This window comes from Ilyonectria robusta (assembly GCF_021365365.1).
Source record: "Ilyonectria robusta strain PMI_751 chromosome Unknown BGZ61scaffold_4, whole genome shotgun sequence".
NCBI classification, from domain to species: Eukaryota; Fungi; Ascomycota; class Sordariomycetes; order Hypocreales; family Nectriaceae; genus Ilyonectria; species Ilyonectria robusta.
Genome location: NW_025764438.1, coordinates 267,653 through 1,210,777, shown reverse-complemented (window position 1 = coordinate 1,210,777; position 943,125 = coordinate 267,653). Strand labels below are relative to the sequence as shown.

The following is a 943,125-nucleotide window of genomic DNA, read 5'->3' as shown; positions in this document are numbered from 1 at the left end:
GCATGCTTTCCCTGGGTTTCCTGATCCGAATCAATTTGATTGTCCCGACGCATTGTGTCGCCATCTTCAGTGTCGAATATTTTGGTCAATCGGGTCAATCGGGCTGCCCGGACCAAACTCGGACAACACCAAGGGAAGTTGGAGTGCGATGCACAGTGCCTCCAATCATTTTGTTCGCTGTCGCGGCCGCGGGCGTGTGGTGCGTCGATTCTTCGGTACGATGCCTAACCAGGACGGTTTCTGAAGGCCTTTCGTCTATTCCTGTCCGTAGTCTTGACACCCAGAGTCAGCACAAGGTTCGACGAGCAAAGGACTGAGCGATTTCGCGAAACACTAGGAGAGGAACAAACCTTAGTTATCCCGACGCATTGGAGGCTAACTTGTTGCAGACCACCACGATACTGCCGTCGAAAGGGAGAAACTGGACCAACCAAGTGGTGATCCATCTCCATCTCAGATCAGCTTCCCATGGAGAAGGCGATGAATGGGTTTTGTACAAGCTTCATGCCTAAGCGAAACATCATCGTTCCCCTGCTTCGCTTCGCGTCGGGCAAGCAAGTTTGTCGGGCAAGTAGTCTCGGGCAAGCTCCGTGGGTGATGCGCATGAATCAGCGCCTATCGCGGGACGACGCCTCCGTGAAAAATGGGCCTCATCTTAACCCCACGGCCTGGGCTCGACGGATGGGAGGGATAGAATCCTGTATCCCTTGCGTGTCAATATTCGATCAGGACGATGCAACGAGATGTCTTTTCGAGAGGCGCGTTGGCGACCGCTGAATCGAGCTTGTGATGGCAGTCGTGAAGATTTGGGAAGGCCGCTGACCACTGTCCTCAGATTGGGCGGTTGGTTTCCTGACCATGGAACCGGGATGTTTGCCGGCAGTCCAGCCTAACTACTGCAGCAGAGCAGTGTGCCACAAGGACCAAGGGCCTCCTTTACTTCTCCCTCCTATTTCCGAAGTACTCTCTAGGGAGGCGTCACGCTTTGCTACCTTTGTAGAGATCGCATCTCTAATTACTTGGGCATAACGACTTACCACAGCAGCTCCAAGCGAGATGGCAAATAACGGCTGGTGAACCTGGAGCCGTGTGGTCTGCTTCGCGTTGCGAGATTAATTGGATGAAGCACCAGGCGTTGGTCTCAGTACCCTCTTCAGCGCTTATTCTCACCAGCCACCTGTTCTGAGCAGTCTGCCTTCTCAGCATCAAGCAGCCACGTTCTCTCCCAATCATGGGGGTGGAATGGCCTTGCCGTCCTGCCAATTTCTGCCCTTTTCTTTACCATGTCACGATGACCATCTACGGACGGCAGGCAAGATCAAATACATTATTTGCAGAGCATATTGCCATTTATGTTATCGAGCGACGCGTTTCTCCTCCCGTGCTGGTTCTTGGTACTGGTGAACTGCGATTCGGCTCATCGCGTCACCCCTTACTCTGGCTGGCAGCCAGCCTAACGTGAAGGCGGCCGGCGTCCCCTTTTCATCACCTAAGCCCTCTCCCTTTGCGGAACGTGCCGTGGTAATATTTACTTCTTCGGTCTCGCCCACGGTCGTGTCTGAGAATGATGGCCGGCCTGACCAGCACAACCAGCACACCACTGTGCTTTGCACTGCCTCACAACCCCCTTCAACCTCCCATCCAGCTCACATCGTGTCCACCCTCACGACCTTATCGCTGACCCTGTGAGGGCATCTTCGGCGGTCATAAAGGGCGGTGAAAGAAGAGAATTCTGTTGGTTCCGACGTTGAAGCACTCAGCCCCTCTGTGCCTCAGGGCTCGTTCTGAATGGTCTGCCTTCTTTCATATTCCTCAGCCGGTGACGCCGAACACGAATCCTCACAGGGCCTCGTTGCCCGACAACACCCTCATGACGCTCTACGGCCAATGATGGGCACATAAAAATATGCAGAGCCAAGATATTCATTTCACACGGCCGATGTTTCGATTAAGTACCCCTAGGTCACGATCGTCCCCTCGCGGACCGTCCCGCGAGAATTGGCCCGCCCGTGACCGGTGGAGAAGCCCGCTAGGTCATCTGAGGTGGGCGAATGCACATCATTCGTCCCGCATCTTGAAGCGTCATGCAGCACATCTCCCATTCCGGCCATGACAGCCTCCTCGGCCCGGCCGGTCAACGGCGAGAGCCTCATCCTGGAGGCGGTCAAGGAGGCAGTTGGGCATCAAGTGGAGGCTGATGCTGTAGATGCAGCAGATTGTCTTTGGGGGCTGAAGCAGAGACCAGGGCTTGAAAGTCGATCGGGGGCGGCGCGGTTGTCGACTTGTGGTGATGTATGTTGGTTGGTGTAGATCTTGGTCGAGCCGCGCGGGTGTGCATGGACGCGGATACTGAGATGCAAGAGGCCGCAGTTGTTTCTAGGGAGTATTACTGACGCAATAATGTGAAAGGGGTGCTGTCATGGTATAACAAGTTCTTACTGCGTACGTAGTAAGGGGATAAGTATGCTTGTCAGCCACTCTGGGGAGGAGGCGGCCACACCATTAGTCTCCCGCTCCGCAGCATAATTACAATGCAAGTAACCTGTCACAATGGTACCACAAACTGAGTTAAAGCTAACGCGAGCAATAAATTTCTATATGACGGAATGAACTATCCCTCCATAAAGATCACTCGACCTTCAGTCAAATACTGGGAGAATGGGGTGTTTTGCGATGCATCATTGAAACGCGCCCCGGCCCACGTATGCACCACCCTCCTTACTTACAAAATCCTAGCTCTGACATACCATGACTTCCTATAAGCAAGGATACGTTCACCAATCTCGATGACCAAATTTCCACAGCGGCAATTAATTATCCCTCGATCCCATTCCGATGCTCGTACAAATATCCCCACAGAGTTTAAGCCTACTTGACTACATCCTTTACCAACAAACGTGATTCATGCTTTTTTGGCATGTTCGATATCAAAAACGGATTCCTTCTCTTTCTGAATGACAGCTTGAAGTAGTCGGTCCTGCACAGAAGATGTATCGTAGATGAATGCGTCGAGCATAGAGAACGTCTTTGGCTTTCTAGCGAAACACATATTAGCTAGAGCAAAATGGGTAAGACAGATATGGACGCACTTTGAGGCTTTCGTGGTTCCCTCGTGAGGAGGTGTGGATGCGGGTTTCTCGAACTCCATCGCCGTCTGAGAACAGGCTCAGCTCGGATATTTGGGAGTAAAGAATTGGTTTCAGGTATAATAAAGGCTCAGGTAAGAGACAAGACAAGGGTCTGAGAACTTTGGGCGAGACTGGAGATGTGAAAGTGGTATCTGGGCCTGGAATGAGAAGCGACTGGTGTCGTGAATGATCAATTCCAACAGGTTGTCGGACACGAATAACTTCTCCTCTATATACATGCGCATTTTAGGGATGATTTCGGGTCTTGAACTCATCTATGGCTTAAATCTAAGAGAATCCTGCTATCTTGAAGGTTAAGCATTAAAATACCCAAGTCTAGCAAGTAGTCAATGTCGAGTTGCTTAAGAGCACCAAGTGCTCAAACAACTTTGGATGAACCAATGAGAAGTCCGGAATTCAGCATCCCAGTAGTGGAGGGGTTGATTGCTGGCGCCGCGGTTGCCTGACAGTGAGGCTGACTGAGACTTGCTGGTATGGACCAATAAGGGACGGCAAGCTCTCAGCGCTTAAATATTGCAAACAACCAAACCCTCTCTTTTGCTCATCCCCATGAGAAAATGGTAGTGTTTTGCTATCGGCTCCTTTCTTAATTTCGGTCGATCTTCGAATTGAGGCTGCCGGATGCACAGACAGCGAGAATGACCAATACCTGCTTAAGAGGCACATTGAGCCACGATGGATCCAATATCACCGTCATACCTCCCAACCCCAGCATCAACACGTACCGTATCTCAAACGTCGTCCGCGTCCGCGTCCGCGTCTTGGTTCGCTCGCCGATCTGTATGGTCAGACTCTACTGTCAGGAAGCTCGTTAGACTCTATGTCTATTCAACGTTACCTCTACGTGAGATCCTCAAAGAATTAGGTGACGGCCATGGGTAAGACTCCCTTCCTATTTACCGTAACACTAGCCACTTATACTTGGTATACAGAAGATCGTCGGCACTGAAGAGGCTTGCCTTAATGCTTGGCCCCGGGGTCCTATGGTTGCGTCCGGAGATAGAATCGGATATGAATAACCGGATAGCGAGCCTCAGAGCCAGAACTGAGTACGGTGGAAAGTTGAAACTTCGCAGCAATATCAGAGCGTCATCTGAGCTCGATATGGAATCTGCTGAAGCTGATGCCAGTTGCTTAATTTTTCAGCCAAAGATGGAAGCCACGAAATCCACGAACACATCCCACGAGAGTGATCAGAGCCCAGGCTCGAATTCCTTTGACCAGTCGCCATTTCGGGATCTTATCGGACCTCACGACCAACCCAACAAAGAAAGCATCAGAATGATCATGGATGATGACTTGATTAAATTCTGGGGCTGCATCTCAACAACCGACAACTTTGCTCCAGTTGTTCCTGAAGGCGAGAGATGGCGAGCAATACCGGAAAATGGCATCATCTTACCTTCAGACTTTCTGCACGTTGACCGTCACCGCTCCAATCCAGATATTTGCCTCGAAGGAACACAGACTCATCACCTCAGACATTGCTTCTGTGCTGTTTCAAAAGGAGGCCATCATGGTTATTGGGCCCTCCCTGACGGAATTCCACCTCAGGCACAGCAATTGCTGCAAGAGGATGCGGACTTTTCCAGAGAGGACAAGCAATATGATGCCTTCGGAAACACAATCCTGCATTTCGTGGCAGCTCGGGCACAACCTGTGGTTTTGTTTAGTGCATTGGCAGTTTTCGGAGCGGTGACAGACCTGAACACCGGAGGCCAGACGTTCATGCACTGTCTAGGGCCACAGTGGTTCAATTTGGGCAGTTTGGAACCACTAAGACTTCTCCTCAAGTATCTAAAGTCCATTGACTTTGACTTGGATGGCCGGGACATATACGGCCAGTCTATTTCCCACATTCTTGCTCGTCGCACCCCCGATCCAGCTGCTATGAAGGATACCATGGCATGTTATTACCCTAAAGGATATTTCCCCGAACGGGATGCATTTGGATACCTACCATCAATGGCGCTCGAACCAGCACTGCGGCTACGTGGACAAAGTGCCTGGGGTCAGGAGAATGACCGGGCCAGCTCTCTACAATCTGGCCCAAACGATTCATTAATTCCAATAGGTATGTTCGCTATTCATGTGTAATATAAACGCTTACCAATGGGCTTAGACATGGAATGTGACAGAAATGTCTCCAACAGCTTGAATCAACCTACCGATTACTTATTTATAGATCACGGGCAGCTTTTGGCAATCATCAGAGAAGCCTATGCCGACCCCAAAATTGAAGACTCCAACGGAGGAAATGCGCTCCACTGTCTCGCTGCGGTGGCGCTTTCCACGGGGAGTGTGGAAGCGACTCGTGAAGATCCGAAGCACACCAAAAGCATCCCCGGTCGAAACCGACAAACAAACGCGGATCCAAAGCGGGAATCCCAGTTGCGCCTTGAAATATTAGAGGGGCTTCTCCTCGCAGGAGTTGATGTCAATGCATACAATGCTTCGGGGAATAATGTTTTGATGGAATTCGTTATCCACCTCCCAGATTGCAATGCGTATAAAACAATCCCCGATATCTTGGAGAAACTAATAGATCATGGTGCAAGCGTCAACGCTCGAAATAGACAGGGCGATACAGCCTTGCACCTCGCAGTGCGCCACGGTCACAAGGTGGCTATGAGGACACTCGTACAACGTGGTGCAGCGGTTCATGCTAGGAACCGTAACGGTCAGAGTCCATTGCAACTCCTAGCAGAGTTGATAAGTACAGCCAGCGATGACATACGGGCATACTCAAACCTTGAGGCATGCTATGCGTGGCTATCGCGTGACACGGTTGGAGCTGTGCTTGAGCCATCGTTCACGGATCAGTGGAGCACACCGGAAATGTTGATCAAGGACAGGGCACTGCCGGTGAACACACCGGAATGTAAAGCCTTGATAGAATCTGAACTATTCAGACTTGGGTTCTGTGAAGAGCCAAACGGGGTCCGAATCAAACGCGAGCAGATGGACACTTCAGAGTGGTCACAGTGCACAGACAACGACAAGAGAGGGTAAGATATTCCTTTCGACATTGCTCGGCCTTCTTTACATGTGATTATGCTGAATATATCTTTGCAGGACTCCAAGCGACGTTTCCACGTGGAGTGCGATAAAAAACCCACTGAAACCGGAGCCAAGCGAAAGTGTAGCATCAACCAGCACACGTTTTCGAGATCGGCACACATTGGTGGACGATATGTGCGATAGCATTCTTTCAAATGCCTTCTCAGTCACAATCGAAGAGATCTCCAACCCAGCCGATGTATGGCAGAGCGTCCAGACCTGCTTAAGCGAGATATCAGCCATCGTGGGTCTCGATTATGAGATGACCCAATTGCGAGACAACCAGAAGAGTCCCGTTTCACTTTCGGGCGATTCGCTGTCTTCTGATAATTCCGGGAACAAATCGACCGAGACAACTACGAGCAAGCCTTCTTCGAAATCCTTAGGGAAAAGAAAGGCTCGGGACTCTGGCGATGGCGACGACGGTTCAGAGGAGCGAAATTCTGATGGGAGAAATAACCCCGACTCGAATCCATCACCTCCGGAACGGAAGAAATTAAAGGAATGTGTGCGCTTCAGTTGTCCATATAGGAAGCGCAATCCACTAAGGTTCCATGTTCGCGATTATCTCAACTGTGCCACACAGTCATTTTCATCGATGACACTCTTGAAGTAAGTAATGTGGCCCCCCACTGGACTTTTATTGTGAGGGATGCTGACAATTAAGGCGTCACGTTACGACGTTTCACAAACGAAAAACTCTGCCAACCTATACTTGTACCAGGTGCCAGATGACATTCACCACGGAGCAAGCTCGTGATGGCCACTTACGCGTTCCTCTGGATCAAATTTGCGCAATCCAAGACAAATTAGAGGGATTCGGTTCTCAAGAAGACCCCGAAAACGGCATTACTCCTGACATTGACGATATTCTAAGGGACAGGCGGGGACGTGTTCAAGTTTTGAACTGGAGCGTGCTTTGGCGCACTCTCTTTCCTGGTGACGATACTGTCCCACCAGCAGGTTTGTAGTCCTATACGACTGGCTCTAACGTGGTCACTGACAGCGGATCTAGAATATGAACCTGTGATTGATATGTATGAAGTAGAGCATGTTTTCAACCAGAACGCGGATAAGGGCAGTGTATTTGTTGCGAAGCAAATGAAGACAATCCAGTGGCACACCGAGCCAGCGACGAACGAGAGCCCAGCCAGCAAGATTTGGGACGTTTTTCAGTCTCTCATTCAGCTCAATTTTCAAGACTCCAAGGACAAAGTATTCGGCTCATACACCACGGTAGCACGTCGAAAACCGCGGAAAAAGCCAGGGCAATGCGATGCAATACCCACGCCATCGACCAGCATAGGCTCGACGCCGAGACCACTCCTACCAACTCCTCGGGCAAACACTCAAGGAGGGTCGTCATTTTACGGAGCCAGTCTGAACGCCCAACACGTCGATCATGTTAGTGGCAATGGTCCCTCTTTTTTGATGGACGAAGCCGGCTTGGATCAAGATGCCTCGACCCAAGAAACGGTAGTTCACATGGCCGAGCAGGGTCAGAGTGCATGGCCCTTGAGTGAGGAGGCTATTGAGAGTGACCAGGGAGTTGCTGCATTGTGGCACTCTCAAATAACTCAGGATGGTGCAAGCGACTGTGGACTGGCGGAGGCATTGGGAACTGACTGGTGTTTTACATGTCAATGTTCCACTCCATGCTGTTGTAAAGGAGATCCGATGTTTTCGTAGGTCATCTACGAATGGCTCTTCTGAGCCAGTATTTAATGACTGGAGGCTTCTTGACCACTCATTGCTCTCATCTTTTGTGTTATTTCTGTCCATGACTTGTCAAAATATTATAGTGGCGGCGCTGGGGAATTTTTATTGTTTTCAAGGAGGGCGTTTGGGGAGGATTCCTTGGACACGCTGGAACAGGGTTACAGCGGAATTGGAGGAAGCCCAAGAGTGGTGAGTCGCTAAGGCACTCGTTGGCAGGGAAGCCATGGTATTATCATGGCTAAATTCTGCTGTGATCCAGACCAATAGACTAGAGGAACTCTTAAGTGGCTTGATGGGCTGGAAAGTCGATGTTGAGCAAGTGAAGTGACTTGCGACTCGAAGTGCGGTGGGGCGTATCAGGCCATTATTTGAAACAAGGTGGGGAAGGTATATTGACATGATTCTTGGGTTTGAGGCATGGCGCCAAAACCCGATTGCGAGTGTTGGTTGTTTTTTATATGTCTAGAATGAAGCGTGTATGAGTGAATTCCTGTAATAAGCCATACTTTTAATGTATAGAATGCATTAAAAACATGCCCAAGCTCACCGACAAAGTCGAGGAATGTGGCGCGTATGAGTGGTGACGTGCTCCAGGAAAATGTCTGCCTGGGATATGTGGTGATATTTCTTGGACCCCGCTTTCGGCCTTTTTCACCCCTCTAAGCTCTAACCTCTACCTTACTGTTCTACTGCGCACCACAGCGACCACACTTGGGATCACCATAGACGCGCAGGCCGATTACCGTCTCTTCAAGTTGCCTTCACTCTAGTGTTTATCATCTTTCCATCATGGTTGGTACCTCCTCTTAGCCAGTCAGAAGCGCCGCAACTGATGTTATTTCCTCCGTAGGCCGGGGCTCTTTCCTCCCAGCAGATCGCGGACTTCAAGGAGGCGTTTGCTGTTTTTGTAAGTTGTAATGTTCTATCCCCTCCCGCCTGTTACTGATAAATTCCCAAAGGACAAGGATGGTGATGGTAAGTCGTCATCATGCTGGGACGTCCTCAGGACCGTCCCTCGACACCGAATGAGCTCAGCTAGATGACGCGCTCTAGGTCAAATCACTACGAAGGAGATAGGTGAGGTTATGAAGAGCTTGGGCCTGGAGCCTTCCGAGTCCGAACTCCAAGACATTCTCAACGAGGTGGATGTTGATAGCAGCGGTTCTATTGACTTTGACGGTTGGTCTCATTACTCCACACACAACCAACAGTGGCTGACACCCCGGTACAGAATTCTTGGTCCTGATGGCACGCAAGGCCGATGCCTCCGACCCAGAGCAAGATCTGCGTGAAGCCTTCAAGGTATGACATGGCCTCTTTGATGCCTTATCGTACGCTAACATAGTCAAGGTTTTCGACCGCGACAACACTGGCACTATCTCCCGCGATGAGCTTCGCGATGTCATGAGATCAATCGGCGAGGATTTCACCGAGGCTGAGATCGACGACATGATGCAGTTGGCCGACAAGGACGGCAACAACACCATTGATTGTGAGTTTTTCCCCGACCTGACCATCTTGCATAATCCTCTGACTTTGGCTATAGATCAAGAGTTTGTTGAGATCATGGGCATGGGGCCAAAGTGATGGATGCGTGCTACTTGTTAGCTAGAGGCGATCCACTCTGCATTCAGGTTATCGTTGGAGTACTTGATATTCGAACCACACTTGAATCTTCGCTCAACCCGACCCAAATTTTTGTTCGCTTAGATGCGAGTCTGGGCCAATTGCTTCAGATTTAATGGCAGTCCTTGCGAAGGCTGTCGGTGAATGATAACGTCGCGATACATAGCCATCCAAGTGTGCAGCATGGATGCTGGCCAGAGCCGATGGGAGAGTAATCTCTAGCGCTAGGCTCCTTACACACACGATGTCCATTCAGCAGGAAACGGAGGAAAAAACGCAGACATCTGATTTTTTAGAATCCCATGGGGCATACGATAACGGAGGAAAAGTTCAGACATTTAAATCAGATTTGCCCAAGCCCTGACCGCAACTTGACGATTGCACTTGAGGGTTGCTGTTTCAGATTGGAAACTTGGACAGCGCTTGAAGATGGCGGGGAATATATCCATCCCATCACTAATCGCTCACCAGCCCGATTACTCCGTCCTAGTCTACAAAGTACATCTCCTCCCAGCCAGTCCATCCGCTTAGCATCTCGCACTCGGTTGAATTACCCCACTTCAAGGCCGCTGTGGAGACGGTCGGGATTGTGGTCAGCCCGGGCCGTCGGCACCAATGGGAATGTGCTTATTAAAGCGGAATGATGCTTGACGTATTCATAGGGCTGAAAGGAGCGTGTGCTTTCGCGGCCAGAGGGGGATTCTTATATAAGAAGAGGGCCGGGGCGTCTTTACGAGGTGGCGTGTTCGGTTCAGCTTGGTGGTACTTCCTTTCTTACCATTGTCAATTGGCATCGTTCGTAGCACACCACTGCAACACATCAGGACATCTCGAGGACGGTGATACAAACGCAGCGACGGTGTCATCTCATTTCCTACCAATCCCGTTGGCCAGAAGCACCAAATACTATTCTCAAACGACTCTGAATCATGTCGCGTTTCTTCCCTCACACGCCCTACGCTGAGGACCAACCCCTCTCGCGCACCATTCTCACCACCCATGTCGTCGCCCGCACCATCACGGCGAGCGCCCTCATCTCTGCAGGCATCACCACCACGCGCCAGCTGGTCCCAGCCTTCCGCCCCAAAGCCACTGATCTCTCCTTGGCCCCACGCCTGCTCCGCTCGGCCTCGACCGGCACGCTCGTCGCCGTGGGCCTGGGAGCGGCGATGACGGCGGGCCGCATGCAGGGCCGCGAGGAGATTGAGTGGCAGGATCGCAGCTGGCGGCTGCTGGAGAACAAGGGGCAGGTTGAGACGGATGACTGGAGCGTTGCTGGCATGGCGGCTGGAGCGGCGGTGGGAGCGGCGGCGGGAGGGTTGGGATGGAGAGGAGCTGTCGGCGGCATGGGACTTGGAAGCGTAGGAGGGATGCTGGGATATCTTGGGTGGAGATATGGTGTCAATGGGGGAGAGTTTCCCGAGGTGAAGCTATAACGGTGATTGACTTGACTACGGGAGCACTAAGATGAGGAGGACAACCACCATCTGGAGTGCAAGAGAGACGACACGTAGAGACACCAGACTGCAGGCACAACGGACGGCGTTCAAGGACCTGAAGGCCTCTATTCCAACAGGCCGTGTATATTATACCCAACTTAGCTCAAACAACGCAACCACGGTTACATCACTACAGCTTGGCCAGCACTCCCTTGGCCTCCTGCTCCTTGACCACGTCTTCAACCTTCTGGAATTGGTAGAAGAAATCCAGGCTCTGCGGGTTCAACAGCGTTCCGCTGGGCTTGATGGTCTGTCCGGAAATGATGTGCTTGACGGGCAACTCGACCTTTTTGCCATTGACCGTGGTCTGTCATCGTCGTCAGTGGTTTTGCTCTTTGATGTGAAGCAATACGAAAGCAGATGAGAGAACAAGCGGAAAGGGAGGGTAGTTGGATATGAAAGGGAAAAACTCACGGGAATATCAGGCACCTCGAAGATGTACTGCGGCACATGCCTCTTCGTCAGGTCAGTCGCAATCCTCTCCCTGATCCGCTGCTCCAGCCCCTTCTCCCTCAACCGAGATCCCTCTCGCATCAACAAGAACAGCACCACGCGTTCATCCGCATCCGAAGGCCTGCGCTGCCCAACACACAGGCTCTCGACCACCTCGCCCGCAAACCACCGCTCCAGCACCGCGTAGATATCCGCGCTGCCGAACCGGACGCCGCTCGGGTTCAGCACGCCGTCGGACCGCCCGAGGATGTAGACATGCCGCGTCGTCGGGTGGATCGCCGCAAAGTCGCCCTGCGCCCAGACGTTGGGGAAGCGCGCGAAGTAGGCCGCGCGGTACTTGGCTCCCGGCGCCGGGGAGGTGTCGTTCCAGAGGAACAGCGGCACGTTTGGGAATGCGGATGTGGCTACGAGGTCGCCGGCCGTGCCGTCTGGAACAGGCGAGATGGCCGTATCGCTGCTGTCTTCGCCTGATGATGAGGCTGGGTAGATGGCGATGCGAGTCCCGAGGCTGCCGCCTTGACATCCGCCGGCGTAGATGGGTGTGAGAGGGTTTTCGATGGCGAAGCAGCCGGCCTAGATGAAAAAACAGTAAGTAATCCGTCCATCTTGGCAGACATAAACACCAAGGCATAGACTCACGATATCAGTCCCTCCCGAAAAGTTCGCTAACCGCACGCTGGACGGGAACGCTCCGTCGTAGAACCAATGGAACACTTGTTCCTTCAGCACCATCCCGGTGCTCCCTACAAACCGCAGGCTTCGTAGATCGGCCACCTTCTGCGGCACAATGTTGTGCTTCATCAGTTCGCCAAGCCACCGCGGACTCACGCCCAGTCCCGTGGCCTTTTGCTCGTCCGCGATGCGCAGCAGCACGGTGCGGTCCGGCACAAAGGGCGATCCGTCGTACACAATGGTGCGTCCGCCAAAGACCAGCCGCCCAACGCTCGATAGATACATAATCCACCCGGTTGTGGTGTACTGCAGGCCGACGTCTTCGTGGCCAATGTCTCGGTGCAGGACGGCCTCCTTGTGCATGGAGACGAGGAGGGGGCCGACGCTGTGGACGATGGCCTTGGGTGTTCCCGTGGTGCCTGAAGAATAGTAGACGATCATCGGGTCTTGGAAGTCGACTCTCACGATGGGCGGCGGCGACGGAGGCGACGCGGAGAGGAACAACTCGAATCTCTCCGTGTTTGCGATGTTGGAGGTGTCGTATGGCGCGTCGAAGCGCTGAACGACAACGATGCCCTCAAACCCATCGCACTGCTTCATGCCCTCGGCCACACCGGCAATCTTGGTCCTCAAGTCGATCATCTTGCCGTTGTACAAGGCTCCATCATCAAAAAAGACAAACTGCCACCTCGTCAGCGTGCTCCTCATCCAAGTTTGCGAACAACACCACAAAACAAGATCACCACATACCTTGGGATTGATCTGCACCGTCCGCTGCAACAGGCCTCCAACTCCCATATCAGTCGAGCTGCTACTGAATATCCCTCCCAACCACACCGTAGCCAGGAACACAACCAGCGTCTCAGTTGCATGGGCGCCAACCATGACGACGCGATCCCCCTTGCCAACGCCTCTCGCGGCCAACGCACCCGCCAACCGGGCCGCTCGCTGGCGAAGCTCTCCCCACGTCACATGGCTGACTTCTGTATTGCCCTCACGCACTTCAGTCACAGCCACGGCGTCGTCTTCTTTGTGCAGCGTACACCGCTCCCCCGGGGCGCTTGTTCCGGCGGGAGGCCGTGTCCAGAGCAGGTTCTCGGCCCAGTTGAGGCGGACGCCGGCGAACCAACGGGGCAGCTGGGAGACGGGTATGGACTCGTCGACGACTTCTGTATAGGATCCTTCGTGAATATAGTTCTGGGTTTCCCAAAGCTGGCCCCAGAAGTCGCTGCGTCTTTCGCAGGACCACTCATACAAGTCAGAGAAGGTCTGCTATTGCGTCAGCCATTGTGCAATTGGATCCATACAAACTCCAAACCTGGAGCGGATCTACAACGGCAACATACCTTGAGATTCAGCCCATGTCTCTGATTTGCTTGTTGCATAAACGCCCACATTGCAGTGCTCTGGGGATCCGGGTGCTCCCAGACCTTTCGTGGCGTCTGTTCCAAGTCCATGACGATGGGTATTGGGGCAAAATAGGAGAGATAGAGCTGTTATTCACAACACGTCCAAGCAGACAACTAGAAACTGGGCGATCAGAACTAACTCAGACTCAGCCAAGAAACAAAAACCCAATGAGGAGAATTATAAACAATGTCTGAGTTGGCGACGTCACCTCCGAGGTAACTCAGTCTCGGAACTCGTGGCCAACAGTGCGGGGTTCAATCCATCCGAGACATGGCGTTTCTGGTGTGACGCTTAATTCCCCAATCCCACCCACCGCTGATCGGCGCGAACTCGCAGCCAAAGTTGTCATTGTGTGTAGCCGCCTGTGTAGCCGCCTGTGTAGCCGAGCCGAGGCACGCGGCACAATGTCTATCGTCGAGCGGGGTCCTGGAATTGAACAGCAATTCGTATCTATCATCACAATATCCAACAGCCAACACGAACACTTCATAAAAAAGAAACATCTTGGAGCCTTTGGTATTAATTACAGTGCAATAATAAATGCTGCATCGTCCAGTCAACCAATCCCAGCTGGTCCTCTCGCATGCAAACTGTTGTCATCCTTCCCGCCACGTATCCGCCATATCATACATCTGCCTTGATACCATAACGCCTTGCTCAAAGTCCAATAACTACCGCCTCACAAATCTCTCCTAGCCTCTCTCCGCCACACATCATATTCCTTGCCTACACCCTGGCCTCCCTCGTCTTACAGGTAAGGCATCCACAAGGCGTCACACTGCGCCAGGTTCATTGGGTTCACCGCCTTAGCAATCGAGTCGATGACAGTCTGGTTCGCTGGTAGGTTTCCAACGGGGCTGTGGGCCAGGCTAATTGCCCGCTTGACAATTGAGTCGCTGTTGACTTGAACAGACTCCCGGAGCTGGCTCTCCGACATTCCAACACGGTGGCTGCTGGTGAACCAGAAGATCATCTCATCACGCACAAACAGTGTCAGGGCGTGCTCTAGCTCGTGCTCTGGCTCCGTCAAGCATCGTGCAATTGCCATCAAGGAGCACGCAAAGATACCTTCCGTTGCCAGTGGTCCCATGAGCGTCTGCAAGTTGGGCGTCAAACGGAACGGCACCGGCTCTGGGTTGTGGAAGAAGGGCTTCGATGCGCTCATATACGACATCAACTCCGATCCCCAGATATTACCCGACCCACGAGCAATGTTGATCTTCTGCGGGTAGCGGTTGTGCATGTAAAGAATATACGTCATGAATGTCAACGCTGACAGCTGGTATGAGAACTGGCGTCGGAAGAGCCAGAACTCTGAGAACTGTGGGAACACCTTCTGGAAGTACTCCAAAGCCAGTGTCGAGGGAACCCATTTCTCTTGGATCGCGTTGAAGACCTCCAACCGGGCTGTGGCAGTCTGCTCAGGCTTGTTCTGCATCATGTTAGTCGCTGTTGGCACGGGAATCAGGGCGAGGTAACTTACCGAGCTCTTGCTCTCGAGCGCACCGCGCAGCTTCTCCATTGTGAACAGGACTGGGTCGTCCTTTGACATGCCCATGCGTCGGCAGTGATCTTCATATACGCCCTGCAAGGTAATGTAGGAAGTGTCCTCTTGCACAATTCTTATGTGTGGCGCCAAGGGGACCATCAACGGCAGCGTAAACTGGAGGTCACGGCGTCGGCTCTCCTTCTTGCGGCCGAGCGTCTGGTTGAGCTGTCGGAAAAGCTGCAGAATGCGCTCTTCTCGTCGACAGTGTCGAGCTGCCGGGTGTTGGACCGCCCAAGAGTGAACGCTTCCGTCGTGGCCACGCATTTTGAGTCTGCGGTAAGAGGCACTGATGGATCGGATGAGATCGACATTAGGCAGGAAGCGCTCAATTCGGATGAAGTCCTGGTTCTTATCCTTGTGTTGCAGGTACTGGCCGGGGATCTCAACCTCGTCAAACTTCTGGTACCGGAACTCGCTCAGGTGGGGAGAGAAATTCTCGAGGGAAGTGCGAGTAACACGTCGATCCAACTTCTCCTCAAACTTGTTCCGCCAGCGTCGCAACTTGTGAATATACTCGTACATGGTTGGCTTAACGTCGACAAAGTCGGCCTCGAAAGACTTCTTAATGTGATTCGGAAGTATCGTCTCAGCGAACCGGGTAATATTAGTTTCGGTAGCAGCCGGCAGCTTCACGTTCTTCGCAAATGAGGCAGGCGTGCGGCTGACGTATGCAAGCGCATCGTTCAAGAGAGCAACGATGAGTCGGTAAGCATCTTCATCAGGAGGACACTTAAAATGCTTCTGGATTTGATCAACCATAGTCTCCATCGATAGAGCCAGGAGAGGGAACGCCGTCTTGAGCACCGACATGATCTCTTCAGTAAGCTCCCACGGGGGCTTCTTCTGAGGCTGCTGTGGCTTTGTCGGGTCCTGGCCATTAGCCACGGCTGTTGCAGCGGCGCCGTCGTTGCCTTCGGTCTTGATTTGGGCACTCTCTGCGTTGGCAGTGCCTGGTCGAGACTCGGGCTTGGGAGCCTCCTGCTTGGTCAAAGAAGGAGAAGCGCTCGGCTTTCCACTGGATGTAGTCGACTGCGCACGTTGTCGCGCCCTCTCCTTGGCCTCTTGGTTCTTCTTGATGACGAGCATATCCTCACGGTTGGTGCGGAGCTGGAAGTACAGGGCCTGGGGATACGACTTTGCAATCTTCAAGAGGATCTGGTACACCCGAGGAGCTTCCTTGTGGCCGAGGCCAGTAAGAAGCTGAGGAATGAATGTGATCCAGTACCACACTGGCGTCTCACCCTTGAAATCATCGAAGCCCGCTGCGATGCTGCCCTTAGCATCATCCAAGCTCAAGAGCCAGAGGATTCGGGCCAAGAGCTTGCGGGTCTTGGCATTCTTGTAACTTCCCGCGGCTTGGAGGTACGACGTCAGTGCCTGTCTCGCTGCATTCAGGTCGGTGGGTTCATCCTTGAACTTGCGGTCATTGAAGTAACCCCACTCGGCCCATGCCTTGGCTGCGCCGATATCGAAGAACAAGGCAGTGCCGTAAGCCGAGTCGGCTTCGTCCTTTTGCTTGAGCTTCTCAAGGAACATTCCCTTCAGCGTGTAGAATTCGGCCTTCTGCTGTGGGCTGAAGTAGTTGAGGTTGGTATTGTTGATAACATCCAAACCACTAGTGAGTTCCTCGGGGTTCTCGTAGTGGCACTTGGCTTGCTCGCGTAGCTTCAAGAAGGCCTCCTGGATCTCAATGTTGGGCAGAGTGTAGATTCGGCTCAGTTGGCTGATACAGACCTCTGGTAGGCTGTGCTTGCGGGCCACGTGAGCAAATCGGTTGATGATCCAAGCTGTCTCATGGTATCCACGGTAGGCAAAGGAAGAAGCCCCACCAGCAGCTTGCTGGCCTTGCTGAGGAAGCAACTGCAGGTAGGTCTGGTTGATCAGACTGAAGATGTGTTGTCTCCAGGTGACCAAATCCTGCCAAGCCGTAATGTCATCCCAAACATTGGGCAATCGGTCACGCCAGGCACCCAAGAGAAGCTTCAGCTCACCAGACTTGACATCCAAGTTGGACTGATTGGTGTTGGCGAGACTCTGGCAAATCACACTGGCGTCATGCAACTCTACCAACTGCTGGAAGTTCTGCAGCAACGGGATATGGGCATTGGTCAATCGTGTTGGAAGCTGATGCCATTTCCTGATTGACAACTGAATAGCCTCATCACACACACGGGCAAACTCGGTTCCAGCCTCTTGTTGATTGTGGAACTTGAGCAGAGACATGAAAGCCTGGAAGAAAGCGCGTCGAGGGGTTGGGGCATCCATCACACCCTTGATGATGTTGTCGAGAGCCTCGCGATGCTGTTCCTCTTGCCACATGTCCGTGTTCCTCCAAGCGCACTCCAGGAGCAGATCCTGGAAGTTTTCATGCTTGGCAAAGTCTTGGAGAATCTCCCATTGCTGGAGCTTCTGCGCGCATAGCACCCAGTGGTCCTCCCATAGCATGTATTCAGCTTGCGAAAATGGAATGACGCCGGTCCTAGCCTTGATCTGCGCATTTTCGTACAGCTTCTGGGCCTTATCCCACATGCCGTTTTGCTCGTAAGAGAGAGCAGCGTTGGTTTCCACGAATTGACAACGACGTCGCCAGGTACCGTAGAACAAGTCATCCTCTGAGAGCGATGCGTACAACTCCACGAGGGCGTCGAGGTTGCTCTCACGCACTGTCGCCGATTCGGCCTCAGGCCTAATGGCAGCGTTCTCAAGCTGAACCAATGCAGTGTACCAAGCATCGTAGGTCTTAGCCTCAAACTTGAGAACGTGCGGGGGCAGCTTGCACTCTGGCCAGGTCCTCGCAGCGCCCTCAATAAGGGACTGGACGACGTTGGGGCGCTTATCGATCTGGCGACTGTGGTAGTCCTTAGTAAGGAGTGCAACCATTCCACGTTCCAAATCAATTCGATCATCCCGAGCTGTAGCAGACCAATAAATTGGGAAGAGAGTCACCCAAAGCTGATGGGCCAGTTGAGAGTCGATGTGCTGAAGCTGCATCAAAGGGTCGATGATGTCCCGAACCTTGACATCGCCAACTTCCGTCATGAATCGTCGATGGGTTGCCATCAAGGCCTCATACTTGTCGTCGGTCATGATAGACGGTTCCCTGGCCTCTTTTTCTTTCGTGAAAACGGTTAACAATCGAGAGAGTGGCATCGTCTTGAAGTCGTCCTGATGAAGTTGGATGGTAGCATTGGTCTCCACTGCGCCGAGCAACAGTTGGGAGGCTTGCGCAAGCCAGTACGAGTCGGCCAGAGTATCCCAGTTCTGTGAAGTCAGGATGTAGGAGAGGCGAGCACTGGCAGACTTGGACAAACTCTTGTCGAAAATGGCCATGAAGCGGTTGCGCATGTCGACGTCAGCCGCCCGAGTTCCGATAAGGAACGCATGTTCCATGCGAACTGTTAGCTCCGTGCGAGTAATCTTGGGATCCTCGTAGATTCGGATGACCAGGTCGAGGAACTTGGAGAGCATGGTAGAATCCTGGCGGTGCTCAAATGACAGCATCTTATGGAGAACTGCGGTCTTCTCCTTGAGAGTAGGCCAAGTTCCTTCAGAACGGAACACCCAACCTTCAACCATGCTGAGGATTTCTTCGCACAGTTCTATGTGCATAGATTTCTCCACCAAGGTTGCGAGGACACTGAGGAAAGGCCGTCTGTTGTCGCCTAGGACTTCCATCCTCAATGCCACAACCTGAATTTCCTTGATCATGAGTTTGGTCTGGATGTCCAAGTCGTAGGCTGACATTTCTCCTGTCGGGGTGGCAGGGTCCTGCGTTCGCGGGTTCATGCCTGCAGCCTGGTTTGCAACAGCATTGTAGTGCTGTACATGCTCTCGCGCGTGCTTGCTCTGAAGAGCTTTCATGAGCGACAGAATGTGCTGGTCAATGACAGTCGGCTTGCGGTTCCCAAGGGACCAAAGCATGTTGACACCTGATACGTAATTATTCCCATTCATGGCCTCCGTGGCAAGCTGTGAGAGATAGGCAACGATCTCCGAGGTTTGCGCCTCAGCTTCACCTTCAGCATCGCCGTCTTCCATGGGAGTGTCATCTGGTACGGAGTCGAGGACGCGCTTGATGATAGATCGAAGATCACGATTTTCGTCGTACTTCTTATCAGAAAGGTGTAGACAATCCTGAATCTCAGGATTCTCCGACTTGAGGCACTTTTCAAGCACCTTCTGGATTGCGGGCATATTCTTCTGGATCCAGTCGTCCGACTTGGAGTTCAAAATAATTCGCACAACTTGAAGAGTGTTGATGATGTTGGTGAGGAACTTTTCGTCGTACTTCTCCTTGTCGGTAGGGTCAGCATTGAGAATGTTCTGCGTTTTCTCGCTGGCCAAAATGACATCGGTCACGTTGGGGAACAGGTCCAGGTCCAGGTCACCCCAGTACTGAGGCTGGACCAGGTTGTGAAGAAGTGCCATGGCCTTCTTGCAAAGCTCCGTCACAACAGGGGGGGGAGAAGGGATAGGTGAAATCGCCTGGTCTCGGGGTTTGGCGGAGGGCAGGACATATCGTTCGTTGAGTTGTGCGATAAACTCTATGAGGTACTTGATCATCTTCTGCCGGAAGCCAGGAGGAATCTGGTACTCGGCTCGTTCCATCTGTCTCGGCACAGGGGGAGACGAGGTTGGGATGTCGCTCTCAAGCTTTCTCTTCTTCGTGTTGGGAGATTCAGAGAGCGACCGAGACTTGACGTGAGGCGACTTTCGCCCTTCGACCCGCCATTCTTCCCACGTCCAAATAAGCCACATCATGTTAAGAGCGAGCCTCTTACTCTCGTGGGAAGCATTTTGGGGAGCGGCGACCTTTCGCAAGGAGCTAATGATCAACATGATGTACTTGTCTCGAGCTTCGAAGAACAGTTCAGGATGCTTAACGAGAAAGTGGAAAATGCTAGTCATCTGCTGAACATTCTGTCCTTCGTCGGCAAGAATGCGGCGAGGAGCCACGGCCCAAGGGGCATTGCGTTCATTCGGGCCAGTTCCACACCTCTTGGGCAGGACCGGCGCAATCAACTCCAGAGCTTGGGTCACCAAAGCACGACCCTCGTTTTGGTTCGCCTTGAGAAGTGACAGATAGACCTGTGTGACAATCTTAGAGGGTGTTTCATAGTGAGCGATGAAGTAGCCAATGACGACGTAGGCAGCATGCTTGTTGATGACATCATCCAGCCGAATGAAAGTCCAGCCGAATTTGATGATGTCCTTTCGTGCCTCTTGGAGAGTGGTATGGTAGTACTTCACAAGCATTGCAGAAAGTTGCAACACCTCGAACCGAGTGTGATCAATGCCAGGTTGGCTCTGGTCATCCATCGTCATCTCAGGGTGAACCTTCCAGATCTTACTGCTCACAGCGTCAATGACGGCGCGATCCATGAGCCTGGGAGTCTTGTTCTGGTCCGAGTTGTTCCAGTTGCGCATGACATCCATAGCGACAATGGGGTTGACAATGTAGTGCAACAAGAAGTGCTTTGTCTTGTTCGATACGACTTTGCCGGCATACGCGTCCAAACATCGCAGGAGAGTGACCTTCCAGAAATCCACAGCATCGCTGCAGATAATCTTATTATAAATGTATGAGAGCAGAACGTGGCTCATTCGAAGATCCTCGGCAGTGACCATCTCGATCAAGCTAAAGAGAGCGTCAAGGTCTTTAGGGGACCTCTCGAGGGACTTGACGAGGACAGCCATCACCTGTTCAGCACCCTGGTACGCAGGCAGTCGAAGATAGCCTGGCAGGGTATGCTGTCGGAGAGAGTTCTCGAGGATCTTGCCAATGTTCTTGAGCCAAGCAATGCTCTCCTTCTTGTCCATCCAGCTATCAGAAAACTGGGTGAGGGAGTCAAGAATATGGATCGTGTTGATGATAACAACAAACTTGGCCTCATTATTCTGAGCCATGACTTCATTGCATCGGTTGATCAGGCCCTCCACATTCTCGACAGCAACATCTCGCAGAGGACTACTGTCCGGGTGGCAGAGAACCTGGGCCAAGAATCGACCGTACTTGAGGTCCTCAACCTTCCCGAGTAGATGTGCCCAAATCTCCTTGGGATATCGGTTGAGGTACCTATATATCGGGAGGCGGAATGGACTCAGCTGAGTTCTGCGAAGCTTGTCTTCCAGGCCAAGGAAGCAATCGATGAGACGCTCCTTGAATGCTTCAGCTGGGGCAGGTAGCAAGTGGAAGATGTTCAGGATTGCGGTGATGACTCTCATCTGGGGCTGTTGGTCGAAGAAGGTGAAGGAAATTTGCTCCATGGTGGTTGGGTCCACAATGGAGTCAATCTGGTCAAGCAGGCGAGCACCAATCTCGACTTTAAAGTAGCTCGTAAGTAGCTTCAACAATCTCGAGAGATTATCGAGTCCGGCTGTGCTGAGACGTTTCGGGTCTGAGAGGCTCTGAAGCACAGGGCGAAGACCTCCTTGGAGCAGATCCTTGGGCAGTCGCCTATCCACTGCCAAGACTGACTTCAATGCATCGTTTGCTGCTGTGATGGTGGGTTTGGACTCGGTGTACAAGCACTTGAAGAAGACCGACAGAATCTTGCCCTTTGTCGGAGTGTTGGCGAATTCCTCGAAAGTCATCGCGGTGCTGAGTAGTCCAATGCATGACACGCGGAGGTTGACAATGTGCTCATGGGTGCGGAATTCAGCAGGCTTGTTGGCAAGCGATTCGTCACTGGCATCAGCCAAGGCCAAAGACTCCATCAACAACCGGTTCAAATTCTCATCAAAAGTAACCCAATCACTCTTGATGCTCATGTGGTACGACATGGCGTTGATGTATCCGATCTGAATTGCAAATGGCAGAGCACGCAGGGGCTTGGCGAAGATGGGCTGCAGGAACCGATCCTTGTAGGGGTCGATGAGCTCCCAGACCTCACAACCAGCGGCCTTGGCGATGAGTTCCAAAGATCGTTTGGCAGTCTCGCGGACGTGCTTGTTCATGTGGGACAGCTCGTTGTTGAATTGCATGCAGATCTGGGCGAGGCGAGGCTGCTTTACCTGAGGCTGGCCTTGTTGTTGCTGGATCGGCAGTGCGTCTTCCTTCTTGATGTTCTTTGTGATGCGTTTGAGCAGAACCTCAAGACTGGTCTGAGCTAGACACCTTGTTTTCTCTGGGAGGTCTTGGGGCATGTCCTTGATGACGTACATGAGCGCCCGGATGAACTCGGTTTGCTTGGATGCTACCCAGGCATCGCCCAGATCGAGCTCCGTAAGCAAGAAGTTTATGCCCAAGCTTCCGCCCGTCTTGGTGAACCATTCTTCTTCATAACAGGTATGACAGAATGTGCTGCTGAGATGGCCAAAGAATGGAAGTCGCCCGACACCGGTCTCTGAGCCCAAGATGGTGGCGATGCAGGTGTGCATTTCCCGAATAGCGCCTTGGGCTGACTCGCGCACATCCGGGTGATCCGATGAGAGACACTCGACAATAGCATCTGAAAGATTCCGAGTGTCGATATGCAAGGGGCCTTCACCAGCCAAGGGATCGAATGGGCTGAAAGTCCTCTTCAGGTCAACCAAAGCACGGCCGACTTCAATGATTGCAAAGTGTTTGCAAATGTTGTGGAGAAATGTGTTCGCTTCCTCTTTGAACTCGGGTATCGACTCGGCAAACATGATGGCCTTCAGTAATCGTTTCACATTCAGATCCTCTCCGTCCTTCTTCGGAATTGACCGCTCTCGATCAGAAACCTCGAAACTGGCGAGGTTAATATCAAGCTTGCGAGCCAGGAAATCTTGAGCTTGCAGGCGCAGGAGTTTGGGGAAATCTTCAGGCAGCTGATCGAATCCGATTCGCAGCTTCAATTGCGACTTGATCAAGTGAAGGGCCTGCTTCTTGTAATGCCCATCGTACTGCCGGTTCTGGTTATTCTTCCCGGACTTTGGAACCTCCATCAACTTCTGGATGGCGGAATCGATACCCATCTCGGCAGGGAATGCTCGGTCTTTCTTTGAACCGATCAGTCTCAGGTCGAAGCTTGAAGGGTCGTCCGCGTATTCCTTGTAGCCGAGTGGCAGAGCACCAGTCATGAATTTGCGGTTCCTGCCGCCAAGCTTGCCAAGGATTCTCATTGTTGTGTGAGCATGGAAATGGCTATAGGGATGTGGCTTCAGATGGTCAAACAGGGCTGTCATCAGTTCGTCGATCACGGGCGCCATGATAGGGTCGAGGTAGTCGGCCGTGAGGTTATCAACACAGAGCTCAAGCGTTCGCAATCCCTGTCCAACGAGATCCGTGCCGGCCCGCAGGGCGACGACTAATGGACGCATCAAGAAGCTCAGGTGCGGCAAGAGATGACTTAGACGAGCCGGAACTGTGAGGCAGAGCTCTACATACAGGTCACGCTCTGCGGGCTTTCGCGCCGCCATGAGGAGGTTGTTCAGAACATCCAAGAGCATCTCGAGAAGGGGGAGAATCTGCTTGTACAACTGTTCGAACTTACCACCGCCGATGCTGCGGAACAGTGAGCGCAGCAGGAGGAAGTAGTTCATAGGCTCCTCAGCCTTTGTTGACAGCTCGATGGATTGTGTGACAATGCTGACAACATGTGGCAACAAGACCTGCTCGTTCTGACCAGCAAACAACGTGACCGCCATAAATGCCAACTTGAAGAGTCTCAGCAGGATCGAGGACTTGTGTACATCCGCCGAGCCCACTTGGTCTATCCGCTCCATGAGGAATTGGAGCAGCATCCCGCAAAAGCTAGGCGAAGTTGCCTCGCTCGCAAGGAAAAACTGGGGGATGTGCAACAATGCAGTATGCTCAAAGATCATTTCGTAAAGTCGGGGGATCTCCTGCTGGAAAACCTCATGGAAAGTGGCTGGGTCGATGGCATGAAAGACGGTCGCAAAGCTCTCGAGTAGGTCCTTTTCTTCTTTGCTGCTCGAGACCATGTAGAAGTTCGCCATGTACTCCACTGGTGACATGTACTGTGACTCTGCAGCGGGCTTCTCAATCTCGTAATATCTGAAGACGTAGGCTCCCTCTCGGAACAGCTTAACGATGACCTTGGCCTCCTCGGCAGTGAACCCGTAAGATACCTCCTGCCAGTGCGTAGGGGCATTCTGAAGGTCAACCGTGGTGCCAACATTACACGTCCTCAGCTGATAGAAGGTGTTCTTGAGACCCGTCATCAGGTTTCGGAAGAGAAATTTGTTGTCGACCACTGGGTCTGCGCCCCTGTCGCGGGGATTTGTGGTTTTGATCGGAACAGCAGTAAAAATGTCGGTCTCGTCCCAGTCAGGTGGGTAATCCTTGTCCGCAAGGTATGTTTCGGTAGTCCCGGCTGCAAGTTGCTCGTGGAAGAGCTTCGAGAGCTTCACGGCGTTGGGGTAATTTCGGTTCATGGAAGCGAACTTGTCGGCGATCGCGTTTAGAATCATGAGTAGGTAGTATCGTGCATCGGCCTTGTTAGGCAATTTGGCAATACACTCAGCCATGTTCAGGAGGAGCTTGGCGCTCATGGTCTGGAAGCTCGTCCCGGGGAAGCTGTCTTGCAGGTTCCGAGTGTAGACCTCGACGGTCTTACGGATTTGCTCAGGCTTCAAAGATTCGCGGACATGATGGATAAGATCAGCGAGCATACTGTAAGCCAGCGGTCGCATAGTCTCGTGGACAGTCAGCCCATCACCAGTGAGTGTTCGCTCATCCAACAATTCGTCAATCTTGGGAATGAAGATCTTTCGGAAGTTGTAGTTGATGATGTGCCGAATTGCGACAATCAGCTCTTTCCTGGTACCGGACTTCTCCCTAGGACAGTCCTTTAGGAGCCTGAGGACGATGTCTGGCAATCGTGGCAAGAAGTCGTTGAGCTGCGATGCGTATTGTCGGAGAAGATAGGCCAGGAAACTCATCGTTTTAACTTGCGCCGTAATGAAGTCGCCGAACGCCGCCCGGTTCTTGATCGCGGGGCTCACCCCAGTGTGAATGGTCCCTCTCGCAGCAGCATCGGCGTGCGCTTGTTGTTGCGCCGCTGCTTGCAGGCACAAGACATTCTGGATGAGTGGAACAAATTTCCGTACATTTTGCTGCACCGTATTTCGGTAGATCTGGAAAATCGAGACGACAATGATCGGGCATTCGGAGAGAACCTTGAAAGATTGCATGCCCTTCAAGAGCGGTCGGTTTTGTTGCTGGGGGTCAGCACCAAGCTCCGTCACTGAAGCCACCGGTGATCCTGGTCTAGGGGACTGGAAATTCGTTTGTGAGCTGCCTGGTGTTGAAGGTCCCCCAGACTGAGAAGGGGCAGTCAAGGATGCATTGTCGAGTTGCTCCCTGACCACCTTTTCCATCTGCTCGAAAAGCTCCTGGATGAGGGACAGGAACAGTTGGACCTTGCCCTGGAGCACCTTGTGCTGGTGGCGCATGATATCTGATGTAATTTTGACACATAGCGTCGCATTCTCCTCGTTATCGGTACGAACAAGTTGCATTAAGAGGTCGACAATCTCTTCGGCGTACTGCTCAAACGGTTCGGGGGACGCAGGCGCGGTAGGTAATCGGTGGAGAACTTCGAGGATGCAGTTGCGGAGTCTCTGTAAACCAGTCAATAGCAACTCATGTGTATCGTTTAATCCGACTGACCTGCTCCGGTGAGTTGCTTTGAAAAGTACATGGTCCTCTGAGAATGGTTATGAAGATTGGCATTAATCGCTTGAGGAATGGAGGGTAAATAGGGCCACTAGTGTAGTGATCCAAGCTGTCACGCAATGTCGTTGCGGCTTCCAACTTGAGCCGGACATCTGGATAATACAGAGTAAGCGAAACACCACGGTGGAGATATTGCGACACAAGACATGGTGGGGTGTGCGAACGACTGGGTGTCCGTACCTATTTCGGGTGTGCTGAGTCGCTTTACGACATCGTCAATAGTGGTTCCCGACATGGCTGCATTATTGGCGTCCACACGACGCGACGCTCCCTTCCATCCGCGGGAGGGTCGACGTGGTGGTGACCCCTAACGTTCGGGGGGAATAGCTTCAGAGCTAGTGCTTCGCGAAGCTGTCGCGAAAGCCTGCGCTGCTTCGGAAACGGGGGAATCGATGGGGATAGTTCGGCCGACGATGACTGGAGTGGTTTTCGGTTCGGATATGTCGATGGCGAAAGTTGGGTTCGGGGGGTGAAGTGAATGCAGGTGTGGCCTTGGTATTTCAAGGGCTTCGGCGCGGCGGATTTCCAGGTAGACGTGAAGGTCGCCTCGCGTTGAAAATTAGAGAACATCGAATCTGGGGACCGCAGCCGCCAATTCCACTTGCGCTAGGCGACGTAAGAATATTGTTCCGACACTAGCCCCTGCAGGCTGGCTGCCTGAGTGGGGCTCTATGCGTGCGAGTTGCCTAGGAGCTTCCACTCACGAGTTCATATCTTATCTTATCTTATCGTGGACCAATTGCGCTTCAGGAGACAAAGGCATCTATCAGTGCCGCGAATCACTGAAAGATGCCGCGAATCACTGAAAGAAGGCGTCTGCGAGACCTATAAGTTCGCCTCCAACTCGCTGTGTATCAGGAGATATTTCTGCCTTGAAAACTTCTGCCTGTTGTTTACACTCACGTGGCCATCAAGAAACGGACGTACTACGTAGTACAGGACGTTGAAGTGCCCCACCAAACACCACGGGTGGAGACGAATCCCGCTCATCCCCCTCACGGATAGCTTCCCAATCATAGGTAAGCAGTTAAACAACCCTGATTGCCTAAGCTACCCTGAATGCCTAAACTGCCCTGATTGCCTAAACTACCTTGATTTCCCGAACTGCCCTGATTGCACAGCCTTTGATTCCTATTTCTACACAGTTTTCTCATTAAGACGGACTCTTCTTCTACATCATCACCTACCACGAACTTCAGGTCTGATTCCAGAGCAATAAGGCTCAGCTTCAAGCGTTTACCTTACCGGTTCGAACCACTACACCAGATCCGAGAACAAGATGAGTGGAGAGTTTACCGCCTTCTTTTATGGTATGTCCCAGTCTCGCTCACTGTATCGCTTTGTGGATTTTTGTACTAACTCATCTCACAGGAACACTAGTAAGACTCATATCCCCATGTTATGTGACACCGCAGTACTAACTGACAGCAGATGGCCCCCGAGGTCTTCTTCAGTGTCTGCTACGGAGACAAGAACCCTCCTCAAGCCATCAAAGACATGCACACCTTTACGCCAGCCATATTGGATGGATACTGTCGCCATCGCGTCCAGTACGCCGACTATCCTGGCATCATCGCCGAGGAGGGGCACACAGTTTTGGGCATCTACGCCACGGGGCTGACTGACGCCAACATCGAGAAGCTCGACTACTTTGAGGGTTCAGACTATAACAGAGAGAATGTCAAGGTCAAGCTTGTGAAAAAGGATGGCGACACTACCAGTGGTGATGAGCACAAAGAGACGTCGGTATACGTCTTCAACCAGCCCGATTGTCTGGAGAAGAAGGAATGGGACTATGCCGAGTTCCGCGCCGAGAAGATGGCCTACTGGACTCGGGGTGAGTGGAAATCGGATCAAGGTCAGGACTCTTACTCTGCCCCCGCCAGTTAAAGCACGTTCACTGATACTTTTGACCCAGACCCCGAGGATAAGGCCATCGTTGACAATTCCGTTTGACCAACTCTCCAAGCGCCGGCTCCGGATGAGTCAGTTGCCGATATGACCGCATGAAAGAAAGCCGTCTTGGGTTGGCAGTGAGGGGTGTTTAAATGTCAACGACGCCAATAGAGCGGATAAAAGGCAAAAGTTTCAAGTGCCAGCTGCCACGCAGAGTAGATAGATATGAAAGACTTTTTTATGTCACCGCAAGCCCCAACAGTTTCCAATCGTGCGCGTGCCAACCATCTGTCAAAGAATGGCCCAGCCATCAGTCAAAGAACGGTACCCCTCCAAACCAAGCGACCGGTAGCAAGTTATCCACAAGCAGGTGAAAAGTATAGAATACTCTAGAAAGACGTCGTGGTGGTTGGTTTTTAGTTCGCCACGCATATTGTTGTCACTGGGACATGACTAGTGTGTCGGGTCGCAAACCTGAAGAGCTAGCCCACTTCCTTTGAGCAGCAGAATCAGGTCGTCGCCATCGCTAATGTTACGATTGTCAGCAATTCGCTTTGAATGCTGCGACCGTAGAAACGTCGCGGCGAATCCTGCAGGAAGATGAAAGCAACATTGAGTGTCTAATTATAATTCGTTACAGAAAAGAGCTCTGGCCTTGGCCTCAGGATTACCGTCGATCTCAAACAACGAAAGCACAGAGCGCATGTTTAATCTATCTGTAATGGGGCTGAGAACCACTGTCAAGACCGTACGTAAGGTGGCCAAAAAGAGTCGAGGAAAATTCTCTGGGGTACGTCGCAAGCGGGGACGATGTTTCATGGTGGCAGTCGACTCGTACTTGTTATAGCCGCCCTTGTCAATGGTATGTTTGATCTAAGGTGGGAAACAGAGAGTCAGAGGCCAAGAAAGTCGGGCAGATCTTCGCAGCTCCACCAAGAATACTACAGAAGGCTGGTCGGTGCTCGCCCTCTCCACCCAAGGCTTCATGCAGCATCGCTGGGAGTACGTGGACAGAGCGTTTTTCTTTCCTTTCGTGCCTCACCAGCGAAAGTATCCTGGTTCATGCTCTTGGGTTGCCACATCGGCCCGTCATCTGGTCTCCTGGCCCCGGCGGGGATGAACGACAGGTCCGACGAGTCGTCCCATCACGCCACAGCGTGGTGTCTATATCCCTCCAGCACCGATCTAGCGGCGGCCGCCGGAAGGAAGTGATGAAAGTCTTGCGATGCCTGTCAGCAGCTGAAGGTGAGAGTCGGGACCGACGTAGGCGACTATTCTCACGCGACTATTGGAGCTATCCGTAAAAGGAATTCCCTTCGAATTGGGATCACACTTGGTATGGAGTAGAATCCAGCTGGGCCAGACCTAGGCTGATATTACCTTCTACAGAAGTCCTAGAGAGCAGAAACGGCCAAACAAAAACCAGCTTCGGGGAATATCAGCATTTCGGTGTCACACAGGGCGCAAACAGGGGTGATTCTCAAAGGTCAATTGGATGGCCTGGCGGTTGCACCAAAGATCGCGGTAGCAGTAGACGCTAACGGCCCAGCGGCGCCGGAGTGGCTGCCTGGGAAGCTCCCTAAACTGGCGAGCTGGGGGCCGCTACAGGCGCTGCGCACTTGCAACTGGCGGTCAATTGCGCACCTGCCACCCGCCACGTCAGGAGAAAAGAGTCAGCGGGAGTCAGTCGGTTGCCTCTCCGGGCGGCTACGCACGGAACCCAAACCAAACAAACTCCACCATCACGATCTCTTGTCATCACAACGCCAACCATTGCAAGCCGCGATGCAGCCGTGATACAGCCGGCGCGACAAACGCGTTAACGAGTCGTGGTCGTGGCCATCGCCGTAGATGTCACTGCACCCGCCCAGGAAACAACGGATGGCTGTTTCCGGCAGGTGACAGCCCAAAAGACAACGGACGTCTATGAAACTGGCCCGGTTTCACCACAAACACGAGTCGCTATACTTGTCGTCATCTGGATCGCAGGCTGTCAGCTTCTCCTCCCGACGCAGTCAGCCTCGGCAAGGCGCCAAAAGCCCTTGAGCACCCAAAATAGGGAGTTGCCCAGACCCGTGGTCCAGTGTCATTGTGCCAGGCCTCCAAGGAAGCCATGTCCAGATGTAGGCTCAGAGCGACGTCTCCGAGATCTACTAAGCATATCCCCGCCAATACGACTGGTCTCCAGCGAGCATTGACTGTGGCTGGCATTGTTCGGATCTGAGCCACAGTCCATCGCGAACGGCGACAGGACCAATGCGAAAAAAAACTGCACGCATTCGTACATACGTCCGGCTACGGCACGAATATTGACTCAGCCTACACGCGGCACGCACGCCATGTTTTCCCCCGGGTCAAGAACTTTCCTTCTTTGGACCCCAGTGTCGTCTCACAGTCGACAATGTCTGAGGCTTGGCAGCATCTCGACGAACGACTGGTGGGCGGCAGTTTTGACTATTCCAGATCCAGTGGATCGGCTGCCCCGACCCGTCCCAGCCAGCCAGCCAGCCCCTGAACCCCTGTCCCGTGGCTTATTACCCCTGATTCCCTGAATGGATTCCCTGAATGGCATCGGACTCCACTGTCATGGGGCTGTATGCCGGCGATGGCGATGGCGAGCGGATACGGCAAGGCCAAAGGCATAGCAAAGGATTTGCATCAGCTTTGACTCAAACGTGGATCCAAGAGCAAACATGCAATCCCAGCCCGTCAGTCTCCTCTGCAATGTTCTGTTCTGACAAAGGCAAGTACTCGGTAGGATGAGACGGCAACTGAACTGGAACCCAATGCTGGGGCCTGCCGCGAAGCCGTCCGTCAACCCTAGCACGGTAGCGCACGAGAAGCCTGGACGAGCCACTGGCCGCATGAAGGCCCATGAAGGTCCGTCATGTTGTCTCCATTTACTCCGTATGGCGGACTCCGATTCCGAGTAATCGGTTCGGCCGGGTCTGATTGGCGGCCAGTGGCGGCCGCCATCCTGGCCACAGATGTCAACGCACACCAAGAACCAACCACGCCACATGGATCTCATGCCCTACTCTGTGCATTGTGCCGACCTCCGTTCTTTGTACACCGCGCTCAGGTCTTCGCCACGATTGGCGGCCTACGCTAAGCTGACGGCCTTGCAAGCAAGCGAATAAAAATGGGTGTTACACTAGAGCTCACGGAGGCCAATCCAGCACGACAGGGACCTGGCAGATCTGCATGAGCCCGTCATGCCCCATCCCCCCATTGCGCTGGTAGGGTAATTAGGCCACGCCTCCCTCTCCCGCAGGTCCTGTTCGGCAGTATCCTTCCTGGACCCTGCAAACGCCTCCGCAGTCCGCATTAGCCAGGGGTCTGAACGCCGTCTGAGCTCTGGCCGTCCTGGACCAAGCCCGCTCACACTACTACTGGTGACCAAATCGCCTTGAAACAATGCAGCCAGCCTATCACCTGCCGTTTGCTGCACATCGTCCTTGACCCGCATACCCCTGGGCCTTCCGCGCTGCTTCGAAACGTCTTTGTCAAAGGGCGATGCCCGTACCTGACTGGCCAGGTATTCAGAACTTGTCTCTCCCTTGTCCTGAAGGGGCTATAGCTCACCCCCAGTGACAATCGATGCACTCACTTCCAGGGATAGCGCTTGTTCCTGCAGCTCGTGTCGGACTCCCCTTTCTCTTTGACCCTAGTCAGTCTCTCCTGTGGGCATCCGATGTCCAGTCCTTGGGATGGATTCCAGTCCATATAAGACGTCCCCATCACCACCCTCAATCGTCTTTTTTGTTCTTCAGGCCTTCAAGTCCACAGTCCATCCTTTCAGTGAGATAGTCTTCACGACCTTCCATTCCTTCTTCTTCTCTTTTTCAAAGGCTAGTCCTTTCTTCTTTTCACTTTCAGAACTCACTTCACAGTATTGCCTGGCGCATTATCTATCTACCATCTTTTGTGATACCACCACGTCGACTTCTACTCGACATCTGTCTTGACGACAATCTCACTGCAATTACCACATCTATCGTCTGGAACGTTTAGATTTCACCATCCTTCAACATGTTCTCCAAGACGTTCCTTCTTGCTGGCCTGGCCTCCGTTGCCAGTGCCCACATGATGATCAGCAACCCCGTCCCCTATGGCAAGTCCAACCTGAACAACTCGCCCCTCGATGCCAGCGGTTCCGACTTCCCCTGCAAGCAACGAGATGGCGTCTATGACGCTCAGGGAGCCAGCAATGTCTACGCTCAGGGAAGCACCCAAAAGCTCTCCTTCGTTGGTACTGCCGTCCACGGTGGTGGATCTTGCCAAATTTCAGTTACCACAGACCTTGCACCCGACGCGAACTCCGTCTGGAAGGTCATCAAGTCCATCGAGGGCGGCTGCCCTGCTCAGGGCGAAGCAGGAAACATTGGAGACGACGCCAACGCCGTGGACCCTTACACTTATGACTTCACCGTCCCGAAGGAGCTCGTTTCTGGCAACTACACCCTCGCTTGGACTTGGTTCAACAAGGTCGGCAACCGCGAAATGTACATGAACTGCGCTCCTCTCACCGTCACTGGCTCAGGTGGCTCCGCCGACCACCTTAGCTCTCTCCCCGATATGTTCACTGCCAACATCGGCAACGGCTGCGGCACTGTGTCCGATACCGATGTCGAGTTCCCCAACGCTGGAAGTGAAGTAGAGAAACTCAATGGCTCTACTGATGCTTTCGCTGCTCCCACCGGTACTGGATGCGCAGCTGGCAGTGGCGGCGGTAGCTCTGCCACCGCTACCAACGCTCCGGCTGCCACCACCACTGCTGCTACTCCTGCCACCACCGCCGCTCCCGCCAATGGCGGTGGCAGCGGCAGCTCTGCGACCGCCCCTGGAGGCGTCTTCATCACCGTCTCTGATGCCCCAGCCGCTACCGTCTCTGAGGCCCCAGCTGCTACCACCGTTGCTCCGGTTGCTACGACTGCTGTTGCTACCGAGGCTCCTGTGGCCACTTCCACCCCCGTCTCCGGTGGTGGTTCCGGTGATGGCTCCAGCTCTGGTGAGACCTTCACCGCTGGTACTGCCTGCACTACCGAGGGCGAGTGGAACTGCATTGGCGGCACTTCATTCCAGCGCTGTGCCAGTGGTGCTTGGACTGCGGCCCAGGCTCTTTCCGACGGCGTGAGCTGCACTCCTGGTCAGTCCGCTGACATTGCGCTGTCTGCCAAGAGAGGCATTTCGCAGATGCGCCGCTCTCTCCGCATTCGTGGATAAATTTCATTCTAGACAAAAAATCTTTCTGGGTTGGGGAGGGATCTAGGGTACGGGAAATGGGGCGTAGGATTGGGCTTGGACACTGTCAAACGACATCTTCTCAGATTTATATTTACTTTCTTTCAGATCCGAGCTCGATTCATTTTCGAGACTCGCTGTACTTTTACACATTTCAATAAACATTCGCTACCAGCTTAACCACTGCTCGCCCCTTGGCTTTGTTTAAAGTATCTCGCTGTTATTAAAATTCTTTCTGGCTGGGTATCATAACCATTACCTATTCATCTATTTTACAATTCCTGCACTCATATCCACGGCCCGCTTCTAACTGGCTCATGCGTAGGAGGGGAAAAGCGAGTACGCATCCGACTGAAAAAGCCATTCCCGCTCCTTAGGGATGCTGGATCTACGCGGACAACATAAGGATCCATCTCAACACCAATGTGCACATCCCCATCGACACCGATATATCTTCCGAAACTAAATGTCCGACTTTCCTTGTCCTTCTCCTGTTCCAGGGTAGGACTTGCGAGTCGGCTCGGGGCAATGTACGCCAGGATCGAACCGAGCGTGGTCGGCATGCGCGGTAAGACGAATGCAACGGCGCGGATATAGAAAATCGTTGCCACGACCGTGTTCATGCCAAGAATAACGATGGTGATGATGAATGAGATGTCTTCCATGAATATTCTGGTCTCGCTGGTGCTTCGAGTGGTTGTGATGGACCGGCCCATGTTCGTGTGGTCGAGGAAGTGCTCATTCAAGCTCAGAAAGATGGGGAAAAGCCGACGGTACATGTCTTCCACTACCGGCCTGAGCTCTTCGGGATCAGGTGTGGACAATGTTGGATCCAAAGCGTCCCGTGAGCCTGTCGAGAGGAATATAAAATAGTTCATCCAGTCGCGTGACACCGTGTCATTGTGCCAATCGGGTGCGTATAAGTCCCATTGATGATTGTAGTTCTCAATCATGACGTCCGTGTGGTCTTTTGACTCGGCATAACCCAAGGTCGTCTCCAGATCGCTTGTCTTCTGATACGAAAGAACATGCCCGGAAGAGTCAATCGTGAGGTTAAACATGGCCGTCTCAAAGATCGGCTCGCATAGAACAAAGCTGGCTTCCATCGGCTCGTCGTCGTCGGTCAGATTGGCAGAACGAGCCCACCCCATGGTCAGGGGCACGTCGCAAATTTCAGGAATGGTCGAGCCGCTCGCAGTGAAGACGCACTCGATTCCTGCTGGGCCTTCCTGGCCATCCGGCTGGAAAGAGTCTCGCATTCTCCCAGCGGCTCTTTCAATGAGATTTGGGCAAGTACCGTCCCGCCATGTGTAATCCAGGTCAGCTGACACCTCGAAAGCAGATACCGCGGTGCAATTTCCATTGAGTCCGAATCCCCGGCTCGTCACATTGTATGTATCTCCCACTGCAGTCTTGTCAGAGTCAGGTAGGTCATACCGCTGGAAGAAGTAGTCCTTGGATACCCATGGAGGCAAGGCCGTTCCAGATACCATGTTGGCCATGGCGACGTAAAAGTGGTTTTGGTACTTGAGCGCGTCGTTGTTGTTGTCGAAGAGGTAATCCTCAAAACTGTAGATTGTATCGTTGTCAAACCGGGGCGCGAAAGCTGGTTGTATAACCTCTTGGTACGTTGCCGTTGTAGGTGCTTCGTTGAACAAGGAACCAAGGCCAACGGCAAGCACGTTGGCGAGGAGAGCCATTAGGCATACCAGGGCGAGAATGAAATGGCGGGACTTGATGGCCCTCCACATGACGAGCTGGGGCGGGACAGAAGTATACGTGGCGTCCATCGAGACGGATGATCGTGCGCTCCCTTCCCAGAGATCCTTGAACGGCTGCAGCACGCAGAGCATCCTGTTCAAGAGGACCCATAGGGGTTCGATCAAGGTGGCGAATATCGTTGGAACGTAGTTTGTCAGGAGTTGCAAAACCTCAAAGTTTTCAGATGGACGTTGGAGCCCTAGATTGATTAGCCGTTATACCGTTCAACAATTGCAAAGCTGCTTACCACCTAGCTTCTTTTCCTGCAGTTTCAGGTAGGAGAGGCCAGCGATTCCTGCGACAAGAACGATAATAAAGAGAGACCCGGTCCATCTCCTCAGAATCCACGGCTTCACGGGTGTGTAGTAGCCCTTTTGGGGCTTCAGGTTCTCCCCAATCGATTTCGGCACGTCTGACTGGATCTTATTAATAGTGACATTGGTACGCTTCGAGGAGCGATCATAAAACAGCTGGAATTCGTCCTTTCGGAACTGTTCCACGGTGTATTTCTCATTGGTGTTGTCCATCGATCGGAATGAATGAAGGAGCTCGGGGCTGTGTCGAAAGAGGTCGAGATATCTCCCCAAAGTGGAGGGATTCTTCGGCAAATTGCTCAGTGCGGTACGACTAAACCACAGTACAAGAGCAGTGAAAACCGCGACGACGCCCAGTAGGCATTCAACAGTCGTTGCGAAAACCCTACTAACCACCACGCCGTAGAGGAAAAAGTCGACCGACGCCGTGCGGTTGGTCATTGTTGTGCTGTTGGTGAGCAAGTCGTCAATGGCAACAGAAAACAGGTGTTGGTGAGCATCATGGTAAATGCTCGCAAGTTTTTCTGGGGAAGAATAGTCGACGAGAGGCGCACTCTGCCCTGCCAAAGCAAAGCCGACCATGTTGGAGATGGGACGAGAGAGAGTGGCATTTTCGAGAAGCGGGAGTTGCTCGGTGACACTGTTGAAGGGATAATCCCTCGTGATGTCGCTTTCAGACATTCCATTCGCAAGAAGATATTCGAACGCGGTGGAGTTGAATTCCTCCTCGGTCAAAAGTTCCCGCGGGGATAAAGCCTGAATGGAATCATCTATGGGCCTGAGATCTCCTGATTCCAGTGTCACAAGCACCTGCTGTTTGTAATACTTGGGTTGGCAGAAGATGGCCGTGATGTTGAAGTCTGGATTTCCTGAGTCTAAGCGAGGGCCATCGATTTCAGCAGCCCAAATGGCCAGGAATTGGTGGGTTGAATTGGCCGTCTTGGGACAACTGGGACTCTCCAGAGCAAACTGCGAGTAGTCACTGGGTGCATATCCGACGTAAATCATTGAATAATTTCCGTACGTGGTAAACTCAACCGACGCATTGCATCCTTGACCGTTGAAGAAGTCGTAGGATATTGTTCCCTTGGGAAAGCTTACCTCATGTTCAGCTGGCCAGCAACTCAGCTCGGTTGTGAACTTGGTCGTTGCAGCCGTCCAGTTTGACGCGACCGAAACAGGCGCTAGATCATCCTGCAAGTAGAACGGAAGCAAAGCATACTGGGATGTCGCGAACTGGGGATACGGCTGGCCAAGCCATTCGATGGCGTAGGCCGTGGTGAGGAAATGGGGGGTGATGAGAGCAACTTGCTCACGCAACGGACGTAATTGCGATCGTAAGCTTATTGTGGCCCGCTCGGTCTGGGCAACAATACTCGTGCCCATTAGAGCACTCTGTAAGGGAGTGAGTAGCCAGAAAACAATGACCATGGAAGTCCCTGCAAAGAAGACAAGCCAGTGCCTGGATTATCGTCAGCCCATGGCGGTCTAACTCAAGACGGGTTCATTCTTACTTCCTCCGCGCAGATTTGAAAGGGACCGAAGCAACAAAGTCGTACTGGTAGTCCAAAAAGATCGAATCCTCGCCCGTGGCGCCCTTGGGCTTGGACAGCTCAAACCACGGCTGCATGCGCTTCGCGTCCAGGTCGATCCAGCTCCAGATTATGCTGTATAGAACAGCGATGGTGGTGGGGCCATAGAGATAACTAAGATTGATGGATTTCGGTATTTGGTCGAGGGACGGGGACAAGGCGAGTCCGCCCCGTGCTGCGCTTCGCTGGGCGAGAGTCTCGATGGCGCCGGCGAGGAGGATGGTGATGAAGATGACGAAGGAGAGGATTGGAGTTGACAGGGAGATGGGTTTCCAGCCAGGGATCGGTTTCTCTTGGGGGGGCTCACTTTTGATAGTCTGGAGTGACTTGTATTTGTCGTTGGTCATCCTTCTGTTGGTCATCTTTCTGTTGGTCTCTCTGTTGTTGGTCTCTCTGTTGTTGGTCTCTCTGGTGGTCTCTCTAGTACCGGGCTCAACAGCGGCATACTCGAACGCAGCATTCGAAGCTACCCGCTCCGCCACCATATCCCAGGCGGAAACCATCTTTGAGACGAGAGCGTAAACGAGTGAAAGAAATGACAACACAGAGCGAGAGCACAGGCAAGAAAGAGAAGAGCGACCAGCTACCCAATAATCAAAAATCCAAGACAGAAGAAAAGGTCATGACGGACGGAATCTCAGCCGGGGGCGGAGTCTCTAAAGACTCTGCTGCACCGCGGAGACAGCGCACTCCAAGTGCCGAGGCCGTGATCCTCCATCGTGAGAACCAACAACCACACACGAGCAGCGCAAACAGCCGGTGCGGCAAAATGGCAGCGCAGCTGTTAAGGCAGGTTCAACATGCAGGTTGGGCAAACAATCCTCATTGCGAAACACCAAGCGGACAGGCTATGCTGGGGGAATCGCGCGGTTAAGCGCCGCCGACTCGGATCCGACCAATTCGAAGCTTGCGCGGGGAGCTTAGCCTCGAGGCTGAATGCGACTGAATGCTACCCAGACAATCCTACAGCGCTGCGCTCCAGACATGCCCTGGTCCTGGTAAGGTAGCCCCTTGTCGATCCTCTGGAGGCGGCCCGAGCAGCGCCCTGTGACTGTGGCGTGCGCCCATGGACCGGACCACTGCAGTGAGCTGCACCATAATCACCTTAAATCAGCCTCTTGACCCCAGAGTTTTTTTCTCAATTGCGCCAGGCCGGCCGTTTGTCGCGACCGTTTCCAGCAAAAGCCAATATGCAGCCAGCGGTTGCAAGTGTCCAGTAGCCGCCGGCGCCAGCCCAAATGCCGGATCTGCGGGCGGCGGTCCACTGGCCGTGGCTGATTGGCATGCAGGGGCATCTATTTTCGACGGCCAACCGCCCACCCCAAAGACAAGCGTGGCGCTGCTCGACAGGGTTGGTTCGCGCTTTGTCTGCGAGTCGGCAGGGGGGCTCTGTGATGCAGCTGAAGCTTAAAGGGAAGAAGTGAGACGAGATGCGTGCAAGGAGGTGCGTGTTAGATAGATGAGAGGACTGGTTTGAGAAGCTGAGTCATCGACTAGTCCAGTGGGTTGACCTCAAGTGCCTCGGGTCGTACCGTTGCCGAGATTGGTTGGTGGTTTGGCATTCGAGATGGGTGATACTAAATTGCGTCTGGCATACTCTGGAGCAATCATACCGCTTCAGTTTCAAAAGTAATTGGGCCATAACCAGAGATTATGCTTAACATGGGCCTTTGCTAGATCGTCTGTCAGTGGTAACATAGTAGATACTCTTCCTCAAATCTACCAATCTAACCCCGTTAACATACCCTACACACACATCTACTACAAAGTCGTTGCGTGTAGTCAAACGCGAACCAATATACCTACTACGTTGTTGGAACATAACCGCCATCCATCTGCCAGAATACACATCCTATTCACTTCCTCCACCATCAACCAACACCATCACCAATCAGCACACCTCTAGCTCATTGTTACACGAGGATCCTACACTGCCATGCGGAACATGCACATCCCCTCATGTGCGGCTGCACGCCACTTTTGCACTTTACTTCCCAACGTCACACTTAACCAAACCCACAACACTCATCACTTGAAACTCCTCTTTTTGACCGCAGAACAATACCAGAGACTTGGATTTAAACCGTGATTCTTAATCGTACAATAATTAACATTGTCCCATCTATATAGGCCAAGGGACAACATTCCCTTGCCCCCCCGCGGCTTTGAAATCCATTCCTCTTCTCCTCCACCTCCTGCTCTGCCCTCTGATTGCCGTCTTTCCCTACCCGAGATCGGAGGAGTAATAAAGAAAAAAAAAGGACCAGGATATAGGTAGAAAGCTGTATGTTATTTCCACTCCTCCGTATAATACCTTCTCTGCCGCGCCACCATTCGGGCAGCGACAAAAGAATCCGGCCCTCGGAAATAAAATAGAATAATGGATTCGTTGCGTGTTCGACACGACGCCCCCAACGCCGAAATGTTTTTTACCAATGTAAAGTGTAAAGAGTTGCCTCTTTGCGGAGCTTTGCAGAAAATTAAGAGTCTCATGCCATCGTTGTCTGTGTGCCAGTGCCAGTGCAGGCTCTTCGTTCTTCCAAACACTTGTTGTCCCTCATGGATGCTCAGATCTCAATCGTCTTCATCGACTCGTCCGCAACCGCAGGCTGTTTCCCGTTCGTCTTGGGCGCCTCATTTTCCTTATCCTTGAGGAGGTCCGATTCTACACGGGGTAGGTTGCCGGCTTTGGAGCTACTGCCCTCGTTGCTTTGCCGGGGAGTCTCGACTTCGACGAGCTTCTCTGGCTCAATGATACCACTCGCAATCTCCGGAATGGCCGATTCCTCCGTCACTCTACTCAAGGGGGTGGCGGCTTTTCCGTATCCAGGTCGCATAGGACTCGTCAGCGGAGACGAGCCACTGAGGCGTTGCAACGATCGTCCGCGGGCATCGGGGCCTTCGACAGGGCTGGCGTAGGGCGACGAGGAGCGGGATCCGATGGGAGAGTTGGACTTGCCCCGAGGGGCCATGGATTTCCGGTTGTTGGCCCGTCGTCCGTACTTCTGGTCCATTCTCCATCGCAGAATGCTGAAATAGGAGGGCTCAACTCGCGTCTCCTTAAACTCTCGCAGCTTGAGCTCGTTGGTTTCCTCGTCCACATACCATTTGCCGCTGTTGAGGTCGTCGGCAACAACAGACAGCAAGGCCGCCCAGGAACGAGCCACCACGTACTTGGTATCGTAATCACGGCCGAACAAGATGATCTGTCCCCACTGGCCACCAGGACCAGGAGCCAGATCAACAGCCAGGTTGTTGCCACCCCAGTCTCGAACCAAGGGGATCCAACCTGCGTGCGCGTAGGCCTTCTGGACGCTGTTGGCAGGCACGCAGTCCTGGCGGGAAATGAGATCCTGGCGCCAGACGCCGGAGTTGTTGTTGCCGGGGCCGCCTTGCCTGGATGAAGACGCCTCGTTGCTGCCGCCAAAGGCCTTGGAGGGTGTGGAAGGCTTCGCGACCGAAGTCTCCAGCAGGTACTGATGGTTGACCTTTCTCCAGTTCTCCCACTCTTGCACAATCTCCTCGCAGTCTAGCAACATGGAGCCAAAGATGATTCCGGTGGGCATTCCTCCTCGCTCCTGGCCATCGTGAGCCATCAACGAGTCTCGCACGTCCTGGGGAAGTGAGCAGTCGAGCTGGTGCTCGAGCTCATTCAAGTCGTTATTTGTGGCGCCTTCACAAAGCTGATCGAACAATTCGGGGTAGTTTTCGTCGGCCCAGGCATCTATCCGCCTCCAGGTGTGAGCGACTGGGGGAGCAGGGGGGAGACCGTCCTGGAAGCTCTGCATGGGGACATCGCCGGGGCTCTGGACCTCGAAGCCATCGCCTTGGCTGGCGTTGCGTGCGGCAATGCCTCTCAGGCCGGGAGAGTAGGGGGCGTTCGCGGGGCTGGTGGGCGTGAAGGGACCGGTGCTGGTATTGGTATTGAGAGAGATGCCGTTGGCGGGGGATGCGCGGCCAGACTCGTCGGAATAGGGGGAAGTGACGTCGTGTCGCGAGTCGGAGGCGGTGGCGACGCCAGTGAGGATGTCGCTACGGCCATTTTGCAGGGGGACGTGGCGGCCAGAGCGATAGGGGGAGTCGAAGGAAGAATCTGGAGGATGGACGGATTGATTAGTGGACGAGTCGCGTGGAAAACAAACATCACCGAGTAATGGGGGCGCATACGTCTGTCATTACTGGTCATGGCATGCCAGATTGAGCGGAACGTGGAACCGAAGCTGAGCGAAGATGGTTAGCGACCGTTGGCGGACGAGGCGGTATTGGGACCAAGAGAATCCAGGCAGGGGCGGATAGACGGATAGGGACGGGAGGGCAAACTCACCCTTCCATGATGGCAGCAACAGGGCCTCCAGGCCAGAAGAGCTCGTGGAAAGAAGGTGATGCGAGCCCGTTGTTGGTTGTGTTACTGGGCGGACGGGGAAGCGTTGCTGGTAGAGGAAAGGGGAAAAAAAGTCGCGGTCGCGGTCGCGGTAGCGGAAGCGGTTCGTTGCCGTGGATGAAATGGCGGGAGAAGGAGGATCAAAGTTGAGAGACCAGAGCCAATGCCAGCGCCAGTACTGGAGCTTAAGCCTATGCGTGCAGTGTCTGAAAGGTATCCACCACGTCAGGGTCCCCCCCAAAAATCCAGGGGAATGGAGCTCTGAACGAGCGAGCGACGAGGGATGAGGTGGCTTCTGCCGCTCGGACGCGTGGGGTCGGGGAGTCGGGAGTCGGGGGGTTTTGTTCGGGATCGGGAGGGTTTTGGCGGTGACTGTTGTTGTTGTTGTTGTTGTTGTAGAGAAGGAGGAAAAAAGGAGGGAAGAGAAGTGGAAGAGAAAGAGAGAGAGAGTGTGTGTGTGTCTGTGTTGTGTGTGTGAGAGAGTGAAGAAAGAGAGTGGACGCGGCTAAAGCCAAGATTGGATCGACGTGCGCAGGAGGGAAGGATTGATGAGAGAGCGGATGGGATGTAGGTATGAATCAAGGCCAACAAGGAGGAGACCCAAGGAGAGAGGACCAAGGAGAAGACCAAGGACACAGACCAACCAACAAGGACGCACACCAACAAGGACAAGAGTGTTAACCCCCTGGTCAATCAATCAGCCCTGGTGTGGGTGGCTCCCGGGTCGGGTACATATGTTGGGTGGGTGGCTCTGTTTGATTGTCTCGTCGTCCACTGCCACGGGTTCTTGTCTGTGGAATTTTTCAGTGGAGGCCCTTGGGTGGTACGTACTAAATTAGGTAGGCTAGCAAGCTAGGCTCGCTGGAGTGCGCGCAACCCCCCTAGAGAAAAGGTAAAGATAGAGGGCTTTCCCCTTGGGATTTTTACTGCAGCGGATGGAAAGGACGGACAAAGCACAGCAAGAGGAGACACCCGGAGCAGCTACAGCCTAAAAATAAATGAAGGAAAATACGCAAAGAGGTGGAGCTCAAGACTGTCAAGCGCCGTCGGATGGAGTCGAGAGAGAGGGGCGGAAATACCGTAGAAAGGGGATAGGGGAACGGAACCACTGCCAGTCCGACGAGAAAGAGGTCAACGGACGACGACCCTGGTCCTCAGCGATGCAACCGTCTGTGCCTATTCTTTAATGACCTGTGTTTGGGCAGTCACTGGCAACCGACGTTGACGAGAGACAAGAGAAGGAGACCGAGATTCAGGGCTGATAAGCGAGAGATGAATGACGGCTACAGTTACATGGATGGGCCAGTACATAGCACACAGTACATAGTAACATGCGTACATCCGAATCAGAAGCCACAACGCATGGCCTTGTTAATTCAAGGACGACCCTCCTCAGCGATCAACGCGTTTGAGCCCTGGATTAAGGTGCCCACTGGAGACCGGTCCGGTAATTACTAGCTCGCTCCCCCACCCCTTGGGGGCTGCCAGTGTGCCACCACGACGTCCCGCAAGATGAATCTCAGTTTCTGGAGGAAATATCACAGGGCAACATCGCGGCCTCCTCCGCTCCACTCCGTTGAATTTTTAGCGGCTGCTTTTCGAGACGGCCGGCGCGGGCTTGCATTGGGGCGCGCAGACGACGCCAGAGACGCAGAACAACGGACGCGCACGGGGGGTTCGGCTGGGAAGGGGGGCGACGGCGCACAATGGGCCATGCAAGGTACCGAGTCGCTAGGCCGAGTCTGAAGCATGAGGCGATATGCCCTGTTTTTAGTGCGCGCGAGGGTACGGATGCTGCGCGGTACTTCTTACATTGGGTGCCTGTGATTCCCCATGGACGGAACCATGATCCATCCATCTCCATCCGTCCATCATGCCCACTAATACACCAGCGCCCAACTGACCACTAACAGAGAGTCGACCAAGCCTCAGGGGCTCCATCCAATCCGCGGGCCACCAGATCCACGGCCCATTTGCCCATGTGGCCTACGTACCGGACCTACGTATGTCGGGTCGGTCTGCAGTGGACCGTTGCCACTGGACATTTGTGCGTTGGAAGCGAAAGCCGTCGCCGCAGCAGCAGCACCTAGTGAAGCTGGCGGCGGCATGGCCGGTCCAATGCAGCTGAATATTGCATTGCAGCGGCTCGTCTGCAGCTGTGCAGGGAACCACCAGCATTTTAAGCTCCCCTCCGCAGGCCATATTCGCGAGATGATGCTTGTTTCGAGTCACTGAGCCGCTCAGCTGCCAAGGCGATAGAGTCCCCTTCCAGGCTTCCAGATCTCCAGAGGGCTGACTGACCACCTCCCTCTTCCCCCAGCAGTGGAGTCCAAACCCACGGCATCCTCGGATTCCTGGGGATTATTTCCATCCCCTCTCTCTCCGGCTCTGTGATTTCTCGTCTCCACCCCTATTTCTGTCTCTCTTCCATGGAAGCCGCTCTCCGGAATGGATCCCAGCCCCAGCCGAGCGCAGCCCAGGCCTCGTACATTAAAATAGAGGGAACTCGTACGTATTCGTACGCAAGCAGAAGCCAAAAATAAATCCAAAAAAGGAAGCAAAAGTCTCAGCGCCCTGATTCACATTTGCCTGCCTGCCCGGTCAACGAGATGTCTTAGCTACGGGGCTTTGCCTGAGATGTCTGAGGGAGCTGATCTGGCTAGGCCGGATCCTCGGTTCAAGCTTGAGCAAGGCATGATCAGACTAGCCGTGACAAGACGCCCAATCAATCGGCGTTGATCTTTCTCATCGACATCACCATTTCCCATTAACATCTCCCATCACCATCTCACCTCGTCATGTCTCGTACGGAGGTCCAATCCCTGTTCCCAGTCCTCAAGTCCAGCCCGTCTCCCCGGTCCTCATCCCCCTTGCCCATTCTCGAACACTGCACGGATATTCTCATGCTATGCCGTGTCCATCTCCGCGCTGGAGTATTCGTACGTTGTGTCCAGCTGGGACAGCCCGGCCATCGCCACCAGCCCCGGCTGCCTCCCTGAGAACCACACGCATCGCAGCGTCCAATATCAAACTTCCGTAGCACATGGCCATCTTGAATGCGGGGAAGCGAGCGTGCGTTGGACTGGTATCCCCTAGCATGTTTGCGGATTGGAGCAGTGCAAGCGCCGGCTCACGTCAGCTGTTTAAACGTCGAAGAGGCGTCTAGAGAGGAGGGGAGCGTTTGCCCCTTTGGTTGCACCCGAGAACCTCTCAGCGTGCGTTGCGTGCATGTGGTGGGATGCCTTGTTTCCATTCTGCGTTACACAGACGGTGTTGATGGGTGTCAACATCGCGTGGCTCGCCGCCTCACTGCATCCGTTGACGTAGCAGCCGCCCGTTGTGATTGCCAGCGCACCACTCACCTTCTTCCTACTTACTCACTGGTTGCCGTGCCATACCCGTACTCGTCGTTCAAGTGAAGCGTCGTTGCTCGTTAAATCCTGCCGCCGGTCTGAGTCTGCTATGTAAGCGGCGCTCGGGAGGAAAATGATGTGCAGGAGGTCCGCAGCTAGCATCTCACATCTCGCATTCAACGTTGCGTTGCATTTGCGCCGAGTTGCTCGGCTACTATATCACATCCGGTTTCCGCATCATCATCTCATCATGCTAGTTCCTCACGTCCCGAAAGCCACCCAACTCTATCCCGATGGTAACCCAGCTGATCCCTCCAGCTGATCCCTCCTCGTACTACGTTTGCCACATGTGCTCGCTCAGCCCCAGCAGCTTATCCGCCATCTGCCGCTTCGCAGCAGACGCAATTCCGCGCTCCGGGTGAGCCAACTGCTCGCTGTAGCATAGCTCTACTAGCGCCTTCAATTCATCGTATGAAAAGTGCTCTGCGTCTTGGCAGCTGTTCCCTCGTTGGAGCTCCTTGTCCTCCCGAGCCTTGTCCACGATTGCGTCCGCCCCTTGCTCGTATAGCGAGAAGTAGTTGGCCGCCCGTGCAAGGTCTACGCCCTCTTCCACATTCTTGAGGTTCTGCTGCAGCACCAGGATGTTGAGCTGCATCCGTCCGCAACCCTTGCTGTTCATCGGCGACGCCATGTTGGCGTTGCTCACCAGGTAGCAGTTGATTAGCAAGCCCAATCCAGTTCGGATAAAGGAAATCTCCTTGTCCCGAAGGAACCGCACAATCGTCTCGTCGAAGTTGACAAGCTCCGAGTTGAGATTCAGAATCTGCGGATCTGGCTCATTCACCTCCTGGTCGAGCAGGTAAGGTGCCACACTCGGCGACAGTGCGATCCGGAGGGAATGCACAATACGGCAGCGGATTTCCATGTGCAGTGTTAGGAGAGCCGTGCCAGCCAGCTCTTCAAACGACGACACGATGCTGTCAAATGCTCTGTTTCTGGTTAGCGGTGTTTGTGAACCTCGAATCAATACAAACTTACTGGACAGTATCCTGAGTCAGCGGCAACTGCACAGGCCCCTGCTCGCTTGTATTCTTGTTTGGGTCGTTCATCAGGGTCCATCGGCGGCTCGAGTGACGTGAGAGGTTCTGCCGTGCCGTATCTGTCTCGTGCATGGTGATGTATCTCAGACCAGAAATCTTGACGGCAAGCCATTTCATACTGGTGTACAAGAGACACAGGGACGAGATTGAATCTCGGTCTTGGATGATGTCTTTGGCTTCCAACGGCGCGTCGTTGGTTTGTTCGATCAGCTGGTGGACTTCCTTCTCCGCTAGCTCCCAGTCCATCTCATCCGCCGTCCACAGCCTCTTCATTGTCTCTTGGATATCCCCCACATCCAACGAGAGGCGAGCCGACGCCCTTAGGTTAGCGTTGGTTGGGTCGACAGCCTGTTCCTGAGCCTGAATCACCAGTGACTTGTACCAGCTGAAACAACGATCATAGTATCGCATCATCTGAGTCACCATCAACGAGCTTAGGGCCTGGTCGGGCGGGATCGTTCCTAGCATGCGACAGAATGAGGTAACCACCTCGAAGAAGGCAGTTGTTCCTCGGAACACAGGCCGGCGCGCAACTTGGCTCCAGGCAGGGTCTTGCGCGAAGGCATCCGCCTCCCCGAAGACGGTATCGCTGAGTTTTGCCAAGGTCTCGTCCAGCTGAGGCTGAAACACGTTGACCAAGAAGTTATCCAGGAACGTGGTTAGCGTACTGGCCGCGAGATCTGACCCGGGTGGCACAATACCCTTGAGTCTCTGCAGAAACACGAGCGTTGGAGGCAGCAGGAGGCTCATATTGAAGACACTGGGCTCTACCAGAGACTTGTACGAACCGACCGTCTGTTGATTGCTCCCGAATCCGGACTCACCACCTCTTCTGTTTCCGCTATCAGCAGCCGGTCGGTTCTTCTTGTCGGCTTTTCGGCCACCTAGACCGGGAACAGCCGCTTGGATGATGTTCTCCAGGGCATCAAACTCCGTCGCCATATCAACGGACTTGGCATCAGCCTCGGAGAACTTGAACAGGTGCTCTCGCATAGCATCCTTCTTGCCACCGAGTGTATTGCCTGGTTGGGGAGAATCAAATTGATAAACATCTGCCTCGGTCGTGACATAATTGTGCAGGAGAGTCCTGATCTCGTTTTGGTAGAGATTCCACAGCTCCTTGAAGCTGCCAAGGAGAGCACTGTTGTTACCAGCGCCTTCGCGACGGATGAGGATCTTGATGGATTCGTGAAAGATGCGATGTCCTTCAGCAATTGCCTCAAATTTGCCGTAGAGCGTCCAAAGTAGATCGAAGATGACATCAGCACGCATCTGGGTCTCGCGGGTTCCGTAAACGTGGAGACCTTCGCCCTTGGCTGATCCTCCACGTAGGGAGCTTGGGTGGCGTTGGTCTACTTCGTTAATCGTCTCATTGACGATTCCGAAGAGCTCAACTGGTAATCGCTGCTTAAGAGTCTCAACGGCATTTTGCAGCCGTCCAAGTTTGTTCAAAGACTCAACGAGCAACGTAGTGTAATAGAATGTGTCTGCCTCGGGATTCTTCATTGGATCCTCGCTCACTGCCTTTTCGATATCGACAGAGTCAAGAATCGTATGGAATGGAGCAATGGCACTTGTGTCACTGTAGCTCTCATTGAGGGCACCCTGGGCCTTGGCTAGACTCTGCCATCTCTCCTGGCAATATGGTGACTTGAGATAGAGGTGCTCGTGTAGCTCCTCGACCAGAATATCCATTAGGGCAGTCTCCTGGTTGGCAAGATAGCTTCTCAGGTCAGCCAGTGCACCAATGTCGTCCAACTCGGGCTTCCTGAGCTTCCGGAGTGCATTCTGCAGCACCTCGACGGCTGTCAAGAACCGTTTCTCGGATATCCGGGCCTCGAGCTGATCAGGCACTGCACGCAGCTCGTCCAGCTCATTGAGAACCAGAAGCAGATCGTCAAACTCTTGTGACGACTTGGAGAGCTTCTTAAGCTCCAAATCAGTCGAGCAGAGACTCGTCTTGGAGTTGGCCAGGGACTCCTTGAGGGCGCGGACCCGTTTCTGCGAGGCCTGGATGCTGCCCTGGATCTTGTGGAAAGTACCGATGGAACTATTGAAGCCTTGGTGATGTTCGTGGACGATGCCCTTGAGAGACTCCTGCAGGTATGAATGGCTCTTCTGGAATTTACGATACTCGTGGGCGCGGCCGACGGAGCTGGAGTCGAGAAGCTGCAGCGAAAGCTGGACGGGGACGCAGTCGTCCTGGCACATGGAGGGCCATTCCGCCTTGATGTGCTCTAGGACCTGGCTAATCTGTCTCTCGGCGTTTGTCTCTTGCACGCGCGATCGAGAGGGCATGTTGCGGATGGCAGGGGGCGGCTGCTGCTGCCGCGGGGGCTGCAGCGAGGGCGGCGCGCCATATCGGTCGCTGGGTTGGCTATCTTGGAAGTTCTTGTAGTCGTCGCCCGGGCGGCCAAAGTTGCCGTAGCCGTTGCCCTCGCGGTACGATTGACCGTAGCGGCCTGCCATGGCAGAGTTGGAGTCGGGGCTAGAGAGGGATGCGTTGGGCGTGGTCACGAGAGACGGGGATCGGGGGGCATCGTCGCCGCAGCGAGCGCGGGAGTCGGTCTGTGGTTCGCCGCAGGAATGAAGAGTGTCGTATGCGTGTGCAGGTCGTCGGGAATTCGTTGCTGTACGTATGAGTGGGTTACTGGGTTCGAGGTTGAGAGATGTTGGAGCTGGGATGGAACATTAGTCGTTAGAGGTGTGGCGGCGTGGGATACGTGCCTCAATGACCTGGAGCTTCGAGGTTGCGCTAGCACAGACCACGCTCAGCCTCCCCCAGACCAACAGCCACATTCCTCCTAGCCTCCGGATATGGACACCGAGATGAAGATAGAAGAGCGGTATATATATCATGCATGCTTTTTGTATATCGGCATGCTTTTGTGTAATTACAATTTCGCCAGCCTGCAGAGCCCAGTCACCCTTCAGCCCATCTATTAAATACTTGACCAAATGAACGATAATTGCTTCCTTGGAGGATTAACCTACCCAGTCATCATCATATCCCTTCCCTATTGCTACTAGACTACTAATGCCCCATTCATATTACAGCACTCTTATGATATAAGCACCATCCCGATAACCTACTGCCTTAATGTGGGCTTTCAACCCTGGACGATTTCTTTGGAGTCTCTGGGAGGGCGACGTTGTGACCCTCGCCGGCAACAGCCTTCTTGGCTGACGGCTTCACCGGATCTTGGGAATGTGTCTCAGCCGTCGTTTCGTCCGCCGACTCAGCTATCGTTCCAAACGTTCCCTGCACTGTTGATCCAGATAGATCCGCTGGAAGAGGGGCTGGTGGCGTCAGCGTCGGGCGTTCGGGCTGAGCAACGGCCTGCTGCTGAGGAACAGTGCCAGGCTGACTTGAGGCTTGCATGCTCTTGTCCGTAGCTAGAATGGCCTTGGCGAGATCCCTCACGCCGTCTATAATGACATCAGGTCGATCCCACGCAAGGAAACCGGGCTTCCCTGCCACTCGATTCGAGTGAATCACCTGGAACTCCGTCCTTGCCCAGCTAGGACAGGCGTATGCGTTCTTCGCAGGGAGAGGCAATGTCTTTGACTGGTCGGGTTGCTCCTCGTTACCCAGGAACACAGTGATGGCAGCCTTGGGCTTGGTAGTTGGCTTGTTGGATTCCACCGGCTCAGCCTGAGCTGCACAATGCGCCCAGAACCGCAGTGCCGCTTCGGGCCCGGGCAACCATACTAGTTGTGTCAACGTGATGATGTCGTCCGGTTTCAACTCCCTCCTGGGGCCGAGAGTCCGCAAAGTCTTCAAGACGCAGAGAAGAAGTCCCGTTGGAGAGTCACACAGGGCATAAGACGGCGTGTTCGGTTCCCAACCCCCTGAGCTGAGTTGCCCAAGCGGCGAATCCTTCTTAGCCTTGGACTGCGACTTGTCGACTTTTGTGGATGCGGAGAAGTCTTCTTTGGAGTATCCCAGAATAGGCGAGCTGAAGAGGCGCGCAAGTTTCCATTTCGACCATTCGGCTGCTGACTCCTGAATCTTCGGGGGGCTCAAGGGTGGAGAGATGAGATGGACAGCCCGACACGACTCCAGATAGTGCTGCGAGAGATGCTTGACAAGTCTCCAATCAATCTTGGCAGGCGACATGGACGCAGGTCCTGCGTTGGAGACGATGTAGCGCGGATAGCCGAGCCTCTTCATCAGTGCATCCAACATGTTTGCCGTCGTGGAAATCGGCGGTGCGCTGTTGGGCAAGGGGTCACTGAAGCCCAAGCCCGGCAGCGCGGGAATCACCAAGTGGAAGGGCTGTTGGGTCCCGGCATCTTCGGGGGCGGTGAGGGGTGAAATGAACTGGATTAAGGATAGGTTGGTCAAAGGGAATGGGGGAATAAGAAGTAGCGGAACTGCATTCGCGTGACGCGATCGAGCATGGATGAAGTGAACCCTCACGGGTGTTACTGGCGGAGGCGTCTGGAAGCTTGTGCGGTACTGGGGCACGGTAGAATTGAGCTCTTCCTCGTGATTCGGCCACGAGTAATGCTCCTGCCTGTCTCTCGGTCAGTTTCATGAATATTAATCGTTATTCTCAAGAAAGATGATCCAACTCACCAGAAGTCGATCAGCGATTCCACCTGGGGCTTCGGTTCCCACCAGTCCTTGGAGCGGGGCTCATGGGGAAGCCGGGTGAGCTCCAGCTTCTGTCGTGTAATGTCGAGATACTTGTTGGACACCTATTCCCACAATGTCAGCCACAAACGCGCCGGCGCAGCGGGGAGAAGGTTCTCAGGACGAGGTGAGGCTAACATGTATACGGTATGGGAGGATCTCGCTGCCAGAGCTCCCCGCGGGCGGGCTCAGCAGAGGATCGTCGCCGGCCATGTCTTACACGGCTCAGCGCAGCTCAGCTCCACACTTGACACGGCTGTGAGGTCGGGCGCAGATCAGGACAACAAAAGACCGTCCCAACGCGGCAGTAGGCGAGCAGCTCATGAATGAAAGGTCGAAGGAACAGCCCAGCTCGGTAATCGGCGAAACGAGAACCCTTCCACACACGACGGCCCCAGGGCGGCAGGGCCTGATAACTGACAGACCCGGCGCATATTAAAGCGACATTGGGCGTGGCTGCGTTGGCAGGATGACAGGATGGCGCTGTGGCTTGATGGCTTTCGCGCGCTGCAACGTCCTCGAAATGGCCCGACGCCATCCACGATTGGCCTGGCGCTTGGACATTAGTGGCGGTGCGTGCGAGAGCTTTCGAGCTTGCTTCCCGGGGTGCGGAAATGATGTGGTCTAGGATCTTAGCATCCTAGCATCTGCAAGCCCCGAAGCGCAGCGGGGCCAGTCGTGGGTGCTGCGCCGTCGCCTTGCCAGCTGTGTTTGCCAGGTTTCCTGCACAAAAATCAAGGAAGCACCAAGGAATCGGCAGTTACGGGCGACGGCACCGCCAGGGATCCCGGTGTTGTTATTGTTGTTGGTGGCTGCATGCTGTGGCTACTGCACGTACTGCCTAATACTACGTAGCATGTCCGACGCTGGCTGCCGAATGACTCGTGGGCCCTTGCAAGGAGATGGGCAGATAGACATGTGAAACGTCAGGTAATTGGCATAATCCATGACAAAGCGCCGGATAAATCTGAGAGCATTGCTGTCGGGGAGCTGTAACGCATGATTCAAAGCTTTAGCCTTGATGAAGCACATTTGTGCCATGCTACTTGGCTAACTACGTTGCCTACCTTACCTAACTACCAACATCTCCAAAATTGCCCACACTTCGACTCTGGATCCCCAAACGCCGTACAATCCTCAAAATCCCAAACACCTCAATGCTTCTGTATACGTTTGCGTCACTATCCGTCACCGCTTTCCCCCTTCGCCGCCTCTCTGCTAGTGATGCTGTTGCGGAGGCGGACTCCCTGCCGCGGGCGCGCCCCGAAGGTTCATCTGCCCTATCCGTGACACGAGGTTGCTCCCCATGGCGTCGACAGCTCCCCGAGGTGAGGTCAGGGTCGGACCCTCAGGTGCTGTTTCCTGGACCCGGAAGAGCTTGATCGCGGTGCCATTCCAAATTCCCATGGGCCCTCTGGCAACTTGCATCTCGCTTGTAAACACGATGCCCCAGAGTAGTGATTCATACCACCCCAGGGCCAATTGAGACCATTCAAATGAATGAACCCGGGGAGGGGAGGCCTCGATGCCGACAAGTTCAGTCCCCGAAAGCCGCCGTAGTGTTTCCGGGGTAGGTGTATCGTGTGTCAGATCCTGGCGCGGGAGTAAAGCAGAGACCTGCTGAATAACGGCCAAGATGGTATGGAGGGGAAGTTCCGGCAGCCAACTATCAATCCAATGAGCTGTTGGCTCAAACCCGCCACTGTGTGATGGTCCTGAAATCGAGTGTGCAGCGAGGCTGGTGGTGCTGTTTTGCCGCGAGAAGGTTGGGACCCCCGCTGGCATTTTGCCCCGAGCCTTCTCTGACATGCCTCGTAGTTGAGTTGGCACCGCATCCTCGACATTTGCCGTCGAGGATGCCTGTGATTGATTCTCGCTTGAAGTTGATCGCGCGGGAGTTGGTTGATGATCATCATCACTATCGTCATCGTCATCGTCGTCTCCAATGGCGAATGCACCGTCCTCTGGAACTTCTTCCAGCGCTGAAGGTCGGGCTTGAGTGACTGCGGGACTCCTCATACTGTCGACTGAGCTTCGAACAGATCCGGAATCAAATGGGTCGATTTGGCCACCAGAATCCTTTCTCCTTCTGTTTCTTCTCTCCACCTCCTCCTGACCACTCTCCAGCGTGAAGGACCGAAGAGCCTCGATGCGCTTCTTGTTCTTCAAAATTATGAATATTAATTCGGGATTCTTGGCGTATTTATTTTCGATGATAGAATTTATCGATTCTAGAAGGGAGTGGAGGAGGTTATGGTTCGAATCGTTGGCCAGCAAAAATGACGGCGCCGACATGGATGAGAACAGCTGCAAAAGCTTTGAGCTGCTGGTGCTGCTGAGGCCCTCAAGGTATGGGGCAATATTATTGATCACCGCCAGGAGAGCTGGGTATATCGCCGTCAACTTGCCCTGGCTCGTGGTAATCAAGGTATAAATCGAATGAATCAAGAAATCTGCGTAGGTGCCCCTGAAACCCGGGACCCGTATTGAGGCGGGCAGGCTGTCTTGACCTTCAAAATATTTGTTCAGGTTGATTCCGAAGTTGATTTCCACGCTGAGAGTCTGCAACAAGAATGCGCACATGCGCACTACTCCTTGCTTCGCCGTGTCATTCTTGTACTCCAAAGCGTAAAATAGAGTCAGGATGACAAAGTCGTGTGCTCTTTCAGTGTCAATGATGAAAGATCGGAATCTCTTGTTACACTGGGTTATCTCCCAGAATAACATGAGTATCTCTGGCGCAAAGTTGCCAGATGATTGAGCTCCTGGGAGATAGGAAGACTTCTCCTGGAGTGGCTGGTTGAGAACCCGCGTCATTCCGTCCACAATGAATTGAAAGTCCTGTGGTCGGTGAAGCCGCCCGAGGAAGTGTCGGTAGAAGTTCTTTGGTGATGGGTTGGACGGACTTTCAGGAATGGGATATAGGAGCAGAACCAACAGGAACTGCAGAGAATACGTCACTAGCATCTCTTTCCCATCCTTGAACACTAGAGTATTGTAAGGCACGCGCCAACTGGCAGGGTTGTACTTCAGGGTCTAGAGGGGTTTTATGTTAGTCATACTTCATATGCTAGAAGCATTGGCCGACGTACCGTATTGAGCAACGAGCACAGAACCGAAAGCACCACCTGCTTCTCAGCGCATGAACAGAGATGGGTCAAGGCTCGCACCCCCCTCTGCGGAAGAACTCCTGCGGTCATATACATGCTCTGGCCTGTGAGGGTCAAGAGTAGGCGCAAAATCTCCGATCGGTTGCTCTCATACTCCTTGGTGGTGGCAACAGCCGTGTTGCATCCCACACCACTCTGCCATATTGCGTAGCTGACCTTCGACTTTCCGCTTGGCTGCCGGGGCAGAGTAAACTCAGAGAAAAACAACAAGTCGACCAATGTATCGATCAACTCCTCCGCCAACGGCTTCACATCCTCGAATTCCGTACCCTCGGTCTTGGCCTCTTCGACTTGAGCTTCGTCGAACAGAACTTCGTTGGCAATGGCGGCATGGCGAGTGCGCTTTCTCCTCTGGCCCCAGAAAAACTTCTCCTCCCAAGAAGCCAAAGAATCCTTTTCGTAGAGGTAGGGTAGGATTCGGTTGAGGACTCTGATGCAGTTCAACGCTTCCCGTTCAGAGGCAAGTTCCGGATCGGGAAACGACGGATGATGACGTAGTCTGAATAGGCAGGATGTGATGGCAAGAATGAGGGTCTCGAGGTTTTCGAGGGCGCGATCTCGGGTTCGTCGGATATCCGCGGGTGTGAATAGACTGAAGACGTCCTCAGAGGACTCGGGGAGTTCCCAGAACTACTCGGTGTTAGCAAGCCATGGATCACCTTGGTGGGGAGCACAGGGGCCGAACGGAAGTCCAGTAGGCATCATCGGGTGGAATGTGGCGCTCCTCCGACAGTCGGAAGATGCCTTGTTTGAAAACGAGCTTGGAATCGCTCGCGCCCATGTCTGCTGTGAGAGGCTCTGCCCCTGGTGAGACTGCGCTTTGGTCAGTGTCGTGGTGTCGCGACGAGGATGAGGTAGAGGGCTATAGCCAGGACGGCATGCGTACGTAGGTAGGTACTGATACGGAGGACGTGGGAGCTGACCCTTGTTGGCCAACCACGTGCGATAGATTGTGGCTGGCAGCCGGAGTATTGCCGGGTGCTTGCCTTATCGATTGTTATCGATACGGACTCTGGAGATCTTCTGTCTAATTTTCTTATCGACCCGCTTCCTCAAGTGCATCATAGCTTGTCTTTGTTCAACACCGAACCAAGCTCGAATACGACGTGCTTCAATGCTTCGTCTCAGGCGTGGCGCTGGCCAATCGGCCAGATATGTGCAGCTATTTCGCCCTTCCCTGCGCTCTTTCGAGCTCCGTGCAGCACGATGCCGGACTTTTGCGACTGACAACAAGCCTGAGGAGCCTGAAGCTTCGAAAGCTCCCTCTGCCGAAATCGACGAGCGCTTGAAGGATCTCCCCTCCGCGATTAAAGAAGCAGAAGAACTTATTGAAACATTAAAGAAAAAGATGTTTCAGCGAGAACAAGAACAGGAACGAGACTCGAGCGCTGAATCAACCATTGATTTGGAAGCAGGCTCACAATCATTTCGGGAAGAGCATCTTGAGTGGGCCACAAACTCGAATCCTGCCTTGGAGGGATCGGACAACTTTGATGAGGCATTGGATGTTGTGCGAAAGGTTTATGGTGTGAAGGAGGTGGATGAATCGTCTCCAAACAAGGAAATGAAGAAGAAGAAAAAGAACAATCGTTCAACCGAGGACACAGGTACAACAGTGGAGCTTGGAGGTCTAGGACAAACCACGGGTATGTGGACTTCGCTCCGAGAAAAACTTCAACAAGAGGCTGCCATATCCAAGAAAGATCCTTTTCATTCTCCACCGCATATCAGTGGCGTGGCGGACCCCGCCGTCTCCCAGAAGCCCAAGCGAAAGGCTAGGAAGAACCCCGATTGGGAGTTGACAACTATAAAGCCACGCAAACTAACCCTTACACCCGTCGAGGATGATCAACCCCCAGAGGTCCCGAGGCTTTCCCACGACCTAGATCGGGTTCTCTTCAACCCTGGAGTCTATGATCTTCAAGATCCCCGATCGCGGGTGTTCAACTTCGATCCTCACCTCGCCTCGATCATGCCAGTCAAGGAATTCGACTTTAACGCCCTCAAAGAATACGTCACATCTTCTAAGGACATGAAGCTTATAAACCTTTGCGCAAAACATGGCAAAAAGTACTGTGGCTCTACGTCGAGCATGACGGCTATATTGTCCCACTTCCACTTTCTCCTCTCGGCCTGGAGAAAGCCAAATTTCAGCACACTCTCTCGCTCCTTCAAGGTTGAGTTTGAATCATTCACCAAAATCACACGAGCACCCGCTGCTGCATTCGCGAACTTCAAGGATGGAGTGTACGCAATTGACGCAGACAAAAAGTTTGATACTGCGAATATCCTCAGCATGCTCGGAAAATCGATGGAGAAGCTTCTCACTTTGCCAAAGGAAGAATTTGAAAAGTACAGTCGGGCTCGTTCACACCAATTGTCGGAAGAGGAAAAGAATGCTGAAGAAGGATTCCACTACACAACCATGGGCGATTTTCTGATGCGCTCTCAGCTTGACGCGCACGACCCTAGACTGCCCGGCACTGGAATGTTTGATCTCAAGACTAGAGCAGTGGTGTCGATTCGTATGGACGTGGGCGACTATGAGAAAGGAGTGGGGTATGAGATTCAAAACCGGACTGGTCAATGGCTGTCGTACGAGCGAGAGTACTACGATATGATCAGATCTGCATTCCTCAAATACTCGCTACAAGTACGAATGGGGCGAATGGATGGCATCTTCGTTGCCTTTCACAACACGCAGCGGATCTTCGGGTTTCAGTACATCAGTCTTGCAGAGATGGATTATGCCCTTCATGGGACCAGGGACTTACATGTCGGAGATCATGAGTTCAAGGCCAGTCTAACTCTCTTGAACGATCTCTTAAACAGGGCATCAAAACGGTTCCCAGGAAGGTCACTGCGATTGCACGTAGAGACTCGGGAAACAAATCCTCCCCTGACCTACTTTTTTGCCGAGCCAGTCGACGATAAGATGATCTCGCGTATTCAGAAGCAGGGTCAGAAATCTGTGGGCAAGTTTCAAACCGAGATCCTAGGGCTTGCGCGCAAAGAATACGAGGAGCAGTCTGCTCAACTGGATGGAGAAGTCGACGAAATCGACGAGGACCTACCGGATCAGGTTACACAGGGAGACGGTTCTCGGGACCAAAACACGTGGGACGAATTGATGTCAAAGGTTGACGAGACTGTGGAAAACGATGCACTGGGTTTACAAACTGTGAGGGACGCCATTCATGAAGCTCTTGAGCAGAGTGGTCTCCTCCGCGGGAAGTCGGATGCCCAAAAGGAGTCCTACCTGGAAGCTCTGGTTGAGGCTTTGACTGGTGAGCTCTCGGAGGGCAAGGACACGACCGAAGCATCAACAGAGGAGCAACAATCACACAGCGACGAACAGGGGCGAGATGTGCTTAATGTTGACGGAGGGCTTGATGAAGGGTTGAGCTCGTCTCCTGGGGAGATGTTGTATGATGGAGACGTAACACACCAAACCGATGAAGCAACATCAATCCCCACAGACACTCCGGATAATTTTACCTATGCCGCTGAGTCAAACGAGGCGACAGCTGGAACCACTGCCAATGAGGTGGAAGAGATTGGTGCACGCGCAGCTGATCTGGTTGAAGAGGATATGACCTCCTCGGACAACGATATGGTTTCAGATTCATCGTTGAAAGATCTCATCATGAAAGTGGCACAAGGCATCAACCACAAATCGTCCAACATGCGAACCTTTGAGCAAGTGTTGTCTGAGCTGGCGGTGGAATCGAGTCAATCAGATGCGGACGGTAGTGAAAGCGAGACCATTCCTGACTCGGGCAAAACGAACTCCGAGGACGGTACTCGGCCAACCCAGCAGGCCAACCCAGAGATCGATTCAGACATGATCGAGCCTGATATTGACACCAAAGCCCGTGAATTGTTGGGCATGTACGTCACGGTCCGAAACAGAGTCCAAGGCGAATTCGTGGATCGCGTCTGCGATGAGCCGTGGATGAAGTATACGCGAGACTGGAGCATTCAGTACGCCATCACCGAGCTACCGGACGAGAGAGCCAAGAGAATATATGGACAGGTCAGAAAGCGTCGGTCTGACATCTTCAAGCACGACCCTGAGGTCAGATCTAAGCAGTGGTATAACATGTGGGGTGGTGGTTTAGAACGAAAGGTGGAGCTGAGCAAGAGCTACAGGGAACTGGTCAACCAGTCTGAAGCAGGCAACCCCGTAAAAGTTGCGTGGGATAGACGGCCACTTCCCGCTGACGTGAAGCCCTAGCCTGAGCGAAATAGCAATATGGCGCAAGGCGATTGGCTGGGAGACGAACTGGGATACATGAGGTGGGAAGAAACGTTCAATGATGAGACATGTAGTATATTTTGTAAGAAGGCGGTGTCTGACGTAGCCTGTAAGGGGCGTCACCGTGTATAAGTAACATCTCAGCATAATGAGCATTTAGGATAGGGCAAAAATGGTGTTGGGTAACGTGTATATTATTATAGAAAACCAGGTTGGGGACGTCACTCGAGTTGTCAGCGGAATGGTAAAATCTCACATCTCAAACTTATTCTGTATTCAATGACAAAACCTTTGGTTGGGATCAGCTGTCTCGTGCTACCTCGGATGGGTAGCGGTTGTTCGGCAGCCATGTGAAGACTGCAGGAACTATTGCGAGTGAGGGGAAAAGGCGATGTTAAGGCCGACATCCCGGTCAGGTTGCATTGTCTGCTCGGTGTCCCAAGACAGTCACCGACTGGAACCTGGTAGTGTAGTTTTCGAGAGACTTGCGAAAGTTGTGCTCGCATAACGCGAGTCTTTGGCTTGTGTTGGTATCTGTAATATCCATGCAAGACCAATCAAATGACGACAACCGCCAACAACTTGCCATGCCACCTACCATCACATGAGCCCGTGAGGTCACAGTCTCCCGCGATTGGACCATGGGATCGTCCGCTACGAGCCGTGATATATCGCCGAACGGCTATTTCTACCCGATGCCAATCCCCTCAAAGGCGAACTTCCTAATGCAACTACAGCTCCGGGGTGCATGGGCCACATGCCTGCTCCCATTGGATGCCGCCTGAATGCATCTCGAGTGCCGATCCGAGGGATCATCTTAGCAGGCCGGTCAGCCGGCCGCCAGAGCCAGAGGAACACAGGCGCCAGAGCCCGTGAGATGGAGCTGTCACGGGTTTATTAAGTGAGACGGAGCGGGATCGAGAACGGATCTGGCTGCCAAGACGTCGCAAGCCATCGTTTCAAGCACGCGGGCCGCTCATTCACGCTGGTTTTAAGTACCAAACATATCTTTACGGCGTTCTAAAAAAGACGGCGATCACGTATCCGGTTTTGAGATGTTATTTTTTACGCTGCTTGTTGCCTTTATCGGCCTTTTGCAGAGCGTTGTCGGCTCTGAAGGTCCTGGAGTAGCCGCGCGAGATCTCGCCCACATTGAGCGAGCCATCGAATCTAGGAGCTGGGTGGAAGATATCTGGAAGGATTTCGAGGATAGTGCGTCGTGTGCGGGTTGTCAGGTTAGTATTTCTGCTTCGATAGTGATTGAATGGGGACTGACAAGACGTAGACGCTCTTGGTCGCGCTTAAAGGCCTTGCGCTCTTAGGCGACCAGGCTTTAATTGACGTTCTTCAGGAGATTTGCAAGCTGTCTGGAGTGAGTTAATCCAGGCGCCGTTCTCGTGAATAACGCTAAAACAATATAGGCCGAAGACGACGACGTCTGTGATGGAGCTATCCAGCTTGAGGGGCCCATCATTGCCAAGGCAATTAGAGGCATGACCATCGGGTCCAGGACTTCCAAAGAGTTCTGCATTACCTTTCTCGGGATTTGCGAATATCCGGATGTGAGGCAATGGTCTGTCCCCTTCCCATCCACGAAGCCCACCACTGGTCGTCCTGCACCCAGCGGCCGGGATCCGATCAAGGTGGTTCACTACTCCGATATCCACATTGATCCCCTCTATGTTGAGGGATCGAATGCCAAGTGTACCAAGCCCATCTGCTGCAGGTATGTATGGAAATAGTATTGACAAGGACATACAATAACTCTGTACTTAGGCCGTACACCGCAGCAGATAAGCCTGGTAACACCAGCTCGCCTGCTGGACCCAACGGAGACCACAACTGCGATGTTCCTATCAGCCTCGAGGAGAGCATGTATGCTGCAATCAACGATATCGTCCCAGATGTGGCATTCACAATCTTCACGGGAGATATTGTTGATCATGCAGTCTGGAACACAAGCCAGCCCTATAACATGGAACAGAGTGCGTGGGCATCACCTGATTGAGTCGATGTGATGCTGACATTTTCCAGTAACCCACGCCTACCAAATGATGAGCCAGAAGCTCAGCATTGTATACGGAACCGCTGGTAATCACGAAGCCAATCCCGCCAACGCCTTCCAGCCCAATTCGGTTGGCAATGTAAGCCAGTGGATCTACGACCTGTTGTCGGGACTCTGGTCCGGCTGGATCGATGTCGAAGCCGTCGCCGACACAGAGAAGCTGGGCGCCTACTCAACCCGGTACCCGGACGGCAACCTGCGCGTCATCTCTCTCAACACCAACATGAACTATCGCGGAAACTACTGGCTGTACCAGAAGACCATGATCCAGGACCCCAGTGACCAAATCACCTGGCTCGTGAAGGAGCTTGATGCCGCGGAGAAGGCGGGGGAGCGTGTGTATCTTGTGGGCCACATGCCTCTCGGAGACCAGAATTGCTTCCACGACCAGTCAAACTATCTCGACCAAGTCGTTTCCCGGTACTCGGCGACCATTGTAGCCATGTTCTTCGGACACACGCACAAAGACCACTTCCAAATCAGCTACGCCGACTATTCGGACCAAAAGTTCTCCAACGCTCTCGTCACCTCTTACATCGGCCCCTCTCTGACTCCCACCTCGGGCATGCCATCGTTCCGAGTCTACGATGTCGACCCCGTCACTTTCGGCATCCTCGACTCAACAACATACATTGCCGACATGACCAGTCCAGCCTTCCAGACCACCGGCCCCGTGTGGACAAAGTACTACTCCGCCAAAGAGGCTTACGGCTCACTTCTCACCCCGCCAGTTACCGACTCGGGCGCCGAGCTCACCGCCGCCTTCTGGCACAACGTCACTGCCCTCCTTGACTCCGACGATACCGCATTTGAGGCGTACCTCGCACGCAAGAGCCGCGGCTGGAGCCCCGAGACTTGCACTGGGTCGTGCAAAACCGAGGAGATTTGCGCGCTGAGGGCCGCGCGCAGCGAGGACAACTGCTACGAACCGGTCCTGGGCGTCAACTTCAACAAGCGGAGCGAGAACCGCGTCGAAGAGCGAGACGAGTGTGGGATTTCGGTGGCAAGGGCGACATTTGCGGCCTTGGGAGTGAAGAAGGAGATGCTGGATGTGCTGCAGAGGAGGCTTATTGAAGAGGAGCGGAAAGTCCGGTTGTGAGTGCCGAGACTTAGAGAGTTTTAACGCAAGTGATAATGAATCTAGATTAGGGGCTAGTTGGTTTGAAGGTGAATATGATAAAACACTACACGACTTGTTCTAGATGATTGGATAGCCTGGTTCAATTTCTGAGTATGGGGACACGTCGGGCTTGTTTCTGGGTTGGGCTTTTCGTAACCGCCCATTGTAGCGAGTGATTACCATTGGAACTAAATGAAATCCTCTTCATTCGTAATACAGAGACTTAAAGAGCGTTGCCATAGTCCTCCCCTCTAGACATTAAATTTCGCTCCCCTGTCCAGGAGCATCTGTACAATACCCTGATGACCTACTTTTGAAGCGGCTTGGGAATATTACCCCCTTTGGCGTGATATTTGCTCCCACATCCAAGAGTATCTGTACAATTACTCGATGGTCTTGTAAGGATGCAACTCGCAGAGCAGTGCCATATCGTCCCCCTTTGGTATTGACATTTGCCCCCCTATCCAAGAGCATCTGTACAATATCTTGATGGCGTTCGGTCAAAGCGGCTTGGAGAGCGTTGCCAAATACCCCACCCTGGGCGTCAATATCTGCTCCCCTATCCAATAGTATCTGCACAATCTCTCGATGGCCTTGGCGTGATGCAGCTTCGAGAGCGTTGCCATATGGTACACCCTGGGCGTTAATATCTGCTCCCCTATCCAATAGCAGCTGCACAATCTCTTGATGGCCTCGGGATGATGCAGCGTAGAGAGCGTTGCCATATGGTACACCCCGGGCGTTAATATCTGCTCCCCTATCCAATAGCAGCTGCACAATCTCGTGATGGCCTTGGATTGATGCAGCTTGAAGAGCGTTATGAAAGAATCCACCCTGGGCGTTGATATCTGCTCCTCTATCTAATAGCAGCTGCACAATCTCTTGATGGCCTTGGTATAACGCAGCGAGGAGAGCGCTGCCAAAGAATCCACCCTGGGCGTTGATATCTGCTCCCCTATCTACGAGTATCTGTACAATCTCTCGATGGCCTTCGAAGGATGCAGCTTGCAGAGCGTTTTGATATCTCCCCCCTCGAGCACTAACATTTGTCTTTGATGACACCAACGCCTCTGCAGTTGCTTTGAGACCTTTCAAGCAAACAAAGTAGAGTGGAAGTGCATCTGTCTCCGGTGGGGGAAAAATCTCTGGGTTGTCAGGTTGAAATAGCCGAGTCCACGCCCTGTAAGTTTTTTCAGTCTTCAGAAAACGAAGAATCTGTTTTCGGGCTCGCTCCGAGCTCTCAGCTAGCCGAGCATGATCCATCCATATTTTGGCTGAATATCGTGCTAGTGGGAATCGCGCCTCATGTATTCGGGATTCTGCCACACAACTGAGATAAGCCAGACACGTTTCCGTGATATCGATTGCAGCATCCATGTAGTTAAGGCCTTCAACATCGAAACATAGAAGGTATTCCTTGACTGAGAAATGAGCCAGTTGTAGTTCTTCATTTACCCACCAATCTCGGGAAGCTCTCACAAGCGTGGCTAAACTTGGGCAGAATCTTGTTATGTCGGACGGGCAAGGCAGCCGATCCCTTTCGTCGAAAGATCCACCATTGTCAAGGCGGACAGCAATCACGTCCACAGCCTCTTCAATAGTCAAAGGTCGCTCGGTATGCACAAGAAATTGTAGTAGACGAGTTGCCTTGTGCTTGCGTTCTGGGGGAATACTCGCAAGAATGCGGGCGTACGTCTCATTTAGGGTTCTTGGAAGTGATTCGAGAGCCTTTTCGATTGCCTCCCGATCGAGACACGTCTCGAGGCTATCTAGCTGGCATGCAACCCACCTGAACCTGCATATACATGTCAATATACAAAAAGTTACCCGCAATAACTTCCATTGAGTAGGCAAACTTACATGCCATCGGCCTTAGATCCAATGTCGTCCTGAATCTGTTTCAATACAGACGGCGATGACGCCCATTTCTTGAACTCCGGGCTCTGCTCAAGTCTAGCTTCAATGTAGGCGCGTATATCTCTGTTTACCGACTCCGCATCCATGGAGATGCAATGGTCTTCTCCAAATGAACCGCGGAAGAAACGCTGGAACTCTTCTTCTGGTCGTCCAGTAGCAACGACTTGAACATGAACAAAACTAGGATCGGAGAAAAAGCTCTTCATCCACGTGAGCAGCTCGCCCCTCACAGAGCACTCATCTAGAGCATCAAGGACGATAAAAATCTTCCCAGAAGCTTGCATCATGGCTGCCAGCGATGTAGCCAGAGTTTTAGGTGCTGGTTGTTTCTGACCATCCTCGTGAGCTGTGAATAAACTATCCATTTCCTTCTTGGACTCGATCCGCTGGGTGTATAGCTGAAAGGCGAGTGAGCGGAGCATGTCGGCTAGAGTTTGCTTCTTCGTATCGCTGAAGTCAAAAAAGAAGCTGAGGGTGGTGTGATCGTTCATCTTCGTTAAGTCATCAAGAACAGTCGTGCTGATAATAGTCTTGCCACTCCCGGGCATCCCGTGGAGCCAGACATGCTGTAGTGATCCAGACTTCCACTCCTTGAACGCAGGGGTATTCAACAGCCATGTACCGGTTTCGTGATGTCGAATTTCCCGGGCGTAGTTGGCATTGGTTGATGTGTCTGGAGGCGAGAGCCATTGTTTGATCCGGGTGAGGTGGCTATCAGAGCGTATTTCCTCAATGTTGGTGCTCGTTTCAACTGCTGTCGATTGGATATGGCTCAAAGTGTCCTGCACTGACATAGTTAGAGACAGTACTGTTAAGGCATATCAAGGAAGTACCAACTAGATTCCAAGGCTTCCACTATTCGCCTCTCTGCCTCAACTTTGTTGGGCGGTATACGGTAAAGCAGATCTTTGGCAAACGCAGCAGCCGCCATCGCTGCATATCCTTGCCACTCCTTATTTTTATGCGAGTCGGAATAATCGCATATACCCCGAATGATTAGGCAAGGAAAGTGGTTCATTAGTCCGGCCGCCTCCATTTCGAAACACAGGACATTATGTTCCGCCGCAATCCTATCGCGAAGGATGGCGTCTTTCATTAGCTGGTTCGATGAGGCGATGATGCCGTAGTGGATAGCTGGGTTATCGTCGTCCTCGGTCCGCTTAGATCGTGATATCGAGCCAAATGGGTTGTTCCTGCTACAGCTCGTACAGGCTGTTTCTGTGTCCAAAGGATGAATAACATCGTTGCAGAATAACATATCGCTGCTTGAATCCGGGCGCCTGTACTTCTTTCGTATGCGGGGGGTCTTGTCTAGGACAGTATTTATAGCATCCTCGATCCCATGGCCTCTGCGCTCGTATTGGCTTTTAAGTCCACTCAATGCTGTTCGTAGCACCGTTGGAGATTGGTTCAAGAAGCCTGTTGTCTGAAAAGCCTGACTTTGTATTGTCTTGCCAAAGTCATATTGCACAACACTACTCTTGCCGTCGCGCGTAGCGTTCACAACAATATCACCTAAGCGAATATCATGTGTTTGGCTTGGGACGCCGCCGCCAATACCGACCATTAAGCCGATCCTCACATTGGGGAAGGTATGAAGCATATCTCTCGCAACGCATGCAGCTGAGGATGTGCCATACTCTCCGTCTGGCAAGACGGCGATGACGACGTTGTGTTTTCCAATTCTGCCTAATGTATAATCGTTGTTATCATGAGGGGAGACATAATCAGGACCGTCGTGTTCATCATCGAGGAAGGCTTCTGCAGCGACACGTTCGGTGCTGATGGCGCAAATCCAGCCGACGGTGTAGTCTGCGGGGTTCGACATGGCGAGAGTGCTGATAGAAAAGGTATATATCGGTTGGATCAAGAGCCTCTACAGAAAGGCCAGGAGGGAAACAGGTTATCAGAGCCGGAGTGTAAGATTTTGGGCGCAGCTGTTTGTTGTTGTCAGGAAGACAATCACGATTGAGGTGTCAGGCTTTATGACCAGGTTGGGCGGTTCTAGCCGCCAGCCTCGTGCGGCTGAGCCAACGACTTCGGGCATCAATACGCAACTGGGGCCTGTCACCCCATGCAGTTCACTGTGATTTGAAACACGTCCCACATCGTCAAGAGCAGAGTCGTTGTTCCCTTTTCTCTTGGTTACTAGGTAGTCACAGTGGCGTATCTATGCCCTACTAGTGCATTTAGACGTTTCGTAAGTATTGCAACAACTCTAGCCTACTCATATGCTTTTAAATGTGTTGCACTAGTGTCAGGCAGCTAAATGAAACTGAGGGTCATACTCGTTCCTTTGATTGGGGGAGACCTGGCGACGTTCTCACGACGTTCTCGCACCAACCCCGCCGAAGTTGCTATCAGCGCAAATCAAACATACGTTAAGTATCTAGACAAGGTCAATAAATACACGCAATAAGTGTCCAAGTGGAATAACTTATTAACGGGGCGTGGCGACTAATCGAGTAACTTGGGCCGAGGCGCTTATGTGTGCTGACGACAGCTTTGGTGTGTGCGAATACCAACATTCCAACAAATGATATGCAGCTGCTCTACAAGCTTCAAGCGTCATCATCGCTAGGATAAGATTCACCAGTTAAATCCCAAATCGGAGACGTAATCTCACCAGGATCGGCATCCTACTCCGAGTTGTTGCCCGTTTTGTTCAGCCCTAAGCCAAAGTCAGCATATCGCACACGACTAGTGCTAACGCACCAAGTCAGCATCATGTAGGGTTGCTGCCTCAGACGCATTCAATCAGTGCCTCGCAATGCTTGAACGAAGGATGGAGTGACTTATAAGCAGGGCTGTACCCAGTCCTGGGGGGGATTTAGACTTGCAACGCTGACTGTGTGCCTCTTGTTGTGCTACACTATTCACGATGGCGACCACTGGAGACGAGCAGCTCGGGCCTGAAGTTTGTGTAATCGGAACCGGCGTCATCGGCCTCGTTACGATCAAGAACCTTCTCGAGCAAGGGCTTCATGTCACAGCATTCGAAAGACATGAGCACATTGGGGGAACCTGGTACGTCTCGGAAGACGGAAAACAAACTACGGCACTGGAGCAGACAAAGTTCAACACGTCCAAGCAATCGGTCTGAACCCTGTAAATAACTTGGGGGGTGCACAACTGACGGTGATTATCCAAAGGCTTCCTACACGGACTTCCCATTCCCAGACGGTAAGAGAGACGAACAGAGTCTCATCTTCAGGGCTCGAACTCACATTTTGCTTCTTAGAACTCCCAATACATCCTCAGGCAAGGGACATCCAGACATACCTCGAGTCGTATGCCAAGCACTTCAACTTGCTGCCGCATATCGAGTTCTCTACGACAGTAGATCGGATCGAACGCGACGAGGCAGGGAAAAAATGGCTCGTGTACACAAAAGACACCAACACAGGTTCGCATGCGTGTCGAAGCTTTGACCGCGTTGCCCTTGCAACGGGTATACTCAACACGAAGCATCTTCCCAAAGTTAGAGGGATCGAGACGTTTGCAGGAGATGCCGTCCATTCCCGAGAGTTCAAGGACCCGTCCAAGTACACCGGCAAGAACGTGCTTGTTGTCGGTATCGGCGCAACGGGAGCGGACTCGACGTCCTTTTTGGTCAGAGCGAAAGCTGCCAAGGTGTATCTCAGCCATCGATCGCAATTCTTTCTTGTGAGTTGAACTCTTTAGACTTGGTGGACAGCCATGGACGCAAAATGCTAACTGGAATTAGCTGCCTCGCATGGTTAAAGGCAAGGCCTTTGACCACTCTATGACCCGCCGGGTTGGCACGATAGTGAGAGCTCTGTTTAGCTATTTTCCCATTGGAGCTAGTACGTTGATGACCAAGGCTCTCGTCGCCATGCGATCAAAAGCGTATCCCTTCTTGAACGAACATCCATCCCTCAGTGCCCCTCGACAGACAGATGGGATTCTGCACCGCATACCCTTCTTCTCGGATGACTTGGCGAATAATCTGCGAGATGGCAACATTGAGACAGTCGTGGGCATTGAGGAGATTACGGGGCCTAAGTCGGTGGCCCTAACAGACGGTCGAGTGCTGGAGGATATCGACGCCATCATCTTCTGCTCCGGATACTTTTATGACTTTTCTGTAATTCGGGGAACTGGAGATCCTACGGACCCGACTATTGCTCCGGATCATCACAAAGAGATTCAGGCGACTCGGTTTTACGACCCGCAGGACAGGTTTCCCCGACTATATCAGGGATTCCTCTCGGAGCAGTATCCCGAGTCTTTGGCGTTCATGGGACACATGCTCATCAATAAGCCGCCAATTCCGCTTTACGACGTCATCTCGATGGCGCTGGCGAGCGTGTGGAGTGGTACATACCCCATCGCGTCAGTCGAGGAACGACGCAAGGACATTGACATTCAATACCACTTCCTCGTACAGGCGCTGAACCGGGGGCCAATGCATCACCTCGGCCTCCGAGTCATCTCAACAAAGACGTATGACTGGCTGAACAAGGCCGCGGGAACGGGGGTGACAGAACGGTTGGGCTGTTGGAGCTGGGAGGCGTGCAAGCTGTGGTGGAGCGACCGCAAGTTCTACAACCTTTTGATGGATGGGCCTGACGTGCCGGCAGTGTACCGGCTGTTTGACATGGGGCGGGGGAGGAAGCCTTGGCCGGGGGCGCGAGAGAGGATTGAGTACGTCAATGCCGAGGTGAAGGCATTGGGAGAGGCTTGGGAGCGGGAGAACAAGGACAAGAAGAAGGCAGATTGATAGGAAGGGTCAGTTCTGGGAGGAAATCTCGTGAGTCGGGTGAAGGTCTGCATTTCGAATCTATTTTTAGTACATGAAGCTGAAATGATATCATCGCATTGCCTTGATATGTCGAGATCAGAGGTCTGCTGACTGGTGACGGCGAGGAGATGATGGATTGAATGGAAGCCTAGCGGAACGGAGCTGCGTTCCCATGTGGTTGGAAGAGGACGGTTTGCCAAGTGTGGAGGACTGGAAGTGATGCCTCAAAGTGCAGAGGCTAGGCATCAACAACAGATTACCTGAGGCATCTCTGGATGCGTTCAGTGGGAGGCAGCCCGGCGACACAATCCGTCAGCGATCTCGACCTGTAAACCCAGGCCGTTTCAGTGCCAGACACCAGTAGAAAGCAGAGGCTCCCGTCCGATATCAGTGCTCCAACGAGCTATAGTCAATGCTCAGACCCTGCAACAGCTTAGATTCGCATCTCTTCTTCCTTGTCTATTTGCCCATTACGTCGTCATAACTACACCTTTACAACCACTTGCCGATTTCTATTCCACCACTACAACCCCCGCCAAATAGGCGGTCCCAGTGCATGCTCGGCATCCGTCCCACCCTCAAGGCGCGGCCGTCGCTACTGGATCTGATTCGCGCCAGGAACGACGACGCCGCCGACGACAGCGACAGCGACAGCGATAACGACGACCGCGGGCGCGTCCCGCAGCGAGACAGCAGCAGTAGCATCGGCACGAGCCCTGCGAACAGCCGCCCAGGTTCCAGAGGCAGCAACTCCAGAGGCAGCAACTCCAGAGACAGCTCCAGAGACAGCTCCAGAGGCAGCTCCAGCGGGCCACCCCCTGCACCGCCCACTGACATTGCTGCGGCGACCACTGAAACGACATCATCGCCGGCCCCACCCTCGCCTCCGCCAAGCGGTACACGGCTGAACCGCCTGTGGGCCGCTGCAACGCGAGGTACCTCGACTGCCTCCACTGACGCTGGTGCTACTGCAGCTCTCGCTCTCGTCGACGTAGCTCGCCAACTGCCTCTGCCAAACTCTCCACCACCATCACCACCACCGCCTCCCTCATTCGCATCCTCCTCCGCCTCACCCTCACCCTCGACTCCATCGCCCATCCGGCCCCCGTTGCCGCCCTCCCAGAGCTTCTCTCCTCGCCCCAATCTCGAGCTCGACGCCGCGCCCGTCCTTCCGCCCAAGATGGCTCCTGTACGACGTCCTCCCCTCCGGCGCCCTTGCTGCTCCCCTGATGCTCACTGGCCGTCCGTCACGACACGCCCGAGCTGCCCCGCTGGATCCCAGAGCTGACCTGCATCTCCTCTAGAAAGCGAAAGCTGCCGGCACCGCCGATGACGACTCTACTCATTATGGTGAGTCAATTCCTCCCAGCTGTCCTTGCGCTTCATTTGCTGGGTAATGTCGTAATGGGTGCTAACATGCAGCTCTCCGCTAGGCAAAATCTACTCCGTCTCTGGGTCAGTTACCTCGACACGCCCATCCTAGCTCCTCCATGCTGTCCTCGCGATCCTCTCGAGATGCATCGCAGCCATTATCTGTCGCCTAAATGTAGCTTCACGCTAACCCTCTCCCAGCCCCGTCGTCGTGGCCGAGGACATGACGGGTGTTGCCATGTACGAGCTGGTCAGTCGCCCTAGAACTCATTCCCGTCCTCCCCCAGCTAACGAGCCTCCTCTAGGTCAAAGTAGGACACGACAACCTCGTCGGTGAGGTCATTCGAATCAGTGCCGACCAAGCTACCATTCAGGTCTACGAGGAAACCGGTGCGACAATCACGTTCGACCTCGATAAGCAATGCTAACCACCCTCTAGCCGGTGTCAAGGTCGGAGACCCCGTTGGTCGAACTGGCAAGCCTTTGTCCGTCGAGCTCGGTCCCGGTCTGCTCAACGGTATCTACGATGGTATCCAACGTCCCCTCGCAGACATTGCCAAGATGGCCAAGTCCATTTACATCCCCCGCGGTGTCGCCGTCCCCGCACTCGACCGCAACAAGAAGTGGGAGTTCACCCCGACCAAGAAGGTCGGCGACCACATCTCCGGTGGTGATGTCTGGGGTACCGTCTTCGAGAACTCTTTCCTGGCTGTCCACAAGATTCTGTTGCCTCCTCGCGCCCGGGGTGTCATCACCAAGATCGCCTCCAAGGGCGAGTTCACCGTCACCGAGAAGCTCCTCGAGGTCGAGTTCGATGGCAAGAAGACCGAGTTCCCCATGATGCAGACCTGGCCCGTCCGAGTGCCCCGTCCCTCCAACGAGAAGCTCACCGCCGATCAACCCTTCATCGTCGGCCAGCGAGTGCTCGACGCCCTCTTCCCCAGTGTCCAGGGTGGTACCGTTGCTATCCCTGGTGCCTTTGGTTGCGGAAAGACTGTCATTAGTCAGTCCGTCTCCAAGTTCTCCAACAGCGACGTCATCGTCTACGTCGGATGTGGTGAGCGAGGAAACGAGATGGCTGAAGTCTTGAAGGATTTCCCCGAGCTTACCATCGACGTCGACGGCCGAGAGGAGCCAATTATGAAGCGAACCACCCTCATCGCCAACACCTCCAACATGCCCGTCGCCGCCCGAGAAGCCTCCATCTACACCGGAATCACTGTCGCCGAGTACTTCCGTGATCAAGGTCTTGACGTCGCCATGATGGCTGACTCCTCGTCTCGATGGGCTGAGGCTCTTCGTGAGATTTCCGGTCGTCTGGGAGAGATGCCTGCTGATCAGGGTTTCCCCGCCTACTTGGGTGCCAAGCTCGCCTCCTTCTACGAGCGAGCCGGTAAGGTCCAGACCCTTGGCTCACCTGAGCGTGAGGGCAGTGTCAGCATTGTCGGCGCTGTCAGCCCCCCAGGTGGTGATTTCTCCGATCCCGTCACCATGTCCACCCTCAGTATCGTGCAGGTCTTCTGGGGTCTCGACAAGAAGCTCGCTCAGCGAAAGCATTTCCCGTCCATCAACACCGTCGTATCGTACAGCAAGTACACTGTGATCCTCGACAAGTACTACGAGAAGAACTACCCCGATTTCCCCCGACTCCGAGACCGCATTCGACAGCTCCTGTCCGACTCAGACGAGCTCGACCAAGTCGTGCAGCTAGTCGGAAAGAGCGCTCTGTCCGACCCCGACAAGATCACCCTGGACATTGCTACTCTCATCAAGGAGGATTTCCTGCAGCAGAACGGTTACTCCGACTACGATCAGTTCTGTCCCATCTGGAAGACGGAGTGGATGATGAAGCTCATGGTTGGCTTCCATGACGAGGCACAGAAGGTCATTGCCCAGGGCCAGAGCTGGGCCAAGGTCCGAGAGGCCACCTCCGAGCTCCAGGCACAGCTGCGACAATTGAAGTTTGAGGTTCCCACCGATGGCGAGGACGTCATTTGCAAGAAGGTTTGTGTTGCACTCCAGAGCCAACGTTTCCGTTGCTAACATATTTCTCTCTAGTACGAGGGCATTCACCAGAAGATGACGGACAAGTTTGCGGCCGTCATGGACGAGTAAGAGACGGCTCTACGGTGATGTCGTGAGACGTTGCATTGCTGGCAGTTGTTGTCCAATAGATGGGTTTTTGCTGGGGAACGGTCTGAGGAAGGCCGGTATTCAATGCTGTTAGCTCTGCCGCGTAGTATCGTGTATTCGATCCAGTATCGATTTGTGTTTGAAGTTTTGCAATGGAAATATTCACGGATTCCATGCATGTTCTCAATGCAACTCACGAAGTGACGACACCAGGTCAGCACGTGTATTTGTGACATCTGCATTTAGGTTCTTTCCAAAGAAATGACGAAATAAACGGGCGTATAAGTCTAAATCTCTAGCTATGCTGGTTGTGGTGATTGTGGATTTATTTCGGTCTCTCAAAGCCATAAACGACAGAAACTCGTGCTGCGCTAACAAAAGATAAGAAAGATAACTCCTCGTCCGCTCTTCGAATGAAGATACTAGGCGAATCCTTCGAAGTTTCTGACCACCCTAAAAGCCCCATTTCCTTCGTCTGAACTTACCGAAACTCGTTATTGGTAATCCCTCTCCCGGAGTCATCCGGTTGTGGGTCGGGGCCTCTCGGCGTTTGAAGGTGGGGCTCGGCATGCCATTATTCTCGCTGCGACATGACAACTTCTGATGCCATCATATCGGATAAACTGTCTCACTCAGAAGAGAAATCGCAATCCCTCGGGCTCTCCAAACACTTGAGAAGACTCAACAGTCTCTTATATACATGTCTCCTTCATCTCAAAGCAACCCCTAACTCTCTTACTTCGTCCTCCCCTCACTACCCCGCCACCATGTCCGACGAGCTCCGCGACGAGGTGGAAGCCATCAACTCCATCTACGGCGACGGCAGCCTCGTGCCGGCCGACGACGACACCTCGGCGTCGGTCTACATCCTCAAGCTCCCCGGCGACGCCTCCTCCCTGCGCCTCAGCTTCGCCGGAGACTACCCCGCCAGCCCGCCCTCCGTGCTGGCGACGCACCACAGCTCCGGCGGCAAGAGGGGCGCCGGCGCGCGCGACCTGGCACTGTTCCGCGAGGCCCTCGGCGAGGTCTTTGAGCCCGGTGTTGTTTGTCTGTTTGACGCCGTCGAGGAGTTTTCCCGGCGGTGCGAGGAAGACGCCCCGGAGCCGTTTGACACGGAGGACGCCGGCGCCGAGCCGGATCCCGTACCGACACCGGCAGCAGAACTCGACGCATTCCCACCTCCGGCCTGGACGGCCTCGGAAGTCGTCATAGACAGCAAATCCACCTTCATCGCACACGTCGCACGCGTAACGTCGACCGAACAAGCGCGTCACCACGTGCAATCCCTCCTCGCGTCGGACCGGCGCTTCCGCTCGGCGACGCACAACATGACGGCGTGGCGCATCCGGGGCCCGGGCAACGCGAGCTTCCAGGACTGCGACGACGACGGCGAGGCGGCGGCCGGCGGCAGGCTGCTGCACCTCATGCAGCTCATGGACGTGTGGGACGCCATGGTCGTCGTGTCGCGGTGGTACGGCGGCGTGAAGCTCGGGCCTAGGCGGTTCGCAGTCATCAACGCCGCCGCGAGGGATGGGTTTGTCCGGGCGGGGTTGGTCGAGGAGAAAGACAAGGAGAAGAAGAAGGGCAAGTGAGGAGAAGGGAACTAATGCATATCCCTATGCTCGTGGGATGTTGGGAAGGTGAACATCTCAAAGAGTACAAGCCAGGAATTGCCATGTTGGAATCGCACCAGCGCCGAGTTTGCTATATAAAGATGGTATCTCGCTATGGAACTCAGCAGCAGCCTCCGACCAACGCCAGCCGAACAAACAAAATACCGCCCACCGCCGAGGTTTTCAAACTGCCCGAGAATCCTATTTGGCCAGACTGACAACATCAAAACGTCGTCGTGATGACACCGGCCCTAGATTCTCGCCAGCCAACATTCCCGGCCCGCCTGGATTTTACAAAAGATCACAACGCATCCCACCCAATTTTTTGTTCGCAACGAAAGACCAAAACTCCATAATTATGCATCCTTGCTGAGCAGTGGCTTCAGGATCCCCAGTGCGCGAACAGACTGCTCCTCGGAGAGGATGACGGCACCGGCGCGGGCTGTGGAGAGGTACGACAACTCAAAGCTCGCGGCCATCTGCATGTCCTGGACAAGACGGCCCGCCACACCACAGACAATACCCGTGGACTCAAACGGCAGGTTATCGAGGTCTAGGAAGATGGGGATGAGGCAGCCCTCGGTGTCGCCAACCAGGGAGTCGCCAAAGACGTCCAATAGGGTCTTGTCGAGGAGCAGTGACGGTGGGTCGTCCTGGGCAAGGGTGATGGAAATGAAACGCGGCTGAGAGACGAGAGCGGAGATGATGCACGTGTAGAGCTTGGTGTCGACGTTGTCAGCCCAGCTCGGACGACGGCCGTTGTGGGTGGCCTGTCGGCTCATTGCGGGGCGGTGGTTAAACTGGGAGAGCTGCGACATCTCACGACCAGAGCAGTGGACCAGCTCCAGGCCCTCCTCGATGTACGGGGCCACGTCCCGCTTCTTGAGCAGGCTGAAGGTTCGGGTCTGTAGCTCGGCGACGTTGGATGGAGGAGGCGTGTTGGGAGGGGAGGTGCTGCTCCCTCTGCTGGGTCCCCGCTTGTGGCCATAGGCGCTAGGGTTGACAAAGCTGTTGTCGGACAGCTCGAAGCCCTTGGCCAGCAGCGACTGGGTGACGTTTGTGCGCTCCTTGGTCGGGACGAGGATGAAGTCGGAGTAGTAGGTGGTGATGAAGAAGAGCGGGATGCCAGCCAGGGCCAGTGGTGACGTTAACTCCATAACACGGCCGGCGGCATCGAGTCCGGCGCTGATTACCGAGAGGATCATGTATGAGTCTTTGGAGATGGAGACGGTCTTGGCAGCCTCGCGAGACAGCGTTTGCAGGACGGGCTCAAACACATTCTTGGCCCAGGAGGAGTGGCAGACAAGCGAGCACTCTATAGGAGTGACGCTAATGTTGAGGAAGCCATGCTGTCCGTCGGAAGTGAGTCCTTGAAGCTCAAACTCGGGCGAGTCGCGGGGGCCGGAGACGCTTTGGGACTGGGGGAGGAGGACTCGGAGGATTGGTTGGAGGAGGGTCGAATAGAGGTTGAGAGGGATGTGGATCAGCGTATAGGTGCCATCCTAAAGAGAGCAAACGTTAGGCTTGGGAGGATGACATGGCGCAAGTTGATTGACTCGATTTGAAGGATCATGATGCAGTGCGGGTAGAGGCATGCCCGCTCTCGAGTCATGACAGCAAGCCGATGACGGCCGAGAGCGGGATTCATTAGGCCGCGGCGCAGTAGCACAGACAGACACGAGCTTGCAGAAAACACCGACTTACAAGAAAGGAAATTTGGGCGTTCATGATGAGCCTCGGGGGCAATAGTAGGCCAAAGGTTAGGGACGTGGCTGCTGAGAGGGCGCGGCCGCGGTTATATAGGCTGGCGAACTGGTTGGGTGGGTATGGTTCGGGGCGCAAGAAGGCGACTGATGATGACTCGGGGCGATAAATCAAGCAGAGGGGGGCTGATCTGCTTTGGGTCGCTGGCTGTCAGCCAGCCTCGATCTGTCGCGCAGAAAGTTCAGCTAGGGTTAGACAGCCCGAGAAGACGACAAAACTCTGATTTTGTCGACGGGTTGGTTGTGTGGGAGGGAAGAGAAGGAGAAGGAGAAGCAGGAGGGGCAATGATGGGCAGTGATGGGCAGATGAATGAGAGCAGACGACGATGTATTAGAGCGCGAGGGCGGGCTGGCTCGCTGGCTTGCTGGCGCCGCGTTGTACGATAAGGGCAACCCTCGTTATTAACTAGACTCTTTAAGCAACTGGCACACGATGGACTCCGCAGCAGCGGGAAGCGGACGCACCCACAGCAGCAAGCCCACCCCAGAGGCCAGAGGGAAGCATCGTCACAGACCCAGTGCGACTAGCTCTGAGGAACAACCAACTACGTAGGGTAACTAGTCGGTCGAGCCAGGGCCATGACGGCGGCAGCGAGCAGCGGATGCAGGCTCTTGCAGCAGCCATGGGCATATGGGCAGCATGCATGCGTGGGCTGCGGGGCACAGTCGAGGGCACTAATAAGACGACCGAATTGCTCAGATTCAGTTGGCATCAGCGGCTCCCAAAGGCCACAACGCACCCCTGTCGGCAGGTCGGGGGCCTGCACCGTGCAGCCAGACGTACATCCAGACGGCATGCCGCAATGTGCTGTCGGAGCATGGGATGCCATCGGATGCCATGGCACGTCGCCACGGGATGGATGGGCTGCCATGGGGCAAGGTGGAGGGCGTGGCAGATCCCACCCACCACGAAATACTGCGCGTTGGGTCTGTCCTTGTTGCCTGCGCGCCGGGAATGAGGACAGCTGGACGATGCAGGTGGCTGCCGTCGTGACGATGCACGAGGTTGACGGCACAGACACGGCTGGAGCTGAGAGAGCCCGTCTTGGACCTGTCTTGGGCTTGTCCCGGGCTGGCTGTGGATTCGGCCCCTCACTCCTCCGAGTCCTCTGTGCATAGCAGCTATTCCAGAGAGAGATCGAATGTCTTACCTCGGATGTTGCTTCCATCTGCTCCACGTCTTGCTGCTAGCCCCGTGGCCGACTCCATCACTCCAAGGCGGCGCCGCCAAGCCCAGGAACACCCCTCTCAGGCGTTCCTATTCCCCGTCCGGGGAGAGCTGCAGCTGCGCGACAACACGCACAGCGCGGCTTCTACCAAAGATCGACCCGGTGGTGGTGGTGGTAGTGTGTAGTGGGTGGTTGATCCATCCGCTCAGTGGCGGACGGTCGTGGTGGGGCGTCGCGATAGGGACAGGTCAAGTTTCGACCGGATCCGTCCCTTTGTCCAGACACTCGGGAGACACTAACACGACAGGATTGGGACTGCGGACGCCGTGTAGTGCTACGCAGCAAGCGGCCGGCGTGGGGGGTTCGAAATGGCCTGGGCCCAAGGCGATGTATGAGAGACGATTGGCGCCATCCTTGTCCCCGGAGCGGTTCCGATGGTCGAGTGAGTCCCGCCCGGGCTACGAGATGTATGTATTGTACTGGGAGCCTGCGAGGTGGTGCTGCGGGTGGTGATGGCGACAATAAAAGAGGAGGGATGATCCATGGGAAAGAGCACGCCAAAGCAAGTCAAGTTTGCATGTTGCATAGCCTAAGGTACCTAGGTAAATATTGCATGTTCCTTGTTACGTACCTCTTTTCTTCTGTCAAGTGGCAACCCCTCTTCTCTGACACCAACCGGCTTCGACCACTGACCAGGCACCAACTGTTTGGCAACGCCTCCCGTTAACACGCAATTACGAACCGTCGTGGTCATCAATTCCATCAGCTTTCAGACTCGTCACTTTTACAATCCGCAAGTGGCTGCAACATTCAAGACAACGCAAAGGGTAGCAGTCATCGCTCCTTCATCGTCCCCCCTGTCATGCTTCTGCCCTGCATGGTTGGCTCACGTCTAGGTCGACTCCTTGACCGTGGGGTTCTTGTCACGGCCACAGTCACGATCACGGTCACGGCGTCGGCCTGCGTCCATCGTGTCCAAGACTGGCTCGGTCAATCCTGACACCACCACCTCAGCGTCTCCCTCACCTCCGCGTCCACACCTCCCACGCTTCCCACGCCGCCAACCTCCCATTGGCATCGCCCTCCCGCGATTCCCACGCCGTCAACCCCCCTCGCTGATGTCAGCTATTGCCTCTTCAGGCCAGGCGCACCTCACTGTCACCTCCAAAACGCCATAGAACACAGCATATTGCAACCCGTGACCCTTCACACACCCCTCGCATCTATTGCATCGTCCGTCAAGCCACCTGGGGATCATTGAACCCGTGCCTCCTCAAAACAGCTTACACGCTGTCGCATCGCGTCTGTCTCGGGCCAGTCGACCTGCCGCCCCTCCCGAAAGCGACCAGTTCCCCGACGAGAAGGGCGCCAGGGCACTGGAGATATCCGAGGATTTTTCTACTTCTGGAAGCGACCCCACGACATCTACCGTTGCAACGGGCGCAACACACAATGGCCTCGTCCACCCCAGCAGCCCAGCTCTTCCGGCTGCTCTGGCGCCTTCTCCCTTGTCCCCTAAACTTGTCAGATGGCTTGCCAATGGCACCACTTCCTTGCGATTTTCCTATGTAACCATCTACGAAGAGCCTTTAGCATTGCATTGCCTTGCATCCGGCTGCAACTCGTCACCATTTATTCCGCCCGGTGACGTATCACCACTACCGCCCCCAATTCCTATCCCCTGACTTACCCCCAGGCACCTCTCCTCTCTCGGTGAGTTAGTGAGGGGTCGTAGCGTCCTCGACGGCCCGATGGCGAACGCGGACCGTTGAGCACGGCTCCAAAAACTCTGCAAATCGCCTCCATCTCCATTTCTTTGGTCGGTTATCTCACCAACCATCATGGAACATTCCCCCTGCGGCAAGTATCGGCGGAGTCGACTTGCAAGCAACTTAATACCTATCTACACAGAGTGGCTCCCCGTCCCGCTACATGTGGGACGGAAGCTAGTCGTGATGGGGCAGCAACTGATAAAGACTTGCCAAGCTTACATGTCCTCATGGCGTAATTCCACCGGCAACGAGCGACAATAATTGGAAACCAAGGTTCTACGCATCCAATTCCCGTGTCTTCAAAAGGGCTTGGGGGTTCTAAACTTTACTAGCCTCTGTCCAGGGACCGGCAATCGTCCATCCCTTACATTGTCCATCACCCCACGACTGACCTACCAAACGGAGCGAAGAACGGGGAGTTCATGCATGACATCGTTGTCCGCGGCCCAAATACCGCTGTGGCTTGCCCAATAGCCGCCGCAGCCGACCACTCTGGTACGCCGCCCACATCCACCCGTCCGATGCCAAGTCGAATAGGGCTTGTTTCATACGGCGTCTGGGTCGGTCTCTGCAGCATGGCTGGGACCGTGGCGTTGCAAGAACAGCACACTTTGCATACTATCCCGAGCCGTGTCGAGCAAGTTTATCCCCGATAAGGTCCCGGTAGTATTGGATTCAGCCATCGCCGAGGTCTATTTCTTGATACCCACGACAACAAGGTTTCGGGGACTCTGCGCATAGTCAAACACCGTCTCGACCCACGCGTGACGGACGGTGTCGTCGTGTTCCCGGAGAAACGTCCATCGGTCTGCGACAATCAGTGATTCAACCGCCATAGCGCTAAACGCCATCAGACTCCAGATGGCGCACAATTCCTTCTTCCTTGGCAGATACATGGTCTCATACCGCTCAATCTCCTCGTCAGTTATGCCCGCCATCTTCTCCCGCATCACCTCCGCGTACTGCTTGTAATCAGTGTTGCATATGAGCTTCTGCACTGCTCCATGCACGTAGGCTTTTAGAGACCCGTAGCAACTCTTGCGCAGCGACCCGATGATGACTGGATTAGTGCTGATGTCAAATGGGCTTTCACTATCCGTGGCCGCATCACCTTCCGTTTCGGCATAGTGCCGGACCTTCGTCACAACCCCCCGGTCGAGGAAAATCTTCTGAAGGACCGCACGGAAGAAGTGTCTGGAGAAGAACCCATCGCTTTCCTTCTCGGACCAGTTCTGCGGCGCCTGGCATGCCATCATGCGCGCAGTGATGTTGAGACGGACGCCTTCCCCTCGGTATGTCGAAAACCGCTGGCTCATCGGGAAGCCCTGCGGATCGTGCTTTTCAGACTCTCGCATAAGACGCCCATTGACGGCTTCGAGAGTCGGGCGCAAGTATGCGTACTTGTAAGTCGGGGGGCCAAGCTTCTCGGTCAGTAGGTTATAGCAGCATCCCACAATGGCGACAGCTCGGATATTGGGGTTGAGTATCATCGACCGGATTCCAAAGTGTGAGAGGTTTCCGCAAGAGTGGATTGAGACGGCCATCAGGCTGAGGTCCTTCTTCTCTCCCTCGGATGCATCCGCGTTCTCAATCTGCGCAATCACATCGGCTAGGTCACCACTGTCCAGCCTCCCTGAGATGTATTGCACGAATCCCTTTCCTTGCTCTGCCGTGTATTCTGCCTCAAGTTCTTTCACTGGTCTGAAGTCGAAGGCATCATCACCAGCCACCTCCTGAATGGCCTTGGCCAAGGCATCCGGGTCACCAAGTCCCTCTGCGCGACGGGTCTTTTTGATCTTGTTCCATAGCTTCTTGTTCCTCATGACTTTGGGTTTGACGGCCAGTCCAGACGAAATGTCAAGGCCCCTTGCTGCAGTGACATTGATCTCTCGCCCCTCAACCGCCACGACGTGCCGATTGTAAGGCTCGCTGGCGAGCGCTCGGCCAAGGTAGTTCTGGCCGCTTCCAAAATCAACAAAGTGGGAGATGGCATCACCCGACTGCTCTGTGATATCTCCGGAGAGCCGGTCAATGTAGTCTGCGAAATTGGTGACTTCGTGGATCTTCTTTTGGTTCATGCCCACAGCCACAGAGCGTGGAAGAACTGGGAGTTTCTGCTGCCGGGGGGTGAACGACCGTCCCAGTGAGAGGTTTCGAATCGTTCGGATATATTCAATAAAACTCTCCGGTGGCCTCTGGTCGCCCTCAAGAGATAGATTGTCCAGATCGTCCCTCATAAGTAGGTCCAGTAGCCGCATAATGTCGCATGACAGAATAAAAGGCTGCCACTCCTTGGGCAGAGCGTAGTGGAACAGCCCGGGCTCAATGGTGAAGAAATCGAGGATGTGGACGCCGCCGCAGAGAATCTGGAACGTATCTGAGGTCCACACAAACTCGAGAAGTTTGTCGATGTACTCCTCGGGGGAGGCATAGTTGCCGTTGTACGGCAGCGGCTTGTCTGGTATCATTCTGAAACTTCTTGGCTTTGGGTGCTACCCTAGAGGGTGGTTGATATGTTTTGCCGGAGAGTGAATTACTAGAAGGACGCACAGGACGTGAGTACAAGCCTGAAAATCTAACTGCGAGGCCTGGGTGAAGTCCGTACCTTTAAGTAGAAGACTTCTCAGTTGGTGAGCAGGGTTTGTTCAACCCAAAACAGAAAAAAGCCCAGTCCTCGCTTGAGTTGAAATGGGCGATGATGCTGCGACAGCGCAAGTATCGACCCTTGCAGATCGCTCCGAAGGCCTAAAAGGTGCGAAAGAGGCCAGCCAGGTGTATCTGACAAGGCGAGTGACTTTGTCTCTTCCAGGCACAAATCCAAAAACCCCGATTTAGTGGGCGGGTGGATTTTGCAGGTGAGCTCGGTGTGAGGGCCTCGGTGGCGAGACCCGCTGCCTAGATGCACCGTTGCGGATTGCCCCATTTCCTCCGCAAATTCGAGAGTGGTGTAGGGTAAGTCGACAGGGATCTGGCTGGTCTGTCTGTGCAACGTCATCCCTCTAACCTCGAAAGTCGCAACCTACGGCCGACGCACTTGGCTTCAACAACCCACCTGTCCTTCCGTCCCCCGAGCCCACCACGCACATCCCGGCGAGGCTGATGCGCCTTCACGCATCTTTACCCACTGGATGATGTCCTCCTCACACGACCAGGACCCGTTCATGCAGGTCCAACAGTACGTTTGACCTCCGGCCGCTTATCTCGTCTCCGACTCCCGGGCGCCTTCAATCCATTCATTCATCACCGTCCCGCAATCCACTGACCACCGTCTGATAGAGATGTCCTCACCCAGATGGCCTCGACGCGGCCGCTCTTCGCCTCCTACTTGCGCATCCGCTCCCTCACCACCGCCGCATCCTCTCCCGAGCTCGCCTCTGCCCGCTCCGACCTCGAGTCCGCCCTCTCCTCTCTCGCCGATGACCTCGCCGACCTCGTCGCCTCCGTGCAGGCCGTCGAGTCAAACCCGGCCCAGTTCGGCCTCTCCGCGCACGAGGTGACCCGCCGCAAGCGCCTGGTGCAGGAGGTCGGCGGCGAGGTCGACGACATGCGCGAGGAGCTCGACAAGAAGGTCTCGGCCGGCGCAAGCGACCTGCCGGACCCGAACGCCTTCGCAATCGACGGCGACGACAACTACGCCGAGTTCGAGCAGCAGCAGCAGGTCGAGATCATGCGCGAGCAGGACACGCACCTCGACGGCGTGTTCCAGACCGTTGGCAACCTGCGCCGCCAGGCCGACGACATGGGCCGTGAGCTGGAGGAGCAGCGCGAGATGCTCGAGGTCGTGGATAACGTAGCCGACCGCGTTGGCGGCCGGCTACAGACGGGCGTGCAGAAGCTGCAGCAAGTGGTGCGGCAGAACGAGGATCGCTGGAGCAGCTGTTGCATCGCAGTCCTCATCTTTGTCCTCATTTTATTGCTGGTGCTGCTGTTGATTCTGTGAATGAGGTAAAACGGAGATGCTGCGCATGCTTGCAAATGATCTGATTGAAACGCGGTAGTTCTGGGATATTGTTTTCGGAGTTTGGTAGGGGATATATGTTCGCGCTACTGTCGACCCGGAGTAGGTCTTCTACATTTGTATAACTAAAGGATAGATAGAGCAGCAGACGCAGCCGTTGTTGCTTCAACGGCGTCATATAATCCAACAAGTCCTTCAAACACCTGCTATGCAGCTAAGCCTTCTGATGGCAATAATGGGCCGTCTTTATGAGAGAATGGCCCTTCCTTGAACGCCCCGTACAAATCCTAACATGTTGATAATATTTCCTTGTGTTTGCCACCTCTTTGATTGAACAAAAGGAAACCCCCATCCTCTACCCTCAAACCAAGACCAACCCGACCTCGGTCTTGAGGATGTCGGCCAGGGCGCGCAGGGATCCGGCTGCATTGGCTGTCTCGGGTGCCTTCTTTGGGAACTCGATCAAGGCCAAACGCAGGGCAGCGAATGCCGCGTTGCCGTAGAAGCTGAGAAAACGCTGTTCATGACCTTCTATCATGGCGCGCAAAACGACGTATTGTGTGTTTGACGTCTCGTTGGCGGGGGAGTTGACAATGCCGGCGAGGGCCTTCCAATAGTTTACCGGCGGGTAGGGGTTGGTCTTCGTTGTCTTGCTAAAGTCTCTGAGGGAGAGAGATGCGAACCCGGCGCCGAGACCCGTCATTCGGTCGTTGTGATTCTGTTCGGTGATCCATGAGGTACCGTCCTTCTTCCAGCCCAAGGCGATGCGCCCTCGCTCCGTCTTATCGTTGCCGCGATGTCCAAAGAGAACCGGGCATGCTATGCGGTACTTGGCCATCAGGATGTCGATCAAGGACTGCCCTCTCCACTGGAAGTCTTTTTGCGAGAAAATCTGAGCCGTAAAGACTCCAACAGGGTCGGCAGCTTTGGTGTTCGCGCCGGCTTCATTAATGAACTGGTTTATAATGCCCTTGGCGCAGATGTTCATCAAGTAAATGAATAGTGAAGGCATAGTCGCGTCGTTGTTTATGGCACCTTCGACTGGATGTCTCTTGTCTACCACGAAGAGGCTAACATCAATGAGAGGACTCGGTATCTTGCCATCTAAGGACGCTCTCAAAGCAGCAGTGATTTTGGCGACCTGGTTGATGTTAGAGCGTTGCGGGGGAGTCGAAACGTGGGTGACTTACAGGTACGGCGTTGGCTCCTCTTCCACTGGTGAGTTGGCCAATGGATACACGAATCTCTCTTCGGAATGTGCCCATTTTCCCCTTGAGCGGCGAGCCAGCGACCTTAGATTGGGACTGCAGCTCCTTCCGCAGCTTCTTTAGTTCCTGGTGAATCTGGCTGTACTGATCTACAGTAGGTGATCGCGCCGGCTGAGCTGTTGGTGCAGCGACCGGGGCCGCAGGAGCAGCCGTGGGCTGTGGTGCGGCGAGACCATTCGTCTTCTGAAAAGGATTGGTCGGTGGCGGTTTATTTGGGAGACTCGATGGAGGGGCAGCAAGCACTTTCTTCACCTCTGAAGGAGGCGTTGTTGATGCTGGTGGCTTCGATTCCTTTGTCGGAGTGGTGCCATTTGTCTTTGCTGGAGCCACGCTCTTCACAGGGGGAGGCGGCGTAGGTGACCTTGGTGGTTCTGGTGGTGGCCTAGGGATTGTTTTCGCCCGCAGCTCCCGGAGCCGCTGTTCCTCTGCAACAATGAGAGCCTCTGTCTTTAACCTCTCCTCCTCCCTTCGTTCTTCGTCGACGATTCGCTGATGCTCAATCTGCAGCTCATGGAGCTCATAGACCCGGATGGCGGCTTTGCGCACCCTGTCATGCTCAAGCTGTGCAGCGGCCAAGGCATCTCGGTGGCTGACCTCATTGTTCCGGTCGTCGAGCAGGAATCTTGAGGCAACTTTTCGGTCTGGGCTCGAGAGTAATTGGCTCCGCCTCGCGGGTGAGGAGCGTGACATGTTCAGAGGTAGGGACAGGTGCTTCGGATCGCTATCGGCTGTGCATTTGTGGTCGTGACGCGATGGGGAGTCGGGATATCGCAGGGCTCGATGAGGGAGACTGGCGTAGGGATTAAAGAGGCACAGTCGGGTGGGTATTTCCTGACGAGCGGCCAAGTCGGGGAGGTCAAACGGCCCTCTCCTGGCGTTGTAGGAGCTTTGTTTGGCTTCTTTGCCTACGATAGTGTAGACCTTTGATTTAGACTGGAGGTTGAATCACTGCATAGGCAGGTACGTACCAATGCACAACCTGCGCCAAGGACTCGGCCCGCTAAAATAAAGTCCCGACGCCGACAGCAGATTGAGGCGCGTGGGTTCAGCCACACATTGGATACTTGATCTGTGGCTGAGTTATCTCCGCCTAGGTCAGAACCACCTGGGCTAGAACGACCTGGGTCGGAATACGGATGACGAAGATCTGAGACATGTTTAAAGGGCTCGGGCACCAAGCTGAGACGGTGCGCCCGCGGTGCCGAGGGATGAATAATAAGATTGATGGATCTGGAAACGACCTGACAACAAGCTGAATCACGGAGACATCTCGAACAGGGTGAGCTGGGATCTGGAACATGGTAACGCAGCTAACTGGTTCTGGAACACGGGCTCTTCGGCCGACTGAGAAGAGGCGAAACAAGACAGGGGGTCTTGTCTGAAGGGTTACATCGGATGGTGTCTTTGTGGAGGCACGAGGGCTCAAATATTGGGCCTGGTGGTGGCCATTGGACCAGGCCTATGAGGATGAGTTACGGATGCGGTGACTGGACGAACACGGTGAAGGTGAAAGTGTGAGTGTGAAAGGCGACCTGGAGGCGCCTCGGAGCAATTGGATGTCACCCCAGGCCGAGCCCAGGTCCCTCCGTGTACTGTCTCTGGGCTCTACGCAGGGAGAGAGGAAAGCATCGACTCCACCACCCAGGGAGAGCTTGGCAAATTTGAGTGACGGGGAGCCGTGGAGCACCTGACCTCGGCGTAGGGGACCCGGATTTGTACATAGTACGCAGGTGGAGGCTCAGGCGCAAGGTAGGCTTCGCCTCCCAGTTGGTTTCTAAAGAGAAACGATTGCCTGGGGAGACGGACGGGGGTTTGGCTGGACGGGGGGCACAGACATGGGAGTGGCTATGGCTACCTAACTGTTGTCGACTAGCCTTTGGCGAGCTGTTGTTGGTGGTTCTGGTTCATGGTGATGGCGATGGTCGTTGAAGAGTGGAGCCTTGACAAGACAAAAACAGTCAAGACGCACACCGTAGCCGGCTGATGGCCTAGAGCCGTGGATGCTATGAGGCCACGGAGCGTAATTACTGCGAATAAGTGATGCATAAACAACAGCAGAGCTCCAGCATCCCGTATTCGCACTCATCTCGCCTGGCTGTTTTTCTTGCCCCTCGATGACGTTGTGAGCAAGAGAGTCTCGACTCCCTTGCCCACCAACCCACCTGGCTCTCCGGCTGTGCTCCAGTCAAAGGTGCAGCAGTCGAGGGTAATCCTTGGAGTCTTACCCCTGACACCAGCGGAGGACAGGTCAGGCAATCAATCACGCAGCTCATTCATCACAGGGGGGAGGTCTGGCCTCTCGAAGGGGGAAGCTCTTCCACAACCTAGTCATCTGTACTACAGTAATACTGCACAGCTAGTCATGGCATTGCAGCAATATGTCGCCGGCGACGATCTGCGCAGCCACGGCAGCGCCGCCCAAGACAAAGCCCCGGTGAGAAGCAAGGCGCATGCGCATGCGCTGCAGTTTACCACGCAGGACTCCGTACGCAGTAGCGGTCTCGCCGGTGGCCGCATGGCTCCAGCTGCTCGATTGCCATCCACGATGGGGGAAGGGAACGAGCGGCGGCCCGCTTGCTAGGCCTATGTAGCTCAGGGATCCCTGGTGGAGTTCTCCCGTGCGACACCAGCTTGTCCGGGCCAGTCGTAGCGGCCAGGACCCATGGATGGATTGGAGCCTCTGCGACAAGCTTGCGGGCGGGCACGTTGCGTTGGGCTGGCGAGTTGATGGCGGCAACACAACCTGGAATCAAACACGCTTCTGGACGTCAGCCAGCAACTGCGCCTGTCGAAGCCATCCGCTGCCGATGACGCCCTTCAACGCCACCCACCGCAAGACATCCATCCCCTAAACCTTGGATCTTACAGGTAGAATGTTAGGGTATCTTACCCCTCCCCCCCCACGAGACGGGACCAATGTTTCGCCGGGCGGCCCGTCGTCCGCGCGCGTGGGTGATGGGTGTAGGTGTGTGTGTGTGCGCGCATGTGCGTGGGTGCGAGGATGTATCTCACTCTCTGTGCGAGTATGTGTCCGTGTGCGCATGTAGGCGTTTGTCGACGAGTACGAAGTTGGTTGCGCGTGTGTGTGGATGGCAATAGAGGAGGTGGTAAGACAATGGGTGCAAAGGAAGACACCTTGAAGCGGCCCAAACCCGCGTCAGTGCTGGAGTCCCTGGGGGCCCTGGGGGACAAGAGCCCACTAATAGCTGCTAGTTTGTAGGGGACTAGCAGTAGGCACCTAGCAGCCGAACCCCATCTTTTGGCCGCGTTTAGCCCCCGGCCCAGTACCACAGGCCACCTATCCCAGGTACTGTACCTCCACTGCCTTGGCCGCTCCCTCTCTGGTGAGTCTCTGCCTTTCGCACTAGGCTAAGCCCGCCTGGGCCAGTAGCTCTCCCAGAGCAACCGCCACCTAGCCCGTGGTTCCAGCGGTGATCCACTGGACCCAGTGCTGGGCCGGAGAGGTAAGGTAGGGGAGGTAGGCAGGTAGGGAGTAGGTCGCTCGGGTTCCTCCCACGTAAACCTCCACCTCCACCTCTCCATCCATATCCATCCATTCCCTCCCACTCCCACTCCCACTCCCGCTTCCCATCTCTCCCATCACAATCCCTCCTCTCGCGCAATCTCTCCTCCCCTCTCTTCCCGCCAGGAGCTGGACTTCCATCCATCCCGGCCTTCTCTTCTCGTCGTCACACCATCCTCTTCATCGCCGCCTTTCCTTCCACACTCCTTGGCTCTGCTCAAGCTCGCACACCCTCCTTTTGGGCAAACTCTGTCCCGCCTTGCCATCGCCATCCGTCATCGCCATCGCCATCGCCTTCGCCATCGCCAAACATCAGCACTCGTCGTCTGAATAACAGGTCCCGCCGAAACCCGCCGCCATCTCGGCCGCTACGTCGCTTCCCGAATCAGATTACCCCAATCTGCCAGCTCGACTCGATCCCCTCCCGACTTCGACCTCGACGTGCTAAAAGTATCTACTTCTAACTGCCCATCATGGAGCAGCAAGCACAGCAACCCCCGCAGCAACAGCCGCAACAGCAGCAAGCGCCCCAGCAGCCTCAGGTTGGCGGCGTCCCTGGTCCTGCTGGGCGCAGGCTGCACATCGCCCATCGTCGTAGCCCTTCTGAGTTGACGCCTCTGATGAGCATGTTTGCCAACCCAGGAAGTGAGTCTACTCCCTCCAACTTAGTCCACCTTTCCCTCCCGCTGCGTCATGGCGTCATATGCAGCCTCACTTCCCGCCCCCAAGTCGATGCATCACTTATCCATCATCAACTCGGCCCCGTTATCTCACCGTCTCCCCAACCCACTCACATCGATTCATTTACAATTGGGATGCATGCTAACTTTATTTCTCTACAGTGGAGCAGCTTGCCATCCAGCAGCAGATTGAACTGCTGCAGCAGCAGCAACAGCAGATCCAGGCTACGCAACAGCAATATGTCAACATGGGAATGGTGCCCCCGGGCCAGCCTATGGTTCCCGGTGGCGGCTTCAATCCTTTGCAGCCCATGCCCAACATGACACAAAACGCCTTCCAATTCCCAAACCAAATGCCACAACAAAACATGGCTCCTCCGACCCAGCCACTGTCACATCGCCGTAATCAGTCGGCACTTCCCAACATGGGTATGGGACCTCCCCCAGCTCCCTCGGCCGGTGCCTCCGGATCTACCTTCGGCAACTTCGAAGCTCCCGCTGGCCATGGCCGCGAGAATGCAGGTGGCCGAGGTGGCCGTGGTGGTGGCGGCGCCGGTGGTGGTCACCAGAGACGTCACTCTTTGGCTCTGGCCGACGCCAAGAAGGCTGCCGAAATCGCCCAGCAGAAGCGAACCACCAGTGGTTTCTCCTTCCCTGCATCCCCCGCCGAAAAGCCCGACGAGCAGAACAAGGGAGCTGCTCAGACCACCCTCGATGTTCCTGTCGCCCAAGGCTCGAACCGTGGTGGACGTGGTGGCCACGGCCGCAGTCAGAGCATGGCCGTCAATGGCCGTGGCGCTGGCCGTGGTGGCGCTGCGAACCTCACCGTCGATAACGAGTTCCAGCGCCGCGGAAGCCATAACCGAACCGGCTCCCGTAACTTTGAGGGCAACTGGCGTAACCAGAGCCAGAGCCAGGAACAACAGCCTGGCAATGCCGGCCAGAACCAGGCCGGCTTCCAGCCGGGCCACCGTCCTCGGGGCTCTATGAACCAATCGGTCTCCAACGTCGGTGCTTTCCAGTACAACCCCAACCAACCCCAGGTCATGCAGTTGCCCAACCAGATGATGATGCCCCAGATGTACGGGCAGCAGCTGAACCCCATGCAGCTTGGCCAGCTCCAGGCCCTGCAGGCCGCTCAGATGAACGGCCAGCAGTTCATTGGTCTTCAAGGCGCTCAGCACGGCGGCCAGCTTGGCGGCCAACAGCAGCAACAACGAAAGACCCTATTCACTCCCTACCTCCCCCAGGCCACCCTTCCTGCGCTCCTTGCAGATGGCCAACTCGTTTCTGGCATTCTCCGTGTCAACAAGAAGAACCGCAGTGACGCCTATGTTACCACTCAGGACGGCCTCCTTGATGCCGACATCTTCATTTGCGGTAGCAAGGACCGCAATCGCGCTCTTGAAGGAGATCTTGTTGCCATTGAGCTTCTCGATGTCGATGAGGTCTGGTCCCAGAAGCGTGAGAAGGAAGAGAAGAAGAAGCGCAAGGATATCACTGACACCCGGTCTGGATCTACCAACCAGGGCAACCAGAACTCGGGTAACAACGACTCCAACCCTCCTGAGGGTGGTATCCGCCGACGTGGCAGTCTCCGACAGCGTCCTACCCAGAAGAAGAACGATGATGTTGAGGTTGAGGGCCAGAGCCTCCTTCTTGTTGAGGAGGAGGAAATCAACGATGAGGCGAAGCCGTTGTATGCTGGCCACGTCGTTGCTGTCGTTGAGCGTGTTGCTGGCCAGATGTTCTCCGGAACTCTTGGCCTTCTCCGACCTAGCAGTCAGGCTACCAAGGAGAAGCAGGAAGCGGAGAGGGCTGCTCGAGACGGCGGTAACTCCCGTCATAACGAACCCCGGCACCAGGAGAAGCCCAAGATTGTTTGGTTCAAGCCTACTGATAAGCGGGTACCCCTCATTGCCATTCCCACCGAGCAGGCTCCTCGCGACTTCGTCGAGAAGCACCAAGATTATGCGGATCGAATCTTCGTGGCTTGCATAAAGCGCTGGCCCATCACTTCGCTCCATCCTTTCGGAACCCTTGTCGAGCAGTTGGGTCGCATGGGCGACCTGAAGGTGGAGACGGATGCTCTTCTCCGAGACAACAACTTTTCCTCTGATGAATTCTCCGAGGCTGTCCTGCGCAGCGTTGGTCTCCAGGATTGGTCGCTCGAGAAGGAGGACGAGGCCGCCCTCGCCGCCCGCCGAGACTTCCGCGAGGAGAAGACCTTCACTTTTGATTTCAACGGTGGTGCCGAGCTCGGCAGCGCTGTGCACGTCAAGTCTCGTCCTGATGGCAAGATTGACATTGGCATTCACGTTCCCGACATCGCCCATTTCGTTAAGCCCAACTCACTGGTTGACCGTGAGGCCAAGAAGCGTGGTACCTCTGTCCAACTGAGCAACCGCTTCTGCGCTCTGCTCCCCCCGAAGCTGGCCGGCGAGGTTTGCTCCCTGAGCCCAGACCAGGAGCGTCTGACCGTCAGTGTGGTCTTCAGCGTGAACCCTCACAATGGAACCGTTGCCGAGGGTGACTCTTGGATCGGCAGGAGTATTGTTAAGAGTGCCGGCAAGGTTTCGCTCCAGGACATTGACGATGCTCTGACCGACGCTTCCAGCTACACGAACTCCACTGTTCCTGTCAACACCGTCCAGATCCTTAATGCCGTTGCCCAGAAGTTCCGTGAGGCTCGCCTCAACGCGGCTGGCGAGCCCATCGCCCCTCTCCGACTTCTCCAGCAGTTGGATGACGAGAACAACCCTGTCCAGGAGAACCTGTTTGACTCTACCCAAGCTCTTGAGCTTGTTGAAGAGCTCATGCACAAGACCAACGCATTTGTGGCTCAGCGCCTTGCCGAAGGACTTCCTGAAAAGGCTATCCTTCGTCGCCAGGCCGCTCCTAACCCTCGCCGGCTACAGACCTTTGTTGAGCGCATGACTGCGCTCGGCTACGACATTGACTCCTCTGGCAGCGGAGCTCTTCAGACCAGCCTCTTCCAGGTCGACGACTCTGACTTGCGCAAGGGTATGGAGACCTTGCTTGTCAAGTCGATGCAGCGCGCCAAGTACTTCATCGCTGGCAAGAGTGGCAAGCACCTTTGGTCTCACTATGCTCTGAACCTACCCCTGTACACTCATTTCACGAGCCCAACCCGCCGCTATGCCGACATTGTCGCTCATCGCCAGCTCGAGGCCGTCCTCTCCGAGGGCAAGATCGAATTTACTGAGGATATTGACAACCTGGTCAAGACTGTCGAGTCTTGCAACACCAAGAAGGACTCTGCTCAGAACGCACAGGATCAGAGCATCCACATTGAGGCCTGCCGCACAATGGACAAGAAGCGCCAGGAGGCTAACGGTGACCTCATTGCCGAGGGCATTGTCGTTTGCGTGTACGAGTCTGCCTTTGATATCCTCATCCCTGAGTGGGGTTTCGAGAAGCGAGTTCACTGTGATCAGCTGCCCTTGAAGAAGGCCGAGTTCCGCAAGGAGAAGCGAGTGCTCGAGCTCTACTGGGAGAAGGGTGTCCCTAGTTCCGCGTACGTGCCCGAGGATGAGCGGCCCAAGGCTGCTGCGTCGATGCGGGCTTCAAATGCTGCGGCTGCTCAGCGAAAGGCTGAGGAGGCGGAGCGTGTCCGAAAGGAGCAGGAGGAGGCTGCTCGCAAGCAGACGGAAACCGGTACCATGTCGACGGATGATGTCGACGCTCTGTTCGATGATGACGATGACAACAACTCAGATGTCACCGAGGCCATGGCTGGAGCTTCCCTCGCAGAGCGCCCTACCCAGAGCGTGCCCGGATCCCCCGCTCGATCTACGTCAAACGCTGGAGGCCTTCACCGCACTCGATCCGACTCGAAGGTGCCGGTCGCCGAGGCCGTGGAGACTCGTCTGACCAACAAGGAGAAGTACTTGAAGCTTTTCTCTCTTCGTGAGGAGGGTGGCGAGTACATTCAGGACGTGACGGAGATGACGAGGATCCCTGTGATCCTGAAGACTGACCTCAGCAAGAGCCCACCGTAAGTGCTTCTTAATATTGCTACATTGATGGAACATTTTGTGCTAACTAGACCCCTTAGATGCCTGACGATTCGGTCGCTGAACCCATATGCACTGTAATTGGAGAAAAGATGGAGATTTGGCCAAGTGAGGAGGTGAAAATGTTTACTGAAGGTGGGTTGGTTCATTCGTGAATCTGCTCAGCCTACGGATTACAGGTATATCATTTTGTGGAGGCAGTTATACTTAAGCGGGCGATGAAGTAAGGTGTGATGGGAGATAGTGGAGGTAATATCGAGATACGCTCGAAGTAGTAAAAATGAATCCCCCTTCACTATATTCGTACACAAAACGTGATTGTCTTGTCCTCACGACGGTATCGTTAATGGTTGCTTCCTGGGCTTCAAACACCAGTGAATTTGACCATCGTCAGCCGCCTAGCTACTTGGCACGAGCTTTTTGATGTACCATGTAAAGTTGAGACAATGGCGTGCGGACTGGGACTAAACTGGTGATTGTTCTAAGCAACCACTCCCGTATTTCTAAGAGTTGGAGTTAGCATGGCGGAACATGGGACGAAGATGAAACAGCAGAGTCTATGTCGCTCGCGCCTTCGAGTTTCAGCTACGAGGACACTTCTACGGGGGTCCTCAACGGTAGACACATGAGTTAAATGAGCTTCTACGGGCGCGTATTCGGTGAAACACTAGTCTTGTAAGCCGGAGAGGAATGTAGTTGTTCTCAGTGTGTTAATCTCGGCATGTTAATAATATTCGCGATCCGGAAGGCAGAATTCCACAAGTGGTAGGGAGTACTGAGTCTTGAGAAATAGAGTTAAGCTCAGATAAGCGGGGCCGGGGTCTCATCTTCGGAGACCGGAAGCCGACATCAAGACCGCTTCACGTGGTGCATCGCGACTGGATAAGGTACCCAATCTGGACGGGACGGATACGGTTATTAGCTGGTGGCCGAGATTCTATCCCACATGAGATGGTTGGAATTCTGCGGGTGGAGGGTCGCTAAAACACCAGGTTTCGGTATCCGTGATCGGGCCTCGTCTCCTTAGTCTCAGGAGGGAAACGGCCATGTCACCGGAACGGTTACCTTGCGCGCGGGTGGTGGGCTCCCTCCGATGTTACTCCAAGACCGACCGGCCCGTAGATGTGACGAAAGCAAAGAATTGTGCGAAAAACCCCCCCATCCGGCTCTGGATTTCCCCCCATATCCCTCGGTAGGAAGCGAGACGCCTAGCCCCTCCGAACGAAATCTGACGCCGGGGCTCTGGCGCTCGCGTATCAGGAGCGTTTCGTGCGCGGCGGACAAGCGACGGGCCGGACATGGGGCCAAGCGGCTCCCGGCCTCGAGGACCCCTGCTACTGCACCAAGACGCTGCTGCTCCGCGTATAATCGTCCTCATATGGGGGCGTTGGGGGAGCTTCGTTCGTCCCGTGTGTGGGTGTCGAGCTCGTCGGCACCGTTTCATGCCGGCGCCAGTGTCGCGGGCGTTGGGTCGTGGCGCTCGCTCCTGGGGGCCTCGAGCAATTACTCCGTCCAAGTTAAGCTTGGCCAGCGGTCAATTAGAGGCCTTCGCTAGAGTTATGGTTGTGCAGTCGATCGCCAAGAGTCGCCCAGGGCCATTTTGCCCAGGGCCTTTTTTTTGCCCAGGGCCCTTTTCGTCTAGTCTCCTAGTCTCATCGAGTCTCTCTAGTCCCGTCGACGCGCCCCGGATCCATCTTGGCGCCGAAGGCTCGAGGTCCAAGGTTGCATTGCGAGCCCCGACGACGGATCTTCGGTGAGCCGTCGGCACAGTTACATGCCTCTGGGGCGATCCAATCCCCCGTCTTGGAGCTGGAACTGCTGGCCGCGGCTCTGATACATGATATCATAAGAAGGGGCCCGTTTCCCTCTGCTGTTTCCCCCCATCCTCTTCATCCCACGGTCATTTACCCATTTCCACCAGAGTCGATCTCTCCCAACAGAAGCGCTGGCCTGCTTTCGAGATTTGACATCTTCGTGTTCCGTTCTCTATCCGTCGAGTCTCTCTTTCCTGCTACGCATACTCCGTAATCCTTCCTGATACCCGCACCCCTCTTCCATCGCTGGCTGGCCCTACGCATTCTTTTCGCTGCAAATAAGATACCCAAGCTTCACATTTACCACCTCAACACCTCTCAACACTTCTTCTCAAAGCTACTATTAAGAAACAAAACAACAACAACAAACATGCCTTCTCTTCGACACATCATGGTCGCCGCCCTCGCCGGCGCTGCTTCCGCCATGCCCGCGGGTGGACGGCTCAGCGAGCGACAACTCCGGTACCATTCTCTCGCCAAGCGCCAGAACGATGCCGCTGCAGGCGCGGGTCTCAACGACTTTGACATTCTTCAATTGTTAGTCCACCCCCATTAACCTTCTCTTCAACAGCTGACTAACACAACACTTCCACCGACAGCGCCCTGACTCTTGAGAACCTCGAAGAAACCTTTTACAGAACTGGTTTCGCCAAGTTTCCCGACTCTGACTTCGCCGCCCTTGGCCTCGACGAGTCGACTATCGCGGACCTCAAGAACATCGGCGCCACCGAGGCCCAGCACGTCGGACTCCTGCAGTCGGCCCTCGCCCAGGGCGGCATCCAGCCCGTCCAGGCATGCGAGTATGACTTCAAGTTCACCGACGCCGCCGGCATGGTTGCCACGGCCGCCGTGCTCGAGAACGTTGGTGTTTCGGCCTATCTCGGAGCCGCGCCGCTCCTGTCGGACAAGGGCATCCTGAGCACCGCCGGCGCAATCCTCACTGTTGAGTCGAGGCACCAGACGGCCATTCGCGTCTTTTCCCAGCAGATCGCTGTGCCGCAGGCGCTCGATACTCCTCTGGGCCCGCGTGCCGTCTTCTCCCTCGCGGCCCCCTTCATCGTCTCGTGTCCCGATGGCTCCAACCTCAACATCGCCGCATTCCCCCCTCTCGCCATGGCCGAGGGAGCTCCTGCGGCCGCCGCCATCGGAGCATCCATCAAGCTCGCCTCCACGGCCGCCACGGGTGCGACAAACTGCGCCTTTACCTCTGGAGGCTCGCTCCCCGGTGGCACTAAGTTCTCTGCCTTCACCGAAGCGGACGGCTGTGAGATTCCCCAGAACATCGCGGGCGTGACATATGTTACCCTTACAAGCGACGCTCCTATAGATGGAGTCCTGACTGATGCGATCACCGTGGCTGGGCCCATGGTTCTAACTATTTCGTAACGGAGTGGTCGGGGTCCCATTTGAGATGGGATGGAAAATGATGAATAGAGCAAATCCTAATTAGCCCTTTTTATCACCATATCCTTCTCATTTGACTTACATTCTCAGACAGAAGGACAACTTGGATTGACCAAGTTCAAGCTCGTCATACCTAATGCCGTCTGTTTTTTCTTTGTTGCATTAAGAGCTAAGTCCTGCCCGCAGGCAAAAAACTGTTCACTTCTACGAATTTCTTTCCCCGGACAATTGCATGCGCAACGTCCAAGCATTAGCTAGCTAGAGGGGCTATGATACCATATATCTAATTTAAAGAGTATTGTTATTCACACGCATGAGAACCACTGCTTGTCATCCGGCTCGTTTGTTTCCTGTGTAAAAATAATCATCGCCTTGTATGATCCATTTCCTCTGCTGCGGACATGGTTCACTCCAGTGCACATGGGTTGAATATGTGCACACGTGGCATCACTAGTTGAGCTTAGGCACCCGCGGTGTTTTAGCGAGAGAGGTATAAAAATACGTGCCAGTCCTAGTGCTTAGATGGTATGTCCAAGGTTTATTGCAGTCTGAGAGCATCGAGTAATTAGAAAGAATCCACCGTGGAAAACTGTTGTGGCGTGCGTACTGTCATGGCTAAAATGAAGCGAGTAGAGAATGATACGATTAAGATTGTGTATATTTTATCCCTGTGGCATGTACATACTTGGTTCAATCTCTGGACCGATAGGTTGAGAATTGGAAAGACCGTTGAACTTGACAAGGAGATTGCTAAAAGATCCGAACATGCAGGCAGTACGGGCGACGATCAAATTCGCCATTGTAATGGGGAGGCTTGACATGGATCAAAAGCCCCGGGCACAATGACGATTCAGGCCAAACCCTGTTCTTGAAGATGGCTTCGTAGTGTAGATTCTCTTCTCCGCCAGACTGCGTGGGTGCTGGGTAGCCATCTCCCTCTGCCTCCAAAGGGCTGTTAACATTTTAACAAGCTACTTAGCCTCGGAGTATCATCGTATGATGCCTTTTCGGAAGGTAAAATTTTATTGTCCTGTTGCTTGCGCTCTCGCCAAGCGCGTTGTTGATTTGATCCTTTGGTTTCTAGGCTTGGACGAACTGACGTAATGCAAAACCAGCCAGTAATAACGAAGCTGTACCCTAGCTACATAAGCACAAGAAAACGTATCCACGCTGGTAAGCTATCACTTAAACCTTCAGCTTCCAGTTTTATCCTACTGCAGCAAAATCGGGAGATTTTAGGAGTACATCCCGACTAACCCAATTTCCCGAATCTCATGGTGACACTTACTGCCGGCCCTGGGTGATATCAGATGACCAGTATCTCCACAGTTCACGACCCCTTCTCATCTTCATAGCGACAATCTCCCCAATCTGCCTCCCTCGCATGGTCTTCACTGCCTCCCTGTCTCATCCGAGCGCTCTTCCTAAAGCCATATACAGCTCTAAATGAAAACACCTCTGCGAAGCAAGCAGGGCTGCTGGACTTGCCGTCTGCGAAAGAAGAAATGCGACGAGAGACAACCGGTCTGCGCGGTGTGTGAGTCTCTGTTGATTACGTGCTATGGCTATGGCCCAAAACCGGAGTGGATGGATGATGGGGAGGAAGAAAAGGCCATGATCAGCAGCATAAAACATATAGTCAAGCACACTTCGCGACGCAGAGGGCGGCGAGACACTCCGCAAACACAGATTCAGCGGGTCGACAACGATCAAAGCGTCCAGAACCTCGCACCCACGCCGGTTTCTAAGGTGCAGGGGGCTTCTTCACCAAACCTCAAGTCGAGTGTTGATTCCCAAGCTGCCGCTCGAGACGAGCATTCTCAAATGCGGTCAATTGGGAGCTCCATTGTACGGTGAGCAGAGCCACAATGGAATATCTAAATACTAACCTCCGTACAGAACTCCATCCCCGAGTCGTCGGCGATCCCAGCTAGTGAAGCAGTACTTCTGATGCATTTCTTGGATAACGTCTTCCCTTTGCAGTTCCCAATGTACCAATCAGGAATCGCTGAAGGCGGGCGAGGCTGCTTTCTTTCTCTCATACTTCGCAAGAAACCTCTACTCCATGCGGTTCTATGTCTCAGTGTTTATCATAGGGAGACAGTGTTAGCAGCATCATCTGCTCCGCACGGCGAAGTTAACTGGGACAGGCTTGAGGAGCACCACGCGATCTGCTTAGCAGAGCTGCAAAAGGCCATTGGAAATATGGACCGATCGGTGAGCGAAAGTTGCACAAAGGATGGTCTAGGTATCGCAGCTTCAATGATGCAGCTCATTTTTTTCGAGGTAAGCACCCAATAGTAGGTGTTGCGCATGCATGAGCTAAGCCGTTGCAGCTTTTCGTAGGCAAGACCAATATGTGGCAGATGCATCTTCGTGCGGCTACAGATCTTCTAGACGAAGGATATAGCGGGCAATCGGCTCTGCTCATCAAGTTTTTAACAGCACCAGAAGCAAACGGAACCTCGGATGCAGAGCCACTGGAATATGATCCCCCAAGTCCCGAGCAGGAAGTGATGATGAAACTCTTTGTTGGGGTGGTAATTTGGCTCGACATCATCGCCAGCGTCACGACAGGGACCACACCTCGTCTGCTCTCTTTGCACCGTTTCGTTCTGTCTCCTGGCTCTCAAATCCAATTGGAAAATATCATGGGCTGCCAAAACTGGCCGATGCTTCAAATCGCTCGCATTGCCGCACTGCACGAATATAAATATCAGGCGCTTCGGGACGGCTGCTTTGAAACGGCCAAATTCGAGTCAACGGCGGACGACATCAAGAAGATTCTTCGACGAGGACTGTCCGAGGGATTCTTGAGATACCTAACCGTCTCGGATTCCGATCCCGACCCGGTACACAGTGCAGACATACCTCTACCACTCCTGATCACCCATCTGTTTGCACTAACAGCATGCATATACTTACATGTGGTTGTTTCCGGATTCCAAATTGATGGGGAGGATTTGAAGTCGACACTTGCTGAAGCCATGATGGTTATTCGTGAAAAGATCCCCCAGAACATGTGGCACGTCATCGTATGGCCGTTATATGTCACGGGGACCGTCGCAAGCGAAGAGGAAAAGGAGCTCTTTAGAAGCATTTTCCGCTCTCCTCCGCTGCTAAATCCATCGCTGGAGCATCGACGAAGGATCTTGCCTCTCTTGGAAGAGACGTGGTGTATGAGAGAAACGACTGCTAGGTGGTGGGATTGGGAAAGCAGCGTCCGGCCGTTGAACAACAGCCTTCTGCTTCTATGAGTAGGACCAATTCTGTTGTCGCAATATTTGAGTTTTCTTTTAGCCTTCCTCAATATTATTACATAGATTAAATTCATATAGTAGCTGCCCACAATAGGGACACACATACCTAGTACTGGAAGATATAGTAGCCATCCTGTAATTAATTGGGTGTTATCATGAGTTAGCTAATGATAGCGGATTCGAGGCAGTTTGTGTTTTTCAGTTTTGCTAAGCCTAGTGATAAAAAGTGATGAAAGTTTCGGTCACGCGGTGACAGGAATCGACGATAAAGAAGGTAATATTAACATCCCACGGATGGGACAAGACTCTAGAAATAATTCAACACTAATCTAATCCTGAAAGGCCTTTATGAACATCAGATAAGATGTAGAGTCGGCTATCCGCAGTACCTGAAAGCAAAACTAGACGATAGCCAAAGCTAATTCGAGACAATTACAGCTCTGTTGTCATACTCTGAGCCCAAAGTACCATCAGCAGCATCGATCATCCAGTTGGCACAGCTCTCCCGTGTAATCGTATACCCTGCCCCAGGCTTATTGCTCCCGAAGACTTTGACCTGCTTCCGCCCACTCGAGGAAAGGCCGACAGCTCGAACCAAGGTCCAGATGATCCCCTTCCCGGCAATGCTTGCAATTTCGCCATCGAGGCAGTTGTGATCGGTGTAGGTGGTACCGAGATTGGTTTTCGAAATCATGACTCGTAGAAACCACGGCGCAACCTCCCAGCTATCGCCAACGCCAATGGCACTCATGACGACGAGGCGCGTGTTTGTAATTGGTGCAGTCTTGTGGATCGAATTCGCCACATTTGCGACAGCATCCGTGATGAACCGCGGCGGGACCACCAACTTTGCCCAAGGCATATCGGAGGTTCGACTGGCGTTTAGGAAGACTGCTACGCCATCGATCGGAGGCGCAGCAGAGATGGCACGATCGACATCCTCGGGATTGGAGACTGATCCGGTGACGATGTTGAGGCCTTTCTGTGGCTGTAGAGAGGACGACTTTCGAACGATTGCGGTGACGGTATGGCCTGTTGGGAATGTGGTGTTAGAAAGCGCTGGATTGGGGCATCATTTGAGCTGATGGAATGAACTTATAACACACCCTTCTCGAGAGCATACTGGATGCCATACTGGCCCGTACGTCCGTTGCCGCCCAAGACGAGCAGATGAACCATCTTTGCGTTAAGAAAAAAAGAGGTGGAATGTCGAGAATCTTTGACGAGAATGTAGAATATCTACATCGACTGTCTTACTCTCCCCTTCATATGTAGCAAGAGGCGGATGATGCTGTGTAATCATCCCGGCTTTGTAAGTGGGAGCGCATCTGCTCGGGAGGATTCTACCAATGAGATGGGTTACCGCAGTCGGTTGGAGGGTCTCCACTAATTATCAATACCATCTATCCGCCAATGGGGTCACGAAGCGCAGTCACTGACCAATCATATTCCGAACCGCAGATCCTCTTAGAGATAGGTGGGTGAAGCTATCGCAGCCTCCGTACTACCAAGGGGCTCCTTTGTTAAGCAATAAAGCTATTATTCTCAGATTAAGACGAAATTATGGGCAGGTTTATCTCTAGCTTAGTAAAGCAATTCCCGTCCCACAGAAGCTCTTCCTGGGTCTGAGCGGAATACTGTCGCAGAAAGAGTGCATTTTTTGAGGCTAACCCACCATTGAGTTAGTCGAAGCTGGGCAGACATCAGGCTGGCGATCTGCCTACTCTGTCTTCCACACAAGCCAATCTACCAGATGCCTTGGGCGACTTGGCCTTTCAACTCCATCAGAGGCATGGGACCGGATTTTCCTATTGAAGCTGATCTGGCAGCTCAAAGCTTAATTGGGAGACTGGGTCATAAACCACCACGACATCGTCATCCTGACTCCATCTAAACCTGGCACTCACAAATTACCGCTCAATGAGGTTCGAGCAGAGATTCATAATGCACTCAAGCTTGTCCTCGTCACTTTTGTTGGCTTCCTCCAAGTACCTACTCGCAGGCCCAAACCTGTCCCAGACTGGTATAAACTGCCCGCTCCCCACCTTGCCTATCCTGCTGAAAGCCTTCTTGAGCACATCGTGTTCCGCAATCCTGTCCACGTCGCCTTTCTTGACAAGCTCAGGCCCAGCCACGTAGTCTTTCCCCTGCTGCGTCCTGGCCATGACGGTGGCTAGCGCACTAGCCTTGAAACAATACGTTATCATGGCGGCTAGGCCCGCTGCCAGAGCAGTGGCGATGCTGGAGCCTGTCGATTCTTTGGTCGAAGAGGTCTTGTCGGCAAGGTAAAGAGGCAGGCTTCTTCCGCCGGAGGTATTGACATTGACGCCTGGGAAGATGAAGTCGTTGTTCTTTCCAGCATGGCCATAGGCGGTGCCGTCGTCGTGGGCGGCGCCGATGACGAAGAATTGGTCACGGTTGAAGGCTGAGGGATAGTGATTGGGATCGCTGATTTGATCCGACGACGAGCAAAACATGAGAACTTTCCGTTCGCATGCCCTCTTCAGAACCGAATCAAGCAGCTTCTTCTCTTCACTTCCCTCTGCAGGAACTGGTATCGTCCACGACATGGATATTATAGTTGCGTTCTTTTCCAAAGCTGCCTCGATAGCCTGTGGTACCGTTAGTCAGTGGGTGATGGTAGAGTAGAAGAGTGAAACTCACCAAGGCTGCCGAGGCCGCATCGATGGTCGAGTGCCCTCTGTCCGGACTGCTATGCGTCTTGAGACGGATCGAGTAAATACTCGCCATAGGACACACCTTGCAAATCATCCTCGCCATTTCAGTGCCGTGGCCCCTGCCTGAGATATAGTACTGTCCCACACCTCTATCCTGATAGTCGAACGTCACGCCCTCAATGACACGGCCTGAAAAGGCCGGGTCACAACTGTCAACACCGTCATCGATTAGTGCAACAACAACGGGTTTCTGCAGATTCTGAAGATCACTCCTGGTCTGACTGTCAATGCTCAGCAGCTGGCCGCCGTCAGCTTGATCCTGGCCGAGCTTGCTGCTCGATGCGTCGGTTGTCTTCCTCCAAAGCTCATTCATGTGTTCTGCAAACTTTTCCATGCAATTGAGCCACTCGTGCTCAGTCATTGGATTGAAGCGCCCAGCTGCCTTGGGTAAACCGGCAGCCGACACCAGAACTTCAGCTCCCTTCTTGCCCTGTCGTTGCCGAACTTCAATCGAGCGTTCTGGAAGCGGCGTGGAGCTTCTTGTCGAGCTTCGGTGCTCCGACGATGTATTCAAAGCTCCTGATTCCGCTGAAGCTATAACGCCAACCGTCATGTTCGCCCTCCGGTTTTCATTGGCATTGCGGTTTAGGCGAGCTCGAAATTCTTCAAGGTTCGTCGCCACCCAATTACTAGTGTCGAACAACTAAGTGAAATTTTTTCAGTATTGTTTCAAAGGGCATGGTTTAGCAGCGCCATGAAGCGAGGATACTCACGTCGGACTGAGGCGGGATGTTCAGGTTGATGGCTTCGAGATTCTCCAGCTGAGGTAAACCCTCAGACTCACTCCACGCCCTCAGCACGGCATTGTTGCCACTCCATTTCAGCGTCACCTCTCGTAGCTGGTTCTTCGACCCAACCGAGTTGCCCTTCGCATCACTCTCATAAAAACTTGGATGGTCGGCCTTTTTGCCGAGTTGGCAAATAACTTGAGGATCTAGGTCCGTCTTCTGCCAGTCAAGATGCTCCACCACGATCTTCTCCAGCGACAACGTGATTGACTCGTCACTGTGCGGAATCTTGTCACTGTCTTCCACTTCGACTTTGAGAATGCGCCGGACGCCCTTGGCGTACAGCCAGTTGAAGAAGAACTCCATGTCCTGGCGGCCTGGAGCACGAGGTTTCGGGGCTCTCCTCCCCTTCTGGATGACGGTCACGTTGGGGAACCTTACATACATGAGCACCTCATCGAACCGGATGCCGTGGTCTCCATCCTTTCCGAAGGTCCCGTTAAAAGCGGTGTCTTGGATCTCGGATGGAAGTCCCCGGTAGTCGAAAAAGATCTGAATATCTGGGCACCACGGTCAAATTGAGATCTGAAGCATGAAACGTGATTGGTCTTACCTTGCTGAAAGTTCTTTCCTTGTAGAAACGAATTAGCCATCTTGACACTCCTAGTCCTCATGTAGTGCAGCTTCAGCATGTTGAGAATCTTGGCCGAGTTCCTTGCCAAGTCACTAGAATCCGGTCCCTTCGTCGTAGATCTCTTGGACGACACCTTCTTGTCCCTCTTTTTCCTTTCGTCGTCAGTGGGAATGTCGAACCTCTGCGTCGCGACTCTCTTCAGAGGCGTGTTTGGCGCATGGTCAGATTGGCTCCTGGGGACGGCCAATATCGGACCATCGGGGCTGGCTTTCGGATCCTTGAGCTGTTTCGTACGCTCTTTCGGGTCCTTTGGATTCCTTTTGTCTTCCTTGGCTTTGCGTTCTTGGGCTTCTCTTTCCTGTTCCTTCAATTCTTGTCGCCGCCTTTCATTCTCGTCCAGATTCTGGAGCTCTTGCTTGGCCCCTTCACGATCCCGCTCCGGTTTCTTGCCCCGGCGGTCACGCTCCTCGACGGTTCGGCTCTTTGGTCCCTTGTCAAGACCTCCTTTGCGCGCATCCTTCTCTCTACTGGGGATTGCAAGGTTTGATGCCTTGCTGTCCCCTCGCTCTTGACCTGTATCGCGCGCCTTTGCCTCCTCCCGTTCCTCTCTTGCAAGTTTCTCCACCTTGTCCTGATAGACCTTGGCTGTTCTTTCGTGCTCGCCATAGACAGAGTACTCGACGTGGTCTTCCCTTCTCTTGTACTTGTAATCCAGAAACGTCTCGAGGGGTTTGGGCGTTCCAGATGTCTTGTGCCGCATGACAGCATCCCAGTCCTTCTCAAGGAGTAGTCTGACGACGCCCACTCGCTTGTCGCTGCACTGGTCATATTCCACCGCGCAATGAAAGGGTGTCCTTCCGGAACCATCCCTGAGCTCCAGAGCTTTGTCACTGGCATGACTGATCAGCTTTTGGAGGACTTGGTCTTTCATGCCCTTCTCAAAGGCCAGCGCCAAGCAGGTTTTGGCCGACCTGTCCTCGCCGCATGGCATCTCCACGGCGTCTGAGATGGCCTGCGGATCGCTGCAGTTACTCAACATGTAGTCAACTAGCTTCCACGCAGGTGCTTTGAGCAGCTGAATTGCGCGGTAGAGTGGGTTCTGCCCGTCATCATTCTTGGTTCGTAGTAAGTACGGGTAATCTTCCATCAGTCTCTTGACGAGCGGCTTGACATCTGAAGCTCTGATCTCCTTGGCGTACACCAATTGGGCAATTCTGTGCAGAAAGGTCCCGTCTCGACTGGCCTCTTGGGTCAAAACCTGTTTATGGTCGTGGAAGAATCTGTCAATATCCTCTTCAGTGGCCTCTCCGTTGAAGGTCTTTTTCATCTGTTCCGTGGCCAACCTGGTTCTTTTCGTGATGTCGTCTTCCACTTCCTCTTCCTCGTCCGATTCCTCGGATTCTCGCCCCGACTCTCTGTCCTCTGCGTCCGACATGATTGTAATGTTTGGGAGTAAGATGTGGAAAAGACTTTGACGATGAATGCAAAATGGAGCTCGGGGATTGAATTGGGCTTCGAGGGTGTTGGAGTGTCGAGCCTGGCTACCGTCGACTTAGTGGCGGAGATTGCACCATCTTTCGAGGCTCGGACCGGTCACGCGAAGTTGTGACAGGGTTCAAGAGTAATGTCTCAAGCTGTTCATCATCCCATTGTGAATATGTCCGGCCCCCAAACTTGGAAGTACCTCAATGTCGACGCTCGAATTGGGGCGCAGCCGCTCAACCCTCCATTTGATTGGCGTGGACACTCCAAAATGCATGCACACGCATACAGCTGAAATTATCATATGTCTCCGTTGCCTTTTACTGGAACTCTCAGTTGCTGATTGGTGGCCTTATCCCGGGTATGTGCGAAAGGGTGCATTACCCAGAGACAGGATGATGTCTCCCATGACCACCAGTAAGCAGAATCCATGCATGCTCGGGATTGCGATTACGCAGGGCTGTTTTCTCTTCTCGCTCAAGCAACACTGTAGGCATGTCCATCGAAGAGGCTCTTTAAAAAGAGTACTTCGGCCTCCATCTGACGGCATCCCCCGCTGCAACCGCCAACTCACCACCTGATCTAACTGCGAGCACCAAATATACCCGAAGTTCTCATCAGTCGCCATGGCTGCCAGTGAAAACCAAGATCCAAACCTCGAAGGGCTTGAACAGGAACAAGATGTGGAGGTATTTGACGTCGGCATGTTCGAAGGTGGAAGTAAAGGAAGCGGCTTCCACACCAAGAACAACCCAAAGGATCCGTACCAGCGTTCGGAAGTCATCCAACGGACTGGTCACGGCGTGGATATCAGATGCACTCTGATAGATGCGGTTCATGGCTCCATGTCCGCGGACAGCGATTTCTGGGCGACGTTGTTGGTCTTACAGTTCCGCTTTGATCCTCAGAAGAGGGCACGTCGTGTCTCTGAAGCAACAATTGAGCTCCGTTTCGATGTTTCCGACACGAACAACGAGCTCCCCGAGGTTGAAGCAGTATCTTTCGACGGCAACTACAGCTTCCTACCTAGCAAACAATCCGAGACCATCGTCACTGGCGCCGACGGAGGCATTGGAGCCAGCTACGGAGCAGAGCTCAACGCTTCGCTGAAATGGGAGAAGACGGTAGCTCGCGAAACGGCAGACGCAACCACCGTCAGCGGAGGGAAGCTCGTTCTCGACAACATGCCCCCCAACCGGGTGGCCAAGTGGACTCTTCTGGAGAACAAAACGCTCAAGACAGGAGTCCCGGCATCCATACAGGTAGCCGTTAGGATCAAGCGGAGGGACGAGGCAGTCTTCACTTGCATTCCAAAGCTGCAGTGCAAGGCAGACAAGTGGACCTCTGTACAGTCTTTCTTTGGAAGGGTGCCCGAAGATGACCCTGTGCTGCTCAAGCCGGACATGAAGGCGACCAACAAGCTCAAAGTGTACGACACGGAGGAGCTGGGTAGCATCGACTTGCAGAAGCTGAGCGACGTTACCTTCACAACCATGATCCTGGATGCTCAGAAGTAACGCGTGGGGGCCAAAAGTGGTCAGCAAACAGGGAATCAGTTTCAGGCCCGCTTTCTGACAGAGTGATATGCATCCGTAGGGCTCAGATGCCTGTATTATTCGCTCAAATGCAGCTGTGATGTGCGCTGTTGTCTCGCAGCTGTGATATGCGCTGTTGTCTCGCAGCTGTGATATGCGCTGTTGTCTCGCAGCTGTGATACGCGTCCTGTCTTGCAGCCGTGAGGGGTAGACGCCTTGAATGCATACAGGGATTCAGCCAGCCTGATGCTCATCCTTTTGTACCTTCTAGGGTCCTCGAAGTACCTTCAAGTAATCGAACATCTGTGTGCGTGAGGCCATGGCCCACAACCTCCAGAAGCATGTCGCCAGGATTTCTTCTCCCCAGCCTTCAACCTCCAAGTTTGTCCACCCGCTGCGTCGACGAGCTCCCGATGCACCTTTTCTGTCAGTAATCGTTCACAATAATTAAGAAGCCAGTTCTGGTTTGAGAAAACATGCTGGATGCCGAGAACACCCCGCCGGCCTCTCCAGTCCATTCGGAAGCCGATGACGAGGACTCGAGTGAGACAGAGTCAGAGCGCAATGACAGGGACCAAGAGTCTGTTGCCGACGATGCAGAGGATGACAAGAAGTCTATCCTTACTACCTCAACAGAATTATCAGAAGAGCCGGCTTTAGACCTCCTCGGGATCTCACGTCCTGCGACACCGGATGTTGATACCGAAGCGACCCCTCCTCCTTTGGGCTTGAATAGACCATGGGGGTGGTCATATTACGACGACTACGAGTGAGTGCGGCGTCGATGATACCTCATGACCTCCGACTGATCATTAACTCAGTGTGATTGCTGTCCACGGCCTCCGCGATGATCACAGCACTGCGTGGAAATCCAAAAGTGGGAAGCCGTGGCTTCGGGATCGGCTATTTGAGAAGCTCTCGATTCGGCAACTGGACTACTCGTACGCCACTGATGAGTCGGCTAGGATTTTCCAGAGAAATGGAATCAAGGCCGAGGCTCAAAACTTGCTGCGGTTGTACAGCGAGGAGAGACGCAGGCTTGAAGATGCGAGTGTTCCGACCGCCCTGTGCTGAGTGAGCCAGCGCTAATACAACTCGCAGACCGAAGTTGATCGACCGATAATCTGGGTCTGTCACGACATTGGAGGCACGATAGTCAAACAGGTTCGTTGTCCGTTGCTATTCACGAAAATGAGCTAACTCTAGATCAGGTCCTCATTGAAGCTGCCCAAGCTACTCTTGCCGAGGGCTATGAAGATGCTGAAACATGGGAGTTCATGAAGGAGGCTCACAGGAGAATCTCGACGTTTTCTACTGCAATTGTACTACAGCCACTTGTTGATGAAATTCTCTGCTTGCCGCTAATTGCACCATTACAGATATTCTTGGGCTGTCCTCACAGAGCCGAGTCCATCGAAGTTCTTGAAGACGAGCTGTACAACTTGATGAGCTTACCAGGCCCCGACGTCAAGAAGGGTATCATGAGAAAGATCAAAGACATGGCTTATCAAGTAAACGATGTCAACATTCGAGCTCTGGACGGCAACCTGTTCTCACGTTTGGTCAACATCAACACCTTTTACCTCCCAGACTTGCCAAAAGAAGCAGAGACCAAGCAGGAATCTTCCGTGCAAGAAGAGGAACATCAGAATGCTACAATCCAACAAGACACCTCTCAATCTGTACCGCATTCCTCGACCCCTTTGATCGAGTTTCCCACCCCGCCAGCATCACCGTTCAGTCAATACACGTTAACCACCGGTCACTGGATGGAAATCGACAGCCGATGCTCGCAGTGTGACATAGACCATGCTAATCTTGTCCGAGGTGACGAGGGTGTTGAAGAGTACAAGAGCTGGGTGACCAAGCTCGACATCCGTTTCGACGGTTCCTATTATCGTATGTCATATCGCATCTGGTTACCCTTGTTTGCTCATCAATCACTTGACTAACAACTCTAAGCGTTGAAAATTTTCTCTGATTTTATCAACCGCCAGGTCGCCCTGCTGTCCTTGGCCCCAACCATCAGATACCCAAGAGTGTACGTGTATCCGGCCGGGATCCTCTCCAAATCGGGTACACCTCCCTTCCTTGATTGGATTCTCAAGTACCAAAATGATCTCAGGGATTTTAACAACGGCTTGGGCCCACGAGTGCTGTACATTCATGGGGTTGCAGATCCAGCCCGAACAGCCATGCTTTCCCAGTACTGGCACCTCTTCAACGCAGAGCTGCTTAGCTGGATACAGGAAACTTACGGGGGAAACACTTTCTCCTTCGAGTTCAGCAAATTCGACAGTAGACGAAATACCATCCGGTCCATGCTGGTAACCTATCTTAACGAGATGGCATGGCTCAGTTGGTCTATGCCTGGCTGTGCCGACGGGGTTCGCTGGTTGTTTGAGAACCTCGAGTATTTCGGCTCCTGGTCGCTTCCTGATCTCTTCAAGATTTTCAAAGAAGTGAGACGAAATTTGGCCAGGTTCGAAATGAGAATTTACCTGGCCTGCTTCGACAGTTGCGTTGAAGAGGAGCGAACGTGGTTTCTCAAGGCCGTGCTGGACCAGCACAGCCATAGCGACATGAACGATCAGCTCATCATCACCGCAAGCAATCCCGACAGCCTCCTGAATGATTCGGTTCCGGAATCGCGACTCGTACATCTGACAGATTGCCCAGCGGAACTGAATGGGTTCGCAATCGATGAAAAGGGCATCCATGGCAGTGGGCTTGCAGTGGCCCTGGAAGATGTGCTTCGTCAACGCCCAGTTCTGAACAGTCTCAAGCAAACTCTGGAAGCCTTGATGGAAGAATGCAAGCATACACCCCATCTTGGCTACAGGATCCTCGACTGGCTTAGCCGTTTCGGGCGAGGAACTCCAACTGCAAGCATATCAGCAACAATCGAGAAGTTGCGTCCGGTCACACCAGAGAGTGTCATTAGTGTTGTGATTGGCAGTCTGCCTTTAGAGAAGCGGAAATGGGCAGTCCTAGTTCACCGATGGGTGAGATACGCTATGGAGCCATTGACGATTGAGGTTCTCGGCCATGCCCTCGCAGCATCGACATCTTCAGGCGACGAGTTGTTGCTGGACATCGACTGCGAGCAACTCTCCGACAACCTGCAGAAGGAATTCTCAGGCATCATCGTGATCGATGGCCGAGACATCAAGTTTGTCCATGAGTCGTTCCACGATGCGCCAATTGCTGGGGTGGAGGAATGCAAGGACGAACAACCCTCATTTGTCCATGGCGCGATTGCCGAGACTTGCCTGAAGTACCTGATGCACGGCCAAGTTCAGACACAATATCGAAAACTCGCAGTCGACAATTATGGCGGTGATCATCTCAAACGCCCACTCTTTCTTCCCCGAGAAAACCTGCTCGAGTACGCTGTCCAATACTGGCCTGAACATTACCGCCTTGCCGGTTCTCATCGCCCTCTCGCACTCGCCTTGGAGTTCTTCAGAGAAACCGAAGCGAGGAACAAGTGGGCTGAGGGGTATTACCTGCTGTCAAACCCTTTCACACGCATCCAGCGGAGTTACTTCTCTCCATTGCCTTTGATGGCTGCCCTGGGCTTGGACGATCTCATTGCTGACCAAACCAAACATGAAGAAAGCTCGAAGTGGTTTCATCAAGACAGTTGGCTAGCCATCACTGAAGCGGCGCGACATGGTCACAAAAGTATACTCTGTATGCTGTTGGACCGCGCGCAGGCGGACGAGTCTGGTCTACAGGACGCACTCTTCTGGGCAGCCTCCTCTGGCAATGAAGAGGTATTATCTCTTCTTGTCAACAAAGTCGCCTCAAAAGACAGCTTCAGTCGGCCCGCTTCTCTTCTGTCTCGCGCGGCATTCGCCGGCAGTGACCTGGTGATCTCCGCTCTCGCTAAAACAGGGTTGAACCTGGATCAACAAAACGACGACATCAAGCAATCGGCTATTGAGACAGCCATCGTCTGGGGCCACTCATCAGTGGTGAAGCTTCTCTTGGAGTCTGGAGCTGGTCTCAGCTCACGAGACGCTGACGGCAGGACCCGTTTGCTGTTGGCAGTCCGCATGTGCCAGCCAGAGATTGTACAACTTCTTCTTGACAATGGTGCTAGTTTGGATGAGAAAGATAAAGATGGAATGTCAGTTGTGAATGCTGCTATTGCAGCGGGGGACCCCGGAACGCTGAAGGTACTTATCGCGGCTGGAGCAGACTTTAAATCTGGAGACTTCGGTTTCGATATCAACAGTCTCTGTCCCATCGTTCACGCGGCGGACCATGGCAGGCCAGGCTGTCTACAGATCCTGATAGAAAGCGGAGCAGATCCGCTTACAGAAGCAGAAGGAGGAAGCATTTTGTATCTCGTCTGTCAATTCGGGAATCAGCTAGCTAATTGCCGACTTCTCCTGGAGAAGGGAGCAAACCCGAACCAGACCTATCCGGACAAGGAGATGATGCTCACTCGGGTTCTGAGAAGAAACAGCAAGGAGCTCATCGAGTTGTTCCTCGACAACGGAGCGAACCCGGACTCTTTTGACCCTTGGGAGGAGGCAGAAGCCAAGACCCCGTTGACATTTGCGTCTTATAACTGTTCTTACGAGGTGATGAAGACTCTTCTTGACAAGGGGGCGTCACCAAACTATGGCCCGGACGGAGCTGAGTCCGCGCTCCTTGCCGCCGCTTGGCGAGGAGACGATATCAAGAAAGCAGAATTGCTTCTCGAACGAGGAGCAGACCTCGACTGGAAACGGTCCGATGGCTGGACACCTCTCCAGACTGCCTACGACTCGCCAAAGTTCGTGACCCTCTTTTTGAAACACGGTGCAGACGTCGAAAGACAGACTGAAGACGGAACGGTGTTGATGATGGCGGCAAGATGGAATTTCGTCGAGACGTTGAAGACCCTCGTCGCGCATCAGAATCCACGGCCAGACCTTGACACCAGGTACACCTATGAAGACAATGAGTTTCGCGACTACACCGCACTTACGTTTGCCGTCAGCAACGGAGCCTACGGGTGTGCCAACTTTTTGCTCGAGGCTGGTGCCAAACTGGTCGATCAGTTGAATGATGCTGCGTTCATCCTACAACAAGACGTCGAAAAGGAGCAGATTGACGAGATGGTCAAGTTCATGAAGGCTTGCCTCGAACGTGGAGTCAAGCCTGATCAGGTGGACAAGGATGGAAATATACCGCTCCATGGCATCAGATCATCTACGCCAGTGTCGGTTATTCAACTTCTAATCGACGCCGGCGCTCCAGTCGATACACCCAACACAGCCGGGTGGACGCCACTAGCCATGGCTGTAGAACACGGCAATACCGACGCCGTGAAACTACTGCTATCCAAATATGCTCGGCCAACGGTCTGCAGCCCGAGTTTTGGCAGTCTCCTGTTTCTTGCCTGCAAGGAAGATCCCGCAGCTGCGACGAAAGTCATCGATCTTCTGAAGCTTCTCCTCGAGGCCAAAGTTGATCCCAACGCCCCTGGACCTGAACCTTCTAAGCCACCCTTGCTATACACTGTGATACGCAAAACTTGGGATTCAAGGGTTCGACACAAACTGGTGAGATATCTCGTTGACGCTGGCGCGCATATCAATGCGCCAGCCGGGGTTCAACTACATCCCATCATTGCCGCCGTTGAGAAATCCGATCTTCGACTGGTGCAGTATTTGATCCGCCTTGGTGCCAACGTCAACGCTGCCGACAGTCAAGGCCGCCGTGCTATTCACTACGCCATTTCCACGAACACCGCGACCCTGAAGAGATATCGCATTTTCCGTAAGGCTGGCGCAGACTTACAATCACCAGACAACTACGGGCGGACTCCGTTCCATCTTGCATGTGGCTTTGGATATACTTTCGAGGTCGAGTGGCTTTTCAGAAAGGTCCCGGGCCTCGACGTCGACGAGAGAGATGTAGATGGATGGACACCGCTCATGTGGGCGTGCAAGCTTGACCGTAGCAACGGCCCCATGGTGGAAGAGCTGAGGGACCGCGGAGCCAGCTTTTGGTCTAGGAGCAAGGACGGTGAATGGTCTGCTCTAAAACTTGCCTGCTTTAGCGATATGGGCATGGAAACTCGCGAGCGTCTGGATCCACGCGAAAGCGAGAGGGAGCGTGTCGGGCCCGACGGAGTCCAGGAAACGTGGGATCCTCTTTTCCACACTGCTGAACCTGGAAGAACCCATGTTGACGTTACCTGTGATGGATGCTTTCTGGTTAGTCACCACCTTTCCTGCCTCTCAATCTGTGAGTATGATCGCTAACGACTGTTTTGGGTATAGAGAATCATCGGGCCTCGGTACAAATGTACCGCATGCGAGGTATCAAATGATTTGTGCTTCAAGTGCTTCCCACATCGCGCAACGATGCACGATTCGAGCCACGAGTTTGAGGAATATGTCGAGACATATAACGAGGGCGGCTCGCAGGGTGAACCGTCTGTGGTGGATGATGGGAGAGCCAGTGTCTCGAGTGGCAGCCGTAGGGCTAAGGATGACGATTCTCGAGAAAGTGAAGAAAGTGACTCGGAGAGCGACGATGAGTCTTCGCATATTGCAGATTAGGGGGGTGTCGAAAGCTACCGGTATATGACAGAGAGGCATAGGACGATATTTAAGTCTCACTGGATGCAGAGCAGACAGTTCAGGGGGCGGATTAACTCTTGGTGTTGAAATCATTTCAGTCATGTCGGTTCCATCATGTGTTGAAGCCATGTATTCTGATGGACATTTGAGCCTTTAGTACCTGTATGTACACCATGTCCCAGGCATCCACGCAACTCTTGGCCTGAGGCTTAGACGTAAATAATTTATGTTGTCGCGTATCACTGCACTTGATTGGCTTCGTCATCCTTCTCTTCAAACAACACTCCCTCGCTAGCGCTTTTGATCATCAACTCGTCCAACCAGCAAGGGAACAACCAATAATGTTGGGTAGGGGATCGTCTTCTCATAGCTCACCTTCTCAAGGCTCACCGGCCGGTTGCGAATACCGGTTGATGTTGTTCCGAATGCCCCAGTCCGCGAATCCAACGACGTTAAAGGCCGCCCAGATGAACGGGTGCTGAAATTCGGTGAGAATGTCGGCGCCATCAAAGCCCAACTCTTCGATCGATTCGGTGACGGCCTCCCTCCCTCCCTTGACGAATCCGTTCGGATTGAGCCCTTTCCTCTCCATAATGTCCCACTCGGCCGCCATAGACCGCAAGAATTCAACGGCCCTGGGAAGATCCAACGACAACACCGTCTCGTTCGCCTCGTGCCACGCGTCGCGGAACAAGAAAATCTCGTCACTCTGCCGCACCATCCGGATGTAGAAGAGGAACATCTGGATCAGCGTCGACACCTCTTTGACCTTCCACAGCGCGCCGACGTACGCCTTGGTGCCCGTGGCCAAGACGGCGTGGCTGAAGCCCACCACGTCGCCGCTCGAATGCGCCATGCCGGCGCCGCTGAAGCACGCGCTGAACACCACCGCGCTGACCTTGGCGCGCACGTTGGCCAGGTCCAGGATGCGGAAGGGCTGCTGCAGCGCGATCCACGAGTGCCCGGGCCGCTCGTAGTTGACCTTGCCGTGCGTCGAGATGTGCAGGATGGAAGATGTCTGTAGGAGCTCCCGGAATCGATCCCGCGTCACCGTCGTGGCGTCGAAGATGCTCGCGCGGCACACGAGAGAGGCGTGTAGTGCTTCGATTGCGCCCATGGGGAGCGCCGCGAGGCCGCCATCCAGTTCCTCGCGGAGGCTTCCTGGACGGGCGATCGCAGAGGCGGCGAATTCGCCATCTAGAGTTGCGGTGCTGCGGGCGTGATGATATAGAGACAGGCTGGGAACTTGGCAGACCTTTTTCCACGGGAAGAGGTAGCGGCCGTCGAGCATCAGTGTGTTCAGCGGGAAGCGGGCCATATCGCCCGAGGGAACAAAGAAGATGACCTCCTTTTGAAGCACGAAGCGCGCGAGGGGCTGGATGAATATCGACGAGAGGTAGGCGCTGAGGAAGTTGAGGACATTGATGTCGGCTCCGCATTGATACTGGTTCATCAGCCCGAGGTAGGTGGAAACGGCTTTTCGAATTTGAAATGGCCTCACGCTTGGGTTCCAAGAGCGGTGGAGAATGCCGGTGTTGTCAATGGCAAAGAGGGCCAGGCCGTCCTGTGATATCGCCGTGTATATCACCAGAGTGTCATCGGGAATAGAGGCGCAAAGTGTTGGAAACTTGTACCAAAGGGACGCGTCTGCTCGCTGACTCGGCAGGACACCGATATTTTCGATCAAGAATCTCTCCATCTCCACTGCTTCCTGATCGAGCTGCAGAAACTCTGCTTCCTCGTCTTGCGTTCGCATGGCGCCCCGGCTTTGAAGCTCTGTCCACAGGGCCATTCTCCGGTTCAGCTCAAGCCACTTGCTCAGGTTGGATCCCGGCGGGTCGTTCTTCCAGAGCGCAAGCAAGGCCATGGTGTTTCTGGCCTTGCCCAGCTCTAGCCACTCTATGGCCGTCTCGTCTGCGCTCTCGGGGGGGATATTCGCACTCGAAGTCGCACTTAAAAGACTCAGGTCCTGGTCAGTCGTGCTTGTCGGCTCGGGCAGGCTAAACCGCTGAGTTCGAACATATACGCAAAGCCGAGCAATACACGAATATATCCTTGCACGGTCCGAGAATGTCATCTGGAAGCGCTTCTGCTCGAGATCCATATCGTCCATGCGCTTGACTGTGGCGAAATACCAGCTTTGGAAATATAATCTGAGAGCGTCGTAGTATCGACCTTTGTGCTCTGCGACTAAGCCAGCCCATAATCGACGCTGCCAGGGCAATGAGATCGTCGGGCAATACACCGATGTTGCATAGCCAGCAAGTTTCGATGTTAGCATTTCCATGAGCTGATCAGCCTGATCCCATCGTTTCAGGAAGATACAGGTCCCCATTGCGCGCTCCACGAGGAATATCTCTGTTACGGAGTTCACGGCTTCCATCTCTTCCTTGGACGCTCCATTCAACTGGCTGAAAGTCTCTCTTTCGTGAAAGGCCGACAGTTGCCGGTGCTCCAATCTACCAAACTTCTCCCCAAACTGTTGCATCGATATCGAATCCTCAGAAATGTCTGCCATGAACTTGGAGCATGCTTCAAGCACATCGAACGATGACCGTCGTGTATATGATTCAACCATGTTTTGCGCAACTTCATCAAAGGACGAGTGATTACCATCCTCCATTAGATGCGAGCACCGTGCCCGTTCAGCGTAGATCTCGACAAGGTCTTTCGTATCTAGATCAATTGTTGTAAAGAGGTCCTCTGGAATGTCGTCCAGCTTCTCCAAAAGAGTCTTGACCGAGTTTGCAACCTCTTTCGTAAAGAGGCCCATCGTAGTATAGGTTGAGAGGACCCGGCGTACTAGCCTGTGAACGAGATACCAACGGAGGTTCTTACAGCAACGGCAAACACCTACATCGTCGGCATTGACGCGCTGGGTTGCCCTTAGCCTTCCCAAGATATTGTCTAGACTTTCTTGCATCGTCGCTATCGACGCCTTTGCCACTTGACTGAAACCAAAAGCCAGGGAGAATTCCGTGAGAGAATCGAGGCTCTGAAGCCAGGTAAAGTTGAGCGTGGGAGCTCGAATGCAGAGAAGTCGAGCGATTTCATAGCAATGCATTCCCAAGCTGGAGCCACAGAAGTATCGGTAGTAGTCTCCGAGCCGTTGGGCAAAGGTAGCTAAATACCACTGGAGCATCGTTGCATCGTTGTCCTCTGCCGAAGCTCCCGTCTCTCGAGCTTGCTCAGCAGACTCCGTTGATAGCTGCTCTAAAATAAGGAGGTGAACCTGGACCAACTTTTCGTGTATGATATCAGCATTTGAGGAGAAAAGCTGTGCTGCCTCTCGGAGTAGCTCTGTGATGTGCCGCTCCAAATCGTTTGTATATCTCTTGTTCGCCCACATGACTCCCGAGTTGGACCGAACGATCATCAGTAGGCACGCTCGACGGAGCTTGATCGCACCGAGACCTCGAGAGTGGCCGGCTCGCTGATAGATGGACTCTGCGCGACTGTAGGCTTTCCAGGCTTCCTTGATCTGATCTAAACTGGCAATTTCTGGAAATCCAGAACCAGTGAGCGTAGGGTGCTGCGGAATGTCGGGCAACTGTTCCTCGAGATCACTTTCAACTACACCACCGTCGTCTGGTAGGCAGGGAGAACCAGCAGTGAGCAGTGGTTCAAGATACAGTGCCTCTGCGGTCCGTACAGTGACTTCGTCCAGCCTGTCTCCGATCTGCATATTCAAAAACAATGGGGAGGTATGTTGCCCGGAGACCAAACTGTCGCCTATCGCCATCACACATTGTGCGACTCCTAGGTCATCGTGCCGTGCTTCGCAAGTTTCCCGCAATCCTCGCAGCCGACGGGCAAATGCACCCTTGTCCAGAGACGGTAGGGCCTTGTTTGCCTCCAGCATAAACCTCTGTAGGAAAGTCTCCGTTGCTGTGAGCTGCAAATCCAGCGCTCTACCTCGCAAGCTTAGAAAGCTGAGTTGCTCACCCTCCAATATAATTTTGGCGTCGTTTAATTCCCCCAAGGCTTCGCATACCTCATTACCACCTCCCGTTGTGGTCTGGTACTCATGTGCTCGGAACGCCAGATGTGAAACTCCGAATACGTACGCAAACAAGTCCCTTTCAAACAAGTCGACAGGTGAAGCGTGCTGTTGAAGATCCCTTGAAGCGATGATGGCGTTTTTCACGTCGCTGGCGGGGTACGGCTTAGGATTCCAGATATCATTGACGGGGAACTCCATCAAATGCACCGGCCATCCGATAGCGGGAGAGCGGGCCATGGCGATGTTCAGAATCTGGTAACTCGACTTCCTAAAGCGCCATCGTGGAGATGTTTCCGGAACCTCGCCGATCTTGTCGAGCCACGCCTGCGCGGTTTTGTGATTTCCTTGCATCACGAACTGGACGGCTTGTAACAAGAAAGATGCATTCTTCTCGTCATCTGACTGATGGTCGATCGCGGAGATCAACTGGTCTATTCGTTGCTGTGTCTCGACGAAATTTCCACGGAGGTCATCGTGGAAGATGGAGCCTCCGAAGAAATCGCACACCGTCGTATAGTCCATGATGGTTTATGAGTTATCCTTTGCTAGAATGGCCTCGACTCTTCCATGTTCAATGCAATCGCGAAAATATTCCCGATTTCTGTGCAGTAGAAGGTGAATGCTCGCTCAGAGCTGAAATGCAGCCACCGCTTGGCAGTCCGCCAACTGGGAGATTGTTCCGTATGACCATGGGCTGGTAGAGTCGCCAAGCGAGTTATCTGAGGCTGTCTGTCTTGTATCTAGTGAAGCGCCACGTTCAAGTACACTACTAAATGTCACAACACAGTTTTGAGTTATCTCTCCACACCATCTCCACAAAGGTTTTCCCAATCACGGCAACGGGAGAGCGACATGTAGCCACGAGGCTTGAGGGGTATCCCACACAGCCAATGGCTAAGTGACGAGGACGATGGATGGTTGTGGCTTGGTCGCGCTCAGCTGTCCGCGCTGAGACGGAGAGACTCGAATCATCTCGTGATGGAGAAGCTGACAGAGTTCGGGCCTGCCATGGTACAGAGCTTTAAGGGCGTCGTGGCTGGCAATTAACCGGGTTGTTCCCCCATTTGAATATCCCCTCAGTCTCCTTCACTCGACCATACGTCATCTTGTACTCACCACGCATAATGAGGTTCTAAAAAGTACCATCGACCGGGCCCAGCCGTTACGGCCCACAGTCGGAGCTGAGTGCCTACACGAGCGGGGGATTTGGGTGCACCGAGTATTTCCAACTGCCTGGTCACGACACAGAGGATACGATTTCCTCACTTTACAACAACTATCACTACAACAGCAGCTCGAACACGCTGGTGACAGGATGGAAGAAAGCACCTACTTCTGTTACGCGGAAGGCGTCCACGCCGACTGGCTGCGGCTCGGAAGTCTGGCGTTCGACTATGCAAATCCACGCACAAGAACGCCTTACATTCACAAGCCCAGCAAGAGCCTGCTCGACGACCCTCCACAGGCAGCGGAAGATCAAAGACCGACTTGTTACATGGCATTCGAGCGCGGCAAAAGTAACAGCTTTGGCGCCGGTCTAAAGGGCTTGCTGGAATTCGACCACGACCGTGCCGGGAGTAGTTACTCTTTGGTGGTGGGAAAAAATGGCAGCAAGATCGAACTGAACAGGTGGGTGATTCCCAAATTTCACTCCCCGGCGGAACAGACTGACTGAGCTCTCAGCCCTGAAAATTACTTTTCGAAAGTCATCTTGGAAGATCAAAACGCGAAGCTATGGCTTCGATCTCGCTTGTCAGTGTTCAGTAGGTGGGACGCTCTCAAGAAACGGATGAGCTTTCGCCCCGAGATCTGGATGGTCACTGGAATTTTTGTCATCAAGGATGCATTCTACTACACGACTAAGTCGAAAGAAGTCTCAACTACAGCTAAGTCGGAAATACCAATCCCTGAGCCGACCGGCATAGCAGAGCTCCTGGATCTCAAAGTGGGCTTACATGCTCAGTTGAGCTCCACCACGATGGTGACTGCCGGCGGACAGATTCTGGGAGAGAGGGTCTGGGCAGCACAGTGGCAGCGGGTGGGCACCAAGATCATCAAAGACGAAGACTGGGAGACAATAGCGCCCAACAAGCTGCGGCTTCTGCCGCTCCGTACTCAAGCTGTAAAGGGCGGCCCGGAGGTGGCAGAGTTGAGTTTGGGACAGGAGCAGAGTTTGATGGGCAGTGATGGGAACGAGACGTTGGCTGAAGAAGCTGACGCCTGGCAGGAATTTGAGAAGGATGCGCAGAACATCGAGAAGAAGCTAGAGTCGATTGACTAGTGGGTAGTTATGATGTTATGATGCAAGAAATACATGCGATATGACGACAAATAGACCGGGTTTCTCATATCAAGATGCAGCCACAATAACTAGAGCGTGCCTATTTCAGCTCTCGAGAAGCGGGGTCCCAGCCGCAGTAGCCTCGATGGTTTTCGATTTACCTGAGTGATATTGTCTCGATGCTCGGCCTCGGTCTTGACGTTCTGCAATACGTGCATCAAGTTAATCGTCCGTGATTCCGGAGTGCTGAAGAGTCAATATGGCTTCGGATGCAAGCAGCCCCGCCGCCGCCAATGAACCACCAGAATCCCCAGACCCGTTACGCAAACTGACTGAGTTGCTGGGTAAGAATTCCCCATCATTGCAAGCCTGGAGCCCAAACTCACTTTGTAGTTTGTGCTGATAAAGTACCGCAGTAATGGACGCTGTCGGGCTCCAAAGTTTTGACAACAACGACCTTGGGCAGGCCGAGATAGTACAGCGCGGAGTACTCGAAGAAACCAAGGAGTTCTTCGACCATGATCATCCACTCGCCACCGAAATCATGCACAATTTATCAATTACACTGTTCGATCTGAAGCAATACGTGGAAGCAATAGAACTTCAACGTGAGGTTCTCAAACGACAAGAGACGATTCTGGGGCCCTACCACCCGGGCACGTTACTGGCTAAGGACTCTCTATCTGTCACCTTGGGCGCGGTGGATGAGTTGGACGAATGTTTCAGTCTTGTGGACGATATATGCAGGGTAAAGCAGGATTATTCTGCACTAGACAAAATCCTCCAGCACCTCGCATCTTCATCGTGGTACGCGCCGCATAATACAGACGCGACTCTGAAACTACAGCGGGCCCTATTCACTGTGCGCCAGAGAATTCTGGGCATAGGACATCCTCAGACACTCCAGGCGATGGGAACATTAATCTTGACGCTGGCACATCGTGGAGACCTGAAAGAGGCCATCAGTCAACAGCGGAAAATGCTCAATTCACAACAGGCCGCTGATGCACCAGATGCATTTGATGAGCTAGCTCCAGCCGAGGTGCTCGCGTTTCTACTCCGGTTAGATGGCCGGCTCGCGGATGTGCTGTCATTGCGACGGAAACTGGCGGAAGAGTGCAAAGACAGGAACGGCTCTGAGCACATAGCAACACTTATCGCGTTGAGTAAGGTGGGAGACGCCTTGCGGGAGTGCGGCCTTTTAGACGACGCCATGTCGACATACAACACAGTCTGGGAGACGAGCAACCGGTGCAATGGCGAGCAAGATCCCGAAACTATTAACGCCATCGAGAAACTCGCCCTCACGCTGCACTATCAGCGGAAACCAGACGAAGCAATCTCTCACCAGCAAAAAGTCGTTGCGCTGCGGTGTGAGAGCGTGTGGTTGAACAATCATCGGACCGTAACGTCGGGCGAAACATTGGCCTTCTGGCAGTTCGAACGGGGCCAGTTCGACGATGCCGTCTCGAGTTTCCACGCTTCTGCAAGGACGATATCTCACGGAACTGACGAGCAGAGCACGAACACAGAAACCCAAGATACCCTCTCGTAGGCGGTGACGTCCAGAACTGCTGTGAGTTCACGAAGCAACCCGTCCCCGCACTGGCAAGGTTGAAACAACTTTTTTTACGTAAAATAATATTATTAGCAGGGAGGATGAATAGATATATAAGTGGTTACGGGTATTATTCATGGAGAATGCCTACATATGTTCACCGGGGTTTGAGCTGTTGATGGGTAAACTGTTTCGGGGGGGATGCCTGCCCTTGAACAGGAAACAAGAGCTTGACGGGATCCCATATTTCCAAAGAGTATGGTCGTATGTGCTAGACTGAGACGTTGAGTCGACTTCTATTCGCGATGAGGAAGCATGAAGTCCGGTCTTGAATGTTACCACAATCACTATTTCCTTCGTCGTGAGTATAAATGGCATTCCCAGCGCCGGTGTAGCTGTCATGGTCTTGAGATTGCGCCTTTCGACATGCATCTCCCAGCCTACGTATGAATGCATACAAAACGTAGACGTCAGTTCTCCACAAGCTCCTCGCCGAGGACCAGACTACACGCCAGTAAGCATGGCTCCCGCACATCCGACTTCCATCGCCCAGATACTCCGTAACTGTGAAGTGGAATCCGGTCGTGTCTATTTCTTCAACTCTACGCAAGAGAACTAGCAATCACACATCGGCCACTTAACGCTTCTTAACAATCCTAGTCGAGGGTAACATGTCTAATACAAATTGAAAACTTCCGCCTCCTCCAACTTCGTGGCCTGATCTCTCAAGAACGAGCTCGCCATGCGCTCGTGCACATAGCACTCCCCGACAAACCGGTACAGCTGATCTTTCAACATTTCACTGCCTTCAAAGGTCCAATCATCTCCCTCAAACTATGTTTCCTTTCTCACAGGGCGAACCACAAAGGGTACACGGGATCCGAATAGTGCAACAATAATGTCACCGGGTCGTGTGTCAGGCGGACACATTCCCATTCGCTCATCTTCAGTGATGAAGAAGCATTTGCCCACGCCACCACAGAGGAATGGGAACAACTTGGTCTGAGAGATGCCCCTCGCAAACATTTCCACCTTCAAAAGCTCGCCGATCCTTGGCGGAGGGTACATAAAACGGGGGTCATTCTCTGCCCAAAACAATGCAAAGCTCGTCGCTACGGTCTCGTCGTTCCAGGGTCCGTCTGGAATGCCTTCGTCGTCGTGGTCTAAACAGTTTTCGCCGCGGTAGACTGGGCTCAAGAGCAGAGTCTCGAGAAAGTCTCGGAACATGAGTTCCTCTTTGCCTTGGTATCTGCCGCCTTCCCTGCCTAACCATTCTTGGGCTTCGACTGCCTCGACTACCTCGTCGTGGAAGAAGATAGCCGGCGACCTAGCTTCTTTAATCATAAGGAGTGTGTAGAAGAAAATATATGCCGATTTCTATATTAATCTATCTCAGAGTATCTATCAAGAGGTTAGGGTGCCCTAGTACACACATACCCAGAGGGGGGACTAGAAGCTCAACAATATAAAAAAAACACCAATAGTATCAACAATAGAGTATCTATATATCGCTGCGTTGCCTGGATTGACAGCTTCCGTGGTCACTCCTCTGGAGTAGGTGATACACCAAGAGTCATACCTCCATCTACGGAGATAACTTGGCCAGTTATCCACTGAGACTCGGGCAGGCAGAGAAATACAACCACTCCCGCAACATCCTCAGCAACACCAAGCCTCGTCCATGGGGTTGCTCTCCTCAACACGTCGTGGATCTTACTATCCTCAAAATTCTGTCTAGCCATACCCGTCGCAACCACGCCGGGAGCAACGCAATTAAAGTTGATATAGTCTTTTACATAATCCAGGGCTCCTACTTTCGTCATATGGTTAATAGACGCCTTCGTCGCAGAGTATGCAACCTAGCCTGGGAACCCAAATACGCCGGCGCAGGATGAGATGTTAATAATTCGCCCGCGACTTCCCCAGTTGGTATTGTAATCCTGCTCGATGAATTGACGAACGGCCTTACGACTCATCCTAGCAGTTCCGAGGGTATTTACAGCAACCATCTTTGACCACAAGTCCTCCGACTCATCGGCAAAGAGGGTGAATGATGCCCCATAACCGGCGCAATTGATAAGGATATCCAGCCGGTAAAATGTCTAGACTTATTATTAGAAATATGTAGCCTGTAACCGCGCTATCTTTACCTCGATGACCAAGCGGAAGGCTTCTTCAACCTGCTGCGTGTTTGAAATGTCGGCTTGAACGAATATGGCCTCTCCTCCACTAGCCGCAATTGCTTCAGCTGTGGTCTTTTCCAGGTCGCGCTCGTAGCCTTCTTGGTTGGCTTGGCCTTGCAAATCGCAACATACAATTTTGGCACCGTGTGTCGCCAAACCCAAGGCAATCGCGCGACCGACTGAATTGTGCATTCTAGGTCAGCACAGCAATGCGCGGGAGCTCAATTGATGAGGATGAACTTATTCCCCGACGAAGCCCCCGTGATTAATGCCACTTTTCCAGCCAGTTTATTTGACATTTTGTTTGTTTGGGTGGATACTAGACGAAAGTTAATAGACTCTGGATCTAGCGGTTGCTGATGGATCCGTTCCGGTCAAATTGATTAATGTAAATCGTGTTCAAGTTGATAATAATGATCTTGATATATATATATATCTATATATGCTTGTTCCTTCTGGTCATCCGGACCAGCCGGAAGAGGGGTTATCAGACCCCTCTTCTGACTAAGTGTCACGGCCCAGGTTGAGACCAGGCGGTGACTAGAGGCGCATTTGCGAGGGGCCCCGCCTTTTCCTCAGAGGGTGTTCAGAGTCGAGAACACCCGGAAAAGCAGCAACAATCCTGATGCAGGAAGTTGGTCCCGTATTCGCGCCAGGCATTACACCCTGCTGAAATACATCCTTACTCAGCGGTAGTTTAAGCGGATATGAGGCTGTGGTCACCCATCCTTAACCTCGTCCTACTTCCTACCTGCTCACTTAACTATACCTAATTCCTACTCCTACCCTCAGCGACTGTGGCGACCTGATCGCGTGGCTTGGTAGCGTCGTTCAGGGTGCTTTGCATCGACACCCGGTCGGAACAGTAACAGCCGTACCTGGTGAGGGAGGGAGATGCCTCGCTAGTGAAATGCGCACACGAGCACGTGCGGCTCTTCCGCGACCCTCCTTGAGATGATGTCAAGGCCATGAACGGAGCGGCAGAGAAGGCTGGCTGACGTGACGGCCTGTGGAGGATGGCCTGTGCTTTGATCGAGGGGGCTCGCTGTCGCCGACATGTCTAGAGCTCAAGGCGTCTACCTGCAGAAAGCGCAAATTAGTCCTCGGCAGTCAGCGAGTTGAGCATTGCCCAATTCTCAGTTTAAGCGACGAAGATCACCACTTGTGAGGCATGTTGCAGCGGGACACGAAGCGGACAAGGCTGATTCACCTTTAATGAGATAATCTAGAGTAAAGTACTTGTGGAGCAGGATTCTCTAGTATCGAATTAGTATCAATATTGATAATGTTCTACGAAGACATTTCCGCTTAGGACATCGCAGCGCTTGGAATATCGCAGCGCTTGGGAAAATCCGCAGCACTGTCGGACGGCTATGTCCAAGTCGCTGCTATTAGCTATGCAAGTAGGTCTTCGAGTTGCTTGTTGGGGCCGACTTACTGCCAACAAGGAGATATACCATCGGGCGGTTATTTTGAGGCCATGATCACTCTGGACAATACCTCGTGCAAAGGAATTACCCGTTACCTAAGATATCACCATTACCATGCCGGCTGCCGAGTGCCAGAATAACCGAACCCCTGACTTCGGCGCTTATTCCTGAATTATTGGAAACTGTCCGACCTCGCCAAGTGTTGCCCACCCACGGAGGCACATTGTAGTGTCAGCATACCTAAAAGGCATTGTGCACGGTCTTGCGGCTGTGCCTGACAATGTGCCTTTCTGGGGTCAGGTCAGTCGAACATGCCATGGGTGGTACGATATGAGCATTGACCCTAGATTCCCACGGCGAGAGCAACCCACACGCGCAACAAATTAGGAACTACGCATAACAAGAACCGTATATATTCTCGATTGATTCCGATACCACTATCATGCTCGGCGGTTTCTGTTCCGAGAAAATCGTCCCAGGCTGAGTCAATGGCTAAAACGAGAGTGAGGCGCGTGTTCAGCGTCAAGGCAGCTGCTGTGCTGTCGGGCATGACGCTTTGACGCTACGTGGGCACGACACCAGATTCGATCATATCTTATCTTTGCTTCTTGAAGCCTCGAGGTGATTTATGCTCAAGATTTTACCCTTCAAGTGGTCGACCGATGTTATGTGAAGAAGCTCACCATGCTAAGAAGTAGTAGGGGTCCTCACGTGCAAGCTCACGTGCAAGGTGACTGACACCGCCGGTGTCGGCCCCACAAAGTTTTCGTCACGTCCTCAACAAAGCTTTCGAACTTGATCAACCCCGCCCTCTTTCTCGACCTTTTCAATCAAGCAACATCATCCGAATTGACTCGCGTCCCTCAATTTGAACGTCAATTGCTATAACCATGCGCTCTACCCTCAATTGGCTCCATCAATTCCATCGAGCTTGAAATCGCAACGAACTAACAAACGCAACGATCGCAACGAGCGCCGAGAACAAATACTCCAACATGGCTGAAAAGAAGACGGACGCCCCGGCAACCAATATGCTCTGGGGTGGCAGGTTTACAGGTTCGATTGTCCCCGGACACAAGCTTCAGATCTAGTATACTGACCTTGCGATGCCTAGGTGGGATTGATCCGCTTATGCACAAGTACAATGCCTCTATCGGATACGATAAGGCTCTCTACAGAGAGGATATTCTTGGATCGATCGCTTTCGCTAGGGCTAACTCGAAGGTTGGTATTATTACTGAAGACGAATTTAAGACGATCGAGTGTGGTCTGCTTAAAGTGATGGAAGAATGGAAGCAGGGAACCTTCGCTATTATGCCAAATGACGAAGATGTAAGACACTAGCCCACGCCACTTAACCTCCCAAGGCTAATATAATAAATCAGATTCATACTGCAAACGAGCGTCGATTAGGAGAGGTTATCGGAAAGGATACCGCTGGCAAGCTGCATACAGGTCGCAGCCGCAACGAGCAGGTCGTCTGTGATATGCGCATGTGGCTACGTGACCGCATCCGTGAAATCGACAGCCAACTCGTTGCTTTCCTTCAAGTCCTCACCAAACGTGCCGAGGCTGAAATGTAAGCTTAGCACTACATCCGGACAAAGCCCCTTACTGAGTAACATCCCTAGCGACTACCTCATGCCCGGCTACACCCACTTACAACGCGCGCAGCCAGTTCGCTGGGGTCAGTGGATAATGTCACATGCTGCTTCGTTCAAGCAGGATCTCGAGCGATTGCGCCAGGTCTTCGAAAGGGTCAACCTTAGCCCACTTGGTTGTGGCGCATTAGCTGGCAATGTGTTTGGCATCGATCGAGACGCAATAGCTGCGGAGCTTGGTTTTAGCGGAATCACTCTGAACTCTATGAACACTTCAGGCGACCGTGACTTTATTATCGAGTTCCTGACCTGGAACTCGATGTTCACCAGCCATATCAGCAGGTGGGCTGAAGATCTCATCTTATACTCCACTTCCGAGTTTGGGTTTTGTCGTTTGGCAGATCTTTATAGTACCGGCAGCAGGTTCGTTGTATCTATCGCGACTCCCAGACAATCCCACAAGACTCTAATCCACGTCCAGTTTAATGCCGAATAAGAAGAACGCCGACAGTTTGGAACTCTTGCGCGGCAAGTCAGGCCGTGCTTTCGGTCAAATGGCTGGGCTGATGATGGTGAGTTCGAATACAGACATATCAGCTCATGAGTGATCAGGAGCGGATCAAGAGCAGCCACTAACAGATACCTGACAGAGCGTGAAAGGCTTGCCAACTTGCTACAACAAGGACCTTCAGGAGGGATGGGAACCCATGCTGGATTCGGTTCAAACTATTTCGGACAGTCTGGGCATCGCCAACGGGGTCATCGCTACCATGACCGTGCGGCCTGAGCGGATGTTAGCTGCCCTAGATAAGACGATGCTTGCTACTGATGTCGCGGAGTGGCTGGTGCGAAACGGATGTCCTTTTAGGGAAGCTCATCATATTTCTGGACGCATTGTTGCATTATCGGAAAATACGGAAACCCCGATGGATAAGCTAACCCTGGAGCAACTGCAAGCTATTGATTCTCGATTTACAGCGGATATTGTAAAGGCCTTCGAATATGAGTCGAGTGTTGAGGCGAAATCGGCCAGGGGCGGTACTAGTCGATTAGCTGTGCTGCAGCAGATTCAAGAACTCCGTGCTATCTTGGATTAGAGGTCTGATGGCCTGGTGCAGGATAAGGGTGGAAGAAGGGAATTTGGGACGGACATTACGAATTGCGCTTCATTCTGTGGAAAGAGATATGTTTTGAGAGGCTAGACAGATCAAAGACAAGAACACGACAAGATACCTGCTTCAAGAAACTCGAACAAAACATCTGCAGACGAACTGGACATAAGGGGAGATGTTCGAGGTGAAGATGCCTTCGTCTATAGCTGAAAGGCATCTTTAATTCGAATCATGCACGGAATCATCCAATGTATGCTTCTCCTCAAATCTCATTAAGAGATCCCCCGCAGATTTATCGTCTAGGATGTCCTCCAGAGGTTAATCGTCTGAGAAATCCTCCAAAATCTCCTCGTCGTCGTCCAAGGGCTCATTGATGCCACTTTGGCTGATCTCGTTATCGTCGGCTTTGCTTAGGGCAATAGCAGGGGTTGCCTTTTCGAGAAGGCTAAGCAACTTCCCAACGTCCAATTCCCATCCCTTCGCGCCACGATCAGCTGAGGAGAAGTGGAAATTAATTTTCCCAGAAAGAGGCATGCTGAAGGCCCTCAGCAGGTATGCCTTGACTAATCGAATAGTCATTATCACATCAACCCCGGCGTCGTGGGCATTCAAGGTCAGCCTCCAATCCTCAGGGAATAAGGTCCCGTAGAGCTTCGAGAGTTGCAAGGACAGCACTCTTGCGTCAAGTTTCATTTGACGCCGGATAGTATGATACCATCCCAGTGGCTGATCGCTAAATTTCCATTCAGGAACCAGCAGATCTTCGGCGCCCGCAGTCATGAGAATGTAACTCAAGCATCGAATATCGATTTGAGTCCTTGCCCAAGTAATGCAGACTTCCACGGGCCCATGTTCCTAGGGAGGAGAAGGCAAGTTAGATGAGTAAAAAGCAAATAAAAGAAGGCGATAGAGAAGGCGAATGTTGCACTTACATTGATATGCTTCCGCATAAGGTCTGCAATCGCATGACACGTCAGACCTATCATTCTGTCTTCCTCACGGCTAGGCTGAAACCTTTGAATCACCCCAACAGAGGCGAACGGGCCGCGAGCTTGGTGGAATTTCGAAAGGCTGATCTTTTGCCGGAGTTCCCCAACTGTTATCTTATGATCTATGACCGTGGGGGGGACAACCTGTCGCTCAAAAGCATCGAATATAGCTACCTGAAGGGGTAGTGGCCCATCGTCTGAGTTGATATACTTGAAATTAATAATGAATGTGTTGTGAGGGTGCTTGAGAAATGTTGTGAGGGTTTTAGCGCAACCTTCGAGGAGAGGAAATCGAAAATTCTGCGATAAAATTGACCTGGTAGTACGATCCGACTCTTTCTTTGAATGAAGAGAGTCAACCTTCTTATATCCTTCACACTCTCTTAGATGTTTATCCTCATATCCCCGAGAGAAACGACGGAGACAGATTGGATAAAGCTGCTTTGGACAGTTATGAGGCCTGTTGCGCTCAACTATACAGGAGCAGCTAGAACAAACCATCTTTGTGCATTTTGCCCAATGTGCCGCAATTGTGTCAACTTTGAGGACGTGTCTGCAGCCTGGACAGATCCGAGTATCGCATTCAGCTTCATGCTGAGAAATCTCCTTACGTTGTCCAGTCTTGCGGCAGTAGTTGCAACGCGCTGGGTGTGCTTCAAGGCATGCAACCTTATGCTCATCCCTCATCGACGTTAGATAGTGCTTACTACATCGGGAGCATGTCCAGTACTCGCAGTTCTGCAGATGCTGATCTCTCTCAGACTTCAACATACTCATGTAGCAGCGTCCACAGCACCACCGATCGCATTTCTGCAAGTGAGCGTCTCTCTCTGTCTTAAAGACAACCAGAAGACACGCTCTGCAGGACCAGAACTCGCAAGACTGGATATGTTCATCCTGAGCTGACCGCGGAAACTTTTTGATGCAGTGCGTGCATCTCCACACTGGACAATTCGGCAGGTGCTCGTACCTCTCTGAGGCTTTCATTCTTGCAAGCAAATACCGCAGAGCCATTCCTGGCAGATCTTTGAAGGCTCGTCTCTTTCTGCAGCCAACATTACTATTGAGAAGTGCCTGCAGAGCCAATACTCGCAAGCCTCAACATGTTCTTCAATCTTATTCTTGTCGAAGTATTGCCTGCATTTCGTGCACTGTTTCCTCAGTTTCTCGCGTGGACCGCGACAATCCTTGCGATGCTGCTCCATGTCTTTGACTTTGTTGCCGCAAGTACTGCAGCGAAGCACTGGGCATAGAAGCCGATGTGCCGCCAGCTCGCCTTCTGGAAAGCGGACACAGCACTTATAGCATGTGCTAAAAGGCCCTGGGCAGGTGTGTGAATCCTTCTCATTCTAGTTGAAGTCTTGCTCGCACATATCGCATCTCCAATTGGGCCGAGGTGTAGTATAGTCCATGGCATCGTGACTGTGTATACCGTCTGGTCGTTGAACCACCCAGGAGCCGTCAATGAAATCGACCTGAATAGTCCAAAATCAGGGATCATCAATTTTAGCGCCACCTGAAGTGAGGTCGTCGCGTCGAAAACAACAAAACCTATAGAACATAGGTTTCGCTGGTCGTAGGTTGCTTGAAATTCGGACGATTTGATATCCATTGTGTTGTTGAGCTTGTTTGATAGCATCCTTGGCTGCGAGGTGCGTAGGAAACTCCTTCCCCTCAAGATGCTGCAGTTCAGGATTTATATCAGTATCTGCTGTGACCTTAGGTAACAACTCTCTGAATGAGCAGTACTCTCCCGCAGTGCTGTATAGGCAGTTGGCACATGCGCCCTTCGCAATGTCGATGGAAGAATGGTCGTGGCTGATAACACACGTCGTCCAGCGTCCCTTGCCCCTCTCGCACGATCTGCAGGGTCTAGGAGCAGGGACTCCAACCACCTGGAGTAGGCCACCCAAAAGGTGACGTGAGTAGACCCATTTGAAAGGAGCTGCGTTATGTTTTTCTTCGAGAGGATTGTTGTTTCGGGGCGATCTCTTCAAAGCTTCCAATTTCGCCTTCGTTATACCAGTTGTGAATGGATGATCCTCCTTAGCCAGCCATGTACTCGTCTTGGAGAGTGTTGAGGCAATAGGGAATTTGTTCTCCATAGCTGGATATGTCGTATGGAGAAGGTGCCAGGCTGGGGTTTGGTGTCCTAAAGTGGTGATTAGTACAACAACAGGAAGGGTAAATATAAACGAAGCTTACGTTGGACTGTGGTGGCTAGGAGGCTGTATTGTTCATCAGGATTAGAAACTGGGCTTGGTCTTGCAGATTCGTCTGCTTCCTCTTCGTCGCCTTCTTCTTCTTTCTCCGCCGTAGAGCCATTGGGTTTTTTGACGTTCTGTAATCTGGCCGCTTGCTTTCGAAGACGTCGCTGTGTTTGGTTCAGCCTCTCAGCCTTTGTATTGTTTCGAATTGCCTTGGATCGTGTTCCTATCTTCCACCGACTTTTGCGTGATGCCTTAACTTCGTGTGAAGCATATGGAGAGCCTGCCAACGTGGCTAAACCATGAATATTTCCAGAGACAACATCATGATCAACTCCGGAGATAGATTCAGGGGCGGGTTCAGGGACAGGATCAGAAGGCTGAGGTCCTTCTTCTTTGGTGGCTTTTCGATCCGATCCGTGCCAGCAACTGTGTATAGGGGCCTGAAACAGGGCTGTGCGCTCAGCTCAGGTATTGATCACCCACCTGATCACCTCTGCTCAGGCTAAAGCAGCGACAACTCAGGCTTGGCTCTAAAAATGGATTGGGAAGCCGAGATCTGTCGGGGTTGACTATAGAGGTAGTAAGCAAGGCGCTTCGGCACTGAACAATTAGAGCGTGTAGGTTATCGTAAAGGGCTGTGGGACGCGGCCTCGTTAGGGAGACACGAGGTTTCCAAGATTCTGTCTTTTATATGAAAACACAATATGGATAAATATCTGGCTATTAGAAACTTCAGCCTTCATCTGGGCATCTAGACAATGAATACTAATCCATAACCATGTAACGCAGAGTGCACGCAGCTGAGGTATAGGGTAACAACCAGCGATAAGGTTATCAGCTCCTGGCTCCACCCAATTTTCAAGTCGATGCAGCTTCAAACGTCACCAACCACCATCTTTCCCTTTCCCTTTCTTCATTCCTCCTCATCACATCACAATGCCGCCAAAGCGCATGACCGCGAACCCCGTCAAGCCGGCGCGCTACCGTGCTGGCAAGGCCACCGCCGCCGAATCAGACTCCGACTCCGACGCCAGCGACGCCGAAGCGCCCGCCGCGCCTACCATCGCTCCCCCACCGAAAGCCGCCAGCGCGGGAAAGATTTCGAGCAATCTAGGAAAAGTCGACCTGAATGCCCGGAGAAAAGAGGCGGCGGCCGCTGAGGAGCGTCGGATCGCGCAGGAGAAGGCAGAGCGGCTGGCCGCCGAGGAGGGATTCGTGACGGAAGAGGAGGAGGAAGAGGAGAGCGCCGAAGAAGACGAGGACGACTCAGAAGAGAGCGACTCGGAAGAGGAGAGCAGCGAAGAAGAAGCCCCGCGGAGGTTAATGATCCGGCCCAAGTTTGTGCCAAAGAGCCAAAGAGGGAATGCAAAGGACCCTGCGCAAGAGGAGGAGGAAGCTCGACAAGCCGAAGAAGAAGCTCGCAAGAAAGCTGCCGACGAGCTCGTCGAGGAGCAGATCAAGAAGGATCTCGCCGCGCGCGCAGTTGGAAAGAAGCACTGGGACGACGAGGAGAATGAGGAGTCGGACGTGGACACAACAGATGGGATCGACCCAGAGGCCGAGGAGGCAGCCTGGCGCGTCCGCGAGCTCAAGCGTCTGAAGAGAGCTCGCACTGCCATTGAGGAAGCCGAGGCCGAGCTCGCCGAGGTTGAGCGCCGGCGCAACCTGACTGAGGAGGAGCGACAGGCCGAGGACGAAGAATTCCTCGCCAAGCAGCAGGACGAGAAGGACGCCAAGGGCAAGATGGGTTTCATGCAGCGCTACTTCCACAAGGGTGCCTTCTACCAGGAAGAGTCTAAGGCCGCAGGTCTCGACAAGCGTGACATCATGGGCACCCGCATCGCCGACGACGTGCGGAACCGCGAGGCTCTGCCCGAGTACCTGCAGCGCCGCGACATGGCCAAGCTCGGTCGCAAGGGCGGCACCAAGTACAGAGACATGCGCAGCGAAGACACGGGACGATGGGGCGACAACAATGATCGGCCGAGAAAGGGCGGGCGCTTCGACGGCGACGAGAGATTTCAACCCGACGACGACCGCTTTAAGCCCGACGAACGGGGAGCCAAGGGCGCGAATGCGATTCCATTGGGCGATCGGCACGACGACCGCAGGAGGGACGACCGACGAGATAGAGATAGGGGGGATCGACGCGACAGCTACCGCAGAGATGACGATGATGGCAACCGCCGGCGGAAATCACACTCACGATCGCGCTCACCACGGCGTGATAGCGATAGGGACGACAACCGAAGTCGTCGCAAGCGCAGCACGTCACGCGGAGGCGACCGCTACGACGGCGACAAGAGACGCAAAGTAGACGCCTGATCGGCCGGGCCCCACGGCCCCAATGTATAACCATTAATGAAATACCCAACGCACACCCTGCCGTGCCATGAAGACTCCCTATTTTCCGTTCATCGTTAAATTACATACAAAACAGAACATGCTAGTCTTGTCATTCTCCGTTCCTGGCTACTCGCCTATGCTCTATATCCTTACGATCTCGACGCGCGCTCGATCGAAGACCCGGTGGCTGACCATTTCAGCACCGCTGTCGACGGGGGGTGGGTACAGTGTCATGCGTGCGTATGTGCCTGCGCCGCGCCGTTTTGAGAGGTAGCCTGGGTTGATGAGGAGGACACTCTCGATGACCTGGTGGATATGTTAGAATTGGAACATGTCATGGAGAAGTGAGGAGGTTTACCTTTGCAAACGGAGGTAGTAGACTGGGCACCATCATGACATCTGGTCGCACATTGACCATCTCACCAAGCTTTAGATAGCTCAGATCCAACGCCGCACCTGTAGCAACACCATCCTCTGTGCCCGTCTTGGCAAGTCTTGTGCGGTCGGTAGGCGGGAAAAGTGGGAAGTAGTGGCGCTGTTCAACGAGGTAGCGGCACAAACGGCCCATGAGGTCGGTGCCGGGGCTTCCCATGGCAACTTCCTCGCTGCGGAGTTGAGAGAGAATGTCCTGGGAGGACACGCCGAGCATGAGCTCGTTGATGGAGAGGGACATGGGGTTGGTGAGGATGCGGACCGACTTGGGCAGGCCGAGCTCCTTGCGGGGGATGGTGTCCTGGGGCCACGAGACGTGCTTGGCTAGAACATCACGCACTGAGGGGATGAGGATGATGGTGAGGTGCGGGCTGGCAGAGGCGAGGCGGTTGAAGGCGGGGGAAACGAGGTATCGGAAGACAGTAGTCATAGTAGCAGTGTCCGGGTCGAAGTTGGCCTCCTCAGGGAGGTCGAAGTTGCCCGTCGCAATGAGAGGGTGGTCAATATCGAGAAAGGGACCCGTTAATACGAGGCTGTCGGCGTAGGTGTCAGCTGCCTGGCTGCATAGAGCGTGAAGTGGCTCAAAGTCGAGGTTGTCATCAGCCGTGTAAGGGCCCGCTGCGAAGATGACATTCAGGGGTGCTGGGTCGGAGTCGTCGTCCATAGCGTCCGGTCCTCCTCGGAGCCTCTCACGGTGAGTTTCAAGGGCCGATGGGGCCGAGGCGGCGCTGGGGAGAAGAGGGATCTCGAGGATCTCATTGACGACAAACTCGTTTCCGGACGCGTTGCTCCCCCGAAAGGCGACAATCTGGCCGGGAAAGAAGCTCCAACTTTTGATGTTGTCCATCTTGAGCGGCACTCGAAGACCCATGCCAGTGCGCCGTGATGTCTCCAACACGAGCGAGGCGGCATTCAGTTTTCCCTCTGCCGAGTCTGACGCAATCCGCCCAACAGCTACAATCTCGGTAGTGCTCTGGCTGGCGGCGCTGCAGAAGGCTGTCTCATCGAGCTTGTGATGCTCCTGAACAATCGTCATGAAGTCGTCGATTCGGTCATCGAGAATCTCGCTCGCTTCTGACAGCTTCATGGATAGCGGCTTGTAGTTCATCTTCTTCTGGTCGGAGGCAGCAGTGAGCTTCACGCGAGGTTCGGCAAAGGGTGCCATGGGAGGTTCGGCAGCAGTGAGGCGGTCGTTGAGGATCTCGACGACTTCTCCGGCATTTCCTCGATCGTTGAAAGACGTGGCCCTGATTGGCGTTAGTAATAGACAAGTATTGGGAGCAAGAATGGGCTGCATACTGAGACTGAGATCCATTTACGGCGCTCTTTGCTGTCACCGGGGAGCTTGTCAACCCCTTGGGCGTGTTCAACTTTCTCTTCAGCGCACTCCCAGTGCCTGGCGCGCGGCCCAGCTTTCCACCTGCTGCGGGCGTGCTGGGCATCATCCCATCCAGCATGCCAAGCATACCGCTGCCCTTCGCGCCAGCCCGCGGCGTGGCAACGACTTTTCGCTCGGACTTGACCTGGACCTGTTGGTGGCTCTTCTCGAGCGCGTCCTGGATGCTCTGCTTGAGGTTGCGCACGGCATCGAGCGAAATGTCCTGGGCGTCGAGGTCGAGTTTTATGCAGTACGACTCCCACTTGAAGTAGAGGTCTTCGGCGGACAGGTTGTGGAGGCGCAGAATGGACTCGAGCTCGCTGAGAACATCGGGCTCAAGCGGCTTGTTGGGGGCGGAGAAGCGGGATTGAAGCTCGGCGTCGGCCATGATGGGCGACGGGGAGATGCGACGGGCACCTGTATAATTGAATTGCAAATTGTTTGTGGTTTGGCCTGGGAATATCGTTGCGTGTTCCTTGTGTCTGATGGTGATGGTGATGGTGGTTGGACGGATGGTGGGGTCTGCAAGACGCGATCCGTAGACGCGTCGCATTTTCTCCCCGCGTTAAGTGCAGTGTGAACATACAGTGCATTGGTATATGGATACTGTACAACCGTCCTTGTAAGTCGACACCAGTGGGTGATTAGACATCACAGAGGGGACATTAAGCAACTGGTTGAAGAAAATTAAAATCGATTATCCTTTCATCAAAAGCTACCATGATCATCTCATCATGTTCCTTGCTCGACATCTGCGCCTGTTTCCGCAGTTCCTTAAAACACCGTCTATGTAAATATAGCAATGTGCCATAATACTGTAGCACCAACCCAGAAAACGCTGTATCGCTAATGTCGTTGTCCATAAAAACACTCATTTACTCCTCCATCTCGTGTACTCGAACCCTTTGCTCAATGCTCCATTGTGCCCAGACCTCTGCAGAGCCACTGTAGTCGAAGCCCAGCGAGCCATCCTTAGGGGGCGAGCTCGGCATCACGGCATCAGTGCTTAGAAGGTTGCCAAAGTCGATGAGGTTGCCATGGCTGGTGTCTAGAGCTGGTAGGCTGCTGAGATCTAGGTCGCCGTTGCCCAAATCAAAAGCAGGATCTGAGAGCATCTGGCTGATGGTGCGACTCAAGGGAGTATCAAAAACGCTGTCAAAGTTGACTTGGTGGTTTCGAGGGCTTCGTCGCCGGCTAGCACTGCCCTGAACGTTAAGAGAACCTCGTGGAGTCCTGGTTGGCGTTCGTTGGAGCAGGGCCTGCCCACTGGGAGACATTAGGACATCCCTCACGGAGCGTAGCGATCGAGAAACGCTGCGTGTAACAGGTCGGTGGCTTGGGGTTGGACGCGTAGGCGTCTTGAAAGGAGTTGAACTGGTCGTAGCCTTGGCCGTTGGGGGAGGGGTCGATGGGCGAGCATGTGCTGGGCTTCGGAACAGAGACTCCAAGATATCGTGCTCTTGTGACACCTCCTCATGTCCATTGACGGCCATATTCTCCTTCTCATCAGCCACCTCCTTGTTTTGTCTGCACTCGGTAGTTTGAACAATATTCACGTTCAACTCTCCGAGAACCCGAGGCGAATTGTCTTTGCGAGGAGAGGGAAAAAGGAGTCGCCTGGTGCTTCCAAGTTGCCCATCTAAGTCAATGTCGATAGGGCTAAGAGCGGTCCCACTGCCCCTCGAGTGTGTTGACCCTGGGTTTGAACGACTCATGTCATTGTTGGGTAGATCATTCCCGAGCATCGAAGGGGCCTCGCTGTCTCGGGTTTGCTCGAGGCCAGGACCCGTGTATCCTTGGGAGGGTGCACCCTCAGTGTGTTTCGGAGAGGATGGCTCAATAGGACCAAGAGGGTCAGTCGCAAAGTATGGCTCAGATGCCAAGTTGGGCTGCGAGTCACTCTTAGTGCGGGCCTTTTTAGATCTCGAGTTATTTTGACCAGGGCCTCGTTTGCGTCGTGCCTCTCCAAGTCGTCCGAAGCTGTTGTCCCATTTATCCTGGGGACGATGGGTTCGGTACTTGGTGACCCAGATGCCGCAGGGATTACAAAGGAGTTGCTCCAGCCAGGCACTCCTGTCATCATCGCCGCCGAGAGACTTCTTGATAAGTCGGTAAGAAAGAGGCTTGTTCTCGTCGTCACGCTTCAGAACATCAATAGCGGTGATCCGGCCCGGCTTCTCAGAGTACTCGACGTATTCCGGTACGCCATCATGGTCCTGGACCCAGATCTTGCGCCAAGTTGGAGTCTCGATAGCACCGCAGTTGGTGCAAAAGGGAGGCATTTCGCCGTTTGCGATGGCCTTCTCTAATCGCTGCTTTATGGACTGCTTCTTGACTTGGTTCTTGTTGGATTTTGTAGGAGGAGATGAAGGAGCGGGGAGGGCATCGCTGGGAGGGCAAGGTGCCTCGGAGAAGGCAACACTTGCCAAGTTGAGGACTGGCTCTGGTGGTCCTACTGAGTCGCTCGCAGGGACGGGCAGGCTCAGGGGGCCGGTGGAGTTTGATCGACGGAGGACAGCGGGAATCTCGGTTGTGGCGCGCGGGGGGTCTGGAAGTATAGACTGTGAGAGGGTGGATGGACCGGCAGGCTCGCTGGCAGGCACTGTGGGAAAGGCCAAAGGGCCTGCCGATTGAGATCGACTTAAGTGTCGTGGTGGGTTCGTGTTGGAGTTAAGGGGGTTAGGGAGAGGCGCTTGGAGTGGGAGGATGTCCGGAGTAAAAGCTGCTTCAAGAGCCAGTACTGACTCAGTGGATGTTGACGTCTCTGTCGTCACATCGTCAATCTCCATAGGCTCGACGGCTGCCGCTGCAGGGGCCTCAGAAACAGGGACTGGGCTCGCATTCTTTTCGATAGCGTCCGTTGTGGGTGGTGGAGTGGGTGCGAGGGCGGGTGGTGAAGGTCGTGAACGCTTGGCGGTAGGATTTACCGGCCGAGGTCGGATGGGGTTCTTCTTTAGTGGAGGTAGTGAGGGAGCCTCGATGGATGGTGGTCCTGCTGGGGTGGAGGTGGGATGGGGAGTGTTGTAGTTTTGAATGTGGACGAGACCGTGGCCGTCAGGTCCGGCCTTCATCTGAAAAACCCGGGTAGGTATTCCGGTCGAGTCGGTCACCTCGATGACTTTCTGTACGGGTGCATGTGTCGCGAGCTGGCTCTCCCTGAGCGGTTGAAGAATTGCTTCGTCAAAGAGATCATCGAGTTCGCCATTCATGAAGCTAGCGTCGGCAGCTTGGGGCATGGGCGGGAGAATCGGGCTGGAAGGAGGAGGGCTCGATCGTAGGAAGGGGGCTGTTCGAGCGACTGGGGGTGAGGAGCCAATATCTTGAGGGCTATCCTCTGAGTAGTTGGGAGTCGGAGCGAGGGATTCAGGAGACCGACCGTCCTCCTGGCTTGGTGATGGAGCCCGTTTCGGCTGTTGGGGGTACTGGTTGGCCAGGTTTGAGGTAAACTCCTGGCGCATTGATGACTCCCGCCGGGGCTTGCCGTTTGGGCCACCTCGCGGAGGAATGTTCATCGGACCACCTTCAGGAACAGGCGTAGGGGCACGCGGAACCTCTTGCAGATGGTTGCCTGCGGCATTGTCGTTGTTAGCCGCAATGGGGCGGAAGTTTCGTATGGAGCCAGAGGTGCTGGCAGCAACTCGGAGGGATTCTGGGCCAGCACCGAACGGGTTTGGGGTGGCCTTATCGACCTTGGTCGTCTTGGCTCTTTTCTTAGCAGGACCTTCCTCTCCCTCAGTTCCGTCTTCGTATCCCGATGTGTTGCCTTCGACTGGCTTCTTTCGTGGTCTTCCTCGGGGGCGTCCTGTCGGCTGCTTCCTCCTCGAGCTCCTACTAGAGGGTCGTGATGATGGTTGAGCTGGCATGGTTGCTGGGTCGACGGGCACGGGTGCCACTCGCTGGATCTCCTGCATTGGCATGCTCTGGACGGGTGGGCCGAAAGAATCTCGTCGGATCATACCTGCAGGAGGGCCCTGGGACAAGGCTGGAGAGGCCACCCGCGAGACGTGAGCAGAGTGACCGAGTTGAGGATTTGACTGGATGAAGGAGTTCCATTCTGCGGTGCCGGTTGGGGTCATGACTGTGTCCATGGGCCTCATCGGCTGCATCTCCATGCTGGGTTGGCACTCGGGACGCTGGACCTTGGCAGCGGCGGTGAGCTTAAGCTTGACCTCAAGGGTCTCACGGTTACCGCCACCAAAGACGGCGAGTAGGTTCTTGGTAACGCGGCCGGTGACCATCTTGAGCTGATGCATGTTCCAGTCACCTCGCATCGACTCCAATGCCCACGACAACATGCCCTGCCCCACCAATGGTGTGTCCGGTTCCGAGTAGTCGAGGGCGTAGACGGTGTAGTCGCCATCTTGAGCGGCGAGTTCGGGGCTGCATTCGGTGACTGCCTGCAGACACACGCGCAAGTCGATAACGCCGATTGAGTTCTTGTCGTCGAGGGGAATCGTTTGGACCTGGAGAGTGTGGGGGTATCTTGCTAGGCAGTTGATTTTGCTGTCCTTGTCAAAGGTGTAGTGTACCTTGACTGTAAGATGTGTTAGCCAGGCGGACACGGGGCAGAGAACGAGGTGACATACGGCCCATAGGTCTCAGTTGGACACCTGAATCTTCAAACTCGTTGTTATTCGGAGGCATGGCTTGGCCGTTGTGATTCCAGCCGCCGACGGGGGCGATGGGCACAGGCGACGCCATGGCGGTAGGTCCCTCCGGGCAGATGCCAGAGTCACGTAGACACGGAAGGGAACACTCAGGCAGTCGGCTATTTTCCCAGGCAGGATAGAATAGTTGCAGATGGAGGAATGGTCGAGAAGAAAAGTGGATGTGGGAAGTGGGTTTGAAAATGGTGTAGAAGGGATCGCTCGAGGGTGTTGTATGTATCAAAATGGGGAGGCGGGCGTCATGTTCGTGACGCGCCAGGAATCGCGTCAGGCAAGTGGATACCACTTAAAGATGGAAGGACCCTTGGGAAACGCGCGGAGAGACAAGGTGCAGGGATGAATAAAGGAGAAGCGATACCAGTGATAGCAAAGCAAAAAAAGAGAGGGACCGCAAATAAAGACAACAATGTCAATAGCAGAAGATGCAGCGACTGTCAGTGTGGTGTAAAATACACAAAGAAGTCGACGATGACGCGCTGGAGGTGTTGGACCCTAGTGCACCTCAGCGTAGTGGTGGCCGACCTGGTGAAAGATGGGTGTGGCAGGTATTGTTTCAGTGGTTGCAGCGGGTACTCCAGTGGGTGGTGGGTGGGTGGGGCGCGGGAGGTTGAGAATAGAAGCGCACAGCGCAGCGGGCGTCGCGCCGAGCGAAAACACGTGCAGCGTGCAAGCGTGCAGCGCACGGGGCTCCTCCCAAAGCGGAGCGGGAGGCCCTGGGACCCTGGGGCTTGGAGCGTTCGGAGGTCGCCCCACCGGGATTTTCGGGGCAGATGCGGCCCCGCCTGTGGCTCTTGGCGCCGGCGTTGCCTCTGGATGTACCACCGCAAGGTATCTTTTCGTTGGTCGCACCGCGCTGGAGTTGCTGCTGACAATCGGGGTCCGATCCGAGCACCTCTTCGACTGCGTGTTAATAAGCGGCCGCCTGCCTGGTTTTGCACCTGCTTGAGCGATTGCTCTCACGTGCTGCTCCCCTTGCCGGTCGGTCTGCTCCGGCGCTGTGCCTCAGGCCTGGCTGCCTCGCTGAGACTGCTGAGATTGCTGAGACCGGGGTCGCACGGGATAGTGGTTCGGTTGGCCACCCAACAAGCCGCTTCCCCCCGCTGTGAGCGAAGGCTTTGGATCTTTTCGAGAGCCTGTGCTTCGGCACCCAGCAACGAGTCCGGTCGAGAGTCGGGAGAGATGGTGGAAGAGGGAAGAGCAAGAGCGAGGTTGCTGGCTGGTTTTTATCCAGCTGTCGTCCTTCTCGTTGCCATGGGGCGGACCCGTCCCTTTTATATCCCCGGCCTTTGCCTGAGGCCATTCCATCGCTCGCCCCCATACATCGGACCGTAGCTATCTCTTGGATGAGTGAGTCGAGATGGGATATGACGCTGTATCACCCACGCCGCCTTTTGACCCTCATTTCATCACTGCCTGGTCTCATCTCGTGATTCCATCTCCGTCTCTGTGCCCCGACTTCTCCCACTATCGGCGCCAACCCACCCCTCCATCACACACGTAGTGCGTCTTATCCCTCCCTCCATCTTCAGCCTTTCTGCCCCGACACCCAATAAAATGAGGGTTTTCCACTGCCCGCTCTTCGCCTCATCTGGTCGATTTTTGGTGGTTTTCCCTCCACCCCACACGCGCCCCTCCATTCGCCACGATTAGGCTGGGGATTGTTTTAGTCGCCGCAACCATGATGCAATCTCCATTTTGCATCGTCGCTCACTAACATCCATCATCTTCATCCAACACAACACAAAGGCATCATCACCATCGTGCGTAGAACTTGATATCATTTCCATCTATCAACATATAGCATACACTACACGACTCCATCGAGTAGTGTCTTCTATTTTTACAATTATCAGACGTCATCAAACGCACCCTTTCCTGGGCCGGTCTGCGCTCTACAGTCGGCTCGTCGGGACAGACTCGTCATCCACCCATTGGACAAAGCCCTTGGAGTCCACTTCCGTCTTGCGGCTGAGAATCTCCTTGACCACATCTGAGATGCCCTGGCGACCGTTTCGCGACTTGATAACAGCGTAGGAGAGCTCCTCTGGGGTGTAGTTGTTGTCCTTCAGCAGCTTCTGAATCTCACCCTCCGTGGGCACACCTAGGCTCGCGAAAGGGTACTGCTTGTACGTTCGGTCGGTGAAGAGCTCCAGGTTATTCTCCTTATCAAACTCGAAGAAGGGCTTGGCCACGTTTTGGCTGCCGACAGCGGCAAGCGACTCGGGCTGCCACACGGGCTTCTCCTTGCGCACCAGCAGCGCCGTGACGCCCTCGGTGAAGTCAGGGTGCTGCATGAACTTGCTCGCGATCTGGTGCTCCTTCTGGAAAGTCTCTGCAATGTCCCACTTGCCGGCCACACGCATCTGCCTCAGCGCCACGTGCACAGCCGTGGGTGACCTCTTCTGTAACGTAGCCAGCTGCTTCTGCGCCCACTCCTCAGTCGGACCCCGCTCCGCCTCCAAGGCAGCAATAATGTCGTTGATGTTGTTCTTGTTGAAGCATCGGTCAATCGCCTTGCGCACCTCCCCGCCCAGTTGGATGGGCTGATCATACGGGAGACCAGTGCAGAACTCCTCGAGGGTCTCGTTGACCAGGGCAAGTCGTGCGGCGAGGTTGTCGCTGTCGAGGAACCGCAGCTCAGCCAGGCGGGCCTCCAGGTCGGGCAGGCTGGTCGAGTGCAGGTAGTGGGTGGCGAGACCAGAGTAAAAGACGTTCGCGCCAGACACTCGTTCGCTGGTCAGGGCAAGGTAGGTGCCGACGGATCCGTTCATCCGTGGCAGGAAGAAGGAGGCTCCGACGTCGGGGAAGAAACCAATTGTCGTCTCAGGCATGGCAAAGACGGTCTTCTCGGTCGCAATTCGGAATGGCGCATGGGCACTGAGACCAACACCGCCGCCCATAGTGATGCCGTCCATGAATGCAATATAGGGCTTCTGGTAAGTCGAAATGTAGTGGTCGAGCTTGTATTCGAGGGCAAAGTAGTCGGCCGACTTCTTCCATCCGTTCTCGCCTTCCTGGTTGTATTGGGCCAGGGCCGCGACGTCGCCGCCGGCACACAGTGACTTCTCACCAGCACCCTTCATGACGATGACGTTGGCCATATCCGACTTCTCCCACTCAATCAACCGGGGCACAATTTTGCGAATCATCGATCCGTTCAGGGAGTTGAGTTTCTTGGGTCGGTTGAGCATCACAGTCCGCAGACCATACTTGCTCTCGAAAACGACATCGTTGGTTTCGTCGCCCGGCAGTTCCTTAATCGTCGTCGCTTCGGTGGACAGCTACGCCATGCAGGTTAGGAATTGAGGCTATTCCGGGTGGTTTGCAGTGTTATCTCACCTGTCGAGCGCCCAGCGAAGAGCCTACGACCTTGACTTGTTGAACCATGCCGAAGCTGCTTCTGAAGCTCTGTTTGCTTGCAGTATTCGCCGCAACGCCGGCTCGGGCTGCCAAAATTCTGAAGGACATTACAGTTTAATTATCGATGCGCTCATGAGATTGACATGTGCATCGAGAGAGGAGGGGTTTCGAGGGTCTTGGTGGTTTACGGGCCGCGGCAATGCTTTTCCATCCTCCACTTCAAACCAAAATTCATCCGAGGGTAGCAGCAGCTTTCCGTGCCAAGACCTGGACCTTGGCTGTCGGCTCTTGTCACCTGACCCAGGTCCAAGTCGGGCCGGGAAGCCCCACGATGAGCTTTAGCCAATCAGGCCCATCCTCACACACTGGTGAATTTTTTGGGCTTCACGCTTCAGCCTTGCGAGCCGCAATCTCATCCAGCCTTGCCATCCGCAACCTCACCCCAACAACCAGAAAATCCACCCAAGATGGCCGACCCCAAGATGCAGTACGACATGCCCCCTCCCATGGACTTCCGCATTGGTACTAACGAGATCCTAGGGAGCTTCTCACGAAGACGCGCTCAGAGCTGACGTACGCGCCTCCCCCTCCAATTCTCCGATCCTTTCCCCCCAGTTCTCTCCCAATCCTCCCGCCCCGCAGCGACACCGCTTGCTGACCGTGATCCTCTGCAAACAGTGAGTACGAGCTGGCGCAGCTTGAAGAGTACGAGTTCGCTTCCGGCCCCCTGAGCATCCTCCAGACCGCCGTGCGTTCCCACGTGCAGGTCCTCATCTCCATCCGCAACAACAGGAAGCTCCTCGCACGTGTCAAGGCCTTTGACCGACATTGCAACATGGTCCTCGAGAACGTCAAGGAAATGTGGACTGAGACCCCGCGTTTGGCGGACGGGAAGAAGGGCCGACCGGTGAACAAGGATCGGTTCATTAGCAAGATGTACGTATTGGCCGATGCTTCTTTGAGGGCCTTTGCCTACATATTTGCGGATGCTAACCCGAAACTAGGTTCTTGAGAGGAGATAGTGTCATCTTGGTGCTTCTGAGCTAAATCATCCCGCCATGATATGAGGGCCGAGATTTACTTGAGGATGAATGGGATGCTGTATGTACGGCGTTATGGACGAGACTCATTAGGGTTACATAGGCGTTGAAAACAGTCTGATTTTGCGCACATGGTCCATATTCGCATCTGCTCCTAACAATACAGGCTCTCTCATCCCAGATTTCACTCGCTATAAGTCACCATACTGTTCAAGTTGCCACTGCTACAATGGGGGTAATCCAGGCTCATCAGATTCAATCGCTCAACCCAAGGAAGAAACACGCAAGACCCCAAGCACCAGGGTCAGGAACCTCCTGATATCCACTGCCTCCAACATAAACCGAACGGCCGAGACTGGCCTGCATGCCCTTGGTCTCGTCTGCGGCCTTTCTTGCTGCCTCGGCTGCCTTCTTGACGTCACCCGTCTCGCCGAGGACCTCGACGAAGGGGTACAGTGCGTCGACCAAGGTGCGGTCACCTGGGCGTGCGGGCGTGTACTTGGATAGGGCCTCGTTGCTCTGCTTCAGTGCCTTTGCCCATACCTCGGGAGACGCGGTGCCGGCGACGCCGCTGAGTGCGTGGACGAGGGCGTTTAGGAAGATGGCGAACAGGGCACCAGACGTGCCGTCCATGTTGTTCTCTACGATGGACACAATGGCTCCGAGATCCCGTATGACATCGCCGGTGAGAGGATGTTCACCTAGGTGCTTGAGGATTGCTGTAGGCCGTATCAGTTACTGTGTTCCCAGACGTGAATTTCCCGCTTACCTTCGGCTCCCCTCTTCAGGCCGATACCGCAATCTCCGTCTCCGACCACTGTATCGTATCTGGTGATATCAGGTTCAGCGGCAATGACTCGATCCAGGGCGTTCTTCAAAGCGGATTGAGCCACCGCGGCGTCCATCTTAAGGTCGCTGCTCTTGGTCTCGTGACTGGCGCCAGTGCTGTCGGTCATCGTGGCTGTGTTCTTGGCATCCCAGGTGCTCGTCTGAATTGGCGCGGACCACCCGACGACTTCTGCGGAAGCGTCGAGCAACTCTATCACGCCTGGGGCGTCGGGTTTTTGAGGCGGCACTTGGAGCAGGCTGATGCTGAAGCCCAACCCGTTCAGGCTGGTCATGTAAGTGCCGCAGAGTATGCGGACGGGTCGGATGCCGTGCTTGGCCTCCAGCTGGGTCACGACTTCGGTGGTGATGCCGCCCATTTCGAGGACGCTGACGCCGCCGAGGTTGTTTATCATAAGAACTGTCTCGTTGGAGCTGAAGTTGACAAACGCGCGATCCTTGTCACTGGGATCCAGGAGCTGGGTAAGCATCTTGCTGACCAGCTCAGGTAGCTCCAGCTTCGATCTCTCGGATCCTGGTTCGTTGTGAATACCCATTCCGACCTCAACTTCTCCAACTTCCAAGCCTTCTTCCGTATTGAGCTTGCGGCCTGGGACGTGGACATGCTCCAAGCTGGCTCCCACGCTCACCAAGTTAGCTGCCATCGCGCGGGCGAGCGTAGCCACTTCATCCAGGGGCCGTCCTAATGCTGCCAGGGCACCGGCGATCTTAAGGACGAGAACTGTCCCTGCAATTCCACGGCGCCCGACCTTGCCGGCCTTTGCGCGGCCGACGCCTACATCGTCGCCTACCACGACCATCTCGCAAGCGAGCCCAGCGGCCTTGGCCTTTTCCACAGCCATACCAAAGTTGAGCACATCTCCAGTGTAGTTCATGACAATGACAAGTACGCCCTTGGAGGTATCGACGCGGGAGGTTATGGCCGCGCGGATCTGCTCTGCTGAGGGACTCGCGAAGATGGTGCCAGCTACGGCGGCGGAGAGCATGCCCTGGCCGACCATGCCGGCGAAGGAGGGCTCATGGCCAGAGCCTCCACCGGAGATGATGGATACCTGTTGAGTAGCATTGGGAGAAGGGCGACGGTAGACGATTTTATTGTCCACATCCAGGGCGATGGATGGGTTTGTAATAGTGAGGCTGCGGAGAGCAGACGTGACGAGGTGGGTAGGATCGTTGATGAAGTGTTTGGCGGACATGATGCCGATTTATTTGAGCTTGCTTAAGCAACTGCAAACTATAGTACTTGACTCTCTGAGAGTTTCGAGGATGACATGAGGAGTTTATGAAGAGTTTATGAATCAGGTGAGCTTTCACCTCGGCGCCTTCTGGCACACCGTTGCCAAGTGACGTTCCATCCAGTGAGAGGGAGCTGCAGTCAAGCGGGGGTTTGTCTTGAATCGCGGGGTTGGTTGCGGTTTGCGGTCGCACGGAAACCGAACCGCGGGGAAACATGCCACGCTAGGCAGTCTCTCATGATGACGGCAAATGGATGAAGGAGCGAATGCGCTGGAAAGGGAGAATACCCGACGGCTATATTCTGGGATCGGATAACGGGGTGCTTCGTGATAATCGGCCCCTCTGGGCGTGGACGACCGCCCCGTTTAGCGTCTTAAGGACCGCGAGGGAAATACGTTGAGAATGCCTCTATTCTGGACCAAGTGGATGAGGTAATTGTAATTCGAACGAGTTGCCTGGGATCGGAATAACCAACGCTAGTACTTGGGGATTGGTTTCCGCGTACCTGGGTCGGAAACCTATATCCTTTTCCGAGCTTTTCCGCCCCGAACTGCTGCCTGTGACGGACTTGATAACATCTCAATTCACCTTCCGTGCTGAAATAACAACGCGCGAAAGACGTCGGAGCGAATTGCAAGTACTGTAACCTTGGCTTCAAGATGGTCGGTGGGAGATTGTCTGTCGAGTGACCTCTGTTAGTGGGATCTGTGGGTTGGACCCGACTTTAACCGGCTTCTGGGTCTGTACCTGCGACAAGGGAGATCGACACTTACCTAGCCTTGGATCAGTCTTTTCCCTTCATCGTTTATGGTGGCTAACTAAATATAATCATCAGAAAAACTTACGCTCTCGAATAGCAGTATGTTGCTGGTTATTTGACATTCAGGCGTTGTCTGCACCATCGAGATACCCGGTAACACGAGGATACATGATCTGGAGCATACGCAAGTCGATTAGACTTTGCGAAGCTACTAAAAAGAAGATCTCCAGAGTTGTGTGGTAGAATGGTTGTGAACTAAAGTTAGAATTCAGGTAACGGAATGATTCGCCGATAACATGCGTTCGTATCAGGTCGTAGGTGGTATGGGGTGAGCAATATTGATTCCTCGACCTATTGGTGTCGATAGCTTCTTGACAGACTCGTGTTGGATTGCACAATTGATGCTCCTATTTCCAAGAACTAATAAGTTAGAAGTTCATGTCTCTCTCATTAACGCCGTTGGATGTCGATCACCCCGGAGCTGGCTATGCTTCCTCCCTGCGACGACCGAAATACGGCCGCCAAGTGACCAGTGCGGGGATCGAAGCGGGAGGAGCCTTCCCCGTGCTCGTTCATTTGGAGGATCAGCAATGTCGGTTTGGCCTGGCAAGGCCCATAATACTCATAAACGAAAACACACGAGATGCTCTCCTCCAGAAGCGTTGAATGAGGTATGGTACTAACGGAACTCCGGCACCTGTATGATGTCGCGGGCCACACCTCGCCGGACAAGACGGATCTCTAGAGACCCCCCACCATTCACTGAATGGTGTATACATCAGGCGGATGCAGCCACTATGACATAACTGGGCTGTGCAAAACTCTGGTACATCGTATAGAGTGAGAAATTCTACGGCATAGGGCTGGTCCGCGGTTATGACGGCTCAAGGCCGGATTTAGCACGACAGAAGGCGTTTGAACTGATGGGTACTCCGTAACCTCATACTAGATGCATGCACGTGCACAAGGGGTTGCGAATAGCTTCTTAGCTGGCTGAACGTCACAGCACGATATGTGGGTTTCAGCTGTCTAAATCAGGAAATCGAGGTCAATACGACGCCGTAACGACCGAGAAATGTTCAGCCGCAGACGTTAATTCAACGAGCACAGCCACCGAAATTAATCGGTACCAGTAATATACCGGTGATAGGGAACCAACAAGGCCAATCTGGACCTCAATCTGTGCAGATACAACTAAATTTACTCTTTCAGGGCCGTATTCCATTCCATTGCTGGTGGGGATGAAACTAGAGACAGGGCGACGTGGGTGCATACGTACGCTCGGTTACGTATTGGCGGCAGGGGCTTGTGGCGTGAGACCCGCTGGCGACCAGTTGGGGCCATTTCCACGCGGCGCATCTGGACTCTTGGAGTTTTACACGTCCGAGCATTGAATGTCCGAGCATTGAAGCACTACATACGTGGTAGCAAAGGGAAAGATTCTCCCCGCTGCCGACTTTCTAGCGCGGAGGATTCGCCTAGACCCCCCCTGGACCATATCATTTACAGAGGACGAGGGCCCTGGGAGTTTGAAGCTTGGTACGAAAAGAAAGAAAATGGTCTGGCCCTCCGAAACCGCGCTTCCCGGCTTGGCTCCCGGGGTGTGTTGTCGTCATGGTGCCGGCGAGCCGGTGACGACGATGCCCAGAGATGAAGTTGGGGCAATTTCTCTTGGACTGCGGTACAGGTCGTATGCCAAGTCAGCCAAGTCCTCCAAGTCATCCTTGCTACGATCGAAAGGCGTTGCCAAGATGCTCACTCGGCCGAGCAGCGATGAGCGAGTCTTGGCCGCCTGTGGAAGCCTTTTGAGGCTGTCATGACGAGTATTGGCGATGATATAGTCCCGTCGGCGCCACATAACTCAATCTGGACATGACGAGCCAGCTGCTTCTCCCCGGCTTCTATGCACACGGGGAAATTGTTTCATGGCTCTAATTTGCAAGCCCCAGGTCTATTCTACGTAGTAGCGCATTGCAGTCCCCGGCAGAAGGATGAATTGGGAGACGCGCCCCTGGCCTGTCAGTGGACCGAGCCAACGTCGGCGTCCGCAGTTCGCGGTTGCGCCCCTTGACTCGACCGCCGGGCCCTACTCGACGGGTCCAACTTCCGTACGCTGGTTGCTCGACTCCATCGTCCTCTTTATCGGCATACGGTGGGGGCTCGCTGCTGCCGGACGCGTGGCCGGCGTCCATTCGCAGCACTGGCGACGCAGCACCGTAAGGAGCCTTGCCTCTTCAGTCGCCATGCTGCTGTCTCGAGGGAGGCCGCTTACAGTTCCCAAGCTCATTCTTTTATTGGAACTTGCCTCAGTTTCTTCCGCGTATGCTCCGCCTTTCCCTCCTTCGTATCCGTTCTTTTCTTTCTTTGGGTTGCATCCGGTGACCACTATCCCGTGCCGATACCCCTTGGTCGAACTGTAAGAGCTGTCAATCGGAACACGGCATCGATCTGGGCCTCAAACTTAGATCTGTTATTGATATCAATCTTGGATCTTTCACTCTTTACAACATAAACGCCATTTTTCCACACGGTGCTGGAGCCTCAGCGACTTACACGCCAACATGAGGTCACTACTTCAAACAACATCACTGGCCTTGGGCCTATGGGGGACTTCAGTCGGAGCCATCGATGTGACATGGACCGATGAGTGTAAGTTCTACTTCCAGGAATCGACGCAAGCTGGTGCTAAGAAAAAAACAAAAGCATCTGTGAAGGAGGCTGCGAGTACAATCGCCTACGGCCTGGTCAAATATTACACTGGTAACAACACTGGCGATACGCCGGGTAACCTGCCAGACCCTTACTACTGTATGAATCCCCGACAAAGAAGCTCGATAGTTGTCGCTAACTGATCTCAGGGTGGGAGGCCGGTGCCATGTTTGGTGCTCTCATCGACTACTGGTGGCTGACCGGGGACTCTTCCTACAACAACATCACCAAGCAGGCAATGGTACACCAAGCCGGAGACGACGAAGACTTCATGCCGACGAATCAAACGCGAACTGAAGGAAACGATGACCAGGGCTTCTGGGCCATGGCCGCCATGGCCGCCGCTGAGCGCAATTTCCCCAACCCATCAGATGACGAGCCCCAGTGGCTCGCCCTGGCCCAGGCCGTCTTCAACGAGTATACCAGCCGATGGGACACAGCGCATTGCGATGGTGGAATGCGCTGGCAGATTTTTACCTTCAATAGCGGTTACAGCTACAAGAACACCATCTCGAACGGTTGCTTCTTCAACGTTGCCGCACGCCTTGCTCGCTACACCGGCAACGACACATATTCGGACTGGGCCTCCAAGATTTGGAAGTGGCAGACGGAAATCGGACTGATTACGGACGCATTCAAGGTCTACGACGGCGTGACCATCGGCGACACCAACTGCAGTTCGACCGACACTGCGCAGTGGAGCTACAACGCCGGCATCTTCCTCCACGGCGCCTCTGTCATGTACAACATCACCGAGAGCAGCACGTGGAAGGCGCGGATGGACGGCATGCTGAGCGACATCACGAGCCTGTTTGTCAAGAGCGACGTCATCTTCGAGCACTTCTGCGAGCAGACCGACCAGTGCAACCAGGATCAGCAGAGCTTCAAGGGATACCTGGGCCGCTGGATGGCTGCAACGACGCAAATGGCCCCCTACACGTACGACACCATCTACCCGCTGCTGCTATCGACGGCCAAGGCGGCCGTGGCGGTATGCACGGGAACCGACTCCGGATTCAAGGGCCACGCGGGCACGGCGTGCGGATTCACCTGGCTGGAAACCACGTACGACGGCCTGGTGGGCGTGGGCTCGCAGATGAACGCCATGAATATGGTCATGTACACACTCGTCGAGAAAGGGAGCGCGCCAGTGACGTCCTCGACGGGTGGAACTTCCAAGGGAGACAGCAATGCGGGAAACAAGAACTCGGACGACGTGAACAAGAATCAGAGAAAGATCACGACCGCAGATAGAGCGGGAGCTGCCATCATAACGATTCTGATGTGCAGCGGAGTCTTGGCCGGAACGGCATTTGTGTTTGTATAAGGAAAGGGAGAGTCGGTATTGCATACAAGCTTGGCGTTGCGAGGCGTTTGGGGTTGACGATTCTACCTAGGTTTTGGGTTGTAAGTCTTATCATTTGGGAAGGATAGCGTGGGAAATTTATAGATATACTGTACAAGATACAACAAAAGAATGCCATTTTTAGTTTTAAAAGTTGAACAGTCTGCTCAGTGATTGATGAAGAACAACCGCTTATTTGGATTACTCACACGGAGGAAGACACACGGTGTTAAGACTCCGAGCTGTAAAGATCTTAATGAGGACTATATTGGCCATACTTACAAGGCCGAGCACCTAAAGGTGACTACTGAAGAGGCTGGCATCTCCGAGGTTCAGACATTCAATATTATCTTAATCCCGCCTTGTCGGCGGATTTAGTCCGCTCATCTGGACAAAACAGCCCCCTTGAGCTATCGCCATACCCCCTGTGACCACAAGGTGCGAGTGGCTGCCCGTGTTCTGGATTGGAAAGATACCTTCGTAAAAAGCGCCGCTCTGCGGCCCATATCATCTCATTTAATTGATCGACACGCAATGTAGTAAACCTGGGACATTTTGGAGATACGGAACTGATAGCTGGTTAACATCTAGGTCTAGGCTATCTACCTCAAGTCTGCCAGAGGAAATTCGTCCGGCTACTCGGCAACACGGGTGTGAGGGCACCTTCTCAGGGATATTCCAACGTAGTCAACGCGCGCGATATCACTCGATGAGAAGGAAAGTCATTTGCAGGCCTTGAAATGACAATGGAGGGTTTCGAAATAACTCCGAGTTAGAGCAATGATAGTGTGATTCTACTCCATACCGTTGGGTGGGTCGCAGCAAGAGTTATACGATTCTCTTGTAACCTAAGAAGCTATACACGATTCTACTCGTCCTCTTTGCCATCCGCCGCCTCCTGTACCCTGAGCCTGTTTTTCGACTCATCACGCTGCCGCCAACCATCAATTAGTCGTTGTTTCGTCTCCTCGGTTAGCCCACGTATCCCACTAAAGTCGTAACGGTCACGAGGCCAGTAACCCTTGCCGCTAGCGAAATAAATAGCCGCCCTCTCATCCAGAGATCTATTTATCTCCTCTTTCGTCCATACTTCTAGATGCTCTGGGAAGTATGGCGACTGCCTTGCGACATTGCCCTTTGACGAGATCTCGGTTCTATTCGTGTCGTTATAGTCCCACAGGACATATCCGAATTCCCATAGATTTTTGTCTATTCCTCGATTATACACAGAGCTGAATAGTGTGTTCTCCAAGTGCATGTTAAACCATATGCTGCAGGGGCCGGAGTCGATAGAATCCTGCTCTCCATCCAACGGCCTCGCTAATTCAGCTAGCTTGTAATCCGCGAGAAGAGGTGCGTTGTCTTCTTCGAATTCGTGGTTTTCCATCTCACTAAGAAGAGCTGCGTTGAACAGCACATTAGTAGGATGTTTATCCCAGTTCATGGCACGGAATCTCTCCAATGTAATGAGACTGGCCCTGACGTCGTAATTCTTTGTACTACAGATTGTGCTAAGATAGGGAAGACCTTGGCAAAGCTGGTGGGAAGGATCAGATTTGGCTCCTACCGGTTCTTGATTTACCAACGTATACTCACAAACTCTTGAATATGTGGACTGTCCTCTGGGTCTTCTTGCCAGTATACAGGTATCTCTCCAAAGTCCACGTCGTGTCCAGCGACGTCGTCAAAGGCTACAAGGTGTTAGAGGAAAGAGCAGTCAGGATGAAAGCAACAGAGAAATAATGTGCACTCACCATCGCAGACTTTTCGCTCGAGGTAGGCGTAAACGCATATCAATTGCTCATTGACCCAGGGTGAGAAGCCGTGGAAAAAAAGGTCTATTTGATGTGGGGTTGGGTGAATTGGCCTTTTCCCGCGACTGAACAAGCTACACATAAGCTGATAGCGAAAGAAGGCTCGATCAAGACGGAATCTCTCATGCTGCGATATTTGGCGGGAGTGGCTCAAACCCAGTTTCTTGTTGAGCACCGGTATGAGTTCCTCGACCAGGCCATGACGAAGAGATTCAACAGCCTCGTAACTCTTGCTCATGAGAAAAATCTGAGACACAGAAGCACGGAGTAGGTAGGGAACTGCGTTTGACGGATTGATTATGGCTGTGTTTAAATTCATCAAGAGGGTTTCAGCCGCATCGTAGTTCCCTGGATCAATGTAGGTCGATTCCAGAAGCGCAATCGCGAAAGGAAGTATCTCGGGTGGGATCTGAGCTGTGATGATGCCGCCAGTGATAGAGCGGACATTGTCCTGGAACGCGAGAAGAAAGACACGATGACTCAGGATAGCGCATCCAAGGTGCTGGAAAGATCCCAGATGAACAAGAATCCCTGCAACAACATGCAAGGGAAGTTGCTGAAGAGTTCTCGATCCTGTGGTCGCCATTCTCCGAGGATGTTGTACTTATTGAGTGACACAAGGAGCTTGCGAGATGGTGTACAATCTCAAGTAGGAGTCACAAGAAAGCCAGTCAGCCACGTGCCGCTGACCACGTGACCCGACGCTGGTTGTCAATTGTCTTATTGAATTGCACACCTACCCTATATTTTCTACAGGATTCCATAAATCGACCTTATTGACTTGAGAGTATCCTTCTCCTGTGTTTTAAACTGGCATGTTTAAACACGTATCCATTTCACATGGATTTTGACTAGTTTAGTCCCGGACTGTCACATGTTTTGCACTCTGTCTAACTAACACGGCCGGGTCGTGGCTCGACAGGCACCCGTATAATCGCATGAGCCTTACCACAATCAACCGACCAGACCCATTTGCCAATTTCCCAACCAGGATGAATTCGCCAGGCAGCCGAGATTCTCGTAGTTGAGGCTTAATAGGTAGTAGTTTCCTATGGCCTCAATACGCGAGGTGGCTTGCAGGGGCCTGTTCCCCCGCCGACGGGCTGAACTTGGTAAACCGTCTCGGGCGTGAATTAGGCACCACGATAGTAATGGCACCAGCAACTGAAACAGCAGGACCTACAAGTCTTGCCAAGAGCGGTCGTCTCCTGGTTGCTTTGCTTGGCAACTTGATCGTTTCCCTCCGGTATAAAGAGGGATATCGCATTCCCTTTCAACGTCGGACTGGACGTTAAGGCAGACCAACAAAATCTACTACTCCAAGTCGCTCTAAAAACCTTCAGAATCACCCCTCCACAACCCATCCAAAATGGAAAAATTTATTGCCGAGCATGCCGACCGATATCAGTCGCTGGTGAAGGCTTTCAAGCCTCCCAAGTCCCGCCGGCCGGCTTCCGAGGCGGCCCCGGCTCCGGGCATGGTTGTCACAACCCGGCTCCGGCCCCTGCTCGATGACGAGTCCTCCGCGAAGCTACCTCCGGCTTTATTCCCCCGCGCCGAACAGCCCGGCGTCTTGGATGTCCATGAACTCCGGCAATCGGCCCTCGGGCCGCCCCTACTGAAGGTGGGAGAAACTGAAACCGGAAGTTGATGCAGCGACTAACATGGAAACTTCAGTCGGCCAACTTTCAAGTAGACCACATCTACGACGCCGACAGCAAAACAGAGCGCATCTACCAGGATGTTGTCAAACCTTTGGTGCCCTGGGCATGGAACGGTGGCATCGGCACACTGTTTGCCTACGGCCAGACAGGCTCTGGGAAGACGTACACTATCAGTCACCTCGAGCGCCTAGTGGCTGGGGAGATGCTGAGCGGCGGTCTTGAAGGCCAACGCAACGTCTATGTCACCATTATCGAACTGGCAGGGAATGCAGCGCACGGTTAGTCCCGAATGTATCCAAACCTCGTTGACGGAGTTACTGATCTAGTGTTAGATCTTCTCAACACCCGTCGCCCTGTGTCTATTCTCGAAGACTCCTTCGGCATCACGCAGCTTACAGGCGCACTGGAGCACCAAGTCACCACCACTGCCGAGATGCTCACTCTCATCGACACTGCCACTGCCTTCCGTCGTACTGAATCCACCGTCAAGAACGACGCCTCCTCGCGCTCCCACGCCATCTGCCGAATTCGCATACAAAACCTGGCCGTGCCCGAGGCCGAGGATGGCGTGCTATACCTCATTGATCTTGCCGGCTCTGAAGCAGCGCGTGATTCCGCTGCTCACGGCGCCCAGCGCATGAAAGAGACGCGCGAGATCAACACCAGTCTATCCGTACTTAAAGACTGTATCCGTGGAAAAGCTGAGGCCGATGCCCTCGCCGGCTCCAACTCTAAACGCAAGCCTCATGTGCCTTTCCGCCAGAGCGCCCTGACCAAGGTGCTCAAGCATGTCTTCGATCCCGCGGCCTTGCGTCCATGCAAGACGGTTGTCGTTGCTTGTGTAAACCCCTGTCTTGCGGACGTCGGCCCCAGTAAGAACACTCTACGGTACGCAGAGACGTTGCGCGTTCTGGTGCCCAAGGCGAAGCCCTTGCGCTATGATCCCAAGTCACCTATGACGTGGTCAAACGAGCGATTGAGGGAATGGGTGAAAGAAAATGTGAGAAAGAACCTCAATTTCCCCTTACATACCGTGTAAGTGAAGACTAACCTCCGACTCTCCAGTCTGGGATACCTCCCATCGATGCTGCTATCCTCGCCCCAACCGAGTCCGGCACTCAGCTTCTCCGCCTCCCAGCTCCAGAGTTTGAGAGCCGATGCCTGAAGACTCCCGGCGCAACCCCCGAACAAACTAAGGCCTTCTGGTCCAAGTTCTGGCAAATGCACATCGACTCACAGCACGCTCCTGCCAAGGCCGTGAGTGCGCCTGAATCAGACACCATGGACCTGCTGTCGCGATCATCGAGTCAAGACCCCGACCCCAAAACGCTTTCGGTGCCTTTCAAAGAGCGCATCCGCCCCGGTATGGCCGTCAGCTGGACACCGCCGCCTAAGTTCCCCATGGCTCTGCCCGGAATGAACATGGTTGTCATTCTCTGTCCGGTCCCGGCAGTTGGCGATGGAGTCAGAGACGTCCTCGGAAACCAGGTCAACCCAGGGCGAAGCGACAAGGGAGAAGAAGCAGGGCCCAAGGGGGCTAGCTACCTCTGCGCCATAGTGACTCCAGCTGTCATGGCCGAGGCGTATGACGTGCATCTGTGGCGCCAGATTGTCGTGGAGGAGCAGTGGATGAATACCGAGGTGTTATTGGAGTACGACATCGCGACGAGGTATTACTACATAGCCATATAAGGTGTGAAAGCGATGCATACCGTCATGGAGGATCATCGTTATATTTATAATTTGCATGCGTTTTGGTGACGCCTTGTCCTTAGCTGCGGCGAGATTAGTGTCAAATCAGATTGACGTCGCTGCTATAGAAAGACATGCGCCTCATCTATGGGCGAATAAAGTATACACGCAGGTGATGGTGGCAACTTTCGAGTCATTTAATTTCCCCATCAAAGTTCCAGAAGCTCCTGGGTATTGCTTTCGGTTTTTCTTCTTCTTTAGTTTACCAAGAGGCTAGGGTGCCCTAGAACACACATACCTACCCAGAGGGGGGATAGAAGCTCAACAGTAAAAAAGAATCACCAACGATAGTATCAACAATACAGACCATATACCCAGTCCATTCAAAGGTCAGCAGTATTCTTCAGTTTACAATCGGAAATTGTATGGGCGAACCCGCCAACATTAGCCGTAAGGCCGTGACCTACCCACCTAACCACGATACTTGCAGATCTCAATTGCTTCCCTTGTCAAGATGCTACTTTCAAGGTTGTCGACACCACTGCCCATTCCAACGGGCCACAAAGTGCATGCACAGAACGCCAACAATAACCATTTTCATGGCGCGTTTGGTTCAGTTGAAAATGATGAGTGTGGGTCACGCATTGCTCTTTGTCGCAAACGTGATTTCAACCACAAAAGTACAGATACGCAATCTCGGTCGTGGGACCACGCTACAAAAAAGTCCCGGTACTTTGAAGCGCACTGGTGTGCACCACAAGCAGGCTGCGACCAACACGTGGAACCACCTCCAACCATGCCACTGGCAAAGCCCTCTCGTCCTTCAACCTGCCTATGCTTCGTGCAAAATCAAATCTTTCAATGTCTCCGTTATATATAAAGAGGATGATGCTAATGTCCAGCACATATTTTAGGGGCTTAGGGCCTTTGTTACAGGTACATTGAGAGCTTTACAACCAGTGGCCGATTGCCGTTCATCTACATTGAGGTGAGAGTTCTAGAAGGACATGTTTGGCAAATTTCACTCACCGTTGACTTAGAGAAATGAAACTCCTTCATTTACCGACAAATAAGGTGGGGGGGACCTCAGATTCAGAAGCCCCTCCATCTACTTCGAATACACTTCTCCGACAACACCACGGCATCTACAACTGCGTGGATGCAACCCCAGTTCCTGGAATTAACAGAACTGATCAGTCTCGGAGACCCGATGTTGATCGGAATAAAGATCCTCAAACCTCGACCGATATCAGAACTTGCTCGGATACCACATATTGGAATGTCGGGGCCGCGACGCCGAGCGGGATTTGTGAGAGTGATTCGACTGGCAAGGCAAGGCACTCGCCCCAGTTTACATGCCGCAACACGGCGAGTACAGTATCTCATCTTCCATTGAGACCGGCGTCTGGATGCGTATCCTCTGCGTCCAATCCTTCAGAAAGTCACCGGAACAATGAGTCGCGCATCACTCCACTCTTCGGAACCAAAAGGGACAGGTCTGGGCGGGCCGTGTCACAAGTTAGGAACCATGGTCACCGCGATCACTCCTCATTCCTCAATCCATCCAATTCTATAAACAAGGGCAGGTTGTTTACCTCTGACAGTGAACTGGAGAGTCATTCCTCGAGCTGCGGCTGTGACACCGATGAAGACCTCGACAGCGAGGACGAAGCCGTCGTTTGTGAATACAGCGTCATTGAAGAGTACAATTTACCTGAGAATCATCCGTTCCAAAACCTGCGATCTTCAATGTTGGAGTTTTTCTCTGAGAAGATTCAGGCCTGGAGGACCACGGCACGATACGTCATGCCACCGAATGATGGGAACCAGCTTCGCAAACGCGCCAGAGTGACATACTGGCAGGGTCAATCAGCCCGCTTCAGAGAGAAAGAAGATGGGTCCGACCCCGAACTCGTTGTTATTTCCCGCGTCGACGGCTACTGTCGTCTGGCCTGTCCTTTCTACGTCTCCAATCCGACAAGGTACCAGCAATGTCTGTTTCATGACGATCTCCACTCTATCGAGGAAGTGATTCGCCACCTCCAAAGGTATCACAAACAGCCGCCGTACTGCCCGATATGTCGACAAACATTCGATGACGGTGTGGAATGTGAAACACATATCCAGGCGAGGACATGTGAGCTACGCAGCCCCGACAAGGTGGACGGTCTCACTGAGTATGCAATATTCAACTTGATGAGGAAGGACAGGATGTACCTGAGCGAGCCCAAGCGGTGGCAGCGCATCTGGGCTGCTGTCTCTCCCAGCGCCAGCTCTCATCAATCAGCGTACCTGGGAGATGGTGTAGGCCTGGTGGTGACCATGGTGAGAGATTACTGGGCCCGGTACGGCAGGGAACGCATTGCGGAGTACCTGGCGAGTTGTGGCCTGCTTGTTCGACAACATGAGGACGAGGAGATGGCGTTGGAGGCTCTGCATAGGCAGACTTTGGATGATCTATTGAGGAAGGTGCTGGGAAATGACGGCGGAGTCTGAATTTGTGTAATATTGGAGAAATGTGAGGGCTTGGAAGCAGTATGGATCGGTGATTTTGGGACAGAGGGCGAGCATGCTTAAGTTGTAAATGCATTGAGAATTAAGGGCCGAGGCTCGAGGGTCATAAATGAGCATACCGATCAACCAAACAGTGATTCTATTCTAAGTGGCCAAAATACGCTGATTCAAAATGTGCCAATAGGATACCAAAGTGATTTTGAGTAAAACAAGATAGAAACATATATGGCCCGGTGTACGGAGGGGCCCTTTCAAAAGTCTTATCCAGAAGAAAAATAACGCCAATAAGTCAACTAATTATTAGAGTAGATACCTAAGTATACTAAGTACACTCAGTACTTCCTAATTTCTATTAGCCCTTAAGCATAGCAGGTTACCTTAACGAGACTGTAACAGCTTTATATATATCGACAGGTATAAATAGATGTGGTTTACAAGCGCCTGGATAAGACTTTTGAAAGAGCCCCCCGTATCAAAAAACGAAATAAAATTCTGGCCAAGCGGAAGCGATGCAACATGGACATGTAGAAGTGCACGATCGTCGACCCGAAGAGTCTGTTGTGCAATCCCGGGTATCATTTGATCATGTCTGGGGACCAGCGTCGTTTTGCGCACCGAAGAGGGAGGGATCAAGTGTGCCTATGATCATGTCTCCGTTCCCCATTGTAGGCAACATCGGGAACTGTTGCTGCAGCAGTTGGCGTTCCCGCTGGAGACAATTCAACTGTTGCTGCAGCAATTGGCGTTCCCGCATGAAATATTCCCACTGTTGCTGCTGGGCTTCTTGCAGTTGTTGCAGTTGCTGCTGTTGGTGCGGCCGATATTCACTCTCACTAGCTTGGAACCCCTGGGGACCACCACTGCCAAAAGATTGATCACCAGTTTGGTTCTGGTATCCCTCGAAGCCCCAAGAGGAGTTTCGGGGCTGGTATCCAAGGAAGGGGGGAGTCCCAGCGATACCGGGAGTCATGCCTGGGAAATGGGACTGAGAATTGTCGTATTGGGCATAGCCAGCCTCAAGTGGCGCTGTCGCCGGCCGATGGTTCGTCAGGTCTCCGAACGCCGAGACGTCGTCATTGTTGAAGTCAGGGATTTGGTCTTGCTCCGGGACGAGGGATCCATTGACAGTGGAGGGCTCGCCGGCATCGTAGACGGCCGGCTCCGTCCCAAGTGGGGCCATCACCGGTAGTTGCGGGGCCGGGGGGAACATCGGACGGTCGGCTATAGCCAAGGACGAGGTGTCGGAGGTGTCGGAGCCGTCAGAGCTCTCGGAGCTCTCGGAGCTCTCGGAGCTCTCGGAAGGTTCACCCCCTTCATCTCCGTCACGCTTCACCTCGGTATAAAAAGCATCCATAGCAACCTTCGACATGGTCCCGGAATCCTTTCCCGCGCACTGGCACTCCACAGCCTTAAACCGTTCTTGCAGCGCTCGCTCGAGCCGCGGGCTGACCGTTTCCAAGACGCCAACCGCCCCGTGCCTAACATACGGCGATTGGGGCATCTTGCTCCAAGGGAAGAGCTTCTTGTACATCCAGTTCCATTTCTGCCATTCGTCCCCCTTTGGCCCCCACCCTTTGATGACCCCCAACTCTGCCTCGAGAAGAAATCCATCAACCCAGGGGCTCAAGGGAGGAGTGCGAGGCTGGCAGTCTCCGGCTCGGATGTGGTCGTCCCATTGTTTCTTGTCTTTCCATCGAGTCCCGCACTTTTTACAATCGTCCCCAGCGAGGTGTTTGCGTTTGATGTGTTGCTTGACGCATCTGAGATCCCTCAGCTTGCACGTGCCGCACTCAGAGAATTTTCTATGGTTGAGCTTGTAGAAGGGGCAAGCAAAGAAGGACTCTGGAGGCCTCTTGTGGTTGTCATTGTCGCCAGACTGGCCTTTGGGGTTGTTTTCCCTGCCGCCGGAGCTTTCATCGGCGTCATCTTTGTTGAACTGCGACGGCTCCCACTTTCTCTTGCCTAGCAGGGCTACCACCTTGGCATACATTGACTCAAGCTTCTTGAAATGGAAGTCGGGGGAGTTCCAATCCGTACTTTGGCTTTCGCTCTCGGCAGGAGAGTAGGCAGACGCTCGTGGCTGTGGTGATTTGAAGAACTTCTTCAGATCCCGGGTGATGCGGCGCCTAATGGTGCGTTTGTACTTGACGACCTGCTGGTCAGGCTCCGCCGTCGAAGACAAGTTCTCGATGGGCTGAGACATGGTGATGGTGGCTTGAACGCTCACTACCCAACAAGGGGGAAAATATGCACTCCGGAGGGAACCTAAGCAGTCTATGTCTCTGCAAACTATCCAGTAGGGTTTCGGCATCCTTTTAACTTGGAATCGGCTACGACCTTTGGGAGGCCGTGATGGCTTTTCAGAACTAACACCGCTGAGAAAATACACAAGAATACACACCCCACACACACCCATACCCCGTCCGATGCCGAGTGGCAAACCACGGGGGGCTGACAGCTGGGCACACTCCGTTGCAACAGGTCAGTGACGAGCGCACATTCAGTCCTGTCCAATAAACCCGGAGCCAAGGCCGGCTACCTCTGGCCGACCAGCACAGGCGCGTACTCGACTGAGCCTTGAGAACAAATGCCTCGATCCAGCCCTAGCAAGACAAGGGGCTGGGGCCGCCCGGCCAGGCTGTGGCAGATTTGAGGTGTGAGCAATGATGAGAACTCGGCTGCGCTTTACAAGTGTGCGCGGCGGCGGGTTGATAATGACCCTTGATACAGCCCAAAATAGCTACCGGACTATGATGTTGACACCTCTGTGACGAAGAAGATACACAGCTGAGAACGTACGGATATATCTAGATATTTCAACTGTGATCGCTTTCGTTATTCTTTCTCCTAATCCGTCCTCTGTTCCGCCGCCCCCACATCCACCCAGCCTGATACGCTCCGAGATGCAACACACTTCGCCCGAGAGGACACACGCCGGCGGCTGAGACATCACATGCGGCTTTACACCCAGGAGTGCCTCGTGGGCACAATTGTTATACATCCCTCGACTCCACCGAGTCGTACCGCCCCAACTCGGGATTCGGGGCTCCTGATTGCACAATAACGTCGGTGGATACCAGGCGCCACAAGCCAGCAAAACAAGGCTGCAAAGGCGCAAGTTGGACTAGAGATAATGATATCTTCTCTCAATAGGGATGACTAAGGCTAAGACTCATGGGTAGTTGGCTCGGTGGCTCGGCGCCCCCATCATAGTTGCACTTCTTCCAATCGGATCGTCAAAACTACGCGCTCATGTTGTCACCAACGTGAAAGAAGCAATTCCGCCAGGCTTGGGGGTCAGGCCTATTGGCAAGCCACCATGCAACGCTACTCTCAAAAATCACAATGAGTCGGGCACTCTTCTCTCAAAAATCACAGTGAGTCGGACACCCCTTGTCCAAGAAATCACCAGTGAGTCGGGCATTCCTGCTCCCAAAAATCACAACTGAGTCGGACACCCAACGTTCTACGTCATGCCCTATTTCGAAGGGCTGGAGCTGTGGGGACTGCATTAGAGTATTATCCGTCCTTTGCTTTTTATCACGCGTTTGCTGATACGGGGGTTATTAGCCAAAATAGCCCCAGTGCGAACTCGGAGCGCTTCTTGTGGCAACATCACTTGGTTACGAAGACTTCTACCTGAAGACTTCAATTCCCGTCGCCCCATTGCTGAACATGGAACATTACGGAGTCACACTGATTTGCCGATTCAACAACGAGGCTCACTCGTCGATGGACAGGTCAGATTCCTCTGGAATATTGGGGACAGCATTTCGAGCGTTTCGGAGCCTGTATGGTGGCAACAGCTCCAGCTCCAGCAAGGAGGGCAACTTGAGTATGTACACACCAGTCAAATGTGGCGATCCAACTAACAAGGACATACAGAATTATGCTCGGCCGGCCCAAATATCGGAACATCGTTGAAAGCGCCCAGTGTCGGCTGGTTTCCACTCGTCTTCCGTGGTCTCGTCGACTCCAGAGTTACCCTCCCTTCGTCCACTACCGACAATGCCCAACAAATCGATCCGTCAACAGAGAGCCTGGCAGGAACTTCGGTTTCGGTGTGCAATGTACATGGCTCATTGCACACTCTACAACGAGGCGCTCCGCCATCGAGAAAGAAGGAATCATCTTGCCGCTCTAAAGGCGTAGCCAAGAAGACATCTGGCACAACGTCACGAGCGGGGCACCAGTCAACTCGTAGGCTGGATCATCTGAACAAAGAAAGAGACTTCGACTCAGACGACGGCGACGACGACGACGACGAAGACGAATGCCCTGGAAACCCACCCGGAGAAAAGTCAGCAGGCGACTCACGGGCTTGGGCCTGTCCTTTTTACAAGTTATCTCCATCCTCTTACACGAACTGTATGCATCTCAAGTTGATGCGGATCCGAGACGTTCGGCAACATATCCAACGACGACACTTGCAGGGCTTGCCCTGTCCCGTCTGTTACGAGGTCTTCTCCTCCTGTCTGGCGCGCGACGAACACATCCGGTCCAGGTCCTGCGAGCTCTCACCTCATGCCAAGACCAGCAACCCCGAAGGTGTCTCGCCAGAGAGGCTGGAGCTCTTGAAAATCCGTCACGACCGCACTCTGTCCCCATTCGGACAATGGTACAAGATCTGGAACATCCTCTTTGAGAACAAGCCAAAACCAGAGAGTCCTTATATCAGACCTGTGGTCGAAGAGACCGTGGGGATGATACAAGACTTTTGGAAAAAGGAGGCGCATAGAATCGTTCCGGCTGTCCTCGATGGCCAACCATTGCACGTTAGAGATGACTGCAATTTTTTACCGATTCTCACGGATATGCTGAACGAGGTCCAGAGCCGGTTTGATCAGAGGGTCCAGGAGACTCCGTCTGCCGGGACAGAGAACGATGCCGGGACGGAGAACGATACTGGCAATTGCCAAGACGTCGTCCCGGCCCAATACTCAATGATGTCTCCTTGGATGCAAGGCCCCGCTTCGGTTTCACAATCAAGCCATAGTAGTGGTGTGCTTAGTATCCCTCAGACCTCACCAACAACGCCGACTCGAGAGGATTACCAACCCTATCTTCTTTCCTCGGCACCCAATCTCGACGATCCTCTGGTAGGGCAGCAGCTCATGCCCTTCAATCAAGACGAACTGCTTGGAATGCCCCTGTATCAAGAGAACGATTTCCCCTCAGAATTCATCGAATTTGACTGGATTGGTGAACCGTTGCCTTGGGGTCCGTCCTCGGCAAGTTTACACGAAACTCATACAAACACACTTCAATAACACACTCAACTACAGCTGTCGCGCGCCCGGGCAGTTGTACTTATCTTTCAGAATTCACACTCTTTCACTATGACGAATTTCGGACCGGTCTACTCGCACGAATATGGAACCGAGTTTTGGCTGTGCTGGTACTATTCTTTGTTTGAGCTGTACTAAGTTGTCAAGATATCTGCCTGAGGATTGGAGGGATCTTCTTTCATCAGCAGCAGAGAGTTGGTAGTATTGTTCTTGTTGTCTTCCCTTTACTCTCTTTAGCAAGTCCCTAGTCAATCACTATCATTAAACGATTCATGTGACTAGGAATGGGATTTTCGGTTGATGAGATACAAATATTAAGCTCCAATTACCTTCTCGCATGCTATGTAGGTATGGTGGCGCTGGCACCAATTACAACCACCAAAACCGATGCTCCTAACACACGCCACATTCGCCTAGATTTTATACAAACGTCATTACAACATCCACCCTTGTTGGGCTTTTGCCTTGGCTATAAAATGACAACCCTATGCGCCAGCAAAAAAAAGAGAAAAGCACCGCAATCCAACATCCAAGCCGTATCTACTCACTCATTCTCCTTGGGTTTTCCAGTCTCATAGCGTGACAGTCTCGAATACTGTGTCTTCAACAGTGGTGTGTCCGCACTGACTAGGCAATTTGCCCACTCTGGCTCCGCCTTCTGGCTTGACATCTGGACTGCTGCTCGGCCCAGCAAGACTGGACGACAGTTGAGGTACACCGTCTCGTAATTTTTAGCCGGTACACAGAAGGTTTCGTGGAAGACGCCAATGTGTGGGTATTTCTTCTGGTCAAACCAGCCCACGACCTCTCGATGCATCGGCTCGTGCGCAAAGCGATGCAAACTCTCGACGTCGCGAAAGAAGCAGGTGAGCATACTGGTGTTGTTGCTCGCTTGCTCGTTGCCGATGAACGACGATACACCTAGGAGACCGAATTCCTCGCGGCGATTTAATAGATCCCGCTTCAAGGCTAAGAAGCGTTCACCGAGGTCCTTGACTCCCGGGGCGAGAATGCCGAGCGGGTGGTTGAATTGGGAGCCGATGTTGAAGACGACGATGGGGGCTTCAGCTGGCTGTGAGCTGAAACGGCCGAGGGATGCCGTGGAAGTGGAGGGAACCTGCGCACTAGAGCGACCAGTGACAATGTGGTTCATGAAATTATTAGATTCCGGCTTCCGAGCCTGAGAAATAGTCGTGATGATCGAGCTCAGCAGGAGAGCCAGAGCAGGGATGATGGCATAGCGAATGGGCAAGATGGCGCAGAGAGGAATCTGGATGATGGCTCCGATGAGGATGATGGTGCGGAGTTTAAAGGCATCCTTAAACATGGCCTAATCATGACAGTCAGCAAAACAGGGCTCTTTGGGGTTTGCGAGACTTGGACTTACAGAGGTCTTGGCCTTGGGTAGGAAGTTTAGTGGCTTGTTGGTGAAGGCCAACTTGGGACGGAATTGGGGATGGTTCATCTTGGCTGTTGCAAGTCCGCAATGGCGAGATTCTGGCTATTGTGTAAATGGTGATAGGTACCAGGTGCTAGAGGCGATGGTATTGGTGATGGTCAAGAGAGCTGGGTTGGAGGTGGTGGCATCTTGGCAGCTTTTATTTAGACAAAATCATTTCACTTAAACCAATAGCTGCCTACACATTTGCACTTTGTCACGTATTTCTGAACATTCTTCGAACAGTCCTCTCTGGTTTGCTCATTGTGCGAAAGAGAGTGCGAGGGGCGTGTCAGCTTCGGTCTTGTGAGGGCGCATTCGCACGTGTGTGGCTTCGCACTCGCACCCGCCTATAAAGCCACCATCAGCACCAGCGACTCTGCAAACTCAAGTTACAAAGCACCCTTCTTTGTTGGTCCGACGCCGACGTCTACGCTGGGCCTGCTTCACATGCGTAGGATTCAGGGCAAGTAATTCATCCTCATTCCGACTTTGTCGCAGATCCGTCGACGCAACGGGATGTGTGCTTCGGCGCATGTTATGGAACAGCGGCAAAGTCCGTAAACCTCCGGGCCGGCCCCTCGGCTGATCCGGTGACGTCGGGGGTCACACCACTCGTGGTCGTGAACAGCCCAGGATATTTCTTTTTCTTTGTCGATTTGAGCTGACCACTTGTTGTGGGAATCGGCTCAAATCGGTGGGTGGCTTATGCAGAAAAAAAGAAAAAGCAGCGCGACATCCAGACCAGGCCGGTTCCGTTTTGGTGGGACCGCCACCTGAATCAAGCAGACACGGAAAAACCAGCTCTTGAGTTGGTAGGTTGGTGATGGAGATGTCGCCCTTGACGACGGCACATTTTGCTACTACTTTCCAGACTCGCAGTCGGTCCATCGGGGCCGGCGCAATTATGAACAATGGTCAATTTCCCTCGCCCTCTCTCAACCGCCTGTTCCTCCGCCATCTCCATCCGCCCGCATCGTCGACGCGCAGGTGCATGCAGTAGCCTCTAGGGTCCATTTTGCCCTTCGGTCTCCCAGTGCGACCACACCGCCTACCGTGCTTCCAGCGAGTTCCCTGCTCCCCGCTAGTTAACTTAATGGAAGAAGCTGGGCGTCGCACTCGCATCCACTCTCCACTCTCCACTCTCCCGCATCCCCCCTCAGCCATCGGCCATCGATCCCAACGGAACGGCATCTCCACGGCCCCGAGCCACCCACAGCCACACTTCAGAAACCCCGGCTGCCCTGGTAACGCCCGGTTTTATGTAGAGTGGAGGCGCCGTTCCGTCTTTTCTGGCTTCATCTAGTTTGGATCTAGAAGTGAGATGTGTCCCAGACCAGATCATCATTTCCCTTTGTCCTGTGTTGCTGAGCTGTTTTGAAATGACGCAGTGGGATGCGGGGGAGGAATAGCTGTCCACTGTTCCCCGTCCCATCCCCGAGTTCTGTCCGCCCGCTGCCCTAATTCTTGAGACAGCAGTGGATTGAAGGGCCGGACACATCGTGGCAACACGACACACGGCCCGCCGTGGGGACAGGATTCATCATCATGCCCATCATCATGATCCATCTCACCCATATGCAAGTAATCTAAGCACACAGCCCGCAAAGTGTGCGGCAATCACATTTCCAGAAACATCACATCCCAAGTCCACCCCAAACTCGTAATTTTACTTTGGCATGTTTTCTTGATATTTCGAATTCAGACTCAGAATACAAAGATTCCTCAGTCATCACTCATGATGGTCATTCATTATCATTATCCCAACAAGATAACAATCGCACGCACGCACGCACGCACAGACTTGCAGCCTTCTTCCAACTCGCCCAACCAAACAATTCGCAAGCAAACCAAAAGAAATATCGCCCCATGTACGGTCCAAGATCCAGTGTAACCTGCGAGAATACAAACTCCTCCAGAGAGACCTTGAGTCTTTGTCTTCGTGAAAATGTTGGTCTGTATCGCCGTAACTTTTTGAGTTTTCTTCTTCTCCCTTCCCTGTATTCAGATTGCTCTGTGTATGTTCAATATGACCGGTTGCGCCGTAGTAGGAAACCAAGATGATGATCTGTCGCTTGTTATACACTGTTCTCCTTGTTCTGAGCCTTGCCCCGGGCCTGGCTCGGGACCCGTCGCTGTTGAACTTGGGGTTCCGTTAGTGACTTCTCCCACTCATCCATGAGGTTGGTCGCGGTTCGCTTGAGACTGGTCGGCGTGAGTCGGTTGACCATATTCGAGATTTCCTCTAGCTTGGGGGAAAGGAGAGGGGAATCAAAGCCAAGCGACTTTCTCTTTCTAGATGGGAAATTAGAATGTGACCAGGTCGAAGAATAATATGGTGAGTTGGCTTACGAGGGCGTGGAGGTCGGCTCGTCCTCATCGGGCGTGTCGTCGAGGCTGCTGCCCATGGTCGAGCCGCTCCAGCGCGAGGTCTTGGTGGATGCCGGCGATTCCCAGTTGGACCAATCATTGTCGTCGAGTGAGTCAACCCCAAGAGGGGTCCACGAAAAGTGTTTGCCCTTAGTCTTTGCCTTGTCCTGGGTCTCCTTCGTCGCCGTTGCGGATTTGGCACCTCGAACTGGGCTCGACTCGGCCGAGTGAGGAGGCTCAAACACGGTGCTTACTTTCGGTCGGAGGGCGTGGCTCGGCCTAACAGTGTCTTGATTCTCTAGTGAGTTACGGGATTCAATTGCCCTGGATCGAAGTTGCTGACCATTAATCGGCTCGTCTCCGACTGTGATTTGACGAATGTCGTCGACAAAAGCCTTGAAGCCTAGTTTAAAGTCCTCTGCCATTTGGGCAACGCCTGGGACGTTTTGCTGGGAACGCGGCGCCCAGGAGGCCCTCTTGGCCAGATTAGGGTTGGTTAATTGAGCAGCCCTGCGCTCAATCGTGGGAAGTTTGACGGATTCCTGATCTGGGCGGTCCTCGTAGAGGGAGAAGGCTCCGTCCTTTCCTGGAGAAAGGAGAGACAGGGTTCTGGTGTGGCCGCCGCGCATGACCTTTCGTCGACCTTGAGGTGTTTGGGGAGTTGAAGGCTGGCTCTGCTGCAATAGCTTTCTGCGGTCCTGGTCGACGCTGCGTCTTGCCGATGTCGGCTCATCGTCAGAGGTTTGGGTCGTGGGCCGGACAGCCTCTCGAGGGTACTGTTCAGCCCTCTTGCGGGATGCATCCTGTGAGGACCATTTCTTCTTCAGGATAATTAGATCTGTCTCTGCACGAGTCAACTCCTCACGAAGTTCCAGCACCCGTCTCTCCTGAGCGGCAATGGCAATGATGAACTCATTGGCGTCGGAGGGTGAAGTGGCAGCCGAGTCGATAGGCGTGGGGGGCACGGAAACAGAGGTGGGAGTCGGTCTGGACGGATCGCTGGTTGGGGGAGCAATTGGAAGGGTTAGCGAGAGTCGATTGACCTGTCGACACATGCTGGACTTTGAGCGTGAGTGGCCACGTTTAAAGGGGGGAGCATCCTCTCGGGAGACTGGCGGTGGAGGCATCGATGCTGTTGAGGCGGCGCTGTCCTGACGGCTGTGTGTTGTTGAGGCAGGTTGCTTCTGCTGGCGAGTCCGTGAGAGGTCACGGGCGGGTACGCTCGCAGCGACGGGGGCATCTGTTGTCTTTGGGTTGTTGTTGATGTTGTCCGGGCTGGGAGCGGCGGTTGTAGCAGGCATGATTGAATCCGCAGGCACTCGGTCAGCAACGGAGTAGCGGCGGCGGACCGCTTGCTGGGAAGCCATGTCGAGGCGGCGCCCCAGGAGCTTAAAAGAACAAAAGTCACCGGTCTTTCGGCGTTTCTGCAAGTGAGTGACGGGAGCACGATAGACTCTGCGACGCCGTCCAACGGCGGCGACGACGGGCCGGGCAGCGAGCGCTCTGTGGTGGGCTTGGGTCAGATGGCGATAATCATCAAACAAAAGGGACGAACAACGATGGGCGGCGCAAAGTTGAAGGAGGAAACCGGGCATCAGGGAGCGATGGCGGGTTAGGAGAAAGAGAGGTGTGGAGGACTGTAGGCGTAGGCGAGTTTCGGCGGGTGGTGTTGCGCATTGGGGGTTGGCGCCGCCGTTGTGGTGGAGGCTCAGGGGGTTGAGGGCGTATCGGGGGCTCTTCAGTGGCTCTCAGCGGCCCTCAGTGGCGGTAACAGAAGCGCCGACGACGCCTAGAGCGCTGAACCAAACCCAGCTGGGGAGTGCGAGAAGGGCCAGAGTGGACTCTGCAGTGCAAGACTCGCGCCTAGGGCACAACCATTGGGGGTGAGTTGAGTGAGTTGCGTGGGCGTTTTGCGGTCTGGGAACTCAGAACCGGGGGGTCGGCCAGGGGGAAGTCGTCCGGGGCAGGGTGACGTTATTCTAGGGGATGAAGGGGCGGCGGGGGTCTGGATGGCGGGCTGCGCGTGCTGATAAGGAACGGTAGTATCGAGACTGGCGACGTAAATGAGCGTGGGCGGGGGAGATGAGGTGTCTGTCAAGAACCAAGCGAGTGGCGATCAATCATGCTTGGAACTGGACGACGGCGGTGAGGAACCTATTGAAAAACAGTGTGTGTGTGGGTGGGACGCGGTGGTGATGATAATGGATAAATGAATGAATGACGACGGTTGGATGGGTCGGATGCGAAATGGGAGAGCCGGAACAGAGGAATCCCAACGGGAAGTCGTCCAAGATCACGAGGTGCGGTTTGTTTATATTCACCTCGGCAGCGCCCGACGCCGCCCGTACCCGTATTGCGGCGACTATTATGATTATCATCGGGATGCATCCATCAACGGAGCTGTGAGACGCAGCCCAAATGGCACCATTAACCCGGACAACCAGCTGTCGGCAGTGGATCGGACCCCGGTCCCCGTTAGTTTGCTGCGTTTCTCGATGCTCATCGCGTTAGCTGCTCAGCTGGGCTCTCCCAACTCGTCTGCCACAGTGTGTGGTGGTGAGTCGATGTGTCTTCCGGAGGGACGGGCTTGACCCTCTCATGACCATCGGCCCCTCAATTCTCAATCCTCAGCCTCAGGGGGGTCCGCGCCCGTCCGTGTTGGGGATTTCATCGGAGCGATGGGATGGCCCATGGCCCAAAAGGATCGCTCGAGGCACCGTTGGCCAGCCAGAACGGGCCCCATACGGCCGGCGCCATTGGCTGCTTGTGGTTCCTGTTGCTCGCGGCGTGCTGCAGATGCACGACCTGCAGCATGCTGGTGCAGGAAGTAGGGGGTTCCTTGAGAGAGACATTCGCTCACCATTTTCGAAGGGATCCAGTCAGAGCCACGCAACTTGGGCCGCAGCTCGATGCCAGATTCCCAGTGGCCGCTGGCGCAAGTGTGTCCACAGGCGTTCCCACAGGGGCCTAGCACTCCCGCCCTACTCCGTAGTGCACTGTGGGCTCGTGGTAGTGCCCTCTCTTCACTGGCTCTCATCACTGCCAGCATGACAAGCAATCCCCCCGCCAATCCCAGCAACGGCGTAGCGGCGACGCAAGGGCCGCATCAGCAATTGAGCTGCAACCGTGCAACATGGCCGCTTGGCCCCAATTTCCGCCGAAATTAGCAGCAGCCAATGGACCCTGTGGTGGTGTTTCATCTGCCCTGTCACCGGGTCTGCACGTGCAGGTCATGCCTCAACCGGTTGCAGTGCCGCATTCCATTGCTTGTCCGCCCCGCTGATGTCAGCGAGAGACCGAGGACTCAGGGTATGGGGATAGCATGGGGATGGCATGGGGGACAAAGATGGGATGAGGGAGTGTTTTAATGGACATCATGTGACTTCCCGTTATTGTCGCGTACCGTGTTCACTTTAGCTTGATGGAGACGTGCGGGCCATCCTGCACGCGTGACACCTCATCAGGCACTTTAGCCAGGCACTGTCGCCAGGCTTCTCGGACCCAGCTGCGTAAATCCTCCCCCGAGAATGGAGTCATTCTGCTCAACTGCCCTTGCTGCCTACAGCTGCGACTGCGCTTGCCTGTGAATAGACCCAGCTTCATTCCACACCGACCTCCAGAGCGGATCCTTTATATCAGCAGTCTCCTCTCCCGCTCCTGGACCCGTCCTCCCAACATCGCTGATATGATTTTGACATTGTTCCACAATGCCGCTCCCCTTTGCCCTGGTTTGCGACCTGCTTGAACCATCCTACAAGCTTTCGGTATCCCGTAAGAGCAACGCACATGTCGTGGCCGGTTGGTTTACGCGTCATCGAGATCGCGTCAATGCACACGATGCCAATCTAGGTGCCCTCTTGTCCACATTGCTGCCAGAAAAGAGAACAGATCGGGTCTACTGCATCCAGGTGCCTACTCTTGAAAAAATTATTGGTCGGGCGTTCTTTCTTGGGGCTTCTCGTATTGCGGAATTGTCACAGTATCGACAACCTGGCTCGGGGGTTGATCTGGCTGATTGTGTTACCCGACTCCTCACCGTGACTGTGAGTGTCAGGTCCAGATATCAAAAATAACTCTAGTTAATCACTCGTCAGCCAAATCCTTCATTCGACAAACAGCATCAGGTTACGGTCGAGGAAATTGACGAGATCCTGCAATCTCTGGCTTCCAGGGTGAAATGGAGTTCCCCTGCCATCCGAAGCTCCCAGGCTACCCTTACCCAGGGCAACCGGGGCGATCTCGAAAAAGTTTACAGGCGTTTGAATGCAAACGAGGCCAAATGGTTCACCAGGCTCATCCTCAAAGATTACCAGCCTCTGTTGCTCGATCCTCATCTTATCTACCGTCTTTGCGATCCAATCCTCCCTTCAGTGCTTAAAGTCCAGGACGACTTTTCTACTGCCATTAATACTGTTCAGGCCATTCGGAGTAGGCTCTTGCCTACTGGGGCGCGCAAAACATCTCGAGAGCGGATACTCAGCTTCGTTAAGCCTCAGCTGGGAGTCAAGGTGGGGCGGCAACCCTGGATGAAGGGACGAAGCATCAAGCATTCTCTTGACATGGGTCATGGGCGAATGAGCGTTGAAGAGAAAATGGATGGGGAGTATTGCCAAATTCATATCGACCTCAGTAAAGGCGACCAATGCGTCCAAATTTTCTCGAAGAGCGGCAAGGATAGCACTGAGGATAGACAGGCGCTTCATGGGTACGTGTCACAGCTCAATTTCATGCAACGAAACTAATTTCCATAGGATCATTCTAGAATCATTAAAAATTGGACAGGGTGACGCAAGGGTCACAAAGGGTTGCATTTTGGAAGGCGAATTGCTTGTATACGATGATTCCGTGCGTCCAGATGAGCCTGATCGATGCCAACATATTCTAACACTTCACAGGAACAAAGAATTCTCCCTTTTCATAAAGTAAGAAAGCATGTATCTCGACGAGGCCGTTTTTTGAATACGGAGCAGGACTCCTTGTATAGTAAGCCCTCCCTTGTTCATTGTTCAACTACTAAGCGAAGCAGGCCTGGGCCTCATGAACATTTAATGATAGTGTATTACGATCTCTTACTCCTAGACGACCAGTCCCTTATCAATGTTCGCCATTCCGAGAGGTTCAAACTCCTCTCCAGCCTAATTTATTTTAAAAGAGGATGGGCAGAGCTGGTCCAGCGCGAGGTCATTGATTTCGATCATAACTTGGGCGCATCAAACTTGCGGAAAGTATTTGCGAGGACAATTCTAGGCAAAAAGGAAGGTCTTGTTCTAAAACCGGACGATCCATATTTCGACTTTTCAGATCTCCGACGACCATTCTCAAGTTGTTGCATTAAGCTCAAAAAAGAATATATTGGTAATTTCGGGGATGTCGGGGACTTTGCCGTGGTTGGAGCTCGATACGACCCAGTCAAGGCAAGAGGGTATCGAATTGCCGACTTGAAATGGACTCACTTCTATTTGGGATGTCTTGACAACAGAGAGCAAGTCAAGAGATGGAACGCCAAGCCTGAATTCACTGTGGTCAACGTTGTGGAGCTCAACGAGACGATGCTTAGAGATGTCGTCACCTACGCCAACCCCATGCCTGTTCCCTCCAACGAGAACACTCACCTCGAACTCAAGCTTACCCCGGGTGTTGAACAGGGCATGCCGTTGGCGGTTGTCTTTACCAATCCCTTAGTCTTTGACTTGAAGTGCTTCAGCTTTGACAAGGTGGGAAACACTGGATTTTGGAGTTTGCGGTTTCCATCAGTGACCAAGGTCCACTGCGATCGTGACTATACGGACACTGTCTCCTTTGAGCAGCTCCAGGAGATGGCGAAGGATGCCACTACGGCAAAGGTGTTGGAGGATAGTCAGGAGAACCTGCAGTGGATTGCGAAGCTCGAAGGAGCGGATCCTCGAGGAGTCGCAGTGGATGCCATCAGCCAGCTCACCATGACAACGATGCCTACACCATCGCCTCGAAGATCTTCCCAGGCCTCGACCGTGGCTTGGACTCCGACCTCGCCTGTCGCTGCCAGGTTACTTCCCATTGGACTAGAAAGCCCTTGTCACGATCGATTCGCGGGAACGCGCCCTTTGCCAGCCGTCACAAACGTCACAAATGCGACTATGTCTGCGCCCACTATTCAAACTAATTCGCCAACCGACAGACATGTCAGCCACAAGCGCATTTCCCCTCCAGCAAAGCCATCATCACCACACAAACGACAGAAATTAAAGCAAACATTGACCCAAACTACTGCACAGCCTACGCAGAAGCAAACATCCTCGCAAACACGCAAACCTCTGACAGACATCAATGGCAACTCGCAGTCAGATCCTTCGTCTTTCTCTTCCATTCCACTTTGCAACCTACAACTCCTGCCTGAAGTAATTGACCTCACTTCGTCACCCGAGGCATCATTCACAACTGCCACCACTTCAAAGTTCCGCTCCTCACAAATTCCCCGCCCAACTTCTCCAATGGAGGACACAACGGATATTATAATCTTAGACATCGAAATCCCCGACAGCGGGATCCCCGACAGCGAGGATCAACGAGTAGCTGACAAAGAGCTATCGTTTCTGAGAGCAGAGGAATATGCCGCGCATTCTCAAACTCCTGAACAGGCAGAGTCGCAATCAGTGGCTCCCCTGCGAACCAGCTGTCGCTATTCCGGAAGCGCATGCCGGTTTGTAAAGACCGTCATCTTGATAGCCGCGGACATTCTAGATACCTCTGCCGAAGCAAAGTCTTTACTCCATGGTCATGGCATATTAGACCCCATCGAGGATCTTGACGGTTGGTTAGAACGAGAAAAGGCGAGGACTGTGGATGACCAGCACTGGGAACCTCGCCCAAACACACTCCTGTTGGTCGACAGCGTGGGGCAGCAAGCAGAAACAAAGGCTCTCCTTGCATCTGTTGAAGAGAGGAGGGCATCGCTCCCAGAGGATAGACGCGATTGGGTGACAATTTACGACTGGCGGGTGTTGAAGTACGTCACGATCATGGAAGATGAGAATGTCACGCGAAAGTATTATGATGGGTGGCATGATCCGTGGAGACGGTGGTATTGCGGCATTGTGTAGTAGGGATCCAACGACAATGACTTACGAAACATGAGTTAGTTTACGAATTGCACCCGTTTTAAAAGCTTAGGGCATTGTACCTATCATTTCTTATCATACAAGTCTCCGTAACTTTCCTTGAGTCTCATGAAAAGGTGCTCATCGGCGGTCATGACCTTCCTCTCGGCATATGGGTTCGCATTCGGAGTCCCCTCAGACGGCAAGAAATTCTTTACCCGCTCGCTGGGGACGGGCTCGAGTGGTGCTGACCCCACGGGGTGACAGAAGTATGCCATGGAGTACCTCGGTCCATTGCTTGTCTCGCCCTTTACACCCACACTCCCGTCCGTTGGGAAGACAACTCGGTGAACCGTGCTCCGAAACAGGCCGTTGGTCCAGTACGAGAGCAGGTCGCCGATGTTGATGAGAATCGGCGGGCTAGGGTCATCCTCGGTGCCGGGCGGGCAAACAGGGACAGGAGCCCAGACATTCTCCTTGGTAAGCACCTCAAGGCCTGCTTGGCCCTTTAGGCGGAAGAGTAGAGTAACGGAACCGTAGTCTGAGTGAGCTCCAGCACGAATGTCGTCTTCGGAATGCGCCGTAGAATCAGCTGGTGGGTAGCGGAGGAAGCGGAGTATAGAGCCAGATGCGCCCTTGTCCCTTTTATGGGCGGAAGAGAAGAAGTCATCAACCTGGATGTATCAGGATCAACCTAGTCTCATTGAGCTTCAGAGGGTGTGAGATTTAGCTTACACCGAGGCCAATACCCAGAAGGTAGAGGAGTTTTTGACAGAGGGCATGGCAAGAATCCGAAAAGGCGCTGATTTGGGGTTCATCTGTAAGGATTGGGGTGGGAAGAGGTTGCTGGGCTTTGCCATTGGTGAATTCGCCAAAGTTGAAGGCTCTAGATTGTTTGTATGAGTTCTTGTCTCGCATCAAATCTAGTGGGGTGTACGGGTGTCTTACTCTTTGAAGTCTCCGACCTAGATAGGGATCCATCAGCATCAGAACAAGTGGATGGGAGAAGAATCAAAAGACATTGAGTCATGGCTTACCTTCTGGTTCTTTGGATCCAGGGTCTCGGAGTGCATTCCCGACCATCCTCGGTTGTTGGTCTGGATAGTGCATTTCTGCTTCTCCTCTACCGGGCATTCAAATGTCTTTTTCGACTACAGGGCCACTCAGTTAGCATTGAGTTATTTGTTCCAACCATTTCAGGTGACTCACGAGGGCAAATGCGCCATCAACGTCCCCGGCCGAGATGTCGCGGCCCAGATTTCGAATATAGATGAAGCCGTGTTCCTCAGCAGCGTCCACAAGCTGACGCGCAATCTCCTTCTGGTCCACGCCCGAGGCGGAAACGTCAATAATTGGGATCTTTGCGGTGGCGGCCATTGTTTCTGTACTGCAGAGGTGGAGCGTGATGGAGCAGTTGGAGGAGCGGTTGCCCTTATATAGTGAGATAAGAGTGTTATCAGCGGCCGGGTTCGGCCGAGAATGGTGTTGTCTCTCCTCAGTAGTCATATAGCTCTTGATTGATTGGTGGGTGGGTCACCTCCGCATGTCTAAGCCGAGGGCATGCAGGGCCGCATCTGTATCACTCGGATGTAACCACAGGAGGCAAAAGGGTTGACGCAGATTCAGCCTTAGGCATAAAACGTGGGATTGGCATTAGGCCTGGTCGCGTTTGTCAAAGGCAGCTTGATCTGTTTGGGCAAGACCCTGAAAGTGGGAGAGGGGAGAGAGGGGCTCGTCATCACCCCGCCAGGCCAAGAGAGCTATTCCAGCACGGTGAGCGTCGGTGAGCCGAATTAGGTTTGCTCTGGTGCGCACCGCCACAGCACACAAGACGCATGCACCAGCCACAGGTAGTGCCAACTGCCAGGGCTTGCTTGTTTGTTGGGCGCAGGCAAGTCCCCTGTGGACTTGTAAACATGTGGGTTTTGAAGGGTACCTCGCAGCAGGTACGTCTGGCCGTAGTGCGCCAGGTACATTACACCAACTGGCACCGGCGACGCACCGCACCGCAACGCACCGTACCGTACCGCACCGCCCCTGCCTTTACGGTTGCTCCCTGCCATGCTGTAACTCGCCAAACTTTCCTGTTGCCAGGTCCAAAGTCTCCAACGCGCACTATCCTACCTACCTTAGCCTCACCCGAAACCTTTGGCAAAAAGCGATCCATCCGTTTGTCACTGCCTCCCCTGCTCTGCCTCTCTTTCTCTCTCTCCCTCCGACACGCCGCCTTCCATCCGGAACTTCCTCCCTCGTGCCTTCCCTCCCCCAAAAGGCCCTCCTCTCCTCCCCCGCCTCCGCCTCCTTCCTCCCTAGAGCTGCGCCGCTTGTTTCCCTCCAGCTCCCTCCGTGCTGTGCTCAACCCCGCCATCCCCATCCCCATCCTTTGTTCTTTGGTTTGGTTTGCCCGCCAACAGCCAGCTTCCGCTCGCCTCTGCCCCCCCCCGTCGAACGACCGACCGAACCTTGTCCGCGGATCGCCCTCTCCTGAAAATTCCCTGGCCACCGGTTTTCGACGCCGGTAACTCGAGATCCACGGGCGCTTGACTGAGTCGCAGTGAGCTGTTCGAGATGCCGTGTGAGTCTGAGTCCAAGCCTCTCCTGTGTTTTGCCTCCTGCTTGCCTGCTGCGTGTCTGGCGTGGTGAGACCACTGAGCTGGGTTGGCCGTTGGCCCCGAGCCTGTAGCCAGAGTGCCAGCATTGTGGTCGTGTGAGCTTCGTCTCGGCGCAGCTAGCTTCAACGTAGCCTGTTGGCTTCCTAGGGGAAGCCGTCACGGCGAATCTAAGCTCAATTGCAGCTCTAGCTGCTCTTGACGAGCTTCGTCCACCTCTCCTTAATCAACCTACGCCCCAAGCGCCATGCCGAGTCGTCGACTCCAACATCCTGGCCTCCACGCAACACGTAGACGATGGCCTCCCCGTGTAGCATGTGCTGACCGCTCCTCTAGTCCTTGTTGAGGATTCCTGGATCAACGACCAGGCGTCGTACGTATTGCCGTCGCTCTTGACTCCCACTTGAGCTTTTGCGCTGACTCTACGTCACAGCACCCACGACATTTCCGAGCTCGAACAATGCGCCCTTGCCGTCGATGCGACCTACTACCTCAACCAGCTCCTCGATAATGCTCCCTCCCACGAACCTCTCCTGTCTGCGCTCGGCGGCCTGACTGGCATCGAAGCACACATCAATGACAACCTAGATCTCTGGGCGAAGCACAACATCACCCCCTTCTTCATTTTCGACGGCCAGTCCGTATCCGGACAGGATGACATCTCTCTCGACCGCGGCCTCAAGGCCAACAAGAAGACGGACGAGGCCTGGGACTTGTACTCTAAGACGGCAGCCGAGGAGGCCGTGACGACATTTGGCGCCAACCCAGGTGCGTCGACTATTGTGGTTGTCATGCGCACTGTACTGACTGAACAATACAATAGGGGCTTTTCGCATGCAAAACCTCTACCCCATGCTCCAGAGAATCATCAAGGGCCGGGGACTCCATTTCTTGGTAGCTCCGTACACCGCTTGCGCCCAGGTTCGTGCCGACATATGTTCTTGCGATCTGCAATTCTAACCAGGTGCAGCTCGCCTACTTTGAAATGATCGACTCCGACCAGTGCTCGGGCGTCATGGGCTCGCAGGAGCTTCTGTTGTATCCCGTCAAGGACTCGGTCATCCGCAGCTTTGATTGGGATGCTAAGACTGTCACTGCCATCTCCAAGAAGAAGGTCATGCGCAGCCTCACGCCCACCGCCAGCGAGCAGAGATTCATCGACTCATACCTCATGTCGGGCACCTCTTTCCTCCCCCCTTTCCCCGCGCTCTTGGAGAACTCCATGTACTCCGACTACAACATCTCGACTGCCGCCAATCTCATGAGGACTTCGGAAAATAGCGTCGCTACTGCCTGCGCTAGCTTCAACGACATCCTCCAAAACAAGGACCCCAACTGGCTCGACAAGTACCACAGGGCGAGAATGGCCGTGAACCACTTCGTTTACATTGCAGAGAGTGGCGAGATTCGTGTCAACGACTCCGAGCGCCTAACCAAGGACAACCATGAATACCTCGGACTCCAGCTGCCTGCCGAGCTCTTCCACTATGTCAACACCGGCCTAATTGGGCCTCGCCTGCTGAGCGCTATCACTCATGGCCAGATCATTATCCAGCCAACCCTCGACGGCGTCGCCTCGGACCAGTACAAGAACCTAGTCACGAAGCAGGTGGTTCCCATCAAGGAACAAGCTCTGGCCCTCCTCATTCCCAGACTCCACCGCGGTATTCAGCACAAGACCATCAAGATGCGGGTCTGGTACGACCCGAAGTTCTCTCACACCATCAACCACCGATCTCTTCAGCCTCCTCCTTCACAACAAGCAGCCAGCTGGAACGTCAAGCTTAATGATGTCACCACCTTCCTGCCTGCCAACTTTGCCGGTCCTGTTGCACTCGAGGTCTTGGCGCTCGCCAACTTTGACTTCGTCAAGAATACTTTCCCCAAGGAAAAGCCTATCAAGGGCATCGATAGCACCGAGATGGTAACTTCGATCGCCATTTGGCGATTTCTCCACCTCCGAGGCTACGTCAACGATGAGCACAAGCTCACCGATTGGGGCAATGCGCTAGCTACGACGATCCTCGCCATCAAGGATTCCAATGAAGACCAGCCGGACGTGCCCGGCGTTGATGAGGCCGCCCTTCTCGCATTTGAGCTTATTCGATTTGGCCTGTTGAACGGAACCTATGTCCAGGACCAGCCAGGCCTGCCCAGGAAGGGCACAGACGAGGAGAAGTCAAGCTTGGTTCTCATCAGCCAGTGCGCATCCCTATTGAAGCTGCGACACCAGGTTTACGGATACACTGGTCCTCTTAACAAGAGTCTTTTGGTGTTCCGGTCTCTGTCATCAACCGTACGAGAATCCAACCGCGACCTGGTCGAGGCCATTGTCGCATCAATGTTCCTGTACGCTCAATCCAAGCGCGAAAGGAATGATCAGTTGGAAATCAGCCAGAGGTAAGTTCAATTTGATGTCTACAAAACACAACGACTAACGCTATCCAAGACTCCCTTTCCTGACCGAGCCCGACATTGGACTTGGCATCGCCGTCCGAACATTTTTCGACGAAGACGAGGCCAGTGACGATAAGCAGGCACGGGCAAAGCGGCTGCAAGAATTCCCCGAGACCTTTGTGCCATTTGCCGAGGCTCTGACTGAGGACTTCCGAACTGCTTGTGCCTTTGTTGATGCGCTCAACAAGGGCGTCCAGACTCTGAGAGACCAAGAACTTTCAAAAGCGGACAAGGCAGCCTGGGCCAAGGCACAAGAGTACCTCGACGCCCGACCATTTTAACTGGACAGCACAATACGATGATGAACATGAAGTTAAATAAAGAAGGAAAGACAACAAGTGAGGATACAATGTTTGCGCACGGCTCCTTCGGATACCCCTCACCTATGAGGCTTCTCGGCGTTAGAGAGGGCGGCATAAAATCAGGGACTCAAAAGTTATTGAGCTGAGGGAGGTCGGAGAGTTGTCACCGATTAGTTGACCAAATGGGGTGTGGGGATGATGTTGAGGGCAGCGACGAGAAAGGACGCAAGTCTTTGTGCGCACGCGCCGGAAGGACGGCTACAGGTTTGGATGGAGATGAGGTTGACCAAATTGTAGCCAAGCTCGCAGTTAGGCATACAACTGTGTTGTTTGCACATAGTAGTTGCACGCTAAGGTATGCCTCAACTGAGATGGATCTCTCCTCTTGAAGTGAAATGATCAAACGGAGATATCTACCAAATTCCACAGTATATCTACTCTAAACCGATCAGCATCTGGGTTGAACATGTCTGAAGGTACGAGAGCTTGGTCGCCAAAATCTAGCCAGCTCCCACTCTCCCGCATCCGTCACATCAACTGCAAGCCTTCAACTCCAACCATTCCACTTACAATTATTATGCACATATATGAGTATTTTATTTGTTTTTTTGTTTTGTTTTTAGCTCTACTTGATATCATCATCAGATGGATCAAAGCCATGCGGTACTTGCAAATAATAGAGATATACATTTAGTACTACATCCAGCGCCAGAAGAGACAGTAGCTTAGCAATAAAGTTGTTGGATAATGACCTTTGCCTAAATCTTCACTTCAACCCTCTGTCTTCAACCTTGATAACTGTAGACAATTGCCTTGCTGTGTGTAGTCAACGGCCCTGCCAACTGTAGATAATAAGCTTGCTACATGGAGACAATAGCCTTATCCTGGGTGATATAATACAAGAGGGGCTGACATCTCTCGTCGTCCTAGCCCATTGCAATGAAGCCTACTACTTCAGCTCACGAAGTTGCCCTAGGCCAGCTTTCAAAGGTCCTACTTCTCAAAGCTGATCGGATTGATTACCAGAAGCCTCACAAGGATCCAACTTGTCTCTTTCTTCGGCGCCATCTCATAATTAGAACCCCATCCTCACGAGATCCTCCCGGTGTATTGACGAAAAAAAGCTGCAATGGCTCCAAAATTACCTGAGGATGGCGCTGGAGAGCCAAATGGCAGGCGGTGTGTTTTTTAAAAACGAAGGAAGAGAGCAAAGGCTAGGAAGAAGAAAGACAGTGCTGTTCGGAGAGTCGCTTTTGTGTCTATCTCTGGCCTCAGTGCTCACATCGGCGGACAGGCAGCCAGTTGATGGAAAAGCCATCATTTGGGTCATCTAACGCCACGCTCAATGAGCATCTACAATAGCCCTATAATCTAGGGATAGCTTCGTGGAATTTTAAGAGGCATATCTTAGTAGTATGTAATGTTTATTAGTGACCACTGGATCCCGTACGGTTATGTCTTGGTTCCTAGTTGCAGCGTAGTATTAGATAGTTAGGGACTGCTGCTCATGAATTGACATGGGAGACTGCATGGGATATTCGGAGGTTGATACAGGGGCAAGTGATATTAAAGGTATAATTGATAATTGTCTAATAATTTATGTACAGGAGGAAATTTAAGTTGTCCCATATACCGGTTATATACATGATTGTCTTTATACACTCCCCCAGCGTCATATTCGCCGAGGCATATGAACTGGAGATTCCATAGTTACACCAGCGCGTCACCCCAATCACAGTACATTATTTACGCACGGCAGAGCTTGCTGTTCTGGTTGGGGAGGTTGCCCCAGATCTTGTCCTGAAGCTCCCACTTCTCCGAGCCAACGGCATTGGTGGCGTAGAAGACTTCACGGGGATCCCACTTCTCCTTCATCGAAAGAGCCATCTCATAGTTGGAACCCCAGAAAGACTGGGTGAAGTCGGGCTCTCTGTAATCCGACTCACTCATGTATGCACCCGCGCCTGGGGTGATGGCACGCCACTTGGCGACGTAGTTGTCTGTGAGCTTGTCGGAGGCGGCCTTCTTGGTAGCCTCATCAGCATCATCGGCCCAGAAGGTAGCACCGATACCGTGGAGCAATGCAGTGCGCCAGGCAGGGTTAGCGGCATTGTTGGGGTATCCCTTGACACCAGTGAAAGTGTTGAAGCCGATGAAGTAGCAGCCGTCCTCAATAGTACCCTTGACAACCTCAAGGGTGTCCTCGATGATGGTGTCGTTCGCCCAGTTGTTAGAGGGGAAGAGACGGCTACCCTGGCGGATAGTGGAGGAACCCCAAGGTTCAAGAGGGAAAGAGTTCTTCCAAGCAGGGTAGAAGTCGGTGTACTCCTTGTACACGGGTTCAATCTCAATGCCAATCTCGGCCCACTCGGCGAACATGGGAGCGACAAGTGCCTTGAGCTGAGCCACAGTCATGCCGGGAGCAAACCAGGGAGACATGGCAAAGTTGAAACCAGTTCCAATGTTAGAAATGATGAAGTACTCGTAGTTGGCGTTGTCGCGGGCCCACTCAGGGAAGCGCTTCCAGTAGCTGTGGACGGCCTTCCAGAACATGGCATCGGTGACATTGCCAGTACCAGAGGTGAGAGTGAAGGTCATGGTCGAAACAGCTTTGATCTTGGGGTAGGCCTTAACAATAGCGGATGTCACGACACCGTAAGTGCCGCCACCACCGCCGCGGAGAGCCCAGAAGAGATCGGGGTTGCTCTGCTCGCTGGCAGTGACGAAGCGGCCATCGGCAGTGACAACTTCAAAGGCCAGGACTTGATCGCAAGCAAGACCGTAGATTCCAGAGAGAGGAGAGTGGCCACCGCCGAGGATATACCCACCCATGACACCGACGGTCTGGCCCTCTCCACCAACAATGGTGACGCCGTTGTCGTAGGCAGCCTTGTAAGCCTCGTAGGCCTGGACACCAGCACCCATCTTGAAGGCGGGGCCCTTGTAGCTGCCTTGCTTGTAAGACTTGTAGAACTGGACCGACTTGAGGTTGTGAGTCCAGATGGACAGAGCACCGTATCCGGTAGACTTGGCACCGAAGTCGTGGCCGGTGTTCTTGACGACAAGACGGAGGTTCAAGCTGCGGGCCAGGTTGATGGCAAGTTGGATGTGAGAGACGCAAGTGGCATCAATGCTGTACAGGGGGTGACCGCCAATCTCACAGCTAGTGCCAGCAGTGAAGAGGCTGGGGGGCACGCAGGTGAGGTCCTCGAAGAGAATTGCATTGATGGCAGTGCGGTCCTCGGTCTGGATGTAAGAGCCGTTGTACCAGTTGTTGGAGATATACTCGCACTCGGCGGCATCATAGTTGCCAAAGTTGTGGTAGCAGACCGAGGCGAAGGGGACCGTCTTCTGGACAGCACCGCCGGTCAGAAGGCTAAAGACCTTCCAGACGGATGGGCTGGGGAAGAGAGCATCGCCGGGGGCAGTCTTGCAGCTGCCAAAGGCGCTCCGCCTCTTCACGGTCGCCTCGCTGTCATCGTCGAACTGGAACAGATCGATGTGAGACAGTTCGAGGTCTGTGAGGTTGGCCAGGACAGCGTCAGTGAGCTGGATGGTCTCGTCATTGAAGAGAGCTGCCGTGGCGTTGCTGGAGGAGCTCATCATCTCCTCAGCAGCGGGAGCGATGACGGCGTCATCAGCATCTAGTGTCAAATGTTAGCGAGGGTGATGCTGCAAAGCCACGTTGGACAGGCAGGATCCATTAGGAAGACGCACCGATTTCCTCGCCATCGACAACAATTGTCTGGGCAAAGGCCGCGCCAGCAAGTGCGGCGTATGTGAGGAACCGGGTGACGGACATGGTGGCCACGCGAGGATGCAAGGTGGGTAGTATCCAACAGTCACTCGGTCTAGTCGATGAGGGTGAGCTAGAGAGGAAGGTTCAACACCGAAGGAGGGATACATGCGTATCTATACGAAGACCAAGCGGGCGGCATGCAGCGTACAAGACCGGACGACGACGGGGGTGGATCGCCCGGAGATGTCAATCATGGGCTATCTATGCCTACTGCGAACCCTGGAGCCAATGCTTCTCGGAGCAACGACGAGAAGGGCAGGACTCATTTACCAGTGTAGTGGTACATGTTGGTCTGCTACGGGGCATTCAACTGGAACATGGGAGCATGGCATGGCATGGCATGAGGGCAAAGGTTCCATGGGCCAGGTTGTTTCCCGAGGCGAACGGAGGCCGGCAAGTCGGCAGGATTCTCTGCCGACTACAAGGTGAAGAGCCAACGCAAGCACAACAAATTGCATAGTACGCAGGGCCTGCAAGCCGTGTGCGAGACTAGTTGGTTGGTCGAGTGTCTTGGCCTGGCCGAGTAGATGGGGCATCCGGCCGACTCGTCGCTCAGGTAGCATTGCTCCCTCAATGTTCCTGCATGATGATTCCAGAATCAACCAGGTCAGGCATGATAACCTTCGATAGTTCGTAGAAGGCAGACAGACTTCTGTCACTATCCGCTAGCTTGGGACTCAGGGGAACAGACTTTCTCTCAAAAGCTTCAATTGGCCTCGTTGGAGATGCTTCATGGGCACCCGCGTGGCAAGTCGACCGGGCTTCTGCCATGTGCTGCGCCCACAGGAGCCCGTGACGTTTCATCGGTGCCGGGGACAAATGCCTTGGTCTAGGTTATATCCCTGGAGATATCCCTGGAGATATCCCTGGAGATATCCCGGCCAAGTGCCGTTGGCAGAGCTGAACAGGGAGTCTTCCAGAAGCCCCGGTCGTACACGAAGACGTGCTTCCAGATCGAGCTCGACCTGCTTAAGTTACTTACAAGGTGGGCTATGGTGGCCGAGAGGGGGGTCTCGGGCTTCGCGGGGGTGGCTCTCACGGCTCGCCCTGGTCCCCGGCGGGGGATTGCCAGGGGAATGTGTTAAGCGAGGCCCATGATGGACTCCTCATCAGGCGAGGCATAGAGATGGAGTAGAGTTTTGGCCGCTGAACAGACGGATAGACAAAAGGTTGTGGAAACTAAGCCACGATCCGGGGTTTTAGGGTTTGTTAGCCATGTTCTCTTGGACTTAACCATGAGTCCTCTCCAGGACTACTCCGTATCCGGCACCATGTTCCATTGACGTTTGGCTGCTTGTTAACCCGGTTTTGGTCAAGTTGCCAGCCACAACGACTAGGGAAGCGGCCGTTTTCAAATTTCCCATCTTCAACACACCCTGGACCCCAATGCCGGACGTCTCGGACGATGAGGCCCTCGTACAAGTCGGCTTCGGGTTCGTCGCGTTCGATCCCGGCGCATACTTAAAGCGCGTATGATATATCGCTCATCCGGGCTGGGGTGGATGGATGGATGGATGGATCTCTGTGATCTCCCGGCTGCGTTCAGCTTGCAGGGGTCATGGAAATATCTACTACGCTCCGTACATAGTAGTCCACGCGCAGCGGGCTTCCTTGTTTTGCTGACGACAAGCTTGGATCTCTCGCCGGTCCACCCGGGCCTATAGCGGACTGTAACCTTCAGCTCCTCGCTCCGTCAGTACAGCGCACACGAACCCCGACGATGGCTGTCTGAAGTTGGTGGGGGAGGCAGAAACATCCCCCGCTTGAGTGTGCTAAGTAAAGTACTACGTAGTAGTGCGGCCGTTTCTCTGGGGTTGAGGCGTTGGCTATGCCGGTTTCGTGAATGCCGTTGTGGTGGATGAGATGCCATGGTGTGCCGTATAAAGTGCTGCATAAAGTCCCGCTGCTCGAACTGGCTGTAAATAGTCAATCGATCTCGCCATGGCAGTTCAGTTGTGCCGCCGCTCTGCATGTCTGCATCTCATCGCGTTATCTCGATTGTCGTTTCGCTGCGATGCCAACCACTTTTTTTGCTTCGCTCCGTCGGGAGCGTGCTTGACGTACCCAGAACGTCCATGGTCCGTCCTGGCCAAGGCCCAACGATCAGCAAGGATCCCCCGGCCGTGGCAGATCATCCAGAATAGCCGCCTTCCAGGGCTCGCGAGTGAGATGAGATGGAGCAGCTTCCAGGCTAGAGGCTAGGGCTGAGAGGAACCAAGTGGGCGCCCGCGACCCCTGGACAATCCTAAACCACGGCATTGGAGGAGGAATTGCGGTTTGAGTCTTGGCACTATTTGAACTCTGTTGTCATCGTACCCTGGCCGAGGCGGTAGAGCCATCCATCGGGTGATTTGGGTGTAGTACTACCTGGTAGAGTATCATCGCGTTGCGCCCAACCTGTCAGAACACCAACCAACAAGCCACCAACAGTCTCCGAACAGCCCGGGCCAACAGCCTGTAATTAATCTCCTAGCCAATTGCACCCTGCGAGAGACGTCCAGCGATGCCTCTTTGAGAAGAAACATGCGCGTCACCTCGTGGCTATGCTTCCGGTACTGGCCAATGCGCCTGTATCTTGTCCGAATTGTCCACATTTGATGGCGCGAGCCTAGAAAGGATGAGGGCTGATATGATGCTTGGCTGGCTAGCAATGTCGGGCTATTATGGTGGCGAGACATGTGCCAGGAGCCATCCTTCGCTCGTCTCGTCGACGGATACTGGATGTTTCTCAGGTCGAGTCCGTTGTAACATGTAATTACACCCGAGACATACGGAGTACGGACTCTGCAGTATGCCCTCCTTCGCCTCAAGAGCCCTGCCGCGAGAGCGTATCCGCTAAAGAACTCTCCTCTCCTCGCCAGGTGCCGACCGACTGAATCCCAGACGTTCGTTCAAAGGGCTGCCTACCAACATGATGCAGGGGACAACCCACCATGTCTTGTCGACCGGCCAAGCTCACCGGCCAAGCCCTTCTGGCTCTGACGTGGGCGTGGGATTCAGGGCGAGCTGCAGGCGGATGATAGTGTGTGCTGGGTACTGCAGCCATGCAGCATGTAATAGTACACACACACACACACTCACTCACACTCACACAATATGCAGACTTCGACAGGGACCGGAACTCGGTCGTCATCGCCACCCAAGTTCCCCTGATGGCTGATGCTGATGCCGATGCCCTGGGAGACTCCCCTACAACCAACAACCCCTGGGATCATGAACCTAGAACCACATCCCTGGACCATGCCCGAGATGATTCCCTGGATAGGCCTTGTCCGATGCGAGTCCTCCGTTCCTGTGCTGCTCCCCGCCCGTCGTTCCACTTCGATATGTTGTCCCTCCTCGATCTGGCAGCATGCGTCCATGCCTAGAACGGGCAATGCAACTGGGGCCGCATCCGCGCTCCCCCTTCTCACCGCGAACTCTGTTTGGTCTCTACTCCTCCTCGGCTGGATCTGTATGGATCAAATCCAGCCGCCTCGGTTCCGCATCTCCACGCCGCGGTTGGGGCGTGCTGCTACCTCGCCGACGCCTTCTGCGTCTCCAAAACCCGCCTGGTCTCGACTGGTGCGGTCTGGGCTGCTTCCGGTCTGTCCTGCGAGAATCGTGTTTGAAGCGTCGTCCCAGCATGTCACACACTAGCCCGGGTGGAGGGTGCTGGCCTGCTCTTGTTCGTCTCCTGTGCCCTGGCGCCCCCCGAGAAGCTGGGTCACGCTGCGGCGTCTTATAGATCTGACCAGCCTGATCCCGCTCCCACTCCCTCGGTGATGGACTTCTGTTCTGTTTCGCTCTTTTCCCCCGCCAGTGGTTTGGTAAATGTGTGACGGTGATATCGCTTTCGTCGCTATACTACCTTGGCGAGCAGGCTCTCTGAAAGGAACATCGGTGTTGGTGGCTCATTCAACATCACCCACGACGACACCATGAGGCACGAGGCACTCGTGTTCTGGGCGCAGACGGTGTACTCTAGGGCAACTGAAGATGACGCTGGTTCTGGCCATTACAAGTACCCATACTCGCGTCTACAACATATCGGCTTCTTCATCCTATTCTTCTTCCCGGCACTGGCTCTGGTTGTCTTTGCGCTTCGAATCTACGGACGATTCTCAACTAAGCAATATGGATACGGTACGTTTTCCCCACGACAGCAACGTTTTGCGACGAAGTGTGTGCTAACCAAAGCGTGGTGGTTTAGACGATTTACTCATCACTATAGCAATGGTGCGCCTCCTATTATCTGAAGACTCGAGAAACAAGAAACTCACCACCCCCTTTAGGCTCTATCCATCACGGAAACTGGTTGTTCGTGGAAGTCTATGCGCACAGCCTTTCTTGGCGTCCATCTTCGCGATATTCCTCCTCAAGCCGACGTAGTCCTCGGACAGCAGTGGAACTTTATCATCCAGATACTCTACAACCCCATCTTGGCCATCGTCAAGACATCGGTGCTCCTGTTCCTCCTGCGGCTCGGCGGGCAGAAAAAAGAGGTCCGATACGCCATCTACAGCCTGCTCGCCTTCAACCTGGCCCTCATGGTCGCCATCTTCATCTGCGCCATCTTCCAGTGCTCTCCCGTCTCGTATTTCTGGATGCGGGCGTCGCCCAACCCTCCCGATGGGACCTGTTTCGATACCAGCGCCTTTTATATTGCCACGGGAGCCCTGACAATCTTGACCGACATACTGGCGCTTATTTTGCCGTTCTGGATCTTCCTAGGTCTCAAGTTGCCCCTTAAGGTCCGAGCTGCCATCATTGGCGTGTTTGCTCTCGGTGCTGTGTAAGTGTTTGGTTGTCGCTTCACTCCTTGATACCTTGTACTAACGCCAATACGCAGTGTCACCGTTATGAGTATTCTTCGTCTTGCATGGATTATCGAGACATCGTATTTCATGGATCCAACTTCCCCTGACTTTGACCCGACCTACGATATCCGCTTCACCTACTCGGCCGTCGAGACCAATCTAGCCATCATCACGGCCTCAGCTCCCGCGTTGCGACCTCTGTTCCTCAAGTGGTTCCCCAGATTCTTCTCGGCACTCAAGTCGTCCGGCCAAAAGTACTCGAATGATCAATACGGTCGATCGTCGGGTACGAAACGCTCGCGCAACGGAACTGCAGTTCGAAGCAACCACCGAAACGGGCCGTTCCCGCTCAAGGACATCAAGGGCCGCTCCGAGATTCGAAGCCACTCGCCAACCAATTCCGAGGAGGAGATCATGACGTACAACGGCATCCTCAAGACGTCCGAGGTTGCGGTGCACTACGGCAACAGGTCTGGCAAAGAGGGAGACAACATGCGAGGCGCGAACGACAATTTCGGCTCCGGGTCTGCGGTTTCCGAGTCAAGTAGCAGTGAGATTATGGGACCTGAAAGAGGCCGCTTTTAGGATTTGGATACGCTGTCTCGGGATAGGAGAAGCCGGGGTACAAATTTACGGAGTTTCTTTTTTATTGTATTCTTGAACGTAAAGGCGTCACTTTGAACTTTATGGCCATTACGTTGTATACTATAATTCGTCCAGAAATTTTACAATAATAGCAGCCGTCACTATTGACCAGATACGCGATCTCAACAGCCCTCAGGGGGTGTCCGATAGACCCCGAGAATCGACACTGATCGGATGGTCCTCGCAGATCCCATGTTGCCCCTGACCCATAAATGTAGCATGCAAATTTGGAGGCTTGAGCTTTGAAAGACCATGCAAGACATCTTCAGGGTCGCTTTGATAGTTGGCATGTAGCGTGATTCCTAGTGCACGCGCAGTTTACGCGTGGGCAGATTGTGGGATCTGGCAAACATCTCAAGTCAATCAAGTGAGCAAATTACTTGAGTTAGCGGATCCCGTACAACATCGCCCGTTTTGCTGCCGGGAATCTGATCCTGAATCATCTAGGATCATCTTGGACGTGGCGTGATGAGACGATCCCAGGATGGAAAGGCCCTCCCCCCGGCTTGGCCGGCAATCTCGCAGAATGGGACGCGTATCCAGATGCATCGAGACAGAAGCAATTACATGCTTAAAAAGTAAACATCGGGGAAGTTCCACAGATGTGGCGTGATTTTGTCAAAATTCCTAGGCAGTTGATTGTTAGGTGTAGGGTAGATTGAAGAGATTAGAGAAGTTTCTATTGATGCTGCCAAAATCTCGCCTCATATTGGATATTACTGAATTATAACATCATAACATCCCATATCAGGAATAACATAATAACTTAAGTTTTGGGGCGAAATATGCTATCGCGAGGCTTTGATAATGGGCCAGTGGAACGATCTCAGTATGTTCGATAAACTCTCCGATACCGCCGCGAGAAATGCGGGATGAGAACATCTCCACTCTAACACCAAACGCCTGAGAATACAGCTCTACCCTTGGCTTGAAATTTTATTACACAGTTATTCTTTCTATCTACCAGAACATAGTTGTTGATATTTATCATAGTAATAGAGACACAGCACCTTGCTGACTGCTAAACAGCGACGACTCTGATATGCATGTGCCCCTCTTTCTGTTGACAACCCCCACTTCTCACTTGGTGCAGTTGGACAAATGACGTCTCGTATCGTCACACTCAACGACCTCCAGTAACAGCTCGCACCTTGAAACCTCTCACGCACTCCGTCACCACCAGCTAAGACAGTAGACGCCTTTGCATCATGACCGGCCGTACTGTTCTCGTCACTGGGGCCACTGGCCTCCTCGGCCGCGAGGTCGCCAAGGAGTTCCGCCTCAAAAGCTGGACCGTCAAGGGAACTGGCTACTCGCGCGCCGACGGAGTCGACATCCTCAAAGTCGATCTCGGCGACGACGCCCAAGTGGCCAAGGTCCTCAATGATACCAAGTGAGTTCACTCCCAGTTCAACCTCAGACTGATGTCAGTGTGCTGATCGCTCCGACGCAGACCCCAGGTAATTGTCCACTGTAAGTCACGGAACCAGCATCGCCGCGGCGTGGAGCTACTGACCGGGCCGTCTGTATAAGGCGCCGCCCAGCGCTTTCCAGACAAGGTCGACAAGGACCCAGAGGGTGCCAGGGCGCTCAACGTGGCTGCCAGCAGCTCCCTTGCGTCCCTGGCCGCCGCCCGGGACATCTTGGTCATCTACATCTCGACCGACTACGTCTTCCCTGGCGTGCCTGGCGACGCCCCCTACCAGGCCGACGCCGAGCCTCAACCGCCTAACCTGTACGGCCAGACCAAGCGGGACGGCGAGATCGCCGTGTTAGACTCGTACGCCAAGGCTGGGAAGGACGGCCTCGGTGTCGTGCTCCGAGTGCCTGTGCTGTACGGACACGCAGAGACGCCGGCGGAGAGCGCGGTCAATGTCCTGATGGACGCGGTCTGGAAGGCGCAGACCCAAGGAGCCACGGTCAACATGGACCACTGGGCTATTCGATATCCCACCAACACCGAAGACATTGGACGGGTCTGCCGCGGTATGTCTCAGTTCTCTTATAGCCGTTATGTCTCAACCCGGACCATTTGCCCTGATAACCGGCGGAAACCGCGCCCTTTTCTGTTTTTGCTGACTGACAATGTTGCCCAAACATGACAGAAATCTCCGAGAAATATCTCAGCGCTGGCAGTGAAGTCAAATCACTACCTCGCATCCTGCAGTTCTCGAGCGAGGACAAGATGACCAAATACGAGATCTGCCAGGTATTTGGAGAGATCATGGGCCTTTCGACGAGTGGGATCGAGGCCAACACCGTAGGGAATGACCCAAATGCCAGTGTGCAGCGACCCTACGACTGCCACCTGAGTACCCAGGCACTCAAGGACCTGGGCATCGACGTCTCGACGAACGACTTCCGTGCTTGGTGGCGCCGGGAGGTTCACGCGTTTCGCAAATAAGGGTTATCCCTCCGTACCCCATGAATGCACCAGCGATCGCGGAGAGGCGAGGCAAGAATTTGGCTATGGGCTCAGCTTGTCTTGTCGAGTGGAGCATGCCTGAGTCGTGCTGGGGCGGAGATGCAGGAACAGGGACGCCTCTGTCTCGCGCGTGCGGGCAGACGTCACCATGCAGTGGAATCCATGATGGGGCTGGCTTCACCAAAGCCACGGTGGTGGATGGAGACTGAAGTATGATGGCTTGCGACGGCTTCCCTTGAGGCCCAGCTCCCAATAGTTCGGGGTATTTGAAAGAGATTGAAAAACAAACAAAATCGTGGATTTGGGGGCGATGGACTCAAAACAAATAACCAACTGCCGCGCTCTCGGTATCCTGTGCATTGATTGAACTGACGCTTGGTTTCTTGGCCCGTCCAACGTTTACTTTGTTCCCCACGGCTTAAGTGAGGTCCGTAGTAAATAAGATAGAGAATGAGCTGAATGAGTTGGAGGAGAGTGTCTCCGCCTCGGCCGATGGATGGACTACGAAACCACATCTGCCAATGCATACATGATATAGTCATGCCACCGAGCCGTATGCGCGCCCATCCGTGACACACGTTCCGTCCCTTACTCGGGTAGAAAACGAGGTTCGAACCGTCAATTGGGAAGTCCCAGCCATGACATCTAGGGAGCGTTCGGTCCATTCGTCTGTTGGGATATCATCCTATACGCCTGTTGGGCAGTGGAATGGATCACCGTCATATGGCAGGGCGGCGCCTGAGACATCGAGACGCGGCTGCGAGTTTTATCCCATGCCAGCGCCGCCCGCCGTGTCGCGATACATGCCAGCCGATGGGGACACCTCCTTTGGATGCTTTGCCCTTGGCCCGTCGATAGTCGGCGGAAAAGCTTCGCGTGACAGAGCTAGCAGTGGCATGTCCTTGTTCTCGCGCCTCCGTCTTTCCTGCAACCTCTTTCCTCTCGCTCTCTTCCTTCTCTCAACTCTCGATCAATTTCTTCCGTCGACCATCATTCATTTTTCCCACCGTCTGTCCATCGGCTCCTGCGACAACGGCTTGCTGGGAAGAAAAGCAATGGTTCATCCTGACTGAGGGGGAACAAGGTCGACCGTCGTCCCTCATCGAACACGCGCGCAAAGAGAGAGAGAGGAGAGAAAAAGGCGACTTCATTTTTTGGAGTTGGCCTGTCCTGGTCGGATCTTATCCAGCCACCTTATCTACCTGCGAGATTCGATCGAAAACGCCCTCGATCGCCACTCGCGCAAACCCAAGATACGACCCCCCGGCCTGTCATCGACGGTTCCGTTCCGTCGTTCTGTGGAGAAAGATAAGTTAGGCGCTCGAACCCTGTCGAAGATTAGCTGGGTCGACGACCGACTTTGGCTTCGCGCGCTCCCCCGGATTTTAGAGGCTGTTTTGGGAGTCCGATAGGGCAGTTCCGGGCGGTTTAGCTAGTGACAGCGCCCGCCGACTTGCTCGTATCTGCAAGGAACCAGGGACCGAATCGCCGGGAAATATCCCCAGACTGCTAGACTCCCAGATCGCCATGGCGTCGATGATGGCGGCAGGGCCCGAGGTGGCCCCTCTGTCGCTACCGCAGAAGCGCAACCGCGTGCAGCCGGTACAGCCTCTGCAGCTGCAGACGCCGAAGCAGAAGCAGAAGCAGAAGCAGAAGCTGAAGCAGATTCAGACTCAGATTCAGGGTCAGAACCAGAGCCATCTCCAGACGACGCTGCAGCCGCCGCCCGTGCCCGTGTCGCGGTACCGCACGCTGCGCGGCAAAAGCGTGTCGTCCATCACGCGGCGCCGGGCCTTTGACGTGTACAACGATGGCTTCGGCCCCATCAACAGCAACCTGACGACGGGCGACTGCTATCCGCAGCTCGACTCGCCGACGCTGTCGTCGCCCCGCGTCACTCGCCGGCGCTCCAAGAGCGTGGCCTCGTTGCCCACGCAGCGGCCCAAGTCGCCGAAAGCGTCCAAGGCGCCCAAGTCTCCCAAGGTGCCCAAGTCTCCCAAGTTATCCAAGTCGCCCATGTTGCCCAAGTCGTCGTCGTCGTGGCCCGCCTTGCCTGTGTTGCCTGCGTTGCCCTCGTCACCTGCTCCCAGCTGGACGCCGCCGCCGCCGCCGTCCAGGGGCCCGTCGCCCAATCCCAGCAGCATGCTCAGCAGTCCCGTGCTTCCCTACGACGATCCAGGGGTTACAGTGGCTGCCGGGGGGCTCGCGGACAGCGTCTCAGGGTCCCTTAGCAGTCGTCTAGGCGGGTTAGTGCCGCGCGCTGCAGTGGGTGCAGTGGGCCACGGACCCCTGCCGCACCGCCCTGCGTCGCCATCGCCCGCTAGCATGGACCGACTCCAGGCGCCATCGCCCGTTCCGCCCCTCCCAAGACCGCTTGCCCTGACTCCCAAACCCACCGCTGCTCCAGCTTCAGCCGCTCCAGCTCCAGCCGCTCCATCTTCAGCCGCTTCTTCTGTCCTCGCTCCCAGCCGCAGCCGCGAAGGGCTCTTCAACCTCAGGCCCAAGTCGAAATCCAAGTCCAAGTCCAGACCCAAGTCCAAGTCCAAGTCCTCCGCGCCGCCGATCCCTTCCTCGCCGATCCCCGTTCCGTCGTCGCCTGTGCCCTCGCCCGTCGACGAAGTTGCTCGTCGCAAGGCCTTCAACCTCCGCTCCTTTCGCCTCAACGCAGACACCACCGGCCGTGCCGCCCAGCTCGAGCGCGACAACGCCGAGCGCCGCAGAGACGAGGAGCAGGAAGCCGAACGCTGGGCCGCCGAAGTCGCCCGCCTCGAGGCCGAGACCGACCGCATCATCGCCGAGCAGAAGAAACGAGACGCTGCTCGCGTGCGCGCCAAGGTCAATACCCCCCCTCCCAAGCTCTCCAAGTACCTCATCTTCGACAAGCTCCCTTTCCTGTCTCGCGGCCGGCGATCGAATGCAACCAACAGTCAAAACGGAACGCCGAGCCCCAAGGCGCCTACCGTTTTCTCTCTTGAATACAACCGTGCCAGTCGTGCCAGCAGCCTCGAGGACTCTCTCACGTCGGACGAGATGAGTTTTATAGAGCAGGGCGGCAGGGGCATTGTACCCAACCACGATGCTCCCACCTCGGCCAGCAACGGAGGTGAACGAGTAAGCCCTGGAAACGTCATGCCATCATCACCAGGTACTAACGACCGCCAGCGCGTGACAGTGCGTTGCCTATCCTCCACCATCAACCTCCCTGTCACCCCAGATACCTCACCCGTCGATGTGCTGTACTCAACGGCGAACCTCACCGCCCATGACATCGATCCTAAAACGAGCGTCATTGTTGAGTGCTATGTCGACCTGGGCCTCGAGCGACGCCTTCGTCGCTACGAGCGCATCCGCGATGTCATGAACTCGTGGGATCGCGACCAGCAAAACTCCCTACTCGTACTTACCTACGACATCTCCGAGAATGACGCAGATGCAGACCTCGAACTCAACTCGGTCCCCCGCACGCCTAATCCTCCAACTGGATTTACCCTCCAGCTCTACCACTCTTCCCGCCCCGGCAAGTGGAACAAGCGCTGGATTACTCTGCTGGAGAGTGGTCAGATGTTCTCGTCCAAGAAGCCCGAGGCTAAGGCTTCAGACAAGGACAGCACCGTCTTGTGCCACCTGTCTGACTTTGACATCTACACGCCTCGCGAGAGCGAGGTCAAGCGCCACCTCAAGGCCCCCCGCCGATTCTGCTACGCCGTCAAGAGCCAGCAGAAGACAGTCGTCTTCCCCAACGGCGAAAACTTTGTGCACTTCTTCTGCGCCGAGGATGCCCAGCTCGCCCAGCGGTTCCACGAGCTCGTGCAACGCTGGCGCAGTTGGTACCTGGTCACCAAGCAGGTTGACTTTGAGAAGAAGCCAAAGCCTTATGAGAGGGTTGTGCCCGACAAGCCGCCGCGCATTTCGCAAAGCTCGTTCCCAACGCAAAAGGGCAACATCACCAAGTCCATCAGTACCGTTACCAACGGTTCCCACCGTCTCAAGGTGTCGGTCGACGAGTCCCCATACACAATCGGTGCTTTTCAGCCCTTGATGGACCTGAACCGCTTCGACAAGCCCATCGAGGACTTCGGCAAGGACTTTGAGGTTGTCCCCCCGCCCAAGCCCAAACCCGTTGTTCAAAAGCCCAAGGTCCAGAAGCCCAAGATCCTGACCAAGCAGGGATCCCGCGCCTCTCACACGCCGCAGACGCCACAGACCGGCAGCGAGTTCTCCCCAGGTGGTCTGCTGGGCAACGGCTATGAGCAGAAGCGAATGCAGGCTGAGCAGGCTGAGCGATCTGAGCGGGCTTCTAACGGGTCTCAGATACAGACCTCTGGGCCCTTCACCGATGCTCCCTCCCTGATCAATAGCATCGTCACCTCACCTGTCTCTCCTCCCCGGGAGAAGAAACCTGAGCCCAGACCCTGGCTGCCCTCGGCCTCGGAGCATTCTGCTCGCTCGCGCAGCAAGTCTGTCCACTCCACACAACGAGTACCCATGGCAGACAACAACGTCGGCGCTCCCAACCCCGGCCTCGCCGCCATCCCTTCCAGCCTAAAGCAGAAGCCCCAGCCTCTCGTCAACCTCACCAACAGCTTCCCCGAGCCTCCTCGTTGGCGTGAGAGCCAGGGCGGCGCCCACAGGGCCCCTACTTCTGGCGGCCCGCTCATCAACTTCGCCACCGGCGGACCGGCGGCCACCATGAGCCCCATCGGCCCCGGCCTCATCCGCAGCAGCACTCGTGGCGGCACCCTCCACAACACCAGCAAGGCTCCCCTGACCGGCTCCGTCACCCTCAACTCCATCAGCACGCCCCCGATCTCCAGCGCCAACATCCTGCCCCGCAGCCGCTCCAGCGCCGGCATGCCGCCACCGTCGTTCCGGGCTCCCCCACCGTCGTTCCGGGCTCCCCCACCTCCGGTCCCGCCGCTGCCCAACCGCTCTGTCCGCCGCGAGAAGACGCAGCCGATCGAGCCCCCTCGCGGCCGCGACCCCCGTCCCCGGGAGCCGCTCATCAACCGCGCCGGCTCCAGCGGCCTGTCTAGCATGTCACGATATTAAAGCAGGGAGAGGCTCACCCCCTCTTGCACGAAACGAGACCAAGAGGCCGTTCCGTAACGAGGCCATGCAGTTCATGCCCAGAATTCTTGGATATTTCAAAAACTTTCACTTCTCCCTTTTTATTACTACCACTATTATTCTTTTGTTGACGGACGAGGAATCCAGGGGCTTGCGGACAAATAAAAACAGGTGTTTTGGTGTGTGTTGGCGGTAATAGCGCACCGCTGGGGCGAAGGGCGACATCAGGGGGCCGGCAGTGTTGGAGTATAGAACTACTCGAGTCGATGCCTTTGGGCCATTATTATTATTCTTTCCCCTATTTTCTTTTTAGATTATTTTCCTTCCTCTCTTTTGTCCATCAATTCCTTTACTTTTGGGTCGGAAGAAACGCACACAAGGGATCTATCGTGTGGGAACACTTAGCGATTTGAGCAGGCTCTAGTTGTCAATGTATGCAACACGGAAGAAGGAACGAATGTCTTTTCCTTGACCGCCGTATTAATTAGGTTCAAATGGAGTTTGGCTCAATCATGTGTCTCAATTCATCTCGAGGTATCGCTTGTGTGGTCTACTTATCGTAATATTCATGTCGGCTGAGCTATGCCGTATATGACTACGCCATGTCTCCTTCGATTTATCCATCGAGGTTTGGGGTTTGACATTTTTGTGAAGTTATTTTGGATTCCCTCGTGATTTACTTGGTTCGCTTGTAGATCTTGGCCAGGAAGGCCTCAAAGATAGACTTCTTGAGACCTTCGCTCTCGTCGATGTTGGCGATGCGAGCGCGGATGTCAGTGACAAACTTCTCCTCGTAGTCGAGGTAGCGCTGCTCGAGGTTGAGCTCGTTGAAGAGCTGCTTGATGACCTTCTCTTTGGCGTCATCCTTGCGGCCGTAGTTCTCCTCGAGAACCTTACGCTGCTCAGGAGTGACAATGGCGAGGGCCTGGTTGACGAGCCAGGAGCACTTGTTGTCCTTGATATCAGTGCCGATCTTGCCAATGAACTCGGGGTCGCCAAAGTTGTCAAGGTAGTCGTCCTGGATCTGGAAGTACTCGCCAAGGGGAATGAGGATATCCTCAGCCTGCTTGAGGTTCTTAGGGGTGGCGAGGTTCAGCTGGAGGAGGGCGAGGGCGACGGGGAGATAGAAGGAGTAGTAGGCAGTCTTGTAGACAACAATGAAGCTGTACTTCTCGAGGGAGAAGTTATCGAGGTTGACGCGATCCTCGGGGGCGGTAATGAGATCGCACAGCTGGCCCATCTCAGTCTGGAAGGTGGTCTCGTGGAAGAGCTCAATGAGGTCGACGTAGGCGGGGTGGGTCTTGAAGTACTTCTTGAGCAGGGTGTAGATGGCGGCCTCGAGCATGAATGCGTCGTTGATGGCAATCATGCCGACACCGTCCTGACGGTACCAGCAGGGCTGGCCACGGCGGGTGATGCTGCTGTCCATGATGTCGTCAGAGACGAGGAAGAAGGCCTGAAGCAGCTCGGTCATCCAGCCAAGGGTGGCAGCGTGAAAGTACTCGTCTTCGGAGAGAGCCTTGCCGAGGAGGAGGGAGACGGAGTCGGGGACGGACATGCCGCGGTTGCATTTGCCGCCCAGGGGGTTGATCTCGAGGTTCTACCATGACGCAAAGGGAGTTAGCTGAGCAATGGCAAAGGGGGAGAGCCAACGGCTGAGTTGTAGAAGCCCACCTTCTTGTACCAGTCGAGCTGCTCCTGGGGGAGCTTGTAGGAGCGGGCATGGTCGAGAAGGGCCTCCTCAAGCTTGGGGTAGACCGACTCGAACTCCTTGAGGGTAGTCTTTTGCGCCATGGTTGCGGGTTGCGGGTGGATTGAAGACGGGAGGAGGCAGATGGAGAGATTGGAGTGTTTTGGGGAGGAAGAAAATCAAGGGGAGAGAAAAGAAAGGAGTCGAGATGCGAAAGGTCGGGATTTAATTAGCAATGGTCGGGAAGGAGCTTGCTGCACGATAATTGCCTGGGTTACTTGGCGCGCAAGCCGTTGTCCGCCGTCGGGTTGCTAGCGACTGCCCCTCTTTCCCCTTTGGGGCTTTGTGGCGGGGTCGTCCACTTTGCAGCTCGGTGAGGTCGAAAACTGAAGGAGCGGCGGCCCGGGAAAGGCTCGGGAGAATTGCCGTTGGTTGGAGCGCTGGCGGTCTGGGTGGCAGTTGGCAGGTGCGACAGGCACAGCACGGCAATTGGCCATCCCAATGACTCGCTAAGCCTGTTCGGGGGGGTCACCGATGCCCTCAGTTCAGTGCAATGTGCATGCCGTAGATAATGTACAACCAAATCAGCCGGGCCGCACCGGGTACCGCTGTTATCCGTTGCATGGCTTGCTTTTTGTCGTTTCAGGTGATTTATTTGGCATTTTTTTAAAACTCTATTGCGCCTACTTTCCAATCTGAAGTATTTCTTATCTCGACCCCTCCAAACACTAGTCAGTCATCCCCACCACCCGATGGACGATGCTCTACAATCTGAACGTCTTGCTTAAACCGAAAAATTGTCAGTTGTATTTTGAACCAAAGGCATCAGACGTTTCCAGCAGCTGCCACCGAGTTATTTGTCTGTCCCCCTATTCCATTTGCTCATCGCCTCCCTTACTATCGAATAGATTTGGTCATGCCAGACCTCTTCATTCTCCTTGATCACATCAAGCGCCTCTAGCAAATGTTGCTCCGCTGCTCCATCCCTCAACATATCTACGACACACCCGGTGTTGATATTCGCGTTGCAGAGACCCCGGACAAGGAGTTCTACGTCATCAACTCGGGAAAGTCGCTCATGTGTCGGCACCGAGTCTTCGCCCGTCTTATTCTAGGTAGTTAGGTACAACCTTAGCTTCCTTCACCTAATAAACCTCCCAACTCTTGTCTGCAGTTGAGTCAAGGAGTTTCCTCTGACTGCGTACCTTGCAATCTTCGCATGCGGCCCCGATGCTGTTGACCCATTTGCCGCAGGCCCACGAACCCCAACGATGGTTGCACGGCCAACGCATGGTATATTACTTGGTTAATTCCTTTTGTACTTTCAAAGAGGTGCTGTTGCTGGAGCATAGATTCGAGTATACTACTTGGGTGGGTAGGGTATGCGTGAGTTAACTCCTACTCCATACTCCACTGACTTCTTATACAAATCGCCCATGCCGATTTGCCTCCAACATGTGAAGTGATTCGGGCTGCACGGGCCAAATCGACAGCGAAACTTTGACTGACGTGCTTTTTGTGAGACGTGAATATCCTTCACAGCGTGACATACCGTGATACAGACAGATCTGTTTTGCAGCCAACCAAAAACAGCGCGGTTTTATTGTTGAGCAACTCCAAAACTCGACCCCGTGCTAGAAAACGTCCTCTCACCGATACTCTGACGCAAAAAATTGCAGAGTGATCTTCTGTAGAAGCACGATACCAACTAAGAGGTCAGGAAACCGGTGCTTGTGACATCATCCCGAGTCTTGGCCAGTCCTCGAGGAACCGACATGGATGAAACTTAATTGGGAGACGCGGAGAACAAGAAAGTGTGCAACAAGCACAGAAGATTAATTTCTGCGAACCTAGCGACATGACCTGTCAGATATGATGGAGGCAATGTCGTCATGTAAGTGTTCCAACCAAGCTCGAAGGCGGGAACTGATCAGGCAATGTGATCATTGGACTGTCCTCTAGAAACCCTGAAAGAAATCCTCCAAGCCCCAGTAAGCTATGGGCCCTAGACGTCCTATATCAATATCGATTACTCTCATTGAACTCCTCATCCATCCTCTACCTGTCTTGGTCCTCCTTCTGCCACCGCTCGAGTCGTTCCGACAAATTCACCGGTGTCCATTGCTGCGGCCCCCTGTCACGGGCCTTTTCCAACTCGTCGCAGACCTTGTCATAAATCCCTAAAAAATTGCGCCAGATGTAATCGAGCGCCGTGTTGAGCAAGTTGTCCACGTGGACCGCCCTCGCCTTCGCGATGTGTCCGTTGACACGCTCGTATGTGATGCCATCGTTTTCCGTGTACATCTCCAACAGGTATCGTACAAAATTCTCGTGTACCTCGGCCGCTGCCATTTCGTCACCGCGGACTTCTCTTCGGGCGCTCTAGACAGATGGGGTTGTCAGGACGGGGATGCCGAGCGCGGTTGTGGCTCGGGGGGACCGAAGATCTCACCTGACAGTCGACACAGGAACTTCGGTTAAGGAACACGTAGTTGGGGCACTTGACTGCTGGTGTCCAGCAGTGAATGCATGGAAAGAGCCTCACCGGGCTGCTAGAGCTCATGATGCTAGCCCAGGAGACCTCGGATGTGCAACAGGAGCGCGCGGGAGACTGCCTGTGTCAGGAGCTTGAAGCTATTGGCGTGGCGCTTTTGCAATGCGAGGGTATGAGGGGGCGTGCATCTGCTAAACAGTTGGAATTTTCTTGGTAGATAAATTATGCCATCTGCAAACCGGGTTTTGATCCAGGCATCAAATAGAGTCATCGCCAGAGCTTGGATTGAGGCAGGAGCTTGAGTGTGAATATACGAGTGCCTTCGGTGGCCCATACAAAACACCATGATCATGGGATTAGAACGGGGATCTCTTCTCGCCCAAGGGAAGATACATTGGAACATCGGGGATATGCGAGGCATCGTAAAGGATTGGTAATCCTCGCTCTCTCAACGCCATCGTCGCACGGCATTTGGGGTGCACAATAGGCAGAGGGAAAGCGGATGGAACTCTAACAATGCCAAACTATGAGATAAATCACTGGTAAATAGGTGTAAGAGTGCATATAAAGAAAAGGCCTAGATTTCCCATGTTGGACTTTTTATAATTTTAGTCAATGAATAAAGGCCCAACAAAATTAATACCAGCCGAGTGGAAACGCAGCGCTGCCAATCTCAAAGCCCTGTTACGATAAACCCGATCCCACTTATCGTCTACAAGTACCACAAGGGCCTACGCAGGGCGCTCAATTTATTAGAAGAGTAATCTAAACCACACCGACATTCACTGCCTGGTGTCCTCTACGTAAATCGCTCAGGTCGCCTCTACCCAAGTCGCTGAAGGATATTGCTCTCTGCAGCAAACACGTAGTGTCCATCCGTGCCATCGATATTTCACGGCAACTAAAATGGATATAGCCTTTCCGTCTATCAATACGAGTCACGATATATGAATAGAGATATCAACTGCATATCTAAAGTAATATTAAAAGAGAGACATTGTAGGGGGTAGATATCAGGTGGGGAATTGAGGGGAGGTGGAGCGGATGAGAGATGGCGGGGAGATGGGGACAACAGTGTGAAACTGAGTCAAACGGAGTGCCATCGGGAGGTGATAGAAATTAAATATTCATGGAAGATAATGGGGTGGAATAAAGGAACGAAAGGTTCAGCAGTCTTTACTTTCGTGCTCGCAGTGCATTCCAGTTTGTAGATATCATTCATTATAGGTCAAAAATACCAGGGGATGTGCTAGTGAGCTGGTCTGAGATATGTTTCCATTGTCAGAATTGTAGTCGGGACCTATAAAGGCGATTGGATTATGTATTGAGTAAAGTTTTATACTTTTTCTCATTTTACTCCTCCTTTGTTACCTAGCCATGTTTACGTCTGAGGAAGAGGATGTGATGCAGGTTGCACAGTGCGCAACATACAGTATGCCCCGCGTCCAGCACGGACCGCGCCGAGGATTGTTGATGCCATCACCAGCAACAGCGATGACAGTGACGCAGCTCGACACTAACGTCATACCGATTCTCCAACACTCCACGGCACACAGCCTCTCGACATCCCATCTTGCACAATTGGGGTGCCCACAGCTCGCATGCGACAGGCCATCCAAGAGGTTGCTTCTTCACGTCCACGCGCGACCGCTCGCGTCTAGAAATCAACAGCCACCATGGCGCTGAGCTCCCACGAGATCTCGCAGCTGCGGGCTGCGCTCCAGGATGCAGTGATCAAGTGCTCCGAGAGGTGCCTGTACCAATCATCAAAATGGTAAACCACCTTTCGGCTACAGAACCCCGGGTTTGTGCTAATGTCACCAAAGGGCCGCCGAACTGCTTAACGCCCTCCCCGAAACCGACGATGACGATGAACAACCCGAGCCTGCCGATGGCAAATACACATCACCCATATACACGCCCAACACAGACCCTGATGAGGCAGCGCTTGAGGCTAAGGAGTTGAGCAAATACCTCCTTGCCAAGTCCTTCTTCGACTGCAGAGAATACGACCGATGCGCCGCCGTCTTCCTCCCCGACTCCCTCCTCTCCAGCATTCTTACATCGCGAGGCGAGAACCCGGCCGCCTCGACAACGAAGAGTAAGGGCAAGTCCAAGGCATCTGAATCATCCCGGTCCACGACCGTGGTACCTCTGCCCAAGATCAGCCAGAAGAGCCTGTTCCTCGCACTATACGCCAAATTCATGTCGGGCGAGAAGCGGAAGAACGAGGATTCGGAGATGGTCATGGGCCCCCAAGACCTGGGAACGGTCACGAACAAACAACTTCTCGTGGTCGGGCGATTCCTAGCCACCTGGTTCGAAGAGAGAGCCACAGAGGACGAGGAGGTTCAAAGCAGCCAGGGATGGCTCGAGTACTTGTGAGAAGACATGCAGGCGTGTTCCTTGGAAGACCCGAACTAAAGTTGACCTAGGTACGGGATGGTTCTTTCCAAAGAGAAGAATGACGAGAGAGCCCTGTCATTCTTTATTCGCAGCGTGCACAAATACACCATGAACTGGGGATGCTGGTTGGAAATGACGTCGCTAATCTCCCGAGTTGAGGACGTAAGTTCGATATGCTATCTACGGGTGGTTAATACTAACATGATGCAGCTTAACAACATCTCAAGGCATTGCCCTCAAAACATTGTATCCTACATGTTCCACCTCCATACGTCGCTGGAGCTGTATCAACAAGGTCCCGGACTAGCCAGCTCCCTCGAGCAGCTTCTGTCCATTTTCCCGACCTCATCCTTCCTTCTCACTTGCAATGCCTTATTGGCATATCACGCGAAAGACTTGATGGCTGCCGAACAGCACTTTAGTCGATTATTGTCACTCCATCCCCATCGACTCGATTCGCTAGACCACTACTCCAACATTCTTTACGTTTTAAACCTACGACCAAAACTCGCATTCCTAGCACATCTCTGTTCAAGTGTCGACAAGTTCCGTCCAGAATCGTGTGTGGTCATTGGAAACTACTATTCTCTCCTCTCTATGCATGAGAAGGCTGTCCAATACTTCAGACGCGCCTTGACATTGGACAGAACATGTCTCTCAGCATGGACGCTGATGGGCCACGAATACGTTGAACTCAAGAACACACATGCCGCCATTGAATCATATCGAAGAGCAGTCGATGTCAACCGTCGCGACTACAGAGCATGGTACGGCCTTGGCCAAACATACGAGATGCTTGAGATGCACACTTACTCGCTGTGGTACTACAAGAAGGCTGCCGGCCTGCGACCCTGGGACGGCAAGATGTGGATGGCAGTCGGCTCATGCCTACAGAAGATGGGCAGAGAACGCGACGGCATAAAGGCTCTGAAGCGAGCGCTCTTGGCCGATGCATACTACGACGTGGGAAGCAGCTTCGGAAGTGGCGGGGACCTTCTTGGTGGACGAAACGTGACAGGACACATGGACCCGGAAATTCTCTTGCAGATTGCCGCTATGTACGACCAGCTGGGTGAGGAGGAGGAGGCCAAGTCATATATGGAACTCTGTGTGGCCCAGGAGGACGGCGGTGCAGCTGCTGAGGTTGACTTGGCCGAGTCCATAGCTATCCACAACGACTCCCCTCCTGGATCAGACAACGGCGCCGATGGCGAAGAGAAAACAGGCAACGAAGGCACGGGTGTCACAGCAGCCACTAGCAAGGCCCGGATGTGGCTCGCCAAGTTTGCCATGCGCACCTCGGACTACTCCACAGCCAATCGTCTTGCCGCAGAGCTCTGTCAGGACGGGGTCGAAGTGGAGGAGGCGAAGGCGCTTGTACGAGAGGTGAGGTCACGGATGGAGGCTTCTGGGATGCTTGACCCGCAGAGCTAGCGGACGCGGGCGAGACGCATATGAAGGCCAGGGATGTACGAAGTGACTGGCCTGTTGAATGAATATTACGAAGTTTATGAACTTTGGGGCTTGGTGGCAGGCATGGTGGCCCACGCCGAGGAACTAGCGTGGATGAAGAGACGGAGGAGCTCATGGACTGATTGGGAACGGATCGCAGGGCTGGTATGAGGCTGGAGGGCAGTCTTTATTCCTTCACTGGAGCTCTCCAAACAAACCTTGCCGATCCGGAATCAACATGTCGATAGCGACCAACTTTCGTGGCCAGCCTCCGAGACCCTTCATTGTGAGGCCTTTAAAGTCTGCCAAATGCCGCAATCAAGGGTACAACCCGACGGGAGCAAGGAAGCCTTGAACCGGGCGGTGCCGGGCTGATATTAAGTTTATACCTCGCACAAGGGGAGCGCAATATAGATGCCAGGCGTGGGTGCTGGGGAATCCAAGGAGAGGCGCAAGGGCAAAAAAGAGGAGCTTCTAGACCAATGTTGAAGATCGACGTCGGACGCCCATGCGCATGCGGTAGATTATAACGAATATTATGTATTATCTGGGCGGTTATTATTAATGCACTGTTTTCTATACAGTTCCCAGCGAATGGGGCAAATCCGCAAAGCCCCGTGTTAAAGGGTGGTACAGCTCGCCGTTTTGTGGTGAGCTTTTCTTCCACCTAGTCTTCCCCTAACTCCGTACACTCTCGAAACTCTCCAAAAAAAAAAGGGGGACTGGTTAAGCCACAAGGACGGCAGTGAGAGTATTCCTATAAGAACCCTCTGCTGCTCCATTTTTGGAAGTGCGTGAGGTACCCAAGTCCGAGGTGCGACCACTACATGATCAGAACAGCAACTCCAGCGATGGCCAGAGCGACAAAGCCAGCGCCGACCTTGTTTGCAGCACCCACAGTGGGAACGGCAGAGGGCTGAGTAGCGGCTGACGCGACAGGCTTGGTAATAGTCGGCCGGATAGGGACGGTGTGGCCGATGGTGGTAGTCGGGGGGATAGGAGCGTTGGTAGGAGGGTTAGTCAAGGTGATGACCGTTCCCCCGGTGGTGATAGTCACATAATCGGGAGAGTATGTCGAGGCGGTGTAGGCAGGTTCGGTGTAAGTGACAGTGCAAGGGCAGTCTTAGAACGAGTCAGTGGTGCATCATCAAGTTTAGTTCATGGCCCTTGACTCACTGGTGATGGTCACCCACATGGACCCGGTAGCAGTGTAAGTGGCATTCCTGTGAATAAAGGCAGTGGGCTCCTACAGAGACAGTTCAGTTAGCAGGTATCCAAGAGCACCGAGCTTCAAGTCGACTTACCGGACACCAGTAGACATAGTCGTCGGTGACGGTCTTGGTCAGTGTGGCGACCCCTGTGACAACCTCGGTGTGTATGCTGCCGGCAGGGGTGGGGTAGTAGCCCTGAACGGGGGCAGTCAAGAAGACGGCGGCGGAAGCCAAAACCTGAATTAATCTCATTTTGTCTGAGGAAGGGTGGGGGATGTGGTGTTTACGGCGACGGTTGGTAGGCAAAAAAATGGTAGTGTTGAAGCTGAATGGAAGCGATGGAAGATGGATAAGAAGGCTGATGAGAACTACTCGAGAGCAAGGTATTCACAGATTTTGTAGTCGAGCTGCTGGTGTACATGAACGCACCGGATTTCCATCTAAGAATACCCTTTGCCATGACGAAATCGCGCAATGCAGTGTTTTGCTCCCGGATGCAGCAAAAAGCTGGACTCTGACATGCCCCCATTCCCAACGCTCGCCTTGCGAGGCAGCATAGCTCCACCAAAACGGCCGAAATCAGCGAGGACCAGAGTCTGCACGCAGCTAGGCCCGGGAGCTTTTCGGTGTTTGGCCGGTAGCGGAAGAAAAGAGCAAAGGCCGCAGTGCAAGCAAGAGACGTGTCTCAGAAGGCCGGACCTGGTAAGGACGCTTTTGGTATCAGACGGGTTGATGTCATTTGACCGGTACTGCAGCCAATCGGCGTCTTGCATCCCACGCACGAGGGCAATACGTAGGATTAGTATCCCGGGGTTGATTGTCAGGGTCTAACACATGGGTGTGGCACGTCAAAATGCAGCGCACGTCCAAGTGTAAGAGGATCCCTACCTTAATTGTCAGGATCTACTTACAGGGGATCTTCACTTGTCAAAAAGCGTAAGTAACTTGACCATGTTAATTAAGTTCGTATAAGGCTATCGGTTTAGCGCCATGGGAAGTGTCTCAACCCTGGTTCCATGCCATGCAATCAGGAGATTCACCAACCCGATGTGGAAATTCGCCAGACCAGATACCAGAGAAAGGTGTTAATCGACAGACCCGACGACCCGTTGGAATGTAGCTTCGCGCACTCGGTAGCCAACCGAGGGTCTGAGGTCGCCAGAGACATCTCGCTTAGGCATGATGAACATATCTATCAACAGATCTCGGCAATGGCTTCCCGGAATCGAGGGCTTGGCAATTGCGCCGGTTTTGCGACATGTCTGCTCACACTCCTTCCATGACGGATGATAGTTAGCCCATACAGCCATTATCAACCAGATCGCCCAACGGATGTTCCCTAATCTACCGCATGCAGTAACATTGTTTATATTCGATGGCCATTTTCACTCCCCGCTAGATCGCAATCTCTTTTACTATTTGCAGTTTCATAGCTAATAAGGAACCCCTTGCCTATATCAAACCGAGTCAACTCACGCGCCTCCGTACTGTCTCCACATTCCACCGTCAACCGTAAAACGGTCACAAGCAATTGACTTTATTGGTCGCTTTTTGTATGCATAGGGCCCACTACTTGCGTGACTTGGCTCGAGTAGTTACCATGGTCGAAAGGTACAATAGGCAAAATCACGTAGCTACCGCGAAAAAAAGAAACTATAAAATAACAAAATTGGGCGTCATGAAGTATATCTCCGGCATGATATGGTCGAAGTCTGACATATGACGGTTATGCAAGCGTAATTTATGATTCTACACGTCCCGATTGTTGCAAACAGAATATGATTTCACAAGAATGAATAGCTTCGTATATAATTGGCTCTTACGATGCCGAGGCTCTCAAATCAGACTATATACAGGAATTTGAGGATAGAAATTTAACAACGCACACGACAAACAATGCACCCTAGCAAAAAAAGCCCCTCAGAGAACTCTCCCATCTAGATCTAGCTGGATCCTCTAACCTCCCATCAGTTAGCCTCGGCGCCCTGGGCACCACACTTCTTCTCGCAGTAGTAGGTCATCTAAACCGGATCGGTCAGTAATCAACTCCACACTCGGTAACATGTAAAGGCATCTTACCTCGTCACCGCCAATGTGCCAGCCTTTGCTGTTGCAGATCGTTCCGTCCTGTAATAGTAATTAGTCCAGAGTTTCATGGACGAGAATAATCATGGGCACATACAAAGGTGCAATCAGGGCACTTGTCCCACTGCTTGTTGCCAGTGTTGCGCTGTCGGTACAGGTTGCAGGCACACTTGGTGGCGTCGGGCAAGATCTCGTAGCTCTTCGCCCAGGTGTAGCTGACGGACCAACCCGTACCGCCGACAGGAGAGCTCTTCCTGTTGGTAACGCAGGCAGCAGCATTATGCAGGTCGGCGAGGGCACTTGCAAGCGATGAATGTTAGCTGACTGCTTTCACCACATATCCTCGAAGCTATGTGTGAAGTACATACCCCTCGGCGGCGAACAGGAGAGCAAAAGCTGCGATGGTGAACTGCATGTTGACTTGTTGCAAAGTTGGAAGAATTGGTATTGTAAGAGATATTTTGAGGAAGATGAATGTGTCTGGTTTAATCAAAACTGTTGAGATACAACATGATATATAACAACTTGGGAATCAATAGGCACTAGTCCCTCGCCTTCGCCGGATTACTTTCATGGACCGTATCTTCGTATCCTTGTTCCACACCAGCCCCTCGATCAGCTTGATTCATGATCATTTCATGAAAAACGATGCTCTCGAGATAGCACGGGTGCTCGGCAGGCAACTAACTCACCACCATCACCATCTCACCTGCTTGAATAGGCCAAGTCATTCCACTGCAATGTGATTTGTTCGTGTTCTTTTGCATGCTGGTCTGACATAACTTCCCCATTCCACTGGCCATGAAACCTAACTACACTGAAGTCGGGCACGGCTGTGATCATGCGGTCAGTTGGAACTGTTCTGGAAGGGCCTAGGATGTGACCTTACGGAAGCTTATTCGAAATCGACAGACGAATGGTTCGTGAAACATTGTGATGGCTGTGGGAGGCCCGCGTCCCATCTCAATCGAGTCAAGTCAATGGATTGTTTAACTTTAAGGCTAACATGGATACCCGGCAGGGGAGGATTATTGAGAGCGGGATGTTGGATCCTGTCTCGTATGTCTCGTATCGGGAAACGAAGTTGGAGCGGGCGAATCAGAAGCGTCGGCTTTGGCCATGCTCAAAAATACACCTGCTTTCTACGTGATAGGCATCGCGTAACGAACAATTACCCAAAATGGAAAGTGAGCAACTACACGCTGCGTGATACTGGATCGTGAGTCCATGACTTCGTGATTTCAACATGTTTGTACATTATGTATAAAGCCTTCGAGTTTCCTCTGTGTAATTATTGCCTGCCTCTCATCAGCTCAATCAGACAACTCATTCAATATACTACATTCCCTCTACTCTTCACTCAATCAATATGTTCTTTTCCGCCGCCCTCGTTGGCCTGGTTCTCGCCAGCGCCGCCAGCGCAGCTCCTACCGCTATCGAGCTCAACACTCCCGAGTTGAACAGCACCAAGTGGACTCCTGATCATGTCCTCAAGCATGATGAGGTTATCCTCTACGGCGAGGATGGTCGCAGTAAGCACTCTTCCCATTTTGACCTCCACATTTGCTCCCTCTCTCTTTGAATTACATGGAGCCCAGATATCTTGGAAGCACATTCACTGACATTCAGGAAATCACAGTGGAGATTGTCCATGAGTCCGTTTATGAGCAGTTGATCGGCCAGCACGGATTCGACCTCGAGGCCCCTGAGATCGATGAGGCCTTCTTGAACAGCACTGATGACAAGGTGTTGGACGCCCGTGCTGACTGCTCCTATACCACTGCCCTTATCACCGACAAAACCGAAAACTTTGTGGATTGGGACGTACAGGTAAGTGCCCCTGGCTTTTTACCTCTCCCTGGATGGCACACAATTTTTAACGTCTGCTTGCTTGGAAGATGAGCCCCGTCGTCATTGCTAGTGTCGGCGCCATGGACGTCTATGTCAGCTCTGGATACTCCGTTTCCAACAGTGTCACCGTGAGCGGTGAAGGCGAGCTCAAGTTCATCAAGGACAGACTCGGTGCCTCGTTTGGTGTTAGCTACACCCGCACCTGGACCACGCAGACCGTCATCAACATCAAGGGAACTGTCCCCAAGGGCTGGTCCGGTGTCATGATCACCCGGCCCTTCAAGACCCGCCGCTACGGCCGCAACATGCGAGGTTGCATCGGTAGCCAGAAGCAGATTGGCACATGGATGGCTGATTCCTACCAGGAGGGCTCGTACGCCGGTGTCAAGTGGGTTTCTGGAGCTATCTGTAAGTTTCACGGCCTCGGTTTAATCAATGTGGATTGCTAATGAAATCATAGCCATGTGCGCCAAGAAGCAGTTCCCCCTGACTCGCTGCAACGGAAGCGGCAAGTTTATTTAAGCCATGGAATGATTGATGATCTCCTGTTTTCATAGCTGCTTGCCTCTTTTTGGAAACCTGCAGTCTCTGATTTACGGTGGGGTTTTAACAAGTCACACGAGTTATAGGATGTCACAGGATACCAGATCAACCTTCCCTATTCGCTTCTCTCCAGGATTGTTGCAATGGCGGCGGACCTATTGGGATTTTAGACTCAAGTCCGCGTCAGGCATTATTCATAGTACATATTTCTCAGCACTCTTGTTATGTTTTGGGTTTAAATTTCTAGTCAAGATACTTTATTGCGCAGATTTCTGATAGCACATTCTCTCCCGGTGATTCTGCCCAGTTCGTGATTCCATAACAGTACTGTAAATTAAATTTACCCTTCCGCAGCTGCTATTTTCACATTCCGTTTTTTGAGTTCTTTATTTTAGCTTTTGCTTTACTCGATATCATGAGATATATCCAAACCATACAGTGGCTGCGCACAGCATGGGTACACACTTGGTACCACCGCACCACACCCAGTACTGGGGGATACAGTACCTCGGAAAATAGGGCTGTCGCGAATTATATTGGGGGCTTTTTCATCTTTGGGGATTTAGGGGACGTGGGAGTCTTTACCTTTGCCAAAAGGAGTCCACAGCGGACCGCCCTCAACATGAAGTTCCGCCTGCCTTTGAGGCTATTGGCTCAACCGAGTTAGTAAATCTCAGAGTCCCACAGGGGAGCATTTCAAATATGGATATAGACCGTCCACTATCACTAGCGGACACATTCGTCAGCATATTCAATTCAGAGTGTCATTCGTCTATCGGTGTGGGATCACTTTGGAAACTATTTGATCAGGCGATGCCGGTGATGGTATCCATGACGTCTTGACTATTCATTCGTTTCTATTGCCTCCAGTCTCTGCCTTCTCTGCCATTGCAGACACATCGCCACACCAGTCTCTATCAATTTGACTTTAGGTGGTTTGTTGGGTTTTCAATCTCTCGACTCCATACAACTCACACAGGATTTATCTTTGCACCGAGCCCTCAAACCTCCGTCTCTATAGTTTCCACAGATACAATAAAAACACAGAAAATGCAAACATTGTATTTCCTCATTACGGTGTCACATTCAGAACGGAAGGCATATTACTAGTTGCGCTGGTTGAAATGTGCACTCTCATTTTGCTAGTAAGTTTGGCAATGCGAAGGTTATTATCTCGGAGCTTCCCAAGACTATTATTACAATTGGCTGATTTACCGTTGTTCAGGGGTGTATTGAAGCTTTAGTAAACACGGTTAAGATGTTTTATGCCAAGTAGAATGAGCACTACTTCCCATACGGTGCACATTCAGGAAAGCTCAAGCTTGAGGGTACATGTTCGACACAACACATGCTTGTAACTACATAGTCCCTCTTCCCCCCCAAAAGATTCATTGTTCTATTAATTACGTAACTTTTTAAGCTCTTTGTTGGCCGGTGACAAAGGCGAAAAAGGGACATTCGTGGTGAGGGCAGAGCTGGCTACCCTGGAGCTATATAGAAGATGAGAAGCTGAGAAATTTGTCGTGGAGCAAGATGAAGGGATAGGAACCCAGGGATTTAACGTTATAAATATAACGAAGACGGGCCAAATTAACTAAGGTAAATAAGGGCTCTTTTTCAACAAAGACCAGCGCTTGATGATGGGCGAGTTTAAAGCGATGTTATGCATCACGTGACACCCATCTGCTCACGATCCTTGAGGTACCTAGGTAGGTACCTTGACAAGATGGACCCGATCACCCCAGGAACACCCGCATGTGAGGTATAAGAAGAAAATAATGAACCTCTCGTACCCTTGGGTAATTGCTTGTTTAATCGGTTCTCGCTCAAAACTCACGTTTCCTGAAGATCAGAAGAACAGATGTGGGGATTGGAGTGCGGTCACGTCACATGACTATGGTCATGAGGAGTCGTTGATCGGGCTGATCCCCCAAACGCATCCTTCCTCCTCTCTACTCTCATGTTGACTTCAGATACAACACAAGACGATCCATTGCTCTATCTCATCACGGTCTGTGGCAGGCATTATAAACCACTCGTTCGACTAGTTTAATGCGCGGTGAACTGTGAACGATTCCGCATGAGACGAAGGCCATCCAGAGGAGCCATCAGGTTTCGCAAAACCAGTCATTTCAGCCGGCATGCGAGAAGCGCGCTTACCACGCAGAAGCAGGTGCTTTGAACATTCGAGTCCGCTGTCAAGTGACGGTGATGACAGGTAGAGAGAAACGGCTTCTTCTTCCCTTCACCGGAGATGCCGAGGAGATGCACGAGGAGATAGGACGTGACTCGCCAACGCACTGAGTAACGAGGACTCGAATGATAACTCGTCCTATGAGGGCTTGCTTATTGGCGCTTCTTCCTGGACGGTTCAAACACATGTCCGGTCCCGGCCCAACCTCAACAAGGGACAAGAAGTGGACTACGTTGGCAGTTCCTGACGAGAGCCCCCATCGTCCCGCCACGCGACATTCGCCGAGGCCTGATTGTCGTCTTGGGGGCAGTCCCGATACCCTATCGTTCCCGCCCCGGATCAACATGTTCAAACGTGTGAATTGAGATGCCGTGGCAATCTGAATCGGACCGCTCCCAAATGGACAACCCGGGTTACACTTCCGAAGGCCGGCTGTCGATTCAAACATACTCCTTGTGGTTAGCAAATGACAAACCCAACCAGTCCTCTCTAGTTGAGGGACTTTTCCACACATAGTCTGGGTGTGAACTTTGTCTACCTGGTAAGGCTATGTGACTTGGCACCCTACGAGGCCTGACACATGGGTTCAGCAGCCGGGGGCATGTAGGCAACCTTGGGTCGACTTGGGGTGGAGCCCACGGCCTCGGTGACGGGACTGGAGAAGTATCTTCAGTCACATGTATCACCGAGAGAGGCACTTACCGGGCTGCTGGAGGGTGGCATTGCTGAATTTTCACCCTGCGACATGTCAGTGGGCCTAAAAGACCAAGAGACGAACTACTGGAGATGGTCACAAGAGAAAGGACTGAAGCGACTAGAACAAGTGCCTCAATTGTGGGACTTGCTCGTTGTCTCTTGCCAGTTGCCACACAATTCTGGTCCATCTCGATCGGAGTCCATGCCATCATCGGTTGGTACAAGTAATGTAAATTTTCATCACTATGACAGGGTTACAGCAGATGACTGGGCAGATCTGCAATAATTGAGAAAGTGAGAGGAAATTCAAGGCTCGGTGGCGTGTCATAGCTCCGACAAGCTGAGGGCGCCAGAGGAGGGGAAAAAGAAATGGTAAGAGGGCACGGGCGAGCATGCGTTGGGGGTGGGAGCACTGCTGGATGGTTCATCGGAGGTGGGATGGATTTCGCAATCACTTGATGACTCGCAACGAGACCTTTCCCTCGGCCCAGGAGTCGGTTCAATGCCGAAGGATTCGGTTGAGTTGTGGGAGGGCTCTGAGAGGGCTCCAAGAGGGCTCGGTACGTGGGAGACTGCAGGCGAGAGCTTGTTGGGGGACATCTCCAAGACCTAGCGGAGCGTTCCTGGAGCGTTCCTGAGGTGCGGCTCGACGTGTCGGACGCAAGGTACCATCCGTAGTGCGGTTGCGTGCACCACCAAGTTTATCCCCCTGTTGTCTGCCGCCTGGACCGGAATGGGAACGGAGAACGTCAGAGCGCAGCGTGCACAAACTCACAGCGGACCAATCGGGGGAAGCTGCACATGACTGCACAAGTCTGCATCGGTTGCACAATGAGTCGAGCGGACGGAGAACTTTCCTGGAAAGGCTGGGCTGGTTGCTAATGCCACGCAGCCGCCGACAGTTCTGAACTGTACTAGAAGGGCTAGAGTGGCTAGAATGGCTGGAAAAAGACGCCGTTTCTCAGGTAAGTGAGGAGCGAGCTGAGAGCGTTCCACTCCGTTATGGAGGAAGCGGGCTAGAAGCTGACCAACCGACTTTACCGAATCAACCGGAGCGGGTCCGCAGGGCTCAAGCGCGGTTCCGGCCTCAGGCAACTAGGGCCGGCATCTATTTTGTGCCTGGCGAGCATTGCGCCTCCCGTCATTAGACTCGTCTTGGATAATGCAAGATTCCGTCACATTCGACGCCATCAAAGTTTTCAGCAGCGGCTCCACCCCTTTTCCGTCTTCTGGTTGTGTCGCCTCTGGCATGCTCAGCGCTATGGTCCAGGTCCATAATAGCCCTTCGGTATGCAAGGAGAGCTTTCACAAACATTCGTATTTGGCCGCTGATTGGCGATGCGGTTGCGCTCCCGTAGCACCCGCCGACTCGCCGAGATCCATTTGCATGGGACCCCTACACGAGAAGACATGGCGTTCGGCGGGGGGATGATCATCCAGGAACAAGGAACGAGGTAATGCAACCGGAACGCTTGGACGGCTGACTTGGAAACCAGCCATCTCGCCATCTCGCCATCATCTCGTTGCTTATTCTCGCACAATCTTGCCCAGCATCGGCCGCGGGGAGGCGGGTGTGGTGCGGTGGCTTCCGACTCGCAACTGCTGGCCCGACATCGCAGAATGAATCACGGACTGGCAATGGCCCCAACGAAACCGTTGTTGCCCCTCTAGACATGCCGGATCTAGTCCACGTCTGACCGACTCACCGCGAAGAAAATGGCTTGCCAGACAAGGCCTTTGTTCAAACAGCGGCGCCATGACATGCCCAATCTGTCTAGTGCCCGTCGGGCCACCATGAGGCGTTCTGTGCCAGACGAAACCAGATGCCAGGCCAGCACAGAATGATTCAGGTGCTCACTGGGAATTCACTGGGAATTCGCGGCTCCACGTGTTGAGGCCTCAGCGACCCGGCGCCAGGTTCCGACCCTCGTCAGTGGCCACACTCGTCTCTGAGCCGGCCCTGGTGGTAAGCGGTGTGTACTAGTACGTGCGTTGTGAAGTGCTTGCAGGCGACCTTGCTGTAAGTGTACAAAGGTCTTATTCAATCGGCCTTGTGCGAGTGCTGACGGACATTTTCCCCTTGGCTTGGCCTCCATGTGCGCATCCACACACACCCCGGAGGCTTTCGAAACAAGCCTGTGAGAGCCGTCCACCTGGCTTCGCGCAGGTACCAGGCACTGGTCGCAATCGCTGGACCAATGATGGGCCGCAGCCAACCTCGCGCCTGATGAGGGATGCAGCTAGAAGAAAAAAAGAGCGGTTTTTGGCTCAACCCCTCGCGGCATTGCTCCACTTCGCAAGCTCTGCCATGCCCTTGCCCTTGCCCCTTGCCTTAGTCCCGGGCTGACAGCGGTTGTTGTCCGGCATGTGCCTGGCTGCTTGGCCAGGGACTGTTGTTGTCTCCTCTCTCGTGGAATTCATACGGTACGCGCTCATGTACCCAAGGCGCCGGATCGATGCCCCCACTCCCCGAATCCCACGGCTCCTTGCCGCATCCTCTTCGATCTGGTAGATGGGCCAGGTGGGAAACAATCCTGCCGCATGGTTCACTCCTCGTGGAGGGCCAACGGTGGAGGAAGTGTTTCTGAAAACAAAGGTCGTATTCCAGGCGGCAAATAATAGGGGGAAACGCTTTCATCAGCAGCGGGCTATTGTGAGACCCAAAAAAAGACACTCCCTGAAACAAAGGGCTTCAGGTTCCTGGCGGGTGGGTGGTCATGTCAGGGCGGCGCGTGGCAGTTGGACGGGAGCGCACCACACCACGTACCACGCACCACCACGACACCACCAGGGCGCTAGACGACGGGACAACTCCCCACGCAGATGAGAGGAGTCTCGGGCGTAAGTGACTTCTGCCAACCCTGTGCCGCAACTCGCAACTCACTGTGTTGGTGGCCCACCGGAGGCGCCGGGGCGTCCAATGGTGGCGCCGGCAACTCGGGTGTCCTCCAGCTCGGGCACCGACCCCGTCTCGCCAGCATCGCCTCGCTGGACCTTGTCCTGTTGCTCCACTGAGGCGCTAACGTTTGCTTGACAAAATCTGATCTGGCGAGAGACTGGCCCTGAGCGAGATGGGACGCGTTCCCAGATGTCCGGGCTCAGATGTGCTTATAAAACGGGCCTCCCTACCCGTACCTCCTTCTGGTGTTCGTTCTCGTTACCCACAACTGTCATTTGTTTCACACTTCTGTCTTCGGACTATCATTCATTCTATACTCCACGCTTCTCATTCCTTTGGAAGCCGAGTCTCATCACTTTCCCTGCAAACATCTCCCCTGAAGCAGCGAGCTAGTCCTCGATCTCACCGGAGCATCTTGATCTAAACGTCTTGGTTCAGTCCTTTATCAACCGTTGAAATCATCTACTTGTCTTGACGACAAACCAACCAAACAAACAACCAACCTCACAAAACCAACCAACTTCAAAATGCAGTTCGCTACCGCTCTCCTGGCCATGGCTGCCGCCGCCACCACTGTTGCCGCCAACACTGTCACTTTCTGGACCCTTGACGATGTCACTCGCACCATCGTCTTCACCCCTAGCGCTGGCCACGCTGAGATCGACTCCGTCACTGTCGACAGCACGAAGAACACCACTGTCACCTTCCCCGATGGCTACATTGGCAACTACTACGCCATTCAGGAGGGTGCCGAGAGCGTCCCTGGCATGCTCGGCGAGGTCACCTTCGGTGGCTGGGGCGGCCTGACCTACTTCGATGTCTCCGCCATTGTCAACCCTGCCGACCACGACAACGTCAAGCAGATGTGGCCCGTCAAGACCCGTGAGCCCATGTCTGGCTGCGACGTCTTCCCCTGCAACAACGCCTACTACCTCCCTGACGACGTCCAGACCAAGGTTACTGAGGAGGTCGACCTCATCAGCACTCTGGGTGCCGGCTCCGTCTACTAAGCGTCTTCGTCGCTTTGCCTGGACGCCTTATGTCCACCTTGCCTCCTCTTTTGACGCAGAGCGTCGCTTCACGATGACACGAGCACATTCACATTACCCTTGACACTTGACATACCCTTCACATACCCATTACAAGATACCCGGGTTATAGACTTTGGGCGGCTGGCGGCGCTTATGGATGGAACAAAACAAAAAACTCCAACACAGAACCCTTTGGGGATTGATGCGAGCTGCACTCGCTGTCTCGCCTTCTTCACCAACCCAACTTGTCGCAGGCTTGATGCCTCTTTGATCACAGATCAGCAAGGGGGGTTGGGTCTGGCACTCCTTACTTTTTGGAAAATTCTCACTTTCATTGAAACACCATTTGAACTTTGATAGATTCTTTGTATATACTTTGGGGTCTGTGAACCCCTTGAAAAGATACTTTTTGGGATGAATGAACATAGACTTGGATCTACACTTTGAACTCTCTTTGACATGCTTTTCATGTGACTGCACAATGTCGATCTTCCTAGAGTTCGAGATCATGACGATCTGTTGGCCGGAGCGACGCTTTGTTCTGTTGGTTTCCCCGCCCGCTTGCCTCACCATTATTCGCGTCGTGCGACCTGCCCTGTCCCTGGAAGGTTTGCTCAGCACGTCGGGCACGTCAGACATGCAGCTGCACCATACTGACCGAGTGACGACAGAGGGTTGCACATCTCATCCCCCCCTCGCATAAAATGTAAGTTATCCTATTGAGAACTCGTCGCACAAAGTTCAGGTTCCCCTCATTGTTGCTATTCCTGGCTTGTTTGTTGTCGCCGATCGCGGATCGTCCATCTCCACCACCCCTTGCGGTGTCACCAGCGCCGAGTCGTAAAATGCATGATCCCCGGGACGGTGTAACCAACAAAGGCCCCATTGCCATTGTTCCCACTGTCACTCGCACGCGATCCTTATTTCGACATCGTGCCGATCGTTGTGCCTGGGGTGCAATCTCTTGGCGCAAATTGTGCAGGCCATCGTGGCTCGTCTCATCGCCAAGCAACGCTGCTCATTTCCCCCGCGGCCGCCTATCGCCCTGAAGAGTCTAGATCCATGGTCGGGCAGTCTGCAACAGTCGGGGACGAAATCTCGCTGTGCCGCAGAGTCCTTGGCGTCGCTCAGCCGCTGGGACGGCGGCGGTGAGACGTCTCACAGCGCGTGACATGTCCTGAGACTCGGCGGCAGTAATTATTCTGGCTGGCGTGGCGTGGCACCAACGGGACGCCCCTGTCGGAGTATTCAGGACCCAGCGCTGTGGTTCTCGCCAAGGCGAAATATGATCCCGTAGCCGTACGACTCTAGAAGGTGTCAAGTGACAAGGTAAGTTGGCCACCAAGGATTGCTGCTGGTGGGCTTGTCGCGATCGGCACATGGCCTCAGTGCGGGATGCGGTGTAGCGTAGCTAACCAATGGGATGTGAATAGCATTCTACGTACAAGAATATGGTGTTTTCACATAACTATCGTAACACGGCCTTGTGGCCCGGGCCATACCACCACCTCGACTGCCACGTTGATCTCTGGAACTGGGTTGCTGCTGAAGACTACTTCTTTTCGTCATCCTTGGCGGGTTCCTCTGACTTCTTTTCTGCCTCCTCTTCCGGCTTATCTTCTTGGGGCTCAGGAGCGCTTGAGTTTGCAGGAGGTGCTTCCACCTCGACCTTCTTAGCCTTGATTATCCTTTCTAGGAACTCTCCAGTGTCACCGAACCCGTCGAGCTTCCCAAGCTTAGCTGCGAAGAAGTCGATGTCGTTGAGCATGCTAGTAAGATGTTAGCAACGGGTTTGACCGCCTGTCAATGACTGGGTAGTCTTGCCTTTGTCTACCCGCCTCTGTCTTGAGTTCGGCGTCTTCCAGGGTTGAACCAAGCTGCTCTTTGTAGCTGGAGAAGACAGGAAGCATGATCATTTGGATAGAAGTCTCCGGCAAGTGTTTCGTGAGAACCCTGTGTAGTGTGCTTGTCTCCTTCGCCAGAGTCTCCATGTACGGGTGAGTACTGATTGCACCGTCCGCGTCCCAGTCGATGGCTTTCATATTCCTGCAGTGAATGGTGGCTCGGCCGCTCATAATATCGACAAGCTTCTGGTAGATGCTGTCTTGATGCTCCTGGAGGAGTCGCCTGATCTTGTCAAACTCACCCATGAGGTTGGAAACATTTGCTCCGGAGCCAGCATGACGTCGCACAAACTCGCGAATGTGAGGAATGAGAGTCGCGATGAACGAGAGTGCCTGGGACGCCAGGGCCAAGTGTTTTGTCGTGATGTTCTTCAAGCCAGCCGAGCGAGTTGCGCCCGCGCCCAGAATGAGCTGTGTGCACCTAGAATTGAAGAGCTGCAGATATGCTATTAAGGAAGTCGCGATGTCAAGCGTCATCGACGGAATCCCGGTAATGAGATGTGAGAATTTAGCAATTCCCTCGAGGCAAAGAATTGCTGATTTGGGGAGCATGAACGTCTCCGAGTCAATAGTTGCGGTTCGCGTCTTTTCCTTACTAGTTCCATTGCTTTCGATGGCAGCTGTCTCTCCCTCTGTCTTCTCTGTGTCGGAATAAGGCATGTATATCTTGTTGCTTTCTGTCCACTTGGCGGCATCCCGCGTGCTGCTGGCTAGTAGAATGTCAAGGATCTCTGCGTTGTCGTCACTGAAATCTTTGGCATTCCACTGGTCAGATTCCATGCCTTGTGCAAGCTTCTGCATCTCAACATCGCGATTTCTCTGCACAAAATCCTTGATGTGGCCATTAACCACGGTCTTCAAGGGCGTGCCACTCCTGCCAGATATCGACTCGCACTCATTGGTAAAGTATAAGTTGAGTGTGAAATATCGCAGGAAAAGATCCAGAGGAAGATGGGCTGTTTGCTCTGCTCGGACCTTCAACACTTTGACAATCTTCTCAATTGCGACATCAACGGCCTGGCCGAGGAGGTTGGCAACGTCAAGATTCTTGTGAAGTTCCTCCTGGGCTTCGAATGTTGAATTCATGGGATTGCCTGGGTACCGATCAGGCCTCGGGCTTGATATGGGTGATCGCACTGGGGGGGACCTGAGCCCATCCCCTTGTGGCGAATCCGTCAGGGAACACGTAACTTCTAGAAGCACCTTGACTTGGGTTGTCAACCGCCTCAGGGTCTCTGTGACTCCGACATATATTTTGATGAGTAACTCCTCGCCATCCTCGGGATCCAGGGCTCGCAAGTTTCGCGCGAGAATAGACGACTTTTCTTGGTTTGATAGACCCCGGCCCCCGCTCGCCGTTGAGACTGACATCATTGATTCATTGTCGTCGTCAGTGGAGCTCGGGAGCGGTCGTCGGATCAGATTCCGAATCTCTCGGAGAACAGATTCCCTGTATGCAATGGTCGCTGCCGCAATGTGCTTGGCGCGGTGCAATCCAACCATACAAGGGAAAAGCTGTGCTTTAAGCTCATCGGTACCCGCTAAGTAAGCTGGGAAGACTGATGGTGACCTGGCATGACCACCCTTTGCCCTGGTTGCAGCGTTGGTCCAGCGGAGTAGAATCTCTGGTGTGGACGCCGAATCAGAGTGGTTTCGAAGATCGCGCATCAGAATATTTTGGAAATTAGATTCGTATGCCTTTCCAACGCGGGATCTCAGCGTGGCGAGGTCGGCATTGACGCCCTGCAAGGCGGAGGCTGACCTGAGATCTCGCAACTGCATCTCAGACTCATAGTCAGCGGCTGGATCCCGTTCGCCAGCAATTAGTTTCTCCAATGAGTCAATGCTCGAGAGAGCCTTGTCCACCTCGCCTTGGTCAACAAGTGCCTCGCATCCCATGACACCGTCAGCAATTTGCCTTAGTTGCAGGACAGCATCGTTGAGCTGCTTGAGGTTCTCTAGTCGTCGTCTCTTATGGACGATTTCAAGACCCTTCGTCGCAATCTCCTCATCAAGAGCTTCGAGCTCTTTCCTCAAGCCTTTGATCCTCTGGACAGATTCGGCGGCTTCCGAGTGTAGCTCCTTGAGAGACCCAAGGGCCGTAAAGAAGGTGGTAGATGCAGTTGAGATTGAATTGATAAGATGGACCTCAATTGTGTCCATGTACCAAGACAACTTCTCCTGCAAAATTGCGTTCGTGGCGAGAGCTTTCCTGGGCGCAGCTGCGCTCCCATTGGTTGCACCCTTCTCTCCGCTCCCCGAACTGGCCGGGCGGATGACTTCCGATCGCTCGCTGACAACATCGAAAGTCCTTGGGTTCTCAAGATGGAATTCATCGTCGAAATAAACAGTTGGAATCGTCGACAGTGGGGGTGGACCTTGCATAGACCTCCGAGCAAAGCTGGCGCTGGGTCTCCGGACGGGACTCGAGCCTTCATTCGAGTTTAACGATGAGAGGGACGCAGTTGAGCTCCTGCGCGTAGGGCGTCCGGGTCTTAGAAACGCATCGCCACTCGTGTCCACCTGCTCCTCTTGCCTCGCTAACCGCTGGGTGCTGTTGGCGTCGTCGTCATTCTCCTTTATTCTTCGAAGCTGTTCGTACAAGGTGCCAACCTGCGACAGGTACGGCTTAAATTCTTCGACATCGACATGGGGAATATTCGTCAGAGCAACCGGGGGAATGTCTTTTGCTGTCGGGGGTTTGTGCGCGCTCGATGTTGGCGCTGAGGTGTGAGGTTGAAGGCCAGTTCGGACGATAGGAGGTTGGAGGAGGGTCGAGATGGCTGCTTGGTGGTTAATATTGGGCGCATATTTGCAAATCCGGAATTGGAAGACGCACCATTATGGTTCGACTCGTAAACAGAAGCAGCCCAACTGCTGGGAGCGCTATCCAATACGCCCCCTACCGAATGGATCGAGCTCGCTGTCGATCCGCGTCGGGAGGTCGGTCGATGATGGACGGAGCCATGTCTACCGCCGCTACGTTCGGTATTGTCAGCGGTAAGTCCTATGCGCACTCTTCCACCACTGACCTATGGAAGGGAAGCTCCCCGCGGCCTATGGGGGACAGAGCTGATAGATTGTCGACGGATTTTGCGGCGTTGTGAGTGAACATGGTTGATGCTGGCCTGGCGAAGGCAGGACAAGACGCCGACAACTGTGTTGACGGCCGGGTTCGCGAATTACAAGGGTATCATCGCTGGGAAGACAAGAACTGGCACAGGCGACCGACACGTGAAATCTAGGAGATGTTAAATAGAAATCAAGACAAGAGCGCATAGATCGTCATCATTAGGCAGCTCAATTATGGCATTGTACCTAGCCCGGATGCGTTGGAGCCACGACAGCTCAGCTTACCCCTGGAAACACGTGAAGATAAGATACGAGAGCTGATGCGCCTTGGAGTGGGGTTAGCTGACTAACCGGATCAATTTACGCGTTGACGCGGTCGCGTCCTTGTTCGCGACAAGACCTAACTAAATTACTCGGTCAACTGGTCAACTGCGAGCCCCTCCAACATCTCCACAGTATCTGCATCACCACCCCCGTCAGTTCCAGCCTTGGGCACGCAGACGACAAAAGAGCAAGTTCAGATACATCACGCCTACGTCGCAATGGATCGCCAATCTGTCTACTCTGCCCAAGTCTTTGACCCGAGTTTCAGCGAAAATGGCGACACCCGCCTGCAGCTGCAGACCCAGCTCGAGACCTTCATTCTCGACTTCCGACTCGACAACAACTTCGTCTACAGGTTTGCGCATTCGACCCTAGGCCTCTAGCTCTGCCGTGCTAACCCCCTACACAGAGATCAGCTGCGAGAAAATGCGCTGCTGAAGAAGTATTACTGCGATGTCAACATCAACGATTTGATCAACTTCAACGAGGAGCTGGCGCACAAGTTGGCGTCCGAGCCCGCAGAGATCATCCCGCTGGTGAGCAGAGCATGCATATCCCGATCCTTTGGCGCACGTACTAACACCCCGGAATAGTTTGAGGGCGCTTTGAAGAAGTGCACACACAGAATCGTCTTCCCCCACGACCCAAAGGCCCAAATCCCCGAGCACCAACTCCTTCTTCACTCGGACGCCGACGACGTATCTATCCGAAACCTTGACTCGATGACTATCGCCCGACTGGTTCGGGTACCAGGCATCGTGATTGGCGCCTCGGTCATGTCATCAAAGGCGACAGAGCTTCACCTCCAATGTCGGAATTGCCAACACACACAGACCATCCCGATCTTGGGTGGCTTTACAGGTGTTACTTTGCCTCGAATATGCGGCCGCACCCGAGTCCCGAGCGACCCAACACCGAAGTGTCCTCTGGACCCATACTTTGTAATGCATGAGAAGTCACTGTTCGTCGACCAGCAAATCATCAAGCTTCAGGAAGCCCCTGACCAGGTTCCCGTGGGAGAGTTGCCTAGACATGTCCTCATCTCCGCCGACAGGCATCTAACCAACCGAGTCGTCCCTGGGTCGAGATGTACTGTTATGGGCATCTTCTCGATTTACCAGAACAAGGCCTCAAAGAACTCGTCGAATGGTGGAGCCGTAGCCATTCGCACGCCTTACCTCCGAGCGGTTGGCATCCAAACCGACCTTGACCAGTCCGCCAAGGGCGCTGCCACCTTTTCCGAAGAGGAAGAGCAGGAATTTCTGGAATTGAGCAGACGACCAGACCTTTACAACATCATGGCAGATTGCATTGCACCGTCCATTTATGGAAACCGTGACATCAAAAAGGCCATCCTCTGTCTCCTATTAGGAGGTTCCAAAAAGATTTTGCCGGATGGAATGAGGCTAAGAGGTGACATCAACGTTCTGCTACTTGGTGACCCCGGTACCGCCAAGTCTCAGTTGTTGAAGTTTGTGGAGAAAGCAGCCCCCATCTCCATCTACACTTCCGGAAAGGGTTCATCTGCTGCTGGTTTGACGGCTTCAGTCCAACGAGACCACTCGACCCGCGAGTTTTACCTCGAAGGCGGCGCCATGGTCCTGGCTGATGGAGGTGTGGTTTGTATCGACGAGTTCGATAAGATGCGAGATGAAGACAGAGTGGCTATCCACGAAGCCATGGAGCAGCAGACTATCTCCATTGCCAAGGCGGGTATCACCACCATCCTCAACGCCAGAACATCTGTTTTGGCGGCCGCCAACCCCATCTTTGGTCGATATGATGACATGAAAACCCCTGGAGAGAACATTGACTTCCAGACTACCATTCTGTCTCGTTTCGACATGATCTTTATCGTCAAGGATGACCACAGCCGCGAGAAGGATGAGAAAATGGCGAAGCACGTTCTCAGCATCCAGATGGACGGCCGAGGTGCCGAAGAGGTCACCGAGTCCGAAATCCCTATCGATCGGATGCGCAAGTACTTGACCTACTGCAGAACGTATGTCCCCAATTCGTCCTTTTCCCCTTACATATTCAACCACTAACACGTTGTAGTCGATGCGCTCCCCGTCTTAGTCCTGAGGCTGCCGAGAAACTTTCATCTCACTTCGTTTCCATCCGACGGCAGGTCCATGCCGCCGAGATTGAAGCTAACGCTCGCTCCTCCATCCCCATCACGGTCCGTCAGCTCGAAGCCATCGTCCGTATCACTGAGTCCCTCGCCAAACTCACCCTCTCTACTATCGCAACCGAGGTGCACGTAGACGAAGCCATCCGTCTGTTCCTGTGCTCCACCATGGATGCAGTCAACCAGGGTAGCAACCAGGGCAGCCGTGAGCTCAACGAAGAAGTCAACCGCATTGAGGCAGAGCTGAAGCGGCGACTCCCCATCGGCTGGAGCACCAGTCTGGCGACGCTGCGCAAGGAGATGGTCGATGGTAAGGGATACAGTGAGCAGGCGTTGAATCGGGCCTTGATGATCTTGCAACGAAGGGATACCATTGGTTTCAGGAATCAGGGTGCACAGGTGTATCGAAACGGAGCGTAACGTGGGCTTTTCGGAGTAATGATATAAACGGACTTGTTGGTGATTGTAGGCAGTCTGGCTACATAGATGGTGGAATGAATCATGAGTTGAGAGCACATATTTCCAAGTTTCCACTGGCCAAGAACATTGGTATCAAAGAGCCCTGAATTCCGTACATGGTCAAATAAAGACTCCGACAAAGACTCATCTGGCGTGATCAAGTGCTTCCATCTTCTATTAGTATCGTCTTGAGTATTTGTAACCTGAATGCGTCCCTGAGGTGGCCATGCTGAGAACATAAGGTTGTCCAATAGCCCAGAACCAACGAGGCTGAACATGCAACTGATACAAAAACGGCCAGGCTGGCTCCAGCACTCTTACGCCGAGTTCGCCAAAGTATTATATCGAGTCCTTTGGATCTTCTACCAGTGATGTCCACTGGAAACAAGACTCACTCTGATTGATCCTCTTACCCGCGCAGCCAACATCCACAAGCGCGCATCTCCGCCAAGATTCTCCTCGACCAACAGCCACATCACCACGTCGACGTAATCTCCGATCCCGTCTCTTAATCCACGATGCTAAACCCGGCCCCCCGCAGCAGCCCACTCCATCAGCCTCCACTTTGTGCCTAATCCTCCCGTTGACCGCCCCGAGGTTGAGGCTCAGCGCGCTCTCGATCCGGGCTAAGAGGGTCATGACACGCATGCGCTCTGCAGGAAGCGCGAATGGCATGCATTCATCGCTCTCATATGACCCCCCTTCCAGGCGGAGCAAGTGAGACTCGCAGACTGAACTGCTGCGAGAAATGGGCGACACGAGAGTACTTCTTCGATACTTCTCAGTGTGCAGTGGGTGTCTGAAAGGCGCATATCTCGGCATGTTGTTTATTGGCTGCGAAGAATCATGAGGGTGTTGGTTAGGCAACGGGCTGTGCAACAACTTGATCGTCGGCTTCACCGGTTGAAAGTTGGCAAGGAGAAGGACCACTCAGGAATGACGACGCTGAGAAGGATGGGAGGGGCTGAATATCGTAGGCTCCGAGCCAACACCATCAGCTTTCACCGCCCTTTGAAGTGTTGACGAGAGCCTCACTTTCGGAAAGTGGGTGTAGAGTAAGCTCCTGAGATAGAGAGAGAGGCTCCGAGAGGGCCGTGATGGAGGCTGAGATTGTGTGTAACCATGGGATGGATGGGTATGTTGGGTTGCGCTGCCATCGTCAGACTGGGCTCGGCGCATCCGGGAGCTCACGATCGTCATGGCGAGGGCGAGGCGATGTCCGATCCGAGGAGAAACGCCCGCAGAATTTGGGCTCGATGTGTTTCACAGCTTCTCGCCGGTTGATAAGGCGGCCAACGTCGTGAGCTGATGACGTGGAAATTCATCGCCCTCAAGTGGCTCAGGGGTTCATTCTCCAGAAACCAACGGCCAAAGCGCTGCTGCTGCTGCTGCTGCTGCTGCTTCGGACAACGAAACTCAAATATGGCTGCTGGGACCCATCGCTCAGTGGCAATCGAGACGCCAAGATTCCCATCTTCAATCGGGACGCTGTCAAAACCAGGCTCATTGACCCAACAACTCCATCAAACACGGGCTCCAAGGATCTGCAGTGCTAGATTTTCGCATCTTCGGTTGGTTTGTGGAGCCAACCCAAGATGGCGGCGCATTCAATCGGACTTTCCTGTCTCCAAAGGAGAGAAACCCCCTTCCTTACGCGTGATGAATATCTCTCAGGGGTTCAGCCTCAGATTTTGCAGTTCCACAACCTCTGAAGACAAAGGGTGGCGATCGTGAGGTTGCGAGCGGCAAACTTGATGTGTGAAGCGCTGGGGCTACAAAGAACGAAGCCTGGCTAATGTGCTAAGAGGGCCCTTTGATCTGGAACCCCCATGGAAATTCTCGTGCCGTAAACACTCATTCCTCCAGCAAACGCCTGAGATCTCTGCGCAGACAAAAAAAACCGCACCTGGGTCATTGCATCCGGGGAAATAAAGCGTCCAGGACTGTAATGCCAAAGCCTCCGGGCTCGACCCTAAGGTGGTCGTGGACGCCCGTGTCCACCGCCCAGGAGTGGCAATGGCATCACTGGTGGGCGTGTTGTGAGGAAGCCCTGAGCGTAGCGAAGCCTGGAGGGAATATGAGTGCGTGAGGTCCAGTGTACTGTAGCCCCACGGGGGTCACTGCGTCATTCTGCTAAAGACCATCGTGATTCATCAAATCAAATGAACGGGACTCGCTAAGGGCTCTCCACTGAGAACCCATGCCTCATTGTCGAGCCGCTGCCACTAGATCTAGCGGAGATTGATGATGGCGAGATGTCGACTCGTTTCGGTACCGGCGTCCGTATATAGCTGGTCCCCCGCTCTTGATGACAGAGAAGAAGAAGGCGAGTCGCTGCCGAGGCATTTGCGGCGATGACTTTGCCCCCAATCATTGAGCCCTCCAACCTGGCACACCTAAGGCGAAGCCAGAACGCTCGACATGACGGAAAGGATGACGGCACAGCGCCAACACTTGGGTTGACAGAACCGATTCGCAAGACCCCAGCAGTCGCTTCACAAGCCAGGGAGCACGTTGCCCCTCCCTAGTCGTCGTGATTCCTAGCAGATCTCTCGATCTCACATCGGCCATCGACAAGCCGTTACCCCACAGACTCTAACTCCTGCGGGTATGGACCATGGCTAAGGCGCCCTGTGTTCTAGTTGGCTGGAGAGAAGTTGGCGAAGGGCCGGCCCGACCCGGTGATTGCAGCCAGGCAGGGATCCTGCCGACGACCACGATGGTGAAAGCCCCTGACTCCCTGAGTCTCACTCGCATCGGCTCAAGCCACCGACTCGGAATAGAAACAGCTAGAGGATGTCGCTTGGATTGTGTGCTTTTTCTGGAGGATGTGACCTCTTTGGAACTGCTGTCAATTAGCCACACATTGCTTTTCGCCCAGCAAGGCTGTCACGCTTCTGTCACGCTTACCTGGGTTTGTATCGGCTCCCATTTCTGCTCCATTTCTGCTCCATTTCTGCTCCAGATGTGTGCTCCTTTTTTGGTTGCGGCACCCGGGAAAATTCGCTAAAATACACGAATTGTGCTAACTTTGTCCATTCTCAGAATTCCCGTTGAACAATGAGGATCTTCAGTGTCACTGGGCAAAAGAACTCAGTGACGTTAATGTGGATAGCAACAGCCTGTGGGGCGATGCATCTTTCAGCGACAGGCAAGACTGATAGATGGGGGTATATGAAGCGACATTGTCTGCGACGGCAGGGTGAAAGACAGCGAGTGCGATAAGCATATTAGGTCGACACCAAGCAACATAAACTGCGGACCTGATCAAAGAATGGTCGTTTCTCTTCCGGGTAACGAGACGGCTATTTTTGACAGAACGTACTCGCAACGGACCGGGGGGGCACCATTTAAAGATGTCAGACGCCTTCAAACCGGCCTAACTTGCATCCCTTCGGCACCGAAAGCGGTGTGAGGAGCCTCACCAGTCATGACCCGGCGAGCTGGGATTAAAGCTTATTCATCCTACAGCGGCGAACGACAACCACTACCAGCCAATAAGGGACGGCCAGGTCTCTGTTTGTTGTTGACCGTGGCAGAAGAAGACCCGGAAGATCAGGGACCCAGCCGATTCCCGGCGTTGCAGGTTACACATCATGCGATTGCGGTCACGTTCGGACGAGTTCGAGCTGTCAGTATCTCCGGTGGCGTTCGCCGCGTCGTCTCAAGACAGGCACTTCGCATCCAATGGTTACATCACTTGTTCTCAGTGCTGACGGCTTGAGTTTGGAAATGAAGCTGCATGGGTTGCTGGTTTCATTCCAACCCTGTGAGAGGGTTACCGAGATGAAGCATGACGCTAGGGAGGGATGGGGGCCTATTCTTTGATTGCTCGGCTGCCTTGGGGAGTTAATCAGGGCTAGGCCGCGTCCCACATGAGGCTCTGCGCGAACCTGGGGGGGCACGCGCTTCCTCCACTCCCTCTCGGAGAGTGTCGGCAATCTCTCCGCCTCTGACGAGGGTCAACCCAACTTACACCGAGGTGGGCCAGGACGACGAGTATCGACGGAACTCTGAGAAATGGAGCAAATAGTGGAGCAAAAGCGCAAGGGCAACATAGCCGGTCTGATATAGGATGGCTGTGGAGATTAGATCAGGGAGGAGGAGGGGAGAGATGGTGATGGTTACCAAACTCCCCGCACCGGTGTGCTCAGTGACGCGCTGGCCCCCGTCATCGCAAGTCTGGCGTGGCAGGCATCAGCCAGAGGGGTAAATGTATTGGAAGTGACATGAGGGCGCACCATGGTTGCACTAGTAAACGAGACGAAAATCTCTTCCAACTGAGGCCAAATGCGCCAGGGTCATGGCCTTGGTACTTCGGACGGTGGGACGCCGGTGGTTCTGAACAAGCTCGAATACTCCAGAGAGAGGAACCTCTCTTGAAAGGAATATTTGCAAATACTACATAGTTTTTTATTTTAATTTTCTTCTCCATGATATTCTACTCGTTGTCTCATACTTTAGTGTGGCTGGTCATGTTATTGTCCCTTTTGGCATTGGTGACTGGCGAAAATTGGTGGGCTACGCTGAACGAGGCTCCCCCCCTTGACCTGAGGCACACTCCAGCCTGTTCTGGTTTGCATCCACCCCTCCCGAGTTCCTTCCTTGGCCCTCCTCAGTTCCTTCCTTACCTACCAATCCTCTCTACCTACCTATTTCCGCTTTTCTGCCCTCCTCTCCCTCTGTCTATCTTCATCGCACGAGCTCCACCTTCGACCTTTACCCATCTTCTCAGCTGCTTTAGATGATGGGCCTTCGGTTTGCTCAAAGACCATTTCTTCCCGGTCCTCACCATGTACGTCTACGGCATCTCCGACCCTCTCGACCCAACTGACATCACAAGCTGCGCCGCGTATCCAACCGAACACGAGAACCACGAATCTGTCGTCACGGCTCTTGGCCTCCGTCACAACTCCACGTTCAAACCCGCCTTGCTCACTGGACAACAATCTCGACATGCATTAGCTACACTAAGTCAGATACATTGAAAGACATCGCACGAAAGCCAAGCTGCTTCATACATCCACCTCACACATCCGAAGTCATCCGAATCGCCGCTATTTAGCTACACCATGACACGATTGCGTGTGTCCCTCTCGCCCCTGGATATGACCGGAAGGTTCACATGCTACTGAGAGACGTGACAACGTTGCTCATTCAGCACCCGCGGCCAAGATTAGTGGCAGCAACGGCTGCATAGGCGAGGCTCAGCAAAAATTGAGCCCCCTCACCACGAACAAACGCCTGGGTAAAGACGATAAAGAAGATCAAGCACACCATGTACATCACCACGTTGCCCACCATCGGCAGGATGTCAAGCGCTTGAACCACGACGGGACCGCCCACGAGCACCACGATGACGATGTGGGAAAGAGTGATGAACACCGCACCGAAAAACTCGTCCGGGTACTCATGGGTATCATAGTGCTCATGGGTTGTCGTCCTGTTCCGAAACTTGTCCTATCGAATTTAGCAAACCTGCGCCGGTGGGGATATTGTTTGACTCACGCAAATAGATCTGAAAGTGCCATGTTCAGGCATAAGCTTCAACCACCGATTCAGGGTTTCGATAGGATACGCCTCTAGCCAATCGTCACGTGTGGCTTCAAGAAAGCTGGCCTGGCCTTCCTTAAGGTACGATTTGACCGTGGTAATGAAGTGCTTGAGCAGTAGGCGGTCTGGTTTGTTAAGTCCCTCAATCTGATGTGTGAGAATTACAAGTTCGTCTAGGCACGGATCAGCTTCGACTAGAGCGACAAACAAGACAGATCACTGAGCGCGTACAATACTCCTTGATATGCCCAAAGAAATCCTTCTGGAGCTTGTCTGTACCACTTTCATCCCGCTCTAGAGCACGGACAATTTCTCTCCAGTGTTGTTCGACGACATTGGCTTTTGTGTCAAGGCAAAATGCTGCCTGTTGGCGAAAGCGCCTTGCAAGTAGGTACATGACATCGTCCTGTCGGTGACTGGATGCGCGAATCAACCCCGGCAGCGGGGCTTCTACATCAATCAGCACTTCTGAAATTGATGCGATGGCGAGGAAATCTCAACCTTCTTGACCGAGGTGAGCCTCAAGATCAGCGCCGGGAGGATCCGATTCATGATTGTGCCGCAGAGGTATGTCTTGTTCCATTCGCTGGTCGCTCAAGTCGGCGCTTCCAGATTCGGTACCACGACACAATGGCACTGTACGGAGGATGTTGAGCTGCATGTTGATGAATTGGTGGGGCCTGATATTGCTAATTGTGTTCGAAGTAGGAGTCGCCTATGATCAGTTGATTTAAGACGAGCAGACACGCAGCCTTTTATCTTATAATCTCGATCTACCGCTCCTCCGGCCTCGTCCTTCAACCTGTATTGACCTCCCACACCATCCTTGCGTCGATCGTGGGGCCTAACCAACAAGGCCCACCCACCGCAGCCGGAGCCTACTTGATCGCGCCTAAGAGAGACTTGAATGCTGCCGAGCAGCCTCACGACTGCAATGCCCGCATGCCCGAGTTGTCTATCTACAACTCTTGGCACATATGTATGCATTCGGCCAGCACCGCCTGAGGCTCTGGCAGTTGCCTTCCGACGCAGTGTGGCACACCTCTGCTCCTTCGGGCCGTGAAGAACGCGGTGGTTGTACAAGAAAGTATCCCCCAAGTTACTTGTCATTATTCGCTTATTACAGACGCCAAGCGCGCCAGCCTGGTCTAGCGACGGCGCTTGTCTCGTATGGTCTTGGACGACCTCACATCACGAGCAAAGAGACAATGATCTTTGATGGATATGGAATTGATTAGCGAAACCCACCAATTCCGGCATTCGTACCGATGTGAGTGTTTGTATTTAAGTAAGCTTCTTGCCTATTTTCAACATCGTCCAACGCAAAATTTCAAGTAGACTTTCCCGACTTCTCAGCGCATCAATCATCCCAGAGAGAACATCAATCCAGCCTTCTCTTTAAATTCTTGTCATCATCCGACATCTAGATATTGCTTTCTTGGGCCTTCGTAGATACAGTATCCGGTAGAAGGCACACACACTCAGAGAAGGTTCCTTGCCTAGACTCTGTCAAGTCTGGCGTCAGCTACAATGAGCTTGCTGAGGGCGGCAAAGGGATCGATTATGAAACGGCCATGACTTACTGTACTGAGCTGCTGTTTTTTCCACGAGTTTCCGATCCAGCTTGCAGGGGTTGGGCTCCTTCGTCCCTAATCCAAGCCTTTTTTAGACGCCCTGTTGGGTCTTTGAGGGTTGAGGTGTGGGTTTTGGGGTTGGGGGATGGGGAGCGAGGACTTTGCGCTGCATTTTCTTCGGTTCTTTGTCAGAAATCTTTCCTCGATTCTTGTCCATCACTTCGATGGGCAAACTTACGATACGGATGGAGGACATTGTGATTTGAGGGACACTGAGTAAAGAGACTCGAGGTTGGTGCAGAAAAAGGAGAAGTCTTGCTAGTGTAGTGAAATCAGGAAAGTGATGAGAGAACGAATAGCAGAATCCTGCTGCCATGGCCTCCATTTATAGTTGCTCAATGGGTGGACTGAAAGACTCTGTGGCCCAGCTGGAGACCAATAAGCTCCGCATTCTGATCGCTTCGTGCTTTCCGCGGCTTCATTGTCAGTCGCCTCGTTTTCTCTCGCTAACGAGTCTCCGCAGGGCGCGTCGATAGACTCGTCATAAATAAAACAAAAATGATATCTGAGATTCTTGCAGCGGAGTGGGGAGAGAAGGCGCCCTAGTGGTTTTGACTGTGGGCACTTATGACCCATGGTACTCCGGTCGTGAACACAGACTCGAACCCGTTAGTGTGAAATACCTCGATGGTGTCACGAACCGGTCACAGCACAGCAAACTCCTTGTACCAAGACATTCAGTACGACCTTTGCCAGCGTCTGCGAGGACAGGGGAGGACGGACTTAGAGCGCCACAGTCTCCGTATTCATCAAACTCCGGGGTCATCGGAGTCGGGCCTCAAAACTGAAGCAAGGGCCCTAGGCAGTCGGACTAGGGGGTCTTGGCTAAAGCGATGCCTTTCCCAGCTCCTACTACGTGCGCAATGGACTCGGGCAGAGAGTCTACAGCACCAAAACCGCACACGAGATGGTAGGCAACGTAGTCCAAAGGCTGGTCTGTGGCACGCCCCCCTGAAACCAGGAACCCGTTCAATGTGTCTGTTCATGAATACGCCATTGGCGAATGACGGAGAGGAGAAGACTCTGCCAGGAGGTGTCCTGGGCTGCCATTTTCTCCAGTCTCACCACGTCAGTAGCGTACCCCATATACGTGTTTGTCACAACTGTGCCTCTGCACTAAACAGTCGGGGGCTACCGTAGCCGGCTGACACCGACCCATCTGCGGCTTGCTCAGGGACGTTGTACAGAGGCCGTGCGCAGGTAGCATCGCGAGGAGGATTTGACGACCCGACAAGGGTAAGAGCCGTGGAGTGGCCCTGGTCACAAATCAACATCCACCGACGGCACAGGGATCCGGATACCAACCCCGGAAAGCAGCCTCAGACTGCGACCTGGCTAAGAGACGCAGAGACGGGAGATGTGGAGAGAGAACACATTCGTGGATATTGCGTGTGGGGACAGAAACATGCTGCAGTGTCGTCGGTGCGGGAGTTCATAATTTGCGGAGGAGGCCCCTCTCGGCAGCCTAGACCACAACTCACGATGAGAGGCTAGATGGTACCTTTTGCTTTGCACAACGAGAGCCGTGAGGCGAAAGCAATGCGGCCGAGCCGCGTAGTGAAGTGGTGTGTGGTCTGGAGGGACTAGGATTGGTCGGCCGGGACGGGTTCAAGGCCGGTAGTCTCCATCCGATGAATATCTGACGGTGGCAGGGCGGACGCGTAGCGACGGCCAGCCTCCTAATACGTGATGGTTCTCAAGGCAGCGCCCGCTAAAGGTTTGGCAAGGCGAAATGGCCTGTCCTGTCACTCCGGCGCCGGTCCGCAACTCTAGATCAACCCCTGTGTGACACCCCCGTTAGCTGGGGACCTGTCACTTCACACCAGGATTAGCATTGCTTACTTGCGTTGGTCTCGTCTCTTGCCATCCGCTGCGTTGTTGTTACCCCTCCCGCCTTCGATACGGCTCCTGGTCTCCGGGATCTGGAACCCAATCAAATGAAAGGCAATCACAACAGACGCAATGGATATGCGTTGTGCCATGTCGTCGTCCCTCTCCGGTGTAGCGTCGTTACCGCTGGGAGCTCCGTCGGGCGCCCTGACGATGTGGATGGAGGAATGGCAAGCAGGGTTGAGGCCAAGGCGAGGCGTTTATCTGGCGGTGTTGGAAGGTGAGAGAAGGAGGTACATAGCTCCGGCAATACCCCCTGCCCAAGCATGCGTCCTGTGTAGGGCAGGCGCCGTGGCCCAGGTCCCGTCCAAACGCAGTCTCCCCTATTCCTCTAGCCTCATTCAGTGTTCCATCGTTCAGCCACCGGTGAGCACTCACCTCCCTGGGCCATTCATTCACCGAATCAGAAAGCGCCATGTAGAGAAAAGGCAAGAAAAGAAAACGCCAATTCTTATGCGATATGCTGTATCCTTACCCATACTCAGACTCGTACATGACCAACTGCTACCTCAAGCACCTCTCAATCATCCGACCAGCCCAGCGCCTTGTCAGCCTCTGCTTGCTTCCACTCCTCTTCCGTTTTGTGGAACCACTGCGAGAGTCCCGTGAACGCCCCCCAGACCTCCCCTGAAATAGTGAGGTGGAGGACCTCTATACCTAAGAAGTTGATGAGGGTGGTAAGGTTGAGCCCGCTCAAGAGATTGACGTTGCAAATGTCGTCACACAGAAGACCCCGTCTCAAGCAAAACGTCCGAGCTATCAGGCGGAGGGCAGTAGCCTCGTAGGGCGACATTAAAATCCTGGTGACTGCATCTGTAAAGATATGGGATGCCATCAGCGGTGAAAGTCGAGTGAGCATTGTGTCCAGATAAAGCGGCTGGGAGTTCGCAACAGTGTTGGCGTCGGAGGCCACACTTGGACGAAGCTCTGCGCTCCAGAGTCCTGCCGGAGCCTCAGTCGATTCGCTCGCCTCAACATCGAACGAGATGAGAGTTGCACTAACCCCCTCCATTTCTTCTTCGTCGCTAGCGTAGTCGTCGCCTCTGGCCGAGAAGGTACTTTGGCGTCGAACAGCTTCTACGGGGGTGTCGGGCAGTTGTCCATCAACTGCTCTCAGAGGGGAAACGTCATCCCCCGCCTCCCGAATTTGGTGCGGCTCAGACCTTCTCCTCCGAGACGAATCGTTGGTTGGCCGCCATGATGAGGGCGGTGGGGGAGGAGGGACTCGTCGACCGGAGAAACCAGTGTTGGGCAAACGCGAGAGGATCTCATTCCAGATCTTAGGCTTCCAATCACGCACCATCCTCTGCGTCATTACCCAGACGAGGAAAGGAGTGGCAGAAATGGCAAGTCCTCCCACCCATTGTAGCAGAGATTGGGGTGTGAAGCCTTGCAACGGAGGTGGGGCAGGGATTGGCGACGCCTCAGTGAAGGGGACAAAGTATGATGGCCCAGGAAACCATTGACTGCTCGAAATGAGGCCCAGCCTCTGGAGAGCAATATACAGTTCTAGGTGAACTCGGAGATATGACCAAATCTCATGAACGCTGGTTGTGTTAGCCGTAGACCTTGGGCATGACTTGAGCACCCATGCTCACCATCTGCGTGCCATTATCCGATCTGTACGATTGTTCCAGAGGGTAATGACATAACGCTCAGCGTACTTGGAGAGTAGGCTTGCCGGCGCGCCGGGTAGGATATCCCGGAAGAAGGAAAAATCTTTCCTCGTTGCCTGGTAAAGGTCCCAAAAGGGGATTTGCGAATACCGCTTGTAAATCTTGCTCAGTCAGACGGAGGTACGCAACGCGTTTCCTAGAGCGAGTTGGGTCTTACCAAGATCCTCTGGCGGGCTCCATGAAGGCCGAAAATACCGACAGCTTCAATGCATCGATGGGCAGAGGAAGCGATCTTGATTCCGATAGCATCTTCGTAGGCTTCATGTCGTCGTTGCGACTCGGCCTCTGGGCCGACGTTGGGATTCTCCTGCTCTGCGACGCCGATCACAAGCATCACCTCGTTATGAGACCGGACGATATCTCGATTAATCCTCTTTGTCTCGGGATTCACCGGACGCCCTCGGTGATCGAATTGCTGTGTTGACTCCCCAGCTCCCTCATTCTCTCGGTCCCATTCCACATCATCATACGGGGAGCGACCCTAGCACAGTGGTTAATCAGGCGGCCGATCATCACGTTTCCAAAGAGCGACAGGCCACTCACAAGCGCTTGGGCCGTCAGGGGGCCTTGCATGCCCATGATGACAGATCTATGCGGCGCATCGACCGCAGGTCTTCGACGGAAACAAAATAGAGGTTTGGAGATGATGTTTCGATGGAGAACAGATGAGGACGTGCACTGTGCTCGAGATGTCATGATTGGGTTCTGACGCGGTAGGCTTAATGAGGAGTGGCTTGAATTGTGGCTGTGCCACGCCAGCCACACAAGCGCATCCAACCAGAAAAAAAAATTCGGGACTAGCCATGATGCTGCATCTGAAGTTTTTAACATCCAAGGCAGGAACACAATGGCGAATAAACAGCCACTGAAAACGACGTTTGACGTCGGCCATGTTATTCGGCCTGTATTCACAGGAGGCTCTGTCGCTCTCGACAATGGCGCCCGCATCCTCGCCACTGTCCTTGGAGAGGACGCCGTCCTCACCGATCCGTCAAATGGCAAGCACCTTGCCCAGATCGAGGGTGTAAGACTTCATGCGTCAGCAGTGAAAGCGCAATATGGCTAATACTCGATAGGATGGAGAGCTCATTTCCACATTGACTTGTGAGTTGGTCTTGCAAATTATTTCAACGGAATTGAACTGACCGCCCTCAGTGACGCCCTCTGGTTCACATCTCATCATCTGCAGCCGGAGCTTGTCAATGAGAATTTTTGCGCTGAAGCGTTCAGAGGAGGACAGCTCTATTGAAGCCTCTCTTATCAGAACACTAAAGCCTCACGGGACACCTGTCGTCGTCCTCGCTGTTGATCGCACCAGCACCTTGCTCGCTACCGGAGGAACAGACGGTGCTATCAAAGTCTGGGATATCGCAGGAGGATATGTCACACACACTTTCCGCGGGCCCTCGGTGCTCGTTTCAGCCCTCCACTTCTTCGAGGTCGCCGCTCGTTCCAAGGACGCCGTTCAATCGCGCAAGGGAAAGAAGGGCTCGAAGCGTCAGGACGATTCGGATGAGGAGGATGAGAGTATGAGCGCGACGAACTTCAGACTAGCCTCCGGCAGCCAGGACGGTAAGGTGAGGATTTGGGACCTCCACAAGCGCAGCTGCATCGCCAACCTCGACTCCCACGTCTCTGACGTCCAAGGACTGGATTACTCGCCGGAGCAGCACGCCCTTGTTACTGCCGGCCGGGACAAGACACTGATCTGGTGGGATACCAAGTCTTGGAAAATTCGAAAGATTGTCCCTTGCCTGGAACTCGTGGAAGCCGCTGGATTTGTCGAAGATGGACAGCTCACCTACTCGGCTGGTGCAAACGGATCCCTCCGTTTCTGGAACACCGACACCGGATCGCAGGTCTCTCCAGCCGTGGCAGCTAAGAGCGAGGAGGAGGGTATTGCTTCCGCTATTTACCGCCCTGGCCTTCCCTTCATTATGTGCGTCCAAGTCGACCACACCTTGGCTCTATATCGGGTACCAAGGAACGACGAATCAGCCCTGACGGTGCCAGAGCCATTCCGAAGAATCTCTGGAACTCACGATGAAATTATCGACTTGGGCTACCTGCTGCCTGATCATTCGCTCCTTGCCCTGGCCACAAACTCGGAGGACATCAGGCTGGTATCCGTTGCCGAGACCAAGAAGGACGACGCGGAAGCTGTTTGGGAATCGGGAGCTACGCCTTACTTTGGCCAGGATGTCGCACTTCTCAAGGGTCACGACGATATTGTTATTTCTCTAGACATCGACTGGTCCGGTCACTGGATCGCAACCGGTGCCAAGGACAACACTGCCAAACTATGGCGTGTTGACCCGGAGAATGATTCCTATACTTGCTGGGCTACCTTCTCAGGTCATGCTGAATCCCTAGGAGCTGTCGCCCTTCCCAAGTCTATTCCCCCTGAGTCCTCAGCTGCGCGATCAAAGCCCCTTGAGCACCCCCCAGCCTTCATCTTGACCGGTTCACAAGATCAGACCGTCAAGAAGTGGGAAATACCCCGAACCGCCCAGCAAAAGGGCGGCAAGACCGGCTCCCGAGCCGTCTTCACTCGCAAGGCCCACGACAAGGACATCAATGCGCTCAATGTCCACCACTCCAGCCAGCTATTCGCATCCGCATCCCAGGATAAGACGGTCAAGATCTGGTCTGTTGAGGAGGGCGAGGTCCAGGGCATTCTGCGTGGCCACAAGCGAGGAGTCTGGTCGGTCCAGTTCTCACCCGCTCAGCTACCCGCTGTTCAGGGCGAGGACGGCCCTGTTACCGGCAAGGGCGTGGCGCTCACAGGCAGTGGTGACAAGACAATCAAGCTGTGGAGTCTTTCTGACTACACTTGTGTCAGGACTTTTGAAGGCCACTCAAATAGTGTTTTGAAGCTGGCCTGGCTCAAGTCCCCTTCAGGCCAAGAGCAATCGAAGAAGCGTGTTCAATTCACCAGCGCTGGCGGAGACGGCCTCGTCAAGGTCTGGGATGCAAACTCAGGAGAAACTGAGTGCACCCTTGATAACCACGAGGACCGAGTGTGGGCAGTTGCTGTGCACCCAGAGACCAACACCATTGTCTCTGGCAGCGGCGACTCGACCGTCAGCTTCTGGAAGGACACCACCTCTGAGACTCAAGCTGCAGCATCACGAGCGGCGCTTGAGATAATTGAGCAGGAACAGGAGCTGCAAAATCACATCCATGCTGGATCATATCGCGAGGCCATCACGCTTGCTCTTCAGCTCAACCACCCCGGGCGTCTCCTGAGTTTGTTCACCACTGTCATCACCTCAAGCAACCCCGATGCTGGGAGTCTCTCAGGCCTCAAGGCCGTTGACGAGGTCCTGGGCAATCTCTCCGATGAGCAAATATTCCTCCTCCTCCTGAGGCTGCGAGACTGGAACACAAATGCCCGCACGGCGCCAGTGGCACAGAGGATCCTGTGGACCATTATCCGAAGCTACCCCGCGTCCAAGTTGTCGAACCTGTCTGTTAAGGGAGCCAAGGGGCAGAAGAGTCTCAAGGATGTCTTGCACGCCATCCGGGTCTATACTGAGAGACACTACAAGCGGACGGAGGACTTGGTTGATGAGAGCTATTTGGTGGAATATACCCTGCAGGAGATGGATAGCATTGCTCCGGCGCTGGAGGAGGCCAGCGAGGAGGTTGATGTTGTCATGGCTGGATAGGCGGTTCTAAGGGCAGATACTATCCCGCATTGAATTATGGCATTGTTCCTGAGTTATTAGCATAATCCGAGTGTATGTGGTTATCTGGATATAGGATATAGATAAAAGACATTTTTTATTACGGATTTCAAATCTGACTGCTTGTATGCAGCTTTTTAAGTCAGTTCAGTTACTTGGCAGTGCAAATGTGGATGGGCTTGGTGGTGTTAGCAGGGGCCCCAGGCTGCAGCCACTAGCTTTGGAGCTCCACTGTCGCATGCTTCCGCAGCCTGACATCGCCAACATCAAAATTTAAGACAAGCTTCACACACGAAATACACCACCACCACCCAGCAACATCCCAAAGCCGGTCCAATCGTCGTCTCGCCGCCCGCGATCCAGATACTGCGCTACCATGGCCAAGCGCCAGGCCTCCGAGGCCCTCGACGAGCTCCTCGACATCGCCTCGCCCGCGTCCAAGAGGTCTCGATTCGGCGACTTCGACTCGCCGCTGGGGAGCGGCCTTCCAGATACGCCCGCCGAGGACGCAGAGGCGCACGCCAACGGCGATGTGAATGGTGATGGACGCAATGAGGACGACGACGACTTTGACGACGAGATCGCCCCTGCGGCGCCCCTGCGGCAATCGGCGCCCACAGACGGATACGACGACCTCTACCTCGACACCATCGACCGCAACGTGCTGGACTTTGACTTTGAAAAGCTCTGCTCCGTCTCCCTCTCCAACATCAACGTCTACGCCTGTCTCGTCTGCGGCAAGTACTTCCAGGGCCGCGGCACCAAGTCGCACGCCTACTTCCACTCGCTCGACGAGGACCACCACGTCTTCATCAACCTCGAGTCCCAGCGCGTCTACGTCCTGCCCGAGGGCTACGAGGTCAAGAGCCGGGCCCTCGACGACATCAAGTATGTCTCGGACCCGCGCTACACGAAGAAGGAGGTCATCGACATGGACCGCGTCAAGCGCACTAGCTGGACCCTCGACAACAAGGAGTACACCCCGGGCTTCGTCGGCATGAACAACATCAAGGACAACGACTACCTCAACGTCGTGGTGCAGGCCCTCGCACACGTCGCCCCGCTGCGCAACTACTTCCTCCTGGAGGAATTCTCGACCAAGGCCGAGCTCGTCAAGCGCTGCAGCATCCTGGTCCGCAAGATCTGGAACCCGCGGGCGTTCAAGGCGCACGTGTCGCCGCACGAGCTGCTACAGGAGATCTCGCTGCGGTCCAACAAGCGCTTCACGCTGCTGGCGCAATCCGACCCCGTCGAGTTCCTCTCGTGGTTCCTCAACAACCTCCACCTCGGCCTCGGTGGTTCCAAGACCAAGCCCGGCAGCTCCATGGTCCAGCGTACGTTCCAGGGCAAGCTCAAGGTCGAGTCGCAGGCCATCACGGCACGCGCTGACGCCCGCGACCGCCTGCGCTTCGAGGACTCGGCCGAGGTCAAGACGGACATTGTGCGCTTCCTCCTCCTCACGCTCGATCTACCGTCGGCGCCGCTCTTCCAGGACGAGCTGGAGAAGAACATCATCCCCCAGGTGCCCCTTACCACCATCCTCACAAAGTACGACGGCCAGCGCGCGCAGGAGCACCACGCCCAGCGCAAGCGCTACCGCCTGTTGCACCCGCTGCCGCCCTACCTCGTCTTCCACGTCAAGCGCTTCTCGCAGAACAAGTTCGTCTCGGAGCGCAACCCCACCATCGTCACCTTCGACGCCCGCAACCTCGACATGTCCCCCTATGTCGAGCCCAACCCCAAGGAGTGGCCCCCTGGCGAGCCCATCTGGTACGACCTCGTCGCCAACGTCGTCCACGAGGCCGTCCGCGTCCGCGAGGACGTCGTAGACAGCGGCGAGGAGCGGAAGACGTGGAAGGTCCAGCTCAAGGACAAGGCCACGGGCGAGTGGGTTGTCGCCCAAGATCTGTTCGTAGACAAGGTGCAGAGCGAGTTGCTGTACCTGGGCGAGGCGTATCTGCAGGTATGGGAGCGGAGGAGAGAGCCCAAGGGCAAGGGCAGGGCGGGAGCTTCATGACGGAATTTAATAGACAAAAGAAGGACACCAATATGTAACATCACTTTTTCATGATCAACGCGTTGCTTTGCTTTGTAGGCGGAAAACCAGCCCGCAAAAAAAGATTGCCTTGGTTTGTGATTCTTAACCTCACAATTCAAAAGCGCTGCCTCGCCAGCCGTGCTGTGCCCGCAGGCAGCTATAGTACATAACCCATTTCGACAAAATCGCTAGCCCTCATAACCAACCCATGCCATCCCATCCATCCGTCCCGTTGCCCGTCCCATCCTTCAATGAACAACATATGAGGAACCCTATCCAAGAACAGTCGTCGTCACCGTGTCAAGCAGAGGGCGAACGCAAAAAGAGAAGATGCAGAATAAAGGAGGTCGGCGATTGCAAATCACAATCGGGGTGGCCCTGTATACCTATTATACAGTACATAAATGTTGGGGGGGGGGGGCCGCGAAAATATTTACGACTGGGACTGCTCAGGGGGTTGCTTTGACGAGCCGCCTGTGTGGCGCTTGTCGTGGTGGTGGTGCTGGCCCTGCTTTTCGCGGCGCTGCTCCTCGATTGCTGTCCGTTGTTGGATGCTCGAGTCGTGGCTCTTGAACTCAACCCGCGTGTTGGGTGGGAAGTTGAGGACATGCTTCATGGTCTCACTAGGGGATATGTCAGTACTAGGTCTATTACCTCAAGTAGGGGGGAGCGAGGGGGGAGCCTACCGGATCTTGATGACACGGCCACCGTCCGTTCGAGTCCAGATGCTTAAAATGTCCTCTCCGTTCCGCATGCTCAACACGGCACCGCACACATCCTCACCCGCGTCGCCGAACTGGTCGCCGATGAGGGAGAGTAGCAGGTCCTCCCAGTATCGGTCGGCCACGCCTTTCTTCATGCGAACCACCCACTTACCACCCTTCTTGTTCACGTCGTCTTCCCATATTGGGCGGATGTCCTTCTTGAACAGGTGGTAGTCGGACACTACCGGAAGGGCCGAGGGGCGCTTCAGGTGCGAATATATCTCCCAAAACTCCTCCGCCGTCTGCACACTGGCGATGCCGTGCAGTGTCTGCTCGTATTCGATGAAGCCGTGGGCCTTGGAAATCGGTGGTCGGTACCAGAAGGACCAGGCTTCCTTCAGTGGGTGTGATTGGGGAATGGCCGACAACGCCGACGTCTTATTCTCGGAGATGGAGGCCATGCCAGGAGGTTTCCCCACGGCCTTTGCAGAGTCCTTAGTCGGCCCAGGCCTGGCGACGGCCGTCCCCATTGCGGAGTCGAATGGATTGGCCGACGTCTTAGGCGTCTTAGCAGAGCCAAAGGACGCAAAGGCTCCAGAGCCTAGGCCGAAGGCGCTGGATGCGCCGCTGGTAGGGGATACCAGGGCGCTACCCGGGGCAGAGGCGTTGAATGGGTTGGATTTGCCTTGGGACGGGTCGCCGCCTTGGCGCTTAGAGAAGGAGGCATTGCGACCGAAGGAATCACCGTTGGAGGCTTGACCGGGCGTCGAGAGGGAGAGCTTGCCGGAGCTAAGGAAGGAGGCGTGTTGGTTGAGCTGTGCCTTGCTATTTGGGGGCCGGGGAGGAAGAGACTTACTTTGTGCGGCGGGTCCATAGGTTATCCATCAAGACGGATCGCAACGGGAGTGCCTGGGAAGGGAATCGAGGGCGGGGAGTCGTCACCAGAGGACGTCTGGGAGACGAGTCGCGGGAGAGGAGGAGGAGGAGGACGTGAGCGTGCGGGAGGAGCGAGGAGGGAGGAGCGAGGTGGCGGGTGAGAGAAGCGCTGGAGTTTGAGGGAGGCTCAGGAAGCGTGACGATGGGGCACTTTTGGGTGTGGTGGGAATCGACGGAGGGATGAGGGGGAGGCGGCGGGCAGCGGGAGGGCGGATGGCGAGTGGCAGAGACGTGTGAAGTCGGTCGTGATCGAAGTTCGGTGGAGGATGTTCGGGTATCGGGGTGTGAATGAGGCGGGTTGGAGTCGTGATCGGTAGGGATGCGGCGGTGGTGGGCGGAGCAGTAGTGAGGCGAGAATGGTGTTTTGACTGTGAAGGAGGTTCGAAGAGACAAAAGAATTCTGCCCACGTACCTGGGAAAAAAAGAGTCGTTGAGGTCCCGGTGGTGGAGTTCAGCGAAAGGTATCATGGGGGTACTCCTTCTGCATCTGGATGGGCAAAGATACATGTGGGGGACTTGTCTCTGGGCGATCAAGCCCTGGAGGTGTCCCGGCGACATATGTACAACCCACCCCCAGCATCAGTCACGCCGGCGAAGCCAGGCCAGGGCAGCCCTGCCACCCGCTGTAACGGGCTGTATTTCGACGGCAACCTGTCCCCTCCTCGCCCCGGGAGCCTTCTGTCGTCAGCGGTCACAGGCCACCGTTGGCCATTAGCGCCTCTCGCTTAGGTACCTGAGGCGCTGTGCCGGCTTCTGGAAGACAGTCCCACTGTGTCACGAGAGCTGAAGACAGACTGATGACCCGTTGAAGAAAGACGAAGTATCTGCAGCAATTCTACTCTGCAAGGACATCAGGAACTTGTATGCTACATGATATTGCCCTCTTCTGGCCCGCCTCTCGGAATCCATCCTCGGGACCACGCTGCCGGGACCAACCAGGGCCGGCTATGCTTCGCTGTCAACACAAATACGGCCGTGTGACGTCTTGCGCTCGTGGTTTCGGGTGTTCCTGACAGGCCCAAAGCAGAAGGTGTTCGTTCAATCACCGTTACCTTCGGGAGCCCGCAAAACTCAAAGCGCCGCGTCGCACATCTGCTTCAATGTTTTTACCAGTCAACCTCTCTGTGTTGCGTTAAATCGCGAGTCATTGGATTCTCGTCGAATCGCGTAGGCGTTGGTCTAGAGGTCAGTCCTTGGTGGAGCGCGACAGGCCATCCCATCCTAGAGATAGCTCCGGCTCCGAGTCAGTGAGACCAAGAAGAAGCAAGCCCAGCCAAAAATTAAGACGCCCCACTAGGTCTGCTGGCTTTATCCCCTGGCCATGGAGCCGGGAGCCATTTGCAATCCCTTACAAACAGCTAACTGTTACATGCCATTCAATGGCAGGAGATGCGGAGAACTTGGTCAACTACCAATGCTAGGGAGAGCCAGAACTGTCTGTTATGAACGACTCTTGACAAATGTATCATGCCCCGTAGATCATCTCCCAATTCCTACAATGAGACATCGAATCTATATGTCTCAGTGAGCCGTGTCATGGCACCATGCAGGGTCTAAAACACAACCTCATGGGTACCTACTCTTACCACAAACAGCTACAGTGGAGTGGGAAGCATAAAGTCCTGATCAAAATTTATGCACTGCATTACTCACTCACTTGGTATAGCTAGTGCACTCTACCGCTTTGCTCTGTTACTAAGTCTGTAATATACTCTATGATCTGGTTGCTGGGTAGCTTAAAAATCTTCATACTCACCCTAACCCTAACCCTTAAGATGGTATATATATTATATATAATACCCTAACACAGATTAGCCTCTTCCAGGTGGGATGAATCGCAACTATTTTCCTCGATCCTTTTCCACACTTCACATTTAGGAACTATCATGAGAGGTCACGCTCTAGTCTTCCCCATGAGCCAGTGGTGGTGTGGTGGGAGTATGTATTGCAAGTACACTGCACCAAATATGCCGTGCATCCCAGACATAAAGTGACATTTCGGTACTTGTGATGACTGCCCACTCCGCAGTGCAGCCCACGTCGGCCCCGCTTCCACCTCCCGACCACCCTCTTATCGGGTTATCGCTCCCCAGCGCAGAAAAAAAATTATTGGATCCCCGACACAGCTCTTCAACACCAACCTTCGACCTCAGCCTCGAACCGTTCCTCTCCCACCAGGTCGCGAAATCCCGCCCATTCTTTCGCAATGGCGCCCTCTCGAACGAGCACCGTCAAGAACAAGCATGCCGCCGCCAAGTCGGGCATCGCCAACAGCAAGGCCTCCAAGCGCGGAGCGACTGACGGCATCGTCAAGTCGTCCAAGAAGTCGTCCGGCAACAAGGGCGCCCTGCCGAATAAGCAGATCAAGGACAAGGGCCGCGACGCTCTCATCAAGAAGCTCCGGAACCCCAAGAAGCGCTCCTACACTGAGGAGGAACTCGGCATCCCCAAGCTCAACACAATCACCCCCGTCGGCGTCATCAAGCCCAAGGGCAAGAAGAAGGGCAAGGTCTTTGTCGATGACAGGGTATGCGCAACTTTCCTTTCCCTTCCTCGAGGCTACTGCCACCCCGTATGGTTAAAACAGATTGCTAACGTAACCTCCAATTACAGGAAAGCATGAACACGATTCTGTCACTGGTCCAGGCCGAGAAGAATGGCCAAATCGAGTCCAAGATGATCAAGGCGCGCCAGATGGAGGAGATCCGTGAGGCCCGCAAGGTCGAGGCCGAGAAGAAGGAGCAGGAGAGGGATTCCAAGATGGAGACCGCCAAGGATGCCTTGAGGAAGAAGCGCAAGCGCAAGAGCGCTGGTGATGCCGAGGACAACGTCAGGAGCGTGACATCCACTGGCACCAAGGCCGGCAAGGCCAAGGGAAGGAAGCGCGTATCGTTTGCGTGAGGGATGACGGGGAAATGAAAAGAAAAAAGGGTCCTGGCGCGGATGGGGTGTGGCATTGCATTGTTTGGCGCTCGGAGTTGGCCCTGGGGGGTTTGGACGAAATCCTTTTTATTGCTTTGGCTCGGTATAGGATTCGAGATGATGAAAGCTGAATGCGATGGCTCCCAAAGGAGAGGGCGTGCGACATATTGATCAAAAAGATTAAGCGCGAGGCTACGGTCTACATCCTGTGCCATATTCAGTCTATCTATTTGTATGTATGTACATAAGTCTATGTCTATGCTACAGGTGTCTGTCGGACATTCCAAATATTCTGAGAAGCCATTGCGCCCAGCCGATATTAGGCACAGCACATCCCACGTCATTACTTACTCCTGCATAATCATCATCTTCCGCCGCATCGGCACATACCCGTGCCCTTCGGATGCCGCGCTGCTGTCAGCCGCTCCCGGCTTCGGCGCCAGACTGTCGAGATCCGTTTTAAAGGCCAGATGGTTCAAAAAGTTGGCCACCGGGCGGGCAAACCACCGACCACCGCCAATCTCAAACCAACAGAGGTGACCGCCCAGCGAAGTGGTCAGGAGGACGGTGTTGGGGTTCAGCTCGAACTCTTCAAAGGGGATGGCCTCCTTGATGGCAATCTACCATTGAGGTCAGCAAGGAAGGTCTAGGAGCAGCCACGAAGGAGCACTTACAGGATCGTCGGTGGAGTTGATGGCAAGGAAGGGAATTTGGATGGAGAGAACGGCGTCAGTGGACGACGCATCACGGTAGTAGGCGTACTCGGTTGGATACCCCCAAGTTGGGCACCTGGATACAAGTCAGTCTCAATGCCGGTGACCGCGAATCTGCGCAACGCACTGGATGAGCCGGTCAAACTCGTTCAGATAGGTGATTTCTAGGACGGACTCGACATCGACCTTGCTGTACTTCTCCAGCTCCTCTCTGTGTCTGCGCGCCAAGTCCTTCAGAGAGCCTACTCCTCCGTCAGTAAAGAATAGAAAACGAGACAATTACAGGGTGTTCTCACTGCCCATGATGCGTAGGTAAACTTCTTTACCAACATAGCTGTTCTGAAGAATTTTGCTAGAGACCTCGAGGTTGAAGGGGTTTGAACAGGCGACGGCACCTTTCAGCACGCAGTTGGCGCCCTCCTCGCCACAGTACTGCGAAACAGTTATTCTTCCATGTCCGTCCAATTGGGGCGGGCCAAGGTAGATGCTTACGTTGGTGAGCATGTTAGCTCCCAGGGAGAATCCTATTCCAAAGAGTGGGCGGTTGGGGTATTTCTCCGTCAACCACTTCACAGTCTACAAAGCAAATCGGTCAGAAATGATATGGTAATATTCCCGAGAGCGTCCTTACCTGCCGAACATCCCACGTCGCGCGTGCGTTGTAGAGCACACCGCTGGTGATCTTGCTCCGCGCGCATCCTCGAAAGTTAACCACACAGGCCTCCCAACCGCCCTCGCCAATCAATGGCGCAACGGCATGTCGTAGGTAGACCTCGTGCGAACCGCCCGAGAGTCCATGCAGCACGACCAACATGGGTTTGGTGTCGTCAGATCCCATGTTCTGCAGCTCTTCGTCGGTGTAGTAGGCGGTGCGGCGGCACAAGGTGGGGTCCTCGCCTTCAAAAGGGTCGACGACAAAGTCGACGGCAAAGGTGCCGTGATACATCTCGTGGTCGGCCTCGAAGATTTTGCGCTTGTAGTAGACCTTGGGGCCCGGCGGGCGCGTGGCCGTCCACATGGTCTGCAGGTGGCCATTGAACAGCAGCGGGTTGAGGCGGCAGGGCGGCGTGGCCTGCTCGCAGATCTTGAGCAGGTCGGTCTCGACGCCGTCCTTGTCGCGGACTGTCCGGGGGGACGGCGCATGGGTGAAGTTGATCTCAGCTTGGCCGAACCACTCCATGGCGGCGACGATGACGGTTGAGCTGTCCGGATAGTTGACTGAGATGGCACTTGGATACGACACGGCAAGGACCCGGATGCGCGGCGAGGTTACAGGGTTACACAGAGGCGGATGGCGAGGGATCGTGAAGGAGATTTGATAAAAGTCGCCCGGGACAGACAGACAGATTCGTATTAATAGCAGACCCAACAACGGACTCGCAGCAAGGACGGTTGCACAGTGGATCCTCGTTCCCCGAAACCCGGCCGCAACAGCGCCGGGATCAGGTCACCCTGCATGGCAAAGAATGCAGATCAATGGCTATGTTTTCTGCACTTCGATAGTTCTCGCCACTGTCCGATCCGTCAAGCCAGGCTTCCCAATGCGAACATAGATCCGAGTCGAGTGTTGTTAGTAGACCGCCCGGAGCCAATCGAGTCAGCACTTACTCTCACTTGCACCAGCGCCCTTGCAGAACAAGCCCGAGCGAGACCTTAACTGCACTGAAGACACTAAAGCGGTAGGGGATGGACGTGTGCTGGTGTGGGTCACCAAACCGACGTGCCGAGGCATCGAGTTTACGACCTGCCGATAACACCACAACAAAATGAGATGGTGACGACGAAACTGCGGTTGACTGAAGTCTTCGAGGCTTCCACCATCTACAGGGCTTGATTAATACCTACCCAACGTGCCTTTGTGCAAGGTGGTATTCAATCCTACAGTGCAATCCAAAGCACTGGCCCAACATTTTGTACTACATCTGGTCGCTTGCTCAACACAAGCCCATGTTTTTCGCCTTGCTTCATATTCTATTCAAATATATAATAAGTTGTTGTTCTTCATTTTAGGGTACAGGCCGAGAATATTTATCCTAACCCGAACCCTAACCCTTAAGATGGCAATCCAGTAAATTATATAGATTAGCAGTGCACAACACAGTACATCGCTTTGGATCAAAACTTTAGGTACCTATACGCTCCACTGGAGCACACCCAAGAAAATGATCCCGGTGCAGAGCAAGGCGGTCAGGCCCCACTTTGACCATCCGATTTTGTCACGTGACTGAGACTCTTTCAGGCTCTTCTCCAGGTTCCCACAACCATGATCATCCAGCCTTCCTGCACCTAATCCGTCATCACCGATGGCCAACCGCCCACCTCGCCGTCCGTAATACGGCATCATGGTCAAGCCAAAGGGCTATTTGAACATGCACGGAAGGGTCTGCGACTCTTGTCGCCTCGACCGCCACCCGCGCGAAATAGGGTGATCCGACCAAGTCGAACAGGTCATCCGAGACCCTCGCCTCCTCCGGCCAGCCGAGTTTGTTCTTCACACCGAACGATTCCACTCCTCCGTTCTTCGGTCCACGACTGCCTATGATGGCGCATGTTACCCTCTGAAATATAGTAGGGTCAGTCATCACCTGCCAGCAGCACACAAATGCAGTAGCGGTGATAGAGGGACATAAGCACACCAACCTGCCGGCAGCGACAGGAATACCAAAATGGAGACTACCGTCCTCAGTCACTGCGACGCCTCCAACCTAACTTGACATACTGGAACAGACTGGATGGCGGTGACGGACCGTTTCCAGCTGGGAATGTGTAGTTGATTCACGATCCATTCGACATATGATACGCAGCACTTCGGGATGCTGCTTGTTATGCCCGCTTCCTTGGAGGTGGCAGGGTATGAGTCTCATCAGGCCCTTGCTAGCCAAAGGCGTGTGGCCCGCTTTCTACGGAAGTTTGGATTCGCCAGGAAGGCAAATCTTGCCCGGCCTATGCGGCTTTACGTCCAGATGGAACCTTGATGGCCGACTTCATCGGGCAGACCCTGTTACCTGCATGCTTCATCTCTGGCGCCCAAAGGGTCAACCCCAGATGTTTGTTATACGCCATGTTTCGGAGCGTGGTGCGTTTGAGAGCACTGTGCAGGACGAGAAAGCGTCAGGATCGGCTTAGTCTGGTGGTGTGAAAAGGCCTCACTACAGCATTGATATGCACACGCTATCTGTCGTGCGGGATCCCTTGGTCACTCGTGGATGGAGGAGGTTGGGGGCATGTCGTAAATCATCCGCATGGATTCGTATGTAGTACCTTCTCGCGGTCTTGAGCCCGCGGTCTTGAGCCAACGACCGCGGTTCTCTGATGGTGGGACCATTGGGAATAGTCCAACCGATTCCCAGCGCAACCCTGTCTTGGTAGAGGCACCTGACATTTGCACAACTCGGCTGAGGAAGAGCGGGACGAGAAACGCGGGCGCGCAAGAGCAAAAAAAAGAGGAGAGGAAGCGCCTGGCGGAGAAACAAGTCTGCAAGTGCACGCAAGGTTCTCGTTACATCAGTCGGCTCAAGCTCGAGACACGGGACTCGAGATTCAAAACTCGAGGTTCAAGGCTCAATCAAGGCTCGAGGCTCGAGGCTTGAGGCTCAAGGCGCACAGTTGCCAGAACTCGAGCACAGCGGTTTTCAGCCGCCACTCACCCGCTGACGCGCACTCAGCTAACTCAGCTCGCTCTGATCGGCAGAGCGCACTACAACACCCCAACAGCGAAGTTCACGGGCAGACCTTTCCGAGCCCGGACCACATTAACCGCGCAATTCCTCTTCCTGCGGACTCATTCTCTCATCCATTTCGCGAATGAGGATTTCAGCGTTCCCTGACGACCTGACGACCTGATAGCGACGAGATAGCACTTGTCCCCCGCAATAGCTGCACGGTTGTTGCTGGTAGCGGGTCGCGAGCGATCCTTGTCGCCCGGCTAAGGTACGGCGATTTAGCTGTGCGAGGACTAAAAACTCAACCCGGCTGCCCACCATGAAGCAGCAGCCTCAGCCCAAGCCCAAGCCTCCACGTCGCCTTCGACATGCTGCCATGAGAGACGACCAAAGACCTAATGACCAAGGAGAACGGGCTCGAACCGAGCGAGAGGTGAAGCCCTCGCCTCGACCAGGATCGCCCCGCGAGCCCCGCCACGGTTCCGACGCCAGAGCCCGTCATCGCCCTTTGGCTAAACCTGAGCCTTCATCCAACCGTCGCCACCATTCCCGCGATCGCAGCCGTGGCCGTGACCGTGACCGTGACCGTGACCGTGATAGAGACCGACACCCCTCGTCTGAACCTACGCGCCGAGCTGTCGACACGGACGACCTGATCCCTCGCTACCGAGCTGGGAGGGACCGACATCGCGACTCCTCCGACAAGCCACGCCGCCGAAGTCGATCCCGGTCTCGAAGTCGGGACCGCGGCGGCCGAGACTCCTCATCCCCGAACAAGCGGCACCGGAGTCGAAGCCCTTCCTTGACCACAGCCCATCGCAAGAGGTCCCGACGAGATCGAAGCCCACGGGCCAGGACACGGGACTACAGCCCCGAGTCCACTTCGAGGAAGCACGGCCGGCACTCGTCTCGTGATCGACGGAAGTCATCACCACGTCGCCACGCCCGCTCCCCTAAATCGCCATCACGAGTAGACGAGACGCAATCCCGTTTAACACGTCGCTCTCGCTCCCGTTCGCTGGCGAGAGGAGACACGGGGTCACGCCGTTCCGATCGTGAATCTCGGTCAGACAAACCACGCCACCGATCACGAAGTCGCTCGGTGACACCCGAGGGACGGAACTCGTCATCCCGTCGACCTGGCCCTTCGGCTCGTGGAGATTACCCTGAAGTCCCGTCCAATTCAGCGCGTGATCGGGCCTTGGACCCTGAACGTCGGTCCTCTCAGCGGCCTGCGCCGCCGCGGTCTCCCAAGGCCGGCCGAGACCGAAGGCATCGAGACGAATCCCTGGACCGCCGCCATTCCTCGAGGTCCGACATCGACGAAGATATGACGTCCCGGGGTGGCCATCGAGGAGGCTACAATCCCCTGTACTCTCATAAGTCGCATCACGGGGGTGATCCTCGGGGATACTCTCAATCCCCCCAACCCGGAGGCTCTTATCAAACCTCGCCGTCACAGTCGCCTTACGGAGCCAACCGCAACGGATGGAGTAACCAGCAATACTCACCACAACAGTAAGAATATCCTCGACATCCTCTGACGTCAATGCTAATAAAACATGTAGACAATACCCACCCCAACATTCCCATGGTGGAAACTACGGTCCCCCAAATGGACCGTCAGGACCTTACTATTCCAACCCACCCCATTCTCCTCCGCACTCAGCCCCCAGCGGACCCATGCAGCAATACCCTCAGGGCAATTACCGTGGAGGATATCGCGGTGGCGGTTTCCGAGGCGGTTTCCCCAACCGGGGCGGCCATCGAGCTGGCTTCAAGAATGCACACTGGAGTTCTGGGAACCAAGGACCCCCCCGAGGGCATCACGAGGATTCTAACAATGGGCGGTTTAACAATTCAAGTGCACAGGGTGACAACGGCGATGGCAACCCGGATGCCATGGACATTGAAGGCACTCCCTTCCGGCCGTCTCAGAATTCACAGGTAGAGGACGCGGACAAAGAGAGAGAAGACGAGGATAATGCGATGTCGCCTCCAAACCGACAACCTCCTTCGGGGCCAGGTTCTCAGTCTCAGGCAGGCTCCTCTGGCAAATTCAGCTTCGCCTTTAAGCCCTCCAAGCCGACCCCAGCGGCCCCGAAACCCGAGATATCACAAAAGTTCAACGCAGCACCGCCACGCAGAGAACCTCCCAAGGAGAACCGAGACCGAGATCGCGAACCACCCCGTAGCGCGCCGACTGAACCTGCCTCGGCGCGTTCACGTCATGACTTCCGCAATCCCCCAGATGGGCCCAGGGCCACAACAGTGAGGATGCGAAAGGTCAAGAAGTTGATGAGGCGACCGAAGCCCCGGCCAACCCTCCCGGCCGATCTCGTGGACTCAGAATCAGTATTTTTCCGAAAGCCTGGAAACGAATCCGTCGTCGGCTCAGGAACCTATGGCAAGGTTTTCAAGGGTCTCAATGTCTACACCAAAGGCCTTGTGGCACTAAAGCGAATTCGCATGGAGGGAGAACGAGATGGGTTCCCAGTCACTGCCGTGCGAGAGATTAAGCTGTTGCAGTCCCTCAGACATATCAACATCGTCAACCTGCAGGAGGTTATGGTTGAAAAGAACGACTGCTTCATGGTCTTTGAGTACATGTCTCATGATCTCACTGGTCTCTTAAACCATCCCTCCTTCAAGCTAGACCCCGCCCAGAAGAAGCATCTCGCCAAGCAACTGTTTGAAGGGTTGGACTACCTCCACATCAGAGGAGTCCTCCATCGAGACATCAAGGCTGCCAACATCCTCGTTAGCAATGAGGGCATCCTCAAGCTTGCTGATTTTGGTCTTGCACGCTTCTATGCCAAGCGTCATCAGCTGGATTATACGAACCGAGTCATCACCATCTGGTATCGGTCACCGGAATTGTTGCTTGGAGAAACCAAATACACTGCTGCGGTTGATGTGTGGAGTGCCGCGTGTGTAATGGTTGAGATATTCACACGGAATGCCATCTTCACCGGTGATGGAACCGAGCTGAGCCAACTCGAGAAGATTTACAACATCCTGGGGACACCGAATCGTCAGGAGTGGCCTGGCCTTGTTGATATGGCTTGGTTCGAGCTGCTTCGCCCAACTGCCAAACGGAAGAACATCTTCGCAGAGAAGTACCGGGACAGAATGACCGAGGCTGGCTTTGATCTTTTGACCGCCATGTTCCGCTACGACCCTGCCAAACGTCCCAACGCTGCCGAGGTGCTCCAACATGCCTACTTCACTACAGAGGAACCGTCTCCACGCCAGGCAATAGAGTAAGTCGACCGTTCCTCGCCCATGGGCCCATTTGCAGCAGACATACTAACAGCATCGTTTCTAGACTCGCAAAAATTGACGGAGACTGGCACGAGTTTGAGTCCAAGGCACTCCGCAAGGAGAACGAGCGCCGAGACCGAGAGGCCCGGAAAGCTGCCAAGGACGGCCCATCCCGGGACAAGGAAAAGGAGAAGAAGCGTGCCAACGAAGGAAGTGACCAACAACGAGAGGCGAAGCGTGTCCAGGTCGACAAGAATCAGAAGGCGAACCCAGGCAAGCCCCCCGCCAAATCATAAGCCTTGCCACGCAACAACTCCATACACGTATTCCGACGTTCTGTTTCTCATTCGGGGGTCACGTCTTTTCGTTATTGCACAACCACGTCAGCTTCTCTCACGGGAAGTAATTCGTGCTCTGTCTGATTTTGCCCGGGACTATGCCCGGTTGTGTCCTTTATTCACAAACCAACAGCGATTTTTTTGGTTTCTTCATTTTTCTTTTACCTGGGAACTGGCGTTTGCCTTCGCAACTACGCATCAGCCTTTGATAGCGAAACGGTGGTTCTGGTATTTTATTTGGTTTGGCTTTGACTTGGGCCTTGGGCATGAGACGTCAATGACATGGCACGGCATGGCGAGCTGGGATGGTCTCGGATTGGAATGGGACCAGGATGGGATTGAGGTAGGGTGGATGAGTTGATTTACATTGTGCTGTGTACTATACCTATATCTGGCTGGACACAATAGATAAGGAAGAGAGAAGGCCATTCCGTCATAAGAGGGGGAGACAATAATACGAATGATGCTACAAGGGACTTCAATCATGAGCCAGAGGTGAGCCAATGGGGCTGGACAGTTGTCCTATTTCAGGATAAGCAAACTCCCTGTATTTGATATCCTGAAGATCCTCATCTCAGAAGATCTTCATCTCACGATGCCATTATAATACAGCCATTTGGCTCCCCAATCTCCTGCACATATAAGCCCCACCTCTCCAGAGATCCGTTCTGTATACGATCTGATATCCGATCTTTTCCTCTCCGCACCCATCTCGAGTACCCACCCATTTGTTGTACGTCGTAACTTCGTAAAATTTCGTCAATGTCGTAACCGGTCATTCATACTATTCCAAATGAAATAGAAGACAACGGCAGAATAAAAACCAGGGTGTTGAAGTTCCCTCATGCCAGTCGTTGGCCTACCAATGCCTGCCACAGCGCTGTGGTATGGGGGGTTCGCGTCCGCGTTCGCAGGACGTCCTCCCGACCAGCTGCTCCAGGCCAAGGAAGGTTGCGAGCAATAATTCATACTTGATGCAACTTTTACTTTTGGAGAGTTCTGTTTTCCTCTCGTGTGATTGTTGTATAGTTTAGGGGTAGGCAACAGCCTCAATTCCTTTTCCTTTGACATCAGTCGATTTGAGGAGCTCTCGTAAGCTTCCCTCTGCACGACCCTTGGGGGTTGGTGATGATTCCGAGGGGCGCCAAGTCATCCAGCCACTCAGTGTTGAGATGATGCTGTTCCTCGGGTTTGGAGGGTCCACGGGGGACATCGATCCATGGACAATAGGTTGAGCAGGCCCCTGGGGCGAGACCAGTTTTCTCTTCTTAGGCGTGCTGCGGTGCTCCTTCTGCGGTGGTTCAGGCGCAGTGCGGATCTCGAGTTGACTGCTAGAGGTCCGAGGATGAGCTGGTTCGCTTACTAGACCAATAGCCGAATTTCTAGGAGAAGTCGTATCACTGAGGACCAGGCTTTGCCGGGAACCATCGATGAGAGCCAGAGACCCGGACCTCCTTGCACGTGGAATCCTAGGGGGCGAATCGTCCACTTGAGATGGGTTGGCTTCGGAGCCGCTTTGAGAGGACTTGGATGATCCATTCCTTGATCCCTTTTTCGTGGCCCTGCCACGGACATCCTCAGCAATCTCAGCCGCGGACTTTTTCTTGGACTTGTCCTCATCAGAAGACCGACTGGATGACATGATTGTTTCCAGAGTTCCCATAGCCCGACTATTCCTCCTCACTCCCATTGGCCTCCTTCTCTGGCGCCTCATATTCCTCTCGTCATCAGAAGAGACAACCTGGAGCGTGGGTCCCTGGGAATCCTGGGTCTGAACGCTTTCTGCCAAGAACGAAGAGCCCGAGCCGTGAGGGGCATAATGGACTTCGTACTGGTTGCTGAGTGAATACCGGGACTTGGCACATATCTCAGCGATCCGGTCAAGATCGGCATTGATGTCGGTGCCTGGATTCTCGTCTTCTAGGTGAGCCATGAAACTCTTGAAGCGAAATGCATCAATGGGTGGGAGTTTGGCCTCCTCGGGTCCATCAAGACGTTTCTTGGCGCGAGTCCGAGCCATGGTTCCCAGCATTCCATTCCTGGCGGGTGTAAGGCTGGCAGTGAATGGAAGCACACGCCTCACAATGGCAGCTGGTCCGCCACTGTCTGATACGGCCGTGCGAGCGCCTCCACCGTTGACAATGATAACACCGCGGTCAGTGCTTATAGGACGACTCGGTAGCGGCGAATAGTAGCTACGAACTATGACAGGCTGGGAGTAGGTGCTGTTCTGGGCACCGGTGGATTTTGCGTATCTGTGGCGGCTGGGGAAGTTGTGGTTGAACTCGCGGAGGGCCGAGGTACGGTGCTGAGCTGTTGAATCATCCACGGGGATAGGCTTGCCTTCTGCTGTAGAGGGGACGAGACTGGTCGACGAGGTATTGGACTGGAAGAGCGGCGGGAATGAGAAGGGGAGGGAGTGTCGACGAGACTTGGCAGGGCCAAGGGCGGACGAGGTAGAGGCGGCGTTAGAGGCGGAGTTGGAGGCGGCAGTGGAGGCAGGTGGGTGAGGGCGGTGGTATGGAGGAGGAGGGTATTGCGGAGGTCGAGCCGGAGGCTGAACGGTAGAGGGCGTCATGGCGGAAGTGTCAACGGCCGGCGTGGTGGAGCAGGTATATATAGATATATACAACTGGCGTCGCGGCAGCAGCTCAGTGGAGCATGGAGGTCAAGACGCGGTACAGGTTACACGTCAAGATGTCGTATGGGGGAAAGGGTGTGCGTAGGCGGCGATGATCTGGCAGTAGTGGCAGTTCGTAGTTGTGGTTGACCGACGGGACTTGCTGTCGGCCATGCAGCAGGATAGCAGATGTCGTCAACTGAGTGGCGGCGGGCGGCAAGGGGGAGCAGAAGCGGAAGGCGAAGGAAGGGGGAGTGGAGAGGGAGAGCGCTGGGGAGAGCGGCCAGAACCAGTTAGGACATGCTGGCCAGCAGCTGGACGAGGAAGCGAGGAAGCGAGGAAGTGTTTCTTGGTCGCCGCCGTAGTCTTGTTCGTGGTGTCGTCCAGGCGTCCGGTCTGCGATGCGATGCGCTGCCACGACGTGGTGGTGGAGACGCTGGGATGCAGGATGCAAAAAAACGGTGGGCGGAGGAGAGATAGGTACCTAGGTAGGTACCAAGTACGGAGTACCTACTCTGGCTGCAGCGTGTCCTGGCAGGTCCGCGGTGCAGGCAGGGACGACTCGGATGTACGAAGTACACTTGCTCTCTGGCGAGCAGGAGAAACGACAAGGGAAGGAAGGGCAAGCAGCAAGCACGGCCGCGGTCGACGTCGACGCCGAGGAAGGAGACGGGGGTGGGTCGTTTTCCGGGGGTTGTTGGCGGCGGCAGGTGAGACACGACGACGGACGGAACTTAGCTTTTAGAGAGAGGGAGATGGGAGGGAAAGGCCAGAAAGGGGGGGACCCAAGACACGGCGAAACGTGGGGGGGTTGGATTTGATTCCGCTTCTTCGCTTTGCTTTGCTGTCGTCTGCGGTGCTCAGTTTTTCCTGCTGCTGCTGAAAAAAAAAATATGCTGGACGGTGAATGGGGAATAATTAGCAAATGCAAAGCGACAAGAGACGCCAGATGCACGAGTGTCGTGGCTGTCGTCCAGAGGGTGATGCCCCGTCTGTGCCGGCCCCGCGCTCGTCGTGATTGGCTCCACGCTTGAATGGTCCCTCCCAGAAGATGCACCACGCACCACCACTACCACCCCCGGCCGCTCACAGCTTTTACTCCAACCAAATACTTTACCCTACAGACCAGACGTGCCATTGGCGAAGAGACGAGGCAAAAGGTACTTTGTACGACCGGCTCGGTGTGATGTGGCTCAAATCACTGCTCCCCGTTTTGTTTTGGCCCGGTTGCTTTTTGCTTCGACTGCTGAGAGCGAGCGACTCGCGTGACAGGATGAGATAATTCTCGTCGACAATCCCCGCACCGGAGACGATCAACAAACGAACAATATCCCCGGCAGCCCAGTAGTCCGTAAATGAGAACTGACTGACCCTCTGTTCTCTCCAATTGCCGCTCTGGCTAGTGATTCGGGCGAGAACCTTCACCGGCCATGATCCCCATTCGCCCACAACATGCCGCCTGGGTCCTCTCCAATTGGCCTAAACTCTCCCCAGTGACAACACATCGTCCGGTACCTTTTCCTGCTTAAATGGGCGCATGCCTTATACAGTACCGTACATGATGAGCCATCCTGCAATCTGCCTGGTCTGTCGCCTCGACCAAACAACGCGGGGGTTCAATGTTCATCGCCCGCCTCTTCCATCGCCCTCTACGGATGATGATTGGTATCTCTGCCCTGCTATCCTATCTCCCCGCCACACACGGCAGACGACATCCCGCGAGGTAAACACCTCCGCACAACCGCACAACCGCACAACCGCACGTATCCGCGCATATCCAGTGACCAACAAGCTACGCTGGATTGATTCCCGTCAATGCGCTGTACGTCCAGCTTGCCCTGCATATTAATCCCCCTCCCCGGCGACCCCGTAACGCCGCATCCAGCCGACCACCGTCGTCATGTTGATAGCATGTCTGATGGTATTCCATCCCGGGCTACAGGTGGTCGAATTTACAGGCATATTCCTGACTCCTCGCCGCTCGGATATGTCTTATATTTTCTTCTTTTTTGTGCCAGTGGCGCTGCTGCATGCAGCGAGGCGTGGTGGTGGCGTCGGTCGTGTCATTGCCAACGCAGTCTACAGGGTCACACCCGGATTGACTAGCTGGCGGTTCACTCAACGCTTGGAATTCCGCCCTTCTTCACACTGGGCCGTATTTGGCAATTCCTATGACACGAATGCACCTCGGTTCGAAATCACTCTTCGGCGAATTTCCATGATCCATGATATTAACCTTGCCTCCTAACTAGAATGTGACGAGACCGCCTCCGTACGCCTGCGTGTGCCAAACATACATGACTTCAGCCACACGTGATGGTATCCGCTATTGCCCCTCTAACTGTCTCGGTCTTCCATTCGTTTGTCGATGCCTGCATAATGTAACTGTGACCCTCGACTCCTTCACCTTGTTCCTTCGGTGTAACCGTCTCGTCATCCGTATGCGCATATCTATTAAACCGTTGTCTGGACAATTGTACCGTAGCTCTGTCCACCCGTCTGCACGTGGTCCGAATAAACGCCGGGCGCCGGTCCGGTAGCAAAGCGGCCCTCGCGAGCCTGCTCTCGTCGGTCATAGTACACATACTCGAGGTAAAAGGCGTGAATGTGGCCCGGCAGATAGCCCAGGAGCGTCAGGCAAATGTTGATGAAGAGATCTGCCCACACGTGTCAGCCAGTTGCCCCTTCTGGCCGCAGCCACTCAGGAAGAATTCCCCTCAATGGGGGAAAGAGGTCAAACTCACCCATGCCACATCCGGCGACGGCATAGACTCCGATGGGAGGGCCTGGAGAAGATCAGTTAGCCATGTGTACCCCGTACCCCGCGCCAGGTCCTTCGCTGCGACTCCAGGTTTGGGAGGGGTGACGTACACAGGATGGTGATGACGACGAGAAGGACAGCTGAGACGACACCCATTTTGACGGCTGCTGCGTGGCTGCGTTGCGATTGAGCGATGGTATGCGTGCGCGTGCTTGTGCGCGTGTGTTGATCGATCAGATCAGACGTAAGTGAGCTGTTGTGTGCTGTAGTGTGCTGTAAGCGGGGTTGTGTGAAGTGAGAAACTTGTAAACGTGCACCGTCTCGATCGAACAAATGATTAGAGTCTTGCAGGAGGAAAAGTGTTAAAAAAGTAACCACGGAGAGAGGACTTCCTTCTTAATCACAAACGTATAAGCCCCTCCGCCGCGTAACGTAACGTGATGGCGTTCCAAAGTGAGACCTTGGCTGCTGCCTCAGACCGTGACGTGGTGGTCGTCGGTCTATGACGTAGACCATTGACGAGCCGGCAAGCACGTGAGCAGAGCCATGCCCACATTTTCTCATGCTTCAGTCTTCGTTTCTCAAGGCCTCTTAGCTGGCTGGGGACTCATACGCCAAAGTCAATTGATATTGTAGTCCGAAGTTTAAGTTGTCGCGAACAAATTAGACGGAAATGAAAACAAACCGCGTCCAACCCCAGCATTCCAGTAATAATAATTCAAGTCCCTCGACACGGGTTTGTGTGTTCAAATCGGAGGTTTCTCCCACCCGCACTCGCACACACAGTGCCCAGACTGGAGGGATGCAACCGTCGCCTGCATCATCTCCCTGTGTGATGTGAAAATAATTCGCCGTTGGGAACGTTATCGTGGTAGCACTTGATAAAACCCGATGCATTCCACCCCGATCTCGCTCTGCTAACCTTGCCGGTCCTATTTTGTGCTGCCCTAGAATATCGAGGACAAGAACGTACAATGTTTGTTGACTGTCTCGTGCGGGATTGGAGATGCAGGTGGCCTCCCGAGACAGCATACGCGCAGGCGAATCGACTTGCTCTTGGGAATTGGGGCCTAAAAATAGCCACGGGAGGCGTTGAATGCGCGTTGTGCTAGCCGTCCCGAGACATAATATAAAACCCTGTAGGCCGAGCAATATTCAGAAAGTCCTCGGTATATCAGCCTACTTCACGAGGCACTTGCCCTGCAGGCCAACATACCGACACTCTCGTGCTTACCTAGGTAGGTATGCATTGATACGGACAATTGAATCCAATTCAGTTGGTTGCGAACAAGGGAAGCCTTGTGGCGTTACATAAGGTTCCCGGCTCTCAACAAGCTACTTTGGTTTCCCGTAGCAATTTACAGGTAAAATTCGGGAACCAGTGGCCGCTAATGGTGGGAGAGTCCGCCTAAGCCGAAAGTACAGGGCACTCCATAACTACGATTATTCTCGGCCACAGCATCCGAAGGAGTGCAGCTTTTGGCACCAGGTAACGTTATGGATGGTTGGTTCGTTCCAACCTGTCGGATGAGATCCATGTGTATCTTTGCCTTCCCGCTTCCGCGCCGGCAACGGGAGGGGCCCCGGAAAACTTTCCAGCCGGCGCGGCTTCAGGGGCCGAGGGCACTGAATCAGCAAGCCTTAGCCCCTTGTGTTACGATATGGACAGCGGCGGCCCGCTGATGGTTCAACCGGTTGAGGTAAGTAGGCGGTTGGAACGGTGGCCGCGTTCCCGAGTTCCCGATATCGCTTGCATTCGCTGTTGAGAGTTCAGGCTGCCTGCGTCCTACATCGCGCAGCGAGATTGTATCGTCGACTGTTTGCATTGTCACAACTATGGGGAGCTCAGAAAGAGTTCAAAAAGGTAAAAGAAGATGAGGGCGGTTACCTGCAGGCGAGTTCTGGAAGCTTGGCTACGGCCGTTACGGCCTTGGTGAGTATCATCACGACTCCGGACCGGAACCCCTGAGCATGTAAGACCATCAACGGTCGAATCGGGGTTTCATGATTGCCGTCCGTCCGAAGAAATGCGAGGTTCAAGGTAAGCGAGAAGGAGATGAATGACTCGATGTGTTGACAGGAGGGGCCATGTATTCAGGTGTAGGTTGAGCGATGATGAAAGGGTACACCGCCCCGACCCTATTTCTTGATGCATATCATATATGAGATAGGTCAGAATGTCTTGCCTGCTGTTTGGAGACGGTTGTGATGGAGTACTGGGAAGGAGGGGGCAGCGACATCATTGTGGACTGATGTTGTGGGAGCGAGATGACACCTCGCCCAGGCCGGCATGTCGGGTCTCCGCAAAGGTGGGACTCGTCTGCAAGGCCAACCTTTGACATTTTTGCCCCATTTTGGTGTCCTAGCACAGTATTTGCGTACAAATGCGTGACTGGGGAGATGCAACAGAGAGTGTGGTTTGTTGCCTTGGGTAGGGCGGCTCAAGACTTGAGCCCTGCACGTGGAGAACAAGGGAATAGCTTCTTTTCCGGGGGGCCGACCCGACAAGCGGGAGAGGAAGCGCCAATAGTTTGGCACAAGCCTTGGAACTCCGGTGTTAATAAAGAGTTCAGGCAAGGCTGTTGTCATTTTTGTCTTTTGCCTCATCTTTTGGTATGCCGTTATTTAAGCAGCGTAGGCTCGTACAGTACATCAAATCCATACTGGTTACTGTACAGAGTACGGATACGGCCTGGGTGATTCGGATCCCAACCTGACATACCTTGTTGCCCTCGGGGCGGGTGTGACACAGGGACATAGGGGCAAGCCGTTCCCTCGTTCCCTCGTTCCTTATTCACACGGCATGACACTGTACAGACACGGTAGAGAGAGGGGTTTGGCTTGATATGTGTGTGTGTGTGTGTGTGTGTGAGTGTGAGCTGTCTTGTTGTCGATGTGGTGTGCATGTGTGGGTGGTCCCCGTTTGGAGCTGCGCGGGTACGGCGCAAACATACGCGCCTCACTGATTGGTAATCTAGCCGTCGAGAACATGAATGGATGGGTAAAATAGGTACGTCGGTTGGTAAACTGGCCCGGACTTTCGTTTGCTGCTCCATATCGATATCCTGCGGAAGCTGTGGAAAGAGGCCGCCGCGAGTTGATGGCCGTGGGCGCGTAGTCGTTGAGACTGTACTGTGATCGGAGGGTGATGTGAAAGTGTGTCCATGTGCATATGCAGGCGTTTGCGTGTGCTGTGTGGCGCGGCGAGGTATCTCGGTCTCTTTGATGCTCAACAACGTGCGAGAGTTAAAGCGGGTGACTCCGGCGTCGCCTGAAGCTGTTGCGCTTTCGGTGGTGAATTGTGACGAACACGATTCGACTTTCCCTCCATTGTCACCCTCCACCTGAACCAGTCGCCCGTGCACATTTCCAGGCCTGGAGCGGGAGCGGGAGCAGGGAGCAGTTCCAAACGGGACAATATCACCTTACCTCACCTCGTGGTGTTTGTAGTTTGTGATTGAGGTAGATATTGTCATGGGCCACGTATTCGTCCTTTGCTCGGTGTCTTTGACGACGACGATTACTTGATCGAGTCAGTGAGTACGGTGCCGAGATGCGAGATGCGAGATGCGAGATGATGTGTGGTGTCACTGTTGACATGTTGGGAGGCAGTACCTGGGAATTAGGTCTTTCACTGGCACGATCCTGGTTCTAAGCCCCAGCCGCCTAGGGGATGGAGGGAAGGATCGCGCGGTGGCCCCGGAAGGAAGCAGTTGAACTCAGGGGTGGTACTTGTGGATACACCAATTTCGCCTCGTGGCTGTAAGTACCGGTGCCAAGGTCGTCCGCCCCATCCCCATCCAAGCGGTCCGCAAAGCGCTGGAAGGGCCACTGCGCGCCCGTCTAAAAACGACTGAGCCCTTCTGGTGCTCCACTGGTAGCCCAGGGGCCGGCCAGCGTGGGTGACCTGGGCGTCGGGTCACAGGGGTCCTGGGCGGTTTGGACATATTCCCCGCTCCCCGAAAAGGACGGACGACGGACACCGCTCCAGCGGGCTCGGCACGCCTCTGCACGCTCTGCACGCTCTGCACGCTCTGCACACCCGCTGCAAAGGTCCTGTAACCGCTGTACGAAGCGCCGCCAGCCGTCAGAGCCAGCACGAGGTGAGAGGAAATAGCTCCCCCACAATCCCCGGAATGTGACCGCGGCATCTCGTCTCTCGCACTCGTCTTCTCCTCTTTTTGCCTTTCTCTCTGCTTCTCCTGCCAGCCTGGAGGATCGATTATTGGAGGGTAATTCCTGGTAATGGACATGACCGCTCTAACTATATTTTTTCCCTGTCGTTGTTCACCCATCCATTGCCTTTGTTCCCCTATCCCACTTTTCCCCACCAACATTAGTGGTGCTGGTCTCCAGCTAACTAGCAAGTACGTGGCCAGGTTTAGGACAGCGGCACTGTACAGTACAGTACAGTATAGTACCTACCAACCTGGGTAGCGCTGTAGTCAAGCCGGCGACGCAACCTACCGAACACAGCACAGCACTACACAAGCCCAGACTTACTGTGAACGCCCGCGGCCCTTTTTTTCCGTTGCTGTTTCGGCACGGTGCAACTGGAGACCTGGATCTGTCTGCCTTTGCCTCTCCTGAAGCTTTCCACTGGCCACTTCCGACTCCCGCCCAACTTTAACCACGCCCTCACCTCCCTCACCTCACCTCACCCAGCGCATCGCGACTTGGCCGGGCCACGGGCTAGTTGCAGACCTCTTACTTCTTTTCCCACTCTCGCACTTCGCCGAGCATTTCGTCTCGACGACCACCACGCGATCCCTTCGTCGTCGTCCCATCGTCGCCGTCGTCGCTGTCCAGCCGCGCCCTCCCCTCTGCGTCCTTCGCCCTCGGTCTCGTCCGACCGAACCCTCCGCAGCCATGTCTTCGCAACCGCTGCCTCAGCTAAACATCGATCGCTACGTCGTCATCCACGTTGCGACCACCTGCGACGAGCACGGCGTCTATGTGACCAAGGACTCGGCCGAGGTGATTGAGCTTGGATGGATCTTGCTTGATGCCAACTCTCTCGAGGAGGTGAGTCGCCAACAACCACCCCAAAACCCATAACCGGGCCAGCACGTTCCATCTCCGTCGAGCCAAATGGCTAACAAACGTCTTCCTCTGCTGCTAGATTACCCACGAGAGCGTTCTCGTCAAACCTGTCAACACTCCCATCACTCCCCTGTGCAGTAAGTTTTCCACGCTACCATCCCACAATTCTCTCCGCCTTCTCTTTTGCTCCTCGTGGGCCTGGCCCGCCACGCGCCCAGCTGCCAAATCCACTCGCGTTGACGCACCCTTTGGCCAAAAAATGTTCTAACACGCCGACTCTTCTAGCGAGCCTAACCACTTTGACTTGGGAACATGTCCGAAACGCTGGTACCTTTAGAGATGCTATCACCCGATTCGACACCTTCGCTACCGAGTACTTGACCTCCAAGAACCTCGATTTCGTCTTCGTTACCCTCGATGCCTGGGACCTCCGTGTCCAGCTTCCTCGTGAGGCCCGCGACAAGGCCGTCGTGCTGCCTCCTTACCTACAGCACTCTCGCACCTTCGACCTCCGCACAGAGTACCAGCGCTGGCAGCAGCATCACCCGGAGTCGCTGCCCTTCGGTCCTTCGATGCTCTCCAACATCTGTGCCGCCCTCGAGGTCGAGCCCGTTCAGTCGAGTGCTCCCATCAAGCACAACCTCCCCTTCCATCTGCAGGCCCTGGCCCCCGCCTCGCCTCGCCGCGCCATGGAGGAGGCCATTACTCTTGCCCGTGTTCTTCGTGGCCTGATTCGCAAGTCGCAGCCTCCCCAGGAGCACCCCGACGTCCTGACCCGGCCCATGGATGCCCGAGCTGATGTTCGAGCCTTCCTTTCCGAGAGAAGCAAGGTCCTTCACATGTCTGGCCTGCCCCACGACACCACCCAGTCGGAGCTTGAGAGTTGGTTTACTCAGTTTGGTGGTCGTCCCATTGCTTTCTGGACTCTGCGCACTCCTGAGCAGCACAAGCCTACCGGCACTGGATTTGCCGTCTTCTCTTCCCACGAGGAGGTGAGTTCCTATATCTCCTGTTTGATTCTGCACAACGCTATTTGCTTTTCGACACGAGTAGCACTGTATCGAGCATCATACCATACCCAAGAACTTTCCAAACCTGACAGATGCTAACCCGAGACAGGCCGCCGAGAGTCTCTGCATGAACGGCCGTGCTCTGAATGAGAAGGCCATCGAGGTCTCGCCTTCGTCGAGCCGTGTTCTTGACCGCGCCCAGGACATCCTCACTCCCTTCCCTCCCAGCAAGAACCGACCCAGACCCGGTGACTGGACCTGCCCCTCTTGCGGCTTCTCCAACTTCCAGCGCCGAACCGCCTGTTTCCGATGCTCTTTCCCTGCTGTTGGCGCCGGTCCTTCGAACGATGTTGGTAGTGGTGGCGGCGGCGGTGGCGGCAACTATGGAGGGTACAGTGGCTACGGGCCCCCTGCTATGATGCCGCCACCTCCTCATGGTGGCCACCACGGTCCCATGGGCCACGGTGGCGGACGCATGGGTGGCAGCGGTGTCGTCCCCTTCCGTGCCGGTGATTGGAAGTGTGGCAACGAGGTGTGTGGTTACCACAACTTCGCCAAGAATGTCTGCTGCCTGCGTTGCGGTGCCAGCCGCGCCGGTGCTGCGGTAGTTGCCGACTCTGGATATCCTTCGCCCATGGACAACTCCTCTCAGTATAGCATGAGCCAGGGTTCCATGGCTGGAACTCCCGGCCCCGGCCCCTTTTCCTCCGCGAGCTCCTTTGGATCCGGCGGTGGCTACAACCAGCATTTTGGTGGCCCCCCTAGCCACTACCTCCCCTCGGGTCTGGGCGGAGGCGCAGCAGCTTACCCCAGCTCCCTAAACACCCATGGCGGCGGTTTCGGATCGGCCCCTGGCTCTCACTCTGCGGGTCCCTTCGACAGCAGAGCTGCCGAGGCTGCCTTCCAGTCGGCGAGCAACGGCCCGGCTTCTGCTGGCCCCTCGAACAACTTTTACAATAGCTCGAACAATGCTGGCAATGAGAACGATCCCTTTGCCTTCCTTTCTAGCGGAATCGGTGGGCTCTCGGTTAGCGGCGGTGATGCTCGCCAGAACGGCGGCTCTGCTCCTCCCAGCAAGTCGCCCGCCTAAGCATCGACACAAATTTGCCACGGCCAGGCCGGTGTGTACATGCTTTCTTTTGATCACCATCATCAGCCCTTGGGCGGGGGACGATTCCGTGTCACTTTTTTGTTGCGCAAAACGACTTTGGGATGATGAATATAGAGCATTTGACCTTGGCAAATACCTTCTGGACTTGGTTGTTCTCTTTGAGGAAAGGCAGGCGGTGTGTATTGGTTTTGGAAGACCAGGAACGGAGTGTCGGACACTATTTCAGGCGGGACTTGTTAAAAAATTTCGAAGGCTGGAAGACAAAAGTGACTACCTTGCCCAATGCCAGGGCTGCTCTTGGGGGGGTTGACGAGTCTATCAGTTCGGTACGGGGAGCTTTGCTAGGCCGCTGGCTCGTTGGCGGGCCGGGCTTCATGATCTTTTTGTTTCTTTTCGGTCGAGATCATGACGCCTCGGCTGCGCTCAATGGGACGGAGGCTGTTTTGCTGGAAAACTGGTTTCGGGGGTCGGGGTGCATAGCGAAGGGGAGTGTAAGGGTATATCTTGGCCTTTGTGTGCGACTCAAATATCCAGTTTGGCCGGTGTCAGCTTGCTACTGCTACCCGACAAACTGCTTTTCTGTCTCTCATCTTCCCTCTTCACATCATCTCACACCTTCTTTCTATCTCTCATGTCTTTCTTGTTCTTCTTTTCCTAGTCATCTCCCCTTATCACTCATCACTCATCAATCATCGCACATTACACATATTTTAACCCTGTTTTTCTTTTTCTTTGCTACATGCTTGCGTCTTTTCTCCTTTTCATTTTGGGACGCACAGGAGCTGGGGAGCCGGAGGAAGGAAACCACACGGGGAAATCGGGGCTGGCGGACGGAGGAGTCGGGGAGTGCAAAGGGAAATCTCTCTCATTCAAAGGCTGGCTTATATATATTGTTTGCTCTGCTTTCCCGTGGGGGTGCTGGTTGTTTGCGCTCTCTTCTTCCCTCCCCTCTGTGTCTCGCCTTCAATGAGGGCCAACCTTGCAGGATGAAAAAAGGGGGCGTTCCCGGTTATACTACCCATTCATCCAGCTGTCTCTACTGCGTCATTGGACGAACATTGCGGGAAGTCATTGGATCTTGGTCTTGAGGGGCTCTGGAGGCGGAGGAAGAAGGGCGGAAACTGGACTGGTTGTACCGCCTAGGCTGGCTGGACGGGATGGATAGGGTTGGATGCAATGGGTTGGACGGGCGGTTCGGGTTGGAGGTTGTGATGCTTTTCCTGTTGCTTTTGATGCTTTTCTTTCTCCCTCTCTCCGTTTCTGTTGATAGGTAATCTCTTCTGGGGCATGTCTCTCTCGTGTCGCAGATGTTGCATATGCTAGGATGCAAAAAGAATGTCCTTTTCGTTGTACCTGGTTTGTTCTTCACCATATTGTTTGTTGTTTTGTCTTTTCCGCAAACATGGAGGGCTATGCATGGATATCGGTCGTTGGGGAGCAGGGGTTGCAGGTATGGGGTTGATCAAAAAGGTGAATTATGGATGCAAGGTTTAGGGAAAAAGTGTGTAGATGTTTGTTTTGAATTGACGTCTTTTGCAAGAAGCGACATACATTTCGTTTGTATTTGTCGAGTTTGGTGCACATGCGTCTGGATCGTCACGCAGGAACCACTGGGACGTTAATGGGTTGACAGCCGTGTAACCAGGGGCCACTATGAACCACCTAAAGTTCTGATCTCAAAGAGAACATTTCCTGATCCCCTTTGTTCTGGCGTGATATACATTACATTTCTCATACATGGTGTTGATGACTCTCCTCAACGAGGTTTGCCGATGGCAACATTCAACTTCATCCCATCATCCCCCAATTCTGAGCCGCTCCCTGACATTGAGCCTGATGCTACACTCATGGGGGCGGTGCACCCTGGTTTTGGGCCTGCCCTTGATTCTGTGCCACTTGATGAATCTGTGCTCCTTGAACGAATCCTCCCTGCTGCTGGGCAAGCCCCTGGTGATGCGGCGCCTGATGCTGCGCTCCTTGAACGAATCCTCCCAGCTGCTGGAAAAACCCCTGATTCTGGGCTGGCACTTGATTCTGTGCCACTTGATGAATCTGTGCTCCTTGAATGAATCCTCCCTGCTGCTGGACAAACCCCTGATTCTGGGCTGGCACTTGATTCTGTGCCGCTTGAGGAATCTGTGCTCCTTGAAGGAATCCTCCCTGTTGCTGGACAAACCCCTGATGGTGCTGTGCCTGATGCTGCACTCCTTGAATGAATCCTCCCTGCTGTTGGGCAAAACCTTGATGGTGCTGCGCCTGATGCTGCGCTGGCACTTGATTCTGTGCCACTTGATGAATCGGCACTCCTTGAACGAATCCTCCCTGCTGCTGGGCAAGCCCCTGATGATGCTGCGCCTGATGCTGCACTCCTTGGGGGTGAACGCCCTGATATGGGACCTGGCCTTGAAATTGCGCCGGCATTTGGAGCTGTACCGGTTGCTGAATCTGTGCTCCTTGAACTGATTCCCCCTGGCTCTGGGAAAATCCCTGATGTTGCGCTACTCCTGGGACGTTTGCCCCCTGATCTAGTCCCATTTGCTGCTGCTGTAGCAGCCACGGTTCTATCTGCCGCTCCGACTCGGCTTTCAAATATGCCTCGAATTGGCTGAAGGCTGCGTCCTCATCATAAGTCAGACCTTGTGGTTGTGCTGGCATCTGCTGCTGTGCTGGTGCCTGATGTTGTGCTCCTTGAATGTTACCTCCCTGGTGTTGAGGCACTCCTTGATGTTGCCCTAGCCCCTGATTCTGCGCAGCCTGATGTTGTGGCACTAGTTGCTGCGGTGCTGGCCCCTGATGTATCACTCCTTGCAGGTTTGCCCCCTGTTGTGATGAATCTCCCAGGCTCAACATTCCCGGAGGAGGAGGTTGCGCCATCGAATACTGCAGCACTGGTTGTTGTACAAGCGGATGCTGGGTGGCTGTAATATATGGTTGTGGTACGAGCCACCCCTGGTCCGCATGGTTTGCCTCCGGTTGCTGTGCGTACCCGGGAAGTTGATTCCCGTGAGGGATCGGAAAGCCAAAGTGCTGATACCCAAACTGCATCTGGTGGTTGTTTGGTGGGTACAGAATAGGGAGATGAGTCTGTTCCTGGAGATGTAGGACATCAACATCATCAATGTCGATGTCTCCCCCCCCCTCACCCTCCGTTTCCGCATCATCAGTCTCATCTTCCTCGGCCTCTTCCTCGGTCTCATCTTCATCTTCCTGGATCCCTTCTTCGCCATCCTCATCCTCGTCATTCACACCACCATCGCCTGCCCAAGCCAAGGGCTGGTCTCGATTCACTGTCCACTTTGTCCAGTTGAATACACCAAACAACTCTTCTTCCCTGTGAGTCTCGCGTGCCATTGAACTCAATGTCTGATCTCCGTCAATGCCCAGATCCGCTCCCATTCCTAGTAGCGAGCTGTTGACAAACTCGATCCAAGCTTGGTTATCGTCTAGAGCTGGGACGCCTGATGGATTGCCCCTGACGTAAGGTCTGAGCCGCACTCCACGTCTGATCTCGTCGTCAAGAGAGTAGCCTGCCGTGGAGCACTCGTCTTCTGACTCTTCCTCTTCTCCGTCTCCGTCCTCGGAGTCGGAGTCACCACACCAGGCCATGGAGCGCAGCCGCTCATCCTCATCGTCGTCGATAATTTCCTGCTGTTGCTGTGGCGTGAGTTTGTTCCAACGCTTCTTGAGGGTGTGCTTGCGTTTCCAGTGGTGCCGAGTGTCCACGTGCTTCAGGACATTTTCATCGTCTGAAATGTACATCTCCTCTTCGGTCGGCACAAGATTCTCTCCAGTGCTGAAGTCAATATAACCCCAGACGACCATGTCCATCAAGTGTTTGTCAAGCTCTAGGCCACGGGTCACAGCCTCCATGGGTATGAGCTCATCTGGGCGTGCGAGATGCCGTATGCCTTCACCCCACCCCTCACAGTGAACGATGCCGACTTCATGGCAAGGAACGCCGAAAATTTCCGTATTTGCAAGGTCCTGGGTCCAGTGGGTGGGCGAGATTTGGTAGTCATACCGCACCTTGAGCTCCAGGAAATCGGAAAGCTCGGTGTATTTGTTGCACATGAGCAGCTGCCACAATGGATACAAGCCCTTCTGGCCCATCATGAGGTTGACCAGTTCGGTAGAGGCAGGACCGAAGACAGGATCGATAAAGTGCATGCCAAGCTTGACGAGGAAGAATTGGACATTGAAGAGGTCTCTTTCAGTCCATATTTCTTGGGAATGCAACAAAGCCTGTCGCTGGGCGGTCGTGGAAACTTCCATCAGGAGCCAAAGACGGACGAGTGTAGGAAGCATACCATTTGGCAAGCGGTGTCCATTGCGGGCTAGGATGGCGATGATCTCTCTGCAGCACCGAACACGTCCCAAGACCAGCTGTAGATACTTGATGCCGGGGATCAGTCGAGCATCATTCCGTTGGTGTGATGGAATTCGAGACTGGGCGCTTGGATCTTGGCCGACCCATGTCCGGCCAGCAGGATCGGGGATCAAATGACGGCGGTAGAGCTTAAAGTTGAATGTGCGGCCAGCGTCTGGGGCGTTTAATGATACCCACGCCTTAATGCTGGAGAACATGTGGCTGCTGATGGCTTCATTGAATGATCGGCTGACTGAATAGAGGTTCAAAACATCTCGTGGCCGTAGGTGCTTGCCAATCTCAACAGCGATTTCGACGTGTTGGCAGAGTGCAGTGATGATGTCGTGGCTTGTGTGCTTGAGACTGAGCTTGTTCATGTCGTTTTCGGGGCTATATGGAGTGGTTCCGCCAAAGAACTTGTCCAGCCCATCCGGCATAAACTTGAACTTCTTGTTGGATACTCCATTGAGGTGGTCTTTCTGAACGGAAAACTTTTCTTCCAAGACCTGGCCGTATCCCTCCTCCATGGTGTAGTCGGTGATATCTTGAGCATCTTCCATGACTTGATTCCCAAGGACCGCCGCATCCGAGACGACGATGCCGAGAGCTTGCAGGTCTGCCTCCTCTCGAGAGGCTCGTTCGGCTTCTTTAGAAGCCCGCAACTTCAAAGCCTCAGCGACATCAGCTGCTGTGACGTGCTGGCCGGTCGGTGCGATGTGCTGGAGGTGCTGCAGTTGATGGAAGGCGACGGTAGCGAGTCTAATGGCATCGATACGACCAAAGCCGCGAAGCTCAGCGTTGGCGACAACATCCTCGAGCTTGAAAGGAACCGACATTCCGGAGAGCTATTGGTTGATGCAGCTCTGAGGAGCGAGTCTGGTCGAGAGAGATGTGGCTAAGGAAAGAGTGTACGAGTGTGAGGGTTTCAAAAGAAAAGTGATGCTTTGTGAGGTGAAATCAAGCCCACCGAGCGGCCGCGAGCATTGTTCGCAACTGGCTGTATTGTTCTGTTGAGGGGAGATGGGAGACAACAAACGCTGGTTGCAAAAGAAGGATGCCGATTCATCTGCAAACGAGAATGAACCGCGTGTTTTGACAACCAGCGAGCAAGACGGAACAAGAATCACAATGAAAGTCGATGGAGATCAACAGACAGCGAGTTGGCGAAGGTGAGAAAGGGATTATGTTTTGGGGCACAGCCGAAATCGGAGAATTTGTCCGTGAATCACACATCGCTCGCCAGCTGTCAAACGAAACTTGACAGTTGGCGCACGTGAGCATCACATTGTTCACAGGGAAAACGCCAGTATCCTAGGCACCGGCCTCGGGCTGTTTGCAAGTGAAGGGGTAAGTGAAAGGGACGTTTGCCGTCTTTTGTTGTTCTTCATCTCGTCGCCCTGGGTTACTTCACATCTGTCTTCAGCTACCTTAGGTGACTTGCTTCTCGTCGTCAATGGCAACTCACTATTTTGTTGCCAGAGCTGCCAGAGCTGCTGCGTCTCCTCATCCTATGAAGACCGACTCTTCTCTACGAACTTCCACCTCATCTATCGGTCGAGCTCATCGACAGGCAGGTCGCCGTCGTCCTTGCCCACAATGGACTCTCCAACCTTCCAGATTTGCAGCAAGTTGTCCTCAGCTGCACTTGCAACGAGCCAGGGCTCACTGGGGTTCCAGCTAAAGTCTGCGAGGTGGTTTGTGTGACCACCGTGCATGAACAGGCTGGGGTTGTGTTAGCGGTTTGGTTTCAGCGGTGGTCAGGGGTACAACGTACAGTTCAGGGACTCCATCGTCTTGGTCGTCAGGCAGCTGCTCTTCGCCCACACGGGAGAGATCCCAGAAAATGATTCTCCTGTCGTAGCTGGCGCTACCCAGAATGCCAGCCTCAGTGGGGTGCCACGCCAGGGATGTCACAGCATCCATGTGTCCCTCCAGAGTGTGAACCTTCTCCTTAACATTGCGCAGATCCCAAATACCAATCGTCTTGTCGGCCGAAGCGGTGGCGACGAGCACCTCCGAGTTGGGGTTGAAGGCGAGAGCATTGATAGCATCCAGGTGACCACGTCTAGCGACCACAGCGGCCTTGCCAGTTTCGCTGTGGCGCACATCGACAATCTGTAGAGTCTGATCATCTGACACGGAACCGATAAAGTTCTTGGATATGGGGTGGTATTGAACGTCGTTGACGATCTGGGTATGGTGGGTGTATCTGCGGGCAGGCTTGAGAATTCTCGACTCCGCCTCGAGTGTTTTCAGGTCCCTATGCTGGCCTTAGCTAGCTCTTTCTAAATTCGAGCGTCTTCAGTTGGGACCGCTTACCAGAGGCACATAGTTTTATCCTCACTACCCGAAGCAAGGCATCCAGCCTCATGAGGGTTCCAGTTGAGACCGAAGCCCTCTGCCTTGTGGCCAACGAGCTCAATCTGAGCGTTGACTTTGCCAAGGGAGGTGGGCTGAAGGGGGTGCTTTGTTCGGTCAAAGATGAGGATCTTGCCGTCGACACAGAGTGTGGCAATGATGTCGGGGTTCTGGGGCTGGTACCGGGCCTTGTTGACCTCGCCAGGGTGCTCGATCTTCTGGACAATGTCGCACTTGATGGCGGCCACGTCTCCAGATTTTCCGTATCCGCCAATCTCGCCGCGCTCCTCATCGTAGTGGTCGGGATTCGGCGCCACAGCCTTAGGGATCTGAACGTCGGCAATCTGGACAAAGTTGGGGCTCTCATCGGACGTGTGGGTGCCGAGGAGTAGTCGGTGAACTTGGTAATTCTTGCCCTCAGGCTCCTTGACATCGGGGAACCACTGGACAGTGAGGGTAGGCCAGGTCAGAGCCGTTCTATAATGGTGAGTCCAGGGGTTCTGGGGTGCCAACATGGAGATTTGTCCTTACCCTAAGATCATGTCGTACAAGAAGGGACTGTTCTTCTTCCACGTCTTGTATTCTGAGATGAGTGTCAGCAAGTGAGCAAGGTAAAGGGTCAGCTTGCATAGGGCTCGTACCTTCATTGATGAGGCGTTCGCCTTGGTCATCTTCTTCTTCGTGGGCCATTTCGACTGTAGAATGCGTGAGTAAAGCGCACTTGCTGAATGTTTGCGCGTGGGTGGCGGCGGAATTCCGTTGGCGAACTCACCGTCAAGGTCGCGCTCTGCAGCCTGTGTCGGCGCCATCGTGGTAATGTGTGCGTGCCCGGGGTTCTTACGACTTTAAAATGTGATATCGAGACGGGAAGTTGACGTTCGGCGAAGTGGATGAGCGCTGATGAGCTGCGTGCAGACGGAGGAGAGCTTGCAAGATGCGCGGCTGAGGTAGTGGAGCTGTCGCATTGAGAAGGCTGAAAAGTGAGGAGGGTTCACGCGTCGCGCGTTAAGAGGTACTTCCTTAGTTAGAGGGAGGGAGAGGTGTGGCTGAGTATGCCAGGCGCTTGTGGCCCTGAAAGCTAGGTGCCAAGGGGCCATGAAAACCACCTTGGAACAGCGCAGTCCCCTGCAACCACTGCCCTGGACTAGGCGGCGGGCATCCCACGATACCGTGCTCAGCCTCACCAGATCAGCGGGGTGGATGTGGCTGGTGGGCCTTTCGGCATTGACTCACATTGGACAACCCAGCAGCCCCTCCACAAGCTCCCCAATTCAGGCAGAGCCCCATCGCTCGACGTTGCAGACTGGACTCTCATTCTAGCTCCCACATCGTCACGACAACCCGCACCGTCGCAACCATCACCTCTCCCCAAACCACTCTTCTAAACCGCCCTCCCCCATCTCCTTGGATTCACGACTCTGTTCTTCACTCCTTGGACATTCGGCAGGACCTGCTCCTTGATCTCTTCTGCCTCTCTCCCCCCATCTGTATTTTCACGTCTTGTGCGGGAACCTTGATTGGCTCACCTCTGCGTTGTTCCATCATCACTCTTGCGACAGGATTTTCCACGTTCGGCGCCCTTTTATTCAGGCGCTTATTTTACCCCATCGCTTCGCGGTCTGCCTTGACTTGTTCCGTGGGCTGAGAATCGCCCACCACCCGTCACCATGGGGTACGATAGCTCCCCGCTGGCCCTCTCTCCCGCCGCCTAATCTCTATCGGCTGTCGCTAACACCTCTTGCTCGTCGCAGTGTCCCCAAGTTCTTCAGATGGCTCTCCGAGCGCTATCCCGCTATCTCCCAACTCATCGCAGAGAACCGAATACCCGAGTTCGACTGCCTCTACGTTCGAGGTCCCGAACATCCTCGACCAATTCCCTGCTAACAACCGTCTAGTTGGATATGAATGGTATTATCCATAACTGCACCCATAAAGATGCTGGCGAGGACGTTTCCTTTCGTTTAAGCGAGGAGGAAATGTTCATCCGCATATTCAACTACATCGAACATCTGTTTGGTAAAATCAAACCCAAACAGCTCTTCTTCATGGCCATCGATGGCGTTGCACCCCGCGCCAAGATGAACCAGCAGCGCGCGCGACGTTTCCGCACGGCGCTGGACGTCGAAAAGGCCCGCGACAAGGCCATCAGTGAAGGCGTCGAGATGCCCAAAGAGGAGCCTTTCGACAGTAACTGCATTACTCCTGGTATGCCCGCTCTCAGTACTCCACGAAGCGCAAGTCTAACAGTTCCTAGGAACCGAGTTCATGGCAAAGCTGTCTCAACAACTGAGGTACTTTGTGAACAAGAAGGTGTCGGAAGACACTGACTGGCAGGGGTGCGAGATTGTGCTATCCGGCCACGAAGTTCCTGGTGAGGGAGAACACAAAATCATGGAGTACATCCGAAACGCCAAGGCGCAACCTGGATATAACTCCAACATCCGACACTGTCTCTATGGCCTTGACGCCGACTTGATCATGCTGGGTCTCCTCAGCCACGATCCTCATTTCTGCCTCCTCCGAGAAGAAGTGACGTTCGGGCGGGCATCCAAGACCAAGTCGAAGGAACTGGAGCATCAGAATTTCTATCTGCTCCATCTGTGCATCGTCAGAGAGTATCTTGAGATGGAGTTCCAGGAGCTCAAACAGGACGGGGTCTTAAGTTTCCCATTCGATCTTGAAAGGGTTATTGATGACTTTATTCTAATGGCCTTCTTTGTTGGAAACGATTTCTTGCCCAATCTACACGGATTACATATCAACGAGGGTGCTTTGGCGAACATGTTTAGGATATACAAGACCATCATTCCAAAGGGTGATGGGTATATCAACGAAAACGGAGTCATCAACATGGATCGCCTACAAGCCCTGCTCGGCGAGATCTCAAACCTCGAAGTCCAACAATTCGAAGACGACGTCTCGGATGAAAAGTGGTTCGTATCGAAACAAATGGAGAAGAAGTTGGAAAACGCCAGCCGCAAGACGCCAAAAGGCGCTCAGCTTGTCATCACTTCAGCACAACGAGATCTCTGGAAGCAGAAGATCCGCCCATACGTCTCAAAACGCTCTGATCAGCCCTTGGATCTTGGAGCGGACCTCATAGCTGCCGATCGCAAGTTTGTGCAGGATCTTGCGGAATCCATGCATCTGCAATGGTCCACCAAAGAAGATGATGAGGGCCACCGCCACCTCCTCGTGGAATTCCCCCCTAAGATTGGTGACGACGATGATGAGGAAGAGGAGGAAGGTAACCTTGCCGCTTACCGGGTGACGAAGACGTACGACAAGGCCATGGTCATCGATCTGACCGCCGAGGACGCTCAGAAAAACTACCAGAAGTTGTATCAGGACAAGTACCAGGGCTGGAAGACGAAATACTATCTCCAGAAGTTTGAGGAATGGGCCCCGGAGAAATATGACAAGGAGCTTTTGGACCTCTGCGAGAACTACGTGCAAGGTCTGCAATGGGTCTTGTATTACTACTACCGTGGAATCGCATCCTGGCCGTGGTTCTACAAATACCACTACGCGCCTCTCATCTCAGGTAAGCTTCAGGACAGTCGGTACAAGGGCGAGAAGCATGGTGCTAACAAGACGCAGATGTTGTCAAGGGTGTCGGAGCGGACCTGAACTTCCAGAAGGGCCAGCCCTTTAAACCTTATGAACAGCTCATGGGTGTCTTGCCGGATCGAAGCAAAAAGATTGTCCCCAAGGTCTATCACGATCTCATGACCAACCCCGAGTCCCCAATTATCGACTTCTATCCCCGAGACTTTGAATTGGACATGAACGGCAAGAAGATGGACTGGGAAGCTGTTGTCAAGATTCCCTTCATTGATGAGAAGCGGTTGTTGTCCGCCATGGCGACAAAGAATGACCTGTTGGAAGATGACGAGAAGGCTCGCAACGGATTTGGTGTCCCAATCAAGTTCACCTACAACCCGGAGGTAAACTTCACTTACCCGTCACCCCTCCCTGGTATTTTCCCGGAGGTCCAGTTCTGCCACTGCATCGAAAACATCTTTGACCTCCCTGATATGGAGGGTCTTCAATACCTCTCAGGTCTGACGAACGGCGCGTTGCTAAACGTGTCGGCTTTGGCTGGCTTCCCCACATTGCACACCCTCCCATACACCGCACAGCTTGTGGAGGGTTATGGTGTCAATGTTTTCCAGTCGGATAGCCGCAACCCCAGCGTTGTTGTCACTCTGACTGGGACCGAGAGCCGTACCAAGACTGAAACTTGGAAGGCGAAGCTGGGCCAACGCTGCTTCGTTGGATACCCCTTCCTTCAAGAGGCCAAGGTGATGAGGGTGCAGGATGAGCTCTTTAGCTACGAGTTAGCAGAGAATGGCAAGGACATCGTGACTAAGGACCACAACAACAGGGAGGCTGCCGACTTCGCCAAGGAATCCGACTTCCTCGAGAATTGGCATAGCAAGCGACTTGCTATTACCATCGGACAAGTTGAGTGTCTCGTCGTTGTCCATATGCTCAAGGGTCTGCTCCGGACGGAGGAGGGTGCGCTTATCAAGGAATATGCGGAAAACCCCAGTGTTCGAAGCACATATGCTGCTCAAACCATTGTTGATGATGTCGTCAACGAGGACGAGCGGTTCATTGAAAAGGTAGCTCTTCCCATCGAGGAGGAGTTCCCTCAGGGCACACGCGCCTTTTTCCTCGGCGAGTATGCCTTTGGCCGTCCTCTCGAAATCACTGGCCACATCAACAACAAGGCCGAGATTGTTGTGTCAATGCTCAAGACTAAGGAACTAGACTTTGCAAAGCAAATCATTTACCAGGCGGAACGCAATAACCCATACACGCCTTCATTTGCCGTTGCCAAGCAGCTAGGAGTGCATCCTCTCGTGTTGAGCAAGATTACCTCATCCTACCAGATAATTAACTCTGCCGGACTGAGACTGAACTTGGGTCTGAACCTCAAGTTTGAAGGACGGAAGCTCAAGGTTTTGGGTTACTCCAGAAAGTCCCAGACTGGATGGGAGTTCAGCGGTATGGCGATCAAGCTGATTGCGGATTACATGGTTGCATTCCCCGACTTCTTTGCTGGCATCCAGAGGGAGCCACAGAAGAGTGACGTGTCGGAGACCGATCTGTGGAATGACCCTAGTGTGGCTGGCCAGAGAGTTAAGGAAATTGTGGCCTGGCTGAAGAAGCAGGAGACCGGCAAGTTCGAGCGAGTGCCGCTTGAAGCTGAGCAGCTTGATTCCGAGGTTGTTATGGCTCTGGCCAGCGTTGGAGAACAAATTCATCTGGCCTCCTCCGACATTGACATCCGAAAGCTGCGTTCGGTCCCCCGTTCGGCTCTCCTGAAGCCCTCTGATGCCGAGATGGTTCTTGGAAACCAAAACTTCGCTCTGGGGGACAGGGTCACATATGTCACGGCTTCTGGAAAGGTTCCTATTGCAACTCGTGGAACGGTCGTCGGCATCAGCCGCACCGCCACTGCTCTCCTGTTGGATGTGGTCTGGGACACTTCATTCATGAGCGGAACGACACTGGGCGAGAGAGCCCCAATGTTCCGCGGCCAGACTGTTGCATCATCGTCGGTTCTGAACACCTCCGTCAAGCAGGTCATCTCTACGACTAGCAAGTCTCAGCAGCGTCGAAACGTCCCTGCCGCCTCCGGGGCTTACGGGTCTGTCGGTGTTACGCAATACAAGGATGCGCCAGCTCCCGCACCGCTACGCGGCGGCTGGCGTGGTGCCCTCAACGGTACTCATTCACCCCGTGGACGCGGCAACGGAAATGGAGGCCGAGGCGGTGCTCCCAACCTTATGCACAGCACATTGGTCTACCGCAACGGTCCTGAGGGCCAGGGTGGTAACGGCAATGGTCGAGGAGGCTATGGAGGACGCGGACATGGCCGAGGCAACATGCACGGTTCCCCGGGTCCAGACGCCGGAGACCAACCCCAGGAACAGAGATACGGCAACGTGCCTCCTCCTGCCAGCCTGGATCAGCCACGCGGTAGAGGCCGTGGCCGTGGCGGACGAGGACGAGGACGCGGCGGACCCAATCGTGGACGAGGAGGTAACGCGGGCGGTAACGCGGCTGGGGGCAACGCAACTCAGGACTAGGTGTCCTCAGGGTTTTGTCATATCGATACTTATGACTCTTACTATGGCTTATGATTCTTACTATGCATGAAACGCATGTCAATGATTGTATGAACAAGGATGCATGGCCTGGATAGGACGGTGAGAGTGGCCACATGTAGTATAGACTAGACGCCTGTATCACGAAGTCACGAACACGACACTAATTGCCTAACAATCGTTCGCAATCGGAAGAGTTTCAAGTGTCCGTAACCAGTCCATTAAACGCCTTTACATGCTATATATAGTTTTACATCCCCAGCTGTGACATGAACCTACTCTGCTGGCTGAACTCAAGTATTCTTCTTCTTCTTCTCGTCCTTCTTCTTGAGGGCGGGAAGATTGAAGGTTTTACTCATGCCGCCAGCCAACTTCTTCCAAGGGCCAATATCCTGATCCTGGTTCCAAGTCAGGAGGCCAACCCAGGGCTGGACGTTGTAGTGCAGCTTGAGGGTAACATCTTCCTTCTCAGCGATCCTGCCGCTTGGGTGGGTGATCTGGTACTTGGGCTTCTGGTTTCGGAGCTTGAGCAGGCCGCTATGATCATGAAGGGTCAGTCTCGCAATTCCCAGAGAAATCAAAAGGCGGAGTTGCCAATAGAGGGCGAAACTAACCGGCTAGGATCAATCGTCTTGCCCTCAGCGCTGCGCTTAAGCTTCTTCATGGCGACGGGGCCAATGTTCTGTAGGTGGTCGGCGCTGGGATTGGTGATGATTGAATCCCAGATGACAGCCTCATTGGTGGCGTTTTCGGGGCCAGGCCACTCGGCGGTAACGTAGACGAAGAGCTGCTTGGTGTTCCATGTGAACAAAGACGAGAGGTCGGCGTCGAGGGAGAACTTGATGATGGCGTACTCCTCCTTCTTGGAGCTGTAGTAGTGCGGGCGGCCCTTGACACTGCGAACGGGAAGAGAAGAGAAATCACAGTTAGCCATGCACACTTGGAACAGCAGAGTTTCGGATCGGGCCGATCAGGCGGTGGTTCAGTACACTTGGACGTTCGTGGGCGCGAGGAGGCCAGAGGCAGGCGTGCGCGGGGTGAGGAAGTCGGAGGCGGCGATGAGGGCGGCGACGACGAAGGCGACGGTGGTGAAGAACCCGAAGGTGTTTTGGATGCGGGTGAGGGAGTTGTACATGGCGGGTGACTATTGCATGGGGGCCTCCAGCTATCGTGGCATTGGGCGGGTTGCGTCGTTGGAGGGAGGATGGAGGGAGCAGAGGTGGTGAAGTGCCGTTGAGCTGGTGATAATTAATCTGGACACGTCCGTCGTTTGCGCGCGCGTGCCAGGTGAGGACAGAAGCTCCAGGCTCTCAGTGCGCCAGCTCCAGTGGGTGCTCAGCCTTGTGATTGGGTCAATGTGGGGATCGCAGGCACCTACAGCGCTATTGCAGCGGCCTGAGGTAAAACGGCACGCTAAATTACCATCATGACATGTCCAGGCGCAATCTCAACATGATTTAGTCCAACTCACGATGGGACGAATATTGCCCGATGACCATCATTCATCTAAACATTTGTTTGGCTTGTACCTCCAATGCCTACGCCGTTGCACAAGAAGTTTGACACTCAACCTGCACCTCTCCCCCGGTGCCGGCGCAGCTGGCAGCGCTCTCCACTAAATTTTAGAGGCCGACCCCACTAGGCCCGGCGTTGCGATTCTTCGGAGCCTCAGTCTCAAAAGCAACTTCTACGGGCCCTGCGTTACCCCGGCCTTCTCGCCAACCACAAACCCTCCAGGCTTCGGTCTGGCATGCGCCCGACGACTCTCGTATCTCCCTGCTGCGGCATCTCGTCTCGCCTCGTCCCATTCCATCCATCTTCCGCGCCTCTGCGCTACCTTGACGAAACCTCGAGCCGCACACACCGATTCCTGGGCGCCGGGCAGCCTCCACAGACGACAAATCCAACAACCCGATCGAAACGGCCTCGCAGCAGCCACCCGCCCTCTCGATACCCAAAACCCCGCGATCCCTAGGCAGAAAGCTGGAGCGTCACGCTCACCCCCCGGCTTCGAAGGACGAGAGGAGGACCAAGGCTCCATGGGAGTGCGTGTGAACCCTCCCCGAACATCCACAGCTGCGATTCCGTTCTCGTTCTGACTCTGCAACGCCGCAGTCCACTCGCACGATACCACTCCGACGCCCACTCTTTTCCAGATTATGGGTAGGCTTGGCGAACGCACCCCAGCCTCGACTCTTCCACTAACACTCGTTGGAGCGCTCCGGGGGACATCATGTATAATCATAACTTACTAGTTGGTGTCCCATCTTCGCTGCGAACGGCTCACACGCTGACTTTTAGAGTAGAAGTCAATCAATGCCACCAGCGTTGGGCCTCGCAACTCAATGACCCGTCCACCGGGGGGCGGTCAAGCACGAGAAAATGGAGAGCATCGTTTCCGCCAGGCCCTTGAACCTACTGCTAAACGCCAAAAGCGTAGTCCGTCCGGCAGTGCTATACTATCAAAATTCTTTGTTAGTAAAAAGTCAAGCACGGAACCGCCCCACGATGTTATCGAAGACGATTCTGAAGGCGGATTCAACTCCGCGTCTAGACTCGAACATGGAGAAAGTTCAAGACGCGAGATTCATGATCTAACTCAGGATGGCTCCCAAGCCGACACCATCGACTTTGCAAGTACTACTAGTGCCGGGAAGCAATCTGCGTCGGCAGGTGTTGTGGAGTACAGATTGGCCAACCCAAGAAGTAAAACCAACCGTCGTGCACTGCGCAAGTCCCGAGCAGGAAAGACTGGTGTTAGTTCACGGGATAGCGATGACGCCCGTTCCTCTCGCGATCACCTCTCGCCCAGTGCTCACCAGGCTTCAAACCACATGTCTCATGAACCAGGTCAAGATACGCCGCTTTCCCATGTGACTTCTGATATCCTGGCACATTGCGACCAAGCCAACAGAGGCCAACCTGCCACGAAGCGCAAGCGTGTTCCGACGGTAAATATTGGCGGTTCCGAAGATGAGCTCGCTCAATCTGAGACACACATGTACGAACCGCGGACCAAAAAAAAGACAACCAACTTTACCGACGTGAACCGGAGATTCAAGAGCCGAGCGGATATACTACCAACCGCCTTTGTGTCTACGAAGTCGACTACTGAAGGACACAAATCACAGTCTAGCCCGCCCAGTCTACCAGACATTCTCGTTGCCAACGCTGCCTCTGGCAAGTTTGCATATTCTTCGGCATCTCAACCCGACCATAAAATCATGCTTCATTTGGAAGATTCGGTTGCTACGGTAATAAACGCGGCTGAGGGGCTAACTCGACGTCTACCATGGCTTGAGATTCAAAGGTCGAAGGTCAACAGAGTGTTTCATGCGGCAACACATAGTCCGTTTGTCGTCATCAAACGCTCTGCTGTGGACACTTTATCCCCAAATCTAGCATTGGAGTTCGGTGACAAAGACGGTGTAGTCTCTTTATTGGCGTGGCTCTCGCAACAACCCACCGAGACTATTGAAGAAAGGCCGGTGTAAGTTGAACTCCACCTTACTCTCATCCTAATCACATGCTACAAATACTAATGAATTTCAGTGAGGAACTCAAAAGGATGTTCAACAAGCACTTCGAAGAGTCTAGCGACTATGAAAAGCGCGCCCCGTCATTTACGGAGGCGAGACTCCAGCTCAGCAGTCCGGTTGAGCGAACCCAGCTCAAATTCCGGATCCCAGAAAACCTCAGAGATCCTTTTAACCCTCAATCAAAACGACCAGTTAAGAAACTCAAAGACAATATGCGGGAGTCTATCGCAGATGTGTCAGAAATCCCAGGACGGGAGAATGACGTCGTCTCCGTCGTGACTCGCAGTCAAGGGCCCGGAACCCGACGGACGAGGAGATCACCCCCTTTGCCTTTGTTGGAGATCGCCCCAAATCGCTGGACTGATAAAAACCCAGACTGGGACAAGAATTGGCACAGGTCCCTGGTATTTCCTGCAACTGGAAAGGATCGAGCGACGGTTGACAGAGATGACATCTCTCGTCTTGATGAGGGAGAATTTCTCAACGACAATCTTATCAGCTTCTACTTTCGATACCTGCAGACCAGACTTCAGGCAGAACGACCGGATGTACTTCAGAAAGTCCATTTCTTCAACACATTTTTCTTTGCGAAACTCAAACCGAGCCGAGGCAAAATCAACTATGAAGGTGTCAAGTCGTGGACTGCCAAGGTCGATTTGTTGTCGTACGACTACATTGTGGTCCCAGTCAATGAGAACATGCACTGGTATCTAGCAATCATCTACAATGCGCCCCGAATGCTCGCACATAGCCAGGGAAAAGAAGTCTCAGCTGACCCCGAAACGATCAATGTGGATCGGGTTGTCACAGGGGCCTCGCTGAGGACGTCACCCTTGGAGCAGGACTTGGACATTGCCGTGCTGGATAGCGAAGGGGCAAAAGAAGCGGCTAGAAGCCAGTCATCAATTGGAACCATCGACATCCTCCCTCAAAGCTCTGCAACCAAGTCACCCAACACAAGCGCAGTCAAGAATGGCAAGCGAAAGTCGGCGGGCGGCCTCCAGAAGTTCAGTTCGGAAGAACCCAAAATCATCACCCTTGACTCACTGGGGTCCTCACACTCGGTGACTTGCAAACACCTGAGAGACTACCTCGTTGAAGAGGCTAGACACAAAAAGAATGTCGAGCTCGCCAAGATTCCGGGTGGGATGACTGCGAAGAAGATCCCCGAGCAGGACAATCACTGCGACTGCGGTGTGTTCGTCCTTGGCTACATGGAGGAGTTCCTAAAAGATCCGGACGGCGCTGTCCGCAAACTTCTCCAGAAAGAGGATATGGGGTGGGATATCAACCCGTCTGAAATTCGTGCCAAGGTACGACGCCTTCTCTTTTCACTACAGCATGAGCAGGAGGACCGACTAGGAGCGGAGAAAGCGAGAAAGAGACAACGAAAGTTGGCGAAGGAGCCTAGTTCTTCAGGGCCATCGGCGTCACAATCCGGTCAGTCCTCGCCAAAAGAACCGCCGGAGAGCTCAAAGACACCGCAATCGAAGCGAGAAATCACGAGTCCGTTGGCGACCGGCATCAAGAGTCCAGCTGTCGCGGCTCTTCAACGGGTTATGAGCGCGACAACGTCGCCCAATATGAGCACGTCTCCCGACAGATTTCCCCAGCCTCGTAGTCTGATCATCGGCGAGGATCCCAAGTTCGTCGTGCCTCTGGACGATGACTCGAGTCTAGGTGCTAAGACCTCTGGCTCTGGCGAGGTTCTGCACTCGGCCCGCGAGTCACCGCAAGCAGCGTCACAAGTCCCAGTTGACTTGACAACTGCGGAGCCGGACGATGACACCAAGGCCACACCTATCAAGCGATCGATACCCAAATTTATTGCGAGGCTGTCGAGCTCGCCGTCCAACCGTCCCTCTACCTCCGAGCCTCGAGCGGTGAAACGAGATAGGTCGGAGTCTCCAGAGATCATACACGTCGAAAAGCGCCGTTCCCAAAAGTCCCCCTCCGCTCAACCGCGGGCCTTGACTCTGTCTCCAAAAGTTCTTCCATCCATCGAAAGCGACAAGCCAGCCGCCCATGGACCGCAATACGACGGAATCGACCGGTCATTCGACATTGCGTCCCGATGACGACTCTAAACTCGACTACCTTACGTCGAGGCATACGTCCATGATGTTTCTTCTCCAAAATACTGCGTGAATAAAGACGGCGCTTACTGTAAGCGATGTTTGACAACGAAATGACGGCGCGATGAGTTTCAGGCGTTAGGAGGATCTTGCATTGTTGCATCAGTGGATAACTAGAGAGGCTTGACGTGAGATGACATAGCTGTCTGGCCTTCCGGCGACTCTTGCCGAGAGAGCCGGCGCATTGTACGGCAATAAAACAACAAGAAATGAAATACCCATACCACATTCGTCTACTCTATTTTGACTCCGACTCTATAACTCATCCACGTAAGTAGAGCATGCGACCATCACGGAAGGAGTGGGGATGTAATGTTGGTGTGATGGTAGCATCAAGTGTGGTTCCCAGTTTTGGTCAAGTCTATTGGCTCCTTGTAATGATTATACGCTCATTCTTCATCCTCATTTTCCGAGCTCTCTTGCGCGCCATTCGCCGTCGGCTGCGATATCCTCGGAATCTCAAACACCAAACCGCCATTTCGTCCGCCCTTCACTCGCGGCTGCCACCTACCCAGCCGGTGCTGTAGTCCCACGGCTGCGACAACACACAGCCCGTCCTTGCCACGGTCGCCTCGCTCAAACACTGAGATGTCGTTGATGATGCCCTTAATGGGGCCCCGCGAGCCGTCGTCCGTGGACTGCTGCGGTGCCTCGCCTGGGGTGGCGAGGACGCCGACTGGTTCGATTTTTCTCCTATCCTCACTGAGCCGCCATACGCGGATGTGGCCATCCCAGCTACCGCTGAGGATAACGTCGGAGTAAGGGATGGTCTTGAGGGCGGTGATCCAGCGAGGGGTCGGGGGTGGGACGACCTTGGAGTCTGGGTTTTGCTCAGCAGAGGCCTCGTGGGGGTCGAGGGCTGGGTCGAGTCCGTGGGCGGCAGATTCAATATAGACGGGTTTCTTCTTCTGGACGCTCCAGAGGGCGATGGCGCCGTTGTCGCTGCCAGTGACGAAGAGGTCGTCGTCGATCATGGCGACACGGTCCATGCTTCCCTCGTGCAAGAGAGATCGCGGCTTAATGCCTGGCCGAGCCTTCTTGTCCACAGCACCACCACGAAACACGAGCTGCGTCTCCTCCGCAACCTTCCAAAGACGGGCGGTACGATCGCGAGCGCCGACACTGATGCAGCGCTCCTGCGCCAGGGCGTCGACGGCAACTACCTCATCCTGGTGACCGAAGAGGGTCTCAACGTATGCCATCTCATCCAGACTCCACACCTTGACCGTTCGGTCTTTAGAGCATGAGTACAGCTGGTTAGTTCCTCTCCGAAACACCAGGCCTGTGACGGCGTCTCTGTGGTGGGTGAAGATTTTGATAGGCTTAAGGGTTTCGGCGTCGTAGATGATGAGCTTGCGGTCTGCGCCGCCAGTGGCAACATACTTGCCGTCCGGTGAGGCGGCCACAGCCAAGATGTGATCGGTGTGTCTCTGGTAGTCCTTGTCTTGGGACTTGCTGGTGTTTCCTTTCAGCCACGTCTCCAATTCAGGCTGTTTTCTCGGGGGGGCCGGGGGCTTCTTGGGTTTTCGCTTCGTGGTCTGGGGGTATTGGTGTTGAGGCAGTTCTTGTGTCCTCCACTTTTGTACAATGAGATCTTTGGTTGTGGTGTAGATGAAGGGCGCGCAGGTGGCGATGGAGGTGACGGCGTTGGTGTTGCTTCGGAAAAAGGTGCGAGAGGCTTTGTCAAAGGCCAATTCGGAGGCCAATTGGCGATATACTCGTCCCTTGGTCTCGGCAACGTCTTCAATTAGTCGCTCGGCGATCAAATCTCGGTCAACGTCGGCCGCATCGAATCCAGCTTCGTCCACGTGCTCCTTGATGTTTTCGAGATAGCGCTCGGCGAGGCGCAATCTTCGCTCCGCGGCAGTCTCTTCCTCCTCTTCAGACTCATCCTCGTTCACCACCTCCTCCGCGATCGAGGCGTCATCGTGGCTCCCGTCATCCTCTGAGTCGCTGCCGGAGATGGACTCGTCTCGCTCGACTCGCTTCTTAGTGGGGCCGGCCGCCTTCGAAGAGCCTTTGGCGGCGGATTTTGAGGCAGCAAGTCTTTTCTTTGGAGGTTCTGGGGCCGCAGGTCGCTTGCGCTTCTTCTGGGCGCCGGGGACGGTGAAAAAGGACGACATGGTGGCAATGCCGCGAAGTTGGCTGCCTACTCCGACTTGATCGTCCCGCCGCTGGAGATAAATTTCTGGGCAGTCTGAAAAAAAAGTTCAGTACAGTGGGCCACGGAAAATCCAACTGGGTGCTTGGGCGTCGGCTCAGCGAATCAGAGTGCGGCGCCTGGGGGGAGGTTTTTCCGGCCTAGGCGGTAACACGCGGCACAACCCAGCAGCGGCTGCAGAGCTCCCGGAGTCCGTTGACGCGCATCGCTACAGCCTAACTGGAGCTTGCTTGGTTGCTGGACCTTCAAGCAGGCTCACCACAGACCACGACGACCATCAAGCCGACACAAACAACAACAACTCCTCCTCCACAACACCAAACGTCACCACAACCTGCACAATCGCCAAGATGTGAGCTTCTCCCGAGCTGCAGCTCTGGCTGCAACTACGACATCCGCTAACATTCCATGCACAGGGAGGTATTGCTGGGAATCACCGGCAAGGATTTCACCATCATTGCAGCTTCCAAGGCTGCGATGCGAGGCGCCACGGTCCTCAAAACGTCCGATGACAAGACGAGAGCACTCAACAAACACACGTTGATGGCGTTCTCCGGAGAGGCGGGCGACACAGGTACTTGACGCCCCAACGACGCCAGCGCCCCCTCCAGACTTATGACTTACTTGCCCGCAGTGCAATTCGCCGAGTACATCCAACGAAATGCCCAACTCTATTCGATGCGCAACGAGTCTGACCTGTCGCCCTCTGCCTTGGCCAACTTCGTCCGCGGAGAGCTTGCCACGAGCTTGCGATCCCGCAAGCCCTACAATGTCAACCTCCTGATGGGCGGTGTTGACCCCATCACTGGCAAGCCTTCGCTGTACTGGTTGGACTACCTAGCGTCGCTCGCCGATGTTCCCTATGCTGCGCATGGATACGCACAGTAAGTTGTCCCTTGCCTGGAGATGTTTGAGAGTGGGGAGCTGGCGAGGGGTACCGTTTTGGTAGAACCAGGATGAGGACTAACATGGCATGACAGATACTACTGCCTGTCGATTCTGGACAAGCACCATCACCCCGATATCACGCTCGGACAGGGTATCAAGCTCCTGACGATGTGCACGGATGAGCTGAAGAGACGGTTACCGATTGACTTCAAGGGCATGGTGGTCAAGGCGGTCAAGGCCGACGGCATCGTCGACATAGAATTCGATGATGACAAGGTGGTGAAGAGTGCTTAAAGCATGAACAACAGATAGAGGCGACATGACTTTGTACTACTAGATGAGCTGGGGGCTAATGTTCGCAATAAAGTCGATATCCTCCAGGGCGGTCAAATAAGCACTCACGTGATCAGCTGAACTGTCCTTTGCCTATCAGAAAGGATGTTGAGACTTAGAAGGGACTTTAACCACTCGGGTTTCGTTTCCGTGCTTTTGTTCCTGCAGGGCGGCTGCCCCGGGCATGCTGTCTGAGACCTCGCAGGCCATCGTGGCCCGAGGAGTCGGGTTGAACTAGAGATGAACTGCATCCGACACAAAAGACATGCGGCGCCTAGAAGGTGGGTATCGTCCTCGGAGACGATGGGTACGGGCAAACCCGAGAAATGCTTAACTTATGGAGTGTGGCGACCCACTACCTATTGTCCTCTTGGTGTCTGGTGCACCTTCTACAGGTTGTTACATGGTAGTTTTGTCCCAACCCAGTGTCATATCACTTCAAAGCCAGCAAGACAGCAACGGGTTAGTTCAAGTATCTGAGGCGCAGGCCAGACTCGTTGGGTCCGAGAACGGTGGTCAGACGGCGTGCACAGGGCTGATGCAGGCCCTGGGCTGAGGCGTTGCGTCAGAGGAGATGCAATGCATGGCTGACTTAGGGAGGCCTGGGCAATCTCGATGTTATGTGCTGCAACCCAGCGCGGCTCGATATGTACACTGTGCCTGGTGTCAAAGCCATGCGCCTGGTTCCTTTTTTTGCCGGAGAAAGATGGGTTGTTGGATATTTTTGCCGTCGTCCGGGCAAGTATGTTGGCTTTCCAAACGGCCATGGTATCTTTCGGTGCGCCCGAGGCCAAGATGTTCTAGGTTTGAGAGTAGTTATCTTGAGCATGTGTGAAAACATGTGTGGGTGGTCTCATGTCGGAATCAACACAAAACGGTACTCGGGTCATGGGTTCGACGACGAGCGCCTGACACATGTTGGGTGACAGAGAGTTAACATCGAAAGTTATCCAGGCAGACGGGCATGCGGCATGGCAAGGCGTTTTGCCTCGGCGTCATCGGCTGACGGAAATGTGGAGGAAGCATCCATGTCGGAAGTCGTGGATGTCCGTTCGCTGCTGGCGCCTTCTAGACCGCGGCGGAAGAAGATTTTATGTCGTGGTGGCACTGTATCACAGAAGTACAAGGGCGCGTTGGTCGGTATTCCGTATCTCGATACGTGTGCAAGTTCTCCCGCTTATCGGAGATTTCGTCATCTATCGATTGGGATGCCGTGTTGAACCTGGTCTTTGATCCCTGTAGTTCTAGGTCGAGGTCGGCGCCTCATGGCTGCCCGGCCATTGTTTTCGTGACAGGTTAAGAGACCTCGGCCTCGTACTTGGACTCCCTTTACAGAGACTTTGTCGGCCAGAGGCGACTGAGTCAGTTGTTGGTTATCTTCCAGCGCAATTGCTACCTGTGTCAGTGGGTTGGTACCTGCTTGCTGAGAGTTGTACACCGCAGCCGCACCCCTCCCTGCGTCTGCCTCGTGTAAAACAACTCGCCTCCCCTATAAGATCCTCTCTAAATCGCCCGCTTAGGCAGTAGGTCAGTACCTAATAAAGGGGTCTAGGCTGCGCTGCCTACCAAACCCCGGCATCCACTTGCAACTGTTTTCTCCCGTCTTTGCCAACGTGTTTTCTATCCATTGCCCTCTTTCAAACTGTTTAACTCCCGTTTGCCTTGGGACAACATCTCAATTAACCCTTGTATAAACTAGCCTCGACATAGACTGCGGCCAGTGCAGATCTACTGATTACCCAGCACCGGCCCCAGGGAGGCCCCTTCATCCCAGCAAACTCAGAGGTACCCTTCAAGTATCTCTGCCCGAGTCCACTTCTTCTGTGCTCCACCATCATCTTTCGTTCTCCCACTAACTATCCCGGGCCCGCACCCACTATTGTCGTCATACCAGAATCCCCTACAACCAACTGCCTGGCAAAGCAGTGGATGCCCAAGCCTTCACCTCCGCTTCAATCCCAAAATTCCCATCTGCCCCTTGGGTCTTCGTACGCGTAGTGACTCTCTCTGCTCTAAAAAGCCTGCGCCTCCCCTCCCCAGCCATGCCAGGGCACTGTGTGACAGCAAAAGCAGCTTGAACCTATTCGCTGGCCCCTCCGCCACAAAGTCCACTGGAGCCTGTTGTAAGCCCGCTGGGTTGTCCACAAACGTCACTGGCCCCAGGCGGTGGCCAAAAGATACTTGGCGGATACCTCACCGCCGCTCCACCCACTCACGGGCTTGCCTCCCCCTCCATTCCCTCGCACTCGCCTTCACCGCAGCAGGCGCGCCCCCCAAAAATTCTGACCCGGCTACAGAACGCGCTAGCCTCTTCTGACACAGATCAAACCAATTTTTTCCCACTCTTCTTTGGCCTCTTCTGTCCCTTTTCTTCCTCCCACAACAACCCTCACCCTCTCACCCTCACCTCACAAACTCCCATCCCCCCTCATCCTCGTCTTATCCCCAAGACATTTCGTCTTTCCTTGGTCTTTCTTTGAAGATTCTGCGTGTTCTTCGAAGGGAGCTGCAAGCACCGACTTTGTTTGTGCCTGAAAAGTTTTTGGAAGCGTCGGTCTTCCACTTCTTTCTCTTTCTACATTTCCTGTCTCTCTCGTCGGACGGGAATTCATTCTTGTCACTCTCGTTCATTCTCGAGCGTGATTCCTCATCGATCGACTTGTGTCGTCCTCGTGTCTTGAAGACCTGGTTCTCCCTTTGACCATCGACTCGAATCCGAATCCTCGACCCCGTGCAATCATGGCCGACCAACTCAACATGGGTGCCCTCAACCTTGGGCCCGAAGGCGCCCCAGGTGCTTCTGCCCCTGGTGGACGATCCTACATCCCGCCTCACATGCGATCCCGCCCCGGTGGTCCTCCTGTCAACGGTACTGGACCTGCTCCCGGTCCTACTCCCGCTGATGCTGCTGCGGCTGGTGCCGGTCCTCTTCCTGGTGCTCCTGGTCCTGGACCCCAGGGACCTAACGGCCTTGGAAACAGTGCCTGGGCTAAGTGAGTGATGCCTCTCCCCCTACGGTCTTATCAGCAGGTAGCTAACCTCTCCCAACAGCCAGAACTACGGTGCTCGCCAGTCCAACTGGAGCAACGACGTCCCTACCTACAATAACAACGCTCCCAGCGCCGGCGGTCGTGGTGGCAGTTGGGGCGGCCGAGGTGGTGGTTACTCCCGCGGCGGTGGTAACTTCGAGGGCGGCGGTGGTCACGCTGGCGGTGGCGGTGGCGGCAACTACACTGCCCGTGGCTCCGGTGACGGACAGTGGCGCGATGGAAAGCACGTTCCCGGCCCTGCTAACCCCCGTGTCGAGCGCGAGCTCTTCGGTACCCCCGACGATCCTTCCAAGCAACACACCGGTATCAACTTCGAGAAGTACGACGACATCCCTGTCGAGGCTTCTGGCACAGATGTCCCCGAGGCCGTCACCCAGTTCTCCACACCTCCCCTGGATGAGCACCTTTGCCGCAACATCGAGCTGGCTCACTACAAGGTCCCCACCCCTGTCCAGAAGTACTCTATCCCCATTGTCATGGGCGGTCGTGATCTCATGGCTTGTGCCCAGACTGGTTCTGGAAAGACTGGTGGTTTTCTCTTCCCCATCCTCTCGCAGGCATTCATCAACGGCCCTTCTGCCGTCCCCGCCGGCGCCGCCGGTCAGTTTGGCCGTCAGCGCAAGGCTTATCCCACTTCCCTGATTCTCGCTCCCACCCGAGAACTTGTCTCCCAAATCTACGAGGAGTCCCGAAAGTTTGCCTACCGATCTTGGGTCCGACCTTGCGTCGTCTACGGTGGTGCCGATATTGGTTCTCAGCTCCGACAGATTGAGCGTGGCTGCGATCTTCTCGTTGCTACCCCCGGTCGATTGGTCGATCTCATAGAGCGAGGTCGCATCTCCCTCTGCAACATCAAGTACCTTGTCCTTGACGAGGCCGATCGCATGCTTGACATGGGTTTCGAGCCCCAAATTCGCCGCATTGTTGAGGGCGAGGATATGCCCGGTGTTCAGGACCGCCAGACTCTGATGTTCTCGGCCACCTTCCCCCGCGACATCCAGATGCTTGCCCGCGATTTCCTCAAGGATTACGTCTTCCTTTCCGTTGGTCGTGTCGGTTCCACTTCTGAGAACATTACTCAGAAGGTTGAGTACGTCGAGGACGTCGACAAGCGCTCCGTGCTGCTTGATATCCTCCACACCCACGCTGGTGGCTTGACCCTCATTTTCGTCGAGACCAAGCGCATGGCCGACTCTCTCTCCGATTTCCTCATCAACCAGAGTTTCCCTGCCACTTCTATTCACGGAGACCGAACTCAGCGCGAGCGTGAGCGTGCCCTGGAGTTCTTCCGCAACGGTCGTTGCCCCATCCTGGTCGCTACTGCGGTCGCTGCTCGTGGTCTCGATATTCCCAACGTCACCCACGTTGTCAACTACGATCTTCCCACCGACATTGACGATTACGTCCACCGAATTGGTCGTACTGGTCGTGCTGGCAACACTGGTATTGCCACTGCCTTCTTCAACCGTGGCAACCGTGGCGTCGTCCGCGAGCTCCTCGAGCTTCTCAAGGAGGCCAACCAGGAGGTTCCCGCTTTCCTCGAGACTATTGCCCGTGAGTCGTCCTTCGGCGGCGGTGGCCGTGGTGGCGGCCGCTCTCGTGGTGGAGGTGGCCGAGGTGGTAGTGCCAACCGTGATTTCCGCAAGTTCGGCGGTGGTGGTGGTGGCGGCTTCGGCGGCGGTGGTGGTGGCTTCAACGGTCCTTCTGGCGGATCTGGTGGCTACGGCGGCTCCGGCGGTGGCTACGGCGGTGCTCCTCAGGGCGGCTCCGGCGGCTACAGCTCCGGCGGCGGTGGCGGCTATGGTGGTGGTGGTGGTGGCTACGGCGGCGGCGGTGGTGGTAGCTACGGCAACCCCGGCGGCCCCGGTGGCCAGTCCTCTTGGTGGTAAACAACACATCCACCGAAGAAATGACATACCCGTGAGGTGTGTTATCGATGCTGTCGGGCGGACGCCGAGCAACAGCATCACCCGTTTTTTTTTCCTTTTTCGACACTTTGTTTGCTTTGATTTCAACGTTACTCTGGACGCACGAATCTGAATTTGGACGACACGGCGGCATCATGACCTGCGAAGAAGTACGGATTGCCTCTTCTATGACTGGCACGAAGCAGTATTCGGTCCCAGGGCATTCACGAAGCATGTGATAGATTGCGTTTCTTTTGATTTCGGCACACTCCTCGCTTGATACCCTTAGACCGAGATTTGGGGAACTGGAAGACGTTGGCAGAACGTGGTGTTTAATGGATCTAGATTCACTGGATCTGGACACGGCATCACGAGTATCATGTTTCTGCGGTCTACCTGGGGTTCCCCCAACCCCGAGGGCATTTTTCTCGCTTTCACGATAGAGGGTCATGCCATCGCCGTGCAACATAGACAAAAGTGGATTTCTCGGTTCTCTGGTCAGCAATCGCCCGGCGGTCCCCCGAGGGAATGGGGACCGGTGGGAGGGCGATGAACAAGGCTAGGAACATTGATGATGGTCAACAGAACGGTTTTCTCTGTTTTTACACAATGCGGAGAGCACGAGCGCGGCCGCGCGACGCCACAGGTTATGGATTTTTGGTTTGGGCGGCACGGCATGAAACAAAAGGCTCTTGCTCTTGGCAGGACATTGGGACATGGACATTGACGAAGGCTTGGACTTGGCCAAAAAGGGCGCCGAGTCCCGAGGCTTCTGAAGACGGGGACCATGACTCTAAAAAAAGGAGAGGTCATGGACTCAGTTCCCGTGGTAGGACAGATAACCAGACTGGACTGAGGAGTCCAAGAAAAAAAACGCATTTGCACTCTAATATTTGGTTCATGATTGTGATGAGTGTGGTGTGATGTGAATTGGCGTGATTGCCGACTGAAAGGGTTTGACACGGCAGTGAAGTTTGTATGCATGGTTTATTGCGTGGCAAGGTTCCGTTCCGTTGGACGGGAGCGGCTGAGGCGGGGGACGGACCGTACCAGCAACTTGTTGGCGCTGACTTGGCAGCAGCAACAAACACCCCACCAGAGCTGACGACATTGCAGGGAGGAGGAGCATGGGCATGGAGAACGGGTATGAAGTACGGTGGCTAAGTAGACTAATAAACTAACCAGTGTAGAATGGGAAGTGCAGTACGTGACGAACAAATGGAAACAGGACTGGTGGCTCTCGGGTATCGAGAGAATTCCATGGGATTCGTGTCGTCGGAGAAATGTGGATGGGAATGGAAATGGAAAGATGGGAAATATTCCGAGAAGGGCTTTCCCGGCGCTGATGCCGAGGGTGGATGCCGGTATGTAACTACCTACTGGAGGTAACTGCGCTGTCACTGCCACCACTATCGGTAGTTGATGGAACTTCAGTTGAGGTAGCCCGCAGGCGCCGGTTTTCTTGTACTCTTGTACTCTGTGTATTCTGTGCACCTAGGTATTCTGCATTCTCTGCGTGGCAACTTTCCGCTCCAGCTCAGCCCCCCCCCCATATCGCACCCGTGGGCTACCCCACCAGCCGCATGCCGTGGCCTCTTGGCCCTCTTTTGGTGGTGCTGCATCCCGGGTCGGTGTTTCCCCCGCCCGAAACTCACCCACGTCGCCAACTTTCCACGCGTCGGTCGACTCCTGCAGCTCTCTCAGCTTCTTCAGCTTTCTCGGCCTTCTTTTCTTCCTCGCACACGTGCATCGTGCGAGCGAGAGACGCCCACACTTCTCTTCGTCTGCTTCCTCAGCGTCCTCTAAATAAAGCCTACCCACATCGAAGCCGACCCTCCGACCTCCGACCTCTCCGACCCCCCCCAACCCCGACCGATCCTGAAAGTCAGCCGCGGGCACTAACCCAACCATGGGTCTCATCGAAACCATCGACGAGAGCCTCTCCAGCTTGGCTGGCCAGTGGAATCCCTACTCGACCGGCCTCCTGACTCTGCTCTTCGCTCTCGTTTCCTACCGCGTGCTCACCACCCGCGAGCCCGATGTCCACCCCATGCTGCTGGCCCGGCAGGCCGTTCCGTCTCCCGTCCGGAACGAGGGCGAAAGCCCCGTCTACAGGTCTCAGGCCGCCCCTCACGGCATGCCCCTCAACCCCGGTCTGAACGTCAAGGATGCCGGCGCCTCCAAGTGGTCGCGCGGCCGCGATGGCGACTTGAGAGATGTCTGGCGCAGGGTCGTCCAAGGTGGCGACGACGGCGTCACGGGAAAGATCCAGACCGTCCTGGGAAAACAAGTCGTTGTCGACCACAAGCTACGTACGATACAGCCGCGGCTCCAATGGCCTCTATCGCTCTGCTCTTTGGTGAAGCTAACATGACACAGAGGACATTACCCGCCAGATCAACCTCATCGGACAGCACATTGCCGACCAGGGTGGTATCCGGGTCGCCATCTATCTGCCCAACTCCGTCGAACTCCTTGCAACGCTCTTCGCCTGCAGCTTCTACTCGAACCTAACCACCGTCCTGGTCCCCTTCAACGTCACTGATGACGAGCTTGTTTCCATGCTCCGCCGCTCCGCCGTCGACACTTTGATTACCGCCCCCGGCGCATTCCCCTTCGATGCCGTCATCAAGGCATACCCATCTCTGCGCCAGCTCATCTGGGTTACGGATGAAGGCAGTAGCCACATGGATTGGAATGAGGTCCCCGAGGGCACCGGCAGCAGCATCAACGTTGCCACCTGGCAGGATATCCTGAGAGATGCCCCCGTCGAGGCTGGACTCGAGCTTCCCAACCTTGATCCCGAGCACGCTCCCATGGACATTGTGACCTTTTGGCAGACCAAGCCCGGCCAGATGGAGGAGATGGTGCGCTTCAACCAGGCAAACATGGTGTCCGCCATTGCCGCACAGCTTGCTGCCATCCCCGTCAAGGAGCGCATCAATCCATCCGACCTGTTCCTCCCCGCCGACTCGCTTGCCAATGTCCACACTCTGGTCCTCACTCTGGCCGCAATGTACTCGAATGCATCAATCGCCCTGAACTCTGTTGCTGGACAGTCACCAGATATCGTCGTCGCAACTCAGGGTGTTGCACCGACCATCATCGTCGCCAGCCCCCAGACGCTCCTTGTCTCACACGCCGAATCGATGAGGAGGCTAAGCTCTCCTCTGGCCAAGGCCTCGCACGCCCTCTCGACGCGTTCTCTGACCCAGGAAGGCATCATGTCCGGCTCGAACCCTCTGTCTGCCTTCGCTTCTGGCGCATCCCCAACCATCGGCACAACCCCAGGAAAGCTCCGCCTCGTCTACACGGCCGAGCGAGCGGGTGCCGATACGCCTCATCTCTCAGCCAGTGTCCTCTCCGATCTTCGTATTTTCACGGGTGCGAGACTCGTTTACGCGCTGACGGCGGCCAAGGTTGCTGGAGCGATCACCCAGACTGCATTTTATGACTACCGACTTTGCGACGATGGCAATGGTCATTTCGGCTCACCCTTGACGAGCGTCGAGGTGTTCTTGAAGGACGAAGGGCCGCACCAGACTACAGATGAGAAGATCGAAGGAAAGGTAAGTTTCCTGATGTGAATGGGTCTCTGGTGTACAAGACGGGATGCTAACCTGTGGCATAGATTGTGGTGAAGGGCCCCTGTGTTGCTGGGGGAGTGGCCAACATTGGTGTTGCTGGAAGGATTCGCAACGACAACACGCTGGCTTATGCTTGAAGACATACAATCAATACCCCTGAGGACCGTTCACATGATGATAGATATGCGCGGATAGGAGAATTGCTGATGACCTTTTATTGGTGAATAATGAATGGGATATTTCATTTACCCTGTGTGGTTGATGTTTTCTTGCCGTCGCTGTGCAATGTAAAGTGTTGAGCAGGGTTGTCAATGAAGGGACACGAATAAGGCCCGGGTCGCATAGGGCTGTGGCTGTTCTCGGTAGCTGAAACAAGGTGTAGCGAGCGCGTGGTTGACAGCTGCATGTGAGCGATGGTGTAAACTCTGATGTGGGAGATGACATGTTCGAAAGTTCCATGGGTGAAAGAATCAGTTAGTGCTTTCGCCCCCACAGAGACGATAAATTTGGTCTAGACCAGACGGCACTTCATAATCAGCTCCTCATTACCCGCTGGCTAGGTATTCTAAAGCGAGCTATAGCCCTTCAATCCCAATGAATATGTCGAGGGTCACGCGACCAGTGGATAAAGGTTTGCGGCTGTGACCCACGTCGGTCATGTACCTACCCTAGAGTTCAGCCCAGGAAAATAGGGGAGCACTCGACCCCTGAATCGACGGAGCCAGCCACTTCCGGGGTACAGTATATGGCGCGCTGGGTACCTCTCCTGTGCCAATGGAAGGGAACTTTGGTGGAAGGGGGGACCATGCCTAGACACTGATGACGGGCACGGGAGGCTCGGATGGAGATTTTACCAAAGTGTAATAGATATCCCAGACTGCTACAGTGGTACTAACGACGTAACTTAGGTGCGGCTCAGCTGGATTCCGCCACTGGGCTGAAGGCTGGTGGACTAATTGTTCCATCATGGTGGTGAATCATGACTCGTAGATTCTGCTACGGCGGCTAGAGTCAAGTCAATGGATTCTGTCTCGGCTGGACGAGAACTGGGATGTATAGTACAAGACCACGTGGATACGGCTGGGATGGTTTGCAAATCCGGCTGCGCTAGGGCCTGGGAGTTTGTCTGCAGCGAGCGTCGAGAAGACAGCGTTGCAGAGAGAGAGAGAGAGAGGCGTGGAGAGAGGCGTGGAGAGAGGCGTGGAGAGAGGCGTGGAGAGAGGCGTGGAGAGAGGCGTGGAGAGAGGCGTGGAGAGAGGCGTGGAGAGAGAAAGAGAGGATGCGAGAGGGTGTCGTACAGGGCGTACCGTAGCAACACACGCTACTCGCACAGTCGCATCGCGGTGGGCTTCAGGCCTCAACCCCCCTGCGAGCGGCGCTGATCCCTGGCTGTCGTCTGCTCCGGCCGCAGCACCGTGCACCGTGCACCGAGCCAGCGGGAGCGCGTGGCAGCTCCCGGGGCATGATTCCCCTCCCCCTGGCTGGTGTCACCAGGATCGAGGGGTAATTTTCCAGGGGACCTGACATTTGCGCCGCCATTGTCAGGGAAGCATAGAACGTACTACGACGTAGTACTGGCACCCCCGAAAAGAGCGCCCTGCAGCAACAGCAGGTTCACCCGCGTGACGTGATGGGCACGCCAGATACTGACGACAAAGGGACGTCCGTGGCACCGAGGGGCCGGATGCCCGCTATTCCATGTTCGCCCCGGCGGATGAATGCAGACTAGGCGGGAGTCGAGACTGTGATTAATTTCACGTCTAGCGTAGTGAGCGGGCTCAATTAATTGCCTTGGCCAGCACCGAACCGGTACAAGCAGAAAGGGGACACGGCCGAAGTCAGAGCGCCGAGACTTGGGGTAGCAACGCACCTCGAGTAGGTAGGTACCTACTTCATACCTCCAGGCGTCCCACGGGTGGCATCTGATCCGCCATATTTCCAACAATAGGGGACTCTTCTGCCCAGTCAGTGCCACCAGCCCACTAGCCCACCCCCCAAAGCGGACCCCGGTACGACTACAACACACCACCGCCTCCCGCCTCGCACTCTTTTTCGGGTCCATACCAACCGACGACTCCAACCCAGACAAGCCCAGACAAGCCCAGACAAACAAAACCACACAAACCACAGCCGCAACGAAACACATAATCCTCCCCGATCGCCATGAACTTGCCCTAGGAGAGAGAGAGAGAGAACGCCCGCCTTCTCCGCAACCAGTCCTGGACGGACGAATCCCCTCGCGCCTCCCCGTGCCGCCGTCTGCATTGCGCCTACAACGATCTGACGACCGTCCTCCATCACCAGTCCTCAGTCCTGCAGTCCCTCGGCGAAGAGGCGAGGAGATGAGCCTGAATGACCGCCCCGCGGCCACCGCGACCGCCAAGCCAGCCGGCCGCGTCCCCGGCATGAAGAAGTTCTCGCGACTCTTCGCCTTCACGCGCCTGAGCCGCGGCCGCCCCGACACCGTCCCCGAATGGGACCTCGCTGCCGAGTCGACTCGAGAGGCCTCGCCCGACCTGCACCAGCTCTCCTCGCGCCGCCGCCGGGGCGAGGGTCAGCCAAAGCGACCGGCTCGCAATGGCCTCAGCCGCCTCGTCGTCGACACCGAACACCCGCCGTGCGCCGTCTGCGACACCATCGACTTCCCCCGTTTGCTCAAGTGGCGCCCCGGCGAGCCGCGTCCTTGGATCCCTCTCGCTCACACCCTCGCCGGGGACTCGGCCTGCCCCTACTGCATCTTCTTCCAGGCCTTGGTCGGCGCCGAGCCCGACCTGACGCGCAAGTTCACGCCGTACCTGCGCATTCGCCAGGCCTTTGAGCGCCTCGGGGTGGGGGAGAAGCATGAGCTGGGCGGGGCCGTGCTGTTCGAGGTCACCACAAAAAGCAAGGTGCTACCATGGGGTTACATTGTACCTGTCATCGAAAACACCGACGACTTGGCAGGGTATCGCGAGGCGACGCCGGCAATTCGGGGGAGGGTCATCACACCAAAGCTCGATCCCGCCCTGCCAAGGACCTGGATCGACTTCTGCATGGCCAATCACTCCAAGACAACATGTGCGTCTCCGGGACGGCCAATCCGCGGCCTGAAGCTCCTCGACTGTCGCGACATGGAAATCCTCTTCGTCGATGACCTCATGGCCGAGGCCGTCGAGTACGTCACTCTCAGCTACGTCCGGGGCGGTTCTGAGGAGCTGCCAGCGCCTAATGGAGTCCTTCCTGGGGTTCTGCCGACAGAGTTGCCTCCGCTGATCGCCGACGCTATGGCTGTAACTCAATCTCTGGGCTTTCGATATCTCTGGGTGGATCAGTATTGCTTCCCACAGTACAACGGGAGCGAGCGCCGGCGCCAATTGGATCGGATGGGGGACATTTACGCGCGCTCTGCGCTGACCCTCATCGTCGCCGCTGGAGAGAGCGTCTCGGACGGTATCCCCGGTGTTAGCGTCCCCCGCGAGGAGCAGCTGTCCCTCCAGACCGAAGCCGGCCACTTCACCACCTCACTCACTCGCCCCGACGTCGAAGTAGCCAGCTCGCGATGGGCGTCCCGCGGCTGGACCTACCAGGAGGGCCTCCTCTCACGCCGCCGCCTCGTCTTCACCCCCTCCCAGACTTACTTCCAGTGCCAGCACCTCCACTGCCACGAAACCATTTCATATCCTCTCCAAACGCAGCCCACCCTCAACCTCGGCCGCGTCTTCCCATCCGCCGGCGCCGGCACCCAGGCAAAGGACTTCAAGGCCCAGGTGAATGGCTACATGAGCCGCGAAGTCACATATCCCGAGGACCGACTAGACGCCTTCAGGGGTGTGCTGGACCGCTACGCCCACATGGATCCTGCCGTGGACAATCTCCTCGGCCTGCCTCTATATCATCCCCAAGACTTTAAGAACGTGCCCTCCGTCACCAGGACAGACCGCCTGGCGATGGGCCTCGGATGGAAGCACGAGCACGTTGGCGAGGCGGACGTCTTGGCTCACTCCATGTTCCTCCATGGGCCGTTCCCCTCATGGACGTGGCTTGCTTGGAAGCAACGCCCCGACTTCCCCGGCTACGGCCCCTCCTTTAACCTGTACGAAGTCTGCGACGATGGCGCTCTCATCGACAACGTCACCGCCTCGCCTAACCTCGAAATATCCATCGGCTTCAAGGACCTCTCGGTCCTCTCCTGGGAGGAAGAGGGCGACGCCATTGCCGCCAAGACCAGCTCCATCAGCTTCCTCCGCCTCAAGTCGCACTGCTTTGATATCCACCTCAACAAAGACACCGACGGCACCATCAAGGTCTCGGAAGACCTTGATCTCCGCGACCCCTACCCCTCTGCCATCGCCGCCTTCCTTCTCCGGGCTGCCTACAACATGCCCGACAACGAGCCACCCGCTGGTGACCACGAGCTTGTGGGCATCATCCTTGCCGGTCGGGACTGGAAGAATGACGAGTCGTTTGAGTCGGCCAGCGTGCTCATCTGCGGCCGACGCAACTGGGTCCCCGATGGCGAGCTTGTGCGCCTGGGTACATTGGAGCTGGGAGCTGGTGGCCTGCTAGGCATAGATGACGAGACCGCCGTGATCAAGGGCGCGATGAATGACGATCGGAGGCTGGATGTGCAGTTGCGGGAGCTTGACATTTACTAAAACATCTCACGGCCATACACAAAACACACATACGCACGAAAGGACGCACATATATCTTCATGTCCATGTACATCTTATATACCTTTATAATTATACTTGGATAGACCGGGGATGGATAAGGGGACGGACGACGGACTGATGAATTAACCGGACGAACGGCTGGGGTGGGTGTTTTTCTGTTTTTGGGCCTGGCTTTCTCTAGATACCATGTACCATAGCATATGTGGATAGCATTTCTACGGCATTAGAATTTAAAATTTTGGGGGGTATCGTTCATGTCTGTCTGTTGATTATCCTGTGTGTCTTGTGTGCTGTGTCGAAGTCATCGTGGGAAAGGGGGGCCTGCCCCTGATATTTCATGCTGAAAGGTATGAAACCGCCTTGAAGGACTTCTCAAACAGCCTCCGATCCAAAATATTGCTCCCCTCCGCTGTAACCCTCGTGATCTTGTATGTTCATAGCTCGCTACCTAACTCGGTCATTCACTCCCCCATCTCCAAGATGGCCCGTCTTGTCAGGTCCTCCTGCACCCACCCAACGATTCGACTTCCAACGTCGCCCACCAACCGCTCGTAATGCGGCCCGGCCATGAACAACCCGCAGTGGGCGCCGACCTCGTCGACGTCGGCCATGAAGATGTCGACCCACGTGCGGTCGCGCGCGGTGCCGCCGGCCGCAGTGGGGACCGGGTCGGGCAGGTTGCAGAACTTCCGGAGTTTGCGGGGCTTGGCCTCCGGGACGGGAGCGCTTGGCGGGGTGACGGAGGAGGAGGAGGAGGCAATGCTACGGAGCGTCATCTCTGGGAGGGCTACGGTTGGCGGTGTTGGAGAGGATGTAGACGACGTTATGTCGCGCTTAATGGGAGGAGGAGGTTCGCTGGCGGGTTGCTGCTGGCGAATCTGTTCGTATTGCAGACGAAGAGCTTCTTGTTCCATTCGGAGGGCTTCTTGTTGGAGGCGGTGCTTTTCTTTGACTTCGTGTGATTCCTGGCGCTCCGCTTCCTTGCGAGCCGCCTTCTCCTCTCGCTCCGCCTTCTCCTCTCGCTCCGCCTCCTTTAAAGCGTCCTTTTCCAGCTTCTCGGCCTCCTTAAGCGCCTCCTTAGCCAGCTTCTCAGCGGCCTTGAGAGCCTTCTTGCGCCTCTTGTCGATGATCTTCTCACGCTCACGGACTGCCTTTGTGCGGTCCTTGACGGCCTGGTCGTATGCGCGCTGGAGACGCTTGGCCTCGCGCTCGGCTTGCTTCCGAGCGTCCTTGTCGGTGTAGAGGCTCAGGTCCGGGAGGTCTGGTTGGGTGGGCTCGTTGGGGACGGGGGCCAGGTCGAGCTCAAAGTCTTGATCTATGGAGGGCCGGGTATGCGTGGTGATGGAGTCTCGGGGTTCCGAGTGGGTGGAATCATCGATGGGAGCGGGCTGGTCTTTGAAGGTGTACTCGTTCATGTGGCTAGGCTCCTCTATAGGGCTAGGCTCTTCCATGGGAGTTGGGTCGAGAAATTGCATAGAGAGGCCGTCCATGTCCGAGCACAGGGGGGAGACGCCGTCCTCGTTTGTAGCATTCTCAAAGCCTCGCGATTCTGGAGCTTTATAGTCAGAGCTCTGACCGGGGGGCGGGTAAATGGCTAATGATTTGCCCTTTTGGTCGTGGTCCTCGATAGTGATGCTAGGCCTGGGGCTGTGAAAGTTGGGTTTGAGATGTGCTTCCTCATCTGTCTCCAACAGGGGAGGCGACTTTGGTCCTAGGGAATTATTTTCGTCCGTTGGCGTCTCGTTATGGAATCCGTCTATCTGGGAAGAAACTCCTGTCTCTACTTCCTCATCGGAAGAGTCTGTCTCGGGCGTTCCAGGCTTGGGCGTTTTCGGTCGGCCGGTACATAACGTGTAGTAATTCACAAATCGTACCCTTGTCGTCGGGCCACGAGGGTCCTTGCCTGGACCAAACGGTTGCAGCTCGTCGACGTCCTCCAGCGCACGGAGGCGACAGTATCTCGCCTCTAGCCCCGTCAGATCCGCAAGGCAGCTTCCAAACTCAAGGTAGGAGCCCATGTGCTTGACGGCCGCCTGGATGAGACCCTCGGAGCGGTACTTGGAGGCGAAGTGCAGCATGCGGCGGACGAAGGGCTGCTCGCGGAAGGCGGCGTCGTTGAAGAATGGCTGGTTGAAGAAGGGGTCGGCTGGCGCAAATGCAGAAGGGGCCGAGGATGAGGTTGAAGAGATACTTGGTGCGTATCCCGCCAGAGAGGACTGAGAAGGTGTGAGATTCACGGACGAGGTTCCCGGACTTGCGACTGAGGTTCTGGAGCTGTTGAGTGCCTCCAGATGGTATGTGCTGGTGTTATCTGGGGCTGGTGGTTCCTGGGGCTGAGGAGCCGGCTTGAAGAGACTCTGGATGCCAGAGACAATAATACCTGGGTGGAGACCGAGGAAAGGACAGTCGAGGGAGACATGGCCGAGGATGCGGTGCTTGAATTGTTGTTGACCATATGGGTTATAATCCGGCTGCCGGTGAATTAGTTGTGTTTGTGCCTGAGAGAATAAGAATAACACGCTCAACTCACCATGAGGATGACATCCGCAGCCAGGATGCCACCCATAGAATGACCAACAAGGATGACGTCGGTATTTGGGGATTCGTGAGGCGCTATCCAGGTACTGAAGTTGTCCCGGGCGACGTCGACAGAACGATACGTCTTGTAGCGCGGGTAGATCTTGGAGTGGATAACATGGGAGTCAACTAGCATGTTCGTCAAGAGGGCGTGGACATGGGCAGGAAACGAGCGGAATGATTGGTCATTGCCGAGGAAGCCATGGAGATAGATGACGAGGAGGGTGCGACGGCCACGAGGATCGGCCACGGAGGAAGCCGACAGCGACGGAGACGGGGAGTAGGAGTCGCCGGGGAGGAGAGACTGAGTGGAGGATGAGCGGGGATCGGAGCCGAGCCATACTCCGGAGGTGAGAGAGGAGGAGCCCGGAGCGGGAGACGGAGGCGGAAGCGGAACTTTCCCGTCTAGGAGAGAGGAGGTTATCGGAGGTTGCGACGGGGCCGAGGCCGGGGCCGGGGTCGGGGATGACGACGGGGACGCGAAGGATGCCCGTGGATGTGGCTCTACCTCATATGGGGGCGGTGGCGTCGGCGGGAATCCCATGATGAAATGAATATGAGATATCTGGTTCAGGTGAGGGGGTGGTGAACACGGAGAAAGCTCTCCGGTGGCCGTGGAGGAGAAGTCTTTCCCTTGCGCGCCCAGTCGCCAACACTCACTACTTGCAGATACAGCGAGAAACGACGGTGAGTGAATGCGTATGCGAGTGAGTGAGTGAGCTGGGTGAGTCGTCGCACGTGGGGTAGCGAGCGGTAGGACGATTTCGCCAAGGATGTCACTCAATCATTCATCATCCACTTCAGTCGACTGACAAAGCAGACCTGGATTCGCCCTTGGACATCCGGAACTGTCGAGAGGCAAGGATGCAAGATTCGAGTAGTATTCTAGACCGAGGAGAGCCAGTCGGATCATACCAAAGAACAAAAAAGCACCACTGTTGCTGCGCTGGTGCTGCACTGTGGCGTTGCTGTCGGGTACCTGCCACCCTACAGCAGAATCATGCTTTGAGAGAGGGAGAAAAACGGGCAGTGTTTCCACGGGACTCTGCTTTGTATGGCTCGTTGATCCCCACCAGAATGGTTCGACTCAACTGCGTCCCAACAAGGCAACGACACAACGCAGATGCGGCGATTTCTTGGACAAGCTGGCAAACTGAATATTGATTTGCAGTAACTAACTCTGTTGGTCACCCACTGAGATGCTTTGCCACCGAGGCGCATCTCCAATTGACGTGTGCTGGACTCAGCCACTCCACTAACCACCAAGCACCATTCCATTTGGCAGCGACAGGAAACAGGGAACAAACTTCAGAGCGCACTAGTACTATTACGATGTAAATTAAGTTGGACCTCAACTACCATTTTAGGCCATGGTCAAATACAGTGCCTACCAGAGAGGGGGCTCGATGGGAAATTACATGTTGACATGCATGGTCTATAATAGAATTATGATTATGGCGTCAACGGGTCCCGTCGGGGTCCGATCTATTCTACGCAAATGCAACTGTGCTCCTAGCGAGATGCTCTGTCTCCAGGATGTCAGAAGCGAACTGGTGATAGATATGGGGCATGATATACTAAGTACTGCGATATCATCTCCGCGAGGCCCGGTCTTTATGGGTCCCGCGCATGGCGTTTCCAGAGAGATCCCCTCGTCGATCCAGGTACCACAATGCTACGTCGAGCTCATTTCTGGGCCCCTGCGTCATAAGTCTTTCGATATCGATGGATTTCACTCCAGATCCATCGCTGGTGCAACTTTGCCGCAAGGGTCAACACAGTCCCGCGTCGCTCGGCCGGATGGCTTCGCAGTAGGCCACCAAGACTCAGATGTGTGACATTTGCCAAAAAAGCATGTACGAAGCGTGTGGCTATGGCACAATCATAATATGCGTATGACATTGGTCTTGGTCGGTGGGTTTAGTTGCTTCACTTTTACCGACGGCGAAAGGGGGTCATCGCACAATCAGACATTATGATCACAGCCACCCGTCGAAAAGAGAAGCAAAGACACAGATGAAAAAGGGAGTCACGAACCAGGTTCCAGACCATCCAGACTCCAGAGCGACCCATATTGGCCCAAAGTTACACCAAGTCCTACTTCGTACGGCTCCCAACTGTGCGCAGACCGCGCGTTAATCCCCCGAACGGAGCGTCCCTGTCTGAATTCTCCGTCCCACTTCGGTAGCTGGGCCGACACCAGGGCCAGCATCTATGGCGGATATCCTGCGTTGTGGTCTGTCACTGGCAAGGTCTTTGAGCTCTCACCCCAAGCTCCTAAGCATGGGGCGATACGGACCATGGGTGGAAGTGGGCAAGCCGGCGCCAGGTTCGAAGAAGCAGCGCTCTTCCGAGCGGGAAATTAGCGGGCCCTCAAGTGCGTCTGCGGCGTGTGCAGCGAAACGGAACAGAACAGAACAGAACGAGAGGGCAACAGGGGACGGGGTTTCTTTGCAACTTCGAGAAGGCCATGTGTTGATTGGCCTTGAGAGTTGGGGGCGAATCGGTGCGGGCTGCTCTGTACGTACGGAGTAGTCAGACGGGAAATCGACATCGGGATGGCACGGACGAATTGAATTGCGAGAGTTGGGATGAGATGGAAGAGGAGATGGAAGAGGAGATGATGGGATTGCCCTGGTGACTGGTAAAACGCCCAAACAGGTCGAGGCGCCGGATTGTGGCAGTCGATAGTCTGTCGGCAGAGTTTTGTACCTGCATTTGGCCAGCGGCAGGCCGGGATGCCCATGGGAACGACGGTTACATCGGGGGATAGCACGAGGACGAGGCCGAGGACTCTGCTCGCCGTTGCACTTGGTGTCTCTGTTATGCTCTGGGATGGCGGACACGAAATGTCACATTCCGTCGCCACGAGGTGCGCGTGGTTTCGCGTATTCACTCTCATTCCCGTACTCGCTCGCACAAAGAGGCACAGCCAAGAAGAGAGCGCCAAGAAGAGAGAGCGCCAAGAAGAGAGAGCGCCAAGAAGAGAGAGCGCCAAGAAGAGAGAGCGCCAAGCAAAAGAGCCAAGCTTTGAAGAGCAGCCATCCACGGCCGGTAGGATTCCAAAAATACACTTTGACCCAAGCTCTGACCGGATTAGGGGGATTCGTAGAGGAGCCCAACGACCCGTGGCCATGGATTGGATTGCCCCCCCGCGGCTTCGTCCTCCCATGGCCTGGAACATTGCACCCACCGCGACCCCCCCAGCGACCTTCCCTTCAGGTGTTCCGTTTCTCCCTTGCTCCCAACTTAACCTGGAGCCTTGAAGAGCTGGGAGCTGCAGTTCTGGGCGCAATTCCATCGGGTGGGTGGCATGGCCAGAACGCGAGCCGTGGGCTGTGGACTGTGGGCTGCTGGCTGTGGGCCATGGGCGCGGGTCCCCTGGCTCGAGTCGTCGTCACCCTAATCACCGTCAATCCTCGCGTCAAGCCCATGTCGTATCGTGTCGTCAGTCGCGAGGATCATGTAAATCAATCAGTGACTCAGTGGCTGCTCGGGTAAATGAGATTGGTCCGGCTCCTCCTCCATCCCCTTTTGTCTTGTCTTTTTCTCTGTCTTTTTCTCTGTCTCAGTGTATCACTAATGTGCGTGCGTGTTGTGTAAGTGTGACCATGTCTCGGAGTTTGCCTGGCATGGGGGAATTGGTGATTCACATTCCCATGCCCTTGTCTTTCAACGTGTCGCGTCCCTTGCAGGCGATCGCTCCATGTCGACCCTGGAGCCCATGGCCATGGGGGTTGGTTGAATGGACGTCGCCGTAACACTGCAGTACATCAACCTTCCACATGGGCTGGATACGCACACTTACACTACGTTTCGACTAATTGTGTAATATGAATGGAGGGGACGGATGCTCAGTCCCCGCGTGACTAGACCAGCTAGTGTCACTACAACGCTAACTATTCTAAACTGCCATGTACCGTTGTGCACAAAGTCGAATCTTTTAACTTAACTAATACTCACTGCGCTGTCCGAGTGCCGCTTATTAGCGTCCGTGTGTGATGGAATAAGGTCCCAAAGGCTGCAAGTCTGTAACTCTAGCTCACGAGCCACCCGAGAAAGGGCATCAGGTTAACGCCTCGGGAAGAAGCACTCCGTGGCATGTGGGTTAAAAATCCATGCTAAGCAGCGCACTTAAATGTAGAGGATGGTGTGAATTGCGCGGTTCGTACTGCAATAAGAAAACTGGCTAGTGTCGGTGACGGTGCGTGTCGGTTGGGAATACGAGCCGAGATATGCAAGGCGGCCAAAAAAAAAACAACGCTCTCTGCTGTCACACCCACCTGACAGGCCCTGTAGTCTATTTTCATACGAGAAGGGACCGTTTTTCTTCTTCATGCACGCGCCAACGCAGATACAGGCACGAACATGCAGGCGACGTTTCGGTGCATAGCGGTGCAAGCATGGTGCAGCGGGTGCAGCGTGATAATGCATGCGGGTTTCCAACGGGCTTTTTGAAGTCCCACGACTCCGTGCTCCAGTACGAACCCGTCTACACCACCTCGCCACAGACGGTGAGTGTTGGATCGTCAGGTACGGATACTGTACGTGCTACGTAGTACGGTGAGTTGGCTGATGGAACCGCCGCCCGCCTTCGTATCCATTCATCGCGTTTCGACCCAACCCTCGCGTGGCCAAAAATACCACTCCCAAACTCATACCGTGCTTGACGGAACTGGAACTGGGACTGGAACTGCTGTACGTATGGACGTACGTACCCTCCCGAGATGCTGTTGTGCGTAAGATGGATCTATCATCTATCCACCCCGATGTGCCCCATGCCAGCGATGGATGGATTCCAGCCAGGTTTCCAGCCAGGTTTCCAGCCCGTGCCAGCTATGTCTCGTCGCCTTTCCTCCTCTCCTCTCCTCGAGAACCCACCAACACCGCTGTGACCGTCGGGGCCCTGGAGGAAGATGCGAGGGCGCCCCCCTCTTCGTAAGTTCGTGGGATGGATCGATGGTGGGATGGGTTGGATAAAATCCTGGAGGAGGTGGTGACAGGCGAAAGAAGCGCGCAGTTGTGGCCGCCGTCCCCATGCCCTTATCCATGTCGCTATTGCTTGCTGCCGCAACTGCGCTGTTCCTGTTCCTGTCGCCGAGCCCTGATGGCGGACGGCATCCATGTCCAGGCACATGCTCTAGCCCACTCGGAACAGTTGATGCCACCCTAGTCAATGCTTGTCCACCGAAGAGTCCCAGGATGTCGTGCGGCTGCAGAGCGCTGATTGGCCTCTCCGGCGACCTGAGAGCCACCGCGTCCATTTCAAGCGAGATTATTTCCCATCTCGCAGGGCCACTGGGGCCATGGAGCCCAGGATCACGGGCTGCTGGCTTTCCTTTGGGCGTTTCCGGGGGGCCGATTCCAATTAGCCCATCCCCCATCTGGGATTCAAGGAGAAAGCAGTCCACGGCTTCCAGGGCTTCCAGGAGGGAAGGGGGGACTTACATAGACGCCGTTGTAGAGACGACTGTGCGTGTGCACACCCGGACAGTAGGTACCACTTTTACGGTCCGAACGACGGCGCCTCGTCATTTAGTGTAGTCGCTGCCCACTCTCGCGCGCTGCAGGTCGCTCGCTCGCTCACTCACACACCACGCTCGTTCAGCCGTTCTCTCGCATTCCCACCCCTCCTCCTCCTCCTCCTCCCCCAGTCGCTCTTTAACCTTTCCTCCTCCTCCTCCTCCACCCGCATCGTCGACTTTGTGCCGTGCCGCCATGCCATTGTCGACCGCTGGGCGCTGCTGTTGTTGATGCAAGGAGAGCCAAGGACCGGATCCACGTCGAGAACAATCGCACAACTTCAAGACCGCCCGCTGTCGAAACCCTGTCCAGCCCCGATCCCAACCCCCCCGACCACGGTGACGAACGGGATCAGCCACTCATTTATTCTTTCAACGGAGACGGTAACAAAGGCGCCAGGGATTTGTTGCCAGGAATTTGTCGGGACAAGCGGAAAGAAAGGAAAGGAAGGAAGAAGGAAACAAAGGAAGTCCGACAACAAGCAAGCAAGCAAGGGAAAGCAAAGGAAATACAGTTGCATGCAAGCAAGCAGCAAAGAAAAGAGTTGGATTTGACAACCGGCACCACACCGGACGCACGACCGTTGGGGACGATTCTGGCTATGTAGTGCGCCTGCTACCAGCAACACAGCCCTTCGACACGACGACCACGACGACGACTCGCATCACACTCGCTCTATTTTCTGCTCATTCAGCGTTCTGGATTGGGAACTCTCACTAAAATCCTTCGACTCGACTACTGAGCCGCGCCCCCGTTAGCGAATACGGTTGACGGCCCGTCCTTTCGGTTCCCAGTTTTGTTCGTTTTTTTAGAGGAGGCCCCCGCAAAAACGTACAGGCGCATACGCAATCCGCAATCCGCCAGCCCCAGAACGGCACCCAGGGACCAACGCCAACGTGCTATCCCGTCCCGCTCGACGCATCGCCACACTTTGCAGGTTGCTAGGCTCCAGGCTTTCCAGGTCCAAGGCTGGTCTACGCCTACGCCTACGCCAGCGCCAGTGCCATTTGGATCGCTTTTCGCCAGCGCTGCGCCTACGCCCGACGCATACGCCTACGCCTACGCCTCCCCTGGACGCCCACGCCCACGGGTCACGACCGACCATGACTTACTCATCTAGCGGACCTTCACTCGCTCAGGCCCCTGATGTCGATCCGCCTTTGTCTTCCTCCGACTCGTCATCGTCTTCGTCTTCATCTTCCAACTCTCACTCTCATTCTCACTCGAACTCAGACTCCCCCCACGCTCGTTCCGGCAGCGGCAAGCGCCACGCTCATCTGCATCGCCACGACTACCGCGACGTCGACGTCGACGCCAACCAGGACCATCACCAAGGCCCAAGTGAGGATCAAGACGACTCTGAACGAAGCATCGATACTGTCTCTCGCCTGCGTCACTCCCACCGCCGCCTCCAGTACCGTGACGCCCAGACCGCCCCCCTCAAGCTCGAGATTCGCGACGACACTGCCACTGGATACGTCACACAGGTTGTCCAGACTGTCTCCGTCGTCCAGGTCGTCGATTCCGTTGGCTCCCCTATCGCGGTTCAGACTCTCTACGGCGACACCAACACCATCGTTGTTGATTCGGCTTCGGGTAGCACCGTCTCCGCGTCCAACCCGGATTCGTCCACTCAGGCGGCCCCAGCCTCGAACGCGGCTTCCACCGATAATGTTGTGCAGTCCTCGGACGATATGACCCCGCCAGAGGCAACCACCACTCCCGCCGCGGATGCCACTACTTCCAATGCTGGCTCCGCGGTCTACTTGGTTCCTACGGTCTCTTCCTCTGACCTCCTCTCTGCGACCTACTCGCTTTCTCTGGACACTCAGAATTCGGCGCAGACGCCCGGTGCTTCAATCGGCACTGGTATTAATGGAGCCTTAAACGGCACAAACTCTACACCAACAGCTGGTATGTTCCCTTGTCGTATATGTTGTGGAATTATATAGTGAACTGACCCGTGCTGTTATTAGGTCTGAGCTCCACCTCAAGTCAAACCACTCTCACAGGGACCAACTTATACACAACACCTGGAGCCAGCTCCCATTCCACTCCTGATGCCACCGCCTCCGATTCGACCACGTTCTCGGTGTTGAAAAACATTCTGTCAACATCTAGCACGCGCTCTTTGACTTCTTCTTCCATTTCCTCGTTCACTTCTTCCGCAACTACAGAAACCACTGACACTACTGATCTCTCCTCGACTATTCTTTCGTCTACAATCTACTCTTACTCGACTGAGACCTGGACTTCCACGCTGTACGCCGACGGAGGCGGCAGCGGTGGTGGAGACGCCACAGCCGCCAGCCAACCTGCCGACTCGACGACTACTTCCAGCGCAGACGGGTCATCGGGTGGAACTCTCTCGACGACCCAGAAGCAGGTTCTTGGCGGTGTTATGGGAAGCATTGCTGGTGTCGCTGTACTGGCTCTTCTGGTCATGCTCGCCCTCAAGTACAAGAAGAGACAGGGCAACCAATCATTGCTGGGAAACAGCCCGCCGAGATCGAACGTCAAGGGTCTCATCACTGGCGGTGACTCTGGGAACGGAAGCGGTGGAGCTATGGCAGAGCGCACAGGGCCTTTCGCTGTCGCCGCCGCCTTGGCAGGTTTGACAGGCAAAAGAAACCAAACACCACCGGAGCCAGCGCCGAGTGGTGAGCGGGGATTCTACCGAGTGTCCGGCAAGAAGTTGCACTCGGTTCTCCAGACGGGTGGTGATGGATACTCGGATCCTCGTGACCGTGACAGCGTTGCTAGCGGTCACACCGACTACTGGAGAGGTTCACAGGCGTTTAACCCCTCTGAAGGAGGCTCAACACGACTTGCTTTGGGATCCCCAATGCGACCTGTTAGCGGCGTGCCGGTTATTCGAACAGGCCCGGCGCGCACTCCAATCAAAGAAGAGAACCCATTCTCTGATCCAATTTCACGACCACGCCCAGACTCAGACGCGCTCGGAGATTCAATCGGGGGCGGGTCGATAACATCTCAGGACGGATCGTGGGGTTCACCATCACGGTTCCAGGAAAGGATCTAAAACTGCGCACCACTCCTTTTGCGCGTTTGTTTTGTCTCAAATCTGAGCGTTCTGTACATTGCCGTTGCATCTTGTCGTTGCATCATCAAGGGTAGTTTGACAAAGCGTCAACTACCAATTACTACCGCCATGGGGTGTCTTTCTTTTCTCTATTTTATCTTCTCACGGATTCCCCACACCAGCGGCGAGAAGCATTCTGTTCGGCGTTTGAATGTGGTACCACCATTGGGATCTCGGGAAACATTTTTTTTTTCTTTTAATCTGAGCTGGAAGGAAAGCTGGGACATATAGAAGCATAAGGGTGGAGGAAGAATAAGAAGAAGCAGCAGGAAGGGGAAAAGAACCAGAAGAGACAGCAACTGGGAAGACAAAAGCACTACGAGACGTTTTCACGGTCGAAATCTTCTTTGCCTTGCTGCTTTTTGTTCAAAGCCTCCTTTTAATGACCTCTGGGACAGTTAGAGGGAGCTATCTTGGGTGGGTGAGCTGAGGATTAGGAGAGAGGTTTAGTGTATATAATACAAGCTTGCCCCCCAGATTTCAAAAGCAATATACCCCATCCGAAGGGTCCATTCCAAATAGTGTTTAGCAGATATCAATGTGAACGGTGCGAGAAGGATGTTGTAGGCAGAGGCATACAGTGTGATGATACATTTGGGTCAAACCTAAATGGCTGTATCGGAATATGAACACTCATCTAAATTAGCATGAATCGTATGGTCGCATTCAGGACTCTTATAGTGAGTCCTATTAAAGCGCATGCGATTGAATGGTTGATAATATGCTGGGATGAGCCACGGCTGCGAAATGCTGATGATTTTGTACAATATACCTCGGTACTCGGAGTGAGATGGACAATACACGGGGTTGTCAATTTAGCTTTACCAAGAACCAAACTTGGATACGAGAGGCGGCTGAAAGTATTTATAGGGTTGTAGGATCCTACGCGCCTTTCCACGCATGCATGAATATCGAACGGTATATCAACCAAGTGATATAACCTGCTTGATCCCCCACATCAACAACCCGTCTTGCTCCTAACTGGTCTTAGGCAACGCCTCAGCGCACCCGCCCCGAAACTGCCGAAGATGACAGCCAAGTGTCAAAGGCGCCGGGTCGCAGACGCGGTCGGATACGCGGAGAAGAGGGAGGGAGGGGGGATGGGATTGGCGCTCCCGACACGACAGTGAAACGAGAGCTGTCCGAAGGGACTTTTTCGTCCCATGTGAGGGCTTGGCGAAGGGATGAGGCAGTGCTCGTCTCGATGTGTTGTACGCCATGTTTACCGAGGAATTACTAATTGACAGTTCTTGTCTTCTGGGGGCTCTGGGGGCCAGCGGAGATGGGCGCTTTGGGCACAACTGGGGGCTCCTTGGCTGGGACGGTGAGTGTCGGGGTCAAGATGCACAGCCTCACGGATGTTCAGAGCGATCGATCAGGCGGCGACTTGGGGTTTGGAATGAGGGGCCGATGTCGACGTATTCGTACTGGCGAGGACTTGATTTGGGGACATTTCCACTTTTTTCCCTTCCCCTCTTGGACACATAAGGAGGTAATGGACATGGATGCGCATGGCGTTGGGAGGCGGCGTTGGGAGTTGTCCCGTCGGGGCCAGCCGGGGAAGCACAAGAGTAAAGTGGCGAATAATGGACATGTAATTGAAAGCTCTTTGGATGTGTCGTTCAGCTGGGAATTCTTGCCACCCGAGTTAGGGCTGATTTACAGTGAGTTTAGGGGGGGGAATGAAGGCATCATGATGTCTAAGACAGGTTCCAATCTATGCCGTCACCACGTCCAATAACTTCGGCTAGTCACAGCCAGGCTCAAACTCCGCTTTAACTCCGCAGCCGTCTAAGACAAGAACGGACTCTCTCCCTGGGGGCCAAAAGGTGTGCATAGACGCGGGCAGACGGGACTGGGGTTCAAAGTGTGCCCCGTTGTTTAAACTGCGTGTATGGATTTCAGGAGGAAACCACCACGAGGAGCCCGAGAAACGGCACAAAACTGGCCGACTGCTTATTAGGCGGCTCCTGTTGGCAGGCCATGCCAGGGTCGCCAGGGTTGCCACGGTCCCCCTCGTGGCCGGATTCCGGTGTCAAGTCGCAGCGTCGCAGCGTCGCAATTGGCCGGAGCCCTGCAGCATGGCAAATGCCGCGCGTGGGATGGGTTGTGGTTGGTTGCGCGGCGTCTTGTGGTGTTATGTGTTATGGACTTCCGCAGCTATCTTGGGGCAAGGGATTGGAGAGCTCTGAGAGAAGGCGGAGACTCGTTTACGCGAGGCTTATGGAGTCTGACATGGCTATTTGGCTCTGGGCATAGTGCCTTCACGTAGTTAGACTAGTGGCTTCCTTCGTGGGATGCGGACGGTTGGAGCTGGCCGTGGTTGATGTGCAGGCCGCAGGGATTGAGCCTGCGCATGCCACCAACTGTCACTCTCGCTATTGCGGCTGGATAACGCAGCAGTTTTTCGACTACTGTGAAACTCTGCTAAATTAGGTATACCTCTGCATATTAGGGGAGGTCGTGGCATTCATTTCTCAATGTCTTTGCCAAGAGCCGCCCTAGGTGCCTGGGCTTTAATAACGATAACATGGCGGCTGTAAGTCATTGGGTGTTGCTGGGCTTGAATTCCTTGGCACCTTGCAACTAAGATGCCAAGCATAGTGATGACGTTTCCGCCGCAACGCAACAGTGACTCCGTCAAGAGAGGCGCTCGATCAATTAATTAATCTGACGGCATCTTCCACCGGAGGTCAAGCTGATACGACATCCCGGGCAAGCCACATTGGTCATCTGGCGTACCCGTAGTTTGGAGGGGGGAGAGTGAGATTGGGCATGCGTAAGATGGAGGAGGAGATGTGAGATCCGAGGTGGAAGAGACGCATGCCGAGTCCGCAAAACGGGTTCGGGCAGACGGGATTCCGGAGAAGATAGTTTGATAGACGGTTAGTTCGTGATTCGCAGAGGCGTTCCAACTTGTCAAGGCATTGGCCGGCATCTGTTTCTGGGACGCGTTTGTGGTTTCTGGATCTTCCCTGTGCTCTGGGCGGGCCGAGGGGATGGGGGGGTGGTTATTCCAAATTCTGGACCATCATCGACCGCCGGCCAGGGTGATGACGAGGTGCGGAGCGGAGCACGACGTGTAGCCAAGAGGCAAAAGGAAGAAGAAGATGCGAGAAGGGAGGCAGGGAGGCAGAGAGGCAGGGGGCTGCGACAGATTCCCGCCTCTTGTCGATTGCCACTGGCCCTGGCCTTCAGTCCCGAGGTGGTATTTTCTCGCGGCTTGCTACTCGTCTTGTTTCGGCTGGCCCTCACCATCATCTAGGCACGGTAACATTACCGCTGTCTGCGAGGCCTCTCCGGGGGTCCATCCGCGGGGCTCCCCTGTCGATAGCAGAGGGAGAGAGAGAGAGGGACAGAGGCGGCTGATGCACATTCAGGTCGCATTCAGCTCTGTTGCGTTCAACAGCCAGCGAGCCGCAGGGTCCGCGGCGGGAGCGAGAGTCATCCACCACGAGGGCAGAGTCGCATGCAGCGTCAGCGCTGAAGCTGAAATGGAATTGTGCATTTGTCAGTGCTGTCACCGCTTATCGTCATCATATTGGGGGGGCTACGGCGGTCATCATGGCCGTCATGGCCACCACCACCACCCCCCATCTCGTCCATCCTCACATCGCAAGCCTCGATTGCCTCCATCACTACCACCACGTCGCCAGCCATCCCTCTCGCGCTGCTAGTTAGCTCTCCCCTCCTCGATCGATGCTAGAAGCATCTTCGCAACCGTGAAGCTGCACGCACAGCTGCACTTGCATTAGCTAGGCCTGGATAGCCTGCGCTGCGACGGTTATTACACCACCCAAAACACGAACTCGCCCAAGGGATACACCAAGAGCCCACTCAAACCTGACTCCGCCACCCCACCTCTCCGCCTTGTTCTCTAGCGGTCTTAGTGCATCGCTGTAACTGCCACCATACCTGACGGGGGGTATTAGGTACCTCCCCCGCGCAGCCTGGTCGATTACTACCTGGTACATTAGGTACATCGGCACCCTCCCTACCTCCCTCAGGTACCCAAGGTACAGCACAGTACTCGCTGGACATGCATCTCGTTAGCGGTAACTGGTCGGTACCGGGCCTGCAGTGCCGGCTCTTTCGCTGACTTGGTTTTTTAGCGCGGCGCCTCCATCTCACTCCGTCGAGACCGTCCACATCTCATCTGGCGGACCCGCCTTCAACAAGTTCCCCCCCATTCACACCACACACACAACCACACACAACATCGATAAACTCACCTCTTCGCCCTCACCTTTACCCTCCCACCCGCCTCAATTCCGTCCTCATCGCCCTCCGCCGCAACCACAGCGTACCACCACCGCACCACCGCAGCATCTTGGCCCCTCACCTGCGCACGAAATCGTGCGTCTTCAAGGTAGCCCTGCTGCCGGCCGACTCCTCCCGCACGCCCATACTCCGCGCCGCGCCGCACCGCGCCGCACCCACCGCAACGCATTGCCTTCGTCTGGGTCACCATCGAGCCGCTGCTCCTCCTAGATCGAACCCTCGACTATAAACCCACGATCCCTCTACCGCGGCTCCCACAGCCCGCTTCACGCCCTCATCATGGACCACATGGGATTCCAGATCCCGACCATGGCGCCGCCGCCCCTCCTTAATCAACCCCCCCAGATATTTGGGAGCTACGATGGCCTCCCTCACATGACGTCCGACCTGGCCGCCCAAATGTTCCAGGACTCGGCCATGTTGCTTGACGACTCTGTCGAGGCCAAGCGGAGGAGGATTGCTCGGGTGAGTTTCCTCTCGCAGTACTTCCGGCGCAACCGGGACCGCCTGGCCGTAGTGCTAATCCGCCTCGTCACCCATAGGCCTGTGATATGTGCAGGAAGAAGAAGATCAAGTGCGACGGCAAGCTGCCTGCTTGCAGTCACTGCACAAACTACAAGACCGAATGTGTCTTCACCCAGGTTGAGAAGAAGCGCAGTCCTCCCAAGGGGTATGCCTGGCCCTCGCCGTATAGAGACACTATCGTCCAGCTGCTGACCAATTCTCAGCGCCAAGTATATTGAAGGCTTAGAGAACCGACTTGGGCGCATGGAACATCTTCTAAGACTCTCAGGTGCGCCATCGCCCTGGATTTTACGAATCATCACTTCCAGAGCCCTCGCTGACCTTCTGTAGGACTCCTCGACGACGAGGAAGGCGATGTTGACCTAAGCGTTCTAGAGAAGAAGCTCATGGAAAGGAATCAACAATCGCGGCAGGCTTCTTTGGCTACCACATCCTCTCCAACTTCTCCCTCGCAAGCTACTTCCGTACCATCGGCCACCGATGGAGCCGAGTCCACCCCGCAGAGTTCATTTACGTCCCCGGCCCCCGCTGCCGCCGTCATTCCTAAGGATGAGAAGTTCAAATCTTCGAGCCCCCCTGCGGACAAGAACCCAGAGGGGCAAGAAGAAGTTGAAGCTCTGTCGGAGATGATGTGCTCTCTAGTAACCAACAACTACGGCGAGACGAGATATATCGGTTAGTTGTCCTCGCAGACTAACACGGGCTACTCTTGCTGACCAAGCGCAGGATCGTCATCTGGCTTCTCCATCTTTTCTCCCAAGGGAATCCAATGGGTCAACACCAAGACCGGCGACCAGTCCTTCCAGCGCACCATATCCGACGTCTCCGTTGACGACCACAAGTGGACTAACTGGAAACCTGAGGTCTTTGGCGATCTGTTCCGCCGCCAGATCTTCCGTCCTTTGCCCTCGAAGCCCGAGGCCTTGTCCCTCCTCAAGGATTTCTTCGAGAACTTCAACTGCATCTTTCCCCTCTTCCACCAGCCTACTTTCATGCACCTTGTGGAACTACAGTACTCCACTGAACCCTACCATGGCTCTGGCTGGTGGGCCAGTCTCAATGTTACCCTTGCCATCGCCCACCGTCTGCGTGTCATGAGTAACTTGGTGCCCCAGGAAGAAGATGACAAGGCCTGGGGCTATCTGAAGAATGCAATGGGCGTGTTCCCCGAGCTGATGATGCGAAATACAGACCTTCTGAGTGTCCAGGCTCTCCTGGGCATGGCCTTGTTCATGCAGGGAACTCCCAACCCCCAACCGAGCTTCCTTCTCATCTCAGCCGCTATGCGTCTAGCCCACAGTATTGGTCTCCACAAGCGCGGTACGGGCTTCAACCTCAACCCCATCGAGATTGAGCAGCGGAAGAGGGTCTTCTGGATTGCTTACATGCTGGACAAGGATCTGTGCCTCCGATCCGGCCGGCCACCCGCACAGGACGACGACGATATGAACGTGGAGCTCCCAGAAGCTGATCCTGTGGATAATATCGGCAATATCCCACTGGCAGATGGGAAAGGCAAAATGAACCTGTTCCGGGTCATGTGCGAGGTTGCAACAATCGAGAGCGAGGTGTATAAGCGGCTATACTCGGTGCAGGCTACGAAGCAGTCTGACGGTGACCTGCTCAACACCATCGGCGAGCTAGACCAGAAGCTGGAGGATTGGAAGGACAGAATCCCCGTTGACTTCCGCCCGGAACATGAGATCAAGGCCTCGCACACTCCCCTAATCCTTCACGTTGTCATGGTCCACCTCACCTACTACAACTGCCTAACAACGATCCATCGCATGTCTATTCACCATGGATACTGGACTAGCCGTCTTTCCAACTACGCCATCCAGGGCCTGAATTCGAAGCCCCTCAACCCTCGAGTCTTCTCCTCAGCGACCATTTGCACCAACGCGGCGAGGGCGTCCGTGTCGTTGCTGAAGTACGTCCCACAGGGCGACTTTTCTTGTGTCTGGTAAGTTTTGTTGTTGTCCATCCGACTCCCCTGGACCTGAAGGCTGATTTTATAACCCAGGATGATTTTGTATTTCCCCGTTTCTGCTCTCGTGACATTGTTCGGCAACATCTTGCAGAATCCTGTGGACCCACGCGCCAAATCGGACACCCGACTGATGAACACGGTGGTTACCTTCCTCTCTATGCTGGGACAAGAGGCCGAACAAGGTGGTGTTCACCGAATGCTCGGCATCTGCGCAGAGTTTGAGCGTATCGCCAGGGCAGTCATCGAGAAGGCGGAGAAGGACCAGTCTTCACGTCGCAAACGCAAGCCCCAGGACACATCTAGCAAGACTCCAGCCTACACGACGACGGCCACTCCATCCAGTTTCTCCGCGACACAGACCCCTCGGGCTGCAAATTCAACACCTCCTGGAGGTGATCCAAACAGCCATCGATCGCCTTCACTGAGGCCGGATCATGGCTCGCCTTTCTCCATGCCGACCTCTGTAAACGGTGGCTCTCCACCGATGGGCTCGGCCGGCTGGACTCAGGACTTTGGCATGTCCCAAAACGGGGACTACGACTCCTTCAACTTTGTCCCTGGCGTGCATTCTCCCCCCATGCATCCCGGGGCAATGTTCCAGCAGCCGGTCCTCCCACACGACCTCTTTAGCTTGCCCATGAACTTGGACTTTACATTCGCTGAGATGAGCGGCGGTGCATACCCAACGGTCGAGAATGGCAACTTCAACATTGATCACTTGATGGGTGCTGCGCCACAATGACCAAGCGCCGCTAAGTAGCGGGCAGGGGACAAAGCCAGAGTGTATGGGCAGAGAATGGTGGTAGACAGTGTACATCAAACATGATGGGGTGTAATCTGTGGGAGGTAATGTGCGGAAGCCGCGGGGAAAAGCCATCTGGACGAAGGCGTTATGAGACATGCGACATGATGCAACTATCGGATGTAGGAGGAGTATTCTGGGATCTCTTTGTTTTTCTCTTTCATCCTCTCATCTCTTTGGAGCCTTGATTGCGGCCTGGTAGACTAGTTCTGGTGAACAACACGATGTCTCGATTTCTGAGCACATTTCTCATTTTGGAGTGTAGATTGATTATTTCTTTGATCCAAAGCCTCAGCGGTGAATGACGACAACCCGGTTGGCTCCTTTGCGCTTTGTTTCAGGCGTTGTGCTGCCCCTTTCATATCCCCCACGTCTCGAAGCGACAAAGAAACCACGAGACAGACCACTTAGCACAGCGACTGAAACAACCATGGAACCCGCAGCTCGCCGAACCAAGATGCGCGTCACACCACGGCGCATGGCAGTAGATTCACAATCACAATCACTGAGAGAGAAGGGCATGGCGACTCATGACTCGCTGAAACCAGGTGTCGAATTGCGACTCTACCGGCATCTAATCCAAGAAGAAACCACATGAATGCCTACTGCGCTGTGTTTTCGCCCATCCTTCCATCCACCGTCGTCATCCGCGTCGTCCGTGTTTCCCGTTGCCGCCCTAGAGCCTTTGCCGTTCATCAACGAGTCCATGCAAAAAAAAAGACCGCGGAAAACTACCATCGTTGCAAAGGATTTGCCCACGCCAACCTTTGCCTTCATCCCCCGCCGACCATCAAAAGGCCGCATAAAAAAGTAGCAAGAAAGAGAAAAGGAGACACAAAAAACAAGAGAGTAGGCCGTGTCTCGAGAGACCATCCCTCCGACTGAACGGAATTGCCACCCTTTCCGCAGTCGCCATCCCCTTCCCTTCTTCCCCCGTTGAGTTCAAAATGAGTACCGTCCGTTCCCCCTGTGCCCAAACGCCGTGCTGATGGACGGAAGTCCGTCCGTGCAAAATGCCATAGTGAAAGCAGAAAAAGCGTAAAAATGACGAATAAAACAAGATTGGCAACTGGTTTTTTGGAATGTGATAGAGGCGGCCGTCTTTTTGCGTCCCCCTTTCGGAGGAGGCGCCTCTCGTGTGTATCGTGGTATACCTGTACAATTTATGGAAAAGGAAAAAAAGGAAGAAAGCCAGCCGGGAGGAAGGATATCGTGAGCAACTGGGAGATTTTTTTTTTTCGCCTGTGAGTGATACCTGCAGGATCCCCTGAGCCTAAGACACCCTCTTATGAGGTCTATTAGTTGGCTGGAAGGGGTTTGTTGGCATGGGATGGGATGAGCTGTCGAGAAAAGGGAGGACCTGGTCGAATAACCACGGTGGAAGAACTTCAGGCGCCAACCATGCCAGGGCCGTAGCTTTGTTGGCGCATAGCGCTCGGGTAGGGTGACGCATTTCCTGGGTTCTAATGCGAGTGAGATTAGATGAGAAAATTTTGATAGTGAGCAAGGGGCGGGTGTTTACCTTCTTGCGGCGCTTCTGGCCTCCCTCTCCCTCTCCCGTAGAGTATCCTGCTTCCATGCCCGCATCATCATCAGGAAAGCCCTCTCCGTAGCCCTCATAACTGCTATCGCCGTAGGTTCGCTTCTTGATGTTCCGCCGAGGTCGCAAGGGATCTGAGCCCGGAGGACCCTGTGACTTGAGCCTATTTACGGCGCCAGGAGCACCAGCCAAGGGCGTGTTTGGGGCGGTGGGCCTCGCTGAGGATGGCTGCTTCGAATCTCCGTTTGATGGCGCGATGTCCCCCAGTACCGACGAATCCCACACACCCTTCGGTATGGGGCCTTTGGCCATGGTGACTGCTCGTCCGAGGCTGGCGAGGCTGGTATCTGAGAGACCGTCGGTAATCTCTCGGCCCTTCACCTGGTGGACGTTCCACTCGAGATCAGGGACCTGAAGCATGGCCATAAACTCTGAAGGCGCGTCCTCTTTCTTCTTCTGCACGTCAAAGTGACCAGCGACGCCTAATCGCTTGATGTGGCCCTTGTACGTTTTTCGCAGAGCATTCTTCTCTCCGTTTGGCTTCTCTCGAGCAACCTCGGCAGCCAAGCTGGCAAGGTTGAACATCTCGTACAAATCTTCCGAGGCCCGTGGGAGGGATTCAGGGTGCGCTAAAGATAACCGATGTTAACAAACAATTCTCTTGCGGGAATCACGAGATGCCCGCGACTTGTCTCCAAGTCAAGGTGGTGGCGCCAGAAGGAGCGGGAAGAGGACGGCGAAGGGAGTCTTACGAGTTTGGCAAAGCAGGTATTTCTTCCCTACATCGAGATGCAGGTCCTCAATGCCAAGCTTGCTTTCCTCGAGGTGAATCTTCTTCTGCTCACGGTCGCCGCTGTCATCCATGGAGCGCTTCCGCTTGTGCGGCGAGTCGTCGGCCATGATGAAGTCGGGCTGGGAGGCGCTTCCGTTGACGCTGTGGGCGGGAGTCGGCAAGGTGGTGGCCGTGGACGCGGCCGTCATAGAGGTGGCCGCGCTGGACACGGGGTCCGAGGTCCCGGAGGAGAATTGCGATGGACTCTGGGGCGTCTGAGGGTGGAACGACATTGTGGACGTCTCCGCGAGGGAGGGTTGTGGCGAGAGTCGCGCCGGCCGCCGACCGAGTGTCGCTGCGCTCGGCTCTCAGCTTAACGTCATGCACTGCGCTGGGTTTTCTCGGCTCGGGATCGGCGCGGCGGGCGGCGGCGAGTCGATGGATGGGGATCGAGGGGTGAAAGTCGACGGTTTCGAGGGGAAATGGGCGAATGTCGCGGGCGAGCGAGGGTTGGCGTCGAAGGAGGCGATCGTAGGGTCGTTGATGGAGGTTGAGTCGGGGGGTGAGTGAGGTGGTGAAGGTGTGGAGTGTGGAATGAGGGAGAGAGATGTTTGGGCCTGAAAGACGAGGCAATTTCATAAGGGCCCGGCAAACGCAGGCAGGCAGGTACGTACCTACTCGCCGTCTCACACGCACCCGCCGGGGTTTGCTGACTGAAAGCGTTCGGAGCCGCCACTTTGAGTGGCTGGGACCAGTCACAAAGGGCCTCGGCCACGTGAGCCACAGGTACCTCCGCCTTTCTTCGCCAGACTTCCACACCGGTCGCACCAGTCGCACCACTCCGCTGTCGCAGGCAGCCCCGCGGCATCCCCGAATCTTAGCCTGGGCCACACCGGAAACATGTACCTGAACTGTCAGGCAGCCCTTCCCCTCTGCCTCGCGCCTCCTCGCGCCTCCTCGCGCCTCCTCCGCAGATCCACAAATAGGTATCCACAAAGGGCCAAAAGAGCCACAAAGAGCCACAAAAGAAGCCAAGTCACATGACCAATTTCCCGCGATAAGATCGACTTCGTGCTTCTCAGAGCCACTGAATTTTCTTTCTTTTCTCTCAACAATATAACCCCAGACCACCTCCCATTTCTTCGCCAGCGCGCCGACTTTGCTCGAACTCATTCGCTGCTGACAAACAAACGGAGATCAGTGGTCGAGAACAAACTATAACCTTGCCAAAAACCATCATCACGAGGGCCCCTCGTGCGGCTGCCATGATGCGCTGATGACCTGATGCAAGTAACATTTATTCATGCTTAACCTTGCATGGCTGTGACAATGTGCCCCAAGTTCGCCCGGCAGGTGGAGGACTCATCCTCCGTCTCTAAATCAGTAGCGTTGCCTCGCAATATGTAAGTTCTTTTTTACAAAGGAATGCCGCCCTCGTGGTTTCCTATTCACATGATGACACCTTTACATCTGGTAAACCTACGAGCCATGGCTGTCGTTGTCTGTCAATCATCCAATTGGCTGATAACCACTTGGCTCAGGAGGAGAAAGGCATTGTCTGACTTTTGAATCGACACCCAAAACTCCACGAACCCACCTTTACACCGAGACGGAGGCTGATGGATAACCTGTCAGATTCTCGGTCTTCAAAACCCAGGTGATGCTTCCCTGATACAAACGATCCAAAGCTGTGTACAGTGCTCCCGAAATTTGTATCACATCAATCGAGTCCCGAAGTCGTGGAGTGGTGTAATTGTCACAATGTCGGGCACTGATCCGGCTTGGACTCAATAAAATCTCTAGCAACTGGTCACGTAAAAGTTGCAGTGGGGAGGTATTTTGATGTCTCGAGGCAAAGCTCGGAGTTCTTCTTCGCAACTATTCAAAGCGCTGTCTACCGCGTCAAGCGGGATGCCCAGAGAGGACACTGACCATCTTGGCCCCTATCAATCTACGGTATTTACACAAAAAAGTTGCCAAAAAGAAAACAGATCCAGTCCGTTCCGTGAAACCCAATGATGTACGCCGATGTCCCCTCCCTGATTTTCCATCCAAGCCCAAGCTTAAAGATCATCATCATTGCCGAGACCAGCCCAGAACCGCAAACAAAGAAACAGGTCGTCATCATACCCAAGCCGCCCGGGCTCACCATGCCAAACTCTAAAACCCATCACTGATAGCCACTTACCCACCGTTTGTATTGCGCCAGGATGCAATTATTGATCAAGACCGTCAAAGGGAAAAGTCGAAAAGAACGGAGAGAATCAGAGAGGTTTTGCCGGCAGTGCTGCCCACGCGCAGAGTGGGTATGATGTTGTTAGAAGTTGTCAGAAGTTGTTCAGCGAGATGGATGCAAGTCGCTGAATCGAAGGGGGAAGAATCCAGCGACTACAAGGTGCACGACCAGCCAGGGTCAAACAACAAACACCACCACCTTGGCGTTTCTTTCAAGACCGCGTACTGGTAATGCTCCGAGCATGGAGCGATTAAAACAAGGGCCGAGTCGATCCAGTTGGGAGTGTAAGGCTTCTCTTTCGCTTGTGTCCCTCCCTCCCGCTCATCATATGCCTATGAGCGTCATGGCGTGCCTGATCTGGGTTTCCCATGTTTCCATGAAGGGCCTGGGAGAAGTCGCTAGGCGGGGCCATTGGAGCGCTCATCTGAGCCTCTTGCATGTTCGCCTTTGAGTCTGATGATCTTGGAACGGAGTACTCTGCCGGGGTAGCGAGAGGTGCAGACGGATAGCTCGTTGCGTATGAAGAAGTGCTGTATGTCGTCGACGTGGGCGTAGAACGAGGTTGACTCAAAGGGCTTTGGGTGTGCACATCCGAGCCAGTATTGCGATAGTGGTCCCGGGGATCGACGCTCAGGGGCAGTGTTGCCGTCGCTGCTCGAAGTCGAGATCGGCTAAGTGGAGAGGGCATCGTAGAGTAGCTCATGCTCGTTGGCTGCTGAGTCGAATTATCTGAAGTACAAGTATTAGCCCTGAATTCGACTGCTGGTTGGGGAGTTCCTACTGGGGAAGGATGCCGAATCATAAGACCCCATATGTCCGGGTTGGTACATGGATTGATTCCGATCACTCATACTCGGACTTGTGTTGGCTCCTCGATAGTTCGCATAGTCGATGGCATCACCTTTCCAGGCCATGCTTGAGCGCAAAGGTGATTGCGCGGACTCAGACCTGGAACGGGAGATGGAATCTCGAAGCTGAGAGGGCTGAAGAGGATGCGGCGGACTCTGTCTGGTAGAGTCAATGGACGATTCTAGGCCACCATGTCCCCCATACGGGTTCAAAGTCCTTGCACCACCGTTCATAGGGGCCGAGAAGTGGCTTCCGTAAGGGTATCGATCGTTTGGGGCTGGTGAAATCGGTGACATCAGGTCAGTGTTGCTCATCCCTGCAGCTGGGTTAAACCCAAGGCCTCCAAATCCCGGTGTCAGACCAGTAGGAGATGAGTGATCACTCGGTGCTCCTCTCCGCACATCCACTACCAAAGGCCTGATCATGTGTTGAGCGTAGGACTGAGTTCCAAGATCTCCTGGGGAGGGCATGGGCGTTCCTAGCCCGTGCACTGCGCCGTACGGCGAATGAAGCGCTTGAACGTTGTCGAAGTCATCGGGAACAGCTCTCATCTTTATCATTCGATCGCGGTCGTCGGCGTTGAGACGCTTGATCTTGGCACGCCTAGCAAGGGTCAGCAAAGAACGAAGACTTTGTTCGGCATTGTTACGTACCTGTTCTGGAACCAGACTTGGACCTGTCGAGGACTCAGGCCAGGAATCTCCCTCGAGAGGCGCTCTCGATGAGCAGCATCGGGGTGTGGCTGCTTAGCAAACTCGCTCATTAGGAACCGAGTCTGCTGATGGGTGAGCCTGGTTGATGTCAGCCCGTATTCTCGAAGCCTTGGGACAAACCGTCCTACCTGAACCGCTTCATCTTTCGACGAGCGGCAGTCCGCTCAGCCGCGGTCTGTGAAGAAAGGTCCCCCTCGCCATCCAAAATGTCATCCTCGTCAAAGTCATCATCCTCATCACTCTTCGCTGAAGGTGCATTGTCGCCATGCCCAGGCAGGTTAGGAGACGACAGTGTCCCATGGCCCTGTGTCTCGAAAACACCGTGCGGGTTTCCTTGGACCGAACCAGCGATCTTCGAACCAAGTCCTCCATCCATGGTCTCTGAGTGGGTGGAAACTGGTGATGCATGCGTGTCTTGCAGCGCGTCAACGCCGGGGAGTTTGTGAACCTGTGCCAGTCTCAAGTCTTCCTTGATATGAATTCCTAATGCGTCCCTGTCGGTTTCAACTGCCGGGCGTAACTGTGCTGCCTCTTGGCCACTGCTGCTGGAGTCAAGGGAGTGTGGGAAGACGTTCGCATCGCCGGAGGGATATTGATGCTGTCCTTGCCATTGCGACTGCGCCGACAATCCAGCAGCACCATAGGGGTTCGACATGCGTGGGGGACTGGCTGGCTTCCGAGATGGATCGTATTTGTTGAAAGGCCAACTGTGATCCGAATCGCACCGGCTAGTGACAAGCATTTGGGCGGAATAAGATCTTAGGATCGGGAAAGCTCAAGATGGGGGGAGAGGAATATCGTCGAGTATCTCTCGTGCAGCTTTGCCGTTGGCCGAGGGGTAAGGAATGACAGGGGCGATATGGCGATATGTTTAGTTATGCTTCGACGAAGATCAAACGGCGAAGATCAAACAAGGGGAAAGTCGAATCTCAAGAGGGAATCAAGGCTGATGAGAAGGTGCCGGGGTCGGTTGCAGAATGGAATGAATGTAGTGGTTAAATGGGTGGAAGAAGAAGAGAGAGGTCGGTCAAGGACAATGAGTGAAGTCGCAGGGTACCAAGAAAGAAAGTAAGTCAAGATGTAAGCAGCATCTCAGGAACAAGCAACCAGCTCGAGTTCAAGAGGGGAAGGAATCAGATCTTCAATCCCACCGAAGAGGTAGGGTCGAGATCATATATGGACGGCTTCTAGAGCACAACGTTTCTTTGGTGGGGGCTGATCGTCCTGCATCCCCTGGGCTGCATCCGCAATCCACATAACCAGGAGGCCCTTGCTGAGCGGTCTGAACAGGCAGGCCCGTCATCCTTCAGAGACCCTGGTCCTGTATACGGCAAAAGTGTGATTAATCCGAACGAGGGTGACGGAAGAAGAGTCGACAGAAGATCCCGACTGAAGGTACCGGGGACATGCGCCAGCAGTGGGAACGGCGGCGACAAAGCGGGGGGTGCGTGTTGTGTGGTACTTGGCGGAGCTGAGTGGGTGGCCCGGTGTGCCCGTTTTGAGGCCTGTCGGTGCCGCACCTTCACGGACTACGGACCAGGGGCGGGTCCATTCCATATCACCACACCCCCTTCCCCTTCTCCTTCTCCTTCCCCTTCCCCTCCCCAGTTCGAAGCCAGTGTCTGCTGAGCCACATGGGCCTGAGACTTGCCCAGAGATGAGGACGAGGCCACCAGCCGCGGCCAAGTAGCTGCATCGTTGATCCCAGCCTGCCGCGGCCGAGCCCTCAATGCTCCGAGAAGGGGCGAGGTAAGGAGACTGTCCAGGCGTCCTTGGGTTGTGTGTTGTGTTACGGACGCAGGCACACGCAGGTCGGTGCCAGGCCTCCCACTCCATGCGAGACCCCTCATTGAACCCTTGGGTGTTGGGCGGAAGGGATGAGAGCCAAATGGTGGAGGCGTAGCAATCGTATGGTCTCTTGGGAGGCACAACAGCACGCCCTAAGATGCAAGGTACGACTGTGCTATGAGAAGATTGCGGGTGGCGCAAAAGCCGGCGTGGTCTTCCCACCAACTGCAACACCAACACTAGCAGCATCCATCGATCGAGGCCGCCACAACATGAGAGCACGGCCAGACAAGCAAGGTTCGCCAGCCCACAAACAGGGAGACAGCATCTCGGCTGGGATATCTGTTTGGGTGTCCATTGGTCCTTCATTACATTAGCTCTGTGTCGACTCCACGGTTGAACGCATGTTACGCATGACCGTTGTTGAGACCTGTCTGACCTCAAGCCAATGAGAAGTTGGCGGGCGTTCCAAACCGCACGGCAATGTCGAGGGTACGAAAACGCGCTCACGGGATTCTAGTAGCCACCAGGGATCCTGGTAGGGTGTGGGCATTCGATATCCGTATGGCACATTGGCACATTGCCATATGACGGGAGGCAGGGCCTCGAGAGAAGCTCCGGTGATTACTCAAGATGAGATGGATTAAAAAAAGGAAGATGCCCTGCCAACTGCCAGAGGGGTTGTCCCCAAAGCCAGCCATGAATGATGAGGCGGCGTAATCGGATATGGGAAAATACCTCCAAGGTACTCCGTATGGAGCCATGATCTCGCGATCGTGGATCGGGGCCGCAAAGTGAAGCAAATGTCGACGCGCGGTACGTGGTGTTCGTTAGAACCAGGTGAGAGGACAGAGATGACATACTGCCTCGATCGCTGGGTAACCACGAATGTGGGCGATTGAAACAAGAGGTCCAGGCGTACAGCTAGCAGCAGCAGGTGGCATTCACAGCACTCCCGCAATTCCATTGCGCGTTCAGATCCTCACAAACGTTTCGTCTCCCTGTCTCTGTCCTGGTGACTGAGGAGACTGCGTTTATGTTTTGTTTGTAGCGCTGATCTTCCGACTGTGGATCCGCAAGCAAAAAGATTCGAGGCCTCTGTCAAGAGTCCATTCGACTGTTGAAGACAACGGCACTTGAACGCCAGGGTCGAGATGCCGTCGCTCAAGCCGCCCCATACGTAGGGCCGATGGAAGTGCGGGCGCCAACGGTCCGCAGCGTCGTGTGTGGCTAACACTAGGGTGTGAGCTTTGGCGTGCCGGCGGTAGTGGTGCAGGAAAGCGACCCGCAACTCTCGACAGCTCACAGGCAGCTATCAGACACAACATCGTCGGCCCATCGTACAGGGACAACGGCAGCAAATCGAGCATCGCAGGACGGTCCACTCGGGGGCTAGTTAGTATCTGCGCCCGCGGAGGAACGGGCCCAAACAAGCCACGCCATCGAAGCCGGATACGACTGCGTATCATGTATTATTGGAAGCAGTCGGCACGGCGGATGCAGTGTCAGTCACCTTGGGCACTAGGAGGTTGCGGCGAAGGAACGAAGGAACGAAGGCTCCGTCGGCTGAATCGATACGTCCCGAGTCTAATGTCCGGCCTGGTGCAACGCCATGGACTTATCATGCGTTCGCAGGCTGGAATTGTTCATTTTTTGTTGCTTCTTCGTTGGGTAGTGGCGCGGTCAGGGAGGCTGGAATAATGTGAGTTGTGTGTGCCAGAGACCAGTGATAATTCTGCCTGCCCCATGACAAGCCCGGCAGCTGCAAGGGAAGGAGCGAATGTCGATCTGAAGTCGATTGCTGTTTCCCTTCCGCTCTCTCTCCATCATAACTACCTAGGTAGGTACCCGGCCAGGCCTGCGGGTGTGCAGCACGTAGTATGAGTGTGAGTGTGCTTGCTTTACTGGGTGCAGGTGGATGCAGAGGTGGAGGTAGGTACAGCATTTACTACGAATGCAGCCGAAACAAGTTTCTGTCCACACCAACGGATGTGGACATTAGAGGCACACTGAGAAACACGCTGGGCTGTCCACGACACCCGAGTCCGTAGCAGGCCCGGCTCCGATTCATAATTAATATTGGTTCTAACTGACAAAAGGCGGTTCGTTGTAACTCAGAAATGGGAGTTGCAGCATTAGACCTAAAATAAATACAAGCAATTCCCGTTTGCTGTGCTTGCTTGCTGTACTTGCGTGCAGGGAAGGTACCTAGGTACCTCAGGTACCTACGCAGCAGGTCGCACAGGCCATTGAATCTGGGTAGGTAGACATGAGGGCTGTCCGTGCTTTCCCACATCTCGCTACTCTCCACTTCGTCTCGCACATCCCGCCCGGGAGACGACGTCGCTAGGATCAAGGATCGGATGTACCCAGCCTCGGGTTTCATCTATCAGCGGGGCGATGCGGACCTCGCAAGCCTCAATGCCAGTTTCTCCGGGTTTGGCGCCTCTCTGCGTGAGCCTTGAGCCTTGGGCCCTTGAGACTCGGTCCTGATGACGCCCACATCCGTCGCGCAATGTCACGAATCCCACCTATCTCCCACCACCATCATCCATGCCATCGCCATCCACCATCCGCCATCCGCTATCCGCTATCCATCCTCTACCATCCCCGATCCCAGCCCCGAAAGCTGAAGGAGGGGGCAGAGCAGAGGCAAATGAGGAGCCCAGCATTTAGGTCATGGCCAACGGCCCCAGCGGCTGGAGAGTCCGCAAGAGTATCACCAAAAAGGTTTAGCAACTCCGTCCTCTGGGCGCTGGCCCTGCCCCTCGCAGCCCCCCCGGGTCCGCAGTTGGTCGTCTGTTCCTCCGTTCCTCCCCAGCATCCGTAACCATTACCGTCGCGGCATATGTGTCGATTGTGGGCCCCAGATGCCATTGTCAAGGAGTCCTTCATTTCTCACCAGGATCGGTCTTCGAATAGGAACTTTATCTTCCACCCACGTCACTGTCCAAGCGACTCTCATTACCAGGACACTCACCCAGCCCTGCCCATGAACCCAAATCCCATAGCTGCAGGTTCATCCCCTATCCAGCGATAGCCCCAGGTGATGCTTCCGTCCTTTGCTTCTGTCGGGAATTCTGAGCTTCCCGACAATGCGGCAGAGCAGTGGGGCCAGAAGATTAGCAGACGCCGGCCATATCCCACTGCGTACCTGCACTGTCAGCATGGCTTTGAGCAACCATGCCGTGGCCAAGTGCCTGGGATGTCTGCTGAGAATACTGTCTAGTGTCAAACGCGGCCAGCGGCTCCGGAGCTGCCGTTGTGAGGTTTCTGATAACCATGTGGTCGTTCCAGCACCAACCAAATACATGCTTGGGGTTGCTCAACGAGACCCAAAGGACAGGCCTCAAGAGAAGCGAGGCAACACAGCACTCGCTATACCGTCCGCGCACTTACAGATACCGAGACTTACACGCGTCCTACCCGACAACACTACAAGTATGCTGTGAGGGTCCGCAGAAGCAGGCATCCGGCTGTGCAGGTGTCGGCAATGGGCATGTTACTGCACACCCGTGCCCGGACAAGGACCCTCGGATGTGTGGGGATAGTCCCTTTCCCAGTGGCACCGAGTCGATTTAGCCACGTTGAATAGCAATGAGAAACACGGCAGCATGGTGCCAGTGGAACATGGTGCTGTGTGACGGATACCGCACATGGCCTTTAGGACCCCGATTTGAGTCGCCAGCTTTGTGATGGGTGTCTTGGAAACTCGAGACCTGCATTAGGTTTGTGTCGGCTACGGTAAGCCTTTCAGGGTCGGTGTGAGTCCCGAGACATGCATTTTGTTCAACACACAGCACAAGCCTTCCCAGCTCCCAACAGCGCCAACACGTCCGCCCCCCAGACGGATCCAATGGAGTAGCCTCGTTTCCAACAACTTGAGATTCGAGTCCCACTATCTCGATACATACGACAATCAAGCAAAGTATCCCATGGCCTTTGCAATGACAGACCGACGACAGTTGCACACATCCCAGCTGATACCGACACGCCTCACCCCCCAGATTTCAGGAGCGCCCTCCCCGCCCCCAGCTCCGCGATGGCGCGGCTAGTCAGGCGCTAATGGACTCCCGGGTCCTGGGGCTCCTGGGTTCATGCATGCCAATCATCCCCAACTCTCGACCCTTCGATGGCCAGAATCATCAGTTGGTTTGAGTGATGAATCCTCAGTTGGACCGCAATACGACACGCGCTGGGTTGGATCTCGGTTTTCAGCAAGTGATGCCTCTCCCATGTGGTTCGCCTCCGCCTCATTGTTGATCCCCCTTGCTAAGACAGGTACCGTGGGTACCCCTGGAGAACCAATTGGGGAAATTTTGAAGAAGTGGGAGAAGCAAATGGCAAAAAGGCCGGCATTCTCAGTGCCAGGGACAGGGGAGATACAATTGCAGGAGTAACGCAGGGGCATGAGATGGCGTGGCGTGGATTGGATACACAGTAAGATCTCATTCACGGTTCAGACCCGTCAACACACCAGACCTCACCTCATCTCACTTGGTACTCGCCCCATGGCACCCTTTCCCCTCGGCCCCATTCCCCGGAAGACTTGCTGGGTACTGTGCAGTGCCTCTCTGCAAGGCCCTGAATCGCATGTCTGTGCCTCGTCTATTTCACGATTGCTGCCACAGGGATGTAGCGACGCTCGTTGCATCGACAACCTGAGCCTCGGCAATTCTACCGCATTCGAATTCCTTCTTGTTTCGGCGCCCTCACTGTCCCCAAAATAAAAGGATCTTTCAGAATCGGAGAAGCCAGGCTCGGCCGAGGCGAAATAAATGGTGGCTGATTCGGCTAACGGTCACCTAGAACATGATCTGCGACAGAAGCCACGCCAGAAGGCCCAAACTCCATTCTAATTACAGATCAGATCGAATGATCATACCCCCGGAATTCCCGGAACCTGGGTACTGCTAAGCATTGTCCATCCCTTCTTGCAGACGTGAAGGGATTCACACCCGATAACTGTTTGCTGCTGGATCAACGGGAACCGCCGACAGCAGAACCGCTTCATTTCCGATCCGAGAACAGGAAATTTCCCCGGCCAATGTTGGCCGAGCGCTGTCTCTTGGTTCCGCGAGTGTTTGAATCGTCTAGTTGTCGTGTTGGTACTACGCCTTGACTACGATTAAATTTGGGCCAACCCGAAGCCCAAAACACCTGTTGCTCTTACTCTTATGACACGGATCTATCCACGGTCCCGTCGCTCGGGCACTAACAAATTGCCAAGCTCAAGTGCGGCTTCATTCACACAAGGCCAAAACATCCGTCAAAACCTTAGTTCTTGACGGGTTCTCTCTTGGTCAAAAGTCCCACGGCCGATCGGTCAGGAGTATCGCCGAACATCAGGCAGTCGATGAGGTCCCCGATGCAATCGATAATCTCGCAGTCCGCTCTTCAACCTTTCCGGATGAGCCCCGCTCGTTCAAGGGTGACCCTTACTTGGCTTTCTCTCTTCCCTGACAACATGTTTCATCTGTGGAGAACATACAGAATCTCCCAAAAGGGGGCTTTGCGGGACCGAATAATCTGGTCAATGTCCGAAAGTTCATTCACCAGCGAATTCTCTAAAGTTGTGATGTGAAGGATATGGTGAGGGGCTTTGAAACTGCTCACCTCCGTTCGTCACAAACGTTGGCTCCGGCCACAGGTGCTGCTCACCACCGTGTATGTAGTAAATGCAACGCTTTGTTAGCGGTCGAAAGACGGCCAAAAACTCCAGGCGTGTGCATTGAGCTAGCATTTGGAAACCCGCGCTGCTGCAGTGTTCAGCTAGCCTTAGATGCCGCCTGCTTCCACTTCTGCCGTTACTGGTGGATGTTTTCGTCCCACTATCTTTCAGTCGGAGAATCCTGTCATGGGCATTTCCGTTCACCAACTCTCAAGGCACATCACATATCAACTCCACATTCACTCAGAAGTCAGAACACAACACGATATCCACGATCCACATATCGGCCATCCCACCAGCTACGGCCGACATCATGGTCCACTCATAGTGTAAGCGAGAGTCGAGGGTCATCTGAATTTGACCGTGGCGTCTAAACAGCTTCCCTGTATTGGGTTATGTTGGGTCCTGCAGTTATCGTCAGCATGCGATGCAGCGGCATATCTACTACCCCCACCAGCAAGGCAATGACTCGCTGGGGTGGCATGGTAGTACATCCGCGTAGGCTGCATAGAAACATCCACGATGCTGCTCATCTATTCGTTCAATCCCAAGGGTAATGTGGGCAAGACAAACACCGCCACTGGCAGATGCTCCAGACGCTCAACCATATTAGCTTCGGGGCTCAGCTAGTCTAAAGGACTTGCTCATATTGGTTCCCATCAGAAATGAAATCAACTGGAGCCTTCCGAGATCATGATAGAGACAAGTTTTAAGCTAATCTCTGACGGCCTTGCACGCACACTTTGACATCTAATCACACCCTAGAATGAATAACGCCTAAGCCTCAACAACAACAACAATCCTCTCTCATTGGGGCAGGTGACGGTCAGATCTCGGATCACTCGCTGCTCCAAGCACGCACACATCGAACCATTGTGACGCTGCGTTGCAAGCACTGGGGTCCTTAACGCTGCACGTCAGCTCGCTAGTTATGTCAAGTTCGGAGCAGGTTTGATTGACAGGCCCATCCCCAGCCGCGGGATGCGTCCTTCAATTCATTTTTTTACTTACATACACGGCTGGCCCTATCCCGGCCGTGGCGAGTAATCTTCTTATACGATCCAGGGATTGGACTTTTACTGGACCTACATGGCGGTGAGAATCTAACCCTGGGCCTGGAGTGACGCAGATGCACCCTGTTGTGGATGGCACACACATCATGGGGCGTGTTTTGCAGACATAATTGCCAAACACGTAGTGGTGAATTTGCTATAGTTCGGGGAAGTTCGGGGAAGCTAGCACAAACTTGTGTGTTCATCCAGATCTCACCCGTTCTAAATAACGGGCGGGACAAAACAGAAACAGTTGTATTTCAAACATCACGGTGCCGATCGCGGGAGTTACTATTTTTGGGGTTCACATTCAGGGCGCTGTCACATCTATCTAAAACTGGAGTGGCGAGATTACTTTTTTGACTGCCGGACTCAACGGAAAATTCAGCTTCCTCGAGTCGATTTCGGATAACGATAATTTGCCAAGAGAGCCGTTTCCAGTTTGGGGCCTGGTCTAGACTTGGCTACAACAACCACCGCCATGCTACGTAGCAGTCGTTTGGATCCTGATCAAGGTATTTTTAGTCTTCACGGTAGAAACGTGCCCCTGTTATAAGTAAATGACTGTCTCACTCTCGTCACAATAAACATTGAAGCTCGTAAATTGACCATCTCGATCATATGTGACGCCGAGCTCGGCCTCCACTTCGTCAGTTAAAGGGATATGGTCTAGCGGTGAAAGAGTGTGCACTAGTAAGACCTGGGCATCCCTCATACTGGTCACTGGTCTCTCTGGGTCCCATGTGGTGATTGAATGTTTTCGACGGCGAGTCATACTGGTGATTCTGCTTTCTACGATGCAATGCAGGGTATCTGCTCCCATAACACGCTTCCCCGTGTGAATACCCGATGTCTACCATCACACATCTGGTCTTATTTAGCCCGGTCAGAATATGTTCATCTTCGCTACACTGTATTTCTCTATCTGCGTTATGTCAATTTTGGCGAAAGTTTTGGGGAGTTTAGCTGCACTGTCTACCCTACAATGGCATCAAAGTTGGAAAACACACATTGGTCCGAGCATAACTACTAGGTGCAATGGGGGTGTAGCACTAAGAGGTAAATCAAATCACTTTAATGGAATTTGGAACATCGATCTTCAAGTCTCTTATATGAATAAACATCCCGTGGCCCTGGAAGCCCCGCGTTTTACAAGTGAGTTCAACGGAGTAAGTTCATGAAACCCAACCCCTTTATTGTAGAAGCAAGAAAGAGCACCTTTCTGGTGTCCAATTTTTAAACATCAACCCGTGAATGTTGTGGCCTAGATGTATGTCGTAAAATCTTCAATACTCGTAGAAACCCTTGCCGCTCTTCTTGCCCATCCAGCCAGCATCCACCATCTTCTTCAACAAGACACTCGGCCTGTACTTGGAATCCGCCGTCTCCTCATACAAAACCCTCATAATTGCCAGGCACGTGTCCAAACCAATGAAGTCAGCGAGCTGTAGCGGACCCATGGGAACGTTGGTGCCGTTCTTCATGATGGAGTCGATAGAGTCACGGTCACCGACGCCGGTCTCAAGACAGATGATGGCCTCGTTGATATAGGGCATCAGAATGCGATTAGCCAAGAAGCCCGGCGAGTCTGCAGATACGGAGGCAATCTTGCCCATCTTCTTGCAGAACTCGATAGCAGTGTCGAGAGTGTCCTGGCTGGTCTGCAAGCCACTGATGATCTCAACACCCTTCTGGATAGGGACGGGGTTCATGAAGTGAGTAGAGACGACACGGGACGAGGCAGAAGTGTCCTTGGGATCAGAGGTGGTGGCGGCAGCGATGCGAGTGATGGAGATGGAAGAGGTGTTGGTGGCCAGGATAGCATGCTTGGGGCAGATCTGGGCGAGCTTGCTGAAGATGTCGAACTTGAGGTCGGGGATCTCGGGAACCGCCTCGATGACAAAGTCAACGGAAGAGAGGTCCTCCATGTTGGTGCTAGGAGTTAGAAGTGAACGAGCCTGGTCGGCTTGCTCCTGAGTGAGCCTGGACTTGGACACATCCTTGGCGAGGAGCTTATCTACGCGGGGTCAGCTATGGGCTCGAAGTAGAAGCAATGCTGCATACCGGCAAAAGCCAGGCCCTTTTCCAAACTCTTCTCAGAGGTATCAATCAGGGTGATTGGTACCTGGGCCCTCTGCGCCGCAACGAGGGCGATTCCCAGTCCCTGCGTGGCTGTTAGTTGAGCTGATGCTTCCCGTCGACATGTGAGTCTCATGTGAACCGACCATTTGCCCAGCGCCAATGACGCCAAGTCTCTTGACTTCAGCGGCAGCATGCTGGCGAGGAGAGGAGCTGAAGCAGCGCACCTGGCGCGCGGCCCCTAGTGATCTCATACGCAGAATTGATGAAGCCATTTTTGACGAGGGAGATGGAGTTGAAGTTGAAGTTGGGAGGTTGTGTCTCGCTTGTAAGTTCCCCATACGTTCACACGGAGCGCGGGTAACCTCGGCATGAGCCGGAGAAGCCGCCAAACCCCGAGTGCTCGTCCAATGCCGAGCCATTGCCTGCCGTTTTGGCCGCATCTTATCTCGGCAATCGGTATCTTATCGCCCGCGTGTAGTCCCACTCCTCAGTCCCCACCCATTAAACACGTCTAGACTTTACGCGTCTCAACGCGTGTTCCTGGGCCAGGCCAGAGAGGCGGGACCACCATAGGCGCAACATCTTGAGCCTCGAAAGTGAGCCCCACGACATATGATGCTCACAACACCAGCGTAGAAGCCGTCGACACGCAATCATGGATCTAGGCGATGGCACCACGGACATTGTCCATCCGGAAGTCCGAGCCCACATCAACAGTCTTGTCTCTGCCGTAAGTCCCCGCTGCCAGTGCCCCTTTTGGCTCCAACCTGCGTCAAGGAAAAATGCTGATCCTACTCTAGCTTGGTGGCATTGGCGCCGACGACGACGGCCGATATCGACTCGGAGACGACGCCCTCGAGGTTCTGCGCGACATCAAACGATGGATCCGATTCTACGACGAAAAGACGAACCGCATGGACGTTGCGCGATGCATCTTCGAGGCGAACCTGATCGAGGGCGACTTGCTCCCCATTCTTGCGACTTGGCCCGAGAACGCCATGGACAACAAGTTCAAGTCCAAGATAGCCCTGGCCTGCTTCGAGGTCATGACCCCTTTGACATGGCCCATGGAGAAGGACCGGGAACGCATGACGGTGAATCATCACCGCCATATCCCCGTCCTTGAGTTGACTCAGGTGGGATACAAACGAGCCATCATCAACTTCGACGGAGCCCGCATTCTTCACACAGCTGTCCGATTGGCCCTGCCTTCCATGGCCGTTCCGATCGGCGACCGAACCCCTCGAGACCAGGGCATCATCAAGCTGGTGCTCTTCTTCCTGCGAAACATGGCCATGATCGAACCACCTCCCAACGTCAGATACGACGGCGACGAGTCGCAAATCTCGAGATCCGCCACCATCGACGCCTTCTCCTACCAAGACATCTTCCTCGTACTTCTCACACTCGCGTCGAACATGGGCGAAGATTTCAGGACCGAAGACACCACCGTTATGGAAATTATCTACCACCTAGTCAAGCAAGTCAACGCCGAGAAGCTCTTCATGAACGAGCAGCAATTAAGCAAGGCTAGGGCTGGAGAGCTCTCTGCCATGATGGACAAGGAATCATCAATGCTCAAGGCCGTCAATCGCAAGGGGCCCACCCGACACAATCGGTTTGGCACAATGATTTGGGTGAAGCGCGAAGACGGCAAGATGTCATCACTTTCGGGGCAGGATGCTCTCGCCGATGCCGCCACACGAAACCAGAAGATTGACAGTGTCAAGACCTTCCGACCCCCTCGCAGGGCTCGAAAGGCCGACAAGGACGAGCAGGATATTGGACTTCCGACTAAGCTCAATTCGAGGGCAAATGACCAACTGGCTTCTTTTGTCGAAGAATTTCTCGATTCCGGCTTCAACCCTCTTTTCCTGCATATCCGGAAAACAATCGACCGAGAAGCGCCTCATGTGATGCAGTATCATCGTCGGCAATTCTTCTACTTGGTGGCATGGTTCCTGGATGCCGAACGCATGAGACGCAAGTCCAAGAAGAAATCAGGTAACAAGAGCACCGACGAGGTCAGCAGCTTCAACCTTGTGGCTGCTGTCCTAAACCAGGAGATGTTCATCACGCTGAACAAGGCTCTACACGAGTCCTACGAATACAAGGACTGGAATGAGTTAACTGCAGTGATGCGTTGCTTCACTCAGATTCTCCTTACCGTCCAAGAGATGGCCGAGTCTGGCAATGACGAAGACGAGGAGATTGCCGAGAACGTACTCAGCCGTCTCTTTTACGAAGAAGCTACCCATGACATCATTGCCAACATCATTAGAACATACAAGGACCAGGGGTTCAACTATCTTGATGCTTCCACAGAGTTGGTCCACCACTTCCTTCGCATATTGGAGGCCTATTCAAAACAGAACGCAGACATGCAAGTCCGCTCGCGGAAGCGGACACGCCGGAAGAAGAAGGCTGATCAGCAGGATTCCGGAGAAGGCAACAACGACGACGAAAACGATGGTTCGGAAATTGACGAGCAATCGGCTGAGCGCACTACCAAGGAGCGCAAATTCGACTTTCATAGATTTTGCTCGCGGTTCACGCCTCAAGGAGTCGTCGACACGTTCGTCAAGTTTACCAAGTTCTACCACGACATGAACGAAACACAACTAAAGCGTATGCATCGGTACTTCTATCGTGTCGCCTTCAAACAGGAAATGAGTGTCATGCTCTTCCGGGTGGACATCATTCACCTCTTTTACAACATGGTCAAGGGACCCTCAGCCCTAGAAAAGTCTTCTAGCATGTTCAAGGAGTGGGAAGAATTGGTTAAGCAGATCCTGCGCAGATGTTTTAAGAAAATCGAGCAGCGGCCAGAACTCATCGTCGAGATGCTTTTCAGCAAGCTACAGAGCACCGCGTTCTTCTTGGAATATGGTTACGAGAGGCAGACTGTGTCTACTGCGAGCAAGGCAAAGCCAGGCGCAGAGCTCGTATTCAAGAATACTGAAGAGAAGGACCGCCAGATTGCGATTGTGGTGGGTGCGCTGTTAGACAAGAACCAGGGAGATCATATCGGCTGGGTGAAACATATTCTTGCCGATGCTGAGAGCGAGCGACGTGCTTGGGCGGCAGCGGAAGAGGCGATGCCACCGGGCGAACCTCCTCAAGATGGCGAAGAGGAGCAACCTGTTGAGCGAGAGCCAAAGGCACCTCCCATGATCGGTAAGTGAAAATCATCCGTGTGGCAATAACGGCTGACTGAGTAAAAATAGTTATCCGTCCCGATGACAATGCCCAGCGAACAGCAATGTTTAAGAATTCGCATCTCCGTCTTCTGATGACGCTCTCCGACTTCAAACTCCTCGGGCCGGCCTCAGAAGAGACCCCAGAGTCACCATGGATGATCTCCAGCGACGTGACTGCAGACGATCTCAAAGACAGCCTCCACTATATCAACCAGGCCGAGTTCAGCCCGCCAACCTTTGAGGAGGGAGTTCTCGCTGAGAACCAGCTCAAGCGCAAGACAACCCCTCGCAAGAAGGCCGTCTTCGACGACGACGAGGAAGGCGAGCCAGACGATGGCCTGTTCCCTGCGGGCGGTCCTACTGCCCGCAAGGTCATCGACGAGGAAAAGCGGCCTAAGAAAACGCGCAAGCGACGTCGTCGGGGTAGCGATGCCGAAGAAAAGGCCCGCAAGCGGCGCGAGAAAGATGCCAAAAAGAACCGTGGTATCAAGTCGGCGTTGTTGGTACGCGAGGGTGACGACGAGTTCGACTCGGACGAAGACAGGGTCTTCTACGCCAAGGAACGCGAGATCAAGGAAAAGGCTGCTGCTGCTGCAAACGCAGCACATGGTATCCCCAGGGCAGTCCCTGCGCCAAAGAAGCGCGCCCCAGTGGTTGATGTCAGCTCCGACGACAACGACGACAGCGACGACAGCCCCAACAACGAAGACAGCCCCAACAACGAAGACAGCGACGACAACGACGACAGCCCCGACAACGACGACAGCGACGACGATGATGTAGATGACGCGCTGGGATTTGTTCGCATGGTCATGGGAAGCCAAGCAACCGTAGACCAGGCGGAGGACACGCCGCTCGACGGAAGCGACGGCAAGGCTAGGAAGCGGCGGCGAGTGAGCGTGGAGGACTCGGAACAGGAGGAGGATGTCGAGATGGGCGATACGAGCAATGGGCCAGAGCAGGCATCGGAGTCGGGGGCTGTCGATGATGATGAGGATGCCGCCCCGGTGGTGAGGCGGCCCAGAGGGCGTGGCCCGTTTATCATGGACAGCGATGATGATGAGTAGCAGATTTGATCTGGGTTGAGCCGGCGTTCAGGTTATCTTTGGGCTGGATGATATTGGAGCCTGGGAGGATGGTTGGGTGTATGGCAGGTTTAATTCATTACACATGAAATCAGCTAGCAGTCATGTTGATGGGTTAGCCATAGCGTAAATTCTTTCATCTTTCAGTATGTATCCATCGTTGTACGAATACCCTTTTTGGGTCTCTAAACCTCCATTTTTATGTCTTGTTGAACATGGTTCCCGTCATTCATTTCTTCCATCCAAAACAGGGGCATCCACGCTCCATCCATGCTTGTGATATATGAATCGCTAAATAAGTTGGCGCCGAGTGCATACTTGCCATGACACAGCACATCGAGTCTCAGCCTCTAATCTACCCAAGACCCGAGCGTACCATCAATACGTCCACGGGAACGCCACCCCTTCTAAAAAAGTGTCTATGCGTCCGGCTATCGTTAGGCTTACCGTTCGACGCTTCTCCTCCGAGTCGCAGTGCTGCGTCCTGACCGAACTTGACCCAGCTCCGCCAGGTCCTCTTGGCTCTTCCGGGGCGCACCGGGATGAGCAAAGACGCTATCACGACGATCAGGGCGATGCCGTGGATCGCGACCAGAGGACGCACGACTAGGCGCAGCCGAGGTTTCGTCGCTCGGGTCGTCATCCTTGGCACCGCCCCAGACACCACCGATGCCCTCCATGGTAAAGGGTGAAGCGGTGGGCTCGTCGAGGGCAGCGAGCTCTTCCGGGCTGAAGACATGGGGCAGCATACAGGCGCGAATGGGGATCAGGGCCATAATAAAGACGGGGAAGCCAACGGCAGCAACAGTCTGGGTGATGGCGAAGGTTGCGCCAAAGCCAATGAGTTCAATGAGGACGAAGATCCAGATTGCGGAGCGGCGACGAATCTGACGCAGTGGAGCGGAAGACGGAGTGAGGGTCTTGTCACGGGCAAGGAAGACGAGCTTGGCGGTGATGCCGTTGGCCTCGAGGGCCTGGACTCCCATGACGAAGAAGAGACCGGCAAGGACACCGTGGGGGATGAGGTGGATGACGACAAGAAGGGGGCCCGACATGGTTCCCAGTGTGAGAAGACCCTGAGCCAAGTTGGAAAACCGCTGCTCGACGACATGCGTGGTCTCAAATGAATAATGCCCTTCCTTTTCGTTGCCGTGTTCGTCGACGTCTTTGACGGGCTTGGTGACGCAGAGGGACTCGGTGTGGAACGGGGCCTGAGGGATGAGGCCGTTCGGGAAGGGCAGGCCGAGGATGCCGGCAACACCGGTGGTTAGGCCGAGGAGGAAGAGATCCCAGTGAAATCCGGCGGGCTTTCGGAGAGGAAATTCGCTGCCTTGAGCAATGAGGGAGGAAACTAAGTGTTGTCAGCACAAAATGGCCTCAGGGGCTATCGGAGAGCATCACGTACCGTTGTGGTCGAACCAGAACAGAATGGTCAGGAGAATGGCAAAAGGGAGGGCTGTAAAGATCTCTCCAACGCTCAAGTCCCAAAACCTGACAAGCCAGTCGCGATCGCTAGTTGGCGTGAAGGCATCTCCAGTAGGCAACACCTCGAGGTCGACCTTTGCCATCCGCCCCATGTGCACGAAACCGGTGAAGAAGATGAGGGTGAGCGGGGTGCCATAGTCCTTGAGGAAGACACGAATCGGGTGTCGGAAGAGGCTGCTGGTGCCGAGTTCGCCGCAGAGGTAGGCGACCATGAAGACGAGGAGGGCGGAGACGATAGAGAGGTAGAAGGCAGCATCGTCGCCAAGCCGTTGGAGGACTTGGATGCCCTTTTGGAGGTAGATGAAGGCAACGTAGAAGCCGAAGATGTCGCAGGGAAATCGGGTGACCCAGCGGAGCCAGTTGCACGAGTTGGTGATGGCAAGGATCCAGTGAAGAATCAGGGACCAGCTGGGTTGATGTCAGTATGACGTCTTCACGACGTAGACTGCGAACTAGGGGAACGGATAGAGGGGAGGTTGAATTGACTTACATGCCAATCCAGCACATGAAGCCAATGTAGTTGACACCTGTAGGCTTCATAATGTCGTAGACAGTGCTACACGATTGGTTAGGCTCGAGGTCGGCGCGGAAACCTGGGTTTAGACAATGGCCTACTAGTTGAAGACGGTGATGGGGCCAGTTACGCCAACAATGACGAGGGGCTGGGCGGAAAAGAGGGAGAAGACGATGGATCCGAGGACGGAAGCCAGCAGGACTTCGTTAACTCCGTAGTTGGAGCCCGTCTTCTGGAACATGTCGAGAGAGAAGGCCAGAGCCGGAAGGATGCTAGGAAAGTCAGTCCCCAACAATGCTCCTATTCTCGTCCTATTTCCATCCCCGCCTGGCGCATACGCATACTCACTTGGCAAAGTACATGTACACCGTAGCCGGCACAACGCGATAGTCCCAGGCATCCCGCCAATCGCTAACATAGTAGGGCGCCCTGCGTCGGACGTCGTTGACCATGCCACGGAACGGGTGAATCCTCCACCAAGCATCCGCTCCCCGCGATGAGGACGACCGGGATGGGGCGCGGTCTAGAGGATACGGCGGCAGGTCCGTGGGAGGCACCTTCTCCCGTCCAGCGGAGGAGGATGCCATCGGATTTGGCGTGGTTTTTACGTGTTGATGGAGGAAGGATTGAGAGCAGAAAGTTGCGGTCGGGTCAGAGACGGAGACGGAGAGAGGGTTGAGAATGGCGGCGTCGGAAGGGTGGATCCGATCCGGAGGCGTGAAACTAGGACAACTCTACCTATGTTTGGCTGCCACGAGGACTAGGGCCGCCGAGGAGAGAGAAGTTTATACCGCAAGAAGTGTTGAGTTGAATGGGATGGAATGGAAAAGGGAAGAAAGAAGCCGTCTTTCTTGCACTGGGGTGTCCCCTGTCGTATAGAGAGAGAGAGAGAGAGCAGGACGGTGGAATCGGGCGTATTTCAAATGGGGCGGATCTGGCGCGGGGGCGATAGATCTATGAGCCCCTCAAAAATAGCGGTGCCGACTTGCGAGTTAAGGACGGACGGACGCAAAGGAAACGAGACGGAAAGTCAACGAGGAAGAGGGAAAAGTAGATGGGTTCAAAGGCAGGGGCTAATAAAGCAGGCAGATACCTAGGTAGTCAGTCGACAGACAACCCGCCGTCAATGTATGCATGTCCAACAACACACGGCAGGAGGGCGGGCAGGCGGGCTGAGGCCCGGTCCGTCCTGTTGGACGTTGGACGTTATATGTATGTAGGTCAGGTACCTACCTAACTATGAAGGTATGAATGTAATGTCATGTACCTAGTCAGGATTGCCCTTTTTCCCCAAGACGGCATGCCGACACTTTCTCAGCCAATCGGCGGCCGCCAAAGACCAGACGAACTTCCAACTGCCCAACCAGCGGATACAGCGACGTTGCTAGCTCGCCTTATATCCGAGCGAGCGGGCACTGGACAGGGCGCGAAGGGGGGGGGTAAGAAACCCGGAACCGCACCTAAATAAACCCAGGAAGAGAGAGTGAGTGATGAAGAGTGCCTCTCCGTCAGTGGGGGGATGGGGGCTGATAGTCACGGTGATTGTTGTTGTACGTACAGTACAGTACAGCACAGTAGTAGTCTCCCCGATCCCTGGTCCCTGTATCCGCGACATGTGTGGAGCTCCTCGCGGTGAGGCCCGCGGTCCATTGCCTGCCCTACGTTGTACACCACACCACACCACACCACACACCGGTTGAATCATCACCATGGCCATCCAGTAGGACGGGCCAGCAACGTCGGTTTTGGGCGGCTGGCAGTATATCGCAGGCCACATAAGTGGACGGGTCAACGGATGGATGGCTGCAATCAAGGGTAAACGGACATTAATGACATCAACGCGCTGCTCCCCGATTGGCAGCCAGAGTCTGTCTGCTACCCATCGACATGCTCCTCCTCCTCCTCCATACTTCTCCTCCATGCTACTCCTCCATGCTACTACTCCATCTTTCAGACAGTTAACACACACACAAGCACACACAACACTGACCATATCTCCCTCCCTCTCTCTCCCTCCCTCTCTCTCCCTCCCTCTCTCTCCCTCCCTCTCTCTCCCTCCCTCTCTCTCCCTCTTTCCTTTCCATCCTTGTCACTCCCTCCCCCGCAGCCTCTCCCGGTCACCGTCCATCCATCCGTCACCGCCACACCACGCCGAGAACACACTTCGAATGCAATGCACGGAACCTTTCCCATCCTCTCTCCAGCCGCAAAGCCAACTCGTCTTTTGACCAAACAAACAAACAAGTAATTAGTCCGTCTCCCACATTTCCTCCGATCCCACCCTACGTGCCGACCTTTTTCCATTAGCCGCATTGCCGCCGGCCCCGGGGACCAACAGAACACCGGTGCATGCACACACACCCACACCTCACAAGCATCCGATTCCTCGGGTTGTCAAGCCAGGAGCGGCATTTCGAACTAGCCCCGAGACGGTGAGAAATAACACAAACAGGCACCCAAGACAAACCACCCAAGGAAAAAAAAAAGAGGGTTCCTATTACGCTCTCCTCCACTTACTTCTATTAAAAGCCCAACCCGCAAACACACCAGAAAGTTCCTTCACCGGGGGGAACTTTGCCAGCCAATCAGCGTGTGTCTCACGATTCAGTCAGCGATCCTCGCTATCCAACAAACCATAGGATATCAGGAGGTCCACGTCACGTCTCTCGTTAGGTTTATGCGAAGATACTCCAATTGGGTTTTGCTGATGCTGTTGACCAATCTTCAATGATGCCATCGTGGCCTTCTTCTCGAACCGATAATAATGGCCGTGCAATTGCTGCGCCGCAGCTATTCCAATAACGTCCTCTCACCGATGCTCACGTAACACACACACAACAGATACAGTTTTACACCTTCGGCGTCCCCGTGGTGCTCCTCTTATTCACAGGCGGCTATATCCCGGTACTGTGCTCGGTTGTCCATCTTTGTTTTTTGTGTAGCCGTATTGACAAGGTGTTACAGTTCTATCCCCCCTTTAAAATACATGTTACACCGGAAGCTTTTCCTAATCCCCGAGCTTCCGAGATCATCTGCTGAAATACACTCGACGGAACCGAGTAGGTGTTAGGTAGAGTTGAGTGCCTCTGTGTGCTGCCGCTGCGGCCTCGCCCAGCCAATTTCCCTTCGCCGCCTCTTGTCCCGGCTCGTCGAGGTGGCTATGCTCCGTGCCGTGTCCAACGCCGTAGCCAATCCCCGCCTTGCCTCAAGTTCCCCATGATCCATATCCTATCTCCTCTCCTCTCGTGGGCCGTGGGCCCCGAACCCCGAACAATGAGCCTTATGGCCCACTTTGCAGAGAATACGACGATACGTGTTCATCCTTGAAAGTTGGGAACCTTACCGTCGGCTCGCATCCTCCTGCATACTTCTGAACGCTGGGGCCGGCGTCGGCGGCTCCTTGGGCGTGTCCGTCTCCTCTGAGAATGGGGGCGGCGCGCCCTGCTCCTTGCCTCCTCCGAAATACTTCTCAAAGTCCTCGTTATCGTCAAACGGTCGCTTGCCCAGCATGCGGACCATGTCGTCTCGCGTCAGCACCTCCTTCTTGAGCAGCTCCTGCGCGACCACGCCCACCTCCGTCTTCTTCTCTGTCAGGAGGTCGCGGCACCGTTGGTAAGCCTGTTCGACGATTCGCGACACCTCCTGGTCGATTTTCTGAGCTGTGGACTCGGCAAATGGCTTCTGCATTCGGTTCGGGTCGTTCTCAAAGTGTATTGGTCCCACCTTCTCCGACATTCCCCACTGGGTCACCATGTTCCTTGCCATCTGTGAAACCTTCTTGAAGTCATCACTGGCTCCTGTCGTCACGGTGGGGAAGTGGAGCTCCTCGGACACACGACCTCCCATCGTCATAGCCATACGGTCCATGAGCTGGTTGGTGTTCATCAAGTAGGCGTCCTGCGGCAGGTACTGGGCGTAGCCAAGCGCGCCTTGGCCTCGCGGGATAATCGACACCTTCAGGAGGGGATCCGCGTGCTCCAAGAACCAACCGCAGATGGCGTGGCCAGCTTCGTGGTACGCCACCGTCTTCTTCTCCAAAGGCTTTAGCACCAACGACTTGCGCTCCAGGCCGCCAATCACTCGCTCGATGGCTCGCTCAAAGTGATCCATCTTGACATCATCAGCATTCCCTCGGGCAGCTATTCTCATGTCAGTGACTCAGTTCTGCGTGATGGTTACATATGAGACGTACCAATGAGTGCAGCCTCGTTGACGACATTGGCAATGTCGGCTCCAGAGAAACCAGGGGTCAAGGTAGCAAGTCGGCCGACAAGGAACTCGTGATCCTCGTTGGTCACAATTTTGTTCAGGTAAACCTTGAAGATCTCCTGTCGTCCCTTCATCGTGGGTCGGTCGATGAAGATGTGTCGGTCAAATCGTCCAGGTCGCATCAAGGCCTTGTCGAGCATATCCGCTCGGTTGGTACCGGCCAAAACGACAACCTGTTCCCGTGTGTTGAATCCGTCCATCTCGGTAAGAATCTGGTTGAGGGTGGCTTCTCGCTCGTCGTTGCCGCCAAATCCCTTTCCGCTCTCCTGACGCGCTCGGCCGATGGCATCGATTTCGTCAATGAAGATGATGCAGGGTGCGTTCTTTCGGCCCTCGGCGAACAAGTCTCGCACTCGAGAAGGGCCAACACCCACGAACATCTCCACGAACTCGGAACCACTCACGCTGAAGAAGGGAACGCCCGACTCGCCGGCCGTGGCCTTAGCAAGCAGTGTCTTACCAGTACCAGGAGGGCCGGCAAGGATTGCGCCTCGGGGAATCTTGGCTCCCAGCTTCTCAAACTTCTCGGGCTGCTTGAGGAAGCTGACAAACTCCATGATTTCCATCTTTGCCTCCTCCAGGCCAGCCACGTCTGCGAACTTGACCTTCACCGCACTCTCGGCGTTGAACTTCTTGGCCTTGCTCTTGCCAAAGTTGAACATGCCGCCACTGGCGCCACCGCGACCGCCCATGGACCGCTGGGTCCAGAGAATCAGTCCAATAAACAAGAGTGTCGGGCCAAAGGCGAGGAGAAGGTTGCCGAAAGTGCCACCACCAGATTCGTAGCTAACGGGGATTCTCTCTGAAGGGGGTATGCCAAGCTGGTCTTGAGCCTCCTCCAACTTCCTCTCGAAAGACTCGACGGATCCAATAGAGAAAACATAGGTTTTCCTGGGGGTCTGGCCGGAGTCGCTGGCGGTACCGGAGGCCGACGCATGGAGCTCAACTCGGACCTGGGATCCGTTGATAACCACCAGTTTCTGCACAAGTCCCTTGTCGAGGAACGCCTTTCTCATTTCCTGCCAAGTAATCTCCTTCTCCGAGAAAGGGTTGGCGATGAGCTCCGCAATCCATACAGTGACACCAATGGCAATACCAGTCTGAATGGCCTCAAGCCACCCACTCCTCTCGCTCTTGGGCGGCTTACCACCTTGCTTGCTGGGGTCGGTTTCCTTCGACTTGACATTGTCGGTTCCGTCCTCCTTGGAAGCGCCTTCTTGTTGCTGTTCCTTGGCTTGACCCTTGGCTTTGGACTCATCATCCATCCGGAATGACGAGAAGGAACCGTTCCGGTCCTCATATTCCTCGACCTCGACCATTCGCTCCGTAATCATGTAGATACATCGCATAAGTCTTCCCTTGTCCAGAATTGTGAGGCTTCCTTCCCCTTTGCGCAACTTGGTGAGTAAGTCTCGAGTCTCAGGAGGTGCTCCTGTCTGTTGAAGTTTACTCAGAATATTCTTCGCCATGGGTCGGTGAGCCTCAGGGATCCTGCCAATAAATTGTTCGAGGTGGGCAATCTCCTCCTTCGCTAGGTGAATCCAGCCCTCGGGCAGAGGCGGTGGCTTCGGTGCCTGGGCATTTTGTTGGTTTGAGGGGTTGATGTCGTTCTTGTTGGTGCCCTTGCCGTTATTCGATCGCGGTTCTTGGCCAGGTGGGGTGGGCTGAGACGAGTACGCTCTCCTCGCCCGGATCGCAAATGCCGCCGAGTTTGTTGCGGGGATCGATCTGGTGAGAATAGATGGTCGTGCACATATTCGGAGTGCAGGCTGTGCTGACAGTCGCACAACCCGCGCGAGCTGGCTCGATTGTCGCAGATATCTCGACATGACGGGCTTCCAGGCTGGCGCAAGTGCGGAACCACCGGAGTCGTGGGAGGCAGAGATGCGCAGGCGGCCTGCTATCTCATGAGGGATCGCGGCTCAAGCCGGAACGGTCTCGCACTTGGGTATCGAGCAGAATTCGGTGGAATATAGCGAGTCCTCAAAGTTCCTGGCTCCAATGGGGGGGAATTGTTGATGACACCACAGAAGTGGAAGCTTCTGGCGATGAACCCATCGACCTTGCTAGCTCGAAAATTGGGCGCTATCACGTGCCCTCGGAAGACGTCGGGGTTCGCCAAGAGCCGGTTCAGGGTAGCACGTCAGCGAGTAGATGCCTGCAAATTGCTGGTTTACCCATCACTAATTCGCGAATCTGTCCAGTGCATATAGTGCCATTGGCTTTGTTGAATATCTCCATTATTACGTTCATCGAGTCCTGTTTCATTTTGCATCTATCTTCATGCGTGCTTCTTTTTTGGGGTCGGCAGCCATCTCCGTTGAGGAGGAAGGTTTCCAGATTTGTCAATCCGATTGGTGCCGAGAGACTTGACTCGCAAGTGGCGATCTCGGACACATCTCTATGATGAATTCAAAACCTCATGACACAAACAAGATCGCTACAATATCAATGGGTATTGAGTATACTACATGTTTATGGGTTACATGAAGAATGTAGTTGAGAAATGCTCCCATCGTCCTGGTCGCTCTCATCTGAGCACTGAATGAGGAGTGATCGTATCAGTCCACTTCCTCTGACCGGAACAGTTTTGCTCTGACCATTCGGTGTCGCCACTTCTACAGAAGAGTTTTCATTCGCGCTAGCCTCTAAATCAGGCCAATCGCGCCAGACCTCAACTCGTGAAGTATTGGCAACACCGTGTTTGAAGTAGAGTTGCAAGACGCGGCGGGCTTGACTCTCGTTCCCAATCTCAAAGAGGATGGCCTTTGGGCGTAGGAGTGAAGAAATATCCAAAAGTCGAGAGTAAAATACATCCTCGGGGCTGCATCCGATAGGGCGAGGGAGATGGTTGTCGGGAATAAGAGCTAGTCGTGGCTCGTACTTGCGGACTGAGTATCCAAGCTGTCCCCGGCCATGGTTCCAGACATCCCGTGAGATGTAAGGAGGATTTGAGATGAGGAGATCCCACCGAGAACCCGTGAGACGTTGGATGTCGCCGTTACTAAAAATATCCGCCTTGGAAATAGTGAGACTTTGTTCCGTACCTGGCTCGGAGATATTTCCCAGTTCAAGGTTGCGAGCAATGTTCTCCTCCGCAAGCTGAATTGCGCAGGGGGAAATGTCGACACCATGAACATGCAAGTCTTTGACCAACCGTTGCAAGGCCGAAAACAAGAGGAGTGGGATACAACCCGTCCCCGTGCAGAAGTCGATCAAATTAAGCCCATGCTTATTATGATCAACCCGGGAACCCAGTAACCTGCCCGACTTGATGAGGTCTATTAGGTGAAATGTGTATGCTTCAGTTTCTGGCCGGGGGATGAGGACACCAGGTTTACACTTGAGGTCTAGTGCGCCAAATGGCTGCGAGCCTAGCACATACTGCAAAGGGACACCCTTTCCCCTTTGCCGACACAGTTCTTCCACGCGCCTAGGTTTATAGTGTTTGCAGGTCTCATCAACATGGTCCTTTATCCATCGCAGCTCATTGCGTGCGGATTCGAGGTCATGACAAGCAGGAAGAAGTGTTGCAAGGTGGGGCGATTGCCGCTTAGCATGCCGAAATAAAGATGGTGGAAGGCGCGGCATTGACCGCAACTAGCATGGTTCGAGGATAATAATGTAAAGATTGAAAGAATGAATAATCACTGCGCATTTTGGTTAATTGAGGGAGTGCTGACGGACAATGGGAAAGTCTGAGCTCTGTCACTGGAGTTTGTGTGCTACGCAAGGGTGCTAGCGGATTTAGCCGACTATTAGCCTTTTGTCGTCTTTGTGACCAGGCACAGCGATGGCCACAACCTTGTCCATTCATTCTGGATTCACTGTAGTATTGCCGATGCTTGAGATCTGTTGAATTAATCACAAGCTCTTCTTTTTTGGATCATAGTTAGATATCTCACGGAAACCTCCCCCACCGCTCGGTGTTTGCTCATCTCTCGACCCAACGACGGAAACCTGTTCTTTGCGGTGTCCGTCCTCCGATTCGCCTTGCCACCCTACGACGACTTCTAGCTTTGGTGAGCCCAAACCGACAAGATGAACGCCCCAGATCGGTAAGCCGAAGAATTTTTCCTATGTTGTCTGTTCTTGTTCCATGGGATTGTTGTATTCTTCCACTAGGACGCGTGGGATGCTGGGATCACACCTGACTGTTGTTGTACTACCATGCAATCATGCTGGCGACAAACGGCCACTTCGCATAGCCTATCGCCAACACCCTGGGCCTCCCGCTTCCTTTGGACCCGGAAAACCCATGGAAGAAGGGTTTGACCCAGAGCCGGCGAATCGACCGGCGCAGGCCTCCGGGATGGACGGAGAGGTGACAGCAGTTACCTCCAAACAAGTCGTTCATACCCAGGTCATCTTTATTGGTGCAAACAACCAGATTGGGTGCTCAGATCCCCCATTGAGAGGGTTTGCTGAGCCTGCTGATGTCCACTCTGGTCGCATTTAATAACCTGCTCGTCACTTGCCACTCCTGCCAGGTGGTGCCAGGTGCCAGCAATCATCTCGCCTCAACACGGCTTTCTATCTTCACCAAAACACCTGCTTTAGAATCGACACACATTCCCTGCTACCTCCCTCCACTCCGCTCGAACCAGGAACTGCTATTATCACCATGGCCGGTGGAAACCCCAAGCACTTCAACCTTCAGGACGACCCGTTATGTTTCTTGAAGTGACATCTTAAGGACCAAAGCTGACGTCCGAGACAGTTTCGAGCTCTTCCTCCTCGGAGACGGCGAGAAGAAGATTGAAGAGAAGGTTTACTCTGGTGGGTTACACCCAGGACACTGCTACTTCATCCTAACACCGTGCGACAGGCATGTCTAACACCTCCGATTTCGTGCTCAAGAAGGAGGACCACACCCTCGGTAACCTTCTCTCCGAGCATCTCAAGGCTCATCCTAATGTCTACATGGCCGGATATAAGAGTGAACACTGCCGCCATCTTGAATTCCCACACGCGCTCACCTTTTTTCCCAGTTGCTCACCCCAACGTCCCGGAGCTCTTCATCCGTGTCCAGACGGATGGCACCATCACGCCCCGCGACGTGTTTACGTCCGTCTGTGAGAAACTCATCAACCAACTCGAGATGCTGCATCAAGAGTTCACACGAGAGTGGGAGCTGAGACGTATCACCAACACAGGAGAGCAGGGCAATATGCAGAATGGTCACTAAGCGGAGCAATGACAGAATGGACATCCCTACGTGGACACGACTCCATGGGCGGCAGGCGTTGGGGACTTAATGTTACTTCTTTTCAGTAAAAAATTGGGAAAACGATACGAGTTCAAGATCAAAAGGATTCATTATCCTGCGGCTGTTGCGCGTTTTGGCGCGGATGCATGAGCGACATATGTATGCTCAAAAGCTACATGTTAAGTAACACTGGCACACATTGCGTGAGAGGCTTCAATTTTGTGTGGCTCTCATCCCATTTGAATCCCGAGGTAGATTATGCTCGATATGATGCTTTCATCTCGTTCATCTTATCGTTCAAGCACCTCCCTCTGGCCCCTCACCTCCGGGGATCAACTGAGGCCCGACAGTTAGCATATAGGTCATCTAAGGTAGATACGAGCGAGGGATGTACCATGCAAATGTTGTTTCCGTTTAATAGGATTTTGGGTAGCTTGTTATGATTTCCAGAGTAGTCACTGCTTCGTTAGTCTCATTTGCCGGGATCACGGTATAGAGAAGTCGGTGCGTACAATTCAGTCACATCCTCCAGCACCATGTCTGCCATGAGTTAGTATATAAACATGTGAGTGATTCATATGTTATTACTCACTGACGTAGTCATCGAAACCAAGGAGAGTCCCACTGAATTCTATCACAGTCCATCAGCAACGGCAGGAACACAACTGAGCGGTTCGTCTCACCCTTATCTCCCTTCATGATGACCCAGATCCTGGAGCCAACGCACTTGTCGATGAGCTCTGGCTAAATGTTAGCGGATGCAGAGATGCGCCAGCTGGGTGCCGCCATTGCGGGTGGCTCACCGAGGGGCAGCAACTGAGAAGCCATGGCGAATGTGTTTGTGTGGATCAGATATTGGCGGTCGGGCAGTGTTGTGACGGTCAGTTGTCCGAGATACACTCAAAGGTCCTCGGTCAGGCGTCCCTTGGAAATACTGCAGCTCTGAATTATCGCCGGTCCTTGTTTGTCGTGGAATATTCCGTCGATGTCGCCCAAACTGTCGCAAAGTGGGATGGAGATGCAAGGGTCGAGGTGAGCACGTCCCCACGTGAGCCCGCGGGCCTGACTAAGCAGATGCGTCAACCAACAGACGACGCCACGCCAATGGTCGTGAATAACAGCAGCGAACATCGACCCCGTTCAGGACGTGGCTGCCTGGGTCCAATATAGCGCGCGCACGCTCAGGTCATGGTCATTTGTCGCGATGGCCATTCAGTGCTGACTGCGGCGGGATCTTCATCATCTTCTTCAATGACCTATCACAAAGGACGGGCGACTATTGCTGGCAATGTAATCAGACCCGCCAAGAGACCTCATCCACTGTTGTCACATACGAGGTTAGATGGCGCCTGGCCGTTCCTCTTCTCCCAACCGTTATTCTGACACAGCCATGAATTTAGACGATACAAACCCACCATGTCGTCCCCCTCTCAAAACCAACTATGGAATCCAACCTGTGGCATCCGGTTCTCTCCGAGGAGCAAAACCCCTCCCCTCTACCCCCTCCTAGATGTGCCTCGATTTCTCCATGCCACAAACTTCAACGCCAGAAATTCCGTCCAACCCATTGATGTTGGTTTGGAGGATTTTGGCGACGATGAGCAGTTCGAACTTGATGCTGCCGAATGGTTCGATCAACAAGATGTACTGGCGTCCGCGGCGCGGCTAGCACAAGGCATCCAAGACCCCCAGAAACCCCAGAAACCCGAGGATATCACAAAAGTGACAAGTGATCCTTCTACTGAAACAAAGGACAATGCCAAGACGGAAAAGGAAGTTCTCCCCCCACTGACTTCCCTGGACTACAACATCTCCTCTGAGCTATTCCAAGCTGCTCGGAAGAAGAAAGAGGGCACCCTTGGATCCTTCTGGTCTCATGACATGTACCAACGCATCCACAGTGATGGTTCAGTTCAGAAGGTGAAAGTCCACTACTGCACGAGCAAACACAGCATGGAACACGTCTGCCAGCAGTATTTCCTAGGCGAGAAGGTGCTCGGATTCGACCTAGAATGGATGGCTTATGTGACAAAAGCTGCGGGGCCTCGCCAAAACGTCTCTCTCATCCAAATCGCGAGTCCCAGCCGCATAGCCCTCTTTCACGTCGCCCTGTTTATTAAAGACGACTTTATTGGCCCGATATTCCGACAGATTATGGAAGATGAGGGCGTGACTAAAGCCGGCGTAAACATCCAGGGCGACTGCACAAGGCTCAAGACTTTTTTCGACATCGAGACAAAGGGCATCTTCGAGCTTAGCCATCTCTACAAAGTTGTCAAATACTCAAAAGAGAACAAGTTGAATATTGTCAACAGGGTTCCTGTTGCTATGGCTGTCCAGGTACAGGATTGTCTTCGTCTTCCCTTGTATAAGGGGCCATCAGTCCGCACAAGCAACTGGATGAAGGCCCTGAATGCTGCCCAGATATCGTGTAAGTTTAACCTATAACTTCTCGCTACTACTTACTAATAATAATCAGATTCCGCTTCAGATGCCTACGCTGGGATTCAGCTATACCACGTTTTGGAACAGGAGCGAGAGAATCTCGACCCGTGTCCTCCGCGACCAGAGTTCGCTGAGAAACGCCTGCCAATCAAAATGGCGGAGGTGGTCGATATCGATGACGGCGCGGAGATCGATCTGTCCATCACAGAGGTTGAAGATGCGCCGGAACTTGTGGCTGAAGCAAAAAAGCCCCAAGAAATCATCGCAGTCCCTAAACCAAAGACAAAACTGAAAGAAAGGGACTCTCGCATCACTGCTGCCGATGTCGAACTCGAATTATACCGCTCACGGAAGAACAAACAACTCTCAGTGTCCCCCTCTGCCCTCCGTACCTACTACATCTGGCACGGTAATAAAAATCTCAAACCCGAATCTATCGCCAAACTTCTACGCGAACCGCCTCTAAAAACGAACACAGTCGTGACGTATATACTTGACGCCATCGCTTTTGAGAAGTTACCATTCTCTAAGGAGCGACTGAGAAGCGAAGTTTTATCCTTTCTCTCGGCGAACTCGTTTCTTCAGGGAAAGTACAAAGCGCTGATGCAGGAGGCCCAGATGGCGAAGGAGACTTGAGAATTTGTATTGGCGTATCATTTGGACGAAATGCCTTGGTGCTATTGGATGCTGTCACTCGCGGAATGCAATTGCTTGCTGGGATAGAAAAGGATACCCTTGGATTCTTGTTATCATAACCGATTTCGCCATTGAATTTTCCATGTCTAAATCTATTCGGATAGCAGACCCCTTCCTCGGTTGATCTGAACCTTTTTGTCCTCGCCGCCGCTCACGATGCCCCAAGTCTTGTCCCAAACCACGCTCAACACCTTGGCACCGTCGCCTGACGGCGGCAGCTTCTTGCCCTTGAGCCACTCTCTGCCAATGGTATACACGGGCTCGCTGACGCTACCGCTGCCTTCCTCAGAGGTTCCCCTGCGCACGCTGCGCAAGTCCCACACTCGGCATGTGCTGTCGTGGGAGCCGGATACAAGCGAGTGCTCGTTCTCGGGCGAGGGCGCCAGCGACACGACCATGTTGACGTGGCCGCGCAGCGTCATGGCTGAAGTGGCAGAAGCGGACTCACGGGGGTCCAGCAGCGTGATGTGTCGAGCGGATGAACCCGCGGCGATCAGCGAGGAGCCTGGGAGGGCGGTTGCGCAGAGGATAGGGTGCATGGTCGTTAACCGGCTAACCTCGCGCTGTGTGGTCAAATCGAGAGTCCTGACGGTGTGATCCTTTGAGGCTGAGTAGGCCACAGTCGCGTCGTTGGGGTGGAAAATAGCAGCAGTGACAGGGTCGTCGTGAACGGAGATCATGGCAAGGGGGCCTCGCTGAGCGGTGTTGGCCGCGCTCGAGATCTTAGCACGCTTGGTGCTGTGTGCTGAAGGCAAGCTCTCGGGGTCGGCTTGGGGCGCGGTGCGTTTTGAAGACGACCACAGACCAATGCGGCCATCGGAAGAGGCTGTGAGGATTCGCTTGGTAGCGCCGTTGACGTCGAGGCTGAGAATATCCTTCTCATGCCCCCAGAGCTCCATGTTGGACTTGAGAGCGCCGGAGAAACCATCATCAGATTCGCTGTAGTCCCAGACGATGACCTTTCGGTCCAATCCGGCCGAGACGAGCTGCTTCTGTGACACCCACTTGACAGCGTTGACTCTTTGGGTGTGGCCACCAGTCTTGGATATCGCAATTGCATCGCCAGAAGGATTCCAGACTCTCACGAGGCCATCATAGGACGCACTAGCCACTCTCTCTCGCACATTGGCATCGCCGGCCAGGATACCGGCAGCAGAAGTCGCCGACAGGACATCCACACCGCCAACCCAGTCGTCATGTTCGAAGCTTGCCTCGTAGACCGGGGGCAGCAGACTGCGGACGTACTGAAGGACCAGGGTAGATTCCGAAGAGAGGCCGTTGGTCGTGAGGTATTCTTCGATAGAGGTGCGCAGAAAGGTGCCGTTGGCGAGGAAGTCGAGGGGGACGGGGGAGGAGGTGTTGAGCATAGACTCGGAGTTGACGATACGGGAGAGGCCATATCGCTTGATGTCTGACAATTGCGTCAGATTAGGGAATTTGGGGAGGGGCTATTTGTACGGATATGATTGCCAACATACCAGCGGGGACAAGGAGTTGTTGTCTCGACTCTGGGAGCACCAGGTCCTGCTCCGAGGTCGTGAAGACGACCTTCACCTGCGCGATGTCGCCCATCTTGAGCAACGAATTTCTGGAAACAGAATTTCGGCCTTAGAAACGTGACGAAGAAGCGAACAGATCACGGCTGTTCACGAGGAGCTACGGTGGCTCCGGGTATCTTAGATGTCGTAGGCGCAGGTATATTCTGGCGAGGCCGGTCGCAGAAATGGGTGGGCTTTCAGAAAAATTTGGAAAAATTGACAGCCTTGCAAAAATGCGCCCCACCGCGGGGCGGTTCATTGAGCCGCTTGACCAATCATGATTAACACCAGCACAAGGCTGAAGATTTGCAAAAACGGTACGTACCCTCGTACTTGACTGATCTCTGCTCCTGGTCGAGTCGCGCTGGACGATTAGTGATAAGGCAGGTCTAAGAATAAGCCGTCGAAAAGCTCCCTTCCAAACCCCGTGCAGGAGCTGAAGTGAGACTTATCGCAAGACTTCAATTCACCGCCATTGAGGGATTGTTGCCCAACCGGTAGTGATTGGCCTGATCAGAATCGGGCTGCGGCCTGGGCTCTTGCTTTGGCCCTTGCCGGAGTTTGAATGCGCCGGTTGGTGCCAATGCAAAGCAGTAAGGGATGAGAATCAAAATATTTCGCCAACGACGGAGAGGAATTTTAATGGGATTTTTGTTGGCCGCTCATTTTGATCCGATTCATGCGGCTGCTGAATATGCGCCACACGGGACAGGTTCGACCTGTAACTGTTGTAAATGGCCAAGACCCGCAAAAGGATGATCTTGCATTGCGGTGAGCTAGGCATCCAGACATGAGGGAGAACTACCGAGACGATTTTCATTCTTACGATTTGATGCTGGTACTGTTGAGTTTTCTCACTAGCAATAGTGTGGACCGGTAGTCCCGGGTTGTTTCAACTCGATCTTGGGGAAGTGAGGTACATCCATTGCCCTAGCTTGGCGATTCCGACTGTGTCGATCTTATCTACGGGGCGAGGAGGAAACGGGTTATGTAAGGCAAGACATTCCAGAGAAGAAGCTTCTGCGGTGAAATACAACATATTCCAAGCTGCCCCTGGCGCGAAGTGAGCGGTTGTTGCCGTGTTACGTGGATGGAGGCAGGTATTTCCACCAACGAAGCTTTCCCGGTTTCGGGAAGATGCCATCCGGAAATGGGGCATCTCGGCGGATGCGTGGGGTTCGAGGAGAGCCAACAGTTTTGCTTTTCTTTTACCCAACGTGCGGTGCAAAGCAAGTCAGATAGTGGACAGCAACGCTCGTTCAAGGGCCTCCAAAGAGGCCAACGAAGCAGTGGTGAGACATCGGAGGGAGCGATAGCGGAGCGTGTGATGGCTAGAACCCAGGAGAATGGATGGCGCAAGAGCAATGGCATTTTGTTGGAATGCCAAAATCCTTTTTCTTTTTTCTTTTTTCATGTTATACAGAAAGCGAGAAGTAGCAAAGGGACGCAGAATAACCGGCATCCTGCGTGCGTGTGCAGGAAATATGACGCTTGTGACGCAGGCGTCGGCAGGGATGGGCAACTGCATGTCAGGCTGGTCAGCTCCGATGTAGTCGTCGTCGGTCGCGATGTAAGTAAGTACGTTGCGCCGAAAGTCGTGCGGGTTAGTTGGTGCATGACTGAACCCTAAAGCGGTGTGTCGTGCACTAACAACATGGGAGCAAGGAGCACCCGACTGCTCAGCTATCATCCGTCCTCCTGAGTGGCGTTTCAAGCGAAGGGACGGGAAGCTAGAGGGCGCCGTCGAGGTGGAGGAGGGAGAAAGGAGGAGGGCCTCGCGGCGTGGTTGGCATTCCCCCGCATTCCATTTCGTCATCCCGGTCCGTCCAAGGTGTGCTAGAGCATGCAGGCAACCAAAGACAACCTCGCATTGCAGAGGTGACTAGCACCATTCTGTGTGTTGCCGCAATGCCATCTGTGTTCTTGGCTTGTGGTTGCCACGGGACAAATCCCGCCGAAAAAGGAGCGTTGCCAGCGAGCTCTTTATGGACTAGGAGAAGGCGAAGCGAGGGTTTACTTGCTTGCCTGCATTGACTGCATGTGGCGCCCAACAAGATGCAGAGGTCCCAGCCACCAGTTACCGTCGAGGACAACCAGGGCTTCATTCTCGATGGTTGGGTGCTGCTAGCGTGCGAGCGATGGACCGAGAACCGAACAGGACGACTCGAAGAGAGAGGAAACAATAGGAACAAACAGCGCAATCCTCGTGAATCTGGCGCCGACCCGGAGATTTCACTGAAACAACAAAACCTGGCTCTGTTGAGGGCCTCGGCTCACCGAGGCGGGGACGGTGGCGCCAGAGGTCTGAGGGGTGAAGCGATGGGAAATGGGGGGCCATCCGGCCAAGGACATCCGACCAAGCACATGGATGCATCGGCTGGCATCCCATCGGCAGGCATGGGGAGAGATCGGGTGGCGGGTTGAGTCTTGTTTATTGTGGGCGAGGGCAAGATGGAGTAAGATGGAGCAAAAACGGATGGGAACTGGGCAGCGGCGAGTTGGAGTCTCCGCGGATGTCCTGGGCGCTGAGGTGCATGCTCCACTGAAGCTCTGGGGAGCTTGGGCGGGGCGCTTGGGGCATTTGGGGCATTTTGGGACCCAAAATCAGCCCTCGACGAACGGTTGTGGCGACCGTGGGGGGGGGCCCGTTGCTTGGTAGCGGGCCCCCCTGGACTACCCACTGGAGTTCTGGAGCTCGCTAGCGCAACAACAGGTCAATCAACAGCTGCATCGTGTAGCGGGCTCCAGGGAGCTAAAGTACATGACGGACCGAACCACCACCTCCCAAAACCTCTGGACTGTCACCTGCCCACGCCGCTCGCTTCCCCCCTCACTCCCACACGTTCGCTCGCTGGCTGTGGCACTCAGGCCCTCAGGCACTCACTCGCTCGCCCTCTCCGCCGACGCTCCGTCGCCCTCCTCTCCTTCTTGCTCTTCTTCTCCTCCCGCTCCTTTTTTTTCTCCCAGCCATCATCTCGTCTCCCGGTGTCACTACTGCTCCAATTCTCCAATCTCCTCCTCGTCAAAGCGCGTGAAATCCCAGACGTCCGGTTCTGCGCCCCTCCGGCACCCTGCTCCTGCGCTCAACAAACCCTGTTCGCTCTCGCGTGCAGATCCAAGCGCATCCAGTAGCGCCTGTGACGCAACCTCACCACTACCTCCTCCTCTTGGTCGTCCGCCACCGACCGACTCTGACCTGGCCTCTTTGCTCCTTAAACCCTTCCAATTGGGTTCTCCAGACAGCTCTTCAGCTTCATCGTCACCCAGAATTCTTACTTCCCTCCCTTTGGTCTCCCTGACGTGCCGTGTCGCGATCCCTCGCCCGCCTTCTATATCCAGCCATCCAGCCGCCTGCACCATCGTCAGATCATCTACGCCTGACCCCTCAACACTCCACGTCCCCAACGACAGAAATCGCCATGGGTTCCGACGGCGAAGTGTCACCGACTCGTGACATCAAGAACCACCTGCTCTTTGAGATTGCTACAGAGGTAGCCCATCGAGGTGAGCTTCCGCAAAACCCGCTCAACTCGCTCTTACCGTCCCTGTGCTGACCCGTTCTCTCGCGTGTAGTTGGTGGCATCTACTCCGTCATCAAGTCCAAAGCTCCGGTCACAACAGCCGAATATGGAGATCGCTACACTCTCATCGGTCCCCTCAACCACCAATCGGTGCGTCCTTGACCGAACTCTCCCTTTTTTGGACTGCGTCCACTGACAGTAGTAGGCTGCCGTCGAGGTGGAAGAGATGGAACCCACAAACCCAGAGATCGCCGCCACCATGCAGTCCATGAGGGACCGAGGAATCGGCATCATCTACGGTCGATGGCTCATTGAGGGTGCTCCCAGAGTCATTCTCATCGATACCAAGACTGCCTACGGTCATTTGGACGAGTGGAAGGCCGATTTGTGGAACGTTGCCAGCATTCCCTCGCCGCCTAGCGATGACGAGACCAATGAGACCATCGTCTTCGGCTACCTAGTCGCGTGGTTCCTGGGAGAGGTACTACCCATGATTCTTTTCCCTCCTCTCCTCAACTGACCCTCTATCTAGTTTGTCGTCCATGAGAAGAAAAAGGCCGTCATTGCCCATTTCCACGAGTGGTTGGCTGGTGTCGCCCTGCCCCTCGCCAAGAAGCGACGCATTGACATTACTACCATCTTCACGACCCACGCTACTCTTCTCGGCCGATACCTATGCGCCGGCTCCGTGGATTTCTACAACAACCTGCAGTGGTTTGATGTCGACGCCGAGGCTGGCAAGCGTGGTATTTACCACAGGTATTGCATCGAACGAGCCGCCGCCCACGCCTGTGATGTCTTCACCACCGTCTCCCACATTACCGCCTTTGAGTCTGAGCATCTGCTAAAACGAAAGCCTGATGGTGTCTTGCCCAATGGCCTCAATGTTACCAAGTTCTCCGCTGTCCACGAATTCCAGAACCTCCATCAGCAAGCCAAGGAAAAGATCCATGACTTTGTGCGAGGACACTTTTACGGTCACTACGATTTCGACATTGATAACACCCTGTACCTCTTCACTGCCGGCCGTTATGAGTTCCGAAACAAGGGTGTCGACATGTTTATCGAGTCTTTGGCCCGTCTCAACCACCGTCTCAAGGCCGCAGGAAGCAAGATCACGATTGTGGCCTTCATCATCATGCCTGCGCAGACTACTTCGCTTACTGTGGAGGCTCTCAAGGGTCAGGCTGTGATCAAGTCCCTGCGAGACACCACCCATGTCATTGAGCAGAGCATTGGACGCCGCATCTTTGAGCGATCTCTGAAGTGGCACGATGGTGACCCTATGCCCGATGAGAAGGAGCTCATTTCCGCTCAGGATCGAGTCCTACTCCGCCGTCGCCTCTTCGCCATGAAGCGAGGTGGACTTCCGCCCATCGTCACCCACAACATGGTCAACGATCACGAGGACCCGGTTTTGAACCAGATCCGACGAGTGCAGCTGTTCAACGACTCGACGGACCGAGTCAAGGTCATCTTCCACCCCGAGTTCCTCAACTCTGCCAACCCTGTTCTTCCCCTCGACTACGATGACTTCGTCCGAGGTTGCCATCTGGGCGTTTTCGCTTCCTACTATGAGCCTTGGGGATACACTCCCGCTGAGTGCACCGTCATGGGCGTGCCGAGCATCACCACTAACCTCTCCGGATTCGGATGCTACATGGAAGAGCTTATTGAGAACTCCAGCGACTACGGAATCTACATTGTGGACCGCCGCACCAAGGGTGTCGATGACTCTGTCAACCAGTTGACGTCTTTCATGTTCGACTTCTGCCAGAAGAGCCGCCGGCAGCGAATTAACCAGCGAAACCGCACGGAACGCCTGAGCGATCTCCTGGACTGGAAGCGAATGGGCATGGAGTACGTCAAGGCTCGACAATTGGCCCTTCGCCGTGCCTACCCCGACTCCTTCACCGGTGACGAGGAGGAAGACTTCATTCCCGGCGTCGAGCAGAAGATTTCACGCCCATTCTCTGTGCCTGGTTCTCCCCGAGACAGAACCGGTATGATGACCCCTGGCGATTTTGCTAGCCTGCAGGAAGGCCGCGAGGGCCTCAGCACCGAGGACTATGTCGCATGGAAGCTCCCGTATGTATACCCCTTTGTTTCCCTTGACAATTTTTTGTTTTATTAACAATTATTAGTGAGGAGGAAGATCCTGACGAGTACCCGTTCCCCCTGACACTGCGATCCAAGCAACCCATTCCTCACAGTCCCTCCGACAATATCCCACTGAACGGAACCGCAGGAGCCCCCCAGTGATGTGTACACCAGCAACAGCTTGAACCTTTAAGTAGAGCAAACAACCTTAGTGATGGTTAATGGGACGGAATCAGATGTTATTTATCATGTTTTATCAAAGATGGAGGGTGGGAAAGAGATGGGAATGGATTTTGCCTCCCGGGAAACTTGCATATGGCGGCTGATGTTTTGTTGTCATCCGCACTGTCGAATTACGCATTTGCCCTGGTCCTGTTGATACGTTGGGCCGTATGATAGGGGGGTGTATAATGAGCCGTTGATACGCAAAATCCTCTCGAGCTGTGCCATGTAAGCGTGTCCTAAAACGGCGTGAACTGGTTAGGAATAGTGACCGAGTTTCACAGGGGCATGTCGTTTAGCCCTTGCTTGCTTGCTGTTATTATCTACATCTTCTCTTGCATTGAATTTGTAGATCTACTATGTAGAGACGATACCCTGAGCTCTCCATCTCAGCAGCTTCACTCTCAATTTCGGCATAGGGTAGGGAAGGTTAATAAGGCCTTCACAAACTTAGAGCAAGGTCTCAACCATGGAAAAATGCATATTGACAGTACATGTACGGCCAGCAGCAATACTGGCTTCAAAGGCCAGCTACTAGGGACTGATCTGCATTTCAATTTTGCTACAGTTGACGATGACGTATCTCCTGAGGGTCCAGAAAGTGTAGCACAGTTTAATAGACTATAGAAGATATCTCTTCCTTTTGGGAGATTTGCCCTCGATATGCAGCTTAAAACCAGCGCCGCCTAGAAGCTCCAATTCATCTATAAATCTGTAACCGGTCGAGGCCTCCCACTAGGAATATACGCCAGCGGCACCGTATGGGTCCAGATGGCGCTGCGGATGTTGAACAGGGAGCCATACCTTCAGATCGACCGCAGGTGTCAATTTACAGAGTCCTTTGAGTCCTTTTTTATTTTATTTTGCATAAAGACACACGAATCCTTCTTTTAATAAAACTTCAGCAGCCCATACACGGCATTGGCTCATGGATACCGTGTAGTTCTTTGTTACCTACTTAGCTAGTGTGAATGTGGTATGGCATAACATCAAGCTGAGATCCTCAAGGGCTTCTTGTTCAACTATGATTGAGGTCCTACAATACAATGCAATACGACACAAATCTGGCCACTTTACATCAAGTGCCTCATATATAGCACCATAGCTAGTTAGGTCGAGCCGTAGTACGCTCAGCAATCTTGGAACTCTTGCCAGCCTTTGAAACGACGACTTACGCCACGGTGTGAGTTCACTCTAGGACCTGCCATAAAAACTGCTTCACTTAGCCATGAGTATGTTCTTCAACGTGTAGCAGTCGTCGATGTCGATGCCTCTATATTGCCTTCAGCCTCCAGGGTCCCATGAAGGCCAGCAACACTCCTCAGTTCATCAGTGGCAGTCTAGACCCCTCTTTGGATTCGTCCATGGTGGAGAAGTTGGTTAACAGAATTCCGGTGACGTGAAGCTGCGATCCTAGCAACGTTAGCAATGGAACTGTACGGTGGACCGACCCCATCGACCACTCTTAGGATGGTTGGATATACGAGGCCAACAAAGCCCTGCCTCTCGATGATAGTGTTTTCCAACACCGAAAGACCATACATCAAACAACGCATCAGCCGCCACCAAACATATCCGTCCCCTTGCTAGACTACCCGACTGTCAGAGTCTGGACTGCCAAACCCAACACTAACGTTCCGTGGTGGCAAGGACGTCGGCTCAGGCAGGACAAGCTATGAAAGACGCCTCGCCTATGTCCCATTGTACGCATGCGCCAGCCGATGCCACGTCCCCTCGACAGCAACCAAGCTCAGCAACGCTTTGGCAGAGTCTAGTACCACCAAAAGAGTACTATTATCGTAGTAGTGCTCTGACGGGAATCACATCCCAGTCGCTAATCGTTCTTCAAGGCCACCCTCAAATCTTCCTTTCACCTGAATCCGTCTCTATCTCCATCTCATCTGCTCCCCGCTGGACGTCGACATAGCCCACATCGGCATCTAGGATCATCGTGGCTCGGCTCACCCAGCGAGGGATCTCCATATCAGCTCACCATAGCTCAAACACCATCCTCCACACAGTTTGTTGCTCTCGCATCTTCTTCCCCTGGTAACCCGGCACAGACGTTTGGCGATGATCACTTCCCCCTACCGCGTAGTACAAATCTCCTCCTCAGACTAGCATCGCCAGGCCAAAGGCGCCACCCCGCTGAACGGCTTCGCCACGCATTTCCTCACAGTGCGGTGCCCCAAACAAACAGGAGAGTCCCCGGATTACGCACTCAATCCCCAACGGCCAGAGTGGAGAGAGCTTCGTTGATCGGTAATCGTCGGGAGGCCCAATTTGCCCCTCGCGGACTGTCGGTCGTGATAGGTGGGTTGGCCACCGGCGCGTCACTCTGTTTCATCTAGCAGAGGTACAATACGTTCCTAGACGTCGTCATCTGGTCCATTCGCAGATGAAGATCGGAGGGACTTTGCGTGTGTCGAGTTGATCACTGCCCTCGTATCACTGCCCTCGGAATGCCGGGTCCTTGAGTTGCAGCTAACGTCACGATACTGTATACTTGATCAGCATCCTTGATCAGCATCTGCCTTGGAGACCTTGGAGATTCTGCACTGTTGAAGTCTGCAGTACACCGCGCCACGGTACGGTACCAGGGCCGAATCCTTGTCTCAAAGGCGTTTCTGTGTCTCAGCTCTGGCCACATGCCCACGTTTGAGTCTAGCTGTCTCTGTTTACTCCGTCTACCGCTGTGGTGGGTGCTGTGCGGAAACACTGACGGAGTGAGCCGCGACGAAGCCATCCCATGACATCCTCCTCCCAGCCTCCATCTACGTATGTGGTAATACTGCTCCGTTTTCTTCTCGAACAATTTCCAGAACCTCACCGTTCATTGAGCTTCGTGACTAGTCCTCCCCGTCCGAGGAGGGGCAAACCCCTGGATCGTCCGAAGGCGTCGCGCCATTCAGCCGCCAACGAAATGACGAACGCCTCGTTAGCTTCAGCGACAGTGCCTGGCTAGCCGCTAGAAGCTAGCAGGGCCAAGAATCCCCCGCGCAGGCCCTCTCCCTCTCTCTTTTCCATCTCGCTAGTTCAGGTACCCGGATTCGCAGTGGAGATGATGGGCACCGGGATCACTCGAGGCTCTGGTGGGCAATCTTGCAGTACGGTCGACGCGGGAAGGATATTGATTACTCTTGCAGGTTGCAGGCGGTGCAACGGGGGTCAGGCCAGGTCGGTCGGGTCGACCGGCGGGCCTTTACGAGTTACAGACAGATAGATGCGGGCCAAGGGGGAGAGGGAGGCTGTCAGAGATGTCAGAGCCGTAACGTCGGGATGTGTGTGAACTATTCCTGGGAGAGGAGGATTGATCGGGGTTAGGTCTGAGGGTCAGAGGGTCTGGGCATCTAAGGGTCTGAGCATCTAAGCATCTAAGCATCTGAGCCTCTGAGCATCGGAAGACTTAAGCTAGTCGAACTGAAGCTGAAGCGGCGTCACGGTTCCAGAAGAATGAAGAATACGAGAGCATGTCGCGGACGGAGTAAAATGATCACCGGCCAGGGTCCTCTCTCACGTCTCCACGCAGTTGTACAGGTCCACTCCCACGTCCATGTCCACGCTCCAAGATGCAGAAGCTATGAGCACGCGGCTGGATTTTGGAAATGGCAGCGTGATCAAAGTCGCGCAATTAACGGAGCAGAACGAGAGCGTCATGGCCACGATCGGCTGTGACTACCGAGAGAGCAGTATCGACCATGCCCGATTGCGGACTGGCGCCTGCTCAATTCAACGGCGGTCAGAGCTGGGCTAAATGGCATCGGTGAAGCCAAGCCCGAAGCTGTCTCAGCAGGCCAATTCAGGCGATGCGGCTGTCGACGGCGCGAGGCTGCTTCGCTCAACAGATGACAATGGCTTGGTGATGGCTACAGTGTGCGCCGGCCATGTTGCGCCAACGCGGTACCTTGCAGCTTCTACGGTGGAGTTTGGCTCTGTCGGTAATCAAGCGTCCCGTCGGTGGGTGGGTTGACTACGCTCCACCGCAATTCCCAAGCCCCCAATTGCCCTACATGGAACGAAATGACGGCCAATTTGGGCGCCCTGCTTAATTGTGGCCGTTGGAAGTGACCCTTTTTTCTTTGTGCTCTGCCAACTGCTTCACCGTTGTTTTGCATTTGCGGTGGGTCGGTGGCTTGTGCTTTGATCCGCCTTCGTAGAGAAGATCTCAATTAGGACGCCGACGGAGCACCCCCCCTGGGCATTACGGAGGGAGGACAGACGGATGCAACCGATGGCCTGCACAAGCTGTCTTCTGGTAGCCGGTGCATCCACTGCATCGAGTCCCGTCTCTGTAGATAATTGATTCCGTAGTTTGTCGGCGGCCAGATCCAACCAGGCGGACGAACATGGCACACCTAACTTACGGCCTACGGACGGCCGCGTCAAGACGGGACGAGTCCGTTCGGCCATGGCTGCTCCTGCTCCGGCTCCGTATCCTGTCACCGTTCCTGCATCTGTCTGTTCCCCTGACGCAATCCCCATGCAGTCAGTCCCTCCAAAGGAAAGGAAGAACGAACAAACCCCCCGTCCGTCCCTGCCACTGAACCTGCCGTCACTTCCAGTATAAGTCAGAGTGTAACCCTCCTCCCACGGGCCCTTCCCACACCGCGAAAGCCAATTGGCCGCGAGGGCCCGCCACCTGACGTTCCCGAAGTAGTAATCGACGACCCCAACCTCCTGCTGGAACTAAAACGCCAGGCGAACCATTTACGCCGCCGCCCTGCGTCCCATGCGCCCATTCGCTGCGTGCCTGAGTCCAACTGTCAAACTGACCGCCAAAAGCCAGACTTCCCTTTGTCAGACGACAAGCCCAGGAACCAGAGGTGCAAGCTCAAGGAGCCAGAGGTCCGTCCGCAACATACGCAGTGCGTCCCTCAGCGCCGAAACGTCCACTTACACTATCCTCGTCTGGTGCCATTCCACATCCATCCACACATCACAACACAGATCAGATCAATTCGTCCCTTTTCATATTAAAACCATCATAACAGTCGTGGAAAATTAGACATTCAAACTCAATAACAAATTCGGCATGCCAACCATGCATGGCACCGCGACACACATCCCCGTAGCCTGCTTAGTGAAACTCCAATGTCTCTGCTTTCTTTTGTCTTCACAACACGCACAGTTCGCGCCATCCTCCCCGCCAAGATCTAGAAGCCAAAAGGAAGTCCCCAAGAAAAACTAGCACGTAGATACACCAACAAGTAAGGTCTCGCTTCGAGCCGCGCTTTGATCGCTTTCAAATGGGACTTGGGAAGAAGCGTCCATTAAACACATCATGCATTATTTCAGCGGGCACGGACAGATACATAGCACATGACGGACTTACGGATTTGCACGTACTGAAGTGTCCACAGCACGATGAGAACTAAGATCCCCCAAAAGTAATTACCAATTCGGCGCAGATGAGTGTCTCACGGAAGCAGTAAGTGAAGTGAAGGGGTCTTTCCATTTGGGAACAAGCAATCATGTCTGTGTTGGTATTGCGCGTGCGAAAACAGCTATCTTCCAATCCATGACTCTGACGGATGTGTTGCCCCTCGACCGGGTCGGTTCAACGACCTCGGCCTCATTAACAATTTATCTCAATAACGAAAGTGGCCTGTCCAGGGCGCTAACATGTATGCGTGTGTGTGTATGTTGCAAGGCGCCAAACTCCAGTCTTCCCCAAAAAAGCATTCGTAACCCAAAAGAGAAACGAGTGTCCCATGCCCAAACTCCGCCTCCTTTTGTTCCTGCCTGGTTGTCTTCCGACAAAAACAATGCGCCCTAAAAACCTTCCCAAGAAAAGAAAACCTCCCAGAAAGGGGATAAGTAAAAGATGATAAAGAAAAAGAGGACATAAAGAACAAAGCCAATATAACGCCGGTCCCAAGATGGAGATGTTGAACCCAGTCGTAATACGTCATACAATCAGAACATAAGCGCGATAATACTCTTGCTCATGCCTTGATACTCCGCCGTCGGGCGGAAGAGAAACCTTGTCGTAGGCGTTGCCGGGTGCCATTAGGAGTCATCGGGGATGCAGGTTCTGAGAGAGGAGAGATGGGCGACATGGGTGTCGTCTGGGCCCTTCGCTTCGCGGACATGACAATCTCGTGGTAAGTGACAGGTCCTCGGCTAACAGGCCGGGGGGCGGATTTAGGCTCGGGGGCCGGAGACTCCTCTCGAACCTGCTCCATGTGGGAGGACGGCGTGATGAACGACGGGAGGCTGTCTCGGGATAGAGAGGAGTGTTGGGTGATGAAGTGAGTGTTTAGGGAAGGCCTGCTGCGCTTCTTGACGAGGCTAAGCGTGCGCTTGAACATGCCTGTGGGCGTCTTGGGCGTCTTCAGGTCGCCATTGTTATGCTCTTCCTCCCGCTCAGTCTTGGTTGCGAATGGGTCAATGTTAAGGAAATGAGGTCTTTGCTTCTCGAGGCGGCTGCTGGGAAGCATGCTGCTAGTGCGGGGAGGGTGCATGATGGAAGACCGCACGGAGGAGCCAGAGGGGGAAGAGGACATGGAGACTCGGCGGTGGTCCATGATGGGCATTGTCGAAGTTCTCCGGAGGCGGCTGGGAGGTCGGGAAGAGGTCTCGCTAGAGCTGGGAGAGATAAATCGCCGAGGAAGGTCGACGATGGAGGGCTTGCCTGAGAAGATGACTGAGACCACGCGGGCGGTGTCCTCCTGGCTGCCCCGTCGAATAGCTGACTTCTGAGATTGCTCGCTGCTAGACTCGCACTCGAAGTCGGAGAAGTCGTCGGCGGATGAGGATGCGTCTTCCTCGGAGGAGAGGTAAACATCGTGGGGGGCGGATTGGGCCTTCAGAGGGGGCTGCTGGTCCTCCGCGATAAGTTTATGGGGAGTGAGGCCGTCGAGCATCCTTGAAGCTCGACGGGCACTCCTCTCAGGTAGGGCCGGAGCCTGCTCGGCGGTAGGTTGTCGCTGGCGCGGCATCATGTTGTGTGATAGTTGGTTGGGTTTTCGTGGAATCTCGTCGTCGGCGTCGTCGGAGTAAAGCGAAGGCGAGGTGGGTAGGGAATCTATAAGAGGGAGCGGTGATTGTTGGAGACACCGCGCAGCGGACTCTGGAACGTGCTCCCTTGGGAGTGTGTGGTCGGGAACAGGCAATGTCAAAGACATAACCGGCCTATTCACGATATTGAATTCCCGGGCCTGGGATAAAGAGTCTGAGGGAGGACTCAGACACTCCGACAAAGGGTGTGCGGTTTGAAGGGGGCTCTCGGTCGAGTTTTCGGATCCCGGATGTCGAAGTGACAAAGGAGACGAAGAACAGGATATGACAGGCCAAAGGGAAAAGGCGAAAGAATGTCGAGATAGAAGAAAAAGGGAAATGTGAAGCTCGATCTGTTCGGTGAACAGGTACAGGAACAGTGAACAAGAGCAGGAGATGTTTCAATTGAGGCGGCTGGGGAGCGCCAGACCATATGTATGAAATGGAGCGACGAGAGAGCGCAGCACGCAGCACGCAGCAGGTCCCATGGCCCAAGTCCCACGACCCATGTTCGCAAGACCCTTGTCCAGCCCACCAAGACCCAGGAGCAAGGGTTTTGGGTGCCCACCACGCCTGCCGCCACCTCCTGGTACGGTTGACGGATGGGAAGTTGGGAAGTTGGAAGGAGGGTCCCTGCAGTGTGAGCCGCGAGGACGCCGCACTGGGTACAGGGGAAGGTGGCAGGGGCCCTAGTCGCATCCGGTGGGGTGCTGGCCGGTGCTGGTGGGGACGGTGGGGCTGATGTCGTCGGGGCCGGGTAGATACGTACCTTCCCACGTCGTTGCTCGTGGCGCCCAAGGACCAAAGGGGGAAGGAGCCCAGCACAGCGTCGAGGTCGACCTGAAGGAAGCCACTGAGTCGGCAGCGAGCCTTGGCGCACTCATGGCTGCCCAGGGAGGCGTTTCATGTAAGAACAGGCCCCCAGCTGCTCATTCCAGCGGACGCGGTGGTGCACTGGTGGTGCACGAGGGCTCACCTGTGTCTGAACGCCTCCGGCATCAGAGCGTTTTGGAGCGGCGCCTCGTCTCTCAAGGGTCTCAGCCAGCGGTGCAGCGGTGCAGCGAAGCAGCGTGGGATCTGGGCCGCCGATGGATTGCGCTGGGCTCCAGTCACAGGCGAAGCTCCTCCGCAAGCTCTCCACCCGCCGTTGGTCAATACTTCCGTCCCTTCGCAGTCCGTCCGTCGGCACGGAGCCCACACGGAGCCTGTCCGAAGGTCGCCGGTATGAGTTCAACATTTCTTCCAGACGTCCAAAAGAATGCCGAACCCTGCATTGCCTCCCCAACATGCCTTACGTGGACTGACCCCCTAGCCCGTCCTCGGTGTTCTGGGTCCCGAGTCTGGCTTGCGTGTGTTTCGTACGAATACCAGAGCTTGGCTGGTGGCCCAGCTGACTGGCTGCCACATCAGTGACGATAGGTGTGGTTGACGGCCAACGCTGACTGGCTGGAAGACAGGACGGTTGACGAACTTGGGCAATGTACAGCCACCACAGCGCATGGTGCACCAGCCTCACTCACGCGCGGATATGCTGTCACTCACATCAGCTCCCTCTTGCACCTCGCTCTGCTATGCATTGACCGGATCTACATACTCGGTACGCGTACTCCGTGCAATGCTCGACCATGTCTCTGTCACGCTTCGGCTTTGTTCTGCCTTGCTCTGCCTTGCATCGCCGCCTTTGCTGGCCGCTCTCGTCATCGACATTGCCCGTCTCCAGCCCATCACCATCCTAATTCTTACCATAATCCTAAACACCTCAACCGTTCTCCGCTTTCATCATTCGTCGTCCATCATCTGCCCTCCATCAGCCTTGCTCCTCTTCCCACGTCCATCAGCGACGGCGTTACTCCTAATAGGGGTTTTCCCGTCCAGCCAGCCTTTGAAAGTGCATTGTCCATCGGCCACGCCATGCTGCCCATGCTGCCCATGCCTCCATCCATCCAACGAAACCGCCTGCCCTGAACAGTGCGGTCCCCATTCCCACTCCCACTCCCACCTTCAGGGTCCAGGGGCAGACGCCCACTGGCCAACGCGGCATACAGAGGCAAACCAGGAGACCAGACCAAAATCCGAATTTCTCCACTCTACAGTGACATTCTCTTGACCCTGGGCCAGGGGTTGTTTCCCTGAACCGTTTGGGGCTTTGTGTGTTCCAACGTCTGTCGTCAACCTCGATGCTTACTTTCGATGACGAGTCGTGATTGGGCATAATACTGAGTTATTATCTGGGCTTGGCATCTCACTGGCACATGGAACAGATTCCAGTGCGTTACTTGCTTGAGGAGGCAGCAGCAGCAAGATGGAAAGTTATGCACGGGCGCACACCATGATAGGTCGATGTCCTGGCTCCGTCGCGCAACTGGACACCGCTTTGTTGGAGCCCAGCGATGATCTGCACTTGTCACGCGAAAAGCAAGCCCCTCCCCGCCAAAGGAAGGCAACCCTTGAACGATCTCATGGGGCTTCTCGAGTCTGGAGGGTCCGTAATCTACGGGCGGTGACTGTTGAGTGAACTCAAAATCGTCATGACGAACTTCAATAATCTCATTATCTCGGGTGAGGGGCATACGTCAACTTGCTCCGAGATGACGGTCCTGTCATGTTGCATGAGATCCTGTTGTCAATCCTTCAGATAAAGTGCAGTATGCGGAAATGGAAAATCCTGATCCGTTCAGGGCTGGTGGATGGTGGATGGTGGATGGAGGATGATGGTTGGCAGTTGGGGGTCAATCGTTGGTGGTTAGTTGGTCGGCTTTTGAGCCATTGCCGCCCGTTCCTGGTGATCGGCCGCATGTTAGGCCCAGGTCCACGATTCGATTCGAATCGACTTGGCTCTAGCTGTGGCCCGGCGCCATGACTAAGGTCTGGCAGTTGGGCCTTTTTCAGCCAAGGGGTGGAAGGGGAGGGAGGGGGGGCCTCTGAGATGCTGTCTCCTGTGGGTTGTTGTAACTGTTTGTTGTAGACAGTTTACGTCGTCGATTGTGGACTGTGGACGGTGGGAGACACATACGGCACCACCACTAGCTAACCATCGACCTACGGCATCTGTGTGGATGTTGCAGAACTGCAGCTGGAGTCTTGCCAGTACGCCCTGCAACCATGGCGTCGCGTATCACATCCCACATCCACTACATCCACCAGACACAACGCAACCCCACACACCCACAGTCGACCAATCCCTCACCAGCGCATCATCCAGCCGCCATCCAGCTTGCCTGCTGAGCGAAGTCTACCCCGTGCTACGCCTGTATTTAGACAGATCGAGTCTCAGGCTCAGCGAACAGCATCGTCGAGTTCCGGCGAGGCAGACCAAGTCCGCAAAGGGGAGGCGTAAGCAGTCCCGTCGCGTTGTGTTGCGCGCATTTTGTGTGTGTGCACCAACCTCGCCAACACACGGTCCGTGGCCTAGAGATGCAAGTCGAGCGAAAACGATGCCGCTCGACGAGACACCAAGCCCAAGCCGAGTTGGCTGCGACTCTAAGACGTGCGCCAACTCCGGCCAGCTCACCAAAGCGGACTCGACTAAGGCAGGCACTTGCTGCAGTCTGCACAGAGCACTGGCGATCCCAAGGCCGCCATGCCCTCCATGCCCTGCGGCCATGCTCCGGCCCTGGTCAACAGCGGCTCTTGTTCGATTTTTTCCCTCGTCACCCTGCCCTCTCCCTCGCACGCGCATTAGGTGCGCTGCAGGAACTCGACAGGCACAATCGAGATTGGGCGACACTGGCCGTGAAGCGCTTCTCTTGGGCTCGTGGGGCGAGCAGACAAAAGTCGTCCGTTGGAGTGTCGTCGCCGGCGGTTCCACTGCCATCGTTGAGCCCTCGTTGGTCCGCCGCTGGCCAGCACCGCAATCGTACCAGCGCAGAGCGAGCACAATGCGCGAATCACGGCTCAGAGCGCCTTAGACGGCCTGCGTGTGCCAGACACCCGGCCATCCATCTTCTCGGCAGCCTCACGCCTCTTGGGCGCAGACCGACAGACCGACATTTAGGTCCCGGTAAGAGTTTTCATCTTCCGCACTCGTGTCCGGACCAAGCACCTCACCTTTCAAGGGCCATTTCAGTTGGCAGCAGATCATTTTCTCTCCCTGGTCTCGCCCTGGCCCTCGCCCTCTTCCCGAATGGCCTCATGCCTAGGTAGAGATAGCCGTGGGTACGGTACAGTGTGCACTTGCTTCTCCTTGCATCGTGACCAGATCCCCTACGAAAATTTTCCCCTTCCACTCTCCGACCCCCTGCCACAGAGCAAGCATGGGGATTTACAAGAGGCGACCGTCTTGTTGGCCCCCTCCCTCGTCTGCGTTTGCCTCTGCGACCCTGGCCCGTTGACACGTCCATCCGAAACCCCTTGCCATTCTGGTCTCAGGTTGGCCATCCTGGGTCGCCAAGCCAGCAAGGGTACCAATGAGCGCGCGGGGGTTTGATGATGAGACGTAGATCCTGTTGTCGCAGGTTCGTCTGATGGCGATGATTCCGGGCCGGAATAATTACAACTTACTTGTCCGTCCCGTATCGTCGCTTCGTCGTCTCGTCAGCGTCACCGTTGCTCGTTCCAGAATGCGATAAGGCCTTCGGAGCTGAGCGGTCCCTGAGATTTGCAGTACGGGTGCGTCGGGGCAAGATGCCAAATCGAAGCAAACTACGTGGTGCAGCAGCAGGATTGCCACTATGAAGATTGATTGACGGGTCTTAGGTCGAATGCCTGGCCGGCGTCTACGACGCAAACACGAAAGCCGCCCGCAAATGCAATTATCCTGCGACCCAGCTTACGACCTCTTATCGGCGCTCCAGGCTGATGATGATGGGCTCCCCAACGTAGCCCGGCGCATTAGAAGGCCAGCTGAGAGTCGTAGTGGCGGGGGCAGTACACAAACTAAAATGTCAACCTTCTTACACGAGACACCAGACCGGCGCGAACCAAGTCAGCATTGAGTTCGAGGTCGGCGATGGATGAAGGCAATCTCAGTGGCGCGGTCAACTGCACGGCGATCCCGCTGACAGTGGCCCGCTGATGGAGGTGGCGATGTTCAGGCTCTGCGACACGGAAACAACTGCCTTGGCCTTCCTTCTAATGCAAGAAGCATTGAAAGGATATCTCTACGATGCAAAAGCTGTGACAGTGTAATAGTGCGGACGGTGTGACAGGGATGTTTTCGGTGGGCTTTCTTTTTTCTCGGTTGAGTGTGGATTTGTGGATGTGTGGGTTTGGTCACCGTTCGACGGTCTGGCAGGCCCTTGCCTGGTCATGGCGTCATGGCTTCGGGTGCGATGCTGCGGGAGCACAACTCTACTTTCTTTTGTTCCCCACAACAGCTCCAGAGCCTCTGGAGTTGAGCCACACACTGCGAGTGGGTCCCCGTTCAAGCCACGTCCAAGCTGTTGCCGCTGCTGCAACAGCCACACACCCACAGCTCAAATCCAGCCTCCACAGTTGGCAACGGCTGATCCCTTCAACAGCCATTCCTAGCCCTGATTGGCCTAGCGCAATCTCAGTCTAAAAATGGCTGAGAGAGTGACCCAGATTTGGTCCTCGTGGAAGAGGCTGGTGAACAGCCACAGTTGAGGGGATTGGGAGGAACGAACTGCAAAGGTGGAACTGAGTTGAGACACACACGCCGACGTTCAGTCGACGTTCAGCCCAACCAGGCTAACTCAGACGAATCATGATGGATGCATTGTGTCGCGATATGTACAGTGCTGAGGAATACAGTGCTGAGGAATACAGTGCTGGATGTGCATCACATGGAGAGTAAGTCCCAACACACCAAGTGGTAGTGTGAGGTGAAGATGTGATCAAGACGCTCCGCACGGTTCAGATGCAACCCGATGACGCAGCTAGCCATCGACTCGTGGGTGACGGATTCCCAGCGATGCAACATGACAGAAACACGACCCGACGAGCGAAACTCCGATCCAGCACACCAAACCAGGACATGCCTCCTTCGCTATCCGCGTAGCACCCGACAGCTACCAAACACACTTGATGGGCCACGAGCAGAACCCGTGGCACCGGGAAGGCCCCGGATGATCGACAAACCCTCGGACCGCAGCGACCCCGCGACAGGAAACATCTTTCAAACCCAGGGCACCTCAAACTCGGGTATGGACGAGTAAGACGGGCAAGGGCGGGCGATTGCTATAGGCCTCGGAGCCATATCATCCCTTCTCATCCGCCCTTGGCCCCGCTTCGTTTGCGACTGTTCGCGTGTCACGTCTCTCCCTTTGCACAACGCATCATTGCTTCTGTATCTGCTTCTGCTTCGGTTTCTCTTTTGTTTCTGCTGCGCCCTCCACGGATGCTGCACACCACGACAATGCAGACAAGGGACTCGGATGTATTCCGTATAGTGCCTCTTCTGTCAGCTCCTCCTCTTCGTTGTTCCTTTTGCCCATTGGCCTTGTTCGTGCCCGTTTCGTCCGCCACCCCGCGCCGCACGCATGAACAAATAAACACTCCCCCTGTCGTAGTCTCCCTCACCAGCAGCAAAACGGCGCTCCGAAAACGTCACACGATTAAGCGACGAGCTCTTTAATGCACCGTGTACCACGTTCCTTTACTCGCCAACGGATCACACTCTACGTCGCCCCCGCGAAACGGTCCATTTTCGTAGGGGGGGAGGTTTCTGCCTCGGGCCTTGTCGGCGATCGACCTTCCCGCAACGCAAGGTGCCGCAGCAGGCGAGCAGATGAGATACGGCACAGTTTGGGGTTTGGGGTCCGGAGGAGGGAGGAGGAGGGAGGAAGGGCTGCGCCCCGCGGGTGCACGGAGGGCCGGTCGGCCCGTGTGGGGGCTTCCCGGAGGCGATGAGGCACGCTGCCGGCCCGTTCGGTTCCTGACCTTTGTGGGATGCGACTGGACGCAGCGGTAGAGGGCGGTAGTTGCAGGATGCAGTCCAGCTCCCGCGCGGGTCGGGGACGTGGGAAGTCATCGACATTCTGACTGCGTCTGATGTGGATGTACTGGGTACAGAAATAGAGAATGAGACGGTCGACGGGCGCAGGTGAGTGGTGGCGGTTCCGCGCCGGCGGCGACCAACCTTCCAGATGCTCAGCTGTCAGCGCGATAAACGCGCCACAAGGGCTATTTGTCACAGTCTTCGACACCCTCTTAGCCCCGACCGTGGACCAGTTAGACATGGAACCTACAGAGTCACCATACCAGCTGAAAGGCCGACAAACCGTCGCCGTCGAACCGATGCCAAGGAAGCACGCCTCCCAGGCCGTATGACAGCTCTTGTGGCCGCCAACGTGTGAATCGTAACTGCCCGTATTCGATCACGCCCACTGCTCACTACCGGCGCTGGCCCGCGGCTGTGCGGGTCATGCTGCTATTCTCGGGGTCGCTGTTCGCCGTCCAGCAAGCAGTCGTACACAGTACTGCGCTTGTCGGCTGCCAACACGAGAAGACGGGCGTTAGGCGGCCCCCACATGGCGCTGGCTGAGCCGCATTCTCCATTTCCTTCGTTCCTTGCGTGCACAGTGCATCAGAACTCTACGACTTTGAAAGAACAATAATTCGAGCGCGGTAAAGCCACGGCGATACGGTTGGTGCTTAGAAGTGTTGGTGGTAAACTGCTCTAAGCCGTGGGCGGGGCGGATAGGCTGTGTGTTTTTTTTGGGTGTGCGTTGGCGGCAGCCATGGAGAGGATCCAGAGGAACAGGAATGGGATGGGGATCCTGGGGCAAGTTTATTTTTGGAGAGTAAAGGCTGGGTGTTCGTGATGTTCCAAGGGCGAGCGCCTAATGACTCCTGGAGGATGAAGGAAATGGATATATTTGGTGTTTATCGGTTAGTCCAGGCAGGTTGGGTTGGGTTTAAGTTGACAGCTGGCCCAAGCCAGGACAAGGCCTTGTCACGAAGTGTGTGTGTGTGTGATCCGTGTGTGGCGAGGGCTTCGAAGACTTTTATGCTTACCCTTCCCATTAACGACGTATAACGAGCTGTAGTCCCGGTGATAAGATGAACTGCAGATTGCAATCAGAACCCTATTCGGGGATCTAAATATGGCAGGTGCTGCAGGTCCCTGTGTTTTTGCATTGCCCGTCTGGTGTTGTGCATTTCTCAACACCAAAGAACCGTCGTCTTACCGCATCGCGCGGCGTCGCTCCCGATGCAGAAGGGCACAAACTGGATCTTCGCTAATAGCGGTCAACTCCCGTACCTCAAAACCACATGGCATTCCGATTCGCCCGACGTCGACTCAAATTCATCCCATCGCACGCACCCATGCCCCTATACTACACATCATATTCCCGTGCCCGTGACTGGCCCTGGCCCAGGCCCAGGCCCGTCCGAGAGTTACCGTCTCCAACTCCAAGGTCACCCTTCATGCATGCAGGTAGCATCGTCGCCACGTCAGGCCCGCACCCACCAACTCAGTCTTCGCTTCTTTTCTTTTCTTTCTCCATTCTCTACGGTCCGTTGATGTCGTATTAGTCCCCATCCCATCAGACCACTTAGGCGGGACCACCAGCATCGATCCCGATGGAGTACATGGTCTTGGAACATATATCATTTCCGGCTGTGAAGTACATTCCTGTGGTGCGATTGCTCGGTAGTGGTTCGACGAGGGTCGGCACTATGGCAATTGGGCCAATGGGTTGGGTGTGGCGGGGGTCCCTCTTAGTGGATGCGGGGGGACGTCATCGCCATGAGGATTGTGGCTTTGGTAGGTTGGACCGCTGCAAGTTGGAAGAGAGAGGTTGGGCTGGAGACGATTGACATCACCCCTCACTGGTTGGCGAGCCTTCCAACCTTGTTACTGGTTTTCCAATAAAATGTGGGAGGACGCGTCCGTCTAAGAGGTTGGTTGCTATCTCGACGTCTTGCTATGACCTCACACAGCACAGTATTGAAGACGGAGCTGGTGACTTCTTGCCCAACCTCATCCAAGGAACCACTCCAGTTACCCGGCACGGCATCACACGTGGCAATCACCTCGAGTTTCAACCCTGTGTTCACGATGATCTTGTCTTGATACATCTACTCTCGAGTTTCTTGATTTTGACCTTGTAACACTTTGTGCTTCTAGGGTAAGCGATGATGTCGGAGCGACATTTCCAACACGCTGTCGCAACTTTCCGACAAAAAAAGAGAAACCTGAATTGTCACGACATACCCGAAGCCGCAGCGTGCTGCATATCGTAATTATGGGGGCTCAACGCCAACATTTCGTCATCCAGTACGGTTTAGGGTTTTCAGCGTCATCGTCGCCGACATTCCGCATCGCGCGACGATTGGTATCGAGTACAGGGTAGCCCCGCTGGGTGGGAACACATCTTGGGATGGAGAAATATCTGGTCAATCTTCCAGATTCAAGGAGTTCATTAATTAATTCAACATTTCTCGCCTATTTTAAACCCCCAAACCAAGAACAAGCATACATCAACTGATAGGGTATTTTGATTCCGAAAATGCGTCGGTCCAGAACAATGAAAACGACCGAGTCCCTTCCCCACTCCTGGAATCGTTATATAACTTTCCAGTCCTTCCATTCTCCCTGTGTCTCATCAATGCCATGTCTCTCTTTTCAATTTATTGAATTCGCATCCTAGAACGAATCCCATCTCCACATCATCTCCACAGATCGCGACTCCCTCGTGGTTCTCCTCCACTACTTGTGGGTCTCCACGACTCAGATCCATCGTCAAACTCGTTCTGATTAGTATCCATTCCTGGTACGGCCAAGAATCCTCCTGCGCCGTTGCCGACCATGACGCTCCGCCGGGCGTCGCCTCCGTCCCATCCAGACCCTGCGACATCGGCCGCCAACCCATAGCTGCTGACCGGTCGACGAGACGGCGCGGCGATTGACTTGAACGTATCAACGCGGGCAAAGTTCCATTTGCCGAACTCATCGCTCTTGGTAAAGACTTCGAGGGTGTGTGTTGGGGGTGGTGAGGTGGGGTTCCGTGCAGCGAAGGGATTGTTGGAGCTGAACCGCCGATTCACGGGCACATTCGAGACAGGTCGCCGGGGCGGAGCGAGTGGTGAGAGGTTGGCAGAGCGGGGTGAGAGACTGAATCCCGGAGTGGACTTGATAGAAGAGTTAGAGCCCGAGCGAACATGACCGCCGGAAAATGCAGCGTTAGGAGGTGGAAGGCCCTGAAGCTGCTCTGGGAACGTATCGTCTTGGACGTATAGGCGGCGCAGTCGGGGAAAGCCGCCGCCCATGATGGACGAGGCGAGATAGTTGTAGTAGCCCGTTGTCATGCTGGAAAAGGCGCTGGCAGATGAGGCCCCGGATATCTCATACCGGAACGTCTCCAACGAACGGGATGCCAACGGTCGAATGTTTGGCGAGCTGGGGAACTGGTCTATAACCTTTGTCTGAATAGCGAGGGTCTTGAGCGAGGAGGCCATGGTCAGGATCTCCTGAAGGCTAGAAGGGTGGACGCCCGTGTCTTTGAGGGTCAACACCCTAAGGGCTTGCTGTGTCTCCTGCCAGGCGAGGTACTCAATAAGTCCCTTGACCGTCACACGAGGAGTGTCCTTGAGAACGAGCTCTTTGAGAGGTGGGAGAGTAGGGAGACCGTCACCGGAGGACAGTACCTCGTCGGTGAGGGTTGGCGTCTCCGAGACCTTCAAGGCCTGGAGGTTTGGCAGGCAGCCGAGAACGGCACGGACGGTGATGGGGTCGATGTCAAGATTGTTAATCTCCAGCACCTCCAAGCGAGGCCAGATCTGGCCCGAAGCCAGCATGGCGAAGCTTCGTTCAGACCCCCCGACATAGGTCATCTTTCGCAGATTGGGACAACGCGCCTGGACTTCGAGCCGTAGCGTTGCAAAGTGGGGGTCGTCGGAGAACATGCCCTCGGGCAGATCGACGAAGTGCAGATTGGGAAGCACGGCGATGGTCTGGGCGAGCTCGACTTGGCACGATTCGCGCAACATATAAGGCATCTTGAGGAACTGAACTAGCTTGCCGAGGCGGGTTGGATCATCGCGGACGGTACGGCGGAGGAGTCGCAAACGGGCTTGGGCAGGATCCTCGGGGACGCCATTGCGGTCGAAACGGGACGTCTTCTTGCGCCTCTCGGCGAGCCATGCCTCGCGGGGGCAGTAGTGGACAGGGTCGATGCGGACGCTATGGTATCTAGGGACAAGTGTCAGCGGTTGAAGTCGCGGCAACTCTTCGCGATGCCAAGAGATGGCAACGCGGGGCAAATGAACCAAACTTACAAAGCTCTAATGGCAATGGCCCGCCAGGCGCGGCAGACACGGGCGGAATGCGCCAGGTCGCGCAGGTCGCAGAGCATGCACAGCGAGTCGATGGAAGCTGCGCTGCCCTCACATGAGTCGTAGCTCTCGTCGCGAGTGTGGGGGCACACGAAGGCGAAGACGCGCTCGATGACGGCGGGAGGGAGGAAGGCGAGCAGCTGGGCGGAGCGGTGGGTAGGCGCGAAGAGCGGCGGCCGGGGCATGAGGTCTGCTGGGACGGCGAAGCTATCGGAGCCACCAGTGGAGTCGTTCTTCTTGACCCGGCGGCGGAAGGGATTCCTCATGGCTGCAGCTGTTCCCCCAGGGACGGGGAGAGTGGTGAGATGGCGCGGGAGGGGCGATTGGGGGAGGCGGACGAGCTGGAGGAAGAGGAGGACGAGGACGAGGAAGCAAAAGAGTGCAGTGAGTTGGTGAAGCGGGAAAAAGGCGAAAGGAGGATGCGGATGATGGGGAGATTCAAGTAGGAGGAGGGGAGTGAGGGGAGTTGTGGTGTTCGTATAATCCAATCGACTCGGGCTGGCAAGGGTCAGGAACAAGCGTGGAAGGTACAGTAGTCCAGGGGCCGGGGGGGAGGGGGGGGGGGGCGGGGGGGCCTCAGCTTGGCAGCTCTAGCAATTGGTACCTACCTGTCCGCAGTTACCTGGAGTGTTTCGGTGTTCCCCAATGCGCTGTACCGGCTGCCGTTTTACTGAGTCGAGAGGGGTTGAACCGCCCGCCCTCTACTAACAGACCACGGACAGACCACTAACACACGGCCGATCAGCCGCCCTCCCCTAAAAGATACCGCGCTGGGAATGCCACCGCGTCCAGTGAATCACTGGTGTCTGCCCCTGTCCCCGCAAATGGAGGCTAAGTGGCGTTCATCCAGGGCCTCCAGGGCTCCAGGGCTGATGTCTTGGCCTGGGGGTGGCCCGTCCGCTCGCAAGCCGGGCGTTACAGGCTCACACAAGCGCGCTGTTCTGGGGAATGTCCTCGCCCGGCACTTGGTTGGCTTTCATCAGCTGGCGCCGCTTGTGAGATTAACGCCCACCTCGCGCTGCTGGCGCTCCTCGGGTGCCGACAAAGAACTCCCTTTGTTTCCTTCGGCGGGCGGAACAGCCCAAGTGCTTACGGGATCGCTCCGTCGGCGAAATTGAAAGGGGCCGTCCTACGTCCTCCCTGTGTCTCTCTGCGCGTCCCGTGTGAACTATCCCATGTAGGGAGGTCTGGCAGACTAGTTGGAGGGCGACGGTCAGAATAGATATTGGAATAAAACTAAACAATAAAACAAAATAAAACAAAAATAATAAAACAAGCTAAAATAAAATAAAAACCTGGCTTGCGTCATCGCGGCCGAGCCAAGACAGACCTTCCTCCTGCACCTCAAAGACAAGTCACAGTTATATTGGATATCACAAAGGTGGATTCGGCTTGGGCGCATGACGCATGCCCACCCACATTCCGCTCCCAGGCCTCCCAGCCGTTCTGTAGTAACTCATGAGTTAAAGGGACCACCCGCGCTTTAATTAAGCCGACGCGCCATCTCATGACACACCTGGGATCCACGCCGGGAATCACATCCAATTGATTGTTTCTAAAATGAGTCTTGGTCTATTCTTTCTTACTATTCTCCTTGTATTCGTATGTGCCTCGCGTCTTGGGTCGGGATATGCTCCATCTTAATGTGCCAAGCTTTGCTTTACATCATTCTTCAACATGTTACGCGTGCTCGCAGTCATGACCTGCTCGTACTGATGATCAACGCTCGTTCCTGCTTTTATCTCCTCTCTTCGAGTACCGAATGAAGAGCCGTGGACTTGTCCTGGCGACCCGCATGCTGCTCCCTTCGTCCCACCGCGGCATGTGAATACCTACTGAACAGGTCCCACCCCTTAGTTCAGCACTTTGCATAGGCCAGCCTCCAGGCTTTAGGTATTTGGTGGATTCTTTCTATAGCTTTAATCTATATCAACCAATAGGGACACACCTTTAGCACTACAACCAGCACCAGATGATTTACCAGCTCCTTATCTAGAATTTTCTTGGTCGACCTGGCAAGCCTCTCAATTCTCTGCCTCTGTGGAACTCTATATTGCAAACTCAGCCAATGACCAATCTTGAAGTCTCCTCTTCGCATAGGAAGCTCTCGGCGAACCAAAGCATGTCGGCCAATCACTAATATCACGACGTCTCTTCACAAGATCGAGACTCGGCTCCACCAGGCTTGATAGTGGTATATATCACATGTGACAGTCCTGATTCTCTGCGGTACTTGGTTGCCTTGGATAATCCTACCTTCGTCAGCTGCCAGCCACTTTTCGACAACACTCTCGTCGCCATTCTCAGAATCATTCTCAACATGACCTACCATTCCAGTCCCCATTTGCAATTTATCAACACGGTGCCTATCGGAACCGGTGCCTTTACGCAATTCACTAGGCTTCCCCTCGAGCTTCGCTCCGTTATATGGGAGCAATCACTCTATCATGAGCGTCTGATCCGGGTGGAACTCTGGCCGGGGATTTCTCCCGAACACTTGTACGAGGATCAAGAGCGAACTGTCAGGGACCAGGCTAAGGCTTCGCTACAGCTCTCGGAAAATTTCTCATCGTCTTGAGAAACGGACATGAAATAAGAAGCTTCTTCGCGTTTGCTCCGAGTCGCGGCAAGCTGCCATGCGTTTCTATCGGGTCCAAGTGCCTTGCTACTATAAGTAGCTGGGCAGTCCTCTGATAGAAGGGGCTTTCTATTTCCACCCGGAGCTAGACATCTTGGATATATCCGGCCAAAAGTTCTTTGCTGGGTTCTTGCATGTGCTCTGGGCCCACGATCCTCGGCGTGTTGGACTCGTCAACCTTGGGTTGGCTAAGAGCGGACCCAGGGGGCACTATGACAAGCTTTTTCAACAAAAAGAGGATGAAGATCTTCTACGTCAAGCTCTGTCAAGACTACAGTGTGCTATTTTTGGATATGACGGACAACTTGGACGTGGGATTCCAGACATCTCGACTACCTGCGGAAGCTTCAAGAAGAGCCAGATACTTCGCTCCCGACCCCTTCAGGCCGCCGTCTCAAAGTTTCAGCGGCAGCCACGAGATCCCAGATCAATAGAAACAGAGTTGAAGAAGGTTTTTATGGGCTTCGGAGATCCACGAGACCAAATTTACCGCTGGTTTAGGCTTCTTGAGAAGTGGCAGATTGAGTACCACAATTACTCGGTTGAGTATCGCTTTATGATTACTTTAGATAGCAGGCGGGTGGAAAACCGAGAGGAGGCATATCTGGCGCTCTGGGAGGAGGAGAAGTATTGGCAAAGATGGCGGAAGACATGTGCGGAGGAGGGGACAGCCTGCGAGGACGATGACCAGGCACTTCCTTCGGCCTATGGGTTCTGGCTCTTCCCCATAGATGCATTTGGGCCTATTCCAAGTGCCAGCCAGCATATCCGCAAGACCGGCAGGGTCAGAAGAAGAGATTGGCCTCGAGTTTGGGATCTTTTCAAGGCATGGGATCTGTCGGAGCACAACCCTGAACTCTGCATGCAATATCTCTCCGAGGCACAATCATTATCCGAAGTTGCTGTGCTGCCTACAGGTCTCGAGGACGAGGGGCCTCTGCTTTCTCGCCCCAAACTCCCTAAACTCCCCAAACGCCCTGCTAAAAAGGAATGGCGGGCATGTCGTCTAAGAATGAGTAGACGCGGAGGATACTCGATTCGAAGCTAGGGCCATACTGTGGGATTCCATACCATGGTTGCCTGGTTCCCCAACAGTATTCAATTGATCCTTCTTAATATGGAAATTATTCTATAATATATAATATGAGCTCACTACAAAACTTACGCTTAGTTGCTGACAGCTGCGCACTGAGCGACACATACTGTGGTCATTCGGTGTGATTCTTCAATTTTCTCTTCCCTCGCTTCCCCTTTCTCCTCCTTCCTTCATTTCCTCTTCTCTGTCCTTTATTCGGTTGTATGTTTCATGAGATTAAGATCCTCGAAGTCACATATGCTATTGCTTGCAATAATATCGGCCCGTGGAGAGCGCTCTACCTTGCGCCTTGGGAAGTATACGAAGTAAGTTGTGCGCGAGGAGCCACAGCTAACAAATGGTAGATGGAACTCGACTGCGCCGAAGCAATCAAATATCTTACAAGATCAACCAACCACAATCAATCCACCAAATTCGAAAGGGGCCCGATATCATTCAGAGAAACAACTGGAATTTGTGTCGAGGCAGTTTCTGGGAGTCACAAATTACGGGGTGTCGTTTATTGTAGTGTGGTGGTCTTTGCCGGGATATTTGCGGTATCATTGTTTCGGAGGCTATATGTATGAGTATGGGAGTTAAAAATGATGAAGTACCTGGGTTGTATGGTTCGGAGTGGAGAGTCGATGATACATAGATAGTACCAAGACTATTGTTATATATAACGGCCCTGGAAGTCAACCTATGAACTTGGGCGAAAATGCTCATTGTCGGACGTGAGTGGAAACAGGACTACCATATCGACTCAGTAAACTGGCCCTGAATCCTTCCCCAACTTATTGCCTTCGGGCTTTTTTATACCTAATGATTTAGGAAATCTAACCCTTATATAGCTTGGCTTTAGTCCATAAAAACAGGGCCAATTTATTGAGTTGATACGGTAACACGAGCGACAGAAGAGAGATCTATCCCTCTGTCAGAATCAGTCATGAGAAAGCCATATGCTGCGAATTTTTACTACTTGCGGTTGATGTATTGATAATTAAGTTACCTGCCTAGAAATTTTGCTGATCCAAGAGTTGCTAAGTTGTGTCAATATAGCATGCTTCACCAAAGCTCGTCTTTGACGAAGTAGTCACATGCGTCAAACCGAGAACAGATACATCAATTACCATCGTATACCGCTCTCGCTCTGGAACTCCTGAAAAAACTCCAGAGCAAAAGACTGATGCTTCTATCATACATAGCCAGCGAAGAGTGATTACAAGGGTACTAGGTAGATCGTCGTAGCCCAAGGCCGCCCTGCGTTGTCGCAACTCCGGCCGAGCCTTTTTTGGCCCCATTACAACCATGCCCGTCCTGCCAAAATGCCCCCATGTTCGCCAAGGAAACAATTAATCCATGAAGACCGTCCTCGTCAACCACCTCGTCATTATGACTGCCCGCATACACGATATTACTCCGCCGCGTCCCGCCCCTTGCGGGATTCCCCACGGTTGAGATGCAACAAAAAAAAACAGAAATCTCCAAACCACTGTTTATATACGTGTCGATGCCGCCTTTAGTATGTCTTTGATCTAAACCCCCTCTGCCTGTCGCCATTGAATTGACCGTCAACTTTTACGGCTGCAGTGGTGCATAGAGGGGAGACCGCCGCCGGGCGGTATGCAATTCGTACAATGCGCCCCACCGCCAGATTGCGTCGTCACTGGCAGTGTCCTGGAGTCTCACTTAGGCCTTGCGGGATCGGGTGGTGACACCGTTGGTCTTGGCGCCGGTAGAGACGGCACCGTTGGACTTGCCCTTGATAGGGGTGGTGGTGAGGTCGGGGAGAGGGGCCTGGCTCATTCGTCGCAAGCTCTTGCGAGTAGTGGACTTGCCACCGCGCTTGTAAGTGGCGAGGTAGAACGAGATGAAAAGGACCAGGTACGAGCTGATGATGCCCATGCCAGAGAAGGCGGCAAACTCCTCACCAGCGCAGCGGCCGGCATTGGGCATCCAGTCGAAGTAGGTGGAGGTGAAGTAGGTGTACGACGCGAAGTAGACAAAGCCTAGTCGTTGTTAGTCCCACATCTCATAACCCGTTGTAACATAATCACTTACCAAGATCAATGATGAACTGAATGATCTGGAGACGAGTGACCCACTCCTTCCACCAGATGCGAATGCCACGGGCACTCTGGAAGTAGTACCAGTACATGACGACATGGACGGTAAGGTTCAGAGTGATAGGGACCCATGAGACCGCGGTGGAGCCGATGAGCTGAGTGTAGCAGAGGAGGGCGGTGGCACCGTGGTGGTAGCAGTGAAGGAAGGCTGAGTTGAGCGGTTAGTGGCTGAGGACACTTGGATAGACGTTGGGGCAAGACATACTCAGGGGCTTCTTCTTGAGGAAAAGGAAGACGGTGTCGAGGAGCTCAAGGTACTTGGTCAGGTAGTTGAGCTGTGAAAAGGTTAGTTCCGGAGCCCCACAGGACCTAGGGAGAAGAAGAATCGGGAAAAGGTTGACTGACGTAGTACAGGACGACCAGGGGCTGCGTCCACCCGCCTTCAACGTCACAGATGGCGTGGAAGATGCCGCCACGGACGACAGTGGGGACGAGCTGCTCAATGAAGAGAACCAGAAGAATGCCGCTGATGGCGGTCAAGTAGAAGTTGTGGATGAGGAAGAGCGTCTTCAGCTTGAAGGGCTCGCGGTTGCGCATGAACGCGCGGCCACCGAAGATGATGCAGTAGTAGACGACGATGAAGATGGACGTCGACTTGAGCGTGGACATGGGCGTCTCGAAGGGGACGAACTTGAAGTCAGCCACGGGGTAACCCGCGACGGCGGTCCATGCCTTGTCGAATATGGGCCACAGGTGGATGCCGAAGGGGCGGTCGATGGTGGGCAACGGCAGCTGCTCGAAGAAGGTGGAAGGGGTTGCAGACGCCATGATGGGCAGACAGAAGGACCAGAGTCGATGTGTAGGCGGGCGAAAGGGGGTTCGTTGAGCGAACAAGAGTCGAGGATTCGAGATATGTGTCTTTTGAGGTAGCCTCAAGGCGACGCGATGCGACGGATGCCACGGAGGAGTTGGAGGAGGAAGAAGGTCAAGGAATGACAAGAAGAGAAGAGAATCTCCTGAGAGAGGGAAGGAGGAGGGAGGAGGAGCGACGAATGCCAGACACACGGCGATCGAAGGGGCAAACAAAAGAGAGGCAAAGAGAAGGAGAGGAGGAGGAGGGAAGAAGTAGAAAAAGAGAAGAGGAGAGGAGAAGAAGATTTGGGGCAAGAGACGCGGCGCATCAAAAAGGGGAAATTTCGCATCAGATCGAGGTTGGCACCGGGAAATGTCCCGCTAAAGGAACGCTACGCTCCCTACAGCGCATGAGTACCACCTTGGGGGGAGAGTGGGTGCGCTACATGGACCTACCAAAGACGGACTCAGGCACTGAAGGCACTGGTCGGTCCGCTAGCCCCATCTCACTTCCCGGCTTCCATTGGCAGGGTCCGCCCCAGACGGGCGGCCGAGCTCGAGGAGTCCAGGGAGCCTGGCAGCCTTTTTTTCTCTCTCTCGACGACGCCATTCCATTGTACGGGGAGTTGGTCGTGCCGACGGTCCATTGTACTAGGGGCTCGAGACGGACGGGTTCTGGCTGGCTTCCCGCCCTTTTCGAGACTCTATCTATGCCAGTCAGAACTCTGCCTCGACGCCAACGGGCACCCGTTCGGAGCCAGCAAAAAAGGTACGCAGCCTGTGAGGGCCACGTAAAGACACGCGCTGACGTCGTGATGCGCACACCCGCTCACATGCTCATGGCCCGCTCCTACCCTCACTCGTGTGCGTGAGGACACGCTGTTGCTGCGCTGCTCTTGCTGCACTGCTCCTGCTCCTGCCCACACGAGCACCCTTTTCGCATGTGATTTGCCGAATCGTCCGCGGGGCCCAATCAGCGGCCGCCCTTTGGCGTTCATCTCGCTCATCGCCTGGCGGGCACGTGATTGACGGGATTGACTCGGGGTGGGCCAGCCCCTCTGAGATGCACCAACGCGCACGGCACCCCCAAGATTGGACAGCCCAGCTTGCCACCAGCGCCGAGGCTTCTAGCCGAACTCCCCTACAACGCAGTCCGGAGCAGGATAAGAGCCCGTTGAATGTTGACTCCGGGTCAACGCCTTGTCCGCTGTGACGTCGAACTGATCCTTGGCGGGCTGGAGCCAGACGAAAGTGACATGGACCGATACCCGTCGGTACCCCTTTACTCCACGATCTTTACCTCAACCTTTGCTCTTGCACGAACCTGCCCAAAGGTACCTCGTCCCTCCCTCCTGTCTCCCTGGTTGGGTACCTCACAGTTCCACCGCCTCGGGCCCAAAAAACCTGGGGCAACCATCTCTCTCTTTTGCTGCAGGTGGCCCCGGCAATTTCGGAGATGCCACGAGCTTCCTTGCTGGAGTTTCTTGCCTCTTTACCCCGGCACTCCGGATGGACAACGGTGCCTTTCTCAACTCCATTGGCTTCGTGTGCTGCTTGGCGGGAGAATGACATAAGGTATGGAGTGGTCTTCCGTGAGAGCATCGGCCGGCGACAGGGGATTCATTACGCGGTAGGGCGAGTACGAAGTAATATCTCCCTGCCCAGCAGCTCAGCACGGTTCGCGTCATTGAGACGGGGCGGCCGGCACCCCCATAAAAGAAATCGCCGACGGGCTTTTCGTCTGTTGCGCGCACTGAGTCGGCCACTGCCAAATCGCTTCCTGGCGACTACGCGTGGTTGTGTGGCTTTTGACCGTGATTGTGGCGCAACGTGATGTCAATTGGGGCGGCCATGGGGCGCAGAGTGCTGTCAGTTAAATGACGACTGAGCCATCACGAAGCGGCAATTGGTGGTTATCGATTCTTCGGAGCCCATGCATCCCGCCATGCCACTGGTGTGGGAAATAATAAATACAACAGCCCGTCAGTGTTTGGGGATACTCGGGTGCTTCTAGTGAGCGCGTCAAACGCCTACTTCTGCTTGGGTGCATTGGTGTCTTTCCTCACTCTGGGAGGGGAAAATGATCTGACATTGGAATTGAAGCTGAGAATCGTCACTGGTGGCGCCTCTGGCAGAGTCTGGCTCCTCTGGGCCGTCCTATCAGTCTCGGGCAGTTGTCACCTCCACTGAACATCCACTGAACCGTCCTGGGGGGGCCCGGTCTGGTCAGCAAGAGGAAATGACGAATGGAATCCACCTGAAATAAGCTCGCAGGGCTAACCGTGCGCAAGGCAGAACGCACTGTCCATCCTCCCTCAGACGCCCTCACAGCCGCAGCTGTGCCGGCGCAATTCGCACAGTCACCTCCACCACTACGGAATCCGGTATAGCCCCAGCTTAGTCACCCAGAAAGTGGCCTCAGATGATTCTTTGTGCCTCGCCCAAACAACTCTGCAGCATCACCCGAGCCGGAAAAGCACCCCAGCCTAAACCTCCAATTCCTCCTCGCCTCGACGCATCTTCTCGCCTCCGCGATTCCTCACTCTCCGATCATCATGTCTGCCGCCCTCTTCCGTGTCGCCGCCCGTGGCATCCGCGCCGCCCCCGTCCGGCCCGCCGCCCAGCCCCTGGTGGCCCGCTCGGCCGTCGCCCTCTCGGCCAACTTCAGCACCTCGACGCCCCGACGAAGCGACCACGGCGAGGAGACCTTTGAGGAGTTCTCCGCTAGGTGAGACGACCCCCCGTGCTCCCAATGGCTTCACAATCACCTTTTGCGTCTCCCGGAGAGGTGCTTTCCCCAATCGCAGCAGTGCTGCTCTCGCCGGCTGGCCTACCCGCCGCCGGGCCACAAAGATGCCTCAAAACTGGGCCGGCGCTGCTCCACGCGATTTTTCCCGAATACCTTCAATGCGGCCGCCCACGACTCTCGCCCGGTTCAATGGCTAAACTGCGTCCCTCTACAGATTCGAGAAGGAGTTTGATGGCGTCCAGGACGTTTTCGAGCTTCAGGTAATGCGCCCCACGAGCTCACTGCTCCAGGCCCGCTCCGGAAATGTCGTATGACTTTTGGCTTACCACCACCACAGCGCAACCTGAACAACGCCTTCGCTTACGATCTCGTCCCCTCTCCCTCGGTCATTACCGCCGCCCTCAAGGCCGCCCGAAGGGTTAACGACTTCGGCACTGCCGTCCGTATCTTCGAAGGTATGCCCTCACTGCAATTGACCCCACGTCGCCGCCCGCCCGCCGACCCGCCCGCCGGCCAATTGTCGCCAAAGGGATATTTTTTACCCTTGACCGCATCAATTGAACGACGCCATGCCCTCGACAACACCCCCCATGGCGAAACGGCCGACAATGCATACGACACACTGGCCGAATCACTCTTGCTGACTTTCTCTTTTACTAGGCATCAAGTCCAAGGTCGAGAACAAGGGCCAGTACGAGCAATACCTCGAGGAGCTCAAGCCCCTGCGGGAAGAGCTCGGCGTGCCTCTGAAGGAGGAGCTTTACCCCGAGGAGAAGTAAAGGACACCCTTTGTGTGTATCCAGAGTGTTTGATCCCCGGGCCAGCCCGTGTACATGTTAGCAGAGACGGAAGGGAATCCAGAGCAAGAGGTAGACTGGGGAGTTTGGTTGCGGCTGCCCCAAATCGATTGTGTTATAACCCCAAGGCGCAACTGGCGACTCTTCCTCTACGCTAATCTTGAATCTTGAACGTTGTATACCCGGTTGCCTTGCACAGCATGTTCCGAAGTCCCATCTTTGACAGGTCGACGTTGCATCGCGCCTAATTGCTTTACCCTGGTTGAGTCACATCTCAGTGAACTCGCAACACATGCCTCACGGGTCATGATGCATAGGTACCCATTTGGTTGAAACATGCCGGAATTCTTTTTCACACATGGCATGTGCATGCCATGACATCAAATTCCATTACTTCCTTCTCCCCCCTATCCCTGCCTCCGCATACGCCAGTCGCAACAATGCGAGCCTATGGAAAATACAAAGAAAGATACATATATGCAGTTCCAAGCCATCTTCGTTCGGCCACCCTGAAAGCAAAAATAATTGGACATCTAAGTAGTCAGTTCCGTCCCAAAGAAATGCGACTTCTCTCCCAACCTCAATCCCGTCTTTGGCTCCCGACTTCTCGTACCACCTTTGATCAATCCCTCAGGTGGCCCCATCGGCCGTTACCGGGCTGCTGACCCATGAACTGCACACCAGGGATTGCTCCGGATCCATTCCCGTCGTACCCAGCCACTGCAGCCGGGCTGGTTCCTCTGCTAGCAGAACCTCCGAACCCCCGCCCAGCCCGCGGGCTCATCATGCTACCCATGCGAGGGCTTCGCGGCACGCTGGCCTGGCGCGTAGCCGGCCGGCCGTTGCGGAGGCTGAGCTCCTCACGGAGGTGCGCAACTTCAATTTCCCGCTCTCGCAATTGAATCTTGAGATCTGAGAGGGTACGGAACAGCTCCTTGTTCGCGTTGTCGGCTTGGATCTGCTGAATTCGTACCATGTTCTCTGACGCCTTCTTCTGCAAGTCTTCGTTCTGTTCCCGCAACCCCTTGATCTCTGCTCCGAGACCACCAGCCGTAGAGTTCACATCCTGGTATAAGTTTCTGATGTAGTCGGCTTCCTTTTGGGCGTTCTCAAGTCTCTTCTCCAACAACTTGACCTTCTTCTCAGACTCCTCGTAAAGCCTCTCAGTTTTGGCCAAGGGGCCCTCCTCCGTACCTGCCGCTTCGGGGGCGGATGTCAACCGCGCAACTCTGGCCTCGAGTTCCGCTATTCGCTTCTGATGTTTCTCACTCTCCTTCTGTGCGGCCTCCGCAGTTGCCCTCATGGCCTCGTCAGCCTTCAGCTTGGCCTTTTCGAAACTGGAGCGCTCCTGGAGAGCCTTGCGGTGAGACTCGGAGACCTTGTTGGTGGTCCTCTCAAATTCCTTGAGTCGTTTCTCGAGCCCGTTGATGATGGCCTTATGCTCGGCGTTGAGATCATTTTCAGCCGCCTGGCGTTGATAATCGGACACCTATAATTAGTTAGACATCAACAGCATGTGCTTGGTAGACTGGACCAACTTTTTCAGCTAAGCTTTCCAGGACAGCTAGAGGCACGCTGATTTTGGACATTCTCTCACTCGTAGCATCCTTGGGCTTGCTAGAGTTTAATAGTTCCCAAAGCGCATATGTGAGCGGAGGGTCGTTAGACTCGACTGCCGGCTGCATCACAGGAAACACACGTATCCGCTTCGCATCGTCAGAATCCTCCTCAGAGTCCTATGTTTTGGTTAGCTTGAGAGCTAGTTTCCGCTTGTTGATCGTCACTTACAAGCTTGCGCTTGAGCCCATTCCCTTCAAGCATTTTGGACTCGGCGGGCATCTGCGAGCGAGATTGCGAGCTTAAGTAAAAGTCGATCACATAGTCCGGGATCGATTGGGGTTGCCATGATATACTCTCCGTGAAGCCATTCAAGTAGTTTGAGAACACTTCCGCGACTTCATGAGGGTCGACATACCCTCGGTCAGGATCGTCTATCAACCTCCTCGCTTGTACGATGCCTGATAAAAGCGCATTCTTTCTCTCGAGAGGCGAGATTTCTTGAGGAACATGAAGGGCAATATGCTCAATCGAATGAGTCGTCACCAACTGCAAGACGAGCGGCGCTTTCCCACCATTGCTGCTCGACGAAAGTCGTTGGGAAATAGGGGAGGAGTTGAAGGTGTGGTCAAACCCGATAACAGCATCAAACTTGAATGGATCGAGGTCTTCGCTCGACAGGGCAAGAGTGACACGAACCGGAGAGTCCTTCTGGGCACTCTCTAGTTTGTCAACGCTCTGACACACAGACTCGAGTCCCAGAGCCTCCGCTTGAGCAAACAGAAGGCGAAGGAGTTCTGGAGTCCGGGCAATAACCAGAATTTCCGTCTCTTTTTCAATTGTCTGTAGAAGCTCGAAAATGAAGTTGAATTTTGGGTTGGCGTCAGCTGAATACTTGGCCTGCTCATTTGCAGGCAGATCCTCCAACTTGGTGCCAACGAGATCTTGCGGGTAGTCACAAATGTTCATCAAGCGACCCAGAAGTTCATCGATTCTCTTGATCAACGCCTCATCGGGATCGATGTAGACCTCGCTGCTGAAATATTCGCCAAATTTCTCGGCATCGACCCTATATTCGAGCAAGGTCTCATCATAGAACGGCCGTCTGCTTGCTTGAAATGGCAGGGTGACGATGTGCTCTGACAGAGGTACCTCATTTTCTGACGAGGAAGATGATTCTGTGTATGCTCGATGATCCGTGCCCTGTCCCATGGTAATGGACTGCCCCGAAGATATCACAGTCCGGTCAGAAAAAGGCATGATAAGTGTGTGAACCGAGTTCGATGGATCCATTGAGTTGCTTATATCGGCAGGGGAAACGGTTCCTTGTGGCACGTCGCCGGGGCTTTCGACCAGCAAGGATCTCGCGATTGAATTACTTGAGTCACCGAACGACGAGTTCACAATCTCTCGCATTGACTCAACTGCGGACTGGTTTGGGTTGACCATAATCGAAGCAGGGGAAATTGACGGAGGGGGCATGTCCTGGGCGGCGCTTCTCATAACCTCGGGTTTCCAGGGTTCCACCGGGAACAGAGATTGCGAGAGAACATCTGGTTCAGGAGAACGAATAACCACTCGGGGCGCAACAGTCGTTTCGCCTGCAAGGTTGACAGATGAAGGTGATTGCTGCTGGGGGGCGGTTTCGGTCTGCACATCGGTTGTAAGATCTTCTAGGTCAGATGCAAGCGAGGCATTGCCGAAATCAAACAAGCTCTTCAGCTCGTTTATCGCCGAACTTTGTGGCTTTGGTGTCGAGGATTCGTCCATGTTTGAAATCGGACCACCCTGAATTGGAGCGATAGCTATGGGTGACTCTGGGATTTCTCCCCAAGGCGTCGGCTGCTCAGGGCAGGTCAGAGACTCTTCTGGTAAGATTTGGGAATGGGGAGTGCTCGAGAAATTCGATTCAAGAGGGTTCGCCGCGGAGTACTCCTGACCTTGTAGTTCTTTTCCGGACTGGGACGCCTGGAACTGAGTAGTGACAGAGGGGCTCGATCTAGGAGGATTCACTGCGGAGTGTTCCCAACCTTCTGGGTCCCGTCGAGGCTGATTGTTTTGGGGCACCGATGGAGACGCCAGGATCAGGTCCTCCCACCTAGGTTTCGGCTGCGACTCGGGGTTACGTTCGGTGTGATGACTGCCTGTAATATTGTCTGGAAAGGATTCAAACTCTCGAGGAACGAACTGGGCCGCCTGCGACTCTCTAGAACAAGACTGAAGGGTATTCCGAGTTTCACTAGGATCGTTGGTGTAGCGGTTGCGGGGTGGACTGCTTCTGTCGGTTCCTGCAGAACTTTCCAACGCTCGTATCGCGAGAGAGACTGTAGAGGAACTTGGCGGAGCTTGTGAATCAAGAAGTCCCTGTGGTTGAGTCAAAAAGATGGGTTCATGCAGGGCACCGGCGACGGCTGATGGCAGAGAAACGCGAGAAGCAAGAGTCCCAGAGACCAAGTGGTTGGCTAGATGCGGCTCGGGCGCAGTTGACAGATCTGGACTTCCTAATGATTGAAGCTGAGGTTGCTCGAGCTGGTGGGAGGGAATATCAGAGCTGGTCAGCTCGCAGTCTGCAATGTCCTGTTGAGATTGAGCTGAAATCCCCTGGTTTACTGGCACCACTGAACTTCGTTGGCTGGTGATGGCGCCTGATTCCGGGCAGCTAAAAGAGTGGCCCTGAGAGTCCGAGACGACGAGGGAGCTAACAGGGATACAACAGCGAGACGACTTTTGATCTGGCAGATGGGGATGTGTAGGGGTTGTGGGTGTTTCAACCGGTGACTGAGCCCAGGTTTGTCCAGAGAGGTCTTGTGAGTTGGGGATAGTTCTCTGGCTCAGCTGCGATGCGAGAATGGCCCTACTATCCTCTTCCTCGAGCTCAGACACTAACTGGGAGCTTTGAGTGTTAACGACGCTATGGTACTCGGTGGGATCAAACTGGGGGGGCTTGGACAATTCTATGGCAAGCTTTTGACCAGCGAGGCGAGCGAAATCTTCGGAGCGCAATGACTTGGGACTCTGAACTTCAGGGTCCGCAGTTCCCGTCGAGCTGGTGAATGGTACCGTATCCTCGGAAGCCCTGTCGTGAGTGCCAATCCTCACCTTCTTCCTTGGGGGCTCGTCGCAATCAGAAGAGCTGGGGAGGAGCTGGCTTTCACCGGACACATTCGGGCGCTTGCCGTTTCGTCGCCAGTTCGAAGGTCGCGGCTCCTGACTGTCCTCCTCCTCTCTATCGGCAGCCGGTGGTGGAGGGGATGCTGGTGGCTCCGGGGCGGCGTCCTTCGCGTTTCCCCTTTTGTTGTCTTCCCACTCCTGGAGAGCTACGTCGGTTACCTCGTCGCTCTGTGAGAAGCGATGGTTAGCGCAATGTACATCAACTACGGTATGGAGATACGAACCCAGCTCGGAGGATACACTTCTCCAGTGTTGACGTTATCGTCCCAGTCCACCAGGTACTCGACTTGCCCCTTGACGATCCGCTCATCAAGGATCTGGCGGATCGTGTACCACTCTTCGGGTTGAGAGGGGCCTTTGGAACTGCGCTTGTTCGACTTCCTCTGTCGGCGTCGTCTGGGCATGGGTACTGTGGGACGGGTGTCGCGGGTGGAGGAGAGACGCGCGGGGCGCAGGACGTGGGCAGGCGTCGTCAGGTTGAGAGCTACAGCTGGAACTATAGCTGCGACAGCGTAGACCGGCCCGGGAGGGCTTGCGACGACCGGGTGCAGCGGTCAACGCTGAGGTATAAGTCGACCGAGGCGTGTCGCGCGACGACGATGATAACGAGGCTACTCGCAAGGAGACGTGCTGAAGAACAGGCGATCAGTGTCCCGCTAACGCACGTGATTCTGCTGAAGGTGCTGGAACTCGGGCGCCGACAGCACGACAGGGCAACCGCTAGCGGGTGGTTGGAGGGGCCACTGCTCTTCAGGGCTCCGCTGTAGTGGGGAGATGCGTGTAAGGGGCCTGGGGCGGCGAGCTGCGTGCAGAGGTTCGAAGAGGAATCCGGCGATCGGGTATCTCGGCGAGAGACGAAAGGGACGGAGGAGATGCCGGAGGTGAGATTTGGGGTGCGAGTTTGTGAAGGAGGAAGGGTTTTGAAGAATTGCCTCTGGCTCACTTCGCGCTCACCTTTGATGTAGGTAGTGATTAGTTGAGTGACACGGGGGCTCTGGGTAACTGCCGCCCACTAAGTGCACCAGCGCCGCAGAAAGACAAGGTCAATTTGCCCGGCTTGCATGTGCCAAAGCGCTCCTGCTCTTCTAAATCTCCACTATACGTGAAGCTTTCGTTAGGCCATCTGTTTAATAGGCCCATCGTAACCGTCTTTTGCAGGGTTGTGGGCGCTGTTCTTTGTTTGTCCAAGTCACTTCTCACTTCTCACTAAGGAGTACACGCATTCAGCTCTGCGCTGGCCTCTACTTATACCGCCAACTCCGTGCCACGGCGGCGTATGGAATTACCACCACCTATGCTCTTGGATGTTATTTTCCTCCCCGCCGTCTCGCAGTTCGCTTCCATATCTCTCATCTCGATCCAGAGCCCGTTCTCATCCGGATTCTCCAGGGATGTAAATGGGTCGACAGCTTACAGTTCGACTGCGGGTAATATCAGAATCCCAGCTCACCCGACCGTCCACTCAAACACCTTCCACATGCCTGTCTTAGTGGCTCAGTGGCTCCGAGGCGCTGAGACCACTGTCTGCACCACCTCGCAGTAGCGCGCGCCAGCAATCAATCCTTCCCGGTTCTCCTGCGACATCCCGGCCATCCATCCTCAACGCTACATCCCTCCGTGCCTGACCGTCTCGCCATCAACAAGCTGCATTGGCGCCCTGTTAATTATCCGGCAAACTTGTTTGCGCAATCATTCCCCGCAGCTTCCTGAACCACCTCGTCCGGCGACGCCGGCCGCCAGCCATGTCGGCGACCTTCTCCATCCAGCCCATCGGCCGGTTTGCTGGTGCCAGCCAGCCCGTGAAAAGGCCCAAGGTGAGTGGGTTTGGTTTGGTACCTGCAGCATTGCGGTCCAGTGAATTCTAGCCGTGTCTCAGGTCGCGTGAATAGCCGTCCCGCTTACACACCCGCAGGAGTTTGCATGCTTCTCATACGACGACAACCATGAGTTTCACCTCGACGACTCATCTCTCAAGTACTACTACACGCCACAGCTCGGCGCAGACCTCTCCAAAGGGTTCGACACCTTCCAGAAGCAGGATGACACGGGTGACGAGCATCTCGACAGCCTGCTAAAGACCATCATCGCCCATGAGAAGGAGACGGGTAAGAAGATAGATGCCACCCTCGTGACATGGCGAGGCATGATGACCAAGGTTCGGCTTCCCTCTTATCGTAACATATCGCTTGGCAGGTAATTGACTTGGCTCATTAGATCATGGCCACGCCATTCGACCAGCTCGATGGGTATGTGCTTACCAAATCGCGAGGTCGTCGCATCTCTGACACATTCGCAGCTTCGAGATGAATGCCACGCTATATCAAGTATGTCACAGAGAAGCCCTCCTCCAATTTTAAATGTCGTTCTGACGTCGCTCGCCTCACAAAGGACTGCCTGTGAGAGAAATATCAGCTCCAAATGGCAACCAAGTACCCTGACCATCTGGCAGCTTCATTGAAGAGAATAACCAATACAAAGCAGCTTCGCGAGCTAAGGAGGGAAACGGCAAACAGCGGAGAGGGCCTTCCCTCGAGGTGATGCAATTCTGGGGTAAGTCTGCTTCTGCCAATGCTTAGTTCCGCTCCGAGCTGACATCGGCGTCCGATTCCAGGATACAAGTTCGAGACTTTGTCCACATTACCAAACACTTGGTCTGAGACCTCGAGGGATTTCATTGAGAACCGTGAAAACGAAGTCGTCAACAACAAAGCCCAGTACTGTTCCGTCGTCCGCACGGGTGTTGGCAAGACTGTCCTCTGCCTTGGCGGCGAAGTCGATGCAAGTAAGTCTCTTCTCTCACAACCCATATCATTTACTGTACATTCGGTTGTGCTGACGTATTGAATTCAGTCTGGGATTGCAAGCCCGAGACAAAGGGTGGTCCGATCAACTGGGTCGAGCTTAAGACATCCGCTGAGATCCGCAATCAAGGCGACAAGGAGAACTTCCACCGCAAGCTCATGAAGTACTGGATCCAGTCGTTTCTTCTTGGCGTACCCAAGATTATGGTCGGATTCCGCACAAGGGACGGCATTCTCGTTGACGTTAATGAGATTGAGACGCACAAGATCCCAGAGATAGTCAATTCGCAGCCCAATCCTAAGTGGAACGCCGATATGTGCGTCAACTTTGCTGGTGCCTTTTTAGAGTGTGAGATACCCCTCGCTTCTGCTATTACCACCGTTCTGTGAGGTGGTCTCCTGGATAACCGTTGAAGCTAACACGCGGGTATTCATAGGGCTCACCAAGACAATCAATGATGAGGGGGTTTGGAGGATAGCCCGTCGGCAGCAGTCAGCAACGATAGAGGTGTACAAGGTTGAGGAGACAGGCCATGGAGATATTCTCTCTGATGAGTTCAAGGACTGGAGGATCAAGTTAGCCCTTGGACCGAGCAATGAAACCTGAAGTCCGATTCGCAGACTACCCATCTCAAAACCAACAATCTCGCACTAAACACACGGACAAAGCGGCGAACATCAAGATGATTCCCTTGCAAGGACGAGGAGGAACCACGGGCGACGTGAAAACCTGGCTACTGCGTTCATATGCTTAGGTATTGCGTATCTAGCTATCTAGAATCACAACAAAGCAACTAAAAATCAAGACTACCACCCTTCCTCCATCCGAAGTAGCAAATTACCATAAAACACCATGCTCCAGTAAAATGCAAGCAAAAAAGCAGCCATCGGTCGTCAAGATATCATCATGCCAAGAATACCATGCCGTGTCCCAGAGCCATGATGAAAACCACACATGTGGCGGACGACGGTACCAAACAAGCCTAAATAAAGCCCTTCCAGTCCCTTTTGAGAAAATAATCAACATCATTGATGTTGTATACAGAAATCGTACAGTAGATCATGGTGTAGCACCGTAATTAGCGATGCATTATTGCGTATTCGACCACGGCGTCTCATCCATTATGTACTGCAAGTGATGAGCTCGCTGGGATCAAACAGCGGGCCATCGGATGCGAAGACCGTCAACCCAACGAGAGTAGAGCACGTCGGATAACTGCTTGCAGTGCTCCATGCCCGCGCTGGCCTCTTGACCGGGGTACCTGCCCTCAAGAGTGGACTTGTCCCCAAAGTCCTTTTCGTTCAGAATGGGGGATTCGATATGTCGGCGTCGGTGACTCCGGAGGTGTGGGTTGTTGGAGTTCATGACGAGCTTGCTCGGGCTCGTCTGGGGTGTAGAGTTCTTGACAATAACAGTCCCCTGAGGAGTTCCGTCGTCAGGAATCTTCTGAGTAGGCTGGCGGAGGAGAGCAGCGTTCAACTTGTTATCCTGAGACATTGCCGACACCATGTTGCTCATCAGATGATAGGCACCCTCGGGGTCAACCGCGTCCAAAGCCGCAAAGGCATCCGACAACTTCGCCAGCGCTTCTCGTTTCTGCATGGCAGAGGTTTGAGCATGCAGCTCGGCAAGAGTCGGTTCCACGGCCCTGGCATATAGCCGACGTCCCAGCACAGCTTCCTTGCCGTATGGCTCGATAGGGGCGCTAGCCGAGGGCGGAGTGTTCTCGTCACAGAAGACATCGTCTTGGGAGGCAGGTTGGCCCGTCTGACTCGTAATGGAGCCATCCGAGGGCACTCGTCGGAACAGACGCATAGTCGATCCCGAGTTGCCAAAGGACATATCTGGCTGAAGTGGCTTCTTAGGGAGCACATGGGGTCGAGGAGAGCCGTTAGACCGAATTGAAGAGGTCTGTGCAAGGGATGGGGTTCGTCGAACAGTCGACCTTCGGACAGTACCTGGGGAGGAAACACCGAGCGGCGCGTCCTTAAGATCTAGCCTGCGCATGGCCTCGTCCGCAGCAAAAATAGACGAGGGCTTACGATGATGCTTGACGGTTGGTCTCCTCGAAGGTGCAACTGACTTGACGGTGTCAAAGACCCACTCTTGCTCCTCGTCCTTGGGGGAGATCGTCTGGAGGGTCTCCTGGTAGTAAATGGGGTGCCTTTGTCGGTTTTGGTTGGCATCCCACATCTGCCGCCGGGAGATGAGCTCCTGGAGGGCCTCAACCTTGCCTGCGTTTCGGATGAAGCGGTGTCGCAGTAGGTCTTTGGCAGTTGGTCGACGGTCGTAGTCCTTGGTCAGACATTGAGAAACGAAGTCCTTGAACTCCTTGCTGAAATTGCCCTCCAGGCGAGGTGCGGCGTTCTTGGGGATATGGAACAGGACCTTCATGGGGTGGATATGGCAGAGAGGAGGCTCGCCATTCGCCATCTCCATGGCCGTGATGCCCAGAGACCAAATATCAGCCTTGAAGCTGTACCCATCCTGTTGAATAACTTCCGGCGCCATCCAAAAAGGAGTCCCAACGAAAGTGTTTCGCTGGGACTTGATGTTGGTCAACTGGGCCGCAACACCAAAGTCGGCCAGCTTGACCTTTCCAGTCTCTGACAGGAGGACATTAGCCGCTTTGATATCGCGGTGGATCTTGCCTTCGGTGTGTAGATATTGGATGCCGAGCAGTAGCTCGCGGCAGACGATGGCGATGTGCGCCTCACTGAAGTTCGCCGGTTTCAACTATCAATCGATGTTAGTGTACAGCCTGAGAGGGGCAGAGCACGTAAGCACGTACCAAATCCAAGCAGGATCCGCCGCCGAGAAACTCCATGACAATCCATAATTTTGTGCCTCGAAGGAAAGATCCCTTGTATTGCGTGACGTAGGAGCTGGCGCAGGTGCTCAGCACTGCGATCTCGGCTTGAATGTCTTGGATATCATCGTCGTTGGACTCCAGGTCAATCTGGAGGCATTATGCGTTAGAGATTGTGGTGGGCGGGGCAACCAGGGGCACTTACATGTTTGATAGCAACGGTCTCGCCGGTGGCTTTCTCGATGCCCTTGTAGACAACGCCAAAACTCCCCCCTAGAAAGATGTTAGGAAAAAGACACTGGTGAATCTTTAGGAGAGGTGGTGGACTCACGGCCAAGCTCCTCAAGGACTTGATAGTGCTCAGCAACGCCCTCGTCAGCCATTTTCGTCGACGTCACACAATGTCCAAGGAATGTTCGATCGCGCAGCCCGGTGCAAGTGGCGGGGACGCAAACAAGTGCGATAGCGGAAGACGAGAAGGGAGTCGAGGATATCGAGTGTTCGGAAATGCTTGGGGGAGGAATCGTATCGTGCGACAGAGAGAAACCAAAAAGCCTGCGCGAGCGATGGACTGGCTGTTGGTTATTAAGGTCAGCAGGCAGTGCAGCAACAGAGTGGACGGTTGTCTGGGACAGCGGGCGTCCGGGGGGTCGGAGGGTCGGGGGTGCGAAAGCTAGGGCCTTTGTTTACTATTAGCCCTTTTGGGAGAGCTCGTGGCAGCTGGCGGCGGGCCGGAGCTTTAAGATGACAGGGACGAGAGACGGCGCAAGAGGGAAAGCAAGCGATGACGGCCGTCTCTTTTGGCTGTATCGCGAGAAGTGTTCGGATGGTGTTTAAGCGTCCCGTGAGCGAAGCCGGCGTCTATATAGAATCGACACATACCAGCTGCAGGTGGTGCGCTCAGAGAATGTTGCTGGATACTTACTACGTATGCAGGCCAGTCCCCCGTCAAGTGACCCTGGTGGATGCCCCGGCGGGCCCCGCCAGATGATGTGCAACAGCCTCGCAGGCGTTCTGCGGGGCACAGCTGAAGTTCCCTGTAGCGCCTGCAAGGCGATTGGGAGTCCAGCGGAGTTGATTCAGTTGAACCTCCACTGAAAGCAGTCTGCTGGGCCGCGCCATTGGGCCTCGGCGGTTTGCTGAGCCCGGAGCTGACACAGGGTCTCAGAACCTGTTGTGCTCTGTTCGGGAGGATCCTGGGGCAGAAACCGCCGGGAACCGGGCGGGAAGACGAAATCTAAGCAACATTGAACGCCGTTTGGAGCGCTAGTTGTTTAGACGCGGGAAAAGGAAACCATACATCTCGGTCAACTACATGCCATGTACCTCTAGGTAGTACAATTGCGTCGCGGCTCCCCGTACAGACCGCAAACCAATCGTCAGACTGGCGACAGGCGAGATGCGCAATTACGGTTTCCATGTTCGCCAGACCAGGGCACACCAGCACGGCCGGGATGTGTCGGGCCCCTGCGTCTTGGGGCAACCCTCGCTGAGTCCCCTGACGTTAGCGGCCTTTCAGAGCACACCAGCGGCCAGAGGCGCTAAGCCGTGGGCGGGACGACCGCTAGCGCCTGTCAGCCACCCCGGAAATCGACCAGCTCCCCGCGTTTCCCTAGCAACGCCTCCCCTCTGTTGTCACTGGCCCTGGCCTCGGTGTGGGTGGCCGGAGGTACAATCTCGGCCGCCTACCGACTTTCGCAGGGCCAAGGTCCATCGTATCCATCACACTTTCACAATTACATTGTCTTGTGCTCTTCCATTCCTCTTCAGCCCTTTGCATCCTCATATTCTACAAACCGCCTGCTCGGACCTCGCCGCGACCCTACGAGGAAACAAGTCCCCCGTCATAATTCTGTGTCATCGATTTGGGGTTCTGTGATTCACAGCTCACACGCGCCTGTTCCAACTACTCGGTGTATGATATGAGTATTTCTGGAGACGTGTAGAGCTTCCCTCAACAGTCGTTGATCGCGTGGGCTCCCGGCTTTCTGCGCCGCACCTTCGATCCCCCTTCGCAGGTTCCGACCCGACGCGGTCGTCTTTGCATCATGGTGCCAGCACCACTACCGCTCCCAACGCGGTTCCCGTGCTGGTGCAGAGCTGTCTATTCTTGGGGAGGAGAGGTTTGTTTTGCGCCGAAACCGATCAGGCAACCCGGCCAGCTGACATAGCTGGCAGTCCAAACGCGATCTCGGATTCATCGAAGGCGACTTAATCGAGTGTCTAAACGCTGGCGATGGATCGTGGTGGGTGGGCAGACTCTACCGCGACCGAAGAACAGTCGGCTCTTTTCCGTCCAACTTTGTCGAAGTTCTTCCTTCAGATTTCCGACCGACGACGAAATCCGTAAGCCCTCTTGCTGGAAACACGCCCCCGAGCACCGCTCCCACCAAGTCCAAGACGTTCCGAAAGCCCTTTGAAGCATACGCCAAGGCCCCCCATTACACAACTGCAAAACAACCCGAGGTCCTTCGAGAGGCGCCCAAATCCCGAACACGGCAAGACTCGAGCGCCTCCTACGCCCAAAGTACTCACGAGGTTGAGAGAGCTCCTTCACCAGCCCCGCCACACAATCACGGCTCCAGGGCTCCATCACCAGCTCCATCTCATGGCTATGGCTCCCGAAACCCTTCACCAGCCCCCCCTCTTAGATACGGCGGCTCAAGGGGTCCATCTCCCGCTCCACCTCACGGCTATGGGTCAAGAGCTCCATCCCCAGCACCGCACCACGGCTACGGATCAAGGGCCCCATCTCCCGCACCACCTCCTGGTTACGGATCGAGAGCTCCTTCGCCGGCTCCTCCCCATGGATACGGCGGCAGAGGTCCATCACCTGCTCCGCATCATGGATATGGCGATGGATATGTTGCCAGGGTTCCTTCACCCACTCCTCACCATGGATACGGCGCAAGAGGTCCCTCCCCCGCTCCTCCTCATGGATACGGCGCAAGAGGTCCTTCACCAGCTCCACCTCATGGATACGGCGCAAGAGCTCATTCACCTTCTCCCCCTCATGTGTATCCTGGTAGAGGTCCCTCGCCAGCCCCTTCATTTCGCCCTCAGAGCTTCCGCGGAAGCCAGGAACGATCTGCCTCACCTCCTCCACCTGCGCCGCCGCCCCATCGGCACGTCACTCGAACAGGATCCAATGACTTGCACCGCGGATCGATGGATATAGTCCGTCAGGGATCTAACGCTTCATACCGCTACGACGTTTCAAGGCAAAACTCTCACAACTCTTACAGACCTCCCCCTCCTCCAGCTGCTCCAGTGCGACACGATTCACGAGCGTCATTTGACGACAGAAATTACATCCCCTACACACCCGGCGCGGTGTCGCCCGCCCCACCTTCCCCAGCTGGAGGGATGACGCCCTCACCACTCAGAGAAGCAATGGACGGGGTCATGGAGCAGTTGGGTCAGTTGGGAGGTCTTAGTAGCTCTCGAAACGATGAGACTCCGGATGCCGCTATTGATCCTTGGTCCCCAGAATCATTTGACATGGTGTCCCGTGGATCACAACGCAGAAACCAAGAACGATCACGGCCGAGAACATCGTTGGGTATAGCACATCCAGACGAAGGTTACGAGACCTGGAGCGGCGAGTCTTCCCAAGAGGTATCTTACCAGAGCGGCTCTCGTGGTGACGATAAGTTGAGCAGCTATGTCGATCGCATGGAGAAGCGGTTCCAGCAACTGCACCACAATAACCCCAAGGTTGAAGACGACGTCCCGCCACCTCCACCTCCTAAAAACCTACCATTCGAGCGGCCCAAGTCTTCAATGGGGGGCTCGGTTACATCTGAACGAAAATTGCGATCTCGAAAGTCGGCATATGAGATCGGTCGGGGGATTGCACGGACATATACGACCAAGACCAATGCCACCAACTCCTCATCTGGAAACCAAAGCAACACCAGTTCGTCCACCCAGAGTAGTGCACGAACATTGTGGAGCGGTGCTTCGGCAGGTGCATTTAGTTCAACCAGCGCTGGAAGCCTTGCTAGAATCGGGAACCGCGCTCAGAGCGCCCTGGGTATGCGAGACGTAGACGTGGACAGGCCAGAAACGCCATTCACAGGCGTCACATATCACAGTAGTCACGCTAGCAATGCCGCTGCCGCTCGGCCACAGCCTCAGACTGGGTTCCATGATGAGGGACTGGGAGGATTGGTTCAGCCAAAGCCTGCCAAGAGGAATATATTCCGCAAGATTCTTGACACCGCGAAGACTGGCGTGGCCAGCAGCCGAGGCGGCCTCGTGTCCGGTGGTCTTACAGGCTCTGAGTCAACAAGTCGATCGCCATTCGCTCGATCACTACCACCAGGTGCTTCACCCATGCCTGGAATGGGCAACTCAACCCACGGGCGAGATGCTGCGACCGACATGGGCCTCGGCGCGGGGGTGGACTGGGTCCAAGTGCGTCGCGATGTCAATCGATCCAATTCTATCAGCAAGAACGAGCAGATCGACCGTCGCGAACGCTGTCAAATGATGGATCATCCTGCACTGAACCCTGTCGATGAGCTCTATGAAGCTGTTGAAGGAGATGAGGGCGCAGATGGAGAGCCGGTGGATGAGCCCACCAACTATCAGAACATCAACCTCACCCAGGTTGACAAGAACTCACGATTCGTCAGTGGTCTTCCCAGCACCACAACAGCCGCTACTCTAGCCTCTACTTATGTCTGCCGACCGTTCCGGAGCGATGTGCAACGACTACGAGCCATTTTTACGTGGGTATCGGAAAAGATTTGCTGGGAGGAAGACTTTGAAGGAGAAATTGACACACGCCGCGTGATTTCTTCCAAGAGAGGTTGTGCTGAAGAGTACGCTGTGCTGGTGTCAGAGATGTGTGCCGCAGTCGGTATCCATTGCGAGATTGTGCGTGGTTATCTCAAATCTCCTGGCGAGGTTGCTGAGATCAACATCATGCCCCGACCAAACCACTGGTGGAACGCCGTCGTGGTGGATAATGAATGGCGCATGATAGACTGCTGTGTCGCCAGCCCGTCGTATCCCCGACGCGGGCTTTACTCGAATGCAGCAACCACGACAGCTGACCCATGGTGGTTTCTCACCCGACCGCTCGAGATCTGCTGGACGCACATTCCCGAGCACCACAGTCAACAACATATCGTGCCTCCAGTGGCCCATGAGACGCTGCTGAACTTGCCATGTACCTCGGCCCCCTTCTTCCGCCACGGATTCGAGATGGTGGATTACAACACTTCATTGAACCGGATAGAGGATCTGGAAATGGTCCACGTCAAGTTCAACGTACCAGCAGATGTTGAGATTGCAGCCGAAGTTGAGGTGCGAGGGTACTCGCGAGATTCTGATGGTGACTATTTTGAGAGCGGAGAAGTGGTCAAGAAGCGAGTTCTGGCCCAAGCTGAGTGGTTCAATGGAATCAAGCGGTACACCGTCAAGGCCCTCCTGCCGGGGGATGAGGGTCAGGGCACTCTGAAGGTTTACGCTGGCAAGCGAGGATTGATGCACAGTATCAAGGACATCCCTCACCCCTTGGCATTTTCCCTGCCGATCGTTCACACTGGCGAGAACCCTCCATACGAATTTGTGACGAGACACCCTACTCCTCATGCGCAGCGGCACGACATCTACGTCGTTCAGCCTCAATGTCAAAGACTGGCTCTGAACAACACGTTCGTCTTTGCTATCAGACAACATCCCAGTTCCTTGGCAAACGGACCGCAGTCAAATCTAACGCCATCCTCGAACCCCGGTGGAACAAGCCCCATTCCCTTTGCTCGTCCGGGGTCTGCCATGAGCATCAACGCCTCTAGTGTCGGCGGCTCTCAACCCAGCTCTGCTAGTGGCACGGTGGCAGGAAGAAAGCCTGCAAAGCTCGCGATTCAAACACCAGGAGGCAAAATTCTCCGTCTTATGAGGAAGGAGGACCGCAAAGGTATCCACGTGGGCAGCAGATCGTTAACAATTGGAGACGATGTCAGCGATGGAGGCACATGGGAGACCATCATCAAGTGTTCGGAAAAGGGTGTTTGGAGAGGACTTGTGCTGGCGGATCGCACAGCACGATGGTGCGTGTTTGCCGAATGGGTATGTATGGGTTGACGCAACTGCCCAGCTGTTGGGACATCTGAGGCATCCAGGGGAGGAGTGAGTGGGCGGTCGGGCGACTGGAGTTCCGCGTTTCTATAATCTTTTTGTTTGCTCAATACCCGAATGGGGGATCTTGCATGCCCTGGCGCTGGAAATTTGAATTTCTTTTACTAGACTAGCATGGCCATTGGTTTGGAATCTAGGCATGATGTGGAAAAGCAACGGTGGTGTATGATGCCTGTGTATATATGTAACAGTACCAAACGACACGAGCATGGAGCATTTCTTCAAAACAAACACAAGGTCAGAGAGCGATCATGGTTTTGTTTATTATGATAGTAGATCTTGTAATTGATATGTCACGGATATGGAACCTGGAACTATAGATGAAGTTGATATCTCCTGGGTCGTAGCGGCTCAACTGGGGGCGCATTGGTACGCGCTAATGGCGTTAGACGCCTCCAATCCAACCAATCACGTGGCTCCGCGACACGACCATCGGATCCTCGTCACATCGTGTCTCCGACCTTCATCCTACACGCGGCGAATCGAAAACCAACGACCCAGGACGTCGTCGAGGACGCCGAAACACCGAAGCGAACACGGACGAGCGCAATCGGCACCGGACCCATTCGAGCCCGAAGCACAAGGGCAAGGCGCACACCCCAAAGCCATGAAGCGGCACCGCGCCAGCCTGCGCCCCGCGACGACAATCGACATCGCATGTGGATGGTGAGGTAGCGTCTGGTTCAGGGCGAGCTTGAGGCCATGACCTACCGCGGCCCGCAGGCCTTCCACGGCCAGGGCCAGCAGGGCCAGCAGCCGGCGATGCCGTCGCCGGCGGGCATCAACTCGTCGCCGACGTACATTGCGAGCAATGGCGCCAACGGCACCGCCGCGGCAGGAGGGGCAGGAGGATTCCAGCAGGCGTATGGGAATCAGCAGCAGCAGTATTATCCGGTTCAGGGGCAGCAGCAGCAGCAGCAGCAGTATCTCTCCCAGCTGCAGCAACAACAGATGGCGCAATTTGGTGGCATGCCTTACCAGGGCTACGATGCCACCGCGCAGCCGTTCGTGGGTGGTGGGCATCACCAGATGCATCAACAGGTTGCTGCGTCGCAGTACGTGCCTCCTTCGAATGTGTGGCAGCAGCAGCAGCAGTCGTCACAGCAGCAAATGATGTATCAGCAGCATTTCCAGCAGCAGCAACACACGCCGCAGATGTATCAGAGGCATGTCGCGTCGCCGCAACAGCAAAGGACGCAGCAGATGCCTTCGCCACAGCCCAGGACGCCATCTTTGCCTCCGCAGCAGGGGTATCAACTTCCATCGCAACAGCAGCAGCATCATCAGCAATACCAGCAGCAGCAGTCCAATCATCAGATCCATCAACAACAGCACCAGCCGCAGCACCAATCCCAACGAAGCCAGGTGCAACAAGCGAGCCAACGACTTGCCCAGCAGCAGGGACAACAACCTATGCAACGGCGAGTTAGCCACCAACAGACTCAGCAAACTGTTCAAAATGTTCAAATGCCTACTCCTCAGCCCATGCAGCAACCCGTACACGAATCCGTTCCAGAACCCGCTCCCGAACCCGTCCCCGAACCCATTTCCGAACTCATCCCTGAGCTGGTGCAACAACCACCGTCTCAGCCTATACAACACTACGTAAACCTACAAGACATACAACAACTGCCCCCACCTCCGCCCGCCATGAGTCAGTCTCCGAGCACCCTGATAGACCAGCCGATGCTCGATACCATCCACGTCCAGCCGTCACAGCTGGAAACCATAACTGTCAAACCTATGGATATTATGATCAACAAGACTCCGCAACCGCAGAAGGCGGGGACGGTCACTCCCCGGATCAAGCCGAGCCCTCATTCTTCGGTCACCAACTCTCCAGCCCTCACAGCGCGTTCCCCCAGCATCACCAAGAAGTCGCCCGCCATCCCCCCGAAGGCCCGACCCGTCGACACTGTTCAGATTATGGTGGCTGTTGCGGAAGAATGCTTCGACAAGGCGCGAGCTTCGGTGCACGATGTGGCCATGCACTTGGAACCCACTCGCGTGGATGAGTACCAGAACTTGATCACGACGGGCTTAGCATGCTTAGAAGCGTCTCTACAAGGTAGCCGACTCTCCCCACGCCAAGAGGCCAGGATGCGGCTGAGATATGCCGCTGTACTCCTCGAGGAGACGGAGAACCTGATGGAGGCTGAGACGGCGCTCACCAAGGGCATCACGCTTTGTGACAAGGTATGTATAGATAACCGTGTAGGATGGCCCCCACTAACCAATATGGGCAGCATCGCTTGTTCGATTTGAAGTATTGCATGCAGTACATCATGCTGAAAGTCTTGTTTCAGCGAAGTCACAAGGCTGCCTTGAACGCCGTTGATCGTCACATCTCTGACTGTGAAGCGTAAGTTTCTCTAAACTAGCTGCATCTCGTCCTGGTCTCACATTTTTCTCAGTTTCAAACATGTCCACTGGGTCTATGCCTTTAAATTATTAAAGGCCACTTTCTACATGGAAGTCGGACAAACGGCAGACGCGAGCGCCCTCGAGAACATTCGCTCTATCCAAGTCATCGCCAACACGCGCGGCGACAACGCGATCAGCGCTTTCGCTTCAATCCTCGAGGGCCTCGCTCTCCTTAAGGCCTCCAAGGATGGCGGCAACATCGAAAAGGTTCAAACTTGCATCGCCCACGCTGCCAAGTTCCAGTTCGATCCGTCCGTCCAAATCATCCAGCTCGACATGCTCACCCTCCTCCTCGACCTGGCCTCCAGCATCAACCAGCAAAGCCCCGAAGTCACCTCGCAGAAACTGCGTTCGTTGCAGAAAAGGCTCGATGAATGTGGTTCGTGGCACAACGTCAAGGCGGACTTTCTTGTTCCGGTGAAAAAGCAACCGTCGACGGCGCAGACGATCAGCGGCGATACGGCGGCCATCATCCGGGGAGGGGATAGCAATACACCCACAGATTTCTTGGTTGTCTCATTCATGACGAAGATGGAATTAACGTCACTTGTGTAAGCTGTCCTTCAAGTCCCTTCCTTCACGCATCTCCTAACTCAGATCTAGGTTCACCTTCAGCGGTTTAACGAATGTACACAGAACATCTTCCCACGGTCCAAAGTCGGCCGAATTTTGGCGGGAAGGCCTCAAGATTCTCGATGCCTGTAAGCCACTGCCCCCGAATACAAATGGACGGACGGTCACTGACACCTACCAGGGGACACCACAACTACAGGGATCCGCTACGGCCCGTCTACGTCATTGCAAGAGGCCATCAGGCAGCGGGAGTGGCGAACCGAAGCTCAGGCTTACCTCAACATCCTGCTCGGCCTGCTCGCGGCCAGTCAATGCCAGTGGGACACGGTCAAGCAATTTATGGCGAAACTGGATGCTCTCATTACACCATCTACGCAAAGCATCCTACGGTTGCTCTCCATCTATCTATCCGGGGTGTACCACCAAGGTACCGGGGACCTCCAGAACGCCATCTCCGTCTTCCGAAACCCCTTATTCAACATCTCGCAACGCGGTACGGGCATCAAGGCGGCGCACCGGGAGATGGCTCTGCTCGCAGGCCTAAACCGGCTCTGGATTATGCAGCATCCCGATCAGCGCGACGACCTGGAAACGCTTGATCTAATCGAGGAGCTCCAGCCCTTGTGCTCCATGCACCCTAACTTCGACCTGCGCACCGCATGGCATAATGTCATGGCCGCCCTCGTTACTGATCCTCCGCAGCAGCTGAACCAACGGAAGCAGCACATTCAGGCTGCCATGGGCGGTTCCAGGGCCACAAACAATGTCCTAGGCGCCGCTGTCACGCTGGCTATTATGAGAAGCCGGCTATTCGAGAACGTCATCGGCGAACAGGCCCTGAAGAGCGCCATGGCGGCAGCCAAGCAGGCGCAACGCAGTGGCAACGTACTGTGGCAGAGCGTCGCGGATGGGATGCTGGCACAGTCGCACGAGGTGCAGGGCCAGCACATGGAGGCGGCTCGGGAGTGGGACAAGGCGACGAGGGAGGCGAAAGAGGCATTTTACGGGCGTTGCTGAATGGGGGCGCTATTGCGGACCCGGCGTTGAGGCATGGTCTTTGCCACAAAGAAAAGGAACATTTTTGACGATTTGTATACCAGAGACTGGGGATATATGAGGGCTGTACGATACCTGACCGCATTATTGAGTGGTCTCATCTTTGTTGGGGTGTGGAGAATTAGAGAGATGCGACTTGAGATCGCTTGGTTTGGCCCCGTTAAAAGGCCTAGTTAATTTTAGTTGACGACTCGAATTGAGTCCGGTGAGCCCTGATATTTTCGCGGCTCCTAAGAACCCGATGTGATGTTGACGTTGATGTCTATGAGGGTATGGGGGTGCAAGGGGGTCATGTTCACCGACGGGGGAATCCAGGGGGGGGCTGGAAGCCGGGAGGGGGCATGAAGCCGGGAGGAGCAGGAGGAGTGCCAGAAGCACCTGGAGGAGTGGGAAATCCAGGAGGAGCTGCTGGGAAGCCCTGGGGAGGTGCAGCTCCGTTCGGAGGCCGGAAGCTTCCTGGGTGGAAGTCGGCAGGGTTGGTGAATCCGGCTTGACCCTGAGGCGGTCGCGCTGGCAGGCCGGACGGCGCCGGGGGGAGAGGAGCCGAGCCTCGGTGGACTCCGTGGGGTGGCGCTCCGGCGTTGTACGAAGGAGGTCCCCGGGGAGGAGGTGCGAAGCCGGATGGCATGCCCTGCTGAGGTGCTCCCATGGGAGGCATCCCCATGGCGGACGGGTCGAAGCCGGCAGGAGCTGGCGGCGCGGCCGAGGGCGGCGGTTGCAGGAAGGCCTGGGGCACAGGCTGTGCTTCGGGGGCGATGTTGCGCTTCTTGGCCTGCGAGGCCAGCTCTCGCTCGGCCTCGTCGCCGTGGCGCTCGCCGCGGCCGTCCTTCTTGAAGGCGTACTGCACCGACACCTCCTTGCTGAGGATGTACTGGCCGTGCAGGTTGTTGATGGCGGCGTCACTGCTCTCGAAGTCGGCATAGCTGACAAAGCCAAAGCCCTTGCTGGCGCCGCTCTCCTCGCGCGCGACCTTGGGCAGGGTCAGCAGGGGGCCGAAGCGGCTGAAGGTGTCGTAGAGGATCTTCTCGTCGACCATGGCGTCGAGGTTGCCGATGAACAGCTCGGCGCCGACCTCGGCGGCCTTTTGCTTGTCGGCGCTGGCCTTGTTGACGCGCAGCGACTTGCCGTACAGCTTGACGCCGTTCATGACGTTGGCGGCGTACTCGGCGTCGGTGGGCGTGCGGAACTCGACGAAGCCGAAGCCCTGGTGCGTCTGCGTGACGCGGTCGCGCGGCATGTGGATGTTGTGGATGGGGCCCATCTGCAGCATGATCTCGTAGACCATGGCCGACGTCGCGCGCTCGTCGATGTTTCCGATGTAGACGGTCGCCTCCTTGTCCTGCTCCCTAGGGACGCTGTTAGCTACACGCATCATGGGCCGTGGATCAGCATCCGGCAGGGAAGGACGCGAGACTCACCAATGCCTGTTCTGCGCCATATTGCCGGTGTGTGAGAGGAAGCAAGCGCCTCTGTGTCAATTCTCTAAAACAAGCGTCGGCGTGCTGAACCGCAAACTGTCGTCGAGGGCAGAGAAGTCGCAGGCGAAGCTTTTCCGTGATGCTTCTGAGCCTGGAGTCGTGGAGCTTTCCCAGGAAATTTTGGCCGGTGGTTGGACGCGAAGGCCAGAAGGTCGGGGCGGTTTTGCCGACGTTGATCCGGCCGCCCGCGCAGATCGGAAGCTCAACTTTTTCCTTGGTCCGTCCCGGTGCAGCGCTGCCGAAATTTCTGGAGACGTGCGAAACAACGGTGCATCTCATCAGCCTCACGATCCTTGAATTCAGCTCCCCGGCATCGACCACCGCCGCCATTGAGGACTCTGCCGTCGCCAGGTGCATCACCGTCTCGAGTACTCGCCTTCCCCCCGTCGACCGCCAACATGTTCGCCCTTTCCGAGGAGTCCAAGGTGCGCATACCTTGAGCACGAAGCTGGTTTTGAGATTGAAGATTCGAGGTGCTAACGGCCTCTAGGAGCGCATCGCTAAGCTCATCGACATCTCCCGCGTCGCCATCCACTAGTATGTTTGATGCTCCCGTCCCATCTGCGCCATTCCCTCTTGCTGACTTGTCCCTCAGTGGCTACCTTCCCCTGATCCTCTACCTCGGTATGAACGCACTCGAATAACGACAGCATCTCGTCGAGACGACAGCACTAACTCGAGACCAGGCTACACCCGCAGCGACCCCCGACCCTCCGTCATCCGGTATGCCTCTTGTCCTCATGCTGGTCCTCATGCTGGTCCTCATGCTGGTCCTCATGCTGGCAGCTAGCTCATGTCCAGGCGTTGTATGACATGCCGCTAACTCTGCCCGTTTCTAGCCTCCTCTCTCCCCTCTCTTAACGTGGAGAATCGACAATGCGACGGACCATCTAGTGTACATTATCTTGAGGGAAGATCTGAGCAGGGGCAGCTCCACCAGCATTCATGGCGTTGGGATATCATGTGGTAATGGATGGCCGGGAATCCGACGCATGCTTGGGCGGGGTTGGCTGTATTGGAACGAATGACTGTATCATCACGCAAAATAAAGCAAAGCTAAAATGCACGTCTAAAATGACAAAAGCCACTCATAATTCTTTACACCTGCTCCTCGTCCGATTCGTCCGTTTATGTCCCCAAGTCGGCTACATGAAATGGTCTCGGCCAACTACGGCAGCGTGTCCGTGTGACGTCGGCGCCGGAAGCTCGGTGCTGGAAGCTCGGTGCTAGTTCACCACGGGACAGGGCTCCGATAAAATTCGAGACGGCCGACTTCAACCACGTCGGCCATTGCGCGCCGAGTTCTCTTCTCTCTTCCTGTTCCGATCACACGATGTGACAAAAGCTGCAATCCCATCTGTACTTTATGCCCGACCTCAACCATGCGGGTCTCTCCCCCGCCGTTATCGAGTCCCTCGCCGGCCTCAGCGCCGGCACCGTCGCCACCTTAGTCGTCCACCCGCTGGACATTGTCAAGACTCGCATGCAAAGTACGCAACTCCCCGCGGCTGGATGCATTTCCAGATGGACTTGTAGGGACTGACGATGGATTCCGTGTAGTCTACCGCAACTCAATGCCCTCGGCAGTCCGTCCCACGACCGTCTCGCTGCTGCGCTCGCTGACGGCCAACCCGCACCCGCTCGCCTCGCTGTACCGCGGCCTGACGCCGAACCTCGTCGGGAACGCCTCAAGCTGGGCGTCCTTCTTCTTCTTCAAGTCGCGCTTCGAGCGTGCTCTCGCCGCGTACCAGGGCCGCCCGCGCCCGTCGCCCGGTGACTACTTCGCCGCGAGCGCTCTGGCCGGCGCGTCGACTGCCGTGCTGACGAATCCGGTCTGGGTGCTCAAGACACGCATGGTGTCGTCGGATCGTCATGCTGTCGGCGCGTATCCGTCCATGTTGGCCGGCGCTCGCACTATCCTCGCTACCGAGGGCCCGCGCGGCTTCTACCGCGGCCTCGCCGTCTCTCTCATCGGCGTGTCGCATGGCGCCGTGCAGTTCGCCGTGTATGAGCCGGCCAAGCGGTGGTACTTCAATCGCCGGCATAACCTATACGGCATTGACGAGAGCGCGCCCATGAAGCCCGAGGCCACCGTCGCACTGTCGAGCGCGGCCAAGCTGGTCGCCGGCGCCGTGACGTACCCGTACCAAGTGCTACGGAGCCGGCTGCAGAACTACGAGGCGGAAGCGAGGTTCGGGCGCGGGTTCCGCGGCGTGGTAGCGAGGATCTGGATTGAGGAGGGACTACGAGGCTTCTATCGCGGCCTGGTTCCCGGCGTGGTGAGAGTGATGCCGGCGACATGGGTGACGTTTTTGGTTTATGAGAACGTCAAGTACTATCTGCCGCGGTGGATTGCTTAGGGGGACTGGCTAAACGGCGCAGACAAGACATGTTTAATGAATTCTACGTCGGGATCATGGCTGGTTGGTGTTCTTGGTATAGAAGGGCGATACATGACGGCTCTCGAGGTCGGCCCATTAGACGCGATACAGGAACTTGATTTCTCTCTAATCTCACTATTGAGTGTTATGATACCCTTGGCTGGTTATGGCACCATCATGAATAGCTTTTTATTGTTCACCAAGTCAGTTACTCTCCAACTGTTGGCTCAACATCGCCACTATTCACAATCTATTACTATCCAGTCCCCTTCACAAGCTCGCCATACTTCAATCTTCAATCACCACTGCCGGCACCTAGTTCCGCTGCCTCCTGCCTCGCTTTCTCGGCGCACACGTCGCATTCGCTTTGTTCGACGTAAAGGGTGGCATCGACCTTGGTTTCTACGCACAGGTGGATCCGACTGGCCTGTTTATGCTGGCACACGATCGTCTGGATGCTCTCGCCAACCCTCCTCTGGCAATTCTCGCAGTCGAGCCGAATGACAGTAGTTTTGCACATCTCTTCGCGCTGAGAGTTGGTCGGATATTGTAGTGTGTATGGTATCGACGTACAGTGTTGGAGCTTTTGGTTGTGAGAACCGGCGGGAGGGACTCGGAGCTATTTATGGGCCTCGGTCAATGGTGATTCATGTCATATCGTAGGATCATCGGCTGCTGTGGGTGACATTGTGTTACTTCCCAGGCTCTCACCAGTCACTATCGTCGTCGGCGTTTCCTCGTCACCACCCTTACACAGCCAAGTCAGGTGTCAACTGCCCGAGAAACCATAGGGGATACACAAGTCTCGATATGTTTTCACTCGTGCGGGGTCATTCAGCTGCATATAATCATTTCTATGTTTTCCAAGTGTATTTCGAAAGTATCAACCCAGAACGTCCGCTCTCAACTATGAATCGCAGGGCTTGGCCTCTCTACATACCACTTCCCGAGACCTCTTAGTCCCGCCCAGCGACAGTATTGAGGAAGCCATATTTACTTCGTTGCCTTGTTCTTGGTGTCATTGATACAATTGTCGCAGTTATCCTCCGGCACATCCATCGCCATTTGGTACCCTCGGATACGACACAAGTCAATCCAACCGGGTTCTTTCGTCTTTGCATCCACACACGTGATAATCTTCGTCTCGATATCCACCACGCACTTGCACTTCCGGCAAGTCGATATCACGGTCGTTTCTGTGCACATTTTGAAGGATGTGACTCTTGTTGAACAGTTTGGTATGGGTGGTAGTCGTAGAAGTTTGGGGAAATGGGAGTAAGAAGGGTGGCTGGTGGTTGAATTTATACTTCTCGTTCCAGAGTGAACACCCCGTGGTGTTCTGGTCACAGTCGTCGGGTTGTTGCGTTGTTCATGATCGGTAAATAGTGAACCTCTATTCAAAGAAGTAACCCACGTTGGATATTCAACTTGAATGACGAAACCATTTGTAGATCTAATCATCACGTTTCGGAAAGCAACTTGAACAAGAGACGTAAATCAAATCTCAAGATCTCATCAGGTGAAATCCATATTAACTTCACAACCTCACACAGGGCAGGCGTAGCAGTGATAAAAATCATCGTGGTGCAACTGCAGCTACCCTACACCAAAACACCGTAACCTCGGCAATCCATGATGACCAAGGACGAAGACACGGCATCAAATATCAACACAACTCAATGATCCCCAGCCATTGGACCGGGATAGTTCAACACAATCAATGCAAACTAACCCTGACGCATGGGAACATGCGCTTTGGTTGTTCGGCAGTGAAGAGTCAATTCCCTCGTTGCCGTGTTCACCGAACACCATCATGGTTCACGACACAGACACAAGAAATAACAACAAAACAACCCCCGAAACGTCAGGTCCTCTCAAGGCATGATTTCACAAAGTACTCCCAATTGAGATACCGGACCGTACCCTGGATCTCGAGACAGATACTTTCCCACTTCCGAGCCCGGAGTTTTCTTCACATGTCCGCCGCAGCACCGGAACAACCAACATTCGTTATTCTCATCGCGAAACCGGCGAACCTGTCACTGCAAAATTCTCATTGACTGCTTGCTAATCCGTAGACAACACTTACAAACCCGTCGAAAGCCGGTCGGCCGGATCTCAATTGCTCTCCCGGAGACGAAAACCAACCGGGGAATCACACCACAGATGGAACGACACCAAGATCTCTTCCGGTCTCGCCCGTTGATCGCGATCTCCGTCGAACAGCCAAAACCCTTCAAGTCTCAAGTCCAAGCGTTGGCACAGGCAAAGGTACAGGCACGAGCACGAGCACAAGCAAGAGAACCCATCACATCACATCACAAAACACACGCGGGCAAGCGTTCCGCACAGTCCCCGTTCCCGTCCCCGGGAACCAGGTACTCCAGGAAGAACGAGTGCCAGGGCAAGGACTCTAGTCTGTAGTTTGAGCCCGGGACAAGACAAGGCCATGAAAATATCATCCTGGCCCTGTCTGTCACCCGGGGTAAAACAGCGCATCGGTTGACTTCCTTCCAACAAACCCCAGAGAGGCCGGTATTGTCGGTCTTATTCTTCGCCCTTCGCCAACCGCGCGGGCGTTCAAGGGCCCCGCGCAATGCACACGCCGACCTGAGGCCCTTTCTTCCACTTCCCGCCCCAGGCTTAGACGAGAATCAGTCCATTCCCACTGTTAAGAATTGCGAGGGGAGTGATGGAGAAGAAGGCAGCAGGGACCGCCCGTCGCGGCGCGTGCGGTCGGGACCCGTCGTTGAAAAAAATCCGGAACGGAGGCCCCTGCAAAACTAGACGGCAGTATCGCACACGAGCTCTCACAGGTGAAGATTCTCTTTACTTCTTCGCCTTTGGCCGACGCTCTCGCAGCCCGCCGAACTGAGCCCTAAGTTGCCCACTTTGCTACTGCAGAGAGGCGATCTCCGAAGACTCGGCGGCAATGGTCACGGCAAGGCTGTCGAAGGGTAGTAATGGTTTTGCGACATGTTGTAAATGCCCCCCTTGGAGGATCATCGCGTCCTGCAAGTGCGCGGCGAGAACTCTCTACGCCGCATCGGTTCGGCTCAGACCCGTGGAGGATCCCACGTAATGCATGTCATGCGGGTGGATGGAGTAAGCATCGACTTCGACGACTGCTCTAGAATAGGCACAGGCCTCCAGGGCGGACTCTGAAAAGTGACAGGAAACACCTTAACGCGACGTGCCTCTGGGATGCATGCAATGTGATTGAATCCTCTTACCTCAAACTGAGAAGGATCTCCACTAAGCCTGAATTTCATGTTAAATTCTGTGACGGGATGCAACGAACCCGGTCCTACAGGCAATCGTGAAAGACTCCAGGGTTGAGGCGAAGTATCATTGTAGAGGAGTATGTGGGAGAGGAACCTAGAAACGGCCTGGGGGTTGGAGGGTATCGTGGTGGTGAGGGACCCGTAGCGTCCCGATCGATGACAGGCTCTGAGAAAGCAAGCATGATCGAGCGGGACCCGAAGGACCCCCAAGGCTCGATTCATCGCATCCTCTACGCCTAATGGCCCAAAGAAGAAAACAGAAACGAGCATGGAGTCGTCTCCAGTCCCGAAAACAGTTGGCCCCCTGGCGGCCGCGTGCAGTGGGCGTGCAGTGGGCGGATGATCGACCCCAAATGAAGGATTGCGGCCGACGACCTCAAAGGGTAGAGCTTGCGAATTGAGGGCGGGACGAGCCGACGCTGACGCACCAGGGCGTTGGGTATTGGACTCCCCAGACCTAGAATCCCACCAGCTGGGACGCTTCGCCCTGCTCGCTTCACCCTGCGTGCTTCACCCTGCAAGCTCGCTTTCCCCCCAATAGACTAGGGGAGCTCAGGCCTGGGTTTGTGGGCGTCCCTCAAGGCGATCCGGGAGGGTGTACTGGACGAGTAAGAGCTGCAACAACAAGGCGAGGAAACAACTGATGGAGAGCGAGGTAAGAGTTGGGGAGGGGGGGAGGCCTGGTCGGCCAAGCAAGGGAGCCAGGGCTCAAGATGACCGTGGACTGCCAGGGGTTTGGGAATCGGGAAACTCATCGAGGTTGCAAGAGACAAGAGGAGACATCCACACAGCTGAATCTCGACGCAGGGGAGATGTGACCAAGTCGATTCGCCCGACTGCTGGGTCGATCCTCGGCGCGATGTCACCTCGACACCTGGCTCACCTGGCCCAACACCCTGGTTCGATGGACCCCACGACTGCCACCCACTCCAGCCTTCGCCAAACGTCACCAGAGAGAGGGTTGCCATCCGCACCGCCACGCGCCACACCGCATCCAAGAGGATGGCAATCGGCGATAGCACTCGCCAATGATAGGGGCGCAGAACCGAGGAGGAGCCGACGACTCACAAGAGCCGGAGGTGTTCGTGGCTAGCTGGCTTGCTGGTCTGCGAGTGGCCCACCCAATTTGGACCAGGGAGACTGCCAACAACCCCTTGCGTCCCGCGTAGCCTGGCGGTCATCAGCGGGCTCGAGTGAACGTCCATCTTGCAGACGGCAACGCAAATGGGTGGTCCATTGCGGCCGATGGATCTCGGGCACTCCTTTCAATGCTAGCCTCCTTTTCGACGCTCCAGGCCTTCTCTGGTCGTATCTCACAAAAACAACGGCTGCAACTCTCAGGGTCTGGAACTGATGATCTTGGGATAGGGGGTGGACTTTCGGGGGCGGTTTCAGTGTTCGTATTGCGAGATGATGTCGAGAAATGCTGAGTAAGAAGAGATGATAGGGCCAGCCCGCCAAACGTAGGTCGCGGCGGCGCATAGTGGTTGTCGTTGCCGTCGTCGTCGTTGTCGGAGAGAGAGAGAGAGGTCAACCCAGGGCCGCATCTGGACGGTGTATGTCGTCTCTGGTGTTTGGGTGACCTCAGTTTCGTTACCATGGCCCCGGGATTTCGGGAGCGCTTGCTGTCCTATCGCGGAGCTTGCCCTGGCTGCCGTGTTACCCTGGCCGTGGTGTTTACCCTGGAGAGAGGGAGGGGTGGTGATGGTGGCACGCCCCGGTCCCAGGACTGTCAATTTTTGCTTTCCTCGATATCCAGGCTCTGGGAAAAGATCAAGATCGGCGGCGTCTCTCGTCCAGCGACACGGGGTACAGAAGCCACAGACCGTGTCTCGGGACCGAGGCCCATTGCTACACCCCGCCTGGTAGCATCCCAGCGCATGAGGAAATATGAGAAATGACGAAACGAGCGCTGTACGTATCGTAAGGGAGGGTTGGATTAGGATAGAAGTTGAGCAGTGTTGTGGTACGGGGGTAGGGGAGGGAACCCCACGAGAGGAGAGGAAAGTAGAGGAGAAGAGAGAAGAGAGAAAAGATAGAAGTGGTATAAGACGAGATGACGGCGGATAGAGGACGTGCACTGGACAAATGATCCCTGGAGGGAGCCATTCCATTCTGGCTGGACTTGCGACGGGACAAATGCACGATTTGGAGGAGGAGAGGGTCGTGATCGGGGCGATGGTAGGGATGGCGTCGCCGGGGGACGATTCCGTTCGGGAAGGCCATGACCCGTCAGATTGTGGAGGTTGCCGCAACTAGGTGCAGCCATAGTGCGGGCATAGTGTGGCATAGTGTGGCAGAGGCATAATGTGGCATGGCGTAGCAGGGTGTGGCAGAGTGAGGCGTCGGTGAGCCAGATGGATGGGCCTACGAGTAGATGGGGCGAGATGAGGGAGGGAGGGTGTATCTCACGCAAACAACGCACAGGTGGTGTTTATGGGGGGATGAGGGAGCATTCTGGCCACAGGTGCTGCAGGCTACAAGGATCAAGTCTATGGGTTTGCGACATTGTCATTAAGTTAGAGAGTCTGGGCAGCATCAGAAATAGGTACACATCCTCAAGGGAGTACGTCTATAATTATCACGCAGCTGGACTGTGCTGACTTCCTAGGACGAAGAGGAAAGTAGGTACCTAAGTGGCAAAGCATACCGCCAAGGATACGGAGTAGGTAGGTAGCTGCACGCATTTGATTGACCCTTGTGACCCGTACGTACAGTAGTGGGAGGGTGTTGATGATGACGACCAGGGACACGGGAGGGAAGGGGAAACTGAGATCTGACAGCTGGATTGTGCGATCGAGATGGGGATGAGATGGCCGAGATGCCCGCGACCGACCAGTGGGATGGCCATCGAGCGCCTAGACCGACGTCTGTGTGGCCCGCAGGCGTGTCGCGCTGAGCGAGGCGAGTCCGTACCTGAAATCTGTCACATATCTTATACGCCAGCGCGGGCTAATATGCGAGGAGGAGTATCTACTGCTCCTGAGGGGCCCAGAGGCTGCGCCTGCGTCTGCTCGCGCTTGAATGACGGGTGCCAAGTGCCAGCCATGCTGCTGGGCCGAGATGTGCACGGTCTGTGTGTTTACAGTAGTTCATTGCGGCCAGCGATCCAATCCGTGGCGGTGGACCGCAGTCTCGGGCCATTTCTCTCCCGCCTCAAATGGTGGCGGCGGCATGAAGCGTGCGGATGGATGACAGATGGCCCGCGATGTGGCAGCTGAACCGCTGTCTTAGGTGCAGTAGCAGCTACCTAGGTAGGTAGGTAGGGCACGCAAGGAGGGCGCTCTGTGGCTCAACCGCGGGGGTGCTAAGGCGTCTGGGCTCTCTCAAACGCCCCCAGCTCCATATGTCTCTCTTCGAACCAGCCAATGTCCACGCCACGATGCATCGATCACCACCAGCTGTGCGCTCGGACGCTGCAGCCCATCTGCCTGGGTTTCCAAGATGGGCTTGCCCTGCGGGTTTGTTTGCTTGCTTTCTTTCTTTCTTTGGTCGAGGGGCCCTGGCCGTTATTGGATCGAAGCGGCGATGCAACATCGTGATGCGCATTAGGCAAGCCACGACTACTGCAGGCGGCAAGTCCCGGGGCCGCGGTTTGGCATTACGAGGCACGGGAAGATTGCAGCAAATGGGGAAACGGGACGAAGGGCCTGGATTGCGACGCCGCATTATTTCGTATGCATTTTAGCCCAATCTGTTTCCGTCCCGCGACGCAGCAACTTCGAGACCCGAGACCCTTGCACGAACCGCCTCCGACTTGAGATGCGGCTGCAGCTTCTGGCACGGCACGCAAGCCTTCTCTCACGAAACCCCAGATTCCAATTTCGATACGGCCAGCGTTGCATTGGGATGGAGTTGAATACTAATCAAATGATCAACCCGCCCGCACAAGGCCTAGCCCATTGAACCGTGGGCCCGCACCTCCGCATACTAGGTGGGAGCAAACTTCATTGTCGAAACTAGCTATTGGCAGTACCCAACGCCATCGAGTCGAGACATGGACCGCCAGCTCAGCCCGATGGGCCTATCGATGGTCCTGTATCACCGCTCCTCGTCCTCTGATTCATCAAGTTCCTCAGTCCTCGTAATCGAAATTGGTGGTGGCGGGCGTGTGTCACTCGAGACCTTTGCTATCTCTGCTTTGCTGAGGTGACTGGTCGTCAGAATGACATGGACGAAGCAATGCCACGCCCATCCCAATAGCTTGGCGAGTAAAAGCAAGGATGCGCTGACACCCCGCCCAAGCGCCTCTCGGTCGTTTTGGCCTCAATCAGTCCAGAAACAACCACAGGCACACCAACTGCCAGTTACGCCACCCACTTCGACCAGCCGGCACCGGTTTTGTGTCTCTGGTTGCCTCTCCCCCGGATACCTGTAAAGACCAAGCCCAAGAGGGGCAGGGCGTTTAGCTCCCGTGCTCCCGCTCTTCCCAGTGACACGGCGGCGGTGGCCTCCGAAAAAATAAATAAATAAAAATAAAAAATAAGAAAAACTATACCTGTTAACGGGAGGGGGGCAAGTCAAAACGGCCGGAGCCCAAAAAGCAAAAAGCAGCAGCGGGCAGCGCCGCGTCTCCGACAATCTGCCCCAGAATTAGCCGTGTGCCCGTCGTTGTCTTCCCGCCCGTGGTCGCGGCGCCGGCGCGACGCTGAATCCGGGATCCAGGTCAGAGCCAAGCCGATGATCGGTCGGGAACTACTACGTAGCATCGAAATTACGAACCGTGACCTCTTTGTCAGCGGAACGAGACCGAGCACGGGGCTAGACTAGGATACAAAAGGCACTGATACATGTTGCCGCTTAACACCTCTTAGTCCCTTTCGTAGCATTCCTGCGTCAAGCTGAACAAAACCCTGGCTTAGCAAATACGACCTGTTATCACCGGTGCGGGATCTCATCTGAAAAATCTCTGCGGCGGGCCGGTCTGTGGGGGGGACAGCGAGGCAAGATGATGGGTTGCAACCCAAAATGGCGACCCGAGTTTGCGCGTAGAGCCGGGGGGGGAAGACGCCCAAAAAAGAGGACCAGGACCTCCGTGGGAGATGGGGTTGCGCCTAGGGCGGGCAATGTGACTTGGTGGGAGGCAAGGGACGAGGGTTTGATTTGCGGTGCAGCGTTGGTTGTGTCTGAGGTGGGAACCGGAAATATGACAGATCGATTATCGTGGGGGGGAAGATTCAGGTTGAGACGACAAGAGCCAAGACAACAGGGCCTGAACCAACCACACTGCGGAGTGCTACGTAGTAGCTTCGACTTATACCGACCTAGACGTGGGTCTAACAGGCCGAGATACATGATATATTGATGGAGGCAAGACGATCGGCGATCCTTGATCAAACCCAAACAGGCCCAGACTCATGGGCGCCTGGTAATAGCCACTTGGGTCAAGCAAATTACGGGAGGTCTCAAATCTAGACAAGCATTGTTGGATCGGTCTTGGATGCGGTATGGTGGGTAGGAGAGGATTGCATCACCAGATTGCATCACTGGCCGGGCGGCCAACCAACTATCGAACATGACAACACACGCCCACACTGCTGGGCTTTACTGACGTCTGTCCCCCCCTCCCAAAGTACTATCCCAGACCCCGCAAAGAGATCACACAGACACTTACACCACACGACTCGATGCAAGATCAGCCACTGGATCCTTCCCGCCGGAGACTTCCCTCCTTGCTCCCTTGCTTCGATCCTGCAGTACACACTCTGACGAAGTGGAGGTGACAAGAACGAACTGGTCACTCGTTTCGGGCGTAGGCAGAGGAGGCGGGGACACATGTAAGACCAGTCAACGGTTTGCCCCCTCATCCTTGGGGCTGCAAGGTACAGTGCGAGATAACGATGGTGTGGGCGAAATCTGAGTCTGGACACCGATAGATGCGCTCGTCAACCACGGCCCCGGGGCGAATCCGCGCATCTGGTAATGTTCCTCCCAGGGTTACATGTGGTGTCCGGACTAGGCAGACCTAGATGCCGATCGCAGGTTTTTAGGGGGGGGGAGGGAGGAGGGGAAGGGTTCCGTACACAGTAGGTGACATTACCAACTGGCTGGTCTAACAGGGGGCACACGGCGTCACAAAGCAAGGCGAGGCGGAAGCGAGGCGAGGCGAGGCGGAGGGTAGCGCGATGCTACACCCACGCGCAAGTTTGTCCGTAGTATCGCAAGCCACCAACATAGTAGCCGTGCTAACTGTACAGGAATGGACATGGGGGATGGGGGGACATTCGCATTAGGGGAGACAAGAACGGAGGCAAGAGCGGAGGCAAGACCGCCCACGTTGCACAACTCAATGCCGCCTTATCTGATTCGATATCCATTACCTCAAGGCTTCGTCAGTGTATACGCGTTCTGTGCTATGATCCTATTATCCTGTTGCCCCCCCCCCCCCCTACTTAACACACAACTCCTCTTCTGTGTGGGAACCTTTCCCCCATCTCTCCGTCTAACGAAAGGTGAACCCCCATCCTTATACACTAGACCACCCCTTGCACAGTCCAGTACGTACTATTATGTATCGCCCTATGCTTGTGGATGGACGGAGCACCACCAATCGTAACCCTGGTCGCTTCCCCCCAACCATAACCACACCTTCGGGAGCTCTCCCTCCTGTATCAAGCGCTGCCACACACACGCTGCCCCCGGCCTGTGTTCTCTCTTTCAGCAACCACAGCTTGTTTCGCCCGGTTAAACTGTTCGCGCATTTGACGTTGTCGCCATCGCCCTCCAAATGATCCCTCCATTCGGTACAGAAGCCGTAAGCCGTAAGCCATCCCGTTGGTGCCGCGCCTTGCGCTTCCCTCGCCTCGGTACGTGGCGCGCGACGGCACTAACAATCCTCGCTCCCCGACGGCCACTAAGCCGGGACAAGCGCCGTCCGGTGGCCACCCCCTACACCTTGGTCGCATAGCGCGCTGCGTTCACCACACCAATGTACGCTGAAGATCGTCATCGTAGGCGGCTGAACTTGCTCAGGGCTCCATGGGCTAGTGAGAGGGGGAAAGGAGCAAATGGGGATTTGACCCAGCGCTGCGGTCCGCACTGACCCGATAGCGGCCTCGGCCTTACGGCGTCGGTGGTCAAGCTCCCTGGACTGCCCCGAGTTGGGCCCAAGTTTCTGGCTCTGGCACTGAACCTAGCGGCATAACTAAAACCGCCCACTGGCCACTGGTTGGCTGGGATCGCTCGTGGTCGTCTAGGTGCTGTCGCCGCGGCGGCGCTCCGTAGGGAAAAGCTAAGGGCACCTGATGTTCCCTGCTGAGCTCGCCCAGCGAGTCCAGCGAGTCCAGTAAAAGCCTTCTGTGGGCCACACCCTCATGCTCCCAGCGCACCCTCCGCACCCTCCGGCTCGTCCCTCTAACGGCAACTCGTAGCGGGGGGTGCAATGGCTACCCACTGCGTAGTGGCGCAGGCAGCGTCGTCTAGGGCCTGGGACCCCTATATTTGGGCTTACAACGGTTCCGCGGCATGACCAACACCGCGCCCGCCAACGTTCTTGTAAGTGGTGCTCGGTACGTACCTAGATTGCGCAGTCAGTGCTTACCCGACACGACGGTTCGAGGTACCAGCGGCGGGAGGCACCACGCCGGCTTGTCGACTCCCGCCAATCCTCAGTCTCCCACCAAATGCCGACGTTTGGCTAACCTCGCCAGTTCGTCACCCCTTGCGCCGCCGGGGCCAGCAATTGCCCCAGCCGTGGGCGCCGTCGACGGCCGGCGTCCACCACACTGACGGTGGACCGCCGGGTAGCAAGCATTTGACTTTGACAGGCGCCGGGCATACGCATACGGGACGGATCGTGGAGACCGCGGAACCGGAGAGATATTTCCCCTACGTAGTACTACGTCGTCGTAGCGGGCGCGAGGGACGCCCTGACCGGAGAGAGTCCATTCTCGGGCTCGCGGTAACGAGTCACTCTAGACGGCGCGGAACCAGACCCAGAATCCCGCGCGCCGTCGGCAGTTTGCTCGACCGGCGTCGCGCTAAAGCCGGTCCGAGAGACAAGTTAGCCGGGGGAGTGTGGTGTGTTCTCGGGTAGGGCGAGTAAAACGTGGTTGCGAGAGAAGATTACACAGTAAAATGCGAGAGGATGTGAAAGCGATGACAAGGGGATGTGATGTGAGAGAATAGAACACAGAAGAGCAAGGAGAGGGCAACTAACCGTCGCGGCAAGTAACGGAGCATGTGTGTCATGGAGCCGTGGAGTCGTGGAGTCATCTCTGCTTGCCTGGCTGTATGTGTGCCTCCCTGCTGCCGCCTTCTGGTCTGACTATTGCTTCGGGAACTCCATCGGCCGGGTCTCGCCCCCAAGGCTGATCCAACAGGTGGATTCTGTGGCTCTTGTTAGCATTTGGCATTTTCAGGTACCTTGCATATTCATCGTCATTATGGAGTTGGAGACTTGGTGTGCATTTCCTCTCTCCTTCGACCAGGACAGGGTGGAGGGAGGGGCTGAGGAGGACTTTGGCCAGGCACCACTCAGGCGCATGGCACAGCACTGCATAGCACAAGGGAGATATTTCGGGTAGCTGCAGAGCATTGCAGCGTTTGATGACATGGGACGACCAGTGGCCACCATTGAGCAATAAGCATCCTCCATCATCAAGCATCAAGCATCAAATATTAAGCGTCAAGCGTCAAGCGTCAAGCGTCAAGCAACCAGCAACCAGTATCAAGCAGGCGTTCCTGCTTCTTCCTTCTTCCCCTGCATGTGCCTGCGTCAGGTCCAGCGCCATCCAGCAGTCCCCTCCAGCGAATCCCAGATCCAGCCGACCACGGGCCCGCAGATCAGACTAGGAAGGCCACGAGACGGGAAAGGCAGAAGAAGCAAAAAATAGAGGGAAAAAAAATCGAAACAAGGAGCAAAAAAAGCACCAAGCATCCAAGCGAGAAGTGGGGTGACGGGCTGAGTCTGATATCATGTGAAGGTGTGTATGAGTCTGAAGCACAGTTGCTGCCTCGGGTGTTGGCGGGCATCAGACAGGTGGGCGTGTCCCTCTGGATTGGGAATTTCGCCTTGCCCTGCCCATTTGTCTGTGCATTTGCGGCGGAAGTTAGAGGGGGGCGTGTGCTGCATCGCATGCATTTCACGGCATGGGGACAAAATTCGGGGTTTTTTCTGAGGCCCTCGCTCTCAGCGATGTGAGCCAATTCGCCGTCGCCATTGGCTTCGCCGCACCCGGACTTGGACGACAGGGGCCAATATCCCCACACAGCCGTGCTGTTAGTCACGCGTTTGCATTGATGATGAAGCTGGCCATCGGGATTGGCGAATTGGGCTGATGGGAGGGGAACACCCTTTTTTCTTCTTAGTGGTCGACTCCGGACTCGGGACGAAATGGGAAGCATCGATATCCTCGTTGAGCGTTGAGCCGTGATGTGGACATGCTCCATCTGGGCCGACGCAGGCCCACGTATTCGTACTTTTCCCGTTTCGTCAACGGCCAGCGGCAACTGAAAGCGGGCTTTTGGGGGCAATGCGAGAAAGCCGGCAGGAAGCAGCATCGTATTACATGGCATTGGCCGACAATTCGCATTCGGTCTTGTTGGTCACCCTCAGTCCTGCCATCGTCGTCCACTCCCTCTCTGCCCTCAGGCTCCCCACAACTCCAGCCTCCAGTCACCCAACAATCTCCAATTTCGCCTCCAACCCCGTCTTGTAACGGCTCCATCCATCCACACGAAGTGCCCGTCGCCCACAGCCGGTCAGCAAGCATCTCATACACACCCCTCCCGGGTTTCCCGTCACCGGCTGCAATACATGCCATGCCCTCCGACTTGCCCTTGGCACGAAAACAAAGTCTGGGGCCATCGCGTGGTAAACGGAGACTTGGTAGCATGATGCGCATCCCGTTGAATTCCTCAAGTCCGCCACGCTCGTCCGTGCCGGTGCCGCAACTCCGTGTGCTGTGCTTTGGACGGGGCTGTAATTCCCGCCCGCAGCCTCAGAGAATTAAACGGGTTGTCTTGGTGGCAGTCATGAGCCACCAGTCCGTGGCTTCTCTTTGATCAAGGTAACTGCGTGCCTTGCATGATGTCGAAGAAGCTTCACACCAGCCTTGCGTCCGGCTGAGACAGGATCGCGCCATGCCCAAAATTATTACCGGAACCCGAAGAATCGCCGGCCACGAGACCCTAAAAGATTTTTTTCCTCTTCGTGATGCTAGCGGATCGAATGATCGGGATGAGAAGACCATACAATGCCACGATAACGGGTTGGGGAGCTTCTGGAAGAAAACCCGGGTTTTTGGTGCGTGGCCGGATCCGTAGTCCCCGTAGTCCCCGTACTGCCCCCGTCGTCCCCGGAACCGTCGTCCACCGGCGGAGCCCACTGCCCCCTGGAATCAAGAGACCCTGTCTGCCACTCAGTTTGCTTGCCATGTTGCCAACGCCGCCTCGTGGCACGGCATTCCACTCTTAGCCGTTGGCAACGGCCTAGCTGGAGATCGGCCTCTTTCTGAAATGCCTTGGCCTCAAAAAATCGCCCATCCTCATCACAGGTACGGCTGGAATTGGAGGGAAGACATGGGATTTTCATTTCCAAGGGTCTCCAAGTGCCTGGGACCATGTACCTGGTTCGCACCGCCAAGTGGGACACCCAATCAGCCGGGGGATCGCCCTTCACCCAGACCTCTGGGAACTCTCTTCCTCGCCGACCGGGGGCTGAAGCCCACTAGGCCTTTTTTGCGGCCCCCCCAAGCCATGATTACATCCCCCTCCTTCATCAGCTTGCGCCTGGGGCTGCGTGTTGTAGGGCAAACATTTTCGTTCCAGGGGCAAATACGGGTTCGATTCCCGCCAAGCGACCTGATTATGAGGTCCCCGTTGTTGGCCCAAGTGGCTCAGTGGCCCTGTGGTTGTGAGATCCTGTGACGGATTGCCAGGAACCCCAGGAGATGATGGGCGGATGAATCAGCGCGCCTCGAAGGGCTCACTCCCCTACATAGTAAACAGCCATGGGGATATCTGTTTTCTCGTCTCGATATGCGTCCTGGTGATCTTGTCCTCTCATTGTCCCTTCTCACCCACCAAGGTTCATCCAACCCGCCCCGGGCTGTCTACATACATAGTAGCATCCCTAGGTATGTAGTAGATGCCTGGTCGGCGTTTGAGAAGCCGATGACCCCTAGTCTCCCGCCGGGCGCGCGCAGTAGCATGGGAGATTCGCGGCAGTCAGAGCAGAGGGCGTTTAAACTCCGCGCCCCCGCTTCCTCATTACCGCCCTAGCCTCGCCCCTGGTCAGTCCAGACCAGGGGCTTGACCAGGGCCGTGACCAGCTCGCCCAGCTCTCCCATTTGTTTGCCCAAATTTGGCAATCACCACTTGAGACGCCTCATCACATTTCGCTCACGCCGCGAACCCACACGCCCCCATCGGCTTGCCCATCACTCTGTGGCTGCCTCTAATGGAGTGGCATAGCGTATGTGACCAAACTGGTGACCTAGGCTTGTTCTCTGCGCGAACTTTCTCCCAACCCGACGGCGTTATCGCCGATGGAAAATTTATGTTGGTGTCGTCCAGGCACTGGCGTCCTGGCGTCCTGGCGTCCTGGCGTTGAGGGTGGAGGACGCCGTGCATTATCGATGCCAATTGGCGAGGGCTCGCCTTGTCTGCTCTGCGATACTTGCAACAGATGAGGCGTCGCCGCTATGGTCTGGAGGCGCCCCGACACGGGTAGCTCAAGTAGCCCTGTCCATCTTCCGTGAGGCGGCTGCAGTGCGCCTCGAATGCCTTACCACGGTACCGGGTCGTCCTCGAACTTTCCTAGTGGGAGCCAACCTTCAACCTCCAACCCCCAAGTCGTATCATCGGAATTAGGAGTCACTTCGAGCATCCAGGCCGATTCGCCTTGACGTCCAGTATCAGAAGGTAAGGCTGGAGTGCAGATCGGGGCACACCATGTTCTCGGCGATGCTCATCTCGAAACCTGCATCCTAGATCGGAAAGACCCTCAGAGGCAGGCAAGGACCGGACCACTGCCGCACATGTGACCTGGGATCATCCAACTCCACCATTTGTGATAGATCAAGTCAGCGCCTTGGCGACTTCTTCGCAGACGCGATTTTGCGATAGCCTTGGGAGCTGAGATGGGTGTGAGAGCTCCACGAGGCGAGAGGAGAGAAAGCGTGAGCATATTCGGTAGTTTTTACTCCAAAGGGGAGAGGATGCACACATCTTGGCTTGGACCTGGGGGTATGGGACCTTGAACCTTGAGTCGCATCCTCAATGTAGTCATGGATCCACTGCGAGATGCTGGAATGCTGGATGACCAGAACAGAATCGAGATTTTGATGCGTCGAGACCCGCGACGTGATCCACGACTGCCAATGGTTCTCTTAGAAGTGGAAATCGTCGACTGGATGCGGTTTGATGTTGGGATGATACATCACATTTGTGTATTATTGTAGGGAGGGTGGCTTTAGCCCAGAAGATGACACCCACCCCTCCCTCACACCCAAGCATGAACCCTGGGCAACTTGGACGCCTCGCTAATTCCCATCTTTTCTCACTTGCCATCGGCCGAGAAAACAACACCGTCTCCGTCAGGAGACTCCGTTATGAATTGAATATGCACGTTGCCATCCGTCAATGAAACCGTGTCCCGTGATACCGCGATGATGCCGGAGAGCTGAGACGCCGAGACCAGGGCCCCCCGGATCTGGGTTCGTGCCCGACGATATTCGGGAACGAACAGCTCCGTTGTCTTTGACTTTAATAATGGCGGCCTAATTATCCCACACAGGCGAGCACAAATATGATAGATTCTGTCATTCAGGAGGAGATAACTCGGGGGGGGAGGGGGGCGTGGTGATCTGTGCGAGTGTTGCTGTTATAGGAGGAGTGAGGCTCGTAGCGACCCAGCGCCTCGCCGTTAGAGCGTCTCCATATGGTTAACCAAGACTACTGTTGTCCCGCATTGTCCGCCAGTCCATCGGCAAGCGCCACAAGCTCACTAACGCCGGCCGTTGTGAATCGGAAAACGGTTGACTGGCGACGTGATGGCGACAACTGGCGGGGTTTGTCCGGGCTCTGGGGATCTTTTTCATCGTATCCATAGTACGAGCGTTGGAGTCTCTTTGACATGGCCAAATGAGACAGCAAACCGCCTGGGGAAACGCATCCCGGCATTGACGCTCAGAAAAGAAACGGCCCGTAGGTCGAACGGGACGGCAGAGCCGTCGTGGCGGAGGGGAAAGCCCGCCTGTCTCTTGGCTGGCGTTGGAGCCACAAGGCGGCGGACGGGTCAGCGCCAGGCCTCCTCTCAGGGTTGTGAACCTAGGTAGGTACCTGTATGGAACAAACTGGGAGAGATACGTACCTTGGTAGAGAGTGGAGAGGTCGTTTAGATGCGCGGACCCCCACACTTCTCTCACAACATCCCGCTGATATGGAAGTTGACGGGAGGACAGCCTGGGCTTATTAGACGCGGCACTATGAAGCGCAGAGTACTAGATGATGGGGGCTGCTAAGATATGGGTCATCCTGTCGAGAAAGTTGATTCGATTCTGAAAATGTGACTATCATATTGTCAGCATCCCTTGCCTTACGTCTCAGACAGCTAGGTGGCGCACAGTTCATCTGAGGCAGCCCGCCACCAGTGACTCAACCCTCAACTCCCAAGCGCCGACCCTTCATCCTGGGTATTTGCTGGAACGGGGTTGGTATCTTGCTGTGAGTCGCACGTTGACAGCTACGGGTTTTGTAAGAGCCAGAGTAACCGTGGCCATCAGTTACCGGTGCTTGGGAGCTGGTGGGCGGCGACATTGCGTGCATAGTGTCGTGCTCGTGCTCTCTTTTGGGAAAGGAGCCTACGATTGGTCCGCATCAAAAGGCACAAGAAAGCCATCTCGAATCTGTGATTGAACAAATCGGAGATGCATGATCCTAGCTCGTGGGCCGTGGGCACAAAACGGGCCACCCCCTGGTAGCTGGCTTTCCTCTGGAAACCCGAGACGACACGCCCTGTGGCTGAGGCACACCCACCGTTATTCCACGCCCCCCGGCCCCGGCAGACCTGAGAGCGGCGTCCACTGTGAGGAGGCTATTTGGCAGCCATGGGTTGTCAGATGGCCAAGTCCCAAATTATCGATATGCCGCCTGCAGCGAAGAGCCTGGCAGATGGCAGACGGCCGATGACAGATGGCATATATCAGAGGCAAAGGTGGAGGTCGGGTATTGGCCGGGCAGAAACATGACGGCGTCGAGAGGCTACGAGAGGCCACGAGGGCCACCCATTGGAAAGCTGGTCCTGGTTGTCTGCGCATTGACAGACGTCCGAGCTCGGGATTGGGACGATTGCCAGGACTGACGAGTCGGACGAAGCTGAAGCATGTTTCTAAAGATGGCGGCGGCTGGGCTCGGGTGGCAGAATCCGTTTAATTGTCCAGAGCCGGCGCCAACTCTGTTGCAAGCGTTCGATGGACTAGGTACGTACGTAGTAAGGCTTTGGAGGTTTGGGAGTGAGGAAACAAAGTATGGGGCCTGAGACAACGAGACAAGTACGCTAGTGCGAAACAGGGAACGCCTCTTCCCTCCCTCGAGTTAACTACGACGTACTCCGTAGTAAGAGATTCCGGTAGGGTTTAGTACGACGATGGCGTTTATCCTGGGTCCAGTGACTCCAGCAGGCAGTGGCAGGAGCGAAGGGCGGATGGAAATGCGGCGCTGTCAGTGCTGCCAGCTGCCAGGACGGGAGAACGGGAGAGCGCGTGCACATTGTGGCAGGAACCCACGGCCCCTCCTTAGCTAGCAGTGTTTGCTAAGAGCTATCTCCTATAGCCTAGCCACAACGGCGGCAGGAAGCATGATGTCTTGCTTTGGGAGGCGAGGGTGCGTCGAGTGTTGCGGAGCCATCAGCCATCATCAGCCACCGGCCAGTAAGCCGACAAACCACCAACAAGTCCAGCTCCGGTACAATGCTCGACCGTTTCGTCCCCTGATAAACTGAACCCAGCTGCTGTAAGGAGTCGGGCACTTCAGACGAACCAGACGCCTCTGTCAACGCTTCCCCTCTCTGGAAGTTGAAGCGGACAACGCCTCGATGGGAGGATGGGAGGATTGGGGGGCGACTCCACGACGATCCACCGCCCTACAGACGACAACAAGCTGGAGAGCCGAGGGCGAAGGGCCAAGTAAGGCGGTCGACCGGCGGATACGCAAGGGAGCCGACTGCTGCCGCGGGTCTTTCCAGAACCACTATGGCGAGCATTACTACTCAGCGGCGGCATAAACACAGCACAGCACAGTACGGTGCCAGGCAAAGCTCAACTGCCGCACAACGCCGGGCGTCGGGCCCGCAATGGCAACCAGCAGGGTCTGTCTGTTGCGGAAGCCGCCGTCATCTCGTGGACAACGGGACAGCGCCAAACCAAGGGCCGGCGCCGTCGAGCGGGACCCAAATCGGCTGGCTTTGTGGTGGAGGCGACCCCCGTGCCAGCTGACGACGGCGTTGTCGCCGCCGCGATTGTGCCAGTGAATGAGGCAGCCTGCGGGAAACCTCTACCGCAGAGGCGTTGAGGGGCTGCGCTACGATTCGCATCAGCGCCGAGCAGCAGCGAGACATGCTATCAGACAGGTGCATCGACTCAAGACAACGTTGCCGGCCAGAGAGACCAAAATGGATCCCCAGCTGAACCTGGCCCTCGCGCTTCGTCGCAAACTCCCCCAATGATACGGATACTGCCGTCGAGTTGCTGCCGGCAGCAACAACCGGCAGCCACAGCCGGCTCCAAGCCCAACTCAACACCGGTCTCGTCCGGGCTGAACGAGGCCTGCTGGGAGAGCAGAAAAAAATTCGAGATTGGATACCAGGCCCAGGGATTCCCCCGGCTGGCTTTCGACCATCACTTAGTCTGCATCCACGCCCCCTCCACCTTTGCCCAAGCTCCAAGCTCCCAGCACCGGCGCCTCTTTTAGCGTCTCAAGACCCTTGTCGCGATCCCGCGTCTCAATGCCACACCCACGTCCCTAAACTCGACTTCACGTCTGGCTTGGAAAAGAAAGCATCTCCAAAAATGAGACCTGATAGGAACCGGCCTCACAAGACCGCAGAAGCAAAGAGACTGGGGGCATTTGGGCAGTGTCTGTTTGAGTCCTCGTCACTGGTGTTTCATTCGACTTTCGCCTCCGCCTCCGCCTTTGCCTCCAGCCAGCGGCCGCCGTCTGCGGCGCCGCAAACACGGGAGCTTAAGCACCAAGCTGGAGAGAGAGCAGTATTCCAGAGAGGGACTTTCCGGGGAAGAGACCCCTTGTTGGGATCCCCAAGTGTCTCATCTGCGGCTACGAGTTGCCAGACGACGACCTGCTATCAAAAAGACAGACACCATACGCCCAGTACGTCGCAGTCCAGTCTAGACAGAGAAAAGACTAGACAAGGGTCAGCTTGTCGAACCCCCTCCCCCCTCCCACCCTCCCCCAAAGGTGACATCCTGGCTCCCCTCCTTTGATCACCTCGCAGCGACCCAGAAACCCCATCCTGACCCTGGTCTTGCCGTCCTAGACTAGGTGGGCATCCCATCCCACACCCCTGGTCCACCCCTAGTGTCCGCCAGTGGGGGGTTTGAGAGCTCGCCAGTCCACATCTAAGCCAGCATAATGACGAGACCTGGATCACCTTTTCTTGCTATCCCGGAGCCTGGTCACAGAGGTACATGCAGACCCGCCTTTGAGAGGATCTCCGAGGTTTACCGCTCGATTGGCTCCAAGAGATTTGACCCATGCCGCGCATCAAGCTGCCTCGCAAATCCATCGGATATATGTACTTGGGCTTCGCTCCCCAGATCTCCAACCTTCCAGTCGATCCTCGTCTCACACAAAACCTCGTCAGCCACTACACCCAGACACCTCACGACATCGTCTCTCCTTTCACATACATATATCCCCGTGTCCCTTTGCTTTGATTTAACCTCTTCACCCCGTGGTTTCACTTCAATCGTTATAGCTCTTCAGAGTCCCCTCCACTCAACGATCACGAACGCTTCTACACTTGCACAGGAACTGCTACTTGCGTCCTCCCACCGGGAAAGCATCCTTTCACCAGCACCAACACCAATCAGTCTTGCTTTCGAAGCAAGGCTGACTCGAACCGCCAAACTGGCTCTCACAGCTCATCCCGCCGGCCCCCCCAACTGGGGGCGCTGGCCTCAGCAGCTCCATGGTGACTATGCTATGATGGAATCCCCATCGATGCTGCCATTTGACTCTCGAACGAACCCTTCTGGGCCTCTACAGCGACCTATCATGGCTCCCCCGTACATGGTTGCCAACCCATACAGCTCTGCCCCCATGAACAGCCTCACAACGCCTCACTACCAGGCCCAAAGCCCATACCAGTTTGGAGGCTACCATGGCCCGCCTACTCCTCCTCACCAGTCTCCGCCATTCAAGCCGGAATACCACGAGCGTCGAGGTATGGGACCTGACAGCGACAACGGCCGAACTCTCTCCTACGCTCGGGAGACGAAGCACTACCCATACGGCGAACAGGCACCTTCCCCGGCTCGGAGCGATTCACAGGTCTCCATCGCACGATCTACTGGCTCGGCCCAGTCCGTTTTCCCCAAGACTATCACCTCCAACGAGACCATCAACCCTGAAGACCATGTCAGCTTTGAGACTGAAGTCGACGAGTTGATGAAGGCCATCCAGATGAGGGCGGACAAGCAGGGCGAGACCCCTCGACAACCTCTCACTCCCGGAATGTCACCTGCCTCTGAGGCACCAATCGACCAGGCCACTCCCACCCCAAGCGACACCAAGGTATCCAAGAGGCGATACGTTTGCGACGGTCCCAACTGCAAGAAGAGTTTCACACAAAAGACCCACCTGGACATCCACCGCCGAACCCACACTGGAGACAAGCCCTACGTAAGTTAGCAATTCGGATTGCAAGTTTCTCGTTGCTAATAAACGCAGTCGTGTGACTTCCCAGGATGCATGCTCACCTTCTCCCAGCTTGGAAACCTGAAGGTATGTCGCAGTGTATTTATAACAGTAGAATAAGACTGACTGGAGTGAATTACCAGACTCACAGGCGTCGTCACACTGGTGAGCGACCATACTCTTGCGATAAGTGTGGTCGACGATTTGCCCAACGGGGCAATGTTCGAGCCCATGAGCAAACCCACCAAGGCCTCAAGCCATTCATCTGCAGGCTGGATGAATGCAACAAGACCTTTTCGCAGCTAGGCAACATGAAGGTACATAATTCGGCTTCTGCAGCAGCTACGAGATGCTAACGCAGTCGCAGACACACCAGAACAACTTCCACAAGAAGACTCTCAAGATTCTCACGACCAGGTTTGCCGAGGTCCTCGCCTCAGGCGAGGATGTTCCCGAGGCAGACCTTGAGTTGTTCGAATACTTTGCCACCCACTACAAGAACAGCAACAAGGGAATTAAGGGACGTGGGAAGGCTCGCACTGTCGCTGACCGCAAGAGCAAGGCCGCTCCCCAATCCCCACCCGCCACTGCCGCCACTGCCGTCACCGCTCAATATCCTCTCCCTCAGATCCCTCCACTGCAGCAGGTTCATCACCAGCAGCACCATGGCTTGACTCACCCAGGAAGCCTTGCAGCCTACAGCATGAGCCGTGGCCACCCCAACATGATGAATAACATGCACCGGGAGCCAAATGCCGGTGGCTACGAGATGTTTGAGATGGACGGAGACCATCACTCCGTCCAGACACCTAACGCTGGCGGCATGCTTTACGAGGACGATCACACCCGAGAGATGACCTTCGCCGAGCGCATGTACTGAGCAGATCAATTCAACGACGACATGACGATAATCACGAACTACTTCGGTCTTTTCCGAGGGCCTACTGCCTTCGCAGGAAGAGGCACAATACCAAAAAAGCAACCTGGATTAATTGGAGAATCCGGTATCCAAAGGACCAAACAGCACCAACAAGGGAGGCAATTAGCATGACTTTTCTTCTTTTCCCTTTCGGCGTGTCAACAATTGGGGTCGGCGGTGTGTTCTTGTTGCAATTAGCAACACGAGGAAAATAAAAGAACGACAGGGGGATGTCAACGGAGTCGAAACTGGAAAGCTTGGCCGAAAGCCAGCAAATGGATGGTGTTTTCTTTTTTTTCTTTATTCTTTGTTCCCCTCGGTACGAAAGTGTTTGCTTTCGAGGTCGGTTGTCTGAATATTCTTGCACATGGGTGTTGTCCCATTGGGGCTTTCTAACCCCAGATTGCCGACTTGATACCAAACATTCCTATGCTCGTTTTCCTCAACTTTCTTTTTGAGCTATTTCTCTTATCTGTACAAAAGCGGAGGTTTGTTCTGTCTTTTCTCTCTAATCAATGGTACTTGGGTTGGAGCGTTTGACGGTTAGCCTGGGCGGACGCAAGGGGAACTGGAGGGGCGGCTTGATTTGTGGCCCCATCTGTGGACCTGTCCATGGACTAATTGGTCTGGACTTCAGCACTTGGGAAAAGCGGTCCCAACGGCGAGAGATCCTTTGGTTTTCAGCTACGTTTTTGTTTGGTTTGATTTTAGTGTGCGTACAGCGAAATGGTGTTATCCAAGCCGGTGGGGGGATTGCATTGCATCACGAGGTTATTAGACCTCCAGGAGCATCGGTGCATGGAATTGAAGTTTCTAGACTCAAGGGACGGTGCATCTGGATGGCGGGATAGGAGGTGGCAAGGCGAAGCATCTTCGCTCTTGCAGACACTGGATTCTCGCTGTAATCAGCGAAGTAGACTGCTTTTGGAATTGAACAAGTACTTGTTTTTCTTGGACAAGACATCCTCTCCCCGTCCGACCCAGCCAGTGAATGCATGATCCTCGAAATCTGGATTCTGGGTGTGCGGCGTGGAGCTCCTCCAACCACTCAACTCTACGGGGGGCCGGTTTTGCCCAACGCGCTTGCTGAGCCCTAACTTGAAAACTAGGTAGGACCATGTGGCCACCTGCTACGCACCGAGCGGATTGGGCCGAGACTCTGTGTGAGAAGGATTAATCACTTAGATTGGCGCATGGTTTTGGACACCGGACAAGAAGGAAAAAGAAATGCCGCACCAGATTTCAGGGAAATGCCATGCAGTCCCCGCATGAGCGACAGGAGAGAACAGTTCTTGTACCTACCGATGATGGGATGAGCTAGGGCATGTCATTCGTGTTGCTGCGGAGGAGCTTGGGAAAACAACGCCGGCGTTGAGACTGTATGCGCTGGGGGAGAGGGAGCTCGTATCAGGGAAGTGTTGGGCAATGTCTAGCACGTGCCTACGTAGTCGGGCATCAACACGGAGAGCAGCAACGCTGGAGGGCGGTAAGGAGAAGGCTGAGGGGGAGAGGCAGTTGATTTGCAAGCAAGATGTGTGACGTGGAGATGTCCTGAATGGCTTATCGTGGGATTGATCCATGCCACAACTACCGTGCTGTGCCTGTGAGACACCTCTAAAGAGTTTTCTAGACGGTGAGACGGGCCGCTGTCAGACGTGGGAAGACAGCTGCATCTATCTGTTTCCGGAGATGTGGCTGGAACCCCTTAGGTTCACCGCTTTGAAAGATGGTGAAGAATGGATGCAGAAGGCATCGCGGATCGGCTCCGAGCTGCAACTTGGGGGGTTTGGGGTTACAATGGCGGACATATATATGTATGTCTCATCCCGTCTGCAGCGCTCGCCGCATGCTCACCGCCGTTGACAAGCGATAGATTTGACGCACTTCTCCAGACCGGAGTTTCCCAGTACTGGGGACAACGACGCAAGCCATCTCATGCAGGCTGGGCTGGCGACAGGTTACCCCCACAGCGCATCTGCGAGATGGGGTTCTGCGGGATGTAATCGGCCTGGGCCAGAATTGGCGCCTGCCACTTTAAGTGTACTTGCTGCACAGTACGGTAGTGTGGCTCGAAGCAAACATGGCTGCAGGGCTGGCTGAAGCAGAGACTACTTCTTGACGATGCCGTTTCATCTGGATAGCGGAGCGCGATGTAAGAGCGCAGGAGAAGAGTAAAAGAGACTAGAGGCAGTATCACTTTTAGGCGGTCGCGATGAGAACGAATACGTTGACTTAGGCCTGTGGAGGTTTTTGCGCGAAACTGGGTTGATTCGTGCCTCGGACGAGCCATGCCTAGCTGAAGACTGTGTGGTCCAGCTGGCCAAGATTATCTTCATTTCCCATCCGCTTAACAGCTTCATGCAAGGGAAACAGGAAAACTGCACCTGAATCTTCAGGAGAGGCCGACAACTGGCCGACCCGAGTGGTGGTGCGGCGTCATGAGGGCCTAGCCTCCGTGCAGAGTTGAGACAAACAGGATACTGTCACCGCTCTGGACCTCGTAAGCCTCCTCGCCCTCGAGCTCCCAGTCGGCGTCGTTTATCAGAACCAGGATACCTGGGCGGCTGTTGCCACCTCGTCAGCCACAGAACTACAATACATGTAGGAGGGAGTGTGCGAGAGACAGGGTGAAGGGGAGGGGAGGGGGGGGTTTCCGTAATATCCCAGAGCAGAATGACAGAAGTCGATGCAGGTACTTGCAGGTGAGATACAGGGGAGTGGGTGTAGTGAGTGAAGCAAGCGAGGCAGGATGAGGCATTGCATAGCATGTAGAATGAATCAGAGGCTTGGGAGTAGATCACAGGGTCACGGGTCGCAGGTCGCAAGTAGCAGGGAGGGGGGGGGGGGTGAAGGGGGGCCAAGACATACAGATGGTTGTCCAGGACGAATAGGTCCTTGCGACTATCGTCCATGACATGGTCACACAGATAGTCGATGAGATAGGCGATGGTGGAAGCCCGGCCATCCTTGTCGGCGGCGGGGATGGTTAGGGTATGGCTGCGCTGATGAGAGAAGAGCATCTCGAGGCCTCCACTGGAAGGCGAGCCCGCATGGTCAGCCTGGGAACAGAAACACCCCGAAACCAGATGAGGAAAAAGCAACGAGGCAGAAGAAGAAAATCACCTGCCAGGGAGTGGGTGGGTAAGAAGGGGGAAGGTTTGCAGGGCTAGCATCAGCATCATCATTCGCCTCAGCGCCAGGGAACAGGCTTTGAAGCAAGGTGAAGCGTCAAGCGCGAGGCGTGGATCACAGAGGTCGGCTGGCCCGTCATCACAAAAGGACAGGAGCCTACACCGGGGGTGCTGAAGGCCGAGGGGCGTGGATTCGCGCCAAGTGAAGCGAGCATGACAGCTCACAAAACGGCGAGATGAGAGGGAGACGCAGGACTCACGAGAACTCGACGGTGAGGGAGAGTTGGGGGCTGGTGGCGTGGGCGGGCGCACCGGCGGAGGAAGAGGAGTCGGCCATGGCGAGAAGGATCGAGGATGGATCGAGAATAGATCGCTGGGTCCGATTTGCGGGCGGGATGGTGTTTGAAGCTGAGTGATGCTGGTCGAAGCTATTGTTGTCGCGCGGCGGCCGAGTTGCAGCCCGACGAAGGATCCCCGATATCCTGGTCCTTCCCCTTTTGGGCCCTCTGCGTTTGTAGCGTGCGTACCGTACAAAGTACACGTACGAATTCGCCTCCTGTCGGATGACTTGGTTGGCTGTTGCGGATCTGGGCCGTGGTGTTTTTCAGCGTCGCACTCCACAAAATGTGCTTATTCCGCGTCGGACGGCGGCGCGCAACGGCAAACGGAGAGGCCACAGAATCGACGGAAACACGCAGCACAAGCCGGGATGAAACTTGACGCACGCTCGGGGCGGTTGTCAGGAAACAGAAAACGAATCCGGTAGCTCACTTGACGAGTTGACGATGCAGGCCTGGTGGATGAGTGGTCCCTTTTCCAGGGAGAGACGCTGCTCCTAACGATCACGTGAGCCGTCCCAACATCACATACATCATCCATGTGTGGAGATTCAGTTACTGAAACACGATATAGTTTAATTCCATTGTGTAGAAGCTGATTTGAGTAATCCAGCCGCACCTCCAGGCCGGCCGCTTCCATTCTCGGCTCTATTCACCCCTATCTCCCCGCATCCTAGTACCGCCGATGGACACCAGAAGGGGGAGACATTGAAAATTGTTTGGAGTGTGCGGGTAAACGTGAGAAGAGAGAAGAGGGCGAAGTCATGAGAGATCCGGAACCCCGGTTCAAATTGCCGAGCGATGCATTATAGCCGTTAAGGCAAGTGGCGTAGTTAGATGGAACCTTTGTTGGTTGCACTGGCGATCCAGACCTCTGCATAGACGAGATGACTGCTCGTAAATTCCATCCTGATACTCTGCCAAGATCCAGGAGACTACGTTACAGAAAACTACGTTACAGAAACGCAACCTAGGCTAGTACCCAAACACTAAGCAAGCCCTTCTTTACGCAATCTTGATGCATCCGGCGAAATATTTCAGTTCTGTCATTTTTCTACAGTCCAAATCCAACGGTGCCATTTTGTCTGGGCTCTCGAATAAGTCGGAGCCAACGGTGTAAAATACGGCCGAGGCCATATAATAGCAATCTAATGACCGGGAATTGTCGACTCACGATATGGTCAAGGCCTGTTTCACGGAGCGAATCAGGTCGGGTGCGGTTTTAGAGAGTTGACAAGTTGCATCGCCATTCTTTTATTTTTATTTTTCTGAACGCATCAATTTGGACGAGGATGCGATCCTGGTAATGGCTACCGAAGGGCTCCCAAGTTGGTGAATTTGTTTCGCAGCTTGTCTAAGTGGTTGCTAGTCCAGCGCCTCGCAACAGTGGCAAGATGGAACAGCAAGGCCACCAACCATCGACGTATGGAAAAGAAGTTTATACTGTATTCGATTAAAGACGTTCGCTTAAATGTTCCAAGTTGCTGAACATAGTCTACGCTACTGTACAAGACGGCCCGTTGGCTGTGATTCTCCCGACGTCCTTTCAGGAACCAACGTGACGAATTTCTGACCGACTCATTCATTCCACATTGTCTCATTGTTTTCTTCCATTCTCTTTCTTTTCTTTACAATTGACTCGGTATCACTTTTCAAGCGTGTAGTCTGTGTATCCTTGAAGCCACTGCTACCATACTTCGGGCCTTATGTCATGGTGGCCAATCTGACGCTTCAACTCAAGCACCCAGAGCGCCAACAGCTCCTCAAAGTCTGCCGTGTCTTGTCTTTGACTAAGTTTGCAGCCACCTTGAAGCCGATATCCGCAATTTGTCTGCTTTCTCCCTCTTCCCCACACGATGTGTAGCCGCAGCCAGGAGGACGAGACTCAAGAGCGAGCGCCTTGGACTATATGGAAAGTCGAACTACATGGGGACTTGCACTACCTGGAAAATGTGACAGGGTCTGGTGGCAGAAGTTCGCATTTCATACGCCGACTGAAGCATTCGGGTAGTACGTCCGAGACTAAGGATATATATATGATGATGAGCCTCAACAAGATGGCGAGGGGGATAAATGATGAATATAGAATGTGTGGCGCCCGCTCGCACATTTGGGACCTCAGTTGAAAAAACTCCCCACACGCCGCCTCAAGTCAAGATGGGAACTGAGACTCGGTTGAAGCTGAAACTCGACAAATGTCTCTTCTCTGATGATAGCATTATGACACTGAGGGGAAAGCGCATTGACCTCAAGAAATTTGAGACCGGTGTTCGTAAAAGTCAAGATGATTGACAAGAGGTTGCAAGGTACCGCGCCTTTCCGCAGGGGGTTCATCACAACGACTCAGAGGCGTTAGGTGTAGTGGATTGGATGAGTCTAAGCTGGGTTACGAATGGGAGAGGGCAGGAGGGATAATTTCAACAGATATGGAGCTTTGCAAGCATTCATAGAGTGAGAGCAGGGAAAAGTTACCGATCAACAATGTCCGGGAACGACCTGCACCAAGAACAGTTTGGACAGAGCTATAGCCATTGCCTCCAAAAGATAGAAGAGCGCATTGGTCGAGCCTCCCTCTTTGAAAATCTCAGATCTAGATGTCGTACTCACGAAGTTCGTCTTTCTGTGCCAATCTGTTTTGTATTAGATATGTTGATCATGGTTGCCATCTACAACTAATAGTCCACTAACACAATCATCCAGGCGAACCCGACCTAGGTCCAAAACGGAGAACGTTTACAAGGGGAAGCTGAAACAACCGTCCTCGGATTCAAGAGCTACATCTAAATTTGCCAGTGTTCAATACGTAATTGGCCTACAACCCGTTGGAGACTTCGCATAATGGCAACCGGCATCTCGATCCCACGGTGGGGGCTTCCAATCTTCAAACACTCCCTTCGGGGACGTTCGGAATCGGTCATTCGGATGGGAGAAAAATTTGATCTTTCGGCATAATCCCGTGCGCATATTTTCACAGTTCTATGTGGCCATGCATATGGCTCAAACCCAGCAGGCGGCAATTTGAGGCCGCAGTGTTGGATTATTGCGATGTGCAGGCATAGCGGACCTAGGTAGGTAGCCACTAATAAGGACTTACAAGGGCAGCAGCGTGGCACAGCGCAGATATGGCCGATGACATAAGCGCCCTGAACGCACATCTCAACGACAAGCCCTCGCAGCCAATCAGCTTCCGAGTTGGACACAATTTTCAGACTCACATCTACGGCGTCCGCAGCAATTTTGACGACATGGCCGCCAGTCCCGTTTCGGTCGAGTACCTGTCGACGGGCGCGAACCGGCAGACGGCCGTCGCAGATTGGAGTCGCGGCGGCATCTTGGCCTTTGGAGCCGATATCAACGTTGCTCTGTGGAGGCCTGCTGTGAGTTTTGGCGCTGCCCCTGCTGGGCGAGGTCGCTAGGCATCACGGACTGACCTTGTTTTCCTCTAGTCGGATCCGCCAAAGGGAGTCACCAAACTTCTAGGCGGGCACAAGGAAACCGTCAAGGCTGTGACTTTTCTCCCTGAGGCCGACGGTGATACCTCGTCCTACCTAATCACTGGCTCAGACGACAAGACCATCATCGTTTGGAAGACATCTCACAACGGAGAGGACTTCGCCCCTCTCCAAACCTCGTCTGAGCATGTTGGTGCCATAAACTGCATTTCTGTCTTGCGAGTCAAGGCGGAGTCTCCGAAATGGATTATTGCAACTGGTGCGGCCGATGCTTCCATCAAGATCTGGAGTTTTGAAAACGATCAGCTCCAGCTGCAGCAAACTCTCAAGACAGCCCCCAAATACTTCCCCCTTGCCCTATCCCTGAGCTATCTTGGTGACGAGGATGATGTCTTCGTTCTCGCCTCCGCTGGAACCCGGGACATCGTCCAGATCCTGACTGCTGAGGCTAAAGCGGACAAGATCCAGTTCCAGGTGCAGGCGACGCTTTCTGGCCACGAGGGCTGGATCAGGTGCCTCAGCTTCACCAAGGAGACGGATCAACCTGGAAGCGACGTCCTCCTTGCCTCCGCCAGCCAGGATAAGTACGTCCGAATCTGGAGAATCCATCAGGGCAAAGAACTACCTGCTCTTGTAGTAAGCGGATCTGACCCCTTGAGCGACGCCTACCTCCCTGGAAAGTCCCCCTCCAACAAGGCTCATCGACTTAACACTGCTGGCAAGGACTTCTCCGTCACCTTCGAGGCTCTCCTCCTAGGACACGAGGATTGGATCTATAGTGCCCACTGGTGCAGGCAGGCAGATGGAAAGCTGCAGCTGCTCTCCACCTCTGCAGATAATTCTCTTGCCATCTGGGAGGCGGACCCCAGCTCTGGAATCTGGATCAGCATGGTTAGACTCGGAGAAATTAGCAGAGAGAAGGGTGCAACTACGGCCACGGGAAGTATAGGTGGATTTTGGACGGGTTTGTGGTCTCCCGATGGCAGCTCAGTCGCCTGCTTAGGCCGTACAGGGAGCTGGAGACGGTGGCAGTACCTGGCATCTGAGGACTCTTGGAGACCCTGCATCGCCATCACGGGCCACACTAGAGCCGTCACTGGTATCTCCTGGGCCAAGAACGGCGACTATATCCTGTCGACGAGCTCAGATCAGACGACCCGGTTGCATACCCGTTGGAAGGGCCCAGGAACGGAGACGTGGCACGAAATGTCCCGGCCCCAGATCCACGGCTACGACCTCAACTGCATTGACTCTCTGGGCGATTCCCAGTTCGTGTCCGGTGCTGATGAAAAACTCATGCGGGTGTTCAGCGAGCCCAAGGCTGTGGCCTCGATGCTCAACCGTCTAGCCGGTATTGGCGGCGGCGTGGACGTCCAATCCATGCCCGACGCCGCTAATATGCCTGTGCTTGGCCTGTCAAATAAGGCCATCGACGCCGTGGATGACGACCTGGAGATCCAGCCCGTTGATGACCGAGACCGAGAGGCAATGGACCCAGCTTCAGTAGTCAAGAAATCACACCTTGAACTCGACCACCCGCCTTACGAGGAGACCCTCTCTCGACACACCCTCTGGCCCGAGACAGAGAAGCTATATGGACACGGCTACGAACTCTCGTGTCTCGCAGCGAGCAACGACGGTAAGCTTGTGGCCAGCGCTTGCAAGGCTAGCTCGACCAACCACGCCGTCATCCGCCTCTTTGAGACGGAGCGTTGGACGGAGCTCCGACCGCCCCTGACGGCCCACTCCCTAACAGCCACGAGACTACGATTTTCCGCGGACGACCAGTACCTCCTCAGCGTCGGACGAGACCGGCAGTGGGTTGTCTTTGTACGGGTCCCTGAAGAAGACGCTGCCTACAAACTCCTGCAGGTCAATCCCAAGGGCCATACCCGTATGATCCTCGATGCCGCATGGGCACCCTCCACTACACCCCTATTTGCTACTGCTGGCCGAGACAAGCAGGTTCGCGTCTGGGCTTCCAAGGCTAGTGAGGACGGAAAGCTTCAGTTTACACAAACTGCGTCTATCCCGTGCGGTGCGCCGGTCACATCCGTCGACTTTCTATCCCAATCTGTCAACAGCAGCTTCGTTCTCGCTGTTGGTACAGAGCTTGGAAGACTCACCTTGTGCTTGGTCAAGGAAGATGGTTCCGAGGTTGTAGAGAAGCCCGCTTGTGCAGCGTAAGTGTCTATATCCTTTCCTCATTCATTTTAGACTCGGCTAACACATCGATTCCAGTTTCTGCTTGCCCAAGGCGGTACTGCAGCTAGCCTGGAGACCAGTAGCAAGAGAGGGTGCCGAGCGGGCGTACGAGATTGCAGTCGCGGGAGAGGATACCTCACTCAGAGTGTATGCTTTTAGCCACGGGTACCTTGGGGGCTCATGAAAATTGAATCCATTGTCAATGAACTAAAATCAAGCCGTGTAGTCATGCTGTCCTTTTCGTACGTGAAGATGTGATTTATGTCTCGACTTATCACATGGGAGAAATAGATGGAGGGGTCCGAGTCCACGGCGGTCGACAACGAGCCCACCATATCACCGCTAAGGGCAGGATAAGGTTGAACTGCATTTTTCGACGTTCATCCCACTGATCGCCACTCCTGCAAGAATGATAAGAGACCTGAACAACCTCTTCTTCGGGAGCAGTAAGACAAATGTCGAGGGATGAAAGCTGGAAAAGGGGCATCAGATTCATGTTTCCCATGCTGCCACAGTCCATTTTGGATTTAGTTCTTCCCACGAACAAAGGAGGAATAGGTGTTACCTTCTCATTTGCCGACATACGTTGAAGATGTGACTAGGCCACAGCAATGGTCTAAGTGTAGTTTGAGGCGCTAGACAACACGAAGCGAGACTTGAGACCATCACAACTTAGTGCGCTAATCTCACAAGTCGGGTGCATCACTGGAACGGCTAGGTTAAGCTCAAGGTCCATACACTTACGAGGATGTAAGAAGCAAATCATTAGCACACGCTGACCATGACGCCGTCCTTGACCCGCTGATCCTCAGGGGCCAAGAAGTGACTGCTGCTGACTGAGTCAACCAAGACTCAGCACAAGGTACGCCATTCAGGTATTTCCGACTCAGAATACTTATATGAGACTGTAACTATTGACTATCTGCGAGGTGACATCTCTCGTAGTATACCATAAGACCACCGGAAAGTACAAGGCCTCGGCTGGTGGAGATCGCCAGGGGGTCAAGGCACGCGACACTGGGCGGCCTCCAAGAGTCCATCAGCACCTACGCAATTGTCGGCTCCTTGTTGGTTCTCGCGAGCAGTCGATGGAAACCATATAACATGTATTATCATTAAGCCGTATGTGGCCGATCTACCCATATTTCCAAGCCTTGAACGCCGTCAGTAACAAGTCCGGCATGCCTTCCACGCTCGTTCACATCCTCTCCTCCATCCCCCTTCTGCGATTCAGCAAGATTCTGAGTTTCTCTCCATATTACATATACCAAATCCCCGCCTCACAGCTCCTTGAGAACCGTCTCAACAGTCTCCTGCGCAGCCGCAGTCGCAGTTCCCGCCATCACGCCCGTGCCAGATAGCGCGCCGGCGGACATGTCCCGGACAACCTCGCGGGCCGCCTCGGCGACGTCAATGTGCTCCCCGTTGATGTAGTACCACGCGCGGTCGACCAGGAACGAAATGTGGTGCGGCAGGTACAGGCACGCGGCGATGAAGGTCAGGCTGAAGAGGAGGAAGACGAGGGAGCCTGTGGAGAGAGATGGTGGTCAGCTTATCGTGTTGCATTCAACATGAGGGTGCATGGCCAGAGGACGGCGATGCGTGCTAGACTGGGTAAACAGGACAGGTGACGGGAGGGCTTACTGAAGAAGAACTTTTCCCAGGGCGTGAACATGTAGACGCTGAAGGTCACCTCGAGCTGGTACTGCTTGAGGCTCAACCACCTGCGGAACGATCCAAAGACAGACATTGTCGGTTTGGTTTCGGATTTGACGTCGATTCGATCGATTCGAGAGCGTGAGTACTTGTCTGCACAATTCCCCAGCGGAAATAAACAAGCAAAGTGTCGTCGGTGGTGTTGGTGTTGAAGATGACGATTTGGTTGAAATCCAGGAGACTCGCACCCTGACCACATGCCCGCCGTCTCCGAAATTGTCCCACTATTGATTGGACACGCGCCGCGGCCACTTTACTCGTGGCTGTGGCTGGTGGGTCTTTGCGGCTGTGCTCCACTCCCCGATGCCCGTTGCCGTGTGTGGCTTGTGCGACTCCCGCCGTCTATTCTAGCAGCCTTGCGTCCGAACCACCTCCGTCACCAGCCCGTATCCGCCTGATCACGGACAGCAAGTCTCTTAGCCCACAGCCGGTTTCCTAGAGATAAACACCGAGGCTACGCAATGGAACTACCATGACGTTCCGAATCTTCCTCCGATCTTTCGCCCTTAGGCCAAGTGCCTCCCCGGCCGCTGCCCCTCGCTCAATCCGCACCTTTACCTCCTCCCAGTCCGTCCTTGTGAAAGCTCTCCCGCCTCGACCCAAGCCACCGCCGGAGTCTGAGATTGAGGAATCATATGTCAAGGGCAGCGGCCCCGGTGGGCAGAAGATTGTAAGCCCACGCCATCCTTTCTAGCCGCCCATCTCAGCTAGGACCGCTTCATATTCAACCTCCTAAATCTTACTGCCTCTAACACGCATCTTCTCACGTAGAACAAAACCAATTCGGCCGTCCAGCTAAAGCATATCCCCACCGGCATTGTTGTCAAGTCACAGGCGACCCGCTCGCGTGACCAGAACCGCAAACACGCCCGTGAGCTGCTTGCTCAGTACATCGACGACTTCCATAATGGTGACCAGAGCCGTTCTGCTATTGTAGGCCAGGTCAAGCAGAAGAAGGCCGCAAGTGCCAGCAAGAAGAGTCGAAGGAAATATAAGAAGATGGAGGAAGAGAAGGCTGCGGCTGCGACTGGAACTACGGCAGAGGCCGGGGCGTCTGAATCTCAAGTCCTAGAAGGCGAGTCGGCTGGAGAGCATGTACCCAACAGCCAGGTAGAGGATCCTGTAGAGATTACAGAAAACCGAATATGACCTTTTCAAGCGAGTCTTGTCTACAAACGCATCGTGGCTTTGGATCTACCGCTGGTCAAGCCAGAAACCGGCACTACTCAATTGGCATCATTATCATCACAGTTTTCCATTCAACGAGTCTAATTGGAAAGCAAAAGTATTTGTATGATCAACCTCGGCATGCTACCCCTAGGCACACATTACGCATGCGGCTACAACACAGGGGCTATCACATCTCTTCGGAGAAAGGGTAACGCCCACCCTCTTGACCATGTCAAAAACTTTTCGTAAATATGAGACTCGCCTGGGATACGTGCCAACCACCCAAGGCTCCGCATCCTTCGCGACCTCCATGATCTTGTCGTCGTTGCGTGAGGGTTGGGAGGATTCGGTTCGTCGGTGGGGTCGCTGTCGGCCAAAGTCAGTTCTGGGTCGTCGGTATTGGTTGTACCAAAGACTACACACCTTAGAAGCACTTGCGGTGGACGATCGAGGGACCGCTCTCGTCGTACTCCTGCTTGGAGATCCACATCTGCTGGAAAGTGGACAGGGAGGCGAGAATGGAACCACCGATCCAGACGGAGTACTTTCGCTCCGGGGGAGCAATGATCTTGACCTTCATGGAAGAAGGAGCAAGAGCAGTGATCTCCTTCTGCATACGGTCGGAGAGACCAGGGTACATGGTGGTACCGCCAGACTATTGAAAAGTTAGAAAAATGCTCGACCGAAATTTGTGGCTAGAAATTAACAAACCATGACAATGTTGCCGTACAGATCCTTTCGGACATCGACATCGCACTTCATGATGGAGTTGAAAGTGGTGACATGGATGCCACCGCTCTCAAGACCCAGAACAGAGGGCTGGAACAGAGCCTCGGGAGCACGGAAGCGCTCGTTGCCAATGGTGATGACCTGACCATCGGGAAGCTCGTACGACTTCTCGAGGGAAGAGCTCTGGGCAGCAGTCTGGATCTCCTGCTCGAAGTCGAGGGCGACGTAGCAGAGCTTCTCCTTGATGTCTCGGACGATTTCTCGCTCGGCGGTGGTAGAGAAGGTGTAGCCACGCTCAGCCAGGATCTTCATGAGGTAGTCGGTAAGATCACGGCCAGCCATGTCAACACGGGCAATGGCGTGGGGAAGAGCGAAACCCTCGTAGATGGGGACAACGTGGGTGACACCATCACCGGAGTCCAGGACGATACCGGTGGTACGTCCGGAGGCGTACAGAGACAGAACGGCCTGGATGGAGACGTAGAAGGCGGGGGCGTTGAAGGTCTCGAAGACAATCTGGGTCATCTTCTCACGGTTGGACTTGGGGTTGATAGGAGCCTCAGTGAGCAGGACGGGGTGCTCCTCGGGAGCAACACGGAGCTCGTTGTAGAAGGTGTGGTGCCAAATCTTCTCCATGTCGTCCCAGTTGGTGACGACACCGTGCTCAATGGGGTATCGGAGGGTGAGGATACCACGCTTGGACTGGGCCTCATCACCAACATACGAGTCCTTCTGGCCCATACCGATCATGATACTGGAGCTTGGTAAGCCACCCGATTGCGGAAAAGGCGGGGAAAAGTCGGGGGGATCATGACTTACCCATGGTGACGGGGGCGACCGACAATGGAAGCTGGTTGAGATCGTCAGTACGAATGTTTGCGGACGCAGTGCGCCCAAGTGACCAAATGTCAGGCATTTGGGCGCAGAGGGCATTGAAGTGGGGTACTCACGGAAAACAGCTCGGGGAGCATCGTCACCGGCGAAACCGGCCTTGCACATACCCGAACTATCATCAAGTCAGTATATCGTCACGAATGCAGACCTGCAACCCCCGATATCCCCGAAATGGCAAATTTGAAGCATCGAGGCCGTTTTGTTGGGCCTCATTCGATGCCATCGCAGCCAGGCCGGGGGAGGCGGGGGAGGTCGGTGGGAGGTCGGTGAGACAGGCGGGGGAGCTTACCCATTGTCGATGACGAGGGCGGCAACTTCTTCTGTAGCGAGGATTCAGGTCAGCGAAGGTCTCTCGATGCATCTCGCGATGCTCCAGGCGGATTGGATGTGCCGGGCATTGCGGCGACATGATGCGACGTACCCTCCATGGCTGTGGATTACGGTGGAAAGCTGTCCAGAAACGGGTTTAGCGGCGAGGTTCCAAGAGATGCAAAAGGCGGGCAGAGAGCAGAGAAGGGAGAGGGAGAGGGTGCTCACGAGATGCTAGACGAAGAAGAGCGATGAGGTTGATGGAAGACGAGTCGGGAGAGGGCGACTCGACTGGGTGGTGGGAAGAAAGAGGTTGATGATGGATGGAGCAGGAAGATGGGAGGACGGGGAAGGGGAAGGGGAAGGGGAGGGGGGAAAGGAGGGAAGTATCACTGGGCGACGCTGTCACAAGAAAGTTGTGGGCGGGCCCCGAAATGCTGAGGTGGACACTGCGCGCCGGCACAGTGGCCACTGTCCACTGGGAGCAAGGGGAACCAGCAGGGGGGGTTAGGGGGGAGGGGGGGGCGAGACCGCCTACCTTCTTGGGGGGGAAAGCGGGAAACGGGCGAGGCGACAGCGGGCGGTGCGCGCTGGACCAGCTGGGAAAAGAGGTAAAGGTGGCAGAAACCAGGGATTCGGCTTGCCGCTTTTACTGATTGGCTCGTGGTGGTGGTGGTGGTGGTGGCAGTGGCTGGTGGACGTGGTTGGGGGCTGGGTTGGGCTGGGGAGCTGCGTGGTGCATCACCGAATCGTTCGTGGTCACCGTCACCGTCACCGTCGAGCCCGAAGCCTGACCTCTTTTATCTTCGGAATTGGAGGGATCCTGTTACATAGTACATGCTCGTCGTCATCAGCCGCCAAGGGAACTTTTTAATGCTGGAGCCTCGAGGCTTCTATTCTTCTACCTGATCCCCCTCCGCCATGGGGTACAGCCAGGAAGGGGGACGGAAAGACATGAGCTACGTGCCAGGCAACCGAGTATCGCCCATAGCACCAGCGACCTACCACGTACATACCCACTCCCGAGCCAGCCAGCAGCGTTCGTTTACCGCACCGGACCAGCACTGAAGTAGAAAAGTTCCAGGTCAGAGCTTTTCACAGCTTACGTAGGATTGGCCTCGCTGCTCGTCTATCGCTCTGTTCTGGTCGACGTCGACAGCAATCATCGGATGAGATTGGCCTCCGGACAGCCTTCCAGCATGCCCCTGGACTGCCCGATGGCCTAGACACAGGCCGGGTCCCCAGGAAGACGACGGCCGGACCTACCGGGGCTCACTCCCGAGCCGGCGAGGAGGCTGGAAAATGACAATGTCAATCTCCAGATGCTTGGCAGATTGGGACTGGACCAGTTCCCACTTCCTCTCCACCAGGGCAGCTAAGGCAGCTCCATCTCCAGGCACGCTGGAGTCGCTGGACCGCTCGCACCACGGTCTGGCGGCGGTACGAAGTACGCGGAGCCCCCAGTTGCCTTGGGCAGCCGGCCGTGATTGTCTGTTGCTTACATCCAGCACAGTGACAAACTGTCCGAAGTGCGAAGTGCGTCGCGTGTGTGGATCTTGGATCTCGCCGCGTTCCCAGCTCCAGGAAGTCCAAGCCACAGCATCCGACTGGCCAAGCAGGCATCCTCAATTCCATTTGACGGGAAGCCGTGGTGATGATGACATGGAGGGCTCTAGCTACAGCCCCAGATTGCGTTGCTATCTCGCCTCTCCTCACCTCTCCTCGCCGCGCCTCCTTTTCCCAGCCAGATCGATGCATCCCTCACCGTGGCTGGACACCGCCCGCTTATCTGTTGTCCGCCAACATGCTGTATGATCCAACTAGGCGCATACCAGCTCCCAGTTGTTGTGTAAGACACCTCAGCCTGTGCGTCCCAGTGGCCAAACTACACCTGGCATCATGACTCTCTTCCCATTGCCTCCGCCGCTGATCCCATGGAGCGAGCTACGGGACAGGCTCAAATTCCGTTCATGAGGTGAGGAACCCCAACAAATCATCCGCCCCCCTTGAAAGAGCCGCCTCCCCCCCCCCGTCCCTTCACCTCGTTTGTGTCGTCCCCTGCCCAGCCAGCCCGGGAATCCACCCAGCCGGTGGCCAGTGACAGGCGACGTGGGAAACCGCCAGCCTCGGCGTGCTCCCACAAATGCAAAAATTCCACCAGGCTGCATCGTCCAGCGGGATCTTGTTACGGCAACCTTTGTTAGCTGCAGCTCCCAAACTCATCTGCCTTCCATCTTAGAGGCCAGTCCAGGCAGAGGCAGCTGCTATAATTATCTCTCGCACGTTGCTCTGCGGAAGTGGCCGACGCGCGTCAGTGGCTGTGAACAAGCAATTGAGCCGGTTGAGTGTGTCGCCTTTTTTTTTTCGCTCTCGCATCTGTCTTGGCCGTTCACAAAAGCAGCGATGAGGGGCACCATCTTGGCGGGGCACTTTTCTGAACGGGGGGAGCTATGATGAAATCTCCACGTTGTATTTTGGCTTCACCTTGCAATACCCAGACAACGCCTATGATGCGCCCATGGGCTCGTCTTAGCCTTAGATCCGTGATTGCTTTTTACCCGTGACTGTGACGGACGTTGAAGTAAAGCCAGAATCGACCATGGAACCCGGCTGCCAGAGCCCGGAGCGTAGAATCTTCCAGGTGGCCACTTGTGAAGACTTGTGCGAGCCGCTAGTAAACTTTAGGATTAGAGCCTTCTTGAAGATTCCAGAATGGGCGAATCCCCGTCATCACGACTAGGCGTCAAATTCCCAAGTCGACGTCCAAAAGCTTGACCCCGCGACAACTCTGAATTTATCAACTTGGCGCTGAATACTCAACTCTTTTTTTATTCCAATAGAGCATAATAGTCGCGCATTTAACTCGAACTGCAACAAACGAACAAACTCACTCATCATGGATGACAAGCGTCTCAACGAGCTCCTCAAATGGAGCATCGAACACTCGGAAACCACGACAAACGATCCCCAGGCCGCGCCGCCCACCAGCGACCTCACCCCCGAGCTCATGGCCGCGATCATGGGCGGGCCCTCGGACGCAGATTTGATGAAGGCGTCCATGGAGATCATCACGTCCTCCGATGCAGAGCAGGTCTCGCTCGAGGACAAACTCATCGCCTTCGACAACTTCGAGCAGCTCATCGAGGGCCTCGACAACGCCAACAACATGGCCAACCTCAGCCTGTGGACGCCACTGCTCGAACAACTGCGCCACGATGAGCGCGAGATGCGCAAGATGGCCGCCTGGTGCATCGGCACCGCCGTCCAGAACAACGAGCGCACCCAGGAGCGTCTGCTGGCCATGGGCGAGCACGGTGTGCCCCAGCTAGTCCACCTCGCCACTCACGAGGATGAGCACGAGGAGGTGCGCCGCAAGGCCGTGTATGCGCTCAGCTCTGCTTGCCGCAACTACCAGCCCTCCATGGACCTCTTCGCCGAAGAGTTGACTAAGAAGGGCCACGCTACTGGCAAGGTTGATGCGACCGACATGGAGGCAGTGGACGTCGTCGTCCATGGACTCCGCGACAAGATTAAGAAGGCGTAAAGAGATGCCAATGGCAACGCATGATGAACAAACGCATTGGGACGGAGTTGGGGCGTCGATATCCGGAACACATATAGATGGTAGGAGGGAGGGAAGGAAAAGTTTTGTATGGAGGATTAGCAACTCCTCGTTTTGAAATGCCCATTTATGATACATATATCTTGTTACATGGTGTATGCTACATATCAACCATTTGGAGATGATTCCTTTTTCCCAGTCCAACACCTGAGAGGGCTCATTATGTGACTGGCTTAGTGTGTGGCCTTGCCATAGAAGGGGAAGCCCAGGGCCTGCATCAACAGACGTCCCTGTCTATCAGAGGTTCCAGTAGTCTTGATGAAGATGTCGCAACCAGGCATCAATCGTGCAGGGTACATCTATGAAAATCATCAGTTAGTTCATATCCATGCACAACGACAATCCGTGGCCAAGCAAAAATACGGCTTGTACTCACATCGTAGTTGAACTCGATTTCGGGGAAAAACGCCATCCACGCAGGCTGCAGGCCGAACGCCAGATTTCCAGCGTCGTCACCAGTCGAGGCGTTGATACCCGGCCAGTCCTTGATCTTGGGCAGGACCAGAGTCACAAGCTTGTCGACAAAGTCGTAAGCAGCGCCGCCCTTCAAGGTCACCTTGGCACCGCCCTTATCACCCTTCCTGACACCCCACTGCACGACACCGTGCTTAACCTTGGTGACTTCAGGGAAGCCGCCGCTGATGGCCTGGACGACAGCGCGCGCAACATGGAGGTACTCCTTGTTCTGGCCACCGAGGGGCGCATATGAGTTGATAGTGACGGCCTCGATTTCGGGGATGTTGTGCCAAGCGATGTCCCGCTCGAGTATCCCTAGGCGCGAGGAACCACCACCACGAGGTCCTCGGCGGGGTCGGTTCTTGTGGTAGGGCGACGACTCATCCCACTCTCGCAAAACACCCTTGTTGGACTCGGGTGCCACAGTTCCAGGCGGCACATGTGTGTAGGTCAGAGTCATCAGATCCGGGGCGATGGTGTTGTCGTATGTGTGCTTTAACCGGGGGAAGCTGAATGGACCAGGGACGAAATCTCGAGCTGTCGGGTCGGAGGACGGAGGCATCTGGACGGGATGGAGAGGGCCGCGGTAGTACTTAGGAGGGTGGTACTGGTAGCTATTTTGAAGGGTCTGTTAGCGACTGAATCTTAACCACAGAGCTGCTAGAATCCAACCACTTACCGGTTACCGGGTAGCTGCTTGTTTCTCGTCTTGTTCTTCTCAGCTAAATTGAAGGCCTCAATTTCCTTCTCATTCGGAGTCGGGGTGTTAAACGACGAGGCAGCGTCGAGATCTGCAAGAGCATCGGAGGTGGGAGAGGGCTTGTCGGCCTGTGTAGAGGCGAATCGGCTGGCGCAGGAGGGAACAGTCCGCAGGGGAAACTGTCTTCGGCCCAATGCGCCCGCCATTCGAGCGCCTTCTCGGAGAGTAGCCATGGTGTCGGGGTGGGTTGGATTGCACGCAATTCGAGCTCTCCTCATCGAAGATGGAGTGGTCGCGTGGAATTGGAAATTTCCAATCCGCAGGTGGCTAGTGCGTTGGTGAGCCACATGTGGCTGAAGTGGTGTGGCCGTGCGCCGTCTACCACAGACCTTGGCTCTGACACTCTACGTTGGACGAAAGACTTTCCTCAGACACTGTCTCGGCATCGAATCGGGCAGTTTCATCAATTGGCTTACAATTGTTGGTCTCGTGCCTTATCTTTAGGTTCATTGGCCAGCTCGCCTTGTCATGCTCCCATATCTTCATTGGATTGGAGGGAATGCGGCCCGAAAGGTTCCCGTAACCTTGAAAAAGTTGGCACCACTCAGATGACTTTTAGTTGCTTGTTTGTTTGTTAATTTGTTTGGCGGGAAACAAACCGGACTCTACTATCATCCTAACCCGAGCCGGAGTTTTTTTCTTTTTCTACAGACCCGAGAAACAAGAAACTGCAGGCTCCCAATGGGGTTCCCGAAGGCGGAGGTAACCCCCGGGCTGCGGTGCGGCACGGAGACTTTGGGTAAAAATAAGTCAAGTCAGGCTGGGCAATCCTAGGCTGACCCCTCCGTGGCTTGGCACTGGACAATCGTCATCGACGACTCTAAATGGCCAGGCCGTAAGCGGTTGGACGCGGGGATGCCCGTGGTCCGACAATCCGTCTGTCGCGACATCCCGCCAAAGTCGGTCCCAACAGGTGATGCGGATGCCCACCGGAGAGTGGACGGGAATTTTTCTCTCCCCTAGGTTTCCTTTTAGGGCCTGATGGAGCGATGAGTTTTCATCGGATGAGTCCCGCGAGTCCGCAAGTCCGCGAGTCCGCGAGACTGCGAGTCCGCACCGGCAGACGATCTGCTGATGGGGCTGCGTGGACGTTCGGACGTAAAGGCTGCCCGAATTGCGCGGTCCGTACGTAACATCAACCAGGCTGCCGAGAATGCGAGCATCACCTGGTAGTGTCGGCGGGTTGCTGGTAAAGCGCCAGGGCCCGTTACCGACTCAGCGATGCGATGCACGACCCGGCACAGAGTTGGGGATGTGAATGCGAATGCGGTGCTATACGAAGGCTTACCGCCTGCCTGGCAGGCTTCTGTATTTCTGCTGGCGGTGCCTGTTTCGAGGAGATGGCACAAGACTCCAGCACCATGTGCCCAGGTATTATACGCGCTTTCGCTGGATTACAAGGGGCCCTCCCATCTCCTGTGGGCTTTCCTTGGGTCACACGTCCCGACAGATGGCGTCGCCGCAAGGTTACATGACCAAGCGGTAAATTAGACCCTGACAAGATTGGATGAGGGGCAATCCGAGCCGGAGTGGGAGGGGACGAGGGGGAGCGAGGGGGAGCGAGGGGAACATTGGACAGGCCCAAGTGGATCATGGCTGCTTTTTTTTTTCCTTTTACCCAGTCAAGGAATTGCCCTGCATTCGCAGGTTTCTGATGTAACTTAGTCACTGGACGACGAATTCGCTTTCGGTTTGCAGATCTGGGGTGATTCTCCCTGGCCTCTCGGGGTCCGATACACCGCCGCTGCACGGGCGTCATGGGGACCCGACGGACGGCGACGGCCGGGCGTGAGGTCACTAACACCAACACTACCTTACCCACCCGCGAACCTAGGGACTTTTTCTTCACCTTAATTTAGGTGCAGTGACGTTGAATCGCTAGGCAACGCGAAAGAAAAATTCAGCCAAGCAGGCAGCGTAGCAGCTTCCACGTTGGACGTTAGCTCGCTGGCCATGCAAGCCCTGCAAGGCGGCCGTTTGGTTGTTTGGTTGCACCCTTGGCCCGTGGCCCCCATGGATCCCACGCCGCGGCGAACGACTCTGACGGCCAGGGTGTCGATACAGGTATTACAGGGGCATGTGGCTGCGACGCAAGCACGTACTACGTACTGTGCCTCCGCTGGTTGGTGCTGGAGGTGCGTGCCACATCGGCTGCTTCAGGGGACTCGACAGGCGCAACTCCAATCCAATAGGGTGGCGGTCCAGTCCACGATTGATGGTCCAGGCCGTCTTACAGGGCCATCCAAGGCAATCCAGCGCCTGCAGCCCACCCGTGCACCACCGAGTCCCACTGTCCCGCCCCCGCCACACCTGCAAGTAGGCTTTCTCCCATCCATTTCTGGCCGCCACAACAGGGCGCTGTTCCGTCACTGGAAACGCTCTAAGCTTCAGCTCAGCTCCCCCTCGCCATCGCCTTCTTCATCCAACTCACCCGCCCCGGAGTTCGCCTTCACTTCTAATCAGGCTCGCTTTTCTTCCGGTTTTCTTTCTTCTCCCGTACACACACGAACCACGCCCTCTCCCAATATTCATCGACCGCCGAACAAACACGTTGCTCTCCTCCCCGTCGAGCTTTGAATCGTGACACCATCCACCACCGCATGCGCACATCGAAGCCCGACCCCAACACACTACGCTGGCGGATGCGACTCTGATGATGAAGGATTTTGGCAGACAGCTTCTACCTCGCTAAACCTTGCGAGCGCTCGTCCTTCGTCCCCTAATTCTCCCTCGCTTTCCCCCCCCGCCATACACCTCCATCATGAAGGAGTTCCCCAGGAAGTTCCTGAGCTTGCGCGACAAGAATGGCTCCAGCCGGCGAGCCAAGTCAAATCCCCCGGGGCCAGTCCCAGCGGTTCCTAGCAGCAATAAGGTATGTAATGGCAGTCTGGGCGTTCTGTGTCTGCCGAAAGTACTGAGGACATTGGGCTCTCCCTGGGACCGTACAAGACTCCAATCGAGCAGCCTTGCTAACCGTCACACTCTTGCAGCCGCGCCCGCTCTCAAGTGGCGCTTTCATGTCCATGTTCAAAACCGACAATTCAAAACAATCCCCCAAAGCCGATGCCGAAAAGGAAAAGGATACAGCGGCACAAGTACGACGATTTCCCCAGCTTCCCACGATCAAACCATTCATTTCTGACACGTCTAGGTTGAGGAGGTACTCAAGCGACTGGACACACTGAACATTACGGATGTCACAGCCGATCATATTAATGATATCATGGCCACCAAGTTCGCGGACGGTGACCCCAAGAAAGCGGTCGAATTCATCGATATGGAACAGAAGGCAGCCGCAGGCATCATCTCGCCCTACGATCCCAGCATTGACATGGTCGGCGCCGAGAATCGCGGCAACGTCACTTGCTATTTAGATGCCCTGCTCTTCGCCATGTTCTCCAAACTCGACGCCTTCGAATGCATGCTCAAAACCGACTTCCCAGAGGAGGACAGTCGCTCGAAGCTGGTCACCCTCTTGCGCATGTGGGTGAATATGTTGAGGACTGGAAAGTTGATTCACACAGATCTGGTAATGCAGGAATCCAATACACACCTAACCAAACATCATGTTAACTCGCGCAGACCAAACTTATTCAAGACGCCCTGGCCGACTCCGGTTGGTCAGACGCCCGCATGCTCGAGCAACAAGACACCTCGGAGGCTTTTGCCTTCATCACCGAAACTCTCCAGCTGCCGCTCCTGTCACTGCAAGTCGACCTCTTCCATCAGGGTAAGAGGGACAAGGATGATCACAAGGTCGTTTACGAGCGCCTCCTAAATCTCGCTGTCCCACCGGACCCCGAGGAAAAGGGAATCAAGCTTGAGGACTGTCTAGAGGAGTATTTTAATGCTCAGGTCGATGTCCAAAGGGACAGCGAGGAGGCCAAGAAGGCCAGTTTGCATGAGATGAGCCGCAGCGACCTCCCAAGGTTGGTCCACCGAGATACAATCCGGCTAATCACAGAGGAGTTGGGAGAATCATCCACCCCGACAGTCACGGCATCACCTATTGCCCTGACCCCAGTACAGCGAACGCCCGCCAATGAAAAGGTGCTCCAACTTTCAATCCCAGAACCGAAGCCCGAAGAGCCAAAACCCACAGAGTCGAAGCCCGAGGAATCGAAGCCCGAAGAGGAGTCAAAGCCCGAAGAGGAGTCCAAGCCCGAAGAGGAGTCAAAGCCCGAGGAGTCAAAGCCCGAGGAGTTGAAACCAGAGGAGTCCAAACCCGTGGAGCCGAAATCTACGGAGTCCAAACCTGAGGAGTCCAAACCCGATGAGAACGGAACTCCTAGTGAAACCCCTGATGAAGGAACGAATGGAAAGGCCGTGGGCTCTGAACCAGGGCTAGTGGCTCCCCAACCCAAACCAACCGTACGCGCAAGATCGACGAGCGTCATCCAACGGGTCTTATTGGACGAGCAAGGTCGTCCATCCAGTCCGGACAATCCTACAATGCTGCAGAAGGCTATGCGCAAGGGCTCAACCGTAGTGAAGGCGGTCACAATCCCTGCCTGGCAATTCTTCAGGTTAATTCGTAAGTCAAGTCAACATCACCAGTAAAACCGTGATTCAAGAACTAAGAAATCACACAGCATGGCATGCTCTTACAAGCAACGAGCCGCAGAGCAATGTAGATGTTGCATTGAACTTTGACCAAAGACCAGTTGTGGGTATCTGCCTCAAGCGTTATGCCATGACTGAGTCTGGTCAACCTAAGAGGCACAACACTTTTATCGACATTCCCGATAGTCTCAGGCTTCCTCATTTTATGATGGGTGACGACCCTAAGCTCGAAGAAGATCCCAATCCTCTCAGTGACTATAAGCTTGTGCTTCAGTCCGTCATTTGCCATCGCGGGGATTCCCTTCAGAGCGGTCATTACATTGCTTTCTCGAGAGTAGCGCCAAAGCTGCTTACGAAAAACAGGCGACATGACTTTGATCCGCCGCCAGACTACGAAGAGGCTCAATGGGTTCGCTTTGATGACCTGCACATCGAGAAACGAGTCACATATGTGGATGACATCAAGCAATCCCTGAAGGACGAGATGCCATACCTCCTTTTCTACCAGATCGTGCCAATGGTCGAAATGACCGCCCCTTCTGTTGACGATACTGAGACGGAACCGCCGTCGTACAACGAATCCAAAGTCAGCATTGAGCTACCTCCGACGCCAACGCGGGTTGACAGCAACCAGCTCGGAATTCTTGGACAGGACGACGGCTACTTCGACAACACTCCTACAGCTGCGAGCTCTCAACTGCACCACAGCAAGCCGCCCAGTATCCGGCTGTCGTCTGATAGCGAGAGGCTACCCCGGAGAAGTGGTGAAATACTGGATTCGCATTTTGGATCATTGCTCGGCGATTCTCGTCGCCCAAGTGTGAACTGGACCGACTCGACATCGGCAACTCCCGCCGTCACGCCCAACTCTCACTCCCCTGCCGTCACGCCAAGTGAGGAATCAACTGCCTCGAGGTTGTCCCGAGCAGCATCGCGGTTTGCGAAGTCGAACCGGAGTCGGCCAACCAGTCAGACGGGAGAGAATCGTATCAGCTTCTCTATGACTCGCTACGTGGGTCTCATGCGACCAAGCAAGGAGCCTTTGGTAGACACGAATGGGCTTGGGACTTCATCAGCCAACTCGACAGGACCCCTGACTCTTGACGCATCCAAGGAGGGGGGCGACTCACCCACCCAACCAGAGCCAGAGCAACCGCAAGTCCATCATCACCATACCCATAAGCATAGTCACAAGCGAATCCGGTCCAAGGACAAGATCAACAAGAATAAAAACAATTCGCAGCCCGAGCGAGAATGCACGGTCATGTAATACCAAACATTACCTACCCATATAAACAACAGAACCAGCAATACTACCGGAGGCGAAAAACAGGAGACCGGTCAGGAAGAGAAAAAAACAATTGTTTCGTGTTTTCATACACTTTTGTAGAGGAGTTGTCGGAATCAGAACGCAGACCGTATGGATGGCGGTCCGGGACGCACCCCTTGTCTTAATGGGAGTTGACAGAACCACGCTGTTGGGAAACAGTCAGCTATGATGACGGCGATGGGGACAAGGAATCAGGAGGTGGCATTATTGGCATTACGCATTTACATGGAAAATGACAGATTAGCATGGCGTTTGCGGAGCGTGGTATCTCAACTTGTTAGCCACAGCGGTTTTAAAGTCATTAAAGATACATATACAACAAGAAACAGTCTCTCGGACCCAAATCACAAATGGCGCTTGGGACAATGGCGTGTTTATTCTCGTAATTCATGTCCACTCATACATAGTGCCTGCCTTCTTCCACATACCCCCAAAAGGCTAAACTTCAAGTCCATTGCTCAGGCTTGACCTAACAGTGAAAAGATTCAAGTCCACCACAGGTCATCCGACTCAAAACATGCACAATGTGTTCAAAGAGCATCATCAGCTTGTCTATTCCTTATACACAGTACATGACAGGGGCTATTTCCCAATAGCCTCCCTATAGATGCATCCCATCAACAAAATCACCTCGTATGTGGGAGAAAGAAGACCCGAATTTGCCCTGCTGTGCCCACACCGAATGTCAAACATGCTTTCTTTCTTGCCAAGACCAGGATAATAGAAATACGGCCTCGGACGGGTAATGTACACAGATGCCACAACTTGAATCCAAGTCCGGGATGGGCTTGAGGGAAGCCATGGCAGCAATATGGATCTCAAGTGGAGATCTCGAGGAGAGGGGGGGTGAGGATGATTCCAGCGGTTCCGTAACATCATCAGGGAATAGGAAAGGACGACTAATAAGACATCAGGGGGAAAAGGTCCAAGGTCGGGGCTTCTTTGCGCTGTTCAACATCGGGTTTTACAATTAGATTATTCCACCAGCGGAGAGCGGAATTTTGTTGTCACGCTAGGTTGTTGGGACGGTCGTCGCGCCCCCCGCTTAGAAGGGGATGTTGGGGGGAGGCTGAGAGGTGAGAGCCTCTTGTTGATCTTGCAGCTCCTCAGGGGCAGCCTCAATAGACACCCCCAGGCCGATCTTGGCTTGGTGCTGTGGACAAATGGTCAGTTTCGTGCGGGGGCGCATGTCAAAGGAGGGGTTACTAACAGTGAAGTGATCGATATCAGCAGCAAAGGTCATCATGACAGGGGGGGCAACACGCTTCTCGAGGACACAGCTCAGCTTGCCCTTGGAGTCGACCTGGGCACGGAAAGTGGACATGCGGAAGTCGTACTTGGCACCAATGGTGGTGACGCCCTCCTTTTGGAGACCACCGCCCATCAAACCACCAGGAGAGGGAACAAGGCCAAGGCTCAGGTCAACACCAGCCTGGACCTTGTCGGAGAGCCTCCTCCAGAACGAGGTGTTCAGGGTGCCCATGGCAGCCTGGAGCTGAGCGGTGGCGATCCAGTCGTTGGACTTGTAGCGGGCGGAGTATGAGACGGCGCACTCTGGGCCCTGGGTGAGGGCGGGTCGCTGCCAGAGGGTCTCAAGACCGAGGGAGAGCTTAGGGGTAACGGACTGTAGGTAGCTGCCGATAAAGATACCGGTGAGACCGCCCTCGAGGTATGAGGGGTTGAGCATCTTAAGGGAAGCGCTGAAATCGTCGCCTGTGTACTCGTGCTCAAATTGAGCCATATCCTGGCCCCCGGGGGAGATAGAGAGCTGCGACTTGGAGACGAGCTTGTCGGACCACCGCCAGTTAAATCGGCCTGAAAGAGAGCCTTCGTTGTCGAGGTTACCCTGGCAGAAGACCTGTGAGACGGTGTCAGTGTCGCATTCTATCAGTTGGGTGGCTTTCGGGTGGTGGCTACCTTGCCAGTGCCGTACATGGCGGCAAAGGTGTAGGGATTCAGTCGCTCGCCCATAGCGAACTGGTGAGAAACTTGGAAGAGAGGGGCCATGCTGAAGATCTTGGTAAGGTCGGCGCGCATGCCGGTGAACATGTAGTTGTTGAGGAAGACATCGCGCTGGACTTCCTTAGCCAACCCCTCAATGGTTCCGGGGTTGGACAGGCCGAGCTTCGCCCTCCGCTCTGAGAATGAATTGATGGCATCACCCAACACCGCAGCGACAGGGTTAGAGAAGAGGATGGCCCGGAAGGGCTCCAATGCAGCAGTGGAAGCCATATTGACCGAGGTTCGCCGTGGCTTTGAACCCGGGAGATATGTCGGGGAATGGACGAGGGAAAACAAAGGAAAGTGGAAGCGAGGCGAGGTCGGAGTATCGAGGAAATAGAGAAGGCCTAGCGGGCAATCGAAGCAGCCTCGATCGTTCGGAAAGGGTCGTTTGTCGTAAACGCCAGAAACGTGATGCCCGCGCGGATGGCTTGGAAAGATGGAGATGGAGAATAATTTTCATCTGGCCCCCCGGACAGCTCCCTAGTGAGGAGCACGAGCCACCAATGATGCTTGCGCTGTGGGCGGGCTGCCCAGTTTGTGTAGCGGAGATACGAATCTTCCGAGCGTCAACGTGGCGCATGGGCGTGGGCGAGCCAGTGGCAGCCGAGGCTTAGCCGCACCGTGTGGCTCAGCGGTTAAGCCAAAACCAAAGCAGCTCAACAATTCCGGGCAGCAGTATTGGTCGGCACCATGTGGTTTGCTGCCAAAGAGGTAATCGGCAATGGTAAGCTGGGGGATATATGGACCCTTGAGATATGTATTGTTCACTGATGTTTTATTGTCATTTTCTCCAATTTTACACACGCATCTCAGATACTTCCGTACCTACCTTTAAATATCTACTTTGGCTGTTCCGGGACTTGTGCGACAGGTCTTACCAGAGCTGTTCTCAGGTTGACATGCGACTTACCAGCACCAATGCCCATGATGTGAGAGTCAATTGAATATGCCATCGGTTCACATATAATGGGCACAGCCTCCAGAAGGTATAGCATTGATATAAACAGTCCATATCTGCAACTTAGGTCCGTACATAAGTTAGCGATGCCGATGCCGCGAGACGAAACGTATTCGTGTGTAGCTTTCCCAAGGTCGCGGGTACCTCAACCCTAGCAAGCTTTCCCAGAATTTTGGGGCTCACTTAGATGATTTACGCTGCATGGGAGTGGATGACGTCTCTGTGTCTGGGTACTTGTACTTGGACCGGGACTTGGTCGGACTCTACTGATAGCCACAACACCGTCGCAAAAGATCTCGTGTACAAATGTGCAGCCTCTGTTCTATTTACCTTGGATCATGCTGTTTTTTCTTCCTTTTACAACTTTATGCTGCTCTGTTCAGCTCTCCTTCCGTCCTTCTCCCGTGACGAAGGTGCGAACCAACCAGTCCAGAAGTGGCTGGTGGGATGGGTGGCTAGTGCCACAGAACCACCCCGCCGGCATTGCCCGCCTTTCACTCTTCCCTGTCCCATACATCACATTCACTTGGCGTTGAGCATCCAAGTGGTTGAGCAGTTCAATCTCTACAGAAGCGCAACTCGCAGCGCTTCGTCTACCCCTTCACCAGACCCAAGATCTTCACCATCGGAAGGATTTCCTCTCCCTCCACCAGCCGGCGGCCTTGACTTCAACTACCCCGTCGGACAAAAGGCTGTGTGAGGCTCTAGGGTGAATCGCTTCGGATGACGGGAGCACGGCAACGCCTTAGATAAACAACAGGAACATTCCTGGGGCTTGTTTTCGACGCAGCAACCCTCACTTAACATATACCTAAGGTGTGCCACGACAATTCCGGCTGATTTCATAACACCCACTCGTCACAGCCCACTCAAGCTCGGCCTCTGAAGTTGGTGTTGGCAGGGATCATCAGAACGACATGGATACTCTCTTGTAGGTGTTTCTTTCCCAGTTCTTTTCCAGCCCATTGCTCCCTGCGCCCCCGGGCATTAGACTTCGAGCCTTCCAGATGGTCAGCTACAAATCTTACTCACATGGCCCTCCGGGCTACGTTGATGGGAGAATCGTTGTTTACACATCAATCCCTCAACACGAGAAGGACCTGATAACCAGATAACGTTGAGGATGACCAAAGCCGTCCCGCAATCCGCCCAAGCGATCGCACCTGAATCTCATAAAAAAATGCTTCCATACCGTGAGTGTAGCTGACAATGACAGAACCGCCGAGATTGCGGCCAACGCACCCCGCTACCGCCGCAGAAGCTCAACCTTCATCGATGGCATCCACGATGTCACCGAGGGCCAAGATTTGGCCCCTGCCCAGCTATACAGCACCATGTCAGGTCGCCTGTTCCACTCTGGTCGGATAGCTATCGCCATGGTCGGGCCGCCCGCCAGAGGAAAGACGTATGTGTTTCCTTCTCGAGACCCGAGCTACACTAACGACGACAGTCACATCTGCGTCTCCATGGCACGTTATCTGCAATGGCTAGGTGTCAAAACCCGCATCTTTCACCTAGGAGACTACCGTAGGGCCACTGTTGGCCCTGGCGGAGCTGTCCCTGAAGACTACTTCTTTCCCAATGCATCGCCCGCCTCGGTGATCCTTCGTCAGAAGATCCTCAAGAAGTGCCGGGAAGACATATATTCCTGGTTGAACCACGATAACGGCCAGGTTGCTATCTACGACGCAGTCAACCCGACAGCAAGTGGACGGCGATCTTTGGCCAAGGAGTTTGCAAAGCATGATGTCCAGGTAAGCCATGTTGCCTGCACGCTCTGCAAGTTCCCAACTGACAAGCACCGGCAAAGACATTGTTCATTGAATCGTTTGTGGACGACGAGCGCATCCTGCGAGAGAATGCCAGAAACGTCAAGATATCTTCACCCGACGTGAGTATCCGGCCCAACCCTGATGTGGTATCGTAAGACTCATAGTTTGGACAGTTTGCCGGCATGGAACCTGACGAAGCAGCCATGCTGTATCTGAGACGGATCGAGATGAAGATACCCGTCTTCGAGACTATGAATGAGAAGGAACTCAACTACATCAAGATGATCAATGCAGGCACAAAGTTCTTTTACAACAACGTCAGCTTCAACTACCTCTCCCACCGAATCGTCTTCTACCTCACGAACCTTCACATCAAGTCTCGAAAGACCTTCTTCGCTCGGGCCGGCACTTCCACAGAGGAAGATTTGTACAAAGCCGATGCTCCCCTATCACAGGAAGGCAAGGAGTACGGAGAGAAGATGACTGAGACACTTCTAAAGCATCGCGAGCAGGAGAGACTGACACATATTGCCGGGGGCGGGTCAAATGTGCCCCTGCCTCCCGTCGCCGTATGGACTTCAACACGGCTGCGCACCATTCAGACGGCCGACAGCCTCAAAGAGAAGGGATACAAAATCCGACAGCGGTCACAGCTGAGCCAGATTAACCCGGGCGTATGCGAGAAGATGTCTGAACGCATGATCCGTCAGATCTACCCTGATGAGGTGGAGAAGCACGAACTTGACCCGTACCATCACCGCTATCCCCGTGCGGAGGTATGTCCCCTAGTCTCAGTGCTCCTTTTTCCCCGGCATATTGACATTGTTCTTAGTCATATCACGATCTGGCCGTCCGCCTCGAGCCCATCATCCTTGAACTAGAGCGAGAGCAGTCGGACCTCCTGATCATTGCGCACGAGTCTGTCCTTCGTGTTCTCTACGCCTACCTCATGCACTGCTCCACAATGGACATTCCGCTACTCAAGTTCCCTCGCGACGAAATCATCGAGATCATCCCCGCAGCTTACCAGAACGAGGCTAAGCGAATCCACATCCCCGGCCTCGACCCCAAAATGGTTCCCGGTTCTCCGCAAGACATCAAGATCCCTGTCCCAGGAAGTGCTATCCAGAGCGCCCAGCTGAGCCCAATTGCCAGTGGCATCGTCAGCCCAGCCGAACCTGTGGGGCGGCCACCGGAGAAGGTCATCAACACGGCCAAGGACATGGTTGCGGACAAGGTAGATGATGAGGACTAGGTCCCAGAGTTGCTGGACCTGGGCCTGGGCCTGGTCCTGGACTTGGACATGAACCTGGAGCGGCGCATAGGGCTATCGAGTTCGCTTAGGTTGGACGGGCCACGGTCAGATGGAAAATGCCATGTTGATAATGCACAGGTACGGAACGGGGAGATGCGGTAACAGGAAGAAGTCCGAATATCAGATATGATCCATGAATGATCACATGATTTAGTCATCTCGCGTCCCGGTGAACCAGTCGGTTACTGTTTCTCTCGAGTTCACGCAGGAATATGACAAGTCAAGTTGCCAAAGCTCGCGAACCAAACTCGGACGGTCAGCTACTACCATCCTGCCTTGGTCATCGTTGTCAGAAACCGATAATCCCCAACAAGGCCAAATCATATCTCATCAAAACATACTCAATACACCAGGCTAAGCCAGTCGGGCATCTCCCCCAACGATAATTGCGCGAGTTCCATAAGATCGGCAGTGTAGGAGAGAAGGAGGATGCACCCATGAGCTCTAGGGGCAACCTACTCAACCGCCTTGGCTGGTCGGCCCAGCCCTTCCCGGTAATTCTGCTCACCCGATCCAGTCCCAGTACGTCCCTTTTCGAAGTGGGAATATGCAGGCTTTCTACGGCAGGTTCGAGAGCGACCAGGCGGGCATGCGAGGTGAACTAGTTGGAGCGAGCTGCCATGTCCCAGTGCGGAGCGCCATGCAGCCAGCCGCCCACACAGACTGTGCAGAAGCTCCGACACTGCCTCTCGCAGGCGCCGCAGATGGTTTAAGCATCACGGCCTCCTTTCCAATGGCCCCAGAGGCCAGACACGCGCCGAGTCGCAGCACGACACGACACGACATGCCGTCCAACCAACGCTGCCGCGCAGTTGGGGCTGCTGCGGCTAGGCAGGCAGTGTGTGTGAGAGCGGGCCCGCGCAGGCAGGTCTCTTCATCCAGTACACCAATTGCCTGACGGGGAGGGGTTTCTTACCCTCTCCCTCTGTACCTGGAGCTCGAGCTCCAGCTTACGATATACCGGAATACAACAACGGGGTGTGGCCCGGTGGTTTCGGATGGGCTGGGGAGCGCGCGCCAGGAAGCGTGTGTACAGCATTGCCCGCTTGATGCAGGTCGCTGGATGGGGAAGAGTGGCACAGGGCATGTGCGGATTCGGATGTACGACGGGTGTGTGTGAGTGTGTGTGAGAGCGTGAGTGGTGTGTGGTGCGTGAGGGTATTGTTTCCCGGACAGGGGAGCGAGCGTGTGGGAGGCGAGGTTCTGGCCGTCGTCGATTGATGTGCTGGGCCAGAGCCAGAGACTCTCGTTGCGACGTGGGAGGGTGGTATCTTCTGGACAGGTTTTATGGTGTTTACGACTCCAATGCGGCGACGTTGAGAGGATCGCGGGGCAACGAGCTTGCGACGAGGATGTGTCTCTAGGGACAGGATCAAAACCAGGGGCGTCCCGGAGATGACGATCTCTCTCGGTAGGGGGGTGAGCTGAACCGGGCTAGACAGGGTCGCGTTGATTTCAATGTTGCTTCGACGGAACGAGTGAGGGCACGAATTGAGAGAAAGCCACGGTTTATTGCCGCCCCGACCGATGAAGAGTCAAGCCGAACCGCGCCCGCATCGCACCGCACCGCACCGCACCGCGCTGCATGGAACGACAAGCTCCGGGGAGAGAGCCAGATTCCGGAGTGGATGGTGGTGTGCAAGCATCATGACATATGACAGAGCCAGGTCTGAACGTGGCCTGTGTCGACAGACTCAACTCCAAGTTGCGCTCAACCGCCTTGGCCTGCTGCTATGCTCCATTGCTCCCTCCGGGCCGATCCACGCCAGTCCTCCAGCATTCTCTCCTATCCCTTGCAGTCTTCGTTCCCTTGCTGTCCGCTTCGATCGGCGGGTAACGGGACGTGCATGGACCTCCAACGTGCCCGTGTCCCCCCTCCTTCACCAACATGCTGTACATGAATCATCGTTGCGTTGAGCGTTAATGGCCGTCTAGCACGCGCGGGCAGAGCGTTCGGGGCAGGCAAAGACTGCGTCTGGAGTGGACGACCGGGAGGAGGCCAGGGACTACGCCCTGTGAGGCCCGTATTCACCGGCAATTATTCAGGGGTGTTTGAAAATGAAGGTTCCCTAATTGTTCTTTGAAGCGAGGCCATCGCCAAGAGATGCAAGTGATGCGCCAGTCTCGCCGTGACTGGGGACGAGCACCCCACGTGATCTGCCGATTGAGTACGTATGACGAACTTGCCATAGTTTCGCGGCTATCAATGGAGCATCGTGTTCGGTTGCATCCCCTCGGGTTTGTAGGCCATATCCCCGGGCGGGAAGCGCGAGGGGGCGGGCCCATCCCAACTCTATCGCCAAACACATGTGTATCAATATGCTGGGAGTCCTCGTGGCTACATTGTCGAGGGCAACTCTTCGGGCCGTCGTTGAGGCATCAGTGGATATCCGCAACACGTCACCTTACAGGATCCCAGGGGTGTCGCCGTGAGAAGCAACATGGGATGTTTAGTCGTCCCTCTACGTGAGCAATCCTGGGTGTTCGACGGGCGCCGGCGGGTTGGCATCATACCAAACAGGAAGGGAAAGGCCAAAAGAGTAAGCATGCCATCGATCCTCCGAGTCGGGAAATTGCACGGCGATGCCCTCACAGCATTCGAGCTGCAAGGGAATCCGTCGTTGTGGTACGGACGCAGAGTGATGCTGGCGTGATGTCGTCCCCCCGGTGCGACTTACCCTACACCTCAGGTGGGACCATGCTGCCGTGGTCCCAGGGGTATGGGCATAGTAACCTGCGGTTCGTTGGTCCAGGCTGCAGGGCCAATGCGGCCTGGTGATGTCGACAATGATGATGGCGGGTGTGTCGTGTTTCCAAACGGCATGCCCGTTGACCTCGTGATGGGTGCTTTGAGTGGAATCTGGCCCCGAGCTGCAACGGAACCTACGATGCAGACTGATCCGGTGAATGGAGCATGATCACAAGGCACGAGGTGTGCGAAAGCAGCCCATTATTGCGCCGCATTGGGGTGGGCCCAGACCGCGATGCACCGTAATCTGAAATGGATGAATATCCAAAGCTCAAGACATATCCCCAGCCCGAGGGGGCCAAGAAATCCTGAGGTGAACCAGGCTAATGAGTCGTGTCAGAGTGATGGGGTGTCACGGATCTCAATTGGGTTTGTGGCACCGTAGTATCGACCCAGCGAGGGCCCGTATCCTGGGAGCTTGTATGAGATTTCTTCAAAGGGCACGGTGAATGTCTGGAGTAAAGCCGCCGGGGAGCTCCTCTTCGGAGACGAAACGGGGGATAGCCCCATGGTGAGAAACCTTGACCAAGCGGGCACTGGACAGCTAGCCGCACACACCCATCACCACTGACACCATCACCAGCCCATCTAGGACTCGAGGAAGACCATAACCCAAGCCCGGCTGATCGACATAGGTAGGTGCGTGCGTGCATGCATGCCTGCACTCGCCCACAGCCTCAGCCGTGAACAAATGACCAGATGTGGTCCACGCCATAGACCTCGTCCTATCATCCTCCTTCAGAACCAGGCTCAGCCGAACATGGCAACACAAGGGCCACAATGACACATGGAGCTCGTAACAAACGTCTGCACCATGAGTCGAGGTGGTCAATTTGCCCTTGCACCATCCCTCATATTTCGAGAAGCTTCACGCGTCATCAAGCGAATCTTGTCCTTACATGTCAGCTAGGTAGACCTGTAAGTTGCTGGATTCGTCAGAAAGGTGGGGTTGATATTACAATGATGATCAAGTCGTTTGCCGTGAAACGGTAGACAATCCATTATTGGATACTCTCTGGTTCCATGGAACACGAGCTCGCTTTGCACAGCTTAGAGACCCGAAGCCTCAAGCGGAACAAAGGACGAGCGGCTGTGTTTCGAGGCGATGAGATGGGCTGACGATGCCAACAGCGGTGGTCCACGAGCAAAGTCGGTACCTGGAGGTTGCCCATCTGACCCCGGGCAAAGAGAGAGTACCTGAAAGTAAGACGGGGGCCATGACTTGGTGTGGGAGGTACCGATTGTTACTGGAAGCAGAGTCTGAAGGGTCGAGGAAGGCGTAAGTGGATGCGTACCGGGACAGCCAATAGGAAGAAAGAAATGAATGGTTGCCACAAGGCTTGAAACCCTGTGTTGGTGCAATGAGGGGAAGAGTTTGAGGTGTGAAGGGGGGGACGAGGTACGTTGTGTTGTATCAATGAAGATGTCAGGTGGTGTTCTGTCCGCGGAGCCTTGGCTTATGCTCCCTCCAGAAGCACATTGTTGTTTCCAAGCATATCCATGATATCCCGATTTAGATTCTCCACCATTATGCAGTTAATGCACAACGTTGCGTCAAATGCCGAGTCCCGATCACCATGTCTGGGTCGAGGGCGGTGTTAGACAAGTTGGGCTGTTGGTTGGTAGCGTAAATCGGCATTGGACTCATCTCAGGCCTCCGCAACTAATAAGTCGCCGCCAGCAGAACGGACTGAGAGTCGTGTGTCTTATTCCATAATTAGTCATCAGGTGCCCGACGTGGTCTTTGGATTTCTCAGACGACACGGCCAGCCCGAAACAATGACCTCGTGTCTGGGACCCAATAGCTCCAACAAGCATCAAGAGTTCTCAAGCCACCAGCTCCTCAAGCGAGCCAAGAATCCCCCCACTGGTCATGCCGGCATTGAAGTGGCGCCAGGGCTTACTCCGAGCTTTCAAACCCGCAGCGGCTGGTAGGGAAATCTGATCTGGGCGTTCCCCCTCCTCTCCCCGTGCCGCTGCAACGCCGCAACGCCGTCCGCCACGCCGCAGCGCCCTTTGGTGTAAGGCCCCAACTCTGGTGGGACGCTTGTTGAGTGGGGTGGTCGAGCTCAGATGTGAGAGGGCCCGGTTTCCAATTGCCCCCATACAAACAATTGTCAACCAATCGTCAAGGCGAATTGAAATCGACGGGATAGTAGTCGTATTTAATGGGTGGGAATCTTGTGAAGACTGTTCCTAGCGTCCAACGTCCGCTAGACTTGGCCTTACCTTCCCAAAGTTACCCTAGTCAGTCGGTTCGCCTTGGTGGTTGGACGGCTCAACAAAGGGTCTCCCCTTTTTTTTCGCTTCCTGATCAGATGGGCCGTGCCTTTGCGAACCTAAAATCGGCCATTGCTATTAGCGTTGCATGGGACGGGGTCATGAGACCACCTGCATTCCACGAAGCCTACCCACTCTGGCCATCACTCCCCATCACCCTCCCATCCCGATGCTCTCCAGTCCTCCAACCACTGGCCTCGTCCCCCTCCATGTTAGTTGGCCCCTCCATGTTATTCCCTCCCATCGTTAACGAGCACCCGGGACTGCTGACTGGCCTGCAGCTCCCATCGCTGCGGCGGGTGGTTTGGTATTGGAGGAGAGGGACAAGGGTATATGTGCTCCTGAGCGGCGTGCGGAGACCGACCCTGGTCCAGGCTCCGGATCGTTTTCCCCTTCGCCCAAGATGCACGACAGCCTGATGGACATGAGAGTTGGAGTCGCAGGCCAGTAACGACAATCCATTCCTCCGCATTCCGCCATCCGGACTCCAGGTTCAACGTACTTCCTCACCCTTTTCGTTGTTTCTCTTGGTCGGAAGGGTTCAATCAAGTTCGTCCACCCCTGCCGCCATCATCGACATTCGTAGGCGTCGTCGTTGTGACACCAGCTACCAGCATCGGCCATGTGTCACAGGATGACGTTCAATCTCATCATGACGTAGAGGCCCCTCCCGCTGACCACGGCCAATCCGCCTCTGGCGTCGCCACGGCCTACCCTGTACCCACCCTCGTTTTCACAACGCAGATTGGATCTCAACGACCGACCACCACCAAGCATTGGCCACAGGCAAGCATGCTGGTCAGTCCCAGGCAACCTGGGCCCCCAAAAATGCACACGCATAACTCCAGTGTTGGGGACATCGCCCCTCCTCTATTTGACGCCCGTAAAGCACCTGTCATGCACAACATGGGGAAAGGCTGAATTGCAAGGGGGCAAGCATATGGGAATGCCTACCCGTACCTGGTATATCCGCAGTAGCAACGAATCTGGTGACCACCTGATCACTTACTCCTGAAAATCGCCATCTACCCATGAGATTGGCCGTGGCGGTAGCTCTTAAACGTGCCCGAAATAGGGTCCTGTTCTGTGGATGTATGGTTAGGGCACGAGGCCTGCAAACTCCAACGAATTGCCTCGTAGTCGTACCGCTCCATCGGGGCCGAAGACGGGTTCCTTGACAGTTCCAGAGACCAGGGATCCACCTGGCCTCACCGTTACGGCCCCGCCGTGCATGTGCTGGAACGAAGCATTTTCATCGTCATCTTGTCTTCGGCGACAGATGTGCGGCACTCGACCGGGGCGGAGGAGCCCAGTGGCCTCGGACAAGTCTCACCGGCGAGGGGCGGCTGCCCACAAGTGGCCGGTCGACGACCGCCGTTCCCTGTAACTGCTTGTTTTTTGATCGATAGAGGCTGGCAAAAGCTAGGCTGGCAAGGGGTGACCCCTGCGCATGCATCGCGTTTGTCGCGACCGATGTGCACAAGTACCATTGGGTAGATGTCTTGGACCATCGGAGGTTGAAAGGCACCGATCAAAGATAGACCTCACTGTGGTTGCTTTTCGCGCCTGGCGTGAGCGCCTTCATCAAAGGTGTTACGATGCAATAGAGGGAGGCGGCTTGCCCTGGACGGAACAGGGTATGGCGACAAGCTGGCTAGGCGAGGCGAGAACGAGGTAAAGTGAGGTGAGGTGAGGTGAGGTGAGGTGAGGCGAGGTGAGGCGAGGTAAGGTGAAGTGAGGTGAGGTGAGGTGACCATTCACTGCAATTGACAGGCGTCGGGCCACCTTTGATAATCATGTGAACGTGGTCGTCCCGTGAGTTGAGAGAATATACCCGGGCATCGCCTTCCAGGCCCCAGAAACGGAATTACACCAGGCCTGTGCAGTACTGTACTGGTTGAAATTGATGCGCGCGTCAGTGTCAGAATCTGCGATGAGCGTCTGAGCCAGGACGGCAAGCCAGTGGGGCCTGCGAAGTGTGCATGTGAGAGGCTGCCAGGGATGCCAGCAGCATCTGGACAAAGAAACGGGACGCGCATGCGCAGGGCCAACAGCAGGCCGGTGCTTGGTCGTATCCACCGGGGACTAAACCACCGGACGTCCTGTTGGACGGGACGGGACTGGGGGGGGGGGGTGGATTCTCAGATCCCTCGCCGGGCCTGTCGCGGCGAGTCGACGACGCCAGGTACTCGATCCGATTGTAGTGGTGAGGAAGCCAGCGCTGCGGCAGTTCGGCCTCGGGCTGGCAAAGGATGGAGTCCGAACGCAACTCGGAGTTGGAGCATTGTGCTACAGCGAGTGTCCGGGTCGGTACTCGAACCTCCCGTGCGGCGGTCTCGGTAGCTCACAGTGCATGCCCACAAGCGTTTGGCGTTGCATTGGGTCCATCTAGGTAGATCTAGGGGAGGCCTGGGTATGTGCTGTGCGTTTGGGTTGTAGTGAGGCAGGGCGATGCACAGGGCGTAGGTTGGGCGCAGGTCATTGAGAGGTGGTGATTTGGTGTCTTGGTGTCTTGGTATTGGTGCTGACCAAAGGCGTCGTTGCCGTTGGAAGATCTGAAAAGCCACCTCGGTTGTCTCGAGAAACGAGTACGGCAGGAGAGAAGTACACAGGACGGCTGGGTTGAGCTGGACCAGTCGGAAAAGCCGTTGTTGCAGGCCCTGGCATGGTGTTTTGCTTTTTCGCCTTGTGTAGTGCCGTGGAAGGCATCTCGATTGTGAGACTTTCCCACTGACAGCGGTAGCCACGGCACGGATCCCTTGTCGCTTTCCTTCCACGTTCTCTCGCCGCATTGAGTGTGGTGCGTTGACTCGCCTACATGGCCTCAGGTACGGCGTGCTGACCTGTCTGCTCACCACCTCGCTAGGCCAAGAGGTATCCGTGCCTCCCCTACCTCATGTGGAGGCAACCTAAGTTAAGTGTATTTTGGGAAGCGACCAAGAGGGGAAAGGCAAGTCAGGTACGTACACGATGGAATGTACCTTCCCATGTACACCGTCCCTCGAGCGTAGCCTGACTGCTCTTAACTTCCGCCTGCGGAGTTTTTTAGCGCCAGGTGCACGTCTCAAAGTGAGCACATGAGCAAGCCCAACGCCTGCGGCTGCGGGTCCTGACATGCTTACCAGTCGTCAATTTGCCTTGATTCTCGTCTCTGGTCTGACACCTGGTCTGGCAGCTGGTACCTGCTGGCTCACGGAAATGTGTTTTTGGCCAGTATCCAGTTGGCGATGCTCCGCCATGGCGCCCTCCCAATTTGCCTCCTCGTCCACTTCATCACCAACACCCCACCACCTTTGGATATCGACCGAATGGGTTACTTACATAGTCGGCACCTGAATGAATTGGGGGTTGGAGTTGGTTCTGTAAACTGCAGTTGGGTCTTGCGTGTCTAATTTTGAAGTCAGCCAGCCAGGCAGATAATCAGTCTGTCAGTTCAGTTAGTCACTCTCGTCCCTTCTCGTGGTACCCCCCTGTCTCTCGTTCGCCTCACTTGTTGGCCAATATTTTTTTTCTCAACCCTCTCTGGCCATCAGCTGTAGGCCCGAGTTCCCAACGAACACACAAGAACAGAGACATGCCTTACATGGCGCTGAGACAAAAGAACCTGGTGTTGTATTTTGCGTTGTTTAACCCCTCACCAAAGCACTTCCAACTGCGCTTGAATACCAGTCAGCGACTGAGTGGCCGGAGCTAACAGAAGCGTCGTCGGTTTGGCGTTAGGTTGCTCATTGACGTCTGCCCATGCCCATGCTCCGTGTCTCCCACCCAGACCATGCCCACAGTGCCCTTGCTCACATCCACAGGCCATGGCCATCCATGCCCATGCCGTAACTCCAAGTCGACTAAAAAGAGTGCCCCGCATCACAATCCCCGTGCTCCTCGTCCAGGGCCACTCGCTGGTCACGGGCCAGGTGCCATTTGAACCAGTACCGCCTGGCGCCGCTGTTTTTGGGTGTCATCCCAGGTTCCGCGGCCTCTAGTCCAAGCCCAAAGCAGTCCCCAGGAGCCCAGGCGCGCCGAGAGCCTAGAGCCTAGAGCCCCAGCCGACCCAAGTCAAGCCCACACAAGCCCACACAGTCCACCAGTCCACAGTCCAGCCCAGCCGGGCCAGCCCAGCTCAGCTCATTCCGCCGCACGTCAAGCATTCCTCCTCCACCATCACCTCCATCGTTTCTTTGTCGCTGGCCAGTCTCCCGACCTGCGGCCTCGATTCTTCAGCTCCCCGGCCCAAGCCTACACTGCCTGCGCATTCGCATCCGCAGCCGCATCGATTCCAACCGTCCTCCGTGTCCTGTCGCCGCCTCCGTCTCAGCCGCCCTCGGAGCCTGGCAGCGTCGTCCCGCAAACCTAGCCAACCTAACTCACAAAGGGCGAGAGCCTCACCGTGCCTGCGGCCCGTCCCCTCCTCCCAAAAAGACACGCTTTCGTGTGTCCCCCTGCTTGCCGCTGCACCACCACTGCCGCCGCCTCCAACACGCACAACAGAGCACAGCAGAAGCACGCACAGCAACGCACGCCTAGCGAAAGCACCCTACCCTGCCTTGCAGTCTGTCTCTGTGCCTCGACCGACTACGTACTCTACATACTACGTACTCCTCCCTACTACGTCCCCTCATACGTCCCCTCAGTACGGCTCCCCCTTGTCCGTCAGTCTGGGTCGTCATCTACCTCCCGGCATCACTTCCGCCATCGTTCGTGCTAGCCGCTGCGTCAAGGCTGCAAAAAGTCACCTCCGTGACTACCAGTCCACCACCAACCACTGACCACCACCGTCGTCATTGTCGCCGGCCCCTCGTCAGTCTACCTACGGTGAGTCTCTCTCCGTCTCTCTTGTTCTCTGTCCATCTCGAGATGCCCCGACCTTGCCATGGTCATCGTTTTCCATCTACCCTCGCCCTCATCTATCCCTAATACCTAAATTCCAATCCCCAAATCACGGCCTGCTCTTCCTCCTCCTGCTCGCCTCTGCCGCTGGGCTGTCACGAGCGTGCTCCATCAAGCACCCCGCCCTCCAGACCCGCCTGGTGCCAGCCTTCGTGCCCGGTACATGACACACCTCCTACAGCACACACCTACCTGCCCTGCCCCCGCCCTCACCCAGCTTGCCCAGCTCGTCCAGCTCGCCGTCGTCTTTGGCCTCTGTCCTATGGAGCTCTCCTCCGTCTCTCCATCGTGCTGCACTCTGGACACGGACACCCAAGACCTACAGCGACGGCTGCCTCTCGCATGCATGTACCTGGCATCGCTGCCCGACATTTCCAGGGAAAACTGCCAGAGCGAGCCAAAAAAAAAAAACTCAACTCATGCTGCTTGATGCATGCAGAGGAATAGCGCATCCTGCCACACGCCCCTCGCCCTCTCACTGCTCCCACTGCTCTCACTGTCCCTCTACCGCTTCCGCTCCCTCGCCCTCGCGAGTCCTGGCCCTCACCTGCGTCGCCACCACCACCACATAATAGTACCTCCATCTTGGACCCGTCCCGGCGTCTTTTTTTTTTTTTTTTCGTTGCCAACATCTTTTTATACCCCGTCCCCTGCCCACTTTCTCTCGCCCACCGTTCCCTCCCCTCCCCTCCCTTCCCCCTCCGCCCCGCCCCCCCTCCAGCCTGTCCCGTGCCACGGAAAACACCACCAATTCCCCCCTCGTTTTTCTCTTTGTTTCCCCAGATACCCTAGGTCTTTGTCTGCGCGTCGCCGTTTACCCTCGACTCGACTCACCACCTCTAGTCCACGCTGCCTGCCAAAACACTCCAACCGTCATCTCTGGGTTGGAGTTTCCCTCCTCGGCACTACACCCATAAATTCACGACTTCGCTCACGCGGTGCCGTGTAAACCCGTCGACCGAGACCTCGCCTCGCCCATCGACACTTGAGCCTGTTGCAGCCACCGTCTTGCGCTCGAGTCTAGCTCTGCCTCGACAGGCCATCACACCAAGACCCTCACTCGCGCCGTCGGCTTCGATTCAATCCAAACCTCATTGGTCCAGTTCGGTTGCCCAATACGGCTTCGGCAACAATCAGTACATCAATTTCCCCTCACCTGTTGAAAACCCAGGCACCTTGCCTTCAGCACCAGTAGCGCGCGCGCTTTGATTTGGACCACATTGCATCCACAATGTCGGCTCACCGGCCAAATGCGTTCAATAGCCTGAGGATGGGAGGTAAGTCGATGACATTCCATTCCCCCAAACCGCCATCGTGGTCGTCTTGCGGAACTGACACAATGCATAGAGGTGATCCGCGAGAAAGTCCAAGATGGCGTAACTGGCGAAACCCGGGATCTTCAATACACACAGTGCAAAATTGTCGGAAACGGCTCCTTCGGCGTTGTCTTCCAGACCAAACTGTCCCCTTCAGGAGAAGACGCCGCCATCAAGCGTGTTCTTCAGGACAAGAGATTCAAGGTATTTTCCATCGCATCACATGTTGTCCACGGCCTTTAGTCTAATGAGCCTTGTAGAACCGTGAACTTCAGATAATGCGCATTGTCCGACACCCCAACATTGTCCAGCTCAAGGCCTTTTACTACTCCAACGGTGAACGCGTGAGGCTCCCCCTCAGTGACCCAACCGACTCGTGCTAACCATCCCCCAGAAAGATGAAGTCTACCTCAACTTGGTCCAGGAGTTCGTTCCAGAAACCGTCTACCGTGCCTCCCGATTCTTCAACAAGATGAAGACGACCATGCCGATCCTCGAGGTTAAGCTGTACATCTACCAGCTGTTCAGGGCTCTGGCGTACATCCACTCCCAAGGCATCTGCCATCGAGATATCAAGCCCCAGAACCTCCTCCTCGACCCCAACAGTGGCATCCTCAAGCTCTGTGATTTCGGTAGCGCAAAGATTCTGGTGGAGAACGAGCCCAATGTGTCATACATTTGCTCCCGGTACTACCGTGCTCCCGAGTTGATTTTCGGTGCCACCAACTACACTACCAAGATTGGTAAGGATATTCAGTGGTGATTCCCATTCAGCCGTTTGCAAGCTAACGATTATGCAGATGTGTGGTCGACAGGTTGCGTTATGGCTGAGCTCATGCTCGGTCAACCGCTCTTCCCTGGCGAGTCCGGTATCGACCAACTAGTGGAGATCATCAAGGTCTTGGGAACGCCTACTCGAGAACAGATCCGAACCATGAACCCCAACTACATGGAGCACAAGTTCCCTCAAATCAAGCCCCACCCCTTCGGCAAGGTCTTCCGCAAAGCTGATGCGAACGCCATCGACCTCATTGCCCGTCTGCTTGAGTACACTCCCACGGAGAGGCAGGCTGCTGTTGACGCCATGGTCCATCCTTTCTTCGACGAGCTCCGAGACCCTAGCACAAAGCTGCCCGACTCGAGACACGGTACTGGCCAGCTCCGGGACATGCCCACTCTGTTCGACTTCACCCGACATGGTAAGAAAAACCCCTCTTTATGGTGAGATGCATGTATGGAAAGCTAACGTCTGACATCAGAACTTTCCATTGCACCGAACCTGAACCACAAGCTGGTGCCCGCGCACATTCGCCCTATTCTCCTGTCCCAAGGTCTCGACATTGATCACTTCACGCCTTTATCGAAGCAGGAGATGATAGCAAAACTCGATTGAGACCGCCCGTGTCGAGATGGGGGTTGTTGAGCATCATGCTGCCGCCCCCTTAAGGCTCTCCGCGGCTCTGGAAGAGACCTGCGCCATCCATTCCCAGCACTGAGCTGAATGTGAGTGGATGGAAGCAATGGCCCAAGCCAAGCCGGGTCAGGGGACGGGTAGGCGCAATATAGTCCCGAAGCTGACGGCGTCGGACTTTGAAGAAAGTACGGCATGCTGGACGCCGACGGCCAGACGAGAAGACTTGTATGTTCTGGGGAGCGTTGGAGTCTTTCCCGGCAGGGAAGGGGATTGGGCGTTTTGTGTGCTCCCTATGAACTCACTTTCTGGTGTGCTTGAGGTTTGCCGCCATGAGGGAGGGTCGCATTGATGCATATCACAGGGAATCACGTTTTTAGACCACGTTTCGATGCATGACGGATGATGGCTGGTGCTTTTCGTTCTTCACGTCTCATGAGAGCCAAGTCGCTGCCATGGAAGGCCTGGGAATGATGGAGATTACCTTCTTCATTTGGACCGCGTTTTGAAATTGCCATGGTTGCTTGCAAGTTCTCATGTTGAGACACGTTGGAGGCGCTGGAGATGTGAAAGGCTCAGCCCGCATTGGCTTGTGGAGGATACAGCCCGGCACCGATATTGTTTGAGATGCCACGATGAAGTTATCAATTGAAGTCGGCCATGGACGGTCTTGTGGCACTTTTTCTGAAGAAAGATTTCGGCTTCTACTCCCGTCGAATGGTCTACGAAAGATAAAAATGGGAACGGGTCTGGCTATTCACCTGTTTGAAGGGCAAAAAGAATGACGGGGACATTGACGCACCAGGTAGTTTTATGCATGTTTCAAGAATGGGTTGATAAACTATCCTATGAATCTTATATTATGGAAACTGCCACGTTGAAGAACCCGACTTTGTGAGTGGTTTTTGATGGTGTGAATTCGCAACACCATGTCCTACGGCCGGCAGTGAGGTGTTGGTCCTCGGCAGAGAAGTGGTCCGTTTTCGTGTTGCTGCCTTTCTGCCTCAGGCAGTAAGACATGCATGTCAACTACGCGCTAGCGAGGAGTCGCTGCAGCTTATGCAGGTAGGCACCTTTTCGCGAGCTTCACTAGGTTCGCAGCCTCGACCCTGACAACCTTGACGTGCGCTTGCGCAGGGCATCCATTGACGACTCTACACATCATCGCACCAGGATATCCGAAGCGCGCATTATGGCTGACTACGATAGGCGACAGTCGGGCGGCTACCACAACCGCAAGAGGAGATATCGAGGTGAGCCTGTCCCTTGCAGCGTCATTCCTGGGGAGAAGATGCGCGTCGTGTACTAACATGATTTCGTTTTTCAGATGACGATGACCACTACGATCGCCGCCACCAGCGAAGGCGAGTAGACTCCGCGCCCCTGCCAGTACGAGTCCGCCGACAGCTCCTCAGCATTGCGGACTCTCCCCTGCGACGATGGAACGAGGAAGTCCAGTCGATCGCCCACATGGTGGCCGACAACTACGAGGATGAAAACCTGCGGAACACCTTCCTTGACCTGTCTATGCAGCTGGCTCTGGAGCAACCCCTGAAGACCCCTTTCGTGGCCGCCGTTTTTCTCGTCATCAACACCCTGAAGCCCGAGCTCATTGACGAGGTCTTGGCAAAGCTGGCCCAGGCGACCGAATCCAAGATCAGCCAGGGCGAGTGGCGGGACGCGAAGCTCTATCTCAAGTTTTTGGCTTGTTTGCAAGCTTGTATGGAGGGCGACGGTCTGTTCCCGGTCCTGGAGGAGCTCTTCAGTCGCGCCGCCGACCTCCAGACGGCTAGCTCTGATGATGTAAGTCATGCGAGGGAGGGCGGATTGAATACTAGGCTGACCATTGTAGACCATCGGAACGGAGCTCGTTAAGATCATTCTCCTTACCATTCCCTACATCATGGTCTCGGCGCCTGGGACATTTCAACAAAAGGCCGCGGACCTGATGGACAAGACCGATATCATCGCGTCCGAACCGCATGCGCTCCAAGCCCTGGTCGACCCCTATCACCCCGAAGGCAAGACGGAGAGCCCTGGAGTGTCTCTCAGCGTGTGCATGCTCCTCCAGAAGCAACTGCAAGCCGAGGCCGCCAACAACTGGGAGCTTTCATGCCTGCCGCGACCTTGGCAGATGCCATTGGAGGATATTGAAGCCCAGGACAAGCTTGCCAATGCCCCGAAGCACGCCCTCCCGGCAATTGCTATCCCTGCTACTGTTGTGGCTGGGTCTCGTCCGCTGTTCCCTGAGATTTACTTGTCTGTCTACTCAGACCAGGAAGTCCCTTCCGTCCCTGCGGTCACAAACGTTGCGGCGTCTCTGATCAGGGATGGCCTCATCGACACTATCAACATTATGAACTTCAACCGAAACGTCACTGCCCGGTACTTGATGGACCTTGATTGCTATTTTGCTGAAGGAACCTTTGTCAAGCGCGCTACTCCTTTCGATGAGCTCCGAAACATCCCGGAAGGACGATCTACCTGGAAGCCCGAGGATGTGGCGGTTGATACCGTCTTCTCACAGCTGTTCCAGCTGCCCACCCCCGAGTGCAAGCTTGTCTACTACCACTCTGTCCTGACAGAGGCCTGCAAGTTGGCGCCGGCGGCCATCGCTCCTAGCCTGGGCAGAGCGATTCGATACCTGTATCGAACCGCCCCCCGGATGGACCTGGAGCTGAGCTATCGCTTTCTTGACTGGTTCTCCCACCATCTTAGCAACTTTGGTTTCACTTGGAAGTGGGCTGAGTGGGCCGAGGACACGCAGCTACCGGACCTTCATCCTTGCAAGTGGTTCCTCCGGGGCGCTTTGGACAAAGAGGTACGGCTCAGTTTTGCACAGAGAATCCAGAAGACTCTTCCTGAGCCTTATCTTCCCTTGGTCGGGCCGGAGAAGGAGAAGGATGTGCCTGACTTCAAGTTTAGCAACCCTGGTAAGTAACTGTTTTTGAGCATGATACGATGAAACAAACCAAGCTAAGCCACGAGACAGATACCCCATTTTCTAAGGAGGGCCAAGAAATTGGAGCTCTTCTGCGACGGAAGGCTCCTGACGAGGAGTTCCAGGCCGTCATTGACAGCATTCAGACCCAGGCTACCGAGCTCGCCCTGGACCCGGTGGTTGCCAGTACGGATGTTTTCATGACAGCTGTTTGCTGGGTTGGCTCCAAGTCGTTGAGCCACGTTCTCGCCTGTATTGACCGCACCAAGGGCCGACTCCTCGATGCAGGCAGTTCGTCCGAGGCTGCCCGAGCCCAGATCATCTCTGCCGTCATGGCCTACTGGCACGCCCACCCTGGCGTTGCCATCTCCATCGTGGAGAAGCTCCTCAACTACTCTATCCTCACACCCTTCTCTGTTGTCGACTGGGCCCTCGTTGCTAGTACGCCCGCCAACGGCACTGACGGCGGCGAGTCCCTCGCCGAGTCTTACATCTTTGAGCTCGTCTCAAACACTGTCGCCAAAGTGACTGGTCGCACGCGCCAGCTCCTCGTCTCCCCGGACGCCGACGAAGAGACTCGGACCAAGGAGGCCAAGGCCACCCGGGACCTTTTCCACGCTATGAACGATGCTTTGGTCAGCTGGGCCGGTGGCAGCAAGGATGAGCTAATGGAAGAGGGCGACGGATCTACCGACCGCGAGGCCTTGATCCGACGATGGGGACAGCGTTGGTTGCGCGTGTTTAAGCGCATGGGCGCCATTGAGGAGGCGTTTGCTTTGGAGGCGGCCAAGGATAAGATGGTCACAGCCGACGTCGAGGAGAAGAACTAGGACACTTCATCTGAGATTTTGTGATTTGAGTTTGTGAGTTGAGGATCAGGTGTACAGTATGGTAGAATGGAAAATGGATTAACCCAAAGGGTCTCGAAATAGGAATTAAATGAATACGAGCTTGCGGTGTTTCTTCTGCCGTATCTCACATGTTGATGGTTTACCTGCTCATAAATCGATAACGCGCCCAGTGGATGGCTTCTACACGCCCAGTTGAGGCGACGAACTTCACCCAATTGTCTTCAGGGACATTGGATGAGAAGAAGATTGGTGATTGATTGATTGATCCCTTTCATACACTATTCATAGCCACTCATCTATACACGTATGGCCCTTCCTAGATGCCCGATGCCCAAGACCGTAGACCAGTTGATTCACCCATTCCGCAGCGGGCTTTAGCTAATGTTATGCCCACTTCATCATAAATTATCCATGCCGAACAACGCCGAGAAAAGTGCAGGGTATCATTTTCCCAAGTGAGAAGTACCGAAAGCTAGAAGAAAATATATTGGGCTCGGTTGAGTCCAGGGAGAAGAATCTGCTCAGACATACAAGTTGCGTTTGATGTGTTGCGGGAGCACAGTGCCATTGGCCTCGATCTGCTCGTCACGCTGGGACCTTTCGCCCATACTCTTGAGCTTGTCGATGAGATGACTGTTCATAAAGTTAGTTTGCCAATTCTATCTGAGACTGGGCGAGGGGGCCTCCGGAACTGGCCGACAAGAGAGCGAAAGCTGCGCCGTGTCGACACTGTCGAGTTGGGCGGGTGGCTGGTGAGTTTTGATGATAATGTGTCCTGAACTGAGGGGGGTTTCGTGACGGCGGTAGTGATAGTAGTAGTAGCAGTGGGAATAAGAATGGCAGTAGAAGGGGGAGGAGGGGGAGAATGTAATTCGACGAGAATGAGAAAAGGGGGAAAGTATGCGTACTTGATGGGTAGTTGACCACGGCTCTCAGACATGGCGAGGCTGACCATCTTTGCTTGCTGTTCATGGACCTTGAAATGATCCCTGATGCGCTGCTGGCATTCCTCCTCATCGCCGCCACGGACGACATAGCCGCAGTCTTCCTCTTCGCAGGTCCAGGTTCCATGGGGGCCATGAGGAACAGTAGAAGGGATCTTGTCGGCTCGGATGAGGATCTTGATCGGTTCTTGATCAGAGAGGTGGGCATCTTCGTCTTCAGGGGCGCTAGTGTTCCCTGCGGCATCCATTTCATCGAAATAGTGAGACTTCTTCGGTCCGGACTCTTCCGACTCTGAATCGTAATCAAGTTCAGAGTGAAGCCGCTTTTTCGATCGGGTGGCCAGGCGAAGGTTTGACTTCTTTCCAGACCGGCGTTCTCTGGGTCCTTTGCCGGCTCGGGACGAGGGTCCAGAATTGGTACTCGACACATCGTCGTCGAGGCCCTGAGAAGCAACACCGCCGAATTGGACAGCTGGTGGTTGTTCTGGGATTTTGGGTGCGCGGGGGGGACGCGTTCCACGAGGGACGAGTCGATATGGGAAGTCCGAGGATTTGATGGCAATTGGCTTGAACTCCCTCTTGGTCGCTTCCTGAAGCCATGAGTAGATCTCATACTTGCTGTACTTGTGCTCGTCAATAGCCTGCAAGAGCTCCTCGGCGTTGTATTGAAGGACCTCCTCCACGGGAATCTTATGGGACCCTGCTCCGCCCTCTCTATAATTAGGGAACTTGTAGAGAAAGTAGATTTTGTTGAGGGTGCTCAGGACAGTCATTCCCTGGCGGGATTTGTCGAGTATTGTATACGCTTGCTCGAGCGCTTTCAAAACGGTTTCGAAAGGTGTCAGGCTGTCATCCCACGGAGTTGGTGTCCCAGGAGCTGGTGATCCAACTGCAGGACTAGTGACGGCAGGACTGGCAACAGCAGGGGTAACATCCGGAGTCTCGACAACAGAGCTTACTCTGGCGGGCTGCGGCCGGGTCGTCTCCACCACAGCTTCATCGTCTTTTTGAGTAGCTGAATGTGACCTTGTTGATCGTTCCCGAGGAGTACTAGTCTTGGCTTCAACTTGAAGCGGAGGTTGGCTGCGTATAACGGCAGGGACAGAGGAGCCAGTGCGAGTCCTCGAAGGTAAGGTGACTGGAGAAGGAACGATCTCGGTAGAGGGAGATCGGGGGAGTTTTGGCGGATTTACCAGTCTCTCGTGGGCCTTTGCTAGGAGATCCTGTGAAGGCAAGGTCAGCGGCCAGAGACACATTTACGAAGTGAGAGGCAACATACCGCATGCTTGTTAGTCAACCACTTGTAGAACAGAGTAGGCCTCCAATCGAACTCAGCCGGGTCTTCTTGAGTGAACTGAGAAATTAAGAAAGGCGCATGCTCCATACATCGCTCGATGACTTCATCTAGAGTGGAACCGTCGCCAACCTTGGCGGCGTACTGAGAGAATGGGTTAGCGCTGGGATCTGAGGGGCATCGGGGCAACATACCTGATGGAATAGTTGGGAGAGTTCAATCATAGGATCAGGGCGCCTACCCTTCTTAGGCTTCTTGGGCTTTTGAGTCTTATAGATATCCATGATGCGATAGTATAGTATGGCAGCCTCGCACATCTTGTTGTAGATGGGGAGGTAGGTAGGCGAAGGGAAGATCTCGTACCAGCCGCCCTTGCCAGAAACCCAGATCAAGGGTTGGCCATCTTCTGCCTCGCCTATTGAGTAGGATATGCTTTGTCGAACCTCGATAGGTACAGATTGTCGGACTCTCATGATGACTACGCATATCAGTTAGAGGGGCGTCATAGCGCGAGGGACTGCGGTGGGCGCACGATGCCGTTTCTGGGAGGGGTCATCGATGATGAGAGTCCCACGGACGATGAAAGGCCCTCTAGTGCCGACATGCAGCGCATTCTCGACGGTATGGCCGTCCTTGTTGAGGATAACGGTGTCTCGGAGCTCGAATATGGGCCAGTTGTTACTGTCGCTCAGCTTGGGGACCGACTTGAGGACGGACGTTTCCTGGCGCCAAAGGATCTGGTTCTCATCTACCGTCTCGACGCTGGACGTGGACGCCCGGCGACTGCGCCCGGTCATGATGAAAGAAGGGGCCTGCGGTAGACCATCGACAGCTGCCAAGGCGCTTTGGGGATTGGTATGACGATCGGGGAGTCGTGGGAGTGGACTGAAGGGTCGAGTGGATGGGGGAGGGAGGCTGCGGCGCAGAGAGCAAGGCGGTTGTAGATCCGAAGCTGGAAGTGTGGCAAGGCGAGATTGAGACAATGGTAATTGGGCGCAGGTCGGTGCTCGAAGGAACTGTTTGCGGAATCACGGTGGTGGTGTTGAAGGTGTTGAAGGTTGGAGAGTCGACTCGGGTGGTTGTGCTTCGCACGCGTTCGCTATGACGACCAACACCACCTAGGCACTGACCACAGGGCAAGTGGCGGGGCATCGCCGGAGCTAGCATGCCCTATAACTACACTGCGTTCAGGCCGGCCTCAGTGGCATCGCAGGCGTGACAGGGCGTCTGTTTAGTGGCCAATGGGGCGCTCTGGACACCGAGTGGACCTGCAAGGCCATGACTGGGGCCGAGAGGCGGGCGATACAATGGCGTTGTGATTTTTTTAGCCTCCCGCCTTTGGCCCTGGGCGCAGAGGCGCTCGCACGCGTGGGAATTGCGATTCTCACATGGAAGTACATTGGCTGATGCGCCGCTTGCACGTTTCGCAGGCAACTCTGAATCCCAAGCCCAGAGCTGCGTTTTTGGAGACATCCAAGGATATTTATGAGCTCGATCAGGTTTGAACATAGCAGAACGGATTATGCAATCTGAGTGCATTTTCAATCAGCAAACCCAGTGCATCAATTCTCTCTATTGTCTGTCGTCCCTCCACAGTCGCAACCTGAATCGAAATCCGCATGTACTTGGTGCCCATACGCGCCGCCATGTGCGAATAGCGGCCACTTTTTTTTTCTGCGAGCCTGCCCACCCAGCGAGTGCGCTCAGCGGAGGCTGTTCTTTGCTCCCGCTCCACCTCCTCGCGTTTCTCGGCCGGTCTCCCAGTCTTTTTTCTTCTTCTTCTCCTTCATCACGACGGGTCGCTCGCATGAAATACCCCTTCAAGCTCAAGATGGCAACGGACCTCGTCCGGGACGGCGTTTTTGGTACGTCGAAGCTTCCTGCGTCTGTCATGATTCCCACCTTGCGGTGTCTGTCAGTCGGCGTCTACCTAATCTGATCCCATTCCTACATCTTTCCCGCTACCGACTTGGACTCGGAAGACTCGATAGACTGACCACCGTGCCAATTTACAGCCATTAACAAGCCCTGTGGCCACAGCTCTGCTCAGGTCATCCGCGAGTGCCAGAAGGTCTTCAACCCCTCCCAGTTCTTCAAGCCATCCATCGACGCCGAGATCGCGAGGCGCATGCAAGAGAACAGCAAAGAATTCAACCGTCGCAAGGCTATCAAGAGGGGTTCCCAAGTCAAGATCGGTCATGGAGGAACCCTCGATCCTCTCGCCACCGGCGTCCTCATCCTTGGCGTCGGCTCTGCGACCAAGCAGCTTAACCAGTTCCTCGAGTGCACCAAGACGTACGAGACAATCGTCCTTTTCGGCGCCAGCACCGACACCTACGATCGTGTCGGCCGCGTCCTGACCAAGCGACCGTACGACCACATCACCCGTGAAAAGGTTGAGAAGGAGCTTGCCAGCATGAAGGGCCCCCAGGTCCAGATCCCGCCCCTCTACTCGGCGCTGAAGATGAACGGAAAGCCGCTGTACGAGTACGCCCGAGAGGGGAAGCCCATCCCCCGTGAGATCGAGGGCCGCAACGTCGAGGTCAAGAGCATTGAGATGATCGAGTGGTACGAACCTGGCAAGCACAACTTCCGATGGCCTACAGAGGAGGCAGAAGCTGCCGAGCGGAACTTGGCTGAGCAAGTCTGGAGGGTCAAGAAGCAGCAGGAGTCCGGCAACAAGAAGCTCAGCCAGGAGGAGAAGGAGGAGGAGGACCAGGCGATAGCAGCACACGAATCGTTTAAGCGCAAGTTCGAGCAGCGCCAGGACGAGCTCATCAAGGATGCGCCCTCGAAGCGATCGCAAAAAGCCAAGAAGCCTGTCTTGATGTCTGGCGCCCTCGGCAAGCTACCAGAAAAGCCTACCTACTCCGAAAAGGGCACGAATCTGGTTCCAGATGCGCCCGACAAGGACACCCCTCCGCCTTGGAGCGACGAGGGCCCTCCCGCCGTCAAGGTGCGACTCACGGTGACGTCGGGTTTCTACATCCGCAGCTTCTGCCACGACCTGGGTGCCAAGCTGGAGTCGGCCGCTCTCATGTCAGAGCTATGCCGTTCGCGACAGAGCGACTTCACCGTCGGCGGAACCAACTGCCTTGAGTTTGAGGATCTCGCTAAGGGCGAGAACGTCTGGGGCCCCAAGGTCGCCGACATGCTGGCCAGGTGGAACGGGGAGCCCACCGGTAAATGGCCCGGCACCTCACCTGCCAGCCCTGCGCCCGCCTCGGACAAGCCGCACATAAAGATCGAGGCTAAGAGCCCCGGATCGCCGAACAAGGGGAAGGACTTTAAGAGCCGTGACCGTAGTCCATCGCGATCTCCTCCCAAGGGCGAGAAGCGACGGCGGTCCGCCTCCCCCGACGGCTCTGGCTCACCACCCCGCAAGGCCGCCGCGCTGGAAGTTAACCAGACTCCCTCAAAGCGCAGCAGCCAGGGCCGATCAGACGACGAGAAGTCTTGGAATGGCTTCGATGATTAAGCGACGAAGGCCGGCATATTCCGCACAAACAACAAAAAAAGGGGGCTTGAGGCGTCGGAGTTGGGAAGTCCGGATTCGGTTCGTTTCTTTTGTCATTATATATCCGCTGGGACCCTGAACGGTCGACCGGATCTTGACGCTGGTGGGTGAAGTCTACTGTAATACGAGGCTATGCGAGTGAGCCAAGGCGAGCGCCTATCTACATACGTGCATCAGGGAAGAGGACTGGACGACTATGTGCTTTGCTTTGCATGCATGAAGCGGGATGGATATTATTTAGACGAAAACCAAAGCAAGCCATGTATTACGTTGGGCGGTTCTATCCATTGCAACCTGAATAAACAAAAGAGACCAAAAAAGCGTCCTGGACACTGGGAATACCTGTAAAATCCATAATGATTCATGCCTTTTGAGAGGCGGTGATGTCGTTTCTTTGCCGTTGCCAACACCAGCGCCAGAGCCGTTTCCATGCATCGAAAACCCAACCAATTCCAACCATATCCCAATATAATACAAACCACCCGGAACCCAACCTGCTTTTGTGTCGTAGACCAGCCTATCCTGTCCCCGTACCATGCATCCATTACCCGCTAGTTCCCAAATCAAAAGACAAGTTGGCGTTGCAAGAAATCAGTCCCTTCATAGAGACGCCTCGGGTGTCAGACGACACTGTACGTGGCTCCGTTCGACGTCCTCACCCCTTCCATTACCGTAGGTTCGCCCGGCTTCTCGACGTGGTCCCACTCCTTGATATTATGTTTCTCCTTTTCGTCTTGGTCGTCCTTATCATTGTTGTGAATAGTTTTGTCGTCTTGCTCTTGCTCGTCTCTGTGCCCCTCACTTTCGTCATCCGAGTATATGGTCTGGATCTCAACCTCCTCCGCCAGCAACAGGCGCACCCTCTCGATACGGGTCATTGCGCCCTCCAATTTTTCCAGCCTACGGCGTTTCTCAGTGTCCCTGCGCTCCAATTCGCCCACGCGCTCTTCGAGTTTTGCTCGCGCGCGGCGTTCCTCAGCCACCATCTCATTGGCCTGCTCGAAAAGGGCAGCGCTTAGCTCCTCGACCTCGCGGCTCGTGGCGGCAACCTGGGTTTCGGCCTCCTTGCGCAGGCCCTGCTCGCGGGTTAGAGCCTCTATCAGGTCCTCGGTGGAGGGCGACGGCGGCGGGATCGGGTTGCTGGTGTTGCGGTGGCCGGGGCGGGCGGAAGTGTCGACGGTGCGCAGATCCGGCGTGGACTTGCGTGGGGAGAGGAGGGCGGAGAGGCGGGAGGTCCCTGACTGGAGGAAGGAGACGCGAGGGTTTGGCGTAGGAGTAGTTGGCGTGGGGGGTTGTGGTTGTAGTTGTTGCTGAGGGTCGAGCTGGTGGTTTTGAGCGAGTTGGGCTCGCAGCTTGGTGAGCTCATCTTCGTAGTCGGCCCAGCGGTCAACGGCGGCAGTGGCCTTTTGGTTGAGGATGTGAACCTGGCCTTCTAAATCGCGGATCTTGGCCTGGGCATCGAGCAGTTCGGCATGGGAGTGGTCGAGCGAAGGGAGGTCGTAGCCGCAGCTCGGGCAGCATGCGGACGATGGCGGCTGTGCGGGGATCGACTGTGTGGCCATGGTCATGACCATTGTCGTTGACATGGCGGGAGCCCGTACAGAGGAGTAGGGGGCGTAGTCGTCTTTCTCAGCGTAGCAATGGACAGTTGTGCGTTTGCGGTGTGGTTGCGAGGGTCAAATGGTCAAATGGGGTCGACAAAGAGCAAAGGGATGGATGACGACGGCGAGGCGAGGCCCGTCTTATTTTGGGAGTGGGTAGGTCAGGTCAGTGACCTGTCGAGGCGGGTGGTGGCTTTGCGACGCCCCGTTACTGTCGCAGCCAGGGTGGCGCGTGCCGCAGGTTATGAATATGTGAGGTGCTTAAGGGAGGCGCGGCATTCGATGATACATGGTATGCGCACTACGAGTATAAGCTGGCCATTACCTTCTATTTCTGGCATTGAGAGTTTTGGTTTCCTGTCGCTGCGCCTTGTATTAAGTAGTAGCCCCTCGGGCGTTTGTCGCTAGTGGGGATGACGATTGACGGACCAAGCCAGCATGTACAGTAGAGTACAGTGGTACACTCCCTAGCACCTGGGTGCCTACCTTAGTACAGTCAGTACCATGCAGCCACAGAATTAGGTATCAACGATCCCCCCCACATTAAGCATCACAGCAAAATCTCTGGAATTGGCGACATGAGACAGGATCCGCTGAAGGGTAATTATGCGACACACGTGGTCATTGAGTCGTAACCGTCTTCTCTCCCTCTATGATATAAGTTAAAGCCAGCTTGGCAAACTGGTCGCTTGTGGTGGTGGTGATGCCTGAGCAAGGATTCTTGGCGGGGTATTGGGGCTGGCCATGATGACCTCCTGTATCTATTTTTGGGGGCAATCTGCGGCAGGAAGAAAATATCCACCCAGTCGCAAAAACAACTGCGCCAGGTAGAGATTCGTCTCCGGTCAGCAATCATAGTGCCACATGATGGATCATGTGTGCTCTTTAATGGAGGTGTCCAGTGCCTCAAAAGCAACAACATGGCATGCTGCAGCGCTCCCTTTCTGCATCAACAGCACCGTCGTCCAACTGCATACCGGCATCAGCGCTATTGCCCAAGCCCAGTCTCAAGCTAAATTACTCTGAGACGTCTTTTAGCCTAGCCCACGGTGGCATTCCAGCGACACCACCAGGAACTGACATAGTGATAGGACAGCAAGCTCAACTGGGCTTGGCAACCTTTCGGGGCTCGCTGATACCCGTCTCCACGTCCTTGTATTCCTTCCAACTCACGGGGACCATATCGTTTCCAGCCTCGCTTATCGCCATAATGACTCCGAGTTCGTTCGAGGCGGTAGAGAGATAGTAGTTGGCCTGGTCACCGAGCGAAATCTAATCACAACGACTCCGGTTAGCTGAGATCCGGCTCGCAAAGAAATGAACCTGTCTTACCACCTGGGCTCGCACGATATCGCCGGGCTTGAATGACTCGTAGATCTTGACCTTGTCCTTCTCCGTCGCCCTTACATCCTGCACACGAATCACGCCCTGCCACTCGGTCTGCAAGACAGTCTCGCCGACCTGCTGGATGACGACGATCGCCTGGCGGGGCATGAGGCGCACGACGCGCGCAAGGACGATGTTATCGACGTCGGGGAGGATCTCGTGCTTGCTACCATGTCGGGAGACGGAGATGGTGGCAAGTTCTTCAACGGTCGGAGCGGTGATCTTGTTCAGACGCTTGGCGGGGCCGGGAGCCTTGGCTGGCGGGATGATGGTAACGCGACCCATGAGGGAGGACACGACATTGCCCTCGAAGATGTGAGTGCCGGCGCCAGGGGCGAACCTGGAGGTCGGGCCCAGGACCTTGCCAGGCAAGGCGGTGGACGGGATGTCGTCGATAGCTGCCATGGTGTTTTGGGTCGAGGTGTATGCGGATGGCCTTCGGAGGTAATTCAGCACCCGGTCTCCGAGAGCAACAGCCAAGGTGCTCAAAGAGGCAATGGAGAACGAGCAAGGAATTGCTGCGCAATGCTATGCGCTATTGGGCAACACTCAACACTGGTCGATTGGTTGTTGGTCATGGGACGTGGGACAGAGGCGGGATACGGCCCTGCAAGCTCAGCGCAAAAGCTCTGTCGGCCGGTGGGTGTGAGAGTGGAGCCGGAAAGTGGGAGCCGGGGCCCGGCACGTGACGCCGCCGAATCTCTTAAGTCCTTGCCGACTAACTCCGTCTACGGATGAGTATCTGACAGCCTCCACGTGCCGATTCGGAGCCGAACCGAAAATTACCTTCGCCGTCGCATACGCTTCCACAACAACCCCTGTACCCATGCCGGCCGTCGTATTTATGATGAGTGGGCGGGAGGTGGGCTGTCAGCAGAAAGCTCTGGCAGAGTCGGCAGCGAATTGCCTAGCGGCGTATTTTCATTACGGGCTAACCAGCTGAGCTGAGTTGAGCTGGAGTCGGTCGTCGGAGTATTCAGAGACCGAAGAAACGGCGGCTGGACCAACGCCTCCTCATTCCCGGACGGTTGATGAGGTTGCTTATACTTTTCCTCCGGAGCGGGACTCGGGTAGTGGTCGATCTCGGACAGATGTGTAATGCAAGGATCTGGGTGTTACCTGGACCGTGTCGAGTCTCGACACCCACCGAGCAGTCATTGCAACCGACGACATGGAAGCCGGGACGATAGTGCAATAACAAGGGGAAAAAAAAGAGAAGTGTTACAAGGCCGACTTCCGAATGGGACACCAAAACGGAGAGGGGCCGGCGAGAGTTGAAGTAGATCCCCCGCACAAATTCGTCACAAACGATTGGATCTCTCTTGACGTCACGTCGACAGAACCGAACCGGCCAACCATGGCCCTGGCCATATTACGCGGAGGCGTGTGCCTTATCGAGCAGAGACACTCCACACGGCCTCGGCCAAGACCAATGTGGGCTAATCAGAACTTACCTAGTTGCCTGTTTCCCCCTAGGTGCCCCGGAAAAAATATTGGCAGGCTCTTCTTTACGAATTACGCGGATACAGGAGGCAAGCCAGCCGACCGGCGGAAGCGGCTTTGGCCTGGGTCTGGATAGCTCCCGAGTGCGAGGTTGTCCGAAGTCCGAGCTGTTGCTGCCTTGTGCTGCGAGGCCTGGCGTTGCATGGCATGTCGATGGGTTGGTTGCAGCTCGGCAGCTCGGGTTTATGACTCCCACGCACTTTCACTCATTCTGCCACTCTACCTCTCTACTTTTTGGTTCCCGCCCTTTCGTTTGTTCTCAGTATGGGCGGTCTTGTTTTCCTGTCTTGGTTACTGGGAAATTGCGACTAATCGGGGGAAAATATCCTTCAGCGCCACCCCTGGCGTTTCGTCATCATCACCGCTCTCGTCAACCATCGCCATGTTGCAGTTTATGAACTCCGCTTGGCCACCTGGCCGGCAGCGGACTCTTTCACTAGTTGCCGCCTCCCGCATCTCGAATACCGTCCCAGAGAGTCGTCTGCTTTGTAATCCGACGCCTCCTCAGTTTAAGTGCATCTCCAGTACCCACCCACTCAATCCTTCCACCCACACCCACACGCCCCTCAACAATACCGGTCGATTTTCCTTGTTCTGTTCCGAACCCCGTCCCATTGCCTTCTGGGGTTCTTCTGGTCATAACTTCTGGTGGCACCACGGTCAACCATAACCCAATCCTTACAACCACAGCCCTGTTCTCCTTTTTGACCCGGTCACCTGTTCTGGTGCCGCTTTTGATTGTTTCCAATCCCCTTGACCTGAGGATTAAGACTTAATGCCAAGCTCCGCGAGGACGACATCATCTTGCTGCTAAGAGCCCACCCGACACAGTCCTGAAATAGAGACACTGCCCACTCATACATATTGAACTTGCCAAGAACCCCCGTTCTAGCTCCTCCGGGGAAACCTCCGGGGAAACTATCCCTTGGCGACATCCCGTCCTGGTCTATTTGTGCTGCAGAACCCGGTTTAACACCGGAATGGTAGTGCTGGGGCTCTAGACCGAGTTCTCATTCGCACGACGCAACAACCAGCCTCTCCTTCCTTAAGCCAGCCATGTCAGACCCTTTGGGAAAGGAACTAAACGCGCCTGATGTTCAGGCTGCTGCGATCCAACCCACTAACACGGACCGCTTAACCGACTCAGATGAGGACCGTGTCGAGAAGACCGATGAGAAGGACGGTGACAACATCAGTCATATTAAAGACGATGATGACGAGGACGAACATAAAGGCCCCGAATTGAGGGTTACGAGGACCTCCGCCTCTGCTGCAACTACAGCTACACATGCCACAACACTGGCCCCGGCTCCTGAAAAGAAGCCATGGCACAAGAATCTGAACCCTTTCCGCTGGGGCCCTCCACCTCCAGTTCCCAAGGAGAAGATTACCAGCAGAGAGTACGAAGCTGGATTCTTCAGTCTGCTGACATTCCAATGGATGGCGCCACTAATGACGGTAAGTTGTCCATATCATTTTGTGGCTGTTATGCGCGACCCATAATCACCATCCGTTACCTGTGCAGTCTTCGTTGCAACAAGTTGGCTAACCCTCAATAGAGTGGATACAGGCGTTCGCTGGAAGAAAATGACCTTTGGACGGTGAACCCAGATAGGGCCGCTGGACCACTGACCGCTAACCTCAAGGCTTCGTTCAAGAGGCGTGTCGATAGGGGCGACAAGTACCCGCTTCTATGGGCAATGCACGAGACCTTCAAGTTTGGAATTTGGCTCGGCGGCATTTGCGCACTCTTTACAAATATCATCCAGGTCATCAGCCCCTTCACCCTGAGATATCTCATCCAGTTTGCCGCCGATGCCTGGGAGGCGAACCGGACCGGAGGACCGGCTCCTCACATCGGTCGTGGTGTTGGCCTGGCGATTGGTATCACCCTAATGCAGATGGCCCAGAGTTTGGGTACGAACCACTTCATCTACCAAGGTATGATGGTTGGTGGCCAGTTCCGAGGTGTCTTGATTGGGCTCATCTACGAGAAGTCGATGCATATCTCTGGGCGAGCTAAGGCCGGCGGTGTCAAACCAACAATGCCGGCAGAGACAGGAGCGGAAGAAGAGAAGGCATCTGACAAGGAGAATTCGAAAAAGGGCAAGGGGAAGCCGAGTCCGGATGCCCATGATGGTACCGGTTGGGGTAATGGCCGAATCGTGAACCTCATGAGTGTCGACACATACCGTATCGACCAGGCCTCCGCTCTATTCCACATGACTTGGACCTCGCCGGTCCTCGTCCTTGTCACTCTCGCTCTTCTTCTTGTCAACATCACCTACAGCGCCCTTGCTGGTTTTGGTCTTCTGGTTGTCGGCATGCCCTTCCTGACCAAGGCTATCCGCAGTCTCTTCCATCGCCGTCGAGATATTAACAAAATCACTGATGACCGCGTTTCACTCACACAGGAGATTTTGCAGTCGGTCCGCTTTGTCAAGTACTTTGGATGGGAGAAGGCTTTCCTTCAGCGCCTGGGTGATTACCGCGGCAGAGAGATCTACGCTATCCAGGTTCTGCTGGCCATCCGAAACGCTCTCAACGCTGTGAGCATGTCGCTGCCCATCTTCGCATCCATGCTGTCGTTCATCGCATACTCCCTGACCCACCATGGTCTCTCCCCCGCCGAAGTCTTCTCGTCTCTCGCCTTGTTCAACGGCTTGCGAATCCCTCTGAACCTGCTTCCCCTCGTTCTTGGCCAGGTGGTTGACGCCTGGTCTTCATTGAAGCGCATTGAAGAATTCCTCCTCGAGGAAGAGATGGTTGAAGAGATGACTATTGAATCGAAGGGCGAGGATGCTATTCGGCTGGAGAATGCCTCCTTCACTTGGGAAAGGACACCGACCACTGAGGCCGAAAAGCCAGCTGGAGACAAGGGAAAGAAGTCGAAGAAGGAAAAGCACGCGGCACCCCCTGCGGCTGATGCCGCAGTTGAAGATACCGCCAGCACCCTCGTCGAAGAGCGAGAGCCCTTCAAACTGCATGATCTAAGCATGAGCGTGAAACGGAACGAACTGGTTGCTGTCATCGGTTCAGTGGGCAGCGGCAAGAGTTCTCTCCTCTCTGCCCTCGCTGGTGATATGCGAAAGACCGACGGCGATGTGGTGTTTGGCGCTTCTCGAGCTTTCTGTCCCCAATACGCTTGGATCCAGAACACGACACTCCAGAACAACATCACTTTTGGCAAGGGTATGAATAAGAGCTGGTACAAGGAGGTTGTGCGAGCGTAAGTATAACTGATTTCAGCCTCTAGATCTATTGAGCTAACATTTAATAGTTGTGCCCTCCAAGCCGATCTTGACATGCTTCCCAACGGCGACCAGACGGAAATTGGCGAGCGCGGTATCACCATCTCAGGCGGTCAGAAGCAGCGCCTTAACATTGCGCGAGCCATCTATTTCGACGCTGACATCGTCCTCATGGACGACCCCCTCAGCGCTGTCGATGCCCATGTCGGCCGGCACATCTTCGACAACGCCATCCTCGGTCTCCTCAAGGACAAGTGCCGTATCCTCGCTACTCATCAGCTTTGGGTGCTCAATCGCTGCGACCGCATTGTCTGGATGGAGGGCGGCAAGATCCAGGCCATCGACACCTTTAATAACCTCATGCGCGAGCATCGCGGCTTCCAGGCCCTGATGGAGACGACCGCTGTGGAGGATAGGAGTGAGGATGAAAAGAAGCCCGATGAAGTGAAGCCCGAAGACGACAAGGAGAAGAAGAAGAAGAATAAGAAGGGTGCCGCCCTCATGCAGCAGGAGGAGCGAGCCCAGTCCAGCGTTCCGTGGTCAGTCTACTTGGCATACATCGGCGCCTCGGGATCTCTGCTCAACGCTCCCCTGGTTGTCTTCATTCTCCTCCTCTCTCAGGGCGCGAACATCATGACGAGTCTGTGGCTCTCCTACTGGACCTCTGACAAGTACGGCCTCTCGACAGGCACGTACATTGGCATCTACGCGTCACTCGGTGTCGCCCAGGCTATCCTCATGTTCATATTCTCCGTGATGCTGTCCATCCTCGGCACCAACTCGAGTAAGTACATGCTCCAGCAAGCTGTCACCCGCGTGCTTCGAGCGCCCATGGCCTTCTTCGACACGACGCCCCTGGGCCGCATCACCAACCGCTTCTCGCGCGACGTCGATGTCATGGACAACAACTTGACGGATGCCATCCGCATGTTCTTTCTCACTATGGCAATGATCACCTCCGTCTTCATCCTCATCATCGCCTACTTCTACTACTTCGCCATCGCCCTCGTCCCGCTCTACATCCTCTTCGTCCTCGCCGCCTCGTACTACCGCGCCTCCGCCCGCGAGGTCAAGCGCTACGAGTCAATCCTCCGCTCCCACGTCTTCGCCAAGTTCGGTGAGGGCCTAAGTGGCGTGGCCTCGATCCGCGCGTACGGACTGCAGGACCGCTTCATTAAGGAGCTGCGCGTGGCCATTGACGACATGAACAGCGCCTACTACATCACGTTTGCCAACCAGCGGTGGCTGTCTATTCGCATCGACATTATCGGCGTGTTGTTGGTCTTTACCGTCGCTATTCTCGTTGTCACATCCCGCTTCTCCATCAACCCGTCCATCGGCGGCCTCGTCCTCAGTTACATCCTGTCCATTGTCGGCATGATGCAGTTCTCAGTGCGTCAACTCGCCGAAGTTGAAAACGCCATGAACGCCGTCGAGCGTCTCTACTACTACGGTACTGAGATCGAGGAGGAGGCCCCTGAGCATACCGTCGAAGTGCGCAAATCTTGGCCCGAAAAGGGCGAGATCATCTTTGACAATGTCGAGATGCGCTACCGGGCAAACCTCCCGCTTGTCCTCCAGGGCCTGTCGATGCACGTCCAGGGCGGCGAGCGCATTGGTATTGTCGGCCGTACTGGTGCGGGCAAGAGTTCCATCATGAGCACGCTGTTCCGCCTGGTCGAGATCTCAGGGGGCCGCATCACCATCGATGGGCTTGACATCTCTACCCTTGGCCTGCACGACTTACGCTCGCGCCTATCCATTATCCCACAGGATCCGACGCTCTTCCGCGGTACTGTCCGCAGCAACCTGGATCCCTTCCAGGAGCACACTGACCTGGCACTGTGGTCCGCCCTGCGCCAGGCCGATCTCGTCTCTCCAGACGCAAGCGAGTCGCCCAGTGAGGCGCGTCGTCAAGACCCCTCGCGCATCCACCTCGACAGCGTCGTAGAAGAAGACGGTCTCAACTTCTCCCTCGGCCAGCGCCAGCTCATGGCTCTGGCGCGTGCCCTGGTGCGTGGCTCGCAGATCATCGTCTGTGACGAAGCGACGTCATCTGTCGACATGGAAACCGACGACAAGATCCAGGCGACCATTGCGACGGGCTTCCGCGGCAAGACGTTGCTATGCATTGCTCATCGGCTGCGTACCATCATCGGGTACGACCGCATCTGCGTTATGGATGCGGGTACCATCGCCGAGCTCGACACGCCGCTCGAGCTGTGGAAGAAGGGCGGCATTTTCAGGAGCATGTGTGATCGTAGCGGCATCCGTGCCGAGGATATCCATGGCGCCAGGGAGGAGTTGGCTGGACTGGATGGTGGAGAGGGTAGTCAATCATGATGAACATCTCAATCATGATTAACATCAGCAACAAAATTATGATGGTAAACATCTAGAATTGAACAAAGTCGACATGGAGGGGGGAAAAATAGAACTTATACCCTTTGAGTATTGCTCCTCGAAGGCACACTCATTACTATTTGCGAGCAGAAGACGTATCCTATATCAGTTACTGATTATAATGTCCCTTCTATTGTGGATTTTTTATTTACATTTATTCTCCGATTTTTGAACCAGTCCTTTCTCTTGTGAACACTACAGATTCCCCCATAATTTTTTTACACACGAAAGGGCGAAGTGGTGTGGTTATGAATGTGAGAAGAGCAGCCCTCTGCCTTTTCATGCAGTGGTCGCTCGTCCATGTCCAACACCATGCTTGCGCTAACTCGGGGTTGACTTTAAGTGTCATATGCTGTCTTACATTCATCATACCTCACCATTTGCCATGAGTCGATGCGTTGCTGCGGTAAATCACTGTGGCTGGTAATGTTTGTAATGAATATCTCATATTTAAGCCATAAATAAGTATGTACGACTCGAACCAAAAAGCCTTCCACGGATAGACCAAGCACCTGACCACCAGCCAGTCGGATCCAACTCCTTTCCTCGTCTAAGAGCCGCTATACAACACAACGAGCGTCGTGGCACTGCTGACCGCAGCAAGTTGCCCTCGCGAGGAACCGCTTCCTCCGCTGACAACAAAGTTGCACAAGAAAACCCCGCTGGAATCCCAGGTACCAGCACATTAAAAAGTCCCTAGGGTGAAGAAGAAAATATTACTCCCATGTGCTCGATGAGAACAAGAAAACACAGAGTATCCACAAGTCGTTCCCTGAAAATGCCGATCCTTGACGCCGTATATTGAACCAATGGATGAACCCTTCCCAAAAACCGATTTTGGTGACCGAGGACAATGGTGTGAAAACAGTCGGTCGCATACTGCCCACCGTCGGCATGCAACTGCACTTCAGAACCGGTTCTGTTGGCCGGGGGAGTTGTTGCCGTATGACGAATGTCTCGAGGTGGGCATTTGTGGCGGAGGGAGTGCTGATGGGTCGTCGGCTAGCAAGTCATCGAGGAACGCACTGGGGGCTCGCTGACTCGGGGGTCGGTTCAGCGAGGTGTTGCTCATGTCACGTCGGGTGTTGAAAGCAGGCGAGTCGGGAGGGGACGGGTTCAATGTGTGGCGTGAGGGATTCGCGTAGCCACGAGAATCGGGGCGAAGGTTGGTTAGACTAATAGAGTGGTCTGGGTTGGCGCCAGGAGAGCTTGTGCCAGCCGCATAGAAGCCTGATGGCAGGAAAGTCGAAGCCCGGTTACCTGCAGCATTACCAGAAGCAGCAGCGGTGGGCGAGAAGAACAAGTTGGATGCGCTGGGGGTTGATGAGAGAATAGGACCGCGGGTGGTTCGGCGGACGCCGCGGCCAGCAGAGATGGACATATTGGAACCATTGTCGGTATACTTGTAGAAGGGCGCAGGAGGAGCGGGAAAGCCAACCTTGGTGTTGGCATCGTGCTGGGCCTTAGCAGCTCGTTCCACGGAGCGGTGGAGAAGGACTCCGACAATGACGCGCCATAGTAGAATTGCAATACCGAAGGCGCCGAGGATGGCACCCACTGCAATGAAAACAGTTCCGTCGGGAGCACTGGAGTGTTGCATGAAAGGGGCGTTGCTGGTGGGTGGTACAGACGGCGCCGGGTAGGTGGGAATTGACGTGACCCTGGTCAATGTGGGCATGCCAGTGACGGCAGCGTCAGTGGAAGATGCTATCGTGGAAATCTTTGTCGCAAGGTCGGTGGCAGTGGAGTCGTTCCCGGTGGTGGAACTGGCCGCCTCCTCCGTAGAGGTCGACTTTGTATCCTCAGTGGTGGTAGTCTGCTCATCCTTCTGAGTCGAAGAAGCGGATTCCTTGTTTGTGGTCGACTCCTTGGCGCTGGATGAGTTTTGTTTATCGGTGGTCTTGGAGTCGGCCTGGGTGCTGGCATCAGAATTCGTTGCACTGTCGCTGTTGCTGTCTGACTGGGCATAGGCGACGGATCCGAATAGGGACAGGGATGCGAGGCTGGAGAGCAGCAGCTCAGGCCGGGGAAGAAAGTTGGCTGGTCGCATGGTGGCGGATGGCTATGTTGTCGATTCGCTAAGAATGTTCAAGACGAATAATTCGACAGAAGAAACTGGTCAGATAGGAAGTTCGACTCGTGTTCGGACGTCGAGTCAATGCGAGAGGCGTCGAGGGGTGTCGAGAGGAATGCCAAAGGGCGGATACGGGAGAGACAACAGGCGGTCCTCCTTTTGGATTGGTCGAGCGAGGGCGGGTCGAGGGTGAAAATCAAGGCTGAACAGCGAGGGACACGGAGTGTTTGAGGGACGTCGATGATGGATGAATCGCGCCAGAACCCTTTACAGGGGGTTAAGTCGAGTCAAGAGTCGAGAGTCGCGAGTCGCGAGAGTGAAGCGAGAGAGAAGCGAGAGAGAAAAGGCTACTACAGAAAGAATAGCCAATAGTGTTGGGGGGTTCCTTGCCAAAAGAAGAAGAAAAAAAGGAAGAAAAGAACGTGATGGGCAGAGCAGGACACAGCGTAACCAGCGAATGGGTGATACGCCTACCAGTACCGCAGAAACATAATCCGGGGCGAAGTCTGATGGGAGATGAAATTGGGCGGTAGAGAATGGAGGAGAGCAAAGGAAAACGGGGTCGCACGACAGACAGCGACGCACGCCCACGCACACCACGCTCACGCACCTGCCCAGTCACGCACAGCCCCATTCGGCTGGTGCGTGTCTCCTTCCCTGCGTCTTGCGTGCGCCTTCCCACACTCGCTAGAGCCGCTACCCTGGCTGGCAGGACCCAGGATCCAGTCTGAAGGAAAAATAGGAGTAGCACGAGCGCCCCGCAGTCCTAACAGGACTAGCGCGGCTGCCGCTCTACGGCCCCTGCGGATGCGACCCTGTCCCTCATTCGCCAGCTCCTCCGCACTCCCGTGTCTGCCGCAAATCGAGCCAATTTCCAGCGCCCCTCGCAGCAGGTCCGCCCGTCTCTTACCCTTCTAAGCCGCCTCGTTTTGCGCCGCCCAGCGCTATTTCTGTGCTGCTGTCGAGAACTTGGGTCGCCCCCAATCCCCCCTGGCGTCCAAGCCGCCATTTACGCGCCACCCCAGTCGGGTACGACATGCGGGTTAAAGCAGCCAGAACTGTGGACTGCTCGCTATTTTGGGGTGCAGCACTGCAGTTCAGCTCTATTCCAGCGTTGCCGTAAGGGCACAGTGCAAAGAGAGTGGAATTTCTGCACGTCTGCCCTAAGTGTGGCGGCGGGACGGGAGACGGGTTGTTGATGGTTGCCGTGGAAAAGTTTGCGACGTTGGATTCTTGGAATGTCACCGTATGTAGGTACAGTGTGCACATACATTGGACGGCTGCGCACTCGCCGCTCTAGGCTGCTGCAGCGCTGCAGACTGCTGCAGGCTGCGCAATCCATGAGCTCATTTATTGGTGGGTGGGTATTCCGCGGGTTCGTTCACTTGACGACGATGATGATGGCTGCAGGCAGTGTAAGTAAACACCATCGGCCCAACCAACAAGCGAAGAGAGGGTCGGAGAAGGTCGCCTCAATTGTTTTGATGCGGAGCCATTTCTCTCTCTGATACGCCTAGACACGCATATTCGCACGTTGCTAGCCGAGTGGCTTTTTCTGCGACATTTCGTCTCCGTTCATGCTTTACTACCGTTGTTGCTGCCGCCGGGTATGTACTGCATCATGCAGACAGCCGTTGATCCAGCATGAATACTGCCGTGGACGAGATGTGGGAAACATGCTCAACAGGTTTGACTTTCGACAGGCACGCCACATCCCAGCAATTCCAGGCATGTCGCTCTCGCTCTCGCACCCAACAGTGCGGACACGATGGGACCCCCCGCGTTGTACACCCTTCCTGTACGGCCGGCGCTGGGCCGCTTTGATAGATTTCAGGGTCCCGTTCGTTTAGGACGATCCTTTTCGCCTCCTTCCAAAGCTCACTGGCCAGCGGGGCGACATGGCTCGTTCCTCATCCACTGGCCGTTTAACATGTTCCAGTTGTTATTTCTTGTTCTCTTAGTTGCTGCATGCCGAAGGTCCTAGACGACTGGACCCACGTTGTGCAAGCATGGACCATGTTTTGCTACACGGGCAATTGCATCACTCCGACCCTGCGTTTTGCGGTCGCTGCGGCAGTGGGGCCAAGTACCAAGTATCGCATCGAATATGCACGTGACCATCTCGGTGCCAAGCCATCCGACCTCCGTCGTGAGCCGCCCAGCCTCGTCATCATGAGCTTCTGAGCTGCCTCATCCTCCGAACCTACGTCAGGTGCCTAATTCGACGCCCGCCCTTTTATCCTCGCGCATCTCTGAACAACCTCGTCATCCTCCGACATATTGTAGACCAACGAGCCCGACGATCCCGACACCCATTCTCGTACACGACAGCATGGAGGAGGAGCGTCTCTGGAAGTTCAGACGGCCCGAGTGGCTGAACAGCATCTGGGCCCGCAACGCCGGTGTCTACGGCGCCGGAGCTCTGGTAAGTCGCCAATCCCGGGTTGCGCCCCCAATAGCCATCGATATCAGCGGCCTCCTTGCTTCGCAATGGACATACTGGCCGTCACGGTCAGCGGCTCCCTCGCTTCGCAATGGACACACTGGCCATCACGGCACTGAGCGCATTCCATCGTTCTCGGCGCAACTGGCTAACCCGATCGCTGCACGCAGTTCTCCATCGCCTTTTACGTCATGCTCGACTCCGCCGTCTGGTCCAAGTCTGCCAACAACGGCTCTGATGTCCATGTCAAGTTTGTTGACTGGCTGCCCTTCATTTTCTCCAGCCTGGGCATGCTCATCATCAACTCGGTCGAGAAGCAGCGCCTCAGCGCGGACTCGTTCAGCTACAGTGGGTCTGGTGTCGCGTGGAAGGCTCGCGTGGTACTGTTCCTGGGCTTTGCGGCCCTCGCTGGTGGCATGGCTGGAGGCGTCACTGTCTTCGTCCTCAAGTTTGTCGTCCCTAGCGTGGCTATGCCTGCTTTGAGCATGGGCATTGAGAACGTCGTGAGCAATGCCTTGGTTGGCCTGAGGTGAGTTTAAATCCGCTTTCTCCTCTAAATCTGGAGATAAATTTGCTAACACGACTCAGCTCCGTCGTCCTTTGGGTTAGCCAGAACATGGAGGACGAGTATGCTTACAACCTCTCCCTGTAAATCCCAACTAAGGTCACCAGGGAGGGAGATTGAAACAGGATGGGCCAAATTCCACCCGCATTTCAAGGGTCCGAATGGGGTCTGAAGGCGATATTGCGTGTACAATAGTGGCAGGCAATCATAACTGCAGGGCGTTGGATGAGCCACAGAGATCAAGACTCCAGGTGTCATGGAGAAATGACAGTCAGAACCTAGTCTCGCTAGCCTCGATTTGAAGGCTCGGGTTGTTCTACAAGATGTCATTTTGAACGGCGATGGGACTCTAAAGTGTGATTTTGTGATTTAGCGTAATTGATAGGCAAATGCATTTGTACTTGCAGATTTACGTTGATGTCCATGCGACATGCTAAATGAGAAGCGCCATCTACAAGTGCTTGCTAAGATCACGAACGTCAAGGTTCGATATTCAGAACCAGAATGGGAGAAAGAATAGCGCTTAGGAACTAGTAACGCGTATCTCGATTTTAGACGCAGTCACAAGTGTGGCAATGTTGCATCTGTCATGTTATCCAAGGCCATCACCGGCGGCTAACGTCACACCTCATAGTCCCTGTCGCGTCCCCACCAAAGTCAACACAACCCACTTCAACCTACTCATCTCAACCCCCATCTTCAAACCTCACACACGACCTCCTATGAAACCCCTCTTCCATTCCTCTCTCAGATAAAAATTGCACTAATGGCTGACCGCTCTCGCACAACCACCAACGGCGGCGTCTCTCGCAGCCGCAACGGCACCTCGGCCAGCGTCCGTCGCAACCTCTTCCAGAGCCAGTTGACCCGGCGACCTACCGCCAGCTCGTCTGCCTCGACCGAGACGCTGCACCTCGACGTCGACGTGCTCTCCGACACGTCTGAAATTGTCGTTCGCGACAAGCATGGCGAGATTGAGCTTGGCGACCCGCCAACGCCAGTGCTCGAGGATGAGGACGAGGTGCCGCTGGATCATCGCCAAGAGAGTGAGAGTATGCGCCCCCAGTTTCTATGTGTGTATGCCGGCTTGCGACTAGAAATGCTCATTGTTTGATAGAGGAGAGACAACGCTTGGCTGAAGCCGTGAAGCATCATCAGATTAACCAAAGCACTGTTCCTGAGCAGCCCGAAGGTGTGTCCTCACAGCCTCGCTCATGAGTAAGCAAACATCGGTCACTAATACGCAATCACAGAACTCCTCGAAGCTGTCAGGGCAAGTCTTAGAGCCAAAGTCGCGGCTTTGGCCGAGGATAACTGGATGTTCGAACCAGAAGAACAGCCCCGTGGTTAACCATGCCTTTGCCTATTCAACGCCTGCTGTCTATGTTTTTCTCTCAGGTCCCTATGATACACGAACTCCGACCCACGCAGACAGTCCATTAATCCAGTCCCTCTGGCGCCGGGGCATCAATACCCCGCGCAGCCGGTCTCCGCTGCTGCTGCTGAGGCGCACCGCCAGGGGCGCCTCCACTGAACAGTCCGCTCATCATGTCCATCAAGGGATTGCTCTTACGGGGTTGGGTAATCCCAAAGTACATCTCGCCGATCATCTGGAGCGCATCCGCCCACGACTCGGCCTCATTGATCTGGGTTGCGTACTTGGAGATGAGGCCCTTGAACAGCTCGGGGGCTGAGCGTTGGACGGCCATGAGCAGGAAGCCGAGGAAGTTGAGGAGCGGAAGGCTAGGGAAGACGCGGATGTCGCCGCTGATGCCCGAGACGTCCTGGACGCCCAAGTTGGGGTTCTCGGTACTCAGCGTGCTAGTGAAGAGGCGGTAGCATGTGTTGGCGGCGCGGACGTTGCCGATGAGCAGGTAGGGCAGGACGGCACGGCCGGCGAACAAGCCAGCCTGGTGCGGCTCGCCCTCTTTGTACCACTTGTATTCCATCTTGGTCAAGACCTCGGGAGAGTCCTTGGTTCCCAATATCAGGTGCTTTTCCGCCTCGTATGTGTCGTGCTCTTCAGCGTAAAGCGATCCCGCAACGTGGTGCAGCTCCGAGTCACCAGCCGGGAACTCGCCAAACTTGGCAGACCAGCTATCCCAAGCCCTCGTCAGCACAGCGTCTACCCCAACCCTTCCTTCAATGACTTACCCAATCATCTCCCCAATAAACTTCTTGCGCGTAGGTTCCTCGGAGTCAAACAGGCGTAGACAGGTCAGCAGCCGGCCCTTGGCGGCGGCGTCGGGCTTGAGCTCGGCCTGGCGGTAGACGTCGACGAGCATGATGCAGAGGTCGCCGCCGCTACCGCCCTGTCCGGCGCGGAGCAGCGGCTGGGCGACACTGGCGAGTATGTCGATTGCGGCAGGCCAGTTGGAGGTCTTGATATAGCGGGAGGCGGCGACGCGGGTCTGCTGCTGGGCTTCGTAGTAGTCGCCTTCCGTGATCTTGCTCTGCAGCCGGGCGACGATGCGGTCGACCTTGTTAGCCATGATAGGCGAGTCGGGAGTTCGGTAGGAGGGTCGGAGATTGTAAGCGCGGTAGGTTGAGAGGTACGAGGTAAGGTGAAGAGGAACGGCCGGGGTACGTGTTGAGAAGCGAGAGCCGCGATGATGAGTTGGAGCTGGTGAGTGTTGCTTGGAGGGGTTGGACTTGCCAGTTCCACTGAATTCCCCAGCTCTGGATTACCCCACACAAGTGTGGCTGCATGCGACATTGTGGGTCTACCTTCATATTTTTGGATTTCCGGGTGCTCTGCCAATTCGTACAGTCGTGCGTCCAACAGCCTCCGTGGTTTAATGGTAAAATGCGGGCTTCCCATGCCTGAGCTTCGGGTTCGATTCCCGGCGGTCGCAAGCGTTCCTTTTTTGAAGAATGCGACGACATATCTTTTTGCATCTATCTCTCACGCTCCGTTCTTGAATGGGGCATCTGGGAGGTGTGGTGGACACGCGAAGAGAGTTGCGGCGAGACCCGTAGTGGGGTTGCGATGGTGCACGAGGCCCAAGCTTTCGACACCACGTGATAAGAGCGTACCGCAACCTCAGCGTTAGTCATCACGGTTCAACCGAATTGCACCCACTGCAACATGAAGAGGCCGCCTCAAGTCATATAGGCTGTCTGAAACAGACTCATTGCGAGCATAACTCTTCGAATAAAAGAAAGATCTTTTCAATCCGATACCGACCCTCGCTAATAGATGTGCGACGGTTGCATCAGCGGATACCCATCATCTACCTTGGTTGCGTGTTGGAAGTTGCTGCATCTCGAGCTCAGCACAGCCCACAAGGACCAAATACATGCCTTTCTAACATTGCCGCAACAATGAAACCTTAGGTGCGTAGCAATTGTAAACTAAATGAATGTTATTGACCTAAGATTTTATGTTCGCCATCACGATGAAAGCATTAAAGGACTAGATAGCAGGCTGAAAAGTGCCGCGTTGGAAAGTGGCTCCGTACGCCATTACGAAGGGAGGAGTCAGTATCACACAATACTGAAAAAAGTGATTATTAAATAAGAGTATTACTATTCGCGCACAAGCCGATTACTGTTTACATATATCACTTTATTCCTTAATTCTACCGATAATTATATATTATCCTAAATGAAGAAGTTGAGGATATAAATCTTCAGAGGACCAATTCTTAGTATTTATCTTTTATAATAATAATTATTTATTTAAACTTATTAGCCTCAAGTTACTTAGAACGGCAAGGATTTAACCCCTAATATGCCACATATAGTAGGCAGCTTAGTCCAGCTGATGTTTTCGTGAAGGAGTATATATTGGTGTCCAAATTGCAAAACTCTCAATGAATGTTCATGATCTGTATCCATTGCGATATTTTTCTCTCATATAAGTCAGACAATGAGGTGGATTCCCAATTTCAACGCATATATGCTTTCATCTAGGTTGTCTAAGTAATCCAATGTATCGCTGTGAATGTCTACCTTACATCCAAACAGCACAGATAAAAAAACCCTAGACCTGCCCTGTCGGTAGGTTTCGAGATGTCGACTCCTTAAGAACATCATCCTCTGGAAAGGACCCTGAAGTTCTTGAAGGGATTTCGGTAAAGGTTTCATCCAAGGTGCACACCGTCTCTGCAACTTGTTCATCAACTTTAGGCGCCTTGATTTGCCTCCTGATCCAAGCAAAGAGATATCCTAATTCTTTTCTTTGCGTGAGAAATGCCCAAAGAAGGAACACCAATGCAGTGCATGGGAGCGTAAACGCCCAGTACGCCCAGAAAGTATCTTGCACTACAGGCTTGGCATTCCAATTTAGCGATGGAAATGCAAAGAGAGTGGCGAAGAATGTGGCTGGCAAGAAGGCCATGGTCATGATGGCGACAGATTTCATTGACGAGCTGTCGAGAGAAGTCGCCCTTGCCAGCTTGATGCTGGCGACGGCATTATCCCGAGTCATCTTCTGGGTAATCTGCTAGAGAGTCAGCATAGATTTTCAGCCGTGCTTCAGGACAGAACTTGCAGCCATTTGTAAATCTTTAGCTCTTGCCAGGATGTAGTTGAATTTGATCTTCATTACATCCAGTTTGCTCTGGATAAGTTGTATACCGCCCAAAACCGACGCAGAATTATTCTCGTTAGACTCAATGGTAAGACCTTGAATTGGTTTAGAGCCCTGATTGAGTTGAAACTTCGTCAATGAGTCCATAGCTAGCATCTATTGCCGAGTTTTGTGAATGCTCTTTTCAATTTTGACAAGCAATGCGCTTATTTGCCGTGACATTGTGGAGAATTCGTAGGGCTCCATTTCAGCTTCGGAGTCGATGCGCGAAGCCGTAAATCTCTCGATAGTCTTAAATGCCAGAGAGTATTCTCGAAATTTGCTATATATGTCTATTACCGCTTGGGTGGCTCCGGAAAGAGGCAGGAAAAGTGAGTGTAAGACGAGATCCAGGTTCGACTCCATGGTAGTTACGAAACCTTGAAATATCCGGCGCTTCGGATCTGGAGTCCTGTAGAAGCCGATTGCTCTTGCGAAATGGCCGCCCTGGTCGTACGACCAGATAAGCTTGAAGGTGGCACATTTCATATAATAACTTGCAGGTCTACTCGGGGCGTCTCCCTGCAGGCAGTGGAAGCCCGTCATACTTGAAGCGACCATACCAAGCCCGCAGGCATCGATGTGAAAGATTTGTTAGAGCATTTGGCAGTCCGTCTGGCTAGTGTGAAAGATGTGCTGATCAAGAGACCGATGAAAAAAGATCTTGACAAGAATGAAGGACACGTTAGTGTTGGTAATCCGTTCGATTTCTTCGAGGGTTGCGGTATGCTGAACCAGCTCGTTATCAAGTCCCCGGATAGACTCAACGGTGATTATCTAGTATTGTAGAGGACAGTCGCGGAAGACTTGTTCCTGGAAATCTTCCAGGGCGAACTTTCGAAGCGCATTCATACGGGAAGCTGTTGAACGAAGAATATGCAAAAGCTATCGCAGACTTAAGTAGGAATTGGCGAAAAGCATGGAGAGAGAATAAAAGAATTACTCCCTCACTTTGTAGGTTGAAAAAGGGCATCAGCTGAGGCAGTTGCTTCCGAAAAGGGCTTGATTTGTGGCGTTGTGTCCGGTGCCTAGAAAGAGGTTTGATAGGTTGATTTCATTTGATGATGGGCGTATGGATGGTTCGCACAGGCAATCTCCAGATTCCTCAAAACATATTGGGCATCACTAGACCTATCAGCGTCCCCGTTAGGCATGCTCACAGCTTAGATTCGCACAGCCACGGTTCTGGAATCTTCATTCATAAGCGCTTGCTACCTGAAATACATCGTCTGGTATAGATCTCACATCCACTCTGCCTTACCCCTCCCACATAAACTCCTGCTTCACACGAGGAATCAGCGGCCGGAGAGCCATGCCGTAATCTCCGCCGTTCGGTGTCCTTAGTAACGTGTGGATGTGGAACTTGGCGGGCTCCTTGTTTGCCAAGAAGACGCCCGAGTGATGGTCAAACTCGATGATGACCACGGGACTCTGGATGCGGTAGTAAAAGGGATCCTCGTTGCCGAATTCGCCAATCCAGCACCAGTAAGTCTCGTGGAACCAGCTACGGATTTGGTCCAGACGGAGCTGGAGGGCTTTTTCGGGAAGATAGAGGAGGAACTCTTTGCAGATGCCAAGGATAAGATCCTGTTGCGCAGCGGTCATCTCGGAGACGAGAACGCCCTCGTAAGGAACGACTCGGTTGTCGCGGTAGGCGCCGCAGAGGTGACGTTGGTCATCGTGGTTCCATCGACCCCAGGGCATAGCCGGGTCTTTCATGAGCTTGTAGATCTGGGACTTCGCCTGCTTCTCGGCTGGGAGATCCTGCATGAGCTGGAGACCGAGGGCCTCTTCTCTGTGGAGGATGCGCGTACCCTTGTAGGGGCCGTCGTCAATCAAGTTCGGCTCAGCGCCAGTGAACCAAGGTGATATAACGATTTGTGACTTGTAAAGGAGAATGTTGAGGCAGAGGTGGTGGCCGTAGAAGGAGAAGCCCCAGGGCGTCTCGGTTGAGGGTTCGCCGAAGAGGACGAAGTTGTACGAGTGCTCATTCATGATGCTGGGGACTTTGCAGAGCTCGCCCAGGAAGCCATTGACGCGCATGGCGCCAAGAGCCTTCTGGTAACCCTCGGGTGAGAGAGTCAGTTCCAGGACCTTGAACACAGCGGTTCTCTGTTCGTCGCTGATCTCGTCGAGGCGAATGCCCTTATCACTCAAGAGAAACTCGGGATTAGACCAAGTGCGCCATTCGGGCGAGTCAATGTGGTAGCAAGTCTTTTCGCGCTGTCCGTGGTCGAGGAGCTTAAGAAGGGCCTCGGTGGCCTGGACAATGGTTGCGGTAGGGACACCATCATCGTGTAAGTCAAAGAGATCGGGTCGGACCTTGCCTAGGAAGAGGGTTAGTTGTATTCGAACCTCGACAGCGACTTATACGAAGAGGTAGACATGCCGTTATTGGTGATGCCCTTGTAGGGCTCCTTCAGCAGGTCTCGCCAGTGGAGGAAGAGGCCGTGAAGCCACGGGGGTTGGCCGCCCTCCTTGAATTCCTTGGCATATTCATAAGGGTCCTGCTTCGCCATGCTGGTGAAGCGAGGGATGCTGAGGTCGGGAAGATGCTGGCGGAATGCGCTGGGCGCGGCGGAGGATTGAGACGCCATGGCTGCGAGATTGGCCGTTGCTGTTGCTGGCGACGATGTTGCGATTCAAACAGGAAGCAGTGAGCTCAAGAATCAAGCAAGCTCGAGCTCAATTGAGCAGTAGGAAATTATGGCAGAATGAGGTGAGATTTATGGCGGGCGTCTACGTCGAGTCGCTCAAGAACCGGGCGCTCGGCGGCGTTGGATCCGACGATGATGGTACGATGGAGGGAGTACGTAGCTCGTAGGTTGCGCCCGATGGTCCGGCTCGATCCCCAGGAAATGTAGCAGCCTTGACAAGAGTAACAATATGCAAGACAGATGGTTGTCTCGGCGCAAAGAATCGTCCCAATTGAGGATTGGATTCCCGGTCAGAAGCCGTATTTCCTCTCCAGTTGCCGAAGCTCATCGCCGGGACTCCTTGGAGGGGCTGCTTACAGGGCCACGCCGCTAAAAGTCCCCCGCACTCCGCCCCGCTTCCCGCTGGCGTCGGCCTCGTCTCCGCCGAAGCCGGGCAGTCGGATTACGCAGCGCCCACTAAGCTTCAACACCACATTCGTTTTATCCCCGTTTCATTTGCACCGGAATTCCCGTCTTCTGCAACAACTCCCAGCTTCCGGCTTCTCACGCAAGGTCTAGACTCTATCTAGACTTTACCCCACGAGACACTTCTTCCGAGGACCGGCATCTTTCTCGTTGCTACGTCGACGTCACGGGGTTGGCCTCGTCTCGCAGCTCCCACATCCCAACGTGGACTAGACCTAGGACTTTACCCGGCATTGATTCTCGGAGACCGAGACAGCTTTGTCCGTTGTGCGCTTCTCATTGTCATCACTTAGACTCTGCATCCGGATCTCTAGAAACTCCAACATTCAACTCTTCCATCATGGCTTCAGCAACCCTCCAGCGTATGTCCATGCCCACTCGCCCGCTGTAGCAACATCTCGCTGCTGTAGTGTGGGATCTCGTCTGATTAACTAACACTTGCCAACAGGCCTCGTGCGCTTCGTCCCCAAGTCAAACCCCTCCAAGATCCTCATCGGCCAGCCTGCCGACAAGGATGTCGATGTTGGCGCTGCCATGCGCAAGGGCCTCGAAGTTGCCGTCAATGTCTTCTCCGGCTCCTCCGTTCTGTCTCCTGGAAACGACACTGGCTCGACCGAGACCATTGGCCGAGTCCTCTCGCCCCTGGCTCAAAGCGAGGTTGGCACCATTCGATGTATCGGCCTAAATGTGAGTGTCATCCAACCGCAGTCTGCGAATGATTGTGTGTGAAACAGAGTGCTAACGCGGCCGCTTCTAGTATAAGCAGCATGCCATCGAGGTCAAGATGGACATCCCAACCATTCCCACAGTTTTCATGTAAGCAACTTACTGAATGAGCGGCCAGATCCATCTCTGACGCACCCTCCAGGAAGCCAAACACTTCCCTCGGTGACCCTTGGCCCGCCCCCACGATCCTACCGAAGCTTACTCAGGTCGATGACTGCGGAGACTACGAGTCCGAGCTGGCGGTTGTCATCGGAAAGACGGCCAAGAATGTCAGCGAGGCTGATGCCTTAGACTATGTCCTGGGATACACTGCGTGCAACGACGTCTCAAGCCGTACTTCTCAACTCAACCAGTCTCAGTGGTCCTTCTCTAAGGGCTTCGATGGAGCGTGCCCCATTGGTATGTGCTCTCCTAAATCTACCGTATACCTTTCTCTGAGGATGCCATCTAAATCCCCCTAACTAGGACCGACTCTCGCTCTCAAGTCTCTGGTCCCTGACCCGTCAAAGTTGTGGATGAGGGGCCTCAAGAATGGTACCGTCCTCCAAGACTGCGGCATTGAGTAAGCGCTTTTTCTCCCACCTCTACCATCAGATGTCTCTAACTCTCCAACTCTAGTGACTTGATCTTCAGCGTCCCCAAGCTTGTTAGCTTCCTGTCTCAGAGCACTACTCTGCCTGCCGGAACCGTTATCATCACAGGAACTCCTGCTGGTGTAGGATTGGGTCGGAAACCCAAGGAGACTCTTCGCGATGGCGATGAATTCGCAGTTGAGATTTTGCCCCATATCGGAACCCTCGTCAATGTGTTTGAGAATGAAAAGTAAAGTAATTGATCTGCATTAGGTGGAGAGGCTACATATATAGATCTCACAATGTACATCTACAAATACACATAGACCATTGCAATCCAAAAGCAATACCGTTAGATGTACTGAGTACTCGCAGTGTGTATTCTAGATTGAGAGGGACGTTGTAAAATGAGACAATTCATAATGTCAGCTGCGGTACTTGTATATGCTTTGTTGGAGTTTATCTAGTCATCAGCACCATATTTCATAAACTCCCTAGGGTTAATCATTCACTGCATTGCACTGCGTGGTGAAGGACATCATTGGTATGCGAAGTGGGATCTATTGTCTAGCCTCGTCCAAACCGGCGCCCATATGGCGGTCAATTTTATATTTTTATTTCTGGTATCTTAAACAATTTCCTAATTAACCCAGCAGCTTGGGGACCTCCTCAACCAGGTATTCCACGATCGCGTCAGGGCCCTTCTCAACCTGCAGTCCCGTGGGAATGGCGTGTGTCTTGATATCCGGCACGACCGATTTCGCTGTCGCAAAGATGGTGCTGGCCTCCTCGGGAGTCCACATCGAGGCGCAGAACTGTGGTCTCATTAGTCGAAGGGAATCTTTCTTGTCTGCCAGGAAGAAGTTACAATGACGTTGGGCTTGTGTTCGGTCACCTTAGGGAGGACCTCGGCCATGTCTGTAGTTAATTGGTGTCAGCGACTGCACATTGAGTAAACAGTAGGTTGCGACTTACTCTCACAGTTGGCGACATACTCGATGTCATATCGGTCCTTGAGTGCCTCCATCATACGGCCGATCAGTCGCTTCGCCCGCTCGGGGGCGGTGTTGACGGTAACGAGTCTCCAGGGGCCGCTTCGGACAGACATGATGAGCGATTTGTTATGGTGGTTGTCTACACTTCAATCGGTGAGGGATGTAAACAAAACAAGGGATCAATTGTCACTGGATTTTTGGGGTTTGTTTGTAGTTCGGCGAAGCTCGGGGTTCGCTAAGAGATCGCACCGCGGCACGATCAAGTCAGAAATGCGGGGGAATAGTGGCCGGCTCTATCTCCGGAATTCCCGCAACATCCATCTCCACCATAGCCCGGCTTCGGAGATGGTGGATCATTATCAAGTGGGCTGTGGTAATGGGGCAGTTCGGATATCCCGAGCTCCAACTGATGGCGAGCGACGAATCGGATGCTGTTTGCCCGGTGATTGAAGATGGATGGCATGCGGCGACGCCTCAAACCTCCCATGGATTCGGTACGGTTTTGGGGTAGCCATCTGCTCACCGTTTTCAGATTGAACGGGAATGGCAATCATGGCACACCTGGTACTGGGCTGTTAGATGGACGGGGTTGACACTCATCAAAGCCAATGCTAGAATCGACCAGGTCTAAATTTACATTGTAATTGTCGGATTCAAGAGGGCCTTAGAACTACAGAAAACACATAAATTTCGCCATCTTCCATACTCCAAGAATCCCACCTTCTCCTTGCATCATCGAGGTCGAAATTTTTAATTTGTTTCGCATGACATTTGATGAAGGTTCTTCTGATTGCCTTCTCCCGGAGACTAGATGCAGTGGGTGACCGAACAGCCGGATACCCTCCGTCTGGAGAAGCGGGTTTGGAGGGATACCCAGCAGAGACACCTGAGATGCAGATGTCGAACTTCCTGATGATGAACGAGAGTGGCACTGTGGTGTCCTGAAAGCGGGCTGGCGAGAACGCTCGGGTGAATCAAAATTAAGAGATGGCTGGGGTGAATGTTCTTGAGGTCTTTGGTTCTCAAGATCAAATGTGCCCATGCTTCTATTTGCACAAAAGATCATATACTCTAAGGTGAAATGTAATTAATGTGTATTTTATTATTATTGTTCTCTTTAACCAGTACCGATTATCTAGAATATCTACTATATCTAGAGTGGAAATATAATTGTTGACAATACACTTAAAAAAATAACTAAAAATAATATTTATATAGCCTTTAGGTTTGGTCTTTATTCTACAATAATTGTCTTTATCAAACTAGACTTATTAATACAGATAGGCCTAAAGCTTAGGGATCTGGATGTACACCCCAATCCACGAGATACCTCATTTCAATCCACATCGTGCCAGCATATCCGTCTCTGCGATCCAGATACGGATGCCCTTTCCCCGGAAATAGAGGATGAATGTCGTCAAGTGAATGGCAACATTGACGCTGGCAATCACCATGAAGACAGTGAGCATCCCGTTGGCGTCAATCCAATCATTAATCACCCACGTCCAGACCCACGCCATGAGCGACTTGAGTGACGCTACTGTAACCATGAGCTCGACAGAGAGCTGTCAAAATGTTAGTATTAAGTTCAGGAGCGTATCAATGGAATTCGGACCACATACCTCTCGGTGACAATCCAGCGCATAACTCATTGACAACGAAACCCCCACCTGTGCACCAGCACTGAGAACTCCATAGCCAACCACAGGGCCAGCCCAATGCGTATTGTAATGATACGTCAAGCCCGACATGAGTGCACCCAGGAATGTCAAAATGGTGGCGAGAATGCAGACAGGGAGTCTCATTTCAGGCTCTCGGATACCTTCGTTTTTCTTGGTGAAGTAGTTGGCGATGGAGTCGGACAGAGATCCGCAAAGCCAAGATCCAATCAGTGAGCCTACGAATGGTGATAGAAAGACGAGACCCTGAGCCTGAGAGTCGAAGCCGTATTGTCCAGCGAACAGTTGAGCAACCGTCGCCCCAAGGATGACGTTCCAGCCAAGGGACGCACCGTAAACAAGGCACGCCCAGAGCACAGTAGGATACGTAACGAGGATGAAGGGTCGCAGGAAGGCGTTCCTCAGACTCACATCAGGATCTGGCTTTTCCCACAAGGCAAGATTGCGAAGAAACCCTCGCTTGGGGGGGCCTTGAGGAGCGCTCTCGATGCGTTCACCGCACCCTTCCTTGTTGTTATCACGGGAATTCTCAATCCTCTCCACTCCCACCTTTTCATCATCCACCTCAGTTCCGGCGGGGTACGATTGAGGTCGAGGTCCAGTGTACTTGGTTTCAGGCATGAAAAAGAACATGGAGATGCAGCTGAGGCAAATGAACATGGCCACGATGTAGAAAGCCCAATCCATTCCGTAACGTTGGATGATGAGGGCCGAAAACTGCAGTGCCGGAACTATTAGAAAGCTGCCTGAAAATGCAGACGGGGATTTAGGGCATTCATACCAACGGCCCAAGCTCGTTGCCACCAAGGACTGAGAGTCCATAGAATGACACCTTCTCTCCGCGATTGTGCAGGAAGAAGATGTCTGTGATTGTGGTAGGGACGATAGATTCGATGGGTGCTTCAAATAAGCCCAAAAACGCCCTGCCGGTGATGAATGAAACATATGTGGCGTTCGATGCAAGTCCAAGCCAAACGCAAGCAATGCCCATGAGAACGTATGAAAACATGTAGACCGGGCGACGGCCAAACTTGAGAGCCAGGGGCCTAAGGACGAAGGCATTGTTAGTCTAAGACATAAGTCAATCACCAGTGACGAAGACTTACATCCAGAAGATATTACCAACTCCCTGACAGATTAACGTGGCACCGTTTGCATACGTTAGCTTTTGTAGACTCTCGCCAAAGGTCTCGGCAAGCGGGAGCATGCCGGCAGCCATGATAGGGCCGGTCACACTGCCCATGAAAGCGTATGCAACGCCGTTGAGAAAAGTGCCCCATTTCTTAACCGTTGACCACCGGAGCGGATCGTTTGGGTCTAAGAGGGAGGGCTGAGGGACGAGTAGGATATGTGTGTCGCCTTGTGGAATGAACTGGAGGCCGGCCGTTGCCTTGCTAGCATTGCCATCGTCGAAAAGCAGCTCAGTTCCTGGGGCTCGTCGCAGAACAACCGAAGAGATGTCCTCGGTTGCAGTGGAATCTTGATGCCTTGCCATGTTGGACGTTGTGGTAACAGCAGGAGACCTGGAGAAGGATGGCGGAGACTCAGGGAGACATAGCTCTTCTACTCCCGGCCTCGAGGACTGTCTTATATGATAGAAGAAACCTTGTAGGGAAGCCTCGCAACAGGGTTCCCCACACTCCGGATGAGGGTACTGTGCTAGCCTCTAAGTCTGGGGTAAGCTTGGGGATGTGGGGAGCTTTCTGCAGCTCGCAGTGAAAGCTCGTCTATGTAGCAAGATAGAAGGACAATAACTGACATTTGGCGGGACATCTCCAATCACGCAGTGCCTAAACGACGCTCTCTGGTAGAGCACAGTCGGTGGCGGTCGCTAGCATCAATAGCTCCGTTCCTTAACCCCAACTCTGGGTCTAGATCCCCAATGAGCCAATCGGTATCGCTGGATCGGAAGCATACCGACGGTGAAGCCAACCGCCGGGATCATCGTTTACCGTCGGATTCTAGCTGATTGCGGAGTGGTACAGAAGTGTCTAGCCACGCACCGACGGATCCCAATGACACAGACAACGCCGCTTACATCTACATGCAATAACAGAGAACACAATTTCACATTGAAGAGCTTGAGCCCGAAACCCCGAAAGCCCAAGGTGACAATAGGTTATGCCGAAACTTAATGTAGAACATCCGAACCTCCAGGCTCATAGCCTTACCCTATACAGTACCATATTACAAAATCTGGCCATGACAACGAAGTGCTAGATTATACAGGATACAGTCACGTATGACTTGAATGAATTTTACGACTATGTTGTAATTGATCAACTCTTTTAATGAATTAAAATAAATTGTTATTATAAGACTAAGAAAGAGGTGTTGTTGTAAGACTAAAAAACGATGACGAGAAAACCAAGAAATAATCACTAAGAATTAGTCTTGTATAAATTTTATTTCCTAAATTGCTACATCAGGATAAAGACAATTATCAGTAGGATTGAGGATGTAGCTATCTGTGAAAATGCTAGTAGATGTGTGCGATATAACAACACTAAATAGAAATGGTGGTCGCGCCGCTTATGCTATCTGCTCGCTTTACGGCCTTGTGCAATACGACACATTCGGCAAACACGTATCCCATATGCTAATACTGCCCTCAACCCGAACCTGACTGGGTGCTAAGAATACCCTGGACTTCTAATACAAACCCATAACCTTATTTTTAAGCCCATAATACTTACACATTTCCAGCATCCGACCAGGCAGTCCAGTCTTCAAAATTGAGAAAATTGAAGACAAGATTCGTGTCTACTAGGCTTGCAAACGGATCTCCTTCGTAGAGATCAACCCCCCCCCCTGATCCATCTCCAGGTGGATCTGGAGGAGCATTGGCGAGATAACTCAGCAAGGCGGCATCGCTATAAATGTCGGCACTGGAGTCTTGTTCTGGTTGGCTGCCTCGGTCGCGATGTGATTTAGCGATGGCCAAGACCTCTTTTACGATCTCAGTACATCGACGAGCCACCGCTAGTCGTTTCATCGATGAAAATATTTCAAGGCTCTTCTCTATGTCTTGTATGATGCTTTCCGCCGTTGTTGGGCTGATATTTGATAGGATGACATACAGGAGCACCATGGATGCATCGAGCACATACGTGCAATTGTACCACCTGTTTGTAATTAACAATCGCGGTTAGCTATTTCTCCACTGACATAAACGGATCAAGATATTACAAACCAAGTGCGGAAATACGGGCGATACAGGTAGGTCGTATGAACAAATCGAATAGTCTCACTCGCCGCCTCAACGCAAGACTGAGTATGCATGGTAAATTGCTCGCGATGCGACTCAGCCGTGGCCGAGATTAAAAATGGTCTGTGTAAAAGTATTCTTGCGTTTAAAAACCCTACGTATTGTTAGCACGTCCCTATACTCTCTCTCTTGAAAGGTCTGCTCACGCAACTTCAGCACAATCTTCTGCTTCGTTATCAACTCTGCCTCATCCAACGACGAATTTTCCAAATTAAGAGGGGCGCGCAACTGAGATTTCCAGGCTGAGAGACGTTCGTCCAAAATAAAGGACCTATTGGATCTCTGGAACAAGGTTGCGTCTTCATCAGGTCGACAAGCATTGGCGGATACGTCTACCAAGATTTCTGCGAGCTCAACCATGCAATTGATGAGATACAAGGACGGCCCGGGTGACCCCTACGGGTTCTATTAGCACATCTGTTTCGACTTGAGGAGTAGCAACTCACCGATTCTCGCGGCAAGGGAATACGATAGTGCCCTGGCTCTCGCAGAAATGACTGTCGACTGGTAGATGAACACATTTCACTAGGTCAAGGTAAGCAAAGCCCCGTTAGATTGATTGATATCATACATCTCGTGTGAATAAAGGCCCCTAGAAATTTTAGTCTTGGCATATCTGAGATGTGACGGATCAAGGAACCCACCACCAGAAACGACTCTCTAAACTAGCCTCGGAATGGAGACTTGTGGGTATACCAGTTGCCAACGCAGTGCGAAGCGCCATGCCTGCGTACATGTAGCAGCTATGGGGCTTCAAAGCATTTTGACAAAACACTGACTGTGAAGAAATGAGTAAGGAGGGTGTTTGTATAGAGACTGGTGCACATACCATAAGGAAAAGAGTTTGAGCGGTCTCAAAGGAACTCGACTCAAATGTATCTTCAAGATGGAACTTGGCCCTCTCGAAGAATAACTGTGAGGCTCTGATTGGCACGTAGGTGTTTGGGCTAATCGACTTTCCATCTTGACGGCATATTTCGTCCAGAAACCCAGCAGCACCATCCCACATTACCAAGGCAGTTTCTCCTGCCGTTATTGAACCGATAGCTAGAACAATGTTGAAGAGCGCGAGGAACCGAGTTCGTGCTCGTACTCGAGGGGTTGGTGCCTCAGGAGGGATGGCTTCACCCATCCATACTTCCTTTTCGCACCGGCTGAGGAATGATGCCTGATCAAGGATTGGATGGATGCAATGAAGGTTCAAGAAATATAGGCGAGCGCATTCACGCTCGAGTTCGGTCCCAATTGACGACCTAGGCGCCACGGGGGTCTGACCAAACGTATCAACTGAGAGAGAGGCGTAGGAATGGCCACCGTGCGGAGGTCTAGGGATATCGGATGACTGGCCGATGCCTCTATTCTCTTGAGCCCCGGAGACTGAGTAATCGGAACTGTGAAGAAGATTGACAACGGAATCGTCTCCGGCTGCCTTCCCTGGGCCCCCATCTCCACCTCCAGGAGCTGATCTACGTGATCTTTGTCCTTTTGCTCGGGATTGAAGGCGAGACAGAAAATAAAAAGTCCCCGTATGACCGTAGAACTCGGATCCTTCCGTATGCTGGTTGATATCGCCAAGCCCTTCTGGTTCACGCTCTGCTGAATGACGGGCCTCTGAGCTCTGAGTTGCGGGTGTAATTGGCGAGAGTGGTGCCGGAGCCCCTTCCAAGCTGATTGGCGACGTTAACGGAGCTCTGCTTTCAGCCATAACCCTTGGAGGCTGAGTAACTGGTGGTTTCTCTGATGCAGGAACGGTATCTGTAGACCTGATCTGGTGGTCAGTTGCAAGCTCATACAAGACGTGTCTGGCTCTTACCGCGCCTTCTCAGCGGATCTAGACCCCCGGCGATAGTCCACATATACAACGGGTTGTCTTTCTTTGAATGAGCACTCGAAAGAGTGTTCTATATCATGAGTAAGTAGGGGAATGAAGTAGCAGGGGCATTAGCTACATAGGCGCGAGAGTAGATGGGACTTACGAACACAGCTGGAACATGGTAATTGCCCGTCGCACTGCAAAGTAAATTTTAGTTAGTTTGGAGAGTGAGGTTTGGATGGGATTTCGCACCTTGACTTTGCGAGTTCTACATGAGTCGCAGGCAACTGCTGCTCGGGGCCGTCGTCTCCGCTTGAGGTTCCCTGAGGACGGCTCCCCGGAATTGGACGTTTCGAACGATCGCAGGGACATGTTTGGCTTTGAACACGAGATATACAGCTATTGCCTAGGCGAATGTATCCCCGTGGTCGCAAGATTACGGGTGTGTCATGATGCTGTAGCGATGGGCGAGGTGCAAATGTGGAGCGGGGCTGGATACTTTGGTGGCGAGCTACAGCTGACGAGGGATGTGGCTGGTATCCATCTTGCTCCATCTTGGGCTAAATGAAGGGCGCCTCAACTCAAAGGGACTACGTGGACATGGGATGGGATGCTATTCATGAGATATTATTCTCCTTAGAAAGATTGTTCAGAGTCTTCTGTTATTGATGGCTTTTGCCATTGTCAGTTGGTGCGATCTTGTGCCTCACAGCTAAGATCCATGGAACACTCAATTCATAGCCCGCCATCAAAGCATCTAGGATTTGCTAGGGATGCATGATAGCACCGCTTGGTAATCCCATGACAAGCCTGGAGCCCCGTGAACATGTCATATACGTGACAGGGTCGTTGTCACATTCAAATTCCTTCAATAGACGAGCTGGGATGAGGTTGACAAGAACAAATCGGAATGCGTTCTTCGGAATACCCCAGCTTTTCCCTACGATGACTTCCCCAAGTATCTCCCGAGCGGACCAATCGGAAGCCGAGCTTCGGGAACTGCAACACCACGCTCGATGCGACTAATGGTGCCGATGAATCCTGGCACAGGAAGGAGAAGCTTCTGAGTCCTGCTGTGACGGTCCGCTCTCCGACTTTACTTGCCGATGCTGGCTGTAGGATATGGAGAGACGCACTGCCTCCGGCTTTCGGAAAGTGGAGACGCCGACCTTGGCCGATCTGGGCTCTGGAGTAGACCAACTTGGACATTGCATTAAGATCAATAATTAAAATAGACGGCGACGAAAACGATACTCCAGGATAGTTGACCAAATATTTAGACATTGTCACCGAGAGAAATTAGATAGGAACCCAGCCAAAGCCTTCGCCATGCCCGGCTTACTCGAGACCCCCTCTACAAACGGAGTCAACACTACCATCCATGTCCCGGTGCTGATTGTTGGCGGTGGTCCTGCGGGACTACTTTCAGCCTATATGCTGTCTAAGCTAGGAGGTAAGTCATAGAACTTACAGCTCTCTCGGTCCTATTGAAATTGACGAATTGACTATAGTGCAATCACTTCTGATCGAGAAGTATCCCGAACGCCTAGCCGCCCCCAAAGCCCACGCCCTCTGCCCTCGAAGCCTGGAAATATGTCGTCAATTCGGTCTCGACACGATGGAAATGCGCCGGCAAGGATCGCCGCGCGATGATGCGTACTGGGTGAACTTTGTCACCAATTTGAGCGGCGAGCGCATCGGTGTGCTACCCTACGAGCGGATGGACACCAAAGTCCTCGAAGCTACACCCGAGGTACGAAGAAAATCAGACTCCATTGAAGAAGGCTTGGACTTAACTCGGGCAGATGATCCATAATATTCCCCAGCCAGGCTTTGAGCAGTTCGTAGCTAAGGAGCTGGAGAATGATCCTAACGTCCAGATCCGCAAAGGCGTCGCCTTTGTGACTTGTGAACAGGTGAGGTCACTTGATAGACCCGTATCTAGCAGATTGTTCAATCTGATCTAATGGGATGGCAGCAAAAAGACAAAGTGACCACAACCGTTGAAGAGCGCGCGACAAAGACCCGATGGGAAATCACATCTCGGCACGTCATTGCCTGTGACGGCGCAAAGAGTCAGGTTCGCAAGGACTTGGGTATTGAAAGCGAAGGAGAGGATGGTTGTGAGTATTTACAATATGTATGACATCTTCGATCAATGACAACTGACCTTCGGCGAATAGACGAGACCATGATGACCATCCACTTCAACGCTGACTTGCGCCCCGTCGTCAAGGACCGAGTCGGCATGCTCCACTGGATCACTGACCCAGCTTGCTCTGGTTTCATTATTGCATACGACTTGGGAGGAAATCATGTGCTAATTAGCAACTTTGACGTAGGTTGTCACAACCTCTTTTCGAGAGAGTAAACTAACGAAAAGCAGTCGAACAAGCATCCTGCAGAGACTTGGGACCAAAACCTCTGTCGAACTACTCTAAAGGCAGCCATTGGCCAAGACATCCCATTCAATGTTTTGAGTTACAGGCCGTGGCTCCTCAGCCGCAAAGTTGCAAAGCAGTACCGCGATCGCAACGTCTTCCTGTATGTCCACCTTGGAAACCGGAGCTCCATCAACTAACACTGCCGCAACAGAGTCGGCGACGCTGCGCACTCCTTCCCGCCTACTGGTGGCCTCGGTCTTAACTCTGGTATTGCAGACGCACACAACCTCGCTTACAAGATTGCTGCGGTACACCAGGGCTGGGCGGGTGATTCTATTCTTGATTCCTATGACGCGGATCGACGGCAGATTGCGCTCGTCAACTCTGCACAGAGCGTCAAGAACGGCAAGAAGATCTTCTCGTTCCTCAAGGCGCTTGGCACGGCAGGGATTGATGACGTCGAGAAAGCTCGGGAGAACTTGCACAAGTCGATCCATGATCCTGCCAAGCAGGACATGATTGCCCGAGAGGTGGAAGGCCAGAGAGAGCACTTTGACAATGTGAGATTTCTCCACCTCATTTTTGCATTCAGTAACTAAAAGCGAACCTAATAGCTCGAGATTCACATCGGATACGTCTATGGCAACAAGGAGACGCCCCCCAACGCCTCAAACTTCACCCCCAAGTTTGTGCCTGGCGCTCGTATCCCTCACGCCTGGATCAAGCCCATCGACGCCTCCATCACCGACGAGACACCTGCCCTGGACGTCTCATACGTCAAGGAGTTTACCGCAGGCGAGATCGCGGCCCGCCAGTACTCCACGCTGGATCTCTGCGGCATGGATGCTTTGACGCTGATTGCCTCGACTGCGGAGCCTTGGACACAAAAGGTCGACGAGTTGCAGGCGTCCCTGGCAACTCGCAATATCAAAGTCCAGCTTTGGGTGGCAGGCGTCGACTTCGAGTTTACTGGAGCCGAGCAGAAGGCCCTGTTTGAGAAGGATGGTGGCTTTGCGACTGGAGGAGCACTGCTTGTGCGGCCAGACCAGCATCTTCTCCAGTGCCCTAACACCGAGACAACGACTGAAGAGCTGCAGTCACTCGTTTTGGAGCACTTGGGTCTGTAATTCAAGAATGTTTCATCAAATGTGGTACGAGATAGGTAGCAGTGAATGTTCAAGGGTTCGTCTTATTACTCATGATATATGTCCAGTTATCAAGTCTTAAGTGACAATTATTCATACATACAATATAGACACCTGGACATCACGTACTCCAAAATGCATTCCCCGATTAGATCATAAACACAACGCCATCAGCCACAAGAACATCAATGCGACTGAGAAGACGTAAAGGGCAGTTCGTACGGTATATAAGCTGGCCCACTCTCACCTCACTTCTAATACCCGTACTGAGGATGCTTGCCAATACTTGTTCCCTTTGCTACAGGTCCACTGCTCAGTGCAACCAGGCATTACTCGAGGATCGCCTCCCCTTCTCGTACAGCCACTTGCTGTTCAGTCCAACACTCGTTCGCTTCCCTCCAGACGGGCTCGGTGAAGTAGGATCCGAGAACAAGTTGGCGGATGTGCTCCCGCTAAAGGGGCTGCCAGACCCGATTGATGATCGACGACCATTTCCAAAGCTATTGTTTCCAAAGCTATTGACACTCTTCTGGAAAAGGGGGCTGCCGAGAGGGGAGCCAGTGCTTCCCTGCACGATAGGGCTCCCCCGACCAGACAGAGGCGAGCTGTTGTAGCTTCCCCTGCTTCCCACAGATCCTGCTATCGAGGGCGTGCGCGAGTATCGAGGAGGGGTGCTGAACTTGGCATCGGGTGTGGGTGCCGCCGAGGCGGGAGGGAGACCGAGCAACTGGCGCTGGGCAGGAGTAAGAGCGATGTCGGAGAGGTCGTCCTGTGGCCGAACGAGAGGGAGGCATGCGATGCCAATGTTGAAGAAGGGTACTAGCTGGAGGATAAACCATGCCCAGCTCAGGTACCACCGAATGGACAGGGGGACACTGGAGAAGGTTAGCTAGGAGACTAGGTGAGACGGTAGGCTGAGCACTCACGCTTGAGAGCCAACGTTGAGCTTGGCGAGCACCTGTGTGGACCAAAGGCCGAGGAGGGCGACGATATTGTAGGCTATTTGCCTCACATTCTTCTCGGAGAAAGCGGTGGCATTGCGCCGACGGGTGATCTCATTGAGTCGCGGATGTCGCCATGTCCCAGGGCTGTCGGCGACGGGAGGGCTCTTCACCGGAGTCGACCGGATAGGAGTCGACATCTTGAAGGGCAGGCTCCGTTAGAGTGAGTCCAGAGGTTGAATTGCGCACGCGACAGTCGTGGTTGGCTGTGATTTGGGGTGTGTCGGATCACCACGCTCCGGTTAAGGTTGTCGAGGCGATTGGGAGTTCGACCGTAGCGGCGATGTCCAACGTTTTACGCGAAGGCGAAGTTGTACAAGTATCACTCTGCTAAATCTGCTGCGGGTTAGTAGTCACTGGGGGAGGCCGAAGCCGTGGGGAGGGCGGTTGCTCTCTTGGTCGTAGATTTGTTGACGTTGACGTTGCTGCTGGAGTGAAAGAGAAGCCCAGGCGACCTTGGGGAAAACACAAAGGCAAGCTAGGCGCTAGGGTGTCGGGTTGCAGCGAGCGACCAGGCACGGGCCAGCCAAGCCACACCTCCAGGAACTGAGGAACACAGAGGTCTGTGGCTCACCTGAATGCTGTTCATTGTGGGAGGATGCTTAGCTTTGTAGATACTGGCGAATATAGGGTTAGCTGAAGTAGTTTTTAAAATAAAATCGTTAGGATTCCAAAACCCGAGTTTCCACGTAATGAAGCTTGAAAATGGAATCTCTGGAGGCCGAATCACGAACCAGAGGAGAGGAACCGAGCCACACCAAGCCCTGCGTTGAGCCACTTTACCAGCCCAGCTACGGTTGTCAGCCACAGGGAACCAGGGGTAATCAAGTCCACTAAACTTCAGCGCATCTTTGACGCGCCTCAGCACTAACTTCCCACGAGCCGCTTTCTGGTGGGCGAGGCTCTCGCGCGCAGCTGTGGCATCTTCCTCATCTCAACCTTCGCATTCGCGCCAAAACCCTGCTCTCACCTCATCACAATCGGCCTCATCATCGGCACCCACGACACGAATCCCCTCACTATCGATTCGCTCCGTCCATCAATAGCCCAATAGCCAATAGCCTACTTGACCAATCTTCCTCGCGACATCGCCATGCGCCGTTAGCCCTGACGCACGTCGCCCAGCCGAGTTTCTCCTCCTCCCTCCCGCCCTCCATCGCCAACCAAACTCGTCCAAAACACCACCCATCATGGCTGCGTCCCCCAGCTCGGTCGGCGCAACCTCCGACATGGAACCCCCAAGCTCCCCCGTCCAAGCCGAGAGCAAGTCGTTTGTGTCTCGGGCCGTGACCGAGGATGACGACACGCAGATGGCCGATGCGACGCCCGACCCCGTCGAGAAGCCCGCCCGTGGCAAGGGAAAGGGGTCGCTGGCCAAAGAAGTGAGCGGCCAGCAGCAGATTGGCAAGATTCGACACCTGAAGAAGGAAGATGGAGAGCCCCTTTGGCGAGAGGACATCCAGTACGACTTTCTCAAGGCTGTCTTCGACAACGAAATGGTCGTCTTTACCAACTCCTACGACGACAAGATGGAGAAGCAAACATTTGCTGACCTCTACATCGATACCATGTCTCGCAGCACAAAGACTAGCAAGGTCCTTAGGGATAAGCTGTTGAGCGACAGAGAAGCTGCCAAGGGCATGGCCATGGTCTGCCTTTTGGTCAACATGGGCCGAATGAACACCACCCTCAATTGTGAGCAGACCCTCCCGCACCCTGCTCTATGTTGGCCATACTAACCGCTTCAGTCTTCCCCGAGATGCGAGCACAGCTCCGAACCTACCACGCCATCCCCTCTCTCCAGGCCCATCAAGACGCGCATGCCTACAAGCAACTACAAGACGCACCCCGTCTCAAGTCCATTCTCAAGGGTGGTGCTGAGGACCGCAATGAGCCCAATTCACTGGACAAGATCAAGGGCGAAGATGTTCCCCGCACAAACCCCGTCAATCTCATCTTCGTCATGTGCAACACGGCCCAGAAGATTGCCGAGCTACATTTCCCTCGCCACCGCGAGTTCCATGATCTCATCATGAAGACGCAGTACTCCAGCAAGTCTCGAGCAAATGCCTTCCTTTGGCTCATGTGGTTCTACCTCGAGTCCGACTTCACCGAAGAGGGGTGTGAGGAGAACCCCTTTGGTCCGGGTGTAGACTACGGCCTCGACGTTGCGAACCAGGGCGTGCCTGCCCTGGAAGAGATGACGGAGGAGGAAAAGGCCAAGGAGAATGTGGACACTACTGAGGAGGTTGAATTTGGCCGAGCCAAGCAGAAGACACGAGCCAAGATTCTGGAGATGGATCAAGCGTATCTCAATGAGCGAGAGACGAAGCGCGGCAAGATCCGCCCATCCTTTGCTGATGAGGGGCCCGCCATTCTTCCTCGGATTAGGCCTTCAAAGCATGAGTCTGATATGGACAGCACCCGATCTACCCCTCCCCCAAGAGCGCTTGGTCGAGGTCTAGGCTCTGCACGGAGAGGCGCTCCCCTCAAGTACCAAATCTTTGAAGGCTCTTCGCCAGCACACCACGCAGGAGGTGAGGGCGTGGTCGCAAGAAAGCCTCGACCTCCAACCGCTCATCAATTGGCTGTTGAGCGAAACCGGAGCCAGAGAGTTGAGTATATTCTGGACCGTGGTCTCCGCAGGCAGCACCACAAGAGCCGAAAAGCTCGACGACAGGATGGTGCCATCTTCAGAGCATACCGTCGACTTGAGGCTCAGACAGACCCCTTTGAGGACAGCGATGAGGAGGGTGCCATTCCGCAAAACCTCTCATTCCTTGGTGACAAGGCCCCTGGGCTTTTCCGAGAGAGGGGACTTGGTGGGCTCTGCCTACTTACGAACGAAGACGATGACTATGGTGAGGAAGTTAGCTCATACGCGTCTGCTTTGAGACGGACAACCCGACGCCTGTCCCGCTGGGGCGCCAGCTCCGTCGAGCTTGGTGTCGTCCCCCCGATTAAGCGACCCAAGAAGAAGACGGAAGAGGACAAGGACGACGGTGCGGACCAAGATGATGATGAGAAGACTAATGGCCAACTCAATGGCGATGTCGATGGCGATGGCGATATGGATGGCGACATGACAGTCGGCGACATGACGCTGGGCGACATGACAGTCGGAGATGTCACAATGGGTGACATGACAATGGACGATGCTGAGATGGAGGACCAGACCATGCTCCACGATGACGAAGATAGGGGAGACGATGATCTCGACGACCCCGACCGGACGGAGGTTATGGGCGACTCTGACATTGACTGAAGGCCATTACCGACGACTTGTCACAGGGACAGTCTGTAAATCTAGGTAGGGTAGCGCACGGGAGGGAAGGCGGTCTCAATGGCGATGTAAAATGGTGATCGCACAGGATCGGGGGACTTGAGGAGTTTTTCTTTTTTGGCCTTTATTTGCTCTTTTATCTTGCTTGCGTGCTTGGCGCAGCCTGTAATGTGCGAGGCGTTGAGATGTACGAGAACTATTCGGGACTTGGCGTTGCTTTTCTCAAGGCCGCCAGAGGGATACAGAAAGAAGACCAAAAATACAGGATTATTAGACGCCTATTCGCATCCAATCTGTGGCCGTGTCTACCGTCCATCTCTTGCATTCACTCATGGATTCACCAACCGGCGCCGTTTCCAAACCCGAACACGAAAACGGAACGCGAGGGTTTGACTGGCGCAAATTAAGCCAAGTCTGAGAGCTGTGCCATACGTCAATGGGCGGGCCGGCTAATTGCCGTTCATCTCCTGCATCACAAATCGCGTCACCCGGGATTCGCGGACCCGAGCGGTGAGATCCGGCAGTTCCCGTTCAGGGACCCCCGACGAATCTCCGTCGCAAAGGGCCTCAGTATAATTCCCGTCGACGATGCGCCGGCCGTTTTGTTTGTTCTGCACATCTTCCATACCACATCGGTCTGCGCCAATTGACTTGGAACTGTCGTCGCGCTTCTTGCAGACCACTTACATTTTTAATACTTGACCTTCTTCTTCAGTCTCTCTTTTCCGGAACCAACCGCGATGCCAAAGTCCGACAGCGCCCCTGCGGGCCTCAGCCGGCTCCTCGCCGTTCTGGCTGTTCTCACCGGCCTGTTGGCGTCCGTCTTCTACGTCCTGGAGCAGAACCTCGACAAGTTCTACATCTTCGAGCTCGAGCACTTGGACGACGTGTCGAAGCGCGCGCTTGCCGAGCATGGCAACAATACCCGCGCCGTCGTGCAGTACATCACCTCAGAGCTTCACGAGAAGCACCCTGCCCACATCAACCTGCACGAGGAGTGGGTTTTCAACAACGCAGGCGGTGCCATGGGCGCCATGTACATCATCCACGCCAGTAAGGGCCCGGCGGTGTTGTGTCGATCCGTCGGGGTGCTAACATGACGTTAGGTGTGACTGAGTACCTCATCATCTTCGGTCCGCTCCCCTTACAACTCATGCTTCTACTAGGAAGATGAGGGTTTCGTAGCTAACGAGACGAACAGGAACCGCAATTGGCACCGAGGGTCACTCTGGCCGCCACACGGCCGACGACTACTTCCACATTCTGTCGGGAACGCAGCTCGCATACGTGCCTGGCTCATACGAGGCCGAGGTCTACCCTCCGGGCAGCATCCACCACCTGCACCGCGGCGACGTTAAGCAGTACAAGATGCCCGAGGGCTGCTTCGCCATGGAGTACGCCCGCGGATGGATCCCTCCCATGCTGTTCTTCGGATTCGCGGATGGTCTGTCGAGCACTCTGGACTTCCCCACGCTGTGGCACACTACTCGCATCACTGGACGCGAGATGATCGCCAACCTGCTGAAGGCGAAGTTGTAAGCAACGGATATCTCTCAAGGATTGAGGGGGATAAGATTGTCGACGCGGCTGGGTATAGTGACTTTGGAATCAGCTTCCTAAACAATGAGTCAGCTATGTGTCCAGGCCACCATTCAAACACATTCAGATACCATCAAGGTCGAATTGTAGAGGGTGTACGATAGTGTAAATGATCAGTAAGAGAGAGGGACATCAATTTAGACGGGGTAAAAAAATGCAAACCAGCATTGGTGGACGAAATATCATTTGCACCGCGAGATGTGAACGAAATTACTCAACCATAAGTTTTCGAGCTCCCTGTTTTGGAATGGCGCTGCCTGTCGCATGTTACAGGCCACAAGGGTTAAATATGTGCATGCATCCTTGACGATATCCGCGGTGACTGCTCGTTACGGCAGTCGCCATAATGCAGCGGCTTTGGACTGTAGTAATGCTTCGACCTCCCTAAACAGTAGGAGAAGTATTGTACCTGGGTATTTAGCCAAGACATGAGGTATGGTCTTATATCTTCGGCTAAGACCCAAGGTACTTTCTTAGATCTTTAGGTAAGAACCAAAAGTACCTACAATCCACATTTGATCCTTGCGGACCGAGTGTGCCAAGTCGTTGGGACCAACACGAGGTCTTGGCTGCACGGTTAAGTTTAAGCTCTGTTGGAATGGCTAGACGATAAGCCTTATTTCGAGCACGTAGTGTGCCTTTGCATTATCACCTGCCTCTAGATGTAGATCCAACACTGAGGGTGCGTGCGCCTCGAGGTTCGCGGTATCCGAGACCGAGGTGGTTAGACTAGTCTCCCCGTGGGGTTGGGATTCATAGTTTCATGGTACTTGCTGATTGAGAACTCAAGATCGAAGCGATTTGAGCAGAAGACGTGGTCCTCTAACTCAGAGAGGGTAGTAGAATATTTGCAAATCGTGCAATGACCTAAAACGCCATCCAAGGAAAAATCAACTGTGATGACGGTCAATTAAGTTAGTGCAGTTGGAACCAACTTGCAAGGCGTCTGTCTTCTAGTCCGATGCTACCCGTCGATACGCGCAGTTCGTGGTTGATGTTCGGTTATCATGTGTTTTGTATGATACGGCGTAAACCGAACCGAAATGCTCGTGAGCGGTGGCGAGGACGAAGCGAAGTTGAGGCCACACTGCACAGGGGCCTGGTTGGCGCGAGAAACAAGAGATATCATTCTGACCAACCGATCGACAACAAGACATCCGATTTGGAATTGAAATGTCAGCATCCAATCCCCCACCGCCGGTGAGTTTGTACAAGATCCGAATTATTCGTATCTGTTGACTGGTCAGAGACTGGTGAAGAGGGTGTCAACCCCTGTCAGCAACTCTTGAGGGAGGGACCTTAAAAAAAGGACCTTAGCGCCTAGAAGCACAGGAGCTTCTAATTAGGCGCGAATAGGAAGGTGGCGTTGCGAAGCGGTGCACGGGGCCTGACTTGGCATGGATCTCTGAATGCTATCTCCCCACACTGTCGAAACGTCCTACGTAGAGCACGTACGCAAGCGTCGTTGTTTATGCCAACGTCGGTTCATCCACCGGCTCCGCGGCAGTGGCTGAAGAGAGGAGGTGCTGGATGGCGTCTTCTTCAAGTGGAAGGATGAGGTGAGTGGCGGATCAAGAGGCTGCGGTGGTGCTTCGGTGCTGGGCGGGTTACCGCCGTCAAGAGTTGAATGTCGGATAAGTAGCTGCATTTCGGGTCTGGCAACACAATGTCCCTGAAGGATACGATCAGCCATCCGCCACAAACCCCAGAATCAGCAGATTGCCGCTCAAGAGACCCCCTTGAACGTCTGGCCCCTGCCCAGGCGACATGGCCAAGACACGGCGAAGACATGACCTGGTCCACGCGGCCGCCTCCCGACGCGCATCTTCCACTCGGCCACACCTTCGGAACCTTGGCGCATGCATTGGCTTCCTGGGGTTCCTTATCGTGGGCGGCTTTTCGCACCCTAGGGCGGCACACAGTTGGCAGCGTTGCAACGTTGCCGGAACTTTTGATTTGGGTTTTTGCTTCACCATACGATAGTTGCTGCTGCCCTGTTACCCTGCTCTGCTGCTTCCTTGCTGTCTCGCTAGTGGGCATCACCAGGTCGCCTCGGGAGGGATTATGGCTATCCGTAATGCCTCTGGTTGGCCGTCGGGTCTTGGCTCTGGCAACACAGCTTCTGGAAGAGGGCAACGATCGTCGGGACGGTCTCGTCGTTGGGGGGAAACTAGATAAGCTGTACCCTCTCCTCAGCCTTAGGCAAAGAACTTCTGGAAGCATTGGCAAGTCCCGATTCGGAATGGGGCGAGGGGGGCGTTTGCATACCAAGCTTGTCCTACGAACGGAGCATCATGCCTCATCTGATGGCGGAGCAAGCAAGTAGGGTCCTCGCAAGCATAGAAGCGACCCTCTCAATGGCTCGATCTTCATCCCAACCTCCGATACACTCACTCTCGTCAACGTCCCACCCCGAGGAACCAATGGCGCTTGCCGAGAAGTTGTCCCACGGACGCGAGACAACCAGGTGTTACCCTGGCAGGCTCACAAGGGCATCAACGCCCGCAGCAATCTTGCCGATGATGGAAGAAGTTGTAGATATGCCATAATTGGAATCGACATGGGGGTTGGTTGAAAAAAGAGCGAATGGTCAAGTGTGCAAGATGGAGAAGCCAAGCTTCTCAGGCCGTGGTAGCAACCCACTGCCAAGTGCCCAACAGGTGTAAGTGCCCGCCTTATGATCACCATTGAGGAAGGAGCCCCCCATCTGGCTAGTTCTTGCCCCTTTGGCCAGTCCCTGCCATGCTGCAACACCATTTCTCGCGGGTTTAGACCAGTCAGAGCTCGCTATTTCGCCTCATCACGAGCATCTGATGTCCTGTCCAACCCCGTTGCGTGCGCGACTCGACCTTCTTCTTTCATTCTGATCCTTGCCACCCGCGATACGCCCCCTTCAAGCCCCCAAGCTCCCAAGCTGCCAATCCTTGTGGATGGGATGGGCCCCGCTCCGTAGGTGTCGTCTAGGTATCCCATGCTTTCGGCCCTCGGCTGCTTGTACTAAGTAGCGTAGCATAGTGTGATCGCTGATGTCTTCATCGGGCTAACCTCCCGCCGGGTCTCAGTTATAAAGACAGGCCCTGGATCACGCCTGTAAATGCTCCTCCCCCCTCGAACTCCGTAGTACCGAGCCCGTGGTACCGAGCCTGATCAAGTCCCGCATCGTTCTCGTGGAAACAATTGTTAGCAAAGACGAGGCATTGACAATGTCGCCCCCCGGTGACGTGACCGACTCCATCGCCGGAGCTGAGCTACGTGCTGAGCTCCAGGACGAGCTCGTTGACGAGAAGAAGAATTCCATCTCCATTGAGCCTACCGTCACCGAGAAAGCTCCTCACAAGAATGCCTTCCATATTCAGACCACGCAGGGCTTGGAGCTCCCAAGTGCTGAAGACATGGGAACTCTGAGACGAGTGCCAAACCACATCCCTCTCAAGCTCTTCAGCATTGCCTTTATCGAACTGTGCGAGCGTTTCTCCTACTATGGTTGCACCGTCGTGTGTAAGTCTTGATGCCCCCACCCTTCAACCCTTGAGACAAACTAAAGCTGACCACTCTTCAAGTCACCAACTTCATCCAGCAGCCTCTTCCCGATGGTTCTACCACTGGTGCTATTGTCAACTCAGATGACCAGCCCGGTGCCCTTGGCATGGGCCAGAGAGCGTCCACCGGCCTCACCACCTTCAACCAGTTCTGGCAGTACTTCATGCCGCTCGCCGGTGCGTACGTGGCTGACCAGTACTGGGGACGTTACAAGACCATCAACTACGCCTTGGGAATTGACATTATCGGCCACATCATTCTGATCGTCTCCGCGGTTCCCCCTGTCATCAAGAACAGCAGTGGTGCCTTGGGTGCCATGATTATTGCTATCCTCACCATTGGCTTTGGCACCGGCGGCTTCAAGCCCAACGTCAGCCCGCTCATTGTGGAACAACTTGGAGAACAATTCATGCATGTCAAAACCCTCAAGTCAGGCGAGCGTGTTATTGTTGATCCGGCCGTTACTGTCGAACGAATCTACAACTGGTTCTACTTCTGCATCAACGTTGGCGCCCTTGTCGGCCAACTTTGTATGGTAAGACTAAATAAACCCCAGGGAATTCGTCATGAGTCCTAGAACATTGCTAATAGCGTAAAACGCATTAGGTGTACGCTGAGAAATACGTTGGTTTCTGGCTATCTTATACTCTTCCTTGCATCATGCTCTGCATCTGCCCACTCGTCATGTGGTGGGGGCGTGACAAGTATGAGAGGCGCCCACCAGGCGGATCTCTCATCAAGCCAGCACTCAAGACCTGGTTCCTCGCTCAGAAGGGCCGCTGGTCTATCAACCCCTTCCAGACCTGGAAGAACATGCACGATGGCACGTTCTGGGAGAATGTCAAGCCCTCTCACTTTACCGATGAGACCCGCCCCAAGTGGATGAACTTCGACGACGCCTGGGTAGACGAGCTGAAGCGTGGATTCGCCGCTTGCGCCGTCTTCTGCTGGTACCCCATTTTCTGGCTTTGCTACAATCAGAGTAAGTGTTCCGATTTTAATGGTAGATTTAAAAGTTGCTAACTGGTTGCGTAGTCAACAACAACCTCATCTCCCAGGCCGCGACGATGGAGCTCCACGGAGTGCCCAACGATGTTCTGTCCAACCTGAACCCCTTTGCACTTCTCATCTTTATCCCCCTCAACGACTTCTTTGTTTATCCCGCCCTTCGCAAGGCAGGCATCAAGTTCACGCCTATTAAGAAGATCACCGCCGGTTTCTTTGTTGGTTGTGCCGCCATGATCTGGGCCGCTGTTGTTCAGCACTACATCTACGACAAGTCCGAGTGTGGAGACCACGCATCTGGAAAGATCTGGAGCGATGTGGAGGGCGAGATGGTCACCTGTACCCCAGCTCCCATCAATGTTTGGGCCCAGACCGGATCCTACGTCCTCATCGCCCTCGCCGAGGTCTTTGCCTCCATCACCTCGCTCGAGTACGCCTTCTCTAAGGCCCCCAAGAACATGCGATCCATGGTCCAGGCCGTTTCACTGTTCATGACTGCCTTTTCATCTGCCCTCGGCCAGGCCCTGGTCGGTCTTGCGGCTGATCCCCTTCTCGTCTGGAACTACGGTATCGTGGCCATTCTCGCCTTCATTGCTGGAACCTGCTTCTGGTTCCAGTTCCGTGACTTGGATATCCACGAAGACGAGCTCAACGAGCTGCCAGAGGGTCGTGCGGGCGTCACTGCCGACGAGGAGAATCGGTATGACCTGAAGGGTGCTGAGAACTAATGAGATGTGCGTTATGCAGAAGCTATTAGTTCGGAATCTTTATAGTATGGATGGATTAAACCTTTAAATTACGTGGAGATATCAATTAACTGTTGTGATGTTGTTGACACACACGTCAGTGTTTTAATAATGGCTGGGCTAGCCGATTAAGACTAGGCACTCCTCTTTAAGTGACTGCACTCCGTACTGCTCAAGCATTGAGTGGGCATACTTTTTCCCTTCTTTATTTTGTAGTACCCTTTTGGTTTTGCCTGATAACCCTGATTGAGCTCTTGTAGTGGCTCTTATTCATTTCCTCGAGTGCACGTATTACGTATGGGAATGGTGCCGGTGCTGGGATTTGGTGTCGAAAGTTGGTTTGGCGCGTTCATGATTTAGGTTGAGGCTTCAGGTGGAAAGATTATATAATCCTCGAGTCTCATTAAGTCATTTTACTCAAAAAATCGCCGGATCGCATGCTTCCACGGTACTGTGGCACATTTAGAACACCGAACTCGCTTGCAATGCCAACGTTAAAGTGGGCCTGGCTTCTCAACCAAGTCCAATTAATCTCCCAGCCTGGAATCATCCTCTGTAAATGAAGACTCTCATATTCTCTAGTCGCCTACGCATGACGTGAGTAAGTGTTGACAATGGTAAATACACCACACTGTGGTTACCATCGTGGCCTTCACTACAGGACAGTTGTTTTCTAAATTCCATGTTAGTTGTCAAACCTGAGAATCGCGTGAGTCCTGTTGGGGATATTTCTTGTCGTCGCTAGGTTATGGCGGCTCATTTTGGGGAACTTGCCATTGTACTGGCTGAGACACGCCACTCTAAGTGTTCCCGAAGTAAAAAAAAAAAAAAGTCGCCGAGATTTACTGGCTTGTGCTTGTATTTACTGAAAGAGGGTAGAGGCGTGTATTCAATCCTTAAAATGCTGGCTACGTCACAAGATGAAAGCCAGCGTGAATACTTCGGAAATGATTTACCTTCCCTTTTTGCGCCGGCCTTGGCTTCTCCTCTGTGACCTCTAAGCTGACCTTATCGGTAGGTAGTCTTGGTGGTGAAATCGGTCCCAACGCACAGTCAAAGCTTGGCTAATATTGCTAGCGATTGGATCGAGATGAATAGTCCATTCGTTATAGGCAAATGGTAACTCGAAAAAATAGAGGCTGGTAAGCTATATTATCGCTTCAAGAAGAAGAAAAAAAGTGAAGCTGCGTGATGTTTGTGCCAGATTGCTTCTGAATCGATTCTGGCGTCTTATCCAGATTGACAAGTTCTCCAACGGGTCAAATCTTCACACCCACGTCAGGCGGCACAACCCTTTTCCCTCTGCGCCCCGTGTCGTATCCAGTTCCGTGACTTGGCCGCCCATGAAGATGAGTTCAATAAGGCTACCAGAGGGTCGTGTGGGTCGTGCGGGCGTGAGTGTCGAGGAGGAGAATCGGTATGGGCAACGAGAACGAATACGTGTGGTTTTGAAGGCGTCGGTCCAGAGCCTCTACGGGATGGACGGGCTAAGTTTTCACATCATATTAAGACACTAATTGACCATGTGTGGTGCTACGTCTCAAGGCAGCGAGTTATTGAGTGACACAAGTTGGTGGGTTGTTGCTCGATAGCCAGGACTTGCAAATAGTGGTATCCAATGTCATATCGTTGTCCACATAACCGCCCCTATCTCCCTCTCCGCCGACACTCGTATCTCTCCAATGACATGGCGCCTCTGCATCCTCCTTCGTCTAGACCCCCGTCCTTCCCACGGCAGGCTCCCGGTGCGGGGGCCGGAGACTGGATCCGCGAGCGATAAACCACCAAACTACGCCATCCTTGGTCATGGAACCCGCTTCACTTTGTCCCAAGACCACACACGTACCTAATCAGATGAAATAACCAAACGAACGAGCACCCACGGCCAGAACCCACAGCGGCCGCAGAGGACCTTACCACATATAATCCCCCTCCTGCCAGGCTCCCACCCCGCGCGCCTTGACCCCTTGTCCCGCCACCCCCGTCCGTTCTCGCCGGCCCGTGTCGCTCTCGCGCCTCCTCCCCCCACGTCCAGCTGCTTTTTCCCGCTGCCAACCCCACGCTGTGTGCGGGCGGCCACAGGCGGGATGGTAATGGGGGAGTCGTGTGTGGCCGAGGTGTGGGCGGGGAGGCCGGTATAAGAAGGTGTGCCGTGTCCTGTCCCAGGCTGTCCTCTCTACAAAAGTAGTCTGTAACAATCAGAGTGTGCTTTTGCCTTGTTGTTTGGGCTGTGATCCGGTGCAAGATACTGACTGATAAGCCGACGAGAAGCGCCACGGTATCACAAGTGTCACGCCGCGGGATTCATCCTGGGCGCTTGACCGCGTGTCCCGTCGTGCGAGCTGGACGACGTACAAGGGCAGGATAAGGGACTTCCACAGCCTGACCTCACCTGGCATCTGATCCTACCCTCATTTTCCTCCCACCTCCTTATCTCCCAGCGGCCGATATCAGCCATATCAGCGTTATCAGCCCATTGTGCCCGAGTCGATAAGCGATAACGGGTGGGAGATGGATATATCCCATCCATCTCGCTCTCACTGACCCTAGTCAACCACTCGAACGAACCAACATTAATGCTACTGTCCGAAAACTAGAACGACGAGTTTGACGCCGAGGCAATTGGGCTCAGGGGAATGGCAATGAAACAAATCCTCTTACACACGAACATCACGCAAGGCAGAGGAGAAAGAGGGAGAGAGACAGATGCTGATTCGCCATCGTTTTCAAAAGTCGTCCGTCAACCAGCCATGTTATTTCATTCCCAGACCAAACCGCCCATATGACGCCTCTCCAAAAGACACGCAATATCCTGGACCCCCTGTCCAAATAAACACAACTCCGCTCCGCCCAAATGCAATCGTCGCCGATCCTCGCCACCATTCAGTCCCTTTGCTTGGACATCTCAGGGTTGGGGCTGGATCTCTTTTTTTGTTCTCGCTCTTTTTCGCCGTATTGGAGGAATCATGGGAAGCCTCTAAGTGGAGGCAGCCTCATTACGCCAACCACTCTTCTTCATCTCGCTTGCGGCCTCGCATGACTAATCCGTCATCATTATCGTCGTCGTCGCTATCGTCATCAACATCGTTGATTCTTAGTTGCTCGACGGAAGTCGCCGCGGCATGTACGTCTTCGTCGTCGCTTTCCTCCTCAAGCATCCAAGTCAAGCCGTTGGCCTCCTCTTCCAAGGGAAACATTTCTCTTGCATATTCCTCTAGTCCTCGGGGACCCTCCCACAGCTCCAGAGCTTCGCTAGGGCAGCTGATCTCAAGCTTGGGGTCACCAAAGTAGGGTGGCTGCTTCCGGGCATCCTTCTCGTCGGGGCTGAAGAGCTTCTCCAGGCCGACAAGCTGTTCTCGGTAGCCGACGGGGATCCTAACGTTGATATTGATGGGGCCCCGAACATATCGTACGGGACGGCCGACGCCTCGTGAAAAGAGCTTACATGCTTCCCGGGGGGACAGGTACTCGTATGCAAGCGCAATACGCTCCCCGTTCCACTTGGATGGCCCGTCCTTAAAGATCTGCAAAATAGCGGGTCCCACATCATGTTCAGCATCTAACCAGGGCAGCTTGGCGTCCTCGTGGAAGGGTGCCTGCCACCTAAAAGATCCGTCCTTCTGGAGCTCCATGCAGAACAGGGGGTACTGGAGTGAGGTGAAATTGTTGTTATAGATGCCCGTGTACACGAACGAGGCAGGCAGCCTCAGCTGGCGCACATACTGCTCGACCTCGTGCTTAGCGGCCCAGAGGGGCAGCGAAGGCCAGCCAGAGTTGTAGGCAGCGTGGTCGGGCATGGATGAGTAAACGTAGTGCTGGACACCCGCGCGCTTGGCGGCATCGGCGAGTGCTTTGCCGATCTGGATCTCGTCGCCGTAAAACGTGGTGTTGATAAAGGCCAGCTGGGTTCCGCGGAAGAGGTTGTGGATCAAGTCATAGTTGACTCCTACACCAGCCAGCGGGCCGTACTTGGTGACGTCCCGGTTGACGTCTGAGGGACTGTTTCTCGTGTACAACTCGCCGACCAAGACGGTAACGTTGGGGTTGGTCGACACTTCGGCGGCCACGACCCCCTCGAGATTCCTCAACTGGGCGCGAACATGGTAGCCGACGGCGGTTGCGACGCGGATAAAGGATGCTGCCTGCCGCCCGCTGGCATTGATGACAGCGATGGTCTTGTCCGGGTTCGACATGAGCCTCTTGGGCGGACGGAACGTCAGGGAATTATTTCGGGAGTTGGTGAGCGGGGATGACTCGGAGTAGGAGGATCGAGAGTGCTTGTGTTGCTTGCAGAGGACAGTGGTCTGGTCGCCGGTGACTCGGAGGGGGATGCTGGCGGTCATGGACCCGTTTAGTTGAGCGGGCATAATAGCGCGTGGCTCGCAGGCAAGAGGAGGGGGAAGTCGCAAAAACCGAGGCGAGTCGAAGCGCGCGTCTCTTTCGAAGGTGGGATGCCACGGGCACTGGGCCAAGCTGGCGCCGGGCTTTTATTTGTCCAACGAGGACGACGACGTCGGGGCGTGATTCGGACGGCTGGTGGGGAGGACCGAGAGAAAATGGCAACAGAAGTTCATGGGACAGCGACAGCAGAGTGCAGTACGTAAAACGAACGTATGGCGGTGGATCTGGGAGCGCCGAAGACGAGCGAACCGGCCAATGCAGGTGCAGAGACGGAATCAGCAGCGCAGGACTGCGGCAGTAGTCGCAGAGGCAGTCAGTCGGCCAGGGTGGGAGGGTTGAGGGGAAGAGAGGGGCGAGGGTATCGTGTGAAGGAGGGGAAGAGGGAAGAGGGAGACAGGGACGAGGAGAGGAGGGGAATAAAAAGAAGAAAGGGAAAGACGCCGGACGAGGGTGGTCACGATGCTGCTTCGCGGCGTTTTGCGGCGGGCTTGCGCTCAACGCTCAATGCTCAATGCGCACACCTCTAGGCTCTGAGATCGTGTGGACGAGCGTCGCGGGGGCCAGAGCGTCAAGGATCGAGGGGCCAAAAGAGCAAAGGAGACGACCGACGCAAAAGAACCCTGGTCGACCGGCGCAGAAGTGGACTGTGGGCGCCGTGTGATGTGGGTGAAGGTGGGTTTTGGGGGAGGGGGCCCTTTGGGAACTTGGCCTCGAAGAGTTCTAGTAGAAGCGGAGCCAAGTCGCCAGGATCAGGAGCCACGGGCCAAGAGCCACGAGCTAGGAGACCTTGTTGAAGATTATGTCCCTGCGTGTGTTTGTGCGCGTGTGTGCGTGTCGGCGTGTGTCTGGTCGGTGTAGTCGAGCAGTCGAAAGGGGAGGCCGGGCGAGTAGCTGAAGCGAAGCGGGACTGGTCGAAACTGGTCGAGCCTGGTTGAGTCTGGCCGAGTCGGAATCGAAACAAATCAGAGCCAAGGAGAGCAATGGAGACCTGTTACAACGGGCAGGCCGATCTCTGCAGGAGTTGGAGTAAAATCTAAGGCAGGTTGCGTTGCGGTGCGGTGCTCTGCGGCGCGGGTTGTGATGGGTTGTGGGTTCTGGGTTATGGGTTATGGGTTCCAGTACGGCTGTTATTGAGTCGGTGTGTGGGGAGTGCGTGGGAGGTCTATGGTGTATGTATAAGGTATGCGCGCGCGGGTGTGGTGTCTGAATAGTAGGCGTAGGAGTAACAGTAGCGCGCACGAACGACGGCGGCCAGAGGCTAAGAGAGGATCAAGCGCAGCCGTAGAAGGATCAGGTAAGGTTCCAGATCTGGGGACAGAGGAAGATGAGGCGTGATGGCGGTGCGATGACGGTGTCTGGACGGCGCGCTTGAAAACCGCACCAGACCGAACAAGACAAGACCAGACCGGCCCGGTGAAGAACCCTGATGAGAAGCGGCCGTGGACGTACAGATTGGGAAACCAGAGGTCTAGAGCCCTGTAAACCTGGAGTCGACGGTCAACAGCCGTGGCTTCTGTTGCAAGACGGCGTAGGTGCTGCTCTCTCTGTGGTGCTGTGGTGTAAATGCGGCCTTCCTCCAGCCCCCTGGTCATCCCCGTACAGCGCAGAGGACTTTGTCAAAGTGACTTGAGAGTTGAGACCGACCGACTGAGACAGAACAGGGCGTGGATCAACTTTTTTTTTTTTAAGGGTCGACACTCTTTGGGACTGGCGGGTGACGTGATGGGGCCAGCGACGAATAGAAGGGCACGCGGTACCGTTATCAATCAGCTCCAAACCGCCGTTTCTCTCACTTTCTTCCCTATTTCGGCGGGGTACATACACGGGTACTGACACGACGTCAGTTGGGCGCGAAACTCGGGTGGTCTTGTGCCCTCTTTCCTTTCTTTTTTGTTTTTGGCGTGCGGCACTTGAGCACCGACAAAAGGACGGACGGAGAGAGGGGGATGAGACGCAGATATGCAGGGAAAAACAGCCCAGCACCGCCAGAAGTCGGTCGGTAATCGGGCAGCCAAGGTGGGCAGAAAGAGGGGGAACGAGCCTGGGATGGAACGGGGGGTGGAGGGAACATGGACACGGAAGGGGGAACATTGACGCTCGGGAAAGGGCGTGCTACGGGCCGCGAGCGAGACACGCAGTACGAAGTCGAGTTGGGGGAGAGAGGAAACAAGATAACGGGCAATTCTGCTTAAGCGCGAGTACCCAGCAGCGCCGGCCTGGAACCAATGCTGTCGCAGCAGTCCCCAGAAGTCGCTGGCGCAAATGGGACACAACTCGGCCTCCGGATGATGCACTCGGCCCAGGTGACCGCGACAGTGACCGACTGATAAGGAACCGGGACGACATCCGCCCAGCCCTCGTTCCCTCTCGCTCGACTAAAAACTAAAACAACCTTACTCATGGCATTGCTCTTGGCTGGCATCAAATCTCCCCATGCCGATCCCACCGTTTGCTTTGCCATGTTCCGTGTCACGGATTCGCCTTGTTATCCTAAGCCTATTATTACGCTTTGCGGCATCGCTGCGGTATCATGCCCGCGCTCCGGCCTGGTTCCCGGCCTTGTCGTACTTGTCCACCGAAGGCCGTACCTGCTTCGAATTAATACCGCCACCCTCCCCGTTGGCCGTCTATTTTACCTATTTGGTGTGCAAGGCGCCTGACGCACACGCCTCTCACACCATCCCACGCCTCCCACACCCCCGGACCCTCGGCTCCTTATCAGTACATTCGTTTCGTACCTTTTTTCCCTCGTCGTCTACTCGGCCGTGTCATGCCATGAGGAGATAGAGCACAGAGAAGACACACACACAAGAGATGGGAAAATTAGAAAATGCTGATGGTGCCTTATTTACCCCAGGTCACGACTACAACCCGCCCCCGCTTCCCCCCCAAATAATCCGAGGCTGCAGGCCCTCCGCTGTTGCTGGCCACTGTGATTGCATGGGGATGTCATTGACAACCAGCCTGCCATGAGCCTAGGCGGTTCATCGAGAAGAATACCTTACCCTCCCTCGCTCCCCTCCCGAAGCCTGCAACCCTGGGCATTACGTGAATGTCGTACTAAATCAGAAGCTCCATAAAGGGCAAAGGACAGCACAGCACAGACCGACCGACCGACCCGGTCAGTGTTCCGTCGACAGATTTGGATCGGGGAGCTGTCTTCTGACAGCAGCGCAGAAGCCCTGGATGAGCTCGGACCAATCGGGACAAAAGCTGGTCACTCGTGGCATGGACAAGGCCGTTGCTCACCCGGGCAGGCAGCGCATCCCAACTTCACTAGGGGGTCCTTGATGGGTGTAGTGCTCGTCGTAAGCTGCCCTACAGCTGCTGGAGAACCCCGCCAAACACCGCTAGAGGGTCCGCTGGGGAAGGTAATCCCGGCCGCCGGGCTGGCTGCTTGAGGCTGTACTGCGCTGCGATGCCCACGCCCCCGAGCCAGGTTTCGCTGACTGGTCTTGTTTCGTTGGCTCGGTGCAAGAGGGGATCGGAAAGCCCATATGGAGCCACGGGACGTGGCACATGATGGACCAAAAAGCCCGAGGCCCAGGCCTACCTAGGAAAAAGTCCGGGGGTGGCCAATCAAGCGGACCGCCGCAAGCGTGCCGTTCTTGTCTCTGAATCGTCCACCCAGTTTCTTGGACTTGTCTTACTTTCTGCGCATGTCTCAGAACGGCCTGTGCTTACGGCAAATCTTACCTAGGCGGTGCAAGAGATAGCTCCTGAGACCAACCCAAGGAACCAACGGCTTGCGGAAGGTCGATGCGCCGCTCCCAGCTCCTGGCGATAACGACTCGAAACCGCTGCAAATGAAGTGACAAAGAAACTTTCGCCTCACAATATATCGTCGGCACCGCCGATGTGGTAGTGGTACGCTGGCCGACAGGGCAGGCATCCCAGGTTACGAGCTGGTGGAAGCGACGGAAGCTGTGGCAACCATGTCGTCCTTTCGCCGCTTGGTGCCGTCATTATTGGTCGTTTCCGAAAAAAGAAACAGGATAAGATGCCTCCTCGACATGTACGTACCCCGTATCCCCGTACACTCAGGTGCTCATAGGACCCATGCTATGGCATGCGATGCTTACTACGTAGTAGTATGAGGCGGGAAGCTCCAAGCCCCCGACGTGCGGAATTGCGGCATCGGGCATTCCCCGCGTCCTGATTGGCCCGTAGCCGCCTGTCGCTTTCTATTACATAGGACTTACTTGATTCCTCTTACTTTCGTTTCTACAGTCTCTCTTCTGACCTATTAGCCCGTGTCCGACTTGTCACGAGACCATTCACGGGGTTCAATCTAACCTCACCTTTGTAGTCTTGTTAAACGAACCCCCCTCGTTGCTGCTTGCAAGCTCGACGACAGAACAACAACAACTACCAACCTGGTCCTGGTCCCCACGATTGCGCCCGATTGCGCCATGCCAGGTCTTGTTGGGTACATGAGACTTGCGTTCATCGCTAAGGCAGGTGGTAGGGATCCGGAGCAAGGTATGCGATGCGAAGGTGTGTGCGTGTGCGATATGTACCTGGTATGTAGGATGTAAGGTGAGTACCTTTCCGTAGAAGGTGATGACCCTTCAAACGGTCACCGACAGCCCGAACGGCCAAACTCACCAGGGCAGGGGCAACGCCTAGTCGCGGGACAAGGAGACAACGGCCCTTTACAATCAATGCGAACAGCCATCATTTCCCGGCGTGCTCGGTACCTAGGTGATAGGAAGTGACGCCGGGGAGGTACTACCTACGTAGGTAACATGTAATGACACTCGATTCTATGACATGGCCTCATCTCATGTCGCCTTCGCCCGCCCGGCCGAGACTGGTCTCTTTAGTCTTGGATCGTGAACCGAGTGACCATCAGCTTCGTTTATTTCCAACCGACTCCGTACGTGGTAGTACTACGCAGTAGTCCCCTCCCCTTTGACGGCCCCCCTCGACAAGAGCCCGGATCCCAAAACCCATGCATGTTAGCCAGAGCCAAGAATTGTCACTTGAGAGCCCCGGCGCGCCAACAGCTGTTAGCTGTTAGCTGTTAGCTACTAGGCAAAGCGCACCAGGCACGCACCCGCCAGCCGGGTCCCCCAGCCCACAGTCCACACACAGGTCGAACCCCGTCCACGACCACACCCACGATGAACATGGAGTCAAATGCCGAGTAGCGTGGGAATTAGGTAAAAGTTTCGAGGCCGCTCCGCGCAGCTCTCCAGTCAGAAAATTTTACCCCGATTCCATTTCTCATCCAAGTTACCAACGCGCCAGCCTTGGCCCTGCCCATTTGCTACCCGGCCTCTGATAGCGGCGTCGTCGACGGAGATGGATCTATCGCCTCTGGTCACCCGACGTGAAAACCACCAACTTTTTGTTGACGCGACGCCGCTTCCTCGCGACGCCGCTTCCTTGCGCCGGCGGCGTCCACTTCGTCCTTGGACGCAAGCTCGCATTCAGCCTGCTAGTTTGCTCTCTGCACCCTGCTCGACTTCCCTGTACTGCATCTCTTCCCCCAGATTTGGTGCAAATCAGTGGCCCAGCTCCAGCCATGCCCATTTCTACAGGCCCGTGTTGGAAGCGGCCTCGACCAGAACAGGCGCCAAAGGCATAAGCTCGCCACATGGCTGCATGGCAACCCCTCCTCAAGCCTCGCTGCAGCAGGGCTTCAATCATCAAATTTCCTGTCAGCATGGCGATCTCACGCCCTGTGACCATTTCACGCCCTGGAACCGATCTCTTGTCTCGGTGACATGGTGTTGTTGCTAGCATTTCCCGTCTCCCGGGAGCCATCTGCCAGGCACAGCGACATGCAACTGCGAGTTTGCCATGTCCGGGCGCCCATGTGTCTCCGCCGCGCTGTCTAAGCCGTGTTGTTTCCCAGTACCCATGGTACAAGCACCCGCCACCAGCCAAGACACGAGAGATTTTTCGATCTTTTTTTTTACAGCTGCTAATTAAGCCGGCGGCTCAAGGCGATGGCCGTCCCGCAAGGTGACGGAGACGGAGCAGATGGGTCACGACAGCTCGTTGCGGGGTGTCAGTCCACCACGATCCAGATTAGACGCTTCGCCTCCCATGCTGCAATCGGCGCGCTATTCCGTGGCCCTAGAACGACCCGCCATTCTGGAAGATTCACATCACCAAAACAAGAGAGGCGCGTACACTAACTCGGTCACCTGTTGTTTTTGCGGGTTGATGCTCATGTCGGTGAAAGTCGAGTCGAGCTCGTCGAAACAGACCTAGACGCGGGACAGTGACAGGATTCTGCCCTTCCCACCGGAGCCAAGCCCATCGTCATTTCCGCCCGACATGTTCGCATACACACGTGTTGAAGCAGAGCGTAGGAAAGCGTAGCCGAGCAAGTATTCGGTACAACGCCGGCGGGCATCTCTGCATCGTCGATGAGGAAATGCCTCCCCTCCGGCCAGAGTCGTGTATGCAATTACGTACAAAAGGCCCTCTCCTCTTGGTCGTTTGACTGCGTGTCTCTGGGATGTGGATGCAAGTGATACAATAACTCCCATCCTGATCCTGATGCGGGCATGGATTGACACGCTCACGACCGCCCAACAAACGATTCAGTCGTCCCGATCCCAGCGTGGCGCACAGGGCGATGCCGTCCGGATTGCACATCTCCGCGGAGGTTTCGGCGGTCGGCCTTGTGGCGTCGGCCGGGTGCGCGGCTCTGCCCAGCGGGTTGCTCATGTGCTACGTCATGACCCCTGCGGCTTTGTCTTGCGTGGCACGAGCCCTGTGCGCTGAAGGGTCCTGGCTCTGTGCTGTAATTAATGGCTGTCTGAGCGTATCTCTGAGCGAGACCTCCTTACATGACATGTTGTGTCGCCATGTTATCAGCCAGGCGGTCCAAGCCTAATTAGCCACAAAGACTGAGGCCAGCAAGGCGTATGCGAATACGCCATCGCTCACTCACCGACGTGTGTAGTGCCTGAGTGAAACTGCGGCATGGCGCAAAAAGCAGGCATTGTCACCTCACACTGGCGGGCGGAACAATTGGATTCGTTGCTATCAGCCACCACACAAAGCTCATCCCCTGGAGGCCTGGATATCGTGTGTATAGTCAAGCTGACTTCCCGTCGGCGACCCCTTCAGGTCGTGGCTACACTGCACTGGACGCACAACGGCGACGCACCAACCACAACATCCCACGATGCCACGGCATGGCAGCCATGACGCTCCGGAGCCAAAAGACTCGCTCCAGCGGTATCCTCGGGCTGCGTGGTGAGACGGGTGCTGCGATGCGATGCGGGGTCATCCCCAGATTTGCCTTCCCCAGATAACGCTTGACGCTTCCTTGCGCCGCGCGAACGTCCGTCCGTCCACACGACTAACTCCAAGCCACACCATCCTCCTGATAAGCTCATCTGCCTGCACGACTACGCCCGTGCCGCGCAGGAGGCGTCCATGTCCAGCCAGGAAGGAGGACAGAGCGGCTGTCCGGATTGATCCGCAGACTGGAGAACCGCAGACTAGAACGGAGGTACGGCTCGCCCACCCCCTCAGCCTAATCTCAGACGTGATCTTCCGCGCCAACCCGGATATAGAAGCAGTCTCAGCTCTGCCCAAGATCTCATTTCATCCTTATCTCACCAAAAATCCCCTAAAAATTGTTTCCGGAGGGAGCTTGTCCCCATCCGCCAGGTCCCATCATGTCCAAGTCCTCCAGTGGCGGAGGACGCTCCATCCACGTTTGGCCCGTGTCCTCGTTTCGCCCAGAATCATGACTGTGAGCGAGAGAAATGTCGAGATAACGCTTTCAAACTCATTAGCTTGTGTCCCTGTCCCTTTTGTCATGTCCCAATCTCTTACCCAATCCATAGTAGCCGCAGTCTCCTCCATCCACGACGGATCAAAGTCAAGCCCCCCTGAGAATCCACCAGCGATGGCATCTACCCCTGGGAAATTCATGCTGGCAGCCGCCTCAGCCGGCTGGCCCAGAGATAAGGGAGCTTGGCTCACCCCGAGCCCTGATGTCGAACCTAGGTCACAGTCAGCACCTCTGTCCCGTATCATCTGCTCCGGAACCGTCGTACCAAGCCCCAGAGTCGAAAGAATATCTGAGTCGTTTCCAAGAGTGTCCATTGGGCTAGGATCCATCGACGGTGCTCCCATGGACGTTCCCAGAGAGGAGGAGGAGTTGCCGGTGCTCGTTGTCCGAGGGTGCGGTGTCTCGCCTGGCATCTTGGCCGGGCCATCCACAGGGCTACCCAACTTGGCCAGCATGGTGGCCAGCGTATCGGCCGTCTTCCTGACATCGGGCACGTCGGTAGCTACGTCGGCCCAGATGTAATATGAGCGCTTGATCAAGCCAGTGAGCTCCGCTTTGGTAGGTGTCAGTGTCGTCTGCGCCATCCAGTCAAACTCGCCTCCTGTCTCCGAGTACTGCTCGTTTCTGATAACAAGGTACAGCACCATGGCTGCCAGCAGGTAGTCGTGCACTGCGAGCGATGATATGAACCAGCCGTTCTGGCTGAGAACATGACCCGGCTTGCACGCCTCCCAAATGGTATGCTGGAAGCCGAGGAGCGTCAACGCGCTCTCGAGGCATTGCTTCCGCGAATAGTCATGCTCGCGCTTAGGAACTGCCTCAGCCAGGTACCGCCGGTGTAGCACGCAGCGACTCTTGTTATAGAGGCTAGCGATCCCGAAGCGCTGGATCAAAAGCATGGGGGGATCCCCAACGCACTCGTCGAGTGGGCGAACTTGCATGAACGACGGCACAGTCCGCCACGTCTCCCGCAGCAAGTTGTCAAGCTTAAGGACGTCAGCGTAGCTTGGTGGTGCAAGGGCGTGTGCCTGTCGTGCGATCTGGCCAAAGATGCGGAGGATATTGGTCTTGTAGATCGGGTAGGTCATCGTGGTGTAGTCGGAAGGGGGGCGGCTGGGTGGAAGTTCGACTGAGTCTTCGTCAAAGTCCTCATCTTGTAGATTCCGCGGGACTGTCGTGTCGGTCTCGAAACCCTGGAGCATACTCGGGAGGCCCATATGAAACGACACGATCAGCTCGACTTGGATGGCCATGTTCCACATGCGGCGTCGCATCTCACCCTCGAAGGGGGATATGTTGGCCAACTTGCTCGGGTCCCGGTGTAAGCCCATCTTAAGCATCAGCCGCAGACACACGCCAGAGAGGATGTAGCAATTTGTCTGGGCGGCGCGGTTAAAGAGGAAGTGAGACTCAACGTAGAGCAGAAATGCCGGAAGGGTAGTGATGGTCGGCTGCGCATACTTGCCCCAAGCCAACGCCCATCCGGCGCAGGTCTTGTAGAGACGCATCCTATCCAGAGGCTGGTCCGGAGAGTCACCCTCAACTTCGCTGAAGTTCATAAATGTGTTGAAAAGGACGCCTAGGCCAAGCATCATGAAAAGCTGGGCTATCCAGTGCAGAGAGGCCTTGCTGGGATCTTGCCAGAACTTCGCATACTAGGTCTCGATGTCAGATATACCAAGGGTTATGTCTTCCAAGTCTCACTCACGGCTCTGGTAAAGGTTGGTCGATGAATAATATCTGTCCTTTGTAAGCTCTCTGGCAAGTAGTTGATTCCCCGGGCCTATGCTTACGTTGAGACGGACTCATAGAGGAAAAGTATCTCGTGATAAGCCTGTCTGCAACCTTTCGTTCTGGCAAGTAGCTCAGCAAGTCCTCACGATTCCTAGGGCCAGCCCGGGCAAACAGAAGCACCTCTGCTGAGTCCAGCTCCCCAGCTTCAATCTCATCGATATCATCCGGTTGCTCGAAATAGCTCTTCAGGTCCTCGATCTAGATGTTGTCAGAACTCTGGACGCATAAAAAGCATACCAGATATCTTGGCATTCACTTACATCCTCAAGCATGGCCATACAGTGCGTCGCTCCCACATACGTCGTTGCATTTTCTCCCCTCACAACTCGCCCGCGAACCGCAGGTCCCGCCGGTGCCGCGTCATCTTGATCTCCAGGTTTAGGCACAGAGGCTTCCGCAGCGACCTCTGCAGAGGCCTCAGTATCCATCATCTCGCGGACCATGCCTTCCAGGCGTTTGAGACGGGCTGACATGCCCTTTGCAGGGCGTTTCCTCTCAGGTTTAGGCGCATAGTGGCACTGGTTGGCGCGGTCCTTCTTGGCGCACTGGCTGCAAGGCTGGCCGCGATCGCACTTCAGCTTGGAGGCGCGGCAGGGCGAGCAGGAGAGGACGATGCGCGAGCGCTTCTGGCGATCCTGGGCTGATGCGGAGGAGTTGTCGTTGGGGCTGGAGTCCATTGCGTCACGGGCCACTTGACAACGTGTGAGACAACTTGTGATAGACAGCTTTCAATAAGTCCTGTGCATTTAGCGGAGAATAGTGTGTCGTGATTGACAGGGTATTTTTTCTCCGTATCGTCGAGCGAGTATGTTGATGAAGTAATCCTGTAGGCAATAGGAAGTTGACGTGGCTTAGACAGTTGGGGTCGCAAAGGCGCGACTCCGAATCCACTGGGAGTTAACGCCGGAGCCAGCTGCGGCGGCTGAGCGGACTTAATATACGGTTAACGCGAGCGACACTATTCAATCTAGAGACACTCAACAAGATAAAAGGCAAAGGATACATGGCAAACAATTGTAATGGGTCGTAAAATAGTATTTTTATCTAATTCATCAAAAACAAACGCTCTATGAATCCGGTGCTCCAGGCAATCTCTCTATCACGTACTTGGCCCTGGCCACGCTCATAATCGGCACACCAGGAATCTTCCTTAGACGCTGCTTCAGCGCCTTATCGTTGGTCCCGACAATGTATATCCTGTTCTTCTGCACGCGGTCGACGAGGCAGTCATCGGCGTACACACCCTTGTGGTCGCACTCGAGCCGCTGCCAGCGCTCGTCACGGGCGACGCGCAGCGCAAGGCGGTACTTGGGCCCCAGCTTCTCCAACTCAGCCATGACGCACGAGGTGATGATGGGGTTGCACTTGGCGTAAAGGCAGTCCATCATGGAGTCGACGAGCGATAGTTTGCGCTGGACGGTATGGGAGAGGAAGTTGGTATCGACGAGGACGTTGTAGGGCGGCACGAGGGCTGTGTTGTGTTGGAAGAACATGTTGCTGGGCATTTGGGGCGCCTCGCGGACGAGCTCGCCGCCGACGGTCTTTTTGGCCGCCTTCTCCTTCGCGGCCAGCTCAGCCTTGGCCTGGTTTTCCTTTAACCGAGCATCGCGGCGGCCGATGACTCGCTTCACCTGTTGAGACGGCCATTTGGTCAGTACAGACATCTTGAAATTTCGCAATTGCGCCTCTTATCGATAAGGCTAACCCACCTGTCCAAATTTTCTGGTCTTTTTTGCAACACCCATGGCTTATGGTTCAGAAAATCGGCGGCAAGGTCGATCGCGGGATGTTGAAAATAATGTTGAGTCCAAATTTCAGGCGTCGGCGGTCGGTGGGAGCGTGTTTTGGGGGGTATCTCTGTTCGTTGTCGCCGGAAGAATGAGAGGCTCAAAAAGTTGTCACGGGCTGGATTTTGCCATGGAGACGGGAAAAGCGGTGGCCGGGTGGGGGCCCTTCCAGATGTTGCGCACGGACCATCTTCAAATTGTACCTGCAGCGCTGGGACCAAAGTTCCCGACGCGTCTTCCCCTCCAGATCGCGTAAAGTGATTGAATATTCAACATTCAACTCTTCTATCTCAGTCACAACTCCACGATGGCGGCCCAAAAACCAGAGGAACGTGGCGAGTCGTCCACAGCTGCCTCCAAGGCAGCTCAGTCGTCTCCTTCCAACTCAACATCTTATGAACTTCCTTGGTGCGACCCAGACGCTTCCGCCCTGTCACGCAGCTTCACTAACGCTTTTGCAGGGTGGAAAAGTATCGCCCAATCTTCCTCGACGATGTCGTGGGCAACACAGAGACGATCGAGCGACTCAAGATTATCGCCAAGGAGGGCAATATGCCACACGTCATTATCTCGGGAATGCCTGGGATCGGAAAGACGACCAGTGTGCTGTGTCTAGCTCGACAGATGCTGGGAGATTCGTACAAAGAAGCTGTGCTGGAGCTTAATGCCAGTGACGAGCGAGGTTTGTCTCTTCATGCAAGAGCATATATGGTCCTGGCTGACTCCCTACTTAGGTATCGATGTGGTGCGAAACCGAATCAAGGGATTCGCGCAGAAGAAGGTCACTCTACCTCCCGGCCGCCAAAAGCTGATCATTCTCGACGAGGCCGACAGCATGACATCTGGCGCCCAGCAAGCCCTCCGACGAACGATGGAGATCTATTCCAACACCACCAGATTTGCATTCGCCTGCAATCAGTCGAACAAAATCATTGAGCCCCTGCAGTCGAGATGCGCCATTCTACGATATGCCAAGCTGACCGACGCCCAAGTCGTGAAGCGTTTGATGCAAATCATCGAGGCAGAAAAGGTCGAATTCAGCGATGACGGTCTGGCAGCATTGGTTTTCAGCGCGGAGGGAGATATGCGACAGGCTATCAACAACCTGCAGTCCACATTTGCCGGTTTTGGATTCGTGTCGGGAGACAATGTCTTCAAGGTAGTCGACTCACCACACCCGATCAAGGTGCAGGCGATGCTGAAGGCGTGTTACGAGGGCAACGTGGACTCGGCACTGGACACGCTACGGGAGTTGTGGGATCTCGGATATTCGAGCCACGACATCATCAGCACCATGTTCAAGGTCACCAAGACGATTCCCACACTCAGTGAGCACTCGAAACTGGAGTTCATCAAGGAGATTGGCTTCACGCACATGAAGGTGCTAGAGGGTGTGCAGACCTTGCTCCAGCTCAGCGGGTGTGTTGTGCGGCTTTGCAAGATCAACATGGACCCGAAACGATTCCGAGTAGCCTCCAAGTAAGACGGGGTGCTCAAGGGGATATGACAGCGGCTGCATGATTCGGCGTTGGAGTTGGACGGCATCTAAGCAAGTGAAATAAACCGAACGAAAGAGATGTGATTTTACATGGACAGCTCGACGGCCGCCTTTTCCGTAATATACATCCAGATCCCATGGCACTATACAATCCCTGTGAGTACTGTGGAATTAGTTGTTCCCTTTCTTCTCATTCTCGCTTGCAAGCGAGGCTTCGTACTGCTCCCACTTCGCCTTTTCCCGCAACCAGCTCCTCCTCACTCGCATCTCATGCTCGTATTTCCTGAGACTTCCGTCGGCGTGGATCATGCCTCCCAGCACCATACCCGACATTTGCAAGTACCTGTGAGACGTGTGAGCGTTGACGGATGGCATGCTTTGATGAGGTCATACACTTTGAACTGAATCGTTGTGCCCCGATACACCGGAGACCAGAAATACCCAGCCGCACCCAAGATCGCGGCGCCGACTCCCCACTTCGCAGCTCCGGTGAGACCTCCCTTGGTAGCTTCCCAAGCAGCATCGGTCGCCTCCTCACTCTTCATGCCCTCAGAACGCATCTTAGCGGCGGGTCGCTGATGCAATTGAGATGTGGTGGGTTATTGCGAAGGTGTCAATCGGCTGTGGGAACAACGTTCAGGCCAGTCAATGTAATTGAAAAGAAGAAATAATCAATCCGTCTGTCAGGCCATGTACTGTAACCTACGTAGAGCCACACGAGAAGGTTTCCTGCGACTAGCTCACCTTGCTGCACCAGTTCTTGCCGAGCAATCCCCGTACACCACTCCGCAATTTGGAGGTTGTGGGCCTTGCACCAGCCACACTTCACATCAGCCTCACCGCACGGGAGCTCGGCGAACAGCTTCCCGTCCCCACCCGCGCCCCGCTATAGCACAATTTTGCCCTACTGGAATTTTCTTTATAACCACCATTCCCTTTCTTCCAAACTCTTCTGTGCTCATCTCTCCCAAAACAAAGATGACACGCAAGCATCAACGATGAGTACATCGTTGCCTGGTGCCACAACGCCCAGGGCTCTGTCTTTGTCTCCGTCTCTCCCCCCTTCATAAACACCTGCCTCCTGGACCGTGGCCTTTGGGTGCTTTTGATTGCTATTTTTCCCTGCTGCCTACCGCAATTGAGCAAAGTTGCCCAACATGTCGGAAAATCTCCTCGATGCCTTCTGGCAGATGCCACCCATTGCCAGGTAAGTTTGCGCCGCGCTACCCTCGCATCCCTTCCAATCACAGCCATGCTAACCAGGCTTTCCTCTACAGGACTCTGACTTCTATTACCGCGGTCCTCTCCCTCAGCGTCCACCTGGGCCTGTTGCCATTCTACTGGTTCATTCACCACCCGTTCTACCTCTGGATGTTTCCTCCCCAGATATGGCGTCTCGTAACATGTTATCTCATCACTGGGAGCGGTCTCAGTTTGCTCTTTGACTCCTACTTCCTCTACCATTACCTTTCCCAACTGGAAATTGGCAACCCGCGCTTCCCGCGCAAGGCCGACGTCGTCTGGTACTTGATGTTTATCAGTGGAACGATTTTGGTAAGCTTTCGCCCGTCCACCTTGTGCTCCGCTCCTTGCCCTTCCCCTTTCCCCTCATCTATCTGCCCGGATAGTGCTTTGCATCCACAGCTATCACGGTTCCTGAAAATGAGGAAGATTACCCCTGCACTTCGGACCTCCCATCATTCGCAAAATCCGGGTTGGTCTGCGGTGTGGGCATGGTGGGAATCTATGGATGGCTCGTTCGACTCTCAATTCGCTCGAGTGGTTTTTATAGTTCCCTACATTTCTAAATCCACAACACTAGTTGTTGTTTATTTGTCCTCCTGTGACCGACATTAACAATGTTGCTAGATGATTAATTACTTATGTGCTTTGCCATTCCAAACCTTCCTTCGGGCTCTGATCCTCGCCATGGCCTACACCGTGACCCAGGATCAGCGGGGTATGAAGGCCACATTCTACTTCATCACCATCCCGGCCCAGTTGACGCCAATCGCCATGATCCTAGTCAACCTCCTCTTCCCTGGAGGTCACATGGCCATGCTGCTCCAGCTTGAGGGTTTTGTGGCTGCCCATCTGTATGATTTCCTGTCTAGAACTTGGCCCGAGTTTGGCGGAGGCCCTAATATCCTCGCCACCCCTGCCTTTGTCAGGCGCCTTGTACACACACCCCGGGTTCTCGAGAGAGGCTTCGGTACAGCTATCCGACCTGACGACCCAGCATCTGGCACCAGCTCCGGTGCCTCGAGGGGGCCTCTCCCAGACTCATGGAAGACCCGCGGTCGCGGTCAGCGCTTAGGTTAAACCATGGTTTCAAGATTAGACAAGAGAAGCGTGTACGATATCATCATCAATTTATGCATTATGAACCTTTAATTGCCAATGCCCGGAACTCCTTGCTCAATCCCGTTGATCCTGGACTGTGGACCATTGCTTTCCTTGAAACTCCGTTTCATTTGACATTTGCCATCCCAAACTCGCGCCGTATCGTCTCAAATCAAATTCCATAAAGTGTGCTCTTGCCGGTTCTTAGAGGCACCTCGCCGAGATCCTGTCCCGTGCGCTCTGGTGCGTTATCGGCATAAATGACACCACCTGCGAGGGGTGCGTCGTGGAACCTCGCATCGTCGCCCATGACCGGCTGAGAAATGTTCATGATCGGGGCGAACTCATCGGTTGGAGACGCGGCCGATACCACGACCGTCGGCGGCATGTACTTCTTCGGCATCCGTATTCTGGGGACGGAGGGCATAGTCAATGAGGGGACTTTTGAATGTTTGGGTTGCTTGGACGGAGGAGGGCCCGGCGGTGGTGGTGGGACGGCTGCTGAGGGGCCGTTTACGGGACCGCCAGTGTATGGCGGGGGAGCAGGATGGCCGGCGGCCGCGGCGGCTGCGACTGTAGCCGCGTCGTCGTTGGTATTAATGTAGGTTTGGAGGGCGTAAGAGTTCGCCGTCTTGGAATCGGTGCGCTCGTGGGTGGGTGGCGGGACAGAAGGGTTGCTTTCCATCTGGGCAGCCCGGGAGATGGCGCTGGGTTTATATGCCGTGTGGGTAGGAAGCGCAGTGTTGGGTCCCCGACTTGACGATCGGGGGTCGAAGTTGTAGTTGAGTCTGCCGCCGTTACGTTCCTGGTCCATGCGGTCGTAGTAGTCGCCGGCCGTCATCCGGCCGCCCTTGTCGTAGTGGCTCTGGGCGCTGTAGGAGCGAAGTGAGGCCGACATGCCCCGGGCGTCGGGGGGCAGGAAGGGGTCCGGGGTGGCGGTGTTGCTGCCGTGATAGGAAGCCTTCTCGTCTCTCTTGGCTTGCCTCTGTTTCCGCCAGTAGACGTAGAAGAGGGAGACGGCGCTGAAGAAGAACAGCGCGGTGCCGACGGCAATGCCGACGATGGTGCCGGTCGTCATGCTAGATGAGCTCGCACCCTCGGGCTTGTCGAGGATGTCTTCGCCAGCAGTCGTGATGTTGACGGCGGTGGTGGTGAAGACGGTGCCGCTGAGGTAAAGTCGGCTACCAGGGTCGGGCTTTTGCTCACATCCGGCTTCAAGGGCGATCATGACTGCAGAGGTTGTTAGTAGTGGTCATCTCCCAGAAAGAAGTGGACATACAGTTAGATAGATACACTTGGTTGCCGCTGGACTGGAGACAGCTGATGCATCCCTTGAGCTTAGATCCCATGAATACGCCATCGTCTGCCTCGCAGTAGCCGTAGGTCTCGTTCGATGTCGAGTTGAGGTTGTCAAAGGTCAATGATTCTCTGAACGGCTGGCACCCGTAATCAATAACACAAGGCGAATCAATCTCGAATGATGGTGCGGCGGGGATGGAGAAGAGACAGGTGCTGATGGTGTATCGCAAGTTGTCTTTGACTGTGTTAGCGGAACTCGTGGGACTCAGCCCATTCAGGGCTTTGCTTCGGATAGCTTACAAAGATACCAATGGAGGTCGGACTCGGTTCCATTGACCTTCTCGCTCTTTTGGAGGCATTCCAGGCAGTTCTGAAACTTGATGCCAACGGCCTGCTTGGAGAAGTCGGAGTCTTTACAGGTGATGTCGGAGGTGTTGGTGGTGGACGCCTTGGGGTCGAAACCATTGCCTGATACCTCGTCGAGGCAGAAAGTGGCGCATGACGAACCGGGCGTCACTTCCAGGGCCAGGACGGTTCCGAGGAGGAACGCCAGCAGCAGGGCGAGGGAGATTGGAGAGGAAGCCATGGTTGGTCTTGGGCTCGGGGTTTTGTCTGGGTCGTCTCCAGTTGGTGGTTGGCGGGGAGGTTGAATAGAGCTGCTACCGTAGGGTCCGCATCAACATGGCCAGCATGCGTACCGTGGAATATTCTCTGCCAGGCCGTTTCGAAGATCCAGTCGACGGAGGCACGAGATCCGAGATAGACAGAGGCTGAAGCTAGAAGCCCGTTCGTCTGACGGGCGGTTGGCGAAGATATATGGCCATGGCCCATGGGCTGTCGGAAACTACAAAGTTTCGGTGCTGCATGGCTGGCGGCGACCAGCTGAACGGCCCCGTCGGGTGGAGGCAACCCTGGCAAGCATGCAGCATTGTCTTCCTTGGGGCAATAGTCGCTAGTGATTTCTGGCAGGACTGGGGCCGATCAGAGCAGGCCGGGTCGCATCCAGTCCACTCCGGTGCGGGCGACCCATGCTCTGGCCGAGTCGCCCACGGCCGAGAATAGAAACGACAGACGCACAACGGCCGGGGGAGCGGCCACTGGCGGACGATGGCGGCCAATGGGACGGTATCTCGACCAGCCCGCACGCGACGTTGACGCCCTCTGCTGCGATGCTGACGGGGGGTCTACAACCGACCTGGCCAATCGCGGAGGCGGACACGGCCGGCGTCTTGGCGGCAGCGGAGTTGGCTTGACGAGGCGTCGTCTCACTGGCCAGTCGGGCGACGAGAGCATGTCGCCTTGTTGTTTTTGGTGTGTGGGTTGGCGGACGGGTCTGATGCCCGGCCACGGGGAATCAGTGGCCTACTGTAACCGCCGGCCCTCTCTGCGGCCTGCTGGGCCTGTAACTGTACCAGGCCGACTGGCTCCACGAGACCACTGAATCGAAATACACTTTGGCATTTGTTTGCCCCCAGCCATTCTCCGTCCACCTTATCTCCAGGAAGGCTGGGAGACGGGGCGCTGCCATTGGGTCGTTGTTTGACCGACTGACGCCCAAAACCAGATCCGACCGAGATGAGCAGTGGCAACGCGGGGGGCGCCGGGCAGAGGGGATTGGCATTTGCGTCATGAGGCATGTGCTTCAACTGTCAGACTGATAGTCAAGTAAGTAGGTAGAGACTAATTAGACCTTAATTAGGTGCTTAGAACCCTTCCAGGCCGTTTACCCGGCGACCCTCAACGGTCAGACCTCATCTCCGGCCTACATCCTCCTCCAGATCCATGGCCGCTGTTAAACATAGAAACAATCGAAGCCCGCCCGCCAGAAACAGAACCGAACTGCCCGCTGATCCCTGGCCCACGGTTCATCTGCTCCGTAGCCCTAAACAGATCTGGTTAGGACCCCCCGGCAATAACGATGCCTCAATTTCCACGCTGGCCACAACGGAGCGCTCGATAGCCGCCAGCGCGCCTATGTCCTGCTAGCAAGTGTGATGAGGCTTGCATACGCATGCGCTGCATTCCCATCACAACCCACGCTACGGAGCATTTTCCACCCTTTCCAAGCCCTCCCGTGCTTGTGAGTCCTCGCAAGCAACTTTCCGGGACGGCTTTCTCGAAGCAACCCCGATTTCCCAGTCTCGCCCATACGTACGATTGCCGCGGCCCATCGCTTAACGTCTGCAACGCACCGAGACATAAATAGAAATGTACAAGCGCTCCCGTTGTTCTAGGGGCATTTCGTGCAGAACTCAACCGAGATAGCGGCCTTTGTCACTTGGCGGATTTTCTATTTCTAAAGCTAGCGGCTCTGGTCTCGCACCGAGCCGGCCTTTGTCGGCTGGATGACGACGCGGTCGTGTCCCATGTCTCGTGTCCACGAGTGGTGAGGAAGGGTGGTGAGGAAGGGTGGTGAGGAATCCCTCCCCGTCCCCTCAACGGACCTACATACATCCAAGCTCCACCAATCTTGCCTCGGATTGGACCCTAACCCAGCCATCCGCATTTTGCCTTCGGCCGAAATGCACAATTGGCGTCGCCTAAGCTCTAGGTGAAACATGCGGGCTCACTGTATGCTTGCTCGCTAGGCTTGCCCAGAAGGATCGGCGAGGTGAGGTCTTAACTTGGACAAGGTCAGTCGTCGGCGGTTCTGACTCTCGGATCATTCCCCTCTATAACTGGGTCCTGCTTGCCGCTTGGTTAAGGCTATTATTGTCTCCCTGTTATCTAGTTCTCCGAGGAAGGTTCATAATCCATGCTCCAAGTTCTTGTTCATGACCGTACCAACATCACTCATCGGTTAACTTACCCATCCTCACTTGCTTATCTACCCCCACCACCCGGTTTGCAATGTCCAAGTTTTATGAGAGTTGGAATTTTGTACACTGTCTACTCTGTACACTGAGCCCATTGACTCGTTGGTGGCTTGAAGTAGTCGAAGGTCGAGGTCCTTCCTCCAATGACTGACATCTGCTTCTTCGGACGATCCCTCCAATAGTAACAGCATTGGCAAGAAATGGCGTGTCATGACCGCCACTGGTGTAATGGCGCGTCGGTCCAGTTTCACTTCACAATTCATAAAGCCTCCTGCATGACACAACTCATCATGCAGATATCATCCTGCGCTTTTCATCATGCAGTCGTCCGCGTCTGTGATAAGAGCTGCCTCTTAGACCAAACTGGTCACTCTAAGTCAATATTATGAAAGTACTCGACGACAAAACCAATGCCGATGCTACCGATTTGGGCCAATTTTATTCCCAAGGTCGGGAAGCCTAGCTCAGGGTAGTCCTGGCCGATCGAATTCGTGGCACTCGGTCGTGGAGGTCTAGGGTAAGTGACTTGTGTAGGAGGAGGACGGTACATAGTATACTTCAAACATGTTCATTTCGCTTTAAAGTGTAAAGTCGTATGGTTTGGTTTGCTATTTTCTCGTTTATACATTGATTGTCCAACGATTCCTAGTACTGATGGTGTATGGACATTCTGTCTAAGCGCGATCAGATAGATGCATGTATCAAGTTTACCAGCACACTTGGGGGGAAATATGGAAATGGGAAGAAATAAGAGTCAACATGCATGTTTATCATCTCTAAAGTAATCATCCGATAGCAGAGCTCGACGACATTCACACTGTTGGTTTACGTGAAGACAAAATGCATCAGAGTGGCACTGCTGCATTGAGCATCTACAGTATGGGTCTTCCCAGGAGTTTCCCATAATACGGTAGTCTGGATAAATATCCCTCATATTTGGGATCAAATGACCTGACACATAATGTACCAAGCCTCGTAAGCCATTCGGCAACTCTTGGTTTCTTACAGAGGCAGCAGAAAGCGAGGATTTGAGGATGCACTACCTGAACCAAGTTTTGGCTTGTGAGGACGCCCTCGAGTAGAACTGCAGGGTTGGCCCAATCTTGAAACATCGATATGTGCATTGGTATCCGCAAGTGACACTACAATTTTCCGACCTTGCAGCAGTCTACGATGCAGCTTGCTATTAGGCCGGGTACGAAGAAGCACTCCATAAAGACGGTTGCAGAAGCGCCCACACGCGAGGTAGGCATGGACAAAGGTTAAGTGTGATGTTGTGGCTTATAAAGAGCGCATTGCAGACGCTTCATGTCTAACCAATGCTGATTACCCATGCATGATGCTGTGCAACTCCAGGTAGGTGTAAGCCATGCAGATGTCAAGGCCTCTCATGTGAGATTGCAATGGGCTCACCAGTGCCTAAGGCCTGCGCGAAGGATTCGACACTGTTGGCTGAGCCATTGCGCCCGTTGGCACACCCTCTTTGTTCGCTGGAGAGAAGGTTGGCCCCCAACTGGCACATAGGAGATGAGATGGTTTTGATGAGGGTGTCATGGTAGGGCAATGCCACATAGCCACGGAACAAATACGTCTGCCGGGGGAAAAACCGACCCCTACCTTCGTCGTCAAGTTTTCTGTTGAGTAATTTGGGCAGATTGGCACGTTTGCGAGAGCGATAGGCAGAATTAAAACATCGCTATGTGATGGGAAACCTGGCTTGCTTCATAACCGACCAGGCTGCTGAAGTGAAGAGTGAATGTCGAGACTAGCAAATTTGTGATGTGACAGCCCCCGTCAACACGGCAGCCGAAACGAGGCACTTTGGGTGTACGTCTAATGAATTTAATCACTTTGAAAAGAGGAGCATGGACCAAGGTACGGTCTTTGGCATGAATAGGTTTGGAGGTGTGAACCCGGTGTCTTTTCAACAATGATCATGAGATTGGAGTTCTGGAAGAGCAGCTGGAAAGGAGTGTTTCAATAAATCGAATCAAGCATCATTGAGTCGCCAACGGTGAATTGTAGTCGGGAGAAGGGAGGCGGTCAGCAGCTCACAACTGATGGTCACTGGATGCTAGGGATAGCAGCAGAGAATGGTATTTGCGAGGTGAGACTATGAAGGAACCAGGGAGAATCTAGAAGGGAAGACATAATGTAAGGACTTTGCAAGACACCTCGTTCCAATGCTAAAAAGGAGCGATGTCATATGCACCGATCTGACCATGATTGACTATTTATGTGTGAAGACGACAATGGCACGTTAGAGTGGAAATAGGTTACCCAAAGGGGCTAAAAGAGGTCATCACCGTCAGGATACGAAAGGAATAGCTTGACTTAGTTGAATTGACTGAAATAAGTGAGGTTAGGAAGGAAAGCCCTAAAGGCTGCCTTCGAGGACCCTTGTGGTCACAGTGTAATCCCACAGTGTGTGGGATAACAGCACTGTGCCACAGGCCAAAGTAGACCCTGTCCTTCACACTCCCCCTCGCACGATAATCCCTCCCAATAAATACCATATCAGGCAGACAGCTCCATGGGCAAAAGTTACTATAAGAGGCATCCAAAAGAGACTAAGGGGCCTAGAGGGTTGAGGGCGGAAAACAGAAAGGAAAAGAGGGCGGCAAAGGCCTTGCCTCGCCAGCAGAAATAGCACTAAGCCGAAATAGGAAAATAGCAACTTCAACAGCTCGAGATTTTTACATCAGATTTAGGCTCCTTTAACCGAGCCAGATTGTAAGAGCTAGAAAGAGCCATAAGGGCTCTAGCTGCCCGAGGTACCGTAAGGGTTATAATACCTCATTTGTGGGTATAAGGGAGCGGAATATACTCTATTTTGAGAAGCTTAAGGAAGCAGCTATAGCCTTCCTTAGAGAGAGGCTTTATAAGGCTATCAGCAGCTATTTCCTTGGTGTTGATATAGCAGATTTCAATAATGCCGGCCTTAACCTTGCTGCAGAAGTAATAATAGTCAATAGCAATATATTTCATACAAGAGCAAAAGACTCCATCTTCAGCAAGCTTAATAGCAGCTTTATTATTATTGTAGATAGTAATGGGGGCATTTATAACATACCCAAGCTCTCTAAGAAAGTTGTAAATCCAAAGGACTTCCTCCACATACTTAAAGATACTATAATACTCAGCTTTCTAAGTGGATTTGTATATATACTTATATAGGCTGCTATACTAAGAGACTGGATTTCCGCACATAAAGATAACCTAGCCTCTAGTCAATTTAGCACTAATTACATTACCAGCAAAGTCAGCATTACAATAAGCAAAGAGATTAAAGGGATTTCAATATATAATTTCAATCTAATAATAATACGCAATGCCTAGGTCGGGGCGATTTTTAAGGTAATAAAGCACTCATATTATAGCTTTAAGCTACTCGTTAATTAGCCGGAAAAGGGATCGTACCCAGAAGCCTATAGCAAAGGCGATATCAGGTCGGGTCTGCATAATAAGGTAGTTTAGCTTTCCGACTAGCGTACAATAGGGGGTCTGAATAGAGGCATCAGGAAGGGCTGAAGAGAGAAGTATAGCTAGCTTCTTGTAACTGGGAACTATAGGCATAGCAGCTCCAAAGGCGCTGCTAAGGTTGAGGTTACAGATGATATCTTTAACAAAGCTTTACTGTAAGAGGCTGATGCTATCTTCAAGCTTAGTAATAGCTATATTGAGGAAATAAATAGGAAAGCTATAGTTAGAAACTAAAAGCTTCCTGCTAAGGTTAGTAATAACTCTAAAGACATCTATATTAAGTAGGGAGAAGAAAAGCAGGTTATTAATATAAGCAGCTACAATAACGCCATTTAAAGAGTTAAAATAGATAGAGCAGTTGCTTATAAGCTTCATAAAGCCTAGAGAGGTAAGTTCATTAGTAAGGCAGCTCTCCCAAATATTAGCAGACTACTTAAGGCCGTAGAGAGGTTAATTCAGCTAGATAATCTTATCAGTAGTCCAGCCTAGCTTAGCAGCAAGCTATTAGAAGCGGGGGTCTCTCATAAAGTCACAAAGTATAGGAAATTGCTTTATGTAAAGGGTTTCCTTAAGTATACTATAAAGGAAGGCAGTAACAATATCAACTTGGCAGGCTGTATAGCCCAGTTGTACGGCCAAAGTAATAAGAATATACCAAGTAATAGAAATCATAATTAAGGCGCTAGTCTCGAAGAAGTTAATACCTTTAACCTACTAGAAGCCTTATGTGCAGATATAGACTTTATAACACTTTATATCGCTATATTCATTATATTTATATTTAAAAGCCCAGGTAGCAGTAAGTAAAGTAATACCTAGAATAATATTACAGGGGTCAATAAAAATAAAGATACTAAGCTCAATAAGCTAACTAATCTCCTTATAGATAGCCTTATACTATTTCTTAATATTACTAAAGGTTATAGCCTTATTAATAGAGCGGGAAGGCGCAAATAGAAGTCGGAAAGACATAGTCATAATCTTATTAATAAACTTATTGATAATCTTAACCTATTAATCACACTAAAAAGCTCTCTAAGATCTTATATAAACTATCTTATTGTAGGGCGAGTATTTCTTATAGATAATAAGATAAGAGGTAGTAATAATATACTTATTAACTGGGTTCTAGATCTTATAGAGATAACAGCCTTAGAAGCCAACTAAAATGCCTTCCCAATTATAAGGGTTGAGCTTAAGTCCCTTTTTATTATTTTTATTAGTGGATTTGGCTTTAATAGTAATTATAGTATGCAAGCTGAGTATATAAAGATAAGAGATATTAAGCTTATTATTATTATCAGGCTTAAAGTAGTCCTAAAAGGCTTGGTAAGGGGACTTCTAAATAGAGGCGTCGTCTTTTTAGAATTTAATAATAATATAGTTAGTGATTATTATAATAGCCTTAGCTATATAATCCCAGTACTTAAGGGAAAGAGAGATAGAGTTAATAAAAATAGCTTTTATATAGTTTAGAATTATATAGTTAGAGTGCTTATAGAAGCCTATTTATTCATAATAATAACTAGGTGTATAAGATATATAAATATAACCTATATTAAGTAGAGTAAGAAGTTTAAAACTATTAAATTCCCAGCTATTATTAAAGTAAATCTTAGTGGAATAAATGCTTATTATATAGTAAAGATATTTAAAAAGGCAGCAAAGAGTAGTATTAGCGCCAGCCTTACCGTAGAGAATCTCAATCCAATAGTAGTAGGATTTATTGTCAATTACAAGAGCAAAGCAGGTAGCCCTGAACTTAGCAGTATAAGAAATAAAGTAAAAATTAATATAAACTCTCTAAAAGGGAAAAGATATGCATTTATAATAGATCTTTAGAGTTCAATACATCACATTAGCATAGTTACAGTAGCAGCATACCTTTTTCTTAGGCGGGCAAAGATTCTTAGGGCTGCCTATAGTCTCTCTAACTATTCAAACAATATTATTGTAATTTGTATAGGCTAGGCGGCAATGCTACAGCTTACCATTAGAAATCTAAGCTTTAATAGCCATAATAGCAGTTATAGCTGCTAGAGTAAATAATCCTTTAACAGGAAGATAAAAACCAGTACTATAAGGCAAGATAATAGCCATAAAGTTACTATAAGAATTAAAAATATAATTCTTAAAGAAGAAGCCACTCTTAAGATAGGTCTTAAAGTTTAAGAAGATATTAAGGGGAAAAGTTACTATAAAAAGCACTTCTATAAGAACCATAGAGATCTTACATTCTAGCAGCTCAAAAGAGAAATTAACTATACCAATATAAGTAGGCTTAACAGGACTACTACTAGTTATAATAATATCCTATTAAATAAGAAAAAATACTTTATCTTTCTTAAATTATTTAAGGTTATTAGCAATATAGCAATTAAAGCTGGAATCCCAAAGCTAGCAGTTCTTACTGCAGTTATAATTAGCATAATAAATATTCTAAGTTACTAGAGACTTTAAGATATCAAAACTAGAAGAAGGGCCTAATAGAAGGGGTATAAAGGCAGGTAAGAGCAAGATAGTATTACTTAAGGTTATAATATCAATTGCTACAGCAAAGTATTTACCTAAAGCTACAGCCTTAAAGAAAGAAATTACTACAAAAAATTCTTCTTTAGCAGCAACAGCCTCAAATATAGAAAATAACTCCCCCTATTTCTAAGACTTATAGAGGCCAGCCATACCAAGAGCATATTCAGCAGCCTAGATAGAGGCATAAGAAGCCTTGCTAGAAGCAGTCATCAAGAACTAATTAGGCAGGAAAGTAGTATAGTAAGGAGCAATACCTTAAGCTCTAGAGGGGGCCTCGGCAACAGGGTTGGTAATCTAATAATTAGCAGTAAGATGAGGGTTGCTATTACCTTAGAGTTATAAAGAGCGCTTCTTAGAATGTATAGCATAGCAGTTAAAGCGAATATAACCCCATTTCCTATAGTTATAATACTTCTTATTAAAGTTAGAATTCTACTTTAGCTTTTTAACAAGCTAGTTAGGCATAAGATAGCTGCTATAAGAGTTAATAGAATCCTTAGATAAGAAAGGTCTACTAGGGTTAGGCTTAATATTATTATTGCCTTAAGGCTTGAGCAGCTAATAAGAAGGCTAAGCATTCCTATTGCTATTAGAGGCTATACAAGAATCAAGCTATCTATTATTATAATATCGATCCGAAGAGACTATATTATTATAGTAATTTTAAAAGGCATTCTTAACGTCAAAATAATTAGGGATATTACTAGAAAAGCATTAAAACTCTTAATAAATATTAACCCAATTGGAAAAAATAAAGCAGAGAGAATTATAGAAGAGGCAGCAGGTTTAGCTATTATCTAGGCTACTACCTACAGTCTTTAGCTACATAAGAAGCTAGATAAACTTCATAATATAAAAAGAGCTATTATAGATATTCTTATACTTTAAGAACTAAAGTTAAGAATAAATACAATCTTTCTAAAGAAAGTTGCAGTTATAGTATTATGCCCGAAGGGCAAGAAAAGCTTTAAATCTAAAGGTATAGCCTTTAATAATCATTTTGGCCTCTTCTTTAACAGAGCCTTGAATCTAGTTAAGAAGCTTGCCTTCACTAAGAGTCAAAAATAGAATAATTATATCGTAGCTAATAGCAACAAGGGCAGTTACAATAAACAAACTCTATAAAGGCCAACCTTCTACATTTTTAAGGTAGCTAAAATTAAAAAGAATAGACAAGAAATTCATCAAATAAATTATATCTCGATATTGCTTCTTATTAATACCCATCTTTAGGTAGTAGGATATTATAGTGCAATAGATCTCCAGCATATACATACAGCTAAACTTAGCTAGAACACCATCTAAAAGGTCATCGCCAGGATAAAGCAAAGATAAGAATGAAGCTATTTTTAGTGCAGGATTAAACATAAAATTACAGTCCTAAGGTTCTAGTAATGGAAATAGGAATTGTAGAGGAAGAAAACTACCTTGCTATAGCATTAGGGAGTAATTAAAGAATCTAGAAAAATAGTAGTAATAATACCAAGTGCTGCTTATAAGATAAAGCCAAGGTTAAAGGTACTTAAAGGAAATAAAGAAAATAAGGCTATAAAAGGCCGGGCTATTTGTAGGACAAAGCCATAGTCAATAGTATTTAAAGAAACAGGAAAGATCAAGCTATAAAAGCTAGGGCTGCTTAAAGAAGCAAAACCAGTACTGAAAAAGACAAAAAAAAAGACATAAGGGCTTCAAAACCAACTTACAATATAACAAAAGGTCAGGATTATAAAAGTAAAATCTATAAGAATCGCGCTTCAAAGTAGCAAAAAGAAGAGATACCAACTAGAATGTGGATAGAGAAAACATCGGGGTAAGGCCCGGGCTCATAACCAGTAGAAATAGGTTACCTAAAGGGGCTAAAAGAGGTCATCACCGTCAGGATACGAAAGGAATAGCTTGACTTAGTTGAATTGACTGAAATAAGTGAGGTTAGGAAGGAAAGCCCTAAAGGCTGCCTTCGAGGACCCTTGTGGTCACAGTGTAATCCCACAGTGTGTGGGATGACAGCACTGTGCCACAGGCCAAAGTGGACCCTGTCCTTCACAGTTAGAGTCTAGGGTAGCCAAACTGGAGGGAGGGAGTGCTCGGAGCATCCAGCCAACGGCAACCAACGACGGATCGGACCAGCGAAACGCCCCTGTGAAAACGGGCAAGTGGACGGAAATGTGGTGGTTATGCCATATTCCGCCTTGTGTGTGCGACGGTGAGACAATGAGACGACGATTATACCGTGGCCCATGCAGTTGAACGGTGAGCCTGGTGCCGAGTTGCGATCCCCGGTCTAGCTAGAGTTGACGGCGGCTAACGGCGCGCTGTTGTTGGCTGGAGCGCCCAAGCTACGGCAGTGCCCCGCTATCAACCCCTCCCCCGCCCACGCAGCGGTGCCCTGGACGTCACATCACAGCAGCTCGCAACTTGACTGGGCCAGCCTCAACTCTTCATCCTTGGACGGGAATGGCGTAGACGTTGAAACGATCCCTCTGTCACAGTCCACACGCACATCATTTTGTGAACGCACTCCTGCGCTCGCTGGACTCGACTCACCCCTGACTGACGGTCAAGCGCTCGCTCGTGGCCGCAAGGGGCTACCGCACTCGGGCTTGCTTCTGGGCCGTCGTCGCCCAATCCTCGATTCCTCCTGTTTGGCTCTACCCCATAAACGGCTTCCGATCCCTTCACTCGGGCCTCCTTTGCCGTCTGTAGGTTCTGGTCTCCGAACCACCGCCTCCAGTTCGGTTTCTCCTTGATGTTTGCTGTGCCTCTCTGTAGCGCCCCCGCGACCCTTCGGCCACGCGAGCTGCACCCGCGAGAGGAGTTGGAGAGCGGCATTGTCGCATCGCGGTAGCGACTGTGAACAGCAGCGCATCTGCTGAGGGATCACTATGAGGATAGGCTGTCTTCAGTTCGCTCCGGCCGTGGGGGATGTCGACAACAACCTCAACCGGGCCGATGCCATTTTGAATCGCGCTGATCCCGAGGGGCTGGATCTTCTTGTATTGCCAGAGCTGGCCTTCACGGGTACGTTGCAACCATTTGCGCTTCGCCGTCGGTTTGGCGACGCTTTTTCTTTGCTCACACGACGATAGGATACAACTTCAAGTCCCTCCAAGAAATCTCTCCGTACCTCGAGCCTTCGGGATCCGGTATCAGCTCGCTCTGGGCGCGTACGCAAGCCCTCAAACACGACTGCACCGTAATTGTTGGCTACCCCGAAAAGGTAGATCTGTCCGACCGATGGCCCGCGAACCCGGAGTACTACAATTCCGCCATCGTTGTCAGCTACGAGGGCGATACTGTTGCCAACTATCGCAAGACGCATCTCTACTACACCGATGAGACATGGGCTCTCGAGAACCCCAAGGGCTTCTTCGGCAAGCCACTGCCGGGCCTAGGACGGGTGTCAATTGGCATCTGCATGGATCTGAAGTATGAAATGCGATCTGGAGCCGTCTTGACATTCGCTAACCTGTGTTGAATAGCCCGTACAAGTTCCAGACTTCCTGGAACACCTTTGAGTTTGCGCATCATGTTTTGGATTCGAGAACTCGTCTTGTTGTCGTGTCTATGGCCTGGATAACCCAAGAGGACCCCCGTGTGTTTTGCCAAGAACCGGAAGAAGCCGACATGAATACCCTCACATACTGGATTTCACGATTGGAACCTATCATCCGAGCGGAATGGGACGAGGAAGTCATTGTCGTTTTCGCAAATCGCACAGGGTCAGAAAATGACGCCACATACGCCGGCACAAGCGCTGTGGTTGGCATTAAGGATGGCGAAGTACGGGTCTACGGCATTCTGGGGCGCGGAGAAAAAGACTTGCTCGTTGTCGACACGGAAGCTCCTCCTTTTGCGAAACTGGTATATCGACCTGACGGGGAAACCCTTCAGGTTGACGACGATGGCCCTTTAGACACGGTCAACCGCCGCATGTCCTTACCAAGGGGGACCAACAGCCCAGATAAGGACATCAGGACATCAAACCCACCACGAGGTGATGGACTTAAGCCGAGAGATGTTGGCTCTGCGCCGCCTCAGGAGCAGACGAGAAAGGTGCAATCGTACCACCGAGATGACCTTTCTGTCCGTGTATCCCAGAAGCGCCGAACAGACAATTTACAAGAGGCTCAGTCTGTCCAGACTCCATCGGCACCGAGCCCAACTCCTCATGAAATCCGCCCATGGATCCCGACGGAGTCTGTCGAATCGACGACGCATCAATACCTCGAGTCACAATCTTTTGCCTCTCCCTATGGTGCGAATTCTTACAACGAGGACCACAAATACCCGGAATTAGATCTGGGCTTGACTGCACGCCAGTTGGGGTTGGATCGTCGTTCCCCTTCGAATGGCTCCGAGTCGTACTTGTCTGAGTTGTCAGGGCTAACCTACAAGCATTATGGGACGGGCGATGATCATGGCCGACACGTGCCCCAAGACCCGGAAGGCCCGTGGATGATGGACAGAGACGATGTCAATGAGATCATCTCCGGCTTCGGCTCCTTGTCTCATGAACATGGATATGACCATCGTCACAGCTTGCGTTCTGATGTCTCCGTTTGGAACAACCAAGCTGGGAGACCACGCATCATGGCAGCGCTTCCCACCCCGCCACAGGAGCCGGTCGTACAAAGCTCTGTTCAGACCCGAGAAAGAGCCCCCCATTCTAGGTCTTCTAGACGGTCTCGAAGTCGTCAGCCAGATACTACAAAGCCGCGCCATGGTAGCAGATCCCGTGGGCCGGCTCGAGCCAGCTCCGCAAAGCCCACTCCACCAGAGACAAAATTATTCAACCCGTTTGACGACCTGGCACATCGAGTTGAGTCTGCTCGTGAGCCTCGACCTCCGTCCAAGACTCGACCTCAATCCAGGACTCGACCTCAGTCCAAGACCAGGAAAGATACCACTGTTGGAAGAGTTGCTTCTCGGGATCGCAGGGCTGCCAACCTTAGTCAACCACAAATCGGCACGGGATCAGTTCACCACAGCCACGAGCGAGCATCATCGGGGGGCTCTATTACAATTGCCATGGACCCTAGTGTTTGGAACGATATGGTTCAACCCCCCTCTAGCTTTAACCCAGCACGACAGCCTTCAAAACAGGTGCAAAGCGATCCGCCTATTTTGAGGCCTGCATCGCGTAGTCAGCTTGGAGAGAGAGATACCCCAAACCAACGCCGAAATCCGGATCAAGGTCTATCGTCAAACCCAAATGCCCACGGTGAACGCTTCGAATCCGGCAGACGGTCAAATCACGACAGTCAAACAACCAGCCGAGGAAGGACAAGATCGTCGAAGCCGAGTGAGGACAATCAAGCCCAGTCCTCCCCAACCCGCGAGCCTCGGACCAACTCTCGTAGGAGCCGTCAGCCATCCCAGGCAGACATTGATCTCTCACAGTTTACGCTGATTGAGGAGTACCCGTCTCCGAACTGCCCCGTGCATGGAACGCGATCTCGTTCAAGGGCCAGGCACGGGCACTCGTCCTCTCGCCACAGGACCCCGGTAACCGGCCAGACGCAGGCGCCCTCGCGGCAAAGAACAGGGAGCCGCTCGGCCGCGCAGAACACCCCGGCATCCGCAGTTCCTCTAGCACTTTACGGAGAACAAGCTGCGACAAGGTCGACGTCGGACCTGTCGAGACAGGGCAGATCTACTGGGGCGGCGGCCCCGCGCGTCCAACATGGAGGCAACGAGAGGGTGGTCACGACATCATCTAGCCCGCGCATAGGGCAAGAGCCCAAGACCCCTGTCGCGATGGTTCTCATGTCTGAGGTGGCGGATGCTCGTCGGATGGCTAACCATGCGCTTCTACCTCCCCTCAAGTGTGTTGAGCGGAATTCGCACTCTGCTATTGAAAGACCTAGGAGTGCCGTTTGGTAGAGAATTTTGGATATTTACTTTATGATGGTTGCACGATCTTTCCCTTATATTTCCCACCGTTTCTTTCGGGTTTGTCCAACTCAGCGAGGAGTTTGGCCACATTTTTTGCCAGTACGTTGGCGCACTTTTCTTACATCGGATGTGGAGTTGAGAATCAACAAGGAAGAAGGGTGTTAATTGCATCTAAGACCAGGGTGCTGCACCAGCATTTGTCAGTCACAGACCTGAATGGACTTGATACCAATGGTTTATCTACCTAGTAACTGATACGCGGTTGCTCCTGTGAGAATGTTGAAGAACTCCATGTCTCAAGCATGCCGCCCAGCAAGGGATTTTAGGGCAACAGTAACCAGGAAGTGACACCATCATGTTCTATCAAACATCATATCCATGTCAATCTCGGCGAGTTTCATCGTCAAATCATAAACAGCGAGCTACACCTTCATTTATTGGTTTCCTTGGTCCACTCAACCGTCGAGTATGATTCGGTCAACGTCCTAAGGCGTATAAAGGTTATTTTCGACGACAAAATTATCGCTTGCAGAAAGTCCCCGTGGCCTAATGGCTAAGGCGTCGGACTTCTATGTTTTCCAACTCCTGAACATGGACATGGAAACGTTGTCTCATCCGAAGATTGCGGGTTCGACCCCCGCCGGGGATTAAAGCGTCTATCCATATGAAATTGGACGTACGCTTTTTTTGCTCGACTTTTTGTCGAAATATTGAGGCAAATCCCACGACAAAAATCACTATGTGTAGTCGCGAAGCAGGGCCGTGTGCTTTTTACGGTGACTTAATTCAACTCCGCGAAATCTCACCACCCACTGTGTACACTAACTACGCAACAGTCGCCACACGGCTTTTCGGCGTGAGTGTTTTGTTGTCTCCTAATTGAAGCAGGAAGAGGAGTAGGCTGGTGGTGCTCCCTACCTACCTAGTCGGGACGACATGTAATAGGCAGGAGCGAGAGTATCGGCGTCTAGGTGTGGGATGGGACGATTTAGCCGACGGTTTCTGTGAAGACCTGGTTAGGCGCTTGGAAAACATGAATGGCACGAGGAATTGTATGTCCAGGGCCTTGAATGGGAGCATGTTGGTTCGGATACCTAGGTATGGATGAGTGGTGACTGTTGGTGACTTCCTGCTGGTGACTTCCTGCCCTGACCAACACACCCGCTTAGAAGCATCGACTTTAGCATTGGCGCCCGGATAATGCCGAAGAAGAACGATTAAGAGCAAGATGGGCAGATGCGGTCCGCGGAAGGATGACAGATGCGGATGGGGGCGGGAATGAGGAATTCGAGATTGGGGGCCGAACCGCCGGTGGTGAGAGTCTGGACCGGGCGTGATCAGGATGAACCCTGCCCTGGAAGCCCGCCCGGACGAACAGATTGGCGCCCGCGGGGCACACTTAGACTGGGCCCAATGGCGGGGCCGAGAGCCCTTGCACAGCGGCTGGAGATCGGCGGGACAGGGGGCTGTAGGGCCTGTGATTGGCGGATGGGCGCTGAGAGAGGTGAGCGCTGAAGGGAGCTGTAGGGAGCTGTAGGGAGCTTGGGGTGAGCTGGAGGGTGCCGAAGAGTGCCGTAGGGTGCTCCCGGCAGTAGTCCCTCTGCGTCCAGTGGCCAACAGCACGCCGCCTCACCGCGTAATGTGAAGAGCTGACAAGGGTGGTTGCATTGCGGCGACCGTCTCTCGCCCGTGAGTGGCCGGCCGGCGAGGCGGTGGCTGCAACCCAGGCCCTCAGCGCCCTGCCGTCACCCGCCCGCCCCCGCTGTGCGTCCGCTAAGGGCCCCCAACCCCCCTCCTCTTCAGTGGTTGCAGGGCCTGCAGCCAACCCGGCGACAGACACCGACTCGTGCGTGATAATGTGATGATGGGCCAGACGGACCGGGAGCCATGGCGGCCTCGACAACGACCGAGGCCTTTTCGGCTCGCGCCAGTTGCGCCTCGAAGCTGTTGTTTTCCGTCTTTGCAACCCGGCACTGGTGGTATGTTGTTTGACGCAAAATCACCCCAGACGTAGCGCCGTCTTGGCCCGTCGACGGCGTTGTTAGGCGGTTTTTTTGCAGTGTGCGTGTGCGTATGCGTGTAGTAGTGTGCGTGCTGTATGAACCACCTCCGTCCCCCAGACCAACCTGGTTCCCTCTGCATCACATCACATCACCAACCAACCTGCATTTTAGACCTGCACCCATCACACGAGTTCCCAGCTGCCCGGCGACAAACACCGTCCGGCCCTCGAGCTCTTATATCGTCGCCACCACCCGTCTCGGCCCCCATCTTGATCTGATACCGCCGTGACCCATACATCGTACATACACTTTTGCGCCGCCAGAACGTCGAAATAGCCTACAGTACCCGCCCCCGCGGTTATGTAGCACGGTTTCACAGGTCGGATCTGCAACCGCCCAGTTCAAACCAGCACCCACCCAGAGAGCTCACAGGGACAGTTCCCGCCCTCTCTCCCGCCGACCCAGCCCTCGAGGCATTGATTGCCTCTCGTCCGCTTCCTCCGGATACGCGGAAATGCGCATTATAACAAACTTCGCTGCCGCCGGCCTGGCCATTCCCCTTGCCGAGGCCATCCTGGTCGCCCCCAACTCGCCGTGCTCTACCAACTGCGGTAACGTGCTCAGCTCGACGAGCGCCGACGACATCGTCTGCTCGCAGAACAGCTACAGCAGCGGCGCCGGCCAGGTCTTTGACGGCTGTGTGTCCTGCGAGATTGCCAGCGACTACTCCAACAATGGCGAGACCGACCAACAGTGGGCGCTCTGTAAGTCTGCCTTTGCCGGCCCATCCACGTCTTGCTGGCGGGGGTTGCGATGCTAACCGCCGTGTCTGAAGATAACTTGAGATACGCAACGTCCTACTGTCTATTTGGAAACCCAAACAATACTGATGTCATTACCACGCCTTGTATCACATCGTACGTCCCACAACTTTTTTAACCTCGAGTCTTTATGCATTATGCACTTGTACTTACTCCTCGCAGCAAGGCATGTGGCAACTTCAAGAACGCCATTGAGTTCAAAAACTTGTCATCCAACGTTGACAGTTACGACTACTGCACTTTGTGGCCAGTCACCGACACTGCAGACTTTAATGGTTGTGTTCAGTGTTTGCAAGCTGGCAGCCAAGAATACTTGGCGAACTGTTCGTCTCCATTATAATTCACAAGTTTTGCTTCCCTCATACTAACCTGCTCTTAGTCGTGACCGCTCTCCAAGCCGGATGCGAACAGCAACCTGTTGTCGGCGTCACCATCGGACTCGATGGATCCGTATTTTCCACAGTACCCGTCAACATCACCGAGCCGTCGGCGGTGGCCACTGCCAACCCCGCTTGGTTTGACGATGGTCCGATCTCCTTGGGTGCCAAGGTTGGCATCGCCATCGGAGGGCTCGTCTTCATCCTAACCGTCCTCGGATGCGGCATCGTGTGGAACGGCAAGAGGCGCAGAAGAGCATTCCTCCGCCAACTCGAGACCAAGCATAGCAACGAGGGCTGGCCCTCGCCGCACCAGAGAGAGATGCACGAGGCGCACGAGACGCACGAGACGCACGCGACACCCCTCAGCCAGCGACCTCTTCGCGGTTGGGACGACTCTCCCATGAGCGCCACCACCACCGAGAAGACGTACCCGCGATACTTCTCGCCCTACTCGTCGCAATACAACAGCCCCGTGAGCGCGCAGGACGGCGGCCCCAGCATGCAATGGCCAGGCGCCACGCACGCTTCCCACTCGCCCTCGGCCGGCTTTGCGCTCAGCGCCGAGCTTAGCAACCGATGGGACCCCAACCACGCCGACGCATATCGAAGGCAGGGAAGCGCCGAAACTTATGAGATGCAGGATGTCGACGGCTCCGGCGGCGCGAGCTTCAAAGATAGGATGCAAGCCCGGCACGCGATGCAGCAGGAGCCTCCGGTGCTGGCACACCCTGGCTATGGGAGGAGCGAGAACAGCCCGCCGAGGCGGTACCCCGTGGCGGAGGATGATCCAAAAGTTGGGTCTGCGGCTTGATATCGCAATTGCTCTTTTTGTTTGGCTGTCATTTTGATCTTGTGCTTTTTTTGCCTGGTGGAGTGGGAGCTACCTGATGAATCCTCGCGATCCTGGGGCTTTGTCGAGCGTGGTGTCTGGAGTCCGATGAATGTAATACGATTTACAATCTACTATTTACCATTAATATTCAAGAATTTTCATTGCACGTATTATATCAAGAATAAAACCAGCAATATTGTTGATACGATTGTTGGTGTTTTTTTTTATTACTGTTGAGCTTCTAGTCCCCCCTCTGGGTATGTGTGTACTAGGGCACCGTACCTCTTGATAAAACCAGCAAACCTGGCGTAATAAGATGGGAGAAAGGTACAGTCCGCAACGGTCAATTACGTATGTTTACAACATCGGCACAATATGTTATCAGAGCCTATCTATCTCAGCTTCTTAGCAAATGATATAAAGAAAGAAATACTAGTTTACATGGTATTTAGAGTAGTATGCCTGTACGTTCCTTTATATGCGTCTGCCGCCAGACTTGATGGGGCCCCCGATTCCTTCCTTACCCAACAACTAACCCCAGTGTCTACGAAGATGAAACGTGACTACAAAGGACAGAGAATATTCGATAACATTACCCAACTTTCACAAGATCTCAAATGATTCCACGTAAGTTTATATTTCTAGGCAGTACCGTCTCAAGAACGCTACATTCCTGTCTTCAGTGTCTCGATCCTGTATATCGGACATAGGATAGAGGGGCATTGGAAAACCCTCCTTCTGTCTCGCCCTGGAGACAACTCCTCGGCTTAGTGACCTCCTCGCAGATCCGAATCCCGGCTCCGCGCTTATTAAAAAAAAAAGCGTTAGTATTTTATTGATTTGGCGATTGTACCGATTAAAGCCTTTATGAGATACTCAGTAGCTAATCTGGATCCTAGCCCCACAGTATCGAGAATAAGTGCAACTATCTCCTTACTCTTTATCAGTTTCCAACTGCAGCTTTGAGAACATGTTCAGCAATGTAAATTCCACCCCTGGATTTATTATAAAAAAATTTATACCTTCTCACCCTCAGTGATTTTTTTAGCCGCGGCCTTAAGAGCCTTTTCAGGAATGATTCCAGCTCCAAGCTTATCGAAATCACATCGCCCTTATCTCTCAGTAGTGCTTACTTGCGGACCCAGGTTATTCCGCAGCGCAGGCTCTCTCTTCATTCTACTTCTGAGTTCGAGTAAAAGCGAATTGCATTCCCTCGCCTTTTAATGACTTCTTTTTCTTAGGAGCTAAAAGCGCTATCAAAGATTCTCGTTTTAGTTTGTGTTTCCTCATCACTTTGTGTAACAACGCACACACCTAGGCAACAGTCGGTGTGTTCGACGCGCCGTCTACTCCAACATCGCGAATCTCTCAACAATTACTCTAACAAATCATCATGGCGACACCCAAGATCCTTATGGCCATGGTCTCCGAACTGGGCCATGCAAATGTATTCATCGCCACGGCCCAGGCGCTCTTAGAGCAGGCCCCCAATACCGAACTGCACATTGCATCGTTCGCTCGTCTCAAACCGGCCATTGATGAAGCCTTCGCCGACATCAAAGGCGCCAACGTCACCTTCCACGCTCTTCCCGGACCCGTCATCACCGAGTGTATCAACCGTGATCCCAACCCAAATAATCGCATGTTGTCTACCGCTCTGCTCAAGCCCGGTTTCCGGAACACTCCCGCCGCGTCACGATTCTTCCTCACGCGCCTATTTCTGGCCTGGACTCCCGAGGAGTACGTCGCCATCTTCAATGAGACCAATGCACTCCTCGACTCTCTATCGCCAAACGTCTTCATAGTTGACGGTTTGCTCTCTCCAGCCTTAACGGCGGGCAAGCACCGACGCACTCAGATAGACACCAAAGGCGAGGTCCCTACACCCTTTAAACTGGTCCTGCTTTCACCCAACTCCATCAAGGACCTCGCATCCCATCTTGAGCCACCCCAAAATCTCATCGCCAAGTGGCCCATCACCGGCGCGGCCATGCTCATGCCCATCCCGTGGTACCTCATCCCACTGAACTTTTACTTCTTGCTCCGCCTGATCTTCACCCTCGTCACGGACAAGCATATGCCCGCCAAGATAGCCGCTATCCGTACTCTTACGGGTCTCCCAGAGCTAGACGTTTCCACCTTTGCGAGCATTGTTCAGGACGGACTGAAGGGCATCGATCATGTCCTCCTTTCTTCGCGGCTTGAGGTGGATTTCCCGTCGCTCGACCTCGCCAATGCGCCGCGGGCGTACATGGACAAACTCATCGGCTGCGGGCCAATCCTGCGAGCCGCACCGCCTCTTACTGAGAGCGATCCCCTGCTTGCAAAGTGGATGAAGGATGGGCCCGTGGTGACGATCAATCTGGGTACAGTTTGCCAGGTCTCCGAGGATGAGGCTGTGGAGATGGCGAGGGCATTGAGAATGATGCTGGACGAGGCCGCGAGGCGAGGTGGCAACTCGACGGGGATGCGCATCCTGTGGAAGTTGAAGAAGGACCCTGCTCGAGGTCCCGAGTATCACACAGGCCCAGGATCAGCTACATTCGACATTCTCGGGAAGGAAATCGAGGCTGATCGTGTCCGCATTGTCGATTGGATCGTGGCAGAACCGAATTCCATCCTCAACACTGGAGATGCGATCTGCTCAGTGACACATGGTGGCGCTAGCTCGTTCTACGATGGCTTGACGTAAGTTACTCCTGTGATGGCAAGGTTATAAAAGAATCGCGGGCACTAATTACGTACAGGGCTGGTGTACCGCAGGTTGTCCTCCCCGTTTGGGCCGATACCTTCGACTTCGCAAACCGAGCCGAGTTGCTCGGGATCGGTCGTTGGGGAAATGTGAACAACTGTCCACGGTGGAGTGCCTCCGAACTTGCCCCAATCTTGATTGACGTCGTCTTCGACCGGAATGCAGAGTTTGCGGCCAAATCCCGAGTGTTGGCAGAGGTGTGTCGGCAGGAGGGTGGTGGTAGGAATGTCGCTGCGAAGAAGATCCTTGGCATGATTGGTGAATCGCAGAAGGCATAGACTCATAGATCACTTCATAGACCAGGAATTAACAATCCATAGAAAGACCAACTAGGCATAAGTAATGACGAAGCCCTATGAGAGGCCATGGCAATTTTTACCTCGTTGAACTGTGATTCTGGCTCCCGGTGCTCTTGGAGCAAGAATTCCCTTACTGTTTGATGAGGAAGGTAGACTTTGCCATCTATAATCGAGACGAAGGTGCCAAAAATGCTTCGGATGGTGTCATCTACCGTCGTGGGAAGGGTTGTGGCTGCTGAGAGTAGGGCGGTCTCTGAGGTGCTAACACAGTTTTCGGGGACATCCAAGATGAGGTATACCCAGAGATAAGTGCGGTTTGGATTCCGTCACAGCTGAGATCCCAACTTTTCTTGCGCTTCTGGCTTGAGAGGGTAGATCGTCTCCAAGGTCATACATTCTCTCATCGATCACCATGTCGATTTCTTTCTCTACCTCCTTGACCTTTCCTTCATCCTCTCCGTGTAAATGAATGATAATTACTCTTCTTTGGAAGCGTTTGAAATGCCGCCCAATGGTTTCATGTGGTGGACTCGTCACCAGAAACTTCAAGCTCCGTCCTGTATGGTCGCTTCTGCAGTAGTCAGTCAAGATTTGGATCAGTTGCCCTCGTTCAATTTCCTCGCACTCGCTCAAAGCGTCCAAAATACAGATGATTTCCTTATTGGCAAGGCTCCCAACTTCGACGACGATATCCCACAGACCGTGAGAAGATTCAAGAAGCCTCTCTCCATCTTTCTTGAACCTTTCAAGGATACCTTCTGATAGAAGAGTCCGGTCCTCGTCGAAAACTTGTCGTAACAGGCAGCACACAGTGATTTTCGCGCTCCTCTGGCTCTTGAACCCGTCTTTGAAGAAGCAACTAGTTGTTGAATGTGATTGTTTTCCACACCCAGGAGCAGTTACTAAGAGTAGACTAGAGTCTTTTCTCTCCAGCCAAGCCCGGAAGGGACAGTAATTGGTGAACCATTCACAGTTGCCTTTCACGTGTCGCCGGCTCCTCTTTTTGGCCTCTACATATGTACATTTGTAGAGACTGTCGAGGACCAGCATATCCCTCTTCTTATTATCTTCAAGAGAGTCCGTACTATGTTCTCGGCATTGCATGATGATTCTATTGTCTAGTCATTGAACTATGGTTAACGTACGTTACACAACAACCCTAAGGCGCTATTGAGCAACGGTCCACCACCCGCCTCCCACCAACAGCTTCAAGACTCCTTACCAATGTTGACAGTGGCACTAGTACCAGTGATGTTATATGTCCCCGAGTAGTAAGAATTGGTGCCACCTTGCGCAAAGTACTGCTGGGCGCTGGCATTCGAGGCGACGTGCTGTTCGGCATTGATGACGCCCATGTTGTCGAATTCAGAGTCTTCTAAAGATGGTTCCACCTCCGAGAGATCCTTGATGGCCCTTTTCAAATCCTCCATGTCTTGTGATTTCGAAAGATTAAATATCTCGTTCCAGCCCAACTTTTGCACGCCGCTCATAATCTCATTCATCAGACTTTCGACCCGATTTGCCTTGGTACGTCGTAGAGCAGTGCAGTACCAAGTACGCATTTTCGTCCAGTTTTTTTCGGCCTGATCCTTCCTGCACCTCTCTTCAAGCTCTCCGAAGATTCGTTTGAGTGTAGTGGCAGACTTGTCGCACGGTTGAAGTATGGCAAGGACGGACTCGCGTTCGTCCTCCGGGATCAAGACTTCAGAATCCTCGAGCTTATCGCGAACGTCCTGGAGGATTTTTCGGACCAGAGGCAGGTTCTTTTTGACTTCGCTAAAGGCCTTTGGGAGGTCTTTGATGTTGTCCAGGGTCTTGTAGGTGCCCTTGAGGACTCCAATGACGGCGATGACGGATGCAACGATACTGAGGGGATCCATGTTGATAGAAGTGGTAGAACCTAAGATACTAGCAGAGAATGATTGAAGTAGTAGAAGGTGAATTGCGTGGAAAGACGGTTCGCGAGCGGAAAGACCCTGCTTTTCTAGGGGACCAAGAGTCCGGTCTAGTTCATCCGTGGCGCTGATGTTTCATTTGCCTTACTGCCTCGTGCCATTAGGCGCATGTCTGTCTCAGTACACTGCAGGTTCTATTGGCTGTTGGCTGCAAGTCGGCTGAAAGTAGTTGAAAAGTAGCTAGAATATAGCTAAAAGGGCGGGCTGTGTCAAGCCAACCCGGTGCGCGGATAATGGGTGTGTCCTCAATGAGGCTTGGGGCTGAGGTGGGAATCTGTGTTTGGGCGCTCTCTCTCTACCCCTCACTCTGGACGTGCGTAACTGTTGAAAATGATTGTAGGATTCATTGGGGTTGCTGCAATCCACTCGCGATATGGCTGGCCAATGTCGTAAAAGAATGCGTACGTGGGATCCGAATTTGATTGCTTGCGAATGGTCCACTGCCAACGAGGTCACATCCAAAATTACCTTGTATGAGGTGGGGTTTTCTCCGATATCGATCCATTACTGGGCTCATCATGCCCGCATGACAGAAGCTAGATTTGAGGTGAAGGACTGGCATACTGAGTTCTTCTAGATAGCTGAGGGGACGAGATCAAGATTGAGAAGGTCATTGCACCTGCGGCAGGAAATGTCTGGAATGGCAATATGGCTTTGGATCTGCTTCGCGCTCGCAGACCGGAGGACTCTCATGCCAGTCAAAGGTACTCGAAGCTGCAGCCAAATCCTTCGATGTGGATGGAGTTCGTCGCTCGATAAAGCTCAACGTACTGCGACATATAACTCGCGACTCAATGTACAAGGAACTTGGCTTTATCTTTTATCCCAGGAGTATGAAGAGATTGTGCAGGAATTGGCGATAGACGGAGTTCGAGAGGTTACTTTGGTCAGTAGTCAGTAGCCAGTAAATACTGCGGCTACGAAATATGTGTCTTGGTGACGATGCACCACAGTAGGCTAGCAAGAACAAGAACCTAGTCGATCCCAAGGAGCCACTGAAAGCTGTAGCATGTATCACGACGACTGGGAACATAACCCACGGCCTGAATTTCTTAGCAATAGGCGGTCATCCACAGTGTACGATTCCTCGGGTTTCACTAGCCCGCGTGAGATCTTTGAGGCCCTGCTATCATTCAGATCTCGGTAAAAGGTATTGATCAACTATTACAGAGTGAAGTTCCTGTTGTACACTTTGTCCTCGTAAGTTGGATCCAATGTTTTCACAATTGTCACCTCCTCCGGATTCAGCTTCCTTCGGTCCTCTGGGTTTGACATTGTTAGAGGCTAAAACAATTTGCGACATAATTCAACAACCCCACTCAGTTCAATACCTAAAGCAACCCAGCAAGGAAGCCATCTTGAAATGGCTCCAACACTGCACTATAGCTCAGTTTGCATGTCATGGATGTTCTGGTATTTTTAATCCTTCAAGTAGCTTTGAACGCTTCAAGTGTCTTTCAAATCAGCGCTCGAGACGTTCAAATGTAAAGGATATCATGGATGCCAATTCGGAACGGGCCTGGCTGCCACATTTCATTATTGGGGGGGGGAGATCGGATACAACTACAGTTTTCATTCACAGACCGATATCTAGCCCGAGGGTAGCATCTGCATGTGGTTCATTTAATTGTTCGGCTTATTCTCCCAGTAATATGAGGTATGGAAAGAGGTGGTTTATTCTAGCGACAAATATGCTCCGTCTAGATATAGTCTAACAGTTTCGGGATGGGATTTGCATCAAGGTTGCCCAAGGTTTTAGGGCCGCGGAGGCGAGTTAGTAGTTCCTTGTTATGAAGTCCACCCCACGTCTATAAAGTCGCCTGTGTGGAATACTCAGAGATCCGTCACCATTCGGCCTGTAGAAAATATACCAAAGTTCCCCTTAAAACCAAGTCCTTTATTCAATACCGGTATATCAGTACTAGTGTTGCTGATTGATATTGTGTTCGAATAACTGTGGTTTTAGACACCTCTAGGGTAGGCTGCATGACTGGGTTACTTCGGTCGCTGGCGAGAAATCTCGTCAAGTGGATTCCGGACTAGCGGTGGAGCCCTTTTGTCAAAGCGAGGCTGGATCGGATCTAGCTGTGGCTGGTAAGTGTGGCACACGTGGGCTCCTTCCCAAACTAGGTTTAGCGCTCAATTGGCGCCACAGAGGCTCGCAGCTTTCCGCCTTCTACAATTGCCCCCACACATGGCAAGAAAAAAATTTGGAAGCTGCCAACCACCAAACCGGGCAGACACCGAGGAAATCACGAACCGCCTCCGTTCCTTCCCTCGTCAGAAGCACCTACTGTTTTGGCCCGGTACATTATCAGACACCCGCAAAGGACTAATCAGACGACAGCGTGAAGACGCCCAGCCGCACCTGCCCAAGATGTCCAAGGAACTTGTGAAGAAGGGGTCGGAGGACGAGTACACCATCAAGCCCCAGGCCGTGACACCTGCCATTGACACGAGCGCGTGGCCGCTGCTCCTCAAGAACTACGAAAAGCGTGAGTGGCAATTGTTACTGAAGCAAAGACTTGGAGACTGAGAGACTGACTTGGCGGCCGCAGTCCTGGTTCGAACCGGACACTTTACTCCCATCCCCAACGGATGCTCGCCTCTGAAGCGCGACCTCAAGTCGTACATCAGCTCCGGCGTCATCAACCTCGACAAGCCCTCCAACCCGTCCTCCCACGAGGTCGTCGCCTGGGTCAAGCGCATTCTTCGGTACGTCAATTCTCTCTTGTGGCCTTGTCCCGCCGCAATCGCGTCCGCGTCTGCTTCAGCCGCTGCCTCTGTCCGTGTCCGCTTTTTGCTAACTTTTTTCCCCTCCCTCCAGATGCGAGAAGACCGGCCACAGCGGAACCCTCGACCCCAAGGTTACAGGATGTCTGATTGTCTGCGTTGACCGCGCCACTCGTCTGGTCAAGTCTCAACAAGGTGCCGGAAAGGAGTACGTCGCCGTCATCCGCCTGCACGACAAGCTGCCCGGCGGCCAGGCCCAGTTTGCCCGTGCCCTCGAGACCCTCACCGGTGCGCTCTTCCAGCGTCCCCCGTTGATCTCGGCCGTCAAGCGCCAGCTCCGTATCCGATCCATCTACGAGAGCAAGCTCATCGAGTTTGACAATGACCGTCACCTCGGTGTCTTCTGGGTCAGCTGCGAGGCTGGTACCTACATCCGAACCCTCTGCGTCCACCTTGGTCTCCTCCTCGGTGTCGGCGGCCACATGCAGGAGCTTCGCCGAGTGCGCAGTGGTGCTATGGACGAGAACAAGGGCCTCGTCACCCTTCACGACGTCCTCGACGCCCAGTGGCAGATGGACAACACCCGCGACGAGTCCTACCTCCGCCGTGTCATCTCTCCCCTCGAAACTCTCCTGACCTCGTACAAGCGAATCGTTGTGAAAGACAGCGCCGTCAACGCCGTCTGCTACGGTGCCAAGCTCATGCTTCCCGGTCTCCTCCGATACGGTACGTTTTATTGTTCAAGTCTATTTAGCCATTGTAGGAAGCAGCGCTAACTCACGTCCAACAGAGGCTGCCATTGAGCACCACGAGGAGGTTGTCCTGATGACCACCAAGGGTGAGGCCATTGCTCTGGGTATTGCCCAGATGTCCACCGTCGAGATGTCGACCTGCGACCACGGCGTTGTCGCCAAGGTCAAGCGCTGCATCATGGAGCGCGACCTGTACCCTCGCCGCTGGGGTCTCGGCCCTGTCGCCCAGGAGAAGAAGAAGCTCAAGGCCGACGGCAAGCTGGACAAGTACGGCCGCGCCAACGATGCCACTCCCGCCAAGTGGAGCACCGAGTACAAGGACTTCAGCGCGCCCGACGCCTCTGCTGCGGCCGCTGCTGCTGCTCCCGCCACCCCCGCGAAGGCTTCCGAGGACACCAAGATGGAGGGAGCTGATGCTTCTTCGCCCCCTCCTACAGAGGACAAGAAGCGCAAGAAGCATGAGGGTGAGACTGCCGAGGAAAAGGCTGAGCGGAAGCGTCGGAAGGCGGAGAAGAAGGCAGCCAAGGCCGCCAAGAAGGGCAAGAAGGGGGAGGACAGCGATGAGAGCGATTGAGGGATTCCAACCCTTGATGGTTCTCGGCTTTGTTGATATGGGGCGGTGTACGTGCTGTACCATACTCTCCCTGGTTTTTCCTGTTCTGGTTTTTATTCCGCTTTGACTGTCAGTTTTTGGGGAACATTTTTGGCGTTTGGTTCGAAAATCCCGGTAGGAGTAGATGAAGGCTCTCAATGCAAAAGGACGATAAGAAAAGCAAGCAAGGCAATCCATGCAAACGGCGCAAAGCTCATCCCGAGCTGCCAAGTGAATGAATGATGGACATGGAGGCAGAGAGACCCAAAAAAAAAAAAAAGGATTTACCGAATCCGATGGTACGTGCTTGGGTGTCTGTTGGCATTGCGACCGGAAGTGCCGTACGGGTTTGTGTCCACTTTGGATGGATCTCTGCAAAGGTGCGTAGTCATTGTCGTTGTCTTGTCTTGTGCAACCAACGAGAGGCGAAAAATAGAAGGCGGAAGTGACAGGACAAGGGTGGGATTGGAGATGTCATGGTCATGGTGTCATGGTGTCATGGCTCACGGTCCATGGAAGAAAGACCAAGACAGTGAGTGAGTGGACGGACGTATCTTGTTTTTCTCATGGGAGAGTCGTAGGGGGTTCTACGGCAATCTGAGCCGTCTAAGGTTGGTCCATGGGTGCGAATCAATGCGTGTAATTGCCTAATTATGCCAGCCAGAGATGAGTTTGAATGAGGCCAAGTTGAATGAGGCCAAGGCCAAATGCCGGTGAGGTCGAGCTTTCGCCCCATCATGGTGAAACACGGCGCCATGTGGGCAATGCATGCGTTGGCATCGGAACGAGACGAGACGACAGCAGCTGAGTGAGGGTGAGAGTGACTGCGACAGTGAGGCTTAGTAGAGTCGTCTTATGTCTTATCTTGGCAGAGTCTGTCTGCCTGTTCTTGCGCCGAAAGGAAGAGGCTTGCGGTGGCTGCTGTCGGTCATACGTGCGTGCAGTTTGACACTGCCGGGATCCTCTGTGCGGGATCCTATTTGCGCGACCGCCAACCAGGGCTCTGGAAGTTGAGGATTTCGTGCAGGGTTTTTTTTTCCCCCAAGGACGCGCCAGGAACTGAAACGGAACGAGGTGACGCGACACGACAGCGAGCGAGTGAGAGTGAGTGAGTGAGTGAGTGAGTGTGCTACGCGGAGGCGCGAATCAGGCCGCAGGACGTTATCCCGAGCTCACTTGCGCACCCCGGTACGTGGTGTTTCGGCCGACATGTCTGCTGGCAATGTTGGAAAATGTTGGCAATTGTTGGCAATGGGGTTGTAGATGCAAGATGCAGCGTGGTAGTAGCTGACTGCGCCGTGCGGTAGATGTTGGCTTCTCTGGAATTCCATGATTCCATGATTCCATGACTCCATGACTCGGATGGATGTTCCCTGACTCCACGACTCCACGACTCCCATGATACATACCTACTTCACCGCATTCAACCCTCCCTGCGGCTCCGTCCACCGCATGAAATTAAGACGTCGCATCCTTGCCCGCGCGCGCTGAGTCGCTGACTTGGACACGCCTGACTGGAGCCACCCGAGCGCTTTCTTCTCTTTTTCCCTCTCCGGTTGGTTTAGTTCCTGTTGCATGGCACAGCCTCGCCGTAACCATTCCGGCCCACCGCCCATGGGCTGTTTCGACTCTCCCCCGTGTTTTCCCCTTGGTTCTTTTTTATTTTTTCGTCCCCATGCCGTCCGGATTGCTCTCCCATGTGGTTCCCCTGGCGATTTCATTCGTTAATTCCCCTTTCGTTGCCGTCTGTGCCACTGCCCTGATCATCCGCATGTGTCTGTGCCTGTGCCTGAACTAAGTAACCCTCTTCGTCATGGCCCCGGCCCGAACGGGGGGGCTCACGGCTTTGGCTTGGGAAATGGGGGTCGGGCTGAAGAAAGAAGAGGGGGGGGGGGGGAAGGGAGGCATTGAGGGTTTATTTTGAGAGGACGGCATCGAGTCGGTGTTGGCTTGGCGGGTTGGGGGGTCGTGGCTAGTCCTAGATTCCCCTGGTATATAAGTATGGCGTTGAAGCTCGAGTTGTCATGGGGGGAGAGAAGCAGGACAAGGCAGCTTTTCAGTGACTGGCAGGCAACTCCAGGACTGGGCAAGAAAGACGACACTGCTGATTCATTCTTGTTTGCTTGTATTGTTATACACAGCACCTCGTTTCTCTGTCATCGACCTCTACCATCACGGTCAGAGACCAGCCAACCAAAGTCAATATGTTGAAGATGACTGACTCGACGAGGTTCCTCTTCACTACCCTCTTCACTACCCTCCTCCTCCTTATTCACTCTACCTACGCCATGACCATCCCTTCTCGAAGAACCCCTGCTTCTCCCTCTTCTTCCTCTTCTACTACCTCTGTCTCCCCCCTCAAGATCACTCTCAACTGGCCCACTGACAGGTCTTCTTCTCGCCTCGGACGACGAGCAGACCTGGCGCCCGTCATTGACCAAAACTTCCCGGATCCCGCTCTCCTCCAGGACAGCACCGGCAAGTGGGTGTCGTTTGCGACCAGCGGCAACGGCTACCACATCCAGGTCGCCACGGCCGACGAAGTCTGGGGCCCATGGACGGTCCTCGAGCAAGATGCTCTCCCCGAGGACGGCTGGACGAGCGGCTCTAACTTCTGGGCTCCCGACGTGAGAATGCTCGGCGACGGCACTTACATCATGTACTTCTCCGGCCAAGTATCGGGGAGCGGCCACTGCATCGGCACGGCGCGGTCCAAGATGAGCGTCGGCCCCTATAAGATGGACGACGGCCCTCTCATCTGTCCTCAGGACGAAGGCGGTGCCATCGACCCGGCCGGGTTCTACGATGAGGCTACCGGGCGACGCTACATCGTGTACAAGGTCGACGGCAACCGGTTCGGCACCGACACGCCGATCCGGCTGCAGCGCGTGGCGGCGGATGACGGCTCGACTCTCATCGGCGGGCCCGTCAACATCATGAACCGCATCGAGTCTGAGGACGGCCCGCTGGTGGAGGCGCCCAACCTGGTCAAGCTGGCCGACGGACGCTACCTGCTCTTCTTCAGCAGCCACATGTACACAGACGACGGCTACGACGTCAAGTACGCCGTGTCAGACACCATCTCCGGCACATATGTCCGAGGCGCGGCGCCGCTTCTGTCTACGCCGGAGCTGGGGCTCAAGGGGCCCGGCGGCGGCACGAGTTCCGAAGATGCCAGCGTCTTGGTGTTTCACGGCTGGTGCAGGTCGAAGGTGCGGTGCATGTATGTGCTTGGATATACGATTCTGTGATGGGATATGAGGGGATATGAGGGGATATGATGAGATAGCCACTTAGTGGAGAGGGATATTGGAAATATGGACGTGACAAGTCATCATCGTGTATGACAGTATATGACAGGATACCCCGAGTAATAGATGGATAAGCGGACGGCATGAATTGGGCGTTGGATGGATGGGTGGATACTGACTTAGATACTGGCTAAGTTACTTGGACGATAATATTATCCGGAATTTTGGGCATATGCTTCTTCTCGTGAATACGGAGTGTGTGATGTCAAAGTAACTTGGATGCTAAATGTTGGACAAGGCCGGATCGGCAGTGAACATGTGGTCCATACTCGCATCGCATGGGTTGTTTGATGTGGGAGGACTTGGACACTTGGAGTATCGCGGGGAATGAAAGGCCTACCAATGGATCCTCTATGCTCCGGCTGCACGCACTTCCCCAGACGAGAGAATTAGGGGACTTTGATAACTAGTTGAAGCATCACAGCACCACAGCACCACAGCTTATTACTGTACAGAATATTGCAGAATATTATAGCGCATCGCAGAATAATACAGCGCATCACAGCGCCTCGTTAAGCGCCCGTCACAGTCTCTAGCCCCACCCACCTCCGCCCGCGCAAACCCCGCCCCGCCGATTGGCCGCCGTCCGCCGGCCCGCAGCGCGCAACAACCCCCCGGCGCCGGCTGTGATAGGCCCGCGGCCACCACACCAGGGCTTCTCAAGCTGCTAAGCTGTGATTGCCGTGAAGCCCTGCGTCTGCGCCGCTCGAACAGCTTCTCCCGGGCGGCAAATGGCCCGGATTCCAGATTCGATAGCGGCCTTTTCCAGCTTTGTCCAGCCTTTTTCAGCCTTTGTCCAGCGCTTCCCCTGCAGAAAGAAGGTGGGCTCACGCACCGCCGTCGTGAAATGTGTGATATGGGCTGGAAACGCCTGTATATCCCGACGCCACACGAGACTGACTCTAAGGGGGAGGGGGGCTGGATGATATAGAACCGAGTTTGCGTTCCCTTTTCCAGCTTTTGCTCGTTCTCGTCAGATTCCCTCTTTCTCTCTCGCTTGAGTCTTGTTCGCTTCGTCCCCGCCTCGTTCTCGACGGGCTTCTCTTGTTTTGCCTGTCTGCTTAATTCCAGCCCCCACGAAAGACTACGATACCCATGTTTTAGAGAGTGGCTGGCACACTCTCACTCGTTCCTCTCACTCGTTCTCTTTTGCTCCATCTTCGACGTTTCACAGCAGGTCTGGCCTCGGCCGCTTGGAGCGACCCATCAGACAGACCACCGACGAATCCTTCGCTGAGCCTCGCGCCCAGCCAGCCGCAGCCATGGCTTGCCGATCGCCATCGTCATCACTTGCACTATTCCTGTCCATCCTCTTGCTGCTGTCGCCCATCGCCACGGCCCTCCAGGTCACCCCCAACTCGCCGTGCGCCTCCTTCTGCCTCGACTCGTCCGGCCTCGACCGCTCCGATCCCAGCGCGTCCAACACCGACGGCGACGACATCGTCTGCGATGACGACGCCTACAACAGCAAGACCACGGGCAAGAAGTTCCAGCAATGTCTGACCTGTCTCCAAGAGAGCGAATTTTCGCGGGGGACGAGAATGACCAGAACTGGTTCCTGTGTAAGTTCAAATACATGATTCCTGGGTTTTATATTGCAGTGCCTTGTAGTGCCTCGCATTGCCCGTGTGTATGTCCTCACCAACCTACTTACACGCGTATCCTAGACAACCTCCGCTACTCGTTCGACTACTGCGTCTTTGGCTATCCCAACGCATCTGGCATCGGCTCCAATCCCTGCGTCACCTCTGAGGCATGCGGTCCCCTGGAGGATGCCCTGAAGACGGGCATCACGAGTCCAGATGACAGAGCGCAGTATGACTACTGTGCAGCCGACAGCGGCGCCATGCTCGGCGCTTCCTACGAGAGTTGTTATTCCTGCGTCAGGGCAGACCGCACTCACACGTACTTGTCCAACTGTTAGTCGCAATATCTCATCTCATCTCATCTCACTTTGACCCTGCTACTAACACACACACTCATAGTCTTGGTCGCCCTCGAAGCCGGATGCCAACAAAAACCAGCCGCCGGCGTAACCCTCGGCCTTAACGACACCGTCTTCGCCGCCACATCCATCGAGATAGTTGACCCGACGAGCTCGGACAAGGCCTCATCCGCCACGCTCGCCAACACGACCATCGCGGGCATCGCCATCGGCGCCTTCGTCGTCGTCCTCATCATCGGCGGCTGCGTCTACATGCAATATCGCAAGCGCAAGAACCGCGCTGCCCGTACTCGCCGCGCCCGCGCCTCGTCGCTCTCGTTCCGCTGCCAGACCCATCTGACACCCATGGAACCGGGCTTCCGGGACGGTCCGAATGGTCAAGAGAGCCCCGTGTCGATGCGGGAGAGTCACTATGTCGATCCTGCTGCGGCCCTCAGCTCCAATCCTGTCGTCGGCGACTCTTCTTCCTCCCCCTGGGGCTCTCATAACGCACTTGGCATCAGCCGAATGAGTCCCAAGCTCTCCAACATCACCACCACGCTTCCTTGTCCGCCGCCAATCCATTCCTCTCCGCGGCAGCTGGCCTCTCCAGACGACTACACCACGCCCACCTCCACCACCTCGACACGGTCCAACGCTCCGCTCCTCCACCACAAACCCTACAACCCGGCCGATCACCGCTCGCCGATGGGATCTCCCCTTCTCAGCCCAGGCTTCACCGTCGCCAGTCCCCGGAATACTGTTCCACTAACCCAACGGGAAAACCGGGACACCGAGTCGCAATGGGAGGAGCAGCGCGTTGGTGGATCTCGGAGAGACCTGATGAAGAAGGCTTCCTGGGGCTCCGTCGCCCCCATCGAGGTTCGAAATATCCAGACCAGTTTCGCTCCACCGCCCAAGAAAGGAACATGATAGGTTTCTATCCTAGTCCCTTTTCTTGTAATGATACCGCGGGTGGCAGCGAGTTGGATATCGGAAGCTGGATAGGAGACAATGATGAGCTGTAACGATATGAGCATGAAGTACATGTAACCACCTAATAGTCAAATACAATGGATGATACCCAGGATATACAATTCACGAGTCAATCAGGAGTCAATGTGTGTTTGTTCCTGGCTTCGTCGCCAGCCGTGTGATCTGTTTGTTTCATTCCCGCCGCCGTCTGTAAAAACTATGGTGTACACACATATATAATCCCCATGCCATCGCTGATCAAGGACAAAATCAATATCAAAACAAAACCAGAAGGCACCCCACATCCACCATCCAACTCTATGGGTATCTCCGGTCCTGAGAATTACCGCCAAACCAATTAACGAATACAAAACTGGCCTCCGAACGCATTGATGCGAGTCGTCAATGCTTTGCTTCCCATCGTGAGTTCTTGCTTCCCGCTAAACGCCGACCTAGATGCTTTGGTCCCATGGTGTCGACCCTCTGCTCGCATTTTCGCTTTGCAGTCGCTCGTTCTGGTCCCTGAACCATGATGCCCCTTCCTCCATCTCCTCCCGCATTGCCCGGAGCTCGCTCATCAAGTTCTGTGCGTCGCTCATGACTCGTTTATGCGCGTTCACCTTTGAAATGGCCTTTCCAGTCGCTTCCCCGTCATCCTCGGTTGGCCGCTTTCTCTTGTGCTTCATTGCCGCAGTCTCCGTTCCGCTCGAACTGAGGTATTCCTCGGATCCTGAAAGCAGACCTGGCCCGTCTGGGTGGGCCAGGTCGGCAATGGATGCTCGACGAACAGCCCCGCTGGTTGGAGGGCCCATAGAACCAATACCCGAGTATCCTTTCTTTCCATATCGGACTTCGTTGGCCAGAGATTCGGGAAGCGCCGTCCCGTCCGGCATTTGGACGATGCCCATAGCTTTTAATCGCCAACGCTCCGACACCTTGCTGACCCTCGTTCCTGAGTCCGGACTGCTGGCGTCCCCTGATGACATGGGAGGTAGCGAGCGACGGAAGCCGGCTGACCGATCACCGAGGAGTTGCTCCCGCAAGGCTTGCGTTTTGGAACCGCTCTTGACGGTTGACGATCGCGATAGCCTTGACTGGGTGCTCGTGACTGAGCCATTGACTGAAGGTGCCTTCTGTACAATCCTTGAAACGGCGGCTTCCTCGTTGCTGACCCCTGATAATACTCCCGAAGCCAGTAGGGCATGTTCTGCCTGTCGCTTGCTGGGCTTCTTGTGCTTGAGCATGTCCATGAATTCGTCAGGGCGATTCAGCTCTGCAAGCTCAGCTTGTTCTCTGGCTGCTCGTCTAGCTGCGTCCTTCTGAGCCTTGAGCTGCGCCGCTCGCTGAGCCTCATAGTATGACCTCATTTGATCACGTCCACTCCGGCGTAATTGGCTGAGGCGAAGCTCTCGCGCAATCTCCCGCCATCGGTAAAAGTACTTGACCGAAAGACTATAGACGCGGAACTTGTCTGCTTCTGCAATAGCCCGTGCTTCCTCCTCTTGCTGCCTTTTCTTTTCCTCTTCTTTCTGGAATTTCCTGAAGACGCCTTGCAGAATATTGTCCAGCATAAATCCCTGGAAGTCTTCCATAAGACCGTCGTCACCCTTTACATACCATTTCGTAAAGTCGCCCATCAAGTCGCGAGGGGGAGGCGGGGGTGGAGGTGGAGGACTCGCTGGTTTCTGTACATGGGCGGGTGTGGGTGTAGTTGTCGAGGGAAGCCCAAGAATGCCGGGCGTCGACGAGGGCTGTAAAGAAGAGGGACTTGGGAACGGAAATGCCGGTTTTGTTGGTGCCGTTGTCCCTAGGGCAGGAATTGGTTTACTGGTTGCTGGGGGTTGGCCATCTGTAGGAGGGGTTGGTGAAGGTTTGCCTAGGAGAGCTCCAAGACTGTGTTGGATCCCAATTGATGCTGGTGGAGCGGTGACATCAATGGTACTAGCTGTGAGTGAACTAGAGCCCGTGGGAGGGAAGGCAAAGGCCGACGAGGTTGATTTGGGAGTAGGTGGGACGAGGTTGATTCCGGGAGTCTTGGCCGGTTCTGCTGTAGTGCTTGGGGGAGCCTGTGCCATCGAGTTCTTCGTATCGCTTTGTGGACCGAGAGGAGTCGCCGTTTGCGGTTGAGTAAAGAAGGAGGGGAGGCTTGCTGGCTTTGGTGGCTGTGTTCCCGTTGTGTCAGATGCGCCAGCCAACGCAAATGGGCTCTTTGCTGCAGGTTTTGAGGACGGGGCAAATGATGTCGCAAAGGGGTTGAAAGCAGCCCCGTTGGAAGCCCCCGACTGGCCTTGAGCACTGGAAGCGGCATTGGTAGGAGCGCCATTGAGGGCCGACGGAGTGGCTTGTGGTTGAGCCGTGGCAAATGGGTTGATGGCCGGTTTGTTGGTCCCGAGAGTAGCGGCTTGTGAGAACGGGCTTGGTTGAGAAGGTGCTTGTTGGAAAGGTGAGCCAGGGTTCGGCAGCACTCCGTTAGATTTGATCCCTAGAAACGAAAGCAAGGTCAGAACCAGTGGCTTTGGGCGTATTTTTGCCAGATCTCCAGTGGTTCATCTCGAGCCATCTTGTTGCCCCGAGAATCATCTCGCGGGCTATGGCATCTCAAGTCTCCGTCTGAATGCGAGTTGTTCGCCTAAAAAGTACAGGCTCTTGCGAATAGTACATGAGAGGGCTGATGCGCAGAGTCTTTGGTGCAATTTAAATATGGGGGGCGCGGGAGTCTTACCTAGATTGTTACTAAGGGCGCCGTTACTTCCCGACCCGCCTGCAGGTGGACTAAACAGGGCAAAGGGGCTGGAGGTTGTCGTTCTGGCTGTGGTTGGGATAGAGGCTTGGGTCGTCGGTTTTTCCGTGTCTGAAACAAAGAGACTCCCCTCGACAGAACCATTGATCGCGGGTTTTGCAGCGTTCGGGTCTTCGAGGACGCTCTGGTGAATCAAGTCTGGAAGTGCCCTTGAACCACGCTTCTTCTCCACCAGGTTTTGAGAGAAGTGGTGCTGTAGTCTGTGGTGAGGCAGGGATTTCCGGTTATCCAAGATCAGGTATTGACGGCTGAGATCTGATGGGTCCTCTTCGCATTGGCCAAACTCGAAATCGTGTAGCTCCGCAAAATCAACGGCCTGCTGGATAGTGTCGAATCGGAGGAACTTGTTGAGTACTGTGGTTGTAACGTCTTTTGATGACTCTCGTGGACGTGCTAGTGCCTTCTTGATAGCCGTCAAGATAGAACGTCGAAGGTGAGGGAAGTGACACTCTGCAAAGCAGGCCATGGTGTATGAGACTTTTGGATCTTCTACAATCCGGAAATAGGTATGGTATGCCGCTGATGCAGCCAATGAAGGCGCATCCTTGAGGGGTCCATGGAAATGTTGAGTATTTTGGAGAGCTTCCACCAGAGACACTGCGGTCCTGACCTCATCGGAATCTCTCCACAGGTTGGGCTTCCATTGTCGTTGGAGTGTTTCGATAATGTTAGGATCGAATGCATGGAAGATGAGATAGAACGCGCGAAACTCGGCCTCATTCTCACAGACGACGCCCTGTTCATTGCAGTCGTCGTATAGATCGCGCAGAGAAAGGAGGGCTTTGCCGAGTTGCTCCAACTCTTGTTGTTCCACGAAATCCTGAGGTGCCTTGCCTTCTTGGGAGAGCAGATGCAACGCCGTGACGTGGAACCTAGCAATGTTCTCGAGAACATAGACCTGAGTCTTCATTTCCTCCGGGTCGAGAGACGAAAAGAATGTAAAGTCGCGACGAATTGCTCGAGTTCGGTCCCAGAGGAAACTGTGCAAAGTTGGCAGATTTCCATCGTTCTGGAGGAGGTCGTCGACTAGGTAGTCAAGTGTTCGTCGAAGCGCGCGTATAGATCGGACATCCATGGGCAGCGGGGCTTCTTGACCGGCAGCAGAGCGCGCCAGTTTCTTGACCATCCGTCGAGTATCGGGGAAGGTCGTCTTGGGGTTCTTCTCGGGCAGGTGGACGTCACTCTCGTTGATGCGCATAATCTTCTCGTATTCGGGGCACATGTCCTCGCAGATACCCTTGAAGTTGATGGCGTCCTGCAAAGTTTTTCGCTTTTCCGGATCATCGATTAGGCCAGCCTTCGTCAAGGACGCGCGCACCCTGTCGCGATACGCTTCATATCTTTCTCGAAACTTGGTCACCTCGGCCTTGTTGTTGGGGTTCCCAGGTTGCGACGGCCACTGTGGAGGGTTAATGCCATCCTTTCTCAGCTGTTCGTATACCTTTCGGGCATGAGGGTCGTTGGAGTGGTAAGATTCAGGAACGGGGTTGTCATCCAAATCGGTGCTCGAGGATGATGTCGGTCGCGATGCTGGGGTTCGCGTCGCGGCGAATGCGTTGAGCCCATTGCCACGCGCGTTTTGTGGTAATGGTTTCTTCGAAGGGTCGCCGCCGTTGGTTCGATTCTTTTTCAGGTCCGCGCCTTTCCTTTTCCTCTCGTCGCCGTTCTTGCCCTTTTTGTTGCTTCCATCGCTCAAGTTGGCATCCTTGTCCTGGAAGGGCTTGTTCGCTTTTCGCTTTCCCTCATTGTTGCTCTGGTCGGCCAGCCGTGAAGATTGCTTGTTTCGCTTCGCCCGGGACGCGTCGCCGGCACCATCAAGACCGAATGAGCTGCCTACCCCGTCGGTGTTGTTGGCGAAGGGGTTGAACGCTGGAGACGGGTTCTGCGTCGGTTGGCCGAAGGTGGAAAACATCTGGCTTGATGACGCAACGGACGTCGCAGTCATCTAGGGAATCGTTTGCACATGGGGGAGAGATCGCAACGCGCAAAATGCGTGGCGGGTGAACAAAGGCGTGTCGTCGGAGGCTGATGTTGAAGGTGAGCACATGGAGCTTCTACCATCCTGGGGAAGCTTTTGCTCCTGTTGCCGGATACACACCACCACGTGACTCATCTCTCCAGCCACCCCGCCAGCGCATCCGCACTAGGCCGGATTTGTCCATGAGGCTCTCACATTTTATATAGAACAGGAGGGCGACGAAGACAGGAACAGACAAGACTTCATGTCCAGCAATTTTGATTTATGTGGCAAAAGGACTTCATTTATATTCATTACGACCATAGACTCAACTTTTATGACAATATCCCGATAGGTATCCCGATAAATATATCCCGGACCAGCACTCGCTCACCTTATCCGACCACGAATTCGAGCCGGTCCAAGGCCTTGCCTAATCTCATCCAGCTGCTCGAGCCCGGTTTGGGGCCTCATCTTCTTGGACGTTCTCTTTCCAGGCTTGGTAAATCCTCCAAGGAACTCATCCATGATGCCATCGAAATCGCTGCGCACCGGCCCTTGGACGCTAGACGCCGTTGAGATGGCAGACACGGATTGCATATCGTCTGCGAAATCCTCGTTGTATGCCTCCTCAATCTTGTCAAACCTCGCATCAAGCAGTGTCATCTGCTCTGTTCGTACAAGTGACGAAGACGTCATGGAGTAGCTCGATGGGTTGGTGAGCGCTCCCTTTCTCTTCTTCCGCCTTCCGCCGTTGGTGGTTGTCGTCCAGTTTGATTGCAACTCGGACGGCGAGGCCCCAACCTGTGGGCGGCCACCCTTTTGCTCCTTCTTAAACTGCTTGAAATCATCCATCCAGTCCTGAGAGGGTCCCTCGTCGGGCTGTTCCCCGGGGGCTTTGACGAGATCAGGGACGGCATCCTCCTTGTATTCCTTGGTCGGCTTTGCGGTGTCGTCTGACTCCCAACCGTCATCTTCCTCAAAGTATTGTTGTTCGTCAAACTCGTACTCGTCAAGTTCTCGTCCGTCCTTGGCAAGCTCATTAAAAACATCATCGTCGTCTTCAACATACGCGTCATCCTCCAAGGCTTCCAGAACCTCTCGCAATCGCGGGTCCATGTCCGGTTGGAAGCCCTTGATGGCGTCTGGGATATTTTGCTGCGCCTCATAGGTGACCCGAGTGAGGTTCTTGGAGGGCAGAATTTCTTCGTCAAGAATGTCGCCAGATTTCTGCTCCAGGTTCATCTTCTTCAAGGCGTCAGACAGCGATTCCTTCTGCTTCCCCTTGCCCTGGTTCGCCGCATCGGTAGATTCGATGAATACAACCTCGCCGCCTCCAGCGTTGAGGTCTCGCAAATGTTGCATGTAATCATATTCGGAGTCGTCAAAGTAAACGCCGTGGCCGGCAGCCTCGCCTTCGTTCGCGCGGATGTTATCGGCATCGTAGCCCAGCTCTGAAGCCAAATCATCTAGGTGCTTTCCCTTGGCGGGACCGTCTGCGGGCTGTGTAGGGTTGAGCACCATGGACGGCGCATTTTCGTCGTGGATGAGGGGGTCATTTTGCGGCCGGTGGACGAGCGTGAAGTGCTGCGCCGTCTTCTTGTCGCTAGATACACGGAATCAGTTGATGGATTTACGCAGGCGCATCCATTCCAAATACTTACATCCACTTTCCTCGAGCCATCTTGGCGAATGTAAGATGGAATATTGCTGGTGAGTCAACAGTATCAGGAGAGGACTCGCGGTTGGGCTGCGAATTCCACTTCCAAGCGCAGAAATTCTAGCGGGGTGAAAAAATCCTTATCGTCTGTCATACAGTTATCCCACCACGGACACTGTAGGGCCACAAGGCCATACACACAGAAATACAGTGCTAATACTTGAGGTCACTGTCAACCCCGAAAATTTGCCCCTCCATTACGTCCATTATTCAGCGGGGCACAGTCGCTTCTCCATGCCCTCTCATCGCCGTAACATACACATTTCTTTGTCTATTCCATCATCATTCCATATTGCGACTTGGACATAGATTCCCGTACATTACCTGTTTCCGAAGTAAGAGCGCCATAGAGCGACTACGCCGCCAAGATGGTTCTGGCAAAGTCCAAGAAGTCCGTGGGGTTGGGGAATACCCTCATGAACGACCGGTTCGGAAAGAACAAAAGCAACGAGCGGAAACGAGTCGGAGCCGTCAGCAGAGTTAATCACGCCACCGGCGAAGAGTACCTCGTCAACGATAAAGAGGATGCGGCTTGGGTCAAGATGCGCTCCGTCACCGAGCAGGGCGCCCTCGACGAGTTCCTCGCCACGGCCGAGCTCGCCGGCACCGACTTTACTGCCGAGAAGATGAACAACGTTAAGATCATCCACACCGACCAGAAAAATCAATACCTCCTCTCGTTCAACGAGGAGCAGGCCGTTCTCGGCAAACACAAGATGCACAAAGACCGCCTGACCGTCCCCCGAAGGCCCAAGTGGGATGCCACCACGACCCCCAGGGAGCTGGACGTGAGAGAGCGAGAGTCGTTCCTAAACTGGAGGCGAGGACTCGCTGAGCTCCAAGAAAACAACGATCTGTTGATGACTCCTTTCGAGCGAAACCTGGAAGTCTGGCGCCAGATGTGGCGAGTCATCGAGCGATCAGACCTCATTGTGCAGATTGTCGATGCCAGAAACCCCCTCCTATTCCGATCAGAGGATCTCGAGGACTATGTCAAAGAGGTCAACCCAAAGAAGGAGAACTTGCTTCTCATCAACAAGGCGGACATGATGACGTCCATGCAACGAAAGGCATGGGCCAAGCACCTGCGCAAAGCGGGCATCTCCTACAAGTTCTTCTCAGCCCAACTGGCTAAGGAGTTGATCGAGGCGCAGGAGCTGGAGAATGAGTCGCATGAGGAGCCCGAAGCTGGCCCTTCATCAGCTGCGGGGCCATCCAAGGAGCAGGCCGAGACAGAGGAGGCGAAGGAGGAGACTGAGGTCGCACAAGAAGGCGCACCTTTAACGCAAGAGGTGGAGGATGACGAGGACACACAGATCTTGACAGTCGAGGAGCTAGAAGCCATCTTCCTCAAATACGCGCCAAAAGACGCAGGTAAGGCTCCAAATCCCAGGAAACTCCAGAACATCGCTAATCCCTCCCGTTAGATGCCGATCACAAGCTCCAGGTGGGCTTGGTTGGATACCCCAACGTCGGTAAATCATCCACCATCAACGCCCTCATCGGCGCCAAGAAGGTCTCCGTCTCCTCGACGCCCGGAAAGACCAAGCACTTCCAGACTATCCACTTGAGTGAAAACGTTATTCTCTGTGATTGCCCCGGTCTCGTCTTCCCCAACTTCGCCACCACCAAGGGCGACCTCGTCTGCAACGGCATCCTCCCCATCGATCAGCTCCGTGAGTTCACCGGCCCGGCTGGTCTCGTCGCGCAGCGAATCCCCCAACCCTTCCTCGAGGCCATTTATGGTATTCATATCCGCCTTCGCGCTATCGAGGAGGGCGGCACCGGTGTCCCGACCGGCTCGGAGCTCCTCCGCGCCTATGCTCGTGCCCGAGGCTTCCAAACCCAGGGTCTCGGCCAGCCCGACGAGTCTCGTGCCGCTCGTTATATTCTCAAGGACTACGTCGCTGGCAAGCTTCTCTGGGTTTCGCCGCCGCCAGGATTCGAGGAAGCCGACAGTTTCAACGACGAACTCTACGACGAGCTTCACCTCCCCGAGAAGCAACGCGCTGCCTTCAACGCGGCTCTCGACAACCTGTCCATCACTGCTACTGACGCCACCTCAGGTGAGGCTGCCTTCGACGATGACATAGTCTCCACCATCGGCTCCAGCGCGGACATGATCTCCCTCCCCGCAGGCCCGAAGACCCAGAAGCTCGACAAGGGCTTCTTCGCCACCAAGGGCAGGCAGGACGCCAAAACCATGCCCTTCAGCTACAAGTACACTGAGCAGGGTCGTATCGCCACCAAGGGGCTCACCGGCCGCAAGGCCCGCACCGTGGTCGCCATGGAGGCCGGCGTCGACCCCAAGGACGTTCGGCTAGCGTCCAGCAAGAAACACTTCAAGATGAAGGACAAGGACGCCAAGAACAAGCGTCGGGCGGGGAGACTGGGCGGCGATGACGACTAAATGAATGGATGGGTGGTGGTGGCGCAATGCCGGAAAGGGAACATGGTAAAACGGATATGAGAGACACGTTATGACACGGGAACATTGGTTAGGCTGGTTAGGATTGGGCCATAGGATGTTAGTTGATTGCCTTCCTGACTATGTTATGAAGCCACATTCTCGCCCTGAGGGCAAGTATGACAATGACATTTTCTTTGTTCAATTAGACTTTCAATCATAGTGAATGATGTGGTGCACAATTCAGACTTAATTGGAAAATTCCGCTTGGTTCAACAGAAATCCTGCATAGTTCCATGGGAACTTACATCACGGTCACCTCATAAGCGTCTCCGAAGACATTTGAGTCACCGCAACGACGAAAATATTGATAACAGAAGGAAATTTATTGTGGGTATTGACTGTAAACATTGCCTGCAGTTCGCCGGCAAAAAAAACTGTTCCGTGTTAAACCAACGCAAATGCCATGCCGTGTATGCTAGTACCATGCCGCCCCAAACTCCATAATGCAAGGTATCCTTCCGCATGTGCCGTTCATAAGAATGTATGGCTTGTTATGTTGAGCTCATCGGTTCCCTCTCGACTCTCGGCGTTCTTCGTTCTTTCGAAATAACCGTTTTGTGCCACCAACCTTGCCCAACTCCCCAAACCTGTTCTCGCCCGAAGACGAGATCCTATGCTCCCCACTAGCAAGTCTGACCTTCTCTTTCACACTCTGAACCCATTGCTTGTTCTCCTCGCTCATCTCGACCTTCTTCCCCGTGGGACCGGCTAATCCCAGGAAGGAGCTGTCATCCTCACCCCAACTGAGACGCGAACTCGATCTCGATCTGTTTGACTCTTCGGATGATGGACCTTCCTCAGCCGCAGGAGCAGTCACCACGGGGGTTTTGGGGAACAGTCTTGGCGACTCGCTACTCAAAGCTCCCACGCTCCGCCTGGTCTTACGAACGGCGAGAGGACTCATTGGCGAAAGTTCGAGGGCTGATGCGGGTCGTCCGGCCGGGCTCGATCCCATGTTTGATCTGCGACCGCTAGGTTGCACATGGGGTTGTTCTTGGACTTCAACCTTCGTGTTCTTACCGGCGGCAGATCGTCGTTTGTGATGACTGGCGTATTCCTTAAGGTACTCTCCAAGATCTGCCCAGCCTCCACCGACACGAACCATGACACGCTCGCCTTGCTCGCCAACGCATCGGATGAAGAGCTTGATTGGGGCCTCCCCAGTCGACCGAGAGAGATGGTAGACTTTGATCTCTTGTTTGCCTCGACTTCGCGGTTTCGTATTTTTGGCGGGGGAAAGGGTGAAGGATGGAGTGCCTGCTCGGGAGGAAAGGCTCGAGGCGCTTCGTCGAAAGGGCTCAATTGAGGGCCTCTTACGAATCCGTGGTAGTTGGAGGTCCGGCGGGTTCAGGTTAATAGCCGGCATTTCATTTGAGAGCTTGATCTTCGCAGGGATGGTTGAGATGATTTGGCTAATTTGCTGTTGAAGTTGCTGGTCACCTGCGCTCCCTCGCCGGTCAATAAAGGAGCTTGTAAATTCCGATAGCGAAATCGAGTCGTCGAAATCGTCCGTGAACGAATCATCGATCGTGGTGTTGTCAATGAGGAAGTCGTCGTCGTTTGCCCGAGGTGCAATGAGAGGGCTGCCAAACAGTGGCATGGACGATTCCCGCGAGTCAGCACGAGGCAGAGGCGGCGAGCTGGGAGGGCTGGCTTGAAGGTATTCTGCTTCGCGAATCCGAGTGCGAGGGAGGTCTGGGGAAGCAGACACCTCGGGTAGGTCGCTGGACAGGCCATCAAAACGGCTTGAAGCTCGATATGTGAGGGTGGAGTTTCGTGACACATCGCTGTGCCGCCTGGCCGCCGGGCGAAGTGGCGGTAGGTCTGGTGATTCGTTTCCTATTATGAGACTTGGTGAGTCTCCAAACATCTCGGGGTCCATTTTGGAGCCGTGGTTTGGGGTTTGGGGTGGCTGGCCCATGGGATCGGGGAGCCGTTGAGTTCTAGGAGTGGGCGGTTGTTCTCCGGTAGAGGGAGATGCAACATCTCCGGTGCCATTAAATGTATCGGATCGGTGTTGCTTCGGCTCTTCAACATCCTCGGCGATGACAAAAGAGGAGTTTTCTGGCTCAATTTCCAGAAAACTATCTTCCTTTGGTTGGTCCTGAACCACAGTCCCTGCCTCTGAAACCCCAGAAACCTTTCTAGGGTCGCCAGTTCTGATGGTTGGCGCTTGTGGACGAGGCAGCCTCAATGGGATGGGGCCGATCTCAACATCGCTACCGAAAGAGCTGTCGGAATCATTGAACGACTCGTCGACAAGGAAGCTTTCGTTTTGTGTAAAAGACTTCGAGGCATCCTCAGCGTCCACCGATTTCTTGATTGGAGAAGGAGATCGAAGTACAGGCCGTGATTGAATCGACTTGGCCCACTCGGTCTCTCTCATCTTTCTCTCGCAGGCAGCAACCCATTCGGCGTAGCTTGTCTCAATAGCCTCCATCCGATCTAGCCATTCGTCGGGCAGGGTGTCGGCCAAGCCTTCGAGGGAATCCAGCATGTAATCGAGACTGCGGCCAGGCTGAGCGACCTTCTTCTCAAGAATGAGCTTCATCACGTCAAAGTCTCTCTTCATCAGTGTTGGCCCACGTGGTGATTGCTCGTCCTGCTGCTGCGGCGTCTTAGTAACGGGCAGCGAGATTGCATTCCAGCCGGAGCCTACAGCGACCTCCGCGTCCTCAATGGCGAGGAGCAAAGGAGGGACGCGACGTAGGACGCTAAGTCGCAAGGTCCATGTTTGCAACAGCCGAGACAATTTTGCCAAATTCGGCAGAGCCTTGACCACAATTGCAGTGATGACAGCAGTCAGGTCCTCCATTCGGTTGTAGCTGGAGCTCGACAGCGACCCGGATCGGGTAAACTCAGAAAGAGGGGTGCCTGGCCTTGACAAGGGCAGGATGTGGTTGTTGAGAACATGGGATTTGATCTCCTCGATGTCCAGGTTGTTGAGATCGTTTTGGATTTTAGCCAGCCTCTGTTCGTACTTGGCCACGTCTTTGGCAAGCAGACTACCCATGTAGTCATTGTCGTTTTCGCCGGGGGTCGGGATCTGAATGGAGAGCCTTTTACGCTTCCCACTAGGCATCTCAAACCCAGCAGGGCCGCCCTCAGACGGCCAAGGCCAGTTCTGCAGCTCATCCACCCATTCCCAGATTGTTTTAGAGGTGACGGCGGTGCGCATGGTGAAGTCGCGATCGGTCATGGAAGCCCCGCTCAGACATGTCCGGAGCGCGCCGGTGGCGGTGGACAACGCATCCACAGCTGTGCGCGGGCCCAAGTGTGCGAGGATATCTTCGGTAAGGCGGTTTTTAGGAGGCGGTGACAGGGCGGCATGCCGCGCGGGCTTCATCATGTGTGCGGCTGAATCGCTCATGGTTGCGTTGGTGCTGTGACGGTGATGCGGGAGAGCGTGATGGATCGCGGAGGCATCGTCTGTCTATGAGCCTGGATACAAATCGACAGGGCGGGCGCGAAGGACGGTTTTGATGCCCATGTCGAAGAAAGGACGCGCGGGAAGTAATTGGTAGTTGGTACTCTCGAGAAGGATCTAGGCTGTGATTCTTTGAGGGTCGGGCGTGGGAGTTGATTGCAAAGGAAACGGGGAACAAAAGGGAAGAAAGAGGCAGCTGCGGTCAGGCAGAGAGTGATATGGGGAAGAGCGAATAGGAAGGGATGACGCCGGGTCTAGTCTCGCAAGGCCGCCCTTGCCCACAAAAGCAAAAGCGGTCAGTTAGCCGACGGAGGGGGTTGTTGGAAGGGATAAAGAATGCGTGAGAGGGTTGATGGCGCTTTTTGAGGGCTACAAGCAAGAGCAAGCAAGAGCAAGCAGAAGCGGGTGGCGGCGGCGCGGGCGCAGTCGCTGTCGCGGGATTGAAAATGTGGCAGGGGCCACGTCGCGGACGCGGTCTTGATGAAGAGAAATGCCAGGAGCGGAACGGACACAGGCCGTGGTTCGTGGGTCGCAGCGTTGGCAACGTTGGTTTATGCAGCAGAAGGAAGCTAGAGTTACACTTAGATCCGTCGACCCATGTGACCCGTGCCCTGCCTTGGTTGGGCTTCTCGCCAGCCAACAATGGATCGGGATACAGCCGGAGAGCTGGTGCGGAGGTGGATGAGAAATCGGAAGCGAAGGTGACGTGGATTTGCTGCGGCGGGCTCCGTTGGCGAGCAGGAAAGTGGATATTAAGGCAAAGCGGGCTTCCTTATGCCTCTAGTCCGTACGCATTCGATCGGTGGCTGACGGCGGTCGTTGTGAGAGGAGAGAGAGGACAGAACGGGAATGTCTGTTGCGCGGGCGAGCGGCGAATCGCGAGATGTCTCGTGGGGAGGGGGTGAGTGCGTGCGTTGCGTGTCTTGGACCTTGGGGCCGAGAAGGTTTCTGAGCAGCTCGGAGCTGGGGAAGCTGTGGTCACTGAGGGGGCTTTGCGTTGGGCTGCTTTGGCGTTGATGCGGAAAAAGGAGAAAGGGAATGGTATGCAGGTAGATATGAAACAAACAGGAAACAAACGGGCAACAACAAAATGAATAAGAGAATGACTGGCTTGCTGGCTGGATAAAGAACACACACACAGACGAAGACGAGGATGAAGGGTTTAAAGGAGGACAGGAGATGAGTAGGCAGGTCGGCTGGGAGAAAGATGATGAAATGAGGTGGATGAGAATGGCCTGGCCCTTTTCCGAATCTGGCCAAACACCGCCGGGGTACTGAGATGGCGCACCAATTCTGACAGCCTCTGACAGCCCCGGCCCTCTGGGCGACGCCTGAAATAGCACCCGCAGCCCGAGAAACCGCTACGCAAGCACTGTAGCAAGCGCTGTAGCAACCTGGAAACAATAACAAGCACTGCAACACACGCACTGCGGCAAGCCCCCCCTGGAACGCCTCACCGAATCGCCCAACGCTAAACCGCTACATGGCTGCTGGCCCATCAACCGATAGACGACCGAGCCAAGGCTCCCAGGCCCCCTGGACGGGCACTACACAAATATTTCCATTCCATGTACGACGCGGCCGGGGTCTGGACTGGTACCGTGGGATATCATTTTGATTACGGCTGTGGATGGAGGCGGGAGAGTACGACTCTTCAGGTTGTATCCCGATGCAGACGCAGGTGCAAGGTAGCATGAGTAACACGTCGACGGATGTTACAGCGGACGACAGAAAGCCATCCCTCAAAGAGATCCATCTATATTCTCAGAACTGACACCCACAAAACCCAATTCACAAGTCCGCTTAGATGGGGTCATCTGTCATCCATCCAAACATCACAAGCCACATTGCCACAATACCACCATGGACAAGCATCACACCCCCGTCACTCTCCATCTCCGTGCTTGCAGCATTCCCCTGTCTGTCAACAGTCCCCATGTCCTGTGTACGGGGACGTGTCCTTCGTTTGTTTTCTTCTTATTATTCCTATTTCTGGGCGCTGTCGTCATTGCTTTATCCTGCCACTATCCACACCCACACGCCACGGCTGCATCTCGCCTGGCCCCGGCACATTTCGACATCCGCCAACCACACGGCCAGGAACCATCCCATCCCGTCTTCCCGCTGTTGTGAACCCCTATCCCCTGTACGCAGGGTCCCAAGTGGGAAACAAAACAGAGACACGGGCAAGACAGGTCGCAGTCGCGGAGGCCACATGCCTACGGTCTATGGTGTAAGACAGCTGGCCAGGGGATATGCAGTTCGCCATGGGACAGGGGGTTTGACTAAGATCGTCCAATGCCATCCGTGGTTCGAAAATGTAGTCACAAGTCGTGTTTCTCGCTCCTCGTTTCTCGTTCCTCCCTCCTTGCCACCCTCATTCCCATCTCATCTGGTTCAGCCCGTTCGCTTCATCACATTCTCTTCATCACATTCTCTTCATCACATTCTCTTCATCACATTCTCTTCATCACATTCTCTTCATCACCCGTCCCTCCAGTTTCTCCCAACTTGGCTACCCTCACCTGAGATTGGTTGCGACAGCACAGACAGATATAATTCAGCTACCTCCAATCATCAGCTCATCTTTCCTCAGCCCAGATCACATCGCCTCATTGTGCCTCAGCTCATCCATCCCATCTTATCCCGTCTGTCGTTTTCATCCCGTCTTTCATGTAGCCCGCATCGCGTCACACGGCCAGTCACGCATAATCAGTCACACAGTCACAGACAAACATAAATCGTATCCGTCAAATATGCACTCGTCATCGTCTCTCTTCAATAGCTAGTATGTACTGTAACAAGGTAGGAAAGAGCGTCATTGGATAGATGCCCGTGTCAAGTTGCCATGACCATGCACACCCTCATCCTCCTTGGGAACCTTCAACTCCCCCGTTGAATTAGTTTCGTAACTGTCATGCTCAGCGTCCCTTTTTAGTGCCCAAATGAAATCCCAAACCCAAATAAATAATCCACCGACCCGTCCAATACATTTGCGCCACCTTGGGGACTGAGCCCGCGCTCAACGCCCCAAAGTCCAGAAGAAAAAATGACGCCAGAATCTAATGCGGTACTCCAGGCAAAGCAACAAAATCCTAGACTCCTACCCGGTTTCTCCACCAAAAATCATAAACAAAAGGCTCAAAGCTCTCCGGTGAGGCTCTAGCCCCGTGTGAGAATCTCCGTCATGGCATTAGGGTCTACCTCGGCGCTCATGGCCCAATTCAACGCTTGCTCGGCTGACATGGTCGGAGGCTCATCGACACCCCGTCCCAATACACCGGCAATCAAGTTCTCGTCTTGGTTCGCAACTCCCTCTGGGGGAAACTGCAGCCATTGGTCAACGTCAAAGTCGGTTCCAGCTACGGCGTTCCAGTCGAATTCGTCGTGGCCTTGCATGAAATCCAGGTCCATCTGCTCCACATCCAGCTGGATCTCCTCTGAAGCACCGCTTGCGCTCGGTGTAATCCCGGCTCCCGGTGACTCCAGCTCCGTCTGTGGCGGTGAGTTGGTTGACAACTCCAGGGCCGCCGCGTTGACCGTGTTGGGCGGCATCATTCTCGTCGGTGTCGGTGTTGGTGTAGGCTGGGGCTCCTTCTTAGGTCGCTCGTTGAAGAGGGACTCAGATGCCGTCATATACGGTGCGTTCTCGGGAGGCGGCGTTTGAGCGCTAAACTCGACCGGCACCCGCTTCATCATCGCAATAGTCGACGGGGCAATATTCGCGTTGATATCGATCGCCGCCTTCCTCAAGGCTGCGTCAAGGAATCCTGTCGCATAGTCGGCAGCTGCATATACTTCGCGCAGCTTCTCCATCACTCGCATGCACTGTCGGAATCCCCTAGTCGCACGTTCACGGGACTGTGGCGCCGGGTTCTTCATCTCTAAGAGGTGGATGATCATGGCCGGCAGAATGACAGTTACACCGGTAGTAGGGAGGAAGCGCTCCAGGCGGCACTGGTGCAGCTCCGTCGCCATGCGGGTGATGTGCATGGCAGCATCACGCACTCTCAGACGAGACATGTCCTGGACCTGACGAGATGTCGTGGGGGCCTGGAGGGGCGATGAAGGCAGGAATTGGGGTCGATGCAGGGCAGAGATGGTCGTGTAATAAACCATGTGCAGGAGAGTTCGCTGCACCGCAATGGTAGATCGGCCATCCTTGACGTCCAACGGAGTAAGGGTACGGAACTGGCAGCAGGTCGGCAGGGACTCGGCCCATGCCATAAGTTCGTGGTCCACCTCGGTAACGCTCTCAACATTGTCGAGCTGCTTGTTAGGGAACAGCATCATGGTGCTGTTTGTGGTGTTCTCGGGCTTCATCTTATCCCGGATCAAAACAGAGTACTGAGCCTTAAGCATGTGGCTGATGCATACGCAGAGCTGGGCCTTGGCAATACACATGATGGCCAGCTCTCGCTGCATATCAACATCCCGAACGAGGGTGCATGAGGCCGGGATGACTGTGTTGTCCTCCGGAAGAACCTCAATTTCAAAATCACTCTCCTCCAGCATGGGGACATCAAAGTCCTCATCCTTGATGCGGGTCGGCCGCCTCATGCCCAGAGCGATAAGCCGGTCTCGCATGAAGCAAGACCACCATATCCGCTTCCAGAGCTTCTGCTTAGCGGGAGTCATGCTCGTAGATCCGGGATTGCGGTGAAGTCCGATGGTGTGTGCAAGTGAGATTGCCACTCCCATCCAGTGCCAAGTGTCCTTCTGGTCATCTGGTGTCTCATACCAGTACGTCATCAGAAGCAGTGCCTGAACGAGAATAAGGCGGTCTGACTCGTAGTCGAAGTCGTAGAGCAACTATTGACATGTGAATATCGATCTAACGTCATCGCTTAGCCAGGGGTGCGATAAACTTACCCTTGTCTTCTGGAAAAAAGATTTGCGGGCGGCCTTGCGCGTGGTGTAACCCCCTTCTCGGAGGTACTTCATATCCACGAAAGCAGATGCCGCAAACATCACGGCCTGATACAAGAACAGACTAGTCTGGCCATTGCGTCCGTCACGGGTGTTGATGGTGCCGAGGAAGTGGTTGAGGTCCATGAGTGGCATGTAAGGGTGGACAAATTCGACGTAAGCTTGCAACAGAGCGTTCTGGAGCGGCAGGGTGGGGAGTGACAGGGCACCCTTGATGTGGAGGTACTTGACATCCTCGGCAGCAATCTTAGTCGGTAGGGGGCGTAGAAAGGCGGGGAGCTTGGAGCTGTTGTTGTTGTTGTTGCTGCTGCTGCTGATACTGGTATTGTCTGCCTCCTCGACGGAGTTGATGAATTGGGACGTGCGCAGGTTGTCAAACACCGAGGCTGTGGTCATGAGGTTTGACCACCCCACGCGCTGTGAGCTACCCTCAGTGGAATGCAGCTTATTGAGTAGTACGGGGTCATGACGGTAGCCAGAGCGTTGGTCTAAGGGGTCTCGTGGTCAGCAATAGCGTCTCACTGTCATCTTCCATCTTCATGTGATCGAGCGTCGGGGTTGCGAGAGGCGGGGTACAGGGGGGGAAGTGGGACAGAGCGGCTGAAAGTGCGGAGAACGGAGGCGTTCTCCAAAAATGGCACTAGCCAATCAGAGGGCGGATCAAGAGCGCGCACAAAAAGCAAGTTCCGGCGTCAGCAAAACTCACAGATCATGTGTGGCACATGGTTATCGAGGCCGGAATTGTTCAGAAAGCTGCTCGGGCCGTCAATGCTGCTCGTGGAAATGGCAGAGCCGCTGCTAGGGCGTCGGAGGTCCGCGGTGCTTATCGCCAAGGGGTTGTTGGACGCCGTCTTGCATCGCAGCTGTGCCTCGGTGGGGGCGGCCTGGCCCACTGTGCTGGCCGTGAGATGATTCTTTCTGCGGTTTGTGTTAGTTGGAATTCTGGTTAAGCGCTGCAGCGGCATTGTATGACGCGATCTCCTCGGGAGCCGCGGCGAGCCGGAAAGGAGCTGCAAGGGGCTCCGTTGAAAATCGGCATATGAAGGCCGGAAGGGATTTAATCCACTCACTTTCGTCTGCGGCTTTCTTGAACAACGCACTGTTCAGGTCAGTGACGGTTACGAAATTGAAAGCGGGCCAACAAGACCCGGAAGACCCGGTGCCTACCTCGACATTGTCCCAGCGACAGTTTCCACAAGGTGCGCCCTCAACAACGTCGCAGCGGACTTTGCGTGCTCGGCAAGACACACAAGCGCGAGCAGCCCGTCGCTTCGTCACTTTTTGGGGTGCCTCGGAATCATCATCGGGCGAGGCTCGCTTCTTGAGGTTCCTATCCGTGATGGTCTTGGCCGATGTGGATGCCGGCGACGGTGGGGCGGCGGATCCTTCTGATGCTTCAGCCGCCATGGTCGCGAAAATTGACGTTCTTTGGGTTAAATGGTAATTGGGTATCGTGAGTGTCCCCGGCCGGGTTTACAGAGTCCTTCCGATGGTTAAAAGTGGTGCAGATCGCCTGGAGCGGCTTGGTTATCAAAGGGTCCTGGAATGCGACGTCAAGTAATCCAATGAAGGTGGTACTAGGGTGCTGGTGGATGTAGTGTCCGAGAGTCCGGAATGGTGAACCTAACGGGAGAATGCGCGTGTTGACTTTTGACAATCATAGAAGCATCCGGTCAAGCGGACGATGGTGACAGAGGAGGGTGGCAGAGTGGAGATTTGTAGGCGTCGTGGATATGGTAGTCGTCGACGTCGGAGTAAAGTCGTTAATGGGTATCGATTAGATTCGTAGGCTAGTCGTCGTCGTCGTCGTGAAAGGCGGCGGTGATGTTGTCGTGGATAGTAAAGAGACTCGGTTGAGTGGAGAGTTGTCCTGGAGTGGAGAGTGGAGAGTTGTCTCTATTGAGGCAGGTAGGCGAGGCAGGTAGTTCAAGTGAGGCTCAACGTCGACCACGATCCCAGGGATTTGGTTAGAGCAAGCGCCCAAGTTCCCTCAGGGAGAGTGGTGGAAGTCAGTCACGGTTGGAGGAGACGGACACAGTCGAGGAGTTCGAAGCCAAGGGAACGGAAATCCGGGGGCGGCAGGTGGGGGGGGTGGGTGATTATTATATTCTGGTCGCTAGTCTGGACGAGGGCTCTCGAAGGGGCGAAGGAGTTTGGGCAGAGCAGGGCAATGCCAAGTGGAGGAGGAGGGTGTGTGTGACGCCTTCGTCGAGGGCGTGCTTACTTGGTCGAGGGGCAGCAAAGGCGACGATGGCGTCGAGGGGGACGCAAGCCCAGCACCTCGGAGGAGGGTGCGCGTAGTGGTCTGAGACCCGGATTTTGGATAGCGGCGTGGGCAACGGACGGACCTACACCAGACGCGGTAAGGCCGGAGCAAGGTACCGTACGGAGTCTGGAGGTGGCACCGTGGCATCGGGGAGCGTGCGTGCGCATGCCAAGCGTGCTCCTGCTGGGTAGTTCTGCTGGGAGCGAGGTTGTGGGGATCCCCCTCGGTCATGTTGGTGCGAATAGCAAGTCAGAGCAAGCGATTGCCTTGTGTGTGTGGGGATACCCCATCTAACTCTTCAAGTCCTCCTCCACTCCTAACGTCTCCTCAGCTGTGCCCCAGGCGCCCAGAGCCAACCGCGCCCAGATGACGATGCTCGATGCTGGGGGAGTTGCCGACTGGGCGTGGTGAAATCCCCGTTACTCGTCCCCAATAACCACGAGACGCCGACGCAGCGCTCCGGCCCCGTAATCCAGTTGTCCAAATGCACTTCTCCTCTCTGGGGTTGATTGTCTGGGGGGGAGGCCAGGGTGTTTCAATGGTCCGGCCCCGGGTCCTGTGTGCTGCGTGCAAGAGAGCGAAAATCTGTCGGACTTGGCCCTGGTTGGTCCCTCCCGGTGACTCTCGCGCTCCTCATACAACTCCTCACGCTCCCCATGGCTCGTTTAGCTCACCACGAGTGGTCGACGAAGCTCCCACCTTTGTTCTCGCCGGGCTTCTCTTTGTCCTGGGGTAGCCTTGGTGGACAACGCCTCCCCCTCCTTTCCGCCCCGGCTCCACGCGAGCATGCACCCCTCAGCATGGACTAGGCGCTGCCACACCAATCACACTGACACAGACGACTCCCTCCGACAACATCCCACTCCATCTCAACAGCAGAGACGGCAGCGAGGGACGACGTACGACAACAAGACGACGATACCATGCTCTGGTGTATGCTCTGAGAAGAATCAGGTGTAAGCCTGCGTGTTCTGCTGCGTCTGGTCGCCTCGATATGGCCACGTTCACACCACACCACCACAACGACCGCCACCCCAATCTTGTTCTCGACTCAAACCGTACCCACGCATCTCGCGCCCGCGCGGGGACGAGGTTGTATCAACGACGTAACGAGCAAGGCCGCAGCGGTTGATCAAGGTACGCACGCTAGAGCCGGCGGCATCAAACGTCACTTGCCATCAATTAACCTACCTAGGCAGCCCGCCAGACCCCTTGAGGATTTCGAGTCGCGAGGCAATGTTCCTTATTCTGCATTTCCCCAAATCGACTAGTAAGGGCTTCATTGGCTTCTCCGTCTCGTCTTGTCTCTCCTCTCTCATCCTCCCTACGGAGGAAACGTGCTTCATCTCATCTCGCCGTCTTTGAAATCAATCTTGCCAGATCTCACTGCATGCCATCCAGGAGGGGGCGGACTCCTGGTTGACCTGAACGAACCCCTTCCCGGCCCCGAGAACGCAGAGGCCGCCCGCACCCCAGCTTCTCCAGCGTAGACCAAGTAATCCAGCTGCTCGATTCGTCTTCGATCCCGGTTGCGGACCCCATTGCCAGGATGGCTGTTTTTCCAAGGCCTCCCCACAGTTTGTCATTATTGTGTGGAGCGGCCAATCACCTCCCCACAGTGGGCTTCGGATCGAGTCAGCAGCCCGTCAAGGCAAGGGGGGGTGTGAAGTTGAAAGACTGGGACATCACGAGCGCCGCAAACGCAGACGCAGGCCCTGCGCGTTGTGGGGATCATTCCGTTCAGCGTCCAGGGATACAGGTTTTTCCCAGGTCCAGTTGTTTTCCACGCTCCACTATGGAACAGCTTCCGGTGCTGGAGCTCTTACTCAAGATAGAAGCCGGGTGGATTGCGGAGGTGGGTACTTTGCTCCGTAACAAGGTCATGATGGTTCGCGAGTGCAGTGCCGTGATCCATGCCCAGGCCCTCCAATAACAATCCCAACTCACACAGGCCAGCTGTGGAATCGTGGGATTTCCCAAGCCTACCACTCCCCTCCCTCTCAACGTCCAATTCAAGCCATGGCAATGCCATCGAGAATATGAGGCAGCCACCAGAACTTTGAAGTGATATGATATGCAGGGAATATCTTCAGGCCGAGGCCCTGGGCGATGTGCCTTTAGTCCGACGCAAAGGCATTGCGGACGGGTGGAAACCTGACTTGCAGGATCGTGCTTGCGCCAATCAGAGGGTGTCATTTTTGCATCCGCGTGGCGGATCGACCAATAACGGAGATTAGTCGGCAAAGTTCGGTAATGGCCAGCCCTGAGGCAAAAGGAAAGCCTGGTTAGGAGGTGGCCAACAATTCCATTGCGGGCGAATCAAACTGCGAGGAAATCTCTGTTGTCGTCGCCCGGACGCTTGGGGCTTAGGGGGTGTGAAGCGTGAGCTGCGAGGTGTGAGACGGCTCGATGACACGGGTTCTGGCTCAACCCAACGGTGCATATCCTTGCGGGAGGCTCCGGGACTCCAGAACCTTAACGCTTGGCGAAACGTACATCAATTGATAATTATAACGATGACTCGGCAGTTCAGTCATCAGGGTGTCGGTCAGAGAAAGTGAGTATATAGTGCAGAGCTCAATGATTGTGTGTGTTGAGGTTATCGGCCTTCACAACTAGGACCCGTGTGAAGCTGCAAAGCCACCGCCAGCTTAGCTAAGCGCCGATACGAAACGGCAGGATCCCATCCCATCGCGGCCATGGATACCTCCTTCCAAACCAAGGAGCATGACTGTGCGTCGTACCTGCCCGCTGTCAGGCACAGTCAGTCAGGGCTCACAAGGTCATGCAAATTCGCTCTTCTCCACCTCCATCCTCCACCTCCATCCATCCCACATAATCTTGACACACGCCGGCTGCGTTCTGTCATAACTGACACCCGCGCCTCCCGTTGCTTCGTACACCTCGCTTCCCTGACGCCATTGCCTGTACCGTTGCCCGTACCGGTACCATACCTGAACCCAACCGCATCCGTCTTCCTGGAGCTGAGCTCTTCCAATTCATGCAGCGCTATCCCTACAGCACAGCTCTCGTTCTTCGAATTAGGCTCGGAAAGCATCTCTGACCGCCAAAGCGCCAATTGCTCAGTCTCTCTCGCCCGGGACGACTAACGAGGTGGCATGACCAAACAAATACTTAGGATCAATTCAATAGCCGTCCCGATCCCGCCGCGATGCAAGTCAATCACCGAAACCAGGCCCCAGCCAGCCTCAGCGGAGCCCAGACCTCGGTGGAGTGGTGGAGTCCCGGCCCCGGTGCGGGTCCAGTTGGGCTCTCAAACGTAGCTACCCTCCATCGGCCACGTACCGACACAATGCGGTGTGGGCGGGGCGGAATTAAACGTCCGCCCACACCCCTGGCCGTTCTTGGTACACGCCTCCGGGCTGCATGGACTTCAAAGTCCAGGCAAGCGGGTCAATTGCTATTCACTTTTCCACACAAGGCTGTCGATTTTTTTCCCATGGGAGGGTGTGGATCATTTCCGTCCAGTGCGTCTCGTGCCAGGTCAAGGTCGTCGACATGCAGTAGCTTGACGTGATGGGCCTGATAATTGAGCTCTTTATTTCTGGATCTTGCCCGTCGGTGAGAACAAGTCCGGCCTAGCGAACTCTACGGATGCTGGGACAATTGCCATGTTATCGCCAGCAATTCATCGGAAACTTTCCGTAAGTTCCGGGTGTATTTGAAATATCAATGATCAGCGTTGAATTTGTCGTCTTCAGCGTGGGGGGGCGGGTTTTCTCGTATGCTATGTCGAACCTCACTCGAACAGCATATATGATGCACCTTTGGGTGAGAGGATGCCCCAGAAGAGATGGAGGAGGGGTAGGTTATCTCCCGGCGGCGGAGGGCGTGTCATTGTTCCAACCCCAAAAAAGCCATTGCTGATTTCTGCTCACTCAAGGCCAACTTCCGACGGCGAGGTACGGTGTGCGGATGCTATATTAGCTTATTCTAGAAACGCCGTGCATCTCTTTGGATGGGTACGCCGTACACAACTACGGGATGGACCCTCCTAGACAAAGCAAGCGGAGACAGATCGTCGCCGTGATTATTACAGTAATGTTCATCGATTGACATCCCCACTCGTGTCCACATCCCCAGAATTTTGTGGAGGATCAGAATGCGTCGTCAGTCGCATCACATCGAACCCTCCGTGTTTCTCCAGGTATTGGTCCACTCTGGTCAGGAACACGCGGAGGAACACGCGGAGGTGCACCCGATACTGAGGTGGCATCTAAGATTACCACGCTGCAACGATGGGGCATGGCGGGCTGTTCTCCGGCAGCGCAATCCGGGCTCGTCTTTGTATCCGAGGCCAGTGGACGTTGTGGGTGGTCCAGTTACCGCATCCTGGCGGCACGGCAGAGGGTTTCGGCTGTTGCCACAATGGAAGGATACGCCGCCTGCTTCCGGGGGCTGGCGTCTCGCAGGATTCATGATGCTTAGGGAATGCACCCAGACAACGACCAGGCAATGCACTGCCTACGCCACCTCGTCTGCATGCTTCATATCCAATCCCTCACCTCCCGGCGCCTCCCACGACGCCCATTCCGAGGGCTCCGACCCCCAGGTCCCGAAAACCGGGGCCGGGCCCGGAAGCGGTCTCCACCAGCCACCAACTGATGCCCCATGCGCACTACCGGCCAGAATCACCACCAAAGTGCCCTTCCAAGATGGCTGGCCATGGCAATGTCGAAGAACCAAACAAACCACCCTTGCTCGATTAACAAGCCCTCCACCCACCCTCAAGCTCCGTCCAATGGCATGGCCGTCGTTTCCCTTGACCACAAATTGTCTCATCTTTCCTGCCGCCACACCCCTCATTACCCCCGTCGCAGAATTGCCTCACACACATTCGCTGGTTGCTGCCACAAGACGCCAACCGGCACCTACCCCGGTCAGCCCCGCTCGGCCCCGAGCTTTCCTGCGAACCTCCGCTCGGCTACCGACGCGATCCACGGCCATCTCCCGCGCCTACCCATCTTACGACGTCTGGGCCACGAACAAAAACCACTTCCCCCCCAACGCCCTCGCCCGCGCGTGGGTCTCCCCTCTCCTCGAGATCTCGATACCCTCGGCTCGACTCCATTTTACCATGGGTGCTGGTGGCCCTTGCTCGTGCCCTTGGTCGCTTCAACAGTGGCTCGGGAATCCATCATCACTTACAGCCCCAACCCAGCATCAACACCATCACCAGGACCTCGCAACGTCGGGAACCAGCAAGGCTGTGTGCCCTCAACAAACGTTGGCGGTGGGAGCTTGCTTGCTCGCCCAGCATTGCTCGCTCAATAAGGCATGTCCATCCATGTCCTTCATCTGGCGCCAGTCGGCTCGGCCTCATCAACGGACTGCCGAAAACATTGTCCGCTCCATCCTTGAGATCGCCGGTAGCCCTCCTAGGTCCTGCCCGGGGATACTTTCCCAGGCAATTTCCAAGTCATGTGATCCACTTAGTCGGCTTCTCGTACCAGGAAATAATTCGAGAAGCCGGAGGGAGGTAAGTCAAGTCTTCTAATATCTCTCAATCTCCGAGCGGGACAATTTTATCAAGTTCCTTTGTGGCATCCATGGTATGACACCCACGGTATGCCACCATCACGCCTCATCAAACATGTCGATCACATTATGTGTATCACTACATCACGGCATCATGACGACACGAGTTCGGTAAGGCTCAATCCTTGTTCAACAATTTCATCTACCAGTACGTACGACTTGCCACACCTCGTTTTTTCCCAACTCTTCTATGCCATCAATACCAGATGGAAATAATTAAATAGCCGTTAACGCATGACGCAGATATGAAACGCAAAATCGCCCATCATTGGGCCCGCTCAGCAGAGTGCTCATGGCCAGCGATCGAAGCGCTGGAATGGCATGAGTAGGTATCAAGATCATTGGCGAGGGAGAAGACTACCATCTGTTTGCTAAAACGGAAGTCCGTTCGAGTCATCCAGATGTAGCAATCTCAAAACGCCCAAGTGCTGCTGTTTCCGCAAGTGCGGTTGCTCATCGAAGAGGGTACACACCCCTCTCTCACTCATCCATCTTCGACAAGGTCGTCGGAACGGATGCACCAGTGTGCTGGGACGCATGCTTCGTTCCCTCACAGGTGGGTCTTGGCGGTGGCGGCGTTATCGGCGAAGCAGAGAGGATCGTAGATGTGCTGCTTGATGTAGGTGTTCAGAGCAACATCACCCCACTCCTCCCACTCAGTCCACTGAGCCTCGGGAAGTTCTGAAACTCCAGCACGGCGGGCAGCCTTCATCACCTCTCGGGCAACGATGACGCTAGCGTCACGAACACGCTCAATGCGGGGGTAGATGAGACCCTTCTGGATCTCATCAGCGTTCAGCGAGCCAGACAGAGCGGCGGCCGAGGTGTACACCATCTCATCAGTGATGCGGGTCGCCTTGGCGAGAATGGCACCGAGACCCAGACCAGGGAAGACGTAGACGTTGTTACCCTGGTTGGGGTAGTAGGTGGTGGCGCTGGTCTCATCGCCGAACTTGGCCTTCACGGGGTTGAAGGGAGAGCCTGAGGCGAAAAGGACACTGCCCTCAGTCCACTGAATAGCCTGCTCGAATGTGCATTCGGCCTTGGTCAGAGGATTGCTGAGGGGGAAGAGGATGGGACGACGACCAACGCCACCCCACTCGACAGAGTTCTTGAGTGCAGTGACAACGGACTCGGTGAAGACACCGAAGGTCGCAGTCAGACCGACAAGGGCACTGGGCTTGACGTACTCAATGACTTCCTCGAGAGTACGGAACTGCTGGCCATTGTTGTCAGTACGGGCAAAGTACTTCTTGTGCTCAGCGAGACGGTCACCACGGTCCTTGGTAACAAGACCCTTGGTGTCTACGAGCCAGAACTTGTCACGAGCAGCCTCCTCGGTCAAACCACGTCGAGTGTAGTACTCAACGAGCTGCTTAGCGACACCAACACCGGCGGAACCTGCACCCATGAAGACCAGACGCTGGTCCTCAAGGGGGACGCCAGAGAGATCTACGGCACCAATATAACTAGTGGTCTGTTAGTCCTGATACTAGTGGTATCGCGTGGCTTGGAATTTTGCTTACCCTGCGAGGACGACGGCACCAGTTCCCTGGATATCATCGTTCTTAGATTTAGGTTAGCGAATCCAATCGTTATTTTTTTATTGTCACACCTTGACTCACGAAGCACTTGTACTGGTTACGGTATCGGTCGAGGTAGTCGAAGGCCTTCTGGCTCTCGAAGTCTTCGAATTGAACAACCATGTCAGGGAAGACCTCGTGGACAGCCTCCATGAACTCATCCATGAATCCCTGCTGCTCCTCGAATGAGGGGCGTTTCTGGCGCAGACCAAGGTAGAAGGGGTCCTTGAGGTTATCCTCGTTGTTGGTACCGCAATCCAGGACAATGGGCAGGGTCTTATCGGGGTGGATACCGGCAGCGCCGGTGTACAAGGCAAGCTTGCCAACCTACAGGGGTAGGTGTTAGTGAGGCCCCATACTAAACACGAGCTTGAAGGGGAGTCCATACCGAAATACCAACACCGTTGATACCCAGGTCACCCAGTCCGAGAATACGGGAACCATCAGTCACGACGCAGATCTCGGGGGTCTTGCAAGGCCAGTTCTGGAGCATGGTGCGGATGGACTTGCGCTGCTTGATGGAGATGTACAAAGCCTCGGGGCGGGTGTAGAGGCTTGAGTACTGTAGGCACACATCACCGATGGTGGGGGTATAGACAAGGGGCATCAGGTCGCGGATGTTATCTATGAGGAGGCGGTAGAAGAGGTCGATGTTCTGGTCCTTGATAGTGGACAGGTACAGGTATTGGTCGATGGGGGTCGAGCGGCTGCGGATCATCTTCATGGCTCGGGCGCACTGGGTCTGGAAGCTCTCCATGGTGTGGGGGAGAAGACCGGTGAGGTTCTTGGAGACACGCTCCTCGGGGGTGAAGGCGAGACCTGGGGAAGACAATGTCAGCGGAGGTATTTCTCACACGAAGCAGAAGCGACCAGACGACAACCCGAGTTCGAACCCGACGACGATTACAATTTGGAGGAGGGCAGGGGACAGGGTGATGTCGGGACCAAGACGTGGACGTCAAGTCAACAACACCATGACGATGTTGAGGACCAACAAGAAGGAGGCACACTCACCCTTATTCCAGAAAGGCTCGCGGACGATCTGGTAACCGGCAGCCTGCTCCTCGTTGAGGTACTCGGTGGGACGGTCCTGCTTGACCTCCGCATAGTGGTTCTGGGCATAGCCCCGGTGCTGGTCAAGAGTAGCCATCTTGATCTTTTGTTCAATGGCAGAGATATCGACGTTGGACATGGGATGGGAATGTGTCAAGCTTCGACTGAAAGGACACGGGAATGTCAGCATTGTTATACTTGTGGAGGGGGAGCAGGGAGTACGGACGATGACGGAGTTGATGAGCGAGGCGTGTGGATTTCAGAACTGGAAGTGCTATAGGGAGACGACGCCATGGGGCGGAAGAGATGGGGTGACTTGGATGAACAAGAATAGGAGAAACGGGGGAGCGGCAGTCGAGGGCGATTATTAGTAGTCGCGGTGACAGCAGCAACGAGGGGGACAACAGCAGACGAGCGGGTGAGAGCAGACGATGTTGCCGTGCGCAAGGGGCCGCTAACGAGGAAAAGTCGGTTTAAGACGTTTTGGGCACACCCGGGACCCGAAGGAGAGGCGGCCATGGTCGAGAGGCCCATGCTGCGGCAAGGTGAGAGAGAGAGCGGAGAAGTGGTGGGAGGCCGGGGGTGCGCGGGTGTGTGTGAGAGAGTGTGAGCGTCTGCTTGACACTTCGGCGTCAGTCAATTCGTACCCGGAAGGGGGGCAAAACGAGAGGGCAAGAGGTGCAGCAGCAGATCAGGAGGAACGGACGGGCCACAGGGCGAACCAGGGCTTGAGGTGACGACGGTGACGGGACGGCGAGAGAGGTTTCAGCGAGCACCAACGAAAAGTCTGCGGCGCGGCCGAGTGTGCGGAGCATCCCTGTTGGCTGGGTGTAGACGGAGGCGTCGGCGTCGGCGGGCGGGCATAGGGATGTTCGGGGCCCTATTTCGGGGCGTGGATAGTTGGGTGGAGGCCATGGTGGGAGGATGGGATGGAGGGATTCACTCTTTGGAGTGTGTGTGGATGGGCGTGGATGAGTGTGGATGAGAGTGGATGATGTGTGGGATGGGGAAAAGCATGGGGGAATTTGGGCATTGGGACTGCTGTGGTAGGTGGGCGGCCGCGTGGGAACCTGGGCTGGAAGGAACGGAGGGGGGGTGGCAAGAGGCGTAACGGGGGTGGCTAAGGGGACAGCGGCAGGTGCATATCGATGTATCGAGGTCCGGAGTACCAAGTATCGAGGTACCCAGAGCATGGGTACCGGCAGTACGTACCTCGGGAAGCGGGACCCTTTAGCTGCAGGTGCCTTTTGGGCTTCGGGTGTCCACCTCAAGTCAGGGCGGCTTATTGCTGAGTATTGCGGGTGCTTGTTCGCGCGCGTGATGTTCTCTAGGTGCAGGTGTGAGTAAGTGGAATTGTGTGCGTGGCTCGTCCTTGCTCTCTCTTGTTGAGTGCGCGGTGGAGAGAGGACCAGCTGAGGGCGGAATTGTGGCTGTTGATGGGAGAAAGGAGTATTGGGAGATACGCACGGAGAAAAGCTGTTATGTGTGTGAAGCGATTGACTCACGCCCACGCACGTCAGGACGCAGCGGCACGCCGGCGGGCCAGGATTGATTCGGGGGCAGGAATCTGGGGTGAAGCGTTTGCCAGGCGAGGGCCCAGAGCGCCGTCCAGAAGGGCAAAGGGGTCGACAACACGAGGGTAATGGGGTGATGGTGGGGGTCACGTCACGTTGTTTCGCCTCGGTGTCGGGGGGCGAGCTGAGCTGGCGACAGGCTGTGCACCAGGAGGCAATTACTGCGCGGTGTTGGTGATGCGGCTGCTTGCTGGTTGCTTGGTGGGAAGGGTTAGAGGGTGCAATTTCCAAGGTGGCTCGCGATCCTCACCTTTCACCGTCGCCGGGTCTTTTTTTATCCCGGTTTTTTAAGATTCCGTTTCTCTGCCGCCAAATTTTTTCGTTGGGGCAAGTAGGGCATGCTGAGAGGAACAGTGACTCTTGCTACGTAATAGTTGGCCCGTTTTCAACCGGACGCGAGTCTAGAAGATGAGGGCAAGCGACAAACGGAGCACAGGAGACGGACGTATCATTGACGGTGACTGGCTCCGACTCCGGGGCACTTTCAGAGCCTGACCGAAAGCGCCCCATTGCATGCGGCCGTGAGAAAAGGCCCCCAGCGACATGCCCATGCTGTCATGTTTTCTAAATTCCCAGTCAGACATTTGAGATTTCGGGGCATGGAAAAATAGTGAGACTAGGTGTGGCTCGGCCCCTCCTCTGGTGGCCCCTTCGTCTCCCACTTGCTTCCTAGTCGCCCGGGGGCCTTGGCTGGACGGGCTGCTGCCGGTTGGATGTTGGATCCTCAAAGCCCCAGCCCGGCCGCCGAGTGCCATCCACTTTCGGCGCCGGATACCCTGTCGAGGCCGTCGCATCGTGCATATTCAATCATCCGTGGCCTTGGGGTTCTGTCCCATGTACGATACGCGTGCTGCACACCGTGGCCGGCGGCGAAGAGGGAGAAAAACACACCGTCATCCTCAAACAACTCCTCTCACGCACCAGTTTTGGAAACCCCGCCGCACAGAAGGTAGCTTTTGAGGGGATGAACTGTCGTCCCTCCCTCCTCCCAAATGTCACATCCCCCACTTCCGTCGGTGGGTTGACCCTCTCACTCCGGCCGAGGACGGACGGACACGGCGCTACATGCCGTTAGCTGAAGCGTAATTGGGTCTTGCGCGTCGTGTGAGCCCGCTCGTTGAGACTTCCAGAGCCCGCCCAGAACCAGTCAAAGTGGGCTATGTTTCCATCTTGGGACAGTGAGATGCGACAGCATGACAGGCCACGTCCTGCGACGGACATGCCACGGTGCGATGATGTACAGGTACCGGCGACCCGCCTCTCATACCACGATGGCCATCTTCACCCCAGGATCGCCCGCAAGAGGAGACTTCCCGCATTGATTACCCATCAGCCAACCCTACCCAGGTTGTTGGTTTGCGGCCCGATCCCCCTTGAGATGGAAGCAAAAGGAAAGAAAGCGACGACGTCCACTCAGGGCGCATGTTCATGCTCGCCCCAACAGGCCAGGCCCTGTTTTCCCGGCTGGATCGAATGTGCATATGCGCCCAACAGGGAGACCTTGCGCATCCCAGGACGCCCCAGAGCCGGCACGAGGGACCCTGGTCATCGTGGGCCTCGTCTCCAACAGTTTCGAGACGATGTCTTTGGAGACGTCGTGGATGGAGTCAGGGCTTTCGTGGCTAGGCCCCATCGCGCTTCAAGCTTGCCCCGCAGACCCATCACTTGGTGCCCACCCCAATGAACTCCAGTCCGACCATTAGGGCTGCATGCATTTACGTTCTGTTGCTTGCTTCTGCGGTGCCCGATGCTGATTCCAGCCTAATGCGTCCCCGCGTCGTCGCTGTGAGTTGCATCGCGTGTGTGTCTGTGTGACTCTTGTGGTGAGCGAGTGAATAAATTGCGTGTGCGGGTGCGTGTGCGTGAGGAATAGCTGTAGCTTTACGTTGGTCATGTACGAAGGTAGCTGTAGCTTTCATGTGCGAAGGCTGACGCAGGACGTTTGACAACTTCCGTCCATGGAATGTATAGATAGGTACGTACCGGCCGTGCAGTGTAGTACAGTGCCCATACAGTGCCTACCAAGCCCGAACACATTTATTATTTAGTCCTAAGCAATGCACTGAAGTTCATTTATTATTCTCCTCAAAGTGAAGTTTTACCTACTACAGCAGGATTGCTAATCTCAAGTACACTACGTAGTATAGTATATAACCATGAATCATTTGTGTATTTCTATCTATTTTTTGGGAGAACACCTGTGAAGCCCTTACTGCTCCGTTGATCGGCCGCATGTCGTACTGTGTGGGGGCTGCCCAGATACTAGGTACCTCAGGTATGGAAACTTGCGCCAGTCTTCGTACATGTACGTGGGTGCCTGCAGCAGTTCCCTCCCTCTCACCCAGATGATGCTCATGCTACGTCCCTATCTGCATTGCCTATCTCTAGGAATGATCCGGACTACTTGCCGACTTGAGGTGGCTGTATTGGCGCGGGCGGTTTACTTATCGAATTGTGTTGATTGACGGAGACAAAGACAACGGATGGTGTGCGTCGTCATGCTTCATGCTCGCTTCTCAACGTTGAATCGCGGTATCACAGCAACCAGCGTCAGATAGCGTCAGCATCAACAAACGAGGTGGCTCCAAATGTGGATTCGGTACTTCGTACAGATCAGAAGCAGATCAGTTCAGTCAATCATCGGGTTTGGGGGGGAGGGGGGCGATTGATTGGTATCACGCCCGTCATCGTTCCCCGACGACGGAATTTGTCAATTTGTCATGCTCCCGATGACAGTTTAGCCGTCCCTTTTATTTTTAATCAAACCATTATTTACTCCTGCCGTTGTCGGGTGTTCTTTTGTCTCCTGAACCCGTTCTCGCCGTCTCCTTCAATTTGCGCGCCCAAGAGCACGGTGTGTAACTGGGCCACGACCCAGCCCTGGACAAAACAACCGGGTGTGGGATCCGCAACGCGGGTCAGACGAAGGTCTCCCGACTTCCAGAATCCAGCTTCCGACTTTCCCCGAGCGCGTCCCGGGCAAATGCAGCGCTAGCGCACCCCTCCAACGGCATCCCGCCCAGCGTTGCCAGCACTACGGGTCTGGGAGGCCGCAGGCACACTGGCCATTCACCCTTGTCCCTTGTCCCCCGGTTTCCTCCCAGCAGCCAGCCCGCAGCGCGCCACAGCGACTCCATCTTGGTGTCCACTCCAGTCCACCCCAGTCCCGCTCGTCGGGTCCACTAATTAGTGACTTCACCTTGAATGCCCCGGTTAGTGCATAGCTGCAAGGGGTCTCGGGAGCGCCTAACCTCTAGAGGTTCAAGGTCTCGTCGTCTCACCAAGGAATGAGGGGGATCCACCGAGTCCGCTCACCCTCACCCTAACCTTCACCTCAGCGTTCCCTTCTCCAGTCTCCACCCTCGCTCTCACTTTTACTGCCCGACGGGGGTCTTGGTCAAAACAGCTGTTTGTCTTTTGCCCTGTGTGTGTGTGCTCTCCTTTTGTGGCTGGCCCCTTGCGGTGGTATTGGCGGCCGGCCGTGTGACGAAGGTGCCGCGTTCGATGTCATGCACCAAGTACGGCGTGCGGAACACGTTGAATCAATGCCTCGATTCGAGGTTGTCTTTGGCTCAGATCGAGACAGCGACGTCGCATCCCGGCCCAGACATTGAATTCACTAGCTTCCGGTAGCCTCCTGGGGCTCCACCGACCACACCCGCAAACACCCATCCAGATCGGGGGGAAGAATAGGGATACACCACTCGCCCGACCTCTCAGTCCCAGCCAAACAAGGTCTCAGCCAAGATTCGATTCTGCGATCCCCAACGGCGCGCACAAGATAGGCAAAATAATCCGAACCCCCCGAAAACTCGGCAGATCATTATCTTAGGTTCGCCATCATGATGTTCATTCTTTGGGCTCTCAAACCTAGGACAGTAGCGGCGGCGTACGTGCTTGAGGGACCGATTTGACGCGGAGGGTTAGGCGGCCAAGTCGCCATCTTGCCGACCCCCCCGCCACATGCCACTCCCTGTCAAGCAAGCTAAACCATGCCAACGACCAGCAAACGCCCAAAATGCCGGGGAACTCACTTGTGAGACTTGGCAGTGTACTCCCAAGCTTTCGGATGTGGTACATGTGAGACGGCATTTCGAGACGAGACACCATGTACAAGCAAGAGATTCAGAAAGACACCGGGTTCCTGTATCGTCTGTATCGTCTGTGTCAGCTGTATCATCTGTCTCGGCAAGGCCATTCCGACCGTCCATGTCCTCCGTGGTCAGCATGGGAAGAGAGTGACAAGGAAATCACATAAGAAATCATGTCTCGGATTAGGCTCGAATCAATGCCCTGTCACATTTCACATCTTGGGCCCATCCCAGAACCTTGCCACCGGCTGCTACATTGGTGACGCACAGCCCATCGTCCTCGTCACGAAGGCGACTAAATGTGGCGTGCGCATGATCACCAACCGCTTGACGGTCAGTCCTGGGCTTCGGCACCGCCATTTGGGAGCACCGACAGCCGCGGTGGTGGATTTCAGGCGAGCACGTCACCGCGGGATCCTGGTAATTAGTTGGTCAACAGAAAGGGGAAAAAATGCCGGTAAGTTGAATGGTTCAGCGGTTGACGAAAGGGGAGCTGCACCAGGTCGGTTCAAGGATTGCTTGCTCTTCAATGGCGGATGGATCCGCTTCCACTCGTCGGACTGTTCCGGTTACTCCGACAAGGAGGTACAAGCGGTCAGGTACCCTTGATTACCTCTAGAGGAAGGAAGGCCACTCCACCGGGGCCTGTGGCTGGTCAGGCTCCGTCCCCACCGCAATTGACCCCTGGCCATCCGACAGCCGTCTTAGTAAAAGAAATCGTGATGGGAAAAAGCCTTCAAACACGAGGCTGGGGAGGGCCGCCCTTCGTCCTAGCATTAATCACGAATACTGCATTTGCCTCTGTCCCTCCCTCTCCTCGGTTCGGCTAACCGTTTCCCGTTGCTGGCGCTCGGCCCCGTATTCTTGGGGGCCCACCCGTCCCCAGTGTTAGCCAGCAGGTCGTGATGGCTTCGTTTGCGACACGCTGGTCCAGGACTCGGTTCGGCTTGCTCCGGGGCAGCAATTGCATCTCAATCGCATCATCTTGCGCTTCACACGGGCAGGTTTATCTGGGGAAGGGATCTTGAACAGCGGGCGGACTGCAAGCCAAGGCGAGCCAATTGGTTCGCCGCGTTGGAGCTGACGCCCGGATTGACTTGCGATGCACACACACACACACACACACACACACACACACACACCGCCCACATCATCCATCTGTATGTGCATGCACGACCTCACCAACTCCCCTGTCTCCGCCATTTGGTCTCCCTTTTTTCCTTGATTGACTTGATCACATGGTCTACTGGTAATTACATACTGCGTATAGGGCGGTACATGCTCCTCCCTTCCAATTAAATCATCCATTGTGTGTCGAGACTCATGCGGCATGCCACCTCCTCCGTGCTCCATATCGAGCAGCCACAATCCTCCAATCCCACAATCCTACAGCATGCATCCTGTTGATCCTCGATGCTCCGCTGCCCCGGAGACTCCTTCGACCATCCCCACATGCCACTACCCTACCCTGAAGCTAGTCTCCCCGCACACGTGCCATTGCCATGAGCCATCCTCGATCCCGGCTTGTTCCATTTCCCCAAGAAGCCATAGCCTGTGCCTTCGCGTCTGAGCTCCCGTTCTGTAACAACTGATTGTTCATGACATGTGCTGGGCCAATTCTGACTCCCAGCTCTCCTCCGAGATCAGATTCCCAGACTTGCCGAACCTCCGAGGCTCGAACTTGCATCATTCACAAGCTCTGACCCATCGCCATCTAAAGCTTCCCCTCGGCCTCTCCCCACCCCCACATTCACTCACTCACTCACTCACTCACACACTATCACGCACGAAGCTCGGTCTGGGGCCGAGGGTCGCCTGCGGCTCCGTGGCGGCTATCTCCAAACTTCTGGGGAAAGCTCGCGAGCCGTTTGCCCTAGCTCCATCATGGCTTCGTGGTGCCCTTGCCGAAGGGGTGCCTCCGTTCCTCCATTCCTCCATCTGTCTCGCCTCCTTCCCGAGGCCACCCTCTATTACGCCCACCCCTTCTGCTTTGAACATTCAGAAAGAGTCACAGCTTACGACCATGATGCCGATACCGGCTCACATAGCTGCAGCCTGGGCTCAAGCTCAAGCTCAAGCTCGAGCTCTAGCTCTAGCTCTAGCTTCCTTGCCTCATCGTGACTCTCTTTACATATCGCATCAACGTAGTAGCACTTGACGCAGTACTCTTGATTCGGTATTTCCCAATCCGGCTTCAATTAAAGTCATATACTGCAGGGCAGACCTCGCCCACGTCCTCTCTACATCCCATTTTTCCCTATCTATCTTGTTCCCCCTGATCGTGACTCATACATGTGATCAAACACCAGTACCAACTGTCGAGTATGCCTGTGCGAATTATCATCCTTAGCTTGGTCTAGGCCTCTCACTTCAAATCTTCCTTGCCCGCCTCCGAAACCTTGCGACTCGCCCTCTCAACCTTCTCCAAGGCTTTGTCGTCCTGCATGTTCCACCAGCGGCGCAGCCCCTCGACGTACTTGATCTCCTGCTCAGTTACCTCAACAGGAGGTCCCTTGATCTGCGGTAGCATTTCCTCATCTGCCTTCTCAAAGACTGCCCACGCCGAGGCTTCGCCGGCTCGAACTCCGAACCCCCGGCTCTTCATCGATACTACCTGCACCCGCCGGAGGAGTACCACGTCGCCGGCGTGTACAACGGGGAGTGATGAGAGGTGCGGCCGGAATATGTGGGCCACCGACACGCCTGTGGGCGCCACTGAGGGGTCGATTAGATTCATCGTCAACATGTAATCCCTGGGCCCGTGTTTCGGCCGGTGCGGCTGAGCCGGGGTTGTCGTCGCCACTGCCAGAATGTCCGTGGCCTGGTGGAGTGAGTTGCGGAGCGTCTTAAGCGACAAGAAGTCCGGAAGGCCGGTGCGGAGGCTCCTGAGCAGCTGGAGCTTGACGGTGCCGACACTTTCGTCCTCGTGCGCGGCGAAGGAACCGGACACCGACGGTGACTCCAGTGCCGAGACGGCCGTGTCCGGCGTGTTAGCTCTATGCACTACACTGCGAGAGCTGGAACGAGTCTCGCGAGTCGGCTCCGGCGTGACCTGTCGCCGCGACTGCCGCGTCGCAGAAGAGGGCGGTCCTTTTGCCAGTTGGATACTCGGATCACCATGGTCCGCCCTGCTACGCGACACACGAAGCTTCGCTGGTGGGCTGTTTTCTGCCTCGACTACCTCATCGCGACCCCTCCCTTTTCCCTTTGTTGCTCCAACGTGTGTCGAGGCTCTCGCCAGCTGGAGACTGGGGTCGGCCTGGTCGGCCTTGCTACGCGTTATGCGCAGGGTTGTCGGTGGGCTGCTGGCCTTGACATCATCGTCTGGCTGGGCAATTGTGGTCGCTGTCTTAGCCAATAGGATGCTGGGATCTGGATGGGATATATCGGATGATTTTGACTTGGTCGACCTATGGCCTCGGCTGCGTAAAGACTTGACGGTGATGAGAATATCGGGTGTCGGCGCAGCATCTGTCGACTCTAAGCCGCGGGGTGCCTCGGTCAGCTCGGGCCTGGGCTGCGGTGAAGATAGTGGTGCAGGGTTCACGTGCTGCTGCGCGCTGTCGTGCTTTTCCGGGGAGTGTTGCAGAATTTCTGCCATGATCTGATCCTCCGGGCTTAGATCATCCTCGTCGGTCTGGCCATCGCGCTCCTCAGCAGGGTGGTAATTCTCCGTCATCTCGACCTCCTCGACTTGCGTTTCTCCGGGAGTGGGCAGATGCTCCTGAGGCTCCTGATTTGATACCGTAGGTGTTGCCTGTGAAAGTGCGGGTTCCCCGTTTTGTCGCAGTTGGTGTGTTTGGGAACCCTGTGTGGCTGGTGGCGACATCTGACCGTCCGTCACAAACGGCTGAGGCTCGTTTGTTTCTCCAACATCCGTGTTTCCCGTTTCGTGCACATCCATTGCCTGCAGCGGCTCAGATCCGGCTGTCACCTCAACCTGCGAGGCATCCTGCATCGTGGCGTCCAGGGGCTCGACGTCCCCTTGCCCCTGTGTGGCCAGGTTCGGATCCGTTATTTGCTGGTTCTGGTCGATCTCCTGAGCGGGAGGGTTCGACCCAGGTAATGGCTGTACGCCATTTTCTGGGGTAGCTGGCGGCCCTGTAGACCCGACTGCCTTGTCCAGGCCCTCCTGGTCGTCTGTGATGATCGTCATCGCCGCCCTTATAATCGTGCCATGAGCTTCCTCGACATCATCTGTCGTGTCAGCAATCTCTGGCGCGGCTGCAGCGGTCGAATCCTCTCCTCTCTCTACATGTGCCTCGTTCGTTTCATCCACATCCATGGCGTCAGTTGAGCCCGTAGGTTGCTCAATCACAGGTCGAGGGACTTCCAAGTGCTCAATATCATCGTCTTCTTTGGCGGTCTCATTCGATTCTTCGACCACCACGAAGTCCTCCTGGTCAGGAGACCCTGCACCCACCGCATTCGTCTCAGGGTCCCGATCTTGCTCGCTGTCTTCCCCTTGCTCCGGACCAAAGAGTAGAGATTCATCCAAGGGGCGCTGAATTGCGGTACTCGGCTCTTCCACCAATTCAGAATGGGAAGCTTCGGTAGAAGCAGTACCCTCGGCTATATTCGGCAGCATCGAAAGCTCCGAGGACTTACCATCAATGTCCATCTGATCAGCGGGTGGAGGGGCTCCTAGGCCTTCAGCCATCACCTCCAAATCATCGTTTTGAGCTGTTCCCATGGCCTCGCCAGCTACTTCAGATTGTGTTGGCTCCTCTGGTTGGATTGGCTCCTCTGGTTCCGCTGACGGTTCCTTCAGCTCTGGTTCCTTCCCAGGCTCGGATTCTGGTTTCTGTTCGTCTTCATCTTCTGAATCAGAAAGTAGGCTGATAAACACCGGTTCCTTGGGAGCTGGTGGACCAGAGGGATGGGTCTCTTCCTCTGCGTCCTCTTCTACCTCATCGTCATCTTCTTCGTCGTATTCTTCTTCGTCGTATTCCTCTTCGTCCGAGTAGTATTCACCCTCGGCATCGCGCTCGAATTCTCCGTGTTCTTGCCCCTCGATTTCTTCATCGTCGTATTCCTCAACCTCTTCATCGTAGTCAACAGCCTCGTCGCTTTCCTCTTCTTCCCCGTCGTCATCCTCTTCCTCAATTTCTTCGCCGTTATCGGGGTTGGCGATTTGTGCTTCAGCGTCGTTGCTGACAGGCTCCTGTTCCTCCTCAGATTCATCCACATCGTCGTCATCAGCGTGAGCGCGGTCGTAGTTTCTCAGGTCGTAGTCATCTCCGGGTCGGTCACCACCATCCTCATATTGCTCCTCCTCATTCGAACCCTCCGCATTTTCATCAACCTCCTCCTCCTCTTCAGGGAATACGTTCGGCGCGTTGTTGCTTATGACTTCTTCTGGGCGACTGTAGGGCGTAACAAGTCCAGTCATCTCGGATGGGGAAGAACGCTGCTCTTCGCTGTTGGCAGGTTCTCTTGTGGGGGAAGAGCTGATGATCTCGACTGGTTGATCGACAGCATTAGCAGCTGGTGCCATAGAGAATGGCGCGGATGAGACTCCTGCCGGCCATGAGCTTTGTGGAGGCTGTGAGATGGTTTGAAAAGGAGAATAAAATGGCGGCCCGGGCTCGAAGGGGGGGACCGTTTGTTCTATCGCTTCTGGTTTGGAGTGGGAATCCTGTGAGGGTAGTTTGGTGAGAGGTTCAATTGTTGGAGGAAGACCAGTGCTGTCAAGGAATGACGTAGGATAGTCCTCCGGTACCGGAAGATCGTTGACAGAGTCGTGCAAGATTCCCTCACTGCGAGTGATCGGGAAGAGATCTGGTGCGGATGTGTATAGCATGGGTTGTGAGGGCGTGAATCCAAATCCGAAGCCAGCGTCGATGGGGGCGGGCGAATGGCCGAGGAAATCAGTGGCCAGCTCATTTGAGGGCTGCTGCTCATCGGGTGAGCGTGGAAAACGTAAGGAACTGTCCAGCACTGAATCCCCGGCATCGATCGGTTTCGTCCTAGGAAGTGGCGTCGGTGTGGCATAGGGAAACCCAAACAGTGGGCGAGATTCGGCCGAGACCTGGACACTATGCATCGGAGTGAAGTCAACATCCATCGTTTGGCATCCCTCATCAACCATAGACGGCCGTGATGGCGTATCCATGGGGACATCCGCCGCTTCTTTGTCTGCATTGTCTGCATTGCCTGCGTCCGGTCTCTCGCCAGCTCCGTTCGTTTCGGTCGATTCCTCCAGCTCCTCTTCAATGTCAGGGCTAGGTGACCGGCTGCTGTATCTCCAGGCATTGGCAGGCAAGCTAAACCGTGACTTCTTCTTGGCTTTGTTTTTTTGACCAACATCCTCATCAAAGATGTCGAGACCCCCTTCGAAGAGTGATCCGTAGGAAACCCGAGCGCGCTTGATAAAGGCCGGCGACGCAAACTCTTGGGGTTCGGATGAAGGGGATGCCGGGCGCTTCGTGGAGAGTGAAACATCTGGCGATCCTGAGAATGGTATTGTGAGATCGGATGTGGATGACGGTTCGTCGGGGGGTGGCGCCTCGTCTATTTGGCCGTTTGTCGGATCGGAATCTATCTCTATCGTCTTTTCCTCTTGCGAGTCGGTTCTTTTGATGACCAGGCTTAGGCGATTAGTGAACTCGAGTTGCCACTCCAACGTGCTTCCCGCAAGCTGGGTATTGGTTTCGTTCTTTTCCCACTGCGCCCCGTCCAAGCTCAGGCGGATCTCATCTCCTCCTCCCACTGAAGCATCTGCGATGGCCTTTGCGGCAGGACCATGGAACCGGATGCGAACCTGGCCTTTGTCACGTCGGAGTCGAAAGTCACGCTCGGCGACGATGAATGCGATTGACTTGGTGACAATGCTGAAAGGCCAGGTGATGGTGATGGCGCCATCGACGACTCGGGTCTTCTGGTTGGCGATGTCGGGGCTGAGGAGAGCAATGGGTGTTGGCTCGGTAGTGCGAAGCGTCTCGGGCGGTGGCTCGTTGTCAGGCATCGTGGCGGCGGTTGTGCACCAGCTGATGGCGCTCGCGGGGACCTTGCGAGTTCTATGTCATGAACGTGGCGCGACGTCCAAAGCAGACAAGGGTCGAGGAATGGTTCATGAGCTGGTTGTAAACGCGTGGGGTCGTAGGTGCGGCAGTCGCATCGCGTCAGCGATCGGGGTATCGTCGTATGTCGTGATTGTTTGCCGGTTGTTTGATGGTGGATGCTCCCGAGATGCGTTGTGAAGCTCCCCTCGAAACCTCAGGTCGGAACTGGAGCTCAAATGGCAAAATGCCGAAAGCGGAAGGCGGTGTGGGTGAAGCCGAAAATACATGTATGCCTTAGGATCACTCTAAAATAAACTGCTTACCATCGCACAAAGCTGTCGCTCTCATCAACACATACGAAGTACCCAATCGCTATATCCTCCAAGCCGCTAATCTGAGCCTTTGACACGGTGTTTCTATTTGAATCGAGGCGTGCCCTTTCCTAAGAATTAAAGCTGCTCAGAGCAGGAACTTGGAATTGCAATGAGACACCATTCCCATTTGAACAGCATTAGGTGGGACTGACATCTAGCATCTGATTGGCTTCAGTCTCAGCTCGCATCTGCGTATGATTATAATTGGTCTGTTCTGATTAGGTACTCAATGAAACCGGGATTGGCGTCTCCGGCCCCCCTGGTCGGCAGTGGCCTGGAGGAAACGGCGCCCTTCCATGCCACTTACAGCAGACAAGTGTCGAGCACGACATAGCTAATAGTTCCATTCCCCACTCGCCTGTCAGAGAGGAGACGAGTCACCTTCGTGCGAGAGGCTTCAGATTTTTATGTATTTATTGTAGATAGAAAGCCGCTTCTTTTTTTCCTTCTTCAGAAGCCACTGCCGAGCGCTTCACAGGAAAAACACCATGGGTTCCTACCCACCAGCCGGCTTCGACGTGAAGAAGGTCGCCATCATTGGAGCCGGGCCAGCCGGCCTCGCCGCGGCCAAATACCTCACGGCGCAGGCCGCATTTGAAGAGATTGTCATCTTCGAGCAGCAGGATCAGGTCGGCGGGATATGGAACTACACCGGCCTCGCCCCGGGATCCTGCCGGGCGCCGCAGGAGGATCCCTTCTGCCCCCCGGACGAGCCCATCCGTCTCGGCGCAAAGGCAACGCCCATCTTCACCTCGCCAATGTATGATAACCTCCACGCTAACATCCCCGGCGGGCTGATGAACTTTTCTTCTCAAAAGTTCCCCGATAATGCGACGTTGTTCCCCGAGCGCGTCATGATTCAGGAGTATCTTGTCCAGTACGCTGAAGATGTTCGGGGTCTGGTGCAATTCAGCCAAAAGGTCAAGCGGGTCACTCTAACTCCAAGAGATGGCCACGACAAGTGGGAGGTCGAAACCGAGTTTACTCTAAACGGCCATATCACCAAGGACACGTATGACGCCGTCGTCGTCGCAAATGGCCACTACTCGACTCCCTTTATCCCCGCCATGAAGAACATGCGGGAGTTCAACGAGACCTACCCCGGTGTCATCACCCACTCAAAGCAGTACCGCACGCCGCATCCCTTCCAGGATCAGAAGGTGGTCGTAGTTGGCAATGGTCCATCTGGGCTGGATATTGCTCTCCAGATCAACCAGGAGTGCATGAAGCCCGTGCTCATGTCTGTTCGGCATCCCACCTCTCTAGAGAGGCTGGCACATGCGGGGTGTGAGGAAGTGGTCGAGATTGACGAGTTCCTCGTAGAGGAGAAGGGTGTCCGGTTCAAGGATGGCCGGGTTGAGACAGACGTTGACGCCATCGTCTTCTGCACGGGATTTTTATACGGCTATCCATTCCTCTCCGACGCGGAGCACAAACTCCTCACGACGGGGCGAGGCGTCAACGGGCTGTACGAGCACATTTTCCTTATCCAACACCCAACTCTCGTCTTCCCCAGCCTCAACATGAAGGCCGCCCCGTGGCCGCTTTCTGAGAGCCAAGCGGCTGTCTTCTCGGCCGTTTGGTCCAACAACCTCCAGCTGCCACCCAGGGAGGAGATGGAGGCGTGGAGTCAGGAACTGGTGCGACGGGAAGGCGATGCGTTGCACGTCTTCAAACCCCTGGGCGACGGATACTACATCAACGCTCTCCACGACTGGGTCATGAGGGCAAAGGAGCTTGGAAAGGAGCCCCCACGGTGGAATGACGAGCTTATGTGGCAGCGGAGTATCTTCCTCGAGGCCAAGACGCGGTTTGAGCAGTTGGGATGCACAGCTCAGACTCTGGAGGAGCTTGGTTTCCACTATGAACCGGAGAACTGGGGGCGTGATATAAAAGGATAGGGTTCTCGGCGCTTATTATAGCATGGTCTTGAATATTTAGGTACAAGATACACCCTTTTAGGTCATTTGCGAGATAATGTCAGAGGCAATCAATATCACGACATTGTCCATTGCTACCAAACCCCCCCGGTCTACCCTAGACCCATAGACCGAGCGCCGTGGCGCGCACCTAGCAACACTTTAGAACCAGCCGCTGCAACGGTTTACCTAATAACTAACTCTCGTTGCGCAACTTTTCGGTAGCATCCCACTTCTGAAGTCGGGGGATTATGGGGTTACGCACGGGGTTGAGAACGGGGTTGGGGATGATGCATAATGTGGTGATCGCGGGCGTGAATGACGGGTTAGTGGGATAAATGGATTTGTAATGCACACCTCCATGCCGCAATCGGGAGTAGACCCCCTCGTCCCATATGCCTGCCAGCAGATAACCAAGAGATAAGGTACTTGAAGGGAATCAGACATCTCTCTTCTTACATCATATCCTAGCATCTGACCAAGTGTCAATTGGCATCTACCGAGACAAGCTCAACTCAGCTTCATCGCCATGTCTCCCTCAGCAACAGCCGACACCACGGCGTCACCGACGGCGCCAGCGCCAGCGCCTCGGGACCTGTCTCACCACTTCTCAGCCGTTACAAATAACCGAGCTCCTAGTCAGATCAAGGCCTTTTACAAGTTCGCTAAGATCCCGGGGATCAGCAACTTTTCTGGTGGTACGTCTTTGTCTTTGCATCTCTGTCTTCCCGGCCGAGTGTCTCACCGGTTGTCTCACCCTCACCGATAAACCCGGCTTGTTGGGCTGGCTCGAGATGTCCGCGGCCTCCGTGCCTCACGATGACGGAACACTAGATGGATGACCGTTACGGATACCTCTGCCTGCATATCGGTTTCTTAACAGCGTTCTGACCAACTCTCCAGGAATGCCAAATGTGAAATACTTTCCTTATGATACTCTCGAAGCCCGAGTCTCCAAGGCCGACCGATGGACGCCATCGTCCAACAACCCTCTGGCAGAGACAAGCAAGCAGGCCTCGTATAGCACTAATGCCGGTGGCGTGGCCGCGGGCGCCGGTGGCCTGCTGCCAGATCCCGACTTCAGCGCAACGTCGGCGCACATCACGATCCCCAAGGTCCTCAACCAGCCTGACCCAAGCCTCAAGCTCGATCTGTCAACGGCCCTCCAATACGGCCTCTCCCAGGGCTATCCACCACTGTACTCCTTCGTCCGCCAATTCACCCGTGATGTCCTCCACCCCAACGTGCCGTACAAGGGCGGCGCTGAGATCATCATGACCAACGGCTCCACGGATGGCTTCTCCAAGGTGCTTGATCTCATTATCGACCCATGGTATGAGGGTGTCCACCCCGTTGCCGATCGCCCTAGCTTTTTGTGCGAGACCTTCGTCTTCGGGAACATCCTCTCGCAGGCCAAGCCGCACGGCCTCCAGGTCGTCCCCGTCGAGTTGGATGGGCAGGGCATGCTGGCGGAGGGCCCCGGTGGCTTGCGGGAGGTGCTCGAGAACTGGGATCCCAAGAATGGCCGGCGACCGTCGTTCATTTATACCGTGACGTAAGTGATTTTCGTTGCCCCTGGTGTCCGACGGGAGGCGATCAGGAGGCGATCGAGTAAGATGTGCGATGTGACGCTGACCACACCCGCGCTTACAGGATGGGACACAACCCCACGAGCGGCATCCAGTCCTTGCACCGGCGGAAGGAGATCTACAAGCTTGCCAGCGAGTATGATCTCCTCATCGTAGAGGATGAGCCGTACTGGTACCTGCAATTCCCCGCTGCTCGCTTCGAGGAGGCCAAGGCCAGAGGCCTCGAGCTCTCCCAGAGCGAGGAGCCATATCCGTTCGCGAAGAAGTCGGGCTTCGAGTTCATTGACTCCCTCATCCCCTCATACCTAAACATTGACATCGATGGCCGGGTTATCCGGCTGGATACCTTCTCCAAGACAGTCGCGCCCGGCTGCCGACTCGGCTGGATCACCGCCCAACCGGCCATCATTGAGCGCTTTGAAAGGTGAGTTTTCGCCCACAAACGGCACGTACCTTTCGTCTGACCACCCTCCCCAACAGAATTACCGAAGCCACTACGCAGCAGCCATCTGGATTCGTGCAGTCCATGATCGCTGAGCTGATCCGAGGCCCCCAACCCGCCGAGACCGTTGCCGCCTTCAACGCTCTCTCAATCCACGACAAGGCTACCTTTGGCGGCTGGAAGCTTGACGGCTGGGTCCGGTGGCTCGCCGGTCTCCGTGGCGAGTACGAGCGCCGTATGGTCCTGATGTGCTCCATCCTTGAAGAGAATACCTACCAGCTCAAGCAGTCCACACCCATCCGCCAGACCGACTCCGAATGGGGCGTCATCACCAAGACGCAGATCCTGTCTTTCGACTGGGCCCGCGGCGGCATGTTCGTCTGGGCGCGCATCCACTTCGAGAACCACCCGCTCTTCGAGGCCAAGGGCGTGGATATCCCCATAATTGACGGCGCGACGCTCGCCTCTGCATACTTGATCTTCACCACTCACGCACCCAACCTGGTTCTCGGGTCCCCAGGCGCCATCTTCAGCGCCACGCCCCAAATCCGGGATGAGCGAGGCTGGAGTTATGTGCGCTTGTGTTTCGCGGCCGAGAGCGACGAGAACATCGAGGCCGGTTCCCGAAGATATGCCAACGCTCTACAAAAGTTCTGGAGGATTAAGGAGGTTGCCGAAATCGAGAAGCTTGTCAAGGAGCTGTCTATTACTTTAGCATAGACGCGATAATAGTCCCATGTCGCAATGAAGGTAGAAAGCTTAAATACAATTTGTGATAAAAGGAACGCAAGACGTGATTCTTTCTACACCAATGAAGAGGAAATGGGGTTTGCAGGATGAGAGACTGGGCGCGCACCGCTATTTGTAAGATGTGACCGTCTTTTAAAACAGGTTACAAAACACCAGAGGGTGAGAACAGATAACCCGTGGGTTTACTGATCCGTCGGGTGATTGGCTGAGGAAGGGGGGTCGAGAATGAGATCAGTGTCTCCCTGAATTACGCCATCGGTAATTGACAAGTCAGATCAGGATGGTCCGACATCAACTACGTTTTTATAGATTTAAAACCCATTTCACAGCGAGACAATGACAAGACACAGTTAACCTTGACAGGAAGGATGACATATGGGGTATTCCGCAACATAGGTAGGTATATGGGAGTCAAAAGACCGAATGCCAGGGGTAGAACGGATTTCATAAAGTGTCAAATCTCTGATTCATTTTTAAGAGCTCAACCTTCCAGAAGCCATACGCCTCGATATCAGACCATGCAATACCCGCCACCTAGTTCTTCCTAGCCCGCTGCACACCCAGCGAGTTGGACATTTAATCCTGCTTCTTCTGTGACTCCTGGACGAAGACAGAAGCATAGGGGTTCAGGCGCAGCATGACCTGCTTGTTCTTCAGAGGGTTCTTCTTCTGAACAGCGGCACGTCGGGTCACGGCATCACCCTTGGGGGCGTTAAGGGAGCCCTGGATCTCAGAGCTGTTGATGAGTCGGGTCAGATCGGCCTGCGAGACAACGTTGGACGGGAGGAGGAAGTCGCGCTTGTGGGCAGAGGGCTCGGTGGTGGTGCCGTAGATCTCGTCAAGGGCCTTGAAAGCAGCAGAGGTCCAGACGATGAATCGGCCGAGGTGACCACCAGGGGCGAGCTGGAGGAGGTTGAGGGAGGTGACGGGGGAGGTCTCGACGCCGGCGATGTTGCGGAAAGCGGTGACAAGCTCCTTGCCGTCGGTCTCGGCATCGTAGATGACGAGAGGGCCACGGCGCTGGCGGTGGCGGCGGCCACGGAGCTTGCCCTTACCGGCGCGGAGCTTCTTGGTGCCCTTGGCCTTCTCGACATCAGCACCGGCACCAACAGCCTTCAGGAGACCGAGAGCGGCGGCAGTCTTGGCGATGGAAGCAGCCTCGAAGACGGCGGAGTCGACAACGAGGGGAACCTCAGGGACAGCGGCGATCTGGTGGCCACGGGCGAGGAGGAGGGGAGCGGCAGCGGAGGCAGCCAGGGCGGAGCAGACAGCGTATCGCCTAGTTTTTCTGGTCAGCATTACCCCTCAAAAATGGAATTTGTTGCAAAAACTCACTTCTGGCCCTGGTTGACCTTGACGTGCCACTTGCGCCAGATCTTGGTAGGGGCGAACATGCGACCGGATCGGCACATGTTACCGAAGGCGGCCTGACCAGCACGGTGAGTACCACCACCGGAGACACGGGGGATACGAGCGACAGCACGACCTAGGAGATTTATGTTAGCCGAATGCTCATTATGTCGTTGAAACCCGTTCCAAAGCAGATCCTCCTCTTAGCAGCACGCCGGTGCGTTGCTGGACCGTCCCATCCCACAAAATATTTTGTCGTCGCCCACAATGAAAAAAATTGTTGTTCACTAACCAGTTCCCCAGGACTCGGCAGAGGTCTGGTGACCAGCCTTCTCGCTCACAGCGTAGGGCTGACGCTTGTTCTTGGCCATGCCGGTGTGAACCTGCTGGACGATGTCCGGTCGGATCGGGCTGGTGAAGACCGCGGGGATGGGGTGGGTAGCTCCCGTGGGAGTACCATCTTTGCCGATGATAGAGACGGTAGGTCGCGAAGCCATTTTGAAGGTGGGACTTGGACCTGGTGAAGAGGATCGAGTTAGTAGTATTGTAGGAGAGAGATTGGGATCACTCTTGTTCAAAAGCGAGGGGGGCTTACCTCGAGCGTCGTGCGGCGTCGAAATTAGTGATGGAGTGGGAGGTTGGATTGGGACCCGCGATAAATTTCACCTGGGTTTTTTTGCGATTTGGTGGGCGGAGGCCCTAAGCCCCACACGCCGGCACTCCGCCCTAGCGAATGTTTGTTGTGGCTCACGTGACGATAATTTGTACAGTGCTAATAACGCCCTTCACACCACCTGTCTTGGTATCTACCTAAGTGGTAGTTGTAGCGTCTGGCTGCCATGAGAATCCTCCCTTGGGTCACAGCAACAAGGACTCAACCATTTCTATAATATCATGAGTCTCATTCTCACCGCATATATCATTACGGCCGCGGTGACGGGTATACATACATAATTATGCCCCCACTTCTTCTATACCAAGTATCCAAAATTGCGTGAGCTTGTCTACTCCCACCTCTTCCACTCCTGGATCAAACTGTCTACCTGCTCCTCCACCCAGTCATCATCGTGTCTTGACTTGTCTAACTTGGCCAACTTGTCGTGTATCATGGCCTCAAGTTCCATCCGTTCTAGAACCTTTGCCTCCAGGTACTTGGGGTCATTCCACCGACACGCTTTTTGGAAAATGTCCCGCATGCGGGGAGAGTAAAGTTGGCATGTTGCCACTGGAAGCCTCTGCGCGCTTGAGCAGAAATTGCGAGCAATGACATTGTTATCCTTGAGCCGTGGGCGAACCACCTCTTCGAAGCAATCGCCACAGACGGCAAGTTGTGGTAGGAATTGCATAATGTGCCAATGCCCGTTGGCAATCGGCGTGTCCTCATGACACTCGCTGATTGATGTCATTTGTTCTAGCTCGTTGGCTAGACCTATGATGTCTGGTTCCTCCTGCTCTTGGCGTGCTATGTCTGAGGTGGTTTCCATGGCGTCAAAGTACATGACAAATCGCTTTCGCTTGGCCTTGAATCGCATGGAACAAGTTCCCCGAGAAGGCTCCCCACGGTGGTCCAAGGGGATAAATATGCTGGAAAGGTTAGGCAGCAAAGCCTGGATGATTCGGGCACACTGAGTGCAAATCGTAAAGTCATAGACCGGTCGTCGCGTGGATGGGTTCCATATCGTTGACCAATTTCGTGAGGTCGTCCTATCGCCTGGGCAAGGCACATTGTGAGTGGTTGAAACGACATTGGCGACTTCATGGAAGAGTCGCAAGTCCGGCTTATTATTCTTCAGAGTCAGCAACCAAGCAATGCGATACCACGGTGATACCCCAAAATCGCAAGATATAGGTCGGTCCGAGGGGCGAAGCATTGGCTGGAAGAAGGTTCGGAATTCTGTGTTTGAGAATACAGTCCCGTAGCAATCAGGGCAGATGTTGAAATCTGTCCTCGGCAAGGTGATCCAGTCTATCTTTCCCGCTACGGGATGTTTACGACGGCATTCGGGAAATTGGGGAACCCCAGGCGCATCAATGTTCTCCGAGTGCCGTCGGACAGAGCCAACTGGCCTCTCAAGGTGGAAACCATCCCTTCCAGGATCGAATGCTGGAGGTTGCCACGATTGAGATGTTGCTGGGACACGAGCGCTTGGGGTGATAGAGGCCGACATGGCCTCAATGGGCGTTTCGGGACCAATCGGGATTGGCAGTGGTAGTTCTGGCATAGAAATGGACGGCTCTCCATCGTATTGCGGTCGACCTGTCCACTCATGTCTCCGAATACCAAAAGGGTCTAATGGAGCGTCATCGTCGACAGGATACGGGAGTTGAGTCTTTGGGCGTTCTGGGAGCGAAGGCTTCTGTTCTTCTTTCGAGACCGGGAAGGTTGAAGCACCTCGTGTATTCGTAGGCACATCATCTGGAGACCCAGCAGAAAGCACCGGGATCGGCAAGGGCATCGTTGGTCCTCTCGGTCTCAGGCGTGGACCGCCGGGTGCCTCAACCTTCTCCAGAGTCGGCAAAGACTCGCGGCCCTCTTGAACAACAACTGATTTCCTCCGACGTTGCTGAAGCTCTCGTGGACCCTTGGGATGGTCGTCACCGGACTGGCTCTTCGTTTCCCGTCGATTCTCAGTTTCACGTCGATTCTCTGCTTCTCGACGGTTCTCAGTTTCTCGACGGTTCTCAATCTCTCGACGATTCTCAGTTTCTCGACGATTCTCAGTTTCTCGACGATTCTCAGTTTCTCGACGATTCTCTGCTTCCCGGCGGTTCTCGGTTTCTCGAGGCGGATACTTTGACGACCGTGCGGCCTCATCGCGTTCCGGTCTTCCATATTCAGGAGATCGTTCCTTTCTGTTGCCCGGTGACGGTGCATATTCGGGGCGATAGCGAGCGTCGCCTATCCTATCATTGGATAGCGGACGAGCTGGCTTTCCAGAGTCCTGATTTGGGCTTACCCGCTTAGTCGCGGATGAGGCCGAAGAAGCGCGAGTATGACTTTCTTCAAACCGTCGATCTCCTGGCTGGTTTGGATACGATCGCTGAGTAGGCGACCGGCGACTGGCGCTCTGTGGTTGAGCGTAGCTATGGTAGGCCTGTTCTCGCCCGCTTGCTCCATGTTTAATGACTTCGGGAGCTAGCGACGGGTCTGGCTGTGGTCGAGGTGGTCGAGCGGGAGGATAGTCAGGCCGGCTATTTTGTGCAGCAGGATAACTGCGATACTTCTCTGGTAGGTGATCATCTCCAACTTCGGTTTCTAGTTTGGGGAGGTCTTGTCTGCTTTTGCGCTTCTCCAGGCGGGGCTTGCTGCTATCCCTGCCGCCGCTCGAACCGGGCCTCAATGTGGATTCGGGTTTCGAGATGGGCTCGTGTCTCCGGGAGGTGCTGGTCTCATATGGGATGTCATTCGCTCGTCTCTCCTCTCGTGGCGGCTTGGAATCTGCCTTTTTCTCTGGTGAATTTTTCTCTTGTTCACCTCCATCAGACGAACTGGGTGGACCCGTCAAGATGACAAACCGACGCTCTGGGTTGTACTCATGGACCTCCATTATGAGGGGATGCTGATCGACGTCACCCCGGGAGGGGGTGTCCTCTTCCGAGGACCTTGCTTTGACCCTGGCTCCATATTCTCGTTTGAGCGATACCTCCTCGTCCTCGACGCTGGGTGGTGGTGGTGGTTTAAATCTCCGAGATCGTGACGTCGATTGGTGAGACCGGGTAGTTGTTAGTTCGTATGACGGGGGTGGCCGCGAGTGCTGGTGGGCTTCGAGTTCCGTCGACGATCTGCGAGCGACTTGTAAGCATGGCATTGAGACGTGGGTGGAGGAGGGCATACTGTTGGGGGCTCTTGGACCGGGATGTGGCATAATAACCCGTCTGGAGCAGGTTCTGGATGTCCAGCGACTCAACCATGGTGCGAATTCACTTGGCCGAGTTTAGGAGATCAAAACATTGTCTCAGTGGTAGGGAAATAAGAATGCGCCCAACGGGAGGTGCGCGGATGGGCTTCGGCGATGTCACGGCTCGACGCCCGAGGCCTTGTTGTTGGTGCGGTGACTCTCGGTGTGTTGCGCGCAGGCGGATGCTGTGGCCGTGGAGGGGAGATAACCACGGGGGCTCGTCGGCGAGGAACAGAACTTTGAGCTGGAAGCTATGCGGCACGTGAGAGGCGGTCGAGGCCAAAATCAAACAGAAACAGAGGAAAAGCAGGCGGGATGTTGAGTGGAGGAGGTTGCGACGTAAGAGGGCCAAGCGGGATGCTTGAGCCTTGGAGGCGCAGCTTGAGCGCCCAAGCGGCGGTAGGAGAGGCATGACATAGGATGGACCACCCACCACGCCGGGGTACCTCAGCCAATGCGGGCGCGCCACCTGCAACTCAGGTACCGGAGGGTAGACAGGCATCCATTCACAGAACAGCCCCTCATTCTTCACCCGCCAATAGCCCCGCCAGGTTGCCCCTCTCGACGTCGGGCATGCCTGGCTAACTACCCTGGACTCTAGTGTCGGTGACTCCATGGCAACAAAACAGTGTGCATGATGCATGGGGTGCGCCTTGGTTGGGGTACACCTTGGTTGGGGCGGCTTCTCGTGCGCAACCAGGTCTCCTTTTTCGGTGAACTATTGCTGGGGGTTTGACCGCATCAACTGCTATTTGTACAATTGTACGCACATATGCGGCCGTCTGCAATTGTGACAATGGGTCGCAATTGATTTACGAGTGCTCCGCCGCTTTTAGGCATCGCGCAAGTTGTCAGCAACTTGTCTGCCTTTGACGTTATCCCAGCCCGCACAGCGTTGCAGTAATATGCACGCCGGAAGTACCTCTGTGGTCTAAGGTCTAAGGTCTAAGGAGACTGCGGATCAGGGCCTAAGCATCGTATGGGTGGCAATAACCAGCTTGACTCACACCCTGTGGCCAGACACTGAAGTTCCATGGATACTTCTAGCATCGCAGGGACATAAGTTACAACCTTGTGACTTTCACCGACAATTATTGCCCAACGACCTGGCATCTGCTCGCCCGTTCTACAAGGACAAGCCTGATTCACCGTCGGCAAATGGTGCAGCCACTTGCATATCGTACTCGCGACTGAATATTTTTGCCACGGGCTTGGGTTTCATTGCACTAAGCCGCAGTGTAATGCTGCCATCATAGTAGCCCGTTCCTACGGGAACGTTGGGTTCGGGATTTCGTCGCAGATTTGTTATCGCCCAAGCCGACCTAACAGGAACCGGCTTTGCGACCATAACCAAGTCGAGGATATAATACCCACCTTGCAACAAAACGCGACTGCGGGCGTTGTGTCACTACTGCTCGTTCTGCAACGTCTGACAAGTGTGACTGATAGGCGTCGCGTGAACTGTTTTTCAACTTTGGGTTCTCATCCTCCGTTACTTCGCATGTGAGGTGGGTTGCGCTGTTTGATGGAGCGCGCCGATCACGATACAGGGCAGTCGATCTGCCAAGCATGGCGCTAGAAGAGGCCACAGATCGTTCTAGATGAGCCAAACCCTGCTTAGCATCCGTACGTAATTTAGGGAGGGAAAACACCCCCCTGACCTTGGAATTTCTTCCGACAGAGGCACAACGAACGATGGCACAACTAGTTCTGGCCAGCGTGCTTTATTAACCTCGAATGCGTACTCCGTATCCCATGTGTACAATGAAAATCCAGCTTAGTCCACCAAGAACTCCTCAATGTCCTTGTCATCCTCCTCCTCCTGTCTCCGTAGCTCCTCTGCCTCGAGCATGTTCTTCAGCATCACCCGCTGCCTCACTCGAGCCTTCTGGCCCCAATCGGCGCCTGAACCGTCGCCCGCGGCGTCGATTTCAATGTCTTCAACGATTTCACCTCGGAGCTCATTGGCCGAAATCTTGGCCTTGGCCGCCTCCTTCTCCTTCTCCTCTTGATCTTCCATCTTCTTGACCGCGACCTTGCCGGCCAGCTTTAGGACGTACGGTCGCAGCAGCATGTAGCCACCCACAATCACGATAAGACGGATCCAGCTCTTGGTGTCCATTTTGTTGAAGCCATCTGCGAGGTTGTTGGACGCGTTGGCTCCGAGCTGGAGGAATTGAGCCGCCGCCTTACCGATGGCATTGAGCTCAATCGGCTCGTTCTCGAGCGGCTGCTGCTGGGCGGTCTCAGGGTCCATGATGACGTATCTGGCTCAGTGGATCGTTGCGTGCTCAGATTAAAACGCCGAGTGAAGTGCTGGCCCCCGTTTACAAGGTGACTTGGACGAAGAGAGATGGCACACGCTGCGAAGGCTGAGTGAGGCGATGTAGCCTGAGCGGTTATTGTGGCGGCTGATCTTAGCAGGCGGAGCGCTGAGTGGCAAAGCTGAAGTGAGGGCAATGCGCTGACAAGGTCAGACGAGCGTAAGTCGAGAAACTGATAGAGTATTGCTGTTTTTGAGACTCGGTCTGTGAGATGTGTTGTTGGAGCTGGAAGTTTTTATAGCGCGGGTTTGTCTAGAGTGGATTCCCCGATGGTCCCGGCTTTTCTGCGCGGAAATGGCTCTGGTGGCAATTGAGAGAGACGCGGGACATTGGTCGTCACTCCCCAGTCTTAACCTTTTAATCACTCACTGCGTTTGATCTTAATATCGGTTCTATTACGACGCATGTCTGCAATTTCGCGTATGATACATATCGTCAATTATTTGAAGTGATATAAATGCGATAAGGTGCCCACGCCGCTAGACCACGATATGAACAGACATCCCTTTTGATCGGCATCGAATTGCCGTTTCGTACCAAATTGTTTTTGTGGCTGAGATGAGAAAATGATAACTGCCTAATAATTCCTCTCAACTCATGATGTCTGTTTGCCTTTCTCTGATGGTGCCAATGCGCAATCGGCTTTTCGACACGATATACCAAAGTGTGAGACGGGCTCTTCAAGACAGGTGCAGTGATGTTCAACACCAGCATCATGCCCAAGGTTTGGGGCTCGCGAGGAGGAACCCTTTGCCATCTTCTCCGTATCGCCGACCGAATTGCGGGGAGAGAGGACTGCGTGTACTGTCAATTTGACGGACTCAAGGAGTGAAGCCTCCCAATACCATACCGTGACATGTGTCCAGCGCTGCGTCCACGTCGGCCATCTTCTTTATTTTGAAGCAGGATTATATCAAGACTAGATCAAGGTGAGGTGAGATAAAATGAGAGAGTAGATGGTTTAGCCGGTGAAAGGCAAAGCGTCAGCATTTCATTTATACAAGCGACTACAACGACGTGACCTTCGAGGCAGGATTTAAGGCGCATCGGGATTGGTTGTCTCCCTGACAGTCAGCCAATTAACACCGTGCTGAGCCCTCCAACGATGACCTCACAAGCGATCATTTGACGAACCATGGCCATGTAAGCTATGGCTTCACATGCTCAGTGGTGCATGGTACCAAACGGAGGATCACAGGGCAATAAGCCATCGGGCATTTCCGAGCTCCATCGTTCCTCGTCAACCTGAGGCGCTACTTGATGAACCTTGAGGACGCGACTCCACGTGACTTGATTACCAGCCACAATGCGTTGAGTGGACGCCTTGACCCTGGCCCATTCACTGGCTGGCCCACACAACAGTGGGCAAACCACCTTCGAGCCAGCGTCCAGCACAGCTCATAAAAATTTCCAGCATCATATCAGAGCAGCATCACCGCGTGTTCCTGAATTCCCGCAACTCCTCCCCCTCCCTCCTCCGCTCAATCCCTTCTCCTCTCTTTGGCGCTGCCTTCATATACCCCGCGGCTTGCAATCATGTCTACCGCCTTCCGATCTGTTGCGCCGTTCCTACGGACCGCGCGCCAGGGCCTCAGCTCTGCCCGGGCCAGCCCCCTCCAGTCTGCCTTCAAGAAGCAGAATGTCTCCGGCGTACTCAACATCTACCGATCATACGCCGTCTTCGAGCGAACCAAGCCCCACGTTAACATCGGTACCATCGGCCACGTCGATCACGGCAAGGTACGCTTCGATGCCCTTCAATTGCATTACCCCCCACTTGGAAACATGTCGGCTGACTTTTTACTCTGCCATTCTCTAGACTACTCTCTCCGCTGCCATCACCAAGCGTCAGGCCGAAAAGGGCTTTGCCAACTTCCTCGACTATGGTTCCATTGACAAGGCTCCCGAGGAGCGAAAGCGTGGTATCACCATTTCCACTGCTCACATCGAGTACTCCACCGAGAACCGCCACTACTCTCACGTCGACTGCCCTGGCCACGCCGATTACATCAAAAACATGATTACTGGTGCCGCCAACATGGACGGTGCCATCATTGTCGTCGCTGCTTCTGATGGTCAGATGCCCCAGACCCGAGAGCACTTGCTGCTCGCCCGTCAGGTCGGTGTCCAGAGGATTGTCGTCTTCGTCAACAAGGTCGATGCCATTGATGACCCTGAGATGCTGGAGCTCGTCGAGATGGAGATGCGTGAGCTCCTCACCACCTACGGCTTCGAGGGTGACGAGACCCCCGTCATCATGGGCTCTGCTCTCATGGCCCTCAACAACCAGCGCCCCGAGATTGGCAACGAGCGAATTGATGAGCTGCTCGAGGCCGTCGACACCTGGATCCCCACCCCTGTCCGTGATCTTGACAAGCCCTTCCTCATGTCCGTTGAGGATGTCTTCTCCATTGCTGGCCGTGGTACTGTCGTCTCTGGCCGTGTCGAGCGCGGTACCCTGCTCCGCGACCAGGAGGTTGAGCTTGTCGGTAAGGGCCAAGAGGTCATGAAGACCAAGGTCACCGACATTGAGACCTTCAAGAAGTCCTGCGAGCGTTCCGAGGCTGGTGACAACTCCGGTCTTCTCATCCGTGGTATCCGCCGCGAGGATGTCCGCCGTGGCATGGTCGTCTGCGCTCCCGGCACTGTCAAGTCCCACACCCAGTTCCTTGCTTCCCTCTACGTCCTGACCAAGGAGGAGGGTGGCCGACACACTGGCTTCCAGGAGCACTACCGACCCCAGCTGTACCTCCGAACTGCTGATGAGTCTGTCGACCTGACCTTCCCCGAGGGTACCGAGGATGCCTCCGCTAAGACTGTCATGCCTGGTGACAACGTCGAGATGGTTGTCACCATGAACCAGCCCAACGCGATTGAGGTTGGTCAGCGATTCAACATCCGTGAGGGTGGCCGCACTGTCGCCACTGGTCTCTGCACTCGCATTGTCAAATAAGCGATTGAAGAGTGATGTGACTTGGCTGTGAGAGCTGTTCTTGCGGTTAGGATATGACGTGATGAGGATTTTACGTCTGGGAAAAAAGGAGGTGATGGTGTACGAATTATTGGCGCTCACGTCCAACTGGGCCATGTCTCCCACTTTGAGTCCAGTTTGGCTCTTGTATATCTACGGCCGGGGGGCTCAAAGATCTCCGCTCTGCTTCTTCCCGTTGTCTCGACACATGTAATTTAGACAAAATAGGGGAGGCAGTAATCAATACTTGTAAAATAGCCCTCATTCTCACTTCGCCGGTGATGTGATGGCAAGGAATATGTTTGAGCGTACGCGACATGGCTGATTGACAGCTCAAGAACATGCACATAATTTCTTATGGGACAAGATTTGGCGTCAACAATGCGGGCCGGGTTTTTTTTTTGTTGGTGGTTCGGCAGGAGAATATTCTGACAGCTGTTGGGTTCATTCCGACCACACATTGCCTGCAGACCCGATCGCAACATTAGAGCCGAAATCTCGCGCGTCCAATTGGTGTCAAACACGGAGAGATCGAAACGAGGGGGGAGGCACAAGGTGTAAGGTCCAATGCAATGGTATTCGTTTATCCTCGGAGGATGTTCGTCAGACGCACGATCTTCCTTAGACCCAAGCAAGCCATAAAACTCCAGTTCCAAGTGGCCGCCCTCCGAGATGCTTTTGGCGAGGCCCTTCACTTCTTTCAAGAGTTCCTCCTCCACTACTTGTCACCTGCCCGATCCGAGAAAATTCGTTCCAACATCGCTTATCGGAACTGTAGGCACACAACAGTCAGTTTCCCATAGTCCTCATGTAGTCGAAGAGAGGAAGTCTTCGATTGTCCTCCAATCAAAACTCACCTTGTTGAAACCGATGTCCTTGGCCTTCTCACGGAAGCACTGACGGCACAGGTTGAGGTCGTACTTGCGGATAAGACCAGCCTTGTGCTTGCACACGCGGCTGTAGTTGGGGAAAGAAACTGTTAGCATTTCGAGGTCTCGGAGAACGGGAGGGAGCAGGGCTGCTGCGACGAGGAGGGTGGTGAATCGTACCAGCTTCGAGAGCCCTTTCCGTAGGATCGGGGGCGCGAGTTCCAAACACTTTCGTGAGACATGATTGCGGTGATGATGCCGAAAGCTGGAGTTGAGGATGGTGATTTCGCGAGGGTTGAAGTGGGCGTGAAATTTTGTGTGAATTGTTCGATACGCACCGCCCACCGATTGGAGGGTTGGCAGCCCCAGCCCAGCCGAGGGGGTGGTCCGTGAGGGCATGTGATCACGTGAACTCGATAAAGCGCCTACCTACGTAGGTAATTCCCGTCGCCTTATCTTCACGTGCTCAGCGCCATACTCCAGCCACGCCGCTGCCACCTTGGTAGGTAGCCCACTGTGGCTGCCAGCTTACCTCACCGTTGTCGCCTTGAAACAGGAACGGAGCTCGCTGCAAGCTGGCATCTTAAAGCTTGATTTCTAAACAACAGCAGCAGCATAAAAGTCATCTTGCACTCCCAAAAGTTGTGCATTTGATACCAATTTCTCCAAGTTGCCTCGGCTGTCCTTCTATATATCAACCTTATTTCAATTCAGTCACCGACAATGGTCTTGATCAAGAGCTTCGTGCTCGCCGCCCTGGCCGCTTCGGCCACCGCTAAATCCGCTGTTATCGAGCTTCTTCCGACCAACTTTGACAAAGTTGTGCTCAATTCCGGCAAGCCTACCCTTGTTGAGTTCTTTGCCCCCTGGTGTGGCCACTGCAAGACTCTGGCACCTGTTTATGAGGATCTTGCCTTCTCCCTCGAGTATGCCAAGGACAAGGTCCAGATCGCCAAGGTCGATGCCGATGCGCACCGAGAGCTGGGCAAACGGTTTGGTGTCCAGGGCTTCCCTACCCTCAAGTGGTTCGATGGAAAGAGCAACAAACCCCAAGACTACAAGTCGGGTCGCGACCTGGACAGTCTGACCGACTTCATCGCCGAGAAGACTGGTGTTAAGCCCAAGAAGAAGCAGGAGATGCCCAGCGACATTGTCATGTTGAACGAGGGGTCTTTCAACGAGGTTGTTGGTGGAGACAAGCACGTTCTGATTGCCTTCACTGCGCCGTGGTGTGGACGTGAGTATTTCCGACATGTAACTTGAGGGCCAGGCTAACATTTGACCGCTCCAGACTGCAAGACCCTCGCTCCCACCTGGGAGTCCCTCGCGACCGACTTCGCCAACGATGAAAACGTTGTGATTGCCAAAGTCGATGCCGATGCTACCCAGAACAAGGCCTGGGCCAAGTCCCAGGGAGTTTCCGGATACCCTACGATCAAGTTCTACCCTGCTGGCACGAAGGAGGCTGTTGACTACAAGGGCGGCCGGAGCGAGAACGATTTGGTCAAGTACATCAACCTCCAGGCTGGAACTCACCGAGTCACTGGTGGAGAGCTTGATTCTGTTGTTGGCACCCTTGAGGTCCTGGACACTCTCGTTACCAAGTTCATCAACGGTGGCGACCTTGCCAAGGTCACCGCTGAGGTTGAGAAGGCGGCCAAGACACTCAAGGATGCCGCCGAGATCAAGTACGCGGAGTACTACGTTCGCATCTTCGATAAGATTAGAAAGACTGAGGGTTACGTTGCCAAGGAGCTTGCTCGCCTTGAAGGTATTCTGGAGAAGGGTGGCCTTGCCGGGTCCAAGCGCGACCAGATCCAAACCAGGACCAACGTTCTTCGCAAGTTCGTTAAGGAGGATGAGGATGTCAAGGATGAGTTGTAAAGGAGAAATCTTAAGACTCTAAAGATGAAAAAAAAAAAATTATCTAGTGAAGGTGGACATCAGTAAATGAATATATACTGGATTCTTGGGTTTCGCCCTTGCCATGACTTGAGACGCATCCTAGCCGAGCCAGCAACCCAACCCCGCGATGTCTCGTCATAATTTTAAAGGATAGCCCTGAACGCCTTGCAACCTCCAATTATTGGAATATATCATCTTGCTATCGTTACTTTGAAGGGCCTCCGTCCTTGGCTTGGTTCTCTTTTAGAGCAGCCTCTAATTTATCAAGTCTCTCGGACATGTCATCCACTATACGCGATGTTAGTAATCTGTGGAAGAACTAGTGGGCACCACTGGCGAGAGACTCACTCTTGGCGAATATCTCGGAAGAGACGCCAGCAAACTTGTTGGACAGCGTGTTCAAGAGCTCCTCGACAGCGGCCGTGACGTCGGCGCGAGCATCCTCCGGCTCCTGGGAGACAAGTCAGTAATGTTCCGACCAGGGCACTCTGCAGCCAGCAAGTGGCATGGCACGACATCATGGGACAAATGATGTGTAGACATCAAGGAGACGTACGTTCTCTACCTTGGTGAGGCTAGGGGTGGGGGTCTCCGGGTTACTGGCCATGGTTTCGTCTGTGAAGGTGGAGGAGGATGGCGGGGAGAAGATGAGGAACGGGAGGAGATGGAACGACGAGGGTGTCACAAAAGCCCACAATCGGAGGCAAAATTTGTTTGGATTCTCTCAACCGGAACCCACAGCGATAAATTGGAGGTGTACTGTCGGTTCCCGAGACAGGTTTTCATGCACAGTGGTTGGTGGCTTTAATGTGTTTCGCGTGTGTTGCTTCATAGACGTCGCGTATTCGTACTGTAATTACAGCTGCCGCAACGCGCGGTGCGGCGTTTCTCGGCCTCCGCCCGCCACATGTACCGCCACATTCCGTCATGGGAGGACCCGGCCTTGTTCGTTCGTGCAGGCAGCTCGACTCGTCACCTACAATCAACCACGCGACAGCGATTTCCAATTCACAACCACCACAAATCTCACCCGGGCATGGTTGAAAAGTTCTCCATCTCCATCGCCCATGAGACCCGGCCCCGTCTGAAGTAGGATGTCGCTGCGGTAGCTCCGTGCCGCCGCCGATCAGCATGCCGCCCGCGCAGCACCCGATCGTCGGGCTGGCCTTTGTCCTCTTTCTCATCTGGCTGATATTTCCCGACGGCGAGTACCAGAACGGATCTCTCGCACTTTCCGACCTAGCCGCCGAGAGGCTCTCGAGGTTCCACGATGCCCTTGATATCTTGAACACCTCCCGCTGGGGTGATTTCACGCCAGTACCACTTGCGAGCGAGGATGACGAAGCCACGCCCTCGTATCTTAACCTCTCCGGATTCCGAGCCGAGGATAACTTTGCGTGGGAGGACCTGGAACGGTTCCGTGAGAGGAGCCTGGAGTTTAGTCGACATGCCATACCACCGGTGGCAGGGCAGGACTTGTGGGATATTGGCCAAGGCGAGGCAGTCTGGATGAACGCATCCGGGACGGTCCACGGCGAATGGATTCGACGGGAGGGCTCTGTCCCCAGGGGATACGACAGCTACAACCTCACCCACAACGCCACTGGCATGGATTGGATAGGAGACAAGGCTGACTGGGCCCGCAACATAACAGGAAAGTCGGGGAGGATGATGCTACGAATCGATGGGAACAAGACGGTGTCGGAGTACGAGCAGCTGGCCGAGGATAGCACGCCGGTCTCTGGGGGTCTGATACGCAGCGTCAAGGGTACTACGACCATTGAAGATACCGATGGCTCTGGTCACAACTGGGAGATGAGGCTTTGGGGCGTCCACTGGCCGCATCAGGGCGTCATCCTCATGACAACCACGAGCGAGAAGTTCGAGGGCATCTTTGGTCTTCCGCACCTGACTCCAAGTGAGGACTTCTTTCAGTCGAGCCAGAGACTCTTGAATCAGTCCCTGGCCCGCACAATTGCCAGGAAGGAGGAAAATATCTACATCGACCAAACCATGCCCTGGACTTCGGATCTCGAGAACCCCATGTACACGACCAATCCCTCGCCGCACTGCGAGTACATCATGTATGCGCAAGTCCACCCACCGGGCCAACAGATCCTTAACATTGATATGGATGACATCTCGAGGGACACGATGGAAAATATCATTGGCGCCATCGAATCTGAGCTGCAATCCCCCCAGGGTGCTCCCATCCCAAAGGTGCCAAAGTTGCAGATGTCAGTGGTCATCTACTCCCCCGACTGCGCATTCTTCCTCGAGTCCAAGGGGCCGCCCGACTTTAGCCCGAGCGAGGCTCACCACCTCATGGGGATGAAGACTGAAGTTCATGTGTATCAAATCAAGACCTGGATCCTGGTCTACGCCGTGGTGGTTTTTGCGCAGGTCAATCTGCTCAAGAACCAGATCAAGGAGTCTTGTACGCCGTCAACCATGGGCCGCGTTAGCTTCTGGACGACCGCCATCATGGTCATGGTCGACGGCATGACGTTTACCGCCGCGGCGACGTGGGTGTCCTCTGCGGCAGCCACATTTCTGCCGACACTGGCTCTCCTCTTCTCTGCGTTCCTGTCCATGACCATTGGTGGCAGCTTCTTGGCCAAGATATGGGAGGTCCAGCTCCCTGAAACGCGCCCACGACGTGACCGCGACCGAACACCAGGTAACTCGAGCAGCACCTCCAGCAGCGCGACATCATCCGCCGTATTAACCCCCAATCCTACGGGCTCCGGTCCGCTTCTCCCGGCCCCGGTGACCGCAGGCCGGCCGCCGAGACCTCCGTCTCCGCCCATTATCATTCCGTCCGATCAAGATGTCGATGCTGAAATCGCCGACAGTGCGGCCGCTGTTCCTAATACCACTACAGCGCAGCGTACCGCCCCGCCGCCGCAGTCATTCCAAACCATCGTTGGTCGACTCATACTCTTCTCCCTGTGTGTCATATTCCTCGCCATCTCCTCCACTACTTGGTATCCGAGTGTCCGCTGCCTCTTTCTCAACGGTTGTACTCTCGCCTATCTCTCCTTATGGATACCGCAGATCTACCGCAATATCATCCGCAACTGCCGCCGCGCCCTAGGGTGGCCCTTTGTGCTGGGTCAATCCGTTTTGCGTCTGCTCCCCGTTGCCTACTTTTGGATTAAGGAGGACAACTTCCTCTACGCCCAGCCTGACCGCCGCGCTTTTACTATTTTCTGCATCTGGGTCTGGCTCCAACTAATTGTTCTTGCTGCCCAGGATATTGTCGGCCCACGCTTCGGCATACCTGTCGGTTGGACCCCTGAGGCCTGGGACTATCACCCTGTCCTTCGTGAGGATGGCCTTGAGGCTGGCGGGCTGCCTATCGGTCTGGTCTCTGATGATAATCCAGACCCCGACCATGGCACTGCATCCTCGGCATCCCAAGCGGATGACGACCAAGCTGGGAAGCGTAGCTCCACCCGCACTATGGACTGCGCAATCTGCCGCGAGGTTCTCGAGGTGCCGGTCATCTCAGCTGGTGACGAGGACTCAGGCGTAGCAGGCGTCTTTGCGCGCCGCTTATACATGGTCACGCCGTGCCGACACATCTTCCACAGCGCATGTCTAGAGGGATGGATGAGGTTCAGGCTGCAGTGTCCGATTTGTCGAGAGGAGCTGCCGCCGCTGTGACGATGAAACTTGTGTGATGGGTTGTATGATTAGATATGGATAGACCTGTTTCGAGGGCATCTTGGCGTTGAAGGAATGTTTTGTATCTTGGACGATAAAAGTCATGAACATTTGATTGGTACTTGTATGCATGCGTTGGATTCTCATTTAGGGGAAGCATCTTCTAGCCTCCGCGGTGTATGTACAACACCAGGGTCCATCTCGCATCATGTCACATATTATCTCGCGAACCATCATGGGCCTCCATGGTTCTGAAAGACGTCAACACGCTACAGCTTTGACGTCTCTCCATCCTTCAACACCAACCCGCCTCCTTTGACCTCATACTCTCTCCCGCTCTGCCAGCCCACCCAGTCTCTCAACACTCCTTCACCACCCGATCCCGGCGCAAGCGGTTGTCCCTCGTACCCATCTCCTGCTACACCGCTACCCTGGCCGTACTGCGCGGCATCTACCAGCGCGGCGCCCTGCTTGACAGCCAGGCACGGCGTCTCCCGCAGTGTCACCACCGGCCGCTGGTCGCCCTCCCGACCCGGCTGGCACTCGAGCTCCGGATACTCCAGCACGGGGGTGCAGCACGCGTCCGTACCGTCGAAGATTGTCTCCCACTGGGTTCGCGTCTTGCTTCGGAAGGTATCGGCCAGCAGAAGTCGGAAGGCTGGCCACCGGGTGACGTCGCTACGGCCCTCTTCCCAACCCTGGCCTGATAGACCGAGGCCCTTCATCAGCACGGCGAAGAACTGGGGCTCCAGTGCGCCAACAGCCATGTACTTGCCATCCGCAGTTTCGTACGTGTCGTACCAGGGACACCCGCCGTCGAGCAAGTTATTTCCGCGGCCCTTGTCACCTATGGACGTCTTGAGAGCCATGCGTGGGAATGTGGCCAAGTATGAGCTGCCATCGACCATGTTGGCCTCAACAACCTGCCCGCGGCCCGAGGTCTGGCGCGCGATCACAGCGAGGAGGACGCCCTGGAAGAGCACGGCGCCGCCACCGGCGAAGTCGGCGAAGATGTTCCACGGCGGGTGCGGCTTCTCGTCTTCACGGCCGAGGAGACCCAGGGCGCCCGATACGGCGAGGTAGTTGATGTCGTGTCCGGCCATGGTCGCATACTTGCCGTCGCGCCGGAACCCCGTCATGCGGCCGTAAATGAGCCGCGGGTTGATGGCGCACAGCACGTCCGGCCCGAGGCCCAACTTCTCGAGGACGCCGGGCCGGAAGGGGTCGATGATGACGTCTGCCTTGGCGACCAGGCGCTTGATCAGGGCGATGCCGCGCGGCGCCTTGAGGTCGACGGCGATAGAGGCCTTGTGGCGTGCTAGCATGTCCTCGGTAGGGAGTGCGCCGCCGCCGATCTGGTGCGATGCGCCGTTCTGCGCGCGATCGATGCGGAGGACAGAGGCTCCGGCGTCAGCGAGGAGCATGCCGGCGAATGGACCTGTGTTCAATTGAGCATCGTGTCACGCTGTATCACCATCGCGATGGCTGTAGGTTGAGGACGTACCTGGCGCAAGGCCGGCAAACTCGAGCACTTTGATGCCCTGCAGAGGCGGAGGACCAGCCATATTGCCGGAGTTTTCAATTAGACGGTCAAACAGAGGTAAAAGCAACACGTTTACAGAGCAAATTGCATTACTATTGGAAGACTCATTGATATTTAGACGATACAAGTAAAGGTCAGTCGGAAGAGGATACCCGCCCCGCGATGCCATCACCAGCGGGCCGAGGTCGTACAAAAACTTCCCCAAACGGTTGAGCCGTCAAACACTCAAACACATTGAACCGTAGCTGAACCCGGCTGCCGAATTAGCGGACTTTGTTTAGCGGGCCGGGGCTCCGGCCGGGACGCCATGCGCCGGGAGCCCCAGAATGCGGGGTGCTATGGACTGTTAAAAAGCCCCCTGGAATACACGGAATACAGGGCTCGAGTCCACTGAAGCACGGAGCCGCGGAGGGCTCCCCGTCCGCTAACTGTTTAATTGCCGAGAATCGCACTGACTGGAAGCTCCATAATATGGTCCGACATGTGCAAGCCAACAGGTGACCAGCATGGGGTACTGAGACTTGGCAGCAACAAGGCCATTTATGACGCATCATGAATTCAATCAAGATCGCTGTCCCACATTGCACGGAATCCCTGTTCAATAGGGGAATTCCTCGCATAATCATCAAGGATCCATTGAATGAACATCCACCCCCGGAGCCACTTCCGGCTGTCGCTATAACCCGCCGCAGGACACCCCAACCTCACGAGATCAAGACCCCGGATTGACGATATTACGTACAATCAATGTTGTCGTCACTCCACCGCGATCCTCCCGACATGACATTTCTGGTGACATTTCTGGCCGCAGGGTCTGAGAACAAGGAATCACGGAAAGTGCCCGATTCGGTGGCGGCTCGGTCAAGGGCTAGGATGTATTACGAGAGAATTGAACAATATATCCTGACGCCCCGACACACTGAGGTAACGAACTAGGGAATACAAATATCCGTTCATGGTGTAAGCGGGATTGGCCATTTACCCTTTCAGGAGCCACCAGAATAACGGAGCAAATGTTCAAGGTTCGGGACACGGACAGAGTGAGCAAAGTATAGTAAAAAAGGGTACGTTGTTCATGTCCGCACTACCTAGATAATAGAGGCCAAATCGAGAGTAACAAAAACAACCATTCGAGTCTATCGCGAAGCATCTGAGAAAACACACAATTTCAAGGGGGATCCCTTCTTTGAAACCCCACCAACGCCCCACGCAGAATGCATCATGCCATGCCCGAGAAAGTCGAGAACGAGAAACAGAAGCTAGGCAGTAGTTGTAGAAGTCCCCATCACAACCACGCTCAGTTGTGAATGGAGAGGAGAGGAAGACCGGAGCGCCAGCGAGAACGTCTCAAACTCTGTTGAGGCCGGCTCGGGGGGGTATATGCTCGGTTCCCTTTGCTATATTTTTCTTGGATCTTGGGGGTTTCTTTGTTTAGTTGTCCGCCCACCAGTCACCCTGGTCGTGCATAGCCTCGGCGACCTTGATGAAGCCGGCAATGTTGGAACCGGCGACCAAGCTGGGCAACTCACCCTCCTTGGCCTCGACGTACTTCTGGGCGGCGGAGAGACCGACGTTGAAGGCGTCCTTCATGATGCCCTTGAGCTTGGCATCGACCTCCTCGGAAGTCCAGGCGAGGCGCTGGCTGTTCTGGGCCATCTCAAGACCGGAGACGGCGACACCACCGCAGTTGGAGGCCTTGCCGGGAGCGTACCACAGAGCCTCGGTGCCCTTCTCCTTGCGGTGGGCCTCGAAGACGTCGATAGCGTCCTGGGTGCAGCCCATGTTGGAGCCCTCAGCGACGATGAAAGCACCAGCGGCAACGAGAGCCTCAGCCTCCTCCTTGCTGACCTCGTTCTGGGTAGCCGAGGGGAGAGCAATGTCGACCTTGCCGACGTGGACCCAGGGGCGAGCGCCCTCGAGGTAGGTGAACTGGCCGTCGTGCTTGAAGTCGGTCAGGGCCTTGCGGTTGATCTTGATATCGGCAATGGCAGCGATGTGCTCGGGGGTGAAGCTGGCGGAGTCGCCGGCAACCAGGGCACCCTTGGAGTCGGACAGGGAGACGACGGTACCGCCGAGCTCCATAACCTTGAGGGCGGCGTACTGGGCAACGTTTCCGGAGCCGGAGATGGCGACGCGCTTGCCCTCGAAAGTGCCACGGCCGGCGTGCTCAAGCATGTGGCCAACATAGTAGACGAGACCGAAGCCAGTGGCCTCAGGGCGGATCAGGGAACCACCCCAAGTGAGGCCCTTACCGGTGAGGACACCCTCCCAGCGGTTGCGGATGGTGCGGTAGGCACCGAAGAGGTAACCGATCTCGCGGCCACCAACACCGATATCACCAGCGGGGACATCGGTCTCGCCGCCGATGTGGCGGGAGAGCTCCTTCATGAAAGCCTGGCAGAAGCGGCGGATCTCAGCATCAGACTTGCCCTTGGGGTCGAAGTCGGCACCACCCTTGCCACCACCCATGTTCACTAGAGGCCATTGTCAGCGATCATGCTCTTATCGTTCCAATCGTCTCAACAATTGATAAACCGCGCTATTGGAGCCCGTCCGGCCGAGTGATGGAGCTTCGCAGCCCCTAACTCTCTAATCCGGGGAGCGAGGAGCAACGGAGCAAAAGCAAATATCGAGTGTGGTGGGGAAATGGAGGGGGAGGGGTATCACATGGTGGAGATAAGGAACATGCGGCTGGGACGCGACGGAGACGGAATTATAAACTTACAGCCAGTCAGGGCATTCTTGAAGGTCTGCTCGAAGCCGAGGAACTTGAGACTGCAGGCGCCACAGTCAGTAAAGGCGCTCGATTGATCACTAGGGCAAGCCAATCCGCCACAGCGCAAGATAACAGAGCGTATCATCGAATGACGAGCGGTAGATGCTATCGCTGCAATCGATGACGGCGGTGATATCTTGTCGTGGCATTGGGCTTGTAAAAGAGCTGACGTACATGGACAGGTTGACCGAGGGGTGGAATCGGAGTCCGCCCTTGTAAGGGCCGAGGGCAGAGTTGTACTGGACACGGAATCCGCGGTTGACCTGGACGTTGCCCTTGTCGTCACTCCAGGTGACGCGGAACTGGATGATGCGCTCGGGGATGGCGGCGACAGCGAGGGCGGTGCGGAACTCGGGCTTCTCAGAGAAGAGCTTGCTGTTCTCGAGGGTGCTGGCGAGCTCTATAAAAAAGAGTTAGGCACTTCGTCTCATTGAGGCTATCGTGATGGCGGCGGGGGAGAGAGCTTACCGTTGTAAGCCTGCTCAAACTCGGGCTCGGCAGGAAGGTGAGACATGTTGTTCAGCTGCATGAGGGGTGGTTGGGAGAGAGATTTGGTGTTGTATTGAGAGAAGAGAGGATGTCGTCAAATGCCAGATTCGAGTGGGAGGATGAGTTGGATGAAGGGCAAGATTGGGAAGGGAGGATGGGAAGAGGGTTTATATAAGTGATGGACGGCGGGAAGCACCTACTAAGTAAGTAAGTGACAATGGGAGCGGCCATAGTATTCCCATACTAACTTATTGGCGGGTTGCTGGCTGCTGGCTGCTGGCTGTTCCCGGATGGCTTCATGGGCTCAAACCACCCTCATCCCAAACCAAAGCCTCACTCCACAGTCCGCAATCCACAATCCGCAATCCACTCCAGACATGAATCCATTAATCCCCTATCTCTCTCCGTCAACTCCCATCCATCCCACACCCCTCCCCCCTTCCCCGTTCCCCATTCGCCCCCCAACTGCGGTACAACGTCCCGACAGTGGGAAAGAAAAAAAGAAAAAAAGGTGCGTGCAGCTACGGGGAAAAAGCCCATTTTCAAACAGCCCACTCATCGCTAGCCGTGACATGAAAGCTTCAGTCAACAAGACAAATGGATTGTGCGCCACGACCCCCGGTCTTCTGTCCCTCGGAAGACAGGACACTGGGACCGCTTGGTGGTCCGTCCTCGTGTGCTGGGTGCATCGTGTGTGCGTGTAAGGTGTAATAAGGTATGTGTGTGTGTGAGTGTGAGTGCAGTCTGGTTGCAGTTCTGGGTGTGCTGGTCCCCGGGCAGGTACGCCCCTACCTAGGTACCTATGTCGGACCTACCTTACCCTCCCCACCTCCTTCCCTTGCTCCTCCCTGGTCTGCCCTTGCCTCCCCTTGCCTCCCCTTGCCTCCTACCTGGTCGTTTTTGGGGTCGTTCCTTCCATCTCGCCACCCCCGCCACCCCTCCCTCCACCTGCCGACGCGCCGCCAAAAGCCTCGTCCGCCGCCGTCGCCGCCGCCGCCGCCGCTCACGGCCAACCAAAGGGTGGCTAGGAACAGAGAGCTGGGCCCTGCAGCACGGTAGCACCGCACCACTACACCACTGCACCACAGCGCAGTGCAACCCGCAGCGACGTGCATACGGCTCAAACCTCCGAAACTCGGTCGGGTCTCCATTCAGATGCCCTTATCCTACGGCGCAAGTTACCTTCGGCCAGCCCAGACATATTCCCATTAGCCAACCCTACTACGTACCCTACTGCGTAGTACTCCCACGTCTCACCGGCCACTCCCACTGGCCAGACGCACCTTTTGGCCATGCGCCTACCGCGGGGCGCCGCGCGGGGGTGCGTTTCGTAGCGTAGCGCACCGCAGCTCAGCGCAGCACATGGGACTGGATGCACGATCTTATCTATGTTGCTGTTCATCATTACCATCATTCATCGACGCTTGCCCTTTGGCGCCCTCTGTCGGCTAGGCTCTAGCTCGCCAACTCCATGTAAGCCATGGCTGGAGCTGGGCTCCGAGCTGAGCTGAGCTGGACAATTGCTTGATGCCTCAGCTAACAAAACACCCCACATTCATGACATCCCACGCCCGAGGTCAATGCCCCCCATGTCTTGCGTAGGTAGGTAAGGTAGGTAATGAGGCAGTCGGGACGTGTTCCGTGTAAGCAGCGCACACGACCAGCTCGGAGGCACACACACTCACACACTCACACACGCATACACACAACACGTAGTTGCAACGACGTCAAATCACATAACATAAAAAAACATGGGGCGGAGCCTCCCGGAACCTCCAGGACCTCCCGGGGGGAATAATCATGATCCATGCCAGCATCCGTCCCCCATCTTCATCCCCCGGAAACCACCCCCCCATTCCTGCAACGCATCCCACAGCACGCGCAGACACGACATCCAGCCTCATGTAGAGAAAGCCAGGAAGCCAAGGGGAAAAAAAAAAAAAAAGACTCGCCTGAAAAGGGTAACCATCCGTTGGAGCCACCGAATCAGAAACGCCCCAGAGCGACGGACCCGACGAACCTGCAGACCACCATTTAGACTGCCGCTTGCATGGCGGCATGGCATCATACTGTACTTACTTGCCAGGCCGCGGAACGGAAACATGGGACATGGGGCATGGGTCTCTAAAAGCACCAACGAAGCGTCTCCCGATGACCGAGCCGCGCCACTCTGGATGAACCCCGGAGCCTCGGCCAGATTCCTCGGAACCATACGTCGGGGTCTCTCTCGTCCAGTACGTTATTCGAATTACACGTCCATTTTACCCCAAGAATTAGGCCAGGTCCGTATGGAGTCATGGAGTCATGGAGTCTACCACGGGCCAACCAGCCCAGCCTACTACGTAGTAGGCAACCCCAAAAGCACCCCCCGAACAAGATGAAAAAGGCGTGGCCCCATATTTTGCCATGATGCATGCATCCCTGGACCCTTACTAGTCCCGTCGATACTATCAGAGCCCTCCCATTGGCCGCCTTGTCATGTCGTTTGAAGAATCAATTGTCATCGCTCTCAAGGCCCGGCCAATCGCTGTGCGTCCTCGGGGTTCCTGGCAGCCTAGAAAGGGAAGAGACGACGCTCACACATGCTTGTCAACAGAGGCAGACCACTCATCCCCGTTGCCTGATTCGTCCGCGACTCAACCAGATTACTGTATTTGCTTTCGTACACGCTTTCATGATTCAACCCTCAAACCCACTGGAATTGGCCCATCCCATCGCCGAGAGGTCGCCGGGAACGGCCCTGTCTTGGCAAGCCCGTGTTTTGAACCATGGTTGCTCGCCTCTCCCTCTCTTCAGGCTGGGGATTGGGGGGGATTGGGGGGAAAACGGGGGGACTCCATGGGTTGTGATCCATGATGAATCCGGGGCAAGATCCTCCGCGTCTACGTCCGTGTCTGGCGCGTATGTTGTGTTTCTGGTTGTCTCTTATTGTCTCGTCCCGCTCGTCTCACCACGCACGCAGAAAGCATGGATGGCTCCCGCAAGTGGCTCGAGCTCCCCCGGCATCCACGCGCGGTAGACACGTAGTATCTCGGGAGGAGTCGTTGGCGTTTTGTCATTGACGCTTCTCCGTCCGGTCCGATTCCGACTGTCGTTACGTTTCCGAAGAAAGCCCCTCGCGTTTTCGGTGCTGTTCTCGCCCGAGACTAAGAAAAAAAAAAGTGTCTAGCCCACAATCCCCATCGCTCCCGTTCAGTGGCCACCCGGAGATGTAATTCCACCGATGGGTTCTTCGGTGACAGACGGGACAGAGAACTGCGCTGAGCTGAGCCAGGGCGGCTAAGAGCTCCTATACCGGGCAGCCACTACAGGCAGAAAGAGTCTTTTTTTGTCTTCTCTCGGTGTGCCTAATATACCCGGAGTAATGATTATCATCATTATCAATCTTTCAATCAGCCCAACTATTGCAACCCAGCCACTCTCCATTAAGCCCGTCTGTAAGTCTCGCTCTCTCCTGTCGTCTCTCGGATCCGCCTCCCATCTTCGGCCACTACTCCAACCCCCCGCATCCACCCGCCGGTGTGTTCCCCTCCCTGGCCATCAACACGATGAATCTTCATGATCCAATTTTATTCCCATTTTCTGTGCAGCAATATCGTATTATCACCCAGCACCCAAACGCCCACAGACCACCCGCGTATCCTCTCTCCTGATTCCGATTATTCCCGCTCTTCTCCCCCTCCGTCCCGGTTTTACCCACTCCGCTTGCTCCATGTCTGCTCCGTTTACGTAGCAATTATCCTCCGTGCCAACCGCTTCACCACATCCTCGCTGCCCCTGTTACCAGGCCTCACCGTCGGTCTGCTCATCATCTCTCCATTGTCCGCCCACTCTATTCTAACGCCGCCACATGGCAATCCCTCCAGACCAGGCCTCGACCGTTCTGCCTTCCAAGGGGTGCCGACGCTGCCCCGGCAAAACGTCCGACTCACCTTGCATCGCGCCACCTTGCTACTCACCGTTTTCTCCTTTGCCCCAAAATGGTCCCTTTCTCACCTCAGCTCTTCCATACAATGATTCCACGAGCATCCCAACTGCCTCCGCCACGCCAAGTGCATCCCCGCCAACACGCAACGCCACTCACGCTGCAAACGTTCCCTCTTACACATGTCGTCCATTTCTGTAATTTCTGCCACTCTTCCATTTCATTCACCTACATTCCTACTGGCCCAGAGCCAAACTTATACGTAAAATCTAAAGACAAACCATCTGCAATGACGTCGGGCCCTGCATCTGTCCCTGGCCGCAGAACCCTGGCCCGGAAACCCTGAACCCCGCCGGAACGCCTTACGTACATTCAACGACAACATCAAAATCCCATGTCCTCCCACTGCCAATGCCTGTGCGTTGCGCCTGCGATATGCCTGTGCAGTTGCAGTAATTATGCCTGCGCCATCATCTTTCCATTCGAGTCCCCGAATCCCCGGCCTTCTCCGCCTCTCCGCCTCTCCGCGTTTCCACCTCATCGCTTCACATCTCCTCGCTTGCCGTCGCTTCTCATCGCATTCCCTCGCTTCCCCTTGCCCTGTTTCTCACCACATCGCCGCCTGGTCCGCATCGAACCGCGTCAGCTCCTTACCGGCGTCCTCCAAATCCTTCTTAGCCTTCATTCGCATGTAAAAGATCGGGCAGTCCTTGCTGCTGCAGATCACCTCGCAGTGCATGCTCCCCTGGCACCGTTGACACTGGGTCCACAGTCGCCCAAATCGCACCTCCAGGTCCGACACGCGATCAAGCGTCCTCTTGTATAGCTCCCCGACACGCGGCGCGCAGTCGGCGCACACCGCCCCCTCTTTCTCCTCCTTACCCGTCAATGGCTTCTTGCAACCCATGCATGTCTGCGTCTTCTTGGCGAACTTCATCAGACCCCCCACCGTGGGAGCCGCAACCGAAATCGTCCGTGTGTGGTCCCCTGTCAGTAGCGACCGTGCCTTAGTCTCCCCGAGAATCGGCTCGAAAATGCGCCCCAGTGGCTTGGCTAGCTGGTTGTCCAGGTAGTAGCGCGTGTCAATAGGCACATTGTTCTCCAACACGTAGATGGGATCCTCCGATTTCTCAAAGTTCTTGGCCCCCGCCGCGCCTCGGATCATGACGTAGGCCACTCGGTCACCGAGTCCCGGCGCCGAGCCCGCGTCGCGCTTCTTCATCCGATGCGCCAGCTCGACGTGGGCTTGCTTTGCGGCATAATCGTCCTTTGTGAGCGCTTTTGTAATGACCAATTTCGACATGTCGACTTTATTTTGCAGCAGATCTGCGATCGTCTCCTTGACATAACTAAAGTGCCGCTGTTAGCATCCAATATCCCTGTCGGACCGTCATCGGAACTTACACTTGTGCTCCAGGCACGTCCTGGTCAATCAAGATCATTCGCAACACCTTCTCAATCACCGTCTGCACCAACAAACAATTGTCTCGTCGTACCGTCTCGATACCCTTCGTGTCCATTTTGTCGTACTTGTCGGGCCGCGTCCAGTATAGTCCCGCATATCGCTTCTTGTTGATGAGCAGGTACGGGAAATACACCTTCTCGAACTCCAGCTTGATCGGCTTGATAAACTTCTCCGAAACGAACTTCGATGCTTCCTCGCCCAGTCTCATCGCCTCTGCGAGATCCTTGGTTCCGAACTTGATCATGACCGAATCAGTGTCGCCATAAATGACTTGGGCGTCGTGCGAATATCCATTGGCAATATTGTATCGCTTCTCCACCTCATCCTTGGTCCTCTCAATCATCTGCCGTCCGAAACTGGTCGTACTGCTGGCAATCGCGAGACAGGGAAGCTTGCCGGTCGTGGCACCTGTCAAACCGTACACACTGTTGGCGCTAATCTTCAAAGCTAGCTGACGACCGTTCAATACGGCCTTTTTGAACGGGTCTGTTTCGATCGCCAGCTCGCGCTTGGCCTGCTTTCGCGCAGAGAGCAATTCCTCCAAAATCTGCGCCAGCAATCCCTTCCTTTGCTTCGAGGTGACAAAAATATCGTTGTTAGGGGTGACGATGTAGTCCTCGTCCTTCTTGAGACCAAATATCTCAATATCCTTCTTGCTCATCAATAGCGTGGTGTAGCAGAGGTTGTGTGCCTGCATAATACTGGGGTACAGCGACGCGAAATCGAGCGTAGCAATGGGGACATCGTAATAGCCTCGAGTCGGCTCAATGACGGTAGCTCCTTCGTATTGATCATCCGACTGTTTGGACTTCAGGTTGGGAATGACAAGTTTTTGCTCCAGGGCCTTTCGGAACAGCTGACTGACGAACTTGATTTGCTGGCCTCTTGATAACAGGAAGTTGAACGGCACACCCGTGACTCTCGCCATTTCAGTGTAGTTTTCCAGGCATGAAAGCTTGTCCATGAGTCTCTGTGGGAGATATGCATCCTTCAAGCAGTACAGCGCGAGACGACGTCGTGACTCTGGGGTACCGTTAAATAGTTCGGTAATCATGGTATAGTGAACATCCTCCTTCTGTTCGCCCAGGAAGTGAGCCGACACGGAATTGAGCGTGTAACTTCGAAGGTGGTGATCGCGCTGAATCAGTTGCAGGAGATCCAACTGCAGGCGGCCATTGATGTTGGTAGCTTTGGTGTCTCGATTGCCCATTTGCTTGCTTGAAAAGTTGGTCTCTTTCGCCTTGGAGGGGACACTGGGGAGGCGAGTCCAGTATTCGAATCCCTTGACCTTGAGATGGTGTGCTCGGTCGAGTAGGTATGGGAAATCGAAGTTGGCAATGTTGTAACCGGTGACGATATCTGGGTCAACCTCGATCACGAACTTCTGCCAGTCGCTGAGCATTTTCTCCTCCTTTTGAAACTCCAGGATTTGGGTTGCTACAATAGAGCTCGTGTCTTGGAGGCAGAAAACGTTTCGAACAAAGGGTTTCTTCTCTCCGTATCTGGTGACGACGTTGGCAATCTGGATAACGGGGTCATAGTTCGCTTCAGGGAAAATTCCTTTTCGGCCGGCACACTCGATATCGAAGGACAAAATTCGTAGGGGTGCCATCTTGGACCATTCTCCCTCAGGCTTGTGTGCTACGAGATCAAGATAGCTCACTTCAGCCTCGATCTGGCAATTCGACTGTCGAAGGTGGTCGGGGACTAGCTTGAACTTCTTGGCCGGTGCCTCTACCCATGACATGCCTTGAACCTTTAAAATTGTGAGCTTCCATCTGAATTCAGAAGTGCGGAGTGCTTACCTTGCAATCGACCATGAACCGTAGCACGTATTGAATGTTGTCATAGGTCTCAATTTCCTCCTTTTCTCTCAACTTCCACATGCCCTTCCAGTTTGCGGCGCCGGACTGAATGGTCGATCGAACTTTCGGGATAAACTTGGGGTCTGTGACAGTGACCTTGAGGTACGGCTTAGCAACGTTGCCCTGGAAGCCATAGATGCTCTCCCTCATGGCCAACGCCACTGAGTGAACTGCCGGTTGATGTTGGGCAGTTTGTGTCTCGAGATATGCTTTGTAAGCGGCACAATCTTTGGGCTGGAAACCAATCGGAGCGGCGACGTAAAGGTAATGCTTGAAGTCCGTCACATGCAGCATGACGGAGTTTCCCACATCGTTGACACCGAAAAGCTTCACGGTGGCCCTGCCACCATGAAGTGTACCCTCCTCGGCCTCAATGGACTGGAAACACAAGCTGTCACGTTCGGGGAGGAAGTCGACAACAGGCGGTCGTGCCCATGCCTGATCCTTTTCCGTATTGTTGCGCTTCAGATCTGAGATGTCCTGGCTAAGCTTTTCGAGGACCTCCAGCTCGAATGTGCTCTTTGGCTGACTGGAGGCGAGCTTCGATCGGGGGTTATTCTGGGAGCTGTTGAATCGGGGAGCCGGCGACGAGGAAACGGCCTCGACCTTGCGCTTCTTGGCGGAGGCGGGCGTCGAGGGGAGGTTCTGGCGGGTGAGGGATTCGCTCAACACCCGCTTGTGGGGGAGGATGACGCTCGCCATGGTGTGAACGGTTCACGTTGTGAAACTGAGAAAGGAGGAGATAGGAAGCAAAGAGGAGAGAAGAAGCAGAGCCAGAGCTAGGCCGTCATGAAGGAGGGGGAAATGGAGACGGATTGTTGTTTGTTGACTTCGGCTTTTGCTTGGGGGACAACACTCAGGCAAATTCTGGAAAGGATGAAATGGACGACACGACTTAATTGATCCGCACCGCGAAGCGCGACGTCTCGACCGTGACGTGACTGCCCCACTCCGGTCGCCAGGTCGTTAATGAGTAGCACGTGAGTTGGCGTTCCTTGTTGCCTAAGGCAGAAAGATGTAGCAGCTTGGTTCGTCCAGGCAGATTAGTAGTTCACTCCAGTTGAGTAGCTGATGTATCGGGAATCTGCCAATAATCCGACCAGCTTTGTACTTCAACCTGGGACAGCATGAGCACTAGGTACCTTAGTTAGAGCACTTGGACATCCGTAGTGACGGGAATCTTGTATTAATTCTGTCAATTTTACATAATATTCCCACAGGTCTTGCGGTTAAAATCGGGGGCTTGTGAGATAAATTGATACCATCAAGCAGCGTGTTGAATCTGAATTGAGGTAGTCCAACTTGGCGGTTTATCATGTTCATCCATTCTCGCCTTGGACGTTGGGAGTTGCATCCAGGGTTTTCTCTCGGTTTATTCGGCATCACAACAATATTTCTTGTGGTAAACTCTTCTCATGGTTTTTGCAAGCAGTAATATTTCTAACCTTAGGAGCTCGCTGTCGAATCCACGATCAAAGCCATTGGTAGGTAGACAACGCGTGTGAGAAGAAGACTTCACCAAAATCATTTATCCACATAAATAGTTGTCCCCCGATTTGCCCTCATCGGATTTGTTTGGATCCAACACCCTCCAGCTTCCCACCTCGGCTGGAACCTCTAGGCATCGCACTTCCCAGTCGTAGGTCGCAACCAAGTTGGCGTGGCAGCATTCTGAGCCGCTAAACATGGCCAGGACGAGGCCGTTGTCAGCTTCGCTTGACCATTCGTTGATGACGCCCGCCATCTCGCCGACGCGGTCTGTCACACATCCTTCAGTGACGCTCACTTTTTTTTTTTTTACCGCGGACAAGCCTGTGCAGTGTTTGGTATTATACAGCCGGGTTTCGAAGGCTTCAGCTGCCATGGGTAGCGAGAGGGCCAGAATTGCGGTGAGAACTCGAAAAAAGGATTCCATGATTATTTGTACTAGCCAAGAATATTGGGCGAAACTCCTTGCCTTCGAAGTAAGAAGAAGGCGTCAAGGGCTACAACTGTGCTTTTTGTTGCACAGGGTACAAGGGGGGGTATGCGGTCTCACAAGGGACGTTCGTCATTTTGTGACACTTTTACTCCCTGCTCCAGTCAATCGGGCAAGTGTGCCCAAGTTTATTGTGACTGTGTGCAGGCCGACGAATACTGAATCAGTACTAAAATTAGAAATCTCTGTTCAGTTACCTTGCTTGCGGGCATCGTGTTAGGTATTGGGCGCTGATTACTGGTTGCTAGTTTGCTTCTAATTCAACGCCGAGGTTAATACTCCTACAGTTTTCACGTTTAACCGAACCTCTTGTTTTTAGGGAAGCGCAAAATCAAATATCAAGATGGGGTTCGTTGTTGGTCGTCAACTCAAGCTTATTATATATAGTTTGTGCTCATCATCAGATTTCGGCTGGAACAACATTGATGACTAGGATCCGACATGTCCAAGTGTGATCCAAGGTCACGTCTCTGCGATCAAGGATATCTCTCCACGGTAGGTCCCATAAAGTGTCGCTCTTCTCGTCAGTTTGGCATTGCATGAACTTCTTGGTAGTCAATTTCTATTTGCATCATGAAACTACTATTATTCCTATGCATTCTTTCAGCATATGCCACTTCGGTGGTAGATGCCTCCTCCTCGCTTCATCATGAGAATCCCGTAAAAATTGAAGCGCGAGCAAGGTCGTGTAACTCAGAGGCGTACGAAGCAGTTTGGGCTGCAATTCTGAACGAGTTTGGTGTGGAACGGGTTGGTGACACGATCGACAAATGCTTCAACCTCTTGCCATGTAAGAAATGCCCTGGCCAACAAGTCAAAGACAAATCCGGTAAATGCAACGACTGCGGGAAGAACAAAACGCCAAACGCCGATGGTACAGCATGCGTGTGGAAAGACTCTGGCTGTCCAGAGGACCAAATCCAAGCCAATGGTAAGATGTGTCGGTCCTGTTCTGGAAAGCAAAAACCCAACTCCACTGGGAAGAAGTGCGTCGACCCAACGTCAGATAAGGACAAAAACAAGAATCGAGGCAGATGTCCCAAAGAAAATTATTGACCTTTCCATTGGGGGTCAGGATTCTTCCACGAAAAATCCCAAGTGCTCGCCGACGACGACAAGAAATGCCCCAGTGGTCAGATCGCAGCTTCGCGCAGGCAAGGTTACACTTTAGACGGCACTTATAAACCTGAGTGCGGCAAGGACAGCAACCCCAAGTTTAAGTGCAAGGACTCGAACACATTTGACTACAAGTATTTTGGGAAGGTGGCGATCGTTTGGTCCAGCATAGCTGCCGAGCTACGCAAGAATACGAGAAGCGCAAGAGAGAGACATACCAGAGCCGAGTCGATCATGCCAAGGCTATCAATGAGATACAAAAGAGGGCAGATGAGCAAAAGAAGCGAACACGCGGCGGGTGGTGCTGGGTCAGCCTGGCCATGGCTGGAGCGTGGGCTGATATGGCGGACGACCTTTCCAACATGTCCATGGACGAAGTCGACGGCATGATTGCCTTGTATCCTAACGACATGCCTGTTCCTTCGAACAACGAAATCCCTCCAAACTACGTTGTTAAATATGACAAGTTAAACATCGTTCAAAACCAGATGGACTCATCCGGCTTTGGGGGAGCAATTGTGCAGGTCATCCCCAAGTTGTTCAAGGGAGTGTCTGGGAGTACGCCTAAAATCATCAAGGAGTTCAGCACTGGAGCGCGGAAAAAGCCGTCCCAAAGTGCAATCAATGCCGCCAAAAACTCGAAGACTGTCCAGAAGATCCTCAAGGATGATCGGTACCTCGACTGTTTGACTGTCGCGGCTGATGCTGCCGCAAGTGTGGCGAAAAAGAGCGTCACGTTTTACCTTCCGGATTATCGATTTAGTATTGATTGGGATCGCACAGAGGAAGAGTCAAGCCCTGCTCCAGAGGCAAAGGCTCAGGAGGGTCGCTCATTCATGACGCTCCAATACTCTGCCAGCGAGGATCTCGCTGGGGGAAACGATCCCGCACGGTGCACATACCATGATAGCTTTTGGCATCGTCGACGCCTCCCTTATGAAGTGTGCCAAAGGGTTGCGGATGGTCTCGATAATAAAATGACCAGCGTGAGGGTAAATGGTGGATGTTGCGCATTCTACGACGACCAGTCGTGTCAATCGGACAGTTTCTTTTTTTCGGTTCAGAACCGCCAGGATGGGAAGTTGCGTAGCGACGACGACAATGTTGTCGGTAGTCACTGGTGTACTTACAATATTGACTGCGAGGGTCGCCCATAGTGGATGGCGAAAGAGTGCCGGGGATACATTCGAGGAACAGTGGTAATGTTTAAACTACATCCTCAATACATCATGCCATTGTTGCCTTCTCTAGTGAGACTACATTTCCTGCAGCTTAACTACTCTCTATTTCAATACATCATGCCATTGTTGCCTTCTCTAGTGAGACTACATTTCCTGCAGCTTAACTACTCTCTATTATGATATCTTCTGGCGGCGGCGACGGCAACAACCATCCCCAACACCCTTCTCGGGTGTAAAGACATTGAGAATTCAGGTTCATATTTACTATACAAAATGGCGTACACACTATCGTATGAAATCTTTCAAGGGCCGCAAGCGAAGTTACTTACCAGCACATGCATATGGGATGGGAAATCCTCAGTGACGACAGCGGGGGGCCTTGGCATACTCCGAGTCATCTCCAAACGCCACATCAGGCTCGCTGAGTTACTCCCCAACGTTGACATTAACGATCCCTCGGCTCACACCTGTCCCGATTCAAGTTAGCATTTCTAGGCTACTTTATCAGGTGCAAAAATATAAGGAGTGTGTGTTTTCAAAGCAACAGTCAGATATCCATTCTAAATGCATCCCCATCCCTCTCAGGATTTCAGCTAAGCCATGCAAAAAAGGTATTCATCATCCAAATTCAAGCAACGATAGACAAAACCGAGAAGCACTTACTCCATGGATCTCTCCTACCGTTGGTTATCCCACGATTTAGACATGGAACACACCTCGATCAACACGACAGTGACCACAACGTGTCCGACGTGTAGTGTTGTGAGGTCGAGGCAGCCTTATCCGTCAGGGGATCGATCATCGGCAATCAACCGCACCTTGCTTGACATCCACAGAAAATGAAAGCAAAAGAGAGGCAGAAAATGAAGAGAAAAGACGAGAAAAGACGAGACATTTATTCTACTCTAAGTACCTAGATATTATTTGTCCAGGATCATCCCTTTAGTCATACGGCTGCAGCCACAACAGGTCTGCGGGGTATGGCATGACCTGGCGTCGTGTCGACCAGGGCCGAGACATGCAGCCTCATGTAATGGAATCTCACATGTCCATGCAACCCTGTGAGTGCTCAGGGACTTCTGACCGCCGGCTTCTTGCCGGGGACGTCCCATATGCCCCAGATCCGAATAATGCAAAATCACACCCCGGGACCCATGTATGTATGCTGTACAGTCATGGCTTCATTAAAATCTAGCCTTGGTCGACATTCTTTGTGAATCTTAAACAGCGACCCTCTCAAACTTGAACGCCAACGCTGTGCAATTCAAAGAACCCTCCTGTCCCGAGCGGCCAGGGCATTCTTGTCCAAAAGACCTTCCGTGATCCCCAAGTAATATTTATCCAACTCAACACTGGTCCGGATTAATCCCACATGAATTTTGCTCAAGAGCTCTTCAGCGTTCCAACTTCGCACCAACCATTGACAGGCTATTAACATGTTAGCACGTATTTCTTCTCTCCACGCTAGTGTGGAAGATACTCACAAGACAACTGAGGTACTTGCACCATGAACAGGTGGTACTGGTGTACTTGTAGAAGTTGTTGATAAGAACGATGAAGACGACGATGATCATGACGAGCATACCAGCTCGGACAAGCCACCACGCCCACCAGAGGGGCTTTCGGCCCTTGAAGAAACCGACTGGGTTCTTGAAGAAGGGGGGAGGCGTCTCGGTGGTGCCGGGCGAAACCGCAGTGTAAGAAAGATCCTCGCCCAACTTTCTTCGGAGAGCGTTGGGGGAGTGGAGAACACATACACCAAGAGCGATACCCATCAAGAAACCACCAATGTGAGAGAAGTTGTCCAAACCAGGCAAGAGTCCCAAGACAAAGGCAATGATCATATCAACAAGGATAAACATGAGGTCCTTGATCGGACTCTTCCGCTCCTTCCACGAATAAAACAGATCGAGAAGGGTAAGCGCAATAATTCCAAACAATGCACCAGAGGCACCAGTCGAAGCAATCAGGGGAGCAGCGAAATTACCTCCCATAACAAAGCCGAAGATACCAGCGCTCATGTAGACCAGGAGGAAACGAATGGATCCAATAGCCATCTCCATTTCCTTTCCAATGGTCATTTGCAGGAGCATGTTGAAACCGATGTGGATAAGGCCGGCGTGCATAAAGATGGGGATGATGAAGCGGTACCACTGGTTAGGCTCGGGGCTCTGGTTGATGTTGTTCCATTCGGGATTGGGAACGCTTTTGCTAAAGCCGCAGAGAGTCTGGAGGTCGCATGTATCGTCGTTGCTGGTGGCATTGGGGCAGAGGAAGAGAAGTTCGACCTTTGAGTCCTGGATTCCTTTGACGTTGTGCATGCAAGGCGCGTAACGGGCACCCATGTTGATGAGGACCTGGGTCGAAGGCCCGATCATGGGGTTAAACGAGGGCTTGATCATAATGGGTGAACCAGTCAAAACAGCTGCGAAGTGGTCAGTCAAGTTCTTAGGAATGTCGAATAGCATCTCCGAAGGGCAAAAACATACCATTCCTGGCGATTTCGCCGATAAACACGCCAACCTGAGCGAGGGTGAAAATGTAGACAACCCAAGGGATACGCTTCTTGTCGGCGCCCATCATGCCCAGCTCGCCGAGTCCGAATTTGCCCTTCATCTTATCTTTTTTGCTGCGTCCCGAACGCCCCCCGGGCGCGTCGTAGATGTGGTCGTTCATCTCGGTGTCCTTGATCGGACGGTCTTGTAGAGGAATATCCTCCTGGCTGTGCAGGGGTCGGTCATGGCCCGCGCCGCCATAGTAGCTGGTGTCTTGGTGGTAGTATCCCTGCTGTTGAGAGAGGTCACCCGAATGGGAGTGGACGGGGGGTGACGGCCTCTGATTGTTCATGGGATATGCGTTGTCGTCGAAGACGGAGTCGAAGGGAGACTGGTCGGGGCGGCCGTTGCCAGGCTGCTGATTCACGGGGCTGCTATGCGCAGTATCGTGAAGGCCTTGGGGAGGATACGAAGGCGCGGAGTACGTGGCCTGGTAGGGAGGAGCTGGTGTTGATGAGGGTGATGGCGTGTTGTTAGATTGGTGGTAGGGCGAGGGAGACTGGGTGCTGGTATAGGGGGCCTGTTGTTGGCCGTGGTAGTAGTCGTGGGAAGCCATGGTGTTGGATGGCGGAGAGACGAGGTTGAGGTTGGAAGGGAAAGAAAGGGGAGAAAGGTCCGACGGGGCTAGAACCAAGGGCCCGGTGCCCTTTAGCTGCAGCGGTACGGCGGAATCGGATACGAGGTCGGTCGGTGAACGGTGAAGGCGGAGGAGTGAGTTGGTTGGAGGAGAAAAGAAGAGACAAAAATGCGGCGTCGGGCGGTTTGTTTGATGTCTAGAAGAAGGCTGTCGCTGTGAGGTGCCGCGGCGGCTGACTGGCTGCCGGCTTTGTTTGGTGATTGTAGGGTTCTAGGGGCCGCGGGCGGTGTCTTGGCTGTTGTAGGAGCGCGGCAAGGTGCAGAAGCCGTAAAGTAAGGCGGCGGCGCAGGGCCTTTGGGGAAACGAAAGGGCCTACGGGGGGCACTACCTATGTAGGTGACGTTGGCCCCGGAACAGGGCAGCTTTGGGCTGGTTGCCGGCGTCTGATTCGGCGGATCTGCGCCCTGGAGAGCTGGCGACGCGTTGGAATTTGCGGGTCTTCGGACAGCCCGTACTCCGTAACGTACGAAAGACTCGACTTTGGGGTCCCTGGCGTTGTGGTGGTCGTGGCAACAATTTGCTGGTCGCGCAAAGCGAGACGAGAGGCAGCAAGCGAGAGACCGGGGAAACGAGGGGAATGGGAAAAGGGAGGAAAGATGGGAAAAGGGAAAGAAGCCAACAATGTCGGCCGTCAGAAGAAGTAACCCTCCTTGTTCTTTATTCCCTTAATTACTAACAGCTCTCAACCTATGTTCGCCTCTCTGGTCACTCACTTGTCGCTGCTGACTTTGTGAGGCACGGTGACGTGCAGTGCCGGGGCAGTGCTGATGCAGCGCCTGGTCAACCCCGGCCCCGACTGGGTTTAGCGGCCTTGGCACCGTTCCAGTTTTAGAACTTCACGCCGCGGCTGTCAAAGTGCAAGCCGCCCGGCTTCAGCTTTGTGGTGTGTTGCGGCCTTGGCTTCGTAACCATGTCCACTGGGCTACCTCCAGCTGGCCACGGGGAATGTGCCCTACGGCCTACGTGCGGTTGGTTCCCGCGAACGGACTCACCTCGTTGCCACAGCTTGGAGAAGAGAAAAGAGACAAGAGAGGCTGCTTCTGCTGCTGCTTCGCAAGCTTCCCCACTCTCAACCTCGCAGGACGTCATGACGCTACTGTATGTATTTCAAAGGATGCGGTCCCCTGTCGCGGTAGGGCCTTCGTCGGAAGATCACACCAACGACACACGTCGCTCCGAGACGCCATACCTACGTGCATTGCAAGCCAGGCTCTCGGAAGCGGAACAGGCAGAGTTGGAAACGCGAGACAGAGCCCCCTCATCAATCGCTCGCCAGCCTGCCGCAGAGATCACGCTCGAGATGTTCCGGATGCTGCCATTGCTCCCCCCGCCAAACCCTTTGCCGGCCCATATCCACACATGACGACACATCCGGCTCCCTCTGCGACCCGTCATGTTTCATGTGACACGCCAATGTGGGCGGCCAGCTGTCGTCAATGGCATACCGATGTCGGGCTCAAACACGAAACAGAGCACCCTTTGCTTGAAAATGGTCTGCACTTTCTCGTCCTGGCTCGTTTCTTTTTCCCCGATCAACATGCGTCCTCCATCGTTCAACTCCCTTCACAGCCCTGGCCCCCGCCATTCCCCCTCGAACATGGGTCCATTCGTTTCCATCTGATCTTTTTTGCCATTGCTTCTTACCCACAAGGCTGGAGCACAAACGATGAGTGTACGCGGGTGGCTGAAGCTGAGCCACGGTCTTGGTACTGTGGGACCAGCTGCAGCCACGCTCATGGTGACGAATACACCCGTATTGAGATGCCCCCATGTGGATACTGAAGTTACAGCTTACACATACATATGCCGACTTACCGAGCGTCTCCTGGGCAGGGCAGCTTTGTCCTAGCGACGCGTACCATGCACTCAATCACCGCACACGGAGCGTGAATCTCCAGGCAAAGTCAATATTTCCGTGTGTTTTCGGCACTCCCGTGCGGGACTCCGCCATCGCCGTTGAATCTTGACGCCGCAAGCACACGGGTTCGGCATGATGGAATGCGCCTGTTCCCGTTCAGCCCCCAATCTTACTCTGATGACCACCGGAACTTATAGGCCAAACAATCACACCATCCCCTTTGATGAGGCTTCATCTGCAAACCAATGGTGCTTCAGGCAGCTCCCACGGTATGACTCGTGCAAATAAATGCATGCCAAGTCATCAAACCCAAGTCACACTACAGAATGAGGCACCCATACGATATCGTGGTAGACTGTTGAGTAGGTGGGTGTCGGAGAGCTTCGTCAATTATAAGTACAGATTTTGGTGGACTTGGTACATGTATCCGTAAGGGCGTCCCGGCGATGTCTTCTCGCCATCCACGCTTGTCGCTGGTCGCATCTCCTGCCATTCTTTCGTAAATATGGTACAGGTGGTTGTTGTACACATAGCAGCGTTTGGCCGGCCCTTCGCTGGTGCCGGTATCCCTGTCTCTATGTTGGTGGTTTTAATCCTCGGGCTTTCGTTTCGTTCACTTCTTCTCGTCGCTGTTCGAGCTCGCCTCACCATTCTTTTTCTTGTCGCCGCTGCCCCAGTTGCCGTTCCACACATCCGACACCTGGTCCATGATGATGTCCCCAAAGCCCTTGCCCTCCTCGAACTTCTTGCGGTGCTCCTCTGCCCGCTTCTCTCGCCAATCCTCGCTCTCGCCGCCCATCCAGGTATCGTTGAGCACCTTTGCCAGACCCTGTTTCTCATCCGCAGCCCTCTTCTTCTCCGCGGCCTCGCGCTCGCGATGCTCTCGTAGGAGCTGCTGTGTTCGCTTGGCGCCCTCGGGGAGCTCCGTGCCGACAATGGAGCCCATGCGGCTGCCAAACCGGCCGTAGATGGATTGACCCGTATATTCGTAGGCAAGCTGGTTAGTGGACAGGGAGAAGGCGCCAGCAAGGACGAAGAATCGGATATCCATCTTTCGGGGCGGCAGTGCCATCACGATGGGCGCAATGATGGCGCCCGCAATGGCGGAGTTGTGGATGAAGGGATTGCGCGGGGGCAACGGGTGCGCTTCGTCTTGTGACATGGTGGGCGAGCGGGATGTAGCGACCTCGGAGTTTCGAATTGGCTCGTTACGGCTTCGTTGTCGACTTGGTCTCCTAGGAATTGAGGTCTCGTCGGTCGGTCGAACGTCGAGGATCGTAGCGTTGAGCTGAGAACAATGCTGTCGCAGCGCAGAGTGCCGAACAACTTTTTTCTGCCAGCGTCATTGGCCAGGGTCCAGTGATCATCAGTAATGGAGTTACCTGTGGTTCCACCGAGTTTACTACACGAGCCATGTACCTCCACTAGAGCCATCATGACACTGGTCCGTAGCCTACCCTAGAGCTGTGTGTCGATTTCCAACCCCGATTCATGGTTGAGAACCTTATCGGTATGAGACGTTTTTTTGTCCAAGTTCCGTTTTCTTTAATTAAATTTAGATTGGAGTCCTCGCTAAATTGGTCAATTAAGCGGTTGTACTTTGTTGACCTATGATCTTGATCATGTCATAATTACAGAGCTTCATTTCTATAAAGCAGCATTGGTAGTATCTGATTTGGACGGAACTTGGTACACTAGCTTGGAATTTTTTCATCGGCCTATCGCAAGGGAAATATGGAATTACACACCTGTACTGATGGGATCGGAGACTTTGTCACACTATGAACCCCGATGCTGTAGTTTCAATGCAGTCAGCCGATGCGAAAAATAAACCAACAATTAACGACAGCACTTTGCCAGTGACATCTGTAGTGACATTTGCCTGGTAGGGCAATTGTGGCACCCTAAGAAAGGCCCGCAATTAATCGCTTGACGCAGGCATTGTGAACTGGGGCATTGCTGCATTGTTGACTCGTTACATAGATACCAATCCATAAGTATGGATTAATCCCCTAGCCTGGGATGGGATTCCGTGGAACTCCGCCGGAGCACGTGGAAGATCCTGAACGGAGTTTCTGACGGAACCGGCGGCTCCGATCCCCGCCAACGGACCATTCACTTGGCCGACAATTATTGGCACGAAGGAGCACCGATGCGAGGGTCTCTTCCCAAAGACTCGGGCAGAGCAACACAAAAGGACCGTCATGCCGCCGAAGGGTTGACTCATTGTGTGAGGAGATACAGTGAGAACCTTAATTCACATCCGTCCGAAAACAGAGATCGATGCCATCTCAGGACGAACCAACCCGAAGATAATACGTGTGACCAGCTCTGTCCCCATGCTCATGTTCATGCCGATGCCGTTCGTCCCTACCCCCATCCGCCACTGCACGTAACGTTCCAACAGGGCCACATCCAGTTGATCACTGACTGAGCTGCTGCTGGTATCCATCCCTACTGTGAATGCGTGGCTCACCCCTGCTAGGAGAGGGCGACGGCTTTTCCGGAGAGATTGATTCCTCTATGAACAAGCGCACATGTAAATGCAACGGAATATACCGTGCGGGCCAACGACGCGCCAACATGAGACTCAAACAAAACTTAGGATGCGAAGGAACGTGAACGTAGCAAGGCAGGCGGAGACGATGGCTAAGAAAACATGCCATTTCGTGAAAGGATATGGGTCTTCCAGTTCCCATGACCCTCTCATCTAGCTGAGGATCTGAGAAACAGGTGGTGCGTGGGGCATTGAGGCTATGTCGTCGTGACAATTAGCACATGGTTTCCTCGCACCTCATTTATCCCTAGTCCGGACACTTCAACAGCCCGGAGTTCGGAGCCGAAGCTGGCGGGTTATCGGGTATCGGGAGACAACTTATGACCGACGAAATCAGGGGAACCCAATTTGGGATGCCAAGGTTTCCCTGGGGAGCGGCTTGGGTCTCCTTTTGCTTCCCGACTTCCCGGCACAGACTCGAATTGTACACTGTTAATGAGCCATGCATTGTAAACCGTTAATTTGGTTACGTCGCACGCCCCCTGTGGTGTACATCCGGCGGGAATCCGGGGCCGGGAGCACTATGGACCAAGGGGCTGGCAGTAGAAGGACGCACGACCATGGGAGATCATTGACAACCTACCTACTAGGCGACACTCGGATTGGGTGTTGTAACCAGATAATGGGCAGGGAAGACAAGAGACACAAGGTACCAGGGTCTACCCGGGTGTACAGAAGGACGGTGAAACTCAATCGGCTGACTGCTCCTGGGGAAACAACACCTACTTAATGGCTACGGAGCATTTCTAGCGGTACTGATCAGTCCCTGGCAACCTGGCCACACTTGGCAGTTGACGCTAATGTTAGCCCGCTGTCGTGCAATGAATCTAACATCTGTCGGCCCCTCTCTTTTGGGGGGCAGGGGCTAGCCCGGAATTAACGACATCTCCGGTACAGAGTACCTAGTGGATAGCGATGATGACAATATGAGATCGTCACGCCCGTTTTCCTTTTCTTTGTGCTGTCGTTGGTGTAGAAATATGGTGGGACCGATTTGATAACGCTGCTGCGGGAAGACATCCGTACAGGTATCGTCGTCAAGCACATGTAAAATCGCCTGGGAGATGTTCGACAGTGGAGGCAAAAAAGCCTGTCCGGTAAGGCTGAACCACTGACCAACTGGTATTTCAACCGCTTTCTCAACTCGCGGGAACAGAAGAAGCCTGCCGAGCTCCTGAGAGCGGTGTCACCGTGAAACAGAGCACACAACTTGGCATTTTAAGGAACAGGTTTTACTGCCCACAGTCGTATTCCACAGTCCACATTGTTGGCAGAGTTTGACTAATAAACTAACGGTCGTATTGCCTCTCATCACTCGTTCAGCCTTACTGAAAACGGACATTTACTCGAACCCCCGGTCCTGTCACTCCAACCCCACCCATTTGCTTTCCTCACAGTTATTAATCACACCCAGAGAACGGGGACGAACTCTCCCGAGACCTATCCCCTGAAAGCCCCAAATGGAGCCAATGTGACGCCCTGCAACGGGTGGAGATTGGAGATGGTGGCATGGACACGGACGATTCCTCTGCCGCGGGCGCAGACGCCTCCTTCCAGGCATCGCGCGTGGAGTATGGAGCATGAAGCATGGGGCATGGAGCAATGAGGAGAATTGGCGAGCAAGTTTGATGAGAATGACGTTGCCTCGCTCATACGCACCGGGGTGCCCAACTACCGTTCGATGCCACGGGTAACGTGTTGGCTTGGCCTATGGCGTGAAGCCATGTCGGCCACGACTCCACGAGTTAGTGAGGCGTAGGCGTGGAGAGTAGGAGGGAAGGGACGGGAGAGAGATTAGCATGATTGACCAGGCGTCCCAAGTAGAGCATCTTGTCCACCGATCGGGAAAAGAAGAAGGCAGAAGATTCAATCCTTCGGTGCAGGATGCATGGCCGAGCCGTGGCAGATCAGGCGCAGCAGCTCAGCCCCAAACGAGGAGCTGTAGGATTTGGGAGAGCCTTAATTCTGTTGCCTGGACCTGGTTCACGATGATGCAGAGCGATGCAAAGGGATGGACCCCATCCGTGCCGACGGTCAGGCTAACTAACCGTGGCAGCCGCGGTGTTGGAACGACTCACATGGTGGTCATGACTCCCCACCCCTGAATCATGAGTCTGTTGGTTCCCACCTCTGGGCGGCGTCTGTCTGGGCGTTTTCTCTGGTGCTTGGCCTGGATGTTCGATGGATGGATCTGAGGGTCCCTCTTCCAAGCGCCTTCTTTATGCTGGTTCCCGGATAGCGGGTTGCATCGAAGCCATAGGGGGGTTAGGAATAACGCATCCCGCCCGCTCTGAGAAGGTTTCCGTCAGGGGTTTGCAGGTAACCCTGGGGTTCTTTTGGATAGCATCGTTTTTTCCCTCTCGTCGTCTTTTTCTTCTCCTTCTCTTCCCCCCTTCTCCTCCCCCCCTCTCTTCCTTTCTTTCCTTTTTCTGGCCCGCTCTGGGCGGCCTATTAGAAGACAAAGCCCAACTGGCTAGGATTAGGCTCTCAGGCACGTGTGTGTTCCGAAAAGCGCGTCAAACAGCGCCTCAGACGGTGCTTCAGACGCCTCGTTGTGACAAATCCTACCATCTCAGTTGAAATGTCCCCGTAGGCGTGCGCTAATAACTTAAAGCAACCTAGTCTCCACTGGCGCCTGGCGCCTGACGCCTTGAACGGGCCAGCGAGCCGGCTCGTCACTGTCAGCCAGCCCTGGACTGCTGAACGGGCATGCCGGCTACTATACCCGTGAAAGGGCGGGCCCCTGTGCACCTGCGGGTGGACGACGCAAGACAGGAGCAGTGGAGAGACAGAGAGGCCCCCTGTCAAAAGCCCTGAGCTACAGGGCTACTGGCCTACAGCAAAAATGACGACAGGGCTACAAGCGCTCCAGGGCTATGGGGGATGGAGGGTCGGTTCAAGGATGGGGGCCGTTTCCCACCGCCAGGTCCCCAGGCAGGCTGTACTGAGGTGTGTAGTGAATCGGTAAGTACCTAGGTAGGTAGGTACGGCTCTCTCTATATGCCAAGGCCCCCCCCGGTGGTAGGTGAACCAGGAACCAGCCTATGCAGCCTTGGGAGCGACCTGGCAAGCGCGAGAGTTTGGGCGGGTAACTCCCTGTCACATAGCGCTTCCCTAGTCCCCTAGTGGCTCACAGACCACTGCTACTCCAAGTTCCACGCAGGATGGTGGGTGGAGCCTCCTGCTTCGTGCAAGGTGGGAACATGAAGTTGGGAAAGAAGGCGCGAGGGAGTGACTCGAGCCGAGCGAGTGCGAAGAGCGAAGGCGCACCCCGAGGGCGAAGGACCACTCATGCGCGAATCCGCGAGCCCACTAATCTACGGGCGTCGTAGTCCTGTAAGGCTCCTGCCCTGTATTTTGTATTTTACCACAGTCCACCGCAGTGCCCACATCCGCTTCCACCTCCACTCGCCTTCCACGTTAGGTCCCATCACTGGGGGTGCACACACCTGCAAAAGAGGCAAGAGCCCCATCCCACCTTGACGACAGTCAATCTTCTCTTCGTTGGAGGGCCTGTCTGGGCAATGCCTTTCATCCGTCATCCTTCATCCCACCGCCACGGACGAAACGGCGGATTTTCTTGGCTCTTTTCTGTATTTTGACCCGACTCCCGCTGCGCCTGGTCCCTTGTTTGCTCCCACCAGATCACTTCGGTTCTCCGTTCCGTACCGACTGGGACCTTACAAGTACGACGCTTCCGCACCCAGTAACCTGGTTCCCGGCACACGCATCCAGCGACGCTGCGAGACAGAAACCCAACCCATCAGCCGTCAGCCATCAGTCAGACCGCCAGAGAGCACACTGGACGGTCTAAAATTTCCACGGATATCCACGGACGTTGTTCGCTGCACCGCCGACAATACCATCCGGGGCCGGACCCGCTTCACCAAGAACAAGCACCGGGCGGTTTGACAGCCATGCCGTCTTCGTGATTCTATTTCTTCCCTTTTCTTCCATTTCCACATAGTTCGCCAGACGCAACCACGACTGGTGCGCCGTTGGTTTGGCATTTACCATATTCTCATCATCCTTCTGAGACGTATTAGCCGACCCGGTCCCGCAGAAAACGGACTGAAAACGGACACAACGGACCCGGGACACCACCGAGACGACACGCGAGAGTCAAAAGCCCATCAAACCCAGTTCAAGCCCAGGTCAAGCAATATTATTGGAGTCCCTATGTCCTCCCGGATAAAGGATGAGTCTATCTCGCCCCCGGCGGAGGCCACGGCCGCGGCAGCAGCTGGAACTCCCCCTGGAACCTCCCCAACCACAAAGAGGGCATCACCACCAACGGCAATTTTGCCAAACGATCACTATGTGAATGATCCCGACCATCACCATCACCAATACCCCTTTAACGATATGTCTATAAATACGAACCCTAACTATACTAACTTATATCCCGATCTCAACATCCTCTCCCCTATCTCCAACGACTCCTCTACCACCCCTAGCAGCGCTACCACCACCCAACCTCCGACTTCTGTTCCATCTACTTCTACCTCTCAAGTATCTCCTGTAAAAGGAGATGACGCTTCCGCGCTCCATCTATCCCAAGCAAAACAAAAGCGCGTCCGAACTAGCAAGCCCAAGGTTAAGACGGGATGTACCAACTGCAAGTCTGTTTTCACCTTCCCCGCATCCTACATCCAAAAGCTCACCTCTACCTAACAGACAACGGCGCATTAAATGCGACGAGGTCCGTCCAGCTTGTACACAATGTGTACGGAGCAAAAAGACATGCATCGGATATCCTCCACCCACTCGCAGTTCCCGCCCCTTTGAGGAGATTCGCATCGCTCCAAAACCAATAGTCGCCCAGGCCCAGGCCACGTCACCTGTTGGCTCTTTGCCCTTCCACCGTGCTGAATTCGTCCTGCCACCTCGCCGAGTCCGCCAGAAAATTGTCCAGCGGACCGCCTTGGCCCTGGCATCATCTCCTACCGCGTACCAACCGTCCATAAGTCTCCGCCTCCCGCCTACCGAGGGCCCCTATTTTGAGATTTTTCGAACCCATACCGCCAACGAGCTATCCGGTTACTTCGACTTTGAATTTTGGACTCGACGTGTATTACAGGAATGTCATACTGAACCTGCCATTAAGCATGCTGTCATTGCCCTTGGCGCTCTTTACCAGACCCTTGAGCAGACATCCGAACCAGCGGCCCGCAATCCTTCTGTCACCAATCATCGCCAACAATCCGTCATGGGTCATTGGCAGATTGCTGTTAAGCGATACTCTGACGCCTGTAACGCTCTTGTCGGGTTGAATTCCCAGGATCAAAAGTCGACTAAGACACTCATCATGGCTAATGTTTTGTTAGCTTGTTTCGACTCCTTCATTGGAGACCACAGGCAAGCTATAAAGCAAATACAGACCGGTCTTGGTCTTCTCGAGCGGTTACGGACCCAACAGCACGACCGATTCCTGGCGAATTCATCGGCACCACCAGAAGAGCCTCTCGAGGAAGAGCTTGTCACTATGTTCACCCGCTTGGCTATCCAGGCCAAGTCTTACGACATGGCCTTCCACTTCCCCCAGCCCTACGTGATCCGCCTCACCAACCCGCAAACAGCAACTACGCCGCCGGGAGCACCGTCTTCCCCAAGCTCGAGCGGTGCCGGATCGCCCCCAGCAAATTCGCCATTGAGCTTTCCAGAGAATTTTACCTCCTTGCTTGAGGCGCGACTGGCATGCGACAAGCTCAACGAGAGGATCATGCAGTACATCGAGGGACTATACGCAGTCAAGACGGATCGAAAAGGGACTCTTCCCCGATCATGGCGAGAATATGGCCTTGAATTCAAGAATCAGATTGAAACATGGGGTGATGCCTTCGAAAACCTGTTCAGCTCGCGGCACTCTTTATCAGTCAAACCGCAAGAAAAGGCTGCGATTGCTGCCCTTAAGATGCTCCAAACTAACAGCCATGTGTTGTACCTGATGATGTTTAGTGACCAAGAGTCGGACTTTGACGCCTTCCTACCTCAATTTCAGACTATTGTCGACTTGGGCCTTGAGATTGTCGGCGATGAGGAGAAGAGGGCTGCCGCTCGCCGTTGTCCTGACCCAGCCCAGTGTCACCATTATGATAGACATCAGAACGCGCACCTACAAGACGGAGGCATCTTTTCAGGCCCGGGATACTCGGCACCACATATCAAGCCACGATTTTCAGCCGACCTAGGAATCATAGCCCCTCTCTTTGTTGTCGCGACCAAGTGTCGAGACCCTGTCACCCGCCGTCAAGCCATTCAATTGCTCCGGAGCAGCGCGCGACGTGAGAGTATGTGGGACAGCGAAATGATTGCCCACATTAGCACCTGGGTGATGAATCTTGAAGAATCGGAGACTATCGCTATGACCGAGCACCCGATATTGAACAGCGGCGTCAGGCAAATGCCTCGGATCATCCCCGAGGAGAAGCGGGTCATGATCCGGGCCGTTGACTTTGACTTGCGGACCCGTGTTGCTGATCTCCAGGTCGGGACACGGGGGCTACAACCCGGCCTACCCGACCCAAAGTTTCGCCAAACACGGATCACCTGGTGAAGGGGCGCCACCATGCGGCTCACCACATCTGTAGGCTGTTGGCCTACTCAATTATACTTTCCAGCGCTATTTGGGATTGACACATTGGCGTTTTACATGCTAGGGGAGAGAATACACGTGGGGTATCAGGGGGTGCATCGCAGGAGTTTCTAAAATGAGATTAAATCTACTCGGATGTAGATGGCGTCTAAATGTCGAAGGGCACACGAGTTCTAGCTTTGGGTAGAGAACTCGTCAAGACATCTCTTCGTCCCGACAGATGCGTGGGCAGAGAGGCCAAACGGCCAATAAAGTCTCGATGAAATAAAACAATATCCAACAAGATAGTTAGCCTTTTGCTCCTGACACATTATAGGCACTGTGAGATAACTCTTCATTCCGGTACTGCATGTCCAAGTTTCAAGAAGGAGGAACATGATTATGTATATTCTACCTAACCTCTGCAATGCTACTGAGTCGAGTAGATAGAATGGTGACAACAAAAGCGGAGGAGACGTCCCAAAGTCCAGCCCACGCGCATAACCTCCGTACTCCGGCTCCCGACAACCCTTGGTCAAGTCCCCTTGACACCCTTCCTCCGGGCCTCCATATAGGGGAGAGAACAAAAAAAGAGAAAACCATCATGATCCATCCCGCATAATTTCATAAGCAGTCTACTCTAGGTCTCTCCTCCTGCACAACTGGTGGTATCGAAGAAAAATTGAGATGCTCGGGGTGTTTGTTGCGTGGCAAAGGGGGTGGGGAAGGGGGGTGGGGGAAAAGCAAGACTTTGGTCTCCAGTGGCTCCCATGAGCGGCGATGTGGTGTGTGAGAGAAGCGAGAGGCCGGTCTGGCCTTGTTGACGCCGGCTAAGAAGTGAACAAGGAGGGCATGGTTTTGTTGTGGATTTGAGCGCATTACTGTACTTGACTGACGATCTCGCTGGCCTTAGAGAGAGACTCGACCATTTGCTGGCACTCCTTCCGTCTCCTGATGGTGAAATCGCTCTCCTTCAGAAGCTCGTCTAGGGTGTCGGTTCGGTACATGTTCTCGAGGAGTTCTCGTTGCATCTCATCCTTGGTGAACCTGTAACTGTTGTGAGCTGACTCCCCTGAGAAACGCAACCCAGAGAAGGAAAAAAAAACTTACTGGACAAGGTTCAGCATGACGGCCTTGGGAACCATGTCAATCATGGTTCGCTTCACAATGTTGTAGTACGAGGAAATCAGCAGCTCTGTTGAACGGTTAGTGCTGAACGGGAAATAAGGGGTGAATATGCACATACTGATGACTTCGACCTCAATGTTCTCACGCTCTGAGAGGGTGCCCGAGGCCTTTAGTGTAGGGGGAGGAGCCTCCATGGCGGCGGCCTTCTTCTTGTTCTTCGCAGCAAAGAAGCTACCGAAGAAGCCCGAGTTGTTTCCGTCGGCACCGGCCTCAGGAACAGTGGGGCTGGCAGCACGGGGAGTTGAGGCAAGGGGCTTGCCAGTCTTGGGATCAACCTGAACAGGCTTGGCGGGGTTGTATCGCTCGTTGACGATGGCCATTGCCTAGAGGCAACAAGTTAGCAACATCACGGCGAGGTCCCGGCACATGAAAATAACTTACTCGGTGGCCGTTGAGGAAATCAGGGTGACCAGTGTTGACGTAGCACGACTCCATGGAGACGAGATCCCGGACCAACTTGTTGGTGGGGTCCATGGCCTTCTTGAAGAAGCCAATCACGACAGTGTGCATCTTCTCCTTGAGCCCAGGGTACCGGCGGTACAACTGCTTCCCAAGCAGCTGCGATAGGATGCGGACCAACTCATCATAGACGAGGGAGACACACTTCAAGCTGGGGTCCTCGAGTCGCTTGATTTGTTGCTTGACGATCAGCTCGAAGGCGGTGGTGCCCACAAAGAGAGCGGGGGAGGAACCAGACGAGTTGTATAGTATGGTGCGGATATCCACATCCTTGACAACGTCAAACGGGTCGATGGCCTTGACACCGTTGGAGTAGAGCTCGTGGAAGACGAAGCTGATACGGGCACCACCCGACAGTTCGGTGCTGGACAGCTCAGTGTTGTTACCGTCCAGGACTGTTCGCCACTCGTTCGTGAACTCGGTGATGATGTTGAGAACAATGTTGGCGCTGTTGCCAAGCATGGAGGGACCAAGGCTCTCGAGCTCGGACGAATACTTCTGCAGGGAGCTGGAGATTCGGGCCTTGATATCGGGGAGGGTCTGTTTGATGTGCATCATGAGGATCAGGTTGAGCTTGCGGGCCAGATAAGGCGTTCCGCAGTACGAGCTCTTGTTGCGGTAGGCCTTGTGGTTCTCGAAGAAGTTCTTTTCCGCCTCCAGCGCCACATTGATGGCCTTCTTGTTGTCGATATCTCGCTGACCTCGGTTGACCACAGGGACGTAGCCCAGTCGAAGAGGGATGACACGGTTCGAGAGAATATCGATGACGTCTGTGCCATCATCCATCAGGTCGACCTTGGTCAGGACACCGATCGTCCGTTGACCTTCGGGGTCGACCTCGCGCGCAAGCTTCAGACCATCCGAGTTGGCCAAATCCTGGTTGGCGGCGGTGACCGCAAGGACGATAGCGTTGGACTTTCCAATGTACTTGAGAACCATCTCTCGGATCTGTCGCTCGATATCTCGGGGTTGATCTCCCACCGGCACCTTGGTCAGACCGGGCAAATCGACCAGGGTCAGGGTGAGGACGTTGGGAGAGTAGATGCGCAGGTTGATTGGGGCAGGGGAGATGCCGCCATTTCGACCAACCTTGGCCTCGGTTTCCCTGGAAATCTCGTCACGAATCTTTTGGAAGTCGTAGAACTTCTGGCCGGGGATATGCAGAAACTCTCCCCACTCGTCGGGGTTGGCGGCCTTGTCTGAGCCAGCGTCGATATCTTCTTGCTTTACGCCATTGGTCTGCGCGGTACGGTTGATGAGCTGGAGGACGAGGGGTCGTCGAGTTACGATACCGGAGCCTCGGGGCAAGCTGGGAACAGCATGTTAGCTTCGGATGGCTCCGAAGCGCAAAGGGGAAAGGGGGGGATATTCCAAGGCGGTGGGGTACTCACAAGTCTCGACCGACAATGTTCTCAAGCACTGAACTCTTTCCACTTGACTGACTACCAACGACAGCAATCTGGGGCAAATCAATGGGGTTGTTGACTCCAACGGTCGCGAAGACATCTTGAAGCTTGTTGACGAGCCTGGAGGAGAGGTTAGAGACATGTGTCTTGGAGGCCTGACCGCGGGGGGGCTCACTGGATAAGGGCGGGATCCGAGATGCCACCCGGCGTAGCGAGGGAACCGCTCATGGTCGGGATCGTGATATATCCTCCACTAGAACTTCAAGTATAACCAGGATCGGCTGGATCGAGGACGGTGGTGGTGAGGTGGAAGGGGTTGGTCGCTGGGCACTGCGGCTCGGTGGGAGCTGGCGGAGGGGCGGTCGACCGGGGAGAGGACTTCTGAAGCGTTGCGCGAGCTCAAGGCTGGGAGACGGGAATGCAGGGCCGATCTGCAGACCGCGGGCGTAGGTGTCTCTTAAGTTGAGATGGATGAAAGGGGATGGTTAGCGGAGGCGGTCGTGAAATATGAACGGCGTTGAGATGCTGGAATAGGGAGGGCTTAGCAACTGGCGGGACGACACCGAGTTCACGAGCCTAACAAGGCACTAAAGTTGCGCCGCCCTGGAGCGTTGTATTCTAAGCCACACGTGGCGCGACAGCCTTCCCTTCTATGGCTGGACCCTCTCTAGGTAGCCTCTTTTCCAACTGTCTTCACCGCAAATACTCCGTACGGCCTGTCCAATTCACAGACAGTAAGGCCACGTGACAGCGCTATCCATGGGACCCTGGACCCCGGTTGTGGCTGGGGCGTTCGGGTTAATTCTGCAGCCTGGATGATAACGTCACCAGCTGATGTGTTTCTTTATTGCGGGTGCCTTGTGCGTGGTTCAGACCCGCCACCACGAGGGATACTGCCTATTTCGTAAGTAGATAACTTCTTGTGCGTGTACACCGAGGGCGATTCTGGCAGCCTAGAACGTACATTCGGTTATTCTGTTGATATCCGTATTGCCTTTGCGTCTGATGCATGCTACCCTGTTCGACCTCGGCCTGAACTCGTTGTATCACTTACAACATATGCCTCAGCTTGGGTGGGGATTCTACGTGGCCAGAGATATGGAAACCGACCTGTAACAGGCATCACAAATAACCACGTTTTGAAATAGGCCTTGTATACGCGGATGCAAATATACGTATTGACGACGAGGGTGTTGTCATCTTTAAATAAGTCAGGGGGCCTCGAAATCGCTTTTAGATAGCAAGCATTTGGATTACGATTTATGTCACGGGGTTTCATGATAACACGACCTCTCAACCAAATAACCGAACGAGATTGCCTAATCCAAGCTGCCAACAGGAAGGATGGAAGCATTCGGCTAGAGAGCGTACAGTGAGACAAACGCTTACTCTTTGGCATGCGTCTGGTCTGTTCTGGACGGGTTGGATGAGGGGAATCGCTTATCAGCAGGCTGTTCACGGTGGGGTCATCAGTCACAAGGGTACCTTTAGCCAGCACCCAACCGCAAACCATACGACCTGATCACGTCTGTGCATGGTACAGTACATCGTATATTGTAGCAATTACGGCGGTGACTTGCTTTGGCAAACAAGGGTTTGTGACCAGAGGTTGTCGAATAGACGCCGCATCTGCCTACGAGCAACTGGCGGGGCTGTCGGCACTGCTTTCTCCACGAGAAGGCGAGACGTGCGAGGGGACAACGTGGACGTCATCGGTTAGGTAGGTACCTAGGTAGTTGCAGCTGCTCCTCCAGCCCCCAGCCAGCTTATTAGTGATGTGGTGGTGGTGGTTGTGGACGGCGGCCTGCCTCCGAGGTAGTTACATCCTCCTACTTGGTGACGTTAGAGGCGTCCCGGCATTTGGCACTACGGTGGCGTACAAATACAGGCACAAGAAGGAAACTGTGGAACAGAAAGGGCACGCTGAGACTTTGCACAACCGCAGCATTTGGATGTACCACCCAGATGTTGGATATATATCCCCTTGCTTCCCGTACCCCGTGCGAGATAATCGTGAGCTCAGCACGTCAGGTTCCAGATTCCCATTAGGGACATTAGCATCGAGGTTGTCGCCCCACTCACTCGCCAGCGCACCTCTTCAATCGCCCCAACCGCGAAGGCCGCTGGAGCCAAGCGCTGGAACCCACTGAAGCCTCACTGGGCCGTCACTGGCCGGGCCCTCCCTCCCTGCCCCGGCGTCTCCCAGTCGCCGCCCACTCGTCCCGCCTGCCACAAGGGGCCCTAGTAGGTAGCACTAGTAGGAGCAAACATCCCTAGAAATCGGAGGTGCTAGCGCTCAGCACAGCGCTAGACGACCTCCTACTGGATCTCATCACCACTGAAGCATCCTGGAGCCCAGCACGGAACCCAGCACGGCCACGGCCATCCTCTTCCCGACACACCACTCCCAATCTCCAACCTCCAACCACCAACCACCAGAGTCTTCTTCCTCACTCAACGCCCATCATCCACAACCATACGCATTCCTTGGAATAACCGCCTTCCCGAAGACATCTCTGTCAGTCACATGCGCCTCTCGACCGTCCTGCTGCTGGATACCTGCTTCCAGAGCCGCCTCCGCCTCCACCTCCACCTCCCGCTCCCAACGACACCTCACCTCCACCCATCGTCCGAAGCTGCTCCCTCGCCAGCATCCCCCCGCCGAACCCGTTTCTCTCGAACAACGGACTCCTCTGGCCCCCAGTCAGCTTCCCGTTAACCTCAACGCTCGATCCCACCGCGGTCAACAGCCGCGGAGAGGCCGATCTGGACTCCTCCGGCGCCCGCTCCGGACTCCCCGTTCACACCTCCGACGACACTGCCACGCCGCTACCCCCCTCGACCTCGTCCAGCACTGAACCCTCTGCCACTCCCTACGACCCCCCCTCTGTCGCTCCCTCAGACCCTCAGCCTCTCCGGAATCGAGCCTCGACTGGCACTGCGAATATAGGTTCTTCGAGTGCCCGTCCCGCCCGACCTGCGAGTCTAGCACCATCCCAGGTCCTCGGCCGACGCCAGCGTTCTTCTACACCCGACGTACTATCGGAGCTCGAACCTGCCCCCGGACAGAGCGCGAGACGCTCTGGCGCTGACGACACCACCCGCGAACCCGGCCCCAAACGAAGACGAGGTGACGCTATGATGGGCGATAGTGATACACCAGACCCTCATAACGGGGCGCCCCTGGGCTACTCGAATGGGTCATCCAGGGCACAGTCGCAACGGGCATCCACGGCAGGCGTTATGAATGGTCATAAAGCCGGTACAGCAGTCAACGGCAAGAGCAATTCTCCGGTTACCAGAACCCAGCGACCTCCCACATACTTTGGCCATGATCGCCAAGAAGTTACCCGGCTATTGATCCAGGCCTTGTCGGATATGGGATATCAGACTGCGGCAGAGAATGTGAGCCAAGAGAGTGGGTTCGAGTTGGAGAGCCCAACTGTTGCCGGTTTTAGGTCAGCCGTGCTGAGTGGCTCTTGGACGGTGGCCGAGCAGCTGCTGTCTGGTGCATCATACGAGGACAGTAATGTGCAAGGGAACGGGCTTGTTTTGGCCTTCGGCTCGGATCGGGACGTGATGAGGTTCTGGCTGCGGCAACAGAAGTTCCTGGAGCTTCTCGAACAGAGGGATACTACCCGTGCTCTTATGGTGCTCCGGGGAGAGTTGACCCCGCTCTCACACGACACTGCGAAGCTGCATTTCCTATCCAGTCTGCTTATGTGCCGGTCTGCGGACGATCTCATGACCAAAGCAGAATGGGATGGAGCTGATGGGGTGTCTCGAATGCGCCTATTATCAGAGCTATCTAGTAAGTCGACGTCGAGTGCATATGTGCCGGATCTTGCTAATATGGGGTAGAATGTATATCCCCATCCGTCATGTTGCCCGAGAACCGCCTTGCCGTCCTTCTCGAGCAAGTTAAACAGAGCCAGATCGACACTTGCCTCTATCACACAGAGGCTATGTCACCGTCACTGTACTCTGACCACTTCTGTGATCGACGGAATTTCCCGACCGAGGTGGCGATTGAACTCACTGACCTGGCTGGCGAGGTCTGGCAAGTCCAATTCTCTCATGACGGGACCAAGCTAGCAGCTTGTGGCAGTCGAGAGCAGGTCGTTTTATGGGACCCTAAGACGTTTGCTGTCTTGCGTTTGTTGAGCGATCACGATGGTGGTGTCGGTAACATCTCGTGGAGCCCTGACGACTCTATGATTGTGTGTTGTTCGCAAGACAAACACGCGCGGTTGTGGGATGCTGATGTAAGTGACACTCCGAAGGGGATTTCAACAATATTGCAGAACTAACGCGATTTTATAGACCGGATCGCTCCTAAAAAAGCTGAGGCGCTTTGAGGAGCCCGTCAGCGGTTGTGTTTGGGCTCGTGACAACCTATCCTTCGTCGTCGGCACTTTGGATCGCGCTCACAGCCTCTGTACCATCAATGTTAACGACGAGGAGGTCTACGATTGGGGTAAGAGGCACCGCGTGCAAGATCTCTGCGGCTCACCCGACGGCCGGTGGCTCGTTGCCGTTGACGACGTCCAGACAATTCATGTCTACAACGCCATCACCCGCGAGCTCGAGTTTGACATGGAGCTCAAGGCCCGTCCCACGTCCGTCAGCATCAGCCAGGACTCGCGCCACCTACTTGTGAACAAGCGTGATGGTGAGGCTCAGCTCATCGATCTTGTCACTCGTAACTCCGTCCAGAAGTTCTTCGGCCACACTGGCGGCGAATACCTTATTCGTAGCTCTTTCGGCGGGCCCAACGAGAGCTTCGTCATCAGTGGTAGCGAGGATGGCAATATCCTCATCTGGCACAAGAACACGGGCGCCGCCGTTGAACGTCTACCCGGGCATCACCCGCGCTGCAACGCTGTTTCATGGAACCCTGCTGACCCCTTTATGCTGGCGTCCTGTGGCGATGACGGGCGGGTCAAGATGTAAGTATTTCTCCTCAAATTTGGACACAGTTTAGTCCTTTGGACGGCTTGGCTAACTAAGACCATCCAGCTGGTCGAACCACTCTCGCAGCTTGGACATCAGGAACCGCTATAACAGAGGCTCATCCAACGGGTGGAGGATCACAGAGAGTAGCGAGCCCTAGGAGGTATCTCTTGGTCGGCTTTGTATTCTTGGAAACTAGTCAAAGACGTCATCATATAGCCAGTTCTAACTCACCATTACACGCGGGAAAGGAGGGTTTGGTCTGTTGTTGGGATACTAGAAGAGGATGCTGGGACGATGGAAGCATGTGCGACGAGGGGCGCCTTTTTTTCCGCAACACAAAGCGCCGCTAATATTTTCCATTTATTACGGGGAGGGGGGATAAGGCACCTTTACTTCTACTTGTCATTTCTGGCGTTGGAGCAACGGCTGGAGGCGAGGTTCATAAGCAGAGACGACGGGTTCTGTATTTTTGGTCTTTGTCTTCTACTTCTCTGCGGTAGACTGGCTGTCACGCAAGCAATCCCACTTACATAACCATATCTGCCTTGGTCTACCTCGTCCATCTGTGCATGCCCAATTTACGAAGTTATTCGCACACAAACCTATTGCTACTTGCGCACATCACTGCATGCCTAAATCCTACTGGTAATCATCTACCATCCTAATAAGTTTGTAAGACTAATTCACAATATTTATTCCCTCATAACTATTTGTTTTATTTTATCTCATCAAGTCCAATTTATTAATAAATATAAGTCAAAGTAAGGTCTAGGTACATTGGTTTGCCCTGAGGTTTGGCTAAAGAGGCTTGTATTTGTATGCGAATAGCAATACTCTTTACGAATAGATGCAGTAGCAAAGTGGACTTTCCCCTGGTTATGTGCTACGTAGCACCTAGTCTAGACAATATACGGCCGTGGGCGCATCAATCCATGTCCATGCCTATGCATATCAGAAGCACGACGCGCGGGACCATACACGCCGCAGCCGGAGGCATGCTTCTTTAGCACCGATCTTTCATCGCAAAGCCACAAGAGTCTTCTGGGCGACTGGCTGCTAGGATTGCGTCTGGCTGCGGATTGAGGCTGGAAACAAGGGTGGACCTTGGGGAACAGCTGAGGGGTGTAGGTGGGGAGAGGACAGAGCAAAGCCATCACATCACGCTGAAGCCACGCCTCCACCTGGAGTTCTGACCTACGTGCCTCTCTGTCTCTCTGCTGAGTGGGTGTGCTCGCGGACGACCTGTCACAAAGAGAGCCGTTGCGTATTGGGAGGCCGGGAGTCGGTCGAGGAAAGAGAAAAGAAGAATGGTGGGTGGAGTGAGGGGTTTCCGGGGTTACTGGGCTGCCGATAGACAACGGTGGACGAGCGACGGTGGACGATTATAGCGGTCGTGGTCTGCCCACTGGCTGAATGGTGGTTTCACCGGCGCTGTGGTTGGGATTGGTTACTACGTAATCTGGCAGTGGCATCTCGGCATCAGGTCGGGGTAGTTTATGTGTATCGTGGCTAGCCGTGTCCGGGGCCGAGGCTTCTGGGCCGGGATCCCTTTGTTATGGGCCCGGCGTGGCATCAGTGTGAAGCCGTGGGATAGAGTTGGGACGGGAACATCTCGGCGGACAAGATGGGCAGGTGGGAGGTTAGTGAGGAAGGTTAGTGAGAAGTTAGTGAGAGGTGAGAGCATTGAGGAGGGATCAACACGACGGCGCGCGGTTCCTGGATCCGACTTTGCTAGTGTGGGTGGGTGGATGTCTTGAGGCTTGGAGGAGCGATCCGGCAATGCGACGTCCGAAAGACGACGGGTCCGAGAGTCCGCGCAGAGTTGATGCGGCTGGACTCGGTACCTGCATGGCCGACACGATGACAGGACTGGGGCCTGCGGGCCATGGCGAGATGAGGTACGGAGTCTGGGAGGGCACGCCATTTGCGCACAACAGAGATACGGGGCAAGCGTCAAACCCCAAGTGTGGGCTGCTCGAGGGGGGGGGGGGGGGTGGCCCCAAGGCCTGGCAAACCCCGGATCACGAGTCGACGATGACAGACGACAAAACGAACAGGCCAAGCCGCCTCTCGAGGCGGTCAGGCAAGCGAGGACTGTCATTCGTCCCCGCCTGGATCCAAAGGCTTGACGCTTTCGTGTGGAAGGGAGATTGAGATTCGGCGATGGAACGGACCGCCTGGACCATGACGGTCGAAGCCGTTTCCAGAACGGCGACGCCTCGCCGCCTGCAGGGGTTAGGATGGACTGACCGGGCCATCGTTTGTCCATCCGACCTCAGCTTTGACGCAGCGCGCCATCGCTACATAATAGTGCCATGGACGACGCCGAGCTGCCACTCCAGGCCGTTGGCGGTTGCGCTGGCGTCTTTCTGGGTTGGCGCGAGGGGCAAGTAGTCTAGGCCTGGGCAAAGTCGGCTATCGAAGTGTCTGAATGGTGACTTGGTGCTTGACATTACAGCATAATGGCCTCATAACGGGTGGCGGTCGACCATGGCCAAGCAATGGACGGTGCAGTGCAGTGCATTGCGAGAATTGTGTGAGCCAACCGTGGGTGGCGGCATTGATGTCTCGGCGGGATTCGTCGTTACAGGGGCCGTGGAGTTTGGAGGCCGGTCTCGGTCCGCGGACCCTCAATTGATGCTGTACGGAGTATGACACGATGCTCGCGGTTTTAGTAACCGAGTGAAGAAATACTCTAGGAAGATCGTCCGATGGCTAGCAACAAAGATAGACGAGGCAGAAAAAGAAACAGACTGCTTTCTTTGTACGTGGTGGAGCCCGTCTGAACGCCACCAACAGCAGACCAGCCAGTATGCACATCGCAAGGGGCAATGGAATGCTCGGCTGTCAGACATTACCTGAAGCCCTAGTGGCACGTTACGAGAATGCAGAGTAGGATCCTACTAACCTGGCAAAGAAATTGTCTCAGGTCGCGTTTCGCAGACAAACAGCGTCGGATCTGGTAAGATCTTGTGTAAGCCGCCCGGAATGACGACGTGAATGGGGTTGCGCGTACATGCGCCGTAACCATGTGGTCGAAGTACCTTATCGCCCGCCGCATCCAGGAACAATATCGCCGGTGAACCGGTTGGTAAGCCTACCCGGCTGGAGTTGCATAGTCGGCATCGTTCACTCGGCCCTGTCAAAGTTGCACCAAAACGTGGGGAGACGGGAACGGGGCCGGGAGCAAGAGCGACGAGAAAGAGCAAGACGACACTCATAGACGGATCATCAAGCTAGGTCGGCGTGGCTCCTTCATCCGTACGAATACTCTGTACTCATCTGATTACCTTTGGTGGATGTCCATGTGCATCAAGCCACCAGCTCCGGTGGTGTTCCAGTTTCCCAGTGCGCTTCTTGTGCCGCCCTCACCCCTGGCGCCAGAGCGGGAAAGTGTGCGTTCGTGCTGCCGCGGGTTGGCCGACGAGGCGCGTCTAGAGACGTGGGAAGGGCCGAAGCGGACAATATTGCTGCTGCACTCCTCTTCGTTGTCCCTTGCCCCCCAGGCAGAACGGTTGTTGTTGGCGGATGAATAGGACAGTGCCGGCCGAGTGCCCCGCGGAAGAACCGGTAGATCCCCCTGTTGAACCAAACACTTGACTACGATGATACAGGGAGCCCCTGTTACAGTGACAATGATTGATTGAGTGATTGGGCTTACCTTGGAAGAGGCAGATGGCTCGTCAAGTAAGATCAAAAGAGGAGAGTGGAGAGGAGAGTGGAGAGGAGAGTGGAGAGGAGCGGCGAGGTATCTTGTCCTTGAAACTGGTACGTAGTCGGACTCTTTCTGCTGGTGCAGCCAAAAACTCCGAGTTGAGCGGTCGAACTACCTACAACTGTGTCGGGAATAAACCACAAGAGCGGAATCTCAATGTTACCTTGGAATCCCCGATTCCCGACCCCCCAAATCTTTGACCCGTGAATCTGACAAGATGTAACCGTTGGTGCCGGTAACAGCCGTCAGATGGGTTGTCGGTCCTTGGGGATCGGCGGATAGGGCCGCGATGGTGGGGGCGCCAGCTAAGGACGGCGATCGTCAAGCGGGAGAAACCTTCTACCTCCTCGCAATAGTAAGAGGCCGGTCGGAGCAAACCAGGCTGTTCTTGGAGAAGAAGGTAGGGACGCGAGGGCAAAACCGAGGTTCGTAAGCTGATGGTACCCGGGATATCCTGGGATGACCTGGGTGAGGGAAAGCAGCGTAGGTTCGTGAGCATCCACCCATGTACTGGACCACTTGCTATGACGGAGTTTCTGTAAAGCAGCGGGCAGGTGGCGCGCTACGAAGTGGATATCTCGGCCACATGGGCTTTAGCGTTCTCCTTGTGGAGGGCATCCATGGCCGTGCATGGCGCGAAGGTGGATGCATGGTGTTAGCCCCGGGAACCTGGCGAGGATGGATGGGGTCAGAGGGCGAGCAGAGCAGAGATAGAGATAGAGACATGGGGAGGAACTTGTTGCGGACGCCGCTGTCATCAATACAGTAGTGTTCCCGCTGATAGCTGGGGTGGGAAGAGACGGCGAAGCAAGTTAATGAGACAGCTAGATAGGGCGGTGACGAAGCCTGTTCCCTTTGCGTCTCATGGGTCTTGTCTGGCCATGTCTGAGGCTTGCGTCGCGCGAGGTCGGTTTTCTGGGCCGCCATCGGTGTGTGAGCCCGCGAATGGATGTTCTCCCGAGGATGTACGTATGCTATCCGGCTTGCCGTCTCGGACCGTGGTGCTTGTTACTTTTTGGATCTGGTAATCCTGGATGAGTGGCAGTACTGCGGGTGCGTGACTCGTCTGGTCTTTATATCTCGCTGTGAGGGGGCATGTTGTAATTAGATGATGGCTGGCTGCAGTAGCCGGGGTTTGGAAGTTGTTATGAATGGTGCCCGGAGTACGGAGTAGGTAGGATGGTAAGACGGTAGGAGACATGATGGCACTCTGTGCGCGCGTGTGTGTGTGTGTGTGTGTGTGTTGCTCGGCTTGTTGGGCTTGCTGGGCCTGCGTCTCCCGAGGGCGCTTGAACAATAGCGTTGTGGTACAAGGCCCTAGCAGGAACCAGCAAGGATCGCACTCCGACCCCCCAGGACACCCATCCTTGCGGTTACACTGCCAGGGCCATTGTCCGGCACGGGCGACGTTTGTCAGGGAGGGACGATGGTTATGCCGGGGTTGGTTTGGGCCTCCCAGACTGTCAGGTCGATTCTGAAACTGCGCCATGGGTTGGACGTGGGTTCGTGCAATCAGAAAGTCGGGACGAACACCCACGAGACACACGGGCGGGAACAGCAGCATCAGCATTCTGTAAGCAGTCAGCAGCCATCCAGCCACCAACAAGGTCAGCAACGGCGATGCCGACAGCAACGGCGACGAGAGACTGTGACGAATGATGCCTTGCGCGTGCATACAGGATGATGTAAATAGCACAATGCCTTACCCAAGGTTGCTGTATGCGGCAAAAAATGCCCGAATTCGCAGGGGATGAAAAGCCGTGTTTGTTTCTCTGATGGAGCCTTGATGGAGCCTTGACGGAGCCCAGGTCATTACAGAGGAAGGATGGTGGAAGCATCCAATGCATCCCAATGCAGGTGCATCCTGCTAGAACGACGCTGGCCCTGAGTCGCGTTCCCTGTCGGCAGGTACGCCCCGGCTCGTGGAGGGGGAGCGACCCGGGGGGTACCTGACTCGCCATGTACCTCCACCCACATCCTCCATGCCATCCTTCCACAGCCAACCCCTGTCGGCTGTCCGCATGGGATCGACAGCGCCCCTTGGAACCCTGTGCTGCACGGGCAGCATCTGGACAATGGACAATGGGCAATTGACAATGAACGACGGATGGGGGAGTGGATGGCGCTTCATGGATCATGGAGGAGGAGGAGGAGGAGGAGAACCAGGATGGATAACAGAGCACCACACGCGCATGCACACACAGACTGCACTCTGCACTCTGCACTCTGCACTCACCCTCCGCGTCGCCGCACGATGCACTAGATGCTCTGAGGCTTGCACCCTGGACGCATGTATACCACGTAGTACAACGCTGTGTGCCTGGTAATATGTAAGATGCTGTGGCATCCTCCCACCCTCCTCCTCTAGAAGCTCACTTGGCCTGGAGGGGTAAATGTGACGGATCCGATGCCAGATTTGGGGGCGCAAGTTGGGCTTTTCCGGTTTCGTGGGGGCATTGATCTCGGTTATTAGTTGGCTGAAGGCTACATTGATAGAGAGGCTGTAAAGGGGCACGGCATACGAACGGAGGTAGGCTAGGTAGGTAAGTTACTCCTTCTCTGGACGTACAGGTATGGTAGGCAGTACGTAGCAGATCATATGTGTCTGCACTATTACGAATACGTTGCAGTCGCTCTGCCCTGCTTCTCGCTTGAGACCTGCTCCAGACGATTCTTCGTTACCTTGCCCTCGGAGAGTACTTTGCCATGCAGTAGCTTGCAGGTACCGGATCTCCTGGAGCTGGCCGTCCCTTCCATTCTTGTTCGAGGTTTAATTTCGCCTCCCAATGGAGCGCCCCAGTCCGGCAGGAAAGGAGAGACCAGGGAAGACCAGGATGGGGGAAAAAGGTTAGGTAGGTAGGTACATCCACTCATCCTGCCTTAGTACGGAGGTACCTGCCTTAGCCCTCTTCATCGCCCAAGCACTGCAAGCAGTCCTCGGGGCTCTCTTCTCAGGAGGTTCTATCGAGTCTGCTCACTATTCCCGCCCCTCGCACCCCCCTCCGACCCCCGTAAGGACAGTGGGGCTCGCCCTCCAAACCTCGTGCCAGCCCTGGACCCTCGCCCATGCGCCCTAAATCCCTTCGCCTCCCGCAACCGCAACTGCATCCACCTCCGAATCCGCATCCGTCCCATCTCCAGCGTCTGGCCAAGGCCGGTTAAACCACCACCTTCACCACCACCATTGCCTCCTCCTTCGCTCGTTTTCTGAGACAAAGTCGCCGGGACCGGGTTCGTCGACTATCCGCGACTGACTGCCCATGGGCCCATTCGCCTTCCACCTGTCTCCCAGCCTTCGAACCTGCTTCATCACCAGCACCAGGCGCCGCATTGCTACTTCGTTATTGCCATCACCAGCATCGCTTTTACCATCGTCACCGTAATAATCAGTTCCACCCGCTCGCAGCCTTCCATCCCTACTGGCACTTATTTCTTGGCCATCTGTTTTATTCCGCCGTCGTCTTGTCTCTGGCCGTCTCCACGCCGCCTACACCACGTGTTGCCTCATGATGCGACTTTGATCTTCACCTAATCTTGTTGCTTCTCCTTCTCCTCCCCTCTCTCGCCCCTCCTCCCGTCCCCTGCTTCTCCCCCCTTCGCTTCTCACTCTCTGGCAACCACCGCCTCTTCTCGTGCCGACAATGGAGAGCCTGGATGGGTTGCTCATGGTCCCTCCAGACCGAGGGCAGATTCTTGGTAGGGCAGTTTGGAAGGTATGTCTTGTTGTTGTCTGCTCCGGGATTGATTTGAAATTAAGAACAACCCTCTGACCCCAATACTCTTTAGACACGATACGTAGTCGTCGGGAGGCGCATCACCTCAGCTGGTCAACAGGGTACTTCGAATCCCAGCTACTCTCAGCTGGTGACGAGCAGCCGAAACAATAGCTTGACCCCTAAACCGATTGCAAAGACGCCCACCGACGAATGCTGCCTCCTCATCTACAAACACAAGGTGTGTTGATCTAGGCCCGGTTGACGGCTCACCCCGAAACTTTCTCTAGAACATGCGTTGACGAGACCTAACTTTAGGAGGACAATGAACCGAACCAACAATGGCCCATCAGCGGTATTGCCGATTGCCAGGTCCAAATGGTCGCCCACAGGAAGCAGGGCCCTGTTCTACCCACCCTCATTGTCACTCTGTCCGACAAAGAGCGAAAACGACGCTCCAGCCGCGCTGCTGGGCTGATTTCATCGAACAAGGAGACCAGCGCCAATACGTTATGGTTTCGTACGCCTCCTGACGACCACCATCCCAGTCTGCATGATTGGGCGCGCTTCATTCTGTCCAAGAAGTCGCCCATGAGTCCCATGAGTCCCGAGAGCCCCATGTCTCCCCAATTCACCAACCCCTTTGCGCCACGATCCCGCGATCAGCCCGACTACTTTTCGCGCCCAACCAGCGGTAATCAGCCTGGCCGATCGGATACTCGCGCTCTCCAGCACAAGAGCTCCGCAAATACGCAGTCCACTGGGCCACGCGAAAGGCCACATACCTTCAGTTCCGAGTCGCTAAGTCTGCGATCTAAGAGAAGCGATGTTTCCTCCCCCTCGAGTGCGAACTACCCCATCCAGCAAATGTACCCGATCCCTGGCCAGCACTACACTACTGTGCTTCCCACAGACCTCCCCTCTGACCTCCCCTCTCCTGTTGGCACCACTGGCGAATACCAGGGCGAATTTATTGAGGGATGGACGGCTGCTCAGGGGAGGTCTTCAACAATGAGCTCGCCCATCCGAGGGCGAGACAGTATGAGCTCACAGACACCACAGCCCTCGATCACAGCGACTGACTCGAGCTCACCCCCAGCGCCTCGCGAGACTATCCTCGACAGAGCCTTTCAACTGAGGTGCATACCTGGGTCTGAGCAGGAGGTCCCTGGAGAAGAGAAATTGAGCTCGTTGGCGCGATTTGAGGCGTTAATGCGAGAAGCTGACCAAAAACGAAAACAGAGGGAAGCCGCCGAACGAGCGCATCAAATGGCAATACGGAGCGCTTTCGAGGCATCTGACAGCTCGGATGAGGCCCAGGACAGAGACTCGGACGATTCGGATGAGGGCGCATACGGCCACATCCCAGAACGGCGCGGTCCAGTATTGATTCCCTCCACAACACAACGCGCCTTGCAGTTTATTGCTGGCCGAAATGAGCCCGCACAGCCTCAGAGTTCAGCCAGACCACCAACCTCTAGGACTTCAATCAACACCCGGGTCGGCTCAGGAATCGTACCCAACCAGGTTCCCCCTGTGCGGCCACATACCGCAAACGCCAAAAGTCGCCCCAGCGCATCACAAAGGATACAGAGTCCCTCCCAGCTTGCAGCGGCCATGACCAATATGGAAATATCGGCATCGAGCAAGGTTTCCGAAGAAGGCACCCCCCGCCCAAATGCAGACAAGCGACTGTCTACCACCAGTGCCAAAAGGTTGAGTTTCACCGAGTTTACCAAGAGACTCTCTAGCACCAGCAGCTTACTGCTAGTCCAGACGAACGCTAGTTGGAGTAGCCGGGGAAGTAGCGAGATCGACATCCAGTCCTCGTCCATACCCCGTGGGACGCTAAACCCGCGAGGAACCGGAGCGCCTCCCCGAGACCGAGACGAAAACGACCGGAGATGCGGATGGCGCAATAGTGTTGGAGTCATCAGCAGCGACGGTGGTTTCCTTTGAACGATTTGCCAGGAATTAGAAGGCAATGAAGCCTCTTCCGACCTCGACGACATCATTTTCACATCTGCACTTCGAGATACTGATTTTCTTTTTTGGTTTGTTTTTGTTGCGTGCATCCATATGAGACTAAGGACACTGGCATATTGGGCGGATTTGAATGTTTTGTACGATTTTGATACCAGATGATGTTTCGCCATCATAACGCTTACGATGAGGAGAAGTGGACAAACAGTCCTTGGCGTTTTTGTTGATGTTGAATAACCCCTACTGCCCTAACACTTGAACGGGGTTTGGAATCATGGGCTGGGGGTCTTCGATGAAGATGACGGGCGTGGAATTCGTGTCTGGACCACCGAACCGGAGGGCAGATAATAACATGGACTAATGAGCTCTCACGTCTGGTGGCATCATGAATGGATAGATAGACACGATCTTCTGCGCGCCCTGGGAAGTTTAGACCTAGAGCGGTCCCCGACGTCGCATACCACGACGATGGAGACTTAGGGCAGAAATATCAATCATGTTGGGTTGACCCAGGCGTGCACACAGCGTGACGAGTCTTGATGATGAGTGTAAAATTGTGGTATATTTTCGACGGGCAAGATTCTTATCCGTTTTCTTTCTCCAGTCATCTATGCATCTTGCTCCAGATGCCCTGGTCCTTTTTTCTTCATTCATCTTCTAATTCAAGATGCCCATACACCCGCCCGCCCATCAATACATACATACATAGTTATCCTCCCTGACTCCTGGTATCCTTATCAAATCCCGCCTCGACCTCCTACTGGGCCGGGTGCTCGTCATCTCTCTGCTCGGAGGTGTTGGGGAGCTCATCGGATGTACTTCGCGATGGCCTCCTGTTCCTCGGGGCTCAAACGCTGGCCGATGAAGCCCTCGATGGCGCCACCGTGTCGCTGGTTGGCAGCAACCATGAACTCCTTGACCCACGTAGTAACATCTAGAACCTCAGGGAAGTCGTCTCGAACAAGAGCCTTGCAAGTGTTGAGCGCGGTAAAAGACATGCCGAAGCCAATGTCATCGACATCTGCCTCAGCAACAATCTCGTCACCAGAACCGGAAGTCACGGTGGGCGGGTTAGCCAGAAGAGAGAGCAAGATGCGGCAGCTGTTAGCCCAACCCTTCATGAACTTCTGCCCGAAGGCTTGCGAGTCGCAGAGAGTCTTAGTCAGGGACACAACCGCGACCTTACGGTCCACAGGGCGAGCTAGCTTCTCCGTCTCAGCTAGCACGAAAACAGGATACACCTTCGTGAAGACGCCCGCCTCGACCTGGTCCGACTGGGTGATGAAGTAGTCAGCACCGAACCCAGCCTCCGATCTAGCGGAGACAAGGTGGTAGAATCTGACGAAGCGCAGCTTGAACGAATCAGCTGGAGTGCCTTGCAGTTTCGTGTAGAGGAGGCGAAGGATGGTGCCGAAGTAAGGTTCCAAAACCGAGCTGGAATAGTTGTCAGTGGGAGTCTTATATATCGCATATCAACATAAGAGACTTACGGCTCGAAAGATTTGACGATGGAGTCCAAGAGATCAAAGGCATGAAGTTCAGACTTCTTCCCACTGAGAAGCTTTTGGAAGATGCCGAGCACAGCCTCAAGCTGGTTCTCTGCGATAATAGCCTGGGAGGCTCGAGGAACAACGGCCGACAGGAGGCGGGTGCAAGCAGGGACATTGCCTCGCGTCTCCCAAAGGGGTGGGTTCAGCAAGGGACCCAACAGCGCCTTGTAGTTATCCGAAATTGTCTCAGCCGGGCTGGACTCGAGCAATTGGGCAAGGATCTGGAAGACATATTGCATGAACTCTGGAGAGCTTGTTAGCGGACTTTTCGGCATCGAGATCTGCTCGCTTACCTGTGACATCCTCGACCAGGATCTGGTGGAAGGGCTCCCATAGCTTCTCGTTGAAGAGAGCAGCGTTACTTGGGGCGCAGTACCGAACAAGAGCGCCGATAGCCTCGAAATGGTAGTAGTAGAATCGGGGGTTGCTCGGGTTCTGTTTCATGACGTTCGTAATTAGGATGAGATGGGTAAGGACATTTTCGACCATGGTCGAAGCACCATCCTTGATGACGATGAGGATTCTCATGACGCAGCGCATCAAGAACTCATTCTCTTGAAGTTTGGCGGGGCTCGCCTCCTTCTCAATAAGCTTGAACAAGTGACCAAGTAAATCCTTAGAGAAGGGCTCAACGTCTGCTCGAGGGAACATGGGAACGCCAGCGTCGTCAGTAAGGAACAAGACTCGCTCCACAGCAATGGCTGCGTATGTGTACACAACGTAGCTGTCCGAGTTGAGATTCTGGATCAAAGGACCCAATGCCAACTTCCACTGTTCCTTGGACAGCTGACTGCGGAAGGTGTAGAGATACTTGATGGCGTCGACCTTCGAGATAGGTTCCACACCCTCGCTGTTGATCAGATCCTGGGCAATGTGTTGCTCGAAGAACTGGACGACATTGACCAAGGGGTTGACCGTCTTTACACCTTGTGCGGCGGTGACGGCACCCTTGGCCGCAACGGACAGGAAGAGGTAGATGGCGGTGTCCTTGGCCTTCCAATCCGATTTGTCCTGAGAAAGATAGTGGTTGATGTACTTGGAGACGACGGTCGTGACTGGAGCCTCAAACTTCTCCTGGAGCTTTCGGAGGAAGTCGGTGGCAGATCGGCGTCTGGAGTCTGTGTCGGAGCCCTCCAGATCTCGTCGGATAAACTCGATGGGCTCGTCCTCGAACAGCTCCATATCGGACTCGCGGAGTCCCACGTTTGGCAGGATGACCTTCTCCACGATCTGTGTGAGCACCTCCTCGCTGTTAAATATCCCGGAGTGCTCCTTTGTTGAGGCGACGGCCGTCAGGAAGTGCAAGGCCTTGCTGACGATGATATCGTACTTGGTTTCGGTGCCTGTGGAGGACAACAGATTCCAGGCCTTCTCGATGAAGGGTTGGCAGTACTTGGAAAAGTCTTCATCGTACTTGACGGTGTAGAGCTCCAGTATCTCGCAGATGTCAGCCTTGACAGTGTCTACTATGCTCGTCTCGGTCTCATCGTCGGTCTCCAACAGCGGGTTGGAGTATGTGAGGTACTTGTGGAGAAGCTCGGAGATGCTGGCCAGATTCTCCTCAAAGATGGGTGGCAAGTCGTGGCAGGACATGTCGTTCAGAATCTTGATCTGGAGGTCCAGGGTTTCAAACCAACCCTGGAGAGTCTCCTTCTTGTCCGAGTTCTCGGAAATCTTCTTGTCGGTTGTCTATTACGAAGCGTGTTAGTATTGTGCAGTGCCAAGGTGGACGATCGCCACCTACCACCAACAGCTGAATAAAGGGCTGGCCAAAGGTCTCAATGACATGGTTGATCTCCATGTAGAGCTCGTCGGTGCGGAACAACGGTCGCCATCGCGCAAAGATGGAGTGTGCGACTTCGAGAACGCCGACATTGACCTTGGGGTCGGTAGCGGAAAAGCGGCCGACGAGTTCCTACAAAGAAAGACTGTGAGCGCGAGCCGAGGGCATCTAGAGATTGGGGGGAGCGCACCTGAGTGAGGGTATCCCACCGCCTCCAAAAATCAGAGTCGGCAATCACGCTAATAGCGTCGCCAAGCTGAGCCTGGATGTTAGAGGGGGATTCGATCATGAGGCCGATGAGGCGCTCTTTGATAGTCATGACCTCATCTTGAGGTAACTTGTAGTTTCCCTCCTCATCCTACGCAGACAAATCAAGTTCAGCATTTGCTCCGTCGACGATTCAATGGTCGAGCGGGGAGGGGCGGGACAGGAGGATTCGGAGGGTCGACGTACCACATAGTTTGTTCGGATGAAGTTCTTGAAGGCCAGAGCAGCGGCCAGGCGAGTCTTGGCAGGAAGAGCGCCTGAGCTAACAATGTTGAGCAGACCGAGCGAGTATTGGGGCTTGGCTGCCTCGAGCTTGAGTGCGGACTCGGCTGTTGGGGCGGGTTTGTTTATTAGCCAAATGATCGCGGGGCAACGACGGTGCGGGAGGGCAACGGGACGACGAAGTACCTTTGCGGTGTTGGGAGGGATCGAGGGTTGCGTCAAGCAACTGGGAGATGTGGCCAATGTCTGCCGCCATGATGGAGGTTATGCGAGGAGAAGTGAGGGAGTGTGGGAGGATGCAGGAGGGAGGGAGGAGAAGAGGCGGCGGTGGAGGTGATGGCGGAGGATTGGTTTGGTTGGCTTGGAGTGCAAGCTGTTGTGAGGTCAGCTCCCGGCTGCAAGGCAAACAAAAAGCTCTGGCTTTTTTTTCTGCTTGGTTGCACTGGGTGCAATGGAAACCACTAGCAGGCGTGGATGCCGCCACTAACCTGGTCTGGAAGCTCCCCTACCAGGTGCTGGACACAGGGCATGTGGGGGGGCAGTTACAGTGGGAGATAGGCTACTATGCACCAAGGTTGGTAGGAAACCTAGGCATCTAGGCTGAGAGAGGTGCGAGCCGAGAGCCGCTCCCGTCACGGCTGAGGCGTTGGCCGCTGCGCTGCAACAGACAGACGAGCTCGGGTACCTTGTTGGTATCGCCGGGGAGCAGGCTAGTGAACACACTGTGGACGGGAAGGGATGAGGAATCATAAGATGCACTTGTCCTGTTGGGGAGCAGGTGGTGACAAGTGATTCAGTGGTGATTATGCACGAGTGTGTTTTATTGATGCTTCAACCCTCATCGAGACTCAGGTTGAGACATGGCCACTCCTAGATAGGTACTCTCAATGACACATCCCACCCAACTAAGGCACCTAGCATTTGCTTTTGCGCCGTATCACATTGTTCTGGATTCTGAGGTACTTGAGGCTACATAGTCTCGACCCCCTCCTCACCCGTCAACTCATCAGGTAGCCTGAGTACCTAAACATACACGCACCGATTTTAAACTTACCTACACAGCCTAATATATCTAATTAGCTTAAACCTTTAAACTGTATTTATAATTTCCTAATTTGCCTTAGCTTAATTTTTAGTATATTTACTAGCTAAATAAAAATATTTACTCTAAGTTTTTTTTATTTAAAATTTTTCTAAAAATTAAATTAAAATTAAATAAATCTTCTAATTTAGCAGCAGAAAGAAATAGAAATAATATCCAACTTGTTAACCTGCTCTGAGATTCCACATTTGAGAGACTATTGCAAGGGTATCTTTACTGGTCAGCCCAAAGCTGCACCAAGATTCGCATAAGAGGTTGGGACAATCTAAAGTTCGTATCTCCTAGCAGGGAAGCATCTCATGAGATGGGACCTGGAGTCTGTCGCGGGAAAATTCGCTGGCAAGGTATCAATACAGCCTGCAGCAGCCCAGAATCTGAGGGTTATTTAAGACAGAGGTTAGATACGTTTGCGATATCAGGTAGGCAGGCTTAAAATAAATCTCTTAAAATTATGAACAGCAAAATACTAGATTCTTTATCTGTCTTAAGGCCTTCCAGCCTCTCTGACTTCTAGTTGGAATCTTTAAGAAGGGAAAAATTGATGCCTTCTTCCCTCTTAGCTCTAGCTGACCCCTTTTAACCTGAACCAGTCCCCTCTAGAGGCCTCCCAGCTAGCAACTAGCTAGCTTAAGTATTCTAAGTTACCTGTTATACTAATAAAAATAAAATACTTTTAAAAAATATTTTTATTAAAAATTATAACTTAAAAATAAATAGATTTTAAAGATAAATATTTATTATAAAATAAAAATTAAAAGTAGATATAGAATATACTAAGCGTTAATGCAATTTGGTGCAAGTACCTATGTAGGCAAGTTTGAAATCGGTGCGTGTATGTTTGGGTACTCAGGTGGCCTGGCACGGGCTACTTGCACCCCATGTACAGTGCTGCTAGGCTGGGAGCCATCGGGGCTCGCGCGGGTATTTTGCACGCCTTCATCCCATCCCAAAGAGGTGGCGCGTCCCAAATCGAGGATCCCCCGTTTCGTGTAGCATCCTACGTACGACAAAATAGCCTCTCGCCTTCACGCGCAAAACTGCAGGTACGCAGTGGCTGCCCAGTCCAGCATGCTGTTGATGCTTTGCATGATTGGCCCCTCGACCCGGAACGGCAAGGTGAGGTAAGGTACACGGGGGCGGAAGTACCTTACAGTTGCCGCACAGTTGGCGAGATCCCTGAACTGTTCGCGCGCTCCCCCCTAAAACTAGCCACTGGACACGCGAGGTGCGGCCTGTTGGTCCCCTATTGGTGGGGTTCCAGGGGGCGCCTTGCCAGAACAGCCCGGCTCGTGTTCGGCAAGGTACCTCGTGGAGGTACCTGGTTCGAAGTACCTCGCCTGATCGACGGGCCCTGCAGCTACCTCCAGCCATTGTCCAGGTCAGAGTCTGACGACGGCCTGCCATCCATCTCTTTTAACCCGCTTCGACTTTGAACCTTTCAACCTTCAACCCTCAACATCGACTCCCCTCGTTTTCTCGCACTCCATGACCGACCGACATCCTCTATAGCCCAGCTTTTCCCCAGCTGCTTTCGTTCTGCTCCTCCGACCCCTTCTGCCCTCCCATAGCGCCATCTGCTCACTTCCGCCCCGCCGTCGTTCCCTCCACTGTCGGCCGCCCACCTCCGCCGCCGACTTCGACATCGTCCTCCAAGCTGCAACCTCCCGCCGACCTCTCAGCCCTTTGATGGCCGCCTCTTTCCCCGTTGAACTTCGCCTTCCTCTTCGACATCTTGCGGGCCCCTTGCTAGCCTCGGTAGCACATGTTTCGCCGGTGAGACTTGCCTGCGCAGCCTGCTTGATCTGCTCCTGCATACCACATCCGAGACGCTGCGCCGTCCGTCGCACCCGTCGCACCCATCGCACGACAGAACCAGAGGCGCCACATCTGGATGCCCTCGTCCTCGGCCCTCCTCTGTATCCTTCCTCCTGAGAAACTTTGGTTTACTGCGGCCCTTGTCGATGCTATCCGTCCACCTTGTCTTTGCCTCTGCTTCCCACCCATCGACGCACCTTACAGATGACGGCGCACCAAGCACACGGACATCCGGTTCTCTGCTAACATGCTACGCCGTCTAGCCTCGCTTAGCCACCAAGACCCCGAGACTTCACAAGAGCACATGTTAATGTCCCCGCAGCCAGGAGATGTTCCATCGTCACCAGATTCATCCCGTCAGGGAGGCCTCGCCAACGTCTTACGGGGCCTAACAAGCTCAAAGCTCTCCAAGTCATCGCCGTCTATTGCTTCACCATCATCCTCGGCCGCCATACCCACTGCTGAGTTCGTCCATGCTACTTCTGCGAACCTGTCTCAAAGGCTGTCGCCAAGCCACATGGAGTCCTTCGAACTTCTCAAGAACGGCTCTCTCAATGAGCGTATCGCCGCTGCCAACTCCCTGCGGTTCTCTATTTCTGAGTACCCCCTCAATCCCGTCCTGGATATCTGGTATGCTGCGAAGGACCTTATCGATCCGGCAAAACCCGCCACTGCCCGTACCGCCGGCTGGGAGCTTCTGACCGAGTGTGTCAAGCATGCTGCCTCCACCGATCTTGAGCGCCAGGAGTACTTCACGACACTGTCTTCACCCGCACACTCGGATGATTTTCACCTTCAACTAGCAGCTCTTGTCGACCTTACGCATCATGGCCGCGTCCTGACTGGCTTCGACTATGAACTTATCCCTTTGCTGACCAGTTGGCTCCGGGAAACCTACAACACGGTGCGACTGGCTCCGCGCAAGGCCGCAAGAAGCAATAAGAGCTCAACGAAAAGCCGGGTGGCCACCCCCGGAGAAGAGAAGAACCTCTCCCAGCTCTTTGCTTTCTTGATTGATGTGACCAAATTCAGCTTCAACAATGCTGACGAGACCACCGTTGTCAACTTGATCGACAGGCTTTTAGCCATTTGTGTATCCACCAATTCGGAGGATGACCTGAGATCGAGCATCGCTGTCATTGACACTATTGTGACTTTTGGCTCTATACCCGACTTGAAACTCAGGGGTTGCATCCAAGTTCTGGGCTCAATCTATTGCATGGTCGGAAAACTCCAAAAGCCTGCTTGGCACACTCTTTCCAATCTCTGCAAGTCCCACAATGGTCATCTCACCATCCGCATCTTGCTCGACATTCTGCGCAACAATTCTGCGGATGGCATCAAGGAAAAGGATGCCAATCGGGAGATTCGTGGCGCCCTCGCCGTCCTACAGAAACTACTATCGAAGAACCTAGAGAAAGGATACCCGCCTGTCCCATATGCCTTGTTAGCCGATGGACTCTCCACAATTGCCAAGACAACATCTTCTGTCAGGACTTGTGTCGCTGCCCTCCAGCTCATCAACGCCCTGTTCGACGATGGACAAGGTAACATCCACCGCTTAATCGTCGATGAGGATTGGTCAGTGATTCTGGATGCCGCCTCAGAATGCTCCAAGAGAGCGTCTGCTGAGCATTATGAGGTGGATAGACTTCGCATACACTCGAGAGACGAGCGCCCAGAAGATTTTGTGAGTCGGGAGCTCATCTCTCTCATCAAGCGACTCGACGTCCTTGTAAATCAAAAGACTGGTGACTTCGTCCCTCGGCAAATCGTCGTCAAATTTCTCACCGAAGTTCATCAACTACTTCCTGATGCGACGGTATCTGCAGTGCTTGACTACTTCCAACAATTCAGGTGCTGCTCTCCGTCAGACCTTTACTGGGAAGACAATTTGGCGTTGGTCTTGAAGGGTTTCTTTTGCAATCGGGACCGATCGTCCAATATCCGACTCCGAGCTCTAGAAACCATCATGGACGCATACGAAATCGTCGACCTCGTCGGTGATGATCCTGAACAGAGATTCATCCCACATCTAGCCAAGAGTATCCTTCAGGATGTGGCAGAAGAAACCGATGTGCTGGTTCTTGAAGCCATCATGTCATTGATGATTTCCGTTGTAGCATCATGTGAAATGGAACTCTTTGATTATATCATCGATGCTTTGAGAGGTATTGTCGTGAGCGATCGATTGAAATCGCCGATCTCTTCCTCGGCCTCGCCGAATCCTTTCGCTTCCCCTCCTTCCCACGAATCCAATTCTGTACCAGAGCAGTCACCGTCGAACGTGGTGGCAAAGGGATATGTAAAAATGTTTGTGCAAACGATGGAATATCACAGCGCAAAGAGTATCCGCCTGTTCAATGCCTTAGTCAACATTGCAAAATCCAATCATTGCGAGGTGGATGCCCGGTTGACTACCATGAAACTCTTGTTTCGGTTACGGGGGGACTGGGCTAATCGGATTTTCATCACAAAGGTCCTCGAGACCAATTTCCTTGCGCCTTCCCTTTGCCGCACGGAAGATTCCTTTGCCAAGAGGCAGGCAGAAGAAGCTGCCCAAGCACAGCGGCTATCGAGAAGTGAGCATGGTAGCGCTTCGCGATCCTCGCGGGGTGTCTCATTTGGACAGGGTCAGGCCAATGAAAGGGGCCTTCCAGTTCGATCTGGCAGCGGTGCCGGTATCAAGAGCAACTCGGGTCGATACCATCAGCTATGGAGACTCCCGGATCCAGATGCCTTACCAGCAGGCGTCACTGGAGCTGTCAGCCCGGTGTTAGTCTCTCATGTTCCACAATCGAGTGATGTTGATTTCGACGAGTCAGAGGATAATTCAGCCGAAGGCACAAATCATGTTGGATCTGTCGCACTGAATATTCCCGTTTGGCTCGAGGCTGTCCTAAGCCTTCTTCATGGGTGCGATTGGGAGGTCTACAGCTTCGTATTGGTCCACCTTCCGTCGCAGCTGAGCAACCATGCTCTATTTCGAGATGCGATCCCGCAGATTCAGGAGCTACGGCGACTTATCTGCGAACAAATCTGGAAAAACAGCTTCCAAGAGCCACCGAATGCATCAGGCTTGCGTCGAGCTGATGTGGCTATCTGCCTCTTCCACAGCTTGACGATGATCCTGAGTTATCACGTCTATTTCCAGAAAGGAGAGGAAGACGAAATCGTGAGGTCATTTGTTCATGGCATCGCGACCTGGGAGCGAAGCGCAAAGTGCTGCATCCATGCCTTGTCGATTTGTTGCCACGAGCTTCCACTTTCGACGAGCAAATCACTGGTTCAGTTGTTGACCAAAATGTCTACAATCATTACCCAGCCTCATGTTTCGATCCACATCCTCGAATTTCTCGCCACCCTCAGTCGACAACACAATGTATACGTCAATTTCCGAGAGGAGGAGTACAGGATTGTCTTCGGCATCTGCATTCGATACCTACAATCTGTGCGGGACAAGAAAGAGTCCAACCGGAACAGCCACGTGAGCGAACCATCAACCCCGGCAACCTCAACTCCGAATCTCGCCGAAGCGACGCACCCAAGTGCAACAGACGACCTTCCACAATATGTATATGCTCTTGCGTACCATGTGATTCTTTTCTGGTTCCTTGCCCTGAAGCTCCCCGATCGGGCGAGCCTTGTCGGGTGGATTGTTCGGAACCTGTTTAGTGATTCTGAGGATGGACAAACCGACCATGAACAAGCATTTACATCCGTCGACTTCATGCAGAGGGTCACGTATGCAGATGTTGATGAGTCTTTGGAGGATCCTCATTTCACTGAGGACCGCTTTGGAGAGATTGTAACGAGGAACTGGTTGGTTGGGCATAGCATTGTCACTGTCATGCAGGCCACGGTCACTGGCTGGGCTCAGATCATTAAGAGACAGCCATCTGGGACTTCAGTATATAAGATTCGGGAAACCTTCAACCCACCTCCGCCACATCAAACCCAGAACTATGTCGACATTACGAGAGAGGGTCAGGGATCGACCAACACGGTTCTTCCGAGTCACTTATTGATTCAGCTGCTTTCCTCATTTCCGCAAAGCAATGAACTTGGACGACCCTTTCCCTTGCCCGATGAGGAGTATGTGGACAGATTCATTCGGGTCTTTGATCGCAGCTCCACGGTTGATGGCCATAAGGTTGGCGTCATCTACATCGGAGAAGGCCAGACGGATGAGGCAGAGATCCTTGCCAATGTGTCTGGCAGTAGCGATTACGTGGAATTCCTCAACAACTTGGGGACGTTGACGAAGCTGCAGGGGGCTAAGTTTAACAGCCACGGCCTAGATCGCGACACTGGCGGTGATGGCCAGTATACCTTCTGCTGGCGCGATAGGGTTACGGAAATCGTCTTTCACGTGACGACACAAATGCCGACGGACCTGGAGAATGACCCGCGATCTGACAAGAAGAAGCGGCACATCGGTAATGATTTCGTCAACATCGTATTCAACGACTCCGGGTTGCCGTTCAGATTTGACACGTTTCCGGGTGACTTCAACTTCGTGCACATCGTAATTACGCCGGCGTCTCGTGCCTCATTTATTGCGACAAGAGATTCCCCCTTGGGAGGTGGGCAGCCGTTCTACCGAGTTCAGGTGATGAGCAAACCTGGTTTCCCGGAGATCTCGCCCGCTTCTGAGCTTAAGATGGTCTCGTTGACTGCTCTTCCTAGCTTGATCCGTCTGATCGCACTCAACGCCTCCGTGTTCTCCCAAGTGTGGGCTAACCGTGAGGGCGAACATGTTAGCTCGTGGCTAAGCCGGCTGAGGGCCATCAAGCGGCTGCGCGAGAAGTATACACCCAAATTGGGCAACCTGACGCCCTCGGCATCGCAGTCGTCGTCACTTGGTGGGCTTGCACAGCAGCAGCAAAGTGAATCGTCATCGAGGCCGAGCAGCACTGTGCGCGATAGCTTTATTAGCCTCCGCCGGACAAGTGTAGCGACCTATTTCACAAGCGCGAGCGAGCAGACATCTCATCGATCCTCAACTCTCTCCTCGTCAACCACTACAAACGACACAGAGGTTGGTACAACGCAAGGATTAGACTCGATGGTAGAGTCAGTGGATTTCTCAAAGTGGGCCTGAGCAGATGGAATACCTGCTAAGATAAGAGAGTATGTGTGGGAACAGACAGAAATCTGGCTATTGTATGATGGTGTTACGCAACTATATTATTAGGGAGGGCGTCTACATATGGGTTCACGGGATACAAAAAGTTCATGTTTGGGATGGTTGTGTATTCATGTCTGTTTGCTTTTGTCACCAGACGCTTTCCGTTAAACTCGCAACCGTTGAGTCTGTATGGCTCTGTGTGGCTGTACTATGGCATGCCCTTGCTGTCTTGAAGCATTCCGCTTGAGACAGAGGATCCGTGTTCGCGATTTGTTTTCTGATCTCCCCACGGGGTCTTCTTCTAGAGTGCAGGCTTTTCTCTCATCTCTCACGTCAGTTATCTTAAAATAGGATCCAAGGACCTCGCGGTCTAGTCAGTTGGTTCACACCGATAATTTACTATTTTCTTTTTCTCACAGCTTAGTCCGCTACAACCGTAACGTAACAACGGTCAAGATGTGAGACACCCGTGCTCGACGAAGATCTCATCGGCTCTGACATCCGAGCACCTAGGTCCTTTGTGCAACAATCAAGATTGGCGGAGGTCTGCCGTGTAACACAGGTTCAGAGCTTGAGAAGTCCTCGGTATCGGTACTTTTGGCGGCCATGACGCCCACCGCTAGCAGCCCCCAACACGGAACGCCTGAGAAAACAAGCAAGATTCGTATCGGCACATCCGTGTGCTCTTCTCTCATTTGTCCTCGTCCCATACCGCTCTTTGGGGCTTGCCCCAGTTGGCCACAGGCTGATTTGCGCCAGCGTATAGTTAGGTTGGGGGGCTTTTCTAGCTGATTGATGGCTTACCAGCCATGGGTTACACAGCTTCGGGGGCGCGGGACTTGTTGTCTATCATCAACTGAGCAGGGTTTGTTTCTTTGTCAAGTTAGAGGCGGCGTCTATCCATGAGCTGAGAGTCACCGCCCGCCCCGACACGGCAGAGTGGTGAGACATACCCAAAAGTCTCCACTCGGAAGTAGTTTCCTCTGTCTTCTCTTGCAGGGGCTCGCATCACGGCTGGTTGGCGAGCCCTCTTCTTTCCCCGTTGTCGTGATTCAACGGTACCCGATCAGGGAAGCGTTGGATATCTCGTTCTGTAAAACGCCACTCATATCAACAATTCGATCATCTCCTCAGTCTACTCCTGATGTCGACACAGGTGTTTTTGCGGGTAGAGCCGATTTGACCTTACCCAGTGCCTTCATAGCATGGTGATTATGACCCATAACCAGGCCAAGGAGCGTCTTGTCAATAAGTTCGAGGGATTCTTCCAAGCACTCAGTTGTCTTCTCCTCAAACCCCATTCCATGATATATGCCTCCCATAACTTGGAGAAAGGTACCGCTACCGTCAGCGCTGGCCTCAACGAAAGACGCGTGATGGTTGTGAGGGGCACACAGGGAGGCGGCCTTAAACACTCTGGACATGGCTGGAAGCTAGCCTCTCAAGATAGTCTGGGGGTGGAGATGAGGGCGAGACAGATGCTGTGACGAGTCATGTCTGCATACAAGACGACCCCGCCTTGTTGCTTCGTTGGATAATTGCAGGCTGGTTTGGCACGCGTACCCATCATCAGACATTGGCCACGTTCGTCATCCTGTTAAGCGGCTTGTTGGCTGGCTCAATCAAGTGGGTGGACACATCCAGCCCCAGACCGACAGCCAATCTCCAGCATCTGAGTTGATTCACCTGCGACCGTGACACCACCACATGGTGCCCTAACCGGCCTCAACGCCAAGTTTTCTCGGCGTGGATGGCGTTGCTGGACTGAGGGCGGGGAATTGGCACCGATTGCCGCTTGGAGGGTTGTCTGTGAAACATGAACATGGAATTGTGGCCCAGCATCCAGGGAAACTCGGTGAGGTTTTAGCCACCGCGCCGGGTATAACGCTCGCTCAAGGAAGAAGCCGCAGTGCGGTGCAGCCCACGCGTCACCACTACCAGTGAACTCACCTCACACGACATGCAAGACCTGCAAGACCTGCACAACCTGCACAACCATCTCCGCCTGGCCTGCATGTCCCTCCGCCACTGCGTTGTTGTTCTAGGCACCCTGGCACCCCCAGTGGAAAGGCCCAGACCATTTTTTGGCCAGGGATTCCCAAGCCACGCCGTGGAAATTTCCCGTTATCGCAGCCAGATTCAGGGCCGGAATGTCAATAAATCTCCTTGAAGATAGAATTGGGACTGGCCTGTTTCAGGTCCATCACTTACTCCGTAATCACACCCACATCTCGATGTGCTCGTCGACACACGGGGGTGATGGCTGCGTTGTCTGGGCGTCAATAGCCCTGCAAGCCATGGTTACACAACTGGGGGCGGCTGCGGAATCCCCCGGGGAGTTTCCTCGCTGCATGCGAAGATTTTTTGACAACTCGGTCGGACAGGTGGGCCGCAGAGTGACACAAAATCCGACGGGAGGGATGCATTACAACTCTATGTAGGCAAAAGGAGGGTGGGGGGGGGTAAGATGTCTCTGAGGGAAGAGGAGACTTGACCGCTCACCAGGTGCGAATCAGAAAATCAATTGGCTTGTCCCGCCTTCGATGTGAGGGATATGGAAATGAATGGGTTGCCAGAAGCTGACGAGACAGGCTTGTTGGCCGACATCGCCATCCAGACCAACTTCCCATTTGAGCCAGATGTGCTGTGATCCCGCATTGCCCTATTCGAACACATTCGAACACATTCGGCAGGCCAGCATCTGACTGGCCGTCTGGACACTGGCTGTCACATCGAGAACGCTCAGCTTTCTTTCATCACAACTCCGCTGCATCTTGGCCCAGACCCCAGAACGTCAGCACGGAGTCACTTGATCTCGAGGAGAGGCCGAGGCTGGATGTCGCGAGAGATGCTTCGTTGGCGTGGGAATGCTCGACCCAGTCTGTGTCCGAGCGGACATTTGTAATCCCCACGTCGTGGAGGAACGTGACGTGTGCCGTCTCCTCATCTGCTGCGTCCGACCAGTCGGAAACGAAAGCGATACTACGTCAAGCCAGACTCAACAAATCCCCGTCTGCAGAGCCATCCGGCTTGAGCCAGCAACCGCAACCCTTTACGACTAGGGGCTTGCTTAGGTTGCAAAGAGTCATGAAAGACCCTCAGCTTCTCCATGGTTGTATCACCCAGCCATCACCACCTGCATGCCACCTTACTCTGCTGGGATCCGAAAATGAGGGTTGCGGGCAACGGCCCTTGTCGCGACCGATTTGATGTAGACATTCGTTTTACGTAGATGCCGCCCGCACCTTGCTTGCAGGAGTCGTGCCACACAATCCGTCACGGTGGCGATCCCTTTGAATGGCGACTTGATGGAGGTGTGCTTTTGACGCGCGGTGACCTGTCAGCCAACCATGCCTGATTATCATCGAGAACTATATAACTGGAGTAACATCTCACGGATGACAAAAATACTTATTCGTGCCCAAGGCCACCAATATGCTTTCATTTCGGAACTGCGCCGTCAACGGAAGCGTCGGCTAAGCGCCATTCCCGTCGGGTCACGAGACGCCAGGGTGCGATTCAAACGGCGCGCATCTGAGCCAAGTAATTAAGATCCGGGGTCAGGCCTGCTTTTGGAACATTGTGGCGCGCGTTAATCAAAGCCGAAAGTGGCGCTCAGGACTGCATGACGCGCTGACCGTGTCAGGTGCCTACTCTCTCAACGCCCATGTCTGGTCAGCGACGTGGTTCAGATGATCTGGAAAGGGGGCAGATCGTCACAATGCTTCCGGGTAAATAATACACCTCCGGGACAAGCCACATCTTTTGTTGTGTATAGCAGGCAGGTGAATCGACGATCGAACTATTGCATGATTCGATCATTAAGAACCGGCCAGTACAAGTCTTCGCGCATATGACAAGGACATTCTTTCCAGATATTGTATACACAAGAAACCGGTCTTTGTGCTAAACGCCGGGGGTGGAAGCCGGCTAGAAAAGCATCAGTGATGTTGGATTGAATATATGTTGGTTGAGTTCCCAGGCGGGATGCCTTCGACTCCGAGCTGGATATCAAGCTTCCATTCGATTTGGACACGTAACAGGTCACCGTCGCCGGGGATGAGTATTTGAGGCCGAGTTATTTGTTGCCTGCTTCGTGATGCAGCATAATTGTGGCAACCAATCGTCTTTTGTTGGTGCTCACACCTTACGCCAGACATCTCTGTAATCTGCCCATTTGCGGAATCCTGTACAGAAAAGGGTCAGTGGCGTTCTTTAACGAGGGATCGGATTGGCTTACCGAGAGACACGAAGGTATTCTCGTCTGACCTGATTCCATCGACAAACATCCCAACCATCCCTTTCTCGTTCAGCAATTGACGGCATGACTGAAGCAGCCTTGTTGTTACAGAATCCCGACGGTTTGCCATGTCCGGGTCATCGTCTAAAAAAATGGTTAGCATCGTGGTTTGGCTTTCGCGGGATGTACAACCTTTGATGCAAATGCAAGATACTCCCCCAATCCTTTGCCCAATTGCTACCGGCCAGGGAATATCCGTCGCACATGGGCTCCCATTGTCCGGAATATACGTTATCGCCGCGGCTACCAGGTTTTCTCCTTCGAAGCCGATAATGATATCGCCCATGTGACAACTGTCCACCGTCCTGGCATACTGATCATACCATCCAAAGCAGAGTTTTCTCTCAGACTCCCTACTTGCCATGTCAATGACCTGCTGTGCATCAGTGATTTGACACGCCCTGAAGGTCATCCCCGCAGAAGCCAGAGTTGGTATCGGAGAGTCGGCGAATCGCAAAAACCAGTCAGAAACAGGCCGTCCTCTCCCCGCGCTCGGCTCACCAAGCTTCCACCCCCGATTCTCAAACCATTTTGGGTTGCTGACGGGAGCGGGGAGTCCGTACAACAGTCGCGGAAATGTGCTTCCAACCTGAATTCGACCCACACCACGAATCTTGCTCAGCTTGCTGTAGCTTTCATCATGGAGAGTTCTCCCGATCCCCCGATCCCGAAAACTTTCTCGTACGATTATGACTGCGATCGACCCGATGAGGCGATCCCCGCTGCTGTCGGCAAAGGTGGTAAATGTGGCGCAGAATCCGACGATTTTGCCGTCAGATGGATTTCGCACAACATGATGCATTGCATATCCATCACGCTTTAGTAGTGGTCCAAGTGCAGACCGACTCAGGTGAAATTGGGCTGGGAGACACGCCTGCCACAACATGTGAATCTCGACAAGGTCCCGCTCATAGTCCCAAGGCTGGATAGGCCATGCCTGCCGGGGAGGTAGGGTGCTGGTCGGAGTCGTCGTGGAGCCGGTTGAGCCTTGTTGTTCTGTCATCAGAAGGGCTGCGATGGTCTCCAGGTCTGTTGGCGAATATCCGGGAGACTGTAACATGGTTTGAAACCCATATTCTTGGACTTCGTGATCCGGGAGTTTGCAGCATGCCACCATAATCATTGGGCGGTCTTCGCATACTTCTCGGACAACGTCAGCAAGCTCTAGTTGGTAAGCTCCTTCTGTCGATGAAAACCCGGTCAGCAGGAAGATGACCGTTCTAGCCCTTTTGATGAATGCCACATGGACGCCAGTAATGCCACGATCTTTGATGTATGGAACGTGACGAATCCAGGGATGCACTCGAGCCAGAGCCTGGCCGAGGGGCTCGAAGGGGTCGCTAGTTTCAGCTGATGTCGGGCTGAAAGGGATGATTGCCGGCGTCAGAAGAAGTACCAAATCCCCGTCACTCAAGATCTTTCCCAAAGGAACTGAGTCTTGGTGATCCCACAACAGAGCCGCGGCAGAGGTTTGAATCGCAGTGAGGCGCGTACTTGACATGGTCTGCGACTGTGTTGACATTGCTGCTGGAAGTCACATGGCCGAGCCATGAACCAACGAGATTGAAACCGATTAAGCGGAAGGCTATTGCCTGGGCAGCTGCGTCCCTTATCACTTGTGCCCAGCCCACCTACCCGGCAACTGGGGCTTGCTGGGTGTCTCAGTGAGGATTTGAGGTGTCTGTCTCTAGGACGAGGTGGCTCTGTTACCTATCAGCCGGAGCTTGTCGAAAGGGCGCCAGAGGGTTAGCGTGTAGCAGCGAACCTCGTCTGCGATTGGGGTCTCACTAGCGGAAGAGATGAGGTGAGGAGGAAATGAGGGATAGGGATCCCCGCGGACGGGATGAAATCGAGCAGACTGGCAGGCGGTCTGCGGATCGAGTCAAGTTGACGGCGACGAGTAGGTATGGCGTAGTCTGGGGGTGTCCCGTGGTTTTGCCCGGCCAGATACATGTAGAGATCAGAAATGGGTTAGATGAGTGGGGGTAGATGGGACGAAGCGTCCAGCGGCCATTGGCATCAGCATCAGCCGCTGCTGCGATGCAATGATGCACTGGGGTATGGTGAACCTGTGGTGACCAGGGTGCGCAAGGATCTGGTACCGGTACTCGGCCACAGTGACGACCGGCCGGGGCCCGGCGGCAACAGGCTCTCAAGGATGGAAATACGGGTACCCGGGGGGGCACTATGATGGAGTTTTCTCATGCGTGAGGTTGACCGAGGGTTACACAAGACGCACGTCGGCAGGCAAAAGGCGAGGCTATTGGCAAGGGAGGGGGAGCCGGACCACAGGCGCAGTGACACCTCCAACTCAATGGCGCCGGAGACCTTGGAACGGTGAGCACAGGTAGACGCTGAGTGTCGATGCAAATTTGATTGGGAAGTGGAACCTTTTTTCTTCTTTCTTCTTTCTTTTTCTCAACACCTCCCGCTCGCGCTGGTTGAAGCCATCATCTTGCGAGATGGATCCAAATGAGATTCGGGCGCAGCGCTTCGGCTTGCCAAATACCCCGACAGCGTGCGTCTTCTCCACCCCGTGCGAAAACCCCAACGGGCGGCCATTCCAAGTCGAGAAGAATCCATTCTACTTGGGCATCGTGCTTCAATTCGTGGGGGTTGGTGCTGGCGAACCTGGGCTTGACTGGCCAGGGATGTTGTCCCGGGGCAGGCAGGTTGAGGGCAACGTCGCATGGTCGGCGGGCATTTGTGCTGCGTGGAATGAGTCGGGAAAATAAGACGCTGTCATTCGATTATTATTGTGCGCCCAGGAGCAGCAGTCGCGTGCAAATAAATCAGGGATGGGAGGGATTCTAGCAAGATGCGTTGATTAAGCCGTAGTCTGAGTCTGGGGAAGAGACAAGATCTAGAACGGTGAATGTCTTGAGCTCAACACTGGTGCGAAAGGGCAGGAGTGAGCAGCGTTTGTATCCTGGGCAGGAAGGAGCGGCCAGTCGGTCCGTCGGTGTGCAATGCTGTGACAACGCAGGCTGTCTGTTCCATCACCTCGCACAGTGCAAGAACGCATTAGAATCCATGTTTTTTTTCTCCCGCGCCCGTTCTTGCAGTCCAGTTTAGGTTGACGATGACGAGGGCATGATGATCCCACATGTCAGTTAGGCCGCCCGCGAGGTGGCTACCCGTCTAGGCATGTTGGCCCGTAGCCCATCATCCAATAACGTGGCCGGCTTTGTGGGTTATTGATGGGGCATTCTGGGGTAAATTCTAGACTCTAGAAAGACCACGAGCACACATCTCGAGCCACGAGATCGTCGTTGAATTAGACCGCTGTCCCGCCGCTGTTGCTTGTTTGTGCCAATGCTCCGTCGGTTGCGCGATGACTACGAAGAATCGCTTCAGGGGGCTTAGTGATGTTGCAGCGGGTGTCCGCAGTGGGTACCTACGCTGGCCAAGTTGGTGGCTTTAGCGGGCTCAGCGGGCTTGGTGCTTGTGTTTTAGCGGCTTAGTGCCCTGGATCTAGGGGCTTGGTGGGTGATTCCGACTGCCCCGCTAAACCTCCGAAAGACGCGTCTTGGCTCCGTGAGACGCGTCCCGGAAACGTCCCACCTATTCACGCCCGCGCCGACTCCTCCCCTCCGTCTCTTCGGCCCCGTGACTCGGTCAATCGGCGAGGGAACTACAGGCAACTCCAGCGGCATTTTACCGCCTCCAACTTCTTTTGCCTCTGCCTGACTGCCCTATTGCTGTATTGAATGCGCGTGGCGCAAGAACGTCATGGCTCCCGCTCATGATGAGATACGCCTACTCGTTCGCGATGTTGTCGAGGGTGAGTTCATAGCATCTTCATATCAGTCCACCTAACCCTTGCTAAATGAATCCACAGCTTCAAAACTCCCGACCAAATCTCGCACCTCGGATATCAAACCTATCGTGGCCAGTCTAACTTCACTCTCCTATGAATGGGGTGTCCTTCCCGACACTCTCGACGACTTGATCAACCTCGTCACTACGCCGAGTCACCTGGACCAAGCCAGTCTCGCGGCTATTACGAGGAATCTCTACCCTGCTGCACCAGTGTCTCATGAAGTTGTCCTTCGGGTCGTCTCCTGTCTTGGCCACGGCAAGATCAAGCCATCCCTGCCTCTGCAAGCAACACTGTTGAGATGGCTCATCATGGTTTACCATGCCCTCAAAGCTCCCCAAATTCTCTCGCAAGCGTATCCCGTTCTCTTCAATCTTCTTGATACCGCTGCAACTCGGTAGGTTCGGGTAACTTCTTCTTCAGCGCATGCCTAACCGCTTTATAGACCAAACCTCAGTCATCTCCTCGCGCTTGTGACTCGGCGCAAACACGTTCGGCCGTTCAGGATACAGGCACTGTTAGTCCCCCCACTCCGCGCATTTGATCCATACACGCTGACACTCCAACAAGTCTTAATCTTTCAAGACAGACAGGAAATGATCCTTGTTTAATTGGTCTCCTAAGGGTTTTCAAGGACTACTATCCCGAAGTTATCGTCGGGGAAGCCGTGCGAGGCAGGGCATCTGCTTTCAAGCACCCAGACCCCCAATGGCGTGAACGGCTAGATGAAATCCAAGAAGCGCATCTACAACAATCCGAAGACAGCCTCACTCGACCACGGGATGGTTTCCGAGTTCATCGACCCCTCACCCGAAGTCAACGCAACAAACTCATCCCCCTCGTCCATACATCCCATGCAACCGAGGTACGTGTCCACGAAGTGAACAAAGACATCAGACTGACATCTGCAGGATTCGGTGACCCTGGAAGAGATTGAAGATACCACTGGTTTCGTCCGGAATCTGGAAAAGATTGAGCTACCGAATCAGCTCGTGGCTGTCTTGGCCGATCCTCTCCTGCAGAAACTGATTTTATTACGACCCAGTGACGAGGCGGACCAGCGGATAGCCAATTGGCTCAACTCGGCGCTCCAGGATGTCATCGACGGTGATGCTGAAGAGGCCATGCTTTTTGATGTCTTGGATATCCTCAGGGATTATGTCGTGTCGTCTAAGGTACACATATGCCTGTCATCGTGCACTCACTAAAGCTCTACTAACCAGACCAGAAACTACCTCCGCTCATACTAAACTTCTTTGCTCGCTTTCTTCCTTTGTGGAATGGCTCTGGTCGACGGGATTCTATGTTCGAAATCCTCTCCTATTCTCCCTTCCTCGACTTCCAAGGTGAGTACTGGCACATATCTGCTCAGGGCTCGCTAACCTCCCCCTAGAGCTGTACCAGCACATTTTCCAACCCTTGGAAAATGCAACGCTTGACAATACACCAGAATCCCAGCTGGCTCTTCTTTCTTTGTACAATAATCTACTTCACCACTGGACCAGCATACTCCAGTCAAACGACGACGTGCCTGGAAATGCCACTGGGATTGTCACCGCGCTCATAAGCCATGTTAACCCGCTTGCTCTCACGCTCGCCCAAACCTCCCCAACCATATCTACCCGCTCAGCGATACTCGAGTTCTACGAGCAAAATGTCCGTCTCGTCTCTCATGATATCCTAAAACAGTACATCTGCATAGAACTTCCTCCCCCTGCGCTCGTCTACATTCTACTCTTTAGCAGTTCGCTCGCCGTCGTCTCACGCATGTGCAGCATACTCGCGTGCTACCGGAAGGGCTTCGATATTGCCATGCAGACCAAGGCACGCCACAATTCAAGCAACCGTATTGATACCGCGTCGTACAATAGGACGTACGTCGATCTCTACAATGGCTTCCTCATGGATGTTTGCAATTGCTTTTGGCGGGGACGCGCCTTCACGGACAACGACACCAACGCGCTTGGGTGTATGGTTCCGCGATCCTTGGTCCCCGCTCTCACCACATATGTCTCATCAGTAGACAAGACCTTTTCCCTTGATTCGATTTTCGGTCTGTCATACTCGCCTGTACTCTGTTTGCAGAGTATCCGAGTGGTGCGAGAACTCGAGGACGCTGGGATGGAGAGGGACCAGTCAATCAGAACTCGACACGCCGGGCCAGTGACGCAGAACAGCCTGGCTCGTCTACCCGGCTCTGGCGGGATAAACCTCAGCTGGAAAGACTACCGCGTCGATGTGTTGGCAACACTGAGTGCCAATGAACTTCCGGGAATTACCGAACTCCTCAAAAACACGATGAAGGTTGTGAGGAGCCTGATGGAAGGCAGGGCAACCCAAAGTTCGACGCAATGAGTCTACTAGGATCGCATCTGACGCGATGATACAATGTTGCGTTGTAGAATAGAAATGCTTATCTAGGACTTGTCTAGTTGAAGTGGACAATAGCCTGTGTCCCCTTGGTTGAAATACAGGGTATCAAGTACAGATGTATGAATGGAAAGCCAAACATCAAATCCAAAATAAACCAATGCGCGATATCCTGTCCTTACCGCTACATGAAGTGTTGAAACAGGTCAAACGCCGCAGAATCCAGGGTTGAGGACTGTTTTCCGCCAAATTGAACGCCAGAATGACTTTCCCTCGTCATTGATTTCGTCCTCGTAAGAGCATCTTAAGATAAAATGGACGCCGAAAATGCAGTTGAGTGCCGCCCCCGTTTAGACTCCCGACCAAAATGAAGAAAGGAAGTGCACGTCCAGCACCTCGTACACACATCCCTAAAAGACTGAGGGTATTGTTAAGAAATCCTCAATGGAGTCAGTTCCCACTTCGATGCCACGTCGTTGCTTAAACCTCTCGCTGCTTGGACTCATCGCCATAGCCGCCCACCTGCATGCCACCGAAGCCATAAGTCTTGCCTTCGGGGTTTCTGTTCATGGCGGTTCGCGGGCCTCGAGCCTTGAGATCTTCCCTCAGCCAAGTGAGGACAAGCTCGCCGAGGCGGCTGTTGCCTGTCGCTCCAACAGTGCCGTCAATGGTGGCGAGCATCTTGTCGGCCTCATCCCACTCCTTGACAGTGCCGAGATGCATGTGGGCGAGATGAGTGGGCCAGCCAGCGAGGTTATCCAAGATATGGGTGGCGTAGACGATGGTGCACTCGCGAATCTCAGTCTCGCGCTTCAACCAGCCGAGGAATTCGGCACGGCTCAGGACATCGAGGTCAACAGTAATCTCGTCAAGGAAAAGGACAGTCCAAGGTCGCAGCAGACCCATCGCCAACTGGACGCGGCGACGCTCGCCGTCAGACACAGCGTGCATGCGCCAGTTGGTGTCAATGTCAAGCATCAAGACAAGCTCCTCGCGACGCTCCGGGTACGCGTTGCCGCCGACGGAGGCCAGCAGCTCATTGACACCAATGTCGGTGCGGACGATGGGGTTCAGGACCCATTCGAGGCCAAGGTAGGTGACGCCCTCCAGGCTCTCTTTGAAGGGATCGACACCGCAGATGGAGATGGAGTCACTGGGGGCAAGGCGCTTGCCGGCGAGGAGACGGAGGAGTGTCGTCTTGCCTGCTCCATTCGCACCGATAAGGAGAGTCCGAGAACGAGGAGGAAGATCCAAGCGGATGTTGCGGATTCCGGTTGAATAGTCGGGGAACGTGTAAGTCAAGCCCTTGACTTCAACGCGAGGAGGTTTCTGGGGGGCCATTGTGAATGAAAGTGGCGAAGAGTTGGCGAACGAGGAATGGGTTTGCTGGTTGCTGGACGATTCCTGGGAGTGTTTCTAACGATATGTGAGTCGAGGGCCACGAGAGTATTCTTCGACGCGGTGAGTAGGTACCTACCTAGAAGCCCTTCTTGAATAAAATGGTGATCTGATCAGTAGAGCAAACGTCTAAGAAATGGATTTTCCCTCAATTAATAAGACGGGCTACGACCTGTGGTGAAGCTGATGGCGGGGCACCACACGGCGACCCCGCTATGATTCAGTGACTTCACCGCCCAATCCTGGCACGTCACCACTGAAAACTCTTATCGGGTGCCCTGTAGCGATCCCCCACTCCACTATCCCGTCCAGAAGAGGAAGCCGGTCCGGGGCGCTTTCGGCGGGGTGCGGCCATTCGCATGCCGACCACCAGCCACTCTACGCCAGAATTTCGCGTGCGACGCGGGACCGGCTTCTCCAACGCGTCTGCGGCCAAGTTGCAAGTCAACTATTTCGACTCCACGACGACAACGTCAATTCTACAACACACGCATCACCACCCAATCTGCGGCCCCATCGCCGCTGCCAAGATGGTCGCCCTCGAAGATGTCGCCGGGAGCTTGCTCCAAAAGCCTTCGTACGTTTTCCTTGACTCCCTGCGAATGCGAATGGCTTCGTCTGACCGATCCTAGCGATACCGCCCACCAGGTGCCCTCCCGAGCTCCCTCCTCCTACAAGCCCCTCGACTCTTTCGCCCTCGAAAAGCAGCGAAGCTACAAGCAGCAATTTGGCGACATGTACTTCCTGCGCCTCACCAAGATCAAGCCCGCTGTTGACGAGGTTGCTGCCGCATCATGGAGCGATACCGTCATCGCCGGCGAGACGGCGAAGCGGGTCCCGCGTGTCCTCGATGTGCGCCAGGGAGAACTGTGCTGGGTTACGGGAACAGTTTACATGGATATGTCTCTCAAGCCCAGCATTCTGGAGGATGTGTCTAAAGACGTGAGCTCCCCTCCACGATGGGCCCCGGGTCGTTAGTTGATAGCTAACTTGGCATGAAGCGCTGGATATCTGCCCCCATCTCGACCCACAAGTACTTCTCCGAAGACGGCTCCGATCAAACCATGCTTGAAGACGAATCGGGTCGCATCCGCTTAGTCGGAGATATGCTGAAGACAATCCACCTCGTGACAGGCTGCATCATCGCCGTCATGGGAACCGAAAACGCCAATGGCGAGCTCGAAGTCATCGATGTCAAGTTCCCCGACCTGTGCCCGCAACCCGAGCGCTGGACCCTATCAAAACCTGCCGCTTCGAACGGAACCACAAAGAGGGAGGTCAAGGATGAAGACGAGGACATGGCTGACGCCCCGACTAAGTCGAGTGGCAACAAGAAGATTGCCATCGTGTCCGGCTTGTCCTTCTCCGGCAACGATGCCTCCCATGCACTCGACCTCGACATCCTCGTTGAATACCTACTTGGCGAGGCTCTAACTCCTGCTGCGCAGACCGAAATCTCCCAGATCAGCCGGCTCATCATCGCGGGCAATTCAATCTCCACAACCGACCGCAAGCCAGACGCCGCCACGGATGAAAAGAAGGCCAACAAGAAGTACGGTTACGATGCGAACTCCTACAATCCGCTCCCCTCACAGCTGTTCGATAACTTCCTGGCCGAGCTCCTCCCTTCCATGCCTGTGACACTCCTCCCCGGCGCCGAGGACCCGGCCAACGCCAGTTATCCCCAACAACCCATCCACGCAGCTATGTTTCCCTCGGCCAGAGCATACTCGAAGGGCCCATCGAGTCCTGCTAACCAACCTGGCTGGTTTGATGCCGTCACAAACCCCTGGGAAGGCGAGGTAGATGGATGGAGGATCCTGGGTACAGGCGGCCAAAACGTGGATGACGTCTTCAAGTATGTGGACAGTGATGATCGCCTCGGCATGATGGAAGCTATGTGCCGCTGGCGGTGCTCTGCTCCAACTGCCCCCGACACGTTATGTAAGTCATCGTAATGTTTTATCTTCGGCCCAAGTCACTAATCTGGACATCTTAGGGAGTTACCCGTTCCAGGATGATGACCCATTCGTTATGAAAGCCTGCCCGCATCTTTACTTTGTTGGCTGCCAACCGCATTTCTCAACCAAGGTGATCCAAGGTCTCGACGGCCAAGAAGTGAGGCTCATCACGGTACCCTCATTCGCGGAATCCAGAGAGCTGGTGATTGTGGACACGGAGACGCTCGAGGTGGAAAAGGTCAAAATATCGGCAGCATGATGAGCGTGGAGTACTAGGTGAACCATTTGGAAGGAAAAGACAACATAATACCCCCCAATGTATAGTTAATTACCAAGCTGAATGTGTTATGAGAATAGGCAATGCCCGCCATGTGATAATACTCCTTGCCAATGCCCCTTTCTGCCCCATACCCCAGTTCGCAACCAGGGACTTTCAGGGGAACTCACAACTAGGAGATCAAGGGTAGCATAACACCCTAAGAAGCTTCACTAACTTGTCGCGGTATCATAAATGTACACGCTGCTGAGCTGGGGTTCATTCATATTAATGTATCACCACCCTAAACACCTTAGTCGTGAATCAAGCATGAGCACCAACGCCCGTGTATAGCAACCTTCGAGACTTCGGCCTCGCATTCTTACATCCTTCACTCATCTTCATCATCATCATCATTCACTTTGATCTCATCATCATTCACCCCAACCTCGTCACCATGTCGCTTGCAGAGCTCAGCAACATATATGGCTTTTGCCTCTGCCCCGAGTATGACAATACCCCGGCCATGCAGGTTGACGGTGAAGACGAATATGCGCCAATCCCAAGCATTCCAGACCCATATGACGACGATAAGGACAGTGTTGCGTCGATTCCTCTGGGAGATGCTCCTGAACCACGACCAGTCCCGGCACCACGACCAGCCCGTGTATCACGATCGGCCCCTGCACCACGATCATCCCTGCCACTACGCCAGAAACGACCTCGATGCTCCCTGATGCGGATGCCATTGGAGATCAGAGACGAAATCTACCGCAACATTCTTGTCGTGAATCCTTCCATCCTTGTACGAGCTGGATGGAAGCGAATCTACGCGCGGAAGAGACCCGGGATCGAAATCGACATCATGTGTACCAACCAGGCAATCTATCATGAGACAGTGAGGATTCTGTACGGAGAGAACACATTCCTGTACCGCCTCCGAGACCCTCCCAACCCCGGCCAAGTGGTCAACGTTGAGGACCTCTCGCTCGATGACTCCAGAGATGCGGACATTGTATCCGAACCCGACGATGGTGCCTCTGACTCGGACGATGATGCGTTCGATCCAAGTGACTGCCAAGAAGATGCAGACCCGGAAGACTCTAATCAAAGAGAGCTCAGTGACAGGATAGACATCACAAAGTTTGGGGGCTTTTTCCGTCGGTTGATTGTCGAAGCAGAGCGTAATCGATACTCGGACAAGACTCAAATGGCCATGGCCGAAGCCATCAAAGTCTTCACGGTCCAGCCAGGTTTTCTCGCCAAAGCGTGCTCAGGGGGAGTCAAGACGAATATCCAGACCTTTACGATTCGCGTGGCGCCGCAGATTCGACCTGATACCTTCACCTTTGTCGACTTTTTCAAAAAGGACTCTCCAGTTTTAGAGGCCATCAAGTCCCTCCCCTGCCAGTTTGTCAAGATAGACCTCCTCACGACGTACCTGAATGGTGGCCAGGATCCCAAGATTGCCCGTCTCACCATCGACATGCGGCATCTTCGATTTTCCCAGTACGCGGCGCGACAGAAGTCAGGCGGACAGCGCGACTGCTGGCGACAGGATCTCTGGCGAAACGACCGATCAATCCTGATGCAGCGGAGCCGGAACGCGAAGAGAAGTGCCACAGCGCTACTCCAGCTTGAGAATCATGTTCTCAGTGCGTGCAACAAATATATCGTGGACGAGGTCATCCAGCGGCATATGGATGAACTGGACGAAGAGATGATGGATCGGGAGTTGGAAGATGACGTTCACGAGGGTGATTACGAGGAGGTGAGGTTGGGGTTTGATGACGACGAACAGGGAGTTTGAGAGGTCAATTCTAATATGGGAAGGGACTGGTGATGATCTTTAGCTGGTTGGTTCGACTTATTGGGAAATATGGATGGGCGATTGGGACGGTTGGGATGATTGGGACCGTATTACGCCCCAGGCTTATACGCCATGGATATCTATAGCTTCTGGTGTGTTGAGAAAACAAAGGGATTCTCAAGATGACATGGGATATTAGCAATTGGAGTTCAAATTGAGGGTGCTTGGTTGTTGGTCCTCCTGCGTGATTCACGGCCAAGGCGTTTAGAGTGGTGCAATCAGAGCTAAGTGTTGAGGCTGCCCCTAAGGTTTCGTCCTTCCATCCCCGTAGAGAGCCAGGAATAGGTGGGAGTGAGAAATGGCAGTGAAATAAAAATCGCCAAAGGAGGGCGTGGAAGCATTGAAATCACTGCGTGTCTCGTTCTATTCCATCAACACAGCTCCGAGAGATGCAATGACTTACCTAATTAGGCAATTGAGGGGAGGAATTTCATGCCACCAAAAATACCTACCAAGCACACGTTACTCGAAACCATAACCAGTTTTACAAATAAGCGGTGTATATAGATTGAGACTGGGACAAACTGTGTCGCGGTATAATTTAGAGGCCTTTGCCAATTGGTTTTTACTGCACGGCGTTGACCGCGATGTCGACGCAATCCCTGCATGTCATCGCCGCCCTTGCCATGACATGTGGTGGGTATTTGCAGAGTCATCTAAAATAAAAATCGACGTTTTTCCATCTCATTCTCTCGGAAGCCCTATAAAACCAGGGGTTGTTCCGCTGCCGTGAATACTATATTATCACTCAGAGCCCCCCGACTCATACGCCCCGCCATGGCCCCACAATCGCTATAACTCGAAATTCCTCTTTCATATAGCCGTCTCACCCGTTATCTTCTCACTTCTCACAACTCACAACTCACACCCCAATACTCATATCATCACTCGGTAACCATGGGCTCTCTTGATTCAGAGTCCAAGCTCCCCTGGTTCAAGACGCCATGCGTCCACAGCCCTCAGATATCCCAAGTTGCTGGCTGGTAAGTGCGCTTCCTCCCGATACCCGTCTCACTCTCAGGCTTAAGTCGGTTGTTGGCGACTAACACCCCCCAGCAACATATATCTCAAGCTTGAAAACCTCCAGCCTTCGGGCTCCTTCAAATCACGAGGCATCGGGAACCTCATGACCCGCGCCGCTGCCGCTGCCTCTGGCCCCGTCCACTTCTATTGCTCTTCTGGAGGCAATGCCGGACTTGCCTGTGCCACCTCGGCGGCTGCTCTGCGGCTCCCGGCCACGATTGTCGTCCCAGTTCTTACTTCTTCTCTGATGAAGAGGAAGCTTGCCGAGTTGGGCGTCGAGGTCCACCAGGTTGGCAGCAATTGGGCTGCCGCTGACCAGTATCTTCGGGAAGAGCTGCTGGCAAAGGACCCTACCGGAGCCTATGTCCCGCCCTTTGACCATCCGCATGTGTGGGAGGGAGCTGCAACTATGATCCCTGAGCTCAAGGAGCAGATGGAAGATTCCATAGACGCCGTCGTCTGCAGTGTCGGCGGAGGCGGACTTCTCAATGGTCTAATGCAGGGGATAGAATCCCTCCAATGGCCAGGCGTAAAGCCCCAGGTCCTAGCTGTTGAGACATCCGGCGCCGACAGCCTCAATGCCAGTGTCCTGGCCAAATCACACGTCACACTGCCGGGAATCACTTCCATCGCAACATCACTCGGCGCCACGCGCGTATCCGAGCAGACGTGGAAATGGAGCCAGAACTCGAACCTACAGAGCCTCGTCGTTTCTGACGCCGACGCCGCCATGAGCTGCGTGAGGTTCGCCGACGACGCTCGACATTTGGTCGAGGCCGCCTGTGGCGCAACGCTTGCCCCTGCCTATCGTGGCCTTCTTCGGGAACGTCTTGGAAAGGGGCTTTCCGACGAGGAATGGAGCCGCAAACGCGTGGTGCTGGTTGTGTGTGGTGGATCCAACATCACTCTGGAAATGTTGCAGGCGTACGCTGAAAAGTACAGCGGGGAGTCCTGCATCAAGATCTAAAAAGTAAATAGTTCTGCCGTCTAGATCCGCAGGACTTGCTTCGCTTAGGCTATCTCTAGAACGAAATTTCAGCTCTGAGACGACTGGATGCGGTCATGCGGCGTCCGCGAACACCACTCGCCAGGCTAACTTCAGATATGCTTAATCAATGCACGTCGTGCCATGGCGCCGTGCGGTTGAACGGGCACAATCCGAAGGCCGAACAGACCGCCCGCCAATGGTGGCTCTCAAGGTTCGTTTATCAACAGCAATTCGCCCGTCGAGACCGGGCCGAGGTTGATTGATTGCTTGGGGCTGTATGGGCTGGATGGGCTGGATGACCATGGACTGCTCTGGAGTATAGAAGAAGGGAGCTGGTGGGAGGCGAGGGAAATTATATTACATTTGTGAAGCCAAAGACGCACCCTTCCCACTTTTGCAACACCTAAAAACACATTTAGAAACCATACCGTCACTATGAGGTCTCTTTCTACCTACTTGCTCTTCGTAGCTACTGTCACTGCAGCCCTGACGTCCAGCCCGAGTCGAGTCATCGAAGCATACTGGAGTACGGGCAAGGGAGCGACGGCGAAGCGGGTATAATTGCGAGGACTGGGAATTGCAAGTCATATGTCATGTATTTCCGTCCATTAAATCTGACATAATGAGTGATTTCTTCAGATTGCGTTCCGTAAAGAACATACCGTTTCTTGCGCCAAAACGCCAAATAAAACACAGGCGAGTAATCATTCAACACTTCCCGCTCTCATCGTCGGCCTTTACTCGCAGAGCCTTTGGTCTTGGCGGCCTCCTTCTCGGCCTTGGTCTGGTCAACAAACTCCTTCATGATCTGATGCAGATCCGGGTTCTTCCGCGCAAGTAGCAGCACATCATCGGTGGTCACAGTGCTGCGCCCTGCGTGGTTGCTGAAGCTCTCCAAGTCGGTGCCCACGTTCTCTACGATTCGTCGCGCCTGATCAGCCGGGATCCTCGCGCGTGGAGACGGGAATGGCATCGACTCACCAATCTGCGTCCAGACAAGTTCCGTTAGAGCACCGATGAACTGGGGCGTGGCATTGCGGTTGCGCTTGAGGGATTCCTCATCGACCATCTGGCCGATGGCGTACCACAGGGCAGCCTTGAGGCGCTGGAGGGAGCGGGTTAGTTGCTATTTGTGGCGAGGGGTTAAGGGCTCCATACTTCGCGGTCTTCGTCGCTGGAGGCGTCGGCCATTTTTGGGCGAGATGAGGGTTGATTAGGAAGTTGAGACGTTGCTTTCACGTTGAGTGCTTTCACGTTGAGTGCTTTCACGTTGAGTGCTTTCACGTTGAGTGTAGTGAAGTTGGAGTGCAAGTTCTGACGTGAAGCGGCTGGAATAATAAACTTGGCGCCAACCGTGTTCCAACGACGCGTCGCGGGGCACCAAAGTCGCCTACTTACAGTGGGCGTTGTACCTATCGCATTTTCCGCTTAGCAAAATCATTATCTTAGCCACGGCACGTCTAGAGGCAATGCCATAAATATACTACGAGTATCGCTATTCATACTGTACTCAGTTACTATTCATACACAGGTAGGTACGTACAAATATTTTCACATAAACCTCAGCTCAATCCACGTACCTGATCCACCCCTGCAATTAGGAGTACACCTGGAGCCTAGAGGTCACCATTTGTTACTGTATTTAATAAAACATGTAAATAAAACGTCTTGATGAGCAGTGATAAACTATTAGAATCAATCTTACTAAACTTGGTGTGTGATACTGAACTGTATACGCTATGGATGATCCTACACTCCGCTGGTACCACCTCCTGGTGCCCGCGGTTCAACTGCCAATGTCTCGTCTCGAGAACTCTCTCCTCAATTGTTTCGAAACCACGCCTCCTACCCTTCTCGGCGAAATATACCCGTTACAAGATGGTGGGCTAGAGAAGGGGCGGCAGGTGTCGCCGATATCGTTAACGTTCTTGAAACTATCCGACATGTCCCCATTGCTCACATCAATGCGAGACTCATGTGCTAGCCCACCTTCGACTTTATGCTCAACAGTAAAGAAGGTGTAATCTCCAACGCAATTTTCTCTTGCAACATCGAGAGTGGTAGTCCTGAGGGCCGGTACTGGACTATTCGACTGAGGGACCTTGTAGAAAATGGTTGCCTTTGCGCCCTGGCTCAATCTGCCATTGCGAACAGCAGCTACCAGCCTCAACGCCCCGCTAGACCCCTGAAGACAGCTTTGGGGTTTCTGTAGAAAGATGGCATCTCGTAAGGGGTATTCCTTGCCGCCATTGTCGTACCGAGTCCGAGTTCCGTTAGCATTATTAACGGTTACGACGAAAGAATAAATGCCCGAAGAAACAGGAATCCTGGCCGCAATTGGAAAGAAATCAAAAGTATCGTCAAATCCCCGGCTTTGACCCTGTGCCGTCGCGGTGATAGAGCAAGACGTAGAGCCACACGAGGAATGGCCTTGTCGATTTTTGTACGTGACCGTGACGCTTTCAATAGAACCCCCAGGATCACCTGTCGTCTTAACACGAATGAACCCTGTGAGCAAAATATTGGATCCGCCGTCCTCGAGCGTGAGCTGCAGGTCCACGGGGTTGACCATGTAAGGCAGGATAGAACGTGAAAGTTCGACTCCGGAGGGAACGGTATCGATCATCTTTTGTAGGACCACCTTGCAAACTTCTTTGAATTCATTGTTGTCTGCCATTCTGGTCATGGTGTTATTCCCGTCAGAGTTGAAGAGCTTGAAGTCGGAGTGTTTGGATATCTTGACTGAAGGACCAACAACCAACGGATTTTTAGTGTTACCGCTCAAATATTCGGTCACGATCTTATTATCGAAGACAGCTGTACTGGAGTCCAGGTCCGCGACGCCGTTGGTGGTACTTCCCGGAGGGACGATGTCCGCGAATTGAGCGGTGTGAACTCCCCCAAGCGTGTGTCCACAGGCCGTGACCTGGATTGCCTCCTCGTGAGTGAAGCCCATCCACTCAAAAATCCGTGCGAAATCAGAAACCGAATCTTCTGCTTGAGGAACACCCGGATTTCCACGTTCTGTTGCGTCCCTGCGTCCGGCCCGAACTGCCACGGCGGGCCCTCCGCATGATCGGACTGAGACGTAGACACCGAGGGCGATTAGATCGGACAGACTAGTTTGCGTGCTGAAGAAAGGAGCCATGGATTCTAGGGTTGTCCTGAGTCCTGGGCCGGCGTTCTCGTCACTGTTGAGCTCGTATTGTATCGATGCATCTAATCCACCTGTGCCAGAGGCGATGTTGGCAGTCGACATATCGTGAAAAGCGGTGCGCAACCATTCAGCAGCATTCTGTCGGCCGGGACCCGAGGCTTCCTTGCTGCATGGACTGACTGTGTCGGAGAATTGTCTCGCTCGGAAGGACGTAAGCTGGAACATGATCTCCTCAAGTTCGTCCACTTCTGAAGGCCATGTTGGGTCGGCTGCAGCGCAAAAACCCAAGTACATGGTGGAGAGAATGATGTACCACTTCATGTTGAGTGATGCAATAAAGCCTAGACCATACGGATAACCGTGCAGTCTCTTTTTTGGGAATACGGGTAGAATGTGATCATCAGGAGCCGTTCTCGGTGAACTCAAGACATGAGAGAAGATAAATGCGAGCTGTTATATCTATCCAAGGTCAAGGACCCAGTAAGAGTTTCTTAGTCAAAGGCATACAGTATAGAACGGTGCACAGAAGAGGCATATTAGCTGTCCCCAAAATGCCAAGCTATCGGCACTAAACCCGTCCATTTGAGGATGCGTTGGGCTTTGATTGGTCTAACTAGAGAGTTGTGATAGGATACGCTGTTTCTATCGTTCGTATTCCTCGTTTGATCTTCAATCAAAGGGCCCTTGAGGTTGGACAGATGATGCCAAAGATGGAAGCTGGCATTGATCTGCTCAAATGTGGATTTCTGCTTCGTATTCCTGAAAGACACGACATATTTTAACTGGCCATGCCCAGTAGATTCCTTGGTCGGTTTCCGAAATGTGCAGATGTACTGCAGGAGGGGGCTCAATGAGCATAGTTGCATGATGGTGCTGTGTACAGCTCCCTATGCAATATCCCGTCTTTATCGATAGACAACGACCGCACAACGAGACACGAGTACTATGTGCAGCTAAATAGCTAGATTTTGATCATTTGGACTTCACTTGAAGACTCGGGTGAGATGTCGAAGATGAAGAAATTAAAATTCAAGTGTTCCGTCAGTGTATCCGCCTTAGACAATGTAAAACCCCCGACTCCGAGACATTCCTTTTTGTTGTGCTTCACAACTCTTGTCAATGAGGGTCACAAACACGAGGATCCTGTATATTATTCTCGGAGGGAGTCACGCTACTTAAACGTCTGGCAAGAATGACGCTCAGTCTAACGGGTGCAACAGCGTACGAACAGCCAGGGCGGATCCGGGCCCCCGGTGCCGTAATACCTGAGTGTGCTGTTCAGAGAACCCGGTGGCTTTTGGGCGTACGACCAGTTAGCATATGAAACATTAGCATGGTGTCCATCCTCGCATTGCAGCATTTGAATGGACAAGACTTGCGGGAAGATCAGAGACATGATGCAGGTTTGTGTTTGATTCTCAGCTGTACACAATTGACTTCTGGACGAGCTAGCAGCTAGGCCTGAGTCCCCCGCCCTTGTCGATGAGCACGTCCTCGATGCATGTGAATCCGATTAAACGAAAACAAAATGCTGGTTTGAACGAGGGCTTCCGGCGTGCAGGGATGATGCAGGCGGCCGCATATGCATGAGCAAAACAAAGCAACAACTCAACAACTCAACAAGGCACCCGCATGAATCACTCGGCAGATGCAGCTTCTCCGTGGCAACGAATGCGGATCAACAGCAACTGCAAGTCTCTTGTCGGTTGGCCCACACCCTCGAGCCTGACAACCTGATTGCATCGCGATCATCACGGGTTGTTGACATCATGATCCATCAACACCTCGAGAGTGGGGGGATTTTCCTCAGCCCCTCCCTCCCTCGCACCTTGTCGCCTCAGCCAATCGCAATCGCCACATCCCTGGGCTCTCTGTGGCTGTGGACCCGATCTGCCCAACCGTAGCTCCGGATCCCCTCGATCGCCCCGCATTTCTCGACGACATGGTGTGCACCAGCCACACGACCCTCGTCATCACCAAAACCACTAAGCTGAGTGAGGCGATGAACGGGCGATGATGCATGATGCATTCGTCGTCGCCACTCGGGTCTTGGCCGCTCGCTGCCCAGTAAGGCCGAATGCAAATCGCCCGGTGTAGATCCCGTACCCTGCAATACGAATGGAAATTCTCCTTGGCGCTTGGATGCCCCGTTCGTTCGTCGCATTCGACCTGTGGCTAATACCTCAGTTACCTACTGTACATAATTGACGCTTGCTGCGGGCAGTTGTCTACGTAATGCACGCTGTCAGCAATCCTTGAGCCCAAACCATTCTCTCCTCCTTCACCCGCTGCCGCATGCATTTGTTCACGTAACATACACACGTTTCGTTTCTCCTTAGGTCGCCGTTGCTTTCTCTCTCTCTCTCTCTCTTTCTCGCCCCTCCTCCTCGCCAAGGATACGAGTTTCATCGCCCCGACTCTTCAGAATATCCTCCCGATCCATCCGTCCGTGGTACAACCTGCATCCATCCATCCAACCAACTTACTTGCATCGGCACAACATCACCTTCACCACCGCCACCATGGGCGCAGCCATCGGCCTCAAGTTCGTCCAGTGGTTTATCCGCGGCGTGCAGTTCGCCTGTGCCGCCCTCATTCTCGCCATCTACTCGTACATCCTCGCCGCCCTCTCCAACCACAAACTGTCCATCAGCACCAAAGTAAAGGCTGTTGAGGGCATATCCGGCATCGCCGTCATCTACACCCTCTCCGGCTTGCTGCTGCTCTGTTGTCTCGCCGGCCGCACTCTGTCGTCCTTCTTCGCTGTTATCCTGGACGTTGCGTTTATCGGCGCCTTCATCTTTGTCGCTGTAGCCAACAAGGACGGCTCCAGCGACTGTACTGGAACACTCGATACGCCCTTTGGGACTGGGAAAGCCGGGTCTAAGCCCAAGGCCAGCGATGGATTCACAGCTCTTCCCACATTCCGCTCCGCTTGTAAACTTCAATCTGCATGCTTAGCCATGGCCGTCGTCGCAATGTAAGCATCAACCCCCGCGTATGTGTAGATCTGCCGCTTACACGCACTAGCATCTTCTTCGTCTTCTCTATTCTCATGGAAGTCGCCCTTGCCCGCAATTACAATCGGGAGAAGCGCTATGGTCCCGGCCCGCAGAACGACTACACCGAGGGCTCCGGTCGTAAGGGCGGCTTCTTCGGCGGCCTCTTTAAGCGCAAGAAGGATCATATGGGCGAAGAGGGTGGCGTCCTCCCTGAGCACACGCACCCAGACCAGCTCGGCGTCAACCGTCCTAGCCATGGTTCCGAGCGCACTGCCGTTGGCGACGACCAGGAAGAGGGCATCTACAACAAGTACGATGCCAGCTACGGATACCCGCTGCCCGATGCTTCCCATGGACGACAAGATGGCTACGGCCAGATTCACTACCCCGAGCCTGACGACCACATGCCTCCCCCTCACCAACCGAATCATCAACAGAATTACAGATATGACGGTGTATACGATCGCACCTAGGAATGGTTTCTTTGCTTGATAATTCCGGGATGGGTTATATGGAATGGAACTGGAAATATTTTCAGATTGTGATACCCAGCATATTGCTGGCCGGCTACGGCAACCCGGCTGCGAACGCAAAGGAAAAATACGTTAAAAGCCTGATAGACGGGCATAAATGTCCCTCGTAATGCTTAATGAAGTTCTTTTTCATCAATTAGACTGAGGCTGCGGGTGCACGGCCATTGCTTGACATAGACATGGACAAACAAATTTGCTCCAACCCAATACTCGCTCCCACGACGGTGAGTTAGAACCGCTATCATCATCGAAACATCATGCATAAACTCGCTTCCGCGTCGGTAGTCATTCAAGGCCTAATGCATATAGCATTCCTCAATAAAGGGTGGTCACTGTAACATCCATAACACAGTCAGCGCTGTCTATCCACAGTCCTTACGCCCAACCTTCCACATGCTCCAGCTCGTTCATGGCATCTTCAGCAGCCTGGTCCGCCCAAGTCATATCCAGTTTCTCCAACTCCCTCGAGAAAAAGTCCTGCTCATCCCGCATCGCCGCCCGGATCTCGGGTGCAATCTTCTCAGGGAACCGCCGCACGTTGAGCCAGTGCGTCAAGCTACGCAGCGCCTGTTCCAGGGGTAGCGCCGCGTCTACCTCGGCGTCCACGTCACTGCCCGCGAGCCACTCATCTCGCAGGTCTGGTCGGCAATGCAAATACACCGCCGTAATGACCCTCATGTTGCTCTGGCGCCACTTACGGCCGCAGTAGGGGACTTGGTTCTTGAACAACTTCAGGGTGTAGAGCCGGAGCTCCTGCTGTGGCACCTTTAGGGATTTCCGTAGGATGGTTGAAGACTTATACTGCACCAACAGGAGATTCCGGTGTGCCTTGTTTTTGCAAATCTTTTGCATCACCCTCAGGTAATTGATGAGAGAGAAGAAGTTGCGGCGTGAGAAATCGGTAATGGGCTCGGTGGGAAGGGGGTTGACGGGGTATCCCAGCTCGTCAACTTCCGGCCTCGCGGAAAGTTGATTGTCGTTCTTGGAATCTCCTTCATCTTCCTCCAGTGGGGGTTCGGTTGGCGACCGCCGTCTCTTGATCGGTGGTGGCGCAGCATCATCTTCACTCACTATATCTTCTTCCTCTTCCTCATCTTGGTCCAGATCTGCGGCCAACTTGTCCTTGGACCGTGATCGCAGATTGCAAAAGTGGAAAAAGCTGGGCAAGTCAGAACACTGACACTAACAGGGAGGGACTACTATTACTGACCTGTTCTCCACGCGGTCCATCTTACTATCGACCACTTGCTGGATATCTTGATGAGCAAAGAGCTTCAGAACGAGAGGGACGTAATTAGAGTCCAATAGAAGCTGCGTCAAGTACTCGAACTTGAGCACATCTGTCCGCATCCGTTAGACAAGATCACTGCGATTCATAGACGAAAAACTCACGAGAGAGCCTCAGCCATTTCAACAGGAGGAGGAGGATGCCAGTCATCGCCTTGGATGTAATCTCACGCGTTCGTGCAGCGTCGATCTCCTCGGGCGATGGTTCTGGAACTTCTCTCATACCGTTCTGGCCTGGCATTTCTTGGGGCTTGTTACTCATGGGACCACCATTCATGCCAGGGTTGTTACCCCGACCCATTCCGGGTGGCATTTGTTGGGGTTGTTGTGCGACGATTGCCGTCACGTTGATGAGAATTGGCCGCAGAAGAACAATGACGAGAGATTGGAGATGGGGTAACGCATCGCGCTATGAGCTTATTAGTAACAGAATTCAAGGCATCATTGAGGGTCACTTACGTAGAACTTCTCCACTGCAACGAGTCGTTGCTTGTCTCGTTCACTGAGTAGCTCTGGTCGTGGCCCAAAGTCTATCTCCAGCTCTGACGCGGTCGGGTTTCTCTTATTTTCTTCAAACTTCTCTTCGGCCCTGATTTCTCTCAGGACTTCGCGCTCCTCTAGTGTAAGCTCATTGAGGTCAAGGTCCTCAATGTCATCGTCCTCGTCGCCAGCCTCCCAGCCACGCTCGAACTTGAGGAACCGCTCACGCTCTTCCCAAAGCTGACGGGTTGCTCGTGTCATTCTTACTCGAGTCGAGAACAACTCGCCGGCCTCGAGGATCGAAGCAGGGATGTCGCTTCCCTCCCACTTCCGGCCAACCAGGGCGTCGTGGAACCCAGCAGGGCCCTTTCCGCCAGCGCTGTTACTGGTAGCGTCGAGGGGCGGATACATGAAGGGGAAATTTTGATTTGTCTGGTAATTCTGCTTCTTGCCTCCCTTGCCACCCACTCCAGGTGATGGTGGCGGTGAAGGCGCAGGTGTAGCAATGTGAACCGGCTGATCGAGGATCGATGTACCTCCGCTTTGAACGTGAGGCGGTGCAGGAATGATACCATTAGCACCGTTGTTCCTAGATGACTGGTTGTGTAGTGGGGGAAGCAACGAAGTATTTTCGGCTTCTAAGGGTATGAGCGGTTGTGGGGGCACATAAGCCGGGTACTTGGATGTGATTTCCTGGCGAAAGACATGATAGTCTAGGGGTGAGGCGGTAATGGTCTCCTTGTCCTTGCCGTCGTTTGCCATTTCGCTGGTAGCCTTCTTGACTGTTTCCAGCTCCTGGGAACCGCCAAAAACAAGCAGGATGGATTTCCAGAAGAGCAAGAATATCTACTTATGTCAGTGAAGTTGTTTCCAAATCGATAAGAATACATACTTGAGTATGGGGCATGAGGTTTTGCTCGTCCCATCGGAGCTTCGAGGTAGCTGTAAGCATGTAGTCGACCAACGAGGGGTTAAGCTCCACTGAGTGAGTGCCTTGGTCAGTAACAAGTACCAAAGAAAGAATGAATGCCTCAAAACTCACAGAGTTTTCCATAGGTGGAAGACATGTCCTCGGGGTCGTTGAGAGTTTCCTGAATCGCAATATACATAATCGTCATGAGATTAATCAATTCGTCCTGGGCTTCCTGGAGGTTACCATGCTGTCCCTGGGGATCGCCAGACCTAGGCAGTGTTAGCTCAACCACGGGATCCAAAGAAGGTTCAAGTATTCACCAATGCACTTCGAAGCTGTTGCGGAGCGCCTCCCAAATAACGGGCAATCCTTCAAGAGAAGTGAGGCACTCTACGCCGGCCTTGATAGCTTGTAGTTGAGAGATGCTGGCAACCGATTTGTTATCTCCGCTGGTAGCATTTGCCATAGCTGTGTCGCCCCATCGCCCCAGTACAAGATAGACCAGCTTCCCGATCGAAGCCGACCTCAGAGCGGCGTCATTGGACTGCACCCCAGCGATGGCGGCCTGGATGAAGCGCGTCCGGGTATCGTTGTCTGCGTCGTCCCAGGCATTTTGGGCGCGGAACTCGTGCTGCCAGTGCCACTCAAACGCCCGCTGGGCAGAGTTGAGGCGCACCCACTGCCAGAACTGGTACACGAACCACTCGTCAATCTCCTCCGGGTGTGGTCCCATGTCGGAGTACTCGAAGTCGTAGGCCACCGGGTCGGCACGATTAAACTCGGCCACGATGCGCCGCAGCTGCATCAGCGAGAGCGAGTCGGTCGGGTTATGGCCGTTGGGCGGCGGCGGAGCCATGGGCGCCGCGGGAGGAGGAGCTGTCTGCATGGCGTTGCGCTGGAGGGACGGCCGTGATTGCGGCGGCGCGGGCACCGGTGGGAGGTCGGTCTGCCCGGGCTCGGAGCCGGCGTCGGCGTCGGCAACCTCGCCCGTATCGGCTACGTCTTCGGTCGTCTCCGGCTGGGGGTCCTCTTGCGGGAGCCGCGAGGGCCAGAGGTTACTCATCGTGGTGTCGTGGGCGTAGCTGGCGTCTCCGTCTAGAGCTGGCGGGCTGTTTGCTCAGTGCCCCTCCAAAGTCGATCGTGGGGTTCGGCATTCACTCCATGCTCACAACCATCATCACGGCGTGTGTTTGCGTATGGTCGAGGTGGCTGGATCACTGGCGAGGACCACGTCGCTTGGTTCGAAGGTAGGTAGAGATGCTCGCGTGGACTTGGGTGCATGTAGCCTTGGGGATCGTGGTTGGTGAGCGGGCGATGCTCATTGGTGGCCTGGGCGCCTAGAAATACAGTGCCCTGTTCCACTACAACCTTCCCGCAGCCTGGCCGTCTTGCCCACGTCAACTACGGCAAGCAAGACCCCGTACAATACCGTGATGGCGATACAATTGTGACACGAAATGCAATTGCAAGGTTGCTCAATCTGTCTGGTTTGTTCCATCGTATCTACCTAGGTACCTTGGGTTTCCCATGTCTTTAATCGGAACCTGCCGACTCATCCCCGGAGTCTTCAGCCCCTGCCTCACCGTCCTTATTAGCCGCTGCCTTCATCTCTTTGTTCTTCGCCCTCTTCCTCAACTTCTTTAGCCGATTCATTCTCTTCTTCTTATCCTTGCTGTGTTCTTCCTTCTCCAACAGCTTTTGCGCCTCGACCCTTTCCGTCTCCTCTCTGGCTTTAGCTCTCTTGCGAAGTGAAATCCGCTGCTTCTTGCCCGGCTTCCCCTTCTTTTTCTCCGTCACTTGCTCTGCTGTGCAGGTCGACTCCCCGGGTCTTCGTTTCCGTGTCACGGCGATATTTGTAACCTTCCATGGTAGCTCGAGGCCCCAAGCGCGATCCTTGGATCTTGCCAGGACTTCGTCTCCGCTCACGGCCGCAAAGACGTACTGCTGTTTTTGGTCCGCTGTCAGGTTTGTGGCCATGTAGTGAAATAACGGACGAGGGAAAGCGAATCCGCCATCGCCCTGTGGCCCGAGGTCCTCCTCCAAGACAACCTTCTGAGATGGCCGCGTGGAGTTGAACAGGCGGAATGCAAATTCTTCGTTGCCTGCATCCTCGTCGTCTTCGGCTTCAGCCTCGGACTCGGGCTCGGACTCGGACTCATGGGCATCTAACCCGTGTCTTGTGAGATGAGACGGCGTCGCAGCGAAATCCCGCGGCTGGGCGTAGCTCTCATCTAGCCCAAGCGACCTTGCAATCTGAGCATTCAGTTTTGCCTGAAGCTCTGCGTCGTAACCCTCGTCATCACTGCCAGCGGCATCATCTGAGGCGTCGAGGTCTGCGCGACGAACCCTAGGTAGGCAAGCAGGTCAGCGCCAAATCTTCTTCTCATGGGACGGTCAGAGAGTCAGGACAAACCTCTTGGCCTCTGGCAGTTCGAACATGGCTGCCTTTCACTTTGCAAAACCTGGAGCCGAATTTCCGGGAGAAGGATGGGCGATGATGGCTGTGTGGTGTCGCCGTCGAGGTAGTATTTGCGAGATTAGCAGATCGCCGGATATCTGCCAAGATGGGACTCAACGAGGTCGACGTCAGCCCATCAATCGAGGGCGGCGTTGCAACTTGCGTCAATCAGAGGGCTGCAGGTCAAGCGTTTGTCTCAAACGAAGTGGGGATTGCGTAAAAAGCAGCCCGAGTCTCCAGATTATCCGCTTTTCAGGCCGGCTGCTGCAACTGTGACAGTCTGAAACCAGAGCCCGTGGTTATTACAATGCAACCCAAGAATTTCCCTGGCGCCGTCCCTTATCTTATCGGGCGTAGCCGCTCACACCCATCAAGCTCAATTCAACTAAATATCAGCCAATCAGAACACCATCCACCCATCCATCACTCGACAACACCAGAATTGCGAACTGCTTGCCCTTGCAACGCCCAGACTACCGGTGCCACTACGGACCAAATGGGCAAAGGGCTCGCCTCCAGAGTCGCAATCACCGGCTTGCAATATTGCACCAACGCTCCAAAGCGAAATATCAGGATGCTGATTCCGGGCAATACAAAGCCCATCAAATTTGCCTACCTCGTGAACATGGGGCCTCTACTAGGCTTACCCGTGGCCGGCGTGACCCCCAGCCCACGATCATCACTAGAAGGATCAGGTCTGGGCATGGCCTGTGGTTCCATGGATCATAGTCCCCGTCACCGTCGTCTCATCGTAATCTCCAATTCACGCCTCTGTTCCAAGCTTAAGCACTACTACTTAGGTAGCCACTGTTCCACCAGCTGGTTCCCTGCATCTTACGCTTCTCACATATCACGGCCACATCTAGCGCTCGTCACGACTCACGGCATTCCAAACCCCACCCGGTTCTGTTCAATGATTCCACTCCAGGATCTCAAATCTGGCTTCATTTGGATATTTTCTGTTTTTGCATTGTCTCATCTCATCTGAAGCTATTTTATCCTGGACAAGATCACAACAAAACATTTCACTCATCCAACTAACGGCATCCACGCATCAATCATATTAAAACAAACAAAACAAAAAGCATTCCGCCGACCAGGATACGTTTCGTTGTCGATTACAAGCGGATATTCGTCAATACATCGGGGGTCCATCTTTCCTCAACCGCCATGTCAGCTCAGAACCGTTGAACGACAAAAATCTGGGCTGCGCGATTGTCCTTTTCTGAGCCCGAGACTCGACAAAGCAGCAATGTAGACTTCCACGCGGTTCGGATCCCAGCCATGACTGCTATCTCCCACCACCACCAGCATTATCAGCATGTTGTGTGCTTCGACAAAACCTGGTAGCTTGTCCTCGCCGCGCGGTGGTGTTTGTGACAGCCTCATATACCGAGGATGTTCGGCCTCCCGACCCTTTGTGGAGGCAGCGGTTGTTTCATCGACTGATGCTGGGTTTGCCGTGAGCTTTGCATTCCTCATCCATCGTTCGCATTTCCCGACCCCCTCCTTCAATGCCGGTCTACCTTCCTGTCGTCCCTTTGGTTTTACCATAACCATCCCGCAAATACCGTTTCCAAACACCGGCCGTGAAAAAGTTCCAGCAAATATTCTACAAGCCCGCTGACATAAAAAAAAGATTCGAAAAGTCAGCGGAGCTTCAATCATGTCGAATCGACAAATATTGTATATCCTTTGAATCAAGGTAAAGTTTCACCGTAAGTCTCAGAAATTAGCTTCCGCTCCACGAATATTGATTCATGGCATCGAAGGAGCCTCGAGGCCCTCCACTGTAGACTGAGGGGGCTTGGCTCTGGCTTGAATCAGTCTTGGTCGGCGATGTCCCTGCAGTGGTGCTCTTGTATTGATCCTGCGGGAACGGGTAAGGCCTCCCGTCATTGTTGGTGTACGCAACACTGGAGCTATGCTCGCCAGCTGTTGTCCAGGTGGTTGAGGATGGGTAATAATCTCTAGCTGGCGCAGAGGGTCCAGTAGACGATTCTGGGTTGTATCCCGGTTGCGTGGCGTCGCTCGGGCTAGTATTAACCGGTGCATACGATCCATATCGATATTCTGGCGATGCTTCGTTCGCCATTGACCCTGAGCTCCGCGCAGAAGGGTGGCTCACGTGTCGTGGGCTCTTCGATGGTCGGGGGTTGTCGACGTAACGAGGGATGCTCAGCGCGCTCTCGTGGCCGCTGAGCGGAGCAGTGTGATTGGGAAGCTGTGGAGGAGCGGTCGTCGAGTGCACATAGGTGTACTGTGGCCTAATCGGGGGTTGCGTCTGGTCGGTGGCCACAAGGGAAAGTTGAACTGAGGGTTCCATCGACGTTTGAAGAGGGAGTTCCTGTGGCTCCGCAGTAAAGTTGGCAGCTCCAGTGAGGGCGTGTTTCGGAAATGGATCGCCTGCTATGGTCGTTGCTGGATAGGTCCCAGCACCGGAAGATGGAACCTGGGACATTGGCACTTGGCTTGGAGAGCTCCAAGTTGGGTATGAGCTGCCAAATGGCAGTTAGCAGAAGTCCAGTTTCGCCGGGTCGCCGAAAGGGGTAGGTAAAGGGGCCGTGTTTGGAGACGCGGTACCGTCTCTACCAAACCCGAGGCGTCACAGGAGACGCGAGAGACTTACTTAGATCGGATGGAACCGAGCTGGCTTCCTGGAAGCTTCGGTGCGCTGAACGTAAAGGCTGTTCGTGGTAGCTGCCCATCAAGGCCTCTTGCCTTGGCTTCCTGTTGTTTCGCGTTCAAGGCCCCCGCTACAACACCCAGTCCTGTCTCGACAAGGGCTTGTCCACGGGATCCAGCACTTGATCCCAACAGTGGGATCTCTTTCCGGGCCTGGAAGTTGCGAGGGCTGCGTCCTCGCACCACAATCGGAGCTGTTGTTGATTCCGTGAGGACAACTTTGTTGCCGTTTGCTAAGGTCCCTACCACCTTCAAGTGCAACACAAAATGCTGCTGCAGTTCCTTACGCCGTCCGTTGTTGGCGGTAGCTCTGTGCTGCTGTCAGTGTTGCTCCTCACAAACGAGAGTGGTCCAACGCACATTCTAAACTGTAGTCGACGCCAGCCGATGGGATAGACAGCAAACTCTCCATCAGCCTCACTTCCATCATCCTGGAAGGGAATCAAAGGGAGTGATGGAGGCTCTTGGTCAGGGCTTTGGTTTGTTTCTGGAGAGTTTGGCGGGGGGGTCTTCCAGGGAATCACAATCAGACGGACAGGGTTGCCGTCCACAGACTCGATGGCTGAAATGGTCACCTCCATGTTACTGACGGCGACAGTCTCCCCTGCCTCGGTTATGATTGACAACTGGCCTCGTGGGGTAATCAGTGATCCGCTGGTCTGAAACAGATTTCTCCGGTAGCACGTCAGTTCTGGCTGTCGAACGCTTCCGTCGGCTGAGCTGGTTGGCATTTCGGACAGGAAGAACATCCCGTGGAGCTGGGCTGATAATTCCAGTTGTTGCATCCGGCCTTGTTGGTCGACGATGGTGTGCTTGTCCTGGGACCTTTTGAAGGCCAACAGCTTGTGATCGTGGTTGACGGTCATCTTGTTGCCATCATCACGAAGGTCTTGGACGATTTCCTGGTAGGCGGGTGGCTCCGTCTCGGAGAAGGACCTCTTCAGATTGGGGTAGCTGTGGTGAGAAGAAAGATCAGGATGGGGGTTTCTGTCGTACGCCTCCTGGTCATCCTGGGGGTACCGGCTGTAAGCGTAGGGAGGATGATCCACGTCGTGGTTGCTGCCAGGTCGTCCTGAGATAGGCGTAGTGGTTGATGGGATCGCGTCGGGAACCCGACTGGACATGTGTACTGGACCACCATAATTTGACCACAGACTCGAATGCGCCGGGTGTCCTCTCAAATCTGCCATGGTGGCCGGATATGCTGCTATGGTCGTCATAGGAGCATATCTCTGCGAACTCGCCGTTACTTCAACGCAACCGAGTTGCCTGGATCAAAGTCGTCGCCAACGTCGTAACCCAGAGAGCATGGGTCCTAACCCGGTGTTTTGCGAGAGTGGTCAAGACCTGAGAAGTCCTCCTTGACACGATGTGCGGCGCGAACAAGTTGTTTTCAAGGAGAATGGAGAATCGAAGGCACTGGGGGGATTCAAGGTTGCAGGCGAAAGTGTACTTGTATATGGATGGATGGTGGGTGCCCCAAAGACGGCAGATGTTCGTAGAGGGGAGTGTCTGATCAAATGCCCGGCACTGTCCCCGGGGTGGGGACGGAGACGGGGGGAGGTTTCGACGGCCAGGCACAGGGACTTGGGTACGGGCTCTGAGCAAGGCCTACTAGCACCAAGTCCGGAGTCCTCAGTACAGTGCAGTACGGCAAACCGATGGGTCTGGCCAGGTCTGTGGGTTGGGAAACCGGTCCAGTGCATGCGGCCGTTCTTGGAAGGAGGATGGGGAGTGGGAGGGGGCGGATCTGGTGAACAGCAACGGTCTATACTGGGGTTCGGGGTGGGTACCCTGCAGACATTGGGCAAGCCTGGAAACGAGGGCCTTAGAAGACGGTGATATTCCACTTAACAAGGAGGAGAGAGCAAACGTGGGTGAGGTCAGGGATGAGCAACGTCGGGCGCCATCTTAGGGGGTCGGCAGGTGTGTGCGTGATGGAGCTCGGACGAAGCCATGCCCCGGGAGAAGTCTCACAGAGGGTTGAAGGGGATGGCAAAGTGCCGGGTACAGGTAAGTAGGTAGGCAGGTCGGTCCAGGAGGCAATGACAAGGGCCGGAGGAGGGCCAGTGGGCTCGAGTTGAGAAGGCTTCCCAGACACGCCCCAGTCCCGTTGCCATCCCATCCACCCCCGTCAGCGTCTACCGAGGGGTTCGAGACCCCTGCTGAGTGAGGCCAGCATGGAGAGCCGGCCATGTACTGTTGACAAGGAGAGACGCTAGCCTTTGGAATATGGAGTTCAATATGTGACGCAGGGCCCGAGTACTGGCTACCCGACCTAAGCCTGGTAGGGATCAAAATGGAGAGCGGCCGAGGAGCAATGGGCCGAGTGGAGACACGGGGACCATCTCTGAGGGCCCGGAAGCCCCTCCCCTCAAGCCAAAAGCACACTTGCTAATGGCCAATCCTGGCCCCTGGCGGGAGACCGGGGATGCCATTTGAAAGAGAATCCTCCGACGTCTGCGAGAACTCGCTGGCCCGCAAATTTCTAGAAGGCCGTTGGACAGAGGCACCGATAGGGAAAGGCGCCGACCGGGAGGCGAGAAACCAGAAATTGTCGGCTGCAGAGATTTGCTCGCGACAAGGGCCTTGTTCAATCAGGGAGCACGCGTGTGTGCGCCTCCCTCCTCCTTAGATCCCTGCGGGGGAATAACGCGGGAGGATATCTGATAATATTCCCCATTATAGCCAGGCTGGTGTGATTACAACGGGGACGAGGCCGTTGCAGACAAGAGGCGGCTAGGAAGCATTCCCCTTGGCTAGGCTCCGGAGATGAATCGCTCGAGGAACTTTGTTGGTCTGGCAAAAAGGAGACGGCTTATTAGCTTATGCTTACTCAAAGCTCCGCGGCGGCAATGGCAAGTGGATGGGGGGGAGGAGGGAGGAGGGATGACGGCAGACGGACGAGAGGTGGGGTCGACTCGGGTTCCATACTCAGGATGCCTGGCATCGGCCACAGGAAGTGACAGCAGCCACAGTTGCCGTGACGGAGACTCCATCGACGCAGCACGTCCCACGGACCATCCACGGCCATCCGCATCTCCATCCCAATCCACATCCACATCCACCATCCGCCATCCCCATTCCCATGGTTGGCAAGCTTCTGCGTGCGTGTGGATGAGCAGAGGGGCCTCCCCGAATTGGGATCGGGCTCAACAGTGCCGCGCTGCGAAGTCGAATTGGGCTCGGTGTGGCGACGAATGCGGAGAAGCCTGAGGCAAGGGAATCCTCGTGAGCAAGGTCGACGGCGCTGGAGCAAAAGAAAACAGATGGGCACTGATGCTGATGGTGTTGATGCTGTGGCGGCAGCGTGCTCCTGGCTGCGTCTAGCTCCACAGGCCATGTTCAAATTGGAACGAGATGGCTTTCACTCCCAGGCCAGGAAACAAAACAAACAGCGGACCCTGATCCCCAGTAGCAGGTACTTTTCCCTCCCTCGCGGATCCGATCAGCAAGCCATGGTGTGCTCCAGGGCCAGAAGGCTTGCGCTACACTGCACTGCACTGTACCGCGATGTACGTACTGTACCGTGATGTACTGTGCCGATAGTGGTCGCAAGGAGCGTAGCGAGATCTTGGGGGGCAGTCGACCGATGAGCTCTCTGGCGGGCGCCGAGTTGGAGATGGCTTCACGTCGCGCGTCGCACTGATGTCTCGCGTTGCCGTTGGTTGGTTCGCAGGTGGGGAAAGATGCCAGAGCGAACCAGGGTTGGCCATCGGCGTACTCGCGCATGGGCCAGCAGGGGCCTGTAAGGACTGCAAGTGGCCAGGGTGGGCAAGGGCCACAAAGGCTACAAGGGCTACAAGGGCTACAAGGGCAGGCAATAGCAGACCGGGATCTTTGACAACGGTATGGACAAGGGAAGGAAAGCACTGACTCTGAAGCAGGCAAAACGGGCAAGAGCAGGCAAAGCAGTCAAAGGGGCTAAGAGCGGACAGGGCGGCCAGGGCCGTGCCCCTTCCCAACGGCCGCCACAATTCCCCTCAACGGTCAACGGTCGGGTCCCCACAGTGTCTCGGTACTGTGCAGTGGGCCCCAACTGCACCGTGTCAACAGCCCACCTTCCACCTGGCTGCGGCCGAGGGGTCAAGGTCCAGGCTCTGGCCGCCTGCCCAATTGCTGGAGTTTGTTGTTGCCAGGCATACCAGGCAAGCTCTACTAGGGAGGCTTGACTAGGCCCGTCACGGCTCGTCGAGGCTTATCCTCTCCGTCCAGTGTCCACTGTCCACTATTCACGTCCACTCCATTGCTCCTTCGTCCTCTCCCGCTCCAGGTTTCGCATGCATGCAGGCATCATGAGGAAACCTAATCGACCGCGCCGGTGCACCCTGATCGCGTGTTTTTGTCGTCAGCCTGCCTCATCAGGGGTCAACCCCAAAACCATTCTCGCCGGGTTCACAGGCTATCGCCGACAACGGCTCGCCGCCTCGAGCCGCCTCCCCATGGCCAGGGCCAATGGTGCGAAACACCTTCGGCCCCTCGACTCCTTTGAACGACAGACGGCATCTTCGCGAGGCTTTCAACTTCAGGCAGTCCAGGATCTAGGGCTGTCTAGAGCCGTCCGGGGGTCTCCAGGGCCTCTCATGCCTGTCAGCGCCAAAGCACCGCACAGAGCTCCTCCATCGCGTTTGTCGATATCTCATGGCCTAATCAGAGCACAGGCCATCCACACACACGCGCACACCACACACGCACCGGCGCAACACCCGCAGATACACGCAGATACACGCAGCCGTGCTTCGTCCAACACGCCCTCCCGCGCAGGTCATCACTCTCACATGCTGGGTTGTCAGTCGTGGAAATGGTCGGTGGCCTCTGCTCCTCATTCGTCGCCCCAAACAACAAGCCCAAGTGATGCCGCCCTCTTCGCCCGCACCCATGCTTCTGAAAGGAGACTCTCGCATCGTCGGTGACTGCGGCGGCCAAGCCCAGGCCCGTGAGCCAGAGCGAGGCCCTGGCAAAGTCAACTCCCACCGGTCCCTCCTGATACACCTGCCCAGACGCCACCCCGACGGTAGTTCCTCTTCCCTACGAAGCACTGCGGCACCTCGATGTAACCATCCCAGGTGCTCACGGCGATTTCTTTTTCTTTTTCAGATCTAACAGTCCAATGCGCCTGGTCTCATCGCACGAAGCAACCTTAGAGTGGGTGCAGGTGGCTTGCTTGCCAACTCTTGCCGCCTCATCGCACAGTCACCTCCCGGGATGCCCCCTCGGGAAGCACCCAGGATGCTCCACCATCGGCCAGTCGAAGGTGCCCATGCTGGGCAGCTTTGGGCATGTCCTAGGTCAAGGGCTCGTCGCCTTGATTATGCCCCTCCAGTGTGGACGAACTACAGTTACATAGTATTGCATCCGCTCTCCCGGGGGGAGGCCATCTCTGGCATCAAGCCGTTCCTTGCTCAATAAACCAGGAACAAATTCTGGGCAACCCGGGAAGTCGCGCGGGTCCGCGACAATTGCACCGAGTCAGGGCGAACATTTATTATCTGCGCCCTCTGGCCGAGATTATGTTTCGCACATCCATGGTCTTAGGACGCCGGCCTAAGTTATAACAGCGGTCCGTTATGACCTCCAGCATTGGAGGAGCCGCCCTCCTGATTGGCTGTTGACATGATCGCTAAACGGTGCTGCAGGTGCATATGCGTAGGGGGTGCGACTTCGCCCACATCCATGCTCACACGTCGAAAACATGCGTCCACATCTCGAGCGGCAGCCACGCCAACATCCAGAGCCGCACTACTATGGAGGCTTTCGCCCCGTCGAGTTTAAAGAGTCGCGACGCTTTCATGCTGGCAAGGTTCGCCTTTCGATCATGGACTTGAACTACTAGTATCGTTCAAGGGGGGGAGACTACGAATCCATGATGAGAGCTAGCTAATTGCACATGAGCCGGAAGTGATGCGCGAGACGATCACGGCAGATACCGCCGACGCCTAGAGACATCACTGACGGGTCATTGTGACAAACCGTGGCTGCCGACGAGTCCCGCCCCCTGTTCGCTGGAGCTTCAGTGTCCACTTTTCTCCGGGGTTCGGGGCGAGTAACCTTTCAACAGGCTTGACCCAAGGCCCGCTCAGGCCCGCTCCTCCGGCCGGTAGACCGTTTTCGGACGACGATCTCCGTGCAGTAGTCTCGAGTGGAAAAAGACTTGACTCGCTTGGGGTAATCGTTTCTTGCCCTTTGCTCTCGTTCCTGAATGATGGCGGCGGCCGAAGGGCTTAAGGCCGGCTCTTTCTCAGGCATGTCCGGATTCTAAGCCAGATGCATCTGACGGGCCCCGTTTCCATATCGAGTCGGCAATCGTCACAAATCGCCCTACTACTGCGATAATGTTGTAATGTTGCTGCAAACACCTGTGCATCATCGGTTTGGCCCGCGAGATCAGCACATAGCCTCATGTCTTTCGCATCGTCGTCTAGTGTATAACGGGGGTTGCAAAACATTGGTCAATGAATTCCCGGCTATTCTCGACTTCAACCGCCGGCAGTCTCAGGTGCAGCATCCAAAAACTGCTTTACCACGTTTGGATGTGCAAATGGGACGACTTTTCTACTCTTACGTTTCAGATTAGCCGAAGAGGAACCAGCTTCAACAACTACTAAGTCGCCCCTGTGAAGGACAGTCGGCCTAGAGGACAAACAAGAAACGAAGAAACAATAAACGAAACGTTGGACTCCCCCCCAGCCCCGATCGGCCTCTTTGTTGGGCTAGGCCGGCGCACTATAGGTACCGGTCTTGGCAGGGGTTTGGAGCAAGCGTTTTGCTCGAATCGCAAGATCCCAACCATTAGTACGCCGCTCATCAACAGCGATTTACAATTTCGGTCAGAATCTCTCAAAGTATCAGGCCACTCATCGAAATGGTCGAGATCTAAATGTCGCTTGCGTCGTTGATGAACCAGGCGTCATTTCCCCAACGTCTGCGGGCTTGGGGAGAAGGGATGCTCCTTGCTCTCACACCCGGTCCACCATAAGCACTGGAATGTCGCGCACCGACAATCCCTACCCTCCCTCTCTGCCACGCTGCAGCTTGAAATTAGTTGCTAAAACCCAAAATAGGTTTGGCCACATGGCTCGATTACACAGTCGTCTACATCAGCACCTGTTCTTGAGTCGTGGATGCAGGACTCGTCACTTATTCGCACATCACAAGCTCGTATCCTGCGGGACTTCCAATACTATGCATTCATGGTCCACTGGCGAGTGAGGATGCGCGTTGTCTTAGCTAAACGGAATGTGGAAACGTCCATTGTATCTGTTCTTGACGGAACAGACACGGACAAGCAAAGCTTCTGGCTGGGCCCAGACAGAGCATAACGCCCACAACCTGCAGAGCGGCGGCCGTGCATGCATACAGACACCCTTGCCGACAGGTTCACCCAGACTTCAGTACTGTACTTGCAAGGGTTATTGATGTCATGCAATACGGACTAATCTCTTTGCATTTATTTGTTCATTATTCCACCACATTATCAACGGCTGCGTCTCCTCTTTCGAAATTGTCCATTTCCCAGTTATGGAACTCTTCGAATCTGTGCTTCCTTGGCGGGGCGAAAGCAATCATCTATGATCCCTTCATCCTCCAAGCGCTACCCAGCTATCCTACAACTACTACTTCGGTCGCCTTTAGGCTGGAAGGCCCGAATAGGGCAAGTTAACGCCGGACTCCCTCCTGGCCAATCCTCTCGCCTCTCTGCACAACAAAGTACGGCTGCACCAATGGCGCTCACCATCTGCAACCGTCAGCCCAGACCGGCCAGTGCCGTTCTCTGGCAGTGTCGTCAGATAGCACCAATGTGCGGGGCCAAGTCTGGTGCGCGCGTGCGAGCTTTCAAAGGCTGTGGACAAGCACAACAACTGCGGGACAATTAATGCTTTTCCCGCCCCCTTCCACTTTGACTCGTTGAGACTCTAGTGATACAAGTGGCGCCTTGGTGATTGTGAGAGGAGACAAGTCACCTCCTCTTGTCACATCTACGACGCCATTCATCGGCATAATGAATGTTTGCTCAAATACAGTACAAATCAATGCAAAGCTTTGGGGGGTTAGCACAAGCAAGTCGGGGTTCAGACATTTTCTTGCTTCCAATCATTGGCTGCCCCCAATTACCAGGAGGATGATTTCCAGCTCTGCGCGTTCTAAATGCTTTTCTCACTCTCTCACTTTTCCCCGGTGAGAAATGCACTGTGACGAAAAAGTGACCGGTTGTTTTTTTTTCGCCTAGTCCTCGCAAGGCTAAAAGATCTCCCTGCCATATCGTCATTTTGATGTTTCGACTTTCGCCACGCGCGTTTACAGCAGGATTGGGGGCACTGTGGCAGAGTGCCGGACGGCATTGGCAAAGTCAACGTCACCTTCGGCTTTCCCTGCAGCATCTCTCGTGTTCCTCCATACTGCTAGACAACGACTAGGTTTCCTCTCACCTGAATACCTTGTCTCTGATCGGGGCTTGGCCATGCGGGATTAGTGGATTAGCACGGCATCAGAGGTCAACTCAATGGATGCCGGGCTCTGTCCATTCTAATGAGCATCACATGCTCGATCAGCAGCCAAAGTTTGCCAACCTACTTGACTGTGGATGTTCCCAGGCCGATCAGTCGGCCGGGTGAGGATATCACGTCAAGGGCGCCTAGAAATGCACACACCCAGCACCATATGCGTCCTTCAGCCGAATTGGTAGAGCGATGTGGAGTAATCGTCCCCTACTCGGATCTTTTGTCCTCGGGAGTTGGAAAAGCCCTGCGCCTCCCCCCCTCTCAAGACGCACAACACTCAGTCAGAGGTGGCGCGAAGGCTTCGTAGACCGGACAAACAGGTGGGTAGTAGCCGTAGTGGCAAACACCCGGGTGTCAGCTTCCAGCTCAGATATCCGGGCTCATCGATCACAACCTCGTCGCAGCGGAGACGCAGTCACCTCGAACGTGCGTCTGGCGGCGATGAGGGGAACTGGGGCAGCGGGCGTCGCCCACAGGCAGATAGCATGCCATCACCTCGGAGTGGCCGCCAGACGCCAGCGAGAGGCGCGGGTGAGAGCCTGAAGTCGAGCTGTGTAACCACACAGATGCATCTCGATGCTCTGGGTTCGTTCACGTGGCGCCGCCGCCGCACTCACGCACTCACGCACCCACGCACCCACCGGCTAAGCGTTGAGAATCATGCTCTGTGGTCTAGTACTCGGGTGCTTTTTGTTGTGCCACTCCGCAGGCAAGCCGCAAGCAGGTCAGAAAAGAATTAGGCGGGCGGGTGATGAGGGTGCGTGGGAGCGGCCGCGCAGTGGTCCATCCAGGGTGAAGCTAAAGCTGTTGCTCAATGCCGGCTGCTTGGGGGCGACGCAGTATGCCCGTGGTCGGAAATTGACCTACGAGGAGGTTGGGGCAGCCAAGGCGTGGTTGACAGACGTGATGCCAAGCAGGCAAGACAATTCATGACGGTGGCGAGGGATCGTTGCGTTCAAGGACGGAGACAGGCCCGTCATGATGCATTGAGTCCATCATGGTTGGGAGCCACACAACAAACCGGGGCCCGGCACGCCACTCGGTACGGTATAAACAAAAATGCCCATCTATTCACATTTGCCAAGGTGGCTTGACTCGGTCCAATCCTCCAGAAATGCAGAACTGCTTATCCACCCCGGCTTCCGTCGCCGTCATTGGATTATCCAACCGTCGCCCTCGTCGTCCGAGTCGCCCTCGACCTCGTCCTCAGCGTCAATCAACGCCATCTGCACGAATCGACGCACCCACTCCTCCTGTGCTGCATCAAGACCCGCCGGGGGGTTGATGTGATCTACGTTGTTGTTGTTGTTTTGCCCCTGGTTCTGTGGCTGCTGCTGCTGTCGCTGATTCTGACGTTGTCGATTAGCGACACCTCCTCCTCCTCCTCCTCCGGCGCCACCACCTCGAGCTCCTCCTCCCACTGCCGCTGCCCCTCGCCCTGCGACCCCGGCCGGCCCTCGACCTCCCCTAGCGCCACGCCCACGTCCTAGAGGACCCCGGTGTGGCCCATGGCCGCGTGCTGCGGGATGGGGTGCGTCTGGTGCAGCTGGGGGAACCGGTCGGTGGCCGTTGCGGCCGTCTCGGGGTTGGTTGTCCACGAGCCGGAGAACAAGGGGCGCCTCTCGGGCAACGGCAACTGCTTGGCCTTGTTCATCAAGTTGCCGGTTGTTGAGGTTGTTATTGTTGTGGTTGTGGTTGTTATTCTCGTCGGCCTCGGCATCGCTTTCATCTGATGCAAAGTCTAGATCAATCTCTGCAGGTTCGGCAACCGGCTGGTTCGCACCATCCCCCCGACCTCCGACGAACCCCAGGCCCACGTCGTCGCCGTCGCCGCCTTCCAGCTCCCACAGGCGCATGAAGCACGACGTAACCTTGCCGCCAGGCTGTGTATTGTAGTGACGATAGGGGTTCCCTGGGTCCAGCCAGGCAGAACATAGGTAGCAGAAATGGGTATCGCATCGTGAACAGATCATGTGGTTACAGCCATGGGTCTTCTGAGCTGGGGCATTGCAGGTAGGGCACGGGCTGGTATGAAGCTGGAGATATTCGATCGATGCCTTCTCCTCCTCGCTGAGCTCGCCCTTTTCGCGACGGGGCGCACACCGGACGAATTCGCCATGCCATGACTGATAGCACTGGCCGCAGAAGGCAAAGCCGCAGTCTTCGCAGACGGACAAGAAGTCGGCTGGGTTGAACTTCTTGGCCTTCTTCTTGGATTTCTCGCCAGCTTTTTCGTCTTCTGCCTTGTCGTCGTGGTCGGATTCGCCGTCAGAGGTCTCGGCAAAGTCAAGACCTTCCGGCTTCTTGTGACGCTTCGAACGAGCCGCGCCGTTGCACCATTGGCGAGGGCAGTAGATGGTGTTCTTGTCAGATTCGAGTTCCGTCTTGTATTTCAGGGTGACGTAGCGCTTGACCATGTCCTCGGAGAGTCCAATCTGTAAGAGCTCGCTGGGGCTGATAGTGACCTTGGGCTTCTTGATCTGCTTTGACGATGGCCCGCCGTTGTCCTTGACTTTAGAGCGCTCCTTGGCGCAGTTGGGAGCCAAACACCGCACGGTCGAGAGGTTTCCGTCGTTAACTGCGTCATTGTAGAAATCTTGGAGACACTGGAGGCAAAAGATGTGACCGCAGTCCAGCATCTTGTGACACTTGGTACCCTTCTTAGGATCTAAACGGCATGTTAGTTTCGGTGTCTATTGTCGAAGGCTTCTTCCTTCTTGGATGTACGGGGACCTACCTAGGCAAACTCCGCAATCAAATGTCTCCTTCTCGAACGCGGCCTTCTTTGCTTTGATATCGTGGTCCAACACAGCAAGCTTATGCTCTGGATCGACCTGGAGCGTTCCCTCTGGGGATATGGCCCCAAAGACATGGTCTGCGGCTTGTTGGATGTGGTCAATGTAGGTGAAAGCAACCATGTCACGACCAATCTCATCCCACAAACGAGGTCCATCGTCCTGGAGTCTCTCGATCGTCTCCGGGGCAAGCCACTGGGGAGTCGTCGAAATCACAACTCTGGGCGGGACATCTACAGGGTAGCCATCTGGGAGAGAGATGCGAAGACACAGAGCTGGGAGGTGGGAGACTTCAAGAGAGTCCACCTCGGGCTGGACATTGTCGATGGATGAACCGGCGACATTCAGGGCGGGCAGAGTGCCTGCAGAAGCTGCGGGAAATGTGACGGTAACGGGAGCAGCAGGCTCAACGGGGAGTTCTATCTCGAAGGTGAAGAGGTCCTTTTCATTTGGACGTCGAATCTCGGGATAGATGGCCTCGAGGGTCTCGAGTTCGACGTGGCGAGGATCATCGCTGTCGTCGACCATTGTGACGGTGATTGTGATTGTTGGCGATGAGAGTGGCAGGGTTCATCATCCACAGCAGAGTGAAGCGAAGCGAGTTGAGTTGAGTTGAACGATGTGAGTGGGTTTAGATATGGTCTCTAGAACATAAACTCCCAGTTTCCCCGAGTCGCTAGGCCGTCATTTTCATCGTCGTCGCCGTGAGAACTGAGCAAGCAGGATCATGAGCGAGGGGGACGGGTAGTCTCCGCGGAGCACCTGTTATGGAGGAGGAGAGCTGTGAGAAAAACGATGTACGTCTGCTAAAATTCTCGGTAGGGAGCAAAACCCGAAAGAATCTTCTCGTCTGTTGTGGGTTCCTGACGATCCTCGGCGACGATGATGACTCTTTCGCCGTGTGTGCGTCGGTCGACGGCGGCTTTGGGAGGAAGAGGTGGAGTTTACAAATGGTGGTGATGGCCTCGCCACCCGGACTAGTCACTTTAGCACGGGGTTTAGGCCGATATGGTACATTGTGCTGACTAATACACAATTCTCGTTTGTTGCTAGCCACCTACCTTTCAGGTCTCTGTAGGTTAGATGCGCTTGAAGCATACGCTGGATGCAGTCGAGTTCAGGGATCAAGGGGTGTGGACGCTTGAAAGGCGGAATGTTGAGTGGAAGTGGAAGTATGAGAGTAGTTGAGATGTTGAGAAATGTCTGGCAGCGCCCCAGCCCTGGTTTGCCCCAACCCTGTACGAATATCCCTAGAGGGTACTAATTTATGATGGAGAAAGTTCAGATACGCGCCACCTGCGCCCAGCCACACACGCCACAGCAGGTCGCCACAACAGCCCTTCCAGTAGAGCAGTCTAGAAAGAGAGCTGTCATGCAGCTGCACTACGCCATCGTACATCACCACGTCCATCACCACTCGACACCACCCGCTTCGACGACCAAGACGCCCACAACCTCGCGTCTGCGTAGGGCGCGGGTCTGTCTCTTGCGCGCCACTCTTCTTCGCGATCCCGAGACTCCCAGAGACTGCAACTCTCCCTCAAAGCATGCCTCGTTGAGACCGATTCGACAGCGGCCACAGCCCAGCAGCAAGCCCATCATGGACGACTCCACGCCCCTTGCCTCGCTCTCCATCACCCACATCTACTATGTACCAGGCCCTCCTCTATAACATATCGCCGTTACATCGCAGCTAACATCGGTGTCTCTCCCAGGACCCCGACGATTTGCTCTCCCTCGTTTGCGCCTACCTCGCCCTCCTCCCCCAGGCCCTCTGCGTCGTCTACGCGACCCTCATCCTCTTCACCCGTGAAGTCGAAGTCGCCTTGATGTTCGCCGGTCAGCTCGCCTGCGAGGTCATCAACTTCGCCCTCAAGCGCCTGATCAAGGAAGAGCGCCCGCTCCGCATCCACGGCAAGGGCTACGGCATGCCCAGCTCCCATGCCCAGTTCGTCGCCTTCTGGTGCGTCTCCCTCGCCCTCTTCCTCCTCGTTCGCCACCGCCCACCCAAAGTCTTGCGCGGCCGCGCCGACAGCAGCGTCCACCAGCCCTGGTCTTTTATCGAGCGATTGGCTATGAGTACGGTTGGCTTGATCATTGCTGGTGTCACGGCGTGGAGCAGGATCTACCTCAACTACCATACCACCAAGCAAGTCCTCGTGGGCTGTACTGCTGGAGTAGTCAGCGCCGTGGGGTGGTTCGCCATTACTAGCATTGTGCGCCACATCGGTCTCCTGAGCTGGGCACTGGAGACGCCCCTCGCCAGGGCCTTCAGAGTCAGAGATCTCGTGGTAGAGGAAGACATGTGCCAGGCTGGTTGGGAGAAGTGGGAAGAGAGGAGGGCAGAAGTAGCATCTTCAAAGAAGAGCAAGAAGACGACCTAGATACACGCATGCAAAAGACATGGTACTAAATAAATGCTGTATTAGAAGCGAGTCCTGGACCCTTTCCTTTCTTCCATGTCGCACCAAGTATCGCTCTTTGCACAGTAAATCTTTGAGGACTTAGCCTTGATTATGTGTCGCCATCACGGTAGCAATTTTTACTCGACATCAAACACAATGGGTAGCTTGGATGATCTTGAATCATCAATCCCACAAATGTGTGGGACTGTCTGCCTCTCGAGAGGTCCTCGTTCCTTTCTATCTAAATGTGCTATCTACGGGGCTTGTCGCCAAGCCCATCGTCCGATATACCAAAGGGCACCCTGTGCCTCAGAAGTTGGTGATGTGATCCCAGCATCTCCAATCATCCGTCCACCCAAGTCCTATCAAACACACCTCCAAAAAAAAAAACCCCAAAAAACAAAGGGAATCTCAGTCGTGATAGGCCGTGAAATCAAACGCCAAGCCGGCCACACCAAAAGTTATATAAACAAGAACGCCAAACTCGAGAGCACCAAACAATGCCAAAGAGAGAAGCCATCAGCGTTAGATCCAATCCTCCTTTATCACTTCAGATCCGGCCCGTGAGCCATTCCGACTATGCGGTGCCCGGGAACTCACGGAAGGGGTTTTCGACCTGTGAGAGCTCCTAGACCCTGTGCGATAATGGTTCATCCTCTGACCCGGTGGGCTATAGACATCTGGACTGAGTGTCAACACCTCGTCTCTCTCCTCATCCCTCTCCTCGTCGCGGGGTCTGACGGCAGGGACTGGTGGAAGCTGCTTGTTGCGCTGCTCCTCAATCGCCTCCTCGTCCGGGAGAGTGATCACAGTGATTCCCAGCGGACTCGGCTTTCTAAGGTTCAAGCCCACGGGGCTGTTGGGGCAGTCAAGGTCATGAACCTTGGCCAAGTCTTCAGGGAAGGTGGAGGTGACAGGGGGCATGTCACCAACGTTGGACAAGCGAAGGCCAATCTGGACGGTGGCAGAGGACAACACAGAGGACCCTCTCTGGCGGTGCAGCTGTCCTCGGTCATGCATAGCCGGTGGAGCAAGCAGGTTGTCTGTTGAACCTGTCTCCATGTCATCCACGGGAGGTGGAGGAGCATAGGTGGTGGTGGGGAGAAGGAAATTGGACTTGGGCATGAGAGGCTCTCCCGCTCCGGGAATTTTGTTGTACCAGCTCTTTGTGAAAGCCTTGAGCGTTGATTTTGTTGACACCTGAGCAGGTTGGGGTGACTGAGGGAAGTTGGTAGGCGGGCAAATGATGCCGAGACTTGGAACATGAATGTTCCCGCCGCTCACGGGGGTCTCAAGACCACGTCCCATGTCAGGCGTCTCGAGAACAATAGTCTGGCTATTGTCTGATCTCCGATGTTGTGCGGGGACAAGAGGCTGGGCAATCTGGAGTCCAAAGTCGAAATTGCTCGACCCTCCATCCCAGAAGCCCTTCTCAAGGGGTCGGGTTTCCATGCCGTCCCAGTCACTGCAGCCAATCGTTGATGTTCTGCTTGATCTGAGGAAGAGGTATAGACTGCACGTCAGGAGGCCTGAAATGTTGACGACCACAGCAGCCACCATGGAAGTCTGCAGCGTCCGATCGCTGTCAGCCTGTCCGAAGGAGAGGCTGAAGAAGAATGGAATCAAAAGTGCCTTCTTGTTGTTAGTAAAAGAATAGCATCTCGGAGATAATCAAAGACTCACGTTTGTAATGACCGCCACCACCAGGAAGTAGACCATGCGAGAGGCCTCAGTCCGTTCGGTGGGGCCAATATTGGTTGCTTTCAGTAGTCTAACTGAGATGATGACTGCCTGAACAAGCAAGATAACGACGGCAGCGACGAGGATGCCAAAGCATGCCAGTTTGTAATGTTGTAGAAACCAAACTAGGCAGGCAAAGCAAAAGTTTGGGGGTCGCACTGCAAAGGTGACGAGGAAGGTGACCAACAGGCCAACCACGACGGCGACGACGCAAATGAGGGTATTCCACTTCCATCGTGGTTGGAAGGAACGTCGCTTTAGGGCTCGAAGCGACAGCTCCAGTCCAAATGCCACCTGCATATAGGGGGTGATGAAGAATGCTGTAGCAGGTTAGCCAACTGAAGGGGCGTATATTTCGGGGTCTCGCGTACCTGGCAGCATGATCTGGGAAGTCTTGGTGCATCCAAGAATCATCAGGGCTTCCAGACCCCTAGACTGTGAGATGGCGAAGATGATTCCCTGGATGGTGATGCCGCAGGAGAGAGCGAAGGGGAAAAGCTCCGCAGGGCCGATAACCGTAAGCCAGGACGACCTGTAGAGGAAGCCATTGTCAGCATTGGGTCAGTAGTGTACAAGGTGTCTAGCATACCTAGGATTCCACTTAGGGTCACACCTCCTGGCTGTCGTCCATGATTTCCAATAGATGCCAGTAGCTGTGGCGAAGGCGGCGACGGCATTGAAGCTTGCGAGGACGATTATTGACGTTCGAACCGACTCGGCCGCGGCGAATTTCAGCTCGTTGTCCCAGGCGGAGGTGGTGTTTGTCTCAAAGCGAAAGCCATCCGTGCTATCCCTTAGCCAGATGTCCTCCGCTCTTACTGTGTTCGAGATGGCGCTGTCCATGTTGTGGCGCGTGTCGGTGACGGGAGGTGTAGAAGATTAGGTTGAAGAAGATTAAGACAGGCGTCAAGCCCGAGCAGTGCCGGCACTGCGTTGTTGTCTAGACCATCTAACAAGCAGACATGTCGCGGTGTCCACGTTGGCAGATGGAAGAAGGGGAAGTTGACAAGTTCGGAGAGTGGCTGTACAGGAGGGACGGTTTGGGCTCGAGGCAGAAAGGGTAACAGCTTCTTGTGATTTAGCCGCCGAGTAACAGGATAGAAGCAGGTCCCAAACTAAAGACCAAGTCGGTTGAGTCAGATGCACAGAGAGAGAATAGAATTGAGTAACGAGAGTGGACGAAGCGCAGTCGATGCGAAAGGCTCCTGGCCAAAGAATGAGAATCGAAACAGGAGTGCTTGATGAAGCAGATGCAAAGCAGATACAAAGGTCTGCCGGTTGACAACGAATGCAGTGGGACGTAGAGTCCTAAATGCTTCCATCGGCAAGGCACCGAGCCGACCAACTCCCAAACACGTTGAGAGTCTGTAGACCCCGGTTCTTGGCTCAACTACTCGGCCGGACATGGGTTAGCCGTCGACGATGGTGTTTTGCTGTTTTGCGGGTGAGGGCCCCGGGGTAGGCTAGTCGAGAGCGATGGTACCCAAGACCGCAACAAGGGTCGTAGACTGGGAGAGATACAAGGTAACATTGCGCAGTAAGTGCCGCATCTTGCCTGTTCAGGCTTGATGGCTCAGAGATTAGGCCTGCAGAGGAGAGGCTTCAGCAAGTCCAACACTGGCGAGCATCGACTGCCGCATTGATTGCAATGTCAAATTGATTGTGGCTTGTAGTTGAGATGGTTTCTATTCTCCGCCTCGCATGAATATGTGGATGGCTGTCACTCACTGTGATGCATTCAGCGGCGATGGCAGGTCTCAGTGGGCGCCAGCCTTAATGCGCTATGGATGATCTCCCAGCGAGGTTGCCATCTCGGTGGGCACCCTGCTTTCGATACGAGTCATTGGTGCACGGTATCGAGATGCGGGCCAAGGCGATGCGAGGCGATGGGGGCGATGGAGGCGATGTGAGGCAAACCAAGGCAAAAGAAAGCCGTGGGGGGCTGGGCAAGACTGGCGACAGCGGCTGAAGCATTGCTGGAACAGAGTCGAGTTTCGAGATGTTGGACGGCAGCAGTGGAGGTCGAGAAAGGCTCCGGTACTAGGCCGGATACGGTTTGGCGTGGTCCCCTGACAAAGCAGCACTCGCTTCCACGATAAAACAAACCCCGACAGGGGAATGCGCCAGGGGCTTCACCAGGGGCTTCACCAGGGGACTGCGACATCATAGCCTGTAAAGGACGAGCGAATAAGGGTCTCGATGGACGGTCATACGGAACCGTGAGTTGCCGAAACCTGCCAGCCAACAGCCATGGTCAAACACGACCAGGGCAGTGGATATCCATCCTACCTTACACACATTGCCACGCCGCAGCACGCCGCAGCACGCTCCCCGAGCTGGACATCCTGCTCGTTACTCACCCGGACTATGGACGGGCCTAACGTTCAATGAGGTTATCATCACCGGGCCTCTCAACCAAACACGGGAACCGCCCAATATCTGAGCATCTAGGCCCCATCAACCTGTTTCAACGCCAAGCCTCCCAGCCCGCCGGCCCCCCTATCAATTGTCTCTTGAAGCCCCCCTTGGCCGAGCCGGTGCCCCCTCAGAGAGCTGTCAGTGCCTGTCAGGCTCTCAGACCTCTCAGATTCTCTCTCAGCCGTACAAGCGATCGAAGAGAAGCAGCCCCTGTCAGATCCGTGACGAGCCGGCCAAGCGAGATCGAACCTGGCTCCCATTTCCACAATGCCTGGCCTCGGGGACAGTAGGGCAATACGCGGAGCACTAAGAAGCCGACTACTGGATGGTATGCTGGACCAGCTGGACTAGCAAAGTACAAATGAATCTAGGTGCGCCCAAGGACCTAGAAACCCGACAACCGTGGTTTCGAAGGTTCAGCCGCAACGGCATTCTGCATTAGCATGATAGATTAGCATGCTAAGTTATACGGCGTTCGTCGACCCAAGAGTCAGGTTAGCAGCCAGCCACCAAAGGCAAACACCTCCATGACCACTGCCAATTCTCGCGTGGGCATTATCCATGGCGAAAACGACTGGATGCGATAGGGTTGGCACGCGATGTCACCGAGGGCTCGGGCCTCGAAGCCCCGCACAATCAACCTGCGACCGGAACAGCGAGTTCTAGATCGGCAACCTAAAAGGACTGACCTGGCCTAGTTGCCGGTTTGCCCGAGCTCTGGGGTAGTACTCTGAAGTGGGAACCCCGCGTGCTGGGACCTCTCTTGGATCCCTTCAGCAGGCCTCCTTCATTACCTACCCTGCAACGGAAGCATCCCAAACTAGGCGAGGGCGATAAGGGCTTTCCATGACAAACGGTACGGCGCGCTGATGCAACGGACTGAAAAAGGCTGCAGTAAGTGGAACAGCTAGGCTACGGTATTACCTCCCTTATGAGTTGCCATTGTTTCCAAAGCGGAACCCAGGAGCGGGGAGAGAGCTCAAGGCCGACAAAACATCACATCAACGACGGAGTCTCCGAGACCCATAGAAAACACCATCATCTCCCCCCCTCTCCTTATGTCTTTAATATGCGTGAAAGTAAAAAACCTTGCGGAAAGGAGCTCATATTTGCGCCCCATAACGTTATGATCTGATCCACGGGGCATCCGTTCACAATTAGCCACCGAAGTATGACTAACATATTGGGCAAGGAGACAGGTAATAACCAGAAACCAGGAAGATGCAACGCAGTGATTGCATTTGCCATTTTATTTGTAGTTACCCGGTAGTAAAATGACAATGGTGATTAAAATTAATAGACTGGAGGCAACACTCCGCGTAGACAGCGATCAAAGGAAGAGCAGCCAATCAGGAGATCCACAACGAACCAACTTGGCAGCTGTCGAAGAACGTGACAGAACAAAGTAGCACCGAAAAGGTACGGGAAGAAATGCACTCATCGCGCCCGCTTGATGTCACTTCTCAACAAGGAAGACCACATGTACGTAATTTACAAAACGAGGCACTGTGTTGCCTGGAAGCTGGGAAGGACAAGTTTCCCCCCCGCAATGAGGCTTCGCTCACGTCATGACTTGTCTGGCAACCGCCACAAGGTCTGCATGTGGCGCCATAACCGGCCATCACCAGAGTGATCGCCCGGGAAGTGGAGATTGCCCATCATCGAGAACCTCATCCATCCGCGATCACTTGTTCGACTTGAGTCTGGCCGGTGGCACAATAACACGAACACGGCATTGAGGAACCTTTACCCGTTCCATGATGTAAACCAGGGCGCATTTTGCCCCGAGAGGCAACGCCGCACGCGGATGTTCCCGCTCTCAATGACGTCTACCCCAGAATTCAGAATGACGTCAACCAAACACTTGTCCCAGTGCAACGAACTCCATTGTCCCAATTACTCCAATCCGATTGATCTGGCGCAGTGTTTGATCCACATGCCGTGCCGTTGGGAAAGGAACATTTCCTCCGCACAGGACAGTGTTCCTGCACTTGATCCAAGTCTATGACGCTGTGTCGGCGCCTTCACATGATAGACCCTGCGGGCTGACACTTGCAAACCCGACCAGAGAGATCTTGACGCTGGATGACGGAAGTTATCGCTGCTTGCCTGCCTTAGCAGTGAATCACTCTTCTACCGACTTGCCTACCTATATAAACCCAACTACGTCCTCTCCAGTCCGACCTTTCTTTTTCATCATCACTCACACACTTCCACAACTCTTCCATCACTCTTCCAATCAACAACCAAACACCAACCAACAAACAACCCCAACCTATCACAATGGACTCCATCAAGCAGGGTGCCAACTACGTCTCCGAGACTGTCCAGAAGGCCGCTTCCGGTGTTTCCAAGGAGACCAACAAGGAGGTTGCCAAGGACAGCAACGCCTCTATCGGCACTCGGTAAGCTACCATCCCTCTCTTCCCCCTTGCTTCCAAACCTTCGGGTGAAACACGCAAACAACTGCTGACACAAGAGATGTAGTGCCTCCGCCGCCAAGGATGCCGTCGGCGACAAGACCAAGGAGTCCAGCCATGATGCCAAGGCCTCTGTCCACAAGGAGGCTATCTAAGCTGTCCCGAAGGCAATGGAAGAAGACAATGCGTTCCTGATCGGCGGAGGAGGGCTGAGCTTTTCACGACAGTGTGTGCAGCCCCGGTTGCGACAACGACAGTCAGATACCCTACATAGCTCCTTCAATCAACCAAAATCCCTATAAATGTTGTTTGTCTCTTTTTCCAGAGTGATCCAAATGTCCTAGTGCGCCAATTCTACACCTTGCTCCATTCTGTGGCCATGGCGATACTCTTGCTCTGATGCACGTGCTCATCCATGAATGCGAACTCCAGCGCATCGTTGCACTTTAGTTCTTACTCATTTTTACAAGTTCTTCTTGACCTGTCGCTCGTTCAATGCGGCTGAAATGTCGCGGACCGAGTACCAGATAACCCAGAGCGGGATCCACACCCACAGAGTGTTGAAGAAGACAAGGTACACCCAGAGGTACATGAAGTTGCTGGTGTCGAGGTTGAGGTTGCCAATCAACCACTCGGGGCAGAATGTCATGAAACCTAGGTCAACGAATCAGCTCAACGAAACGTCCTCGTTGGACTTGTGTTCAATCGGAGTCGAGAGCTTACCGCCGTAGATCTCGCATGTTGCCAAGACAATCATCCAGATGCTGGCCTTGGGGTTCTTCTTGGCAAGGCAGTAGCAGATGTAGACGGCCAGGGGACCATCAAAGAAGACGGTCAGCAGCTCGAGACTGACAACGCCCTATTCCCGACCAGTTAGCATTTGCTTTCTGATACAATGCAGCCCCGATTCATTGTGTCAAATGCGTACCAGATCCACACCCGCCCACCTCTTGTCGGCCTTGGCATACACCATCCACAGCTGCGCAAACGGATCGCTGCCCGACTGCGCGCCATACAAGCGGTCACTATACCCCAGGAAGTTGTGCGGCGTCGGGAAGAACCCAGTGAGGTCGAGCCCCTCGATAGGCTGGTGCGTGAAGAAACATTGGTAGAGGAAGCTGCCCTCGAGGATGAAGTGGCACAGCGCGTCGGCCAAATGCCAGATGAAGAGGAAACGCAGGGTGCCGGAGGCGGTGGGCGCAAGGAACTGGCGCGAGGCGAGGTAGGCGACGAGGACGATGGCGAGCGTCGAGAGCAGCGAGATGATGGTCGTTTGATCAAAAAGATCCGGCGGGAGAGATGAGGCAAACGAGGACGATGGGACGATGGAGGCGGCGGCCTCAGCGACGACTTGGCTGGCTTCGGTGGCCATTGTGACGGTTCTCGGGTGAGTCCGAGAGAGCGCGCGTGCAATTGAGGTGCCCGGGCGACTTGTCGACGTGTTCCAGATCGGAATAGCAGAGGTGACTCTCCAAAACAAGTGAGCTGGCAGTATCGCACCGCGACTTTGGTGGGGCACTCTTAATGAGTCTTGGCACTGCTTTTTGTACCCGCTTCCAAGCCGCTGCACAAGGTGCATAAATAGATCGCCACAAGTCCTATACTAAGCTCAACATGGGCCAGAATGCATACAGTCATGTGGACGGTATCGGCCTCTGGGTTATAAGGCTGAGACATTGCCTCAACTAACATACACTGCGGGATTAAACACCAAGCCGCGAAAAAAAGAAGAAAAAAAACAGCTCGAAACTAGTTCGGTGACAGCATCTCGCTTCACATAGCTGGCTACCTTCAATCTTCCCGCAACAACACCACCCTTATCTCTTGCACCCTACCTCGCCGCAACTATGTCTGGCCTCGGACAGCCGCCTACCCCCAGCCAGCCCCCGACTCCTTCCGCTCCTCCGCCGAGCAACTAAGCGGCCAGACCCTTTACGCATCTACAAAGGATCCCAGAATGTGCCGGGAACGAACGGGGATTGGATCTTCCAGTAACGTCATATTTATTGCCCATATGTGAATAGCTGGTTTTCATGCTCCCAGTTGGGGGTCCATTTTTCTGTTTTGATTTGGAAATGTGTTTATGAATGGCTTGATTGTTGTCATGCTTGAACATTGCGTACTGAGGTGGTATTCGCTCGCTATGTTACACACACGATTCACTGGGAGAAGGAGGGACGAACTTGACTCATTTTATCCGTACTGCAGTTTACACGCGAAATAGTAATGGAATTCACCTGGCTTCATGATTTACAAAGGAGAATACAAAGGAAAAGAAAGAAGAGAAAGCGGATGGCGCAAGCCGTACCTCTATATGCAACCATTTATGCTGCACAGCCCGCGTTCGTACAAAAAGCCCAACATATGTAAATCCCGCCCGTCATTAGTTGATTAGTGTAATCCCGGCTTCTTAAACCCAAGTGCTTCTCCCAGGCTCTTGAAGGTTGTGTCATTTACTAGCAACAAAGACATTCATCCATAGATCGACATCGCGAATGAGCGATCGTTCATGGAACCAATAGTAAGGGCACTCATGGCTCTCAAACCTCAAGTCAATATATTTTATACCCGGTTCTTTCCCGTGGCTGACAACATTGCTATGTTGAGCAAAAGTGTATGTGTATAATACAACATGACATTTATGACCCTTAACCAACCCAAGTCCCGTATATGCCGAAGAATGGTCCCGTCATAACCCATCACGATACGCCTCAATTCCGTCGTCAAATAGGCACCCTTCACTTCTCCCACTCCTTGAAGGTCTTCTGCTTCTGTCTCGTGTTCCACCCCAGTTTCCCGCTAATGCTGTTCACCCAGTCCTCGCTCCGCCGACCCTCCGACTGCACCGACGCGAACGGGAAGCGGCTTGCGCTGATGGTCACGTAGTCGCCAGGCTTCAGCTCGATGCGCTCCCGCCCGTCAAAGCTCGCCCAGGATGCCGTCCGCGCGTCATACGGTACGCCGACCCGTAGCACGATGGTGTCGGGGAGGACGATGGGCCGGAAGGAGAGCGTGTGCGCGCAGATCGCTGTTACCAGCATGACGGGGTTTTCCGGGTGGCAGAGCGAGCCACCTGCGGCCAGGTTGTATGCTGTCGACCCTGTCGGGGTTGAGACACAAATACCGTCAGCCAGCACAGACGTAAAGTGTTCATCGTCTCCAAACACTTCGGTGTATGACATGGCTAGATGGGCATGTTAGAATGCTACAGTCCATTTGTAACAATGGAAGTGGGGATGTCTTACTCGGGTTGGGTCCTCGGTCTACCACCACCTCATTCAAAATCTCAAACGTGCCATCTGGCCGATGGGTATGCTCGTCTTCTCTCTCCTCGCCGATCAACTCCTCCACCAGGTCTCGCTTTCGGTGGAGCTCGTCCTCATCTTCTTCCGATCCCTGGTCGATCTCGGGTCTTTTCCGCCGCTGGCTCCTCATAACAGTACCCTCAAACCGCAGGCGCAGACTGACGGTAACACCCTTGGTGAAAGCCGTGGTCAGAGTCTTCTGGTAGTCCTCGAAGTCGAACTTGGTCAGGAACCCGAGACTTCCCAGCGCAAAGCTCAAAACCGGCGGCACTATGCGCTGGAATAGCCAGCTAGCGTATAACACCGTCCCATCGCCTCCGAGGGAGATGACAAAATCGAACATGTGCGGGCGTTGACTGCACATTTCCTCGTTCCAGTACCTGAGACGCTTTCGGATGGAGTCGCGCGCCGTCCCATCGTCGATAACCCCCGACGCTGTGTAGCCCTTGCACACTTCATCGATCAGGCCATTGGCATCAAACTTCTTGTGTGTCTTGAGCTTGTCCTGGACGTATACAGTGTACTTCACCTCTTGATCGTGGTGAAGCAGCCATCGCGTCAGCTCCCGAGTCTTGGGTATCAGGTCCTGGTCATAGATCTTGGTGAGGAGGAAGATGGTTTTGACGCGGAAGCGGATACGCATGCTGCTCAGCCGGCGGCTCAGCTCGCGAACCCCCCATGCCATGTCGCTCAGCTGTTGCTTGGTAAGGAGGCGACTGTGTACATCGTCGTAGCTTGCAAGGTCCAGCTCTGACATGCTTTTGGTCATCTGCTGCGTCCACGCTTGCTGATCGGCCTGGCCGCCATCCGCATGCTCGAGGCTGTCTGGGTCGACTATGACGCAGTGCTTCTTCTGGGCCGTGGAGTCGGCCTTGGAGTCGAGGATGGCATCGAGACCCTTGTCCCTCATGCTGCCGGCAGCATCTATGTTGTTGCTCGGGCTAGGATACGATGTCGGACCGAACGAATACTCCGAGTCCGCCTCGCTGGCGGAGCTGGCGGCATCTTTGGCTCTCCGCTGACTGTCGAGGAACTGGTGGACGAGGCATTCGGTGCGACGGGTCCGGTGTCGGATCAGCGGTGCCTGAATATCGGAGGACACCATGGAACTCTTGCGGCGGTAAGGATTGCCGGGATCGAAGACGACCTGCGCATGGGTTTGGAACTTCAGCCTCGGAAGGGAATTCAAGTGTAGATGGCCATGACTGTACCTCGACCTCTCTGCCGTCCTCGTCAGAGCTGCCATCTGAGTCGGCGTCGAACGTGATATGCTTCTCTGATCTCTCGCCCATGGCTGTGCAGGTGCGTGCCAGCCGCTTGTGCGCCGACTGCAACTGTGATTGCGTGGGTATATCTCCCTGTTTCTGTACGTTTGTCTGCGGATGACGTTGCGTGCCAGGGCCTTGATGGCGGGGCAGAGTGGGGAGATGGAGATGCGCGATAGCTCAAGCGGTAGTGAGTATGTATCTTGAAGCAATATCCCAATGACTGAGTAACACGTCGGCAGATTCTATGTCGCCAGGGTGAAGAACAGCAAGGATGATTTCTCTCGGAATGTTGGACGTGCTTCTTTGAGCGTGAAAGACATTCGCTTTCTCGCGACAACTCGCCGAGCTTAGCATGGTTCCATCCTTGGCCCAAGTGGGGCCAGTTTTCTCGAAGCTCGCTAAAGATGAGGTGCCATGACATCTTCTATTTTTATCCTCCCAGAAGATCGCAAAATGATGACAAGTTAAGGAATTGATCCAAATAAATACTGATAAACTCTTCACTGTTGAAGTTGCGAATGTGTCGATTATAGCACGGTTTGGGTTTGCTGATTGGTATCGTGTAAGTGGCCGATAATCCGATGGCCTGCGTTGTCATCAAGCATCCAACAATCAAGCATACAGGAGCTACAAACAAAAGACTTCAACATATCACCCTCCATGAGCGTAACTCAATACTACAGCTATACCACACGAGGAATATTCACCACCGCAGGCACCTCTTTGCTCATATATTTGCATACAATGCATCATCCTTGAATGAGTCTCTATGCACGAACTAGTGCAATTTGCGCGGCCCTACCCTATACCAACGGTGACAACTCTCGTCGTCTCAGGTCTTAGCATCATCAGGCAACAAAAATCACCTTGTGAATAAGAGTTCGTAACTGCAATTTGTTCTCTGAATATCTACATGCGTCAAGACATGAGGTGCAAAGGCGACCGACCACCAAAGCAGGACCTAGGGTTTCCAGGAGATACGGTGAAATGAATCCCCGGTTGCGGACTGACGCTATTTCCATGCAAACTCTGGGCGGCGATGCTATTCCTGGCAAAAGTCACAACATACGAAGCACACTCGACAACTACAAGAGATACGGGATTCAAGACAGCCACAATGAAGCACCTCATCCTCGTAGGAGCATGCTACCTGGACACTATCCTCAGGGACGTCCCCAGCATCCAACTACGCTCACATTCAAGACACAACTTCTAACTTACCATCTCCAGCGTGCCCTTCTTTCCTACCGAAGATTCCAAGTTGAGGGCCACCACCCTCAACATCCGGCGTGGAGGCAACTGTCCCAATTCCATCCAAGTCCTCGAACAGCTGCTCACGGAACAGGACGCCGTCCAGCCATATCTGGTGTCGTGTCTGCCCAACGCGTCGTCACCCGCCTCACGACGCATCGCCGCCTCGTTTGGCCCCAGTTCGAAGCTGGACCTCCGCCATTGCATTTACCACGAGGCGAAAAGCGAGGCCGCGAGTAGCTATATCATCCGCAGTCTGGAGACGGGGAGCCGTACCCTGGTCAATTACAATGACCTACCCGAGATGACGATGGAACAGTTTGAGACTATCACACGGAGCTTCAGTCCAGACCAGGAGACCTGGTGGCACTTCGAAGTGAGTCCTGCTGAACAAGAGGCGGCCTCGACCGGTAGGCAATGGTGCCGAGCTGATACGGCATGAGCAGGGGCGGGTTCCCGACGCAACACTCAGATACATCCGCCTCTTGCGTGACGTACTTCCAAACGCTCAAATCAGTGTCGAAGTAGAGAAGCCAGGCCGAGAAGGCCTTCCGGAACTCGCCGCTGAGGCCGACGTTGTTTTTTACTCGCGGAGTTGGGCCGAGGTATGATAACCCTGAGATCACTCAACAGTTTGCGAGTGCAAGCACCTGACGTCAGGGTCTAGGAACGGGGCCACGAGTCCCCCGAGTCCTGTCTACGGACCGAACTACATGACAAGGCGTAGGATCGAGCGATCGTGTGCTTGCCTGCTGCGGTGACGGCTGACGGGTTCCAAATAGATCACTGGCGCTGTGTACCTGGGGCGCTGACGGAGCCGCTGGACTGTCTCGGGTTGCATGCGAGTGTGTTCGTTGTCCCGCCAAGTACGAAGCCGAAGGAGCCATTTCTGTGGTTGAGTACGTGTCCGCGCTTGCTTGATCGTATGCATCGACGCCCCAGCTGGGCCAGGATCGTAGGGTACTCAAGACTAACACAATCGTCCGAGATATAGTGCCGTGGGAGCCGGGGACACTTTCATTGCAGGAATGCTGTACGGCCTCGTATGCCACGCCGACAACTGGAGCGTCGGGCAAAAGGTCAGTTTCGCCGTCCGTCTGGCCACTCTCAAAGTACAACGAGAGGGGTTTGATGGGCTCGGGGCAGATGTGCTAGGGTGTGTATCCGGCGAGTCCTAGTCCCCGATGCCGCCAGGCGGCTCAGTCGGTAAATATCATGGCTTGGTGGATGATCCAGGCACACTGCTCAGTCTTTGGAGGAAGGTGGGTAAGTGGGCTAGGAGGGGGTAATGTGGGACCAAGGGTGCAGTGCAGCAAGGCTAAGACAACCTCAAAAGGCATTAAGGCAGTTGCTCATGGCTTACAGCGGCTGCCGCCTCTTTGCCACTGACGGGGAAGCGTGATGCTAGGACAAGGGGTTGGTTGTGTGGGGGGGAAGGGAATAGGCGGTGAAATGGCATCAGGACGGTTGCCCACACTTGAGGAGTTACTGGGGCCAGACTCCGGGGCGAGGGTGTCGGAGTCAGATGACGGCAGGCAGGCGTTAGATGCACACTATTACCGCCTTCTCGAGATCCACAGGACTATTCGCATGCTGAGGCTTTCAGGCTCTGCTGGTGTGGCGGTGATGCGGGAGGATGCATGGTAGGGTCGGGCAACGCTGCAAGACAGGACGGACATTCACCACGCGCGTGCGTGTTGGGCTGCCGCATGCAGGCGACTAGTCAAAAACTCTCTCTCCCCGGTGACGGATCGTCGTCGACAGGCTCGACAACAAGGCGTTGGCCAACTGCAATGGCTGAGGACGCATCAGAGAGGAGGCCGACCGGTTGGACGGCGTCGTCATTCCATGTTCAGGGAGGCGCAGTGGGATTTGTTTTCTGACTGCCTGGCACAGAATCTGTGAAATGCAGCAGCAGGAGCAGCAGCGTCGACGATGTGACGAAAAGACCAGAGAGGGGCTGGTGGGTGCTAACTAGACACTTCGGGTCGCGATGGTCGAGACGAGTCCCCAAAATAACCAACTGGAATATCCTCGAAAGGGGCTCGAGCTGAACAGGCCGACAGATATCGGATCATGTTTGATTTGGGAGCCGACAAGACCGAACCCACCAACGGCGGCGCAACATCCGGTCGGTGGGCGAAGGGCGCGAATGCCCCCTAGGACGGGGAGGAGAAGAGAAACGAAATCAGGAACCGGAGGTCGAGAACGGCATCTCGTCAGGTTGACGGGGCTAACCGCGACAGGAAGGGAGGGATGGAGTCTATGGGCGACGACATTTTACCTGGCATGTGGAGCACTGGATGCAATGGGCAGTGAGTGGGCAAGCCTAGCAAAAGCCAACCGGATGGCTTCAGACCACATCCATCCAGGGCCACGATGTTGACTCGCCGCACAATGGCGGGCTGCAGGCCCATCTCGGTCTGATGGTGCTGGATGACGTCCGCCAAAGAATGCGCCCTAAAAAGGGACCTTGGGTCTTGGATCCTCGAAATGATGGAAGAGGGGGTCCCTGGTACAGACAGTAGGGGGTTACTCTAGCGCTACAGCCCTTGGGGTGCCCAGTCAAGCAAGCTCAGCTGTGATGCGAGACGCCGTGAGGTTAGTAAAGGGGGTCAGCTCAAAAAGCGGACTCTCACGGACACGGAGGTCGAGGCTCGCGGCAGCTTTGGGAAGTGGCTGAACTCTGGCCCGCTCTGGACGTTCCGATCGGTATGGGTCTTCGGGCGGAGGAGCGGCGCTCTCTGGAGACTCGTCTTCGGCCGGTGACTCCATAGTAATCCTCAGGGCTGCTACATACGCCGCAGCTGGAAGGGTGGTGACCAGGCATGTCCCGTACCAAGTAGCCTCTGATCACCCGAGCGTACTAAAAATGTCTCAGGGCGGAGGCACCCTCGTTTGCGCGGAGTCGATCCTGCCTTGTCTACCGCCGTCTCATCTACAGTACCTGGTCCCGCAGGGTTGAGTGTATCCGTCCCAAGGTGGCACTCGGTTTCGTCTTGTTGCAGTTGGAGATAATGCCGACCTCCGCCCTCTGTGACGACACTCGCCTAAATCGAAAGTTGTTGCACCGGGGGAAGACCGGAGCCTGGCACTGTGCTTCCGTAGACAGCCCAAATCGAGAGCTGGGCTGCCAGAGAGCCCCCTCCGAAACAAAATTCAGGCCGCGCCGTTGGCGACAAGGGCTAGAAGCGCGCTGTACGTATATACAGCCTAGGTATGCTGTCCCCGGATGAGCCTTGGCTCGGGGGCTTGCCCATGCTACAACTTGAACGAGAGGAGGGCGCAATGATGGGGCTCAGTTGGTGTCAACACGTCCAACCTTCCGTTCCATACCGGTAGCCTGTCTTTGGAGATTGGATTGCAGAGGGTCCAATCAAAAGGGGAGACGCGCAAAAAGCAAACCCAAGCAACGGCCTTTGTCCCTTGGCTCTCGAAGCCGCAAGGCCCAATGGCACGCAAAAGGCCCCAGCCTAGGGTCCGTCCGGTGCAGGGCCTTACTCCGTTGTCCGTACCAGGGGCGCATTCCGCAGGCGGCACGAGCACACGGCCCCACCGATCAGGGTGAAGAGTTGAAAGCGGGCACGTTGAGCATCCATGCACACCTCGAGAGCAAAGATGTGGGGGTTGATGATGCAGCACGCAGCATGCAAGCGGCCTGGCGAGGCGGATGGAGCTATCGGCCATTAAGCCTGGTCGTAGCACGCGGCGGCTAAGACTAGGACGGCTTGGCCAAACGCCCCAGGCAAGCAGTCCATGGGACACTGTCGTGACGAGTCATGGTATGTGCAAGTGTCTGGGGGTGAGCACCGTGGTACAACGTACATACATACAGAGTCCTTCCTTGGTGGCCCCTCTGGAAGCAGGCACCTGCATGATCACAACCTCGCATGCCGGCGCATGAATGCAGTGGCAGATGGTGTCCAGCCATGGCGGCGAAGCCGGGGCCATCGGAAACCAGGCGGCGAATCTTGCTTGCATGGGGCACCCATCGTTTGGGCCTGACGGCGGCCGGGGAGTTACGCGCGATCCAAGCCCAGTCTCACCCCGGTCATTGAGGATTGATTGATGTCCAGATGATGCCAAACAGGCCTTGCATCTGCACGAGGACCAATCTCCATATCGGGGTACGTACCTTGTGGTGCTGGGCCCATGGCAGCGGTTTTGCAAGGTAGCACCCGCCGCTCGTTTGGAGCCTAGTAGGGACGATGTGCATTCCAAGGTTCCAGGGTCTGATCATCTCCGAGCCAATCCTTCATTGCTGCGGAGAGCCGCCATGGTCTGGTGAGCAGCTGCAGGATTATCCTTGGGATCGTTGTGTTGATGCCCTATTGTTGCTCCATAAGAAGTAGCTTGATCAGAACCCCATGGGCGGGAGAAAGGGTACAATAGTAAAACTGTGTGAGCCTCGTGAACTTTGCCGCCTCTGTGTTCGAGAGTCATGAGTGATGGTGTGTTGTGAGACCTGGAGGGGCACGTAAATCGTGAATAAATGAGCTGGGACTGTGGCTTCGACGACTCCTTCTTTTTGTCTTCCTTGGCGACTCCCGTGTCGCCGAGGCATGTAAATCCCTGTCAAGTTGTACTCTCATCTCACACCTTCTTCGCTCTAGCTCGTAGTTCAGCCCCCGGTCGGTCGCACTGGGGCTGGACGTTCTGGGTACCGTGGTCTGTCATACATACCGCCGCCTCTTTTGATCCTGGCTGCGCGCCGTCCTCGGGGGACGGACAATATTCGCATGGGTCCATTAAGCGACGAATGAACTCTCATTCGAAGTTGGACGCTTGTGACAGAGGCAATTCTTGTCCCCTCACTGGTGGCGGGGTGTCCAAGCGAAACACTGATTTGATCCGATGTCGTCGCTTCTCCAGGCATGTCTCCAGCCCATGTCGTTGATCACTATTCGAAACAGCCGAGCTTCTTATTGCTCTGTTAGGTCATTCTTGGTAGGATATTTCTTCTCAAGAATTAATCGACCTGAGGGGTAATCTGGAAAGTGGCGAACATGCCTCGAAACTTTGACAATCGCAAGGATCCGCAGTTACATCGATAATGACTTCCCGTTCCAGCTGGGCTTGAACTTGACGTTGGTCAGGAGATACGCGACAGGGCCGAGCGGAAGCCAAGGAAGTGTGGATGGTTGCCTCTGCATGGACGCGTTTAAGGCAATGAATCATAGCAAAATTCTGCCTCCTCATCCACTTGTTCAGTTGCGCATCCGATGCCGATCACCATCGAAAGGGGCGCGCTACCTGATGGAGGATGCATGGCTGAGGAAAAGGTTGTCGGGGTGTCTGTGTTGGTAAAACTGCGGCGCGTGCATAAAAAAGCTCGACTACGGCTTTTCTGGGGCTGGAAACCAGCTTTCCCGGGAATCCGAGAGGCTAGTCCCGGGTGGGGAGATGCATGGGAAGTCTTGACATTGGTACGGGGAGCCTAGAGGTAGTGGGAGTGTTGCAAGTGTGCGTGTGCATGTCCACAGCAGTCATGATACGCGACAGGGACTCGATTTACCGATTCTGTTTTGGACACTGCTGAGAGGGCGACCCTGGTGAGTACACATTGGGCATCCCACCGCTGCGGTCACAATGTCACTCGTCATTTGCCGACAATTTGGTGGGTTTAATAATAACGACGAGTTTGTGATCGGCGTTGACCAGTCCCAGTGGCAGGAATGTGTGGTTACCGATGTGACAATGCTTCTGGGTAGGTCCCAAGCTCTGGCGCTGGTGGCAGCCAGCCCATTCTACAACCCCACAAAAGGATTACCACTTCGTTTGTCGGGATGGGTGTTGGGAGCTAGGGACATGAGGTGTCCATGCTAAATCTGTGAAGCACGTTGGCGTCCAGCCCGTCGCCCCAAAACGCAATCAAGTCGGGGGTGGGCGTGGGACTGCCGACAACAGCGGTGGATGATCTGCCGTGAGAGGTATTTTACATGACGACGCCGAACGAATCTTTTTAGTGTTTGGCAACGGTGATAGGCAGGTGTGATACGAGACCACCCGAGACGGGTGAGCGCGAGGCAACAGAGCATAGCAGCATGAGATGATGTAGTACTCTAGGTGTGCTGTGGTATGGCTGCGCGTAGGTGTTTTCCAGCTGAATCACATGGCGGCTCCGTCAGGGCGCATTCGCGACTTGGGGCGTCACACAGCAACAGTGCAAGGAGTTGCTGCGGGTTTGCGATCAGCAAGGAAACCCCCGCGTGAGAGTGTGCGTACAAGGTCTCGCTCGCAGACCATGCCAAATGGTGAGACCTAAGGCCGAGAGCAATTGTTGGATGAGACTATTGGCATCCATGGGTGACCGAGGGATGCCCGGCGTAGGTTCCCCAGGCCTGTTACTTGTTTCTTGTTGCTGGTTGGAGGTAAGGACGCGAGGCGCCGTTAGGTGGGCGGACCACGGTGAGTCGTACCGAAGGGCACCATGCGATTTAGTCCAAGATGACAGTAGCGTGGCTCCTTGTTTGCGTCTGTGATGAGACGAGCTTTGAATGAAACCAGAAGCGCTGAGCTGAGTCGGGCGGAGCTGGTTTTGGCTGAGCCGAGCCGGTGTCCTTGACTAGGTTGGCTGGGCTAGTTAAGCCTTGCTTCCGTCTGTAATAAGCCCTGCCCTCAATCACCTCTCGTGAATGAGGCAGGCGCCTGCGTCGAGTGAAGGAAGGTGGATGAAGGAGACGAACACGCAAGCTGCAGAGCCACCATCGCAATCAATGCATGGAGTGGGCAAGCTGCAGAATCGCAAGCACGAGTATAGTACAGTAGCTATTGGATTTATGGATCGCCTTGCTATTGGTGTGGGAGGAGATGATAATGCCGCTTTCACAGGCGTCGTCGTGGTGCCGAGACGGGCAGGTAGCTGTGCCAATTGTCCGTCCAGAAGGGATCGCTGAATGTCCATTGCCCAGAATCCTAGCATCTAGCTGCCGACCGTCAGTGGCACACACGCACATGCTCACTCACATTGTCGACGCACACCATGGATTTGTGTCCCAACAGGTCCAGGGGCACACGACGGGGAGCTAGTGGCCGGGCTTGGGGGGGACAAAGGAGCCAGTAGGTCCAGCTGACGAGGGCTCAATCCATCGCGGCCCGATGGACCAAAGACGGACAGTGCTGGCTGCATTGCATGTTGGTTGAAATGAAGGCCCGAGGCATGAGACTGGATGGGCGGTGGTGGTAAGTGACAAGCTGGACTGGGAAAACTAAAAATCATCTGGCTTGCCGCCCGCTGAACAGCCAGGGGAGGGAGTGACGCCGCTGGTGGCGCAGTGGGACAGCCCCTGTATGGTGTCTGATCCAGCGGACGATCAGGACACTTCAGCAGTGGCCCGGCGTTTTCCACAGGCCTGCTGCCCGCTAGCAGGCAGCCGATGGCCAGGTGTGTAAGGCAGGAGACCCTCCAAGCGCTGGCATTGGGGTTTGTCCATCCTCTCGTCCTTGTGGATGGTACGGAGTGAGGTACGCGGTAAGCAAGCTTCCAAGGGGGGGCCTAGACACGCCAGGCCCTGCCGCTGGTACACGTAGCTCCTGAGCGCTCGTACATTTGGTACTCATCCCGGCCCCGACGGTCAGCATCGGAACATTGGAGTGGATATGGCAGTGCCGATAGTTTGTCCAACAACGTAGCAGTTCGCAGATGGGGCAGGTAAGGCGGGGGGCGAAAGGGGCGAAACGGGACGAGATGCTCGCCTTTGAGACTTGTTGCTGCGTGGATTGTTCGCGGCGGCGTGGGCGGGTCCGAAGGCTGCATATGGGTTGGTTTTTTCCCCTTTCCTTTTCCCGTTCACAGCGACCTGTAGCCCAAAACGATGCGACGATGTTGCCCTCGATGTGCAAGGCAAAGCCCAGGTGGTTGTTTCCTCATCCTCGATGTTTACTCCTCGTTGTACCAATGGTTTGGGCCCCCACATGATAGACATAGACAGGGGAATGAATGTACTGAGTTTCGAAGGCCGCATGAGTCTCAGGTTCCCGATCCCCGTAGCGAGGGCTTGTTTGCTTTGACCAGATCAGTCTCTTTGTCTAGTAATAATGGGACTAGATAGCCGGTAGGCAATTGATGCTGGGCGTCTTGCCTCGCCCCACTTGTTGGGTGGGAAAGCAAGCAAAAGCTCGCTCGTCATCCCGGCCGAGCCCGGTGACACCAGGACCCAGAAGCCATGGTTGGAACTGAATCGCCAGAGGCTGACGACGTGGCGGGCCATTCTTGGAAGCGCTGGAGCCCTCTCTGGGCCCTGTCTGGGCCTTGTCGGAGCCCTGTTCGAGACCTGAAGGTGCCTGGAGCCTGGGCAGGGAGGGGACCTTAGACAGGTGCGCCCCGCTGCGTCCCCTCGTCCGCGGGCTGGCAATCTGGTGGTGCATTTCTCACCATCCCTGGCCAAGCAGTGTCCATGAGGTTAGTGGAGGGCGGCTTCTGGGCCGCCCACCTTGTCTTGGTCGTGTTGTTGGGTCGGACAGCGATGTGGTCCGGGGGAGACTTGAAGAGGGTCTTGAGGCCTGTGGGCTGGGGTCTTGATGAGGGATGGTGGGAGGGATGCGGATGGGAGATGGCGGAGACCGACCGATGAGCAGGTTTGTGTGGGTGGTGGTGGATGGAGGATGCGAGGGAATGGGTGAGGGCTGATGGTGTTTACGACCTGCCATCGCGCCCAGTGATGAGTTGAGGCCTCAGGTAGAAGTGACTTTGTCGTGATCGATGCCGGAGACTGAAGGCGCCAGGGCATATGTCGCAGAGCACCACATACCCTGGAGGGAGCGGCCCCCCGTAGCCCCATCTGGCTGTCTCGACGTCTATCCTGGTGTCGTGTAATGTGGTGCATCACGTCTTGGTTTCGCTGGCTCTTGAGGACCGGAGCAAGCCCAGGCAGATTTCTCTAGCCCGTTCTTTGTTCGGCCAGCGAGGTCCCTGGTACCTGGCCTTGTGGTTGAAATTACTCGACCAAACGGAGTCCCCAGTACACGGACGCGAAAGTTTTGGCTGTCTTGTGGCCTCCCCCACTCGGCAAACCTCGCCACCCACACCGTAGGTGGAGGAGTCTGGAGGGGCTCGCTCCTGGCTTGTTTGGCTCTTGCTGCTCCTGCTCCTGCCCCAAAGCCCCTTCCCCATCACCCACACCGCCAGCACCAATGTCCACACCCGCGCCCGCGCACCGCAGCGCATCCACACACACTCACACAATCACAGCGGAACACCTCACCAACGCCGACTTACTCTCTTCGACTCAATTGTTAGCAGGCTGGCCCTGCAGCCAGTGCCACGGCACGCTACCACGCTTGCGCCCTGGAGTCGCCGGTTCCACATCACCATATCTGCATCCACATTCACATCCACCACGTCCGCTCGTCGACGACCCTGCAGATTCCCGCACGGCACCGGGGCTCTGCCTTTCGGCGCACTGCGCCATGTCGCTTGACGACACCCACATTGCACACGGTCCTCTACGACGTAGCTCGCCCTCCACTCATCCTCGTCCGATTGAAACTTCCACAACCAAGGTCCAAGGCCGGAGCCCATGGACATGGCCGCGCCCCGGTGCCAAACCATGCGTCCTATACCTCCATCCAGATCCACCATTGAAGACCTCTGCCGCCATCATGGCGATTACTCGAACCATGCCAGTTCGGTCCTCCGGAGTGCCGCCAGTGACAAACATTTTGCAACCAGCAAGCCCATCACACAGACACGACGGCAAGACAACGCCGTGCCGAATGAAGCGCCGAGATGGCTACATCCACAAGCCGTGTCCCTTCTCCGTGCTCAGTCATCACGAGGATCTTGCATCCTCATCCGTTCTCCGATCAGACCTTGTCTCGAAGCCCTGTTTCTCGTACGCTAACGCCCCTCTGTGACCAAGGCCACCACATCTTCCTCAGGATGCCCGCACATCTCGGCTGACAAGGGCTCGCAGATGCTGCCGAAGGGGTGCCCCTAGCCTGCTGTCTCAACATGCCAATCACTCTGGAGTGGTGATGCGCATCCCGCGTGAGATTCACAACCCTTCCTCTTGTGGCACTTTAGCAGCAAGGCAATGTCCCATCTTTGGCAGTGGGGCACTCCCGGTCCGCCTTCTCCCCTTGCCATGGGGCCCAGGACACTTCGTCGGTGCCGGGGTGGGGAAGCGCTTGGGACACACCCCGATTCTGTCCACCTCCCTCGTGATGGACCTGGTTGGTCCACGGAACTCAGTCTGGGATTGGCCAGGTCCCTGCGCTTCCCTTTTTATTACGACGCCAATCCGTGGCCCCAATCCTTCTCCATCCCTTCCATCGCCCACGGCTCAATGCGACTGGCATCACTAGCGGCAAGGGTGGCCACCGAAAGTCCAGACGACCCGACCACCCTCCCCAGGCACTCGAGCCACAGCAAACCCGTGCGAGCACCCGGGTCTGGGACAGAGCCCGGACCTATGACCACCATGTCTTCTCGTTTCTCGCCCTGCCGGCACGCCAAATTTGGTGTGGTACCGACTGACTCTGGTTGTTCATTGTAGCCGCATCAGTGCTTCGTGACCCCACTGGTCGGTCCTCCGCCAGGCCAGACGCCCACAGACACTCAAAGTCAGGATGGACTCACACACACCCTCAAGCTCTCACACCCCACCCCCAGAGCCGGGCCTGATTCTCACTTTCCGGTACTAGAGCGTGCATCCCGCCTAGATCAACCCTCTCCGACTGTGGAATCCGCCCGTTGCGACACCCCCTGCTCGTCCCGTATGACGCAGGCCACCCGTCCCAGCTGCCATAGCTCGACTGTCAATCCTAACTAGAGGCACGGAGGACAATCCTGGCCCGGTACGTACCACCGGGACAGCTCTCGCTGATTCGACGCCCCATGTAACCCACGTTTGTGGTCCATCGCTCGACGGCAGCAAAACGCCCATGCTCTTTATTACTTTGTGTGTCCAGGCCCACTCCAGATCCATGGGAAGTTGATCTTGTTCAGCCTGCTAGGCTCGATTTATCCTTCAAGCCATCGATGTGCCCCATGTTTCGCTGCTCCCTTGACCCCCCCTGGGACCATACTCCCTCCCGCTCCGTCCACGATACTTAACCCAAGCCGAGCCCTTCCTGGCCTTCTCATACCCGCCATCCATCAGAAGTTTCTCATCAACCTCGTAACTCACAAGAAAGACGCTCACCTTTACGACCGCCTCTACTTTCTTCCACACTGATTTCTTCCTTTCCCTGATTCCACCGCATCCATCCACCAAGCCCACCTTGCAAGATGATGCACCCACTCTTCAGTGGGCAACCCACCGGATCCCTGCCCGTACCACACCCTCACGATACCATGGTCGACGAACTTTCGAGGCAGATGGCTATTTCCCAAGCCGCCAGGAGGCTCTCGAGAGGATCGACTGGCCAACGCTCCGGGAATGCCATGCGTGTCGTGAAGCCAACCAGCGCCAACAACAGCCCCCGATCCTCTGGCATGATGGCTCGGAGGAAGACGCTTATGAACGACGGTAACGCCCAACGTCGACGGCAACAGGCCCTGGAACAAGCTTCTTTGTTCTACGGCATTGAGCAACAACAACCCGCCAAGCGATCTTCACGGCCAGTCAGCTGGCACCCAAACACTTATGGTCAACAACTCCAGCCTCAACTTCAGCAACCGATGTATCCTGTATCAACAGCCAACCTGTACGCCAGTCAACAGGACATGTACGCCAGCTACCCTCACCTGTCACCGATGCTTGGGTCACACTCATGCAACACCTCGCCTTCTTCCGCCTTCTCTCCTCTATCACTTCCATACCAAGGCGTGGACAACGTGCCATTTCTGCCCACCGACGAGACGGGCTTGGCGGCGCCAGCCACTGTGCCCTATCCATCCATGGCCGCTCCTCGACTTGCCCATGATGGCTACTCTACGGCTGACGATGTTGCTGCCGAGAATATGTCATACACCAACGGATGGGACTGGAACACGTTCATCATGCACGGGTTCAACAGCACGTCCCCACCTACACCTGAGGCATTCCCACAGGCACAGCACTCGCAGCCAGCCATGTCTGAAGAGGCCATCCCCTACCAGGCACTGGACGAGTCGGAAGAAGAGGGCGAGATCCTTGTTGGCATGGGACTATATGATACTCCCGACAAGTACGAGGAGGACCCGCAACTCAACAACTATCGATCCACGGTGTCTTCGCTTCTAGGATCCACTTTCCGCAGCTACGAGCCCAAGGGCAAAGGCTTGAAGCTGGAGGAGACGTGGGAGCCACCCAAGTCGGATGAGGATGAGGAAGACGATGACGAGGACGAGGAAGTCGAGGAGGATGAACAGGAGTAGGAAAACAAGGAAGGACTCCAAAAAACGACACTGTCACAACTGACAACTTGGGCGGCGGTTCAAGCTGCATGATCCATGATTGACGAAACAAACCATGTAATTTGTACGGGATTCTTTTTTTTGGGCAGGTCAGGAAACGGCCTTCGGAACATAGATAGGGAACCACAAGTGGGATTTGTGAGAGTACACGGCGCAAGGGATCGGAACAAACTTGGGGGGGATTGGGACGGGAACCAGGACTGGGACTGGGACCAGGCACAAGCGTTGACCTTGGATCAAGGGAATAGGACTCTACGAAATAGGATACCCAGGATAGGAGCGAAGCAAGCAAGGCAAGGCGCATGAGCCGTGCCATGCTTGAAAATGAGACGAAGTAAAAATATGCATCAGCTGCTGTTCACTTGCCTCCCAGTCCCCATCAATGACGAACGCTAAGCTAGCTACCGAATTGCTGAGGTTTCAAAAAAACTCGTGGGGATGAAAAGCAGAGAAACGAGGAAAGCGTAAGCCGGGCGGGGTCGGCCTTTGATGGGGACGACGGACTTTGACGGGGATGGTGACTCTCACGATGGCTCATGTGTGTGTGTGTGTCAGTGTGTCTCTCTCCGCGCTATGGCGCGCACTAGGAAGTAAAAAAGGAACAAGCGAGACGAAGAGCCGCGTTGTCATCCCTGTCAGACATGTGGTCCCGGCAGGTCTGTGCTTCGGTCCGGTGAGAGGGGGGTGATCAGACACCAGATGATTGGCCGCAGGGGTCCAATCCCGAACAAGCCCCCGCCCGTTCTCCCCAGCCCTGTGCGTTGTGCTCGGAGGCCCTGGCCACCCCCCCCAACCCAAGTGGCCTGCGCGTCCCCTGCGGCGGTGCCCTAGCAACCTATTTTTTTCTTTCTCTCTAGCAGCACCCCGCAGCAGCGGTTACATCATCCTGTGGCGTGGCGGTGGCCGATCGCTGCCCCTCCTTCGTGTGGCTCGGTATTGTCTCATTCTGCTCATCCTGCTAGACGAGATGATGACTGTGGCTGGGCGCGCTCTATTTTGGGTGCTGGTAAGTCAGTCCTTCCGGCTCCCTCTCCGTGAAGGGTATCTCGGCTCCCATCATGTCCAATACAATATTAGTAACCTGGTCATACAGGAGCTCGAGGAGCATGCCATCTCCATCGTCCAGAATACCACCATGTCGCACCTAGATGTGTCCTGGAAATTAGCATCAGCAATGAACAGGCAATGAAGGGGCGAGATGATCCGGACACTACAAGGTAAATTAACGAAAAGAAACCCAACTTTTCAAATCTCCCATAAACACACCGCGTTGATTTATGCTATGCTAAAGCCTTTATTGTAAAAAAAAATAAAAAAATTCGTGATGGTTTTGCGTGACGCCGAGTTGCTTACATCTTGCCCACCAAGTTGAGAGCTGGCCTGAGGGCTTGCCGGAAAATTTCTTGTCGATACCTACTTACGAAACTCATTGATTCTCCCGCCACATGCACTCTCACTCACACCCCAGCCAACGCAATCATACACAAAATTGATTTGCTTTCATTCTGAACTCTGCCGACTTGGAGAATTAGACAAGGACCGCGCAATGGTGCACTACGTCTTCACGCCATGGCGCGACCGCCCCGAGCTTTTACTTGTCCGACGACAGCTTTACGCCTCATTTCACGGCATCACATCCACCGGCAGCGCCAAAGAGCCCGAGCAGAAATCAACAGAGTGTGAAGCAGACAGAGAGAATGAGACGCGGCGGGAGCAGCACCGTGCAGTTGCTCGAGTGTCGATGTGGATGCAGCGCGGCAACTGTCCGCACATGGTAGAGTCAACAGCGCTGCTGATGGCGGCGATGCTAAATGACCAAGACGCAGCATCATCGGAGAACGCGGCGTCGTCGGCATATGCAATTCGGGCGGCGTATTCAGCCGCATTTAGTCGGTAAGTTCTTTTATTAAATTCTGTCTATCGAATCCCTGTTCGACGGTCCATCGCGATCATTGCTGATGCGTAGCTACCAGGTTCGTCACCGGCCTGCTTGACGGACATCAAGACAAGCAGCGAAAACAGAGCATGTACTCCATTGCAAAGAAAATAAGTCTGCCGGCCACGTTTGTCGAGCTGCGGCACCAGAGCACCCACGAACAGCTACCCTCGCTGGCCAAGCTGCGGTCTGCGGCCAAGAAGGCGTTGCTGTGGATCTGGGACTACTACTGGAAGCATCTTGGCGACGATGCCGCAGATCCGTGTAGAGAGGCCGTGCTAACGTACTTACGGGAGGACGATGAGGCACAGTCACGGAAATTGATCAAGGAAATGGAGCGATGGTCGAGTGATATGGTGCTGGAGACCATTGCCGAAGTGCGCAACAGTCTACCTGGAAACAAGGCTTTTCTCAAGTGTCAGGAGCTATCTCAACTGCTGAAAGAGGCAGAATCACAGAAGCAAAAGGAGGCCGATTTGGTGACAAATGCGACGAAGGATACTCCAATGGACGGTGCACATGTTCTGCGAGCGGCGGACGTTCCTGAGCCGGCGCAAGAGGACCGTGGATGGTCACGATTTGAAGGCACTTGGAAGGCCAAACCCATTGGCATTGTTTAAAGGAAAGGCTTAACTTGAAAGGTGTGGAGACGCTTGATACCCATAATTAAATTCCATACATGAATTTATCTAAGTAGTGCATCAAGGTGATTCAATAGGCATCCTCTCGAAGCTACTTATATTCGATGGCAGTGTTGGACCGGCTTGCGGAGGCATCACGTGCCGCAAGCGCAACCGAACGTCATGATGCGGACTTATGGACAAATGCCCGAGACCTGCCCGCGTTTCTCGACATTACAAATCCTCCCATCCCATTCGGCATCTATGTATAGGCTCGCGACCCACCGACCTTTTCTCAAACAGAAACTTGGATATCTTTCAGCTACGGTTCGTCTTCACTTCGAGAAACCGAGAAGGACATAGTTGCTGAATCATTGTGACCTAGGCCATCGCATCCCGCGCTATGCATATCCAATCTATCCCTATGTGTATGATGCGCTCGCCGGTCCGGTGTTTGTGATATCGGGATAGGGCTGACTCTGAGCAGGGGAGGGCTCCCACGATAACTATGCCTACTTGGTCATCGACGACAAATCTAAGGATGCTGTGATCATTGATCCTGCGAATCCTCCGGAGTATGGCGGATGGCTTCCATTCCCGATGATCCGAGCTGACAGCGCGTGGGTAGGGTTGCGCCCGTTTTAAAGGAAGCTATCCAGGCGGGCAAGATCAACCTGACAGCCATTGTGAACACTCATCAGTAAGCATCCGGGCCATGCATTTGCTCTGCCCGCACACTGACCACATCTCAGCCATTGGGACCATGCGGGTGGCAACAAAAAGCTGGTAAGTAATAGGAATACCTGGCGTATCTTGAGGACACCGCTGACCAGTAAACTAGCTGAAGGAACTGGGAATCTCGCAGCTGGAGATTATCGGCGGTAAAGACTGTGACGGCGTTACCAAGACGCCGCAACACGGCGAGACCTTTAAGCTTGGCAGCATCTCGATCAAGGGCGTGCACACGCCTTGCCATACCCAAGATAGCATATGCTTCTTCATGGAAGACGGCAACGACAAGGCTGTTTTCACTGGCGACACCCTCTTCATCGGCGGTAGGTTGCCTGAAGCGTCACAAGGACCTGCTATTCAGACTGAAGACCAAACACTGATCTTTCTCAAGGATGCGGAAGGTTCTTTGAGGGTTCGGCCGCGGAGATGCATGAGGCGCTGAACAAGCGGCTTGCGGCCCTGCCAGATGACACTGTTGTTTACGTGAGTCTCGTGCGGGGATATTTCAATTTGACAAATGCCTGACCCGTACACAGCCGGGACACGAGTACACGAAATCCAATGTCAAGTTTGGCATTTCGGTGTCGCAGAGTGAGTCTGTGCAAAAGCTACACTCATATGCCGACAACAACAAGGTGACGACTGGAAAGTTTACCATTGGGGACGAGAAGGTATGACAAACTCATTGACGTGCGGAAGCAAAGGTCTGACTAGTTTCCAGCTACACAACGTCTTTATGCGAGTCGAGGTAAGGCACTCCAGGTGCTAAGTGTTCTAGTGATAGACCATGTTGACAAACTTGGACAGGATCCCGAGATCCAGCAGGTTACGGGTGAGACTGAGCCGACATCGGTTATGGCCAAGTTGAGAGAGATGAAGAATAACTTCAAGTGAGTAAGTATCTCAGTCTCACACATTAACCCATGGCCACCTGGATCCAATTGACCACATCCTAGGTCTCCCGAGCCTAAGATGTAGGTAGGCCTGAGCCAGAGGGTATGGACTTTATTTGAGACATTCGTGACCATGGAGAGCGGCGTCATGGGTGGTGACAATGAGATGGCAAAGTCGACTCTTAGGAGCGGAACCAATCTACGAGGTCTCTAGGCCAACAAAGTCAACCATACGAACACACAAACATATCAAATCAGATGGTTCATTTGAAGTATATCTCCATGGATCGCGAGGCACCAATCATAGAGACTGGCATCGTTTGCTACCCATGGAACCATGTCTTGTAGACATGGCTTCTTTCCATTTTGCTTCACTGTCCACACTTGCTCGCTGTAGTAAAATCTGAGGCGGCAAGCTCTAGCATAATTTGAAGCGGGGTTTGGCCTTGGTAGGCTCGAGTCATTTCGAGGCAGAAGAGCCTCAATTGACGAGTGAGAGTCACTCGAGACGTTTGCGACATCACTGATGGAATTGATTGATCGACACGGATACAAACCTGGAGGGGCACATCGCGATTGATCGTTTCCCAACGGGAGCGCGGATTGCCAGTGTTCTGGGTGTCGACCAGGGTGATGAAGAATGATCGAAGGTATTGGTTTGGGGACGGCGGGAATTTTTTATAAAGAGCTTGTCGCGGAGCTGGCCCGTACAGTTGGAATAACGCCGACGCACGGCTGTTAGCACTGTCAGGTCGCGTCGTTGGTGCACCGCCGTGCTTGATGGCGTTAATGACCAAGCGAGAAGCCGGTGACATCAACGACCGTGAACCAACCGTCAAAGAAACTCAGACTTTCCGGCGTCCGAGAACCCACGCATCACACATGGTACGTCGCGGATCGCACTGAAGCCGGCCATCTCTTTCTGACGCAACATGCCACAGCCTCCGAAGCGCAAAGCGACCGCCAGCGGCAGCGGCAGTGCCCCCAAGGCGCGCCAGTCCAAGCTCGCGAAGGAGCACAATGTCACGCCCCAGGAGGAGGGCGAGATCCGCGAGGCCTTCAGTCTCTTTGCAGAGCCCATGGACGGGGAGAAGCTGGGCGTTCTGCCCATCGACGACGTCAAGTCCGCCCTGGTGTATGTCCCATCCATCAGTGTTGGACGAGCTCGAGCTGACCTTTCTTGCGCATCCAGAGCCCTCGGCGTCCCCGCATCGTCCCCGGCCGAACTGAAAGAATTCATCTCGATCCTCGACCCTGAATCCGACGGCTACGCGACCTTCGAACCCTTCTTCGCCATCTGCGCGCTCAAGTTCCACACGCGCGAGCACGACTCGGATGCGCACCAAGCTGAGCTGGACGAGGCTTTCCGCCTATTTACCAACGGCCAGGACGGACCCATCACGCTCGCACACCTCCGCCGCGTCGCCGCTGTGCTCAAAGAGGACGTCGATGAGGAGTTACTCAAGGACATGATCCTGGAGGCTAACGGCGGCGCTGGCGTTGCGCGGGGCGTGGGGCCTGAGGAGTTTGACGGGGTGATGAAGAGTGCGGGTGTCTGGAGGTGAATGTCTGAGCCACCACCTCCTTTCCGCCCCTCACTACGTGCAAATTACCAAGGATGCCAATGAAGGGACGTTGATGGAAAGTCGCGCGCCATTCCGGTGAGCCGAAACCAAAAGGACTTGGCTTTAGTAGGTCTGATTATCGACTGGGCGCAAGCTCCTCTTTCTCGGAGCTGCTTCATCCACCTGCTCGCCACAGCTTGGCACCGACTCACTGAACATGATGCTCAGACAACTCAAGGTATGTTCCCGGCCGGCAATGGCGGGGCTCGAGGTTCTAATTAACGGACCCTTGCAGGGAGCAGCAAGTTGTCGCAGAGAGCTGTAGGGATCAAGCTGAATGGCGCGGGTGCCAACATGAGACGATGACTCGCCAGGGGCCGCCTGCTCTTGGAACCGCATCCAATGTGCGGTCTGGCGGGTATTTGCCAAGAGAGGAGTGCAAAGTCATGAGAAACGGCCGTTATTTTGATTCCTGAGATGGTTTAAGTTTGAGGCGCCGAGAGAATTTCTAACTCGACTACAGTATGTAATGGTCTTGGCCATTTTATGATAATTCCACCGATTCTGAAACGCCATGGAAGATGCAATTTCCCGCCCATCACGGGATGTGTTCGTGATATCGACCTCGGAGATATCTCCCGTGTAACTAATCCAAACGAGATTTATGACGTTGTGATTCATTGAGGAGACTGCACAGTCACCTCAGGCTTGTCAGCGGCGTCATCGGCTGGGGTATCCTTCTCGGCTGCCGCCGCCAACTCCTCGGTGCGCTTCTGGGAGTCGATCACGGCCTGTAGCTCAGGGGGAGCCTTGAAGCCAGCGTGATCGGAGTGCCTCTTGTAAAAGTAGCTGTCAGGCTTCGGGCGCAGCTCCTCGGGGAGATCCTCAAGGATGCAGGCGAGGATGGCATCGACCGAGTTCTTCTTGGAGGCGTCGCGGTGCCAGATGGAAATGAGGTGGGAGTTGAAGCGGACGGAGAGGCCGACGCCGCAGAGCTGGTCCTCTATGATAATACATGTCAGTATGGGTGGGTGTGGAGCGTGGAAAGGGGGGCGGAACACGCATACCGTCGTCAAGGACACTCTGGAGGGTTTCGCCGATGGCCAGGAGCTGGACACGGTTCCAGACATCCGGGCCAATGCTCTTTGGGACGCGGAAGGTCCAGCTGCCGCCAAGGATGTTACGGCGGTCCTCCCAGATGGGGCGGAAACCGGCCTTGAAGAGGTAGATGGACTCGCGCATCTTGATGTTGTCGACGGGGGTGTTATTGTTGTAGCGCCAGAAGTCCTGGACGGACTCGATCTGTTCGCCCAGCTGATCGAGCTGGGCGGTGTACGACTCGGCGTTGTCGCCCTGAGCCGGTTCCTTGATATGGCGGTCGAAGTAAACGTTCCAGTAGTGCTGGGTGGGCAGGGGCCTCATCGTCTTGAGGAAGTTGCGCTTCGCATCGTCGCGCTGTTCGGCGGGAGAGTTGGCATCGGACGACTGGGCGAGGCCGGAGAGGCCACGGGTGAAGAGCTGCGGGCGCGTAGACATGACGGGCGGGCGACGACGTTGGCGATGCTGAGCGAACAAGGTTGAGTGGAGAAAAGGGGGAATGGACTGGAGGGGAGAGTGAAGGTTGAGGCCGGTGACGGGAGGTGTAGATGCGGCGACGGAGACGGAGCCGGAGGTGAAGCGGCGGAGTGGGATCGAGGTACGTAGGAGCTGACTGAGGGGCACGTCAGACTAGACGCCCAGCGGTTTAGGGAGGTCTAAGTCAGTGCACGGGAGCTAACCCCCTGGATCGGACGGCACCTGCCTATCAGCCACCTGGACAGGGCTCTCTGCCTTCCTCGTAAACAAGCAGAGTGGTATGTGGAAGGGGCAGGCGCGACGGGGAGCGGCCCAAGGTGTTTGCCTCAGGACTCGGAGTGCGAATGAGCAGTCAAGCTAGTGTAAGAGGCGTCACTTGGCGCGGGAGTGAATTTGATGGTGTATCACCAACGTGAAATCGCATGCCGACGGTAGTTGGGGAGCTTGGGTGCCTGACGATCGCCCAAGGTGGCGCATAATAGCCCAGACGAAAAAAAGGAAGGAGCGCGACCACGTAGCAGGACTTTCAAATTTACGCAGCATCCAGCACACGGCATACGACGTACATACTCCGTACATACCTACATTCACATTGACACGACGCCCCTCAACACGACGGGATACGGCACAATGTGAGACGTCGATGGCGGGAGTAGCGGCCGCAGCATCCATCAACAGCCAAGCAGCTAGCCAGAGGGCCCATCAGTTGCTACAGCACCACCGTATTGCCGCGGTGCTGCGACAAGACAATAATTGATAGCGGGTGCCCTATGGACGAAAAGCGGGCTGACTGACCGACAGCTACTTACATGGTCCTCTTGAGGTGAATGAATCCACTCACTCCGCCAGTGCAGTGGGTTGATTGATTGATTCTTTGCTCACCGTCGATGTCACCGTTATCCGGCCTCACCGTTACGGCCTCACCGTGCTTCGCTGTCCGCTCCCTTGCCTGCTTCCGTACATCACCACATATACCCGTGAGAACCATCGACTCACGGTCATCGGGAAACTCACATTTGGAGGCTCCGAAGCCAATAATAAAGGCTTGCCGAAACTCCCCAAAAAAAAGCACCTTCTAATTCAGGACTCTCGACGCCTCTCCCGTTCGATATGGCGGACCTGGGCGGCGGTAGGCCCGATGATAAAGCCCCGAGGCCCACCACCGAAGGTTTGATCTCGGATGTGTATCTCTCATGAGTAAGACGTCGGCGCGGATCATTCACTTGGTCGCAACTTCACGTGCCCAGGAGACTGGACAGGACACACGAGGGGAATCGACCGACGCAGGGGTTCATCAAGTAGCCGGAATCCGAACCCTTGCCCATGCTGCGCCGGACGCTCACAGGACAAGGCCGCCAACCCGAGAACACGGCGATGGATTAGAGTGAGATTTGATTATGCGCCTGAATCACAGCAAACGTCCGTCATATGACGACAATGGATTTCTCTCGTGACTGCTTCAGATTGCGAGGAACCTTGGGGCTTGAGAATGAATTAATGCTGAACAGAGAGCCAAGAACCAAAACATTGACAAACAGGTGTGGTGGACTGGAATCAGAGATGTCTTCCCCTGCCGGATTGACATTATCTGTTGCAACGCTAATGGATCCTTTGATCGACTTCTACTGGTGGCATTGCAAGTGACTATCCACCGAACAATTTAAACCAGTCACTCTCTTGAACCTCAGATTGCTGGTGTTAGCACGGAGCACCTGGAGGTCGAGTTGCCTCCGCCTGGATTCCCAACAAATGGAGCAAATCATCTTTCATCGTGAAGACTGCCTTGGGCCCTTCTCGGTCGCCGAATCACACTTCCATGGGCCGTCGCCCTCGCATCTCCGGGTCCTTTCACCTACAAAGACGCAGATGATGGGAACTATACCAGGTCGTCGACTCTTCTTCTTCCGTGAACAACTCAGAAAATCTAGCTATCTAGCTATCTAGCCTCCCAGATCGCATCCTCACACTATTCGCCCTCGCGATTCACTCCATTTTAGGTTCAGGACAACAGGTAGGTCGGTCCCGAGAGATCCACCAATGAGATGTTAGAATCGTCCAATGTGTTGCCAAATGGAGGATCACGGCCCGACTTGGCTCATCGTGAATGTGACTTCTTATCTTCTCACGGGCCATCAAGGGGTCTTGGCAATTCAGATGCCGCATGCTAAACATTGTATACTTGATGGTCCTGTCTGTCAGATACTAGGTTCAAAATGCTTCGGGGTCTCTTAGGGTGTAGCCTGGCAACTGGAGCTCGTATACGGTGGCAAAGAAGATGGCTTCATCTTCGGAAGCTAGTATTCCTCCCTAATATAGGCTGGTGCAAATCGACTGATGGCTCCTGGAACTGCCAGGTCTGTTTAGGGTGTTACCCGGAGATCGCGCTGAAAAACAAGCTTACACCACGGTTAATCGGCTGACGGTTCGGATGGGATTGTACCCGAATGTGATGCTCAAGACTTGACGGGCCATACACAACCGTTGGATTTTGGCATGGTTGATTTTAACCTTACTTCACATCCCTACTCTGGATAGCTCCGCCACTGCCACATGTGCCGCAAGGGTACCTTTGGGAGCCCTCCGGAAATGACCCAGGGGTTCAACTTTGCGCCTTAACTTGCCACGAAGCAAGGTAATTCTCGTGGGGTGGGCTCGGCAGGCTCCGTGAGGGTGAGGGCGGGAGGCCAAGAGCATCATCCCGAGCTTCTTCGATTGGAGGAAGGATTATGGGGTGCAGCTAAATTATCCCTATACTGTTTCTGAAACAGCGCCGTGGGGTCTCTCAACTGCTTGGCTCCCTTGCCCATCCGGGCCATTGAACCGAGCTGGACGAGCCTAACGGATCCTCGGGGTGGAATCGGGATACCCTGTCTTGACGAAGAGCACGCCTCTGAAGAACAAGCCCGTTAATGATGGGAGGCGGCAATACGAAGTGACATGTTTCCGGATGATCCAGTCTGGAGGAGTTAGTGACATATAAAGGCTCGAGAAATCCCGCTGTAAGTATCTTAAAAGCCTTCTATCGACCCTCCAGCATTCTCCTTCAGACAATCTTCATTTCTTCCCTCTCAAACCAAAGAATCACCCTCATATTCATCATGCTCTTCACCAAAGTCGGCGTCCTAGCTGCCCTCCTCCCCTCGGCACTTGCCTGCCTTGGATATGAGGGCGGTGTCCCCAAGGCTACCACCACCTACAGCAACAAGCAGTATATAGAGGTCAAGAAGGGTCAAGTTTACGATGGCAAGTGGGCCAGGTTCGACCGTGGCTCCGGTGCTTGCGGTGGTGGTGAGGGCGGTAAGTAATTCGACTTCGTGTAAGCGGAGTGGCGCTGATATATCTTCTAATTCAGGCATCGACGATGCTGTCTTTGTCGTCCGCGAGGGTGGTACCCTGAAGAATGCTATCATTGGCAAGAACCAGAAGGAGGGTGTCCACTGCGATGGCCACTGTACTCTTGAATTCGTCTGGTTCGAGGACGTCTGTGAGGATGCCATTTCGATCGTGAGTCCACCTCCCTGCCTTTTGTATTGCTACTTAGGACTGACTGTATCTAGAAAAACGACAAGGCTGGCAAGGAGTCCTGGATCATCGGCGGTGGTGCTTACCACGCTGAGGACAAGGTCATCCAGCACAATGGCTGCGGTACTGTCAACATCATCAACTTCTACGCCGAGGACTACGGCAAAGTCTACCGATCTTGCGGCAACGTAAGCACCCGTTCCCTCCGGATACACGAGAACCATCCAAGCTGCTTGACTAACTCTACCATTAGTGCAAGACTCAGTGCAAGCGCAACGTCTACGTCGAGGGCGTTACTGCTCGCAACGGTGGCGAGGTTGTCGGCATCAACCAGAACTACGGTGACACTGCCACCCTCAAGAACGTTTGCACTGATGCCAAAAACCCTTGTGTCATGTACAAGGGCTGCGCTGGCGGCTGCGAGCCCAGCAAGGTCGGCTACTGCTCCGGCAAATAAGTTGGCTGTGCTGTCTAGCTTGCCTCTCAACTAGTTGACTTGGGAGAAGTGAAAAGGGTTTACATCTTTAACTATTTGTACACACGGTCTTTGTTGATATACCGGTATTATCGTTGAGTACGAGCTTCTTTGGAAGGGGTGATCACACTCTACCGGGACATGGGTATCTTCACGGCAATAGCTTAAGAGGCTCAGAAACAGCGCTGGTATCTTTCATTCTTGTACTTTACGAAGCCTAACTGCCCATCCCCAGAATCACTTGGAACCCTCCTCCCGCTATTCGCTATTGTTTGCACAGTTTCCTAACAAGCTTCCCTACTTGCGTACCAACTTGGCCATCGTATCTCCGCACGGCGGATCGAGGAGCAACAGCGGATCCTTGGTGTCAAGCACGGAGCCGTCGAGGGTTGAGATGTAGTATACGATTTGGGGGAGGTGGTACATGAGTGGTGTATTTCGCAAGTCCTCGGCGTTGAAAGGGATGCGGTGCTGCGTGTAGCGATCTCTACCGTAGAAATTGGTGTGTTGGCGATTTCTTCCAGGCTGATTGCTTCCGTGCTCTCTGATGATCTCGTCCAAGATTCGGCTGCCTAGTTCCGTTTTTTGTACGACGACAGATCTCATGCTTGGATCGTCGGCAAAGAGATCTACTCTCCAGGCACGGAGCCCCCGTGCCGGCGCATCCATCCGGTACCAAGACGGTATTCTGAAGAAGAAGAACAACGGCATGAATTCAAAGAGATCCTTTGGTAGGCCCGCGAAGATTTCATGTCCCTGGTAGTATGCCGTGCACCACTCCTTGGCACGGCAACTGAGGATCTCCAGCTCCATCGACGTGTTGGCATAATTGAGGTAGTCGAGGGTCAAGGTCAAGGCGGCGCGGAAGAGTCGTAGTTTCCGGATACACAAAACATCTGCCGTCGTTTCCATCGTCGATGTGGCAGCAGTGATAGTCGTTGTTGTGACACACCGACCGTAAAGGCGGTCTTGTGTGCGCCCTTCGGGGTAGGCGATCCGATTTGGACAACAGAATAAGTTGCAGGTAGGCATTGCGTCTTCTGTGGAAGTGTATTGTCTAAGTATATGTGTTGTTTATGAAGATACGGGAAGAAGAAAGCAAAGGGTGTGTGTTGTTTATGGAAATGGAGATGCGGGAAGAGGAAAGCAACTGGGGCGAATGAGGCAAATAGAACAAGAAGAGTTGTTGACGCTTGCATGAAGATGATTGTAGAAGGAGCTAAGCGGTCGACCAAGCCTGGAAGGAACGCTGTCCGTCTATACTACCTGCCCTTGATGGTTAGGAGTGTCTCCAAAACTCGACAGGGTTGCCGTTCTAACACCAACGGGTCGATAAATCTTCGGTTGAGATAGCTTCACCCAGCACATCTCTCCTTCGATTAACTTTTGGATGGGGCATACTCTGCGAGTTGAGAAGTTCAGAGGGCCATGTTGACAGCTATCCGTCACCTTGATCGGCTTGCGTCGACTCGACTAAGGCCACATCAACGTTCACGGCCGAGACGAAGATAAAGTTGACAAACTCTTTTGTATTTTAAGACTATAAACCTCTTTGTCCAGCAAATTCCAACCAAGGACATTCATTCAATCCCGGCATAAAAATCGAAGCGCTCCCAAAACACCATGCTCCCGTCCATGCAATCTGCAATTCCCCTTGGGGCCATTGTCGTCACCATTCAAACATTCTCCCTCTGGCCCAGCGGCATACGAGCCGTGGCCTCGTCCTTGAACCTGGAAACATCGCCGCCAATGAGCTTTCGCAGGTTGCCCATGTCCTGGAGATATTGTTGCATCTCTTCCTGTAGGTCGTCGCTGTAGGCGGTGCTCTCAGAGTCGTACTCTTCGTCGTAGTCGGAATGATTCTCTGCATTTTCCTTGTCATCCTCATCGGTGATATCTTCGCCCATCTCGTTGAATTTCTTGTCTGGCCTGACCGTGACAACAGGAATGGGGTTCTTGAGACTCTCGATCGCAAGCTTGAGATGGAGCTTGAGAGCCTCGTTCTCAGTCTGGAGCTTCTTGATCTTGCTCTCCGCAACCATGCCGCGCTCCTCCATCATGCGCTGCATCGCCGCAACGCGATCCTGGTACTCCTCGAGCCTTTCCTCGGCATCCTTGGCGCTCTTCTCACGTTGCCTCGAGTCGGAGACGGACATCTGGAGGACGCGGATCTCTTCGGCCATGGCAGCAATTTGAGCATCTCTCTCAGCAGACGACATTTGGTCCTGGTTGACCACGGCGCGAGTCCGGATGCGCTTGGCCTGGTCGGCATATCGAAGAGTTGAAAGGGTCTCATCGTAGTCAGAGGGAGCAATGCAAGCAATCATGGCAGTCTTGCTGTTGCCACCCAACGAGTCCTTCAGGAGCCATGTTAAAATGGAATCTCGGTATGGGACAACATCCTTTCGCTTCCCGCCTCGATGCGCTTTGGGGTCGGCCAGGGCAGCGATAACACGTCCCAGCGATGTGAGCGACTTGTTGATGTTGCTACCCTCCCGAAGACGTGCACCAGTAGCCTCAGTAGCCTTGGCTCGCTCGCTGCCGGCAAGATCGACAAGTCGAATTCGGGAGCTCCGCTCTGTGGTCTCGTCCGTCTCCATATCGTGGTGGATCTGCTTTAGCATAATGGTGAAGACGGCATGACTTCGACTACTGGTGTCATTCATCTTGGTGCTGGCGACAGTTCGAGACGAATCTCCCCTCTTCATGAAGCGTAGAATCTCGTCGTAGTTTCGTACGGGCGCCTCGGTGAGATCCTTGACGTAGGGGCCTTCTGTCGGGGACTCGCGGATCTTGAGGTAGTTTGCAGGCTTGTTGGGCAACATGGGAACGAGTAGATCACGGACGTGCTCGTTGTAAACCTCAAAATAGGAGACACGGACGTTGTAGGCGATGTTGGCGTTCTCGTTTTGGGCGGCGTCAATTCGCTCGAAGAGATCCTCGCAGGTCCTGGGGATTAAGCCCGGCTGGGTGGGCGTCCCCATCATGGTGTAACTCTTTCCAGAACCGGTCTGGCCGTAGGCAAAGATACAGGTGTGGTAGCCCTCAAAGTTGTGGTCTAGGAACTCCTCGCCGAGGCTGTTGTAAACATCCTCCTGGTGGGCATAGTGATTGTCGTTGGTGTCATGACTCCAGAACGAGCTGTCGAAAGTAAACTTCTTCTCTTCGAAGACCTTGCGAGACTTGGTGTTGGCGGGAGAGTCTTCTTCATCTGGGGTGAGCAGCGTGGTGAGCTGGGTGATGGGGTCCATCTCGATCAGACATCTTGCGCGGCGGTCGAGCTCTGTTGGACGCCAAATGTTAGCGAGAGGTTTTGAATGAGTAGAGGCATTTGGCATTTAGATGCTCACCTCGTTTGAGAAAGGCTCGAACTCGCACGACGACCTTGACGTTTCCCCCTCCGTCTACCCTCGCGTGCGGTGGCAGCGTTCCATCGCGCGATCGTAGCGATGGGGTGGAGGCTGAGGAGTGCACAACGCGGTGCTCAGCAGGCATTAGTCGTGGGTCGAGAGCCATCGTCAACAATGCCTCGTGGGTGTCGTAGATGCTGTCGTGGAGTCGTTGGCGGAGGATGTGGTACATGGCATTCCTCTTTGTGCTGGCCGATTTGTTTACTAGGCGTCATGCGCTGTTGCCAGGGTAAACAGCCGGGGGGGCTTGTTCGCTCTGTCCTGACTTGGTTAGTTGGTTTAGCTAGGTAGGTGCTGTGGACTCGAGGAGCTTGGGCCACAGCATCCGCCACACTAGGGGGACATGGTGCTACAGTTAAGGCCTAGTGGACGTGGCGCACTGTGGCTTAGGGTGACATAAATAATTAACCACATGTTGCCTTGTTTTCGCAAGAAATTACACATTAATTCTATCTACACTGTTCACAACAAGTATTGTGCACTATCACAAACGCGGGGCGTGCACGCGAAACCTAGAACGCGTTCCTTCTAGCTTAAGCCGGCCGGCGCGACTTGGAAGAGCTGCGACAAGTAACCTTCACAACATCACCATCCGCAACTCCGATTTCACACCTTCTCCCTCTGACATCCATCTCCCATTTGTACCGTCGCGCTCGATACTGGTAATTTCTTGCGATTTTCTCCTCGTCTCTACTCACCGCAACTCTTCGCCATGGCACGCACCAAGCAGGACGTCGTCGCGGCCAAGGAGGCGGCCGATGCCTCGCCTCGCATCGCGAAGTCGGACGGCGGCGTCAAGAAGCCATCGGGCCGTCCCCGTGGTCGCCCGCGTGGTGACAACCCCCCCAAGGTCTATGTTCCCACCGGACGCCCCCGTGGCCGCCCCAAGGGAATCACGAAGGCCAAGCCTGCCGCTGTCGCGAAGGCTGTCGCAGACGGCGATGCGACGAGACGCCGAGGACGGCCTCGCAAGGGAGACGCAACCCCCGTCAAGTCGCCCAAGACCACTCCCAAGACCACTCCCAAGTCGGCGGGCAGGCGAGGCAGGCCTCGCAAGCTCCCCGTTGCGGCTGCCAAGTCTGACGCGGAGAACGACGATGAAGAACAGCCTGATGTTGTGGGTGAAGGTAAGTGCTCGGGATTCGCGTCCCACGTCGCGTCCTATGCGACATCGCTCACGCGTTTCTAGCTGAGACGGAAGATAACGATGCCGCCGAAGACGTCCACGACGCAGCCGACGACGGCAGTGAGGAGGTCCGTCCATCACCCTGGATATCGAGCCTCAAGAACTTTTTTAGCTGATTATGGTTGTAGGAGTTGGGCGATGACCACTCGGACTAGTCGGTCTCTGGGATCGCCAAGCACGCGCGACCACTCGATATTGGCTTAATACGAGCACGTTCATCCGTGCTAGGTTGGGGGACTCATTCTTTAGGGCGACGTGTCGTCGCTGGATTATGTATTGCACGGTCATGGGGTTCCGGCATCTAATTGGGGGCTGTTCGGTTTTGCTACTTGCTTGCGCCTTCGGGCATTGTATACGTTCAGGGTTTTGTTGCTTTTATAAAGTTGCCCTCGTCAATTCTCCGTGGTTTTCTAGCCTGGTCAGCCGTCACTGGTGAACAATCCGCCGTCATGGGCTCACTGCCTCCTCCACTGCTCGTACTCGTCGTCGAGATGGGTCTTGAGCTTCTGGAACTGGTTCCCGAAGTTGCGACCGCAGCGCCAGCACTTCATATCCCAGCGCATGTACCCAGCCTCCTTGGTGTGCCGTCGCGGATCGTCGGGGGCCAGAGGGAAGTCCTCGACGTTGACCAGGAAGGGCGTGGTGAAGGAGTTGTAGTGTTTGCGATGGCGTAGTGTTTCTGAGTGCATGTCGCGCGACAGGACATGGACGTGAAGATGCCTCATGCTGGGCACCGCATGCACACCGCAGATGATCTCGGCGTCCCAGTCGCGGCCCGACGGGAGCTGGCCGGAGGCCGGAGGCTCGGCGTCTCCATTGAGGACGGCTTGTCGCGCGGCGTCGCTCTGGCTGGCGTGGCCGATGAGGCGCTGCAGCTCCTTGGCCACGAGCGCCTTGAGCTTGGCGGTTTCGAGCTTGACGCTGGCGAGGAATTCCGCGTCGTCGAAGGCGTCAAACGGATGCATCAGGTTGTGGCTGGTCGACCGCGGCAGCAGCAGCGTGTGGACGACCGACTTGGGATAGCGGTCGTTGATGACGACGAAGTCGTCGCTGTGCGAGATGACGCGGGATGACGGGTACGACGCCGGGTCTTCGAGATAGGCGCCCAGGCCCATCCGGTCCCTGAACGGATTCCCTCCGCGGGACATTTTGGGCGGCGGCGGAGGAGCGGCAGCCTTGGGCTTGGGGTTCATGAGCTCTGAGACTATCGCGGGTGTCAGTCCAAGCACAGTCTCTCCTCACCGTGGTGGGAGCAACCCACAGGCATTGCGCATCTTGGACTTTGGCGGTGGCTCCTCTCCGCGAATCTCCTCCATCGTCATGGCTTCCTCTGGGCCAGAGTCCTCATGCGCCATTGTTTCGTCTGATGTCTTTCTCTGGCGGCTTTGTAAGAGATGAAATGGCGTCCGACTGAGGCGCTGAGTCAAGGTCTTCAGTCCACAACAGGCAGCCAGAGAGCCCCGCCGTCAAGTCTCACCAAAAAGCCTTCGACGTACAGCCACTAACACGACGGGTAAAGTTACGCTGTATTTTTACCAACGACTGCCTCCTTTCCTATTTTTCCATAATTACTCGTCATCGATTCTTCTCCAGGACTTCTCTTCCGGACTCATGATTACCGCATATTGTAGGTCTAGCTTCGTGTCACAGCGACCGTAAACAACGAGGCTCCTCAAATAGTTATGTTTGCGAATGAGTATTGCTATTCGCACACACTCAAAATACTACTCGCACACTGAAGTATATAGGCCAATTTCACCAAGACGTCTCATCGATATGCCTATTAGTATATTAAACCTAAGAAAATTAAATAAGCTTTACTCTAAGTATTTATCCTCTGAGTTCTGCTATTTGAATTTTATCTTTTAATTTATTTTAAAGTGGAAACTGGAGACTCTTCAGAATAAGATACCTCAAAGCGGGCATACAGTCCAGGTATATCTTGTACTATCTGGGTAAGTTTAGGTATAAAAAGTTATACTTGTATACGATTAGCATTTTGAATGTATGCGAATAGCAATACTCATTCCTTGTGGCGCGAATAGTATACCCAATTCAAACACCTCCTCCCAATCCAATGATACGTTCGTCTAAGCATCTAATCCGTCGAGCTCTATCATCTTCGTAACCAACTTGATCACCTCGTTGTTCTCGAGCCCCAGCTCTGGACTCTCCACCTTCTTCGCAATCAACTCATCCACCATCCCACGCAACCTCGCCACCAGGACTCCAACCCTGGCCCATCCTCTGAGCCGTAGCCATCCGTCAACAAGAAGACCTCGGCCTAGCGTGTCTAGTTCGATGGGACCGGAGAAGAGCAGCAGCGTATACGCATTGAACGCTGGAACGAGTTAGCTATCGTCACAAAAGGGTCGGATCAGATTGTCCATGGACTTACGAGTGAGGTCTCGAATAAAGATCTTGCTTGTCGAGATGAGGGTAAAGTACGACATATAGGCCGCATTTCCCGAGAAGCCCTGGCTACCAAAGAGCGTGCTGCTTGGGTGCACAAATACCCGCCCGTTCTCCTGGTTGAAGTACTTGATAGCACGCGCCTCAGGATCCAGCTCGACCGCACCGGACATGGAGCTCGCGAACTTTTTGTCGGGATACTGGATTCGTGAAATCTGCGGTGTAAAGGCCGCTGCAATCAGCGCCCGCAAGAGTTGCGAGCCGCCTGCGTAGGCGCCTCGAGCATGTGCCTCGCTAGAAGCCTCTGATGATGTGACAATGCCAATCTCGGCCAGCGCTGAGTAGTATTGAGATCGCGTGTTGGAGATATCGGTCAGGGTCTGGTACGCAAGGAAGCTCTCTTCGCAGAAGCTTCGGATTTGACGTTGGGGCATCCGATCTTGCATCATGTCATCCCACTGCTTGAAGGCTTCCAGATCCGTCAAGAGGTCGCCGTCTCCCTTGCAGAACCTCATTCGGGCTGTTCTCGCTTCATCCCTCCTCTCTGAAGGGGAAACGAATGGACTTCGAGTGCTCAGGATAGCCGCAATGGTCACAGAGTCGTCCAAGCAGCCGAAGATGGCGCCAAACACCATCAACTTGCCGCATCGCAAGTCCGCAGGCAGCATGGCCAGCTGCTGACCCATGGCCGTGAGCTCATCTCCATCCAACACTCCCATTCGCCGCAACAGCTTCATTGCACCGTCGATGGCAGTTGCGTCAGGAGGTGTCGGGGACCGTCCAAGGAACCCTGCAACGTCCCTCATGCCCATGGCACGAACCGAAAGACACAGCTGCTCTAGGGGTACACGTCGAATTTCGGGCTCTGGTCGCTCGGCCATCTGCTTCTCCAAGTTTTCGGTGAAGAGTTTGTAACATCTACCCTCTTGGACTCGACCAGCTCGACCACGTCGTTGCTTGCCAGCTGCCTGCGATGCCCACGTCTCTTCGAGCTTCCTCATGTTGTTGACCGCATCGAAACTCGTTTCCTTTACCTTGCCACTATCGATAACGGCAATTATATCGTCAATGGTGATGGAAGTTTCCGCCACATTGGTCGCGACCACGATCTTGCGCTTGCCGTGTGGTGCACTAGCAAACACCCTCTTCTGCTCTCGTGTCTCGAGCGATGCGTGCAGAGGGAGGACATGAAGTGATCCGAGCTGCCTCAGGGCACCACACGCTTGGTTGATCTCGCCTACTCCAGGGAGGAAAATGAGAATTCCGCCAGTCTTCTTTTCATATGACAGCTCATAATCGATGGCCCTGACAGTCTCCACAATGAGGTTATAGTTTATGCGGTGGCCCATCTTCTGGATGATCTTGCCCATGGTATCACCAGATATGAGTCCGGTGTCAGCCCTGTCGATGCCATACCCAGTCATTCGGACAACGTCGTCAAGGTAATATTCTTCCACCGGAAACGTTCGGCCAGCAATTTCAACCATACCAACACTCAGTCCTTCAGAAGTAAAGTAGTTCGCAAAAGTTGACGCATCAAGCGTAGCGGACATGAGGATGAGCTTCAGAGTATTCTGTTTCATCCTCATGACTTCACGAATGAGGTTCAGCAAGAAGTCGGTATCAAGACTCCGTTCGTGCACTTCATCGATGACAACGTGACTGACGTCCGCCAGAGCTGCCACGACATCCTCTACCCGTCCTCCAGAAGTCTGGAGTCGTCGCAGAAGCACACCAGTCGTCACGAATGTGATCCGGGTATCCTTGGACCTGCGAGATTCGCCACGGATAGCGTATCCCACTTCGTCGCCAACCCGAGTGCATCTCTCTTCCGCCACACGATCCGCCAGTCCCAAAGCTGAGATTCGTCGCGGTTGCGTCACGATGATGTTTGCACACCCACCGAGTCCCCTCTCATACAGGTCATCAAGAATGAACTGCATCGACTGAGTCGACTTTCCTGAACCCGTCTCTCCACTGATAATGGTAACGTGGTTTTCTTCAACCGTTCTCACAATGGCGTCACACATGTGCCACGCCGGCAGCTTCTTGCGTTTCGAAATCATATCTTTCAGAGAAGGCGATTGTTGTCGCCGCAGCCACTGCTCTCTGCTCCGGGGACTTTCGATCCACTTGAGTGGCTTTACGTGGCGATGTGACCGCTGGGTGCTTGAAATAGCCGCGATCGGCTTCGTCTCAGACGCTGCAGAAGAAACGGAGGAAATCTCCACCAGCTTTCCGGGATGTTCGATGATGCTGTTGATGTTCTGCTGAATCCAGTCCATAACTAGGAAGATCTTAGTAGGCTCGTCTCTTAAGGCCTCTTCGCTATGTTGCAAAGCTTTCCTGATGATGCTCAGCTTGATATAAGAGGGAAGGTTAGCGACAATGGAGAGTATGAGGTTTGCTGGATAGGTGGCCGCCCTGCGAACTTGCAAGAATGTCTCTACGTTTCCTTGAGGTCCGTTCTTGACTGAATCCAACTTGATACGGATGACCTTGTCGCCATCGCGTTCAAAGCCTTCGCCATATATAGCCTCTAGGCTTCCAACCTCGTCCTCCCATTGCTCCTCGGGAGATCCCATGTCCAGGAAATCAGAGTCGCTGTCAGCTTCAACCTTGCTTGAGAAGAGCAGGTTTTGGAGTGTTTCGGCTGCCTTATCCTCGTCACCGCCTTGTTCATCGAGGACCTTCGTGGCCAGCTCGAGAGAATAACCCGTTTCGGACAGGCGCTTGATGATGCCCTCCCTTTTAAGGTCCGTGGCCCCAACAGATACACCGGCCGAGTAGCTCTCCGGTAGCGCCCACCGAGGGAGGTCGTCTTCCGGTATGTGGATAAGCAACCACTCGAGAGTCTCTTCCCTGTCCTTGCAGTACTCCACTGCCTCTTCCGCATGGCTGCGTCGGAACCCGAGCTTGCTCAGCTCAGTCACAATAGCATCCTTCTTAGACTTGGGCATGGAAATCTTGTGAGGGTTCCAGGTCACACCGCCTCGCAGCAAAGTCTCCAGCTGTGACCTGGTCTTCCTTCCCATTTCGACTTTAGGCGCGGTAGTCCAGCCCTTCATGATGTTAGACCGACCGTCACCGTTCATCAGCGCCAGACCCGACGCTCCAGGCATGGCCTTGGCTTTGGCCTTGGCTGCCTCCATCTCCTTCCTCTTCTTCTCGGCATTAGACTTGGCGTCCTGGCGCTCTTGGAGAGTCTTGAAAGGGTCCGCCTCGTACATCCAGGCCTTTCCCTCCTTGACATCCTCAGCCTTCAACGCTTGGAACTCCTTCCATAGCGCTTTGTGATCCGGTGGGAGGACCATGTGCTTGTTCAGCATGCTGCAAACCCTGAAAAGGGCATAGGTAGCAGCCGCATGTTTGGCCTCGATAGCGGTGGGTCGTAGAATCAAGTGCTTGTGGGTTGTGGGAATCTTGAAAGGCTCAAGCTTGACGAGCTCCTGTGTCTTGAGGTCCTTGGCGCTCAGGGTGATCCAGACGGAGAAGCCATCAGGGGTCTTCCTGGTGTCAAAATCGGGCTTGTCCCAACGTTGCTTCTGGCAGTGCTCGCTCAACAGATTTACTGGCAACTTTCCAGTCCATGAAGAGCCTCCGATAAGCTGCTTCACTGTGGGTTTCGGAGGTGGCCCCTCGGGAGCTGGAGCTGGAGCGCCCTGTTTCTGGCCCTTTTTGCCCTTGCCTTGGTCCTTGCCCGCCGAAGGGTTCGGGGTTGGGGTGTCGGCCTTTGCCTTGCCTTTCTTGACCATGGTTTAGGCTGAATGCAGATGCGTTTGGGTGACAAAGAGATGGGGATGGAGCTATAGGACTCTGACGATCCAGATCATGTCTGTGCTGTGGAAGCGATCCGTCGAAAGGCTGATCGATAGCAAACCAATAGTATTCAGGAGATCTGGCCGCGCAATTCGTGGGGAGGCCTGGTCTGTGGCTGAGAGGTCAGAGTTGAAGTGTCCTGATGTTGCTGTTTGACGCTGAAATGGGTAATGATCCTGCCAGCAACAGTACTCTGTTGGATTGTGTGTGTGAAGGAAAGGAAAAATTGTGGCTGATCGCGCACAGTAGGCACTGTGTTGTTAGCTATATTTGTCATATCACTTACAGTGCGAACATGTTGTGTCAGCCCCACCCGCAGTTGTGTCCCTCATCTGGACGGTACGAAGTACGAAGTACACCGGTTGATATGATAGATCTTCACTCTCGTCTTGTCGATAGAAGTAGCTGAGCAAGCCTGAACTCGAGAGAGTCTATACGACCTGGACTGATTCAGAGAATGGGTCCACTACTCTGCTGCTGCTCCAAGGGCTCGTCCACACTGGAACTCTCGCGTGAGGGGCTCGAAGCTCTGATCCGCCACACTCGTAATCACAGCCATGTACTCTGGGCCCAGATATGCCACGTCACACTTCACAAGTCATCCAAGTAATTTGGGGAAATTGGTCATTGATATCTTTTTTCTTTTTACTACGGGCTTGGTCTCTTTCAACCAGACACACCACCACTTGGCGGTGAATCGACCGCAGTTTCAAGGTTCGCCATCGCAGAAGCTGGGGTGCACTAGCACCGGCTTCCAAGCTGCAGCATTTCTCATTCAAATGCCACCAAGCTTACTTCGGCGACAGTCTTGCGTGGGTCCCGTGAGTCTTGCACACCATTCATCATGATGCCCTTCGTTCTCTACATGAACCCACCGACTCTCGCCGGCTCTGCTGCTCCCCTGATCGAGACACGGATTGCCTCCTCTGCTTGCGCTTCCTCCTCCCTTCTTCACTCTCAGGCTGGAGCTTTCAAGCTACCATAGGGCCTGTTTACATTGCGAGGGTGCTCCTCCTTCCTCACATAAATCCTTCAAGATAGATTAAAAAGACGCGGTGTCGGGGTGATATCATTGGGGTTGGGGGGGTGTTTGACAGTCTAGCAAAACTGTACCAGGTAGGGGGGGGTAACTGGGATATGTGCTTGAAGGGGTGGGGGTATGCCAAGGCAAGAGGTTGAAAGACCTGACGACATCATCACGGATCCCCTAGAGGATAGAGGATGTCCGTGTCCAACAAAGGCGAGACTAGACCCTTACATGTCCATCGAGTCACCACCGTTGGCAAAGTTGAAGCCGCCGGACTGCTGGGCGTTGTTGGCGCCAAAGCCAAAGGTTCCATTAGGACCAGCGGGCTGGGCCATACCCTCATCAGCATTCTCCTCATCATCAGAGAAGTACTTCTCAATGATGTTGTAGGCCTTCATGTAGATCTCCTCGTTAGCGTTGTTCTGGCAATCGTGGATCTTCTCCATGCCACCACACTCCTCAATGAAGAGGGCGTAGCGGTTGATGGCCTCGGCGCTTTCACCAGCAGCCTGCTTGTCGAGGTCACCGATCTTGAGAATGTTCTCAAGACCGTCAAGAGCCACCTGGATGATCTTGTTGTCGGGGCAGCCGAGAAGGTCGCACAGGGGCTTGATGCAGCCCTGAGCGACGAGGTATCGGATCTGCTCAGGCTTCTGCAAGCCACCAGAGGTAGCGTTGCTGATGGCCCAGCAAGCCTCCTTGCGAGTCTTGAGGTCACCGTTCTGGAGAAGATGAATCAGAGGAGGGATGATGTTGGCATCGACAACGGCCTGGATCTGGGACGAGTTGCCGGCAGTGATGTTAGAGATGGTCCAGCAAGCCTCTTTGCGGATACCGTCCTTAGTCGAGCTCAGAAGAGACAGGAGGCAGGGCAGAGCGCCGCAGTTGATGATGACCTGAGTCTGGACATCGTCACCGGTGACAATGTTGCCGACGGATCGGAGGGCGGGGGTCTGAACGGAGGTGGAGGCGTGCATGAGCAGCTCGACCAGGCGGCGGGGGATGCCGGCCTCGATGACGGCCTGGATCTTGTCGTTGGAGCCATCCGAAAGGTAGGAAATAGCCCAGCAAGCATCAATCAAGACCTCGTCATCAAGAGAGTAGACAAGCTTGGACAGGACGGGAAGAGCCGGGGCAATCTACGGGGCTGGTATTAGCATACATACACATGGTTCGATATGGTGTGTGCAACTCACGGTGTTCCAGTCGGGCTGGGGAGTCTTGCCTCGGCAGAAGTTGCTGAGAGTCCAGGTAGCGTTGCGGAGCATGCTGAGCTTGCGGCTGTCGCCAAGCAGGTTCAGCAGAGGCTTCAGGGCACCACAGCTGAGGACATAGTCGCGGCAGTGAGGGCTGTCACCGGCAATGTTACCGAGGGCCCAGACGGCCTGCTCCCGGACATCGGGCTCAGGGCTGGCGAGGAGCTCGACGAAGATGGGGACGGCGCCGGCCTCAATGACGACCTGGGTCTGGGTGGCAGAACCAGAGGCAATGTTGGTCAGGGCCCAGGCAGCCTCGAACTGGACCAGGGTGTGAGGGGATCGCAGGAACTCGACGAATCGGGCGACGACGCCAGTCTTGATAACCTCCTCGATCGGGGGGTTTCGCTCCTTGGAGAGAAGCTTTCGGAACTTGGTGGTGGCTTGGATCTGGAGATCGATCTGTTCCGAGAAGACACCGGCGACCATTTGAGGGAGGTCCTCGTTCAGCTAGTTCCAAGAAGTCAGCACAGGTCATCTTGGAGATCTTGACGAAGCGATAGTATAGCCAGGGGGTACCCTCTCGCCGACCCAGGGTGATGGTGGAAGGACCATGGGGCGGGACGTGGGCATCAGCCGGGTCTGCTCAAGTTCACGGCGGCAGAATGTGGGGTTATAGGGAAGTGTCTTCCCCCCACATCGCCAGGCGGGAGGGACGGCATGGTGAGCGGGCAAGCGAGTTTTCGATGAAGTACCCAGGCCATGCAAGACGGAAAGTAGAGGCGAAAGGAAAAAGGCGGAGGCACATACCTGGGACTCTGTGGGGGCGGACTCATCGTCACTGTCGGGGGCGGCACCAAGGGAAGCACCAGGTCGGTTCTCACCGGTGCCGATGCCTCGTCGCTTGGCCAAGTTCTCCTCACGCTTGGCCTTGCGGATCTCGACCTGCTGCTCCTCGCGGCGGCGGCGGAGCTCCTCAGGCTTGAAGGTGTTCTTCGCCTTGAACTGAGTGCGGCGATGCTCGGGGATGTAGCGCTCAGCCATGGTGACTGATTTTGTTTTGGCTCTGCTCAGGAGAGGGGCGGCGTTGGTAGGTGAACAGACAGCAAATTGTTGTGCGGGGGTGAGGACAAGAAGCGCAGAGGGGGAGGGGAGAGAGGAAGGCCCGACGTCAAGGGAGAAGAGCCTGGCTCGCAAGACGTCTTCGCAGCTGGAATGCGGGAGACGGGAGAGGGAGGGCCAAGAGGGGAGGATGTAGAGAAGAAGGATGAAGTTTTTTGTTGTTGTCGGGGAGAGAGAGAGAGAAGATGGGGGGCAGATGGGTGGAAGGCGGCCGGCTTGGTCGAGCAAGGCAAGCCAAGGTACCAAGTAACTTATGGAGCGAAGAGGGCCCAGAGTAGGTTAGGTGGGCAATCAGCGGGCAATCAGTGGGCTCCCACTGAACGTTCACTGGACGGCGGGGTCGTCGTGGAAATGATTTGGGTGCGCGTTGCCGTGCGGTTCAGTGCAGAACTGTGCAGAATGCAGACTGTGCAAACCTGGCTAGCCCAGATACAGCCACTGAAAACTGAAATTAACCGCTGCGATGGAAGTCACTAGAGTGGTGATTTCAGCCTCAGGCAGCAAACCCTCTCCGTAGGTACATTTGTTTGACCGTCGTCTCATCCAGGGGTCAGCACGACACAAACACACAAGCAATCACTCGCAACACTTCCGCTGGGTGATGGGTGATGGGTGATGGATGGCGCGGCTGGACACACCATAATTAACAACAGCAAAGGATGCGTCGTTGCGGAGGTATGTAAGTAGTAGAGAGGGGCCCAGCAACAAACCTGTGGCGGCTTGCGTGGTTGTACCTGAGTCCTACGTAACTTAGGTAGTCAGTGACAGACACATTCATTCAAGTGTTGTACAAGACTTACCCCAAGTAAAAAGGAACGGAATCATGAACATGGCCCCTGGCCAAGTCACCAACTTCCCTTCTTCACCACTACCAAAGTCCCAGAACATTCTCTGTGGAGTTTATTTCCCATGCAGCTCTCATTTGCCACCACCGCTTCCCCTCCCCCCACCAAGACACCAAGGGAGTCCTCCGCTGCCACTCGATCACATGCTCCGACACGTGCTGTCGCGACAATGGAGGGGACCTTCCTCACACCCCACGCCCACACTAACGCGCCCGCCCACGGCGAATCGCGTCGCCGCCCATTTACACGACCTCACCCACTCATTCTTAGCCACAAGCACGCGACCGCGTAGATTGATCACCACTTCGTCCAAACCGACGCCTGCTCCGTGATGCCCGAGCATGGGTAATCATGTCTTCATCGCAGCATCCCCTCCTGGCTGCTGCCTCGACACCATCATTGCCCCCAGGCTTCGTCACCGCCCAAGACATTTTGGATGGCAATGTTAGGGTTCACTCGAGAGTCAACGTCGTCGGCGTCATCACCGACTTTCGTTCGCCCGTCCCGACGAAAGGCGTTGGTACGAATGCCTTCTCCACCCCTTGATGTTGCACAACTAACCATGCAAGACTGGAAATGTCAAATCCGATTCTACGACTTGTCCGTCGAGGATGATGAGGGCTCGTCTCTATCCCTCAACGTCTTTCGACCGGAGAAGGAGATGCCAACCGCTAGTTGCAGCGATGTCATTCTTCTACTCTCAGTCAAGGTACATTCCAATCATGTCGTAGACGAGGTGGCTCTACTAACTATGACAGATTCAACGTTATCAATCGGAGGCTCCCTCTCTGATAACCCATAAGGAGACCAGAGTTCACATCTACTCGGCTGCAAAAATCCCGAAGCACCCCGCCAACGCGTTGTGTGCTCTGCGACCTCCGTCGAGGCCACAGGATCGGCCTCCTGCCCAAAAGGAAAATGCCTATGTCGCCTACATGTTTCACGCAATCAAAAAAGCCCGTGTGCCGACAGAATCAGAATTTGAGGTCATGACTGTTCGATCCCGCAACGTCAAGGAAAAGTTCAGTCTGCTTGAGGGCGTTCAAGATGGACGCTTCTGTGATATCGTTGTCCAGGTTGTTAAAGAGCCATATGACCAAGGGGACAAGATCACACTCTGGGTTTCTGACTACACCGAAAACATGGCCTTCTTTCATCACGCCTTTGATAGCGGGAGTCTAGCGGAGGAATCAGACAGTGATCCTTTTGGGTACACTACAAAGCACTCAATGGCTGCTGTTTCGAAGACTGGTTGGAATGGGCCGTTTGGCAAGAAGAGCTTGCAAATCACTTGCTTTGAGCCCCACGCAACCGCAATCAGAGATGGCCGGATATCTGTCGGCACTTGGGTGTCCATTCGAAACCTGCAGGTCAAATTTGGGCACAATGCCTCCAACCTCGAGGGTTATCTCAGAGAGGACCGGGAAGCGCATGGACCCAAGCTTGGAATATCCCCCCTCGATCCAAGAGACGACACAGAGAATATCAACCCACGCCTAAAAGACGCGCTTCGCCGTAAGCGAGACTACGAGCGAGTGAAGAAGGATCAGCTCCGGGATATTTCCGAAGCTGCAAAGGCTGGCCAGAAGCGCAAAGCCGATGTAGCTGTCAGCTCAGAACCCAAGAAGATGCCGAAGTCCAAGGAACGCCGGAAACTACTCCGTGCCCAGGCACAAAAAGAGGAACAGAAATTAAATGGGTCTGTTCCTGTGGCAGATCTGAACCCACAAGGTAGTCCCCCAGTTTGCATTGGCCGCCCGAGCACTCCTAATTTGTTTACGTAGTGAGATGCGAGAACCAAAACAAGTCGGCCAGTTTTATCGCCGACATATTGGAACATGCCACCTACGACACTACGATTAACAAGGAACCCGTCAAACTCCAGCTCCCTTTTATAAACACAAACTACCGCGCCAACGTACGCATCGTCAACTTCATGCCTTCCAGACTCGAGGACTTTGCCTTTGCAAAAAAGACTTCAGAATTCGATGTCCTATCAGATAATGACGAGTCCGATGGCGGTTCAGAGTCTGAACAGGACACGACATATTCCACAACTAAGCATACCTGGGAGTGGCGTTTCCACCTCGAACTAGAGGACGCCGCTGTTCTGGGGAATCAGCAGAAGAAAAGGATGTGGGTTGCGGTGGATAATCAGGCCGCACAATACCTCGTGAACCTAGATGCCTCCAACCTACACTGTGACGCAACGAACCTTGAGGCGCTCCGTCAACGATTGTTTTTCCTGTGGGGAGAGTTGGAGGAGCATAAGAGTCGTGCGCAGGCCAAAAAGACCAAATCGATTGAGGCCGTGAGGGAGGGCAAACCACCCACCAACAGTTCTGATGAAGATGAGCCAAACACAGAGGCAGCGGAAAAGACACAGGTTGCGAATCGGCCATTTGCGTGTTGCATCCGCCAGTACGGCGTCAAGGTACGAGAATCAGACGCGGCCAAGGCCGACGCAGGCGAGGGCAGTCGATGGCAGAGGATGTTTGGGTTATTTGGGACCCGGATCTCGATGAAATAGTCTAGTCGGCTAAGACGGAAAAAATGGAGTTTTATGCTTTGGAATTAGATCATAGGCATGTACATCACGGATTTGGGAGAAACATGCGAAGGATCGGGTGCAAGGAATCCTGATAGTATAGGGGGTGAATTACAGAAATCCCCTTGAGACGCCCAAACTCAGAAAGGGCTTCTGCCCACATACCAAGACTCCGGCCGTGGCGACGCACGAACCTCCAACTACACACAAACAAAAAAGTGCTCGGATCTAGAAAAAGGAAAAAAAGTCCGCATCTCGTATTGCAAAGGTCCAATGCGGTCCGTCCTACAGGGAAAGGGAGCCCATTAATCCCCAAGAACATCGTCATCTGAATCGTGAGCTGGTCGTTCCTCTTCTTCTTCGTCATCATCGTCGATCGGATCCTCTTCCAAGAGCTCCCTCCGGCGGAGGTCCTCGCGGGAGCCCTCCTCGGGCTGGGGCTCATCGCCAAAGATGTCGTCGTCCTCATCCTCATCCTCGCCAACGATCATCTCCTCGCTGAGCTGGGCCTTCTGGGGCTTGGAGGTGGGGTGCGCCGCGGCGGCCTTCTTCTTGGTGCGCTCTGCGAGCTTCTCCTCGTCCAGATAGGCGACAACCTCTTTGAAGTTGTTTCCGAGTTTAGTCTGGTTGCGGAGCAGGCGGCGGCGCAGCTTTCCAGCATGGTTGCCCCGGCCGTCGACGAGCTTCGCGCCGATGGCCAAGACGTACTTTGCCGTCAACTCGCAGAGAGCTTTCTCAGTCTTGAGCTCAGCCGCAAACCGCTCCTCGTATGACAGGTTCTCGTCGTCGTCATCTTCTTCAAGATCCTCGTCATCGGCCATTGGGTCCTCGTCCTCAGCTGGTTCGTTAAGTGTCTTGTCCTTCTTTGACTTCTTGGCATATTGTCGCTCTGCGCCATCGAAGATGGAAACCAACTCAGGCACGAGACCGGATTCAATCTCCTGGACTAGGCTCTTGTACTTCTCGCCGCCGGTTGCTTGCGAGCCAGCGCTGGAAGTCGGGCGGAATTGCTCAATCGTCGGGCGAAGTGTCGCGAAGGTGAGGTGCAGATCACACAAACTTCCGGTCGCAAACAATCGGAGTTGGTCAATGGCCGCGCGTGAAGAGAAGGTCTCAATGATGTGTTTGCGGAAGGACTGCCGTAGGAGGGATAAACGGTCGAGTTCGGCATCTGCAATACCCACTCCAGAGGAAAGAAGCTTGGAGAGGGCTCGTGTCTTCCACATAAAGTAGAACTGGCAGCTTCTAATAGCGAAGGTCGTGACCTCGTCCTCAAGGTCATCGATTTCATCTTCTAGAGGCTCGTACTTTCCACGATGGACGATCTCGGCCAAGATCTGAATGATAGGGGATGTACTTTCGGACCCTCCCTCGGCCTCCAATGTGTCAACGCAATCTGAGATGCTCGACAGCTTGCTGATCTTTAATAGAATAGTCGACAACTCTTTGAGGGGAGCTTCCGTCAGGTTTCCACGAACTGAGAGCTCGCAGGTCTTGTCGAAATTTCGGAGCGCCGTGATAACATTCTCCCAAAGATTTGCGAGCTTGCCATCCGTCAATTCCTCGAGATCGTCGTATTGTCTTGAGTGCAACAGGGCCGTGGCCGCTTCGGACAGAACTCTCCGGTCGTCGTGTCTGTTGAATTGAGTGCTGATTTCATCGAGCAATCTCTCGTATTTGGTGGCGTCTTGTCGAAGCTGTTGAAATACGTCAAGGTTGAGAAAGTGAACCAATCGGAGAACAATTGCGGCGGTCTCTGGCTCGGCTCCAAACTTGCTCAGAAGCCTTGGAATCAGAGATGCCAACTCAAGTGCAATCTCCTCCTGAGCCTCCATTGCTTCAGTTCGATAACGAATCTTCTTGTTCCTGTCAACATCGCTAGTCTGGGCCAGACTCAATTTGACAGCGGAGCTGAGGACATCCAGGAGGATTGACTCTTCTGCGGCCGATGGGGCAACCGCCTTCTTAAAGGATACCTCCGCAGAATCGCCCTTGCCCTTAGCCTTGGACTTGGCCTTGGTGCTTGATGTATGATCAAACAGCAAATAACCGGCCAAGATTCCCCACTTCTTGATTTCGGGAACCTTTTCATAGAGAACCTGGGACGCCAGAGAAATTCTGGTATCTGGAACGGTTGCCTCCAGCAGATCAGCAGCAACATCCAAGTTAAGGGATTCTCCGTTTTGGTGGTCCTCTTCGATCTGAGCGTCGTAAATAGCGAGAGTTTCAGCGAGACACTTGATGTTGACCCATTCCTGGCGAGGAGCGTCCAAATCGTCCTCCTCAACATTGTCAAAGAGCTCGTCCAAGGTGTCGGCGCCGCCAATCTCTTCCAGCTTGCCCTCGTGAACATCCATAACGCACGAGACGAAGAACCCGACAACGGCTTTGCGGATTCTGAGTTCATTGTCGAAAATGAGCTTACCGATAGAATCAATCTCATCAGGCTCAAGCATCGCCGCAGCGCGTAGCGTATCAATGACGGAGATAGCAGCCACCCTGACCGGGACCTCTGAGTCTCTGCATGCCATCTCGATCAATCTGGGTCGGAATCTGTCGATGAAGTGTCCAAGTTGCTGTGCGTCTCGCCTAAATACCCTCGAAAGCTGTTTCAGGACTTCCTGGCGAGTTGGCGCATGAGTATCCGAGAGCATCCAACCCAAGTAGCGCAAATAGCCTGGCTCCATGAAGACGGTCGGCAAGTCCCATATCCAAGACCCGAGTGCCTCGACGCACTCAGTTCTTATCTTGGGATCAACGTCTCGGTAACGGTGGACAAATACAGTGTCGAAAAACGACTGGATGGCTTCGCTGCAGAGCTTGCGATTCCCGTTGGCCTCGTCTAGGGTTCGCTGGATCTCCGCGGTTCTCGTCTTGTTCTTGCCTCGTTTTGAGGACTGGTGCTGCTGCTCGAGGCTGCTGATACGCTGGTCGAGGGCATCGGCGACGTAGACTAAGCCGGACTGAACAGCCAGGGCGATACTGGTTGCGGTATGGCGGAAGGGGCGGAGCGAGGACGAGGACATACTAGCCAGCCATGCATGCAGGTTATCGATCAGAGTCTGATCTTTGTACAGGACGTCGGCCTCGTGGATGAGCGAAATAAGCGTGTGGAAGAAGGTCACTAGTATATCTCGAAAAGATCTCGTGTTCTTCGACTTGGAGATCAGTGGATAATCGGTGATTTGTTGCTATAGGCTTGTCAGCATTTTCCATCAGCTAATCGACGCGATTTCGAAATTTACCTCTTGATAGACGCTCTGCAAATCAATCAATCTGTTTGGGATATTCTCGGGGTCGCGAATATCATCTTCCGTAACCTCCTGATCGCAACCGGCGCACTGCAAGATGCAGTTCACAAGGTCTGTAAGAGCCGGCGCTTCATCCGCGCGATACTTCTCTAGCCACTGCTGGGCTACCGTACTGCACGGATCGCCAGATCCAAAGACTTCAGCTGCAGGCGTGTCAGCATCGGAGCGATGTGGCCGAACCAGGAGTGAAATCCTTACCAAATAGGCCAGTTCCCTTGTCACCCGTGTCGATGCGGACCGACTTCTTGGGTCTGCTGGGAAGCCCGGCAGGATGAGCCGCACGCGCAGGCTGCGTCCCATTGATCTTCGGCTTCTTCAGGGACGGTTTCTTTGCGCGGCTTGATTGCGACGGCTTCTTCCTAGACCTAGGCGCGGGATGGTCGTCGTCGCTATCGTCCTCAATCTCGTCGCTCATCTCCTCGTCTGAATCTGGCGCCTCGTTCTCGGCATCCTCTTCATCGTGTTCATCTCTCTTGCGCTTCGTAGTGGCGGATTGAGTCGTAGCCTCGGGCGTAAACTTAGTCGGCGCTCTCACGACGCGTCCGGAACGGCGACGCGCCGTACTGTCGGCTTCCGGCGTAAGCGTGGGGCTTGCGTTGTTGTTCATGGTTTCTCGCAGAGGCAGTCGCGTAGGTGTCATTTGAGGGATGGACAGCCAGATGAACGACCCCCGATCCGAGGGCGACAATGGTGTTTCTCTTGTCGCGTCGAATGTCGCGTGGATGACGGCCAGGTTATTTTGGAAAGTGGGTGGTCCCGGTTTCTAGCGGAAGAATTTCGGAAGGAGCCCCAGTTCAGCCACGACAGAGCACGAGCCACCTATGAGGAGCCACCTATGAGGCGCCACTTGACCACTTGACTGCGGGGCTGAGCCACAACCCCAGATAGGGATATCTTCTTCAAGATCCATCAACCGAGCGATCTTTTCACACATTTGGTATCTAAGGGCGGAGTAAAGGTGCTCAATTGCGCATCTTTCTACATAGGTCGGACCCTCGCTGATTCTTCTACAAATCGTCTGCGAGGAACTGTTCTTCGAGATGATGTTGACATGGACTCGCCTTTCCCTCCGTCTTCCCTGTCCCCTGGTGATGGCCACATCGTCGTCAGCCTTCTCCCCGCTGGGGGGAGTGGCCTGGAAAAAATGACCTACCAATATCCCCTGAAGCTCATTGCTCCATCTCCATCAGTCGACCAGGATAGCATCCTTGTGTTTCTCTTATCCTACGGGGGCGGACTCGTCGCCGGGGATACAGTCAACTTGTCAATCCACGTGCGACCCAAATCGAAACTCAGCATTGCCACGCAGGGGCATACCAAGATCTTCAAAACTCCTTCCACAGAGGTCATCACGAGACAGAACATCCATGCTAAAATCGACAACGATGCCGGTCTTTGCCTCCTCCCGGACCCAGTTCAGCCATTTGAGGACAGTGTCTATGCTCAAATACAAATCTTTCGACTTGATAATCGGGCGTCGCTATGTCTGCTAGATTGGGTCACACACGGTCGATCCGCTCGTGGTGAAAACTGGAGCTTGACCAAGTGGACTGGTCGCAACGAAGTATGGCTTTGCGACCCCAAGGGTTCAACTCAAGAACGGTTATTGGTCAGGGACTCGGTCATTCTGTCTAAAGACGGGAGCCAAGCCGTCGGTCGAACACTCCAAGACATGATGCAAAAGATGGCCGTTTCCGGGACTCTTATCTTGCGAGGTGACATGATGAAGTCCCTTGGGGAGTTCTTCCTTGCCGAGTTTGACGCCCTACCTCGCATTGGAGCTCAGGACTTCCGGTCACCGGAGGCGAAAGCGAAAGCGAATTCGGGGGTCTCAGACTTGCAATACTGGCGTTCTAAACGCCTCGAGATGGAAAAACAAGGCGGTATTCTTTGGTCCGCTGCGCGGGTAAGAGGATGCGTGATTGTTAAGTTTGGAGCAACAGCGGTGGAAGCTGGTAGGGAGTGGATCGGGACAATGATCATGAAGGAAGGGAGCATATCTACTCAGTTCGGCGACCAGTCTATGATGTGTATCCGATAATGTCGGAAATCTTTTGATCAATATTTGTATCACAGCATCTGTTTGTCTAAACCATGGAATTTAGACGCTACGAAAGATTGACATTGACTTAGACGGTTCTTTGGCAATTGGTATAGCCTCGGGGCCAATATAACAAGATTAGCAAGACTTATCAAAGAGGAAATAGGCAGCCACCATTGCAATCATCCCAGTTCATCCATCTAACCTCCGAATTTATATATAACTTTGTCATTCTGGCATCCTCAAAAGGAACAGCATTCCATAATTACTGTGAATTATAGTGGACGATCGTCCCCAAATCGCCTGCACGACACCCACCTAACTTATCCTAGTTCTTTAACTAGCCAGGGCGGTGAGTCACCAACATTGGCAGAATTACATACGGTCCCCCACCTTCCTTCCCCCACTGCCAAACTAAGCAATTGAAGTCCGGCCAAAATTTTGTATAGATTCATCCCGCTTCTCGAAGTACTACGACGCTCTTCTTCCTCCGCCTCACGATCCTTCTCCTCCAAACTTAGTGCATTTACGATGGTTCGCGGAAGGGCACCCGCCCGGGGAACCCGTAGAGGGGCCGCCGCCGCCGGGCAGCGGGCGCAACCTCAGAGCGGCGAAGCCAGCACCAGTGCTACACCTGTTGCGACAGGAACCTCCAATCCCCCGATTCGAAGCACACCAAGCGCACCTCCTCGCGGCGGCGCTACTACCCGGGCGACCCGGGGGCCTGCGGCTGGACGATTCCGACCGAAGGTTGTTCGTCGAGATGAGGCGGAGCGTGACACCCTAGCACGGCAGGAGGAACAGAAGGCTCAAGACAGAGCAGCAGACGAGCGGCGCGCTCGAGGTCGGTCACGGTTCCGGAGCAAGCGGAGCCGAGGTGATGCAATGGGTGCTAGAGGCGGTTTTGGACGGCCCATCGGGGGCGCCAGTGGACCGTTCTCGTCAGGCGTCGGAGGTAAGGCGCATTCGCATGGCCATGTCTATTCAAACAATGCAATTCTGACTATTTCTACGCACAGGAGGAGGTGGCTGGTTCGGTGGCGGCGGCGGCGGCGGCGGTGGTGGTGGTTTTGGTGGCGGCGGATCTTTCTCACGATCCTTCAAATCAGATTCCAGGGCTGGCTTCGCCCAGGCTGATGGCGCACGGTACCGCGAACCACGAATCAACGCCGACAAGCTCAATGTCAACACGCAAAACGAGGAGCTGGATAGCGATGACGAGGCCATGTTTGCCGCCCTCAGCATCAGGCCGACAAGCATCCTACCAATGGGAATATACCGAAAGGAACACAAAGACGAAGGAGTGGTTGTGGCTACGACGGCCGAACTAGAGGCTGCAGAAAACGCCAACGAGGAGGAGAGCCTCTGGATTGATGGGGATGGAGAAGCACCCGAGACTCTAGCAGATCAGTCAGAAGAAGGCGGCGTTTGGGACACTGACGGAAAGAAGCCCGTCGTTGTGAAAACGGAGCCTGGGCTTGAGGACTCAATGGATCTGGACGCCGATGCCAAGCCCCCGGCTGACGTGCAGGAGAAGGTCAAGCAGCAGAAGGCGCCAGCAGTTTTGCGGCCAATTCGGAAAGCGGCTCCTCAAGATCCCGAAGAAAGGATGATTCAAACAGATCTGAACCTCCTCGCTAGCGAGTTGGGTGCAGTCACGATAGCAACAAACGAAAGCAAAGAGGGCAGCAAGGAGGGCGAGGAGGGCGAGGAGGGCGAGGAGGGCGAGGAGGCCAAGGAGGCCAAAGAAGCCAACGAAGCCAACGAAGCCAATTTGGAGGGCCTCAGCAATAAGGATGGCCGCATGTACCTCTTCCAGTTTCCTCCTATCCTACCACCTCTCAGAGAGATTTCTCAGCCGAAACCTGTCAACAAGGTCAAGAAGGAAGCGGAAGACTCAAACATGCTGGACTCCACGCCGAGCGCCGACGACTCTACACCAGTCGACTTGACCCAAGAGGACGGGATACTAGCGCCGGGCCAAGACCCCGCAGACGACCCGGAGAACACGGCGGGCTTCCTCTCGCAACTCCTCTCACAAGGCGGCATGGTGGGGCAGCTCAAGGTCCGCAAATCCGGCCGGGTGGAGCTCGACTGGGGCGGCCAGATCCTGGAGATGAGCCCCGCGGCGGGCATGAACTTCCTGACGACGGCCGTCATCGTCGAGGACAACGACGAGAAGCCCAAACCAGGAGTCATGGGCGGCGAAGGCATCGGAATGGGCAAGATCATGGGCCGCTTCGTGCTGGCCCCAACCTGGCAGGAGGAGGAGGACTGGAACGTGCAGCCTGAGGAGCTCCGGATCGACTAAGATGATGCGACGGAGAGGAAAATGGAACCACATACAGACGCAACACCTCAATCACCAAGGATTCAGTATCCCACCGGAATAGCCACCAGCGGCGCGGCTCGGTCAGTCGAAACCTGTACAGTAGACCCGAGCAGACCAAGGTACGGCACATTGAAATAAATAAGACCCCGAGACGAAAAGAGATACCCTTCCCCCTGCACAGATTCGTCGCCCAATGCCCATTGTCAGATCATCCCCAGGGAAATCCACATCCGCAAACCCTGGTTCCCTCTCCGCGTCAGCTCCGAAAAGGCGGTTTCATTTACCGAAGCCAGGCCAACTATTGGCGCAACATACGCGTCTGGGCGACGCTAGATCCGCCATTTTGCGTCTTGCGCTGAAGTTCTCTCCCCCTCAAAACGCCCACCACATCAGCTCATTTGCGAAACTCTCCGAATACAAGGACGCCTGCCCATGACCTTGCCCTTACCCTTGCGCTCCCCCTCAAACACCGCGCAAGTCCTTCACATGCGAGCAGGACGCCTGGGTATAACGGTGTTGCAATACAGTAATAAAACATTTCTGGCGCATTGTCTAAATGCTCCTGTGACTGCCGGCTGTCGTAATCTCCGGATCTATGGTGGGAAGCTTCCCGGCTATCCCGCGATGGCTGCCTTTAATTGTACAAGTAACAAAGAAAACTTGTGGTATCATGTCCTCATCCCGCCAAGTCCGATTTTCGTACCCTTTTAAACGCCACCCCAGAACCGACTCGTCTTAATGCGTAGTAGAAGCCTCTACGAAAAGAAAATCCCCAGTAAAACAAAGATACACCAAAGTGAAGAAAAAGAAAGGCCAGTCAGTAGAGCCGCACAGATAGGGTTAGCGGCTTCCTATCATTATTTCCCGTTGCCGAGCCCATAGCGTCCTGTCTCTTGGCTCTGGGCTTCAAGGTCGTGCATCATGTCGATCGACCCGCTCGGGGATGAGGAACTGTAGGCCCGCGTGTGCCAGTTCCTCGGCGGCGAGCTGCTTTGGTTGCCCTGGATCACGTAAATCTCGCTCCTAACGGTGCTCTGTTGACCCGGGGAGAGAGGCACCGCCGGCAGGCTCTTGTTGTGGAATGGGTGAGGTGCACGATTGGCCATTGGTGCAAGATTAGACCCCGTGTCATACTTGGGCTCGACTTTAATGAGTGACACGTCGTTGGGGCCGAAACCGGGCAATGTGCCGGACTTAGATCGAGTGCCAGATCGCATGGTGGCTGAGCGACCGGTGCCGTAGGCGCGGTCGGTGGATTCGAATCCCTTGATCTTCATGGCGCGGAGCAATGGGCGAATAGTAGCCAAACTAGATGCGACAATGGCAACGCCGGGTTCAACGAGAGTCCAGACCATGGCATCAGTTCCAGCAACTAAGGAGACCCCAATCAGTAACTAGTTTAAATAAAAATCGCCAGGGCACATACATAGAATATCGTCTGTGTCTGTCAGATCGGCCAGAAACTTCAGTCGGATAAGCGTCGCGATACTTGCACTTAACGCGCTAATTAGCCCAGTGTCCTCGAAGTAAATGTTTAGTGTAGGACTCACAAAACACCAAGGCCGAGAATAACAATCACGGTTGCCTTGGCTTGTTTGGTCATCTTCACAGTCCACAACATAGGAACAGGAAGAAGCGCCTAGGTATGTTGTCAGCATCATGCCCAAACCCATCCACTCGGTAGTCGCGATGCGCTTACGTAGAGCCAATCCGATAAAATAGTCATAACACTGATTGAATATGCCGCGGCGACGATCTGATCGGCAGTCACACACTGGCCATCCGTGATTCTGAAGTCCCACTGCTTCGCGACTGGGCTGCATTGGAAAATGTCCCAGAAGAAGATGACGCAACTCCAAATGGTGATGATAGCCAGGCTAACCCAGAGTATCCACGTGTACACCTTTTGAACCGAGAGTCGTAGAAGGAAAACGCCGATGCTCAACTTGATAAACATCATATCGAGGACGTAGGTTGCGGTCGCAAGAGCCTGCCACTGTGAGTGTGTTAGCATGTCACATATATTTGGCTGCTCAAATTGTTGGGGGGCGCCTCACCATGAGCGCATTCACTTCGTCACTGTCATTTTTGATGGCTTCATTATGTCGACCAAGTCCATCGTGTACTCCTATGAGGATGAAGACACACGATACCGTAAAGATCAACTAAAAAGAGTATCAGCCATGGTTGTCGGACAGGGAAGCGGGATGGCAAGCGCAGAGTGAGCATACTTGGCCAATAAACATAAGCCAGTCATCGGCTTGATAACCCTTCATCAAGAAGGCTCTGGTGTAGGTGCGGAGGGCGATAGAAATCCAACTTAAGGCGAGGAAGACAATCGCGGTGCCCACCAAAGCGCCTCCATTTTCCTCCTTCAGATTGATTTCCTTGTTAGCCATGGCTCTCCGGCGTCGCGAGATGTCAATTATCGAGCATGGCTCAGCTTCGCTGATGGGAGAGATTGGCGAAATGAGAGCGAGAGGGAAACCGTCACAGAAGAACCAACAAAGGCGCAAGGCATGGCTGGCTAACAGGGCGCGCCGGGGGAACCCAACGAGATATATCTCACGCCTCAACACTACTTGGTCTAGTTCTGTGACCGAGACATTGTCTAAGCAGGGGGGACCGTGGCCGTAAAGTTGCTGTGCATCACGCATGGGTGGAGGTTGTTAGATGCAGGTACGCGGTGTGTGACCCAACAAAGGGCAGGTGGATCGGTTCCCACGCGATTGTTTGGGTATCTCATGCATTACCTCAAGGGCTGTTTGAGCCGTTTGAGCCGTCTGAGCCGTCTGAGGCAGACTGGGTGTCCTGCAGCAAGCACCAACAAGGACCAGCATGGGGAAGACCCAGCGGGAACGCAGAGACCATTCCGCGGCGACCAGGCCCGGCCTCTATCGGCGAAGTGGATCCCGCGACCATTCTAGTTCTGCTCCGTACTCCAGCCGAGGTGTCAGGGATGCTGTGACGTGACAGGGACGCTTGTTGCCTTGTCACACGCAGTCAGATGTGACTGTGATACAGCAGCCAGAGTCAAGCAAGCTTCTCTTGAGTGCAATGTTCGCGGTCTCGGTCTATGGGTACTGTCCTCAACAAAGCGGACGTTGCTTGCGCGCGAGAGGGCATGACTGGGTGTCGCATTCGCACATCTAGAAGGGATGTCCTAGGTGGGGTCTTTTAGTAACAACTTGGCATCGTCATGGTTGTGGAACGTGGGCAGCAATCACAAAGAGGGATCTGGAGATTCAGAGCTGGTCTGGCTCCATCCAAGCGGACCAAATCAGGAGCTCTGAGGACCGACCAAAAGGGTTGGTATCCAGATCTGTGGATTTGCCCCAGCCTGGTAGCAGGCTATTTACTCTGAGTCTCTCATCATGCGACGCGAGCTGAATGGCGGAACAGGTTAACCCGCGAGCGTGGCGCATCGGTTCGGGACAGTTGTTGGAAGCAGATCCGGACCAAGGTCCCCATGAGAGAGGGCCTAGACTCCTTCAAGAAACGCGAACAATTAGTGCGAACCCGAAGCTGTGGGAACGCAGCCACAAGTGCTGGCTAGGGCTTTCGGACACTCACTGTTTCAGGATCAGCTCCAGGAGTCCGTCTGTAAGAACCCCTGTCATGCAAGGCGGACAGCCAAAAGGTACCTTATTGCTGAAGAAGAAAGTTTTGTCCGTCGAGGTTACACTTTGTCTGGACACTGAGGATCCGGGGACTTTAGCATTGCTTTTTCCCGTTTCCCTTTTTCCCTTAGTGCCCGCCGGGTTTTGCGGCACGCGAAGCGATAATGAAAGAATGGATGATGAGGCCGCTCGTGATCAACAAACAAACAATCCGCGGATACATCTGCTGAGTGTGGTTCATAGTGCTTGCTTGGCAGATGAAATAGTATGAAAGAAGCCGCTTTAGGTGACATCCATCAGTTGGAATGGACACCCAACGACGCCGTGATCGGCGACTGTTGGTGCAGTCGAAACTTACGCGACAACCCTGTTTCCTGAAGAGGAGGGGGAGGCCACACAAGCTTGCCTTCAAATCGCCCTATCACTGCATCTATCACCCTGGGCTACCCGTCTCACGGTTCCGGTGGTTTGCCAGATGTGGACAGACGTGCAGACCTTGCCCGAAAGCCTTGTTCGACAGGCCCCTTGTTCCACGTGTTGTGATACCTGTCCAGCCGTCATCCAGGGATCGCTGACCAGGGTTTGGTGCTCAATACGGTGGATGGCGCCATGGTTCCGCGCCGGGGGGATCAATTGCGGTGCATCGTGGCCAGGTCTATTGAAAAACGGCGTCAAAGGCTTGAAGAAGCCTATCTCTCATGGGAAATGATGCTGCTTTTGCTGATTGAAGGGGATGTTGCTAGATGTAGTGTCTTCGGACGGCTGCCTCACCTAGGTTAGATGGCGTACGCAGGAACGGCTGAAGGTCTGGGCCCCGACGGTCCGTTTCGTATTTGCTAGTGTCGGAGAGGATGGAATCTCGTGTCGGCCATGGCAAGTCGAGCGGTGCCAGATAATAATGTAGGACGAAAATCGCCATCGTGTCGTCGGGTTAGAAAAAAGAACTTGACGTGACGACATGTTGGAGCTTCGCATGCACCGGATTCCAGGAACGGAAGGAAGGGACGGCGGAAGAAACGCGGTGGTTGATCCGTTCCCATCGGTTGATTGCAACGGAAGACGGAAGGAAGGAAGGGAAACAGGCATGCATGTTGCCAGCTTCCGCACTAGATCCGAAAGGCACCAAAATTGCCCGATTGGCGAATAGTGGAGCTCCGTGATAACTGATCCGAAGGAGTATCAACCCCTCTTGGCTCTAGATGTACCTCACCCGGGGTACTTCTCCTCGTCAGCATCATCTCGGTTTCTACTCTTCGCTCTTCGACCAATCCCCAAACCCCCACACCGAAAGGGTCCCAGCACGCAAATCCCTGCCGTCTCTGTTTGTGCCTCATAGACGGATTGCCTCCTTGAAGCACTTACGATTTCGCCTTGTGGCCCAGCTTTCTCGATCCACGCATCTCCACTCCCTTCAAGCTTCCGGCTACCGTTACAGTCCTGAAATATGGAAACTACGGCAAACTCTCTGGGGCTCACGTATGAGTCCCAGCAGTACGGTCAGCACAGCCTCCAGAAACTAGGCGTCTGGCGCTTCCCAAACCGCCCTGAGCAATCATCAGGCTATTGGATCATGTGTGACTCTGTGCACCCCGTACTTGCACGGCCCTCTCCCTACTGACGTCGTTCTAGCTTTATCCATGGTGGTGGCTGGCGTGATCCGCGAAACACTGCAGACGATTTCTGTCCCTCGATCAAGCACATCACGTCCTCCAGTGGGGATGTCACGTCTAATATCAAAGGCTTCATCAGCCTCGACTACCGGCTGTCACCGCACCCAGACTTCCCTCAGGACCCAGCCAGCACGCACAGCTCAGACCTCCGAAATGCAAAACACCCAGACCACATCCAAGACATTTGGTTGGCGCTGGAGTTTGCCCAAATGAAGTACCAGTTTTCGGATGACTACGTCTTGATTGGGCATTCCGCTGGCGCCACCCTCGCCTATCAACTCTTGATGGGAGAGGCAGTGCTTGCTGGACGCTCTCGGCCGGAAGTCTCCCTCCCCGCCGCCATCATTGGTATCTCTGGCATCTATGATCTGGTCAATCTCAATGCCAGGCATGATGGCCAATACGCCGGCTTTCTCGGTGCAGCGTTTGACGAAGCTCTTTGGACGAGTGCCTCGCCGGCGCAGTACAAGGCCAGCTTCAAGGAGAGCTGGCCAAATGGCATGCTTACTATTCTGGCGTGGTCATCTGAGGATACTCTTATCGACGAACCCGAAATCGACGAAATGGCCTCCAAACTGGCGCTTGACGGCGTCAACTTGGACGTTCTCAAAGACCTGACAGACGATCACGACTGTGTTTGGCAAGATGGCAAGCAGATTGCTCGTCTTGTCTCTTTGGCTCTAACGAAGTTGGGCAGTGCGTGAGGAATATTCAAAATCAACTTTCAATTTATTAAAACATTATCCATCTACCTACTTACCCGTCTACCTGATGTCATTACTGTAGATCCCATGGGCCCTCGATCCCAACTTTTGTCTCGAAAACCGACACCTTTCCTCGCCACTCTCAAACTCAATCCGGGATGCAATTCAACGTCACATCGCAACTCCAGTCGCTGCTGGCACCCCGTGACCTCAACACTATGAGCTCATGGCGAGTTGACCCAAGCTTGTCATTATTTTTCATTCTCGCACTTACCATTTTAGTTTCAAATCTTGGCCTTCAGTTTCCACCCCGTGGCAGCGATTCGAGACGCCGAGATGAAGAGGGCAGCTGTAATCATAACTGTTCCACCCCAAACCTGAGCCCAGACGAATTGGCCATTTGACCGATCAATAATGGCACCCGCTGTAGGAGCGCCAGCCAAGCTAGCAAATGCACTCATGGTCTGGATCATACCAAATCGAGTTCCCATCTTCTGGGGATCCTTGGTCAAGCTCGCATTGGCTCCGACAAAAGTTCCTTGGCAAGCGCCGTTTGCTAAACCAAAGAATACGCAAAAGACATACATTCCTGTGGCAGTTTCGACACCAATCCAGACATAGACCATCATAGCCAAAAGCGTCATTCCTATGAGGTAGGTGTTGATGGGCCCGATGTGGTAGTCAGCAAGGTATCCAACCACAGGTCGCGCTGGGATACTCATGCCGTTAATAATGAGAAGAAGTCCAACGGCCTCGACAGATGTGAAACCAATGACCTTGCGAGCGTAGACGTTTATCTACCATTTTGGCATCAGCACAGGTCACAATGTTACACTAACACGGGAGACGAAGCATTGGCTTACGTAGAAGAAGCCAAAGTACAAGGCATAGAAGTTGAGAAAGGCACCGAGCGAGAAGAACAAGTACGGGAGTTCTTTGAAAGCATCCCACTCCACCAAGGGACCAGACTTTCTCGGAGGCAAATAAGGCCTCATGATGAGGTTTGCCAGAATGGTCATGGTCAGGGCGACAAAGCTGGCACACCGGACGGCCCAGGGGAACCCGATTTGTGGAATGAGGTATTGCAGGGTCGCTGGGAAGATGAGACTCCCGAAACCCGTACCCATGGCGGCGATAGCCAGTGCAAAGGCCTTCTTCTTTTTAAAGTAGGAGCTGACTACGGACACAGCAGGCATAAAGACGATACCCATGCCCATTCCGGTGCAAATACCCTGTGCGAGGAAGATCTGCCAGTACTCTTTGCACAAGCTAGTCATGAAAGTGCCAAGCACGGCGAGGAAGCTCCCGGCCAACATGGTCTGGCGCGTGTAACCGGCATCGGCGAGGCGTCCCGCCGGACCACAGACGGCAAAGGTAAGGAAGGTCTGAGCCGAGCCAATCCATGAGATCTGAGACGAAGGCAGACCCAGTGTCTCGGTGTAGTAGAGCTGAAAGACACCGAATGAGGCAGGGAAGCCCCAGGCGATACAGTTGATGAGCAGGCCGGCGAAGACTTGGGACCAGGCGAGGAAGCCACCGTCGGGCGGGTTGAAGGTATCATCATCGGGAACGGGCGGCGGAGGGGCATTGGTGTTGGAAATGGTGGCAGCCAGGATTTGATTGTCGCGGACGACGGTCGTCTGGCCGGCCTTCTTCTCTAGATCGCCGGGATACATTGTCGAGGGTGGGAACAGCTCTGGTTAGTGTTGTCCATGCGGGTGGGATCCATTCCTCTGTAATGATTCAAGGTGGCCTGGTTTCCGTCAAACCACAGTTGGTAAAGCCGGGGCCAACGAACTCCTATATACACGATGGCATTATTAATCCCCCCGCGGGATTGGCACTGCCGACTGAGCTCTAGTTGGGTCTGTTCACATCACCGGTGAATCGAATTTTTCCCCAGCCATTTCCAGGCCGATATCGCGACCCCACAACTCTCAGAAAAGCCATTGACGACGCTTATCGGGGTCGGTATGTGACGGCCTTGGGACTCCGAGAACGTTTGGGCGGACAGCAGGAGGACGCCTTACGCCCTACGCTCGACATGGGTTGACAAAGTAGGGGGGAAGTGGGAAGAAGTGTGGGTGTGACGGCGCCGCCAGAGTAGTAGGAAGATTGTTTATCACTATCGTATCGGATTGTCAAAAGAGGCAAGAGGGCCCCGGTTTTTTCGGGCCGGTCAGTGTGGATGCACTTCGGGATGATTTTTGTTGGAGACGCATGCGGTCGGGTCGGGCAGCTGACCGAGCTGCCGTCCACTCGGATCCGATGTCTCTTCACTAATGGAGAAGAAGAAGAAGAAACCATCATTTTCTAAACGCAACGGACTAATTAGAAACGCCCGACACCTTTATAGCACCCTTCTCTTGCCGGATCGGGATGGAGGAGCTCCGCACGGGAGCATCGTAAAAGTCTAGGGTAGCCCCTCTTCCGAGCCGACTGGCGCCCGGCGAAAAGCCAACGAGCCGCGCCGACCCCGCTCCGATGGCCGGCAGATGGCGAGTCACAGTGTTCCCCACCCGGGCCTTCCTTTCCTGGAGGGAACAGGCCGGTGGGGCCCGCCACAGGTTGGGTGGAAGGAGCGGGCGGGGTGGCGCACGTTCCCGCACACCGCCTTCTCACGTGGACGCTCACGCGCCGCCGCCCCTCGCCACACACCAGGAAGGAGCCGGGCTGGGCTTCCTGACCGATCCAACCAAAGGCTGTGTTTTGCAACGCGTGCGCGAACACGACAACACACACCAAAAAAGATAAATAAACAAGATGCGCCCCAAAGAAGCAAAACCAGGCGTACCCCTCCCTACCACAACAAATACGCGTTATAGGCGCCCGTTACTTGCGAACACAATAAACAACTTCGAGCCGTCAAGCGAAAACCCTCGTCCCCAATTATTGTCGTTTTTACCCCTCTGTTCACGAGCTCTGCGCGGGGTAACAAATATGACGTAAAAGCAAGGACTCGGCTCACAACAAACCGCCCACCGCCACGAACGCTCAAGCCCCCACCACGATAATCACGTGATAACGTATACCCCTGCCTCCCGGCCCCGTGGACCAATCGGCTCTTACGCGCACCCCGCATCGGCGGGGGCGGGAGCGGTGCTCTAGAACGTAAATAGACTAGCGCAATTACTTTGGTTGATTCGCGACAGGGGCCACTGGCCAGCAGGCCGGTCGCCGGCGCATGTTTGGGTATAGGTTAGGCGGCGCGGATGGAAAAGTAACAGGAAAAAAGCCGTTGAAGAGCGGGTCTTTGTTGTTGAAACGGTTGGCGCATGTCTGCGCATGCAATGGGATGTCTTGCGCCGGTCTGTAGTAGCTTTGGGGGTGCGATGCAACCGCTGTAGGGACTGTTGGGTTGTGTGTTGAGTTGTCGCAAATCCACCCTCTGACCGCCATCCTGTCGCAATCGCGAAAAACCTGTCGCAAATAGTCACCCTAGTATCCATTGACTCACCCTTCACACGAACAACCTATAGCATGTCCAGGACTTTGCAGAACCATATCTCGTGACGTGTGGCACTGCTGGTTGTGGCTAGTCAGATCCCAGGCATTTGGCGGCGCATCACTACGAAGCCACACATTTACACTTGTGCGATAAGTTCAAAAAGTTGCGTATAATATCGACTACAACGAGTTATAGGAAACCTGCAAAAACAGAAGTATAAAATCAGAAACAGACCACCCCATTGCCCCCCGTACTGTACTGCACTGCCAGTAGACAATTTCCGTAGCATCCAGACGTTCAATCCGCCAGCGCTCGCTCCCGGGGTTACCCTCATCCAGCTGTGTTTCGCACACATACAACCAGGATACCCTCCAGAATTCCTGGTTCCGTCCATCTATCCGCAAGGAGATTTCCAATCCCTCCCGCCCAGGTTGTTCTCATCCGACTCCGTATCTCTTCCTTTTTTGTGTGTGCGCAAACCCCCTCGACGACGCACATGTCCCCCGATGTTCTGGTCGGGATGTCGTCGGATGAGCTGTGCGACTGCCGCACAACCTGAAGACTAAAGAATAACCAGCCGGAATCATCAAAAATATACTCGACAACTCCCCACATCTTCCACCCCGAACGCCGGATAAGGAGTGTAATGGTCTTGGACCGTCGTTATTACATCCTCCAAATATCGTCATGAAAACCACCCCTCCCGCCTGCAGATCAAAACAACAAGAAATATGCGCAACATTTCTCCACCGAACTTGCTTCTTCTCCTGGAGCGACGCACTAGCCATCAATGCTTCAGATTGCTTTGGCAAGGATGGCTGTGATCCGATAATGACTGGCCGGGCCTTTACTGGAGACCTCGTTATGCGTCCCTGTGCACGGGATCCAGACTCGACAATGCGCGTTTCAAGAGAGGTTGATAGAAATTGTACACCGTCGCAATTCAATTGCGGCGCCTCTAGGTAACAGAGCGAGCGCCCTTATCGCTTGCGCTTCTTGGACTTGTCAATCGTCATGGCGCCGGCCGAGATGGGCGCAGCCGGTAATAGTGCGGGCTGTGCAATCGGGGCAATCTCGTCCTTCTTGAGGATGGGGACTCCCATGTGGCGGCCATATCGCCCCTTTCGGCCATTGCCCTCATCTTCGCTGATGCACTGATCGGCTGATAAGCCAGCGTCGCGACAGCGTCCGCAAGGTCGCTGGCGGTCGCACCCCTTCTTGCTCTTCCGGCATCGTTGGCATCGCGGCTTGGTTGACAGATCGGGTTGATCATCCTCACCAGGGACCAGTGGAGCTTGCCCCGTGGATGCAACGGATTGTTTGCGGGATGGAGGCATTGAGGCCGGGGACATTGGGCCAGCTGGCACAGGGGGCAGCTTCTTGGTCTTGACCGTGGTGGTTAATGAGCGGGGACCCTTGGATGCCTTGGGAGCAGGGGGCTTGGAGATTGAGCCGGAACTCTTGTGCTTGGTAACTGGCTTGCTCTTAACCGGCTTGGACTGTTCATTGGAAAGAATGGAATCATCCTCGTAGTCCGCATCGTCGCCGCTGATTTCGGTGTTGTCGGGAGGTGGCATGAAGTGAGACTCTGTAGTCTGGTAGACTTTGCCGATGGAACCGGCGACATCCAGCTTCTGGCGGCGAGCAGGTGGGAGCTCAGAATCACTCTCGCTCTCTCCGTCACTGGTAGCGCCAGTTGACGAAGGCGCATCAGCTCGACCACTGAAAGTGTCATCGAGGGTTGACGCAGATGTTCGGCCATGGGAAATATTTGACATCTCGCCCAGTCGCATTAGCTGGATGGCAACGTCCTTGTCTTCCTCGGACATGCAGCTGCCGACAGTGGGATCGGGGGTAGGGAGAATCCCAATTCCACTGCCATTGCTGGCATATCCAATGCTGCCGCGAGCGCTGCGGCGGCCATCAGGACCAGGCGTGGCATACATGTTGGTGTGCGATGGTCCATGGCTATATCCCTGCGGCGATTGCATAGGCCGGGGGTTCGTGAAGGGATTTTGCCCCGGCTGCACAAATGGCATCGCGGGTCGGTGAGGTTCGACTCGACGAGCGGGTGAGACAGACGGATTCGAGGTAGCTGCCGGCATCTGAGGCGGCGCAAACAGGGGCAATTCCTGTTGCGAGGACGCAGTTAGTATCCCGCCAGATGTGAGTCTCTAGCGAGTCTCCACTTACCGAGCTTTCGAATTTGGCTCTCTTTCGGCGGCCACCCTCGACAATATTCTCGACGCTGATATCAGTGTTGCCAAGCTGCTCCTTGTTCTTGCCGGAAGTTGAACTTCCTGCACCATCACCACTGCTATATCCATTCATGCTGTCACTGTAGTTATCGGCATGGCTTCGGGCCGCCGAGACCCGGTTTTTGGCAGACCGAGAGCGGGCATTCTTGCTAGAAGTACTGGCAGACACGCTTCTTCGGCCCCGGGCAGTGTTGGGGGATGGGCTGCGTCTCCGAGATGAGCGGGAGCTGGGCCTGGAGATGTCTTGCGCAAAGCGCTGGGGTTGATGGCCGGGATAACCGTCGCCAGCGTAGAATCCTGGCACACTGACCGGGCCAGGATGGAAAGGATGAGGAACAAAAGCAGCAGGGTTCGCCGGCGGCTCTTCAATAACTCGGACGTAGACGACCATGTTATTGCGGAAGTTCTCATATCGGGCAATGAGGGTGTTGCCGTGCTCATCCTCAAAGCTGACTCCCTTTGACCCGGTCGGGCCCGAGTACAGACCGTAGAAATTCTTGACAGTGGTCACAATCGAGTCCGTCGTATCGTGAGGGTATATTTGTACTCGCATGGGCAAGCGCGCACGATATTGAGGGGAGTCAAGAAAGAGGAGCTCGAATGCGACGTTCTTGGGGGTGGCAGTCTGCTGGGGCGAGGCGCTGCCCCCGCTCGAGGATGCCCCCGAGCCACCGGTAGCGGTGTTGATGGGCGACATCGAGGCCATTGTGTCGGGAGAAGGGATGTTTGTGTGTTTCGATGGAAGAAGGCGTGGTGGATAGAGAGGAAGAGGTAGGGGGATGGTTGGGAAACGGCGGGTGCGGCCTTTGGCTGGGGCAGACCAAGCCGGACCCTGTGGCGGCAGTGTCACTCAACAGGACGCTCGACAATCTCGTCTGCGGCCAGCGGCCAGAGAGAAGAGGCGATGCGAAGATCTGTGTATGAAGCCGGGCTATCGAAGAGACTTGGATAGCCGTATCACCATCCGGGGTGTTGGCGGTAAGCGCCGAAGTGGTGGTTGTGTTCTCAGGGCTGGCTGGCGGTATGTCTGCGCAGCGGGTGACGACGACGGGGACGGCGGACGGCGGGAACGAGAGCGGCGGCGAGGAGAGGACCTAACGACGGGCTCGGGGCGGATTAGCAACTGCAAGAGAGTCTAATACAGGACTCGAGGCGTGATGGCGATGAGTTGAGATCCCCAGCGAGGGCTGGGCAGAGGCAGCGCCGGGGGCAGACTGTCGCTGGCTGCAGACGGGGACTGGGGACGGGGACGAGGGCTCTGGTGCTCGGGATGGAAAGGGGACATCTGGGGAGGCAAGATTGGGGCTCGAGGCGGATCGCGCATCATGTTCCAGTCGATGGGACTCACCAGAGACGACGAGAGTTGGGTTGAGGAGGTGGTGGCGGCGAGGTTGCTGAACAGAGGTGTGAACGAGGAAAAGAGGAGCCCAGGCCAGAGGATGATCGATTTTGTCCGCCGAACTGGGCTCACTAACACGGACTGGCCTGGACTTCGCCTGGCGCTCGCTGGCTGGCCCTTACTGCCTTACCTAGACCGTCTCAAAATTGCCCTGGCCCAGGGCCGCCCACCGAGCGCTGCCGCCTACGGATGCCCCTGAGGCGGTGGGCCACAGTGCAATATGCGCTATCATTACAGGGCGATGAGTGCTGGGCGGTAGCGGGTTCCAGGGCACGCGCTCAGTGGGCGCAGTGGGTAGGGCACGGCGTCTCACTTGCGGCCGCCAGGGATTGCTGCTGGGGTTCTTGCCACTGAAGGTGCTCTGCGACTCCAGCGGACCCTTTGATCTTACAGGCGACTCGTAATCTTCCATCCTTATGAATCTCAAACCTTCGCATAGTGACCAAGCCAAGTGCTCAAGAGCAAAAACCTGAGCTGGGATGGGTGTGTGCGAATACCGCCTTTCCAACCCTACTTCTGGGCCGCTCGTCCTTTGCCGGGCGCATTCTAACTTGCTCCTCCCGTCTCGCCCCAAGTGCGGGTGCGCAGGTGCGGGAGCGGTGCGGTGCGAATGTGGGTTCTGTGCGGTGCGCCAGAGAGGAGCCAGAACGAGGGCCAGCCAGCCAGCCAGCCAGGCCTCTGGGCGCGCACATGGGATGGCCTCGCTCGTCACAGGCTTGAACCTGGCCGGGCGGCCCAAGGGGGGGAAGCTGGGCAAGGGCCGGTAGTCATTGTCGATCCCCGGCAGCAGCGCATGCTACGTACTTTTATACGGCGATGATGGGCCCAGATGATGGCATGGTGGTGGGTGCAACGCAACAGAAACTGGATTCATATGCCCATTCGTTCCTCATCTGTCGTCCCGTTGCACAGCGCAGAGAGATGCCGGCACGAACAGACGAAAAGACAGACGGACGGAGGGCGACGGATAGGGGAGCCGACTTTGCGACAGACTGTCAATGTCTTCTCCTCAAACTCCCGTCACTCGTCCTCTCCGAACGGGGAACCGACCCGCCCCCAAAGGCACACGCACGAGAGCAAGGGCTCCTCATGGATGAATTCTGCCACGCCATTGACGTCCGCCAGTCCAGTCCAAGTGACCGCCTGCGATCCATCTGCTAGCGACATCTGGTCTGTCTCCCAAAGACCCTAGTTCGGCTAGGCGCCGGCGCCCAGCGGCCAACAACCGTGGCCCGCCCCAGCCCCTCCAGCATCCGTTCTCTTCTCTCGTTCGTCGTGCTGCGCCCAAGACTCCAAGCCGTCGAGGCGGTTGCATGTCGACCCTGCTTCTGTCTTCACTCTATCGATGCTGGCGCAGGTGCGGTGCAATGTGCGGTGGAGCTGATAAACAATGGGTTGAGATGGTTCCCGTTAGCTCAAGCAGCTACGAAAACTGGGAATGGCACACGCACAAAGAGCGGCAGCACGAGCAGCAGCAGGCACGCTGCGATGCGCACCTGGTGGCCTGCAGGCGCCGCTGCGACGTCTTGTTCCGGGTCCTGACACATCCACATCGCACATCCACACGCACTTCATCCACACGCACACTACGCACACTACGCACACCACGCACAAACACACACACACACACACACACACACACACGCGCGCGCACACACCAATGGCTTGCGAGAACCTTGGCAACAGCCCAGCCCCAGCCAGTCTGGGTAACCTCCGGGGCTCCGTGGGCGCACAATCGCAAACTGGGTCTGGTCTGGCCGTCGACTCGGCCTGCGACTTGGAGCTTGAGAGACCGTGAAACCTGGCGCTTTCTGGTCCCAATGGCTCCTGGCCCCTCACCCCGAGCATCGACAAACGGAAGGAGACCGAGCCCGGCGGCAATAGATTTGACAAGCGCGGCGTCATGGACAAAGAATTCGGTGTTCAGCTCTCTCGCTGGTGCGTGGTTCCGTGGTTCTTTCACGAGAACCAGTCGCCAACAGCCAATCGTGCGAAAGCCGTGGTCAGCCCAGCCAGTCCTGAAGACGCCCGCTTCCTGGTGCAGGGCCTCGAGGGGAACCGGCGATCTGGAGGGAATAATAATAAATGCTTTGCTTTGAGCGTGCGCCAATGAACCGTCACTGGGAGCATGTCATGGTGGGATGTACGGATACTTGTAGATTGGATTGATTCGCCGTCTGACTGGCTGAACGAGATGACGGATTGGCGGATGGGCGTCATATCCATGTTGCGCCATACTTTTTACTGTTGTCTCTGCGACGCTCTCATGACGGCGTATTCGTCGCCTTGAGATGCCGACGACGGCCATGTTGACCATGCGATTAAGACTCCCCGAGACAAGTGGAACGCTCCCGAATAGACCAGCGTATGACCTCGAGAGAAGGTAACATCCAAGAGGGGCCAAGAGGAGACGGCGATACCAGGACGGCAAAGGGACGTCCAATTCAACTTTTACGCCCCTCCCTTCAACTCCCTCCTCCCCAACTCGTAAGCTTGCCCCGACGTCTGGGAACCCGGACCTGGTTCCTCTTTGTTCCTTCAAGGTCGCGCTGGTTTCACGTTAATACGTCCGGACAATCAAAGTCAGCAGTGGTTTCTTCTGCTCGACTGGCTGCCCGTTATCAAGGCAGAGAAATGGGAAATGGAGAATGGAGCTTGGCCGCATCGCTGGCCTTCCTAATGTTTCAGCGTGAGTCCAGAAGCTGCGGACCCATGATCGTCCATGGGATGGATGGTTGGACAGCCTTTGGGGACCTTTTGGGTCGGGATGCGTAGCTCGAACAGTCTATTCAAGCATTCCCTTCTCCATTATGCTCATGCTGTTCTGCCAATCCCCAGTTTACTCGTCATATCCCTGCATTGGATCTGGAAGCACCGGATAGGCAAGGTATCGGCAGACGTTGCAGCTCGCCACATTTGGCTTTTGGGGGATCGGACTTGAGACCGGGCCTCAAACGATTTGTACGGGTCGGGCGAGGGGACCCATGGCCACATTGATACTGCGGTGCCTTTGCGCTGCCCAAGGAGAATTGCACCGTCCAAAGAGATGCGCCCGTGGGATGTCCCCATGGCATGCGATGCGCCCATCGAGCATGACGCTTGCGCGCTGTCACCGCCGCCCCGCTCCGTCCATGTTGGATGCGCTGGCGCAAAAGGGTGAACAACAAAATGCGACAGCAAGGGCCGCGTCGCACGAATCAGCGTCCATCGCAGCCCAGCCAAAGCTGCCCGGGCGGTCGCTTCACCTCCATCAGCCTTTTTCGCATGCGTCCACGATGTGTGCGTGTCCCATGTTGGCCGTTGACCGTTGAGGGCGAGTTCAGACGACTCATGATTTGCGCCGGGCCCTGGCCAGCAGGGCCCCAGTAATGCCATCTGGGTCGCGCTGCCGTCTTCCAATGGCATGCTTAGCGCAGTCAAGTTACGGTGTGTGCCCATGTACGGCAGACTGGAGAGGGCTTGGCCTGGAAATGCAAGGCCGTCAAGACAGGTCATGGCTTTACGTGGTGTGCGAGTACGACCTCTTTGTCACTGCGATTCAGGGTGTCAAAAGCCGATTGCGCCCAGGCCAGTTGCGAGATTGCGCTCTATTGCCTCATATCTCGTCAAGGCGTATGCCATGGGCATGCCTGGCATGGTGGCGGTCGCTAGATTGTGTCGATGCGCCGAACGAATCCACAACAATCGACACCCGTTGGTTCCCGCGCAATCCGTCGCATCTCGGCGAGATTTGATGCGAAAGCTTACCATTCACACACATTGAGTGACCACACCACCGGCCTCCCTTGCAGACGTTGGTGTCGAATAGTTTGGTGACGGAATGATAGGGTTCCGGGAAGTCGCACACGTAAAGCAAAGGAGTCGCAAGGCTGAAGCGATTCTCTACTTGCCCGTCAAAGAACTTTGGCACAGGCTGGTTGGGAATGCGCCGGACCGCAAGAGAGAGTCGCATATGTCGTTCAGATTCTAGCCCTTTGCGCACACGACCCTGCGAGGTTATGTTGCCTGCGCTAGTAGGGCTTTTCACCTTGATAGCAGCGGGTTGGGCCGGATCGTTGCGCGATGCGCAAACCCGATTTCTCGATGCTCAATGTGCGCGCACCCCAGCCCGGCCACGATGGGGCATGCGGTAGTGAACACAATGCATCGGGGAACTCGGGAAAAACGGTGCCCCGTTGAAATTGGATGACTCCGACGGTGTAGCAGCGTGGCCCAGGTGGGAAGCCAGAAATGGTGGCGTAGACGTGGGTTTAGTGCAGCTTGCGTGGCGGGTTGAGGAGGGGCGATGCCATCCACCCCGAACGGGTGGATTGGCCCTGGTGTTCGCAGCCCCGGACTGATTTGTCCCTGGCCCCGTCCTTGACGATCTCGCGAATTGCTGCTGGAGTATGGTGCACTACATAGGTATGTAGAAACGATAGGCCCCTCCCGATGAACCATTGCTGGCAAAGCGGTTCCTCTCGTTCACCGTGAGAGGTTGTGAGATGAAACTACTGGTCCTAATCTGGTCTCGGCCTTGGGTTGGTGAGCAAGGGCCAGGCGCGTGCGGTGGCAGCATCTCCCGGATTGGGCCACGATCAGCCCTCCAGCGCGAGAGACTTCAATGTCTCGGGGGTGTCGGAAGACAACGGGTTGGCAAAGTTCCCTTTATCATTTGTCTGCGACGGGGTCTCGGCAACACGTTGGCATCCCAGGCACCTTCGTTCGTCATGGAGTTGGAGTCGCTCATAGGGTAGGGAAGCGTCACGTGATGGCGCGGTTACTTCGTGTGCGGCAGGGGGTCGGACCGACGCGGTCGGACAAGGTTGACAAGATGATGCATGAACGACGGAATACGCGGCGCATGAAGCTTAAAACGGTGGCATATAGGACGTAAGTAAACAAAGATATCAACACCAGATATTTTGCGATGCCGCAGCCGCTTCTGCGTCTTCCAGAAGGTCGTGATCGAAATTCCATGCTGAAAATCAATCGCCGTGAGACGCGGCAGCGATTGGCGATAGCCCAAACAGGACTAGCGGGTTCTAATCTGGGCAAATCCGCACAATAGCCGTCATGGCCCGTCGTAGCTCGTCATAGTCCGTCATCTCCGGGACGACCAGCAGAAATGTGCGCACCAGCCAAGGGACGGCCCGTGCACAACATGCCTGCAAAGCGAAGCGCGGGTGGGCTGAGGTCTCCCTGCGCTAAGGCGCCTAATCTGTGCAGAAAGCTGCTGCATAAACAAACAAACAATCTCCCAGACGGGCGGAAAAGTGGAGTCGTCCCCCCAGGCCGCAGAGGCAGGCCCCATCAAGCCACCGCGAACCTGCCGCAGGGCCAGCCGTTGCCCGTTGCTCGCTGGTTGCCCGTTGCACAGTTACGGCGACGCTGCAGCCAAGGCAGCATTGACGACTGAGCTCCTGTGGTTTATTTTCCTCCCTTCGCATCCAGAGTCGCCTTCGATTTCCTTCACCTCCCACTCCTTCCCCAAACATCTTCAACCTCTTCTTGCGGCCGGGTCACGAATCTCTCCGTTGTCCAGCACCATCGCACTAGGCACCGTCCATCAATCCCTGGCCGTCCTTCCTGGTCAAAGCCCACCCGTGCCGAAATAACACCCCTTTCCCGCCAACGCCATCGAATCTCCCGGGCTACTTCCCTCTCCAAACACGGCCATTCATCATCAGAAGAGACTCAGAAGGAAAAAGCACCCTCGGTCGCTCGTCATCAGCTCGTCTGAGCCTGTTCGAGATCATCGCGTCGTGCTCGCTCTGTCTCTTCAGCTGATTTCAAGACTCTGCCGTGTACAATCGTCACCTGTACATGATATTGCGACGCGCCTTCGTCACCAACACCCCCGACGACGTGTTTTGTCCCGGCGCTCGAACATCGAGTTCCAATCGCGTGTTATCAACTTCTCCAGCGTCATACAGACTAACAGCAGCTTTTTTTTCACTATGGACGCAAGGGTATGTTGATTCTGGCGCCGTGGCGCGTTTTCTTTGTTTTACACGTCTTTGATCCACGACCCTCCCTTCAACTCCTGAGTTTGCTTATGCGATCCTGTACTGATGTTGTGCTCGCAGCCCTTCCGACCGCGCGGCGCTGAGAACGCCCCCCAGCTACATCAACGACACAAGTCTATGGGAAACCTGTCGACGATGACTTCGGCCTCAAATGCCGGCTTCCGCGGCCCTGCCAAGCGAGCTGCCTTTGGCGACGTGACTAACCTCAGCAAGCATGTTGGTCACGGGCGCGACGAGGGCAAGGTGCTCAAGGTGTACGCCAACACAAGTACAGCGCTTGCCGCTATCCCAGTGAACAAGGAAAATGTTCTTGCTCACACAAAAGATGCCTTCAACCGTCCGGCTCAAAGATCTGTCGGTGGCTTCGCCGCGAACTCGAAGGGTGGCCTTGAGTCTAAGGTCTCCGAGGCGAACAAGAAGGCTGTTCGCAACGACTCCCAGGAGAACCGCCCTTCTTATGTTAAAAAAGATACCCAGGTCAAAACCTCACACGCCACATCTACAACTATCGACGCACGCCCTCTACAACCTCGCCATCACAAGAGCCAACCCCAACTGAAGCAACACCAACCTACACTTCGACGAACTCAGAGCAAGCAACTGGAGACAATTGTGGCCAAGGAAGATCTCATCGAAGCATCGAACGAAGACGCCGAGGCGGCCGCCATGGCCTTGCAGGAGGTTGACTACGCACACACTCACGCTGCTTACCTTGACTCCCTTTATATTGGCGCCGACCAAGAAGCCCGCCTGGAGGTGAATCATCCAGCAGACTACGTGGAGCTGTCTGTAAAGCTCCCCGAGATTACCGAGGAAGAAGCCGCGGTTCCCGCCGCGTACCAAGGCGCCGCCCTTCCTGCCATGTCCGAGCCCGAGGAGTGCTGGGATGAGGAAGATGATGAGGACTTTGACGACCAGGACCAGGCATACACGACTGCGCACTCATTCCGTTCCCGCGACCTGACTGCTGGTGTCACTACCGTTGTGCCACCCCGTGTCACCGCTCGTGTGCAACGTGAGCTCGAGGAAGCCAAGCTGGAAGTTGAGAGAACTCGCACCCAGGACGACATCGAAGAGGAGCTCTGGGACGTGAGCATGGTTGCCGAGTATGGCGACGATATTTTTGAGTACATGCGGGAACTTGAGGTACGCGACTTACCCGTGTTGTGTGTGAATGTGTACTGACTGCGGGTATAGATCAAGATGCTTCCCAATCCCCACTACATGGATATTCAAACTGAGATTCAGTGGTCGATGCGATCGGTGCTTATGGATTGGTTGGTTCAGGTACACAACCGTTTTGGCCTGCTCCCTGAGACACTATTCTTGACGGTCAATTACATCGACCGATTTCTCTCCGCCAAGATCGTCTCGATCGGCAAACTACAGCTGGTCGGCGCGACAGCAATCTTGGTGGCGTCGAAATATGAAGAGATCAACTGCCCTTCCCTGCAGGAGATCGTATATATGGTCGACAACGGATATACGGCCGACGAGGTGCTCAAGGCGGAGCGGTTCATGCTTAGCATGCTTAACTTCGAGCTGGGCTGGCCTGGTCCGATGAGCTTTCTGCGGCGCGTGAGCAAGGCAGACGACTACGATCTCGAGACGCGCACGCTCGCCAAGTACTTCCTCGAGTTGACCATCATGGATGAGCGGTTCGTGGCCTCGCCACCCAGCTTCCTCGCTGCAGGCGCGCACTGCTTGTCGCGACTCATTCTGAACAAGGGCGATTGGGTAAGTTGGAATCGATGATTGGCATTGTGAGACATTTTGACTAACAATTCAATAGAGCAAAGCACACGTGCACTACTCCGGATACTCATGGAGCCAATTGAAGTCGCTCGTCACCATGATGATTGAGTGCTGCGACCGGCCCCATCTCCACCACGCGGCAGTGTTCGAGAAGTATGCCGAGCGACGATTTAAGGAGGCGTCGCTGCTCGTACAGAGCGCGCTCGATGCCGGCTTTACGCTGCCTCATCAGTCATCGCCGGTCCGTCGGTTGTCGTCGCAAGACTCGTATCGCGAGAGCAGTGCCGAGGTGCAGTACGCTTCGCAAGGCCAACTCGTGCCTATTGAGGGTTGAGCAAGACCGAGGCAAGGACGCCGCCGGCGCGTTGCGGTTGACAACGGCGATGCGCATGTTCGATTTGCAGGGACGGCCTGCGTGGCGCCTGCAAGAGCTTATCACGACTGTATATTGTGTGTCTGAGTTGGTTTTGTGTCCCTGCCGTTGCCGATGCCGTCACCCATCGGGGCTCACCGTGGGGTGGCCTTGGACACCGGCCCGGGACGTGTTTTTGTTCACCGCGGGGTCGCTGGCTAACACCGGCCCGGGAAACGGAGCCGACGAGGCCTAGCCACCCAGCCTCGTTTTGCGCTCTGCCGCCTCTAGGCTTTACGCCTTTCGCCTTAGTCCTCACTTGAGGGCGCTTCTGTTTGACAACAACTTTTTAATAATCACCTGCGGGTGGATTGGACGGGCTGGACTTAACTCGGAGCAAGGACGTCAAAAAGCAACAAGACATCAGCAACAACAGCGGGCCCTCTTCCTGTTCGGCCAGTCCAGCTAACCAGGAATGGGAAGAGGGACCTGTATTACGACTCTGGATGACCGTTACGAGGATCACGACTGCAAAGGTTTTTCTGCGTTATCTCACTTTTACTTTACTGGCTGGATTATTGTGTGTGTTCGGAATTCGGCGTTGCGGGAATCGCAATCACCATCCCACCATACCACCCACACTCACGCACACACCCACCACAACTGCGGCTACCACCGCCATGCTGCTCTTGCAGGAGGTGCGGTGCAGGGACAGTCAGATGTGCGATGGATTGCGACCCGGGAGATGGATGGATCAGGGACAGGGACCGTGGGGGTGGGGACAGGGGGTCTGGTTTGGTCTCGGTTTTGGGTTGGCCTGAGCTGCCCGGAAAGGGCGGGCATAGATGGGATTAATCAATCAATTGAATCAACAATCACAGATGTACGAGGGATTGTGCTGGAATGGGTGGCAGCGGAAGCAAGCCACCACCACCATTACAACCGCACCAACAGTGAAGACTAGGACCGCCGCTTTCTTTTCGCAGGACTTGCTGGGAGGGGCGAGGGGCGAGGTTCTAGATGTGTATGATATATAATCCCGACCCATCTCAACTGGGCCATATTGCATTTCTTTTTACAAAAGACGTTGTCGTGCCGGAGCTCCAATGAAATGTATCAATTGCACTTGCAGCAGCTCCTATCTCGGGATGTGGGTGGCGCAATCGCAATTCGGATGAGTGGTTGAAGTTTGGCTGAGTACTTACCTTGGTACCTAGGTAGTAACGCTGTATTATCATCGTCTTCGTCCAGCAGAGAACACAACCAAAAGAAAACAAGGCAGCAAAGCGCAGCGCAGCGCAGCACAACACAACACACCACAGCATACGGAACACAGCATATGGAGCAACGCAGATGAGCAGTGCTTAGAGGCACATGCCATGCGCATTCATCCACAGGATCGCGGACGCCGTCGCACACATGGCACGGGCACGGGCACAGGCACGGGGGACGGAGCCGTACAGCGCATGTACCTTGGATGTACCGCGTGGGAAGCGTTAAGCCAGGGCCAAGTGTTGGCAGGGCTAGCAGGGCTAGTGCAAGGCCCCTGGAAGCCCTGTCCGGCCGGTTCCACGCACCCCTCCAGTCCTGATGTCTGAGCATGGAGAAGGAGAAGGAGAAGGAGAAGGCACCGTGAGAGCGTCAATGGTTCGGGCGAGGCTTTTCCGGCCCCATGGCGAGGACGAGGCTGTTGCTTTTTCCGCGATAGACCCGTTGTTGACAGCGCGTTACGGGACGGGACAGGCCCGTGGTGAAGTCGTCATGCACGGCAATCTCAAGCCAACGCCGTGTCCCGGGACTGCTCCGTCGTGCGTGACCGCGTTGTATTGCTGTAGCGCCGTACATCCCGCGTAGTACGTAGGTAGTCCATAGTGGCTCTCCAGAGCAGAATGAGCTCTCCGCGGCGCCCCGAGATCTAGAACATATCCAGAATCCCTACACCCTACCCTCCCCGATTTTCCCCACCATGCCAGCGCCAATGCCTGCCTCTATTCTTCATCCCGCGCTTCACCTGTGCGTCCGATGTAATGTTTGAAGCCCAAGCTTCGTTCCGGGCTTCTGGAGTAAAACGGGGCGCCCCCATTCTCCCTCCCTCCAGCTCCTCCGCGTTTCCCTTTCCCTTTTCCCCCTCCTCCCCGCGCCGCTCACCTGCTCGATCAACGGCGGCAGCTGGTGCTGGTCCGTGACCGGGAATTTCCGGCCCTCCGGAGCTCTGGCGCCAAGAAAAAAGGGATCCTGGGGACTCCCCGCGGAGCGAGAGGGGGTGTGGGTATCACTAATTTCGCGAAGGGGATTGCAGAGGATCAGCGAAAGAGGCATTAGGTACTGCGTACTTGGCTGTGAGCGGTGCGGTTGCGATGCGGATTTATGGATTGCGAATTGCGGATTGCGGATAGCTGTAGCTTTCAATGGAGTTGAGCAGTCCGCACCCCCCGGCAGCTTTGGCCCCTTGTCTTGCAATTACTGTGTGCCATTGTCCATCTGCCATCTGCCATTTGCCAGGATCTCAAATGGCCAGGGGGACAAAATCTGGAAACGGCACGCGGCAGACAAGGTGGGCGCTGATACATCCATGATACCTCGATCCGTGCGCCTTCTGCCAATTCCAGCGCTCCCCCGTGGCCCGGGCTTCGGTGTGGCCATCCCTCGTGTGCCTCGTCTCGTGGACCCTCTGTAAACCTGGAGATGACGGGACTCTGGGGTGGCCGCTATTGCGCTACGCTACAGATTGCCCCTCCTGGCGATCATACACGGCGACCAGTCCGGAGCGGACGAGAAGCCACTGGAATACGCGCTGGAAGAGGGTCCTACAAGGAGGAGGTACTTGCAGGCGACCTGCGCTAAGGCTCAGAGGCTCGGGGCGCTACGGCCCAGCGGAAACTGTGCAGGACAACAAGATGATAGGACGCGCCGCCTGGCCCTGTCTCAGCCGCCCGCCGCCGGGGTGGGTGAGAGTCAGGGCTGGCGGGCTGTCAGCTGAGAAGGAGGGAGTTGGCTCTCTTGATATGTTTTATTTCGCGCAGTTGTGAGGAGAGACAGGAGAGAGGAAGACGAAAAGAGAGGGAATGGAAAATCGCGTCTCAGGGAACCAAAAAATTCCAACGAGATTGTGACAGTGTCATTAGGGCAAGTGGCAGCGGTCAGCTTTCCACCATTCTCTGGCTCCACGTTGTGTACAACCGGAGTACCGACTATGAGACCTCAAATGACGAGACAGGAATAGCTGCCGCTGAAGCGGGATGGGAGATGGGCATATGGATGGCGTAGCGATGGGGCTCACGAACGCGCGCCACTCATGGCTAAAACACAAAACACACCCCCGGCCAGCAAATTGTATTACCTCACCTTGACGGGTATTTGTGCCCTTCCTTGTTCTGGTAGGTCACTTACAATAGCTTAGCTCCAGGACGAGCTGTTGGAGAGCGAGCGGCCCGTGGGAGAGAGTGGGATCTGTAGAGAGAGGAGAGAAAGAAGTGGATGTGCGCGCATGCTCCTCCGAAACTCCGGCTTTGCGGGTCCGTCCCTTTCGCGCTTCCTCCTGCCACTCCCTATGGCGAACCCCCCCCCCCCCCCCCCCCCCCCCCAGGGCCGGCTCGGTGGTGATGCCGGTGGTGAGGGAGGGCAGTTGCAGATCCATAGGTACGGACGGACGTACGAAGTACATGAGTTAGGGAGGTTGCGGGTCCCGGGATTCCTACTGCCAGCGGAAAGACAGTTGTTAAAAAAAGAAAGGTGGCTGCTGGGAGATCTGTGTTAGATGGAGCATCGGTATGCGCCGACGGCATCAGTGCATTGGTCCGCCACGATACAGTTAGAAGGATGGAAGGAAGGAAGGAAGGATGGATGGATGGTACTGTATCGCATCTTGCGTCTGGCATAACGGGATGTTGGAGTAGTCAGGCTGGGTGCGGTTGCGCTCCGTATGCCCATGCCCATGGCCCCTTGCCCAGCTCCATCCACATTCATCCATCATCCCACTCATACTACGTAGTCATCCGTAGTCATCCGCCATCATCCGCCATGCGCGCTGCATATGACTCTCTCTCGCTCACTCTCTCGCTCACCTCTCCCACGCTCACGCGCCCATATAATCCCGATCCCATGTCCACTCTCGCTGTCCGCTTGACCCTCCACCTTTGGCCTTGTCGGTGCTTGGTGCTTGCTGCATGTAGTACTGTATGCTCGAGGAAACTAGGGACGCGCCCCTCCGCACGTGGAGACGGCTGGGGGGGTCGCCGGCGACATGGCGGACGGACGACCCTTGTTTCCCTTTGCACGCCCGCGCTGACTGCCGCACCACACAGCAGAGGCGGGCGTTCGTCATGGTTGTGGTGGTCGTGGTTGAGATGCATAGTACAGCAGCCACTCTCAGCCTGACAAAGGTCGGCGCCGCCCTGACTAAAAGGAGGAAATAAAAGGAAATCCAAGCATGTTAGGGCTGTCAGCTGTCCACGGGTGCCATGAGGTAGCCCGTAGCGCCCCCCAGGTCCACTAAATGGACAAGATTCAGCGCGCCTCCAGCGGTTCAACGTATGTCCGTCCGCCCGCCGCTGGTCCGGTTTTCGCTCGCTTGACCGCCGCACGCCGCCCACGCCCACTATGTCCACTGGCCCACGCCCCCCCTAACCCCCCGGGTGGCGCCCTAGGTCACTCTCTGAGCGAAGTACCTTCCAGGTCCCCTCCAGGACCCCAAAAAGCCTCCACCCCGGGCCAACCACCGGCCCCGATAGCAAATTTATGCCAAAATCTTGCTGGCTCGCCGCTTCGCCGCTCCTCACATTTCGACCTCGACCTTCAGACTCAGGCTCGCGGGTTTCCAATTGACGCATTTCTCTCGCCTGTCTGGACTCTTTCTCTCTCTCACTCTCCCTCTTCCCTTGTTTACCCCTTTCCTCCCCAGATACCCTCCTAGACATCTGCGTGTGTGGCCGACTCTGTTCTGTCTCGTCGCAGCCCTCTCTCCCCTGGGCATTTTCTTTTCTCTTGGCCTTGTGTTTCGTTCCACTGTTATAGAGACTTACCCCCCTCCACTTCTCTTTGACTATCCCTTCAACCTCCACCCGGGTCCTCAGACCACCGCCGACTTCAACGATCTCAACCAACCTGGTCGCCCGCCTCGTCCCTGATCGGATCGCCCTTCCCGGTCGTCAATCGCGAATCCCCCCTTCCGACTCCGAATTCCCTCGCCTCCGAGTCGTCTCCGAGGCCGATCCTAAACATGTCCGCCGCCGCCGTGGCCAAGGAGGCCGTCAAGGAGGCCGTCCTCGGCACCACTGAGCCCGTCGTCGAGGTGTCACCTCAGACCAAGCAGCGCTTCACCTCGCATGCTGTTAAGGATGAGTCCGGCGAGCTCTTCCTGGGCCTTGACGAGTTCGTCGCTGCCGTCGTCCCCAAGGGCGAGGACTTTGTGAGTCAACCCGGCCCCCCTCAAGCGCCGCCCCAGTTTGCGCATGTCGACTGACCATGGTCCTTCTGCCGTACAGCACAAGATCACCCGCGAACAATACTCTATCCTCTTCCGTGTCGCCGACACCAAGGGCACCGGCAAGGTGAGCCTCAACGACTGGGGTATCTTCGAGAACCTCCTGTCCAAGCCCGACGCCGAGTACGAGATCGCGTTCCGCCTCTTTGATGTCGAGCGCACCGGCCGCATCCAGTATGATGACTTCCGCACCCTGTACGAACTTAACAAGGGCCCCGACAACATCCCCTTCGACTGGGAGTCCGAGTGGGCCAGGCTCTACATTGGCAGCAAGAAGAACCGCCACTCTCTCGACTACCCCCAGTTCACCCAGATGCTGCGCGGACTCCAAGGCGAGCGCATCCGCCAGGCCTTCCAGCGCTTCGACAAGGACGGCGATGGCTACATCAACCCCGAGGACTTTGAGCGCATCATTGTCGAGACCTCAAGTCACAAGTTGTCCGACCACATCCTCGAGAACCTGCACACCCTGTGCAACATCTCTGCTGGTAGCAAGATCTCTTACGCCAACGTCCGTGCCTTCCGTAATGTCATCGGAGAGATGGACCTCGTCGAGTTGATCTTGCGCCGCGCCATTGACAACAGCGGCGACGGCAAGATTACCCGTCCCGAGTTCCTCAACGAGGCCGCCAAGATCACCCGCTTCTCCCTCTTCACCCCCATGGAGGCTGACATCCTCTTCCACTTTGCCGGCCTCAACGAGACCTCAGGTCGCCTGGGTCTGTCCGACTTTGCCAAGGTCCTCGACCCTTCGTGGCGGAACCCCATTTATGATGCCGTTGAGGGCGCCGTCAAGGCGAAGGCTGCTGCTGGCTCCTCCATCATCAACGGCATCATCACCTCTTCGTACAACTTTGCCCTTGGCAGTGTTGCTGGTGCCTTTGGCGCCTTCATGGTGTACCCCATCGATCTCGTCAAGACCCGACTCCAGAACCAGCGAGGAGGCGCCCAGCCCGGTCAGCGCCTGTACAACAACTCCCTGGACTGCTTCCAAAAAGTTATCCGCAACGAGGGTTTCCGCGGCCTGTACTCGGGTGTTCTGCCCCAACTCGTCGGTGTCGCTCCTGAGAAGGCTATTAAGCTGACTGTCAACGACCTGGCTCGTGGTTTCCTTTCCGACAAGGACGGCAAGATTCCTGTGTGGGCTGAGATGGTCGCCGGTGGTAGTGCTGGTGCCTGCCAAGTTGTAAGTTTCCTTGTTTCCAAGCAACTGAGTGAGAATTGCCGAAAACTAACACGATGCGCCAGGTCTTCACCAACCCTCTCGAGATTGTCAAGATTCGCCTGCAGGTGCAAGGTGAGGTCGCCAAGTCGGTTGAGGGCACCCCCAAGCGATCGGCCATGTGGATCGTAAAAAACCTGGGCCTCGTCGGTCTGTACAAGGGCGCTTCGGCGTGCTTGCTCCGTGATGTCCCTTTCTCCGCCATCTTCTTCCCCGCGTATAGCCACTTGAAGAAGGACTTCTTCGGCGAGTCGGAGACCCACAGGCTGGGTGTTCTGCAGCTTCTGAGCTCCGGTGCTATTGCTGGTATGCCCGCTGCGTACCTGACGACGCCCTGCGATGTCATCAAGACCCGACTTCAGGTCGAGGCCCGCAAGGGCGAGGCGACCTACACCGGCCTGCGACACGCCGCCAAGACCATCTGGAAGGAGGAGGGCTTCACTGCCTTCTTCAAGGGCGGTCCCGCGCGAATCTTCCGATCATCCCCTCAGTTCGGTTTCACCCTGGCGGCGTACGATGTGCTGCAGAGGTTGCTCCCCAACCCGGGCAAGGCGGCCGAGTCGTCGCAGATCCCGACCTCGACAGTCGTTGGCAGCCTCGACTCTAGCCCCTTCGGCCGCAGCCGCAACGCGCTGAAGGTCATCCTGGATCTGGACGAGGACTTTGGCAAGGTCAAGTTGCCAAACGAGCACGGCTGGCGATCGCTGCCCAAGATTATGGGCGGTGGTGGTGGTCAGTAAAGGAACGGTTCCATGCTTTTTCGGGGTTGTTCGGCTATTCGACTTATGAGGGGTGAAGTGAGCCCACTTGCGAAGACCCGGCGGCTTGCCCGCGGCTGATGGCCGGCTCTAGACCCGGCCAGACACGGCCACATGGATCTCGGACGAACTTGACTTGAAATCCTTTTGATTTGTAGCTTCTTTTGTTATATTTTTTGTATGTTCTTTGGGAGCCCAGAGAAAGAGAAAGAAAAGAGAGGAATGGATGAAGGAGGGGGTACCACGGAGGGTGGCAAGTGAATGACACTGTCATCCGACCGGGACCGCGCTGCACTTGCATCAGAACCGGCGTTTCTGGGGCATTAAAGGACATGATGGCGCTGCTTTGTTTGTATAGAAAAAAAATCCCTATATGATAAGAACTTTTTGTATGTGTGCGTGTGTGTATGTTCGTGGGAGAAGGAGATGAGAACTGTGTTGTTGAATGAGAATGCAGGTTGAGATGCTGGGACAATTATGCCGCCAATGATACGCCCTGCTGGAGACGTGTGGCTGGTGTTGCATCGTCGTGCGTTCAGCCTCTGCCGTCCTCGTGCGCCACGGCATTGCATAATCTGTCGCATGGATTCGTTATCACAGACGGACGACTTCTTATCGCATTCCCCTGCTATGGGTGCCCGATCGTGTCTCACTTCTCTTGTATGCGCCCTTCAAACCAAGGAATCTTTGGGAGGTTTGTGTAGTCCATTATCTATATATTATCATTGCCAGAATGTAGTGATATTCCCTTCCCAACAGGGAATGCGCCCAGTCTAAGGAACGCCTAGGAATGATGGTCCTCCCATCCGGGACCAGTCAACGCCGGTCTGTCAATCCAAGCCCAATCCCACCAAAACTCAATCCAGATTCATCATGTTCGTTACTTTTGGTCCCTCTCTTGTCCAACGTCGGACAAACTCAAGATGTGTATGTAATGCAATGTAGCAGCAAGAAATGGTCTTGTAAAAAGAAACCCTTGCGGTGAAACGAAGAGAACAACTAGTTGCCGTCGACGTTTAGTAGTGAACGGTGGCGAGTCGGTCGGACCAACCCCATTGTGATGCCTTGAACTCTCCAAATTGGGTGCCAGGTTCGCTCTGCATGACGCCCACGAGCCACCGGGCGTACTCTTCGAAGCCGGTGGTGCTCCCGGAAATGTGGACCCGCTTCACGCCGCGGATGCCCTCAAACTTGTGCAAGTTGCGGTGACCCACGCCCAAGTACATGCTCTGGTTGACGTTGATGTTCAGCTCATCTAGCCCGCTGAAGGACTTTGTGACGGCGTCCTTGTCGTAGGGCAGGTCGCAGTCGAGGCGGACCTCGACGTGGAAGCGGCGGATGCGGGGCAGCACTGCCGACTCCTTGATGGGGCCGTAGCGGGCACGGAGCCGGGGGAATGAAGCAAGCAGCGTAGGGTGTGCGAGAAAAGTGTTTTCAGAATACAAGAACGGCGTGGCCTCTGCATTGATTTGGCGGTTGGCGAGGAGCAGCCCGGCGTGGACGATGGCCGAGGTGTCGTCGGCGCGGGCGAACTTGTTGAAGGCCGGGAGGTGGAAGAGGAGCTGGTAGATCTCGAGGCGGATCTCGACGGGGAGATCCATCAAGCTCGTGGGATGTGACGCGGTTTCGGCGGCCATGATGATTGATATTTGGTGGGTTGATGTGTGTTGTGTATGTGTATGAATGTGTGCGTGTGTGCGTGTGTGCGTGTGGGGAGAGCGAACTGATGTGGTGTTGCGCTGCTATGTGTGGATGGATGCACAATGGTTTCCTTGATTGACGATGATCCGCTCAAGCAATGAGGGGAATGTCTAGACAGATGAATAGATTGACGGAAGATAGGTCAAGATATAAAGAACAGTCCAGATGGAAAAGAGCGGATGGGCCTAGCTTCATATACAAGTTGACTAAACGCACACACACGCATCGAGAAGCAAGAATGTGGCCGAGGAAACCGACAGGGAATCCGGACCAGGGACCAGGAAGGATAACGCGAATCGGCCACTACGTAGCACTTCGTGTCTCGTCCACACACCACCGACTACACACCAAGGGGCGCGAGTCAAGCCAGCTGCATGTACCAACCAGAGCGCATCCTTGGATCGGGACGGGACGGTAAACCAACAGCAAGCTTTCTCGATATGAAGGGGTGTGGGCAATCAAAGCGAGCGGGCATCCGTGGGCGCAAAGCTAGCGAAGAAAATCCGTGGGCGCAAGCTGAAGGTGTGTGAGAGTGCGTGTACCGCCTCTCGGTATTGGTGAAGGGTGTGAAATGCAGGTTGACGCAGAGGCCATGGATACCATCACACGCCCCCCTTTTGTCCCTACACGCTGCAGGATCCATGGCCAGGGCGGCTCTCGTTAATTCGACTAGGCCAGACACCGGCAAGTCGCAAGGAGAGAGGCCGGGAAGACGGGTAGATTCCTCGCATGGGTCCAATGGGCTGGGCGTGGCACTGTAGATGGCTACCTTTACCCAGCAGCCCAAAAGCCTCCCAGCTTTTGGCGGTCTGGGTGGGCCAGCGAAACGCCCATCCCAGCCTCAGATAAGCTGACTCGGGGTGGGTTGTCGTGCGACGGGCATTGGACGGCGGCGAAGCCAAATGGGACATGGAAATGCAACAAATGCCCCGAAGGCGCGGGTTGAGGCTGCTGGCCCAAATGTGACACAATTCGGACCTTTCAGAGATGGGTGAGGGGCGTGGGAGAACAAGAGTGACATGTTCTGATGATTGTAGTGACCTGTTTTGACGCTGCGCTCAAGCTGCCTCCCGGCCTGGCGCCGAATCCCGCCTCGCGACTGGAAGGTTGAGATCCATTAATTGCCCAACGCGGCCATGTTTGATGGCACGTAGGGCCATGCCGATACGGCGACCTACGGTGAGAGCCATCCACTGCCAGAAGACCACTCTCAGACTTCCAGAAATGAGGTGACAAGTACCGTGCCGAGCCCGCCCGGACCGACCGCCGGGATCCATCAAGGGAGGGCCCCTGGAAGAGTGGAGTTTCTGTGCGAGCCAGGGCCGATAGTTTGGGTCGAGGCATGTATGTACTATCGGAGGATCGGTGACGTGAGGTGAGAGGCGGCCAACAGCGGTGTCGCCGTTCGATCGCTTGCCTGCCAAGGTGAGGGTCACGGTTGGTATCATGAATATCTTGACGGCTGTGGTCCAGGGGGGCGGAGGCTCAACGCCGCGGTCGTTCGTCAAGACGCATATCGTCAGTCACTTGGGTTCTTGGGCAATATGATGCAACTGTTCTCGTACTTTGCTCTCATTCATTGCCGTTGACGCGTGTGACTCCGAATACCCTCCCTGGCCTGACTGTGGAAACACAAGCCACGACCGGTTCTCGCAACGGAGATAATTCGGTCGCAACACGGCATGAACCATCAACTCCCGCCTTTGAGGTAGCAAAAGAAAGAGTCATTCCACGGACCACCCAATAATCCGCCCCTATCAAATATGTACTGTGTCCATCATCATAAAACAAACGAAAATTACCAGGAACCAGAGTCAAAAACATCATGCCATCCGACCTGTTCCGATGCCCTGCCATGCGCAGTCGCCAGCCCATCAGATGTGAGGCTCCACTGCGGTTCAACTAGCCTCTTGCTCAAGCTGGGACCTCTTTTTTTTTTATTTTCATTATCTGGCGCGCTCATATGGATACATGCTTCGCGGTACGACACCGACACTTGGTTTGTTGCTTCACCTTGGGACCCGGCCTCCCGGGACCGGGGGCTAGGGGGACGGTCCCACTGCGGTGAGGTTTTCTAGTGCGCTTCGGACACTTCCCGTCCGCTAACGTCTTACTGTCGAGCAAGAGCCAGGGCGTATACGCCATGGATTATTATTAGGCCAGGCTCAGGAACGTGTTCGAGAGCTTCGCTGTCTGGTCTGGCCGGGCCTGGGCTGGCGGCGTCGGGTACCAGCAGTGGCTCCATTGCCCATGATCCTCGTCTTGCTTGAATTTGCTCCGTCTGGGTCTGCCTCGTTGCGGGCCTCTCAGATTCGAGGTCGGCTGGCATCAACTCCACTTGCTGCAACACATCGGCCGTTTGTCGTCGTAGTTGTCGTAGTCGGCTGCGGCTTTGCGTTTTTGTCATTTCTGATTCACTTGCTTCCAGACCATTTCTTCTTTCCCGTGTTTCGATCTCACACGCCCCCAGCCGCTGGGCCATTGGGACGACTGCATCCAGGATGCGACATGGCACGGCTCGTCAAGCGTCACTTTGATGACTGATTATTTTATTTATTGGGTTTCATTTAATATCTACTAATGGTAAGCTTTTAGTCTAAATATACCCTTTTACTGCACGTATGTTGAACTGAGGCTTTGGTAAAAATGCCACCCAAGTTGTACCTGTGTGCGAATGCAATACTCTTATCAAGGCACCCTGGGCGACATCTTGGATGCAGCATGCGTGAAATTTCACTCCAGAACTTTCATCCTCCGCCTTTTGAAAAAGATGTCTTGAAATCATCGCCCATCCTCATGAGGTGTCACCGTATCATGCTGCCAGGGACGCCATCCGATTTCAGTGGATCCAATCCCAACCCATCCATCCCGATCGATCAACCCGGTTTGACTGGTCCTGCAGCCACGCTCGGCACCTGGCCAGCCACAACTCAGGACCCCCACTAGTTACCAGATACGTACCGTGTGGCTCGAGCTGGCGCACTTGACTGGGCGCCGCTCCTTTCCCAGTCGGGAAATGTACCTGTCTTGGGTTCCTTCCCGCGCTGCGATCAGCCGCAAGCAGGACCCATCCGGTTGCGTGCTTGCGCACATTGTCACCCGATCTCCCACCATCCCTCGCGCATCGCACATTCTCATCCTGCATCATACTCGGCGTGCTCCCCCTCCGTCGCATTTCACTCTCCGCCATGGCCTCCGACGGCTTCCTCTCTTTCGTCTCCGCCCTCTTCGGCTGGGTCTATTTCCTCGCCTGGAGCATTTCCTTCTATCCCCAGGGGTTGCTCAACTGGAGCCGGCGCTCCACCTCGGGAACCACCGTCGACTTTCACTTCATCAACATTCTCGGTACGTCGTCTATTTCCCACTCAGCCCAGCCCAGCCCAGCCCAGCCCAGCCATCCCACGCCCATCCCACGCCTTGTTGGCTACTAGCCCCCATGACATGATTGTTGGGACACCCCTGACAACATGTAGGCCGCGACCGGATCACTGCCACACCTCCCCGTCGCAAGGGATCGCGACCCGTTGCCAGTCCCTACTCCTTACGTGGAAGACATCGCTGACCATGCCATTCTTGTCACAGGCTTCTTTGCATACTTTGTCTCCAACGCTGCATTCTACTACTCCTCTGAAGTCCGTGCTCAATATGCCGCCCGGAATCACGGCCTTGAGCCCACCGTCCAGTTCAACGACATCACCTTTGCCCTCCATGGCATCGTCCTCTCGCTCGTTGTATCGTCCCAGTATCTCCTCTACCCGCTCTGGGGCTTCAATGTGAGCCCAAACAACCGTCCGAGCCGCTTCATCCTTGGCGTCGCCGCCGGCTGCATCACCGGTGTCGCTTTTACCTACATGCTTGTTGCTTCGTCCGCCGGACATGATCCCCTGGTCGACTGGGTAACCCTTGACATTGTCTACGCCATAGGCTATGTCAAACTCATCATCACCCTGATCAAATACATGCCTCAGATGCTTCTCAACTATAAAAACAAGAGCACCGAGGGCTGGAGCATCGTGCAGATCCTCCTCGACCTCACTGGTGGCATCCTCAGCGTCGGCCAACAAGGCATTGATAGCTACCTCCAGCATGATTGGAGCGGCATCACTGGTAACCCTGCCAAGTTTGCACTTGGCCAAATCTCCATGATCTACAATGCCATTTTCATAACTCAACACTACGTCCTGTACCGTAACGCCACTCCCAGACGCAACCCAGAGAACGACAGGCTACTGGCCGACGAGGAGCGAAGGATAGACTAAGTCCCGAGTGGTGTTTCTACTTTGCATTTGATACCGTCATTTCCTGCGTTGTACACCAGTTGGCTATGTGATAGAATATGTTGCTTGCATTTTGGGCGTTTTTATGCATGCCGGAGTACCGGGGTGGACTTGTTTGAGCATTTACACGATTCCCTAATCAAGAGATGGAGCCAAGTCGAGAATTGTACCACAAGAGGTTCAGAAGCAACGATAACCCTCCCCCACCTTTGACGTTACGGAGGGAGGGCTCGCAAGAAGCAACGAATCGCGTTCCCCGCATCATGTCGCGGAATGAGGCTGGGCTTCGACTCAGCTGAGCGAGCTACTGGCTTGCACCTGCATGAAACCCAACTATTGCGGTTCACATGCAAGCAGCCGTCCAATCGAGCCGCCAGATGCCGCTGGCTGCCTGTGGCTGGCTACTTTCTTGCTGTTGCAGTCTAGGCCGTTCCAATCCTTGTGTTTTCAGTCCCCAGATTCGCCACTGCGCCCATGTCTACAGCTCGCCACATTTGGAGAAACTCCCACATTGGGGATATTGGGCGAGCACGATTTACCATATTGTCGCCTGCTGGCACATATCAAACCTTAACGAGCCGTCTTCCCTGCACACGAGCGGCTGCGCGCCACGTCATTGCCATCCCAAGGTCGCTCAGCATGCAGAAGCAATTACTAGTCTGGTCTAGAGGTGAAGAAAGGGGTGTCTCTGACCGCTACCTCGCCCTGCGGATGGTGAACCCTGCTTTGCTGGTCCTCGGCTGGCCGGAGCGGCCGTGGTGGTGGGGGACCTGGTCGCCGTCACTGAAGGGAGGGCGGGCTTGGCGTATCAACTACATCCATCACTTACATCCACATTCAACTGTCGGTCACCCTGATCAATATCCGTCATGATGCGTTGGAAAGATGGATGGCCGAATGATTTGCGCCAACCTGTCAGACCTTCTGGATTTGGTTGTGGCGTTCGGGTAGAGCAGACCTCACGTCAGAGTTGTTATCCCCTGATCACTTCATGGTGGGGTAGATGGATGAAAGACTCTCATTTGGAGTTGGGTATCCTCATTGTCTTCTCTTTCCTCCTTTTTAGGTGTACATCTATTCTATGATACACGTCTATTCATACACAAGCAAACATAGACTTTTTCACAAGCCAGTTTCAAAGTACAAAGTTGATCGTCTTACCCCCCCTCACAGGAATAGCTCGCTTCGCTGACTGGAGGTTGTACGGCCCATCAGCGAAACGCGCAGCGCCCTCCTCAGTCGCGAGGATCTGGTCCACCATCCAGTCGCGCAGCGCATCGCCCTGTAATTCCGGTGGCGGCGGCGGGATGCTTACTACGCCGCGCAACTTGCCGTTGATCTGAACCGCGCATGGCTGGTGCCGGGGCCGGAGGAACTCGGCGACGGAGGGGTCAGGGGTGGGGAACGCCGCCGGCCGGAAGACGGAGGCGTCGCCGGGGTAAAGGGTGCTCCAGCACTCCTCGGCGTAGGCGGGCGTGATGGGCGCCATCATGGTGATGATGATGCGGGCAGCCTCGCGCTTGATGGCAGGGCTAGCAGCAGAGTTGCTGATGAGGGTGTTGGTGAGGATCATCAGGTCGGACACGACCGTGTTAAGAGAGTAGACTTCCTCGTATGAGGTCGTCACTGAGGCAATGGCGCGCTGAACCTCCCTCCAGATGGTCGTCTCGGCGTCCCATTGCGCAAGCTCTTTGGCATCCATCGAGCCGAGCCGCCCGTGCTTAGCCATGAGGTAGTCCTTGGCGGACGTCTCGCCAGTGGTGGTCTCCTTGGCTAAAGCGGTGATCTGATCGTGCAGCCGCTGGAGCCAACGAGTGACGCCCGAGATCTTACCCTCGTCCCAGTTCAGCACATCACCAACAGGGGCTTGGAAGAGCATGTGGGCGCGTGTGGCATCAGCGCCGTACCGGGCAATGATTTCGGTAGGGTCGACGCCGTTGTACTTGGACTTGGACATCTTCTCGTAGGCAATGGTTGCGATGTCACCCGTGGCCAGAACGCGAGGCGAGGCGGGGTCGGAAAGATCAACCTCGTCGGGCTTGAGGAATTTGCCATTGGTCGGGTCGATGAATGTCTTGCCGTGGACCATGCCCTGGGTGATGAGCCGCTTGAAGGGCTCTGCGGAGTGCGAGGTCTCTTCCGAGTACTGCGGGAGTAAATGGGTGGTGGCGAGGAACTTGTAGATGAAGCGGGCGTAGAGGAGATGGAGGATGGCGTGCTCGATGCCGCCGAGGTATGTGTCCACGGGGAGCGTCTTGCCCGCTTCGGGCGAGATGAGCTGCTCCTTGTTATGAGGGTCTGCAAAGCGGGCATAGTACCAGCTCGAGTCAACAAATGTATCCATGGTGTCGGTATCTCTGCGGGCAGGGCCCTCACACTTGGGGCATGTTGTGTTGACAAAGTCGGGCGTCGAGTCCAAGGGGTTACCGGTGCGGCCCTCGGTCCAGTGGCCGTCGACTTCGGGGAGCTCGACGGGGAGCTGCTCTTCGGGAACGGGAACAGGGCCACACGAGTCGCAGTGGATGATGGGGATCGGGGTGCCCCAGTATCGCTGGCGACTGATGAGCCAGTCTCGGAGTCGCCACTTGTCGACAGGCTTGGCGAGTTCGGCGGCCTCAAGCATGCTGACGATCGTCTTGCCAACAGCCGCGGATTCTTTCCCCTTAAAAGTGCCGCTGTGCTCCGTCATGATGCCGTGCTCAACAAAGGGGGCGTTCTCCATGGGCAATGTTGCGCCGTCTTCGGAAGGGGCAAGGACATGGCGAACGGGCTGGTCGTAGTGGTGCTCTTTCCAGAAAGCGTGGTCGCGAGGATCATGGGCAGGGACACCCATGACAGCGCCCTCACCGTAGTCGCCCAGAACATAGGGGGCCACGTAAATTGGCAGAGACACCTTGGTCGCTGGGGGGGTCTCTTCGTGGTAGGCTAGCGGGTTGATAGCCCGCAGGTGTGGCATGAGATAGCCCACCTTGGAGTCCGCGGGCAGCCCGGGTACTGTATCGATAAAGGCTTGGAGTTCCGGGTCTTGCCTGGCCAGCTCAATCACAATGGGGTGGCTGGCTGCGAGGGCGAGATACTGAACGCCGAAGAGGGTATCGGGGCGAGTGGTGAAGACCTCAATGGCAGCCTTGATGTCGTGGCCAATGGCCAGGATGGGGAACTTGACTGCGGCGCCAGTCGACTTGCCCAGCCAGTTCTTCTGTTGGGTGAGGACTCGCTCCGGCCAGGCATTGTCCTTGGCGAGGGCGTCGAGGTCTTCGAGGAGGGCGTCGCGGAACTCGGAGATGCGGAAGAACCATTGCTTGAGCTTGCGCTTCTCGACCTTGGCCCCAGACCTCCACGAGAAGCCATTGGCGTCCACTTGTTCGTTCGCAAGGACGGTCTTGTCGACGGGGTCGTAGTTGACCTCGGCTTCGGCCTGGTAGGCAAGGCCGCGTTCGTGCAGCATGAGGAAGAGCTTCTGGGTGTGTTTGTAGAATTCGGGGTCGCATGTCGTCAGCTCCTGCATGGTGTGTCAGTCAGATAACCGAAGAGTGCAGGTCGAGAAGCACTCACACGATCCCAATCCCAGCTGCCGTTCATCACCCCAAGCTGCTCCTTCATCTTAGCGATGTTGCTCCTGGTCCAGATCCCAGGGTCAATTCCTCGCTCGAGCGCGGCGTTCTCCGCGGGAAGTCCAAAGGCATCCCATCCCATGGGAAGCATGACATTTTCACCCTTCAATTTTCGGAAGCGGGCGACGACGTCGGCGATGGCGTAGACCCGGAGGTGGCCAAGATGGAGCGTGCCGGAGGGATACGGGAACATGGGGAGGACATAGTGGCTGTGTTGGCCGTCGACCTGCTTCGCGGAAGCATCTCCAGCATCTCCAGCATCTTCAGCGTCCTTCCATCGCTTGCGCCACTTCTCATCGAGGGCCGGGAGGTCGACGGCGTACCATCGTCGGGAGAGCACGCTCGGGATCCTGGCCAGGGTCGACGTCTTGAGCCGAGGCCGAATTGCGCCGCGAGAAGCGCTGGCTAGGCCTGGGAGAGCCCAGCGGGAGGTGGCACAGGTCACAAGCCTTCCTTGGAGCAAGGGCATTGCGGCGTCGTTGTCATGATGCGGCAGAGCATCAACAAGAAGAGTCAAGCTGAGGAAGATGTGCGGCGGAAAATCACGAAGCTCAGGCTATGTCGGTACTTGTCGGGCGGTATCCAATTGGTGGGCGGGGGCCCTGCATGATACATGGGGTACATGGAGACAGGTACCTCCCTGGGCCTGTAATGACCGCCTGTAATGACTGCCCCGGTGCGTCATGGCAGCATGCCGAAACCCGCCCGATGGTAAATTAATCGCCAAACCGAGAACGGACCCCGCTATGGAAATGCCCCGCCAACAAAACTTGTCCCCTCCAGATGGACGGCACCTGGAAAACGACGACCGGAGGGCACCATCGGATCCGGAGCCCATTGCCGCCCACGTGAGCTTGAAGAACAAGAGGAACAAGAGAAACGAGAGGAACGGAACGACGGTTGGTTCGTCTCTGCGCTGTCTTTGGCTTCGTCTGTCTGCTGCTGACGCTGCATCTGATATCAGATTGCCGCTGCCCCTCATCGCCACGACTCCACGACTCCACGCCTCTCAAGCGAACCCCGCCGACGATATCCGCCACTTACTCCCTCCTCGACCGCGCCCATCTACGACGACTCGACTCACAATCCCTCGCAGCCCCATTGCACTCATGCAGCTGCCGTACCGTCCGTTGCCCGCCATGGACAAGATCACGGACCGCATCGCCGCGCTGCCGGCCGACGGCACCTACTTCTCGCTCGAGTTCTTCCCGCCAAAGACGGCCATGGGCTTCTCCAACCTCCGCGACCGATTGCACCGCATGGAACGCGCCCTGCGCCCGCTCTTCGTCAATGTCACCTGGGGCGCCGGCGGAACCACGTCTCAGAAGTCGCTCGAGCTGGCCGAGCTGTGCCAGCGCGAGCTCGGCCTCACCACCTGCCTCCATCTCACATGCACCAACATGAGCCGGAAGCTAGTCGATAAGGCCCTCGAGGACGCCAAGGCCCTGGGCATCCGCAACATCTTGGCCCTGCGCGGCGATCCCCCCCGGCGGGACGAGTACCGCGATCCCGAAGACTCGGAAGACGACGGCGGTCAGGACTTCAACTGGGCCGTCGACCTCGTCAAGTATATTCGCAAGACCCACGGCGACTACTTCTGCATTGGCGTGGCAGCATACCCCGAGGGCCACGCCGAGGAGAGCCATCCGCTTGGACAGAGCCTGGAGCACGATCTTCCCTACCTTGTCGACAAGGTCCAGGCCGGCGCCGACTTCGTCATGACTCAGCTCTTCTTCGATATCAAGGCCTACGACAACTTTGAGGAGACACTGCGATCACACCCCAGCGGTGTCTTCAAGACCCTGCCCATCATCCCCGGCCTCATGCCCATTCAGAGCTACCAGATGGTCAAGCGAACGACTAAGCTTAGCCACGCCAAAGTCCCCGAAGAGGTTCTCTCCCGCCTCCTTGCCGTCAAGGGCGATGATGAGCGCGTCAAGATGGTCGGCGTGGACATCGTCAGCGAGCTGGTGGAACAGGTCAAGGAGGTCAAGTCCCGGTATCCGGGACCCAAGGGCTTCCACTTCTACACCCTGAACCTGGAGAAGTCAGTGTCGTTTATTCTGGAGCGAACGAACCTGATCCCCGACCCTCCTCAAGACGAAGAGGCCATTGTCGTCGACGATTCCATCCCCGTCCCTGCTCTCCAAGTCAATGGCAGCGCCAACCTGCCTCTCAGCAGCCACTCCCGCTCTCGCGCATCCCGACGACACTCCTCCGTCGGCTCCGACCCGCACAACCGCGTCATCGTCGGCGACCGATCCGCGACTCACCCCGAGTGGGAGGCCACAGCTCAGGAGGCCGGCGTACGCGCCGAAGCCATCAACACTCGCGCAAACACCCTGGCCATCTCCGAGGGCGAGGGAGTTCTTGGCCGCGAGGCCACCTGGGATGACTTCCCCAACGGTCGTTTCGGTGATGCGCGATCTCCGGCGTACGGTGAGATTGACGGCTACGGCGTGAGCCTCCATATGTCCATCACGCAGGCTGTCAGGCTCTGGGGCCACCCCAAGACGCGCCAGGACATCAACGACCTGTTCGTCAAGCACATCAAGGGCGAGCTGTCGGCCATTCCCTGGAGCGAGGAGGAGCTCCTCGCCGAGTCGTCTACCATCCAGCCGCACCTCCTGCAGCTCAACACCAAGGGCTGGTGGACTGTGGCCTCTCAGCCCGCGGTCAACGGCCTGCGCTCCAACGACTCGACCTTCGGCTGGGGTCCTGAGCATGGCTTCGTCTTCCAAAAGTCCTTTGTCGAGTTCTTCATTCCCACCTCCGAATGGACAGTCCTGGAGGCGAAGCTCACCTCCCCCGAACTGCGGAACTCGGTCTGCTTCTACGCCGGCAACGCGCACGGCGACTTCGTCACGTCCGACTCGAGCGGCGGCCTCGGCAGCACCGACGTGAGTGGCGGCGCCAGCACCAACGCCGTCACCTGGGGCGTCTTCCCTGGCAAGGAGATCATCACGCCCACCATCATCGAGGAGGTCAGCTTCCGCGCCTGGAGCGAGGAGGCCTTTGGCATCTGGGGCGAGTGGGCCAAGGTCTACGGCCGCGCCTCGGACACGGAGAAGCTGCTCAGCGGCATCAAGGACGAGTACTGGCTGGTGAACCTGATCCACCACGACTTTGTAGAGAAGGATGCGCTGTGGAAGGTGTTGATGAGTTGAGCGGAGCCAAGATGAACGGATAGACCCGTTGCGTGTGGGTGTTGGGGAAGGGAAAAGGTAGTCTGTTATTTTTTGGAAACCAAAATGAAAATGAACTGAGTGCAACTTACAGCAACTCTGAGGTTGGACAGCACTGTCGTGGCGCTTTATCAAGATAGATGACCATATTATTGCACCCTCGTCACACCACCTTCATGATTGATTGTTCATACTCGTACACACACTGTCGTATTTTCGGTGTGGAATCTCTAGCTATCTAGCTAATCGTCACGGCATGTCCATCCATCCCTCATTTCCTCCCAGCCAACAAAACGAGGAGAGATCAAAAACCTCTTAGGTCGAGACCTACCAAAGCACTCGCAGCCCTGCGAAACATGTGGTGTAAGTTCCGTTCCGCTCCGTAGCGCGGCATGGTGCTAAAAACCAAACCGAAACCAGACTTCCGTATTAAAGAACCATCTTCCTCATAATCTTTCAGATGAGTGTTGCCCTCAAAGGGGTAAATGTGACATGAGCACAGAGAAGAAGAAAAAGCCTGATCGTGTGGTGATTCCAATAGCAAAAGAGACATGGTGGCCCTCCCTGGGGCGAAATCCTATTGCGCACTTCCTTTCCTCCTAACGCCTCGTACAATACAATCGGTGTTGCTTTTGGTTTCGTGGGAATCCTGGATGAAAGGCCAAGCTGATCCTGGTGGCGCGCCGGCCACAGAGGACAAAGGAGATGAAAATGAGCAGAGGTCGAACCTCAAAGCGTTCCAGACCAAAACGAGTAAGAAAGGGTGGCAGATTATATCTCGCCATCGCCCTCGAACTCGTTGTAGTTTGAGCCGGGGTACATGGGCACGTCATCCATGCCGCTGCTGCCAAGGAATTCATCAATGCCGTTGTTGGTGAAAGTGGTAGAGGTACTGAAAAGCTGCGACTTGGAATCATAGGCAGGGTGTCGGTGTTCAACGCTGCCAAAGATAGACGCCGGATCGGCGCAGACAGGCGGTGCAGGTGCAGAGTCGGTAAGAGGCGTCAATGCATCTTCAGGAGGAGACGCGCTGCTCTCGAGCTGGGCGCCAGCGGCGATAGTAGCGACAGCTTTGGTGGCGGCTCGACGAGATGGAGTGCGGGACTTGGCGGCACCACGAGCTGGACCGGTTGTCTTGATGCGCTTAGAAGGGGTGTCGTCAAGCTCGCTGAAGTTGAGGTCATCCTCCTCGTCATCAGACTCGGAGCGCTTGATAAAGGTGGGCACAGCTGCTGCGCGAGATCGCTTCACGGTAGCACCAGAACGGCTGCCAGCGCCACGGGAAGGGGTTGGCTTGGATGGGGTGCTGGGTCCGATAGAAGAGCCTGCGCCGATGGAAAGGCAGTTAGCCACATTGCCACCCTCGCTTTCTACTTGGCGGAGCTGCTCAGCATCCTTCTTGATGGTGCGGAACTGGAACTGGATTCCATCTGCAGTGGACTGACCGAAGTACTTGGCGATGTCTAAAGGGCAGAAGCAGTCAGTAACCGGGTTCTCGAGGGCAAATGAGTCATGTGTTGTGTATGGAAGAAAGACGAAGAGGGCATGTGAGAGAACGCAAAGGGGGTGGCGTACTGTGTTTGTCAACATTCTCTTGTGTCTTGGGAAGAAAGTTGTCGTCGGTCGACATATCCTTCATATCAAAACCCTGAGCCCGGCCATCTCTAATAACGATGGCCTGGGCTCGCAGGCGACGGAACCGATGGTTCAAGGCATGATCAGTCATGTCTGTGCCGTAACAGGCTGCGATCTCTGGGGGCGAGGAGTCAATCTTCAGCTTCGACTCAAACGGATTTGAGGCTAGCAATGAGGATGCCCGGGAGGAAAGTATGTCGGGAGAACCAGGGGATAGGAAGTGGGAGCGCCAGACAAAAGGGAATCGAGCCAGGTCTTACCCTTGTAGTTCCATTTAACCTCAGGGTGAGCAGCCACGATGGCGCGGACCATACGGGCCTGAGCCTCATAGGTCTTGTAGTTGGCCTTGGTGTTTGCTGCAGGCATGGTGACGAAGGCTAGTTGCTGTTTCTGTGAGGTTGGGTCAGTGAATGAAACTCAAGGGACGGTCGGAGAAGGTTTTGGTGTAGAGGGGAGAAGTAGGTGTGTTCCAAATGGTGAGGTGAGGAGAGATGAGATGGGTAGCCAAAGAGCGACTACGGAGAAGAATGAAAGAAGAGGTCTTGATAACGCACCAGTCTGATTGATCAAGAGAGAGGCAACGAGGTGAATGATGCGAAGACAAGCAGTGCGCTGACGGCGACGTTAGTTATCCCGCAGGTGAGTTGTTGTGGTGGAAGATGAAAAGAGGAGGAAGAATCAAGGCCAAAAGAAAGAAGAGAAGATGAAGGGAGGCGAGGCCAAACGAGAACGTCTGGTCTCAGGAAAGTGTAGATGAGAGGTGAGAGTTGGGTGAAGGAGTTCAAGAAGCGGAGAGAAATAAATAGGCAGAAGTCGAGGTGAACGGCCGGTCAGTGATATAAGTGGGCACTTGTGTTTGGGTGCGTTTGTTCAGACTAAAGTTGGGCTTAGGGTGCAAGGTGAGAAGGCAGTGAACGAAAAGTGAGGATGGAAAAACGGCTTCGAATGTTTCCTCTAGGGGTACATCAAACGGGGAGAATGGTTTGGAGAGGGGAAATCTCGAAACGTGCAAACGTGAAAACGAGGAAAAAGAAACGACGAGAAAAGAAAAGTAGCGTGGGGGCTAGACTCACGTCGAATGAGGTTGCTTGAAGTCTGCGATGTATCGCGCAAGCTGAATATAGAACTGAACCGCGAGATTGAATGTTAGACGGTTTCTAAGTTGTGAGAAGGCGATGGCGCAGTAGGAGAAATCGCATACATACCACGCAGAAGCTCTTAGGACGGGAAATCCTAAGGATCAGGTTCCACAGAGGCCGAAGTGTCTTTTGTCGCCGGGACAAAAGCTCGGTTCGAGGGTCGACAATGGACGATAGGATATTGTCCTATTCCCAGGGACACGTCGATTCCTCAGAAAGGAAGGCCAACTCGGATAGAGTGACAACCCAGTTAACTAAGGCGGCGAATACGTGTAACGACGTGCACTAAAAGAGAGACACCGAATAGGCAGGTAGCGCAGAGAGAGATGGTTGCCGTAGTTACGTGAAGAGAGTGACGGAGATAGGTAGTGGTGTTGTTCAAGTAGAGTAGGGGGAAAAGGTGGTTGGCGAATACCTCGCTGGAGGAGTTGGCGGCCAGAAGTCGGGTGGCTGGGGGGCAACAATCTCCTGGCGGCTGGTGACAGCTGGTGCGACTCTGATAGAGAGGTACCAGGCACCAGCGCCCAGTCGTAGGAGGCTTAACGGTCATAACCACGCCGAGGAAGCCATTTTTACGTCGAAATAAATACTTTAAAAAAATAAAGGGAATAATGGGTAATGATATTTCCTCATAATTACTCATTATCATCTTGCATGATTATTTCTATCCGTCGCGTACCCCAGTGGTGAGCCGCCTCCCCGCCCCCAAAGTCTGGAATCCCACCAAGTACCGCGCTACCAGGAATTAACGGCCATCGCACCTCTGCTGGTGGTGGGTTGTGTAATAAACCCCTGGGTCGTGTAAACCCCTGAGTTGTATCAACCCACCACGGCTACGACTATGTCCAAGAAATACCAAGAGAGACATATGTTTAAACATGCAGACATCTACCGATTCCCCGGCAATCATCTGTTCATGCAAACTAAATGAGTCCCGCCTTCCACTCTCTATTGTGGAGCAGCGCGCCCAGGCCTCAACGTCTTCCGGACTTTCGGACGTCGTCAATGTGACCGATTCTCCTGCTGTTGCTTGACTCTTGGCTGGAGCTTGTCCCTTCAACCTCCATTCCAGGGACAAGCAGAATCCTTGGCCGATCCCTCCCACGGATTACTTGCATGATTGCTATCGCTTGGCTTGACTTGGCAGGTCTTGGCAAGCCTGACCTGATCCTTCCGGGCTTCGGAGGTCCGGACCTCCGGACACCCGCAGTCTTCATGTCCCTCCGTCTCCGATCCAGGGGATCCGGTCCCGATTACTGCTTTCATATAACCTCCCAACGCCGTGCCTGTTGTCCCCGTCTATAGTTTCCCTTCTCTTTCACCATATATCCCGACATGTCCTGTCGCACTCACCGTTGTGTACGCACAAATCTTCACACAAGCCCTGCCCTGAAACGGCATGCGGCGCTCTGGGTGCATCAGGACCTGATATTACGCCTTTTTACTTTTACCCATAGGTCCTACTCTACCTCCTTGTCGTTGAAAGCCGCTGACCGCCGGGAAGGGCTCAAGCTCCGCCTCGGCGCCCCGGTTACGGGTTGCGCTGACGACCACTCTGTCAGCGGGTGTTCCTTGACGGCCGATGGTAACTGTGCATTGCCGTACATGAGGTATTGGAGACCCAGGAACGCATCGCACGATGCCTGGAAAATGCCAGAGATCTTGAACGACCACGGGATCTCACTAGTCGCCGTGAAGAACCAGAACAGCTTCATGGAATCGCCTCCCACCCAGCTGGCTAGGACAGATAGTCGGAGGCCCTTGCAGGACCTTGAACGAAGGTTTACTAGGATCTGGGGTAGTGGGAGTGTCGCCTCGACCGCGAGTCCGATGTAGCCAATGGTATCGGAATATGTGCCGTATATCGCGGGCATCTGCGAGAGGAGAGCCTGAAGCACGACGAGGCCGGCGGCGAAATAGATGATGGCTTGCCAGTACCTAGAAATCCAAGTCAGTCAGTCAGTCAGCCAGTCAGCCAGTCAGTCATGGATTGCGCCATGCGACCCGAGGTACAGGGAGTCCAGGGAGGAGGGAGTCAAGTCATTGGGCACCTACCGCTTAGGCGACCGCCATTGCCAAAAGTTGTATGGGCGCTGGAACCCGGAACCGCCGTCCTCGGCCCCGGAAAACGGAAGCGCGGCCTCTCCTCCCTTGGTGGAGGGGGACGGGCGGTGGTCTAGAGCGACCTTGAGCAGGACGACCTGGACCACAACCATGAGCAGCGATTGGAAGAGCAAGCTCATGTCATATTGGGCATGCGGCCAGTAGAAAATCCTGCGGATGGGATCGCGAGTCAGCCAGTGTTGCGTCGAGACGGAGCGAGGGCAGGGCGAATAGGAGGTCGCACCTCAGAAAGGAGGCCACCAGCATGATGAGGGGGATGTCGAGGGAGAAGCCGGCGCTGCTCTTGGAGCGGTGCATGGCCAGCACCTGGTCGCTGTAGGAGATGATGGGCGAGAGAACGATGAAGACGGGGGCCAAGTAGCCCGTGAGGGTTGTGATCCAACTCATGGCGGCGGTTGCGGCGGCGGCTGCGGCTGCGGCGTGCGTCGATGCTCGAAACCGGAGGCTGTAGATACCTAGATTCGAGGTGTCGTAGATTGCGGATCGGCCGGATAAGATGCCAGCTATCGGGAGAAGGCAGATTCGACGGGCGCTGACGGGTACATTCGCACTGGGAATTGGAACAGCAGATAATCCGGGAGAAATTGAGGCGATGCGAAATTGTTGGTGCCGGATGCGTACGCGGACCAGATGCTGGCGGAACGGGGGACACGGGGACGCGAGAAAGGAGATGGAAGTCAAATTTGCGGGCTTCTGGAAGGAAGAAATTACGGCCACGGCTCGCGCCCGCTCCTTATCGTCGAGTGCCGCGTCCGTCGGAAACAAGGTTGCATGGAAGCGCTACTACGCCCAGGTACGGGGTACAATGCACGGCGCTACAGCGGGTGCAGGCGCTGTGGTAGCACACAGTACAGGTACAGGTGCAGTTACTACGTAGGTACCTAACTACAGGCACAGGTACAGGGGGCGACCGGAGAGCCGCCTGGAAGCCACCCGATCGGCGGTGATATCTGTCCGCTGTGCTGGGATGAGCTGCCCAAAGTGACCAGTCATCATCCAGCGTGTGGCTTTTTTTAGGGCCCATCGTCATCAACTCCAGGGCCTCCACAGGGGCATCCACAGGGCATCCACACCCCGCCAACTGCTGCGATCCAGGTCCCGGCGCATAGTGGACGGGTACCTGAGCTTGGGAATAATGAATATATTATCGGCATTCCAGTGTCTGTCTACCTTAGTAGGTACCTAGACACGACGGAGAGCTCTCTGCGTCCGCGCCCGTCAGCCGTCAACACCTGCCCGCAAGCCTCTGTCCCCTGTAAACCGTTGTTCATAGTACGCGAGCTGCTGTAATTTCGGGCTCGTATGGGATGCATGCCATTGGCTGTCCAGGGCATGGGGAGCAGCGCTGATTAATACAAATCGACTATGGTCGTATAACCACCTACTTAACCACCACGGCTAATTGGCCAAGGTGACCAAAAGCCATCGTCATTCGTCCCAGTCTCGATCATCATGGCGTATAATCCCGTAGCTGTGCAGAGATGAAACTCGCTACTTACTTCGTATCCGTTTCTCTTTCCATTCAACTAGCACAGGCTTCAGTTCGGTCATGTGTCAAGCAATACTCCACCATGCGTGCACCGCCTCCGCCTCTCCCCGTATTGAAGAACCACGGTCCGTCCATCTGCTCGTAAACAAGCCCTAATGATGCCGGTCTCTCTAGCACCCACCCATATTCCATTGGCTTGATTGACGACTTCAGCAGCTGAAACTGCCTCAGATGACGGTCCACGAGGATCCAACGCTAGAGCTAGCTTCCTGTAGGTGAGACGCTTCCGAGTCCATGGTGCGTCTAGACGACATATTCCCGGACACACAAACATGTCTTACGTGGCCACCAAGCTCAGCCCCAAAACAAGTCAAAGGAAATGCGAACATTGGCATTGTTGACGTGCAAGGGTCTCACCAAGTGGCAAGGGCAGCAGGCGCGAATAATCTAGACTCGGCAGTTTGGACCAGGCCATAATGGACTGCAGTCGTAGTGTAACTATGGTAAAGACCGCTACGTCAGCTCATGAGCCTAGACAACTTATTCCGACATGAGAAGTTTCTCTTAACAAGGTCTATGTTCTAGCCGAGTATTGACAGACCCTCCGCTAACCGAGATCTAACTATTCTGCAATTCACACTTTTCAAGTCGCCGTCTTCACGTGGAACTCTCACAACGGCAACACCATGTCCAGAATATACGACTCGATCACCCAAATATCTTCCCGTAGGTTCTTGAATAGATACCCACGATGGTAGGGATAATTAATAAATATTCTCCTAGCCGATCAGGGATCCCTCGAGACAACCCATCTGGGATTTCCCGTTTCACTTTTTGCAACGTCCAGTTCTGTTCCCTCAACCACCTACTCCTGCTCTAGGTTCTTTAAGGTTAATGGATGAGACGACCTCTAGGGCGTTGCGGTGAGAGACTTGCTCCTATTATCCAGGCCACTCCCTGCATTCACTCTCAATACAACCCTCAACAAGGACGGCACAGCTATCACCGCCCTGACGGTCAATCTGCATCGGCCCAAGAGCCAATTGTATTGTAAAGCGTCACATCCATCCATGCCGTATTATTTGTCCTGGGCCTCTCGCCATACGCCGTCATGCCAGGCTTCGAAGAGTCGAATCACACACACGGCCGGAACCAAAGCCTCCAACTCACTTCCCCCGAATATATGTTCACGTAGGGCCGACCGGCCTTCACTATCATGCATGACGATATCTCTAGTAACTGGTAACCCGGGTCTACACTAGCGCTTGGTTTTGTTCCGCGATTCAAGCTGGCTTCGTCTTTCAGATGTCATAATAATGAGAAAGTGTTCGTACAGTTTGTGGCTGGCGCAAGATGCACTACTCTGCGATTATAGATACGTGTACCCATTGGATATTTTTAATCTCAAACCTAGGACGCTCTAAAACCGTACCAAAATAAATTCGACTTGATACATTGGCCTGATACCAAATTTTGACGTTCACATTTCCATGATTCTTAAGTACGGGCACATCATGGCCATACTCGCAATATTTACACCCATGCCAGAACAGAAGACTTTCTTTCTGTATTGTTAATTGCATACCGAGGAGATTCGACAAATACCAGGCTCTGATAAGTTGAGCCTCGTCGTCCATATTCCGGAGGGAAATGTCCCCTTAAACGCAACTGTGCTGTTGTCGCCAACCCGCTGGATAATGGTGGGCGTTTCTCGATTTCTTCGGGGATATGGCAATGGTAGATGGACTCGAATTCTATCCAATATTACAACATTGGTAGGGGCATACCACAAGGGATATGGCTATTGAGTTTGATGTAGATTAGAGATGACACAACACCAAGGGCCCATGACTCTACGTGATTGTTCACGTCTCTGATACTCATGACAGATTTGTTCATGCTTGAACTAGATATCGTTTTAGGGTGAAATGCATTATATCACGAATTAGGACACCTTCTCGCCATGCTCCCTCGTGGTCATTCACGAGTTGTTTGGATCGTGAATCTTGTATGTATGCTGTTAATTCGGCAATACCACGCCGCCATTTCGCGATCCAGCATCTCCGGCCCTCCTAGTCTTGAACTAGAGAGAATGTGGGAGTGACATGTCCACTTTACCATGGGACGCTTAGGGTCTATTCCTGAGACTTAAAATCCAGCCGGCTCCGCCTAATAGCCTAGCTATCAGAGGTGGTGTATATGCGGCCGCCGATATAAATCCCATGCACCCTTCAGCCGTAAACCTTAGCCAGTAGCATATGGTTACTTGCAAAGAGTGAAGGATTCACACATATACGCAAACCAACACGTCTACCCTATAGTTTTTTCCCCCGATAATATCACGATATCACGAGACGATATCGAACGACATCATCCTGGAAACCTAAATCCTGCCACGTAGGCTCAGGCCCCAAACTGACGTGATGGAGATTGGCGAAAACCCACAAGCGACGCCCATCTGCCCTTTCCCATCGGTATACGGAATAAGCGGCTCGTCGTTCCCCATTGCCGGCGGTGGTATGCCGGAGCTCTACACAATCGGGAAGCAAGCCGTGGAGCCTGGTCGGCAACTCTGAGCCACATAGCCAACGAGAGGCACAGCAGCCAAAGTCGTATGCTCACCCTCCATGCCCGTCCGAGAATGCCATCACAACCAACACGACCAACAACCAACCATCTTGTTCTCGCCCAACAAAGGTAGGTTCCCGGGAACGACTTAGCCCCTGGGTCGGAAAGCTCAGCATCCGTCCGGTGGTGGTCGGTTAAAGCGGACTCCGCGGCGAGATTCTCGGCCACGATGGGCTGAATTCTCGCCCACACTGGCATAGGGTAGGGAGCCTTCGCGCATTGGGGTCACAGCTGTCCGAATGTAGAGGTCGCCGAGCACGGGGGGTTCGACAGGGAAGGGGTACATGGGGGCTGGGCAAGGGAAAAAGAAACGAAAGTACACGGGAGCGAGGCCGCCTCTTGAGGACCCTGGCCACTGATCTGAGTTGGCGTAGATCTCATGCAATGGTGTCGCCGGTATGCTGCTCTCCTGCTTCTTGCTTTTTGCGTCTGCACCAGATCTGGCCGTTTAGAGTCGGTATCCAACCCGGCATTTGCCCAAGGAGAGAGGCATTTAAGAAAGGTACGATAATCATGCGTCTGTGCATGTTATAGTTATCTGCCTGTCGACATGGGACCATGGTACTTTAGTAGGTGCTCACGTCTCGGGCATGTTCACTGCCGCTTCCTCGGACAAGGAGCTCGCAGTGCACCTGCTTTCCAAGTCCAAGGCTGTGGTTGAAAATAGGACGCAGAAGTACACTCGTCGATCACGGCACCTCTATTGGCAGCGGATCTAGACCTCGCTGCCGTTCGGGGGGATGGCACTCTGAATTGACCACCTGTATCTCGCCAGGGTGAGATGGTTTACTTCCCATTTGGCAGGTGGTTGGACGGCCTCGCCACGTACCCCTGCCGTCATCTTCGACCACCACACATACATACATGACATGTGCCGTAGATGCGATGCTCAAACAGGGGAGGGGACCTTAGGCTGGTGCCCAGGTTGGTGTCCATCCTGCAGACGTGCCGAAGTGGATGGTCTGTAGGGTAGGGGGGAGGCTGCCGTCAGCGTCCTCGCCCACTTGGTCCCTGTGGCCCTGCAGAATGGTTTGGGTCGTTTGAGGTTTGACGAAACGGATAAGAAGGCGAGGGTCTGCGGCGTGATGGATGAGCTGGAAACCTGCGCAGCCACGAGGAGTTTCCCCAAACTGGACTAACAAGTGGCATGTCGTGAGGTTCGCGTCCACAACTATCCCGCTGGGTGAGACGAGACGCCACGCCGCCTGCATTCCGCCGTCCCCTGGCACAGCACTAATGCCACCACACCCTAACGGAGACCTGTCACGACGTACCGTCGGTATTGTCGGTGCAGCACCCTGATCGAGTCGCTACTCCCCCCACGATTGGGCTGTTCTCGAAGGGTTGGTCGGGCGGAGGGTTGAAAATTTAACCCTTCAATCAGCTGCCACTGCTGGGCTCCCACGTCTGAGGCGTCCAGCCTATAATCCATGCTGGAACTTTGAACCCTGATCGTGGCCGCTAATGGGCCGAGGGCAGCCTGGATGGGACGTAGCCTCGCCCACCCTCGAGTAAACAACCCGAAGGGGATAGCAGCTCGGTAGAACTTAGGGCGAGCGGTCGAGCGCTGGTGGGCCGTCTCAACGGGTTGCCGCTCAAGAAGGTTCAGTGACGTCTTCAACCACTCGATCTGGTGTGCCTGCCGTTGAAGTGCCCCAGAATCCGACCAAGGGCATCGGAGCCCACCTAAGAATAGCATACCTGGCGATGTCACCCTGAGCGTCCCATCCGGCCATTCCAATGCACCGGGGTTCCATTCCGGCCTGCTTGCTTTTGCATGCCTAGGATGCCACGAGGGGACGGACACGGACACGGACACAGTTGATAAGGGCCCCCGTCCCCCTCGGCAGCCTTCGAGAAGCCTTCTCGGCACGTGGGCGCTCAGTCCAGTCTCAACTGAGACCACGGCTGTTCCGTTTTGCTGACGAAGTCCAGCTCGGACAGAAGTGGGCATCAATGGAGCAACCACTCCGCTCAGACCAGGTCTCTGCACAGCTGGCGCAATGCTGATAGGAGTACGTAGTAAGGAGGAGTCTACCGTGTTGTCAAGCCGGCCAACCGTACGTAGTAAGATGGGGACCCATAGGAAGTGTCGTTGAGACAGCTCTTGGTCTGGCCTTAGTGGTGGCTGCTCAACCGATCGGTAGAGATTAGGCCGTCTCAGCCAGTAATCCGTCAGTTGAAGCGAGGACCCATTGTACTCCGACAAGCATCGGCCAAGCGGTATTTGCAAGCCAGGGGCGGCAATAAGGTGACCGGGTTGGTCCCAGACGGATGATGTGACAACCAAATGCCTCGTGGCGCCTTGCCTTGGGGTTCTTGATGCCGCCCATGGCTGTGGATTTCCCCCAGGTCTGGCTCCATCCACACCCTACCCACCCGGACTCGGCCGCCAGGTTGACGGCTCACTAATGCTTGCCAAGGATGCCGGAAGTGCGCACCCTGATCCCCCTTCCAGCTCAGTGGAGTCTGACGGGGCACGGAGACTTTTCGTCTGTGGTCAATAGTGCCCTCAGGTAGCCGGACTGATTAGGAAATCCGTCTATACGGCTTGCGTCTATTGGCGAGCCCTAGCGCACTCCGGTTAATCGAAATGAAACCTTGCCCAGCAATAAGCTAGCAGGCTCGCCCTTCGCGCTTGGATACTTTCACCGCTGTAGTGCCATTGGCATCTGCGCCTGAGAATTAGCCTGTGATGCACTTCTTGGCTATGCCGGCTTCTGTGTGACGCGAGGTGATGTCACGGCGCACCCCGTGATTCGAAGGCCTCCGACGAGAGCCCAACTTGGATGTAGTGCCTTTACTCTGCAACATATATGGCACTCGAAGCTATTAATGGGATTGTACATCCTGTGCCTGTCTTCCATATTTGAGAGTATTAATGTGTTGGTGACTCGGGCCTTTGCTCATCGTAGTGGAGTGTAGATGTTACGCCCCGCACCTAGGCAGCTTAGAGTCAGCTATTTCTTCCACCGAGCACTTAGCGTCTGCCTCAAGATCGACGTTTGCCGCCCACGGCAATACCCTCAAACATAGGCCGGCGCTATTAAACAATTGCCGGGCTAGTCTTTCCGCCAGAGTCGCTGGTGGCATTATGACCTTAGCCCCTAGAAGGTGTCATTTGCCTAAACTGCCGATCAAGATGCAATAAGGTTCTGGGCCAGATGAAGGGGATAGTATACGCGTACGGCTTCTTTCCTCTGAGATGACCCCGACTGAATGGACTGTGGCCTGTTATTTGGAATCTGGGATCAGCTGTGCGGGTGTTTCTCTATGTCTGCATGATGAAATTGCGCCGGTATCGTTGCTCTTGGGCCAGTACGCACGCCCTCCATACTGGCGGGGTGTACGCGTGGATGCCAGGTTCGTTCTGAACCACTTGATTCGAAGAGTCGAAGCGAATGGGAATCCTTCGGGCGCCTGAATGATCATGATGTCACTGCTCAGCCACAGGGCAAGCCCACCTTCTCAAGGCGGCCTGCCATGCGACCTCTGATGCCACATTTCCGTAGATAACGTGGAACTAGTGAATTCCAACGTGTTGGATTGAGCTTTGGTGTCCTGATACGATGGGACGAGATGGCCAGGAGGGTTCGCATCACCGGAACCAGTTGACTTGGCGGAGGCCAGTACCGAAGGAGCATGCTCTATGTGGTGGTAGCTTGGTCGAATGCCCCTGTTGTATCCGCAGTGGTCGGCGAGCACGAGTGTGATGTCGAGCTCTTGACCCGCCAGCTGAGTCTTCATACGAGAATGCGCCTGCTGGAGTGAAGCTTAGCGCGCTCTGCTGCTCGTATGTAAACCCACTGCCCTGAACGGCAGCATCTAGTTGGTAGGTACGAGGTGACATCTCCATCGCCAAGGAAAGTATCACCATGTATCCTGTGTGTCTCTGATTTGTTACCGGCTGGCCGTCCCGACCCTCCAAGCCACATGCACGCCCCAAGGATACCGTGCAGCCCATATCCAAGACATGTGCTGAGGGGATTAGGGGATTTGCGTAGCGCATGTTCTTGGGCTATGTACAACTGACGAACCTTTCAACACTGTGCGTTGATACTTCACGGGATGTGTTGGTTTGATAACGGGGCCGGGAATAGTGGTGTCGATCATTGACGGGTTGCATCGTCTTTATTATCTGTATTAGTTTGAGACTCGTGAACGCTGGGACAGTGAAAGTGGGTATAACCTGATTGTGTAGTCGGCGAGATAAGAGACCTGATTGGTGTGAGCTCCAGAACGGCGAGTCACGGCGATGCTCGTTCCCGTCGGGACCGACAAGAGCCCCAACGGGTGTGGGGATCCGGACCAGCAATGCAGGGCACCCGAGCTTGCACCCACCCTAGGGAGTCCCCTGAATGCCCGTTTCTTCGAGGCCTATCTCAGCCCTGGTTCCTGGTACCCACGTTCCACGCTGGGCCGAACATCCCGGGAGTAGCCTGCTTAGAGGTAGCTTACATACTGTGGGGAGGCAAATCTGTCGGGCTGAACTCGGTACTTTGCTGTCACCGAATGTGCCTCTTCGGGTGGCTGATGAATGACGGCTTGGCCGAACACCATTCTGAGTAACACGCAATATCCGTTTTGGGTTGACTTCAACCGGGAGTTGTTGGATTGTCGGATGAGGCGCTAAGAATAAGGAAGGACGCGGCATTTGGATAAAAGGGGCGAAGCCAACGAGCCCCTCTTTGGCTTCTAACCCAGCTCCCTCGGTATAGCTCAGGACAGCCAAGAAGTGAAGCCCCATGGTACTGGGGCGTGTCGGTGGTCTTTTGCAGGTTCGCTAAAGTGCTCTCAAAACGAGGCCGGCTAGGTGTTTTCGACCAACCGAGCGAATATTTGCGGTGGGCCGATCTGGCCTGACAGTTGATCTTCACCACGGGCGCTCGTGCCATGGGCTTCCATCTGCTCATTCAGGTTGGACCCCGAGGCCGAAACCCTCGGAGCCGTTGTGCGAGGCGAGGACAGGGAGACAGGGAGGGAGCATCTGGGGACTCGGCCGAGCGACACTGTGCCAGGGTCCAATGTGTCTATTTGTGCCAGGGTCGGAGATGAAGCTGGATCAGGAAGCCGAAAAGCTGAGTCTGTCATGCTAGATCCGAGCAATGGCGGCGCAACAGTGGATCTGGGGTAGCTACTGGGTCAAATGATTAGTTATCATGATGCGTAGAACCGAGTGCGTTCCAAGCCATGATGGCCGTGTGCAGAGTTGGGCTCATGAGTGGCTGAGAAGGGGTGAAGGAAGAAGGATGCCGAGGCAGTGTGTCAAGACACATGTTTCTGGCTGCCATCTCCTTCCTTGGTTGGCCTTACTTTGCAGCCACTGATGAGTCCGACGCAGCGAATCGAACTTCTTGGATGGGTATTGGGGTTGCGGTGATTTCTGCACCTGGCTGGTGGTGTGGATGCTGAGGCTGGGCTGGGACTTGTCAGCTCATCTGGGCAGCACCAGCATTCCGAATCTAAATTTCGATCTTGTCAGTCCCTACCCCTGCAGCGACCAGTCAGTTCGCCTAGCCCGGCCAGCAACCGAGCGCAAACCGGCATGACAGGTACATGGCATACCAACCGTTGTGGTTGAAAGTACTCTGCACCAAGCGAGAAGCTTGTCAAATGCGGAGGAACAGCGGCGCCACACGAATCGTGTCAACAACATCTCCCCCGCAGTCCGGCAAAACAGCCGTGCCGGGAAGCGGCAAGAAGGTACCTCCGTAGACATTGCCGCGACTCCGTTATCTCACGCATCCGCCACCGGTCGCAAGCCTCGAGTTTGTTAGATCCTTGGCGATGGCGAGCCGCCCGTGCTTTGTCGTCAATCGCCACAGAGGCGGAGACGTGTCTGCACATTGTGCGAGGCTAAGACAATCCGTGTTGATGCTGTTCTTTTACCGAGCACGTGCTCTACGCGCGCAAGCCCAGCAACATGGGCAGTCGCAAAGGGAGGATTCCGCGTTTGGAAGTTGCCCACACCTCATCTCCACTGGTGTTGGTTGTCGATCCCAGTTGAGGCAGGTACGGAGCCGAGTTGGTTGGCAGATGTCACCATGTCCGTAAATTCCACCTCCCAGGTCTCGTTGCAGGCGTCCTTCCATTCGAACTACTGTACGTACCAACTGCAGTAGGCAGGCAGTTGGCTGTGTGTTGGTGGCGCACGCGCACCAAGACATGTTCTCCATCCAACTCATCCAACCGTTCAATGCTTCGACTTGGAGCACTTTTTTCGCGCCAGCAAGATGGTCGCCGAAATGTCTGTGGAAACCCAGACCCACGGATATCACATTACGAGGTGCAGGCGTGCATGTCTGCAGAGGATTCCGTCTGGCTGGTAAGCTACGGTTACAGCGCGCTTCTCGCTTCTTTGGCCCTTTGGCTGCGCCCACAGCGCGGAGATTCGACGGCTTCGGTGGATTGATGCCCGTGGAGCGTCGTGAGTCGAGACGCTGACATCCATCTGTTTCTAGCCTGGAGCGGTGGCGCAGCATATGCCGTAACACAAGCTCATCTCTTAGAGCTATGCACCAGCTAAGGATCTCCCGGCGTCCATCTTCAACCCCAAACTGCCAGTGTCTGGAAAAGCGAGGCGCTCTCACGGACCCTGTCGGTTCTCAAGTGGCTCCCAGAAAGCGAGGCGCCAGGTCGACGCTAGCGGCAAAAGATCATACGAGTGCCGTGATGGGCGTGACGATAGTGCCATGCCATTCCTGTTTGGGCTTCATATGCCGCACCCAGCAAGACGTCATGCGTGTGGGCCTCTCCGGGGACTAGCAATTTAGGTAGCGGCCGGCACTGCGCGAAAAGCAAATTCTCCCCACGACGCCGTCAATGATCCAGGTCAGCTCGGTGCGATAGGTGAAAGTCAATCGCTCCGGCTTGAGGATCGACATCGGCTTGCCAGCCGTGCATCCTAATGGACTCCCCAACCGCGGGCATAAAGCCGCGGGGCGTGTCCGGAGACATGCCAATCCGTCGATCACGAACTACGTAAATCTTACATGTACTCTTCAGCCGCTCTCAGTTTGTACGAAGTAGGCATATTCCAGGTTACACAGCCGCCTCAATGCAAGCCCAGATAGGATCCTTGCCACAAACTCACCATCCTTGCTACGCACCCCAAGTCTCAGAGTGTGTTGCCAGTCAACGTTCGCACCCTCGATAGTGGTAGTGCGATGCAGCCAGCCAGATTCGGGATGCCGGAAATCACCAAAGCACCCTCCGAACAGGGCACGAGCAGGGCGCGGCCGCCCCCAGCCTGGGACGACAACGGTTTCGCTAGGGCTGGATTAAAAAAAATCGCCGCCTTCATGAGCACCAAATGTTGGTGGTTCCAAGCGCGGATTGCTTAATGCACCGCGGCGAAGTGTACAAGTGTTGATTCCGCCTGTTTCTTGTTTCCATGTTACCAACACGCCCCGCTCTTCGGGGGACGCACTTCGGGGATGCACTTCGGAAGTAACTTCGAGGCTCACCAGCTGAGACAGTCTTAAACTCCATTCCTTCTCCACATCGATGAGGGCGGGCAGAGACAGCGCGGCGTTCTTCGGGCTCCTCGCACGGGGCCACTGCAAAGCAGTGCATTCGGTATTTCCGCCCTTGAGCGTTGATGCGTGCCATCCCCCTGATTATCGTCGCCACCGTTGACCACCATCAGCATCTTGCTTCAGAGCCAGGGATATGGTTACCAGATGCTTCCTGCTCGGGTTCTAGCGTCTTACCCCAAGCTGCAGGTCGAACGGGAGCCTACTACGTACTTATGTACTCAATCAGGCCAGGCCAAGAGCTATGGAGGGTTGTGATTTGCTGGGGAACGAAGTCTCACGGCAAAGCGTGAATGCCATTGGCGCACTCGTCTGTTCGCTGATCTATGGTCCGTTGAGCTGATGCTGGTCCCGCAATGCCGTCCTACGAACCCAGGGGACTGGGAGACCTACCGGACCCCTTCTCCTTTAGCGCAGCTGCGTCCCCTGGTGACAAGGATTGAAGACTAGGTCTAGAATACCCAGCAAGACTTCTGCCGCTTCTGCCATGGTCCCTCCGTGCCAGTGCCGTATGGCTAGTTCGACGCCGGGCAATCTGGTTCTCGCCTGGCTGCGCTTTGGTCCGTGGATTACGGTAGCATCGATTCATCCCGTCCAAAGGTTCCGCTCTGGGCGATTCGTGTTATGCGTATCCTCCACCGTACCGACTGCAGCCGGCCTTCATCTATCTGAACGAATTGCAACCCCGCGCCGACTCCCGCCATCGTTGGATGGTACTCTGCCTGGGTTCCCCAATCCACCTGCTGCCTGCCGGCACATGCATGACGCCCGCGGTTCCATCGAAGATGACAATGGCAAGGCAGTTGGCTGTGCATTGGTGGATCCATCTCATCCTTCGGTGGCCATCGATCCCTTTTCGGCTGGCACAAAAGCATGCACTGCCATCTCGCTGCCGACGTGAGCGGTTTGTCTCTGCTGACGGTTCGCAGTGCCGCTCAAGTTCGGTCCTGGCTGATTGGCAGATTTCGCAGCGGCCGGTTTAATATTTCAAGCTCGACGGATACGCTTGTTGACGGTGGATGGATTTATCTCATTGCGGGTACGGAGCGGTGCGGAGCATATCCGCACTCTGCCAACATCCGCTTAATAAAGGACTTCCCGTTCGACTTGGCTTCCGTCCTGCTTGCCAGATTCCCTCGGGACATGCCACCTGGTCCGGCCCTGTTGGTTAGTTAGTGCTCCAGACGGAGCTTCCACCGAGGCAGGCAGCCTCGCACGGATCCATTGCCTGTCTCGCTTCGTGGCATTGCTCACACAGCTCGCACACTGACCACTCTGGAGAGTTATGGCCAGTATGCTGGCTTCCCGTCCCCTAATCTGGATCAGGGATCTGGCTGACGCAAGGCGCCCCCCCTTGGCAGCCTGACCTGACTCTGGACCTTCGCTACTCCATCCTAGACTCCCGGTTGGACTGCTGATCCTCCCACCGTTCGCCCACCGGCGTCAGCCATCAGCCGTCAGTCTGAAGCCACACGCCCCCGAGTCTTCAGCGAGCCACGCCCATCCGGCTCCGTCCCTCGGTCCCCCGGCCATCCATGCCTCATCCATGGCGGCGTCTGCAGCCAGGATGCTCATCGAACGTGAGTTGAACCGTCCCCGGCGAAGAGCCGTTGGGTTGGCGTCCACGCCATCTTGTACCCGCCCTGCCGTTGGTGCCGATGGCCAGCGACTTGGGATCGCTTGACGCCTGCACTAGTATCCGCAAGTCATCCAGCCCATACCGTCCCATGCTGCAAATAAGGCCACAGATGCGTACCGCACCACACGTGTGGGTGACGGCACCACTCTAGACAGCCCCGGGACTCGCACTCGCGTGGCGGCCGTAGCTCCTGCACCACTCGGCTGGTCTCTCGTGTGGTCCGTCGTCTCGCAAATCTAACGAGCCAAGGCCAATCCAGCCCGTCCCGTTCATCTCTGACCGTTTGCTGCGCTGGTTACGAGGTGACCTCTGGCTCCTCAGCCTTCTCCGTGCCATTTTTCTCGCTAGTATATCACTTGTTTCCCCATCCTCCTTTTCCATTCTCCTTCCTTTCTTGTTCTCCCTTCCGCCCTGATCGCCTTCTGCACCCGATCCACCTGTAAGTCGGCCATTATCACTCGACTCATCCACAAGCGGACTGGGTCCTTGTCCTCCTATCCCCCCCCGTCTTGCTCTACACGCCCAACCCTCCCGACAGTCTGGGTCGTGTTAAGATTGGCACATCGCCCCCTCCCTCATCCCAACCAGCGTCTTCCTGGTATCGACTATCCGTATTGGGTCGCCCGCCGTGTGTCCATAGTGGCCTGTCTTGGCCCGCGTTCCCTAAGACATCCTCGCCGCTGGTGCGGTAGTTACCTACATATATCCGAGGGGATATCTTTCCTGTCCCCCCTCCCCGCCAGTCACTTCTGACTGATGTTCACTACCTCACCTTGTCTGCGGCGGTGTTTTCAACTTCAGATATGCTCCGTCGCTCCTACTCGAGATACATCGAGTAACTCTCTCAATGGGGATCCTACCTGCTTTAGATTCTCGTCCACGTTTGGTTCTCCCAGATACCCCGCCGGAGCTGGTGAGCCCAGGTGCCTCGTCGTACTCGTCTAGCTCATCGCTGCCTGCGGACCAACCTTGGATCTCACCCTCACTCACTTCTCCTTCCATGTCCAAGTATGAGAAGCCTCTGACAGTCGACATGTCGTCCGTGGATCAGAGCGCGGAGGGAGGGCAAAGCCGACCAGGCTCAGCCGCCCAAGCTGCACCTCGACAACAGTTGCCGTCGTTGAGCAGCCTCTTCGGGCCTCCCCCGCCTGTACGACCACTTCACTCTCCCGTTTCGGACCAACCCAGCACCTTCTCTGCTACCTCACCTTTGGACCATCCCCGGGCACCTTCTGGAGACCGGCACCACCCGGCCTCTTACTTCTCGCAAACTCTTTCCCCTCCCGTATCGCAGCCCAGGACCACTTACGATACCAAGTTCGAATCGGACCGCCACCCACCCCATGGTTTGGCTAGATCCTTCTCCGGCCCTGAGTCGCCTAGATTCCGCGATGCCGATCACATCCGTCCGGCTTCGCGAGCGGATGGTCAAGCTGGCAAGTGGTCTATGCAGCAAGATACTGGCCGCCACGACTACACATTGGGATCTCGAGATTCATCTTTCCGATCGCCACAGGATCAGTTCCGACTTCACTTCCCCGGAACCAAGGATCGCGCTCCTCCTAGCTACTCCGACCAAAGGTCGGCCCACGGAGGACCGAATCCCCCTCCAACGCCCACCAGCACCGTCGTCTCTGAAGGTATTCCGTCAAAAGATGGCCTGGGCCCCAAGATATGGACCGGGTCCCATTTCTTGCCTCGATTTGTGCGAGCCGCCGAAGTACCTGGCGAAGGAATGTGCTACTTCTACGATGATGGCAGCCACTGCAAAACGGTCATTGATGGCGAAGCAGTTAATGCACACTGGGGAGTTACCAAGGCAGGAAAGCCCCGGAAGCGACTCGCAATTGCGTGTGTGACGTGCCGAGAGAAGAAGATCAAATGTGACCCAGACTATCCTCGCTGTGTCCAGTGCGAGAAGTTTGGCCGAATCTGCAAGTTCAAGAATGCGTTAGTCCAGCCTGCTTTACATTCCCAAAGGACATTGACTAACCATTGTACCAGCCCGAGAGGAGGCCACACTTCTCCGTCAACACCACCCGCCGAACTCGACGACATGCGCAAGTTGAGCGGGCCATCTAGGCAGAATGATTTGCGGATATCCGGAAGCGAGACTAGTTCGCCTGTCTCGCCAAGAACCACCTTGCGCCAGCCTTCACCAGACACAGGTTCCCACAAGCGACTTCGAGTGGGATACGATAGCTATGTTCCTGGTGGACCGCCAGTTATCTCAATGGCGACCGCTGAGCCGACCAGAGTCCATTTTCCAGTTCAACACGAAACTGCCGAGTTGCCTCGTATCCCCGAAGACGTCTTGGGCCGGGCCTGGGGCACCGATCCTTCTTTGTCTGATCCTCAGTCTATTCGAGTCGTCATCTCGCAGTTTTTTCTTAACCTCGACAATACGAAGATCATGCGATTCATCCCCGAGGCACAATTCAAAGCTTGGGTTGCCAATCCGAACCACCGAAAATCCCCCGAAGACCTGATGCTCTTGTATAGTATGCTGGCTGTCGGAGTGGCTTTGTCAGGAGGACCGAAACCCATCGCCTTTGAGTACGCTCAGGTGGCACATTACGCTCAGAGAGTCACGGCCGTCGGCTCTTTGCAGCTCGTTCAGAGCAGGATCCTCCTTGCTCTCTACTACCTCTCGATATCCCACATGCCAGATGCAAATGAGATGATCTCAGCAGCAATCGCCGCCACAACATGCTTGAAGCTTAACGTGGAACTCGAGGAGTCAAATGATGCAGTCTTGACGATCTACCCCTTTGGAATGACCAAATCTGGATACCGCGAGTCTAGGAGAAGGACCTTTTGGTCATTGTTTATGCTGGAGCGTCTGGACGGACATTTCCCTGATCGACCAGCGATGATCAACGCCGAGGACATCTACACTCGCCTCCCTGCCGACCCACAAAGCTTCGAGCGTGAGATTGAGAGTTCCTCGCCGATGTTCAACCCCTACATTTCGAACATTGCCGGCAGTAACGACAGAGAGCTTGGGATCTCCGCTTATCTTGTGGAGATGGTGCATATATGGTCCAGCGATGTTTCTCGGATATACCGAATGGCTCGTCGCACCACTTTGTTGGACACCGACTCGGAGTCGTCGCGGAGGATGCTGAAGCGAATTCAAGATTGGCATCACGCGCTGCCTTCTCGATTACTATTCATCCCCACGAACCTCGAATCTATAGTACTGGCAGGTGAACTTGGTCCGTTCTTGACCATGCATTTGCTGTATAATCATGCTATGATCAAGCTGAGCCGCCATAGTGTCGCGGCCGGACGGTCATCTCCCCAAACGACATCACTCCACGTTCAGCGGTGTTACGAACACTCCACGAACGTCTTGGACGTGGTCAAGGCCCTCCTGCGACTCCACAGAAATGGACAAGACGTCATCAGTGCATCCCCTCCGGTGATGGCCATGGTAGCGACAGAAGCTGTGGATGTCTTGACAGCTAGTGGACGGCTATCGCACCTCGGTGACGTTATTGACGACGTCAGAATGGCTCTGAGCATTGTGGATGCGATGGGAGCTATTTGGGAAGACTCTCGAAACGCTCAGGAGGCCATTGATGGCCGCCTGGGAATGCTGCTCCGAATTCGGGATCGGGGCAGCCAGCCAACAAGTCCTATCGAAGGGTACCGTATTATGTATGGTGCTGAGAAACAAGGAGACGAGAATGGTCTCCGATGGCAAATCATCAACCCGATCGAGATCCTCTATCCTAAAGACATGGATAACATTTACTCCACGCTCATGTGAAGGAAAACGATGGGGATTCGATACACTCGGGTGTCTACACGAACCACCTGAATCACGAATTGAACGTTTCATTTTTCTTATTTCTTATCTTGCTTCATTGTTTTGCATTATTTGGCGTTGCATGATGCTAGCATTGGGACGGGCACTTGGACATCGGATGGTGTGGCCCAGCTGGGTTTTCAGAATACGGGAAGAACTTCCCTCCCATCTCTTCGTTTTCACACAGTGTATATTATCCTCTGAGCATGTTGCATACGGAGATCGGAGTTGGTCATTGCTGGGAATTAGGGGCAGGGTTCTAGCCCCAAGGGCTATAAGAACTGGAGTCCTGGTTGTCATATTGGAGACGAACTGAAGTGTCATGTGTGACGATGTCAGCTAGTTATTGAATCATTCAAATCAATCCGAGAGCGTGCAACGGATTCGAATTCGACGACGGACGTCCCCCATGACTTGCGAGATGAAGTACAAGTATTCGCCAGGGACGTATACTAATCTTTATGCAGCAACAGGGATTCAAACTCCCGGAGACGCCCGGCGGTACAGTGGAGGCAGGGTTGATGGCAGTGTTATTATTGGGACGTGTGCTTGAGTGCACCATCTCGGACGATTCAACCACCCCCTGTCGCCACGTCGATGGTAAATCGTACACCCATCTACCGCTACCCTCCCACAGGCCGCGATCGAGGCGGCCGCCGTGGAGCGCCCGCGCACGCCCCGGCACAAAGAAACATGTCTTCTCCGAGAAGCGCGCGTGCCCCTCCATATCGGCTGGGTGTAACATGGACGGCACGGCCTGTAGGCTGGGCCGGCTTGTAGGCGCGTCTGGGGCTTATGCAAGCGGATCTTGATTCGGACTAAGTGCCTGGGGACTAATATCGCCAGCCGAGCCGGGGGACTAGAGCCCTGTGGTACGCCGAACAAAGGAGGGTGTATCCGGAGCTTCTGCGCCTGCCGAAGGATGGGATCTTGTGGCGACATTAGGACGAGGTCATGGGAGATGGACGGGCAGGTGATGGTCCGGGACGAGGAGTCGGTGAGCGGCGCATGGGAGGAGAACGAACGCCAGGTCAAGAGGAGCGTCTCAAGGGGCTGGGATTGAGGGCGTTAAAGATTTGGAGGGGATGTTTCGGGAGGGGTGTTGGTTCTATGGATGGGTGTGCAGGAGGCGTGTGGTCCGGTGGCTGTGGTTGTGGTTGTGGTGGTGGTGGTGGTGGTGGTGGTGGTAGTAGTGGTGGTGGTCATCAGTGTGTTGGTTCAGTGTGTTGGTTGCGGTGTTTAGAGATTTAAACCCCGAATGGCCTTGAGAGGACAAGGAGAGATGAGATGAGATCAGATGAGGGTGTCGACGGCCTTTGGAGCCTCGTGGGCTTGAAATAATTTTCAAGAGCAGCCCAGTTGAGTTGATGGCCTTGATATCCGATAGCTTGGGCCACGCTGTAGCTGGAGGCGTAGACCCAGTCCCAGAGGAGGGCCTGTACCTCGTCGCAGCAATTGCTCCACCTCGACAACAGGGAACGACGCCATTGATTGACATACTTTACAGTGCCGTAACAGGTTCGGCCTGCAGCGCCCATGAATTTCATAAAGACCTCGCAGTGTACCGCAGTACGTAGTGCGTGATGCGACTGAGATGTCACCGCTGCAACTCGACATCGCGCGAATGGGGTTGCACAAGGACGACGAAAGAAGGTAGCCGCGCTAAGCCTGGTTGGGACAAGACGGATGGTGTGGGGCTCCGGGTACATCACGGTACGTACCTTCTACTTACAGTTGACAATTTGAGATTCTCCCACCGCGTTGTGCCTCGCTGCAGTAATAAACTACCTGCCAACTCGTCATCGTGCCGTCGCATCGCATCGCATCATCGCATCTCGTCCGCTCCCCTGGGAATTAATGGCCGCGAGATAATGGAAAATTCGGCCTCCCAAGATGGGTTTTCCCGATGAGCCATCTGCTCACCTGCTGGGCGCTACCGGTCAGTTTCCTCACCTTCTTCACCTCCTCTCATCGTCGTCGGACATACGGCTTCACCACGCTCTCCACGCTCACCACACTCACGACCCGTTGTCCCGTCCCCGCCTCCTCCAGCGGCCCCCTTCAGCTTCCGGTGTGGCGCCTGCTGCTCCCTGACTCATCCTCCTTCGCCGTGGCTCCCTTTTCCCTTTTCTCTTTTCTCCTTCTGCCCATGCTCATGTTTCTCCTGCTGACCTCGGCATGAATCAAAGGCCCGGTCCATGCCGTCGCATATTCAGCCTCACCGGGGACGTACATCCTCACCGGCTCTGCGGACCGATCAATCCGCCTCTACAACCCCTTTCCCAGCACCGCCGTCCCTGGCGATAACCCAAAACAGAAGCCCCCAGTGCCCCAGGGCCGTCTCATCCAGACCTACGCCGCTCATGGATACGAGGTTCTGAGCCTTGCTGTCGCTGCCGACAACGAGCGCTTCGTTTCTAGCGGTGGAGACCGTACCGTCTTTCTCTGGGACGTCGCTACTGCCGTCACCCTCCGCCGCTTCGGTGGCAACGCCCAGAGCCACTCGGCTCGCGTCAACTGTGTCAGTTTCGCGGGAGACGGCGACTCTCTCGTCGTTAGCGGCGGCTTCGACACTACTGTTCGAATCTGGGACACCAAGAGCACTAGTTACAAGCCTATCCAGGTCCTCAGCGAGGCGCGTGATGCTGTGACCTCTCTCGCCGTGCGCGGCCCGGAAGTCATCGTAGGAAGCGTCGACGGCCGCGTCCGCAGCTACGACATCCGCATGGGCCGCTGTACCACCGACGTCATCGGTGCGAGCGTCACAAGCGTCAATCTCACTCGCGATGGGAGGGCGATGCTCGTCGGCGGCCTCGACAGTAAGCTGCGGTTGATGGACCGCGACAACGGCGCTTGCCTGCGAGCGTACTCCCATCCCGAGTGGAAGAACGAGGAGTTCCGTGTGCAGACACTCCTGGGAGGAAGGGAAAAGTACGTCATTACCGGTGACGAGATGACCAGTGACCCCGCGCCCAATGGTCAAGGCAGGATCTGGGCGTGGGACTTGTTAACGGGCAGACTGGTAGCTAAAGTGACGGTTCCGTGGGGACCACAAGGCTTTGAACCCAAGAAGAAAGCTGTGGGAAGAGATGGCAAGGAAAAGACGAGAAGCAATGTCATTAGCTGTATGGCGTGGAGGGAAGACGGTTGGGGCGACCAGTTTTGCGTGGGAGGAACATCTGGCGTTGTTACGGTATTTGGAGCGCTGTAGATGCTTTGAGGGACTCTCCTACAGTCACATCCTTCCGCGACTACGTGTGCAACCGTTCGTGTCTGCCGTTTCTATGCTTCTGAATATCATTCATCACACGCATTCCCAGCACGGGTTGCGAGGAACTATCTATATCATAATCCATACATCTTGTGTAATGTGGTCCGCCAGCGCCGAAAATAAATATGTACCGTCCCGGATCCAGAACACTCCGATGGTTCGTTTCCTGGTATAACATCGTCTTTAATACATGAATACATGGCCAACTTCTAGCCAATGCGCTCCTAGGGATAGACCTGGAGAAGCTGATTGAAATGTGGCATTCGAGTAAAACGACTCGTCACGCTGAGTATACCAATTGGGTATTTAGCCCATGCCAGCGAACTCGAACCAGTTCGGACGGCAGTCTTCTCGGTGAAGGAAGGCTTCGCCGTCAGTGAGACGGCCGGTGACGCAGCCTCTGCATTTGGGCGAGTTGGGGCAGTTGAAGAAAGGAATGTGTTGGTAGCCGATATCACGGAACCTAGAGGCATGGGTGTCAGTGCTGCGCTGGTCAAGCATAGGAAAGTCGTCGCTACGAACCAGTGGATCTTGCTTCGGTCTTCAAACAGACCCAAGGCAATGCTGTGAACGGGTGCATCTCCCCATCGCTCGTAGAAGAAGCCGCCCGCGCGGTCGAGGTGATTAAAGTAGTCTTCGTACGTCTTGCTGCGCCAAAACTCCATGTCGGCAACCTCAAAGTTGCTCCAGAAGTGGCACGTAGAGAAACCGTGGGCGGCCTTGTTGTGAGGGGGTCGTCGGGTGTCGTCCGTCACCCACTTGATGGCGTTGTCGTCGTGGAGGTAGTCTGGGTGATCGGCGAGGAACTTGACCGTCTCGGGCCACAGCGAGGGCAGCGTCTTCGGGTCGTCGTACAGGTTGATGGTGAAGCCGTACGTCTTGTTGTTGTCGTGCATGTAGCGGAAGACGTCGTAGTCGACATCGCAGAAGAAGTGGACGTTGGGTTCTACGCGCCAGTAGTAGCGGGTGTCTTTGAGGGCCGGGTGCTTGTAGAAGAGGCCGCTGTTCCAACGGCACATCTTGTGGTACGAGATCATCTTGGCGTATTGCACACCGTTCTTCTCCAGGATCTTGGTTGACTCCTCGTAGAGCTGGTGGTCGATCCATGAGGGCGTATCCCAATGCTCGTCGGGGATCAGTTCTTTATAAATCGGTCAGCGAAGCCTGGCGACGGGGGCAAGGGGCGTCGTACCATAGTTGCATTTGGCCTTGGTCGCGGCGCTTGTCTTCTTGATGAACTCCTCGGTGAAGGGTACGTCGTTGAAGAAGGTCCACGGATAGTTGAACTTGTTGTTCCAAGTCCTCTCGAGGTCTCGCATCGACATGACCATGGCATCCACCTCCTCGTTCCTCACGAGCGCTAGTAGGGTGGCATCGATCCGGTCGGACTTCTCGGCATCGGGGGCGTAGTTCTCGTTCGTGCGGACCAATGTTCCTTCTGGTTCTCCGGTCGCTGTGGAATACAATGGTTAGTTCTGATGACCCAAGGAGAAGAGGAAGCTCAGCCATGACTTACGGTCTAGATTGGGATCCCGCTCGAAGTTGACGTAACGATCGGCGGGCCCGCGGAGGGACCACGACGGCGAAAAGATCTGGTATAGAAAGAAGCACCAGAGCACCACGGCCGAGAATATTAGTGCCCGGACCGGCCGTGCGACAGTCATGGTGACTGAGGTTTGGGAGACGAGCGTCGATGTAGATGCAAGCAACTCCAACCAGATTGCGATGGTGAGGGCCTCAGGAGTCCATGGAACGAGATCCGACAACGACTGCTGAGCAATGGCGGGGACTTTGAATGGCAGGGAGCGTCTCTGTCTGCCGGCGCGCGCAGCGGTGTTTAAATAATAACCCAGGGACTGGTGACCGGGACCTTATCTTGGAGCCAACGCTGAAGATGTTGAAAGGGGTTGATTTATTGAAGCTGATGTCACCGCCCTGGGGCCAATCACAGGACGTAGGAATTAATTTATTAGGTGGACCTTGTTGACGCGACAGAGGCGCGCCCACATGTAAATGCCACCATAATTATACCGATGGACTGTTGAAATCGAGGACAATTAGAAATGCTAACAAATGACACAATATTAGTACCCGTTGAAATACTAGGATCTATAAAAAATGGCTCTATCTATTGAATTATCCAGAACAAGTTACATAATATTTGCTTGTTTGAGTCGCCTTTCTCGATTCTTTCATGAGTTCCATTCAACCCATTTTTAAGGCGCTGTCAGCTATTTTTGGCGCCCAGGGGTGCTCCAACGCCAACGCGTAATTCCTACTCCCCCACTATCACGACCTACCCACCGATGACGACGATAGTATCCGCGCCCGCCTGAGCGAACCATGGACAATTCATGATACGAACATGGCTTTTGCTGCGAAGCTAAGTGCTCTCACCGGGGAGCTGGTCGAGGCTGTGACTCTCACCTCCGCCCAGGTCCGTAGAGCTACCCGCCCTATCTGTCAACTACCACAAGGACTAACATATTACGGCTCAAGACACGGCCCAGCAAGTTCAACGCCCACCGCGAGGCCGCTCTCCGCACTCTCAAGTCCAACCCGTACCTACGCACGAACCAATTCGATGTCGAGAACAACCTCGACGGCCTGGAAGAGCGATTTCGGGTCAACTTGCGAGAGGAGCTCGCAGATGCCCTCCACGAACGACGAACTCTTCTCCAGCAGACGCCCGCGAAATGGCACCCCGAGCTACTGTTTCTGCTCCTGGAGCTCTCAAACCAGCCCACGTTCAACTCGGGGCTCAGCGACTTGGACTTGCTGAGGACGGGCTCGGACGCCGAGGAGCAACTTCGCTGGGAGGACATCGCCCGAGAGGATGGCTGGGACGAAGACGGTGCCATCTGGAAAACCACAAAGTACAGCGACAGCTCGGATGATGACGATGAATACGTACAAGAGTCGGGGAGCGAGTCTGATGCCAGCACCGCTTCTTCTGAAGCTCCAGCGGGCAGGACCGCAGACGACCTAATTATCCACCCGGAGGACATTCCCCAGCTCAACCTTATTCGAAGGGCTCAAGAGTGGCGGACTGGAAAACCCCCCAAGGATGCTTCAGGCCACACACGCAAGGTGCCCGTCACTGAGTTTCACATCGCTCGAGAGGTCTTGTTCATGCTTCAGGGGCTGGACACGACTCTCTTCGGGTCCGATGGACCTCCAGACCCTGCGTTCCAGATGACGCACACAGCATGGGACACCCACAAAGCCTTGATCAGCTACTTTTCTGAAGCGGGACGTCAGCTTTCGATTTTGCGCAAGTTCGTTTCCCAACCGCAGCGAGTCTCGCATCTCCAGGCCTTCCATGATAGCGTCGCCTCTCGTCTTCATGATTTCGACAAGATGGTGACCAAAATCCAGACGCCGCTGGTCGTACCTAAAGGCGAGGTCGTCGTTAGCCTGCTGAGAATCAAAGCGGAGCTTACCGCTGGTCTGAATCCGTTATATGCACTCTCTGGAATTGTTGCTCGGATGCAAGATGGGTCAGCGTCTGGCGCCTTTCGTTATCTCGAGCTGCTCTTCGAAGAAGCTAGCTTGGCGCAGCTTGCTGGAAAGCTTGCCATTTACGAATTTCTTGCTCGAATATTTGTCGAGTGTTTCAATGTCTATCTACGTCCGATCCGCTTGTGGATGGACGAAGGTAAACTGCTACCGGGCGACAAGATCTTTTTTGCCTCAGAGTCTCCGACCCAAGCCCCTCTCGGTAAGATCTGGAAAGATCAATATCGCCTTCGCCGTACTGCAGACGGAAAATTACATGCGCCCAAGTTTCTACAACCGGCAGCAGGCAAGATCTTCAATACCGGAAAAAATATCGTGGTCCTGAAGAAACTGGGCCGCTTTGGGTCTATCAGGTCCAAGTGGAGCGTAGAGGAGCCTCCATTAGACTACGAGACCATCTGCCCTGCCGGGTTTGAGCTGGCCCCTTTCCGCGATCTCTTTGATGCTGCATTTGATCGGTGGATCCAAAGCAAGTACAACACCACTTCTACAACGCTCAGGAACGCACTATTCGAAAACTGCGGCCTCTGTTCCGCTCTGGATGCCATGGGTTATCTCTACTTCATGTCGGACGGCTCTGCAACTGAGCTCTTCTCAAGGAATTTGTTTGCCAAGTTGGACGTCTTGGCCCCTACCTGGAACAACCGATACGGCCTAACTAGCACTGCCCAAGAGGCATACGCATCACTTATTGAATCAACTCGATTATCTGTTGCTGTCGGCCCTGAAGGCTCGCGAGTACCAGTTCTGGCGGCTCGGGACTCCATCAGGACAGCAATCCCCACCATCATGGTTAACTACCGGCTATCCTGGCCGGTCCAAATGATCTTGTCTGAAAACAGCATATCTCAGTATCAAGCTATCTTTACGTTGCTCTTGCAACTAAGGAGAGCTCTCTACGTGCTTCAGAAACAAAAGATCCTTGACAGCTACTGGACTGACGATGACAACTGGGACGAAAGAGCACTTTACTATTCGATACGAACTAGACTTTTGTGGTTCTCGACCAGTCTCCAGACGTACCTGGTGACATTGGTGCTCGCGCCGAATAGCTCCAAAATGAGAAAAGAATTGCAGGAGGCCCACGACGTGGATGCCATGATTGTTATTCATGCCACCTTTATGAAACGGGTCATTGATGAGGCATGCCTAGGGAGCAGATTGACCCCAATCCGGGAATGCTTCCTCGACATTCTTGACCTAGCTATCAAGCTTGATCAAGCCCAGGCCTCCCACGACAAAGAGGCAGAGGAGTTGCGGGAACTTTCGCGTCTGTCTGCCATGTCATCACCTGGTCCACCGGGAACACCCAAGCCCAAGACGCCGAGATACGTCCGTGATAGCGATGAGGAGAGCGATGAAGAGAGAGACGAGGAGAGAAAGCCACACAAGGCCAAACCGGGAAAGCCGTACGTGACAGTGCTGAGAGAGACTAGGGGCGATTTTGAAAGGCACCTGCGGTTCATCTGCGAGGGGCTGCGTAGCGTTGCACGGGCGACGAGTGATGCACAGTCGGCGAAGTGGGATATCCTGGCAGAGATGCTGCAAACAGGTAGCCGGAATTGAGGCGAGTGGGATTGCGACGAGTCGATGAATAATGATACCCCTTGTCGAGCACTGCTTGGCCAAGTATTTCAGTCCCTATCATCTATGATCCAGTCCCAACTAGAGGCTTCTCATAATCTCTACGTGACTTGAGTGCGGGGCTTAGAAATCGTTCTTGAGTCTACCCGCAAAGAACTCCATCAGAGGCAAGACTTCATCCTTGTCCCGTGGCATCGAGACTCCCTGCCGCTTCCACTGCACGACCTTGACGTCTGCAAACTCCTTCTTCGCATTGTCGACAGCGTCTGGTTCCAGCTGGCACACTAGGATGTTGGTGCGGCTCTTTTCGTGTGCGCTGACAGTCGAAACCATAGACTGCGGCAGTGGGCCTCCGATGGAGATGACGCCCTTGAAGGCAGTGCCGGGTTGGGGTTTGTCGCTTTCCGTGACGTCGACGACGCGGTCCTGTTGGCTCATCTTGGAGGCCAAGCCAAGGGCCAGAGAGCCGCCTTGGCCGAAGCCAAAGAAGAGGATGTCGCTCATTTCCCAGCCGAGCTTGGTGATGAGCACTTCCTTGATGAGTTTCTCCATGACAAGTCGCTCCGCCTTCTCAAACCCAGGGTCCTCGTCGAGCTCCCCAGTTGCATGGTCAATAATGAGGTCATCGCCCCAGTGGTGATGCTGTCCACTGCCACCGGGCGGCAGTAGCGCCTCGGGGAGGGGAGTGGTACCGCGGACGGAGATGCCAAAGACGCCGGGGAGGGCGAGGTCGCGAGCGAAGCCGGCAAAGGGAGCCTCGTAGTCGCCGAGGCCGTGGAAGAGGATGAGGAAAGTGGTGGTGGACTCTGGCGGGTCGGGGATGTGCAGGGCGACGGAGAGCGTGCCGGAGAGGGAGGCGAAATCGGCCTCCGTTGGGATCTGGGGAGGCATCTTGGTTATCTGTTGTTGGTGTGCTTGCGTGGCTTCTGGTGGTTGAGGTGGTGATGGAGGTGAGTGAGATGATGATGAAAAGTCCAGGTTTGGACAACGAATGGACGCCCAAGTGGGGGCAGGAAAACAACGGTATGTTTGTGCACAACGGCAACTGTCACGAGGTTTGTATGTTTGTACAACTCTTTCTGGAACTCATATTACACAAACCGTGCACTTCACTTATTGCCATCGAGTTGCAACGGACGTACCCCATGATCGGCCGGTAATAGTGCCCGCTGGTGACGTCGCGGACGCGGGGGACGGACGGAGCTCGTCGGAGATGTGGATCCATCGTGTGCCGGCGCTACTCATTTATTCACCCCCTCGTTTGGAAAGAAGACGATGTTTGTTAAATATATTGTGTAAATGAGTTTATCTTGCCGTGTCGTTCAATTTCTATATCCACATGTCCCTACGTTCTCGCATCTTGCATCTTGCATATCACATAAAATCAACGCCGTACCCTCTCTTCCTCGCCCGTACTTCGAACCTTTACGCGGGACGGCCCTGGCTTCATTTGCTCCCACTTGCCTTCGGCCGTCCATGTCCCCGCTTTGGTGTAATCGCCGCTCGAGCTACCTATCAAATAAGCAAACCGGAAATATTCTGGCAGATCTAAGTCGCTGTTTCTAGACCAAATAAATTTATGCTTCTCGTCGTCGGTGTGGTCAAAGTACGTGCGGAATCGCTCTACGTCGTTAACCAGAATGCTGATGCCGTCGTATAGTGGGGTGGGAGGACTCTCCCACTTCAATGTAATATTGGACACGATGCTGGTGGTGTTGCTCAGATCGATGACGGGGTCTCGGAGGATGGGAAGGCGGGATCCCTTCTGGGCGTCGCCCTGAAGAGCTGCCGGTGTCTCCAGCACCGGATCGAATCCCCACCTCGCGATGCCGTTGATGAAGAGACCAACCAGCAGTCCCTGGTATAGCAATGACGGCCGCGTTTGCAGGCTGGTCCCGGGAAGGAACAGCAGGCCTATAATATAATGATGAATGCGCAGGTTGAGCCCTGGCAGGAACAGGGAGATGACGATGCCACCCACGAACAGGCCATAGAGCTTGAGATGCTTGACGAGGCGGCCCTCATGTCTAAAAAACCACACTTGTGAAATGACGATGGCCAAGATGACCAAGATGATGATTGCGAGGGCGGCTCTGGCACCGGGCTGCTGGTCCAGGTCATGCTTGTTCAGCCGCTGGATTGGGATGAAGCTCAGCGTGTAGTTGTCCATGGCCCCAACCCAGCAGGCACCGAGCCACAGGATGGACTTTTCGATCTGAGCGGTAAGGCCCTGGAGCGTGCGGCGGACGCCCATCTTGTCGTACATGACCCAAGCACAGAACATAGCTGGGAGGAACTTGCCCAGCAAGTTGGAAACGAGGCCCGCAACGGACGCGTATGGCGGCGGGTCCAACGCCATGCCGACCGTCCAGAAGAGGCCGGTGAAGACGGGGAAGAAGAAGAGCCCCGGCGAGCTGGTGAAAATAGACAGCACGCCGCTGAATGTGGCCGAGACAGCTAGCAGGGACCAGCGCATGTCGGTGGCAGAGCAGTCGACGTCCTCGACAAATTCAAAGGACAGAGGGAAGTACGAGTCGAAGCCCACACTTTTGATGCCGTGTTTTTTGGAGCCGAAATACTTTTCCCGGCGACCAACCAGCCTAACCACTCCACAGCCTCCGTTGGCGTTGGTAATGACTCCGGCGTGGATGGCGGCGCCGCAAATGTACGAATCGCCGCGGTAGGTTGGCTTACCATCGCCGTCGGGTCCGCCCACAACTAATGATCGGTAGTTGACCTCCTGGTTGCCGACAGCGCGGGGATTCTGAAGATGGTAGCTTTCACAGTCTCCAGGACATCGGAAGGGGAACCCGCTGCCATTGAACGGGCGGCAGTCGTTGCCGTCAAGACCGCACGAGTTTCCGGATCCCCAGTATGTCACCCCACATCCGATGATTTGAGGCTCGCCCCATCCGGCAATCTCAGTCGCTATAGTGCCCTTTCGCTTGACCAGCGCAAAAGCGACAACCCATATGGCAAAGTAGAAGGACATGAGCCATACGCGGTGTTTGAGGACCGGCAGGAACCGGTCGACGAGCCAGAGAGGGTACTCCTGGACGATGGGGAAGAATGGCTTGATGCGATACGGTTGCGGATTGACAGGGCCCCTAACCCATTTGGAGATGGACTTGGAGACGCGGCGCATCGAATAGGGCACCCATCTCCAGCGTTTCCATGATCCTTCGTCCTGGATGAATCGTGGAGTCGGGGGGTCGCTTTCGTCGATTTCGAGCTGGACGCTGGTGTCTAGCGTGGGCACACCAGTATGCTGATGACGCGGGCGGTTATCACTGTCGCTGTCGGTGCCGACGGGCACGACTTGGACGTCGACGGGATGTGTCTCGGGGCCGGCCATGAGAAGGGGTTGGGACTCGTCTTCATCATCGAGTCTCACCATGGTGAGCAGGTCGAAGATTTACGAGCAGAGGGGAAAACAGGCGGCAGCGTGGTAGCGAAAGTCTCGGCGATGGCGCTGGCTGGCGAGGTGCGTCCCCGGAGGATCCGCAGCCGGAGCGGAGCAGGGTGGGGCGTAGCTGACTCTACGTGTGAGGAATAGGCCCCTGAAAGTGGTCTGAAAGTGACCGCCTGGTCGAGTGAGAAGCACTGGAATCGCGGATTCGCGGGGGACTGACGAGCCGGTTGGATGGCGGGAGTGGTTGACGACGCTGGGTTTGGGGCTGAAGCGTAGCGTGTGTCGAAAGGTTTACATGTCGGCGATCCAGCCGCATCACGGGTCTACTACGTGGTATATAGTTTTGTACGGAATCCACGGCTCGCGAGCGATGGAGGCTGGACAACGTTGCTGCTCTGCCTCGCCGGATTGGCCCGACCCATCCGGTGGCTCCGACGGCGAGACGAGTCAGCAAGACGAAGCATCACGAGGCATTGCGCGTCATGGCAGATGCGGCTGATCTTCGGCACGGGCTGCACAGTCCCAGACAGTGTGTTTGCGCACTACGCACACTATCACCACAGCGCTCTCGGATCCTGGATCGCCTCGTCAAAAAGCGTCCCGGCCCAGTATCAGTGTAACACACGGCGTCCGTGTCAGTGCCAGGGCTGCCAGCCAGATAGTCGTGTTGGGTTCCTCAGCTTGATTTCTTTTTTTCCCTATTCTGTCATTTGCAGAGGTCTCTCTCCTGTTGCTCGAGCCCAGCTGTTTCGTCGCTTGTCGCAGACTCATAGGCACCCGATTCTTCACTCGGCCATGCCAAGATGACCCAATCTGCTCTGGAAGACCCATCCGGAACCTCAACTCTCGCAATGTTTGAGATTCTGAAGTCCGCCACTGCCGATGCTGGCGCTGCCCGTCTAGGACGGCTGGCTCTAGCTAACCGCAGAGTTATGGAGACGCCAAACTACCTTGCCGTCGCATCTCGCGGAGTGATTCCTCACTTGACGCCTGAAAACATGGAAAGATATACGGCATTTGATGCAGCATATATGGCTATTGAGGACTGTATGTAACCTCACTCGAAATGCTTAAATCCCTTCTGACACGAAGATAGTTCTCGAGAAAAGGGAGCCTCCCATCTTGAAAATGTCAAAGGAGTCACCTAGAAACCTCCACAACTTCACTGCTTTTTCGTCAGAGCGAGCCATCGTTCTTGGCCCTAGGCGCTTCCCACCTGTGACAACTCCAGTCGGCAACGGTGCTCAGCATCTCAGCATCTTCACCTCCACCGGCTTCCGCAACCTGACAATACCCGAGTTCACCAAGGTTGTTGAGACGACCCAACCAGACATCGCCATCCCTCCGGCAGACCTCTGGCACACCAGCACTACGCCTCCGTCTAAGCGTCAAATTCGAATGGTCGAGCGCACCGAGGACTGGGTCGATGAGTTCATCAAACTCTCAGATCCCCAGGGACGACTGAAGGAACTCGGTGTCTCTGTCTTCGCACCCGTACTCCCGGTCGAGTATCCTCTCCAATGGGACTACCTCCGATATCTCACCGAGGATGTGAGAGAATCTATCTCAGGACTTGCAATTTATGATGTGAACCTACTCCCGGAGCTCATCAACTACCCGCCTCTTCTATCATTGCCGAGATTGGCATTTGGTCCTTCCAAGTCCCCTCAAGACCTCCTGCGGCAAATAGCTCTGGGAGTCGATGTTTGCACGGTACCCTTTGTAAACGTCATGTCGGATGCCGGAGTCGGGTTGACCTTCACTTTTCTACCCCCTGAGACTCAAGGGGAACAACCCCTTGGAATTGATATGTGGTCTCCAGATCACACTACATCTTTGCAACCCATAGTAGAGGGTTGCAAATGCTACACATGCACCAACCATCACAGGGCTTTCATCCAGCATCTCTTAAATGCAAAGGAGATGCTGGGATGGAACCTACTCCAGATTCATAACCACTGGATCCTCAGCGAATTCTTCGCTGGTGTTCGAAGGGCGCTGAACGAAGGCCCCGCCCAGTTTGAGGAGTGCAGTCGCAAGTTCTCGGCCTCTTATGAATCCGAACTCCCGGTTGGGACTGGCGAGAGACCCCGAGCGAGAGGATACCACTTCAAAAGCATCGCCGGCCAGACCAAAATAAATGAGCCCACTTGGCAGGTGTACGATGGCAATGACGACGGCAAAGCCACATCGGGATCCGAGACGACAGCTGAGCCACCGGTCGCTCCGAGTGCCTAGAGAAAGGACCCTGTGAAGCTGAGGTTGCATCGGACCTGACGAATCCAAGCGGATTGCATACTCTCCACTCATGTCAACCATGTTGGCGGGAAGCAGTGTCACCCACTGCGTTGGGAGGGCCCACACCATGGAGGGGAAGCCCGTCTGTCTATTTTGTAGAGGGAATAGCTCGTCAATGGTTGTGGTCGATACGTCATTCAATAGTTCGATATGATCTCGACATGTCGAGAAGTTGATCGAGCCATGACGGATCAGAGCACGTGGGAGGTCGCGTTGACGACTATCGATGTAGCAACCCGGCACGTGCCGCAATCGCAACATTTGTTGATGGGAAGTGTTGCGGGCCATACGGAGAGAGTTCGGAGTCGTTGATCATGGCCCCATCTCCAATGGATTAGTCCAGACTTACAACTTGGATATCCAAAAACACATGCATCCATTGCGTCGCTACCATCAATACACTACCTACACATTCAAGCTTGTTGGACATTTCCCAGATTACGTAAAGGAGTGCATTGAAGGATTCAGATGAGAAAAGTTTGATCTACAATCAACTAATACGTGCTGAACAGATCCGGATACCAAAACTTAGCATGCGAACCGTACTACCCTAGTCCTAAGGGTGGATGGTACGGTATGCAACGGAGAGGCGAAGTTGTACAGGGCAGAGAGGTTCGGTTAATAGCGCAGTCTCCCTGGCCGTTTCTCCAGCTAAGCAATGGATTTGGCCACTGGACAATTGCCAAATCACACAAGCTCAGTCAATTCTTCCCGAGACAAAAAGACCGAGAGCGAGATGGCGAGACCACAATACGTACGTAGCCTGAGTTCGCGGTCCCAACATCACGGGTGGGGACAGACAAGATTGGCCCACCTACATTTAGGTGTGCGAACCAGGGATCAAGCCTGGATTATTGGATCCGTCAGCGCTGTGCAAACCTTCTTATTACGCCGCGACAGGGCGGACACGGGCAAGTCGCCCGATAGAGTTGCGAGTTGAGCTTATGATCAAGCATGTCTGATCTTGAAGGTCCGGGGATGGGTGGAACCAGGGGTCGCCGCCAATGAGACGGCGCCATCCGCCCACGGGCGAGCTGATGGAGGCAGAAACGAGAGACGGACGAGGGTCCGAAGAGGGTCGAAGCGAGGGCCGCAGCGGGGGGCGCCAGTCTAGCATCGCGGCGTCCGTCCGCCTCCGATCTTATCGAAGCCAGGCAGGACATCGAGCATCTGCGAGTTCTGGACTTCTGGCAGACGACTGGACGGGGAATCAGGGAATCAGGAACCGGCATGTTGGTGGGCCGCCCGTTGGGTCCTCCTGGGGTCTACCGCCGTCTGCATGTGCCTGTCCAGCTCGAGTTGGTGTGGTTGCTTGCATCTCGGTGACCGTCTTGGGACAAGGACCCCATCACGGCCGACTTACACGGAGTGCCAAGGACCGGCCGTGGCGCGGAGCTTGCAAGCTGCACTACAAACGTCCTTTGGCCATGTGCGTGCGAGCCAGGCGTGAGAGTACCGAGTACCGCGGGTGTCCGCATGGGTCACCGATGTACGCAGGCTCACTGCAGGTCCTGCAGGCTTCGACGGGTCTTGTCTCGACAAGCATCGACGCATCCTTGAACGGCCTGGCACGCCCTTGGCGAATCCCTCTTGGAGCGGGGAGCCCGGCAGACTGCACACACGTGCCGGCCTCCCTCGCCATGACGCGCCCAGGCCCTGCTGCCATGATAGCTCCATCCCGTTCACCTTCCCAGCAGGACGGAACTGACCGTGTCGATCCAGCCCTCCTCAGCCCTCCTCAGCCCATGAATCATGCCCGTCTCTCGATGCCAATTGGCCAACACCAGCGTGATATTGCAGGACGGGGACATGGTCCTCGACACCGTTCCGCTAGCCCACTGCGGAAGGCGGATGACGGACGACCTGCGCCTGGGATATCCATGGACACCAGAGATGGATCATGGCAACCTGCCGTACGAAGCTGCAGCTCTCCACGTGGGATCGTCGCTGGAAGCACCTCTGCAGCTCTCTGCAGCTCTCCGCAGCTGCCGCAAGCTCTGGACGATTTATTATAAATGAGTTCAATGCTGCACAAACCTTCTCCCAGAGCTTCCCCTTCAGCCCGCAGCTGTTGTCTCACCCTCCCCAACACCATCACCAAAGGCACCGCCCGCTCTGTCAATTAGACCCGGGTCGGGCTTCTCACCATGTTGGTCAAGCTCAACGCCCTCGCCGTCCTGGCGGCCTCGCTCTGCGCCGTCTCGGCCCAGACCTACCAGCGCCTTGGAACATGCCCGACGCTCGGCTGCATCCTCCCCCCGGACCAGAGCGAGTTCCTCCCCGGCCAGCTCTTCGATCTCCGTGTCGAGGTCCACGCGCCCGTCAACGGCTCCGAGAAGGCCCACGACGGCAAGCCTGACGAGAAGTTCAAGGTGACCATTGCCAAGAAGGGCAAGAAGAGCAAGGACTTTGCCACCGCCTTTGGCATCAAGGAGCCCAAGCTCGAGACCTGGACCTTTTCCTGGTTCGAGGACCTGTACGCCGAGGATGCGAAGACACCCTCGGTCGTCAACGTCGCCGCCAAGGCCTACCGCAAGCTCGCCATCACCGAGCCCGGCACCTACACCGTCACCCTCAAATACTACAACGGCGAGACCACCACTGCTGAGTGGACCGTCCGCGAGCTCAACACCAAGCGCAAGGCCAAGAACGTCATCTTCTTCGTTGGTGACGGCATGACCACCAACATGGTACGTTCTCGCGACTCAATTGACTCCCGATTCGCTCGACAGCCGCTAATGACATCTCCAGATCACTGCCGCCCGTCTGCTGGGACACAAGAGCATCAACGGCAAATACCAGTCCACCCTGAAGATGGACGAGTTCCCCGTCATCGGCCACCAGATGACCCACTCCATCGACAGCTACATCACCGACTCTGCCAACTCGGCCTCTGCTCTGTACAGCGGCCACAAGAGCACTGTCAACGCTATGGGGTATGTAGATTCGATCCAACTATGAGTACTTGCCAGACGCTAACCTGACAATAGTGTCTATGCCGATTCCTCCAAGGATCCCTTTGATGACCCCAAGGTTGAGACCATTGTCGAGATCTTCAAGCGTATCTGGGTTCGTACATGGGAAGATATTCCAAGCGCATTGGATTAATTGCTAATTCGTCACGTTAGGGCGGTGCTTGGGGTGCCGTTTCCACTGCCTACCTCGCTGATGCCACTCCCATTGCCCTGACCGGCCACACTCGTCTTCGAAGCCAGTACGGCCCTCTCATTGACATGGCTCTCCACGGCAACACCAACTACAGCTGGACCGACCACGAGGGTCCCGATGTCTTCTTCGGCGGAGGTGCCGAGTACTTCTACGCTGGTAAGGACTCTTTCCAGGGCAAGGACTACTACAAGGAGTTCAAGGACGAGGGCTACTCCGTCAGCAACACCAAGTCTGCTCTCGCCAAGGCCCCCGACAACAAGAAGGCCCTCGGTGTCTTCTGCCAGGGTAACCTCCCCGTCTGGTTGGACCGCAACGTCTACACCGACAACATCAACAAGATGGCAAACGACCCCCTCGGCAGCACCAAGCCCGCCACTGACCTGCCCGGCCTCAAGGACATGACCCTCAAGGCCGTCGACATCCTGCACAAGCGCGGTGGCGACAAGGGTTTCTTCCTCATGTCCGAGGCTGCCTCCATCGACAAGCAGATGCACGCCCTGGACTACGACCGTGCCTTGGGCGATCTCCTCGAGCTCGATGACACCGTCCGCGCTACCATTGCCAAGCTTGATAAGCTCGGCATCCTGGATGAGACCCTCGTCATTGTCTCCGCCGACCACGGCCATGGCTTCGAGTAAGTACCATCAAGTCTAGTTCAGTGTAGTTCATCCCGGCGAGATTACTAACATCGACACCAGCGTCTGGGGCTCTGCCGACACCCAGTACCTCGCCGACCAGGACGACGAGCGTGCCAAGCGCCGCGCCATCGGCACCTACGCCATGTCCGGCGAGTCGCAGTACACCAAGAACCAGGCCGGCCTCCAGTACGGCACCGGCTCCAACTTCCCCACCAATTGGGAGCCTCGCTACGCCATCGCCGGTGGTGTCGGAGCCGCCCCTGACCACCGCGAGGACTACAAGGTCCACAAGGAGGGCCCCCGTACGCCCGCCACCAAGGGTGCCGACGGTTCTTACTATGTCAACCCCGTGGATTCTGTCAACGGAGTCGTCATCAACGGCACCATTGGCACTAATGAGGCTCAGGGCGTCCACTCGCTAACCGATGTCCCCGTCTTCGCTTGGGGCCCCTGCCAGGACACCTTCGGCGGTACCTACAACAACATCGACATCTTCTACAAGATCTCCAACTGCCTGGGTCTCGCCCGTAGCAAGGGCGCCAACGGCAACAAGTACCGCTCTTAGACGGTAGGAGTGTGGAAGTGAGCATTTGATGGCGGAAGCGGTGGATTACGACGAGACGAACGATGTAAACTAGAGGGTTGAAATGAGAACCAGGCGTAATGGGGATGTAGTAGTAATCCATTGAAAAATGATGACTATGCTAGCAATTGCCTGGCACTGACTGAGTGCATGCTGCTGTATAAGATGTCTCTATAATGCTACCGTAATGGTGCGATGGTGCTCAATCCCACGAATGAGTCAATGTGACAAACCAGTTTCCGAATACCCATCCCCATATCCGTTGCCACGTTCAAGACGGGGGTTGTTTCAGTGAAACAACTGTGTCCAAACCTCCTGAGGGGAGTGCTAGTCCACATCATCAAGACCCAGAGCCGAGCACAGTCCTATGAGCTCATCGGGGTCGACTTCCTCGGGGTCGAGATCAGTTGGTTCGTCGTGAGACAGGCAAGACGAGTGCATCCAAATATTGAGTCTAGCAATATGATCGAGGCGCTGGAGAAGTTCTTCGACGTTGTAGTAACGAACACCGCCGCCCACGATGATCTGGAGATCAGGCATCTGGCAGCACATGCGGTGAATACGGTCAATGTTGTCGTAAAAGGGGCCGTCGCCGCCGGAAGTCAGGACGCCGGTGAAGCCGCAGCGGACGAGCTCGCTAAGGCCGTCGTGCCAGTCGTCGGATTTCGCGATAACGTCAAAGGCGCGGTGGAAGACGCAGCGGATGGGCTTGGCGTGGGCGACGAGCATGGTGCAGCGGCGGATGTCGATGGCGAGCTCGCGCTCAACAGGGGTAACGCCAGGGCCAACTCGCTCGAGGATGCCGAAGACGAAGGCGTCGCCGCGGACCGGGTTGAGGGTGCGGAGGTTCTTGAAGGCCGTGATGGAGTCCCACATGGTCTGGAACTCGGCGTCCGAGTAGACGAAGTCGTGCGGCTCGGCGTGGGTGGGGCCGGGGGCCGGGCGGGGCCGGATCATGATGCGGATGGGGATTTCGAGCTTCTGGTCACCCATCTTCTCGGGGCGGTGGAGGCTGGCGACATCGCTGACCAGGGGCGTGAGGCCGCCGTCATCGTAGGAGCCCTGCGCGTTGAGCTCGACGCGATAAGCCCCGAGGGCCTGGGCGCGGAGGGCGTTGGCCGGGGAGAAGACGGCGACTTCGAGCGGAGTCTTCTTGACCATGGTTGCGTTGCTCGAGTGAAGAAGGGAGGAGATGAGGATATGTGTATGAGTTGTGATATCCTCCTCCCAGGGGATTGTGGTGTGATGGTGAGAGGTTGAGAAGGGCTCCTGGTGGTGAGGCAGGGTTGATTAAATAGTGCTTACCGGCTAGAAGCCATCACCATGGCAAACGTCGATGCGATGTGGCTTGGGGGGTTTTGAGGCATTGTGAGATCGAAACAACCCCGAGAGGTGCGGCGTTGAGTTAATTAAAGGAGAGTCGTTTGTTGGTGTGTGAATCGAGTTGCAGGTTTCCTTTCTTCTGTTTGGCTTGGGCACCCACCCCAAAATCAGGTTTTAATTAGCGCCCTTACCCTGGACGTTCGCCCTCCATTCCCGCGTTGAGAGATATGGTTGAGTTCGTTCGAAACGTTGTTTACCTCACCGCTTTATTACGCCATTGAGGCTAAATAGGAGATTATGCTGCGATGTGTTTGCAGAACAAATTGGCTGTCTGTTGATTATCCACTTGCGTTTCTGCCGTCTGCCTCATGCGTTGTCTTAACTAGGACCTATGGTCTGTTTCCAGTCTTTTTCGATCTTTGACTACCTTGGCCTGAGACAAAGAGGAAGAACAATTGAAGATGACCGCCATTAGGTAGATCCCACGCTGTGTAAGCTGATCCATATCGCCGAGTTGGGATTTGAGGAAGGAAGAGTCGGTTTCAAGCACAACAAGGCATTTGGGATCGTACAAATAAATACTCACGTCCCATTTGTGTTGAGAAACTCACTTATACACTCGGCTGACTGAATGATAGTCTGAGGCTTGGTAGGGGACGAGGCCAAGCATCAGTCATGCGACTTTCGACTTCGGTTGCGATGCTCGCACTTGAAGAAAGTTGAGAAGATGCAGAAGGAATAACCCCAAATCCGAATTTGAATCAAAAGAATGACTCTCGGGGCTCAACATGTCTCCATGCAGCTAACCCTCGAGCTGGCGCGTCACGCAGTCTAGTGGCGACATGGTCATCAATGCACATATCTGATCCTTGTGGGCTCTATTATCAAATTGGAAGAATGCCAAGTATCGTATTTGTCCGTAAAGTCCCAGTGAATATTTTCCATAATTGTTTCACGCTCGGGGTCATGGCAAATTAAAAGTTGGGTAAAGATCCATGGCAAAGGTCCATGACAACGGCGGGGCAGCATCCACACAAACAACGGAATAGCGGGGTTTGAAGCTCAACTCTGGATTTTTACTGTGTGCAGCAGTTGGCAGCTGGCCACTAGATTGCCCCTCATGGCAAAATGCAACCCCTGTAACGGGCATGAGTGGGAGCCACCCAAAAGGGAGGCTTCCAGCGGGTTAGCGGGCTAGCTCCTGACTGTCGCCTCCGCACAGCGTAATTAGCGGGCCTTAGCACCGCCGAAGAGAAAAAAAAACTAAAAAACTCCAGGGGTCTTGGAGGGGCAGCTAGAGAGCCAATGATACCAATGACATCAACACGACCCCACCAAAAAGATTTCACCGACTCACACACACGCTTTGCGCTTTGCAGTGACGGAGCTCGCGCTGCCTAGGTTGGTTTGCTTTTGCTTTTGCTTTGGTTTGCTTTGGTTGAGTTGCGCTGCTAACATTTGGATCTGCTCTTAAGCTACCACACCCGCTCCTCATCCTCCACAAAAAAAAACTCTTCTTCTTCATATATCTCATCTCTCTCTCTCTCTCAAGCCAGTACACTTGAGATTTCTTCCAATCCTCTTCTTATATACCCGAGATTCTCTTCACAAGATAATTTCAACACAATCACAGCCATGTCTACCAGCGATATGCAGGACGCCAACCTCCAGGAGGCCCTCGTCACCTACGAGAAGCTCCAGGACATCGAGGATGATATGGATGAGGTCGAAGTCGAGATCCGTAAGTCATTCCCGAGCCAATGCCACTTGCGCATCTACCCGCCGCATCTCGTGTGAAATCTGACGGTGTGAAATCCGAGGCCAATTCGCTAACTGAAAATTTTCTACTCGCAGTCCGCCAGCAGGACAAGCTCTGCAAGGACATCTACGCCAAGCGCGCCGAGGTCATCACCAAGATCCCCCAGTTCTGGCCCCTCGTCATCGAGCAGGCTCCCCCGGACGTCGACGAGTACATCCAGCCGTCCGACTCGGCCCTGCTCCTCAACTCCCTCACCAACCTGACGGTCGAGCGCTTCGAGCTGCCCCAGGGCGACCCCCGCAGCGTCTCCATCAAGTGGGAGTTCAAGGAGAACGAGTACTTTGAGAACAAGGTCCTCGAGAAGAAGTTCTGGTGGCGCCGCGCCCGCGATGGCTGGGCCGGCCTCGTCAGCGAGCCCGTCGACATCAAGTGGAAGGACGGCAAGGATCTGACTGGCGGCATGCTCGGCCTCGTCCAGAAGGTCTGGGAGGAGGAGAAGGCCGGCAAGGAGGGCGAGACTGAGGCCGCCAAGAAGCTCAAGCAGCTCATGGAGGACACTGGCCTCGGCGGTGTCAGCTTCTTCGCCTGGTTCGGTTTCCGCGGTCGCAAAATCTCCGCCGAGGAGGACAAGGAGGCCTTCCAGAAGGAGCAGGAGCGCCGCGCTGCCCGCAAGACCGGCAAGGAGACCGAGGAGGACGCCATGGACTCGGACTCGGATGACGATGATGAGGACGAGTACGAGATGGAGATCTTCCCCACTGCCGACGACCTCGCCGTGTGCATCGCCGAGGACCTGTGGCCCGGTGCCATCAAGTACTTCAGTAAGTCGCCCCCAGAGAAAGCCGTGACAATGAGACACAAGGATGCTAACCAACCCCCCACAGCCAACGCTCAGGAGCAGGACGACATGAGCGACATCGACTTCGAGTCTGATGAGGAGATGGGAGACGACGACGAGGAGGCTGAGGGCAGCAAGGATGCTCCCGCCACCAAGAAGCGCAAGGCCTAAACGATTTCGGCTTTTGCGATTTCTCAACACACATATAAGACCCCTTCCCTTTGTCACACCCCCCAAAAATGGATAGACGCCAGGAGAGAGGGAAGAAGCCACCTAGGAGGTTACGAGATAGACGATAGACGTATATAGATCTGATCATTCATTTATTCATACCCCCTTGACTGATATCTTCCCATTGTGGTTTTTTTTCTCTAAAACCTTTTCTAAAAGAAAAATATCTGGATCAACTCGCTCCATACCCTAACGGCTTCCCGCAAGTAGAAATGCCAGTATTACAAACTCGCAGGGCAGCCGGCTGCGCCTAAGCGGGGCACATCCCACTGACATTCACAGGCCTCGCCAATGATGTCAGACCAAGCTTGTTTGAAATCCGGGGTATCAGCAGTAGCGAATTTAGCGATCACTTATCAATCCGGGAATCTCGCCGTCGTTGACCGACATGAAAAACCTCGAAAGAGCCATATGCTCGAGAACTACAGGGCGTCGGTTGACACTGTGTGATACCGTTAATGTGCGACTCCAAAGCCGTTTAGACAATTAGACTCTCCTCCATTTATTTGTCAGCGCAACCACCTCGCGCCCTGCGGTAAGCATCATCTGCATCACAAGACGTGTTGTACATACATAAGATCTACGTGCTACAGGCGCTGTGCGGCGTCGCCACTGGGAGCCAATTGGGCACAGCGTTCGGAAACCGGCTATTTACTTTACTTATAAAGCGACACATCACCCCTCATCTCAACTCCAAATGCTGTCCCGTCAGACATGGCGAGTCTTAGCAAGGCCACGATTGGGAATCGCCTACAGGACCTACGCTGCTATGGCTACGCCGTTTCGCATCGATGTCGAAGCTAAGGATTCGGGGTTGTTGGGACTGAAACTGCGGAATGAGGAGGCGGCCAAGGTCACGGAGCTGCTTCAGAAGGATCTTGAGGTTTGTTCACACTGATGAGCCGATAAGCATCATCATCAACTTACACTCCAGTCTAGACACACCACGTCTTCTTCAACGTCGATGGTTATCATGACCACGTAAGCTTCACTCATCCCATCAGCTTCCCTACGACTCCTTCCACTCACGTCGCATCTAGATCGTCCACCACCTCCTCACACTCTACGGCACCGGGGCGAGTGCCCAGGACTTGCAGAAGGCCTACGACGCCAACGACTCATACCAACTGAAGGCTATGAAACCTCGCGACGAAGTCGTTGACCAACTTTCAAAAGACTGGGATGCCGCCAAGGACTACGTCGGCAAGGGACGACAGTATGCGTCGTTCCTACGCTTCTTCCAAGGCGAGATCGAGAAGCTGGGGTGCGAGGCGGTGCTCATGGAGTATCTCTTCAAGGACGATAAACGGGGACGCGACATGCAAAGCCGTCTGTTTGGAGGTATCCGCAGATAAACCGCTTCACTATGACTCCTTGGACGCTGACGCTTTTACAGGCCTGCTTCACCCCTTAATCCAGCTCATGTACGGCCTCGAGTGGGAACAGCCAGCAACCATCGCCTCGGGCCTCGCTCAAATCTCCATCCACGACAACGGCCTGCACGAGTTCCTCACCCGCTCTCAAGCCGACGCCGCTGCCAGGCCAGACTCTTACCAGATGGGTTCCATCATCGACCTCTACGCCCAAATCGCTCCGAACCAGAAGCTTGCGTCGAGCGCTCGCTGGGAGGACCGCAACCGCATCTACGACGGCGTGCTGAAACGCGCCCCTGACGAAATGGTTGAGTTGGCGAGCCAGGTTCAAGTGAGGCCGGAAGAATTGGAGGAACGCACGGCAGAGATGTTGCATACGGCGGCGTATGTTGTTGCTTCGGCAGCATTTCATCCTCCTCATGTCCCCAAGTTTGACTTCTTCCTTACGTATGGCATCCCATACTCTCTACTTTGGTCATATGAAGACTTACATCTGTAGACACCACGTCACATCCGCGCCCTTCTTCCTCACCCTCAACAAGCTCCCCTGGGTACCCACCGCCGTCAAAGTCCGCCTCCTCGAATCCAAGATCCGCATGGACCTCTTGCAATACGTCGCCCGCGGCTGTCCGGCGCTGCACGCGGACTCGCTCTTCGACTACACGCCCAAAGACGCGTCGTCGCTCGTCGCCAGGCCTGAAGAGCTGCTGCCCCGGATCCATACCATCGTCGACGACGGGCACACCGTCAAGCTCTCCCGCGCGCTGCTGCTGGCGCAACGCGTATCGCAACCGTACCAAGATCGGCCGTGGATACGGATCCCGGATGACGATGCGTGGGTGAGGGCGCAGTATCTGCTGTTGGATGGAAATGAGCATTGGGAGGTCAAGTGGGTGAGAGCGGGCGGCTTTGAGGAGGCATGGGAGGAAATTCCAAAGGAGTAAGGCACATGTGTAAGATTGCGTGATAGTAACCAAAAACCAGATGTGTATCATTAAGGACGGAATGTAACTGTGGTTGTTGGGTAATGCTTGGGTATTTTGAATCATCTCTGCCCGTCTAGTCTAATCCAATCCACTCGTCATCGTCAGAACCATTTTCAGACTCAGCCTTTCCATCCAAATCAATCATTTTCACCTCTGCGTTCTTGCCGCCCGGCGCATCCAATGTCTTGACGTCCTTCTTCTCGCTCTTGTCCTGGGCTTGCCCCAGCAGATAGTCCACCATGTAGACGTTCTCGTCCGCCAGCCGCCTGACCTCATCCCTCATCTTCGACACGGCGCGCGAGACGACGCGCAGCTCCACATCTGCCTTGGCGCGGTTCGCCGACAGCCAGGCGCCGTGCTTGTCGACTATGGCCTTGATCCAGAGGAGGCAGAACTCGATGTGGGGGGACTCCTCCGTCTGGGCTGCGACAAACCGCAGGAGGCGCGAGACGTAAATGGTTGGCAGGTCGCCAACGACCAAGGGGATCGTGGCCGGCGGAACGGCCTGGAATACCCGCTTGATCAGACCAGCTTCGTTGAGGCGGAAGGCCATGACGATGGCCTTGAGGTAGTCGCGGTCGGTTTCCAGGACGGCGAGGGTAGACGCAGGTGTGATTTCCATGTTCAAGTCAAAGGGGTCGAATTGGAGATCGTTGTCCAGGCTGTAGATGAGAAGACCCTCTGTCGAGGCGGCACAGAAGGCGGTTCCAGTTGGTGAGAAACCAATGCCAGTCACGCGAACTTCGGGCATCTTCTTCCTTGCGGAAGGGTCTCCACGCTTCGAACCAGGCAAGGAGCTGTCAACTCGGTCTTCCCTGTCAGATGCCTCCTGATCATCGAGCTCTCCCTGGGGACCAGCCTCTGTCAAAAGCTTGTTGTTGAGGAACTCCTGGGTTCCCGAGAGAGAGAGGTTGACGCTGACGGTGAACTTCTTGAGCAGCACCATAGTAGTCACTGAGTACAAGCAGATGTACTTGCTGTTGCCGCCCGCAAGGAGACAGCTGCCGTCGGTGCTGTATCGGATGGTGTTGAAGCTCTTTGTTCCGGCAACATTGGCTGCGGTCCTTCGGTCTGTGATCTTTCGTCCTCCAGAGACGTCTCTTCGTCCATCTAGTCCAGACACTTGCTCAGCATCCGTCATTGACCAGAAAGTCAACTGTCCATCAAGTGTCGAAATTGCCAATTGCAGAGAATCCGGTCGGATCGCCATGTCAAGGACGTCGGCCTGGAGCTGAAGGGGCTCGCTCGTCTGCGTCCGGCTGAAGATGGACCAGATACGAGCGGTTCGGTCCCAACTGCCGCTGACGAGAGAGTCGCCGTTTGGCGCAAACGCCAAAGAAGAGACGGGACCCTCGTGTCCTGAAAGTTGGTCGAGCAATTGGCCGGTCTGGACACTCCAGATGTGAACATCGAACGAGTCGAGGGATCCAGCTGCAACCACCTCACCACTAGGGTCAACTGCCATACACGAGAACGAGAGTCTAGTGGGTGCAGTGAATGTTCGGAAGTTTCGGTACCGGATGAGATCCCAGGCTCGGATGGAGCCGTCAAGACTAGATGTAAAGAGGACATTCCCCTTCTTGGCAAACTCACAGGCAGTGACGCCGCTAGTGTGCTCGGTAAATGTCACAATGCAGAATCCTGACTGGATGTCCCAGACTTTGATCTTGCCATCGTCTGCAGTGGTGATGATCCGCTGGCCATCTGGTGAGTAGACCAAGGAGTTCATCGAGTCGAAATGGCCCTGTTGCTTGAGGATATACGACTCCGACTGCCATTCCCACACCAGAAGCTGGCCTAGCTTAGATGCTCCAAACGCAAGCCACTCTCCGCTCTTGTTGATAGTGACGAAGTCGATATCATTCTGGGAGATGCTCAGCTTGTGGATGTTGTTGAAGTCAGGCATCTCGTAGAGTCCAAAAAGACCGTTGGAGAAGCCGGCTACCAGGAGGTTGGTCTCGGGGTGGAACGCAGCACATCGTACGTGGGCGCTTCCTTGCATGAAGTAATGTCGCTGGACGATGCGCCATCGCATGTCGGAATCGTCGTCGTCGTCGCGCATTTGGTCGTCCTCCTCAACCCGGTTAATAGGCTTGACGTATTGCCAGTCGAATACAGCACCATCCTTGCTAACAGTGTAGATGGTTTCCTGGTTCGCCGAAAACCAAGCACCGATAATAGCCTGCTTGTGTCCCGAGAGGACTGTGGGCGTGAAACCCTCTTCGGGATCCAAGCTCCATATCCGGGCCGTCAAATCCTTGGAACTGGTGAGGAAGAAGCGTGAGTCGCTAGACCACTCGATGTGCTGGACATTGTCGAAATGGCCGGTGTGTGTGTGATATCGAACAAAAGGCGCGAATTCGAGCTCGCCCTCGGTAGAAGCGTCGGGGGTGGAAGGGACATGCCAGACCTCGATCTTCCGGCCTAGGCCAACAGCGAAGTGGCGGCCAGAAGGCGAGAAGGCGAGCGCTGTGACCTGCGCACGAAACGAGAAGTGGTAGATCGAGATGCGCCGAGGCACATTGGTCAGAATCGCATGGCCATCTTCGTCAATTGAGAGCAGGAGGTTGCCGCGGGGTGTGAGGCCGATCCGGGCAATGTTCTTGCGGTGCGCGAACGGAAGTGTATACGACTTGTTTCTGCGCAACACTCAAGTTAGTCATGGAAACGGTGTGTATTCGATGCTGTAGAGTAGCATCCCAGGCAAGGCGCACGTACTCTACAAGGTTAAAGACAGTCACTCTGTTGCCGACAGGCGAGAAGAGATGGGTGCCATCGGGGCTGTAGAGCAGGTTGCCCTGGCAGTAGACAGTGCCAAGCAAGTTCGAGAACTACGGCGGTGAAGTTAGCACATGCGCCATAGCATAGAAATTGAGTAGGAGAGCATCCAGGAGGTTGGGCCGTACCTTGAAGTCGGTCTTCATTGTCGTCACCTGCAGGTCATAGCCATGATAGACTGCTTGAAGTCGCAACATCCAAAAAATCGACCTGGGCTTATCGATAAGGACTGATTTTTTTGGTGGAGTCTCTGCGATAGCAAGGCGCCGGCAGATAATTACTCCGACATCCGGCACTCATTCCAACAAATGGAAGCGATAAATGGAGACTAACCCCAAAGAGGGAAGAGGTGACTTCCCCCTGTGGCTGGTTGCCGTTGAAAGTGGCATTGTGTGGCTTCACGCGACGGCATGGACCGTGATTGGCCTGGGGAAAAGGGGACCGTCTTTCTTTCCCCTTTGGAAACGGCCACACCTCCTCCTCCCTTGTGGCTCCTGCCCCCTTGTGCTTGTCGCTGGCAGTTGCTGTTGTTTGGCGTGTTTGGCTCCTCCCCTGGCTCCCTAGCTGCCCCGTGTCCACTCCCCATCAAGCACTGTCCACTCACGGTCCGCGTCGCACTGGCCAACCAAAGTACGCCCGGGCCAGCCCCCCCTAAGACGCCTCATCCCAAGAAAGGGCAGGAAATTCGTTCCCCTGAAGCACGAGCTCCCAAACCTCCACCTCGCCTAGTTCTCGTTCGACATCATTGCAGCCGGCCGCGAACCTGCATTGCTTCCGTCTGCTTGCCGATTCTCTGCATCTCGCCTCCGACTACCCGTCTCGATCGATATCCTCCTCGTTTAACGTTTATCCCGTGAACTCTGCCCAAGATGGCTTCCGCAGCTGCTGAGAGCGCCTCACCGATTGGCATTGCCAATCTCCCCAACCAGCGACACAAGATTGTCGCGAAGCGCGGTGCTGGCTTCACCATTATGGTACGCCCCCATCGCGATGAGATGCAAGCTTTGAATACGCATTCTGAGCCTCTGCTGTATTTGATCCCGTTAATCTGACCGCGCAATCTAGGTCGCTGGCGAGTCTGGCCTCGGCAAGACCACCTTCATCAACACCCTGTTCTCCACCACCATCAAGAACTATGCCGACCACAAGCGTCGCCACCAGAAGCAGGTCGACAAGACCGTCGAGATCGAGATCACCAAGGCTGAGCTCGAGGAGAAGTTCTTCAAGGGTAAGGCACCTTCGCCTGGACGTATCGTCTAGTTCAGTAGCTCACCGACCCTCCCTTCTCTAGTCCGACTGACCGTCATCGACACCCCCGGTTTCGGCGACTATGTCAACAACCGCGACTCCTGGATGCCCATCATCGAGTTCCTCGACGACCAGCACGAGTCCTACATGCTTCAGGAGCAGCAGCCCCGCCGCCAGGACAAGATCGACCTCCGTGTCCATGCCTGCCTCTACTTCATCCGCCCCACCGGCCACACCCTCAAGCCCCTCGACATTGAGGTCATGAAGAGGCTCTGCTCTCGCGTCAACCTGATCCCCGTCATTGCCAAGGCTGACACCCTCAGCCCTGCTGATCTGGCCAAGTTCAAGCAGAGAGTAAGCTCCTACAAGCAAGACATTATCCTAAATAGAATGCTGACCGCCCCCTTCAGATCGTCTCTGTCATCGAGGCCCAAAACATCAAGATCTACCAGCCCCCGATCGAGGAGGATGACGAGGCCGCTGCCCAGCACGCTCGCAGCCTGATGAACGCTATGCCCTTCGCTGTTATCGGTTCCGAGAAGGACGTCAAGACTAGCGATGGTCGCATTGTCAAGGGTCGCCAGTACTCTTGGGGTGTTGCCGAGGTCGAGAACGAGGACCACTGCGACTTCAAGAAGCTCCGCTCTATCCTGATCCGAACCCACATGCTCGATCTCATCCACACTACCGAGGAGCTGCACTATGAGGCCTACCGCGCCCAGCAGATGGAGACCCGCAAGTTCGGCGAGGCCCGTCCCCGAAAGCTCGACAACCCCAAGTTCAAGGAGGAGGAGGAGGCTTTGCGCAAGCGCTTCACCGAGCAGGTCAAGATCGAGGAGCAGCGCTTCCGACAATGGGAGCAGAAGCTCATCTCCGAGCGCGACCGTCTCAACAAGGACCTCGAGCAGACCCATGCTCAGATCAAGCAGCTGGAGGCCGAACTCGAGTCTATGCAGGGCAGCGCTGTCCGCAGCCACGGCCGCCGTTAAGCTGGTCGGAGCAGGGTCAACGTTCTTTTGCGATTGCAGTTGGACAGTCGTGGTTTTGTCATTTCTCTTACCTGTGGCTCCAGTTCGGGGTTTGGAGTTGAAAAAAATGAAAGGTCCAAGAATACCACAAGGGGAGGGAGGAGACGGGGGCCCGCGTTCATGGATATTCCTGCCCGCCGTCTCCGAGGGAGGAAGCGGGGAGTGTGGCTCGTTGGGACGGCTCCATGGCTATGGCTGTGGAGTCATGATACCAATATCTTGTCCGCGTTTTCCGCCCCTTGGTTGCGTCAGCAGCTAAGCACCAGAAGTACGACCCCGAAACGAAACAAGACGTATGGAGAAAGCTTTGATAGTCTTGCCCTTTTTTATTTGCACCTTTTACTAGAGCCCTTCTCGCAGCTAGGCACTTTTTAGTCCCCATGTAATTCAGTCACCACCTTTCATGATACCAGCTTAAGATTGTCCAATTGGCCCTTGTAATGTGATGCGATGCTTGTTGTACAACGACGGCTAAGATCGCCCAACTATGAGATTTGACCCTTAATAAAGAGCAACTACCGTGGTGACGTATAGTATAGCTCACGAAACTCCATGCTTATACCCAAAGGAAAAGTGCCCAAGAACCCCCAACCAAGTCTCATTCCCAAACACTCCGAGATGTATGCTATTCCAGAAGCCCCTCTGATGATTCCATTCCCCAAGGACCGAAAGTCCTGGGCTGCTAAACGGCGTCCATGCTAGCCCGAGTAGCAAGCTGTTCATTCTTGTTCCCCAACTTTGAAATCTGCAAGAAAGCATCGACTCCATAACCCTCAAGGCTATGTAGCTCAAGACTGCCCGCCCAGTACTCGGCGTATACGCGGCTTAGGGGCAGGCCCATACCAAGGCGCAAGTTTGGCGGACGGCTAGTGAGAGAGGAGAGGGAGCTCTCGTAGTTGGGTGTCTTTAGGTCGGCACGGGCGAGCTCATCCTCGACATGGAGCTCCTGCATGGTGGCGGCCATTCGGGGTACGTGTGAGAGGTTCTCGAGACGCTTCTGACTCTGGGGGCCCTTGCTAAATGACCAGAGGTAGGGGAGCTCAGCACGAGGGATGCCGCCGCCGCGATCGCAGATGCGGATGATGACGTGTTGCGAGGCCTCACATATGGTGATTTCGATCGGAGGCGGGACACCGGCGGTCGTTGGGTCTGGATGCTTCTGGTGACGCTCGATGACGGCCTGGACCGAGTTGCGTAGAAGTTCACCGACAATGTACTCGAGATGGCTGAGGATGTAGGGGAAGCTGGCGTCGAGGTGTCCGTCAACCTTGATCTCTGGGATCTCGACGTTGGGACCATTGGTGGAGCGGGCGAGGGCAATAACGGCCTTGGAACAGCGCTCGACGACGTCCTTGGCGTTGCATTTGATGAAGACTTCGCCGATGTAGTCGGCTTCGGAGAGTTTGGTGCCGGGGGAGAAATGGGGGGAGTTGAAGGTCTCGGAGAGAGAGAGGTGCTGCTCGGCAATGACTCGCCGAGAGATGCGCTATCGGAGCTTGTAAGTACTTGGTGATGGGACCTGACGCGGAAAGACGTACGGATCTCAAGATTGTATTCATGAATTTGTCCAAATCATTGGGGTTCATCAATCCGCCGCACTCGAGAATACCCATGGCCAATTTAGGGATGACGGTCAAGTGGCTTTTAAGGTTCTGACCGATGATGCTGCACATCTTATCATTGTCCTCGAGTGTTTTGACCTCCTTGATCTTGCGAAATGTATCAAAAGCATTGTAGTACAAGTTGTAGACTTCGTTGATGTGCGGGTTCGTGACGACGACGTAGGGTAGGCGCTGCATGTCCCGAATGCGGTGGGCGAGTCTGCAGGGTTGCATTGTCAGCGGTCAATGGCGGGATGCATCCGTCCGGCCGAGATGTCGGCTCACCTTGTGGGAAGCTCGGAGCGGACATAATTCGCCGAGCTGATGAGGCGCGATTCTGTGAGGGAGCGGCCGAAGACCATGAGCTGGCGGAGGCTGATGGGGCGAGCCTCTTTGGCGACCCATCTGGAGGATCGCGGGTTAGCAGCGGGAGGGAGCTTGCAGGTGGAGGGAGAGCTCCTCACTCGTCAAGGATGGAGACGGGACGCCATGCTGGATTGTTCAAAGTGCTCGCGCGGCGCAGTTGCCATCTGGGATTCGAGGGATGTTGTAATATCGGGGCGGACGAGAGGAGGAGGAGGGCGCGCGAGTTAGTTAATCTACATCGCCTGCTTGGTCGCAGGGCGATGGAGGTCATGACGGAGGAGGTCGCATGCAGAGTGAGGCGTCAGCCCAGGGCGGCGGGAGAGAGGAGCGGCGATCGGATTGGTGTCGAGTCGAGAACGGAAGCCGGTCAAGTCGGTCCACAAGCTGGAGTTCGACGGTGCGATTTCCCTAGGCGCGTCGACAGTTGAAACAGAGAATCGTGCAGTTTGACGAGTGAAGAGTCACCGAAAGGAAGGGTCCAGATGGAGACCGGGGAGCAAAGCACCGGGACCGCAAACGCATGTGCCGCCTCGGACACGACCGAAAGCTTGGGGAATGACTGGAGAAAATTACCCCACATTCGCGATACCGGCCGCCCGATAAGCCTTATTGGAGGCGCCTGGGAGAGAGCTGAGGCAGCCAGCAGCGGCCGGTTTCGCGGGCGGCGCCCGATTAGCAATAGCGCCACAGTGGTGGGTGTGGCCAAGTTTCTCGGCGATTTAGGGCGAGTTGGGCCAGGTATTGCAGCTAGCGGTAAAGGGCTGGCTGATCGGAGAGGGGCGCATTGCTGTCTGGTTGGCGATGGTCGATGACGATATTGGGTGGCGGACAGCTTCCAGGACTGTTGCTTGACCGTTCGCCCTGGGCACACTACAGCTGCAGGGCGTGTGTTCACATTATGGGATATGATATTACTGCAAAGCGAATATTTCAAGAGTTGTTCTGGCATCAGAGTGAGGGGTCATTATGATTTACCGAAAGGTGCAGCTGCATTAATTGAGTCTTCCGGTTGACTACTGTATCGACTCAGTAAATTGGCCCTGAATCTTTCCCCCACTTATTGCCTTCCGAATTTTTTATACATAATGATAATAAATGATTTAGAAAATCTATGCCTTGTATAGGTAGCTTAGCTTTAGTCCATAAAACAGGGCCAATTTATCGAGTCGATACGGTAGCTCTTCTGCAGTGGAAAAAACCACAAGGCTAGCCAGGTGAATATCCATACCAGGGTATCCCATCTTCGAGGCACCTGGTTCGAGGCACTGGTTCCAGCTCTGCGACATCCCTTTAACCAGGTATTTTGCTGCCGTAGGGACATACATCCAACGTCGTGAGTGAGCTCCAGGTCTGATGCTTCCCCTCTGGTGCACAGTATTCGGCATGACAGGGCTCCATCTCCGACCGCCGCCATTTCGTATTCACCCCAGTAGCCTCATCGCCTACGAGATATGCCTTGTACGGATGCAGATCGTGGTGCCGCGACCGCCGTAGCTTACTGAGCGATGTTGCCCGGTATAATAACCTGGCAAGCAAAGAAATCGAGGCCCCAACGTCATTGGCGGGGTGACCTGATGACGCTCTTCAGGCGCGGGAACCATGTTAGACCTCTACTTGGCAGATGGGCGTCGATACACCAGACGCACATGTACCCGCGTAGCCCCGCCTCGGTCGCCTCACCAGAGTCCTGGCGGGCCTGCCTGGCTGGGCTGTGCTGTGTTTCGCACAACTCTCTGCTCCGTCCACGATTGTCGGGTGTGCCTGATTGATTGATTGATGCAAGGCGGGCTGCACGCTTCTTCTTCCTCCACTCCACTCTCATTCTCCCTTACTACCTCTGACGCCTTAGTTCCGGCTCAGACTCAGACTCAGACCTGGAACTTGGAACCCGGGACTTTGTTGCAATTTGTTGGATTGTCTGTCTCCATCCGGCGGCCGACCATCCTTCCAATTCTCACTCCTCCACCCCGTCCATCCTCCTCTTCGCCCTCCCCTCCGGGCCTTTGTCACCCGGCCTCTCTCTCCAACTCTTTTTTCCCAGCCTTGCCTTGTTGCATCACTCTTCGACTTGGCCGTCGAGCTGTGGCCACCGCTAACGCTGCTGGTGCTGCCGTTGCCGAGACGCCCGTTCCAACCGCGCCCGCGCCGCTCTCGACGACATCTCGTGAGATCGACCATCTTCGAGCCGTCTGCAGCCTCGTTTCCTCCGTTGCGCTCCTTCTCTCCCTCCACAGCCAGCTGCCGCCGTTGCTGCTGCTGCTGCCAGCCATAGCAACATGGTGAGTACCGAGTTCTTCTCCGAGAACAGTTCCCCTCCTGCAGAAACTCGGCCTCGAGTCCCTCACTCTCGGTTTCCTGCATCATTCGCCCCCCCACCAATTCGCCTTGATCCCGTCGACTCCCACCACCGACACACCCCGTCCCTCCCCACTCCCACCCACGCTCCATCGCTTCAAATGCCGACATCATAAGCTCGCCTCCTCTCGAGCTCCACGTTCGCTTTCGCTTCAAACCAGCTACTGACAATTCTCTCCGTCACCAGAGTCACGACGTGAATTCCCCAAACGACATGGTCATGGACACGGACGACTACGTCGGCGTCGCCAATGAGCCTGACAAGGACCCCGTCGCCATCATCCCAGAAACTCTCGACCAAGAGGCCGACCAGCTGCAAGACCTGCCGATGGCCAACGATCGTGCGTCTCCCTACCCGTCCCCGTTCCAGTTCCCGTCACTCGTATCGCCGTCTGGCCTCCGCCGCCGCCTGGCCTGACGTCCCCCGGCTAACTCCAGATAATATCAGACGATGCGATGAAAGAGCTTGTCTTGCCTCCGCTGGTCGATGAGCCGAAGATCCTCGGCGACTACGAGCACACATGGACAGTCGAGAACTGGCGCAGTCTAGGCAAGAAGGAACATGGCCCTGTCTTCCAGGCCCACGGATTCCCTTGGTGCGTCCCCCGCGATGCTGCCACCCCTCAACCATGTCATGTTCATCGCTGACCCCCATCTTCCCCGCTACAGGCGCATCTTGCTGTTCCCCCACGGCAACAACATCGATCAGTGCTCCATTTACCTCGAACATGGCTTCGACGCTGATGCCGTCCCCGATAACTGGAGCTGCTGCCTCCAGTTCTCCCTCGTCCTCTGGAACCCGAACGACCCCAGCTTATACTGCCACCATGCTGCCCACCACAGGTTCACCAAGGAGGAGGGCGACTGGGGCTTCACCCGATTCGTCGAGCACCGACGCATGTTCAATGTGCCTTGGGATGGTGGTAGCCGGCCTCTTTGCGAAGATGACACTGCCAACATTACTGCCTACGTTCGTTTCGTCGAGGACGAGACAGGTGTCCTGTGGCACAACTTTGCCAACTACGACTCCAAGAAAGAGACGGGCTATGTTGGGCTCAAGAACCAAGGCGCCACCTGTTACCTCAACTCCCTCATCCAGTCACTCTACTTCACAAACGCGTTCCGAAAGGCATGATCCCCAGTTCCCAAGATCTAGCCAACTTCCCCGCTAACCTCACTAGGCCATCTATGAAATCCCCACTGAAAATGATCAAGGCATGGACAATAGCGCGTATACCCTACAGCGACTCTTTTACCAGTTGCAAACATCCGAGCAGGCCGTCGGAACAAATGAGCTCACTAAGTCTTTTGGTTGGGAAACTCGACACATCTTTGAACAACAAGATGTCCAAGAGCTGTCCCGCAAGCTCATGGAGAGAATGGAGGAGAAGATGAAGGGCACAAAGTCGCAAACTGTCCTTCCTGAAATGTTCAGTGGAAAGATCAAGACTTACATCTCTTGTATAAACGTCGACTACGAATCAAGTCGCATCGAAGACTTCTGGGATATTCAACTCAACGTGAGCGGGAACACGAACTTGCTCGACAGTTTCAAAGACTACATCCAGGTCGAGAAGATGGATGGAGAGAACCAATACTTTGCAGGTGATCAATTTAAGCTGCAAGACGCCAACAAGGGAGTCATTTTCACCAGCTTCCCCGATGTGCTGCACCTCCAGCTCAAACGATTCGAGTACGATATCCAACGCGATATGATGATGAAGATCAACGACCGCTACGAGTTCCCCGACGTATTTGATGCCGCACCATACCTCTCCGATGATTCCGACAAGTCCGGATCGTGGATGTACCAGCTTCACAGCGTTCTCGTTCACAGCGGCGATTTGAATGCCGGTCATTACTACGCATTCTTGAAGCCTGGAAAAGACGGCTGGTTCTATAAGTACGACGATGACAAGGTTACCAAGGCCACCATGAGAGAAGTGCTTGAGGAGAACTTTGGTGGCGAGTACCGAACCTCGAATGGCTTCCCTCGTGCGCCCCTCCAGAAGAAGGCCCCTATCATGCGCCAGAACAGCGCATACATGTTGGTTTACATCCGCCAGTCGCGTGTTGACCAGATTCTTCACCCTGTCAACCAGGACGATATTCCCCAACATCTCCGTAAGTGGTTTTGTTTCGCGCTCATCTACGGTAATGCTGACTTAATACAGAGGAACGCTTCAACGAGGAAACCGCCCTTCGGGAAGCTAAGAGGAAGGAACAGAGGGAGGCACATCTCTACATGATGGCAAAGGTCATTACTGACAAGTCCTTCCGAAGCTATGGCGGGACCGATCTCTGCCTCTTTGACGCCAACCCGGAAGTCGATCCTGCCGCTCCCAAGTCCTACCGAATCCGTCGAGCCATGACGATGGCGGAGTTTGTAACCCAGGTAGCCGGTGACATGAACGAAGATCCGCGCAAGGTGCGACTTTGGCTCATGGTCAACCGACAAAACAAAACTATCCGACCCGACCAACCCATTATGGATCTAGGACCTACGGTTGAGGAGACATATGCTCGCTCGGCGGCACACCGAGACACCAGTCTGCGGGTGTGGGCGGAAGTGGCGGACGAGGTTAACTCTAATGGCGAACCAATCTGGCCGTCCTACCAAAGCCAACCGAATGGCGTTGTCGTCAAGAACGACACCATCTTGCTCCTTCTGAAGCACTTTGACAACGAGACCCAGACCCTGAGGGGTGTTGGCCATGTCTACATTGCGAAGGAGAAGAAGGTGGAGGAGCTAGTTCCGTTAATCGCCAAGAGAATGGGCTGGGGAGAGAAGTTACCCGCCGACGAGAAACTTCTCTTGTGGGAGGTGAGTCTATTTTATGGTATTTGCACATCACAGAACCTGACTCTTCTTAGGAAATCAAACCAACAATGATCGAACCCCTGAAGTCGAAGCAGTCTTTGAAGGTTGCTGAGCTCCAGGATGGAGACATTATTTGCTTCCAGCGATCTAGCGAGCGCAAATCCGAGCAACAAAAGCGCTCAGGCGACAAGCCACTGGAGACGTACGTCAACACCATGTCTCAAATGACCATTTCACTCACAGCTCCCAGGGTCACCACATCGGATCACTTTGAGGATGCCCGCGAATACTACGACTTCCTTGAGCACAAGAGGACAGTGAGATTCCATCCTCACACTACACGATGCGATCCGGCCCTGTACCCCCCGTTCGATCTAGTTTTGAATTCTAAAATCACGTACGACACTCTGGCGGAACGGGTTGGGGCTCACCTCAAGGTAGACGCAACACACATTCGATTCTGGACGGTCAGCTCGGCAACCGACAACCCCAAGGCATCAGTGAGGCGTGGAGCAAACCCTACCCTGCGACAAATCTTGAACCCCCTGGGATCCACCAGCCTTAGCTCAAGTCAACGAGGCGACGCCTTTTATTTCGAAGTCCTTGAGATCACTTTGGCTGAGCTAGACACGAAGAAAAGCATCAAGCTGACTTGGCTGAGCGAGGGAATCACGAAGGAGGTAAAAGATTCCCGCATTTTGTACTGTGACGACTTTGCTGATTATGAGATTAGGACCAGTTCGACTTGCTTGTTCCCAAGACCGGAACAGTCGAGGATTTGATCGAAGCTTTGATCAAAAAGGCGCACATCTCGAGCGAGGATGAGGGTGGCAGGATACGGGTTTACGAGACCAGCTCTAACAGATTCTATCGTGAACCTGTTCGAGAACACCCAGTCATGAACCTCAACGATTTTACTCAGCTCTACGCCGAGCGTGTTCCGCAGGACGAGGCAGTAGCGGAGGATGGCAACTTCATCCAGGTCTTCCATTTCCAGAACGACGTGAGCCGAGTCCACGGCGTCCCGTTCAAGTTCCTCCTCATCGAGGTGAGTTATCCGCCTAATTGGTTGCGTGTCTGAGAAACTAAAATGACCCAGGGCGAGAAATTTGCGGATACGAAGAAGCGATTGGAAAAGCGAACTGGAATCAAGGGCAAGAGCTTTGAGAAAATCAAGATTGCCGTGGTTCGACGAGCCAACTACTCCAAGCCTCAATATCTCAATGATGGTTAGTATCGCCTTGGCATACATAGAGTGCTTGAGTGTGGCTGACAGATGAAACAGAAGATGAACTTTGGAATGTTGCACAATCCGATGATGACTACCTCGGCCTTGACCATGTGGATAGAACAAGGACGCTGAGGAATGGCGTTGGGGATCTTTTCCTTAAATGATTCGCCAGCAAGCCGCTGAGCGAGACGTGCATTAAGAAGGGCAGTGCCAGCCCAGCCCTGGACCTCGGTGTTTAGCATATCAGCCTACTTCAAAAGCACTATCGTAAAGTATCTATAGCCGTCGTCGCGGGCGCAGGCGTTTCTTTGGTATTGGAACGGGAACGCATATGAGACAAGACAAAGGATGGCTGTGAAAGAGATTTGGACTTGCGGCAGGGGCTTCGTTTTGTTACAAGACGAGCACAGGCATTGAACTGGGACGTACGGGGAGAACTACCATGGGTGAGGCCTTTATTTATCTCTTACTTCTGCAAATCACGATGTCAGTTGAGCTGTCCAAGCTTTGGGGCATCATGTAGAAACTGTGACGACAGCTTCATTCGTGTATGATATTTAAGCTAGCGTTGATCATGATGTGCTATCTCATCCTGGTCACTGCATTCACAGTACTACTACGTATCTGGAAACCAAACCTGTCACCAGAATGCAAAATCCTCTCTTAGTCTCCATGATAATTAAATGCGTCTAGTGTAGGGTAGGTTTATCACTGCCGCCGTGTCGACAAACGTACTCTACATTTGACCACAATTCAGTGGGAAGAGAGGATGTCTTCGTCTTTGATGTTAATAAGGGAAGTGAATCACGTGTAAGTGCTGCGAGGAGTGCTCTTATTGTATGATGTTTATTGAACTTTCGGGACCTGGAAACAGGTCAAGCACTTCCATTTTCCACCAGAGACAAACCCGTTGTCTAGGACCATTCGCTAGATATCTCCATGCAACTAAACCAACTCCAAAAATGTTGTCAAATTCATAATCATCCAAAGGCATTCTATCGCTTTTTGTCCTGTTCTGTTCGCTTATATCCTTTTAGCATGCAAAATATACGCCCCATCACATTGGGCTCTCGCGGCCACCAGGCAGACACTCCCTTTCCTCGACGGACAAGTGCGCACCAGCGAGACGGAGAAGCTGGGCGCAAGGCTCTTTGCCGGACTTGACGGCGACGAAGAGGGCAGAGTTGTTTGCCTTGTTGCGCTCGTGGACGCTCGCGCCACGGTGCAGTAGTTCGAGGAGGATCTCGGTGCTGCCGGCGACGGCGGCGAGGTGGACGGCCGTGTTGCCGGCGTAGTCAGACTGCTTGAGCATATGACTGCCCTCGCCTTGCAGCAGCTCCTTGACAAGGGTCAGCTCGCCGTTCTCGATGGCATAGCCCAGGGCGCTGAAGGCCATCTCATCACGCGTCAAGTGGGCGGCGGCGAAGTCGAGGGAGCCGGCAGGGTGAGAGAAGCTCTGGTGGGCGATCTCCGTCATCTCGCCGCGAAGGGAGCGGGAGAGCTGGTCACTGATGTCCTTGGGGGTGAGGCCGGGGAGGGCAAGCAGATAGGAGAGCTTGGTGAGGGCAGCTTCGGCGGTGAGGTCCAGACCGAAGATGACACCGGCACGGCCGAGGAGGGTACCTGGCCCGTATACAGGAGAGACGAAGCCGTTAACACACTGGCTGACGTTCACAACGACGATGCCGCGGGCGACGGCGGCCTTGATGACACGGGTCAGCTGCCCATCGGAGCCGCCAGGGATGTTGCCCATGCCGAAGGTCTCGAGGATGAGGCCGCGCAGGTCGGGCAGGTGAAGGACAGAGTCAATCATCTCGGGCTTGATACCGGGGAAGACGCGCAGACAGGCGACGTGGGTGGTGTCGAGGCCCTTGGAGATGTTGAACTTGGCGATGGTGGTTGGTCGCTGGACGAGGGGCCAGTTGACAGTGATACCGAGGCCATTGACGGTGGCGAGGGGCTCAGCATTGGGGCTGTCAAAAGCCTCGAAGTTTGTGGCGGAGACCTTGGTGCTGCGGTTGCCGCGGTAGAGGCGGTGGTGGAAGAAGAGACAGACCTCGGGGATGACAAAGGTACCGGCGATGATGAGGGATCCGAGGAGGTTGTCAACGCCGTCGGACTGGAGAGAAAAGATGGGGGCCTGGGAACCAGTGAGGATGACGGGCTTGCCGAGGCTGTTCATCATGAAAGAGAGGGCAGAGGCAGTGTAAGCGAGCGAGTCAGTGCCGTGGAGGATGACGAAGCCGTCAAAGAGGTGGTAGTTTTCGTGAACGGCCATGGCCATGGCATCCCAGTCGTGGGCCTCGATGGAGCTGGAATCGAGGAGGGGGTTGAACTCGAGGATGCCATAGCGGACGTGGCGATCGTAGGCGGTAGGCGGTGTACGAAGGGAGTCAATGTGGATGCGCTGTCCATTGCGGTAGGCGGGGAGAGTTACTGTGGTTTGTGTTAGGATGGCGACTTGATTGAGGACGTGTATGTAGTGGTTTAAAGGTGGTAGTGGTGGTGCAGGGGAGGAGTGTCATGATGGATTCATGTCATGATAAGTCAGGCGCATGGGGGTTGTCTTGGCGAACAAACAGTAAGTAGGGTCGAAATACCTTTGGGGCTAAAATCGTTAAACGACGGCCTTGGGGCCATGGCATTTTCGAGGAAATTACTAGTTGGCTGGAGGCCATCGGGGGTTTGTTGCATGCAGATGGTGCCTCCGGTGCCGATGATAAGGACGCGGGACTCGGGATATTTGGTCTCGGCTTCGGTCTGGATGCGGCCAAAGCTATTGCTACTGCGGCTGCCATGGCGGCTACGATTGGCGACACTGGGGCTCACGACACTGCCGTTGTTGACACTGCCATTGTTGAAACCGCCGTTGCTGAACCCGCCGTTGAGGATGCTGCTATTGCTGAACCCGCCGCTGTTGAACCCGCCGTTGTTGAAACTGCCCTGGACGCTGCCATAGACACTGCCGTTGCCATTGGCTTGGGGAGACGGTGGCTGATAATCAGACATCTCGTTCGTCTTGGGCGTGCGTGTTTGCGAGGAACAGGGAAAAGAAAAAAAAGAGGAGAGACGAGGGGGATAAAGATAAGATATTGAGAGATAAGAGAGCCAAGGGCCAGTGAATCTCCTGCAAGAGGCGTGATGACGAGAGTGAGAGCGGGCGCAACCAAGCTGTGCCTGTGTTGGTGGGTGTGTGACGTCGCGATAACGCGATAACAAGGTGCGATAGTGGCGGGGGAGGGGCGTGAAAAGTGTAAAGGCGGCTGGCTAATAAACCAGTGAGATCAACCAAGAGCAGTTGAGAAATCGCTGAGGGATTGGGAATGAGAAGAGAAAGAAGGAGAAAACTGCAACTCAGAAGCCAAAAAAAAAAAAAAAAAAAACCGAGGGAGGCGGCTCCTCTTTAGAAGCGATGCCGGGGATGCGCGAAACCTGAGTGAGAAAACGCAAGAGAGTGATCAAGTGGATCCTTTTGGAGTTTCCGAGGGGTAATAGCAACTCGACGTCGCTTTGAATTGGCGAGTGAGAGAAGATGATGGGATCACACACGCGCAGTAACCCAAGTCACATGGTGCATTCGCGCGGTTAGTGGTTTTTTCCCTGTCTCTTTTCCTTATCTCTTTTTTTTCTTCTTTTTTCTCTCAGCTGGCTTCTCCTCTTTCTGCTCCTTCTTGTGGTGTAATAGCGTAGCATCGAATGTTGTGTTTCCCACCTGGAAAAAAAAAGGTGGCTCTTGTCGCTCTCTTATCCGCGAGTCGAGGGGCTTGGTGTTGTTGACCTAGCCAGCCATGACCCAGCTGACCAGCCCAGCCCGAGGTTTGGACATGGCATGGCCCATGTGACTGGACTGACGGACGGTGTCCGTATGCCGGTAATTGGACGCCGGACCATGCCATTCATTTCGGTAGTTTCGACGTCCCGTTGCGAGGCGTACGACTCTCGTCGCTATTACCCCAGAGAAATACAATCGACCACCTCCGACGGCGGGGGTGGCATGCTACAGCGGTTGGTTGGGCTGGGCCGTTCTCCTTCGCCTCTGGGCGTTCGTCGTGGGCACCGATCTGGGCATGGATGGTCTAGATGATCTGGATGGGTCTCAGGTACACACACCCGGCCAGTGGGACAAGAGAGAAGAATCAGAAGCCGGCGAAGAAGAAAAAAATCCCAGCACTACAGGACGATTCGGGCAATCGGAGGCGTTGACGGGGCCTTCCTCCACTAGAACAAAGTGGAGTTTTCGGCCGCTTTGGACAACAGCGTCATCAACCGGCCACTGACTGGGCCAATGTGTTTTCGGAAGGTGGATTCGTGCTGGGTGCTGGGTGGCCACTGGCGCGAAGGGAAACCACCCAAGCAGAGGCAGAACGCAGAAACGGCAGGCGCGTGCAGGGCGAAGGACAGAACAGCTCCGATTTCCGGGCCGCCCTACGCCGTCAAAACCCGGCCTTTTGTTTGTACAGTACGGGGAAGCTTGCGTCGGTGATTAAGGGTCGCAGAAGTCAGGTTGTCGTGCATATCGGTGGGGTCAGTTATGATGTGATGTGATGCGACACTGTGGGATGCTTCAGTACAAGAGCAGACGGAGAAAGGGGAGCGAGTAGACGGACATCCAAACATGACGTCTTTCACCGTGTTCTGGCTTCCAGGGTCTGGACTCCCATACCAAGCACACGGCATGTCTCATGTGCTCCATGCTCCATGCTCCATGCTCCAGGCTTAGTACAGAACTCTACGTACCTTGCAGGCTTGCAGCGACGTGACCCTGGCCCTGCCCGTGTTGGAAATTCTGCCCGACTTTCGCGCCTCACCGCCTTCGTACGCCTCGCCTATTGTCCTGTAGGTACGTGTGATAGTGTAGATTCACACGACGCCTGACAAAGGCGAACAGTTGTGACGTGCGCAGCCTCAGCTTTCCATCACCCTCATTTCACCCTTCGCCGGATCAGCCCCCGGGCTTGATTTCTACTTCACCCTAATTCCACCACCTTCACTCGATTCTCTCCTTCCGTCACAACCATCGAGAGGCGATGCGAGTCCAAGTCTGCTTTCAAGACGGCCCATCCTTCGCCTGACGCGCCATCCGCTACCTTCCAACCAACCTCTTCAAAACCTCTCCAATCCCGACCCCAGAACCCAGCGCATCACCATCCAGGCGCCATGGAACTACCTACAGATACGCCGCCAGACGGCACCTCGCCGCGAACCTTTGCCCTCAATCACCTGCGACCACGATCCAGCTTCCTGGGCTGCTCGCGCATCTCCGACTATGAGCTGCAGGGCAAGCTGGGCGAGGGAACATTTGGGTATGGCCTCTCCATCCCTGGCCTCTCTTTGCCTGGCCTTGGCACCACTTATCCAACCAATGCTGTCTAACACTGGGCCTTCCCGTATAGTGAGGTTCATCGAGCCCGATCGCGGAAGACCGGCGCCATCGTCGCCCTGAAGAAAATCATCATGCACCACGAAAAGGATGGCGTATGTCATGCTCGAGTCGCCTCCTCCACCCCGACCTCACCTCTCTGACCCGATACAGTTTCCAATCACCGCCCTTCGCGAGATCAAGCTTCTCAAGCTCCTGTCACATAAGAACATCCTTAGGCTTGAGGACATGGCTGTTGAACACCCTTCCAAATCCAGTGAGTTCCCGCCTCCTGTCTACCAGCCTCGCAGCCCGATCATTTGCTCATGCAACTTGCCCCAGCCGATAAGCGCAAGAAACCCATTGTATACATGGCCACGCCGTACATGGACCACGACCTCTCCGGCCTTCTCGACAACCCGTCAGTTCAATTCAAGGAGGCCCAGATCAAATGTTACATGCTGCAGTTACTCGAGGGCCTCCGCTACCTCCACGAGAACCAGATCCTCCACCGCGATATGAAGGCCGCCAACTTGCTCATCAACAACCAAGGTATCCTCCAGATTGCCGATTTTGGTCTGGCCAGACATTACGAGGGACAGACTCCCCAGGCCGGTCAGGCTATGGGCGAAGGTCGTCGAGAGTACACTGGTCTCGTGGTTACGAGATGGTACCGCCCACCCGAGCTGTTGCTACAGCTGCGGCAATACACCCCCGCTATTGACGTATGGGGAGTTGGGTAAGCATTTGAACTACTCGTGCTGCCTTGTTCTTTTCGTCCTAACACTCGAGATAGCTGCGTTTTCGGCGAGATGCTGGTGCGGAAGCCGATCCTGGCTGGCGAGAGCGATAGCCACCAACTGGAAATCATTTGGGATCTGATGGGCTCCCCGACAGAGGAAAATATGCCTAGGTGGAAGTTATTACCAGGCGGTGAGCATTTGACGACGCGACCCCGAACGGGAAACATCCAGAATCGATTCAGAGAGTGAGTTGCCATTCCTTTTCGGTTGGTGGAATCAACATCTAACCCCTACATCTCAGATATGGCTCAGGAGCCATCTCGCTTCTGAAGGAACTGCTGAGATTGGACTGGCGGACCCGAATCAATGCAGTGGACGCCCTGAAGCACCCATACTTTAAGATGCAGCCCCTACCCCTGGAGCCGCATGAGATCCCAATGTACGAGGAAAGTCACGAGCTGGACCGAAGAAAGTTCCACGATCGCAAGGCCGCACTCCCTCCGGCTCCCAAGGGAGGAACAGTGGGAATTGGCCCCGACGCAAATGGTGCCACGGCCGGCTTCAACAGTAACGATCCTTACGGTAACGGACGCAATGGGGCCAATGGTCGGTACCGAAACGGACCTGAAGACCGTCGACCAGCGTGGCAGCGGGAGCGAGGACCACCGCCCTCTCGCCCGCCTCCCGGAGACGACGGTGATTATCGGGATCGAGGGCCTCGGGCACGCGGTGCGCCTGGACCTCGAGGTGGTCCCGAAATTGACACTTACATACCTGCCTACAAGCGGGATGATGGAGCGCCTCGACGAAGGGACGACCGTCCCCCTAGAGACGACCGCCCTCGAGATGATCGTCCCCGGGATGAACGCCGACGTCGCAATAGCAGGGAGGACCGACGGTATGACAGAGACCGCGGAACCATGAGCCGTAGCCGATCGCCTCGACACGAGCGATCGCGAGATCGGGAGAGGCCGGATCGCGATGTATACCGAAGATAGGATGTTCGGTCGCAGCAACACATGACAAGAAGGATTGGAATTGGCGTTACAGAGTGATTAAACAGAACATGCGAACCCGAGTAAAGCGAGAGACACGGCGCAAAGGGATGGAATGAAAGCCAAGACGACTATATTAAAGGGCCAGACAGAGCATTGGCCTGCATGGCATGGAAAGGTGCGACGCGGCGTGGCCCGACGTGGGATTGGGGTATTTCGGGTGTGCTAGAGAAGCTGTAAGACTATGTATTCATACCGAAATATCTATCTTGAGCGGAACAACCACCTTCGTTTACCTTAGTATTCAGAATCATCATCCTCCTCGTGAATAGTCTGCGACAGCAACCCAGCGGCGGGTCTGCGCCGGTGCGAGGGCGAGTCGAGCCATTGCCAGTCGAGCTCCGTAGAAGACGAATCACGGCGGCTTTGAGGGTCTTGAAGGGAGCCCTGCTTGGAGCTGGACCTTTCCGTGGAGGCGTCGTCGTCGTCCTGCATGCCTAATTGGGAGGTGATGAGCGAGGATGAGATGGCGATGACGATGCCGGCGAAAATGCCCACACCTGCTGCTGCACCGAACTAGGAGACAGGGTTAGAGTCGATATTCTGATAATTGATCATCTATGTTGATGGAGATGATGGTTTCTTACAAATGTGTACAACGGCTATACCTAACGCATCAGTGTACCAGTCTTCACATGTTGGAGCATAGACAATCTCACCTCAAGGCTGGCAAAGAAGGAAGCGAGGGCTTGAACGCCGGAAACGCCAAATGATACAATGTAGATGGCGGGAGCGAAGAGCGTGAGAAATATGCTGGTGATGAAACGCAAGGGATAGAGAATGAGGCGGAATGGAAGGGCGAACAAGGATAATAGCTGGGAGAGGCGGAGGGACCAGCGGATGGAGTAGAGGAAAGAGAAGACGGCGGTGAGGGCGTCGAGGAGGAGCGAGAGGATAGAGCTGGAGGAGTGGGAGGCCGAGGTTATCGGGGACGTGTCAGCCATCGTAGCAGCTGGCGATGTTGACGATGATGGTCTCTGTGTTGAGCTGCGGGATGCTAAGGCGGGTTGAATGAGGTCACGACATTGTCGGAGACGGTTTCAAGTTTCAAGAGGGGATTGGAGGAAATTAAAGGCTGGGTTTACAGTGTGTTTGATCCAAGAGACAATCGGTTGGTGTTGCGGATTGAATATGGATACGTTGATGTACGTTGATGTACGTTGATGTACCTGGTACGGAGTAGGTAAGTTAGAGGGAGCTTTATTGTGCTGTGCAAGGGAGCTGTTTGTATAGGTAGCAGGCGGCTCCGTCTCACCCCACTGCGGCATGCCAACCCCAGCCACTGGAAGCCCCTGGAACTTGGAATGGTGGGTGATAGCAGGTACTGGGAGGGGCTGCATGTGTACATGTGTTGATGTGCAGTATTGGTGGCAGACAAGGTCGTCTCAAAGTCGCTCTTTAACTCCCATCACTGCATCTCATTCCAGCCCACCACCTCCTCCCACCTCCCACCATTTCTCTCCGCTCTCCACTCTTCCCCCGCGACAGCGACACCAAAACGGGGTCCAACAAAACCAACCATCGCCAGACCGAACGAACAATCCCGCAAACGCGACGTGGGACAAAGCAGCTCCTCATCACGGCGCAACCCGAAATACGACACACGGCGCTGCGCGAATCGAATCGTCTCGGTCCACACGCAATCGAGCCCGGCGGCCATTTTTTTTCCTTCTCTACTTTGACAGCTCTCCCACGGCTACACAACGCCAGCGTTGTGCGCAGCTGCGTTCGGGGGCGCGCTGCTGATTTAATTGGGGGGCCCTGTTGATGCGATACTGCCGCGGCCCTTGTTGCTGGATGCGAGTGTCGTCATTGTCGCAATAGACAAAAGAGAACCAGCGACTCGGCGGCTTGGAGGATTTCGCCGTGAGCCATACATAAGGTACAGAACGCTGGCTTCGAGTGCTATCGCGATAAGCCGTCCGTCGCTCCTTTCGTCCTCCCGCCTTGAACCTCCCACCTCCACTTCCTCCACCTCCTCCACCTCCACACCACTCCACACTCGGCGCTTGGACATCCGACTCTCAACCTTCAACTCTCAACCTCCCCAACCCGCAACGGCACCGGGGCTTTCCCCCGCTTAGCCAACGACCACCAACGACCGCCAACGACCACAGGGCGCACCTGCAACCGCAATCATGGGCAACAATCCGTCCACCTCGTCCAAGCCCGTGACGCCGACGTCCTCTACGCCGTCGGTGTCGGCTCCGGGCTCGGGCCACGACTCGCCCCGCCAGCACCGTAAGGACGCCCGCAACATCATCCCCGGCCACACCCACCGCTCCGCCGCGCCGCCGGAGCCCTCGCTCGCCCAGGCCCAGGGCTCTACCATCGTCAACCGGCCCAAGAGCCTCCCCACCACCGCCGTCTCGTCCCTCAGCGGCTCCCCCCACAGCAACACCTCGGGCCCCGTCAAGCCCGCCGCCGCCGCCGCCGCCGCCGTCGAGGCCAAGCCCGCCGAGGCCAAGTCCGCGATTCGTGACGAGCCCTCCAAGCCCGTCGCCGTGCCCTTTGAGTCCTCCTCGCTCCGCTCTCACCACTCGGCCCAGGCCGAACTCCCCCTCGTCTCCAACAGCAGCATCACCGACATGTACCTGACTCGCCCCCCGCGATTGCCCCTCCCCATCGAGGAGGAGGTCCACACCCCCGGCTCCCCGATCCTCGCTCCCGAGCAGGAAACAGATCTCCCGGACGTCGAGCACATCGATTCTTCAGACGGCATGACACGCAAGAGCTCCGCCCTTAGCGCAACCACTGTCGACGAGGAGGAGGGCGAGGAGCTGCGCGTCGACAAGACCCGGCCTACGGTCCCGACCAAGCTCGAGTGGCGTCGCGGAGGCGATAAGATCTACGTGACGGGTACAATATTCCAGTGGAATCGAAAGCAGCGTCTCCATCCAGTGTGAGTAGTTCATCTCTTTCTTGTTATTCCATGGTTACCTCCGTCCGAGACATTAAGGCGGCTGCCCGCGTCCTCTGTGCCGCGGTGGCTGCCTTATCTATGCTCAACCGTCTCGGATGCGTGTCACGCTCGGCTCAGCCCGACACGCTGTAACGAGGACCGCGTACATATAGGTACCGCCGTATATCTGGTTTTGGACATGCTGACATGTCCGGGAAACAGAGAGGGCAACCCCGGTTGCTTCGCAGCCACCATCCACATCCTCCCTGGCACTCACCATGTCCGCTTTCTGGTGGACGGTATTATGCAGACGTCTCCGGATCTGCCCACCACGGTCGACTTCGGAAACAACCTCGTCAACTACATCGAAGTCAACCCCGACGACGCCCTGCAGGTCATCCCTCCGCTGCCGGCGCCCAAACCCACCGAGGTCGAGCCCGCGACCCAGACGCAGGAGCATCAGCCTATGCCCCATCAACCCCAGCCGTCCAAGGGCAGGGAAGCGCTTCCCCTCGAGAGTTACCGCCACCCGATCCCAGCGTACCTGGTGGACTTTGACCAGTCCGAGGACTCGGTCGCGTATCAGTATGCCGTCTCAGCCATCGAGAAGTTGCCCAACCCGCCTGGTCTTCCAGGCTTCCTCAGCAAGCCCGTGTTGAACGCCGCGACTTTGATGAAGGACGACAACAGCGTCCTCAACATGCCCAACCATACCATTCTGAACCACCTTGCTACCAGCAGCATCAAGAACAACATCCTCGCTGTCTCCGCGACAACTCGATACAGAAACAAGGTAAGACTTCCGTTGACGCCGGTCTAGAGCAGGATGAGATGACTGACTGGTGAGTAGTATGTTACAACGATCATGTACAAGCCCACCTCGACAGACGAGGGCTAAGAAAAGACTTGACTCGGAGCTAAAGCATTGCTTGCCGAGAAATGGATTGCCTCAGGGCAACGTGGATTTAATGGACCATCTATCTTCGGTTGCTACTTTGGATGTAGGAGTGGAATATATCTGGCATGAATCTTATGAGAGAACGGGGTCGCAGGATAGGGATGGACCCTCAATTGCCATGTTTTTTGTTGCTGTTGGAACCCGAGATATCGGCAGATGATAGATTATGGATGATGAGAGGCGCGCTGGGGATGTCTCTGGGCCCAGTGGCGCCTCGGAAGAATATTTGATGATCAAGATTCACGGCGGATGACACCAATGACACCAATGACACAAGGCAGGAAAGGCAGGCTCGGGATCAGTCTCTCCACTTAATAAAGACCTCATCAGTCCTGAAGCGCTGCGTACATGTGCTCTCCTCGAAGGGCGTGCGGAACCCCGTCTCGTAGGCCAACAAGCCGGCGTGGGCAATCATGATGCCATTGTCGATGCAGAAGCGCTCGTCGGTGGCGTAGACGGAGCCGCCACGCTCGCGGGCCATATGTCCCATCATATCCTGTAAGCGCTCGTTGCAGCCGACACCGCCGACGATGAGGACCTGTGAGCTGCCGACGTGGGCCATTGCGCGCTCGGTGATCTCGACAAGCATGGCGAAGACAGTCTCCTGGAGGGAGAAACACAGATCGGCGGGTGTGAAGTCGGCGCCGGCCTTCATCTGTGCGGCGAGGCCGTCCGCGGAGGCCAGGATGCCTGAAAAAGAGCAGTCCATGCCCTTGACTGTGTATGGGAGGTCGAGTAACTTGGAGCCTTTCTTGGCGAGCTGCTCGATGTTGTAGCCGGGGGCTGGGTCGTTGCTGATCTCGAGGGTGCGGGCGAAGCGGTCGAGGCAGTTCCCCACGGCGATGTCGAGAGTCTCGCCGAAGATGCGGTAGCGCTGCTCGGCGTAGGCGATGACTTGCGAGTTGCCGCCAGAGACGTAGAGCACGACGGGGTTCTCGGCGCCGGTGATGTAGCGGCCCATCTCGATGTGGCCCACGCAGTGGTTGACGCCGACGAGCGGGCGGTCCCACAGCAGCGAAAGCGTGCGCGCGGCCACGGCGACGCTGGTGAGCGGCGCGCCCATGCCCGGCCCGCGCGTGTAGCATACGCAGTCGACTTCGGCGGGCATGATGTTGGCTTCGGCGAGGGCTTCGCGGGCGAGGCGCACAAAGTGGGCGCGGTGGTGCGCGGCCGTGTCCTTGGGCAGGAAGCCGGTGCCGGGCGGCGAGACAAAGGTGTGGCGCAGGTTGGAGAGGATGGTGGTGGCCGTGGGCGTGTGCAGGATGACGCCGATGCCGAGCTTGTTGGCGGAGCCTTCGCAGCCGAGCGCGATGTAGGAGGATTTGTTGGTGAAGGCCATTATGAAGATGGCCGCTGTACGGTTGAGCGCGATGTGCGGATTCGGGGGTGACGCTTGTTGGTGGAGGGCGTTGGCGTGGGTTGGGTATTAAGAGGCCGGAGGATGTAGAAGAGAAAGTGGTGATGTCTGGGTGGTGGAGGGGATGGTGTTGAAAGGGGGCACGACGTCAGCGAAGAGTAAGATATATCGACAGGTCGGTATTGCCTTGACGTATGTTTGAAAGTTATATCGGCAACATGAAGTTTCACAAAAAATGCAACTAATTACTGCAAACAATCCAAAGAGCATTCAGTCTGTACGTAGAATACTCCTGTCTGATGTCGTCGTCGTGGAGGGGGTCTCAAAAAAAAATGAGGGGCGATAAGAAGCGAATGGAGGGGCAACACCACCACATCTTCCAGGGCATCGCTGGGAATGGTGGGGGGGGGCCATTAAAGTGTTGGTGGATTAGCTAATCTATCTTAACCTTTGCGTCACAGTGCCCATCGCACAACATACCTCGCCAATGCTGATGAATATTACCTAGAAATACGGCGATTGCTCGAATTGAGGCGGGAGATGACAGCCCAGACATTCTGATGGACAAAAGTTTGCTCCAATTCTTGCTTCCTGGGCCGCCTCCCATGCGAAACTTGTTTGTGAATGAGGCGTCCGCCAGTGTCCCACAGCGCGAGAGCCCTGAACCCAGAGCCTACTGTACCTAGTTTTTCCAGGGCAGCGGTCCAGGGCCAGCGGTTCAGGGTCTTCAGCGGATCTCTTAGCGACCGAGCCCGCTAGAGACGAGACGGCCGTTGCGGGAGGGCACCCACTCACCCACTCACCCACTGAGCGACGGCCGGGTTTTTAGCGCACCTCCCACTATTTCCAACGCCCATCCGGCGCTGCTGTTGTGCTGCTGCTGCTGCTGCTGACGCTGCCAACGAAATTCAAGGCGCCTGGTTCGCCCGCCACTTTTTCTGCCCGTCTGCCCGCACCACCCACAGCACACCCACAGCACCACTCCCACGCTCGCTTCGGAACAATCCAACCCAAACCCACTCAGCCCGGCTCCTCCTCACTTTCTCCTCCACCACTCGACCTACTAGCAAGCACACTTTTTTTCCTTCTTCCTCTTCAGCCTTGCATCCCGCCGACCTGCTGTCCTGTCCTTGCCGGCAGTAGCTGTATCCGGCCAGTGTGTCATTCGGTGAGTTGCTGTCTCGTTTCTGTTTCTGACCCTGCACAGCCTTGCCGCGCTCGCTTGCTCCGTCCGCCGGGCTAACATGACTTATTGCCTAGGATCTCGAGTCCAAGCTCCTCCCTCCTTCTGACAACACCACCGAACCTTCGACTTCGTCTTCCGCTCCCTCCTATTCAAAAGAGCCGCTTTCCATGGCTGCTCCGTCCTCTCCTCGTCGGCCTCGAGCCTCGCCGATCGCCAAAGTCTACATATACTTCTGCTGGTCCTGAGCCATGCCCGTCGGCTACCAGAGCTCACTCCACCTTCAGCCGGCCCGTCATCACGACCACGTCCACGACCACGTCGCCCTCCGCCGCCGGTGCCTCCACCCACCTTCGCCAACGCATGCGCAGTCACTTCACCGTCATATGGAACACGTTTGTTTCGGTCTGGATTAGACCGGCGTTTGTTTTTCATTTTTCGACCTGGGCCACCAAACGGGCTCTCCACGTCTAAGCCCAAATAACCCCCCTCAGCTCCAAACTCCGCGCAATGCCCTGGTCCACGACTAAATACTATACATCCCGAACCGAGACTAACAAATGACCGCCTTTCCTTCTTCGACCGGTCCACGCCTCGCATATCCACCAGCAATGGGTATAAACACAACAAACGATATCATACAAAGCACACGACTAGGCCAACGCCAACAGTCTTGGGGAGTGAGGGAGCCCATCAGCCCGACACCGACGCTGACGCCGCTTTCGCTTGCGCTGCAGCCTGAGCCTTCATCTGCACATGTGCCTGCGCGATAGCATGGGCTTGGGCATGCGCCGCTGCTTGTGCTTGCGCTGCCGTCGTCACTGCCGTCGCCGTTGCAGCTGGTGGTAATACTCGAGCTCCCCCTTGCGCCGCATTCACGGCTTCTGGTGGAACTGCGGGTCTCCCTCTGAACATATATGGGTTCAACGGGATCGTCGCCCTGAACTTCAGAGCCCGAGTGTCGAACGGATCCACCTCATATACGGGCGGCTCGTCGTCCTCAGAATCGGAGTCGTACCTCCAGCGGTCCGAGTATCCTTCACCCTCCGCCCGGGGTGGGGTCACCATACCCCTCCGGTCGATCCACAGACGGTTTAATCGACCGATGCGGCGGCGGAAGGCAGGCTGGTTGGATTTGGGCGGCTCGCAAGCCGCTCCGGCCGTGAACTGGAAGACGGGGTGGTCCTGCTTGTCGACTGGCTTGTCGACCTGCATGGTGTCAGGTGAGTACTCGTCCACATCCATTTCTGATGACGTCGATGCTGGCGGCGTCATCAAGTACTGAGTTTTGGCCGGCCTGAACTTGAGCTCTGCGCCCTGGTCCTTGACCGGCGATAACGGATCTCGAGTGAGATCGATATGGTTCTGGTTCCACTTGCGGTGGTTCTGAACCTTCATTTCTATATCAAGACGAAGCTCGTTCTCCTTCTCGGCCAGTTTGTCAGCCAGCGAGACGAGGTCGGCTTCCAGCGTTCTGCCATCGGACCTGACAGGCGCCCGCACGTGGGCGCCAGAAGGACGAGGCACAACAGGGGCTTCTGCAACCTTGCGCTTTTGAGGCTGGACAGGGGAGTCAGTACCAAGTGGGATGACTCGATTGTGGGGATGGGTGATATCACATACCTTTTGGTTGATGAGGTCCTCATCCTCGCCCTTGATACCCAGCCTGAGCTTGACATCCTTGAGCCGAGCTCGCTCCTCAAAGACGGCTCGGTCCATGGTGAGCAGCTCTCGCTTCAGCATTTCACGCTCGAAGGACATGAGGACGAGTTGACGACCATCCTCGAGTTCGCGACGCAATTTCTTGAGCGTCTCGGCGATCTTGTTATCCCGAGCACGCGTCTTGCGAGTCTGACGGGCCTCCCGGCGTCTGAAACAGACAAAGGGGTCGGTGTCATCAGTCTCCTGGTGCGTCTCGAACTTGAGGGTTGGGTGCAAGGGCTTGTTGCCAGCAGCCTGTCGGCTCGACTTCCAGTACTCATAGACGGGCTTGGCATGCTGCAGAATGGACGGTGAACCAAGGTGGTTCAGCGCAGGAACCATCATGTCATAGGCGACAACAGTATTGTCTACCGATGCGAATGGAGTCTGCTCCGCCGCGGTGTCCTCAAAGACCTCCATGATGCGCTCAAAGTCATCTTCGGAGAGGGCACCAGCGGCAGGGGGTTTACTATTGTACTCTTTGAGATACTCATCATCTTCCGTGTTCATGTCATAGAGGCATGTGATGCACTCCTCCACCGTCTGCGAGAAGCGGATGTAGGAGGAGGGCTTGTGGAAAGGGACGGCGTAGAGCTCATTGTAGTTGATGTTGCTCTCCGTTGGAGGCGGGACAGGGATCTCTTGGTCATTGCTAGTACCGGCCTCCTTCAGGATGGTCTGGAGATGGTATTCCTACAGCCAATTGGGTTAGTTTTGATACTGTAGGATTGCATGGCGGGGTGCATGGTTGGTGATTGATGGGGTCGACATCATGGTGGAGGGGCACGGTGCACGGTGCTCTGGGGACGACGCCAAGGCATATCACGTGTTTCCGCACGTGATATCGCGATATGTGGCAGGGAAACAAGGCATCAAAACACTCACGTTTTCCTCGGCCTGCTCGACACCGGTTGCGATTTGGTTTTCGGTCGTAAGGGCTTCGTACTCGGACGGGTCGATCTGGTCCTCCCGGAGCACGGGGAGGGTTGTCTTGACGCTGAGCTTCTTGACTCGGACCTTGCGGGACGACATGGTGCAGGGCGGGGGCGGACGGCGAGATGCCAGCGGAAAAACCGCGAAACAAAGCGATCAAATCATAAAACGGAGGGTGTTGAGTCGAAATCGATGGTTTTTGGGATGCAAAACGCCCCGTGGAGGCCCTGTTTCGATGGCAGCGTGGTCGGGCTCGATGGGGTGACGTTGGGGTTTGTTTTGCCGCGAAGATTTTTCGCCTGGGTTTGCAAGGGCGCTGAGGGAGATGAGAAGTGCAGCGTGCCCAAACCGTAAACACAAGAGAGGTCGAGCGAGGCAGCGGGGGATGACCGTGCTGGGGCAAAGTCACTCGCCTGCAGAATCTTGCGGGCGAGGTACCGACGGCGCTCGGACCACTGTCTCCTTTTTTTCTTCTGGGGGGGGGCTGATTCCCTTTAGGCGGCCAGAATCTTGGTTTGCCCAGTGGGAAAACGTGAGCCAGGCGCACCGTTAGGCAGCCCCCTGCCCCGCGCGCACGACTCAGTGAGCGCGCTGTAGCACCGTAGCACACCTAATCAGGCCTAACCCACGCTGCCACCCAGCACTGTCACTGGACGCTCAGCAGGCTTTTGGCGGGGATTCAATGACGCTTCCAGTTAGCAACTAGCGCCATCACACTCGACAGGCTTTCTGTCAGCGCCTAGGCAACCACGTAACAGACGGTGCGTCCGGACCGTAATCCTCCGGCTCGTTAAAACGCCGGTTCTGGTTGCAGCTCTGAGTGGTGATGCGAACTTCGACATGGCATGATGCTGCATCGGGCACAGCCACACCGAAAGCCTGTTCGTGCCTGCAGCTGCGATATTCCCTCAAACAGGAAATATGGTTAGGTAGTCTGGGGAAGGTTGCGACTGCAATGCAAAAGCGTATATAGTATGCATACATCCTCAAAGCTTGGTTGAAGTGAACGATGCTCCGTTTCCAACCACGTTCACGCACTCCGTTTACGTCAAATATACCCCGTTACCGTATTACACGGCTCCAATGGCCCGTGCGCGCCACTCCGGTGGCCGACCACTCCGTTTCGTCATCTGCCGCCTCCGTTATTAAGTTACCCCTCGGCCAATACGGTTTCCCCTTTGACGCTCGCTTCATACCGCAGTCCATCAGGCGGAACGGGCTCGACGAAATTCAGCCTTATCACGACTTCACTCACACAACCACGACCCCACGAACCACCGAACCCCCCGAACCCACCCTCGCTCTCCGCCGCCGCGATCTTTGCGGAGCCCTCACGAAGGACCGCCCTCCGTCCCGAACACACCAGCTCCACCGCATCCTCCCCGCCCGTAATCCGCCACGATGGGCAACACTACCAGCGCAGTCCTGGACAACATTGTCCAGGGGTCCAACTGTGAGCACATGCCCGCCCTAACCTGACCGTGATGGAGCTTTTAGGACCCCGCGCTGAGACGTCGCAGTCGACCGAGAGGAAGTCGACCGCTTGCGAAAGCGGTTCATGAAGCTGGACAAGGTGCGCGCCGCCCCCCTTCGCCGAGACGAGGATGGGCCATGGATGGGACAGTGCTGACCGATCATTAGGACAACTCCGGCGCGATTGAGCGTGATGAGTTCCTCAGTCTCCCCCAGATCTCCTCCAACCCCCTCGCCACACGGTACGCTGCGTCCCCGTCCACGTGCCCTCCCCGTGGAACTTGAGCTGACAAGCACCACCCAGAATGATTGCCATCTTCGATGAGGACGGCGGTGGTGACGTCGACTTCCAGGAGTTCGTGACGGGCCTGAGCGCCTTCAGCAGCAAAGGCAACAAGGAGCAGAAGCTCCAGTTCGCCTTCAAGGTCTACGACATCGACCGCGACGGCTACATCAGCAACGGCGAGCTCTTCATCGTCCTCAAGATGATGGTCGGCAGCAACCTGAAGGACCAGCAGCTCCAGCAGATCGTCGACAAGACCATCATGGAGGCCGACCTCGATAAGGATGGCAAGATCAGCTTCGAGGAGTTTACCAAGATGGTCGAGAACACCGATGTCAGCATGAGCATGACGCTTGGTGAGTTCTGCTTAACGTCCCGCAGACGGCGAAGCTGTAGCCCTTGCGGCTCTGTGCGTCTAGATGAGGGGATGTTTGCTGACCGACTTCATCTACAGACCAGTTCTAATCATAGACAAAAATGCTTCACGGGATGGGGAGTCGAGGATAGGAATGGCGGCATGCGAGGCCACGCATTGTTGACAAGAAGGACAGACTGGTGTGCGGAACACCTAGCGAATTTTAGCAGCATCATGATCATGAATTCACGCATTCGGCATACGACATTTTGCCTTCGCAACATCGTCCCCGGTCTGGTTATGGTTCTAAACTCCGGGTGATACATTAGATGAGGACCTGGATGTGGTCAATGGGTGTGGATGATGGCGTGGACGTGGGCATGGGCGTCGAATATTGACCATCAAGGCTCTATTGATGAAATGAATAAGAGGGTTCATTGATACCTCAACAGTCAGCTGGAGAACTCAGAACCCTTGGTGCTGTCTTCTGTGCTTCCTCATTCACCGGGGATGCCATCAGCTGCTTCAATAGCTGACTCTCCGATATTCATCAACAGTGGCGAGTACCCCAACACATTGAATACATGATGACCTGGCCAGTCGAGTTCGGTTGGGTGTCTCAGTCCAGCCCAGAGCTTATCACTCAACCTAGCCAACTCTGATGTGATTGACGCCCGCGGTATGGCTTCAGGAAAAGCCTTCCAACGATGTCGCAAGTACCTCGACACCTTACGGTGGACGCTCCCTTCCGACTGAGGTACCCCACAGCCACTCTTCCTCAGCTATCACCATCCAACACTTTCCGCGGCAGGCAGACATCAAGTGTAGCCAACGCCACCCGAGGAACGCCACCGCACACCTCGTCCGCGTGACAGCTGTCAAGATGGATAAGCCCGTGGGGGTGGGAGTCCCGACCGCTCGGGACCAGGCTACAAGCATCTGCCGTCGATCGGGTCTCACTGCTCCCGGCTGATCGTCATTATCGGGCGCTGCTAAACCATTTCCATCTACCGACGCATGAGATGCTGCAGTGCGTGTGGCTTCCCGCCGCAGGATCTACAAGGAACCGTATGATTCCAAGTCATGTCTTCCCTGCCGGTGGCGTACCACTGATCTAGACAGCTCCATGGCTTCGGGCGTACTCTTGAGACCCTGTTTTTACATGTCCCGCCCTAAGGCACATACCCGGAGGCCACAATGTTCGGTTGCGCGTTAAGCGCCGTCCCACCAGGTACACAGTGGTCGCACGGAGTGGCAGCGGCGTAGCTGAGACATTGGACAGTCCAAGAATCACAAACTCGAGAGGAGTGGGAGGGGGTGTCATGTCTCGGCCATGAAGAAATCCCCCTGTAAGTACCGCCACGCTGGGTTTGCGCGACACACATGCCAACTTCAACTCGCATAAGTAATCTAGTTGAGTAATCGGGAAACTTTGACCGCATGATTGCGAGGCCGCCAGGCTATCCTACTAAGGGAAAGCTGTCGCAACGAGGCGCGTGGGGGACGAGGCAAGGGCATTTGCAAGAAAAGCAAACACCCAAGCACCTAAGGAACGAGGCGACATGGGGAGGGCGTGTTTTCTCAACGTACCGGAAGATTGGAATCATCAACTACTGAAATTTCTGACCGTCATTATCTTCAGCCTCGCCAGTGTGGTCTTGAATGTCACCGGATAGTCACCCTTCGGAAGCCTGCAGTCGGATTTCCGGGCTTCGGCGCCGCTCCAGTCTGCCCCAGTGCGGAGCCTTCCCCACAGTGTCGAACCGGGACCGGGAGGCTGCGCCGCCCGCGCCCCGGGAGTGATGAGGTTGGCGGGTTCCCAATAGTCTGGGCAGGCGTTTCCATCTCCACCCAATGGGAAGCACTCACGAGTCAGTTTGAGATCCCTCGGCTTGTTTCGGGTCCGAATGATCCCCTGCAATGGCGCCGAGGGATCGATTGGACTGGGTGACATTGCGTGAGTGAGAAATACTCCATCAAACAAGACATACAAGACGGGGCTGCAGGAAGACTAAGCGACGCCGTGGGGGATCGAGACTCTGAGGCGTTGTCACACAGCAAACTCCCAGGCTGGCAACGTCACAGCCCGGGATAACAAGGGGGGATGGAGTTTGGCATAGCTCGTAGACTATTGGTAGAGCTGGTTCCAGGAATGTGATCCAGTCGCCGGCGATGCTGTTGATGTGCAAGCGGGTGGCTTGCACGGGTGACACATCACAACCCGCGAGACAGGGCGAGCGATTGACAGGGTTGCCTCCCAGGATTTGAGGGAGGCGTAGGAAACAAAGCAAAAAGTCCAGATTTTGCAAGGCGAGATTCCTGCAAGTCGTAGATTGCTTCATTTTGTGACTGCCGAATGCTACTGTGCGAAGCATGCCTCGGAAAATTACATGTTTCGGCGATAATCCGTTCTTGGTACTTGGGTCCTGCCTGGCGATCTTCCAACTGGCACCAGTATTTCTAGGGTGTGGCCGTAGTTGGGATGTGACCTGTCATATTTGGATCCCTCGAGATGCTGTTTTCGCTTGCC

The 943,125-nt window shown here is 54.6% G+C and overlaps 304 protein-coding genes, 1 non-coding gene and 1 pseudogene across 306 annotated transcripts; 148 read left to right on the top strand and 158 right to left on the bottom strand.

Moving 5' to 3' along the window:
* Positions 1–4,210: 4,210 nt before the first annotated feature.
* On the top strand, positions 4,211–8,326 carry BGZ61DRAFT_444997 (uncharacterized protein). The gene is made up of 5 exons (XM_046245020.1): positions 4,211–5,223; positions 5,272–6,157; positions 6,225–6,821; positions 6,877–7,172; positions 7,225–8,326. Exons 1-5 carry the CDS (start codon positions 4,254–4,256, stop codon positions 7,896–7,898), a joined length of 3,423 nt encoding a protein of 1,140 aa, XP_046108427.1. The 5' UTR covers positions 4,211–4,253; the 3' UTR covers positions 7,899–8,326.
* An 84-nt stretch (positions 8,327–8,410) lies between these two features.
* Positions 8,411–9,686, top strand: BGZ61DRAFT_163767 (regulatory protein calmodulin). Its single transcript, XM_046237496.1, has 7 exons — positions 8,411–8,720; positions 8,779–8,835; positions 8,888–8,903; positions 8,982–9,107; positions 9,160–9,230; positions 9,279–9,420; positions 9,475–9,686. The coding sequence occupies exons 1-7, from the start codon at positions 8,718–8,720 to the stop codon at positions 9,513–9,515; spliced, it is 456 nt and encodes a 151-aa protein (XP_046108426.1). The 5' UTR covers positions 8,411–8,717; the 3' UTR covers positions 9,516–9,686.
* A 540-nt stretch (positions 9,687–10,226) lies between these two features.
* Positions 10,227–11,428, top strand: BGZ61DRAFT_444991 (uncharacterized protein). Its single transcript, XM_046245019.1, has one exon. It carries the CDS (start codon positions 10,484–10,486, stop codon positions 10,988–10,990), a length of 507 nt encoding a protein of 168 aa, XP_046108425.1. The 5' UTR covers positions 10,227–10,483; the 3' UTR covers positions 10,991–11,428.
* Positions 11,184–13,635, bottom strand: BGZ61DRAFT_528900 (uncharacterized protein; the record flags this gene model as incomplete). Its single annotated transcript, XM_046253330.1, has 5 exons — positions 11,184–11,360; positions 11,468–12,079; positions 12,146–12,859; positions 12,929–13,447; positions 13,525–13,635. The coding sequence occupies 5 exons, from the start codon at positions 13,633–13,635 to the stop codon at positions 11,184–11,186; spliced, it is 2,133 nt and encodes a 710-aa protein (XP_046108424.1).
* Positions 13,636–14,048: 413 nt separating this feature from the next.
* Positions 14,049–26,315, bottom strand: BGZ61DRAFT_585431 (uncharacterized protein). The gene is made up of 4 exons (XM_046256404.1): positions 25,984–26,315; positions 25,738–25,895; positions 15,072–25,688; positions 14,049–15,020 (listed from the first exon to the last, which is right to left on the bottom strand). The coding sequence occupies exons 1-4, from the start codon at positions 26,036–26,038 to the stop codon at positions 14,337–14,339; spliced, it is 11,514 nt and encodes a 3,837-aa protein (XP_046108423.1). The 5' UTR covers positions 26,039–26,315; the 3' UTR covers positions 14,049–14,336.
* Positions 26,316–26,659: 344 nt separating this feature from the next.
* BGZ61DRAFT_444986 (AIG2-like family-domain-containing protein) lies at positions 26,660–27,999 on the top strand. Its single transcript, XM_046245018.1, has 5 exons — positions 26,660–26,822; positions 26,949–27,113; positions 27,175–27,182; positions 27,235–27,661; positions 27,722–27,999. Exons 2-5 carry the CDS (start codon positions 27,083–27,085, stop codon positions 27,757–27,759), a joined length of 504 nt encoding a protein of 167 aa, XP_046108422.1. The 5' UTR covers positions 26,660–26,822; positions 26,949–27,082; the 3' UTR covers positions 27,760–27,999.
* BGZ61DRAFT_163735 (uncharacterized protein) lies at positions 27,773–28,198 on the top strand. Its single transcript, XM_046237495.1, has one exon. The coding sequence runs from the start codon at positions 27,852–27,854 to the stop codon at positions 28,071–28,073; it is 222 nt and encodes a 73-aa protein (XP_046108421.1). The 5' UTR covers positions 27,773–27,851; the 3' UTR covers positions 28,074–28,198.
* Positions 28,199–31,731: 3,533 nt separating this feature from the next.
* Positions 31,732–33,123, top strand: BGZ61DRAFT_383918 (uncharacterized protein; the record flags this gene model as incomplete). The annotated part of the gene is made up of 2 exons (XM_046242691.1): positions 31,732–32,550; positions 32,650–33,123. 2 exons carry the CDS (start codon positions 31,732–31,734, stop codon positions 32,923–32,925), a joined length of 1,095 nt encoding a protein of 364 aa, XP_046108420.1. The 3' UTR covers positions 32,926–33,123.
* A 107-nt stretch (positions 33,124–33,230) lies between these two features.
* BGZ61DRAFT_344049 (uncharacterized protein) lies at positions 33,231–36,957 on the bottom strand (the record flags this gene model as incomplete). The annotated part of the gene is made up of 3 exons (XM_046239658.1): positions 33,231–34,903; positions 34,952–36,480; positions 36,533–36,957. The coding sequence occupies 3 exons, from the start codon at positions 36,955–36,957 to the stop codon at positions 33,231–33,233; spliced, it is 3,627 nt and encodes a 1,208-aa protein (XP_046108419.1).
* Positions 36,958–38,911: 1,954 nt separating this feature from the next.
* On the bottom strand, positions 38,912–41,240 carry BGZ61DRAFT_163630 (uncharacterized protein). The gene is made up of 3 exons (XM_046237494.1): positions 40,935–41,240; positions 40,778–40,830; positions 38,912–40,703 (listed from the first exon to the last, which is right to left on the bottom strand). Exons 1-3 carry the CDS (start codon positions 40,940–40,942, stop codon positions 39,178–39,180), a joined length of 1,587 nt encoding a protein of 528 aa, XP_046108418.1. The 5' UTR covers positions 40,943–41,240; the 3' UTR covers positions 38,912–39,177.
* A 3,438-nt stretch (positions 41,241–44,678) lies between these two features.
* Positions 44,679–47,913, bottom strand: BGZ61DRAFT_528894 (Sec8 exocyst complex component-specific domain-containing protein; the record flags this gene model as incomplete). The annotated part of the gene is made up of 2 exons (XM_046253329.1): positions 44,679–45,333; positions 45,383–47,913. The coding sequence occupies 2 exons, from the start codon at positions 47,911–47,913 to the stop codon at positions 44,679–44,681; spliced, it is 3,186 nt and encodes a 1,061-aa protein (XP_046108417.1).
* A 374-nt stretch (positions 47,914–48,287) lies between these two features.
* Positions 48,288–50,529, bottom strand: BGZ61DRAFT_444971 (Alpha/Beta hydrolase protein). The gene is made up of 3 exons (XM_046245017.1): positions 50,222–50,529; positions 50,027–50,148; positions 48,288–49,964 (listed from the first exon to the last, which is right to left on the bottom strand). The coding sequence occupies exons 1-3, from the start codon at positions 50,294–50,296 to the stop codon at positions 48,542–48,544; spliced, it is 1,620 nt and encodes a 539-aa protein (XP_046108416.1). The 5' UTR covers positions 50,297–50,529; the 3' UTR covers positions 48,288–48,541.
* A 478-nt stretch (positions 50,530–51,007) lies between these two features.
* BGZ61DRAFT_444970 (high-temperature-induced dauer-formation protein-domain-containing protein) lies at positions 51,008–54,134 on the bottom strand. The gene is made up of 3 exons (XM_046245016.1): positions 53,939–54,134; positions 53,176–53,883; positions 51,008–53,119 (listed from the first exon to the last, which is right to left on the bottom strand). The coding sequence occupies exons 1-3, from the start codon at positions 54,032–54,034 to the stop codon at positions 51,302–51,304; spliced, it is 2,622 nt and encodes an 873-aa protein (XP_046108415.1). The 5' UTR covers positions 54,035–54,134; the 3' UTR covers positions 51,008–51,301.
* Positions 54,135–54,298: 164 nt separating this feature from the next.
* BGZ61DRAFT_444968 (mitochondrial protein Pet127-domain-containing protein) lies at positions 54,299–57,775 on the top strand. The gene has a single exon (XM_046245015.1). The coding sequence runs from the start codon at positions 54,368–54,370 to the stop codon at positions 57,488–57,490; it is 3,123 nt and encodes a 1,040-aa protein (XP_046108414.1). The 5' UTR covers positions 54,299–54,367; the 3' UTR covers positions 57,491–57,775.
* A 791-nt stretch (positions 57,776–58,566) lies between these two features.
* Positions 58,567–60,727, top strand: BGZ61DRAFT_413815 (Metallo-dependent phosphatase-like protein; the record flags this gene model as incomplete). Its single annotated transcript, XM_046243315.1, has 5 exons — positions 58,567–58,746; positions 58,797–58,883; positions 58,933–59,237; positions 59,288–59,496; positions 59,546–60,727. The coding sequence occupies 5 exons, from the start codon at positions 58,567–58,569 to the stop codon at positions 60,673–60,675; spliced, it is 1,911 nt and encodes a 636-aa protein (XP_046108413.1). The 3' UTR covers positions 60,676–60,727.
* A 227-nt stretch (positions 60,728–60,954) lies between these two features.
* BGZ61DRAFT_565680 (uncharacterized protein) lies at positions 60,955–64,537 on the bottom strand (the record flags this gene model as incomplete). Its single annotated transcript, XM_046255909.1, has 3 exons — positions 63,451–64,537; positions 62,557–63,421; positions 60,955–62,491 (listed from the first exon to the last, which is right to left on the bottom strand). Exons 1-3 carry the CDS (start codon positions 64,439–64,441, stop codon positions 60,955–60,957), a joined length of 3,393 nt encoding a protein of 1,130 aa, XP_046108412.1. The 5' UTR covers positions 64,442–64,537.
* A 957-nt stretch (positions 64,538–65,494) lies between these two features.
* On the top strand, positions 65,495–72,474 carry BGZ61DRAFT_491224 (ATP synthase alpha/beta family, nucleotide-binding domain-containing protein; the record flags this gene model as incomplete). The annotated part of the gene is made up of 13 exons (XM_046250410.1): positions 65,495–65,710; positions 65,766–65,796; positions 65,855–66,279; positions 66,341–66,403; positions 66,458–67,297; positions 67,932–68,567; positions 68,683–68,728; positions 68,812–68,833; positions 68,951–68,999; positions 69,055–69,139; positions 69,189–70,753; positions 71,028–71,061; positions 71,603–72,474. 13 exons carry the CDS (start codon positions 65,495–65,497, stop codon positions 72,472–72,474), a joined length of 4,884 nt encoding a protein of 1,627 aa, XP_046108411.1.
* A 377-nt stretch (positions 72,475–72,851) lies between these two features.
* On the bottom strand, positions 72,852–74,223 carry BGZ61DRAFT_345402 (uncharacterized protein; the record flags this gene model as incomplete). Its single annotated transcript, XM_046239785.1, has 2 exons — positions 72,852–73,997; positions 74,200–74,223. 2 exons carry the CDS (start codon positions 74,221–74,223, stop codon positions 72,852–72,854), a joined length of 1,170 nt encoding a protein of 389 aa, XP_046108410.1.
* A 260-nt stretch (positions 74,224–74,483) lies between these two features.
* On the bottom strand, positions 74,484–75,594 carry BGZ61DRAFT_163474 (uncharacterized protein). Its single transcript, XM_046237490.1, has 2 exons — positions 74,724–75,594; positions 74,484–74,664 (listed from the first exon to the last, which is right to left on the bottom strand). The coding sequence occupies exon 1, from the start codon at positions 75,425–75,427 to the stop codon at positions 74,804–74,806; it is 624 nt and encodes a 207-aa protein (XP_046108409.1). The 5' UTR covers positions 75,428–75,594; the 3' UTR covers positions 74,484–74,664; positions 74,724–74,803.
* Positions 75,595–77,873: 2,279 nt separating this feature from the next.
* Positions 77,874–80,000, bottom strand: BGZ61DRAFT_163397 (methyltransferase domain-containing protein). The gene is made up of 2 exons (XM_046237489.1): positions 79,805–80,000; positions 77,874–79,735 (listed from the first exon to the last, which is right to left on the bottom strand). Exon 2 carries the CDS (start codon positions 79,665–79,667, stop codon positions 77,892–77,894), a length of 1,776 nt encoding a protein of 591 aa, XP_046108408.1. The 5' UTR covers positions 79,668–79,735; positions 79,805–80,000; the 3' UTR covers positions 77,874–77,891.
* Positions 80,001–80,327: 327 nt separating this feature from the next.
* Positions 80,328–81,139, top strand: BGZ61DRAFT_345415 (t-SNARE; the record flags this gene model as incomplete). Its single annotated transcript, XM_046239786.1, has 2 exons — positions 80,328–80,374; positions 80,476–81,139. The coding sequence occupies 2 exons, from the start codon at positions 80,328–80,330 to the stop codon at positions 81,137–81,139; spliced, it is 711 nt and encodes a 236-aa protein (XP_046108407.1).
* A 379-nt stretch (positions 81,140–81,518) lies between these two features.
* BGZ61DRAFT_345325 (GLE1-like protein-domain-containing protein) lies at positions 81,519–83,115 on the bottom strand (the record flags this gene model as incomplete). The annotated part of the gene is made up of 2 exons (XM_046239776.1): positions 81,519–82,298; positions 82,348–83,115. 2 exons carry the CDS (start codon positions 83,113–83,115, stop codon positions 81,519–81,521), a joined length of 1,548 nt encoding a protein of 515 aa, XP_046108406.1.
* A 2,806-nt stretch (positions 83,116–85,921) lies between these two features.
* On the top strand, positions 85,922–90,960 carry BGZ61DRAFT_444947 (uncharacterized protein). The gene is made up of 3 exons (XM_046245014.1): positions 85,922–86,593; positions 86,791–90,646; positions 90,707–90,960. Exons 1-3 carry the CDS (start codon positions 86,422–86,424, stop codon positions 90,744–90,746), a joined length of 4,068 nt encoding a protein of 1,355 aa, XP_046108405.1. The 5' UTR covers positions 85,922–86,421; the 3' UTR covers positions 90,747–90,960.
* A 1,864-nt stretch (positions 90,961–92,824) lies between these two features.
* Positions 92,825–94,159, top strand: BGZ61DRAFT_413784 (ferritin-like domain-containing protein). The gene is made up of 2 exons (XM_046243314.1): positions 92,825–93,016; positions 93,079–94,159. The coding sequence occupies exons 1-2, from the start codon at positions 92,850–92,852 to the stop codon at positions 93,863–93,865; spliced, it is 954 nt and encodes a 317-aa protein (XP_046108404.1). The 5' UTR covers positions 92,825–92,849; the 3' UTR covers positions 93,866–94,159.
* A 918-nt stretch (positions 94,160–95,077) lies between these two features.
* Positions 95,078–97,274, top strand: BGZ61DRAFT_585411 (fungal-specific transcription factor domain-containing protein). Its single transcript, XM_046256402.1, has 3 exons — positions 95,078–95,731; positions 95,783–96,169; positions 96,220–97,274. The coding sequence occupies exons 1-3, from the start codon at positions 95,330–95,332 to the stop codon at positions 97,138–97,140; spliced, it is 1,710 nt and encodes a 569-aa protein (XP_046108403.1). The 5' UTR covers positions 95,078–95,329; the 3' UTR covers positions 97,141–97,274.
* A 287-nt stretch (positions 97,275–97,561) lies between these two features.
* On the bottom strand, positions 97,562–98,322 carry BGZ61DRAFT_528878 (NADH(P)-binding-domain-containing protein; the record flags this gene model as incomplete). Its single annotated transcript, XM_046253328.1, has 2 exons — positions 97,562–98,175; positions 98,250–98,322. The coding sequence occupies 2 exons, from the start codon at positions 98,320–98,322 to the stop codon at positions 97,562–97,564; spliced, it is 687 nt and encodes a 228-aa protein (XP_046108402.1).
* A 365-nt stretch (positions 98,323–98,687) lies between these two features.
* BGZ61DRAFT_565667 (uncharacterized protein) lies at positions 98,688–102,832 on the bottom strand. The gene is made up of 4 exons (XM_046255908.1): positions 101,223–102,832; positions 100,595–101,169; positions 99,808–100,524; positions 98,688–99,755 (listed from the first exon to the last, which is right to left on the bottom strand). Exons 1-4 carry the CDS (start codon positions 102,676–102,678, stop codon positions 99,054–99,056), a joined length of 3,450 nt encoding a protein of 1,149 aa, XP_046108401.1. The 5' UTR covers positions 102,679–102,832; the 3' UTR covers positions 98,688–99,053.
* A 394-nt stretch (positions 102,833–103,226) lies between these two features.
* BGZ61DRAFT_444936 (uncharacterized protein) lies at positions 103,227–104,344 on the top strand. Its single transcript, XM_046245013.1, has one exon. The coding sequence runs from the start codon at positions 103,352–103,354 to the stop codon at positions 104,240–104,242; it is 891 nt and encodes a 296-aa protein (XP_046108400.1). The 5' UTR covers positions 103,227–103,351; the 3' UTR covers positions 104,243–104,344.
* A 392-nt stretch (positions 104,345–104,736) lies between these two features.
* On the top strand, positions 104,737–110,990 carry BGZ61DRAFT_585407 (ankyrin repeat-containing domain protein; the record flags this gene model as incomplete). Its single annotated transcript, XM_046256401.1, has 7 exons — positions 104,737–105,029; positions 105,082–105,313; positions 105,362–105,424; positions 105,472–105,582; positions 105,640–106,159; positions 106,223–110,478; positions 110,545–110,990. 7 exons carry the CDS (start codon positions 104,737–104,739, stop codon positions 110,824–110,826), a joined length of 5,757 nt encoding a protein of 1,918 aa, XP_046108399.1. The 3' UTR covers positions 110,827–110,990.
* Positions 110,991–111,226: 236 nt separating this feature from the next.
* BGZ61DRAFT_565649 (CHAT domain-containing protein) lies at positions 111,227–115,372 on the bottom strand (the record flags this gene model as incomplete). The annotated part of the gene is made up of 1 exon (XM_046255907.1): positions 111,227–115,372. The coding sequence occupies one exon, from the start codon at positions 115,370–115,372 to the stop codon at positions 111,227–111,229; it is 4,146 nt and encodes a 1,381-aa protein (XP_046108398.1).
* Positions 115,373–116,081: 709 nt separating this feature from the next.
* On the top strand, positions 116,082–117,131 carry BGZ61DRAFT_514879 (uncharacterized protein; the record flags this gene model as incomplete). The annotated part of the gene is made up of 2 exons (XM_046252217.1): positions 116,082–116,479; positions 116,534–117,131. The coding sequence occupies exons 1-2, from the start codon at positions 116,166–116,168 to the stop codon at positions 117,129–117,131; spliced, it is 912 nt and encodes a 303-aa protein (XP_046108397.1). The 5' UTR covers positions 116,082–116,165.
* A 259-nt stretch (positions 117,132–117,390) lies between these two features.
* BGZ61DRAFT_474270 (uncharacterized protein) lies at positions 117,391–118,686 on the top strand (the record flags this gene model as incomplete). The annotated part of the gene is made up of 2 exons (XM_046248559.1): positions 117,391–117,475; positions 117,548–118,686. 2 exons carry the CDS (start codon positions 117,391–117,393, stop codon positions 118,684–118,686), a joined length of 1,224 nt encoding a protein of 407 aa, XP_046108396.1.
* Positions 118,687–119,523: 837 nt separating this feature from the next.
* Positions 119,524–120,033, bottom strand: BGZ61DRAFT_528871 (uncharacterized protein; the record flags this gene model as incomplete). The annotated part of the gene is made up of 1 exon (XM_046253327.1): positions 119,524–120,033. The coding sequence occupies one exon, from the start codon at positions 120,031–120,033 to the stop codon at positions 119,524–119,526; it is 510 nt and encodes a 169-aa protein (XP_046108395.1).
* A 60-nt stretch (positions 120,034–120,093) lies between these two features.
* On the bottom strand, positions 120,094–121,303 carry BGZ61DRAFT_444932 (uncharacterized protein). Its single transcript, XM_046245012.1, has 2 exons — positions 120,840–121,303; positions 120,094–120,791 (listed from the first exon to the last, which is right to left on the bottom strand). The coding sequence occupies exons 1-2, from the start codon at positions 121,062–121,064 to the stop codon at positions 120,549–120,551; spliced, it is 468 nt and encodes a 155-aa protein (XP_046108394.1). The 5' UTR covers positions 121,065–121,303; the 3' UTR covers positions 120,094–120,548.
* Positions 121,304–123,297: 1,994 nt separating this feature from the next.
* On the top strand, positions 123,298–125,000 carry BGZ61DRAFT_528869 (argininosuccinate lyase; the record flags this gene model as incomplete). The annotated part of the gene is made up of 6 exons (XM_046253326.1): positions 123,298–123,358; positions 123,417–123,634; positions 123,688–123,881; positions 123,934–124,326; positions 124,385–124,475; positions 124,554–125,000. 6 exons carry the CDS (start codon positions 123,298–123,300, stop codon positions 124,998–125,000), a joined length of 1,404 nt encoding a protein of 467 aa, XP_046108393.1.
* Positions 125,001–125,333: 333 nt separating this feature from the next.
* On the bottom strand, positions 125,334–126,077 carry BGZ61DRAFT_585403 (uncharacterized protein; the record flags this gene model as incomplete). The annotated part of the gene is made up of 2 exons (XM_046256400.1): positions 125,948–126,077; positions 125,334–125,870 (listed from the first exon to the last, which is right to left on the bottom strand). Exons 1-2 carry the CDS (start codon positions 125,999–126,001, stop codon positions 125,334–125,336), a joined length of 591 nt encoding a protein of 196 aa, XP_046108392.1. The 5' UTR covers positions 126,002–126,077.
* Positions 126,078–127,494: 1,417 nt separating this feature from the next.
* Positions 127,495–128,485, bottom strand: BGZ61DRAFT_474266 (uncharacterized protein; the record flags this gene model as incomplete). The annotated part of the gene is made up of 3 exons (XM_046248558.1): positions 127,495–128,156; positions 128,210–128,378; positions 128,453–128,485. The coding sequence occupies 3 exons, from the start codon at positions 128,483–128,485 to the stop codon at positions 127,495–127,497; spliced, it is 864 nt and encodes a 287-aa protein (XP_046108391.1).
* Positions 128,486–129,150: 665 nt separating this feature from the next.
* On the top strand, positions 129,151–130,539 carry BGZ61DRAFT_474265 (splicing factor, Prp19-binding domain-containing protein; the record flags this gene model as incomplete). The annotated part of the gene is made up of 1 exon (XM_046248557.1): positions 129,151–130,539. The coding sequence occupies one exon, from the start codon at positions 129,151–129,153 to the stop codon at positions 130,537–130,539; it is 1,389 nt and encodes a 462-aa protein (XP_046108390.1).
* A 177-nt stretch (positions 130,540–130,716) lies between these two features.
* Positions 130,717–132,876, bottom strand: BGZ61DRAFT_163167 (DNA polymerase alpha subunit B N-terminal-domain-containing protein). Its single transcript, XM_046237488.1, has 2 exons — positions 132,292–132,876; positions 130,717–132,239 (listed from the first exon to the last, which is right to left on the bottom strand). Exons 1-2 carry the CDS (start codon positions 132,756–132,758, stop codon positions 130,895–130,897), a joined length of 1,812 nt encoding a protein of 603 aa, XP_046108389.1. The 5' UTR covers positions 132,759–132,876; the 3' UTR covers positions 130,717–130,894.
* A 369-nt stretch (positions 132,877–133,245) lies between these two features.
* On the bottom strand, positions 133,246–137,071 carry BGZ61DRAFT_345221 (uncharacterized protein; the record flags this gene model as incomplete). Its single annotated transcript, XM_046239766.1, has 2 exons — positions 133,246–136,904; positions 136,957–137,071. The coding sequence occupies 2 exons, from the start codon at positions 137,069–137,071 to the stop codon at positions 133,246–133,248; spliced, it is 3,774 nt and encodes a 1,257-aa protein (XP_046108388.1).
* A 550-nt stretch (positions 137,072–137,621) lies between these two features.
* On the top strand, positions 137,622–138,510 carry BGZ61DRAFT_444914 (uncharacterized protein). The gene has a single exon (XM_046245011.1). It carries the CDS (start codon positions 137,851–137,853, stop codon positions 138,367–138,369), a length of 519 nt encoding a protein of 172 aa, XP_046108387.1. The 5' UTR covers positions 137,622–137,850; the 3' UTR covers positions 138,370–138,510.
* Positions 138,511–138,929: 419 nt separating this feature from the next.
* On the bottom strand, positions 138,930–140,424 carry BGZ61DRAFT_491208 (ClpP/crotonase-like domain-containing protein; the record flags this gene model as incomplete). The annotated part of the gene is made up of 2 exons (XM_046250409.1): positions 138,930–140,318; positions 140,377–140,424. 2 exons carry the CDS (start codon positions 140,422–140,424, stop codon positions 138,930–138,932), a joined length of 1,437 nt encoding a protein of 478 aa, XP_046108386.1.
* A 350-nt stretch (positions 140,425–140,774) lies between these two features.
* On the top strand, positions 140,775–141,797 carry BGZ61DRAFT_163091 (uncharacterized protein). The gene is made up of 4 exons (XM_046237487.1): positions 140,775–140,884; positions 140,938–140,970; positions 141,076–141,333; positions 141,402–141,797. The coding sequence occupies exons 1-4, from the start codon at positions 140,865–140,867 to the stop codon at positions 141,442–141,444; spliced, it is 354 nt and encodes a 117-aa protein (XP_046108385.1). The 5' UTR covers positions 140,775–140,864; the 3' UTR covers positions 141,445–141,797.
* BGZ61DRAFT_344585 (Dak1 domain-containing protein) lies at positions 141,693–143,479 on the bottom strand (the record flags this gene model as incomplete). Its single annotated transcript, XM_046239715.1, has 2 exons — positions 141,693–142,156; positions 142,207–143,479. The coding sequence occupies 2 exons, from the start codon at positions 143,477–143,479 to the stop codon at positions 141,693–141,695; spliced, it is 1,737 nt and encodes a 578-aa protein (XP_046108384.1).
* Positions 143,480–146,840: 3,361 nt separating this feature from the next.
* On the top strand, positions 146,841–148,315 carry BGZ61DRAFT_528861 (glycoside hydrolase; the record flags this gene model as incomplete). Its single annotated transcript, XM_046253325.1, has 3 exons — positions 146,841–146,928; positions 146,983–147,087; positions 147,138–148,315. The coding sequence occupies 3 exons, from the start codon at positions 146,841–146,843 to the stop codon at positions 148,313–148,315; spliced, it is 1,371 nt and encodes a 456-aa protein (XP_046108383.1).
* Positions 148,316–148,973: 658 nt separating this feature from the next.
* Positions 148,974–150,777, bottom strand: BGZ61DRAFT_444904 (uncharacterized protein). Its single transcript, XM_046245010.1, has 3 exons — positions 150,088–150,777; positions 149,930–150,024; positions 148,974–149,870 (listed from the first exon to the last, which is right to left on the bottom strand). Exons 1-3 carry the CDS (start codon positions 150,731–150,733, stop codon positions 149,202–149,204), a joined length of 1,410 nt encoding a protein of 469 aa, XP_046108382.1. The 5' UTR covers positions 150,734–150,777; the 3' UTR covers positions 148,974–149,201.
* Positions 150,778–151,347: 570 nt separating this feature from the next.
* Positions 151,348–153,743, top strand: BGZ61DRAFT_163076 (diatom spindle kinesin 1). The gene is made up of 4 exons (XM_046237486.1): positions 151,348–151,771; positions 151,825–152,089; positions 152,144–152,811; positions 152,877–153,743. Exons 1-4 carry the CDS (start codon positions 151,517–151,519, stop codon positions 153,501–153,503), a joined length of 1,815 nt encoding a protein of 604 aa, XP_046108381.1. The 5' UTR covers positions 151,348–151,516; the 3' UTR covers positions 153,504–153,743.
* Positions 153,744–154,398: 655 nt separating this feature from the next.
* Positions 154,399–156,429, top strand: BGZ61DRAFT_163067 (uncharacterized protein). Its single transcript, XM_046237485.1, has 2 exons — positions 154,399–154,491; positions 154,544–156,429. The coding sequence occupies exon 2, from the start codon at positions 154,548–154,550 to the stop codon at positions 155,997–155,999; it is 1,452 nt and encodes a 483-aa protein (XP_046108380.1). The 5' UTR covers positions 154,399–154,491; positions 154,544–154,547; the 3' UTR covers positions 156,000–156,429.
* Positions 156,430–156,600: 171 nt separating this feature from the next.
* Positions 156,601–158,220, bottom strand: BGZ61DRAFT_528858 (uncharacterized protein; the record flags this gene model as incomplete). The annotated part of the gene is made up of 1 exon (XM_046253324.1): positions 156,601–158,220. The coding sequence occupies one exon, from the start codon at positions 158,218–158,220 to the stop codon at positions 156,601–156,603; it is 1,620 nt and encodes a 539-aa protein (XP_046108379.1).
* Positions 158,221–159,692: 1,472 nt separating this feature from the next.
* BGZ61DRAFT_528857 (uncharacterized protein) lies at positions 159,693–161,287 on the top strand (the record flags this gene model as incomplete). Its single annotated transcript, XM_046253323.1, has 2 exons — positions 159,693–159,852; positions 159,903–161,287. 2 exons carry the CDS (start codon positions 159,693–159,695, stop codon positions 161,285–161,287), a joined length of 1,545 nt encoding a protein of 514 aa, XP_046108378.1.
* A 321-nt stretch (positions 161,288–161,608) lies between these two features.
* Positions 161,609–162,874, bottom strand: BGZ61DRAFT_444898 (uncharacterized protein). The gene is made up of 2 exons (XM_046245009.1): positions 162,693–162,874; positions 161,609–162,635 (listed from the first exon to the last, which is right to left on the bottom strand). The coding sequence occupies exons 1-2, from the start codon at positions 162,768–162,770 to the stop codon at positions 161,850–161,852; spliced, it is 864 nt and encodes a 287-aa protein (XP_046108377.1). The 5' UTR covers positions 162,771–162,874; the 3' UTR covers positions 161,609–161,849.
* A 1,947-nt stretch (positions 162,875–164,821) lies between these two features.
* On the bottom strand, positions 164,822–166,480 carry BGZ61DRAFT_344810 (uncharacterized protein; the record flags this gene model as incomplete). Its single annotated transcript, XM_046239736.1, has 2 exons — positions 164,822–165,038; positions 165,096–166,480. The coding sequence occupies 2 exons, from the start codon at positions 166,478–166,480 to the stop codon at positions 164,822–164,824; spliced, it is 1,602 nt and encodes a 533-aa protein (XP_046108376.1).
* Positions 166,481–167,601: 1,121 nt separating this feature from the next.
* On the top strand, positions 167,602–168,511 carry BGZ61DRAFT_162977 (uncharacterized protein). The gene has a single exon (XM_046237484.1). It carries the CDS (start codon positions 167,712–167,714, stop codon positions 168,162–168,164), a length of 453 nt encoding a protein of 150 aa, XP_046108375.1. The 5' UTR covers positions 167,602–167,711; the 3' UTR covers positions 168,165–168,511.
* Positions 168,512–168,587: 76 nt separating this feature from the next.
* BGZ61DRAFT_162963 (uncharacterized protein) lies at positions 168,588–172,277 on the top strand. The gene is made up of 5 exons (XM_046237483.1): positions 168,588–169,156; positions 169,208–169,818; positions 169,865–169,958; positions 170,009–170,091; positions 170,140–172,277. The coding sequence occupies exons 1-5, from the start codon at positions 168,821–168,823 to the stop codon at positions 172,190–172,192; spliced, it is 3,177 nt and encodes a 1,058-aa protein (XP_046108374.1). The 5' UTR covers positions 168,588–168,820; the 3' UTR covers positions 172,193–172,277.
* Positions 172,225–173,887, bottom strand: BGZ61DRAFT_444888 (uncharacterized protein). Its single transcript, XM_046245008.1, has 5 exons — positions 173,399–173,887; positions 173,227–173,340; positions 173,138–173,154; positions 172,925–173,075; positions 172,225–172,863 (listed from the first exon to the last, which is right to left on the bottom strand). Exons 1-5 carry the CDS (start codon positions 173,693–173,695, stop codon positions 172,276–172,278), a joined length of 1,167 nt encoding a protein of 388 aa, XP_046108373.1. The 5' UTR covers positions 173,696–173,887; the 3' UTR covers positions 172,225–172,275.
* A 5,236-nt stretch (positions 173,888–179,123) lies between these two features.
* BGZ61DRAFT_383817 (uncharacterized protein) lies at positions 179,124–181,415 on the bottom strand. The gene is made up of 2 exons (XM_046242690.1): positions 181,275–181,415; positions 179,124–181,201 (listed from the first exon to the last, which is right to left on the bottom strand). The coding sequence occupies exons 1-2, from the start codon at positions 181,357–181,359 to the stop codon at positions 179,304–179,306; spliced, it is 1,983 nt and encodes a 660-aa protein (XP_046108372.1). The 5' UTR covers positions 181,360–181,415; the 3' UTR covers positions 179,124–179,303.
* A 3,942-nt stretch (positions 181,416–185,357) lies between these two features.
* BGZ61DRAFT_413731 (uncharacterized protein) lies at positions 185,358–186,776 on the top strand. The gene is made up of 4 exons (XM_046243313.1): positions 185,358–185,481; positions 185,549–185,574; positions 185,631–186,130; positions 186,188–186,776. Exons 2-4 carry the CDS (start codon positions 185,572–185,574, stop codon positions 186,738–186,740), a joined length of 1,056 nt encoding a protein of 351 aa, XP_046108371.1. The 5' UTR covers positions 185,358–185,481; positions 185,549–185,571; the 3' UTR covers positions 186,741–186,776.
* A 1,232-nt stretch (positions 186,777–188,008) lies between these two features.
* Positions 188,009–189,204, top strand: BGZ61DRAFT_344194 (uncharacterized protein; the record flags this gene model as incomplete). The annotated part of the gene is made up of 4 exons (XM_046239674.1): positions 188,009–188,193; positions 188,254–188,273; positions 188,334–188,786; positions 188,906–189,204. The coding sequence occupies 4 exons, from the start codon at positions 188,009–188,011 to the stop codon at positions 189,202–189,204; spliced, it is 957 nt and encodes a 318-aa protein (XP_046108370.1).
* Positions 189,205–190,535: 1,331 nt separating this feature from the next.
* BGZ61DRAFT_162854 (uncharacterized protein) lies at positions 190,536–194,621 on the top strand. Its single transcript, XM_046237482.1, has 3 exons — positions 190,536–190,571; positions 190,630–192,336; positions 192,388–194,621. The coding sequence occupies exons 2-3, from the start codon at positions 190,753–190,755 to the stop codon at positions 194,272–194,274; spliced, it is 3,471 nt and encodes a 1,156-aa protein (XP_046108369.1). The 5' UTR covers positions 190,536–190,571; positions 190,630–190,752; the 3' UTR covers positions 194,275–194,621.
* A 347-nt stretch (positions 194,622–194,968) lies between these two features.
* BGZ61DRAFT_528847 (isoprenoid synthase domain-containing protein) lies at positions 194,969–196,086 on the bottom strand (the record flags this gene model as incomplete). Its single annotated transcript, XM_046253322.1, has 2 exons — positions 194,969–195,892; positions 195,967–196,086. 2 exons carry the CDS (start codon positions 196,084–196,086, stop codon positions 194,969–194,971), a joined length of 1,044 nt encoding a protein of 347 aa, XP_046108368.1.
* Positions 196,087–197,930: 1,844 nt separating this feature from the next.
* BGZ61DRAFT_585382 (uncharacterized protein) lies at positions 197,931–198,545 on the bottom strand (the record flags this gene model as incomplete). The annotated part of the gene is made up of 2 exons (XM_046256399.1): positions 197,931–198,364; positions 198,435–198,545. 2 exons carry the CDS (start codon positions 198,543–198,545, stop codon positions 198,041–198,043), a joined length of 435 nt encoding a protein of 144 aa, XP_046108367.1. The 3' UTR covers positions 197,931–198,040.
* Positions 198,546–200,152: 1,607 nt separating this feature from the next.
* Positions 200,153–202,316, top strand: BGZ61DRAFT_491193 (anaphase promoting complex subunit 8; the record flags this gene model as incomplete). Its single annotated transcript, XM_046250408.1, has 4 exons — positions 200,153–200,250; positions 200,303–200,857; positions 200,912–201,044; positions 201,093–202,316. The coding sequence occupies 4 exons, from the start codon at positions 200,153–200,155 to the stop codon at positions 202,314–202,316; spliced, it is 2,010 nt and encodes a 669-aa protein (XP_046108366.1).
* Positions 202,317–203,157: 841 nt separating this feature from the next.
* BGZ61DRAFT_528844 (uncharacterized protein) lies at positions 203,158–203,797 on the bottom strand (the record flags this gene model as incomplete). The annotated part of the gene is made up of 3 exons (XM_046253321.1): positions 203,158–203,456; positions 203,511–203,580; positions 203,639–203,797. 3 exons carry the CDS (start codon positions 203,795–203,797, stop codon positions 203,158–203,160), a joined length of 528 nt encoding a protein of 175 aa, XP_046108365.1.
* Positions 203,798–205,168: 1,371 nt separating this feature from the next.
* On the bottom strand, positions 205,169–206,109 carry BGZ61DRAFT_444866 (uncharacterized protein). The gene is made up of 4 exons (XM_046245007.1): positions 205,999–206,109; positions 205,728–205,929; positions 205,625–205,672; positions 205,169–205,566 (listed from the first exon to the last, which is right to left on the bottom strand). Exons 1-4 carry the CDS (start codon positions 206,043–206,045, stop codon positions 205,513–205,515), a joined length of 351 nt encoding a protein of 116 aa, XP_046108364.1. The 5' UTR covers positions 206,046–206,109; the 3' UTR covers positions 205,169–205,512.
* Positions 206,110–206,905: 796 nt separating this feature from the next.
* BGZ61DRAFT_565594 (uncharacterized protein) lies at positions 206,906–208,003 on the top strand (the record flags this gene model as incomplete). The annotated part of the gene is made up of 4 exons (XM_046255906.1): positions 206,906–207,162; positions 207,270–207,460; positions 207,529–207,889; positions 207,942–208,003. Exons 1-4 carry the CDS (start codon positions 207,000–207,002, stop codon positions 208,001–208,003), a joined length of 777 nt encoding a protein of 258 aa, XP_046108363.1. The 5' UTR covers positions 206,906–206,999.
* A 2,104-nt stretch (positions 208,004–210,107) lies between these two features.
* On the bottom strand, positions 210,108–210,848 carry BGZ61DRAFT_162755 (uncharacterized protein). Its single transcript, XM_046237481.1, has one exon. It carries the CDS (start codon positions 210,730–210,732, stop codon positions 210,223–210,225), a length of 510 nt encoding a protein of 169 aa, XP_046108362.1. The 5' UTR covers positions 210,733–210,848; the 3' UTR covers positions 210,108–210,222.
* Positions 210,849–214,340: 3,492 nt separating this feature from the next.
* On the top strand, positions 214,341–214,823 carry BGZ61DRAFT_528841 (DNase1 protein; the record flags this gene model as incomplete). Its single annotated transcript, XM_046253320.1, has 1 exon — positions 214,341–214,823. One exon carries the CDS (start codon positions 214,341–214,343, stop codon positions 214,821–214,823), a length of 483 nt encoding a protein of 160 aa, XP_046108361.1.
* Positions 214,824–215,686: 863 nt separating this feature from the next.
* Positions 215,687–216,310, bottom strand: BGZ61DRAFT_162683 (uncharacterized protein). Its single transcript, XM_046237479.1, has one exon. The coding sequence runs from the start codon at positions 216,223–216,225 to the stop codon at positions 215,899–215,901; it is 327 nt and encodes a 108-aa protein (XP_046108360.1). The 5' UTR covers positions 216,226–216,310; the 3' UTR covers positions 215,687–215,898.
* An 86-nt stretch (positions 216,311–216,396) lies between these two features.
* On the bottom strand, positions 216,397–219,863 carry BGZ61DRAFT_528840 (Vps54-like protein-domain-containing protein; the record flags this gene model as incomplete). Its single annotated transcript, XM_046253319.1, has 4 exons — positions 216,397–216,613; positions 216,642–219,531; positions 219,588–219,727; positions 219,781–219,863. 4 exons carry the CDS (start codon positions 219,861–219,863, stop codon positions 216,397–216,399), a joined length of 3,330 nt encoding a protein of 1,109 aa, XP_046108359.1.
* Positions 219,864–220,362: 499 nt separating this feature from the next.
* BGZ61DRAFT_344198 (MCM2/3/5 family-domain-containing protein) lies at positions 220,363–222,695 on the top strand (the record flags this gene model as incomplete). Its single annotated transcript, XM_046239675.1, has 4 exons — positions 220,363–220,499; positions 220,554–220,680; positions 220,738–222,146; positions 222,203–222,695. 4 exons carry the CDS (start codon positions 220,363–220,365, stop codon positions 222,693–222,695), a joined length of 2,166 nt encoding a protein of 721 aa, XP_046108358.1.
* A 166-nt stretch (positions 222,696–222,861) lies between these two features.
* On the bottom strand, positions 222,862–223,799 carry BGZ61DRAFT_162625 (uncharacterized protein). Its single transcript, XM_046237478.1, has one exon. The coding sequence runs from the start codon at positions 223,554–223,556 to the stop codon at positions 223,074–223,076; it is 483 nt and encodes a 160-aa protein (XP_046108357.1). The 5' UTR covers positions 223,557–223,799; the 3' UTR covers positions 222,862–223,073.
* Positions 223,800–227,891: 4,092 nt separating this feature from the next.
* Positions 227,892–228,948, bottom strand: BGZ61DRAFT_528838 (uncharacterized protein; the record flags this gene model as incomplete). Its single annotated transcript, XM_046253318.1, has 4 exons — positions 227,892–228,194; positions 228,243–228,460; positions 228,519–228,737; positions 228,789–228,948. 4 exons carry the CDS (start codon positions 228,946–228,948, stop codon positions 227,892–227,894), a joined length of 900 nt encoding a protein of 299 aa, XP_046108356.1.
* Positions 228,949–232,331: 3,383 nt separating this feature from the next.
* BGZ61DRAFT_491188 (uncharacterized protein) lies at positions 232,332–234,066 on the bottom strand (the record flags this gene model as incomplete). The annotated part of the gene is made up of 4 exons (XM_046250407.1): positions 232,332–233,358; positions 233,410–233,588; positions 233,645–233,968; positions 234,031–234,066. The coding sequence occupies 4 exons, from the start codon at positions 234,064–234,066 to the stop codon at positions 232,332–232,334; spliced, it is 1,566 nt and encodes a 521-aa protein (XP_046108355.1).
* A 268-nt stretch (positions 234,067–234,334) lies between these two features.
* Positions 234,335–237,158, top strand: BGZ61DRAFT_491187 (WD40-repeat-containing domain protein; the record flags this gene model as incomplete). The annotated part of the gene is made up of 3 exons (XM_046250406.1): positions 234,335–234,511; positions 234,564–234,591; positions 234,643–237,158. The coding sequence occupies 3 exons, from the start codon at positions 234,335–234,337 to the stop codon at positions 237,156–237,158; spliced, it is 2,721 nt and encodes a 906-aa protein (XP_046108354.1).
* Positions 237,159–237,434: 276 nt separating this feature from the next.
* On the top strand, positions 237,435–239,285 carry BGZ61DRAFT_444843 (uncharacterized protein). Its single transcript, XM_046245006.1, has one exon. It carries the CDS (start codon positions 237,553–237,555, stop codon positions 239,191–239,193), a length of 1,641 nt encoding a protein of 546 aa, XP_046108353.1. The 5' UTR covers positions 237,435–237,552; the 3' UTR covers positions 239,194–239,285.
* BGZ61DRAFT_503863 (translation initiation factor eIF 4e-like domain-containing protein) lies at positions 239,286–241,224 on the bottom strand. Its single transcript, XM_046251777.1, has 3 exons — positions 240,775–241,224; positions 239,901–240,707; positions 239,286–239,837 (listed from the first exon to the last, which is right to left on the bottom strand). Exons 1-3 carry the CDS (start codon positions 240,801–240,803, stop codon positions 239,648–239,650), a joined length of 1,026 nt encoding a protein of 341 aa, XP_046108352.1. The 5' UTR covers positions 240,804–241,224; the 3' UTR covers positions 239,286–239,647.
* A 1,836-nt stretch (positions 241,225–243,060) lies between these two features.
* On the top strand, positions 243,061–243,755 carry BGZ61DRAFT_528833 (uncharacterized protein; the record flags this gene model as incomplete). The annotated part of the gene is made up of 2 exons (XM_046253317.1): positions 243,061–243,381; positions 243,468–243,755. 2 exons carry the CDS (start codon positions 243,061–243,063, stop codon positions 243,753–243,755), a joined length of 609 nt encoding a protein of 202 aa, XP_046108351.1.
* Positions 243,756–244,123: 368 nt separating this feature from the next.
* On the bottom strand, positions 244,124–245,669 carry BGZ61DRAFT_528832 (Alpha/Beta hydrolase protein; the record flags this gene model as incomplete). The annotated part of the gene is made up of 6 exons (XM_046253316.1): positions 244,124–244,396; positions 244,451–244,565; positions 244,617–244,731; positions 244,786–244,921; positions 244,982–245,065; positions 245,121–245,669. The coding sequence occupies 6 exons, from the start codon at positions 245,667–245,669 to the stop codon at positions 244,124–244,126; spliced, it is 1,272 nt and encodes a 423-aa protein (XP_046108350.1).
* Positions 245,670–246,786: 1,117 nt separating this feature from the next.
* On the bottom strand, positions 246,787–247,552 carry BGZ61DRAFT_474229 (uncharacterized protein; the record flags this gene model as incomplete). Its single annotated transcript, XM_046248556.1, has 3 exons — positions 246,787–247,162; positions 247,209–247,245; positions 247,495–247,552. 3 exons carry the CDS (start codon positions 247,550–247,552, stop codon positions 246,787–246,789), a joined length of 471 nt encoding a protein of 156 aa, XP_046108349.1.
* A 918-nt stretch (positions 247,553–248,470) lies between these two features.
* Positions 248,471–251,711, top strand: BGZ61DRAFT_528831 (uncharacterized protein; the record flags this gene model as incomplete). The annotated part of the gene is made up of 3 exons (XM_046253315.1): positions 248,471–249,669; positions 249,720–251,414; positions 251,480–251,711. The coding sequence occupies 3 exons, from the start codon at positions 248,471–248,473 to the stop codon at positions 251,709–251,711; spliced, it is 3,126 nt and encodes a 1,041-aa protein (XP_046108348.1).
* Positions 251,712–252,783: 1,072 nt separating this feature from the next.
* BGZ61DRAFT_474227 (uncharacterized protein) lies at positions 252,784–254,331 on the bottom strand (the record flags this gene model as incomplete). The annotated part of the gene is made up of 1 exon (XM_046248555.1): positions 252,784–254,331. The coding sequence occupies one exon, from the start codon at positions 254,329–254,331 to the stop codon at positions 252,784–252,786; it is 1,548 nt and encodes a 515-aa protein (XP_046108347.1).
* A 107-nt stretch (positions 254,332–254,438) lies between these two features.
* Positions 254,439–255,176, top strand: BGZ61DRAFT_162355 (uncharacterized protein). The gene has a single exon (XM_046237477.1). It carries the CDS (start codon positions 254,546–254,548, stop codon positions 255,116–255,118), a length of 573 nt encoding a protein of 190 aa, XP_046108346.1. The 5' UTR covers positions 254,439–254,545; the 3' UTR covers positions 255,119–255,176.
* A 728-nt stretch (positions 255,177–255,904) lies between these two features.
* On the top strand, positions 255,905–256,565 carry BGZ61DRAFT_444838 (uncharacterized protein). The gene has a single exon (XM_046245005.1). The coding sequence runs from the start codon at positions 255,911–255,913 to the stop codon at positions 256,220–256,222; it is 312 nt and encodes a 103-aa protein (XP_046108345.1). The 5' UTR covers positions 255,905–255,910; the 3' UTR covers positions 256,223–256,565.
* A 17-nt stretch (positions 256,566–256,582) lies between these two features.
* On the bottom strand, positions 256,583–257,625 carry BGZ61DRAFT_585367 (uncharacterized protein). The gene is made up of 3 exons (XM_046256398.1): positions 257,245–257,625; positions 257,118–257,159; positions 256,583–257,030 (listed from the first exon to the last, which is right to left on the bottom strand). Exons 1-3 carry the CDS (start codon positions 257,288–257,290, stop codon positions 256,828–256,830), a joined length of 291 nt encoding a protein of 96 aa, XP_046108344.1. The 5' UTR covers positions 257,291–257,625; the 3' UTR covers positions 256,583–256,827.
* A 1,665-nt stretch (positions 257,626–259,290) lies between these two features.
* Positions 259,291–261,737, bottom strand: BGZ61DRAFT_565574 (uncharacterized protein; the record flags this gene model as incomplete). The annotated part of the gene is made up of 4 exons (XM_046255905.1): positions 260,905–261,737; positions 260,564–260,749; positions 259,857–260,478; positions 259,291–259,496 (listed from the first exon to the last, which is right to left on the bottom strand). Exons 1-4 carry the CDS (start codon positions 261,469–261,471, stop codon positions 259,291–259,293), a joined length of 1,581 nt encoding a protein of 526 aa, XP_046108343.1. The 5' UTR covers positions 261,472–261,737.
* Positions 261,738–262,003: 266 nt separating this feature from the next.
* Positions 262,004–264,277, top strand: BGZ61DRAFT_344400 (uncharacterized protein; the record flags this gene model as incomplete). The annotated part of the gene is made up of 4 exons (XM_046239697.1): positions 262,004–262,159; positions 262,257–262,314; positions 262,463–263,169; positions 263,297–264,277. 4 exons carry the CDS (start codon positions 262,004–262,006, stop codon positions 264,275–264,277), a joined length of 1,902 nt encoding a protein of 633 aa, XP_046108342.1.
* A 3,159-nt stretch (positions 264,278–267,436) lies between these two features.
* On the bottom strand, positions 267,437–269,761 carry BGZ61DRAFT_383775 (uncharacterized protein; the record flags this gene model as incomplete). The annotated part of the gene is made up of 1 exon (XM_046242689.1): positions 267,437–269,761. A coding segment is annotated over exon 1 (2,064 nt), but the record flags the coding sequence as incomplete, so codon positions are not given.
* Positions 269,762–269,804: 43 nt separating this feature from the next.
* Positions 269,805–272,079, bottom strand: BGZ61DRAFT_413690 (chromatin assembly factor 1 subunit C). The gene is made up of 6 exons (XM_046243312.1): positions 271,795–272,079; positions 271,664–271,717; positions 271,554–271,605; positions 270,984–271,499; positions 270,439–270,924; positions 269,805–270,386 (listed from the first exon to the last, which is right to left on the bottom strand). The coding sequence occupies exons 1-6, from the start codon at positions 271,829–271,831 to the stop codon at positions 270,212–270,214; spliced, it is 1,320 nt and encodes a 439-aa protein (XP_046108340.1). The 5' UTR covers positions 271,832–272,079; the 3' UTR covers positions 269,805–270,211.
* An 844-nt stretch (positions 272,080–272,923) lies between these two features.
* Positions 272,924–277,123, top strand: BGZ61DRAFT_491179 (XRN 5'-3' exonuclease N-terminus-domain-containing protein; the record flags this gene model as incomplete). Its single annotated transcript, XM_046250405.1, has 3 exons — positions 272,924–273,227; positions 273,277–274,566; positions 274,623–277,123. The coding sequence occupies 3 exons, from the start codon at positions 272,924–272,926 to the stop codon at positions 277,121–277,123; spliced, it is 4,095 nt and encodes a 1,364-aa protein (XP_046108339.1).
* Positions 277,124–277,341: 218 nt separating this feature from the next.
* Positions 277,342–278,429, bottom strand: BGZ61DRAFT_162180 (signal peptidase subunit-domain-containing protein). The gene is made up of 3 exons (XM_046237475.1): positions 278,131–278,429; positions 277,756–278,037; positions 277,342–277,678 (listed from the first exon to the last, which is right to left on the bottom strand). The coding sequence occupies exons 1-3, from the start codon at positions 278,274–278,276 to the stop codon at positions 277,435–277,437; spliced, it is 672 nt and encodes a 223-aa protein (XP_046108338.1). The 5' UTR covers positions 278,277–278,429; the 3' UTR covers positions 277,342–277,434.
* A 1,057-nt stretch (positions 278,430–279,486) lies between these two features.
* BGZ61DRAFT_528823 (uncharacterized protein) lies at positions 279,487–282,758 on the top strand (the record flags this gene model as incomplete). Its single annotated transcript, XM_046253314.1, has 2 exons — positions 279,487–280,631; positions 280,694–282,758. The coding sequence occupies 2 exons, from the start codon at positions 279,487–279,489 to the stop codon at positions 282,756–282,758; spliced, it is 3,210 nt and encodes a 1,069-aa protein (XP_046108337.1).
* A 446-nt stretch (positions 282,759–283,204) lies between these two features.
* Positions 283,205–284,938, bottom strand: BGZ61DRAFT_345156 (WD40-repeat-containing domain protein; the record flags this gene model as incomplete). The annotated part of the gene is made up of 1 exon (XM_046239759.1): positions 283,205–284,938. One exon carries the CDS (start codon positions 284,936–284,938, stop codon positions 283,205–283,207), a length of 1,734 nt encoding a protein of 577 aa, XP_046108336.1.
* A 65-nt stretch (positions 284,939–285,003) lies between these two features.
* On the top strand, positions 285,004–286,400 carry BGZ61DRAFT_444821 (nucleophile aminohydrolase). The gene is made up of 4 exons (XM_046245004.1): positions 285,004–285,328; positions 285,393–285,550; positions 285,611–285,860; positions 285,957–286,400. Coding segments are annotated over exons 1-4 (612 nt in total). The 5' UTR covers positions 285,004–285,326; the 3' UTR covers positions 286,159–286,400.
* Positions 286,401–288,936: 2,536 nt separating this feature from the next.
* BGZ61DRAFT_345215 (P-loop containing nucleoside triphosphate hydrolase protein) lies at positions 288,937–291,136 on the top strand (the record flags this gene model as incomplete). The annotated part of the gene is made up of 2 exons (XM_046239765.1): positions 288,937–289,190; positions 289,249–291,136. 2 exons carry the CDS (start codon positions 288,937–288,939, stop codon positions 291,134–291,136), a joined length of 2,142 nt encoding a protein of 713 aa, XP_046108334.1.
* Positions 291,137–292,020: 884 nt separating this feature from the next.
* On the bottom strand, positions 292,021–292,536 carry BGZ61DRAFT_444813 (uncharacterized protein). The gene has a single exon (XM_046245003.1). The coding sequence runs from the start codon at positions 292,287–292,289 to the stop codon at positions 292,053–292,055; it is 237 nt and encodes a 78-aa protein (XP_046108333.1). The 5' UTR covers positions 292,290–292,536; the 3' UTR covers positions 292,021–292,052.
* Positions 292,537–292,577: 41 nt separating this feature from the next.
* On the top strand, positions 292,578–295,324 carry BGZ61DRAFT_444811 (uncharacterized protein). The gene is made up of 3 exons (XM_046245002.1): positions 292,578–293,466; positions 293,534–294,723; positions 294,786–295,324. Exons 1-3 carry the CDS (start codon positions 293,064–293,066, stop codon positions 294,876–294,878), a joined length of 1,686 nt encoding a protein of 561 aa, XP_046108332.1. The 5' UTR covers positions 292,578–293,063; the 3' UTR covers positions 294,879–295,324.
* A 1,323-nt stretch (positions 295,325–296,647) lies between these two features.
* On the top strand, positions 296,648–299,638 carry BGZ61DRAFT_444809 (heterokaryon incompatibility protein-domain-containing protein). Its single transcript, XM_046245001.1, has one exon. It carries the CDS (start codon positions 297,084–297,086, stop codon positions 299,373–299,375), a length of 2,292 nt encoding a protein of 763 aa, XP_046108331.1. The 5' UTR covers positions 296,648–297,083; the 3' UTR covers positions 299,376–299,638.
* Positions 299,639–299,857: 219 nt separating this feature from the next.
* Positions 299,858–302,517, bottom strand: BGZ61DRAFT_528817 (uncharacterized protein; the record flags this gene model as incomplete). The annotated part of the gene is made up of 2 exons (XM_046253313.1): positions 299,858–301,867; positions 301,927–302,517. The coding sequence occupies 2 exons, from the start codon at positions 302,515–302,517 to the stop codon at positions 299,858–299,860; spliced, it is 2,601 nt and encodes an 866-aa protein (XP_046108330.1).
* A 723-nt stretch (positions 302,518–303,240) lies between these two features.
* Positions 303,241–304,029, top strand: BGZ61DRAFT_444806 (uncharacterized protein). Its single transcript, XM_046245000.1, has 2 exons — positions 303,241–303,879; positions 304,011–304,029. The coding sequence occupies exon 1, from the start codon at positions 303,344–303,346 to the stop codon at positions 303,809–303,811; it is 468 nt and encodes a 155-aa protein (XP_046108329.1). The 5' UTR covers positions 303,241–303,343; the 3' UTR covers positions 303,812–303,879; positions 304,011–304,029.
* A 44-nt stretch (positions 304,030–304,073) lies between these two features.
* Positions 304,074–305,106, bottom strand: BGZ61DRAFT_161981 (uncharacterized protein). The gene has a single exon (XM_046237474.1). It carries the CDS (start codon positions 304,873–304,875, stop codon positions 304,336–304,338), a length of 540 nt encoding a protein of 179 aa, XP_046108328.1. The 5' UTR covers positions 304,876–305,106; the 3' UTR covers positions 304,074–304,335.
* Positions 305,107–306,242: 1,136 nt separating this feature from the next.
* Positions 306,243–307,569, bottom strand: BGZ61DRAFT_444804 (uncharacterized protein). The gene has a single exon (XM_046244999.1). It carries the CDS (start codon positions 307,355–307,357, stop codon positions 306,731–306,733), a length of 627 nt encoding a protein of 208 aa, XP_046108327.1. The 5' UTR covers positions 307,358–307,569; the 3' UTR covers positions 306,243–306,730.
* A 1,030-nt stretch (positions 307,570–308,599) lies between these two features.
* Positions 308,600–310,539, top strand: BGZ61DRAFT_474211 (uncharacterized protein; the record flags this gene model as incomplete). The annotated part of the gene is made up of 2 exons (XM_046248554.1): positions 308,600–309,410; positions 309,473–310,539. 2 exons carry the CDS (start codon positions 308,600–308,602, stop codon positions 310,537–310,539), a joined length of 1,878 nt encoding a protein of 625 aa, XP_046108326.1.
* An 846-nt stretch (positions 310,540–311,385) lies between these two features.
* Positions 311,386–312,345, top strand: BGZ61DRAFT_444799 (uncharacterized protein). The gene has a single exon (XM_046244998.1). It carries the CDS (start codon positions 311,882–311,884, stop codon positions 312,338–312,340), a length of 459 nt encoding a protein of 152 aa, XP_046108325.1. The 5' UTR covers positions 311,386–311,881; the 3' UTR covers positions 312,341–312,345.
* Positions 312,346–315,159: 2,814 nt separating this feature from the next.
* BGZ61DRAFT_474210 (fungal-specific transcription factor domain-containing protein) lies at positions 315,160–318,137 on the top strand (the record flags this gene model as incomplete). Its single annotated transcript, XM_046248553.1, has 6 exons — positions 315,160–315,345; positions 315,423–315,550; positions 315,609–315,673; positions 315,736–316,080; positions 316,132–317,368; positions 317,429–318,137. 6 exons carry the CDS (start codon positions 315,160–315,162, stop codon positions 318,135–318,137), a joined length of 2,670 nt encoding a protein of 889 aa, XP_046108324.1.
* A 1,190-nt stretch (positions 318,138–319,327) lies between these two features.
* Positions 319,328–320,959, bottom strand: BGZ61DRAFT_161917 (Rox3 mediator complex subunit-domain-containing protein). The gene is made up of 3 exons (XM_046237473.1): positions 320,490–320,959; positions 319,720–320,366; positions 319,328–319,660 (listed from the first exon to the last, which is right to left on the bottom strand). The coding sequence occupies exons 1-3, from the start codon at positions 320,800–320,802 to the stop codon at positions 319,586–319,588; spliced, it is 1,035 nt and encodes a 344-aa protein (XP_046108323.1). The 5' UTR covers positions 320,803–320,959; the 3' UTR covers positions 319,328–319,585.
* Positions 320,960–323,342: 2,383 nt separating this feature from the next.
* BGZ61DRAFT_161877 (uncharacterized protein) lies at positions 323,343–325,327 on the bottom strand. The gene is made up of 3 exons (XM_046237472.1): positions 324,436–325,327; positions 324,248–324,385; positions 323,343–324,197 (listed from the first exon to the last, which is right to left on the bottom strand). Exons 1-3 carry the CDS (start codon positions 325,047–325,049, stop codon positions 323,489–323,491), a joined length of 1,461 nt encoding a protein of 486 aa, XP_046108322.1. The 5' UTR covers positions 325,050–325,327; the 3' UTR covers positions 323,343–323,488.
* A 279-nt stretch (positions 325,328–325,606) lies between these two features.
* On the bottom strand, positions 325,607–326,464 carry BGZ61DRAFT_474207 (uncharacterized protein; the record flags this gene model as incomplete). Its single annotated transcript, XM_046248552.1, has 1 exon — positions 325,607–326,464. One exon carries the CDS (start codon positions 326,462–326,464, stop codon positions 325,607–325,609), a length of 858 nt encoding a protein of 285 aa, XP_046108321.1.
* A 7,446-nt stretch (positions 326,465–333,910) lies between these two features.
* Positions 333,911–335,257, bottom strand: BGZ61DRAFT_444785 (3-hydroxyacyl-CoA dehydrogenase). Its single transcript, XM_046244997.1, has 3 exons — positions 335,044–335,257; positions 334,883–334,982; positions 333,911–334,835 (listed from the first exon to the last, which is right to left on the bottom strand). Exons 1-3 carry the CDS (start codon positions 335,236–335,238, stop codon positions 334,105–334,107), a joined length of 1,026 nt encoding a protein of 341 aa, XP_046108320.1. The 5' UTR covers positions 335,239–335,257; the 3' UTR covers positions 333,911–334,104.
* Positions 335,258–335,555: 298 nt separating this feature from the next.
* Positions 335,556–339,167, top strand: BGZ61DRAFT_344636 (timeless protein-domain-containing protein; the record flags this gene model as incomplete). Its single annotated transcript, XM_046239720.1, has 3 exons — positions 335,556–335,630; positions 335,701–338,077; positions 338,128–339,167. The coding sequence occupies 3 exons, from the start codon at positions 335,556–335,558 to the stop codon at positions 339,165–339,167; spliced, it is 3,492 nt and encodes a 1,163-aa protein (XP_046108319.1).
* Positions 339,168–339,628: 461 nt separating this feature from the next.
* BGZ61DRAFT_491166 (HCO3 transporter family-domain-containing protein) lies at positions 339,629–341,771 on the bottom strand (the record flags this gene model as incomplete). The annotated part of the gene is made up of 5 exons (XM_046250404.1): positions 339,629–340,536; positions 340,591–341,078; positions 341,161–341,226; positions 341,286–341,456; positions 341,533–341,771. 5 exons carry the CDS (start codon positions 341,769–341,771, stop codon positions 339,629–339,631), a joined length of 1,872 nt encoding a protein of 623 aa, XP_046108318.1.
* A 2,752-nt stretch (positions 341,772–344,523) lies between these two features.
* BGZ61DRAFT_344684 (peptidase family M41-domain-containing protein) lies at positions 344,524–347,282 on the bottom strand (the record flags this gene model as incomplete). The annotated part of the gene is made up of 2 exons (XM_046239724.1): positions 344,524–345,323; positions 345,377–347,282. 2 exons carry the CDS (start codon positions 347,280–347,282, stop codon positions 344,524–344,526), a joined length of 2,706 nt encoding a protein of 901 aa, XP_046108317.1.
* Positions 347,283–347,679: 397 nt separating this feature from the next.
* On the bottom strand, positions 347,680–349,134 carry BGZ61DRAFT_413655 (S-adenosyl-L-methionine-dependent methyltransferase). Its single transcript, XM_046243311.1, has one exon. It carries the CDS (start codon positions 349,042–349,044, stop codon positions 347,929–347,931), a length of 1,116 nt encoding a protein of 371 aa, XP_046108316.1. The 5' UTR covers positions 349,045–349,134; the 3' UTR covers positions 347,680–347,928.
* A 943-nt stretch (positions 349,135–350,077) lies between these two features.
* BGZ61DRAFT_528808 (DNA-directed RNA polymerase) lies at positions 350,078–350,641 on the top strand (the record flags this gene model as incomplete). Its single annotated transcript, XM_046253312.1, has 4 exons — positions 350,078–350,121; positions 350,174–350,232; positions 350,282–350,392; positions 350,445–350,641. The coding sequence occupies 4 exons, from the start codon at positions 350,078–350,080 to the stop codon at positions 350,639–350,641; spliced, it is 411 nt and encodes a 136-aa protein (XP_046108315.1).
* A 318-nt stretch (positions 350,642–350,959) lies between these two features.
* Positions 350,960–351,490, bottom strand: BGZ61DRAFT_528807 (LSM domain-containing protein; the record flags this gene model as incomplete). The annotated part of the gene is made up of 6 exons (XM_046253311.1): positions 350,960–350,998; positions 351,057–351,120; positions 351,175–351,202; positions 351,255–351,293; positions 351,346–351,402; positions 351,466–351,490. The coding sequence occupies 6 exons, from the start codon at positions 351,488–351,490 to the stop codon at positions 350,960–350,962; spliced, it is 252 nt and encodes an 83-aa protein (XP_046108314.1).
* Positions 351,491–352,078: 588 nt separating this feature from the next.
* On the top strand, positions 352,079–353,743 carry BGZ61DRAFT_344039 (ribonuclease H-like domain-containing protein; the record flags this gene model as incomplete). The annotated part of the gene is made up of 2 exons (XM_046239657.1): positions 352,079–353,093; positions 353,142–353,743. 2 exons carry the CDS (start codon positions 352,079–352,081, stop codon positions 353,741–353,743), a joined length of 1,617 nt encoding a protein of 538 aa, XP_046108313.1.
* A 152-nt stretch (positions 353,744–353,895) lies between these two features.
* BGZ61DRAFT_344008 (WD40-repeat-containing domain protein) lies at positions 353,896–355,375 on the bottom strand (the record flags this gene model as incomplete). The annotated part of the gene is made up of 2 exons (XM_046239654.1): positions 353,896–355,206; positions 355,262–355,375. 2 exons carry the CDS (start codon positions 355,373–355,375, stop codon positions 353,896–353,898), a joined length of 1,425 nt encoding a protein of 474 aa, XP_046108312.1.
* Positions 355,376–358,760: 3,385 nt separating this feature from the next.
* On the top strand, positions 358,761–361,124 carry BGZ61DRAFT_344329 (glycogen synthase; the record flags this gene model as incomplete). Its single annotated transcript, XM_046239688.1, has 5 exons — positions 358,761–358,845; positions 358,915–359,012; positions 359,068–359,343; positions 359,395–360,950; positions 361,007–361,124. 5 exons carry the CDS (start codon positions 358,761–358,763, stop codon positions 361,122–361,124), a joined length of 2,133 nt encoding a protein of 710 aa, XP_046108311.1.
* A 6,005-nt stretch (positions 361,125–367,129) lies between these two features.
* On the bottom strand, positions 367,130–368,311 carry BGZ61DRAFT_528803 (uncharacterized protein; the record flags this gene model as incomplete). The annotated part of the gene is made up of 1 exon (XM_046253310.1): positions 367,130–368,311. One exon carries the CDS (start codon positions 368,309–368,311, stop codon positions 367,130–367,132), a length of 1,182 nt encoding a protein of 393 aa, XP_046108310.1.
* A 1,450-nt stretch (positions 368,312–369,761) lies between these two features.
* On the top strand, positions 369,762–370,723 carry BGZ61DRAFT_444760 (uncharacterized protein). Its single transcript, XM_046244996.1, has one exon. The coding sequence runs from the start codon at positions 369,799–369,801 to the stop codon at positions 370,288–370,290; it is 492 nt and encodes a 163-aa protein (XP_046108309.1). The 5' UTR covers positions 369,762–369,798; the 3' UTR covers positions 370,291–370,723.
* An 874-nt stretch (positions 370,724–371,597) lies between these two features.
* BGZ61DRAFT_474195 (uncharacterized protein) lies at positions 371,598–372,609 on the top strand (the record flags this gene model as incomplete). Its single annotated transcript, XM_046248551.1, has 2 exons — positions 371,598–372,183; positions 372,239–372,609. 2 exons carry the CDS (start codon positions 371,598–371,600, stop codon positions 372,607–372,609), a joined length of 957 nt encoding a protein of 318 aa, XP_046108308.1.
* A 5,150-nt stretch (positions 372,610–377,759) lies between these two features.
* On the bottom strand, positions 377,760–379,690 carry BGZ61DRAFT_345178 (uncharacterized protein; the record flags this gene model as incomplete). The annotated part of the gene is made up of 2 exons (XM_046239761.1): positions 377,760–379,272; positions 379,368–379,690. The coding sequence occupies 2 exons, from the start codon at positions 379,688–379,690 to the stop codon at positions 377,760–377,762; spliced, it is 1,836 nt and encodes a 611-aa protein (XP_046108307.1).
* A 2,054-nt stretch (positions 379,691–381,744) lies between these two features.
* BGZ61DRAFT_528801 (uncharacterized protein) lies at positions 381,745–383,110 on the top strand (the record flags this gene model as incomplete). The annotated part of the gene is made up of 2 exons (XM_046253309.1): positions 381,745–381,945; positions 382,103–383,110. 2 exons carry the CDS (start codon positions 381,745–381,747, stop codon positions 383,108–383,110), a joined length of 1,209 nt encoding a protein of 402 aa, XP_046108306.1.
* Positions 383,111–384,826: 1,716 nt separating this feature from the next.
* On the bottom strand, positions 384,827–386,031 carry BGZ61DRAFT_343853 (elongation of fatty acids protein 3; the record flags this gene model as incomplete). Its single annotated transcript, XM_046239637.1, has 4 exons — positions 384,827–385,146; positions 385,199–385,411; positions 385,469–385,538; positions 385,609–386,031. The coding sequence occupies 4 exons, from the start codon at positions 386,029–386,031 to the stop codon at positions 384,827–384,829; spliced, it is 1,026 nt and encodes a 341-aa protein (XP_046108305.1).
* Positions 386,032–388,358: 2,327 nt separating this feature from the next.
* BGZ61DRAFT_161481 (cytochrome c oxidase subunit VA-domain-containing protein) lies at positions 388,359–389,667 on the top strand. The gene is made up of 4 exons (XM_046237471.1): positions 388,359–388,783; positions 389,019–389,064; positions 389,142–389,259; positions 389,465–389,667. The coding sequence occupies exons 1-4, from the start codon at positions 388,611–388,613 to the stop codon at positions 389,581–389,583; spliced, it is 456 nt and encodes a 151-aa protein (XP_046108304.1). The 5' UTR covers positions 388,359–388,610; the 3' UTR covers positions 389,584–389,667.
* Positions 389,668–390,223: 556 nt separating this feature from the next.
* BGZ61DRAFT_528798 (uncharacterized protein) lies at positions 390,224–394,733 on the bottom strand (the record flags this gene model as incomplete). The annotated part of the gene is made up of 4 exons (XM_046253308.1): positions 390,224–391,090; positions 391,140–391,337; positions 391,390–394,497; positions 394,554–394,733. The coding sequence occupies 4 exons, from the start codon at positions 394,731–394,733 to the stop codon at positions 390,224–390,226; spliced, it is 4,353 nt and encodes a 1,450-aa protein (XP_046108303.1).
* Positions 394,734–396,071: 1,338 nt separating this feature from the next.
* On the top strand, positions 396,072–397,737 carry BGZ61DRAFT_345345 (RAI1 like PD-XK nuclease-domain-containing protein; the record flags this gene model as incomplete). The annotated part of the gene is made up of 9 exons (XM_046239780.1): positions 396,072–396,143; positions 396,242–396,484; positions 396,544–396,575; positions 396,626–396,653; positions 396,718–396,725; positions 396,779–396,879; positions 396,941–397,111; positions 397,180–397,479; positions 397,568–397,737. The coding sequence occupies 9 exons, from the start codon at positions 396,072–396,074 to the stop codon at positions 397,735–397,737; spliced, it is 1,125 nt and encodes a 374-aa protein (XP_046108302.1).
* A 129-nt stretch (positions 397,738–397,866) lies between these two features.
* BGZ61DRAFT_383721 (kinase-like domain-containing protein) lies at positions 397,867–400,743 on the bottom strand. The gene is made up of 4 exons (XM_046242688.1): positions 400,272–400,743; positions 400,146–400,213; positions 399,923–400,090; positions 397,867–399,867 (listed from the first exon to the last, which is right to left on the bottom strand). The coding sequence occupies exons 1-4, from the start codon at positions 400,321–400,323 to the stop codon at positions 398,284–398,286; spliced, it is 1,872 nt and encodes a 623-aa protein (XP_046108301.1). The 5' UTR covers positions 400,324–400,743; the 3' UTR covers positions 397,867–398,283.
* A 1,245-nt stretch (positions 400,744–401,988) lies between these two features.
* On the top strand, positions 401,989–410,104 carry BGZ61DRAFT_344806 (cohesin loading factor-domain-containing protein; the record flags this gene model as incomplete). Its single annotated transcript, XM_046239735.1, has 8 exons — positions 401,989–402,063; positions 402,119–402,710; positions 402,855–405,976; positions 406,814–408,286; positions 408,337–408,452; positions 408,505–409,065; positions 409,118–409,215; positions 409,269–410,104. 8 exons carry the CDS (start codon positions 401,989–401,991, stop codon positions 410,102–410,104), a joined length of 6,873 nt encoding a protein of 2,290 aa, XP_046108300.1.
* A 334-nt stretch (positions 410,105–410,438) lies between these two features.
* On the bottom strand, positions 410,439–411,581 carry BGZ61DRAFT_474184 (uncharacterized protein; the record flags this gene model as incomplete). The annotated part of the gene is made up of 2 exons (XM_046248550.1): positions 410,439–411,489; positions 411,562–411,581. 2 exons carry the CDS (start codon positions 411,579–411,581, stop codon positions 410,439–410,441), a joined length of 1,071 nt encoding a protein of 356 aa, XP_046108299.1.
* A 438-nt stretch (positions 411,582–412,019) lies between these two features.
* On the top strand, positions 412,020–413,981 carry BGZ61DRAFT_344647 (mitochondrial carrier domain-containing protein; the record flags this gene model as incomplete). Its single annotated transcript, XM_046239723.1, has 6 exons — positions 412,020–412,046; positions 412,112–412,158; positions 412,217–412,245; positions 412,308–412,336; positions 412,967–413,111; positions 413,182–413,981. The coding sequence occupies 6 exons, from the start codon at positions 412,020–412,022 to the stop codon at positions 413,979–413,981; spliced, it is 1,077 nt and encodes a 358-aa protein (XP_046108298.1).
* Positions 413,982–416,967: 2,986 nt separating this feature from the next.
* On the bottom strand, positions 416,968–417,742 carry BGZ61DRAFT_161226 (uncharacterized protein). Its single transcript, XM_046237469.1, has one exon. It carries the CDS (start codon positions 417,554–417,556, stop codon positions 417,059–417,061), a length of 498 nt encoding a protein of 165 aa, XP_046108297.1. The 5' UTR covers positions 417,557–417,742; the 3' UTR covers positions 416,968–417,058.
* BGZ61DRAFT_161225 (uncharacterized protein) lies at positions 417,743–418,528 on the top strand. The gene has a single exon (XM_046237468.1). The coding sequence runs from the start codon at positions 417,930–417,932 to the stop codon at positions 418,377–418,379; it is 450 nt and encodes a 149-aa protein (XP_046108296.1). The 5' UTR covers positions 417,743–417,929; the 3' UTR covers positions 418,380–418,528.
* A 12,587-nt stretch (positions 418,529–431,115) lies between these two features.
* Positions 431,116–431,890, bottom strand: BGZ61DRAFT_444704 (uncharacterized protein). Its single transcript, XM_046244995.1, has one exon. The coding sequence runs from the start codon at positions 431,545–431,547 to the stop codon at positions 431,269–431,271; it is 279 nt and encodes a 92-aa protein (XP_046108295.1). The 5' UTR covers positions 431,548–431,890; the 3' UTR covers positions 431,116–431,268.
* BGZ61DRAFT_474181 (uncharacterized protein) lies at positions 431,613–432,723 on the top strand (the record flags this gene model as incomplete). The annotated part of the gene is made up of 3 exons (XM_046248549.1): positions 431,613–431,713; positions 432,062–432,193; positions 432,237–432,723. 3 exons carry the CDS (start codon positions 431,613–431,615, stop codon positions 432,721–432,723), a joined length of 720 nt encoding a protein of 239 aa, XP_046108294.1.
* A 1,153-nt stretch (positions 432,724–433,876) lies between these two features.
* Positions 433,877–436,043, top strand: BGZ61DRAFT_344631 (uncharacterized protein; the record flags this gene model as incomplete). Its single annotated transcript, XM_046239719.1, has 4 exons — positions 433,877–435,148; positions 435,197–435,250; positions 435,307–435,480; positions 435,531–436,043. 4 exons carry the CDS (start codon positions 433,877–433,879, stop codon positions 436,041–436,043), a joined length of 2,013 nt encoding a protein of 670 aa, XP_046108293.1.
* A 2,312-nt stretch (positions 436,044–438,355) lies between these two features.
* BGZ61DRAFT_161061 (ubiquitin-like modifier 1) lies at positions 438,356–439,696 on the bottom strand. Its single transcript, XM_046237467.1, has 3 exons — positions 439,474–439,696; positions 438,951–439,115; positions 438,356–438,646 (listed from the first exon to the last, which is right to left on the bottom strand). The coding sequence occupies exons 1-3, from the start codon at positions 439,548–439,550 to the stop codon at positions 438,529–438,531; spliced, it is 360 nt and encodes a 119-aa protein (XP_046108292.1). The 5' UTR covers positions 439,551–439,696; the 3' UTR covers positions 438,356–438,528.
* A 3,055-nt stretch (positions 439,697–442,751) lies between these two features.
* On the top strand, positions 442,752–445,429 carry BGZ61DRAFT_444695 (WD40-repeat-containing domain protein). The gene is made up of 3 exons (XM_046244994.1): positions 442,752–442,928; positions 442,998–445,186; positions 445,245–445,429. Exons 1-3 carry the CDS (start codon positions 442,797–442,799, stop codon positions 445,390–445,392), a joined length of 2,469 nt encoding a protein of 822 aa, XP_046108291.1. The 5' UTR covers positions 442,752–442,796; the 3' UTR covers positions 445,393–445,429.
* Positions 445,430–446,139: 710 nt separating this feature from the next.
* On the bottom strand, positions 446,140–447,182 carry BGZ61DRAFT_444692 (uncharacterized protein). The gene is made up of 2 exons (XM_046244993.1): positions 446,853–447,182; positions 446,140–446,736 (listed from the first exon to the last, which is right to left on the bottom strand). The coding sequence occupies exons 1-2, from the start codon at positions 447,121–447,123 to the stop codon at positions 446,489–446,491; spliced, it is 519 nt and encodes a 172-aa protein (XP_046108290.1). The 5' UTR covers positions 447,124–447,182; the 3' UTR covers positions 446,140–446,488.
* Positions 447,183–447,231: 49 nt separating this feature from the next.
* BGZ61DRAFT_444690 (RF-1 domain-containing protein) lies at positions 447,232–448,145 on the top strand. Its single transcript, XM_046244992.1, has 2 exons — positions 447,232–447,594; positions 447,696–448,145. The coding sequence occupies exons 1-2, from the start codon at positions 447,397–447,399 to the stop codon at positions 448,071–448,073; spliced, it is 576 nt and encodes a 191-aa protein (XP_046108289.1). The 5' UTR covers positions 447,232–447,396; the 3' UTR covers positions 448,074–448,145.
* A 51-nt stretch (positions 448,146–448,196) lies between these two features.
* Positions 448,197–450,522, bottom strand: BGZ61DRAFT_444682 (actin family). The gene is made up of 7 exons (XM_046244991.1): positions 450,255–450,522; positions 450,139–450,167; positions 450,007–450,037; positions 449,774–449,829; positions 449,643–449,673; positions 448,806–449,577; positions 448,197–448,749 (listed from the first exon to the last, which is right to left on the bottom strand). The coding sequence occupies exons 2-7, from the start codon at positions 450,143–450,145 to the stop codon at positions 448,519–448,521; spliced, it is 1,128 nt and encodes a 375-aa protein (XP_046108288.1). The 5' UTR covers positions 450,146–450,167; positions 450,255–450,522; the 3' UTR covers positions 448,197–448,518.
* Positions 450,523–452,670: 2,148 nt separating this feature from the next.
* Positions 452,671–453,727, top strand: BGZ61DRAFT_444680 (nucleotide exchange factor Fes1-domain-containing protein). The gene has a single exon (XM_046244990.1). It carries the CDS (start codon positions 452,923–452,925, stop codon positions 453,568–453,570), a length of 648 nt encoding a protein of 215 aa, XP_046108287.1. The 5' UTR covers positions 452,671–452,922; the 3' UTR covers positions 453,571–453,727.
* Positions 453,728–453,821: 94 nt separating this feature from the next.
* On the bottom strand, positions 453,822–455,037 carry BGZ61DRAFT_528781 (ribosomal protein L5 domain-containing protein; the record flags this gene model as incomplete). The annotated part of the gene is made up of 3 exons (XM_046253307.1): positions 453,822–453,947; positions 454,025–454,718; positions 454,784–455,037. 3 exons carry the CDS (start codon positions 455,035–455,037, stop codon positions 453,822–453,824), a joined length of 1,074 nt encoding a protein of 357 aa, XP_046108286.1.
* A 2,706-nt stretch (positions 455,038–457,743) lies between these two features.
* Positions 457,744–460,810, top strand: BGZ61DRAFT_160866 (ubiquitin carboxyl-terminal hydrolase-domain-containing protein). The gene is made up of 4 exons (XM_046237466.1): positions 457,744–457,959; positions 458,016–458,393; positions 458,447–459,398; positions 459,457–460,810. The coding sequence occupies exons 1-4, from the start codon at positions 457,882–457,884 to the stop codon at positions 460,695–460,697; spliced, it is 2,649 nt and encodes an 882-aa protein (XP_046108285.1). The 5' UTR covers positions 457,744–457,881; the 3' UTR covers positions 460,698–460,810.
* A 992-nt stretch (positions 460,811–461,802) lies between these two features.
* On the bottom strand, positions 461,803–462,989 carry BGZ61DRAFT_491144 (eukaryotic porin/Tom40; the record flags this gene model as incomplete). Its single annotated transcript, XM_046250403.1, has 3 exons — positions 461,803–461,910; positions 461,968–462,615; positions 462,675–462,989. The coding sequence occupies 3 exons, from the start codon at positions 462,987–462,989 to the stop codon at positions 461,803–461,805; spliced, it is 1,071 nt and encodes a 356-aa protein (XP_046108284.1).
* A 1,647-nt stretch (positions 462,990–464,636) lies between these two features.
* Positions 464,637–466,746, top strand: BGZ61DRAFT_528778 (6-phosphofructo-2-kinase-domain-containing protein; the record flags this gene model as incomplete). Its single annotated transcript, XM_046253306.1, has 6 exons — positions 464,637–464,650; positions 464,936–465,124; positions 465,170–465,473; positions 465,530–465,610; positions 465,665–466,267; positions 466,324–466,746. 6 exons carry the CDS (start codon positions 464,637–464,639, stop codon positions 466,744–466,746), a joined length of 1,614 nt encoding a protein of 537 aa, XP_046108283.1.
* A 6,915-nt stretch (positions 466,747–473,661) lies between these two features.
* Positions 473,662–474,836, bottom strand: BGZ61DRAFT_160680 (uncharacterized protein). The gene has a single exon (XM_046237465.1). The coding sequence runs from the start codon at positions 474,625–474,627 to the stop codon at positions 473,977–473,979; it is 651 nt and encodes a 216-aa protein (XP_046108282.1). The 5' UTR covers positions 474,628–474,836; the 3' UTR covers positions 473,662–473,976.
* A 3,114-nt stretch (positions 474,837–477,950) lies between these two features.
* BGZ61DRAFT_345195 (kinase-like domain-containing protein) lies at positions 477,951–479,428 on the top strand (the record flags this gene model as incomplete). The annotated part of the gene is made up of 6 exons (XM_046239763.1): positions 477,951–477,996; positions 478,067–478,239; positions 478,296–478,379; positions 478,430–478,778; positions 478,836–479,234; positions 479,295–479,428. 6 exons carry the CDS (start codon positions 477,951–477,953, stop codon positions 479,426–479,428), a joined length of 1,185 nt encoding a protein of 394 aa, XP_046108281.1.
* Positions 479,429–480,638: 1,210 nt separating this feature from the next.
* Positions 480,639–483,217, top strand: BGZ61DRAFT_528775 (MIF4G like-domain-containing protein; the record flags this gene model as incomplete). The annotated part of the gene is made up of 4 exons (XM_046253305.1): positions 480,639–480,699; positions 480,774–481,249; positions 481,299–482,379; positions 482,439–483,217. 4 exons carry the CDS (start codon positions 480,639–480,641, stop codon positions 483,215–483,217), a joined length of 2,397 nt encoding a protein of 798 aa, XP_046108280.1.
* Positions 483,218–483,759: 542 nt separating this feature from the next.
* On the bottom strand, positions 483,760–486,586 carry BGZ61DRAFT_585319 (uncharacterized protein; the record flags this gene model as incomplete). Its single annotated transcript, XM_046256397.1, has 5 exons — positions 486,009–486,586; positions 485,671–485,954; positions 485,462–485,620; positions 483,931–485,405; positions 483,760–483,871 (listed from the first exon to the last, which is right to left on the bottom strand). Exons 1-5 carry the CDS (start codon positions 486,271–486,273, stop codon positions 483,760–483,762), a joined length of 2,295 nt encoding a protein of 764 aa, XP_046108279.1. The 5' UTR covers positions 486,274–486,586.
* A 721-nt stretch (positions 486,587–487,307) lies between these two features.
* On the top strand, positions 487,308–488,954 carry BGZ61DRAFT_474168 (trub family pseudouridylate synthase-containing protein; the record flags this gene model as incomplete). Its single annotated transcript, XM_046248548.1, has 2 exons — positions 487,308–487,341; positions 487,492–488,954. 2 exons carry the CDS (start codon positions 487,308–487,310, stop codon positions 488,952–488,954), a joined length of 1,497 nt encoding a protein of 498 aa, XP_046108278.1.
* A 659-nt stretch (positions 488,955–489,613) lies between these two features.
* On the bottom strand, positions 489,614–490,579 carry BGZ61DRAFT_528772 (uncharacterized protein; the record flags this gene model as incomplete). Its single annotated transcript, XM_046253304.1, has 1 exon — positions 489,614–490,579. The coding sequence occupies one exon, from the start codon at positions 490,577–490,579 to the stop codon at positions 489,614–489,616; it is 966 nt and encodes a 321-aa protein (XP_046108277.1).
* A 1,116-nt stretch (positions 490,580–491,695) lies between these two features.
* On the bottom strand, positions 491,696–492,385 carry BGZ61DRAFT_528771 (uncharacterized protein; the record flags this gene model as incomplete). The annotated part of the gene is made up of 2 exons (XM_046253303.1): positions 491,696–491,866; positions 491,927–492,385. 2 exons carry the CDS (start codon positions 492,383–492,385, stop codon positions 491,696–491,698), a joined length of 630 nt encoding a protein of 209 aa, XP_046108276.1.
* Positions 492,386–494,399: 2,014 nt separating this feature from the next.
* On the top strand, positions 494,400–499,184 carry BGZ61DRAFT_160438 (P-loop containing nucleoside triphosphate hydrolase protein). The gene is made up of 3 exons (XM_046237462.1): positions 494,400–494,941; positions 495,043–496,712; positions 496,764–499,184. Exons 1-3 carry the CDS (start codon positions 494,540–494,542, stop codon positions 499,075–499,077), a joined length of 4,386 nt encoding a protein of 1,461 aa, XP_046108275.1. The 5' UTR covers positions 494,400–494,539; the 3' UTR covers positions 499,078–499,184.
* Positions 499,185–499,776: 592 nt separating this feature from the next.
* Positions 499,777–501,457, bottom strand: BGZ61DRAFT_160440 (uncharacterized protein). Its single transcript, XM_046237463.1, has one exon. The coding sequence runs from the start codon at positions 501,185–501,187 to the stop codon at positions 500,045–500,047; it is 1,143 nt and encodes a 380-aa protein (XP_046108274.1). The 5' UTR covers positions 501,188–501,457; the 3' UTR covers positions 499,777–500,044.
* A 1,835-nt stretch (positions 501,458–503,292) lies between these two features.
* Positions 503,293–504,263, top strand: BGZ61DRAFT_444655 (uncharacterized protein; the record flags this gene model as incomplete). The annotated part of the gene is made up of 2 exons (XM_046244989.1): positions 503,293–503,636; positions 503,825–504,263. Coding segments are annotated over exons 1-2 (451 nt in total), but the record flags the coding sequence as incomplete, so codon positions are not given.
* Positions 504,264–504,843: 580 nt separating this feature from the next.
* BGZ61DRAFT_160419 (uncharacterized protein) lies at positions 504,844–505,495 on the top strand. The gene has a single exon (XM_046237461.1). The coding sequence runs from the start codon at positions 504,986–504,988 to the stop codon at positions 505,331–505,333; it is 348 nt and encodes a 115-aa protein (XP_046108272.1). The 5' UTR covers positions 504,844–504,985; the 3' UTR covers positions 505,334–505,495.
* A 163-nt stretch (positions 505,496–505,658) lies between these two features.
* On the bottom strand, positions 505,659–506,711 carry BGZ61DRAFT_344685 (uncharacterized protein; the record flags this gene model as incomplete). The annotated part of the gene is made up of 2 exons (XM_046239725.1): positions 505,659–506,316; positions 506,374–506,711. The coding sequence occupies 2 exons, from the start codon at positions 506,709–506,711 to the stop codon at positions 505,659–505,661; spliced, it is 996 nt and encodes a 331-aa protein (XP_046108271.1).
* A 292-nt stretch (positions 506,712–507,003) lies between these two features.
* Positions 507,004–507,074, top strand: BGZ61DRAFT_t70 (annotated as a pseudogene). The gene has a single exon. The product of its transcript is annotated as a tRNA-OTHER (tRNA).
* Positions 507,075–508,203: 1,129 nt separating this feature from the next.
* BGZ61DRAFT_585310 (uncharacterized protein) lies at positions 508,204–508,651 on the bottom strand (the record flags this gene model as incomplete). Its single annotated transcript, XM_046256396.1, has 1 exon — positions 508,204–508,651. One exon carries the CDS (start codon positions 508,649–508,651, stop codon positions 508,205–508,207), a length of 447 nt encoding a protein of 148 aa, XP_046108270.1.
* A 71-nt stretch (positions 508,652–508,722) lies between these two features.
* On the bottom strand, positions 508,723–509,201 carry BGZ61DRAFT_444649 (uncharacterized protein). Its single transcript, XM_046244988.1, has one exon. The coding sequence runs from the start codon at positions 509,156–509,158 to the stop codon at positions 508,910–508,912; it is 249 nt and encodes an 82-aa protein (XP_046108269.1). The 5' UTR covers positions 509,159–509,201; the 3' UTR covers positions 508,723–508,909.
* Positions 509,202–509,911: 710 nt separating this feature from the next.
* On the bottom strand, positions 509,912–511,782 carry BGZ61DRAFT_585309 (uncharacterized protein). The gene is made up of 2 exons (XM_046256395.1): positions 511,182–511,782; positions 509,912–511,119 (listed from the first exon to the last, which is right to left on the bottom strand). The coding sequence occupies exons 1-2, from the start codon at positions 511,387–511,389 to the stop codon at positions 510,050–510,052; spliced, it is 1,278 nt and encodes a 425-aa protein (XP_046108268.1). The 5' UTR covers positions 511,390–511,782; the 3' UTR covers positions 509,912–510,049.
* A 140-nt stretch (positions 511,783–511,922) lies between these two features.
* On the top strand, positions 511,923–513,722 carry BGZ61DRAFT_413582 (uncharacterized protein). The gene is made up of 6 exons (XM_046243310.1): positions 511,923–512,276; positions 512,363–512,601; positions 512,672–512,730; positions 512,783–513,039; positions 513,106–513,202; positions 513,259–513,722. Exons 1-6 carry the CDS (start codon positions 512,255–512,257, stop codon positions 513,464–513,466), a joined length of 882 nt encoding a protein of 293 aa, XP_046108267.1. The 5' UTR covers positions 511,923–512,254; the 3' UTR covers positions 513,467–513,722.
* A 31-nt stretch (positions 513,723–513,753) lies between these two features.
* BGZ61DRAFT_444645 (uncharacterized protein) lies at positions 513,754–514,485 on the bottom strand. The gene is made up of 3 exons (XM_046244987.1): positions 514,188–514,485; positions 514,081–514,130; positions 513,754–514,027 (listed from the first exon to the last, which is right to left on the bottom strand). Exons 1-3 carry the CDS (start codon positions 514,318–514,320, stop codon positions 513,857–513,859), a joined length of 354 nt encoding a protein of 117 aa, XP_046108266.1. The 5' UTR covers positions 514,321–514,485; the 3' UTR covers positions 513,754–513,856.
* A 1,053-nt stretch (positions 514,486–515,538) lies between these two features.
* BGZ61DRAFT_474156 (major facilitator superfamily domain-containing protein) lies at positions 515,539–517,381 on the bottom strand (the record flags this gene model as incomplete). The annotated part of the gene is made up of 4 exons (XM_046248547.1): positions 515,539–515,772; positions 515,830–516,603; positions 516,668–516,932; positions 516,993–517,381. The coding sequence occupies 4 exons, from the start codon at positions 517,379–517,381 to the stop codon at positions 515,539–515,541; spliced, it is 1,662 nt and encodes a 553-aa protein (XP_046108265.1).
* Positions 517,382–518,323: 942 nt separating this feature from the next.
* BGZ61DRAFT_444643 (uncharacterized protein) lies at positions 518,324–521,451 on the bottom strand. The gene is made up of 10 exons (XM_046244986.1): positions 521,220–521,451; positions 521,131–521,164; positions 520,968–521,055; positions 519,984–520,917; positions 519,799–519,932; positions 519,726–519,746; positions 519,601–519,679; positions 519,301–519,550; positions 519,080–519,248; positions 518,324–519,011 (listed from the first exon to the last, which is right to left on the bottom strand). The coding sequence occupies exons 1-10, from the start codon at positions 521,337–521,339 to the stop codon at positions 518,579–518,581; spliced, it is 2,262 nt and encodes a 753-aa protein (XP_046108264.1). The 5' UTR covers positions 521,340–521,451; the 3' UTR covers positions 518,324–518,578.
* An 845-nt stretch (positions 521,452–522,296) lies between these two features.
* BGZ61DRAFT_585305 (FAD binding domain-containing protein) lies at positions 522,297–524,478 on the top strand (the record flags this gene model as incomplete). The annotated part of the gene is made up of 8 exons (XM_046256394.1): positions 522,297–522,420; positions 522,479–522,720; positions 522,773–522,883; positions 522,946–523,090; positions 523,151–523,305; positions 523,354–523,511; positions 523,563–523,911; positions 523,966–524,478. The coding sequence occupies 8 exons, from the start codon at positions 522,297–522,299 to the stop codon at positions 524,476–524,478; spliced, it is 1,797 nt and encodes a 598-aa protein (XP_046108263.1).
* A 331-nt stretch (positions 524,479–524,809) lies between these two features.
* On the bottom strand, positions 524,810–525,637 carry BGZ61DRAFT_528758 (nuclear pore complex component-domain-containing protein; the record flags this gene model as incomplete). Its single annotated transcript, XM_046253302.1, has 2 exons — positions 524,810–525,371; positions 525,423–525,637. 2 exons carry the CDS (start codon positions 525,635–525,637, stop codon positions 524,810–524,812), a joined length of 777 nt encoding a protein of 258 aa, XP_046108262.1.
* Positions 525,638–526,687: 1,050 nt separating this feature from the next.
* On the top strand, positions 526,688–528,762 carry BGZ61DRAFT_343929 (uncharacterized protein; the record flags this gene model as incomplete). Its single annotated transcript, XM_046239648.1, has 2 exons — positions 526,688–527,192; positions 527,246–528,762. 2 exons carry the CDS (start codon positions 526,688–526,690, stop codon positions 528,760–528,762), a joined length of 2,022 nt encoding a protein of 673 aa, XP_046108261.1.
* A 527-nt stretch (positions 528,763–529,289) lies between these two features.
* On the top strand, positions 529,290–530,763 carry BGZ61DRAFT_444638 (ERG2/sigma1 receptor-like protein). The gene is made up of 3 exons (XM_046244985.1): positions 529,290–529,833; positions 529,887–529,913; positions 529,982–530,763. The coding sequence occupies exons 1-3, from the start codon at positions 529,521–529,523 to the stop codon at positions 530,317–530,319; spliced, it is 678 nt and encodes a 225-aa protein (XP_046108260.1). The 5' UTR covers positions 529,290–529,520; the 3' UTR covers positions 530,320–530,763.
* A 989-nt stretch (positions 530,764–531,752) lies between these two features.
* Positions 531,753–532,732, bottom strand: BGZ61DRAFT_160237 (uncharacterized protein). Its single transcript, XM_046237460.1, has one exon. The coding sequence runs from the start codon at positions 532,600–532,602 to the stop codon at positions 531,922–531,924; it is 681 nt and encodes a 226-aa protein (XP_046108259.1). The 5' UTR covers positions 532,603–532,732; the 3' UTR covers positions 531,753–531,921.
* Positions 532,733–533,582: 850 nt separating this feature from the next.
* On the top strand, positions 533,583–535,652 carry BGZ61DRAFT_344738 (POT family-domain-containing protein; the record flags this gene model as incomplete). Its single annotated transcript, XM_046239728.1, has 4 exons — positions 533,583–533,877; positions 533,940–534,454; positions 534,526–534,901; positions 534,955–535,652. 4 exons carry the CDS (start codon positions 533,583–533,585, stop codon positions 535,650–535,652), a joined length of 1,884 nt encoding a protein of 627 aa, XP_046108258.1.
* Positions 535,653–538,666: 3,014 nt separating this feature from the next.
* On the bottom strand, positions 538,667–540,037 carry BGZ61DRAFT_344032 (NmrA-like family-domain-containing protein; the record flags this gene model as incomplete). The annotated part of the gene is made up of 1 exon (XM_046239656.1): positions 538,667–540,037. One exon carries the CDS (start codon positions 540,035–540,037, stop codon positions 538,667–538,669), a length of 1,371 nt encoding a protein of 456 aa, XP_046108257.1.
* A 5,142-nt stretch (positions 540,038–545,179) lies between these two features.
* Positions 545,180–546,095, bottom strand: BGZ61DRAFT_160161 (uncharacterized protein). The gene has a single exon (XM_046237458.1). It carries the CDS (start codon positions 545,841–545,843, stop codon positions 545,385–545,387), a length of 459 nt encoding a protein of 152 aa, XP_046108256.1. The 5' UTR covers positions 545,844–546,095; the 3' UTR covers positions 545,180–545,384.
* Positions 546,096–547,671: 1,576 nt separating this feature from the next.
* Positions 547,672–550,310, bottom strand: BGZ61DRAFT_528753 (fungal-specific transcription factor domain-containing protein; the record flags this gene model as incomplete). The annotated part of the gene is made up of 6 exons (XM_046253301.1): positions 547,672–547,824; positions 547,881–548,050; positions 548,105–549,494; positions 549,548–549,579; positions 549,633–549,831; positions 549,894–550,310. 6 exons carry the CDS (start codon positions 550,308–550,310, stop codon positions 547,672–547,674), a joined length of 2,361 nt encoding a protein of 786 aa, XP_046108255.1.
* Positions 550,311–550,650: 340 nt separating this feature from the next.
* On the bottom strand, positions 550,651–551,531 carry BGZ61DRAFT_444626 (FCF1 small subunit). Its single transcript, XM_046244984.1, has 2 exons — positions 551,343–551,531; positions 550,651–551,264 (listed from the first exon to the last, which is right to left on the bottom strand). The coding sequence occupies exons 1-2, from the start codon at positions 551,376–551,378 to the stop codon at positions 550,701–550,703; spliced, it is 600 nt and encodes a 199-aa protein (XP_046108254.1). The 5' UTR covers positions 551,379–551,531; the 3' UTR covers positions 550,651–550,700.
* A 196-nt stretch (positions 551,532–551,727) lies between these two features.
* On the top strand, positions 551,728–552,903 carry BGZ61DRAFT_528751 (putative replication factor C; the record flags this gene model as incomplete). Its single annotated transcript, XM_046253300.1, has 3 exons — positions 551,728–551,828; positions 551,882–552,102; positions 552,155–552,903. The coding sequence occupies 3 exons, from the start codon at positions 551,728–551,730 to the stop codon at positions 552,901–552,903; spliced, it is 1,071 nt and encodes a 356-aa protein (XP_046108253.1).
* A 186-nt stretch (positions 552,904–553,089) lies between these two features.
* BGZ61DRAFT_528750 (uncharacterized protein) lies at positions 553,090–553,478 on the bottom strand (the record flags this gene model as incomplete). The annotated part of the gene is made up of 2 exons (XM_046253299.1): positions 553,090–553,261; positions 553,312–553,478. The coding sequence occupies 2 exons, from the start codon at positions 553,476–553,478 to the stop codon at positions 553,090–553,092; spliced, it is 339 nt and encodes a 112-aa protein (XP_046108252.1).
* A 383-nt stretch (positions 553,479–553,861) lies between these two features.
* On the top strand, positions 553,862–555,293 carry BGZ61DRAFT_514768 (Der1-like family-domain-containing protein). The gene is made up of 4 exons (XM_046252216.1): positions 553,862–554,125; positions 554,196–554,472; positions 554,547–554,654; positions 554,788–555,293. Exons 1-4 carry the CDS (start codon positions 554,076–554,078, stop codon positions 555,238–555,240), a joined length of 888 nt encoding a protein of 295 aa, XP_046108251.1. The 5' UTR covers positions 553,862–554,075; the 3' UTR covers positions 555,241–555,293.
* Positions 555,294–555,334: 41 nt separating this feature from the next.
* BGZ61DRAFT_160133 (uncharacterized protein) lies at positions 555,335–557,241 on the bottom strand. Its single transcript, XM_046237457.1, has 3 exons — positions 556,861–557,241; positions 556,541–556,795; positions 555,335–556,491 (listed from the first exon to the last, which is right to left on the bottom strand). The coding sequence occupies exons 1-3, from the start codon at positions 557,144–557,146 to the stop codon at positions 555,434–555,436; spliced, it is 1,599 nt and encodes a 532-aa protein (XP_046108250.1). The 5' UTR covers positions 557,147–557,241; the 3' UTR covers positions 555,335–555,433.
* Positions 557,242–568,273: 11,032 nt separating this feature from the next.
* Positions 568,274–571,274, top strand: BGZ61DRAFT_345226 (uncharacterized protein; the record flags this gene model as incomplete). Its single annotated transcript, XM_046239767.1, has 3 exons — positions 568,274–568,409; positions 568,478–568,817; positions 568,871–571,274. 3 exons carry the CDS (start codon positions 568,274–568,276, stop codon positions 571,272–571,274), a joined length of 2,880 nt encoding a protein of 959 aa, XP_046108249.1.
* A 547-nt stretch (positions 571,275–571,821) lies between these two features.
* Positions 571,822–571,935, top strand: BGZ61DRAFT_t71. The gene has a single exon. It is a non-coding gene; the product is annotated as a tRNA-Arg (tRNA).
* A 1,868-nt stretch (positions 571,936–573,803) lies between these two features.
* On the top strand, positions 573,804–575,301 carry BGZ61DRAFT_345011 (uncharacterized protein; the record flags this gene model as incomplete). The annotated part of the gene is made up of 4 exons (XM_046239754.1): positions 573,804–574,053; positions 574,125–574,206; positions 574,273–574,433; positions 574,490–575,301. The coding sequence occupies 4 exons, from the start codon at positions 573,804–573,806 to the stop codon at positions 575,299–575,301; spliced, it is 1,305 nt and encodes a 434-aa protein (XP_046108248.1).
* Positions 575,302–576,504: 1,203 nt separating this feature from the next.
* On the top strand, positions 576,505–578,446 carry BGZ61DRAFT_160072 (uncharacterized protein). The gene is made up of 2 exons (XM_046237455.1): positions 576,505–578,010; positions 578,070–578,446. The coding sequence occupies exons 1-2, from the start codon at positions 576,716–576,718 to the stop codon at positions 578,350–578,352; spliced, it is 1,578 nt and encodes a 525-aa protein (XP_046108247.1). The 5' UTR covers positions 576,505–576,715; the 3' UTR covers positions 578,353–578,446.
* A 1,018-nt stretch (positions 578,447–579,464) lies between these two features.
* On the bottom strand, positions 579,465–580,668 carry BGZ61DRAFT_444614 (uncharacterized protein). Its single transcript, XM_046244983.1, has one exon. The coding sequence runs from the start codon at positions 580,251–580,253 to the stop codon at positions 579,582–579,584; it is 672 nt and encodes a 223-aa protein (XP_046108246.1). The 5' UTR covers positions 580,254–580,668; the 3' UTR covers positions 579,465–579,581.
* A 2,037-nt stretch (positions 580,669–582,705) lies between these two features.
* Positions 582,706–584,387, top strand: BGZ61DRAFT_474139 (pseudouridine synthase; the record flags this gene model as incomplete). The annotated part of the gene is made up of 4 exons (XM_046248546.1): positions 582,706–582,823; positions 582,887–583,043; positions 583,156–583,787; positions 583,852–584,387. The coding sequence occupies 4 exons, from the start codon at positions 582,706–582,708 to the stop codon at positions 584,385–584,387; spliced, it is 1,443 nt and encodes a 480-aa protein (XP_046108245.1).
* Positions 584,388–586,315: 1,928 nt separating this feature from the next.
* BGZ61DRAFT_444608 (glycosyl hydrolase) lies at positions 586,316–588,121 on the top strand. Its single transcript, XM_046244982.1, has one exon. It carries the CDS (start codon positions 586,610–586,612, stop codon positions 587,654–587,656), a length of 1,047 nt encoding a protein of 348 aa, XP_046108244.1. The 5' UTR covers positions 586,316–586,609; the 3' UTR covers positions 587,657–588,121.
* An 857-nt stretch (positions 588,122–588,978) lies between these two features.
* On the top strand, positions 588,979–590,751 carry BGZ61DRAFT_585287 (uncharacterized protein; the record flags this gene model as incomplete). The annotated part of the gene is made up of 4 exons (XM_046256393.1): positions 588,979–589,202; positions 589,232–589,278; positions 589,384–589,635; positions 589,702–590,751. 4 exons carry the CDS (start codon positions 588,979–588,981, stop codon positions 590,571–590,573), a joined length of 1,395 nt encoding a protein of 464 aa, XP_046108243.1. The 3' UTR covers positions 590,574–590,751.
* A 316-nt stretch (positions 590,752–591,067) lies between these two features.
* Positions 591,068–595,360, bottom strand: BGZ61DRAFT_491116 (SAC3/GANP/Nin1/mts3/eIF-3 p25 family-domain-containing protein; the record flags this gene model as incomplete). The annotated part of the gene is made up of 5 exons (XM_046250402.1): positions 591,068–592,571; positions 592,605–592,910; positions 592,950–593,097; positions 593,338–594,814; positions 594,857–595,360. The coding sequence occupies 5 exons, from the start codon at positions 595,358–595,360 to the stop codon at positions 591,068–591,070; spliced, it is 3,939 nt and encodes a 1,312-aa protein (XP_046108242.1).
* Positions 595,361–595,642: 282 nt separating this feature from the next.
* On the bottom strand, positions 595,643–597,120 carry BGZ61DRAFT_444603 (Low temperature viability protein). Its single transcript, XM_046244981.1, has 2 exons — positions 597,037–597,120; positions 595,643–596,978 (listed from the first exon to the last, which is right to left on the bottom strand). Exons 1-2 carry the CDS (start codon positions 597,054–597,056, stop codon positions 595,763–595,765), a joined length of 1,236 nt encoding a protein of 411 aa, XP_046108241.1. The 5' UTR covers positions 597,057–597,120; the 3' UTR covers positions 595,643–595,762.
* A 340-nt stretch (positions 597,121–597,460) lies between these two features.
* On the top strand, positions 597,461–599,502 carry BGZ61DRAFT_344466 (uncharacterized protein; the record flags this gene model as incomplete). The annotated part of the gene is made up of 2 exons (XM_046239700.1): positions 597,461–598,466; positions 598,520–599,502. The coding sequence occupies 2 exons, from the start codon at positions 597,461–597,463 to the stop codon at positions 599,500–599,502; spliced, it is 1,989 nt and encodes a 662-aa protein (XP_046108240.1).
* A 562-nt stretch (positions 599,503–600,064) lies between these two features.
* BGZ61DRAFT_491113 (uncharacterized protein) lies at positions 600,065–602,911 on the bottom strand (the record flags this gene model as incomplete). Its single annotated transcript, XM_046250401.1, has 1 exon — positions 600,065–602,911. One exon carries the CDS (start codon positions 602,909–602,911, stop codon positions 600,065–600,067), a length of 2,847 nt encoding a protein of 948 aa, XP_046108239.1.
* A 247-nt stretch (positions 602,912–603,158) lies between these two features.
* Positions 603,159–603,930, top strand: BGZ61DRAFT_159996 (uncharacterized protein). Its single transcript, XM_046237454.1, has one exon. It carries the CDS (start codon positions 603,436–603,438, stop codon positions 603,892–603,894), a length of 459 nt encoding a protein of 152 aa, XP_046108238.1. The 5' UTR covers positions 603,159–603,435; the 3' UTR covers positions 603,895–603,930.
* A 2,221-nt stretch (positions 603,931–606,151) lies between these two features.
* Positions 606,152–609,325, bottom strand: BGZ61DRAFT_344779 (fungal-specific transcription factor domain-containing protein; the record flags this gene model as incomplete). The annotated part of the gene is made up of 5 exons (XM_046239733.1): positions 606,152–607,801; positions 607,862–608,406; positions 608,625–608,836; positions 608,989–609,017; positions 609,086–609,325. 5 exons carry the CDS (start codon positions 609,323–609,325, stop codon positions 606,152–606,154), a joined length of 2,676 nt encoding a protein of 891 aa, XP_046108237.1.
* A 4,982-nt stretch (positions 609,326–614,307) lies between these two features.
* On the top strand, positions 614,308–615,702 carry BGZ61DRAFT_474131 (uncharacterized protein; the record flags this gene model as incomplete). The annotated part of the gene is made up of 1 exon (XM_046248545.1): positions 614,308–615,702. The coding sequence occupies one exon, from the start codon at positions 614,308–614,310 to the stop codon at positions 615,700–615,702; it is 1,395 nt and encodes a 464-aa protein (XP_046108236.1).
* Positions 615,703–616,293: 591 nt separating this feature from the next.
* On the bottom strand, positions 616,294–618,476 carry BGZ61DRAFT_344829 (uncharacterized protein; the record flags this gene model as incomplete). The annotated part of the gene is made up of 5 exons (XM_046239738.1): positions 616,294–617,212; positions 617,270–617,310; positions 617,369–617,653; positions 617,715–618,145; positions 618,341–618,476. 5 exons carry the CDS (start codon positions 618,474–618,476, stop codon positions 616,294–616,296), a joined length of 1,812 nt encoding a protein of 603 aa, XP_046108235.1.
* Positions 618,477–625,357: 6,881 nt separating this feature from the next.
* BGZ61DRAFT_444576 (uncharacterized protein) lies at positions 625,358–626,125 on the top strand. The gene has a single exon (XM_046244980.1). The coding sequence runs from the start codon at positions 625,375–625,377 to the stop codon at positions 625,612–625,614; it is 240 nt and encodes a 79-aa protein (XP_046108234.1). The 5' UTR covers positions 625,358–625,374; the 3' UTR covers positions 625,615–626,125.
* A 91-nt stretch (positions 626,126–626,216) lies between these two features.
* On the bottom strand, positions 626,217–631,231 carry BGZ61DRAFT_444575 (uncharacterized protein). The gene has a single exon (XM_046244979.1). The coding sequence runs from the start codon at positions 631,009–631,011 to the stop codon at positions 626,410–626,412; it is 4,602 nt and encodes a 1,533-aa protein (XP_046108233.1). The 5' UTR covers positions 631,012–631,231; the 3' UTR covers positions 626,217–626,409.
* A 679-nt stretch (positions 631,232–631,910) lies between these two features.
* Positions 631,911–633,323, top strand: BGZ61DRAFT_491109 (uncharacterized protein; the record flags this gene model as incomplete). The annotated part of the gene is made up of 1 exon (XM_046250400.1): positions 631,911–633,323. One exon carries the CDS (start codon positions 631,911–631,913, stop codon positions 633,321–633,323), a length of 1,413 nt encoding a protein of 470 aa, XP_046108232.1.
* A 547-nt stretch (positions 633,324–633,870) lies between these two features.
* Positions 633,871–636,092, top strand: BGZ61DRAFT_491108 (pyridoxal phosphate-dependent transferase; the record flags this gene model as incomplete). Its single annotated transcript, XM_046250399.1, has 4 exons — positions 633,871–634,039; positions 634,245–634,896; positions 634,995–635,354; positions 635,411–636,092. The coding sequence occupies 4 exons, from the start codon at positions 633,871–633,873 to the stop codon at positions 636,090–636,092; spliced, it is 1,863 nt and encodes a 620-aa protein (XP_046108231.1).
* A 606-nt stretch (positions 636,093–636,698) lies between these two features.
* BGZ61DRAFT_491107 (uncharacterized protein) lies at positions 636,699–641,020 on the bottom strand (the record flags this gene model as incomplete). Its single annotated transcript, XM_046250398.1, has 6 exons — positions 636,699–637,401; positions 637,458–637,608; positions 637,765–637,982; positions 638,068–638,138; positions 638,516–640,143; positions 640,222–641,020. 6 exons carry the CDS (start codon positions 641,018–641,020, stop codon positions 636,699–636,701), a joined length of 3,570 nt encoding a protein of 1,189 aa, XP_046108230.1.
* A 2,128-nt stretch (positions 641,021–643,148) lies between these two features.
* On the bottom strand, positions 643,149–643,628 carry BGZ61DRAFT_474124 (trafficking PGA2-domain-containing protein; the record flags this gene model as incomplete). Its single annotated transcript, XM_046248544.1, has 1 exon — positions 643,149–643,628. One exon carries the CDS (start codon positions 643,626–643,628, stop codon positions 643,149–643,151), a length of 480 nt encoding a protein of 159 aa, XP_046108229.1.
* Positions 643,629–645,231: 1,603 nt separating this feature from the next.
* Positions 645,232–646,648, top strand: BGZ61DRAFT_343903 (P-loop containing nucleoside triphosphate hydrolase protein; the record flags this gene model as incomplete). The annotated part of the gene is made up of 2 exons (XM_046239645.1): positions 645,232–645,435; positions 645,515–646,648. The coding sequence occupies 2 exons, from the start codon at positions 645,232–645,234 to the stop codon at positions 646,646–646,648; spliced, it is 1,338 nt and encodes a 445-aa protein (XP_046108228.1).
* A 781-nt stretch (positions 646,649–647,429) lies between these two features.
* BGZ61DRAFT_528726 (ribosomal protein S14) lies at positions 647,430–647,777 on the bottom strand (the record flags this gene model as incomplete). Its single annotated transcript, XM_046253298.1, has 3 exons — positions 647,430–647,438; positions 647,524–647,623; positions 647,716–647,777. 3 exons carry the CDS (start codon positions 647,775–647,777, stop codon positions 647,430–647,432), a joined length of 171 nt encoding a protein of 56 aa, XP_046108227.1.
* A 481-nt stretch (positions 647,778–648,258) lies between these two features.
* BGZ61DRAFT_343955 (thioredoxin-like protein) lies at positions 648,259–649,419 on the top strand (the record flags this gene model as incomplete). The annotated part of the gene is made up of 2 exons (XM_046239651.1): positions 648,259–648,772; positions 648,827–649,419. The coding sequence occupies 2 exons, from the start codon at positions 648,259–648,261 to the stop codon at positions 649,417–649,419; spliced, it is 1,107 nt and encodes a 368-aa protein (XP_046108226.1).
* Positions 649,420–649,460: 41 nt separating this feature from the next.
* Positions 649,461–650,281, bottom strand: BGZ61DRAFT_444553 (uncharacterized protein). The gene is made up of 3 exons (XM_046244978.1): positions 649,997–650,281; positions 649,789–649,891; positions 649,461–649,728 (listed from the first exon to the last, which is right to left on the bottom strand). Exons 1-3 carry the CDS (start codon positions 650,045–650,047, stop codon positions 649,646–649,648), a joined length of 237 nt encoding a protein of 78 aa, XP_046108225.1. The 5' UTR covers positions 650,048–650,281; the 3' UTR covers positions 649,461–649,645.
* A 122-nt stretch (positions 650,282–650,403) lies between these two features.
* Positions 650,404–653,244, top strand: BGZ61DRAFT_159635 (uncharacterized protein). Its single transcript, XM_046237453.1, has one exon. It carries the CDS (start codon positions 650,572–650,574, stop codon positions 653,107–653,109), a length of 2,538 nt encoding a protein of 845 aa, XP_046108224.1. The 5' UTR covers positions 650,404–650,571; the 3' UTR covers positions 653,110–653,244.
* A 134-nt stretch (positions 653,245–653,378) lies between these two features.
* On the bottom strand, positions 653,379–654,674 carry BGZ61DRAFT_344963 (CoA-transferase family III domain-containing protein; the record flags this gene model as incomplete). Its single annotated transcript, XM_046239748.1, has 2 exons — positions 653,379–654,547; positions 654,614–654,674. 2 exons carry the CDS (start codon positions 654,672–654,674, stop codon positions 653,379–653,381), a joined length of 1,230 nt encoding a protein of 409 aa, XP_046108223.1.
* A 1,409-nt stretch (positions 654,675–656,083) lies between these two features.
* Positions 656,084–657,957, bottom strand: BGZ61DRAFT_345499 (Glutamate/Leucine/Phenylalanine/Valine dehydrogenase-domain-containing protein; the record flags this gene model as incomplete). The annotated part of the gene is made up of 4 exons (XM_046239794.1): positions 656,084–657,126; positions 657,378–657,427; positions 657,603–657,828; positions 657,897–657,957. 4 exons carry the CDS (start codon positions 657,955–657,957, stop codon positions 656,084–656,086), a joined length of 1,380 nt encoding a protein of 459 aa, XP_046108222.1.
* A 2,272-nt stretch (positions 657,958–660,229) lies between these two features.
* Positions 660,230–661,205, top strand: BGZ61DRAFT_159564 (uncharacterized protein). The gene has a single exon (XM_046237452.1). The coding sequence runs from the start codon at positions 660,331–660,333 to the stop codon at positions 660,934–660,936; it is 606 nt and encodes a 201-aa protein (XP_046108221.1). The 5' UTR covers positions 660,230–660,330; the 3' UTR covers positions 660,937–661,205.
* An 841-nt stretch (positions 661,206–662,046) lies between these two features.
* Positions 662,047–666,095, bottom strand: BGZ61DRAFT_383574 (DNA polymerase delta catalytic subunit). The gene is made up of 3 exons (XM_046242687.1): positions 665,113–666,095; positions 663,247–665,063; positions 662,047–663,191 (listed from the first exon to the last, which is right to left on the bottom strand). Exons 1-3 carry the CDS (start codon positions 665,872–665,874, stop codon positions 662,450–662,452), a joined length of 3,321 nt encoding a protein of 1,106 aa, XP_046108220.1. The 5' UTR covers positions 665,875–666,095; the 3' UTR covers positions 662,047–662,449.
* A 1,496-nt stretch (positions 666,096–667,591) lies between these two features.
* On the top strand, positions 667,592–668,206 carry BGZ61DRAFT_474117 (uncharacterized protein; the record flags this gene model as incomplete). The annotated part of the gene is made up of 2 exons (XM_046248543.1): positions 667,592–667,645; positions 667,706–668,206. The coding sequence occupies 2 exons, from the start codon at positions 667,592–667,594 to the stop codon at positions 668,204–668,206; spliced, it is 555 nt and encodes a 184-aa protein (XP_046108219.1).
* Positions 668,207–668,586: 380 nt separating this feature from the next.
* Positions 668,587–669,423, top strand: BGZ61DRAFT_528719 (uncharacterized protein; the record flags this gene model as incomplete). The annotated part of the gene is made up of 1 exon (XM_046253297.1): positions 668,587–669,423. One exon carries the CDS (start codon positions 668,587–668,589, stop codon positions 669,421–669,423), a length of 837 nt encoding a protein of 278 aa, XP_046108218.1.
* Positions 669,424–670,830: 1,407 nt separating this feature from the next.
* Positions 670,831–672,558, bottom strand: BGZ61DRAFT_343946 (uncharacterized protein; the record flags this gene model as incomplete). Its single annotated transcript, XM_046239650.1, has 3 exons — positions 670,831–670,875; positions 670,932–671,872; positions 671,937–672,558. 3 exons carry the CDS (start codon positions 672,556–672,558, stop codon positions 670,831–670,833), a joined length of 1,608 nt encoding a protein of 535 aa, XP_046108217.1.
* A 2,462-nt stretch (positions 672,559–675,020) lies between these two features.
* BGZ61DRAFT_159532 (uncharacterized protein) lies at positions 675,021–675,978 on the bottom strand. Its single transcript, XM_046237451.1, has 2 exons — positions 675,880–675,978; positions 675,021–675,830 (listed from the first exon to the last, which is right to left on the bottom strand). Exons 1-2 carry the CDS (start codon positions 675,910–675,912, stop codon positions 675,111–675,113), a joined length of 753 nt encoding a protein of 250 aa, XP_046108216.1. The 5' UTR covers positions 675,913–675,978; the 3' UTR covers positions 675,021–675,110.
* A 5,441-nt stretch (positions 675,979–681,419) lies between these two features.
* Positions 681,420–683,610, top strand: BGZ61DRAFT_344487 (uncharacterized protein; the record flags this gene model as incomplete). The annotated part of the gene is made up of 2 exons (XM_046239702.1): positions 681,420–681,676; positions 681,732–683,610. The coding sequence occupies 2 exons, from the start codon at positions 681,420–681,422 to the stop codon at positions 683,608–683,610; spliced, it is 2,136 nt and encodes a 711-aa protein (XP_046108215.1).
* Positions 683,611–684,506: 896 nt separating this feature from the next.
* Positions 684,507–686,909, bottom strand: BGZ61DRAFT_528715 (Dynamin central region-domain-containing protein; the record flags this gene model as incomplete). The annotated part of the gene is made up of 6 exons (XM_046253296.1): positions 684,507–684,675; positions 684,739–684,823; positions 684,875–685,139; positions 685,198–686,584; positions 686,667–686,801; positions 686,857–686,909. The coding sequence occupies 6 exons, from the start codon at positions 686,907–686,909 to the stop codon at positions 684,507–684,509; spliced, it is 2,094 nt and encodes a 697-aa protein (XP_046108214.1).
* A 2,913-nt stretch (positions 686,910–689,822) lies between these two features.
* On the top strand, positions 689,823–691,634 carry BGZ61DRAFT_344108 (WD40-repeat-containing domain protein; the record flags this gene model as incomplete). The annotated part of the gene is made up of 3 exons (XM_046239665.1): positions 689,823–690,492; positions 690,543–690,946; positions 691,005–691,634. 3 exons carry the CDS (start codon positions 689,823–689,825, stop codon positions 691,632–691,634), a joined length of 1,704 nt encoding a protein of 567 aa, XP_046108213.1.
* A 1,305-nt stretch (positions 691,635–692,939) lies between these two features.
* On the bottom strand, positions 692,940–693,614 carry BGZ61DRAFT_159459 (uncharacterized protein). Its single transcript, XM_046237450.1, has one exon. The coding sequence runs from the start codon at positions 693,559–693,561 to the stop codon at positions 693,088–693,090; it is 474 nt and encodes a 157-aa protein (XP_046108212.1). The 5' UTR covers positions 693,562–693,614; the 3' UTR covers positions 692,940–693,087.
* A 1,765-nt stretch (positions 693,615–695,379) lies between these two features.
* On the bottom strand, positions 695,380–696,561 carry BGZ61DRAFT_444528 (uncharacterized protein). Its single transcript, XM_046244977.1, has one exon. It carries the CDS (start codon positions 696,277–696,279, stop codon positions 695,875–695,877), a length of 405 nt encoding a protein of 134 aa, XP_046108211.1. The 5' UTR covers positions 696,280–696,561; the 3' UTR covers positions 695,380–695,874.
* Positions 696,562–698,993: 2,432 nt separating this feature from the next.
* BGZ61DRAFT_344537 (uncharacterized protein) lies at positions 698,994–701,024 on the top strand (the record flags this gene model as incomplete). Its single annotated transcript, XM_046239708.1, has 3 exons — positions 698,994–699,065; positions 699,139–699,306; positions 699,384–701,024. The coding sequence occupies 3 exons, from the start codon at positions 698,994–698,996 to the stop codon at positions 701,022–701,024; spliced, it is 1,881 nt and encodes a 626-aa protein (XP_046108210.1).
* Positions 701,025–701,495: 471 nt separating this feature from the next.
* On the bottom strand, positions 701,496–705,266 carry BGZ61DRAFT_383561 (CAS/CSE protein). The gene is made up of 7 exons (XM_046242686.1): positions 705,057–705,266; positions 704,835–704,977; positions 704,572–704,739; positions 704,343–704,513; positions 702,892–704,287; positions 702,539–702,842; positions 701,496–702,482 (listed from the first exon to the last, which is right to left on the bottom strand). The coding sequence occupies exons 1-7, from the start codon at positions 705,124–705,126 to the stop codon at positions 701,855–701,857; spliced, it is 2,880 nt and encodes a 959-aa protein (XP_046108209.1). The 5' UTR covers positions 705,127–705,266; the 3' UTR covers positions 701,496–701,854.
* Positions 705,267–708,034: 2,768 nt separating this feature from the next.
* On the top strand, positions 708,035–712,891 carry BGZ61DRAFT_528711 (uncharacterized protein; the record flags this gene model as incomplete). Its single annotated transcript, XM_046253295.1, has 1 exon — positions 708,035–712,891. One exon carries the CDS (start codon positions 708,035–708,037, stop codon positions 712,889–712,891), a length of 4,857 nt encoding a protein of 1,618 aa, XP_046108208.1.
* An 846-nt stretch (positions 712,892–713,737) lies between these two features.
* BGZ61DRAFT_159103 (uncharacterized protein) lies at positions 713,738–714,439 on the bottom strand. Its single transcript, XM_046237448.1, has 3 exons — positions 714,108–714,439; positions 713,872–714,009; positions 713,738–713,791 (listed from the first exon to the last, which is right to left on the bottom strand). The coding sequence occupies exons 1-2, from the start codon at positions 714,340–714,342 to the stop codon at positions 713,927–713,929; spliced, it is 318 nt and encodes a 105-aa protein (XP_046108207.1). The 5' UTR covers positions 714,343–714,439; the 3' UTR covers positions 713,738–713,791; positions 713,872–713,926.
* Positions 714,440–717,058: 2,619 nt separating this feature from the next.
* Positions 717,059–718,719, bottom strand: BGZ61DRAFT_345380 (uncharacterized protein; the record flags this gene model as incomplete). Its single annotated transcript, XM_046239783.1, has 3 exons — positions 717,059–717,105; positions 717,159–717,302; positions 717,351–718,719. 3 exons carry the CDS (start codon positions 718,717–718,719, stop codon positions 717,059–717,061), a joined length of 1,560 nt encoding a protein of 519 aa, XP_046108206.1.
* Positions 718,720–720,713: 1,994 nt separating this feature from the next.
* On the top strand, positions 720,714–723,641 carry BGZ61DRAFT_159074 (Mis6-domain-containing protein). Its single transcript, XM_046237447.1, has 7 exons — positions 720,714–721,002; positions 721,060–721,435; positions 721,484–721,555; positions 721,609–721,903; positions 721,950–722,213; positions 722,267–722,384; positions 722,432–723,641. Exons 1-7 carry the CDS (start codon positions 720,951–720,953, stop codon positions 723,391–723,393), a joined length of 2,139 nt encoding a protein of 712 aa, XP_046108205.1. The 5' UTR covers positions 720,714–720,950; the 3' UTR covers positions 723,394–723,641.
* On the bottom strand, positions 723,641–724,944 carry BGZ61DRAFT_159065 (P-loop containing nucleoside triphosphate hydrolase protein). Its single transcript, XM_046237446.1, has 2 exons — positions 724,882–724,944; positions 723,641–724,824 (listed from the first exon to the last, which is right to left on the bottom strand). The coding sequence occupies exon 2, from the start codon at positions 724,747–724,749 to the stop codon at positions 723,889–723,891; it is 861 nt and encodes a 286-aa protein (XP_046108204.1). The 5' UTR covers positions 724,750–724,824; positions 724,882–724,944; the 3' UTR covers positions 723,641–723,888.
* A 392-nt stretch (positions 724,945–725,336) lies between these two features.
* Positions 725,337–727,026, top strand: BGZ61DRAFT_345085 (DNA polymerase alpha/epsilon subunit B-domain-containing protein; the record flags this gene model as incomplete). The annotated part of the gene is made up of 4 exons (XM_046239756.1): positions 725,337–725,383; positions 725,439–725,748; positions 725,808–726,750; positions 726,806–727,026. 4 exons carry the CDS (start codon positions 725,337–725,339, stop codon positions 727,024–727,026), a joined length of 1,521 nt encoding a protein of 506 aa, XP_046108203.1.
* Positions 727,027–727,480: 454 nt separating this feature from the next.
* On the top strand, positions 727,481–728,833 carry BGZ61DRAFT_474102 (uncharacterized protein; the record flags this gene model as incomplete). Its single annotated transcript, XM_046248542.1, has 1 exon — positions 727,481–728,833. One exon carries the CDS (start codon positions 727,481–727,483, stop codon positions 728,831–728,833), a length of 1,353 nt encoding a protein of 450 aa, XP_046108202.1.
* A 957-nt stretch (positions 728,834–729,790) lies between these two features.
* On the top strand, positions 729,791–730,883 carry BGZ61DRAFT_345455 (tryptophan synthase beta subunit-like PLP-dependent enzyme; the record flags this gene model as incomplete). The annotated part of the gene is made up of 2 exons (XM_046239789.1): positions 729,791–729,876; positions 729,950–730,883. 2 exons carry the CDS (start codon positions 729,791–729,793, stop codon positions 730,881–730,883), a joined length of 1,020 nt encoding a protein of 339 aa, XP_046108201.1.
* A 745-nt stretch (positions 730,884–731,628) lies between these two features.
* Positions 731,629–732,095, bottom strand: BGZ61DRAFT_528704 (kinetochore component CENP-S-domain-containing protein; the record flags this gene model as incomplete). Its single annotated transcript, XM_046253294.1, has 3 exons — positions 731,629–731,819; positions 731,886–732,009; positions 732,063–732,095. 3 exons carry the CDS (start codon positions 732,093–732,095, stop codon positions 731,629–731,631), a joined length of 348 nt encoding a protein of 115 aa, XP_046108200.1.
* Positions 732,096–732,621: 526 nt separating this feature from the next.
* On the bottom strand, positions 732,622–734,382 carry BGZ61DRAFT_585256 (heme peroxidase; the record flags this gene model as incomplete). Its single annotated transcript, XM_046256392.1, has 1 exon — positions 732,622–734,382. The coding sequence occupies one exon, from the start codon at positions 734,380–734,382 to the stop codon at positions 732,691–732,693; it is 1,692 nt and encodes a 563-aa protein (XP_046108199.1). The 3' UTR covers positions 732,622–732,690.
* A 2,201-nt stretch (positions 734,383–736,583) lies between these two features.
* On the top strand, positions 736,584–737,536 carry BGZ61DRAFT_491088 (uncharacterized protein; the record flags this gene model as incomplete). The annotated part of the gene is made up of 2 exons (XM_046250397.1): positions 736,584–737,041; positions 737,092–737,536. 2 exons carry the CDS (start codon positions 736,584–736,586, stop codon positions 737,534–737,536), a joined length of 903 nt encoding a protein of 300 aa, XP_046108198.1.
* Positions 737,537–737,971: 435 nt separating this feature from the next.
* Positions 737,972–741,339, bottom strand: BGZ61DRAFT_491087 (uncharacterized protein; the record flags this gene model as incomplete). The annotated part of the gene is made up of 7 exons (XM_046250396.1): positions 737,972–738,755; positions 738,807–738,936; positions 738,989–739,292; positions 739,343–740,209; positions 740,256–740,344; positions 740,406–740,545; positions 740,597–741,339. 7 exons carry the CDS (start codon positions 741,337–741,339, stop codon positions 737,972–737,974), a joined length of 3,057 nt encoding a protein of 1,018 aa, XP_046108197.1.
* A 337-nt stretch (positions 741,340–741,676) lies between these two features.
* On the bottom strand, positions 741,677–743,014 carry BGZ61DRAFT_585254 (uncharacterized protein). Its single transcript, XM_046256391.1, has 2 exons — positions 742,690–743,014; positions 741,677–742,623 (listed from the first exon to the last, which is right to left on the bottom strand). Exons 1-2 carry the CDS (start codon positions 742,713–742,715, stop codon positions 741,810–741,812), a joined length of 840 nt encoding a protein of 279 aa, XP_046108196.1. The 5' UTR covers positions 742,716–743,014; the 3' UTR covers positions 741,677–741,809.
* Positions 743,015–744,466: 1,452 nt separating this feature from the next.
* Positions 744,467–746,609, bottom strand: BGZ61DRAFT_344268 (uncharacterized protein; the record flags this gene model as incomplete). The annotated part of the gene is made up of 3 exons (XM_046239681.1): positions 744,467–745,232; positions 745,364–745,729; positions 745,780–746,609. The coding sequence occupies 3 exons, from the start codon at positions 746,607–746,609 to the stop codon at positions 744,467–744,469; spliced, it is 1,962 nt and encodes a 653-aa protein (XP_046108195.1).
* Positions 746,610–747,993: 1,384 nt separating this feature from the next.
* Positions 747,994–748,770, bottom strand: BGZ61DRAFT_444474 (uncharacterized protein). The gene is made up of 2 exons (XM_046244976.1): positions 748,354–748,770; positions 747,994–748,218 (listed from the first exon to the last, which is right to left on the bottom strand). Exons 1-2 carry the CDS (start codon positions 748,760–748,762, stop codon positions 748,013–748,015), a joined length of 615 nt encoding a protein of 204 aa, XP_046108194.1. The 5' UTR covers positions 748,763–748,770; the 3' UTR covers positions 747,994–748,012.
* Positions 748,771–755,068: 6,298 nt separating this feature from the next.
* Positions 755,069–757,240, bottom strand: BGZ61DRAFT_343777 (RWD domain-containing protein; the record flags this gene model as incomplete). Its single annotated transcript, XM_046239629.1, has 2 exons — positions 755,069–756,585; positions 756,655–757,240. 2 exons carry the CDS (start codon positions 757,238–757,240, stop codon positions 755,069–755,071), a joined length of 2,103 nt encoding a protein of 700 aa, XP_046108193.1.
* A 1,072-nt stretch (positions 757,241–758,312) lies between these two features.
* On the top strand, positions 758,313–759,096 carry BGZ61DRAFT_491084 (uncharacterized protein; the record flags this gene model as incomplete). Its single annotated transcript, XM_046250395.1, has 2 exons — positions 758,313–758,363; positions 758,428–759,096. 2 exons carry the CDS (start codon positions 758,313–758,315, stop codon positions 759,094–759,096), a joined length of 720 nt encoding a protein of 239 aa, XP_046108192.1.
* A 546-nt stretch (positions 759,097–759,642) lies between these two features.
* On the bottom strand, positions 759,643–761,700 carry BGZ61DRAFT_474093 (uncharacterized protein; the record flags this gene model as incomplete). The annotated part of the gene is made up of 4 exons (XM_046248541.1): positions 759,643–760,749; positions 760,801–761,177; positions 761,229–761,389; positions 761,447–761,700. 4 exons carry the CDS (start codon positions 761,698–761,700, stop codon positions 759,643–759,645), a joined length of 1,899 nt encoding a protein of 632 aa, XP_046108191.1.
* A 3,858-nt stretch (positions 761,701–765,558) lies between these two features.
* BGZ61DRAFT_528695 (glucose repressible protein Grg1) lies at positions 765,559–765,850 on the top strand (the record flags this gene model as incomplete). The annotated part of the gene is made up of 2 exons (XM_046253293.1): positions 765,559–765,680; positions 765,763–765,850. 2 exons carry the CDS (start codon positions 765,559–765,561, stop codon positions 765,848–765,850), a joined length of 210 nt encoding a protein of 69 aa, XP_046108190.1.
* Positions 765,851–766,158: 308 nt separating this feature from the next.
* BGZ61DRAFT_345302 (Emopamil-binding protein) lies at positions 766,159–767,067 on the bottom strand (the record flags this gene model as incomplete). The annotated part of the gene is made up of 3 exons (XM_046239774.1): positions 766,159–766,349; positions 766,419–766,554; positions 766,624–767,067. 3 exons carry the CDS (start codon positions 767,065–767,067, stop codon positions 766,159–766,161), a joined length of 771 nt encoding a protein of 256 aa, XP_046108189.1.
* A 1,366-nt stretch (positions 767,068–768,433) lies between these two features.
* Positions 768,434–770,246, bottom strand: BGZ61DRAFT_474091 (ATP-NAD kinase-like domain-containing protein; the record flags this gene model as incomplete). The annotated part of the gene is made up of 2 exons (XM_046248540.1): positions 768,434–768,879; positions 768,941–770,246. 2 exons carry the CDS (start codon positions 770,244–770,246, stop codon positions 768,434–768,436), a joined length of 1,752 nt encoding a protein of 583 aa, XP_046108188.1.
* An 878-nt stretch (positions 770,247–771,124) lies between these two features.
* Positions 771,125–772,536, top strand: BGZ61DRAFT_444456 (uncharacterized protein). Its single transcript, XM_046244975.1, has 6 exons — positions 771,125–771,435; positions 771,499–771,895; positions 771,966–772,124; positions 772,187–772,242; positions 772,302–772,442; positions 772,514–772,536. The coding sequence occupies exons 1-5, from the start codon at positions 771,308–771,310 to the stop codon at positions 772,438–772,440; spliced, it is 879 nt and encodes a 292-aa protein (XP_046108187.1). The 5' UTR covers positions 771,125–771,307; the 3' UTR covers positions 772,441–772,442; positions 772,514–772,536.
* A 3,349-nt stretch (positions 772,537–775,885) lies between these two features.
* Positions 775,886–776,449, top strand: BGZ61DRAFT_158719 (uncharacterized protein). Its single transcript, XM_046237443.1, has one exon. The coding sequence runs from the start codon at positions 776,012–776,014 to the stop codon at positions 776,414–776,416; it is 405 nt and encodes a 134-aa protein (XP_046108186.1). The 5' UTR covers positions 775,886–776,011; the 3' UTR covers positions 776,417–776,449.
* A 1,622-nt stretch (positions 776,450–778,071) lies between these two features.
* On the bottom strand, positions 778,072–778,915 carry BGZ61DRAFT_158701 (uncharacterized protein). The gene is made up of 2 exons (XM_046237442.1): positions 778,499–778,915; positions 778,072–778,441 (listed from the first exon to the last, which is right to left on the bottom strand). Exons 1-2 carry the CDS (start codon positions 778,736–778,738, stop codon positions 778,142–778,144), a joined length of 540 nt encoding a protein of 179 aa, XP_046108185.1. The 5' UTR covers positions 778,739–778,915; the 3' UTR covers positions 778,072–778,141.
* A 3,834-nt stretch (positions 778,916–782,749) lies between these two features.
* On the top strand, positions 782,750–783,820 carry BGZ61DRAFT_344107 (uncharacterized protein; the record flags this gene model as incomplete). The annotated part of the gene is made up of 1 exon (XM_046239664.1): positions 782,750–783,820. One exon carries the CDS (start codon positions 782,750–782,752, stop codon positions 783,818–783,820), a length of 1,071 nt encoding a protein of 356 aa, XP_046108184.1.
* Positions 783,821–784,728: 908 nt separating this feature from the next.
* On the top strand, positions 784,729–785,283 carry BGZ61DRAFT_444445 (uncharacterized protein). The gene has a single exon (XM_046244974.1). The coding sequence runs from the start codon at positions 784,827–784,829 to the stop codon at positions 785,046–785,048; it is 222 nt and encodes a 73-aa protein (XP_046108183.1). The 5' UTR covers positions 784,729–784,826; the 3' UTR covers positions 785,049–785,283.
* A 122-nt stretch (positions 785,284–785,405) lies between these two features.
* Positions 785,406–789,605, top strand: BGZ61DRAFT_344232 (Las1-like-domain-containing protein; the record flags this gene model as incomplete). Its single annotated transcript, XM_046239678.1, has 12 exons — positions 785,406–785,752; positions 785,833–786,409; positions 786,908–786,990; positions 787,044–787,101; positions 787,257–787,470; positions 787,539–787,630; positions 787,684–787,818; positions 787,869–787,895; positions 787,955–788,037; positions 788,137–788,143; positions 788,982–789,175; positions 789,233–789,605. 12 exons carry the CDS (start codon positions 785,406–785,408, stop codon positions 789,603–789,605), a joined length of 2,190 nt encoding a protein of 729 aa, XP_046108182.1.
* Positions 789,606–790,282: 677 nt separating this feature from the next.
* BGZ61DRAFT_528687 (eukaryotic initiation factor 4E) lies at positions 790,283–791,141 on the bottom strand (the record flags this gene model as incomplete). The annotated part of the gene is made up of 2 exons (XM_046253292.1): positions 790,283–790,608; positions 790,673–791,141. The coding sequence occupies 2 exons, from the start codon at positions 791,139–791,141 to the stop codon at positions 790,283–790,285; spliced, it is 795 nt and encodes a 264-aa protein (XP_046108181.1).
* A 799-nt stretch (positions 791,142–791,940) lies between these two features.
* On the top strand, positions 791,941–792,886 carry BGZ61DRAFT_444434 (uncharacterized protein). The gene has a single exon (XM_046244973.1). The coding sequence runs from the start codon at positions 792,609–792,611 to the stop codon at positions 792,822–792,824; it is 216 nt and encodes a 71-aa protein (XP_046108180.1). The 5' UTR covers positions 791,941–792,608; the 3' UTR covers positions 792,825–792,886.
* Positions 792,887–794,278: 1,392 nt separating this feature from the next.
* BGZ61DRAFT_344959 (putative pectate lyase F) lies at positions 794,279–795,159 on the top strand (the record flags this gene model as incomplete). Its single annotated transcript, XM_046239747.1, has 4 exons — positions 794,279–794,477; positions 794,533–794,684; positions 794,738–794,890; positions 794,956–795,159. The coding sequence occupies 4 exons, from the start codon at positions 794,279–794,281 to the stop codon at positions 795,157–795,159; spliced, it is 708 nt and encodes a 235-aa protein (XP_046108179.1).
* A 315-nt stretch (positions 795,160–795,474) lies between these two features.
* BGZ61DRAFT_528685 (uncharacterized protein) lies at positions 795,475–796,089 on the bottom strand (the record flags this gene model as incomplete). Its single annotated transcript, XM_046253291.1, has 1 exon — positions 795,475–796,089. The coding sequence occupies one exon, from the start codon at positions 796,087–796,089 to the stop codon at positions 795,475–795,477; it is 615 nt and encodes a 204-aa protein (XP_046108178.1).
* A 764-nt stretch (positions 796,090–796,853) lies between these two features.
* Positions 796,854–798,693, bottom strand: BGZ61DRAFT_474084 (kinesin family protein; the record flags this gene model as incomplete). The annotated part of the gene is made up of 2 exons (XM_046248539.1): positions 796,854–798,460; positions 798,528–798,693. 2 exons carry the CDS (start codon positions 798,691–798,693, stop codon positions 796,854–796,856), a joined length of 1,773 nt encoding a protein of 590 aa, XP_046108177.1.
* Positions 798,694–799,299: 606 nt separating this feature from the next.
* Positions 799,300–799,928, top strand: BGZ61DRAFT_474083 (uncharacterized protein; the record flags this gene model as incomplete). Its single annotated transcript, XM_046248538.1, has 3 exons — positions 799,300–799,714; positions 799,777–799,841; positions 799,902–799,928. The coding sequence occupies 3 exons, from the start codon at positions 799,300–799,302 to the stop codon at positions 799,926–799,928; spliced, it is 507 nt and encodes a 168-aa protein (XP_046108176.1).
* A 300-nt stretch (positions 799,929–800,228) lies between these two features.
* Positions 800,229–801,128, bottom strand: BGZ61DRAFT_491075 (HIT-like domain-containing protein; the record flags this gene model as incomplete). The annotated part of the gene is made up of 2 exons (XM_046250394.1): positions 800,229–800,977; positions 801,035–801,128. The coding sequence occupies 2 exons, from the start codon at positions 801,126–801,128 to the stop codon at positions 800,229–800,231; spliced, it is 843 nt and encodes a 280-aa protein (XP_046108175.1).
* A 735-nt stretch (positions 801,129–801,863) lies between these two features.
* On the bottom strand, positions 801,864–805,940 carry BGZ61DRAFT_343829 (P-loop containing nucleoside triphosphate hydrolase protein; the record flags this gene model as incomplete). Its single annotated transcript, XM_046239633.1, has 2 exons — positions 801,864–802,114; positions 802,172–805,940. The coding sequence occupies 2 exons, from the start codon at positions 805,938–805,940 to the stop codon at positions 801,864–801,866; spliced, it is 4,020 nt and encodes a 1,339-aa protein (XP_046108174.1).
* Positions 805,941–807,038: 1,098 nt separating this feature from the next.
* On the bottom strand, positions 807,039–809,110 carry BGZ61DRAFT_158461 (armadillo-type protein). The gene is made up of 2 exons (XM_046237441.1): positions 808,228–809,110; positions 807,039–808,170 (listed from the first exon to the last, which is right to left on the bottom strand). Exons 1-2 carry the CDS (start codon positions 808,714–808,716, stop codon positions 807,259–807,261), a joined length of 1,401 nt encoding a protein of 466 aa, XP_046108173.1. The 5' UTR covers positions 808,717–809,110; the 3' UTR covers positions 807,039–807,258.
* Positions 808,663–809,674, bottom strand: BGZ61DRAFT_158413 (importin beta binding domain-containing protein). The gene is made up of 2 exons (XM_046237439.1): positions 809,359–809,674; positions 808,663–809,293 (listed from the first exon to the last, which is right to left on the bottom strand). Exon 2 carries the CDS (start codon positions 809,269–809,271, stop codon positions 808,762–808,764), a length of 510 nt encoding a protein of 169 aa, XP_046108172.1. The 5' UTR covers positions 809,272–809,293; positions 809,359–809,674; the 3' UTR covers positions 808,663–808,761.
* Positions 809,675–810,228: 554 nt separating this feature from the next.
* BGZ61DRAFT_158448 (uncharacterized protein) lies at positions 810,229–812,977 on the top strand. The gene is made up of 4 exons (XM_046237440.1): positions 810,229–810,714; positions 810,764–810,903; positions 810,953–811,925; positions 811,979–812,977. The coding sequence occupies exons 1-4, from the start codon at positions 810,546–810,548 to the stop codon at positions 812,722–812,724; spliced, it is 2,028 nt and encodes a 675-aa protein (XP_046108171.1). The 5' UTR covers positions 810,229–810,545; the 3' UTR covers positions 812,725–812,977.
* Positions 812,978–813,047: 70 nt separating this feature from the next.
* Positions 813,048–816,660, bottom strand: BGZ61DRAFT_474078 (STAG domain-containing protein; the record flags this gene model as incomplete). Its single annotated transcript, XM_046248537.1, has 3 exons — positions 813,048–815,933; positions 815,988–816,196; positions 816,252–816,660. The coding sequence occupies 3 exons, from the start codon at positions 816,658–816,660 to the stop codon at positions 813,048–813,050; spliced, it is 3,504 nt and encodes a 1,167-aa protein (XP_046108170.1).
* Positions 816,661–816,950: 290 nt separating this feature from the next.
* BGZ61DRAFT_444422 (UreD urease accessory protein-domain-containing protein) lies at positions 816,951–818,303 on the top strand. The gene has a single exon (XM_046244972.1). It carries the CDS (start codon positions 817,105–817,107, stop codon positions 818,092–818,094), a length of 990 nt encoding a protein of 329 aa, XP_046108169.1. The 5' UTR covers positions 816,951–817,104; the 3' UTR covers positions 818,095–818,303.
* A 322-nt stretch (positions 818,304–818,625) lies between these two features.
* BGZ61DRAFT_474076 (RNA polymerase III RPC4-domain-containing protein) lies at positions 818,626–820,405 on the top strand (the record flags this gene model as incomplete). Its single annotated transcript, XM_046248536.1, has 2 exons — positions 818,626–819,049; positions 819,114–820,405. The coding sequence occupies 2 exons, from the start codon at positions 818,626–818,628 to the stop codon at positions 820,403–820,405; spliced, it is 1,716 nt and encodes a 571-aa protein (XP_046108168.1).
* Positions 820,406–821,283: 878 nt separating this feature from the next.
* On the bottom strand, positions 821,284–822,825 carry BGZ61DRAFT_344419 (uncharacterized protein; the record flags this gene model as incomplete). The annotated part of the gene is made up of 6 exons (XM_046239698.1): positions 821,284–821,798; positions 821,853–821,920; positions 821,977–822,065; positions 822,126–822,422; positions 822,484–822,591; positions 822,658–822,825. 6 exons carry the CDS (start codon positions 822,823–822,825, stop codon positions 821,284–821,286), a joined length of 1,245 nt encoding a protein of 414 aa, XP_046108167.1.
* A 2,665-nt stretch (positions 822,826–825,490) lies between these two features.
* BGZ61DRAFT_474074 (Alpha/Beta hydrolase protein) lies at positions 825,491–826,420 on the top strand (the record flags this gene model as incomplete). The annotated part of the gene is made up of 2 exons (XM_046248535.1): positions 825,491–825,618; positions 825,676–826,420. The coding sequence occupies 2 exons, from the start codon at positions 825,491–825,493 to the stop codon at positions 826,418–826,420; spliced, it is 873 nt and encodes a 290-aa protein (XP_046108166.1).
* Positions 826,421–826,439: 19 nt separating this feature from the next.
* BGZ61DRAFT_444414 (major facilitator superfamily domain-containing protein) lies at positions 826,440–828,524 on the bottom strand. Its single transcript, XM_046244971.1, has 2 exons — positions 827,284–828,524; positions 826,440–827,217 (listed from the first exon to the last, which is right to left on the bottom strand). The coding sequence occupies exons 1-2, from the start codon at positions 828,094–828,096 to the stop codon at positions 826,705–826,707; spliced, it is 1,326 nt and encodes a 441-aa protein (XP_046108165.1). The 5' UTR covers positions 828,097–828,524; the 3' UTR covers positions 826,440–826,704.
* Positions 828,525–830,173: 1,649 nt separating this feature from the next.
* BGZ61DRAFT_158295 (uncharacterized protein) lies at positions 830,174–830,752 on the bottom strand. The gene has a single exon (XM_046237438.1). The coding sequence runs from the start codon at positions 830,654–830,656 to the stop codon at positions 830,306–830,308; it is 351 nt and encodes a 116-aa protein (XP_046108164.1). The 5' UTR covers positions 830,657–830,752; the 3' UTR covers positions 830,174–830,305.
* A 96-nt stretch (positions 830,753–830,848) lies between these two features.
* Positions 830,849–832,832, bottom strand: BGZ61DRAFT_344465 (uncharacterized protein; the record flags this gene model as incomplete). The annotated part of the gene is made up of 2 exons (XM_046239699.1): positions 830,849–832,000; positions 832,062–832,832. The coding sequence occupies 2 exons, from the start codon at positions 832,830–832,832 to the stop codon at positions 830,849–830,851; spliced, it is 1,923 nt and encodes a 640-aa protein (XP_046108163.1).
* Positions 832,833–834,565: 1,733 nt separating this feature from the next.
* On the top strand, positions 834,566–835,758 carry BGZ61DRAFT_158289 (uncharacterized protein). The gene has a single exon (XM_046237437.1). The coding sequence runs from the start codon at positions 834,839–834,841 to the stop codon at positions 835,622–835,624; it is 786 nt and encodes a 261-aa protein (XP_046108162.1). The 5' UTR covers positions 834,566–834,838; the 3' UTR covers positions 835,625–835,758.
* A 3,820-nt stretch (positions 835,759–839,578) lies between these two features.
* BGZ61DRAFT_344109 (cyclin-like protein) lies at positions 839,579–841,622 on the top strand (the record flags this gene model as incomplete). Its single annotated transcript, XM_046239666.1, has 3 exons — positions 839,579–840,679; positions 840,731–841,270; positions 841,326–841,622. 3 exons carry the CDS (start codon positions 839,579–839,581, stop codon positions 841,620–841,622), a joined length of 1,938 nt encoding a protein of 645 aa, XP_046108161.1.
* A 247-nt stretch (positions 841,623–841,869) lies between these two features.
* On the top strand, positions 841,870–842,680 carry BGZ61DRAFT_158267 (uncharacterized protein). Its single transcript, XM_046237436.1, has one exon. The coding sequence runs from the start codon at positions 842,116–842,118 to the stop codon at positions 842,602–842,604; it is 489 nt and encodes a 162-aa protein (XP_046108160.1). The 5' UTR covers positions 841,870–842,115; the 3' UTR covers positions 842,605–842,680.
* A 29-nt stretch (positions 842,681–842,709) lies between these two features.
* BGZ61DRAFT_444398 (uncharacterized protein) lies at positions 842,710–843,578 on the bottom strand. The gene has a single exon (XM_046244970.1). It carries the CDS (start codon positions 843,240–843,242, stop codon positions 842,757–842,759), a length of 486 nt encoding a protein of 161 aa, XP_046108159.1. The 5' UTR covers positions 843,243–843,578; the 3' UTR covers positions 842,710–842,756.
* A 1,661-nt stretch (positions 843,579–845,239) lies between these two features.
* BGZ61DRAFT_158188 (uncharacterized protein) lies at positions 845,240–846,216 on the top strand. Its single transcript, XM_046237435.1, has one exon. The coding sequence runs from the start codon at positions 845,460–845,462 to the stop codon at positions 846,015–846,017; it is 558 nt and encodes a 185-aa protein (XP_046108158.1). The 5' UTR covers positions 845,240–845,459; the 3' UTR covers positions 846,018–846,216.
* Positions 846,217–846,858: 642 nt separating this feature from the next.
* Positions 846,859–849,084, top strand: BGZ61DRAFT_474069 (mitochondrial carrier domain-containing protein; the record flags this gene model as incomplete). Its single annotated transcript, XM_046248534.1, has 3 exons — positions 846,859–847,047; positions 847,124–848,308; positions 848,371–849,084. The coding sequence occupies 3 exons, from the start codon at positions 846,859–846,861 to the stop codon at positions 849,082–849,084; spliced, it is 2,088 nt and encodes a 695-aa protein (XP_046108157.1).
* Positions 849,085–850,118: 1,034 nt separating this feature from the next.
* On the bottom strand, positions 850,119–850,739 carry BGZ61DRAFT_528669 (uncharacterized protein; the record flags this gene model as incomplete). Its single annotated transcript, XM_046253290.1, has 1 exon — positions 850,119–850,739. One exon carries the CDS (start codon positions 850,737–850,739, stop codon positions 850,119–850,121), a length of 621 nt encoding a protein of 206 aa, XP_046108156.1.
* Positions 850,740–852,505: 1,766 nt separating this feature from the next.
* Positions 852,506–853,735, top strand: BGZ61DRAFT_444394 (uncharacterized protein; the record flags this gene model as incomplete). The annotated part of the gene is made up of 3 exons (XM_046244969.1): positions 852,506–852,867; positions 852,929–853,386; positions 853,462–853,735. Coding segments are annotated over exons 1-2 (716 nt in total), but the record flags the coding sequence as incomplete, so codon positions are not given.
* Positions 853,736–853,991: 256 nt separating this feature from the next.
* Positions 853,992–855,062, top strand: BGZ61DRAFT_491060 (PQ loop repeat-domain-containing protein; the record flags this gene model as incomplete). Its single annotated transcript, XM_046250393.1, has 2 exons — positions 853,992–854,148; positions 854,386–855,062. 2 exons carry the CDS (start codon positions 853,992–853,994, stop codon positions 855,060–855,062), a joined length of 834 nt encoding a protein of 277 aa, XP_046108154.1.
* A 1,153-nt stretch (positions 855,063–856,215) lies between these two features.
* Positions 856,216–859,163, bottom strand: BGZ61DRAFT_474065 (uncharacterized protein; the record flags this gene model as incomplete). The annotated part of the gene is made up of 2 exons (XM_046248533.1): positions 856,216–858,582; positions 858,636–859,163. 2 exons carry the CDS (start codon positions 859,161–859,163, stop codon positions 856,216–856,218), a joined length of 2,895 nt encoding a protein of 964 aa, XP_046108153.1.
* Positions 859,164–859,578: 415 nt separating this feature from the next.
* Positions 859,579–862,335, top strand: BGZ61DRAFT_158114 (methylenetetrahydrofolate reductase-domain-containing protein). The gene is made up of 3 exons (XM_046237434.1): positions 859,579–859,597; positions 859,659–861,846; positions 861,912–862,335. Exons 2-3 carry the CDS (start codon positions 859,804–859,806, stop codon positions 862,017–862,019), a joined length of 2,151 nt encoding a protein of 716 aa, XP_046108152.1. The 5' UTR covers positions 859,579–859,597; positions 859,659–859,803; the 3' UTR covers positions 862,020–862,335.
* Positions 862,336–862,650: 315 nt separating this feature from the next.
* Positions 862,651–863,880, bottom strand: BGZ61DRAFT_528665 (uncharacterized protein; the record flags this gene model as incomplete). Its single annotated transcript, XM_046253289.1, has 3 exons — positions 862,651–863,342; positions 863,455–863,631; positions 863,775–863,880. The coding sequence occupies 3 exons, from the start codon at positions 863,878–863,880 to the stop codon at positions 862,651–862,653; spliced, it is 975 nt and encodes a 324-aa protein (XP_046108151.1).
* Positions 863,881–866,113: 2,233 nt separating this feature from the next.
* Positions 866,114–867,164, bottom strand: BGZ61DRAFT_344011 (uncharacterized protein; the record flags this gene model as incomplete). The annotated part of the gene is made up of 3 exons (XM_046239655.1): positions 866,114–866,591; positions 866,709–866,927; positions 867,001–867,164. The coding sequence occupies 3 exons, from the start codon at positions 867,162–867,164 to the stop codon at positions 866,114–866,116; spliced, it is 861 nt and encodes a 286-aa protein (XP_046108150.1).
* A 13,751-nt stretch (positions 867,165–880,915) lies between these two features.
* Positions 880,916–883,843, top strand: BGZ61DRAFT_344741 (uncharacterized protein; the record flags this gene model as incomplete). The annotated part of the gene is made up of 2 exons (XM_046239729.1): positions 880,916–882,018; positions 882,073–883,843. The coding sequence occupies 2 exons, from the start codon at positions 880,916–880,918 to the stop codon at positions 883,841–883,843; spliced, it is 2,874 nt and encodes a 957-aa protein (XP_046108149.1).
* Positions 883,844–884,101: 258 nt separating this feature from the next.
* On the bottom strand, positions 884,102–884,977 carry BGZ61DRAFT_157819 (uncharacterized protein). Its single transcript, XM_046237433.1, has one exon. It carries the CDS (start codon positions 884,822–884,824, stop codon positions 884,360–884,362), a length of 465 nt encoding a protein of 154 aa, XP_046108148.1. The 5' UTR covers positions 884,825–884,977; the 3' UTR covers positions 884,102–884,359.
* BGZ61DRAFT_157811 (uncharacterized protein) lies at positions 884,977–885,689 on the bottom strand. The gene has a single exon (XM_046237432.1). The coding sequence runs from the start codon at positions 885,589–885,591 to the stop codon at positions 885,130–885,132; it is 462 nt and encodes a 153-aa protein (XP_046108147.1). The 5' UTR covers positions 885,592–885,689; the 3' UTR covers positions 884,977–885,129.
* Positions 885,690–885,775: 86 nt separating this feature from the next.
* BGZ61DRAFT_474058 (WD40-repeat-containing domain protein) lies at positions 885,776–887,093 on the top strand (the record flags this gene model as incomplete). The annotated part of the gene is made up of 2 exons (XM_046248532.1): positions 885,776–885,821; positions 886,072–887,093. The coding sequence occupies 2 exons, from the start codon at positions 885,776–885,778 to the stop codon at positions 887,091–887,093; spliced, it is 1,068 nt and encodes a 355-aa protein (XP_046108146.1).
* A 300-nt stretch (positions 887,094–887,393) lies between these two features.
* BGZ61DRAFT_157807 (family 15 glycosyltransferase) lies at positions 887,394–888,965 on the bottom strand. Its single transcript, XM_046237431.1, has 4 exons — positions 888,670–888,965; positions 888,346–888,606; positions 887,676–888,294; positions 887,394–887,616 (listed from the first exon to the last, which is right to left on the bottom strand). The coding sequence occupies exons 1-4, from the start codon at positions 888,815–888,817 to the stop codon at positions 887,460–887,462; spliced, it is 1,185 nt and encodes a 394-aa protein (XP_046108145.1). The 5' UTR covers positions 888,818–888,965; the 3' UTR covers positions 887,394–887,459.
* Positions 888,966–889,518: 553 nt separating this feature from the next.
* On the top strand, positions 889,519–892,238 carry BGZ61DRAFT_344734 (Spc98 family-domain-containing protein; the record flags this gene model as incomplete). Its single annotated transcript, XM_046239727.1, has 2 exons — positions 889,519–889,590; positions 889,653–892,238. The coding sequence occupies 2 exons, from the start codon at positions 889,519–889,521 to the stop codon at positions 892,236–892,238; spliced, it is 2,658 nt and encodes an 885-aa protein (XP_046108144.1).
* Positions 892,239–892,379: 141 nt separating this feature from the next.
* Positions 892,380–893,147, bottom strand: BGZ61DRAFT_474055 (uncharacterized protein; the record flags this gene model as incomplete). The annotated part of the gene is made up of 1 exon (XM_046248531.1): positions 892,380–893,147. One exon carries the CDS (start codon positions 893,145–893,147, stop codon positions 892,380–892,382), a length of 768 nt encoding a protein of 255 aa, XP_046108143.1.
* A 384-nt stretch (positions 893,148–893,531) lies between these two features.
* BGZ61DRAFT_444363 (uncharacterized protein) lies at positions 893,532–896,038 on the bottom strand. Its single transcript, XM_046244968.1, has one exon. It carries the CDS (start codon positions 895,651–895,653, stop codon positions 893,641–893,643), a length of 2,013 nt encoding a protein of 670 aa, XP_046108142.1. The 5' UTR covers positions 895,654–896,038; the 3' UTR covers positions 893,532–893,640.
* Positions 896,039–896,471: 433 nt separating this feature from the next.
* BGZ61DRAFT_345253 (tRNA-guanine(15) transglycosylase-like protein) lies at positions 896,472–897,906 on the top strand (the record flags this gene model as incomplete). The annotated part of the gene is made up of 2 exons (XM_046239771.1): positions 896,472–896,715; positions 896,765–897,906. The coding sequence occupies 2 exons, from the start codon at positions 896,472–896,474 to the stop codon at positions 897,904–897,906; spliced, it is 1,386 nt and encodes a 461-aa protein (XP_046108141.1).
* A 946-nt stretch (positions 897,907–898,852) lies between these two features.
* Positions 898,853–900,080, top strand: BGZ61DRAFT_157786 (uncharacterized protein). The gene has a single exon (XM_046237430.1). It carries the CDS (start codon positions 898,971–898,973, stop codon positions 899,979–899,981), a length of 1,011 nt encoding a protein of 336 aa, XP_046108140.1. The 5' UTR covers positions 898,853–898,970; the 3' UTR covers positions 899,982–900,080.
* On the top strand, positions 899,874–902,510 carry BGZ61DRAFT_157779 (alkaline-phosphatase-like protein). Its single transcript, XM_046237429.1, has 5 exons — positions 899,874–900,656; positions 900,718–900,902; positions 900,957–901,035; positions 901,095–901,768; positions 901,833–902,510. The coding sequence occupies exons 1-5, from the start codon at positions 900,114–900,116 to the stop codon at positions 902,335–902,337; spliced, it is 1,986 nt and encodes a 661-aa protein (XP_046108139.1). The 5' UTR covers positions 899,874–900,113; the 3' UTR covers positions 902,338–902,510.
* On the bottom strand, positions 902,454–903,788 carry BGZ61DRAFT_444360 (copper homeostasis CutC domain-containing protein). The gene has a single exon (XM_046244967.1). It carries the CDS (start codon positions 903,514–903,516, stop codon positions 902,683–902,685), a length of 834 nt encoding a protein of 277 aa, XP_046108138.1. The 5' UTR covers positions 903,517–903,788; the 3' UTR covers positions 902,454–902,682.
* Positions 903,789–905,061: 1,273 nt separating this feature from the next.
* On the top strand, positions 905,062–906,616 carry BGZ61DRAFT_444357 (nucleosome assembly protein). Its single transcript, XM_046244966.1, has 3 exons — positions 905,062–905,419; positions 905,533–906,258; positions 906,322–906,616. The coding sequence occupies exons 1-3, from the start codon at positions 905,314–905,316 to the stop codon at positions 906,444–906,446; spliced, it is 957 nt and encodes a 318-aa protein (XP_046108137.1). The 5' UTR covers positions 905,062–905,313; the 3' UTR covers positions 906,447–906,616.
* Positions 906,617–907,275: 659 nt separating this feature from the next.
* BGZ61DRAFT_344502 (uncharacterized protein) lies at positions 907,276–908,823 on the top strand (the record flags this gene model as incomplete). Its single annotated transcript, XM_046239703.1, has 5 exons — positions 907,276–907,389; positions 907,446–907,487; positions 907,547–907,847; positions 907,903–908,326; positions 908,379–908,823. 5 exons carry the CDS (start codon positions 907,276–907,278, stop codon positions 908,821–908,823), a joined length of 1,326 nt encoding a protein of 441 aa, XP_046108136.1.
* Position 908,824: 1 nt separating this feature from the next.
* Positions 908,825–911,820, bottom strand: BGZ61DRAFT_383461 (WD40-repeat-containing domain protein). Its single transcript, XM_046242685.1, has 3 exons — positions 911,772–911,820; positions 911,584–911,696; positions 908,825–911,504 (listed from the first exon to the last, which is right to left on the bottom strand). The coding sequence occupies exons 1-3, from the start codon at positions 911,787–911,789 to the stop codon at positions 908,939–908,941; spliced, it is 2,697 nt and encodes an 898-aa protein (XP_046108135.1). The 5' UTR covers positions 911,790–911,820; the 3' UTR covers positions 908,825–908,938.
* A 309-nt stretch (positions 911,821–912,129) lies between these two features.
* On the top strand, positions 912,130–914,340 carry BGZ61DRAFT_444354 (Septin-domain-containing protein). Its single transcript, XM_046244965.1, has 4 exons — positions 912,130–912,617; positions 912,709–912,871; positions 912,935–913,245; positions 913,302–914,340. The coding sequence occupies exons 1-4, from the start codon at positions 912,513–912,515 to the stop codon at positions 913,878–913,880; spliced, it is 1,158 nt and encodes a 385-aa protein (XP_046108134.1). The 5' UTR covers positions 912,130–912,512; the 3' UTR covers positions 913,881–914,340.
* Positions 914,341–914,601: 261 nt separating this feature from the next.
* Positions 914,602–916,157, bottom strand: BGZ61DRAFT_474047 (branched-chain alpha-ketoacid dehydrogenase; the record flags this gene model as incomplete). Its single annotated transcript, XM_046248530.1, has 4 exons — positions 914,602–915,405; positions 915,458–915,740; positions 915,806–915,925; positions 915,985–916,157. 4 exons carry the CDS (start codon positions 916,155–916,157, stop codon positions 914,602–914,604), a joined length of 1,380 nt encoding a protein of 459 aa, XP_046108133.1.
* Positions 916,158–917,662: 1,505 nt separating this feature from the next.
* BGZ61DRAFT_491044 (putative ubiquitin hydrolase) lies at positions 917,663–922,457 on the top strand (the record flags this gene model as incomplete). Its single annotated transcript, XM_046250392.1, has 11 exons — positions 917,663–918,165; positions 918,359–918,582; positions 918,690–918,837; positions 918,911–919,370; positions 919,423–920,365; positions 920,416–921,065; positions 921,116–921,264; positions 921,313–921,742; positions 921,796–922,110; positions 922,162–922,291; positions 922,348–922,457. 11 exons carry the CDS (start codon positions 917,663–917,665, stop codon positions 922,455–922,457), a joined length of 4,062 nt encoding a protein of 1,353 aa, XP_046108132.1.
* Positions 922,458–923,120: 663 nt separating this feature from the next.
* On the bottom strand, positions 923,121–925,654 carry BGZ61DRAFT_444349 (asparaginase-domain-containing protein). The gene is made up of 2 exons (XM_046244964.1): positions 924,894–925,654; positions 923,121–924,729 (listed from the first exon to the last, which is right to left on the bottom strand). The coding sequence occupies exons 1-2, from the start codon at positions 925,300–925,302 to the stop codon at positions 923,351–923,353; spliced, it is 1,788 nt and encodes a 595-aa protein (XP_046108131.1). The 5' UTR covers positions 925,303–925,654; the 3' UTR covers positions 923,121–923,350.
* A 1,655-nt stretch (positions 925,655–927,309) lies between these two features.
* Positions 927,310–929,477, top strand: BGZ61DRAFT_157551 (kinase-like domain-containing protein). The gene is made up of 6 exons (XM_046237428.1): positions 927,310–927,596; positions 927,687–927,768; positions 927,827–927,929; positions 927,995–928,391; positions 928,449–928,640; positions 928,697–929,477. Exons 1-6 carry the CDS (start codon positions 927,451–927,453, stop codon positions 929,391–929,393), a joined length of 1,617 nt encoding a protein of 538 aa, XP_046108130.1. The 5' UTR covers positions 927,310–927,450; the 3' UTR covers positions 929,394–929,477.
* A 210-nt stretch (positions 929,478–929,687) lies between these two features.
* Positions 929,688–930,394, bottom strand: BGZ61DRAFT_528645 (uncharacterized protein; the record flags this gene model as incomplete). The annotated part of the gene is made up of 3 exons (XM_046253288.1): positions 929,688–929,966; positions 930,038–930,052; positions 930,110–930,394. 3 exons carry the CDS (start codon positions 930,392–930,394, stop codon positions 929,688–929,690), a joined length of 579 nt encoding a protein of 192 aa, XP_046108129.1.
* Positions 930,395–930,555: 161 nt separating this feature from the next.
* BGZ61DRAFT_157534 (uncharacterized protein) lies at positions 930,556–931,392 on the top strand. The gene has a single exon (XM_046237426.1). It carries the CDS (start codon positions 930,717–930,719, stop codon positions 931,194–931,196), a length of 480 nt encoding a protein of 159 aa, XP_046108128.1. The 5' UTR covers positions 930,556–930,716; the 3' UTR covers positions 931,197–931,392.
* BGZ61DRAFT_157535 (5'-AMP-activated protein kinase beta subunit, interation domain-containing protein) lies at positions 931,393–933,429 on the top strand. The gene is made up of 3 exons (XM_046237427.1): positions 931,393–932,352; positions 932,575–933,145; positions 933,203–933,429. The coding sequence occupies exons 1-3, from the start codon at positions 931,589–931,591 to the stop codon at positions 933,248–933,250; spliced, it is 1,383 nt and encodes a 460-aa protein (XP_046108127.1). The 5' UTR covers positions 931,393–931,588; the 3' UTR covers positions 933,251–933,429.
* Positions 933,430–933,608: 179 nt separating this feature from the next.
* On the bottom strand, positions 933,609–934,649 carry BGZ61DRAFT_344581 (glycoprotease family-domain-containing protein; the record flags this gene model as incomplete). Its single annotated transcript, XM_046239713.1, has 1 exon — positions 933,609–934,649. The coding sequence occupies one exon, from the start codon at positions 934,647–934,649 to the stop codon at positions 933,609–933,611; it is 1,041 nt and encodes a 346-aa protein (XP_046108126.1).
* Positions 934,650–936,753: 2,104 nt separating this feature from the next.
* Positions 936,754–938,583, bottom strand: BGZ61DRAFT_302964 (enhancer of polycomb-like-domain-containing protein; the record flags this gene model as incomplete). Its single annotated transcript, XM_046238703.1, has 3 exons — positions 936,754–937,410; positions 937,474–938,244; positions 938,437–938,583. Coding segments are annotated over 3 exons (1,575 nt in total), but the record flags the coding sequence as incomplete, so codon positions are not given.
* A 1,094-nt stretch (positions 938,584–939,677) lies between these two features.
* Positions 939,678–941,004, top strand: BGZ61DRAFT_157412 (calcineurin, beta subunit). The gene is made up of 5 exons (XM_046237424.1): positions 939,678–939,937; positions 940,005–940,057; positions 940,126–940,199; positions 940,262–940,596; positions 940,695–941,004. Exons 1-5 carry the CDS (start codon positions 939,886–939,888, stop codon positions 940,703–940,705), a joined length of 525 nt encoding a protein of 174 aa, XP_046108124.1. The 5' UTR covers positions 939,678–939,885; the 3' UTR covers positions 940,706–941,004.
* The last annotated feature ends 2,121 nt before the right edge of the window (positions 941,005–943,125 follow it).

Excerpts from the sequence above, each read along its gene's own strand:
- BGZ61DRAFT_444997 (XM_046245020.1), top strand. The coding sequence starts at position 4,254 with ATGGAATCTGCTGAAGCTGATGCCAGTTGCTTAATTTTTCAGCCAAAG. Across the intron at positions 5,224-5,271 it reads CGATTCATTAATTCCAATAG|ACATGGAATGTGACAGAAAT; the intron begins GTATGTTCGCTA and ends CAATGGGCTTAG. Across the intron at positions 7,173-7,224 it reads CGATACTGTCCCACCAGCAG|AATATGAACCTGTGATTGAT; the intron begins GTTTGTAGTCCT and ends CAGCGGATCTAG.
- BGZ61DRAFT_163767 (XM_046237496.1), top strand. Across the intron at positions 9,108-9,159 it reads CGGTTCTATTGACTTTGACG|AATTCTTGGTCCTGATGGCA; the intron begins GTTGGTCTCATT and ends ACCCCGGTACAG. Across the intron at positions 9,231-9,278 it reads ATCTGCGTGAAGCCTTCAAG|GTTTTCGACCGCGACAACAC; the intron begins GTATGACATGGC and ends AACATAGTCAAG.
- BGZ61DRAFT_444991 (XM_046245019.1), top strand. The coding sequence starts at position 10,484 with ATGTCGCGTTTCTTCCCTCACACGCCCTACGCTGAGGACCAACCCCTC.
- BGZ61DRAFT_585431 (XM_046256404.1), bottom strand. The coding sequence starts at position 26,038 with ATGTCGGGAACCACTATTGACGATGTCGTAAAGCGACTCAGCACACCC. Across the intron at positions 25,689-25,737 it reads AAAGCAACTCACCGGAGCAG|AGACTCCGCAACTGCATCCT; the intron begins GTCAGTCGGATT and ends ACTGGTTTACAG. Across the intron at positions 15,021-15,071 it reads CGCTCGAGAGCAAGAGCTCG|AACAAGCCTGAGCAGACTGC; the intron begins GTAAGTTACCTC and ends AACATGATGCAG.
- BGZ61DRAFT_444986 (XM_046245018.1), top strand. The coding sequence starts at position 27,083 with ATGAGTGGAGAGTTTACCGCCTTCTTTTATG. Across the intron at positions 27,662-27,721 it reads TGAGTGGAAATCGGATCAAG|ACCCCGAGGATAAGGCCATC; the intron begins GTCAGGACTCTT and ends CTTTTGACCCAG.
- BGZ61DRAFT_163735 (XM_046237495.1), top strand. The coding sequence starts at position 27,852 with ATGTCAACGACGCCAATAGAGCGGATAAAAGGCAAAAGTTTCAAGTGC.
- BGZ61DRAFT_163630 (XM_046237494.1), bottom strand. Across the intron at positions 40,704-40,777 it reads CATGACCAGTAATGACAGAC|ATTCTTCCTTCGACTCCCCC; the intron begins GTATGCGCCCCC and ends TCCATCCTCCAG.
- BGZ61DRAFT_444971 (XM_046245017.1), bottom strand. The coding sequence starts at position 50,296 with ATGGCCGGCGACGATCCTCTGCTGAGCCCGCCCGCGGGGAGCTCTGGC. Across the intron at positions 50,149-50,221 it reads TCCTCCCATACCGTATACAT|GTGTCCAACAAGTATCTCGA; the intron begins GTTAGCCTCACC and ends TTGTGGGAATAG. Across the intron at positions 49,965-50,026 it reads GAATCGCTGATCGACTTCTG|GCAGGAGCATTACTCGTGGC; the intron begins GTGAGTTGGATC and ends ACCGAGAGACAG.
- BGZ61DRAFT_444970 (XM_046245016.1), bottom strand. The coding sequence starts at position 54,034 with ATGGGCGCGAGCGATTCCAAGCTCGTTTTCAAACAAGGCATCTTCCGA. Across the intron at positions 53,884-53,938 it reads ATGATGCCTACTGGACTTCC|TTCTGGGAACTCCCCGAGTC; the intron begins GTTCGGCCCCTG and ends AACACCGAGTAG. Across the intron at positions 53,120-53,175 it reads TGTGCTCGTTGCTCAATACG|ACCCTGAAGTACAACCCTGC; the intron begins GTACGTCGGCCA and ends AAACCCCTCTAG.
- BGZ61DRAFT_444968 (XM_046245015.1), top strand. The coding sequence starts at position 54,368 with ATGCTTCGTCTCAGGCGTGGCGCTGGCCAATCGGCCAGATATGTGCAG.
- BGZ61DRAFT_163474 (XM_046237490.1), bottom strand. The coding sequence starts at position 75,427 with ATGGAAGCAACATCCGAGGTAAGACATTCGATCTCTCTCTGGAATAGC.
- BGZ61DRAFT_163397 (XM_046237489.1), bottom strand. The coding sequence starts at position 79,667 with ATGATACCAGACAAGCCGCTGCCGTACAACGGCAACTATGCCTCCCCC.
- BGZ61DRAFT_444947 (XM_046245014.1), top strand. The coding sequence starts at position 86,422 with ATGGAGCAGCAAGCACAGCAACCCCCGCAGCAACAGCCGCAACAGCAG. Across the intron at positions 86,594-86,790 it reads CATGTTTGCCAACCCAGGAA|TGGAGCAGCTTGCCATCCAG; the intron begins GTGAGTCTACTC and ends ATTTCTCTACAG. Across the intron at positions 90,647-90,706 it reads GACCTCAGCAAGAGCCCACC|ATGCCTGACGATTCGGTCGC; the intron begins GTAAGTGCTTCT and ends TAGACCCCTTAG.
- BGZ61DRAFT_413784 (XM_046243314.1), top strand. The coding sequence starts at position 92,850 with ATGCCTTCTCTTCGACACATCATGGTCGCCGCCCTCGCCGGCGCTGCT. Across the intron at positions 93,017-93,078 it reads GACTTTGACATTCTTCAATT|CGCCCTGACTCTTGAGAACC; the intron begins GTTAGTCCACCC and ends TTCCACCGACAG.
- BGZ61DRAFT_585411 (XM_046256402.1), top strand. The coding sequence starts at position 95,330 with ATGAAAACACCTCTGCGAAGCAAGCAGGGCTGCTGGACTTGCCGTCTG. Across the intron at positions 95,732-95,782 it reads GGTCAATTGGGAGCTCCATT|AACTCCATCCCCGAGTCGTC; the intron begins GTACGGTGAGCA and ends ACCTCCGTACAG. Across the intron at positions 96,170-96,219 it reads TGCAGCTCATTTTTTTCGAG|CTTTTCGTAGGCAAGACCAA; the intron begins GTAAGCACCCAA and ends AAGCCGTTGCAG.
- BGZ61DRAFT_565667 (XM_046255908.1), bottom strand. The coding sequence starts at position 102,678 with ATGTCGGACGCAGAGGACAGAGAGTCGGGGCGAGAATCCGAGGAATCG. Across the intron at positions 101,170-101,222 it reads AGGAAAGAACTTTCAGCAAG|ATATTCAGATCTTTTTCGAC; the intron begins GTAAGACCAATC and ends CGTGGTGCCCAG. Across the intron at positions 100,525-100,594 it reads ACATCCCGCCTCAGTCCGAC|TTGTTCGACACTAGTAATTG; the intron begins GTGAGTATCCTC and ends AATTTCACTTAG.
- BGZ61DRAFT_444936 (XM_046245013.1), top strand. The coding sequence starts at position 103,352 with ATGGCTGCCAGTGAAAACCAAGATCCAAACCTCGAAGGGCTTGAACAG.
- BGZ61DRAFT_444932 (XM_046245012.1), bottom strand. The coding sequence starts at position 121,064 with ATGCACAATTCAGTCGGTCGCGCGATTGCCTTGGGTTTGGCGACACAC. Across the intron at positions 120,792-120,839 it reads CCTTCCGCTTGGTCATCGAG|ACATTTTACCGGCTGGATAT; the intron begins GTAAAGATAGCG and ends TAATAAGTCTAG.
- BGZ61DRAFT_163167 (XM_046237488.1), bottom strand. The coding sequence starts at position 132,758 with ATGGCCGACGCCGAGCTTCAATCCCGCTTCTCCGCCCCCAACAAGCCG. Across the intron at positions 132,240-132,291 it reads GTAAATGGATCTCAGTCTCA|GGCCACGTCTTTCAACGATC; the intron begins GTATGCAGCCCA and ends AACGCCAATCAG.
- BGZ61DRAFT_444914 (XM_046245011.1), top strand. The coding sequence starts at position 137,851 with ATGTACCACCGCAAGGTATCTTTTCGTTGGTCGCACCGCGCTGGAGTT.
- BGZ61DRAFT_163091 (XM_046237487.1), top strand. The coding sequence starts at position 140,865 with ATGGCCGACCCCAAGATGCA. Across the intron at positions 140,885-140,937 it reads ATGGCCGACCCCAAGATGCA|GGAGCTTCTCACGAAGACGC; the intron begins GTACGACATGCC and ends ACGAGATCCTAG. Across the intron at positions 140,971-141,075 it reads AAGACGCGCTCAGAGCTGAC|TGAGTACGAGCTGGCGCAGC; the intron begins GTACGCGCCTCC and ends CTCTGCAAACAG.
- BGZ61DRAFT_444904 (XM_046245010.1), bottom strand. The coding sequence starts at position 150,733 with ATGGCGACCACAGGATCGAGAACTCTTCAGCAACTTCCCTTGCATGTT. Across the intron at positions 150,025-150,087 it reads CGAGCGAAAAGTCTGCGATG|CCTTTGACGACGTCGCTGGA; the intron begins GTGAGTGCACAT and ends AACACCTTGTAG. Across the intron at positions 149,871-149,929 it reads GTCCACATATTCAAGAGTTT|CTTTGCCAAGGTCTTCCCTA; the intron begins GTGAGTATACGT and ends CCTTCCCACCAG.
- BGZ61DRAFT_163076 (XM_046237486.1), top strand. The coding sequence starts at position 151,517 with ATGGAAAAATTTATTGCCGAGCATGCCGACCGATATCAGTCGCTGGTG. Across the intron at positions 151,772-151,824 it reads TCGGGCCGCCCCTACTGAAG|TCGGCCAACTTTCAAGTAGA; the intron begins GTGGGAGAAACT and ends TGGAAACTTCAG. Across the intron at positions 152,812-152,876 it reads GGGAATGGGTGAAAGAAAAT|TCTGGGATACCTCCCATCGA; the intron begins GTGAGAAAGAAC and ends CCGACTCTCCAG.
- BGZ61DRAFT_163067 (XM_046237485.1), top strand. The coding sequence starts at position 154,548 with ATGAAACTCCTTCATTTACCGACAAATAAGGTGGGGGGGACCTCAGAT.
- BGZ61DRAFT_444898 (XM_046245009.1), bottom strand. The coding sequence starts at position 162,770 with ATGAACCATCCCCAATTCCGTCCCAAGTTGGCCTTCACCAACAAGCCA. Across the intron at positions 162,636-162,692 it reads TACCCAAGGCCAAGACCTCT|GCCATGTTTAAGGATGCCTT; the intron begins GTAAGTCCAAGT and ends TGTCATGATTAG.
- BGZ61DRAFT_162977 (XM_046237484.1), top strand. The coding sequence starts at position 167,712 with ATGACCATCGGCCCCTCAATTCTCAATCCTCAGCCTCAGGGGGGTCCG.
- BGZ61DRAFT_162963 (XM_046237483.1), top strand. The coding sequence starts at position 168,821 with ATGCCGCTCCCCTTTGCCCTGGTTTGCGACCTGCTTGAACCATCCTAC. Across the intron at positions 169,157-169,207 it reads CCCGACTCCTCACCGTGACT|CCAAATCCTTCATTCGACAA; the intron begins GTGAGTGTCAGG and ends ATCACTCGTCAG. Across the intron at positions 169,819-169,864 it reads GATAGACAGGCGCTTCATGG|GATCATTCTAGAATCATTAA; the intron begins GTACGTGTCACA and ends TAATTTCCATAG.
- BGZ61DRAFT_444888 (XM_046245008.1), bottom strand. The coding sequence starts at position 173,695 with ATGACTACTGAGGAGAGACAACACCATTCTCGGCCGAACCCGGCCGCT. Across the intron at positions 173,341-173,398 it reads TTGATGGCGCATTTGCCCTC|TCGAAAAAGACATTTGAATG; the intron begins GTGAGTCACCTG and ends GTGGCCCTGTAG. Across the intron at positions 172,864-172,924 it reads TTCTGGGTATTGGCCTCGGT|GTTGATGACTTCTTCTCTTC; the intron begins GTAAGCTAAATC and ends TGATACATCCAG.
- BGZ61DRAFT_383817 (XM_046242690.1), bottom strand. The coding sequence starts at position 181,359 with ATGTCCGTCACCCGGTTCCTCACATACGCCGCACTTGCTGGCGCGGCC. Across the intron at positions 181,202-181,274 it reads TGTCGATGGCGAGGAAATCG|ATGCTGATGACGCCGTCATC; the intron begins GTGCGTCTTCCT and ends ATTTGACACTAG.
- BGZ61DRAFT_413731 (XM_046243313.1), top strand. Across the intron at positions 186,131-186,187 it reads GTGTTTGCTCTCGGTGCTGT|TGTCACCGTTATGAGTATTC; the intron begins GTAAGTGTTTGG and ends GCCAATACGCAG.
- BGZ61DRAFT_162854 (XM_046237482.1), top strand. The coding sequence starts at position 190,753 with ATGGCGTCGATGATGGCGGCAGGGCCCGAGGTGGCCCCTCTGTCGCTA. Across the intron at positions 192,337-192,387 it reads CCAGCAACGGAGGTGAACGA|CGCGTGACAGTGCGTTGCCT; the intron begins GTAAGCCCTGGA and ends AACGACCGCCAG.
- BGZ61DRAFT_444866 (XM_046245007.1), bottom strand. The coding sequence starts at position 206,045 with ATGCAGTTCACCATCGCAGCTTTTGCTCTCCTGTTCGCCGCCGAGGG. Across the intron at positions 205,673-205,727 it reads AGTGCCCTGATTGCACCTTT|GACGGAACGATCTGCAACAG; the intron begins GTATGTGCCCAT and ends TTACTATTACAG. Across the intron at positions 205,567-205,624 it reads GGCACATTGGCGGTGACGAG|ATGACCTACTACTGCGAGAA; the intron begins GTAAGATGCCTT and ends GATCCGGTTTAG.
- BGZ61DRAFT_162755 (XM_046237481.1), bottom strand. The coding sequence starts at position 210,732 with ATGTGTGGAAAAGTCCCTCAACTAGAGAGGACTGGTTGGGTTTGTCAT.
- BGZ61DRAFT_162683 (XM_046237479.1), bottom strand. The coding sequence starts at position 216,225 with ATGTGCCGATCGCGACAAGCCCACCAGCAGCAATCCTTGGTGGCCAAC.
- BGZ61DRAFT_162625 (XM_046237478.1), bottom strand. The coding sequence starts at position 223,556 with ATGCCGAGATATGCGCCTTTCAGACACCCACTGCACACTGAGAAGTAT.
- BGZ61DRAFT_444843 (XM_046245006.1), top strand. The coding sequence starts at position 237,553 with ATGGCCAAGCGCCAGGCCTCCGAGGCCCTCGACGAGCTCCTCGACATC.
- BGZ61DRAFT_503863 (XM_046251777.1), bottom strand. The coding sequence starts at position 240,803 with ATGGATAACCTATGGACCCGCCGCACAAA. Across the intron at positions 240,708-240,774 it reads CTATGGACCCGCCGCACAAA|CTCCGGCAAGCTCTCCCTCT; the intron begins GTAAGTCTCTTC and ends CTCCTTCCTTAG. Across the intron at positions 239,838-239,900 it reads GGCCGTGTCATCAAGATCCG|TGAGACCATGAAGCATGTCC; the intron begins GTAGGCTCCCCC and ends CATATCCCCTAG.
- BGZ61DRAFT_162355 (XM_046237477.1), top strand. The coding sequence starts at position 254,546 with ATGCAGCAGGATAGCAGATGTCGTCAACTGAGTGGCGGCGGGCGGCAA.
- BGZ61DRAFT_444838 (XM_046245005.1), top strand. The coding sequence starts at position 255,911 with ATGCCTTATACAGTACCGTACATGATGAGCCATCCTGCAATCTGCCTG.
- BGZ61DRAFT_585367 (XM_046256398.1), bottom strand. The coding sequence starts at position 257,290 with ATGGGTGTCGTCTCAGCTGTCCTTCTCGTCGTCATCACCATCCTGT. Across the intron at positions 257,160-257,244 it reads CGTCGTCATCACCATCCTGT|GCCCTCCCATCGGAGTCTAT; the intron begins GTACGTCACCCC and ends GATCTTCTCCAG. Across the intron at positions 257,031-257,117 it reads CGTCGCCGGATGTGGCATGG|ATCTCTTCATCAACATTTGC; the intron begins GTGAGTTTGACC and ends ACGTGTGGGCAG.
- BGZ61DRAFT_413690 (XM_046243312.1), bottom strand. The coding sequence starts at position 271,831 with ATGGCGCCGACACAGGCTGCAGAGCGCGACCTTGACG. Across the intron at positions 271,606-271,663 it reads CGAACGCCTCATCAATGAAG|AATACAAGACGTGGAAGAAG; the intron begins GTACGAGCCCTA and ends CACTCATCTCAG. Across the intron at positions 271,500-271,553 it reads TTGTACGACATGATCTTAGG|AACGGCTCTGACCTGGCCTA; the intron begins GTAAGGACAAAT and ends TCACCATTATAG.
- BGZ61DRAFT_162180 (XM_046237475.1), bottom strand. The coding sequence starts at position 278,276 with ATGTACAACTCCCTCACCCGCATCCAAAACACCTTCGGGTTCTTCACC. Across the intron at positions 278,038-278,130 it reads GCGCCCACGAACGTCCAAGT|TGTCAAGGGCCGCCCGCACT; the intron begins GTACTGAACCAC and ends TCCCGTTCGCAG. Across the intron at positions 277,679-277,755 it reads AAGACGATTGATCCTAGCCG|CGGCCTGCTCAAGCTCCGAA; the intron begins GTTAGTTTCGCC and ends TCATGATCATAG.
- BGZ61DRAFT_444821 (XM_046245004.1), top strand. Across the intron at positions 285,551-285,610 it reads CGGAGAGGCGGGCGACACAG|TGCAATTCGCCGAGTACATC; the intron begins GTACTTGACGCC and ends ACTTGCCCGCAG. Across the intron at positions 285,861-285,956 it reads GCTGCGCATGGATACGCACA|ATACTACTGCCTGTCGATTC; the intron begins GTAAGTTGTCCC and ends ATGGCATGACAG.
- BGZ61DRAFT_444813 (XM_046245003.1), bottom strand. The coding sequence starts at position 292,289 with ATGCCCATGCTCCTCCTCCCTGCAATGTCGTCAGCTCTGGTGGGGTGT.
- BGZ61DRAFT_444811 (XM_046245002.1), top strand. The coding sequence starts at position 293,064 with ATGGGTCTCATCGAAACCATCGACGAGAGCCTCTCCAGCTTGGCTGGC. Across the intron at positions 293,467-293,533 it reads CGTTGTCGACCACAAGCTAC|AGGACATTACCCGCCAGATC; the intron begins GTACGATACAGC and ends AACATGACACAG. Across the intron at positions 294,724-294,785 it reads ATGAGAAGATCGAAGGAAAG|ATTGTGGTGAAGGGCCCCTG; the intron begins GTAAGTTTCCTG and ends CCTGTGGCATAG.
- BGZ61DRAFT_444809 (XM_046245001.1), top strand. The coding sequence starts at position 297,084 with ATGAGCCTGAATGACCGCCCCGCGGCCACCGCGACCGCCAAGCCAGCC.
- BGZ61DRAFT_444806 (XM_046245000.1), top strand. The coding sequence starts at position 303,344 with ATGGTCAAATACAGTGCCTACCAGAGAGGGGGCTCGATGGGAAATTAC.
- BGZ61DRAFT_161981 (XM_046237474.1), bottom strand. The coding sequence starts at position 304,875 with ATGAGAGTGAATACGCGAAACCACGCGCACCTCGTGGCGACGGAATGT.
- BGZ61DRAFT_444804 (XM_046244999.1), bottom strand. The coding sequence starts at position 307,357 with ATGGGGGATGGGCTAATTGGAATCGGCCCCCCGGAAACGCCCAAAGGA.
- BGZ61DRAFT_444799 (XM_046244998.1), top strand. The coding sequence starts at position 311,882 with ATGGGCGCTTTGGGCACAACTGGGGGCTCCTTGGCTGGGACGGTGAGT.
- BGZ61DRAFT_161917 (XM_046237473.1), bottom strand. The coding sequence starts at position 320,802 with ATGTCGTTCCACCCTCAGACGCCCCAGAGTCCATCGCAATTCTCCTCC. Across the intron at positions 320,367-320,489 it reads ATACCTGCTTTGCCAAACTC|CGCACCCTGAATCCCTCCCA; the intron begins GTAAGACTCCCT and ends GGTTATCTTTAG. Across the intron at positions 319,661-319,719 it reads GCCAGAAGCGCCGCAAGAAG|AACCCAGGAAATGCGTCACC; the intron begins GTAAACACCCGC and ends CACTCGCATTAG.
- BGZ61DRAFT_161877 (XM_046237472.1), bottom strand. The coding sequence starts at position 325,049 with ATGCTTGTCACTAGCCGGTGCGATTCGGATCACAGTTGGCCTTTCAAC. Across the intron at positions 324,386-324,435 it reads CGAAAGATGAAGCGGTTCAG|GCTCACCCATCAGCAGACTC; the intron begins GTAGGACGGTTT and ends GACATCAACCAG. Across the intron at positions 324,198-324,247 it reads CAAGTCTGGTTCCAGAACAG|GCGTGCCAAGATCAAGCGTC; the intron begins GTACGTAACAAT and ends GACCCTTGCTAG.
- BGZ61DRAFT_444785 (XM_046244997.1), bottom strand. The coding sequence starts at position 335,238 with ATGGGGAACTTACAAGCGAGACACAACCTCCCAACTTCAACTTCAACT. Across the intron at positions 334,983-335,043 it reads TCATTGGCGCTGGGCAAATG|GGACTGGGAATCGCCCTCGT; the intron begins GTCGGTTCACAT and ends ACAGCCACGCAG. Across the intron at positions 334,836-334,882 it reads AAAGGGCCTGGCTTTTGCCG|ATAAGCTCCTCGCCAAGGAT; the intron begins GTATGCAGCATT and ends GACCCCGCGTAG.
- BGZ61DRAFT_413655 (XM_046243311.1), bottom strand. The coding sequence starts at position 349,044 with ATGCCGCGCCTTCCACCATCTTTATTTCGGCATGCTAAGCGGCAATCG.
- BGZ61DRAFT_444760 (XM_046244996.1), top strand. The coding sequence starts at position 369,799 with ATGCTCGACCATGTCTCTGTCACGCTTCGGCTTTGTTCTGCCTTGCTC.
- BGZ61DRAFT_161481 (XM_046237471.1), top strand. The coding sequence starts at position 388,611 with ATGTCTGCCGCCCTCTTCCGTGTCGCCGCCCGTGGCATCCGCGCCGCC. Across the intron at positions 388,784-389,018 it reads TTTGAGGAGTTCTCCGCTAG|ATTCGAGAAGGAGTTTGATG; the intron begins GTGAGACGACCC and ends GTCCCTCTACAG. Across the intron at positions 389,260-389,464 it reads TGCCGTCCGTATCTTCGAAG|GCATCAAGTCCAAGGTCGAG; the intron begins GTATGCCCTCAC and ends CTCTTTTACTAG.
- BGZ61DRAFT_383721 (XM_046242688.1), bottom strand. The coding sequence starts at position 400,323 with ATGGCTGACGAGGGCGTTGCTGAGCACTATCAAGTCCTTGAGGAGCTT. Across the intron at positions 400,214-400,271 it reads AGTCCTTGAGGAGCTTGGCC|GGGGGAGTTTTGGCGTTGTC; the intron begins GTGAGTCCACCA and ends ACATCTTTCTAG. Across the intron at positions 399,868-399,922 it reads GCGGATCCTGCTTGGATTTG|TTGAAACCGGCGAACTTCAG; the intron begins GTACGTGCTTAC and ends ATCGATTGATAG.
- BGZ61DRAFT_161226 (XM_046237469.1), bottom strand. The coding sequence starts at position 417,556 with ATGCTCGTTTCTGTTTTCTTCTTTGGGCCATTAGGCGTAGAGGATGCG.
- BGZ61DRAFT_161225 (XM_046237468.1), top strand. The coding sequence starts at position 417,930 with ATGGAGAGCGAGGTAAGAGTTGGGGAGGGGGGGAGGCCTGGTCGGCCA.
- BGZ61DRAFT_444704 (XM_046244995.1), bottom strand. The coding sequence starts at position 431,547 with ATGCGCAGACAACCAGGACCAGCTTTCCAATGGGTGGCCCTCGTGGCC.
- BGZ61DRAFT_161061 (XM_046237467.1), bottom strand. The coding sequence starts at position 439,550 with ATGGCCGACTCCTCTTCCTCCGCCGGTGCGCCCGCCCACGCCACCAGC. Across the intron at positions 439,116-439,473 it reads TCCCTCACCGTCGAGTTCTC|TGGAGGCCTCGAGATGCTCT; the intron begins GTGAGTCCTGCG and ends CTCGCCTTCCAG. Across the intron at positions 438,647-438,950 it reads TTCGTCCTGGACAACCATCT|CCGCCCAGGTATCCTGGTTC; the intron begins GTATGTCTTGGC and ends AGGTGGCAACAG.
- BGZ61DRAFT_444695 (XM_046244994.1), top strand. The coding sequence starts at position 442,797 with ATGGCCGCCAGTCCCGTTTCGGTCGAGTACCTGTCGACGGGCGCGAAC. Across the intron at positions 442,929-442,997 it reads TTGCTCTGTGGAGGCCTGCT|TCGGATCCGCCAAAGGGAGT; the intron begins GTGAGTTTTGGC and ends GTTTTCCTCTAG. Across the intron at positions 445,187-445,244 it reads GAGAAGCCCGCTTGTGCAGC|TTTCTGCTTGCCCAAGGCGG; the intron begins GTAAGTGTCTAT and ends CATCGATTCCAG.
- BGZ61DRAFT_444692 (XM_046244993.1), bottom strand. The coding sequence starts at position 447,123 with ATGTGGTCAGGGTGCGAGTCTCCTGGATTTCAACCAAATCGTCATCTT. Across the intron at positions 446,737-446,852 it reads CTGGGAAAAGTTCTTCTTCA|GCTCCCTCGTCTTCCTCCTC; the intron begins GTAAGCCCTCCC and ends CTCTCTCCACAG.
- BGZ61DRAFT_444690 (XM_046244992.1), top strand. The coding sequence starts at position 447,397 with ATGACGTTCCGAATCTTCCTCCGATCTTTCGCCCTTAGGCCAAGTGCC. Across the intron at positions 447,595-447,695 it reads GCCCCGGTGGGCAGAAGATT|AACAAAACCAATTCGGCCGT; the intron begins GTAAGCCCACGC and ends CTTCTCACGTAG.
- BGZ61DRAFT_444682 (XM_046244991.1), bottom strand. Across the intron at positions 449,578-449,642 it reads GGTCGCCCCCGTCACCATGG|TATCATGATCGGTATGGGCC; the intron begins GTAAGTCATGAT and ends ACCAAGCTCCAG. Across the intron at positions 448,750-448,805 it reads TGTACGGCAACATTGTCATG|TCTGGCGGTACCACCATGTA; the intron begins GTTTGTTAATTT and ends ACTTTTCAATAG.
- BGZ61DRAFT_444680 (XM_046244990.1), top strand. The coding sequence starts at position 452,923 with ATGGATGACAAGCGTCTCAACGAGCTCCTCAAATGGAGCATCGAACAC.
- BGZ61DRAFT_160866 (XM_046237466.1), top strand. The coding sequence starts at position 457,882 with ATGTCCATGTTCAAAACCGACAATTCAAAACAATCCCCCAAAGCCGAT. Across the intron at positions 457,960-458,015 it reads AAAAGGATACAGCGGCACAA|GTTGAGGAGGTACTCAAGCG; the intron begins GTACGACGATTT and ends TGACACGTCTAG. Across the intron at positions 459,399-459,456 it reads GCAATTCTTCAGGTTAATTC|CATGGCATGCTCTTACAAGC; the intron begins GTAAGTCAAGTC and ends GAAATCACACAG.
- BGZ61DRAFT_160680 (XM_046237465.1), bottom strand. The coding sequence starts at position 474,627 with ATGCGGCGAGAGAACGTGGAAGGAAAGCGACAAGGGATCCGTGCCGTG.
- BGZ61DRAFT_160438 (XM_046237462.1), top strand. The coding sequence starts at position 494,540 with ATGTCAGACCCTTTGGGAAAGGAACTAAACGCGCCTGATGTTCAGGCT. Across the intron at positions 494,942-495,042 it reads GGATGGCGCCACTAATGACG|AGTGGATACAGGCGTTCGCT; the intron begins GTAAGTTGTCCA and ends AACCCTCAATAG. Across the intron at positions 496,713-496,763 it reads TACAAGGAGGTTGTGCGAGC|TTGTGCCCTCCAAGCCGATC; the intron begins GTAAGTATAACT and ends AACATTTAATAG.
- BGZ61DRAFT_160440 (XM_046237463.1), bottom strand. The coding sequence starts at position 501,187 with ATGCGACCAGCCAACTTTCTTCCCCGGCCTGAGCTGCTGCTCTCCAGC.
- BGZ61DRAFT_160419 (XM_046237461.1), top strand. The coding sequence starts at position 504,986 with ATGGCTGACCGCTCTCGCACAACCACCAACGGCGGCGTCTCTCGCAGC.
- BGZ61DRAFT_444649 (XM_046244988.1), bottom strand. The coding sequence starts at position 509,158 with ATGGAGTCGAACCTGGATCTCGTCTTACACTCACTTTTCCTGCCTCTT.
- BGZ61DRAFT_585309 (XM_046256395.1), bottom strand. The coding sequence starts at position 511,389 with ATGGCGTCTCAATCCTCCGCCGCGCCCAGCGCATTCCGCCAGCATCTT. Across the intron at positions 511,120-511,181 it reads CAAGGGCATCACCAATAACG|GCAAGGTCCGACCCGATCTC; the intron begins GCATGTCTACCT and ends CCCTCTTCCTAG.
- BGZ61DRAFT_413582 (XM_046243310.1), top strand. The coding sequence starts at position 512,255 with ATGGCTTCAGCAACCCTCCAGC. Across the intron at positions 512,602-512,671 it reads TTCGATGTATCGGCCTAAAT|TATAAGCAGCATGCCATCGA; the intron begins GTGAGTGTCATC and ends GGCCGCTTCTAG. Across the intron at positions 512,731-512,782 it reads ACCATTCCCACAGTTTTCAT|GAAGCCAAACACTTCCCTCG; the intron begins GTAAGCAACTTA and ends CGCACCCTCCAG.
- BGZ61DRAFT_444645 (XM_046244987.1), bottom strand. The coding sequence starts at position 514,320 with ATGTCTGTCCGAAGCGGCCCCTGGAGACTCGTTACCGTCAACACCGCC. Across the intron at positions 514,131-514,187 it reads GTATGTCGCCAACTGTGAGA|ACATGGCCGAGGTCCTCCCT; the intron begins GTAAGTCGCAAC and ends AATTAACTACAG. Across the intron at positions 514,028-514,080 it reads AACACAAGCCCAACGTCATT|TTCTGCGCCTCGATGTGGAC; the intron begins GTAACTTCTTCC and ends ATGAGACCACAG.
- BGZ61DRAFT_444643 (XM_046244986.1), bottom strand. The coding sequence starts at position 521,339 with ATGTCCCTGCGATCGTTCGAAACGTCCAATTCCGGGGAGCCGTCCTCA. Across the intron at positions 519,933-519,983 it reads CTCAAACTCTTTTCCTTATG|TCAGTGTTTTGTCAAAATGC; the intron begins GTATGTGCACCA and ends ATTTCTTCACAG. Across the intron at positions 519,680-519,725 it reads GGCCTTTATTCACACGAGAT|TGAAATGTGTTCATCTACCA; the intron begins GTATGATATCAA and ends ACCTTGACCTAG.
- BGZ61DRAFT_444638 (XM_046244985.1), top strand. The coding sequence starts at position 529,521 with ATGCCAAAGTCCGACAGCGCCCCTGCGGGCCTCAGCCGGCTCCTCGCC. Across the intron at positions 529,834-529,886 it reads CATGTACATCATCCACGCCA|GTGTGACTGAGTACCTCATC; the intron begins GTAAGGGCCCGG and ends ACATGACGTTAG. Across the intron at positions 529,914-529,981 it reads TGAGTACCTCATCATCTTCG|GAACCGCAATTGGCACCGAG; the intron begins GTCCGCTCCCCT and ends CGAGACGAACAG.
- BGZ61DRAFT_160237 (XM_046237460.1), bottom strand. The coding sequence starts at position 532,602 with ATGCTTCCAGAAGTTCTTTGCCTAAGGCTGAGGAGAGGGTACAGCTTA.
- BGZ61DRAFT_160161 (XM_046237458.1), bottom strand. The coding sequence starts at position 545,843 with ATGGCTCCCGGGAGACGGGAAATGCTAGCAACAACACCATGTCACCGA.
- BGZ61DRAFT_444626 (XM_046244984.1), bottom strand. The coding sequence starts at position 551,378 with ATGGGTGTTGCAAAAAAGACCAGAAAATTTGGACAG. Across the intron at positions 551,265-551,342 it reads AGACCAGAAAATTTGGACAG|GTGAAGCGAGTCATCGGCCG; the intron begins GTGGGTTAGCCT and ends CCGTCTCAACAG.
- BGZ61DRAFT_514768 (XM_046252216.1), top strand. The coding sequence starts at position 554,076 with ATGTCGGAAAATCTCCTCGATGCCTTCTGGCAGATGCCACCCATTGCC. Across the intron at positions 554,126-554,195 it reads CAGATGCCACCCATTGCCAG|GACTCTGACTTCTATTACCG; the intron begins GTAAGTTTGCGC and ends TTTCCTCTACAG. Across the intron at positions 554,473-554,546 it reads TTATCAGTGGAACGATTTTG|TGCTTTGCATCCACAGCTAT; the intron begins GTAAGCTTTCGC and ends CTGCCCGGATAG.
- BGZ61DRAFT_160133 (XM_046237457.1), bottom strand. The coding sequence starts at position 557,146 with ATGGCTTCCTCTCCAATCTCCCTCGCCCTGCTGCTGGCGTTCCTCCTC. Across the intron at positions 556,796-556,860 it reads CGACCTCCATTGGTATCTTT|ACAACTTGCGATACACCATC; the intron begins GTAAGCTATCCG and ends ACACAGTCAAAG. Across the intron at positions 556,492-556,540 it reads CCAAGTGTATCTATCTAACT|TCATGATCGCCCTTGAAGCC; the intron begins GTATGTCCACTT and ends CAACCTCTGCAG.
- BGZ61DRAFT_160072 (XM_046237455.1), top strand. The coding sequence starts at position 576,716 with ATGGCGACACCCAAGATCCTTATGGCCATGGTCTCCGAACTGGGCCAT. Across the intron at positions 578,011-578,069 it reads TCGTTCTACGATGGCTTGAC|GGCTGGTGTACCGCAGGTTG; the intron begins GTAAGTTACTCC and ends AATTACGTACAG.
- BGZ61DRAFT_444614 (XM_046244983.1), bottom strand. The coding sequence starts at position 580,253 with ATGGATCCCCTCAGTATCGTTGCATCCGTCATCGCCGTCATTGGAGTC.
- BGZ61DRAFT_444608 (XM_046244982.1), top strand. The coding sequence starts at position 586,610 with ATGTTGAAGATGACTGACTCGACGAGGTTCCTCTTCACTACCCTCTTC.
- BGZ61DRAFT_444603 (XM_046244981.1), bottom strand. The coding sequence starts at position 597,056 with ATGGCTCGAGGAAAGTGGAT. Across the intron at positions 596,979-597,036 it reads ATGGCTCGAGGAAAGTGGAT|CGACAAGAAGACGGCGCAGC; the intron begins GTAAGTATTTGG and ends CCGTGTATCTAG.
- BGZ61DRAFT_159996 (XM_046237454.1), top strand. The coding sequence starts at position 603,436 with ATGTGGCAGGGGCCACGTCGCGGACGCGGTCTTGATGAAGAGAAATGC.
- BGZ61DRAFT_444576 (XM_046244980.1), top strand. The coding sequence starts at position 625,375 with ATGCCACCTCCTCCGTGCTCCATATCGAGCAGCCACAATCCTCCAATC.
- BGZ61DRAFT_444575 (XM_046244979.1), bottom strand. The coding sequence starts at position 631,011 with ATGCCTGACAACGAGCCACCGCCCGAGACGCTTCGCACTACCGAGCCA.
- BGZ61DRAFT_444553 (XM_046244978.1), bottom strand. The coding sequence starts at position 650,047 with ATGGCCAGTAACCCGGAGACCCCCACCCCTAGCCTCACCAAGGTAGAG. Across the intron at positions 649,892-649,996 it reads GCCTCACCAAGGTAGAGAAC|GAGCCGGAGGATGCTCGCGC; the intron begins GTACGTCTCCTT and ends CTTGTCTCCCAG. Across the intron at positions 649,729-649,788 it reads TTCCGAGATATTCGCCAAGA|TGGATGACATGTCCGAGAGA; the intron begins GTGAGTCTCTCG and ends CATCGCGTATAG.
- BGZ61DRAFT_159635 (XM_046237453.1), top strand. The coding sequence starts at position 650,572 with ATGCCGCCCGCGCAGCACCCGATCGTCGGGCTGGCCTTTGTCCTCTTT.
- BGZ61DRAFT_159564 (XM_046237452.1), top strand. The coding sequence starts at position 660,331 with ATGCATCCCTGGACCCTTACTAGTCCCGTCGATACTATCAGAGCCCTC.
- BGZ61DRAFT_383574 (XM_046242687.1), bottom strand. The coding sequence starts at position 665,874 with ATGGCGAGCGTCATCCTCCCCCACAAGCGGGTGTTGAGCGAATCCCTC. Across the intron at positions 665,064-665,112 it reads GGTTCATGGTCGATTGCAAG|GTTCAAGGCATGTCATGGGT; the intron begins GTAAGCACTCCG and ends ACAATTTTAAAG. Across the intron at positions 663,192-663,246 it reads GACGTGCCTGGAGCACAAGT|TTATGTCAAGGAGACGATCG; the intron begins GTAAGTTCCGAT and ends GCGGCACTTTAG.
- BGZ61DRAFT_159532 (XM_046237451.1), bottom strand. The coding sequence starts at position 675,912 with ATGGCTCGTGTAGTAAACTCGGTGGAACCACAG. Across the intron at positions 675,831-675,879 it reads TAAACTCGGTGGAACCACAG|AAAAAAGTTGTTCGGCACTC; the intron begins GTAACTCCATTA and ends TGACGCTGGCAG.
- BGZ61DRAFT_159459 (XM_046237450.1), bottom strand. The coding sequence starts at position 693,561 with ATGGCGTGCCCTCCCAGACTCCGTACCTCATCTCGCCATGGCCCGCAG.
- BGZ61DRAFT_444528 (XM_046244977.1), bottom strand. The coding sequence starts at position 696,279 with ATGGCGGCCCAGAAAACCGACCTCGCGCGACGCAAGCCTCAGACATGG.
- BGZ61DRAFT_383561 (XM_046242686.1), bottom strand. The coding sequence starts at position 705,126 with ATGGCGGCAGACATTGGCCACATCTCCCAGTTGCTTGACGCAACCCTC. Across the intron at positions 704,978-705,056 it reads TCCCTCCCAACACCGCAAAG|CCGAGTCCGCACTCAAGCTC; the intron begins GTACTTCGTCGT and ends CCGCCCCAACAG. Across the intron at positions 704,740-704,834 it reads TCATCCGAACAAACTATGTG|GATGAGGAGGGAAACTACAA; the intron begins GTACGTCGACCC and ends TTGTCTGCGTAG.
- BGZ61DRAFT_159103 (XM_046237448.1), bottom strand. The coding sequence starts at position 714,342 with ATGTCCAGAGTGTTTAAGGCCGCCTCCCTGTGTGCCCCTCACAACCAT. Across the intron at positions 714,010-714,107 it reads CCATGCTATGAAGGCACTGG|AACGAGATATCCAACGCTTC; the intron begins GTAAGGTCAAAT and ends GGCGTTTTACAG.
- BGZ61DRAFT_159074 (XM_046237447.1), top strand. The coding sequence starts at position 720,951 with ATGGCTCCCGCTCATGATGAGATACGCCTACTCGTTCGCGATGTTGTC. Across the intron at positions 721,556-721,608 it reads CCGTTCAGGATACAGGCACT|TCTTAATCTTTCAAGACAGA; the intron begins GTTAGTCCCCCC and ends CACTCCAACAAG. Across the intron at positions 722,214-722,266 it reads ATTATGTCGTGTCGTCTAAG|AAACTACCTCCGCTCATACT; the intron begins GTACACATATGC and ends TAACCAGACCAG.
- BGZ61DRAFT_159065 (XM_046237446.1), bottom strand. The coding sequence starts at position 724,749 with ATGGCCCCCCAGAAACCTCCTCGCGTTGAAGTCAAGGGCTTGACTTAC.
- BGZ61DRAFT_585254 (XM_046256391.1), bottom strand. The coding sequence starts at position 742,715 with ATGTTCGAACTGCCAGAGGCCAAGAG. Across the intron at positions 742,624-742,689 it reads GAACTGCCAGAGGCCAAGAG|GGTTCGTCGCGCAGACCTCG; the intron begins GTTTGTCCTGAC and ends TTGCCTACCTAG.
- BGZ61DRAFT_444474 (XM_046244976.1), bottom strand. The coding sequence starts at position 748,762 with ATGGCCTGTGGAGCTAGACGCAGCCAGGAGCACGCTGCCGCCACAGCA. Across the intron at positions 748,219-748,353 it reads GCCGATGCCAGGCATCCTGA|ACCAACAAAGTTCCTCGAGC; the intron begins GTATGGAACCCG and ends CCTTTTTGCCAG.
- BGZ61DRAFT_444456 (XM_046244975.1), top strand. The coding sequence starts at position 771,308 with ATGCTATTCCTGGCAAAAGTCACAACATACGAAGCACACTCGACAACT. Across the intron at positions 771,436-771,498 it reads TACCTGGACACTATCCTCAG|CGTGCCCTTCTTTCCTACCG; the intron begins GGACGTCCCCAG and ends TACCATCTCCAG. Across the intron at positions 772,243-772,301 it reads ACCGAACTACATGACAAGGC|ATCACTGGCGCTGTGTACCT; the intron begins GTAGGATCGAGC and ends GGTTCCAAATAG.
- BGZ61DRAFT_158719 (XM_046237443.1), top strand. The coding sequence starts at position 776,012 with ATGAGCTGGGACTGTGGCTTCGACGACTCCTTCTTTTTGTCTTCCTTG.
- BGZ61DRAFT_158701 (XM_046237442.1), bottom strand. The coding sequence starts at position 778,738 with ATGATTTTTAGTTTTCCCAGTCCAGCTTGTCACTTACCACCACCGCCC. Across the intron at positions 778,442-778,498 it reads TTGGGACACAAATCCATGGT|ATGCTAGGATTCTGGGCAAT; the intron begins GTGCGTCGACAA and ends GTCGGCAGCTAG.
- BGZ61DRAFT_444445 (XM_046244974.1), top strand. The coding sequence starts at position 784,827 with ATGATGACTGTGGCTGGGCGCGCTCTATTTTGGGTGCTGGTAAGTCAG.
- BGZ61DRAFT_444434 (XM_046244973.1), top strand. The coding sequence starts at position 792,609 with ATGACGACAATGGATTTCTCTCGTGACTGCTTCAGATTGCGAGGAACC.
- BGZ61DRAFT_158461 (XM_046237441.1), bottom strand. The coding sequence starts at position 808,716 with ATGGTCGCCGGTGTCTTCTCGGAACAGATCGATCTCCAGATCCAAGCC. Across the intron at positions 808,171-808,227 it reads CCCAGCCCGACTGGAACACC|ATTGCCCCGGCTCTTCCCGT; the intron begins GTGAGTTGCACA and ends CCAGCCCCGTAG.
- BGZ61DRAFT_158413 (XM_046237439.1), bottom strand. The coding sequence starts at position 809,271 with ATGGCTGAGCGCTACATCCCCGAGCATCGCCGCACTCAGTTCAAGGCG.
- BGZ61DRAFT_158448 (XM_046237440.1), top strand. The coding sequence starts at position 810,546 with ATGTCTTCATCGCAGCATCCCCTCCTGGCTGCTGCCTCGACACCATCA. Across the intron at positions 810,715-810,763 it reads CGTCCCGACGAAAGGCGTTG|ACTGGAAATGTCAAATCCGA; the intron begins GTACGAATGCCT and ends TAACCATGCAAG. Across the intron at positions 811,926-811,978 it reads GGCAGATCTGAACCCACAAG|TGAGATGCGAGAACCAAAAC; the intron begins GTAGTCCCCCAG and ends TTGTTTACGTAG.
- BGZ61DRAFT_444422 (XM_046244972.1), top strand. The coding sequence starts at position 817,105 with ATGGACTCGCCTTTCCCTCCGTCTTCCCTGTCCCCTGGTGATGGCCAC.
- BGZ61DRAFT_444414 (XM_046244971.1), bottom strand. The coding sequence starts at position 828,096 with ATGTATCCCGGCGATCTAGAGAAGAAGGCCGGCCAGACGACCGTCGTC. Across the intron at positions 827,218-827,283 it reads TGTACTTTGGCTTCTTCTAC|ATAAACGTCTACGCTCGCAA; the intron begins GTAAGCCAATGC and ends CCAAAATGGTAG.
- BGZ61DRAFT_158295 (XM_046237438.1), bottom strand. The coding sequence starts at position 830,656 with ATGGCTAGTGCGTCGCTCCAGGAGAAGAAGCAAGTTCGGTGGAGAAAT.
- BGZ61DRAFT_158289 (XM_046237437.1), top strand. The coding sequence starts at position 834,839 with ATGTCGACCCTGCTTCTGTCTTCACTCTATCGATGCTGGCGCAGGTGC.
- BGZ61DRAFT_158267 (XM_046237436.1), top strand. The coding sequence starts at position 842,116 with ATGGGAAGAGGGACCTGTATTACGACTCTGGATGACCGTTACGAGGAT.
- BGZ61DRAFT_444398 (XM_046244970.1), bottom strand. The coding sequence starts at position 843,242 with ATGCTCAGACATCAGGACTGGAGGGGTGCGTGGAACCGGCCGGACAGG.
- BGZ61DRAFT_158188 (XM_046237435.1), top strand. The coding sequence starts at position 845,460 with ATGGAAGGAAGGAAGGAAGGATGGATGGATGGTACTGTATCGCATCTT.
- BGZ61DRAFT_158114 (XM_046237434.1), top strand. The coding sequence starts at position 859,804 with ATGCAGCTGCCGTACCGTCCGTTGCCCGCCATGGACAAGATCACGGAC. Across the intron at positions 861,847-861,911 it reads AGAAGGATGCGCTGTGGAAG|GGAAAAGGTAGTCTGTTATT; the intron begins GTGTTGATGAGT and ends GTGTTGGGGAAG.
- BGZ61DRAFT_157819 (XM_046237433.1), bottom strand. The coding sequence starts at position 884,824 with ATGTCGCCACAAGATCCCATCCTTCGGCAGGCGCAGAAGCTCCGGATA.
- BGZ61DRAFT_157811 (XM_046237432.1), bottom strand. The coding sequence starts at position 885,591 with ATGTACCCGGAGCCCCACACCATCCGTCTTGTCCCAACCAGGCTTAGC.
- BGZ61DRAFT_157807 (XM_046237431.1), bottom strand. The coding sequence starts at position 888,817 with ATGACTGTCGCACGGCCGGTCCGGGCACTAATATTCTCGGCCGTGGTG. Across the intron at positions 888,295-888,345 it reads CAAGGCCAAATGCAACTATG|AACTGATCCCCGACGAGCAT; the intron begins GTACGACGCCCC and ends CGATTTATAAAG. Across the intron at positions 887,617-887,675 it reads GACCGAAGCAAGATCCACTG|GTTCCGTGATATCGGCTACC; the intron begins GTTCGTAGCGAC and ends CCATGCCTCTAG.
- BGZ61DRAFT_444363 (XM_046244968.1), bottom strand. The coding sequence starts at position 895,653 with ATGGTGAGACTCGATGATGAAGACGAGTCCCAACCCCTTCTCATGGCC.
- BGZ61DRAFT_157786 (XM_046237430.1), top strand. The coding sequence starts at position 898,971 with ATGAGACGGCGCCATCCGCCCACGGGCGAGCTGATGGAGGCAGAAACG.
- BGZ61DRAFT_157779 (XM_046237429.1), top strand. The coding sequence starts at position 900,114 with ATGTTGGTCAAGCTCAACGCCCTCGCCGTCCTGGCGGCCTCGCTCTGC. Across the intron at positions 900,657-900,717 it reads ACGGCATGACCACCAACATG|ATCACTGCCGCCCGTCTGCT; the intron begins GTACGTTCTCGC and ends TGACATCTCCAG. Across the intron at positions 900,903-900,956 it reads AGCACTGTCAACGCTATGGG|TGTCTATGCCGATTCCTCCA; the intron begins GTATGTAGATTC and ends ACCTGACAATAG.
- BGZ61DRAFT_444360 (XM_046244967.1), bottom strand. The coding sequence starts at position 903,516 with ATGGTCAAGAAGACTCCGCTCGAAGTCGCCGTCTTCTCCCCGGCCAAC.
- BGZ61DRAFT_444357 (XM_046244966.1), top strand. The coding sequence starts at position 905,314 with ATGTCTACCAGCGATATGCAGGACGCCAACCTCCAGGAGGCCCTCGTC. Across the intron at positions 905,420-905,532 it reads TGAGGTCGAAGTCGAGATCC|TCCGCCAGCAGGACAAGCTC; the intron begins GTAAGTCATTCC and ends TTCTACTCGCAG. Across the intron at positions 906,259-906,321 it reads CGGTGCCATCAAGTACTTCA|CCAACGCTCAGGAGCAGGAC; the intron begins GTAAGTCGCCCC and ends AACCCCCCACAG.
- BGZ61DRAFT_383461 (XM_046242685.1), bottom strand. Across the intron at positions 911,505-911,583 it reads ACTGTCTTTAACCTTGTAGA|AAACAAGTCGTATACACTTC; the intron begins GTACGTGCGCCT and ends AGTGTTGCGCAG.
- BGZ61DRAFT_444354 (XM_046244965.1), top strand. The coding sequence starts at position 912,513 with ATGGCTTCCGCAGCTGCTGAGAGCGCCTCACCGATTGGCATTGCCAAT. Across the intron at positions 912,618-912,708 it reads GTGCTGGCTTCACCATTATG|GTCGCTGGCGAGTCTGGCCT; the intron begins GTACGCCCCCAT and ends CGCGCAATCTAG. Across the intron at positions 912,872-912,934 it reads CGAGGAGAAGTTCTTCAAGG|TCCGACTGACCGTCATCGAC; the intron begins GTAAGGCACCTT and ends TCCCTTCTCTAG.
- BGZ61DRAFT_444349 (XM_046244964.1), bottom strand. The coding sequence starts at position 925,302 with ATGTCTGATTATCAGCCACCGTCTCCCCAAGCCAATGGCAACGGCAGT. Across the intron at positions 924,730-924,893 it reads TAACGATTTTAGCCCCAAAG|TAACTCTCCCCGCCTACCGC; the intron begins GTATTTCGACCC and ends CACAAACCACAG.
- BGZ61DRAFT_157551 (XM_046237428.1), top strand. The coding sequence starts at position 927,451 with ATGGAACTACCTACAGATACGCCGCCAGACGGCACCTCGCCGCGAACC. Across the intron at positions 927,930-927,994 it reads TGAACACCCTTCCAAATCCA|CCGATAAGCGCAAGAAACCC; the intron begins GTGAGTTCCCGC and ends AACTTGCCCCAG. Across the intron at positions 928,641-928,696 it reads ATCCAGAATCGATTCAGAGA|ATATGGCTCAGGAGCCATCT; the intron begins GTGAGTTGCCAT and ends CCTACATCTCAG.
- BGZ61DRAFT_157534 (XM_046237426.1), top strand. The coding sequence starts at position 930,717 with ATGCCAACCCCAGCCACTGGAAGCCCCTGGAACTTGGAATGGTGGGTG.
- BGZ61DRAFT_157535 (XM_046237427.1), top strand. The coding sequence starts at position 931,589 with ATGGGCAACAATCCGTCCACCTCGTCCAAGCCCGTGACGCCGACGTCC. Across the intron at positions 932,353-932,574 it reads AAGCAGCGTCTCCATCCAGT|AGAGGGCAACCCCGGTTGCT; the intron begins GTGAGTAGTTCA and ends TCCGGGAAACAG. Across the intron at positions 933,146-933,202 it reads CAACTCGATACAGAAACAAG|TATGTTACAACGATCATGTA; the intron begins GTAAGACTTCCG and ends ACTGGTGAGTAG.
- BGZ61DRAFT_157412 (XM_046237424.1), top strand. The coding sequence starts at position 939,886 with ATGGGCAACACTACCAGCGCAGTCCTGGACAACATTGTCCAGGGGTCC. Across the intron at positions 939,938-940,004 it reads CATTGTCCAGGGGTCCAACT|TCGACCGAGAGGAAGTCGAC; the intron begins GTGAGCACATGC and ends GAGACGTCGCAG. Across the intron at positions 940,058-940,125 it reads GGTTCATGAAGCTGGACAAG|GACAACTCCGGCGCGATTGA; the intron begins GTGCGCGCCGCC and ends ACCGATCATTAG.